At 40.5% G+C, this 1,153,433-nt stretch overlaps 18 protein-coding genes, 2 long non-coding RNA genes and 3 other non-coding genes across 52 annotated transcripts; 10 read left to right on the forward strand and 13 right to left on the reverse strand.

Moving 5' to 3' along the window:
• Positions 1-353: 353 nt before the first annotated feature.
• On the reverse strand, positions 354-63,718 carry ccdc85cb (coiled-coil domain containing 85C, b). 5 transcript variants are annotated; one of them, XM_044107229.1, is made up of 8 exons: positions 63,220-63,718; positions 62,241-63,088; positions 28,836-28,915; positions 26,865-26,906; positions 9,243-9,347; positions 5,762-5,854; positions 5,210-5,308; positions 354-3,106 (listed from the first exon to the last, which is right to left on the reverse strand). In XM_044107229.1, the coding sequence occupies exons 2-8, from the start codon at positions 62,950-62,952 to the stop codon at positions 3,017-3,019; spliced, it is 1,221 nt and encodes a 406-aa protein (XP_043963164.1). In that variant the 5' UTR covers positions 62,953-63,088; positions 63,220-63,718; the 3' UTR covers positions 354-3,016. The 5 variants fall into 5 exon arrangements, with proteins under 5 accessions (XP_043963164.1, XP_043963165.1, XP_043963163.1 ...); XM_044107230.1 differs by having other exon boundaries at positions 9,243-9,344; positions 62,241-63,718; XM_044107228.1 differs by having other exon boundaries at positions 62,241-63,718.
• A 1,557-nt stretch (positions 63,719-65,275) lies between these two features.
• Positions 65,276-71,497, reverse strand: LOC122825709 (cholesterol 24-hydroxylase-like). Of its 3 annotated transcripts, XM_044107227.1 has the most exons (17): positions 71,383-71,484; positions 71,165-71,284; positions 70,447-70,671; positions 70,286-70,363; positions 70,048-70,129; positions 69,833-69,906; positions 69,621-69,707; positions 68,467-68,605; positions 68,272-68,382; positions 68,014-68,176; positions 67,803-67,868; positions 67,436-67,508; positions 67,269-67,353; positions 67,066-67,176; positions 66,620-66,708; positions 66,422-66,488; positions 65,276-66,326 (listed from the first exon to the last, which is right to left on the reverse strand). In XM_044107227.1, exons 3-17 carry the CDS (start codon positions 70,593-70,595, stop codon positions 66,177-66,179), a joined length of 1,524 nt encoding a protein of 507 aa, XP_043963162.1. In that variant the 5' UTR covers positions 70,596-70,671; positions 71,165-71,284; positions 71,383-71,484; the 3' UTR covers positions 65,276-66,176. The 3 variants fall into 3 exon arrangements, with proteins under 3 accessions (XP_043963162.1, XP_043963160.1, XP_043963161.1); XM_044107225.1 differs by lacking the exon at positions 71,165-71,284 and having other exon boundaries at positions 71,383-71,497; XM_044107226.1 differs by having other exon boundaries at positions 70,447-71,284.
• A 128-nt stretch (positions 71,498-71,625) lies between these two features.
• Positions 71,626-78,188, reverse strand: LOC122825489 (cholesterol 24-hydroxylase-like). Of its 2 annotated transcripts, none has more exons than XM_044106920.1 (15): positions 78,030-78,188; positions 76,144-76,221; positions 75,847-75,928; positions 75,675-75,748; positions 74,895-74,981; positions 74,589-74,727; positions 74,384-74,494; positions 74,155-74,317; positions 73,658-73,723; positions 73,361-73,433; positions 73,185-73,269; positions 72,951-73,061; positions 72,396-72,484; positions 72,231-72,297; positions 71,626-72,058 (listed from the first exon to the last, which is right to left on the reverse strand). In XM_044106920.1, the coding sequence occupies exons 2-15, from the start codon at positions 76,182-76,184 to the stop codon at positions 71,909-71,911; spliced, it is 1,338 nt and encodes a 445-aa protein (XP_043962855.1). In that variant the 5' UTR covers positions 76,185-76,221; positions 78,030-78,188; the 3' UTR covers positions 71,626-71,908. The 2 variants fall into 2 exon arrangements, with proteins under 2 accessions (XP_043962855.1, XP_043962854.1); XM_044106919.1 differs by lacking the exon at positions 78,030-78,188 and adding an exon at positions 76,309-76,548.
• On the forward strand, positions 76,632-76,704 carry trnat-ugu. The gene has a single exon. It is a non-coding gene; the product is annotated as a tRNA-Thr (tRNA).
• On the forward strand, positions 77,162-77,244 carry trnal-cag. The gene has a single exon. It is a non-coding gene; the product is annotated as a tRNA-Leu (tRNA).
• Positions 78,189-84,212: 6,024 nt separating the features above from the next.
• ism2b (isthmin 2b) lies at positions 84,213-99,459 on the reverse strand. Its single transcript, XM_044106949.1, has 6 exons — positions 98,715-99,459; positions 92,133-92,378; positions 89,634-89,961; positions 88,044-88,181; positions 87,882-87,950; positions 84,213-86,636 (listed from the first exon to the last, which is right to left on the reverse strand). The coding sequence occupies exons 1-6, from the start codon at positions 98,823-98,825 to the stop codon at positions 86,119-86,121; spliced, it is 1,410 nt and encodes a 469-aa protein (XP_043962884.1). The 5' UTR covers positions 98,826-99,459; the 3' UTR covers positions 84,213-86,118.
• Positions 99,460-102,647: 3,188 nt separating this feature from the next.
• On the reverse strand, positions 102,648-119,806 carry LOC122825058 (serine palmitoyltransferase 2-like). Its single transcript, XM_044106121.1, has 12 exons — positions 119,522-119,806; positions 116,110-116,304; positions 115,191-115,345; positions 113,288-113,436; positions 112,980-113,104; positions 111,438-111,531; positions 110,434-110,539; positions 109,099-109,318; positions 108,050-108,176; positions 105,333-105,468; positions 105,096-105,225; positions 102,648-104,105 (listed from the first exon to the last, which is right to left on the reverse strand). Exons 1-12 carry the CDS (start codon positions 119,663-119,665, stop codon positions 103,992-103,994), a joined length of 1,695 nt encoding a protein of 564 aa, XP_043962056.1. The 5' UTR covers positions 119,666-119,806; the 3' UTR covers positions 102,648-103,991.
• Positions 119,807-137,169: 17,363 nt separating this feature from the next.
• Positions 137,170-144,062, forward strand: snw1 (SNW domain containing 1). Its single transcript, XM_044106093.1, has 14 exons — positions 137,170-137,275; positions 137,766-137,919; positions 138,051-138,212; positions 138,299-138,394; positions 138,810-138,916; positions 139,632-139,736; positions 139,847-139,916; positions 140,028-140,093; positions 140,192-140,308; positions 140,723-140,864; positions 140,933-141,035; positions 142,369-142,486; positions 142,677-142,840; positions 143,192-144,062. The coding sequence occupies exons 1-14, from the start codon at positions 137,262-137,264 to the stop codon at positions 143,382-143,384; spliced, it is 1,611 nt and encodes a 536-aa protein (XP_043962028.1). The 5' UTR covers positions 137,170-137,261; the 3' UTR covers positions 143,385-144,062.
• A 13,536-nt stretch (positions 144,063-157,598) lies between these two features.
• LOC122825460 lies at positions 157,599-159,161 on the reverse strand. The gene is made up of 3 exons (XR_006369647.1): positions 159,072-159,161; positions 158,822-159,004; positions 157,599-157,848 (listed from the first exon to the last, which is right to left on the reverse strand). It is a non-coding gene; the product is annotated as an uncharacterized LOC122825460 (long non-coding RNA).
• A 2,156-nt stretch (positions 159,162-161,317) lies between these two features.
• On the forward strand, positions 161,318-695,151 carry nrxn3b (neurexin 3b). Of its 13 annotated transcripts, XM_044106666.1 has the most exons (29): positions 161,318-161,489; positions 183,643-183,693; positions 227,994-228,080; positions 228,440-228,517; positions 289,624-289,710; positions 319,538-320,621; positions 328,510-328,527; positions 328,915-328,941; positions 330,534-330,545; positions 402,579-402,880; positions 405,124-405,147; positions 408,059-408,220; positions 424,131-424,569; positions 428,363-428,746; positions 456,703-456,906; positions 459,578-459,604; positions 462,275-462,394; positions 463,782-463,894; positions 463,998-464,266; positions 465,539-465,729; positions 465,822-465,995; positions 467,245-467,271; positions 470,225-470,344; positions 595,922-596,103; positions 639,266-639,437; positions 649,444-649,533; positions 651,601-651,911; positions 675,527-675,605; positions 691,011-695,150. In XM_044106666.1, the coding sequence occupies exons 6-29, from the start codon at positions 319,922-319,924 to the stop codon at positions 691,997-691,999; spliced, it is 5,136 nt and encodes a 1,711-aa protein (XP_043962601.1). In that variant the 5' UTR covers positions 161,318-161,489; positions 183,643-183,693; positions 227,994-228,080; positions 228,440-228,517; positions 289,624-289,710; positions 319,538-319,921; the 3' UTR covers positions 692,000-695,150. The 13 variants fall into 13 exon arrangements, with proteins under 13 accessions (XP_043962601.1, XP_043962610.1, XP_043962600.1 ...); XM_044106675.1 differs by lacking the exons at positions 161,318-161,489; positions 183,643-183,693; positions 227,994-228,080; positions 228,440-228,517; positions 289,624-289,710 and adding an exon at positions 313,828-314,133 and having other exon boundaries at positions 691,350-695,151; XM_044106665.1 differs by lacking the exons at positions 161,318-161,489; positions 183,643-183,693; positions 227,994-228,080; positions 228,440-228,517; positions 289,624-289,710 and adding an exon at positions 313,828-314,133.
• A 14,009-nt stretch (positions 695,152-709,160) lies between these two features.
• cep128 (centrosomal protein 128) lies at positions 709,161-763,238 on the reverse strand. Of its 2 annotated transcripts, XM_044106678.1 has the most exons (25): positions 762,500-763,237; positions 762,242-762,328; positions 759,403-759,529; positions 758,368-758,486; positions 758,032-758,123; positions 756,666-756,738; positions 756,126-756,233; positions 752,652-752,738; positions 752,323-752,397; positions 752,123-752,237; positions 750,513-750,652; positions 748,945-749,016; positions 748,576-748,761; positions 741,821-742,009; positions 740,710-741,171; positions 737,905-738,069; positions 736,336-736,500; positions 728,824-728,883; positions 724,233-724,425; positions 720,574-720,623; positions 719,577-719,600; positions 714,842-714,919; positions 714,574-714,687; positions 710,783-710,891; positions 709,161-709,802 (listed from the first exon to the last, which is right to left on the reverse strand). In XM_044106678.1, the coding sequence occupies exons 1-25, from the start codon at positions 762,686-762,688 to the stop codon at positions 709,741-709,743; spliced, it is 3,141 nt and encodes a 1,046-aa protein (XP_043962613.1). In that variant the 5' UTR covers positions 762,689-763,237; the 3' UTR covers positions 709,161-709,740. The 2 variants fall into 2 exon arrangements, with proteins under 2 accessions (XP_043962613.1, XP_043962614.1); XM_044106679.1 differs by lacking the exon at positions 737,905-738,069 and having other exon boundaries at positions 762,500-763,238.
• On the forward strand, positions 755,379-796,446 carry tshr (thyroid stimulating hormone receptor). Of its 6 annotated transcripts, XM_044106683.1 has the most exons (12): positions 764,607-764,621; positions 769,502-769,573; positions 769,724-770,039; positions 770,173-770,328; positions 770,848-770,922; positions 783,449-783,523; positions 784,466-784,540; positions 785,210-785,287; positions 785,766-785,834; positions 789,593-789,670; positions 792,801-792,989; positions 794,420-796,444. In XM_044106683.1, the coding sequence occupies exons 6-12, from the start codon at positions 783,468-783,470 to the stop codon at positions 795,852-795,854; spliced, it is 1,980 nt and encodes a 659-aa protein (XP_043962618.1). In that variant the 5' UTR covers positions 764,607-764,621; positions 769,502-769,573; positions 769,724-770,039; positions 770,173-770,328; positions 770,848-770,922; positions 783,449-783,467; the 3' UTR covers positions 795,855-796,444. The 6 variants fall into 6 exon arrangements, with proteins under 6 accessions (XP_043962616.1, XP_043962617.1, XP_043962615.1 ...); XM_044106681.1 differs by lacking the exons at positions 764,607-764,621; positions 769,724-770,039; positions 770,173-770,328 and adding an exon at positions 755,379-755,627 and having other exon boundaries at positions 794,420-796,445; XM_044106682.1 differs by lacking the exons at positions 764,607-764,621; positions 769,724-770,039; positions 770,173-770,328 and adding an exon at positions 758,460-758,515.
• Positions 796,447-803,842: 7,396 nt separating this feature from the next.
• Positions 803,843-810,199, reverse strand: gtf2a1 (general transcription factor IIA, 1). Of its 2 annotated transcripts, none has more exons than XM_044106687.1 (10): positions 809,907-810,199; positions 808,455-808,556; positions 808,202-808,373; positions 807,946-808,010; positions 806,786-806,861; positions 806,531-806,655; positions 806,328-806,432; positions 805,928-806,236; positions 805,726-805,815; positions 803,843-805,161 (listed from the first exon to the last, which is right to left on the reverse strand). In XM_044106687.1, exons 1-10 carry the CDS (start codon positions 809,934-809,936, stop codon positions 805,054-805,056), a joined length of 1,182 nt encoding a protein of 393 aa, XP_043962622.1. In that variant the 5' UTR covers positions 809,937-810,199; the 3' UTR covers positions 803,843-805,053. The 2 variants fall into 2 exon arrangements, with proteins under 2 accessions (XP_043962622.1, XP_043962621.1); XM_044106686.1 differs by having other exon boundaries at positions 809,859-810,148.
• A 3,630-nt stretch (positions 810,200-813,829) lies between these two features.
• LOC122825325 (forkhead box protein N3-like) lies at positions 813,830-894,453 on the reverse strand. 2 transcript variants are annotated; one of them, XM_044106688.1, is made up of 6 exons: positions 893,989-894,453; positions 855,122-855,721; positions 839,677-839,828; positions 830,447-830,505; positions 820,876-820,984; positions 813,830-818,056 (listed from the first exon to the last, which is right to left on the reverse strand). In XM_044106688.1, the coding sequence occupies exons 2-6, from the start codon at positions 855,701-855,703 to the stop codon at positions 817,501-817,503; spliced, it is 1,458 nt and encodes a 485-aa protein (XP_043962623.1). In that variant the 5' UTR covers positions 855,704-855,721; positions 893,989-894,453; the 3' UTR covers positions 813,830-817,500. The 2 variants fall into 2 exon arrangements, with proteins under 2 accessions (XP_043962623.1, XP_043962624.1); XM_044106689.1 differs by lacking the exon at positions 893,989-894,453 and adding an exon at positions 878,785-879,009.
• Positions 894,454-948,719: 54,266 nt separating this feature from the next.
• Positions 948,720-951,188, reverse strand: LOC122825327. The gene is made up of 3 exons (XM_044106690.1): positions 950,565-951,188; positions 950,154-950,322; positions 948,720-950,006 (listed from the first exon to the last, which is right to left on the reverse strand). The coding sequence occupies exons 1-3, from the start codon at positions 951,037-951,039 to the stop codon at positions 949,877-949,879; spliced, it is 774 nt and encodes a 257-aa protein (XP_043962625.1). The 5' UTR covers positions 951,040-951,188; the 3' UTR covers positions 948,720-949,876.
• Positions 951,189-1,027,818: 76,630 nt separating this feature from the next.
• Positions 1,027,819-1,047,249, forward strand: kcnk13b (potassium channel, subfamily K, member 13b). 2 transcript variants are annotated; one of them, XM_044106692.1, is made up of 4 exons: positions 1,027,819-1,028,373; positions 1,028,506-1,028,959; positions 1,041,819-1,042,606; positions 1,046,641-1,047,249. In XM_044106692.1, exons 2-4 carry the CDS (start codon positions 1,028,620-1,028,622, stop codon positions 1,046,797-1,046,799), a joined length of 1,287 nt encoding a protein of 428 aa, XP_043962627.1. In that variant the 5' UTR covers positions 1,027,819-1,028,373; positions 1,028,506-1,028,619; the 3' UTR covers positions 1,046,800-1,047,249. The 2 variants fall into 2 exon arrangements, with proteins under 2 accessions (XP_043962627.1, XP_043962626.1); XM_044106691.1 differs by having other exon boundaries at positions 1,027,819-1,028,959.
• On the forward strand, positions 1,031,804-1,033,890 carry LOC122825329. The gene is made up of 5 exons (XR_006369616.1): positions 1,031,804-1,031,872; positions 1,032,945-1,033,016; positions 1,033,153-1,033,218; positions 1,033,360-1,033,478; positions 1,033,743-1,033,890. It is a non-coding gene; the product is annotated as an uncharacterized LOC122825329 (long non-coding RNA).
• Positions 1,047,250-1,052,976: 5,727 nt separating the features above from the next.
• Positions 1,052,977-1,053,049, reverse strand: trnak-cuu. Its single transcript has one exon. It is a non-coding gene; the product is annotated as a tRNA-Lys (tRNA).
• A 74-nt stretch (positions 1,053,050-1,053,123) lies between these two features.
• LOC122825330 (26S proteasome regulatory subunit 4) lies at positions 1,053,124-1,059,977 on the forward strand. Its single transcript, XM_044106693.1, has 11 exons — positions 1,053,124-1,053,172; positions 1,053,681-1,053,734; positions 1,054,271-1,054,367; positions 1,055,191-1,055,315; positions 1,055,402-1,055,587; positions 1,055,670-1,055,798; positions 1,056,036-1,056,132; positions 1,056,687-1,056,876; positions 1,057,466-1,057,617; positions 1,058,090-1,058,244; positions 1,059,621-1,059,977. Exons 1-11 carry the CDS (start codon positions 1,053,170-1,053,172, stop codon positions 1,059,753-1,059,755), a joined length of 1,323 nt encoding a protein of 440 aa, XP_043962628.1. The 5' UTR covers positions 1,053,124-1,053,169; the 3' UTR covers positions 1,059,756-1,059,977.
• A 3,606-nt stretch (positions 1,059,978-1,063,583) lies between these two features.
• On the forward strand, positions 1,063,584-1,080,645 carry LOC122825331 (calmodulin-1). The gene is made up of 6 exons (XM_044106694.1): positions 1,063,584-1,063,862; positions 1,072,087-1,072,117; positions 1,072,824-1,072,967; positions 1,078,787-1,078,893; positions 1,079,063-1,079,198; positions 1,080,539-1,080,645. The coding sequence occupies exons 1-6, from the start codon at positions 1,063,860-1,063,862 to the stop codon at positions 1,080,565-1,080,567; spliced, it is 450 nt and encodes a 149-aa protein (XP_043962629.1). The 5' UTR covers positions 1,063,584-1,063,859; the 3' UTR covers positions 1,080,568-1,080,645.
• A 33,969-nt stretch (positions 1,080,646-1,114,614) lies between these two features.
• LOC122825332 (breast cancer metastasis-suppressor 1-like protein-A) lies at positions 1,114,615-1,121,839 on the reverse strand. Of its 2 annotated transcripts, XM_044106696.1 has the most exons (11): positions 1,121,538-1,121,839; positions 1,121,241-1,121,331; positions 1,120,782-1,120,909; positions 1,120,621-1,120,700; positions 1,120,418-1,120,514; positions 1,119,736-1,119,825; positions 1,119,578-1,119,642; positions 1,119,464-1,119,503; positions 1,119,205-1,119,334; positions 1,115,796-1,115,918; positions 1,114,615-1,115,693 (listed from the first exon to the last, which is right to left on the reverse strand). In XM_044106696.1, the coding sequence occupies exons 1-10, from the start codon at positions 1,121,671-1,121,673 to the stop codon at positions 1,115,801-1,115,803; spliced, it is 975 nt and encodes a 324-aa protein (XP_043962631.1). In that variant the 5' UTR covers positions 1,121,674-1,121,839; the 3' UTR covers positions 1,114,615-1,115,693; positions 1,115,796-1,115,800. The 2 variants fall into 2 exon arrangements, with proteins under 2 accessions (XP_043962631.1, XP_043962630.1); XM_044106695.1 differs by having other exon boundaries at positions 1,114,615-1,115,918.
• A 14,864-nt stretch (positions 1,121,840-1,136,703) lies between these two features.
• Positions 1,136,704-1,139,032, forward strand: LOC122825334 (NF-kappa-B inhibitor alpha-like). The gene is made up of 6 exons (XM_044106697.1): positions 1,136,704-1,136,991; positions 1,137,555-1,137,660; positions 1,137,762-1,137,969; positions 1,138,059-1,138,147; positions 1,138,241-1,138,501; positions 1,138,610-1,139,032. Exons 1-6 carry the CDS (start codon positions 1,136,780-1,136,782, stop codon positions 1,138,637-1,138,639), a joined length of 906 nt encoding a protein of 301 aa, XP_043962632.1. The 5' UTR covers positions 1,136,704-1,136,779; the 3' UTR covers positions 1,138,640-1,139,032.
• Positions 1,139,033-1,140,036: 1,004 nt separating this feature from the next.
• LOC122825335 (proteasome subunit alpha type-6) lies at positions 1,140,037-1,145,021 on the reverse strand. Its single transcript, XM_044106698.1, has 7 exons — positions 1,144,793-1,145,021; positions 1,144,178-1,144,272; positions 1,144,015-1,144,096; positions 1,142,068-1,142,223; positions 1,141,801-1,141,979; positions 1,141,464-1,141,558; positions 1,140,037-1,140,265 (listed from the first exon to the last, which is right to left on the reverse strand). The coding sequence occupies exons 1-7, from the start codon at positions 1,144,866-1,144,868 to the stop codon at positions 1,140,208-1,140,210; spliced, it is 741 nt and encodes a 246-aa protein (XP_043962633.1). The 5' UTR covers positions 1,144,869-1,145,021; the 3' UTR covers positions 1,140,037-1,140,207.
• Positions 1,145,022-1,153,433: the final 8,412 nt, after the last annotated feature.

A 1,153,433-nucleotide genomic window follows, 5' to 3' on the forward strand; every position in this document is an offset into this window, starting at 1 on the left:
ACTGGAACATTTGGAACTAGATTTTTGTTGCGTCTATTTTAATATTTTAATGTTGATCACAATAAAATTGGACCCTGCTGAATTCGAGAATAATCACCTTAAGTAATTTTTACTGTCTAACTTTGGTGAGTTTTCCACATTCTGATGCCGTGTTTAAACTTCCCTAAGCTAAGACAGCTAAAGTGCAAAGCGGTGTTGTGATGTAATTGGCGCTAATGCAACTTTTATGCTAAGCAGAAACTTGCTGAGTGTATGAACTGCAGGGTAATTCCTTACCAGCAGAGGGCGCTCTTGGTCATCCTATGTTGATTGTAGGAATCGTTCTCTTCAAATAAAGACAAGACTCTACAGCATCATGAAACAACTTGTTTATTTTCTTTCCCAGAGTTTTCTAAAAGTGGCCTAATTCATTTACATTTCACCTGAAAATTGTTGATTATTTTTATTTTTATGTATTTTTTTTAATCAGTGAAATTCATGAGAAACAGTTACAGTCATGCTAGTTGCTACAAGAATCACGTTTGGACCGGAAATCCTAGAGATTTGAATTGTGGGTTTTAGCATACAGGTGTAAAAAAGGAGCAATAAGAGAAAGGTTTAAAACAACAACACAATAATAATAATAACAATAATAATAATAATAATAATAATAGTAGTAGTTGGGTACCAAATCGAAATATAATCAAGGAAAATGTGGCAAATTTCAAACTAAATGCCACTTTTTTTTTCTTTCTTTCTTTGTTTTAAGTATTCAAAATTGTACCATGGCTTTAAAACAGTTCCTAGAAAAAAAGGACACTTTAAAATGAATACTTTGATTGCTTGTCTTTTACCATTTAAGGGATAGAAAGGTCGGTGACGGAATTGGAACAAAAATCACCAGACACCGTTCCATCCGTATGTCACATCTGTCGTATAAAACTTACAGATCAATCAGAAAGAATCAATTCGTGAACCCGTTTGCTTCCCCAACCTCTATGTTAAACCTGGCAATAAATACGCTGATGATTTGCTCATACTGACATCAAGAAATACTCATTTTTACAAAGTTTCATGGTGTACAGACATCGAAGGGAAGACATACTTCTCATATTCTAAGATCGAAAAGGTAAAAGTAGAAAGAAAGTGTGCACTTGCTGAATCCATAACAGAAAGAATCTAATTTAGCAATTTCCTTAAAATAAAAATCACACCGCACCTACGGTTAGACCTTCAAAAATCTTATTGCAGTTGGTGAGCTCCTGCATGGATTCAGAAAATGCATCGTGTTGCAACCAGATGCTACAGCCGAAAGAAAACCGTCCTGTCTTCATTCACACACACACACACACACATCCACACAGACTCAGAGATGGGTGAAGGTAAAGCTCTTGCCCTCCCAACCTGAGAACATGATTGTCTGACAAGCACACAGCATCCAAAGTTTTTAGCTTTTTTTCTTTTTTTTCCCCACAAAGTCATAAAATCATCTGAATAATCCAAATGGCCTCAGTACATTTTCAGAAGTTCAATTGAGAAGGTATTATAAAGGCTGATCTGGAAAAAATATATATGGTAATGATAATAACAATAATAACAACAATAATAATAATAATAATAATAATAATAATAATAATAATAATAATTATAATAAACGGTTAATACCAAAAGCAAACCCGGCTGAAGGTCAGACTGTGAGTGTGCTTTCGAAACAGAAAAAATGTTTGATCACGTGGCCACGCTAGTGTACAAAACAGAGAAAACGTCAAATCAACACAAAGTAGTGCTATGGTTTTATACACATTATACACAAGTTAACAGCGATCCCTAGACGTAATTAGATTCATAGACTCTGACGAGCAAAAGGCGCTAGATCACAGTGGATTTCACTTAAGTTAACGTCTCCGAACGCTAATCCTAATTATACTTGTTGACCAGTAGGGCGTGGAAAGGTCTGTGTGACAGGAGTTAGTTGTGTTTTTTTTTCTTTTCTTTTTACATTTATTTATAGAGGGGTTACGATTAAAAGTTATCTAAATATTCAGCCACACTGTCGGCCTCTCAGCCCTGCTGCTTGTGGGAACAAAAGTGCCAAAGATTCGTTGTAATAATAAGTTGTGAAATAAATATGGAATTGGAAATACAAGAAATAAATATTTTTTATTCATAGTTGCATAAATGTTGAATAATAATAATAATAATAATAATAATAATAATAATAATAATAATAATAATAATAATAATAATAAACAAATATGAAAACCGTCCGGTAAAGTTTAATTGACTTTTTTTCTTTCAGAGTGTGTGTTATGTGTCACAGCAGATTTTGAATACATTTTATTGCTCAAGTGTGAAATAAATAAATATATAAACGGGTTCAATTTATATAACTAGTTTAATAAGCCATTGAATCATTTATGTAAATATTGAGGTTTGTTTTAAAATGTATCTACCGTAGCTGACGTTTTATGCTAAGTAGAAGTGGGCATTTATCGTATCGCTTATCATTTATCGTGATAATTTTCCTATCACGATAAGAATTTTGATTTCACCATCAATTCCAATTAATGATGCCTATTTTGCCCACCAATTCAAAGTATTTATTTGACAAATTATTTGTCGCATTGTGGCACTTTTGAGCCCCTGTAGCAGGCGGCCTGTCTGTGCTTGAAACCGTGTTGCACCGCCGGCTCACGAGAGCGCCGCCATGCTCTCGGACGAGGCTAACAGAGCGGTGCGAGTGTTTGAGACTGACGAAAAGTGGCCAAGCTAGCTGCCAGTAGTCACCTTCACCATCGACTGGTTAGAAACGTTGTGTAATAATTCCACTGTACATGTAAATATCAAGACTACGTAGCCCATCCCGTAGCCGACTCAGTCGGTCCTAAAGAGGGCGTTTTCTGCAGGGGGAAACTGATTCTCCGTCGGCAGTGGTGGAGCGCGGAGTGATGGGTGGTGTCAGCAGGTTTAATATGCGGTGGCGATTCCCTCTCTTTCCCCCCCACCGGGTGAATGTAGGCGAGTTGGGTCGTCGGTGCTACAGCGGGGCCTTGAACTGGTTCCCAGAGAGATGCTGCCTGATGGACATCTTTGATCCGGCGGCGTCGCCCAGCTTTCGCCACACCACCTGCGCAGACGGAGAGCAGAGACGAGACGCTGAGAGGCGAAGGGGAGCGGCCGGGTCAGGAGAATAATGCAAATCCAACCCCGCTCTTCAAAAACGCAGCCAGGGTAATCCCAGTCTGTTTACTGGCACACCGAAACTCGCTTGAAATAAGACGAAGCTAACCTACGGGTGAATAATTCCTTAATATTGATGAAAAAAAGTACTAGCTCCACTTGTAACAAGAGAAAAAATGTCTTATCATAAGTGAAATAATCAGCCAGTGGAAGTAACACTTTTTAATCGATATGAATACTTAACACAAGTCCTTAGATCTCGCTGAAATGTTAATTGAAAGTTAGTTTTACCTTATGCAAAGTGTACCAAGACATTCTTAGACCAAAAATACTGGGTGAGATTTTGTGTTTCTGCAGTGTGATCGAGAAGAAAGAGGGAACTTTGAAGGACTTCACACACTAGGTGAAACTTCACACGCCTCCCTGCAGGTGTGCATCTCGGGAGATTAGGGTTATCATCTGAAAGTTCGTTTTTATTTCAACAATTCAAGTCAACTTCCACTTTTCTGTACAGAACTTTTTATTAGTGCACCTGTACATGCGAAGCAGCTGAACTACTTTTCCTCTCTTCCAGCTTTGTAAACGAGGCGGGGGCAGCGGCGGCCTCCCCCCGGTAATATTATTACAAAAGCACTATTGTAGCGTCCCCCCCAACCCCCTCTGCCAGATTCCTGGCCTGCTGCATACCTCTGCAGGGCCCAGATAGCCAGGCTCTCTCTCTCATCGTTGCACCATTTATTCAGCACAAGGCCTTTACAGCTCCAATAGAGAGAGAGAGAGACAGAGACAGAGACAGAGAGAGAGAGAGAGAGAGAGAGAGAGAGAGAGAAAGATGGAGGGAAATGAGGAGAGGAAGACTAGATAGGGGAGAATGTGTGGTTGGATGAGAGAGCTCTTCTCCCTGCTGATACAGTGGAATTGATTTGACAGCTCCACTGTGAGCTTCCACTGATGGCTTTGTTTCAGAGTAGACAAAAGAAAGAGGACATAAGGGACAAAACAAGGCTGCTCGGGATGTTAGGACTGTAGCTGTGCTGTGTATTATTATGATGATGATGATGATGTATTCTGGGTCAAAACTGCAAATCAAAACTGTGAGACGATGGGGCTAAATTGGCATTTAGTTCAAACGATCGGCCATGTTTTCTGCACTTACACTGGAGTCGGGTCTTTTGTTTCTAATGTGGAAATTGTGAGAATCCATGTGCAACGCACGCAGGATCCATTGCATTGCATATGTCTCATTTATGAAGGAAAACAAAAAAGTATTTTGAATCAGAGGATGGAAATATTTGAAAAAAAGAAAAGAAAAAAAAGGTCAGGTTAAGAGAAACTTCCGGAGATTTCTATCCAGGACAAAGAAGAGGGTTCACCATTCAAAGTGGTGTTTTCACCACTGCTGGTCCGGTAGACACGGTTCGACGGGAACATCTGTTACATTCTCAGCCGGTGAAACCTGCTTTCGCTGCATTGTGTCAAACGATCTAAACTAATTGGAAAAGCTGTTCACATCCTCGCCTCCGGAGGCGCTGCAGCAAGAACTACTGAAGAAAACAACGTCTGAAGGGGACGTGAGCGCAACTTCCTTCGTCATGTAAACAAAAATGGTGTGGTGTCCGATTTTACCAGTTGTATGTAAAACACCATAAAAAAAAAAATAATAATAATAATCCTCCAGCTCGCGCTAGAAACACACGTTTGATTTGATTGTATTTACCCACAATACCCTGCACTATAGTCCACTTTCTACTTTTAGAGCTTTTGCTAATCGATCCGAGTGCCGGGTTTGTAGGCGGACCAGGTTTCACCTTTTTTGACCCGCATCAAAGTTTTATTCACACCAAAACTTCTAGGAAAACCAACTAGAGCTCGAATAAAGCAGACTAAAACATGGCTGGTGCGGTTAAGGCAGTCGGTGATAAAGTGACAAATCGATTCTAAATTCTTTGGGGGAAAACCCTGCAGTTTCAATCTACAAAGGAGATTTAGGTTTTGCTCTTTGCAGACGGATACAAAGCAGCACTTTACACCATGAGGTTGCTGAACTTACGTTGCACATCTCCCGCACGATGGCCTTCTCTTTCTCACTCAGATCGTCCTCGTAGTCCTCGGGCGCCTGCTTGTCCAAATTCTCATGGACCTCTAGAACCTAACGGAGAGACAGAAGAAGGTCTGGTTTCACCGAGGCTAACAACTTCAATAAAAACAGAGGTTTGTGAGATTGTGACTTGAATAAGGAGGCGTCTCCATGACTACATTCTCATCGATTCAAAATCTTAAGATATTTTTTGGGGTGTAGTTTCTAGTGCAAATATCTTCGTAGATTTGACAAAAGACAAAACTAACTGACGAGAAACTTTTCAGCTTTTTTTTTTTTTAAAGTAAATAGTTTCTTAATTTTGATGAAAAAGTACTAATTCCACTGGTAGATTATTTCACTTATAACTTGGGAAAATGTTTTGTTCCAAGTGAAATAATCTGCCAATGAAACTGGTGATTTTTTTTTTCTTTCTTTGAAAAGTTACTTGTAGGTTAGTATTTGCACTAGAGCAGACCAAATTGGTGAGACTTTTGTGGTTTTGCAGCGTTAAAAGTAACCGACCTTCATGGCGTGCACCACCGCCTCGGGCTTCTGGACACAGGACAGGTAGCCGGTGGCAGGAGACGACTCGCTGGTTGGCAGACGGTTTGTGCCCTGCGGAAAGGCGACAGCCGTACATCCATGTTGTCAAACTGTCACGGCAAACGAAACACGGCGACAGCTAGAGTGGCTGCAGAGGTCAAGCGGCGGGTCTACATCCTAAACACGCGGGGTCACTCGGAGATCAAACCCTGCTACTCCCTCGTATAGAAGCATCAATCGAAACAAACAAGGTTCACCGCGCTCCTCTTTCCACCTGGGTCAGGATGAGGCGCATTTACTGCGGCACCGAAAATGTCATCCCTTTCATCGCAACTCAAATCACCTCACTCCCTTGTCGGCTGTTTCTTTTTAAAAAATGTTTCCAATTCAGTTCCCAGGTCTGCAACCTGCAACGGCGTGATTTAACCTGCTGTGATGGGAGCGGTGAGCCAGGAAGGAGAAGACCGGGGTGTTTGTTTTACTCATCCCCCCGGTTAGCTCCAGACAGTGGCTCTCTGTTTTAGGGGTCACAGAGCTCTCAGGGTCGCACAATGGCGACATTCAGCGTGACCTGGCATCGGGGCCCGAGCATCAGACGCAGCTCCACCGGCTCTGGATGGTGATGCGCTTGTCAGCTCCCTCTGTGAACTCATTCTGATAACGAATAATAGCCGTGGATTCCACATCGGACAAGGTGGATACTTGTTTGGATCGTTTCAGTCAAGAAAAAAAAAAAAAAACATTGAGGAAAATGGGGTCGATCTGTTTTCTCTGCATAGATAAAGGTCGTTATCTCTGGTTAGGCACTAAGCATCTTTTCTTTTTCTTAAGGCAAATTTTTAGTTATATTCTCCCACATTCATAAGAACACACAGAACAAGATCACATTTTATGTCTTAATTTATCAAATCTGAAGTTAGTTATTCGTGAAAAGTCGTGGAGGAATCAGATGGGGACCACAATGCGACAATTTTCAGCCTTCAGGTTCAGTACCCTGATGGCTGGAATATCAAAAATCCGAATGTTATCGACCACTGAATGCACCGTACACAAGCGCTACCCTGGTGAGGTGATAATAACACTCTTTGGTGTGGAAGCTGTTGCAGCGTGAATGACTGGATCCGACTAGACGAGTTCATTCAGAGAGAACAAGAGTTTTGGCAGATAACAGGAAGGATGGTTCTGAACATTCTACAAAAACAGACAAAATGTTTAATTTTGTTTTTGGTAAATGCATAATACATATTCTAAATGCTCTCAACCAGAACTCCTGAAAGTTTTAGATGTTTCAAACAGCTAAGCTACATCGTCTGTAAGTTTGGTAGATCGCCCAGTCATAGAGTCGGTTAAAACAAGCATCCGTCCGTCTTATTCTGTCCCGAAGAAGACGGACGGTGCTTACTGCTCATATGAACGGTCATTTGGGGAATGACTGCGTCAACAGGCCTTGCAAACAGGGAAGGGACGAATCAAGAAGCGTTAGATCGGAGGCGTGGAGTTTGAGAACACATAATCAGATCAGACTGGAAATGTGTTTGGGTTAGTCATGAAAGCAGGTTGTTTCAGCCCAACACACACACACCCACCCACACACACATGCACACACACACACACACACACACACACACACACACACTTTCCTTCTCGTCTCTCCAATCATTTTTAGTCTGACAACCTCCCACCCTCACTCACTCACGCTCATTGACCTGAAACTGTGTGAATGAGGCAAAAGCCTAAATACAGTAAAAAGAAAAGTGAAAGGGATTCACAATGCCCCGTCTGTCCCGGTTTTGTTCATTAAACTCCATGGATGGATAAACTTCAGCTAAATATGGGATCTAATTATATCTCCTCTGTTATTTTCTGTAGTGACGTTGGCTTATGTTGAAAGAAACATTCATAAGTTTGCACTGTTTTAAATGCTAGGCTTTGCAAATGTAAACTGCAACAGGTTTTTTTCCCCCTCCAGAGGGTCTTTTATGGGCTCTAGTGTCCCTTATATGACAGTAGCCTGACAGGAAAGGGGGGAAGACATGCGGCAAATGTCGCCGGGTGCGGGAATCGAACCCACGACGGCCGCGTCAAGGACTGAAGGCCTCCAAATATGGGTTTCCAGCTTGATCGGAAAGGGTAGCAGAGGAGTGGAAACTCAAAAGTCTGATTATTTAAAGTCAGTGAAGGCATCATTACCAGGCACTACTAGCTCAGAGTATCAACACATTTAATTAAAAATTTATTCAGAGGAAGCACGGAAATGTAAAAAACTACTAAAGAAGAAATTATATTTTCTACCAAATGTTAAGACCTGTCTGTGGTTAACTGACGCTGCAAAAGATTGAGAGAGAGCAAGATTTGTAACAGATAACAGGAAGGCTGGACGGAAAACAACGATGTAGCTTGATTTATGTTTTTGAGGTGTCAGTCTTTGTCTATAGATATAGAGCCTCCACAGGTATATTCCAGGTGGGTTTTTTTTTTTTGTTTTTTTTTTTAATGCTAACCAAGCTAACCTGCTAATCGCCATTATAAGATGCTAAAGCCAGCCCCAAATTCATCATTTTGATACCTTTTTTGAAATATCATGGAGATGAAAATCTTGACAAAACCCAGTTTTGTCACCATCTCTCAACAAAAACATAAAAAGAGAAGGTATTTTTTTTTTAAATCTGCAAATTTTCTTTGCAATGTACAACCTTATCTTTCTCTGTCGCCACTTACAGTAAAAATCTTATCCTGTGAGACACACTTATTAACTGGTATATTACTGAATTTATTATTTTTTATTAAATTTTCTTATCCCCATTCCTTTATGCGCCTGTAGAGCACTTTGAATTGTGTACAAATCATGCCATACAAATAAAATTGCCTTGCCTCGCAGAAAGATCCAGTCTTCTGGGCAGTGGCTTTCCTTCGAGTGGACTAAGAAAAACAATTACCAAGCCTTTCCTCCCCAGACACTCTCAGGGTCAAAGGTAGAGATGGATTGAAGAGGATTAGTAGTTTCATAGTGGGATTCAGAACAAACAGGCTCCGGGGAGGCAAAGAAAAGCTCAAGGGCCGGGAGATGGGATCATGAGAACGGGGTTCAGACTCCCGGTAAGTTCCTTTTATTGCCTTTGTCTCTTTTCCAGTTTGTCTCCACCAAACTGTGACACATCCCCTGTCATCCCACCGATCGAGTTCATGAGTAACACAGAGCAAGGTTGCCTGCGGGGGCGTAATTGAAGAGTTTGCAGGAAACTGAATTAAAGCTAACCTGATTTGATTTCATATTTGCAGGCACCAGTGTCCTCCTCCCAACAATTAGGCGTGTCTGAGTTTATTTTCATACACAGTAAAACCCCGGAGTTAAAGCGCACTTGGACAGAAAAGTGAAGCAGTGACAGCCTGTTGTTACAGCTTCTGTCTGAGCAGGTAAGTGTGTGTCGGTGTCTCTCAGCGTGTCTCTCCCGGTACTGACCATGTGCATGGCCTCCTGGCGCTGGGGCAGCGAGGACAGCTGGGACTCGGAGTGGTACAGAGTCATTCCTTTCCTCAGGGCTCGGAGGTCACCTGGGTTGCACTGCTGGGCACACGTGGGCAAAATGGACACACACACACACACACACACACCACAAAACGACAGGAGAGAAAAAAGACGTCAATGCCGAGAAACAGAAATTAGCATGAAACCAAACTGCAATGCATCCTAATGGATCAAAATAACTAACTTGGGAGGGTAGAGGAAAGTGGAAATAACATTCAATTATTCGCAGGGATGCACCAATGAGAATAAAGGCAAATTTTGATCTCTGATTTTTGTAAGGCTTTGAGAAATAATTAACTTTAGAGAAGCAGAGATCAAGTGGTCAGAGATCAGAATAGCCAGTTTGTCCTTGATCAGCCCTTATTGATTATTGGCTGGTCAAGCACAGAAGTGTGTAATATTTTTTCCTCTCATCATTGAAGGCATCAGAAATAAGAACTCATGTTATTTTTGCAGGGGCTGCACAGTGGTGCAGTTGGTAGAGCGGTTGCCTTGCAGCAAGAAGGTCCTGGGATCGATTCCCGGCCCGGGGTCTTTCTGCATGGAGGTTGCATGTTCTCCCTGTGCATGGTGGGTTCTCTCCGGGTTCTCCGGCTTCCTCACACAGTCCAAAAACATGACTGTCAGGTTAATTGGTCTCTCTAAATTCTCCCTTGGTGTGTGTGTGTGTGTGAATGGTTGTGTGTCTTGTCTGTTTTCTGTGTTGCCCTGAGACAGACTGGTGACCTGTCCAGGGTGAACCCCGCCTCTCTCCCGGAATGTTAGCTGGGGATAGAAACCAGCAACCCTCCTGACCCCTCTATGGGACAAGGGTGAACAGAAAATGGATGGATGGACGGACGGACGGATGTTATTTTTGCCTTGTGAACGCATCGATCGAAATGTTTTGGGGGGTGAAATTTAAAAAATGGTTCTAAACCTCCGGGATCTGACACCTGAATGGTAACAAATCTCGTACTTTTTGTATGTTCCTGTTGGATTCAAACTACTTCCTCTATCCTCGAACGTGCTGCACATTTATTAATCTTCAGAATGTAAAATTGGAATCTGTCAAAATCAGGATCTACAGTTCAGACCTCAGAAAACATAGAAAAACAGAAGCTGGTGGCGGCCAGAGAAAACCTGATTGTGCGTGGCTCACGACCAGCTTTCAAATGCTTTCTTCCCAACTTAGCTGCCATGAACGGTCATAAATTAGGTATTTGAAGTGTGTAGTACACTTTTAAGAAAAAATTTGTCTCAATAGATACAAATAAGTTGGTGAAAAAAAACCATATGCAGCAAATGTCAAAGAAACAAGGGGGAAATTCCTGCAAAGCTCCAACGAAGTTTCCAGCTTTTTGACATTTGTCTTGTTTCTGAAATATATCTTCGTATATTTCTTTAAAGAAACTGGAGCAAAGTACATCTTTTGACACAATGCTGGTTACAAAGTGCTTATCTCGAGTTTCAAAAGCTTTTTTTCTTTCTGTCTGAATGACTCACTGGCGAGAATAAAGTGACTCAACAACAACTATAACAAAATGAATCCTCTGAAAGTGGCTCGGACTAAATGAGTGGAAAAAACAGTAAAAAGGCAAAAGAAATGCCAGAATACCAGAAGGCCTGGAAAACAACTCGCCAAATCAAAAGGACTACAAAAACTAATCTTCACTTGATTATGAGATTATGACACCTGATCAAACCAATGTAAACCAAAGCAACCTCTTTCTGGTAGATGTTGTACTTTTAAAAGTCACAACCACATTTTCTTACAGCATTATGTTAAAAAAAAAACAACAAAAAAAACCATTTTGGATAACTGGCAGTTTAAGTGGTTACAAAGCCTCCTGATTTGGTACAAAATGTCCACTGCCATGGACAGTGGACATTGTGGGCTCGAATAGCTCAAAGAGCAACCTGGAAAAGAAAACCTGGAAAAAGTTGACAAGAAAATGACTTTTAATGTGAATGTACAAACTGGAAAGAGGAAAATTTCCAGCACCTACTTTAAGACCTTTAAATATAATACATTATCCAAACAAATGAAATAAACAGTGTGCTGTGTTTGTAATCTAGGACTCCTAAATCTAACGCATACAAACATAATGTAACCCTAATCCTCAAAAACTAGCTGTAAAAGACCAAAACCATTTTCAAACCTTGTGATCTCCCTTCCAGCGATACCTCCTGCGCTCTACTCATCAGCTTGACATCAGCTGCTCCCTGCGTTAATGACACTTCACCACACTGAGGGCTGGATCACTTTGTGCCCTCATTTACACTCACAATGCACAACAGAGGAGCGCTCTTAAGATTTTGTCCTCATTAGCAGCCCAGAAGCTACCAGTTCCTGTTGGGCACAAACCAGCCCAGCTTGGCGCTGTTGGCAGGATCCCGGCTCTGTGACATTTTTAATGTCGCGCACGGCTGTTTCTGCCCCCTCCCGTTTGTGAGGAGTGTTGTTTTTTTTTTTGTTTTTTTTAATCACACGAGAGGCCTGGGGGCTACAACGCTTTTTAGGCCCGAGCAGCAAAGCGCTGCGAAGGCCTATTGTTTTTGTACTGTTTATTATTAGGCCCGAGCAGCAAAGCGCTGCGAAGGCCTATTGTATCTGTACTGTTTCTTATTAGGCCCGAGCAGCAAAGCGCTGCGAAGGCCTATTGTATCTGTACTGTTTATTATTATTATTATTATTATTCTTCCACCCAAATGAATTGCCTTTTTGGAGGCTTTATCATATTCAAAAACTCACCAAATTTGGCGGGCCCATAGAGACTGTTTAAAATTTACGTATTTTAAAGTCGACGCAAAAATCTAAAAAAAAATGGCTCAACAGCGCCAACTAGCAATTTTCAAAGGACCCTTTGCTATTCACTTACTTCGTCGTAGAGACTTGAAATTTGGTACAGTTGTAGAGCTCCCAGAGATGCTCAGAATTTACAATTATTGTTATAGTCCAACTATCACAGGAAGTCGGCCATTTTGGATGGAAGGTCACATTTTGACCCCATTTTGGCTGTTTACAGCATTGGTATTTGATCGAACTCCTCCTAGGGATTTTGAGTGATTGGCTTCAAACTTGGTGAGTCTGATCAGAAGGCATGGGCGATTCAAAGTTATCAAAATGGTGAGTTTTTGAGCATGTTGAAGGGGGGTTAGCAGGGGTCAAAGTTCACCGACTCGCCACGAAACTCTAAACAGTTATAACTCCTACACTAAAACTGTCAGAGGAACCAAACTTTCAGTGATTGAGCATCATGGGTTGACCTAAAATACCCTGTGGTCAAATGATGACATCACTAAGGCCACGCCCCCTGAGAACAGGAAGTGTCATGTTTTACTGGGAACGGTCCCTATATTAGACCTTTGACCTAATCAACATGAAACTGTGTTAACAGACAGGAAACATGTGGCTGTATGATTCCAGCCCGACCGGCTTTGATGGAGCAGGTGGGCGTGGCAGCGTGGCGAAGTGACCTCTAACGCCGCTGTCATACGTTTGGCTCTGAATTCCACAGTTTTGGGCCAAACTTCTCCAAACTCACTAGGATGGATCTTTATCCACCCCAAGACAGGAATCCATGATAAAATTTGGTGGGCGTGGCCGAATGTCTTTATGGCGCCCCCTAGAAAATTTTAAATTATCAGCCCCAAGCCATGCTTTAACCTAGAATTACCAAACTTCTTACACATCTGTATATTGTCCTGATGTACAAAAAAGTCTCTTGGAGCCATGGTCTCAACCCAACAGGAAGTCGGCCATTTTGGAATGAAGTTCCAAAATTGACCCCATTTTTGATGTTTACAGCCTTCGTATTTGATCGAACTCCTCCTACAGTTTTTCAGATACAGACTTCAAAATCGCTCAGCACACACTTGAGGCATCAAAGGTCAAAAGTTATCAAAGGAATTCTCGTACTTCAAAGTATGTGGGCGTGGCTATGTGTCAAACTTTGACTATTCGCCGTGAAACTCAAAACAGTTATAACTCCTACAGTAAAACTCTCAGAGGAACCAAACATTCAGTGATTGATCATCATAGGTTGACATAAAAGACCCTGTGGTCAAATGATGACATCACTCAAGCCACGCCCCCTGAGAACAGGAAGTGTCATGTTTTACTGGGAACGGTCGCTATCTTACACCTTTGACCTAATCAACTTGAAAGTTTTTCCAGACACAGAAGACATGCTGGTGTATTTTGGATTCCAGCCCCGACCGGCTTTGATGGAGCAGGTGGGCGTGGCGGCGTGCCGAAGTGACCTCTAACGCCGCTGTCATACGTTTGGCTCTGATTTGCACAGTTTTGGGCCAAGCTTCTCCAAACTCACTAGGATGGATCCATATCCAACTCCTGAAAGAAATCCATAATAAAATTTGGTGGGCGTGGCCTAATGTATTTATGGCGCCCCCTAGAAAATTTTAAATGATCAGCCCCAAGCCATGCTTTATTTAATCCAGTGCAAACTGACTTAAAATTAGAACTTGATGACATCTGTCAATGCTGGCTGAACAGTGTGGGGTTGGCAAAATGGCGAATATCAGACCCACGCCATATTCATACGATTGTCTTTAAATCACACATGGATGATCCGATTGGCACCAAACTTGAAATGTAAGACCTGTGGTAACCTCTAAAGAGCTCAAATGTTTTAAAATGTAATTTGACTCCACTGCGCCCCCTAGGTTAATCCATCAGCTATATCTCCGCCGTAAATGGACCGATCTGCGCCAGATTTTTGTGAGTCGTCAGAGCGCTGTCAACGATCCACGTGTGTGTCGCCTGCCGGGCGATCGGGCGGGGAAGGTTCGCGACGGCTCCAGCTGCGGCGAGCGTGCGCCGGCTCTGGAAACGGTGCGAGAGCTTCCGCGGCGGCTGGAACTCCGCGGTGGCCGGTGAGCCGAAGCAGCGCTTGCTGCGAGGGCCGCACGAGGCTGCTTGCAGCTTTAATTCTTATTATTCTGCCCCCCTATTTAGAGGCCTTTTTGGAGGCTTTATCATATTCAAAAACTCACCAAATTTGGCGGACGCATAGAGACTGTTTAAAAATTTTGAATTTTAAGGTCATCGTAAAAATCGCTAAAAAAATGGCTCAAGAGCGCCACCTAGCAATTTTCAAAGGACCCTTTGCTATTCACTTACTTCGTCGTAGAGACTTGAAATTTGGTACACTTGTAGAGCTCCCCAAGACGCTCAGAATTTACAATTATTGTCATAGTCCAAGTATCACAGGAAGTCGGCCATTTTGGATCGAAGGTCACATTTTGACCCGATTTTTGCCGTTTACACCCTTCGTATTTGATCGAACTCCTCCTAGGGATTTCGATTGATCGGCTTCAAACTCGGTCAGTCTGATCATAAGGCATGGCCGATTAAAAGTTATCAAAACGGTGACTTTTTGAGTATGCTGAAGGGGGGCTAGCAGGGGTCAAAGTTCACCAACTCGCCACGAAACTCTAAACAGTTATAACTCCTACACTAAAACTCTCAGAGGAACCAAACTTTCAGTGATTGAGCATCATGGGTTGACCTAAAATACCCTGGGGTCAAATGATGACATCACTAAGGCCACGCCCCCTGAGAACAGGAAGTGTCATATTTTACTGGGAACGGTCCCTATATTACACCTTTGACCTAATCAACATGAAACTGTGTTAATAGACAGGAAACATGTTGCTGTATTGAAGATTCCAGCCCCGACCGGCTTTGATGGAGCAGGTGGGCGTGGCGGCGTGGCGAAGTGACCTCTAACGCCGCTGTCATACGTTTGGCTCTGAATTCCACAGTTTTGGGCCAAACTTCTCCAAACTCACTAGGATGGATCTTTATCCACCCCAAGACAGGAATCCATAATAAAATTTGGTGGGCGTGGCCTAATTTCTCTATAGCGCCCCCTAGAAAATTTAAAATGATCAGCCCCAAGCCATACTCTAACATAGAATTATGAAACTTGTTACACATCTGTATATTGTCCTGATGTACAAAAAAGTCTCTTGGAGCCATGGTCTCAACCCAACAGGAAGTCGGCCATTTTGGAATAAAGTTCCAAAATTGACCCCATTTTTGATGTTTACAGCCTTCGTATTTGATCGAACTCCTCCTACAGTTTTTCAGATACAGACTTCAAAATCGCTCAGCACACACTTGAGGCATCAAAGGTGAAAAGTTATCAAAGGCATTTTCGTACTTCAAAGTATGTGGGCGTGGCTATGTGTCAAACTTTGACTATTCGCCATGAAACATAAAACTCTTATAACTCCTACACTAAAACTCTCAGAGGAACCAAACTTTCAGTGATTGATCATCATAGTTTGACATAAAAGACCCTGTGGTCAAATGATGACATCACTCAGGCCACGCCCCCTGAGAACAGGAAGTGTCATGTTTTACTGGGAACGGTCGCTATCTTACACCTTTGACCTAATCAACTTGAAAGTTTTTCCAGAAACAGAAGACATGCTGGTGTATTTTGGATTCCAGCCCCGACCGGCTTTGATGGAGCAGGTGGGCGTGGCGGCGTGCCGAAGTGACCTCTAACGCCGCTGTCATTCGTTTGGCTCTGAATTCCACAGTTTTGGGCAAAGCTGTTCCAAACTCACTAGGATGGATCCTTATCCACTCCCCGAAAGAAATCCATAATAAAATTTGGTGGGCGTGGCCTAATGTATTTATGGCGCCGGCTAGAAAATTTTAAATGATCAGCCCCAAGACATGCTTTAACCTAGAATTACCAAACTTGGTACATATGTGTATCTTTTCAGGACGAACAAAAAAGTCTCTTGGAGCCATATTCTAAATTCAACGGATTTTCTGTAATTTTAGATTTTTTAGAAAAAAAAATATGTTATTCCCATTAAGTCCTCTTGGTGTCACTGTTACTCCACACATGAATAAGGCGAGAATTACACAGTATGAGAGAGGTGCTGTAATGGCGATATTAACCACTTGGTGTCACTATCACGCCATACATGACTATGTGTACATTTTTACCACTGCAATTCCCAAAGATGCATCTGTGTATTTTGTAGTTCCACAGTTACGTTGTTTTCGATACTTCTGCTGGCTCGTTGGGATAAAAATAGCCTCCACGGATAACATTAACGATCAAGCCTTCCTTAATCCCGTCTGCATGTGCGTTTTTATTATGTAAGTATACATTTCCATCTCCTATATTTGCGTTTATATCACTTATTAGCACTAGAGAACTGAATATGACGGTTGACAGTCAAGCTAACGCAGCTAAGCTATCGATGTGCACCGAAGCATGCATGATTTAACGGAGAGAGCAGCGCCTGCAGCTGTACGGCTGCTTATTAATTTTCCCTGAAGTAAAAAAAGAAAAGAAGAATTTCTGATATTTTTATTTTTGAATCATCTTTATAATTAAGAAAATTGTGGAAACATTGTTTCAAAACATCTTGTACGTAGCGCATGCCAAAGCTTAAATCTTATTTCTCAGTTCGGTTTTCGCACGCCCCCACCCCTCCGCCGCCCACATATACGTAGCAATGGCTGGCTCGTTGGGATAAAAATAGCCTCCACGGATAACATTCACGATCAATCAAGCCGTCATGATATGTGTGCAGTTCGATCTTTATAACGCACGCACGCAATCCCCCCCCCCCCCGAAGGGGTGAATATGACGGTTGACAGTCAAGCTAACGTAGCTAAGCTGTCGGACCTAACGAATAGGAGACAGATGTCATGGGTATTAGCGGTGAGATGTCCTGTTGTTGCATTCCAACTTATCAACGTGTTTGCTGCAGAGATGTGGATTCTGGTGAGTCTGATATGCTAAACAATTTCTTGCTCATTTAATGGAAGCCACATTATTTTGTTTGAACCGTACATGGGCTGCACACTCAAAGCTGTGGAGTTTAGTACTTTCAAAATATCCTTACAGTTAAAAGTTTGCCTGGCAAACCTATTAAACGATATTACCTCAAAGGTGTTGACAGGAAGTGAATTTTATTTATTAGACAATAAAATAAACTGGTCCAAAAAAGGTGAAAACAGCCACGAATGAACGTGTCCGTAGTTGCTAAGAATTATAATGGAAACTTAACGGCACTATAATTATTAATATTGAGATAAGTGTCACAAATATGAGCAGGAGGAGCGCTGAGCTATGATATTAAACGCAGGGCCGTAACGCAGAACCTGGAGGCGGGGGGTGGGGTGTGGGGCTTTAAAGTAATTCTTAGAGTTTTCCACACAGCAGTGGACCACATAAATTACTCACGTTTTTATTTTTTGGACAATCTCCTCTTCAGTTCAACCTTATCAGTGGATACACATTGTTGATGTTACCATTATAAAATAGCTTACAATTAAGAATTGGCAAAGCTCAATGTGATTTTCACAGTAGACGGAGCTCAGAGGAACCAAACTTTCAGTGATTAATCGTCATGTGGTCAAATGATGACATCACTAAGGTTAAACTGTCACACTTAAAGTAAATATTTGTTGTATTTAACATTTCAGGTAAGAAGTGAACATGTAATGAAATTGATCCTGTCCTCCAATTTTATGTAATTGAACATTACAGCTAACAAATGTGATGATAATGTGAGGTAATACATTTTATGAATTTTTTTTTATATAGAGTATATTTTTTAAATACAAAATTAGTTAAATAAAAAAGGGGTCAAATGTAATAAAGATGAATGTGCTTCATCTATACTCTCTAGTAGAACAATTTCACCTTGATTTTGAGTTAATGGGCCACACGATTTGGAAGCTATTGTAGAAATCATATTATTTAATATTAAAATTATTTATCCAACCATCTTCTTACAGCAGGGGTGTCAAACTCCAGTCCTCAAGGGCCGCTGTCCTGCAACTTTTAGATGACATCTGTCAATGCTGGCTGAACAGTGTGGGCGTGGCCAAATTGCAAATGTCAGACCCTCGCCATATTCATACGATTGTCTTTAAATCACACATGGATGATCCGATTGGCACCAAACTTGAAATGTAAGACCTGTGGTAACCTTTAAAGAGCTCAAATGTTTTGAAATGTAATTTGACTCCACTAGGTTAATCCATCAGCTATATCTCCGCCAGAAATGGACCGATCTGGCGCCAGATTTTTTGTGAGTCGTCGGGAGCGCTGCGAACGCATTCACGTGTGTCGCCTGGCGGCGATTAGGGAAGGTTCGCGACGGCTCCGGCTGCGGCGAGCGGGCGCCGGCTCTGGAAACGGCGCGAGAGCTTCCGCGGCGGCTGGAACTCCGCGGTGGCCGGTGAGCCGGAGCAGCGCTTGCTGCGAGGGCCGCACGAGGCTGCTTGCAGCTTTAATTTTTTTTATTTTTCTGCCCCCCCAAAGAGGGGCCTTTTTGGAGGCTTTATCATATTCAAAAACTCACCAAACTTGGCGGACACATAGAGACTGTTTAAAATTTACGTATTTTAAGGTCGTCGCAAAAATCGCCAAAAAAACCGCTCAACGGCGCCACCTAGAAATTTTCAAAAGACCCAAACCAATCACTTTACTTTATCGTAGAGACTTGAAATTTGGTACAGTTGTAGAGCTCCCCAAGACGCTCAGAATTTACAATTATAGTCATAGTGCAAGTATCACAGGAAGTCGGCCATTTTGGATCGAAGGTCACATTTTGACCCGATTTTTGCCGTTTACAGCCTTCGTATTTGATCGAACTCCTCCTAGGGATTTCGAGTGATCGGCTTCAAACTCGGTCAGTCTGATCATAAGGCATGGCCGATTAAAAGTTATCAAAACGGTGACTTTTTGAGTATGCTGAAGGGGGGTTAGGAGGGGTCAAAGTTCACCTACTCGCCACCAAATTCAAAACAGTTATAACTCCTACACTAAAACTCTCAGAGGAACCAAACTTTCAGTGATTGAGCATCATGGGTTGACCTAAAATACCCTGGGGTCAAATGATGACATCACTAAGGCCACGCCCCCTGAGAACAGGAAGTGTCATATTTTACTGGGAACGGTCCCTATATTACACCTTTGACCTAATCAACATGAAACTGTGTTAACAGACAGGAAACATGTTGCTGTATTGAAGATTCCAGCCCCGACCGGCTTTGATGGAGCAGGTGGGCGTGGCGGCGTGGCGAAGTGACCTCTAACGCCGCTGTCATACGTTTGGCTCTGAATTCCACAGTTTTGGGCCAAACTTCTCCAAACTCACTAGGATGGATCTTTATCCACCCCAAGACAGGAATCCATAATTAAATTTGGTGGGCGTGGCCTAATTTCTCTATAGCGCCCCCTAGAAAATTTTAAATAATCAGCCCCAAGCTATGGTTTAACCTAGAATTATGAAACTTGGCACACATTTGTATCTTGTCAGGACGTACAAAAAAGTCTCTTGGAGCCATGGTCTCAACCCAACAGGAAGTCGGCCATTTTGGAATATAGTTCCAAAATTGACCTCATTTTTGATGTTTACAGCCTTCGTATTTCATCGAACTCCTCCTACAGTTTTTCAGATACAGACTTCAAAATCGCTCAGCACACACTTGAGGCGTCAAAGGTGAAAAGTTATCAAAGGAATTCTCGTACTTCAAAGTATGTGGGCGTGGCTATGTGTCAAACTTTGACTATTCGCCATGAAACATAAAACTCTTATAACTCCTACAGTAAAACTCTCAGAGGAACCAAACTTTCAGTGATTGATCATCATGGGTTGACCTAAAAGACCCTGTGGTCAAATGATGACATCACTCAGGCCACGCCCCCTGAGAACAGGAAGTGTCATGTTTTACTGGGAACGGTCGCTATCTTACACCTTTGACCTAATCAACTTGAAAGTTTTTCCAGAAACAGAAGACATGCTGGTGTATTTTGGATTCCAGCCCCGACCGGCTTTGATGGAGCAGGTGGGCGTGGCGGCGTGCCGAAGTGACCTCTAACGCCGCTGTCATTCGTTTGGCTCTGAATTCCACAGTTTTGGGCAAAGCTGTTCCAAACTCACTAGGATGGATCCTTATCCACTCCCCGAAAGAAATCCATAATAAAATTTGGTGGGCGTGGCCTAATGTATTTATGGCGCCGGCTAGAAAATTTTAAATGATCAGCCCCAAGTCATGCTTTAACCTAGAATTACCAAACTTGGTACATATGTGTATCTTTTCAGGACGAACAAAAATGTCTCTTGGAGCCATATTCTAAATTCAACGGATTTTCTGTAATTTTAGATTTTTTAGAAAAAAAAAATGTTATTCCCATTAAGTCCTCTTGGTGTCACTGTTACTCCACACATGAATAAGGCGAGAATTACACAGTATGAGAGAGGTGCTGTAATGGCGATATTAACCACTTGGTGTCACTATCACGCCATACATGACTATGTGTACATTTTTACCACTGCAATTCCCAAAGATGCATCTGTGTATTTTGTAGTTCCACAGTTACGTTGTTTTCGATACTTCTGCTGGCTCGTTGGGATAAAAATAGCCTCCACGGATAACATTAACGATCAAGCCTTCCTTAATCCCGTCTGCATGTGCGTTTTTATTATGTAAGTATACATTTCCATCTCCTATATTTGCGTTTATATCACTTATTAGCACTAGAGAACAGAATATGAATATGACGGTTCACAGTCAAGCTAACGCAGCTAAGCTATCTACGTGCACAGAAGCATGCAGAATTTTATCGGAGAGAGCAGCGCCTGCAGCTGCACTCTGCTTATTAATTTTCCCTGAAGTAAGAAAAGAAGAATTTCTGATATTTTTATTATTGAATCATCTTTATAATTAACAAAATTGTGGAGAAAAAAAAAAAGATTCTCTGTCAAAACATCTTGTACGTAGCGCACGCCAAAGCTTAAATCTTATTTCTCAGTTCGCTTTTTTTATTTGAACCTCCGGTACTTCTAAGAGCGGTTTGCATCCCAGCGAAAACATCTTGTACGTAGCGCACGCCAAAGCTTAAATCTTATTTCTCAGTTCGGTTTTGTTTTATTTGGTGCTTTTTCTGTAAGCTAAAAATGAATAAGCAGAATTTGAACCTCCGGTAGTTCTAAGAGCGGTTTGGATCCCAGCAGAGATTTTTACTGTGTGCGGTTCTGGCTCGATCTTTAGCACACACGCACGCACGCACGCACGCACGCCTCCATGCGTGCGTGCGCATGGAGGCGCACGCACGTCATATTCAACCCTCGAAGGGTTGAATATGACGGTTGACAGTCAAGCTAACGCAGCTCCCTTGTTTTGACTTATGATGTTTTTTTCAAAAATTGCATAGAAACGAATGAAGAATTGCCTTAATTTTCATGCTAATAATGTTGTAAAACTGTTGTTTGCAATATTTTTACATCAGTTTAAGAAATTTACAGTATATATTGTAATTCTAAATTATAAAAAATATTTTTGTAAATATTTGACATTTTCACAGTGAATTTTTTATTTATTTTTTCAAATCGGATTTTGTTTGAAATCAAAACAAAATTTGTTTTGATTTTGATCAAATCAAATAAAAATCAATGATTTGAATGAACTTTAAACTCATTCTTAGAGTTTAAATTAGAGTTTAAATTAATTTTAATTTTAATGCCATGGCTCTTCAGCATTTATGTGAGCTTTAAGGGATTAATTTTTGCTTTGAGATCTGTTTACTTTCTTCCTAGTTAAAGAAAGCACATTTCAGCAGCAAGGCATTTAAAAGTGCTTTACACCAAATCAAAGACAAAAACACAATGCAACATAGAATCAACAATCAAAACAAAACATCAAGTCAGGTTTTGTCAATACATTTGCAATTTATTACATTTCAAATACAACTCTAAACAAGTGGGTTTTAATTTAGATTTAAAGGAAGTCAGTGTTTCAGCTCTTTTACAATTTTCTTGAAGTTTGTTCCAGATTTGTGGTGCATAGATGCTAAATGCTGCTTCTCCTCATTTGGTTCTGGGGATGCAGAGCAGACCAGAACCAGAAGACCTGAGAGGTCTGGAAGGTTGATACAACAGCAGCAAATCTTTAATGTATTGTGGTGCTAAACCATTCAGTGATTTATAAACTAACAACAGTATTTTAAAGTCTATTGTTTGAGCTACAGGAGCCAGTGGAGGGACTTTAAAACTGGTGTTATGTGCTCTATCTTCCTGGTTTTAGTGAGAACACGAGCAGCAGCATTATGGATCAGCTGCAGCTGTTTGATTGGTTGGACAGACCTGTGAAGACGCAGTTGTAATAATCAATGTGGCTGAAGATAAACGCATGGATGAGTTTCTCTAGATCTGGCTGAGACATTAGTCCTTTAATCCTGGAAATGTTCTTCAGGTTATAGTAGGCCATCTTTGTGACTGTCTTTATGTGGCTATGAAGGTTCAGGTCAGTGTCCATCACTACTCCCAGGATTCGGGCCTGATTGCTGATTTTTAGTTGTAATAACTGAAGCTTTGCACTGACTCTAGATTGTTCCTCTTTAGGTCCAAAGATAATAACTTCAGTTTTGTTTCTGTTCAGCTGGAGAAAGTTTGGCACATTATCTGTTCTAAGCATCTGTTCTGTGTTTGGATGGGTTCTGAGTAACCTGGTGACTTTAGATGTGCCGCTGCTGCACCACCTGGATAGAATGATTAGTTCATTAGCCCCACCCACTACCCACAGAAAGTCACCATTTTTTCCTGCAGTATGTCTAACTTTTCTCTGTTTTTTATATGGATTTAATCCAGTGCAAACCCACTTAAAATGATAAGGTGATGACATCTGTCAATGCTGGCTGAACAGTGTGGGCGTGGCCAGATGGCGAATGTCAGACCCTCGCCATATTCATACGATTGTCTTTAAATCACACATGGATGATCCGATTGGAACCAAACTTGAAATGTAAGACCTGTGGTAACCTTTAAAGAGCTCAAATGTTTTGAAATGTAATTTGACTCCACTGCGCCCCCTAGGTCAATCCATCCGCTATATCTCCGCCGTAAATGGACCGATCTGCGCCAGATTTTTTGTGAGTCGTCGGGAAGCGCTGCCGAACGCATTCGCGTGTGTCGTGTGGCGGGCGATCGGGCGGGAAAGGTTCGCGACGGCTCCCGCTGCGGCGGCGCCCGGCTCTGGAAACGGTGCGAGAGCTTCCGCGGCTGCTGTAACTCCGCGGTGGCCGGCGAGCCGGAGCAGCGCTTGCTGCGAGGGCCGCACGAGGCTGCTTGCAGCTTTAATTTTTCTTTTCTTTTTTAAAAAAAACCCCAAACATTTTACTCACTGTTCAAACAAAACACTCAAGCACTCACTTAAGGTTTCCGTGCGTAAACCCGTAATCGGGATTCCATACCTCTTCTCTGCTCCGTGGCATTTCTCTAACCTTTCCTTATCTTTCCCTTGGCACTGCTTGATCTACCCTTTTTGTATTCAAGCCCACAATGTTTTACTCTGGGCTCCGTCAAGAGCCTCAAAATGTCAGATGAAGAAAAGACACGTGTTACATAACATCAAACACTTCATTTAAATCTAATTGCGGTGTTCCACGGGAATCTTTTAAACCGTCCCAGCAGGTAGATCTGGCTTTACTTCCAAGCACGCTCTGACCTTGCATATTTAGGTCAATAAAGATATTCGACAGCGGAGGATAAATAAAACTCAGGGTCTTTCTTCACTCCATCCATCCATCCATCACCGTGCTCCTGGAGGTGACAGGTTGAAGCGGAGAAATGTCAGCAATCGATTCCCCCTTTGAGTTACGAAGGGCAGGAGTGACACGGAAAGGACAGCGATGGGAAAGGTTAGATTTTTTTTCAGTCGTTTGTAACTGATGAGAAGCTCGACTCAAATGAAGCAGGTGCTAAGTGTGGCGAAACCAAAAAGCACGGGGATGCGCTACTTATGGGAACAAACGTGCTTGTATCTGTAAGAAAATCAGTAATCAGCTGAGGTGAGTTTTGCAGATATGGGAACTAACCCTAAAATTTCAAAAAGTGGTGCTATTTCATCTAAACAGAATAACAGTCAAAGAAAACCACTAAATAGGTGCTGTCCGAGTCTTTTTTGAAATCTTAGACGTGTTTTCTTTTAGCTTTATATCTTAGTTAACACATCAATCCTGACAAAGAAAGGTTCCACATATCACAAGTGTTTTAAAGACCCTCGCAGACGTTAGAAGAGCTACCACCTTTTTTCCACCAATCATAAACAGTGAGGATGAAGAGAGAGACTGAGTGTCCTGCGCTCCAGTTCTCTGTGAGAAAAGCCAAAAAGCAATTTTTTCTACGTTTTCCATTTTCCTACACCTGCTCTGTTTTGGTTCCTTCCTCAACAATCCCTGTGACATCTCTCTGTAACTCCTGTCTGGATGGTCAACATTCTTGAAATAAGAGGCTATTGTTTTCCGTTTTAGCTGCACTCAAGTTTTAATGGGCCCGTTCCATTGTTCAGTATGTCAACACATCCAACCCAGCATTTCCAGCTGCTCATCAAGATGACAAAAGATCCAGATAGTCACTCCTCTTTTCAAAGAAGTCTCCCTCTTTTTAATCGCACGAGTCTCTTATCTTCGAACTGACATTTTTCTGTTATTCAGTTACACTCGCACTCCCACCAGTTGTCAACCATGCATAATGCATACACAGATCCACCTGCGTTGCCCCCGGTACGCTCAATAATTCAGCCCACCAGACGTCTCGACGAGCAAGAACAAGCCAGTGTGGTTTACGCACCAAAGCACGATGTAGCGTTCGTTCGCCTGGGGTCCGCAGTACCGAGCAGAGCAGATCCAGAGACAGACGAAGGTTTTTCTAGCCGTGAAAAGCCACATATGTTCAGCAGGGCCACCGATATGAGTCAAAAGTGCAACATGCAAGAGGCACATAGAGAGGACTGGACACAGAAGCAACACTTCTGTTTGTTAGAAAACAACAATCTCAGGTTGGTATGTTTGACAAGGGAAGTCGATGTTCGCAACCTAGAATATACCAGCTAGTTTACTCAATATAAAAAACATGCTGCATTTATACAGGAAGTGGTTTATTCAAGGTTTAGAAAGGATCTGCCACTGATTTCCATGTCATATTTTTAAATGCGTCTCTACTCATAATGCCATAAAACTCTACTTTTACCGTGGACCAAATGCATAAAAGGAGAATATCCTTAAAAACAAGAAGATGTGCAAAAATTACGAATCACAAGTGGACTAAGACCACGCAGTGATGTTGAAAAGTCTCTGTAGGCTGTAGAAAAGAAGTCTTTTGGAGTGAATCAGAAACAGTGAAGGGATTCAAGTGGCTTTATTTGTTGGCACCACGGCTTCAATGCAAATGGACTCCCAGCTGTGGAATTAGCGCACACACCTCCAAATTGTACATACTGTTCCTGGGCGACAGAGATTGATGTTGATTTATTTTTTTCTTCTGCTACACTGCAAAAACAACTAAATCTTATTAAGTAATCTCGGTTCAGTTTCTTGTGCAAATATTTGCACGAGAAATATTTCTCTTTTCATAAGAGAAAACTAACCTATAAGTAACTTTCAAGAAAGATATATGAGCTTGTTTCCTTAATAATGATGGAAAAAGTTAATTTCACTAACTTTAAATGTCTGCCAGTGAAATTCACACTTTTTCCATCAATATTAAGGAATTATTGACTTTACAAAAATTGTATATATCTTTCTGAAAAGTTATTTGTAAGTTAGTTTTGTCTTATTTTTGAACCCTCATTCTTGCATCCGTGCCCTCCGTGTGCTGTGCCCTTTTTGGACGCGACACGGTTCTCCAGCAGACAGAGGTCTACATTTCCACTGCAGAGGAACAATTTTGGACGGCTAAGGGGAGTCAGAGAATGACGGTGCCAAGACAGAGATCCAGTGGCAACCACACGCAAAAAGAAGAACGCTAAAATCACGGGCAGCGCCGCAGAAGAACTACATGCGACGCCAACTCCTTACAGTAATCTGCTAAGGTGTGGTTGCTTTTCTTTATTCCAAGAAATGTAAGCACCGAGACACACAGAACAGGAAAATAACATTTTCTTTGGCCAACGTCCTGCTTTGTTTGCAGATTTCAGGGAGGCTCTTCGACGGGGTCTGCTCCACTCTACGTCCCTCCATTCCAGCCCAGAAAAAACAGTAGGAACATTGCAATTTACAAAATGAGTCAAATGGATTTTCTACACCACATTATTACATGAAACCGGTTTTACCCGCTGTTGCACAGGTCGACTGTGCGATGACAGACGAAGTGCTGTGAGTAATTGATGAATCACACAAACACTGTATCTTTGTCAAGGATGGGGTTTTGTTGTTCTGTTGAGTGAATCATTAGGTGTCGGCTATAATGATAAGATCAGGCATAGATGACCTCTGCAAACCTTATCTAGCGGATGGAAGAGATTTTATAGACGTTTCTTTATCAATAAGAAGCCAAAAAAGCCCAAAAAACCCTAAAAGACAATTTGTGAGGCTGTGGCTGACTCGGGGAAGAATGAATAAAGTACTGACATCTGTTGCTTTGTGTCCATCCGTTAGAAAGTAGAAAGTTTCAGGCTAAAAGCTACGAAAAGTCCCATCACCAAAACATTTGCAGGAGTTAAAGGAGAGAAGCCCCAAGAGTTGGTGGGTGGCAGAGCCAACATTCAGGAAGATTTCAGAAGGTTACCTTTTTCATCTGTATCTGTGATAAGCTATAGCGGTTATGGGCCTAGAGAGAGAGAAAACACAACGTGAAAAGATTTATTGCGTCATTAGTTTCTGGTTGTGTAATGCAAACACCTTGTACCTTTCCACATTTTGTCATGCTCCAACTACAGACTTTACTGTATTCCATGAGGGTTTCACGTGATAAACCAACAGCAGAGGGCAATTGTGAAAAATGATTTGGAAGTTTTTTTTCTCACCAAGGACAAAGGACATTATTCAATAACCAGGGCTCCATGGCATTAGGCAAACAAAAAACTGCCATATAATTGTTGGAAATTGTGATGGAGTTACTGATTATGGCTGCTATGCTTCATTTATAATATCCCAACAACGTTCTGTGAGTTTTTGCATTTTTCATCTGAAATCAGTGATCCTCCAAGGTCATATAGCAATTTCAATTTCATATATCATGCATGGCGGGGACAGCATCATGCTGTGGGGCCATTTTTTTTCTTCCAACTAAGACTGGAATTATCTATTGGAAGCTAGAAAGGCACTAGAGATTGGACTGGAGGTTCACCCTTCAGCAGACAATAGTACTAAGAATATAGCCAAACAGTTTTAGCGCAAAACATACCTGTGTTAAAAAGTGGCCTTTGGACGGCTAAGGGGAGTCAGAGAATGACTCCCCTTAGCCGTCCCTCCCCTTGGGTTTTGACTCCCCTCAAAGTCAAAACCCAAAGGTAATTGAAAATCAGTTGTAAGGCTTCAAAATTGCTGTTCACAGACACTCTCCCTCCATGCTCATTGATTTTGAGATGTTTTGCGAGGAAGAAAAGACAGAAATGTCACTTTGTAGCTCCGCAAAGCTGGTCGAGTCATGCTAGCATGTGGCTATAACTGCAGGAAATGTCTTTCTCTTTTTAAAGCTTCCAATTGTGTCTCACTTGGCAACTATTTACCCTTCTGTGTTGGCTAATCTCCTGAAATCTCGCTAAGACGCTTTTGGGTTTTGCGTGGAAAAGTTCCACAGCTCTGAGTGAGTTACTCGCCGAATGTCAGCTAAAAAAGAGGAGCCTCCCATTATTCCTTCTTCCTGAACACCTAATTGTAACATTTAGGAACTAATGACGGGGCTCATTTGGCAACGGTGACTCCAGCCTACACAGGAATCTGCTGGGTCGTCACTACTGAAAGAAGGGTTGGTGTAAAAAAAAAAAAATCAAAAAGATAAAAAAAAAAGGAGTGAAAGGGTTTTCAGGATGGAAAATTCAACCTCAGCCTGACTGTCTGCAGTCTGGCTGGCATTCAAACGAGCTGCTGCACATCATAAAACCTTATGATGAAATGATAATGCTCGTCTCTCTCTTTTAATGACATCTATCCCAATTATTAATGATTGTCCTTTGAATGTTGCAAACTTTCATCCCCCGTCCTATAGGGCTAATTAGTGCCTGGGTTTTTAGTGCAGTGTGGATAAACACACTCCTCTGGAGACTGACATGTGACCTCCTGGTGAACCACACTGCTCTACCCCCCCCAACCCCGTCCACCTCCACACTCTTTCATGCTCCACACATTTAATCCTCTGAATTTTTTTTTTTTGGGGGGGGGAGGGAAAGTCCCTGCGAGGTCAACTTTGGGGGAAAAAGATGGGACAGATAGTTTTACTCAGTCACTGTCACTTAAAGCTTTCCCCTCTTCTTCTTCTTTTTTTTCACTTTTTCCTCTCATTTTTCTTCCGCTTCTATAACAACTGGGGCTAAGATCACTACTCGCAACTGCAGATTACAGGCTCTCTATGAATTAAACATGGGGACACATATTCTGTAGCTAACAAGCCTTGGCCTGTTGTGAGGGAACGTATTTGCAGAGGCATCAGGCGAGCGCGTTATGTCACCGCAGCTGCAGCCGATGGCACGTTTTCGGCTGAGATTTGGTGAAGTCCTGACGGGGTTCGTAGGGGAGACGTTGCGTGTCGGCGTCTCACCTGAGAGAGGAGCTTATTGTTGTCGTCCTCCAGTATCCGGACTTTCGTCTCCAGCTGCCTGATGTAGTTGGAGGAGGAATCTGAAAACGAGACGGAGGAGAAAGCAATTAGCATTTCAAAGACCTGGAGTGGAAAATAAGAAAAAAGTAAATAAATTTTTTTTGCCCCTTTTTGCTGCCAGTGGGGCAGAAAAAGTTTGTTGCGCAAATAAGACTTTTTTAAAAAAAAGAAGAAAACAACACAAAAAGTCTTTCTGCAAAAGTGCTCTCCAAAAACAAACAAAAAAAAAACCAGAGAGCTGACCTTTTAGTTTCAAAATAGCTCAACTTGAATTCAACAGACTTTGACTTTTCCCCCAGTCCACCCGTTACTATATACCTCCATTCAGCCGGCTTAAAAAGAGGCAACTTAACTTTTTCTGTTTTTGAAATATTATATACAGTATCAACACTGACTCAAAACTAAGGTGACTGGATCCTATGAACCATTTGTTCCAGCTCTTATATTTATTTAGTGATTAAATTATGTTCTATGGTGCAGAAACAATAAATGATCATTTGCTGCATCTTTAATTTGGATTTAAAATACATAAGAATCTAGAGAAACACCTAATGCCATACTAATTCTACATAAAGAGCTTTCATGAGGAGTCAATTATAATGTGTTATTGCTAGTGGCGGGACTTGACTACACATTTTAAATCGAGTTAATTGCACGGTCTGCAATGAGTCACAATTAATCATGCAATGACAAAATAAGCATTGTTGAATAAATAGACAAATGAGCTCAACAACAAAGATATTTATTGTGTTAAATCTGTTGTTTAGGTTATTGAACCATTAGATTGGTGTAAAGTGCTATTCAGTTCAAAAACAGTTCAATAAACACAAAGGAAAGTAAAATTTTCACGGCACCGATCTCCTCTCCATATGGCTGGCAAAGAGCAATCCAATCGGTACCCTCAAAACAGCCTTTTCCGCTTCCTGCGACCACTTCCTTACAGTCCTAGTGTTATACCCACGCAACTTTCAAAAGTTTCAGGAACCCCTGATCAGTCAATATTTGTAACCCATGATTATTTCTATCTGGTTGCCATTAGTTACGCGTTTTCGGGGGAGAGAGGGAGGGAAGTGGACTGGCCTGTGGCATTTGATTGGTGACAGGATAATGACGCTGCACACGGTGTTTAACTGAAGCAGAGAAGCATAATCGGTGGGGCAGTTATGGTTTCATGGTGTCGAAAGGGTGGGGAATTAATATTTGTGAACATTGCTTATTGGTGATAATAGCAATACTACTGGATTTTCATATTGGTGCAGCCCTACTTCTTACTCATTGCTCTGCTATTTGATCAGCTGTTGAGTCTTGAGCAAAAACGAACAAGAATGAAAAAGAAAGGTCAAGTTTTCTCAAACAAAACTGCATAAAACTGCATGAAACATTTTTTTCTGTTTTCGATCTCATTCTGTCTTTCAACTCTTAAAAAAAAACAAAGACTATTCAAGCTGAAAAAGCTTTAATGTCTTTTTGCAGCTGTTAGCCATTTGTTGCACAGTCTATGAGCCAAATAAACTTAACGCAGGCCGACATGAACAAACATTTACTCTTTTTTTTTTCTTTTTCTGCTAAACCAGAGCCTTTGAGTGGCTCACATGTCTTTTGTACTGCTTGTTAAGTATAAAAAAAGACAGAATTATCGCACAACCGGGGTCCTCCTTACGCAGCAGCACTGTGTGCTAACCTGGATCAGGTTTACTGAGTTCAAGCTGAAGGATACGAGCCGTGTGAGGGAGAGGTGGTCTGACTCGGCAGGTGGCTCAGAGCCCGCCGTCTGAAAGGCTTGTTTAATTTATTGAGATAAAAGCTGAGTTACGAAGAGGGGCACACTTTGGAAACGCGTACACACCCCTATACACACAAGCCCACACAAAGCTTGATTTTACACTGTTTATGAAGCGGGCCTGTAGTGGCACAGAGAGGGCACACTGATGCAACAAAGCTGGGGTGAAAGGTCACTGATGACAAATGTTATCCATCATTGAGGTGAGATAGACATTATATACCAAGCATGAGTCAGAACTTTATTTTCCTCTTGGGAGTAGACGTGCACCGATTTATCGGCCAGCCGACTTAATGTCACCGATTTCCTTAATTTTGAGAGATGGGTGATCGGATACTTACATGTGAAGCCGATCTTATCGACCTTGGCAAAGGTCTAAAAAGCAATCGCTACTGGATCGGCCAAAATCGTTCAGCAGGTGAGGGTTTCCGAAGATCAGTAAGCAACAATCGGCCAGAAAACTGCAATCGATGCAACCCGAATGTGAAAGACATACAATATGGTTGTCTCAAAATCTTACAACAAAATGAACTAGGCATGAAGAAAAATAGTCTTGTCTCCTGCATCTTGCGAAAGTACTCACACCCCAGAACTTTTCCACATTTTGTCTCGTTACATCCTGAAACCTTCATGGATTTTTGCTGGGATTTTATCTCATCGGCTATCAAGTGAAAGGAAAATGAAACGTTGTTTTACCAAACTGTTTTACCAGTAAAAAAGTGAAACGTGTGCCTTTTAAGTTTTAATTTGTTGGGTAAAGACTTAAGTACAGAAACCTTTTGCTGTGGTTAAAAGTCTTTTGAGGTTTATTTTATAGTGATTGAAATTCTTGATAATTCTACACGTCTACTACCAATAGGTAAATAAAACCGTTGACAATTCTCAATTCAGTCAGACTGGATTGAGAACGTCCATCTTCAAAGCCTCTGGTTCTCAAAGCCTCTGGTTCTCAAACACATTTGGTCCACACTTTGACTAGGCCATTTTAACCCATAGCATTTTAGTCCTGAAGTTGTTGCATCTCCAAAGCCTCTAACGTGGGTTTCTTTCAGTACGTAGCCCTATCCATCTTCCTCGTCCATTTTCAAGAAAAGCATTATACTGCCACCACCGTGTATGAGGCAGATTTTTGGAGTCCCTGTTTAATAGTTATCCAGGGGGTTGAATAAAAATGAAAGCCACCAGTTTCAGTGGGTAATTAAAATTTTTTTAATGAATGTGTCATGTGTTACTATCCACTATTCTTTGTTTGATACATCACCTAAAACCCACCCAAAAAACACATAAAACTCTGTGGCTGCGATGTGACAAATACATGAACAAAAGTTCAAGGGTAGTGAATCCTTGTGCGAGTCAAAGCAGAAAACCTTTGGCTTTTCACAGAGAGTCTGTGCAACTTGGCAACCAACAACTTGGATACCTACAGCAGGAGGTTAGACTGCCCAGAGCTGGTAATCCTCTCTAACTGCCTTGTGACCCTCTAATCTGCAGTCATCTACTGGCCTGACCTGCAGCCAGATCTCAAGCCGATTAGGACGGAGGCTCCTCGGTCTTCAGTCATCACCAGCATGCTCACACAACAACAGGGGAGGACTCCGAAAGACGGAGGGGGTAGGGGGGATAAACACACTACATAGAGTGGTTAAATACCACTTATTCTTTAAATTATGGAATCAATCAAAAGAAGGTGAATGTACTCTTGATTCATAGGAACAACTAGTGGTGAAATGTGAGAAAGTGCCTTTTGAAAATTAGCGGCATCAGCCGTGCTTCTCTACCCCGTAGGCTTAAGCTAGGCTTGGGAATGTCACGGTATGATAACACTGAGTAAAAATACATTATTTTTATTATCATATGGTATTCACAGAAAATATTCAATAACCACAATACATAAACTAATATAAAATACAGACCTTTGCAGTTATAATAATGTTAGCAATTGAATTTCTTTCATGACTATTTTGACATGAAAGACGAGTAAATAGTTATAAAAAAAATTAATTTAACAGTTTTAATTAACAGTATGTCTTGTAGAATATTCCAAATATGTTTTTTTTTATAGAGAAACCCATGTACATCAGGCCTCTATCAACTGGTTAAGTAACATACAGCAAGCTACGAGTGACATTAGATCTGTCTGTCACACGTAGCTTGCTAGCTAGCGCCGCTAGCTAGTTAGCTAAATGAAGCTAACTAGTGCACTGCTAGCTAGCTACAGTAACAGTAGGGGGGAGAACCAGGGCTGAATTCTTTATGTTGAAAGTAAGTGGGGGAAAAAAAACTCCTGTTTCTCCAGCACTTTTGCTAGCATCTCATTTGAAGCTACATTTTAAAAATATTTAGGCTAGCTTGATACCATTAATTGGTCCATGACTAAGCTCTGCACCTGAAAAACTCCCCTCAGCATCAGTATATGAAGTCCAGAGGAAAACACTCCATCTTTATAGTTGGAGTGATAGTTGTGCCATTTAAATATGAGCGTGCAGGAGAGTCCAACTCTTCTGAAAACACACACGCAGCTGCAGGGGGAATGCAACATTTTGCCAGTCTTTAACACCAGGGCTCCAGAGTCATCCTGAAGGAAGAAGGGAGAGGGAGGAAATTAAACTGTTCCCTCTAGCCCCATCGTCACTCCTTGCTCCCTCAAGCATCGCACCTTTTCCCTCTCAACAACTCCACAGGAACGGCTTCTGATCATACCACAGCTGCACTGTTGAGATAAAATGTGTATCTTATCCTACTTGCGCTGGTTTGTGCAACCCAACACTGAGGGTGATGTTACTTCTAGTCTGGTTTAAGCTCAACATAGTATTACCGTATGTGCTGCCTAAAGGATTAGAAAAAGATGCAGAATATGCTCAGATTAGTAGTCAACAGTCTGCAGACTTTGAGACGTGTGTGTGTGCGTGTGTGAGTACTGGACAAGGTGAGGCACAGAGTGGCGCAAGTACACGCACCTTTCAGCATGTCACTCTGGATCGCGTCACTGCCACTGTGACCCACTTCCACTGGCCACTCCCTCCTTGACTCTGCCCCACTCCTCATTTCCCCTTGATATATTTCCATTTTTACTACATCCTTGTATTATTCCGGCTCCAACCATCGCAACAGTTTTGTTTGATTATTTCCAGACAGTCATTTCGGCGAGTAAAACCAAACAACAAGGACAGTTCAGCCGAAAGAAATCCGAGCCCCGTTCCTTTATAAAGGCCCTGACCTCTGCTGACCCTGCTTTGTTTTGCTCATAGGCTTCAGAATCCCCCATCCCCATCTGTCTATAACAGCTAATCAGCTAATCTTGTTTCTTCTGCGATGCATCCCACTTACTCTTGGCCATTTTTCAAGTCAGATAACTGCAGTTCCTCTTAACATTGGGGCCAACTCCACACCCAGAATATGAATAATAGTGTCTATTCAAATCAAACAGCGTGGGAGTGTTAAAGTTTTGCAGCGTAAACTTAACTTGAACTCGGCTTAGCCGCAAGACAAAAACGTTTTAAAAAACTATTTCTTCCTTTGTTGAAACAACATGATTAGACTGTTAGGGGTGACCCAATAAAGCTTTATTTTACGATACCTCCCTGTAACGATACCAGAATTACTGTCTCATCATAATCTCCTTATATTACCTTATACATTTGAAACCAGATATTTACATACAGTGTGTAGAAAAATAGCCTTTTTATGCTTACTGTCTGACGTTAAGTTCAGCTTTTCCTCTTTTAGGTCAGCCAAGATGACCAAAACTATTGTTTGTCAGAGGTGCTTGGTGCAAAATATGCAAATCAACCAAAGAACAAACCAGCCATTATAAAACCATAAAAGGTGAACGGTATACTGCCTCAGTAACACCAGTTCTTTTAGGAAGAATGGGCCAAAACTCCAGCAAATTATTGTGAGAAACTTGCTACCCAAAATCTTTGATCCAAATCACCTGTAAAATAGTACACCGACAATTCATACCTCACTTTTCTAGCCATATTGACCACCGGAGCCGCATTCACCCACTGCAGTCACAAACAGGCACACATTCATACATGGATATGCAAATCTGTCGGCAGCTTCAGAGCATCGACGTATTACAGGAGGAAAGTGAGGACGAAGCCACAACAATTTGCTTGACGAACTCATCTAAAATGAACTGGCTAAAACACTCTCTCAGCTTTTCACCTTGTCTAACTTGCTGTAAGGGTTAGCTGTGCTGCAGCGTGGAGAATAGTATAGAATATGTAAAAGAAATACACGACGCTGATGCTTCATGGACTTAAGTTGTTATGTCCTTTCACTTCAAGTGTCTTCCCTCTTGCATCATGCGAAACCAACATGGGTAAAGGCCAACGGGCTTGTAATCTTTTACTTCCTGTTAAGTCAGGGTTAACACCCTTTCAGCAGGATTTTAGATGAAACCCAAAACTCTCCAGCTGTATGATCTCCAGTGACCTTTTCCCCGTCACCTTTTTCTTTGTTGGAGTAAATCTAAACGTTATTTATAGTGTTTAATTATGATTACAATAGAAACCGCTAGGATTGGTGAAACTCTCTTTAAATTGGCCGCATTCCCCTTCATCTGTTCACAACTTGCGCATCCCGCCTTTTGGGGTGCAAGCCACAAATCCCATTACGGGATATTGGGGCGGGAAAAAGTTCATTGTAGTTCGAAACACGCCTGCCTATTAAAAACAGACTGAGGAGCGCAGACGAAGACGCATCAGGTATGCTAGCAGGAGATGTCGCGGGAATTGGATATTGCTGCAAAGGTTCGGCATATGAGAATATTAAAATTAGGCGGTAATACGACGGCGAAGGGAACGACACAGTAACCGTCTCCCGCTGGTGTGGACTCCAAGGTCTTTGCAACATCAAAGTGGCTTGGGTAAAATACTCCGGTTGAAAAAAAAAAAGGACCATGCGTTGGAATCCCCTCATGTTTTCTAGCCAGATCCCAGAGCAGTTTAGGAGCCCACAGCATGCTGAAATCAGCCTGCCTTTATTATTCCTGGCTCAGCTCTGGCTTTCATCTCCTATTCACAGCTGTATTTCAGTGTTTTAGCACAGAGACATGGATATTCTCTAGGCAATGTGTGTAGGCGTGTGCGTTCGCTAAGAGTGAATGCCTATGTGCTGCGTTTGGAAGTCAGGGGAGTGTGTGGGTGTGTGTGCGTGTGTGTGTGTGTGTGCGTGGGTTTGAAAGGATGTCTAAGCTGACAGCGTGAGTTTGTGTGGGAGGGAGGGAAAATGTGCATGAGGGTTGTGGAAGAAAGGGGATTTTTAAACCCATCTGTGATTACACTGTGTGTGCGTGCGCGCGCAGGCGTGTGTGTTTAAGGCGGGACCAGGTTGGGTCAATTACCTCAAGATGTTGAAGAAAGAGTTGAAACAGTGCAAGCTCTCCCTTCTTCTTCTTCTCCTTCGGCAAGAACTTATTCCAACTGCAGCGGATTCCAGAAAAGGCCAACCTCAGAGCTTCCACTGCAACCAGTTAACGTACCAAAACGTCTCAGCTAACCAACAACTGAACAGAGCCACGTCAGTCTGCAACACATTGGATATCATGCTGGGAAGTAAGATATGAAAAGAAGTCCCTAAAGAAATAAATGAAAAGACGTCAGATGGGGAAAAATAAGCTAAAGAAATGAGGCACCACGGCTTCAGATCGGCTTATGGATGAAGGCAGCAATGATTGTAAGAAAGAGAACTGGGCAGATATAAGAATTTTATGTCTAAGCTTAAAGCGTAAATAACTTTCTAAATCCTGGATGTCAAAGGTACTAATAGCACCTTGAAATTCTGAGCCTGCTCTAAGTGACTAACAGATTTCTAATCCATGTCCAACTGCACTATTAATGAGTCTGCAGCATATGTTCCCTTTTATGGTCAATTGGTTCTTAAAAAGGGCATTATCATGCTTTTTCCAGGCCATTTTATAGTACTGTCAAGTAACTATGATACCTCCAATTATACAAATGCTACATATATCAAATATTACTATTTACTTCCGTGCCCAATTTCAATGCCTTGAAATTGGGCCTCTGTCTCTTTAAAAACTCCTGCTCTTTCTGAAACTCATCTTTCAGGAAGTCATCACAATATGGCTCCTCTGTAAACCCTTTAACAATGTTTCTACCAGCGTTTCACTGAGAAGCAGCTCCTATAATGACCTCAGCTGAAGCACAGTTCCACCAAGTGTTTGCTAATGGCTGCTAGCTAGTCTGAAGGAGCTGAGGGAGGCGGAGGGTCGTGAGGTTGGAAACTGAAACTTGAACGTGTCTGGAAGGCGATGCTAGGTCAAACCAGGCGCTTTGCACAGATGAATTGTTGCCACGGGTGATTAAGGGATTTCTTAATCTCCCATGGGCGCACAGCGCATGTTCTAGATGAGGGAATAACATTATAACATGATGAAAAGCTCAGAAGAGTCAATTTTACATAATACTGCAGCTTTTAATTTATTTGTTGAACCAAAAGTATAAATATTTATGAATAAATATGTCATACTGCTTGGAGAGACAACACATTTCATCAGCTTAAAGCACAAACAGAAAAACATCAGGCAGTATGCAGCCTCTGATGTCTTTTGAATAGTGAGTGTGTACTGGGATGAAGGGTGTAAAATGTACAGTGTTCTACTGTGTCAGGAGTGGGTATGTTTTCCTGCTTTGTCGTCGTGTCTTAATTTATTTAAATCCGGTATTTAGGCGTTAGCAGAGAATGTGGAGATGTAAGTTCTGTCATGGATCTATGGGGTTTTTTCTACAGTCTGAGAACTAAGAAGGTCGTCGCATAAGAATAAGACGAAGAAATATGGTGGAAATATATAGTTGTAGAAATAATGACATCATATATTGCTAATTCTACTTAGCATGGACGCTACAGCTGCTGATACTTATTTTAAAACAAGGCAGTCATGTTAATGGGAGGTAAAAATACACGCTGCGCCATAAGGTGCACCTAACGTGGTTTTGAAGTTATGCTTTATTAAAAGACTCATATTAAAAGTGTCTCTTATGTGCATTTGAGGGTAGCAAGAGCAGAAGATCGATGGACAACTGCACCCAATGTTTCTGCCCCAATAACTTTAGTCTTTTTTTACAATGCAAATCAATACAAAAAACAACAACCCTGACCTAATATTTGCTACTGTGTCAGTATATAAGTGCATGTATGCGTGAGTCCTCTCAGAGTTAACACGTGCTTCTTCTGCTCGGCTGTGCAGCGACGGGTCAAGGCCGGGGCAAGCCAGCCAGATCAACAGAGAGGAGCACGTTAAGTGGGTACCCATGCTGCATTAATGAGGGGAACGGCAGAACCTGGCAACCCGAGCACGTAACCCACAAGCCCCTGGAAGGGCTTCAAAGGCTCGACTGGCTCATCAGCTGGCAGGGAGCTAACCCCATCTGACAAGACATGGCACCCACTCAGGGAGGAGAAAGAGAGAGAGAGAGCACCTAACCTCACCATGCACAGTGTTTTTGGTGTAGGAGAAAAAAAAAGCAAAAAAAAAAAAGCACATTTGTTGTGTAGATAAGGATGTGTGTCTTGGCATGTCAAGACAGCTGAGAATGACTTCATGCTCAGAGAGGTGCAGCGCATGCGGAGGGACTCGTGTCAAAGTCAAAGTGTCGGTTGGATTACGCAACCGAAGGACATCTTCTCTGAGCAACCGTTAAACACGGACTGGGTGGAATCGACTTTGTACTCATTTGTTTTATTGGTGGGTTTTTAACAACCTTCCTTGAAGCGTTCATGCTTCTTTCTTTCTTTCTTTTTTTTTTTTTTTTTAAATAATCCCACTCCTCTGATTTACTGTAGGGTGAAGGTATGGAGAGAAGAAAGCTGATTAGTTGTGAGGACGCCGTGAACCGTGACCACAGAATCCAAGCTGTGTTCTCTACTGAAAGACGAGGATAAAAAATAAAATAAAAAATAATTTCTCTAAGCTCCTTTTGAATATCTGACTCATACTTTAATGTGCTTGACACAAAGTTCTTGTTAGCAACATTTAATTCTGCTTTAAGAGTTAAGAGCTGAAATGTCTTTCGAGTTTAAATCTGGAGCATTTTTAAAACGGAGATTTGACTTGTTTCGAAAATGAAGACCATCTGATTCTATGTTTTGAACATGATGTTATATTTCTTTATATAAAAAATGAGGGTGAACTACTTTTAAACACCCCATCAACTCACCTAATGTTATGCTGGGCCACAGCAAACCTGAATAACAGTAAATGTGGAGGTCTAGTTGGCAATTTGCCTAATTGTTTTCATACACTTCACCATTACACACTTTTTAGGGTTATATAAATATGACTGACATGGTGAAAGTGGAATTCTGAGGAATAAAAATGAAAACCATAAAATTAGGGGAAAAATAAGAGACTTTACAAAGGGTTAAAGGAATTTAGAAGGGCTTAAATTACTCCTATTAATGTAGAGCTGTTGACAAGGCAACATGTCTATTTAGCAGCTAACTGAAGATAGCACAACAAAGCTAAGCCATTAGCTTTTCCAACTAATATTAGCTGGAGTGAGCTAATATTCCAGCTAATATATCAGCTGGATATAATATATTAGCTATTCCAGCTATTTTTATTAGCTGGAAAAATATTAGATTTTCCAGCTAATATTTTAGCTGGAAAATCTAATATGGAAAAGCACTGCCTCCCTAAAGATAAAAGTTATAACATAAGTCATTAAAGCAAAGTCAAAATAAAAATTAAAGAAATAAATGTTATAGGTAACAATTTTAATGATGTTATGCTCAACATAGTATCGTGGCAGACGTAGGACAAATTGTTCCTTTTCTGCTTTAAGTAAAAGAATGACATCATATGAAGTTTTTTTTAAATGTAAATAGCTTGAAACCAATTCGGTATTGTCATATTATAATAATTTAAAACCACCCAATGTCTCTTACAGACTATTTGCTGGGTGTGCTGTTTTTATCCCGTCTAAAGTAAAAACCAAACAGCAGGCCGCGTCATTTCCCCGCCGCCCCTCATGTGACGCACAGCACAAATCAATCAGACCACTAAAGCTAAACAACAAGACAGGGAGTCATTACTGACCTAATCTAATTACCCGCAATAATCGAATCTCGTTATGCGTGTAATCATGATGTGCCAGCCACTCAGCGCCGCATGCGGGTCAGGTGGTGCCGTTTAATGAATCGGGACATGTGGAAACCGATGTCCGACCATCGATCGCTCAGTTAACGTCGTCCCTGTCGGAGGTGGGGAGAGACAGAAAGAGAGAGAGAGAGAGAGAGAGACATTCCCAGTTTGCTTGCTTGCCTTATTTATGGACACTGAAGCAGACGCACGCTCTGTCTGGGAAAGTGATGCATTTCTCTGCCATCTCCTCGGCTTGACATCACCACCTTCTGCAGGGTCAGCGGACGTCTCCTCGCGCCTCCGGGCCAGCGTGGCCGGGCTAAAAATAGGACTGTGGTTGTGACAAGTCCAGTGTGCGTCTGTGAACGAGCTACATACTAATTTGCGAACGCATTAATGTCCTTTAGAATAAGTTTACCTTTCACCGACGGCGGGTATTTGCAATGAGACATCAGCTAAAGCTGCCAGATCCCAATCTTTTGATTAGGCCAGAAGAAAGGCAGTCGGGGCAGACCCGTTTGGTTTTAATCCCAAGAAATCAAAGCTGCCGGCTAATATTTGGTTCAAGATCATAATTATAGTTCATGTGTGAGCAGAGTGGCCATTCATCGCAAGACAAAACCCCCCAAAGGGATTATGTGGCATTTGGAGATTAGCTATGGACTATTGTTCTCCTCTGGGGTGTTGTGCAACTTGTGAACTCGCCCATGTAGAAATTATATTCTTTGTTATTTAGCAGAATATTTTGTACCGTAACCTCTTGTCTTTTTCACCTTCAAGTGCCGTCCAGCATCCCCATCGGTTACATTAGGAACGCCCAACATCAGTCGTCCTGGGTAACAATACCCGTCTGATGTTAGATTGTGATGCAACAGTTTGCTAAATCAGTCAAGTCATTTTCTGCTTTCATACCACGGAGAGTGCGGATAGCCATATGGCTGCGAAATCCTCTCATACGTCCCGCTGTCCTGAAGCTGGATTGATGAAATTGTCTGTTTAGGGGGTTTGTGACTCATTTGCTTGCAGGATTGAGCTACAGTTTCCTGCAAGAGTATTCATGCAGGGCGCTACGTAAAGTACTTCTCGATTTTACGGTGGGATGGAAACTGATAGCTAAAAGTGTTTCTCAGAAATATACAATACGTAAGTTGTGGCATTCATATATATTGTGGTGAAGTTATAAGTACTTAAAATGTACGCAACAAATATGCCCTGTTATAAAAGCTGGACAACAAATCAATAATCAATAGCAATATGTATCGCAATAGACACTTGATCAATATCAAAAATGGATAGAATACCAATTCTATCAAGTTTACTATTCCATATGTAGAATATGTACTAAACTCTGATCCAGAATGGCAAAGCATTCTGGGAGATGTTGGCCTCTAACCTAAGGTAGGTTGGTGGTGTCAACTTAGTAATTCTTTGGTTACCTGGCAACAACCGGTTGAGTAACTTGCACGGCAGCAGCTCCAGGTTTCGCCATTGTGCCATGGAGTCAAAAGGAAAAGGTCATGCCACCAGTTTGGCAGCATTTCAGATATTTAAAACCAAAAAAAAGCTAATCAATAATTATTGATATCAACAATTATGGATAGACTGATAGGAAATGGTTATATCAGGATGAGTTTTTCAGCCATCTCGTCGTCCATGGAACAGTGGCAAGAAGAAGGCCAGGTTTGAAAGAGAGACACAGGAACAAAAATTGACTTTTTTGTCCGACTGCGATAAAAACTAACACCGTCCATCACCCTGTCAACTTCTAAACTTGCAAAAGACTTACCAGGTCTAGCGGCTTGCACTTGGCATGTCACCTAAAATCCCAGCAGCGGAGCTAGGGACTGTACCGTGACAAAACACGGAGGAGGTGGTTGTTATGTGATAGCTGGCTTTATCACGTACAAGCCGCCAGCCAACACGGTGTGTAAAACAACAACGGAGTTGTTGGAGAAAGTTGTCTTGGAGTCCCGCAGCCCTATTTAACCCCATTCCTTTTCCCGGTTGTCCCGATTTCGACGCCACAATCCCCCTCAGCGGCACTCATTTGCATAAATCTGCATTTCTTCTAAAGCCCGTTTGACTGACTGCTGAGCTGGCAAAGGTTCTGCTTATGTAAGCAGGGCCTGATGGCGCGCAGTTACACGCTAAACTCAGAGGACAATCTTTCCATAAGCGGAACACTAAAAACCCCGTTATTATCAGCAGCCTAAAATCCCATCTCCCATGAGGGCCTCTGATGCAATCTGCAAACCAGGACTGCTCCTTCAGATCCAGTGAAAACAATCTTTTTCATTCTAATGACATCATGCTGTGGTGCCATTAAGAGTCCCCTTTTATGAAATCATAAACTATGATTTCATCTGAATCCAAATCCCAGAGAGAAAAGGGAGGCCAGGCAAGTCTCAACTTGTGGCCTTGCTACTGTACACGAGTGTGGACAAAAGCTTCCTGCGCTTCTGTTTTCATCTAAATCTCCAGATGAAGTTTTTTTTAACCCGCGACAGCATGTAGGAAAACGGCGAAAGATACTGTCTGAAAACAACGTAATATTGGAATTTTTTACTAATCCAAAAGGAAAGAAAGAAAGAAAAAAAAAATTTCTCAAATAAAACCACATGGCTAAAGAGAACATTTCCCGTGCTGGCTTGAGCTTTAGCAACTTTTCGCCTACCCATGCAGGGTGGAAGGGATCTGTGGAGGGCTACTGGCACGGCAAAGGCCACAAAAACAAAAACAAACGGAAAAAAAAAAGCAATTACGTAAGAGTGGCGCGGTAGACGGTTATCTCATCCCAACCACAGCTAGGAACAGCAGTGACGTTGGGCCGGAGCTCAGCAGCTCGGTGATGAAACTAAACGAAGGTGACAGCGCTTAGACTTTGCTGTCGTCTGGAAAAATAAAGCCACTGGGAGGGCAACAGGAGAACGGCAGCGAGACGCAACGTGCGTCGGAGAGACAAGAAAATCTGCGTGGACAGGACAAACAAGGGCTCCAAAGTGTGTTTTTATGTTTTTGTGAAAATGGATCCTCTTTTTACATCTACTTATTATATTTTGAGGGAATCCCGTCCCATTTTCTGTCAGAAATAACTTTTCTTGGTTAAATAAGAATATAATTTTAATAATAATGTGACAGAGCTGTGAGTAACTTGAGGCATTACTGCAGGTCAAATAACTGGAATAACCTGTAAATTTAAAAGACTCAGTAAAAAAAAACAAAATACTACAATGTTTCACAGTCGCTGTGATTTTACTTGTTTTCCTGGAAGACTTGAGATTTACAGTAGTTTCATAAATAGCCTATTTATCAAAACATACAAAGTGATTTTTCCAATTATTAACATTGTGAATTTCTGATGTCGAGGTTCTGGAAATTTTTATCTTTTAAAAAAAAAAAACAACAACAACAACATAGTTAGTTTTCCAGATGAATTAGTCTGTACTCAAATAGCGTAATCGAATGGGATTTTCATTAATTAATATTAATTTTCCATAAAAACATTTGCAGTAAACTTTATGTTTTATGATAATTTTGTCTCGGCTGTGTCTGGCGACCACTGGTGTAATTTACCATAAACCCCAGAGCAGATTAGCTTTAAACACAACCGGACGCTTTCTGTCTAAAAGTGACCAATGTGTTCTTGACAGAACTGTGTGAAATGCACCCAAAGGAGGGAGCAAATCACCTTCTCACGTGTTCAGATGCAAAATCTATTTTTAACCAAGAGTCTTGGAAGCAGCAGCGGCAGAGAAATGACATCTTTAATCCTTAAAGTGACGGGTCACGTGGCGCGCTTTGGAAGAAAGGCAACAGCACATCTATGCATGTTTTCGGACACGAAAGTGGGACTTCTGGGAAGTGAAGAGTCGACTGGAACGTTTGAAACTGCCAGGAACCCGCAGCTGAGAAAAATCTCATGAGCTCCAACAAGCAAATATTAACCAGATGCTTCTGGTTATCATTACATTTTTTTGTTTGTTTTTGCCACCGGCAGGGCTGACAGATGAGCTGGTGGGAAACACGTCTAACCCATTTGTTTGATGGGAGCTCCCAAGCATTCCTCAGGTGTCCGAACTTGCCTAATTGTTGACTTGTTCCTCCTATATATCGGATCCGGCCTCAAACCTATTCATTCAGTTCTTAAAGCAACGGCTCCCAGCTCAGCTCAGTTCTAGTGACGCCAATAAATCGGAGGATGATTGGAACCGGTTGGTTTTCAGTGTGTTTTTAGGCAAAAACCTAAAAGTCTTCTTCTTTTTTTCCCCCCACTTATTTAGTGAAGGCCATGATGCCAAATTTGAATAGTTTAGTTAATTACACAATGCCCTCCCAATGAAGAAGAAGAAGAAGAAGAAGCTGTGATGTGAGTAAAGGTGATGCCAAATGTAAAATCAAATGTATCAAACAAAAGCCGCTGAAGAATCTCAATGAAATGGCAACAAAAAGGAATGAATAAGGATATAATTAGCTTAGAGCGTTCTCTTTTTTCAAAGGAATAACTGGAAGCCATTATGAGGATTGTGTGAAATGACCCCTGTAATCCAAAAATAATTAGTTGCGCGATGTGTAACAATTACAACAGGTCAGTTTGTAAACAAAGAAATAGAAAAGGTGAGCGGGAAAAGAGTTAGCGCTGACACAGGCGCCACAATCTGGTGTGCTAAGCACACCAACAAGGAAACAATCCATAAAAAAAAAAAACACACACACACAGCAGCAACTTCCTGTCACCCTGCTCTAAACACATGACACTGATTAATTATGCCAATAAATATCTAAGTGGAGCCGATGAACGGCTTCATCAGGCGTTCCTGTTCCAAACATCGACCCTTTTCGGCGGTTCTCAAACAATAAAACTCTTGCTGCCACAGAGATTTTTAAAATTTAGGGGCTGTAAAACAACCAATGCGACGAGGAAGCACATTTTTAATTTATGTTCAAACCGGAGCTCAGACAGCGTGTAGGGAGAATTTTAAGTAGCAGCATAAATTATTCAGAGGCATCATAAGTGTTGCGATCCATAAGTGCTACTGTAGAGTTGAAGCAGTCTGTCCTTTTTAATAGGCCTAAAACCCCTGTCTGCCTTCACAACCATTAGGTTTATTAGTGTTGCTTCTTCTAAGCGTTAAACACACCCACACACACACACACACACACACACACACACACCACAAGCATGTGGACACACAGGAAGAAATTCCATTAGTAAGTGAGACTAGAGGTTTATAGCCAGATGGTTAACCTGGCCTGAATCAATCTGATGAAGACCACAGTGGGACTCTATCTGGCCACACACACACACACACACACACACACGTTTGCACAGCTATCTTTGCGGGGACTTTCCATTGACGTCCATTCATTTCTACAGCCTAAACCTTACACTTACACTTACCCTAACGACTACATACCTAACCCTAACCAAAACTCAATTCACACCTTAGTCCTAAATCTGACCCCTGACCCAAAAACAGTGTTTCCCCTTGTGGGGTCCAGGCTTCGGTCCCCACAAAGAGCAGTGGGTCCCCACAATGTAGTATATGTCAGGAAAATGGTCCCCACAAGGTATTAGAAACAAACACACACACACACACACACATGCACACCCCCACAGGCTCACACACAAACACCTCATAAAAGCTAATGACAAGCCATCAACTGGTAATTTTACTATTCAGGACCTTGTTATCAAGAAACACTTTCTCGCTTGGTGTTGGCTACACATGCAATGTAGTTTTGAAGCCGATGCCACAGAAGCCATTGGGTTTTTTTTGTTTTGGTTTGTTTTTTTCTTGAACAAACAGAGCAAGAAACGACGTGGAGAAAAAGGAAGCAAAGTCTGAAACTGTCGCCGCTGCGTTCTGTAACGTTGCCGGCGAGATGCAAACGTTGAAGGCAGCCGAGAGAATTCAAAGTTTAGAAGAGATCTGATGTTTGACAAGAAGTTGCTTAGAAGCGTTTTGCTGTAAAAATAAAATAAAATAATTGACAACAAAGCTATAGGGAGTAAACGTGAAACTAAATGGATAGTGTGGGATTTTAAAAGTGTTAAATGGTGATAAAAGTTAATGTTTGACTGAAATCATCCTCTTTTTGCATAAACTCACCGTTAACCTTGAAAGGAGGCCGAGACCAAAATGGCCGTCTATCACCGACCGTCGGCTTCGCTCCCAGACAACGCTGCAGCGGTTTGCGCGAGCGCCATTTTATGAACCTTCGAAATGGGGATGCAGAGATTGACCGCTTCCGATCAGTGTGGGACAGCTGGGAAATATTGCATTGGGAATTAAATCTGGAACCCTTACAGCTTTTATTTGGACAAGTAAAGGCATTTTGTTTCCCACTTGTTGACATGAACTCACTGGATTGGTCATGGTGAGCATGGTGACCATAACAGATACTACAGTGTTACTGAGAAAGAGGCTTTCAGTCACTCTTTCTTTTTTGTTTCGTTATAATTTCTGTGTATCAGAACTTCCATTAGGAATAATTACAGTTATATTTTTATAAGTGAAATTGATACTAGTTTTGCAGCAGCACCGAGTTAAAAACAAGTAAATATAACGGGAGAGGTTATAAAAGTACACCAAAGGATGCATTGATATTCTGTGAACTTTAAATTATCATCATAACAACAAGAAATGTCTGCTGCCGTTAAAGCTGAAAAGACAAGACGGACTAAAAATGAGAATTATATTTAGTTTTTGTGGGGTTTTTTGGTTTTTTTTTTTTTTTTCAGAATATAGCATCCCACTCAAAGTCAAACACAAGTTTTGTGTCAGACACTCTTCTGTGTCCATTGTCGTCTGCAGAGCCAGCTGTCCTTTGAGAGTCGCCGTGTCAGCTCACATTAGCGGGGAACAGCAACGGTCAGGCCCAGACAGAGGTCAGCAGGTGGTCCACCGCCTCACTGGATCTGACCAACACAACCAGAGCGAAGCGGACAGCGTCGAGGGAACGGGAGATTTAAGCTAGACTAAATCTGAATTATACCGCGATTTGTGCAAAAAAAAAAAAAGAAAAAAAGAAAAAAAAAAGGTTTATGCATCAGCTCTGACAGGATCTAAATAAGCCCTTAGTGTTGTCTTTTTTCTTTTTTTTTTTTAAATGCAGGGTTATCAAACCTTTAATCATCTTACTGTAAAAGCCCTAGATTAGTATACAGTGACATATGCTAGCTTTTTGTCCTTGGCAAAACTCTCAAATCTTTTCCTCTGAAACATAAAGCCTCCCTGTTTAGAGAGAAACCCCGTTTCTCGTGGCAGCAGGAACGGCGCTCGGCTTGAAACCCCGGTCGGCCGTAAACGTGCCTGTAGGTGTGAATTTGCTACTCTCCTCCTCCCTGGCGGGACGGCAACCTGGCCTGCTGGACAAACAGCGTGTTCTGGGAAATTGTCCAATTGTCCCTGAAAGCATGTAGTGGATCAAATGGGGCGAGTAATGGATCGAGTGCTTTCTTTAATCTGTGCGCCATCAGCAAAATAACCCAAAAAACATAATAATGATAATACAACAGCTTGCAGCGACCTAAATACGTCCACTGTTGCGGGTTATTTAATAAATGAATAAATACGTAACAGGAAAAGTGATTAAGTCACGTGAAGGAATTTGTTTGTTGTGCTTTTCCTTTTCCAGAGAAGTCACATATTTGACTCATCTATCAACTTTCTCCTCCTGTTGTATGGAATTCCTTGAGGCGGAAAAAGGGATGGGCCCGCCCTTCTTAACCTCCTCAAGTGCTTCTTATTACAGCTTTATAACTACCTAATGACAATACGCTCCACCCAGCGCAACCATCGGCCAAGTTCCTGTCAGGGTGAACTCCTCTGATTCATGTTCTCCAGAAATGTAAAGTCTCTGTGCCGTAGTTCCCCATAAAGACAACAACATCTGCCGCCTTTACACAAGCAGGGGAGCTTCATGAGAAATGCTTCCCTTGCAACGGGCGTAATTCATAAAAAGAAGAGCTGCAAACAAGTCGACTCTCAGACCACCGCTGAGATATTTAATGGTGACGCAGCGTGGAAGCAGATGAAGTCGGAGCTGCGCCGACTGTGAAATACGCGCTCGCGTTTGCCAGAATGTCGTCCTACGATGGATTTCGCTTCTGAATGAAATGCAGAAAGGGGGTTTAAAGCCTTGAGTCATAAATGTCAAGGAAAAACGTACTTACACAGCAGAAAGACGCAGTTAAGCATTAAGACCGGGAGGTATTGCCATTTACTGAATGCTCTTAAAAATATAGGGGTGACATAGCTTTACTAGCTAGATCAGCTTGTAGGCCGAGATGCAAGGAGAAATCAGCACCGCTCTTTGGTGTGGAAGTTTTTACTGAGGGAAGAAGAGTTTTTAGGATCACTAAGGAATTTTAAAATGGAACAAAAGGAAGCATAGATAAATAGGAACTTATAAGTAAACCGTTTTCTACAACATATCAGTTAAATCAACAGAAATACAGTCAAACTGCTCAGTTTCATCGTTTTCAGTCTTTAAACCTCAATCATAAAACACTCTGGTTTGGAAATGTTTGCAGATTTAAGGGAACTGAATAAACGGTGACCAAGATTTTGTTTTTTGGGTTTGTTTTTTTTTACAACGCTAGCATGCTAAACATGCTAATTATGAAATCTAAAAGTTTAAGATCTAAGCTTGTTAATTACAGCTAAAGCCACGTGGAACAGTAGCCTGTTAGCATTGCTACCTGGCGAAAGTACGTCTCTGAGTTCGAATGTTTCTTTTTCTGCATGAAGTTTGCGTGTCTCTCCCAGCACTCTATAGGCATGTGAGGTTAATTGATGTCTCTACGTTCAACTTCAGAGTGTAGAGACATTTTCACTGTGTTTCTTCCAGAGAAGATGGAAAAAAGGACAGAACGAAGAACAAAACTGAAGGAAAAAAAAAAATCGGTTCAACTCGGTATCGGTGAGTCAAAGCATTCTGACAAACTGCGTTTTGAAATTGGTCACAAACTACAACTGAAGCTTCTCTAGTCACTCACCATGCTACCAGCCAACCCCACTAAAGATTTAAATGGCCAGCGCTGGTTCTCTAAAGGACTCGCTCTTATGAATCGAGTTGTTTGGAGCTGCTGGTGCAAGATCTGTCTGGGCTTTGCGTCTCGTTAATAATGTCTCTTTCCCACATAATTCCTCCCTTCCTTCCATAGCGCATGCTCTCCTTTTTTTTCTTCCTCACAGCTTCATCTCTGCTGCTCTCTATACCCCCTTTCATCTTTTTAGTTTAAATGTTATTCATTTCCAGCCCTCGCTGCTTGAGCCTTCAGATCTTCTGCTGACCCTACATAGCCTCAAACCTCCTTCTGTTATTTATTAATTTTTTCCTATATATATATATATATCTATATATATATAGATATATATATATATACTTTACATATTTCTTTACTTTTAAAACTTCAGCGTTCTCCCTGATGGCTACTCATGCGGGCACCTCATCCATCCGATACGCCGCTTTGCCATAACCGTGGCAACTCGGCTGAAATTGTCTGCCAAGAGTCTGCTTTCGTTCTTGCTATCTCCTCCTCTGTTTTGCAAATGGTTAATTATTAACTTCTGCATGGAAAGTGCTTGCAGGGGACACTTTTTGTGTAATTTTAGGTTGCATAAGCTCCACCATATCCAGCATGGCTGGCGCAGTCCAGCTCACGGTTTCCAGTTTAATACCAACTGGTGTATCTTACTGCATTATGCAAACCGACTATAGGGAGGCCCCTTGGGGCATAAAGTATGCATTCCTCCTAAAAGAAGTGCAGCTTAGCAGCAATCAGCAACAATAAATACAGCATCTATCCATCTGCATTCCTCCTGCAACAGGATTGAGCTTGTTTAGAAGCTTTGCAGAGAACAACATAGCAAGAGATGTCAGGAGAAATTTGTCAAAGTTAAAAAAAAAAAAAAACAATATTTTTTTCAAAAGCGTTGAGAAGTGGACAGTGGAGATGAGCGAAGCCAAACGAGAGCACAGCACATCCCATAATAGTGAGGGGGAAAAAAGGTAAGAAAAATAGAGGCCTTGTATCCTAGCAACGAGCAGAAAGAGAACGCCGCTTGCTCTGCAGTGTCCTCCGTTGCTCCTGGTTCTCGAGCCTTACATCTTTCACAAAAGTTCACCTCAGCAAAAATCTTTCAGACCGCTCTCCGTCTTTCCCCAATCATCGGCCGATGTTGCGCCGCGGCAGAAGCACTTTCATCAACTCCGTGCGCGGTTTCAGAGACGGCCTCAGCTTTCGCCGCATCCATCATATACAGGGCCATGTGCCATGTGTTTAAAGGAGCGGTGGGCAGAGATGTAGCACTGGATCCTACTTTGAAAATCCTTTCAAGCCATCGTCTTCAAACCCTCTGCCAAAGTGTAGAGAGGCACGGCGCAGCTACAAAAATCAATGCCTTAATCCCCTTTTACATCTTTTGTTGACTAAGGGGAGATTCAGCAAGATAGGAGAGCCTGCCAGTGATAACACTGAGAGACATCTGAAATTCCTCATGGTTTTCTGGTTTGGTTTTCTGCTCTGAAGTGGGAACACAGAATGGATATGGATGCTGGCAAAGACAGCCACGGGTAAGGGGCGGTTTGTTGGCACCAATGTGAGTTTATTGATGACTGTTGCCAATCCAAGTTCCTAAAGCCACTATAGAGACCTTAATATTTCTGAATACTTAATTTGCTAAGTCAGACATTATTTGAATTATTGTAAGACACAAGTTCAAGTAACATATTTCTGTACGTTTGAATTATCATATTTTACTGTGCTTGTTTTTGCTACCTTGAAAAGGCAAGTAAAATTTAGCTACAGACCAAAAATGATTTTCTTATAGTTTATTCTGTAAAGTTGAAACGTTCACAAAAGCTCCAAAATTCCACTAGGATAGAAAAACTGATCTAAAGAAAAAGGTAGAGGTTCTATGAAACAGTTGAGAGAAAATTTAATCTATTGGGGTTTTTTTGTGGCTTTTTTAACAAGATGGGTTTTCACCATTGCGCAATAAACAGCTAAACTAAACTAAACAGAAAAAGAAAACTCCCCCGAAAGATTCCAAGACAGTCTTTTGTTTATATGCAAATTAATGGAAATATAATCATCCCAGAACCTCTCTGACTATCGGCCAAGTGTCAAAACGGCACTAAATGAAAATGGAATCGTTCTCTTTCTTTGATACCACAAGAGAAATTACATCGCCATTAAGACGGGGAAAAACAAATGAAGTGTTAACAAGCCGCTGCAGCCTTGCAAATTGGAGCCTCGGTCAAAAAATGTGCTGATGCTGAACTCTTCCCAATAGCAGTGGAGGAGTAAAGATGAGAACTAAAGAAGCCGAAGTGCAGACGAGAAGAATAATTGGCTGTCATGGGTGTCTGCTCCTCTCAGTGTGTAAGTGAGATGAATTACTGGCTTCATTTGCCTCCCTGACACTAACCAACTCTGTGAATTTAAAGAGCCATCTGGACAGAAACTGTCCATAAAAAGTGGTACACTCTCTCCTAAATATCCGTCACTGGCAAAATCCTAACGTTTCATGCTATAATCTCCTCCTACAGCCAAGCAGCCAATATGTAATCAGGGCGTCTTTTGTACATTTGCAAACCCCAAAGACGACTCTGGCGTTTAAGAGGATCGGAAAGGGGCCCGAGAACATCTACAGATTTTCCCCCCGGTGGATGTTACATGGCATTAATGCTAACGCAATTATCCTCTAATTCCATGATACACGCAAACAGATGAGAAGATGAAGAGCTTTTGTGCTCGTATCCCTTTCTGTCCGCCGCCAGTTATCGATTCTGCCTGCTTTTCGTCCACTTGCATTATCAGCTTTCGCATAAGCGCTTTACAATCATTTCAGTCCGTGGAACTGGATGCTCAACATTCGCCTCAGTTCAAGTGAGCAAAAGGCTGTGGGTCGGTTCACGAAAAGGTAAAAGCTGGCTCTGTTAGGCGGGGGTGTTTGTAGCATCTTCTTGATGGAATTTCAGCAGCCGTTTGACATGTGATCGCCAGGCCAAACACGACCCGCTAAACAGTCTAGCTACATTCTTACTTTTACTATCTAAAGTCTGAAAGCGAAAACAAAACGCTTCCCCTTTATTCCAACCCCTTCAAACTTCCTGCCTTCCAGGGTATCCAGTTTCTGCATTCACCTCTCATACGACTCCGATTGTCATCCAAATGTCCCGACCTCGTCCCAGGTTAAAAGTATCAAGAACAAAGAGAGAGAGAGAGAGAAGGAGAAAGAGAGAGAGGTGTGCCTTCACCCTCAGTCCAAACTAAAACAGACACATGTTTAGTTACACACCCCGGCCTGCAAGAGGAAATTGGTCTGCAGAACAGCAAAGAAATGATACCTGAAACCATCCAAATAGAAGGAAAAAAGATTCCAGGGGATGGAGCAATAGTGCTGCAGACTGTAAAATTCATTCCAGATGCTTCAGCCGACCGTCAAAACTCCAAATTATCTCATCCATCTTAGCGGTCCAATGCCGGTTTCACATTTTTTTGCATGCACAACAGCTATGCGGTGAAGTCATGCTGCTGAGGCGCTTAAATATTTATTTACCACAGCGTATTCCACACACACATTCCCAATGGGTACTCTATATCCCCGGTCCGACGACCTATGTGTCATGTTAGAAACAGAGGTCATTTTGCACTCAAGAAACCAAATCTATTGCCGTCAGAATGGGGGGTTGGAGGGAGGTGAAGGCACTTTGTATAAACTAAAGTAAAGGGAAAGACCTCTGCTGACTCCACCAGTGTCACAGCGGCCCAAACCAAAGAGCTGACAGGCAGAAAATCCAAATGTTCCTTCCAGGCTCGAGCTGCTGACTTCTGGCAACCTGGGACGGAGCTGCAGCTGAAGGTCAGTGGTTGTGTTGCATAGACAGAATCAAACTGCTGATAGTGAGCTTTAGGTTCTGCCCCAAATGGATTATTGTCGCCGTGCCACCTGAACCCAGTTACTCTTTCAAACTCCTCCTTGTGTCGGTCATTTGCATCTACAATGTGCTGCTCTGGACCTACTGCAATCTGGCATGTGGCACAGATCAATAGGTCACTGGCCAAGGGTAAAGAAAAGTAACCCGCCACAAAGTCAGGTAAGGTCAGGCTAATTACAGAGGACAAGAAATGGATATGCTGCTCTGAACAACCAGGTGTCCAAATGTCCAGGTCGGGACATTATAAAGTTCACATGAATTGTGTTTGTTTATGAAGTACAATAAGGGTTAGAAGCTCTTATTTTAGAAGTTGAAAAATGTATTCAGCTACTTTACATTTAGGCATCTTTTAGTACAAAAAGAAAGGAACATTGGTACATCAGCAAACACTCAATTCAAGAGTTTCTCTTTCAGTTCAGCATCACTGCATAACAGGAAATAATGTGTAACAAAGTTTCATTTTGACTTTGGTGCCAAAGCTTCATGGCTTGAGATCAGAAAAAAACAGTGCAACAATGAATTGATTTAGCTCTCTGTACCTACGCATTGGTTTTTAATCCTCTCCAAGAAATTAATCATTTTGTACCAGTGCATTTAAACCATTGCATCTCAGTTTCATTTTCATTGTAACCAAGTACTCTAGAAAGACCTAGAACTCCTAAGACAGTTCCAGGTCTCTCTTGGGAGTCGATAGATAAACTCTATACTTTATAACTTTACAATGAGTGTGCAGTCATGAAAAGTTAAAACTACAAAGAACTCATTGTGTATTTGTGGTCTGTTTAATGTGGCCTTTTTAATAAAGCACAAAGAGAAGGCTGCTTCTCCCCCCAGGGACTCGATGGGGCTCAAGCCAAAAACAGACTTGTCGATGCAGAAAGGTAGTGTCTCAACCTCAAACTCCCTAAGGATTGCAGAGTTTCTCGACCAATCTCTAAAGCTGAGAGCACCTTCAGCTTGGATCCAGGAACAGACATAGACAGATTGGTAAAACAAGAACTTCTTGCCTCATCCTTTTTTTTTACACTAAGACATTACTGACAAGACTGTTCAGTCTATCCATCTAGCACTTCATCCTATCATGCCTTATAAACAAGACACCAAGATCTTTGAACTGTTCCCTGTTAAGGCAGACATTGACATCCAACAAATGTCATAATTCTGCCTAGTAGAGAAGTATTTTACATTTTAGTAAGAGCATATGTGCGCTCTGGGATCCTCTTATGAGTAACGGCGACGCAGGAAGAGCACACACTTATTACTAACCTACGGTGGAGCTTGCATCATTGTGCACGGGTCAGTCAGCATGGAGGGCAACTATGCCCGAACCTATCCCATCCCCCCTACGTCTTATTTCCCTTCCGCTTCACTAACCGTGAGGCTTGGCGTGGGTGACATCCACTCGCCCCACTGATCATTGCTGTCGCCTTGGCAACTGAGCACCACCCAAGCCCTCCAGCGGCGCACTGCCCAGCGATCAGTAAAGAAGGACGTCCACTCAGATCAGCACAGACAAAGAAGAAGACAAAGATGAGGAGAGGAAAGAGCCAAGCACCTTAGTATTTGCCTTGCTGTAAAGGAGGAAAGTCTGTTCCTGAGAGAAACTTTAAAACTTCCTAACTTACCAGTATCTTAAGGATAAATAGAACAAAATGTTGCTTGACATGCCCTTGGAGAGAATTACATACAGTGCCAGACCTGGTAAAGATGTGCGAATCCTCTACCCATTCTGTATTTCAATCTCTTACAACCCACACTCAAATTTCAGTACGTCTATTTGGTTAAGAGATAAATGCTTTGAACAGAACCTAGGGGTGGAACAGATGTAACCCCTACTAACAACCCTTTCAAGACCTCCTTATTCCACCAGGACATCATTTAATCTTCTCCTCCAATCATTCTACATCAATCAGAGTCTTTGGGTACAGTTACAACAAAAAATTTTCAATAGTATTTAGATCAGTGATCTAAGCTCAAAAAGTCTGAGTAATCTAGAGTGAAGGGGGATTACAAGAACATGTCTACATACTTTGAGCTGATCTAAGACTTGGAAGAAGTCTTAGTCTTTGTTCACAATTGGCTAGAACCTTTGGATCTTTAGCTTGTTTAAATACCTAAAATGACCCATTCACAGTTTATTGATCTTATAGGTGTGAAAAATCCCCAGTAATTTTAAAAAGTTTACAATGCCATATCTTACAAGATTTTGGATGCCTTTGGAAGAGAAAAAGCAGCAAACACAAAGTTGCTTAAATCTTATTTGGAGAACTCACTGCTGGATTAACTGTCTTTGCATTAGATCTCCGAGTAAGGCTGTGTCCGTGCAGGGCAAAACTCATACTGGCTCCGTAACCTCATTCTGTCGGCTGGCTGCTGTGCTGATGGAACAGATAGGACAGCGGATCAGACAGCCGGTTCACAGGAATTGTGAGAAAGATGAACTCAGATGGAGTGCAAAAGAGAGACACAGAAAGAGAGATTGGAGAAGTCTGCCAAACAGGTAGGATAAGACATTGATACCATAGTTCAAAAAGAAATCTGGAGACTAGGTTCCTTTATTTCCACTCTCTCGCTCTGTCTCTCCACACTGTGTTATTCCTACTGTGTCACAAAGACTAGAGAGACCCACTTCCTCTTTTGTTTATCCTGGAATGTGGGATGTCCTGACAGGCAAGCTTTTCATTGACAGTACACAGCTGAGTTTCCCCCGTGGCTCTTTCTCTTAACCTCTCCCATGTGTGTGTGTCTGGGTGTATGTGTGCAAACTCTATTATCTGTGCTTTATCAGCCAGGCCTCACACAGGCAAGCAGACAGACAGCATCGCAGGGAAACATAATCCAGAGATGTCCAGGGAAGTACTTAAAACCATATCTGATGCAATTCCAACAAGTTTTAACAAGACCTAATCTGTCTTTGATATTTCCATGGATTAGATTGATCTCCGTAGCTGCCGACTTTCCACCATGGAGGTGTGTGTTCAGGATCATCTCAAAAAGTCTGAGTAATCTAGAGTGAAGGGGGATTACAAGAACCTGTCTACATACTTTGAGCAGAGAAACTTGAACATGAGAGTGGACAAACAGGATATTGGCGACCGAAACATCCTTTTCCTGCTTATTTGACCAGTCTTTTTTTTTTTCAGCAATCCAGACATGCAACACAAAGACTTGAAACAGCTGCCTAGAAGAAAACACTATTGTGTTGCTCACCCACTGGTTTCCTCTGAAAGAAAGGAGTTCTCAAATAGAAACTCAGGAATGCACGGGTGTGACTAAGGCTTATTTAAGCCAAACGCAGCATTCCAACACTGGACTTTGATTGGTACACACAAAGAAAAGCCCCAAACAGATACTGCAGTTTAACACAGTACAGATATAGGTTTCCCACATTAAGTCGGTAAGATTATTGATGAAGGTTTTTGCATCCAAAGTGACAAAGAGACTAGGTCCCCAACATACACAAATACATGAAAACAAAACAATAAGTGAAAAAAGCATTGCAATGAGGAAGTTATAATTAACTACTCAACAAGTTAATTAAAAGGTTGAACTAGATCTTAATTTGGGCCTAATGTGTGGAACTGTGTTGACTGAGAGCGTCCTGACTTTTCAGAGGAACGTCTTTCTTAGGAACGTATCCCCACTGACCAGGTCACACTGCATACTTCAAATGAAGTCTTATGACTCATGAATGTTAATCACCAACCGACCCAACTGGTTTCTGAGAGGAGAGCCAGACATAGCTGCAAGAGCTGATAGTTCTGAAAAAGAGAGTAAGAATATAAGATTATTGCTAAAATATTTAAAGCCAAGATACTTTGTGATGACTGCTTCCAGGTAGTGATCAAAACAAAGTTTGATGCCTGACCCTTTAGTGCCTTTAGTAACTGCACTAAGCTTTTTGACCCAGCAAATGCTTTTCCTTACTTGTCAAGTAATAGTTGGCTTTTTGGCTCAGCTGCCATTGAGACAAAGTTCAACCCATTTATGTAAGAGACAAAAAACAGTAATTTACAAAATAAATTACTGGCCTACAATAACAGAACCTTCCCCATAGACCAGACACTAAAATTATCCCACGCAATAAGCAACGTTTACTGAGTACAATCCTCTAAGATTATTATCATGAGACAAAATCACTGCAATAAATGCCAGAAAATCCTTCCATCCAACCTGAGATATGAAACCTCCTGTGTATCTAAGGTTGGATCTTGAGAGTAACAAGTCCAGGAGAGAAACCCAGAGACATCTCTCCCCAGCAGCTCTCTCCAGTTCATTCAGGGGTAATTCCACCCTTTCCAGTAAGTTCTACATTTTCCCTGATGTTTCTTCCCAGTATGATGTGCTTGGACAACCTCCAATGGGAGGCACCCAGGATGTGTCTTATTCCAGATGCCTGTACCACTGAAGGTGAATTCTTTTGATGTTGAGAAGCTGTAGCTTCTCTCTAGATAATGAAGCTTCTCAATGTATCCACTCAACAAGAGGCAGCTCCTTTCACCCGCCTGCATTAGAGTTCTTGTTGTTTTTGTAATGATTTCTATCTGTTGACCATACGTAAGGGTTGGGACATAGACAGGTCACTACGAGAGACCGCAAAAGACCATGCCCTGATCGAACTTTCCCTATTATGTCATTCACAAACAAAACACCATGATCCCAAGACGGATATCTTCTTCTCTTCCAACACTATCTTGAGTTCCTGTCCATAAACACCTCAAGGAGGATCAGAGACAAGGAGCAGTCGTGGCTGAGTCCAACCTGTACCGCAAACAAGCTTGAGCTTGTGCCAAGAATGTGGAGACAACTTTTGCCTGGGTTATACAAAGACTGGATAATCTCTAACACCCTGTACTATATCCCAATGAATGCCTAGGTTGGGTGCTACTAACTTTGGTTGGGAATGTAATGCTGTAATGATCTGGCTGCAGAGGACATGGTGATCCATATATTGCCCCTTCTTAGTTTTTACGTGGTTTTATGCTGGTCACAGCCAAGGATAGCAATGGGTAATCCTAATAAATAATAAAAAAAATAAAGTAAAATCTAATAGTAAGAATCTTTCAGTCCCTGTTGAAAGGATTGGGTTTGGCCACTCACCTTCTCTATCGTGTGTATGACTGAAAACCCAAATCAGTCTAAAATTTATAACTAACAAAACCCAAATGAGATGAGACATTTTCAGCCCCAAACCTTGATAGCAGTAAGAGTCTGCATAAAAATAATTAAAGATTTATACACTTTGAGACCTCTCACTATCTCCTATCAATAAAGTTGTCAAAACAGCAACATGTAGCGAGGCATACCACGCTAAAACCCTGATTTATATGGTGTCATAGAGACATTCCTGAGCCTTTTTTCCCATCAGATTCTTACCAGAGACCCAACGGTTCTTGTAGGAACACCACATAGTTAGTCTCACTCAAAATCGCATTACGATGCTAAAAAAGTAGTGCAGACTATCTGAAAAGACATTCAGAGTTGCTCAGAGTACATTATTGTTGCTCAGATGGGATCACCCAGGATCCAACAGAAAGCCAATGTACCATTTATTTTTTTATGAGTACATCCTTCGGGCTACTCTATTTGACGGGAAGTTGTGCTTTGTCTTTGAGGTCGGATGTCTACATGCCTGTTTTTTTTAAGTTCTGCATGCAGCACAATTAGTGAACAGGGTAGAGTGTGAAGGGGTTTGTTTCTACAGACATTGGAAGAGCTGAGTACAAACTCAAAGGGAATACTTAAGACAAAATGTTACGGAGATATCAATAAATACCTAAATTTAACACCCATCCAATGCAGTAACATGTAAAACAAGAACTGCTGTGCCTCAAGTGAAGGGATTCACTTCAAATGAACATTCTAGACATTTGAATGCAATGTTGTCCAAGGTTTTAAAAAACAGATGTTTATGTTCAGCAAAGCATGGCTGCAGCATTTCCTAAATTAGTCCTGTACTTATTAGTTTTGTTAGAATCCTACAATGGCAGAACACTGCAGTACTCTTATGTTTTCTGCTTAAAAAATGCTGATAGCAGACTATGCTTCTCACAGTCAGATGTTTTCCCATCTGACTGGGAGAAACTGCATCAGCTGCCTTATTTTGAGCACTTTTCTCTGCTGAACTACAAATACTGTTTCTCAAAGCCACCATCGGCTAAAAGGCCAGGGGAACATTTGAGGCCTGCTAAAGGTCAACAAGCATTATCGCAAGAGGGGATTTTTATCAGCAGCTCATCTGGACATTGTCAAAGCACCCCGTCTCGCTTGGCCACTTTGTTCTAATCCTGTGCTGTGTTCAGTTCAGTTTTTAAGGCTCTGCGAGGGAGTTTTATGCAAATTCTCTGCGACAGCCTGCGAATCAGTCTGTCTTTGAGTGGAATCGGGTTCCATGGCTTCCAAAATTGATTGCAGACTTCGAAAAGCCTATTATGATTATGCAGTAGGGTTACGAAACCCGTGGCATGGCACTCAAAGCGGCCCTTGCTGATTTATCTACGTTTTTGTTCTAAACAGATGTCGTCACTCTTCACCACAAAGTAAGAAGAGAAGGGCTGGGTGGGAACGTGGGGGTGTGGGGGTTTGGAGGTGGTCAGACGTGTCAGTGCTCAAGAAATTCAATTAAGCAGACAGTGGGACGTCTGCAAAACGCAGCCTTTGTGGAGCTTAATAGCTCCTCCAGGAAACCCCATCGTGCCTCTCCAAAGCATCCCAACCAACCCCTTGTTGCCATTCTGCCACTCCCCCCCAAAACCCAAAATCTACTTAGAACCTTTTCCTTAGGCTCCTCTTCGGATTATTTATCATTCAACAAGATAGGAATTTTCTAATGAGGATAGGACTAAAATCAGCAGAGAAAGGCTCTGTTTGGCAAAAACGATGCAGTACCCTATAATAACACTTATTTTATCCACATCCTCTTCCTCCTCTCTGACTGTATATACATCTCACAAGCAGACAGATGCTGTTCATTTAGAATTCGAGTGGCCATCCCAGAGCTGGTGTCCTGAGTGCCCAGGGGAGCCTGTGGCATTTGGACAGCATTAAATAAAAGCCACTCCAGACCTCACACCATGGGGGGAGATCCGACCTCACAACACGGTCACTCCTCTCAGATTTCAACCAGCCAACTGAGTAAATCTTTCCCAGTGGAAGGGGGAGAAAAAAAAGAAGAAGAAGACAGTTTTCCCTCCTATCTGGCACATCGAGAAGCCTGTGTCATGACTAGGTTTCTATCTGAGAGAGTGTTGAAGGGAATTATTCACTGAAGAGGAAAACTGTGTTTTGATCCGCGTGCTTCCTCTCCCGGCGATCCAACGTGCAACAAACAGCGAGGCGGCATCAGGGGAGGATTGCTTTGTTGCCGTTATCAAATGGCATCTTAGGAGATGTCAGTTGTGTTCCTTTCGAAATTCATCTGTTTACGAGGTTGACTGAGGTTGTGAAGCTGCGCTATACCACATAGCGTCAAATTGACAGAAACGTTCAAATGAACATATTTGCAATGCCTTGCAAAAGTAGACACACAGAGTGCATCGATTGCAGTTTTCTGGCCGATCGCCGATTACCGATCTTTTAAAAGCCTGATCTGCCGATTCTGATGTTGTGCCAGTGCCAATATTTTGTTTTAAATGTCACAAAATATAGCAAGGAAGTAATTGAGTTGGCAACAATGGGGTGACTATTGTTAACTGCAAACATGCAGACGTGACCTGGTGGGCCGGTCTGTGAGTCTAACCTTTCTCGCGGTAGAGCAGAAGAGGACAGTGGTTGATTTTTAGACCTTTGCTGCAGTAGATAAGATAGATATATAAGATTGGCCGGTCACGGATCTCCCAAAATAAAAATAAAAAAAGCCCATAAATCGGTGCACCCCTAATACATACTCGCTGAACTTTTTACTTTTTTTGCATTTCACACTTTCATGTGAAAAGATTTAGCACATACTATGCAAAGGTAGAAGGAACAAGATGCATATTTAAATATTTCTTTTCAAAAACTACTGATTATATTTAAATTATAGTGCATTTGTATTCAGCTCCATTTACTCTGATACCCTGAATAAAAATCCAGTGCAACCAATCAAGAAGGCATCCCCTTGGTAAATCATGTCCCAGCGTGTGTGTAATTATATTCCAATTAGAAAAGAAAGAAGCCAGAAGAAGTCCTGCATGAAGTTTGGTGGATGACACACAAATCTAGTTTTGTCTAGTTAAAGTCTAACTGTGAAATGTGGTAACTCAGTCTAACTGAGCATGACCTCCTAATATTTTGCAAAACAACTGGCATAAATTTGAAAAAAAAGATTTGCATTGGTAATTTCAATGGTGGTTCTACATATTGACAACATATAATTGTGATGCCACGTATCAATTATCTTCCAATTCATACTGATGCACGTTGTATCACTTAAAATGCCAATAAAATCCACAGGCGTTCCTGGTTTTTGCATGACAAACACAAGGACCGTACATGACTCTGTGGTAAATCCCTTGGGCCAAACAATGTTGCGCACATCTGTTGAAACAGCAGCTCTGAGCGGCTCTAGGACACCGCAGGCACAATAGTGAGGTTACATAACAGGAGTCAAAAACTGCCCTAGCTGCTGCGCGTGATGATATATGGATTAAGGGCTACCTCTGCTCTCCCTCGTGCACGGTTTCATCTTTTTCTGTATCTGTTACCTGCACGGCTTTCTCAAGCACACAACTCCAGGAATGTCTGATGGATAACAAGCGCCCTTGCGACCCGATCCGAGTCCTGCTCCTACATGCCAGTGCCCTGTCCTTGTAAATAAAAATAAAGCCTCAGTGAGACAGAGAGCTGTGTTGTTTTTATTTTTTGTACTCCAGTGAAGCAGTTTATTCCTTTCGCTAAACAGATCACCGAGGAGCCAAACGAGGCTTAGTCTCCTCATGTCCCATCAGGGCATTTGTGGCTTTCTGGTCGTACATTTAGATTTTGCAAGGACATTGATGTCTGGGCCCATGCCACGCATGTCAAACTGGCCCGAAGAAGAGAGGCGCTCTCTCTTCCTCCAATCACAGAGACGGCGATGATCACCAGTGCCTCATCTCAAAGCCATTAAGGCTTCTTGAGAACCAAGAGTGCACTGACCTAAATCAGGAAGAACTCAGAGGATGGGTTAGCTCAGGACTGGGAAGGTCTTTTAGGGATGCAGTGTCCACTTTTATCATCCCAAAGATAGCATGATGATAAAGGTTGACCAAGATACTCAATGGTAAGAGGTAATTGTAAGTGGCCTTTACTTGTATAGTGCTTTATCAAGTCCAGAGGGCCACACAGCACTTCAGATTACATTAATTTATGCGTATGTTCACATGGCAAGCTACTGGATAGTAGCCACAGGTTACCTGGGGCAGTCAGAGAGGAGAGGCTGCATCCGGCACCGCCGGGCCCTCTGACAACCTCCAAATGGAAACTGTGATTTGGAATTTTTTTGACGAGTGCTTGACTAGGAAGTGTCCCCCTTGAATGTACTCACCATTGAGTCCATTGGGGATGCTCCTGTGATGATGTGGAGCTGACAGATCATCCATCGACCTCCTCATGGTGGGCATCTTGCTGTTTTCCGAGGGCTTGTGTACGTGGTTGTGATTGTGGTGATCCGGGCTGCCCGCGCTCCCCGTACTGGACGTGCTGCTCCCGTCTCCGACGTCCCTCACCGTCCCCGCGCCGCCGTTCAGGTTGCTGAGGCTAGACTGGCTGTCTATGGAGCTCCTGGAGCCGGCCCCGTTCCTCTCCTCGTCCAGCATGAGGATGATCTCCTTGAGCTCCGAGTTCTCCCTCAACACACTCTCCTGGTTGGCCTCCAGCTCCTTGAGCTTCATCATGTAGGCGCCCACCTCCTTCCACATGGCGCTGGCAGTGTAGCGGCCAAAGCGCTGCCACTCCCGGGACAGCTTCTTGCCCTTCTGCCTGTCGTCGTCCAGGAAGCAGCAGAGCTCCCGGAGCTCGTGGTTATCGTCCTGCAGCTTCTGGTTGACCTCCTTCAGGCTGCGGATCTCGTGCAGGTGCACCTGCAGCCGCCGGTTGATGTCTTTCATCATGTTGCCGTGCTCAATCATCAAGTTCATTTTCTCGCTGTCGACCCTCCTTAGTTTCCTCACCAGCTCCTCTTTGCTGCACCGCAGCAGGTCATCGTCCGTCAGCTGGCTCAGGTCATCCTTGGCCCCATCAGAGGGATTTTTAGCCATGACTGTAGTCTGAATCTCAGTTTGTGAATCCTGTGGCTCGGAATTTACTGCGAGGACCCAATTCGACCCGACCTGAGCTGAGGAATGGTGTTGAGAAACGAGCACATTGTCCAAAATGTGAAGATGCTGTTAGGCTCTGAAAGGAGTGTAAATATTAATGTGATGCTATGGCAACCTGTGCATGAGCTGAATGTGCTTCCCTCCAAACCCTTTTGATCTGGTAAATAAAAGCCTCAATGGAGCTCGCAGACAACTGTTGGTACTCACATTTCTCCAGTAATTGCAGTTTTTGTTTAGATATTTATTCAGAGGAATTCCCAGTCTGGTCCTATTAGTCTCAAGCGACAAGTCCAGTCAGCACACCGCGTCCCACAGCTTAGACACCATCACTCCACTCAAGTGCTTATACAAAAATAATAACCAAAGGAAAAAAAAAAAAAGAAAGGAAGAAAGAAAAAAGCGGGTTGATTTCAGAAAGGTCCGCGAGCGTTAAAGCGAATTCAGTCCGTGTCTTTCCACCTTTCCCACCGTCTGGACGCGGTAAGCCGTCAGCAACTGCGCTTCTCCGTGGATAAAACCTCTGTGATGGTGCGTTCGGTGGACTGAGAGGGCTCAGTCTCTTCCACCCTGCCCAGTTTCCAGCGAACACCTCCTCCTCCTCTTCCTCCTCTGTGTCCAAAGTCTTCGGGTTTGAAATCATTCAAGGGGATTTGGCTCCAGAGGGCCAATCAAGACGGAGGAGAGAGGCAAGGCAGCAGGTAGATGAAAAGTGCGCTTCAGACTCAGAGCAGTGGAAGCTCGGCCCTCTTAAAGCAACAGCACGGTGCGTTCAAGCCACCACGTAAAAAAAAAAAAACAGGAAAAAATGGTTAATTATTTGAAACTACTCTAAAATGTAAATGGAGTAATACTGAAAAGACGTATTTTATGTTCAGAGGCAGAGCACGTTTTTGTGGTATAGATAATAAAGCCATGGCACCCTAAATTGTATATAAATTTATATACGATTGTATAAATATTTATAATTTATATAAATTGTATATAATTTATAGACAATGATACATTCTATTTATAATTGTATATAAATGCACAATTATATTTAGATAAATTAATTAATTTTGCTTATAAAACACTAAAAAAGATCCAATATACAAGTCCTAATCATAATGAACCATGTTCTTAATGAATTTCCACTATCTGACGCAATTTAGATGATCAAATTCGTTTGATAATCTGAAACATTCAGTCATGTCGGAAAAATCTGTACACCCCATTAAATAATATATTCCTTTCTTTTTATAATAAATGATAACAGGTTCATGTCTAATCATTGTTTATGTACGGCCTAAATGTCACACAAAAAAATTACAAAGATTTAAACCATTTCCCTCAGTACTCTAACCTATGAAAATGTTAGGTAATGGTAAGTTAGCTAGTGGCTACTAAGATACTTCCTCTGGCTAAAATAACTTCAGGAAGATGCGTCCTGTAGCAATCCGTTAGTCACTGACATAAATCTGAGGAAATGTGACCAGTTTTGAGCGGTCTCTTGCCCATACAGCCCAGGACAAATCATGGTGAATTCAATGATGGTGAACTCCCCAGGTCCCACTGTCAACAAAACATCCTCAAACCATGACACATCCTCCTCCATGCTTCACAGTTGGAATAAAGTTCCTCTCCTGGAATGTTAAATTTGTTTTTGTTTTTTTATGCCAAACATGTCCTCCGTTTTGTTGCCTGTGAATTCAATTTCAGACTTATCTGTCCAAAAACATTATGTCTAAAGTCTTGTTTTTTTTTTTTGTTTTTTTTGCCTACATTGTGTCTGGCCTTCATGTCTTGCCAGAATGGTTCAAAGCATAAATATTCGTCATTGCTACCTTTTTGTTATTTTGTCAAATTTCTGTACAATCACTGTTTCAGTACTGAATGTTGCACACATCAGCTAATGTAGCACATTATAAGCACAAATATGCACACAGTCTACTCATAATCTGCACAGTTCACACTCCTGCTTTTATTTTATTTTTGCATTTTACCTTATTATTTACACCTAAGTTTTCTATTTTTGGCACTCAATAGGAATTTAATTACACAAGGAAACATATTTCCTTATCTAGAATCTAGAATTAATGTCAACTTCAGCAGCATGAACAAGCCCTGTACTTACAGTGCTCGGATTTTTCACTGTTTATGAATCGTTTCTTAACAGCAACCTACGGACATTTTACATAAGGGTGTCTATTTTAAAGCATGAAGTGCAGAAAATGTACAAGCTTCTGTTTGCTAAGCCAACTTACTTGAAAATTCCACCAAAACAAAAATTATATATTTATTTATTGCACATTCAAGAAAGCAAAAGCAAAACATATAAAGTCAAATATGACCAAAGACTGATGCACAGAAAAGAGCAAAGAAAATATAGGCAAAAGGAGAGACTTTGTATGTCTAACATCCAGTTCAGAGGGAAGATGTCAAAAAAAAAAAAAAAAAAAAAATCAACAAAAAAATTCAGTGTTTGTTTGTTTCAATTAAAGCATTTTAAGAAACACTAAAATTAGTTACATGTTAAAAAATTACAAAATAAATGTGGGGGATGTTTGTTTGTCACATGATACAAATTTGAGTATACATAAAATCACATTAACTATAACCATGAAATTGAATAAAAAATTGCACTGTCTCAGGAAAAGGAGTGAAACATTGTTTGAATATTGGGTTTCATCCATTTGTGAACATCAAGCCACAACATTTTCATTACATACATGAGAAAGTGATAGTGTCTGAGGTTTTAGTCTGGACTGAGCAAAACAATCACATGTTATCACTGCTATACAACTACATCCTATGCAATTTGTTGAAGAGGTAAATCTCATTTAAACAGTTCGGAAGTGGAGCTTCAATTCGGTGTGAGTTTAACAGATGCTGTTGAGCCGTTTGTTTTTTTGTTTTTTTTTTGTGGTTTTTTTAAAAGAGCCAACAGCGCCCCCATGTGTACGTTGTCAGTAAGTCAAATTACAGTGAACTGATAACCATGTCGCGGAAAACATTCCACCCAATATAAACTTTTCTAGGTATTTAAATCGACAAAAAAACAACAACAAGCTGACAGAATAATGCATGCACAAGCAAATTTAAATATGCAAAGAAATTTGTAGTTCATCATGAACATCTTTTACCCCATGACTGCTGTGATTTCTATTGTAAACCTTTAGCATTGCTCAGTTATTATATTTCCTGTGTTTGATGGTGCAGATCACTCCACTCTTTGGCCTCAGGGTTCCAGTGTCCTGGACGTCAAAGGTCTGTCCTGCGACGAGGTTGAAATCGAACCTCTGGAGCAGCTTTGCCATCACCACTTTAGCCTCCATCTGACAACACACAAGTGTTTTTTTTCTTTTGTTCAACGTTGTCTGTACCATTTGTATTTTTTGGTAGCACAATATCTTGACTCTGTCTGACCCACCTGAGCAAAGTTCAAACCCAGGCATGACCGTGGACCCAGAGCAAAGGGATAGTAGCAGTAATAGGGCCTTGTAAAACAAGATAAGAGAGAATATTTACTTCTTCTTTCTGACACAACAAAGATGTGCAAAGGTCACACCAAAAGAAAAAAAGAAAAAAAAAGAAACCTGGCATGATGAGATGATTGTGTATTGCTTACTTTGGAGCATCTGGATGAAATCTGTCTGGATCAAATGTCATAGGGTCCTTGAAGAACTTCTCCATTCTCCCAGTAGTATAGGAGCTAAACTGAGTACGAGAGTGCCAGAATAACGAAAAAGAGACCGTTTTACTTTAAATCCCAAATAAGTACATTGGAGCTTGTGGTTGTTATGTGAGGAAGTGTGAAGAAGTTCAAGTGTTACAAAGACCATTGAAAGAGACTGTAAAGGTCCATGAATTCAAGCCACGATGTGCAAAGTCATAAGTTCAAGTGGAGCCACAAATTCACCATCATTGCCTGTTGTGATTTTATTGTGTCTTTAGTTTTGCATTGATGCATATTTTCATTCTAATGATGGTGAATATACCATTGTATATTCACCATACAGTGGTGAATATATCCACTCACCACTGTATGGTGAGTGGATATATTTATCCACTCACCATACAGTTGACTCCGGCAGGTATGTGGACGCCATCGATAGTCATGTCTTCCTCAATGTCACGGGACGTTCCTGGAGCAGTCGGGTAGATCCTCAGAGTCTCTTTCAGCACCTGAGCAACAATTACAGAAACAAACACATCAATAAAGACAAAAATTAGACAGAAATGTTTATAAAGAGATAGAAGTAGCAGCTAAAAGTTACCTGTGAGAGATAGATTAGCTTCCCGAGGTCATCATTGCTTATTTCTTGTTTCATCCCAATGACATCATCCACTTCTTTCTTTGCTCTGTAAAGTATAATCACGCCATAAACATCATGGCTCACTAACTGTACCACAAGCAATGACAGAGCTAATTTTGAGTTCTTACTTCTCGAGGATGTCAGGATGTCTTCCAAGTTCCATGATGCAAAACGCTAGTTGATTGGCTGTTGTTTCTTGACCTAGAAAGAGGCGATTTTAGCATAGTTGAGTCAAAGCATCACATCACAATGATCCAAAACTCAATTAGTCAAAAACCTACTCTTCTGCAGATTTTAATATAACGTAGTTATCCGCTTTAACCCACTTTTGGTGATCATAGCCTATCCCGGTATGCTGACTCTAACCCATAACCCAAACATGACTTGCTAAGTTAGCATAGAGCAGGATCAGACTACATCAAATCTAATTTTATATTTAACCAAACAGTTTTACGAGTAAAGAAACCACCATGGCAAAGAACCAAAATTCCTCACCAGCAATGAAAAATGTCACAAAATTGTCCAACATGAACTCCTCATCTTCTTCTGTCATGGTTTCCTCTGGAATAGGAAAAAAATGGACAAGTCAGCCAATATCTTGGGCACTGTGGGAAGTGGCCCACATGCTAAGCTCTGTAAAATTACCCAATGATGAACGTTGCGTTAGAGCAACAGTTAATCTTATCATCCATCTTTTCATTCCCACCTGTGGCTGCAGTCTTGATGATCTGCGTGAGGATGTCTTTCGGAACATCCTCCCCGTTTTGCATGGCGATCTTTCTCTTTTGGATCAGCTGAGCTCCGGTTGTACGCAGCAGGCGACATGCATCCCTCACTTCGTTAACAAACGTTCTGTTCCTGGGGTTGTACTGGAAAAGCAAACTCCAGTTACAGCAACCTCGGTCGTTGAAGAGCTCGTCTTCTGCTCGCGCACGTTTAAATTCGACTACAACTGGACTGCTACCTCGTACATGACGTCTCTAACGTAGTGCACCATCCCTTTTAGGCAAATCTCGATGGCCTTGGGGAAAGGTGAAGTATTCTTCAGGAGGTCTAACTCCATCCCAAAAGCGACCTGAGGTTTGACGGGGAAAGAAACACATTTTCCTCATTAAGCCAGATGGTCAGAGTTTACGGCAGGATTTTCGGCGAATTTTACCTTAGCGATAACATCGAGGGTGACGCAGTTGACAAGTGGAAGCATGCTGGCCTCTTTGTTGCTATCAGCTAACTCTGAGAGCTTATCCATCAGTTTCTCTGCTCTCTCGTTGAAGGTCCCCATTAGGCCTCTCAAGTACCTGGAAGAAAAGATGCAAACCAAGAAACGTCTGGTACAGAAGAAACCTTGCAAAAGTATTCACGCCACTTACATGTTTCCCCCCCAACTTCTCACCAACACATTGTTGAATTTACTGGGGTTAAAATGTGATGGACAAACACGGAGCTGTGGATAACGGCGAGAGATGAGAAGAATAAACAAACTTTCAGGCGTTTTAATCGGAGAAGCAGCCAAGAGGCCAATGATGAATCTGGATGAGCTAAAGAGACACATTAAACAGCTGCCCTCTATAAATCTGTCCTTCATGAGAGAGTAGCTTAAAGAGGCAGAACGATGTGTTTTCTAGGGATATAGTGCTGTTTTATAGCTGTAAAATGCTGCATATATGAAATAGGACTTAAAATAAATTTTAAATAGGTGACTAAAAATTGACCTCTGTCTCTTTAAGATGCTGCTGTTCTTTCCGACACCCCGTCTTCAGTGCAACAATGCTTCTCATTATGCCGTTTACAACCAGTTCGTATGATGAGCTCAGCAGGCTCGCAGTTCCAACAGGTGTTTGCTAATTGCTTCTAGCTAGTCTGGAAGAGAAGCTCTGTAGGACAGAAGTCCAGCTGGAGACCGAAGCATCAAGGAGGAGCTTTGTGGAAATGGGCGGAGCTTTGTGGGAGCGAGCGTTTAGTCACCGCTGAATGGTTGCCACGGGAGACTCAAGAATTTCTTAGGCATGCATGAAAAAAATCAGACCAACAATAAGAATATGTTTTTGATGATAGGATAACATTATAAAGTGATATGAAGTAAATAATATATATTGAATTTACAGAGTACCCCCAATTGAAGAAAGCCACTGTTGACAAAGAGCCATGAGAAGTCGGATAGGGCAAACATCAGGAGAAATGTGAAACGTGGTGGTGGCAAGGGGGCACAAGAGGGAGACCGATTTAGGTTTATCCCAAAAATATGTTTGGTTTTCTTATGTCTGACATGAATTGTTCGAAGATCATAGAATAAACAGAGACTGAATGACTCACAAGCTGCTGAAGGCAGGGTCCATGATCCGGCGCTGTTTGTACCACATGTCATGATCCCGAGCTGTTATCAGCCCATTGCCAAAAAACCTGTAAAAGCCAAAGGATTAGCTTCAATGTAATGCTTTCAACTTCTGGTTCACAAACTAAATGGATAACAGCACCAAAACAGAAAGTTTTTTTTTTTTTTTATGTTCAATGAATGTAAGAACAACCTTTGACCAAACAGGTGAAAGAGCCTATTGTAGACAAATTTATCCTTGGGGTACTTTGGGGACATCAGGATTTCCTGAAACAAGAACCAATGACATAGAGGATAAATACAGATGTACCTACTTCTGGTTTCACACTTGCAGAGACACGCCTTCATTGTTCCTGAACTCTCACACCGTTTCTCTTGCAACACACACACACACACATATATATTCACCTTTGTTGCTTCTGGACAGGTCACGCACACAGTAACGTAATGCAGAAAATTTAACCTGTAAACATGTCCGTAAGTCTCAGACCTGAAAATGACATGTTCATAATTATTTTTTTGAAGAAAGCACACATGCAATGGGTATCTTTTATACTGTAAACTGATTATTGATTTTCTTTTAGTGAAGCGGAAATTTCCTGGAAAGCTCAGTGGACTAGAGTTCTGCTGAACTTCCTGTGATTACCATTCCAGGAACTTGTCATGAACTAGTCCATCTTTTTTCATAATCCTCAAAAGGGTTGGCGAGTGGCCAAGGAAGAAGCTGTTCGGAAAAAGGAAAAAAGAGTAAGTCAGAAGAAATGTTTTGCAGAGACCGGTAGCAAATACAACCCCGCTTGGCTTTACCTGTTCCTCGGCGGCCCCGGTATGTGGTCATATTTCATGTGAATGTGCCTGAGGTACAGGCAGTAACCCAGAAAGGCGACGAAGAGCAGACCGCACAGCAGGATGAGGGCTTTGCCAAGCAAACCCAAAAGTAGATGGAAAACCGCCATTTTCCCCAAACTGAGCTGAGAGCTTGTTCATGGACAGTAAAAAAAATGACCCAATCCAGGTCACTCCCCCTGAACTCTGAAACGGAAATAGTCTAATCAAAGTTCATGTTGCATTTCAGGTCAGGCAGGTGGTGCTGTAGAGAGCAAATCACTCCAGTAATCAGATATGAAGTGGAATTTCCTTTCTTTGTTCAGTTTACTAGATGAAAATGTAATTTTCCATAGCCTTGTTCTAAAAGCACACTTGCCTCCTAAATTTCCCACTCATCTTAAATTTGAACTTGATCCTTCTTTTGCAAAAATGCATCATAAATAACATACATTTAATCAATAGATACAATGTCAAGATGTTCTACAGTTCACTTCATAATCATCAACAATATCGTAGCGAATTTTAAGTTGCCCAAGTAAAATCCTTCAAGTAGACATTAATTTTATTCAATTCAATTTCAAAAATGTCTTATTGGTCACAAAAGACAACGAGTTATTGTGGAGACTGCCAGCTTTGGGCAGGAGGGACCTCCTGTTGCAGTCTGGATTATAAAGAAGCCTCTGACTGAAGACGTTACGTTTTAACGTCTCATCTCGAGGACGCTCAGGGTTGTTCGAAATTTTCTTGATTTACGAAGAATCCATATCGAGTCTGAAATACCAACTTTTGTTCCTCTCAGCCTTCTTATTAAAGTTTGCTAAAACAACAACAAAAGAATTAGACAACCTACAGTTAATCCTTTTATTTGCATTCCCAAAAACGTTTTGATTTTGTTTTCTTTTTAATTAAACTTACCTTTTCCTAGAAAGTTGTTCGTTGTGCGCTTTCTTGTGTTTCAGTATCTTTATGACCGAAATTTGCTCATGTGTACTTTGGACTGTGCCGTTGCTCTAAAAACAGCATGGCTTCCCCATGATAAAATCAAATAAACGCTTGCTTCATTCTGCTAACACGATTACAGCGCCCCCGTGTGTACACTTTCAGCAAAATCAAAACACAGCAGACAACATGGAGGAGAAAAGAAAGAAAATAGAGTACATTTCATCAGTTACCACAACAGTTAGTTTTATTGACGTGCGCTGATAGCATTTGATATTTCTGTTACTGTTAGAGGCACAAAAGGTGTAGCATTGTTGAAAATATTAATTAAATAAAGGCAAATTATTTTCAACTTTACATAGAGAGACTCTTAATCACAACAATAAAAGTGCAAGATAAAAAAAAAAAAATCAGTAATCAGTTCTGTCTGAGGCAGGAGAAGAAACCTAACAGTTAGGACTATTTTTTATTGAATTTTAGTGGCAGAAACCTTTAGCATCGCTTAGTTTTTATATTTCCTGTGTTTGACTGTGCAGATGACTCCACTCTTTGGCCTCAGGGTGCCAGTGTCCTGGAGGTCGAAGGTCTGTCCTGGGAGGAGGCTGAAATCGAACCTCTGGAGCAGCTTTGCCATCACCACTTTAGCCTCCATCTGGAAAAAAACCAAGTCTGTTTGAGCTCGGGCGACACATTTCACCGTGTTACAATCAGTCATCTGAATCTAAATAAAAACACTGAAGTGTGGGATGAGGCGTGACGAAAGAGAAAATGTTCAAGGAGTGTAAATTAGCAAGTTTTTTTTTTTTTTGTTCTGTCAGACCCACCTGAGCAAAGTTCTTTCCCAGGCATGACCGAGGGCCGAGGGCAAAGGGAAAGTAGCAGTAATAGGGTCTTGTAAAAACAGAAAAGAGAAAACATGTCCTCCTTTCTCTAAAAGAAATATAAAGCTGGCATCGTGTTACGTCTGTTTTTTTTTTTTTTTTACTTACTTAGGAGCATCTGGATGAAATCTGTCTGGATCAAATTTAAGAGGCTCTTTAAAGAACTTTTCCATCCTCCCCATTGCATAGGAGCTCAGCTGAAATATCACATGAAAGCCAATTGTTTGTCGTAAGTGGCAGCGAAAGAGAAACACTGTGAAAACAAAATCTTACCAAGTCATTTCGGTCTACTTTCTAGTGCAGATTTCTTAACCCTTTAACTCCCATGAGGACGCCGGTGTCCAATTGACCCATTGATCCATTGACCCATTGACCCAGTGTCTGGGGTGACAGTTAAAGTCACTGTAAACTGTAAATAAGACAAACCTAACTTACAGGTAGCTATTCAGCAAGAAATGTGAGTTTGTTTCAGGTAACTAATTCTTTGGAATTGATGAGAAAGTACTAGTTGTAAGTTTGTTTGCTCTTACTGTAAATGTACTAAGATATTTGCACAAGAAACGAGACCAAAAATACTCGGTAAGATTTTGTGCAATATATCTGACATATCAATTATATCAGATACATATGATATATCATGTATATGACATATCAGAGACTCACTATACAGGTGAAACCTCCAGGCAGGTGGACACCGTCGATGATCATGTCTCCATGAATTTCCCGAGACGTGCCTGGAGCCGTTGGGTAGATTCTTAGTGTCTCTTTCAGCACCTTTAGTATGAGATGTAAACTCTTCATATTGAATAAACCGCTTACACGAGATCACATGTTATTCAATTAAACACAATGAGCAGATATTTAGTGGTAGACAAGCATCCAGACTCTCTCAAGTACCTGTGAGAGGTAAACTAGCTTCCCCAGGTCATCGTAGCTTATTTCCTGTTTCATCCCGATGACATCATCCACTTCTTTGGTCACTCTGAAAATTATGGACATTATTTAAAAAACTTGCTTCACCCAATATTGCAAACTGATGTTTTTTGTTTTGTTTTGTCTTTTTTTGTCCTTACTTATCCAGTATTTCAGGATGTCTTGCTAGCTCCATGATGCAAAATGCTAGCTGGTTGGCTGTCGTTTCTTGACCTGAACACCAAGTTTCAAAGTAAAACACTCTATGTTGTAAGCTGTGGGTTCGTATAAAGTCAAATGTAGATGTGTGGCATACATGGAAGAGAGAATAAAATTAATATCAAAGAGGCAAAAGGTTGTGGGAAGGACGTGTGCAGATGATGCTACAGCACCCCCTAGTGGATAGGAATAAATAAAATATATCTCTTGCACTAGGAAAAAAAAAACCCAACACTTACCTGCAATAAAAAATGTTACAAAATTGTCCAACATAAACTCTTCATCCTCTTCAGACATATGTTCCTCTGCAGTAACAAAAGCAACAGACATGTCAGCCATAAATCTACTCTGGCATTTGTTGTTTAGGAAAAAAGACGTTTTCGTCCGCTCGATCTAGAAACAGCAAGAAACAAAACTATGGTAAGAGATGGAGGAGTTACTGAAGGCGGATGAGTTTAAGTACCTGAGGTCAAAGCAATGTCAAAGGAGAGCTGTAACAGAGGGATAGTTGCAAGAAAGACAAGCATTGTCTTAAAACAATGCCGCTAACGAGAGAATATAATGCTGAGGACAGGATGAGATAGAGGAAGATAGTGACCAAAAGAAGGGAGCAGTCCAAAGTCTAATAATAAGAAAAAGGATTCAAAGGAAAGCAGTGTGGATTCTTTCTCTATGCGCGCAATTTGTAAAACCAAATAATTCTAAATCTCATCCTTTATCGAGACTGGATCAACACCTGTGGCAGCAGTTTTAATGATCTGAGTGAGGATGTCCTTCGGGACATCGTCTCCGTTTTGCATGGCCGTCCTTCTGTCGCGGATCCACTGAGCTCCGGTTGTGCGCAGCAGGCGACAGGCTCTCCTCACCTCGTTGATGAACGGCCAGTTCTTTGGATTGAACTGGAACAGCAGAGTTAGTTTGGTTTGTTCGCATAAACGTCATTTAAAACAAATCGAAAGCGTTACCTGGAATAAAGAGACTCTGACTTGATACACTATCCCTTTCAGACAAGACTCAATGGCTTTGGGGAAAGGCGAGTTGTTGGACAGGAGATCTAAATCAACTCCAAACGCAACCTGGAATATATTAAAGCAACGCATGTTTACGACAACAGTATAGTTATAATCAGAACGTCTTACGTTGAAGGAGGAGATTTAATGCAGACGGCACCTTGGCGATGACATCGAGCGTGACACAGTTGACAAGTTGCAGCATGTTGGCCTGTGCGTTACTGTCAGCTAAATCTGAGAGCTTATGCATGAGTTTCTCTGCTCTTTCATTGAAGGTCCCCATTAGGCCTCTCAAGTACCTGAAAGAAAAGCTCTCAGACTGAGAAACGTCCCCTAAAGAAGACACCACCAAAGCCTCTCAGACTTCATGTCACCAGACAGTGGCACAAACCGAGACCGGAGCAATGTGCTGTACAAAATGAACTGGACAAGTGACTTCTGAGTGCCAGTTCAGAGACTAACTTACAAGGTGCTAAAAGCAGGGTCCATGATGCGCCGCTGTTTGTACCACGTCTCATGATCGATTGCAGTGACCAGACCGGTGCCTATAAACCTGGGAAGGCGACGGGTGAAAGAAAACGACAAGAATATAATTTGAAATGTAAATGACCACAAGCTTCAATATATTGCAAAAGATTTTAAGTGATGTGTAAGAACAAAGACAGATCAGATGAGACCGAAGTTGTTCTTTTTTCCAAGAAGTATGATTAACAATTTCAGCAGCTGACGTGCAAAGCTGGTAGGGACGTAGGACTTGCAGCTGTAATTGCAGCAACAGGTAGTTTGTCATAACCTCTGACCTAATGTTTGCGCCTTGGGATTTTGTATGTTCACTAGCATTCTCTAGAACAGCCCTCTGAGACATTAAAGTAACAGTTTGTAAATTTACTATCCAAGTATTTTGCTAGTTACGCGACTACTGAGGTGAATTGGTTGTACTGGATTTCATTTTGAAGTATCCAAATAAAGTGAACTACTTACACAAGCACACCACACTACTAAGATTATTTGTGAGATGTTTCGAAAGCTATGCTGTTCACGTCAAAGTTGGAAACTACTTTGTGCCGATTTGTCAGAGAAACACATGTGGAAGTTTGTGGTTGGCACCTGTTAAAATGTAGACAAGGTCAATGGGTGTAGTTGATTTTTTTTTTTTTAAACAGTTTTAGTAAAACCAGTTTCATAACTTAATCTTTGGTGTACATGTAAAAAGATTCAAAAGACAATAATAATGACATTGAACTACCTTTGGCCAAAGAGATTAAACATTCGCTTGTAGAGGAATCGATCCTTGGGATACTTAGGGGACATCAAGATTTCCTGAAAACGGAAAAATGTACGCGTTGACTTTGTGTGTTTTAATTTATACAAAGTATTAAAATGTAGAATAAGAATTTCGTTATATCTAACGCTTTTACCTTAATTGCCTCTGGACAGGTCACAACAAGGATAATATAATGCAGGATATTCATTCTGTAAACAGGTCCATAAGTCTCGGCCCTGTAAATAACAAGAATGATATAAGTTTAAAAAAGAATAAAAAAATTTGACGTAAAACTATGATGACAAAGCCAGCGAGCAGTTTGTCACGAAAAGTTTAAGTTAACATATCGAGACCAGACAGAAGACAGACAATGCGAAACGTGATACATTTCAATTTGTTTGCTATTATCCACCAAGAAATAACCATTTAATGAAGATACACTTCAGCTTACCACTCCAAAAATTTGTTGTGTACAATTCCGTCATTTTTCATAATCGTCACAAACGTCGGCGAATGTCCCAAGAAGAAACTTTACGGGACAAAAACAAGGAGTTGTGGTTAGTGTACGACTGTTACGCTGCTAATCTATGCTAATGTCCCGACGAACTTGGTTTACCTGTTCCTCGGCGGCCCTGGTATGTGGTCATACTTCATATGAATGTATTTGATATAAAAACAGTAGGCGAGAAATGCAAACAAAAGAAAAACGAACAGCCATGTAAAAACTGTTGCGCCGACGCTCAAAAGTACAGCAAACACTGCCATAAATGCCACTTTCAGCGACGAGCACGATTGATCTCAAATAAAGGACGGCTAACTCGCTCGCAGTGGGGCGATAAATGATTAGTTCGTGGGTAACTCTCAGACAACAACGTACTAGTACGCTAATTCGCTTTTAGGCGTTCATTGCTGTACGTGACACTCTATGGCGGTGTGGTAGGCTCCATAGCTCAGTGGTTAGAGCACTGGTCTTGTAAACCAGGGGTCGCGAGTTCGATCCTCGCTGGGGCCTTCGTGGTTCTTTCTTTTCTTTAAAGGGGTGGAAAGTTATGTCGAGTTTGCCATTTTGTGAAAGCACTTATAAGAGTCCTGAATTACAGTCATGCTGCACGCAGCATGAATTGTTCCTGACCGTTTTCGTTGGAAGGTATGCATTGTGTGTTTATTTTTATTGCTTTATTTATTTATTTAGATTTTTATTGCGTGCTGTGCTATGCTGGGAAAACTCCCCTTCGGGATCAATAAAGTATTATCGTATATTACCTTACGAAGAAGTTAGCAGGGACTACGAGGATACGAGGCTGATTTGTAAAAACATTTACAGTACGTAGATGACTTTATTAAAATTTGCTCATCTGAAAGTAAAAATTAAATACTGTATATGTCATTTTCGGAAATGAAGTATACAGTACCAAAACAAGCCAAGCAAGAACATTGCACACGACTACAGGCATCGTCTATGAAATATTGTCAGGATGGCCGAGCGGTCTAAGGCGCTGCGTTCAGGTCGCAGTCTCCCCTGGAGGCGTGGGTTCGAATCCCACTTCTGACAAACACTTTTTGCTAGTGTTTCCTACAAATAGTAACACAGTAACTGGAGGAAAAAAAAACAATGTAGCTTTTACATAAAATTTATACTTCTGCACATGACGCAAGGGATAATTTCAGCTTTTAGGGGGTTTGATATTGCCAACTACAGCATGCAACTACGTAGAGAGACGTGCTTTATGCATAATTTCCCTCTTACTTATCACTCGGCTGGTGAAGCTGACAAACCCAGTTGTAGCTCATGCAATTGCACACGTCTCCAAAGATGCTGAAAAAACACATTAATTGTCTGAGTGAGGCCAGAATATTACACACACTTGCAAAAGAAGAGTAGAAAAGGAAATGGACCAGGTGATGCAAATAAACATTGCAATTCCAATTTGCTATTTATTTTTGCTCGTGCGAATGTATTGGTTGAACACTAGGTGGAGTTTTAAATGGTAAAAACTAACTAAGGAGCCATGACAGAGTGAGCAGGAAAGTTGTTTGACCCATTAACTGATTTCTCGCTTGTGGAAGTACATGTATTAATATGTGGAACAACTTTGTTTCAGTTTAACATGCCTTCCCATCGAACATGTGGCCACTCAAGTGCTAAACAGTGTCAAGTATGACGCACAGTGTTTGCTGATCCATGTGTTCCAGCTCAATGCATCACTTTAACACACAATCCCAGGCAGCCGCACACAAGTCTTTGGTTTCTGATGTTATACATACAGAATTATAGTGATTATAAATACCTCACTAATTATAAGTGAAGTACTTTAAGGACACATGAACTGCACTTACTCATAGACACCAGAAGGTGGTGGTGTTCCATTCTCCCTTCACTGTCCTCTTGAACTGGCTGGAAGGAAAGGTATACACGCAGCAGCGGACCAGATCATAACGTGTTCTCTGTCGAAGCGCACCTGTGTGTTGCGATGAGGCATTCGTTCCCTCCATTTCCTTTCAAGACAAGAGGATTATTCATATTGATCCAAGACAAGATATCAAGATTCCTGCCTTGATCTTAACCACCGCTTTATTCCAATTTTGTTCAAGCCCGCTACAGCCTCTTCATCTTTTATGGCCGTCTCATACCTGGACATATTGTCCGCAATAACTTTTAAGCTTGTCTGCATTCTTATCTTAAAAAGATGGAGCAATCATATTTGTGGTCCAGGGTCTTGGCTCCGTGTAAGCACTGCAGGCTACGGGGGCTGTTTGATGTTGTTATGACTGGCTGGCTGCCGCTGCAGAACTGAATGCAGGCAACCACCCCTCACATTCCCCCCCTCAAGTCCAAATGTATTGTGTTGGCCTTTCTTTTGATTATATTATCAACAGAGAGTGCTAGTTGGAGAAAATTAAGACTCCCTCTGGACATGAGAAAACAAACAAAAATTTGTAGAGTCTGGTTCATCCAAAGAATGCAAGTTATTCAGACTTCTCTGAGGATATTGATGTTCAGTGTCGAGTGTTAGGGTTGTCATACTCATTGTTGGTCTTCTTTTTCACACAAAAAAAAAAACAAAAAAAACTGCCACGGCTTGAGGTGGGGAGTTTGGACAATAATAAAGAAAAAAAATATCCAAATGTTCTAAAAGTACAAGAAAGTCAACAGTTGTTGCTTCAGTTGCAACAAATCGACGGAGGATGAGGCACATAAAAACCACTCAGACAAGTTTAGACACGACCTTTCACTGGTAAGGCTTGGGGACCGATTGGTTTGGTTGAGAGTCCACCGGTAAAGATCTCTGAACAAGCTACATAGCTAACTGTAGCTCACATATGCACATGTTCCTCATAATCTTGCGATTGTCAAAATATTCCAGAAATGTACATATGTGGACAAATGCCTCAATGCCTTTCATTGACAGTTCAGGTGATTCTATACTGCCAACCAAAAGCAGTATAGAATCAGGACATGCTGGGAAGACTGATACACAATTTACAGGTTTTTGCAAATAAAAATGCCTTCAGTGCGCTGCAGAACCACCTTTCACTGCCGTTACAGCTGCAAGTCGTTTGTTGTACGTCTCTACCAGCTTTTGCACATTTAGACACTAAACTTTCTGCCCATTCTTCAATAGAAAACAGCTGAACCCCAGTCAGATTGGAAGTAGTGTGTCTATGAACAGCATTCTTTCCAAGACTTTCCACGAGTTCTTGATTAAATTTAGCTCTGGACTTTGACTTGACTATTCTAACACGTTAGCGTAGTTTGACTTTGACCGTTCCACTGCAGCTCTGGCTGTTTGTTTAGGATTGTTGTCTGGCTAAAAGGAGGGAAAACCTCTGACATGCCTCTAATAGGCTTTCTTCCAGGATTGCTGGAAGAAATTGCTCTTCCAGGATTGCTCTGTAATGAACTCCATCCAGCTAACATCTCTGGATAGAACAACAAACATTTTCAAAGCGCGGGGTATTATTTTATAACCTAGCGCGGTTTCAAACGCTATGTCTGCCATGTTTCTTGGTCTTCTTGATGCTGTTTGTTCACTGATTCTCTCTTGGCCCTCAATGAAACAGCCAGATTTAAACCAAGAGGAAATTGAATGTCGTGGCTAATTAAACGATATCTCCAATGGTTTTACTGGATTTAGTGGGAGGCTCAGTTCTTTTGGCTTCTATTCTTTTGGTCTGTTACATAAAATCCCAATGTAATAAATTTACATTTGTAGTTATTATGATGTGACAAAAGGTAAAACAGCTCACAGAGGATAGGTCAGTTTGTAAGGTACTGGATCCACGGTATGTTTCTGGGTTTAGGGACCACCACAGAATAGCTAAAATCCACTAATGTTTCGGACCTCCCCAAGAAACGCCCATAACTGCCTATTTTAATAGTTCAAACATCAAATATGTCTCAGTGTCCATTAATACTCACACCTGAAACCGTCTTAGCGCGATAGCAACAGCTAGCATCCACTGTCGGACTTTCTTAGCTCCTATTTGGGGAAACAGCCAATCAGCGCGAAGGAAAATGAATGGGGCTCCTCGATTGGCTGCTTTGCAAATACCAGCCAATAGTGAGCCAAGTAGCATAGCAGTGGCCAAGCATATCAGCGTCCCAAGCCGAGTTTTCTTTCCAATATTTTTGATATTCTCTAATAAAAAAAACAACAACCTTCAAATACTGAACCTAGACCAGACCAGGGTCCACTGTACATTGGTTTTCAAAATTTCTACGTTTTGAAAAGTGTAAAATAATCACATTAAGGTTGACAGTCTGTTCACCGCCTTTATATGATCCAAAATTAATAAGTCTACCACAAAAAGTCAGGAAATGTGTGCTTTATTGATAATTTATATTTTGCTATACTAGTGCTTTTTTGCTGTGAATTATTCTTTACTGTTGGAAAGCCTGCTTATTTACCCCCGTTTCGGGACACACACGAGTAATTAAAAGGCATTTGGGGAGCTGAGTGGAGTATGTGGATGGTGTTTATGAGAAGTTTTCCAGATTTGCCTCCAAGACAGTTTTGATGGAGGCAGTGTGATGGTATGGGGTGGCATCATCTTCATTGGAAGAACGAGGCTTTAAATTACTGGAGACAAGAGTTCAACAGAGTTGAGTTAGCAATTCCAACACCTCCAATCCCAAATTGTGGAGGAAGTCTCCTTCAAACCCCACTCTGCGGGGGTCGAGTGTCATCATTTTGGACCACATATCTTTGCTCGACCTATAAATGCAGCTTGCATACACTGGGGATATTTAAAAAGAAATAAACGAATGACATGAATCTTCCTACATGGCTATTTCTGAATGCAAGGTGCATTTTTAAGTCCTCCTACAATGATTTTACTGTCATTGAACATTTGTCAAGAATCTAAAAAAAAAAAAAAAATAAAAATAAAAAATAGAACCTCCTTAACAGCTATAGCGAAGCTTCTTGCTTGCTTTCTTTCTTTCTGGCGAGCTCCTGAACAGAAGCTGCATTTTTAAGATTAGTGCTGCTGATCATTCCAGAACAAGGAGTTCCTCTGTGTCAAGTGGGTTAAGGAATGGGATAATTCAAGCTGGAGATAATCCATTAAAATCCTAAAGCCCTTTGGCATTCCCATGTAGACGGAGCTGCTAAAACGCACATATGAATTTGTAGACATTCATACGGTGTTTTTGTGTGTGTGCATGTGTGCTTTCCATGATTAAAAAAAAAACAAAAACGAAAAATAAACCCTCTGCAGGTCAATGCTTGTGCGGTGTCGTGCAAGCGCTCGCTGTTGGGGGTTGGGGTCGCCGCAGCTTGCAACAGGAGCAGGGGCCACGCTGTGTGCAGGGTCAGGCAGCCGTGGTGCACGCAGAGGAAATATCGTGTTCCTGCCAGCCTACAAAAGTAAACATATCTGTAACCACCATTGGCTGGCACCGGGCTGTAGCCACCAGCGCTCAACTAAAGGAGGTGAATCATTTAACTATCTGAAATGAGCAGCAGAGCCTCACAGTTAGAAATTTTGACTCATCGTTCAGCCTTTTTTTGTTGTTGTTGTTGTTATTTTTTCTATCTTTTTTTACGAAAACTCATTCCAACCGAACGGTTTTAAACTTCTGTGTAATCACAGCGTTCGCTGCAAGTGATGCCCATGCCCCCTTCACAAGCCCCCTGGGGCGGGGGGGAGAGACTCGCTTTTTTATAAAACGCATCTGTGTGTTAAAAAAAAAAAAAAAACAACAAAAAAACCCTCCCGCTTCATTCAGTGTGTCAGATAACATCTCTTAGCCAAGGTGTTTCCAAACCACCTCCTTCGTCTTTCATGTCTCTCGTTCGCCTCCCGATTTTCTCTCTCTCTCTCTCTCTCTCTCTCTCCTCGCTTTTTCCCTGCTCTGACTTTCTCCTCCGTCTACACATCTGTGGTTATTTATCTGTTATTCTGTGGCAACAATGTGGTCAGCATCTGTCTGGCTCTCCTTCACTCACTACCTATTTCAACGTCAGAACCGCATGGGGGACGGAATTATGCTTGTTGTTGTTCATTTAAAAGCAAAACTGCAGCGGGACAGGTACTACTCGTGGTCTTTGTTGGTTGTGATTAGTATGTGCACCTCTAATCATGGGTCAAAGGGAACAATAAGAGAAGTACGGATGTCATGACCAACGGAAAGTAGAGCATTTGAGAGTACTGTTTGCACTGCCTAAGCCTATGGATTTGCATTACTCTGACCTTTCATCTTATAATCTCAAGGTTATTTAGTTCTCTAGAAAGACTACAGCCTGAGACAACGTTGTGGCCGGCATAGATCAGCCTACAAACCACATGGATGCTGGCTGTAAGTTAAGGCATAAAGGGGCTTAAGAGCTTTTACAAAGAGCGGCTGAATTTTGGCCGACATGTTCAATTGAGCGTTCTGGCATCGGCCATGATTCCTCTCATCACATTTGAAAATTTGCCACCTTCATAAACCAGCAGAAGAAGAAGAAGCCCCGGACGAGTGAATGCAAGGCTGCGGGCGGCTGTTTTGAGTAGAGAATGCCAATGGCCGATGATTTGAACACATCAAATAAACCTGCAGGGGTAAAACCTCGCATCTCGGATGAAATTAGCGATCGCGTTCTAAGTCTGCGAGTTTGCAAAGGGATGCAGCATGTAGCCGGCTCCTGTTATTCTGTTGCATGTGGAAAACGTAGCTTTGACTGGAAAAGATCACTGACTCATTCTGATTACTCCTAATCAGAGTGGGCATTAACTCACAAAACCACAAACTGCTTTTTTTATATATATATACAGATTTATACTTTCTTTGGCTTCCTTCATTGTTGTTTCTCATTAAATCACATTCAATGGAACAAACAATGTTAAAAGGAGCACACACTTATTTTCTTATGAGAATTTAACTGTGACTAATCTGTTGGTGTTGTTTCTTTAAACAAATAAATTGTTGGTCTGACAATTGTTAGGATGGTGACGATGTTCAGGAACTCAAAAAAGAGAAAAATACAGTGTTTTACTGATCAGTGAATGCATGACATGTACCAGATCACGCAGAATGCAACACTCTTCAATGACGAAGTTGCTGCTGTGGGAAGGTATTTGGCATTACCGGCCATGGCTGGTGGCCAACAGGTTGAAATCTTAAAAGTCTAATCTTTTTTGTAGTCACCAAACGCACCGTACTTATTAAGTCACATCACAACACTCTTCAGTGTTGAAGCTGTCTAATTCAAAGTTTACAATTTTCAGTCTCACTGAGGTGATCAAATCGGAATTAATAGATTTTCAGCTTGATGAGGTCTAAGTGCTAACTGCTGAGAAAATATAAGTATTTTTCTGATCAGTGAATGAACCTTCTCTGCGCCAGGTTGCGAAAACCACAACAATCTTTTGCAATGGGAAGAAGAGGCAAAACTAGTGATTTTCAGTGTTTCTCAGGTGTTTAAGTCAGAAGCACGACAAAAGTTGTAAGAAGCTACTGAAAATATTATTTTCTATTTGGCCCGTTGGCTTTTCTATCAGGCTGCTACGATGGAAAACAGACTTTGGCGGGTGCTGGTCATTTTTGCTTTTGTGGTTTTGGCCGTTTCAAACACACACAACGTTTTCAACTTGCAAAAGTTTATGTCTGCTGCGGGACATCAATTCTGACTTGAGGACATTTTGTTGAACTAGCAAAGGAGGAGAATTAGTCTGGAGCAGGATTCAGGAGGAGCTGATGGTTTTATTCTTTTGGTCTTTAAATGTCTGCTGTTTTTATTGAACATTCAAAAGCTGATTTCAAGTCTAGCTCTGCAATATCCAGGCAAAACACTCAAAGACTACTGTTCACACTTAGCTAACCAAGCTAATTGCTAACATAAGATGCTAAAACAGTTTTAAACAGAAGTGTCTGTCTTTGTTTTAAAATAGTAAAACTCTGTTTTGTGGTGACTTCGGTCTCATGTGTTCGGAAATTGTCTTGCAAAATTCGACTCAGCAAACTAAAGGTGATTTGAAATCACCTTTATCTAAGGCGTGATAAAAGAAAACACATTAAGATGTCAGATGATGAATGCAAACTCTTTATATATATATTTATATATATATATATATTTATATATTTCTTCAGTATAATTGCAACGACATATTCATAGAGCAGTCCAACAAAAAAAAAAAAAAACCTGAAACACAGACACACTGTTTGCTGTTTAAAGTGATATGAGGCAAAAAATGCTTCCCTTGTAACCGGGTGCCTTCATTTGTTCAATTCAATTAGTGCACCATGCTGAGCGTAGAGACAGTTCAAAGCTTCAGCAAACTTAAAAACAAAACGGAACAGACAAATAAATACTGTACAACACCATGATACGTAATACTAGACCCAGAAATCACAAAAAGATCATGCTCTTTTTTTATATATATATATCAACACTTCTTACATGTTATGAAACTTCACGAAATAACGCAGCATTTCTGTTGAGCTTACCTTGAAGATAACAAAATTGTTAATAAATGTCAAAAAAATAAAAAAGTAAAAATAAAATAAAGTGCCTTACTTTAAAATTGGCTATTTCAAAGTACAAATGCCTGTATGTGTGTGGAGGCAGATTTCCTGAAAAGAGGTTTGTTGCGAATATCCGTGGAATGAGATTGGATAGAAAGGACAAGTCCAGTGGTCACGTTTTATGTGTGTCCATCACAAAGCTGAAACATGTTTGGCCACAGGTAAAAACTCTTTTTTTTTAATGTCATGCATCATACATAATGGCTAAAGCCTGAAATATTTGGTTGTACCAACTTGTTCCTGTTGCCAGTACCAACATCCTGTGTCAGCCGACTTCCTGTCTTTATTTAGGAAGGAATGTCTTTTCTATCCAATCCGGTTCTATTGAGCAGCTTGAGAGAATTAACCAAACGTAAAGGATCCAAATGCCTTCTGAAAAAGCATCATCAGTTCATCGCTTTCTATCTCGCTTTCTAATTCTTTCCCCAACATGCTTCTGTACAAGATCCACAAAGTGTCCTGTTAATGAGGTAAATGAACCGATTTCATTTAGCGTGATCAGTTAGTCCCCTCTTGAGAACATTGTAGAGACACACCTACATGCATAAGCTAACCCATTGGCCAACTTACTCCTCGTCTACATCTGCACGGTAGAGATGTGGAGGCTGGATTTACACTGGCACCAACAGTCTAATTTGTATCTCTTTGGCACCCGGATTATGTATTTTTCCTGGTCGTTACAGGAAACGACTGAAATCAAGTCAGCGCCACAAAACGTTCAAAATCGAATGGGATTTTTCTGGATCATTTCCGCCTACACGCTACTCTCGTAATGCTCTCTCTAACAAGTCTTACAAGGACAATTGACTGTGAAAAGTCGCTTTGCCTTTCGAAACACTCATATTCAGATCCATATTTCTTCAGAGTTTGCAGTTGTGATGGAGGGAAAAAAAAAGCACTGAATGCATGTGTTGTCTTCTGAATCTGCGTGTCCATTTGTTAAAATCCTCGTAAAGTCTGAGGGTTTTTACGTTGTAGCAGCGTTAAGATGATTGATTAGCTAACCAAAGCTTTGCTTGTATCTTGAACAGGACCACTTTATTAACATAACATTTAAAGTTTTACGAAGCAATATAGGATTTAGGCCATATGTTATCATCCAATATTAGACAATAACTACACGACATAAGAAAACAGGCCTCAGAGGGAATGAACTTTAGAAAGAAATAAATTGATACAACACCAAATGTGTGGGAAGTTGAAAACCAACCATTTTTTCCCCTCATCCTTTCATGTAAATCAGTTGGCTGAGCCTGGATATAGGACAACGATGCTGTGGGCACAAACCTCATCAAAGCTCACAATCACAAATGAAAATGTTCTTTGAGGGTTTTGCATGATTAATAGCTCAATATTTATTATTCAGCAGAGGCTGTTTCATCATAAATAAACTGTAGTTGTTTTGGCTGTAGGACCTCAGTACTCTCTGGCCTCTTCAAGTTCATTCATAAACACGTCTTCATGGGGGTTTTCTGGGCAACTCAGTCCGTTATTCGGCGGCCGCACCACGTGGAAGCGACTCCAGTCCCCTTTGCACAGGATCCAAGGCAGGACATCCACCTTGAAGTGCAGCTCCTGCGAGAACTCGGTGCTGATGAGGTTCGGCGTGCCCGCGCCCTTCCCCCGCGTGATCAGGCGCCCGCGGTCGCTGTAGCAGCAATGCTGCGCCGCCAGAGTGGACGAGTCGCTGGAAAGCGCCGAGCGAATGCAGCTGCGCGCTGAGGGCTTGTAGATGTCCAGCCGCTCCTTCGGGCCGCTGGCGTCACGCCAGCGGAAAGGCCGCCCTCGGGTCCCGTCGTAGAGGCTCACCACGGTGTACGCCGCTTCGGACGGGTACGAGCAGGGGCAGCTGGGCAGCTCGGACAAGACCTGCTGCAGATACCTCTGGAGAAAGTCACTCTTGCAGTTCAACCACTTCTCACAGCTGTCCACATCTGTCGGGAAAGAGGACAGAGGAAGCAAAGCTGTGCCTTTAGTAGTTTACACGAGCTCTGCTGATAGAATGAACAGGTGCCAGAATGGAGCCAAGATGGCATCTTATGAGTGCCTTTCCTAAACCTTTATATTACAGTTCAGAACAAGAAGAATCTGCTTTCTCAGGGGAAAATATATCAGCTATGTAGCATTGTGACTCACTACCCAACAATCCCAATGCTTTTTCACAAACTTCTGAGTAATGTTATTGGGATTTTTGGCAGTAGACAAACACGAAGTACTGGATAATTGTGAATCTTAAGTTAAGTGGTAACTGAACTTCTAACAACTACAGCTTTGAGTCTTTTAGGGTAAGTCTCTACCAGTTTTTCTTGCCTGTCTGTCTTAAAAAATAACCTAAAGTCAGTCAGATTATATGGACAGAATCTATGATAGGATTTCTGGAATTTAAGACTTCTCAAAACCTTTTAAAGACCATTATGAATGAAATTCAAGAACCGTATCACAACAGAAATTTAAAGACAGTCGCCTACGATCTTAACCCGCACACCCATGCTTTTTTGCACCTAGCTTGGTATGGATTTGGCAACAGAAGTGAGTCAATAAATTTACAGAAAAGCGTAGCTAGCCAGCTGTGGCATATTGCTTACAGGTGGCCGCAAACACAGACCCTCAAAGTCAGAACGCAAAGACCATGTTTTGGCCTGACAGAAAAGTTCTGTGTGGAAACATTTTTAAAACCACACAGACTACACAATGTTAAATAGTTCTGCTGCAACAAAAATCTAAGACTTTTGATCAACATATCTGAGGCCATTTGATTTTTTTAAACGAATTAAAGACATGGTATTGAATGCATGCCAGCTAAATAGATGGCCAATACTGCTGATATCAATGCATGAATATACGATCAAACTTCTGATTTTAGTAGTTTCTCCTTTGAATCAACTTGTTCAAACATGATTTCGAACAAAGTTTACAGGTATCTACAAAATACTTTACTCCCAAATTAGCATGATTTGAGTGCATTTTTCCTAAATGCAGTGCAACAAATTTTAATTAGAGAGCAAATCAAAATGAAATCCTGACTTGATATCATTATGATCGATATTTTGGATTGATCCGCCCAACTCTACCGTGTGCTTTGAGTTGCTGCCCTGCTAGAAAGTGAACCTTCATCCTAGCCTTAGGTATTTTAGAGTCTCTAACAGATTTTCTTCCAGCTTTTCCTAGAAAGAACCCACCTGTTCCAAACGGTTCAGTGCCGTTCTCCATCTCAAAAGGGAATGGTTCCACCACAGCGTTGACGTCACCTACGAGGACAAAAGGAAACGGGTGAAATTAGATTAGAAATCAGACAAAAGAAATAAAAAAATTTCAAAACGAAGCTAGAAGTAAAACGCTACCAGAGCAAGGCTCCAGGTCACACTTTGAAGCTTCAGTCAGTGTGCAGGAGTAGCCACAGGATTTAGTCCTCTTTCTTTCACCGTGTCCACATGTCACCGAGCATGGAGACCAAGGAGTCCATTCATCTGTCTCCTTCTCTGTGGGAGAGAAAACAAATCCAAAAATCACCACACACTCCAAGCCCAGCATAAGCGCTTGTGATTTATTTCATGGAGATCAAAGCCAGCTATACACTCTGTGATTAGATCAGTGTAAAAACAGAGCAAAAAAACAAAACAGAAGTTTTGTTTTGACAGGAATCTGTGTACTCCAACGCTCTAATCCAGAACAAGCTTTCAAAGTTTCCTAAACGTCTTAGGCTATACACATGACAATTTTCTCCTGGTTTAACCTTTCCCATGCAATCCGTCGCTCTTTTTAAGCAGGCTTGAGTGAAATTAGAGGGAGAGAGGTTGTGCTGTGGCTGTCCGCCTCCGCACCATATTTCCTTGTGGTGTTAATAACACTGAAAACAAGTCATTCTTGATTAAAGGCGAGGTGGGTGCAGAAATACCAGCCTGGGTGTAGCAGGCACCCAATTTGACTTTGTGGGCAACGCCAGCTCGCCATGTGGCCATAGGGGCATGAGGTCTCAGGGAGGTTGTAATTACAGAACGAGCTAAGGTTGGCACTCTTAATTTATGTTCACTAAGTCGTTAGATGTGACCATTTAGGCTGCATTGTTGCCCTTTACTGATTCTCTCCTGTATACGCAACATCGAAAGAGATTAAAATATGTATAATGGCTTAATTGGCAAGCGAAGAGACAGAACGTTCGCCAGCGGAGTCTTCCTGAACCATAAAATATCTGGATCTATTTGAGGAGAGCTTCGAACAACCCTCAAAACTGCCTAAATACCAATCCGATTGGAGCTCTGCATTTGGGATTCACTTCCTTTTCCAAACTCTGACAGTGCACACCTCGCGATTCTTTGTCTCTCTCTCTTTTTTTTTAAATTTTTTTTTTACTATTTTTATCCCTGAGTGTGTCGTCTGTGAAAGCTGAGACACAAAACAAGTTATGCGGTGCCCTTACAGCCTCCCAGATTCTTGAACTCGCCTAAAAGGCTGCGCCGCGCAGGACAGTGAGGGCGTAAAACGGGGGGCGGTTAGGGAGAAGTGGAGGGAGGGGGCCCAAAGGGTCCCGGGGAAGGATGAAAGAGCCGGCCAAATGGTCCCTGCCACTCTCTGTTCCCAATCTGCCTTCTAATTGTCCGCAAGCAGAGGGATGTTTTGTCCCAGAGAACAGTGATGGCCTCACGCTGTTATTAGCGAGCCCATCGGAAGGCATCTTCAAAAGACGGGCCTCTGAGACCGGCACGACAGTGTCGACTTCAAAGTGGCCGCGGCCCGCAAATGTCCTCATGGTCGAGTGCTCGTGCTTCCTCGTATGCTGGCATCGCTCGGCTCGATCTGACAGTGAAAAGCCCTAAATAAGTCATTCTTCTCCATTCATTCTGATCTTATCACTCCGCTATGTTTGTTTTACTTTAAGCTTTGAACTTGATTTTTTTTTTTTTTGTGGCATTGCTAGTAGATATGAAGTTTACCATAAATGCTATCCATGGGATCCCAACCCTCATTCCAGCGAGTGTCCCAGTCTCCCCCAACTCCGCTGGGAAGGGGTTCTTCGCTTCCATAATCTAGAGAGTAATCGTCCTCCCCCTCTTCCTCGCCGGTATCTTCTGCGCCCGACCGACTGTTGCTTTCCTCGCTGGAATCGGTGTAGCTCCAGAAAAGGGGCCAGAAGAGCTTCTTGCCTCCGATCCAATCCACTGTGGATGACGGGGAGGAGGAGGAGGAAGGAAGCCAGTCTTTTTCATTGACCAGGTCCATCTCTACCTCCATCTGAGGGTCGTCAACAACTTCTATGGTTACCTGCGTGGAACAATTGGAGAAGCTTCGTTAACCACGTGCTTCCAAAGACAGTAAAAGCTTCGGTGAAACTGATTTTGGACCAATTTCCAGTCTTTCTTTTCAAAGATTTGACCTGTCGATGCTGCCACAACTTGAGACGATTTATTTTTGGTAATTAGTACAGATGACTCAGCATGGGTCACTAGAAGTCTCCCTCTGTATTCCCTAAAGGACTCACATCTTTACGTTGGCTCTAGAAAGCTGCCAGTCTTTCAAAATCCAGTGTGTTTCATGTTACACAGGTGTTAAAAATTAAAAATGATACAACAAAAGCCTTGTTGTACTTCACTCTTTTATCTGATACATCTCTTTCTCTCCTGTGACAGACTGGCAACCTGTCCAGGATATACCCCGCCTCTCGCCCGGGACGCAGCTGGAAATAGGCACCGGCAACCCTCCTGACCCCATTAGGGAAGAAGGGTGTAGGAAAATGGATGGATGGATGGATGGATCTCTTTCTCTCAATTTTAACAGAAAATTTATGTCAACATGTCTTGGATTATATAGTTTCGACTGCATTTTAAACATGATGAAAATCAGTAACGACTTCAACACCGAAGAGGGGTGTTTTCAGTGTCATATGTATGGTAAGATCTGATTTTGGACTGTCTGGCTGGATTTTCATAGGCCGATGAACATGAAGATTTTCCAATTCTAGGCAACAGCTGATTTCTCTATGTGTCTCTAAAAAGTTTCATTTTTCCTGCACAAAGTCTGATTTTGAATTTATACACATTTACAAACGTAAAGTTCAGCAAAGTATTTATGCACGTTTAAAGCATCACAAAAGTGGCGAGCTGTGAAATCATTAGGTGACTAAGCTTATGACTGAATCTTTCCATAGATTTAAAGTCAATCAGTGGGCATGAGCAGTCAGTAGATCAAACAACTCTCTCAGGGAAGTAAAGAAGCTTCATTCTGGCTAAACACCTCTTATTACCCAAAGATGACTCATCCTAGATGCAACCGCATTTCCCAAAGCCAAATTCAGCACATTCATCAGACCTAAAACTATGTTTGTTTGAATATAAACTGTACAACCTGCTGTTTTAAGTGTTCATATGGTAACTCACAAAAGATTTAATCATCACTGAAAAGGAGAAGCGAGTACGACTTGAACAGGAGGAAAAGCTGTATTAGCTGGAGCCGATCAGCATAACTTACATCATAATGGCCCATTAGCTGCCAGAGTTGGACAGAATAAGTTTGTAGGAAAATGTTGAACTTTTTGTTTATCCTGAATTGTGAGGATAAACAGATACATGAATATAGAGATATCTGCCTTCACATTTTAACAGAAGGATGAAGCAAATCGATGAGAATGGGAAACGTTAAAGACTTTAACATATACTTTTCTCTGTAACGCCCAGTTTTTCCTTTTAATTTAAAACTTTTCAGTAATCTATAGGGCTGTCAGCGTTAATGCATGCAATTAATTTAAACTTTAGTTCAAAGATGCTACTATTAGCAATTTCGAGTGAGGAGATTGGTGAGGAGTCAGGCTGCTTCGCTCAGCGGCCTGTTTCGCTTTAAAAATCACGGCGGTTACAGCAGCTGCCGCGAAGCTACAGACATCGATGCGGACATCTTGAGTTTGAATCCCATCCACGGTTCCTTTTCCAAATGTCTTCCCCTCTTCCCTCTGTCCAACTAGTGGCAAAAAAAATTATTAAACAACATGACAATGGACGTTTGGATAAAACCCTGGTTGGATGCAGTTTTTTTTGCGACGGCGAATTATCCTTCCGTCAAATTATCCTTTTGTCGAATTATCCTTCCGTCGAAGCACAGTCAGTTAACATTTTTAGACTAAGATTGAAACAAATTACTTTTTCCAAAAAATCTTCCTGCAAATGAAAACCTGGACAACTGAAAATCTTCAGACATTATTATGAGGCAATGAAAACTTTTCTTAAACATGATTTAAAAACACGCATTTTTACATTTCAAGGCCATAAAATTGGCGATTAGCCCGCGATTAATCAAAATGTCCGAATGTGACTCATCTGATTCGGTTTTTCTACCGATTGACAGCATTAATAATTTGCCCTAGATTTTACAGATAAGCTGCTCCAGCAAAGTAGTAATTTAACATTTCAAAGTGTGTGTGTGTGTGCCCTCTTCACACGTGCCTGTATGTTGGGGTTCTGAGAGTTAATGTCAGCGTTGGCTAGGTCTGGAAAGTTGTTTAGGTCGAAGATAAAAGGCTTGGTCTCCTCCTCTGGCTCGGGCTGTGGAAGGACACCAGCGGAGCGGTGCTGGGGGTGAGACCACCTCCTCTGGTGGCTGTGCGGCTCAGGCAGAATGCTCTGGAGCTGGTTCTGCTGCTCCTCAGAGACGTGCTGGATCCCACCAGTGTGAACTGGGTGGCCATGAATCTGATGGAAAACACAAATATATATATATATATATAGTTGAACTCTCTGGCACAGGCACAAAACATTTCATTAAGAAAGTTGGGATAAATCTCACTTTTTAACAGTTACAGTGACTTGTAGGTACGCCTTAAACCCTTCAAAACTTTGTCAAGTAACATTTTCTCAATTTTTTTATGTATTCTCGCCCACATCATCTTGCAAGAACCATCCCACGGTCAAATATGGGATCCTTCTGTGGGGATGTTTTGTTGTTTTTTTCGGTAGGAACAGGGAAGTAAAAAAAGTAATGGGAATTACAGGAGCTATAAACCTGGATGGAGCTGTAGAACCTGGGCAATCTTGAAAAGAAAACTTGCTAAAATATCTGATCCTAGGTCAGACGTCCATGTTCCTGTTGGACATTGACCCTGGTTTTGCAAAAATAAGCCAACATGTCCATATTTGTCGCTTATCATGACAACAAATTTTTCTGGGCGATTAATCATGCCAGACGTTATTGCGATAGAGAATGACGTTGTTGCTTTGAGACCATTTTCAAGTCATACAACGGTACGTCATCCCAGAGATAAATAAAACTTTAATTTCTGACAAACATTTATCACTGGAACTGGAAGGCATTTTAAATATCCAAAATAAATAAACAAAACGACAGATAAAATGAACACTGAAGTCCCTGTGAACAAAGTTGTCCTTCAAAAAAGGGGTGAGTTGAGTCTTTGAAAAAAGCCAGACAACCATGCAAGTGAAAATGATCAAGCACCTTGTTAATTTATCAAGGGATTAATTCATTCAGTGCTTATTGGGACAGGCAATGTGCAACGCTGGTAGAGAATTGGTTCTGCAAACTACTGACTTGGGGAACATAGCCAGTGTAGTACTTCTTTGTAAGAACAACTACTATTCTTCGTTTTGTTGCAATGTCAGCAGTTTGTAAAATACTTGAGCCATGCAAATTACAAGTGATCAACCAGCATTCGTTCCTTTTTTTTTTTCTTTTTCCCACAACAGTCATGGCATCCAAGCTGTGGACAAAGGGGGTCCTGTGCCGGCGAGATCCTCTTTTAGCTTTAATTAGAGGGCCTGGGAGGCGTGGGACTCCTGGGCTGATGCGAGGGTGTCTGAACCTGCTGCTGTTTTTATTCCCCCTACTGCATGTGACCTTGAAGGGTCTTCCAGCCACAGAAAAGGAATTGACAGAAAGAGTGATGGCGAATGGTGAAAACGTGCACCCACAATTGGCTTCTGTTGGTCCGATTCTCCTCTTTTGTGTGTCACATGCTATGCTGGTCCTTGTATACGACTGGAGATGATCCAGCTTGCGGTCATGCCCAGTAAAACAGGGGCAGCTGAAAGGCCGAAGAGGAGGAGTATTGTCTGAACTCGTGAACAATGAGTTGATGATTTGTAGTTATGGCCTCCAGGAGACGATATACTTTTCAATGCCTGCGATTGCCCCATAAAGATCTCGTGCCACTGTTCGAGAGTGCAGACACATGAAGAGTGCAAAGAAGATAACTCAGCCCAGACATGATAAATGATGACCTCATCCTTGTTCCTCAAATAGACTTAAACTAATAGTGACAAACAGGATAGAGATGAGGCATAATTTTTCCTTTCAACTCCAGATGGAATCCATTATTGGGGAATATTTCAAGCAAGCAAAATTCTTAGTCCAATAAATTAAAGTTGAACAACTCAACATCTAGCAAAAATACAAATGACAGATGATGCAAAACAAAAACTTAATCCTTTAGCAATACATTATGACATGTTTTAGGATGAAGATTCACTTCAATATTTTGCAAAAAATGTAACTATTGCAATTACTTATGCGTGTTTCTAACTAAAACTCATGGGAGAAGAAGCATTTGAATGGGCTGTGAAGAAGTTGTTTGGCATTATGTTTAGGTTATTGGTATTTAATTTTATTCTGATGTTTTTAACCAAATTGTAAAATATCACAGCCCCACCACAAATGGAAATTAGCTGAAAGACATGGAAAGAACATCACAGCTTTGAAACATATGGTTGATAAAATAGATATATGAATATCTAAATGTGGGTGAACAGTTGTTTGAGTTGAGACTATCCACATAAGATTTGGATACTTTCGTCAGAGATTCACTGAAAACTTTGGCTGGTGATTTAAAATGGACAATTTATGTTTGCATGTCCTGACTGGGAAACTGCGAGTCACAAACAAACAAAACAACTAAAACCAAATATTTTTCTACTCAGTATTTAAGCTCAGTTAGATCACACTGACCACATTCTTCTTAGTGGAAGTCGTTACAGAGGGAGGTATCCTGAAATGTATCCATTTTCAGTTAAATGTAGGACGTAGATGTTCAAAATAAGGTGAGAGGAGGACCAAAAGTCATTTTTTAAAGGATATGCAGGGGCGATTTGTGTGTTTATCTAGGTTGGTCTAGCAGTTGGTTGTGTTATACCTGACGTTTTCCAGGTACAAAGAGGAGCTGTCTTAAACAGAGCATCAATTCATACCCTCCTTATAGACGTTTTGTTGAATCGGCAGAGCAGCAAATCGACCCTCAGCTGGTTTCTGAACAGAGTAGAGCCAAGCTGTGTCTTTTGGAAGTCTCAGATTCAAGGGTCTATGTTCTCTGGATAATACACAGAGATTCTTGTTCACAATTAATAACGTTATTGATGCTAATAGCTAACATAAGATGCTAAAGGCAGTTGGCAACATCCACTCTTATCAGTATTGTTTTAAATTAATAAAATCCAGCTTTTAGTTCACTACTCTCTCAGACATACGACATAAAAACTGAGAATTGTAGTTTGAAATTGGCTGAAAACAATACAAATATCAGTTCTAAATAGTTGATCAGTACAGCTTTACCTTTGACTATATTCGTTTTATTTCTGGGCTGAACAAAGACAAAAAGTTTTCCACCTAAAAATAACCATAAAGCAGATGTCAATCCAATGTTCAGGGCTTATCCAAATGCCTACAAAGAATCGTTGTCCAACACTGTAATATTGTCCAACAATGCTATATCTGTTATATCGGATCAGACAGTTCTCACCTAAGACTCAGATATATCTAACACAACCATGAAAACACAAAAAGCTTGAAGTCCAGAGCCACGAAAGAGGCCACATACTTTCACACCCTCCTCATCTCGTCTTGTTTCACATCTGGATCTTGTATTCCTTCGCCCTGTATATCACTCTCCTCCTCCTTTCTTCCTCCCCCTTGTTCTCTCTGATCCTGCTCTCCTCCTCTCCTCCTTACTTGGTAGTGGGGCTCCCCTGATCAAAGGCCCCGTGGCTGATGGCATGTGGCGTGTTTAACAGGGAGACTGCACAAAATGCATAGGGGTACACCAGTCCTGACCTGGAGACTGCAGTCTCTCTTGAAGATAAGCAGAGAGCGCCGCTTGAAAGCAATTTAAAAGATTACGCCCAATTAGGGCTACTGCCATTGCTACTGCTGATGATGACACACATTCGGGTTAGGGAAGAGAAGGTTGGAAGGCTGGGCGAAGCCAACGTGGAGGTGGTGGTGGGGACCGAAGTAAAGGGCTGGGGATGAGATCCGGTAGGATTGGCGGGGAGTCTGGGAAGGCAGGCAGAGTGGCAGGTCTGATTTATGCGCGCGCAGAAATCAAAGGGCCCTGCACTTGGCTGTTTCCAAACCATTACAGAAGAACAATAAACTATGGATGCTCTTTGATCGGCATCTTTTTCAAATAGAAACGGGACAGCCAATGCATGCTCAGAGGAACTGGGGTGAGCTCGTGGAGCTTTGGAAAGGGCGGGGGCAAAGGAGGGCAGAGAGTGAACAGAGCAAACAGGTCCTGATATTTGGGGAAAACAGGCCACTCCGACACAACCCTCCTCTTTCTCCACTTTAAAGAGAGATGGGGGCAAAACCCCAAAACAGGAAATTCCACATTAACACACAAAGAAAAAAGAGCCAACGTAAACAGCCAGACGAATGACACTTGACCTGAGCCCCAGTAAGGGAGATACTGAAGGCCTGCCTTATTCTGGTTACATAAGCATCTAGTTACTCTACCGATCTTAGCCTGCACCTTCTCCTTCCCCTCTGTCTTAGCCTGCTACACCCTGCAGGTTACAAGCACAGGTAGGAGTCATAAACAGACATAAACTGCTGGGGATAGAAATGAACGGTCACACACACTGCAGGGATTATTTTCTCCTCTTTCTTACTCTAATGACTCCCTTCTTTTCCTTCCTTCTGTTTTCTCTCTGCCCCTTTATGCTTTTACATCAATCAGACAGATGATGAGAGAGAAAGTCCCAACAGGGCATCAATGGGAGGCCACACAAGATGGAGAGTTCAAAGACAAAAACAGAGCCCTGACACACGCACGCACACACACACACACAGACACACACACATCCACTAACAGACTTTGATTTCCAAATATGTCTGCGCATAACACAAACATTCCCCTTAGATAGACACGCCACACACACTGCGCGGCGTGCCGAGCTGCGCACCGAGTTTGGATTTATGATGGCAGGGTGTGTGCCCGGCCATGACAAACGTTACTATACATGGAAAGAGAGTTGGCGGAAAAGCAGAGCAGCGTGATCTGAGTCGAAAGGTGGAAATCAGCTAATTATTTTCGGAAAACTAAATCATGATAGATTCACGGAATCAATTACCAGAGTATAGATTACAGCGCTTAAACTGTGCATGTCATGCTTAAGCCATATATTCCACAAGAAAGTTGTTATTTTTATATTGCACACAAATCCTACTGGAGTGATTGAGAAAAGATTAACATTTTAAAGAGGAGTAAGTTGTTTGTAGCACTCATTCACATTTAAGATTTGCTTTTTTGTTGCAGTAATACAGAGCTGGCCCCAGCTAGTAGCCAAACAGAACAGATCACTTTGGCCCCCACACCAGCAGAGGGCCCCCAAGGGCATAAAAATGATCACTGAAGTGATTCATCATTCATCAGTCACAGTCATGGAAAGTTTGGAGTGCTACAAGTCAAGACCGTAAATTTCTAAAAACAAAACCAAAATCATCTTCCGCAATTAGGTACATCCTTTTCACATTTGAGAAAATAAAAAAACTATATCCGTGTCAAAATGTCTAAAAGTTGTAGTAGTAGTGATGGACGCTTCATTGTCGATGCAATATCAATGTTCTGACTACAGAAGCTTTGAAAACTGTTAGTTATTTATACAAGTTAGTATGGAAGTGGGACAAAACTGGGGGTATTTTGGGTGAAAAGATTGGAAATGGGCCAATCAGACAGCCATGAAAAATCAGATATGGGTCGCATGTGTGAGAAAAACAATCATATTTGGGTCAAATATACCCAAAGCCAATGTTATTGTAACTATTATAAATAACAGGACGACAATTCATCATAATTGTCTTAATATATTTCACATAATCCGACTTCCTTCACGAATATTATGAAACTATCTAAAAAAATAAAACAAAATACTGAAATTCTGCCAAATTTTAAGTTTTAATATCAAGTCAATCATGAAATTTCCCCAAACTCCCAAATTTTATATACAAAACTAGTGAAACTTTATTATTTTTAACATAACTTATCATTTTGGTGTCATTCAAAAGACCTTGATGCTCTTCAAAATGAAACCATTTGTTTTTCCAAAAATTCTTCTGCGACAGTCTTTCACACATATGTAAAGGCAATATTGGTAGAGCGTAGGAAGAGGCAATAACTGATTAATTACATGGAGTTAATTATATTGATGAAAAGTTAATAATTTTTCCAATGACGCCTGAAATGTAGTTGTGATTGTTTGAATCCCCTCACTTTCCACTGCCTTAGTTTCATGAGAGCATGAATATTTATCAGTATCCTAGAAATGGTGAAGAATGCTATTATTTTGTGCTGCTAGAATATCAACTACACAAATTATTTTAAAGGTATTAGAGCAGTGTTTGCATTTGTGGGGCTCTGACAATGAAGTTACAGACATTTTTGCCAAAAGAGAAGGATTTTAAATAACTTATAGCATCAGATTTATCATTATCACAATAAATACCACATAATATTACAAGTAAACTTAAGTCCATATCACCCAATCCTGTTGGGAAGGTACCAAACTTAAGTTCCGTCTAAGGCCCTGTACAATTTTGGGCCGGCTCTGGAATAACAGAACTACTTTAACTATATACAACCCATGTTATCTCTTTAAAAAAGGTTATCTGCTAATAAATATGACCAGGAAGCTGACATAAAAACCAAAATGTATTAACTAAGTGAAAATTTGATTAAGATGAACCATTTTTATTGTTTAACGTTCTTAGCAACAAAATTGCAGGTTTAACTAAAAGTATCTTACTTTATGGGTAAAACTCTTGCGTTTTGTCGGAAAGCCCGTTCCCAAACTGACGAGAAGAATCGAGCAAAGCGCGAGCAGCATCTGAAATCTCCTCGCGACCTCTCCACGCATCTTCTCTGCGGCGGTGTTCCCTTTGAAGTTCCTTTAAAAGTACTTTTCTCTGGTTCGTTCTCGGTGAGGCGGCTGGCTGGTTCAGGAGAGAAACGCTCGTCGTCAAACTCTCGTCCACCGCTTGGCTCTGACTTTAGCTCAGAACAGACGGAGATTTGAAGTCTCGTCGGTTGAACCGTCGCTCTTTATAAAGATGCGCACCAGCAGCGTGCGACGGCATCCCGCGCACTGTCCATGTCGGATACGCCAGAGGCTCGCGCAGCAGCTGTGGGTCCGTTCGGCGGCGCGAGCTCCACGCTTGTCTTCCCCATAAAAACCGCTGCGGCGGCGGGCTTTAAGTACCCGAAAAAAGAAAGAAAAAAAAGAAGAGTGTAATACCCCACGCTGAATCTCCCCGTCCGCACCGGCGCACGCTTATTCAACTGCTTTAAACTGTGACTCACTCCTCGTCAGTGGGTGGATGGGTTTTCTCTTCCAATGCATTGATATCTGGGCGTTAAGGGTTGCTCTCGCTGGTTGTCTGTTCGATTTGTTAATCCATTATCAAGCCAAGGTTCATCCATCGGTTTTATACGACGTGTTTGTGCGCGCGTCCCGCCCAGCCAAACGGTTTAGGCAAACTTGCCTCTTTTACGCACGCATTAAGAGGTTTCACGCTGAGGGAGTTGGGGGTGGGATTGCTCACAGCTGTGTGGAGAGGGTGCAGTGGGGCCACTGAGGAGCTTGACAAGGTGAAAGCAATAGTTTGTTCAGTAAAATTGACTGAAGGCAGGCAAAGTCAGTTGCGTAGCTTTATAAACCCAACTTTTCATAGTAAGTCACTTTACCACAAACTTCAATCTGTTTCACTAGTTTTTGTTATGTGACAGACCATCACACAATCTCAAAATAGTGAAGTATGTTGATTTAATTTTTTCCCCCCAAATGTGGTGTGCATTTTTTTTTCATTCACTTTACTCTGAATAAAATATCTGCTCTAAATAAAATACAATGTAACCAATTGCATTCAAAAGTTACCTAATCAGTAAATATAATTTAATTTCAGTGTATTAGGAAGGACTCAGAAATCAGCTAGAAAACATTAGTGGATAAACAATATCGTTATGATTAAGGATGAATCGAAATGAAAATTCGGGTTGATATCAATATCTATGCTATGATTTCTGATAAACTATATTTACCCATATCATATAGATTTCACTACTGTTTAGAGCCATTTGGATTATTATTTTTTTTTACCAGAAATAGACAGCATCAAGATGGAGATAAATATTAGTTTGGCCCAGTTTTATTTTTTGGGCCGATACCGATATTTTAAAAAACGACTAATATCAGCCAATACTGATGCTAATTCTGATATATCGAACATCCCTAGTTATGACCAACAAACACAAGCAGGCAGATCAGGGATCAATTAGTTTAAGTGCTTATCATCTGAAAGTTGCAGAAATCCGGAGTTCAGGTGAGAGAATTGGACAAGTCTGCACATTGAGATCCAGTTTAGATTTAGAAGTCTGTTTACAACAGAAGTAAGTGGGTTTGAGGTGCTCAGAATGTTGCTCCGAGGGAACAACGGATCACACTTGGAGATGTGTCGCTGGGTGCGATCCAGAAGGCCAGGATTCCTGGAAGTGCCGGTGATCTGTCAGAGAGCAGCCAGGCTGAGGAGTTGAGGGGAACGATTTATTTATTTATTTATTTTTTATGTTTCCTGCTGGCAGAGCAGCACTCAGAAGGAGAAGCCGGACAGATTTACGTTCACGAGTGGAGCATTACGGCTGCGTCTGGAGACAAATGCACGCTCTAGAAGAGGGTGAGAGACGGAATCGGAGGAGGAAGCCACTCAAAGAGCTTGGTCAGGTAAGTGTTCGAGTTGCATTCTGGAGGACTGCAAAAGACAAACATGAATGCCAAGAACAATGAGTTTTTGCAAAAAAAATCTCAATGGAGGTCAAAGGTTGACTTCTACCATCAGTGGCAAGGAATTATCTTGAGACCCTTTTAACTCAGATGTGGATTAGTTGATAGCAGTCAGGTGTGACGGCAGCACTCAGACACACACACACACACACCGTCCCCGGCGCCTAGACCTGGAGGTTCTGGAGAGAGGGCCGACAAACGAGAAAACCACAACAATAAGTAGATCAGTCCACAAATCAGACTTCATTAAGGAGTGGCATGAAGACCTTGAACTTACCAGCCGCACAGTGAAACATGGAGGTGGTAACAGCATGCAGGAGCGGGGAAACTGAGTTGATTTAATGGGTGGAGCTCAATACGAGCTACAAAACCTGAAAGAAAACCTGTTAGAGGCTCAAGAAGATTAGAGGGCGCAGAAGTCCACCTCACATCAGGAAAGAAGTCCGGGTATAATGTAATGGTTCAGATCAAAGCATAGCCATGTGTTAGAATGACCTAGTCAAAGTCCAGATCTAAATCCAGTTGAGAAACCAAGACAAGTCAGTTGACTGAGGTATAAAAAAAGACATTTAGTGGTTTGGAAATGGTCTTGTATTCCTTCCCAGATTGATGAGAATCCATAATTGCATTCTGAGTATCGTCGAAGATCACATTCCCGGTTGGCATCATGTAAATAAATCTGCTTTTTTTTTCATTTGCGTTTATTTTTTTAATGACAGGGATATCTGTCTATTGTGTTTTTGTAGTTGAAGTCGACTTTAAACATTATTTTTAATTATTGCACCCTTTAATGTCTAAAACATTAAAACCCTCAAAAGATAGCGAATAAAGCTAAAGACTTGTCCTTAGTAATTTGCCATTTTAGCTCTAAAAGTTTCAGTCCTGATTTATTTCAGTAAATAAAACAAGATTAGTCAGAAAAGCACTCAACTTCAAAACTGATTTAATTTTCGTGGCACAGTTTTCAAGCACCATGGTTCAGAAACAGAAGTGGCTGATCAGTTTCCTGTGGTCGAAACAGTTCGGTTTGGGAAATAAAGGTCACATCATTTTGTTTCCAAAACACAGACTTTGAACATATTCATTAAAGACTAAATGCACAGATTCGTATATGGAAAGTAGGGAGGAAAAACCAAACCAAGTTCCAACACCAGTGCAAATTAGGTTTATTGGTAAAACAAACTAACTAGCAGTTGTTTGGAATAATAATGTGAAAAAATAACTATTTAAAGAGCTCTCAACTAATATTATGAGTGACTTCTCCACATCAAACTCTGAATTTTGCATTTCATGACTACTCAAGACTCAAAAAACCCCAAAAAATCACCGCTACTGCAAACGTGATTAGTAGTCAGATGGCAGCTAGTAGCAGTGTTCCTGAGTAACCTTAGCCCGATTAATTACAAGCAAAGTCCTCCAGTTCCTTTGCAATGAAATGTTCCTGTGGATCGTCCAGGTATTTGAGGTGTTGTATCTCAACCTGATGCAGCTAAATGAAGCCGTCGCGTTAGACTACTCCCAATTGGCAAATGTTTGCTGTTATGTCACATTGAATGTTGACGGAGTTCTCGTAATATTAGGCTTTTCCAAACAGTTTCTGCTGTTTCTTGCAAACACCTGACAAACTTGAGCTTTTCCTTCAACAATAAACCTAATTTGCAACAAAGGCGCAACTGCAAACTCCCAACAGTCCGCTCGACGAGAAACTTCTGGGAAGAAAATCCTTTGTCAGCTTAATGCACTTAGGATCATGTTTTCCACTTTTTATAAACTTCACCTCCCCCCACAATTACTATTCAAATTACTAAAGGAGGAGGTGAAATGCATCGGATAAATACGCCACTGTAGGGTTCGGTGGATGTGTAGAGGACGAAAAAAGCAAAGAGAAAACAAAGCCGTTGATGTTTTTTGATAATTTTTTTTATCAGCATAAAAGAACAACATTGGCAGACAACAGACAACTTTCTGACCAACAACAACCACCTTGAGCTGACATCAGTAGTGACAGAACAAAATTGACACATTGAAACTGGACACCAGACTGTTCGCCAAAAAAACAAACAAAAAAACCCATAAAAAGCAGATCAAAAATGACAGCTACACACTGAAAAGCAAAAATGGTTATGGAATGCTGTTTCAGTGGATGATCACAAAATGGAAAAATTATGGTGAAAAAAAATAAAACAATAAATAAAGAACATTCAGAGTATATATATTTATGTAGATATACATAAAACTCTCCTACCAACGTCATCCGGCATTTAGAGTGCCTGTCAGTGGTACAGTGCGGCTGTTAAGACGTGCAATTGATTCAAATATATACTCTCAACTGTAGCATGTTTTAGAGCTGCCTTTCAAAAACAGATAGCAAAAGGATAAGATGCCTTTCTTCAATAAATAAAAACTGTTCTGTACATATCGGATGAGTTTGGAAGCAGCATCGTCATGCATACAGATCGAAGTTGCAGCGCGTCGTCATGCTAAACATGTAGGCCATATACCTCAAAGAAATGTTAAAGACACTTGGCTCAAGTGTGTGAGTGCAGGTGTAAACAGTAAATCAGGCTGCAGGACTATTAATAGAAAATAAGCGGTAAAAAAATATTTTGTCAGTCTTGCTCCTGGGAATTTTTTGTCCCCCCCCCCAGTTACATGTTTTTTCTTTTGGAAACATCTGCTTCGCATTTGAAGAGAAATGTAGAAAATATATTTATACATATGCAACAACCTTTGGTTGGGGGGGAACAAACAAAACAAAACAAAAAATTAAAGAAAATCCAATATTCTAGAAAGCAGATTCAAGTAGAAGCGATCGGATCAATACACACCGGGAACCATCTCTGTGTGTGTGTGTGTGTGTGAAATAACGCATCTTTGATTTTGCGATAAATAATATTTACACACGTCAGGTTTCTCATACAAAAACGCTAGGATCAGATCTCCTCCCCCTACTTTGTTTTAGGCTTTTTGAAATCGTTTCTCTTTTTTTATTACACAAATAAAACATTTATTTGTGTAAAACGTTTATATATATATATATATAAGATTTAAGACATGACGTAAGAGGAAGCGAGCAACGCTCCGGAAACACTTCGTGCGAACAGGTTGCAGGTTCGCTTCTCGTACATACGGAGCAGCTGAGTGGGTGAGACTGGCTCCAAGTGTTTGTTATCAGATAAATTCATCTAACGGGATGTGTGTTGAGCAGAGAAGGTGAGAAAGGAGGAAATAAAAGATGGAGCTGGTTCAGTCCTGAAGGAGGCTCTCTTCAGACATCCATCCCAGAGAGGGAAGAGGTCGTTCCCGTCTGGAGTACTTCAGCTGCAGCAGGTCGCCCACTTCACTAATGGCCTCCAGAGCCTTAAAAGCAAAACAAAAAAAGCAACAGGAAATAGGAGATTGATATTAATAAGGACTCAAAGAGACTTTATTTGTGCCAGTCAAATGGAGGTGGGGATGTTTTAACATGTCAGAGTGGGAAAGTGGAGGTGAAAGGTGAACAGAAGGCTCAGTGTAGAAAACGAAAACAGCATTGAACACCCCCCTCACCCCCACCCATCACCACTCCTTTCCACCAGAGACCCTATCAGTATTGCAACATACTGCAGGGCACCTGGAAACAATTTACCTTCCTCCTGACCTTTTTTTCTTTTCCCGATTCCATGCTTTGAGGAACAGGGAGAGAGAAATGGAGAGGGCTGGCTTTTCCGAAGACGGAAAAAGCGGCTCCTCTGTGTGCCTCACAAAAGCAGGCCGATACCCGATAAATGGACGATTTACAAACGGCGCTGATGATGTGCTCCTCTGACGGATGGATAAAGCGTCTTTGGAGAAGTGGAGCAAAGCCTCAATAAAAATGACAAATTTAAAAGCTACGCTACGCAGTAATATTTAAAGACGGTTTGGCCTTGCAGGTGCTTTAAATAATGTTTGAGGTGCAAGACAGAATATTTATATAGATGTATATATCTATATATATATATAAAGTTAGGTATTCCAGTGAGAAAGCAACTCAAGGAACCACAAATCATTGAAAGGAATTTAGAGAAAGTCAAGAAAAGTAGGTTACAAAGTCCACAGTGAGGGGCTCTTTATTTTATTTGGTATCAAATGCAAACGTAGAAAGTTTAGAGAATCCTCCCTAAACAAGTTTTCCTTACTCATAAATTAAGACAGGCCCTGTTTGGATCTTGTCCGAATCAGAATAAGCTTCCATCGTCATCCTTCTCCTTGTAATTTTATTTTTTAATTTTTGAAAACTGGACTGGAATACAACTTCAAAACCGGCCTACAGCTCCATCACTTCGACTGACATCCCCGCTGAGCAGCAGCAGCTTGCGATTTACTTACGGTGTCGAGCATTTCTCTGGTGTGAGCGGCTGAAACACAGAAGCGCGCTCTCGACTCGATGATGGGCGTGGCCGGGAAGCCGACGACCACGGTGCCGATGTTCCTCTTCAACATCTCTCGGCCGAAAGCCCTGAGACACGAAGGCAACCCGAGCTGTTCGCGTTAAGGCGGCAAAAAAAACAAACAAACAGACTAAACCGATGGGTTCGCCGGGGACTCGAAACCGGCCACGCTTACCCGATTTTGGCCGGCATGTAGAGCATCAGCGGCACGACGGGCGAGTCGTCGTTGCCGTAGATGATGAAGCCCATTTCGCGGAGCCTCCTGCGGAAGTAGTTGGTGTTCTCTGAAAGCTGCCTGAGGCGATCAGCGCCTAGAAAACGTGAAGACAAGCGACTCGATGAGAAAATGTCAATACGAAAACTATCAATTTATAGTACTTTATTCACAAGGTGTATGTGTAGTTCAACATGGAATGTATATTTTGGATTGTATCTTATTAGAGAATGTATGGTCCTTATTTCTTTATATGATTTCAGAAAATTTCAAAACTAAAAATTCCCTAAAACACACAAGTAGCTAGCAAACAAAAGACAAATTCTGCCAACGAACACCTTTAAAGAATGAGTTATAACTTTATAGAACTTGTCTCTAACAGTTTTGCCAATTTAAAGTAAGCATGGGCCGGCTATCATTATTATCAAAGTATTCCAGGGTTCTGGTTTCAAAACCATTTTGCATCATAATGTTCCTGTGGTTTGAATTGCGTTTAGAGAAATAGCAGAAAACAAACAAACAAACAAAAATAATGTCCAAACTGATCAGACCTTTTTTTACGACTTTTAAAGCAATGACTACTGAAGCGCTTCCCCTCCCCAACCTGATGCCTTGTACTACTTGCCAGCTGGCTGAAAGAACTCTTTTGCACTTTTTCCACACTCGACAGACACATTAATCTGCTTGAATGTATTTCAAGTCGTGAAAAAAAAAAAAAAAAGTGGAAGGACTCGGAGTGGAAAGTAAAGTAGTGACACGATAGCCGATCAGAGTATATGTTTTTTTCCTCTGTTTTAAAAAAAATTATTTTAAAGATGGCATAATGTAACGAAAAGTTTATTTTTTTTTTATCCAAATTTTATTCATGAAAACATCCTTAATTATTAAGAATATTAATATTGGCTATATTATTTGACACAAATTGAAAAATGAAATCCGAACCCAACTCTTTCATGTAAAGAGGTCAATTCAACGAATGAAGAAAAAATTGGGGGTAAAAAAAAAAAAGAAAAAAAAAAAGTGTTGAACACAAACAAAATTATTTTGGTTCGTAGTCAACAAGCTGAAACTAAACAGATATTGGGACGATGCCATGCGACGCTGCGGATTCACACGACTGCGTCCCAACCAAACACACAGCCATGTGCCCCAAAGTGCCAACAGCAGCACACATCTGCCCGGGCCGCGCTCAAAAAGCCAGAACAGAAACAGCGGAGCTTCAAAGCAACCTGAGACACAACAAACTCCGGCTTTATATTTACCCGCACATATTTTCCATTGTAAAGAAATCCACAGGTATTCCTGGCCCCGAGTGATCCGCTGGCCAAAAACAGAAAGCTGGCGTTCACACGCCTTTAGCCGTCCCGTTCGGGGGAACATGCGGCGTCCATGGAACATGCGCTCCATGGACGGGAGCGCATGTTCCTGCCCCTCTCGTTCACGATTAATTACAGCTTCCGTTTCAATCCAGGCATGGGTCTGGTGTCCTTTCCGTGCGTGACATATGGAAACCAACAGGCCTTTAACAGGCACCTCCGACTGTCACTTTGACTCTCTGTCAACATCTGAAACTTCAAAGGGCTTGAATTGCAAACAGTGACTGAGCTGCAACTAATCATTTTGTCACTGGTGCTCTTTCCAATGGGAGAAGGGGGGGACTTGTCAAGCTAATATCCTCGCCGCAAGGTCAGGCCTTCTCTTCTTCAAAAAAAAAACAAAAAACAAAAAACAAAACAGAAAAGAAAAGAAGACACACTAGAAAGAGTACACTACAAAGATTGCAGCAGGAGTTGTTATTCTTGTACCTATCAACTGGGAGGCTTGAAAGTAGCGTAACCTGATCTTAGATCAGCTTTCGGACGGGTTGAGGTATGGAGAGGAAGCTTGAATCAATCTAGCTTCGTAAAAAGTAAAGAAGGTGCTGCCCTAGAAAGAATAACAAGACTTTGTCGTTTATTTGTGTGTGTAGGAGAGTCCAGCAGAGTTGGGTCTCTGGTCCTGAGGCACCATGCTGCTTTGCACCCACAGTGTGAAAGAAGCAACAAAAAAAAAAAAAAAAAAACCAGAGCACACATGTGAAAGTGATAAAAGGGTAGTGCAAAAGTAGACTATTGGACTACTTTCCAATAGTCAGGTCCAAAGCTGAACAAAGAAACGAGGGGAGGGTTTAAGATTAACAACAACAACAACAAAACAAAAAAATAAGGTGAACTTGAAGAATGAAGAAAAAGATGTCATATTTACCGAAAGGAATCTTCTAATAACAGCGTTCTTCAAAAGCCGAAGAGTTTAAAAGAACTTTGAATTTAATTAGACTTTGCTAATGCAGTGTTTAGAAAGTACATCACAGATGTCTTAATGTGTAATAAAGCAGTCCAGCTACTTTTTATGTGCTGGTGAGTCTGGCAGGGCTCGTGGGAACTGAGAGGAACAGTCTTTGGCTGGAGAATCAATTCTCTGGTGCAGCGTCCCAATGTAAAGTACGGGCTTACCGCCATCTTGTGGTTGAACCAAACACTTGCAGCCAATTTTGTTTTTTTTGGTTTTTAAACCAAAAAACTGAAACCGAGTATGAAGGTTGCATATTTCTAATCAAAAGAAAGCAAGAATCTCCATGCGAGGTGACATGTTGGTTCAATTTGATAACTTTTTCCTACTGGTGCTTTTCTGACACGTACCCAGAGTTGTTCCATCCTCTCCCATAATGATCTTCATGGAGGTGATTATCTGCTGGGCCACAGGAGGGGGCATGGAGGTGGCGTACACAGCACTGTGAGAGTGGCTGCGCAGGTAGTCGATCAGCTCCTGACAGAGAAATCAGTCAAATCAGTTTTTTTTTACTTTTACAGAGATAAATTGTTGTCTAATATTACTTTTCCTAACCATTTTTTTCTTCTCATTATCCAATTTCACAATTCCAGACCAAACATTTGAATTTAAAGAGCTCATTGGTTTTATCTCCATAGTCTCCCAATCTTAAATTAACACTGAAAGTGGACTACTTGCTTAAGGTCTATTTCAACATCTATGAGGCTTAGTTTTCTCAAATCAGAACAGATTCTTTAAAATAGTTTATGAACTTTGATACCTCTACTTGTCAATAAAATGAATTAAAAAATAAAATTGTTTTAGCGGTTAGTTTGACATCTAAATCACCTTTTATTTGCGTTTGGTGTTAGAAGTACAGACCCAGTTTAAAGAGGGTTAGGGGGTCAAACCATTGTGAATTACGATGTGGCAAATTGAAGAAAACGTGTGATTTAAGTATACAAAGACAAATACAACTTGGTACTTAAAGACATTTTTTTGTCATATTGAAACTGGAATAAATACTGTCTGGAAACGCAAATTTGAAAGTAGTAAATTGTGCTTCTATAGACTTTTCACGACCTTAGGAGCTCTGCTATATGGAGGGAAAGTGCGTTGAAGCAACAAAATCAAGTACGCCTTTTCTTTGTGAGTGGTTAAAACAACGACTGGATGATCCGAGCTCAACTTTTCAAAAAAAAACAAAAAGCTGGATTTCCGTTTCTTTCTTCTTTTTTTTGTTTTTTTGTTTTCGGCAACAATGTTGACCAACACCATATGACGCAATAAAGACAGGAAACTTGCCCAATCTGCTGCGGATGATTGAGCACTCAAACTATTTGAATCACAACTTCTACTTTTGCGGGTAACGTTTTCACTGGTTTTCACGGAGAAACCCTCCAGAGGTTTCCCTGCTGACCTTTTTTCCTCCGATGTATCCACCAGCAGCCCCGAAGCTCTTTGTGAACGTTCCCATCATGATGTCCACGTCCTTGGGGTCCAGGCCGAAGTAGTCCACCACTCCTTTGCCGCTTGGGCCGAGAGCGCCGATGCTGTGGGCCTCGTCCAGGTACAGGTACGCCTTGTAGCGCTTCTTCAGGGCGATGACCTCAGGCAGGCGGATGATGGACCCCTCCATGCTTTGAGGTTTAAAGAAATTTAAATCAGTCGGTTTTTTCACCACCAGCCCACAAACACTCTCCTACAACAACCCCGGGAGTGAAAAGGGAACAGGAAAATCTGGTCCCCTTCTCAATGATTACATCTTAATACATTGAATTATCAATAAAAGTTTCAAAATATATGATTCTCCTCATTATTAGCTCAAAAGGGTGTAAGACTTTGTTTTTTCATATAAAAGAGTTTTGAATTGATTTACAGTCAAGCATTTTTTTCATTTCCTCATCCAAACTGTTCTGTACTCTTACTTTTGAAATCTTCCTTCTCTTATTTCTATCACTTGGCCTTAAGACAAAGCACTTTTGTAAATTAATGAATTCAATGAACGCCACAAAAAGATAACATTAACAACTCATTCACTTGGACGCACCTTTCAAGGTAAGATCCATTACCTTGAAAGATAGCCGATAATATTGAAGCGCAATATTATCAGATACCAAAAATTCACAATACAGAATGCTACACTCAAAGCAGACGCAAGAAAATTGCTCAATACATTTTCAATAATGCACAAATGTTCTTTTCAAAAGAAAAGGGTTCTTTTGAAATCAAGATGAGAAAGTTAAATCAAAAACTGTATGGCGATAGTTTAGTCCTGATCAGCGGAAACTAATACCTAGCGGGGATGTCAGCGGCCATTTTGATGAAATAAAATGCATTCAAAAGTGCTAACTTCCTTTCCAACCAAACAGCAACACTTGCTAAAGTGAGTTTATCTTCGTTGCTCCTTGGATTTTATTAAGCAAGTAATTGCAACGCAGCTTCCCTAACAAGTGCATTTGAAAGAACCATTGAACCAAATATATTTAGAGACATTCTTCAATCTGCTTCTGTCTGCTTCAGACTGGGACTTGATAGAAAAATATTTCAGATATTTACTGCGTTAGGAAGGCCAATGGGAATTTGATGGTAATTTCGTTTAGAACACAACCTGCCTGAAAGTGGTTTGTCTGGTAGTAAAACGGAGGACAGAAAAATCTTCAGTCTTTTTTTTTTTTTTTCAATCATATTAACTTAATTACTTAACTGATGGAGTTACAAACTCAGCCAACATTCGTGCTTCCAGTAGACATACCTGTAAATGCCCTCCACCACAATCAGGATTTTCTTCCAGGGTCTGTGGGTTCTGGGCTGTCCGTGAACAATAGCATCTCTTAGCAGCTTCTCCAGGCTCTGCATGTCTGCAGAGGAGAGTTGGAGAGGGGAACAGTTACGTTACCAGCTGAAGACTTTAGGAAAGAAAATGTCCAACTATTACATTTGAAATCCATATATCTGACCACCGCCGGTGCAACTGATTAAAAAAATATATACCCAATTGATAAATAATGGCAATTTCACAATTATAGTTCAGTCTCGCATTTTATGTGCTAAAAAAGCAGGGCCTTCTATTTTAGCAAGTGTGACAGAGCAATAGGGTCATGCTGAGAAAAAAAATACAAAAATGAGAATAGTTTATTATAAAGTCAATGTATCCTGACTTTATTACCAAAATATTTAGATTTTATTCTGGCAATATTAGCACTTTTTTTTAATCTCACAATCTTTTTGACTATACTCTCGCAATATTACTATTATTTTTTGTATATATTCTCAGCAAGGCCCTGATATGCAGTCATAGGAAAGAGAAAAATATGAAGAGTATAATTGTTGACATTTTAACTCGAGGTATGCAAAAACAAATCCAAATACTTCCAGGAAAAAAAAAAAAGAAGAAAATAAATTTTTTATTTAATAAAAGAATCAACATAAATCAAGAAGCAGCTCTTCAAAGTGTCGACTTTGGGGAAATGAATTCAAATTGAACTTTTGCAGACTTGTGGAAAAAGCAAAAAAATCATATTGATTCTTTCACCTTTTAGAACATCAGTCGAAAAACGTGGCGGAAGAGTGAGCCGGGCAAGTGGAGACAACGTGAAATTAGCAGCAATCTACACACACCCATGTCATTACGCCTGTCCTCGCCACCTGGATAAAGCCTTTCACAGGCAACTGCTGAACGGCCATGTTTGTTTTGTTTTTTTTTTCTTTTTTCTTTGTTTGTTTCCATTTCAGACAGAAGTGATAGAAGTCACTCACTGTTGTGCTTGAAGACTCGGATCGTGGAGCCAGACAGCCGAGCGCCCAGGACCAACGAAGCGTGGTTCAGCTCGTCACTCAGGATGAGACAACCCTGCGGCAAGAAACAGGAGTTGGCCTCCATTTTGCGACATGATTTTATTTTATGAGCCCGCATGCAAACATGATCTATTACTATCACTTGCAAAATCAGCTAAGCCAGGGATTCATATGCTTGAGTTGTTGGTGTTGAGCAACATTTCTGGCCTCGTGATTACATTATCATCTTCTAACAACAAACTGTTTCATTCCCTCTGTTAAAACATTATTTAACAATAAACAATTTTAAGAACTTTGTTTAAAGTGTAAAAAAATGAGAACATCTGCATTCGAATTACGCAGATCAATAACTTATCCCGCCAATACGAATAAATAAATATTTACTGCAATGACACAATCCAAACAATTATTATTAAGATAAATGACTTTCCTGCTCAAACTAAATGCTTGAACACAATCCATAAAAAGAAGGTTAGGAAAAAAAATCCTAAACAATTTTAGTTAAATGACATGGTATTAGGCAAATACAAACGATTTAGGCCATTTTAACTGACCCAAAACAAGAAAGGTTTGGTCTGATTTAACTTCAGACAGACAGAAAATTTTTTTATCAGGGGTCTTAAAATATCTGGTTTCAACTGTAAATAACGCTTCCCAAATTAAGACTTTTGAAACATTATATTGCATTTTATTGCAAATCTACGCAGTATGAGTGTAAAGCACATTTAAGGGCCGAATACAGAAACCAAGCACTTTCCAAACCTTGACATGAAATCCAAGCATTTTCAGGGATTTCAAGCACCTGTATGAACCTTGGCTAGTCTTAGTTCAATCACTACTTTACACTTTGAGTTTAGTCTTAAACAGAGAGTCAAATAGACACACGATTATCTTTCTTTGCATGGTGAATGTTATGGGATTTCAATTAGTGAAAACCTGAAAACCTGAAAAGCCCATAGAAATAAACACAAAGGCAAACATTCTACAAAAGAAATGATTTAGTTTACGTAACTTCCTGTGGCCAAAGAGCAAACAAGCATGTTGCATAACGTAGATTTAAGCCGTAAAGGTAGCAAAGAAAGCACAGTCAGAGCTGGGAATTCATGAACCATTGTGACTTCAACTTGTGAGCGTCTTGCTCCTCTCTCCGACTCTAAATTGTTCTCCACTTGTTTTCTGTCAGGAAATAATCCTGTTGGCTCGCGCTGCATACAATGAATCCAGTCAAAGCGGCCCTGACATCAGTGGTCAACCCTTTGCACTCAGGAGTGCTTTCGGATCTTGAACCGGAAGCTGCCGGCCTTCCTCTTTGAACACGCGACTGAACCATTTACGCAGACGATGCGGCAGGTTTCCCAGTAACAGTGGAACTTGTTGCTGGAAGAAGGCCACAATAACTGGACAGGAACGCTCACACGATCAAAAGGAAGGAGTTACACAAGATTGAGCAGGGAACAAATAACAAAATACAAAGGAAGAGACACAAAACTCTCCCACCCCCACCTTCCCAGTGAGAGCAGGAATGTTCATGGAGTTGGTGGCAAAGCCCATCCCAAAGGCCATGGACGACTCGACCCCCAGAAACGTGGCCACCAGCTCTTCCAACTCCTCGTGAATGTCCAGGTTGCCTATAAAAAAAGAAAAAAAAGAGAGTGTTCAATTTTAAACCTAGCTGCACCCTTTTATTTACGAAATAGATGACTTTTATTTGTTAAAAACTGATGCAGTGGCTGAAAAAACAAAACAACATAGAATTAACTTTGAAATTTTCGAAATTCCTTCAAAACCAACATACAGGATGATTAACCTACCCATCTCACAGCGAGTGCTTCCCACGCCAACTCCATACTTCTGTGTGACTTCGATGGCAGCATCGGCACAAGTGCCAGTGTTCTCAGCAAAGCCGAGGTAATTGTATGACCCCATATTGATGACGTCCTTCACCACCTTGCCGGTGTGCCTGAAACCAAAATAAATAAATAAATGAATAAAGCCTCAGAAAATCAGGAGACTGTCTGCTTTAACTACCAGAGCATTGATTTTACGTTCACTGTAAACAGTTGGCTGGAAACTACAACATATCATTTTTTTCCCCCTGCCCACCGAGTCTGTGAACGCACCATACCTAAAACGTCTGGAGGTTGCAGTAACAACACTCTTCAGTCAGGAGGTTGTTACTGCAGGAAGATGATTTAGCTAGCTGTTTTCTGCACTGGCATTTTGAAAAATCAAGCGAGAGGAAGCACAAAGAATGTAGGAGGCTTCTGGAAAGGAAACCATGTTTTTACGGGTTTGTTTTCATTCAGGCTGCTTCCTAAAACACGAAGTTAGATGTCAGAAAATGACAGGAAGATGAACAAATCACAGCAAAGCCACTCTGTATCACAATGTAGTGGAATCCCATTTTCTTTTTTTTTTACTACAGTGATAAAAAGAGACTGCTGTTTTTGCTAATGCTATCTGCTAACTGCACCAGTCGCTCATATACAGTTGCTACAGACACTTTAAAATGACAACTCCAGACAATAATAATAATAGTGGAATCCTTTATATCAGAGGAACTATGTAGCATTGACTGCTCTCCCACAAAATGCGACTTCAGCCTGGATGACAAATAATGATAGAGCATGACAGACAGATGCTTATGGTTTTTTGTTGTTTTTAAAAATATATATATTTTAGGTTTAAAGAAATAGTAGATCTGAGCTTTTCCTCATTCAATATTCAACAGCGACAGATTTAGTAATGATATAGTAGAAAGAAATTGAAGATCTTCCATATGTCTAATAACCTGGAGGATTCGGCTACATCTCTTCGTCTTTAGACAGATAAGTCTGTATGACTTTGGGTTGTTTCTGAGAAATCAGTGTTTTGTTTATTTCTCTACAAACATTTAAATGCTGTTATTATTTATTCTAATTTAGTTATTTATAATTACTAAAAGAGAATATAAAAGCTAAGATTGGGTCAGACTTTGACTACATTTGCGCGTCTGGTTTGATTATTAACTGTTTATGCTTTACCTGCCTTTGTCTTCATCTACACTGACAATGAGAATTATTTAACAAAAAAAAACAAAAAAAAAGCTTCCGACGCTCTTGTAGGTACTTCTCATACTAACGTGATAAACAGGAAGGCATATGACTCCACCAGAATTTTAACAAAGCTGTCTGTCTACATAAATAGTGATGAACACTCCTTTTAGTTGTTGTGAAACAGTTGAGATATTCACTAACGTCAGTGTTTTGAATATTACAGCAGAAGTATCTGTTGTCAGTACATAAATGTGATAAGACACATTCCATTTTCTTGAGATAACCGACGATCACAGATGGTGGGATATAATTAGATTGGCGCCACGCCTTTTAACTCTTTCCAAGCTGATTTACAGGGTCACTGTAACCGCAGTTAGATGTAACAAACGTTGTTTTAATGTCTTTATTTTTTAAGATAAAGACCATGTGACAGATACTGGTGCGTACAAAATAACTTCCTGAATCACAAATGAAGTCACTCTGTTCAGGGTGCTACTTATGCAAGCACTGGGCGTGATCCTAGATCCGCATCATCACAATCTGCCACTGTATGCCGGGAAAACCACAACTATATCTACTTTGTAATGACAGATGTGGAATGAAGCTCATTACAAACATTTGTTTGTTCCTCAAAAGGAACAAACAAATGTCAACAGAAATACACAACGCAGCAACCTACTCGAACGTCCAGTTGTAGTTGTGGGTGACTCTCTCCGCGAGGTCCATCTTGGCTCCGGGGACGCTGCAGATGGGCCGGTTCCAGTTGTCCCGGATCCTCATGTACAGGTTCCTGGTGTAGAAGTTTTCAAAGTCCTGATAGAGAGGGACGAAATCCTGTGGAGGGCGGAGGAAATATTTCTAAGTTTATCGTGACATTCCAGTATGCACAAGTTATCTTTGTTCCGAGCAAAAGGAAATATTTACAGTTTGACAAGATAAATTGGTCTGAAGGCAACGAAAGGCATAAAACACTGACAAAATGAGAAAACTGCAAAAACACAAAATGTTATCAAGTACTTTTGGTCTAGTTTCTAGTGCAAATATCATAATACACTTGAAATAAGATTTTTTATTTTATTTTTTTAAACTAACTTACAGCACAAAGTCGGAGCTTGTTTTAAGTCAATAATTCCTTAATATTGATAAAGTGCTGACTACAAGTGAAATAACCTCCCAGTGGAATAATACATTTCAACTTACAATGTGGGAAAAATGTCATGGCACGCACTTTTTTCTCAACATTAAGGAATTATTGACTCAAAACAAGATCCTATTTCTTGCTGAAAAGTTGCTTGTAAGTTAGTTTTTATCTCTTTTCAAGTGTACTGGGACATCTGCAATAGGAACTGGACAAAAAAAAAAATAAACACTTGGTAAAATGTAGAGTTTTTGCAGCAAAGAGCAGATAGCTTCTTAACAGAAAGATTCTTTTAGCAGCATTTTCTGGAAAATGAAGTCCTCCCTTCGAAATTGTTGTTAAAACACAAACCAGACAGAGGGAAACTCTTCGATTTCTGTCAAAAGCACTCAAAGAATCCACTACGATATCTGACACTTTCCACGTATCAAACACGCAAAAAAAAAAAAAGCTGCTTCACCTTCTGCTCATCTCTCTCTTGAGCCACGTGGCACTTCTCGATGTTCCAGTGGCGGAGGAAGTCTCTGAGGTAGCCGAAGACGGTGAGGATGCCGTAGCCCATGTAGGTGAGCACAGCCACCAGCAGAGGCGTCTCCTCGAACGACTCCACGAAGGGCTTCTTGTACAAACTGGGATTATGGGTCGCATTTTGCTTCTGAGGGACAAGAAAGGGACGTTTTCAGGGACTCCAAGGCAGAAGTCCAAATGGAATCAACATTTATGCTGCACACAAGCCCCGATTCTTCTATAAATAGGGTTTCTACACATTTTCCAGTCTTAATTTGACTTACTGACTTTCCCAGAACTCTCAATCCAATTTTTGTTAAGTTTTAAAGGAAAAATACAAAAAAAGAACGTGCCAACTTTAATTACTTCCGTACTTGAGCAATAATGTGACGTTAAACATAACGTCACATTATTTTAAAAAAAAGATAACTATTTATCTATCCTTGAGGTCAGAATTGTCATGAAAAGAACACACTACTAAAACAATACACAGTGTCCTCATGTGTTACAGAACAGCAGGGATTACTTATTAAACTCTTTATCTTAGAAAAGGTTAAACAGTAAATCGAGACTCTGATGCATTTTTTATTTTTATTTTTTTGCTTTTACAAAGCCCCGGTCTGTTGCTCACACCGGTTAACCAAAGAAGTTACTAATCCAGAGTTGAAAATGTATTGGTCTGGGAATGCAGGAGAACTTAAATCTTGTCGGAGGAGAACATGTAAGCAGAATTTCGAGCTGAACAGGAGGAATTTCTACTTGAGTACAGTCGCACATTACGAGCTCTGCCCAGCAGCTAAGCAGCCACTTCTCATGTGACCGGTCATGCTTCTCAATGAAATACCTCAGAGCAGCTCAAAGTGTACTGTGTGTATCGTTTGTGCACTCTAAAAGTCTGCCAAACAGGTTCAGCTCTGAAGTAGCCGAGAAAATATCCGAAATGGTGGACAGTCGGGAGTTTATGGAAGGAAAAAAAAAAAAAACACTCTAAATGAACTTCTTAGAGCAAATGATACCAACGAATTAAGCAGAAGTGAAGAGAATGTTTCACTTGCTTGTTCTGCATGTCAGTGGCAGACGATCAGATTACATTGTGTACACAATAGGGGGAAGCTTGTGGTGTAAGCACATCGTGTTTGGTTCAAGCTGGACAATAAATAAGCAAGCCAGAATTCCGTGTGCAAAAAAAAACAACCCGAGTAAAATAAAAAAATGCTGATCCAGTGTGGAGACAATCTGAAGTACAGCAGGTATTGTTTACACGCCTTTCAGATTCCCGTATCGGGACGTTTTTCCCACGTCAGAATTACGTCAAACGTGTTGAGACAAAAATCAGGGTTAAAAACATTTACAACTAGAAGTGGATTAGAGTTTTCAATAATATCTAACTTTATGTAAAAGTGGAATTACACAGCATCGTCCTTTGGATCCTTATATTGAACAAACCCAATATAAGGAGCCACAACCCTGTTTGTGAAGAGACCGTACAAAAATGGTTAGAAATTTGGATGTGCAATTTTCATCTGGACATACGTTGACCTGTGGTCAGACAGTCCAAACTCTCTTCAAATCAAAAATACTTCATTTATCCCAAAGGGAAATCAAATACCATAACTAATATCATCAAACTATCTCCAAAGAGTTGTTTCAAGTGACAAGGCTGTGAACAGGAAGGATCTCCAGTAGCAGTCCGGCTTGTAAAGAATCTGAAGAAGCCTCTGACTGAAGACATTGTCGTTCCATGACAGTGCCATGTCTGTCATAACTAAACCTGTCGCAATAAGCAATAAATCCATTCATTGCATGATCAATTAAAAGTAATGTAATAATTTCCATTCTGATTTTTGAAGGGCTATTGTTGCTTAGAGAGACTTTGTAGTCCATTTTGTTTATGTTTTTGCGATGTGTAATTTATTGGTCATTATTGTTATTTCTGTTTAAAATATCTCCCAATTCCAATGTAAAGTGTTCTTTACAAAATTAAAGTTTATAGATGTTTGAGAGAGCGAACTTATATTATTATGCCCTGCCACTATATTTCTTAAAAATGGTCTCAAAACAACAATGTCATCGTTTAATCTCCGAGACAATTTATCGTCCAGTAAAATACGTATTCACTATTGCTATGACCTAGCAATAGCTCAATTTTCCATTATTCCACATGTGACGCAATCTGTTGCTAGCAAGCGCTGCTAATCCACCTCGTTTGCTTTTGCTGCTGCTCTTTTAATCTCTGTCAGAAGACAGATGGAAGAGACGGTTTGGAATCGGAACCGGCAACTTCAGCGATTACATAATACTCCATCTGGAAGTCATTCATAAATATTATGTTGGTGCATTTCTACTTTAGACTGATTGCTATGTACAACTCCAGATGGCAACTAGCTAGGAAATGTTCTTCCTTTTTGACGCCATAAATCTCACCTCTTACTGAAAGCAATTTGAGCTGTGATAAGATTGCATCTCTGCCTTAACCTCCTGTTGGCTGACCTGATATTCTTTGTGCTCAAAACATGAACCCAATGAATGAGGACAATTGAACCAGTGGATTATGACGTTCACTACAGCGTATTTGATCTTCTTCTGGAGAGAGTTCCCACCCTCACACCCGAATGAAGAATGTGTACCGTTTAAAAAAAAAAGATCAAACTATTAAAATGGACCGCGCCCTTTCAAGCCTGGATACATCCAGCTGATGGAACAAGTCAAAGCACCGCTGAGCCTCCCTTTCCCTGGGAACAGACACCACCTCCGACACTACGGGACACTTGTCCTCTTCAACTCAAGTCAGTAAACAGCCTAACCTCACCAAGCGGCTCATACGGGATGGAAACAACAGGGTGTAAAGTTACAGGAGATGGAGGAGGGTGAGAAGGGGGAGTCATCACTACAATCATCCCTGATCAGGTTTCTCAATCCACAACAGTGTTAAAATTACACAAGTTAAGGGTGGCCGTTCGAGTAGCCCTCTATGAAATGGACAATTTCGTATAGAACACTGGCATTTCAAAATTTACATTTCGAACAAGAAATAGAAAATGTCTGCTATACGACATAGCTAATGTCTAATACATATATTTGCGTCAAGTCCCACTAAAGAGCGTTAGAAGCTAACTGTACAAGGTAATTACAATGATAATAGCAGAGACATATTGTTATACTGACATGTAGCCGCGCCTTACACGTTCCTGCTCAGGGAAACCACTCCCACACAAGAATTTAGCCGCTATATAAATATGGCTAATATAAATATATACATCATAGAACGAGTCGGATACTATGTTTAATTTACAAAATATAAAACAGAAAGTAACAGTTTGTTACTAGCCTCTTCCGGTCTTCTCTCCGTGACGGTTGGGCCTTACCTTCTCCCCGGAGCGACGGTACTTCTGTGACTGCTGAAACAGACAGTGGTTCTTCACGTAGCCATTTTTACTCGCGTTTTTTCCGTTTAACGTCCGGCGGCAGGCGTCTCCGTTCAGCAGCTTCGTCGAGGAGCTTTCCGTCATGCTTCCCTCGGGGAAATTTCACGAACTGAGTGGACTCAACTTGTGTAGCGATTGAGAATGTGAAGTCAGGATTTGAGATAAGGAGGGGGAAGACGGATTCAACGCCCACTCTACCACTGCCCTGTGACCGCGCCGAGGTTGCCGGAAATTTACGCCCCGTGGTTCTATCAACCAATAGCGTGAAGCCAATGCAAAGATCGTCTATTTAAACAGTAATCATTATTCTCAGAATCTGAACAGCATTTTATTTGCCGAAGCTCATTCGTCGTCTTTTGGAACACTGTGAGGGCTCTTACATTTTTTTCAATCTTTCTTTAGCGTGAGACTCTGAAGCTCAGCCCATAACCTGTGGTAACCTTTTAGGACAGAGAACCTTTTTTAGTGACGCTGCTGCGTTGAGTTGGAAAAATACACAAGGGTAGAGGTGGGTAATACAAGCAAAATAAAGTTAGGGAAGTGGAGAGGCGAGAAATAAGGGCCTCCATCACCATAATATCGTTTTGTTTGGCGTTCGTTCAGCAAATATGAATCAGATTTGGTTTGTAGAGAACTTTCTAGACGTATACTTTCTTTAGCTCTAAAATAATCACAATTCAAAAATATCGCTTGTAAATACAAAACCAAATATTTAATAAATAACAGAATTTTAATTTACAATGTATAGAATACAATCGCACATAAAATATTACTATTCTATTTGTAACTAGGAAATGCCAGTAAAAGATTTAAATAGTTAAACAACAAAGCAATTCTAAAACAATAAAAATGCACTTTAATACGTTAACTTTAACACAAAAGAAGAGATAAGCCTTCAGTTACATTTGACTTATGATGACCTTTTAAATAGTGAAAGTGCAATAGAAACAAATAAAGATAATTAAATTAGACAAGCAGTAAAAGTAAGAACAAAAATAAAACAAAAAAGATAGCCTTGGTGATTTTCATTAACATTTGCGATCATTAACCCTCTCAGCTGTCCTTAGGTCTTGTGAAAACGCTTCCAAGAATGAAAACTAAACAACAGCTCACTGTTAGTTTTAGTTCTTACGTTAGGTTACATTGTAGTGACAGAAATATTCACTCACGCAGTCAAATCATTGAATTCACGTGTTGCATGCAGCCACTCCCAGGGCCAAAAGTGCAAAATCAAGCACCAAAGCCTGGCTCTGCAAAAACTCTGCATTCAAGCCTTACGTAACCAAAGTCCAATGCAAAGTGTCGATGCAGTGGGGACGTGTGATGGAGATTCATGTTTCTACGATCTGGCAATCTGCAAATTACTCTAGCTGGCCTATGTGCCTCTGGAGGAACAGTCAACAATTTCCACAGAGGAACTCCTAAACATCATAACTGAAAAGACTGGGAGACTACATCATAGTAAATTGAGAATGGGTTGTCTCTCAAGTTCATACTTCTGGCAATGTTGTGTACAAACAGGAGACCTGTTTATTCCAAAGGCCTCACAATCAGCTGATCAACTACATCAGCTAATATTTTTTTGGATTAACGTGGCACAGATTTGACTAACTAACTTAAATTTACAAGTTCATGGAGTTATAACATCTTTCTATTACAGGTAAGGCAACTACAGTCAATGACGACGTCAGAGAATTGCTTATTCTTAGTTGATGTGTTTCAATATTTATTCCAATTGTACTTTTATCTTTACTTTTACTGTTTTTGGTGTTATTTTTAGGGGTTTTATTTTTTATTTTACTGTTTGTTTCTTTTATTTCAAAACATTAAATACTGCTTTGTTATTGCACCACAATCCCCTTTGCAGCAATTTGATTACAATTTTGTAAACAAAATACACGTATAAGTTGCGCGTCGGCATTTCCAACAGTGATGTTGTCGTCTGACCTCCTGCAGAATTCTTAAAGAAAGTTCATTTCAACTTCTAATGCAACAAACCCCATGTGACGCTAAACTGTCTTAATAAAATCTTCCTACTTCAAAGCGAACACAGTAATTGTGATATTAACAAGATACCATTCAGCACTGACTTGCAGATACATTTCCTAGCAGAACCCCGTGCAGAGTGGATTATTCCTTTAGTGCTGGGAAACTGGAGACAGAATTCCAAGGCTTGCCTCCTTCCCTCTTCCTGTTTGGAAGGCGTGGTCGTGTGAAACGTGCCTGTCAGCATGTGCATCAGTGATTGTTCGCGCAGTGTGGCAGCAGCTCAAATCCTGCCCTTCTTATTTGGATGTGTTTGCATTTCGGTATGCAAGTGGAGTCTTTTGCAGACTCTTCAAATGCAAAATAGGCAACTACATTTGCAAACATCCCTTTTTCCTTTTTTTTGTCTCAACCTCCTAGATGGCGCTGTTGGACAGCGTAAAGGGCAAGCGTCCTGTCGCTCAGCAGATTTACAATAAGAGGAGTTAATGCTGCTGGGTAATAATGCAGGATTAGGTGACCCTGGTTAGCCAATCGGTGTGTATTAGTGGATGCCACCCCGAAAGACACTGATGACAACAGCTCATGATTCGATTTCAAACTCTTTCTAACATTCGTCTCAAGGTCGTGACCTCTGGTTTGGGATAATGGATGCTTAGCCTGGTCAGCTCTTATCATTGCACATGAAGGCCACTGAGTGTCTCTCCATTCCCAGCCTGATAAAGCTGATAAGGACTGAGCTCTAATAGGGTCAAAGCAGGGGGTTAGGAGGAAAATATAGTCTAAACGGGCTTCAGCTCTTCAAAATGGCTGTAAAAATCCTTCTGATAAGATGGAAAATCATAACGAATTGAATGGGGAAGAAATCTGTGACAGTTTTTATCTCTACACCGCGCTCACAACTATATGTTAACTCCTAATCAGAGCTGCTGTTTGTCGAACGGATTAAATCGGGTGAGGATAGATTTTTTTCATGTCTGCGCCGTACCTTTTCTGACTTCCAGAGTTCTCTGGTTTTTCTATATCCATTTCTTTTTAAGTGTAAGTGCGAAAGGCAGGCAATGCAAAGCACCAACTTAGTCATACATGTTTTAATTCGATCACGAAGTGTGTTGCTGGGCGTGCTGTGGTGGCGTAGGGGATAGCGCGACCCACATTTGGAGGCCTTGAGTCCTCAACGCGGCCGTCGCGGGTCTGATTCCCGGACCCGGCGACATTTGCCACATGTCTTCCCCCCTCTCTCTCCCCCTTTCCTGTCAGCCTACTGTCATATAAGGGACACTAGAGCTCACAAAAAGACCCCCTGGAGGGAAAAAAAAAAAAGAAGTGTGTGGCTGATAGGAACTGAGAGAGAGAGATATCTGAAAAGTAGTGATGGCCAAATGAAGCCTCATGAAGCAATGAAGCTTCCCGGTCCATTGCTTTGCCCAAAAGTTCATTACTCGATGCTTCATTCATTTCTCACTAGTGACATCTGCTGTTGAAACTGTGACAGCCTTGTCACTCAGACAGACATATTTAAAAACATTTAGTAAATGCAATATTGTCACAAAGTTTTTGTCAAACTCACGTTTAGCAACAGGACAGTCAATTAAATTCTATTTAACTAATCATTTTTAGTTATTAAAATAATCTGTAGTCAATCCTGATATATGTTGACTGTTAGTGGCTGTTTTCTTTTGTCACCGACTGATTTAACAATAGACATTTGTTTTAATGTTCTCGTAGTGCAGTGCTTGTTGGGGCAGACAGTTTTCTTTGAGTTTTGATTTGCCTCCTGAAAATCTAAAATTCTTCAAAAGGTCTTTTCTTGGATTTCTATTGGCTCTCTGATCTGATCCCTTATATTTTTAGTCATAAACCAGGATTTTTCCAACAGCTTTAAGTCTGTTTCTGCTGTGCAAGACTGAAATATTTTTGCAGAACAAAGAAATAGTTACAATTTCAAGAAGGTGAGAATTTTGGAGGTGAAGGGTTTAATTATTGTTATTTAAGAATCTTGTGAGTGATCATCTCAAGTATCCCCTGATGTCAGATTGTTTTCTTCTTGCTGGCTCCTTTTCAATCAAGTTTATTTGTGTAGCACATCTCAGCAACAATGCAGTGTCAAAATGGTTTACATAATAAAAACACATAAATATAAAGTCACAAAATGTCCCATAATTAACCATTGAGAAAACTGGTAACAAACATTACATTTTGATGAGTGCCATCCATCCATTCTATTCACCCTTTTGTCCCCAATGGGGTCAGGAGGGTTGCTGGTGTCTATCCCCAGCTAACGTTCTGGGCGAGAGGCGGGTTCACCCTGGACAGGTCGTCAGTCTGTCACAGGGCAACACAGAAAACAGACAGGACTCACACCTAGGGAGAATTTAGAGAGACCAATGAACCTGACAGTCATGTTTTTGGACTGTGGGAGGAAGCCGGAGAAGCTGGAGAGAACCCACCATGCACAGGGAGAACATGCAAAGTCCATGCAGAAAGACCCCGGGCCGGGAATCGAACCCAGGACCTTCTTGCTGCAAGTCAACAGCTCTACCAACTGCGCCACTGTGCAGCCCATTATCAAAATCATTAATACAAATCTGATGCGATCAAGCAGCGGCTCATCACGCTTTTATCTTGAAAACCGATACGCAAAATGAAGCAGTCACGTGACCCATGCAATGTGAGGCATCGTTTGTTGCCAGTCACGTGGTTTTCAACAAGACGACACAACCCTCGAAGCCTGGCTTCAGATACCCCATCACTACTGAAAAGATAAAACAGGACGGTGTAAAACAGGTAGCATTTGTTTATAATTCTCTGTTTTTGTCATGATTTGCGGTTAGCGGTAGTGAGGCAGACGCAGAGGACCCAGGTTGGTATGAAGAAATGATGATTTTAACAATGAAATAAGTAGAAGTCCGAAAATCCAGGCAGCTCAGATTGAGTAGAAAGCTACACTGTTAGACTTTTTATTGTAATTTTACAGTACCTTACTGGCAACACTGTTGCCAGTAAGTTACTGTGATCACCATTCTACGGTACCTTTACTGTTATGATATTTCACAGTTAATTTTTACTGTGAGTGTGATTTACAGTTATGACTGCTTTACTGTAAATGCAGTTTATAGCATAAAACTGTAAATGTATTTTATAGTAAAGCTGGTCTACTGTAAACTTGTTTCACAACATAATGTCAGTTTTACTGTAAATTAAAGTTTACATTTTTTAATACAAGAATATTTTACCATAAACCGAAAAATTTCCTAAAAGAAATTTTAGTCCAAGTACTGTGAATAAAAACAGATATTTATTTTCAGCAGATTTGTTGACATAAAATCCATTTATATATTCACAATGTCATAAAGAACAATGTCACAATACAATATAATGTGCTATAAAACAACAAAACCATAGAACACACTACAGGTCATGTCAATATTTTTTATGGCACATGTATGTAGCAACATGAACGTGTGCATCAAGTACCAGCCATAAACTATTAAAAGACTGACTTTTAAAAAATATATTTAGAATATACTTCATTTAAAAAAACCAGCAGAGGCTGCATTGTCAGAAAACAGTAGCTTAAATGTGCACTGTTACACAATACATCACAAAAACAGTGCAAGTGTGATAATGTACTGTATGGTAGACATTCATATCAATAAATATTGTTATATAAGATGCATTTCCTACATCAGAAGAACTTTTATTCCATTCGTCAAACAAAATCAGTGAGATCCATCTTGTGGAAGCTGAACTGTAAAGAATAAGACAGACAATGTGGGAGGTCATGAGATGGTCAGGAAGTTATCTACATTTTCAAATCGACAGGAAGGCTGACAAATTAAGCTGAAATGACAATGTCCAAATGCATAAAATCATTGGCATAAAGCAGCATTAAGTTGATAATTTCTTACAAAAAAAATCAATTACACTTAAGTGATAATAGAAGCTGCATAAAGAATGAGCAGGACTGGCTTCACTTCAGGTTTTTGGATTGTTTATGGCAAAAGCAGTCAGTCAGTCTTCACTAATTCAAACGATTGCGTACTGTATTGAGACCCTGCAAATGTCCCCAAGGAGACGATGAAATACAACATGTCATAACAATCTTTTTAGTCATTTTGTTGGTGCTGATGGATCACTGCAAAGGCGTGCCTAATAAACTGAAAACTGCAAAGTATAAAAAAACACCTCACTTAAACAACTACACACTTATACATTTCTGTGATTTAGTAAGAGATGCAGCGACATCCACTTTTTACCACGGACACAGAAAAGATGCAGGCTACTCTAAAGGGCTATTGTGTAGGAATCACAGGCCATTTATAAATAATCATTAAAATCATATTAAAAAGGCTAAAGTAAAGTCAGAACATGCAAGATAGGAGGAAAAGACAATAAAATAATAAACATTTGGTAAAATGCTTACCTAGTTGGAAGTCTTCCATTCGAATTCAGCGAGTCGTTGAAGGAAGGTGTTGATCCGGGAGTTGACACTGACTACTTTCCTCTTGACTTCCCGTCTTGCAGCTTGTACTGACTTTGGCTGTGCATTTGGTACCAACATCTGGATTGATCCTCAAAGAATCTTTTAACAGACATAAAATATATTAATTGTAATTTTTTAAAATGAAGACATACAATACAGCAATCAGCTATGGATCTTCATCATCAGTCAAACTGTCATTAAATTTAATTCATAAATGGTTTGGTGTAGAGTACTTACCGTTGTATCATCTCCAGCGTGGTGGATGCTGACTCCTGATACTCCAGATTGAAGACGTAATATGACCCAAAAAAGACAGCAAGGACGCTGGCAAAGTCATGTAGTTGCTCAGGCTCGAAAAATACCTTCTCCTCCATACTGACCATCCACCGGGTTGCAGACATCAAGCTATTTCCTAAAATAGACAAACCCTTGTCAGGCTAACGCTAGTGAGTAAAAGTACAGACTACCATAACTATTACATACATTGCTACAAAAAAATTATAGTGATAGAAAATATTCCTCTTACCAAGCATGATTACCCTTGGTGTTGTAGGTAAGGTCATTTCCATCTCAACAGACATCTTGGTGGAAGATACCTTTGAAACATAAAAGGAAAACTCTTAAATATGAATTACTGGTAGTAATTTATATTTAAAGGGCCAGTTCACCCAGATTACAACAGGTTTTTGAGAACCTCACCCCGGAGACTAGACTAGACTTTACCCCTACATCCTGCTACCACTCTGAAACAACGGATGTGAATGACAGTTTGTGAGGCTAAATGAATTTTTTAAAGCATTACATTCCACAAATACAGTATCTGAATGGCTAAGTACAATATGGGTTAATGAAATGAAATGTTTGTGATTTGGGTGAATTGATACCTTTAACAAATTAATTGAACAATTCTGATTTAAGATGTGTGTTTTAAGTTAAGAGTCGATATAAAATTACATCAACCAAGATGAAGATTGAGTCCTCTTTTTCTTCGAAATGTTTTCTTTTTCTCTGGAAGTAGGACATTGCTCTATTCCACAACGAAACTGATAATTAGCTGTGTGTTGATGTTTCTTCACATGACTACAAAATTCTCTAAATTATGAAGTACAAATACTGCAGAATTTACACCTGTACATAATTGCACCTGTTAGTACTGACTTAACTTTAAATTTGTAAGAGCATGGTTTAAACAGGTGAACAGTCCTTATATGTAACCAGGGTTGGAAATTAACTTTTTTGTCCACCTGCCACTGTGGCTGAACCAACTCAAAAAATAACAGAAACCACTTGAATGTTTTCCACCTTTGTCCTCATTTACAGACTCTTATACACTATGTTGGAGATGTAATGGTACTTTAGCAGGCTAACTAGCTGTAGCAAGCTCAAAGTTATAGATTAGGTTAGCTGCTCCTCTACATTTCCAGACTATTTTGTGGCTTCAAATATGTTTGAAGAGCTGTCTTTTTACCTGTTGTCTTGTCTTTTCAAGAGTTGAAACTATGTTAGCACTCAGCAGGACAGAACTGCACAGCCACTTTGAGGGGAAAAAGCTTGGGATTTAAAAAAAAAGAACAACGTTAGAATTCATCCTTGTTGACCTAGCTAATCTGCACTCTTAACATTTGCAAGGTCATGGTTTAAACAAATGAACAGTTATTGGATTATTTTATTATCTAATAAAATAATTAGATAATTAGTTCTTAGTTATTTTTTAAAAAAAAGGGGGATCAATTATCAGTTAACGTTATATTGTTCGACAAAGGATGTAACAACAATGCTAACAGACACTCAGCACTGAGCTTATCTCAACCCAAAGCTAGTCGTTCGAGGAAGATTTAGCGGCAAAAGTCAAGCTAAAACCTTCGGTAAAATTAGCACCTTAGCTAACGTTAATTCCGAACCAGCTCAAAAAATAACACCATCATATTTTTCTATCTTTCACCTCATGCTAAGTTATAGCATTACAGCATGATGCTATAAGTTACGTTAGCTCCATCTAAAATGTACATATCCAGATTAGGTTTTGGCTTCAAACAGTTTTCTAAGAAGTGTTTTTTTACCTGTATTGCGAAGAGCTGAAGCAGTGTGAGCCCACAGCACGGCGACAGAGCTGCACTTGCACTTGGACGGAAAAAGCTTCGGAGTTTAAAACAAACGTCATCAGAAAAAGCGTTGGGCGAAGCCACCCTTGATAGCTAGATAAACTGCATATTAATGTTAGCTAGGATGTGAAAAAAACAAAAGTACATGCTCTCTTTCTGCCTTAAAATATGTTAACCACTAAAGGAGTAAAAATACAGAAACAGGGAACCACGATGAAACATCTATGATGACCGTTGGAAATCAAATAGAATTCTTACATGGCCAGCGCAAAGACATTATAAGTGCAGTACCACTACTGCAATGTGTAAACAGTAAATTACGGCAACTTCAAAACATACAGTAAGTTAATGTAATACTATGTACTACACCCATAATGCAATGCAAATTACAGTAACTAATTGTAAAGATGTTTTATGTTAGTTTTACTGGGCATTTTGTGGTATTTAGCTGTAAAAAATACAGTAAAGGCTAACAGTGCAAGACATTATAAATACAGTACCACTACTGCAATGTGTAAACAGTAAAATACTGCAACTTCAAAACATACAGTAAGTTACTGTAATACTATGTCCTTTACCCATAATGCAATGCAAATTACAGTAACTAATTGTAAAAATGTTTTATGTTAGTTTTACTGGGCATTTTGCGGTATTTAGCTGTAGAAAATACAGCAAAGGCTAACAGTGTAAGGCTCAAAACTGGTAGCAACTGGTATAGTATATATAGTATAGTAAATAGTATTCTGGAATTCATTTCTATCCATTTTAATGATCAAAGGTAAAATCCTTATTGGAATTACAGCAATATAAACTTTTGTGGAATTACTGATCCAATTTTTATTTTTTTTTATTTTTTTTTAGCATATTTTGACTGGTATTAATCGAGGTTGGGAGGCTTTTCTCTGCACCATCTTTATTTTTAGCTCCTCTTTCAGATAATCTATCATATTTACTTCACGACTCTGGCTTGGCGGCTCCAGAACGTTATTATTACTTCTTGTCTAAAAGAAAAACTAAATCTGCAAATTGGTAGATCTCAATTTTAGCAATACTCCTTCCATTTTTAAGCTGTTGAACATTCCCCTAAGAAAAATTTTGGAATATTACTAAGTCATCTAACAACTTTATCTTCAAATTCATATCATTTATATCCTATTTGCTGTTACTTTTTTATTTCCGATACTGTTTTGTTCTCCAGTGACCTCTGTGAAACCTCTGAGGCCTTCACAGAGATCTAAAAGCAAAGAGGACTAAATGTAAATTGCGCGCTACGATTATCAAGTTTTCTCTTGTAAGGCGTTTTGAAAGCCAGTTGTCGTTTTTTTCCTCGACTTCACAGCTGCTTTGTGAAGTCAAGTTTACGGCCCACCACGCCATAAACTCAGAGTAAAGCTCGGAGTCGCGGAGGAAATCAACATTGTCTCAGGGCGCGACATATCTCCAAGTGGAGAGAAGATGGCGTTCGTTGGATTCTCAATTCCCATCAGGTATTAACTTCCTCCCGACTCACAGCCGGTAGTGACTTGCATCACTCGGAGGCTCGTATCAGGCGGTGACAGGCAGCCATAAACCCCACTTTTGGTTTGGCAGTGATTCCTAAATGCCTCCGTTCACACAAACATGTTTTTTAAAAGATAAAACGATGTATTTGCTCTGTGTTGCATCACGATCCGAAAGCCAGCAAATGCTATTTTTTTCCCCTGTGGAGAAAAGCGCCGTATAATATATATATATATATATATATATATATATATATATATATATATATATATATATATATATATATATATATATATATATATATATATACAACTCAGGTCTGTCACTTCTGATTTTTTTTCCCCCCGCTGTAAAACTCTAATGGCCTTTATATTTCCTCATCACAGAACACCCGTTCCCGCTCTCTTTTGCAGTTTTTCTGCTTTGATGTCATCTAATGAAATTGCCAGGAGAATCGGTTTCTCCTCCCATTCACCCCTGACAGAGCATTAAGAGCCGTCGCGATGGGAAGACTTGGCAAGCAACCACTTCTCCATACTTCAGTGGCATCTAAAGCGGGGTAAATAAGACGTGATGAAATAACAATAGCGCACCAGTAACCATAGTGATTAGCATGACTGAACTCATTGCTATGAATTATGCTTGTCGGCATTCACATCCTGAGAAGCGATCTGCTACAATGTCACCAGAAAGTATTCATGCTCTAGTTTTTTCAATTTTTTTGATGTTTCCAATGTGTTCTCAAATTGATGTAAGCATAGTTAACTTTTTAATTATTTTTAGATGATAATGTAGAAATATGCTCTTAGCAATTTTAGTAGCTCTATAAGGCTTACACGCAATAGGGATTGGAGCCATTTTTCAACGTAATATTGTGGTCCATTGAAACGGAGCCACTGTCCTGTTTTGAGGTGCTTTGTGATTTGAATTATGGATTCTAGTTCTATTCATTAGTCTCTTTTTTTTTATTAGATCAGCTTTGTTTCTGTGTTTCTTTAACATAATTCTTAAGTTCTTCTTAGTCTAGTTTATGTCTATTTCTCCACCTGTTTCACTCTGCTGGATTTGTTCCTGCTTCCTGTGTTATTTGTTCTGCTCTGGCTCCCTGTGAATTTTTTATTTATTTCTTTATTTCTTTATTTTTTGCCCTTCACTCGTTATTAAAACGTCCGATCTACTCGCCGCCTCAGCCTCGCTGCGTTTGGATCCTCCATCGACACGGCCGACCACGACAGCCACGGAGATTAACGGGTCGTTCTAAATGAGTGTGTGTCTTGTTTTGCTTGCTGTGTTTGCGAAAGGCCAGTTTGTTCCTGTGCCACCAGGTGTTCTCTAATTGCGTGAAGGGTTTCACAGCTTGGGCCTTTGTGACAGTACGCCGATTCGTTTTCACAACCGACTTTACTTTTTCCATTGTAATTCAGCGTGAGGCTTTGCTCAGTGGGCCTAATATTCAAATTGAAGCTGTCAAACTCGCATCTTGTGCCAGCAGCACTCACCTGGGCAGCTTGTCTTCCCTGCTGTCACTCAGACATGTTCTCATCATTAGTTCCTCTCCTGTGCGTATGCAGCCCAGGACTCATTCATCAATATACGAGCAGCTCAGAGGCGCACATTGGCTGCGGCTCTCTGCGAAATAGTCTGCCTGTCAAGTCTATCCATCATGCTTGATTGACCCACGACCCGGAAAGAGGAAGCCTCCGGTCTGGATAATCTCTCACGGAGGGAAGAATTAGACAGGTGTAACAATCTCTAATGGGGAAAAACAGGAAGAACTTTATTGTCACTGCTATTCATTACTTATATGGTCTCACCAACCAACACAGCAACATGATTTTGGCAATTTTCTCCTTTTATGTTCTATGTTGATGAGCCGTTGATAAGGTTTTATGATTTTGTCACGTATTCCCTCCGATGTCCTCAGTTGTTTGTCCTTCCTGCTCTGATTCGCTCAGGGATCGCAGTGTCACTCGAAAAAATATTCACACCCCTTGACTTTTTAAATTCAAATTCAACTAGATTCAAAGGGAAATTAAGTGACATTGTAACTGGTGTAAATTCAAGTGCTTCAGAGTGCACAGACATTCTTATGATGGTTGATTAGGGCCATTGTTGATGAGAACATACCGAGTAAATTTCTGCCAAAACACGAAGAAATTTTGAGATTAGTCTGGAAAATATTCTACAAACACTTTGAAGAGTTCTGTGTTTCAAAAGTTGGACATTTTTGGATTTGTGAAACTAAAATGCCCAAGTTTTTTCTTTTTCTAAAACATAATTTCATGCAAGTTTTTGACTTTTCAAACTCGGAAATGTTCTTGTTTTTTTCACACACACACAAAAAAATAAATCAATAAAATATATTCAGAGATTTTTGGCAGTAAAAAGGTCTTAAAGTAACAACTTCATATTACCTAAATTGACATGTTGTAGATTCTAAAACAGAGCAGATGATTTATGCAATTTCAGATGGTTAATTTGAATTAAATCCACACACATTTTGAGCAAAACATCTCAACATCATAATACAACAACCACCATGCAATAAGGGAGAGATAAAGCTAAAGATCAGTAGCTGTTCTGTAGGCCAAACATGTCCAAAGGAATTTGGTTCTTCCTGATCCGACAGTCTCTAAAGTGTTTTTTGTTTTTAACTTGTTTTGTAAAATTCAATCAGCCTCTTAAAGGTCAGCTTGTTGGAGATTTCTAACAGTGGTCGACAGCTTAGATGTGTTTCCTTTTTCCCACAAGGGACCAATGGAGACCATCGGAGCTTTCCTTCAATATCAATCTGATAAAGCTAATGAGCTTCTGAAAAGCTGAAATGTTCATTTTAATCAGAAAGAATTCATTTGCATTGAAGAATGCGTGCAGTTAAAAGATAAGTTGGCCAAAGGCACACGCACCATCCATCAATATCCTAGATTTCATAATAGATCTAAAAAAAAAATGAAACTTTTTAAAAACAATATATTTATTTTCTTTCTTCTTTCTTTTTTTCCGCTTTACCTATTGTAATCCTTGGTTTCATAACAGATACAAAAATATATATTTTAAAAACAATATGAAATTCCCAACTATGACATTGCCTGCTGTTAATAGGAATGGAAGTTTATTTTCTTGTTTCTTTTTTTTCTTTGTTTATTAGAATCCTTGATTTCATAACAGGTAAAAAAAGGGAAAAAATGAAACCCCCCCAACTACATTGTCTGCTGTTTGTAACAGGATAAGTTGACTATTTTTTTTTATTTTTTTTTAGTAAAGAAAAATAGCTAACAGAAAACTAAAGAAGAAAAGATCTCACTCTCCTGCAGCAGCGGTGTAAGAACGCGTCTTATTGCCCTGCTGCCTCTGAACAGAGATATGACAGCGAAGCATCACCAAAAGGCGCCGCAAGACAAACTAACCTCTCCTCGTCCTCCGACTCCAACGGGCAGAAAGCCACGCTGCAGCGACTCAATGCGGCTTAATACTTTTGGGTTTGCTTCCTTGTGGAGCCGAGATAAGGAGCCATCCATCACGGGCCTCCGTCCTCGACCTGAGGATTCCATTAGGGCCCAAACAATATGCTCACTGTTTACATCGAGCCCACGCACAAAGCCAGTGCCAAAGAACCAATTTCCTCTTACCTCATTGAATAAGGAATCTCATTCATCTTCCAACCGTGCACATTTATTAAAGGCAGACGCGCTGAGCGGAGGCCCATTATCAAGCTGTCTTCGGCCGCCTGGCAACCAGCTGAGCACAAATGCAGGCTGATGGAGGCATGTCGGCTGTGCTCTCTGGAGATAGGAAGGCTGCTAAATGGGGAAGTTCGAGCGGAGTTGGGCTTTTTCCACGGAGGAGCGTTTTCTTCACACGCACATCTACAAAGCTTCTGCAACAATTATTACAAACCTTGTTTTTCAGCCGCCCAAAATGTGCCTCTTTGTGTCGATTCTCTTGCCCGATGTCCTCCATAAAGGACCTGCAGGTTTTTTTTTTTGGTTGCTGAGTAAATTTCCATTCATTCTTTTATTTTTCAAGGAAAGAAGAGAAAATGTTGCGTGTTTAGGGATACACCCTTCACAGGAAGAATAAGCCACAAAACAATCTTTTGTTTTGGTTGCTCACTGAGTGCCAGACACGTGCTTATTAATGGAAGGTTGAGTGGAAGGAAAACAGTAGGGATATCCCCAGCCTTGAAAGGGTTGTGAGCTAAAACACATTTAATAATTTGTGGGAGGGAGTGCTGCGGTGGCGTAGGGGATAGCGAGACCCACATTTGGAGGCCTTGAGTCCTCGACGCGGCCATCGCGGGTTCAATTCCCAGACCTGACGATATTTGCTGCATGTCTTCTGCCCTCTCCTTCCCCCTTTCCTGTCAGCCCACTGTCATAAATCTGAATCCAACAATTGAGTTTGGATGATTGAAATGTTGGCCCAGTTGGGTGCTACAAAATAAAAATTATTCTAAACACATAAAGTCTAGTTACAACCATTTTTTTTTTCTGTTTTAATAAGTGACGACTAATGCTTGACTCATGGTTTCATATTGGAGTTTTACCTAAGAAGAGAGCAGTATGAAAAAAATTCCTTACTTATAAAATGTTGTGCAGCAGCGACAGTAGCTTTATTAGGAAAACATCCTTTATTTTAAATAAAAAGTGCCAATCAATTGCTATTATTCTCACACCCCACAGAAGTTGCAGCCCCTGGCAACCGCCTATGTGGCTTACGCCAAGAGCCAGCACTGTGTGCATATGATGTTTGGATGTAAATTTGTGACTGTCTGACTTTATTTTTGTGTTATTCAGGCTTTTTTCTCTCGGGGGATGGAAGGGAAACTGAAGAAAAATGCTGCCTGTGACTAAAAGTAGCAAATAAACTGCTGCATGTTGTCTCATTTTTCTACCAGTATATGCAAAGGTTAAATAATTCTGTAATGACCCTGCTGACACTGATTGACTTTCTGAAGGCTTTCTTTTACAAGGGAAAAGAAAGAAGTCAGATGTGGAGTTTTTCTTCTGATCCAAGAGGTGGTTACTGCACTCCATCTATTATTCATCTATGAATAATAATGATTAAAAAAAAATCCGTCTGTGAATCTCAATCCACCTGTCATGTCACGGAGACGTCAGATTTGCAGGACAGAGCTGATTGCAGGTCAGCCTTTTGTTATAGAGCAGAGGCTTTCAACCTTTTTTCTAAGAGCGCCGCCCCAGGAAATACTGCTGTTTTTTAAATACTCACTTGCTAACAGATCTCTAATAGCAAAGTGTCTTATAAAGGTATAAATTGTACAAGGATTAATTGTAATTGGAAAGAGGAGAAAGGTTTTGTATCGGGTTATACGAAAACCCTTCTTCTTATATGTTCAAGTTCAAAATTGAAGAAAAGAACATGCCAAAGTTTTTAGATTTTATTTTGAAAAACAAAAAACAAAAAAACTGATAGGTGTACTCCTTTAGCGTGATCTATTTCATAAAATCCAAACAAAATACGTAGAAGTTTGTGTTTGAAACACAAACGCCAGTATGATAAGACTTGTATGGAAATATGAAAAGTTCAAGAGGTAAAAGGCAATGTATAAGTCCAAATTAAAGGTTTCCGTCTTAAAGTTAAATAACAGTCACATGTTCACCCTTGATAGCTTTGTCTGTGGCTTCAAACTTGTGACTGATCCTTACAGAGTGACTGTTTTCGCTTTACATTGTGTTAGCTGAGCACTGTGCCTGAATCAATGCACAGTACACAGGGTGTGAGTGACTGTGCGAACACGTCACTCACACATCGCCTCTTGAGTTGACACAGTTTGAAGTTGCTATTTCTCAGCTGCTGCTTCAAGAAAGCCAATAAAACACAGCAGCTAATTTCCAAACACTGGCACTGAAGTAAACATCAATCTTTGACGCCTAACAGCCGTCTGCAGCCCGACCGAGGCGTGACGAGAGTCGGCTCGGTGCGCAGTCTCCAGTCTGCTGGAATGTGTAACACCACTGTGATGGCTTTCCAAAGCATGGAGAAAATAAAAGTGTCAGGCCACATGAATCATAGTTAATTGGAATTAACTGAGCCAGCCATAGTCTAATCATCACATAAATTGCAGAGTCCTTTCTTTGTAAAAGCAAAAAGTTTCAACTCCTTACAAGATGTAATCGACAGCTTCTGTGAAGCATTCCAGAGATTAAATCATCCACTTCATGAGCTGCACAGGAAATTATCAGAGTAATTGGAAGCTGATGTGACCATATTAATAATTGTACAAATAATAAATAATAACAAAAAAGTTTTTACTTGTAAGATTTTTTTTTTTTTTTACAAATGCGATCAACAAAACAAAACAAAATTATTCAATAATAAGAGCATGCATCAAATGTTATCACAGTATAAAATGAATTGTAGTAAATTTGTAAAGCTTGTTCCTCTAGACGCCGGTGTCAAGAAAATACTTTGAAAACTATTCATCACTGTTTAGCATAGAGCCTTGTAAGAAACAATTGAGAGGGGAAATATCCAAAATAGAATTTGCACATTTGCAAAAAAATGAAAACAAAATCTCCAAGCCACCAGTGCGAGGAGGCCCCGGGGAAGACCCAGGACAGGCTGGAGAGGCTATGTTTCTCAGCTGGCCTGGGAACGCCTTGGGAATCCCTGGAAGAGCTGGAACAAGTGGCTGGGGAGAGGGAAGTCTGGGCCTGCTTTCTTAAGTTGCTTCCTCCTTGACCCGACCCCGGATAAGCAGAAGAAAATGGATGGATGGATGGATGGATGGAAGGAAAATCTTCAAACTTTTTTTATTTTTTCAATTATAGGATTGTATAGCACAATGAATCAGAGGCACAGAGAGGCAGATACAGTCCCTCAAAAGAGCCACAATCCAACCAATATATATTCATTTGTAAGATAAATATTCATTTATTTGCAAGTTTAAAAAAACTGCAACTGTACCTTCTATAAATACATGGAAAAAACCCCAGAAATGTTTGTAAAAAATGTGCGCATGATTGATTAAATTATGCACACAAATACAGTTTAACGTGTCACTCTAAACATCAACTGATTATATTTTAAGTCTTTGCACAATAGCGTCAGTGGTTGTTTAATTATTTAATATTTTCCATTACTGTTAGTGTGGCTCATGAAATACTCTTTCATATTGATTAGTTAGAATAGCTTTCTTGCAAATAATCACCTTTTATGTAATATTGTTGGACAGGGCTTATCATAATAAATAAATAAATAATAACAGTCAATATTGAAATAGTCACACTTTAACAATATAATGAACATAAATTCTAACTACCATTTCCTACATTGACATTTATTTTGTGACAACGGGAACGTATATTCCATTTCATTTGAATAATGATGTTTTAGTATACTCCTGTCCAGGATGTGCCCCGTCTCTCGCCCATTGACCGCTGGAGATAGGCACCAGCTCCCCTCGCAACGCCATTAAATAATGGTGTATGATAATGGATGGATGGAATGGAAGTTTTAATGTAACGTCTTGTTTGCTTGTTGAATTTTGGCCCTTTTGCCACTCCGTACCTATTCTGTTCGTATTTCCTGTTGTAAGTCCGTCACCGCGCATGCCCAGTTAATCGGTAAGGAAGAAAGGAAAATGTCTCTTACGAGGTGAGTCCTTAAACAATTGAGCTTTACGCCTTCATAAGCGAAAAATATGTCACCTTTACGATCTGATTTGTGCTCCCCGTTATGTTGGTAGAACGTGTAGGGTTTTAAAAATTCCAGATGTCCGCTATTCTTTTGCTTAATTAATGCTATCGGCATTAGCTGCGGCTAGCGAGTAAACCGACGGCTTAACGTGAACATTAGCTTAGCATGTTCACGCAGTAGCAGGTGGTTAAAAAGTGATGCATTTCTATTTCACGCTGTTTTAGTTCGACATAGCTATGGCTTATTGTTTTTAGCTATTTATTACAATATGTAACATGGTTAAATATTGCTCTTGTTGCTCTTCACCTTTAAAAAATGGGACAGTCGCAGCCGGCTAACGGTGTTTAACTGCAGTATTTGGCCTTTTTATATAACAATAAAACTGACGAGGGTGTTTTATTTATTATTTTTATTAGTAAAACTGAGGAGGTATGTGTTATTTGTGAAGCTTTTTGCCAGCCCCGACTCAGCTGTCGCAGGACCAGCTGGAGGCAGAGGAGAGGCTCCGGGTCCAAAAGTCCCACTCCACCGCACTGGTGGCATCCCGCAGAGAGCCGCCTCCTTACGGACACAGAAAAGGCTGGGTGCCCCGCTCGCTTGAGGTGCGCACTTCCGAGTGTCCTATATGATTCTATCTGTGCTTCCCTGTTGTTCCGGCTGCTCTAATCAAACCCAGTAGTTTTATTATGCGCTTGGAAGTCGTTGCAAGCTTTGAGTAATCTGTATTTTGTAGGATTTTGGAGATGGAGGCGCTTTCCCAGAAATCCACGTGGCCCAGTTTCCGCTGGAGATGGGCAGGAAGAAGAAAACGTCCAATGCCCTGGCAGTACAAGTGGATGCAGAAGGAAAAATCAAATATGATGCCATCGCAAGACAAGGCCAGGGAAAGGATAAGGTCTGTTGCTTTCCAGCTGGAACAGATTTCGCTGTACAAAATGTCTTCTGATTTGTTGCAAAACCAAATGTTTTTGGCCGTTTCAGGTGATCTTCAGCAAATACACGGACCTGCTCCCGAAGGAAGTTCTTAAAGATGATGCTCAGGAGCTCCAGAGACCTGATGAAGAGGCTGTGAGAGAGGTACAGTGCTATATGCATCTTGTACCTGTCTGTCAAGAGCTACAGCCAAGTTTCCATCAAATATTTTAGTTGTAATTTTGTAATATCTGTCATCCAGGCATGTAGAATTATTTTTTTCCCCGAGAGCATTAAAGTCTGTTATTAGAAAAGATGATTGATTCCTGATGTCCTGAGTTACAGTCATCCAGTTCAAGATAGATCCTCCTTCACCTGCCAATAGGTAGTGAAGACTTAGAAAAAGCATAAAATAAAATGCAATTCTTCTCTATCTGTTGGATGCTTCAAACCCCAAAATATTAAACACAAGTTTGTTTTTCTGTTGTTGAAGCACTAAGGGGCTGGGTAATTTACTTGGCGATCCTTTTATTGTCGTCCTTCTATGCTTATTTTGTTGTTGTTGTTGTTTTTTTCCTAGCTGACAGAGAAAACCCGAGCCGCCTTGGAGAAGCAGGTTTCTCAAAAGATCGCTGCCGCCATGCCCGTAAGAGCTGCAGACAAGCAGGCCCCTGCACAATACATCAGGTTTGTGTTTTAGCTGGTTGATGAGTTGCAACACTTTAGATTATCTTATTAGATGACATTTTTCGCCATTCAAGGGCCCCCTGACACTTCATGTCATCAAACATTATGAAGCTTTGACATTCTGTCATCCATTATTAGATATGACTACCACTCTTCTTAGTCTTAAGTGATCACCGGTTTTTTTGTATTAAAATAAACATTTATTGTTTTTAACAAAGACTCATCAGAGCTGGCTTACTATTAGCATCATTGTATTGAGAAAACTTGATTTCTAGCCACAATGAAGATGAGCTGAGAAAGGCTCACATCTTGTTTTTAAGAATCTAATGCAGTCTACTCCGTTGCTGCATATTACAGTCAAAAATAATCATATTTTTGACTGCAGTTTCATAACTTCTTAAACAGCCTGCGTCTCCAAAGAAAATCGTCCTTAACAGTGAGTCTGAATTGTCGATGTTACCACTTAAATTCATTAAAATCATGTTGGTAATGCTTTAGAAGCTTTTCACATTATTATTATTGTAAATTTTTGTGATAGGAATTTGTATATTTGTGGCATTTACTTCAAAATGTAAATCTGCAACGTGTTGTTGCTTCGATACTCTCATGCCGGCACAGCGCTTGGCGTTCTCCATTTGGCCCCAGTTCGTTCGTCTCCTTTAAAGTCCAGCGTTTACGTCTGATAAAACGTTTGCTTCTCTCCCCCCTCTTTTAGATATACGCCGTCCCAGCAGGGAGTGGCTTTTAATTCTGGAGCCAAACAGAGAGTGATCCGTATGGTGGAGATGCAGAAAGACCCCATGGAGCCTCCTCGCTTTAAGTAAGTGCGCGACGCTTCAGTTGCCTTTAAAAGCTCAACTTTCTGTTTTATTTTCCGAAAGGAAAAAACGTTACATTTCTGTATGTAACGTGGATAAATTTGTGTTTCAGAATCAACAAGAAGATTCCTAGAGGACCTCCGTCACCGCCGGCCCCCGTCATGCATTCTCCCAGCAGAAAAGTAGGATTCGGCGGACATACTCTTTCCGATTCATCCTGCTTTTCAGCCTTTCAGGTTTAAATATGAATCAAAGTAGGATTGTTTCGGGACAGTTCTCCCTCTTTGTTCCAGATGACGGTCAAAGAGCAGCAGGAGTGGAAGATTCCTCCGTGCATCTCCAACTGGAAGAACGCAAAGGTAAAGCCTTCTCTTCCCTCATTCATACTGACACTGAGAGTATTTTATTTATTTATTTTTTTAAAATCTTTTCCTGCTAATTTGATGTTTTCCTTCAGGGCTACACCATCCCACTAGACAAACGGCTGGCTGCTGATGGAAGGGGTCTGCAAACGGTTCACATTAACGAGAACTTTGCCAAGCTGGCCGAGGCTCTCTATATTGCAGACAGAAAGGTGACAAGTTTTAATGACAACTTGTCATTAAAAGTGACAAGTTGTAAATATCTTGCGTTAAAAAGTATACAGGGCCTTATAAAGCTATTCATAACCCTATGAATTTTTCATAGTTGGTCACATTCCAACCACGGACTGGGACGGAGTGGGGCAATTTTTCAACTTTGTTTAAATTTGTTTAACCCCCATGGAAAATGTTAGGCAAAATTGTAGCATGTAGTTTTTTATTTATTGGAGTATGGCAAATGATCATAAATTAAAAAAAAAAACTGAGCACACTAAATCCCAGTGAAATACATGAAAGTTTGTGATCGTAGCACAGCAAAATGGAAAACAAAGTTCACTGGGTGTGAACAGTTTCGCCAGGTGCCTCTATATGCAGTGAGCAAATGTTAACGCCGATGTCGCGATCAGGCCAGAGAAGCGGTGGAGATGCGAGCGCAGGTGGAGAAGAAGATGGCTCAGAAGGAGAAGGAGAAGAAGGAGGAGAAGCTGAGGGAGCTGGCGCAGATGGCCCGAGACCAGAGGGCCGGGATCAAGAGCCACGGCGACAAAGGTGGGTCCTGAACCGCAGCGCGGCTCGCGCCGACGGCGACGTTTTCTCACTTCTCATCTTCTCCTCAGGCGGCGAGGACAGCGAGGCCAGGGAGCGCGACGTGATCCGCCACGACAGGAGGAAAGACCGACAGCACGACAGGAACATTTCCAGGGCGGCTCCTGATAAGAGGTGCTGGAAAACACTCTCTAAACACACAGCACACAAAATCATCTTCTCAGTTCCACACACTGAAATGCTCCGCATCCTGCTGAATCACGCAGCGGTGACGGTGCTGTAGCACTTCCATGTCTGTAGGTTTTATGTATAATCTGTGTGTGTGTGTGTGTGTGTATGTTGGGAATCAATTTGCTCTGTCAGCTTGTTTGGTGATGGGGGCTATGAGTCCCTGGACAGGTAGAGAAAGTGAAATTCACAGGGAAGCCCATTGCTGTTGTGTAAAAATGGCTCCCCAGTTTAATCTGAAAATACTGTTTGCTGATTAAAAAGCACGCAAAATGTTTACACTTTAAAAATAACTTTTTGTAGCTGTTCCTTCTGCTGGTTTTTTTTCCCTTTTTAGCAAAAAAGTACATAAGAAAATCCCCACAGCAGCTAAGCTTCTGGTTTTGTTATGATAACTTATGCAATGAGTATCTTCTCATTTATTAAAGGGGCAGTATTATCTCAAGTTGGCCTTGGTTTTGTAATTCTACATCATGTAAAAAAAAAAAAATTTTAATGCATGTTTGGAAGATTGTTTGAGCTGTGAAAAATGCCTGGCAGGCAGAAACATTTATTAAAAACTGGAGGGAGCGGTGAACCATTGTCTTCCAGGAGGAAATATGGTCGGAAATAAAAGGCAGTCATGAAATCGTATTCGCCAAAAGCGATTTGATGTCATTATTGGTGACATCAGATCGGAGAAAACAACTGTAGAACTTGGCACCGTATTTCAGAAAAAGTTAGAGCATTTCCATACCCACTATATGTGAACAGGCATCGGAAAGCTACTCATCGGGGAGGCTGATCGGAGAAAAAGGCTGCAGTTTGCAAGGCAGCATTCAGATTGGACTCTAGATGTAAGAAGGCCACGTGATTTTAACTGGGAGTTTACAAAACAGTCGAGGAAATTCACACTTTAGAATTTATTTGGAAAAATAAATTCTAAACTAACTTCCCACTTAACTTCAGGGGAAGTTAAGTGCACTACATGTGTTCAAAGTTAGCAAAAAAAATAATAACTTTAGCTCCTCTATTAGCATATTAGCAGAAATGATTGCACACATCGCATACAGTAATATGTAATATTCAGCTGTTGCTCAAAGAGTAGATGAAGTTTAACTTTGATTCGTTTTCTTTCAACAGACTGACATTTTCCTGGAGTTTTATTTACGTTATTTGTTTACCCCTTTTTAGAACCTTAAGGTCATTTTGCTGTTGATGGGTCTCCTGCGTATGGTATCCTCCGACATAAATGTTTCATTTCTCGTGTGTTTCCTTTGTTTCTTTGTTTTGCCCTCAGATCGAAGCTCCAGAGAGATCAGGACAGAGACGTCAGCGAACTCATCGCTCTGGGCAAGCCCAACCCTCGTACCTCCAGCGAAGCTCAGTATGACCAGCGACTCTTCAACCAGAGCAAGGTTGGAGCCAACAAAAAAACAACTTAAACTGCACGAATTTAGCCTCAAGTTCACGATTTGGGCAGGAAAAAAAACTAAATTTCTGCTTTCCCTTCATGATAAAATTGAAAACCAGCATACCTTAATTAATAAAATGTTTATATCCTGCAGGTAAATATGTCAATTTGCCATTTTTAAATGTTATTTTCAGGGTATGGACAGCGGTTTTGCTGGCGGCGAAGATGAGACGTACAACGTGTACGACCAGCCGTTCCGCAGCGGCAGAGACATGGCCTCCAATATCTACAGACCCACCAAGAACGTCGACAAAGAAGCCTACGCGGATGACTTCGACTCTCTTATGCAGAACAACAGGTAACCTTTTTTTTTTTTTTTTTTTTTTTTTCCTGCTCGGTGCTAGGAGGCTCCTCATTTTTCTTTTTCTGCACCTACTAACCTCTTCACCAGAGCCCCCTAATAAGGATAAATCATTTTAGCTAGTGTTTTTCTTTAAGAATAAACAAATTAAATTGACTCGAGCTATGAAAAAAACCCAATTTAAATTTCTGATGGATAAAAAAGTGGCTGAAACTTTCCAACAATTCTCAGGATTGTTTAACTATGTCATCATCTCTATAGCGAGAAGTAGTCCGTTGAGCATTCTGCTGACTTAAAACGCCCCCAATTATTTTCCTTTTTTTTTGTGTGTGTGTGTGTGTGTATCAGATTTGCTCCAGACAAAGAGTTCTCCGGCTCGGACCACGGGCAGAGGCGTGAAGGGCCTGTGCAGTTTGAAGAGGATCCCTTCGGTCTGGATAAGTTTCTAGAGCAGGCCAAACAGCACGGCGGCTCCAAGAGGCCGTCCACCAGCAACCGCTCCAAGGACGACTACCACGACAAGAAACGCAGGAAGGAGTGAGAGGCCAGTTATAGTAACCCTGCGGAATGCGATTGTTGTCAAAAATTATGTGTGCTTGATTGTAACATTTATGTCAGTTCAAGTGCTATAAAGGCCCAGGAAGTCTCCCCTGCTGTGTGGACACAACAACTTTTATTGACATCGAAATATGAATGTTACAATCGTGCACAGGTCTTTCTGACAGTTATTTTACTCCGTATATCTGAGGAAAGTCTGGAGTCAGCATTTTGGATGAGAGGGCATCAGATTGTCTTTGCCTCAAAACGTTGTGCTATACAAAAGATTTATTTTTCTCTCTCTGGTGTTGTTAACACGACTCTTCAGTCTGTTGAACAGTGATGACTGGACAGGATAAATATAAAACCAACGGAGTGAAGCTTTTGGAAGTCTGTACATTAAAGCCAGTGTTACTTCAAATAATTTCTGTAAATGCTGTTCTCTGAAAATATTGTCCTGATCTCTCTTTTTTTTTTTCTTTTACATGAGATTTAGCAAGAACTGTTGCTGTCATTTTTTTAGCTTCCTTCCTTTCTCTTTTTTCCCTTTGTTATCTTGCTGTGTTTTATTTAAAAGTATCTGCTTGATCACTGCCCAGCAGGTTTCTATCACTATCTAGACGAACAAGCTTTATAAATTCTGTACATTGATAGCACTGGAATAAAATACATATTGTGTTAACATTTGGTGCCTGTGCTTTGTTTAGTAAAGTCGACACTTCTCGTTATTTGGACTTTTTAATCACTGTCTTTTTATTGAGTTTTTTCTTTTAATACATACAGTTTGTGAATACAAAGAAGTGTATCTAGTTAAAGTGTATCTAACACATACATAAAATAATACACACAGAGAAAATAATCCCTCCAAAGTAATCCCATTTAGCCCACCCAGGTCACTGCCCAGTAGGTCCACCCACTGCATTCCTATCCCTGACAGAAATGAAACACATCTTAATAAAATCAATTAACTTCATTAATCTGGAGCATTATTGTATGTTTTAAAATGAGTCAAGAAAGGCTCCCCATGTTTTTTCAAATTTACCAGTTGCGCGTTGAAGAGAACATCTAATCCTTTCCAGTTTCAAACACGACATGAGGTCACAAAGCCACTGCTTGTAAGTTGGAGGAGCAGCACCCTTCCACCTGGTCAGAACTGTTCGCCTCGCTATCAGTGAGCAAAATGCCAGGGCCTGTCGTTTAGAGGCTGGTAAAGGCAACCCCTCACCACTGAGCCCAAAGAGAGCCAAGAGGGGGCCAGGTGTTACCACCACCCCGGCCAACCCAGACATTGTACGAAAAACATCTGTCCAGAACTGACCAAGAGCGGGGCAGGACCAGTACATATGAACTAGTGTGGCTACGCTAGTTTTACATTTGTCGCAGTATGGGGTGACTTCTCGATAGAAACGAGACAGTTTGCTTTTGGAGAGATGGGCTCTATGTACTATTTTGAACTGAATGAGACAATGGCGCGCACACAGAGATGTTGTATTCACCAGTTTAAGTATAGAGTCCCATGTCTCATCTGGTATAGTCATATTCAAATCTTCTTCCCATGCAGTTTTAAGTTCAGGTGAGGAGGACCCTTTCATACTCAACATTTTATTATAAAGCCAAGAAACCAGCCCTTTACGAGTCGGGTTCAATAATAGGATGGTTTCCAACAGTGTATGCTCTGGTGGAGAAGCTGAGCCTGATAAGTGAGACTGAATAAAGTTTCTGGTTTGCAAATATCTAAAAAAATGGGATTTAGGTAAACCATATTTAGTGGTAAGTTCCTCAAAGGATGCCAGATTCTTCTCTATAAAAAGGTCCTTAAAATAAATAAGCCCCCTCCGTTGCCACTCTAGGAACACCCCATCCTGAACAGATGGTTTGAAAAAATGGTTAAGTGCAATTGGACTCAGGAGGGAGAAGTCATGAAGTTTAAAGTATTTCCTAAACTGGCCCCATATTTTCAGTGAGTGTTTCACTACAGGGTTTGAAATGCCGTTAAATGAAGCGAGTGAAAGTGGGGAACAGAGCAAGGCAGGGATGGATATATTGTTACCACTACGTAGCTCCATAGCCACCCAGTCAGGACAGTCACCCAGGTTGTAGTAGAAATACCAAAACACTGAGCATCTAAGGTTGGCGGCCCAATAATAAAACCGGAAATTGGGGGAGGCAAACCCCCCCTGTTGTTTAGGTTTTTGGAGTTGTAATTTATTAAGCCTTGGGCGTTTACCCTGCCAAATAAAAGACGAGAGAGTTGAGTCTAGCTCATTAAAAAAAGTATTAGGAATAAAAATGGGTAATGCCTGAAAGAGGTATAAAAATTTGGGTAGTATATTCATTTTAATTGAGTTGATACGTCCCACAAGGGACATGGAAAAGGGCGTCCACTTTGTGAGGGATCCCTTCACTTGGTTCAACAGTTGAATCAGATTCTCTTTGAACAGGTTTTTATGTTTTTTTGTCACTGTGATACCAAGGTATGTGAATTTTTGTCTTTCAATTCTGAACGGCAGATTGGCTAAATCTGACATATTGGCTTTATTACCTATTGGGAGAAGCTCACTTTTGGTGAGGTTCAGCTTATACCCAGAAATCTGACCAAATTGACTAAATATATCGAGAGCTAAAGGCAATGAGATTGATGGTTTGGAAACAAAAAGTAAAAGGTCATCTGCATAAAGCGACACTTTATGTTCCATATCATTCCTCCAAATGCCGGAAATCTCTTTACTGGTTTTAAGTGCAATGGCGAGGGGCTCTATGGCCAGATCAAAAAGCAGGGGACTAAGGGGGCAGCCCTGACGGGTGCCTCTTTGTAATTTAAAAGGTTTTGAGGTCTGAAAGTTGGTACGAACCGTGGCAGACGGTTGCTGGTATAATAGTTTAATCCATGAAATGAAGTTTCCTCCAAAGCCAAATCTGCTAAGGACTGCAAAAAGATAGTCAAACTCAACCCGGTCAAAGGCTTTTTCAGCGTCCAGAGAGACAACACACTCATCTGAATCTGTAGCGCTGGAATAAATGATATTAAGCAGCCTTCTAACATTGAAATATGAGTGCCGACCCTTAATGAAGCCTGTTTGGTCTTTCGAAATAACCGATGGTAAAACAGTTTCAAGTCTACGGGCAAAATTTTGGCTATAAGATTTTGACATCTGTATTTAGGAGAGAGATAGGTCTGTAAGAGGAGCATTCCACTGGATCTTTGCCCTTTTTTGAAATAAGTGTGATGCAAGCTTCATAAAATGACTGAGGAAGGGACCCTTGTTTAAAACAGTCAGTAAGGGTGGAGCTGAGCTCCACAGAGAGTAAGTCTGAGAATTGTTTGAAAAATTCAGAGGGAAGACCATCCGGTCCTGGGCATTTGCCAGACTGCATTGAGGCTATTGCTAGGGAGACTTCTGCCTGGGAGATGGGTTCATCTAACTTGTTCTTAAGTTCTGGTGAAATTACAGGGATGTGAAGTTTAGCTAGGAAATCAACAGTCATGTTGGAATTGGTCTGTGACTGTGAGCTGTAGAGCTCCTCGTAGAAGTCCCTGAATGCATCATTAATTTGTCTGTGATCCGTGACTATACTGCCATCTTGTTTTCGAATTCTAGAGATATTTTGCCTTGCCCTAGAGCCCTTGAGCATGGTCGCTAATAGTTTATCGGGTTTGTCGCCATGCACATAAAATTTGGATTTGCTGTGTAAAAGCAGGCGTTCAGCTGAGTGTGTGGTCAAGAGGTCAAGCCTTGTTTTGAGTTCAACACGCCTTTTAAACAGTTCAGGACACTGATTCATAGCATATTTTATATCAACCTCTTTGATTTGTTGAATTAGGTTGTTCTGTTCATAGGTGGACTGTTTTTTAATTTTGGCTGAGTAGGCAATAATCTGGCCTCTAATGTAGGCCTTAAAAGCATCCCATACCACAAGGCTGGAGGTCTCATGGGAGGAGTTAGTGGCAAAAAAGAAACGTATCTCATCCTGAATAAACTTTACAAAGTTTTCATCAGACAATAGGGTTGAATTGAAACGCCATGGTCCAGTTCTTAGAGGCAAGTGAGGAAGGGACAGGGACAAAGTGAGTGGGGCGTGGTCTGAGATAACTATGCTATGATAGTCACAGGAACGGATCTGCTGCAGCCATTTAGAATCTGCAATAAAATAATCAATTCTTGAGTAAGTTTTGTGTACATGTGAAAAGTATGAGTACTCCCTCTTGTCAGGATTTAAAGTACGCCACACATCACACAGCCCGTACTCAGATAGAAAGGTTTGGATGACTGATGCAGATTTGCTTATGGCATTACTTTTTAGGGATGAGCGGTCCAAATTTGGGTCCAGCCAACAGTTAAAATCGCCCCCCAGGACCAGTGAATATTTATTGAGGTCAGGTAGGAAAGAGAATAATTGTTTAAAAAAATTCACATCATCTGTATTAGGAGCATAAACATTGACCAAGGTGACCAGAGTGCCGTGCAGTTTCCCACTTACAATAATAAACCTGCCGTGTTTGTCAGCCACCACATTATCAGCCTCAAACGGAGTATTCTGGCTGATCAGTATAGAAACTCCTCGTGCCTTAACCTGGAAATGGGAGTGAAAACATTGTCCCTTCCAGCAAGCCAGGAGACGACCCCCGTCCAAGCTTCTGATGTGAGTCTCCTGCAGGAACGCCACATCTGTATTAAAACGTTTAATATGGGAAAAAACCTTCCTTCTCTTCACTGGGTGGTTTAAGCCTTTGACATTCCAACTTAAAAAATTTAAATGCTGACTCATACGATTTCAGAGTGTGCGTGTTATCCTACTTTGATAAGTACGATAGCAGTGTGATATGCAGAGATTAAAATAAAAGAGGTGAAGAAAAGTTACAGTACCCTGCGGGACCCCTGGCCGTGACCTTAGCCTTCCCCCAAAACCCCCCCCAAACATAAACAGCTGCCAAACAAAAAAACAACAATGTGGCAGCAAGCTCTTCAAAATGAACATTCTCAGAGATCCAATCTTCCAGTAACCAACAACCTCGGAATAAAAAAACCCCAAAACTATCTGTAGCAAACTAACCACTGCCCCTAGTGGGTATGAAGTAGATATAGACCCCCCACATTGATATTGATTTTGAGATATAGTTTATTGGCTGTCATAAACACCATAGGAAAGTAGTATTGCAATAAAAATTGAGGCAACCACAAGAAATAGAATGACAGAGCTACCCTTCCATTCATAAAGTCCAATATCAACCAAAAGGATGGCCAGAAAAAGTCTATTGGAAATAGGGTAATATGACATAAGTCTATATTTACAGTACCTACTGCGCCCTGAGGAAAATCAGCCTGCCTGTGTTTCTGAAGAAAGCCCTCGGCAAAACATTGCTCCTTTATTGGTCCTCCTGTGGTTTTGGAAGCCTCTTGATGAACTGTTGAGCCTCTTCCACAGAACCTAGAAATTTTCTGGCACCGCTGGGTTGTGTAATGCGAAGACGGGCTGGGAAGAGAAGAGCCGGCTTCAAGCCCCGCTTGTAGAGCTCCGCCATGGTGTCCTTATACTCTGCACGCTGGGCCAGGACGTCTGGACTGTAGTCCTCCACATGTCTGAAGAGACGCACCTTTGTAGTCGAGCTTACATCTCCTTCTCGCTTCTCTAATGATTATAACTTTTGTCAGTTATCAATACAGGCGAAGTATCACAGGCGGGAGGGCGTCCTGCGGGCCGTTTAGTTGCCAGAGAACGGTGCGCTCTATCGAGCTCTGGTGGAGATGGGAGCACCTCTTCCAAATAACTCGCAGAGAAGGTTGGAGAAAAACTGAGTAGGGCGCCCGCTTTCAGTGTCTTCGGGCAGACCGAGGATGCGAATGTTCTGCCGCCTGCTGCGGCTCTCCAGGTCAGTCACTTTATCTTTTAGCTTAGCATTGTCTTCACGGAGAGCAGCACATGAATCTTCGAGGCCAGCCACTCGCTGGCTCAGATCCTCTGTTGCAAGCTCCAAGGAGGAGACACGCTCTGCCTGTTCCTCCTGGGCCTGCCGCACCTGGTCTAGCTTGGAGCTCAGCATGTTGACAGAAGACTTGAACTCAGATTTCAGATCCTCACCATACTGCTGAAAAAGTGCGGTGATAGCATCTAGCGTTAAGCTAGCGTCCTCCTTCTTACTTCCTTTCGCGCTCTTACAGGCCATCTCTAGTGCGTAAATAATTAAAAATACTTGCCAAGACGCTTTATATAATGATAGGTGGCGTAGAATTAGTTTTCTGTGGGGTGAATTTAGTTAAAAGTCTGGATTTTTCCGGAGCAGTCCGTTGCTACGTCTACCCTGCCCGCATGGCAAACCGGAAGTCCGCCGTTATTTGGACTTTTGATGCAGATTTTTTCAAATTTTATTGCGGAAAATTTTAATCGGATTAGCCACGCATCCTTATAAAGTCTTAATGTATCTAAAACTGAGGCCTGAAATTGTCTTAAATTCATGTAAAAAGTGATAGTTGGCCTTAATTACATTAATCTCAAGTCTGTCAAATTTTGTCTGCTCCATTGTGTAAGTTTTTTTTTCTCGTCGGACTTTTCTATCAGGTTAAAGTTTGAGTCACTCGTTGTTTAATCAGTTGAGGTTACCAGTAGCTAGCTGCTAGGTAGCTCTTTTATTTTTTACATCCGTCATGTAAAGTGCAAATTTATCACCAATTTATCATCTTTTGTACATTTATGTCACCACGCAGGTCTTAAACGTCATTCATAATGGACTTAAAAAAGCTTTATTTTGAGTTTGTGAAACCAGTAGAAACCCTGTTCACATCAGACATTTGAATACGAGTGATTATTAGTTGCTCACATCAGCTTCTCATTATTCTACTCATTTCCTGTGTTATGCAGCTCATTAACACGGATTATTAAGATTATTAAACGCTTCACAGAAGCCATCGATAACATCTCGTAAGGAGTTGGAGTTTTGTTTTTTTGCAAGAAAAAAAAAAAATAAAAATCAGGCTCCGCGATTTATGTGATGATTAGACTGCGGTTGGCTCAATTAATTCCAATTAACTGTGATTCATGCTGCCTGACACTTTTATTTTCTCCATGCTTTTTGGAAAGCGATTGCCTTGGTGATTCGCAGCCCAACGGACTGGAGACTGCGCGCCGAGCCGACTCTCGTCACGCCTCGGTCGGGCTGCAGACGGCCGTTAGGCGTCAAAGATTGATGTTTACTTCAGTGCCAGCGTTTGGAAATTACCTGCTGTGTTTTACTGGCTCTCGTTAAGCAGCAGCTGAGAAACGAAAACAGCCTCAAACTGTGCGGAATTGGGAGGCGACGTGTGGGTGACCATGGCGAGTTCAGGTACACGGTTCACAGTTGTACCTGAACTCAAAGGATCAATCGCATATAATTCAATTAAGATTGATTGTGTGTGAACAGAGTTTAATTCTTCTCTGCTTTCGTGCATTACTAAAGTATTCTCACCCCGTGAACAAAGGGATGGAACCAAAACTGTATTTTGTAGGAAACCACGGCAACACAAAGTGGAACCCTTGTTGTGAAGTTTAAAGTGATACGTTTAAAGGCAGAATGCAAACGTACGCCACACTTTTCAGAATTGCATTTGCAAAAATAATTTGGAAAAATATGCACCTTTTCCTGCAACTTTGTCGCTGTGCTTCACTTTATGTTGGGCCGTTACAAAATAAATCAACAAAAATAAAGTTTAAACAGAGTGAAAACAGTTGTTCCAAGACACGACATGCATGTGTAAGGAAAGACTAAATGTATGCATGTTTTGACTTAAATATTTAAGTAACATACCGTATAAATATATTTCGTTTTATTAAGAATATTGACACGAAATTTCCTTCGCAGTAGTTATTTGCATCTCTGTAAATGGCCAGTAGATGTCTATAAACATGAAAATTAGACATGCCCAGCACACACAATGCCTTGAAAAATGTTCATACGCCTTGAACTTTGATAGATTTGTGTCGTTTCAAATTGTCAATATCCCAGATGGAAGAAGAAACAGACTGAATTATGAAGTGCAATAAATATATAGGCTTTTGTCTTACTCAGCTTGTATTTAGTTTTTTTTTTTACCCCCCATTGCGTTGAAAAAAAAATTATAATAATAATCCAAAAGATATTTATTCATTTTACAAAATAAATGAAGTTTGGGTCACGACTGTAACACTTGTTTTGAGAGAAGTTGAGAGTTGTGCTTATTGTTGTTGTTGTTTGTTTTTCGGTTGTTTTTGTTTTTGTTTTTTTTGCCTTCAGTAACTTGCAGCATAAGAATCACCAAGTGCTCCTGCTGATCAGTTCTGCATTAAGAAAGCACAAAGAAATCCCCGCCATGACATCATTCACAGAGTAGTCTTTTACCGAGGCAAAGCAGAGCCTGCGTTGCTCTGGGTAACGCAGCCTGAAGGACACTCCGAGCTGTTTAAGATCGCTGGAGTATTGGAGGGGAGAAAAGTGTGAGTTTTTGTCGTGGAAGAGAAGAGCTGTGTAACGTTCCCCTAATAGACTCTGCTGATATGATGAATGCGAGCAATAATAAAAAAAAGACTTTCCTGCAGTGAAAGGCTTTCATTCGGAGGTCCTCTCATTTTATCTTCCTTCTTTCCTTCCTTGCTCTCTCCTCTCCCTGTCTGGAGAGCGAGCAGTCTGTCAGTCAGACAGATAGTTTATTAATGTGACACGGGGTAAAAGGACACGTCAGGGGAGATCAATCACACGGCCGTGGCACAGGACGAGAAAGCTTTTAATAAACCCAATCATCGCGATGCGTTGTTGTGTTCTTCCTCTCTGTGAGGAACCCTTTCTGCCGCATCACCATTAATGACACGCGGCATGTCTCTCTAGCAAAAGTCGGTCCCCCGTGTTTTCATTCTGGCTGACAGGTAATGTTTGGACTTAAATTTAGATGCGATAGAACAAGATTTGTTTCATATTCCTCAAGCAAAAAACGCTGCAGATTAACTTTCTTTTTTTTTTTTTTATCCCCAACAGGTACATATAACATTTAGTTTATACTGTGAAGCAGGATTTGTGGACATGAAGGATAGAGGCCACCGTGAAGGCTAATTGTCTTTTAGCTGAAAATCAACATTTAATAGGATACATTCATCAGCTAAAGGTCAGACCGTGACAAGGAGGAAAACTATTTTCATGGTCATCAGCATGAGGCTGATGTGCCTAACGGTGACGGGAGTAGATGCAAGCAGATTTGGGTGGGACTTTTTATTTTTTTGGTTTACTTTTCTACAGACAAGAGGGCCTTACAGGAGTTTTTACCTGGCTTTTATATAGCTGACGAGTATAAAGTTGTTAAATACAATCAACTGGAACCAAAAATAAATGTTGGTTTTTGTTTTTACTTTAATAAATAAATAAATAAATAAATAATCTGAAAAGTGTGGCATACACATGCAACTGTCTACTTTTTTTTTTTTTTTAATCAAACACTCCCAAATGAAATCTACCAAATTCAAATCTACCAAGACATCGAGCGTTTTCTGAAGGCAAACAAGCAACAGGCTCAGCTGCAGTTACCTAGCAAAAGTGACCTTATCGTTAAAAAATTTCTAATCATGATGCGAATTTTGATTTATCGTTGTCTTGATAAATTTCGGTTAAAGTTACAAAGAAACAAAAATTTTATTTTTGCTACTTTTCCCACTGCTTTCCCCCCCACAAAAGCATCAATAAATATCACGAAACAGTTTCAATAAACATCAGTAAAATGTATCAATGAACAGCAGAAAGCATCAATAAATATCAGCAAAATAAATATTAAATATAAATATATAATATAAATATTAGTAGAAAGTATCAATCAATATCACCAAAAGCTGAGATGCTTTTTAAATATTTTATTGTCAGTAATACTGATTACTGACAATAAATATCAGTAATAATATCAATAAATATAAGTAAAATGCGTCAATAAATATTAGTAAAAAATATAAAAAATGGATACTGGTATCAATAAATATCAGTGTAAAGTATCAATTGATACTGGTATCAATAAATATCCGTAAAATTAAAGACTACATGAGCAGTGTAGCATAATAAATCATGATTCTTTAAATAAGTGTCATCCTAAAGAAGCTTTATTTTAAACATATATGTTTTTTGGGCCCATCAATGCTATGCCTTGCAAGTTTTCATTCAAATCCATGTTTGTGTCACATTTACGCAGGATCATATATCAGACCTGTGATGAAATTTATCAAAACAAAGTCCTCCTAGCAGATTGTGCATCACTGCTGACCTCAGCGCTGCTCTGTGGCCTCTGAGTTTCCTGTGTTTGGCAGAGCTTTGAAGAGCTGCTGGTGATCCCTCCATTCCCCCCCGGTGCGGATGAAACACACGGCGTCTCACTATGTTTTTCCCCAGTCGCACAATTTTTATTTGAATTTATTAAAACTTGCTTACTGTGCCGTTTCTCACTTCAAAACACACGACGAGGCGATGCACACGTACCAGCATACAGAGAAGGAGAAGCTGGAAGTCGTCTGAGGTAATGGCGTAAGATAAAGCTTTAACTTTACCAAACTGGGATAAATTGTTACCAAAAAATGGCAATCAATCAGTTTCCATGTTTATTCAAAATGGTACTTTTAAACTGAGAGATGAGACTATTAATCCTTTAGGACAAAAAGTTCAACACCCCAGATTTCATTATGAATTTAAAACATATGCCGATTAGAGTAAGGGTTCCAAACTACTGGTATATTGTTCCTAAATCAACGTTGCTGTAATCCAGCATGGTTTTATAGCCAAATACTGACAGTAAATACATTTAAGCTTGTTTGGTGACACAGAGTCTCTAAACCTCCATCTTTTGCTGCATAGACCTGTAAAAACATGTCATAGCACTTGGTGCCATGACACGTCTTGTCCTCGTGTAAAATTCCCTTTTTTTTTGCCTTTTTGTCATACAAAATGTTTCAGACAATGAGATGTCATCCATCATATTTTTCCTATTTCTCACCATATCTTGAAAAAGGCCATCAGTTGAGGCGTTTCGCAGCTCTGCCACGCTTCTTAGCTTTGCGGTACAGGACGCCCTGCTTCGTTTTTTATTGTCCTCGCCAAAACCTTGGGACTGGGTAAAAACGTACAAGTATTTCAACTTTAGTGAACACCGCTGCCATATTTGTTCATCACTAAACGCATGCCTAGGTGTGCACATGGCGCAAGTGTCTAATATTTGTGACTCGCGTGCCCACAGACAATATGGGTGCCGCCACCTTCCACTACGTCTCTGAGGATCGTGTACTTCGACTTCCAAAGCGAAAACGTCGAGCTGGGGATGCTTGTGGAAGAAGACGAGGACAGCGGAGTTGCATTCAGTCACCGTCAATATATTGTTGTTTTGTCTTACTGTAAAACAAGTGTTGAAAGTAAAGTCGACTTTGCTGCAATCGCTTTAAACTTTCGATGAATGAGAGACAGCTACTTCTATACTCATTCACAGATCATCTGTGGGAAATGGGACATTTTTCTTCTTGTACCTCTTGGCTTTAGGGGATCTGTTTCCCAAACGCTGAGCTCCTGTCTGCTGGAAAGGATTCATATCACAATTACTGCAGGTAAATGCTGGCAGGAAAACAGAAGAACTTCAAGAAAGAAACAAACAAAAAACAAAAAAAAAAACCTGTCACTCTATGTAGAGAAAGCTAAATCTTTGCTCATGGAGAGAAAATGAGAAAAAATGAAAACAGCTCAAAGTGGGCCAGCAGACTGTGAACTCCTTGTCTAATGATGGAACATACACACATTACGATTTTTTAATATTCACACAAACACAGTGACAGAGCCGCTTCTGGGGGATGTTTACTGCATCAGACAAAGCGCGTCTGATAAAGAAAAGCAATGTCTTTGTGGCACTTTATTTACCCAGCCGTCCACCTGATCCAACAGTCATACGCAGCTTTGTTGCCATGTGTCACATTGCTTTTTTTTTTCCATGGGCAGACAGTCTGTTTTCATTTAGCTGTCGAACAAGCTTACACAGAGAACGCCGGAGCTATCCCCATCTGCAGGTGTTTGATCAGGGGAATCAGTCCGAATTACATGGACGGGATTTTGGGTATATTGGGAACAAGATTCAGAAATCCAGTGGGCAGGTGTGGAGAGCCAGAGCCACTGTGTGCTGCTACGCTGCCTGCTCATTTCTAACTGCCACTGAAATGAACTGAGTTGCTTTTTTGCACCCATTTTTTTTTTTTTTTTTTTTAGGCCTCTCAAAGTTTCCTCCATCTGCTTTACCTGCTTGTTCCTATTTGGGGTTATGGATGGCTGATGGAGTGATCAGGAACGGCCAACGCATATAGTTCCTTTCTACCTCTTTCACTTTTTCACCGTTTGCTACAGCCTGACGTCTTATTGCATTTTTTTTTTTTGGGACATTAGAGATCAGGGAAAAATAGCTTCTACATACGTATCATGAAGTGGACCGAAAATGAAAGAAATAAGAATTGAAATGTGGTGTAAATTTTTCTGTGAAGGCCTCAGATGTCTTGTTAGGGATCATGACAGGAAAAAAACAAAACAGAATTATCTACACAGTAGGAAGAAAGTTGTTGAACAGAGTTTAAAGTTTAAATCAGGGAGGGATTACCAAATCACATAAAATCTCAAGAAAACACATTTAAAGTCGAATGCTTTTGCAATGTCTATCCGTAGACACGCCCATATCCTGTGGGCAATTAGGAATTCTCAACACATGAGGACTTACTTCCTTTAAAACTCACTCTGACCTTAACCTCGCCTCGCTGGAGATTCCAGCAGCGGTGTCTGGCCTTGACTCTGAACTGGACAAAATGGGTAAGTGGAGAGGTATTGTCTGGCTCGAGAAGTCGAAATGAACTCTATAAAGAGCCAGAAAGTCTTCAAGGTTAAGGAAGGGGCGCTGTGAAGCCTCAGGAAAATGGTGGACTTGATGTCCAACACAGATAGACGCTCCTTCTAATGTGTTTTTGTCATTTTTCCAAAGACTTTCAGAGCTATTAACATAAAAAAAAAATATAATAATATATATATATATGATGATCTGCATCAGGAAGCTGTTTTTGCTAATTTGTAGTCATACTTTTATGAGACTTGATGACAATGGTTGAAAAATATTTGCTTGAGGTAAGATATTGTTTTTGAAAAACTAAATTGTGCCTGTATTTTTAATTTAAAAAAAAATAAAAAATTTTCAATGTAGTTTAATTTGTTGATCTACTTTTACTTCATTTTTGTTACAACTATCCTCTGAACTCTGTACATCTCCTTTTATTTGTTGGCTGGATTTAACCCTTTACGTTCTGCATCATGGGAGCTGTTTTTGCTCATTTACAAATCAGACCTTCACGAGAGTTGATGACAATGTTTTGGTAAGAAGCAAACAGGTTTGAATATTATACTCATTATACTGTTGCTCAGTTTTGGGATTCACTTTATTAGCCCGAGACAACGAAATTGCGTTTAGAAATTCATGTGGATTTAAGAAAAGACCTAATAGTGCAATGTTTATTTACCCTTGGGGCTGCTTATATAGTCAACCATTCATTCAATGACCCTTTTCGCCACTAGATGGCACCACCAACACAAAAAGAATTGCGAGTGTGACAGGAACTCTTAAAATCCAAGCACATCTGACAACAAAAGACGCCTTCAGGTGATTCCAGGAGTCTGGAGCTCCTCGGAATCGTCGAATGTGCATAGAAAATAAATAAATGAAAAAATAAAAGGAGGGATAGGCACGGAGAAATGGCAAGACGCTGTTGTGGGCAACTGCAGCCTGCAAGTGGTGCTTGTGCGCAGGATCTGTGCGAGTGCCAGAAAATGCATTAGGTGAGAGTGAGATAGAGGGAGCCAGCAGCAGCAGCAGCAGCAACAGCAGCCAGTCAGTCAGGGCCTCTTTATATCAGCAGGCGGCTTGGTGGAGATACTATTCCCTCCTCTCTGTTTGGGTGTTTTCCAACTTGGACAGCCTATTCAGGGTGCTGCTGGGAGAGAAAATGAACTCCCATCAGCACCGGTTTTCCCATCACTTTCCATTCCAATTTAAAGAGGGAGGGGGGAGCTGTGGGGGGAGGATCATTCATTGACCAATCGATGAAAGAAGAAGAAGAAAAAAAAGGTTCCATAACTTGAAGAAAGCTTGTTGCTGAGAACAAGAGCTAATTAAAATGCTCTCAGCACACATTGACAGCTTTTTCTCCTTCTTCTTACACAGTTACACAGCCTATCTAAGCAAGTAAGTGGAGCTGCACATTGATGAACCTCTAGTATCGCGCCGTACTCGTGCCCTCATGCAGCTAGCGCTCCGCGCGCTACATTCTTCTGACCTTGACACCGGGAAGGGGAGATGCCCGCCGAGCCGGTGGAGCCAGCAGCACCACCATAGGCAGTCTCCAGAGCCTGTTGCTGTTGATGAGGACTGCTGATGGAGAGCGGCAGCACTTTCTCCAGCAGCGAAAAATATGTAGGCTACGCTGGACTTGAGAGAGAGAGGGGGGCGGGGGGAACAGATACAGAGAGAAAGAAAGAGACTCAGAGACAAATATATATACATATAGAGAGAGAGACAGAAAAGAAGAGACAGAGACAGAGAGACACACAGATACAGAAAGAGGGAGAGAAAAAAAGACAGAGGCAAAGAGAGAGAGAGAGAGAAAGATATATAGATCTAGAGATAGAGGGAAACAGAAAAATAAAAAATAGATAAATACAGAGAGACAGAGAGACATTACATACAGACAGAAAAAGAGAGAAAAAAACAGAGACAAAGAGAGAGAGAAAGAGATAGAGAGAATACATATATATACAGAGAGAAAGAGAGAGAGAGATGGAGACACAGAGAAAGGAAAAAAAGAGAAAATCCTATCCTGTCCCACAGCTATCCTATTTTTAATTTTAATTCTAATATTAAGGATACGTGAGTTTTCACCACCTGATTTAACTCGAGTTACCTTGAACTCCAATACCATCACCACACACATCATAAGCAGATTTGGTCTGGAATAAGCAAGGTATTGATCTAAATTATTTTTTTTCCCCTTCCCCCTTTATTTATTTTTCTGGGATTATTATTTAATGATTTTAGACTTTATTATTTCAGGACTTATAATTGGGTTTTTATTTAATTTGAGCGTTTTACTATTTATCTCACTATTACAAATAGGATTGGTTAGTTAGTTTTAAAGTTCTTAACTTTTATTTTAGGATTTTTAAGATAGCTGTGGGACGGGATAGGATTTTCTCTTTTTTTTTTCTTTCTTTTTTTCCCCCTAGGAAGAAAAGGCATGCAAAGAAATAAGGACAATGTAAACTATTCCCAAAAAAAATGAGTGAACAAACAAAACATGCAATGCAAAAGAAAACAAATTAGTAAAGCAAAACAAAGGAAAGCAAACAAATTAGTAATTTAAATAATAATAATAATAACAAACGGTAAAGAAAAAAACCACAACCACTGCAAACGATGGGACAAATTGTCGTTGTCCAACTTCGAACGTCTTTTCGCTGGGCCAGAGGAGTCGTGCCCCGCTCGTTCAGCCAGTCCAAGCGTCCGCGGGCTTTGTCGAGAGCGGCCCACACAAACACTGGCAAGACAAGACAGCAGAGCGTCCAAGCGCTGCAACTCCGAAACAATCCTAAATCAGAAAACTTGTTAACCCTGGATTCAGGTAAGGTAAATTAAATTCTAAACAGGTAGCTTACCCAGGGAGGGAGCGGATCAGCAGGCGAGGGCTAGATGGAAGCCGCTCGCCGCACCAACCTCCAACTGCAGCCGCTAACGCCAGCCGCGCAACGCTGCAGAAATGCACGGCAGGTATTGCACCAGAACCCGACAACAATCTCAGCCCAGATGGCAAATATGTCACTTCTTATTCTTCTTTTTTTATGGCGGTTGGCAAGCAACTTTTAGATGTGCATTACCGCCATCTACTGGAATGGAGGACGCTAACAATATACACCCCCCTCAAAATAAAACAAAACAAAAAAACAAAACAAAAAAAAAAAAAAAACAACTTATATCTTAAAATGGCACTTACTAGTGATGTTACGTGATGTGCCGAGGCTTCGAGGCGTGTGTCGAGTAATGGAGGGGGCTTTTCCGTAAAGCGCGTATCGAAGCTTGCTTCATTTAGGGGAGGAGCCGAAAACGATGACGTCCGAAGCCTCGCTGCCCGGCTGTACCACGTGACTGCTTCGGGAAGTGGCTCAGATTTTGGCGCGGGGTTTGACAGCTTTAGAATTCAAATGTGGGTTGTTGTAGGCGAGTTGCGGTCAGTTGAGAGAGTGGATAGAGTTTTGATAGTTTGGATAGTGGTTATTTAGTTTGAGACAGGTAGGGAGAATATATATATATATATCCACACTCCTCGTCCTCTGGTCGACGTACCCAAGGGAGAGAGAGAAAAGGTAGAGAGAGAGCGCGAGCTCCCGGCCCCGGAGGACAACATACACTATTCGCTGTTTAGCTTTTTAAAAAAAATGTTTTTGGAGGTAAGAGTTCAGCTGTAGTCCATGGAAGATTTCCTGGGTTGCATACAAGTGAAGCTGTTTTACAGAGAATAGGAACGCAATGTTTGAAACGAAGGTTGGACGTACAGTTTATGTTGTTTGAGGCGCACAACAGATATGAAGTCTACACAACCCTGTTAAAATACTAAGAGTTTATTGGTGTAAACAATGAAACTTAGATATATTTATAAAAAAACAAACTTTTCCTGAACTTGCCATAAACAAGTTACTTTGTTCAACTGTCTTTACTGCAGTTTCAGCATTCAGGTTTCTTTAGTGGCATTTTTTTTTTAGTGATTACCAGTAAATATCTTTCACCTGTTCAAGTAGGATTTTCTTGACATTTGTTCATTTGGAATCTTCAGCTACAGCCATTGTTTGCAGAGAGGGTATAAGGAGTTAAAATAATTGTACATATGTATCAGTAAGCATTAGAGAACAAAAAAATCCACAATATGTACACAACCTGGCACATAGAAGACAACCCTAACAATTACAGAAAATAAGGGACTTTCCAAAAACTATGTATTCATTTTTTTTCTTCAGTTCAGAAATGACCAGTGATTTTTTTTATGTGGAATGAAATCATAAGCACCTTTACATGTCTCTCAGTTTTTAATCAAAACCTTCAGATAACTGTTTAAAAGTTGAAATAATCTCAGCCAAGGAAATCAACAAAACAACAGCTTCACCACAAACCAGATAATTGCACAGGATGTTGGTCACATTACAGGTGGAAAAAATAAATTGAATTCATCATGAGGAGGGAGGTTGATGCTGAACACCCTCTAAGCTTATGGATACTGAAAATAATAATTCTAAAAAAAGAATTGTATTAAAAAGAAAATTTGCAGAGTCAGAGTAGTGAATTGTGGACAAAAGCACAGAGCATATGACAATGAACAACCCAGCGCTGGAAACAAAGAAAAACCAGGAAGTTAAGTTAGCAGACGGAACAGGAGAAACATAATGGTGGCAGACACAGGTGGGGTGAATGAGCTGGATTACTGGTGATAACGCAGACGAACGAATTAGAAAGGGATCTGAAGTGGGCCTGAGAAGGCAAGGAAATCAAAAGAGAAAAAGCCCATCAACAGTTTACACAATACAAGAATAAACTGAGAAACTAAACACAAAAGATCAAACGGGAACACTTTATTTGACTGGTTGTGAATAAGTCACGACACCGTCTAAAACATAACAACCTGTCATGAACATGAGTACGTCTTCATGAGTATTTATGACTGTTGTCATAAAGTGTCATTCGGTAAATCATGACACTTTTAATACAAAGTTGGCATTATTCAAAATGTTCTTTGTTATGACAACTTGACATAAACCAAGAAATCATGATCTGACATAAATTTGTAATAAAAGTATTACTGATTAAACTTTAAAAATGACGTAGCTTTATGTTATTAAAGCTAAAGTTTAATCAGTTTCGGACTATAGCAAACTTGTTTCCTCTGAGACGTAACTCTACATGAAAATGTTACAGGTCGTCACTTTACCAGGGATTGTGTCACCCACAGGATTGAATAGAGAGGGAGACTCTACACGTTGGAAACCAGAGACGATGACGTCGTGGACAGAGGAAACTACGGTCTTAGGGTAAGTTGAGGTAAACACACTTATCCTCTTCAGGGCCCAAACTATGGAAGAGTCAGAGGCAACTGTGTCCACAATTCAAAACTTAATGGTTGATGAAACAGTTCAGCTCAGCAACAACAACAACAAAAAAACCAGATCCAGAATCTGTGAAGTTTCAATCAGAATCCAAGTAGCAATGGCAACATGCAGGAGCAAGAGGGGCAACTTAAAGGAGCAACATGAGACAGTATTCTAACCGTATGTTTCCTATATAGGTTTGCAAATCCGAAAGTATGTGGCATAGAGATTCTCTTAGGAAATTAAATAATAATAAAACTGGTAATAGCAAAAGCACAATAATGCCGTACACCGTGCAGAACACTGGTTCTACATGGTGAAAACAATGTTAAAGCTGTTGTACGTCAGAAGTCTGTGCTGATTCAGATTCGCTATGGGGTCTAGAGCAGACACGTACGAGACCTGTTTAAGTGATTAATGATGTTTATTGAAATATTGGAGGTACGTATGAGCCTGTAGGTTCCGTCAGCAGCCTGGGAGATTGTCTAAAGAAAGGGAAAGGCTGATTAGAAGGGCTCAGTAGTAAGTGAATTATGGATAGAAGATATCTTACTTGCAGGATGAGTAATTCTAGCACTGGGGAAGAACAGTGGGAAAAATAGTGAGTAAGTTTAGCAGAAGTCAGTTGACTAATGGCGTGTTGTGGAGTTCAGTAAGTTTTGCAGGTGAGTAAAGCAGTGATGAATCACACAACCATAACCCGCCTTTTGGGCTGTACCGTGAAAATACCCTTAGTGACAATAACAGAAAAGTCCTGACAGTTTTTCCACTTTCAGAGCCTCCTGTGACACCTTTGTCCACTTGCTGACCTCATGTACTTATTTTGAACTGAATGTGCCTCCCAAAACAAAAAAATAGTACATATATCACAATATTGTTGGAAAATGTCCACTTTTGTCAAAAGTTTCTTGTTAGCACTGATATGACAGTGCTCTCCTGGTTTCTACCAAGTTGAATGTAAGAAAACATAAACGTGCAATTAGTCCATAAACCCAAATATTTGGTCTCATTTACAAAACCTCCATGTAAGACATTGTGTTTCATTGACAAAAATGTCAAGTTTTGTCAACTCTTTCCCCACACTGAAGGATGCTTGCTTGTGGAAGTCTACAGATGATATGATTTGCTTTGTTAAATATTTGATATTTCTGCCACACTTAAATTTAAATTTTGTTCCAAACTGACCCTTCAATTAACCTCTTACACCCTAAGCGAGCCGAGATCACATGGCAGCTGGACCCACCGGTGGGTCCGTCGGGTTCTAGAGGTTAACTCAGCCATCAAATGAATCTTCAGTGTCCAGCTTCTAGTAGCTCCATCTTCTGTATCTGCTTCGAGAGCAGATACAGCTATGTGAAGCTTTGCAACTTATAGGATGTTCAGTCATTGTCCTTAGCATCTGACACTGCAGCATAAGAAATTTGTTCTCCAGCTATGCCAGGCTGCCACAGATTTTTTTAGCATGTTGAAAGGCTTTTCAGGATAACCAATGCACATAAGAAATTCTGTATTTACTACTAATGGTGATATGCAAATGTTGCAATGACCCGGCAATGTTTACTTTCTTGATATGCCATGCAGACTCTTCATCTGCACTGATGAAGGGTAACACAGAAATACTGAATTCTTGGAATGGTTGTCATGGTAGAGGATTTGGACCTTGTTTTTGATTATTTCACCCAAGATTGTTTTTGTGCACTTCAGGGCATACTTAGACTGTGCATGGAGCCATAAACTTTTATTTTCAGATTGCCAGTCAATCATTAAGCATGTAAGAACACAACAAGATGGTAAGATTCAACAAACGTAATCTATTATGTCTTCTATTTAAGATCACATTAAAAACCATTGCTTATGTCAATGAATGATGCCTCTCAGACTTAGACAAGTGCTCGAACAAACAGAGATTTTGAGTCCTAAATGAAATTTTCCTGATATAAGTAACCTGGATTTCTCCAGGCCTCCCTTTGATTTTGTTGGGAGGTTTTGCATACATTAAGGAGGAGCCTGATGTTATGTTGGAACATAGAAAACATATTCTTGAGTGGATACGCTCGCTCACACTTCTGTTCAGTCACATGTGTGACTCTGTATAGAATATATTACTGTGAATATGGAGAAGTGCTAGTCCAGCTGCTCCCTGCAACTCCTGCCTGATTGATTCGTTTGTGCTTTCATCTTTATGCATGGAGGTTCCCCAAAGCATCTCCTCTCCCTTTCCCCCCCAATTTTCCTGTGTTTCCCTTCAGTCTCCAGCTCATTGTCTCTCCACCCCCGCCCCGTGCAAAGTGACCCTTCACTTCTTCACCACAGGGAAACAGTGTTCTGAAATTGGGCCTGATTATCATAAAGTGCCAGTAACGGTTACCTGCGGACAGCTGCAACTGCTCGACATGTTTAGGTGGGAGGTGCTTGCAATGGGGCCACTCCGCTGTAACCGTTTTCGACAGATGAAGGAGGTTGGAGGCTGGATTTGGAGCTGTGCTCTACACGTACCTGGTAGTAGGTCAGCTGGCATCATCTCCTGAGGAGGAAGGGACACAGCTGCAATCTTGAAGTTTTCTTCCTTTTTTTTCTAGCTGAACTGCTATACATCAAACTCAAGCTAAGCCTTATCATTAAACATTGGGTTGCATCATAAAACGTTGATGCCTCTCTCAAAGATATGAAGAGCTCTATTTTAGTGTAGCACAAGGAAAAAGAGAAAGCAGACGTGGGGTCTGATGGAAGTAAGGAAAAATGTAACAACCAACTCGTACTAATTCCTTGAGGCAGATGCTAGATTGTTTTGCTCACACACCTGGTGATCAGGCCTAGATTGTAGTGTCACTCCTAATGGCCTGGTGCTTATCTTTGCTGTTACAATAGCCCCAGAATCTGTGGGTTATTACTAAGTAACAGAAATTACCAGCGAGAAATTGCTCGTTGGTAATTTGTTACCAGCGAGCATCTCCTTTCTAATAATCTACAATGTTATTCACCAGTTCCTTTGTCGCACAGTAATCATTCAGTACTTCTCTTCTTCAGTGCCAATCTGGACCTCCATCATAAACCAGAAAGACCCCTTCCAACTGCATCAATAAGCCTTTCAAATAATTTATGTTTGTGATTGCTGCCAGCACCAGAGGCTTAAGTTACTTGGGGATGTATCTTCCAATTTCAGCTCATCAACCTGCCATTTAAATTCCTAATTTAGACGATAATGGCTGAGATGATAAAGCAAAACACAACGTGTTGTGACGACGGCAAAGGCGAAGGAACATGATGTGTTGCCAATTGAATTTCTGCAATAATTCGTACTACATATTTAACTAATATTGTGACTTGACTTTAGATTGCAAGCTAATAACTTGTAGGTGTGTGGGCGCGCGCGCGTGTGTGTGTGTGTGTGGGGGTGGGCTTGGGGGGGCGTGGATGTAGGTTATAAACAACACAAAACTTGAAAATGAGCTGCGGGTAATGTGAAGGGTGTGATGATGTGTTTGTCAGATTATTGTCTTCTACTTTGCCGTTAATCATCTGTGAGAAGGTTTACAACAAACATGAAGGATGGGGAAATGAGCGAAACATGCAAAAATAATTAAATGCAGAAACACGATGTTGTTAATTAAATGTATATCGGCACAGTATGTTTACTTTCAGTGCTATGTTCTGTCATTATCAGAACATAGCCATAGAGGCCGAACTTTTTGGCCTATTCTATCGCAAATCCTGTGACTGTACAAAATGAAGATCAAGAAATTATGTAAGGACTTTGCTGAAATTGCTAAAAGTTGGATTAAGAACTATACAAACTTGAAAGAACAGTGGGGAATCGTCAACATTATTGGAGAAACATTGCTGGAAAACAATCCGGCATTATCACAATCAATTATTGGTTAAAATAAGGTTGTAAAATACACCAGAAGCCATGACTTCATTCACCAGTAAAAAGTTAGAGGAGTCTAGGGATTGAGAGAACCAGTAATCAGGGAGGCTAATCTGAAAAATATATTCTACCGGAGGAATTCCCAGTTAATGGGAGAAATCCTAGAATGAGATGTGAAACACGATTAGAATCGAGCAGAATTACGCAGGAATTAAATGGCCAGTCTTAGGTTACTTCCCCTTTTTCTCCCTTCCTGATAGGATGGTCCAGTGACGTGCGGTGAGGTTCATAGCTGGTGAGGCACTGACGTCATCAGAATCAGATTTGCAAATAGATGCATAGATTGACAGCAGTTTACAGGTTATGTTTCACTTCTGCATCCTTACACATACAAACTGTAGCTCACAAAACACACATTTCCTTAAAAAACCAAACAAAATAATCCATGTCGAAAGTCGGGATAAGCGAGAGGAAAAAAATCACTATCTCTATTATAATCTATCGCTGCACTTGACTTGCTTCCCGAATCGTTTAGCCTAGCTCGCTGTCACTTACTCGGCAGTTGAGGAGTGAACAAGACGAACGTCTGGGATCTTGAGCGCCCCCTGCCATGAGGCAAGAGAACTGCCTGCCTCACCTCGAACCTGTTCTCTGCCGTTTATAATCGCTCATTACACGAAACACGTTACACAAACACAGTTGGTGACAAAAAGCACTGTACATTATGTACATAAGCTAAATTATTGGAAATAAGTTCACATATTAAATTTGTTTAAACCATTTTATTGACGCCGTACAGCAACATGCTCTCTCCGCTTAGCAGCCAGCGCAGAGCCAGGGGTTGCGCAATCCAAGGTGAGGCAGAGCTCGCTGCTGCCTCACCGGCATCGCTTCCAAGCATTTGAATGGGAAAATAAGAAAATTCAGCGATTTTGAACAAATAAAAATCGAAATTGGTGAAGCTACACGAAAAATAAATATTTTTTAGTACAAACCACCGGATGAATATAACAATTTAAATTACTTTATGATTATATATTTTCTTTCTTTCCACGATGGCTGGTGAGGCACTGCCTCACCTGCCTCCCCTGACCGCACGTCACTGGGATGGTCAGATTTCAAAATGACAATTCCACACTTCAGTGTGCTCAAATTATGCCAGAGTGTTTTAAAGACCATGAGTCTGCTTCTTTCAAAAAATAGATTGGTCACCAACGAGTTCAGACCATAATCCCATTGAGAATGATTTGCACTTTGGTTCAACTTTTCCATCGCTGCCTCAAGATTATGGTGAATAATTAATGCCATGCTGGGAAGAAGTAAATGTTCTTACAATGCAAGAGCTTATTGAAACGATGCTACATCAATGTAGCAACAAGATAATGGATTGTGATTTTTTTGTTCTTTTTTAAAGGTAAATATCGTGGCTCAAGCACAGACAGATTCAGAACAGAGCATATCTGAATCCGGATAGATTCTTAATTCAATTTAATTAAACTTTGACTAGGCCGTTCTATCATGCTGTTGTAGCTCTGCCTATATATTTTCTTTTATCAATGTCTTCTGTCAGTCCTTCATTCTGGGCAGCGATCCACAGCATGATGCTGTCTCCACTATGTTTCCCTATGGGGATGGTATGTCTAGAGTTTCTTTCACACATGGTGATTTCATTTTTTTAAAAATTTATTTTCGTTTCATCTGACGAGGACAACCTCTCCTGAATGAGAACTAACTTCTCTGCCGCTGGCAGTTTGAAAAATAATTTGTGTTGTTCCATTTGTGCAAACTTCTCTTTAAAATATCTTTTTTATATTGTTTTAAATGTCCTCATGCATTAAACATTGCAGTGGTGTGTAGGCAGTTTTAACAGAGCTCACGACCAAAACAGAGCCTCTATATTCATGAAGACAAATTAATAAGCCGCATGCAACACGGTAATTGGTTTGTTGAAGAGGTTTGGTATTTTGTTGCACAAACAATAAAACCTATCGGGTTCCTGCGCCCTCCCCCGTCTTTGAGCCCATAAAACAAATATGTGAGTCGCATTTCCAATATTTATTTATTTATTTATTTTAAAAATGAATCCCTGTCAGAAGTATTAAATTACAAAATACGGCCAGACCAGAGATATCATATGAGATAGTGGGGGTGGGTAGTTATTCGCATCTCCAAGCCAGTGAAGGGTAGCGAACCCAAATGGAAGTGCCACCACTGTCTCCTCCCTGGTTTTATTAAGCTCCTCCTGAATATGAATTGCCAAGCTTTCCACACAGGCCTTAGCGTTTCGTGGTCAAGGCGAAGGAGGAACGGGCTGCTGTGCGTTTTTTTCCGCTGGTCAGACTTTAAATTAGCTATGCATGACAGTAAAAATACAAGGCATGAAATTAGCTGCAGCTCCTGTCCCCTGTGAGCCGTCTCCTTAGGTGTTTTTTTCCCCCCCACCGCCATTACAAATGACGAGGCAGAAAAATACAGATTAGATGGGTTCTTTGGGATAAGCTCTAAAGAGATGTTTATGGAGATACATTCGGCGTGGCGCAGACGTATAATTTCATGCTGCAAAAGATAAAGAAAAGCAGGATGTGTGATGCATATCGACCGAAAGCTAACACTTTAACTCTATACGTTGCTGTTACACTTAAAAACTTTCTTGATTATGAGTGGTTTATACCACTGAAATACTTTCACCTTATGTCATAGACCAACGCGAATTAGAATTTTTATTTCATTCCATCACTACTAAATCCCAGTGTTACCAATGGCCTTCAAAAGACAACGTATTAATAAATGGAGCCCACCGGTGTGCAATTTTACATCAAAAGCAACGATTTGGGAATAATTGTGTGGAGGAGCTTAAAGCAGGGCAGGAGTAAACACTGTTTGCAAACTTCGAACGTCTCATGGAGCATTGCTCAAGGCATCGACTGAAAACGGGAGAAATGCTGCGCAGCTACAAACCGACCAACACATGGCTCTGCACCAAAACCAGGCTGAGAAGGAAGAAAGAGTCAGAATCAACCAAGTGATAGGTTGATTACTGATAACAGGACTCATTACACGTTACTGTTATAAAACGCCGTCTTTATGGAAATCTTCAAGGGCACCGACTGCAGGAAATTCGTCTGTGATTAATTCTTTGGGGTGAGTTAATCCCTTATGAGGCTGAAAGATGGCGGAGGCACTCAACAGTGTGTAAAAAGGTATTCGAGGTGCCTTCACGTAATAAAATAACATTAATAACAGCAGTAGTAAAAATAAAAAAAAAATCATGTGCCCGGGGCAGGAAAGGAGTCACTATGCTCTGACTCAATTGACACGGCTCTCCCACCGGATCGAGGTGTGTTTGGCTGGGTGAACAGTGTTTCAAGGTTATGCAGAGAGATGCAGTCAAACGTAATGGCAGCCTATAATGAGTGTTTTCCTGTGGGATGGACGGTGACTTTGTGGATGGCAGGTGATTTAAGACCTAAGGGGAGGGAAAAGGATTACAGACTCTCAGACTAAACTAATTTAAACCAATAAATCACACCGTGGCAACGCCTGCCTCTCCGCCGTGATCTGTTTTTGCGTTGTTTTTCGATCCGTTTGGACACCTACATCTGTTTTGCTTCACTCGGATCACTCATTCCATACCGCCTTCAGCCTCTGTCACTCGTCTCAGTTTTTCTCCTACATTCGCTTATTTACTCTTGCTTAAGGAACATCAAATGCTTAAACGGGGATAACACAGTCTGCAGCCATATGCCGTAGAGGACGATTACTGGCTTAAGCACCGTGACAGAGACGAGTGATGAATCGCAAAGCGGCGGGAAGTAGACACTTGATCGGGCTGTGCATTCTCTGAACGCGCACGCTGCAACACGGAAGCACTGAGTGCCTTTGCTTGGCCCATCATTGCAATTAATGTCACCAGTGCAAAGGAAAATGTGAGATAAGTACAGAGGAGGTGCAAGAAAAGAATAGAGAGACGGAAGAGAGGTGGAAATGAGCAGCCACAGAGCAACATGTAATAAAAGGGTTGGGCCGAACGCTCTTTCTCTTTTGTGTGAGTGATAAAATAAGAACTATGGCTGTTTTCAAGGGCACTGGTTACCAGAACAAAAGGAATAATCCCAATTATCCTGTCGGTTTCTAACTTATATAAAGAGTACCAACCAAAGCTGACAGTATTCTGGAGACTTTTGACCTTTCTGCCAACCTTGCTGTTTTACAGTGCCTTGTAAAAGTATTCATACCCCTTGGACTTTTATGTATTTTATTTTACATTTATGTGTGCTGTATGCAGGAAAGTCCCAACCTCTTTCTTTTTTTTTTTTTCATAGGAATCCTTTCCAAATATTATGCAAAAATTACAAGTGGTTACACAATTGAAATGTCATACAAATGATGATCAAAACCAGCCACAATTTAAACAAGTCGTCTCTAGTGCTCCGAGTCTGGACTTAAAAGGGCGTTGGTGAAGTAAATTTAGTTCATTTCCAATTTTGCTGCAACATGTTAGACAAATGGAACAGAGAGCAAGAAACGGTCATTCGAACGCAAAGAGTAAGAATCAACTCTTCTACAGCTTTTCAATGTTTGTCACTTTATAAACACAAACTTTGACATATTTTATTGGCATTTTCTAAGATAGTTTCACATTTTTGAAGATAAAAATGTGAAAACTGTGGCGTCCCTTTGTTGTTGCAAAACAAATTACTATAACAAGAGTCTGAATTTAAAGAAGTAACGAATTTATCAGAACCTTGCAAGGTGACAACAAAAACTCAAAGTCAAAGGAGTCTCTCAAGTCTGTTCTAGCTAACAGATGATTCTGACCAACCTTTATAGGTTCTGGTCTGTAGATCTCGTGACAGCAGATTGTGGGTGTTTCCTAACTAAGAGAAGAGATTGAACCACAGGTGTGAAGCAGTGGATTGTTGTGCATCAAGGATTTCGTGAAGCTCAGCAAAGATGGTCTTGCCATTTGCCTTTTGTTAGGAAAAGTGAGTTGTCCGTTTGGCGTCAAAGAGGACTGGTTTGATCCTGACAAGTTCTGGGTTAGGAAAGGCACACAAAGATAGTCTTTGATAGTTCTCCAATCTTCCCCCCAGAGATAATGGGGACCCGCTGCATCTTTTTCAACCACTTCGCAGTTATCCATGACTTTTTGGTGGTTTAGAGGCAAAAATCCCATCGAAACACACTGGGTTTATGGTGGCTGGGTGACAAAACGCAGAAAAGGCAAGAGGCAAGCAGCATGAAAACTCCAGCAAAGCACAGCAGGTTGGTGGAATTTACTCTTGAATGAATCCTGCTCTAAATAACCATTAAATTGGAAATGTGGATTTTCCAAATGTAGATTGCTCCGACTGCTATCTGCTGTGTTGGTGTGCGTTTGCTTAGCTAGGCAGAGAAATAATCTAATGGGGTGCTTTACTTGATGTCATGGGATTTCCTGTGTTATAGCTTTGATGTCAATGATTTGTTAAGTCTATTTTCTACCCCTTAGTTCTAAACCAAAACTGATATATTTTTTTCCTCCCTACAAAGGAGTTAATAAATAAAAACCAAATAAATTCAGGGAAAAGTGGATCAAAAGTCATTTTGCCTCTGTAAAGAATTACATTCAAGTCTATAAAGATCTTAACAGGTCTGACCTGCCCTGTCACTCTGCAGCATCTGCACATCTGCTTTGTATTTCATCCTAAACACCAAAGGAAAAAAAGATACATATAAGCTGTAGCTCAGAGGCTTCCTGATGCAACGTTGCTCTGCTCAAAACCCACCCGGAGCAACGTCTTTACCGATCGAGCCAAGGCTCAGCGGTATTTAAAATCCAGCGCACCTTTTATTGACATGCACGATGCCTTTTCTCACCGCGATCTAAACCCATCGAGACGGCGCATATTGTTAAAAATCTTGGGGAAATTCTCGAAATGAAAAACGGAGCAGGGGGAGAAAAAAACAACACAACCACTCACATGTAACCAGAATTTCTCTCCTATCAACCTCTCTTTCTGCCTGCAGTCACCCTGCAGCCCCTGATGCTGCTTCCGTCTGTAGAAACCGTTGATCAATGCAACCTTAATTCGAGAGCACGGATTATAATAGAAGCATTAGCGTCCATTGATTAGAGCGCAGAGGGCCGATTGAAATATGAATGGGCTGTCAATAGAAACTCTGCTTGCAATGTCAAAGACCTCAAGACCCCTTCCAAGCATGAGGGAATTTTAAATGTCAAGAACAAGCTTGATGTGAGATGGAAGTTGACTGGGTTTAACATTTAGTTTGTTCTGAGTCACACGCTATAGGGTTCTGAAACTGAAATAACTTTTTAATTAAACGTAGCACAGCATAACATTTAGGAGGATTAGAAGTAAAAAATGAAGTGCAAGCTTCATGTTTTCTTGTATGGAGTGTAAAAACTGGTTAAAGGGTCAATTTTATGTATTTTCCAGTAACTGTTAGCTACAGTGATTATAAAAATGCTGTATATTTATCAGCTATGACTTAAATAAATTAAATTTGTCTTTGTTATTTAATGCCTTGAAATTGGGCCTCTGTCTCTTTAAAAAACTTTTGCTCTTTCTGAAACTGCCTCCAGGTCATCATCACAACAACACTCTATTAACCATTTAAAAATATTTTTGCCAACATTGCACTGAGAAGTAGCTCCTATGATGAGCTTAGCAGATGCGCCGTTCCATCAGGTGTTTGCTAAATGCTGATGGCTAGTCTTAAGGAACTGAGTAGGGGAGCAGCATTGCCGTTTATGCTTCCTGTTACATTCCTCCAGTTTTCTCCAGGTTTCTGTGCTTACCAGGTTGAAGACAGCTGGGTGGTTTAGACACCACCCCTTGAAATCTTACACTAAACCTCTCCGTACCAGATCACCTTCATCTGATTGTTTTCACTATCTTTCTCCACAGTTTGTTATATTTACATTTACATTTATTTCCATGACTTTGTACATAAAGAAACCACCTTTACACACTGCCTGGATTTTGGAAAACTGCATCAGCTTCTCTTCTTCATAGAGTTTGAATCTGTCAAACTCATCTTAATCCATAAATTTTGGTAGCAAATATACAACATTTCTGGTATTTTGGGAAATATCAGAAATCTGATACTTTCCCAAACTTGCCGTGGTCTGACGATAACTGCATGTCACACAATTCAGAATTTTTTTTTTGACAGATTTAAGGAAAACATGAACCACCTAATGACTATGCACTTCTTTGTGTTGGTCTGTGACAAACGATCTCTATAAAATACAGCAAAGTCGGTGGTTTTGACATCAGAATACACACATTTTCTCCCTAAAAGCACTTGTAATGTCCTGAATCCTGACAGCGATAAGCGCCAGTCCTGCCACTAATCGGATTAATGAAACAATCAGGCAATCGGCATTAATTATCCGACCCAAAAGACGAACGATTTTGGGGGTGCGGAGATTGAAGAGGGGTGACAAAGACAGCAAAAACAACAATAAACACAGCCAATCGTCTTTATCGGCGAGCTGCACATTGCTCATCCACGTCGTCTACATTCAGTCATCCAAACCTTAATTAACTCCCTGGAATTGGCTGTTGTGTGTTTTTTTTTTTCTGGTTCTTTGTTTTTTGGCCTCTGTTTCTCTCCATTATTCAGGGGGCTGGAGATCATTGTATTTTTTTTGTTTGGCAGTGAAACTCTGGCTGCACTGCAGGGCTAGGACAAGCACGGCTGGGGCAGCAGTATTTCCACTCTGCTTGTGCTTTTATTGACTCTGCTGAGGCTGACAGAACCTGTCTGACAGTCAGTCACAGAGAGGCGTGACCCTTCACCGCTCACAGATGGGAGGAGGAGGAAGAGGAGAAGAAAAAACTCTGTCAAACTCAACTTAATCCATAAATCTTGGTGGCAAAAATCCCAATAAGATTTCCACGATGTCTGCCCCGACTCTCAGAGGCCCGGCAGATCTTAAGCGGAGATGCGGCTTCACTATGCGTTCCCCTCCTCTTCTCATTGTTCTCCTGCGAGGCGTGAAGTAGAAGTGGCTCTGTTAGATCTGCTGCGCTTGCTGTTTCATCTCCCCGCGGAGCACCTGGCCAGTTTGAGCCATGTAGTTGCAAAATCACATACCTGCACTCTCCTAGGAGTAACCCTTGTGTGAAACGTCACCTGAATAGCTCTCAGCAAAAGCTCCAGCAGTAACTGATGGAACTGCTTCTTTTCGCTTTAAGTAGCTACCAAAAATAGAGGGGAAGATACGGGGAAGCTTGTAAAATGTGATGTGAGAACACATGGGGACTTATCAGGAATGAGGAGAAGAGACAGAGATGGGTCAATGAGGGTGAATGGGTGGGGGAAAGGGTGAATCGTGCTGTCATGTTCTACAGCAGCTCAGGGGGTAGAAGTTAATTTGAAATTTCAAATGAAAAGGAGAGGAGAAAGACTTTCTGCCTCTGCCTGTCCTGCAGTTTAGGTCCTACTTCAGTCGACAAACATGACTGGAGATGAATCATGAACAAACACTTTGCTTCACCAGCTGTGTTTTCATTACAAGTGTGCGCAAAACTTTGTCAATATTCTCTTAATGTCGCAAAAAACACAATTTCGCAACTGCTGTGTTTCCATTAAGTAAGAAATGCAATGAAAATCACGTTTATTCATGTGATAAGTGATTAAAAAACATCCTCCTCCAACCACTTCCTGTCGTCTTCTTCTTCGTCTCTTGCGCCCATGGCAATGTCTGGTTGTCGATCACATGACTCCTGTGATTATAAAGAAGTGTTTCAATTGCAGAAAATTTCTTTTTGAAATTGCCGTGTTTTGATTAAGCACATTTATTGTTGTGATTCCAATTTTCGCAGTCCTATGGTCAATATAAAAACGCAGATACTATACTCGGTAATGCATCTTGGTATGGATAGCGCATAGTGTGATGTATTACCAAATGTGGCCATCTTTGTGTTCTCTATTCTAAAATCATCTTTATATATCTTTATATATAGACAACTAAGTCATTAATTTCTCAAACTATTCTGGGTAGAACTCCTTATCTATCATATCTCTTGACAAGGAAAACATGAAAGTTACAATCTTAGATCTGTGGATGTTGGTCATTTGGTTGTTGAATTGATAGTTGCCAAATTACAAACTCATCTGAACAAGAAAACTTTTAGGTTTCATGCCTAGAAAACCCCGCAATCTGAGCTTTGTCTTGAAACCCTTGTTTCATCAAAGTTGTATGAAAATTCGACAACATCATTGCAGTTTACGTTGTGTGAGAGCAAGTGTTTTCTGTGAGAAGATTTTAGTGTATATTGTTTGTTTTTATTTTACTTAAGGTGCAGCTGTCTTGGCTAGGTCGCCCTTGTGTATCTTACATCTTGAGTGTGACTAACCTGGATAGAGAAAAGTCAAATAGTAAAAAAACAAGCTTAATAGAGCATTTGTTTTCTGGTCTTAATGGTGCTGTAAAGATAGTAATGTTCTCCAAGAAATTTCTACAGAACAGTTGGATTTGGGCTGAGATTAAATTACACCCAGGTGGAAACTAATTAACTGACTTAGAGAGTAATTAAGGGTTTCAGAACAAGGGGACCTGAATATGAATGCATGGACCCCTTTTAGATTAATAACTAGTTTTTCAATTATCCTTGCAGTGGATAATCATGCGCTACTTTGTTTTGGACTATCCAATAAAATGCACAGGTGTTGTTAATTTAACAGTGAAACAATATAAAAAAAAACAGCATAATTTTCTAGAACTTATAAGGTAAGATGTTGAGGAATTCAAGCTTCAAAAGGCAGAAGATTGAGTTAGATGTTGTTTTTTTTTTTTCCTGAAGGAATCAGTGAGGGTTTCTCTGTAGCCTTATCAATCTTTAGCACCTGCCCAGCGACTCAAAGGCATCATTATTCCACACACCTCTGTCAGGTCAAGCCACAGTCTGTGACTTTAGCCTCAGGATGGCGACCTGCTCCACAAACTACACTGTCACCCAGAAGGTGCATTGTTTTGGCAATTTTTCTCACACACCACCCTTAGCTATCCATCTGCTATTTCATACAGCTGACCTTAGCGGCACATGTCATTTCTCTTTTACTTCTTGAAGCCACACGTGTACATATGGTTTATTACAACCTCTAATCAGAACATAGCTGCACATTTTAATTCACTCAGACCAGAAACGTTTTGTGTGTTGTTTCATGCAGGAAGCTTATTGTTGGTGCGCCGTCTACCAACCTAAAGTTTGCCTCCCACATACTTGGGCGTACGGTGTGTATTCCGTCAACCGTGTGGACACACTGTCCACGGACAGTTGAGATTTCATAGTCACGCGTGCTGATTGCATTCAAGTCTCTTAAAAAAACTCCTTCATTTTCCAAAATCCCAATGGATACGAGCAAGTTTGATTAGCTAGTTGCTTAGTTGATAAGCTAACCCTGTTTCTTCTCAACTAGATCATTCTTGAGACTTGTGCTGTCTCCTCAATGTTGCATCCAAAACAGTTTGATGTGAACACGATTTCTCACAGAAACGTTTACTGTGTGACGTTGAATATGCGTACACGGTCATGAAAATGTACCTTTGCACAGACGTGTCATGCACTTTTCGGTCATCTTCGAGTAAAACCAGATATCCTTGGAGTGAAGTTTGCCCAAGTATGTTGGTGCTTTACGTGGCTTAAGAACATGGCCAGAACAATTTTCCTTTTCATTTATGTTTGATAAACTGTACAAAGATATACAGTTTAGAAAACATCCTGCTTTCCAGCTCTGGAAATGATGGCAATATTTTTGTTAGAATTTGGAAAGAATAAAATGAGCTAGGGGAAAAAAAAAGATGTGAACTGAGGCAACTGTGAGAAACTGGGAAGGATTTGAGACTTTAACTGTTTAATTAAAGCTGCACGATGTGCTAAGACAGATCCATCCAAACAATCACAGTGACAGTTTGGAAGCACATTGATGGATTCCTCACAGACTTATCCAAAATGCACAACGTGGATTCAGTTTCAAATGAACGGCCATGGTTTTCCGGCCGTAATTGTATGAAGATGTGCCAAGTTTCAATTTTCAACCTGACTTAAAATGGTTTTTATGCTGACTCTTTAATTCATGACATTTCACTTTGTCAGCTCTGCGGTTACAGCTGAATATATTGTGCTTGTGTGACATTTGTTTAAATTAGAGAAAGCCTGGGTAGAGAGTTTGGTGCAATTACCTTCTGACCCTTCGGTGTAGAAAAATTAGTCTGCTGGCTGTGTGTGAATGTGCCTTTAGTTTATCACTGCAAATATGAATCAGAATCAGCCTTATTAGCCAATCAGTTCAAACTGGTTAACCCAGTAAAGTTAGGTCTGTTGCTGTAGTTGGACCTCTGTTATTTTATTTTAAATGCAAAAGTGAAATGATTTTGCAAAATCCAGCCTCCAAATTCTGCCCCTTCAAGAACTTTTTCAATTAGCAGTAGCAAAACCCACTGTGAAAACTTTCCTTTTTTTTTTTTAACGTAATTTACACATAAAATAAGAACTTTATTACAGGTTGGAGCTGTCAATTAGAAGCACATCAGTTTTTGATGCTCACAGGGAAAGAGGAGAAATATAGCTACTGCAGCATTTTTAAATGTCAAGAACTGGTAGAGAGAAGTATCACCAAGTAATTCAAAGAGAGCAACACAAGCAAGATGACCCTGGAAGAGCAAGAAAGAGAAACATTTTAAAGGTCCTGAAAAGAAACAAGTGAGAGACGTCTCTAAAGACCCTAGACAAGACACTAATGAATTGCCCTGCAGACAATCGCTGGAGCTCTGCACAGCAATGCACTGCAAGGCTGCCGAACAAACAAAACACCACTTCTGCAGAAAAGACTCTTTCAAACAGGACTAAGCCATGCTGAGGACAGACTTTGACTATTTTAAGCATATCGTTCAGGCGGATGAGACAAAATGAGAATTTGTTGGCCACAGAGCGATATCTACGCTTGGAGTAATGAAGGCGAGGACAATCACCCGAAGGAAACTGTTCCCATACAGAAACATGAGGTACGCCTCAAACTAGAAGTCTTGTCAAGGTGGAATGACTCCTATTGAATGTAGGAAATACAAAGATTTTGAAAGGAAGATCAAGCAATCCAGCTGCCAAACTGGTTCTTGTTCAACACCTGCTCTTCCAGTATGACAAAAGCCTGAAAACTACTGCTAACGGTGAAGAATTACCTCCAGAACTTCAGACAGGACAATATTGATTTAATCATCCTGAAACTTTTAGAGATGACCTGAAGGTTCACCCCATGGAGTCACCAAATCTAAAGGAACTTAAGAGATTTACCAAAGACCAAAGGGAAAACAATAAAGGACAGCAAACACACAAAATGAATGGCATTAGGGCAATGAATCCAAAATGCACAGAGGATGTTAAAGTTGTTTTGTATCTCAAACACCACTTGCCTGTTTAGCGTCACACATGCTTTTGTCTTGTTTGACTTTCAAGAGACGCCGTGAAACAGAAAGTTAAATTAGGCCAAATTTGACCAGTTACATGAAGGTGATTAAGGTGATTGGTCAAATCTGCAGAAAAGTTGCAATAATCGGTGAAAATTGCAAGACTGTGCACAATTTGCGAACAATGAGTGAATTTGCACTAGGAGTTGCGATCACAACATCTCAACTTTCGGGAGATATTGCCTTCCTGTTTAGTGTGCATGTCCACAATAGGTCTGTACAAAACGGAAGGGATGCGGTTGTTTCTTGTCTGTGCGCCTACTCACACTTTTTCTTATCCACACTGGTAGTTGGCGTTCTCTTGTTAACGAAGGAATGTTTTCCTAAGTTTGAGATCCAGGTAAAACTGAACCTGGGAGATAGCTGCGACTTTACTTCAGGTGTAAACATTTGAGGGAACTGGAGGCTTGCAATGGCCTCTGACAAAGGAAGAGTTGAGCTCACCCATGGTCAGTGAAACATTACACAACATCATTGTCACTATGGTAACATGTAAGTTGCACTTACAGTTGTGGCTGAAGTTAAACATGACCCACGTAATGCGATCTACTTCAACACACCCACTTGGTCAGTGTGAATGCTACCGAGCATAACTTTTTCAACTGGGTTCATCAGTTGAGTTTGCACTGCAGTGCTGGCAATGTGATTTATTTTTTTATTGTTTTTAAAATGTGCAGAGCAGCAAATCTGGACTAATTTGGACATTTGCAAACTCACATACATTTGGGATTGCATTAAAAAGCTAAATGCTTCAACAGTTTCCTGGCTACTGATTGTGTGTAAAACTGCCACCGTTTCCTCTAACCTCTCAGGGATAATCTTGTAGATGATGTTTTCGTCTTACAGCAAAAAAAATTCAGTATCTTTGTGCTGAAGAAAAAAAAAATATGTCAAGTCTTTATGTGTTTAAGTTTTAATGTGCCTTTCCAGGGCACAAAAGTGCTAAAATAGTGAAGATTAAAGTTACATCACGCCAGTAAAAACTCTCTAGGGATTAAACTGCTTACCATGATAACTTCGGTCTGCTTGCTTGTTGCCACAAAGCAAATGCCCGTTCTGTCAGCCTGGTGACCAAACTCGCCAAGTCGTGTATCTGTTTTTTGTCTCTGCAGACAATTTTGGTTCCTCTCATCCATTTTTTCTGCTCCGACTCTTTGCCTTCATCTGCCCTTCTCCCCACTCAGTCGGCCCTTTTCTTTCCTGTTTCCTGGGAAAGCTCATTCTTCTCGCGCTTATTTCCCACGAGCCCCGGCTGATTGTGTGATTATAATCAGCCCACGCAGCTGCCACGGCGACAGGTGTGCTCCGAGAGCCAATTTGCGATTGCTTTTTGATGCCATGAGCGAAATGTGAGGCCCGGAGTTGCATGTTGGCCTGCATACACGTGGTGTGTAATTTGTTAGCGTCAATGAGAATGATCATTAAAAAAAAAAAAAAAAGGCTCTCAAAAGCGCAACGCTTTTCGCTCGCCTGTCTTGTTGAGTTCTGGGTGAGGGTAAATATATCAGAAAATGAGAGACGCTGACACACACGGTGAAGTTATGTGTCAATTTCTCGGCGCCCTCTCTGACGAGCGATGAGCTTTATCACCGAAGGAAGGTTTCATGAGAGCTCTCTATCTCTACATCTCCGTATCTTCTTCGGAACCTCTCCATGGAATGAAGGACGCCCTTGCTTGTGTCTGAGCAACCTGTTTTGACAGGCTCAGAGAGATGTTTGATATTAAGGAGCCTTTTCCCTGCAGCGAAAAGGAAATTGGATGGCGTTTTTGCTCTGTGTCATACATGCCTGCCAAGCAGTCAGAGTCACTCTAAGCAGAGCCAAATTACAGCGTGGCCTCTGATTTGTGGCGCGCGTGGCGCTCTACGGGTGTTCTACAGCGAGAGCAAAAGGAGACGACTCCCGAAAGACAAGAAGCTGCCCGTCAAGCAGCTATTTGCCATTCTGAACACGATGTCCCGCTTTTGTCGTCAGAAGCGGAAGAGATGATAGTAATCCACTTGGTGCCATTTAAGTATTATCAGATTTTACAGCTCAGACCATGGCTCCATCTGAATCTTTGGTCCTCCTCTTTTTCTTTTACTTTTTTTTTTGTTAATCTTATCCAAACCACAGAGAACAAACAGACCTATCTTTTTTTTTCCAGTCTGTCTTCATACAGCCAACATTTTTCGATTCACCTCTTAGTGATGCTTTCCCCTTCATTCAAACCACACTTCCTCTTCACTTCTCTATTTTTTAAAAATTTTTTGTCATCTATTTCTCTTCACTCTTTTTTTTTATATTATTTATCTTACTCCTCCATATTTCACCTGAGGTGTTCACTTCTCAGGTTTCTGTTTCACCTTTTTTCTTCGTGGCTGGCCTGCAAATTGATTGCATTACTTTTGAGTCGCTCTATGTTTTTTTTTTTGTTGTTTTTTTTAAATGCAGTTTTCAAGTCATTCACGGAGAATAGCTCGGAGAGTGTAAACTTGTTGCGCGATGAGAGCAGCCTTCCGCACCAGTAAGTGCCGATGAGCAGATGAGAATTTTGAACTTTAAGCGGCTGCTTTTTATTTACCTGACTGACTTCTCAGACTGCAGTGACATTAAGCATTATTCTACTGGGAGGAACGCCTGTAAAACTTTCAGACGTTAAGGGCAAATATCAAAAATAGGTTGCAAAAGACTGTTTGGATATTTTGCTCTTGTGGCAGGCTGCATGTATTAGTTGTGTGCGCACAACATGCGGTTTAAACTTGTGACTTTAGGTGTGTCTTTGCAAACGTATCTATGTAAACATTGCAACCTCAAGTCACTAACTTTCAAATGAGGACTAAAAAAAGTAAATCTGACGTTACTGTCAGAATTTTGATTTAAATCAGCTACATGAGTAAATATTTAAATCCAGCATGTTACTCTGGGTTGCTAGTTCTCCTCAGTTAGTTTTGAAACTTTCCTGAAATCAGAGTTCTGACTTTTTTCTTCATTCTGACAAAGAAAACCTCAGTTGCCCAAATGTTCTTTTTTATTGGCTCAAATATAAAAATGATTAACTCTCACATATAATTTAAACTGTGCGCCATATCCTGAAGATTTTATTGCAGTTTTATTCCGTTTATTTGTGTTCTGGGAGCCATTTTGTCTGTTTACGCCTCGAAAATGAGACATATGACAGCTGATCAAAACACAAAAGAAAATCTCTGAGTTAATTGTCGCTCAGAGTGACATAAACACATTAGGAAAGGTGTTCAGTTGAACCGAAACCCAGCACAAGCAGAAAAAATAATCACCTCACTTAAACTGTGGAAGACACTGATTAAAACATTCTGCTTTTCAGTGGGCATTTCTGTATTTTCTTTTCTATTCATGAAACAAAATCAGAGAAATATGTGAATCATCAGATCAGATAAGAACCCAGCAATGTTTTTACTGCAGCTTACGTGGGCAATGTGAGCAACGGCTGCCGGCGAAATAAATCTAAAATAAGCCGCCAGAGACCAGATTGCAAAAACTTCTTAATGACGCAAAGAAAGTGCCAGCTGATAGCATTATCTACAAAACTCCAAAACACTTTGAAAGACTTTATCTCATGAAAAATGAATGAATGGAAAGTGAAATTAGCTCCTAATTTTAAATAGGGGGAACATGTATTAATGGAGTTTTAATCTGTGACCTGAAGCTGAACTTGCACATCTTTACTGATGAGTTGTAACGCAAATCTGTCCAAACTAACACAGAGTTAAGTATGTTAGAATGAACACAAGTAGCTTTCCTTTGGGTGTTGCATGATTCTTCAAAAGTGCTCGTTGGCAAAAGAAAACAAAAAAAGCTCTGAGAAAATTCAGCCAGGCCTTTCTGTCGAACTGTGCGTCGCGGTACCGTCGATGGCTTTTCCTCTCTGAATTCACGAGGAGGGTTTATGGCTAAATGAAAAAGAACTGATTAGTTTTTAATTTCTGCTCGAAAAAATACTATAAATTAGAAGCGGCTTACAACCCCACAACATGGCTAAACGGTTGTGAATGTTATAGAAAAATTACTTGCATGTTTAATTCAGCACCCTCCACGCTCCTTGGCATGCTTGGAGAAGACATGGAGAAAATAAAATAAAATAAAAAAAGCATTAAATTGTATTCAGCCTTTATTGCAGCAATCTAATCACGGCATAAAAAACCCCCAAACATTTAATTTAAGTGCTTGGTGGAAAAAAAAAACAAGCATTAAGAACCCACAATGAAAAAATGTATCCTATTGTATTTAAAAATGTAGAATTAGCAATGAAGCTTGTTTGTACCTTTTGAAAAAAAAAAAAAAAACAACCTGTAAGGAGCTATTAAAGATCCGTCAAATTAAATCCACATTTCTGCACCAATTTTTTTTCTTCTATTAAAATCACTGATGCAGAGTTTATAAATGATACTTTTCCCCAAACCTCGTTTCAGTGATACAACAACCGGTCTTTCCCCTAGAGGGGGAGCATTAGTGTTTTGGGATCTTGTTCAGGAATGGGGGGACAAAATGTAACTGGGGATTTATAGCTGGATTGGTGTTTCGTTGCTGTGATGTGTGAACTATGCTTGTTTGTTGTGGTGAAGAAAAAGCTGATCTGAAAGGCGGCGCTCTCAATGTACCGGTTGATCTACGTTCCTGTCCTTATCTACAGTCATGAGCTCTCCATAGTGACCAAAAGAACAAGATAGCAGATGCAAGTGGCCGAAATGAGTTTCCTCCCGCAGGGCGTCTGGGAAAACCCAACACACTTTGGAGGGACGTTATTGTCTCTGCTGGAATGGGAACGCATTGGGATTCCCCCGAACGAGCCGACAATGAAACTTCCCTTAGGAAACAAGTTGTAAGGATAGCGGTATTGAAGCTAGCTGGAAAAAGACAGTAGCTTCCTTCGGTAGAGCCACTCCATGAAAGCACCAATTCTGCCAAGTGGACTTGCACTTTTTTGTGTATAGGTCTGCCACAGTGCGAGGAGAACAGGTGCAAAATCTGCATTTTGCCTCTGCTAAGGTAATAAAATGCTTGTTTGTTCCTTTCTATTATTTGGGATCTTAAAATACAACTAATATCCTTTGGTAGAATTTTTTTTTCGGTTTTTCATGCTTTTTTAATATTCCTGTCGTCAAAGGAGGCGAGCAGTAGGCTATAGGAATTATACTCCCACAGTGAGGCTTTTGCTTCCCATTCATGACAAAATGTCTTAGAAGACATACTTTTAAAATCAGCGTATTGATTTTTGCACATGCACTCCAAATAAATAGAGCTTTGGATGTCAATGTTTTTTAATTACTGGAAGGTCTATGCGGTTTCAGCTTGTGATTCCTCTGTCTCTACTGGAATGCAGCAGGGATTCCTATCTCTGCAGTATCTTACTTTGCTTTTGGGTTTGTTTTACACTCAGCATTTGCTTTTAAATCATTAATGCAGAGCACGCATGAAGGAGTATACCCAATACACCAAATCTCAGTCTGTCAGAAACTACAAAGATAGATTTTATGGTATCATGCAGGCCCCTTTCTGACCACGTACAGATGCATCAGCTTCTGATCTGACTACAGACACAACTACAGCTGTAGACAGTTGCATACATTTGAAACCTGTTGATTACGTAAGCTGTATAAAAGTATTTAATTGTAAACAGCAGCTGACCATTCACTAAAGACTCAGACTATGGGTCTACCTGCTTGTTTTTTTTTTTGTTTGTTTGTTTGTTTGTTTTTTTGCTACATTTCATCCTGGTTTTGTGTTTTCCATAGGTGAGAAAATATGGACCTCACATTTCTCCAACTCCATGATGCTTAAATAATGTAAGTGTGAACCTGGACTATTTCAGCAGCTATTGTAAGGGTGCTGTGAAGGCCAAATGACTCTATTGTTTGGACATTTTTGGAAGTAAAATACGTTGGCCCATCTTTTATGCACTTTTTTTGTGATCTGTGGAAATGACTTTAAAATTAAATTCCATCATATGTTTCTAGAAATAAAACTAGAATGCCAAACCCGCCCCTTGCCCCACCCCTTTCTCCGCCCCTCCCACACACTCCCTGTCGTAAACTGAATTTGCATGTGGGTGGCATTAAAATCCAACCCCACCCCTGCTAAGCTCCCAAAAAGTTACAATATGCTTACTGTTATGCAAATGTAAAATTATCTGCTTCATGTCACCTTGACATTTGCAATGAATGAGTTTTTTTAATTTCCATATACCTACAGAAATGGGCCAATAAAGGAAGGGACCTTGATGTGGCTCAGAAACTGAAACTGAAACAGATGTTACAAGATGTTACAGTGCATCCAAATTTCAAAGAAAGTCTCTCTGTGACCTCTATGCCAAACATTTTAATGTTAACACAGCAAGTTTAAACTTCAGATTAGATGGCCGAGGTCTTCCAGAGCATAATATAAAATTTGCCCTACCGAAAGACACAAAGTCTTAAAGAGACAGCTCGTATTTTGGAAGTCAGTTTCCGTGAATGTAAACTCTTCATATAACAGTGAGATTTTAGAAACCGAACTCGTATGGACGCCTCTTTTAGCTAACGCTATCAATTTAAAACAATGGAAAATGAAAATGTTCAGATTGGATGAAATGCTACAATTCATTTAGCACAAAAAGACAACAGACGTTGATCAAAGTGCTTTACAATTCAATAAAGTGAAGCAACATACACAACAAGGAGAGCGAACAGATATCACATTGTGGCATTTTTACAGCAGATTATTGGAAAAGGTTGTTGTTGCTTTTTCAGCTGAACAACATCCATGCTACTAAGTGAAATTTTATTCACTGAGACTTGAGGCTGTATTAGCAGCGACAACGGCCTCTTGTAAGGGTGCAGGTGATTAATATCCCACAGACACAGCTAAGCCCAAAATTATTCCTACCCCAGGCAGATTGAGGTTTAAAGTAATCCTTTAAAGTTACCATTAAAATTAATTACCAGCACTTTGGTCAGTCTTGCTGTTTTAAAAGTGCTTATGAATAAATTGACTTTACTTGGCTTGAAGCCCCACTAATGAACTGATTGCTGATGTCAGACTGAAGTGTGTGATCACTGCCAACTCAAATTATATATAATTTTAGCTATGCTTTTAAATATTTTATTCAGTTATTTATTTTAAAGCATAGCTTTAAGACTTGTGTTATTTTAATGTATTTTATTTTATTTCCTCTGAAACTTTATCTATGAATTGTGCTATATAAATAAACATGCACTCTTTTACATGGACGTTATTCATCCATTCGTCCATTTTCTTACACCCTTGTCCCTAATGGGGTCGGGAGGGCTGCTGGCACATGAACGTTATGTTTAATGTTTTTTGTGTGGCCCTGTCAGAGTCCTAACTTAAATCTTAACTTAAAATCTTACAAAATAGAAAAAATAGAGTGATGGCAAGACAACCTGCAAAACATGAATAATCAAAAATACCATTGGAGACATGCAAAAATCTGCAATTATTGGAAGGCTCTGACTAATGTAGTGGCATTAAAACCTTCATATTTGGTTCTACTTTTTCATCATATTAGGAATGGTATAGATACATTTTATTTCAGTTTTTTTTTGTTTTGTTTTTGTGATGGGTGTCAGACTCGAACTCCTCGGTTGAATGAAGATAAATTGCAAACCTAAATTTGCCAAGAGTATGAATAATTGCAACAGTATGACTTTAATTAGTTAGAATTATTTTAAGGAACTAGAAGTAGCTGTGAGCCTTTCTGAAGATTGCTCTGAGGAAGTTGTTGCTTCTTTACTCAGAATTATTTTTTTGTTAGCTGCTTAAGATAAGTTTGGCGATTTTAAATAATATTGTAACGAAGCTGAAATGTTGACTGGAAGTCTTGGTTTGGTATTTTAAAGAATCCCAGGTCTTGTGAGAATAAAAACGTGGGATCCACATGGCTCCTAGATGTATTGTTCAGTTTGAACAAATTTCCCCCAAATCCATTTAAAAACTAGCTCTTACAAGAGATATTCAACTGATTTTGCAAACTTGCGGTATAGTTAGTCCTTCCTAATCAGGTCATAGTGACCCAGCATGAATCCCACTTTCTGTAAACATCTTGGCTGAGTTACAGGCAATGCTTATTACTGTTTTTCTTACTTTCTTAGGAGAACAGAGACCATATCCACTGTTTGAAGTCCAACTACATCAGTTGCAGGCGACATTTTCACTCTTTACATCTTTGCGATGTGTGTGTGTGTGTGTGTGTGTGTGTGCGTGTGTGTGTGCGTGTGTGCGTGTGTGTGTGTGTGAATAAAGCTGCACTGTTATCGTGTTGTGATTGCGATATTCTGCATTCAGGAAATGTTAATAGAGAGTACCCCTTTCAAAATGTGAACTATAAAAGGAACGTGCCACGTGAGCTTCGGGGAGACTCAAAACAATCATCCTAAATGTCAAATGTGTGCTGTCACTTTTTTTTTTTTTTTTTACCCCGTTCTCTCTCTTTTTTTATATAAATTTGTTTCTTCTCCGACCTTCACCCGAGCCTGAGCCTCTCCCATCCTGTGACAGTCTGCCTCTCCCTGTTCGAAGTGTCCCTGTACCCAAGGGCACACGCGGAGTCAGATAAGGAGACCAATTACATTGAAGCTGTTGTTATGTAATTCATTATCCTGCTTCTTCTGGATTGGCTCACTCTGATGGACTGTGGAGAGGAGGAACCGGGCCGGGGAGAGGGAAAGTAAATGGCAATTTACAAATGCTATATTGAGTAAGAAAGATTGCCAGAGAATGTGGAGAGCAAACAGTGGGGTGTGTGCACACCAAGTAAATAACTCTCACATGAACCAAGAGGTCAGAAGGTTGTAGAAATACACATTTCTCCTGTTCTTGCGTGAACCGTATCCACCGAAGCACATCTTCATCGTTGTAAATTAAGTTATTTATTCCGTAGACCAACCCCCGTTGTCTGTCTGGTTTTCAGACTGTCATGTTTTCAAATGCACATCATTTTGCCTCCCCCCGTCCCCCTCTCTCTAGAAGACAAGTTTTGTTTATGGAGCATTTTGTATGAGGAAAAAATAACATTTAAATATTTAGGCAAGAACGTGCAAAACAAACAAACATAAAAAGAGAAATTGCTGCAGTTAATAATAATAAAAATATATTTAAAAATTGCTAATAGAACCAAAACTTCATGCCCATATTTCTACAGCTGCACACCATATAGATTGTATTTATTTAAAAAAAATGTAATGTATCATTTTCCTTCTGGTTAAACTTGATTTGATTGGTATTTACTGGTTATAAATACTTTTGAAAGGTCCTGCGCATGTTGGCTGCATTAAACTATAGGAAGAAAATAATATTCTAATGCCTATTACGTGAAGAAAGTTAACACTTTCTGGGCATATATGGCTTCACAGCGAAAACTATTAGATTCTTGTAAGGTGATAAGCAGGGTGCTTTAAACTGAATAAAAACAAAACCAAACAATGACAAAGGGGAGATTGCAGAGATATTTTTGGGGAACAAATAAGAAACAATAAGGTATACTGTACTGTTATAAAGCAGAGCACATTCCTCAACATTGGGTGATTATAATCTCCATGATTCATTGTTGTGTTGCATAATGCCTGAAAGAAGAATTTGTTTTTATATAATAACCGAGGACACATTCAACTCCATGCATACCCCTTAGTTTACATTCAGGTCATTGAAGGAACAGAACTTATTATGAAATGTTCAGCTTCTGAGCCAACAAACAAAACAAAAATCAACATTAATCATATTCACAATTCATATAGACATACTGCTGGTATTATGTGTACATAGGTGACACACCTTACATGTCACTAAAAGGAAAATGTGACTTGGTAGACAAGGACGCCCTCTTGTATAGACAGCATATCATCCCTCAGATCAAATGCTGTTATGTCCATTACAGCTGCATCTGGAAGTGGGACTTGGCTTAACCTTTGCCACCTAAATATTATCAGGCTTAAAAGACCATATATATGAGATTTTAAAGCTGAAGTATGTAACTTTTATAAACAATATGTTTTTTTTAAACATATTTGTTAACTCTGTCGCCATGTTGTATGGTGACATCTGAGCTGTCTAATGCTCAGGTTAGCATTAGACAGCTAATCTGCGGGAAAACAATTTCCTTTTCCTTCTCCCAGTATTCCTATTGCCATCTGCAGAAATACATTACTTCTGGTGAGATATAACCAATCAGAGCCAGGAGGGCGGTCTCAGTGCCGTCAATCAGGCTTGTGTATGTCCGTCTCAATGTGCTAATGGCGGAGGAACAACTTACCATTACAGGAAAACTGGATTCCCGCCATCATCTGTGGCTACGCTAACTAGCCTGAGCATTAAGGAAAGGATCTGCTGAGAGGGAGAAGCTGAATTCTGATTGGTTGTTTCCGGCCTAGGCAGTGTATTACTGCAGAACTTTGTAGGACCACAGGGAGGAGGAGCTCGTTTTTGTTTTATCACGTATTTATCTGTCTGCATTATACTGTCACCACATAGAGACAGCTTTAAAAAACATCATTCATAAAAGTTAGATATCGCAGATTTAAAGCAGTTTGTTTACATGCGTCATGTCAGACATCCATCCATGTCTTCTAATGTGGTCTGAACTGCGTTTGACCTGCCTGAATATATCCAGACGATGATCTATAGGACTTTGTTTTATAAAGCTGTTTCAGTCGTCTTTGTCGTGGCTGTTTAGCTCTTGCTTTAGTTTCCCCCTGGACTCTGTGTTTCCCTTGTGTTTTCGTGTTGCCTGGTTTCTCATTAGTTCCACCGAGTTGTCGCTTGCTTCCTTCTTCCTAACAGGTGCAGCACAGTCAGTCAATTAGACTTAACCACTCATTTTTCCAGTTATCAGCTTTATCTGCATGTCTGCTTTTGAATCTTTTTTTAAATCATTTGTTGGAGTCTCCTGGTTCTCTCCGTGTTCTTTCCCAGTTTGCGTCTTGTGGGATTCTCGTCAGCATATTGTTACCTTCCTTCATTTCTTTATTATTATTCTTGTCTCTCGCCTATGTTTGAGCTCTTAACAACCGCTGTTCATGACGACTGGGTTTTTTTTCATCACCATCACCGTGAAAGACAGAGCATGCATGCAAAGTGTCTAGAATCTTGAGTGAAATGTATTCAGTCTAGTTATTCAGTCCCTTCTGCAACCACTGGTCATAATGTTGTGGCTAGCTGGATTGTAAGTGTCCATTGCCAAAGCTAAACACCAAATGCATTGTCACAAAAGCATATTCTTACAAAAGTTAATTAAATATAAATGTGAAGTAGCAATTAGGCAAAAACACACTGACATTTTTCACTTTAATGCACACTATTAAAACGACAGGCACTGCCTATAAGCATACACACACACTTTCTCACATCCACTCTCACAGGCATTTAAGGCCGCATGAAGTTTAACATCACTGTAATACGACTCTGCATCCATCTCGCTCCGCCGTTCACTCCAGACAGCCATATTTAAATCTAACAAGATTCCCTGAGACCGAACTCCTGGCTCCACCAGGAGGTTGTGCGAGATGTGTGTGGCCTTAATCTCCACTAACACAGATCGCTGACTTACAGCGATCAGCTAATAACTCTGCCAGCTCTCTCATTAACCGCTCTCAGTAACTCTGGTCTGGTGCCCATGGAGTCAGGGGCTCGGCCCAGACATGTGTGCGCCCCGTGTGTTCCCGCGTGTCCATCTGTATTTACAAGCCACACGCTCGGGGAGGCATATTTACTATCCAGGCTAAACACTATCAGGCGGCATGTAAAGCCGAACAAAATGAAAGTGCTCGGCTCCAAAACTCCTTTCATCTAGAAATCACCTGATTTCATTGTCGCCAAAGCAGGCCGCGGCACAAATTTGCATAGTACGCAAACAAGCATGCCTGCTTGTAATCAGCTTCCTGTAAGTTACAACGAAGACGCGACTTCCTTCTTGATGCTACAACGCAGACTCAAGAGGCATGAACCCAATCCCCCGTTCTGCAATTTCAAACAGGCTCTTCGGTTCAGATCAGACAGCACATCTGAGTGTGGGAGAGTCATTAAAATCTAACTCAGAGCCACACAACTAAGGAAAGGAAAATATTTTTTTGTACAGTTAATTATCACTGCAATCTGCTCTCCATCCCTTGGGATATGTTTTGTGGAAATTTAATAAAATAAGAAGAGTGAAGATATGAGTAATGCCAGATATGTTTGTAGCCAAGCAGGGGGGGAAAAATAGTTGCAACATCTACTACTGCCAAGCAAATATTTGTTGTGTTCTTAACTAATATTTCTTGGTAATTACAGCTGAAGAAGTGGGAGAAAAAAAAAAACAAGACATTTTCTCTTCTTACAATTTCTTCATTCAGGATATTTGCTAAACTTTTTGTTTTTTTTGGCCTTGTTGTTTCAGTTTGTGTTAGCAAATGAAAAAACTGTCATCTAATGCCCACGAAAGAAAGAAATCTACTCCAAATAAAAGGTTTAGAATTTCCAACCTCAGAGTCGTCAACGCTCACGGGTCTGACGAGAGTCTCTCTCTCAATTTACCCAGAAAAATCTCACTGCAAACAGAAAAAGTGTTTGCAAAACACAAGCACATTGTTGATGATCTTCGAATGGTCACTCTAACTCAGTGGATTTTTTTTATTTCTCTGTTTATTTTTGGTTCATTTTTTTTAATTTTTTAATCATGATCCTGCCAGCCTCGTTTGTGTGTTGGGTCCTTCACAATGCAACAACATGAGATTTTGTTGTTTCCAATAACTTCCTTAAAAAACCCCCCAAAAAACCAATTTGTATGTGGTTCTGTAACACTGTCCATGAAAAAAAGAAAAGACAAAAGGCAGCGTGTATATAATTTTCATTGTGGCATTATGATGCTGTATTTTTTAAAAATGTTGTGTAATGGTCACATCTCCTAAAGTAGATGTGACGTTTTAAAAATTTCTTTTCTCTTGGAAAAAACCCCAAAAAAACAACTTTAATTTGTGAAAAATCTTATTGATTTTTGTTTTGTTTTATTTAGTTTTTAGCACAGCAGTAATTTGGAAAGGATTTCATCACCTTCATCACCAAGTCGTTTTTTCGAAAAAGTAATGTAGGCGACAACAACAAAGAAAAAAAAAATGACTTAGGTTATCATTTTAGAATGGTGAGCATTTCAAACCTTCCTGAAATCTTTGGTAAATTTATGAGTAAGAATGCACTCATGTTTACACAAGGAGCACTCTTAAATTTCAGCCTGATCCGCAACATCAACCTCTTAAAAATTATATTCCTGGATGAAGTCTTTGACTTGGTAAGCAGATAAAAGTGTCCACACGTATCCAGGCCCCTTACAGCTCTTTGTAGTCAACTCTTTTTGCTTTGCACTCACTGTTTTATTGGCTGGATAGGCTGTATATCATTGGCTTAGCATAAACAGTTGAAGGTTTTCATAGCACCGGTCGCATGGAAAACTTTAAATGCGGAATGGATAATCCTGTGCCGGCAGTGATTTTTATCTCTGAGCCCTGTGAAATTTTCAAATTCTTAGCGATGAATTATGTAGCAGCTTGAAATGAAAAATGTGCCTGGACTATAAACATGAACCTGTTACAGGAAAGCCTGTCTTTTCCAGCACTCTGACAAACAAGCGACTGAAAAAAAAGAGAAATCTTCTATAATATTCCCATCAGTCCAAGGACTGACAGGTCCCTTGTCATTCACCTCTGGGTGGGGGTGTGTGCACTCAGACTATAAGACTTTGTTAATGCTCTAAATGATTTTATATCTTGGGTGTAATGAACCGATGTGTCAGATGCATATCTGCCAATCTCTATTCTTCAGGAGAAGTGTCTGGCAGGGGGCCATGTTAGTAATCTTTATAGCAATTTTAATAACTCTCATTATGCCGCCGTTCCACTGCTTTTCACAGTGATTCAGAACCTGCTGACAGCAGCAGCTGGCTCGCAGGCAGCGACTGGCGGACTCATTATTTCACAATCTAGATCTTTTATTTACCTTCAGTTACCATTCACAGACTCCGTGGGAACTAATGGTAATGTTTTTATTATTCAAGCAAAATGAAGAACAAGAATGAATTGGACAGCAGTGAAGTGCCCTGACCTCTCCAAATGAGGTGGCGTGAATTTGCAAATCCCTGCGTCGTGTCCTCAGATGGTTGGGTTAAAATGAAAGTGATTTTTTATTTTTTTTTTACCACTTTCACAAGTTAAAAATACTGTTGTGTTTAGCTTTTGGAAATTAAAAACTCTGAGACATTCTTAATCTTATATTTTATACGGCAATATGAGCATGACAGGAACAGTTGGACAATCTTGTGGTTGTGTTTAGTCAATAGAGCATTCTTACGGTTAAATGAACCACAAATAGGCGCAGTGAGTTTAAAGAGATTCCCCACTTTCATATTATACAAGACTTAAAAGTTATGGCGTTCTTTTATGTAAAACATATACAGTACAGGCCAAAGATTTGGACACACCTTCTCATTGAATTCAATTAGAAACTGTGTCCAAACTTTTGGTCTGCACTGTACATTTATTGTTAGTTTGATCAGCATTCACTGGCCATTCAATGACTAAAGAACTGAAAATGAATTAGTGTGTTTTTATCAGTCAAAATCAAGAGTTGCCAAGGATTTTAATACCGTACCAAATCTGACAGTATTTATTATTGCTCAATTGGTTTCTGTTCAATTGAGCCAATTGAGTTCTAGAAACCAATTGAGCCGATTGATTTCCAATTGATTATGAACCGATTAGCCAATTAATTGGCCAGAACACATCCCTAAGACACCCCTTAGTCCTAGAGATTTGTTAGGATTAAGTATTATGGGCAGTGGTAGATCTTGGCTATGACATCACCATGGAAACATGGGTTGTATCAGGCTGTAGAGATTGTTCTTGGGTTCCCAGTGTTCTCCGTTCCGAAGCCTAACTAGCGTCTTGACACTCTTCTCCTAACCCTACAACACAGATTTCAAAGAAAATGTGTTAAGTTATATTTTCCTATTAATTTTTGAACAGTCATGAAATGGAAAGCGTCTCTGATTCGATGTTAGACATTAGTAGATATATCCAATTTCGGCAGATGAATCCTTCCTGTCTCTTGCCTTTTCTCATTTCTCCACAACCATCATAGCAGCCAGCTGGGGAACCTGCATCACACAGCGGGGCACCCTGTTTGATGCAAGACATGCAAATTAGCAATGGAAAACATGTTTATGGTGCAGCTGACATGGCTGTTTGTCTTCCACAACATTCCTGCCAACCCCGTGGCATATCCACAGTGTTAGGAGGTCAACCTCATTGCCCTTGTCAAGAACTGTCAATAGCTCCAGTAACAATAACAACCTTGCCATTTCGTAAAGAAAAAAATATAAATGCTTCTTACATAAATGTCTATGACAGTTATACTGGATTAGCTTAGCATAAGTCTCATTTGGGCCATGCTTCACCACAAACTTTAAGTTCTTGACATTTTAGTGTTGCACCCTTTGTCCAACTTGCAAAGTGATACTAAGTCTTTAAACGCTATGAACAGAAAATGGAGACTCTGCATTGCAAAATAAGTTTGCTGTTCAATTCGAATCAGAATCAGCTTTATTGGGCCAAGTTTGTCCGCAAAAGAAACAGAATCTGACTTCAGTATCAAAAGCTCACTGTGTGCACACATTTGTTATAAATATACAAACTTTAGAGTAAGCAAAATGAAAGATAAAAATATTAAAGTATGCTTAAATGTGTCGTGATATGATACAGAGCATAGAAGGCAGCTAAAGGGTGAATCCGTGGGTGCATTTGGAGAACAGCTGCCAATTTCGGTAGAAGTCTCTAAGCAACCCATTTCTGTCTAACCTGAGAAATGTGTTGATCAGTAGAATATTGCATAAATAGAGGTAGAGTTCACGTTTTCTTGTATTTGAAGCAGTGGATGTATGTAGAAAGCTTGGACAAGGACTATGGCACACAACATATGAGAGAAACTCCTGCCCTTTGCTGCTCTTGGGCTTCTCATGAGTCCAACAGCTTTGAAGCTCCACGTAATAAACACACACCTACATTCACACACACACATATGCAAATAATTTCTCTGTTTCAAGGACAGAACGAACACGCGCTCCGATTCCATCAAAGTGACCTGTCTACTTTGGTTGCAAATGCATTCTTGATTTAATAAAGTCAATTATGCGTTTAGGATACCATCTTGAGCAATGCTTCATGTTGAGCAAAACTACCCTGGCATATTGAGGTAACCGGCTTCTCCTATGGTTTCCCTGAATCGCCATTGACACATGAGAAAAAGAAACTCTTCTCCCTACACACACACACACACACACCCACATCGCTCTGATGAAAGCTGAAAGTTTCAGCCACACCCTTTTGCTTCTGCTGTCCCAGAATACATGCTTCGAAAGCATGACTTACGTGATGTGAAAGGACAACGATGCTATAGGGGAGTTCATGGTTATGTTTTGGCCATTAAATTATGATCGGACAGTTTTAGACTTGCTTATAATGTGAACAAAGGTCATGTATCCCTCACTGATGACCAAACCTTTTTCAATGATGACAAGATTAAATAGAAACCATCCGGTTTTTAAATTGCGTGATGTATTTTTTATACGTGTCTGAGTAGATGACAAAAATGGAATAGACGTCAGCAAACACTGAAGAGGTCGTCTGATTTATGTCCAATTCTGGACATTCAAGTTGGAAGGGGGGGTGTCAACCTTACATATTTGAACCAGATGTTTAACTTTGAACACGTTCTAGTGTTAAAATGAGTAATATGACATGTTTTGGTTGTAATGCAGATGCTATGAACCGCAGGTATGTGAGGTTTGGGTTTCATATGGGTTAGAGTTTTGATCCTTTCCTTGAGGTTTATTTGCATTCTTCACATCTTTGTGTTAGTTTATTTACTTGTTAGTTTGTGTCCTTGTGCTTTAAGGATTTTGTTCTCTTTGATCAGTATTATTCTTCTCCCTTATTTTACCATTCCTGTAAGTCCCAGTCCAGTTCTCTTTGTCAACTATTCACAAAGGGAATTGCTCCCCTTCACAGCTGTTGTCTTTCACCTGATTTTCCTCTGCATGCCCTCTGCCTCAGCTGCAACCCATTTGACCCTGATTGGTTATCCCGGTTGTTTTGTCTTTCCCCATACACTCATCAGTCCTTACTGTTCCTTGCTAGGTTCTCCATTACATCACCCTGGTTGCACTGTCTTCCCAAGCTTTGTAAGTGTTTTCAGTTTATAAAAAAAAAACAAAAAAACAAAACGTATCTTCATCATATGTCTGCCTCTGTTTCTACACATATTTTGAACATCCAGCTCACAAGATACTCACACACAGACACCATATAGAGAATACATCTCCTTTTAGAAGACATACGCTTCTTAATATTAGACGCTGTGATCAGTCGCCTCATCACTTCCTGTAGGGGCTAGCTGTGCTAGAGCTAACTTACAGTAATTGGGGCAGCGGTTTGGTTTTCCAAACTATTTTTTCTTTATTTTTTTTGTTTATTTGCGTCCTCCACAACAGAGCTACAGCAGCGTATTAAGGCTGTTGCAGATTTTTGGAAAAAAAGAAGCTAATTTCCATCAAAAAACTCAACTTTTGAGATTAAAATTCCTGAGTTTAAAAACTCAGGAATTTGCAAGTTTTGTCTACAAAGTCTCTGAGAGCTCAAAAGCTTCAGATTATTTTTTTTTCTCTTGCAAATTTTTGACATTTCAAAGATTTTTTTTTCTTTTTTCTGTAATTTTTTTTATTTATTTTATTTTAAAAATTTGAGTTTCTGGTGGAAATTTACTCCTGTTTTTCTATCTACTGTGTATAGAGCTACTACTGCCTCTTTTTGTGACAGGTTTCCAAAGAGTTGCAATGTCCTTCAGCAACCACCAGGGGGTTGGTCGCTAGGGTCGACTGCAGCCCAATGATCCACACATTCTTCCTCCTCTGTTGCTTGCATGTTATATCCGGCTCTGTGCATCTGCTATTTGGATTTTTCTCCATTTCTGTGCACAATTAAGTACTGGGGAATAAATGTGTCTTGGGTGATACAAAACCGAAAATACGCACCTTAAAATTGGTCCTTGGAAGTCCTAATTATTAGAATTAGAATACATAATAGCCCTTCAGGGAAAATACATAAGCATTTAGGCTACGAGGCGAAAGGCCTTTAGTTGTTTGCTGTGTAATTAAGGACGACACAGCTCCTGCAGCTAAATGACTCTCCTCCTCCACTTCCTCTCTTCCTCTCCTCATGTCGGCAGCACTGCTCAGTGTAATCTCCGGCCTTAATAAACAAATGCGCACGTGCAGATCTATGCGTATGCACGCGCGTGTATTTTCAGTGAAATCCCTTTAGCTGGAAGAGCACGCTGTCTTAGCATTGGAGGCCCTCATCACGAAGCTCCAGCAGCTAAATATAGAAGTCATCATATTCGGCTTTCAGGGCCCTCCTCCACCTCCCCTTTCATATATTTTTTCGCTTCCCCTCTTCTTCTTCTTCTTTTCTGTATTAACCGCACCAGCGGTTTTCTTTTCCTAAAGTGCTTTCCAGCCAGACAGTCCATCCTCACTGCCGTCCTTGAAAAGGTTGCTCACATGTTTCATTCTTCTCCATTTTGTCTGTCTCCAGCCGGTGGGGGTGCGGCGGAAAGAAGAGGGGCAGAACGGGGGAAAAAAATAAAAAGATAGAGAGAGAGATAGAGAAAGAGACAGTCCCCCCTGATTGAGAATGATTAAAAGCAGCGGGTTGTCACACCCTGCCGGTACTGATGACACGTCAAAATTAGAGCGCGTTAAAGACAGTAAGAGGAGTAGAGTGGGACAGTGGAAGCGTGCGGAGGGAGACCGCAACGCGAAACCTGCTTTGACAAATTGATGTTGAGGAGACCCTGAAATCCCTGGCGTCTCGCTGCACTCCACAACATCACTTACCTCATTATACACCGAGTGACCTCATTATTATTATTATTATTATTATTATTATTATTAATAATAATTTATTTTGCCACAGAAACGGGTGATCCACGGCGCTGGGGGCCCCCAGGATCCTATTAAAAACGACGTGCTCTGTTTGGAAGACCACTCGGAGTCTGATCCCGCTCCGCTTGCACCGACTGGTGATGCACAGTAACTCGTAGCCGCGTGCGGTGGTGCTGTTAAAGTTAATGTCTTACTACAGGGTCTCTGATTTGCCATCTGGACTGGCTGACAGAAGAAATTAAAGCGCCATTGCAGCGTCGATGCTTCTTACAGGCTCTCAGAAGCTGTGAATTGCTTTTATTATATATATATATATATATATATATATATATATATATATATATATATATATGCACAGTGGCGCAGTTGGTAGAGCTGTTGCCTTGCAGCAAGAAGGTCCTGGGATCGATTCCCGGCCCGGGGTCTTTCTGCATGGAGTTTGCGTGTTCATGGAGTTTGCATGTTCTCCCTGTGCATGGTGGGTTCTCTCCGGGTTCTCCGGCTTCCTCCCACAGTCCAAAAACATGACTGTCAGGTTAATTGGTCTCTCTAAATTCTCCCTAGGTGTGAGTGTGTGTGTGAATGGTTGTTTGTCTTGTATGTCTTTGTGTGGCCCTGCGACAGACTGGCGACATGTCCAGGGTGAACCCGCCTCTCACCCGGAACGCAGCTGGAGATAGAAACCAGCAACCCTCTTGACCCCATTAGGGACGAAGGGTGTAAGAAAATGGATGGATGGATATATATATATATATATATATATATATATATATAAAAAAAATTCCCTTCTCACCCACCGCGGGTGGTGATTCTTCTTCCTCTTAGCTCGGGTCCTCTACCAGAGGCCTGGGAGCTTGAGGGTTCTGCGCAGTATCTTGGCTGTGCCTAGGACTGCACATTTCTGGACTGAGATGTCTGATGTTGTTCCTGGGATCTGTTGTAGCCACTGTTCCAGTTTGGGGGTGACTGCCCCGAGGGTCCCGATGACCACAGGCACCACTGTGGTCTTCACCTTCCAGGCCCTCTCCAGTTCCTCCCTTAGGCCCTGGTATTTCTCTAGTTTTTCATGCTCCTTTTTCCTGATGTTGCAGTCACTTGGTATTGCCACATCCACCACAACGGCTTTCCTCTGTTGTTTATCCACCACGACTATGTCTGGTTGGTTCGCCCTCACCATTTTGTCTGTCTGGATCTGGAAGTCCCACAGGATCTTAGCTCGGTCATTCTCCACTACCTTCGGGGGTGTTTCCCACTTTGATCTTGGGGGTTCCAGTCCATATTCTGCACAGATGTTTCTGTACACTATGCCTGCCACTTGGTTGTGTCGTTCCATGTATTCTTTCCCTGCCAGTATCTTGCACCCTGCTGTTATGTGTTGGACTGTCTCAGGGGCCTCCTTGCACAACCTACACCTTGGGTCTTGTCTGGTGTGGTAGATCTGGGCCTCAATTGCTCTGGTGTTTAGGGCCTGTTCCTGGGCGGCCATGATGAGGGCCTCTGTGCTGTCCTTCAGTCCAGCTTTTTCCAGCCATTGGTAGGACTTTCTGATGTCAGCCACTTCGGTTATTTGCCCGTGGTACATCCCATGCAGGGGCTTGTCTTCCCATGATGGTTCCTCCGGCATCTCAGGTTCTGTTCCCCATTGTTTGAGACATTCACTGAGCACATTGTCTGTTGAGGCTTTGTCCCTGATGTATCTATGGATCTTGGATGTCTCGTCTTGGATAGTGGTTCTCACACTCACTAGTCCTCTGCCTCCTTCTTTGCGGTTCGTGTATAGTCTCAGTGTGCTGGATTTGGGGTGGAACCCTCCGTGCATTGTTAGTAGTTTCCGGGTCTTAACATCTGTGGCCTGTATCTCCTCCTTTGGCCAGCTAATTATTCCTGCAGGGTACCTGATTACTGGTAGGGCATAGCTGTTTATTGCACGGATCTTGTTCTTGCCATTGAGCTGGCTTCTCAGGACTTGTCTTATTCGTTGGAGGTATTTGGTTGTGGCTCTTTTTCTTGTGATCTCATCAAGGTTGCCATTTGCTTGTGATATTCCCAGGTATTTGTAACCTTCCTCTATGTCTGCTATTGTTCCTTCTGGGAGTGAGATACCTTCTGTGCGGATGACCTTCCCTCTCTTTGTCAATGTCAATGTCAAATTTATTTATATAGCACTTTAAAACAGGCATAGAACTGCACCAAAGTGCTGTACAAGAGTGACAACGCCACAAATAAATAAAAACAAAGTATCAAACACTAGTTCAATTAAATGCCAAGGAATAAAAATGAGTTTTAAGAAGCGATTTAAAATGATCCAGGCTGTGGGCAGATCTAATTTGGAGAGGTAGATTGTTCCATAGAGAAGGAGCAACAGCAGAAAAAGCCCGATCTCCTTTCCTCTTAAGTCGGAAAGGAGACTTAAGAGTCTCCTTTCCGATATATAAGACCTTCCCTCTTTGTAAGAGGGAAGGTCTTATATATATATATATATATATATATATATATATATATATATATATATATATATATATATATATATATATATATATATATATATATATATATATATATATATATATATATATCTGAATAAAAAAAAAAAAGAAATTCCACCTTTTTAATGTAACGTGAATAATATCCAATTCATCAGAGAAAAACAAATCTGTTCAAAGGAATGATGTAAAACCCCCAAAAAGGTGCATTGTTGTGGTTGCACAACTGTACCTATAAGCTAATAATTTAATAAACCACCTGTCAGTCTTTTGCAGCCTCCTACATGTTGACTTGGTATTGTTTGCTTTATAAAAATTTCCTCCAGTCTGTCAGACTGGGAGAGTGTTTTGTATCCAGAGCTTTTCTTCAGGTAACCCCGCAGACTCTGTCAGATTTACACCTGAACTCTGGCGAGGCCGTTTTTTAATTTTTATTTTCTTTTTAGTGGAATATTTCAATGTACCCTAGGACTGACAATGATGATGAAGAGTGAAATCAGATTTCCTCTCATGGTTTCTAGCAGACCCAAGTATTTTCAGTCAAAAATTGGTTGGTATTATTTGCTTTTTTTTGTTTGTTTTTAATTCTTATAAATATTGAATACTAAAAGTGATTAGAACTAGCTATGATCACGTCCGACTTGAATGAAAAAGTCCAGTTCCATCTGAGGGGCTTGATGTGACTACCACCATATGTTTCTGTAGGTATTTAATGTTTGTGAAAAATAATCTAAGGATAGGAACAAATTCTTCCACCGTAAGAAATATTTTCATTATTATGATTAAAAAATGAATCCAAACAAAAACAGCATATTCGGTACATGAAGGAGGTTGCAAACAAAATCAGAACTATCTAGTTCATTTGCAGGATTAAAAGCAAAAAGAACATCTACATTTTTAAACAGATGTGTCCAGTTTTCTCCACTCTCACTGCCATGCTTGGCATCTTTTCTTGTCCAATAATGTTTTTGCAACCTGAGTGTGCTTTTCCATTGTAGCTGCATAAACTCCATGTGGCTGTTTTGCAGGTGCTATCCATGTTAGAAATGCATGCATCACGGAGCAGCTTTATGTTCTTTTTTGTTGTTGTTGTTCTGCTAAACCAGCGTTTCTCAATTCTAGTTCTCAGGCCCCCCCCTGCCCTGCATGTTTTAGGTCAGGGGTAGGGAACTCCAGGCCTCAAGAGCCGGTCTCCTGCGACTTTTAGATGTATCTCAGCTATAACACACCTGAGTAAAATAATGAGGTCATTAGCAGGACTCTGGAGAACCTGACTGCACTTAGGTGGTCATTCAGCTATTGGATTCAGGTGTGTTGAAGCTGAGATACATCTAAAAGTTGCAGGAGACCGGCTCTCGAGGCCTGGACTTCCCTACCCCTGTTTTAGGTGTTTCCCTTCTGTCACACACCTGGATTGAATCTATGGGCGATTAACAGGTTTCTGCAGCACTTGATGGTGATGCAATCATTTGAATCAGCTGTTCTGAAATAGAGACACGTCTAAAACATGCTGATCCGGGGGACCTGAGGACTGGAATTGAGAAGCCCTGTACTAAACAGGTCCTTGAACTTAACAATGTCTCCTGTAGAAAATGTTCCTGTCTTTCAAAGCCCCTCTTTATTTCCGGCGTACAGAGGATACGAGACACCTTTCCGCAGCTCTGTCACCGTTACTGTAAGGCTCTGTGCAGCTTTCATGACCAGAGTCGGTCTGAACTTTGTTTCATCAAATGCGGGGAAACGTCCAGCGCTTGATGGATATTTAAGCTGTGGATTTGTTCCACTCTCCTCCTGACTGATTGCTTTAGGCCAGTGCTTCTCAATTCCAGTCCGGAGGCCCCCCTGCTCTGCATGTTTTAGATGTGCTTCTATTCCAGAGCAGCTGATTCAAATGATTGCATGACCATCAAGTGCTGCAGAAGCCTGTTAATCACCTACAGATTCAATCCAGGTGTGTAGCAGAAGGGAAACACCTAAAATAATGCAGGGCGGGGGGGGGCGTGAGGACCGGAATTGAGAAACGCTGCTTTAGGCAATGCGATGATGATTATTATCCTTTACAACCTCTTCACAAACGATTGATTGAGCTAGGGAACGCAAATGAGCAGATGTCAAGATAATCCCACAAGGATGGCTGAACATTATTTGCAAGTAATCAGATTGTCTGTAATTAATGTTAGGTGTGCGTCCCAAAAGGCTGAACTCTGAAACTGAATTAAAAGTTGCTGTGACAAAGTATTAGTTTAAGGGAGTGTACCATTGTGTAAATAGGATACTGGAGTTTTGTTTTGATTGATTTATTTGTTTTCCTCTAACATATTTAGCCTGCCTTTCCTTTAAATAATGCAGAATATGCATCACATTGAAAAGTTCTCAATATATCCAGATTGGAGGAAAATCTCTGTATTTTAATAGGGGTGAGTTGAATAACATTATATTTAGCATGATGAGCATGGAAACACCGAAGGTAATTTGCTTAAATACAAAATCTTTACAAATTGGAAGAAACCTAAAAAAGGACGCAAGCTTACAGAAACCAGAAAACGTCTCAGAATTTCACAGCTACGGTTCATGTCGGCCTGCGCTACTGGAAAAGGGACATTATTGATGCGTTGGCTAAATGGGGTTGAATCCTGCCAGCCTTGTACCTTCTAATTAAATCTATGCACAAATGTCACGCAATCCCAATTTGCAGACAATAATTTCAAACAGTGGGCAGGGAATCCATTACTCCTCTAGCTAATTTTTTAGAAGTAAGGAGAGATTTTTAATCCATATGTTTATTCATCATTGTGCATAAAAGGGATTCAAGTGCATGCCTTGCAGTGTGGTTTATTCCTGAGAGCTTAAAGCAACTTTTAGAAAATTTAGAAGAAGCTTTATTGCACTTGAATCTCATCGTCCATCTTCTCCCTCCGTTGGTCCCTTGTGTGTCCAATAGACTTTTACGAGGATTTATCTTCCTTCAGGATGTATTTATAACCTTTCTGTTCAAACTGAACTTGGAGGATGCCAATTTGGTCTGAAGTATGAAAGTGTGTCATTGGAACCAGTCAGAGGTAACACTTTTAATCTCCAGACGTTACTGCGTGTTATTGTAAGTGATCCAATTGGTTTTCAGCCACAGGAGTTGATCAAAGCCTGATTTCTATCATGATTATTTAATTCTTAATATAAAAGGTATTATATTAAGCATTCAGGCTACCGTCTGTCTCAGTATGGCCTGAATGGAGTCAATTTGTGACTTGAATGCATGTTCTTTTGATGTAATGTTATTCTTTTAAACTGCTGGTCTGGCCATATTGACACATTCATTCTCATTATTGTGAAATCTGCTTTATGGTTTTAATCTTTTTAGACACATTTTATGGTTTTATTGTCAGTTTCTATTTGTGTCCACGTTACTATTGTTGTTTTTGGGAGAATTAACCGGCTGGATACTCTGGTATATGACAACTAGACGTTTATTGAAGTTTCTGATTTGTTGAATTTCAAATTTGATTCAGAAAGAAAGTTTTTTTTTTTTTTTTTTTTTTTTTTTTAAACCAACAGCAAACAAATGTGAACATTAATAGGCCATAAGTAATTTTGGGCAATGATGCCAAGAGATGACAAAACACATGCAAAGAGAGAAGTTATGGAGTCAATTAGACTTTATAACGGCATTATTAACAGCAGAAATTCAAATATACGAAAGAATTATTATTTTTTTATTAAAGATTTACAGTTGCATGTTGCAACATGGCGCCGTACAACTGCTGCTGCTGAGAGGCAACTTGGTCTGACACCACAATGATGAAACCGAAAGGTGTGATCCAGCGAGATCTGGTATTTATTTCTGATTAACACTTTTAGAGAGGGACTTTATTCCGCTTCGCTCTACTACTGGGTAAGAACCACATTAATTGTGGAACATAGTGCTGTGAAAACATGTTTCCTCTCACAGATTTTACTTTTTTGTCACACTTAAATATTTCTTGCTGTTGAATAACTTTATGTAAGAAAACAATAACCTACCAGAATCCAAAAAGCTGTTTTTAAATGATGATTTCATTTATAAAAGGGGTTGGGGGGAGGTGGCCAGACCCCAACCTATTGTTCAATCAGTAATTAAGTGTGATTAGCCACATACTTTTTTGAACACTGATTTCAAATTCCCTCGACCTCATTTATCCCTCATTATTGCCAGAGACAAGAAATCATGAAAGCACATAAATAATACCTGTCTGGCAAAATGAAATAGCAGAAAATATCTCAAAAAGTACATCTTTGTAACTGGCTTAACGCATACAGAGAAAACTAAATAGCATTCAAATTATTTTAAATCAGTTGATGAATTATTGCTGCTGCTAAACTAGAACATGGATTACTACAGTTATATTAATTTTAAAATGTTTATTTTTCATTGTGATTTAGTAATTTTCAAGTGCTTATTGATTGGAAGAGCATCCGCTTTTATGTTTTTGTTTTTTATAGAACAAGTGAATGCTAGCTGGTTCATATGTCCGGCTATCTGCTAGAGTAGCTAGCCTGCAGTCTGCTTCTTGACAAATAGCAAGCTAGCTAAAGGTTTTAAAAATTTTATTGTTTCTTTTTGTTGTTTGTAATGCTCTTCTGATGCTTTCTAGCATCTCATTAAAATGACTTAAAACTTCACCAAAGGTAAAGTCATACCAGTAAGCCCTATACCTAAAGTTAGCAAAACAGTCATGATAAATGGGGCACAAACTGTCTAGTTTTAAAACCGGTTTGGTTGTGATTTACTAGTCTTCCCCAACAGCTCTGTTTGTGCAGGACGCAACCTGACAGACAACCGTGAACCTTTGGGGAGGAATGGTTATTTCAGCGGAAGGAACGCCACATCTACATTTCTCTGCTGCCAGCGCAACCTGTTCTGCGTTAACATTTAAGCTGTTGCCCACCTGCAGGCCAAGAGAAGAACACAATCATCATTGTGTGATGAAAAAAATAATAAAGAACAGCTTACATTGCATTCTTAGTCTCACAGAAAGGGAAATAAAAAAAAAATAGAATAGCGATAACTATTTCAGAGAACCGTTCAGAAGGGAAAAACCTGGGGCGCTCATAAAAAACCTGCCAATTCGATGCTTCAAAATGTGAGATCATGTCACAATGAGAAGTCAGTCCCTCCAAGACGCCATGCGTTTCGTGACCAGTCTGTCTTTTACACAATCGCTCCCAGCGGACATTTGATGTCGGAGCAGCATGTTCCCATCAAATTGCCGGTACCCCACCCATCGCTGCAGCCTCTCTCTTTTAGAGAGTGGATCACAGTGCTGAGAGGCACAGGGCTGGGCCTCCCTCATCTGTGGAGGCCTGCTCTAGTGTCTAACTACTGACCGGTGTGTCATCTGCCATCGATGGCTTCGTGCCGCCTCAACTTGTGAGCCTTGTTTTACTTATGATGTAGAGACACAATTTCCTTTGCAGCATTTGTAATGTGGAAGGCAGCAGCTGGCGCACGCAGTGATGCGTATCGCGTTTATATGAAAACAGAATCTGCTTTTCAGAGATTTCATAGATGCTGTGGGTGTTTCACTGGCCTGGCTTTCAGCCGTACAAAGCCAAAGCCTCCTGGTACATCTGAGGACAAACAAGTGAACTTACCACAGCTATAATTGAAAAACCAACAAATTCACAATGCCTTGAAAACTGCTCAAAGCCAGTGAATGTTTTTGCATCCAAAACATTTCTTTATGGAGCTAAAACAGTCTCATAATTCACAAATGCACAAGATGAGATCCACAAATGCACAAGATGAGATCCACAAACGCTCAAGATGCACAAATACACAGAACGAGATTTATGTTTTGAAATGAGGTACACAAGGGTGATATTAAAAGTACACGTTACAGGAGATATATTCAGAATTCAGTCGTGGCGCTAGCACTCATCTGTCAGCTATCAGAGGAGACGTCAGCATCTTATTCAGACATAATCTGCGATTTCACAGAACAGTAATGGATTTAATATATCTGAATGACACACAGCTTTTATGTACTGTGTGATGCTCTGAGAGCACCATCTTCTTCGATATTTTGTTGATCACGTTTCTCAAAAGTCACCTTTTTTCACATCACACGAGACACGAAAAAGATGACCGGAAGTACATGGGAATGACAATTTGTTTAAAACTGTCATAAAATCGCATAAATAGCAATAAAATGCACTGCAGCTTATGCAAAGTATCAAAATGTGAAAAATACATAGCGGTATGAATACTTTTTGCAAGGCATTGTAGCTTATTTTAGATAATCAGTTTACCTGTGTCAGTGTTTCTGTGGTATCCGATCTCGCGCAGTGCAAAAGAGGAGGAGCTCATTGAGGAATACTTTTGCTTGCTTTGCATCCCTGCCTCTAATAACTTCCAGCTCCATCAAAAAGCAACACAGCCCTTGTGCTCGATCCTGGACCCATTCTAAATGAGCACCGTCTGAATTGCAGCAATTCATTTAGCAGGCAAGGGAAGATAATTTTTAATCTGTAAATGAAAAGATGGTAATCTGTTATTTATGCTGATGACTGGCAGTCCCAGCTGGATCTGCTTTCCTATTCATAGAGTTGAAACGGAGCCTCTTTGCCTCAGCCTGTGCCCCAGGCCATTAAGGGTGTGATTTACACAAGCAATTGGTGTGTCTCGATGCGCTGGTTGTAGGTGCACGAGTATGCATGGGCACGCATTGGAGACAAGGTATCAGAAAGCAGGATGTTCAGACCATAATCTAGTACCTGGGTGGGTGTATAATGCAGGTGTGACTTCTAAAAGTATCTTACAGAATTTTAAATATTCATCACGATATAAATATTTAGCCTTGGAGCACCAAAAGGGAAGACTGAAAAAAAGTTGGATATACAAGTTCTATATTTAATGTTAAGTTTTACCAATCTGATATTTGCCCTCCTGCGGTCTTAGCATGACATTCAGGGGGGAAGTGAGAGGAGTGTCCCATCAGAGCGTCAGTTCCTGAAACAACACACACAAAATAAACTCAGAAAAGCGCATGCAGGGTCAGTGTTTGTAGGGTCCAAATGACCACATAATTTTTGCAGGTTATACAGTTTATTCATTAAGGTACCAAAAGTGATCTCTTAAATTTAGCCTGGCTCTCTGTGTTTAATTGCTACCTTACTAAATTATGAATCACCCTTGATGAGCCACAAATTGTGGTTCAATTTCACAAGTCTGAAGAATCGATAAACCTCTAAAATAGAATCTGTATCACAGGATGTAGGTGAAATAACAGAAGAAATCTTTTTTCAGAGGAGATATGAGGAGGGTAATTATTTTATGTTCCGTTTGTAGAAGAAATTTCTTCAATCTACTGAGTTTAAATTAATCTGGTGTTCAATCAGTTGCGGCAGTTTTTGTTAGATGGTGTAAGAATTGTCCAGAAATACTTAGTATCCAATATCAAACACTATATTACTATGAAGAAATTCTCTATTTGAGTTAATGATGGCAAAAAAAAAAAAAAAATTAAATCATTGGTTGTTAAACTAAAATGGACACTTTTAGACCTCCTGCACACATATTTGTCATTTTCTTTTTCTAATATATGAAGAAACTCATACGTTAGAGGTGGAGATTGTTGGTTTAATGTGCAAACAAAGGTAATTGTTGCCTCATGAGGTGATTGTGTCAGCAGTGCCGTTTCATGTACAATAAGCCTCCAAGAAGGAACCCTTATGCAATTTGGTTTCTTACTTAAAGCATGAGAGACATTTACTGCTCTCTGTAGACTTTTTCATGGCATGGAGTAAAAGAAAGTAGTCACCTGCTATTAAATGCTTGTCTTCATCACATCTCAGGTGCCCTTAAGTGATTTCAAGAGAGACATTGCAGCCTGAAAGATGGATAATAGCAATTGTACGACTTTTATTGTTGATTAATAATCATATATTTGCACCACTGCACAAACCTGCTTTGTAGATGCTGCCATCGCTCCTCTGAAATCAATGCTGTAAAACTACTATGCAGATCCTGCTATGAATATACTATGCCTTTAAGTTTCACACATTATCCAGTTTATTTTATTTTTGAATGAGAGATAAACACAAAAGTAGAACAGGATGCTGAGGCAGACATTTGTATTCGGTCCTCTATACTGAAACCAAGACCTGGCCTTCAACTGAAATTAACAGGCTGGGCAAGAAGAGTGTTAATCAGATACCCAATCAATAGGCCCCTGGCAACTCGAGAGAAGCAGCTGAGATCCACAGCGCAGGTGGAGAAATCTGTTGACAAAATATCTCCTAGTCCTACACTCTACAAATCTGGTTTTTATGAGTGACTAGGAAAAGAAAAGCCAGTATTGAGTGTAGTTTACAACAAGCCATGTAGAGGGCACAACAACAAGGTGCTTTGGTCAGATAAGACCAAAAATTTTATTTTATGGATTACATGAAAGCCTTGGTGCGACTGAAATCTAATACGCCACATCAATCTGAATCCACCATCGCCATTGTAAAAGATGGAGGTTGCAGCATCGTGGTCCTGTTCTTCAACATGACTGAGTCCTCTCAAAGAACTTAGAGGAGATGATCAGTGGAACAAAGTGGAGTAAACCTTAAAGGAACTTTTTATGCAAATTTTGTATGTTTTTATGTTTCCATTTGGTTCTGAATGCTTCTATAAACATCCTTATAAAGCGCTTAAACTTTACTTACTTTTTTGTATTAAGTAAATGGTTTTTGATGTCTAGAAAACAAGCCGCTTCCAAAACCTCTCGAATGTTGAGTCAGAATTGTTACCTAGCAACCCAAGCAGTGCTCCAGCACGTTTGCTCAGCTGGTTTTACTGCTGTGTGCACTCTACAATGGCTGCTGGAAAAGACAAGTGTTTTGTTGACGACTTACCATCTAGAAACCACTTTCTGCAGGCTTGTTTGTTATACGGGAGGTTCCCTCTGCTTTTCAAAGATGTGTTGTGTAATTGCAGATCTGTTTGCAGCCATTTTTAAACATTGAGTTGGGGGGTGGCCAGCAGCTTATTTGGATTTAAAGTGACAAGAGACCCTAAAACGGCTCGTTCTGAAAGGAGCTCAAAGTAGGCGGAGCTGAACAAACTCTCATTATCCAAGAATAATTTTGAGCAAAAAATTTTATTAACATATTCTGTATAGCGGATGGAGCTGTCCTGACCTGTTTTTAGGAACCATAATAGGTCACCTTTAAAGAAGACTTGCATACAAAAAATTACAACAGTGTTAACTTCACTAGGATTTACCACTTTTTGCAGCAGAAAAGTGGTAAATCCACATCAGAACCACACAACATATTTATGTTTTCACTGATAAATCACAACACAGCCACCCAAACAGACCAAGTACGGTTTCTGTTCTTTAAATGTCACGCCTCATGAGTTCAGTAAGCATCCATCACCTTAAATTCCAACACCGTACGACTGTGCCACAGACACCGTCCACAGAGACCGTCCACAGACACATACTCTCAGCCGTCCATTAAGCGGCGTGTCGGATATCCAGCCATGAATTTAACCACGGATTATGGAGTGCTTCCGTTCGGGGAAAGAGAGATCCATTGATCGCTGCCTCACAACATAAAAGAGAGTATCGATGCCATACCCCATGAGGATCTGTGTGAGACATGCATACGGAGAAGAATCACACACCACAGAGGAATCTGACCCCGGCTGTTCCCCGTGGTATTTGTTTCCTCCATTGGATGGAGTCGATTTCTGTTCCGTCAAACTTGGCATTACGCTGTAAATACCCCGGGAGGCTTCTCCTCTTGTTAACAAGGAGAAGATGTTGCAGCAAATATGCATTTAACAAGGGTGAAATTCACCCTGCACGCGAGCCTCCACTCTGTCATACTCTTGCTCTCGGTTATCCAGATCACCTTCGCCTCCTCCATCATTCCAGGTGATAATGTTTGGGTTAGCTGCTTCCTCTTTCTCGCTCTGCTGAAGGACCAGTTAAGGAAACCTGATCTGAATCCACCAGGCTAGCGGAAATAAGGAATATGATAATGACCAACATTCTGAACCCACACCACCTCATTCAAATTCACTGCGATGATGGGATTGAATTTCCTCCTTCCTGGGCTGTGAAATGTATTGAATACCCATACAGCCTTATCCAGGGAAAAACCCATGAGAAAAATCACTTGAATCAAAAGTAATTGCTTTAAAAGAACTCCAGTATGAAATTATTATGCCATAAGATCAAAATGATTTATCAGCAGGGCGCGTAACGGAGGTGTTGCAACATTCTTAAAACAGATACATTTCCCAGATATATCTAGGGAATCTAAATCCATATTGAACACACCTGCAAGGTGCGCTCGGGCTCCGAAAGCATCAACCAAATTTATTAGTCTGTTGTGAGGCAATTAAATAAATAAATAAATATGCTAAGCATTGTGCCCACAAGCAGGGAGTGTGATTCACTTTTCATGTTCCGCGTCCCCAGTGGAACATTGGCTTATGAAGTGCTCCCCCATAAAATGTCTGCCGCTATGCTGTTCTGGCAGCCTGCAGGCAAAAACTGGGGAGATTATTTGATCTCCTCAGACTTCCAATTTCCTCCCCTACAGGATTGAAATAAACTTGGAAATGTGTTTTGAAGCTGAGCACAAATCATTACGTAATGTGTTTGTTTTCGTCTTGATCTTCCGATATCTTCTGTATATTCAGCACTTGGTCTAAGGGAGGAGGAATATGGTCCCTTTGACAGTGTGTGTGGGACTGGTCTTCAACTCAACATGCAATGTTCAACATAAAGGGGCAATTTCAAGGAGACCAGGGGTGAAAATTGTTTACTCATCTGCAACTGCGCAGAGCCTTCATGGCACGCGCCGACAGAAAGTTAAGAGCAGTTGTGGTGCTTCCTGTGTTTGCCGGTGGTAGATGGCTGTTTGTCTTGCGAGTGTAAGAACGCCCGTCAAGGCCTCCTGTCAGAAACTTCTGATGGAGTTCGAACAGTGACATGTTTCAGACCCATAATCAGTCACAATATGACAGGGAAATTACCACCTTCCCCCAAGAGCAATCAGTCAGTTCTTGTGCCAATCAGCTCATCTGATGCTCACACAAATAGACACGTCAAAGCCCCTTTCCCTCCACCCCTGCTGTAACACGCCAGCTTTTTGGTGTCTCCAGTTCTCAGGATAAAAATGGAGCAATTTTGCTCTGTGAGAAAACGGCAGGCATGTATCGAGTTTGAATGCAAATCACGGACCAAATAAAGCTAACCCACATCTTTGAGGCCCAGCCCATAAAATCATATCCTGGCTTTTTGGAGTCATCTGATATATTAACCCTCCTGTTATGTTGCGGGTCAATTTGACCCGTTTCAAAGTTTAAAAATTAAAAAAAAATAGTTAGAAGTATTTTTTCTGCATGAAACTTTTTCTATTTGTCTTAATATGTGCACTCTATGTATATATAAAAAAAAAAAAATCATTTTACACACTTGCAGCCCCCTCTATGTCTATTTGTTACATAGATACTGTTCGGGTCAATTTGACCCGGCATACAAGTTGAAGGGTAAAAAGTTTTAAAAAATGTCCAATTCTGTTTGTTTCCTTGCACCTATGAGACATATTTCACCACACACACACACACACTCACGCACGTGCATGCACACAAGCCTACATTCTCACTATTCTCTTTACTTCACAAGGAAACTGAGAAAGCAGGTATTTATAAAACTTTTGACGGGAACCTTTTCTCTTTTCTGTTCCCGTGGAAAAACTCCACCCACACTGAGTGACACTCACTAGAAGGGGAGGGGTGGGAGGGCATAAATACTCTCTGCAAGGGAGTCCTAAACACATTACACACTAAAGGTACATGTGATATCGTCACTGTCAGAGGTCAGGAAATGAGCAGCAGGAAAAAAAAGATGACAGCCCTGGAAGCTCTGGAACTTCTTGTTGATCATGACAGTGAAATAGAAGAGGAGGTTTCTGAAGCTGAAGACAGTATTGAGGTCAATTCTGAGTCTGATGATTCTGATTATGAAGCAATTGATGAAAATGATGTTCATGTTTCTCGAAGCAAGACATTCATGTCAAAAAATGGTGAAATTCAGTGGTCTTCATCTCCAACTAAGAACAGTAAATGTGTCTCAAGTTCAATTATAAAGATCACACTTAGAAAAAAAATTAAAAATGTAATGCAAAAAAATTTACAAAAAATCACTTTCAAAGATAATTAGTGTTATTTTGTGTTTAGGTTTTTCAGTGGGCATAAAAAAAATTGTAAATCACATTTTTTATGTCCGAATGAGTAAATTGTCATCATTGATCCTTTATTTGTGAGGAATAAAAAAACATAATTGCACAAATATTGATTGGAATGGTTAGTATAGGAGTTAATAATCAGACACAAAAAAGATTTGGAGGATTTTTTTGGTTTCTGACACTATAGCATGACTAAACACTCCCCGGGTCAAATTGACCCGCGAACATTATTGCTGTACCTCAGAAACGAACATAACAGGAGGGTTAATTAAAACAACTAATTTGGTATGAGGCACAGCTATTGGTGTATTTTGAGGTAAAACCTCAAACAAACTGCTTCCTGGCATGACATTTGGAAAAGAGAAGAATTGTGGACCTCAGCAGTGCTGTGCACTTTTGCATTTTATCTTTTGTCTGTGACAATTATATGGACGTATGAACAGCGACGCTAAACCCAAGCAATATACTATTCAAGAGGAAGAAGCATGTGGTTTGGGCAAAAGTCTGATCAAAAATTAAATGAATGAGAAAGAAATCACAGACGAAGTGGGAATTGCTTTTGAAGAATCTTTCGACTCTTTAGGCTTGCACTGCTTTAGCCATGCTGTGTGTGTTTTTTTTTCTATTGAATTAAGCCAAAGTTGCTGCCACCTACTGCTTAAGAAATGGTATTACAGCAATTCGTCTAAAATCATACATTGAAATAGTGCAGCCAGACCAGGGGTGGGCACTCCTGGTCCTCGAGGGCCGATGTCCTGCAACTCTTAGATGTTTCCCTGGTCCAACAAACCTGAATCCAACAGCTGAATCACCTCCCAAGTGCAGTCAGGTTCTCCAGAGTCCTGCTAATGACCTCATTATTTGACTCAGGTATGTTGAAGTAGAGATACATCTAAAAGTTGCAGGACACCGGCCCTCAAGGACCAGGAGTGCCCACCACTGATCCAGATCATTCAGAGCAACACCTTGAAACACACGTTGATGTATGGCTCTGAAGTGTGCTAAAACAAACAGATTACTGGACTTTGACTGTGGGCAATTTTATTTCAATCATTGTCAGTTCTGAATAGAAGAGCTCTCATAATAATCGCTGTGCGCTGAGCCTCGGATCATCAGCTGCCAACCAGAAGCCTTTGGTTTTGGGTGTTTAACAAAAAATAAAAGCCACATGCTTTCTTTTTCATGCCTGTCGTATGTCTGTTGCCCTTCAGAGTCTATGCTGGTGTGCATAACATTCCAAGCCTGTGTCCCGTTTTACATGATTCGCTCAAACGATTTTGAATAATGTTTTCTTGTCAAGGTGATAGAAGTGAAGAAGAAGCGGAACAGAAACGCTGCATCCTGCATCCACCGAGGGGCTATAATGCAAACAGCACCATCAGAGATGCAATAAGTTTATAGCAGGTGTGCGAATGATCTAATCATCTAACTGTTGATTCCAGAAATCCACATTAGCAGAAATAGAGGGCCCAAAACCAAATTTAGCTTAGCGCCCCAAGGAGGCTCTTGTTGGGAAAAATTGAAGTAGGCAAGATGTTTTGTGCTTCGCCCTCTGTAAAGTTCTGAATGAAAAACAAGGGAGTAGAGGGTGAGTTGTTTTAAAGAGACTGTTCCACACTGGCAAGCCCCTGGGAAGATCTTAAAAACTGCTCAATCACAGCTCTGATTACAGAAGCAGGGAGAGGAGAGAAAGACCAAGACGGATGGAAACAAAGAGGAGAAACGATGTGACGACAAGAGAGGGAATGAAGGGATGAAGCTCAGGGGAGAGCAGAAGTGATGGAAAAAAAAAAGCGAGAGAGAAGTGGATGGAACATAAACTAGCGATAGTTGATGAAAGAGTGGCATAAGGTAAACAAGACAGACTCCAAACAAGCACTGGAAAAAAATACTCTGTGTGGATTTCTTCTCTACAAACACAGGTAGAAGGTTCAGTAGAAATTGATCCAATTGATAATCGGCTCTCTCTATAATTCGTATATAAAGGCCGCGCAAACATTTGCTTTTTACTGTAAATGCCCCAGCTAATTGAAATCTAAATCAATTTGCGTGGCTTACATTGGAACCCCCTCTGTGCTCTGGATCATTATCAGGTAGCTGAACTTTCACATTCTTTATTTAACAGAAACCAAGCAAAATTCAATTGATTCAAGGGAAGCCGTTTCCGTTTGTTTCTCCCCTGGCCATGGAACAGTGGAGCAGATAAGGTTACAATTGTGACTCTAAAGGATTTTGTGGATGGTGTTGCAGAGGTATGTGGTGACTTGTGTTGCTAACTGTGGAAAAAAAAAAGAACTGTGTCCGGCATTCTTGGCGTTAATTTTGTTTGTGGTATTCATGGACAGGATTCTCGTGCACCGTCGGAAAGGAAAGTCTCGCATTTGGAAAGTTCAGGTTCTTATCTTTAATAGTTGCAGATGATGTGTTTTTGTTGACAAATTTTAAGTTTGATGCAATGGTTCTCTGCTGGTGGATTATTCCTGTCTGCTTGGGGTTTAGTCTCTGCCTCAAGTGGAAAATTCTGTTGGTTTTTTGCTGAGGAGTGTAAAGAGGATAGAGTGGAAGATGCAGGTAACTCAGACGCTGCTCTGGTCTGTTGTTGTAAAGAAAAAGTTGAGTCAAAAACACCAGCTCTCACCTGTCCAGCCTGTTCATAACAACGTTATAACACGGAGTAGAGCTAGAAGTGACATTCTAGTGGTTCTAGGTTTGAGATGCTATGAAATCCTCTCAATGAATTTAATATAGCTGGGATTTCTGGGCTTCCCTTCTACACCTGTTACCTTTGTAAACAGGCCTTGGAAAACAGGATTGATGGAGAAGAAAAACACACAGTCACTGAGGGAAAAAATTCACTTTGCATTTAGTTGCTTATAGAAACATGTTTAGTTGGGAGATGCGGAAGTGATTGTCTTCTGTATGTGAGGTTACAACTTGGTTTGTGTTCTTCTGCACAGCCCCAAAATGTAATAATTTCACCAGAGGAAATTGCTTTTGACATACAAATGATGGTATTGCCTTACATTAATAATAATAAACACTTCTTATCGTCTGCATGTGACTAAATCATGGTCAGACTAATGGGACCTGTTGGCTACAACTATTATCATTATATTGCCTCTAGACAAACACTGACCAACTTTATTAAAAGGAAATCCATACATGCCTGATTTATTTCTGTTTTTCACATTACTGCAGAAGTCTAAAAGTGCAATAATTTTAAAACTTGGGAAATGTTTTATTATTATTATTATTATTATTATTATTATTATTATTATTATTATTATTATTATTATTATTATTATTATTATTATTAATACAAACCATTCCATCAACCAGAACATCGGCACAGGTTGGGAACATTACTGTCGCTCTCATTGAAAGTCTTCAGTGCCCTGAGTTACTCTGCAATAAGTCGGAAAATAACTGATTCTTTTTTTTCTTCCCCACAATAACCATAATTTAATTCAACGGTAGATAGGTATAGTCAAGAGAGCTGAAGCAGTGGGACAACTACAAGGCCAGACACAATAAATACATTACAATAAAGCCAGAGTGACACTGCAAGAGAGTTATCAAGGCTGGATAATGAGAGTCGCTGTTTGTCTTTGGGCTCAAGGTTGTTTCTGGTCATGATAGCCATCTGCATTCAGTGGCACAAGGCAGATGGATTAGTTTAATATCGAATTAGAGCTCTCATTTTAGAATGCAGCGCCATGTTCTCAGCTAGCTTGTATAATGTCTCATGTCAATTATCTGAAGCGGCCTTCCCCACAGCTTCTTCTGGGCAAAAAAAATCATTACGACGAGAAGGGGAAAGTCCGACGTGAGATCTTGTTGTTTTTCACGCACCGCTTTACTGTAAAAGTCGGTGACTTGCCACAAGAAAAGTGGTAAAACTCGGTTAATCCGGACTGTTTTTCTCTCGCAAAAGACCCATTTTGTCACAGGTTCAATATTTTAGTACCTTGCAGGAGTTTTTTTATCATGTCAATTCATTAGTTTTGTTTTGTTAAAACCACAAACGGCAACGCATCAGGATTTTAGATGATAGGCCAACGCAAAGGAGAGAGTAATTGTATGTTTTCCAAACCGTTAAAAAACATCAGAAAGGTTTGGCATACATTCGTATTCAGTCCTCTTGAGTCAACACTTTGTATCATAATGATCCAATTACAGCTAGAAGCCTTTCAGGTAGATCTACATAACAAGATTTCACATGTTTTGGTGAGACAACTGTTCAATTATTGCCCTACATCGAGATAACAGTTTTGTTATTTCAATTTAGAAAGAAAATAAAATTTTGACCAGATGGTAACTAATTAGTAGGAAGTTTTTATGTTTTGATTTGGCCATGTTGAGACATCAAAGTTAGTTTTCTTTAAACGACTTAAAATAATTTGTTATTCTGTCTGAACGTGGACAGTAATTAGGCCTGTACGATATTTGTCTGGAATGAATTAATGTTGGTAAATGTGACGACAAAAAAAATAAAAAGGTTTGTGGCAAATAAATACCACAATTAAACAGTGGAACAGTGGTAATGTCTTTCTGCCTTTGGTAAATTGCAAACAAAAAAACTCAGATGAGCAGTTGGCCATCCAGCTTCAAGAAAAAAAAATCATTTTTATCCGCAACAGTTCATACGGGAATGTAAGCCCTTTTAAAAAAAAGTCCTTGCCAAAAGCATCACAGACAGACAGATATTGGAGCTTTCCTATTGGCGAAGATAGTAGAGTTTATTAGTTATTCTACTTCATCATGTCATGCGACATGATGAAGATATGAGGCGTGTGATACAGCAGCAAATGCTAGACATACTGTAGGTTTGCTTTTACTGGAATATGACTGCAGTTGTGTTTGAGGCCTTGATTTACATTTTGTCATTTGGTAAATGAAACACACTGAACAGTTTAGACACACAAACTCTTTTCCACTCTTTTCACCTTTTTCCTCACCGTTCCAACTTACAAACAGCTGCTCAAATGTTTTTGAGATTCCCCCCCCCGACAGGCTTTCCTGTCTGGCATCCCTATAGCATCATCATGTGCATAAAAGCTCTGATCCAGACTTGTCAACCCTTCCTATTAGTCGGCATTTCTGGACCGCCACATATTCCCACACTCTGCCTCACGCAGTACGAAGCTCTAAACCAAATAAAACGAATCCAGTTTACACTCAAGTGACATCATCTGTGTATCAGCTGCTCTCCTCAGTGGCAGCATTATATTTAATGCTTTTTATAGTAAGTGGCTTTTAAAATTGTGTCTTCAAAATTAGATAGAAATAAACAATTGATACACCCAAATTAGAGCCCAGTTTTAAAACCCAGCAGGGAAATGCATTTGTGCGATATGCGTAACTATTTCCTTTTTTTTTTTAAGTAGCAACTTGAGTTTTAGCCGCGACATGTGAAGCCTCTTTACTTGCTTTGTAACTTGCTAGCATCTCCTGCGTGCTGTTTCCCAGTCAGCTCCCGAGGTGAACTCCTGCGTCTCGCCGAGTCGGCTGCTGCCTTATCTTTGTTTTTCATGTTGTTAAGTTTTGTACGTTTCCTGTCCGACTTTGTTTCGACTCAGTCTTTTCCCGCCACATTTGTTTCCCTGTTTTTGATTATCTCTACAAGTGACTGGTGGTACAGTTTGTCTCTTTGGATTAGTTAAAAAGATATGGGCATAGTTGCATGAAGGGTTTAGCAGCGGTGGGTGTTATAGTTAATTCATTTTTATTTTTATTTTTTATGTCAAAGCGGAAGCAGGGGGTTCGTCTCGTTCTGCTCAGGGTGGGAAGAGCAGCGTTCTTTACTTTCTGTCTTCATATTTTTGCATAAACTAAAACTGGCTGGTGTGTTCGCTGTGATGTTAAGCAGAATCGACATGAATTAATATTCTGTCCGGTTAAAGCCGCAAACTTCAATGGATTGTATGAGGTTATTATGTTTTAGACCAACACAAAGTTGAGCATAGCTATAAAAAGAAAATATTGCTTCTTTTTTAGAGTGTCATGGATTAGACAAAGTCCCCTTTACTCTTGTATCTTCAAACAAAAAAACAGTGCAACTAATTGCTTCCAGAAGTTCTCCAAGTTACTAAACAGAGACTGGGTTAGGTCAAAACGTGTCTATATCTTAGAATGGCCTACTCAAAGTCAAACCCTACATCCAATTTAAATTTAGAGCAAGACTTGAAAATCACAGTTCACAGACACTATTGCTATGTTTCCATTGACCATATAGTTGCGCACTTTGACATTTCAAAAATAAATTTGCTTAAATGGAAACATGCCAGTTTTGAAAAAACTCTCGTTCAATTATCAAAATTGGTTTATTTTGCAAAACTGCAATGGAAATACTTTTTTTCTTTCCATTCACACAAGTCACAGAAATAGGCAATCGGATGTTACCACTGTCGTAAACCATCAATAAGACAACAGGAAGTAGTTTTAGGATGAGAACAAACTTATTTATGTGGGATTTTAAATGCATTTCTTATTTAAGGAAAACATCGCAATTGCAAAATTGTGGCATTTTTATTTTATTTTTTAAATTAGCAGAATATTGACAGTTTTGTGCACATTTGTAAAGGAAGCACAGATATTGTTGATTCAGTCTGACTGACCATTTGAATCCAGAGGTTTGTAAACCCGTTGGAGACCCAGTCCAATAGAATAACAGCAGTAATTGCAGCAGAATGTGCTTCTACAGTGTATTGACTCTGGGTGGCTGAATGCATGATTTTTCCCTTCACTTTACTGTTATTCAATATGTTCTCCATCGCCAGAAAAAATTCCCAACAAATACATTTAGGTTTCTGGTTTTAAAATAGCACAATCTGGAAAAGGGTGTAACTAATTCTACAAGTCGGTGTAATTGGAAGATTAATAATAAAAAAAAGAAAAAAAAAAGTCATCCGTCATGATTGATGCAAAATTTATAACAAATGTTTTTGCAGATGACAGACGTTTGAAGAAGAACTCTAAGAAATTTATAATGCACCTTTTTCAGTTCCTTCCTTTCCGTACCCCGAGCTGACTCCCAGAGACTGACAGCTGGGAAGATTTCTCTTGTCAGGCCTCCTTAAGTGGACGCAGTCATACTTCTGCAATTTTATTTTATTTTTTTCCCAACCCCGAAATGAACCAACCCCTTTTTCTCATCTGAACGCTCTTTTCCCTCATCTATCTCCTACTTGCTGTTTTCACTACAGCACATCGTTTTTCCATCTTGCAGATTTCCAAGCTTCTTCATTCGTTTCAGCACAACAGAATGAGAAGACTCGAATGACTAACTTTCAGAAGGACGTCTGCCGATTTAGCTTTGTCAACAGCGACCTTGGATTGACGTGACCCACCTCTACACGTCCAAGTGTGCATCCCCGTCCGTGGTGTTCTTTAGCCCCGCTGATACACTGCCTGACACTGTAGTAGTAGTACTACACTGGAGCCTCTTGGGGGCGATAAAGTGTTGGCTGTTCAGTTTCTGCCTCAAAAAGTCGAAGAAACGGGGGGAAATAAAGAAACAATTCATTTCCTACCACTATTCGAATGCATTTGTGTCTCCTCATAATGTCACCAAATGTAGACAAACAGGTTTCTCGTCACCGTAGTTCCCAGAAGACAAACTTTATAGATGATTTTTCTTGATGTTTACAGCAGCATATTTACGGCCATTGTGGATAGAAAAAAAAGAAAAGGAGGGGAACATTTCTGCCAAAAAACTCAAAAATGTCACTATTAATCTCTGAAATTTTCTAGACAAACAAACAAAAAAAAAACAAGGAAATTTGAGTTTGAAAAGCTGAAAATTTACTAGAAAAAAATTCTGATCTTCAAAACTCAATTATTTATTTATTTTTTTTTTTAGACACATCGGGAATGCATGTGTGTGGGCATGGTTGTCCAGGTGTTGTCCACCATTTCACACAGTGATCTTTGGAGATAGTCAGCAGAATACATCAAATTGAGAGATGGTTGACGATTTGATAGTTCTGGGTTATGTCGTAACTGCAGAACAATATCCATTAGTTGTATTTATGTTAATGAACAATTCACTAGTTTTATAAATCCATTTCTAAATAGCCTTTATGTTTATCACTGCACAGTCAAGTCCCCTTTTGCAGGCATAGATAATACATTTTATCTGAGTGCTTTTTCAGTGTTCGACAAAGCAAGAAGCAGCCACGGACAGGTTTTATTGTTTTAAAATTTCATGCTTCAAATTCCATTAGACTTTGCTTTCCTCCGAGTTAAACTCGGTTGCTGAGGCGCGAGAGCAGAGTTTATACGTCTTGTTTACACGCCCTCGCCCCAACGATCGGAGTGGGCTTTAAATCAGCCTGCTGAGTGTGAGGGGAGCCGCCTAAACTTTCCACCCTGACAAAAAAATAAAAAATTCAGTTGGTTGAGGTTTTCCCAGTTGTGGAAATAGTGATCACCAGAGGAGCATCACCATTTTGTTACAATGCTGGTTGAACAAAGCCTGGTGCCAATTTGTGAAAATAATCATGTCTGTTGGTGAGAATGAACAGCGTACTGCACATTTCACTGTTTATCCATGATCAGGTTGGCATTGATATGTTTGATTCCCAATCTTGATCAGGACCCAAACAATATTCTGAACATTAAATATATTCCCTTTACATTTACAGCTAATTATATATGTTTATATTGTGTGTATTTTGATTATCAGTGGTTTGTGTAAGCATAAGAATAACATTCTTTAAAAATGTCTATTTTTAGCTAACTTTGAATGTCATCTCTACATTGGGAGATATTTTTATACTCAAACTCGCTAATAATGGTACTAATTTAAAATCAGTGTCATAAACACAAACAATAACTGACCAATGGCAGCACACTTACCTCAGACAGCCTACATACATGTCTGAGGTCAGTATAATTGTAAAATTCTACTAATTTCCAGTATTTTTTTGGGGAAAAAATTATTTTCGCCTCCAGGAGTAAACATAGTTGCATTTAATTTTTGAAATAGATTTGTTCAGATTATGCGACATTTAATTTTTCCGGAGTATGTAGCTGTAGCACTACAACACTGTGAAGCTGAAGTATTATTCTTCCAGATTTATACAGGGTCGGTGTCTTTTATTTCATATTCTTTCATTAATTTAATCTAATGTAGGTTGTCAAAATGTTCAGCTCAGAAAGCATAAAAAGAGAGAGGGAGAGCAAGGAGCTGCTTGCCACCATTAAAGAGAAGGGAAACAAACAGATGCATATGGAAAAAACCACAGCTTGCACTTTAACTGGATTTCATTCCTGTAAATATTTGTGAAAGCATTTTGTCTTGCCAATGGAATCAGAAGCTGGAAGTCCAGAGTTGTGCAAGATCCCAGACAAGAAAACAAAACAGGACACACGATGGTAACGAGTGATCAAAGTTGGGTAGCTAGGAATTGAACTTAAGTAGCAGTATACAGCTTAAGCATATTTTCATTAACGTAACAGGAAAGTGGTCAGGGAGTAGTCATCCAAAAAGAAGAAAAATATGCAAGTTAGAGTGTAGAAGTATTTGGTAATTATGGAAAATGAGGCAATCAGACAAAGAAAAACAATCTTAGATTATGTGCAAATACTGACATTGTGGGGACTTAAAAAATTCAGTCACATTATAAAGTGTACAAACATTTGACATGAATAATTAACCTCATAGTTTTATTAATTGTCCTTTATCAACTCAAGGGGGCGTGGAACAATAGATTTACAGCTGTTCATCTTTATTAGTCACTTTTTGTTCAGGTTTATCATATTGTTGATCAGATTTACATAAGGTTGCGCAACATCCTTACTAAAGCGAAAAATATAAGACTGCAGTTTTAACCATCACATTGTATCTAACATGTATGGATGGTCACCTTTAAATATGTTCCTGTGTCGCAGTAATTATGTCAAACACGGTAAGGCAATTGACTGTCCGCTCTGGAAGCTAAAAGAACAGTTTTTTGCTTGTGATCCGTTCAGGTCCTGTAAGGATTTTCTCCCGGACTCATTGGAAGACGTACGAAGATGAACGACATAATTTCCTCTCCTTTTGCTCTTGTCGGAACGGAGTCTGTGCTTTTGTGCTCGTATGAGAACTGTTTTCATATCCCATGTCCTCCCAACTTTATTCGACTGTGCGTGTTTGCAGACATTCACCGTGAGACTGTTTGCCGTATTAAATATTAAAACATGGGAGAGTTTGCTCTTCCTGATAGAATAGCTACATCTAAGGAGCTGTCTGACTTATTGCCGGAGCTGCAGCTCGGCGGCTCAGTGGCAGAGCAGTGGTGCATCACTTAAGATAACACACAGTTGTGGCTGAAACCTGCATCATCTCTCGCTTGTCTTGTTTTGCCTTTTTATATGCAGCTTTCCTTCTTCCAAGTCATTTTTTTCAAATACTGAGTACATAAATACAATGTACTGTGTGTACAAGCAAAGATATTTTTGCAAAGCATTTCTTTTTCTGAATATTTTTGTAGATTTCGTAAACAGATTTTAGGAAACAATGATCTGATATAACTTTTGTTTTGTAGACTAGAAATGTAATCAATAATATTACTTTTTTTTTTTTATGTCCGTTATGCTTTGTCTTTTATTTTTGAACGTAAAATTAAACCTGCATTTTATTTTCTTTTAGCGTTTTGTTGATAGCAATCATGTTTTGTTACAGTGAGGTTGTAAGCTCATGCAAAGAGCCAAGCGTTCCAGATGAAATACACGGACTTCACACCATACGCAAACAAAATATTTTATAACTTACAATTCCGTTTATTGTTTTCACATGGGCTTCCATCTGATTCGCTGTAATAGAAACCAAAGCAGATGTCGTACTTTGGTAGTCCTGTCTTTTCTCTTTTTGAGCCAGTGGATGTAATCTCTGCTCTTTTTTTTTTCTCTCTCCTCCCAGACTCCTTCCTCTTCAATCAATGTCAAATTCGATTTAAATCAGTGTTTTTTCTTACACCACCACCAGGGAAAAGCTGAATAAAATATTTATTCTCATTTAAATCTCCTGTCCAGAGATATATATATATATATACACACATATAAAATGTAAGTGTTTTGTTTCGCGGTTCTGTTTTGACTTGTATCTACGTGCTACTTTGGGAGAACATTGCAACATCATGCATTTCTCCAGGGGGACGTCATGTCAAACAGCATGGAAGTCTTACCAGATGGAAGGATGCTCATGCTCGACCGGGGACGGACAAGAGGGATCATGCAGCGGTGACATTTACGTGGGAAGCACTGCCCTTTAACTCAAGTCAATTTAACACGACCATTTAAAGGTCAGCGTCCTTAGCTTGGCCCTCATCATGAGCTGCATTCTGTCGGAGCACTGACCCGCACCGCACAGCTTCACCTGGAAACTTTAAAACAGTGTAGACAGATTCCCCCTCTGCTAAATTTTATTCTATGCTAATCCAGATGTGCTTTTTTTTTATTTATTTATTTTTTTTATTTACTTGTAGTCCTTTTTTTATTATTTGAACTGGAGTGAATCGGGTTGCATATTTTGTATTTCAGCTTAAAAAAGTGGCTGAGCAATATAGGGTTAAAGAGGAACAGTACAGGTCCTTCCTGGACGTAGATCTGGATTTGATAAAAAGCATTTATTTCAGCCATTAGAGGCTTGACTCTGAATAGAGCTTAAAGGGCTTATTGTTATGAATTTTCCAGATGCATAGTGGCATTTATTTTTAATTGTTTTTTTTGTTTGTTTGTTTTTTTTAGCACAATCAATTGATTATGTTACGTTCAGGTCTTATAAAAACACAGTTTTAGTCAAAACTGTAATTTGGTACCTTGAAATTGAGCCTAAGGGAATAACATTATATCATGACATAAAGCTCGATTTTTACACCCTCCCTCGTTCCCCCTTTACCTCTTTAGAGACTCGACACTTGACCTGAACTTGCCCCTCAAAGACTTGGACTAGGCAGGTAGAGATTGTTATGCTGACACCAGCACATAGGAGGCTCAAACTATGTTAAAGAAATCCAGCTTGTGCTACATGAAGTGTAATGAAAGTTTTCAGTGCTTTGTTGGTGAATTTATTGCCAGAACTTTGGACACAATCTGTTTAAAAATAAAAATAAATAAATTAAAAGAAAGAAAAACCTCCAGGGGGAAAGAATAGGTTTGTGCTGACTGCTTGTTTTCAGTCTCTCTGTTCATTATGTTATGGATCAATTCTAAGCATAGAAAGAAAATGGAGGCGAGAGAAGGTGCAGTCCCTGGACATTTTTGTGGTAACCATTTAAAAAGGCAGTATCATGTAAAATCGACTTTTTTGAGCTTTACTTCACCTTGTAATGTTTTCCCCTCATCAAAAGCATATCTGGAGTGTTGCTTTGATTATTTCATGAATGTTTGAGAAATCCTCTGAGCTGCTTCCAAATTTCAGAGCAACCAAATTTGAGGAGGCCCCTGCTCTTTCTGAAACTCCTCTGTTAACCCTTTGACAATGTTCTTACCAGCACGGCACTGAGAAGCAGTTTATGGAATGAGCTTAGTAGATTTGCAACTCAACCAGGTGTTTGCTAATTGCTGCTGGCTAGTCTGAAGGAGCAATTAGTGACGTTTGGACAACTGCGGTTCCAAGGAGGACCTAGACCCTCGAAGGCGAAGCTAGGTCCAGCCAGGCATTTTGGACGGCTGAACTGTTGCCACAGGAGATTAAAGGATTTCTCAAACTCACAAGAAAGAATCAAGGCAAGACTCCAAGTATGTTTTTGATGAGGGAATAACATCCTAACATGAAGTCAAGCTAGAAAATGTCAATTTTTACATCACACTGCCACTTTAAACGAAGAGCGGCTCTGTGTAAACGTGGCTCCAGATATTGACTGATAGATCCCGTGAACGATCGATCAATCATTTGCCTGATTCGGGGGGGAAAGAAATTAACTTGCAAAGATAGTGTTGCTTTAATAAACAGATGAGCAAACACTGGATGTTTTGTCACCTGCATCTACCTCTGACAGGCCAACTCAAGGCTGCTAAACCTATGTGAAGTGGAGGAATAGACTTCAAAGATGAGCTCTATTCACTTTACACCTCAGGAATGCTGATATGGGGATGTAAGCATTTGTTGACACAGAAACGTTGAAGGCAGCTTGGCAATCTGTGATGGACCATGCTGAGAGGCTCCGTACTGTACTGTTTCATGTTCCTCCCCTCCCCATTGCTCTCACGTTGGTTTTAGATGATGTGCAGTGGATTGTGTTCAGAGTCTTTCATTTATGAATAGCGATAAACATGATTATCATTAACATAAATTTGAATTTAAGCATAAAAGAAATGGGTTCCTCGTTTAACAAATTACCCCTCCAAAGGATTTGTGTCATTATTCCCAAAGGCAAAGAGATTGATGTAACATCTGAGCTATAAACCTGTCAGAAAACAAATCTTCCACCAAACTCAACCTGGTAAGAATGGCGATGCTTCACCAACTGCTGCTGTTATCTGCAAGGCTAATTAATAAGCTTTATGCCCTGTTGGATGCCATAACTGTCTAAGCTGGAAGTCTGATGTCTGATGCGTTGCCTCAGCCCTTCCTTTCTCTCCAAGAAGCTTTCATCCTCACAGCAATGCATCTATCAAAATGGCAGTTTTTGCTAACAGCCAGGAGCGTAGGAGCTGAATCCTAATGTCAGTGTGGTGTGTTTGTTTGAGACCAGTGCAACAATAACTGAGGCCAGGTCTGAACATCTTATGCTTTTATTTTTATTTTGTAAATGGTTAGGTACAAGTAAGTCTGAACAAACATTCTCATCTTAAGTTTTTTGCCATATAATAACGTAGCTGTTTTTCCTCCATCGTTTAGATGGCCGAGCAGAAAGTCTGGCTAATGTCTGTGCTGAAATTGTCTGGGCCTCCTGCCACGCTGTAATTTGCTGTTACATGTCATTGTTGAACATCATCTTCCATGCAAGTGTCAGTTTCTTTGAAACTTGACACAAAAATGATCTCAGAGATGTCTGCCAAGGGACAGTCTGCCTTTTTGGCTCGCTTTCATCCACAGGCCTTTTCCACCAACGCGGTTCAGAGCCAGTACCAATTCCTGAATGTGTTCTCGAACAAGTGTTTTGTGTTTCAACAGATTGAAAAAAAATACAGAAGTTTCACAGCACGAACTGTGGTTCAACTTTGGCATTGCAGAATGGCTAGTTTTTCTGCACAATAAAGGGTGGTCAACAAACAATTTCATCTTTAGAAAGTATGTATGTTTCTTGTGAAGAAATCCAAATCCACTTTGAGCAAAGAAAACCTGCCGTTTCTCTAACAATTTGCATTTTCTGTGAAATTCAATGAATGTGTAATACAAGAGCAAAAGGATGCACAGGAGAAATGCTTGGACCTCCACAAAGGTCCTTCATTGAGTGATGGCAACGCAAAGACATCTGTAAAGCACTTTCCACTTACAAGACAATGCAAAGTGCTTTACAGAAAACTCAAGTGTAAAAGTTTAAAAACACAGGCAATAAATTAAACAAAACAAATGAAATTACAAAGGGGTGGCGGGAAACATTGACTAAATAAATTAGAAAAACAATGCAGATAAAACGCATTCAGCTGTCAATATCCAACAGAGTTGCAATAGTTTAATTACTCCTAAAATGCTGCTTGCACCTCAATTCACTCCAGCTGGTTACACTCTTGTAATACACAACCTGTTGGCTGAATTGCTGTAAGAGTGAAGGCAATCTCATCAACGTACTTCACAAATGTGGGGCAACACACACGTCATAACCATATTCAGTCATTTGTCTTCAAGAGACACCTTCATCTACGCGTTAGTCTCCCAAAACCAGCTTCCACGACTGACCTTGAGCTCCTTATTCTAAGATTGTATCACTGTTTTTACTGGGTAAGTCAACCATTATCTGAGAAGAGTTTCATAAGCCAAGCTTTCAGAAAGTATGCAGGTTCTACATTATGACCAGCAATACTGACATCATTTTGGTAAGGAAGCTGACCACCACCCATAGCTTAGACTGATTTAGGACGCTTGAGTCATGCGCGCTCCCAGGAAAGCCGACCCACACGTTCCAAAATAGACCCTTTCCATCAACAACCCTCTGTGATGTGATAGAATGCCATTCTCTCCCGCTGAAATAGCCATGTGGGTACTCTGTAGGCGCTATAATAGGAATGTGACTGCCGTCTATTGTCCCAACACTTTGCAGGGCTTCCCATTGGTCTTTAAAAATCATTGCCAGCTCTGACGGCTGTCTGGCATCCTAATGTGCACAAGATGCAGGAATGTTACGACAGCATTGCAAAAGTCCTGTAGACCAGTAGTCCCCAACCCTGGTCCTCAGGGCCCACTGCCCTGCATATTTTAGGTGTTTCCCTGCTGCTACACACCAGGGTTGAATGAACAGGTGATTAAGCAGCTTCTGCAGCAATTGCAGGAATGCAAAAGATGTAATGCAATCACACAAATCAGCTGTGCTGGAGTCCGGACTCATCAAAAACATGCAGGACAGCGGTCCCTGAGGACCAGGCTTGGGGACCACTGCTGTAGACAATTGTAAACATTTGCAACACCTACGTCAAAAAGATGACTCAGATTCCTATATTGACTATTAGTAGCCGGTTTCCACAATGTGACGGCGACCCTTTCATCCACAGGTACACACAAATGGTTGGTTTGTGTCTCTCCTCGGCAGAAAGAGGGCAAGACTCTGAAAAATACAGTAGAATGTGTCCCTGACGAACTGTTCGCCGGCCATTTCTGGGACAATAGCGTGATGTACGGCCAAACAGCAGCACCTTTTCCTTTTGATGATGTTTAACCATGTCCATGACATTCAAATAAAACATCCAACTAAACAATCTACATCTACGTATGCATTGTACTCACATTGTGTATGTACCCGGTTTGCATTGGACATGTGGTGACATGAACATTTGTATATCCGTATGTCACCATTCTTCTTGGTCTCTTTTCTGTGTCTGTCGGAGAGTTTGTGTGATTTCTCGCTGCATTGAAAGGAAAATCTGTAAACAGAGACGCAACGCACACAATTCAGTTTGCGCTATCAGCTTTCTGCTACGTTCTCCTGCTGCTTTGTGTAACACGCACTTTTGATGATGCAACCCTGGCTACCCAAACTGGTGGGAGCGGGTGTCGGCTGTCAACAAACGACGGCATTTCAAAGTCATCCAGACTGAATCAGTTTGAGAATGACAGTTATTTCGGTTGCAATACAGCCAGATAATAGACTGGTGACTCATTTTGTTTTTATATTGGGCTAACCTGTAGCTAAACCTAATACGTATTCAGTCAATGCACACTACAACACTTTAAGGTTTATGAAGATTGGTTATATTGATCAAACCAGTGCAAAACATTTAAATTTTTTGAAAATACTCATCAATATAAATTGACCTGTTTTCATCTCCCCAGGTTGGGGGAGTATGTGAAGATACATGACGGTCTCCGTTAGGCTGGTCGGAATACACTACATCAGTTTGTGGACGTGTGCATGAATAGGTGAGTGACTGATTGTAGTGTAAAGCACTTTGGACTTTGTAAACTTGATAAAGCGCTACAGGCCATTTACCATTTCACAGTACACGTTGCATTTCTGAGTCAGTTTTGGACAAACTCCCACAGAAAAGTAGCTGATAAATAACCAGTCTGTTGTATATTTATTTCACTAAGGTAATCAAAATATTTGCACTTATTACCGTTGCATAGCAACATCAAAATCCATAATACTTTTTTTCTCTGAAATAGATAAAGTAGGCTCCCAGAAAGCTTGTGGCCTTTTACTGACTTTATGAGAACAGTTTATTTTGACTTTAGGCAGAGGTTAATAATTTCTTGCACTTTGAACATATTTTTTTCAGATTTGCCTAAGAAGACCTGGATATCCCTTTTCTTCAAACACCGTTACCTTACCTACTACCACATCCTCCGCCTCCTGTGTGAGTCGAAAAGTTTAACTCCATCTCGCTGTTTTCTTAGTCTTTGCCTCACTTCTGTTATTCCCGTCTCATGCTGCCTCTTTCCCCGAGCGCTCCGTCTCTCCCTGTTGTTCCTTTCTCTTTCTCTCCTCCTGCCATTCGCAGTTGGTGATGAGAAGCATTATTTCTTAAAGCTTTATAAACCCAAGAGGCCACTGCCTGGCTTTTGGCAGACATTGATAAGAGATGATGCCCCGGTTGCCAAGCCATACAAATTATATTAGGAATAAAGGAATCAATAGGCTTCTTTTAGAAAAATCCACCCCCGTCCAAGACCACCATTCAGCTTAAGTTTGTTTCTTTTTGACAGAAGAAAAGTTAGGGTGAACAAGAAAAGTGAAGATCTGAAGGAGTTCTTGGGTGTATTAGAGGTCATTTAATAAAAGAAGAAATGGTCAGCTTTTTATTTTTATTTTTGAAGATGCTGAACCACAAGCGGTTGGAAAAATATGAGCCTTTTTTAGGTTGCAAAAGTGGAGTCATGAAGCTTAAAAAACATAACTAAACCAGATGAACAATCAGATGAAGAGGTGTATTGAGCCATGTTTCTCTTCTGAGCCTGTTTCAAAGTAAAAAGCATACCAGTTTTAGCAGGCTGACCTTTGCATAACTTAATGAACATAATCTTTAATATCAAAGCTTCCTCAGAATGATTCTCCACTTCTCATTGTTTTACGAAGAGCTGCGCAGCTATGTGAAAGAAAACATGCGACTTCTTCAAGTTTCAACACAAAAAAACAACATCAGGTAAAATTCCCAAACAGAGTCACATCTACACTCATTTATTATGCTAAACCCCTGCCAGTAAACTACATGTCACTCAATGTCTCCACAGAGATGATGGCGCAGTTTTCACAATACATGTGATTATATAGTGTTGCGATGACATTTTAATTTTTGACAGCAGTGCTTTCTCAGCTATTGTGTAGGATCGTGGCTTGTCTTAAATCTTTTTGTGTGTGTGTGTGTGTGTGTGTCACTGTCATGTCATAATAAGTTTTACTTTTTGCAGTGAACATATTATGAAGAATCCAACAATAGGCACATAACGCTCAGCTTGAGAACACATTTAAAGAGACTGAAACCATAAGTACAGCAGAAAGGAAAATGGTTAGAGCCGTTAATTTGAATAAATTATTCTATAAAGAAATGTCACACAGCATTACAGCAGACAGTCTGTACGACCTGAGCATATCCTTTCTGGTAAAGCCATTTGCTATTATGGAAAGGCTATCACTGACAGAGGGTCATTGGAACAATGACGCCGTCTGACCACAAAGCTCAAAAACAAGCACAGCTCAAACACACACACACACACGCACACGCACACACACACATCATATTAAATAGAAAAACAGCATTTTCCATTCAGTGGGATGCGCAGACAGCGTGAGTGTTTGCTGTTAGACTAGCATTTTGAGCATCACTGACTTTTGCAGGCAACTTTCTGCTCGGATAAACGAACCTCACTGTTGACTGGACATATTTCAGCCGCTCAAAGATTTATAGATTTTCTCTGAAAGTGTTTCCTTCTAAGAACAATAGATCTGAATGAATGCTGTATTAAAAAGTACTTTTGCTCAACATGTTTTTATCCAATTTGTTTTTTCAGTATCGCAACCCTGTTTTCAGCCAAAATATAGTTTCTTTTGCTTTTGAAACCTCTGTGAAAACAGTGGTAATTGGAGACCAAGCTATTTCTGGGTGAATAATGAAGATGACAACACAACTGGGATAGCATTGAGTGGTGAAATTTAGCAGTGAACGAACTTGTTGTAGAAATATTGTCAAGCTGTCACCATGCCGTGATTTTATTTAATGATAAAATCTCCTCCACCACCTCCCTGAACTGCCGTCTAAAGAAATCAACCAACCAAAAGCCAAGAGGAGTGTTTTAGCGCTGTCAATCATCCTTGTGAACGGGCAACTAAATGTGTTAATATCGGAGAAACAACTTGCCGCTACAGAAAAACCATTTATCTGTCATCCACGGTGGCCAGGCTAACTAGCCTGAGCTAACGCCCTGCAGAGGGGAAGGGAAGGTGAGCAGTGCCTCACTAAGACCCGCCCCCTGACTCTGATTGGTTGTTTCTAGTTAGCTCTGGGAGAAGGAAGAGAAGCTACTTTTTTTTTTCATAGAATATCTGTTTCATATCATACTGTCACATCATAGTGACAGTTTTAGCAAATAAAAAAAGTAGCATAATGCTGCTTTAAGTAAATAATACGTATTTCATTTTACAGCATCAGTTCTTACCGTTGTTTTTTTTCCGATATATTGTTAGAAAATGGGTCAAATTTAGAGAAGACACATATGAGACAAATTCAGAACTAGTAAGCCGGAGCAACCCAGACAGAGAAGCCAAGAAAGAGGAAGCACAGGGGCCTGAAGTCTCATTTAGGTTTAGAGGCAGAAAAATCTTTCAACTCCGGTGGTTGGTGTTGATGGAGGAACAGGAACAGCCGCGGCTCCCCTGTGGGGAGAAAGGGACCGGCGCGCCGAGATGATTTCTGAAAAACAGCCTGATCCCCGCATTACTGTAAATTACTTCCCATCGCACTGTGATAAAAAAGAAAAATAGATGTAATAAATAAGAGAAATCAGTGTGTCTTTTCTGTGAATCATAGCAAAGCTGCCATGTGGAGGCTCACACACCGGGACGACTGCTGCTGTGCGCAGGATGGATCCGGCAATTGTGGTTAATTGTAAAAGGAAAAAAAAAAGTGCTTGTGTGTGCTCTTTGTGATGGCGCATGGGGAAGAGAAAAAAAAGAAAAGAAAAGTTGCATTTAATAGATGCATCCAGTCCGATTACATCTCGAGAAACACGTCATTGCTAATTAAGTTCCCCTGCGCAGGGTTTATTGCAGATTGCCTGTGTGCTGCGCAGATGTTCAAGAAGCAACTTTAAATTCTCAGGGCCTTGAAGCTGAATCCCATTTGGAAAGAAAAGATTCCTGCTTTAGGGAATGATTTTACATCACAGACTTGAATAGGAGTTTTAAAAAAAAGAAGAAGAAAGCAGTGAGTGGTTATAGTTTTAAAGTCATTTGTGTCAATCTTTATTTAGCAAATTTTATTCCTTTGTGTTTTTTGGTTTACATAATGCTTGTTTGACTTTTCCACAATGTAAACAGGATGAAAAAGATAATTTGATGGAATTATTTACTTATAAATATTGAAATTTGTGCATAAAAAGCAAGTTAAATTGACTTGATGAAAATAAGTGCTGCCACACAGTTGGAATATATTCGCTCATTATCCCCAAAACTTTCCCAGGTATTTATTATATAAGTTAGATTCTAATTCACGTATAAATTAGGCTTCAAGAAGAAAAGGAGAGAGAGACACACAAAAGAAAGAGAAAAAGGAAAGAAGTAAAATATCTAAAGAATTAAAGCAGCTAGGAAATATTGACGAAATGAATAAAAGTAGGATACAGAAAAAACACAGAAGACAGGAAAGACAAAAGCTAGGATAGAAAGAATGAGACAGAAATGGACATAATTGAGGAAGTAAAATGTTTTTATGGATGTTTTGACTCAGGAGGGCATGAAAGGAACCATGCACATCACATTTAAGATACTTAATGGACTTCACACTACTTTGTGTGGTGGATCACAAAAAAAATCCAATAAAATCCATTTTCTTCACGAAAATGAACACATCTGATTTTAGCATTGTTTTCTAATTAAATACTTATGCAGAGCAGGCTTCAGTGCGTGGGTCACTCAGTGTTTACTCACAATGACGCAGGTCGAATTTTTTCTGAAAACGAGAACATAGAATAACTAACAACGACACAGATTACAAAGGCATGCTGGCAGAGTTAAATCTTCAAAAGCATCCGGAGAATTTCCATCTTCGTTGAGCTGTTTTCGTGTCACCACCTCTAATAGGTGGTTGAAAGTGAAATGTTCTGCTTTAAAAGCGAGGCTCCATTTCCCAAGGGCCATTGCTACAGTCAGTATAAGATGAGCCCGGCTTTCTGCGCAGCAGGCCAGCAGGTTCCCAGTAGTTTCTACTGAAACAACATGGGTTGTGTAAAGTTTGTCTCCCTTTGGCTCGGTCACTTTGTGCTGAAACTCAATTACTTCTGTCTGGCTTCTTCTGCTTTCCTCTGTGCCGCCCTGCACTGGGAGTACACCAGCATTTCCCCCGGTGAATTGCATATAGAGTGCTATGAAAAGTGTCTGACCGCACGCAGATTTACTTCTGTGTTTGCTTTGTTGTCACACTTCAGGGTTTCAGATCAATCAAATTTCAATATAAGGCGAAGATAACTTGAGCAAAAAGTATTTAAATTAGGATTTAAAAAGTTCAATATTACGTCAAAATTGACAATTTTTTTGAGCTGTTCGTAATGTTTTAAAGTTGTTCCCTTATCAAAAACATACCTGGAATGTTGCTTTAATTCTTTCGTGCATGTTTGAGAAATCCTTCAATCTCCTGTGGAGATTGGGCTGGAAAAATATCTGGTTGGACCGGTCGAGAAGAAACTCCTCCTCGAAGCTGCAGTTTCTCGGCTTCCGCTTCACAAAGCAACCCCACTCAGCTCCTTCAGACTAGCCAGCAGCAATTAGCGAACACCTGTTGGAGCTGTGCGTCAGCTGAGCTCGTTATAGGAGCTGCTTCTCAGTGCAGCACTGGTAAAAATGTTGCTAAAGGGTTAATAGAGGAGCCATGTTGTGACGACTTTCTGAAGGCGGAGTTTCAGAAAAAGCACGAGGTTTTAAAGAGACAGAGGCCCAATTTCAAGGCGTCAAGTTACAATGTAAAATTTCTTTTAAGTCATATTTGATATATACAGCATTTTTATAGTAACAATAGGTCACATAGTGACTTGATTGTGCTGTAAAATGGCTCTATGTGCCTAGAAAATACACAAACCAACCAAACATGTAATCGCCCACTTCGTTAAATAATTTTCTTGTACTCTTGCAATTACGTAACATTAGCCTTGCTTTACACGTGTTGCAGCGTTTGGATTCTTTTTAAAGTGTTTTTTTCCCCCCACCAGTGGGTCTTTTTGTGGGCTCTAGCCTACTTATATGACAGTAGGCTGACAGGAAAGGGGGAAAGACATGCGGCAAATGTCGGCCAGGTCCGGGAATCGAACCCACGACGGCCGCGTCGAGGACTCAAGGCCTCCAAGTGTGGGTCGCGCTATCCCCTACGCCACCACAGCGTTTGGATTCTTGACACTTTTTGTGTAGAAATAAACAATGCTTTTTTTATGCTCCAGATTGAACCACTGTTTTCCTTGTTTTCTGATCATCTTGTTTTGATACACGATGCATTTTTTCATTAGGCATGTTGGTCTGGCCTGCTGAACAATCAGTCAATGTATAAAGCCAGGGTGTTCCAAAAATATTTGTGCTTCAAATGGCCTATTCACACATGCAAGCCAAACTTTAATCAATTTATTATTAACAGTCTTGATGCTCTTCCTCCTTTCTAAATGAGCAAAATAAAAGTGAAGGTGCTACATGAAACCTGTCCTTTGTAACTTCAAGTTCTTTTCCATTTGAGAGAAGTTAATGGTCAAAGGACTGTCCAGTTTGGCTAAACTATCAGAAATGTTTACCCACAGCCTGGTTTCTAGTCATTAAAATAAAGTATTTTATGATTAATCATTCAAACTCTGTACTGTTTGTCCTTAAGCTAATTGAAAAATTAACATTTGTCCAAATTTTTCTTATCTTTTCTCTCAAAATACAAAAACAAATAAAACATTGTAATGTGCCTTAAATCACTTTGAAAATGATTGGAATTATTTTCAAAATGTATAATCCCAGGTGTTTTGCACAGCTGAACAATATGAAATATATAAGCCTACAATTATAGCAATATTTAAAGAACTAACATAAATAAATTAACACGTCTGTGATAGTTATGTGGGTTACTTACGTGGGATTTGAGTTCAAGTCTGATGCTGGAGGCGCTTTGTCTGTTACATCCTAACTTTATGATAATACAGCTGCAGGTACAGACTCAGTGGGAGGTTGTGTTGCCATATTGATCTTGGATAAAATGCTGCCAGGGAAACCAAAGGTTGAAACACGAGTTTTCAGTGGAAATCTGTACATATTTGCATATTTCATCAAGTTTACTTGATGCTTTTGGAGCCACTTTTTTCCAAATCTTAAGTTCCACATGTCATGTTTTAAGGTTAGTAAGAAACCCAAAGCACAGAATTTGACATAAAGAACCGAGTTTTAACAACAAATCGGAAGGAAGAGCAGGCGGTGTTGAGCTGAAATACTCCATTAAACCAGCGGTTATGTTTCTGGAGTGAGAGAGGAATCCAGAGAACCTGGAGAGAACATGCGGATTCATAGGGAGAACATGCTAACTCCATGCAGAAAGACTGGGATTCAAACCCAGGCCTTGTTGCTAAAAGCCTTATTGCATCCCTGGTTTGAAAACTGAGAACGCTTAGCCACTGAAAATAAGAACATGGTTTAATGTGTAAAGAAAAGCTGTAGAAATTGGCAGGGGAAAAAACCTAAATAAATAAATAATTTATTTAATAAATTTTTCTTTTCCTATACAGTGCAAAGTGAAGAGTTTGAATGATTTCTTCTTCTTACTCAAGAGTCGGAGAATTTAGACACTGATTTGGAAACTGTGCAGTAAATTTGTCTAAATAGCAGCAAGCATTTCTTCCAAACTCAGTGCACAGAGAGTCACGAACACCTAACATCTAATATACATAATATTTATATGCTGAAATGCGTGTTTATTATTACCAAACTTGCACTTTGCATAGTTGGGAACATGACTCAGACGTCAGTTTCCCATCAGGAAGGTTATTGCCGTTTAGGAGGAAAAGGCGCTCTTTAAATAACCTATTGATTTCAGAGCAATAACACGCAGCCTTCAAAGAATGTAAAAGATGTTCATCAAATCCATGTTAGGTCTTCCTGAATTATTGATTCGGCTGCGTCAGGAGTGTCACAGCGTTTAAATTGCGCTTAGATCTGCAAATTTGTTTGATCGCTCTGCTCTGGCGAAGACTGTTTCTTCTCTATTAAACCGTCGGCTCTTTGGACCCACTTTAAGGCCCGTTCGTGTTTTAATGCTCACAGCGTCCTGCAGGATGTTCGCCGCGGCTAAAGAGAGAGTCTATAAACGAGCGAGCCAGAAAACAGATGGCTGCGACAGATTGGAGCCAATAGCCGGACAACGCGTGTCGTCGGCTCCCGGCCTCTCTCGCTCTCGCAGCGCTAATCGCGTCGAGTCGCCTCCTCCTGGACACGCAGAGGTCCCCCAGCTGTTCAGACACGTTCAACACTTTGGCTGTGAATGGGAAAACACACAGACATCCTCTGCGTAAATGCGTCAGTGTGTTCTCGAAAGCAGACATAAAAAAGGAAACACATTGACATTTTGTTTCGTCAGCTAGAATTAGCAAAATTATATCTGTTAACTGATGACAATGCTAATTTTTGTGTTATATCTACAGAGCTGCAGTACGTCTTTTTTTTATTTTTATTTTTTACATATTCGTTATGATAATGTGAGACAGATGATCTGTGAAAAACATTTGAGCTTTTCTGCCTTCTCCCAATTCTAACTAGAATCAACCAATCAGAGCCAGGAGGAAGGTCTTACCGCTGTCAGTCATCCTTGTGTGTGCGCGCGCCGCTTTGCACATTGCACAACAGCTTTTTCCTGATATCAGAGTCCATCAGGAATGCTCAGGCTAGTTAGCTTAGCCACCAATGATGACGGATAAACTGTTTTTCTGGAGCAGTATGTCGTTTGGCCTTTGAGCAGCACTTACACAAGGTTGATTGACAGCGCTAAGACCTTCCACCTGACTCTGATTGATTGTTTTGACTGAGAGTGGTGCAATAGTAGCAAACTGTCACAACATGATGATAATTTTAACAAATAGATTTTAAAAAAATCCCTTTTTTAATTTTTTTTTAAAATAAAAGTTGCATCCTGCGGTTTTAAGAGGAGTGGATTCCCCAGAGGCAGATGCCAGATAGCTCCTTCATCTTGTCTGCTGCCGATCACAACTGCCCATCATATCCACTTACCTTTCATCCTCAGGCGAACATCCACTCCCAACCACACTTTTCAATAAACTACCTACACTTTCATGCTGTTTGAAGTTACTCACACCAGGGTCAAGTTGAGCCACAACATGATACGCTTTAGAGTTTTGCATTGCTTTCCTCAAATTCTGTCATTTACATGCTTTAAAACAGCTTGAGAAGTCTAAAATAATGTAATGGCTTTATATGCTTTTAATGGTGTTAATTGAGATGTAAATTAGAGGCAACACCTTAAACAGCCCGTGATATCATTAAAAATCAAACCGGAAAAGTTGTCCGGAAAACATTTGTATCATTAGTCCAGCTGCTGCATAAAAATACAGATTACTGTTTGCAGAGAGCCTCGTTTTCTGAAACATTTAGTATAATCTTAGTGTAAAACTGAACTTTTTGGCCCTCCTGATTATTTCATGTAGAGAGAAAAAGATAAGAGTACAAATTCCAAACTTGACAACACCATCCCAGTTGCAAAGATTAGCACAGCAGATATGTGCTGTGGATGTTCTGCAGCAGGTGGGACTGGTGCACTTCAGAGAATAGATGGCATTTTGAGAAAATGACATTATTTTAAAATATCGCAGCAACATCTCAAGACATTCCCCAGGAAGTTAAAGTTTTGCCTCCAATGTGGTGTCCGTGGCGTCAGGACACACTCTTTATTCTGGGATTTGGTACATATAAATGAGTTTTGGTAATCCGACCTGTCCAAATATAGAAGATTTTTAGTTCAATTTGAGCCAAACAATGAGAAAAACATAGGTTGTGTCTTTCCGTACAATTTATACAGAGATCTGGTTTCAACTGTCCACATGGCTGAGGACGGGGGAGTTCACGTTGCAGCTGAGGCTAACGAAGCATGCCACAAACACAACGGGCCTTTTTCTCCACACAACGTGGCACCAGCTTCTGTAGAGTCCTGCTCCCAGATTTACTCGCCCAATATTCAGACCCACGCAGCCATGAAAGCTGCGAAAACACAAAACCCCCCTGCAAGATCAAACAAAAAACCCCCAAAAACCACAAACACAAAATAAACGCCCCATTTCTAATTCAAATTCTGAACAAACAGCACAAGCTGCGGAGCTACCGATGGAGCAGAACTCTGCGCTGAATAAATGTTTTATTTAGCAATTTATTCACACGCCTCTGACCAATGTAATGCTTTCAAATTTTTTATTGACAGTTTCCAAAGTCTGGTCATAATACGCCAGTCGCTGAACGCAGCGAAAGCTCTTTACCTTCCAATAAAAAAGTTTCCAAAAAAAAAAACTGTATAAATTAGACGAATTTAAATGAATAAAATCAGTCTTGGAAGAGTAAAAAAAAAAAAAAAAAAAACTTCCAGGTTTAAATAGGTTCCAACATCTAAACACATCATGCATGGTAAACATATTTAATTTTGTTCTTTTATAAACTACAGATTCGGTGATCTACATTTTTCTTTTTTGACACCTACATTACCTTTTTAGAAATATAACCCTCTTTGAGACATGTAGGGTGAAATATTTTTGACTGGGAATATTGGGTCCTGTAATGAGTTGTGGGACACCTACACACACACACACACGCACACACACACACTAGCCCCAGAGGAGGAGGAATCCATTTCAAGTTGCACCTCATGGATGGATGACCTGGGAAGATACAATCCCACTGGCCAAGCGGGAGATGCATTCTTGCAAATCCAATCTACTTGTCAGGCGTTGTCTAAAATGTTGGGCAACTTGGGAAGAGAAAATATGAAAGAAGTTTAGAAGAGGAAAAGAAAAGGACTGCTCTGAAAACAAAGTTCAGATGGCATTTTCTTTTTGTGCTTTTTTTTGGTACACTGGGATAAGGTTAACGCATAATATAGAACATGTGAGAAACATTTTCTTAAAAATGTGTAAAAAATATAGATATAGGAGGAGTTTGAGATGCAATTTGTGTAATAATTGTTCGAAGGTTGAGCTGTAGATCAGTTTCAAGCTGTGCTGCCTTGCTAACAGAAGGGTGTTGGTTCAGATCCTTAGCTGGTCATTTTCTGCACGGAGGACTTTGTGTTCTCCCTGTGCCTGTCTGGGTTCTTTCAGGGTGCTCCAGCTTCCTCACACAGTCCAAAAATGTTCATGTTAGATGAGTTGGTCTTTCTCATTTGCCTTTGAGAAATGACTGTGTTGTGCTGTGGACGGTCGCTGCTGCATTTATTGAACCGGGTTGCAAAAAAATACTTTTTGGAACTTGTCTTTCAGCTGAATTGGGACTACTTTGCACCGCTGAATCCAAAAATGTCATCCATCTTTGTCACTCAGGTCAGGTTTTTATTCTAATTTGATTTGAAACCAATGTGATTTTTGGATTCAGCACATCAAAATGACTATAAAATTGACCAGTGTAGTAAATGCTAAAACGGTAATCGTATCGATACATGCATTAATGAGCTGCATTAGCGTGAAACATATACCAAATTGGCGACAATCTCTAAGCAGTTTGCTTTATCCAAGTCATTATTTTGCATCTGTGTTTCATCACAAAAAAAAAAAAAAGAATTTTTACAAAACAACGTGGAAAACTCTCACCAGTAGCCAGGATTGATTGTCTCTGTTCACGTCCACCCGGGTTGCTCCACCGCATCAGTTGTGGCTAATTAACAATTCAGGGAGTAATTGGACAGGCCTTATTAGACACTGGGCTGTTGGTGGGCAGGACTCACACTGACAGTCATGGTGGAACAAGGGAAGCAGCGCTTTGTTCCCTCTGCACAGAATGACAAAGTATTTCTCCAAACGTATCCGATGAACATTTCGCTTCCTCTTCTGGCAGTTTTACTTTAGAACAGTTTGAGCAGTCGTGTGTTGATCAGAGAAAGACTGAAGGGTGATTCTTTAAACAGTTACTGACAATTAGAGAAGCATGGTTTTAGTTGGTGAATGTATTGTTGTTGCTCTATTTTCAGCATTCAGAAAACCTTGTATTTGAACTTTCAAGGTCTGGAGAGCACAATGCCTTCATTCAGGCTGAATTTAGATAATGATTACAGTGACCTCTGTGCCACTGCACTACCTTGGGTGTTGTATGCACGTGGCTTTTATGCGGACTAACTCAAAGGTCGACTTCTGCGACCTCACCAGCAGACCGTGTTTATGCCTCAGGTCTGTGTGCCGAAGACGGATTGCAATCTCAGCCTCGGATTAAGACTGTCCCAAGTTTTGCTCGCATTCGTCCCACTTTTACAACTGATTCTTCCCATTCAGAATGAAGACAAAGCTAATGACTAAAACGGGACACAAGACTGTTGTGGGTTAACGCCAGATTTGGAAAACTTCCTTCAAGGAAAGTAAATCCAACAACCAAATGAGTTTTCTTTAAGATGGTTCTCTCCTCCAGCTGGTTGCAGTGACTTATTTCAATTAGGACCAGCAGTGCATTAAATAAATGACCACAGGGCTCCAACATGCTGCCAGTGTAATGATGAACAGGAGCTCTGTGCAACCTTAAAGCCTTCCATAACTATCAACCTCTATTACACATAACGGGAGGATGCTATTTTGTCCTTAGCAGGCTGTGAAGTAGCGTAGCACTGTACAAGAGTCAAGAAAGGTGTTAAATATTTTTATATCTTAGTGGTTTCATGCAGAACTGCAACCATTCCTGCACCTCATAGGTCTGCGCCAGTGGAAAACCGGCTAAACCAAGCAACAAAATCTCCAAAACATAATGTAGCAGTACACAAAATGCTACTTTGAAGCCAATAAGCAAAGCTATATAAAAATGAAAACCCTCCAGTTTGTTGTGCCAGGTGAGCCAATCAGTGACATCGTCAACAGGAAGTGCTGTTGTGGCTGTAGGATCTGAACAGAGGGACAAACGGCGGTGAGTGAAAACAGAGGAACAAAGTCATTTATCGGAAATCCTACAAGAAATATACAAATGCCCTGATGGTTTAGTAGTGTTGGTTTTAAAAATGTGAATGGATGTAAACTGCAACGCAATGCTAAACCTGGGTTAGCAAGTCACGGTTACAGCAGCAACTAAAGCATCACGGCTAACTATAAAAAGATTAGATAAAGTGGAAATGTTCATTTTAACTGGTGTTTGATATTGTAGTGGGTTTTCTGTTTTTTTTTTTTCATTCAGTGGAGAAAAGGTAATAAAAGCCAGTCTGCAGTTTTATGCTACATCAACTCTGCTTCAGCAGAGGTTGATCTGGTGGCGGCTAGTCTGCTGTCTGCCTGACACAAAATTATTTAACTATTTTTCCCTCTGAAAAGTGTGACTGTTTTTTTTTTTTTTTTTTTTTTTTTTCTTTCTCATCCTGCCATAGCCGTTAAAATACAGTGTGACTAACTTTCAGTTTGTCACATCGTGTGCTGTTTGAAACATTCAAAGATTTTACAAAACTTAGCCGGAGAAAAACGGCTTTTAAAAAAAGTCTTTGACATTCTAACCTGCCTCCAAATCAGCGATGCACACCGCTTTGCTCATGTTTAAATGCTCCTCCTCTAATCTGGGCCATTATAAACTTTCAACATAATGGTTCTCCATTGGCTTCATTACTTAGTGCTTGTCCTTATGTCCAATTTCGAATTGTGGGTCTGGACTTGACATTCACCAGCGTGCGCCTTTCTAGGCTTAATCTTGTCAGCTCTAACGGTGACGCATTTAGATGATAATTAAAGCAAACAGGATGAACCTGAAGAGGGAAGACTCAATCTATTTACGTTTTCATAAGAATGCATTGAAAATAAAATGACAGCAAAATGAAAGTTAATAAATTAAAGTTAAAATGTATTTTTTTATATATATATATGAAGAAATAATACTGGGTAATTTCCATGGTTACACAATAATGTGAATAACAACACTGATATGGCCATGATTTTCTTATTTATCTATTATTTTTTGAGATAGCATTGCCTCCAGTCTTCATCAGATTGTGTTAAATATTCCAATTTCATCACATTCTGCATTGTGCTAAAGATAAAAACTAATCAAGGGCAAATGATTAATTAATTTTGCAAGTATTTTATTATTTTTCTATACATTTTTGCTGTATGTTACAAAAAAAAAAAAAAAAAAACCTCACCCAATTTCATCCAGCTAGATGTTAAATGTTTTTTGGTCTTTTGTAGTATAAAATGTGGCATTCGTCAGGTTTTAAGCAAACTACTTCAGCACAAATTGTGCGTCTTGTTCGAACCTTCCCCCTGACAGACCGGGGGCGGGGAGGGGAACGCAGACGTTCATTCATCATCCGTTAAATCAGTCAGTGTTTACCATCTGAACGCTTGCAGAGACATTAGGATTCCAAGATAGTGCAGATCTGCAGTCCCATTAGGACACACAGTCTGCTCTCTTCACATCTCTGCTTAGATCTGCTGTTAGGGAGCATCAGGGGTGGACCGATAGCATCGCGGCCCTCGGCTGTTTCCCCCTCCCTCGGAAGCAGACGGGACTTTGATGTGCAGCTCAGAATCACCTCCAGCCCAGATAGGGCCACAGAACATGGACTCCAAAACTGGATTGTCATTGTAGCATTGACCCGTGTTGCACTTTAGGTTTCACTGTCTGATTGTCTGTTGGGTTTTTTTTTTTTAACAAAAGTTCAAATGCTTGAAGTCGTCAACGTCGGAAGCTTTATTATTAAGATCTAAATGGTAGACTCTTCTACACCTGCATCTGTCTAGCTCATGTATGGTTGCTTACAAAGCTGTTCTGTAAAGTCTGATAGCCAGGTAAGACGTGTTTCCATAGCAATCAGAGAGGAGACTGTGCAGACGGCGACTGGCAAGTTTAATGACTCAGCTGGAAGCATGGCTGTGTTGGGTGGAAGTGTTTTTCTTGAATAGTGACATTTGAATTTTTGCGTTTTCTCATTTTACACCCACATACTTGTATTTTGTCTGGATTTTATGTGACGGACCATTGCAAATTAGTCTAAAAGAAGGTTTTATTTTCTCGTGACAAATTCTACATTTCAAAAGCGTGACGCATATTTGGTCACACAAGTGTAGCCGAATGCCTTCAGAAGTCCTCTAATTAGACAACAGAGCCTGGCTATATGTATTTTTGTTTCTTCATGAATAGAGCTGTTACAGACATATTGAATGTTACTGGTCATATGTGGAAATTTGGCGTTCACTCTCAACCTTGGAGAACAAAAAAGGTTATTCTTTTACTTGTCATCCATAGCAAATGGAAAAATGATGCAGAACAAAACGTTGAACACAAAACGTTCTCGCGTTCTGTGTTGGCTTTGTACCACACACACACACACACAGACCTGTTGCCATAGCAGCTGACTGCTCCACTAGGTGACGGATTGTTTCCTGGTGAATCAGGATTCAACTCGACAAAACATGCAAACATTTCCAACTCAAGAGCAGAACATTCAGTCTGTCGCAGTTTTATGTTTTCAGACTTGATATTTATTTTTGCAATTATGAATAAATTGTCATCTGAACACAGCGATGGCTGAGTAGCTTATTTAAGCACCTGATCTACTGATGATCTGTCAGAGTTGGTGAGTTGGTCGACTTATTCATTTTTGTTTTTTTAACTGAACCCAAACACATCGAATTCCACAGCACGTCTACAGGTTAAGGTTGTCAAAGTCAAGCTAGCATAACTGACCTACTTCCCTCTGCCTTGCTATATTTTAATGGAAACTTTATACCGACCTGTGAAATTTGATACCCTTGGATCTTGTTTTCTAATTGTCATAGTGTTGACAATTAATAACAAAATAATGCAACTTTTTTTCTTTTATATATATATATATATATATATGACATATAAATTTAAAATTTAGTGCATTCTTTGACTTGATGGCTAAAACCAATGGTAGTAATCGTTGGCTAGCATGTTTCAATATATCCATAAAGGCTACTGTAAGTCAGTAATTATTGGGGGCGGGGGGTTCAACCACTAACTCATTGCTGATGGTTCTTCCACTTTAAAACAGATTAAGGTTTTCACTCCTGTTGCAAACTCTAACTTTTACGGACAAAATGTATTATTTACCAACCAGCTGGTACTTTACCTTTAGCTATGCCTGTACCTTTACAGAACGGCGGTCTTGCCTGTTCAAAGAATCAGTCTGGACTGTGTAGCGCACTCTGAACAGAACAGACAGACAACCCCACGCACACAGATCAATATTTACTCTTTGATTCTCACCACCCACTAACGCGCAAGCTGGGAGTTGGTACAAGGCTTCACCGTTGGACTCAGAATGCGCACACGACGACAAGAGATGGCAGAAGGGGTACTTACCAAATGTCTGACGGCACAAATGGAGCCGTCATTACATCCACAGTCAGACAGGAAACAGACTGCAAAAGAGCAATAAAACAGCATTTGTCACTCTAAGCTGCCTCAAAAAAGAAAAGAAGAAAAATCAGAAGTGATTCCAACAACCACAATGATCCTGCTCAGTAATCCGCTGACTAAGAAGCTTTTTTTTTTTTAGCTACCCACAAGAAGAACAATATTTTCTAATGTATGCAAGTTAATGTATTGAGAAACAAGCCGGTCTGTACTATTGTATAAAATGTACAGCATTGTACAACTCCTTACAGCCGAGTAAGTGCATAAAATTTAAACATGTTCTGCCAGAATGAGCACCAGCTTTGGGAGAAATATGAAATATTGGGATTAAATATTGATATTTAAACCCACATTGGGTTTAAATATCACCATAGCCGGGTATTGTAAGGAGTATAGTCTTAACATGAAGTGTCTTTTATGAGAATTTAGTTCATTATAAACAATGGAACGGATGTAAGCAGGACAAACTTTAGGATACAGTAGGAATAAATTAAGCTTCATCACACTAATGCATTGATGCATTGAATTATAGAAGCACAGGAAGCTTCTGTAGCTTAGGTGACCGGATTACGCAGACTGTCAAAGTTTTTGCACATGGTGAAAAATTTGGCAACATGAGCATTGTGTTAGACCTCATTTATGCCACTAGATACATGTACTATGGATTATCAATATTGGCCACCACAGAGTCCAAACATAAAGCTGCAGTGACTTTTATAAGAAATTATTCATTTTTTCATATTTGTTGAAAGCGTCACCATGTCGTTACAGCATTGTACAAATTCAGCTCCTCTGTCTTCTCCCAATTCTAACTAGAAACAACAAATCAGAGCCAGGAGGAGGGTCAAGGTGCTGTCAATCACAATCTCGTGTGACGTTGCTCATCCCCCTTCCCTCTCCTTCCTTGCTCTCCTCTACACTTCCGTTAGCATAGCATGTTGTGAATGCTCAGGCTAGTTAGCATGACCACGATGACGGCGGATAGACAGTTTTTTTCTGTTACAGTAAGTTGTTTCTCGGACATTAGCACACTTAGCAGCGAGTACATGAGGATGATTGGCAGCATTAAGACCCTCCTCCTGGCCCTGATTGGAGCAGTTCTTCAGACTGCAATAGTAGCTCAGGGGAGGAGGTAGAGGAGATCGATCTTTTCACAGATTGTCTGTCTTATACAGTGAGGACAGTTTTAACAAATATGTGAAAAAAAACAAACTTATTCTGCATAAAAGTTACATACTGCAGCTTTAACCACAGTGAGAATTTCTGCAATACACTTTCTGATCATCTCTACAAGATTTTGGCAATAAAATCAGCACAACTCTAGATGGAAATAAATATGGTGAAATTGTAGAAGCTTATTGAAATAATTCCAAAATGACTATATGCCATAATCCAAACTGAAGGCGGTGCAATTAAATGTCCGTGTCAATTTTGTTTTATTGGACGGGATGTGTACATGTTCAGATGCCATATTTATATTTGCAAATAAATAAATTGTCAACGACGCCAGTGGAAACATCTTAGAAGCTTTTCAAGCATTTGTAGGAAATGTTTTATGACTAAAGCCAATAAAGGGTTTTTCAGGGAATACATTATTTATTGTTTAAATTTCAATAAAGATACTTCATTTAAAAAGAAAAAAAGGTATTGAATGAAAAATAAAATGTGAATATATTTAACAATATACATGATTAGCACTAAAAAATAAATGTATTTTGGCAGCTTTTGCAAGAAAAATCCAAGCAGCAACAACAAAATGTTTGTCAATTTTGTCTGGGGAACTTGCTTGACATCGTTACTTTGCGTCAACTTTATTAATGTTCGGTGTTTAGTTCTGAAGCGTAGAATCCTTTAGAGGTTTACTCCGGTAGGACAGCTTCTGTGTGCTGCGTTTCTATTTTCACATAGGTTTTTACTACCAAGTCTGTGAAGCACTAAAGCATTTCTGAGGCAGAGTTAGTTTAACACCTCTGGGGGCAAAAGGGGGGAAACCCATGGCAAGTCTTGTTAATCTGCAGTTCTATAAACTCAGCGTGGATGTGAACAGGAGCAAACTCGACATGAAAAGCAAATGGATTACTGAACCATTGCAGACTCTGCAAATGACCGTGTGAACCTCATGGTGCGGCAGTAAAATGTGCATGTGAAAGCACAGCAAAGCAGGTTGGGACTTCTGTCTCGAACAGTAGCTGTGCGTTATGATTGCCGTAACAGACGTGTTCTTAACAACGCCGCTTTATTTTCTTAAACGTTTTAGGAAGCAAACACAAAATGTGGCGGTGGTAGTTGTGTGTGCCCAACAACCGAGCGACGTTTTTGCCTCCGAGATGAAAGAGCTCTTAGGAGACGCTGACACAGACATGGTTTTAGGGGTGAAGCAGCTTCTCTGCGCAGCAATGTGCCAGCTGCATCAGAAGTAAAACATCACATTTTTCCGGAGCTGTCCTCCACAGTCCATGAAAGCAAGAGTTTAGTAATGACTGCTCAGTAAAATGAGATGTAAGAAGACGCGTTAGCTGCTCGAACACGCCGCCATTTTGTCGCAACTAACTCGAGACGACTTGTTTTTACTTTCTCGTCGAATGGTAAAATCCTGGAATCCTGGACTTACTCCTTTTAGGGTCGAGGTCGCGAGGACACGGCCAAACTGGCGTCGCAAAACTAGAGCTTCAGTGATTTTTAGATTTCACCTTTTAGAAAAAGTAAAGAGGAATAAAAGTTCATGGTGCATGAAAGCTTTATTTTTTGCTACAAAACAAGAAGCCGTGTTTCTGGAATGGGCCTAATTTTGTTGTTTTTCTAGCATAATTTTGTAACATTACCTTAGCAGCCCTCCCCTGCGACTCCCCCGCACAGCTCCTTCAGACTAGCCAACAGCAATTAGCAAACACCTGGTAGAAGTGCGTGTCTGCTGAGATTTTACAAACTCCTTCATGGGCCAACATTCCTGTGCACGGTTGTAAACAGCATAATGGAAAGGCATTGTTGTGATGATGTGCTGAATGCTGAGTGCCAGAGTAGGAGCCTCTTAAAGAGACATAGGCTAATTTCAAGAAATCAAATTGGCTATGTTTGATATATACAACATTTTAATAACAACTGAAGGTAACACAGTTGATTGATTGTGCTATAAAATATCACTTTATAACTAAAAAATATCTAATATCACCTATTAAGCGAAATATTGTGCTTCTAAATGTGCAGACCGAAGGCCACATGCTCTATCTTGATGTAAAAATGGCTAAATATTAAAACATAGCACTCATTCTAGATTTTTATTTGTAAAATGTAAAAAAAAAAAGGGGACAGAAATAAGTTCCTTTTACTTTATTATGTGTTTATTATGTGTTATCTTTTGTTGGTCTTTCACATTAAACCCACTGAATGTTGCTTTTGCAAATGTGAAAAAGTTCTAAAGTTTCCTTTATTCTCAACACTGAAAGAAAGGAAACAAAGATTGCCAACTACTGGGACAGTGTGAAAGTGGTAAACAAGCACTTCTAATTGAGTTGTTTTGTTTTTTTGTTTGCCAGTTTTAGACTAAATAAAATGAATCGGGAGGGTAAATCAATTAACATTATTGTTGCTTTGTGACTGCATCGTCTTTATTTGACATCTGAAGAGGACAAGAAAGGAAACCAAGAGACGAGGAGACGTGGAGCAAAACCGACACGGATCCCCAAGAGCTTGACAAATGAGGAAGAGGAGGGGATCAGAAAAGAGGCAGAGTTTTCACAGTTCAAAAGTACGCCTCCTCGTACAGGAGGAGCAGAAACTCAGGGATGCGAGTTGATCAAATGAAAAATTTAAGAGATATTCCATAAACAATTTAGTGTACAACTAAGTGTCAAGGTTCCTGTTTCTTCCAAGCATTTCCTTCTGCTGCCAACAAAAAAAAGACAAAAATGTTGTTTGGAAGCCAAGGTTATACGTTTTGGACAAGTCTTTGAAAAATAATTTCTGTACAACTCATTGCATTATTAACTACATCCAATTATAAAAACCTAAAAATTACCAGGCTATTTCCAGATCTCATCAATGCATCTGGGACCACAATCTCTTAAAGGGTCGGTGTTATGTGTTTTCCAGGCATGTAATTTCATTTTATACTACAATGAGGTAACTATATCACCTTCAGCTGTTCTAAAAATGCTTTCACATCAAAGATAAAAAGACTAAAAAAGCATTTTACTTCCTGATTAACACCTTGAAATTGGGTCTCTGTCTCTTTAAAAACTCCTGCTCTTTCTGAAACTCCGCTTTCAGGAAGTCATCACAATAACTCTCCTCTATTAACAGCATTGAAACGTAGCTCCTAGGAGGGCTGCTTTGTGAGGCCGAATCTCAGAAGCTTTGAAGCTGCAGCTCAGAGGAGGAGCTTCGTCCTTGAAGGCGGAGCTAGGTCCACTCAGGTGTTTTGAGCAGCTGAATGGTTGCTACTGGAGATTAAAAGATTTCTCAAACATGCATGAAAGAATCAAGGCAACATTATAATACTTTACTATATATGTTATAGAAAGAATACATTTTAATGCAATCAAACTTATTTGAAACTAAACGTGTAATAAGACTTTAAGGGGGGAAAAAATGACAGCACTAAGTGCTAAGCTGTACAAGTTTCGCTGTTTACATGTTTATCTTTGAGCCATTTTCTCACATTAGTATCTCTTGTCTTATATGCAGATAAAAGTAAAAATCTCTTTAGAAACAGATTTTCCTTTTTCTATAAAGAAAAAATTCAGTTCAGGTGAGCGGTGATGTCTTGGTAGATTTGTTGTTGTATGTTGTAGTGTACGCTTTGTCTTTATGTAAAGAGATCTTCAAACTACAGCAGCGAAAGTAGAAATTTAAGAAATGATTTTTTTTGTTTGGAAGTCCAAGTTAACATGTTTAATGTTCTCCCACTTCTTTCTTCGACTTCATCTCTATCTCCCGTGTATCAAAGGTGTGTGTTTGCGTCCTCCGCTGTGTTTTTCTTCATGCTAGTTTTTCACTTGGCATTTATCTTCACAGTTTCATCTCTCTTTATTGGTTCTTCCCGGAGGCAGTTATTAAAAGACGCTGTATGACTTTGTGAGGGGTTTATAGATTCTCCACAGAGTTTAATATCACTTCAAACAGTAAAGTTCTGAATTGAGGAGAAATATCTAAAAGTGTATAGAAAGATCTGACGAGTCACTCGCGGTGATAGTTTCTGAAGTCGTTTCTCTTCGGCCCCGTTGTTGTTTCTGTTCTGTCCCATCATCCCTTACCAACGCCGCTTTTCGTTGGAACTTCAAACTTCTCTGACTTCCCGTGCTACAAAATGTGTTAAACTTAAACATTTAGCTCTGTAAATGTTTTCATTTTCCTTCCCTTGCCCACAAACAATTTGAACAAAGAACAGCGTCGACTTCAAGTAAATTTGGAATGACGGTGGAACAAAACCCGGCAAATTTATATCTGACGATTACAGACGCATACAGAATTGGGCGACCGTCACACAACTGCGGTGTCAGAAATCTGCAGTGGAGCAGTAACTCCACAGGTCACACAGAAGATCATTTTCACAGGTTTTTTTCCCCCTCCTTTTTTTTTTTTTTTTTTGCTGAATGTCGTATGTATTTCAGACACATCCCACTTCTTTGGAAAATCAATTCCGCTCTAACAAAAGCACCAGACGGGTTAGCAGGTGGCGATAAGCGACGACGCCTCCCAGAAATTACATTTTCATGCCGCTGACTTTTTTTCCGAGCAGCTTTCAAAAATTTAGGCCTATGAAACCAAAAAATAAGTAAATAAAAAACATCACACAAAACTCTGTTTTCTTACCATCACCTCCCATAGTGTCCTCTACCAGCTTCCCTAACTAGTGGGCCACGTAATTAACCAAACATTTGCAAGTGTCAGCGCGCACAGAGATTACACCCGGCCCTGTTCGACAGCGGTTTGTCTCCAGTATATTACGAGCTTAAGGCTGTAATACATGTTCACATACTAAATCATTCTAATGCTCCACACTTGTCACTGATGAGTGTAAATTGTTTTGTGCCTTGTGTCATCGGGGATGGATTACTCCGGCACAGGTTACTGACAACAGCTGCCTGTGGCGGTTTTGGGAGAACCAAGCATGAATGTGTGTTGGCAGCCATGTTTTGCTTACCTGCTGCATTATTTAAAAAAAAAAAAGAAAAAGAAAAAGTGTACTCAAGCACCATCTACAATCAAACTGAATGCCTCCTCCCATCCTGTCGCCATCCTATCCTCCATTCTCCCGCGTTCGCCACTTCCCCCCCCTCTCTCTCTTCCCCATTTCTAAGCAAAACCTCCTAAATTAGCTCTGACCTCCTCTAATGAAAAGTGGAAGCTACACTGTGGCTTATTACACTGTGCGGCGCTCAGCCTCTGAAGTAGCACGCTGCTATTTACCAGCCCCCAAGTGGCAATTATGAGTCGCTCTATACATAGTTTTCTACCGCTCCTTTCTAGCTAGCAGGTGGTCGTTTTTTTTTTGTTGCGTTTTTTCGAAACAATAGACACGGATGACAATGAGGTAAACAGCTGCTGCTCCTCTCGTGGTTGTCCCGTGCAAATGAGGCGGGACACGGAAAAGAACGATCCAGATTATCTGGCAGGGAGGTAAAAAAAAAAAAAAAAGGAATTATGTGAGGAAAAAAATAAAAAATAACCGATGTCGTACTCAGTGCCTCCAGAAAGTGTTCACAGTGCTTCACTTTTTCAGTTACAGCCTTATTACAAATTGTATTAAACAAATATCTTTCCTTGAAACCCAGCCATACATTTTTTTTTTTTACACACTTGTCCCTAGTGGAGTCGGGAGGGGTGCTTATCTCCAGCTAACGTTCCGGGTCAGAGGCGGGGTTCACCCTGGACAGGTCGCCAGTCGGTCAACACGGAGACAGACAGGACAAACAACCATGCACACACACACTCACACCCAGGGAGAATTTAGAGAGACCAATTGACCTGACAGACATGTTTTTGGACTGTGGGAGGAAGCCGGAGAACATGCAAACTCCACATAGAAAGACCCCCGGCCAGGAATCGAACCCAGGACCTTCTTGCTGCAAGGCAACAGCTCTACCAACTGCGCCACTGTGCAGCCCATCTTTCCTTGAAATTCCACACAAAAATACCCCACTATGGGAGTGTGGAGATTTTTACAATTTTCTTAAAAATAGAAGAAGCTATCGTATCTAGCTATTAAAACAGAGCCCCTCAGATTAATTTCACTCCCTGCTACAGTGGGGGTGAAATTAACATGACAACCCAAAATTGGCTGGAAAGCGCAACGTCTCCCCTTCCAGAAACAATTGACATTTTTCAGATAGCGCAAAGTGTGGCCGAATTGCGGTACTGCAAATCTGGCTGGATCGCCGGCGCTACGTTCGGTCTGGAAAGGTTAACTTCATTTCTTATTTAATGGAAATACGTCAAATGCGAAATTGCGTTTTTTTCAACACTGGCAGAAAATGGACAAAGATTGACAAACATGATTAAAGAAGAAGGATTCTTGTGAGACTACTTACCAATTGGCTGGACCTCAGTCAAATTAACTTTAATGGGGGTGAAGGTTTCTTCTGTCAGACTGTCCAGTAGCTCGCCCACCATCGGTGCATGAATGGGTGAATAAGTGCAGGGTGAAGCGCTTTGGGGTCCTTTGGTCTTTATACATTGCTATACAAGTAAAGGCCATTTACTATTTATGTTAACTGTGAAATTACAGGTTTTTGTCTGACTTGTAAGAAAAAAAAAGAGAAATTTCGTTTTGTATGATTGCTTTGTAAAAGCTATGGAAGGGTAAAAAGAGATTGAGTTCATTTTAGTGGAACCTTAGTTTAATCTGTCTGTGTGGCTGAAGTTCAGACTGTTTCTTGTCCAGTTATTCCACCTAAATGCCTTTTGCAAATTCTGTGATTCAAGCACAAATACGTAGTTTTTTGTGCCTGATTTGACGTTGCAAAATAACTGTTGAACATCCTTTCTATTTTGTTCTCCATGTTAGAATAGATACAGAACTATTTCTCCAAACTATGCCCGGTGTTGCAATCCTCCTCCTTCTTTTTTGTCCTAAAAACTCCTTAAAACCTAAAAGTGTGCACTTTCATTTCCACATCAAAAGGCCCATACAAAAACCTCTAGCTGGAGAATACATTTATTTGTCATATTTTCTCTACAGCCAGGCCATACAGAGGTATCGGAGGAATAATTGAAGGGAAGCACAAAGACGGCCAATAGACGGAATAACAAAGGGTGAAATAAAAACAAGGCCATATATTCCCACACTCAGCCTGCTGAGACACTGGTACAGACAATGAGGACAAAAGCAAAGATCTTTCTTCTTTTTTCTTTTTTTTTAAACAAACCACCAACAATAGACTTGCATATTTTTGACTAAGAAGGAGAAGAATACCCCTGTCACCAGGAAACAATCCAGCATCATATGCTAACTTATCTTCTGTAAATTTGCAGCTTGCGCTCCAGATGTTTTTATTCAAGCATTTCCAAACCCTCTTAGAGTTTCTTTTGGCTGCGTTCTCCTTAGTCACCAAAGCCGCATGTTGCTATTCTTAAAATTGTTTTTAACATAAGTCTTTGAGGGGTGGAGCCTTTATTGCCTGTAATAAATCATTGTATTTTTTTTTAAACAGAAGCTTCAGTTTTGCAAAGGTACTGAACGCCTCTTGCACTTTTTTCACATTTTGTCACTTTACGACCACAAAACTCCACAAAACATTGTGGAGTCGTATTTGTTTTGATAAACCCAAATTAGTATGAATCGCTAGCTTTCAAACTATTTTCCCAAAAAATAAAAGAGAGAGAAAAAAACATGGTGAGACAGTGTGGCGTCCATTTGCATTCAACCACTCTTACTCTCACACAAACAACTAAAAACAGAGCCATTGTAAGTTTCCTTTCAAGTGACCTTATTAGAACATAGACAGCACTGCTGCAAGTATTTTGGGGGTAAGTTTCAAACAGCAAAACCTTCTTTACAAAATAGATCATCCTCTATCAGACTGGATGAAGAATTCATCTGAATGTCCAAAGGCGTGGAAGAAAAAAATAAGAGGGGGGGGAAACGATATTTCCACTTTGGAGCAGTTAATTAAGCGTTTAAAAACCCAAGGAAATCCAGGGGAGTTTATGAGAAAATGTCCCAGTTATAGGAAGGGAGCAAATGGAGGGCAATGCCATATTCTAACTTTTTATTGTCAGAGACAATTTAAGATCACCGGTTTAGAAACAACCAAATAGTGTGTATGAACGAAAAACAAAACAAACAAAAAAAAAGTGTACTGAGATGTGGTCACAGTGTGATGATTTAGACATATTTGACTGGTTTCACACCATGAGAGGAAACTGTCCTTCAAACTTTCCACTGAGCGAATTGAGTTTTTTTCCCCCTCAATATACTGATTCATCATTACTTTCCGCCTTGATTCGTTTTAAAAATACATCAACTAATACCCCCTTTTGTCTACAGTCTCACTGTAGACATCAGTTTCGTGATTTGTGAGGTGAGTGGCGGATCAAATAGCAGTTAAGAGTCCGGCAGTGGCATGATGGATAAATAATGAAAGCAGGACGGGATCCAGACGATTGTTTATGATCATTAATGAGGAGCAGGGATATACTTACACAAGGAATGCATCAGAATGAGTCAAAGTCAAACCAAACATTTTTTTTGTGAGTGTGTGTTTTTGCTTTCGCATCAGTGAATTTTAATTAGATCTTCTGTGGTGTTTTCAGCTTTCAGCATTAAAACAAATTTGTTCAACCAACTTGCATTTAAACAATTTAGTAAGAGTACAAACTCATCGAGTATTTTAGCTTATTGGGCATACAGCAAATATATATATATATATATATTTTAAATTTTTTTTCTAGTCTTCCTTTGAGTTTTTAAATCTAAGCAGTAAATATTTTGACTGTAGTTGATGTACTGAAAACGTACTTAAAAATTGTCCGTCAGTGTGGCGTCGACTTTGAGTTTTTCTTCCATTGGTAAAGACAATGTGCATCAGAGGCAATATTATCAATCTGAATTGCTTCCAAAAAGTAATGGAGGGGGGGAAGAAAAACGACAAACATCCCACATCTTTGAAGTTACTGGAGGTGAAGCTGACATTTCAGTGGCTGAAACAGCAAAACTAAATAAGAATGACCTCCCGCCTCGTGCTCTTCTCTGCAATATGCGAGTTTTATTTCAAAAGTACTTTGGCTAAAACAACAGGAATGGCAAACAGTTGCATCAAAACATACAAAAGCAAAATCTGGACAAAAGTACTTTTTAAAGAAATTCCTACTCTATTTTGTTTTCAATTTTTTTGTTATAGAGTTTAAGTCTAATTCTAATGCAAAAGAATTAAAAGTAATTTTTCCTGCTCCCTACCATTTTGACATTGTTAAACAGGAACAGATTTAGCAGTGATTCTCTCCTTGATTCGTTGTGGAGGCAGAACAAAGTGACACATCAAAGCTCGCTCTTTGACAGCAGTTTTTCCCCATCAAAGTAACTCAAAGTCAGGTACTTCTTTGTTTTTGTGTGACTGCGGAGCCCCGCCGCAGATTTCGGTCATCCAAACAAAGGATAATTATGTAATTAAGAGGGAGAAATAATGGGGGCTTTCATCTTTTTGCTGTCTTTGTTCTGTAAAGCACCTGATTCAGCTGCACTCAGTTTAAAAAACACGAGAACCCTTTTCATCAAACAGTGTAATAACAATAAAATGCAGGCAGCTTTTATTTCTTTATTTATTTTAATATATAGACCTCAGCTGCTGCCCTCACATGAAACTGCATGGATGCTGCTCTGTTTTCTCTGGAGCACCAGAGATAAACAAAGGAGTAAATGACGAAACTCGCCAGCACCCAACGCTTCTACTGTTTTATCAGTTCATAAGACAATTGTTGGAACAAATGCAACACCGAGGCGGAGCTTCCTGCCCTCCCTCCCTCCACAAGTACACATCAGAATCTGGAAATAGCGACGCACAATAACATGTTAAAGTGTCAAAACGGTTGGGGGAAAAAAAAGATTGAGTGCCTTCATTCATTCGGCTCTCCGGCAAACGAAGTCGACTTTGACGCTTTGAGTAATTTTTGAAGTTTATATCTTCTCAAGCAGAAAGTGTTAAGTGCACACAAAGAACATTTAATTAAATGAAAGTGTTTGTTTGTCTGTTGGGATTTATTGCAGATCAGGCTGCATTTACCCAGACTTGCAGCCTTCAATGAGTTTGTCTTTTTTCCTGGACTACCTTCTATTTACCTGATTCACCATTAATATTCCTCTATTCTGTGACCTCTCATTTTCTCGTTCTGCATGCTACAATTAGGATATATCCTCAGAAAGACGTCCCATTTAGAAACAGTGAAACCTGGGCGTGCTGTGGTGGCGTAGGGGAAAGCGCGACCCATGTTTGGAGGCCTTCAGTCCTCGACGCGGCCGTCGCGGGTTCGATTCCCGGACCCGGCCGACGTTTGCCGCATGTCTTCCCCCTTTCCTGTCAGCCTTCTGTCATATAAGGGACACTAGAGCCCACAAAAAGACCTACTGGTGGGGAAAAAAAAGAAAGAAAGAAAATTAGATTTGGAAAAATAAAAAAAAGAAACAGTGAAACCTCTGTTACACTATCTAAAGTGAAACCTCTGTTACACTATCTAAAGTGAAACCTCTGTTACACTATCTAAATGACATTACAACCTTGAGAAACTCACATTTTCTCCATCAGACGTCATCTTATTTGGAAGTAAGGCTGTACTCTTGGGCCTCTTGGTCCCTTCAGTTCACCCACTGTTAAAAGCTTTGCCCTTAAATTCAACAAGCAGATCAGCGCTCCAAACAATTTTCATTCAGAACTGGGAGGGGAGGATAATTGCAACTCCCTACATACAGGTTTGGATCAGTCTTTCCTGCATCAGCTACAGGTCGTTCAATATGCTGGTAGTCTAACAAACACAAGAAAACACGAGCACATAACTGTGCTGGCTTTGGGCTATTGGCCTCCTGTCCAATACCGGATTGATTTCAAGGTTTTGTTGTTGGTGTTTAAAGCTCAGTATTGTCTGGGAATGTCCTCTTTCTAGGACTTTTGACAAATCCACACTCCATTTGGGACTCCAAAGGTCAACTAACCAAAAATGAAAAGCAGAGGTAGCGGTGCATTTGCAGTAGCTGGAACAAGAGCATTGATTATTTCAAGAAACTCTTAAAGACCCACCTCTGCTCGCTGCCTTTTTAACAAGATTTTGTTCCTAAGCCTTTTGTTGTTGTTTTTTTAAGCTATTAATACTTTCCTGTTTACTCTATTCCATCTGTATTGCTTACTCTAGGCATCTTTGTCCAACACCTATTGTCATACAGTGCAATGCAAATGAAGCTGACACTAAAAACTCTCTGACCCTGCAAAAGAGAAGCGTCCCACAGCATGATGTTGTTACTGTTATGCTTTACAATGGCAATAGGGATGTGCTGTGTTAGTCGGATAGCCACAATTTGGTAGATTTCCAGTTTTTGCGTACACTCAGTTTTGGGATGCTGAGAAAAAGTTTTGTCCTCTCTAATTGAAAAGGCAGGAAGCAGTCAATAGCGCAGGGCATTCTGGGTAAATACAGCCAAAACAAATGCGAGAGTCTAACACAAGCAGGAAGAATTTCTTGTGGTCTTTACCAAAGACAAAAGAGAAATCCTACCACCGCTAAAATCTGATGCTACTCCATTTTTGTTTGCATAGTCTTCTTCTGAGGCCTTTGAGTTGTTTTCTTCAGTAAGTTTTGGTGCAGTGGTGAACAGGCTTTTCGGTGGGTTTGGATCATTTGATACAACGTGAAAGCAAACCGCGCCAACTCAAAATGTGGCAAATGTTGGAATTTTGGTCCTCAATCAAATCGAGTCAACCCGAATATCAGCTATGAAAACGCGCTAAAAAGCATTGTGGTGCAGTGTACAGATCCATGTCACACGGTCCAGGGATTTATTTATTGTTAGGAAACCATTCATTTTTCTAAATTTAGACAGCTAAAATACGACGTAGGAAAGTCTACGAAATGTTGAATGACAATTGTTGGAATTAGTTATTTTTTTGCTACTCTTAATCTAACAAAGCTTGCAAAGTCTAAATAAGTTACAGGCAAATAAAATCCCCCCATTGATAAATATGAACTTTTTGAACAGAATTAATTTGCATTCTGCCGTACAACATATCGTTTTGACAATATAGAACTTGAGCTTTGTTTCCGATTAAAAGGCATCCAGCAGCAGGTGATCATCTCACAGTCATTTATTTTCTCCAACTGTTCCACTGGAGCGCTCGCAGGAAAGCTAGCAGGGCCATCCATCTACCTGTCTGCTTGTTTTTAATTTCCTCAGGCAAGTCAGAGGAAGCCCGGGAGATGACAGGTCTCACAGCATGGAGGCTCAAACAGAGACTCGGTGCACACAGGGAGCACCTATCAGTCTCAGAATTGATCTGGCACAACATGTTCGCCCCCATCGTCGGGCTGCCGTTCAGGCCTTTCCCGAACTGCAGCTAGTGAAAGTTTCTTTTCAAGCCATCCGTCAGTGATTAAAACGCATGGCTTCAATGTGCTTGTTTTTCTGAGTCCCTGCTCTTATCCTCCCATTATTTAAAGGTGACAGACTCCTCCTTCTCCTCTCGCTTCACGCTAAAGCTATTTTGAAGCACAGCTGTCAATTAGTTTCCCATCACTCTTGTTCCGCTGGGATAAGTGACACAAGTTGATGCAGGCGGTTCTGTAGAGGCTGCATACATTGTCCACCAGTCCTAAGACGTCATACAGCAGTCTGGCAGGTTAACCTCTCATACTGAATGGGAGTAATAGGACATTGCCTTGTGCAGCCGCAGATGTACACCAGCACACATCTGTTCACTTGGATTTGATTTTTGAATTGCTGAAATCAGGTTTCGGTTCGGTTTTGACCTCTTATTGGCGTAACATATCTGTCTTCTGTCAAAGGTAACCAAGATGGACTTGAAGTAAAAGTCGATCCTACGCCTCTGCGCTCTTCCTCTGGATTGTAGGACCTTGATTTCAAAATGACAATGCTACATTTCCTGTCATCTGGACCACCGAGCAACCCTTTAAACCAAGTACGGCAAATCTGACATTGTTTCTGCTTCAGGAGAGACTTGATAAGGGTTGCCAAAGTGTAGGATTTCTTTGGGTGTGGTGTCTCTGACTCTGTTGTCAAGCCGCTCCTTGTGAAGCTCACCAAAATTTTTTGAAAGGATTTGCTTGACTCAAGGGTTGCTGTTATCCTTGTTGATGGGTCACCGATTCCTTCCACTCAACTCACAAAGCTCACATACAGAACTAGGTGAGCTTTTTTTAACAATTAGTTTTTACATATTCCTGTCCCAATGTAGGGTGGTCAGTAGCTGCATTTCCATTAACTTTAAAATTGCGCAAATTGATATTTGGAGAATTAATCTGCTGAACTGAGACGCTCCAATTTAGAAAAAAACGAAATTTTTTCAACATCAAGCTTTGGCACGGGACTGTATATCAAAATAAGTGTATTTTGCAAAACTGCAAAGGAAACACTTCTTTCTCATCACATGAGTCGTGATCGACAACTGGATGTTACTACTGGTGGAAACGAGAAAGAAGACAACAGGAAGTCTTTGTTTTTTAATGACTTATCACATGAACAAGTGTATTCACAGGATTTTAATTGCATGTCTTCCCTTTTTCTTTTCTTTCTTTTACTTAAGCAGAATATTGGCAAAGTTTTGCGCACACATTTGTAACGGAAACGCAGCTACAGACTGTCTTCTGGACATCTGTCCAGTCAGCAGTCTTCCCTGTGGTTGTGCAGCCCACTGACCCAGACTAGCAGACCATTTAGAGGCTGTTTCAGCTAATTAGCCAACTAAGGTGACACCAGAAGCCTCTAATGTATAGATATTTTACAATATTAAAATTTTCTGAGACACTGAATTTTTGGGGTTAATCCATACAAATCCAACTGACAAGAAAAAGGCTCTTTAGGTCAACAATTTGTGTTAAGTGATAGCACCGCCAAGACAGGACAGTCTTCCAGCCTGACACACATTCCTCTTCGCTGTTACAAAGGAACAACTGTGGACGACGTTAAACATGAAGAGGTTTCTCACTGGTTCGTGTTTCAGATCTCAGACAGATTTTACGACTCTGTCTGGCAGACAAACAGAAAACTAAATCAGCACAGAACCAAACAATAAAAAAAAAAACCCCACAGAGACTATGAAATTCACACAAATAAGTGCAAATATTGCTCCCGGCCCTTGAAGACAAAAATAACCAGCATTCACACACACACACACACGCACACACACACACACACACACGCGTTTCTCAAGCATGCGTCCAATCATTATGCAAAGAGTGTGTGGCAGAAAAACGCGAGAGCTGAACTAATCAAATGGAAATAGTTTTTTTTTTTCTTCTCTTTTTTTTTTTAACAAAACTAATTAGAAATTCTTCAACTCAGCTTGTTCAATAACGTCGCCATCAAATCATGCTAGAAGAGGCTGGGGTCTTATTGATATTTTCCTCACACACGGAGAAACATGTTCTGTGGTAAGAGACGGGGGTCTTTGAAGCCGACTTCAAAGACGGCATGGAGGCTAAGTGTTGAAGAGAATCTATAGCGGAGCTGAAAAGTTGAGATACCGATACAATAAACGGGATGAAAGGATGTAGATATATTCACTGACTAACACTAACATGTTTTGAAAATTTCCAATACAATCTGCAAAATGGGTGGACGTGAGGTCAGACGTACTAAGTAAGACGGATTTGTTAAAAAAGGGGAAACGAGTTAATTGGTTGAGAAAATGTTAGGCTGTCTTCCCAAACCAGCAGCTTTGGATGTGGGGGAAATACTGAGTGAAATGTTGGAAGAGTTTAGTTTTATTTTAAGTGATGGTCATTTGTAAAATGGCTGAAGTGAATCAAAATGAAATCTCCTGTTTGCCATTGCTCAGGCTCCTCTGACAAACGGTCCTAGTGACTCATGCTGCTGGTTTTAGTGCTCACTGTGGGAAAGCCTGATGCATTCAGTTGGCTTTACTTGGTTTGACATGAAATGTAGTCTGTGTAGTCCTGGACAAAGTGCACTTTTTAGGTGTGTAATCTCCAATCTCTCAGTTGGCTTAGATAAATATTTTGACATCAGACTCTTACAAATTTGGAGGAGAGACTTTTTTCCCCGCTCGTGTTTAACGTAAACTGCTTGGTGAATCCAAAAAAAGCAGGATCGAAGCAAAAGAAGAACTACCTAATGATATAGCTGCATTTTTTTTTTTTTTTTTTTTTTGTGGGATGAAGTTCAAACTACAACTGCTGTTCTTTGCTTTGTGCAAACGCCATTATCAAAGCACAAACGGCATGCGATCGCTTTCGAACTGCTAACATGGAGTAGTCACAGGTTTTATCGTTGCCGTTGTACGTTTCGCCAAATGCAGAGTGCACACCGGCTGAAGCACAGCCAGCTGAGCGGGAGGCTGGTTAACGAATGTCAGAAGTGAAAGCTGCTGAGAACAAACCTCCAACCCACTCAACGGGATCTGATCGAATGACGTATAGACGACACATTTCAGCAGGCCGAATACGCCGCGGGCACCGAATCACTGAAAACAGACAACAGTTGGATCTGCTTGAATCTGAATTATTCATGAAGGAGAAGGCCGTATCAAAGTAGCTGTTTGTTTTTCTGTATTATTTCAGTTTAACTTTGATTACAGCTCAGCTTCGAACCATAGCTCTTATTTAGCAGAACATGTAGCCATCGTGTCTCATCGTGCCTTATTTAAGTGCTGATGACGTCTGCAGTTTTTCCCTCTGTGAGCTGCACCCGCCACCCTCTACTTCACATACCAGTGATTCTTCACTGGTATGTGTTGCATTTCGTATGCACATGTTATTGCATTTCCCCCCCCACCGCCCTGTGTGTGTACTTGAATCTATCCTTGGCTGTTGTGTAATTATACAGTTATTGCTCCACTGGGTCTGGTTAACACATGACTGTCTTCTGGGTTGTAGCCACTCCCAGGGGTTCTGTGAGACCCTCCAGAAGAATTACCGTAGTTCAAAGTTCAGGTCAGACTGTTGCAATGGAAATAGTTTAGGTTCGTGTTTTTGGTAGTTCTAGTAATAGACTAAATTTATGGCCTAAAATTGAACTAATTCTCATATTTATTTTTCATATTTGTTGTAGGTGTAGTGAAAATGTACTCGTTTGCATGTTTGTTGCTTCATAGCGAAATCCCTTTTCATTCTATTAAACAAAAATCATATAAACAAGTCAGACAGATCCCTGTCAGGATCCATCCAACCAACAACCTCCTTTCAGCTCCAGGGTTTCACATGTGAGGACGTAATAAACATGATCTGGTTTTTCACTGGCTGCCCAGGGTTTAGTTAGTGCCAATGAAAAACAGTCCAAATCATCCTGCCACCACCATGCGTGGCAGTCAATTGGATGTGTTTGCGCTGTTCTGTTTATCTTAGAAAAAATCGTTAACTCGATACAATCTGCTCAAAGGATGCTCTTTCACATGAAATTAGTTCATTATGATAAAGATTTGGACACTTAAGTTGTGCTGAGGTTATTCTTTTTGGAGAGAGGAGGCTTTCATCTTGGGAACCCCTCTGAACAGGCCGTATGGGTTCAGTCACTCTCTGGTTTACCATGCTGGGTGAGACCTTTAGAGTCTGAAAAGCAGATGTTGACTTGTTGATAGTTTCTGTCTGATGAGTTGAGGGAATTTACTGGGAGGGTCCCTCCAGGTATATTTCTTTCAAAGCATGAATAATCTTCCTTTTGTAGAGTTATGGGCCTAGCCAAAGTTGATGGTGGATCGTTTATTTGGGGGGAGGCGTGTGTGCAGAAAGCCGGTGCATGAAACTTAAACAGTCACCTTTACAGATAAATAACTAAATTCACCAGATTCTCAACAGGAGGTGGAAAAATGTACGTTTCCTAGAGGATTGGAAAAGCAACATCTTGGGTCCTACTTTTAAACACACAACAGGGTTAAATTTACACAGTTTCACATCTGAAAAAGACCAAATGTCTGCATTTTTGTTCCTTAAAGTTAAGCAGTTGATTTTTGTGACTTTTCTGTTATCTGCCATGCAGAAGGCACACAGCACCAAACAGGAAGACATTACAAACTCTACAATCAAATAGAAAAATAGAATTATATATATATATATATAAATACATGCAGATACTAGAGAATATCGGGAGCCTAAAGGAATCTTATCAGATGTTGCTAGAAAGAGCCGTACTCGGTTCAGGTCCGTCTGAAATGGATTTGCGCAATTCAGCACTCATCTGCTGTAACTTCCACTGCAGCCTATGGCTTTGCTCACAGCTGTCATTGCTCAAGCTGTGATATGCTTTAGCCTTTCTCAGATGGAGCCCTGACAACAAGAGGAATAAAAACCAGAAAAAAGAAAAGACGACACAAAGAAAATAAATCTCGAGCAGCGAATGCATGAATACACAATTAGAAGTTGAAGCTCCTGTGCCATCTGTGTTAAGGAAATAATCTATTTAATGTCCTTGGAGACCACAGGTGCTCTCATTTATCTCATCCAGAACGACTTCTAAAGTAGATAAATGCTCTTCTTACAATGAGGTAAGTCAACCTTACCATATGTGACCGGCTGCTCTGCCTTATGAAGGCGAGAGGGGGAATCCACTGTTCATGCGTCCAGTTGCTTTTAATTCGCAATGCATCAAACTTCAGTCGAACAAATTTAATTCATCTCAATAGAAGAGTTGCATGAGTTTATGTTAATGCACTCTAGGGTTATTCCTTTAACTCGATTGCGGAGTTCATACTGTTTAGACGGACAGGAAGTTTGCTTTTCTAGCGTGTATCACGTCTTGTACATTGACTATTGGCGATAGCCACCAGATATTAGCTGCGTTTCCATTACAAATGTGTGCAAAACTTTCTTTTTTTTTTCCCCACCAGGGGGTCTTTTGTGGGCTCTAGTGTCCCTTATGTGACAGTAGGCTGACAAGAAAGGGGGAGAGAGAGGGAGGAAGACATGCGGCAAATGTCGCCGGTCCAGGAATCGAACCCGCGACGGCCGCGTCGAGGACTCAAGCCCTCCAAACGCGGGTTGCACTCTCCCCTACGCCATCACAGCACGCCCAAACTTTATCATTTTTAAGCTAAAAAAAAACAGTATTGCAATTGCTGTGTTTCATTAAATAAGAAATGCAATTAAAATCACTAAAAACATGGCGCGTCATCATCCTCCTACCACTTTCTGTCGTCTTCCTCATCTTTTTTTTTTGCTAGCAGTAGCATCTGGTTGTTGACCGTACGACTCGTGTGATGCGAAAAAATATTCCCACTGCAGTGTTGCGAAATACACTACTTTCAATACAGCCCAAAACCCGTTATGAGAATACACTTTTGTCAAAAAAAACCAGGAGTTTTCTTGTTTCAAAAGTTTCCATTAAACAAATTCATTTTTGTAGTGGTCATGGTCAATGGAAACGCAGCAAATGACTCTTCAGGGATTAAATTAATGAAACCCATGAAAGACTTTATCTCTCCAAATCTCTCTTGTCCAGTTGTCAAGGTGACGAATTACTTTTTGTAAAGTGCTTTAATCACATGTACACCAGGCAAAAGGGTCCCGACCAAAATTCTTGTTGCAAGACAACAGAGCTTATGACTTTACCACTTTATAGCCTAGAAAAGTGATATTTCAATCAAAGCCACACCTTTCTAGAGTTCTCCAAATGGATTACACTAATATCTCAGGAGGTTTTTATCCAGCAGCTGTAAGAGGGTTTAAAAAAAACATAATTTTGAAAGCAAACTGCAGGGCATGAAGAGGCAGTATTAAGTAAAATCGATTAGTTACTTCTCAGTGCAACGCTGGTAAAAACGTTGTTAAAGGGTTAATAGTTGAGCCATGTTGTGATGACGTCCTGAAGGCGGAGCTTCAGAAACAGCAGGGGTTTTTGAAGAGATAGACGCCCAATTTCAAGGTGTTAAATTACAAAATTAAAAATCTTTTAAGTCATATTGACTTAAAAAACATAAACATACACATAATATACACATATACATAATTTATATAACAAGTAACACAGCTACTTGACTGTGCTATGAAATGGCACAATGTGCCTGGAAAATGCATGATACTGCCCCTTTACTATATTCAAAAAGACTCCAAAGCGTGTTTTTTATTAATTATGAACTATATCTGGTCTGTGTGATGACGCCACTTGATGGAAATAAAGAAGAGCTCAGCCACAGTAACATGACAACTTCCCTGCATGTGTTTGTGTGATTCAGCCTCATGGATGAAAAGTGGTGATTCTGCCCTGTGATGTGTTCACACCCCCTGGTGTTTTTCCCGCACAGAGCTGGCATTTGCATTCCTGATTGCGTGACTCTGACTCTGACGCCGCCGCCGCTCCCTTACTGCCACGTTTTGTGGCTTCCCCCTCCTCCTATATCCATTTCCATTGGCCTCTAAAGCCACACCTCCCCAGGTTAGCTTGTCCCGCTCCTCTCTGAGGACCTTCCAACCTGCAACCGGTAACATTATCTACAAAAGCTCAAACCACTGCGACTTCTCACCTCCGGGGATTATGTGATACAGTACCGACCACAAGCTCCTGTTGGTTAGCAGTTGCCCAGAGACGCTCGTGACGGTTGCAGTGTGTTTTGTCTGAGCAGAATAGGACCCGATACATTATTCATGGAGTCAAGTTGTAGCGTCAAGGCCTCGCGTGACGCAGTCGTGAACATAAAACGTAGAAAGCTTCAGGAGGAAGTTCATGCGGGGCCACCAGCGTGACACTTTGCCTGTCGTAACATTTGATCTAAGAGGTAGTTAAGAATGATGTGATATGAGGAAAAGTGCAACACGGTGTGTGTTGAAGGGGCAATGAGAGATTATCATGTGTAGGCATTTGATAAAATGGCTGCTCCAGAAGGTCTCCAGGGGGTCTTAAAATGTATTTACCGGTAACAAAAGCACTTTAGTTTAACTCCTCTGTTAATAAAAAAAAAAAAATTAAAGCTTGTCTTCCACGCACATACACTTTGGGTCACAGGTTTACTTAAATGGGCAGTATTATGTGTTTTCCAGCCACAAAGTGGCATTTTATAGCAAAATGAAGTAACTGTTACTTTCCGTTTTTGTAAAAATGCAGTATATAAAAAACATGACTTAAAAGAAATTTTACTTTGTAATTTAACGCCTTGAAATTGGAAATTGTGCCTATGTGTCTTTAAGAAATTCTTGTACTTTCTGACGCTCTCCCTTCAGGAAGTCATCACAATATCGCTCGTTTTTAAAACATCTAACGTTTTCATCAGCGTCTCACTGTGAAGTAGCTCCTATAATGATGCCCAGTTCAATCGGATTGTTGGCTAATCGATGCTGGCTAGTCTGAAGGAGCTGAGTGCAGGAGTCATGCAGCTCGGTTCAGTTCAGAGAAGCTTGATCCTCGAAGGCGGCACTCGGTTCCCCCAATCGTTTTGCACAGCTGAATGGTTGCCATGGGAGATTAAAAAATTTCTCAAGCGTGCATGAAAGAATCAAGGCGACACTCCTGGTCTATTTTCCATAATACTGTCTCCTTAAGGTCAATACAGGCATTAATGTCATATTCATTTAAGACTTTATTGATGCAGTATAGTTTTTAAATAACACAGCTGCAGTGGTATTAAACAAACCCAATAGGTGCTTTAAATTGAATTGATCATATCTCTAAACAATATAGGGTCAAAGCATATTTTGACCCTATATAGGTAATACACAAAGATTTCCTGTTACAAACTGCTTTTAAGTCTAAATTAGGGGTCGGCCATTACACATTATTCATGACATTCTGCTTTATTCATTCCAGAAATAGTTTTGATGAGTCTGTAGGATTGCTATACCCTTCACCTGAGCGCTAATACCATCAGCAGCAAAACCGACTCCCAGCATGCTCCTCTTCCTGCTGCCATCATGCTTGACTGTCGGCAAAGTGCTCTTAGATTTGAAAGCCTCACGTTGACTCCTTTGACTATTCTTCTGATTGCTATGGCCGATTTTTGTCACATCTCAACATAAATAATTGCCCCAGAGGGTGTTTAAAGATTTCAGTTGGGGTTTTCTTTCTCGGTCGATGCCCTCTCGGTGCATTAGCTTCCCTGTGGACATTGACACGGGCGTCTTCCAGTTAATGGTTAGCTTTAGCATCGGTGGTTTCTGGGTTGTTCAACATTCTGGCCAATTTTCCTTTCACCAGAGGGTTTTGATCAGAAAACAACTCAACCATCCTAAGCTTCTTCTGAATGGGTAACTCAGACATCTGAAATGTTCCGAATTAAAACTGGGTTGAAAACAGGAGGAAAGTTTTGGGGTTTTGCATAATCATCGCACACTAAAAATATAATACAGTCCACACGCGTTAAGAAAACAAATTTAATATAAAATTCAAAGATATATTTGCTACGTAAACGTAAACTACTAAGCAGAACTGTGGACTCTGACCTTTATCTCTGCTATGTGAAACACAAAAATAGAAAAATGATCCAATAAAATGAACAGCTGAGCAGTAAATCAAGGAGTCTTCAACCGTTTTCAAACGTCTCCCGAGGCAATGAGCGGAAACAGGAGGGCGAGAGAGGGAAGGAATTATTAAAATGTGCCACAGTCGAAAGTGCTCTGGCCGTTATTAAGTCGACAGCAGCTTGGCTCCAGCAGCTTCGTTCCGAGTCCGTAATGTATTTCAATAATGACGGCTCTTGGCGGCAAACTGGCTCGTCGTCACGCTCTCCCTCTCCCCCCGGATAATCCTGTTACCACTGACCACTGTGACTGAGTGTGAGTCCAGATCGGAAAGAAAAGATGGGGGTGAGGAAAAATTGAAAGCGAGAGAGAGAGAGAGAGAGAGACGGGGCGGGGGGGGGAGCAACCCTAATGTGTCTCATCGCATAAGTAATGTCGGGGCATATTTCTGGTTAAAGTTTATCCGGTGAATAAACTCCAGCCCCCCTGCTGCTTACTCAGAGCATTTTATTTTTATGAATCATCTCAATTTTGAGTCCCTCCATGCCGCTTCGACCACAACTGCTAATCCTGACACAGCCGGCTGCAGCGAGAAGCACTCACGACATGCAGCCTTGGACAAAATGGACGCCCGCCACTTGGACGTGTCTGGCTGAACGTCAGTGCAGGACTGGCGGGCGAGCAGCTCGTGTTTCGTGCCTCTGCGGCTGTTTTGATGGCGGACCAGAACGCGGGTCGAACTGCTGCTTATGTAAATTCTGCCGGGCTACAAAGGAGAAGTGGAGTGAAGCTCGGCAAACATTTGATTGAGCTGCTGAATAAAAGCAAAACAAGGGAAAAACTGTGGATTTTTTCTGAAACGCTGATGTGGGAGCACACAACTCTTCTGTTTTAATACGAACACGCACGACTTCAGAAAGAAAGGGGAAATAATCATTTATAAAAAAAAATAATACAAACATTTTATTGGTTTAGTGAAAGTCTGGACTTTAATCTTATTGAAATGCAGCGGCCTGACCTTAAACAGTTCATTCATGAATAAACCTGTTAACAGTTCCTTATATCACCGCGCAAAAAGACTCTTTTGTCTTCCACAAGACAAAATTACATTTGAGGAGTGAATGCTAAACAGAAAAGGCCGACATGCAGATGTTTGTCTGTGTGTAAAAGTGGTTTGGTGGAACAAGCCAAACTTAATTCTTTCTTTATTTGGACACATTTGTTTCGAGAGCCAAAATAAGCCACGGAGCTTGCAGACCTTAAAGATTCATAAAGAAGATGGTCAGTCAGTTTGTGTAGTTTTGTAGATTTAGTTTTTGTTTCTTTTTTTTTGTTTTCAATTCATTTCAATTCCAAAAGGAATGTCGCCATAACTCGTACTCTCCAGGTTTCTGTAAAGAGTTGTGCTGATGGCTTTGGGTGGGAACAGTCCTCCGTAGCGGACTGTGTTACAGCAGTCCTGAAGATGCCTCTGACTGAAGACCCTCTGTTGTCTCATGAAGAAGAGGCTGAGGTTATCTGTAATAATTTCCATGTCTACCATCATGTGTAATGTGTTCATCTGATGACAAATTGAATGAAGTAAATCAAGATGTTAGGAAAACATCCTTGGCATCCTTTATGTAGAGAACAACGTTCTAAATAAAGATATTTCTGAAATGCCACGACAGGACACAAGAAAACCAACAAGAGTAATGGATGTGCATAGGCCTGTCCAGTCTGAGCTGCTTTGCAAACGAAAATGGGAAAACACTCACACAAAAGGAGAGACACAAACTCCAAAACAGGAAAAACCTCTTGCTGCAGTAGTTGCTAAAAGACGTGGCACAACAAAGTTTTTACATTGTTAGGCTGAATATAAATAAATACTTGTAGCGACTCTGTAACCAAGCGTCCTCGTTTCTGATTTGCCTTGGTACCAGTGAAGTAAAAATGAAGCTTGTGATTATTTCTTGCTATAACTTTTGATTTGTGCTTCTTGTTTGAATCATTGAGAGCAAAGTTTTTTGTTTCTTTCTTTTTTCTTTTTTTTTTCAAAATACAGGGTTATCAGACAATACGTGCTAGATAATCCTGACGATAACTGTATCCTCAGAAGACCCATCTCTTTAGAAACAGATTATTGGTTGCTACGGTGTGGTCAGAGGAATCGAGGCCACGGAGCTTAAAGCTCGAGGTTGTAAAGGGACAAAATGTGGACATATTTCTTAATAAATTAAAGTGGAGGACTAAAGAAGTGTCGGGTCCGAAAAAAAAAGGCTCTGTCTACAACAGAACAAAAACAGACAAGTACAAAATAGCAAAATAAATATGTAAGACCTTCAGAAAGCCTGAAGAAATTTTGCTTCAGATCACTTGAAAAGATTACAATACAGTCTGACTTCTCAGAGCAAAACACAAAGAAATGAAAGATGACTTTTTGCACGGCCTTGTATCTTTTTGTCCGTCTGCCTCCTTTTTTTTCCCCTTTTTGTTGCGGCAGTGCTGAGGAAGCATTACTGCTCAGCTATGCATTCTTAGTGCAGCATCTGTCAGGAAAGATTTATGCTTATTCGCTCTTGTATCGTTAGGAGTCAAGAAATGCAGATAAAGATGGTGACTGTATAATGTTTTTGTTATGTATGCCATCATCCGGTATTGGCCAATAGGAGTGTTATTGGAATGAAAACAGAGTTTTGTTAAGTGAATTGGCCCATATTCAAATTATCAGCATAAATAAATGCATCAATATAAATTATGACATTATGACAACTTTGTAAAACTACTGAGTTTGTTGTAGAATGCATTTAATGTGAAACAACAAGTTAACATCAACTGAATGTAGCATTAGAAAGTTATGCTGCCAACAGGTATTAGGTATAAATATTCATAAATGAAAGTAGGTTTCCAATACCACAAATATGGGGGGAAAGAGTTTAATTTTCCCAACTCTGTTTGTTTCTACTTATTGCGCTCAGACATTGAACTGTCCAAGAGTCAAATAGCCACAGTTCATTGTTTACTGACACAAAAAATCTGAAGTTTTCTGAGTTTATTTATTGTATTTAAACATGCAATTTAAATGAGCCAGACAAGTCAGAGCGACCATTCAAAAGTGGGTACGAATCAAAATCCAGATTGGTGTTTGATAGGCGGTAGAACAGTGTGTCTTTGTTTCATGAAGCATTTTTGCACACATTCTTGACCTGCATGTCCCAGAGATTAAACTATTATTACCCTCTCTCACTTTGATTGGAAGATTTTTATCGTTGAAAATCTGAATGATTTGTGTTTTAGTTGCGGTGAACATCAACAGTCAGTTCTGAACTCCACTCGGGTCTGGTTAGGACTTGGACCGGACCATTCAAAGGCACGGATACGCCTTGATCTAAATCAGGCGATCTTAAACTCTTTCCATGTGTAGCGATATCTAGAGATGTTTGATGTGCATCTACCGTCAAGAGAACGGTATCATTCGCAGTCTCAGCTGCCCTGTTGCAGCCCTACATTGATTGTTCTTAGGACTTTATTTGACCAGTGACTTTATATCTTTATGCTGCTCTTCAATAGTAGAATAACTCGTACCAGATTCTTTCCTGAGTGGAGGACCTCCTCAGTTTCTACAGGGTAAACATTGGCTGCTTCTCCGGTTGTTGATCTTCTTACTCGACCTGTTAGAGTAGGAAATCTCAAACTATTTCCATTTTCAGATGATGGATGAAGATTTCTGTTTTGTTTTATAGTCTATCGCTCACTTCTTCACCCCTGACCTGTCTGGTGTATTCCTTTGGGGGTGGGGGGGGAGTGTGTAATTTATCAGTTTTTGCTGTAACTGAAATAAAAAACGATTTGGTTTTTATTCCCGTTGTTAGTTGGTATTTTAAAGACAAGCACTTGTCTTTGTATTTGTCGAGTATTGGTATTCGAAAGGCAAGAGACCTGAAGGGAGACCAAAGAGGAGAGGTATGGATGGAGTAAAAGAGGAGAAGAAGGCATTTGGTGTGAGAAAAGAGGAGAGAAGAGGGTTACATGGAGACTGATGATTTGCTGTGGCGCCCCCTAGAGGGAGAAAGTTAGAAGGAATAGAAGAAGAAGTTGATTGGTATTTTATTGCCATTGTTATTATATTTTTATTCATTCCTATTTTGTTTCTTTTTCTATCTTATATTTATGGTGAACACCTTGGTTAGCTGAAGTTGTTGTAAATGCTTAATATATATAAACTTTGACTTGACAACGTTCTGCTGCAAACATTTGGTGTCACGAGCTGGACGATTTGGTCTGACACATGAAATCCTAATAAAATCCCATTCAGCTTTGTGGTTTCAACGTCACTCACGTGAAAAGATTCACAGCCTAAAAACATTTTCGTAAGAAGTCGTACGTGTTTTGGTAGATTAACTGAAATAGAGGCCTGGTTATCTTTTGCATCGCCTCCACACAGCTGTAAGCTCGCCAGGCTGAAGCCTTTATGTTTATAGTTTTCCATGTTCTCAGATGGTTCGGCTTCAAGAACATATATCTGTTGTCCCAGAGGGAAAGCTGTCTAGTCTGCACCCCACCTCTCACCATAAGCGTTCATCGACTCTTCTTAATAGGACCCAATGGGTTCGTCCATGGACTCTTCAGAGACCATTGGAGTCTGTCTGAAAGATTAAACCGATCCGGATCTCCTCTGACTAATGGTGGGGTTTATAAAACCGCGCCCTCCACAATGCAGTCGCGTTTGTCTTTTTAAGAATAGAGCCCAAAAGGAAAGAAACTAAGATATCTGTTTGAGTAAAAGTCCCTGCTCGGCCACCCCTATAAAACTTTTCTGATCCTGCAGCAGGAACAGCCCGGTTTGCCTCCCCTAAGCTACGAAGGAATGGTGCACAGTCCATGAAATACTCACAGTGCATCAGCAAAATAATTACCCCGGCAGACAAAACAGAAACTTCCCTTTTGTTTGCTACCAGTGGAGAGATTGAAGTACTGGTGGAAACCGCACCGAAAAGAGTTTTAACACAAAAAAAAGTCTTGTCGAAGTTTAATGAGATTCAGTTTTCAGTGTGATGTGTGAAACCCTCTCGCTTCCTTCTTTCTTTCTTCCTTTCTCTATTTCTTTCTTTCATTCTTTCTTGCTATCTGTGCAGAGACATTGAATGCGGCGTTGTTGTTCTATCTATCTATCTATCTATCTATCTATCTATCTATCTATCTATCTATCTATCTATCTATCTATCTATCTATCTATCTATCTATCTATCTATCTATCTATCTATCGCTCTATCTATATCTATAGATAGATCGATAGAGAAATATATAGAGAAATAAGTTAGTTTCCGCAAAAAAATTATATATATATAGATAGATATCTATTTATATATATAATTTTTTTTCTTTGCAGAAACTAACTTATTTCTGCAGAGCTCTGAAATATGAAAGCTGATCTGTATTACAGTAGAGATGTTTTTTCCTGTAGTGCTTTTCAAATATTGGATCATAGCAAATAGTCCTTAATGGGAGGAAATAGGTTTCTCCCTGGGGCTTGTTGAGCAGCAACAGCCTCAGTGCCTCAAACCTATCAGTGATGCTCGTTCTCTCTCACTCTCTTTCTCTCTTTCTCTCTCTCTCTCAACCCCCTGCCCTCGCCCTCCCTTCCCTCCACCTCACTCTTTTATCTCTGTGTATTGTGACGCACTTCTGCGATCCACCACAGTTTGTGTTCATGCATCACTGTATGTGCTGAGGCTTTGTTGCAGGTTATGGGAGTGGAGGGTGAAGCAGGGAAGCAGATAAATAGAAAAACAGAAAGATGTAAAATTATTTTGAAAGCGCTTCTCTCTTTTTTTCTCTCTCTTTTTGTTTTGGAGAGTTCAAAGCCTGCAAGAGAGGCAGAGGCACATATTCAAGTAAGAAAAAAAAACAAATTTTACTTTGTTACACTTAATGTGACATGGAAGCATCATCCCCACCTTAGAGCTGCAGTATCCAACTTTTTTTTATGTTTAGTTTTTTTACATATTTGTTGAAACTGTCACCATGTCGTGACAGTGCAATATGAGACAGGTAATCTGTGAAAGTAAGTCAACTTTATCTACAGAGCACCTTTTTACAAGTCAGAAACTGCAAAACTTTCAAAATGAATGCGAATACTTTATCTATCACCTGAGACATCTGCAACTCCTAAATAAGACAGCACAGAAACAGCCTTTGTCATGTTTGGGTCTACTTTTCTTGCCCACATGCAGAACACCACAGGGAAACAGATAATCAGTAAAAATGGTTTATTGAATGTTCAGGAAATCTGCTGAGGGTTATTGCTCCAGGAACTGCAGCTTTCGGGGAATGCGGCAAACTACGGAGACAACAGAGAGATGGTGAGTTCGAGGGCGTCGGAAAAAAGGGGTGAGTGAATGACACGGACTAATCTTACTTGTGAAGTTGATGGTGGAAGTCCGGGAGGGCTAACTGTGTGGATCGAGGGGATTCAGTCCAAGAGGTCTTCTGAACGGGTCCGAGCTATTCGGGATTGGTTGGATCCAGGAGCAACAGTGGCGGCGGGGAGAGGCGGACCGATGGGCTCAGGCGGGCTGGAGACTGAGGAGAGTTCTGACTGACGTTCGGCGTCTCAAAGGGAAGACACGGGCTTGGGCAACCAGCGGATATTCCTCCACGGCGTCACGAGGGAATTGGTTCCAGAAAAACCCGGAAGAACCAGTTCCTTTCACAAAGGAACTCAGCGTCTCAAGGAAGACACCATTGCTGGCAAACACTCAGGCGTCGAAGCCCCGTCAGTCAGCTCCTCTTGAACTCCAGACATAATGAGGAGATGTTGAACAGGTGTGCTGGCGATCACGCCTCCGCCGGGAAAAACAGTCTCTGGCGCTCTCTGGTGGAAAGTTAGTGACTAGCCTAACCAGAACCCAGAAACAAAACCCCAACAACCCCGGAATCCAACAGTACCCCCCCTCAACGGTCGCCACCTGGCGGCCGAGAAGAACAAGAAGGGAGAGAACTACGGTAATCACTAATAAGAGACGGGTCCAAAATAAATGAACTGGGAACCCAGGAACGATCCTCCGGACCGTAGCCCTCCCAGTCGACGAGGTACTGCCAACCACGACCTCGCCGACGGGAGTCCACGATCCGGCGGACAGAATAGGCCGGATGGCCATCAATGTCTCGGGCGGGTGGTGGGGGCTCGGAAGGAGGGCACAGATTGCTGGTTTGAACAGGCTTAATCTGCGAAACATGAAAGGTAGGGTGTATGCGCATCGTAGAAGGGAGGCGGAGACGAACTGCAGATGGGCTGATTACTGTAGTTATCTCGAATGGGCCGATAAACCTGGGAGATAGTTTCTTCGATATGGATTTTAGCGGGATGTTGCGTGAGGATAACCATACTCTCTGACCTGGAGTGTAGCTGGGGGCCGGGATCCTCTTGCGGTCTGCTTGGCGCTTGTTTTGCTCCGCTGTGTGATTAAGGGCATGGACTGTACTTCTCCAAACCCTTTGGCAGCGGATGTGTTGTTGCACCGAGGTCACAGAAATGTCCTTTTCCTCAGAGGAAAGCAGCGGTGGTTGGTATCCAATGGAAACCTCGAATGGTGAAAAACCTGTGGCAGCAGAGGTGTGACTGTTATGAGCATACTCTACCCATGGTAGGAATTGACTCCAGTCCGCCGGGTTAGTTGAGGTGAAGCAACGGAGGGTGGACTCCAACTCCTGGTTCATGCGCTCAGTTTGGCCATTAGTTTCAGGGTGAAAACCTGAAGTTAAGGAGACTTTAGCACCAAGGGCAGAACAAAAACTCCTCCAGACCTGGGAGATGAACTGAGGCCCCCGGTCCGACAGGATCTCCTGCGGGGAACCATGCAAACAGAAAACATGTTTTACGAGCAACTGAGCAGTTTGAAGCGCATTGGGTAACCTCCTGAGTGGAACTAAGTGACAGGCTTTTGAAAAGCGATCAATGATGGTGAGTATCGTCGTCATACCTTTGGAGGGAGGTAAGCCAGTGATGAAATCTATGGATATATGGGACCAGGGGCGACTGGGAATGTGTAGAGGTTGGAGGTAGCCTGAAGGAGGTCGATGGGACGGCTTGTTCCTTGAACAAATGGAACAGGCTAAAATGTATTCTTTAACGTCCTTGTGTATGGACGGCCACCAGAACCTGCGGTTAATAAGGGCAATGGTGCGACTTATGCCCGGGTGGGCAGAAAATTTTGAAGCATGAATCCAATGCATAAACCGGGCTCTAATCGTGGAGGGGACGTAGATCTTGTTAGACGGACATGACTCTGGGGTGGGTTCAGATTGCTGGGCCTGTTTAATCAAATCCTCAATTTCCCAAGTCACCGTAGCCACAGTGCAACTGGGGGGAAGAATAGATGCAGGAACCTTATCAGTGTCGTCTGGAGAGTGGACTCGGGACAAAGCGTCGGGTTTAACATTGCGGGAACCGGGACGGAAGGAAATGCTTAAATTGAACCTTGAGAAAAAAAGTGACCAACGGGATTGACGTGGATTTAACCTCTTAGCGGATTGGAGATAAGATAAATTTTTATGATCAGTCCAAACAAGTACCGGATGTTCCGCCCCCTCCAACCAATGCCGCCATTCCTCCAAGGCCAGTTTGATGGCCAGCAATTCGCGGTCACCCACGTCATAGTTGCGCTCCGGGGGTGACAGTCTACGGGAAAAAAAGGCGCACGGGTGAGTCTTGTGGTCAGAGGCTGAAATTTGAGACAGCACCGCCCCTACCCCAGAATCAGAAGCGTCAACCTCGACAATAAATTGCCTCGTGGGGTCTGGTTGAACTAGCACAGGTGCTCTGGAAAAAAGACTCTTAAGTTTCTCAAAAGCTTTGTCTGCTTCTGTGGTCCAACAGAAATTGATCTTGGATGACGTCAGGGCTGTTAACGGTTGGGCTGTCTGACTGTAATTTCGGATAAATCTGCGATAGAAGTTAGCGAAGCCTAGGAACCTCTGGAGTTGTCTCCGTGTCTCGGGAATGGGCCAGTCCAAAACTGCCCTGATCTTCTCCTCCGTGGGCCTTATCTGTCCAGCTTCTAGAACGAATCCCAGGAAGGAGACAGACGTTTTATGGAACTCACATTTCTCTGCTTTAACAAAAAGTTTATTTTCCAGTAAGCGTTGGAGAGCCGAACATGTTGTTTGTGTTCTGCAAGGGTCTTAGAATAAATGAGGATGTCATCCAAGTACACAAAACAAAAACATTCAGAAAATCTCTTAAAACGCGTCATTGACCAGAGCTTGGAAAAATGCTGGGGCATTCGATAAGCCAAAAGGCATGACTAGATATTCAAGTGACCGAGGGGTGTCTTGAATGCAGTCTTCCACTCATCCCCTGACGAATCACGGAGTAGGTGATAGGCATTTCTGAGATCTAATTTAGAAAAAATGGTTGCGCCATGGACCGGTTCAAAAGCGGAGGACAGCAGTGGCAGGGGATACTTGTTTTTTACAGTGATCTGGTTAAGCCCACGATAATCAATGCAAGGGCGGAGAGAGCCGTCCTTTTTGCCCACAAAAAAGAACCCCGCCCCTAATGGTGAAGAGGACTGGCGGATAATGCCGGCAGCTAACGAGTCCCTTATGTACTTCTCCATGGTTTCACGTTCTGGTCGGGAAATATTATAAAGGCGGCTAGAAGGAAGAGGTGCTCCGGGAAGGAGATCTATTGCGCAATCATAAGGTCTGTGAGGAGGAAGAGAAAAGGCTTTGGTTTTGCTGAAAACCGGAGCTAAATCGTGATATTCAGGTGGAATTGTGGAAAGGTCGGGAGGATCCGCTCGTTCCGGCTCTGCCGGTAATGGATCTGGTGGGACTGCGGAAACGAGGCAGGAGGAGTGACAGGACGTGGACCACGATTCGACATGCCGGTTAGCCCAGTTAATGTGCGGATTATGTCGCTGAAGCCAATTGAAGCCGAGGATTATAGGGGAGTTAGCGGAGGGAAAAACAAAAAAAGAAATTAACTCTCTATGATTCCCGGAAATGACTAAATGTATGGGCTTGGTCTGATGGGTGATCTGAGGGAGCGTCTGGCCGTCAATAGCGGTGACTCGAAGAGGAGCGGTGAGGGGAATAGTTTCGATTGCCAACTGCTGGACTAAAGTGGTGTCTATTAGGTCCTGCTCACAGCCAGAATCAACTAAAACAGCCAACGGGAGAGATTTGTCATTATGGATCAGGGTAGCTGGAAGTAGCAGGCGAGGGGAGGAATTATTCTGTTGATGGTCCGCCACCCTCCTCGCCCCTACTGGCGGACCGGAGGGTTTAACCGCTCCGGACAGTGAGCGATAAAATGACCGGGAAGCCCGCAGTAAAGGCATAGACGGGAGGTCATTCTTTTGTGTCGCTCCTGCGGGGTTAGGCGAGTTCGGCCGATTTGCATAGGCTCCGGTTCTGAGGAGCCGGGAGAAACTGGATCGGCTCTGAGAGGTAAGGGAACGGCGGAAACTCTTACGGGAGTCTCTCTACGACCTCTCTCTTTAGTTCTGGATCGTATTCTTGAATCTAATTGTAAGACTTATTAGCTCTTCTAGGGTCGCTGGTTCATCGAGCGTGGCTAATTCGTCTTTGATAGATTCATTCAAGGCATGAAAATACGCACTCTTTAAAGAGGCACTGTTCCAGCCGGAAGCTGCGGCTTTTATTCTAAATTCGATGGCGAAGTCGGCCACCGTTCGCTGTCCCTGTTTAATTTTCCATAATTCTCTGGAATGGAAAGTCTTATCATGGTCGGGCTGAACACCTGCTGAAACTCTTTAGAAATTCCTCAAAAGTGCAACCATAATCAGTGGGCGAGGAACCTGGCCTCGGCCCATCTCAGAGCTTGGCCCGACAAAAGAGAGAGGCGTAAGCAATCTTGGTGCTATCATGACGAAGCTTTGCGGTGAGTGATTGAAAATTATGGAGCATTGTAAAATAAAGCCCTTGCACTTGTCCAAATCCCCAGAAAATCTCTCTGGCGTCGGTGGACGGATCTCCGAAAATGCGGAATGGGCTGGAGGATCCGGAGCCGGAGCCGAGCAGGAGGTAGGTTCGGGTGCTGGAGACTGTGAAGCAGAGTTTTGCAAGAAAGTCATTAATTCATTCAACCGTCGATTGGTCTCGATCTGACGGGTATTAAGTTCCTGGAGGGCTGATTCATGGGATTGTAACAGTGAATGTTGCTCTGCAAGAGTTTTCCTAATGGTGTCTGCTGGACTAGGATTTTGGCCTGAGTGTTCTGTCATGTTTGGGTCTACTTTTCTTGCCCACATGCAGAACACCACAGGGAAACAGATAATCAGTAAAAATGGTTTATTGAATGTTCAGGAAATCTGCTGAGGGTTATTGCTCCAGGAACTGCAGCTTTCGGGGAATGCGGCAAACTACGGAGACAACAGAGAGATGGTGAGTTCGAGGGCGTCGGAAAAAGGGGTGAGTGAATGACACGGACTAATCTTACTTGTGAAGTTGATGGTGGAAGTCCGGGAGGGCTAACTGTGTGGATCGAGGGGATTCAGTCCAAGAGGTCTTCTGAACGGGTCCGAGCTATTCGGGATTGGTTGGATCCAGGAGCAACAGTGGCGGCGGGGAGAGGCGGACCGATGGGCTCAGGCGGGCTGGAGACTGAGGAGAGTTCTGACTGACGTTCGGCGTCTCAAAGGGAAGACACGGGCTTGGGCAACCAGCGGATATTCCTCCACGGCGTCACGAGGGAATTGGTTCCAGAAAAACCCGGAAGAACCAGTTCCTTTCACAAAGGAACTCAGCGTCTCAAGGAAGACACCATTGCTGGCAAACACTCAGGCGTCGAAGCCCCGTCAGTCAGCTCCTCTTGAACTCCAGACATAATGAGGAGATGTTGAACAGGTGTGCTGGCGATCACGCCTCCGCCGGGAAAAACAGTCTCTGGCGCTCTCTGGTGGAAAGTTAGTGACTAGCCTAACCAGAACCCAGAAACAAAAATCCCAACAACCCCGGAATCCAACAGTCTTCCTCTTTACAAGACAGAAAACAGTAACATAGTATTTTTTTTTTATTTTACTTTTTTACATCAAAGGTCCCTAACTTGTCTTCTTCTTTTATTTATTTATTTTTTTGCTGTCAGGTGCAAAAAGTGAGGGTTTGCCTAATCCGGCTGCAGCCTGTTCTGTAGAAAGGGAGCGGGCGTAAACAGGATTCCCTCTACCTGCTGGAGGTTGGCCGCTAAACCAAGGCCGCATTCAGAGAACCCGTCGGCTTTTATTTTTTCGTGCCAATGACCGGATTTCAGCTGCGAACGCGGAATGAATTAAATATTACGTGATGAATAGCATATGAGAGTTTGTGTTAAGGCTGCAAAGATATTTATGGGAAGAGATTTCAATCAGCTCTCCTTTTTGGAGGTTTGTTTTTAGCGTCTGTGATCAGCTGGTCATGAACCAAAAGGACTCCTCTTGGATCTCCTCTGTGTTACAGAGCGTGCCGTGGGGCTTCGCTTTCATTTGAAGCGGATTGCAAAAGATGTGGTGCCTGAATGTTTTTGTGTTTAGGCCAGAACGTGTTCTAGGAAAGCAGCTGCAGATTCTGAAGCCTGACAAAAGCAAGGAAAGAAAAAAACCACAAAATGTGAACAAAGCCGTCAAATCTTGAGCCTAAATTTCCTGTCAGAGGAGCAGTAAAAAAAAAAAAAAAAAGACAAAATGTCACTCAAGTTTTGTTCAAGAAAACAGAACTTGTTAGAAGTGCACAGAATGTTTCCGTTCCGTTAATGTCGAACAAAACACACTTAACCAGTTTTAGTGTTTCCATTAAAGTGAAAATCACACTTGAATAAGTCTTTTCACATATTAATAAAATATATCCTTGTGTCTCCAGTGGAAACATCTAGTTGCTGATCATGTGACTCGTGCGATGCGAGTCACATGATCAACAACATGCATTTTTGCTGCAGTTTTGCAAAATAAAACCAATTTCAATACGGCCAACAAAAAAAAAAAAATAAAATAAAACACTACCTAAAAATTTGCCAGAGGTGTGTTTCCATTGCGGTTCTGAGAAATACATTGATTTCAACACGGCTGAAAATTAGTTTTTTTGAAATTGGTATTTTTTCAGAATTAATTTTCTTAATTTCAGTTTGCACAAATCCATGGTCAATGGAAATGCATCTAGGGACAGGAAACTGTAGTAGTAAATGGACGAGGCTTAAAAAACAAACAAACCAGCAATTCTGGAAGAAAACTTGTTCCAGGTTGCAAAAAAATGGTGAACTGGACTGGAGTTTCTTCTTCTAGCAAGACACGAGCCCTAAATATCTACATGTGATGGAGACAAACCCCAGAATTGTTTCTCTCGTTCTTACTGAAGCATGATTTTGCAAAGTTTTGAATGGCTCAGTGAAACTACTCTCAACAAAATATGCTGAAGCTCGTGGTTGTTATGAGGCAAAATGTGAACAATTCTAAACGGCATGAATAATTTTGCAGAGCACTTTAGGGAAGAGCTCAGCTCTCCCTCTCTCCCTTTCTTTCTTTCTCTCTCCCTCTTTCTTTCTCTCTCTCTCTCGTCTTTATTTATGTTTGTGTGGCTTTTGCATGTTTCCTCCAAAGCCAGCCCCGTATTTTCATTTCTCAGCACCTTAGCAAGCCTCTCGTTTTGCTCCGGCTGCGAACCTCTTCTTCCTGACAAAATCTAACAGTGGGACACCAAACGCATCCTGAGGGCTTTCTACATGCAATATCGAAGATTTCCGCCACAGCTGAATTGTTAGCGGAGGAGGTGGGGGGGGGGGGGGGACGCTTCATGAGAGTTTGTGCATCAGTAAACAGACACGGACCATTATCATCATCAGAGAGAAGACGGGCAGTGAGAGGGGCAGGATGGGAGAGGGGGGATGCGATGAGAAACAAAGCGAACGTAGCTCAATGCTGAAATAAAACACTTACAGGCAAAAAGGTACGTGAACCATCAGCATGTGTTGCTCTAACATCAAATGTGAAGTCAGGTGACCTCTCATGACGGTGTCAAAAAGGGAAACACCAGCACAGCGGTACACGGCTGACTCATCCTCATCCTTCACCTTCCTGTTTGGACTGTGAAGACAGATTTGAATACACAGACACGCGCTCAGGACTTTAACAAGGTTAATCCAGCCTGCTGTTGCCTTGTTCTTCTGGGTGTTAATTACTTCTCACAGCTCCTTTTAACTCACAGTCACTCTGTGCTGGAGACGTGAAAAGGCGCAGAAACAGCCCTGTTTTACAAGTGAGTTTGAGATGTTATGTTTTACAGCCACAAAGTATGATGTTAAAGCAGAGTCATATGACTAAGTTTTCTTCAGTTGTTGTAAAAATGATGTATATATATATATATATATATATATATATATATATATCAGAAATGACTTGGAAGAAATTTGACTGTAATTTTGCATCTTGAAATTGGGGGTCTGTCTCTTTAAGAAACTCTTACTGAGACTCTACCTTCACTCTGCTATTAACTTTTTAACGTTCTTACCTTCAAAACTTTTGCTTACTGTTAAGCTACAAATGAAAGTAACTCTGTCGTGTGATTTTTCTTTTTGCTAAACATCACCTGAATTTTTTTTTTAAATTGTTTTCAATTAATGACTCAAAAAGATTCAGTTTTATGAGGTTATTTTGTTTGTTTGTTTTGCTTTTTTGTGTGTGTTTGTTTTTCAGAAAGAAACAAAATTCTGAGCTCCTAGTATTGCTCAGATTATTGGCATGGAGTTTGACATTCCAGTATTTTGACAACATTCGAGCCTCCCCCTTAGGGTGCAAACCAGAACCCAAAATGGGCCCAGTTGTTGCTTAAAAGCCTCATAACAGTGATGCAATGCAACCCGAAGAACACAAACATTCATCTCTGTCATATTTTCAAAATAACTCAGAAAGAAGTAAATAAAATAAGTAGAGCAGAGAGAAGTAGCAGATATAACTCCCAAATTCCAATAAGCTTTAAACCATTTTTTTCCCAATATTCTTTTTTTTTTATCCCCTCCAGTGGGTCTTTTTGTGGGCTCTAGTGTCCCTAATACGAAAGTAGGCTGACAGGAAAGGGAGAAAGACATGCGGTGAATGTCAACGGGTCCGGGAATCGAACCCGCGACGAGGACTCAAGGCCTCCAAGCGTGGGTCGCGCTGTCCCCTACGCCACCACGGCACGCCGCTTTTTTCAATATTCTAACGATAGAGTAGGCGGGGAGACGGTCTTCCAGAGTTTACTCCGTCAAAAAGCTTTTAGACACGGCTATCGATCAAAATCAGCAATTAACTGAGGAGAAGCGCTGACAATTCAGAGAATAAAGCAACCTAATTAACTTTCGCGACGTGATTTCTTTTTCTGGCATAACACTTTAGATAGAGCCGGTTTCCTGAGTCTGTATGTGTTGGTGAGTTCACTGGCTTTCCATTTCCATTATCCTCCATAAAGCTGTAAAAATAACAACTTATCATCCTCGGGTGCGTAGGTATGGCGTTCACGTACACTCACATCCTAAAGCGAAACCTTCCACATGAGCATATTCATATGAAATCTTGGTGCATCTTTGCTTCTCATGCTAGGTCAACGTCCACAACAGATAACGGGGCTGTTGCAATGCAATTTAAAAAGAACAAAAACTTTCTTTTAGCTCTCATGGAAGCAAACTTGAAAAATTTCAAGTCCCGGCCCGTTGACCTTTTCCGCATGTCTTCATCCTCTCTCATAGGCCACACTCCTATAAATTTGTGGTCAAATAAAGGCCACGGCAGCCTGGTAAAACCCAGAGCCGTGCTCTACGCTTTGCTGCGTCCAGAAGGCCTGGATGATTGGCTACTGAGAAACAATTACTTGCTGGAGGCGTGGACTGAAGTTTTAAATATTTGAATTTGATTCATGGTTATTATAGTTAGTGAACTAAAGATAGTGGAAAAATAAAAACTGCAACCTAGGAAACATTTAAAAGCTGTAAATAATGAGGGGAAACTAGACCTATAAAACTAATTAAAACACACTGAAGTTGTAGATTTAATATCACTCAGTTTTGAACTAATGTGAAATAGACTCGCCTCCTCAACTCCCAAAACCAGCAGTTTATGTCCCCGCCGTCAGCTCCATACTCCTCCTGGCGCCACTTATGCTAGTCCACAAAATGGCAGCAACAAAAAAAAAAAATGGGAAAAAACGTCAGTCAGTTGTTGTTCAACAACAATTTGAAAATGGCATCTTCTTTCGAGTAATCATACACTAATCGATGTATACATAATCACAATACTTTGACCTTTTTGAATTCTGCACCTAAAAATGAACTAAAGAATGACAAACCTACTACTACAACTGATGAAAACTAGCAAACACACTCTTAAAAATGAGTTAAAACTAGACCATCAAAGAGTTACAACAAAATAAAACTGAGCTATAAGGAAAACCCCAAAGCTATTTTAACCCTGGTTGGATTTTATTCAAGTGACTTTAAACACTCAATATTAGGCTCAATATAAAGTTGCCAAATATTAAAGGATCAAATGTTTTTGTTCACTTTCTCTGCTGCCACAGGCAAACTACGACCATAGATCGACCATGACAATCTCAATGGGATAAACCCAAGACCGAGAACTGAAGGGAGATGAGAATGGAGCAGAGTTGCAGGAGAAGGTATTGGTCAGGCTAATAAGTAGGAGTAACTTTAGCCCTTCGGGGTTTGAGGTGTCTCAGCACAGTACAGCGATCAATCCAGAGCCAGGGCTGGTGAAGATTCAGCAGACAGCCCGTCGCAGTCCGCCTCTCACTCTGACTCAGTCTGACTTCATCCGTCTCTGCGCTTCACCCTCAAAATTTCTATATTTCATATATTTGGATTCACTTTTCCAAAATCTCTCTTACAGTCTAACTCTTACACGCATCTCTTCTCCCGTCGTTTGTAGTCCAACTTTTTTTAAGACCCTGTCTTGTCCTTCTGTATGAGGAAGAAAACCACCACTGGTGGATGAGTACAGGCACTGGATAAAGTAAGACTTTGGAAAAAAACAACTTCTTTTTACAGTGTGAAAGTATGAGCAGCTCTGTCAGAATACTAATAATAATAAAAAAACACCTTTTGGAAATAAAATGTGCAAAAAGAAATGATAACATGCTAGCAAGCTCAGCTCACTGCCTTCTTGTTGGTGTCATGCTGTGGTGCAATTTGCTGAAAAAGACATTGTGCTTAAAATAAATCCATTATTGGATCTAATCTTTCTTTCTGAATGTTTTATGACAATAGGCAAAAAATTTACACTTTTTACAAGATCTTGATTACTGTCAGCGGTTTGGGGACATATATAATTAATATTGATCTAACATCCTGCACATTTATGCTTCGATTGTGCAAAAACAGATTTAAGTTAGAAATACAGAATGCCTAAAAGCCCAACAACCAGCCGTCCAACCTGCTTTATTTAATTGCTTTACATGATGAAAGCATAAGAGGACATTGCAGTTACACCTTCAAGGAAAGGAAAACAAATATTGGACTGCAAACTAAAATTAATGATATTTTAGTTACTTTTATAAGTAAAACAGTGATTGTGGGATGTCGATATTACCATGTGTGTTACCATGTCAGATAATCATGTTGGGGTGTGCGTGTTTAACAGATGTTTCTCTTTTGTCAAAGTCGGATTTGAACGACGTGCGACTGTCTTTTATTAAAACTGTTGGAAGCACAATCTCACCGACAGCAGAGATGTTTGCCGCTTCAGCTGTTGATTTAATTTCAAGCAGAGCAGCAAAATTGAAGGTTTATTCTGTCACACAGTGTGTGTGTGACTTAAGTGTAGAGAAGCAGAGTGGCACAGAACAAACTGCGAGAAGCACAGCCACTGATTTTGATTCGTTTGTTTTTTTCGCTAATGAATGCGAAAAAGAAAAAAAAAACTAGACGGCAGTTTTTCAAACCTGGTTGCTTTTACCTTCCTGGTCTGGACGCCAAACCTTAACATAAAGACAACTCTTACTATGTTCTCTGTAAAACCTGCTGCCTGTTGAGCAAAATTGTACTTTTCTTTCTGAAGGTGTCTACTTCTCAAACAGCCTTTTTTTTTTCTCAATTGCTGCACCATTCACTGCGCCTGTCTTGGAGATTTTTAACACAGTACATATACAATGTAATCTCCTGATTTCTTTAGATGCAGCACTTTGATTTTTAGTAAATGGTGCCTTTCGACAAGGTACCAATTTGTCTGGGTGGCACAGTTGGTAGAGCTGTTGCCTTGCAGCAAGAAGGTCCTGGGTTCGATTCCCGGCCCGGGATCTTTCTGCATGGAGTTTGCATGTTCTCCCTGTGCATGGTGGGTTCTCTCCGGGTTCTCTGGCTTCCTCCCACAGTCCAAAAACATGACTGTCAGGTTAATTGGTCTCTCTAAATTCTCCCTAGGTGTGAGTGTGTGTGTGAACGGTTGCGTGTCTCTGTATGTCTCTGTGTTGCCCTGCGACAGACTGGCGACCTGTCCAGGGTGCCAGGGTGACCCCTGGCTCTCGCCTGGAACGTAGCTGGAGATAGAAACCAGCAACCCTCCTGACCCCATTAGGGACGAAGGGATGGAAAATGGATGGATGGACAAATTTGTCTTGCAGAAAAGTGAGTTCACACTTTTTTTTTTCCAGCATGACATAAAAAAAGCGGTTGGTGTTAATAAATCGTGGCAAAACGAACCAGAGCTGTTTGCCATGTAAAAGTCTCTACCACTGTGCCACTCTTGGCGGCAGAGTAGTCCAAGAACAACACATGTCCCCCTGAAGCAGTTGACGAATGTTTAAAGAAAGCTACAGAAAATAAAAATGAATTAAAATTCTCTCAGTGTTCTGGCAAATATTACGACTGACCTGACTCAAGCTGACCTATTAACTAAGTTTCAGTTGTTCTTTTCTTGTTTCAAACTAAGCACTTCGCCTCATAAGTTAAATCGAAGAGATTGCTAGTGTTTTGTTGGACTCTCTGTTTTGTTGGAGAGATTGCAAGTGTGTGTCTGTAGTTTTATGGCTCGTGTGTTTATGTGTGTTTTCCATCGACCGGGTTGCTGTTTGACTTTGTAGCCTGGATATAGCAGGGATTTTGTGTGGTTTTTTTTTTTTAAATATCCACAATCTGAGCACAAAGGCATAACACAGAGTGTAACTGGTCTTAACCCCTCCCGCCCTTTTTTCACCCCACTAACTAATCTCCTCACAGAGCTATCTGCAGCCAAAGGAGCTTATAGGTCCGATGTCTACCCCCGGAGACTATACCCCGATGTACAGTAGAGCCCCACACACACGCATCTTGCTCATCTCTTTCTTTTATTGTTGCAAAAAAAAAAAAAAAATACAACAACAAAAAAAACCCACTGATGTGGGAAAGACAAAACGTACAACAAACCAGAAAAAAACAAAACGACAAGTAGCACATGAATATTTGATGCAACTCATCTGATCTTGTTTTCTTTTCATGACAGGAAAAAACAAATATGCAGCAAATGGGGCCAGGGGAAATCTCCAAAAGCTAAGCTTATCCCCTGTAAACGCATTATTTCACGGAGATATTGTGAAGTTATTCCAATTGTTACAATGCTCCTATATGCTCCGAACATCAACCTCTCTCTCTCCCCGGTCCTGGACACATTATGAACCTTAATACGCCGCAGACAGATGATCTCTAAATAAATATTCTGTCCCACTTTTCCTGCCGAGATGGTTTGTAATGCAGTAAGCTTGTGAAAGCCTGAGGTGTGCCAACTGAGCGCTGACTCCAACCCTGCGTTCCTACTGAGTTACCAAAGACTTTTCCTGCCGAGATGGTTTGTAATGCAGTAAGCTTGTGAAAGCCTGAGGTGTGCCAACTGAGCGCTGACTCCAACCCTGCGTTCCTACTGAGTTACCAAAGTGGCCACCATGGACTAAAAGGTTACAGTCTTCTGCAAGGGATTGCCTAAATTCTATAGGGAAATTTGCTATTGTGCTACACTTTCAACTTCAATGACAGCAAGGTTCAATACTGCTCTGATGATCCTTTAAAACTTCGACATTTCGAGGATAACCCATTCAGTGGATCGCTATGTGTCTTGGAACAGCAGCTGCTCATCTATTGGGTTTGTAACACCAAGTCATGTTCTAGGTCTGCAAAAAGTGGACCTGCTGCAGTTGAGAGGATGAAAATGCCTTGCTGATGGCAAAGGTTAGGCTGTCATTACAACCAAGAGTTTCGGAATGCCCTCTCTGAAAGCGATGGACTACAGCAGCAGATAGCCACTCCTCTTTGCTAAGAGAAGAAAAGTACAATTTGCAAGGACAGACAACGGGTTGCAAACACTTTGCCTGGTGTGATTACTTTAGTTTAAACCTGAATAACTAAAACTAAACTCAGGGTAAGAGTTTAGAATAAGCATCAAGAACATTCTTCTGGCCATGTAATGACCTTCTAACACCACTTCCATTCGTGGTGATGGTGTAATGGTGTGGGGGATATTCTTAAGGAATATTTATTACCCTCATTACCAGCTAAGGCTTGTTTAAAAACCGTACAATATTGATAATGTCAATGTTCATCCCTTTACGGCCACACTGTACCCAACTTCTGTTGACTACATCCAGCGCCACATCACAAAACTAAAACTAGCTCCGTTTCCATCACAAATGTGTGCAACACTTTGTCAGTATTCCGCCAATGTAGGAACAACTTTAATTTCCATTAAATAAGAAGCGCAATTACAATCACAAGTCAATACTTTTGGTCATGTGATAAGTCAAAAAAAAAAAAAGCACGGTGCCGTCATTCTTCTACCACTTCCTGATCATCGTCTCCATGGTTTTCGCCAGCGGCAACATCCGGGTGTTGATCATGTGTTTTCATTGCAGTTTTGCAAAATAAAATGGGAATGAAATTTCGATACAGCTAAAAAAAAATCCACCTCATCCTAGCGCCAAAACTTGTTAGCAAAAAAGAGGTTTTTTTGTTCCAAACTTACTCTTGTAAATTTATTTTCAAAATGTCAAATTGCACAATGATATGGCCACCGTAAATGCAGCTGCAGTCTCCAACGGATTTCACAAAAATGACAATGAGCTTATTGTACTGTCGGAGACAATAGTCCCCGGATCTCAACCCCTTTAACAAACCTGCAGCAGCCGCATACATCAAGATCTCTGGGAAATGTTTCTATCTCCTTGTTGAATCTGTGTCACCAATAATTAAGGGTAGTTCTGTTCTGAAGGCAAAAAGAAATCTATCTTTGCACCAGTAAGGTGTAGCTGTGAAAGTGGCTGCTCAGTGTGTTCCTTGCAAAGGCCATTACAGTTCCTATATCATTTCTGTCTTTGATCCCTCAATTATATTTCTGGCTATTTAATGTGTCATGAGGCTGATTCAGCCTTTTTCCCCTCTCTGCAGCTTTCACACTGTGATTCAGCCGGTGAGTCAAGGTGTTCACATGGACTTCAAGGGGCAAATCAAGCTACGAAATGGGAAAGTGTGGGAAGGTTTTAGGTCTAGCAAAGGTTTGTAGAGTTGTTTTCTGGACTGGCTTGCCGAGCCTTCGCTTTTACCCTTCGGAAGTGAGAGGTGATGCCTGCGGTGGCGCTGCTGGTGGTTCGTTGAGCCAGACAGGAATGACTCTTGGATCTCGTCTGCTGCTGCCTCCTGACATGTTTTGTCACACTTGGAGTCACTGCTCCTCAGTCTACCCACCCAGCAGTCGGCGAGTGTTGGGAATATATCGCCAAAACAGATGGGAACTGTGAAGGTGGCACACGAACATGGTGGTGGGTTTGGAGCTTGTTTTTTTGTTTTGTTTTTTTACCTTATTATCAAAAGGTGACACTGACTCTGCATCCTCATTAGTATCTTTTGGGAGGACATAATTCCATCCTACATCCATTGCTGGTTTTTTTTGTGTAGGTGTGTGTGTGTGTGTGTGTGTGTGTGTGTGTGTGTGTGTGTGTGTGTGTGTGTGCAGTCAGAGTATATTTATAGGTTTTGTGAAGAAAACTGAAGGTCTTTTTTTCCCTTAAACATAGCCAGATTATTGGTATTTGCAGCACATTTAAGACAAATAAATAGTCACTACAGACAAATATGAACTGTCAGGTCCCTTCATGAAAACTCAAACCAAAGAATCAAAGTTTATAAAACACTCAATATAAAGTTATTCAACTCATGAAGAGGCTTAAAACGGTCATTTGTAAAGGTAAAAAATGTTTCCTGTTGTTACAGATTGCCTTCTGATTTAACAGTGAGTCAAATTTCTTATTAAAATTCCATAATTGAAAATTACTCCATTAACAGTCATCTTATTTGGATCCATCCTCCCACTTTGCTCTAGTTTTCATTTAGACCCATGAACACCAAACTGTCTGAAATTTATTCTCACACGGATAAAAGATTATGACGTAATCTGTGCTCAGCAGATAAAGGCCGTGATTAGTACATATATAAATTGCGCTCTTTGAGTAACAAAATTAGATTTACCTCTGCATGCTACAGTGAATTTAATAAAGCACGACTCATTATGCCATTGTATTTGCTGTGGCGACTTTCAGTATTTACCTTATTAAAACTGAATGTCGTGTTTAATCAAACGTTTCTGTGCATAATAGAAGGGTTGGGGGTGGCGGTGTAATGAAGTGGGCTTTGCTGAACTAAGCAGCAGAGGAGGAGTGCTAGACGTCTTGCTCAGCCTGCGTTTACAATGGTCGCAGTAAAATGTAGCCCATTCAGGCAGAAATTCATGAAATGTCTTGTTAGCAAATTCCAGGTCAAGAAAGAACATGGTGATCTACAAGCAACATTTTTTTTATTTTTTTTTTCATTTTTCTCTCTCTCTAGGTCTCCTTCTGCATGACTGTCTTCCTAATTCTTACCACTTTTCCAAATTGTTCTCCTTTACTTTCTGCTCCCTTAATAAGTGAGGTGTCGACTGAGCCAGCTCTGAAAGAAATAATTAGGCCCTTGAATTCTTCATGGGAACAACGCTCCCTTCTGACCTGTTGAGTCTCTCCGTTATCACCACCTGACTTTGAGAGCCGTTCCATTTGCATTTTTCCCTTCCCCCCCCCCAGTTTCTGCATTGTAAATTGCATCAAAACTGTTGTCATCTTAAATTGTTTCATTAGTTCTTCTGGCGATATATATTTGGAATCCATTTTGTCCCTTAGGATAATCTGCGATTAGATGAAGCTTGCAAAACACGCACGGCACTTCGGAGACTTGGATCTTTGGACCAATACATTATGCTGTGCCAGGTAATTCAATTTCTGTTTCTGTGAAAAGTGTTTTTGTGTGTGCGTGTGTGTGTGTGTGTGTGTGCGCGCGTGGGTGCGCGCGTGTGTGTGTGTGTGTGATCCCAGCAGTCAACAACTCCATACACAACAGCAGCCCATCATGTTTTTTGTGTTAAGAAGTTTTAAAAGCTACAAAAATTTGGAGGTACACAAGGAGGCATTATAAGTGTAGTGGCATGTGAGGCCAAAGGGTTGATGTGGGAATGATACAAGGTCAACTATAAACCTAGCTAGATCTGTCATCTGCTGTATAAAAAACCCTATTTAAAATAAACAAACAATGCTAGCCTGGTGGCCCGCCAGGCTTATAATACACTGGATTGTATATAATGTTATTTTCAGTTTTCCTCAACAAAACTTGTCTCTTTTGACGCACATAGGATAAACAGTATATAATTTGACAACTTATCAGTGTAGTTTATTTGAGGTTAGTTGCAGGAGAAGAGTTAAGCGTTAAAGGCAAAAGATTTTGGGAACCAAAGAGCTGAGAACATGAGAAACACACATGCACCTGGAAGATTTCTGTCCTCTGAAGAAAGTCATGTTCCCTCCATCTGGACCGTTTCGTTGCTTGGAATTACAACATAGTTTGTGAATAACTGACCTGCATTCCTTTCCAAAACCACTTCGAGCGTTTCTGACAGTAGAGTCTTTATCTGATTTGGTTCTATTTTGGAAAAGCTCACGCCGGGTATCAGATCCCCTCTCCGCCTCCTCCGTCACGTCTTATATCCTCAACATCCACCCTTCTAATCTCTACCTGTCCCTCTGCTGTTAACCTCAAACTCTTAGCAGCTTCCAGAGCTGCCTTATCTCCCATCAGCTTTCCGTTGCATCGAAGCTTCAGGGGTGACTGAGAGATTCACTAAAGCTACAAATTATAGGCGATGTAACCTGCATAACCCATCGTCTTATTCTGCAGAATGAGACAAAACAAATGTGCAATTCACCTAGACTCCAGACTCAATTTTGCAAAGTCCATCTGCATTTAGTAGCTGTAGACCCAATAGTATAAATGAAACAATTTCCTTTTCCTTTGCCGTCTCCAGACATAATGCATTTCTTCTGTAACTTTTAATAGCCAGAGAAGTCATCGGAATTACATTTTGACCAATGGTGTGACTCCACAGCTGAAAGCGACCCTGCAAATCCCTTCCTGACCCAATTTCTCCTGTCAGCATCCCGGTTTGAGTCCGCCTGTGCAGCCTATTGCATACTGAAGAAGCAACACGGACAAAATAAATTATTAGGTTTAGGAAAAAACCTGAAAACAACAACCGTAAAGTTGATTTGTTTTGCATTATTGCAAAGATGATTCACCATTTAATTCTAAAACCGTCGTATTTTTACTTGCAGAGCTGGAAATTTAGGTGATCAAAACAAAGTAGTGCATTGTAATTTGTAGATGTCTGCTCAATATGTTATCTTAAAACACAGCATGGCACAACTGCAAACCACACAAGGCATTCAATCCTGAAATAAGTCAGGAAAGGAGCTGAAAGGCGGACGGATGGGTGTTGAAAACAAGGTCAGCGTAACTTTTTTCTGTGGTTTAAAATCTGTTATTTGGACAAGAACATTTCGCCTTACTGTCATGGTTCAATTAGACTTATTCTTGTCGCTGGTTTTCTTAAATTCTTCTACCATCTCAACCTTTGACTTGTTGTGCTTTTGTTTGTTTTCCGTGCGTCTCCACATACTTTTGCTGTCTTCTGTTTGCACACACCTGACCTATGATATGAGTTCCTGAATCTGCATCCTGCAACAGATGTGTGTGTATTTCATTTCCTCTCAAACGCCAGAGGTTGCTACTGCATTTTGATCCCAGCCACAACAGCTCCACTTAACTGATGATAATAAAACGACTTGGGATCAAAGTTGGGGAATGAAAATCCCATGAGCTTCTATCTGCTGACGATCTGGACTAGCTGGAGTTTCTCCATTTCTCGTCTGAAGAGCTACAAATTGGTTAGAAACACAAACACACATTTCTGCTGACAGAAAGGCATGAAAATGTCAAACTGTCGACTGAATCTAACAAGTTGGGCTTTTATTTTGAAGAACTGGCTATCTCATTGCTCAGCCTTTTATTTCCTAACTTTGAATGTGCATTCTTGCAATTGATAGTGCATTATATTTAGAGTTAGTTAGGTTTAGAGGTTTTTTTTCCTTTCCTTAATCCTCATGAAAAGGATTTGTTTTTTTAAATTGTTTACTAGAGCCACATCTGCTCTGCTGTCAAGTCTAAACAGTCTATAAATCTTGGGTTTCACTCCACTTACATGTGTGAAAGATTTTTTTATGAGACTCAATTCCTAAACTTTGAGTTAAAGTAAAGTTTAGATTCTTTGTTTCTGAAACTGAACTACAACTCTGAGGCCACGTCTCTGGTGAAAACTGTCACATGGAGCCACGTTAGCTGTTTCTAATTTGTGAAACTGATATCTTGAAGTTGTCTTTTTTATTTTATTTTACTTTAATTTTTTTCAGAAAACAGAAATGAGTTCTTAAAAGATGCTGCTATGAGTTGTTGTTAAATTAACTCCTTCCCCTTTTGTTCATGAAGTTGTAAAAAAAAAAATAAAATAAATTTAGGCCTTCTCTCAAAGGCTCTGAAATCCCATTTTCAAGAATCTGGTGTAACGGCGTACACTCTTTATTTAACTCTTATAACCATATTATTTGCTTTCTGTTGATTTATGTTTTACTTGTTGTCTGCAACCTCTGTTTGCTTGTTTATTTTTTTTTAGTTATCTACTTTTTAATCCACCTACTTATGGAAATAATTGCTGGGTTATAAAGGTCATAAATTGAATATATATATATATATATATATATAGTGTTCATTGTTATGTTAAAAAAAATCTGAAATAAACTCCTTAACAAAGACATTTTGTTGATTCTCCAATGTGCTCCACCTCAGTCATGACTGACAGACGGATGGATGGACTTTAGTTTGCTCATTCCCTGCGGGTGCAAAGGGAAAACGATCCGACAGATAGAACATATTGTGGCCAGCTCACGGTATCCGTTTTAAAAATATCCAAACTGATTAAAGCAAAACTGATGTCCATGTTAGACTTTTCATAACGCTGTTTTACGCCCGGCTAAAGAAGCTCATAATGACCTCTTTACTCTCACCCTTTTCCTCTTGCTCTTGCTTTGCTGAGTTCTCACAGTCCCCAAGGGAGAGAGAGAGAAAGAAAGAGAGAGAGAGAGTCTGCGTGCTCCGTGTGATGATCAGTGAGTCTTAGCCAGATCTCGACAACCAATCATCCGTCTTCTTGTGGCATCCCGCTTGGCTTCACATTGCAGGACGGTGCCATTCCTTACACTCCCGCCCCGGAGAGTGTTTTTCTTCATGTTTCGAACAGACTGGTGGTTTTTCTTCGCCCTGACGTGCTACTCGCCCTCTTGACAGATCTGCGCTCTGTTTGTTTTCAGGGGAAATTTGCAGAGCTTTTGTTTCCAGACATCAATGCATGCTCAAATGTGTACATACACACACACACACCCACACACACATATGTATATATAAATGTATATAAAGCTCAGCTCTGTAAATCAGGATAGATTAGTTACAGAGCAGGCCCTTTCTCTCTCTCTCTCTCCTTCAGTAGCTATTATTGGGCCTTCAGTAGAAAAAAGTTTCCCTATTAAAAATTCTTCCCAATCCCAGTTCAGTTAAAGTGGAGAAAATACATTAAGGGAGCTAATGTGATTTTGGGCTGAGCAGATTAGAAATGTCTTTCATGGTCACATTCCAATATTAGTCCAGAGCTAAGCCTCAAAATGTGTTTCTTTTGTGCTTAACCTCATAATGTCAAGAGACACATAGTCACTTCTGGCATGAATATTCTCTTTGAGGAAAGTTAGCTGCTCCACTCCTCTAAAGCAGCACAGAGGAGGGAGAAGGAGCAGTGTGAAAATGAACGGAACTCGTTCAACGCTCGTCGCCAAAGCGGCCGGGCGTTTTCCCACATTTGTTTGCACAGGAGCAAACAAACGAGTCGATGGGCCTTCGCCGATGATCCGTCCTAACGGGGCCGAGCGGAGTGGCTGTCAGAGGGCGTCAAATCCTCCCCGCCCCCGTGTAAACACGAGCGGTGACTGATCCACTTTCAATTTAAATGACCTCCACGCCGCCGCCGAGTCTCACCGATGGAATTCAGAAGCCTCAATCAGGCTGAACTCTTTCCCTAACTTAATCCAAAGGGGATTAAGGAAGCAAATCAATTAGAAGCTGAGGCTAAGAAGCAGCTCTCTCCACTTCCCTCTCACTTACTCCCCTCCTCTCTCCATGCAGCTAAAGACAACGGGTTCTTAATGGCATTATGGCGAGTGGGCTGGGTCAAAAGGCTTGTAATTATAATTAATTACAGCTGAGGAACTGGAACAACTTTTAAAAGTGTTTTTGGAAAGAAGCACATTTAAATAAGAACCAGTAATGAAGAGCCTTGTCAAGTATTTACGAAAGAAGGTTTTCTGTTATCACGGTTCAATTAAGCATGCAATGTCTTTAAGAGGGAATTTATGTGACAGATCAACTAAAACCAAAGAGATAAATGTCTTTAGGCAAAGATGGGGCTCTCACAGAGCTCCGTTTATTCCATCATCTGAAAAAGGAGAGAAAAGCACGACTGCAAACCTGCCAAGTCGTGGTCGTCCACCCAAACCGGCAGGCTGGGCAACTCGGAAGAGATGAATGCAAATTTTTAGATCACATTTCAATATACACGTTAAAAAAAAAAAAAGAAACAAAACCACGCAGAATTATTTTTCAAAATCCTCAATTAAATGCTTATTTGTGTTGCTCTGTAATTTCCATACTGAGAGGGGAGTAGGCAGCAGTTGTACTCAAGAGTAGCACTACGTCAAAGTATTTTCACTGGAGCGAAAATAAAAAGCGGCCATCCGAGAAATGACCCACGTAAGGGGTCATTTTGTTCAAGTAAGAGATGTGACACTTTGTAGTAGAGTTATTCAAATAAAATACAGCATAGTAAAAATACTCCTCAGACTATTTTTCCAAGGTTACTCAAGAAAAAATAACTGGGTAAATACTACCCAACTCTGCTTCCACATTAAATCATGGATTGCATTGCAATTTTTGTTTTTTAATTTAAGTTCAAGAAATACTAGAAAGCCTTTACAGCTATACGTCTAATGAAATAAGCAAACCTGGTTAGTTTGAAAACAGTTCAGCCAAGTTTGTTCTGATCTGTCTTCAGATCCACTCCATCACATTTTTTTTTACTCTTTATCTTGCTATGCTTACTCTGCTTTTTTTGGGGGGGGGGAGTTTGTCTCGGCTCTGTTTTTGCATGCAGAGCCTGTTCTGTTCTGGCATCTTGCTGCACCTTCCTCCATCTCTGGCAAACCTCTCTGAAGAATACAAGTGCACTCCAGCGGCAGAATGTGAATAACGGGGCTGCTGCTGTGTGAATCCTCGCTTTCTCCCTCCCCATCCTAGTCCAAGTGAATCAAAGAAGATCAGGTCCTGTACAGCCTTGTCTTAGAGGGGCTTGACTACTGAGGAAGGCAAGTGAAGGGTTGGGTGAGTGGGGGTGAGGGTACTCCTCTCCCAGAAGTAACTCAGAGGGCACTCCTGAGAACTTCTGACGATAGTAATAAAATATATTCATGGGTTTTTGTCTTGTTCTCTAAATGTGCAGGTTTTTAGAAACAGAAGGAGTTTGTTGTCTGTAAGTCTGTGTTTGGGCACTGAAAAATGATTTTTTTTTTTTAAGCCTCACCAAATAGTCCCAGTTGTCAAAAACTTCCTTTCGTCCATCCATAAATGAATTTGTATTTCAATTCATGGTGTAAAATTATGGAATTTATTACATTTAATACAGTTTAAAAGTAAATATAAGGAGGTCATAAATAAAATAAATTAAAAATTAAAAACAAATTTCACAAGATGTAGAACTATGGGTGAGAGATAGCACTATTGTGTATATGTAAATATGAGTGTCTGGATGCATTTAGACATACAGATGTAAAACCAAATAAATTAGAAAATTAACCTATGTTTATTTTATTTATTTCCATTATTTTATTTAATAAGGAGGATCCAGCTGAAACTATGGTGTGAGTTTATGGGGCAGGAGTTCAAAAGTTTCTTACTTCTTTCTACTCCTTTTCAAGCATAAGATTATTGTGGTACAAAAGTGTCTTTTGAAATCCTTGTTCATGTGTGTGATTTTATACTTCTATCATGTTCAATATAAATAAATAAAAATGAATAACACCTATTTCTAGCTACTGTTAGCTAGTCTACAACTAAAAGCTAGCTATCTTTTTAATAACTATTTAAGAGCTAGGTAGTTAAGAGCTTGCTTGGTATACCTAGCTGGGAATAACTAGAATAACTAGCTAGCTATTAGCTAGAGTTGTAGCTGGAATCTTTTCTATTTGTCGTGCTTATTTTGTTTGGGTTTATTTTATTAGATTTTGCCATCATCCATTCAGTGAATATGTTAGGCCTCTCCAAATAGGCCCACGTACCATATTTATCCTTACTTTAAGCAGCAAAAAACTTCCATTCATCCATCCATAAATGAACACATATTTCTAGCAAACTGTTAGCTAGGAATACAGCTAAAGGCTAGCTAGTTAAGAGCTTGCTAGTTATTCCTAGCTAACTGGTAGCTAAGAATAACAGGAATAACTATCTAACTACTTTGTAGCTAACTTTGACTGTATGGAGTCTTTTCTATTTGTGTCTTGTTTGTTTACATTCATTAAGTTTTGCCATAATCCGTTTAGTTCCTGTATTCATTACAACATGACCGCCATTAGTATTGCTTTAAAGGTTTTGCTTTTTATTTATTTTCATTTATTGTGGTGTTCCGTTCTTTGTGCGTTTGGATGTTGTTTTCTTGTTTTAGTCTCATTCTTTTCTTCTAGAGACTTCTTTCAGTTCTAGTTCAGCCTCTGAGTTAATTTTCCCTCAGTTGGCTGGTTTGCTTCCTCTCACAGCTGAAACTAGTGATGGGGTATCTGAAGCCAGGCTTCGAGGCTTGTACTGAGTAATAAGGAGGCTTGTCCGATTGAACCTCATGAAGCAATGAAGCTTCCCGTTCCATTGCTTTGCCCAAAGGTTCATTACTCGATGCTTCATTCATTTCTCACTAGTGACATCTGCTGTTGAAACTGTGACAGCCTTGTCACTCAGACAGACATATTTAAAAACAATTAGTAAATGCAATATTGTCACAAAGTTTTTGTCAAACTCATGTTTAGCAACAGGACAGTCAATTAAATTCTATTTAACTAATCATTTTTAGTTATTAAAATAATTTGTAGTCAATCCTGATATATGTTGACTGTTAGTAGCTGTTTTCTTTTGTCACCGACTGATTTAACAATAGACATTTGTTTTAATGTTCTCGTAGTGCAGTGCTTGTTGGGGCAGACAGTTTTCTTTGAGTTTTGATTTGCCTCGTGAAAATCTAAAATTCTTCAAAAGGTCTTTTCTTGGATTTCTATTGACTCTCTGATCTGATCCCTTATATTTTTACTCATAAACCAGGATTTTTTCCAACAGCTTTAAGTCTGTTTCTGCTGTGCAAGACTGAAATATTTTTGCAGAACAAAGAAATAGTGGAAATTTCAAGAAGGTGAGAATTTTGGAGGTGAAGGGTTTAATTATTGTTATTTAAGAATCTTGTGAGTGATCATCTCAAGTATCCCCTGATGTCAGATTGTTTTCTTCTTGCTGGCTCCTTTTCAATCAAGTTTATTTGTGTAGCACATCTCAGCAACAATGCAGTGTCAAAATGGTTTACATAATAAAAACACATAAATATAAAGTCACAAAATGTCCCATAATTAACCATTGAGAAAACTGGTAACAAACATTACATTTTGATGAGTGCCATCATCAAAATCATTAATACACATGAACTATAAAAGGTTCCTTTTATTTCGGCCACTGCTGAAGACAAATACTCCTCTGATGCGATCAAGCAGCGGCTCATCACGCTTTTATTTTGAAAACCGATACGCAAAATGAAGCAGTCACGTGACCCATGCAACGCGAGGCCTCGTTTGTTGCCAGTCACGTGGTTTTCAGCAAGACGACACAACCCTCGAAGCCTGGCTTCAGATAGCCCACCACTAGTTGTCATGTTCCTATCACTGTAAGTTGTTTTTTTTTTTTTTTCCATTTAATCTTTTATTATATTTATTCAGAGTTCCGCTCTGGTCCAGCCTCATATCCACATGGCACTAAACCAACCCACTCAGTGTATTCATAAAAGCACAACAGTAACTTTTTGACACTATTAGCAAAATCCAACTGAAAACGTTTAAAACGTGTTGGACTAAAAATGTGTTTACCTGTCTGACAGGAAGTAATGGAATGCTATAATTCACATTATATACCACTAAGTAAATGTTAGCATGCTGCCTTTTTTTGAATGTATTGTGTCAATTAGATTTTTTTATATTGGTGATGTAATGCAATTTTAAAAGACAGATGTAACTCTGATGGTTATTCTAGGAAAGGGGAAAGTTTCCTCATTTTGTTTTTGCAACCAATGAAAGAAATGCTAAGAATGATTTTTACGTGACCTTTTCGACTTAATGTCATTTGCTCTGTATTGGGATTTTCCATAAGAGAAAACGCTTTGGGTTAATTGGTTCCTGAAATTCCAGAAACAGGCATTTGAAAATTGTTCTGCAGGAGAAACTTGACTGTTTCAGTAGATTTAAAAAAAAGAAAAAACTAAGTTAAACGGGGGAGAGAAAAAAAAATCATTAGTCTGGCTTATTAGTTGGTTCACATAGCAACAGGTTTAAGTGCACACGTCCCAGTATTCAAGAGTACAAAATCTTAAGAAGAAAATGCATTTGTATGTCAGTTTGAATAGAAACATCACAAATGGTTTTCCAACTTAAAATCAGAACAGAGCTGAGCTGGGTTAGATGTGACTCACAGTCTGCAGTTAGAGGTAAATTTAACACTTATCTGGACATTTCAGATTCATATTTATCCACTTCAGATTGCACCCAAAGGGCTTTTTATTACTTTGGACATGGACATTTTAATGACCAGTTTCTGATCGTCGTACTTGAATAATTCCTCTTTTTGGCTGTCTCTGCTCATTAGCTCTCAGTCAGTTTGTTCTCATTTATTTCACAAGTAACTACCAAAATTCCTTGAATGACACCCAGTTACCACCAGAAGTGCTTATTATTTTTCCAGCTCTGTTCTCTAAAAAAGCAACATATAATTTAGTTTATTTAATTCAATTCTGTGTTCATGTCTGTCGGATATCTGAGAGATATTGCCTGTGTCTTCATAAAAGTCTTCAAAGACTTTAAAAACACCGGAGACAGTCCAAGCTCCTAGAAGAAAATTTGGTCAATGGGGAAAAAATGAAAACATTTTATAGTGTGTCAAGTTCACATGAATGACAACAAATTATAAGAAATTATGTTGTCATAACAATTCTGCTCTTGAAGAATTCAACTGTGCTAAATTGTGGGATAATACATTATGATTATTAATTTAGCAACTATACATCTGGCATTTACACTGTTGTAGTGAAATTATTGGACCTTTCCCCTCCTTATTTGCTTATTTGATCACTGTGCTTCTGTACTTTGACCTTTCCTTTTATCAAAACGTTATACTGCAAAACTTAATCTACTTGGTTATACGTCTTCCTTTTGCTTCCCTTGTGTTCAGATTTCTCTTCCTCCATCATTGTCTCCGTGTCCATCGGTCTTTCCATCGGCAGGTATGAGTAATCGATAGTCTCTTCATTACATAAATGGGAGGAAGCTGCAGCAGGAAGCCGATCAGATAGCGTAAGCGGGAGGGAGGAACGTTTCAGATCCAAATCAGCTGAAACGAATTACAAAGGCTCTGCTGATTCATGGGGCTGGATGGACGCGATTCAACAATTCAGCGCTGATGAATTACGTCTAGCAGCACTGGCGCGCTCACATGCAAATACACTAGAAACTCAAACTTCTTCTAATAGCTTTTTTTTTTTTTTTTCATGATTGATTATAAATTTGCCCTAAAATGATATGTGTAATCAATAGAAAATGGACACAATAGACAAATCTTTGCAGGAAGAGTATACATGAATTTGGTCTGGTTTAGGAGGCATTTAGTTTTCCCCCGATGAGGCACATCTTGGTTTGGATCGGCCTTGTGGCTCTGGATGGATGGATGTTTGTTTGTTTGTTTGTTTGTTTAATATTGAAACATGTGCAAGAAAAAGCACACAGATGCCATTTGTTGCAGAATTGTTTCTATATTAAAGGTTTTCTGTTTTTCTTCCCCTCTGGAATATTTGCCTACTTTGCTTTCTCTTAAGAGTGGAATCACCTTTGTGTTGGATAAATATTAACAGGGATCCTTCTTCATCTCTTTTTTTTTTATACTATGGGGATTTCTTTTTTCTTCCTGTTTATATTTCAGAAAGGTATCTCCACAGTTATCAGATGATGCATTTTCTCCTGAGTTTGTGTCTGAAGTTACCACGACAACCTGAATGTTTCTTTGGAAGACGCACTGACAAGATCGCCTAATCGATTGAAATCTTTTCAACTAGTGAAAAGTTTACATACCTCTTCAATATAGGCAAGAGTGCTATTTATTTGTTTTTTTTAGGCCTTGAAGGATTTCTTTTAACCATATTCTATGTATTAAAAGAATCTGTAAAACAATTACACAAGTCAAATTTTATGTGGATTCACACTTGGTCAGAATTTTACTTAAAGCCTCAAATATTTACATACACCCCCTGCTAATATTTCCCCAGATGCCTCTTAGCAAGTTTAATTTTTTTCATTTCTTGAGCTTTCAGGAAGGATAATTCTGAACAAACATCAATCTTCAGTCTATAAAACATTTCTCAATATGTTGATTATTTCATAAATGAATGTATATTGATAAAGACTGATAAAAACAAATAAAGAAAAGAGGGTTTTGAGCCAAATATTCCCTATCATCTCATAGTTAGGCTAGTCTGTCTCTGTTTGTGAGAGGGTGACATGATCCCTGAACTAAGAAAACACACACACGCACATACACACACACACACACACGCACACAGAGCTGGTCTTCTCACAAATTACCTCACATCTAAAGAGTTGCTCAGCAGGTGTTTCACTTGCGGAGAAGAGCTCTAAACTGCCCATCGGTCAGGAGGGAACTGCTCTCTGACTTATTCAGACGCCACAGCTCTGTTTGCTGGAGGAGGAGGGTTGAAGTCTAATGGCAGCTGTATCTGTTTCTGTGATTGAGCCCAGAGCAAACGGGTCTGTACTGCAGCCACTCGGTCATTCTTCTCACCCCTTTTGCTACGGAGCAGTTTCACCTCCTACTGATGGACTTTTTTTTCCCCAACTTCTCCTGGATAAACTGTACTGAATAGTGTGTGGCATTGTGCAAGAATGTGACCAACAGCACAGTCCTGCTGTTGGTCACATGAGATGATGATGAGATAATGCTAATGCAGCATTATGGGGTTTTGAGGAAGCTTTAAACCCCATAATGACTAGTCAGCATGGCTACCAGCAACGGTATATAAAGAGTTTTTCCTGGAACGTTAAGTAGTTTCCTCCATCAGCACATTTAGCGGCGTGTACGAGCTTGATTGACAGCGCTAAGACCCTCCTCCTCGCTCAGATTGGTTGTTTTTGACCAGGAGCAATTTATACTTGTAATAGTGGCTCAGGGAGGAGTTGGAGGATCTCTCTTTTCAGATTATCTCTCATTTTATACAGTCACAAGATGGTGACAGTTTTAACAAATAAAAAACACAAAAAACATTTTTGCAAAAGTTACAGTAGGGGTAAGAGAGGGCACATATTTGCAATGGACTGTGTCAACCTGATTTTCTCCTTTGGACTATTTTCAGTGTTAACTTGAGGTTGAATTTAACATCCACATAGGCGAGTTCACGCATTTAGAATCCCAACACTAAACGAGGAACTCTGGACCTCGGTTTTGCATTTCCTGACTCCTCTCCTTGAGCGCGGTTCACACAAAAGCTGAGCTGTCAGCTGGAGAATGAGAGATCACAGCATGTAGAGTACCAGCGGCACCAGGCGAGCCCGATCCCCTCTTCTGTGAATTTACACGCGGCTGATGAAAAATGGCAGCCTCGCGGCCTTCATGACTCGTTCTCACCTACACTCTTTGAAGCTTAACAAAGCTCTTCATCCTGAACTGCTCAGTTTTGAAAGCCACTGCCTGGTTTCATATTCATAAGACTTCCTGCATGAACGTCCGATAGACAAATCACCCACTCGGACCCAGAACGCTAACCACCGCTCTCTGCGCGGTGATTGATCTCTCCTCTATTTTCCCGCAGCAGCTTTATTTAAAATCTAAAAGCAAACATTAATGCCCGGCACTTTATCCCTCTCTTATGTTTTATCTCTTTCTCTCCCTCTTACATTATGGGTCTCTTTCTCCCCTCCTCTTATCGTGGCGTACAGGAATCATCTGTCAGCGCAATGAGGATATAATAGGAGTTGTCTCGCACTGGGTTGAAGTGACTGCTCAAACTTCCATTACAGAAGGGATGGCCGCGGACGGTAGAAAATATGAATGAACTGCTCTGTTGTTTGAAAAGGGTCTGCTTTCTCTGGTGAAAACTCTTGAAGACTGGAAGCTGTATAAATTCTCCTTTTGTCAGAAACATTTGGTTTCATTCAAGCGTTTGTTGAACCGCTTTTGCCACAAATCTTTTGCCGGCTCTCACTTGCAAAATGACTCAAAGTCAGGAGAGAGGCTGCCTATGAAAAAGCAAGACTTGCTCTTAGGTTGTACTTAGGTTTGTACTTTGACTAGGCCATTCTAATCAAACAACACACCTTAACTAAAACATTACATTGTGGCTCTAGCTGCATGTTTTTGGATTAGAAATTAGAAGTCATCCCTGCAGCATAATGCTAGAACCACTATATGTCCCTCTCGTTGCCATGGAGATAGTGTTTTCAGGTTGTTGTGGAGTGCTTGCTTCCATATTCTACTTACTTATTCGATGATTCATGAAGTTGCACTGGATTTTAATTGGAGATATCAGACTGAAACAGCACATCACATCAATTTTCTTCCAATTCAGTTAATAATAATAACAAAAAAAACTACTTTATTTGCATTGCATTTTTTAAACAAATGTCACACTTCCTCAAATTAAAAACATCCAATTCATTTAAAATGTCAGAAATGACACAAAATAAACCAAATTAATTAAAATGCATAACAACAACGCAAGGCAAAATGAAATAATACAAAAGAAATTTGGATAATACAAGCCTTTTGTTTCGTCTTGTTGGCTGTATTTGTGCTCATCTGTCACAAAAACACTTGACATTGTGAAAAGTTGGAAAGCTTTGAATACTTTTCCCCATTTCTGTAAAACGTGCCTTTTTGTTATCCACTTTTCCTTTTAGGTCTGAGGAGACCTAAAAAACAAATAGTTTCCCCCACTTGAGAATGCACAGCGGCGGCGGATACGTTAAAAAATAAAGAAACGCCCACATGACTTATGTACCATATGATTTGCAGTAGAGTCACAGCCAGGACAAAGGGAAAAGCGACTGGTAATTCAGAGGTATTGTATTTGTTCTGATAAGCAGGCATTCACTCCGAAATGAAAGAAATGTGTCATCTTTTTCAAACCTCCACCAAGCTTTCATCATCTTGTTTGTCCCTTAGCACATGCTTTTGTTTCACCCACTGAGTCTCTCAAGTAGTTTGAGGAGCTTCATTGTGGATTTCTGTGTCTGATGTCCCACCCCCCAACCCCCGCTCTCTGTCACGCTCCTTATTCACAATCTGGAACCAGGCCTTTGTTTTTTTTGGGGGGTTTTTTTTGTTTTTTGTTCTCGCAGGAAATTTTCCAGCCTGTCCACAAGGAGGTGGGTGGGAAAACAGATGGGTCTGCAGACGTCTCCGGACTTAAACTTTGAGCGATATCCACACAAAACGCAGCACTCCGTTCTGTATGAAGCGCACTTCTTGAACCTTTCAAATAACGCCCAGGCCTGTATATTACATGTCAAGTGCAAAAAAAAAAAAAAAAAAAAAAGGTCTTTGACTTTCACAATGTCACATGGCGGAACATGAGCAGGATCAATTTCTATGTCTGTGTCCAAGAGCGAAGAGCTGCAGCGCACCTGGCTTGCATGAATTATTTGTTCAAGGAAACCGTAAACTGGCCGCGTGTGTTTGTGTGTGAGGGTATTTTTTTTTTTCCTTTCTCCTTTGTGTGTGATCTCTCCTCACACAACCATCTGCCGAGAGTCTGAAACATTCTCTGTCGGCGGATCGCAGGTGGCCCTGCCAGGTGTCAGGGCGTCGTGCCGTTGGCGGGCAGGTGGCAGAGTTTGTCCCGCCGAACCGTTTTACCTGTCCAGATCGTAGCGACGGTAAATGAATCTAAACCGAGGTTTGCTCCCCACCGTGAGGAGTCGTCTAGCGTTACAGTGAATGCGATATAATTTGTACCTTTCAAACTTTTATTTCGCTTTTGTGCGATAAACGAACACAATGCAAGTTGCGGTGGAACGTCTTGGAAGTTAAAATGACACATGATCATCAAGGAGTTTTACAAAAAAATTTAAATTTGTTTCAAATGCAATAGCAAATCTCTACAGCCTCTATTGGCTTAGTATGGCTAGATATGAGCACTTTTGTTTGTTCCTTTTTGAGCTTTAGTTTTTGAGTTACGCCACAGACTTTGACTGGGCCATTCCAGCACATTAACATGCTTTGGTAGGAATACTGTCACTCAAGCTGCATGTTTGGAGTTGGGATGAGATCGGTCTGGAATCTTTTACAGTCTTTAATCGTGTTTGTTTTTCTCTGAGATCTACCATTCTTTATCTCTGTCCATCTTCCCACCCTACGCCGTGATGTTGCCACCACCATTTATCCTGGAGCAGAAGGTGTTTTCATTATACTTCATATCTATTACAAAATTGTGTGCTCTTTTTGTATTGCTCCATCCAACACACTCCATCACATAAAAACCCAATAAAAATATCTTGCGTTGGGTGTACCTTCACAATATGTAAAAGCATTCAATAAGTATGAAAACCTCCATTGATCCTTTTGATGCGGCTCGTTCAGCTGCTGCCCTTTCATTCCAAACACTAGAGGAAATCTTAATATTTTTTTATCATTATTTTTTGGGGTTATGTAAGACTAGCCAGTCTTGCAACTCCTTTAGGGCTGCACAGTGGCACAGCTCTACTGTTGGCTTGCAGCAAGAAGGTCCTGGGTTCGATTCCCGGCCCGGGGTCTTTCTGCATGGAGTTTGCATGTTCTCCCTGTGCATGGTGAGTTCTCTCCAGGTTGACTGTCAGGTTAATTGTGCTCTCTAAATTCTCCCTAGGTGTGAGTGTGTGTGTGAATGGTTGTGTGTCTCTGTGTTGCCCTGCGACAGACTGGCGACCTGTCCAGGGTGAACCCCGCCTCTCGCCTGGAACGTAGCTGGAGATAGAAACCAGCAACCCTCCTGACCCCATTAGGGACGAAGAGTGAACAGAAAATGGATGGATGGATGGATGGATGGATGGATGGATGGATGTACTCCTTTAGCGTTAGAAAAATGTATTTTCAGTTTGACTTGACACAAAGGTCCCTTCCAAATCTAGTCTAAACTAAAACTTTGAAAAGTTAGACCAGGCAAAAGCCCTTTGATCAACTCCAGGCACCCTTCAACATCACTAATGCATCACTACCTTTCTTTATATGGATGTCTTTTAACCGTCTCCTTTCAGAGACATTTTCACACGGTTTAGATGGAATATAAATTGGTCTCTTCGAGAAATTACGGCTCGAAGAGTCGGCAACAGCAGGCCGTCTGTGTTTTGTACAACTCTAACCTAGTCGGTTTTCAAATTTCTGAAATGCGCAAGTGACTTGTATTTGAAAGCTTATTGATGTGGGTTTCTTTATTAATTTTTTTTTTTTACTTCATTGCAACTTCCATAGAAATACTAGAAGACTAGAGAGGTTGTGACAAGGCACTTTGTTAAAAAAAAAAAAAGAAATGCTTTGACCTCATTGCTCCAGCCTTCCAGTCATCTAGATTCTTGATCTCTTTGATATGAATGCTTTTAAACCATTTTTGGTGGATGTGATGCAATAAATGGGCTTTACTTTTTGTTTGCTGCTGTTGGGGACAAACAAAAAGAAAAATCTTGTGGTGTACCGAACATTTAAAAAAAAACAAAAAAAAACGCGAAAATCTCTAGCACATGGCGGATATTTGTGACGCTAAAAGCCTATGAACAAACCGATCTCTCACAGGATGAGGAAAGGACAACGGCTCTGTTCTCGGGGGCAGCGTGATCTCGTGGTTTTGTGACCAGTGATTGATGCAGCGTCGTGGCAGCAACGCCTCGCTGCTTCGTGTCTACTTGTCCATTCAGACTTGAAGGTATGTGTTTAAAATAACACCCAGGTAGCCTGCAGTGCGGTGACTACACTCTTTGGCTCTTTGTTTCTCTCTTTTTTTTCCCCTTCAGACGTACGGAGGTGTTGGGACGATAGTTCATGAGTCAAGATAACAGCCTGGCAGGTGCTTTTCCTCATTATTCAAATAGATTCTCCTCTCTGTGAAACGGGGTGATAGATGAACTGCCCTCGCGTTGCATATACAGTAAAACTGTCGAGTCTTAAGCCGGGTGTCAGAGCATATGCATATAGTATATTTTGTCTGGAGTCTGTACCCCCCGCCCCCACACACACACCCACCCTGGGCAACCGATGGCTACATTAAGCTGACATTTACGATGAAATATCACCCTCTTATCATCTGTATACCGTCACATTTTTCTCTGTAAGCTGGAACTATTGATCTAAATATCACATTCATCCTGCTTAGCACCAAAGCCGTGGAGCTCGCACGCAACGTTTCCCAAACAACGGGAGATAAATGAATACCCATTATGGAGGCGAGCCGAGCCCGTTCGAGGATCCGACCCGGCCAAATTGGACCCTAATAGATGTCCTTGACGGTGTAATCATGATGACCCGCTAACAGTTGTTTCGGTGACCAGCCTAGCAGGCATTCAGATGGCAGGGATTTGCTATAAATATGAGCCCAATTAGGATCAATGGGCATCATTGTCTGGATGTGTGTGTGTGTGTGTGTGTGTGTGTGTGTGTGTGTGTGTGTGTTTTTGCTGAGGCAGAGAGAGAGAGAGAGAAAACACATGTGACATTTAGTGAGCGGGTGGCAAACAATGATGCATTATTAGGATCCTCATGGATTATTGACACCATCATGGCAGGTGGCACCCGCTTGCAGAAGGCTCGTCAGAATATATTGTTCACACCTGCAGTTGTACAAATGATATCTTTATACCTTAAAAACCACGCAGCTGCGAAATTGGTGCTGGTAAAGATCAAAGTACAGCCAGAAAAGAAAGCCGACACGATTAAAAAGTGTATCATTCATTTTTCTGGAGATGTCAGCAGTAAGACTTGGGCACCTTTTCAATCAGGCTGTCGCCTCATAACACGCCAACAAGCAATGGATGGCTTTCTACAGCCATTTTTGATAAACTCTTCCACCAATCACTTTGCACTGATGCCAGGCTTTATATAAAGAGGTATCTTTCCACTTATAGGTGTAGTCTGACTTTATTTATAGCTGATCAAATCTGATGAGGAGATGATGGAAGCTAAATACAGAGAAAAACCAAAAGAGAAACCTTTAGAGGTTGGAAAAAACCTCCTACTGCTTCCTGCAGAACAATAGCCCCAACCATACAAGCATAGCTACAGCTGATGGCTTCAGATCAAAGCATATTCATGTATTAGAAGAACCTACTGTAAAGGTGCATTCACACCAGCCCTGTTTAGTCCGCTTTAGTTGAACTCTTGTTTGTTCGCCTAGAATATCTGGTTCGTTTTGGGATCATGCTCAAACTCTGGTCCGCCTAAAAACCGAAGTCTCGGTTCAATTGAAGTGAACTCTATAGCCCTTATAAGTACATGCCTGACCCTAAACTCAATTCACACCTTAGTCCTAAACCTAACGCCTGGCCCAAAAACAGCACTTCTTCTAATAGGGCTTGGGCTTTGAGTCCCATAAGGAGCAGTCAGTTCCCATATGAGGCCCAAAATCTAAATGTAGGAATTGTATCAAATACAAGACCACACACACCACAAACACACGCTCAACAATGGTGGGAAATGGTAAAGTATATCTGCGGTCCGCAGTCCATCTGCTGTCTCCAGTAAGTTGAGGCTTGGCACTTTGATCTTTGGTTACGACTATTGAGAGCAGAGAAGTCAAAGAAGAGTCAAACATCTTATTGTTAGACAAAGTCGGGCCGTGAGCCCGTTGATCCAGAAAAACAGATTTACAGGATGGAACTGTGTTCTGTGTTCTTAAAAGTGAAAATTACAATTACGTAGAAGAGGAAGCACTTTTCAGGAAAACAAAACTCCTTCTCTTTGTCTCAGCATGACGACTTGGGAAAGCACACAACACATGAAGAATGCAGCAGGAAAACACCTCCTCTATAACGGATCTTTTTTTTTATTTTTTGCGTTGTGCCGTATGTATGCAAAACCTGGTTAATATTGCAGCAGTTGTTAATCACAGAACAAATAACTGGGGAGTTGTTCAAGTAAACCAGAGGCTCCTCTGGAATTCAGTTTGAAGTCTTATCAAAGGGTTGTTAGTCATTTATTATCCTTTTCTGTTCGGCAGAAAGGAGGGTTGAAAATCTTAAGCAAGAATCCATCCATCCATCCATCCATTTATTAGCTAGCAGTTTTAGTTTTTTCATTAAAAAAAAATAAAACAAACAACTTTCCATCAGAAGCCCAATGGATTGAAAGAGTGCTCTGGACTGCTGTAATTTGCCAACTGTGTACGGAAAAAAAAAAATCAGTCACATCAGTTTGAAAGGCTAATAAATAGATTCATAAACACAAGAAGGAAATCTGTCTGTGATTTCAGTATGATAGGGTTGGGGTTAGGTATTGTAAAAGTTTAAGCTTACGTTTTATAAATACATGCTGTAGCTCCACTTAGATTTTCCCCACTAATTACAGTTATTATTTATCGTAGTTAACAAAAAATGTTTCCTCAGCTTGTTAATAGATCACTAATTGATCTTTCATATTAAGCTCCTGGATGCCACCAGGAGACGATGTAAAAGGTTCCCTTTCATGATCATGAGTGATTTTTCTTTTTATTAGTTTTTTTTTTTTTTTAAGACACCGCTCTTTGAAGATTACATATTGAATTTTGCAATATCTTAATGGAATAGTGTTAATAAATGATATGACCCAAGGCTTTTTAGAGTTAGTTTAACTCTCATTTTTTAATCATGAACTTAGTTCCATATTATATTCTGTTCTAGAAAAAAAGAAATAAATATATATATATAAATGTAGAAGAATTAATAAATAATCAATATTGGGATGTTTAAAGTTTGTGCTTCAAGAAATGAATCTGGAGGACTAAATATGTTTCAGGGCTAACAAACTATCTGCAATTTATTGATATATGGAGGTTGTATCTTTAGGTGATGGGGGAAAAAAATCTGATTTTTGCCTCAATGTTGCAACATTAGTTTTTTCTTTCTTTCTTTTCACTGAATCTACTAAAAGAGGTTTGCACTGGTCAGAACTGACTTTTTTTTTTACCTGAAGAGCAAAAAGCATCCAATTTCAAGAGATAAACCTGGGAAGTCTTTCAAAAAGTTGAAAGAAATATCCTTGACAGAATAAATAAACGAGGCGTCGCCCAACCTGTTTGCAGAGCACTGCGAACGAAATCTTCCATTAAGCCGTTTTTATTGCCGCGGTAACCGTAAAGCAAGAAACTGGTCACCCATCTTTTCTACCCTAATCCCAGTCACTTCTTTTTTTAAACTCCTATCCAGGTCAGCGTTGCAGCAACAACAGCAGGGCAACCCAAGTGGCCCAGATGTTGCTTTAAACCCGTAGCTCTATTCAAAGTAACAAATGACCCCGATATTTTGTATTTATTTATTTATTTATTTTCCTGCAGCAGTTGCGGGGAATTGTTTTATTCGAGTCTCCCCGCTCAAAGCCTGGCGCCTCGTTCCAAACGGCTCATCACGCGGTTCTGGGTTCGCCTTCCCCGGCGAAGCGTTTCAAGGTCTCGACGAAGTCCTTGTCTTTTAAAACACCACAGACGCCTCATGCTGCGTCTAAACGGGATGATCTTTACACAGGCGGGAGATGTGAGGACGGATAAACTGATGTATTCCACATGCATCGGTTATTTTTTCCAAAAAAAAAAAAAAAAGAATCTCTTTGGAATGACAATGGGCTGGTTTAAAAAGCGTGTTTTAAGTAGCATTTAAATTCAATTCAATCCTTCCAGATTTACTCGACTCTTTCAAGGAGTTAATCCGGCCTCAGATTGGTGCGTGGCGAGTTGTTCTGTATAGGAGCCATCATGCCTGAAGCGACAGATCTTAGTCTCCTTGGGCAAGGTGAGGGCAGACGGGTGAGCACGGGAAAGCACAAAACAGGCAGAGGAGCTGGTTAGTGATGGCATGAATGCAGCAGCATGTCATGGTACCACGTTGGCTTACTGATGAAGCAAGCGGAGCAGCTTACATACACTCATAATACATTTTTAAAGGGGCAGTACTATGTAAAATCAACCTTTTTTGAGTTTTACATTATGTTATGTTGTTGTTCCCTCGTCAAAACCATACCCTGAGTGTTGCCTTGATTCTTTCATGCATGTTTGAGAAATCCTTTAATCTCCCGTGGCAACCATTGGGCTGTGCAAAAACATCCGGTGATGGCGAGCTCCACTTTGGAAGACGAAACTCCTCCTCGGAGCTGCAGTTTGCGAGCCTCCTCTCTCACAGAGCGCACCACCCCCGCGACGCCTCCACGCAGCCCCTGCAAACTAGCCGGCAGGAATTGGCAAACTCCTGATGGAACTGCGAGTCTGCTGAGCTCATTGTGTGAGCTACTTCTCAGTGAAACGCTTGTGAAATGTTGCTAAAGGGTTAACACAGGAGAGATGTGGTTACTTCCTGAAGGCGGAGTTTCAGAAAGAGCAGGAGTTTCTTAAAGGGACAGGGGCCCAGTGTCAAGTTTTAAAGGCATTTCCTAAGCCACTTAGTAAGTTTTGAAAGGGTCTACTGGAGATTCAGTCATTTTAGTGAGATCTTATCTACATGGAAGCAGCAGACTAGAACAGGGCTTCCCAAACTTGTAGGTAAACCCACAAACAATGTTCCAAAATATGTGAAGAAATATGTTTGTTTTTTTGTTGGGTTTTTTTGGTTGGTGGGGGGGCACTTTTGTTCACTATTCAGCAGTTATTGAATGTGTTTAGCATAAATGCAGCTTCAGACATTCATGAGTTCCTAGGGTTTTATTCAGCAGTGTCATCCACTTCCATTTTTTTCCATTTCCATTTTCCACTTGCTGTGCTAGCACGTGGAGTTAAACTTTCTTTAATTTTCTTTAGAATATTGACTCAATGACAAATCATGTTGTATAAAGAAATGATTTAAAAATTTTATGGATTCAATGTCATTACTTTTCCTCATCTTCCCTCCAACTTTCTGGTTCCCCAGCAGGGCCCCTTGGCGGCTTCCTACGATGCTGCGACTCCCACTTTGTAAAACAATAGACAAGAATTGTCTGTCCCTGCTCTACAGTGTAGGAAAGATGACTAGTCTAAAGGGTTCTCCAAATGAATAACAGGATCCATTTCAATCTAGCCGCACCTAGAATAAGCCACAAACGGCCACAGAGGTGAAATATGGCAAAACAGCAACGATGCAGGGACAACTGAAGCACTTTCAGCCCATAAAACCTCATGGTTACCATCACTCTCCTATCTGAGGTAAAATTTTAGACCATAAATAATTTGCGTCATATTTGTCATCCGATAATGCCTTTAGAAAAAAAGAGAAAAAACACCTGCATAATTTAAGTAGATCTTAAATGGATGTATGTTTCTGAATAGGAGGTCTTAATTTGATCTACTTTTACATAAGTAAAAAAATCTGCAACTGTAACTAACAGATCATGCTGGAAAAGCAGAACGCAAACACACACACAAAAAAATATTTCAGACATTGCACTACTTAAAATGTTCAGATCCTCCTACAATATTCTCAGATTCTGACCCTTCCCGTTCTGCTCCACTCAGCTCCCTCCATTACTGCGGAGCGTCAAGCCACTCTCCATGCAAACACTTGGGTTTGAGCCGGTGCCAAAACAATAAGACTCCACACATCTCCAGATTTAGCTCTTTGTTTGTTCAACTGCTGTTTGAACTTGATCTGTTGGTAATAGTGCAACTTTGAGTTCTCACTTTGCAACGCAGCTGAGATCTTGTTGGAAAAAAAACCCCAATCATTTTTGATTTATTCAAATCCTTTCCTTGGTGCCCTAAAGTATTTGTACCACTTGATTTAGTTTTGTCCCCGACCACAATTCTGACTCATGACAACCTTTAAAATTAATTTCTTCTGTTTCTTGGTTTTTATTGCTTTTCCTAAATAAGAATCTGAACACGATGTCAAAGTTTTTATTAGCCTTCCTTAGCCAAATACTTTGTGCAACTATTATTCACTGAAGTTACAATATAAATCTTTTGGAGTTTGTTTCTTGCAGCGTGATGCATTTAGATCCCATAATGTATCTTTGTTCTCCTTTGCAAAGTAGCTTAAGCCTCAATCAGACTGAACAAAAAAGGGGATTTAGATTTTTTTTTTCTTGAGAAAAAGCATTTGTTTAAGTTTTCCCATCTACCCAACTTTCCTGTTGTACAAGAGCAATCCCACAGCAGGATGCTGCCATCACCGTGTCATGTTGGGACAGTCTTTGCAGTCGTTCTCAACTTTCTTTTGTCGTCATTTAGGAAAGTTGAGACCACCGCAACAGAGCAGTTTGGGTTTGTGATGACATTAAATGACCGTACAACTTGAAAATGTCATTTTTAGGACATTAGAGTAAACACATGCACGCCACACTTTTCAGATGTTTTTTTGGGGGGGGGTTTTCTAAAGAACGAAAAATTTTTTGCTCATGAATCTGAAAATCGCATATAATTTTCATTCGACTTCATAGTCACACACCGTTTAATCACACGCACGCACATCGATTAAAAGAAAGAAAAAAACCGAGTAAAAATATAAATACGTTTAGAAATTTACCTTGAAAACAGATGGTTGAGTGACCGGTACTCGTGGCTCGCACGTTTCTAGTTTTGCTTTCTTATCGAACAGCAATACTTGCAAAGTAAAGACGGCATAATGGCAGAGAAGATTCTGGATCATTAGCTTTATTGGCTACACCTGGGTTCATGCGATCTCCAGGGAGCAGCTTCCCCTCCTCGAGTAAACAGCAAAATCAAGACGAATCTGAATACAACTGCAAAAAAAACATAATTTGATACACAAGCCCTGATTACACCCTCAGACGTACTAATCATAATTACCCAGTCGTAAAAAGAGAGCGCTCGTTTGTCTTAATTTTTATACGTATACATCTCTACACAAGACTAAACACAAGATTCCCATGTGCTGCGATGATAAGTAAAGTGTGAACATCATTGTCTCGGTTTCTCCTCCGTCTCCTCCCTGCATGCTCACTCTTCTCTCCCTCCGAGGTGCCCTGACGAGCTTCCAGCACCACGGACAGCAGCACTGAATCAGAGCTGCTGCCTGTGACACGAAACTATTCCTCCTGCGTGGCAACTGCAGCACGAGGAATAACTTCCTGCTCTCGCCGGGGCCGAGTCCATCTGAACGGCTCTCTTTCCAAGTGAAATCTCTAAATTTTTTCCCCCCACTCCTTCCCAACTCGGCACATATTCACGAATACTCCTCGAGCACATGGGGTTGAATGTTTTTGTTTGTTTTGTTTTTTTAAAGTCCCGTTTATTTTTATAATTTTTTTTTCTAATTTGCCTTGAGGAGTAATTTCCTGTGTTGTCTCTACAAATGGAGTGATTCCCCCCCACCCCCCACCACGCTTTCTCTCTCCCTCCCTCTCCCCGTCGTGCTGAGTGCTGTGGAAGAAGGCGGGTCAGTGTGGGAGAAATCCTGGGGCCCGTCGGCAGTACAGCGCTGAGTGAGCCGAGCGGAGCGGAGCGATGCGCGTTCACTGAGCCGGAGGAGAGGAGAGAGAAGGACCGCTTTTTTTCTGTTTCCCTCCCCCTCCGCCCTCACTTCCACCGCGTCTCGCTGTTACTATCACTGCCTAATCAAGAGCATCTGCATCTTCTTTTTTTTGTTGTTTTTTATTGGGGAAGAGAAAAAAAATATAGATGCGAATGGAATTCTGCTCTGGAATAATCTGATTTTATTTATTTTTTTATTTGTTTTGTTTTACACTCGGATTTCATCCGTCCGGAGTCGAAAGCGGTAAGAAAACATTTTTTATTTATTTTTAATGGACATTCGTTGTATTTCTTTTAAATAAAATTAAATGAGAGCGTAGATGTTGTATTAAGCTGATTTGCCAAATAGTGAAGTTTTTTTTTCTCCCCTTCGCATATGGGATTTGGACTGAGTGCGGGGCTGAGATGCGGATTTGGGCGCAGTAATAGAAAGCTCTGGGTCACAGTTTGATATCTCCAGTTTCGCCTCCAAATGCAGCTTGATTTGACTAGAAATCCTCTAACAGGAGTCGTTTTCACGGCGAGAGGGAAGAAAAGCGACCGAGGCGGAAAGTTTCAGCTGACTGCATCGATGCTGCTCTGACATGACTGCATCAGCAATCGACTAGAGTTGATTTGGAAATGGGCTCCAGTGACAATAATCTCGTGTTGGAATTTCGCATCTAAATTCACGAAGCTAAATTGTGCATCCCGCAGTCTTTGGAGCGGCGGTCAGGCTGCCACCGTGCGAGGAGCCGAGGGAAAACTGGTGGGGAAAAAAAAATCTTCGTGATTGGTGCAGGGCTTGTGGTTTTTTTTTTGTTTTGTTTTTGTTTTTTTTTGTCCTATTAAGTTATTTTCTTTGGCGCATTTTGAAATTTAAATGGTACATCCTTTATCGGACAGACTTGTTCCGGTGTTGAATAATCCAACTAATTGGTTCTGAGCTTCCTGTAGAGGTAACGATGACCTCTTATCCATATTCATTCTCGACATTCATCCTTATTTACAGAGGCGAGACGATTTATCTAGCTCGCGACTCTACATTAGGTGCACGAGATGAAAAGGAGGAGTAACTATTTTGGGGGTGAAAACAACTATGCCTTTTTTGTTATATAAAATTAAACAAACTGGGTAAAGCTTTCAAAAATCAAGCTGTTAAAAAAATGCCATTCGCTTTACACCATTCAGTGGGGTTGGTTGTCACAAAGTGAGTCGTATTTGGCGGTACATCTTAATCCAATCGAAAAATGTTACTGTGTTCCGACCAGATACTTTAAAGTTTCCATGACATGTTGAAATGGGGTTGACTAAGCATAGTATTTTTTTTCTTATTTCAATGAAAGCAAAAAAAAAAAAAAGTGACAACCAACACGGTTCTCCACTAGTGCCAAAGTAAAAAATAAAAATAAAAAAAAATAAAAAATCCGTTTCCCCGCGACAAAATGAATATTTTACATTTTGCAAACTCTGCTTTAGAGAATTTTTGTACTGGGAAATTTGAACTTGGGACAAGTAGGCCAGGCCACATGTACCACGAGATCTCGCGATATCAATGCAGAGTCCGTCTCACTCCCAGTTGCCACCAGTCCGATAAATTAAGTAAGTTCCAAATGTGAAGAAGGCTTTCTGTTGTGTCCATGCTTGAGACTTTTATTTTGATGGAAGAAAGGAAGTAGTTCTTCAGTTTGACCGAGTCAAATCGTTACGACTCAATAATAACATGAAAGAAACCTAAACGGCATTTAAATGTGAACTGGCTGACCTTAAGTTTCTTACTGTTGATGGTTAGCTATGGACTATTTAACAATTTTTGATTACTATGTAGTTTATCCTTTCTTGTTGAAAACCTAGCTAGCTACCTAAACTAATCAAACCTATCAGAATGAAAAGAAACACTGAAGCAAGAATACAAATTAATATAATCAGAAAAGTATAAAACTGTCATAAATTGGTCAAATCTAGACAAAATTATTCTAAACTTATTGTCAGTTCTTTTAAAACCCTTTAGGGTTCGTGAGACATTTACGCAAGTCGTGAAAGAAAATTAGGAATTTCAGTTTTGAGCAACATAATTCTAAAATCCTGCCTTGTTCCCGTGAATTCAATTTCTCTACCTCATCTCATGACATGGATGTGTTATCATTACACCTCTTTTTGAACAATTATTTTATTTTTACTTCATTTGGAAGCGCTGTCGAAGATGCTAACGTTAGCTTAGCAATAGGCTAGTCATGGCACTCTCAAAGTTCTTGCAAATTGTTTATTTTTCTGTGTTAAAATAAAAGAAAATAACGTTGTGTTCTTTTAATAATGCTTTTGTTCAGTCTTTTTTCTTATCAAAAAAAAAAAAAAAGGAAAACCACAGATTTAGTGAACAAAACAAGACGTGGGACACGACTGTTAAAGAGTAACCCCCAAATAAAACATCACTCTTTTGTCCTATTTGTGCCACGTAAATTTGATCTACCAGGTCCAGCACATGTGGACGTAACCTATTAGCCTATAGCATAGTTATGCTCCTCTTTTACCGTAGTGTGCTCCCTTGCTTTGACCAACCAGTAGAGCAACGGGTTCGGACCCGCTCCTAACCTCGCACATTCGTGTCTGCTGTGACTGATGTCGGATTAAATCGTTGCTCCAGGCTGACGCTTGTGACAGACGGGAAGTTCAGCGAGAAAGAGAGGGGGAAGTAGGAGCAGGCAGTGGGGGTGGTCTCCTTTGCGTCTGGGGAGACTCGACTGCATTACAAAACATGTCAATAAATCTGCTGCAGTTCCAATGCATCATTTATTGCCAGTGTGTGACAGTTCCCATGCAGGTCATCTCATATCCTTGGGCTATTTAATAATTCAATGTGTATATCTAGGAAAGTATGTTCTTATGCTAGCAGAGATGTGACAAACCGGCCCCCCATCACTGAGAATTGAGCATGACAAAAAGGACAGCAATGCCAGTGCATTGAGAAATGGAGCAAGGAGAAAGATGGAGAAGGGGATAAAATCACATTTGTCTCATCGGGAATGCATTTCTCTTTTTAAATTACATTGAAAAAAATTTCTTCCAACAGCTAATTTCTGCCCTCTGCAGTGATGAGGTTAGCCAAAGGGCATCTTTCATAAAAAAAAACCTGGAAGTGTGTCAGGAAAATATGTCATATTCAATTGGTGTGTAACCACATCAGGGCTTGTTTGTCTTAGCCTACAGGTTTGCCAACAGGCTTGCGCTTTTTTTTTATTTTTTTTTTTTAGTTAAATTAAAAATTCGTTTGCAAAATGCAAAATGTTTAATGACAAGCTTATTCACATTTGCTTTTATTTCTTAATTTAAAACACAATTACAAAATTGTTGGTTTTTTATATGTATATATTATCAACATGGGCTGCACAGTGGCGCAGTTGGTAGAGCTGTTGCCTTGCAGCAAGAAGGTCCTGGGTTCGATTCCCGGCCGGGGATCTTTCTGCATGGAGTTTGCATGTTCTCCCTGTGCATGGTGGGTTCTCTCCGGGTTCTCCGGCTTCCTCCCACAGTCCAAAAACATGACTGTCAGGTTAATTGGTTTCTCTAAATTCTCCCTAGGTGTGAGTGTGTGTGTGTGTGTTGTTTGTCTTGTATGTCTTTGTGTTGCCCTGCGACAGACTGGCGACCTGTCCAGGGTGAACCCCGCCTCTCGCCCGGGACGCAGCTGGAGATAGGCACCAGCAACCCTCCTGACCCCATTTAGGGAAGAAGGGTGTAAAGAAAATGGATGGATGGATGGATGTTATCAACATAGTTTTTCCTCACATTTGTAATGGAAAGGCAGTTGCTAAACCCGGCATTTTCCTTGTTCTCAGTTCAAATAGAACTACCCGAGCCTAAAGCCATTGCTGAAAGAAATCCACAGGACTACAGCTTTCACCTGATGAAACGTGGAAATGGCAGCTTCATGCTTTTGGCAGTTGACAGATTCAACTCCAAAAGATTTACTGCCATAGTTGCAACAAAATGTGGTTCTATAAATTGACTAAAGGGGCTAAATACAAATTTGTGCCAGATATTTCTGCAGTTTATTTTACAATTTCAAAAATCAAGCTATGCACAATTGGGGTTTCAAATGTAGAATACAAATATTAAAATTTGTTTATGTAATGTGACAAAATCTGAAACATTTTAGGGAGTGCAAGTCAGGTATACACAAACAACTCTTCTTCAGTGCTTAAGTGAAAAGAAGACAAATACCTTACAATGGCAATATAGGCGTTCTCCGTAAATCGATGGCGTTCGGGGATATCTGATGACCCAGTCAGGTATTACACACATTGAGTCATGTTAATTGAATAGAGGCTTGGCTTGTTGGTATACCAAACTGCCATCTCAGATATCATACGACTTTGCCTATTCAAGAGACTTAGCGCCTAACCCTCCCATCCCATATCCACGTACTCCATCCATGCCTTGTCCTTATGGTGGGCCGGACTAACACGGCAGTGTTGAGGATTCTTTTTCCAAGCAGAACCTTTTAACCTCTCGTCGAATCTCTTTTTAAGACAAAGACAATCATCCATTTAGGCAACCCGGCGTCGTCGGAGACAGAGCTGCACTAGGACACACACATGCGGTGCATTAACATAGGTATCGGTTACCTGAATTCAATAGCTCGCCTGCTGCAGCAAGATTAACTATTCAGGGCAGGTGGTTAAAGGGCCTATTGTGTTTCCTGGTTCTGTGCTGCTGTCATGATTGGACAATGCATTTGTCTGGTTGGCAGCCCACTGCCAAAACAATTGCAAGGGCAAAGGGCTGGAAGAGTACACACACATATAAGCTTTCAGCTTGTACATCATTTGTAGCTCTGCTGAGCAAAATTAAACAGAAGTCTATAAGTGGAGCTGCAGCAAGCGACAATTGTGTCCTAGTTGATATGCTTTGACACTCTTCCTCAGTGCTAGAAACGATTTAAATATCTATTTACCAAGAGAACAAGTGGGATTCAAACATGAAATGTCCCCCACCCACCTCGATCCATCCTTTACATCTTTCTGGATCTGTGTTTGTTGCTGCAATCCCTCAAAGGCATGCAAATGGGAGAAATTGAGAGAGAAAGAGTGGCTGTGGATAATTAGTCATACTAATCAGAATCCCAGCAACCCCTTGCAGATAGCAGCCTACCATTTGAAGGTGAACGTGTGTTCGGCTTCAGCTCAGCGGACTTTCCAGTGGTCGGGAAGTCAACGGCAGCGGTCTCTGAGATTAATTTGTTTGTTTGCATCACTCATGGATAAGTTAATAGAGAAATCAGATCTCGGATCAAGCTGAAACCGCTGAGATGATCTTCAGTTGAAGAGAGCAATTGGAAGACATGGCACCTTACGAGAACGGCTCATGAAATCTTTATGGGTTTTATTAGTGGGTGTTTAGTTGCTTACAGGCATAAAAATGTCAGATTTGCATTGGATGGGGTTTGCAGTATCTTATCTGTCTAGCCCAAAGGTATGGTTTTTGCTTGTATTCCCATAAATTCAACTTTTATTATGACTACATACTTTAGAGCTGAATCAAAACTCCTAGTATGCATTACAAATGATCTGTGTGTTGCATAAATCAGACATCCATTCATCTGGGAATAGTCTGCTGCAAGATTCTGCTCAAAGAAATGTATTCATACTCTATTTTTTTCCCCCCACCAGGTCTGTCCAAGTTGTTTTTTAAAGCCGAGCACCAAATCATGGGGAATGAAACTGGACCAACACTGATTGTTACATGCTTCAAAGCAGGAAGTCAGTTCAAAGGCCTAACCCTAAACCATCAGACGCAGCTCTGAATCACTGACGTCGTCATCGCACTTTCTCCTGTTTTTATACATATATCCCACCTTAGACTTGGCCGGACAAGATCAAGTTTCAATCTGTTATCAACAGTAGATCTTAAAGCAAATAATCTTTAAGTAATCCATGTGGAATATAAGAGTCAGCAGGTAAACGCTGGAGCTAAACTGTAACCAAATGGTTCCATCACTTTGAGGATCTATCCCCAAATTCCAACCCTTCTTTTCGACACCCTTTTGGTTTTCTATGATGAATCCCTACAGCCTTCCTGGGCATTTTTGTCTCCTGCTAAGTACCCTGCTGAGCCTGAGCGCAGGCTTGGAGTTTACCGGTTCTCAAGGCCAGTGGGCTCGCTACGTGCGCTGGGATGCCAGCTCCAGGGGCGATTTGACGTTTCAGTTCAAGACCTCGCAATCGGACGGCCTGCTGCTCTACTTCGACGACGGCGGATACTGTGACTTCCTGCTGCTCGCCCTGTCCGAGGGCAAGCTCCAGCTCCACGTCAGCATCGACTGCGCCGAGACCACCATCACCTCGGACAAGCAGGTCAACGACAGCCGCTGGCACTTCGCCGCCATCAACAGGGAGAACCTGTGGACTGGCTTGGCCGTGGACGGTCAGAGCAAGACGGGCGAGGTGCGCCCCCAGCGGCAGTTCATGAAGATCGTCAGCGACCTTTTTCTCGGGGGGCTTCCGAGGGATATCCGCACGGCCGCCATCACCCTGCCCTCGGTCCGCGAGCTTCCGCCGTTCAAAGGGATTATCACCAACCTCAGTTATGGGAGTAAGTTGCCCACGTTGGTCAATAGCCAGAAGGTCCGTCTGGAGATGATGGGCCTTTGCACGGAGAACCCCTGCGAGAACGGCGGGATCTGCTCACTGGCAGATGGAGAAGTCTACTGTGACTGCTCCAAAACTGGATATGTAGGTCGATACTGTACGGAAGGTAAGAGGGCTGGCTTCGTGTTTTCTGTGTCGAGCAATAAATATTGATTTAGGCCTTTGTGAAAAATTCAAAAGGGGTTTCTTTCAAATATAGAACTGACCTAATACAAGGTTTGTGTTTTTATTCCAGCTTCTAAGAGAAAAAGAAAAAAATCTCATTATTCTACTTTTTATTTATTTTTTTTTTTGCATATATTCTTAACCATCTCCCATCGTGTGGCTTAGACCTCAAAGTATTTTTGCTACATCATAAATCTCAATAGAAGCTTCTGGAATTAGACGTAATCTCCATAACTGCATTGCCATTTACCTAATGTGATCTGTGCCACAACCACTCTTCATTTATAAAGTGCCTTGGAAAAAACTAAAAGAAGAATCTGCATTGTTAGCGGTGATGCCTTCCCAAATCAGCATAATTTCTATCAAGCCAGAGCAGCTCTGGGTTTGAAATATTTATTGCAGATCTTGCAGGACTTGGGAGTCTGAATATTTCTTTGTGGGCTGTTGCACATACAGCCTGGCAACTCTCTGTATTTCACGTGGGAGTTAAATTGGAGGTGATGGACTCAGCATTTCCTCTCCCTTCACAGTTATTACATTTGATGAGCCAGCGGTGGATACGCTATTAGCTGATGTGACTAAAATTACAACTCTAAATTCTTTCTCCTGTTTTTTTTTTTCCTTCTTCATTAAATGTATTCAGATTTGGCAAGGTGATTCCCGAGGCCTCAAGGTATACACAAAGTGTGGATAAGAAACAACATCACCTATTTTTGCTCTGCTTCTGGGCCAAGGCCGTCTCTTCCTTGGGGAGTGTAATGAGATGCACCTCTTTGACAATATTTGATGATTTAGAGATTAAAGCCTTCCTTTTTTCTTGCACATAATCTCAAATTGCCCAGTGACAATATAATACACATAAAACTGCTTTCTCTTGTTTTATGATGCCACTACTTCTGCGTAAAGGTTACTTAATGTTAGCTTAGTCTTTCTGAACGCTCTAGTGCTGAAAATTTGAGAGGATAACCATCTGATTCAAGGAATAAGTCCCTTCATTTTTTTTTAAGTCATAACATTTGCATTTTTATACATGTAGAGCTGTTCAAAAATGTATTTAAACCCCTTGAACTTGTTCATGTTTTGTATATTTCTGCAAACTTTAGTGTATTTCACCAACACAAGCAAGCAACACAAATCAGCATGTAAATGTGTTGCTTGCATTTGTAATTAGTCCCCTTTACTTCGATACCCCGCAACTGAACAGCTTCAGAAGTGAAGCTGGTAATAACACGGTGTGCAGAGTAATCTCAGCGTAGTTTCAGCTGTTTTGTGAAGACCTTAAAGGTTTGTTAGAGAACACTGAAGAATAAATAGCATCATGAAGACCTTGTACGAGAGTGAGTTGTGAAGAAGTTTCCAGAAATGTTACTATATAAAAAGTATCCCAAATGCTAAATGTCTCTCAGTGTATCGGTCAATCTGTGGATTCAACCCAGACACCCATGATAACCCTTGAATGGCCATTATGGAAGGATGAAAAAAAAGAAAGTTGTTTTTGAAACAAAGTTCTAAGAAATGTCATTTGCCTTGGTTCAATGAGACCAAAAGTTTTTCTTTTGCCTCAGAATTTGTGGGGCAAAATAAATGTCACGGCACATCACCCAACAGTGTAATATGGTGGTAGCCGCATCTGTAGTTGAAAATATTCTAGAAACATCCAACGAGTAGAGACTGGAGTTTCACCTGCCAGCAACACAACACCTCAAACAATATACCCACAGCTACGATGGAAGGTTTTAGACGAAGGTCCATCACATAAAATCCCTATAAAACTGAACATTAAAGTCTGTATGAGGTGGCAAAACATAAAAAAGGTTAAGGGTTTTTTTGCAAGTCGCCTTTAGAGCATCAATCTGCATAAAACAATTTCACTCCAACCTTGCACCTTTCTTCACTTTTAAGGATTGTAGATTGTGTGAACAGACCCATGTTGAGAACCCTCCACTGTTGACCCACTTCCTGTGTGTCTGAATCAGACTGACATGGTTCAGAGATGATTCCACTTTGTCAAAAATCAAAAATCAGAGGAATGCTCACTGAACACTTGCACCGATTCCAAGCTATTTCGAACTGCATCCAATACGGAGAATTTGCTGTTTCTCTTAATGGTCTCTGCTATGTTTGGCTTCCTAATATGTTCCAACGTTTGCTGCTAAAAATGAAGCTGTTCTGAGCTTAAATCTCCGGCGCACGCCTGTGGCATTGTTCAGGACAGCACACGATGTGCTGGTTGCGGAGCAGCCAAGCGAACTGAGTGGACTTGACCTCTTTTTCGCTTCATCCCATTTGCTCACTGTCGGAGCTGAAGAGTCAACAGAGAAGTAGGTAGGTGGTCCATTTGTTTGAGAGCTGATGGGGGGAACCGTGACATCTTTGTGTAAAAACAACCCAGGTTTTTAAGAGGGCACTTACGACTCAGGCCAAATAATAGCTTAGACGGACGGGGGGAGAAAAGGCTGTCATTTCGCCGCCTCAGGGCAGAGGAAGCGTGACGAGTAAATTCAGCGACAGTGCCTTGCAACCTAATTTGTCCCAGGAGGTACGCCGTCGGGCTCCGGTTTGCCGCCTTCTCCGTCATCTGTTTTGAAATCTTCTTCCATTTTGCTCCGGCTTCAATGGGAAAACGATTGAGATGGGAGGTGGTGGTGGAGGGGAGTGTGCACACGCTTCATCCAACTCCTGCTCTTCCCTACTTCGCCATTAACTGATGTGGCTGATTGTTGATTATGCCGCGGAGACGCTGAACTATAATTAGAGAGATAATGAGAACAGAGACGGCCAATTTGCCTGGAAAATGGCTGCGCAAACGCCACCGTCAATTCCGGGTTGTCTGTTGGCAAATAAGCTGCAGTTCTTTTATGATCATGGCCACATGTCTTCAAGTGGCAAAACACTTGCTGTTCGAGCAATGCTCGACTGAATGGAGCGTTTTCGGAGGGCAATTTAGTAGCAACTGCATTCCAACCATTTGGTCGCAGCAACATATGACCGACTGCTGAGCTCACCTGTCTGTGTAACGAGCAATGCCTGCAATCTGTCAAACCTGTGAATATTTACGTGTTGCATTATCATGCAGTGTGGTCCTGCGCTCAAACACGCTGCGTTCAGCGGCGTACGTGCAATCACATGCATTAACGCGGACGAGGCCCTCTAGCCACTCGTTAAAGCGGGCAGATGGTTGACTGACTGACTGAGCAGCCTGGGCCTTGAAAGCATTTCGCCAGTGGGCTAATAGTAGCCCACTGGCCTGGCAGAGGAACGAGAGGGGGAGTGAGCTGAATTACCATCTGAGATGAAACATGAAAAAATTGGAGGATTAAAAAAGAGAAGCGGGTTGAAGCCTGTTGGTGCTGCTAGGCTTGAGAAACGTTCCGCATTTGAGACCAATGGATCGGTTCACTTTATGGTCGTTAAAAATGTTCCTGTGAAGAAAGTTTTTCTTTTTTTTTTTTTCCTAACTAGTCGACATGGTCACAAAATGCCTTTTTGGATGTCTTTCTTTTATAGTGATCATTGATGTGCAATGTTTGACAGACAAATTCACCATTTCTTCACCGTTTTAAACTACAGTGCTTTTCAAATGCACTTTGCACATTCTGTCCTGCTGCACCCTTAAAACGGAGGGGAGGTAACATGTAAAATGAAAATTTTTTAAAACTGTAAAATATGTTATAATGTTGTTCATTTATCAAAAACATACCTGCTTTGATTCTTTCATGGATGTTTGAGGAATCCTTTAATCTCCCATGGCAACCAGTTGGGAGGGCCTCAAAGCGCCGCCTGTTTCCACAAAAGGTGTGAAGAAGACGGAGCGTCAGAAAGAGTAGGAGCTTCTTAAAGAGACAGACGCCCAATTTAAAGCTGTTGAATTATAAAGTCAAATTTCTTATGTTTAAGATATACAGAATTTTTATAACAACTAAAGGTAACAGGCTCACATGCACCATGTGCCTGGAAAATACAAAGTACCCTCTCTTTAAACTTCAGTATATTTTATTAGATCCCATGTAATAAACCAGTACAAAATAATGTATAATTATGAATGGAAAGAAATAGAAATCTGGCTCCTATAGTGTAGCAAGAATAACAGCATCGGAAAAAAATAGCAACAAGAGCTGCTATGTAATGTTGGACACAATATAGCAGAGCTTTAACTAGATAGAGAGGTACAAACGACAACCTCTTTGTCATAAACATCATTAATCGGGTGGAGATTAAAATAAAATGTAATTTTCTCTGTGGCCAAAACAAGTTAACCATCGTTCAATACCAGTCTGCCATGATGTTGGCAGAACAGCGAACCTGTGGAGAAATGCTCTCTGGTCAGAAAAGACCCAAATTGAATATTTTGGCTGACATCAAAACAAAAAACAGTATGGATGAAAACTAAAAGAACAACATTTCTGTGAATACACCTTCCACATTGTTAAACATGGCAACATAATGCTGAGAGGGGGTCAAATAATTAAAATAATCATAATAATAATAAGAAGAAAATAAAACTTTGGTCTCTCAATGTGCAAAGCTGATGAAGACAAAAAAAAGTGATGACTTCATGAACTGCACACCCTTATGTTTCCAAATTGTCTTTGCAAATAATTTTAAAGGGAACGTGATATTATCCTTCTCTATTTACAAAATCAGAATAAAATACATGGGAATTTTGAGTTCTCGCAGGACAAAAAGTGAAGGTTGAGGGGTACAATTTTGCTTGAAATGTACAGTCAATTTTCTTCTTTGTTCTCAAACTTATGTTTGCCCAAATGCAATGCTTTATAGACATACAACCCACCTGGTAATTCAACCTGATTTTGGGTAGTCAACTTCTTGTTCACAGCAATTCGAAAGCTCTGGATACCTTTGAGGTTTTCCATTATAAGAAGGGCTGCATAAGGTCAAAGCTGGTAAGAGCTACACTGGCCTGCATAACACAGACGTAAAATGATCACCTTTTTCATATTTCTCAGAAATCCACACCTTACATTTACAATGAAACACTTAGGGCTGCATATGTTTTAAAAAAACAAAACAAAACAAAACAAAAAAACACTATGCAGTGACTTGACAGAAGGGTCTATAATTGAAGACCAAAAAAAAAAAAACAAAAAAAAACCCTAAACTGTTAAGTAAGTGCTGAAATAGTGCCTTTGGGCTTAGCTCTGGGGATTAATAAACAGACATGGAAAAAATGACAGTTGCAATAATCTTACTATAAAAGTAGGTCAGGGTGGGGAAAAAAAATAAAATAAAATGCCGCAGGGACTTGCCTGATTCCAGTGCAGAGGGCATTTGTGTGTAGCGCCCGAGCTGAAAATTATGTTTGGATTTGAGTGGCGAAGCTGCTGGTAAAATAGAGCAGGGGATTACGCCTGGACCACATGTCCTCCGCAGCACATTGGCTTGTTCTCAGTGCTGCCGCATCAAGAGCGAGGGTTTAATCTACATAGAAAAGTTGGCAATTTAACAAGCGAGCAGTATGTGCATATTTATCGGTGGAAGCATCCGCCATGTCAGAAGGAAAGCGCCTACCTGCTGAGTCAGGCACGTCATTTCAGCGCTTCAAAGCTGGTAGTTCTTGAGTTTGAACAGCGCTGCTGTCCATCAACTGGACAATCCCCTGCTCCTCACATCCCCCTCTCTCAAGCTTCGTCCTTCTTTTTTTTTCCTTTCTCAATGTCATCCATCTTGTATTGGATGTATTTTAACTGTGAATTTTCTCTAATATATGCAGAGACAAAACTATAGGTAATGGCTCAAATATCTACACATGTCCCAGGTAACGTACCGATTAATGTGTTGTGGCAAGCCGCAGAGAACCTGGCACAATTCCGACTGGTTCTTTGGCCAGTTCAGTGATCAGAATTTTTAGGGATTATCTGAACTGATTGGTTTCTTGGCGGCAACCCGACATTTAAACATAGTCAATAAATTGTCAGTAACTTTGAAGGCAGAAACCATTCCATAAGACTAATGTCATCCTTCTGTTTTCATTCCAAAACCAGAGTTGATGTCTAAATTGGGTTAATTGATGCCCAACTGTGTTCACGTTTCAACAACCATACACCACAAGATCCTGGAAAACCAGTATCGTTTTTCGCAGTGACCCAAAATTTAGATCTTCAGTTGATTGAAAAGGGCGGTGAAGAAGAAATGAATGCACACCTTTTAAGCACTACTACTTGTAGCTGCGTTGGTGAGGCTGTCAAACCTGAAGTCTCCACCTTCCAAGAATAGTCTTAGATTCTGCCAGTGGGTAAAGGTGAAATGCATAAAGTAGGTGGGCTATTAAGAAAGACTGCTGCATTTGTGGGATAACTCACTTTTTTTTCATCACTTGACTTGAAGTGATGAAAAGTTAAGCGATGTGTATGTTATTTTTCCTCTCCATTAAGCATTTTTTGACTGATGTGGTAAAGGTTAAGTCGTGCTGACAGACGGGAGCCAAGGATTGAACATTACCATCAGCAGCCCAAAGGAAAGCTCTAAAAGGAAGATTGCCAGAGCTGAATGAACAAATTCATAGTTGGGTGCTTGAAGAACAGGTTGCCAAGGGAAGTAGTACTTAGGTTTCCATGCCCTGGTAGTTGCTACAGAGATGAATGAAGATGACTTTGGATTTGGGCCTTCATGGTGTTAATGCTTCATGCAACTGAACTGCCTCTCTATCACCCCAGATTTACACTGTATGCGTCTCCGCTCGGCTGCGCACTTCACTGGAAGATGTTCCTGATTCAGAACACAGACACTGGTGTGTCCCTAACTGTCAGGTTGACAGTTTCCATGTATTTGTTGAAAAGCAGCAGAACACATCGTCACTGGGTCATACTATCAAAATAGATGAGGTCCCCTTCACATTTGATAATTTCGAAATAAATGTGACATAAATGTTTTTTCCCTTTTCACAGTGCATTTTTTGGCAGATGCGACTCAGTCTGGAAAAAAAAATACATTTATATTCTTTGACATTCATGCCAAAGATGACTGGGTGTAAATGTTTGTACAATACAAAATATTGTGCATGACTTCTGTCATTTTCTCCTTCCGGTTCTCACGTGCACTGATGACAACTACCTGAACAGACCATTGATGCTGAGCAGCAGAAATAAATGTATAAAAATAAAATAACTCACTCAGTGGTTCAGTCCCTGAATCACGCTGGGCTGTGCGATCGATGTCATCCTCAGGTCAGACCCTGCTGAGCATTTTGTCCATGAGCAAAGAGGGCTAATGTCGTTTTTTTTTTTTTTTTTTTTTTGTCTTGCTGTTAAAATACCATTCTGTCTTCTACAATGTGTATCATACAAGTGAGCATTCCTCTGAGAAACTACAAAGTTGGCACAAATTATGAAACCACAAACCTTGGAGTGGAGGTGGAAATGTTAACGTGGAGGCAAAAACACAACATGGGTCTGAAAATGGGCATCTTGCGATCCACAAACCTCACAACTCCATAAATCCTCAAGAGCACGGATTTATGTTTCCTTTCAAGGGTGTGCGGAAATCTGTGCGATGCAAGATGCAAAACATTACAGTGCGATCACATCAAATGTGAAAAGCTTTAGACAGAAACGAATGCGAATCTGGCTCCCTAAGCGGATGGGACAGATGAAAATGTTGGTGTTTCTCTTTACAGGGTTGTTAGTGAAAGTAGCTAATTAAATCGGGCATGTCAAGGCGCACATCTTTGCTCCTTACATGACGTTCCGGTGATAAGAAGTGTGGTATGTTTTGCATGTTAGATCCACATGCAAACCCAGCTGTAGTGTGACGCTAATGCAACACTTTCTCTCTGCCTTTCTCTCCCGTTTTTCCTTGCGACAACCACGCAGCAGTCCAGAGAAAACCAGGTGAGTCTCAAGAGGAATTAGTCAGAACGTCAGTTAAAAAATAGTAACAGTTCATGTTGTGCTCTCTTAATTATTTATGTGCTTACCTGTAAAGGCGAGCGAAAAAAAAAAAAATCCCAGAAAAATAGCAAGCGAAATGCCAAAGTATGTAGTAAACGATTCCTACAGCTACCTCATGTAAAGTGCTGCCACAGTTAGTCATTTCTGCGCTTTGACTAAAGAAAAAAAGAAAGCTTTCAGATGCACTTTTTTGCAAAGCTTTGATATTTGTGTGATATTCATGGTTTGCCATCATGCAAAGCATGTTTAGTGGCAATACAAGTGTCGTATTGGTGTGCTGACTTTTCTCTCTCTGTACCCTGTCTGTTTGGTTTTTCTCTCTTCAAGAACTCGCACACCTGAAGGCAGACCAAGGTACTCTCTTCTTTTTGTTTTTTAGTCAAGATCTCCATTATTTTTCCTTCACTCACCTACTGGTTTAGTTTCGGGGGGTGGAAGGGATTTACTCTGTGTGCCTCCTACCTGTCCGTGCACATTTGTGTGCTGGACGTCACCCACCACTTCTCTGCAGTTGCGGTGGGTGACGTTTTTGTGTGTGTTAGTGTGTGTGCGTGTTGCTCAGGAGGAGTCGCATGACTCCATGGGATGTCCTACGTCTCACCTCCACCTGTGTCTCTCTTTCTTTGTACTACATAACTGTGTAATTGTCTCAGTTCCACGGCAAATGTGCACTGACACGGCCCAGAGTTTTCGGGGAGGAAGAAAGGAAATGACTCTAATTTGAGGGTACGGTTTACACTCGGCCGAAAATTCCTATTGAAGTTACAGAATAGGATGTGTCATCGGCAAGTACAAAGTGAAACGAGTGTCGCTGTTTACAGGGTTTTTATATTCTGTTTGACTAAGCTGCTGTTTAATATGTAAACTCAAAGTACCTGCAGTATTTACCAGAGTCGCCGAAGGATGAGTGTTTCATCTAGAGCAGTGCTTGTCAAACGTTATAATCACCACTTCTGTAAATAGTACCAAGTAGTTTAAATAACACCGCCAAGGGATTTCGAAACAAAGGTTCAACAGGACTTGGAGTTTTGAAGTTTGTCTTTAAAAAGGGATAGAAAAAAAGCCCCAAACAGTTTCTATTGTCAACAAATGATTGGTTGAATCGTTACTTAGAAGTTGAAAGTTTAGGACATAAATTTCACAAGAAGGTCAGTAGAAGTCAAAACTCCAAGTGGGGAAAGTTGAAGGCGTTTCACAATCACAACCTCAAAATCCAATGTGGCTTGCATGCAAAACTCAATGATGATTGTGGTTTTAAAAAAACGGTTTTATGGAATTGCATCCAATTAAATCTATTACTCAACCATGTTACATTTTTAGCTCTTTTTGAGGTAACTTTTTAAAACAGATTTTCAATTTTCTTGTGTAGAAATAACGTCCCCAGGGGTTGGAAGGATAAACAATGGTTATCTTTTTCAAGACTACATTTCTTACCTGAAAACTTACTGTTCCTATTCATTTGAGCTCTGATCCTCATTTGGGTTGAATGACTCATAAAAAATTAAGGATTGTAATCATGACCTCTGATCATACCAAAGCAGCTAAGATACCTCTTAGTGTTAGAGGTGCTTTATTGAGGACACATCAACACATTTTATCAAGGTATATTATGGATGGAATATTACTGTGGTAATCTCTTACTGGCCCAGACCCAGTTGGCTCAATGTGGCAACTAGGCTTTATGCAAAGAATATATATAAACATATATAGGAAAGAAATGATAAAACTCCGATGTGTGTTTGTTTCGCTATCCATGCATGGTTTTTCCTCTTTTCTGCCATTTGCATGATTGTCATCAACCCTTTTGCATGCAAGCATCGTTTGGCAGTGTCCAGGATTAACACGAGAGCTAAACCCTGATTTTTTATTGTCTCTCTCTCTTGTGCTCTTCCTGGGATCTCTCTTCCTACTTTAATCTCCATGGATTCTTTCTTCAAAATCTGTAGGTAGAAACAAAGGTACAGCAACATTGTTTTTTTTTTTTTTCTTACAGCTCTTTCATGTGAGATATGAGAACCGTGTGTGTTTGCGTGTGTTACTCCATCTCTCTGGAAAATTTGTGCTATCCCCCCGTTAATCATTCATGATGTCTGTTCATTAAATGAATTCAGATGCTTCTTTGTGGATTTTATTCATTTATTTTGAGGAAAAAGTCAAATCAAGTGAGCTGATGTTTTCCAGTTAATGAGGGCTCACATCTACTGTTGCACTGAGTGACTGAAGACAGTCGCTTGCAGATGGCAGAAATACAGTCGGTGCTTGAGACTAAATGATTTTCCCTCATAAATACCAAATTGCAATGTACAATGATGAGAGTGAGCTCTGGACTGGAATGTTTGATGGATTCCAAACACCAGATATTAATAATGTAGCGTGTGCATGCAGATTTAACCTTCATTCATACGTTATGTGCGCGTTGCAGAAAAGATGACTTCTGAATTTCATCTGACAGTCGTTTAAAATGGGCCATTGTAGCAGTCGTTGTGGTTTGCAGCTAGGCATACGATTCCCCCATTATTCTTTTATGGCCTTCTGTGTGCGTCCTGTTGCCGCGTCGTGTGCGTGCCTGTTTAAAACCTGCGTATGCACACACGCCAATCGTGGCTTGTTGGTTTTAAAGAAAGTTCTGTTTCTCTGATGAGCAGGAGTAGTGGGTGGACAGATGCTTATTTTTAAACCTGATGTTTACCGCCACTGCACCTGTTCACACTTCCAGCATACCTACATAAAATCATTATGTAGGTATGCCTGATTTTAAGATGAATCACGGGTTTGCATAGTTTGCTTTGTGACGACGCAACAGTTTAATTACATTTTTGTCAAAGAAGGAAATGGCTTTCTGTTTGTCGTGTAATTTAAGCTGCTTTGTTCTAAGATGTGACAGTCGGTCTGACATGTTGATTTGTGCGAGTTCCTGTTGCTTGGTCCAGAAGTCGTGTTTTCCCAATTGTTCTGAATATTGCAATTTCTTTGAAAAAGAAAAAAAAGCCTTTCATATGTAAACTACAAAACCTCAGCCCTAAATTAGGTGTGTTGTTTTATTAAAAAAAATAAATAAAATTGTTTGCAGCTGATAACGTAGAGTTACTAGCTAGCAGTTAGCTAGCTGGGAAAGCTAACTTTTCCAGCTGTCGCTAACTAGCTAACTCTAAGAGCTAGCTAACTCTTGGTTTTTCAGCTGAAAAGGTAGCTAACTGCTAGCTGCATTTCAGACATACAGCCAAATGCTTACTCTACTTTAGAAAAAATGATGTGTATGCACGAAAGCATTTGAGTTTTACTTGTAAACCAGTTCAAAACTCCACACAATATCACCTTTCTGGAAAGTCTGTGTTTTGATTTTGTTAAATCACTTTTGCTTCTGATTATACTTAAAACAAGTTTCCAAGAAGTTCCTGCCACCTTCAAGTCTGAGCTTTCTAAGCAGCTACCCTGTCTTCTCCACGTACTGTGATACACTCCACCAGTGTTTCGATTTCTGCTCACCTTAGACTGTGTATTTTTTTGACATTTTTTGATGTGTTCAAAGTCCCTTCTACAAAAGGGGTTACACACTTTATCTTCTGAACATTTCTAGCATTATTCTAATCAATTCTCTTTTTTTTCTTTTTTTAACCTCATTATATTAAAGTAACCCAGTGATGTACCCTACACACCACCAGTCAAGTTACCAGAAACTGGCCTTGATTGCCTCTAGCCAATGATCTGCAGGTGAAAGACTGAAGAATGTTTTGTTTTTTTATTCTTTAATAACACTCACCATTTTGTAAGCTAAACAAAAAGATGATGATTCACTTTTATACATAAATCATAATGTTTTTGTTATCGGCTTACTTTGTAAATTCAGTTCAATTAGCATATGAAATGCAAAGTTGCACTTCCTTAATAGCGCCTTGTTACATTACACACAGTCAAAGGCAGAAAATAGTAACACATTCTTTGCAGATTTTCACTGAATTTCCCTGAGCTAACTGTATTGCTTCACGTCAGGTTTAAATAATAAAAGAAACTGGGTTAGAACCAAAATAGGTGCCCCGACACTTGTCTCACATCAGCATATTAGGTAGCAACATGCCGATCGTTTGTAGTGAGCAGTCGTACAGCGGTTCAGTCATTAGTTTTATTGCATAACATGACAACAAGGTCCCAGCTTTATTACGTGGTTTCGCTTCTTTCACAGTGCGGGTCCGTGGGGGTTTCCTCCGTGTGCTCCAGTTTCCTACAGCTGTCCAAGGACATGCAAATTCAATCCAACAGCAATGGGACTCTAAGTGAATCCTAGGTGTAGATGTTAATGATTCCCCTTCATTCTGTATTAAACCTTCAATAACCCTTGAATAGAATACAGAGAACAAAATATGACTGATCCATAAAATGGGAAATTGAATTAATTTACAGGACCTTTGATTGGGGCTACAATGAGACATTTAAAAAAATGGGGAAGAGGAGGGCGTTGGGGGTATGCTTTACTCTGTCCAATTAGATTAATGTCTCCATTGTGTGGAAGTACTATAAATGGCACAGCAGTCAGAGAGAACAATTACTGAGAGAGTTGGGGAGAGGAATTAAAAGTGAAATACAGACACAGATTGAGACAGAAGGTCAAAAGAAGAAAGGAAAAAAATAACTCTAGATGAAGAGGCTATGCAAGAACTTCACCTGTTTCTTTGAGGACACACATTTCTTACAGAAAATATGGGGCACCTGGTTGTCCCTGCTCTAAAATCTGGGCCCCGTATTCCAAGCTGGCCTTGAGCCACCTTAGGAGAAAGTTTTAGTCCGCTACAATGAAAGAGGACCCCATTGTTTTTGTCCCTGAGATGCAGCTTTCTTTGATGCATGGTTTGGCTATATAGAAAACTTTTTATAAGTCGTGGCAGCGAACCAGGGACTTTGCTCTAGTTACCAGCATTGGTCCAGTTAGCATCACATTACGCTAAAGCCTGCTGCTGTTGCTTTCAGGGCTATTTTTTGTATGTATTTCCTGATCGTTCAACTCTATTTGAGATGCATTCTCATGTACAATGTACCATTTTCTACCAATAAATACTGGGAGGGGGGCACATGAAACTGAAAATAGAATACACAAGTGAAATACATGAAGCAGGTGTAAGAACCAATTAATATCCACATTTACATCTGGCAATCCAAATGTGGTCATATCGTTGTGTGTCATCCAGATAATGAGGTCTCCTTGTAATGTAATGCAGTTTTCATTATTTTGACTATTCATGTTTTATATATATATGTATATATTGCAACATTTGTATTTATAGATGCATAATTTGGGACTTCTGGGCCACATTTCCAATCACCAATTTTGTAAGGTTCAGCTCTGCCAGTACCAATTTTAATCAATGCTGTTTTAACCATAATTATAAATAAACAAAATGTTATCTTTCTGTTTGTAAATGTGAAATTAAAATATGAACAAGTATGAGCAGCCTTATTCTGAATCAGATTATATAAATACAGTAAGATATTTTGTCATTAGCTCATCGTGGAGCTAGAGGTACGTCATGGCAAATCAAAACATGCAGAATTTTTTTTTCCTGTTTTTGCACACCATATCAAGATCTTCAACAGTTTATGAAGAAAATCTGTTTTGATTTCATTTGTATATTGTAACTTGGGTGCTAAATTGCCCTTCTGTCATGACTGAAGAATGATGATCTATAGGAGGCATCATATTGTGTGTTTGGGAGAGCAGTCAGTATTACGCAGCTCTGCAGTCTATGTTCAATAGACACCGGAGGCTCTTAATTGCGATACTTCCATCCATCCATCCATCCATCCATCCATCCATTTTCTTTACACCCTTCTTCCCTAAATGGGGTCGGGAGGGTTGCTGGTTTCTATCTCCAGCTGCGTTCCGGGCGAGAGGCGGGGTCACCCTGGACAGGTCGCCAGTCTGTCGCAGGGCAACACAAAGACATACAAGACAAACAACCATGCGCACACACACTCACACCTAGGGAGAATTTAGAGAAACCAATTAACCTGACAGTCATGTTTTTGGACTGTGGGAGGAAGCCGGAGAACCCGGAGTTTTATGACAGAATTTAGTGTATCAAAAGAAAATCAAACCAAAAAACTACTTAGATGTCTCACTGTTTTTTATTTTTCTATGTCCTGAATTCAAATTCTTTGTCTGGTTTCCACTCTAGATGCTTCTGAAACCTAATTTCTAAGAGCTGTTTACAAAGGATTCAGGTGGGCAGTGAACCCCATCTTTATTCTGGTTGTCAATTTTCTTTCTAAAACTAAATGGCTTTCCATGTTGGCAGAAGCTAATCAGATCAATCACCTTGTTAGAGGAAAAGCACTTAGCCGACAGAAGGCACAATAACGCGCACTTTTGTCCGCCTTCGTCGAACTTCGATTATTGTAGCGTTCATGAAGAGCGCTGTCAAATTTTGTTCTGCTGAATAACAAAACTTTGCTCTGAGAAAAGAGAAAAGAAAATAACCGATCTGTATAATCAGCATGACCGTCAAATGTCATGAATGTGTACAAGGATTCCAAACATTTCTCATTTTATCACGCATTTCACCAGCTTCCTATGTTGTCTGTTTTATTCAAAACAATGCATACATTTGTTCATAATTTAACATTTTTACAAAAAGGTGGTTGCTTGATTTTACTGTTATGAAAGTAGATGTGGAATATCAATGGGAAATACTTTGGAGGAATGTGAATATTTTCATTCTAATGCAGTTTGAAGATCTGACAATACAAGTGTCAGGTATGCTAAGATCTTGGAAGCGCCTCACCTGTGCCGCCTTTGGCCACCTTCGTTCTGCGAGGCTTTGATGTGATGTGACAAGGTAACGTTCTCAAGGTCTCGGCACAAGTTGGAATTCTGACCAGCAGACGCTGCCTCCGCACCACCACGCAGTAGAGGTGTTGCGTAAATTCAGCTCATGGGTTTATGTGAACAAGATATTAGCAATTTTTTTCAGGGGGGAAGCTAGGGTTTTCTTTCGTTCAAGAATTAAGGTATCACAAATCACACACTGTTTTTAAATATCCGTGTTTGTGATATACGACTAGTCAATTGATGTTTTTATGCTTAACTCTAACATGATCTTACTGACTGAATAATCAAAAAAATAAACAAAATGTTCCCTCTTAGTGTTTTCACCAATAGAATAAGGATTTCATAAATTGCAATTTCAGTATATCGGTTTTTGAATTAGAGGTGGTCAAATGCAGTCCAGACTCGCTGAAGAACTGTAACACCATCTGATTTACTGTCCTAAAAGGCACTCAAATCTTTTGATATCAGTTAATTTTTTAACTCCAGTTAAGTATTTTAATAAAGTAGTGCAAAAAAAACAAAAAAAAACTCCTCAGAGTTCACATAATTTTTTTTTATTGTATCCATTCTCGTTTATTGGATCTAATCTTTTGGACAGTAAAAGAGCTTTATGAAATATAACAGATTATAATCGCCACTACTATGGACAATGTGGAGTTCTGTATTATGTTAATTATTTCATGGAAACTCATAACCGCACCGCTTACCAATTGGCTGTAAATATAATAGGATATGAAAAAATTTCTAGTTAGAATTTTTGTTCTTATCGGTTTTTTTTGGGTGTTTTTTCTTCTTTTTTAATCTATCAAAGATCAAATTCAGGTCAAATGCCACTGGTCACGTGATGTGCTCACACCCTCTCTCCTTTGCGCAGCCGCGCCTTGCTATTAGCTTAGCTCTGCAAGTTTTTTTTGTTGTTGTTTTTTTCCCCACCTGGGGTCTTTTTGTGGGCTCTAGTGTCCCTATTATGACAGTAGGCTGACAGGACAGGGGAAGAGAGAGGGGGGAAAACATGTCGCCGGGTCCGGGATTCGAACCCGCGACGGCCGCGTCGAGAACTGAAGGCCTCCAAATGTGGGTCGCGCTATCCCCTACGTCACCACAGCACGCCCCACTTAGCTCTGCAAGTTCAAAGAAGTCCCCTGAACCTCTGGCGTGGAAAAAAGTCCGCCATGTTGGAATACTTCGGCTACCGTAAGAAGACAGGAAAGCAGACGGGAAATTGGAGGAAGAAGGTTGCCTTACTGGCAAAACATACTTACGGACAGTGGCAGCGAGAGAAGGCGACGCATAAATTCAACGCAAGGTAAAGAAAATGCCGTCTTTAAATTAACAGCTGCCTTTAGAGTCTAGTATTAGAGAGACAAATAGTCGACAAGAAGTCGATGAGCTCTTTAGCTGAACGCGCACTTCATGTACAGGCATTCAGTATGGAGAAATAAGTGAAGTTTCTGCATTAGGTTGTATGAGATTAAGACATTTTATTATTATTGGGTCTTAGTTTTTATATTTGAGTAAAGGTGATGGAGTGCAATTCCTCCAAAAACCGAAACTGTGTAGCCGTAGTTCCGTATTAAAGACGGTTGCTTAAAACATTACTAGTTTTCTCCCCATGTTACAGTAAAGTATGTCCTCCTGCTGTACATTTAGATGGTGTTCATTAGACTGTAACAGCTTAACGCAAATGTCAGAGCTGAAACTAGAAGGCAGTCTGCAGGTCCCACTGACGGCATTCTGTGATGGCTTTCCTTAAGTCAGAGAAACATGACCTATGTTGTGAGTAGCAAAAGCTCAGTAATGCAGAAAATGTAAACTCCAACATTTATACGCTGTGATATTGTTCCTTTTATACTTTGCCTTCCCATGTGTTGGTGGTGATAACAAACCGCAATTGAATTTTATGCAGGAGCAAGTAAAAATACTGCTACATTACTACACTTTACTGTGATGTTTGTTTCCGTTTTGTTAAGCTGCACATGCCCGAGAAATGATCTTATCCTGTAATGAAACTGTATGGCGAGAGAAGAAGTAGCTACTGCATTGCCACATTTTCTGTGGTCTACTTCAGGATGGGAAGGGCGAGATATTCAGGTAGGGAAGAAATAGTTCAGTCCAAGAGTAGTATATCTGCATGAAAGCTCAGTACTGGGAACTTACTCACCACTTCTGGAGACACTCTTCCTAATTAGCTCCTCAAAGTCTTGCCACAAAGTTCTCGCAGACACAATTTTTGCTTTCTGCCTCCGTGGCACTTATTCCGTCCCCCTCCTTCCCTCCGTTTCTCCGCATAGATATATATTCTCTTCCTTGCTGTCACCCCTTCTCTGACTCCTTCGACTATTCATCTCTGTCTGCCTCAGGATTCATGCTGCAGTAGCCTTCCTCCCTTACTCTCTCCTCCTCCGTCCTCTTTCTTCTCTCTCCAGTTCAAAGCTCTGTGGACATCATGAGGCTCACATCACAGTCAGGCTCAAGAAAGGAATGATCACTGCCTGTCCAGAGATACTGGCATGCTTCAAGGGGATTTGTGAACAGCTTGGTCCACACTGCTCACAGCTTTTGGTTGGTTTGATAGACTTGGATAGAACTTTGTCAGAGACTCTCTGACAGCTTACTGATCTTGGGATCTTGGTTGTTAAACTGTTTCAGCGCTGTTTATACAGATTTGTTGTTCAGAGCTTTGGTCACAGTTGAAGTTTTCTCGCTCCTTGTCATCTTGCAACCACATATAGATTTAGATTTTTAGACAGTCCTAAATAAGTCCAAAGTTGAGACAGACCAACAAAAAGTACTGCATAAATGTGAAGTGGAACATAAGGGATTTGTTTTTTTGACAGTTGCACAAACGAAAATCTGAGAAGTATGGTGTACCTTTACTCTAATACCCCTAAATAAAAAGTAGTCTATATGTATATAATTTAATTTCAGCATGAATCCTGCTGTTCACAGGAAAAAGGTTACCAAATAAAGATGTGGATGCGTTTCAAGCAAGGTTATATTATAAAACAATCTCCCAAGCTTAGACCATCTTATGAAGCACTGTTCAATCAATCATCTGACAATGGAAAGGGTTGCAAAAAATGACAGTCCACCTAAACTGACAGGCCAAAAATAAATGGCCTGTACTTGTATAGGGCTTTATCAAGTCCAAGGACTCCGATCAGTCATTCACCCGTTCATGCACTGATGGTGTTAGGCTACATTGTAGGAAAGGAAAAGCCCAAGATAACTCTGGAAGACCTGCTGAACGGTGTAAGAATCTGTGAGGAAAACTGAGTTGTGTTCTCAACAAAACTAACTAGAGCTGAAACGATTCCTCGAATAATTTGAGTATCTCGATTATTAAAATTCCTCGAGGAAAATTGATCTGACTCAAAGCTTTGTTAAATAATGGTTTATTATGTAGCGCACCATGTTCCGGCCAGATGATTATTTGTGTTCATCCGGCCTTGCTTCCACCTATAAGTTGTTGTGAAGTGCTAGCAGCATGGTGGTGAAGCAAGTGCTGCACTTTGTGAGGGTTTGGGGGAGAAATAAGGATTGTTGAATTTTGCAATGGTTGGACTGACAGGTTTTGTGGCGTCGGAATCGCTTCGTCACGAGTTTGGAGCAAAAGGTAGGAATGAGAGAGAGAGGGAGAGAGAGAGAGAGAGACCCTATTCCTCGGCTAATCGCATAAATATTCTCTATTACTAAAATATTCTTTTCTCAGCAGCCCTAAAACTAACATGAAAAACTGACAAAATTAAAGTAACTAGAAAAAGTTTGCAAAGAACATAAAATATTTATTCTGGCGTTTAAAAAAATGCTTTAAATTTTGTAGTTTTACTCTCTGCACATTGCTGTTGAAGAGCCAATAGATCAAATGCCAAAATTGGAGGTGTTTGGAGTGTTGATGTGTATCAAATCCAAATAATTCACCAGTGAAATATAACAAAATGTTGATGCGTGCCAAAATGCAGCGAGAGGGTGAGTTTACACATAAAACACTGATGTCTGCCGTTTTCAAAACAGTCCCATGTTGCCAATGAGCACTTTATCGACCGAAGTGACTAACTGAGAATTATTTGTCTTTTTGTTTTGTGACGCTTGAATTTGTGTTTATCAGGGAAACGTGGAGTCAGACGGTGAAAATTCGTGGAGTGGGGGGTAAAGAGAGAATACGGTTGGAGAGATGTCTTCAGATATTGGTAGACCTCTACTTATGTTTGTGCGAGACTATGGATTTGCTACTGTTAGCAAATACTTTGAAAATCTTGCAATGAATTGCATATGTCTAGAGTAACACTGGTAGTCAGGTATTGATGAGAAGAGAGCATTTTCAAAAAAGATATCCCTGCTGTCTTGGCATTGATTTAGCTCATTTTTTTTTTTACAAATAAAATAAGACAAAAGACAAGTTGTTATAAATACATCTAACATGCAAAGTTCAGACTTTAAGTTGGTAAAGTTGGCCACATACCCTGGCAGTTTGTTGAACAAAGGGGATTTCAGTGACTTTAAATGTTTCAGTGGTTATTGGCTCTAGCAGATCTAACTATTACAGAAAACTTTCTGGAGTTCTCCATGAATAACCTTGCTAGTGAAAAATAGCTGTGGGGACGTAAAGTCATTGTTTGTGTAAAAATAGGTAGACTGGTCTGAGATGGTAGAGAGGCAACAGTAACTCAAGTAGATATTACAACCACAGTATGCAGAACATGTTTAGATTGATAGAAGGTTATAACTCTCTAAATACTAAACCTGATATTGAATTTAGCTTTGCCCTCTCTTAGTAATCGTTCTAAGACCAAGCTACAGTTCTTAAGATGTATTTCAAAGTTTCTAAAAAAGTAAGAACGCTAATGGTGTGACTGATTGTTCCAAAAGGATTTCAGACAGTATGATATTGAGACTTTTCTGTATTCATGATTTACGCTTGCAGACCTTGATACTCCAAAGAAAAATGGAGGCAACAACAAACTTGATTTAAAGTATGGATGTTTAGAAATTGAGTTCGCTGGAGCAGATATTTTACGTCAGAATTTATATAAAATGGTTAATTAACTTCAAGAAATGTAGAGATATCAGGAGATAACCAGTCTCTACCCCAAAGGAGTTTCTAACTTCAAATTGTTTCATTAAAAACGCGGAGAGGAAGTGAGACACCTGGCAGGTATGGGCTTTACGAATACTGAAGCAGAAACTACGTGATCACATGTCAACTGTTGGGCTTCGGACGAAGTATGTGGGAACGTTAAGGTTGGGGATTCAGAAAATGTCAATGCACATTCTTACCCTCAGTAAAGTCTGCTTATTGACAACATAACACTTTCTTTTTTCTTTTTTTTTGCATTTTACGTGGCCTGCTATAATCTATACTCTTCTCCTCCAATCTCACTCAGAGCTGCTGACCTCTGAGATCAACCGAGCAAAACTGATTCCCTCTTTTTCACGGATCATGAGTGCGTCAGTGGTTACGCAACCCAGGCAGGGGGAGAGAGAGGGAGAGAAGAGAACATGCTAATATGTTGCCAACATATTTGCCTGTGCTTACTTACATGACCTCACTAAAAGATTATTGTTACTGGTAAATAATCTAGCTCACTGGATAGAGAATACTTCTGCTGGTTGAGTAACCATAAAATACACATATACTGTAAGACTTGCTTACAGCATGACATGTCTAGACATACACATCCTGACAGTGTTGAAAATATAAATAAATGTAAATTCTTTTGATATCATCCTTACTCAAGGGGGGTGTGGGGTAGATAAAAAAAAAAAGTAACAATGACATGCATTTTGTCAAGAATTTCAGGAATGCTGCTTTGTCTTTGAAGTGCCTTAGACCTTGAGTGGGATTTTCTGAGCAGAAGTAGGTTAAGATGTGGCTCCAAGGCCTGTATTGTGAGAGTACAAATAAGCGCAGGAAGGCTTAGGAATATGTGGGAGTGAGTCCGTTTGTGCGAAAGGGGGTGACATGTGTAGATGTGATGTCTGCAGCCATGCATGGATGTTCACACCAGGGAGAAAGTAAACACACATGGCAGCCGAATGGTTAGAAATGCAGCGGCCAGTGCTGGAGAACACCACCTACTTTCCATTTACTTATTCTCAGTCGTCTCCTTTTGTAATTAATGGACTCTGTTACTGTTGGGATTTTTATTTTTATTTGCTGCCATGTTGGGTTTTAATAACCGGAGTTCAGGAAAACGTTATTGCTAGAATGCTGCAGTGGGAAAAGGATATAATGCAAAGTTTTATTTATTTATTTATTTTTTTTTTTTAGAAATAGTATTCAGTTGTAGCCATAATGCAATATTGCTCCACAACTTTTACAACAGGGTTTAGTTTGTGTGTTGCACTGTAAACCAACTTCTTCATTGATTTTAGGAGAATTCCTTAAGTTTTCTGGTTTGCGTCTAAGACTAAGCTTATCCATTAATGAAACCTTGGCCTGTTTGACCTGCAAGGCTTAAATGAATCAGTTGGGACAACTGTAAATCAAAAGATATGTGACAAATCTTTGGGTTTGAAAGCTTTCATAACAGTGATTGTGTCCCAGTGCTGCATAATAGCTTTTCCTTTAAAATACTGGACATGGATGCCTTTTCTATCTCTGTAAGTGAACTTACTAAATCAGAGTAGCCTGAGTTTGAATCAAGGACATTCTTGTCTTACTATTAATTCCTGAGTTTAAAAGTTTGGCCTCATGTTGGAGTGACTCTGCTGGGTTAGTTCTTATTTTTTATTTTAGTGCTTTTGAGTTCCATTTTGGTTGGAACACTGCTTTCTCTGACATTTTTGACCTTCTGTCTTTTGGATGCTGTGCAACTGGTAGGATTTCTGTTCATACTTACCTTTGGACTGTTGTTATAACGTGCTACGGTAGCTGTTGCTGTTTTTACAACCGGGAACAGCATCACCATGTACAACATTTCTTTAGAGGTACGTTGATGATGAGCTACAACTTTTCTTTTCCCTTTTGGATAAATAAAGTATTTTAGAACTGAATTGAATCCTTTTTACTTGCTTGCAAAACGAGCAACAACAAAAACCGCTGGTTTAATGTTTTCATGAAGCGATGGAACAAGCTGCTGCTGAGGCGCCAATTAAAAACTGTATTTATTTTATTTATCAAGTAGCGTTTTGTAGCTGTCATGTGCAGCTTGCTTGTAAAGTTGTCAGATCTTGATAGATGGGAAGAGTTCGGATACAAATAGGTTGCATTTTCTCTGAAAATAGTTTGAAATCTGTTGGTTACATGAAAAACCCATTTGTAAAAATTAATTGACTGTCAGGAGTTGATCAAGTGGGAACATGTCTGTATCATTAATATGTATTTATCCAAACTTTAGAGCTCATGCTTTTTAAAAATAGTTTTTTTTTCTTTTTTTCACATGGTTTGAAAGTTTATTTTTCACACTCATTATTGTCTCGTCACATATACCGAAATGTATCCAACGCCATACGAAGTGACTTACTTACACAGAATGATGCATTGACCATAGTTTGAATATAAAACAATTATTTTTTCTTGACTCCTTACAATATTAAACTTATGAATGAATAGCAGCGGTCCTCTAGAGAATCGTGCGGAAACCTGCTGTCGGTCCCTCTTTTATTGAACGTAGGGAAGGAAAGGCAGCGCATGAAATAATAAAAAGGTGGTGGGGAAAAAGACTCATACTTGTAATATTGAACAAGGGCAGACTTTCTTTGCTTAGCTCATAAATGGAATAAATATTCTAAGAGCTATTATGCTGCCCGACATTCTATCCTTGGGAGACTTTTAGCATAGGACATTAAATTGGCTCTGGTTATCGTTTTGCGATTATGCAATGAGAAAATTTTAAATAGTTAGGTGTTTTTTGTTGTTTTTTTGTTGAGGGATAATTGCGTTCAGGTATATTTATAAAGCTAAAATCCAGCCAGTGTTAATTGTGTAGCAAAATGAATTACCCCTGTGGTTAATTTTCAACGTAGAACACAAAAAAAATGATACACCTGTGGTTAAAGCTTCCCCGGTTCGCTCCAGAGGGAAAATTGAATTTGATTTATGTTCATCATTTGTTTTGCTCTCAATTAACTGGCCAACTTTGATGTCTGAAATAGCCATGGGATTAAACAGAAGCCAACCACATTAGGTCATAGCAAACAATCCCTATCCCCTTCGAGACTGAGACATTGTGGAGGCCACATAGGAGGCAAATGCCCTTGTTCTGCCTCAGCCATTATGCAGATTATATGCTAATGAAGTCATCTGATTCAGTTCTGCTTGGAGTGTGCTGCGTTGAAGGGAGATAATCAAGCGTTGATCAGCTCCCAGTGCCGAACTCACTGTGTGCGTCGTTGCTCGGCCTAACCGAACCGCCATTTTGCGTTGGGTGGCCTTAGGTGGAAACAAAATACTGTTTTATGCACACGAGCTCAGTATGTTTCGTCTACCTTCACCTTTTAGTTGTTTACTGGCCTAATCTGTAACGCACAACCAAACAATGCTTTCACATCAGCCGAACCTCAGTTTATTTGAGAGCATTTATGTCATAGCTTGTGTTCCAAGGAAGTACTTTCTGATATTGATCGTGATCGTCATCTTTATTTAAACTTTTTTATTTATTTATTTATTTTTCCCCAAGCCTTGGCAGAAGTTTAAAGTCTGAGTGCTCTTGCTTGTAAAAGTAGCAAAGTTAGGACTTCATTTTATTTTAAAATGTCACCAGGCACATCAGATCTTTGCTTCATGGCTATTTGATTAGCCCTAACCTGTTTTTGTTGAGTGGTCACTAAATCTCTTTATCAAATTTTCAAGTTAAACAGCTTTCCTGTTTCGAACCACTTGTGCACATCTTGCTAAGCACGTTTCAAGCGGGCGAACGACAGTGTTTGCTTTCCGTCTTTGCACTCTGTCTTTCTGTCGTTGCTGCAGTTCAGCAAGAATCCAATTTCAGCAATGTCCTTGCTGTCAGCCCACATGTGACTGGATCTTTTCATTCAGTGGACTAGAAAATCTGGTCCATTTTTTTTTTTTTTGATCGACACATATGCCTGAAAAACATTTAATAAAATAAGGGTCTCACATCAGTCTATAGATAATTATTGTTTTGACTGGTGGCGTGACCTTTCCTGTTTTATTCACTTTTTTGTAAGGCAGGGTGGCAAAACCTGAAACTGCTCTTTGTTACCTAGCAACCTGGTGGTTGCTAGGTAACCAAAGAGTGAATGAGTTAGTTGATGCCATCGACCTTGCTTAACTGGTCGTGAGAGGTTGAGTGGTTAAAGCCTTTCTTCTGCCTACATCCCCCAGAATGCTGTGCGGTTTTGGATCAGAGTTCAGTGAATATGCTGTAAATTGAATATTCTTTAAGACGTTTTATCTATACACCTATTGCAATATAAATATTATTGATTCATTGCCTCTACATTTGCATATGAAATAAATACGCATTACAGTTTTCTAACACTGGTAAATATGATTTTGGGTTAACATTTTCCAATATTTCAAACTTGGAAATGGAACAATTTTTTTCCAAGAGGTATTGTGTTGCTTTTCTCAGGGTCACAAACCCCTGACAACATAGTGAAAAAGAAACAATTCCTTAAGATTTAGCGGCAAACAGTAACATTTTTTAGTCCAAAATTTTAGCTTCACCAGTCTGTATCTACTGGTGACCTGTCCAGGTTGCTCTCACCTCTCATCCAATTACCACTGGATATGGATGAATGGATGGACGGTTGGTAGCTTTGCGGTTTAAACCAAATATCAATAAAACTGAGACCCGTCTTTGTGCTTAGGTCCATCTTTAAGAGGTTTATTTTTATTTTTTTTCAAACTATGTCATTGGAAAGCTGCCGATTCTAGACCTTCGTTGCTAAGGCAAAGCATACACCCAGAAAAAAAGAACAGGACCTTACTGTCTGCAGAGTGAGCTTCATCCCTGGTGCTGTCACAACTAATGTACCAGTGTTCTGTTCAGTTCTGTTTGTTTTGCTTTCTTTCTTTTTTTTCCCCTCCATTTTCCATAGTTCAGCTCCTTTTGTCTTGTATGAGTTTTTTTTGTTTTTTTCTCCACTTCCTTTCACTTCCGTTCACCTTTGTTTTGTCTTCTCTGTCCTCCCTTTTGTCCCATTACCCCCTATCTCCTGCTCATTCTCCTGTCACCAAATCTCCTTCAGTCATGAGTCACACAGCCACCCCTGTGATTCCTATTATTAGCTTATCACACACTCATCAGCTACCTTTGCATTGTCACCCTCCCCCATCCGCCTCTTTCGGCTCCTTCTTTCCTGCCTCCGTCTTCTATGTAATATGCATAGAAGACTATGCAAGACTATGCTCCACAAAGTTCCTCTGCTTTATGGTTCTTCCCGTTCCCTTCCATCAGATCACATTTGTGTTCAGTTCCACCGTAGTGCTTACTCTGACCCACCCCCAAGCTCCAAGTAAACATAACATCATTTCACTAATTGTTTTTCATTCTACTAAGAACATCTGTATCTTAGTAGAATATAGATTCAGCTAGGCTGCACAGTGGCGCAGTTGGTAGAGCTGTTGCCTTGCAGCAAGAAGGTCCTGGGTTCGATTCCCGGCCGGGGATCTTTCTGCATGGTGGGTTCTCTCCAGGTTCTCCGGCTTCCTCCCACAGTCCAAAAACATGACTGTCAGGTTAATCCGTTTCTCTAAATTCTCCCTAGGTGTGAGTGTGTGTGAGTGTGTTGTTTGTCTTGTATGTCTTTGTGTTGCCCTGCGACAGACTGGCGACCTGTCCAGGGTGAACCCCGCCTCTCGCCCGGGACGCAGCTGGAGATAGAAACCAGCAACCCTCCCAACCCCATTTAGGGAAGAAGGGTGTACAGAAAATGAATGAATGAATGAATGAATAGATTCAGCTTGCATGTTCTCGTAGGTGAATCTCAAAGTGCTTCTGCACACCCATTAACCTCCACTGCTTCGGCTCCTCACGGGGGTCCTGAGAGGGAGGCGCGGAGGCATTTGATCCCGTTTGATCATCTTTTTCCCTTTAAGCGAGGCCCGTGCATGTGGGTTTGTGTGTGTTGCTCAGATTAGCACACGCTATTAATGTCAGCCGCTTCCCGCTCGCGCAGTGCGACAGATCTGCAAGAGGTGATGATTAGTTCGGTAATTGGCTGATCAGTTGCATGGAAATATGCTGAGCTATACTACAATTTACGAGTGCACATCCACTTCTGATGACTGTTCCTGTTTTTCTTTATTGGTGGTTATTTTGATAATTCTTTTTTCTAGAGAAAAGCGCAATCTGGATTTATCTGCTTTTTTAAAATTTATTATTATTTGTGTCTTATGTAGATTCGCTCATAATTTCCATAACATAATTCCCTGTTGCTGTTTTTATTATTGGAAAATAACATGTCGCACAATGTTTGGATGATCCCGTATGATTATACCATTGATAAAACTTACAGTGAACATACTTCTTATGATTAGCTAACACTGTGACTGTTTCCTTTCCTTACAATTACATAATGTTCCCACTTCTCCACAAGATACTTAGCACCTCAGTCACTAAATATGGCTTTTAGGGCAGTTTAAAGTCTATACAACTGGCAGTATACATTAAAGATGTGTAGATCATGAAAGAATGACACTTTAAAGATGCTACCTACGAACTTTTGGATTCAAACTGCCCTTTGAAATTGCAATATTTCACTGGTATTGTAGAGTCCGTACTTAACCTCAGTCACTTACTGTTCAATTTAGGGTGATCATCAAGCTGACATGACTTGAAGTACATCTTCCTTCAGCAAGTTATAGACACTTTATTCAAAACGTCTGGAGCTGGGTTGGGAGTTTGTGTGTTGTGATTGTGCATGTGTGGGTTAGATGCCCTCTTCAAAGAGGCATTCTAGGTTAATTGGAGATGTATTGTGAATGTGTGGCTCTCTTTACTGGCCCCCTAGTTGACCCTGGATGTTGCCTGCTGATTACTGGAAAAGACTCTGTAAGCCTGAAAGGAGAGAGCTTTGAGCAGCAATTTTCAAGCCTTGTTCTCAGTTATAATTTCTTTCAGCCATATCTAACAGATATGTTAGCATGGTTATTTTTACTTTTTATTTTTAAGCAGTTACGAGAGACAGTGATGCAACCTGAAACTGCTGCTGCCAAGTTACTCAACAGGTTGTTGCTAGGTAACCAAAGAGTGAGTGAGTGAGTTTATGCTGTCAGCCTAGCTTAGCTGACCTTTAGGGGTTGAGCAGCTAAAGTCTTTCCTCTGCCTACATCCCCCAGAATGCCATATAGTTCTGGATTGCAAGTCAGTGAAACTATTGAAAATTTTATCTGTCGATATTGATCACATCTTTATTGCGAAATATATTGATTTACTGTCCAGACCTACAATGTATCCTTTTCCTTTCATTTTATATTTGGGAACTGCTTTTTAGTTTGTCTAGTGTTTGTGGCAAACTACCAAACAGCTCAAGGGATGTGTTCAGGTGGTGGTGTTTTTTGACGTTGCTTACTTGTAGCGCTCCTGAATTGTCGCATGTTGTGCGTCTACTACTGCAGCGACATTGTACGAGCGAAAGTTTAGAAACAAATTATTCAAAGTGCGACACTGCAGGTTCCTTATTGTGTGTGATCAATATTTCCGTCAAGCATCACCATGCAGGCAGGCAAGCGGGGCAGCGAAGAGCGATTGTGGAGCCCCGGGCATGCACTTTGTGAAAGGGCAAGCTTGAGCGTGTTTGTGTGTTCAGAGAGAGAGAGATTAGAAGCTAAACTTAGGTGATGGAGTCATGATGGGAAAGCTTTCCTCTCACAGTGCCTAACAGATCCACCGGGTGAGAGATTTGAAGAAGAAGCTCCGACCCTCTGCTGACCTGTGAAATGTTTGCACCAGCCCGCCGACATACATGTGCGCGCGGAGACGTGTTAACATGTCAAACTGTGATCATCTTAGTCCTTGAACGCTTTTGACAGAGAGATGTCTGCTCGCTCCGTACGCGTGACTGAGCGCGCTCCGCTGAATTTATGGAGTCTGTTGGCTTTTTTTTTTTTTTTTTCTCAGCGGCTCACCAGAGGAGGTGATGCCACAGTCAATGTCACAGCCTTCATGCATAATTTCTCCGTTCTGTCATTGCCAAAGGCTCGCCAGAGCTACGTCTGATTGTTTCCCCTCTTCTTCCTCCTCTCCTCCTTCCTGCTCCATCTTTATTAGGCTCATTATCTAGTCCTGCAGGGACAGATCGAGCATACAGGAGAATCTGCAGAGGGTTTCTTTAAAATGCAACACATTTGGCCCAAAGACAGCCAAGCAATGTTTAAATCCAAGAAACGCCTAATTCAGGAGAGAAAGGAATGAGTGTTTGCACGACTAATCCAAAAGACTCCCGACGACTATGTATGTAGGATTGCATGCCTTTGTTTAGCATTAGCCTATCTGTTTGTTTCCAAGTTTGAGTGATGGTAGTAAGAAGAAACCGAGTAGTAGAAAGCTTAGCCTATCTGTGGTGCTGACCGCTGACTCACTGTCCATCGCTGATTAATAATTAACAGGAAAACAGCTTATTGAGCTCTGGAACTTTCTACGGAGGGACAGGTCTCCAGAATATTTATTCTACTAATCTAATCTGCCCACATGAGAAGAAGTGTGTTGTGAATTTGCTCATCTAAAGCATCATCTAAACAAATGGGTCTCTTTTTTTTAGTTTAGAGGCTTTTTGAAGTTGCATATTATTAATATAATATGCAAAATAAGTCTCTTTCTCTTTGCATTGATTGTAATATTAACCTGTGTTCTGATGTTATATGGGTAGTTATTTTTTCTTGCGTGATTGGTTGCACATTCTGATCATAATGGGACCCTATTGGTGAGCTTTTGGCGAATTGATGGGTCAGATGATAAGGTGTTGAAAGTATTGAAACTGTAACTGGTTTTACTTTTTAAGGTGAACAGAGTGCCTTTTAATTTTTAGTTATTAATTCATGACTTCTTATTTCTCTGAGGTATAAATATGTGGCACAGATCTCCTTACCAGTCCCTCTTAAAAATGGGAAAGACAAGAAAATATGTAATTTTAATTAAGCAGATGTCTGTTGATTTTAGTAAGTTCATCAACCAAAAAAAGAGTCAGCCTATATTATAAAAAGCTGCAGACAATGAATGTGCACAATGTGCTGAATGACACAGAGTACAAAAAATATGCAAAATTAACCTTTATCTTAGGGGCACAAGATAATTGGACACAAACTACATGCAACACAAAATACTTGGGATGGAAAACGGCATGTTTGAAGTGCTACTGGAACCTTGAAAGTAACCATGTGCTGTGGTCTGATAAAACTGAAGACAAAGTCTTTTAGGAATAAGTAATCCATGTAGATCTGATGTGAATCAAACAATGAAGGTGATAAAGCAAACCTTTCAACAGTAAGGTGAGGAACGTGAGCCTCTTTCACGTTCAAAAAGCCGGGGAGTTACTAAAAGTATTCAGAATCCTCAACTTTTTGAGCAAGCGAGGCAATTTCATCTTCAGTAGAATAACCCCAAAACATACAACATCAGAAATGGCTTCCCAGATACAAAATCAACATTCTTCCATGGGAATCGGCCCCTAGGTCTAATCCATGTTCCAAACATGTGAGGAGACTTGAAGAAAAAAGATATACGAGACAGGACAAAGGCCTCTGCTTTATGAGCAGCTTCACTCAGTAGCAGGGTAATTATTTTCACTCACAGGGACGTAGAAGAACATGACTTAACCTTCATTGACACGCCCAATGAGATTTGGCCTGATCAGTCATTTTCTATTTGTCCCTGGAAAGTCTGTTTGGCAGCCTTTTCCATCTTTTGCTCTGATAAATTCACATGAAGTCCTGGTGCTCACATTCTCGAGACTGCTGGGTGATAAATGTCCACATATTGACGTATGCGTACGTTGTTAGAATTGTACGGAAGTGCTGCAAAAGCCTAGGCTGCCTTCAGGCACATACAGTATGCTTTTACGCCACTGCCTCTTCTGTGGAACTGTCAAGATTTTTGAAGTTGATATTGTGCAGAAAAGATGTGGCTTGACAGAAACGTACTTAACCATAACCATCTATGGTCTTTGTGCTTCTAATCTTTCCCTGCCTCCAAACTTTTGTGAATCTCTTACAGTTTATGCGGTCATACGAATAGCTGATAGAAAATATACTTCAAGTTTGTGAAGGGAAAGTACTTTTTTGTGGAGGTTTGGCGAAATTGCAACAGAATTCTTTAATTTCTTAACATGATCATACATTTTTAGATCTGTTTCCCCAAGGAAGATGTTTCATGCACTACGTGGTGCTAACGTGTAGAGACAGACACTTTTTGGGGAATCACAATTTTCACTCAAGCTGTCATTGGTTTACTTAAGAAAAAACATAATTTAGGAAGAAAAAAATATAGCGCAAGTTGGCTTCTCATCACTTTTAGATCCTTGATACTGAAGCCAGCTGTGAGGTGTGACCTCAGTCACTTGCTGCCCCACACGGCTTAATGGGGTTGCTTTATACCCTGTAGTCCTCTCTCCAAAGAAGGCCTGCAACTTCAATTCATGGCTTCCAGCCTTGATGTGCTGATGGCAGCATTGTCAACATCTTGCTTTAAAGTGGTTATTTTTACTTGTGAAGGGAATTTTTTTCTGTAAATGGCATGTGAAAAAAGCAAAAGAGCTTCTGCCCTCCAATTCGGAAATGCAGGGAATTCAGGGTGAGTGGAAACCGAAGGTGGGCAGAGATAAGAGGCGAGAACGGCGGATGATTCCAAGGAGATGGGCCTGTTTCATGGAATATCTTGTCAGACATGGAGGGTTCTAAAAAAAAGTTACAAGTCCTTAATATTTTGGAGTTTGTAAGATCTGAAAAGAAATTCTCAAAGTGAAAATAGTGATTATTTTGGAACAAAAGATCATATTAAAAATATGATGGCTTCATAACATTTAACTTTAGCTCATGCATAGCTTCCTCAGTAAGTTATCTTACTGTTCTGCTTCTCAATAGATCAACAAACAATCATAGACTTTTATTCCGACATATGATTTCTGGAGAGTCTTAGTCTTGGATTAATTACAAAAGGATCCATATTTGAAGAAAACCTTTTTTTCTTTTTTTACATTAAATAAAAACAGATTAGTAGATCAGCTGTATGCAATTTTGCAAACACCACATTCAAATAGTTGACATATCCATTCCTATAAAAGCAGGGTAATATCTTAAAGGGCAACATGTCAACCCCAAAGGACAAGAACTGTCTAGTCCTGCAGCATCTTTGAGAAAATGTTGCTGTACTTTTTGTACAGTGAAGATTAGCATGTTGTTTTCAGCAAAAATACGAAAAGACTTTAAAACCCTGAGCTCCTGATATATTCAACTCATGAATATACAATGCAAAAATAGTATGTTCTTAAGAATGAGGCAAACTGGAACATTGCACAAACTTTGACTAGTCTATATATCACTTTGTTTATGAGCTCCAAAGTCTACGTTAAGCCTTCACATTTTATTTATTCAACATTTCTCATACTGGTAAGTGCCATAGGGAAATCAAAAAAAAGAAATACAAAAAACACTCTGAATGATTAAACAAGGAAAACAATCAATCATGCTAAGACGGCATGAAGCACGTGTGTTACACATAGTATAAAAATGAGCATAAAAAGCACAAAAATGAAACCTTGAAGTTTTTAATAATGTCCACAGAGTCGGTAAAATCAAGGTGCAGGGGCAAACTGTTCCACAGTTTGGGAGTTGTAGACCTGGACCTGCTTAGTTTTTAGCTTTGTATGAGGAACAATCTGTATACTCTTAGCTTTGGATTTAAGGTTGTGAGCAGCAGAGTGTTTGGTGAAAAATTCACACAAACAGTCAGAAGCCTTGTCGTTCAGAGACCCGTAGGAGAGAACAAGCGGTTTAAACAGACTTCTGAAATCCAAAGGGAGCCAGTGTAGAGAGTATAAAACCAAGGTGACAGTAGTGTATTTAATAGATTTAGTAAAAAGTCTGGCGGTCGTGCTTTGAGTAGCTTGTAGATGTGAAAGTAATGATCTGTCCAGACCAGTAAGAAAAGCATTAAAGTAGTCAAAACGCAGTAACACAATTCCATGAATAATGTTCTCTAGACCTACAAGGGAGACCATGTCTCATATATTATAAATGTTTAAGTTAAAGAAACTGGAATGATAAATGGATCTGATGTGTGAGCCAAAGCCTAATGAGGAGTGACATGTAATTCCTAGATTTTCTTTACAATGAACAAAAATATGAGTTGTAGACATTACCAAGATTTGATCTGCTTAAAACTAGAAACCTTCTGAAAAGCCAGTCATTTATCTGAGATAAACAGTGTGAAGAGACCATTTAGCTGGTGCAGTTTAAAAATTACAAAAAAATCTGTCGTCTCCATAGATGAGATAAGAAATATCAGAAAAAGACTAAACAGTGATTGCTAGTGCTAATTGAATCTTGTGGAAATCCGTATGTTACAAGAAGTACCTTCGTATTTAAGAAGAAATCCATTTCAACAAATACTAGTGAGAAACGTTAGCCTATTTAACTAAGTTAGTAAGTAACTAAATTTTGTTGGTTTCTTTTGTCTACAAATGCCTGGCAGAGTCTCTGTTCAGTCAGTGATTAAGCCTGTCCAATAGACAACTAATCAATTAATCCCACAATAAACTAAAATGAGCTCAATTTACATTCTGATATTTTTTGTAGCAACATTTTGTTTACAGAGATGCCATAGTTTATTTTATTTATGGTTTATGGTTGTTTTATTTAGAATATTTCAAATATCTTCCAGTTCTAGTATTATTCTTTGAGATATCAAAATTGCATTATTATGCTGTTGTCAATGTATTACTGGAAACTAGTCTCAAAACAATATTATCATTTCTCGCAATAATTACTGGGGCAATTTGTTGTCCATTGAAATTTTATAATTTATATTATAGTGACAGGCATACATATGATATGCATTTTAAAAACTATGAAATTATGGCGCTGAAAGGAAGACGAGAAGAATCTAATGCTTAGCCAGCCCAGTACTCACATTCTCACAATGCTTACAAATCATTTGGATCTCGTCTGTCAGAGGTTTAGAGCTAGACAAAATCTTGTATTGATACCAATTAGCACAGCTCCTTGACACATCCTTCACTTTGTTGAGGAATCGCTCCTGTATTCATGCACATTAAACAAATAGAAATACAGAATTTTTTGTAGCATGCAATCCTTTTGTTCTTTTTAAAGCCAACAATACTCAGACTTTTCAATTTTAAACGTCTTACTTAAACGTTGACGCACTTCACAATGAATGGCGAGAGGTTTTTAAACCCAACATCTGTATTTTGTTTTTGAGCTCTCCTTTTCTATGTCTGTATCCCTTCGCTCTCCACTGTGTGCCTGCTTGTAATAGAGTCATTTTGTCCTCGTTGGAGCACCGTCTCTGGCAGGCAGCTGTATCAAGGTGACTCCCTCCCCTGCTATTGTTTGGGCCTGTGTCGCTAGCTTGCCGACATAATCACTGCCTCTCGAGCGACGTAATGGGTCAGCCGTGGCGTTGAGACATCATCCCCGACCCCGAGTGCCTTGCCTGTGCAGGCCAAAATGTCAGTGAGGAGGCAAAGGAGGCATGGCGATGCATGTAATGATGTAATGCTGCAGCTGAACCTTCGTTTTTTTTGTTTTGTTTTTTTGAAACGTTCGTTCCCTCCCAGAACGTGTCCGTCTCACTTTGTCCTCTCCTGACACAGCCGTAGGGAAACCAAAGAATGCGTCTGTTTTGTCCTCTCCTTGAAACAAAGCTGCAGCTTGGAGTAGTCTTTATATAAACTACCCCAATCTTGTCAGTCAGTCATTGTATCAGTGGAGTTTTGTAAGAAGCCTCATTAAACTGCAGTTAAACATCATTCAGCCATTTCTCGATTATCCACAATGACAAGCCTTTTTGTTTTGCTACTTGACATTTTTATGTCTATTCATTTAAGTGAGGCAAAAAAAGTGGAGCTGTGAGACAGAGCTGGTAATTGAGCTGAAAAAAATAAAAAATAAAATCATACCAAAGTGGAAGTTACAGTGGTGTGAAGAAGCATTTGTTCCCTTATAAATTTCTTGTGTTTGTAGCTATTTTGACTTAAATGTTTCTGGATAACCAAACTTATAAATACCAGATAAAAATATTTAGACTAAATACAAAATGCTTTTTAAAAAAAAAATTCCTTTTCTAGGTTCTATTATGATCACTTGGATTATTCATCAAATCACTCTTGGAGTAATTTTGGTAGGCAGGACACTGCTGGGTAGGTTCACCACTGGTGTACATTCTCCATTTGTGAACAATGGCTCTCGCTGTGGATTAGTGGAACATCGTCTTTCAGAGCAATACATAGTGAATTTCATCTCTTCTTAAATTTCTTTTGATCAGAGCACGTGTTTCTTTTTCACCTCCTTCAGTATACTTGTTAGACATGCTCTATTAAAAAGATTTCTTGATTTTGTTGGTGTCATAATAATCAGGTCTAGATGTGGCTAACAAAACTGAACCAAAGCTATATTATCAATCATCATGAATTCATGACCTTGCATAGATAATTCATTCCAATTATTGAAATTAACTATTTCATCATGAATTGATCATGATGAATGTTTCTTTCCCCTTTGCTTTGCAAGTATAGAAGCGTACCATACCCAGAACTATACAATGATGATATTCAAGACAAGAGTTCAGTTTTTTTTTAAAGACTCTTTATTTTTTTACAGTTCACAGATGTTGACTGTCTAACTTGACAAAGCATTAAATACGACTTGGCGCATGGTGCTTTCGATTATAATTAATGGACTTTGTCTGCAGCAATGAAGGGACTGTTCCAATCTGTCATAGTCAAGAAGAGGCTAAGGCAAAAGGCAAAGGCCTTGAATTACTCCAGTCCTCACCAGTAGTCATGATAAGTGGACCAGGACTGAAAGAGTGAGATCCCAGTCACAAGATTCTGAAATGGGCTTTTCCCATAGGATGGCAAAAGGTGGAGAAGTTGTGTTGTCTGGGGGAAACGCTCAACAGCCCCTTATCTACATCAAAGAGGGTCAGTTGGACAAGACATCTGAACAAGATCCCTGCTGGGAGAATCCCTTTGAATGTTTCCATGGCAACTAACTGGGAGGAGCAGACCCAGAACTACCTGCAAGGATTACGTATCAATGTAATGTAATAATTTATATATCTCAACCAAAACAAAACATATACCTTCAAAGAACAATAAGCTCAAATGCAGTGGTGTAAGTAAAAGGGATATAATGAAATATAAATGGGAAGCAGGATTTTTCTGTGTTCTTTTATTTCTACTTAATATTAGAAAGGGCAGGCCCATATTCCCTGAATAAAAATCAAGGCAAACAAGGTTTATGGCATCGTCTAGGAATTTCTGATTAAAAAAATGTAGCTGTCTCAATAACACGGTTGTTTTTCCCCTGGTACTCCTTTTGTTGCCTTTTCTGTCGTCATTTTTGTACTTCTGTGAGGCAAGCCTCTCTGTCAGTTTTACATTATAAATTATAGAAATTCACCAAATATATATGTTACATCAACGACATTAAGTATTAACTAAAACTTAACAGCAACACTCTTTACCAGCACTCCAATTAACTTTATGTACATAATTTTTATGTGATTCCACCGATTATACAAACATCCATCCAAATGGAATTAAAATCCCTTATCTTTGCAGCGAAATAGAAGGTGTTGTAAAATTTAAGAGCTTCATTTAGTGCTTTGGTCAAACACATCCCAGTCTGAGAAGGCCCGTAAAATAGATTTTACAGTTATCTCAGCCACAAGATGCTATTAGGGAAATGGAGTCCTGACCTCCAGTTGGGCTTGAACACTGATGAGAAGTTGAACAATTCCCATAAAAGGTTGTTAGTACTTCAAATTGGCCACGCTTGAAACAGTGTGTGTTAGATGACAGAGAGGCCACGCTGCCCGTGGTTATATGAGCTCGCTGTTGACCTTAAGAGTCATTTATAGCTCCTGGCTTCAAAGCGAGCCTTCAGGTTAGGAGTCACAGCGGCTGCGTTGGAGCTCCGCAGTGTTTCATGGCGGTGGTGAGGGTGCATGGGTCGGATGCTTATGTGTGCTTAGTCATGTCCAGTGGCGGATGCGTCATCCTCTGTTGGTCAAACACATGTAACTGTCTGTCACTGATCAGTCACATTACTTATAGCAGGAAAGGAACACAATATTGCAAGCAGGGTCAGGACAAAATTGTGTGGGATCCTTAGTAGAATTTTATTTTTTTTGGGGGGGGACAGTTGAGTCCGTCACTAAGCGGTGACTCCAGGAATACTCCAGGGATTGTACACAATCCTTATTTCATGGTTTACAAGTTGGTTAGCAGTTACGTAATAGTCAATGAATGGTGGAGAGCAAGAATGGGCGACATGAAGTTAAAGTTTTATCACAATATTCTGTGGTGCTATTGTTATAAGGATTAAAAATGATAATAGCAGGGGCCACGTTGAAGTGGCTACACTTGCAAGCAACCGGAGAAGATGGTCAGTTATTCATCTACAGCTATTTGCAGAAACAATGTCCATGTAACGTGGGTCGAGTGCAGAATCTTAAATGAGAAAGTGGTGCCTTTCTTTAAAGATTCAAACGATAGCACTAACTAGTTTGATTATCCAACGTGCTCGGATCAGGCTTAACATTATGACCTTTTACAGGTGAAACTCACTGGTGTTGCTGGTCCAGCAGGTGGCCTGGTAACCATTGGGGACTAATTGGTTTGACTGGTGGATTTGGGTAATGCTTAGTTAGGAAAAATAAACTAAAAAGGCAGGTGGCATAAATAACACTGATTATCTCTTAGCCAAGGCACCTGCTTGTAGGTGTGACATATTTGGCAGCAGTTGAATATATTGTGCTTAAAAGTTGATATGCAAGAAAGAGCAACGATGGGCAATTGTTTGTAGTCTATTAAAAGTGGTCCTACAAAAGAACAGTGTCGTGAATGAGCAACAGAAACAGGGTCAAGGCTTATTGGCACATACGGGTTGTCCTCTGTGGTGTGTTCCAACAGATAAGCTACTGCAGATGAAACTGCTCAAAAGGTTAATGCTGGTTCTTATGGAGAGGTGTCAAAATACAGGGTTCACTTTAGACCGTTGCTTATCAGGCTGCAGAGCTGTTAGAGTCCCCATGTTGACCCCTGTCCACCACTGAAATTAAGTTTACACCAATTCATGTCATCAAAGTGTATTTAAAGAGTCTTTGAGTCTGTAGGTAGGAGGACCTCGGGTAGCAGTCAGTCTGGCAAGTAATCTGAAGAGGACTGTTGGTGTTTGACATCCTGAAGATTTTTCCATGAGATTGTAACGGGACGTTTACTGTGCTGTAACAATAAAAAGGTTAAAAAGACCTTGGAGTCAGGAATACGATTTCTCTCTCTCCCAGGACATTACCTGAAATCTTTTGGGAAAGAACAGATCAGAACTCGTGCAACAGAGCTAGCCCAGCATTGAAGGTTCAATTCTGGAATCAGCCGGTACCAGATTTTGACAACAGAACAAAAGCCTGGTTTAAGAGGTAGACTTAAATATAATTTATAGGATGATCTATATTCACCAGGTAAGCTGTAGGCTGACTAATGCCTCATGTGAAGATGAACCATCTAGAATTTCCTTCTCTCCATCATTTCCTTACTTCCTCTCATGTCTGTCTTTTCGTTGGTGTGTGACTGATTTGGCTCATTAAGATCAGGAGGAGGAGAATTAATTATTGTCATTAAATGAAGCACGCCACTTTCTCTCTCTCTCGCTCTCTCTTGATCACTCTGGTGGCTGGGCTGCCTAAGTGTGGACAGCGGTGAGGGGAAGAGAAAGGAACGGAAAGCTAATGGGGTGGGGGAGAAGTAAAGGACGAGTAGCAGAGAGGACAGATACGGCACGGCTGAGGGAAACAAAACTGGGTTACAGAACAGGCAAGGGAAGACGAGGCTTGGCATAAAGAGGACCAAACAGCTGGACGAAGGCCGCTTGGACAAAGAGAAAAAGAGTGGAAATGTAAAGTGACAAGAAAGACAACATGAGAGACGTTAATTATAAGATGGAGGGAGAAACAGAAAAGATGAGAGTGAGTCTCAAAGAGAAGGAGCCAAAGCTGGATTAAATTTATTTATTTATTTTTTTGGCCATGCTGCATGCTAATATGGTGGGGCGTATTCTTTCGCTCAGGCAGCTGAAAAAAAGCTGTGTAATCCAGGTCAGAGGGATGGAGGGTGTGGAGTGAGACAGAGGAGGAAAACACACAAACGGCACACAAAAGAGAGAGAGGTCAGAGAAACGTACTGCCCAGGTTTTTCCCAAATTTTTAATATCATTCAGACTCCCAGCACATACCGTTCACCCTCTGTAAAACACAATCCAGAAACTGGATTTATACGTCATAAGAAGTGATAGTCTACATAAGGAAATGGTGCAAAGAGACTAGTAGGACAAATGTTTTGTTTTTTTTCTTTGTTTTTTTCCCCACAATAATTTTTCAGTGATATTTACTTAAAGGGCTGCACAAAATCCTCAGATGTATTGTAGAACACTGCAAAGATTTTTTTTGGATAAATTGGCAATGAGAACAAGAACAAAAGTGCATGAAAACTGTATGTGAAGAAGACTAGGAAGGAGTAGAATGACCGTCTTTAATTGTACGAGCCGTATCTTCTGCTCAACAACTACTGCCAAAACTGAACCTCCAGGGTTACAAACAAAGCATTTAAAGCATAAAGACCAAGTTGCGTTGCAGCGCACAATAAAGCGCAGCAACTGATACTCAAGCACAAACATGTCACAAGAGTCCCCTGCCTGCTTGTTAACGCAAAATGCAAATCAACCAATCACGTGGCAGCAACTCAAAGCATCCAGACATCTAGACGTGGTGAAGACGATTGGCTCAAGTACAAACCAAGCATTGGAACGGGGGGAAAAAAGGGGATGTAAAAGACTTTGAGCGCTTTTACGGTTCTTGGTACCAGATAGTCTGGGTATTCAGAAATGTTTGATTGAAATACAAAACAGTCCTGCAGTTTGCAGGGAAAAGTAGAAAATATCTGGTGAGCAGACGTTGTGTGTGTGTGTGTGTGTGTGTGTGTGTGTGTGTGTGTGTGTGTGCGTGTGTGTGCGTGTGTGTGTGTGTGTGTGTGAATGTTTCTGGATGAAAATGGGAATGGCCAGACTGGATTTAGACGATTGTAAGGCAATTCTTGCTCAAATGTCCTAAGATTATGAGATGAATTGTGATTTTTATCTGCAGCATTCCCATGGTAGGGTCATGGTAGGGTCGCATATCATTGGTTCAGGCTATTAGGAACTGTAATGGTGTGGAGATATTGTCCAAGTAATGTAGCTATGCCATGTCCATCTCTTTATAAACACAGCGTACCCACATTCTGATTGTGACTTTCTGCAAATTACTGTGTTGCAAAGAACACAGTAATTCTTTGCAACACAGAATTACTGTGTAATTACTGTGCTGTATTGCGCCTGCAAAATACTTGCAGGCGCAATACAGCAGCTACTCAAAAAAAAACAACATTTTAGATTAGTTTTTTGGACATTGACATGTCTTGGAAAATATGATTCAAATATTGGATATTAAGGATGCTCCGATCAGGTATTTTTCTGCCTGGACTGGCTGTTAATTTTTCGCATTAGTTATAAATGATACTATGTGATTTTAGAAATTGGAAAAGTTATCTTGCAATAAATTCACGTAATTTAGACAAACATGCAAAAGTACTTGCAGGTGCAATACAGCAGCTACTCTGTAGAAAGGACAACTGAAAAACCTGCAATCAGTAAAACAATATTTAGCAGTAAGGCTCTCAACAGCCTAATTTATACATAAATCAAATAAATCTCATAAAAGCGCCTATATCAAATAATGTCAGAATATTATCTTTACAAGTCATGACTTGATTTAAATACTAACAGATTTCTAACTCCTGAAGATGATCACCAGATCTCTGTTACTGTTTGCATCATTAGAGTCATACTTTTGCTCAAACACATGAGCTAACACCCCTTGAAACCTAAATCCTGCCCCTGTATGATCTTTGTCATGTTAATCTCCATCTGAGTTGGATTCCTCAGGAAAAAAAGTCAGACTAGATGAAAACTCTAAAGGATCCAAGTTCGAAGGTTTTAAATAGAACCGACAAATTGCCAGTATTTTTTCCCCCCCCTCTTTTCTACAGCTACTCTTGCAGTCAAGTCTTCACTACCTCCTGTCAAATCAATGAAACACATGGGGATAATTTGGAAACAAAGGTGTTATGCCATAAAACGAAATTGCATTTGATCAAAACTCTGTATTGTACGTGCAATCCTGGAGAGATCATTTATGATTTATTATTTTGCTGTGTTTTTATTACAAAGTACAATTATTGAAAGGGAAATACACCTCTGGCTATTTACTTTACCGGTCAAAACATAAAAGGGATTCTACTCTATTCCAGACTATTACAAAATATACAAAATATAAAACAAAATCATCAGATGAAGTTTACTTCAGACTGTCGAGGATTTGGATCCAGGTCAGCTTAATTGGAAAATGCGCTTCTTTGTGTATTTTTGCTTTTTCAGAGAGAATATTATTGACTCTTGAGGAGAAAACTTGAATGAACACGGCTGGAAGGCCAAGCAAGCCACTCCAAGAACATCTCCCGCGATTCAAGTGACCGGCTCTTTCTTATTACTAGGAGTGGTGTTTCGTTTAGCTTCCTCCAGATGCGATCACGACTCTTGTGCCACTGACGCTTCGCCCCTGTGTTTTTTGCCAATGTCCCTTTTTGTGTTTTGACGGTGTGTTTCATTCAGCCTCCTTAATTTTCTTTTCCTTTCAGCATCCCCACCTCATTCTTTTTCTCTCATTTGTTTACTTGGGGGGTGGGAAGGGGGGGCTTGACCTGCTGGTCAACAAATTTTTTTCTGCTATGTCTTTGGAAGGTTGTCGGATAGAACAAAAAAGAAAACATGGCTGTAGGCACTCGTGTTGTCAGATTTGTTGTGCCACAATGCACCTGAGGGGAGTGGAGGGGGAGACGTTTAAGGTGAGGGTTTACTAAAAGCTCCTGTTAAAATGACTCAGCTGAAAAATATCCCCAGGCAATAATCTCTGGCTACTTTCAAAAATGTCTAGCTAGATGCTGCTATTTGTTTAAATTGATTTTTACCGAGCTGAAGCACTGGCGAAACAGGAAATGCACGACTGGTATACATTTATCCTCCTTGGCACCTAAGCCCTCGAGTGGATAAGTTAATACATTAAGTAATAACCAGATGAGCCGCATTGTCACCCATATTTTTTGCTTATGCTGAAATAAATCAAGTGGTAACAAGCTGATGTTGCAGAAGCCTTTTTTTGGGAGGGGGGTCCCAGTCTGCTGCAAAGCTGTAAAGTCCCAATATGCTATTATGTTCTCCCCTGGCTGATGAAATGTCGTAATAGATGTGATTTCATAACTGGTGTTATCTGAAAGGTATTGCCTGTTTCAGCATAAAGCTTCATGTACCAAGCACCTACGCTACTACTAATCATCAAAACTAAACATTGAGAAAACAGCTGTTATATTTTTATTCAGATGAATTGAACATTTTGCAATTTATATCAGTTGTAACGCAGAAAGGTCTTAAATTATATCTTATTGAGAAACCTTTAATTTCTTTGTTGTTATTGTGTTTAGGGATAATCGCTACTATATTTTCCAACACTTTGTTTTGTAGTGCGCTTTTGAGGGGTGATTAGACTCTACAATCCCTTATGGTTGTGCAGAAAGTATGCCGACAGAGCAAGTGACGGTTGCAGATTAATTAAAATCTAAATTAAAATCTTGGCTTATTTAATCTTAAAAAAAGCAAAAAAAAAAACTAATCAGTAGAAAAAGTCCCATTTCAGTAGCAATTCCTTGCATACTGAATTTGCCAAACAATAGTGAATTTTAGGTGGTATTCATCTTAAAAGCTTTTAGGTTTAAATTTGTTAAAAAAGTCAATTGGAGATACATCCGTTTGTGTAAATATACAGATTTTCTTTGAGGTATTTTTTTAAATTTGGTTTCATTTTGTAAGGAATGTCATAAGCTGTGTTGTAGTTACACTGCATTCCCTTGATACCAGCGATTCTCTAGATGAGAAACATCAACACATTACACACAATTACATAGTAATGGATTCCGACCAATCAAGATCCTATTTTCTAGAAGTCATTGAAACGTATAATATGTCTTATTAGCATGAAGATTTGCTCAATTTCACAGTGATAACAGGTGTTTCCATCCTTTTTTTCTCCTCGTCTTGAGTCTGCCTTTCTAATATTATCTGGAGGCAATGTCTTTAAACGTCTGAACTTTCAGACAAAACTCCATCAAACTGTAAACAACTCCGCATTTAACAAAGTCTTTCATTCTCACCTTCAGACTTCCCCCATGTCTGCCTTTCAGTTGCTTTTTCCATTGGCTGACTGAGTTGCCTTGACTTTTAGAAATCTTATGAGTGTGCAGCTGCGTTTTCAGTTCCAAATGCGCCTTTTGAACCTCTACACTTTGAGAGATGGAGATGTAGTGAAGGAAATAAACGGAGAAAAGACGAGATTTAGAAGAGCAATCAGGTGTAGAAGATGTTTGATGGAAAAACAAAACTGAAGTTTAACACCAGGAGGGGGGGGGGGGGGAAAGGCAGCTAAAAGTTGAAAAAGAAAATTTACAGTTTGCCACCTGTAGGGCTTTGTTCACCATTTACACGCTCATATATGCTATAGGTGCGCTCAAGGTTGTGCTCGTAGGGAAAATGTACAAAAGGCTGAATTTGTGGGAGAACAAACACGGCTCACTTTAGAACATTTTATGCCAGCATCGCGGTGAGAGACATGAATATAAATGAATCTCTATCCTCTGCAGGTTACTGGTGTGGACAGCATGTCGGAAATGTCTGTTTTTTTTATTTTTTATTTTATTTTATTTTTAATTTTTTGCATGTGGAGAAACTGTTTTTAGGTTAAGGGTGCAGGAAAAGAACAACAGAAAGGACATGAGTTTGCCGACTTTTCACCTGCTTGTTCCACAATTTTTCTGACTCTAAACATGATCGTTTCTCGTATCGTTTATCTTTTATCATGTATCGTGATAAGTTGCTTAACATGAGACCTTAACAGTTTAGTGATGCGAATCCCACTTTTTATGTTGCTGGTGTCTTAAAGAAGCATATTAAAAATGGGAACATTTTTCAAGAGCACTGTTTGTGTTTGTGAGGCTTTGATTGATGTGTCAGCCATTACATTTTCTTAAAAAAATAGCAATAAATAGTTCTTAGTGTCACTTTTGTCATTATAACAATATTACCACAAAATGTTGTAATAAAACCTTAAGTCCACATCGCTCACTCTTTCTAAACACCATCTATTCGGATAGAATCAGTGAAAGCATGGAATTACAGTTTACACAGTATCACATGTAGACACCTGCACACTCATCCTGTAGAACTTAATGGAGTGTGATCCAATCTAACATCTAATTCCAGGTTCCTCATTTAAATGCAGGCAGTATGCACCAATACATGGTCTGTTATATTGCTACTATTAGTAGTAGTAGTAGTAGTAATGCTAATAATAATAATGATAAAAATCATAATAAATCCAGAGTAGGGATTTGGCACACTTAATCTGATGAGCCTTTATGGTTGGTTTCCTTTGTGTAGGTCTGCTGTCACACCATATTATAATTCCTTATTCCTCTCACATACCGGGCAAAACACTGATTAAAGCTTTGGTGAAACGTTATTTCTCCCTCAGATTGCATAAATCATCTTTGACGGGTAAAGATTGTGTGATGAGATTGGGGGCAGGCAGGGAAAAGAAAGGCGATGGAGAATAAATGGGACAATGGGAGCAAATAAAACTAAAGGATTTGATGAAAGTCTACCCGGACTGAATGTATTGACTTAATATATGTCTTAATTTCAAAAGTGGCCTGTTGGAATCCCCATTTTTCAACTTAATGATCTCCTTGACACGCCGTTTTAAATGAAAGCTATAAAAATGCAAGTTTAACAGTTTTTATAATGCATTTTATGCCACATCTTTATAATGTTAAATGCAAATTTGTAGACCGTTGTGCATCGGGGTTTTTTGCATTTAGTGCTTCCAACAAAGAATTCAGGTTATTTGGACGTACTGTGGGTGAGCACAGATCCCTTTTATGACTTCATGGTATTTAAATTGATTAAAGAAGAAGCAGATAAAAATTTTAGGTGTACCTCTTTAATGAGATGAGGAGAAAGTGCCGATGTGAGTGTTTTTTTTCTCTCTGGTCGGAGCATAATGCAACACATCAGTACCACAGGTTGATATTCTATAGTGTATCCCCATTTTATTTAAATATGTTGCAATTTCATTCCAATTTTGACCTACAGCTCACTTGTGGTTTAGGAACCACAGCCACCATTAAATGGAAAATGCCATAAATATAACTGTTAGTTTTTTTTTTTTAAGTCGCTCAAACACGATGCATTAAAATGGATTACTACGTAAATGACAAAACATTTTAGCACTACTGCTGAAGATGACATCAATTGTCTTCCTTATCACTGTTCTTGGATGTACAGCCAATCAGTGGCAAGGAAAATGAACGGTGTGTCTTGATTGGCTGCTTTGCAAATGGCAACCAATAACATGTCAAGTAGCATTGTTCTTAGATAGTTCAGATTCCCAAACGGAATTTTCCTTTAAATATTTTAAATACTAACAAATCCATGAATAGCTGAATTTTCCTGGAGTTCATTGTCGTCAAATTCCACCAGAAAAATAAAAATAAAAATTTTAAAAAGTCTCCAAATATGTGAATGTGAACACTGTATTCTGGTTTGTTTTTACGTCTAAGAACTGTAATGCAGGTGGCAAAGAAAACAATTCCAGTGTTTGGAGATGGTAGTTTTGAACCCAGCAGAAAAGGAACGGGATATGTAGTATTACTGTCTTTGCCTCAAAGTATCTGATTTTAGTTTAAAATGAATTATCTGTTTTATTTGGCGTCCCAATCAACAATCAGATTTTATCCAATTAAAATTACAGAACTGATTGCTGTATCTTTAACTGCTAACCTTTCCCCAGTGATAATCAGAGGGCTGAACGAAAGTGTTTTTTCCCTCCTGTTCCTGATGAGAAAGACAAATCTGACTATAAATATTCACAGTCATAAAAACACGACCAATAATTGTACTAAAACTCAATTACCTTTATGATAAATTTTTTTAATCACATTGTAAATTTTATTCTTTAAATGTTTGTGCAAATCCTTTAACACCATTAAAAACGACTTTCTACTGTGGGCGATTGTGAGAATCTCCTACCAGCCCAATCTCATTTGTAGGTATTTAAAATCCACATAGAGTAACAGCATAATGTGCGATAACAGTTTTCAAATTAGTGACCTGCACATCACAGCATGTGTAGGGGAAAAAAACAGAGAGATTTAATGTCACACCTGGGCGCTGTGTAGGAATTGGGTGGGTGGGTAATGAGGTATGAAACACTTGATTTCCATTTTTCACTGGCCATTGACTCAGTTTAAGTGGAAAATGCAGAGTAAAAATGTGCCGACGCTTTTTTATTTTTGAAAGTTTTTGAATCGTCTATCAATGTCACCCTCAGCTTTAGTGCTACATCATCTCAATCCCTGTTTCAAAATCAGCAGCTCTTGGGACAATCTGCACACTTACACAATACAGTAAACTTCAACTGTCTCCATTTTCAATGATCTTCACTTAAGAACATCGACTTTGTCGCGATGCTAAAGGTTTGGGAGGGAATAGCCTCTCAGTGGCCCATCGTCCCTGTCCAATCATCCCCCTTCAGAAGTGTCCTTCTCTCTCTCCCACCTTCCACCAGGGTTTGTTTGTCATTTTGAATATGAATGAGCTCTTTCTGTTTAAGTTTTCTCATGAACCTCTTATTTTTTTTTTCTTTCAACTCAGGAATAAGAAGCCTCTTTCCCCACAAATCCATATCTTTGCCGTCATGTGATGCATGATGTAACAAAAGCCTTATCCGCAATGCTTGTACTCCGGGGGGTAAAAAAAAAAAAAAGAAAAAAAAGAATGAAAGAGTGAGTTTTTGCACCACCAGAAGTCTATAAAGAACAAAGTCGTTTATCTTTTTCCCATCTTTCCAACCATGGAGTGAGCTTCCACATGCATCGTCTAGTCTCCCCCGCAGCTAAAAAGGCTGAGCTCCTCTTAGCTCCCACGACCAGGGAGGGCTGTAAAAACGTTTGTAGCTGGAAATTTTCCCACACACTAAAGCACAAAATGAATTCATCTTCCTTTTAGTGTAGGGGAGTAGAAAGGAGAAAAAAAGAATGGAAAAAGAGAAGCTATAAACAAACAGATAGACACGGGAAAGCAGGCCAACTGAAAAGCTAAAAAGAAAAAGGGATGAGAAATGGCTCTTCTGAAAGCAGCATAATTCTCCCGTTCCTCTTTGCCTGGGAGCGTTGGAGCTATTATGTCACTCAAATAAAGCATCTTTCAGCACCTTGACCCTTTTGCATAATGGACTCTAAATGCCTACGGTAACATAAATAATGGAGAGCCGGTGATGGTCCGGGATGTGAGAGGGGATATAGCATTTCCTCGTGTAGAACTAGCTTTTCTTTGAAGATGAAGTACAAGTTCATTTGTCAAATGTGCCGCGCGCATCCGGTGGCAAGGCGATGCGGTTGTTAGCGCTGTCGCCTCACAGCAAGAGGGACCCTGGTTCAAGTGTCTAGCCACCTTTTTTGCAGACAGTCTCTCCTACTGAGTGCATGGATTTCTTTTCTTTTTCCAGGTTCTCCGGTTTCCTCTTGTTTTCCATTGTTTCCTCACATTAAGTTAATTTGTTATTCTAAATCGACTGTATGTGTGTGTGCTGGTTTGTCTCATGTGTTCCCCCTTGGCGCACAGTTAAAAGAACTGTGAGGAAAAGTGCAGCTCTGTGAAGTTATTAATAATAATAGTTTCCTTTATTTGTCGCAGACGAGCCAAGTCTGAATGAGTTTGCAGAAAAGTGAAGACAGCTGGTCTCATTTGTGTTTATTTTAGCCATCACGAATAACTCCTATACTCATCATTTTCTTGAATGAAACTTAATATTAGCAGATATTAAACGACTATAGCCAAAAGGCTAATTTTGTTGCTACAATGCAATACTGTGTTCATAGAAGCTGCTGGTTGTGTCACTGTACCTGATCAGCTGCAATTTCTCAGTACTCAACAATCTTACTTAAAATTTGTATCGTGTTAAGCTGTCAAAGAATGTATGTTCCTGAACTTTTCTTGATGATATCATTTGGACATTATCCTGGCAGACTCCCAATCAGCTAATCTTGGCAGGTTGCCTAAAAACAAACAGGCCAAACAGGCATATATCCACACACTAACACTAAAAGGCCTTTCAGCAAGTAACTGGGATGTTTTTCGGACTGTGACAACACAGAGTACCCAGAGAGATCACATACATGCAGACTTTGGCCACTGACTATCTTGCTGGGAAGGCAACCGTCTTGCAGCTGTGTTGTATTCCAAGGATATGAAGCCCGATTTCTGCGCATCAATAGGTTGGTCATCAGGCTTCAGTGCCTTTATTAAGTTGGCATTGTTGTTTGCCATGTGGGGTATTTCTGAGTTAACTTCCAAATTCAGGGGGGAAATTTCAGACAACAGCAAACCTTCGGAAAGCAGAGGAAGTCGTGACAATGTACATTTTCAGAAAGATACAAAAGAGGCACTACAGTACATGAGAGTGGTTTGGGAAATTTCCACCATCTGAATCACCATTTTTGTTTGAATTTCTTTTGTCTAATGCAGGTGAGATATATTGTGCTACTTTGTGGAAATGGTTATCAGTGATAATGGGCCGTCTGTTTTGTTTGGGTACATCTATAGAAAGTATCTGATGGACTATGTGGACAAAATGTCTGTGGAAGATGGACACAACCCTCCATTCATATTTGTCTGTTTTTAAAACTGTGCATAGTTGGGCTTTCTACCACTTTTACAATTTTTCTTTTGAACATTTTCCTTTCGGAGAGGGAACAAATTCACATAATGGCGTCAAAGAACAAGACTAGGGCTGCAAGCAATTAATTGGCTTATAATTAATTGTTGATAAATGGTTTATTAGATTAAAATGAGTTCCAATCGATTAACTAAATACATCCGCTTAGACTTTCCTTTATTGTTGTACTTTGGCACCACTGATCATCATTAAGTGCAGCTGGTTGATAGAGGAATAAAGATGGCGGCGGGGCTACAGCAGAATGCAAAAGAGAAACAGTGTGGGGGGGCAAATTGCACTTTATGCCGTTCTGTTTCGAAATATAAACACTTGACAAGCTCCTTAAGTTATTACCCTTAATTTTTCTGTACAATGACTTAGGTTTCTGTTGTGTTATATTTTAAAAATAAGCATAATAATGTGACAAAATAAAAATTTTCTGTTTATTCTGTTAGTATTTTATACAGCTGACACAACACAATGTTAACATTTCATGATGTTTTTTTTTAATTCAGCATATTATAAAAAAAAATATTCCTTTATGTTATGAAAAGAGTTATTTGATCAACAATGTCAATCAATTTTAGATTAAGTCATTAATCGATAACTTGCATTTCTTTTTTTTTTTCTTTCTTTTATTCTTCTCCCCACCAGGGGGTCTTTTGTGGGCTCTACTGTCCCTTATTTGAAAGTAGGCTGACAGGAAAGGGGGAAGAAGAGGGGAGAAGACATGCGGCAAATATCGCCGGGTCCGGGAATCGAATGGGGGAACGCGTCGAGGACTCAAGGCCTGGGTCGCACTATCCCCTATGCCACAACAGCACGCCCCGATAACTTGCATTTTCTAAGCAAGACACAAGAAACTATCCCTTTAACCTATCCAACCTGCCACTGCATCCCTCCACCCCATCGCTACTCAAAACGAGATAAAGCCAGACTGGAACATGAATGAATCATGTGCATCCTTTATGTCTTGTTTTGCTCAGGGTCTAATTGGTAACTCAGATCAGCTGAATGAGTCATGATTATGAAGAACTAAAAATAACATGTACAAAGAAAGGGGGAGGAGAAAAAAACCAGCTACATCGGCACAAAGGTCTTGTTGTGTTCTTTTTTGTGTTTGCTTGTCCTGACCCTGAAGACAACTCATCAAAAAATGGGCACATGCTTCAGTGAAATGGCTCTACCCAGTCTCACTCAGTGCTAATTAATATCCGTCTGCTTTTCTTGCTGTTTTGGATGGGCTGCAGAATGTTTCTGCTGAGAATGCCTGCCAGGGACACAAAGTGATGCGGTGTTGTTTTTCTTTTTTCCTTTACAAAAAAAGAGAAAAAATCAAACCAGATTTTTATTTATTTATTTTTTTAATTACTGACGTTTGGTGCCAGTTTATGCCCACTCCTCATTCTGTCCTGATCTGTTTGTGGTTTGATGATTTATGTGCATCACTTTCTTATTTGTGTACACACACAACATGTGTATTCCTCCCTTGTCTATGTATCTATATGTGAAGACACAGATGGAGCTGGAATGCTCCAACCGTTCCATTTTGGGGTGTTGGCATTTTGCTGCTCACTGCAGATGGCGTAAATCATCAACCATTAATATGCGGGCTGTTGTAAATGTAAAAATAGACCATGATCCATTTTAATTCAATATTTTAATAATCCCAAAAGGTCAATAAATGTTGCTGTAGATTACATCATCCAAAAATCTTCAAAAGTTGTTGTGGATGACTTGCAACAAATCTAAAGAAGTCTCTGACTGACAGTCTCATGAATATCATGAATTGCTAACGGCTCAATTTCTGAGCAGCAGAGATAATAATTACAGTTACATCAGCTGTTTGTAAGCACTTCTAATGCTTTGCTTTTGCTGCTCCTCTCTAAATTTCTGTGTAGCCATATGGTGAAAAATCTGGGCAGAGAGATGTTGAAGTCCGGGATACATCATCCTTGCCTGTTAGTATTGATGGAAGTGATGGTTTGAACCTCTTCCTCTTCACTCTTCTTTTTGGTCCCGCTCTGCGTCCACGATGACTTCCATTTCAACTCCCCTGGAATTTGGGTTCGGAGCTGAGTTATTATTTAGACTTTTGAGATATAGCTTCCTCAATCAGCTGCTACCAGGTTTAAAAACACTGTCTTGTCGGCATGGTTACTCATCGCAACAAATATCCAGAAGTAAAATAGTAAGAGCAAAAATTCTCCCAGCATCTAAAGCCAGAGGGAACAACGGTCTGAACATACAATGCCATGCAATGCTTACACCAAAAACATTTTAGACACAGACATCGATAAGTCTCGAAAAAGAACAAATCAGACCTAACAGAACTTCTCCAACATGATGCCACCGTGAGCGGTGTAATACTGGAATCTTAAAACCCTGTCTGTAATAATGTGAAAACATGTACTCTGTGTCCAATATAGCATACATGTTGTTCAGCTTGTCAGAGTGTCTAAAGTGTCGTGTGTGACCCAATAGCTTAGGAATACATCAATAAATAAGAATAAGGCTCGCCTGAGGCCTCCTGTTGTCACTCAGCCTGCTGTTTATTCGTTCACAGGCAAGGTGGTAGGTTGGACAGTGGGATGGGATAAGCATGTTTACATAATTGACCGGGAGAGTCAGATATGCTTGCTTTTTGGCAAGGCTGCAAGTAGAAGAAACCTGCTCCCTGTGGCAGTAAAAACTGTGAGATATAACCTCAGCACCATGTTTGCTGCCAGGAAATCCCTCACGTAGGTCTATAATGTCAGCTCATGCTGTTGTTATTCCTCTCTGGATTGCTCACATTCCTTTTATAAATGCATGCATATCTACAGCAGATGTGTAGTCCATTGTATCGGGCTGCTGAATTTAAAAGCGAGTTTTGCGTAGAGTAAAAATGTCAGTTCCTGGACATGCAAACCTGGACAAAACGTAACCCATAAGACCTGCAGCTGTACTTGCAGCAAAAGAAGGTTCTACAAAGTGTTAGCAGATGGGAAATTGAATAAAAATACATGCTACAGAGATGTACTTGTAAAGACTTTGGTTACTATTTATCGTTTTCCTTAGAGGTAAGCTGACGTTTGTGGCTATATAACACGAGAAACTGTGAAAAGTTCAAGAGGATTAACCACGTTTGCAAAGCACCGCAGATCAGTGTAAATCAAAGATCAAGTGCAGATTTAAACAAATATTTGCACTTTTGCAACTTCATTCCGCCTGGATTTCTATCCAACTGGGACCTCTTGGATGAAAATCCTCTCCACAATCACACTTCACAATTTTACCCAACATATTCTCTGTTGCCCTTTCTTTCTGAATCCCTACACTTAATTTAAACCGTCTTCCTTCCAAAACCAGTTTACTACGTGGGGCGAGACAGGGAGATGGACTTAGAGCCTTAAATCATCCCCTGCTCCACATTGGCTCCAAACCCTCTCAGGCAATGTGGGCGGACTGATTTTTATGAGTGCGATGATGGTTTGACGTGCCGTAATCCTCTTTCCCTGATCTCCCCTCGTCCATCTGCTTCATCTCCATCCTTCTTTTTCTCTCCTCCCCTTCCCCTGTCCGACCACTCAATTTGGGCACAAAAAATAGAAAATAAAATTGTGCGCATGTAGATGCATATGGGCATGTAAATAAGCGGGCATCACAGAAGTATAAATGTGAAAAGTGTTCGCTGGATTAGTTTTTACGTGCTTTCTGTTGGTTATTCCCCATTATTTACTTTAGTTAAATTTCCAAAATCAGAATAATTTAGAGTATCTTGATTCTGTGATTACAATTATACGGTGCTACCATGTTGCTTTTTTGCTAGACCTAAATCTTTCAAACCATCCTATCAATTCTTATATAATCAGACATAATCTGATTAAATCCAAAATGTAGATCTCCAAAACAATGTAATCTAATGTGAAAAAGGCATATAGCCTCCTATATGTTAAAACATTTAATTTGGTTGGAAACCTATATTAAAATTAAATAATTTTTTTTACACTACTGTAGTTAAAATTGGTCCCAGTCTTTGCAAATTCGGTTTCTTTGAGCCACATTGAATAGTTTTCAGGCATGGGCTGGCATTTTTATGTACATGCCAGAAGACCTCGATTAAATTTCAGTGGCGACTTTATTTTTATTTTTTTTTCCATCCATCCAGAGACTTGCTTGTTGAATCTTGTTGCATCAACTAAGTGTACTTGAGCTTAAGTTACTTGAGTCACAAACTGACAGCCAGAAACTTTACTTCATGACTTTCTGGTAGAGAGCAGAACTCACGGTTCCCTCTCTAGCAGAGAGCAAGCACATTTGGATGACCTCCAGGAAACAAAGAAGCCCCTGACAATACCACCGGTTTTGACAGCCTGTATAATATTTTTCAGAATAGCTGTCATTTGTACACAAGGTGTAACAAGACTCACTTGTTCTTAAAAGTTTTAGTTTTTCCTCCTCAGTCAAAGAATATTGTCCCAAATGTTTTTGAGATCATGAAAGAGTTTGTTGCGAAGTGTAAGTCTTTGTCTTATTGTTTAGTCAACTCTGACTTTGACTGAGTTAAGTACGGTCTGTAGTGCTTTGGATGCCTTTTGAGTCATCTGTGAACTCTTGCAGGAACTTTGGTGGGCTGGCCTCCTTTTAGGAAGGTTCATTGCTTGCTTAGGAAGGTTAGCTAACCAACATCCTAACCTAATCAACATCTTAGGTTAGAATCACCTAAGATGTTGATTCTATAGGTCTGGGAATCAAAATTGGGTGTGCAAGGTTTTTTGGTTTTATTCAGGTTATCATTCTCTGGAGTAAAGTTTGCTTCATGATCTGAAACTTTTAAATGTAGCAAAAAAGCTAAAAACCAAAGATAAGTAAGAGAAACAATGTAGTCTAAAAGAAACCATATCCATTACTTGCGTTTGCTATGGTTTTCTTCTGATCCAGATCAAGGTTTTGAACTGGTATATGTGGTACTTGGCTGCTTTAATTTATTTTTTTTTTTAAAACACACACATGATGGTATTATTCTGTTTCCAAAGCATCCCTCCCCTTCTTGCTCACCTTTGATGCCCCCATTGGCAATTTTTCCCTTTGTCTTCCATCTCCCTCCTCCTCTTAATCTTTTTCTCCTTTATCCTTCCTTTGCTCCAGTTCATCTGTCTCTCTCCTGGCCTCCCCTCTCATCATCCTCACCACCCCTCCTTTCCCTCACTCTCCTTGCCATAGCGGTGGGTTTACTAAGCAGGGATTAGACGTGATTGAAGTGCTGACGTGAGAGTTCTTCCACCAGGGCCTCTTATCCTTTGCAGCCCCCCCTGAGAGAGACCTCTCATTGCTAGGCTTCAGTAGTAGTTTGGGTCTGGCCTCTCCAAGGACTCCCCATGGAAATAGCCTCTCTTCATGCCTCTGTGCTTTATCCCCAGTTGCCTTAGTGCCTTTTCCTGATAGATGTGTGCCTCGGCCCTGATAGGGCTTTTTGCCTGCCAGTTTAAAGCTTTGCTTTTTTTTTTTCTTTTTATCCCAAAAGAGAGGCGCTTCCTCATAATGTATAAGAAATCCTTTTCTTATCCATGCCCCCATCACCTTCCTCTCACTAGTGTGAGGAAGGTGCCTCCCAACTTTTACCTCAGAATGTTTCAAAGATTCACTAGTCGAGGTGTCAGCAGTTTACCGCTGCCTTCACGGTTTGTGATGGAACTTGATGGGACGAAATGTTTTCCTTTTTCAGAGCCATATGCCAAACTTTTTGCCGATAGCAACATAAGTGATTGCAAAACACGGAGCAAGCAGATGTCACGGATGTTTTGTTGGGGAGGGTTAGCGGTGGGCGCGGCACCCGTCACTTCCCATGACCTAAACCTTCGTTATATTCTAATTCGTCCTCCACTCGATTCGGCAAGTGATGGTGATTAGCACTTAAAAGGGGCGTGAGATGTGTGATTCTGCTATTTGTGCGCCGCACCCACCCCACCTGACTCTGGATTCTGCAAAGGGGAGTCGGCCTTTGAAGTCATACTGGAGAAGGAGGGAAAGAGGGGAGCGAGAGTAAATGGATCCTTGTGTAGCCTTGCCCTCCAGGGATACCAGGGAATATTCATAGCACCAATGGTTTCAAGTTTGTTAATCTAGCCAGTATTTGATTTTTCTTTTTTTAGCCTTCCATGCTTTTCTTTTCTTTTCTTTTCTTTGGCATTTGCTCAAGAAAATGCAGTGATTACCTCTGTAGACCTGAATAATACCCTTGTCATCATTTCGCCTGCCAGTGGGCTCTGTGGAAATTAAATTACGGATTTTCTCCCCCCGTTTTAAACAGCAGTTACACTTTCACTTCACTTTTCATGTAAATATTACGTGGCAACGTAATGTGAGCTTATGTAACTGACAAGCAACAGTTCTGTAACATACAGTACAGCAGCTTGAGAGTATTTATTCCACTTAAATTTGTGGGAATGTTTTTGTGATTCAGCCACAAACTTTAGACCTAAAACCCTTTTAATGGGGTTTTATGTATCAGATTAACACTAACGAGAACATATACAGTTGAAGCGGATCAAAAGGTTTAAAATGTTTTCTGAAAAAAACAAAAAAAACAAAAACTTTTTGCATGCACATTTTTACAACCCCCTTTGCTTTTTAATCCTGAAATAAGGTTTAACAAATTTCCCCCAATGATCACCTTATTGTTAAATACAGACCACCTGTGTGTAATGTAATGAGTATAAACCTTAGAGAAGAAACAGTAACATGAAGACCACGGACCACATCAGGTCAGGAAAAAAGTTGCCTAGTTACTGGTAGTTATTGCTTTTGAAGTACCCTTATTTATTTTACTTTTTTAAAGGTTTTGTCGGCTCCAGTTGCCTTCATTTGACAGTTGTCGCAGTAGAAAGGGGACTGTGAGAGAGGGGGAAGAGATGTGACGAAGTTCATAAGGCTGGGATTCGAACCTGTTTAGGCTGAAAAATTGTCAGAAGACACAAAATAGCTTAGACTGGAATGGAGGTTCCCCTTTCAACAGTAATGTGTTTTGATTAAAATAAATTGTACCTAAATAACCCGGTTATAGTACAGAATCTAAAGTTTATTTTATATTATACCTTCCCAGTGTGGATTGATGCATTTCAATCCTACTTTATATGATTTGGGTGGTTTTCCATTACAATGATTAACAGCTATATTGGGTGAGTTCATCACAGCAGGACAATCCCAGAGTCTGAAAAGTCAAACTCAAAAAAAAAGCAAATTACACTAAGGCAGTGAGACGAAACTCTCTGGAGACGTTTTTTTTTTTTATTTATTTTTTATTTTTTTAATGACAGGTGGGAATCTTGTAAGGGAGCTGCTCTTGTGACACAACTAGTGACTCCAGTACTAACCGATTTTGACATCGCATAGTGAGCCCGAATCTCGGAACCCCACTGAAGTGGGTTCTCAAAAAGAGGACTGATAGCCTACTTTCACATAAGGGACACTAGAGCCCACAAAAGAGCCCCTGGCGGGAAAAAAAAAAAGAAAAAAAGAAGAGGACTGATAACCCAAAGCAGTTACTAGTGGAAAACCCTTGTCACGGCATAGAACAGAGTAAGTGCCATTGGCATTACAATAACTATGTATGAAGGGGGATGTGTCCCAATAACATTTGAAACATATTAATTTGGACCGCCTCACATTTACAACAAAATTCTGTTTCTATTGCATCACAATTGATTGATACCTCCACTCCAGGTTTTTCTGATTTTCTACAGCAGCTCACTGCAGTGCTTGCTAAGAACATGAACAAAAAGCAACTAGCACAAGCTGCCAAAAACCGGACAAAATGTCAGTCCCACCGACGTCTCACACAGCTTGTGTCACAAAAGTGGTTGAACTTTCTGGTTTTACTGTGCTAATGGTTCAACTGATGAAGCCATGATAGAGTTCTTTGAATGTCACGTGTGCCTAGAAGAAGTCTTACAGAGCCGGAAGTTAATATTTTTCAAAAATACTCTACATAAAATGCAGTTAAAATGAGAACCAAGACAAACCAGTTAAGTTGGCGCAAGCGAGACAATGAAAAGTCTCATGTGGTCAGAAAGCCAGGTGTTGGCTGGTCTGCCCTAGCCAATATGTCCCTCCCACATTTCAAATGCTTCCAATGCCCTGTGTAGGTGCTAGTGGAAAAGGGCTGTAGTTGGGACTGTGGAAGATTTAAACACGGATGTTCAAAGGTGGGGCTGCACAGTGGCGCAGTTGGTAGAGCTGTTGCCTTGCAGCAAGAAGGTCCTGGGTTCGATTCCCGGCCGGGGATCTTCCTGCATGGAGTTTGTATGTTCTCCCTGTGCATGCGTGGGTTCTCCGGGTTCTCCGACTTCCTCCCTTCCTCTAAATTCTCCCTAGGTGTGAGTGTGTGTGTGCGTGGTTGTTTGTCTTGTATGTCTCTGTGTTGCCCTGCGACAGACTGGCGACCTGTCCAGGGTGAACCCCGCCTCTCGCCCGGGTCGCAGCTGGAGATAGGCACCAGCAACCCTCCTGACCCCATTTAGGGAAGAAGGGTGTATAGAAAATGGATGGATGGATGGATGTTCAAAGGTGCTTTCCACCCAATCTGCCTGGGCCTGAGCTATTTATGAAAGAATGAGCAAAAAGACCCACAGCTGTAATGGCATTGAAAGTGGGTGAATAATCCTCTGCATGCTGTCCTGATTGTTTTTTCCTAAAAAAAAAAAAAAAAAAAAAAGCTAAACAGTTTGATAACCTAAGAAATCACTAAATCACTTATCAATAATAATTAGTAATATACACTGTTGTTTGAGATTCCAAAATGGGAAGACATTCAATCCCTTTGAATATTTTACTCAATACCTGCCATGACTCATAACAACAAAAATAGTCTATTATTGACTCTTCCATGAATAGATGTACACAGCAGATTGCGTGTCCACCACAGAGCAAAACATCTTGACAGACTTTAATTAGGTAGAAAAAAAGCAAGAATCAGAGGCAGCCTAAGGGTGTTGTTGAAAATGTTTACAGCCTTTTTTAAAAGAAAAGTATTTTTCTCTCTTTTTTTCCCCCCTTAATTCTGCCTTTCAGAGGAATCAAACTGATAAAATAAGCTTTTCATCATATTACGTTTGGTTCTGGTTTTCATTTGCCGCAGTTTAAAAACACATAATCCTCTCCTCAGATTACATATGCTGCGGATGACCGCAAAGCCCTGCTCACGACCAATTGTAATTTCATGTTTGAAAATTGGGCCGAACAATGGGGAGATTCTGACCTACTTTAAATGTTAATGTGCTCAAGGATTCCAGCTTGGTTTCTGTCTATTATTCTGCCCGCTGCGCGGCCTCGGCGTGTAGCTGTCACAATCTGCCTCGCCCGTTGAAATGTGCTGGTTTTAAGAATCTTGGTTTGCATTTTTATTTTTTTTTTTTAATGCGGTGAATTACTTCAGTCTTGGCACTTTCACACCTTGAACTTGATTTGTGCAGTTTAATTAAAACATTCCACTTGTTCCACTCGATGAACTCGCAGATGAAGAAGAAAAAAGGGGCCTGGACCTGTGTAGGACTCGTCACGTTGAAACTGGACTACTAGTAGAGCGCAAAAACAGAACAAAAAAATGTACAAAAATTAATTTTGCACAGAGGTCACATCTTGACTCATTGTATTGAGGCGTCAAACTGACAAAAAGCAGCAGTGTGTAGAGTCACGTAGATATGAAGAGTTTATTTTTGTGAGTGCACAAACTACTTTGAGGCCCTTTAGGTCAATACCCCTTGAATGTTTTTCTTCTCATCCTGTCTCATTACAGCTACAGATTTGTAAGTGTTTTTGTTGGACTTTAATGAAGCGAACCAACAAAGGGTATTAGAAAATTCAAGTGAAGACAAAACATACATTATTTCAAGTGTAGCATTTATCTGTATGAAGCTACTTTGAGTCAAGAGTTTGTGGAGGTCTTTCTTTGCAGTTGGAATATGTTTCTATGAAACTGGTGCTCATAGAAGAGACTATAATTTTTTTGTTCATTCTTCTTTACGAAGAAGCTTGAGTCAAATCTTAGTTGAGCAGAGAGCTTCTGTGAACATCAAATCCTTAATTGGATTTATGTCTGGACATTAAACATGTTTGGGCCTCTTTAACACGTGGATACTATTTGATCTAAACCATTGTGTTGTAACATAGGCTGTATGTTTAGGGTTGTTATCCTACAGTATCCCAGAAGGGTCAACAACGCAACAGCAAAATCCCACAATGCGAAGTTGTGCAAAAGTTTGTTTTGTGCTTGTAAGTTTATCGTAGCATAAAATCAGTTTTAGCATAAATGATATGCTAGTGCAATTGCTGTTATGGCATTTATTATTGATGTGGCTTTTGCACTTCCTTTTTCATGTCTCTTCCCAACATCCCCACAGCATTATTGTGCCACCACCATGTTTTATTGAGAGTGATGTTCAATCCACAGCATTTTCTATGGACCTCCGCTAACGTCACAGAACTTATACTTAGGAGAATTTGCACACAAGTCAACTTGATGAAATATTATGCAACTTCTCAAACATACTGCTACCTTTAGTTTGTTCAATGCTTGGACTTGCGTTCACCTGCGTTCATATTCTTATAAGTCTTTACCTGCTTCCTTTCTAATAATTAGTCTGTTGCATTGCAAAAGGAGATTTGCTGTTTTACAGGGGAACATGTTGCTGCCTTTTCATAAAGCCTAGTTTTTTTTAAATGCATAGATAGATTCCCCAACCTGTACTAGATATCTGTATACATGTAAGTAAACATGAGTGTATGAGTGTTGTCTTGACTACTACATCTGTCCTGGTTTTATGTGCAAGACATAATTGCAGGTGGTCAGACAACTCGAGGAACGCTCATCTTATCCTCCTCCATTTCTCATCTTTGTCGTGGAAAAAAAAAAAAAAAGAGAGAGTAACAACAAAGGAACTGTCAAATCTCAGTCTGCTCTCTGCATGCTCCCCGAATACAAGAAACTTCACAGGAGAGGATCAGTCCTGGAACCAAGAAAACGGATGCTGACAGGCAGGCGCCTGCTGTCATTCTGGAGGGGCGCTGGATGAATGCAGCCCTCAACCGGGAGGACTTTCTCCTCAATGAGCCTCGCTGATGAGAGGACAAGCTAGTGGAGGAGTACCTCTGTTCATTTGATCTCGAAATCAAGCTACTAATAATTTTCTCTGCAACATTAAAGGCTGCGAAGATCGAGGAGATACAGAGTGAGGCTGCGTTTGAAGCGGATCACTCTGTCTGGTGTTGAGGCCAGGAGATTACTTATTACAGATAATAAAATGATAGCTACATGGCGGCAGCTTGTGCTTGGACCCCAAGGATTTTGAATCATGGATGAGGCTGGATTTCTTCTAGGAGTTTTGTGTTTTAAACCACTGGTGGTCGAAGCCTTAAAAACATATTTGAAACATTACAGATGAAGGACAAACTCTATGAGTTACATTACTGTCGTTAAAAACATTACAGTCTCAGGCTTTAACTAAAAATGTGCTCCACTTAACTTTCCTTGTGTACATCTTTCGCCTTTTCTCTTCCTCTACTTTGGATTTTGTCTCTAGTTTTTCTTCACTCCTGAAAGCAGCACACAGTAGCTAACTTTAAAGCCTGACAGGCTGGAGTCGGCAGTCAAAGGGTTTTTAAGTTCACTTCAAACTCTTGATTATGTTTAGTTGAAGTGCACAAATGTAAGCTAGGGTTAGAGTTAGGTTGATTTTCTTCAGGCATAACAAAAGGTAGAAAAACAATTTCTAGAATTTTGTTTTCTATGTGATCGGTTGTAATTTTCGCCTAATACAAAGTTATTTGGAAAATAAATCAGTACTATTGGTCTTTAGGGGTTACTTGATGTCACAATATTTTTTCTTTTTTACATGCAAGAGTCCTCTATGATAGAAAGAGGAACTGATATCCCTGAGTTGCTTTTTCATCTGTCTGCCATATTGTATTTAGCACAAATGTTCCTGCATTTGCAGTGGATGGCCAGTAGTTGATAGTGTGTTGTACGATGCACTAGTGTCCACTTAAGTGGTCTGTGTGCATTTATAACATACAAATCCACAGAAAGCACAAGAAAATTACTTTTAGATGGCTTTCCACTTCAGTGACCACTATACATGATAGGGATATATTTATCATTTGCTTTACGTTTTAGTAAATGTATGTAAAAAAAACACAAAAAACTCCAAACAACTAAAAGACTTCATTCTGAAGCTATTGCGGCTTTTATTTTGACGTGCGCCACGATCAACCTCCGCATAGAGGAAGCGTTGTTGAGGGACCTCTGCATGTCCTGCATTTGAGCCATGCGTACTATGTTGTTAAATGTCACACTATTTACCAGAAGTGCTCTAATCACTGGATTGCGTTGCCGTGCCACCGACTTCCAAATGCCCTTTCACTTCTCCCGCTCGCTCCCCCTCCCTTCCAACCCCCGGCTGTTGCCACTCAGGGCAGGAGGGAATGCGCGACACTTATTATAAGCTAATGGATCATAAATTGAAACTGAAAGTTCAGTGCAAGAACGCCATTCAAATGCACAAACACACCGGCCCCCACGGGTCGCCTTGAGATTTCTCTCCCAGCCCCCGGCCTTGGCGCTCCTCATTTGTTATGCTCAGCTATCACTGCCTTTGAGGTCATCTTTTATGAATTACTGGCATGAATTTATGGTCCAATAAGTTTGGGACCATTTATGCTGTGTTCTATCCTGTAAGTCCTTTCATGTGAACGTTAGGAAAAAGGCATTAATCTCTGACATCTACCATTTACTGTTCTTGCTGGTGAGTTCATCTTATTGTGATTTGCGAGAGCTTATGCCTTTTTGTGTATATATGAAAACTATATTTAGTTCTTCATGAAAGCATGACGGAACATAAATATAAATGGTCTATACTATTGCTCATTTTAATAGTCATCCACTACCTGCTTGAATATTATTCAGCTAAGTTCATGTATAAAACTAAAACCTTTGCATAATACTGATCCTCATGCAAGTGATTCTTTGAAAAATGACATCTCCGTTGAATTTACTGGATGCAACATTCAGAGCTATGATGGGAAAAGAAAAAAAAAGATTGAAACGAGACAAAAAAAAACCCTTCAACCTTTAAAAGTAGAAGAATTTTCTTTGTTACTCAGTGCATGTCACTAACAGCTTAGAATAAAATAACCTGCTGCTTTTTCCCATCATAAAAATGTCTTTTTATTTCCCAAATAACATCAGTTAGAAAAAATAAATAGAAATGCTTTTGTCAAACATGCAGTTGTACCCCCCAAAAATTATTTTGACAAGTTATTTCAGTAATTTAATTCAAAAACTGGAGCTCAAGGTTTTGTATCTGTTATACTTTAACATCGTCTTGCATCTAAAGAAATCCCAAAATGTATTTTCCAAGAAATTTATTTTACACAAAATCGTAATTAACTATAGAATAGAAATAAAATTGTTCTGCTTAATTTGTCATCAGGCATCAAAAGTTGAGAAAACCACAAAGCGTCATTGCTGAAAAGATGGCTCTGTCCGAGCATATTATTGGAAAGTTAAGTGGAAGAAAAAAGTGTGGTTGAAAAGAAATTACGAGCGATAACTGCAGTCTTGAGACGATTATGAAGCAAAGGCTATTTAAGAGTTTGGTTGCAGTCGTACAGGGAGGCACAGTGCACCTTGGACAGATCTCCAGTCCATCGCAAGAAAACATACACACACACACACACACACACACCCACACAAGGGCAATTTAGAGTGACCAATTAAGTCATATTTTTGGACTTTGGGGGGAAGTTAGCAGGAAATAATAGTAACCAAAATTATCATCAACAAATAAAATATCTCTATCTTGTTAGTTGCTGTATATCAATTGCACTGTTAAATTTGAGTAACTTGTTACACATTGTTAGGTTTAGTTCCTCCATTTTGGCAGCTAGCCAGGAGCAGCGATCCGACAGTTGTAGCTTTTCTCCCAGAATTCCACTGAAACTTGGAGAGTCTAACCAACATGGTCGCTTCAGTTTTAGCATCCTGCTCATTTTGGTAGTGATAGCTTCTCCTGAAAAGCTTCCAGATTGTCTCCCTGCCTGAGCGACATCAGACTAAACATTTCACCATCAATAATTACACATGAAATGTGTTCATTTAGACACTCGGGAGAATTTCCATCCTCTCACCTCACCGCTGCTGATTAATGTTTCATCTCTCGTACAAAGAGGTTAAAGTGTTTGACTAAACACACAAAGTCACAGATCATGAGCTTTGTTTTCATGATCGTGCACACCATTAGGGTCCTGTTTTTTTTTCTTCTCTTCTCTATGGTTCTTCTCAGTGTAAACTACCTCCTCCAGCTCTTACAGTAATGCCTTGACAAAATAAAATGAACCATTATGATTATCCTCAGCTCAGCTGCTGAATCATGGAATCACTGCTGTGAAAATGTTTTTTTCACCTTGCAGACTTCTTCTGATTTTGCTGTCTAGTCACTATTCCATTTTTCCAAATTGTCAAATAAATGTTCACATTAGACAAGGATAGCCAAATAAATATAAAATGTTTTCAAATGACAATTTATGTCTGAATTTTCAAGTCACAATGCTGTTTTTCTGCAGCGCTATACTGGTTTTACTCCAGATGTAAAATGTTTCCCTTTTTTCTTTATGTCTAGTAAAACCAGCGAAAGAGTAATTTTGCTAATCTCGATTTAATTCAGGATTTACCAAAGACGGGGGTGCTTATTTTCACGTACAGCTTGGTTCATTTTCTAACCTTATTTTGCCCTGAATAAATCAAATAATTGGCGAGCTTCATTTTAAATTCGCCGCGGTTATCTTAGTCTACTACAGTAATTAGGTTGGCCTCAAAGTACGACCAAAAAAAATACTTTGAATCCTTTTTCACAACTCTCTGCGTGTGAGTGAGAGAGAGTCTCACCGCTGTGCTTTCACAGCTTTAAACCAATGAAGTGGTGTAGGTGTAGGGAGGAAAAAAAAGAAGCAGACTAACTCTTTGTGTTACGTGAAATCACTTAGTGCTGGTGACTATGACACTGAAGCTCACCGTTTTTACTCCGTAAACCGCAAATCCTGCAACTGCGCCCGGTGCTCAGCCTCCTAATACCGTCACGCTCGTACGGCCTCGTAATTGGCACACCCGGACCACGGCGAGAGCGACGCATTATCATGGCCACCCTCTCGTAACGGGTGAAACACTCATGCACAGAGACGCGCTCGCAAGCAGATTCCAGAAATAGACATTTTGGAGCGATAGCCCTCAGGATTGAGCTGACCGCTGTACCGAAGAACTAACTCTCCCACAGGAATTGGCTTTAATGTTGACCGGTTCAAACGTATGCATAAGCACACATTGTTATAAATTTCACTCATTCATAAAACGCACCGCTAGGAATGTTCTATATGTAAAAAAGAACAAAAAAATTGTAAAAAATCTGGTAGTGTTTACCTAAATTAATTAGATCTCTCCTCAAGTCTATTTAAATACACAACCTCAACCATATCCATTTATTCTAAACAAAAACTTGCAAAGATGTACAGTTATAAGTACGTCTTTGCTGCTTCTGTTGCGTTTCTTTTGCTCAGAATAAATCCAAGAGACTGTTTTTCTGCAGGTCAAATTCTGACTTTATCCAACTAAGGTATCAACAGTGGCACCAAAGTGCTGCTAATCAAATGGCACTACATTAAATAGTCATCAAGTGGAACCATGTCTATATTACAAGCATGAGCTTTGGCAATTGGCTGCTGTACAAGAAAATTGCTGTGGCAGAGTCACAGTCAAGACTTCAGTGTGATTGAAATGTTGGCACTTGAGAATATTTTTTGTATTTATTGCAATATTAGAAGAAAAAGAAAAAAAGCCATTTTTTCCCCCCCTAAATCTGTCGTCCAGTCGTCTGCATCAAATTAACTCTTGTAATTACTTGACAAAAGACAAATTTGTGTCTTTATAGCAAGAAACCATATGTGAAATAAATGATCTCACCCACCAGCTGGATTAACTCATTGAGTTGTGTTGTATACATGCGCTACCTACACTCAGTTTAGTTTTAACTTGTTAAATAATGACAGTGTGAAATCTGTGTTCAGGTACTCTACAGGATCAAGTTAAAAATTCTGACTTCTCAAATAGGCATGTTATTTTTATTATCACTTTCATAAAGTCAACTAAAAGGGGGTGTACTTTATATTTCACAGACTGTATAGCTGATATCATATTATACATGCCTTTGTACTCGTATCCTGCCCTACATGTAGGCAGCGTAGATATAATTAGGTCCATCTAGTTTACTGGGACACAGCCAGTAAATGCTGAAAGCAACAAACACCCACTCTTTTGGGGTGTGTGTGTATATTACAAACTACTAAAAGGTTTTTCAAATCCATAGTTCCGCAGAGTTATTTCGAAATTTAAAAATGTATTTTTTACGTTTGTTACATTTGATATACGAGATTTTAATTAGCAGTTTGTTTAAATATCGTATGACAGTGAGGGTTGCATATTCTTCGCTGCTCATCAAAATGGGTGAAACAAGAAAAAAGTTATTCACGAAAAGCAAATACCAGTAAGTGGACACATGAAGAGAGCCTTTGGCCTTTTGCCCTAGTTTCAAATTCTAACTATTTCTCTAACAAGAGGATAGATGAGGATCTACTTAGAACTTGCTACCATGCAAAGTGAGGAAGACGGTAAAGAAGGTAAAAGCACTTTTCAAAGCTTGCAGTTTATTTTCAGTCTTTCTCATGAATAAAAGTTGTAAACATGCACGCCTATTTCTCAACTTTGAAGTGCTTCGTCCACTGTTGCTTAGATATGAAATGCGAAATTATGAGGAAACATGTCGAGTCGCTCCCTTTTTTTCTCTCTCTTTGACTTCCTAAGACATGCCGAAGGTTTTTTAATATAATGTCCTTAGCGCTGGTGGAAACGGGGCACAGAAGTGAAACGGGGCACAGAAGTAAAACGAGGCGTTCGCTCTCTGTTATCCAACAGGCAGTAATCCCTCTGGCGTTTGTTCCTCTTCCCTTGTAGTTTGAAGCCTCCCCTGGGAGAGAGAGCAGGGTGAAACGGAGAGGGGAGCTGGCGAAATAGACAAAAGAGATGCTTTTAGAGCACCAGACCATATAAAGCACCTTTTGCTATTTGATGAAGCAAAAAGGAGAGCGCGAAAGAGAGGGAGAGAGAAACTCCTGGGTGCGGCATTCAAAAAAAAAAAATAAAATAAAATAAAAGAAATAAAAGATTTGTGAGATTGAACATCAGTCTGCGCATTTCAGAGAGACTTGTCTTCACATCTTCTGAAGTCATACCACCCTGACTTAACCGACTCTCTGCGTCAGAGTCCGAGCCCGGGAGTGATTCTCTCTCCCTTATCCTCTTTTTTGTGATTTGTATTTTCATTCCTATTCTCTCCCACTCCCCCTTTCACACCCATCCTGTCAGCATGCTGATTTATCCCTGCGTCAGTTTTATACAAGACGGACATTTTTGGCATTAGAGATGTACCAAGATGATGTTCTTGACAGACATACAGCGTCTGGCAGGCCGTGGACTTGGTTTGAGATGCTTGATTTGCAGTTGTTGTCCAGATCAATTATTTATTTATTTATTTCATTTTTTATGTGCTCTTTGTTTCACTTGCAGTCCACACAAGTAAAGCTTAACGATTCTCACTCAGCACAAGGCTACACTGTCAGTGGCGCTGCACTAACAATCTTGGATTAGCATAGTTCTGGTGAGCCGAGCTCCACAAATAGTAAATACTACTTTCCTCTCTGACAGTAGACAGTAATTCCATATTCAACTCTGCATTTCAGTATCACTTGATTTGATTGTAGTCAAACAGGATTTGGGAAAGCAGCTAGTGTTTTTTTTGTTGTTGTTTTTTTTGTAAACCAATAACCACTCTCTTTCTCTATCGCTCTCTTGTCTCATACATTGCATCATCTCTGCATTGCCGCGCGAGGTACGAAGCAAAAATTCCCGTTTCAAGCTCGCTGCAAATTGGGCGTAAAATGATTGATAGGGGCTAAACGTTCCGATGTTCCCAGGAGACCGCTGACTCATGCTGGTTCTCCTTGAAAAGACTTTGGATCTTCTCTAATTTTAGATGAGTGGACAGATGCCTTAGGATGAAATTGCTGTCTTTGGAGCAGCTAGCTCAAGCTCGGGATGCAACGACGAGGCTTAAACCGTTTCCATTTCTTGGAGAACACTTCAAGAAATGGAACTGGTGCAGCACAAACGTGTAAATGCATGAATTCAGACAAAATATGAAAGACAAAGCTATTATACTTGTGCTTGTTACAGAAAATACTCAATCTCTTTGAACTTGCTCTCATTTTTCCCCATAACAACCATAAGCCTAAATGTTTTTTTATTGGAGGCTGTATGGTTTGTATGCAATGCACCAAAAAGAACGTAGTTACAGCTGTTACTGGATTGGATTGGTTAAATAATTATTTGCAAAAAAGTGGCTAAAGATGACATTTGCTGTAAATTGATCCAAATAATCTGAAGCTAGTTATTTAGGTAGTTATGTAGTTTGAATATTGTTTTGGTTTTTCTTCTTGCAGATGTTTCATATTTCGGGTGAAGTAGCATTCCAGTCTCAAGTCTTTTACATCTTCTAAAAGATTGTCTTCCTAAATTTCCCCTTCTACCTCCATCCAGCACAATGCTGCCACTACTGTGTTCTGCATGGTGCATTTAAAGAGTTGTGCAGTGTTTCTCTCCACCATAAAAATGTTCCAATTTGGATGACCTTCCTCCACAGGCATGGCGTCTGTCTGTACACTGAAAAAGTAGAACAGATGATCCAACAGAAATCTATTGCATTATTTGGTCACAAGTTATCAAATCAAGTTTCAGCTTATAATCTGTGACAAACTGCAAACTTTCACTTTGAAATGAAGTACCACTTTGTGTAGTTTTGTCATTAAAAATTCCAAACTATGAAGAAGTTTCAGGTTATTAATACTTTCAGAAGACACTGTATCCTTGCGTTCAAGCGGCTCTGCAGATAAAGATTAAAAAAACAAAGCGGAAAAAGAGGTGAGCGAAATCCATCGTTTTCTTATCTCTTAAAGAAGCATTTTGTTGCGAATGGCTACACACATTAGCTTCATGGGTTCATACACACACAGTGAGAGAGACCCACATTGTTTTGGCTACAGGCTACAACTGGTTCCAGCTGGATTTAAAGCTACAGAAGCTTCTTTCTTTTTTTTTTTTATTTGCTCCTCATTTTGTTAAGGTTAGTGCTGAAGCTGTTTCCCTGGGTCATCTGCGGCTTCCTCTCTAAATATTCCGCTGCTTTAGAAAAAAACTATTGTGCATACATTTGTATAAGGAAGTAGAGATTCTTTCATTTTAGTCTTCATTAATATTTTTATCCAAAGAAATTGCATTGTAAAGGGAATATTACCCCTTCATATCAGCCCTAATGGAACCAATTTGTTGCAGGTTTTTTTTTTCCTATAACATAACAGTTGTCTGATTGTGTCATGAGACAAGGTCAAAGTTTGAGCTTGAGACGACGGCTTGTTGTTCGCTGCCGGCAGCAGCGCGGTCCTCCTTGCTGTCGAGGTTATGTCGGCTCTTCCACCGTGAGTCATGTTTATTTCATTGTTTCTTTTATGGCACCGCTGTTCCCCTTTTAACCTCTCATCTTCCTGCAAGCGGCTAAATGTTCTAGCAGTACACAAGAGAGCCAGTTATGCAGGTAATAAATATTAGATGGCTTCAGTTTGACTTGAAATGCCTGATAATTTTTTATTCCCCCCCCCCCACAAGTGCTGGCGCAGGGATATATTAATGGACTTCTTTTGCGGTCACTGGCAGTGTTGTTTTAAATATGCAATCTCATTTTTATATTTTTACAAACCCTTTGTTTGTCAGTATTTCAGAAATCTAAAACAAAAATGAGTCAATAATTATCAATAACGACTCGTATCGCAATACATTTTTCAGCCACATTTTAACTACTTTTTGCAAATAAAATTCTTAAAAGTGTTCTGTTGATTTGTGTTTACTCCCAGTTCCTCTGTAGCATCACGTAGAGAAAGATACGTTGCAAGGATTTGCACTGTCCCCTTGGAGCAGCCAAGTAGGTCAGAGGTGATGTAAAGAGCTAAAAACTGAGAACTTCTGTTAAAAGCTGCAAAAGACTTGAGACGAGGTTGGAGGTACAACGTCTCACAGATTAATGACACTAAACATACATCCAGAGTTGCAGTATATTTCAGTTAAGGTCCAGATCCGGATTAAATTGAGAATCTGTGTGAAAGAAAATGTTTCCAGATGCTTCTCCATTCAGTCTGACTGATATATTTTGCAAAAACAGCTCAAGATCAGCGCGAATATATTGGGTATCAGTGCTTTTTGTGTTGCAGCTTTTGTCTTTTTGTCGCCTACTGTTGTGTCAGCACATGTTGGACTGAGACACATTAGGGGAGTCTTGAGAGTATAGCTTCCTAGGAAACCATTACCCAAACTGCATCCCAGTAATTGCAAGAGTTAATTTAAATTTGGCTCTTATATTTCCCACGAGGCATTACAAATTTGGAATCTGTGTCAGCCTCGGCAGTAAACATACAGAAGAGTCTGCTATGTTCTTGGCATAATGATAGCCATAGAAATACAGTGAATCCTACTGTACACGGGGATCAGACTCAGTGCAGGATTTGATTTGACTGAAAAATCCAGTTAATAAACACCAAAGGAAATGGAGTTATCCTTCTGTTGCAGCAGTTTGAATACATTTAGTGCAATTCCACCGCATTGCATGTTAATTGTTTCCGCATCTACTCCAACTCCATTTATTTGTGTGTGTGTGGGGGGGGGGGGGGGGGAGCCAAAGATGGGAAGGCAGACTCTACATCAAGACCTATTTGTTGTTGAAATTTCATCTTGAAGCAGCATCTGCCACTTTAAATAATGATAACAGTAGCATGCGGCTTCATGCTCCACAGCTCCATCCACAAGCAGCGTGTGAGCTGACAGAGACTGATGTGTTTAGGGGGAGGCATGGCCGGGCCCCTGACAGCACAGATAATAGCCAATAAGGCGCCGCCACTCTGGATGATTGACAGGCTCCATGGACGGCCTGATTCATACGGCAAGACTCTGCTCAAACAATGACACACACCCACAAAAACAGATCCTTGTTTGCCTTGCACAGGCAAACCTTCCCAATTGAAGACACATTTCTTCACTGTTCAGTAAATGCATGTGGGCACAATTGTAACACCCCAAGTTTTCTGTAAGGTAATAGTTATCCTGCTTAAAGACTTTTAAGTAAAAAACAAGTATGTCAGGCATGCAGTGATGAGCCCACAAACCCAAACCGATGAAAAGTGATGCAAGTCTATCAAAAGACACCGATCCGCAGAGTGCTGGAGAATATGAAACCTCTGCAATCCTGGCAGACGTCACCCTCCATTTTGACCGAGGATGGCAGCTGTCAGGCTGATGCAACGGTCGACATTCCGGTGACACACTGTCAAGAGGTTTTTGAACTGGAGATGGAAATAATACGGGCTGCTGATGACTTCATTGTTTTCCGCAGCCAGTCATTCAAAACAGGAAGTGCTTAAGTGGTTCCCGAATGCTGCGTTCACAGCTCACTGTCAGTAATTGCTCATATTAAACTCTGAAGTTGTAGAGTTTGAAACTTCCACTTGGAAAACCTTGTATAATTTTACCTCTAACTTCACGTAGAACCTATGGAAGAATACAAGCAAGCTTCCGCCACAACTTACTACTGTTGATACAAGGACCGGCCATATTGAGACAAAGTTGTCCTTACAAGTCGTAATTATGGATAGATGAAAATGCTCCCAAATTCAAAACTTTGAAGGGCGTTTTGAGTTGTTTTATCTAACTGGGAAGTCAAAATTCCCTGTAATAAATCTTATTTTCTTACGGCAAATCAAGAAGTACAACCTTCCACGTAGGCTACTGTCCATTGTCTACATGCCCATTATTCATTGACATGCTGTTGTTCTGTGTGTCTAAATTCAAAGGAACAGAGATAAACTATTTTACATTATCATTGTACCTTGAGTTGCATGCATGATCTACAATGAGCTTCAGGTTGCTTTCTCTGTGCAAACCATGAGAATGAACAGTTTTTAAGCTGGTGCTTCAGATGTTCTGACAACTCATGTTCTGACAAAGGTATTTAAGACCAAGGTGGGTTTTGGTTTGGAAGGAAAATTTTCTTGAAAGAGCGAAATTACAATTTACCGTAAAAAAGTGGGATCAGTTTTATTGGTGTTAGATTTAAAATATTTAAAAGCTGCAGCAAAATATTGAACAGTACAAATAGAACATAATGCTCACTTAAAACAAGATGGGGCTAATAAAATGGTGAAGGAACCAATTTAAAATATTCTTTGTGACACTAGTTTACATTTTGTCACATAAAAACCTCAAACTTTGATAAATGTAATGTGATTTTTACATAAGAAACGAACACAAATTGGTGGAAATAGGATTTGGAAGGAACACTATGATTATATAAAATTAAGTTTTTTTTATAAAATCGAAACATTTGTGGCTCTAATTTGGAAAACTGTTAAAAGTTTCAATAGGTATAGGTAACTATGCAAATGTGTTCCCAGTGTTTTAAAGGTCACAATTGAGTGCTTTGAATTTGAATTGATCCATTGAAATATTAATTTGAAATTAATCAACTACTGGACTGAGCATGAATATTTAGAGATAACAAGAAACTTAGTCTGCTTTGAGTAGATACGGAAGAACTTTTAATATTTGGATACAAGGGGAAAAAACAGCTGGCCTTTCACACTGAATATGCATCAGAAGAAAGGGTTATCCCGAAACATAACTTCTACTAATAACTTCTCAACGTTACCTATGGGGACTCTGCAGTCGCAGTGTCTCTTTTTTTTCTCCCCTTTCTGATCTCATCCTCAGCCACCTCCTCCTCATTCTCTCCGTTCTCTCCGCACAATTTCCTCACTTGATGGAATTGGACCTCAGGCGCCTGCCCCCATTCTTCAGACACCCTCCATCCCTCTGTTTTTCACTCTCCTGCCTTTCAAACCCCTCCAGTCCCCACCCACCCTTTTGCTGTCACTCCAAACCTTATAGCTCACTCCATTAGACTTCACCATCAGCAGTGAAATAAGGAGCCCCGGTAGCGCTCATCCAGCTCATATATAGACGTATACTCAGAGAAACTGACAGTGAGTAGCTTGTCACAGCCAGTAGCCAGAGGGCTGCCTCTGGCCATCTTCAGACTAATGCTGATGAATTAGGAAAAAAAAAAGAAAAAAATAGTCATTTATCACTCCAAAGATTTCCAATTCACTTTTGCTATTTACAAAGAAGGAACTTCATATTATCCTGCTGGAGGCGGAGGCTTTATGACATTTCTAGAAGCTCGTTCCCTCTTGGATCTGAAAGGTTATGTCAGTCTCAGAACGACGAACCAAAGACCAACAAGTCGAACATCTTAAAGATGGAAGGCAATACGCCAAATTTCATGCCTAATTATCAAAAAAATTTGGAAAACTGACATTTTCTAGAAATCTGATCCATTGTTAATGTAAAAGTATTGATTACTTCTGCTGGAAGATTATTATTATATATATATTTTTTTCACATCAAAGCTCTAAAGCTCCATTCTCTTGAAAGAAAGAAATATTTTCAACTCTCCCATGCATAAAAAAAAAACAGCATCAACTTACAGGTAATCGATTTTTAAATACAGACATGAAAAAGTGCATGATACCCTTGGTGAAATGTAAAATAGCTTGAAATAAACCAATCTTTAATTGAAGTAGCATAATAAATGTTTCATTTGAGTGAAAAAAGTCCCATAGTATGAAATCATTGTTTTTAGCAAAATTGCTGATGGCATACTTGTTGGTACAACCAAAAATCCCTTTAAAAACACTTGTAAATTAGGCATTGATTAATTTATTGCTTGCATTTTTGTGTTAGTCAGAGTATCTACGCACTTTTAAGGGATTACGCAAGACTTCTGTGACACAGAGGCACATATCTCCCTTAAATGGGTAAAAAAAGAAAAAATTGAGATTCAAGTTGAGCACCAGTGTGTTGGTATGCATCAACCATAAAACTGATACAGAAGAAAAAGCCACAAATGTCCCCAGTCAGAACAGTAATTAAAGAAGAGCCGTCATAAACAAGAATGAATGACAGCGCATAATTATCTTGCCACTTTACATTCTAAACAGGATGGCAGTGCAGAAAGAAAAAAAAAAAAAAACGGCCAAAGTTTAGTCTTGGAAAACAGTAGCAAAGGGATAACCAAGTCTCCATGACAACCATTACACACTAATTAAGAGACACTTCAGAAAAACAGAAACAAACAAAAAACTTTTCTGTCCTGCCATGCTGAGCTCTACTTGAACTGTATACTCAGGCCTGATACGACTAAAATGAAATAAGAATAAACACTAATAATAATAATTTTGTTTTTAAGCAAAGAAGGACAATGTGGAAAGTGCCTCATGTCCATTGATAAGTAGAGTTAGGACACACGGTTGTGTTCAAACCTTTGGTCTGTACTGTAAATGAAAGAAGAAAATAAGCGAAGGATTAAAATGAGACAGTGATAACATCTGGTGAATCAGAACCCCCCCAACTTTCACACCTTTGGCACAAGAAGACATGCAATATTCAGAACTGGACGCATTTACTTTGGAAAACATGATTTTGAATATGCCAGCAAACAGCAAGGTGGTAAATAATTATCAAAACAAGTAAAATTATTGGCACAATTATCAAAACTTTTACAATTATTGGTGTACCTCACATGTACTGGAGACCAGACTTCATCTTGAGATAGCCTATTTAAGATTTTAGGTGTCAAAAAGTCTTTATGGTAATATGGTAATAATAAAGACCTTCTTTGTATAAGAAGGACAAAAACATCACAGACCCCTAACTCTACGTCTGTACTGAGTAAAGACCAAAAGTTTGGACACACCTTCTAATTGAATTTTTATTGAATTCAATTAGAAGGTGTGTCCAAACTTTTGGTCTGTACTGTACGTTTAACTGGCATTGTAGAAAATCCATGTAAATACTCAATGTGTGCAGTTAAGTAGTCAAATTCAACACAAAAGTTGGCCATGCTGCCAGTGTCACTTTCAGTTTGCAGTGAGTGCTTCAGAGTTCACCTGGCAGACGTCTTCAACTTTAAAAAAACAAACCATTCAGCAGCCTGTTGTTGCTGATGATCTGAGTGCATATGGTATAGCATTAGACGCATGCAAAGGTCTTGCAATTGCAATATAATCATATTGCATTGTGTTTCACCATGTTTTTTTATTGAAAAGAAAGGCAGATTATGCAGTGGTGTGAGAGCAATAATGGTATTCCACGCCCCTATCCCCTGTGGTATAAAGTACTCGATAAAAAAGCAACCTCCAGGTAAAGTAAAGCTTTTTCAGTGAGATTATGCTTCTGTCAGGTTGAAAAGCTTTTTACAGTTGAAGGTAACTGTATTACTTGTACTCCATGTGCGGTTTGTATGACAAGTCAAACAAGTCAAGATGTTGCTTTCTGCAGCCTTACTTCTTTCCCTCTTACCCGAAGCCTTAAGTTCAAAGACCCTTTACTTTATTCATGCACTTTTTGAATAATGCAAGACGGTTGAAGTTTTGTAGTTATATGAATAATACTTCTGTACTCTAAATACATTTTTTCAACTTATGAATCTCTGTCTGAATCATCCAAATGTTGTTTAAAAGCAATCCACCAGAATTATTTCATGATTCACAAAGGTTTTTCTAATGGGAAAGCTCTAAATGTTGCTGAATTCCTTTGGATATCCATCATCTTCGCTGTACTTGCGACAGAAGCCGTTGCCAATAACCAGATCAGTTCCTTTTTGGGTTGAAAGAATTTGAAATAATATTTTTACATGGCAAATAATTTAAAACAACAAACCCAACAGACAGACTCGAGTTACAAACAGGTGGAACTCAGTGAATTCCTTTATGTAAATCATAAGATGAATCATTCCTGACATTGTTCAGAACAGTAATGTACAATGATTACGATGAGGTATCATAACGTTGGTTGTTGATGGTTTTGGGATATAAAAGTAACAATGATTTTACCACTAAAGATTTTTTTGTGTCAGTTCACACAACTAATTTTTGAGCTTTTAAAAGAAGAACGAACAACCTAGTATGCCTTTTCTACTTTCAGTCTAATAATGCTGTCAACCCCCCACCGCCTCACACAATTAAAATTTTAAATAAGAAATGGAATTGAATTCGCACAAGAATAAGTCTGTACATGCAACTAGTCACTTGGAATTATTGAGGCATTGGATGTGGACGTTCCTCCATATTACTCGTCTACAGGCCTGTCGCGATAAATGATAAATCAATTAATCGTACGATAAATTAAAACTATCGACGTCATTTTAATTATCGGCTTTATCGTCTCTTCCGGCCTTTTTCTCTTTCTGCTGATGACACTGAATGAAAAAAGGCTCAACTCCGCTGCTCTCCACTGACCCCGAAATTGCCACAATAATTCCAATTTGCTCACCTTTATGTTGAACTGATATATTTCTAGTTGTTTTTTATCTATGGTAGTTAACGTAATAAGTAGCATTTTGAGCTTTTTTGCTTACGTTTTTTGAACACACTGTTATTTTGAACATGACAGTGAGAGTTGCAGAAACAGAGGAAGAGAGACATTCGGTTATCAGGTGCAGCATTTCAGAATCCCAAACCAAAGGGACAGCTCTGCTCTGCTCATCCTAACACACTGTGTCACTTTGTTTCTCCTGAGAGCCAATGGATGCTCCTCCACCTCTCCTCCCTTCCACCTGCCTCTCCTGCCCCCCCCTCCACCGACTCCGTCTGCTACTCTTGTCCCCCGAAGTCTTTGTTTTTTTTTTTTACTCTTCCCTTCCCCTCTTCACTCCTTCGACTTCTGTCTCCAGCTTCCTTTTTGTCCTTGTCTCTTTTGTTTTCTCCATGTCACTTCTGTTTACATTTATCTCTCCTGCCGTCTCTCTGTCACTCTCCCCTTGCCGGTCGGGGCGTGCAGAGATCCGAGGCAGACTTGGACAGGTAGTCTGCCGGAGCTTCACAAGGTTACATGAAAAACCAGACGAGGAGAGACGTGTCAGGGTGAATATTCACTTTAACCTCTTAGATATGTCTTTTGACATTTTTGAGGCCGTCAGGACGCAGTCGGCACGGTTTTCACAGTTCGACTGGTAGAAATCCGAAAAGAAATTGCATTCACAAGAACTAACATCAAAACTTTTGTACGCTGACTGATTTTTAACTGCTGCATACAAAAAAATCCATTAGAAAGGTTGGACTGTAGCGTTTTAACGTGTAACATATTCTAGCAAATCTCCCTCCAACATAATCCTGTCTGATAGTGCCGCCTGCATTTGAAGAAAGACATCACCCATGATGCTCCAAATTCACTTGACATGTTGTGGGTTGCCATTGAGCTTAAAATCGCAGTTGGGTGGTTTGCTTTACCTCCCCTACTGAAAAACTGCACAATGCATTCTTTCATTTTAGCTAGCCATGCTAATTCCAGTCTTAATTTCAAAAGATGAGCTGTAATTTCTTTGTCTTACAAGGGGAAAAAAATTAGAGAATGCCTTTGCAGGGAGGCATAGCATGTCAGTTTGTTGTTTTGTGCGTGTGTGGGTGTGTGTGTGTGTGTGTGTGTGACATCTCGCAAGTTTGCAACCTTGAATGACCTCCATCCCCGAGGATGTCTCACTGAAGGCTGCAACTAAAAGCAGATGTAAGCGCTCGCTGCTTAGGTCACACACTTGAGGCCTGTTCGGCTGCGATTGTGGTGCAAACATGCGTTTGACGTGTTGGACGTCATTACAGTTCACTTCATAGGGGACGTCTCCCAGGGAACCGGGCGGGCTTTCCGCGTGGAGGAAGGCTGTTAGACCTGTAGCATCTCCAGAAAAAAATCAATGGCAAACCCAGTGTCATATTAAAGTCCTCTTCTTTTCCCTGGATTTTTTTATTTTGTTTTCTTTTTTTTACATTTTGTCTAACTACATCTGCGATGTATTTGTGTTGGGGTTTTTTTTAATGGAGATGTTATGTGCAACCTTCAGCTCTGAAGCAGCATGTAGCTGTTTGGACCTTTTAGAATGGCTAGTAATAATTTTGGCTAAAATATCATAATACCAAATGCAGGTTTTATGTTTTTGTTTTTATAATGGAATGATTCTAAAAGTGCCAATAATATTTTTGTTGATCTATTTTCTTCTGTCATCGGGCTGTAAATTGTGCTCTTGTGTTGTTTTTTTGTTGTTGTTTTTTTGCATTTTGTACAAATGTCAACATTTAGCAGAAGATGTATCAAACTTTTTCTTTACAAAAGTTTTGTTTTTCTCTATCTTAAAACCTAAAAAGTAGAAATAAAATTTCTTTCGTATTGTTTGCGGCTCTAAACGACTTTCTTTAGCGTTATCTTTCTACTTTTTAAAAAATCCAGTATTGTAAAAAGGATGTGGCACACATTTGTATTTAGTCCCATAAGTCAGCAGAAATACTTCTATCTGCAACTGCAAGAGTTTTGGTTATATATGCGTTCCTCAAGACAGCAGTTTTATGAGAGAAATAACAATTAAAATAAGGAAAGTTGAGCATCTTGTGAAGCTACACTTTGGCTTAAGTTGTACAGGTAGTACTTGATAGAAATATTTGATATTTTGACACATTAGCATTGAGTCATTAACAGAAGCAGGACTTTGAAAGGGTAGTGTCAATAACTTTGTCTATTTCGAAGAAGAACAAGAAACCGAGCTGATTGCATCACATCCTGATTACTCTGTTGAAGCTTTTTTTTTTTTTCTCATCAAAACAAATTTTTTTTTCTTGTCATTTTAAAATGTTTTTTTTTTCTAGAAGGTAAATTTGCATCTTCTTTCTCCTATTATGACTATAGTTTTGTTATTAAGCAAAGGTCCTCGTAGCGTGGCCCTCGTACGACTCCCGTAGGGGATGATTTAAATCGACACTTTTTGAAAAGATTTTCTTTTATTTGAAATTTTTATCTTGGGAGGGTTGAAGCAGGAAAATAATGTAACAAAATTTAATCAGGTATGAAAAAAATCTTAAGAATCTTTTTCCAAACCATTCAGCCCGACCCTTTAAACCCAACTTTAAACCCCGTGTTTACCAACAGCTCTCTTATACCAGCATGAAATTGCCAAAGCAAGGTGCCACTTGGCTTCAAACCAATGTTTGTGATCTTAGAAAGAGGTAGAAGAGGGAAGAGGCACATCTTCTTCCTTAACAGTCCTTGAGGTCAAATTGGGGGGGGGGTAATTAATAAAAAAAATTTGCTCAGGCATTTTGTGTGTAGCAGAGGGTGGGGGTGAGCGGAAGAGAAAGGGAGATGGTAATGAAGGAGCTAATTGCTTCCAGTGGATTTTGAAATCGAACTCCGGCCCCCAGTGCTCGGTCCAGGCAGCACACAAATGGAATATTGATGACCGTGGCGAAAATAAGGGGGAAAATGACCCCGCTTTATGGTCAATATGAAAGCCACATATCTGTGTGCAACGTGTCTCAACAGGCAATACATTTCCCCCCGGTTTTTATGGATCAGTGTACACTTACGCCCAGATATGACTCTGCTGAGGTGCGCAAATGCTACCTTGTATCAATTTGCACTCTCTTTTATTCGCAGCAGCGATGCGTTATTGATGGTTTGTAATTGCATCGTAATTATTTGATGGTTTGTAATTCCATCGTAATACTTAATGTGCGTATGGAAGACATGTTCTCGATGGTTGCTTCTTTTTCTATTGCTGCGGTTTGGGGCAAATGGAACGACCGAGCTGGATCTGAATCATAGTTTTAAAGCGAATGTTGCTTTTTCTGTCACAAACTCATACCTGGGACCTAATCTCATTTGTACAAGAGGCATTAAATCCTGATTTTTATGCAAAGATCAGAGCTAATCTTAAAAACTAGCTCTGAGATCAAACCAGTATTTATTTAATTTTTTGGGTATTTGGCTGTTCAGAGGATTATTTCCACAACCAAGTTGAGCATTTCAGCCTGAGGATTGACTCACTGCGATGTCTGGCACTCCAGCTTTGGCTTCAGTTCATTCCTCCCCTGAAATGCTGCCAGCTGAGAAGAAGTAAACAAAAATGCTACATTTGATTATAATAATCCTGTCAAGAGGAATCCTTCTGAACTACGGAAACCTGTTTTGCAATCTGAGCTGCGGTCCTCCGACGAGCTAATTAGAGAAAGGAGGATAGATAAGAAGAGTTGCCATGGCGATCACCTTTGCAGCTTGGGTCAGGTGAGACCAGCACGGGGCTCGGGTTTCTGGCTTAGATGAGAAGGATTTTGATGCTGTTGCTTTGCAGAGAAACACACTTCATAATTAGCTTTTAGTTAGTTTTGCTTTTATAAGTAAAGTTGAGAAACTATCACCATTCTTGTGAAAGTAAGTCATGTAATATCAGTCAGAGAGGATGTGAGAAAAAAGGAAATGGAGCTTCCAAATGAATATTTTCATGTATTAAAGGCAAAAGCTATTCAAACCAACTAGTAACTCATCAATTAACTATCATTAGCAACATCTTTTTAAGCTGACTTCAACCTCCGTTTTAGGTATAACCCTAAAACGGACGTTATTTCATCTGAAATAATGCCATCAAATGTTTTAATGGCATTGGCTAATAGCTTAATAAATGAAATAACCAATTGAAAAGTAATTTCTATGTATTTATCTTTAAGGTTTGAGATTTACCTTTTACTGACAAAAATAGAAGAAATTTGTAAGGAAAACTGTGCTTTTAAAAAAAAAAAAAACTAATTGTAGTTTCTAGGGAGAAATTGTCTCACCACCGTCTCTGGGTTCACTCTACTCCGGATGCTCAGTGACGCCAGCTCGGGCATCGAGCCAGTATAACCACATTGTTGAGATAAGCATCAATATTTCATTAGTCTTCTGAAAGACTTTTTGGAGAAATGGCTCTGGCAGATGATGATGATGATGGAACTGGCATGTCTCATATTGAGTAACTGCAGTATTATCGTTTTGCCGTCGGTGTTCAACCCAATTGTTGGACACAGAAAAGTACAATATTACCCGAGCGTAATCAGCAAGGATTTTGCGGCGCTGTCGACGGCTGATAATTTTCTTAGATCCCGTGCGAGAATGAGAAGACGGGGAATCGTCTGTGTATCCCTCTGTCTCCATGCCTCGGTTTTAATAACGGCTTTCTATTTATCCTCCTGGCACAGGAAGGAATTATTTTACTGTGCCTTTGTTGCCTCCTGTAATATATCCTTTTGTCTGCCGCGTGAAAACTTTGGTTTTGAAACTGCGGGGAGAATTTTTCCATGGCTGGAACGCGCGGCCCGTCGTCCCAGCAGCACCGCCGCCTCGTCCCATTTGTTTTCCTCGCGGTGTTTACCTTCTCGTTTTTTCATTCATCTGTGTCTTTGCCAGCTGCACAACACCGCTCCCTCATGTTTACAGACTGACTGATCCAGCACAACAAACGGACGCATCTGCTAGGTATTCCTTTCATTTCAGTTTTCCCCCAGTCTTGCGCTCTGTGTCATTTTTCTTCTGGCCACACAAAGGAAATTGCAGGACACAGTGGAAATGAAATGACTATTTGAACTTCTATTTTCCTGTCTGCTGGCAGGTAATGACTTCACCATATCAGAATGCCATAGCAACACATTGGTTTGGTTTGCTAACATGTCTTCTTTTGAAGAGACTCACAATGGGTGCTCTGTGCTTGTCAACTTCAGTCACAGAAAGTATTCACACCACTTTAGTGTTCCTTCTTTCTGTTGCATTACCTTCTCAATCTAAAAGAGATTTCAGCATTTTTTTTTCTCTAAGATCAAGACAGAGTATCCTATAATGACAAGCTGTGGTTATAAAATCCAAATGTCAGACTCTATTAAGTGGAAAACCAAAGATTAGAGGTGGGACATTAGAAGAGTCTTCAAAGTCTCTTTTTATGGATTTGTAAATTATTCAGGAATTATGGAGCAGCAACTGAGAAAGAGAAATCAAGTCTGCTTTTCTGTTTGAACCTAAGAACATCTGAGAGTAAATGGTTTCTTGGTGTCCTTGTTCATGTGGCTGTGTAATGATTTCTAATCCTTAAATATGATGGAGCCAAAATCATGATATAAAACTCATACTGATGATTCTAAATGAGCTGTCCAATCATATACAGGGTTTCCCCCAGAAAACTTGCTAAACCCGGCCACCATGCTTTTGAGTTAAAAATGTTTAAAGTTGACAGAAAACTTTAAAATATCACTCTATAGCTATATGTTATTGGAAGATCAGAATATTAATGCCTAAACACCAACTACAAAGTCTTAAAAAGGCAATAATTTAAAAATATCCAACTAAAATAAATAAGCAATGTTAAGCCTGGTGGGGGCACAAGTAAAGCCTGGTGGCCTACCAGGCTTATAATACATTGTGGGAAACTCTGATAAATCTGTAGTCAAAACAAAATATATTTAGTATGAAAAGAAAGTTGCAAGGAGTCTGATCTCTCAAATGAAGTTACTTTCATTTAGTTGTGTGGATGAAGATCATCTTTATTTCATCCGTGTTTCAATTCTGGTTCAAGAGTCAAATGAAGCATCACATTTATAAAAAGATTTTAGAGGCAAAATATAATGAGATCAAAACAGGGCTTAGAGTAGAACCTTGTGGAATGCCACATGGAAAACTTTTATTATTGGTGAACAATATTTGTCTTTTGCTAAGTACAAAGCTTCTGTCCCTAAATAAGTTCTCAACTAACTCTAGAACAAATCTCTTGATATCCATATGACTTTCCCGTCTCCACCTTGAGGTTGTGATAAAAGAAAATCATGAGCGAAGGTGTTGAAGGTAATAATTAGGATTCTGAAAAAAAATCTTGAGGCAGTGTGCAGCAGTACGTTTTGTATTCAGACTAAGTCTTCACACAGATGTGGGGTTTCCTAAGAAAATTTGAGTTGGGATGAAAACGGCTTAATCGAGAACTTTTCAAAGAATGGAATAGATCCAAATGTTCTTTTTGGATGCGAAGGTTCAGCACAGGATGTAATTAATACTTCCTGCCTGAGCTAACCTGATCTACATAAAAAAAAAAGAAATCATAGAAACTGTCAACCATTAGCACATATAGTTCTTTACTTTATGGAAACAGTACCCCTCGTTCACGTTCCGTCAAAACGGCAACTTTATTTTTGCTCAGAATTGAGCGCCCGCCTCATCTCACGTTACGCTGTGTGCTTATCTGAAAAGAAACAGGATCAGGAAGTGACCTTGTAACAACAGGGTAATGTAAAAACTGTAAAATCGGACTATGTTTGATTTATGCATGCCATTAGCGAGGAATTGTGTTCCATCATAAGTAGTCTGTGTGTCTAAGGGCCGTATGTGAAACCTGAAGCCTTGGTCATACAGATAGGATTTTATGATCTGAACTGAATGATGGGTTTATTGCAGCTCTAATTATGTGGAGCAGTGTATGTGTGTGGGTTTTTGTTGGTGTGTACCAGATTGATAGTCATCTTGGATATAACTCCATTAAAATTTTTTTTAAAAGATGTTTTCACCCCTTAAACCTATTGCACATTTTGCCTCGTTACCACCAATAATTTCAGAGTTTGTGTGTGATTTTTTTGTGATAGACCAACACAAAACAGTGCAGAATTGTGAAGTAGAAGACAAATTACAGGTGCTTTACATCTAAAGTATGGAAGATGTGGCATACATTTATACTTTTGATACCCCTAAAGAAACTATAACCCACCGACAGTCAAACACATTAAATAAGGATGTATCAAGTTTGTCCTTACAACATGTCATGATGTGAAGATGAGTTTCAATACTTTTGCAATGCATTTTATTTATTAACTCTTTGTCGCAGTTTGTAATTACACCTGACTTTTAAGGTGCTAATAGGTATTTCAGGACCTTTCAAGATCCTAAGATAAATTGACAAATATTTGTGGTTACGACCAGTAAGATGGAGTCGATTCCAGTTGGTAATGCGCAACAGTAACAATCAGGCTTCCCTATCTTGTCATTTCAGCACGAGAGGAGAATGTGGCCACCTTCCGCGGCTCGGAGTACTTCTGCTACGACTTGTCGCAGAACCCCATTCAGAGCAGCAGCGACGAGATCACGCTGTCTTTCAAGACGTGGCAGCGGAACGGCCTCCTCCTGCACACGGGGAAGTCGGCCGACTACGTCAATCTGGCCCTGAAAGACGGGGCGGTTTCCCTTGTCATCAACCTCGGTTCTGGGGCCTTTGAGGCCATCGTAGAGCCAGTCAATGGAAAATTCAATGACAACTCCTGGCACGACATCAAAGTGACACGCAACCTGAGACAGGTAATCGGGGGTGACGGTGATGGATGGCGTTTGAGGTTTTCTTTTATTTTTGTTGTTCTGTAGAGAAGCTACCTTGAAGAGCTTTGGAGAAAGCATTAAGAAACTCATTTTTATCTTATTGGTTGTCATTTCATCTCTACAGTTTGGAAACATTATTAAGAAAACAGATTTCATTTTTAGTTTGGTTGTGTTGAATTCCTTTTATGCTATATTCATTGCCTTGTTTATTATATGGTAATTTAGTGGATAGGCAAAGTAGCACTGTATAAGGGGATGAGATTTGATTATTACACTCACTAATAAAAAAAGAAAAGAAAATCAGGAAGGATTTGTGTGTAATTTGGTCCACATACAGACCAGTTATTGGTACTTTTTTGATTTGTATTGACCTAGCATGATGAGTAAAGGAGTAGTTTTAGAATGGAGTTGCCAAAGAGTTTTACAGCCCAGATCAGTGTCATAATTGAGGAATAATGTTCTCTAATAGAACTAAGAAACTGCTGTGAGTTGTCGGGGTAATGCTACAAGGAAACCTGTTTGAGCAGCAAAAGATAGGATGATAGAGCAGGGATGCACTGCAAAGGACCAATGTAATCCATGTCCCTGTCTTTTAATTTCCTCATATAAAGAATTGATTTTGTGACGCCTGTTTCTGCTAGATTCAGTTATCAGATAGCAGCAACTTGCTTTCTGATAGCAAGCTACACAGCTAGTCGTCTGCTAGTAGCAGCGTCCTCGCTAGTAGAGACTGGCATACCAAACCATTCTTTGGCAGAACAGAGAGGCTTGTTAGCATTATTAAGAAGATGGATGAAGTGAAATACAGGATAGTCCAAAAAACAGGGTTGAAAGTCCGTCTTTATGCAGGGAAAGACACTGAACTGTTGTACCTCTGGCTGTACATTTAAAGGTAATTCCCTCCATGTATAGCTGTACAACAAGACCACTCAGCTGTAAATAACCCCACAAAATAATTGTAATGCATCTACAAAGAAGAGATCTGTGGCACTAAATGCTAAGATTCCCTCACTACTGCTTGATCACATCATTTGACAGCTCTTTTCAAATAAAAGCCTTTCGAGGCCCATCTCTGGTCTTGATGTGAACCACATTAGGTCCAACACAGACTTCTGGGTGCTAAACCTTCTGCTTGGCAGCTTGTTTCTTTTACAAGCGAGTGAAATATTCAAATCTCTACTTGAAGTTATGAGTTAGGAAATTCTTTCTGTTGGCATAGGGGCTGTTGTTTTCTGCAGCTCAACGATGTCCAATAACGCTCTTGTACTTTTGTAATTATGTAAGCTGACACTGTTTCTGGGTTCCTTTGCTGTCTCCTTGCCTTAATTAGGAAACCGGTTTCTGTTGAAGTATAGCGTTTAAATTTTAATTTAAAGCCAAGTAGGAAGTGTTTGAGTCATCCATTACTGCTTTGCTACAATTACTGTTTTATATTTTCCAATTATTTATAATTAGCTTGTATTTTGCGGTTCAGTGGAGCTAATATGAGTCAGCGGAGTCCTTGTGACGGCTGTAGAAAGATGCCAACGGACTTAACAGAGCTAGCGGTACGTGAAGATAACTCTAGCAGGATGTTGGGTTTGTCCATTGTCCCAGTTGATCTTTAGTTTGTCAGGTAAGACAGCATTTAGTGTTGCTGTCAGAGCAGAAATATGAGTAAATGCTGCTTTTCTATCCCTTTCTGACAGTAAGCCTTGTCCCACAGGTTAGAAAGTAGTTGTAGCAGAAATTCCCAACAGAGGCTTGGTTATAGGCTAAGAGCTGAAGCTTGTCACTTTTCCTCACTGTCTCTCTTTCTTTCTCTGTCATTTCCTTTCCTCTTTCAAAGGAGCACTTTGTTAGACCAAAGGTGGAAAAACACTGCAGGTTTTGCTGGAATCCGAGCCATCCCATGCAAATATCTGACAGGACGTCCGTTTAGCTTGAGTTCTCGCAGGACTCCGGTGTAGGAAATTTGCTTCGGATGGCGCGAAGGCACCGGATTACCGCTGCCTGATCTCTGACGAATCACGTAGTGTTTACTCACCGCTATACTAACTCATCCATGTTGAATTCCATATATTTTGTTTTCTTTACTACTAACCAATTTCTAACCAACTAATGTACTAACTGACATCCTAATTCTTCATCGTTGCTTTTGGTTTTTTGTTTTCTGTCCATCCTTATTAACAACCTTTTTTGTTCACTATTCTGTTGATTTCCTTTCTTCCCCTTTTTCTGGAAAGCAATCAGGCATTGGACACGCTATGGTAAACAAACTACATTGTCTGGTAGATATCATTCTTATTGTCTTTTTTTTGGGTTTGCCGTGTGTCCCCTTCCCCCTCTCTTCTTTTATTCGTTCTCTTTGAGTTCCATCCTAGACACTCTTATCAAAAAATGAGGAGATGGGTTTGTATTACCAGGCAATTCTTTCTTCGCTTCTTCTCAATTTCCTCCCTGACCTGCCAAGAACCTCCTTCTTTACCCCACGATCCCCCATCCTGTTCTTTTCACTTTGGCTTTTACTTTTTTTTCCTCTTTGTTTCTTCCACATTACTACAGATTTCCGACAAGTTAAATAAAGGAAAAGAAAAAGAAATTACTTCTTTGCCTTTAACAGGGGCAAAGTACTTTTTATGTTAATTTTTCACACAAGAAAGTCCCCATTTTTTGTGAGGACTGTCGTCAAGAACTGACAGAAGCTTACCACAATCTCCAAGTTGGTGACACCGAGCCCTAAAAGAGACGCCGCCATAAAAAAAAAAAAAAAACATGGCATCCCTTAACCTCAATTGCGGGAGCTCTGACAGTTGTTTCCAACTCACTATGGCGCATGGCATGCCCACACCTCATCAATCGACCTGTCATCTGCCAAACTCATAGATCCTCAGCCCTACCACCCACAATAACCACTAACACTCTAATCCATTCACTCACCCTCCACCTATCACTGTACCACTCACTCTGCCCTCCCTGTCTGTAGGTTTTTGTAGCATGCTGGTGAAAAGGTGTCTGTGTGTTTCGATAACCCCTGGGCCCATATGCGTAACATTTCAAAGAACCAGCACACTGATCTTGGATTACCGGTCTGGTCTGGTGACACTGACTGAAAAAATACTAGAGATGCAGCGATCGAGGCTTTTACTGGCTGATACTGAGATGTCCAGGGTTTTTTTTGTGTTTTTTTTTTTTTTTTTTTTTTTTTTTTTTTGACCAATTCATTTTTGAAATATAAAAGGATAAATAGAATTTATGTAGTTGCTATAAATCCAACAAAAAATGGGAATAAATCTCTTCCAGTGTTATTAAAAAAACCTACATTTCAATTATTTGAATTCTCTGTCATTAGGGGAGTAAATGATTTTTTTATACGTTTTTTTTTTCTGCTCAGATAATGAAATAAAATATTAAAGTTGGTACCGATTCATCAGTGTAGAAAAGAGCTTTAAGTAACTTTTTGGCATATAAACCAATGTACACCATTTTAAAATACTTAGAGAAATTTGTACTGGGTTACTATGTATCTTTAAAACACTAGTTGTGTTTAACAATCAGAATTCACATGTATTTTAATGTCAAAATATTTATAAATGATCTGTGAAGCTTTGTTAGATATCCTAGGTGAACAAACATAGTCATAATGATCAATTGTTGGGATGTTTAAAGCAGGATTGAATTCCAAAAGGTCCCAAGTTTTTGAACATCTCGTAAAGTGTTGTTCAATTCATCGTTTGAAAATAGAATATGGCATAACCTCCGTTTCTTTTCAGTATATATAGTAGTTTTAAATAAAGTAGAAAATTATAAGATTATCCCAATTCATGCGTCAGTGATCATTAATACTCTACTTTTTCCAAATTAAAAAAAGGATTGCAATATTTACTTCTGCTTCAGAACACCTTAACAAAGCTGAATTCAGTAGCCTTGACTCCAGATTAAAGCCCGAGTTAAAATAATCAACAGGCAAAAAAAAACATAATTAACATAACTATTTTTGTGATTTATAAAAAAAAATAAAAGTGTGTAACTGGAACAAAACTAAAAGTTTAGTAAATATATTACAAATATTAATCAATGTAAAATAAGTATTCATTTTTGTATGAAATTAAATTTGATGTTTTAAGGAACTGAATAAGAACTAGAGCCTGGAAACTCATTAAGACTTTTACGGTGATAAAATAAGATTCTGTCCTTTTCCACCGTCTAAGACTGCATAGACAGCTTAACTTTCGTGTAAATCCAACTAAAAGCATACAAAATATGTTGGTGAGGTTAGAAATCGAGACGAGTTGCAGTTATGAGTTTGGATATGTTTTACAAAAACGATAAAGAAACATACAATTTTGCAGTATTTGACCTGGCTAATTGGGCCAGTTGATTGGTGCGTCTCTAGAAAACAAAAAACAAAAAAAAAACATGACACTCGATCTAAACCTGATCAGAGATCAGACTCTGCTGTTCTGCGATCTTGCTCGTGTATGGGTTCCGGTCTTGCATGAGCCTCTGTACCATGTGTGCATGTTCCAGATCTGTATGCCACCATCAAATCCACGTTCCATCTCCAGTTAAAGTGTGCTTAATTTGCTTTTCTAAGAGTTTTGCCTTTGGTTTGCACATTGATGTGGTGTTAAAAAAAAAATTAAGAAAAGCCTCCCTTTGTTTTGCATGTGCGTGGATTTACAGATGTAGATGTCCAGAGGAGTGTGTGAGACAGTTTGAATGAGAGAAGGTGTGTGTTGGTCTGTGTATGTATGCGTGTGTCTGCAGTAAGAGATAAATCCCGAAACCTAAGACAAGTGGGATCAATTTGTCCTTGGTTTGAACATTGTACTAACCCTCTCCCAACCTGAAGTTTCAGAATCAAACCTAAGATCCATACTCTTACCCCCATCAAAGATAAAGAAAATATGCCTGTGTCATATTTTCTTTACCTGTCCTGTGAATCCTTTGGCAACAAAAAATCCCATTAACCCTCTTTCTCCCCCCCAAAAAAATAAAAAATCTAACCATTCTCTGGTCCAAAACAAGAAAAAGCTTCAAGGTACCAAAAGAAAAGAAAAAAGTTCATGAACCTGAGTTGAAATGCAGACCAAGGAAGGAAATGTGCTTTGTACACAACACAGGAGCGAATTCCAGAGTGTAATAGCTTGGCTTTGGCTATGTGTTGCTCCCCAACAGGTGACAATCTCCGTGGACGGCATCCTCACCACCACCGGCTACACTCAGGAGGACTACACCATGCTGGGCTCCGACGACTTCTTCTACGTGGGCGGGAGCCCCAGCACGGCGGACCTGCCGGGATCTCCAGTTAGCAACAATTTCATGGGCTGCCTCAAAGAGGTAAAGAGACATTATTAAGAGAGCAGTATATATCGATGTATTACTGCTTCATATGCTCAGTGCAGTCGCACAAACAACGATTTTGGAGCCGTGCTGTCATTTAAGCAGCTGTTAGCGCTCTGTTAAACAGAAAAGTTGTTTTTGAAATGCACAAAAATGGCTATCAAAACCCTTTGAAAGGCCCAGGAGGGTAAGTGGGGATGAAGGGTGGGGCAGGATAAAATTGAATTATCAATTAAAGGCGCTGAGTTAGCAGAGGAGGAATCAGACTTTCAATATCCCTTCACTTAATCTAATTCATAACACTTACTGCAGTTGGTGAGCAAGAAAAATACCCCAAAATTGCTTCTGTCACAGGCAATTTGCAGAATTGGCTTGAGTGTGTGGCTAAAACGCCTCCCGATGGGCAGCGTTTTCAAAGAGATATTTGCTTCTGATGATACAAGGCAAAACTGGACAACTCATTCTATACATGTTGGCTCTTTGAGCTCACCAGTTGTGAGAAAGCATGTACTAATTGCTGGTGTTTTAAACATTTCTCCACCTTGCTAACTCTGAAGTAATCTCTGCTGTTTGAGTAATTGTATCGCCTTTTACGTTCGTTTAAACTTCTCAGTCCCTCATTGTAATAATGACGTGATGGATTTTATTTGGCCCCTTAGAACCACGAGACAACATCATACAGGGTGTCGTTTCTATAGTTACACAATCAAAAATAATAAAATAATTTCAGTTGTTTGTTGTAAGAGGAAAAAACACAGGGTTTCATTTTCCATAGTCATATTTCCACCATGCTGTTTATACAAATGACAAATTTATTAAGCAAGCATAATATTTAGTTTGAAGCTAAACATTTTGCTAAAAGTTTAAAAGAAATTGACTACTAAAATAAACCTGGGTCTCGCTAACCTCTTTTCTTAAACTCCTGCTCGCAAGGTTCAGGAGTTGCCTCTTTATCTTTGTGTTTTTCCCTCCGTTTTTGAACATTTTAGCTTAAAACAGAGGATGAGCCATTTTAAATACAGTACAGATCTCTACCAGCCTGACCCACATGAGTTTACCCAGAGGCCTGCAAGACCTGGCTTTTATTTTGATAGTCTACTTCTGCTCATTGGCAAGTACATTTGCATATTTGCTTATAATTTAGCTAATTAAACACTTAGCCACAACATAGCTAAATAATTAACTGACCAATTAAATATTTAGTTTGACTTTAAGGAATACGATGGTATAAGTAAGACTTTGAAAAATGAACCTCTTTTTTTTCCCCCTCTTACAATAACAGAAAATATTATGTAACGTCATGATGCTGTCATGTCAGTGTGAACCTATGTCTCAGAGGATAGCTGTGGAATCGCTGCCTTAAAACATATAACCATATAACGTCAATAACTGTAAGTTTACATTTTAGCACAATCTTTTCCCCTGAAGCTAACAGAACAGATCAATCTGATTTTGTGCTTCAAGTCCATAGTACAATTTATTTTAGTTTTCTGTATAAAGATATCAAAGTGGTTTTTTTTAGTTTTTGTAACTGTATTTCAAAACACTTTCTCATATCTTTAGGTTTATTCTTTTGGCATTAATATAAATTCTTATGTTATCAACACAATTTTTCACCCTATTTATCCTGGGTGTTTTATTTACTACTTCTTTTTTTTTTTTCAAACCTGGTACATCTATTAATGTTCTGACTGGCTGAGTGAGCTACCAACCAAAAACAGGATGGTACACACCTGGTACACAAAAAACAATATACTCTCATATATATCAGAGTATATATGAGAGTATACAGCAGCTACAGCTGGTTTGGTATGGTTTATGAAAAGTCACCTTGTCCACAGTGATGTGAATTTCTTCAGACTGCCTGTTGTTTCATCGGTCATTAATCTCTATGTTCTATAACCTAATCCTAATCTATGACCTCATGGTAAATATTGATAAAGAAACACATTAAGGAGCAATAATTTCTTCCTTCTGATCAATATCACTCGATAAAGTTTTCATCCTTGAAAAATGTGTCTTCGCTTCCTTTTTGCATCCTGAAAGGATTTAGCTTCGTCCAGCAGCTAAAATATGCAATGTGTTGTTCAGATAAGCTTCCAACAGACTCAGCTGTATAAACTCCACAAGTTTGGGCTAATTGCTTGCCTTAGAATAATCCCACAGTCTTTTAATTTGCTCCAAATGATTAATGAAAGTTCTGTGGAGACGTCGTGTGGCCCAGTGTTTTGCTTACTGATGCACAGTGAGTTCACATCCAAGCTTTCTCACCAATATTCCAGCGCAGCTTCTGTCTACTCATAATTCGTCATGTTAATTATGTTATATAATGTATGTATGCACTCAATCCAAAACACAAATATGGGCCCAATCAGGCACTTTGAGCAGTAAGGAAACATTCATTTTCAAGGATTCACCTATGATTCATAACAGATTACCATCAAAAAAAGTTCATAGAACATCTGGTTTAGTAGAAATCATTAACGCAGACCTCATTTAACTTTCACAATTTCTTTAAAATTGCCTCCAGGTGAATAGATTGATTATTTCTTTTTTTCCCCGGTCACATGTGTGCAGTGCTCTTCAATGAACCGCTTGGTTCTTCCATAATTTAAATCACGCACTTCGGCAGCCAGTTGTCTGTTTACATATCCAGATGTTAGCGGTAATTTGGAGTCTGGCCTCCAGCAGAACCGAGAGATGTGCTGGAAATATTCAATATTCGCTCTCCTTCGAGCTGCGCTTTGGCTCCCGTCGCTTCCTGGGGGAAATATCTGGCTCTTTAGCAGCTCGGTGTTTAGCTGTGTTCATTAAGCGCTCGCTAACTTTCCCCTGGCTTTGCATAGGCATTTGTGTCCTTTTGCGTGTTCCCAATATTATGTGAGGAAGTGTGACTCAGCGTGAGCTTGCCCTTGACTTTGCGGACGTGAATCAGCGGACTCTGGAGTCGTGATGGTGCTGCTTGATCGCTGACTGTTTATCATATGTTGTTCCATTAGAGTGACATGATGCTGTCTGCTCTCTAGATCACACCACACCATGTGATTTGCCTTTTACTCTAGGTATTGTTTCTTTCATCTTGTTTGATTCTCTGCCATGTATTTACACATGTAATCCATTTGCATTATGGCTTTTGCTCCTCAAATCATATTCATTCCTTCCTGCCCCTTTATTTGTCTTCTAATTCAGTTTCCCGTTAAAACGACTAAATGTTCTGTTCTCCTTTACTCAGAACAGCAAGTCAGGATTTCTCTCAGGCGGTGTACATAATCTGTAAAGTGTTTTGTACCTCTTTAACTTTTTCCCACATTTTGTCATACTGCAGTCGCAAACTTGAACATCTTCCATTGTGAGCATGCATTTGTATTCAAACCCTTTGTAGAATTGTCTTTTTTTGTAATTACAGCTGCTGTGTGTTGAGGGTATACTTCTACTGGTTTTGCACTGCAGTTCTTCTAAATGGATCAAACTCAGTCTGATTGGATGCAGAGTGTCTGAGAATATCAATTTTCAGGCTTTGCCACTAGGTCTGTCACAATAACAAATATTTACTGGACGATAAATTGTCCCAGAAGTTATTGCGATAAACGATAACATTGTTGCTTAGAGACAATTTCCAAACAATAAGGCATAATAATGAAAGAACACATCCTCAGAGGCTAATAAACTTAGAATTTTAATGAACATTTAAAACTGGACCTTGAAGAGATTTTAAATATCCAACATAAACAGAAAAAACTAATAAAATTAATTATGAATTTCATAATTTTTTTGTCCTTTTTTTGTCCTAACAAAAAAAGGACAAGTTAAGACAAAAGCACCAAACTTAAGACTTTTATCATCCAGATTTTAGTATATAGACAAAAATGATAAATCATGCAAAGGAAAATGATTGAACTCATTTTAATTTATCATTAATTGATTTATTGTTAATTGTGACAGGCCTACTTGCCACAGATTCTCAATTGTATTTAGAAGTGAACTTTAACCAGATCATTGTAAATCTGGATGCTATTTGCTGACTAATGCTTTCTAATGATAACCTTGACTACGTAGGAGGATTAGAGTGGATGGGGATTGGGGGGGGGGGGGGGGGAATAAATACTTTAATCTCAGAATTCTGAGAATAAGTCAAAATTCAGTGATTGGTCAGAAATCTGAGTAAAACAATATTTCAGTGGTTCTAATCCTCTTCCATAGTGAGATGAACTTTTTACGTAATAATGACATCTAAAGAAAAGTGGAAGTGCTGTTTCTTTATGTCTCATCATGTGGTTCAATGTTGAATTCTACTTTTAGATTTTGATTTTTAATATTAGTTATTGTCCTTTTTTTTACTGAAGTTCTTGTTTTGTCAGTAATCTGTCATTTCTATTGTCCTTGTTGCTGACTTTTATCACTTTTGTCACTCACAGGTCTTCAGAATGAGAAAAGCCCAACAATTATTATTTTATGTTCATGAAAGTAAATTAGTTGGATTTTTTAAAGATATGTATTTGAATTGTAGGATGAGCATACGAAAAGTATGGGGGTAGATTCAGGGAAAGGAACATGCAAAAACACCACAATACCCCAATTTGAACAAAGATATATTTGTTTTTTCATCTGCTTACGTCATGCTTGGCATCATTTCTTGGTAAAAACTCCCTTCACTCGCAACTTCTGAACTTTGGAAACCCATCTTGTTCATCGCCATCGGCAAAAACAATTGTTAGCCCAGGTATGTAGCTACTGAACATGCTAACCATTCATGCTAACCATTTGTGAGGCGGAGTTTGGGCATCGTCTCAGGAGGTCTCCATAGCTGCTAGAAGCTGTTTCAGTGCACTATGGTATTTGTAGTTTGGTTGGTCTGGTAGGCCATTAATAATAGATATATGAAATCATCTTGTGGGTCGAATTCAATTGCATTGGGGGGCAAATGTGCTTTGCTTGCCTTGAGCTGCCACATTTCTCCATTAGCGACAGACCCCAGATGGCATTGTGTGTAATTTGTCACCCAAGTTTAAATGATTTGAGCTTGGACTCCCTGTTGCGGAACACCTCACTTCACTTTTGCAAAAGATGCTTTTGAGTCTCATTATCAATTGCTAATTACTAATTTTCCATCACTAATTAGGAGCAGTAGAGTTAAAATGTACTGGATATGATTTCCTTTCTTTCACCTTTATAACTGTGTTCTACTTTGTACCATACAACATCCCCATAAAAAAAAAGGAGAAAATGTATTAGTGTTCAGCATGGACAATTTTGCAAGGCACTGCAACGTAAACATTCTTCCTGACAAGATATGACTCTTACAAAAATGTTTTGTCACTACCATTACAACTCTTTCAAGTGTTTGGTCTTCTTTCACCAATGAGCCACTCAAGGAAGAAGTACCATCCGCACAGTGCACCTTCAATCTTGCACTTTTCATTGTGGGTCCTTCTGAAAACACGAAAGCCTTGAACGGAGGCAGGAAGAGGAAGAGCCACATGAGTGAGAGACAAACACTGTAATGTGGAAGTAGATTATTGGCAAAAGGAGGATGGCAGATGACAGGAAAAGACAGGTACATGTCGGATAGATGAGAGTAAAATATGATTTTCAAAGTGGATGAAATGGTCCTGAGGAACATTGTTGTGGGTTTAGTCACACAATATGTTGCAGGCTGTTCTAAACAAAATGCCAACACTTTCAGTACTCTCCGAATGGAGGTGATGCATAGAGGAAAAGATATGTTTGAAGTAAAGACCTTAACTAAACATCATTACCAAAGGATCTAGGGAGGGGGACGAAGGGGTGGTACTTTCCCTAAGTGGACCGGACATCGACATGCTGCTGTGAGGTGGCATTGAATCCATGGTGACTGAAGTGGTCGGGGCATAATTGTGATAGAATAGCATTCTGGGGACAAGGAGTTATGCCCTAATGGGTGGGAGGCTGGTTGTGCCTGCTGGAGCCTGCATGGTTTTTGGGGTCATGGGTAGGCTGGCAGGTCACCTTGCTTGCCTGGTTTGGGTTCTCCCAGACTTCTCCCACCTGGGAGCTCTGAGAGGTCTGTAGCCTTGGCTAGCACTGCATTGGTGTGGGCGCAGGTGGAACAAGCAAAAGAAAATCGTTACCTTCCATTGTGAGCCCTATTTATAGCTGGGACATGAGTATTTGTTTTTTGTACTCTGCCTGGGGCCGCAGCGAAACCCCAGTGTTCTTATAGATATTCAGAAATTACTTTCACTGCCACTTACAATGAAATCCTTTTGCCGATACTAAATCAAAAACAATCAGTGGGCTGCTTGTCAGGTATCTGGAAGTGTTTCGAGTGTCATGAGAGTTCGTTTCCATTTTTCTGTTTTAGTAAAGTATGAAATTCTGTGTTGTTAAATTTCAACAATCCACCTGGAGAGCTTACATTAGCACACTCGCACAAATAAAGAAAAAGTTTGTTTAGAGACTGTGATCATCAATTCATATTGTAATTTCAAACCAGGGAGTGTTTTATTTTGACTTTACCTCTGCTTCAGGGTACGCCATGAGGCCTTTGGACCAAAATACACAAGAGACAGCAATTAGCTCAGGAAATGGAGGGCTTCTTAAGCTGCACACCCCCTTGTGGTAATTTAGGGACATAGCAACTTAACACAGCAGAAATGTTACAGTGGCAAAGAACATTGTATATTATCATCATGGAAAACGGTAATGAAATGCTGTTTGTAGTAACACTAACATATGGGAGATTAATAATATGGAAAAGTTTTTCAAGCCAAACATCAACTTCCTGTTTTCGTACAATTTGGCTTTAGCATTATGTCTTCATTAGCAGCTACAGAAAGTTTGAAAACCAGCACATAAAACCACTTAATTGTGAATAAGACAATACACGTGTTTTTGTTGGATTTAATAAGCAAATTGTCAGTGGAAATAATTACCCAGATAACTGAAGCTGAAGTCTACACTCCGCTCTGTCATATTCATGGGTAGTTGTGGTAATGTGGAAAGAATAAAAGTCTGTCTAAACTTTTTTTTGTTTGTGTTTTTTTTTTTTTTACACAATTTTCACCTAATGTGTGAACAAAACTAATAGAACAAACAAAAAAAATAAGGCAAATCACGTGGGCATCTGGGTATTATTCTCAGGAAGAAGCAAAAAAAATTACAACTCTGTAATCCTGCCAGCGGCAGAAGGGTGAAAGTCTTTCATGAAGTGATTTGTTTAGAACAAAAGTCATTTTTTGGTAATTTACAAAGATGACAAGTTGAATTTGCTTCCAATCATGGCATCCTCTCTCGGGGTTGGTTAATCTAATTCTGTATGAATAAATAAGCAGCTGCTGTTTGGAATGCCTAGCGCCATGTCGTGAAAACACTCTTGTAGATGCAGGAGGAACTCAAACTATTGCATATTAAGTATGTCAGAGATGATTTTTGTAACTGACGGGGTAAACATTATTTTTTTTCGGTTTCTGATTGTTTTTTTTTTGTTTGTTTGTTTTTACACAATAGTAATGAAAAGCCAACTTGCAGCTGAGATTCTGAAGGATGTTAGAGTTGGGGGGTGAGGGGAACTGCGCTGTGGAGGGTGAAGGGTTTTGTTTTGAGCTGCAGCCTCAGCAGCATTCTCTGTGAGTTCATGGACAAGTTAATGTGACAGATTGAAAGGGACGCTTTATCTGTGTGTGTGTGTGCATGGATTTGTGGTTGGAGGGTAGTGGTGGCGCCATGCACGTCGTCGTGAATAGTGCATCATGTGGCAACGGTGAGGTTTCCTGCTTAGACGAGCTTAGCCCCATTCTCTTTATTTTGTCAAATTAAAGGCTCATTTCACACAAATCACAAAATATATCTTCACACTGTCACAAGGATGTTGTTTTGGAGTGACTTGCCACTGCAGTGCTTTTTACAATTATCTCTCTTTTTTCTTTTTCTTAAGTTCAACTCTACAAACTAGATTTAGTCTTTTTATACAGTGCCTTGCAAAAGTATTCTCAGCCCTTACCCTTTATTCACTTTGCCACATTTGACTTTGATTTATTTTAATGGGATTCTATGTGATATTCCAATGCAGTTTTAGCTATGAATTTGAAAAGAAAATGATTCATGATTTTTATTTATTTATTTTACTAATATAAACCTAAGATATGTAAGTGAATATTTTGTATAGCTACATTCCACTGCAATTTGAACCAAATGTCAGTTTGAGTATTTTCCTGTAGCTGCACCTGGAAAACAGTGGATATTTTATCCACTGCTATTTTTAAGATAATCAGTCTGGTTGGATGGGGCTGTACTACAGAAGAATTGGATTCAGGTCTGGACTTTGGCAGGGCCATATTAATATACATATGCTTTGAGGTATTGTAGCTATTTACGTTTTCGTCTGTTAGATGACATTTGTTGTCTTGTCAATGGATTCAAATGTGTGCCTCAAGACACTGCATTCTATATTTGAAGGGGCAGTATCACATACAATTGACGTTTTTGAGCTTTACATCATTTTATTATGTCATTCCCTCATCAAATACATAACTGCCGTGTTGCCTTGATTCATACATGGATGTTTTAGGAACTCCTTGACTCTCCCACGGCAACTATTCAGCTGTGAAAAACACCTGGGTGGACCTAACCCCGCCTTCAGGAAGCAGCTCGTCCTCTGAGCTGCAGTTTCCAAGCTTTCGCCTCATAGAGCAGCCCAACTCCCTGACTCACCCCACTCAGCTCCTTCAGACTAGCCAGCAGTAATTAGCAAACAACTGGAGGAACTGTACATCAGCTAAGCTGATTGTACAAGCTGCTTCTTTGCACAATGTTGGTAAAAATGTTGTTAAAGGTTTAATGGAGAGGCCATGTTATGATGACTTCCTGAAGGCGTAGTTTCAGAAAGAGCAGGAGTTTTTTAAAGGGACTCAGGCCCAATGTCAACGCGTTAAATTGCTTGCAGGCAACTAAAGACATTTGCTTCTCATGTATCTATCTGTGCATCTGAACGATCCGTCTCCTCTGCAGAGCCTCACCTTCTCGTATCTTCAGTTTACCTCAGTGCGATTACCTAGCTCCTTCATTAACACCGAGGTTAAATCAGCAACAGACAGCAGCTGCAGCCGCGGCCAAAAGGGACACGATCACTGATCTGGAGCAGATTAGGTTGTGTGATTGCGTGCTACGTGTCCTGTGCGCCTCCTTGGCACTCCAACCCACTTGCCCTTTTCCCTACCCTCACCTCGCTCCTTGCAGCCTCACCAAGGCTAGATCGATGAACCGTCCTGGAAGCAGAGATGCTACGTCTTGGCTTTATGGAGTCGTTTCAGGCCTCCTGTGTGTGGCATTACGAATGAGGCCCATAAGACTGTTGATAAGCTAACGGATAGTTCAGCCATGACAAACCCTAAGATGGAGGTGTATATAAATTTATAAATATAAGCTGCAGTACTCTTTGCTTCTTTTATGACATCCTTTCGATTGCATTATCGATCGGCCCGCAACAGGCCGGATGAAATCGTAGAAATGGGATGCTTGATTAGTACATATCACAACAACATGGCCGTATCTTTGTTTGCAAAGATTTTTTTTTTCACAGCAAATCTGAAGGCTGTAAAGCCTGTTGTAAGGTTTTACTCTTCATAAATATTCGCTCCACGTTGTTTAAATTTTGCCAGGTGTGTCTTGATGGAGGGTCTCTGAGCAACTTTGCACCTAAGACATGTACGGTGACCATCACAGAGCTGTGAGTAAAATGTTCTTCATAGCAAATGAGAAACATTAAAGCGCCTCTCCTTCTGTTTTCATGTAATATTTATGTTGTTCTCCCACCCGAGAGAGGTCTGAAAAAGTGTGCTGGAAGTAGAATACAAGGTGTTAAAGTGCTTTGAAGAAAGAAAGAGAGAGAGAGAGAGAGAGAGAGATAACCAGGGTTCAGATTTCACCTACAGAGCTCCAGCAGCATTTTGTGTGAAATCCCCGTTTATGATTTGGCACTATGATCTCATTTGAGTGGTTGCTTGGTTAATTGCTACTTATAAAGTGATGCCTTGATTTTCTCCGAGTGAGCGGTTAGCTGGAAGCAGGAGCAAACGAACGCAACGAGCAGAAACAAATCATATTAGCTCGCACAAAAACCGAATAGTCGTAAAGGTTGGATTTTCAAATTTGCAGCCTGTGCAGCCTAAAGGATCAAGAGAATTTTGTCAGCCTGTGTTTTCATAAAACATTAGTTTTTTTTATTGACCTGCAACAAAAAATCATCTAGCAGTTAATTAATCCTTAGTAATATTACAGAATTGAAGTTTGTCTGGCAAAACAAACGCTTTAAACCAGTTTTCTCCAGTACACAGTGCGATGTTCTTGTCTTCCGTCTGTCACCGCAGGTGGCAGCGACATAGATGATGTGCACAGCACTTCATTGAAAAACAAAATATCGTAAGAAATGTTGTGATTACATAAACCATATTTCAAAATGAGCTTTCAAGAGGCTCAATTACAGACACATAAACTTTTCAATAAATTGGAAAGTCTCCAAAATTACCATTCTACCTCCCATTTATGAGTCCTCCCTAAAGTTTGCTAACATTGTTTTTTGCTGAAGCTGTCCCCAACTAATTGAGCCATCATTTCCATTATAGCTCTAAAGATGGTGTGTAATATCTAGGTCAGTGTCAGATCCTTCAAATTACATTAATTGTGAGTTGAGCTGTCATTAGATCTCAGGTTAGGGGTTAGGGTTGTTTGTTTGGTTTGAGATCAGGAGAACTTGAAGGCCAAACTAAAGTGGAGCATCATGTTATGGGTTATAAACAACATCAAAAAAAGAGAGAAAAACTTGAGTGCCATTTTTCTTTGCTAGTTAGTCCAGTCCTTCATTGCTCCTCTTGCATCTCTGCGTACAGTTCATTAGTTGGAATAAACTAAATATGCTTGAAACCGGGAAGCTAGACTGTGAAGGATCTCAGAAAGCAGGCAGACATTCTTATACTTTACATAATTTCCCCCTCTGAAGATATGCTTTTAAATTGGATGATGGTGAAATATAAATGACTTCTTATCTAAATATATTTATGCATGAGACAAAACATGCTTGGCTTCGTAGTGATTATGTAGTTGGTAAATGTCATAGTAAAGAAATCATTATGTTTTACGCCATGGCATTGCATTTTATATACAAGCTATACAAGCTGTTGTCTTAGCAGCATTGATAATCTCAATGAACAAATGTTACATTTATGTGTCTATGGTCTGTGTTAAAATATTAGCATTTATAGGGCCCCTGAACCTCTGGGGGCCTCATGGAGCTGCTGACTTAATTTGGATTAAACAGAAGTGCAAATAATTGATATTCATTTTTGTTGTGTTTTTTGATTTGTTGTTTTTAAGTCTAGATGTGGGTCTAAATATTGTTTCACTGGCGATGTCTTCCCATAACATATAATTGCCCTGTAATGTTTTTATGTTTCCTGTCTGCGTAACATCTTTTAAGAAAATAGCACGGTGGACCGCCGGTGGGCCGCCTCGGTGGGCCGCCGGTGGACCGCCTCGGCGCCCCGACCACCGGGCTACGCAAGTTTTCTCAGGGAAGCCTTGATGTTGTTCAGAGCAAAACGATTAAGAATGCGTTCAAGAATTTTATTACATAATGCTGTATTAATTATGTTTTACATTTTAAAACCCAATTTCATTACGTTATTACATGATGTGACGTTACATGGTGTCTATTGAAATCACTAAAACATTCAACATACCAATCTCTAAACATCTATGCTTTTATTGGCAACTCAATTTGTGGGCCGTCTTCATATCCGTTGCTTACACATTTATAGCTGTGTCACAACTGTCAGTAAAATTTACCTGTAAAGTCTATTTATAAATCATAATGATGTTCAATTAGTTTACATCTATGTGACCATCCCTCTATCTTGATAGTTTTGAGCACTTTTTTCCCCCCGGCTTGTTCAAAATTACCTATTCACTGTCGTCAGACTCTGGCTTTTTGGTCACGTTACAAACTCTTTGGTTTTACTTATTTGTTGATTATTAAAAAAAAAAAAGAAAAAAAAAGCAGAGGGTTAAAAGGGAACTTATTTTCGTCTCGTCATTTAACATTCGGCGGTTGGCGTCTTTTAAAACACATTAGATGTGTTTTGCTGAAAAGACGTAACAGTTTTTACTGGGGTTCAGCCTTGAATAGTTTCATCGGAGGTGTCAACACTTCTGAACAAGACAGGTGTACAGAGGCTCACAGGGTGTGAGGCTGGGGCATCACACTGCTACCAGACTCTACTGGTGTGTTTGATAGAAAATAATAGTGTATTTTTGCGTGTGTGTAACACTGCTAATGTGCGCTGCCCTGAACTTTTCCCCAAATGACTAAATACCAAAACATACTGTTCAACTGAGTATAGTGGTGGTTAGTGGGTTTTTAAGAAGTTGGTAATTGTTTAATGTAAAAAGGGTTTATTTTTACACAAGTAGGCAGATTGAAGATTTAACTGAAGTGTTTTGTCTGGTCCGACTCCTCTCTACAGAGACCAGCATCAATCTTCCCTGTATTCTGGTTACTATATTCAATGGACTTCAACTGCCAGCCTTTAGTCCCCTCTTGCATTAATCACCCTTTCACAGATTTAACAAGATTTATGTTTTTGACATCTGAATCCTCCTACAGTAGGTTGAGTTGTGAACATGCCACCTTACTGTCCAATCCACCTTTGCTTCTAGTTCATATCCTTCCACTTTCATCCAACCAAAACGAAGGGCAGAAGGTTTATTGCCTGGCATTTCCAGGTGCCTCTCTGTTGAGATAAGGTTTTTCATTTTACCTAATGGTGGTCATCAGCTATAGTCTAATTGGAGTGAATACAGCATTAAGACTCTGCGAGGAGCTGGGTAGAGCATGAGAATGAAGGGATTAGAGGATAACAAGTACTCAGGGACCGCTAATGTTTACTGGTGTATAAGTAGACCCATTTCTCAATCCTTTTGCGCCAAGTTATCTTGCATAGCTAAAAATCCATCTGTTTCTCTGCTTTTGTTTATTTATTAATTCAATCTACATTTAGCTGTTTGTGTAATTGCGTTTTGAGGCAGTGGTATTGATTTTAAAATCTGCACACACATGGTATTATCTGGAAGCAGTTTCACAATGAGGTGTGTTTCAGAAACAAGGCTCTTGACTTTAAAGGATGTAGTTTCTGATGAAGTTTCATCAAATCAAATGTCCTTTGTGCAACTTGATCAAGATAAAACAGACTAAATATTTGCCAGACCTACGTTTTCCTGCACTTGATAGTTAGTGCAGCTACTGTTACGGTGCCATAGAAACCGGCCTTTTCTATGATTGTACAAAAAAACACTAACTGTAATTGTATCCAAAATCAAAAATCGGAAATGAGATTTGAGAATGCACACAAGATCACAATTACAGGTAAAAGTTCCAAAATATGCATATTTTCATGTGATATTTGGAATATTTCCACTAGGCTGCCTGTAGAGAAACTGCACACTTTTTGTTTTCACCAGCAAGTTTCTGGCATAATTCTGGCCCAATGTTGACCGTTCGTATTGGAAATAGTGGTACGATTTACGTGAATTCATCGGTCTTCCTAATTAGACCCACATTTTATGTGCTTTGTGTGGGCTGAGTTTGGATATATGCCAGTAGTTTAAAGTCAACTTGTTTCATTTATTCCAAAATCAGTTTTGATGTTTGTCTGGCATCATTGACAATCAATTTTGTCTAAGAATCAACCATCATTCTTTGTATTTGAGGTAAAGTAAATTACTCAACCTGTAATCTACAATACAGCCTTTCCTATAGAGAAATTTGTATTGGGCATGAGGTCAGCTTAAGATTTCAGTGGTGCTTCATGGTGTGGAGGTGCTTCTCTCTTGGTTGGTGTTCTGTCAGGTATTGCTGATATAAAAGTGGATTCACTGCGGACAAAGATACTGCTGTTTCAGCTGTTTCTGGCTTATGGTAGGCATGGATTTATGCGATTCCTGGTTTGTATTAGAACATCCTGACCCATTTCAATCCATCTGAGGGACACATTTTGGGCCAGCTGGGTTAAAACTTGGAGCCAATGGAATACTGTAGCAGGACAATAACACAGATCCACTTAACTTCCAACCTGAACTCTGTAGAAACATTTTGGACGTTGCTTGAAAGTCCTGGCTATGGCAGAAGTGAGCTCTACCATTTCATGAGAACAGCATCATCAAATATCCAGATAAAATTAAGACCAAAACTTGATCATTCTTTCCAGGTCAACCTTGTTGTTGACCACAGAGAAGTCGGGTTTTGACTTCTTCCAGCACAGTAAAAGATACAAAACACACAGCACTGAAGATCCGCACAGCACAATCAACAAAAAAGAAAATAGATTTTTCACTTCTCTCTGCCGTACCTTTTAAAGCTCAAATGTGCCATTATACACATTATTGCCAGGAGAATGAAGATTGTTTTAAAATACTTGTATTAACATTTAGAGATGCACTGATCCCCTTTTTTCCACTTCCGATACAGGCACCCGAGGTTTAGTATTGGCTGATTCCGACTGCATACAGAAAAATCAAAAACAAGTTGAAATGACTTGAAATGTTTGGAGTTTTTTTTTTTTTTTTTTTTTTTTTTTTTTTTAACACAGCCATGAATGTATTGAATCAGAAATTTGAGATAATTCTGCACCAGAACAACTTGCTTAAATACGCCAATAGCTTCTTGAGCTTGGTCAAACATGTAAAAACAACTTGAATTTTTTCAGCCAGTGATAATAGGAATAAAACAGCGAAATTAAGATAAGCAATAGAAAAACTGTAAAAAAAATAAACTGTAACAAATCTTCTTTCAAAGGGTTCAGAAAGTCCAATTGGGAATTATAAATATAATATTAAATAGTAATAAAGCATGATATCGCTCAGAGTACAAAGAATTAGAGTGAATAGATCCATCCTTATGGATTGGGCACACTGTCACTGATACCCCCATTTTTTTTTTTCAATATCCACGCCAATATGGATATTAATGTCTTACACATTTCTCCTCCTCTCTCTGTTTGGCCCCTGCCTCATGAGTCCACTTCAGAAATAGGGGTCACCTATGTCTATCTAATGACAAATCTTCTAGGATTACCAGTAATCCCACAGCAGTAAAATCTGTTTGCCGACAGCTGTGCTCTTCCTAACAGTGTTGTTGCTTCCTGTACAAACTCTGCCCTACATACCAGAAAAAAGCCCAACTCCTTTCTGAGAAAAAAAAAAAAAAGGGGAGTTGGGGGGGAATATTAATTTTCTGCATCAGTGGATTCCAATTTGATGCTATTTTTCTCCATTTCTTCTTTGGTGTTTTGTTGTATTTGACTTGCATGTGATGCTGATTTCTTCTGTGAATGATTATAGGGTTGGTGTGAATTTATTGTGAGTAAATGGCAATATTCTCCGGGAGTCATGAATTTCCCTCGGGCCTTCACTTTCAATTCGCAAACTCTTTTATTTTTTGGTGGTTGTTGTTTTGTTTTTTTCCCCCGGCCTCGCAAAGAATGACTCACCAATAATTTTGCCATCACTTCACTCGGTGAGTAGATGTTCAATCGAACAGAAATGCACTCCTGCATTTGTTTACAATCTCCTTTTTTTTCCCATCTTGAATAAATTGAAGCTGAAATAGAAGATCTCTGAGACAAACAAATCCTCGAAGATATTAGTTTTATCGATCCGGCTGTCCTCGCATCTGCAACGTCTAATAATACCAGAGCGTGATTCCATAATATCACAGTTGGCAATGGAGTTCAATTCATTTATAGAGAGAGATTAAATTTTCGCTCATGACTGTACTAAAAGATTATTAAAGGAAAATGCTCCTCACATCAGGTTTTCAGCTTGCCGTTCACATTTAAGTTTCTCCTTTCTGTTTTTGTTTGTTTTTCTCTTCCCGCCTCAGGTGGTGTACAAGAACAACGATATCCGACTGGAGCTCTCTCGCCTGGCCCGCATCGTTGACCCGAAGATGAAGCTCCAAGGAGACGTGGTTTTCAAGTGTGAAAACGTTCCCACGCTCGACCCCATCAACTTCGAGACCCCCGACTCCTTCCTGGCCTTGCCCAAGTGGAACACCAAGCGCGTCGGCTCCATATCCTTTGACTTCCGCACTTCGGAACCCAACGGGTTGATACTCTTCACCCACGGCAAACCACAAAACCGGCGCGACGCCAAGGGCCAGAAGAACAACAAGGTGGACTTCTTTGCGGTGGAGCTGCTAGATGGAGGGCTGTACCTTCTTCTGGACATGGGCTCTGGGACCATCAAGGTCAAGGCCACTCAGGCTAAAGTCAGCGACGGGGCCTGGCACCACGTGGACATCCAGAGGGACGGCCGCTCTGGTAAGGATGCTGAAAACAATAAAGTAGAGGAGGGAGTACTTTGAGAAGATTTTGTTGTGCAGTTTTCAGGATTTAGAGCTACAGTAGGTAGCTTTTTAAAGAAATATGTTGGGGTCTTTTCTTTTACATTTTGGTAAAACCATCATCACAGAAACCATCATCATCACAGTATGAGACAAATAATGTGTGAAAAAAATAAAGTCTTCCACCGTCTCTCTGGGCTGCTATTGGCATCTGGAGAAATTAACCACTTCTGGTCTAAACCAACCAATCAGGGCCAGGAGGAGGGTCATACGCTGTCAATCAACCTCAGATATGCGCTGCTCAGTGTGCTAATGGCGGATAAACAACTTACCATTACAGGAAAACTGTTCATCCACCATTATCGTTGGCTGTTCTTCTTAGCCTGAGCATTCATGGCAGATTCTGCTGACAGGAAGAAGCTGTGGCGTAGCAGAGGACATGATAGACAGCGCCAAGTCCTTCCTCCTGGCTGTGATTGTCTTTTTTCTGACCGAGCTGTGCATTGAGGTAGCTAGCATTAGGAGAAGGTAGAGGAGCTCAGTCTTTTTCACAGATTATCTGTCTCATACTACACTGTCACGACATAGTGGCTGTTTTAACAAATATGGAAAAAACACAAATATTAAAAATATTTGTTTAACCCCAAATATGGGGTCCCATATTTGACAGCCCCCAGCTGTCAGATGTTTTTATCAGTTAATAAAATGAATAATGAATAATATAGTGTAAAGATCTAACAACCAAACCCCAACAAAAACTGCAGCTTGCAGACACAACAATTATTATCTTGTCAAAACTTTGAACCACTGCTGCACATTAAGTTACTATGAAATTATTGGAGACATTTTCCTTATCACGGCACTCTGTAAAGTAATTATGCACTAGCTTGTTTTAGCTTCCTGGGATTCCCAACCTTAGAATGTCATAAAGCTTTAATAGAGATAGATGGCTCAAAATGATTTATTGCCAGGGTAAAGTTATTTCTTCTCTAAATAACAACCCAGCCCCTTCAATTTTTTTCTGGCTTCCTTCCATTTGTTGGTTCCCTGACTTCAAAACATGGCTAAATACATAGAAAATGCTCGAGGAAGATTGTATTAGCGAACAGGGGTTGAAACTTCTCTTGCCTTAAGCTCCAGACTCAATACAATCTCTGCATTAGGAGAGAGATCCTCCAGAGAACACGATTGTGTTAGTTGCCGTGTTATATATCAGGTTGGAGCAGCCAATTTAGCCGTGTGTCAGAGCTCGCTGCTTTGATTAATCACCGGCACAGCCCCCAAGTGCGATAGTGGAGCAGAAAGTTGGATTTCTTCGCTGGGAAAAAGAGAAATGAGACAGATAAATGGATAGCAGACTGAAAGATGGTTAAGAACAGGCATAATCACACTTGTGGCATGAGTGAAATGTTAATAAGGAGTCTGGGTGAATTAAATTTCATGTCCACAAAGAGCTTGGCTTTCTGCCGCGCTGCAAGATGAATATAATATTTGGGAACTCATATTTCACTGTTCTCATGCAAGCTAATGGTAGGCTGTGAGGGGATAAAAACAGAGACCTTTTCTTTATCTCCTATACCATATGCTTTGGACCTCAATGGAGCCTGAAGAAGATATCCTATACAGCATAGGTTATGTGATACGAGCAGAGTCCGCCTGCTGAATAATACATCCGCTTCTATAAAAAAAAAAAAAAAAAGTAAAATATTTAAGGTGGCAATTAAGATATAACAACTATAAGGCAAAACTCATGAAAGTAATACAGGCCCAGACATCTGTCTTCTTAGAATATTCCTACGCTTTCATTACTTGTCACACTGGCATATCTGAGCTTGTGAAGCAAATTTCAACACCGAACAAAGATGACATAAGTCGACACGAAAAGCTCTTTTCAGATTCCATTTAAGAAAAAAAGTTATCCGAACTAACCTGACCCTATGTAAGTAAATGGAATGCCTCCCTTTTTAAATCATGATTTAACTGAGAACACACATATTTTTTTCTTTCATTCCACTGGCCACATCCAAACACTTTAAGAAATCCCTTGAATAGAATCTGTGACATTTATTAGGCTAAGGCTCCGTTGACACTACAACGTCAGGACAGTAAAACACAAATGCTTTGTCCTCTCGTTCACATGGTAACGATGTTTTGGATGGACAAAACTACAACGGTAAATCAAAAACATAAACAAACGATGATGCCAGTCACGCCATCATTCATCCAGTTTTCACACAACGCATTCACAATGACAGTGGACTGGAATATTTGACGTGTTTAAGCTAAATCAGCTCAGTTTGAAATATTGATGTTGGCATTAAAGTATATACAGATTGCACAGGCACCTCTATACAATCCAAGCATTTTGACAAAATTCCTGTGGATCAGAAACTCTTCAAACTTTCACCACCTCCTACAGGCTTTCTACGCTCACTGCATGATTTCCACTCCTATTTGCGTTTTCATTCCATTGATGTGTAAATGTGGATTTTTTTCAGATACACGATGGAAAAAGTTTTTGTAAAAATTTGGAATACAAGCCTACATACCTCGTGGTCCAATCTAAAGGACTCAAGGACTGTAGAGAAGTATTAGTTATTGACATTTTATAGGCTGGAAAGGGCTACAAAGCAATTTCCTGGGATTTTGGACTCCAGCGAATGAAAATAAGATTCACAAAAGAGCCCTGAAAAGCCTCAATCCGGATCTCACTCTTGTCATTTAAGGCCAGTGTTCATGATTCAACAATAGAAGAAAGACTTGGCAAAAATGGCATCCATGAGAGCGTTTCGAGATGAAAAACTCTTCAAAAATAAACACAAAGGCCTGCTACCCATTCAGCAAAAAATAAAAAAAGCATCTTGATGTTCCCTAAGACTTTTGGGAAAAATATTCTGTAGGCTGACAAGACAATTGTGGGAATTGTTGGAAATTATGCGACTTGTTACTTCTAATAATAAGATGAACATTGACAAAAATCAAAAGTACGATCAAGTGGCATATTTTTTATTTTGCCAACAATCACACACTGACACAAAAAACCATAACTGGGTAACAAAGTGCATTTCCACAGCAGAGTTTCACAAAAGTAAGTCATACCTAAGAAAACTGCATTGTGTGCACTTTATGTGGTCAGAAGAATGGAGCTGAATGTTCCTAAAATCCACACTTTCTCTCATTGGGCTTAAATCTTTTTTATTTTTTTATTTTTTTTTTTGCAGTTCTAGAAATGTCAAGTAAGCATCTTTTAAAGGAGGAATTTTTTTAATACTTTCAAACTAAAAAGAGGGCAAAGAATTTTAGTGGACGTCCTCCGATCTTTTTGCAAGGCAAATTTTATATTTTGATTGAATAGAGACTTGACGCCTGACACAAAGAAACAGTGCGTAATTATTTATTCTTATTTTGTTCTCTTCTTCTGTGGTTTTGGGACTCATTAGTGGTTCCCTGAAGTAGAGTGTCAGCGATTAAAGAAAATCAGGGTTCCAGAAATGGGTCTGCAGCACCATCTGTACAGACGACGGTTCAGCACCGTCAGAGCAAAGCGTTGTACTCTTATCATCACGCCTTTTTACACCTCCAGGTGCTTCTCTGCTTTGTCTTAATTCTTTGGGTAAAACATTCAACACCTCTGGCCTAAAGTTGATGACTCGAAATATGACAGCTTGAAAAGTAAAGGTTTGGGGGAGCAAGAATACTACAGCAAACAATATTCGATTTAAGAAGAATTACGTAAAAAAAAGAATAATTATCACTTCTCTTCAACCCAGGCATCATCTCGGTGAACAGCCGCCGGACCCCTTTCACAGCCAGCGGGGAAAACGAGATCTTGGACTTGGAAGGGGACCTCTACCTGGGAGGTTTGCCCGACAGCCGGGCGGGCTTGGTGCTCCCTACCGAGCTCTGGACCGCTATGCTCGACTACGGCTACGTGGGCTGCATCCGGGACCTGTTCATCGACGGACGCAGCAAGGACATCCGGCAGATCTCGCAGTCGCAGAACGCGACCGGCATCAAGTCGTCGTGCAGCAAGATGACTGGGAAGCAGTGCGACAGCAGCCCCTGCAAGAACAGCGGCGCGTGTAAGGAGGGATGGAACCGGTTTATCTGCGACTGTACCGGAACGGGCTTCTGGGACAGCACCTGCGAGAGAGGTCAGTCGTCTTTGAACTCCTGCTTTGTAAACTCTTAATTTTTGCTATCAGTTGAGAGATTAACTTTATAAATCTGTTTGTTTTCAAGCAGAGGTTGTTTTCAACAAGCAGAGGTTTATTGATTTCTCAGTTAAGGAGGCTGAAAGAGCATAAAGCAAGTTTATTTTTTATTTTTTTATTTTTTTTATAGGCTGCAAGCTGTTTTGTGTGTGTGTGTGTTTGAGGTGCATTGATCAAAGATTTTTCCACTTTCCCCTGAAGAACTATCATTAACAGCATTAAAAATTTTATCTAGCTTTTCTGTCGTTAATGATAATGATTTATTTTCAAATGAGAAGCGATGCCGCACTATGTGGGACAGACGGAGAGGGATTTTGCTTTATTTTTTAAGACAGTGGCCACGTTTCCATTATCCACGTCATTGCACACTTTGACTTTTTGAAAATAAATTTGCTTAATAGAAGCATAGCGATTTTGAAAAAAAGTCCTGTTTTTCAGTCAAATGTTTTGGTGCTTGAAGTAGGTTTACTTTTTGGTTGGAATAAAATTGATTTATCTGGCAAAACACTTTTTTACACCTGAGCCATGATTAACAACCAGATGTTCCCACTGTCGTAAACCGAGAAGAAGACAGGAAGTAGCTGGGGGACGATGGCGCGTGATGTTTTTAATGACTTATTGCGCGAACAAAACATATTTCTTGCTTAATGGAAACACCTCAAATGCGGAATTGTGTTTTTTACACAATGTTTGCACACATTTCTAATGGGAACGCAGCTAGCGAGTGCCGTTTACATTTCAGCTGTTCATAACATCTCATGTTAGCAACGTACACCTGTAGAATCGTGTAGCCTGTAAAACACGTGCAGAACGCCGCATGAGACGAGAGTTCTGCCAAGATATGAAGAACAAGCTGTGAAAACCCCAAACTACAACCTACAGGAAAAGAATGACGCTGCCCTTTTCCTGCAGCTCCGGGAGAGAGAACATATTTATTAGTTATTGCAGATTTCATGCAGGCTTTATGGGTAGAAGCACCGAACAAGTTCAGTTCTGCACTATGTGCTTCCCACGAGAAGGTGATCGTCATGGGCCACAAACTACCTTCGTTTTCACCGTAAATATCCATCTAATGTGGCAGTGATACTCTTTTTATGTGTTTGAGGCGCTACAACATAATTGAGATTATTTTAAAATAAATCCTCCTTTGTCTCTGACTGGCTCAGACCGGCCCCTCCTTCCTGTTTCTTTAAAGTGCTGTCACAAAGAGAGTTATCTACTGCCGATTAGGTGGAACTCTTCTTAAGCCTCTTCACAGAGACCCACTTCAAAAAATGTCTGACCTTTCCCTATGATGAAGTTTCTTTTTAAGTGTGAGATTTTAGAGGGGGGAAAAATGTGCTCCACATATAAAAATGCAAATTTTCACATGTGAGAGCAAACTTCAGTGTTTTAAGCAGAGAGCACATGAAGGCCTAATAATGGCATCTTTCCTGACATATTTTCAACCCTGTTATCTGCTGATTGCTGCTCTGGGTCAGTCCACTGACAAAGCAGTTTAATAATGCCTCCCCAAGGTGGGTACAAATTGTTGGCTCCTTTTTATGCTTGCAAAATTGAGGTAGAAAGCTTTCAAAAGTATTAAACAGTGAAGGAAGAGAATTGCTAGCACCTAGTTTTCTGTCAGTTTACAAAACTCCTATTCACTGTTAGCAGCCTGGATAAATACAGAGTTTGATTTCATGATTTCTTTTCAGAACTGAGTAAGTGTGGAGAAAAAAGTAAATGTTTCATTCACACAAAAATCTAATAATTCTCAATATTGCAGTCGTTTGTTTGGTTGATCTTTATTCCACTGACATGTTTTATTTCTGATTGGAAACGTACATGTTGAATAATTGATTTTTTCCATTAGTCTTTTTTATTTATTTTTTGACTCACTGATTAAATGACCGACACGCATTTACAAATCAAAGAAAATATAATTTCTCTACTTTTTTGGACTCTATAAAACCTTAAATTGAGTCTGTAAGTGGGTGTAGCTGAAATGCAAAAGCATAATTTTTTTTCTTAATCTTATGCAAATTATTTCTAAGTTCAAAGTTCAGAGAGTAGGCTTTAAAGAATCTGCATTTAGTGTGAGACAATCCAGTTTGGAAATTTTTCTGATCTATGTGGGTCCAAATGCCAACGTAGTTAAATGGCTCCATATCAAATCAAAAATCAATAATATACAAAGGTTAATATTTTTTAAAATAAAATGTCAATAATGTTGTAAGAACATCAGAATAAAATTTAAACACTTCTAACCTGAAAATGCGGACAATATTGAAATGTGTGTGAACCCTGTCCTTATTACATTCTTTAATACCAAGCTTCTCACAGCATCACCTTCCTCACCAAAGAGGGTTTTTTTTTTTGTTTTTTTTGTTGTTTTTTTTTTGTTCACGGATTGGAAAAAGATCAGCGATGAAGATGAAAATTGACCAACGCAGATCACTGGGCAAAGCCTAGTGTGCATTTAAGCATTCACAGTAAAGCTAAAATGACTGAAAATAAATGTCCTCCTTCCTCAAATCTCGCAGACGTGACGGAGGTGGCCGACTAACAATAGCTTTTCTACAGAAGTGGACGGCATACCGTTTCAGCAAAAAGCCAGGAATGCGACCCGGGACACTTCCCCTCGCATTATTTATGGAAGGGTTTTGCTGAAAGATTTAATAGGATTTCACTTTCCTTTGCCAGGTTTTTCTTGTCGTTCGTGACGCCCTGCCTGGAGAAATTGAACTTCCTGCTGGTGAAATGGGCTGCTCTTGTCTCAGTTTTTAAGAGATTGGCTGCATAAAGTTTTTATGAAGCAGAGGAGATGGGGGGACACTCCAGGCTGTGGGAGAGTGTGTTATCAGGCTATTGTTCAGATTGTTCCTGGCTTTTTCACGATTTTACAGAGATTTGCTCGATTCAGCAGAGGTCTCGCAGCACTCTCACAAGAGCCCGGGGCCTGTAAAGAACCTTGCTTGTATGGCGAGTAATGAGCATCTGGAGACCAGACTGTTGTATCAAGCGGTGACATTAGGTGGAGAGAGGATAATTTGTCATTAACGGAGTCAGTGGAGAATATCAGCATGTACAACCTGAAACGCTGCGTCTCACATACACACAGAAGTAGGGCTTGTTTAGTGTTGGTGATGTTCTGAGAAAGTTGACGGAAAGTCAGCTCAAGGGAAAGCAGAGGCGCGGGCAACTTTGAATATATTTTCATTTCATGAAATATGATGGACTATTGGGGTCATGGCAAGAAAATGAAAAAGAAATCGCAAGAGTAATACAATAAAGTTACGAGAATAAAATCATAACACTCAAGGATTCTTGTATCGTCATACCATTTCGCAATCGCTTGCTTGTGGTGCAAAATTTGTACTTAAGTCCCAGATAAAGCAGTATATGTATATTCATATTAACATGACTTTATTCTTGTAATTTTATGACTATTCTCACATTATGACATTATAATAATTTAGTAATGTTTTCTCTTTATTCTTGTCATATTAGGACTTTCTTCTGCGACTTTATTTGCGTAATATTGGTTTATTCTCGTAATATTTTGACTATTTTCCTTTTATGGCAAGCTTTTTCTTGTATTTTTTAGACTTTATTATAGAAAAATAATTTTTTTCTCATTATTACAACTTTATTCTCATATTTTTAAAAATTGTATTCTTGTAATAAAATTTCTTGCTTTCTCTCTAACATTCCTGATCCAAAGAAATGGGGGGGCAATACACTGTTTCTGATGCACAGCAACACACACACACACACACACACACACACACACACACACACACACACACACACACACACAAATGAACACCAGTGTGGCCTGTCTTCCACCCACAGGAAGAAAAACATTAAGTTTTATGCCCCCACCACTCCACACCCTCACATTATTCTTCTGTTGTCCCGTTCCGCTTCCTCCCACACATCGGTCTCTGAACGGTCATATATCTGTTTTCAATGAGCGCCGTTGCCGCTGGGTGAAAACCCGTAGGACGGCAAGTCTGCCTTCAACTTCTGGAGGTGGAGAACAAAAAAGCTTCAGCCTGTACAGAGAAGGATTTCTACTCTCCTGTTAGACCTAATGTACGCTACGGATGTTACTCTTTTTAATTGAGATACATAAACGTTTGGGGTAATCAGACATATTAAGTATGACTTCTTGGCATTGTTTTTCTAATAAATGCAGAAAATCTGAGAATTTAAATGATTAAATAATGAATATTCATCACCAGATTAAACCAACCTGCATCAACAGGTAATTATGGATCATTTAAAAGAAAACCAGATTCTCACAGAAGCAGATGAAAGGTGAATTTTAATTATTAATTGCTTAATATCAATTAGATTGAAAGTACCACTGATCTGAGGGAAATTATGTTGTGTGAATAATACATTATGGCTTAAAAAGTCTTAAAGGAAAACAATCAACAGTAAAGTAGCATTAATTCAAATTGACCTCTGTAAGGCAACATCCGTAAAATATAAGACTTGAATAGAACTGTTATCAGATAATTACCAACTTAATGACAGATTCTGGTTACGTCAATGATAAGTCATATTAATCCCTAAGTCACTGGGGACTTTAGACCAAAAAGTTGGCACTTTTCCTCAACAAAAGTAGAAAAACAAAAACCAATTGTATGCCTTCCATGAGTTAAAGACCTGGACTGAACCTGTTAATAACCTGTTAATTGTTTCTAGCTTCTTCTTCTTCTTCTTTGACTTATGAAACCCTTGATTCAGAACATGCTGCTACAGAGACATCTAATTTATTTTTGTGTTGAGACTGAAATAACTTATTTTTATGCAACTTTGGGCTTCTTCTTGACTCAATGGAAAATTTAGCTCTTCACTCACTGAGTGAGAAAAATATTGAAGTTCATGCTCTCCAGTTGGGATATAAAATACAAGCCAATATGACAATATCTAATAGATATGGACATACCACATCAACCTTTTTTCTTTTTAAGAATTGAAGTCATTTCCTATTTTGCCTTTCATGCTATTATATTGAAAGGTTTGCATTACTATGGCACATAATTTGACACAATTCTAAATGTGATCAAGTAAAGGAGATTTTGTGGGAAATGAGATTCTGTCATGTCCTTGAAGTACTAATGTCAATTTTGCATTTAGTCCCCCTTTCAATTCTATGGATGTATAAGTGTGGAATTTACTAGGAGTTAAGATGGGACACATTGCTTTTTATGTGGAATCACCATCACTTTTGAAAATTATTATTAATGACTACATGACCCTTTGAGAGTTAAATTGTAGTGCTCTTTAAATATATTCAAGTTCTCAGATTAACCAAATTAATAAAGTTGTGTCACTTTAACTCTCAAGAAATAATTACATTGAACGAAAGGTTACATCTGGATGGGATGGTTGGATTGAGTATAGTGGGTCTAATTTTTATCTGATTGGTTGCACATTTGCTTTTGTACATGGTACTCGCATAACAAAATGGCATTTCTCTAGTGTCAAATGCCTTGTAACACAATATGGGAGTGTTATTTTCCTTTGGCAGCACATCTTCCTACTTTTAATTGGCAAAGAGCCTCCTTGTCTTTGAAAGGTCTGTAAAAAACTGGGATGGATTAACATTCTTCTAACTTACCGCCAATGATGGAAGCTGCCTGGGTCTCGTTTCCTTCCCACATCTTCCTCTTGTTCACGTTGGAAGATCAGTGATCGTTAAAGGTGCCTTGGTCTGCTTGGTGGTCAGGTCTCAACACACTGAACTACCTTCTGTTTGTACAAATATACCACGGCTCGATACGGATGCTGTATCACTTTCCTCCTCTCATTCTCACCCACAGTAGAGTGAGGCCATCAAGCATGCAGAGGGATGTCTTCTCAGAGTGCTGGTGTCAGTGATCCCAATGCCTGTAACCGCAAGGAAACAGTTGAAGTAGAATCAGAAAACCCGAGAGCTTTATTTTCAGCTAAAGACTCATACCGGGCTTATTCTCCGGCAAGAAAATCTTTGAAGCTTAAAGTTGTATTCTGTTTCTTGGCCTCATAATGACCCTTAAAAGGGATTTTTGTCATTTTCTTGTCAACATGTTGGCCCGCTTTTCATCCCTAAATTTGCAGTACTCTCCAGAACGCAAGTTTGTCAATTTCATTCTCGTCTAGTGATAAAATTTTACCCCTCAGAATGACGAGAGCCCTTTGGATTGAGATGTTGGGTGTGAAACCTTGTGCGGTATTTTGTCTTTTCAAAAGGAGCGACTTGAAATCTTGTAGTCAAACTGGCAGAGCAGCTCTTTCTCCTCTTGCTCGGTGCCCCAGAGCTCCCTGGTGACAATATCAAACAGCCACTGAGATGTATTCACACGTGGTACTGGCTCATGATCTCATCGAAGCTATACAGTACATTTGTAGCTGAGAGCTATGCTTGCACTTGTGTGATGAGAGAGAGAGGGTAGAAATGATGAGATCAATGCTCTCCCGGTGGATGGAACAGAGGTTATGAATTTACATGACAACGTTTGGCCTTCAGTGGTGAATTGCTGAAAGAATATAAATGTTTGTCTGTCTGCGGCTTGAAGCAGTTGGAGATCAGTCTAACACCGTTTTGCTACGTTGTTTGATTGAATTGGATTTCGCTCCAGGAGTCTTTAAATGGGTTTCTTATGTAGCATTAGCAGCTTAATCATTAAACCCAAACTGCTAGCATGGCGTCATATTAGTGCGACGACAAATGTGATGGATGTGCTTGTGGCAAGCAGTGATGTTTTTCTGTCTCGTAGTCAGTGGACTGTGCAGTTGCTCCACCCTAACTAATTCGTGCCACTGCCCTCCAGACCTATAACTATTTTGTACAGGTTGAGCTACAGGTCAGTTGTACGAGTGGCTTTTGTAATAGAAACAGAGGAAACAGCGTACCAAACCACACCAGTTCTAGAGGTACTGATGAGTGGAACAAAGCATTAGAGACCTATCAAACTGGCACTCTAGAGAGAAAACTCTCCAGAGTGCTCAATATGCTTTTAAGTTACCACATTGCAAATGACTTGGTATGTGACAAAAACTGACTTAATTTGCCATTAGATGTGAACACATTCTGATTTGAAATGTATTTTTCACCTAAAAAACAATTCACTGTTTAGCTACAGGCAGAAAGTGTCTCCAGGCCTGGAATGGGGCCATGTTGGGCACCTTGTCATTGTGCAGAGATGGATTTTTTGTTTCAGTAATGGGTTTTGCATGTTGGGAATGAATAAAGCTATCTTACGTAAAGGCTTGCTTGTTCGACTTCGATTTGTTTTTTGAAGCACATTAATCTGGTTGGATATGCCCAACAGTGTAGTTTATAGGAAATGTCACAAAAACCATGATCTTTATTGTAGCATCCAGGGAATATTGGTGTGGCACAGTTTTATGCATTTAAACATAATGGAGACTGATATTGGTCTATGTTGGCAGAATTGATCTTTTGTCCCTTTGTAGCCCTTAGACTGGCTGCTTCCATTCTGTTTCTTTAAAGTGAAGGAAATAAGAGTTATCTACTGCAGATGACCTCTTTGAAAGGACTCCTCTTTAGTTGTTCATTAGTTGCTGTAGAGTCATCAAATGCACATCAATGGTACAAATATTTCATTCCCAAAGACCCTTTGTTAGAGTGAGATATGGTGACGGCGGATGAAAACCAAAATCTGTCTCAGACATTTTGAGCTTTGTGACTTGGTCCAATATAGTAGCTATCAGATAAAGATATTATGTTATATAAGGAAGCAAAGAAGCATGCACTGCTACTTGAAATTGAGTTTATCTTTGCAGCAGTGACATTGCCTGCTACTTGTTTCCTCTTACAGATTCCTAATAGCTGGTTTTAGCTCTGGCATTTGTCATTTTCATTTTCATTATTGGAATTGGCATCCTTTTTAAGACAGTTGTACTATCTCGATAACATTACAAAAAAAGTAAAAAAAAAAAAAAAAAGAAGAAGAAGCTCCATCCATCTTTTCAGGCTTTTTATGTTGTTGTGGCTGAGAAACGGTTGCAAAAAAGAATATCTGTGTTGGTGTTTCTATGACAGGCAAACACAGAGTCTGCTGATGCAGACGTGGAGAGCATTTCATCACCAAATACCGAGTAAATAACTGAACAGGAAAGGGAGCATGTTTTCCCTTCCTTACTATCTGCTTGTTGTTTGTTTTTTCTTAATTATTTCATCAACTAAGGTACGCTGCATCGATCTGTTCAGATACAATAACCTTCATCCACTCATACTTTTAGAAAGATTTGTTTTACCTTGATATTTATTTGTAATAACACATCCAGCTCACAAGGTCAGTCATTTATTCACTATATATAATGCTGCCCTCCAGTTTAATATATAAAATCCACCAATAAGGTTCTCTGATTAATCTTGATCATGAGTTTTTCTGTGTTGACTCTCCGCGAAGATTTTTTTCTTTAACAATCTGTTGCATTTATCACCATAAAGCTTAGAAGATGCACGCCAAGCTGTTTGCTGCCCAATATTGCACTGCAGCGTTCCTCTCTGTTTTTCCATCATTCAGCTATATGACTGCCTGTCTCCCACATATGACTGAGCCACAAGAAATGGAGGTCAGCTATCGGCTCGCTAAAGCCATTAACAGAGAAATAGGATTGTGTGTTGATGTGCAGAAGAGTTGATGTGTTTGTATTTGCTCTGGGAGAGGAAAAAAAAAAACAGCTTTGAATCTACTGGAAAATTGCTGTAGAAACGGGCAGACTCCAAAAGGACGGCATGTGTGTTTACTAGCATTCATGCTAAATTGTAGGCTAATGTGCTACATTAAATTTAATGTAGCTGCTACAGCATGAGCAATACTGTGAAAAAGTATTGGCAGCATTCAGATTTTTGCCTTTTTATTACAATCAAATGTTTCTGCTTATAAGGAGTGAATAAGATTTTATCTATTTATCATTGAGGGTGCCACACTCTGTTTTTGTTGTGTTCTAGAAACATAATGATAAATAAAAAGTCTTATATCTTACACGGCAAATGTTAATATCGGTTATAGATTGCAATGGTAAAAAAATGATTAGAGTTGATTTCCAAACCATTTTGATTGGATTCAAGTTGGACTAGGTCTCTTAAACTTCAGAATACAAATTGATATGAGCAGAAAATCTTTGGTTCAGAAAGAACAAAAACTATGACTGGGTAAACCATGGGTATTATTTCCTTTTGGTGAAATGCTGTTATGCCAGATGTAACTGGACACATCCTTTCCAAAATGTTTCACTTTTATCTAATCAGTTGAAATGTCTCTGGGAAAAACAGGATATATTTTTAAAATGCTGAAACATTTCTTGGTGTTTTTCTTTTTTGAACTCTCCCACAGATGACATTTTGTCCAGTTTCTTTCTCAGTTCTGAATCATGAACCATATTCTTGGTTCTTTTGTACCTTTGTATGTACTGATAATAATGACTTTATTTCGCCTCTGTGTTTGCATTTCCTCCTGTGGGCGATGTGTTACTTTTCAAATATTTTAACGATGTCTGCGTCATTAGCGCGGTTCATTCATCATCCAAGGGAAGACAATTGCTGTTTCACATAGTGGTGGGTTGATTGGGATAGCTTTTGGTTTCTTTAATTCAGTAATACTTTATTTATTCCAAAGGGAAATTAAATGTTGTCGTATCTTCAAACAGTCACTGTGGTTGGTGACGCTGTGGGCAAGAAGGATCTTCAGTAGCAGTCAGTCTTGCAACAAATCCTGAGAGGCCTCTGACTGAAGATTAAGTAATGACATGCTAGAAGGTCAATTTGCTGCTCACATTTAGGGTGTGGGGGTGGGAACCCAACAAAAAAAACCTTGTTGCCACGGTAACACTTGGAACGTAAATAGATAAGGGTAAAAGTCTTTCCCTCTGCGGAAGTGTATATACTCTGACTATTAACATTTTTATTTTATGACACAAAACCTTGTTAAAGAAATTAATTTATTCAAACTGCCCAATAATATCTCTATTACAATTTAATAATGAGTGGCAAAAATGGTAAAGCTCAAGAGATGAAAATTAGAGAACTTTTCACAGCATTGTCTTGTGACATAAATTCAAAAATATACTTGGACCAACGACCACCTTGGTCGTTTAATGGGGTATTTTTGAGAGCCCTCAAAGTACTGAAAGATAACAGAAACATTATGTATACTATGGGATTTCCCAAAACAATCCCAAACTACTCCTGATTTCACAGACTACATTTCCTTCCTCTCTGTTCATGTTTCTGGAGTCAACAAAAAGAAGTCTGGGAATGATCTCATCATGTTTGTACTGAGCGGCGCACACCGCTGCGCGTGACGTTCCTGCTCCTCTGGTGGGAGCTTAAAACGCTGGCAATTTTCTCACTCCGTTTACCAGAAGGGGAGGTGGGGGAATAAAAAGTTACAAAAAAAAAAAAAATGCAACGTGACAGATATTTTAGAGTTTTTGAAATGATCAAAGATGGTAGCAGGCGACGACTAACAGACAACAACAGAGCTGTTTGCTCGCTGTTTTTATCTGACACGTCTCCGCCAAGTCAACTATGACGTTGATTTCTGTCTCAAGTCTGTTTTTTCCCTTTTCTTTTTTTTTTTTTCCCTTGTATTTCACATAAACCTGCTCCTGCTCCACTTCCTACAGTTCACTTTTCATTACACTGTTTCCATATTTTCCCTCTCCTGTCCCCTGGTCACACCAACACACACACACACACACACCCACACACGCATAGACACAAAAAATTGCCAAGCTTTTGTTTGGCATGTCTCCCTAATCCCACCCATGAGACATGACAGCACCTGTGATCAGAGGTCTGCCTTGCTATCACCCAAACAGATGTGGTGCCAGCATGGGGAGCCGGGCTGTCACTGTGCACGGTTGCGCATGGATATTATCTTTTATGCACCTGCTCGATATGACACATAAAAATTAAGTATTATCTCTATTTTATTTTTTTTTTTAAGGCGTCACTCTTTGACCTTACCTTGTTTACATCTATTTGCATGATTATAATTGTCTTAATGATGATAACCAGCAGGTAAAATTTTTAAGTTATTTTTATTGTTTGTGCCTACCTGCCACCTGCCCTGCCAGTGCCTCTGCAATGTTCATGTGCAAAATACCTGTGCTCTGGCCCTTGTAGGCCCATTTTGTCTAGGTCGTGACCGGGACTTTGGGTCGGCCAAAGAAACCTGTCTGCTTGTGATCTGAATTTCAATGCGGCAGCTTGGCTTGGTGCAGCCCCGACAGAGCTCCGTGGAACAGAGAGAGGGGGGAAAAAATAGCTGCTTGCTCAAAATACAACTCTGTTTAAATAGATTACCAAAACGTACACACAAATGTAGCCTTTGGGCTATGTTACAAGAGAGACCAGTATTAATTTGTTGAATAAGTTGTTTACTTTTAGACATTTAAAGAGGGCGGGGGGGTTGTGGTATGAAGATAAATTAAGGTTTTAAATAGTTACTGTTTGAAAGTTGCTAAAATGTTCACTTTATGGGGGAATAAGGTGAACTTTATTATACCTTTTCTACGGTTAAAGTTTTTGGTAGCACTTTATTTGAAGGGGTACAACATTACACCGTCATAAAACATGAAGGAGTCTTCATGAATGTTCACAACTGTTATCATTAAGCATCCTTCTGTAAATAGTGACACTTTTAATGCAAAGTTGACTCTTTTAAATGACTTTTAATGTAAGTTTTAATGCAGCTTTGCGTAAAAATCTAACTATTTACAAAATAATGCTAAGTTGATACTTTTAGTGCACTTTAGGTGCAACTTTCAATCCACATTTGCAATAAAAGTGTCATTATTTACTGAAAGACACTTAATGACAACATGTTTAGGACAATGTCATGTCCGTCTTATGCGCACAATGAAGGAGCGTTACCCAACTCTCTTATTGAGATTAGTTGGCTTTCAAGCTACAGGTAGCATTAGCAAATCACAAAAGCATGTCTGTCAAGGAGTCAACAGAATAACCAGCTAGCATCATGTTTTTGTTCTATAGTAGTAAACCTTGTGAAACCGTATAGTACTGTGCCCAAGGGACACTTCAAAACTTTGACTAGGTATATGCATGAGAACTACAATACAAATACCAGATAACATTATTAGATCTCTCTTGATTCTCTGCCTTCCTCCCAAAGTGTGAAAACATGACTGTAAATATAACTGGCTAATTGAAGCATGAATGCGTTGTTGTCTGTAACCTGTCTCTCGTTACTGAATACCACAGAACAATGTGGTTGAGGATCTCAAACCTACCACTCTATTTCAAATCCTACTTTGCCAACATTAACGATGCAAAATGGTGCAAAAAGCATTTCTGGTAACTCTGTGCCCTTGGCTTTGATTTGCCTAGTCATCCATGCACGTTTAGCTCTGTCTGGTACCCTAAAAGTGATACTGAAAAATGAGTTTTGTTTCTGAATAGCTCGCAGTCAGACCCACCCAGAGCTAAAGCAAGAGGAAGTCATTACTCTCCCATAACGATAATGTTCCAAGGTGGGCTTTGTCCTCTCTCATCTTTGGCAGACAGCTCGGGGCTTTATTTCTTTTTGATTGTTACATCCCATTACATAAAGACGGTTACTCAAATATTATTCCCCCATAAGGGGGACTCGACTGCAACAGATTATTCAGGTCGCGTTTGAGCCTCTGCTCGTAAGAGATGACATTAATTCAAGACTACAGGGAAGTGTATTTGATGTCATCTGCGGGAAGACGGCGTCCTCGGATTCGGTTCAGCAAGCCAGTCAGTCGGTCGGCAGTAAGACATTAAGAGAAGCTTGCGCATTAGTGTTTGGATGTGTTGGAGCGGGTGTAGGAGAGTAGCTTTTAAGGGAATCAGGGTGGTGCTGACAGTTGTGCATTGCAGAGTCCTGTGTAGCTGATAAAGTAGCCCAGTTAATCAGGTAAATAGGCCTGTAATGAAGTGCGTTTGTCTGACGGTGTGCCAGCCCAGTGCCAGACGATCCCACTGAGACTCTCCTCTTTCTGGCTCGGCGCTGCACGCACGCTCACATTCACACACCCCACCAGCACCAGCACCACCCGTACAAACACACACATTCAATCCACCGGAGACAGATTGAATTGTGTCTAGTGCATATTGCATTTTCCCTGACAATATGCCACCGCCCACATACTGTAAGTGCCCGTGTTTTCCCGGCTGTCTGTGGACGGCGGAGATAATGGCTCCAAGTCTGAGCTGATGGCTGGAAGTGTGTCCACCACAGATCAGAGATGACATCTTTCGTTACAGAACCAGCTTCCTCTGTATCAATATTTATTGTATTTATTTTCCAGTGACAATGCTCTGTTAAAACTTTATTTAATGTTTGGTGTTTGTATTCCATCAAAAAGAAATGATTCTAAGAGCTTTAAGTAGAACTAATACAAAGTTTTCCAAGTCTTTTTTTTTTTTTTTAAGATAGTCCGGTAGGCTCATTTTGATTGGGGGCCAAAATTACAACATTTGTTGCGATGTCAGCTGGTGCAGTTTGCTTTCACACTGCGCTGTGTCAAACCATCCAAATTTTTTGGAAGATGCGTTCACCCCCTCGCCTTAGGAGGCGCTGCAGAAAGACAGGAAAACCTCTGAAGAAGACATGATTGCAACTTCTTTCTTTGCAAAATGTAAACGAAAATAGAGTAGCGTCAGATTTTCTCGGTTATACGATTTTCCTTTTTCCTTTGACAGAAGACCACGAGGTGCATCTCCTGCTAGCCCTAGACCAGACATTTGTTTTGGCTGTGTTTACCCAGAATGCCCTACACTATAGCCCACTTCCTGCTTTGGGAGTGACCTCCAGTCCACCTGGCATTCACATATGAAATCGAACTGGACCAAAGTTAACTTTTTCTGGTCCGCATCAGCGTTTGATTATGCATTCACACCTCCCCAATTACGCACATTTCAGTTCTCAAAAGACTCAAATGCAATTCACCAGCTTTCTAAATCTACACTCACTTGGCTCCATGTTCATTTATAGTGGCGTTAAAATAATAGGCTGCCATCAGCTCTTACAGTTTAATCGCAGACAGTAATTGTAGGTTAGAGAGGCGAGGTGACATTGAAGTTGCCACCTTATGAGATCTAGCAACCTGGAAATAACCTAAACCTCCCTGACCTGCAATTGCTGGAATAGACGGTACAATCATTCAAAAAAGAAACTTTTATGATTTATGTAGGGGGGGGGAAACCCTTAATTTTACCAACATCATCAAAATTGTTCCACTTCAAAGGAACAATACCACAGAATTAACCGTGCTTTATCACTGCAGCAAGATGTGATGATCATTTAGAGCCTAATTTTAACGCTGGAACTGTGAGAGCTAATCATCACCTATTGTCTTTCACTGTCTGGTGTGTGAAAAAGTACTGAAAATGTACAGAAAGGAGTGCAAAACTGATGAGATAAGCTAACCGTCACCTTCCAGCAGAGGTAAAGACATGTTTCAAATGCTTGTTTCGATTCCTTTTCTACCCACAAGACGAAGTGAAAATGTGCAGCTCTTTTTATTTCTTGTATCTTTTCATAGTTCCTCCATGATTGAGACTGATCATTTTAATGGTTCCATATGTCACAATATGTAGATTTGGACTCCATTTCTGCACCTGAAAAAAATAGTTTGTGAGTGAAATATATAATAGGATATTAATACATTGAGTTGCTATTTTTAATGTAAATAAAACTAATAAATTATTCTTTTCGTTTTGTTTTTCTTAATGTTTTATCCTTTTTGAGGCATTTGTCTCTTTCTTGGGGGTCAAAATCAAATTCCTTGTTTGAATAAGAATATTTCAAATCTGAAACCATGAATCATATGAATAATTTATAAATCTATGTTTATTATATAATGAATAAACGTAGATCCTATAGAGACTCGGAGGCTAAAGTTTTGGACAAATATCCCTTTTTTTTTTCTTTTGTGGGCTCTGGTATCCCTTATATGAAAGTAGGCTGACAGGAAAGGGGGAAGACATGCAGCAAATATCGTCGGGTCCTGGAGTCGAACCTGCAACCCACATCGAGGACTCAAGGCCTCCAAACATGGGTCGCGCTATCACCTACGCCACCACAGCACGGCCACAAATACCCCTTTTTAATAAAGCAATGACCAGATATTGGTTTTGTTTTTGATTTATTTTTCTACGGACTCTTAATATAAATCTGTCTGGACAAGGAATGAAAACTGTTGCTGGTAATAACTTCACGGAAACTCATTTTAAAAAATCATGAAATTTCCCTTGAAGATTTCCCAGTTTGTTTTTCTTGGCAGAAATACATTCTAAGTCCTGCCTGACCAAATCAACTAAAATGTAAATAATAATGTGGAAGATCTTTTGATGTTTGTTTGTTAGACCTTTCATATACAACTTTATGGCAGTTTATGTGCATTTACCCTTGAATGTTGTTGAATGGTAAAAGTGAATGTCATACTTTACCTTCGCTCAAGTACTTGACAGTAACAGGTTGCACTAGTTTGGTTTTTATTTGACAAAATGTGTAAATCCTAAAATAAAATGGTTAAAAAAAAAAAAAAGGCACATAGGGTTTTGAGTAAGTAAGGTCACATTATTGACGGGGTCATAGAGCTTCCATCTAACATCTGACAGTTTGATTTCAGTCAAAGAACATTGCCTCGAGGTCACAAACATCCAGCTGTCTTAGCACAGAACTTAACTTTCAATGTTTTCTTTTATATTGGACCCTCAGATACTTCTCCAATAGACACAAAAACACTCAAAAGTCTGCACACCCTAGAATAGTGAAGAGTGTTAATAATGACAGGGAATATAAAGGACAGGACAACATGAGCAAAAACAGGATGTTTTTCCCAAAATGGATGAAGGTACAAGACAGAATCTATTTCTCTACTGTTGTGGTCTACCTGGTTGTTTACAATCAAATTTATTAAATTAGAAAAGCCTCGTTCATCATTGTAAAAGTACAATTTAAGAATAACATTCTTTAAAGGATAAATGTCTCATTGGAGGTGGACAGTGTCATTTTTTTAAGTCTGTTAGTTCATTTTCTGTTTCTCAAAAAAAATAAAATAAAGATCCAAAACCAAAAGCCACCTCCCCGTCTCCGATCCGCTCATTAACCTGACAATCTGTAATTCCCTGTTGCCTTTGCGACGCTCTTGCCCTCACCCATCCCTGCTCTTCACTTTTAACAGAAAATAACTACCTGTGTGAGGGACGTTCGTCCCGGCGGACGGGGAAAATGACACTTAAAGGACTAACTGGGCTAACAGGCCAGCAAACTGGTACATGCTGTACACGAGATAACAAGGAGGAACGGGTGTAAAACGGAGCGTGGCAGACGCATCGGGGAGAAAAGAGGAGAAAAGAGTGAGACCGGGACACAAAGTGAGGTAAAGCGGCAGGGCGGAAGAGTTGTAGGCTAAAAGAAAATGATAACTACTTCACATAACGGCAAGGACCACGTATAAAGGTGATAAAAGAATAGAGTTACTTGCAGGATTTAGCTACAAGAGTTTCTTCTGTGGATAAGGGAATTCAATCTCTTCTCCTGAATGTTTGGGAGAAAAAGTCTTTGGGATGTTGCAGGCAAACAAACAGGTGATGTTGATGTAAACAGCGTAAGAGAGTTTCCTGGTGCCACATGACTGGAGACATCTCTCAACTGGATTGCAGATTTGCACATTTCAGTGTCATTGAGGTCACAGGCATTGTTGGTTGACTTGACCAAACTTTAATCACACCCAGAAAGTCCTTATCTCATGGAAGCAACTTGAATGTCTTAAACTTAAGACATTCAAGCACTTAAAATGTCTTAAACTTGCGAATTGTAGTTGTAGCCAATATTCAAAGTGAGTATAAGCATTGTACAAAACAAGGGCAAAAATGAGTAGCTTTGTGTGCAGATCTGAAGAATCCTGGCAGCAGTTTCATTAAACCTCACGGTCCAACTGTCCATACGCTTTTTATTATCTCAAATATAGCCAGAAATAGGGTATTATTGATTTGTTTACTAGTGTGAAGCCTCAGTGGTGCCTCAGCAGGTGTTACATTTAAAGTATTTGCTAATCCCTAATATCACTTAATCATACTCACCCTACAGTCAATAATAATACAGACCTGTTGTGAGCAGTGAGGACTGACACTTCATATTTTATCTATTCACCTCATGCATTACACATGACAAATCACCCGTCTTCCTGTCTCAACGTGAAATATATTTGTTTCTCCTTTGCTGTGTAGCTAACAAGCAAACGGTGGGATTGACATAAGTGTATCTGTGCGTATGCGTGTGTGGGTGTGTGGAACATTGTCGCAACATCCAGGTACAGAGAAATAAATAATATGCTTTCATGTCCATGCATCTTACAACGTGACAGCAGTGGCTGTGATGCCGCGAACCGCTTGACTAAGTTTGGAACGAACGTTCCGAGGAACTGCGACGCTCCGCTTGAAGCCTCTACTGCACTCTGAGCTTTTGAAAGCCACAACAGCAAACTTCGGATCCCTTCCTCTGGGTTTTCCCTCATGTATGTGAGGGAAAACACAAAGACATGAAAACTTGATTCGTTTTAATAGACATCTCTGCACAGAGTATAAGAAGATTGAAAGTGTTGACCCTCTAAAGCAGACCTGGGCTGACGACCTTTGATTTGCCGGTGTGAGTTTGTACTAAACGTGTAAATCCCACTAGTTTATCATAGGTGCACAAAATACAATGATATAGCTAGGCCTTTCATGATAACTAAATTTTGCTGGATGATAAATTGTCCCAGAAGCTAATGCGATAAGTGATAATATTGTCATTTTGAGACCATTTTTAAGTAATATAACGGTAATGTCAAGATAACAATGCAAGAACACATTCCAAAAGATTAAACAAACTTTAAATTCTAATGAACATTTAACACTGGGACTGGAAGACATTTTAAATATCTAAATTGAATAAAACGAAGTTGAAGTTTTTGCAAACAAAATTGTCCTTAAAAATGGCTGGTAGAGACCAAAGCAGCAAACTAAAGACTTTTATCATCCAGTTTTTGGTAGAGAGATAGAAAAAAAGATCAACAAAAAAATCATGCCAATGGAAGTTGTATTTGGCTTAATATATTATGCAATTTATTGATTTTTGTGACTGGCCTAGATACATCTAGATTATATTACTGTCTTAATGTCACCTGTGCATTTATGTGCTAAAGTAAAGGTGCTGACCACTTTCTTGGCACTTAAATATGTCGGGTAAAGTTAAAAAAGCAAATTTTTTTTGCAGAATGCAAAGTTTTTAACAAGGCATGGACTTCTAATCATTTTAATCAATTGGATGGTGAACAGTTTCAACCAGCATTATGAGAATAAACGCGGAGAGACGTACAATAATCTGACGTTTGCAGCGTGGGGACGAGCATTGGCAGACTTGCTAGCTAAACTGAGAAAGCAACAAGGTTTGTTTTTAGAAAGCTCCACTCTTCCAGGAATAGAGCAGTCAAGACCAGCTTTGTTGTATCCCACAAAATTGCAAGATATGGTAAGCCATTTTCTGATGGGGAGTTTATCAAAGACGTTTTGTTGGATTTGCCCTTGAGAAAAACGACACATTTAGAAATATCTCTCCCTCTCTCTCGACGATTCGAAGAGATCATAGAGAAATTGAGCTGCAAGAATTGAACAATTTTAACTTATTTTCTTTGGTTATGATTTGTGTTGTTAATGAAGATCAGTTACTTTTCTTTGTCCTTGGATTAAGAACAGACTTTGAGATGAGGAGCCATTCAGCCAATGAAAGGCTCTAGGTTTTGCATTGGATTATTCATCAGAAGATGCTGGAAAAGTCACTGCTAAAAATTAGCCATGTTGTGAATAAAGCTAAAATAGTTAATTGGATCAGGGCAAGAGAATTGAATCGTAGTTTGGAATCATTGTCCTGTTGGGATGTAGAAGCTTCCACATTTAGACAACGATCTCAGTTTCTCAATGTCCAACATTAGCTTTAAGTTCAACAACTAGAGCAGTTAGAGGGAGCCAGCCAAACAGGGAACTTCTGCTCCCAACCAATCCCTCAAACTCTGCTGAAATGCTAAACCTGACCACCTGCACTGCTTAAATACCTCAGATAAAAATGTCTAATAAGAACTGTTGCTAAACTGTTGGGTATTATTAAGCCATGGCCCTATTATGATTACATAATTACTCTGATAAATTCGTAATTTTACATTTAATCCAATGAACAGTGAAAAAAAAATGTTTTTTTTTTATTGCATAAACTGTATTTGTATTTAGAAACTAGTCCAACACAAATACATTAAATGTTTCTGCAGACATTGCGTGCTTCTGTTTAAGCTGTTTTGCTGTTTCAGAATCAGGGCAGCGATGTTTTTTTTGTTTGTTTTTTTTGTTTGTTTTTTTTGTCAAATTTGGAGGCAAAGTGTGCTTGTTTTGAGCTGGAGCTTCAAAACGCCTGAGACAGCAGATTCAGAATCCTTTTCCAGTCCCAACAATGTCTGTCTATTCAGTCCCCTCATTTCGGCTTTGTCTTTAAACTCTTATCTCCTTCTGAAGGTTAAATGACTTTGGAATCGTGCATAGTAATTGGTTCGGTATTTTCCGCATTATCGACCGTTTCATGTGCTTTGAAGAGGATGAGGCAGAACGGATTTTTTTTTTTTCTTTTCTCAAAAATAGATTTATGATAATTACAACTGTCTCCTTTCAATTTCCTGAAAAGTGTTTACGGAGGTTGGGAATGTAGATGGAATTTTAATGCTCTTCGTTTGCAGCTGTGGCGATTTGCCCTCAAAACACAGAGCGGCAATGGAGCCCGGTCCTCGTTTTCTTTTTTCCTTTTTTTGTTACCTGCCAATAAAGATGAAAGCATCCTGCCCCCGGTGCTAAACTTGTGCTGAGTTGTGCTGAAACGCAAGGCCAGCTCAGTGGTGCCTGACGCAGCACTGTACAAATTAATTTAGTACAATAAAAACAAATGAAACAGAAAAAGAATGAGGCGGCGGCTGGGAGCAGGAGAACGAAGTACAAAGTCTTGGCTGCTAAATATACCAGAGACATGGACTTGTTTTACAGTGTTTACCCAGGAGAGCGCCGGATCTTCCTGCACTTTAGAACGATCTATTCAGTTTTTTTTCTTCCCCACCATTTGGAACGCTGCGCTGTGACTCCCTAATCCCCATTTGTAATCAAATGTGTGCAGAGAAAGCGTGCCGGCCTGGTTACATAAAGCCAGGCTCTCGTTGTGACACATTGTGCAGAATGTGCCGCGTCCGTCCATTCATCCGTTGCTTTTTGTCCTTTGTTTCTTACCTAAATCTCCCTTTTTATGAAAGGAGAAAGTGGAGGAAATCAAGCTTTTAGCATGTTTGGCCATGTGAGAAATCAACAAATTTCTAAACTTTTCCCTACAGAACACAAAAAGATTCCCAGAGAAAGAAAAACAATATATAGACGAGAGAATGTTCTTTGCTCTAGTTCTTTATATAGTTCATATGGATTAAACAGTTTCAAATTAGAAATCCAATTTAAACTTGCATAAATGTGCATTGCATTGTTAGTTCACCTTGAAATAGCTGTGAATTATCCTACAGCCTCTGCTTATTCAGATCCAGTTGCTTTCTCTTCAATTGTTATTTATTTTTGCCTCTTTATTTTCACCTTTTGTTCATTTCAGTGAAAAGCAGCTAGCTGTTTTTGCCTTCGCTGCCTTCTAATGGTGACCCATAACGTGGCGTGAGGACAAGATTTGTTTGGTTAACATTAGTTTTATTGTCAGGAGGAGCCTGTGGAAGTTGCTGCTTTTCCATATAGCAGTAATAATTTTAACACCCTAAGTACTGGCGATGTGCTATTAAGTCATGTTTATTTGTATACACTGCAAAAATACAAAATCTTACCAAGTATTCTTTGGTCCAGTGTCTTGTGTCTAGGCAAAGTGTATAATTTTACTCTTTAAATAAGGCAAAACTAACTCACAAGCAACCTTTCAGTAAATTTAAGTAAATTCCTTAAATTTGATGAAAAAGTAACTGGTTCCATTGGCACATTATTTAACAATGGAAAAGTAACTTGTTTTAAGTGAAACTATTTTTTAAGAGTTTTTGTTTTTGCTGCTTAGCACATTTCATCAGCAGGACAGTTCAAATTGCTTTACATTATCTAAACATAATACAGTAACCGTTTATGAAACAAGAAGCAAGCCATACATTTTGTCAAAAATAATCAAGAAGGATCATCAAATATACATCAAACACATTAATCAGGTGTTCCTCTTAATGCTCAAAGGCAAACAAACAGGTTGGATTTTAGAATAGATTTGAAGGCCACGAGTGTTTCGGATGTTCTGCAGTTTTTTCTAAAAGTTTGTTTCATATTACTGAATGTTGCTTCTCCATGTTTGGTTTTTGGTTCTGGAGATTCAGAGTAGACTTGAACCAGAAGGTCTGAGTGGTCTGGAAGGTTGATACTAAACCATTTAGTGATTTATAAACTAACACAATTTTAGTCTATTCTCTGAGCTACGGGGAACCAGTGTAAAGACCTTAGGACTGGAGTGAATTGCTCTATTTTCTTGGTTTTGGCGAGAACACGAGTAGCTGTCTGATTGATTTATTTTAAGGCAGATTTTTGAAGAAACTTTTGCAGTAATCAATTCATCAAGTCTCCTGATCTGAGGCTGCATGCTGTCGAAACGAAATACAGAAGATGGGATGTTGTTTTAATTTACATCATTTTTAAAGCTCAAGGACAATGTACAGGACAATTTGAAACATAAAGACAAAAGACCAACAAAACAGCAGCAACTTCCTAAAAATAATAATAATAATAATAAAAATATCATTACAGGGAGTTCGAGACCCTGAAACACTACCAGTGTTATAACAAAGCACCACCATTTTTTACTGTCTAAGACCTCTCACCCTGCAACACACTCAATAGGGAAAAAGTTTGCCAAAAAACTTTTGGAGACATTTGCGTTCACACCGCAGGCGAACATCACTGTACGACGGGAAAGGCTTGCAAATTACGTGAGCCGCTTTAAACTGAGAGTTTACCTCTCATCTGTCACCACGGACTCTCATTAATTACAAGTTTTAAACCCTTCAGGGAGCACATTGACACTTTGTTTGGAGCAATTCATCTTTTAGTGGCATTGGCTACTCCAGGGGCTGTTCAGAAACATCCGTCCATGACTTGCTTCTCTTATGAATTTGGTCATTTTGACACTCAAGGCTCGGAAAGCTGCAGCAGCTCAACTGGTTTATAATCTATGAAACCATTCTTTGCTCCGTAAAGATACAAAAGTTAGCAAGTAAAAATGACTTATTTATCCATTTTCACTTTTTTTCTGTTCTATTGACAGTTATGAGTAAGGCGTTATATTACCAGAAATATTAATTCAAGCTCATGTGTGTGCATTTTAAATGTTCCCAATCTGTAACTGGGGAACATAAGATCTGAAATATGTCCATCAGATATCAGATTTTAAAGCAGGATTGGGAACTACCCTCAAAACAGTGGACATAGTTAAAGAATCACAAGGTCTTTAAATAAAAAAGAATAAAAAGAGAAATTGTGGCAAAAAGCACACAAAGAAAAAGCCAAATTAAAGTTACACTAACCATTCAATTAGCAATTATAATGCATACTCCTGTTTCAAACAATCCCAACGTGTGTGCTGATAGATCATGTCCAAAGCTGATAGGTGCTTTTGATAGTTTTTGAGCCTCTCAGACAGTCAATTAATAATCACTCTGAAAATATTTTTTGGCATGAGATGTAAGATTAAAGATACTTGATGTCCAGTAAAGAAAACTTTTCATCTTTCTGCCTGCTGACAGACAGACGTCCAGAGAATATTTTAGCTTTTTCTGCCCTGTAAGAATTTGGGACTACAACAGGTTAGATGCACTTGCTTACTTTAAATAGGCCGATTTTGCTTGTTAAGTGGAGAGAGGTTCTGTGGGTGGGGTTGGGGGGGATTGTGAAATTTTACTTAAGGTTGACTAATTGCTTGAGATCCTATTTAAATACCTTATATTCCTGTTGAAATGAAAGTAATTTGGCATCTAGCAGAATCTGGCTTAGTGAATGGATGTTAGACTTGAGAATTTCAAGAAAATATATGAAGATCGAGGTCCATTTTTCTCCTCATTTTGCCCCCTGCATCCGTTTTAAAAGTGCAATAGTTTAGTGAGGATGAACTAAAGCATCCCACCTTCTTGAGGCAGAAGAGAGTTGTTTACTCATGCACATTTGCAGCTAAAGTAAAAAGGAGCCTGGATAAAACAGAAGTGAATACAAAGGAAAGCAGATTGCGTGTGTGTGTGCGTCCAAGTTGAAAATAAATCGACTCGCTCACTCCCTCATCCAAACCCACAATATCTGTAAAGCTCATCACTTAATAGCGTTCCTCCTCCTCTATCTTCTCCTTGAGACGGACTGCTAATTATGTAGTGTGGGGTTCATTGAAAAGCGCACACACACACACACACGCATGCGCGCACACGCCAACACTCTCAATGACAAGCGGCAGCTTAATTACCATCTGAAACGACGTCCTCGGCGCCGCTGATAACTCTCTTAAGAAATGCCAAATTATGGAGGAGCAAACACGGAGGCTGCCGTGTTCATACAACTTTAAACGGAACCAGTCTGCCTTTCCGCGGAGTGCTGTCACCTGCTTTGTCAAGCAGATGTGTGTTATTAGCTCACGACTTTGTATGAATGATGTTTATCTCTGCAGCAGCCCTCACATTCTGCAGCACTCCCATGTGCTCTTTGCCGCTGTGACATCGTGATTAGCTCAGATTTGGCAGATTTAGCTGCTTTGACTTCTTTCAAGTTCCAGCTCTGCTGAGAGAAGTGTTGTTTGTCTTTGCACGGGGTTCCAGCTTTCTCTGATTTACCATTAGTCGGCTTGTAAGTTCAGGACAAGTTGTATAAATTTCCGTGACTAAAGAAAAAAAAAAGAAAGAGGAATATTAAAAAAACATTATAGGAAAAAGGAACAGAAATACACAGAAAGAATATTATGCACCGAGCCAAACTGAGGTTTTAGTACAAATGGCTGCCTAAGATGAAAAGCATACTGATTGAACATTCTTCAGGGTGAGAGAGTTCATTTGACGAAGATTTATGTGAGAATTTTGTCTAGTTTTGAAGAAGAAGTCTAGAAAAATGTGAGAAATGGAAGTTTGGAGACATAACAAACCGGCGACCTACAGAGGGATTTAAAAGCTCTCCAACGTAATGCCGGTGAGCCGGTAATTTATCACAGTAGTGAAGCACTAGTTGTGTTTACATCACTATCTTTTTATGCACGTTTTTAAGTATCGCATTAGACAAGGATGAAACAGCAAAGTGTAAAAAAAAAAACGTCCCTAATTACAAAAAAACTTTTGTACTCGCTTGAAGTGGTTTTCAGCTTTTCCGAGAAAGAGTTGATTCACAAAAGGGAACACATTTGCTGAATATATTCTGACTTTCTGAGAACTTTCTCATTTTTGCATCCTTACTTGAGGCACGACCTTCTGAAAATGTCAAAATCCAAGCCTCCAGTTTCCAGGTGAAAACTTTCTATTTTTCTGACATGTGTGCCACTGAACATCTTATTTCAGCCATGCTTAGCGTCAACATCTGACGAAATTCCGCTTTGCGTTCCCTGGTTGATCAGCTCTAAACTAGGATATGGAAACACGGCTAGCACTCGTTTTCTGGTTTTCTCTTTTTTTTGCAACATTTTAAAAGTTTGCTTGAAATTCGCACGATGAAATCACAGCTACTGCTTCTGTCAAACACAAAAATGTAAGGTAGAAGACAAAAAATCTGCAGTATTGTGACGTCGTTGCATTCTCATCGGCCCTCTTCTTCTTCTGGACAGTTGTGTTAGTACTTCTCATTTGTCAGCTGTGCTCAGGTTTTGTAAAACTTAGCAACAGTGAATTGTCAGTTTCTACACCAAGTACGCTACCATGCAATTAATTTACTAGACATCTGAGCAATATTCTGAGGGCATCGTCTGTCCTGCCACTCAAGTTTATAAATTTATGATTTTCCCCGCAAGATTTCTGGAGGCTAATTTCAACACCTGTTGTGGTGGAAAATGAGTGAAAATAAAAATGTAAATAAAGTCATTCACTCGGCTTAGGCGCTGAGGAAAAAGTTCCCTGTTGGAGGATGAATTTAGTTTTTGTGTCGACAGAGGACACATAAAAAAAAAAAAAAAGCCTTCCCGTCATCAGGTTTGTGTTGCATTGTGGGTTTAAAACGAAGGCCATGCGTCGTGTTTGTAAAGCACAAGTACATCTCAGATAATAATTCCTGGAACAAATTTGAGAAATATATTATTTGCTTGCATAACTACATTTTCTGACCAGCTCAAACATAAAATCCATTGCCTTTATTTACAGCTGCGCTACACACAGACTGAACGCCAGAGCGTGGTTTGGTTTCCTTGGAGACCGAACCATTAGAAAAAGTTAGAAGACAACAAACTCAGCTTTTTTGAACTATAGTGAAGGAGCTACAGATGTGAAAATTCCCTAATGTTCCCCTTTTCAAGGCTTAGTTTTGTTTCTTTCGCCAAATAGTTTGAAATGATTACAATTTTTATTTCAAGAGCGCAATTTGGTTTGAATTTTAGATTTAGGTTCTAAATGAGTTGGAAAAAATCTCGTAGGAGAAAATGCAACTGCATCAAGATTTTCTTTTCTCATCGGAGAATCTTTTCAAACCTTTTTTTAGTTTGCTGTTCATGTTTTTTTTTCTCTCTCTCTCTCTCCTAACGTTGGAGTTCTATCCCACCATGCAGGACCTCATCTGGCCTTTCAAATCAACCCGTCAGTCAGCAGAGATGTCTGCTAACAGACTTCTCTTCATGCACACATGAATGTTTTACTGGCTTTTTAAAATCTGCACGTGCCTTTGAGGAGAGATGAGAACTCGGCCCAATCTAAAGCCGAGTAGAACAATGGCGAGCCGAGGTTTCATTATCCTCTAGGCAACCGTACTTGCACATCAGACGGCTTGTTCACGGAATTGCCCCCGACAACGGCCCTAAAACGTACGCAGGCAAACCTTTGTGGACCCTCCATAGTAATAATTTGCCGCTCGGACTATTCGACTTTATTTCATACATTTCACAAGCTGTCATGTGAAAAATCCAACCTTTTGCAAGCAGTTGGATTGAGTTTGTCTTTTTAACGTGTATATCTGGCTTTCTTGTGGAATTTCTCGCTGTCGTCCTTGGCTTTCCTTCAGTCGAAAGTGATACCAAGGTTCATATAGGCTCTATTTTCTTTTAAAAGCTGCGGTGCCAAAACCACGTATTTCATGGTTGGGTGCTTTTTTTTAATCTGTCTCTCTCTCCGAGAGAGTCTTTCCAGTGCTGTGCAAGCGTTCCCCCTTCTCACTCCGGCTCTTTCGTTCTATTTGAATTCCAAAGCAAGAGAACAAATTACTCTGGCTCTGCAGCCTCCATAATCCCATGACATCTCTCTCTGTGCATTGTTTGATGATGGAGTGAATTTTTTTCGCGTGCGTTACTGTGTGTTTGCTTGTGCTCCGTGGATTGTATACAGTGCACAAAGGGAAGGGGGGAAAGGCACCAGCTAAAAGTAGCTCGGCGATTTGCCGCCTGCTCCGTCAGGCTCGTCATTCAGCAACGCGGCTGCGTAGGCATGCAGGGCATGAACACGCGTGTGTTTCCCGTTAATAAAACATGAGAGACACGGAGGCGTTCGTGTTCCAGTGCAGGAGCCTTTTCTGCTTTCTTCACTGAGCATGTTTGCAGACGTTCCAGGGGCATAAACACAACGGCTAGAACTCTATTTTCTGCCATCAGATTGGCATCTCAGGCTCTCTTGTGTTCAGCTGCGTCGGATCTTACAAACCAGAGACGGATCAGTGAATAGAATATTTTTGGGCGCCCCACGCCCAGTTAAGTCTGTGACCCACACTTTCTTTAGGTGGCCTTCAAATCTGGAGTATGCAACTTTATTTTTTATTTTTTTTTAAACTAACAAAAAACGCTTTTTACTCAAATTGTCGCCATGTTGTAACAGTATAATGTGAGACATAATTAGAAAAAAAATACCAAGGCAGGAGAAGCATCACAGTGCTGTCTATCAATCTCATGTGCCACTCAATGTACTAATGGTGGAGGAACCATTAGTATAGGAAAACTGTTTGTTCGTCATCATCGCTGGCCATGCTAACTAGCCCTAGCCTTCCTGGCATAGTAGAGAGCAAGGGGATGAGTGTGAGCAGCGCACTAAGACTAAAACTCAGCAAGGAGGCTAGCACTGGGAATGCTGGAAGACGGAAGAGGATAAAGTACATACATGTTAAATACATGACAAAGTGTTATTAGCTCAAGCAAAAATATGAAAGAACTTTATTTCAAATACTTGAATATATTTTTGTGCAAAGTCTTCAAATGTAAAAGTATTCTGCAGAATGTGAATTTTTGCGATCTGTTTTTAGTCTAGTTTGTTCTAGTTTCTACTTCAAATATCTTTTTTTGTCCTTGAAATAAGACAAAACTAACGAGTAACTTTACAGCAATAAGTAGGAGCTGGTTTTAAGTCAATAATTCTTCCATATTGGTGCAAAAGTACTAGTTATGATCTGCCCTTGAAAAAATATATTTTTACCATATTATAAATTAAAATGTCAGATTATTTCACACATAACTAGTACTTTTTCTTCAGTATTAAGAAATTATTTACTTCAAACAAGCTCCTATCTCGTGTTTAAAACGTTACTTGTCAGTTAGTTTTTGTTTTATTTCAAGTGTCAGATTAAAACGAGACCAAATGTACTTGGTAATATTTTGCGTTTTTGCAGTACAGCGTTTAAAAAGGTAAAAAAAAAAATTTCTCTCTCTCTTTGTTTTCAGAGGCTTCCATCTTGTCTTACGACGGCAGCATGTACATGAAAGTGGTGATCCCGAACATCATGCACACAGAGGCCGAGGACGTCTCCCTGCGCTTCATGTCCCAGCGGGCCTTCGGCCTGCTCATGGCCGCCACGTCCCGCGAGTCGGCAGACACTCTGCGGCTCGAGCTGGACAGCGGGAGGGTCAAACTGACGGTCAACTTAGGTATCGTATAAACCGTCTCCTCTGGCTCAGGCAGGAGCCCGCGCTCTTTTTTTTTCTAAGCTTTTTTTTATTATTATTTCTTTTTTTTTTTAATCTGATCTAACATGTACTAAACCAGATGTGTAGTCCGTCCTTGTAGTTGCATGTTAATGTTTTCGACTTGCCTGAAGTGTAAGTTCTTCTGCCTGGATACCTTGATGTCTTTGTAAAAAGAAGAAAAAAGTGCATTGATCTAACAAGACTTAACAAAGTTAGCCGCGCATCTTTTGAACACATCATAGCTCATTTAGTCAAAGTAGTTTCACATCCGTCTTTCTATTATTTTGTACAGTTTTCACCCCGAACACCGTCGTCCAATCAGCAGCATGTAGATGGTTGTTTTGCTGTCTATTCAGAAGTAGCTGAGTTAGCATTTTTATTTTGGCGCTTCATTTCCTGTGGTCTTTTTCACCATTTATTTATTTATTTATTTATTTATTTTCTTTTCCCTCATGTTAGAAGGTCCACCGTTGGCCTAGCTGGCATCTCCTAGGCCTTGTTCAAAGATGGCACTCATCCCTTCAAAGGCCCAGAGCCTGCGGCCCATCTGGCAAACAGCCCGCAGCCACAGCGGCCAGCACGCCCGCACATGGCAGCAGCAGAAAGACATAGCATCTAGCCTAGAGTGATTACCAGGAAACTGATAACAAGAGTCTGACTCATCCCATAAGCTGCTACAATGATAAACAAACAAAAGTCTGAATAAGTTTGTAATTAAGCTAGTTTAGCTGTAGGTAGCAATAGATAACACCAGATGCCTTTCACGGGTGTCTTTAGGCCTCAACGCGGTGTTGGTGCTACGTGGCGCGCGGCTGTTTGCTCCCACTTTTCTGTTGCGGTTGACGGCACATGAACACAACACGGTCTCATTGGTTTCTGCCCACATCCTGACGAACCCGCTACTCTGATTATCAGACCTGGCTTTTAGCAAGTAGGACTTTATTTTCAAAGTGACACAGAGAATGAGTCAAACCTTTTGGGCTTCAGAAGCTGGGTTGCAAAACCAATGTGGTCTTAAAACAGCTTGTGACCATTTTGAAATGCACACAAAAAAGAAAAAAGTACAAAAATAGTCATCTGATACAGTAGAGGTAGAGTAATTTTGGGTAATGTCAGAGCCGGCCCAGAACACAAGCAAGCTACTCTGCTACTTGGAAACCATAAGATCAATGAAAAGACCTTCTTTTGAGTTTAAAGCTTTCTTAATATAACATTTAAAATACTTTAAAATTCTTTAAAAAATTAAGTCTAGATTTATTTATAGTAGGACCTACAAACATGTCCTAGTTTGGAAGTTGTGTCAACAGTTATAATTTAATGCTACTAGTTTAATCATCTTTATACCTGATTTTATTTGTAATCCATCCTCCAGATGTAAAGACTGTAGTGTGTTGTTTAAAACAAAATAATATTTAGGCATGTAACAAGATCTAATAGCATCAGGTCTTGCGATACTACAACAATATGATATTTCTTCGGAAACTATTACCCACATAAAGGTAAGAGCTCTAAACTTAACATCTTGTGTCTGTGTTCTTTTTTTTTTTCAAGTAATACAGGAAGTAACTCTTCAGTAGTTGTGGGATGTAATCAACTAATAATAATCCACAATGGACAAGCCGCATTCACCTGGTTATATAATCTTCTTTAAAGGCCCCAAGAAGTTTTAAAATGTATAATTTCGAGCTGTTGTGGACCTCTGGATGAAAGTTATTTAGCAGTCAGTTCTGCACTCAGCAGATATTCCTACTAAATTGTGAATGAATGGATGTATGAAACCTTTTCTCGATTGTTGAAAATGCAAAAAGGCAGAATTTCAAATAAATTTTAGAGATTTAGAATTCCCTTGTAATTTGGACAAAACAAAGCCAAAATGTATATGACTATGAATTATCCAAACCTCAACTGAATTATTCAACACCGACTATATATTTTTTAAAACACAGTTTTTAAATTCATGAAACCTTTAATATTTTTGTGCAAAGATGGAAAATTGGGCTAGTTTTCCAAAAGCATTGCTAACATTGAATCTTGTTCTCTATCATCCAAGTTCATGTTTGGTCTTCTGAACCAACTTTTAGCTACAACTAAAAGTAGCTTTAACTTTTAAAAAGTTACAACTACTACAGTATCATATAAAAGTTTCATATCAGAACACTAATAATGGCATTTGTTTTTTTTACATAGTAACTGAAGGTAAGATATAGTTATGTCTCCAGTAATGTACTAAAATGGTGTGGAAATCTAAAATCAGATAAATAAACTTTTATCCAAAATGTATTCACAGCAGTAATTTATCAAAACTAAAATAAAAACCTATTCTGTGATCTGCTTAACGTTGGGCTAATAGGCTAATCAAAAATGGGCCCCCCGTAAAAAATTCAGCTAAAGGCCTTGTAAAATCTTTGGCCGGCTCTGGACAGATTCATTGCTTTGACTTGAGCTACATCAGATTACTGCTTTAATCATATTGATCACTTTGCAAATTGGTTCGGGGTGGGAGGGGAAAAAAATGGCCGCTGGCGTCATGTGTCCGTCCCCGGAAGGTGGCTTTACTTGCTTTTGGATGTCTGCAGCTGTAACCTTGAAGGATGCGATTTCATCTGTCACTTGTTCTCCCCTCCCCATCTAGACTGTGTCAGGATAAACTGTAACACCAGTAAGTCAACATTCTTCTTCTGCAGCCTTTTCTCCTTCCGTCAATATTTGATTGTGGTCTGTGTGCTAGGTGTGGAGGCAGGAATGTGTGAATGCAGAGGGTTGGCGGGGGGGCATTGGGAGCTAATAAGAGGATTTCTTAGATAAAAGTGGAGGGGAAAATGAGGAATAGCCAGAGATCAAAGTCATGCAAATCAGGCTTAATATACTTTCTATATTTTAAATGGTCCATTTTCAAATTAAGTCAAACAGCTAGCTCTAAATCTTTTTTTTTTTTTTCCTGCATGCCTGTAGCATCTAACTGAACATCTGCACTCTCAGCCTTTATAGGGAGTATTGGTTTTATATTTACTCATATATTGCAGTGAAATGTCCTGTACTTGTATAGTGTTAATCCATGCTGTAGTATTTAAATCAACATGCTGATGCGGATGGTGTTTTATGACCTGTTCTTACTCAGAAAAGGAGTGTTTTTTTCTTTTTTTTTCTTCTTCCTCACCACAAATGAACAGAGGCGAGGGCATTCAGGAGAGTTTTCATTGAGACAACAGCTTGTTTATATGGATGTATATCCATATAATAAAGCAACTGTGCACAGATTAGTCACTTACAGGCCCAAACGGCCCAATTTGAATTTCTCATGGCCTTTCTCTTATTAATCCACACAAAGGAAAAAATTACACATATACACTATAAGGTACACAAAACCCAACACTAACCCAACACAGTGTATCACACCAAGCAAGTCCTAGAAAAAGCACACAATTGTTAATTGACCATTTTTCTTCTCAAAAATTACAGAGTTACTTAAAATTGTTTGGCTTTCTCACATGGACTTCACTATCAGACATACTTTAAAAATTTTTAGTGCAGTTGATATCAGGGTGGGTCTAGAAGATTAATGTTTGTCTACTTTAGGCTTTCTAAAACTGTCAAGATCATTGTCCTGTTAAAACAGCCAATCGCCTCTATGTTTTAACCGTCTGACCCAACTGGGCTGCCTTAGTTCAAACATTCAGAACAACAAAGCTGCATCAATGTTCAAGCCTATCATTAACTCCAAACAGCTGGAAAGCCACTGTCAGGCGTCAACGTAGTGAAGACATGTTTATATCGCCATAAACGTAGAGTACTAGGGGCGTCCAAAATCCGTCTCCAATGGCCGGTACCCTGCATGTTTTAGTTTTTTCTCTAGTTTAACACACCGGAATCAAATGATGGGTCATTAGCAAAACTTTACAGGGCTCCTGAGGACGTAGTTGGACTATTTAAACTCGCCTTGTTGGTTCAGAGACTCATCTAAAACTGGTAGAACGCCGACGCTTTGATAACTGGAGATGGACACTCGTGATTTAAGAGCGTGCCGACCGACAATGAAGTACCTTCAACAACTTGAAGGTCGACTAAAGTTTGCAGCTACTCTCAGAGACATTTCAAAAGCATAGTAGAAAGTAGTTTAAACTGTTAGCGTAAACAAAGATAAAGGTATTTAGTTACAGTACCAAATAGTGCTTTTTGAAGCTTACAAACCTAAGAACGCCTTTCCAATTTTCACGCATAGTGCTGTCGGACCTTGTTATGACAAATGGTATTTGTGAAAAGGGTAGAATGATGAAGTAGAACTACCTTCAAATTCTTCAATTTCACCTCAACTCAATAAATATATGGTTGAAGGTTCTGGAAAGGCTCCAACCTCAACACTAGTGGGGTTAAAATTTGGCTCCATGCCAAGAAATCCAAAATTTAAATGAGTTTCTGACATAATTTAGAACCATGCTGACAGAAAGTGAGTTGCCTCCCTACAAATAGCTATGAGACACTTATCCAAATATCAGGTATACTTTGACCCTTGCTAATTCATTCCACTATGTCCATCCAACAATACATTTACTGTTGTATTGTCACTCCAACCTGGAATACAGACTGATTCCTACGCAGCTTTAAAACTCCCAAATGAGAATGACGTTACATGTGTGTGAACTCCCACTAGAACTCTAAATTCTGATCATTGTTAATGGCGCAGATACGTAGAAGCAAGCAAGTTGGATTTTTCAGAACCACGTCCATCATAAATACCACTTTGAACCCGCAGACAACAACAATGAAGTGCATAATTACACACAGCAAATTAAAGTCTTAAATTCTGGTGAAGAAATCTCTCTAGCCATCATTGCTTATAAAGATTTAAGAACTGATTTCATTTTAATGCATCACATCCAATAATTTAAGGGAAAATGCCACAGCTGCTTCTTTAAGAAACTAGATGGAGCTGCATTGCCCCCTAGTGGCATTAAGAGTTATCACTACACACAATGAAAGGCACTTTCTGTGAACATCAAGTATATGGAAAATGGTAGTATAAAGGATAGAAGCAAAAAAATACAATAAATTGTTAGGATTCTTCTAGTTGAGTGTTTGTGTGAGTAACATCAAATGTTATTTTTCCTTTGTTGTCAAAAACAAAACCAAATCTTTGTTTTACGCCTACAGTTGAAATCTAAAGTAGGAACAGCACGTCATGCGATTAAAAGGAAAAAAAATTTAAAATCTTAGACCCTGACAGCCAGAATTAGTGAGTGATCTGCCCTTCATATTTCCAAACAAACAAAGATTTGGTTTTGCTTTTGCTTGTGCCTTCCCCGTCCCTCCACTAACTGACCCTCATCTTCAGGCAAGGGCCCTGAGGTTCTTTATGCCGGACAAAAGCTCAACGACAATGAGTGGCACTCGGTGCGAGTGGTCCGCCGCGGTAAAAACTTCAAACTCATTGTGGACGACGACATGGCTGAAGGTATTGACTTTTCTCATGCTGTGCACGCTTCTGTGTGTGGTATCCGTTGTTTGAATATGTGTTATACGAGTATGTGAAATTTTATCAGTTGCTGTTGGGGAGAGACATTTCTTAACTAGGTTTTTCTTTTCTTTATTACTGAAAAGTAACATTGCGCAAATGAAATCAATGGAATACCAGAACTCTGAATGTCTCGTTTGCTTACTGCATGTTGTGGTTTTAAAATACGGAGGAGTGAAAAGTTGTTGGCACAGAACAATTTAGGAAGTTAAACAAGAGCAGTATAATCTGTATAACCCAGGGAATTACGAGAAAGTGTAAGACAATAATAAGTGAATTGGGTTTATGTGAAGGGCCATTCTTAACCAGCAGCCTAAATAAAAGATGTGTGCACTACGTTGTTATATATGGCGATTGTGGGGAAAAAAATAAAAATGATGGGATGATTAAGTTAAAGGTACAAGCCAGACTTATTTTGTAAAATCAGTGAAACTAACATTAGCTTTTATTTGTCAGCTGTAGAACAGCATGCCTTTTTTTTGGAATAATTTTCTCCCCACATTAAACTTATCCAATAAACAAACTTTCACACTGGCATACCTCTGATAAAAGATCAGTAAGGTAATTTCTGCTTTTCTCTTATATATTTGCATATTTTAATCAACTTGCTCCTTCAAAAGCATTTCCAACTATGAGTTGGCCTTTGTGATTCTTGTGCCTCTCGTTGTGCCATCAAACCACATAAAACAAAGCAGAATAATCTACTTTTGTTCGCCAGTGGACTTTTAAAAAGACATATATTCTGTGAAATCAGAATAAACTAGAAAATGGCAAATGGAAATAAAAATCTTTTAAACCTTTAGAATAAGTAGTAATGAATTAAATTGTTCAACATGGCAGCACTGCTGCAAAGTGACCTTGAAGTTTAAACAAAAGCCAGGTGATCTAACAGTCAATTTGAAGATTTCTTTTCTGGTTTGTAAAAGTTGCAGGTGTTTAAATCCAATTTTTTTTTGGACTCTTAACTTGTAGTTTATTTATTTACTTTTATTATACACGTCTTTACAAGACGTCCTTAAAACTCTGGAGAGTGCTGTATGTTTATTTGAAGGTTAACTTTGTTTTTTTCCTTCTGCATCTTGCTGATGAAATACTCTAAGAAAAGCAGAAAAATGGCTGACTTAGTTTGATGAAGCTTACTTACTAATTAATTGGTTGCTTTTTTATGGGTTTTTTTTTTTCAATTTTACACATAAAGTTTACTAAAAATGTTCAGAATTCTTCATCAGTAGATATAGATCAAACACATAAAGGGTTGCTAGCAGTACGTCATCCTTTTCTCCCACAGTTGACTCTTCCTCAGCTTCTCTCTTTCGCCGCCCTTCAGGTCAGATGGCAGGTGACCACACCCGCCTGGAGTTCAGCAACGTGGAAACGGGCATCTTGACCGAGAAACGTTTCGTTTCGTCATCACCCTCCCCTTTCATTGGCCACCTACAGGTAATAAGAGTAAAACATTTGCGATCAGTTTTTTTTTTTTTTTTTCCCTCATTGTACTTGAACCCTTCTCATTTATTGAAAATTCGGCCCGACCTCTCCCCAGAGCCTCAAGTTCAACGGTATGCAGTACATCGACATGTGCAAGAACGGCGACATCGATTTCTGCGAGCTCAACGCCCGCTTCGGCATGCGCTTCATCGTCGCCGATCCCGTCACTTTCAAGACCAAAGGCAGCTACCTGGGCTTGGCCACCCTGCAGGCGTACACCACCATGCACCTGTTCTTCCAGTTCAAAACCACGTCGCCCGACGGCTTCATCCTCTTCAACAGCGGAGATGGGAACGACTTTATCGCCGTGGAGCTGGTCAAAGGGTGAGTGGGATGGAAGTTTTATTAAGAAGCAACAGTACAGAAATAATAAACTGATTTAAAAAAAACTGTTCATAGTTGGGGGCTGCACAGTGGCGCAGTAGGTAGAGCTGTTGCCTTGCAGCAAGAAGGTCCTGGGATCGATTCCCGGCCGGGGATCTTTCTGCATGGAGTTTGCATGTTCTCCCTGTGCATGGTGGGTTCTCTCCGGGTTCTCCGGCTTCCTCCCACAGTCCAAAAACATGACTGTCAGGTTAATTGGTCTCTCTAAATTCTCCCTAGGTGTGTGTGTGTGTGTGAATGGTTGTTTGTCTTGTCTGTTTTCTGTGTTGCCCTGAGACAGACTGGCGACCTGTCCAGGGTGAACCCGCCTCTCACCCGGAACGTAGCTGGAGATAGAAACCAGCAACCCTCCCGACCTCATTAGGGACAAAGAGTGAACAGAAAATGGATGGATGTTCATAGTTGTTGGTGGAGTCAGTTGAAATTTGGCAAGTTTGGTCAGATCTTTGATCCTGAATTTCAAATGTTGAAATGTCTAGATATCAATGAACTAGTTCTTATATTCACATTAGTTTTAGTAATAAGCAAGCGTTAAAATGGGAGGTTATTAAAAATGTCCAAGTATACAGTGACTTGCAAAAATTGTCTTTCCAACGACAAAGATCAATCTTTTTAATTGAATAATGTGATGGATTGAAGGACCCTGGTTCTTTAACATCCTTCATAATTCAGATTCTTGGAGATTGATGACGACGGCAAAGTTGAACAATTTTACATTTTTTTGGTGTCGCATCATAAACCCGCATGTGCATGCCTGCATGTTCAAGCACAAAATTTCACATGCACAAATGTCGCTAGTTGCCTGGCTAGAAGATGGTAAGCGATCATCATGCAACTTTCATACAAAATGAATGTCGAGGGAGCGATGCTGTAACAGGTGTTCTTCCAGAATTGTCCTTTACTTCCATCCATCTTTTCATCAACTGTGATACACTTCACTGTTACTAAGCATGTTTTGCAGGGGGATGGTATGGACTGGGTGATGTGCAATGTTAAGTTTCCTCTGATATCGTTTTACATTTAGGCCACAAAGGGAACTTTTGATCTCTTCTGACCAGACCTCCTCTTTCCACATCTGCTGTTCCTCCTATAGGACTTGTAGTTATCAACTACTGTTGATCAGTAGTTCTGCAGGCTTTCTGAAGTCCTTTCAAAGCTTGGCTGCTTTTCCACTCATTTTCAGCCCATCTGCTGCCTCCTCTCTCCTGCCAGGTTCATCCACTATGTGTTCGACCTGGGGAACGGGCCCAGCCTGCTGAAGGGAAACAGCGACAACCCACTGAACGACAACCAGTGGCACAACGTGGTCATCACGCGCGATGCCTCCAACACGCACACTCTCAAAGTAGACACCAAGTCTGTCACGCAGAATGTCAACGGCGCCAAAAACCTCGACCTCAAAGGTACAACATGGAGAAACCGTGTCTCCTATCTCTTTGGTGACCATCCAGAATATGAAAAGTTAATCACGTGGTCCCATTTTGTGTCTCGTCAGGTGACCTGTTTGTTGGAGGTTTGGGACCCAACATGTATCAGAACCTCCCTAAGCTGGTGGTTTCCCGGGAAGGCTTCCAGGGCTGCTTGGCATCCGTAGATCTCAACGGGCGCCTGCCAGACCTCATCAACGACGCCCTGTTCCGCAGCGGACATGTTGAGCGTGGCTGCGAAGGTACAAATTGTGTAATTTGGTGGTTTCCTTTTAATGATATAGCCATCAACACCATCCAGGCAAAATTCTTACTGGGTATTTGAAAACTCCTTAATCCTCTAGTTTCCCAGCACAGACTCAAGTTTTAGATATAGGTCATACATTTTTAATTGACATTAGGTAGATGTAGTTTTGGAAGCTTAATGTTAGTCTGCTTTGAACATATAGATGTGTTTAGGATAACTGTCCTGTTGAAACACCTAGTGATGCCCAGGCTACAACCATCTGACAATCAGATGAAAGAAAAATTGGTCAGGATGTTCAAGAACAACCCAGAAACCATCGAGGCTCAAGCTTAAAGGGGCAGTATTATGGAATCGACTTTGAGCTTTACATCATGTTTTAATGTCATTCCATAATCAAAAAGTTGCTTTGATTCTTTTATGAATGTTTAAGGAATCATTTAATCTCCTGTTGCAACTGCCTTTTTGACAAAGTTAGTTCCTGTAGCTGCAGTCTAACCCGAGCTTCCACCTCAACAACTCCCCCACTCAGCTCCTTCAGACTAGCCAGTAGTAATTAGCAAACATCTGATGAAACTGTGCATTCGCTAAGCTCACTGTACGAGTTAGTTCTCAGTAAAACGCTGGTAAAACATTGTTAGAGGGTTAATAGAGGAATTTTCTTCACACACAAACCATTATGATAAGGATGATTTGTGATCAAACATCCAAACAGAATATTGTCGGGCCCTTGCCTATGACTATAAAATGTGTTGTTTACTTTATCTTCATAAGAAATGTTTTACCAAATATTAAGAATCCAGACTGTTTAAATGTGCAGAGTTTTAAACCTGAATTCAAACTAAAATTCTTATCTTAAATTTCATGAAAGTTGTTGTATGTCGTGCAACCCAGAAAATGATTTGGATGCAATATGGCGTTTATGTTCCCAATAAATATCTGGAAACTTTCCACAACTGCGTCTTCTACCAGAGTATTTGGTGGCTGCAGTTCCTTCTGTTTTCTCTAGAGGGCAGTAGAAGATTTTCATAAGGTCAGAAGAGCTTACATTCAGAGATGCACACACATTTTCACATCTAGCAGTAAAGCTCCTCTCCCATTCTGTAAGGTTTCCCATGTTGTCTGAGGGGCAAGCGTAAACAAGTTTTCTGACCACTAACGATGCCGCTGCCTCACTAATCTTTTGCTCTTGTTTCCTGCTCTGCTCTGTTCTGTTTTGTTGTTTTTTTCTTTCTGCACCAACAAAGTTGGTTTCACCAAAGCCGACCTGCAAGGTAGAGGGTTCAACTCCGCCTCTCGAAGGCCAGCTCGCCTGAAAGGTTGCTGTGTGCAATGCATCGTGGGTGTCACCATGGCAATAACATCTTCTAGGTGCTGCGGCGGGGGAACTTGCTCTCTGATGTGGAAAAATATAAATAAAATAAATATAAAATATAAATAAACTTTGATTGCTAAATTAAAGTTTTGCAGCGCCTTGAAAAAGTATTTAGACCCTTGGAACTTTTACACACGTTATGTTGCGACCATCTTAATGTATTTTATTCTGATTTTATATGATAAAGCAAAAACAAAGTAATACATGTGCACAGTAGTAAAAAGATTCAAGCTTTTTAACCGTGGCTGGCAAATGATTACAGCCTCATTTACTCTGATAACTCCAAATAAAATCCTGCGTAACAGTTCACTTTAGAAGTCGCTTTAGTAAGCAGAACAAACAAACATCATGAAGACCAAGAGACACAGCAGAAAAAGTTTAAACGAGAGTTAGCTTGTACTAATATTTCAGATTCAAATTCCAAAAAACACTTTTTTGATTCCAAGTGTAAATTAAATGGCGTGACTCGTTTAACTAAAGAGATATTCTAGATGGTGATAGCCCCACAAATACAGACGTTTGATTTGTATCACTAAATTGCAAACAATAACTGCATTTGATATCATTTTCAAATTCATTGAAAGTCATTGATGCTCTAATTTAACAACCAGTGGAGACAAAATAGTGCAACTAACAATCCTGGCAATATGAACAGTTAATTTTAAATTATAATTATTGTGGCAATGTCAGACGTTTGTCAAGATAAATGATAAATGATACGATAAATGCCCAACAGTACGAGTTCAATCTAAATGAAAGTATTTAGAAATCTCCATCGAAGTGGGGGGATTTGTTGACAAGTAATACTCAAGTGTTACTTGTCAAGAGTGACGAAAAGAAGCTGATTCCGATTGAAAAATCCCTTCAAGGTTTCCCACAAGCCTCTGTACAGAGATAGCAAACATGGAAAACTGGCATGTGGTTCATTTAGGCTGAAATTAAACCTTTTGACCTAATTGCATAAACTTGCTGCATCCAGCTGTGATATGCTCTTTTTAAGCTAGGAGAGGAAAGATGGACAGAGATGCATACAGGCCAAATCTAGAGTAAAACCTGCTGCAGACTCGACAAGTTCATCTTCCTGCAAGAGGACCACAAAAATCCAGCCACAGCTGTGATGGGATGATTTAATTCAGCGCCTATTTGTGTGTTAGAATGACCTAGTCCAAGTCCATGACAATATTTAAAACTTGATTTTCTGGTGGGAGTGAATTTACAAAAGAAAAAGTGGCGAGAATATGACTCAACATATCCAGAGCTGTTTGAGACGGAGGCCAAAAGAATTTCCAGCTTTAATATCCATAAGGATTGTAAAATATATATTGTATTGTGATAAACATGCAAAAAAGCTCAGAGTGTGAACACTTTTGGCACTGTAGATAGATGTTAATCGCAGCCAAAAGCCACGCTGTGACCCTGCAGAGGTTGCGGCTGCGGATCAGAACCGTCACTCTTCGGCTGCAGCACCAAGCTTCTGACTTTAAAAATCAGTCGCATCTCCTACTTGGATAATTTTATTTATTTTTTCCTTTTCCAAGAGAGCGAGTCTCCTGCTCCAACACTGGAACACACACATTCCATTTGCCTTGATATGAACACTGTACATACATGTGCACAGCGCTCAGGATGCCTGGTTGACTACCATTACAGTACATTACACAGTAAATGCACTTTCAGCTGGCGAACTTGCTCTGTTTATTATTTATTTTTGCCACTTAAAATGTCCTCTTCTTCTCTTCACGTCGTCTTGCACAAGACAACTGCTCTTAAACAAAGTTTACTTGCATTTGTCTGTTATCTATCTGTTTATTTATCTGTAATTTGTTTTATTTACTTGAGCTTGTTTCCTACTGTTTCTGGTTATTAAAGGGGATTACTGTCGAGGTTTCTTCTCCTTGGTCTGTGCAGACTCTTAATGCCGGATTGTTTATCTCGTTATCTATGCAGTGCACCCCGTCCTTATCTGCATTCCCTCTCTCTATATAAGTATTCAAAAGTGAGAGCTATGTGTGGTGTGAGGAATAGCAAACACACATCCAGTTTGACTTTGAATACCCTCCTCGACTCTCGTCTGGCTCTGGTGCATACTTTCAGATATGCGCCATGTGTTATTAAGTGCTTCATATTTGTTTCTTTTCTCCTCATGACTTCTGTCTGTCTAGTGGATCTAGTGTTCATCTTGTACTCTGACACTGATGTTTAGAAATGTAACCAACGGCCCGTTTTTGGTGGGGTTTTTTTTATATGGTTGGGTTTTTTTCTTTTTATTCTTTTTTTTTTTTTACCTGTTCGAGTCTTGTCTTGCTTGTTCGCAGAGGGAATGCAGCGTTTAGAAGTTTTACTCCGATAAAACTTTCCCGAACCATGTCGGAATGTTGAAAACGTTGCATGCAAGGGTCTGTCCCTCACTCGCTGTTTTAAAAGAAAGAGAAAATGAAACCGGAGGACGTTGACAGTGTCATCACATCAGCTGGCTGACCCGTCTGCAGCAGCATCTCTTCCATGTAACCCTTTTTGCTCGCTCTCAGTCAGGATTCACTATAATTACATCACAGTGTGCGCTTCAGCTTGTTCTGCTTAAAGAGCATGCTGCGGAGGAACCTGGCGCCTTTACATTGCCCGCACGACTGCAGCTTCGTCCGGCATGAGGCGGGATTCCTGAGACAGCCTTTAACCGATCTGTACTCGGGTCAGGCTTCCTGTGGCGGCACTGTCTGCTCCTCCTGAGTAGTGTAAATCTGTTTATGGAGTGCATATTTTCTGCATGGGTCCTTCTCTCTTTAGGCTCAATAGCTGCCTTCACCATTGCCTGACTGCACACCGGTGGTATCTGTTTTCTCTCTCCTCTCTAGGACCGAGTACCACCTGCCAGGATGACTCGTGCGCTAACATGGGCGTGTGCATCCAGCAGTGGGAGAACTTCACCTGCGACTGCTCCATGACGTCGTACACAGGCACCCACTGCAACGACCGTGAGTACCGTTCGCTCTCCCGGTTCAGCTTTTAATTTCTTTTGCAGAGAATACCTTTGGCATGATGACTAACGCTTCACTTATTAACCCTCCCGCGGTTTTAGCGCAACTCTCAGGAGGAGCGCGGTAAATGTCACGGTCAGGCCATGGGGAAGCCGAGGAGGTGTCCCATTAGACCAGGGGTGGGAACTCCTGGTCCTCGAGGGCCGGTTCTCCTGCAACTTTTAGATGCATCTCTACTTCAACACACCTGAGTCAAATAATGAGGTCATTAGCAGGACTCTGGAGAACCTGACTGCACTTAGGAGGAGATTCAGCTGATGGATTCAGGTGTGTTGGACCAGGGAGACGTCCAAGAGTTGCAGGACACCGTCCCTCCAGGACCAGGATTAGACTGTCAGTTCCCAAAGCCAGACATTCCAAAAAAAAAATAATGAAAGCGCACAAGTAAAAAACTTGTGGGGTTCACATGACCCCGTCTTTTTTTTTCCCCGCAGGAGGATTTATCAGCAAACAGTTGACCAAATTAGTAATTTTATAAAGTTATTCATAGTGCAACACACAGGCTTGCACGCAGGCACCTACTGCATATAATAACTGCTGAGCAGTGTTTATGATGTCTGCTACTGAACCCTGCAAGAGACACTGAAAGAGGGTTGGAAAAAATCTCCCCAGTGTTTTTATATCCCAAATTACTTTTGAAATATCCAGAGAAAGATTGGTCATTTTTGCATGGTTCCATCATATTTTGGAGCACTAAAGCACACTAATTTGGAGAAATCTCACAAAAAGTTTGCAAGATCCCTCCAGGAAGTTGCGGTTTGAGCAAATTCAACCATCATTTGCAAATTATGCACAGACTTGCGATTTTTGCTAATCCTCTCAGTTTTTCCATAAATCTGACCAATTACTTCAATTTGTTCTGTGTGTCTTTCTTTTCTGACCAATCTCTGCAACTCGGCTGAGTTTTAACCAATCCTTTTATCCCCTTTTTTTAATTTGACCTCCTGCTTCATGTCTCTTGAAAGCCAGATATGTATATGTGGTTACTATTTCGAGATGAGCTGTAGGATAAGCCCACGCCCGTTCTGTTCCCTGCTCTTTTTTTCTTCCATTAAAACTTGTCTAACCGGTTGTTTAGATGCATTATTGTGATTTTGTGAGCTGTCTTTAAACACACCGTATACATGCTGAGTTGCACCAAAGGAGAGACCTGCTGCTGAGCTGGACTAAACTGGCCTGAGTCATGTCCAACAACTGGCCAGAGCCAAAAGGCAAAAGAAACTCTACTGAGTTTTCTTCCAAAAAAGCCGTGCAAGTTGTGTAATGCTGCTGAATGTAAATAACATTATCTAAATGATGATTAGTCAGTTCCACTGTACTCTATCATATTAGGCTTGTTAAGAAGACTAATGTTGTTGTTAGCTATTTTGCATCCCTTGCTAGTTAGTTATTGCCAGAAATAAACACAATCCTCTTTCATTTCTGTACAGAAGTTGTGGTCACTGCTACGCTTTCCACGCATTTAAAAAAAATTAAATAAAATTTTTACCGCCTCTAGAAAGAGAAAATAGTCAGGATGGAGACATTAGACTAGACGGCAGAAGCAGGATGATGATGCCGGATTTCATCAGGTTTGGAGGGATGATTACTTGATGAGAAAAAGAGATGGAAAGGGAAGGTTATGTGCAACGATTTCAACTTTCATGTTAAACCACATTATGGCAACAATAAGGCTTAAAAAAATTGCACCTTTGACCCCAAAGTTGGAATTTGCGGTCAATATTGGCAGCGAATATTATTCGAAGACCACCATTACTGGAAAGTTCAGGGGAGAGTTTCACATCTCTAGAATCTTTTAAACAGCTAAGTTTTCCAAACATACACAAACAGTCACTGGTTGAGATTAACTGTATCTGCAGCTAGATGCAGGTTTTTCTGGCGTTTGTGGCTAAGACGGGTAGATTAGACAGGAAGTGGGCAGAGATAAAATGGGGGAAGACAAGCAACAAAGGACCTTTGACAGGAAATCAAACCCTAAATGGCAACTAATATGTGGGAGCTGCTCTCCTTCTACACAATGCGCCTCCCCAGATGCTGGGAACCCCTGCAGGATCCTATAAAACTTTTGAGAGAACAAGCAAATGTACATTTGACTTTTTTTCCCCCCTCCAATATTCCTTGTGGGGCTCAGTACTCCTCCTCAAGAGCCACATTTTCATCTCCATAACCCGCTTCAAGGCTTGCTCACTTAAACTTATTGGTCTCATTTGCGATATTTTTTCATATTTAAAAGAAAATGTCTTGTATTGCTGTTTCCTGAGGTGTCACGCCTCTAAGGTTCACATTTCAGAGTGACATTCTGTGTTTGATGATGCTTAGCCATCTTCTACTAAATGTCTATCACAGGAGATGTAAAAGTGTGACTGCGGGTGCATGTGTGTGTGTGGGTGAGCTTGGATCTCTTATCCCCATGACGTCTGGGGACTCCCCCTCGGTAATCACGCTTGGCGGTCTTTCATTTAGCGTTTAATAGAGGGGGCACGCTGCTGCCGGGCCCCAACTAATGAGGTGGTAGAGGCTGTTAGTGGAGCTGCTATCTGCGAGTGCCGGCGTCCGCTAATCATCCAGACCTTTCTTGTGTCAGAGCCGACTGCTGGATGCGACTTTATATTGCTTAAATTATTTTTTTTCTCTTTCTCTCTCTCCCTCTTTCTGTTTATCATCACCTTACCCTCTTCATCCGATGTTTTTATTGGACTTACACAGGCAGAGTAAGTGACTGTAGCTCTAGCATGGTGTGTGGAGCAGAATGTTAATTACTGTTAAAGCCTTCATTAATCCACATACCAGTTCAGTCAGTGGTAGCATAGAAAGTGGCTTCATTGATTTCAGATCTACACAAACAAACATAACTCTTCTTGAAATGCAGAAGACTTGTTTATTTTCCCTCTTTATGAAATTGTAGCTATACATCTTACTTTCCACTTTTTTTGTCCATGGAAACGGATAATATAGAAATGGTTCGCATTTAACCTAAATCTCATGTATGCCGGAGCTGAGTTACCCTGGATTCATCCAAACCACCTTAGCCGATTTTGCTCTGTACTTGCAATATTTTTCCTTCACCACCAGATGGCAGTAAAGGCACAAGCAAGACCACACACTGTGCGTCCGTGCTGGGAGAAAATGAGATGCAATTCCCCAAGCATGAAATCAGCTTCCCAGTTCTCCTCCTGCTTTTGCCTCTTGTTGCTCCCTCATTGTTTAACACCCCTCCCCTTCTCATCCCTCCATTCCCTCTATGTAAACCAACTGCCTTTTCAACAACTGCACTTGATGATCATTTAAAAAAAAAAAAAAAGATAGCAATTTCCTGAATGATGCAAACTTCAGTGTCGGCCTTATTGCCATCGGTTTTACTGCTCGGTTGAAGTGGCTTGATTAAAAAAAAAAAAAAAAAGTGTGTGTGCTCAGTGAGAGTGTGTGACTTCTTTCATTCGGCGAGGACAGTGCTGAGTTTCTAATTAACAATGTGGAAATGGAGCTTCTGCCTCTGTATCTCTCGGCCGTTCGCCCTCTGATGGCTGGCAGCAAATATCAGTAATTGTCTCCCTCTCTGACTCTGACATTGTCCACAACGAAAGGAACTTAGTTAAAGGGAAAGTGAACTCTTCTGCCAGTTATGCTGCTCCAAGTTTGATTGGTTTGAGCGGTTGAGCCTTTGCAGCTAGCAGGGAATGTAAAAAGCACCTCGGCAGGGGAAAATTATATATTCACCCCCGTTTTGTTCTCGCACACCTCGCTGAAACGCAAAGAGTATACACTGGGATCTCTGCAGCAAACAGGGGGCCATTTTTTGACGTTACTGCAATGAAACAAGGGGGAGGGTACATGCCGTTTCTGTCCCATTTTGGTTCTGGCACAGTGCCGTGCTCGTTTCTGCCTCCTTTTCCCCTCCTCTTCTTTATGACAGGTTTCATTAATGCCACCGAGTTTTCGTTTTTGACTGCGAGGCCATCAAAGCTTTGGGCCACTTGGACGCTCCGGAGCTACAACAATTGCCCTGCTTACGTAACGGAATTATCTCCACAAAGGTCACTGAGTCATGTTTGTGGTAAACAGAACGAAGACACGGGGGTAAGAAGGGGAAGGGGCAGGCGATGGGAGACAGAATCTTACTCTCTCTTGGTTTGATGCTGACATCAGTAATTGCACAGATAGATTTTTTGGAAGTGAATGAATTTCTCTGTCAGCACGATTCCAGCAGCAACCCTCTGCCCCTGCTTAACCCAATGGCCGTGATTTATTTTCCAAGGCGTGCTCAGAGGGCTGTAACTATATCTGGCTAACTGCTTACATAAATGACAACACAGCAGTGGCAGCATTGCCTCTTCCACTGTTGGGGACCAAGGGGGGAAATATCCATGGTGTACTCATCTCTTGTTATGCAGAAGGAAAAACAAGAAAGAACTAGGAAAGGGAGAAACAGAAATGGTCAGACTGTGTTGTTCAGAGCAGACAATCCAAGATAATGCCACTGACATCCAAGCCTCCCATTTTTTTTTTCAGTGTTGGTTTTTTTATACCGAAGTGGCTCCTTCATGCCATTGAACCAGGAGGATACACACACACAGGCAGCAGCAGCAGCAGCAGCAGCAGTCTGTTTGGCATGACGTCAGGGTTGAGTGAGGGTTTCTGAAGATAAACAAACCATATACGCACCCATCCAAACACGTACACGCTCCCTTTGTGGATATGGAGAGGAGAGCTTATGAATATTGAAGGAATTTTCATTGAAGCAGTGAATAATTTACCCGGCTGTCTCTGTAAAAAGGGATTAAGTAGCTGGAACTGGCCGGCCAGGTGTTGAGCCGAGGCTAGTGTTGCTGCAGGGCAACCCTGGACATCTATGAATCTGGCGCATTGTCAGCTGGACACACATGTTGGCTTTTTTTTTAGGCAACAGTTTTACCTAACAAAACAACTGCTTTCTCAAGCAGCGGATGCAATTACAAGGTCAAGGTTTTGAGAGGAAAATAAACAGTGGTTGTCTTCAGTTTCTTGGAGATTCTGAAAGGGGCAGTGTTATGTAAAACTGACTTTTTTTTTTTTACTTTATTTTGTGTTGTAATGTTATTCCCTAATTAAAAATATACATGATTCTTTTCTGCACGTTTGAGAAATCCTTTTATTTCCCATGGTAACCACTCAGTTCCGCAAAATGCCTGGGTGGACCTAGTTCCACCTTAAAGGATGAAGCTCCTCCTCTGAGTTGGAGGTTTCCAATCTAACAAGCTTCTGCGTTACAGAGAAACCCTCCTTCCACCTCCCCTACTGAGCTCCTTCAGACTAGCCAACAGCAATTTGCAAACATCTGGTGTAACAAATTACATGAGCTACTAATGAGTGCAAAACTGGTTAAAAAGGTTGCTAATGGGTTAATAGAGGAGCCATGTTGTCATGACTTCCTGAAGGCGGAGTGTCGGAAAGAGCAGGAGTTTCTTAAAAGATCAGAGGCCCAATTTGAGTTATAAAGTTACAATGTCAAATTTCTTTTAAGTTGTATTTGATATCATCCGAAGGTAACATAGTTTCTTAATTGCGCCATAAAATGGCTCTATATACCTGAAAAATATATAACAGTGCCCCTTAAGTAACCTTTTCCAAAAGAACACTTTTGTAGAGCACTTCCCTATAGATACCACAGGTAGTTAAAAAATGGGCCAAAAGTGTTCCATAGAGGATGATGTATCCTCAGGGCATAGCTTATCCCACAAGCACACTTGGAAACATGCTCTCATGCTCTCTTTGGTACAATACTTCTTAGGATCTATTAAGCAGTGCGCATAATGTGCACAGTCTCCCTATCACTACCCATCGAATCTCCACTTAAAACCAGATGATATTCTCAATTATTGTACAGCTCTTCCCTCGCCGTCTTTATAGCTGAAAGCAATTTGACTGTGGTTTGCCTCTCAGCAGAATGTGAGTCTCTAGGTGGTGGAGACTCTCTGGAAAGGACGATGGCGTCGGGCGCGGCAGGATGCCCACGAATAAAATCTGAGCTCTGTGGCAGAATAATATTTGAGAATGAGTTTTCGAAGTTTATTGTCTCTGAAATGAGAACTCTGGCCAATGATGAAATTGTTTTGCTGGTATCAAACAAGGCATGTGGGTCCGATGACGGATGAGTATTTAAGATATGCGAGCAAGAAACCTGTGCCCTCTGCTTGCCACATTTTTGTCATTCTAGTTCCAACTGTGGAAGATAAATCTGGTCAAGTTAACAGTGAAGATGATTACAGGCCAATAGCTTTGGCTCTAAAGCACTTGAGAAGGGCTATTTTGAACAAATTGGAAAAGTTCTTGCTGATTTCTGACAACCAGTTTGGTTTTCGGTGTAAACATTAAATAGTTTAAATAGAAACTTTAGATCTACACAACAGACACAACACACATATTTTATTGATTCCTCAAAGGCCTTTGATTATGTAAACCATGATAACTTATCTCAAAAGTTGTATAGGTGGGTATGTCCCCAAATGTTTGGTTAGGATTCTTTTTTCTTGGCAAAACTCCCAACATCTGTTGAGATTGAAGTCTTTAAGGCGGATGGTGGTGAGGGTACCTCGAGGGAATAGTCAAATGTTTGTAGGTGTGTGTCTTGATTAATGCTTTAGCCATTCAAAGTCATAGAAAAGGATGGAAGCAGAACGTCCAAGTGATTTTATCCATACTGCCTTCCTGGAATTTTCCTTTGCGGACCACTACTTAATTTTACCGTGAACAATAACAAATTTTACAGAATGGAACAAAACCGTGGAGCGCATGAACCCAGAGAGTAAAAACAATAAAAATGAAGTACAGTCAAATGAAATGAGACCTAGTTGGTTCTGCATACTCACTCCATTTGGTTCAGATCCTATAAAATGTTCTTTTTTCAACCTTTTCCATAACATCTGATAAACTTCAATCCATTCATCAAGAGCGAGTGGTTCTGCTTTTGTTCACTTCCTTGAGACAGGATTTTTGTCCTTGTTGGTCCATGTTTCAAACATGAAATTGTCCAAATACAAAGTTTCACATTTGGATGACATTTACATAAAATATTTTTTTAATATGTTAGTGGATCTGTTCCCACAAACGTACTGTCTCAGATGTTTGTATGACAATCCCATATTTTTGGGGGGATTGTCCTATTTCTTGGCAATCCCAAAAATGATCAAAGCGATTGGCTTCCTTCTCCAACAATCGTCCCGGTTAGGTTGATATTGTTTCTGAATTGGTGTAACACACACACACAAAAAAATCCTGCAATATTTTTCCGCCATGTGTTTGACCAGTTCGAGATCCGCTGTAGTTGGCATATTTCCTCCCAGCTCTCTCTTGTCATCATTTCTTTTTCACCATTTCTTCTTTACCTATTCTGTATTCTCTTGTTTAGATTACTACATGGCATTTAATAAGTTTGAAATAATTCTCCTGCCTGATCTGGACTTAGTTAATGATAGAAACACCTTCTTCAGCCTAAATGGGCCTTTAAGACTTCTATTAAAATAATGTCTTTTTTGGAGGCAGCTAAAAATAAATCATCTTTTTGAGACCAGGATCTTTCTGTAACATATCAAAACTCTCAAATGCCCCTTTGAGGACGAATGGATATTTTTCTACTTCATGGACTCAATGGCGTTTGAGCCTCTGTAGAAAAGCTTTTTGCTTTTTGTTATTTTATCATATTTATGCCTCCATTCCTGGGACTCTGTCGCCACCCTTTGGCAACCTTCAGTTCCTATTCATTTATCTCTGTATCCTTTCTATTTTGCCTATTTATTATTAATAAATCCAGTGCTTAATAAATCCAGTGCTCTACCTGTTCAACAAATTTCAGATAAACACACCATACCCAATGCAGGGGTGCACAGCGGTTCTGGAATTTTAGCATGCCTGCTCCATAGCCACTCCGGATCATTTTGCCGCCTGATGTGGAATCCACCGAGTGGAGCTTCGTACAAATGCAGGTACTTCCCAACATTCATCTTGTTGTTTCTGTGATGTCTCGAATATTTTATCCGCGTTTAAAAAAAAAAAACCAAAAAAAACCCGAGACCTGCATTCCCAGTTCGTTTGGAGCGAGGACGCGGAGGTGTGCCGGCGAGGTTAATGATGCTTGTCCAGCACTGCGCCGTGTCCCGGTGATGAGATGGGGCGTTGCTTGTGTCAATCGATGTGTCACCATGGCGCTCAAAGCCTCGCTCTAATTGGATGTACGCAGCGCTGTGGTGTGAAGTTCCCCAGTCAGAATAAAAGGAATGTAAAAAGAAGGGTTTGGAAGATAGAGGAGATGCAGCGGTTTGTCTTTGGATCATTTATATTTATTATGGACCACATATTTCTAAGCCATTAGACTTCCTGCAGGACCAACACTGAATCAAACAGATCTAAATCTGATGTGAAAGTTGCTGCTCGAAATGATAACTGCGCAGCGTTTTCTTCACTTTCCCCTGGCTGACTTCTCTTTCTCTTACTCATAAGCCTGAACTGACCAAAGCTCCTGACAGAAGTTCCTGGTGAACCATCAAACGGTTCCCGAGCTTCCTCTCCGTTTCTCTCACATTTATGCATTCTTTGCACAGCTCACAGTGACCTTCGCTGTTTCTCTGTTGCTGTATCAGCAGTACATAGTGAAACCAAACGCTCTCGACTGAGATTGTGAGACACGGAGTGCGACTGGTTCAAAGCAAGATCGACTCGCACAGGAGCACATTACGCAGCCTTCTACAGTAATGTATATGATGGCTATCGGGCAGCCACAGAACAGGAAAGGTTTGCTAACATGCCATAACAACCTCACATTAAGTATTTTAAATTTGGCTTAGCGGAGCATCTAGCAAAATGTAACTTTTTTTTTTTTTTCCTTTTTGGTCCACAGTTTTATGATCGTGGCTCTATAGATCTTAAAATTTTCCATTCATGCATCATTGACACCAGTATCACTTTAATGCTCTTTATCGATTTATGTTGGACCACGACCACCCACGAGTACGGCAGCTGAAATTTAATACTAACACAAAATATACTTTAAGGTGCATTAAATGTGCCCTATGTTAAAAATCACTGTGGCATTATCACAGGAACTAATATCTGTGGTTGTCCTGATCGCCACTCTTGGGGCTACAGCCAATCAGCGCCAAGTGAAATGAAGGTGTTGCTGAATTGGCTGGATTGGAAACGCCAGCCAATACCATTGTTCCGAGGTACTTCAGCTTCAAAAGTTGCATTTTCTTTCAAATATTTTACATTTGCACTACGGAAAATGTTGTATATATGCAGGGTTTTTCATAGTTTGTGTAAAGTTTCGCTCCATACGAAAATCCTGGCCCTCTTTGACTTTTATGAGCTGTTCACAAAGTATTATTCCGCTAATGCCAAAAATAACAACAATACAATTTTGCAGTTGCGGTGTTTCCAGTAAATAAGAAACTTACTGAAAATCAGACATGAATAAGTTTAACACGATAAGTCAAAAACAATCCTCCAACCACTTCCTGTCATCTTCTTCTTCATGCTTTGCGCCAGCTTCAACATCCTGTTGTTGATCACCCATGTGATGCTGTTTTGCAAAATAAATGGCCGCGTCTCCATCCAAACTGTGCCGTTATAAGATTGATGGAAACGCAGCTACAGTTTACTCCCTAAATTAAACCGCCTCATTTTGTTTTTCAGAAAGTTCTCCTTCAATCACATAAGTTGTGTGTGTGTGTGTGTGTGTTTTGTTTATTTTTAACACCTCGCACTGTAGACATTCCAGCCAAGAAAATATGTGCAAGCCTTCCCAGTGTGATAAATAAAATCATACCTTCGACTGCTGTCTCTGCGTACACACTCCTGCTCCGACACTCTGCAGGCTGCCTCCACGGGCCAACGAGAGAGAGACGTAGAGCGGGAGGGGAGGGGATGATTGAGCTGCACACATTACAGACAGTTACGATGAGGGGCATCCATCTGTTTTGGTGCCAGGCGGGTAACCTTGAGGCAGCCTGAACGTTCCCAGCACCCACACCGGCCCCTCTCGAAGGCTCGGGCGCCTGGCCACAGACACATCCATCAACGCGTGTTCTCAGACACATTTCAGGAGCCCCAGCAACACATACAAATCACCCAATCAATACCTCCGACACCTCGCCTGAACTTCAGGGTTTTTGTTGTGAAACAGTAGCACGCGGGTTTCTGGCACACAAGTTTTATGTATTTGTCTTTTTTTTTTTTTTTTATCAGTGAAATCATTGGCAGACACATCTCTCATAGTTTAATTTTTTTTTTAAATTGGGCGGGGAGGTTAAAGTAGAAGAAAAGGACATTTTAATAAGGAATACGCTTATTCAAGTTGCTTCTACAGTGGCTTTTATGATATTCTTATAATCACCAACACCTTTAAGCCTTGTTTTAATGGCTGCTCATCCTCTTTTGCTAGGATTTTTCTTTGATTTCTCTTTCTACGCTCACATATTCATTTTTCAATGTGTGCGGACTCCGTTTTGTCCTTGAGCCGTTACTTTACGTGCCTTCTCTTGTGTACAAATAGCTGCTTGTGATGTAATTCTATGAATGCTTCCATTGTGTGCAAACTCATGGCTGTCAATGTTTCTGTTTCTGTTTAAATGCAAAAAGTATTTCAACAAACTGAAGTTGCTGTAGTAAGAGTGAAGGCGACTGCAAAAATATGATCATTTTTAGTAGTATTTGTATTACATTATATATATTCTATATCATAGCACATTTGACATGTTGCCTTTGTTTTATGATGTCAGATTGTTCAGTCTTCAATCTATACGCAATGCATCCAGCATTGACTTTGTCCAAGCAATACATGCCGGCAACATCAAGATTTGTCATTTGACGTTCAGAAGGTGGTAAATTTCAGCTTAATGCTCTTATTGTGAGAGTTTTGCAACAAGTTCTGTTTTAGTTCATCTGCTGTATTGATACTTCTAACAGAGTGGAAACTCATCCAGCTGCTTCAGGCAATAAGCTCTTTTGCTTTTGATTTTACTGGTGAGTGTAATCAGACCTTGGGCTACAATACTGACCAAGACACAACCCAGACACTTCTACAGTTTGTAAACAACGGGCTAAAACTTGTTTGGTTTTTCTTTTATCTGCTGGGCTGCTAGAGGCAGATGGCTACTGCCTCTCCTTGTGAAAGAATCCTAAATGCCTTTCTTATTCAATTAAAAGACAGAAGTACGGCAGCACGTAACGCTTCATATTTCAGGTGTCTGAAATAGTTGTTGGAGGCGCCTTGTTCAACACTGAAGCTGAAAGTTTTTATTATAGATGATTTTAACTTCAATTCCATCTTAAATTGGTAACGCCAACCGTTTGAAATCCTTCCAGGATCATAAAATTGTATTTATCTTCAAAATACGTTCTTTGACAGTTCAAAACTCTGAACGAATATTTTATGTTAAGGCTCATATTGTGAATGTTTGCAGTAGTTTTTGTCTTAGGTCAGCTCTTCCAGTGACACTTCTGATAAAGTAAATGCTCATGGAAGTGCTTCAACTATGAATATTTTTTAGCCTTTTTTTATTTCTTAGCTATTCTAGAAACTTTAAGAAGATCCCTGGCTAGAATGCTGACAGTCAGAAATCTGTGGACTTGGCAACAATGTAACAGACCTAAAAAAAATCTAGGGAAAGTTACGTTTGAGGCTTTTCTTTCTGCAAATACTGAGGACAAAAACCTATTTCATAAACCATCCATATGCAGTTTTATAATAGAATAGAACTAAAAAAACTCTTTACTGTCCCTCAATGGGTAGGTCCAAGTGTACCAGCAGCAAAGTAACAGGCAAGTCCAAGCATGTAGATTCACACAAACTAAAATAAAAAGAAATACTTGTAACATCTCTGTTTTGCATTGTTGAAATAGAAGTTTGTACATTCGTAGTTTTAGCTATCATCTTAAAATGTTGTTTCAGCTAGTAAGCAAACATGATGAAATGAAGGGGGGTTTTCTGGGTTAAAAAACCCAGAAAAAAACCCTAACCCCATGAAATCCTCTCACATCATTGAGGTTTTGGTGTTATTTTTGATGTGCGTCTGTGTTGAGTAGTACCTTGGCTGGAATTCACAGGATCCAGCTGCATCATGACCAGGTACATTATTTCTCCATGGTGTGGTCATCTTATTGCAGCTTCTACATATGTAAGGAAAACCTAACTAACTGTTGGATTAGATAGCCGATCAGCTCAGTTCAAGCATCCTGCATGCCGAAGTGAGTAAGACTTTTCCATGGTGTTCCATAAGACTATGAATTAACTATTAGATCACTGCTAGTAATTTGTGAGTCCTTTGTCATCATGAGTTATTGAAACAAAAGCTAGAAAGTAGTTTGATGGGGGGGGGGGGTGTAACCTTAGGTCTGTGCATGTTCCCTCACATATTTGTTAACCTGCTGTGATCAATAGACATCTTCTCATTCGTTCGGTTCACCATTACTCCCACCTATGCACTTTGTACAGTGCGGTGGACAGTTTCTGAAATGCCACACAAATAAAAGCAATTTGTCACTGGTGGACAGCGTTCCCGCCCGGCTCTCAATTGCGCTCCCAAGTACATACAATAACTCTCCGAGTGTTTACAGCAGCAGTTTCGATGTGTGTGTGTGTGTGTGTGCTTCACAGAGTGAGGTGACTTGGTCTCATTTCATTGCATCATTGTTCTTGCACTCCTATTTACTCCCTGCTTTTTCTATTTTGTCCCTCAGCCGTGAAGCTGATAGGCAGTCATCAGCAGCAGGGCGCTAAACTGCTCCAAACGCGCCTGAAAGAATATAGTTCTCCGCTGTACAGCACTTAAAGCGTGGTGCTTCATCAGGAACAAGGAGCTCTGTGTGCGTCGGTCTGTTTGTGTTCACCTCATGTGAGAACTGCCTTTCCGACTGGACTTACACAAACTGGAAGCTCAGAAACGCCTGATAAAAACTGCATAGTGTCTGATGCCTTCTGTCAGGCAACATCTAGCTCACTCCTCGGTACTCCCCCGGTCCCTTTCTGCTCATTCCTGCCTAGTGCTTTGCAGTTCGAAGGTGTGTGTTTCCCAACAGAGCAGTCATGTCATTCACTAAATTCAATTGTCACAGTGAGGCTTGTTACATTTTGGAAGAATGCGGAAGGAAGCAGTTTGGCCCTTTGAGCAATAAAAAAAGATGAAATTGCAGCAGGTTGATAGCTTGCAGCCATTAATTTTAGTCATTAAAGGCTCTCAGTTGAAGAACCCTGTGGTGTATCTGAGGAGCACAGCAAGAAGCAGGCAGAAAGGCTCATTCTCTATTGGACAAAAGTGATGGTTTTCATCAGGTGGAGGCATTTTTACAAGCAATTACCTCTGACATTTATTTCCAGCAGGAGCTCACTGTCCTCTCTGGCTTTTTATGCCAACATGGATCGAAGTTTAAGATGTTCTCAAGTTTGACACCACCTTCTCTCATTAGTTATCCTACTTTCTTTGGCGTGTCAAAAGCTCTTTGACAATTTTGGTGAACAACTCGCGTCTTATTGGCTCAGATGCGTGTGGGTTGAGTTGCTCTTTTTTTCCAAATAACATGCTGATAAAACATAATGTGTTGTCGATGCTGCGTCCTTTTCCTCTTTGCTCTCAGTGGTTCAAAGGTGTTACTCAGGGATGTGTATTTGGACCCCTGCATTTTATTTCCTACAGAAATTATTTTTATGATAATTTATCTGCTAAATTTAATATAATTTTTTTCAAATGATAGAATTATTTATTGTTTAGGTCCATCAATGTTTCAAGGCCTTGATGTAATTAAGTTGCATTTAGCAAACGGAGATGGACAAACTAAACTTAGGATACTGAAATGGCAAAAGGTTGTCAAAGCTTTCAAAACTCAAAACTGTTTAAGGGGCTAAAATTTAAATGTTAAAAAAAATCAGACTTTAGGCATTTTTATTGATCAGACTTTATCATTTAGAAACTTTAACCTCAGTCCTACTTGCTAAAGAAAAATGTTTGGTTAACAGCACAAAAGCAACTCAGATTTTGGAAACAGAATGGCCTCCTATGAAAAAAATGTTTAATTCTGAAGTAATTCAGAATGGAAAATGTTTTTGCTTTTAGGTTTAAAACATTTTCTGAATATACTGAAGTTTGCAACATTTGACAAAAAATAACTTTATAAAGATTCAGATTCTAACATTCGTAGCCTCCAAATTTGTCTTAAGGAAACAATATAAATCTAATTTTAAAAAAACTAATGAAAGATTTGAGCTCTAAGTTGAAATCTAATTACATATTCACTTGATTTATCGACTGTGATTTTTAAGGTACACTAACTTTTGCAACAGTAATTTAAAATGCATGAATTTATTCATAGCTTAGCTGTGAAATCCCTCTGCATTGCTCTGAAATTCTGCCCGGCAATTACAGAAAGTGCCAATTTATTCCTTTGAGGTGCATGCTATACATCTCACATTTTGTCAGCTAGAAGCAAATCTACTCTGTCCTTTTGTTGTACTGATTCAATCTTCAGCTAATTTAAAAGCAAAAAAAAAAAAAAAAAAAAATTGTCAAAATGGATGAAAAGATGAAATCGGAGACCTGTGCTCCAAAATGGTGTTACATTAAGTCCAATGTAGATTTCCACCCATTTATATAGATAGATATAGATCTATCTATCTATCTATATATATCTATATATATATATCTATCTATATATATATCTATATAGATATATCTATAGATATATCTATATAGATATATATATAAATATATATCTATATATATATATCTATATAGATATATATATATATATGTATATATATATACATATATATATATATATATATATATATATATCTATATATATCTATATATATAGATATATATATAGATATATATAGATATATATATATATATATATAGTATGCCTCTAATGTATCTATAGATATATCTATTCATACTCCTTCATGTTCATAACAGGTGTAATGTCATGTTTATGTCATATCAGTCTTATGAACACCCCTTTAAATAAAGTGTTGCCCATCTAACTGTGTGTGATTGTAACAGGGATTTATTTTAACACTGTACTCTGCCTACTGTACTCTACAAAAAAAAACTAACTAATTCCCCCAAAACTGATGAAAAGGCTGATACTATTTAATAATTTTGAGTAATGCTGAAATCGACTGTGAAGGTACAGAAACATCACACACACGCACTCTGGAGCCGACCGTGACTCATGTCCTGATTGTCACTGAGTACAGTGTTTAAATCTGAGAAAGACCACACGCTCAGTGCTTAATGTTCACCTCCTGCTAATTATCAACCTTTCACTGCGCTTGTTGCTCTCTCTCTCTCTACCCATGCTGTCTCTTTCAACCACTTTACTTCCACTCCTTTATTTTTTTTCCCCCTGCCGTTCCGTTTTCTTGGTCTCCTTTCCTAAATGTCTACAATTATTGTGTCGGCAGCTTCCTAGTTCATCGTTTTGCCGCCACACGCCGCCTCTTTCCCCCTTCTGCAGATGGCTGCTGCAGACTTTCACAGCCCGAATGTAATAACTCGTTTTTCGGGATTCGCTGTCACAACGTACAGACTTTCCCACCTGCCTTCATTGTTGCCATCCAGGCTGTGGCTCCGACGCCTGATGGCTCCGGTTCAAAGCCGAATGTGTTCCGAAGCACATGTGAGGTCGTCCTTCAGAGAAGTTTTCCCGAAATCACACCTTGCTGGCTTAGTTTGCTTGATTTCATTGTCCTTATAAAATCCAGAAACCCCAGCAGAGATGGAGCTTTTAAAACGTGCGTCCTAGTAAATCTCTAGTATGCCTCTAATGTACTCATCAGTACGAAAGGCAGTTCCTTTATTCTTTTTATTCTTCTATTTCCACCAAAGTGGTTCTTCTTGGATTTATTTAAGGAAACACGACATGAAAAATAAAATAAAAAATCTTGTCATCTAAAGGTCATAATTTATATTCATTATACAATAGCCCACATGAATATGTAATTCTGATTTGCTCAAGGGCTGTTGATTAATTTCACATAACAGCACTTCTACATACAGAGAGTCCTTGTCCTGTTTTGTCTAATCCTTCTAGGATGTTTTCAGGAACGATTTTTGTCAAGCAGGAGGGCATAAATTTGACATTACCAAATGTGAATTTTTCAGTAGATCAAGGAATTATCTGTGTTTGTTTCTTTTGGAGAAAAGGACATGTCGGATATCTCCTCCACCGTTTAAATTTTTGCCATACTTTACTTCAAAGAGTCAGAATTTTGTGTTATCTTCTGAAGCAGCCTTGATTAGTAGTTCTGCAGCGACTATGTGGGTTTATTTTAAACCTTGCCCTTAGGCTGCTTTTTAATTAATTTCTTCTCCTGTCCTTGTACCTGACCATGACAGGATATTGTGCAAAGTGCACCCCCAAACGTTTCTGGACGAACGATGAAAATTGACCACTTTTTTAGATTTAAGATTAAGGAGTTTTGTTGATAAAAACAGTTTCAGATTCGAGCAAGGAAAGAGGAATGAGTTGTCTTTTTTGACTAATCTCTCATTGCAAAGTGCCAAAAGATATAATTGCCTTGCTAGGTTGTCTGTGTAGGCAAGATATTGCTTCCTTCAAGTTTAGGCGTTTTGACGCACAAATGATTCTGAAATCACAGCTACGCAGCAAACAACAATGAACAAATGACACAAAACATTCACATGGAAACAGTCATGCATTGGACTAAAAATGATTTAAAAAGCATCAATGGTCCAAAGGAAAAACAAACAAACTCTAAAGCAGTGGTGTTTTTCTTTTCTTGCCATTTTTTAACATATACAAAGAATGAAGACACTGATTCTATGAAGAATCGGTGTCTCCTAATATCTTTCCACTTGTTATAGTTGGTGTGCTTTATAAAGGGTATAAAATGTAAAATATGCTTCTGTGTCATAATCAAGTAAGTTACTTTTGCTACGTCTTGTTTTATTTTTCATCCATAGTTAGAAAATAATTATGGATAGTAAGGAATATGTGGAAGCTTAATACTCTTTACACAAACTTAGCACCCAGGTAGTCAAACAGTTTTTTAGCTGAATCAATCAAAAGATACATCACACTGCTGAAACCATGGAATCTTAAAAGGCGCAGACAAAGCCTCTGCATATCGCAGCATGAGATTGTGGATTTTTTATTTTTTTTCCCAGTTATTGCTGTACTTTTTAACACTTGTCAACTCCCTAAATGGCATATCTAAAAGGAGATGCTCATGCCAAAGAACTTTTCGCCTTTAAAATCATTGGATTAGCTGGACAATAACTTGTGACTGAACCAGCACACGACAGGCGAGGTTGCAAGAGTTTTTTAGTTGAACCATGTTTTCTTAATAGAAGAACCAGGTATGTATTCATAAAGTGGCACATTGCTACTGCGCACCACAAGAAAGCCAAATAAATCCTAATAAATTATTTTCAAGTGAATATTAAAGAGCTTTTGTCTAACTCACTGACTGCTTCCACATAAAAAAAAATAAAAAAATCTGAAAAGTTTTTTCTTGTATGCGGTAAAATTTTTATGGAAAGCTATTAACCAAAATAATAAAAACATTAAGACCTTTATATAGATCTCTAGAAAGAGTTTGGTCAGCGCATCTTTCACCTCCCTTGGAGGCTCCACACATCATTTCTAAACTGACCTCGAATTCAATTTCATTTAATCGTTTTCTCTCTCTCCAATTTTGCCGTCGTTATTCCTTTTCAAAGTCTTAAAACTTTATCGAAAATGGTGCACTAAATCAGTGGCAGAATGGTAATATTTCTGTCCTCCGCAGGCTAATTGAAGCACACTGTAAATGCGCCTGTCACATCGGCTGCTCAGATGGCAGTGACGATGCAAATGCAGCCAGGTGACAAGCTCCACACTTAATTTTCAGGCAGCCTCTCACTTGTGCTCTGAAAGTTTCGACACCTCGCCTGCTCTCTCCAAAGTTCCCCTTTTTCTCGCGCACACAAAGTAGGACACTGATGCCATTTAGATTAGTATCCCATGTGACCGATGCTGACATGAATTTGCTGGGTGACAGGGGACCCAATTACTGCGGAGGGCCGATCGTCCACGGACCCCTCCGTTTCAAATCGTCTCCCAAGCGCCAGGCGGGGAATAGGAAAATCTGTAATCGTGGATCTGTTTGTATTAGTGTGACGGGTAATATGCGTTAGTGACTGTAAAGTGTGTCACTGTGGGTTCACGTGATGGAGAGTGGGGCTAGGAGACGTACTAGGGTCAAACACATCACTGCTTCGGAGAACGTGATGCAAACTGACTCATGTCAGTCTGAAGATTCAAGCTTCAAAAGCCGACACACATCCACAAACATTGGCGTTTGTCCAGCTTTGCGAACTAAGCTTCCCGTTTTATACATAATCGTAATCTAATTCTGCAGTAGTTGTGAGGTTCACCATTTGGTCTCCATGAACTGTACGATCTTGTTCTCTAAGATCTACAGCAGCTTTGGTCCATTAAAGACCGTGCACAGTGGAAGTTCATCCAACTGGCAAAATAGGATATTGATAAGCAGACTTGGAATGTGCGGTATCTGAAACATTGTACAAGGCAGTAAGAGGCATTATAGGAAATACTCCCTCAAAGCAGTCACTTATGTTGCAATAATGCACTTATTGAAATGGTAATGACCTTAACATTTTAGCACATCATGGGTCCCTGGTTTGCAGTAATGGAGACCACTTAACCTACAATTCATGTATTGAACTGGGGGAAGGAAACCAACGTACCTGACAAAAACATAAACATGCATGGTGAGAACATAAATACCCCAAGGGAACATTGGCAGATTATTTCCCTAATAGGAAAAATGTCTTGTTATACTTTTTCATCCATATTAAGGAATTATTTACTTAAAAGAAGTTCCTGTATTGTGCAGAAGTTGCTTGTAAGTTAGTTTTGTATTATTTCAAGTGTACAAAGATATTTCCCTCTGAGAAGTAGGCAAACATTACTTAGTAAGATTTCAGTGCAGGATGTTTTATCTTATCCTGACAGAAAATGAAACAGACATCTCGCATCTAAAGCAGATTGTTATACAATTTTACCGAAATGCCACAATAAAATAGATTTTATTAAAATTACCTAGTAAGTTATTTATTGACTTTCTCAAAAACCAATTGGAATTTCTCTATTGAAATGACTGCTTCTTTTAATTGCTGGCCCCATTTTTTAAATTATTATTAGAAACTGAACACGCAGATTCAATCATGACTCTGATTGGGCCACTTCAAAACTTAAATTTTACTTGTAGTCAGAAGACAAATATTGGTAACAAATCATTTTAAATCTATATTGGACAAAAGTATGGACTTTTTTTGGTTTAAGTATGTGTGGTGTTTTTGTACATCCACTTTTGAGGTATGCAAATAAATCAACTTTTCTATCCGATTTTCTCTTCAGTATTTTTATTTAGTATTTTAATCTTGTACAGTCATTGTAACACTTTCTTTTGCCATCATTTTTAGACGCATTCCTAATTTTTTTGGCAACTTAAACGGCGATCACCAAAGACAAATGTAAGCTGACTCTCAGGAATGTAGTTCTCCCGTCCAATTATTTTACGTCCGTCCCGTTGTTCTCTAAATTTTTTCCTCTGATTGACTTCTGTCTTAACTAAATCTGGTGCAGCAGATTGATCAGCAGGCCTTAAAAAAGACATACCACTTCCTGTGGTGGCGTGATCGATTGTAATCAATCCTCCTCGGCCCGCATTCTGCAGCTCAGGATTTCGACTGCATTCCATTTGGGTACATTGAGTGTCACGTCTGCTTGTGTCTGTGCATCTTTGTTTATGCACGCTTGCTTTTTTATTTTTTTTTTGTTTGCGCAGCACTGTTTGCACTTTTCCTTTTCTCTTTTCTTTTTTCTACGTGTTCTTTTATTTATTTTTTTTTACCCTTTTGCTCTGCTTCGTGGCTGACCGCATTAGCAGCTGTGTTGTCTCTGTTTTATCTTGGGCTATTTTCAAACCTTGTTCATTTCACCGTGCACCCTCTCCTCTGCCCCACTTCTCGATGTGCCTATGCGGCAATGTGAACCCTCCCCGCCCCGCCAACGCACGGCGAGCACCGTTTGTCCCCCCGCCCCCACTCTCATCCCAAGCACCCTTGCTCTGGTATAGCGGACTACCCTCTGCCTCCCCTCCCCTTCTCACGGAAATGTCTGCCACGATATAAACGTCTCCCGTCGGCGGGGTAATGTTTTTGAAAGGCCATGCGTGTGTATTAGAGGGCGGGCTCCGGGAACACGCTGGGTTGTCATATGTGTCGTCCTGGCATGAGACAGAGCAGTTGCGAGTGCCAGCCATTTTTTTCTTTCTTTTTTTTTTGGCTGAGCTGATTCCCCCAGATACAGGATGGGATGTTTGTTTTTTGATATTTCACAGAGAGAGTACCGGTTGTTTTTGTTTTTGGACGATTTTCCTTTGCTCTATACGTTAGTGACAATGATGGTAGTCTATTCATTTTCAATCGGGAGTTTCATGAACATGAGTCTGGCCTCGGGCCTTTGTCGGCTTGTTACTCGCTCTCTGTTCTCCAGACGTGTGCATAAGTGGGCTGTGTACTCTTTGCCTTACTGATTGCAAATCTGTCGTATTAACTCTCATTTCTCCTCCTATGTTGTCACAGAAAGCATCTGCTTCCCACACCCCTGTCTTTGATTACAGAGGAACTCGCCTTGCTGGAAACGGAAATTTAAATATATTTTATCAGAATGCTGTGTGAAATCAACGCAGTGTGGCTTAATTTTAAAAGGGAAGAAAGCGGATGGGATGTTTGTTTTTTTTGTCTGTTTTTCATTAGTGTGGTGTGAAAATTTTGCAGCCTTCTCACTGAATTATCCGTTTGTAGCACTCACACTTCGGTTATTTTTAGCAAAAATAACCGAAGCTCATCAAACTGAACGGAGAACAAACTTTGGGATTCTCATCTGTATTTAGGTTTGGATCATCACAACGCATGAAAATACTTTGATGCAAACCATTCCATTGTAGGTCTGGCGAAAAGTTTTCACCCAGATTGTGAGTCTTGGCGTTCTCCAACAGCTTTACTTACAGAATTACATTGTATTCATCTTTTCATGATGTTTAGCAAGCTACACCATTCTTGTAAAGCTACAAGGACGATAGAAAAACACAAAATCTTACGAAGTATTTTTAATCTACTTTCTAGAGCAAATATCTTGGTCCACTTGAAATAAGGAAAAACTGGCTTTTCAGGAAGATACAGGAGCTTGTATTAACTCAACATTGATGAACAAGTACTAATTCCAGCGGCAGATTATTACACTTGTCTTGCTATAATTAAAAATCTGTCAGTGGAAGTAGTACTTTTTTAATCAATATTAAGGGATTATTAACTTCTAACAAGCGCTTATATCTTGCTGAAAAGTCACTCATAAGTTAGTTTTGTTCTTTTTCAAGCATGCCAAGATATTTTTGCGAGAATCTAGATCATAAATACTTGGTAAAATTTTGTGGTTTTGCAGTCTAGGCATGTTCAGGGATATTTAGGTTTTGGGATATTGTTGTACTAACCAGTCCCTGCTTGCAACGTGCTTCCAAAATTGTTGCTCTTGGTTGTATTTAGTAGTACCAGAGTAAATGGGACAGACCAGTAGGGCACGGCTAACTTTTCACACCAATTTGTACAAAAATGTTATAACCACATGATTTTTTTCCTTCGGCATCACAGTTCTGCACTTTGTGTTGCGTGATCGCCTAGACATCTGGACAACAATCTGTGAAGTCCTAAATATAAGAGTAAAGAGGCTTAGTAATCTGCTGCTGTTGTATCAACCTTCCAGAACCTCTCAGGTCTTCTGGTTCTGGTTCTGCTCTGCGTCCCCAGAACCAGAACCAAACGAGGAGAAGCGGCATTTAGCATCTATGCACCACAAATCTGGAACAAACTTCCAGAAAACTGTAAAACAGCTGAAACACTGACTTCCTTTAAATCTCAACTAAAAATCCACTTGTTTAGAGTTGTATTTGAAACGTAATCAATTGCAAATTTATTGACGGAATCTGACTTGATGTTGTGTTTTTATTGTTGATTCTATGTTGCATTGTGTTTTTGTGTTTGATTTGATGTAAAGCACTTTGAAATGCCTTGCTGCTGAAATGTGCTATACAAATAAAATTTGATTGATTGATTGATTAGTGAAGTCAGGATTTGCTGTATCAGTCTGATAGTGACAACTTTTTAGAATCGCCTAAATTGAACTGACACTAGTTAAATTAAAGAACAAAAACCGTAGTCAGCGCTGTCAGGTTCAGTCTAATCCTACTGACACTTCCAGTCTTTACCAAGAGATGGGTCCACAACCCGAGTTTGACCCTTACATGGGCGGGGCGTTCACCTCTGGCACCCCCAGCCTTAAGAGGTTGGCAGCTTCAGCAGTGATGTATTAGACGGTGCGGTGCTCAGCATCAAGGGAAGGAGGGAGGTCAGGGCTTAAAACGGGGAGCAGGTTTTTCTTGCTTTAGTTGGAGAAAAAAGGAAGACGGAGAAAATGAGAGAGAGTGAGAGAAGGAATAATGAGCGTGTCAGAATTAGGCTGGCTCACCAAGAGAAAACAGCAGCAGGTATAGCTAATGATTTGTTCAAGTAAAGCCCAGGGAGTAGAGGGGGTTCTAACAAAACCGAAGCACACAGAAGACTTCTTACTAACCAAATAAGAAATGGCAATTTAAAAATAAATAAATAAATAAATTCACTTCCAAAAAGAGATTTGGTGCATTTTTTAAAATTATGTGTTTGAAAAATGTCGGCACTGCGACATGCGTCCACCCTTCCTGTTTTAAACATCCCAGCATCTCACTGATTAAACACCAAATCAGTCTTTGCTCCAGATCACAAAATGCTCATATTTTAGAAAAATAAATAAAATAAAATAAAAAACCGGACCGGCTTAATGTTCCACTTAGCCGTCAAACGTAAGACGAGATAATTATTTAACGACCTAGAGGATAAAGCCATCCACATAATCCCATCTCAGGGTGTGCATCAGTCTGGTGTGCACCGGTCTGTTTCACTTGGTCCAACTCTTTAGAGATGCAAAGTGAACGTGATTAGACTTCCCTCGAGACGCTGTTTTTTTCTTCTCTCCTCCCCAACTCTCATTTGCAAAGATTCAAGCCCTCCACCTCTCTCCGCATGTATTTTTTTAATTTTTTTTTTCATTGACATCTCCGCATGCTCTGGCACCCTCTGAATCTGAGAAGGAATAATTGATAAGGTGGTGATTTTATCACTTTATCTTTTGCGTCGCTGTTTATTAAAACATTTGCTGTCTACTCGCTAATTCTTTCATGCTTATGGATCACAGGGTAGAAATGTCTCTGTTGTTTACGTGTGAGCTTAAAGTCAGGATTTAAGCCGGCCAAATTTTTGAAGAAATTCGACTCGTTTTCAAAACATATAATAAACTAACCTTTCTGTAAATCAAAAGCAGGAGATCGATGTTTTATCGCCTCTGTTGGACGCTCTCTGCTGTTGGTAACCCGATGCGTGTTTGGGGTGATACTGCTTGTCAACGTTCCATTGATTTGCTCATCTGCGGCTCTGGAGGAGGAGGCTTGAATATGGCAGCCATTAGCAATGATTCCTCTCGTTAAAGAGCGACCGAAAACCTAAAAAGGAGACCTGGTGGCACAGTGAAGATGATATACAACCGGACTGCGGTCAGACATTGGGGGTGATGTAATCGAGGTATCTTGAAATGCGTCAAGTGTTGAACCTTAATGGCCTTATAATGCACCTAAAGCTCAAGTTTTTACATCTGTTAAAAGCAAAAAAAAAAAAAACGAGAAGAGTTATATGTTTGGTTCAAAGTGTAAGTGGTTGGGTTATCCAAATCATTTTTATCGGTAAAAAGTAAATCCACTGTTAGTTCACTTTAGGACAGTAAAACTCACTAAAAGAGTTATGAAACAGAATAGGTGATGTCCATTAATGATGAAAGTGTGTGTGTGTGTGTGTGCGGGTGTGTGTGTGGGTGTGGGGGCGTGCGTGTGCATGCGTGTGTGTGTGTGTGTGTGTGTGTGTGTGTCTGTCAGCTAGAAGGGGGAGAAGGTTCTCCTGAGGATGCAGTCATTTCAACTTAACTTAAAAATTTACACATACAGCAGTAACAGTGTTTTTTTTTTGTTTTTTTGTGATGGTAAAGAATATTATGGAAGCTTTTCTTACTGAAGACTTCCACGATTTTTATGGTGTTTATGTACCAGTTGGAGTTGGTTACTGCAGCACAGCTGAATCCTACAAGAAGTGAGACTCACCAAAACTGAATGTTTTGTTGCCGCTGGTGGAAGGTTTGGCTCCCTGGGCTGCAGTCATGGCAAATTAACTCGACATGAGAAAAAAAATGCAAACAAAGCAGCAAGAGCCGTGTTTTTTTTTTCCCCCTCCATACATCAGAGAGTTTAGTTTGCTCTAGATTTGCCATGGGGGGAACACATTCTGAAAAAGATGATGGAGATTACGAGAACTATCTAGTGTACATTCTAAAGTTAGCGCCGCTGCACAGCTGGATCCCACAGGAAGTGTGAAGTTCATAACTAAAATTAGCCATTGCTGTAATATATTGGCAACCCTGTTTCTTTTTTTGTTGTTGTTGTCGTTGTTAAGAATATTACTTTCATTTTGGCAGAATGTCACATATGTAATTCTTAGGATTTTTTTCCCCCCCTCTTCTCCTGACTGATACATTTGCATGATGGAATCATTGCTTTCTTAAGGAATGCAAATGGGTAGACGTGGGGAAGCTCCTGTTAATACACCTGAACTTCATTTCACATTCATCAATTTTGCTAGAATTGTGGATTTAAGACTAGATGCTGCAACTGAATTAAAATGTTTTAGAGTGCACACACTTGCGCAATAAAGTTATTGAAGACCTTTGGGTTCTATGTATTGAGGTTTGCTTTTAGTTTGAAAGTATTTATCAAATATTACATTTTTACAAAACAAATTCTGGTAATTTGAAATTGCTGTGTGTTATTGGTAAAATTCAGTAGGCATTTGTACATTCTTCCATTGACATAATGGCACTCGCACGATTTGTGTGACATGATAAATCTTTTTTATTAGCGGTGGTAGCAGAGCGGCTCTTCAGGCTTGTTGTCGTAGCAAAATGTTGGCTGTCTGTCAGTTCAAGTGGAGGACAGAGAGAAAACAAAAAACAGCAGCTGCCGTGAAATTTGAAATTACTATAATTGTTAACCTTTAAGCCAGAGCTACCACTGTTGCACAGCTGGGCGCCACAGGAAGTTAGGAAAGAATCAGTTTAAAATGTCCATCTTTTAAAGTTGAGATTGTTTCATATTTTTTATCGTAACGTTAGGTAATCACTGTAGTGATGCATATTTGTATGAATAAGAAAAAGCAGAAGCTACATTTGATGTTTTAAGAGTTTCCGTTCACGTTCCTCCAAAAACCAGAACATTGACATTATAACTAAACACCTCTACAATCACGCAGACGTAGCCTCCCCATTCAAGGTGTTTATACTTTTTACCCTGCAAACTGGTGAATCTTTCATCTCTCTTCCAGTTTATGTTTCTTCTGACACTTGCAGCAGTTTAGTGTGATTCACCAATAAGCGACCGCCCTCCCATCTCTGACAGGTTTCTCGATAGCGCCGCGTGAAGACTTCATGCGTGTTAACATCATCCACAACTATGGCAAACGGTGCTAAGAATAGTCCCCGGCGTTGGTAGTGTAAGTCGTTCTGAATGCACTCAGTCAGTGAATAGCACCAAAAAGTGATGATTTAGTATCTCCTTTTTGGCAGCGCGGCAACCTAAGCTCCTTTAATCACGGAGAACATCCCTGGCTGGTGGAGCGTTCCAAGCGATTCTTAATCTCCACTTCCATGATCCTCCGGTTAGAGCAAAGCCACCTGGCTTCTCCGAACATGTGCCAGAAAACACAGAGAGGCAGCACAAGGTGTCCTATCTGACAGCTGACTGTGCTTCTTTTTTTTTTTTCAAGAAAGTTTATTCTACTTACTCTCCACTTTTGTCTCTACTTTCTTTTTTTTTTGTTAATTTTATTTATTTTTACATTTGCTAGCTCATTTTCACCTCACAAGGGAGAGACACCAGAGAATCCGCTGTACATATATTCGGCCTATCACGATAAGGTGTCGCACGTGGTAGATTGCCGTAGGGAGATAATTCTCACTTTGCTTTGTCTGAAAAGGCAACCGAGCACGTAAACACTCTCCTCCTATTTCTGCGGCAGGGAGAATTATTCCACTGTTCTGGGCGCTGGGATGTGTCTTTCAATTACATTTTTACTACCGTGTTTCCCCCCTCCCCCCAAAGGTAATTGAAAAGAAGAGACGCGAACGTTCTTTTGCTTTGTTGGTGCCGCAGTGCCGACCCCGAGAGCTTACATCACGACGCTGACCTTCTGCTAACTGCCTTACTGTACGTGCGAGAGGAGACGGGGATCATGGGGGCTACGGGGAGGGACACAACTTGCGGGACCCTCAGCAGAGTCAATATGCTGCTTTTCTGCTCCATTTCTGCTCCCCCCTCTCCCACGGTGAATCACCGTTATATAAATGACTTTAAAACACGTTGAGACACCATCGAGAGAAATTACGCAGTCACGCCTCATTTAACGGGGGGGGGGGGCTCATTTTGTTTGGGCTCAGCAGAGTCGCTGCCCGTCGGATGCGTCGGTATCCCTGGGACACGCCGGCCCGACATGTGTGTGCTCTCGGTGCAGCTGACTGTGCAGAAGCCGAGCGATTGTAAATCTGTCTGAATGGGTGGATGCGGGGGTTGGGGAGGGGGATCAGGTCTGTACGGGGGCCGCTGTGAACGAGCAGCTAAAATTCCCGCTCCCAAAGGTTAATCTGCTCGTATTGCTAGAGAATACTTTTGCACAAGTGAGTACTCCTGACCTCTTTACCCAGAAATAAATACTGATGCCGCAGCTTTGCTAAGAAGGAATTTTTTTTCCTTTCTCTGGATTTCATGGCCGTATAAATGAATCCGGTGGCGCTAATCGGGTGTAAAAAAGTTCATGTCCCGGCCAAGTGGGGATTTTGTGATATTTCTGCTCCAGGTGGAAATGTTGAGATGCCATTAGCTCAGATGTCACTTCTTTTTTTTTTTTTTTTTTGCTAATTAAGCTTTTTCATTGGCAAAAGAAATTGCAAAAACCAACCCCGTCTGCGTCTTAACGCAACAGAAATGACAACATGACGGTTGAAGTTGGATGCTGCAGAAAGAAATCAAAGGGTTTACTGGCGGTGGAAAAAGCCAGAGGGTACAGTAGATAAAGCAGTATAGAAGATTGCTCGGCGATAGCAGCTGATATGTCACATAAAAGTGGGCTGTGGGGTGTGAACAAGAGCACTTTATTTAATAGCAGACAATGTAATGCAGTTATTCGGTGTGCTGAAGCAGTTTCTCCACATTTTGTATAAAATATTCACCACACATCCATACTTTTAGACATGAAATATAACGCCAGCTCCAATCTGTTGGAGACAGATTAGAAAATGTTGCTTAAAAAAAATCTTTTTACATTTTGTGTCAGAGGGCTCCGTAAATCCTTTTAGTTTTAACTTAGAGCTCATGCTCATAAATTTCTCTGTATCAGTCTCCAAAAATATGATTGGCTGGATGGACACTGCTAGGATGGATTGATAAAGACGATACGGATGGAGAGAATAAATGGGACAAAACCCGTCTCTCTCCTGTGTAAACACTGTATAAAAGAAGAAAATTTGTTTAGTATCTACCCATAAAACAACTGAATAAATGATGTCTGAAATCCCATATTTGAATTTCAGTTTTGTTTCGCAATATTTTTATTTTTCGCAATTCCGTCTTCTGCCCCATTCGCACGGGATACGCATTATCTGGGGGTACCACATAAGAAATAAACTAATCCCCAAAGTCTGCTTTTTATGTGGCACATTCGCAAGGATAATCAAAGACTGACATTTACAAACATCTCCATAATTTTTATTTTATTTTTTTCCCCCACCAGGGGGTCTTTTTGTGGGCTCTAGTGTCCCTTATATGACAGTAGGCTGACAGAAAAGGGGGAACCAGAGGGGGGAGGACATGCAGCAAATGTCGCCGGGTCCGGGAATCGAACCCGCGACGGCTGCGTTGAGGACTCAAGGCCTCCACATGTGGGTCGCACTATCCCCTACGCCACCACGGCACGCCCAACATCTCCATAGATTTGATGATAACGTGCCGTTTTGCTTGACTCGAGGAACGACGCAAGTCGACGTCGAAACTACTTTTCTGGCGACTGTGACATCTCAGTGCACAGTTACTGCCAGAAAGTTAGAAACAGGAGAAAATTATTCTTACAGCGCAGTGTAATCCATGATGCCAGCCATTATTTGCATCTGATTTTGCTCCTTCTCTTCAGCCTTTCTTTTAGACGCTGTATGTTACGGCTTGATACGGTTTAGCTAGCTTGCCGAGAGCAAACCAAAATTTGACCGGGAAAATAAAAACCGCCTTAATTGCGTTTCGGATCCCGCCTATTTTGTTTCAAGTCGCAGAGATACCTATTCTCATGCAGTGATGTGCAGTATTTAACTTGCTGCGCTACTTTACATCAACATGACTCATTGGCCTTCACAACAAAGTGTCCAAATACAGTTGAACAGGCGGACGATTGTGAATAAAATCCCCATTTCTTCATAAATTCTTCCCATCTGATTCGATCGCTCACATGGCACACTAGATCTTTAGATTTGCTGAGCTCCACTCAATGAAGTCTGTCAAGCTACTGCTTTACTATTAATTTCCATTTTGCTTTTCTCCTTCAGAATCATGGCGCTACCCTGATACACATCCCCCACTGAGATGTGTTGCGATGGCAGATGAAAGAAATAATTCTTGCTTTTTTTCTCTCTCTCTCTCTTTTTCATGCTCACTGCTATTCTAGAAGCTTCTTATCATTTAGCTTTCTGGAGAGACCATATTAGTTTCGTTTGTGTGTACACGCGGATGCGCCTTAGATCGCGTGCTCAGCATTCCTGAGACGGCGCATCCTCATGGAACCTCCAGTCGTGCAGATTGACGGCCGAGATAGATTTTCTAGCGGGGTGCAGGAGGGGGAGAGAAAGTCAGAGTGGGGCCATAAGGAGGGAAATGATATGTTTAATACATGGGGGATCTGACAGATTCAAAATGTAGACACACATTATCCGGCATCTCTATTTCACTGCATAATGACGCCAGCAGAATACGTTGCGATCCGGCTTCGTATAGCCGCAGTTTAATTCTAATGGATCGTCCTGACATTAACACGACGTTCCATTAGTCACAATACATTTGCTTTAGAATGGCTGGCAACACAGTTGTGTTATGCCTATAGAAGTGTCCTTTCAGGGAACGGGATTGCTTTTTTTTTTTTGCCCCCCCTCTAAATGAGCATCTTCTCCCAAGGAGTCTGTTGTGATGGCTGGTAAGATTTAGCAAAAATATTGTGACGATGGAAAAAATGTTTCCTGTTATTTGAATCTTTTTGCCGGCAGAGGTTAGAAGACTTTTTTTAATTGAGAATTTTTTTTTCGGAGCCAGAAAACATGATCATCTTGAGTCTGTGAAACATAAAATCAAACCCAATTTACTGCTGAGAAAGTAGTAAAACCCACAAATGATTTGCAGAATCTTTTATGAAAGTCAGCGTTGTTGTATCAAAGGGGAGTGTTTTTACTTTATTCTATTTTTATTTTTTTTTAGAAGTAGCTCTGGCACTTTTGTGTACCGCAGTAACAATTCTGGTCAAAATGGAGGATTCTGTCTGCCGGGGTTTCTTCACTGTCCTTTCAGTCCTAGTTTTTCATCACAAGTAGTTATTCACCACTGAGGCAAATTACAGGAGAGCTTTCAGTCGCCAGGTATGGTGCCGGTCTTTTAAGTCTCCCAGCTACTCTTCTCAATCAAAGATTCTCCTAAGTTAATTTTTTTTTCTTTTGGTTATTTTTCAGCAGTACTTTAAACTTCATTTTACTACAGACACAAACAAGACTCTGTGGAAGACTGATTACAAGCTTTTATTATAAAGCTTAACTATTAAATTTGCTTAATAGAAACCAAGAAACACACCAACTTTGAATACATTTTTTTTTTTTCATAATAAAGAAATTTGTGCTTTGTTGTTGCGTTGTGTGGAAATTAGTGTAATTCAAATTCTGCAATGGAAACACTCTTTTTGGTTTCACACGAGACCTGATCATATACCGGAGGGGACTACAGATGGAAAAGATGAAGAAGACAACAGGATCATTTTTCAATGCCATAGCATGAAGAAATGTATTCATATGTGATTTTATTTGCGTTTTTTTTATTTATTAAATGGAAACGCCTTAATGTTTTGCACACATTTGTATAGGAAACGCAGCTAATCTGGACTTTTTGTCAGTATCTGATTTGCAGATGAAAAGCAACCTGTGTGTGACAGTGAAAGTTTGAGCAAAAGACTGTCCTGTTCTGGTGGCACATGGTAGGTTGTTAGGTCTAGAAGCGAACGCTCGCTCTTCAGTGGCACTTCGAACTGGATTTCACTGCTTTCTTAACTTGAAAAAAATATGCCCGGCCATCCAAAGCAGGGATGTTTACAACCTTCTTGCAGAGGTAAACTCTCAGCAATCAAGACCGTGTGGCAATCAGGGATTTGCGGAACAAGAAAACACATTCATGCATGTGTATAAATCAACATTATAAAGTCGAAGCAAGAGACTTTTATTCCCGGTTTCTATTTTCGGATGAAAACAAGTTGAGTGGCTTTTTTTTTTCTTCTTCTTCTTCTCCTTCTTTTTCCTCCAACGTGGTTATTAGCCTCTGCAGCCCCAGCGCACCTGCTAGGATCCTTTTTTTTCCAAATGCAGAGGTGTGCTGATTGGGCCTGTGCAGCATGTAATGAGTCTTTGTGTACCTGCACGGAGCTGACAGAGCCTGCACACTCCGAGGGGTCCGCAATCAGAGGGGAGAACCTGTAATTCCAACTTCTGACTTCTTCAGGCCACAGTGCGTGCTGCGCAGCTTATGTGCGCGCTCGTGTGTTCATGCGACTGCCCATAAGTGGCAGTTATTACAGGCTGTGTCCTCGCTATTCAGCGCAAGGGTAGGAGGGCGCCCACCATCTCATTTTGGTCAGCACCCCAATCAGACCCAGCCGACCACCCTCTGCAGGGTTAGCCGTGTATTCGAAGCGTGGGCGCGTGTGTGTGTATGTGTGGCGCCGTGTTCGTGTTTGAACGTACACTCCAGAGTGGGCAGATTGGGCGGGTTTCCACCCAATTGGGCTGCTTTTGGCTGGAGGACAAACGGGCTTCGGGCGGGTTGTTAAAATTTGGCCTGCTTTTTCCCCAACATTTGGTGGGGATTTTAGAAAGCGTTCAGAGGAAAATACTTGCGAAATAGTTGTCACTGTTATGGCAGAAGAGCACCAAACTCATTTAAATGAAATGCCATGTTATCTTAGCAGTAGTCAAATTTAATCAGATTGATAACACGTTATCGCTGTAATTAATTTACGATTAATGACCCTGCTTGAAATGCAAAAAGGGACCTAGTCCTTTTATTGTGTCAAACATGTCAGTTTCCCAGGTTTTTAATATTCTGAACAGTTTAAAAGATGTCATTTTGTTTCAAACGTAAATTACAAATCCTAACTTTAAACTGGTGTGTGCTTCAGTGGAAGGATAATTCATCATTTCTATAAGTACGCTACACTCTACCTTGGTTTTTCCATCACGGTGTTTTCTGACGCGAAATTTGCCTTTGAGCACACAAGTCTGACTCAACTCGCTCTAATTTTCACTCGTGTTTGTTGTTGACCGCAGTACAAGACCGCTCAGCTGCGAACTAGCCAACCCTCTGCGGGAGAGAGGCTTTTAGCCGACCGCTTTCTGGAGTGGTGCCCCAGTCCAGAGAACAGTTGGGCACCGAAGAAGTAAAAATTACTATATATATATATATATATATATATATATATATATCTTTTTTCGTTCATTGTCCCCTGAATAGGTTTGCTTTTACTTGTATGCTTGTGTAGTGGAGTAGTTCTGGGAGACTACATTACCTGTGTTCTGCTGCAAAGCCAAGAAAAGAAAAAAAAAAAAAAATCAGATAATGCCTTGCATGTTTTAAATTGGCTGTAAGGAGGAGGTCATTCCTACAAGAACCACAACTGCTTGCATATTTATATTTCAAGTTTTACAAAGTTAGGCAAAGTGTTTAATTGTGATTAATCACAGACCAGGAGTGTGATTAATCTGAATAAACTTCCTTATCAATAGTATTTACGTAAGACTACATCAGGAACATGGGTCTCATTAGTGGTTGAGATTGAGGCTGAAGTTGTGTGGTTTACGTTGTTGTTTTTGTTGTTGTTTTGTTTTTGGTTTTATTTTTCTGCAAACCGTCGGTCAGCTCTGGCAACCCAGCCTCCCTCTCTATCACAGTTCACCTCTAAGAGGCCAGTCTGGGCAAGCGTTCCTCATTTCCCATGTTGTTGGCCTTGACAAGGAGAGGCTTGACGACGTGTGGTAGGAGATAGAAATCAACAGACAGAACATTAAAATTCTCCGAGCTTGTCAGGCTCATTTAGGCACGTGGCATGCTTCATTGTGTGGCCTCTGACACAGATGATTGCGTGGGCAGCTATGCAGTTTTTCCCTCATAATTACTTTTTGCCATGCTGCTCTTGTCCGTTGTCGACTTCAATAAGGCGCAGGTTTAGGGGGGGAACAAAAAGAAAAGAAAAGAGAGAGGAAGGGAAAGTGAGACGGCGAGGTGGAGATTTAGGCTTCTTGTTTTTCTTCCCTTTTAAACCTTTGTGAACAATCCTCAAATCCTGGCGCCGTGTTGGGCCGCGCCGGTGACGCCGGCTGTGACGACGGCTTCATCTGCTGAAATTTTACTGCTAATTACACCCAGTTCAGATTTACCGAACTAATCAAGCGAGCGCAGAGGAACCAGGCACGATTGGGATGCTCCATAAAACCCATTAATTAACACCTTTAAATAACATCCGCAATCAAATTAATGAATCTATTTTGTATTTTTGTCATAGCAGGTTCTAAATGTAAAACAACTCACATTCGGCTTGTTCCCATCGCTCGCCGGCACGTCGGCTTCTCAGCGGATCGTCGTGGCGATTCATCGCCGGCACGCCACCGCGTTACATGAGTTCATCAATATGCAATGCTTCCAGGAATTTATGAATGCGCGGCGGATAAATATGTGTTAAAAATGCCCGGGTGCCATCGCACATCCGCGCTCTCTCGATTTGCCTCGTGCACACTAATCAACTACCCCCGGAAAATAATGGAGCAATAATTCAACTCCATTCCTTGACAAAAGCTCACATTTTCCCTTTAATCTGTTTTGTCTTTATCTCACTCCTTCTTTTGGTGCAAAGAGAGAGGGGGGGAAGAAAAAAAGAAAGAAGCAAAGTTAGCTTAGGAAGAGCGTCTGTGCACGAGGCGATGTTATTTTAATTGAGTGCGCTGAGAGATGAGCCTACTTGGAGGTGCTTTAATTTGCAGGCATGGCTGAACGTATGTAGGATCATAAAGTAACGTAATGGACTGTCCACCGGCCAAGCAAATATTCCTGGCAACTCGACGGGGATAACTTGAAGAGTAAATCCAAGGAGCATTTTTATGTGATCAGCTTTAGTTCGTTCAAAGCATTCAAAGCAAGGCTGGCGTTCTTCTTCTTTTGTTTTTTTTTTTGCTTTGTGTTAATTCCTTTGAATGTTTTTGCCACGTAATCGTAAACCCAAAAGTGTTTTTGTTGTTTGTTTTTTTTTATTGTTATTATTTTTTAAACGGCAACACAAAAGTGACACACAAAAAAAAAGTGTGCATTTGTATGCAGCCCACTGTACTCTGATGCCCCTAAATGAAAGCCAGTGCAATCAAGGTCAAACATAATTCGTTGGGTACCCTACATTGAGGCACGGTATTTAGATGAGGCCCGTTTTTCATGTTAAAAGTACCGTTTGAAAATACCAACCTGTAAGCAGGTATTGATACGTTTCATTAAGCACATTTTTCTGTCTTTAAATTTTTTATTTTTTATTGATTTTAATTTGAAATGTCATGTTTTCCATACATATGAGGGGAAAATGGTCATTATTAACAGAAAAAAAGGCTGGATTCTAATTTATTGAAGTGTAATCGGTGTTGCTTATTATTTAATACAACAGAAAATGTTTTAGAAGGACAGGGAAACTAAAGCAATATCTTACAATGAGGTCCGTCTCGTCAATAAACCCAAAGCAGAAAGTCAGCAATGTTTAGTTAGATGAGTCAAATGTTTTCTTACTTCTCTGGGTACTTCTGCTTTACTTTTTTTTGGTTGTTGTTTGCTTTTATTAATTCAGTTACAGTTTAAAATGAACATGTTAACCCAAATGAAATGAATGAAAAAGAGTAGTTTGAAGAAAAGAAATCTCATAAATCTTCTCCAAAAGATGAAGATGACCCTTAACTTATGGCCAAAACTGAAACTGTGCCTTTTAGATCTATGCATGTTAGTGTGTTCAATAGCAGATGTGCAGCCATTTTGAAAAGAAGAATCTAGGAATGCACCGATCCACTTTTTTTTCTACTTCCGATACGATACAGATATTTGACATTTAATATCCGCCGATACCAATCCAGTACAATAAAACAGCTGATTTGACTTAAAATCCTTCTTTCTTTTTTTATTATTTAAACACAGACATACATGTACTAAACTACTCATTTATTTGATAACTGCACCAGCACAGCACACTTAAGTACACTCGTAACTTCACTTTCTCTGTCAAACCTGTAAGAACAACTTCAATTTGTTCAGACAGTTCAATTTTGAGGAAAGCAGCTAATAGTATTGTGCATATGCTGCATAATTCGTGATGCTTCCACTGTCGGAGTAAACCCCCTTTTGCGAAGTTCTTCTTACTACATCTTTAGAAGTGCTGCAAATTGTGTCGTTTTAGTCTTCCTGTAACAGCGTGTGTGTTCCTGTGTTTGTGAACCAAGGAGTGAGCCAGATAAATCCAAGGTTAACTGTTGTCAAACCAGCCTCCAGGCCATGGCTGTGTGGTCGACGCAGGAGCCATGAAGTGCTCCCATAAGAGAGGGCGCTGAGCCCAGCTCCAGCTGTCGAGGCGCGCACACACACACACACACACACGCACACGCACTCACACACACGCACGTCCTCCTGACAACACAGACATATGTCACAATCCACGTCCGAGCCACGACAGGGCGGCGTGGGGGCGAACGGCAGAGGCAGCGGCACGCTTTCGCTCGGCCGTGAGCCCTCTTCCGGATGAGTTCAGGTTAGGGGGCGTGTCTTACACCGCTGTTGTGACAGCGATGGGAAATAGGCACACACACTTGCACACGCATGCGAGGTAAGGTCGAACCCCATCCCATCCGTGTCGGCAAACAGGAGCTGGCAAGGTGAGCGCCGCGTCTCTCTTTCTGCACTGGCACGCAAATGACGGATGGAACCCAGGTGCCATTAGGCAGACAAACGACGACTTCATTAGGACGTGCCACTGGCAAATGATGAATGCTGCCCTCCCCGAGCCATATTTGGAACGAGATAAGAATTGGAAGAGAAGATGGGAGCCGGTATGTAGGTTGTTTCAGGAGAGCTGCCATGTTTTTGGTTTCAAATTTGAGCTTTTAGGCCATCGTGATGTAAATAAGGGCCACTTAACATCCAAGAGAAATTCATCTTGATATGTGTATTTGTTCAGATCCACAACGTTCAGATCTCTAACATGGATATTTTCTGTTACCAATGAGGTAGAAGGGTTTTTTATTATTATTGGATTATTAAAGCGGAGGTATGCAACTTTGATGATTTTTTTTTTTTTTTGAGCCAGGAGGCTCTGATTGGTCTTAGTTCCGTCAGTCATGCTTGTCCTCCTTACTCTATGCTAGGTTTTTCCCAACAATAGAGCCTACCATGAATGCTAAGGCTAGCTTAGCATGCCGAATAAACAGCTTTCCTGTAACGCTGAATTGTTTCTCCTCCTTTGACACATTTAGCAGCACATACACAGGGTTGACTGACAGTGCTAAGATCTGATTGTTTTTTTTTTTGACTAGGAGTGGTTTGTTTCTCCAGACGAAAATAGAAGCTCAGAGAGGAGGCGGAGGAGCTCGATCCTTTCCTGGGTTATCTGTCTCATATTATACCGTCATATCATGACACTCATAGCAAACATGCAAAAAAAAATTAAAAAAAAATTTCGGAAAAATTACACACCGCATCTGTAAATGCTCTCGGACGTTGCTATTTATGTAAATTCAGATTCATCGCAGTGCTGTCTTTAACGGTTGTTTTCCCATTCTTACCCTCCGTCTTGTTGCCTCAGACAGCTTACATGAGCCGCATACACCATCAGAGTTTCCCACAGCGCCTCCTGCCTTCCTCAGGCAAAAAAATGGGACAAGCAGAAATGGGGGGTGGCGGCATAGCGGAGCCGTGGGGATGACAGAGGTGGACGGAAGGGCAGAGAGAAGTTAAAGGGGAGGAATGGAGGATGAGAGAGATCACAAGAGACGGAAGCAGAGGAAGAGTCTGAGGGAGGAATCGGGGGCGGGAGCCACGCCATGGGCCCCCCTTCCTCGCTGACATACACATGCATGCGTCACCTCACCGTGGTGCAAATTAGGCTGCACATGCTCTCTGGAGATGTCAGAACATATATCATGATGGCTGCCTTGGATTTGCATAGGTGTTCTGGGGTCACTTGGTAGGCAACAAAACCATTTTACTGACCTAAACATCCGGTATTAGTCATCAACAAAGAGTGAAGCAGATATTGAAAAGGTTATCTCCCTACAAATATCACTGTTCATTTAGATGAGAAAACTGATAATCAATAATATATACTAATGGATCCATGGGTACTTCAACCATTTAGCTTATTTTATCACCACTACCAGTAATTAGACCTTCACTTGTCACTAAACTTTTTTTTTTTTTTTTTACATAAAACCATTATTGTTATGCATTTAATGAATGTAATGGGTAAAAGTGTACCAACACATTATTTATGTCACAAGACAAAATAATACAAGACATGATAATGGGGTTAAAAGAATGACATCACATCAAATCTCGTAAGACGAAAAGTCTCTGCTTTTAATTTTTTGTGTTTGCTTCCAACAAACACAAAAAAGGAAAATTTCAACTAACTGAAAACATTAGTAAGAATCTGTATTCCCTGTAGAAGGATGTTGTCCAGCTTTGATTGGTCATTTTGAATTGTTTTAAATGGGTGTGAAGCTTAAAGCGTACATTTTCTTATTGAATTACTTAATTACTGAATTACTTAAGCTACATATTAGCATCAACTAGAGAGTACCGTCAGATTTCACCTTGATGTAAGATATTGTGGTTAGATTTTGTTACACCTAAATAAGTGCTGTCATTCAGAAATTGCTGCCGTTACCAATAAAATACCCCTGAGGGTTTTTTCAGACTTACCTCGTCCAAATTAAGTGCTCTGTATTGGAACACCTTACCCTTTCAAATGTTTTATTTGGCATAGAAAGGAATTAGCTTAGCCACCTAGAGCTGTCAAAATAGAGTAGAGCTGGATAATTCACTGAGTTGAAACAAACTAAGCCTCTCTGTTTTTTTTTTGTTTGTTTTTTTTTTTTTTTTTAGATCAACAGTGTTTATCATGTTATGCATGGCTCCATGTTCTGTTATATATATGTCGCATTATGTATTTATAGTGCTCATGTATTGGTATGAAAGGAGTTAAATGTGCAGTCTGAGACCTTTTTGTGACGTAGTAACCTATTATTTTATTTTTTTTGCATCGTTATCTTGCTTTTTATAATTAACACTACATACTTTGTCTTTAGCTAAAAATATAATGTTCTGCGCACAGTCTATATGTTCCCCAGTGGTCAAATAAATATTAGGTGAATTGACCATAAGAGCAGCCTAACTCCAGTGTTGGACCCAAATATTTATTATATTCATTTTAGTAAATCTTCATGAGAGCAGACAGTGCTAGTGCATAGCATAGCATGAGATTAAGTAAAATTTGCTCCGCATTTACATCAGAGCACAATATGTGTCTTATAAGGCACATACACAGTAGGATGACCGGTGTATAAAGAGGATAAATCAATGGGGGAGTCCCAATCAAAAGACATCCTCACACTTTCATAAATCCTGTTGTAAATTATTGTACAAAGAGTGAAACTTTTGCATGCAAGGTGCTCAAAGTTAGTGGTTTGAAGCCTTTTTATATGTTGGAGCTTATCGAACTGGAAAAAGTTAAGTGCTCTACAGAAAGTATCAGTTTATTACCTTAAAAACAATGATACAGTGGGCTGTGGGTTGAGCTGTTGCCTTGCAGCAAGAAGGTCCTGGGTTCGATTCCCGGCCCGGGATCTTTCTGCATGGAGTTTGCATGTTCTCCCTGTGCATGCGTGGGTTCTCTCCGGGTTCTCCGGCTTCCTCCCACAGTCCAAAAACATGACTGTCAGGTTAATTGTGCTCTCTAAATTCTCCCTAGGTGTGAGTGTGTGTGTGAATGGTTGTGTGTCCTGTATGTCTCTGTGTTGCCCTGCAACAGACTGGCGACCTGTCCAGGGTGAACCCCTTCTCTCGCCCGGAACGTAGCTGGAGATAAGCACCAGCAACCCTCCTGACCCCATTAGGGACAAAGGGTGAATAGAAAATGGATGGCTGGATGGACAATGATACAGTAACAACTTCTTCTGTCACCGCTGTGTATATAACCTGCACATCCTTAAAAAAAAAAAAAAATAATAAATCTGTTGAGCATCTGCCTTAAAGTTTACCAAAGTCCATGTTAAACTAATCATATGCTGCACTGTCAAAACAAAATGGTAGGTGATAAGAGCTTTGAAAATTGGCCAGACTGAGCAGATGTTGAGACGGCTCCGTGTTGCAGCTAATTATTACAGATAAAACCACGGAGTATGAAAGTTTGGACAGTTCTGTTATTTATTTAATAGTTCGATTTCTCTGAACCCAGAATTACTCGTTGGTACCGTGGGATTGTTTTTGTGTGTGTGTGTGTGTGTGTGTGTGTGCGTGGGCGTGTGCGTGTGTGTGTGTGTGTGTGTGTGTGTGTCGTTGACTGGACAACAGCAGCTCAGAAAATGGCAATCAGTGCAGTGTGAGTGCTACTATGGTTGTCTAGCCAAAAAAAAAAAAACCCAAAAAACAAACAATAAATTGCATTAAAGTTTGAAGTTACAACAGAACCAAAAATGACTAAGATAAAGTGGTGTGAGTACTTCTGCTATTCACTGTATAGAGTTCTGTATAAACATAATTTTACAGTGAATCTACAAACTAGCGTCATGCTAACAGCTCTTCACTGCTAATATCTACCGAATGGTAATGACTTTAAATAAGTGCTTAACACAACCCTGTTTTTTTTGTTTTGTTTTTTAAAGTACTTCTCTGCACTTTTTCACCTTTACTGCTTTCATGTTGTTCCCTAGCAACAGGTCCTGTGGGAAAAACATGCATTTGTCATTACATCAAACTGTCGTTACTTTACCTTTTTCCAGTCGGCTATTATGCAGATTAGATGTTACGTATCTGTTCTGGGACATTTAATTAGTCTTGCTGATGCATTTTAAATGTAATGTTAAGGTGAAAGGCACAAAAGCGAACCGGTTATTTACCTCCTGCTGCTCAAGAGAAACCCGCTCTTTGTTTCCAGTAGCGCTCTATTCCAGGTGTGAACTGTGACTGGAAAGTCTACAACATGGTTTTGTTAAAAAAAAAAAAAAAAAAAAAAGCAGTTAAGCACAGTTCAGAGACCTCCAGTTAGAGAGAAGAGTCTCAAAGACGGCTGGATCCTGGCGGTAGGCTGTGTTTTCTTTTGTTTTTACGACCCGCTTTCAGAAGGATGGATGAAGCTTCGGCGCATCTTAATAACCCCCTAATATGATATTTAGAGCTTTCTTAGCTAGCAACAGCTATTTGTGATAAACACATTATTCAGTCTCCTGTTATTTCAGTTATAAACGATGTTTCTGGCAGCGCTTTTCCCTTCGGAAGCCCCACTGTAATTTGACTTCATTAAAGACTGTAATGTTAAGGGAGAACTCATGAAAGTGCACCAGCGCCGGAGTGCGGCGCGCGCGCGATTTCAACCCCCTGCTGCTCGAGCGATAATGCGTCCTTTGATGTGCATGAAAGAAGCGGGAATCCACATTTTTCTTTATGAATTCTTTCATTTGTTATCTGTCTCGCTTTAACAATTCGAAACTGAAGTCACCCCGAGCCCCGCCGGGGGGATGACGAGCGCACGCTTCGCAATTTCTAATTGTTTGTTTTCTTACCCCCAATCCCCCTTGTCTCTTCCCGCCGCTTTGCCTCTCTGTGTCATCGTGTCTCCCGACTCTCCTCTGGCACGCCGTTCTGTCTCGGGAGGCAGGTGCTTGGGCTGTGGTTAGCGTTCTGCATTGCAGGCTCTGATGGGACTGGCGATGCATTATATTGCGAGCCAGATATTGCCTTCTCATGGCTGGAGTCAGATGTGCAATTGAATGCTGCCCATGAACCTTGTGCAGGGATAAAGGGGAAGAAAAAAAAAACAAACTGGCAGAGGGCCTCAGCCAAACTGTTCTCATTGTGTTTTAACTTCCTGGAAATGTCCAGGATAACATAATTACTGCTATCACCACAATAAATGCTCATTACTGAAAAACCATGCACAGGCATTCATTTGTTTATTGCAGTGTGGTTTTTCATATGCAGTTTGACTGAATCATCTTTCTGGACCAGCCTTGAAAACGGATTGATCAGTAGTATTTTCTCTTTCCATTACAAAGAGCCATCACATCTGTCAGACGTTCTGTTTGGACGGCTGGTTTTATCTCATTTTATTTAACACTGTAAGCATATTTAGGTTAAAAATACCCACTGATGCATTATAAAGCAAAAGAAACAAAATAGACTGGCACATTCCCTACATTGCTGCACATAGGACTGCAAAAGTGAGACCTCTGTTCCAAGTTTAATTTGTTCCATAATCATGCTCATAAGCAAATCTACTCATATTTCAAACAAATTTGCCCCATTTAAATTAACTAAAATAATTTAAATTTGTTCCAGCCTTGTAAAACATCCCCAACTGACACCAGAGTATCAAAATATACAGAAATGTACTTTATCCATGCATACTGAAATGTATAAAATAAAAGAAACAGACCAGAGATGGGAGGGAGGAAGGCTTGCCTGCACACACTGAAACACGCGCTGCCTTGCCAGTTCAATAACTCGCGCTAATCTTTTTTGATCACCTCCTGCTTCAGTTCTTCTTCTTCTTTTAGGGTTTTTTGACGGTTGCTTGGAGCGCCACCAACTGAATTCCTGTTTCAGTTCAATAAACAATAAACCTTTTCTTTATGTGGCTGAACGAGACGGCAGCTCGTACTGATGTCCCAAAGCACAATTTCCAGACAAGGATATGGACCAAAACTGTGGCTCATGTGTTGAGGTTCCACTGTTTTGTCAAAGCAAGCCAACAACATAAAGGCTTGGGGACAGAGTTGAGCCTTCATCAGATCTAAAAATAATAATAAAAAATACAAAAACCCTTGCATTGGACAACTATACTCCCAGGAACACCTGAGCAACATAGCAAGGGTAAAGTCACTGGTCCACACCCAGGGTAAAAGCCACATTAGATCCAACAGGATATTCTGTTTTGTGGGATAATTTTGGGAGTTGCAGCATCTGGATTTTTCCCACAGTGAACTAGAGAATAGGCTATCTGGGTTTCCCTCCTGGATCCAAGGAAGTGGATAGATGATTAAAGTTGTCAGGCCAATGTCTGACATTTGGAGCTAATTTTGCCATTTATTATAGTCATTAGCATCATTAGCATTACTTACAAATAATGAAAATAATTAACATCAAGATCTCTTAGAAAAGACAACCAGAGCTTTGACTACCACATGTTTGGATTAGGGCTGGTAGATATAGCTGGAAAACAGTATCACATTATAATCGTTTTATATAAGTCGATATCAGTAATTATTAATTCCTTTTTTTGTTTTAAATGTTGTAAATGCTGCCAACCTGGTGGCATGAACTAGTTTTGTCCAGAGTTTTCACTCCACTCCATTGCGGTTTATTTTTAAGCAGCTATGAGGCCCAGTGGCAAAACCTTTTTACTGCTGCTGAGCAAGTTACTCAACACATGGTTGCTAGGTAACCAAAGAGCGAGGGAGACCGTTGATGCCAAACTAGCTTGGCTGACTGTGAGAGATTGAGTGGCAAAAGTCTTTCCTCGCCCAGAATGCCGGGCAGTTCTACATCACAGTTCAGTGAAATTATTCTACAAGACCATATTATCTATTGATATTGATCGCGCGTCTGTTGCTATTGATAAGGTTAGATTTTGCGTGTCCAACTGACTGGTATGGTTCATTCAGGCAGAAAACTCTTCACCGCTGATCACCAGCCTGTTTCTCGGCTCTTTAAGAACAAAACAATATTATTTCTAAATCTGAAATTATCTCTGCATCGCTCAATCGAGCCGTGCGACATAAACATCAACCCTGACACGTGCGACCTACATTCGTCCTTCCTGTTCGTACAACTTAGCAGGATGCGATTGCGTCGCCGGTTGGCAACGATTGTCCAGCGTGTGTCCAAATCGTCTCCACTTCTACAGACATCAGAGGACCCCGCTGCGGCCCTGTGTGTAACAACCAACAGATCTGTCGGCCAAACACATCATCACCACTTAGATTAACAAAGCCAAAGGTTGCCGCTGCCGGCACGCGCGTGTGTGTTGGCGTGTTCCTGTGCGTGTGGGTGGCTGCACACATGTTGCTCTCCGAAAAGGAAGCACCCGAGGAGTGTCAGGCCTGGCCAGGTGTTGCGCTGTGACGGCGGACCTATTTTCCAGCTGGCTGCCCCTGTTAGAAGCCTGTCGGGCACACAAATCGCACTGGATTGATTTTGCTCAACCACAGTGAGAAAGGAGAGCTGTGATTACAATGCAGGCTTCAGCCAAACTTTAACAACTTTCAAAGTCTCCTCTCTTCTATTCCTCCCTTCGTCTCCAGTTTGTCCGCCCCTCTACCCACGCCTCCCCCCGCTGTCCTAAATAAGCGGGGTTTTTTTTCATTTTCAGGTTTTTTTTTTTCCTGCTGCCGGAAAAGCTTTTGAGGGGGTCAATTGTGTCGCGGTCGAAGCAATTCTAAGCAGCCGCACTCATTTGTTTGCGGCTGCTTAGGGTTAGCAGTCCCTACGCACAGTCTAGAGGGACACATTTAGAGAAAATGAGGCGCATATTGAGCTTTTTAGAATGTAAACTATATATTCATGGAAGGCACAAAACATCCTGCCTTATTGAGGATATGCCTCCATTTGGGGTTTCAGGTTACGCGCGGCACAATTGAATTTGGCAGCCGCTCAAAGGCTGTCAAGCTGCTGTCTAATACGGCTCAGCGAGCAGATGCCGGTACACTCAATGCAACTGTTCATTTAATGGTCTGTTCATTTAATGGCATCCACGCCAGATAGAGCTTGGATGTTGCCAGCCGAAGGAGACGCAGTCAAAGACAAGCTCCCTGGAGAGAAAACACATCTTTCTCTGCTGTTCGCTACTGGAAAAAAGAGAGGTCAACCTCTTCTTTTCTTTTTTTTTTTCTTTTTTTTTTTCTCTTCCGTTTGCCGAGGTTTAGAAGCAGCGAGCTATGAAACACGCAGCAGGGCCATTTGTGAAGAAATCAATGTACGGAGACGTTTTGTAGGTAAAGAGCAGTGTTGATTTGAATTGGATGCTTATGGTGACTTTGAGGTTCTTCTTCTCTATCTGTTGTTGATCTTTCTTTTAAAGAAAAGGTTTTACTTGAAGGACTGCTCACTGAGCAAGCACAGAGCCTTTATGCCTGACTACCAAAGTAGTAGCACTCACATCGGCTCTCGATAACCCTTCCCTTTGTCATGTTGGCAGTTTGAACAGCGTGATTCCTTCCCCACCTACTGGTGAACAGGTGGCTTTAAAAGAAACTGCTTAATGATCCTTCTCCGGGTTACCTGCTCATTTAAAGTTCTCATGGCATGCACACCAGACCCAGGAAGACTGTTTATCTCTTGAACTTTCCCACAGCTTGTCACTTTGCAACCGCAGACTTCATTGTACTCTTTAGGATTTTGTGTGAACGAGAAACGGAAAGTAACACACAATCATAAAGTGGGAGGAAAGTGATGCTAGGCTTTTGAGAATTTTCATAAAACGTTTTTATCTAGATCGGCGGTTTTCAAAGTGTGAGGCGCGCCTCCCCTGGGGGGCGCCAGAGCACTTTATGGGAGGCGCGGTGCGAGGGAAAAAGTAAACCGGAAAAGCTATCTGCTTGCCGTCTACTGATGTGAGAGAAACGTCTTTTACGCACACGATCAACTCTGTGGATTTAGGAAAAAGTTGGTACTGTGGGGTGCGCGTGTGGAGCGGGGATCAGTGGAAATGTTTCCCCCCTTAGAGGATGTTTTGGCCAGTGATGTCAGTAACGTTACTGACGTCGGACCACTTTTTTCTGTAATGAGTAATCTAACGCGTTGCTATTTCAAATCCAGTAGTTAGACTACAGTTACTTATCAAAATCATTTTTGCGTTACTGTGTGTTACTGTCTTCTTTTGTTATTTAATTGTATTTCCTCTACGCGTCTTGTCGAGTGACCGACGTCTCTATGCAACAGAAATGTAAACAATGGAGGGAGATGCGCATTTTGTTGGTGGAAAAACTGGAACTAGTTGGAGTTTCTGTCGACAAGTCTGATTATTATAAGCGGCTTTGGGCTTTTTTTTTTTTTTAAGTCGCTTGAAAATTTTACGAGTTGCTGGTTGCGCCTTTTTGGGCTCGTTTTTGAACGTGAAGTTACTCATTTGGGGTTGGAAATAAGCAGAAACTCAATAAATCCCAGAATTTGTCCGTCATTAAGGTAGTTTTAGTCAGTCTCTCCTTGTTCATCATTTTCCGGATGATCCGTCCCGCTGTATCTTTGTTAATGTCAAGTTAATGTGAAAGACGTCGTGCTTCACGTTGCGCTCCAGAAAACTGCAAACATCGAGACCAATATGAACAGCGCAATAAACGTGAAATCAGCCACGAATAAACGTGTCCGTAGTTGGCAATAGTTATAATGGCAAGTTAGCACCGTTATAATTATTAATATTACGGTAAGTGTCACAAATCTGTGCAACCATCTGAGCTGTGGAGCTCCTTCTTAGAGTTTTCCAGACAACAGTGGACCACACAAACTACTCACGTTTTTTATTTTTTGTACTGTTTTTTGTACAATCTCCTCTTCAGTTCAACCTTATCAGTGGAGACACATTGTTGATGTTGCCATTATAAAATAGCTTACAATTAGGTATTAGCAAAGATCAATGTGATTTTCACAGGAGGCGGAGCGTTGTTGTTAGCAGCTGCTGAAAGTAACTAAAAAGTTACTTTTAATGTAACTTAGTTACTTTCCAAATCAAGTAGTCAGTAATATAACTAAGTTACGTTTTCAAGGAGTAATCAGTAGTCCGATTAAAGTTACTTTTTCAAAGTAACTATAATCGGGGCTGAAGGTGGGAGTTTTTGCAACTGAACTGTGACATGGAGCTCATGTCACAGTTCGGGGGCTGGGGGAGGGGGGGGGGGGGGGGGCGCAGCAGGCATTGTGCTCCTTGGAGGGGGGCTCACCCTTTCATACTTTGAAAACCCCTGATCTAGATGTACTTTAGATTTAGAAACTGCATTTTTACCACCTCCGTCCGAACACCAGTTTGGAGCTCTTGCCACGCAAATTGGATTTATGTTTGGACTTGGATTGGACCATCTACATTACATTAATACATTACTGGGACTAAATCTAAAATATAATCTATAACTCTGCATGTTGAGAGTTATTCCTTTCGACACGGTAACCCTCTTTTTTAGTGTTTCGGGGGGTTTTTTGGTGCACATATTTGGATTTTCTTCTGAACTGTATTTCAGAACTGAACTGGCTTTTTGCCTCCTGACATGAAAGGTCAACTAATGGATTTTTCCATTTAAAGTTCATGGCAGATTGCCAATATTTTAAACCAAATTGATTTATTTTCATTTGGCTTAACTATTTTCTTAATTCTCAATTTTTTGACTGATGATGCAGTTTTTACCAAACATAAGAGTTATTTGCTTTTAAGTCTCCTATTGATTGTTTTCTTCCTGTTTTTCCACCTTTTCTGATAAATGCACCATATGACAGTGAAAGGAGTTTGGCATCTGAAAGAATTGTACCCCATTTACATAAACTGTGAATTTTATGAGAAAAATTTTAAATATAGTAAATTACATATCTATATATTTGTAAGTGTTGACTTAATTAGACTCTTGCGGCATATAAAAGCCAGTCCCTCATCGCCCTCAAATAGCAAATATGTATGCATCTCCTTGGCCTTCTGCCAGAACTTTGCTATTTAGTCTTCAAAGTGAGGCAGCGTTGGTGTTAGAATAACTGCTATCAATATGCTCAGCACATCTGTTTCTACAGTTCCTCTCCTTTGTGTACATGTTTTTCATTCTTCCTTCACTCATGTTGCTACGAAGCAACAATGTAGCAACGGCATAAGAACTCATAATTAATCTAGCACCTATAATTGCGCTTCAGTCCATCTGGGTCGCTCTCGTGGCGGCACAGCCAGATGTGTTTGTTCCATCACGGGCCAATTACCTCCTGCAGCTCTCCTCTGAAATGCAAACTGCAGAGGAGAGCAGCTGACTTAAAAAGACTGCGGCTTCGTACTGCTAAGTGGCTGTTTGACCACGACTTTTCATCCTGATGCTGTAATGGGCTCGGATTCGACGTCACTTTTGAACCTTGCTGCTGCAAACGTCGTCCATTTGCATCCATGCTTTCGAAAAGCCAGACCCCATTAAAGCCTGACCCTCGACCGGCGCGGCGGCCGCCTCTTAACACCTCGTGCGGCTACGCGAGCCGACGAGTGGGTCAGAGAGGTCGTGTGCGGCAACGGCGCTGGACGGCGGTAGGAGAGAAGCAGAGAGCGAGAGTTAGAAGACGTAGAGGGTGGAGGTGTACTGCCGGGTAGCACTTTATCAGCCGAGTACAGCCTTACCCACACCGACCGCGGCTTGTATGTTAATGTGCACGACGAGTGGCTATCTCGGGGCCGCAGCTTGAGCTCTGGAGGCCCCTCAGCACGAAGTTGAAGAGTTCACCTAGTGGGCTGAGAGTTGCCTCTGATTCAGTAATACTCAGAGTCAACCCCAGGCAGGTCCGCAGAGAGCTCTGCAGCAAGCAGCGCTGAGCCAAACATGCCCCTGTTGCCCCAGATCCCCATCCGCTGCCACACAGAAGCACACATCTAATAACAAAGGTGTTTGGCAGTCTGCCCCTTCTTACTTCCGTCCTGGAAGGTGAAAAACTTGCAGCTATTAAACTGGTGGAAGTCAACATGAAATAACTGATGGATTAAATGATGGATTGATTATTTATGGGGATTTGAGATAATGAACTCACAGGATTACTGGGATCCATTCAAAACTTGGTATAGAATCATCTTAAGTCTGAAAGTCACATCAAGCTTCAGGAGATTTATTTTACCAGTTCTTTCTTTGGGGGCGGAATGATAATACGTGATTTTCCAGCAGTAATTAAAAAAGAAAAAAAGAATAGGGTTCACAAGACTTCTCCAATCCATACTTGGCCAACATTTACAATACTATGGACTCCTGTGTATTAGCAATTTGAAATTGGCAGAGTTCTGTGGAAATAAATCTAAATTGTTCACAAACTATTTGCTTGTGTGTGGATTTTTTTCGTAGCGCATATCTAAAATATTTGAAAGAAAATGCATCTTTGGAGGCTGAAATACCGAGACACAATGCTACTTGACATGCTGTTGGCTGAGATTTGCTAAAGAACCATTCATAAACAAGAGCCAATCTTCAGAGCTCTTCCTTGAACAACTGTCTTCATTAAGGTGTGTCTGGTGTTTGAGTTGTTAAACTAGGCAGTTATAAACACTTTGGGAGTGGACCTCACAGATTTGCAGATTTCAGCTCCTCTCTGGCAGTTGTTGTCTATAACTCCGGCAAATGCAAGGATCCAATGTACGTATATTTGCTGATTTCCTGATTTAACATTTGGGTACATTTGACAATTTTTTAAAACGAAATTGAGGTCAATTTCATTTCAAACTTCTCCCACTCTAAACTCAATTGTGACCTGTGTTTGGGATCACAGTCCTTTCTGAACTCTGAACTGTATCCAGGTTTTAACCGACTAGCTTCTCGGGTAAAGTAAAGGCAATAAATTTGGGAGTGGTGGTCATAATAAGTCAATCCAGTTAAAATGCTCCTATTTTGTCGCAGTTAACTGACGAAAGGATGACACGGAAAGGAAGTCACAGGGTTGGTCGATAAGGTTAGACCATGATTATTTCGTAATACAAGCGTATTTCATAAATTGGGCTTAGTGATACCATGCAAAGAAAAGATGGTGATAGCAGCAGAATAAGTCTGCATGTGCCTTTGCTCTGAATGAGCAGACGCTACTTAATGCACCACTGTCCATCTGACCATAGAAACGCATTGTTCAGCAAAATCTGAAGCAGGCGACAACATGTTGAGGACAGGTGCTGCAACCACTTTGCTTGTATTTAAATCTCTTGACGCGTTTCCGTGACGCAAAGCTGAGCTTACGCATAAGCCTTGAGGCAAGTACAAGTTGGAAGTCACAATCCAATGCATCTGTGATACCCGCTGCATGATCTGCAAAGGTCACCTGGGCAGTGATCCCAGTGAATTAATTTGCACAATGTGAAAAAATAAAATTATCAGTAAGTAACTTGGGTCTGAAAGTGACTTTTGACTTGTCCAAGCTTTTGTTGTTGTTTTGACAATTTAGCTCAAACTTTATCACCTCTGAACAAAAAAACTTCTATATCTGCAGCTGAAACTTTTGAGTGAAAGTGTCAGTTTTGAAGTATGGGCTTACGTTGTGCTTAACCTGGCTTCACAGTGGACAAATAACACGGGTGTTCTAGCATTTACCAACTTAGCAGTGGCTTGCGTCTCGAGCATTCCAGTGTTGTTCCTAAATGTCCCATCACATTTCTTTTCATGCAAGAGTGACAGTTTGGGTTCAGACAGTTGAAACTTTGAGACAGTTGGTGTTTTCAAACAGAAAACAGGTGTTGGAAGGCTTACATTTAGCTTCCTGAATGGTCTGCAAAAGGCCCAGACCTCAACCTCATTGAGTGTCTGGAAAACCAACAGGTAGGAAAGATGCTTTTGACCTTGTGTGGATTTAGAAAAGTCCACATAAATGAAATAAACAAACAGGAATAACCTTAGCTTATATAGTGAACTGTGTAAAGAGGAGATCAACAGGGGTACAGAGTGAGATACTAATGACCCACTGGAGACCAACAGAGTGCAAAAGAAGCATGAGCGGTCATAACCTCTGCTACAGCAGTACCGTCTCATTCTGTTTTTACACTCATAATAACATGTCAGAGACTGATCGCATGCTTGAGCAGATGAGATATGGGCCTAAATATCTGTGTGTTGGTGTGGACAAAAAAAAGAGGCAATTTTCCAACTCAAGAGACACCGGTTTCCGTTTTGACAGGAAAACTTGTGCAGAGATGCTTGCTGAGAAATAATAAAAAAAACAAGAGGATATACAAAAATAGAGGTGTGTGTGTGTGTGTGTGATTCTCTGCTCAACTTTGCTGTCATCTGTTACAAGACACCACAGCATCCCAAATGTGTGTGTTTGCCTCTGTTAGCCGGTGTGTTGGCACACAGGCTGCTGCTATCCCTATGACCTCGCTGAAGCGAAACAGGCTTTATTGGCAGGCTAAGCGAATGATGGCTGCCATCTTCGCTCTGCCTGATGGATCTGCAGCAGCCTCTACGAGAGGGACGCGTATATTGATGGATGCAGATGGCCTAATAATGGGAGACGGGGAAGCATGGACACAGTCACCAGTATTAACTGCGACTTGCCTTTTATTTATGGGACATAACCGTGGTGCTTTCCTAACAAAAGATGGGCAGGAAAAAGTCTCATCTGTGTCAACGTTACACACCTCTCCAACATAGGGTGCCATAACTTTTACCCGTCGGCTCCACAAGGACGTGCTCTGGGCAGGCATCAGTCCTGGCCCTGAAGGAGTTGCGAGTTGGGTATGCGGTGTGGAGCACAGGGTTGCGCAGCCGCCCGCTCGACACAGGCCACTCTAATTGGTCCTTTTTCATTCCGCTGGCGGAAAAGACGAACTCGCTGCCACCTTTTGTCCCGTCCGCCATCAGTCTCGAAGCCCCGCCCGGTGGAAAATCAATAGCCGATCAGCTACTCAGGTGGCAGTCTCAACGGTGGCACATTTAGCTTTAATCTTCTCCAATGCGCCTCTGTCTTCAGCATTATGACTCATTGACCTGTAGGGAGGAAAAGAAAAGCTCTGTAGTCCAAAGAGCAGAAATGTGAAGGGGGAAACTTCTCATGTGTCTGAGCAGTCGGTTCAGTTTTTACTTCAATTAATTCAAACGAGCATTAACCAGAGCCATTAAGCATATTTAAATGAGTAACTGCTAAATATTTAATGCGCTTACATTATTAAGGGAGACTTTTAAGTACCTACCATGCTGTTTAAATAATCTGAGTCATACAGACATCACGGTCTGGTCTGTGCTGGACTATAAGTGTTAGAGCTTCGCAAAAGAATTCATACCTTTTTCAACATCTTGTCATGTTGTGTCAAATTTTGCTAATCCACTACACCCTTCCTTACTAAGATACTCCTGTAAAAGGTACCCAATTAGTAGGCTCTACCTGGATATAAATTAAGCTCAGTACAAATGGTAATCAAACAGCATCATAAACACCAGGGATTACAACTGAGGGGTTAGGAAGGAGGTTGTGGAAAGGTTTAAATCAGGGTTGCAATGTCCTTAGCTTTGGATGTCTCACAGACTATTGTTCACTTGAAAATGGAAGAGCATGGCACAACTACAAACCTACCAAGACATGGCCATCCACCAAAATTGACTGGCAAAATGAAGAGAGCATTTGTCAGAGAGGCAGCCAAAAGTCCCATGATGTCACTGTGGATTAGCTTCAGGGATTCACAGCTCACGTGGGAGAATCAGTCAAGAGGACAAATGTTTTTCAAGCGTTCTAAAAGTCCACCCTTTCCTTTGGAAAAGTGGCACAATGGAAATCAATAAAGAGATATGTCAAGCATAAAGAATGTGCTGTTGTCAAATGAAACTAAGTATGAACAATTTCTCATGCAAGGATTATGCCATGCATATAGGAAACGTAACTGTACATTGGGGGAATGTGGTGGTGGTAACATCATTCAGCTGACAGGATTTTCTTTAGTAGAGAAAGGACAACTTGCAAGAGTTGAGAGGGATATGGAAGGAGCTACGTTTAGGTTAACCCTAGAAGAAAAGGTGTTGGAGGCTGCAAAACACACAGACTGAGTCAGAGATTTACCTTACGACAGGACAATCACTCCAAACACACCAGAGGTACAATTTTAAATCTTAGAACAAATGTTATTGATATTGAGGACTAGTCCAGATTTAAACTAAATTAAGAATATGTGGCAGGACTTGCAAATTGTTGTGTTGACTTTCTGTCCAGTGTCACTCAGTTTGAGCTTCTTTGCAAAAAAAAAAAAACAACAAAGAAAAAAAACTCAGTCTTTAGTTGCGTAAACTACAGCAAACTTCAAATTCAAATTCTAATATACGTTATACTTAATATAATATACTTTATTGATCCCAAAGGGAAATGAAATACGCCCCAGAAAGAGTTGTACGTGTGATTGCAAAAGAAGAGGTGAAAAGAAATGCTTAAAAGTTGACTTTGCTGTCCAAGTAAATAGGGTAGGCAAAGTATTCCTGTAGCTTCACAAATATATAATAGTTTGTGTTGATGAAGCATAAACTTCCATCGAACTTTGTGGCTGTAATGTGTCAAAATTTGAGTAAATTCAAGGGATGGGAGTGACTTTGCTTGGCACAATGTACGGGGCTGACATGGGAAATGAAGTTCTCGATATGGTAAAGCATTGTGAGATGTGTGTGTCTGTTCGTGGGTTCTGTCATATGTCTGGTAGCCTTTGCTCGTCTGGTTATCGGCCGCCCTCACATCTCCCTTCCTTCTCCGGCGAGATTAAAAGCGCGTGTGAGGTAGAGGCAAGAGTTGCGCAGACAGAGGCACACACCGGCGAAGCGAGTGAAGCGGAGAGCGAGAGTTCAAGGAGGCTGACCTCACTCGATGCGCTATTGATTTGCTCATTTGAGTTCACAGCAAGAGTCTTGACACTGGAACCTGACAGCTGAAGGCTCCATCTTGAGATGCCAGCGTGAATGAGATCATCTCCAAAAAAGAGAAAAAAAATAAGGAATCTGAGCTGGATGAGAGATTCAATAAAAGATATTTGAGTTATTTTCTATGTTTCTGCATCAGTAGCAATACTCGTTTCTGCAGATAATTGTTAAATTATGTTTGCCGTTTCATTGTATTAAGGATGAAGGTTCAGCTAAGCAGCAGATTCTAACAATTGTAAGAAAAATCAACCAGCTCTGGTTTTACAGCTCAATATTTCCTCTAGGCTTTTTTATTTGTCTTATGTCTATTTTTGCTGTGTCATTTCTCGCATGTAAGGGCGACATTTAAGATTTATGATCTACACAGGCTGGCATGTATAATTCAGGCATGCAAACTTTTCTGATGAGTTGACCGAGAAGCGAACCGAGGCTTTGGATTACAGTTCAGCAGCCCGATGCTGAAGCTGCTGGGAGCTATCGCGTGGGCCGCTCAGTGGATGTTGGTCTCGCTTTCTACTCTATTGCAGGTGATGTATGCTCAGGAAGATGTGCATGGACACAACCTCGATGTGCATTCAGCATTTTGCATTTAGAGGAAGCCTTCGCTGTATTTTTTTATTTTTTTTTAATCCAAGGAAGGATCAAATGCAGAAGTATAAAATATGTACTACTTTTATGGACTAGATGAGAGAATGGTGAAGTAAGGCTTTTGTAAATGAATGATTTAAGGTGTGGCAAAACTGCAAATGGCTGACGTTAAAGGAGTTTGCTCATGTTGGGTTTTTTCCCCTCTGCTTAGGAATTTCTCCTTGGGCATTTCTCTTTGGAGGATTTTAAGGCATGTTCCACTTTGAGTAGTTTTGGGTCAGAACTTGCTAAGGGCACTGTATTTCCCTATTGGCCTTGGGAAACTTTGGGATCCCCAAGAAAAGATTGAAAAGAAGTGTCACTGCTTAAGAGGGATGTCTGTGTTTGGGTTTCCCTCTTTGACTTATGAGCTGTCTAACCCAATGTCGGGGATGGATGGAGGTACAGAGGCATGGGACTTTTGGAAAGTAGCAGTAACCACAATATACCACAGTTTTAATCATAGTGCACAGCCAGATTATTTTGACTTTTCCAAAAAATTGCTGTCTGAACCATATAAGCTTTCTTTTTTTGGGGGAAATACAGTTGAATCGCTGATATAAAAGTTACATTCTGCAGATAATGTAAAAATCACAAGTACCTCTCCATTTAAAGAAAAACGGGGTCATGAATGTTGCATGTTGAAAAACTCACCATAAATCTACCATCAAGTTGTTTCCCAACTTACAACATATGATACTATATTGAAAAACATATTTGAAGTGTATCTAGGGAGATATAGATGAAATGTGTTTTATTGAACATTAATTTTTACCATATCTTTGAATTATGTGTGTGGCTTTTGATGCCCTCCTGTTCTGAATGGTGCATACTGGGATCAAAAGTGCAGACATCCTTGTCTTGTTGTTTCTGGATACAATACTCAACTTTTTCCTGGAGCGTTTTCATCTCATTAGTTTCCGTGTCTAATTAAGAGTTAGACGATGCCATACTAATATTATCCCAAAGCAGTGTATCTTCTCAAACCAAGGTAGATGCATAATACCTTAGTGGGGGTGTTCTAATCCCATAGGAGTGTTATCTAAAAAACCTTCTCCATATCCTCAAACAGCAACAAATATGGCAAATTAATTACCAACAGTGCTTTGGATTTTTTTTGTTCCACGGATTTGTGTCTATTTTTGACATTTGCAAGGCGAAGGAAACCCAGTTATGTACATTTTTTTGAGAAATCGGTGGAAAAGGAGAAGTTTAAAAAGACTAGAGTGAGGAATTTCTACATTGTCTGTAGAATGTAAAAATTACTTTTGTTTTTCTCCAGTTATGGGGTTTATATTGTGAAAGTTGTGTAGAAAATCTTATATGTAGCTTGTGTTTGTACTGGTTTCTGACTGATTTTGACAGAGCTTCCCTTCTTGGATTTTGGTTTGGTTTTGATCTTCTAAATCATCTGACTTCAGTGTGCACATTATTTGAAAATTACATTTTATTTTAGTTATTTAATTGGCAACATTAAACATTAAATAATAATCTTAAACATGCTTGAATGGGCAACTATTTTTGATCGTTTGAAAGCATGTCACTGTGTTATGAGTGGATTTCCACCGAAATGTCCTAGTTCCATTATCCATATCAGTTCCCATTACAGATACTGCTACGCTGATGGCTCAGGGTAGAGTGTATGCTATTTACTTTTTGTTTGTTTTTTTCCTATTTACACCTCCACACTCCCACTCCACAATGCAGAACTTGAACAAATCATCAATGGCAGCTATACCTCGAAATTGGAACTTGCTTCCAGAACTCCCCAGGCATCAGTTCCCGGGCCTCCTCTGCATAGGTGTATTTTTACCAGACCTTCAGCTTTTATAATAACTCGAAGCCTCAAATAGGAGTCATACTTTTTACGGCTGTGCTCAGGCTTTCCTAATGGCATTTGATTCCTCCTTACAGCTCCTAAAATACAGAGCAGATTTATCTTTGAGGCCGCAACGGCACATCAAACGCCGTGTGGTAGTTTGTTACGCCTGCTGCACATGTGCAAACATCTGCATATCATCGCTGTAGCTCCATTTATCCTCGCAACATTAAATCCATTTACCTCTTGCACGCCAGGAGTCTAAATCTGGGGCCGAGTAATTAAATGCCATTCTCTTTCTTCATTAGAGAGATAATTAAGTAGAAACCCGGCACTCGTCTCGTTGCTCTTTTCCACAGATGTAAGTAGAACTCGGATGAGGTAAACTAGATGTTACCTTGACTGAAAATCTCCTAATTATTGGAGCCACCTGTAATTTCTTCAAGTCATTCACTGTTTGCTTACTTGTCTTTACCACTCCCTTCCCCTACAGTTGTCTCCGCCTTATTTTTTTTTAGTTTTGTGCAAGACTGACAGATGACACATGTGATTTCTGAACCAAGTGTAAAGCATTTTAAAGAATTATTGCACAATTGCGGACTCAAATACATTCAGCTGTCTTTGGGTGTCTGCTGTTGACAAAAGAAGGCATATCTGCTTAGAAATCTAAATCTGACAATAGCACTTTGCAGCTACTCAAGTCTTAGCTGCTCTCACAGATAGGCGCCTGCCAAGGTATCCCTTTTTTCAGAGGTAGCTGCAAATCAGTGATAGCAACGGGTGATGTGATGAATTTGAGAAAACTCTCACAATTGGTGTGAGATCTGGATAAACCTTCTTATTTTAGAACAAGTATGCTGCTTTGGTTGGGGATTATCGGAGATTAGGAAAGCAATAAATACAGCCTAAACATACCCTTGAATCCTGTTAGCTCCCTAAAGATGCATGAAGATGGTGGTGAGATGAGACGGCAGTTACTTATTTTCTGAGTCGCTGCCTAGGCAAACTTAACGAGAAGAGCAAAATGACCTTAAAATACTTCTATGGTTGACTACTAGTCTGGTTGTGGAAGTCTACCTGCTTCAAAAGGGAAATTTCTCTGAACGAGACGCAGAAGAGCAGTTTGCATTCCCATAATTTTGAGAATTTGAACAAAACCCGTGAGAAAATCTGATTAACCTCAAAACCTGAGCTAGGTTTCACTGGCCACACCCTAGCCTAATGATTGTTGGATCTGCGGAATCAAACAAATACTTGTCAGACAATATAAAGTAGGCTAAACATTTGTTGTTTGTTTTTTTAAGCAACACATCATGACTATTATGAGAGTATCAAGGAACAGATGAGGGGAATAAAAGTAATTCATCTTTCAGTCTGGAAAACCATTTCTAAAGCTTTGGCCACCCAGTAAGATATGACACTTAACTTTTTCCTGTAATGTCATCAACTTATTTGTTTGCAAGTCTAATGCCCACAATGCTTCATTAGTGCCCTGAATGGTCAAGTAATTATCTGAATAAAAAACCTGGTTGGACTTCCATCATTTGGCATGAAGTAATCTTCATCGGTGCAGACTGAGACTCTGCATAGCATAGCATGAGATGAATAGGGATGTTGTTGGGTCACTGCTACAAATGTTTGAGTATGAACTTCATCACTTTTGTACCAGCATCACATGTGTGAAGTATATGTAGTGTTTAAACACTTGCCTGACAACATGAAGTAAGTTAGCTTTCAAATTGAGTAATCAAAGAGGTACGTGGACCAAAAGCAGTCTAATGTTTATTTAATTAGGTACTAAAATCCAAAGGCTACTGTCCAGATAAAAACTAATCCTTTTAACAAAAAAGTCCCATTTGTTCATATAAAAAACAAATGGTACATAATTCCATTTGGTATTATGTACCAAAACAGTAACGAGTTGCTAAAAATGGGTAATGTGAATTGGCAAAGGGTTAGAAACGTCACAAGGATAAAACGCTGCAGTACCTATGCCAGGCCTGAATACGGTGCTCTAACACTGATAGGTAAATACACCAAAAACAGAGATGAAGGAGTGCAGCTACATTTTCTAAGATCTTTCCCTATAGAGCCATTTTTCTTTATATTGCTTTGATAAGTTTTAATAAACTTGTCTACTCACATCACATATTTCCAAAACTTTGATGACACATGAAGTCTTCACATGGCAACACTTATTGATTAGAGGTCAGCGTTATATAAAGACTTGTGCATGAAAGCAAATAGTTTGGCCATTTTTAAGTTGCGCCATCTAGTTGAAAATAACAAAAACATTATCAGGGACATAATCTAGTCCAACTAATTCTTGTCCTGAACTGACAGAGCAGCGTCAATTATTTAGTTCTTCCTAATGGAGGAGCTGAGCGCAGCTAAAATAACTCGGGCTTGTATGTCTTTTTTTGTCAGCTTTAGCCAGGGTAAGTGCAATCCCTGATGGGCCTTGGTGAAGGCAATCAAGCTTGAGCGGGAACATCTGCCTGGATGTCTCTGAAACATTGTGTACGCTGACGATAGCTCCGGGCTTTTAAGAACACGCTAGCTTCCATGAATGCTTTGTCTCATGCTCAGTTTATGCCATGTCACGGCATTCTCTCACCTTTTAAGGGAGAAAAGGAGCACTGGCTGCCACCGTGTAACTGCAGAATCATTTATGAAAACATGAAGGCATTGGTTTGTTCCCTTTACCGCATCTGACAAATGAAAATCTCGAACGCTTGCATCGGAAAGAAGGCTTTTAGGTTTCATTTTTGGTGAGTGGAGCTCTTTACTAGTTAATTACAGCCCTGCCAAGAGGTATTTCCCCTCTTGATTTTCTGTGCAGCACTGTTGAATCTATGGTAATTTTTATATGATAATCCAAATTATGATTTCATTTCTGAAGGGAATAAAGGCATCTTCTAAGAATGCCAAATTAGTTGGATTATGAACAGTAGTTATAAGTGAGGTAAATAAGGCCTGCAGACTTCCTGGGTTTGGTTTCTGACATTTTTAATTGAGTTGTTGATGGGTTCTTGGAGTAATTGTGAGCAATAATACACATCTGGGAAGCTTTTCTCCAAAGTTTGGGTTTGAAAATAAAGACAACTTCTAACTTAAATTAGAATCACAAGTGTTTTGTTTTTTTTTTCCTTGCAAGAGAAGCTAGCTTTGACATCCAACATTGCAAAAGGTTGTTTCCTTTTCTTACTCTTTTTCTTTCTTTCTTTTTTCTCTATTTCTTTTCTTCAATTTCAGAATGGAGCGATTGAACTCAACAAATATTTAACAATTGAAAACTATTTTTAGTGGAAAAAAAAAACCTTAACTGCTGGTAATAATTAAATAAATAGGACTAAAATCAGTTTGTAGAGCATGACCTCTGTGGAATGTATTCAATGGTTAGCCCCTTTGTTTCATACAGTATGTGCAATTTGATAAAATTACTTAGTAACGATGAAAAGTTTTCTACATTTTCCATATCTAAGACATTTTTCTATACACATACTTGACGATCTTCTGGATATTTTTTTCTGCAGGGTTTTTTTTTTTTTTTTGCTCAACCATACAGATGTTCTGCTAATCTTCAAAGGCCTTTACTGGAGAATATGTGTGGGGAGTGATGAGCCTGACATTTCACACACAGCAAATAAAGAGCTCGTCGTAACAGCGTTATAAGTAACTCGGTCCTCTGAATAAACAACATCGGAGCACAGCGTTGCTCCACTTTGTTGTTGCGGTGAGGGAGGCAGTCCTGTGACGACGCGAAATAGGCAGATTTAATCAAGCAAGGCAATTATAATTCAGGTACTTTGGCTGAATTTATAAAGCAGCTTGTGTTTTCTGATCATAAAAGCCAAACGGCAAGTTGTTGTTTGCAGCAATTAAGCTATTACATAATCTTTGTGTAATTTTAAATAGTACGAGTTCTGCATACCGTAACAGGCGAGGGCAATATACTTTCTCAAATGTGTAAAAGAACAAAATAAGTAAAAATCTGCCTTTGTGTCACTCTCTACCTAGCTTATATGTCTGTGTACATTTCAGATACCTAAAATCTTTCTATTCTCTCAGTGAGATATAACTTCTTCTGCAGCGTATTTATGCTTCATCCCACCATCGACCGGCTCCACATGCGGCGTCGCAGTTGGGCCCAGGTGTGGGGCGAAACGGAAGCCAGGCTGGCGTTTGGTCAGAGAGGCCTGTGGCTGAAATTTATCACCCCGCCACAGTATCAGCGCCGCGTCTAACCGGGACAGGGGCGGCCAATATTCAGCTCCCCCGAGGTGATTAAAATGATCCTCTGTTTAATTTACACCCGCCTGGTGAAGCGTGATATCATTATTAGAAAGCATTATAATTCAAGGTTATTATGGACATTATCTGCTGTGTTTTAGAACAGCTAACTGTAGGTCGGTGGAAACCTATTACCCTTTTTATGCACCATTTTTTCCCTCCCCAAATAGCAAAAAAAAAAAAGTAAATCTGTTCTTTATCAACCTTCTTGGTCATCGGGGATACGACCGCAAAACATTTCTACATATCCACTGTGATGGCCAGTTTTTGCAGCGACTGCAGTGTTGCAGAAATGCACCTAGCAGAGGAGTCTGCATGTCCACTGTGCACCTGGATCTGCTTTAGTTTCCTGTTCCACAGGCACGGAGCAAAGAGACGCTCCGGCAGCCGAGTGTCGACCATTGTTGTCGGTTTGACGAGTGAAAAAAGCCGGGGAGAGAGTAACATTGGAGCTGCTGAGGTGTGTGGAGTACGGTGCGCAAGAGTCGAGCCGGGCAGGTGATTGTTCTTCAGATTATGTCCTCCTCTTCCATCCTCACCCCAACACCCCCAGAGTCTATCCTGTGGGGGTGACACATGTGGGCCGAGTGGCAGGTGTGAGCGGCTTGAGAGCGATGATGGCGCTCCGTATTGCTTTTGTCAAAAACCAGACAAAATTGAGCTGTTGATGGCAGCAGAGGCGTCGTTTGAGTAGTTTTTCTTTGTGGCACATTTTAAAACCACGTCATCCGCATTGTGTGTCCAACACAAGTGGGAAATGTGACCATTGAGTTCTTGAACAAAATGGCCGTTTTCCAAACGAGGAGTAGAACGGTTTTCAATTGAGATGTCTCTCTTGGTCTTTGGAGATTATGCTTTATATTAAAAATGGAAAACGCTTTTATATGAACTTCGAAGAGATATTTAATAGGCCTGTCACAATAGCAAATTGTGCTGGACGATGAATTGTCCCAAAAGTTACTATAATGTTGTTGTTTTGAAACCATTTTCAAGTAATGCTATGCATCAAAGACCAATAAACTGTAAATTCTATTGGTCATTTAACGCTGGAAGTGGAAAACATTTTAAATATCCAAAATAAATAAACAAAGCAATAGAAATAGCAAACAAAAAATCAATTATGAAGATTCACAAAAACAAAGTTGTCCATGAAAAGAAGGGACTTGTTGAGACCAAAGCACCAGGTTGAACACTTTGGTCATCCAGCTGTTGGTAGAAAGAGAGAGAAGAAGAAAAATGCTAATTAATGCAAATGGAAATTATTTCATCGTGCAGTTAATTGATTTATTGTGTATTGCACCAGGCCTAATATGTAATAATGTGTGGGTCAAAAAATGGGGGTGGGGGATTGTTCGACTATTTGTGTTGCCTTAATTTGCACCCTCTCTGAATAGTATTTGTATTTGGATCAATGGTATGAACTTCTGAGCGGTTCTGATTTGGTATCTATTTTTATTTATTGGTTGCAAGTACAGTAGGGTTTTTTTCCATGTAGCATTGCTATTAAATTTCATTTTGCTATTAAAATGAAAGGCAGATTTTAATAAAAATCACAAATACTATTGATTTAAATTTAAATAATTCGAACATATAATATTTAGTACCCTAAAACTCCTTTTTTTTTTTTTTTTTAAAGAGAGCACAAGTTCCAACCTCTGCATCAGTTTCTGTCCTGGAAATTGGGGCTATCTGTGCTTAAGTGTGTGCGTGTGTGTGCGTGTGTGTGCAGATGAGCGAACATATTGCACTGGTAATGGTTTCTCATTCCTTTTGCCATCCCATAAGCAATCATCTGTCTCTCAACCTCCACGTTTATCACACACACAGCAGAAAATCTCGGGGCACTTTCTCCCTCAACGAGGTGTGATCCATATTTCATATATTGCCTGTAAATCGCTTTGGCCAGAACTGTTATGACAAAGGCCTGAATGTGGTGGGGGAGGTATGTGGGGTTTGGGGGGAGCAGATTGGCTGGCGTGGCTGACTCCTACTGTACCAAGAATACAAACAAGCCTTCCTGTAGAACTGTAAAACGCTGTATATGGGTGTCAGCCTTCAAGGTTGAACTATTTCTTCACAATTTAGCATGTTGCGCCGGTTCATACTTGGCAAACCGGGGTGCATTCATCGGAACCAATTTGTAGAGTGCATTAAGACGGAGGGGGATTAAAATGTTGGGAAACTGGGGGGAAAAAGGCATCATGAGGCTTCGTGAAATAGAGCAATCAAAGTCCCATTCTGCCAGAAGGTAGTGCTAATTCCACAAGCCCTCTCCCCCCTTTCATTTTCACATCAAATATTGTAGAGGCTGCTTATAGTTTGTCCATACGGAGCGTGATTTTATTTTATTTTATTTTTTTACATATAACCATTATGTCAAGTCATCCGAGTCGTCTGAGCTCTTCAAGTGCAACACTTTGATCTCCTTGCGTCAAAATTTATCACTTCTCCTTTGATGGAGGGACTCAGCTATGTATTTGTGCGTATACGAGGGTACCCGGCTCTTTGAATTTCCACATGCTCAGCCCTTTGATCCCGGATCAGCTCGGGGACAGTGTCTCTGTTGCCGTTTCGTGGGAAAGGGGGTGCGCAGATAGCAAACCCACCCGAGCCTGCAACGTGCCCGTGCTATAGGCTAATGCTCGGGGAGATCAGCTCGCTTAAAAACAAGATTTTTATATTAGTTTCAACCTCTCACAGTTACAGGCATAATCTTCTTTTCCCCACCACCCCCCTTGCATATCTTTGCAGCCCGACACAACTGCCATTCAATACGAAGCTGCGCTTCATGCATTTTTCAGTTTCTAATGTGTAACAAACATTACATAAACTATGATGAGTGAACTCTGAAGACGTCAGTAGGGCAGTTTTGTGCTACCGTTGATTTCAGGTCTACACACTGAACAGTGCTAACTGGCTACTGGCAGGAGATACATGTTGAAAGCCAGTCAGATTCCATCATCGTCACATTTTGGCTAAATTTGGCATTATTTTGACTTTCCCGATTTTCTAAAGTATAATCTTTTAAAACTGATTTTTAAGTGTTTAAATGGATATGCTCTTACACCATTAAGCAGGTGTACTAGAGCGGCTTCAGATGGAAATTGTAAGGTCCCGTTTCAAAGAACCACTTTTGCTCAAAGTGCTCTGTCCATGAGAGGATCTGAAGTTTGGAACTCGCGTCCTCTTGATTTAAAGTCTGTAACCAGTTTTAGTACGTTCCAAAACCAAACAAAACTCTGGTTATGTCAAAAACAGAACTGTATCCATTTTTGATGTTTTTGTGTTTCACTGTTTGTTTGTAGACGTTGTCAACTTTATGTTGTGCTATTTTAAATGATTACCTCTTCAACTTTTTAAAAGCCCATCCAGGGACAAGTGCTGCGAATTAGCTGTTGCTTTTGCACTGTGACGCAAACATGGGGCTGCTGTTTTGTTCAGTTTGTTTATGTCGATGTGTGTCTGTCCCTATCAAATAAACTTAAAAAAATAAATATGATAATTTGGATAAGATGGATTTTTTTTTCCCCCCCACACAACTTAACATGAATAAATGTATTTCCCAAAGTACAGAAGTGTGTTATTATATGTATTGACTGCCTCAGGAAGCACCCATAAACTCCCCAAATCCAGTTAAAAACCTGTTTTCTTTTATTTATAAATCTTATACAATGCCTTGCAAAGTATTCATACTACATTTCTAATCTTAACATAATCACAAACTTCATTGGAATTTCTTTTTTGTTTTCGGGGGGATTTTGCGTTATGGACTAAAAGCAAATGTAAAATGTATCAAGCTAAAGGAAAATGCTGCTGATTTATGGTTCTTTTTACAAGTAAATAAACTCCACATGGTTTGGAAAGAATCATGTAGGGACACAACTCCTATGGGAGAGTTCTCCTCTCAGATGTTACCACATTTTAACAAGTATGCCCGTCATAATAAACAACAAAAAAATCAATTAATTACACGCTAAATTAAAGTGAGATCAATTTTCATTCTGATAATTGATATTTTTAGTTTCGGTTGCGTTTGGTTTTTCTTTCCTTAATATTTATTGTTTTTGGTTGTGTTTCATTTTGGATATTTAACATATCTCCCGGTTCCAGTGTTAAAGTTTATCGGCCTTCAAGAGTGTGAACTTGCACACTTTATTATCAACACATCACTTTAAAATTGTGTCAAAACAACAATTATGTCTATAAATGGATAGCGATCGTCTTAGTGCTGTAGTTTGTTTCTCATAGGTTATTTTAATTTTAAAGGCTATCAATATTTATTGTAGATTACAGCATTCTATTGCCACATTTGGATGGTGTTAAGTCTGTTTTATTGTTGTTTGTATTTTTTGTACATTTTTGGTTTGAAGTCAAGATGAGAATTGTCACACAGCCATCTTTATAATCTGCTTATGCTTATACTATACTATTCTATTTTGTACTATTCCATGCTACACTATTGTATACTTTGCTATGCTATGCTTTGCTGTGCTGTACCATAAGTGAAGCTTAGGGAACTGCAAAGACAGTATGTGTGATAAATATTTAATAGATCACTGTATTTTTTTATTTTTATGCTATTGTTTCTGCCTCCTAATGGGTAAATATCACTGAACGTAATGTCACTGTTTTATCTCTCTTTTTTTTTTTAAATACCTTGTATTTATATCTTGGACCTTTATGAGGACAACTTGCTTATGTGACATCCCATTATGCAAAACGCTGCTTGATATTATGAGCTTGTCTCTGCGTCTGGTAAAAGGCACGATGGTGTGTAGGAGCAATATCAGGATCTGTATGCCCTTAAAGTAGCGCAGCTGTTGAGTTTATTTTAAACCTTATAGGTCATCATTCATTTATTGTGGAAGGTTGTCGTAGTATATTTTGACAAAAATACCACCTTGTTGTTTTGGTTGAACTCAAATTGTGGGTTAAGTCGCAGTGACTCTAACACAGAACGGTTAGCCGGTCTTTAAGTGAGTAGCTGTAGTTTCACTTTAGAGCTCCTTGTGATAACTACGAGGCTGGGGGCAAAAAGAAAAAAGTGGAGATAGGCTCCCACTCAAGGTAATTTATTCCTTTCTTTTGCCAAGGCGGGCCAAAATCAATTCACATCTGCTATTTCTCAAAGTAATATCTACAGGCGAGGCTGTGTGTTTGTGCAGAGCATGAACTATGTTTGCAAAGTGGCGCCCGCTTACTTGTGCAGATTGACTGCGGAGAGCTGTTATCAAAGCTAATGTCAAAAAAAACTTCTTCAGTCTGCAGCCGGTTCTGTATGGCGAGGAGGTACACGGTAGTTGTTTGGTGTCTGTTCCCGCCAACTGCAGCAGTTTTACACCGAGTAAAACCCTTTGTGCGAGTGTGTTAACTTCATTGGTCACTCCTTCTGGTATCCTAAGCCCTTTTCGCACAGCCATCACACTGCAATTCCACATGAAAAAAAAAATAAAAAATTAGCCCCTGGTTCCAGCCGGCATTGCTTATCTTTGCTTGTTTGTGCCGGCCAGAAGAGGAGGAGTCATTCTGTCCGACTTGTGGGCTTTCAGATAACATCCCAGAAGTATGACGAGGAATCCGAGGTGTGAAAACAGTGCCGGTGTCCACTGCACGCTGGTTGTTACTTGCACTGACTCCTGTGTGAAATGGGGCTTTAAATTTCTATGTACCGTTACAGTTTTGTACATTCTGGCCGACTTGAGAGTTGAATTCAGGTTACAAGGATGATTGGTCTTTTACCAGAGAGGCAGCATTACTCTTTTTTTACTTGTATCTGACATTTTGTGTTGGTAAGAAAAAAAATTGGATCCAGTGCCCATGGTGTGCCTTTGAGCCAGAACTAAGCAGTCTTAGCATGCGATGGTTCTGATTTTTGTTTGGTTTTTGGGCCCGCACACATTTCCCTCACGTGACTCTACTTGCGTAATTTCTCCGCACTTTCTTCAATAAACTTTGAAGTTTCTCTTTTGAAGTCGTCATAAGCATTTGGAGTACGATGAAAGATGAGGAAACAGGTCAGCAGCTTCAATGCCTGGATTCTTCAAACTTTTTCAATGAGACGTGACGTTATTGAAGCCACAAAAGCTTGAAACACACCTTCACCAAAAACAAAACAACAATTGTGAGGGGTACTGTATCTCACGTCTACAAGAGCAAAAATACATTTGTGGCGGATCGTCATTCATTTTTAATCGATTCCTTCATCTCTAGTGTTCGGCTCATAAAAGCATGCACGGTTTTTAAAAGCTGGCAACTTCATGTGGTCATTCTCAGTGCAAATGTTCGGTGGTGCATTTGTCTGCTTGTCTATATTGTTCTCTAGGCTCAGCTCAGCTCACCCCCGAGTCGTTGCCGTTCGGCTGAGGTTTTGGGCTTCGTGTATAAGTAAAATGTTGGTTTGCTACATTTTGAATCTTTGAAAACAAATGGCAACGTTTCATTTGCTGCCTGTCAGTTTTGATTCTATCGTTCATTCATTATTAAGTGTGTATTAAGGCTTCGGTGCACTACAATGACTGGATCACTGCCCTTTATCCATAGGTGAGGTGTAGCAGCATTGAGTGTGGGCTTAGGTGGCCTAAAGAGATGGAAATATTGCTTTAAGATATTTTTTCGCAACACTGATAGCTGTTCGGTTTATGCTAGTCAGGTCAGAGGGAAGCCGCAAAATATTTAATGCCTAAATATTCATATTAATGAAATAAGTTCATTATTACTTCATTAGTTTTAAAATAACTTCCCCTCTAAATGCATCTACCCCCTGTCAATTTTTTTTCTGAAGAAAACCCTCTTCAGATTGAAATTGATGCATATATGAAATGATGAGGAAAAACCCCTTAAGTTGGTCAGACAATTATTAGCTGAATAAATCAGAAAATAGGTCCCGCTACTCTTTTGTTGGGGTCACTTCAAGTTCTCATTATGCTGAGGTGAGTGAGTCCTGAATAACGTATCTTTAAACTCCAAATTATGCGTGGAAAACCAGCCCATTGACCAATTTCTCCGTACACAGTATCAACAATATTTGACGAAAAATAACCCTTAGGAAGCTGAAATAACAAAGGGGAATACCAACTGACGTGCTATTGGCTGGCATTGTAACGCAGCCAATTCAGGCGTGGCATTTATTTTCCTTTGTATCCCAAGAGATAAAGAACACTGTAGATGTTAGCTTCTGCGGTCGTGCTAACATGTGCTATTTCTTCTGTATGTTTTAATCAGTATTAAGGTATATTTGGTGTTTGGACTGTTAAAGAAGGGAGTTCTAAGCGATTTATAAGGAGTCTAGACTATTTGTGGATTTTAGCTATTTGCGGGCGACGCTGCTCCAAATCAAACCAATGCCGCTGGTCTGAATTGGCGCTGATCCCTGTTTGACTTTTGTTTGACCTTTCCCCTGAATATTAACCAGACAGACTTTGCGACTAATATGTGGTGGGTACTTTTAACACATTGCAGTTTGTAATTAAAGTCCCTTCAGGAAGTCTCTGGGCTGGTATTGTTCGTTCTATTACAGCCAGCTCCAGAGCACAGCTGCACCTTCTGGCCCTTCTTCGGTAAATAGTCAGTTATTGTGCTTGAAACGCAACAGCAGCTTGTCGTCTCCTGACTTGAACGTATAAAAGATTAGCGACACCAAAAGGTTGCAAACCGCTGAGTAGCAGATAAAACGACTTCACACGCACACAAATGGGCACATTCGCGTCAAGAGTGGAAGCTTCCTTAAAAAGCTTACTTCAAATGCTGTTTACTGCACCACCGTTGACATCGGCTTCTTCTTGTTGTTTCATTTCACTTGAGAGTTCGTCATGTGTCTCCTGTGTCAGACTGTGATGCTCTGAGTACCAGGCGACGAGCTTTGTCCTCTGCCAATCCTCCTTTAGTGCCTGTCACTTGCCAGGATCAGAGGTTTGTAGCTGTTTGTATGTGGAGGGTAGGGGGCTAAATCCTGAAACATCCCACTACAACAGTTATTTTAGACTCGCTGGAGGAAACTACAGGAGGAAACATCAAGACCGTGACATTGTCATTAATATTTACAAATATGGGAGGTCGCCGATCTGGACTTAAAGTTTTAGCTTGATATTTTGCTGTGCTGTTGTGATAAAAGTGACTATACTTTATTTTTTTTAGGGTACCTACATGACTGTGACCGTGTGTTACAGCAATTACAGCCCCACAAACACAAACAATGTTCTTGAAAAGCTTTACATTTCGTAAATCTCTTCTTTAGGACGTCCGTCACATAAAGAAGTGGGATTTGTGTCACTAAACTGCACATGGTGACTGTATTTTCGAGTTTATTGGTGCTTTCATTGAACAAGCAAGTGAGAGAATAATAAAACTATCAATCCTGGTAAAAAAAAAGTTCTGGTTTTAAACGTCGTTAATCGAAATTTATCCTGAAAACAATAAATCAAAGGAAAATTTATCACTGTAAATGATAAACGATGCAATAAATGCTCACCCGTAGCTACTATTAGGCAAATGGAGCGTCTTATTTGAATGCACCTTACATATATATATATTTTTTTTTTCAATCCAATACAATTCTGTGAAAAACATCTTGCCCTCTTGTTTTCCTTTTTATAGATAATGAACAAATCCATCCATCCATTTTCTGTACACCCTTCTCCTTATTGGGGTCAGGAGGTGCTGGTGTCCAACTCCAGCTAACGTTTCAGGCGAGAGGCGGGGTTCACCCTGGACATGTTGCCAGTCTGTCGCAGGGCTAACAAATCACCAAACTAATATCAATATCAAACAATATCAGTCAAATAAATAAGAAATCTATATTCACTTGATGATCTGAACCAGTTAAGTGTGACGTAATAATCAAAAACAGAAGGGGGTAAATACTGGTTCCCATCACTGTAACTTTTTATTCTGTCATACAGAAAGTGCTGCCTGTTTTGTTCTGGAGGGTTGTTTTTAGTTATGAATCACTCTCTGATGTTAATAGAGTTCCTCTCTCCTCCGTTCCCACTCTTCTGTAACATTAAGATGTTTTGCGCTCCATTTGCCGGCACGCAGGGCAAAGCGGAGCAGACTTCATCTGTCACACACAGACACTGGCGAGGAATCATAATGTAAAACACTAATTAGCTCCGATCCTGACGAGACTTCATTACCGAGTCAGCATGAGACGGCACGCTCCCAAAGATTTTTTCTTTTCTTTTTTTTGCGGTTGTTAACTTCGGAAGGCGGAGGAAAGGCAAGAAACAAAAAAAAATAATAAAATAAAACTAGCGGAAGATTTCAGATTCAGGTATTTCAGGTGTGGCTCTGCAACAGGAGATCAAGTTATGGGTCACGGTGTAATCCGCTCCCCTGTGCCTGTGGTATACAGGTGGCTTGTTTGCCTTTGCCTCAGTGAACGTCTATGCAAATATAAAGAAAAAAGATAAGTGGCCGCAGAGCTGCTGTTGCGGCTGGCATGCAGGCGACCAAGCGTGCCCATTTCATGTCCAGATATTTGAATCGGTTGAAAGCCAGAGCACAGCGAAGAGCCATTGTTATTTCAAGAAGATTGTATACTGTACAGCGCTGTAAAGACAGCAGCTGCCTTTTAGATTGTTCGTTTTAGCCGCAGGGGAACGGAGGGTTATGATCTCATACTTCTGTTCTCTATAATAACACTCTCACTTGGTCTTAAACTAAAGAGGATTTTAGTGCCTAGATGTTTTTACACACTATAATGCATTTTAAACATAAAGTTGCCACATTTCCCAGCCACACCAATTATCCAAAGCTCTCCTGCAGGTGGCGGCTGGTATGTGGCTGTCGCTGCCGAGTGGTTTTGAGATAAACTTGATGTAGCTCAAAAGAGCTTCTCATTGATGCACATTCTGATATTAGCTTACTGGGGTGAAAAAAGCAACAAACATGGCAGTGGAACCATTATCCTGTGGGGTTGCTTTGCTTCAGGGACAAAGGAGCTCTTCAGAACCGTTAGAAAAAAATTATGGCTTTGCATGTAGGGAAATCCTAGAAAATAAAACCTCATCAAGGCTGGAAAACAGACAGCTGGTTCTATAATGAAAGCATTTAGATCACAGTATGTGCTAAAATAGGCCAAAGTCCACATCTCAAACTAACTGAGCGTCTTTCAATCCAGTCTGACTGAGGAGGAGATCGTTTGTGATTTGAAAGTCAAGAAAGAATGCTGACATTTCAGTTTTTGGATTCTCAGAAACGGTAGAACCAGATACTGAAAGACTTGCAGACGCAAAGGCAGAGAAAGAAAGGTGCTTCTACAAAGTGAGCTTTGCCATTTGTATCTTTATAAGTTTTTATCATTTGAACCCAACATCTTTGGCTCTCAAATGGAGCCGTCTGCTGCCGGGCACTTTATATAATTTTCAAAGCGGTTGCATGGCTCCAATAAATACTATCCCCCACCAGGTGGTCACTTAGTTATTGTGCTTGGATCAGGGATTGTGAATTGTAATTTTATTAAAGTTGAATAGTCTGCAAAGAGGTTGGAAGTAGGATTTATGAAATATACCGTAATTTCCGGACTATAGAGCGCACCTGATTATAAGCCGCACCCCCTACATTTTTAAAGGAAACACATTTTTGTACATACATAAGCCGCACTGGTGTATAAGCCGCATGTGCTTACATTGAATCATGAGATATTTACAAAGACAGACGGTACACAGAAAGTGTTTTTAAAGTTTTAATAATATGCTGTAGCTTTTCTTTCTGAACAGCAGCAATGTAGCAAAACAACACTAACAGGGCTGGTTTAAAACATACGGTTAAAAGTCACGGAGAGCCGTCATCCTCTTCCTCCTGTGCACTGAAACCATGGAAGTCTTCAGTTTACGTGCAGCAGCTCTGTTTCCTTCTTTATCGGCCAGCTACATTGCTTTTGACTTGAAAGCTGCATCATATGCACTTCTTCTTGCATTCTCCATGATGAGGGTCTGTTCAAGCTAATTTTATTCATGCACAAAGCACCATGTTACATTAGTCTTCCTCTACAGATATATTCCAACTGTCTCACGCTTACCTTTTCTGCTCCAGCGCCCCTACTGGCCGTTAGAAAAAATTCATAAATAAGCCGCATCGTTGTATAAGCCGCGGGGTCGAAAGCGTGAGACAAAAGTCGCGGCTTATAGTCCGGAAATTACGGTAAATAAGGTTTAATACAAAGTTTTTTGAGACAGAAATGTACAACTGAATAAAAATGCACTTTGATTTGAGCATTTTCTTTAAATGTCTCGCTACAATACATGAAAATGTAAAAACTCACATTTTTATTTTAATCTATAAGTAAAAATAAAACAAAGATGCATCCTTTTTCTTTCATTTCAGAATTATGCTGTATTCTCTGCTTGTAGGTATCTATTTTATTTTAGAAAGCACTTTAAGTCACTATTGCATTTGGGTCGACTAATTGCCCGATCTATATATAAACTGACGCAATTTCAGTTTTAATTAAGGTGTAGTGATATCTCTTTTTAATCAAATAAATCTATATGTATGGACAGAATATTTGTACCAAATATCAGAGGTGGCATGTGTCTTTGTAAGGTTCATTTCATAAATTTTTCTCTATGAAAGATTTCAATCAACAGCATGACACAGGCTGTCTTAGAGTTGCTGCGTTACCCTAGCACCGACTTTATTGTTTGTTCTTTCTTTACCAAATTGTGCTCAGATTAATCTGAGAATAGCCACATTCAGATTCAATTTTCATTGCAATATTTTTAGCTCTGTCTGTGTTCTCGCTGAGATGCGTAACAAAGACTCCGCGCACAGCTCTGCACCATTCGCTGACATTTAACTAAATCTTGCACATGGAGAAGTACAACAATGCCCTCCAGTAAAAACTGGCTTTGATGATTAAAAAATACATTAGAAACTTTATATGGAGAGTAAAATCTGATGTTTAGGAGCTGAAACATCAAAAATAGCCAAATCTCTTTGTTTAGAGCAAGAGAAGAGTGTAGGAGTCAGGTTGTTTGTCCTGCTACTGCTATGAGTGGCAGTAGATGGAGGAGGGGAAAGTACTATGTTACTCTGTACAGCTAGAGAACGCTTTGCTCACTTCAGCGCTGTGGTATTAGTTTGTTTCCATTTTATGTATTATGAGACTGGAGGATCTTTTATTTTGAAAATCCTTTAACCCGATTCTCTTGGTTACAACATTGAGCCCACAAGCAGCAAAATGAGTAAGAAACAGATCAGATGTCTTTGGAAAGTTTCTTTGCGAAGGAGAAAAGGCCCAGAGACGAAACTGGAGAATGGATTTATCCTAGTAGGTGATTCCCACATTCTAAGCTCTGCATGATCTGGTGACCGGCTCGTTAATGAGGCAATGAAGCCTTCAAACTGCAAGACAATGTTGAATATGCATATTCAACACACCACACACTGCAGGATGTTGTAAGATTGTCGTAAAGGGAAAATTGGGGCAAAAAAACAAAACAAAAGAGGGCTGTAGCGGGAACACCAATATGCATTATTTGACTGTGTGCAGGAAAATTGCCAAGTCTTGACGGGTCCACGGTAATAAGAAAGTTGGGGATCACTCATCTAAAGCACTTTGAACTGCTTTGTCACTGAGTTTATTTGTATTAAATAAACTTGACTTGACCTGAAGTACACACACTTGCATGCTTTTTTATTGCATTGACGTAGAACTCAAGTGCACATGCTTTCCCCCGTTTTCTGTGTGCAATAACTTTAGCTTAGCTGAACATTCTGCGCCTTTGAGACATTTCCCCTCTGCGGATCAGTAAGTGGCAGATTGTTCCCTCTGGCATTCATTTGCCTATGAAATGTTTGTGCGCTCACAACAAGCGCCAAAAGGACCGTGTCAACAGGTGGGTCAGATAAAGCACTCCTCCCAAATGTGAAATCAGAGACAGACAGGTGAACTCAACAAAAAACAAACCAATGCCAGAGCCCTGGGTTCCCGGCCGCGCTCCGCCGCTCCACAAAGCTCCTTTTGCCTCGATTGCAGAACAACAATGAAACCTCTGCCGCACCGTAGCGGCTTCTGTCGTCTTGGAATTTCTACAATTTAATCCAAAAGGTCAGCAGCAAACAGCGAGCGCTGGAGTCAGATCAAATTAAAGGTTGGAAGCAAACATGATTAAACTGCTATTTGACTTTTCAGTGTGATTTTCTCCCAAGGCCTGGAGACAGTTCCTCCACACCCCACACTCTTTCTACAATAGAAGAAAAGATTGACAGAGCAGGGAGCGCCAGCCTTTCTTTTCTGTCATCGCTGCCGAGAGGAGAGAGATTTTACTCTTTTGAAATTCACCAAATCTCTTACTGTGTGCATTATGCATGGATTTTCTTCTTCTTCTTCTTCTTCTTTTTCGTCTACTTCTTCTTCTTCTTTCTCTTCTACTTCTCCTCGTTCAGTGATGGAGCTTCAATAGACTTTGACAATCATCAAAACATAGAGGGAGCAGAAGTCACATAGCGTTGCGGGGGGAAAAGTGGCTTTGTGTTGCCGGCTCTAAAAATGGAATTCCGGGAATACCATATAGAAGGACTACAATCACAAATCTACCTCTCATACTTCTTTCCCTCCACCATTCAATCCCTGGATCCTCTCTTACCTCTTCCCTCCCTGTGACTAAAGGCAGCCCACTCCTCTGCAGTGGCTGTCTGGCTCCCTGATTTGCTCGCTGCTCTGGGAGGATTTGCATAGACTGGCCCACTTGGTGCTTCTGCCCTTCCCCTTTCCCTCCCCTGTCCTGCCCTCCCTTCCTCTGTCCCATCATCTTTGCTTAGTTTCACCTGAGCTCGCTCCCGTCCTCCTCTTTCTCTCCCTTTCCGTCATTCTTGCATCCTCCTAATCTCTTCTCCTCACTTTATTTGCCCCCACTCCTCCATCTCACCCTCCCAACTCTCCTTACCAGCACCTTCATTTTCTCATCTACTCCTTTTTCCCCTCTTTCGTTATCAAGTCTGAAAATCTCTCTCGTTCTCTTGTGGAGTAATACAAAGAGCTATCAGTCTTGGTCTCCCCGGGTTAACAAGCCAGACTGCCTCACGTCTTCGGGGGGCGAAATAAAACGAGAGCTAGAGAAAGAGATTGGAGAAGTCAGGCAAATGTTGGATCCAAACTCTAGGAAGAGAAAAGATCTCAACCTCGCGTTGAGAGTCTGTGGCTGAGCTATCAGGATGTGGAAAGTGCGCCTCCGCTGAGACGGTAGAAAAACAGAAAACTGACAGTTCGTGCCGGAGTGCGCGGAGCTCCGCATCTTGCCCGTCGTTCCCTCCCTCCGCCTCTCCCTCCTCCTCAGGCTCATAGCTGAGCCTTGTGTGTTATCTGTGGCTTGACGAGCGGAGTTGTGCAGAGCACAGCACAGTGAAGCGGCGCAAGCGAGGCGGAGGGGTTGCAGCAGCGGGTTCTTCACTCTCACCGTCGCTCTCATACACCCAAAGGGACGCGTTCCAGGTGTCGTCCACAAGCGTGTGCGTGTACGCGCACCAGCAGGGTTACGTGGTCATCAAAGGAACTGCCACGGGGGCAATCCTGCCGAGAAAAGAAAGTAAAGACATATTGGATTCTGGTTCAAAGAGCTAGCGAGCAAACGAAGAGCAACGGGATATCTGGAGAATTCCAATGAGTGGAGTCCTCGAGACCTGGCTCGGCTGCGTCTTGTTTGGAGGGATCCTACCCTATCAGGGATCTTGTCTCAATTTTTCTCTTGTTATGGAGTTTGCTGCTTTTCACCAGCAACCAGAAAGTCACTTTTTCTGAGAACCGATCACGCCAGCTTCTTCACTTTCTTTTAAATATCCTCTGAGAGGGGGAGGAGAGCGTGATGCTCCCCGAAAGAAAGCCCCAAGAGGGCCAACTGTTCTGTATGTTGCTTCTGGCCGTGGGATGGTTGACGCTGGGTTCTGCATGGGGTTCCTTATCTCCAGACCTCCACCTGTTGTCCCCTACCTCTGGCGCCCCTGTGGCCCCCGCGCTGCCCCGGCCTGATCACCCGCGTAGCCCTCAGGGTCCAAGGCACCATCAGCCGCCTGTGCCAATACATCGCTCCCCAATGGGACTACGAGCCGGCCACGGTGAGTCCCTGCCAAACATCTCTTCTTTTTCATCCTGATGTCTGGCTCTGCTCCCTCTGTCCATTTATCATCATGACTTATCACAGCAAAAGGAGCCATCTGTAGATACCTCTCTATCAGTTTTTTTCCCCCCTCTTTATAACTAGCTCAGGTCCTCCCTCCTTCTGTCCCTCAATCTTTGTCTCTTCTGCCTAGCTCTCCCTCTCGTTCCTGCTCGGACAGCTAATGATAGCTGACAGCTGCTCTGCATCACGGAGCCGTATATCGTCTATGAAATTATAGGTTTAATTGTCAGTGAAGAGCGTTGACAAGCCAAACACCCACAGCGACTCTATCAGACGAGGATGAAGCGGTGACTCTGAATTATCGAGGTCCCCAAACGGGTTAATGCAGCCGTAATTGATGATTGATGGACACTCAAGAACTGGAAGATGGTTCTGCTCATCTTTAATATGTGTGCTACTAATCCTGCTTTTCTTTTTATTCCCGGTTTTGCCATGAGCCTTGTCCTTTTCCATGTTAGGGCTCAGTAAGACAAGATGCACTACGGCATCTGGCATTTGGAGGAAGGCTTAAAATTTAACGGCTCCGTTCAAAAAGGCTAATTTATAATCATCTGGTATGTCATCTGGAAGCTGTGTGAGCTTTTTGACCTGAATGAAAGTGGGTGGTCGAACACTTTGTCAAGGCTTTACATCCTTTACAAGGCTTTTTTATGATCTGTTTTCACCCAAATTCAACTACTGAGCAGGCCTTTTCGTACAATTGTCATGTTATCTCTTTGCTTTTAGTTTTCTCAGTTATTGAAGAAAAGAGTTGACGGATTAAAAATAAATGCAAGTTTTAAAAACCGAATTGCTGCTGAAATTACACAGTCATCAGCGTAATGTTTGACTTCTAGGACAACAAAATGGCTTGAGATGTTATTGAAAAATGACAAATCTAAACTTTCAAACCATTTATACCTGTGTCTTTGTCTTTATTCATACTGTACTTTACAGTAGCATCTAGAAGCTTCTTTGGCTATTGTTGTATAAGATCTACTGAATAGTATCTCATTTAAAAATTGGCTTGATCCCGCTCTCTGTTTGACTCCTACTAATGACATGGGGTGGTTTTAGCTCGTCGAGGACTCTCAGCACAGATTAGGTTGACGAGCAGAGAGAGGAGACAGGAAGTGAGTTCTGCATTGCTAATGTGACGTGCAGGACAGACAAAAATCTAAGATGGAGCAGGAATGTGCTGCACCTTTAAAAAAAAAAAAAAAAGCTGATGACATAATGGCCTAGAAAAATACGTTCTATTCTTTATTTCAACCTTAAGGGCATTTGTAGATAAGCTGGAAAATTATGCTTTACTATCTTTTGTTTTCAAATGTTTCTTACAGCGAATAGGAAGCACTGATCAACCCTTTTCTGGCCGATCCAAATCTTCAGGTTTATGAGATTTGACAGATTCAGATTTTGACCTGTTCTGTTTGCTTTTTTGTTTGTTTGTTTTTCATTCATAGGACTATAACATGAATGACACAATGTTTAGTGGTTAGAACTGAAAATAATGGAATTACAAGATGATTCATTAGTTAAAAATAAAGCCAATCAAACAATGTGCTTTTGGTTGATTAATTTATAGAAAGACAATTATGTGAGTTCTTAGTTCTGATTGATCTAACATGAAATCAGATTTTTATCTTCTTGGTGAACTAATCAAGGGATAATTAGCCAGTTCCGATTAGTGACTGACTTATAGGTGTATCTCTACTAAAATATCTAAAACATTTTGCAAGGCTTTAACGTGTAAAAGTTCCCTATCCACACTATGTTTGCTCATACGTGCTGCGAGCAAACAGAGCTTTAGTTGTCCAGCACATTGCTCCATGTCTGTGCTACAGAGTTTTATAACTGGATATTTCTTGGCTGGAGTTGGTTCTGGTTGACTTTGTGTGAATTTGCATACAGAATGTGGTGACTCAGTGCAGAGTGAGATAAGAGAGAGGATAAAATCAGGAGATTAGGATATGTGTGTGTACGTGCAGTCTATTAGCAATTCATCTGCAACAGACTGACCCTGCTTTTTTGTGTGTGTGACTGTAATTAGATTCAGAAGAAACTTTTGGTGTAAAGCAAAGAGAGAGAAGCTGCATGCTAAAGCTCATCTGTTGAGGCACTTAGACAAAATGAGAACTCGCACACCTAAGGAGACTGATTTATCGTGTGTGTTATTGGCATGCACAGATCATCACTGTATGATAACCTTGAAGCTGCTGTCAGATGATTCCTAATGTTGCCGTGCATCTCGGCGTATTGAATAAAACATGTTGGGAAAATGAGTGAATTCTGTGGAACTTGTGGTCCTGTTACTTCTCTGCACCACAAAAATACTAAATCTTGGTCTAACACTAATTTTGGTCTAGATTAATCAACTTACAAATAACTTTTCAGCACAATATAGAAGCTTCTTTTAAGTTAATAATTCCTTAATATTGATGAAGAGTGTTTCACTTATAATAAGTCATATTTTATATAAGTACTTTTTCATCAATATTAATGAATCAGCGACTCAAAACGAGCTATATCTTGAAGGAAAAAAATACTTATGTAGGCTTTGTTTTATTTGAAGTGTACTAAGGTATTTGCACTAGAAACTAGATTTAGCTTTTTTATGGTTTGTTTGCAGCATGCAATATTTTTAATGTCATTGCAATTGTGAATAGTTGACGTGTATTGGGATCAAGGACGTGGAATTTAGGTCATGTCCACACAGGTAATTTTTATTTTTTTATTTTCCTCAAACAGATGACGTGTTCAAACACATCTACATGGGACTGATCTCTGAATATTGTTTTCATCCACACGGAAACACTGAGAACATCCATAAATCCAGTTTTTTACTCCCTCAACCTCCACATACAACAGAGTTTTTTTTTGTAGCACATTTTGCAGCTTCTGCAGAATCCTCAATTAGGTCCCACAGCAGCTGCAGCACCACAACGGACATTGCTCCTGTTTTTGTGTGGTGTGTTTGGGGTAAGACGTCAGGTTAGAGGTTGGGCTAATACTTGAGCGCATTCATGAAAATGCCCTCTAAAATGCCGTCTGCCTGAGGATGTGGGGCAAAAGCAGTTCCAGACATTCCTGTTTTAAAAAAAAAAAACCACCCCCAGAACGTATGTGGATGAGGCCTCAGTCTGTCAGTGTGATGAGGGAGAGAGTTTATTTTGGGAATGAAATCTCAGCGATCTCAATCCCCCCAGTTGGTCAGATCATTTCCACTTGAATTAATCAGAAAATAGGTCAAGCCGTCAGTTTTACTTGTAGTTTCTGGCAGGTTTAGTGACTCTTCATCAGTGCAGACAGCATTGGATTAGTAATTAATCATAGTTGCATTGAAATACTTAAAGTGGTGTGTGCAGGACATACTACATGGTGTGAGTGAAGTGCGGTGTTGGTACAGAAAAATGTTTTAACATGTCGGTCAAATAGGGCTACTCTAGGTCAGGGCTACCCAAAGTCGGTCCTCAAGGGCCGGCATCCTGCACGTTTTAGTTCTCTCCATGGTGGCACCAACAACCTCCTCAGCATCTCAATGTTCTTCTTAGGCCTCCTAACGAGCCATCATTTGATCCAGGTGCATTAAACCAGGGAGAGAACTAAAACATGCAGGATGCCGGCCCTCCAGGACCCACTTTGGGGACCCCTGTTCCAGAGTGTCGGATGTGCAAAAGAACAAAGTCAGGTGCTCAGTTATGTGATGGAGGTACGATTTAAAAATGCATTGATTTCATTGCATCATAAAACCAAATTTTTGACAAAAAATGTATACTATAATCCAGTGTTTCCCAACCCTGTTCCTCAAGGCACACTGTCCTACATGTTTTAGAAGTTTCCCTACTTTAATGTACTTGATTCAACTGATTGCAGTTCAACAAACGCCTGTTAATCAGTCATCAATTGAAATCAGCTGGACTGAAACAAGGAAATACCTAAAACATTCAGGGCAGTGTGCCTTAAGGACCAGGGTTGGGAAACACTGCTATAATCAAAGGCCTTTTATTTAAAATGGATTCACAACAACTATTCCCACTACTTCTAAAAGAACTCCACATTTTCCTAATATTATTTGTAATATTTTTACTTAACTAATAGATTTTGATATAGTTTAAAAAAAACAACAACAAACAAATGGAAAAGCTAGTTGTTGAAGTTCATATTGACCAGGAGTTATACATTTTTGAAATTTTGTTTCGCCTAGTTGAGTAATACTCAATTATTAGGGTTAGTTGTTCATGGTATAACATATACTTTGAAGGAGCGCTACCATCATTAAATTGGTTGTAATCAAAGTCTAAAATTACTTCAAAAGATCTTAATTAGTCTTATTTCAGCCAGCTGTCAGGCGGGGTGCAGCAACAGGTGGAGGATGTTCATATGAGAGACAGTAGGAGAGCACACTAGTCCCTTGGGAACATCTAGTAATTACCAAGGGATACCTTGATAGAAATAACCTGCCCTACTCCCAGCATGTCGTAGTAGCAGACGAAAAACAAGAAGTGTTCAGTCTTCATTAGCATTAAAAGGCTGCATGGTATTTGTCATTTTAATAAACCTCAACCAGCAACGTCCACTGTAAAAACACAAACTCTTACTTACTATACTAGATATACTGAACTATTTTCTTGGTCTAGTTTCTCGTGCAAATTTCTTAGTACATGTGAAATGAAATGAAGCTAACTTACAAGTTATGTTTCAGAAAGAAATAGGAATTTGTTTTAAGTCAAAGTACCAGTTCCAGTGGCAGATCATTTTACTCAGAACAAGACATTTCCCCCATATTATAAGTGAAATAATTTCACCAATATTAAGGAATTGTTGATTCAAAACAAGCTCCTGTTTCTAACTCCTTAGAAGGCAGTTTAGTCTTATTTCAAGTGTACCAAGATATTTGTTCTAGAAAACTAGACCAAAAACAGTTGGTGAGATTTTTTGCCGTGTTTAACTGAGTGTTTTAGGAATAACATAAACAAACAAACAAACAAAAAAAGAGTCAATTTCCATGATTTCCTTTTTGCTGGAAAGCCTGAGTGCCACGGTGTGTGGTGTTTTCCCTTCACCCATAGTGTCCCCATCAGCTCAGTGGGGTTTGTGTATTTTTAGTCATGTGGCTGTAAATTAAGCTGAGCTGACACAAACAGTATTCAGAACATTGCATGTTCCCTGCAGCAGCTTAAAGTCAGTGTTTTGATGCTCATAAGTGACCTGGCTCATGAATTATTCAGGCTCTAAGTTGAACAAAAACGTCCCCGTTACAATGCTTCTGCTATTATATGTAATCATTCCAGCCGAGGAGTGAATTCTTAATGGACCTCTGCTGTAGCACAAACAGATGTAGGTGACTGATCATATAGGCCGTGGGTACAGTAAAAGTGATATTAAAGCTTTGCCGCTTCCCCATAAGTCGAGCAGACGATGTCTGGGAGGGAACGAGCCGACTGAATAACAATTGTGAGAGTGTTTTGACCCGCTTTGAAGCTTTGCCCTCAGCACTTAGGGGGGAATAAAAGCGAGGCAGAGAGGGGAGTGTGTTGTTTGCCTATGTGGGCATGTGTGCCGCTCGTTTGATGTGGGATCACCTTGAAGAGAGTGACTTTGGCAGCGCCCCGCTTCCACGCCGATTGGACCTGCGCGGGACCGAAAAGTCTCGAGAAGGTTGAAGTAGAGGCGGGGCGACAGGAGGCAGAGATACAGTCGCGTTACTTCCAGAGGCAATCTCAGTCTGCGTCAAATCCTCCCTTTCTTCCACAAATAATCAAAAGCACTGACGGTTTGGGCTGTCTGTGTTCTTCGGGCAACTGAGATGGTTTGGAGGAAAAAGTGGGAGTTTAGTTTGACTGAGAGGCAGATTAGTTTTGCTGTGAGAATGGTAATTCAGAAGAGAAGCGAAACGCAATTTGATGTTTTGAACTTAGCTGTTGGTTGGTTTAGAGGGAAGTCTCAAACTTTAGCTCACACGCTACCAAGACTCAACAGTCTTCTTAAAGGGGCAATAACTTTTCAGTAAGATAAAGGGGCTTGTTTTGAGTCAAAACTCCTTAGTGTTGATGAAATAGTCCCATTGGAAGCTTATTTCACTTATAACAGGGTGTCAAACTCATTTTCATTTTCATCAGTACTAAGTAGTTATTTATCCAAAACCAGCTCCTATGTCTTGCTGAAAAAGTTACTTGTCAATCTTACCAAACTTACTTGGTAAGATTCTGTGTTTCTGCAGTGTAGACAAAGATTTGCACACATTTGTAATGGAAACGCAGCTACCGCTAGAAAACAGAGCCAGCTTGTTAACTAGCCACCACACACACACACACACACGCACACGCACACACACACATTTCCCATTTTCTGGGGCAAACGTCCAAATTATTGCCATTTTAGTAATACTTTGGTACTTTGTGGTTCTCGATTGCATTTGGAGGAATCTTTGAATTGCATTTGAAAAGCTTTGCAGCCTCAGCTGAGGGTCCGAACACGATTTTGAACTGTTTTCAGGTCTTGTGTAGAACATATATAGGTGTGCCAGCTTTACACTGTGGAAGTACTCCAAGTAGCAGGAGCATGTATGTGGGGAGCATGCAGCTTTTCTGTAGGAATAAAATGATATTGCCCTCCGGCAACTCATTGGAGGGGGGTAGACGATAGAATTTAAAGATGGAGTGAAGAAAAAGAGGGCATGACAGGTGAAGGACGGGAAAAGAAACTGGCGGTTTCTGTTTTCCTCGGTGCGACGAGCTGTGTTCTCATTTAAAAACATCCCTCGCTCGCCTCTCTTCCATCTTCATTCTGCTCTTCGAAGCTAAACTTCCCGTCCCCCTTCTTTTTTTTTCTTTTTTTTTTCGCAGCCCCGTTTATGCCCCGGACAGAAAATCGATAGAAAAACCTGTTTAGGAGGCTCGATTGTGTAGTTATTTTAGGGAGGTTTTCTTTTTTTTTTCTTTTTTTTTTTTAGAAAGAAATATTTTTCTCCGTCTCTTTTTTTTTTTTTTTTTTTTTCCTTTGCCCTCGCACGCTCAAGCGTTTTATCTAATAGCAGACAAAAGACGTTTTTCATCCTCTCCGGAGATGGAAGGAGGGAAGGGAGGACGGCGGTGGGGAGGAGTGGAAAGGTTAAGCGACGGAACGAAACAAGACAAAATTAAAGAAAAAGTGTGAAAGAGGAGTTGGGGAAAAGGTTGACATTGACATAGTAGTGGCTGCCCTCTTGCATTTCCTGTTTATTCTGACCTTTTTCTTTCTAATGCCTGCTCAGCTTACAGCCTCCATTTTTTTACTCCCTGCTTCTTTTTCCCTATATGTCTTTTCTTTCACAACATACAGACAAGGATCTCTGTTTTCTCCAGAGCTGTGTGCTCTTTGATGTCTCTTTTTTTCCTCTGAATCTGCTTGCTCTGCAAATGACACAGGAAGTCGATCCTCAAAATTTCACCTTGGGAAAAAATAAGGGCTTGCTTCCTCTCCACCCTGTAGTTCTTGACTTATCGATTATAAATCGTTGCCTCTTACACTTTGCTATTGTTTTTGTTGTTTTTTTTTTGTTTTTTACCACTTGAATTTTGCAAATCAATTTGTTGAGAAGTCTCCTACATTTACTTAGTAACTTTAATTCAGCCTTATTTTCTTAGGTTTAATTTATTATTATTATTATAAGTCATCAAGGTCAAGAAGCAGCAAAACAGTCCCAGACCACCATGCCGCCACCACCATGTTTGACTTTTGAAAATAGTTTGTTTGTGAAATGCTGTCGGTTTTATGCCAAATGTAACCAGACGTACACTTGTGAAAATTTTGTCTTGTCAGGCCACAAACCTTTTTTTTTTTTTTTTTTTTTGCCAAATGTCTAAAAGGATAGTCAATGTCTTTTTTAAGCTCCTTCAGACTAGCCAGCAGCAATCAGCAAACACCTGGTGGAACTGTGCACCAGCTGGGTTCATTATAGGAGCTGCTTCTCAGTGAAACGCTGGTCAAAACGTTGCTAAAGGCTGAATAGAGGAGTCATGTTGTGATGACGTCCTGAAGGCGGAGTTTCACAAAGAGCTGGAGTTTCTTAAAGAGACGGGCACAATTTTAAGACGTTGAATTACAAAGTGAAATGTTTAAGTCAAATCTGATATACATGTAGCATATTTTTAACAACTGAAGTTAACATAATTTCTTGATTGTGCTATAAATTGGCATTTTGTGTCTGGAAAACTCATAATACAGCCCCTTTAAGCAACTCCCCCACCCTATTGATTACAAGCCCCAACATGTAACTGTGTAGTTACATGTATAGAAAGTGAAGCCACTGATTGAAGTCTGCAAAAATCTCTTCTTGTGTTACTTTTTTTTTTATCATCTGGAAAGATTTTTGGCGCTGAGATTCTCAGTCCATGATTGTGAAGAGGAATACTTACTTTACATCCTTCCAAAGCCAATTACTTTAGATGGGTTTGTTCTCGTGTCTAGTCTGTCTCCATGGAGACCGCAACACAGCCCTCCAGACTGAACTGAATGTAAAATTTCCCTCAGAGGTCATGAATCATGTAGAGTGTGACCGGCGCTGACATCATAAGGTTAACCAACGGCTCGTTCCTTCGTATCCCTGCACCTTTTCCGCCGACTTCCCTTCTGCGCTCATTACGGTCTCCCGTCACAACCGCCGGCGGGAACGCGGCCGTTGTGCCTTTGAAGCGCTCGCTTTCCTCGTGCAGATCTGCGGCGCGGTAGGCTCGTCCACCTGCAGCCGGGCTTCTCATCGAAACAGCGCAAGATGATTAGGCGCATTTGCACAGCAGACGGTGACCTTGAGGGAGCCAGATGAATGATTTACTGCAGACCACCATTCCTTGAGCTCAGACGTCGCCTCAGGATGTCTGTCCCTGGGCAGTAATTAGCACTTCAGTGGTACATTTTTATAGTTTTATTTTTAATTCTCTGAGAGTTTTAGCACATTTGGGGGTAAAAAAAGATGTAGCTAAGAAGTATATTTTAAGGGTGGAATGAGGGAAAATGTAGTTTTGGCATTATGTATGAAAAAACAAAGACTACTTATTTGTTTATCTGTCATTAGCGTAAAACGTTTCAGTCCAGCCTTGACTGTTTTTATGCTTATTGGCTTGTATCCAAGTCTAAAATTTACCAATTTTTCTTTGTTCACAGATAAAATCTCTGGACTTGTGCAGTTCAGGTTTAATCAAAGTATTTACATTTTTGAAGTTAAGTAAATTCAGTAGTCAAAACCTACATAACCGAAGCCAGTCGTAATCTGATGACTCAACTTTCATATCTAGGGCTCATAAGGGCAACAAGATCTAAAATTAGACCAGTGACTGTATTTTTATAGTTGCTGTCCTAAAAGCCACTAAATGACTTTATAATAGCATTGCTAAATGATGTCATTGTTTAATTTGCATAAATAGCCATAACCATCTCAGCGTAGTAGATAGTGTCAAAAAGAATGAAGGAATAAGAATAACCCTCTAGAAAAAGCCTCAAATACTTTCTTCCCTTCTGTTGATTCTTGTTTAATTTATTGTCACAGTTCCATCCTTTTCCTTTATCTGGGCTGCAGACCAGCAAAATTAATCCAGTATAGAAACAGCTGTGAAATGACTCTGGGTTTCTGTTCGTATTTATTTTTGTCTGTTGACTTTTCTGGTTTGCTGTTTGAATTTTATAGCTCACTTAGGAGCCTGCTAAGTCAATAGATTAGTTGATAATTGCTTTTTGAGGAAAAAAAAAAAAAGTCACAAGAGACATTTTAGTGCTTTCGAAAGGTTGCTAACAGTGGCACTTTTATTCTACTGTGCTGCCATACACACTTTAAAAGAGAGGTGGTGGATTGTCTGATTCTTTTGCAGCCTAAGACTTATTTTAAACTTAGAAGGGAACTAGCTACTGAGGTGCCATGTTGTGTTCACAGATTCAGCTTATAAATACAGGTCTTTAACATAAATATAACAATAGAGTGTTGTAGTCAAGACCACCTTACCTGAGTGAACACAGGACTGGATCTGTCACAAAAACATACCATAAATTATCCCAGAAGTTATCGTGATAAACAATATTGTTCTTTTGAGACCATTTCCTTAGTAATATATTGACGTTATAACAGAGTAATTTAAGAACACATTCTCAAAGACCAATAAACTTTAAATTCTAATTAACATTTAACTCTGGATCTAGAAGACATTTTAAATATCCTAATTAACAAAACAACAGAAACAACAAGTAAAAATGAATTATAAAGTCTCTCTAAACAAAACTGTCCTTGAAAAACAGGGTTTAGTTGAGACCAAAGCACCAGATTGACGACTTTTGTCATCCAGTTTTTGGTAGAAAGAGAGAGAAACAAGGAAAAACAATAAATCATGCGGTTGGAAATTATCATGCTCATTGATTTATTTATTGATTCACAGGATCTGGTTGCAGTGGTGACCCTTTTTCAATTAGGGTCAGTCACTTACATAAAATGCAGGTGAACCCAAACTTGTTTGAAAGCAGGTCTTCCCCAATACTACAACTGACAGACTCTGAAAGGGCGAATACATCGAGGTAAACCTTTCCTGAGTTAGCATTAGCCACAGACAGGTGGCGACGTGTGAAAAACTTTAACATTTTGAAAGTAAAAAAGAACATTGGTTGCATTTGAATGAATCAATAGGTTCAACAGCAAGTTATAGCATTTATAAAAAAATAAAAAAAGGTTACCACAACTGGGGTTTGGAATTGTCTTGTGGGAAAAACTCGGATACTAGGCAGAGAGATGAATGTATAGGTGTAGTTTAGAGCAGGATGCTGGAAGTGTGGTCTAACTCTCTCATCTGTATACTTATGGCTCATAATATTATGTTTGATATAAATATTCATCTTCCGACATCGACTACCTAGTTACGAAAGAACAGGAATTTCATTTATAACTAAATGAATTGTTGAAATTACTGAGCTGCTGACAAAAAAGGCCTGAACTGAAATCTTTGGCATCCTGCTTTTAAAGCTGCAACTGAATGTCCATCCAGGCAAACATGCACACAACCCTCTGATAATCCACCCTCTGATATTATGTTTGCAGCCAAGCTAAATGTGATATTTGTAATCCCCTCCATCTTGTCCAGCGAGGCACTGGATAAATATCTCTGGCCCTGCGATGTTTCCGGAGCGCCGTTTCTCTCTCATTGTGCTTTGTTACGCCAGAAAGAAGAGGAGAAGGGGGGGAACTGCAGAGAGAGAACGAAGCATGGGGACGTAAACTGTAAATAAACAGGAGAGATAGAGAACTATTTGGAGAGGAGAAATAGCAAAGCGGCAGTGGGTGAAAGAAAGGAGAAGATGGAGAGCGTGGTACACGTGAAGAAGCAGAGGTCCAACAGAGAGGCAATGCAGCGAAAAAAAAAAAGAGAGATCGGGATAGCCTCTCTAACTCACTCCAGTCCAGTCTAAAGTAGCTAATGGGCTTGCCCAGACGCACTGAGTGGATATTGCGTTGGGACTTCCTGCAGTCCCTGAGCAAACAGACAGCCAGTGTTGGCAGAGAGGCTCGCTGGTTAGCCTGAAACATGATATCATCTCGCTAGCACCTCTGATGTGGATAGAGAGCCAGGGCTAGAGAAAAGTCAGGCGAAATCCCACTTCAGACAGACCCTGTGATACGCCAGCGACGAGACTTTGTCGAGCAAACCAGTGGTTTATTGGAAGTGTTCTGACACGTGTGTTTTCCCTTCCTGATGTGCATTCAAACTCGTGGAAGGATGGGCAAGCTTCTGAAGCATGACAGCTTTACAGGCCCACGCATTGCACAGTGACAATACAAACTGCTTCCTTTTCTGACACTTTACCTTCATACATTGGAATAAGTGTCACAGAGCTCGTGGTGGTGATGTAGCGGGCTTCAGATTCACGGTCATGGAAATGTCTTTGACACTGGAAAGCCTCTGTGGACTGTCAAATCCTAAAACTTTTCTACCAACGGCTTTGAATGCAGGGACACAGCCAGCCAAACATCCGATTGTTCTGACTGCGACAACAGTTTCATGGCTCGTTCTTGCCTGTCCTAATGGGGATAAAATGTGGAGGAAATGTGTAGCAGAGAAAATACACCAGTGTTTGCTGTGGCCTTCGTGCTTTTTAGTGGTGCATTTTATCATTTTTTTTATGTTTCTGTTGCCTGGACTACCTACTTTTCAGAAACACTATCTACAAAAGGTATGACTGTTATTACATTTTGTCCCATCACAGCAACACATTTCACTGTATTTTCTTGGCATTTAGTATGATAAGTGACAAATAAGCACTTAATTAATAAGTACATGTTAAACAACTGGTGGTTTTCACGGCCCCTAAATAGAGTCCACTGAAACCCACTTCCAGAAGTCACCTATTTGGGAAGCAGAGGAGTCAAAGAGGCCCATAGTAGCTCTGAAGGACTCAGAGAGATCCATAGTTTAGATGGAAGAATGACTTTACAGCACAAGCATCAGTCACACACTTCCCACATTTGACTCTTGTGGAACAAAAAAAGAAAGCTTTTCTAAGTTTTAACTGGAAAGAGTTACAGGGTTTCCCCCAATGTGTTTTCGTGATCAAAAATGTTAAAAGTTGCAAAGCTTCAGAGTTGCATGAGCAGGCACAATAATTTGGAAACAAGAACTTGCCCTGTTATGGCAGAATTGTTGCACACTCCCTCAGTAGCAACGTAGCTTAATCCGTCTTCACCGTCACTGTTTGTAATAAACTTAGTCTGGTGGTGGTGGTGGGGGCAGTGGGGGGGGGGGGGGAATTGTATCCTGGTGACCCGCCAGTCTTATCAGGCTTGGGGAAGCCTTGGAGTATCAACATTTTTGTACCACTCTATCAGTAAAAATCTAAGAAGAACAGAAAGAACCACTCCGTCTGACTTTACTGAACGGTCAGCTCGACACGACAGTTTTCAGTGCTTGACATCAAACCCAGCTCTAGCAGTAACAGTTAGCACCTCCTGTGGGGCATTATGTCCAATCCTAAGTCATCAGTACAAGTCAGAGGGTCAGACTTGTTAACCCGCTCCTCAACGTTTATTGCTCGGAGTCGTGACTAAAGTGTTGTACATTCAGGGGGCAAATCACCCTTCTTTATTTTGCACCAGCTCTGACAGTGGTCTAAACTAGAAGCATAACATAAGAAGGATAGAAGAGACAGAGGGGAAGGCAGACTTCCCCATCGCCCGAGTCTTGCATAACCAACTCCAGATCTCTCTCCCTATGATTCGTCTTATTTTACAAGGCTCTTAGTGGATATGGATAATTCATATGGATCCGAAAAGCCCCCCAGGGCGCTTTTGACGTAAACAATGTATGTCCCATATTCGTCAGAACGAGGAGTGCAAGGAGCAATTTCGCCAAGCTAGCTGAAACTGCAAGCACCCCTCCAGAGGAAGATTGATTAGATGCTCATTACTCTGTGTGTTCTTGCGCTGGTGTGTGGGGGTGCATTTGCGTGGGTGAGCAGAGGGCGCTGCGAATGGGTGTTTCCTTGATTTGATTCATCAAGTGCTCAAAAGGAGGACAGAGGCTTAATCACTGCAAGGATAGCATGCCAAGCTATTATCTGCTGTTGTATTTTAAAGATGCTGACTCCGGCTTGGTACTGACTTTGTGTCAGAAAGCGCCATTAGACGAAGTTCGAGTTTTGCCCATGTGTTGTCCAGAACTTTGTGTTTCAGCTCTCTATCTGTCTCTCTTGTGGCGAACGGCTTAAATTATGGGCACATCAAAAAGATTTTGCAAACATATCGCCATTCCAGAAAGGTCTGTTGTGAGGTGCACACCGGACTGCGGTGCTAATGAAGCCCCCTGCACGCCCTTCCCGTTCCTGTTCTTTATCATTCACATTCAATTACTCAACTCTACATTCGGTGCCGTGAACTCGATGATGCTATCAGACGCAGCCATGTATGGAGAAAAAAAAACAAAAAACAACTCTTAACCCCCCGCTCTCTCATTTCGCTCTTTAATTGATTTTCTCCTCTTTACGACCGTCCTCTAGCCACCGCATTTGATCCTTGCTCTACCCTTACCTCTGCTTGCCCTTATTAAGTCTGAGTGTAAACCAAGGAGACTTTGTTTCCCAACAAAGATCTCCCATTAAGCCATTTTTCTTCAATGCAAGTTGTTAACTTTGATTTAGAAATGACAATGAACTGCTTAGATAAGTCTAATGAGCAGGCTAACAGGAGCCGGGTTAATAAAGCACAGGCCTTATTGTGAATTTATCCTGTGGTATTTCAGCTAATTGCATCAGTACCGGCGCATCGTGATGCCACACTCACCAGCACAATGCCTGAGAAGTACATACACATATATATATATATAGATATATATTTCTTTTGCATTCATACCAATCACAATTGCTTCTACTTTGCTTGTTTTTGATCCTCGAGTCACTGTCAGAGAAGCACCTAGAATACCGAGCTGCTTGAACATTTTTAATGTGAAGCTCGGCAGGAAATCCAGAGATTAATTATCCATATGATGTTACAGCATTTAAACTAAATCCGAACATCGAACTGACAAGAATTGACTGCTTAATGGAAATGTTGCTCTTAGTAGTGTAAATTAATCACCTGCTGTGTGTAGCATAAACCTTTTAGAAGGCTTTTTTCACTGTTATGACTGCAGAGTCGCACGTTCTAGAAACTACTCTAAAAGGGCTAAGTTTTTAATTGCCTCACACTTCCAGGCTGAAAGAAGTCGAGCAGCCATAAAGTTGCCACGGGAAGAAGTTTACTTTGGACAATTAAGCCAACTTAGAAACAGTAACTTCTATAAGTCAAGAAGCAATTTTGAAATACTACTTTCAAAACTAGTTGGGGTTTGTTGACCCAGACGAGGAGTTTCAAGATATTCCTGCTAATCACAGTTAAATATAAACAGCTTGAAATATAATTAAAGGTCTTACTTTTTATTTTTCTCTTGCTAACCTATTAGATTTTTGATGCTAGGCCACCAGGGTTTCTTGCTAGCTAGAAGCTAACAGAGTTAAGAACTGGTCTGACTATTAATTTAAGAGATATTTCAGATTTCTTTTAGAACATAGTAGTCCACTAAAAAATAAATTACAACCGGACAAAACAACTTGTTCAGTATTAAATGTCACCAAAAAATATCAAAGTGTTGTAAAGCAAGACACTGGAATTGAGGTTGCGTCCTCTGAGCTTCAGCCTTGACTCGGGGTAGCCTAAAGCAGCTTCTTAGATGATCTAGGTGCCCGCAAGGAGACTTTAGACACTTTAAAGTCAGGAAGTATTTTAAAATCTATTCTTTGATGAACTGAAGGCTGGTGGATTTCTGGACAGCACAGGAATGAGACTCTTGATTCAGTAAAGACAAAGAGATGTATTTTTAACTGGTCTTAGACGTGACATTGAGGTAGGATAAAATCTATTTTGAAGTAGATTACAGTAAGAAAGGGAGGTAGAGATTGTATTTCTGGAAAAAAAGCTTTATTTTTTTTTGCAGGACAGAATTGATTTATTTGAAGAATTGAACCCTGAGTCTATGAGAACTACACTTTTTGAGAATGTGAGTTGATAGAGATGCTGTTTGAGCTAAAAATTGTAATCCAATATCTTTCAATAGAATCAAAAACAATTTAAACACCATGATATAATTAAGACAATGTCAGGCAAATTTGACATCAGTAGAGCAGTGAAAGACTACACCTTATTTCCTCAGCATCGAACCAAATGGAACCAGGTGTTGAGAAGAGAACAAAAAAGAAGAGGTGCTACAATTGTGCCCTGAGGAACACCAAATCAAAAAATTCTCAAATAGAGAAAAAAGAATACTGTGGTGAACAGAATCGAATGCAGTCGCTGGAAAGATGTCCTTAAAAACATTTAAAAGTTCAACATAAACTAGACTGGAGAACCTCTAGAATAGAATCATCCTCCAAAAACAAGAGGAAGGGATGAAACGAAGTTGGTACTAAATAGAGACCAGATTAGTAAATCGGCAAATTGAGCTGGAGCAACTCTTATACTTTGACATGCGTTGCTGACTAATGTTTGAATTGTTTCTGGTTTTCTTACTCAAGGAGTGGAGGCTCCGTTTCACATTGTTGATCCGGTGAGTATAGGCGGTGTACAGCAGATATTACAAATCTTTAAACGCAGCGAAGAGAAAAAGGCTTATCCCACAGCAGCATTACCCCTTGTAGAACCATAGACATAAGCCGTGTGTCGTCTGAATGGAATTGAACACTGATGCCCACGCATGATTTGTCACTAGCATTAATTCCTCCAGCCCACATCTCGAGCCACTCATTTTCATAAATACCCCCTGTTCACTGTATAAAGGTATATATATATATGTATATATAAGTATATGTATCGTCTTCCAATCCATGGTGGTTTTCTTCCTTATCGTGTGTCTAATTCTCTTGTTTTATCTGTGCTTTTCATTCATTCCTTTCTCCTCATTGCAGCAGACTAATTTTTTTCCCTTTTCTCTCTCTCTCTCTCTCTCTCTCTCTCTCTCTCCATTTTTAACCATGGTGCCAAGTGGCAGACTCGGGATACGTTGATCCGCATTTGTGACAGCGTCTGAGTGAATTAACGCAATGCTGCCACTGCGTGCAGACATCTAGGACATGCAGCAGAGGAAAAATAAATAAATAAAAATAAAAATCCAGCCCCCGTCCTGTCTATTGGACCGATAGCTTATCACACTCTGCTAAAGGAGAGCAAAGAAAGGTGGAAATGTACCCCGTCTGCAGTAACATGGAGTGCATATGGGCGTGAATATGAAAACATATTTTCAAACCTGAAGCTTCAGGCTACATTAATCCATTCTGAAATGAATTAATGGCCCATGTTACCTTTTTGTTCTCAATGTTACAAACTTACTGACTGACGATCTTTGAATCTTCAAAAACAAAGTTCTCTCTGACTTTAATTCTTAGACTGTTCTCAGTCCTGTTGGTTCTTCATTAGCTGGAGAAAGAAAAACAAAAAAACAAAAAAAAAACAGAACTAGATCTTAGCTAACATCTACCTGTGGAACAGGCAGAATTGATGTACAAACCGAGGTGATTATCGGAGCTGGCATTGAACACAGCATGCGGGATCAATACTGAAGTGCTGTATTGATCCTTATGGTAGCTGGTGATGAAGTAAAAAAGGCTTATTGTGCCAATTGGGAGATGAGCACAGCACAACAGTTCAGTGAGCAGATGGCTCTTTGCTCCGAGGTTGGGACTCCTGTGCAGTGAACGTTCGAAAAATTTCAAACCTTCGGCGCTTATTAGAAACTTAGCGTCAGTGTTTGGTGTGTTGCCCTATTCTTTACCTTTGTCTACGTTGTTATTAATACAGATTATGGGTGGGCGTGTGTCGTATCTTTTATAGTGAGAATGTTCCTTTAATGATAAGAATTTAGATTTATTGTTGTCACAATAATTTCCAATTGATGTTTTTAGAACCGCCCAAAACTGTCATTATTGTTGGGTTTCATAGTTTTACTATTTTCTCCACTGTCTGTTCAATGAAAGTATCAACAATTAACAACACATTTTTTTAAACACAGTTACAAATCACACTTCTGTATGAAATGGGAATGTTTTTCAAAAGAAGTATTTGTGTTTGTGGGGCTATAATTGCCGTGACACACAGTTACAGTCACATAGTTACCTAAGAAAGAGGTAATAAATACTTCTCATTGTTTTTACAATCATCCTACAGAATATTGTACTAAAACTTTAAGTCCATGTTACTGAAAGCTCTTTTGAAAAACTCATTCTTGAGCTTTTCTTGCTCAATTTTTAAGAACATCTATATTCAGAAGTCAATATCTCTACTGGAAACATTTTTTCTTCGACCAATATTTTTAAAAAAATGATCAATACAATATGCATACTTTGTGATTTATTTTAAGATCACATTTAAACAGTGTTGGTGGCACGTTTTTCTCCATGACTTCTCATACATAATTTATACTTTTTAGAAGGTGATTTTTTATTCTATTTTATTTTTTTTATCATGTTCAAGAATACCAACGAAAGCGGTTTGCTTTTCACGTTGATATTCTCCAATCGCATTTGCAGTTTCTGTTCCAGAGTATTTTCCAGACAAACAAGACAAAGTGAGCCCCACTGCTGGCTGCTTTTCTTTCTTTCTCAAAATCCGAAAAGAAAGTAAAACTAGAAAGAAAGTCCAATACTTGGCGAATCTGGTCAGGTCTGGTTTCTAGCATTCGCCCATATATACAGGAAGTGGCAGGTATGTGCCTGCAGCCTGCTGTCCTGTCCTATGATATGCTGTCACTCCACAGTTTTGGACTGCCTCTAACTTTTTCTGTCCATGTGTATAATGCATGCGTCTGCGTGTGCTTGTTTTCACTGTGCTGGTTTCACCAGGAGCGCTTCTTCCCCCAGCGTAGATCTACACTTCAGGTCTCCTCCACATCTGCACACGGGTAAACATCTCCGAGGTGACATTTCTTTCAAAGTCAACAAGCAAGGATAACAGGCTTGGATGTGTATATACACCACGCATATATACCGACCATACGGAAAACAACGTATAATTTAGGTTTCATATTAACATATGTTTTATAAAAAGACACATTGGAGGGGGTTTTTCTGTAATAATGGCTTTCCGAGGTCGGTGAGGTTTGGCCAAATATTTTTGATTTACTAATAATAAGAAAAGAATTGTAGAGAAATTTTTATTATTATTATTTTACACACATTTTCCTAGTATTTAGTGATTGTTTCCAAACTTTTCTTCGTCCATGTAGTCAAAAGTTTTTAATTTCTGTTTCATTAGACCACAGAACATGTCTTGAAAAGCTAAGATTTTCTATCTGAGTGCATATCCAAGCTATAATTCAGTTTGTTATCCTGCTTTTGGAGTCCTGGCCTCTTCCAGCCTGTGTTGATATACAACTCATCTCCCTGTTTGTTGCCACATTCATCCATCACCTTCACAAGGTCTTTTCGCTCTTGGTTGATAACGCGGGTTTCATTTCAAAACACATCGACAACTGTACATTTTACGCAAACGTCTGGTTCGAACTGTGCGCATTCCTCCCGATCGTCGCCGCCAAAATCAACAAAACACACACGTGGCCTTTTCTGCTCCGGACCCCTCTTAGCGCGACGGAATCAAGCCTCGCTAATCAGCGACGAGCGGTCGCTGCGCTGCCTGTGCTGTGATGCTGCACAGAGCTGAAAAGTGTGTGGGTGAACAAATTGATATGTTTATGTGTGCATTTGCGTGGAGTGGCGCTGTATGCGTCTGCGTTTTCACCTCGAGCTGAAGGATACATCAAAGCCCGCGCGCTTTACTCAAGCCCATTTAGCGTGCAATCGTGGCAGAAAGAGCCTTTTAGAGGTGTGCAAATATAGACGTAATTATGGAAATTACATGTGGTAACAGATACGTCCCCCATCGTTAGCGCTCAGGATTCATTCCAGGCTCCTAATGAGAAGTCAGCATAAAGTGTAGCAGACAGCAAGAAAGCTGCTGGCAGCTTGTTGTCTTTAAGCTTTGATGGCGGCACATAAGTGATAGAAAAAAAGAAAACTTTAAATGTTGACAGTACATAAAAAAATAAAATAAAAAAACCACACCAAAGACATTTCTGCCCCAGTACAGAGAATGTCCCGCTCTTCTCCCCTTCTATTTTTCCGTTGCCAGGCTTGTATGGTCTGAAAGCTTTGAATGAGAAATGCAAAGACAAAACAGAATAGCAGGCCAGACGGATAAATTTTTTTAAAAATTGTTTTATTTATGTTTGAAAACCTAAAAGCACTCTGATTTGAAAAGAGACCGTTTGCTCCGTCTTATTAGCGTCCAAACATTAAAGCGTACATGTCAAACTCCTCTTTAGCAGTAACCCTTTTCATTGACACTCATATTCCCGGGATATTCATTTGTCACAAACACGATGCAGAGGAGTGGCCATTAAAATGTCTCCAGTTTTCTAGTTAGCGTCCCGTGAGCGGGAAGCAAAGAGCCTATCACTTTGCCCTTTTATCTTCGAACGGCTCTCAAATGGAGTGGAGACATTCAATTTAAACTCTGGGGTCTGGTGGAAGCCAGTGACTTCCATTAACTCTGTCCCTCTGAGGTAGTTGGCGGGGTACAGCATCAAAGAACTTTAATTATCCCGCACTGCAATGTCGGAGACAAAGTGATGCATCTGAGGCAGGGGAGGAAAAAAAAAACAAAAAAAAACAAAAGCGAAGCCATAAAGCCTGAAATGTGAAAAAATGGAGGACAGGTATGGAATTGAAGGGAGGGAAATGTAAAAAGGCTCTAATGATAGCAGATTTGCTTTATGTTTCTCCTTTTAGTGGGATCCTCAAGTTTTAAATTGGTATCCTGTTTCCATTATCTGCTTTTTGATTGGATTGTGGAGCCCTGCTGAGGTGGAGCCACTAAAAATCATGGACAGATCTGGTCATTTAATTTGTTTTGTCCTTACCAGGGGAAGCATTCATGCACACAAACGGGAGCACATCACAGTAAAAGGGTAGACTGAAGAGTGATTGTGCCCTGGAAAACTATTATTATTCTTTTACATTTGTCCTCTTTATTAGATACTCCTACCTGCTTGAGGGTAAGAACTCATTTTGGGTTCAAAACTGCTTTAGTTCTTCATGGCATTGACTCAACATAGTGTTCAAAAAGCTCCCAGGAGATTTTGGTCAACATAGACATGATGGGACAACATAGACATTGTTCCTGTTGATTTGGTGGCGGCATATCCATTAGCCCATAACCCCGTTTCCACTCCATTCCTTTCAGAAATGATCTAAAAAATTGAGATTTGTTGACTGTGTCGGAGAACTGAAATTCAAGAAACCAGTTTCAGAAATGTTGAGCTTTCTTACAAGATGCATTATCCTGCTGGAATTAGCCAATCGAAGATGATGCACTTTGAATATCAGGCGATAGACATGTTTAGCAGCAACTGGTACTAATAGACTTAAAGTACGCCTCCACCACCATCACCAGCAGGCTGAACATTGATTTTACGCAGAAGGGAGAGACGCTTTTGGCATTTGTGCTAAACTAATTTGAGACCCGCCAAATCAAGCAAAGATTATAGTGAACTTGAGCAAATTGTAGCCACAGTTTCCTATTTATAGTTGTCTGAACTGCCCTACGGAAGCTGAGAGCGGATATTTTCCACATGTACTTTTTCTCGTCATAAGAAGTTAATTCCCCATTTTCCACAAAGTGTTTTTCGTTATGATTTTCTCAAGATTACGAGTTAGGGGCTGTGCTGTGGTGGCACAGGGGTTAAGCACAACCCACATAAGGAGGCCTTAGTCCTCGACATGGCTGTCCCAGGTTCGATTCCCGGTCTGGCGACCTTTGCCGCATGTCTTCCCCCTTCTCTCATTACCCACTTTCCTGTCAATTAACTATCAAATAAAGGCCACGAGAGCCAATAAAACCTTTAAAAAATCTCTTGATGGTTTTAAAAGCATTTGACAAGTTGTGTATTCAGAGATGGTGAATACACAGTAGGTGTTGTTATTGATCCACTATTCTTCTTTATGAATATTACAAAATATTTTAAAACTTCTTACACCAACAGTCACGTTGAGTTAAAAGTCACTTGCCCCCCATTTTGTTTCTATTCTGACACCTGGTTTGAACAACAAGCTGATGGTACGTCTAGAGGCCAAAATGCATTGAGTTTGGGTGATTGGGTGTTGAAGAGTATACTTACAAAAGTAGCCAGTGAGAGTAAATGAAGAAAGAAAATGGCCCTCTTTTCTATTCTGCTCTTTTAGTGGGCCAGCCAAGAATGATAGTGGCACTGTCATTCAAACGGAAAGGTGGAGTGGAGGGTGGACCTGTGGGAGCTTGCCGGTAAAGGTCAGGGACGGGGAGATGGCTCTGACTCAAGGACATAATTGGTAAGGTAGAGAGCCTGTCCAACTCACACCCAGGCACACCAAAGGTATCAGATGGGTTGCCGGCATACAGGGAATTCCAGCCGTCCGTAAAAAATCAGCCCCCGTCTAAATGAAACCAAAAAGTTTACCGTCGCTCCCAATATTTGCTCTGCATTTTCTCGCTCCTTCTGCAACTCCCAAAGATCCCTACGGCAGCAATTTTGGTAGTTTCCCTCTCTCTCTCTCTCTTTTTTTTTTTTTGTCCTTCTCGTCACATTTCTTTTCCCCGTCTTCTCGCCCCCACTCCTCATTGCTTTTCGTATCCAAATCAGTTTTTGTGCTTCCTGTCAGCAACATTTCTCTGTTGTCATCAAGACCTTATGGAAAGTGATTCTCCTCTTTCTTTCTCTTACTTGCTTCCCTGCCGTCTCCATCCTGGAGTTTCTGCAGACACTCAGCGACCTGATGGTCTGTCTAAATACGGTTGGTTTCGAGTGGTAGTTTTAAACTAGTGGACACTATTAAGGGTCGCCACCAAGTGCCTAAAAGGTGGTTTATAGGTGAGTGGGTAATATTAACGCTCATGCTTGATTAAATCATTTGTCTGCATCAAACTCTATGCTGTTTTTTTTTCTGGTTCCTCCCAAGTGACGCGGCAGTGAAAAGCTTCAGAAAAGCCTTCATGCATTAATACTTCTGACCCTTATTAGATGTTTACTATCAAACTGCAAAACTGAAAAAACTCAAGGTTCAAGGACGATTCCAATAACAACATCTCCTTAATGCTTGTAGCGCTGCATGTGGTACATAGGAGGGCTTGTATTAGAAGCCTTATAATTAGCCCTAATGCCTACTTTAATGTGTCTCCTAGATGCCAGAGCACAGAAAAAGGGAGGAGGTAGAGAGTGATTAGGGTTAAGGGCACTGTGTTAGATGCCTATCATTAAAGAGTATTAAAATCTTCTAATAGAATTATAAAGCGCCCTCGGGCAGCGGACATGGTTGGGTAGGAGGCAGTGCAGAGGAAAGAAGCGATGTACGCTAGGAGGCCGGGTTTGCTTTGGCGAGGCGTGGAGTATTGCTCAGTCAAACAATCCCCAGCCATTCATTCAATGTGACGGCTGTAAGTGGTCGTAAGTGAGGCAATAGCCAGACCCTCATTGGCTAGTACTTAGAGATCGCTCACTTAGGCTTTGCACAAGTTTGCACACTGTCAGCAGCATGGATCGGTATAGGCTGTTTTTTTTGTTGTTGTTGTTTTTTTGCTCCCAAAGGGTGTGTTAATGGGTCCCTCCTTTTGTGGAGTTTTGTTTAACTAATGTATTGATCTGCCATAACATTATGACCACCTAAGCGTAAGTACGGCAGAGTAAAATCAGTAAAATCTGCTTTCATATGATATATATTTTTACTACCTGGGGCGACTGTGAGTCTGTAGGTAGTTTGTCGTCTTACAATCTCTTAAGTTGTGGGTTCGATTCCAGCTTCCCTTCGACACACGTTGATGTGTCTCTCGGCAACTCACTTAACTGTCAGTGTATGAATGGCTGTGCATTAGTGAGTACGATTGGATGAATGTGGCTATAGTGTGAAATATATTTGGATTGCGCTAAGTAAATTTAGTCCATTTACACTTTACATTTTCAAAGATCCATCAAATTCTCCTATGCAGCAACTTCACCGGAATTTCTCATCTAGATCCACAGTTGGATCTGGAAACTGTTTCCAGAATGTCATTTAGTGTCTTAACGTGTTTTCCATCCAGATCACTTGGTTCTATAAAGCTGATGAGAAGTAAGCGCAGTTTAAGTTTACACTTCAGTTCTTAAGGTTTAATGAATCCATGTGGGCTCTGGATGCCACAGGCTACCATTAGTTGCTTGTCTTCTACTTAATATTTGGTTGTTGGTCATTAGGCTGTGGTTTATTGATGTAAGGTCGAGTTTCTTTTGCTGTGAGGAAATATGAATCAACCTATCCATTCATTTTCTATCCCTATTTAATCCTCGTCGGGTTGTTATTTAGGAAATCGTTTACACATTGAAGTGAGATTTGTATCATTAATCTGCACACGGTAACTGTGCTTTCCAATTTATAAGTATTTCTTAATGCTTTCATTGACCAAACTGTGGAGAAAACAAGAAAACCAACATTAATTGAAACTTATTGCTAGAACAATAAATCAGAATTATCATGATAAGAAATGTATCACGATAAACGATTCGATAAATACCCACCCCTCAGTGGTGAATAGACAAGAATCATACGCCGATTGATCACAGTACAGGCACGGACATGCAGACCCACTTTCTCACCTAAGATCAATTTAAATTGGACATTTCACCTGGCAACCATGTTTTGTGTTGGGGTGATGAGAGAATTAACCAAGTCCCCTTAGTTGAGGCCACTGTGGAGGCCTAAACTGGAATATCGTATCTAATTCTTGTCTTTGCATCTTCCTTTTCACTGTCTGTCTCTTCCACCATCTACAGCAAAAGCAAGATATATGGAAAAGCAGAAATAAGCCGGTCTTTTAGTTGGCCCCTCCCTGGCTGTCACCTTTCCCGTGGGAACTCTTTGGGTATTCTTTGCAAGAGCAAAAATGTTTTATTGATTTATTGACAGTGTGAGAGCGGTCTATTTATCCCACGTCTCTGGGAGAAATATGAGTGTCGTTGATGTGTTCTGGCTGAATAATCCCGGTATTAGTCGAAGTCAAGGAGTGTCAGGATGAGGTGATTGGACTGTTTTGGGGCAGGCGGGGTCTGTTATAGAAGTGGCGTCTAAAGGAGGCACCAGGAATCTAAAAATATACACACGATGACGGGGCAGGTTTTACCATGGGTTATCCATAAACCCCAACCGTTTTCAAGATTAATTGAATTTTAAGAACCTCCTAATGAGATGTATTATGGTGCTTCTTTAATGAAAACAGCAGTAGTAGATTAGTGCTAACATATCCAATTAAAGAGCTGGTGATGAGAGAAGCAATCCATAACGTTTCGGTTTCCTCCCTGATAAGTGCGATAGCTTTGCATGCAAAGAGAAATGACCCTTAGCGCTACAGCCAAGACGCTAATATCGACTTTGCTTCTTCCTCCGTCCTCAAATATCAGCCCAGAGGCGTGCCCCGAAACGTCGCAGCACAAAAACAGCAAGTCTGTAAGAAATAAAAAGAAAGAAATTAGGAATAATGATTGCATCACCTTTTTTTCTTTTTTTTTTTTTTTTTTAATAACACTCTTAATTAAAATCGCATTTTGTGGAAAGTTGCTTGGAAAGAGCACGAGATAAGGGCAGAAAACAGTCCTCTTTAGAGTTTGTTTGTTAATCTAATCTCTCCCGCTTGGTTTCGCGAGCTCAGATAGCTAATAAATCTTTCATTAGAATTTGAGCGGCTGGAACAACCCACAGAGTAGACGGGCTAAAACCGGGGATATTTCAAATTTGACTAATGCTCTTTTTTTTGTGTGTGTGTGTGTGTGTACCGCTAATTCTGGCACGAATTACTCCTCATGAGTAGCAGATCTGGGTTTTCTTTTTAAATTATTATTACTATTTTTACTCATTCTTACATACAAACACAGCTGGCCAGAAGGAGCGGGGTGGTTAGTCACGGCAGCCATGTGCAGAGAGAGCATTTGCACTGGAGAAAGTGGCTGTGCTTAATGGGATGTGAGGCTTCATATGTTCCCATCCCTCTTCTTCTGCCAGACAAGCACATTAACAGTTTATTTCCAAACATTAGCCCTCTCACTCCTGCCCCCTTTAGTCACTGTATTAATGGGACGTCGCCACTCTGGACCCGGCGTTTCGCCACAATAAAGCACTCTAAACCACTCATTAGTGAAGTAATCTGCATAGCACAGAGTAAATATTTGCCTGGGGATGTTTGAGAAAGACCCTCAGCCATGAGAAAAAAAAATAAAAAATTGTGCTTTACGGCTTAAATCCATTCAGAAAACTCAATACGCAGTCATGCTCATGAATACATGAGCACCTGCACATATGATGTGGTCTTTATCTTAACCGCAACAACGCTTATTTATGAGGGTGCGACTGTTGGGTGTCAGGATAAAGAAGTTTAGCCCTGCTTGCTGACAGGCTCCTTCTGGCACGCTTGATGGAACAAATTGAAATTTTAACCTGATCAAGGTAACGTGAAATTTGGCGGAGCGAAACACAACCCCGCTCTCAGCCCGGCTTTGATGTTTTCACTTTATTCCGATGTTTGATGACGGGGCGGCTTGTTGGGTAGATGAATGCGCATGTTGTGTTGTAACGCAAAGAAAAAAAATAAAATAAAAAACCTCCCAGTCTGATCTTTGATCTGCATTTCCGTCTTTGACACCTTTTCGTATTAAAAATGCAATTGCAGTAATATAGTTGTTTTTTGTTTTTTTTAGTTAAAGCAGAATCCAGTTCGCGGTAATCAGTCTAATCTGAGTTTTTCTTTTTGTGGTGATTTTACAGTAACAGTCACACTGCTAGTCTTCTCCCAAATGGCCTACTTACTCTGCTGTACACTTTCTAAAAGATAATGGTGTCACTACAAATGAAATTGCAGTTAAAAATAGTTAAAATTAAACTCTTTGTGTTCCTTATGAAGCCGTTTGTGTATTTTGTACTTGCACTGAACAAAAATAGAGCATTAAAATATAGAAGATAGTGAGATTGAATTGCTGTATTATCATAACTATAATGTAATCCAGAATATTTCTAGTTATTTTAATTATGATAAACAAAAACACCTTGTGATAAAAGGTGACAGAACCTTGGTCAGTACTCTGACAGTCACTTCATTTAATATATGAGTTACCTTTACAAAATACTCATGAGATCGATTAGTCTGTCAATTTGAGCCATATAAATTTTTTAAAGTTGGTAAGGAGAGAAATTAATTTAATTTAATTGAAGCTGAAAGAGAGACTGATCTAAATCACCGTTGAATTTTAAATTGAACATTAAAAATGTCATCCGTTTCTTATCTTTGACGTAACTTGGGCAGGCTAACAAGCTGATGTTGGCTAAAGCTAGCTAAAAGCTAGCATTCCATAAATGGGCTAATCCAGTATTTTCTAAGACTCTTAACAGTAAAATAAACTCCAGAAATTGCTAAATTGTTATTGTGAAATAATATACCATGGCTTTATCCAATAAAGCCATGGTATAAACATATTTCATATTTGTTCATTCTCTTAATTTCCATGCATATGAACTGCTCTGATTGGTAGCAACCGAGAGAAGACTGTGATATTGTGTGGAAAACTAGATATTGGATCTAGAAAACATTGTTTTACAATATATATATATATATATATATATATATATATATATATATATATATATATATATATATATATATATATATATATTAAATATTCAAACAAAACATCTGAGCATATGCACCCAGGAAGTTGTCAAATGCTTTGGACCTGACATTTCATTTGCTTATCCACTACCTTGGACTTCATGCACAGGAGACTGAAAGCAGACAAGCCATCAGACATAATTGTCTTTCCTCTGGGCTTGTACAGGAAATATTTTAAAATGCAAGATCTTCTTCACTTTTTCAATAAAATTATCTGTAAGGGTTTCTGACCAGACTCATGAGTTGTTAGTGTTTCTTTTTATCACCGCAGCTTGTTGTGGCAGGAGCTGCAGAGTTATTTAAGTCTCTCTTATTTTATGTTTCAGCATGAATGAAACTTTAAAACAGAACTCTACAAGCTCTGTATGTCTCTAGCTTTAGAAAAGCACTGATCTAATATTAATATCTGTATCTGTCTCAATATTGAGTAAAGAACTCTAGATTGGATATCTGTGACAATGTGCTGATCCATGAGGGCGAATCTATTCAGTCTACTGAATGCTTTGTCCTTTTAGCTACGTCATGCTTTATTTATTTTATATTCTATTTATAAATCCAAATTGCACTTCCTAAACCATTTGCAGTTTATATTTTACATGTTTGTCAAAGGCAGCCAACCTATTGTTTTGCTCAGTTTCATTTTCTTTCTTTATTTTACATTTTCTGTTTTTACATGTTTGAGCAAGCTTTTGGACCTATTGGTGTATTTAAATGTTGTGTACTGGTACACCATTCTCAAATAAGTTCAGTAATCATCGCAAGGCTCAGCAGTGGCTCAGGTGATAGAGCAGGTGGCCCTGAACCCCAGAGGTTCCTGGTTTGAATCCCGTTCCTCCTTGCATCCGGAAGGGCATTCACGGTAAAACATCTGCCAAGTTTGTGTGCGCGCAGCTGTGGAGTGGTGGAGGCTGCTGTGCTGTGGCACTGGCAACCCCACGGAGGGAAGTGCCAAAAGGACAACATCATCGTATCAATTAACAACACACACTCGCACTTTATCCCCCCCCCAGCCAACTCCCCACTACTCTGATCAGTGGCACTGGTTCACTGGGCAGCCAAGGGGGCAGGACAGGAGGATGAGCTCCAGATTGGAGCATGCAAATGTTACATAATGGCTGCTGCTGCTGTAGTGCAGAGTTTACTCATAATGTTAAGCGATTAAACAAAAACTATTGAAGTAAAAATAACAACAATATAGCTGTAGAAAAATCTGACTCTTTTTCTTTCCACCAATGTGAGTTAAATTTCTTAGAAAAAAAAAAAAAATCTTAATCAACCTTGGTCTGTATTCATGAACATTTAGCATTTAAACTTAATCTTCATATCTAAGATTTTGTGATTTGTGTATATATACTCAGGGACACACACACTTTTAATAGCTTTATTGATACACAAGGTAATTTGAAATGCTAGAAAATGTAATAAAAAGGAAGCAAGCTTGAAACAACCTGTAAACAAACATATTTTTAGTCCTGGTTTAAAAGTAACACCAGTTTCTGAACAGTTTGGGTTTTCAATCCACCAAATCCTAATCCAAGCCTGTTTTTCATCTCCTTCCCTGTTTGTACAGTATGCATTAAGCCCAAAATTGTTGACACCCCTCGAAGATTTAGATTTAAACTGATCCTTTGATTTGACCAACTCATTTTTCTGAGAAGAAGTGATATTAACATTTTGCAGTGACCCAGTCAGAGTCCTGACTTAAATCTGACAGATAATCTGTTAGGGTGATGGAAAAGAGACCTTCTAACCTCAAAAACTTGCAGCTCAATCATCATAATAGAAGTGAACAGATGTGCAAATCTGGTCAGTATTTATCAAAGGGTGTTGTAGTGGTAGCAAAAATTTCTCCATCAGATGTAAATAAAACTGAACATGTTAAAACAATCTAAATATTGTCTCTTGTTATGTCGTCTTACTAAATTTTGAGAATTGTTGGCGGTACGAATAATTTTGGACTTCCATGTATATCCTTTTGTTCGACTGACTTTTGATTGACGAGCGCGACTATACCGTCTTACTTGAACAATTTCTCAAACTCATGATGAAAACCTGCCAGTCACTTAGTCTGCCATAACCTAGAAATTCACACTTGGCACTCAACGCCTACCATCTAGCCTATTGGGCTTTGGAGAAACTGCTGTGCTGGGTTTGACAGATACCAGGTTCTAGGTAGGATAAATGCTTTATTTAATTATTTTGAGTCATATTTTGGGTCAGGCTGACGGACCCGAGGCTACCATACAATATGACTACATCCAGTTGGCAAGACGGGTGAAGTGTCTTGCCTAAGCACACAAAGACTTAGACGGACAGAGTTGGGGTTCAAACCGGCAACCTATCTTTTACAGGACAAACGTCTCTTTCCTGTCGCCCCAGGAAAGTGTACGATGTTCTCGGTTTCTCTGTGGACGAGTGATGGGTTTGAAAGAGGTGCAGTGGAAATTTCCAATCAGTTTCTTTGCATATTCTTCGAGCAAATCATTACGTTGCAGATCACACTCTGTATCTTATTATCCTACCCCTGCAGCATGTGACTTCATCTGAAGGTGAGCAGTGTTTCTGCATACAATGCAAAGCACATTTGTTTACGGTTCCAAACGGGAGACAGTAGATGTGTTATTGAACCTCTTTTTATTAAGTCCAGTAACCGACATGCAATTCAATAATAGCGGCCGCACGTATCCGAAGGTGAGCCTACAGCAAGATCCCAGGCATATTTATTGCTATGTTAGCGTGACATGTTCAGCTGTTCAGCTATTCAGGTCCCCATTTGCCAAAGTGAAACATCTCCCTATCAGTATTCACATCCAACGCCACTGTAAGATGAAGTCGGATCTTGAAAGCCATTGTATGACTGAGGCACCCAGCGCATTATTGGCGTGGCCCACCGATTGATGTTTTCCCTTTGATAAAGCTAGCGCTCCTGCCTGGGCTACACAATGGGACAGATCCCCTTATCTCTCCGTTGCACTTAGCATTCACACTCTTTTAAAGTTGATAGTGTTTCTGCAGTTAGGTCTGTACAGGGAAAGTAAAGTTTTTAACAAATAATAATGGAATGGAGTCTAATTTTATCTTTTTAAACAAGTTTAACGCCTCTGCTATCACTATGTTCTTTAGTATGGGCAAAAAATAACCACACAACTAAGTTTCTTGTATTTATTTACACCATCTGAGCCAAGGTTTGTTTAAGCCCTTCATAACTTGTTCAAATTTTCTGACGTTCACTTTAAATTTCTTATCAATCCCGCTAAGTGCATCTTCAAAAACATTAATTTGGGAAATGCTGGTGGTGTTGGATGAAGGTCTGTGAGGAATTGAAAGAAAGAGATAAGTTAGAGACACCTTAGTTTTTAGTCTGAAATACATCAGATCTTGGAAATTTTATTTGACATCTTTTAATTTTAGATGATATTAGTTTTCATCTGGGTGGATGGGCTGAAAAAGGAAGTTGCAAATGTTTCTTTTTGCTTGGAAATTAATATTTTACAGCAACATTTAAACTGACTGACTATTATTTTAGCTTTTCCAGTGAAAATTGAGTTGCTTTGATTTAGCTATCTTCACCAATTGCATTCTGGATTTAAAAGGTCTATATTTTTAACTAGAATTATTACTTGCACTCTACTTCAGTAGCCACTGTTAGCCATTTATAGAAATGAAAAACTTAGCTCCCTAATAAAAGCCTGGAGCTAGCATTGCACTGCTGTTTTTTCTTCATGCTAGCATAGTATTAGCAGTGCTACGATTCTCAAATATCCACCCTGTGAATTGTTTTAATACTGAATTTTGCAGAAAATATTACTTCTTCATAGCTCAGTTTTCACCTTACCTGTGTAGATTTAAGTAGGAGAGATCTTTACGTTGCCTTTTTTGGATCTTGTATGTCAAACACATATTTTTGTTATCTAGCTAAATAAGGCTAAATACATTTCACACTACATTGTGCAGACTCTCTGTTTGTGCTTATGAGAATTTGCTCACATTCCATGTTTCAGGAAGCATCATGATAAGATATATTTTCTAATTATTTCACCAAATTATTATTTGACCACTTATGGGAAACTTGCAACATAGAAAGGGCCAACCAACCATTTAATATGAAAAATGTTTTCAAAATCAAGCCTTGGCACCACAGGCCTGACACAACAGAAGACCTGATCGCAATTGACACAAATCTCAAAGAAATGACAGAACTGATATAGTTTCATAAGTTTACTTTCTACCAATTAAGATCCAGATTCAGTGCATTTTTATTAACTGACCATCAGTTCCAGCTTTTTGGACTCAAATTGAGCTTTTATGAAAGGCTCTTGAATTTGTTTTCTATGGGGACTCCAGAGTTTTAGCATTGACTTTTGACTTTTTCAAGAAAGATTTAAGTGTATTTTGCAAAACAATATTTTTTTAACACATACTTTATGCAATATTTATCGGCTTGGACCTAAATTTAAATCTCCTCATTTCTGAATCATATGATTCATATTCAGAGAAAGATCGCTTCAGTAAACCATGTCAATTAGTCAGTTCATTTTAGTATTCCACCATATTTCTTAGTTATCAAATTTCTCTGTTTATTTGTGTGGAGCTGTGTGACGTCATCTCTGCTTATGGGTCAGAGGAAGTTTAAGAAAAGAGAAAATAGATAGGCGCACGTCACTCGTTAAACCCTTACACATGAAGAGGAATTTAAATTGCATTAATTTTCATGCTTAAACACAACAGAAGCAACAACATGGAGGACCTATTGGCTTAGCTTTTAATTAGGCCAGCACTTAGAAGCACTGAGGGGCCGGCATGTTCCATCCGGCTGCCCTCCAAAACTCCCTCAGGCCCTCTCAAGCTCACTCTAGGCAAATTCAGCTAAGCCTTGGCCTCTGATCAGGGTAAACATTGGAGGGTAAACAACACACACACTTCCCCGCCCGCTCGTCCCATGTTCTCTGTGGATGCACACTGGCTCCCAGCATGTGCTCACTTGGCGCCTTTGTCTCATCTTCAGTCGGGCTGGCATATGCCGTCCTGCCTATTACCAATCCGTGACGCTTGCTAGTGGATTCTGTTAATTACTGCTTTCTGGAAAACCCTTTACCCTCTGCTTGTCCCCTTCCGTCCTGTTTGTATTGACCACATCTTCTCCCTGTTTATTTGTAGGGAGCCCTTTTGGGGGCAGTAGCCTTTTAAGCATGTATCTATATTGTTTTTCTCCCCTCTCTTCCTGCACCTCCACCAAAGCCATTCTGCCCCGTTTCTGATAAGGGATTGGAAACAGATAACAAAAGAGGTTGCGCGGCGGCGACCTCTCAGTGGCTTTTGTGGCTAAATCACTGCCAGGAGATGGATTGCGCCCCTGCACAATTTTCCACTCTGGGTTTAGGTCACCATTGGGTATTGTTTCAGCCTCAGTGTCCTTGGCGCGTCGGGGAAGAACGACCAACACGAGTCCGCCAGAGACTCCGGTCAATGGTGGATGAAGAGCGGTTTGGAGGAGAAGAATGGAGAGGACGGAATAGAGGTGAATTGAGGAGAGGAAGGACATTAATTATAAGGTTGACACCATCAATAGAGGGGTGAAGTCAAACCACCTGCCAGAGGGAATTGGAGAAGAGCAGCTTTAAAGGCGCCATTCCAATATCGGAACGCAGCTGCAGTGACAAAGACTCAGTCGGTGAATGTGCTATTTGTCTTCTGCCATGTCTGCAGCTCTAAGGTATCGACACAAAGAGGACTAAAGGGGAAATGGTATCGTCATCCTTTAATATTTAGTCGTTTCGCCTAACACGCTTGTTTGCTTTTTGCATTCCGAAGTATGGAGCCTTGCAGAACTCTTCACACGTTGTCACATTTACAAACACAGCCTTCAGTGTATTTCGCTGACATTTTTATGTGACGGAAAATTTTTAAGGAAAAAAACATATATATATATAAAAAAATACATGGTTGACACTCAACATAACTCTGACCTACAGAGTGGATTAAAAAGTCAGACGGTTCGACGTCCTCTTGTTACTGCCCCGCAGAAAGCCCTAACCGTTTCAGAGTGCAGTGCTGGTTTCTGGGTGTGATGTGAAGTATTGCAAATCAGAGCTGAGCAGATCCTCCAATAAAGGCGAGCGCAGTGGTTCTTCACATTCTTCCGGCCTTTTCTTTGATTTCCAGTAGCATTCCAAAAGTATTTATACCCCTCAGGCTAGTTTGCCGTTTCACATTGTATCACTTTACAGCCGCAAACGTTATTGGGATTTTGTGTAATAAACCGACATGAAATGCTGCCAAACTGTTAAGTGGGAGAAAAATATTACATTTTTTTTACAAATAAAAATCTCATGGATTATTCACCCTCCCCTCTAAAAGTCGATATTTTGTGGAAGTATTTCTTGCAGCTACATGTCTTTTGGAGTGTCTTTCTAACAACTTTGCGCAGCGGAGACTGAAATTTTTGCTCATATTGATTTAAAATCATCTCTGGACAGCTTTTTTTATTTTTTTTTATTATTATTATTATTCCCACATTTCCTCAATATGGTTTAGGTCTGGGCTTTGACTGAGCCGTTATAACGCAGAACACGCTTTCATCTAAACGAATCAATTGTAGCTCCAGTTAAATGTTTTAGGTTGTTTTCCGGCTGAAAGTTGAAGCCTCCTTCATCTTTTGTACACCTACTGCTGATTTTTCTTCCGTAGTTGGCCGACTTGTAAAGGTTGCGTAATTAATGAATTTTTTCCTGCATCTTCTCGGAAACTTTCACAACTGCTCAAGGGTTTTCTTTGAATGCCAGAGGAAAAATCAGTGTGTCAGAAATAGGCCAGTCACAATAACAAATTTTGCAAGACAATAAATTGTCCCAGAACTTATTGCAATAAACGATAATATTGTTGTTTTGAGACCATTTTCAAGTAATACAATAGTAATAATGGCACAATAATAAGGACACATTCTAAAAAATAAATAACCTTTAAATTATAATAATGTTTAAAGACTGGAACTGGAAGAAATTTTAAATGTCCAAAAGAAATAAAGAAAACAACAGAAACAACAAATAGAATTAATTAAACACCAAACTCATTAGCTTTATTCTTCAGTTTTTTGGTAAAAAGAGAAAGAAAAGAGAAAAACGACAAATCAAGCAAATGAAAATTGAGTTTCTTTTCATTTATCATGTGATTAATTGATTTATTCTTTACTGCGGCAGGCCTAGTCAGAAACTTTTGCGCGAACACTCTCACCTCCCGCTGAGTGAAATAACACCTGAGTTCGAGTGCGCAGGTAAGTGAGGCAATCGGCCAAGTCGGGCCAAGAGACGGCTGTTGATTCACGGGCATTAACATGTGCTGATTGCGCCCATAAAAAGAACGTCAGACCGCCGCACTTCAGACCTTAACCGTGGCCTGTGTGTGTCTTAAACGTCTCGGAGCCAGTCATGTCGGAATAGGAGCTGCGCATCAAAACCAATCACTTCATCAAGGTTGGTGCTGATGACAGGCCTCAGCTCGAATTGGAAAGTTGTTTAGAGAGAACAGCAGGACCACAGTGAGCGCGGGCTTAAATGTTACTGTGGAATTGAAGTCCTTGACTCAGAGGGAGGCAGCTGAGTAAACTTCTCTAAAGTACAAAGTTGATTGATTTTTTTTTTTTTTTTTTTCTGCCTCGCTTAGCAGCTTGCATGTTTAGCTATTCTGAAGATACACGAGACATGAGCGGCGCCTTGCAATGTACTTTTTAGATTGCACTCTTCACCATTACCAGAGATTCACGAGTAATCAGTGAGACATACAGGTGTTTGATGTAGGTCAGGGCTGGAAAACCGTGTGCGGTGTGTCGCATACGCCGGTGGCAGGGATGTGAGGGTTGCCATGCCAACCGAAACACATCTGCTCTATCTTTAGAAAACACAATGAGCTTGTGTTTCAGCGGGCAATCATCAAATTCAGACAAAGGCAGCACCGTACAAACAAACAAACAAACAAACAAAAAAAAGGTGATCAGGCACGTTTATTCACGGCTTGATTTGGATCTCACAAACAAAGGTCCGCATTGTTGGTTTGATTGTGTTGTTTGTTTTCCCACTTGAGGAAGTAATGCTAGTATCCACTACTAGCATACTGCATTTAAGGCTGAAGTATGTTTTTTTTATTTTTTTTATTTGATGTTGTCAACATCAAAGAGAAGATTAGCCCCGCTTTCACAGGAGACACTGATTCCTTTTAGCGTCTGTCCGTCCAGCTCTCCGATCTATATTCCTCAAAGGCACAAGGGCATCTGAGCCCAGGCAGTTTATTTTATATGAATACAATTTACCCGCTACAGAAATCCACTGCTCGCAGGTCAGAACAATGAATGAATTGACAGGGATGAAATTGAAAATTTTAGCCTGTTTTCTCCTTGAGTTTTCAAGATATGTTTTTATGAAAACTGCCAAAAACAAACAAAAATAAAAGTGCAAGTCAAAGAAAGGCGCATACAGATGTGCTACTGGGATTGTTCCATGTCACATGTTCTAATTCAAGTCAAATTATGCAAATATCTTTAACATATTTTATATATGATGTGCAAATAACTGCTGTGGTTTTATGCAAATATTTCCCATTGACACAATAATCCTGGTAAAACTTTAGCAACCCAGTATTAAGAGTAAAACCAATTTCTATTGTTTCATTCCTTTAGAGATGCTTGGTAATGTTTGATCAAGAAGCTGATGTTTTCAATTAAGTTTATTTTTCTATCATTTTACTTTTCCATACACAAGTCAAAGCTGCTCTATCAAAAGCGAGACGTCCTCGAAGAAATAAACATTAAATCTGTAATAGTCATGATTTAACTTTGGCAAATTCAAATAAATGTTCTTATTAATACCACAGACCAGGTAATTCCTGTGGTAGTCACCTCCAATGCCGAGGCAGTTTTCTGGATGGAGCACCATTGTCAGCCAGTCGGACAGACACCCAATCCATCTCGACTTATTACATCCTGTACACTACTAGCGGCAAACAAACACAACAGGCAAAATCAATTTGTTGCAGTGGTTTGTTGACATGGTGTGAAAAATAACTCTGCTATCCCATCTTCCTCCCAGTGAGGGTCTGGTCTTTATTCCGCCAGCGTGCAACAAGAAAGGGCCTTTATCAACCCATAAAGTGGGAAAAAAAATACTCCTATCTGTTTAGTAAAACGCTGACCAGGCAACAAAAGTTGAGGAAAAACAATAGAAACCTGATAAATAACACTTAGGAGTTTCCAGATGTTAAGATTTTAGCATTTAACGGATTGAGTTGCAGGGTCCAATGAGTCCAGGAGGGAAACCCAGACATCATCCTCCCCTACAGCATGTTCCGTTTCTGTGTTCCAGGTCCTGTTCCCAATAGTATCGGTCCAATTAGCTTCCAAATGAGGACGGCCCCCAGATATCCTGATCAGATGCACAAACCACTGTTGACTAACTTCCTTTTTGTTATGCAGCAATTCTATTCCAAGTTCACCCCCGGATGACAGATGTCATTGGCCCATCGCTAAGGCCGAGCTCAGTCACCCTCAAACGGAGATCTTGTTCTTTTCATCATGATCCATATTTTATGGCTGAAATTTAGAGCTTTTCATTTTGACCTCTGCTGTTTCTTAACAACAAAACAAGAGTGGAGGCCCCAAATGGTTTATTAATCTCCTGTTTGGTTCTTCCATTACTTGTGAGCAAGATGCTAAGATACAGGAATTCCTCTTCCTGAGGCAGAGACTGATCACTAATCTGCTCTGCATTTCATACTACATTCATTCACACACGCATTCACATGCTGAAGGTGGCAAGCAACTTAATAGTAGCCACAGCTGCCCTGGGACAGAGGCAAGGCTGACCACCAGCAGCAGGCAAGGCAGGTGACCAAGGACTCAGCCATAGAGACAGATGGAGCAGGGATTGAACTGACAACCCACTAATTGCGGGACAGACTATTACCACCAACGTCCTGTAATGTACTGGAAAGACTTTGAGTATTCCTTTGATCCTGGGGCTATGTCTTCTAGTAGGGTTTTCCAACGTAAAGTGAAGATCCAATTCCTGGCATCATATTCTGGCTCCAACTCTGATTCGGGTCTTAATACTGTCAGAGAAGAAATCTCCAACACTGACCTTTAAGGCAGAGGCAAAGGGAATTAGATGGTTTGCTTAGATATATTTCATTGGATTTAGCCATTAATGTGATGATGTATCATCTCAACCACCAATTTTCTTTGTCTGCTGGATCTGTCTCCAATATTCAGTGGAGCAAAAGGCTGATTCACTCTATATGGGTTGTTTCCTCCAGCATAAAAATGCCCAAGACAAAATCTTCAGACTACCAAACACTTCTTCTGATCAAACATATGCATAATTCCAGGAAGCAGAAATGCACCTTATTGGACACATTTTGTTCCATTTCACATTGAAATAAAGCAGAAAGACGTTGTGATAGACGGCTGCTTTGCACAAGGTGTATTCCGCCTCTTGCCTGATGACTTTTGGGATACGCTCTTGTTCCCAGAGCCTTGTGCAGGACAAAAGTGGTTAAGGAAACTGAATGAATAAGTAAGTAGGGAAAATCAAATAATGCAGTGTTTACATCTACATTTGCTTGTTTGGAGTTGTTGTATAGCCCGCTTCAAATACCACTGCCAATTCTTTGTTAGAGGAATGGCTTTATAACAGCAGCAGGAATTTGCATTGCTATTTGTGTGCGCTTTACACAAACAAAAAACGGTTGGCTGACTCAGAAATTGCTGACAAAGTGCAATGGCATGTTGTTGTTGTTTTGTTTTTGTTTTTTTGTTTTTTATTAAATAACTCTCCGGGATGCAATCGCCTGAGATTGTGAATCCAGAAAACCTGTTTTCTCAGCAGCAACATAATCTTATCAATTCCAATGAAAAGCGAGTTCATTGTAGAATATTTTACCACTAAAAAGTGTTTACACTGTGCATTCTGTGCAATATCTTCTCCTGTAATGCAGGCCTTTTCATTTTTTTGTGATTGTATCTTTGCATCAACTCTCAATTTCAGCAAAGACGAAGATTCTGCTTGTGCAGATGGGGCATGTTTGCTGACATCACCCAACTCATTATCGCCTGGCGCTGTGGAGGATAACGCAAACACACAATCTCTCTGTTGCAGCCTTTGTCGTTTCCAATCTTTCCCCTCTCCTCAAACTGAAAAAAGGCAAGTTTAAAGAAGTTCAGAATGAGTAAATGTCCAACTGAGCTTTGAGTCACAACTGCCCAGGGATAAGATCATGGTCGAGGTTGCTGTGCTGTGCATGAAGGCCTTTCGGGGGCCGGGGGAGAAAGGGTGGAGAGAGAGGCAGGGTGATACTGGGAAAAAGAGCTAGAGAAGGCAAGTGAAATTCTGTTCTCTCCTCAAAGCTTTACAAAAAAAAAAAAAAGCCAGGCGCTCTGTGTGGTCCTCTTGGAGAGATTTGATTATAAACGATGCTCCCACCTGGAGCCATCTTGGAATCCCTCGTTCTTGAGATCTTTACCTAATCCTCTGCGAGATTTGCCTCTGAAGTGACACGTCTCACGTGCTTTGCCCGTCATGCATTATGAATGACCAAACGGGGACATTTGTGTCCTAATTTTGCTTACAGCAGCATAACTGTCAACAACGTTGGAGCTAATTAAATGCTAATTGTCATCAGAGGGGAGTGAGATTGAGTCAGAAATCCAGTGTGGAAGTGCCCCATCATTTCATTTGGAAATCTTGCGTGCATTTACACCATCCCAAAGAGATTTTCAACCCCCCTCTACCTTTGCTGGCCTTCCTTTTTCTGTCTGCCTTTTCTTATTTTACCCTGCTTTCCTTCTGCCTTGTAACTCCCTTCCTTTCATCTCTCAGTTGCGTCGCTCTCCCCTCTCCGAAGATTCTACTGGTGGCATTGAGCAGCATTAAAGTCAGCAGACAGGTCTTCTTTGTAGCCGAGAGTGCTGTGTAGATCTCAGCTGCTGCCCCCTTCCCCCCCACACACACACCTCCTTTCCCCTACTCTCCAAGCCTCAGAAAACCTCTTCAGGACCCCCTCCATCCCCCTCCCACTGCTTCTTCCCCTTCCTTTTTCCAAGCGGAGAGAATAGGAGCTGACATCTCCAGAGAACCGAGAAAAAAAAAATCATTTAAAGCCCTTCCTCTCTGTCCGATTGCTGCTACAACGGAGAGGAGTGTCAGTAATGCAGCAGGAGAGACTGGGAGGTGTGTGTGTGTGTGTGTGGGGGGGTTGAGGCTGGCTGTAGTGAGCTGAGAGTTGTTAAGACTCACCTTCTGCTGCTCTTTGTACGTGTGGCTCCTCTGTGTACTCACGTTGGCGCCTTCTCAGGGTTACACAAAGCCGAAGTGGAGATACACAAATACTTCGTTAAAAGTGTGGGAGGAGAGGGATCTAGGAGTGACGCTTCCTGTTCATCTGCGAAGATCTGAGGGATGAGTAAGAACCCTTTCCCCCCCCTGCTGTTCCAAAAGAGTTGGGCCGAGTATCCGAGAACATCACACGTCAACTGCAGCGCTCTCTATCCCTTCACGTCTTCTCACTCCCCTCCTGCAAAGAGTGACTCTTTCTCGGGTCGCATCTCCACAGTCCCCCAGCTCGTCTGTGCGTAACACGACACAGATGACAATACAAGCTGTCTTTCCTCAAAACACAACATGTCAAGTACTGTACGTTCCCTGTCAATGAGGGGTGATGTGAGGAACTCTCTGGCTGAGCCCCCTGGCTGTATGTTGTATCATTGAGCTTGTTTTTGTCACAGTAGACATATTTTGTCTGGGTAATAGTGTTCCAAAGTGGGCAGATAGTGTTCTTTTGGCCAAATTGCATGAATTAAAGAAGTTTCTGTAGTCTTAACTTTGTTTACTGAACAAAGTAAACAGTAGATGATTTCTGAAATGCAAATGAAAAAATATGTTTGTAGTGCGTTCAGGAAACACTTTAGAACTTTTTCTAATCATACGTCATTGGTAGGGATGCCTTAAAAAAGTTATTTGCTTCTTTATTTAAAGCAAGAGCTTTGTCCGTATTCTCAACACAAAGTCAAGCTTGTTCCATGTCGGACTTGGACATTGTCAGGAGAAAACAATGTTCAGTTTGGGAACCTTAGGGTCTCATGTCTTCCATTTACAGATAAAGGGTTTCTGCTGGGATGTTCATGCAGCAGCCTTCACTGTGTACTGGATCAGTTTGCAGTTTAAAGCTTCCTTTACCCATGACGCTTATACATTCTTTGCGGAAAATAAACATGCAAAATTAGGCGGACACAAGTTTTGCAGCATTTTACGTTGACTCGTCCCCACTTTAGCCTTTATTCCGTTAGACTCCTGGGGCAGGATACAATACTACGCAGCATGTTCATGCTACCGTGAATCATTAAAGAGTCTGCTAGGAGGAGCTCTTCCATGTCCACCATTTTCCGTATGAATCTTTCCACATAGCTACAAATTTTTAGAGGTGTAGGGTGTGGAAAATTTGGTCTGTACGGATGCCACGTGGAGGGACACTGTTCCTGAAATTATGTCATTTGATTGTGCGACGCTGCACTGGTAGAAGGATTTCTCCATCCATGAGAGATGGTGCGTTCGCTTTGTACGTAGAAGTCGGGTTTTGAAAGACTCCTGTTAAAAAAAACAATACATTTAGAATTTCATTTGGCTATAGAGTTAGTTAGTTTCCTTTGTGTCTGGTAGAGCTTCAAAGTATGTAGGATATAGTGAAAGTTGCCATTCCTTCTCCGCAGTTTGTATCTCTTTAAACCAGTGGCAACCTGTGCTGAAAAATAATCGCTTTGTGAAGATGTTCCTTTGCTTGTTTCATCGATACAATTAAAAGAAAAATGTCATTAGCTTTTATGGCTACTATTATGAACACTGTTTTTGGTCATATTGCTAGAAGCACTCTCAACTCTGATGTGTTATCCTTCCTATATCAAAGCTCTAACTTTCAAGGTGCTTTGAATCCAAGATGACAGCATCAAGCGTAGGAGTGTCTTGGTAGTGTTTTCAGGAGTTGTGGTAGGATGGAGCAGCAGACAGATGCATCCGGGCCTCCTCTGCAGTACTGTTCGTGGTGATTGTGTCTTTCATGATGAAGACATAGCAGCACCAAAAGGATAAGCAGCGCCTTAAGATTGTAGAGTCTTACCCGCTCTACCCAATCTCGGATAGGCAGAAGATAGCCTGTGATTGGCTGGTCAATTAATATGTTCCAAATATTTGACTAATGGTCTGTATTGAAAACTAATGCCGTGAAGTAAAACACTTTTGTCTTATTGTTCTTTTGGAGTTTCTAATAAGGCAAAGTGGTCAAATGACGAGGCGTTTGACACCCACTATGTTTCAGTGCGTACCTACCTTTGGGACATTTTGTACCCACTTAGAGAACCAGTGATTTAAAGTAATTTTCTGTAATCAACATGGGCTATTACAAAAAATGTGGTTACATAACTCCATTAAATACCCTCCAGCAAGAAGGGGGTTCATATTTATTTTGGTTTGATCAAGGGTCATTATTTCACAGCTAGTCAAAAAGGGATCAGGACCACAATGGATGGTAATAGAGTGAGAAGTAAAATTAGTGCAAAATATAACACCATTAAAGTTGACTTAGATGGTATTTAAGCAGCTTAATGACAAATTATCCCCATAATTCATGGGAATAAGAAAAATTCACTCCTTAGCAAGAGTTTTAGGTCACAGATACAATACTGGTTTCTTAACCAGAATGAAATGGGAGTAGGAAGGAACTAAATGGCAATATGTGGGTACAAAATGGGGAACAAATTGGTGAAAGGTTGACCCAGAGCTCTTTCATGTAACATCATTTGTTTAAAGATATTCTCTGTCCGCTTTAAATTGAAAGTGCCAATAGTCAAGTTAAACATGGTTTCGTGTTTCTGGCCAGCTGTTTCCCGTCACTCACCTCCTATCCCAGCGCACTGGCACCAATAACCAACTCTGACAAACCTGTCAGCACTAAACCTTGCAGAAGCAGAGAGGCCAGAACCACAGTGGGCCTTGTTGTTGCAACGGCAGTACACACAGTAACATTGTGGTGTTTGACTTCTCATTTCCAGCGAATGGAGCGACTGCCCACGGGCTTAGACTTTATTATCTCGGCTGATGGTGACACTTTGCTGCCCGAGCTGCAGAAGCAAAGTCTGTCTGTGCTTCTGTGTCACTGTGATGCAATTCTTAAAGCGCCCTGGGTCATAAAGTTTTATTATTCCAACCAAATGTTGTAAGATGTGAGCCTAAGCTTGGTAGTTTTCAGTACCCTCTTTATGTCATTACATTATTTTTCTACCATATTCAGACATTTACATACACATAAAGCTTTGAATACTTAAACAGTGCATAGATATAGTATATGTATATAAAGCATGGTTTATGGTTTATGGCATGGTTGCTTAAAAATACAGCAGAAAACTGAACTGTATTTTATTGGGTATCTGAGAAATTGTCACAGTAAAATGATCCTAAACACGCAGCCAAAACTACAAATGAATAGTTTACATGATAATAATTAGATGAACACAAATCAAGTTATAAGACACTCTGGATTTTATCTGGCTGACCTGGAGTTAATTTTCATTCTCTAGATGTGAAGAGACACACCCTAAAAAAAAGACACTGCCTGGTATCCCAAAAACAAAACCCTATGAAATTCATCTGACGTGGTGGATGTAAAATAAAAGCCTAAAAGCGCTTCAACAGGATGTTAATATTTTCATAACGCACAACGGAAAGTAATTAGTGTGGACTCGATTGATCGTCCTCTGGCCAAATCTTGAAGAAAAACTAACAAATCCTTGTTGTAATCCCCAAACTTGATGATTTTCACAGTTCGTTGTTTGCACATATATCATAGCACAGCTCCGGCTGCCAAAGACAAAACCCCTCCACTTTTCTTTTGGCATGCTCTGTCCATTCTGTCTTTCGTTTCAGTGTTCCTGCCACTTCCATTACCCCTGCCTCTCGGTGCGTAAACCCATATAGTGCGGTAATGCTATAGCTTATTATAACGGGAGAAACAAACAGCGTAAATCATTCAAGACTGGCTGTTCTCTCCGCGCAGCTATTCTTCACGACACACTGCCCTTCATCAATCATATTCCGGTCTTTTCGTTCAGTTTAGCCGCTGAACGACGGGGATGCGCGGCCACAACATGTGAAGGAAACTTGCGGATAAATGCAAGCGCCACGCGTTTTCTGTCCACATTTCTGAAAGAACGTGCATAGTGCTGCAGACATTCCTTTAAAGATTTGCTGCTGGAGGCTGATTGAACATAATGCCGGAGAGAAAATACGAGGGCAAACGATCCCAATCATCAGTTCTTTGCTCTCCTTTTCCCAGAGGGGAGAGGCAACAGTTGGAGATGCGAATTATGAATTGATAAAAGCTTGCAAAATGGAGATAAATCCCAGCGATTACACAGCTCCGGATCTCACAATTTGATTCCTCTGTCAATGAATCTTCATTGGACTCATGTGAAGGACAGCATGCCTAATAATCCCCCATGTATGAAGCATGGCGAAGGGAAGGGTTGTAATGACAAAGTCCTTTTGAAAAATGATTGAGGAGGCAATTACATTTTGAATCTCACTATCTGGATGTATTTCTGTCCAAGACTTACTCTGTTTTTTGGGTTTTTTTCTACTCCCCCCCAGTCTCTGATGGCAGGAAATTTGACCACATCAAACCATGTTTGTCTTCTTTTTTGCATCCCCTGGGGTGCAAGCTGCAGAAAACCCAAGCGATAACAAGAGGAAAAACATAAAAGCACACAAACAACACACAAAACCAGCAAGGAGGAAGGAGGGGAAGGTTGTGCGCTTGAGGATGTGAGAGATGCAGTACAAACCTTGTGGATGTCTGTCTAATGGCTTCAAGATGTCGTTTGTGCATAGACGATGAGTTTGGCTTTACCTAGAGGGCAGCTCAAGGCAATGGTGATTCTTTAAAGACTGGCAAGCCCTTCCTGCTACACCATATCTAAACTCACCATCTACTTTACTAGATACACCTTCTAATACAACTCTTTTACCCTTAGAACAGCTTTCGTTCTTGCCAGTATGAGCATTTCCTCCAAGATTTGGTCCATATTCCCATGATGGCACTGTGAGAGCAACTTCTTTATTAAAATGTACACAAAAATGGTGTGGCGTCAAATTTTTGTGGTTTTAGGACACGAGCCACATTGTTAGACTCTCGCGTTTGCTTTGTTTTTGTTTACCCAGAATAAACTGCGCTTTAGACCGCTTCCTGGTTTTGGAGCGGTATCCAGTCCGCTTGCGTTCACATATGCATTTGATCCGCACCAGAGTTCACTTTACCTGAACTGAAACCTAGTACTTTAAGGGGGACCTGAGTTTGGATTTTTCGTCCACATCAGAGTTCGATCGAGCATCTACACCTACCCTAAAACGGCTGGTGCGAATGCACCCTAATTGTAAGGATTTCTTTTTTTCTGTGTTTTCATTTAGGTTTCTGTGTCTATTGAGTCTCCGTGTTGTCCTGTCTACCCCTTGTTTGTTCCCAGCTGTGTCCCGTTTCCCTGATTACCCTCTGTGTATTTAATCATGACACTAATTCTCTTATGTCTGAGGAAAACCAAAAATCACCTTTTGGGATTAAGTTTTCACAAAACTGCTTTTCAGTGACAGTCAATATTTCTTTAAAACAGTCCTTTTCAACAGAGCTTCCAGTCAAATAATCTTAATGGTAAATAACATTCTTGGTGTGTATTCTGCAAATAGCACTGGAGAACACCTGCTCCCCATTGCTGGACATGCAAATCTGCAATAGAGAACTTATTAGGGTTGCAACTGACAGGTGCCTTTTGAGGACCCAGGCCTCCCCAAGACAGATTGGTGCCCTGGGCAGTGAGCTATATGTCAAAATTTGCCAAAGGCTGAATGAGTTTTGCCTGTACTTTTTCAATTTTCAAAACTTCTACATGCATATATGTGAGTAAAACACTAAACAGACAGCTGCTAAAACCCTGACGGATGAACACACGCGTGTTTAGATTGTCTGCCTTTGCAGTGTGGAGTTTAATGAGTTAACAACCATTTCTTTTACAGTAGGACAGGCAGCCCCAGTCTTTTCATGTAAGTCTGCTACATCTAAACAGAGGCTTTTATCACAGCGTGGCGCTGAAGTCTGACTACAACCAATTACCCAGTTATAACACAACTGCATCATGGCAGCTGCTCTGCTTCCTTTTTGTGTTTTTTCTTCTACTCCTCTCTGCTCCCGTTACAGGGTAGCATCCTAACCTTGCGATGTTGAAACGCTTAGAGGATAGAGACTGAGTGAGTGCACAATACATTAAACAACGAATGTGAAACATGTTCATCAAGGTGAGAGCTGACATCTTGTTTTGTTCTCCCAATTTTATTTTATTTTTTTAGATTTTTGCTGGTTAAGCTCATTGGAAGCAGTGACCTTCTGGATTTATTTTTCCTGCATAAATGTTGTTTTTTCTTCTTCAGTTTTCATCCGGTTTGGTTGATGTCATGTTGTGGCCTGAAGGACATATCTGTCCAAAGACAGGTGTCCTGACCTTCTGCCTGCGCTGCCACGCCTCGGGGGACCTGTGTGAAATAGAGGCTGCGGCTTTGACCCACTCTCTCATCCACTGTTTGCCTTTAAACCGAGTCATGCTGCAGATGCAATGAATCATAACACGAGGAGCTGGGGCGAGGAGGAAGTAATGCATTTATGCATTTAGCTGTAGTTTAAAAACAACCTCAGTGTTTTGTTTTGTTTTTGTTTGTTTTTTTTGGGAATATTTTATCTTGTAATTTCCTTCTAGGTCCAAAACAGAATGTAAAATCTCTCTCTGTGTTGGCCAGTTTGCTTCAAATCTTCTTCTCTCAAATAAATAGAGCATCTCCAGCGCTACGGCAGCATTTCAGATGGCCACTCTTTTGTACCCAATGGCCACAGCACAGTTGCATTATTCAAAGACGCAGATGAAAGCCGCTTCTGATTCACCAAAAATATACAGCCTTTGCGGTACTATGATTAGATTGTAGATTTAATTCCTTTTGATGATACAGTTCTAGCTGCTGGCTTCTCACCAGGCCTCTTAGCTACAATGCCGACATTGAATCAGTCGTTCCTGCTGCTCCGTGCTACGAAATCTCTGTTTTGCCAGCGTTGATCGCGTTAATTCTCGTCTGAAATCATTCCATATTCCGTGCCAACTGTGACAAAGATTATTTTTTATAACTGCCTTTACTCTTGCTTTCAGAAATCAATCTATGAGCTGGAGCAATCTCAAAACGTTTTATTAAAGCCTTTGTTGCACTCTTAGCCAAGGAAATTAAGATAAAACACTGCGCCACACAGTGTGCTTTCACCAAAATTATCACCACGTACTATGTTGGTATTTGAGCCGGGATTATAAAAGGGAATATTGATTCCAAAGAGCCTTGAGGACTAGCTGGAAGAGGAAAAGTTGAGCTTCGGTTTTCAATTTTACAATCATATTTTATGTAACGGATTGATGTGAAATGACAAGATTTAATGAGGTAAAAAGAAAATGCATGAATTATGTGATATTTTGTGATAAATGAATAAATATCCAAAAATGTGTTCCTTGTTCGCACTAATAAAAGAAAACATCTCCAGAGCAAGACGCATTAAACATTGAAAAACTAAAAGCAAGATCTTAAAATCAGTTTCCAGGTGTGCCATAATCCCCCTTTTCCTTTTCAAATTAGGGATTGGACCAATTTCCATGAAATGTTTAAAGATAGTTTTATTGTGTTTTAGCCTAACTCTAGCTTTTAGACCATTTGGCACCATCCCTGATCTTCCTGCTGTGTTTCTTGCTCTTCATGACGCCGTTTGGTCCCTACTGTTCTCTGACAAACCTCAGAAGTCTTCACAGAACATCTGTGGTTATAATGAGCTGAAGCTGCACCCACGTTGACTCTGTCAGCTAATTATGTGACTTCTGAAGGCAATTGATTGCTCTGGATTTTAATTTCATTTATTTACTAGATAAAACTAAGCTACATATAAATGCAAGCTACACAAAATGTGTCGTTTTCGTTGGATTTGGTCTGTTGTTGCATAAGAGGGTTTTGATGTGTGTTGTGAAGGATCTCCATTAGCCAGGCTTTGCACCCAGCTACTCTTCCTGGATTCCCATCATTAAGAGCATACATCATACAGTAGAAATCACTGAAATATGTGACAGATTTGAAATGCGTAGTAATAACAATCAATTATAGTTCATGCAAATATTGATAAATTTGGAAAATATTCAATAATTAACCATTTCGGTTTTAAGTACGTTGCTCCTAAAAACTCCTTCGGGTTTTTTTTTTTTTAGTTTTCAGCTCTGATGGGAGTTCATGGTAAAGCCTTCTGCTCTTTCATTGCTCTGTAAGCAAAAAGTGAATTTGAGACAATAATTTTTTTTTTTTTTTTTTTTGCCTAAGGAATTTGAAAATGTCTTTTAACTGGATTTGTGGTGACATATACATATAAATTTAAATTGTACTTTAACTGAGAAAAAGAAGAAGATTTTTAATTTTTAAATGTAGTAGTAGAATAGTAAGGAGGCTATAGGAATTTAGCCAGTCAAAACCTGAGAGCAAAATATTTATATTAATCCTGTAAGAACAATTTGCTCAGTGGGAGGCTTTTTTCTTCATCATTGGATGTTTATCAAAGTCTTTTCATATTTGCCCAAATTATCTGACTGTATTCAAAATGACAAATTCCAGAGTATAAATAGTCTTTGCGAGTTGCAGTAGTTCAGAGAGTTGCTGCGCTAACGTCCAAATTATGCCAGCAAAATCAACGCCGGAATTAGGCGTCCCACAAATCATTGGTGCTGACACCATCTACACCCGGAGTGGCAGAGCCCGCACGTTTCAGCGAGGTTGTTCGTCAGCGACTCTTGACCTCGCTTGTTTAGCCAGGCTGCCACACCGGCAGCGTTGCACACTATGTGCCGTTCCCTTTTGAATCTTGATGCGGATGTCAGCGACGGCGCCTTATGCTGGTGTGTTTTTAGGCAAAAGCTGCACAAATTGATATGCAGCGTATTTCCTTCCGGAGCGGTCTGGGCCCTGGCAGGTGGTTAGTGGAAAGGCGCTACATCCCGGGGATCTCGGGTTCTCCGCCTTCTCTTTGCACTTGTGCCGATAATCACCCGCTTGCGTGACGGCGCATGAGGAGGCTCCGTCGATAAGCACGCGTGTTTGCACATATTCCTACTCGAGTGTCATGATGTACATTTGTGCCTCCGTCACCCCGCCTGTTTGCGCGTGTGTGCCTGTGTGTATGTTTCATGGGGAACATTGTCTTCTTGAAACACTAAGCAAATCTCCTCAATGTGATAATTGGCTCCCCGGGGTGCTTGTATCTTTGCTGCTCATCATCGTTATCTCCTGAAGAAAATAACAAAAGTGTTTGGGTGATGAGATAAGCGAAGTTTGCGCAGATGTCTGGGAAATGCATCCCAACTCGGGCTCAACTCTGGCTTGGGAGGAAAAACATGGAGGCAACACGGTGGGGCCAGCTCTTGTCTTCAGTGGGGCCAGCTCTTCAGGTCTGCTGAATGCTGTCTGCTGCCATCAGGGTGCTTGTATTCTGACACTTAAGGTCGATGAATGTTTTACAGGATCCAGAGCAGATTTCTAGGGCTGGTTTTATACCCCAATCCACTGTAGGAGATGGTGGTACTCCCATTTTAAACTCCTTTTTACTGTTCATATGTTTGGAAATGACATTGTTTAAATAGAGTGAGTAATTTTGAAAATTATTAGTGTTTTTACAGATTGTGCTCTTAATATTACTTAATTAAATGAAGGATGAACCTGGAATAAAACTCTTAAGATCAGATGCAGTCTTTGTCTAGGCATGCAAGCCCAGCTACAATGTATTTTCTAAGACACAAATTGAAACAACAGGTTTACGGGAATGGTGCATCAATAAGGGATTTCAAGAGAGTATGTGTTATGTCTACAGTGTTGAGTTTCATCCCATACGTCCTTTGCTTTAGCCTGGTAAAAACCAGCCCCTTCTTCTACGCTTTGCTTCATATAAAAGTTCTGGACCCTCCGCTATTGAGAAACGATTTATTTCCAGAGGTGTGGACTCTTGAAGTTTTAAACAATTGGATGTGGTTTTACCCAATTGCTAATGTTTGGCTGTAACTTGTTCAATACCCGTGTTCAATTGTGAAGGAAGCTATGTTGTGATGCTCACTTCAATGGAGTCGGCTTGAAAATTAGACTTTTGCTGAACCTGGTGGGGAGTAAGAGCAGAACGTCTTTGCCTGTAGTACAATGCCTTAGACATTTCTCTTGTTCTGATTTTATTTACTTGATATTTGGAAGAGTGGCCAACACAGACAGATCCTTAAATGTGTCCACATTTGAGGACACATTCTGTGACATTCGAGTGTCCTCAAATGTGGAAATTTGCCTGAACAAATAACCTTAACTTCCTCTGATGCCATTGCCAAACCTCAGCAACAGGGACACTGCAAGAATTATGTAGGAAGGCAATGGCCACAAACGACACGCAATAACTTAAGTAGTAATTTATGGATGACCACAGATGAGTGAGTAAGACGAAGTAGATGTGCTACGGCGTGACCAAACTGTTTGTGAAAAAAATTCCCAACTGGAGATGTTGCAGCATTTACTAAAGTAAATCCAGGGACATTGTTCTCTTTGAAGGAAAAATGAAGAGCAGCCATCAGTTTACAATAATTAGTTATAAGCAGCTGTTTGACGCTTGGAATGCTTTACTGGTTTGGATATTTTTACTGTGCCACATAGACGACAGAAGTTGGTGGTTTGCGGTGCTGACACCTGAGCTGTGTGAAAAGAAGACCATTTTTTTAATGCTTGAAGGCAAATAGAGATGCTCATCCCGACAACAGTGCCTCTCCTGCATCCCTAGACTTTCCCGTCCATATGTTCTCCCAGTCTCCTGGGTATAACGGACCATGGAGCAGATTGTTGGCCGCTTCATAGGGGAAACAGAGCGACAGCTGGGCACCCATCACACGGCCAAACAGATGTTCAGGTGACTCGGAGAGGAAGCGAATGGTAATGGCGGTGGGTGGGAGGTGATGCGGAAGACGGAGAGTGTTGATGGAGGCAGAAAAAAATGAATTAATACACCGATGGAAGGACTCGGAGGCTTCATTAGCAATCCCCCGTCAGCCTGCAAGGTGGGCCAAATGCTTTCCACCCTCCCACGGCCTAAGACGTCGGTTTTGCCTCGCACGCGGATTCAGCGCTCTATCTTCTCTAAGGTCTAATGCCTTTGATCTCTTGATTATTTCTTTGCCTAAACGTGAAGTGGATGGCTGAGCGGCGCATTGATTCAGCGCCTTAATTCTGACCCACCTTAGGGAACATTCAGAAGCTGAAACGGAATCCGACCCTGCAACCAGGCAGTGAAATGTTACCAGGCTGTGGCAAAAAATAAAAATGGAAATGCTCGAGTGGTTTTCACAGCCCCCGTGGCTTCGGGCCAGGTTTGATTAAGTCAGAGGCGCCCATCTGACACACATCTACATGATGCAAAAGCTAGATTTTTGGCAAAGTCTTCCCTCCCTACTGTTAGTCAGACCCATTTATCAAATTAAGCTCAATGAAAGTTGTTTGAAAGCTCTGTTCCAAGACCTCCTGCACAAGCCCTTCTCTATTTTCCTCTGCCAAGCTCTGTTCTTTGGTTACAGGTCTCATATATAATACATGAGGATTGGGAGACTTATCCCATTCGGTCCATACTGGCTCCTATTCCCAAGAAAGGGGCTAAATTTAAGAGCTGGCGAGGCAGGAGTTTGATTCAGTGGAGATGCTGACTTCTGCCTAAAATTGTGGCAGTGGTTCAACAAAGTCCTGAAACAGAAATGAACACACTTGCATTTAATACTTCTATAGACTTAACCCTCTTTATTCATTGTTAGTTGATTTAAAAAGCCTTAACAATGTTTTGTAAATTAAAAAAAAATCTCTTTTTTTTCTTGTCCTTTGCTATAATAGCTGGCACCACCTACATCTTTGGCAAAGGAGGAGGCCTGATCACCTACACTTGGCCCAACAACGAGAGGCCGAGCACGCGGACGGACCGGCTGGCGGTGGGCTTCAGCACCACCATCAAGGATGCCATCCTTGTTCGCATCGACAGTGCCCCACGCCTGGGTGACTACATCATGCTCCACATTGTATGTATTATTTTTATCTTTTTTACATTGTGCGGGTTTTTTTATGTTTGTGCTATCTGTGAGCGTTTATGCAATATTTATATTAGCCAATAGGGGGGATTTCTAAAGCAAATTGGTTGCAAGGAATTAACCTTTTTGCAACCAGGGTTATGAAATTAAATGAATCCATTTAATTTCATAACTTAAGGCCCGTCATGATTGGACCAAAGTCGAATTGTCGAGGTGCGGTCACATGGTTTTTCGATCTTTGTTTGTGCCCAAACCTTTCGCGGTGCACAAGACACATTGAGGCGAAGCCCCTCTGGCAAGAGCATACATCAAGGCGTTTTGTCGTATGTGTGCTTTACAGCAGTACAGTAAACACGGCGATCATGACAGAAAGGAACAACTATTATGAGTTTACAAGAAGTTCAAAGGAGGAAATAGAAGTGGAAAATCCTGTTTTTTTTCCATGGTATCAGATAATAGGAATGGAAAGCCTCTGGGAGACGTTCTCCGGCTGCATTGGATCAGAACCGAGCATGAAGGGTTTAATGTTTCAGTATGTTTTTCCTCACAGGCTTGAACAACTGCTCCTCAAAACTAACCATCCTTCTCTATGGCTGAAAAACCGACATCAGGAAGTTGAGTGTTTGGGGTTGATTTCCACAAAAACAAACACCCACAAAATTCAGACCAATCACACAACAGCTTCTCAGGAAGACCGGGGCAAAAAGTTAATCAGGGGAGTTTTAGGGGAGTTTTAGGGGCTGACGACATGAGGCTGAGAACAAAATGATGCGACTTTAATCACACAATTGCGACAATGAGTACCAATTTTGGCAGTTTGGTTCGACCTTACAGAGGCCTTTATTTAATGTGGAGGAACTGGTTTATATGATAATGGCACAAACCAACACTACCCAACACAACAGAAACGTTTAAAAGGATTTTTCAAGATATGACTCTGTTGGTGGGTGGCTGAATTATGATTTATGTAATGTGTTCCTCCACATTATATAAATCAATCTGTTTTGCAAGTTGGTGGCAGCATAGTTTGAAAGTTACAAAAACGTAAAGACCACACTAAGCACACAGGTTTCACAGCACAAATCAAGTACCACTGAGTTCAATTCAGGTATTGTTGAAGACGGGTAGCATTTTGAAGAGCTACCTTCTATGAATCATCATTTAACATCTTAAATAAAAGCATCACAAACACATTACTTTACACAAACCATCACAAGCACAGATTTTTAGGGATGATCCACTCGGATGTGTTGGCAAACCACAACATGTGGTGGAAAATTAATACACATCTTGCTGTGAAAAGGTTGACAGATTTGATACACTTAGGAATCCAAAGTTGAAGTGTTATAATGTAGCAAAATGTAAAAAAAAAAAAAAAAGTCTGTTCAAGACACCGTATGTCGCGCACAGATATTCAAACCAAGTCGAATTTAACAAACAGAGTAGCATAATTTAAATTCTCATGGCAGGCCTCAGGGCAAACACAGCCTGTGTTTCTCAAACTGATTTATGATTAAAATGCTAAGAGAAAGTAAAGTACTGTACTCTCTCACCACCACCCTTTCCATATAATCCCACCTCTCCAGCACATTCAAACCAACTCTCAGCATGAATAATAAATGCGGCTCTCCATATATATGGACTCTTCTACCTCACGTTGGAGAAACTCGACGGAAAACTCGCGAAGGAGTTCACGGCCGGCAGACCGGGCGAACCAGGCACAGCATCTTAATAACCTCTCGTCACGACCTTGCGTGTCGACTCACGCACGTAAGCATCAACTATTAGCATAACAATCAACTCTAGCCGGGGCGTCAAATCGCTGCGGTGGCGGTACAACGGGGTGGTGTTTGCTGGCGACGGAGGAAAGTCGCTGCTGACGGAAAAAAGATGATGTGATGACGCGGCGGGGTTGGGGTGCTACAGTTGCTAAAGCAGATTGAAAGTCTTTTTTTTTTTTTTCTTAAAGAGCACCCCGCGTCTCCTGAGTGCTAGCCATGTGGCTCAGAAAAGCAGCCATCTGCTCTGCAGAGATGAGGGCCAACAGCAAGAAAGTTCTGAGCCTGCTTAGCAGTACAGAACAGAAAGGGGGGGAAGAAGTGTATGTATGCGTGTGGGCTTGCATGTATGATCGGGTGGAAAAAGGAAGTGAAGTGAAGTGGCGTGGATGTAGGGAGAGCGATAAAGATGTGCAGTAAATTGTGTGGGTGATGTGGGAAAACGCCTCTCTATGTGGTTCTAACCAAACGGATAATTGGAGTAACCTCTTAAGGAAGTGAAATGAATGCATTTTTAATCCCGCATTTGAGATGGTATAGCAGAGCTAGCCAAGCATGATATCTCCTGTAAATTGGCTTCAATTCGTTAGATATGGAACGTCTTCATTCACCCACTCTAGTAAATGTATTAATAGCAAAGAGGCATATGGTGATTTCACAAAATAGGCGTGAACTTGGCTCCTTTTTGCAGTGTGAGCAGTGTTATACTGCTGATATTTTTAAATGATTTATTTATTGACATCCAAGGGTGGTTAAACACAGACGGGGGTTTTGATTTAATTTCAGCAATGATTGTTGAGTAAAGTGGCCAAACCAAGGTACTGTATGCTTTCTTTGTTCTGCAATTGCGCTTGGGCAGAAATTAAATGAGGGAGGCTAATTTTTTTTATTTTTTTATTTATTTTTTTTACACTGGTATTAAGTTGCATTAAACCTTGACTGAATATTTAGCTTTGAATATTTTAGAGGAAAATCCTCTCTACCTCCTTCCATTTCTGCTAAAACACAGGGAGGAGGAAGTGTTGGCACCGTACGTGAACGATGTAACTCACTTCTAAAACATTTTTACCGGTATATATACAGAGATGCTTTACAATTAGACTATAATAAACTGCAATGTTGTAATCATTTCTAATGGCACACATTTGGTCCTCGCTCTCGGCGGGGTCCGCTTCGTAATGAATCCGAAGCGAAAGGTTAAAGGCATTACGCCTGTCGATGGAGGACGTACGTCCAACCAAAGGTCTCGTCATGCTCTGGGCTATCACCTTAACGGTTACAATTATTGGGTCGTTGTCGGAGCATCAGCGCACAGCGGCGGCACTGTAACGTCTTTGATAGCTGAGTATATGGCAGGGAAATGTCAACAGAAAAAGAAAAACACCTTAAGCAGATTTGTAGATAACAGTGGATTATCAGGGCATACACGGCACTTTGTTTAACATGCAAAGCCCTTAGCTGTGAGGAAAAGGGAAACAGAATTCCGAGGGATGAGCTAATCACAGACTCTCTCTCCAGCCTCGCTCTCTCTTTTGCTTCCCTCATTATCTCTTCCCCGTGATTAGCTTACAGCTTGTTTGGCAATCACAAATTAAAATGCTGATTGTAGTGTTTACATTTTAACTGCTAAGAACAACTGCACGCTTGGGTTGAAATCGCGGGGGCAATTTGCGAAGGTGAGCGGGACATTCTGCCCCTGCTGGCATCTCATTTGCGAGTTCAGTTGATCTGAATGTGGAGCGTGCAACGGATAAAGAACTTTGTCAGCTTCTAAGGGGGGCAAAAAAAAAGCTGCCCTGAAGAAAATGCAAAGATGAAACCCTGAACAATGTTTTTGCTTAAGATCTTCTAAAATGTGTTTTCTCTCTGAGACCACTTACGCTTTCATTTTGTGATGCCTCGCTACCCAGGGCGCCATTCCATCAGAGTACGGCATGAGCACTTGGGGAAAAAAAGACTTAACTTGCAAACAAAATTAAATTTATGAGACATGAGCTCCAGACCATGTCTAAGTCAAGTCTTGAATCTTTAGGGTCCAAATCTAAGTGAAATTTGAGTGTTTCTGCATCCTAAGTGAGACTCAAGACAAAACTAATGTCCCTTTTCCTCGAGGGCTGGTCTCCTGCAACTTTTAGATGTATCTCCACTTCAACACACCTGAGTCAAATAATGAGGTCATTATCAGGACTCTAGAGAACTTGATTGCACTTAGGAGGTGCTTCAGCTCTTGGATTCAAGTGTATTGGATCAGGGAGATATCTAAGAGCTGTAGCGCCTACTCATTGTGGCTCAACTCAGCTTTCCAAGGATTTTCTATGATTACTTGGTACCAGCCCAATATTTAGGACTGGTACCTTTGTTGGGGCTCCAAGTCTGCAAGAGAGAGCTGTCTGCAAGTCTGAAAATGTAACTTCAGCCTGACTGAACTTCAGTAACTTTAGTAGACTGTCTATCACCGACTGCCTAAGGTTGGAGTCACTAATTGCATCACAGAAGTGACTCCCTCACAATAATCCGACCCACCATTTAAAGGACAACGTGCAGATTGTTTAAAATAGCTTCCATGTCCTCCATGGTTGTTTGTGTAGAGCATTTGTCACGTTGTGCTGCATTCCGGACTCTAGAATTGCCCAACTTTTATGAAGACCATCTGAATCACGCTGTCGAGGTGAAAATGGCCAATAAGAGTCGAGTCTCGATCTCTGGTTTTTTGTCTATTCAAGGAAAAGGGTTAGTGAGTGTCCTTGTGTGTTTTGGACCGTGAACGCTGATTAAAAATATATTCACAGCTCTTGTAATTATTGTAATAATTTGGAATCTGTAGTTTTTTCTAGATTGGAAGTTTCTACCCTATACAAGTTCTTAAAGACGGTTTGAGATTTATAAACTTTTAACAACACTGGACAAGAGACCCAATTTCAACATTGAGGCCAATTATAGCCTATGTTTGGACAAAAATAAAAGTTTAAACTGCATTAAGCCGAGGTTGTGAAACTGCATTTGCATATTGTATAGACACAAGTGAGCATTTGTGAAAAGCAGTCGCTAAGTCAGGCAAAAGTTTTCAGAAAGCTCAAAATAAAACCTTCTAGCTTACTGAGATGCAATTAGCACTCGTAGCAGCAAGAGGACGTCTAAATGCCTCTGTCATATGATGAACGTGGTTGAAGTTGTATTTGTAAGATAGAATGACAAAAATTCAGAGAGAATCGCAATGTCGAGCCGAACCGATAGACGTTTGCTAGTCAAAACTATAACATAACAGCAGAATGTCATCTGCGTAGCTGTGCATGTTGATAAGACAGGAGATACTGACCGTAATGGTACACCCAGGATTTTTTTTTTCTTTAAGTTAAAGTCCCAGGGAAGGGAGCGGTCCACACCAACCTAGAGTTCAGATTCATAATGGTTTGCCATACTTCACTAATATGGTAGAAAAATCAAAGCAATTGTGCATATGCACTGCTAATGTTTTCTCTTATTGACTGAAGTCATCCATAGTATGATACAACCTCTACTTGCACATCTAGATTGGTAGAATGAGAGCTGTACATTGTACTGGCGTAGCTAATAGTGATTAGCATTGCTAAAAAGCTAGCTTCCAACTAGCATGGTTTCAGCTAGTGTGTGATGTCATCCCCAGGCAAACGGAGCTGATAGGTCTGATCTGTTTCACTGTTATTTCTCTCAGCCACTCTCAGCTGCACATAGATCTATCAGTTTTCTAAAACGTTATTTAAACTTGAAAAAAACTTTCACGTTTCCTCACAGTTTGCTCCGATTTCAGCTTGGATGTCTGTGGGTATAATTTAGATGTCGCCGAAATGTATTTTTAACTACGATTGCTCAACGGGACGCCTCGTTCCCTCACCTCCAGTCACACTCAAAAACACGACGATCAGCCAGGGTCTTACTTTCTAATAGGGCTCCCCCACGCCGAATCTCATTATCCGTCTGAGGTTGTTCTCTCCAACCCTCTCACGCTAATTCGCTGCGAGAAAGGTGCGACCGCCGGATAATTGAAAACCTTCACACAGAAATAGAAAAAAAGCAAGACGTTGAACGAGCCGAGGCGCTATGCCGTAACACGTGACACGCGCACGTATGCACATGTGCGAAACTGTACGTGGAGTTTAATGAATTGTTGTGGAAGCATGCTTGTTTTTCCTCGTTCCTGTCAGGATCCATCCATCACCAGGCCGTCTCTGTCACTGTGTTTATGTCGAGCAGTGTCTGTTTCCCCATCTGCCTCCCCTGCCTGCCCCTCACCGCCTGACAGACCTAATATAAGATGTTTGATGTGTACCTGTGTGCATCGGCGCGTATATGGCCAGCAATGTATTGCTTCTATCAAGTTACCCCAACCTCTGCAGGGGAAAGATAGATATTATCACGGTTATGGCTCTCAGCCTCTGATAACGTTACAGCTTTGTATTTGACTTAGCTTTTTTTCGTTTTGTTTTGTGTTTTCTCAGCTCCCTCTTTTGATCCCGTCGTCATAGATATAAGTAACTGGGAGAAAATGACTCCCACTTGCAGTACAATCAGTCAGCATTTATACCTGAACAACTGATTCATTTTTATCTCTGCAACACGAAGATTTAGATATTCATTCTTTTTGTTGTTGTTTTTTTTATATCAGTTTAATATGAACTCACGCCTGTTGGTTTAAACTTTCATCTCTGTTATCGGCATTGCTTTGTAGAGGTCAGTATATATATAATACCAGATTATAGATGCAGTTGATTTATTGATCATTTAAAGGACACACTACTGTATACAAATGTTTGTAGGAATTATCTACAAATATGTTGTGGATCTCAAAGTGTATAGACAGACCCCTGTTAATTCTCCAAATATCTTTAAACATTTACACCTTTAATATCAATGAATGTATAATTTAACTAAAATGCAAATTACACAGTAATTTAAATGTAAAGTTGAAGAGAAAGTGCAATTACTTGCTTACAAAAGCATCGATACTTTTGAATTGAAACAACTTTTAGGTCAATTTTAGTCGTCTTTCTCTCTCAGCATCCAGCATCTCGACTAGTTGCTATTTGCTCACTCAAAATTTCTGATTTTGGGGAACTATCTCGTCCAAAATCATTTTGCAGGAGACTACACATCACATTTAGTTCAGAACTCCTGTTGGACCAGTCCAAAACTTTACCTGATTAACATAATGCTCTTGTTTCTCGATTGGTCAGGAATGTTATGTAACCTTTTCTGATCTTAGATTGTCTTTAAAATAGTAATTGCTCAAATGCAGCTCAAAGCAAACAAACCACATGACATCTTTTGCTAAAGAAACAAAACCAGATATATCTGACATACAGTCATATTGCATCCCAGGTCCCGACTGATGTAAACTTTGGTGCACAACCTGAATCCTTGTGTGGGATTTTATTATATCTTACAATCCAGACTGATAAATCCTGCAGTTTGCCTCAGAATGCTCTCGCTGACCATTTTTTCCCCCTCCTGTTCTGGGCATGTTTAATAAATGAGGGCCTCTGGGGGGTCTAGACATGCTGCTCACTGGCTGAATGTAAAGTGTTCTTTACTGCAACACTGAAACAGGACACTTGTAAAGTAAAAATGAAGTATCTGATTGGGACTTTGTTGGTTATTAGTTAAATTACTGACGAAAGCTACTAACAGAAACTCTAAAATGTTTTCAAAACTGTTGGATGGTGGCAGAAAGGGAATGTTGACATGAAGTAAAATCTGAATTTTGCTTGATTTTTCACGCGTGACTTGGATTATTTGGTGATATTCTGGCACCGGTGAAAGCAGAGAACTGAATTTTTAAAAAAAATGTTTGAGGAATTTGCAGAATACAACAGTCCACTTAAACAAACAAACAAACAAACAAGAAATCACAAAAATAAAGAAGCAGAAAACAAACTACACAGCATAAAACTGTTTAATATTTAGATTTTTTTTAAAATAAAGTCTATGAACTAATTAGAAGAAGTCATGTAACCCAACCTGGGACACGCAGAGCTTCAGGGAGTCTGGGGGCCTCTAGGCAAGTGTCAGCCCTGCCTTCTTTGGTAATTAACTTCTATGTAAAGAGCCGACTCATTTGCAAAGCAGAGGAGAAGAAGAAGAAGAAGAAGAAGAAGAAGAAAAACCACGCTAAAATAAATATAAAGCGTTCTTTAAAGAGAGTACAAGATTAGAGACATAGTTGTGAAAATTCACCAGCACTCCGATGGAGCAGTCTTTAGAAAACGATTAGTGTAAGGAGCAGTTTTTATGTCTTTCATGAGTGACTGCAGCTTTTTAACCAAAATGGCCCCCAGGGGTATTTTTTCCACTTGTGTGTAATGCTTCACTCAGCAACAGACGCTCAATAACAGTTAGATATAAATGATCAGCCGCAACCACTTTGATAGACACTGCAGTAAGTCTTCCTGTCATTATCATCAGGCCACACAGAGAGCTGTCTTAAGATTAATGCTTTCCATGTGTCCTTCTCCCAAACCAACACTGAAAATTAGAAAAAGAAATGGCTGCCTCACTAAAAGCTGCAGAGTGTTACAGAGCAAACCTAATAGTTTTGGGTAATTTCAATTGTTCATCAAGCTAAAATGTAATTAATTTGAGTGGTGGCTCCATCCTGATTATTTTCTTTCATATTTTAATAAATTCACATCTCCACTGATTGAAAAACAGTCTTTCTGAAATTCCTCCTTATTAGCCCAGAACTCTGGGTGCTAAATGGGGTTGAACACTGTGAGTAAGTTGACAAGGATGCTGGCGCTGCGTCCTTTCAGACGATGTTTACAGAGCCTTTTTATGATGTTTCCATCATGGAAATATGAATAAACAGAAACGAGGAAGAAGAGCGGCTGACTATTGCTTTCTATAAGTTGGTAGGTTACCATCGGCGAGTCTGCAGCGGCTTTTATGCTCCAAACATAGACGGGGGATTATACTTCCTGCTGCGCCTTTGCCTCCAAAGCTGCTTTTTCTATGGGTTTCAAGAATTTAAAAATAATAGTAATAAACAAACCAAAAATAATTTTTTTTTAGGGGTTTTATTTTTATTCCTGTAAATGACAAAGCCAGATCTTACTGCTAAAACCATGGTTAAGCATACACAAGTTATACCTCTAAGGATTTATATATGTTTTATTTAGGAGGGAAAAGTTGCTGAATGTCTTTGTCTCGAGGCTGACTATTCTTGATTGTTGTGTTTTAGGCTGTTTTGGAACGTAAAAAACCCCAAAACTGGTCTGTTCTGAACACCAGAAAGGCAAAACCTATTTTTGAAAGTGATCAACTTTTGGGGATTTTCAGTCACAAAATGTTTCAGGTTTCTACTTGCAATTTTTAGAACTTGAAATTGAAATTCATGTTAAGGCTCTTTCAGATAAGTTGTATATCTGAAAGCAACTTAAAACTTAACTTAAAAAGTTGGAGAACATGCAGGTTTGCAGTAAAAAAAAAAAAAGAAGAGAACAAATACATCTGCAGGGAGAACATGCCAAGTTCACGTTAAAAGACATCAGGATGGGATTCAAACCTAAGACCTCATTGGCTAGAAACCTACTATCTGTACCACTATGCAGCACACAGCAGTAGAACGTTTATTCTCAACATATACATTTTTTCTGTGTTTTTATGTTGTTTTTGTGGCTAATTCTTTGGCTAAATTGTGAATGTTTTCAAGCTAGCCTTAACTCATGCTCACATTTAGCAGCTACAAGGCTAATGCTACCATGAGGCAAAAACTTGTTCCATAGTGTGAACTAAAGTTATTGACATAAATCCAGCGACATTAACAGGATTACATAACATTATTAAACCAGCTTGCTAGTTTTTTCTTTCTTCTATGGAAGAAGTTTAATTCAAAATGTGTGTTAGCAACAATGAGGCTCCTGCTAGCTTCTGACAAACTGCTCCGCGAAAAACACAACTATTTGGTTTATTTTAGTTACTAACCTGCGAAGAATCAACCAGAGTCACAAATTGCTTTTCTGCAGAAGAGGGAAGTTTGAGCCAGACGCGGCGAAGCGCCGTCAAGCACTGGGATCGACTCCGTCGGCTCTCAGTCCCCAACTGCCTTTTATGTTGTGATTACATTGTGGCTTTTTCACACAATCGGATCAAATACCTTTACTACAGGATGTTCTGGAACCTTCTGCGGATACATGCCCCTAACCAGGGCACGAGGCTGACCAGTTACTAATCAGTTTCACAGGAAGCTGATAACACAAGCAGTTTATAGACCACAGCAGCAGGACACAGGAATGTGTAAACGTTTCCAGCCACCAAGCAAACATCTAAGAAAAAGAGTTAAAACCACAAAAGAAAAGAACCAAGTAAAAATCACACAGAATAATAATATGAAAACATAACCTTTCAAATAAATTCATAAGTAAATGAACCTAGATAATAATTCTGCTAACAACAACCCCCCCTCATTTGGATTAAAGAAAAAAAAAAAAATCCTGCAGCTTCTGAGTGTACAAGTTCCACCTCGTTTGATCTGGCTTCTGAACTTATCAAGCCTTTATTCTTCAAACATGTCTGTACCTATTAATGATTCAAAACATTACCGAAAAAAAAAATCAAAACAAAAAAAAAAAGCGTCTTTTTGCCTACAGACCGTTTGTGCTCGGCCCTGTCGCCGATGTTCAAAACGTTGAAACGGAATCGGCGAAGAGCTCAGGAGAGTTTGGCGAGAGTCAATCTTAATAATTTAAAGAGAGTTTCTTACTCTGACTGAAATTAAAAGAAAGAGGAAAAACAACACAGAAGTTGTCGCATTGACATTGACTACATTACAACAAAACCCTTTCTCGTGTCTTGTATTTTCCCAACCATGACATGCTCCAGTGCACGTAAACATCTGTAAAACATTCCTTTCTTCTTTCTCACTTCCCCCTCCATGACTCCATCCTCACCTCTCTCCAGTGCACCGTTGCACGTTTAGAAAGCAAACAAACACACACATTTCCAAGGGCTCCTTCAACAAATTTTCACCCCGCGGAGTGCTGCCACGAGCGCTTCAGACATGACACAAGAGCTCTTCGGGGACATCTGCCTGTCATGTCAACCAGAGGCGCTGCGGGGGCAACGGAGCATCACACAGAAACGCACACAGTTTTACCCTGTCCTGCCACCATCCCGCGTAACCAGCAGCAAGTAATAATGAGCGCTCGAGTCGGACAGACGGAGCAGCGGCATCGTTACGCTCCCCATGTGGTCTTGCGGCCTCCGCCCCCGGCTCTGCCGATCTATTTTTCATAGATTAAGATGAAAAATTCAATGAGACACAACCAGAAAAAAGAAAAAAGAAAAATAACAACCCAGCACGCCCGCCTCTCTCTCTCCTCTCCGTTTCTGACAGCCGAATCCCAGAGGGATGCCCGTGTTTTCACAGCTTCATGCTAGGACATGAATCCCATTCACACGGTGATGAAGAGACGGAAAGGAAGGATGAAAGAGACAAGCGAGCCGAGCATCATGTACATCCAAAAGTAGAGCAAATACATAGCTCTGATGGGGAAGGGGCAGGAGGGGAGGTTGGAGGGAGAGAACAAGGAAGGGTGGGAGGAAAGGAGATATAGTGAGATGTGGGTATTTTAGAATTCAGAGCAGGATCAGAGGCAAACTTGGCTCAGATAGGTCTCAGCACACAGGCACATTGGCTCTGAATTCAAAATTATATGTTGCCTCGGTCCGATGCCCCAGCAGTCACACTCTCTCTCTCTCTTTCTCTTTCTCTCCGTGCTATCTCTTGCTTCTTCTTATCTCTCCATCTTTCTTTTTCTGCACTAGAGTCACGGCGCTATTGTTTTCACACTAAAGCCTGGATTGAACTCTGGGAGCGGGTCGGTCAATCAGTGTGGACTGTGCTGCGGCCGCAGGCTGTGATACGGGTCAACCTCACCCCGGTGTGGATCAAATGGTGTTATTAGGCTAGCTGTTTTCTCGCCAAACCACAGGTCAAATGACACTAAACTCTGAAAATGGACAATATTTTTGTATCTATTGTCTTAATAAACCTATTCTCTTTTTGTATAGTACAGTTAAAGGGGCTGTATTATGTAAGATTGATTTTGCATCATCTTATAATGTTATGCCATTGTCAAAAACATACCTGGAGTGTTGCCTTGATTCTTTCATGAATGTTTGAGAAATCCTTTAATCTTTTGTGGCAACCATTCAGCTGTGCAAAACGCCTGGCAGGACCTAGCCCCGCCTTAGAGGACGAAGCTCCTCCTCTGAGTTGCAGCTTCCAAGCTTCTGAGTTTGGCCTCACAGAGCAGCCCTCCCCTGCAATTCCCCCCTCTCAGCTCCTTCAGACTAGCCAGCAGCAATTAGCAAACACCTGGTAGAACTGCGTATCTGCTGAGCTCATTATAGGAGCCACTTTTCAGTGCAACACTGGTAAAAATGTTTTTAAAGGGTTAATAGTGGAGTTATGTTGTGATGACTTCCTGTAGGTGGAGTTTCAGAAAGAAGATTAGTTTCTTTAAAGAGACAGAGGCCCAATTTGAATGGGTTAAATTGCAAAATTAACTTTATTTTGTCATTTATGATATGTATAGCATTTTTAGAACAACTGAAACTGTGAATGAAAAACATACTACTGTCTCTTTAAGAAACACTTAGAATCCAAAAATACAATTGGCCTTTGTTAATTCATTCTTCCTTGTTAAACAATGTCAAAGCCCCTTCCTCTAGAAAATATTTCTGAACTCAACTGCTCATAAAATGTCTTTTGTAGATAATTAGATTCTCACTGACTGGTTTATCAGTTGTGACTAGATAGAAGAGATGCTTTTCACATCATTTTAAAATCTCCTGTTGTTTTTTTTTTTCCTCCAAAATGGAGGATTTCAGTCCAAAAATCTAACGCATCACCGGGTGGTGTTGTCGAGTCAACATTGAAATTCCAAAAAAGAACAACATACCGAGGCCCGCTCCACACCGGAGTGAGACTCTCTTTAAAAATCTCTGAAATTGTTGTAACAGTTAGATTGCATCAGCCATCCAGTATGCGCAATTTGGAGGCGTGTACACATCTCCAATTCTTTCACCGGGAGTTCTACGTCAAGAATAGTACAACGGCATAACGGTCTTGCTTTGAGAGGTCATAGCTAATGCGTTTTTTCATTTTTTTGTTTGTTTGTTTGTTTGTTTTTGAATGTGGATTGCTTGTTGTGGCTTATGAAATTATAGCAGTGAGAAGCACGAGCGAGATGCCGCGAGCAAATACTTTGAGCACTGCATGTTGGTAGCTGGGGTTGAGACAAGCCTGAGACTGATCTTCAAATGCTCTAATGACACATTGGTGTGTGCAGGCTACAGATTCTTCCATCCAACACATAGGAGCCATATTTGCTGCTGTTATAATAATGCCACGGATGTTTTGGGTTTGTTCAAAATGATCAAGAAACTCTCATCCTCCTTGACACATAATGGGGACCAATCGTATCCATCGACGTTCTGGCTGACTTTTAATGTCACGGTTCTTCCTCAACCCAGTTTGGATGTAACCTAGCGCGGCAGCGGGCTAAATATCATCTCAAAATACCTTTTTCTTTCTTCCATAAGGTGAAGAAGGAAATTACTAAGGAATCGAGGGAAACGTGTTCAGAAAACCAAAACCCGGCTGCAAGTTTTACACAGTGTGATGACACTCCATTTTCTTCTTCACTTGCTGGGGATAAAATGGTCAGCTAAATCAGCACGGCGTCATAAAAGCAGACACACAAAAGGACACTTGCCATGCAGCTTGCCACCAGGGAGAAGCGGTGCCAAGTAGAAATGTGTAATGTCATCAAAAAGTATCAAACACAGTGTAAATGTAGTTCTACCCGTCTTATCCTGTTATGTTGCCGTAGAAGTTTTTACTTGCAGGCCGCTTGGACCTGCAGTAAAGTGATTTGTTTTGGTAGTTTGATTTTTTAAACTCCCTACCTTGCAGTTCAGTTATTGTTTCCTTTTCTGTCCATTTCTGTGATCATATATCTTTCTTACTTGTTAAATATTTTGCACCTAATCAGACAAATCTAACCTTGCATGTGTTGAAAATGAGGCAGAAGTAAAACAAGATCAGGGGATTTTTTTTTCCACCCCCCATCAGTTATCAATAGATGAGGACTCAGGCAGAATCTGGCACAGAAATTGGAAACAACTGATGGACGACCTACATATTTCCTATTTCAACACAGATGAAGCAGCGGCATCTAAAAAGCATACAGTTGTTTTACAAAGAATGGTTGAGAGTTTAAGTGTGCACATATACAAACCTGGTGGAGTCGAGACCCCAAAAGACTTGCAGTTCTTATTGCAATCAGCTCTGCTAAACATTAAATTGAGTGGGAATTAAATACAAATGCACGTCACATTAGGGGTCAGTATTTATCATATCGTTTATCATTTCTCGTGTTAAATTTCTTCCTATCATAAGAATTCGATTTATTGATAAATTCAAAATAATGTTTAAAATTCTCCAAAACTCTCTGTTTGGTCGGGATTGTTAGTTCTGCTATTTTTCTCCACTGTTTCTCCACCTTTTGACGTAGGTCAACTTGATAATATAATCAAATGCAGTTACTGTGTTTGTTTTATTGATGAAAATCTCGTCTTCGTGTGACTGGTGTCCTAAAGAAGCGCATTGCAAGTGATTTGTTTTCTGGAAGAAGTAATTGTGTCTGTGAGAAACAGAAAGTTACCTAAAGAAAATAATTAAATAAATAAATAAAAAGAAATAATAAAAAATTTGGATCGCCACTTTTATCAATGTCACAACGGTACCTCAAAGTATTGTAATAATACTTTGAGTATTACTTGGTTCCAGTTTATATTTTGCAATAATAAAGCATCTTTATTTGTAAGACAGAAATGAACAAATAAAAACCGCCTATGTTGTTGCTTTCACTTCACATTAATGCGCTCATTTGTGCTGGTCTATAATGGTGAAAAGCCGTACAAGTTTGTGTCTCTGACGGGACAAAGTGTGAGCGTTCACACTCGCCGTGTCCTTCCATGTCGGTTGTTGCGGGACGCTTTCTGAGCAGAACCTAATGAAGGATCAGAGGGATCTGGAAGCGGTTAGATGGAGGACAGACGAATGAAAAGACAGGGAGAGAGGGGGAAGAAAGAAGAAAAAGCAAACGTGAGAAAGAGAGTCACATTTTAGCAAATCGACTGCCTTTCGGATTATCGACGAGAAAGCGAATAAGTGTGGGGGTGGAGGGGCGGATGACGGCTCTCAGGTCTGCTCAAGTGATAAACGTCAACCTTAGAAAATAAATCTCGCAGAAAAATAAAAAATCCGACATCGGTGTCGCTCACAGACACACGTGTTTGTGCGCGAACGCCTCGCGCGCTCTGCAAATGTGTTCAGTGAGGATTAAGCACCTGCTGGTTTAAAAAAAAAAAAAGAAGAAGAAGAAGAAGAAGGAGCAGCAAGAAGTTGTTTTTCTTTCGCGCTGATAAAAAATGAGGGGATCAAATTGTGAGCGCGAAGCTCCTTCACAGATGGAGTGACTGTGAAAGAAAGCTATTTTACTGAGAGCGAGTTGGTGTTTATTTAATCCCCCCACTATTGACTCTCTCCATGACAAAGCTCTATTGACAAGGAGACAAAAAAAAGCTATATCACTTTTTCTTTTCTTTTCTGTTCTTTTTCTTTTTTTTTTTTTTTTACTGTGAAAATCACCAGCAGCACCAGTCTATATCCATAAAATATATTTCCGATTAGGCTGTTCTTCTAAAAAAGAAAAAAAAAGATCCTCAGCACTGAAGGTTATGGAGAGGATGTCATCGTTATTATTGATCCCCAAACGTTTTTGGCCGGACGACGAGGCACAGAGCCAAGGACGTTGACAGCCAACTATTCCTTTCCCTACATCTCATTTTTTTTGCCTCACCGTTGCTCCCGGCCATTTTCCATGTCCCTTTATTGTGCTGGGAAAGGAAAGAGAAGAAGGGGGGGAAAAAAAAAAAAGATATTGTCTATTTTTAGTGAAAGATCTAGTTTTTCGGAGCAACTCTGTCTGTCTCTTGGCAAACATGCACACACAGAGAAGAAGACACGTTTCCGTTTCAGGTCAGAGGATTCTCAGAAGAGATTACACCCCCGCCCCAATGCAATCCAATTTGACCGAATGTCCAGAGGAATCAATAGGATTCTGACCTTTTTATCTTAATGACATTCAGGGACCTGGTTAGTGTTCTTCCTGCCTTGTTAGGAGCTGAAGTCTGCTGATCTAATGAGCTACTGATTGTAAAAAAATAAATAAACAAGTACACAAACTGCTCTCGTTTTAGTCAAAAGTTTAATATTGACACACATTAATGTCCAAAATATATGTTTTACTTGGAATTCAAAAATCATAGCTTAATTATGACTCCGTAACACCTTATGTAATTGATACCATTGGAAAAATAAAAGATTTAGGTTTTCTAAGATCTATATTGTTGAAAATGCTTTCTATTTTCATTTAAAGGGGCAGTATTATGTATCCTCCAGTAATATTATTCCATTCTATAGAATAATCAAGTAACTATGTTACTTTGAGTTGTTATAAAGGCAATGTAAATGTCAAACATGACATAAAAAAAAAATGTAATTTGAAATTGGGCCTCTGTCTCTTTAAAAAGTTCCTGCTCTTTCCGATCCTCCACCATCACAACAATGTTTTCTCCATTAAGCCTTCAATGTTTGTGGGAGTGTTTGCACTGGGAAGTAGATATTCATTTCAACCTGGTGTTCAGAACATAATAGAAAGCTCAAAGCAGTCAATATTACAAAATCTTCCCGTTTAATAACGTACCTTCCTGCAATAGACAACAAATAATTGATCATTTTAAAATATTAACTGCAACCTTTCATTTTTTGACCAGTTTTTAAAACTGAAACGGCATCTCTCATCAGTTTCTCTATCCATGCGTCTCCACAGCATGATGTTGCCACTACCACGTTTTACCAAGACCGATTTGCAGTGTGGGGTCTTTTTTTTTTTTTTTTTTTGTCTCATCCAACTTGCTAATTGGGTAACTTCTGAAGGCAAGTGGTTACGCTTCATTTTATTTAGGGGCTTCAGAGTAAAGAGGGTTGCAAATATCCAGCGACTTTTCACACTTTTATTTGTGAAAAACTATTGGAAAGCGTTGTGTTAATCGATTTGTGTAGCAAATTTCAGCAACAAGGCAGTTCTTTACACCACAAAAACACAGCACAGTACGATCAACATTACATTTTGTCAAATGCCATCATCAGAATCACAATTTTCCTGCCACTTCATTGTTAAATTCTGTTCTATCATGTAAAATTTCCAGAAAAACATTGAAATTTCTAGTCATAAAATATAAAAAAAAACTTCATGAGGTTTCAGAATCGTACGGCTCGCCAATATTTGCATATTTCTCAGAATGTTGAAATGTTTTTGTTTTCTCTTTGTTTCTGCTCCCCTAAAACTTAAATTACAAACACGCTGCCTTTTCCTAATTAATTGGTTGCTGAGCAACAGAACTTAAAAGCAAGTAGTAATACAATAATGCTCAATCAGCAATTACAACATGGGGTATTTGTACATGTTAAAGCTACCTGACATGTTAATTAGCATTCCTCAAGATAATAAAGAGCGCTTGAAGCATGGCGAGTTAATTCGCCGGCTTTATGTGACCAAACAGCAGTGCGTCTTCATTTACAGCCAAGGTCCTCAAGATTTTATTTTATTTATTTATTTATTTTTTTGGCGAAATTAAAAGCCGTTGAATACATCGGCGTGCTTTTATTGTCAGGAATGTCGGCGTCCGTAAGCCGGGAGGTTCTTTCCCAATCCGCTACAGTGTGACGGAGCTGCATCTCTGTCTGTCTGTCTGTCTGTCTGGATGTAACTGAATGTCTGTCTGTCTGGATGTAACTGAATGTCTGTCTGTCTGTCTGTAACTGAATGTCTGTCTGTCTGTCTGTCTGTCTGTCTGTCTGGATGTAACTGAATGTCTGTCTGTCTGTCTGTCTGTCTGTCTGTCTGGATGTAACTGAATGTCTGTCTGTCTGTCTGTAACTGAATGTCTGTCTGTCTGTCTGTCTGTCTGTCTGTCTGGATGTAACTGAATGTCTGTCTGTCTGGATGTAACTGAATGTCTGTCTGTCTGGATGTAACTGAATGTCTGTCTGTCTGTCTGTCTGGATGTAACTGAATGTCTGTCTGTCTGTCTGTCTGTCTGTCTGTCTGTCTGTCTGTCTGTCTGTCTGTCTGTCTGTCTGGATGTAACTGAATGTCTGTCTGTCTGTCTGTCTGTCTGTCTGTCTGTCTGTCTGTCTGTCTGTCTGTCTGTCTATCTGTCTGTCTGTCTGGATGTAACTGAATGTCTGTCTGTCTGTCTGTCTGTCTGTCTGTCTGTCTGGATGTAACTGAATGTCTGTCTGTCTGTCTGTCTGGATGTAACTGAATGCAGCTCAGGTTTTTTAATGCTTTGTGTTTTCAGTCCGAATATTTTCCGCAGATGTGGATAGCATCATCCTAAACACGGCAGCTTTCTGTGAGGTCATAAATAAGTTCAAAACTTTTTTTTCACATTTTTAATGTGATTCAAATGTCGCACAATTCAGCCGAAAGACAAATATCACAGAGGGCAAAAGGTGAAAGAATAAAAAGCCGCTATTGCCTAGTTTTACATCCACAAGTTGTACTTCAACGAAGCAACTTTTGACTCGTTTCCACTTGTTACTATTTCTTTGGTTCATCTGCAGCCAAAATTTTGACTTTGTGATTTTCTCTTGTCCCACCCTCTATTTATTTATTTAAAGATTTATTCTTTGGACTTCGGCTAAGCAATTCCAGAACTTTGATTTTCTTTTGGTAAGGTCCTTCATTTTCCATTTGTATGGAACGGATTCACAATGATGCTGAAAGGGCACTTCAGGCACTAAAAGAACTTTATTAAAAAAAATAAATAAATAAAAAAAACCTCTTGAAATAATTTATGGTCTAAATTATTTAGACTTGACAAGAAACCCTAACTCTAAAGAAAAATAACTCCATATCATGATACTGCCACCACCATGTCTCACTATCGGCATGGTGTTGTTGGGGTTTTTTTTTGTTGTTGTTGTTGTTTTTGTGCATAAATATACCCTTTGTAACTATGGCCACCTAAAACTTCAATTTTGTTTCCCTTAGGTCATTAAAGTTCTCCCATAAGGTTTTTGGGAGGTTTTGGAAAATGCTTGTCTGATCCTACACATAAGAAAAATACAAAAAATAACCAGAATTTCCTGCTGTTCCTTCATCGTTACTCTCTGGCTCTTAGCAGCCATTTTCTCTGCTTTTTATTTAAATCTGTTTTGGAGAGATTTTAGTTTTCATAATCTTACTTTTCTCAAAACCCTGGTTATTGTCTTCCCTGTGATTTACCGTCCTTTGAGTGTTTTATTTCACAGCACCCTGGCCTTTCAGCTGGGGGTGTGCAGAGTTTGTACGGCCACCTCAGTTGTAAGCACTTGATCTTTTGTAACATTTAATACTTTAAACACTTCTTTATGAAGTTGTATTCGCACTCTGAACGTCTGATCTTCCATTTGCTCCTTCTCCAGGAAACATTCAAGGAGAATAAATGATTCAGTGATTTTTGACTTTTAACTCCACTCCTCCTGCTCATGGCGAAAAGTCAGGCGATTTCAGGCCGAGCTCCACTGATTTCTCCTGTTTATGAAATATAGAAGCCGACATTCTTAAAGCAGGAAGAAAAAGAAAACATGGAGGAAATTTTAAAGTCAGATTTCCTTTAAGATTATGGTAATGTGTGCACATATGAAGTGAAACAGGGCCAAGGCTCATCAAGCAACCCCCATTGGGTCGCCAGTTGTGTGCGTAGAACTGGTTCACCCACGCCCTCCGGTCTCCTCCTCGCGGCCATGACAGGAAGTCAGCACAAAGATGACAGATGTTAAGGACGGCTCCCGTGACCCTTCCGCTCCCCTCGCTCCGGATTTCACCAGACCTCTTTGATAAAGTCGTTTTGACATGCTTAATTCATCCCACGTTATCTTTAATTCATTCCCATCTCGCCGGACACATGCCAGACGACGCAAGAGGAGAGAAAAGGAAGACATACTTTCCAGGAGTTCTTTGTCGGCTCAAACCAGCACTTTCTCTCGAAGCATTCACTCAGAAACACTAAACTCGTCTTTTCTTGCTAGCTTGACAAGAGGCATTGTCCTCTTTTACAAAAAGGGTCTTTGTTTTGTGTAACAATACCTGATGCATTTCCACACGACTTACTGAAGGAACCACTACGCTCCCCAGTTCAGCTAGCCTGGCGTGCGCATGTGTTGGTTAGTTTCCAGCAGGTTTCTGCCTGGACAGCAATTAACATCATTCAGAGTGAAGAGGGACCTCATGACTCATTACATATGCTTTTTTGCTCTTGGAGGCCTCACGGGGTCCCCTCTCCTCCTGTGTGTCAAATGCAGCTCGTGGGAGCAGCACGGCACAAGTTGGATAACATTCTAATTATAAAATCCCCATTAAAGAAATGCTTCCTGCAGAGCTAGCAGGGATGAGATTAATCCTTTTTTGTGGCCTAAATTCATTTTGGGTATTAACCATGCAGTATTTGGACTTTCTTGCTGTTATGCAGACACAGTAAGGGTCTTGGTTTTCTTAGTCATTTTTGGTGTGGCAGCAGAGCCAGTCTGAGTTATAAGCAAACCAAGGCCCAGTTTGCCCAGATTAGAGCTCCATAAGGTCCAAAATCTCTTGAATTGTTGCACAAGTAACAATTCACCAGCAGCGCTGGAGCTTTATTCACTGAGGACGGTGTAGTTCTCTACAGCATCAAAAGGCAAGGCAGATTTCTCCAGATGTGACCGAACTTACTAACGGTTTTGGAAAAAAAATAAATAAATAAATGGCGCCATTTTCAGGGACAAACAAGTATTTTTGCCATTATCTGCCTTATCTACAAAATAATGGCCAAAGTGGGGCTTTCTGGCCAATTTTATTCCATAACTTGTACCCACAGACCCACTGAATGGATATGGAAGCTTGTCTCGGCTTCGCACGGCTGATTCCGATGCCAGCCGCCTTACCGTCGTCCTCTGACTACTGCAACTTGTTCACAGTCCTGGCTCAGTGGAGCACAAGCTGACAAATAGCAGGAGGGAGGAGTATGGAGGATGAGATAGGGGACAGAGACAGAGAAGGCGAGTGAGAAATAATGTTGATAGGGAAGAGCAGCAGACAAAGGCTGGAGATATGGAGAGAGAGGGTGGAGGGGGAAACCGAGATAGAGGTGGAGCGAGTCGGTGCAGTGTGTCTAATCTCCCTTCGGGGGCGCCGAGCCGTCCGTGACAGATAAACCCGCCCGACAGCGAGCCCCGAACTGACAGCGCCCGATTTGGCCCGGGATCCTCCGGAGCATCTGGCAAGAGGAGGTAGGAGGATGAGGAGGCTGCACCTGGTTACCATCCAGCTCCGGTGGGAAGGGCAGGAGCGTTGGAGATGGCAGAGGGAGGGCGGGTATCGTTAGCAAAGCAGCAAAGCCGTGAGGCGAACACAAAAAAACCAGAAGTGTGGGCAGAGAAATGTTCCCCACAGATGCACCAGGAAGCAACAGGAAGCCTTGTTCTCGGTTTGGCTTTTTCGGATCGTTCTCTTCTACAGAAGCGACTCAGCCGGACAAGGCGGATAATAACGATGACTACTTTTTGTGGGGGATTTTTGTAGAGATTAAACTCAAGAGTCTGATTTCGGGCGGCAAAGGACAAACCAAGAGATTACATGTTCTTATTGTTTTTTTTACTGCTTTCTTGACAGATTGTGAAGAATTTCTGGCTATTAGAAGAATCTTTTGTAGATGGAGGTTTTCTCACCATGATGGCCCTTCTGTAGACGGGGTTTCAGTTTTAAGTCACAGAAAAGGTGGCCAATATTTAATATTTGACTTTTTGTGGGTATGTGCCTTTTTTTTTTTTATTCCTGTTGTCTGTGAAAGACCTCCAGGATCACCGTGACATTTAGATAGAAACTCTCACTTTCTTGTAAGAAAGTTAAAATAGTCTTCCTTGTCTGTTTTGTTCAATTTAATACCGCCTGTAAATCCTGAAGTAGGAGAAGTCAAATTGAAAAGGTTGTTCATAAAATACCTCATTAAGCGATTATCAGCAGTAGCGTCTGCCTCTTTAAAGGTGACACGAGACACTTTCAAATAGCTGGGCGAAAAAAATGTGTTGCGAATCATCAACGTTTAAAAGGTTCCAGGGCAATTTCCAAACAATTTACTGCCAATCATCCCCCAATGTGGAATGTTACTGAGAAAAGGAAAACTATTTGAGACAGCTACCAACCTTCCCACTGCTGGACATCCCTGTGAATCACCCCAGGCTGAGATCAGGCTATGCTAAGGGAAAATGCAGAGACCAGAGAGCTCCGTCTCCGAGGCATCAGCTGGTGTGTTAAATATTAAAGTTCAGCTTGAAAAACACAACCCAAACATGGTGTGTCGAGACAAACATCTCACAAACAAATGTTGGAGGTGTGTTGACTTTAGCTAGGTTTGCAGGTATAAACATATGTGCCAGTCTCAATGGTCTGAACCAACAGAGAGTCCTCTAGAGTGATGATAAACACTCATGCAGTCATTGATTTTCTCTTTTTCAAGACGGTTGTACAGGGAGCTTTGTTGTCATTTCATCATCTGTACTAGAAATATAAGGAATCAAAGGTACATTTCTTGCCAAACTAAAAACATCACGACAATAAATAACAAAAAATAATAATAAAAAAACACAACAACAATATAACATCCGTAATGATACTCCTTTACGGTAGAGTAGGGGTCCGCTAAACTGTAGTCTTCTTAGTCCAACATAATGAGAACTGTTGTGATCACGTGCTGAAAGCAGAGTGTCTGAAAGGAGTAGGAGCTTCTTAAAGAGACAGAGGCCCAATTTCAAGGTGTCAAATTACAAATTCAAATTTCTTGTAAGTTATGTTTGATATACAGCATTGTTATAACAACTGAACATCACATAGTTACTTTTTTTGTGCTTTAAAATGCCACTATGTGCCTGGAAAAATCATAATACCGCCCCTTTAAGAAGATATGCCTCAATATGCATTGATGCCCACTGAGGAAACTATTGAAGTTAATATTTATAGTCTTCCTTATCTCTGCTGTTGTATCACTGCCAAGACAAAACGAACAGTGCTTCTGGATTGGCTGCTTTTAAAATTTTAGCCAATAGCATGTCAAGCAGCATTGCGCAAACGTATTTCAGCTCCCTGAGGTGCAATTTATGTCAGAATATTTTACATATGGCCACCGAAAAATAGGCAAACTTTCCATAAATAATTTCTGAAAACTCCACAGATGGGTGAATCTGCTAATACTGAATCGCAAGAAAAGAGAGGCTCCCACCATAGTTCAGGTATCCTTTCTGTTTGCTGGTATCCCACTGAACCACTCCTGACCTGTTGCGACCATCATCCAACCTTCCTTTTTTCTTTTTTTTCCCACCAGGGGGTCTTTTTGTGGGCTCTAGTGTCCCTTATTTGAAAGTAGGCTGACAGGAAAGGGGGAAGAAGAGGGGGGAAGACATGCGGCAAACATCGGTCGGGTCCGGGAATCGAACCCGCGACGGCCGCGTCGAGGACTGAAGGCCTCCAAATGTGGGTCGCGCTATCCCCTACGCCACCACAGCACGCCCCATCATCCAACCTTCTTAAACCAGAATCCTGACACACCAATACCAACTACAGCAGCTCCCATTGTTGTCCCTGTTATGCATGCGGCATGCTTACGACGCGACCACGCACGCAAAGCTCTCCGCATGTGCTAATCAATCACACGAAGCCGCTGATTAACATTAATGATGTTTCCCAGAATTCCGCCAGCGTCTGCTTGCATTCCAATCACCCAAAATTTCATGCCTCTTCTCTGCAGGCCGTCCTGTTAATTGTGGGGAGAGGAGCGAAGGAACAAGCGCTATCTGCTGAGCCTTTGATATGCGCTTATCTTTCAACAGTTCCGTATTAGGGGGGGGGATTGCCTTTAAAAATGACTGGTGCCTTATTACTATTGGGCCAATTAATTTCACCCCCCAAAATAATATAATAAAAAATGCCCTTTTGAAATAGGAAAAATAATTATGGAGGATAATTGGCAGGGAAAGACAAACGCACGAGGGATGGTGTGTTTTGTAGACGTGAATACAAATTTGCTGTAGGTTTACGACTCGTAAATGAAACCTGCTGATCTTTATTTGTCGGTTTAAAGGGGAGGGGGAGGGGGGGTGCACTTGACAACAGCTTGGCCTGAAAGTGTCCAAAGCAGTCAAGAAGTAGGTCACTTGCCTCAATGTTCCTTCAAGTGGGAGAGACAGACCGACCTAGATTTCCTCCTGTTTATTCAGCCATTTTAGGTGCTGGCTATTCACGTCTCCATTTCGGCGCTCCCCCCTCCCCCTCTTTCACGTTGTCCGATTTTCCAGCTCTTTCTCCATCGCTGAAATCACTCCGCTGACACATTTAGTCGGCAGGCGAGGGTCATCGCGCCGCTTTTGAGGACTTTCGCTCCTGTCTTTCCTCTGTTGATCGTGACAAATCACAGTGGACTAAATCTTAACGATCACTCAAACGCTGGCGGCGTCCATCAACAGATCTTCCCAGTTTTACGGATTCGAGGGAACTTTGGTGTGGTTCCATCTGATTCGCCTCAGCTTTTAGGCGCCGGATGCAGTCATGAATTAGAAATGATTGAATGCTAAATGAGTCTTGGACAGTGGACCGGTATCCAGCGGATGTGACAGCTCATACACACAGAGATGGCATATGGTGCTCAGTGTGGCTTCTGAACCATCGCCACAGGACCAATTTCTGTCTGTTGCTTTTCCCTGCTTACACATACATTCAGACGTAGCTCAGTTTACTTGTTGCCGTGACGTCTGAGGAACCAAGGAGTCACAATTTCTTGTAAATCCTTTAAAGTGCCCTTTGGTTCTTGTTTGGACTGCTTTCTCTCACATTTTCAGCCCACTACCTGACTACGGTAGCATGTTGTGCAGCTTTAAATAAAAAAATTAGGAAAGTCGATAAGCGGGGGACGAAAGCTGATGTTGATTCATTCCTTTTCTACACTCATGAAATCAGTTTAGTATTCCTTCAAGCTATCAGGAAAAAAAAATGAAATAAACAAAATATAATTGCCTGTATTTTTTTTTTTCACATAATTTAATCAGCTTGTGCAAGCACTGAAAATGAAGCTTACTAAGCGTTGGATTACCAGGGTTAAAGAGGTTTTTAAAGCACTTTCATACAAAGATCTTTTGATGTGTAGGGCTGTAAAGAGATCTGGTCAGCATGAGACTGCATCTCCGATAGATATACGTTTTAATTTTACTTTTTTACTTTTGTTGATACGGAATAAATCTTATTGAGAAAATAATTTCTCATTTTCAGGAGAGGCTTGTTCCAACTTTATGTAAAATCATAAAAGTTACACACAAAACAACAAGTAAAAAATACATATTAAGGTCAGAATGGATAATAACACTGCCATAGTTATAAACAAAAGCTGCCATTTTATCAATATATTTCAAGTTGGGTGCTTATCGTTTCACCCAACTTTAGGTTTGACGCTTTTATAAGTCGTACTTTGACTCAAGAAGGAAAGTAGTTATTGAGTTCTTGCATTATCTGCGTTTCCGTTACAAATGTGCGCAAAACTTTGTCTATGTTCCACTAATGTTGAAAAATCACAATTTGGCAATGGTGATGCTTCCATTAAATAAGAATTAAAATCACACGTGAACATGACATCAAAAAGTTATCAAAAATCCTGCCGTGCCTTGGAGGTCCAAATAGTTCCTGTCTTCTTCTTTATGATTTGCGCCAGTAACAACATCTGGTTACCGTGTTACTTGTGTGATGTGACGAAAGTGTTTCCATTGCACTTTTAGAAAATAAACATATTTTGATGCAGCCAAAAAAACAAAACCTCACTCTAGTACCAAAACTGTCAAATTGTGGAACTACATGATCAATGGAAACACAGCTAATAATTCTGCATGCAAAAAGATTGCTCTCCTGAGCGGCAAAACTGCATAAGCACTGCATCAAGACTTTAATATTTGTAATTTGTTTATCTGGAGCCATTTTGAGTCTGTACAAAAATAGAAACAAAGAGTCGCAAACAAGATGTGAACGACTTGTAACCGTAAACGACGCTAAAGTCTACGCCTGCTTGAAAGCATTGGTGCTAACCTGGGGGGTCATAATATTGTTTCCCGGGAGTGTGCACAACCATGTGTGGTTGGAACGTTGAAATACTGAGGAGGGTCAAACTATAGTAGGATAATTCTCAGTAAACAGATTCTTTGAAGCTACACTGAGATTCATAAATCCCCCTGCTTTGTGTGCAACAACCTCTCTTCTGTCGAACCACACTTCAATAAAGGTCCCAAAAAAAATGGAAAAACCCAAACAAAACACCTCTATATTTGTCTATTTTTTCATTCGGAATAGGAGAAACTGTAACATCTTGAAATTAACAACTTCTTCAACTGTTGTCACTGAGATGATAATCAGCTGCTGCCTTAGATGTGATCTTACTGATATGTACAGGTATGGACCGGATCGCGCAGAGGACTAATTTATCTCTGTTACATGCGCACGCCTGCAACTGGAGATTCTCTTTATCTCAGTTCTGAATCATAATCTCTCCAAGTCGAAGCAATTACGGCGCAAATTGGGTAAATTTAAACGGCAGTATTCTGCGTCTTTGGTGCACAGTGGCAGAGAGTAACCCGTGGGTTGGTATTACCACGGAGAGACTTGGAGGATTAGAAACTAAATGAATCTCAAATCAAAATAAAATGAATTTCTTCTACAGAAGAGGAGAAAGAATTAGAGGAAGAGGAGCGAACTAGAGCCGAGGTGGCTGATGCACTTTCTTCTGTTAATCATTTTTCTTTGTCTGCTTCACCTCAGAGCCTCTCTCGCTTCTCATATGCCTTCTTATTTTTCAGAGCTTATCCTCTCTGTGCTGGATCTCTTTTTTTGTTCTTTTTTTCTTTCTTTCTTTCTCTGCTTCTTCTTCTTCGTTTTTCACCCCATCTGCCTCTGACACCTCAGCAGGAGAGGTGGAAGGTAGAGTCTTGATCCGAAGCAGGTTATTCTTTGCTCCAGACCACCCACCCCTCTGTTGTCAGGGTTTTCGGGGGCAATCCGGCAGGTTTAAGCACCAACTTTGACAACCAACCCCCTTGCCTGACCTTAATATAAAGAAACAGAGAAATCTCTTTTCCCCCCTCTGCATCATCACCTTCGTTTTCCTGTTTGCCCTCAAAGAACGTGAAGCATGCAGCGAGGGATCGCCACGGCAGCCATTAGCGCGAGCGTTCGAACACCTGTTCATGCATACGTGAGGCGGAGCACCTCTAATTTCGATGTGGCTCGCATGAAAGCGTTGAACAAACATGGGTTGGATCTAAATGTAAAATGGGAAAACAATTATCTGCCTGTGTGTGTTTGGCAGTGTTCATGTGAGTTGTGTGTGAGCTGCATCTCCGTCACAGTCATTGAACTGTGATTCAACCTCTGTTCAGTGACTAAGAACATATTGATGGCTACATCAGACAAGGGAGCTGCTGCTGCAGTGAGACTTCTTAAATGTTTCACAAACTTAATGTATTTCATTAGAATTGTATGTAATAGAGAAACATAAAGTAGTATGTGATTATGATGTACAAGAAAAGGGAAGCTGGGATGGGAGGCTTTGGCATATCCAACTTCATTATGGTGAACCGCTCAAACTCAGATTGGATCTATGAACATCAATTTTCAAGGTTTTCTAGAGATTAACAATTGGATTTAGTTCTGGACTTTGACTGGGCCATTCTAACTCAAGTACTGTACATGCTGTGACCTAAACCATGGCTTTGCAAATCTAGCTGGTACATTCAGGATCACTGCCATACTTGAAGATGAACCTGCAAACTGAAAGAGTTTCTTCTATGTTCCCATCAACTCTGACCTGCTGTCACTACTGAAGAAAAGCATCGCCACATCATGATACTGCCTCCACCTTGTTTTACTGAGGGGAAGAAGTCTCCAGGTTGATCAGAAGAGTTTATTTTTCCACCCACATTAGGTGAATAAGTTCAGATTTGGTCACTTCTGACCAAAGGATTTTCCTCCACGTTTGCTGAGTTTCTTACATGACTTGTTGCAATCTTTACACAAGACTTTCTGAGTCTTTCAGTCAGAGGGCGTGTCATGAAGTACGATGTAAGGGAGTTTTTATACCTGATAGTCCCAGAGAGTCAGTTCAGTTGGGGACCGAAATTACAACATTGTTACATTGTTTTCAGCTGCTGGGATTTGGTTTTGTACACAGAGTCAAATTAACCAAAGCTTTTGAAAACCCTGTTCCTCTCCTCACCTGTGGTGGCGCTGCACCAATAACCACTGAAAGAAACAACTTGAAAACCTCTGAAGAAGACATGAACGAAACCTCCATGAGCGCCACATTTAAGTGGTTATAAGATTTCCCTTTCGTCTTTGGTATAATACCACAAGGCATTTGTCCCACTGGCACTAGACTTGAACACTTATTTGTGTTGTATTTACCCAGGGTTTCATGCAGGGGTAGAGGTGGCTAAATAGAAATGCATCCCATAGTTTTTAGCTTTCTGTAATCCTTTATAGTCCACTTTCTCCTTTTGGAGCAGTTTCCGGCCCGCTTGCCATCCACATATGCATTCGAACTGCACCAGAGTTCACTTCAACCAAACAAGTCCGAGGTTTGTAGGTGGATCAGAGTTTGCTGTTTTGGTTTGCATCAAATTTTGATCTGCATTCACACATCCCCAAACAAACTGGATTGTCTATGCAAACAAACTGGAGTTGTCCCCTTGTGTCTTTAGGTGGACGTCCATGTCTAGGTTGGTCAGCAGTTGCATCATCCTCTTTCCATTTTTTCAGTTCAGTACCATGGATTCGACAGTGCTTCTTTGAGAAATTGAAAGCCTGGAATACAGTTTTTTAACATAATTTTGCGTTGAAGTTTCCCATAACGCTATCTCTGATCCCTGTGGAGAGTTCCTGGAGTTCATGAGTCTGTTAACGATTGAGGTGTCTTCAATTCGTCAAACTGGGTTTCATGCAGGTGTAAAGGTGGCTAACTAGAAATGCATCCCACAGGGGCGTGCTATGGTGGTGTAGGGGATAGCGCAACCCACATTTGGAGGCCTTTAGTTCTCGATGCGGCCGTTGCAGGTTCGATTCCCGGACCCGGCCGACATTTGCCGCATGCCCTCTTTCCTTCCCCCTTTCCTGTCAGCCTACTGTCATATAAGGGACACTAGAGCCCACAAAAGACCCCCTGGAGGGGGAAAAAAAAAGAAAAGAAATGTATCCCATAGTTTTTAGCTTTCTTTAATTCTTTTTTTTTTATTTATCTTCGTCCTTACACTTAAAAACATGCATTCCTTTCCATCACATCAAGTCCCATAAAATACACTGAAGTTTGTGGTGATAAAATGACAAAATGTTGAAAATGTAATATACTTCTGCATGGCACTGTATGAATATACAGTGCCATGCAGAAGTATGGCACTGTACTTCTTGCCATAGTTGTTTCACAAAAAGGACTCACAGGAGTGAGATTTCCTCTTTAATTTAGACTTTGAGCCTCTATCCCAAAAAACTGCGTTCCATTTTGCTAATTGGAATGATGTGTGGCTATGTGGCTTTCCCCTTCCCTCCCCTCTCTGCCTCAAAACGCAGTTTTGTTTTGCATCTAACACCAGATTTGGTAGCGAGCGCGCGCCAAACGCAAAGAGCTACTCTTCAAACGAGCTGAAATCCTTTGCGTCTTCTCAAATAATTTCGCTCCATACCAAGCAGCCGTGGCGATGCATGTGGGGGGAACAAACCCTCCTCCCCCCCACCCACACACACACACACACACACACGCAAACGCACGCCACATAACGACTGTTGTATTGTGGCATGTTTTTACCTCTTTTCTCATTTGTCTCTGCTTAAACGGCGTGCCGCTGGAGAAAAATGTTGGCGGTAGTGGGTTCTAGAATACATTAGCCTGTTGTTTGTTTCAGAAAAATGATGGTGGTGGAGAAAACAAAATGCAGGATGAATTATGTGACCGCTTGATTTATTGGGCGACTCTTTCCATTTGGTAGCCCCAGAATGAAAGTGCTCAAATTCAGCAGCACATTAAATTAAATATGTGCCGAACAGATTCTAATTTGATCACCAAGCTGTTTCAATTTCATTAGCCTGGTCCCTAATGGACTTTCACAGCATATTATTTCATCTCACACAAATCCTATTCATTGGCTTCTCCCCACCCCATATAATGAGCCCCATGATGCATGGAGGCCATGTGCTGCAACGCAGCCCACTGTGAGGTCACGCACATTATTATTTTTTTCTCCTACACTCACATTTTGAAAGCACATTGTCCAAATGTGATCACACTTGAGATTTACAATAGCTGCTTAACATCTGCCGTAAGAAATCAATCAGAAAGATTGCAACTGATCACTGGTTATGCATCACCGCGATGGAGGAAAAGCAGTGGCGTGGCAGCAGACTGATGAAAATTCATGGCTGAAGTTTCACCACAGTGCTGTGATTTAGCAAAGCAGCAATCATGTGGTTCGCATTGCAATTATCACAGCTGTCTGCTCTTCTAACCGTAAAAAGAGATGGAACGATACCTTCAGAACCTTTGAGTGTTTTTGTTTTATGGTTTAACTCTCTTAACTGTGCTGTGAAACCATAGCAACACTGCAGCGCGTTTTATTTTTATGTCCGCCAAAGTCATCTTCCATTTGTTGAAGAGTGTTGTGTGAGAACATAAAACGTAGATGATCCCAGAACTTCATTTCACAGGCAACAGGACTGCTAAACATAGACGTCACCATCCTGGATCTTGTCTATGTCCTGAGGGGATTATGGGAAAGGAACATTATGTCAGACACTAGCTTACGGTGCATTCACACTTTAGTCTGCTTTAATCAAATTCTAGTCTGTTTATCTAGAAACTCAAACTCTGATGTGGACCAAAAGCGCAAAATCTGGTCTCGGTTTGGTTGAAGTGAACTCTGGCACGGTTCAAATGCGCATGTGAATGTCGAGCAGACTGGAGACCGCTCCAAAAGAGGGAATCAGTCAGTAGCTCAGGGCTTTCACAGCGAAATGGCTCGTCTTTTTATAGCAATGACAAAAAAAATGCGACGGCTAAAATCTGACGCCACTCCACTTTAATTTAAGTTTTGTGAAGGAGGAAGTAGCGTTTAGTGTTTTCTTCTGAGGTTTTCCAGTTTTTTTATTTCAGTCCCTGCATCTACATACAGATCACGCTCTTGTCCTTTTCATTTTGGTGTTCCACAGGACCAGCAGGCCCTTGTGCCTGTTGGTTCTTCGGTTAGAAAGCATGGCATAACCTTCAGCTCTAGTTTTATACTGGAAAGCCATGCGAAATCTCTGGTTTCTTCCGGTTTTGACCATCTGCAAAGTATTGCCAAACTTTTCCCTATTGTTTCTCGTCCAGTAATGGAAATCTTAATTCTTGTTTTTGTTCGTCTTGTTTAGATTTTCACAATGCGTCGCACAGACGTTTTACCAAAACCTCCCTACATCGGTTACGGTCCATGCACAATGCTGCTGATAGGCTTCAGGCTGGATCTCCAAACTTTTGTCTCGTAACTCCACTTTAGTGCAACTTTATTGTTTTTGAATGACAACGGAAAGAGGGAAGATCTTTTAAAATGTATTAGTAATTCAAGATGCAGTGATCAAAACAACTTCCTGGATCCAACTACTCCACTGACACAATGCATCCCGGAGACATGCAGTAAAAAAAAAAAAAATATGGCAGTGATGATAATGATCAGTGCACTGTCAGTAGTCTAAGTTCCAAAAGGCTGAAAATGATAGCGCGGAGCTGCAGAGGACTCGGCGGTAACACTGATAAATGTTTTCACCAGGTCGTCCGCCATTAGTGTCAGGGCAAGTTACAGCCACGGGAGCGGACAAACAGGAAACAGAGAAAGAGTGGGCGTAAATAATTGATAAGGCTGACCCCGCGCGATTCATTTTCCGCGGCAGCAGATCAAAAGAGCAAGGCTCGACGTTTGACATTGAGCCGAGTGTAGGAGTCAAAGCCGCTTCCTGGCCCGGCAATGCTTCTGCCGCTTGTGTTGCTATTAAAAATGCAATGGCTCTCTGGCGTGGACTAAATATAAGCCAGTACGACCAGGCATTAGCCAGCTGGCTAAAGGACTCGCCGGTATACGCCCCACAGTTTACGCTGGCGGAGAGCGAGAGCCGGAGCGGTGGTGGAGGCCATTTTGTTCCCGTCCAGTTGATGAAGCTGTTCCCGGGTCTCTCAGGTGTAAAATCCAGCCTGCGTTGAGGCTGCCGGCTTCTTTTAGACGCGATCAATATTTCAGAGGCAGCCCAGGCCTCTGCGCCGTGTATCCTCACGCGCGGCCTCTCGCAACACTTCTGCAGCTGATTATGTACATGTGAATGAACAGTGGAGCCAGTTAATCATTTATGACGTTTCACAGTTTTTCAGAGGAGTGTTTTTGTTTGAATTGTGCACCGGCTCCGTTAGTACACAAAGCACGGAGCCCGAAGCCTGCAGGGTCGGCTCTAAACGTGTGAAAGTATAACCGTGTCCGCAATGTTTTATGCACACATCTCTCCAAAATGTGCAGGGCCTTTTTTTTTTTCTTCCCGTTTTCATGGCCTTTTCATGTCCGCCGCACAAGTTTATGCATCACTGCTGTGAGCACTTTGATGGCCTGCATAAAACTACTTTATTCATAATGGGAAAATACTGCCTGTATTTCCTTGCTTTCCGGCCCTTTGAAGCCTTTTGCGTTGCCTCTCTGAAGCATTGGCGTGAGAGTATCGCTTCCCAGCTGCCTAATTAGATTGAAGCCGTGGTCGCCCTTGTGTTATAAGTGACCCATTGTGCAATCACAGGGGGTGGATTGTGTTGGCTGATTCTGAAACTTTTGGTTGAACTTTCCACGAATACATCTCGTGTTTGACGTGCAAATCGACTGCTTTATGTTCCCCCAACAGGTTTTATGTGATAAACCAAAACAAAAGATGTTTAATTATCGAACCACTAGGAAAACCACCACGTTAGACTTGCATTGACATGCAGGCCAACAAGTATTTTAAGGTTTCTTTCAGCAATTTGTGCCACAGCAGTTGAACCTTTAGCTAATAGTTCTTGTTGGCTCATTTGACCATAAAATTGTGCAAATTGGAAAATCCGAAAATAAATTAGCAGTTATGAAAAAGCTCACAGTTTTTACGCTACAATGACTTGGTTTTTTGGCTGCATTGAAATTAGCACATTTGAATCAAAACACTATTTGCATCGTAAGTCGTGATCAACAACTGGACGTTACTACTGGCAGAAAAGGCGAAGAAGACGCCAGCAGGAAGCGGGAGAAGGATGATGATGCAGCGTGTTTGTTGATCATTCATTGCCTGAACAAACGTATTCACATGTGATTTTAGATGTGTTTCAAACACGCATTTGCTAAATTGTGTTTTTAGCGTGATATCTAAAAAGTTTTGTGCACGTTTTTAGAGTAGGTCTCCTTTTGCCTGATTATTTTGTGGTTGTACTGGAACATCTGTCCTTTTAATGAATTTTACCTAAACAAGGACGAATTGTGTTGCCGCCGCATTCAGGGCTGCATTCAACCTCATTTGTTATGTTTTTTTTATTCCTATTGAATAACTACTGCAGATGGAATTGACTTAAGCAACAGTGGCCATATTTGTCGTCTCCTGTTTGTCTTTAATTGTTTGTGGATGTTGGTGAAAGATGAGAACAAGATACAACAGCTAAGTTTTTGAATGCAAAACCAATTCATATCGATAGTCCCATTCTATGCAAGTCTTTTCATTGGGAAACTGCTAGGAAAAGAAAAAATATTGAAAATCTCTAGGTTTCTGCTCTCACCGAGAAGTTCTGAAAGTCTGAGAAGAGTCTCCCCTGGGGATCTCCAAACAGCTCAGAAGAATGAATTGATTGCTTGTGATCTGATTCAGGAGCTCACAGCCATTATTTTTGGATGGGCTTGTGTGTTTCCCCAAACTGAGAATATCCCAGGATGAAGTACTGTGCTTTGAACGCTATCTGGATGCATAATTCACCATCATAGGGTTGTCTTGGTTTGCTTTTTTACTCTTTTTTTGGGGGGGATATACAAGTTTAGATTAGAAAGTTTAATGAAGTTGAGATGTTTTACATATCCTTGATCTGTTCTGTTGGGAAACTTGACATACTGACCCGGGTTTAGTGCCTTACCCCATAAAGACCTCATATGTCTTTAAACCAAGTTAAGAAATGACATTCCATTCCTTGAAGCTTTAAAACATATTGAAATTCTTCTGAAAAATATAACTAAAAATTATTTCACAAAGAGCATGTCCACAGAAAGTCCCATAAATAGTGTCCTTTAATGGCCCCTAACGGCTTGCACACTACTCTATTATACTGACATACTGAGCGCAAAATGTAGGATGTTGTCTGGTTATCTTTGTGTTTAGAATGCTGTTTTCTTCACTAATGTTCGGTAAAAAAACAACAACCGTGAATCTTTCACAACAGCTGTACAAAATTACACAGGTAAACAGATGCAACACAAACAAAAGGCGTGCTTTGCATTGGCAGAGGAATCTCCGTGTTTTTCATAGAGTTACAGGTATGCTTATTTGTATGTTTGTTATTTAAAATTGCACCTCTATGACAGCAGCCTCCGTTTTTCATTCTTGCTTGGTTTCACGTGTTTATTTTGTAGCCGTTATTTATTTATTTAATTGTTTTTGTCACTGTAGGACGGTAATTGTGACTGTAATTATGGTTTTCGGTTTCAGTGGCGTTTTCCACTCCGTTGCAAAATACAGCAGGCTCTCTCTGAGCACCGAGGCCTATTCAGCCGTCAGCGTTCTCTTTGCATGATGAAATGATTTGTATTAAAAGCCACCATAGACACAAACATCCCTTTAAAAAAAAATAAATAAAAGAATAAAAAATCCTCCAACATTCTGCCCTTGTGCAAATTTCTGACTGTAAACCTCGAGATCAAGACGGCTCGAAATCACAGTGACGTCTTTGAGTTATCGCTGTCAATTACTCAAGATAAATGGCTTTGGCATCGGCGAAGGCCAAGCCCATCAATCCGCCGTGTCTCACATTTGTCCTAGCTTCTGCACTCTATTGATTCTGCTTCCACAGCTTCCTTGATCCACTTCTGATGGTCTCTGACCGCAGAAGCTAACTTGAGCACTGATGTCAGATGAGAAGAAGGGAGTGTAACCCAACCCCCCTCGGTCCCCCTACAGCCAGGCCTCTGTATGGATTCAGCTGAGCCGATCTGCTGCAAACTACCCAGATTTCAATCAGGCTTTGATTGGATTGCAATATTTTTATTTATTTATTTAGTTTCGGTAGGCTGAAAGCTTCCTCTTTGATAGGGTTGTCTGACTCTAAAGTGCTTTCATTGAGCGCCTTTAGGATCGTGTGTCTGTTTCACTGTTTACAAATCATCAACCCATCTTTAATATCGGCTGAAGATAATCTGAATAAATACAAAACGCTGATTTCAACTAGTGATTTTTGGACCAAAAGCAGGAAAAAAAAAAAATCTAAATTTTTAATTGTATAATTTAAAATGGTGTCACTAGCTACAACACAGTCCTCATTGGTATGGATAGCTCTTTTCCCTTGATAGATCTAAGAAATGTTCAAAAACTTGAAGTTCTTATTAAATCCAGGTTTGTTTGTCTCATGTTTATATTTGCTTGTTAATCTGAAACTTGTAGGTGTGACAAAAAAAGCAAAACCAATACAAATCTATAAGATATGGCAGAATGTATCTGAGCCTTTCACCATGTAGGCCAAAATTCTGACTTTGTAAATACTCAAGGACTGAAAAAGAAGGTATTTTTATTATTAAAAACAACAAAACCAACAAATTTTGAAGCTTTTAAATGCTCGGGGATAAACTAAACAGAGATTATATGAATGGAAAAAAAACTAGGGTCTACATTTTGGAGAAAGAACGTCTCTAAATCATTGGAGATGCAAAGCAAAAACCTGCGGTTGTTAGAAGATGAATACTTTCTGTGGGTTCTAACACTTTTCTTTGTATTTCATGAAGAAGAAATTTGCGCTCAGTGTTTACTTCAGAGGTTTTCCTGTAGTTTCCTTCAGTGGTTCTAGAAAGCAGTTTCAATCTAAAGACGTTTTGATTTGTCCGTGAACAAAAAACAAAAATTCCTTCTTTGCATCAACTGGCAGGTTGAATTTATGTGCCTGAATTTGTTGAATTACAGTCGGGTTAGGAGGCCACACAGAACTATTCCTAGGGCCGCAAATGGCCCCAAGGGCTGCACATTGGATGTCCCTGCTGCAGGGGGACAAATACCTCCCAGTGTGTGTGTTAATACTCTTTTTCTAGCTTGGGCTCATTGTTTTGTCAGCTGTTTCTCTCCGCACCCAAGCTAAGCGTACTCAATTCAGCCCATCTCATCTCCATGAAATGTCTGTCAGAAGTATTTATCTGTCTGGTGGCTTAGCAGAATGACCATTCAGCCAGCCGCCGAGGGGACCGAGCCTATTGTGGAGCGTCTGGTCCTCTGTAAAGCAGCCGTCCGCTGAGGTCTTGCGATGGCTGTCTGCAGGATCGCCCACCGTCGCCGCTGATTCTCCCTCCCTCTCATTCCCCTCCCTCTGTCTCTCTCTCTGTGGCTCTGCCAGCAGCGCTCCGTGAGTTGGAAGCATTGATCGGTCCTGAATTGGACTGCGGCAGGCCTGATTACTGATGTCAGCGTGCGCCGGAGCATGTGGGAGCGGCGGGGCTCCGCGTGCCAAACCCGCAGCTGGAGAAGAGAGGTGGAGGTGGTCGGCGGTGTTAGATTGCGAAGGCATCATGCCGACACGTACTGTACGGCTTAAAACGAGCAAGCGGCCAACACTGTCGGCACGACCTGGATCCGTTTCTATGGCGGTGAAACCGATTTAGCGTTTTCCGACTAAACACTGTGGGGGTATTACAGGTCAAGCCAAAGGCTTTTTTTGCGTATCACACCAGTAATTTGCAGAGATTTTCAGCGCTGTAGGGTTCAGTTCTTCAAACGAGGGCAGCTGATTAAATGTTTGGATGTTTCTGTGTTCTCTTGTGACACAAGAGGGTCAGTTTATGACGTCGCGTCACGTGAGAGAGAGCGGGTTGGCGCTTGGAAGCCGCTCCGCACGCATCATTTGTTTACAGCCAGAACAGAGGCCATCATCTTTTCCACTAACAGAACAATAGCCATTTTTCCCCTTTTGCTCTGGAGACAATGAAGTGCCTTCCCGCCTTGAGAGCGACAGGCCAATAAAAAACGTAATTGGATCTGTCACTCAAACTGTGCTGCAGTGCTGTGGTGGGCAAGGCAGGTGGGTGGCGGTGGCAGATGCAGCGAGGAAGCTGGTCAACACGGAGAAAGACAGAAAAACGAGACGGAGGGGTGCCATCCTTCTGACCACAGGTGCTGTTTTTGCGCGCCACCTGCAGCAATGGCTGGTAATTGTTTTCCCCAAATGGCCAAATAAGCAAATGTGACTGTTCCTGAGAGACAGGATGCAGTTTTTCCAACCGGGTGTAGAATATTTAACTGGGTTTCATTGTTTTCTGGCAACATCAGGGATTCAAGCTGATCTGTTGGAGGCAGTGGAACGTAAAGTTGATTATTCATTTATTTATTTTTAGTTTTACATCATCAGAAACATACATGGAGTGTTGCCTTGATTCTTTCATGCATGTTTGAGAGATCCTTGAATGTCCCATGGCAACCGTTCAGCTGTGAAAGGTACCTGGGTCGACCAAGCACCAGCTTTCAGGCACAGCTGCAGTTTCCAAGCTTCTGAGGTTCCACATTACACAGCAGCCCTTCCCTGTGACGCCTCCACTCAGCTCCTTCAGACTAGCCAGCAGCAATTAGCAAACACCCGATGGAACATCACACCTGTTGAGCTCATAATAGGAGCTGCTTCTCAGTGAAATGCTGGTAAAAACATTGCTAAAGGGTTAATAGTGGAGTTATGTGACGATGACTTCCTGAAGGCGGAGTTTCAGAAAAAGCAGGAATTTTTAAAGAGACAGAGGCCCAATTTCAAGAAATCCTACAACAACCGCTATAATCTGGCTGCAGGACAGTCTGCTGTTGTTTGTAGGTATTAGTGGGTCGCCGACGTGGCTTTGATGCGGCTTCACAGGAGAGCAATGGCTGCCGGATCCTCTGAAGGTCACGGCGGATACACCAGGATACTGCGTGTGCTTTTACATGCACTTCGCCCATCAAATATGTTGTTTTTTTTTTTCTTGTTGTTGTTTGTTGTTCCCCAGTCAGGCCCAGATGATTTAATAATATCTTCCACGAAACGAAGCACAGAACATCCGCCTGTCACATTAAATCATCAGCAGATTGTTGCCGTCGTGTCTGCGATGCATCGATTATGTGCGTTTTGCTGCATGCATGTCGGCGCGCCCGCGCCCACGCTTCCCTCGCATCCAGCCGCGCGTCCGTCTGAGTTTTAACGACAAGTGCTTATATTAAGAGCCGATTTAGAGCCGTAGTGACAAAGAGGTGAAGCGCACAGCGGAGCGTTTGGCTCATCGAACGTCTGCTCTGCTTTTAGGAAATGGCTTTCTCGTGTCTTTTCCATTATTAAGCGGGCCGAGGACAGCGGCTCTGTCGATGCCGTCTCGCCAAAAGCCCATCCCGTTTCTTGTCTTTGTGAAGAAATAAAGATGTTTTAACTGTAACTTTGAAGTTAAAAAATGAAAGAGGGCCTCTTCTGGAATTTGACTGTGTTTTGCTCTAGAAACTTTATGGCTTTTCAAAACCGCCAGAGGGAAAATATTACACCTTGCCTTGCATCCAGAGGATAAAAAAGGCTCCTGTCCTCTTAAGCCTAAGAAAGATCTGCTTAGGAGCAGAAATCAGTTCCCAACTCAAAGAAACGAGTTTCACTTTTACATTTAAGCTTTTATAGGTGATTGACTTTTTTTGCTGCTATCCTGCCCAGGGGTGGACGATGTGGACTTAAAGTTTTATCACAAGATTTTGTGGTACGACTGTGATAAAACTGACCATAAGAACTTTTTTAGGTAAGTGTGTGGCTGTTCGTCAGAGCCCTGCAAACATAAATATTGCTCTTTAGAGTCATTCCCATTTAAAATATGGGACGCCAGTCAGACAAAGAAGTGTGATTTGCATCACTAAGGTGACTGCATTTAATCTTTTTTTTTCAAATATATTGGTATTTATTGATACAATCATTGAACAAACTGTAGATAAAATACTAAAACTAACAAGACAGAAAGTGCCGGTCAGAGCCAGGAGGAGAGTCTCGGTGCTGTCGGTCAGCATTTATCCACCGTCACCTGTGTTCATGCTAACTAGCCTTAGCATTCACTGCTGGCTCCGTTATAAAGAGGAAGAAGAAGCATAGCAGAGTGAAAAGGTCATGGTGTGAGCAGCGTGTACACAAGGTTGATTGGCAGCGCTAAGACCCTCCTCCTGTCTCTGACCAATCAGTGTATTTCTGTAGATGACAGAACCACCACAGGGAGTTTTCTCCTGTGTTGTGTGTTGTCACAAGACGATGAAAGCTTTAAGAAATATGTTTTAAAAAAACAAAAACACAAAAAAAAGCAATTTTTCTAAAAGTTTATCTCCGTAGCATTGATGCAATTGAGACTCTAAAGTTAAAAATGGCTGAAAAGTGTTGAATCTCTAAATGCTGTGAGAAGTTCTTAAATAAAGAATTGACACAAGGGAGGTAAACACATATCTGCTCCTCATTTTCCTAATCATTTTTTTTTTTCTTGGTTTTTTTTCTGTCAGTGCTGATGCGATCTCTGTGTGAGAATGCCACCGTGGGAGCCGCATCAGAAATCTGTTGGCCTGATGAAGTGCTCCTCTGCGCTATGAGAAGAGTGTGACATTTAATGGAGGTCAGCAGGTTTAAGCGATGTGTCAGCCACTGTACGCCGGAGCTTATCATCCAGCGGTGTCACGCTGACAAACACTGTTAGGCTCCCGCTCAACATAATCAGGGTCCGTACTCTGAACAGTCAGCCATGCGGGGTCAGAGCCTCGGCTGATCAATTAGCAATATGTGTCCGTTCCTCCATCCACCCCCCGTTCAAAGCCTCCTCATTTTGGATTCGTTAGGAGAAATGGTCCCTCCGCTGCCGGCTTCTAAAGAAAGTAATTACACAGAGAAGAGCCCCTATGGGGGATTAAAACAAATGACAGAGAAAACACAGCTCTTCCCCGCCGCACGCCACTCACTCGGGCTCTGAAGCCTCTCGCCTATAACCGCCTACACAGCTTTGCTGCGACGGGAGCTGTCGCAGCAAAGCAACGCTCATGAAAATTAGTGGGGTTTGAAAAGGGAGGGGAATCCGAAATTTACAAGGAAGAGCCGACGCGATTTACGGGCGTGCTGTAACTCGTAGCGTCGAGGGCTAAGGAAAACATACGGCTTTCGTACGGCTTCGTTGGAGACGGTGGCTGAAGAAGGCATCTGTCCTGCCAGTTTCATATGGAGACAGGCTGTGGGGAGTATTACTCATCATTACAGTCTCTGCTGGCAGCCTATTTTCGTCACATTACACTTGTATAATGAAGCGTCCTCGGGTTCTCCGTGCGGTTTACCATTAGCACCAGCCGCGGGCATTCATCCAAGTCGCTTTATTGAACCTTTTACACCTAGTTTGCTGTGTAATTAATACATTACTGCGCAACAATACATGTAGTGGAAAACATGGCCGTGATGCAGTTCAAATGTCTCTGGGAATTGCGGTCCATTTGATGTTGGGGTTTTTTTGTTTGTTTTTTTAAAGACGGTGCCGCTCGCTCGCTGACTTTTGATGACATTCACAAGTTCATCACGGTAATGGAAAGCACCGCTGGTCTGTCGGAGCCTCACGGCGCCGCATCCTTTGATGCTTCGGGTGGCCTTGATTCTGTGGGTCGCGCTTAAGCGTTCTTACCTCCCTGTATGGATGAAGCAAGTGGCCACGAAAATGATCAAAAGCACTCTGTCAATTAGATGAAAAGTACTTTTAAAATGCCTTTCTTTTATATTTTACTCATGCAAAGTAATCAATTCGTATGTAGGTAGGTTTGTGTGCCTAATCACCTAGTTGCACAATGTGACCTGGTAGAAGTATATAGGTAGGTACATAGAGGCAGGTGGAATAATAAAAAATTTTAAAAAATAGAAAATTGTATAAAATATAGACTCAAAAAATAAAGAAAACTGAATAAAAATGACAACTCTAGATCTTTGTTATATTTTACTTTGAATAAAGAGTAATCAATTGGCAACAAAATGTTTTCTTCAACAGGATTATTATATATTCTGCTGTGGCATGCAAACCTTCAGTATGGTAACCACCTCTAGCTTGTTATTGGTCTTCAAAATGGGAAATGTCAGTTTGCTGTGATCTGCAAAAGACATGATAAGAATTAGGAAAAATAAACCGAAAATCCATTCGAAGGAAGGATGGATGGAATGAAGGCAAGTAAATAAAATCTCCCTCTCCAGAACTCTAAATTTTGCCGCTGATAGTGGCAGCATCTTGGAGCAGCTCTGTTGAATTTGTTCAGATTTGTTCTTTTTTTTTTTCTAGACTTTTGTTCACATTGTATTTGGTTGAGGCGTTGTTGCATGTTTGGACAATTATTCCCTCCGGTGTTGGATGCTGTGCAGCTTTTTGACTGTCCTGCAGTTGTTATGATGCATAACCGTGATAACAAGGTGCTTTACGACTGGGTGCAGCCGATTAGCGTCTCAAAATCGCAAATAACGCCGGAACTACAACCCCAAAACCCAGAGGAGTTGAAAACTGGATTTCTTGAATGCAGAGCAGTGAGAAAAGGAGAAAGTTCAAACCATCGATCACATCGGTCAAGGATTCAACGTGTGTCTCAAATGTCTCTCTGCCTGGCTGTCTGACTGCCAAACAGAGATTGAAAGAGACGCAGCAGGAGCAAATGTGGTGGATTAGCAGTGCTTGCCAAGAACTAATAGTGTAATCTAGGGCATGTTGCTGTGAAATGTTGTCTCTGCTGTGCGGATATTAAAACTGTTAGCATGTCAAATGAAATATAACCTTATATCATAAGCTGTTGTTTGTCATCACATAGAAATGGGTAACCATGACATGATACAGTGTTCTCAAGAGAACTTGTGTTTTAAAATCACACCACCTGTTTCTTTTTCCCACTACTTCAGAGACCTTCACCCTCGGCGTCTTTGGACAATAAGGTGCCTTTTGTACCTTATGTGATGTCATCACATATTCCATACTCTTCATCTAGCACCATTGCTAGACGAAGACATTGCATTTTGGGAAAACATTCAGTTGTGATGGCGGCATGTTTCCTTCTTTCAGAAATGAGTAACTGTGGGTCTATTTTCACATTGGTCGTCGCTGCCTCAGCTACATGCTTTAGCAGGTTTTAATGTTGCAAAGACTCTCAACTACTTGGATTGTCTCTGGTGGTACTCTGAAGACAATTTGGTCTCAACAGAAAGTGACTACAAAGCTTAGCGACTGCCAAAAAGATGAGTTGTTCAAGAACACCGATCTTGGTTTCCAGTGGAAACGGCTCTCAAGAAGAGCTTTGGGGAGTAATATGCCTAGAACTTCAAACATAAATTAAATTGGATGTCTTAGTAGTTCCTGCTTGCGACTAGCTAACCTCTAAGCTCAGAATAAGGATGTGGGTATGACAACAAACCCGATCCAAAATGTGTAGCTTTTTGCATTTTACGGATGCAAACACTAAGGAACTTGTTCACAAACTGCAGTTATACTTTACAATGTGTGTAAAAGTATTTATTAATGACAATTTTTTGCTGTAGCGCTTTATAACAGGCTGCATCAAAGTGCTTTACAGCAAACTCGTGACTATAGAGATGGACAAAAACACTCTTTGTTTCTAACTTGGGATTTTTAAAAGCTCTATTTCTGAAACTAGAAATAAAACAATATCCTTCAAAACTCAAACTTTTATTATATTACTTCTTTACATTTCTGTCAGTGTTGGAATTTGTGTGTGGGGAAAAAGGAACTTGAAATAAAACCACATCCTTGAATCAAGCAATTAGTCAAAAAAATAGTAGAAATTTTCAACCTGTATTGTGTTTCTTCTTGAAATTTCTGTCAGTGTTTCCCAGAAACCTTGGTTTTCAATAAGGGAGCACGTGTTGTAAAAAGCTCGAGAAGCCCTTCAGTCTTTATTTGTGTGTGTCTCTTACAGGAACAAGGCAAAATCGGCGTGACGTTTAACATCGGGACAGTGGACATAAGCGTCAAGGAGTCAAACACAGAGGTAAACGACGGCAAGTACCATTTGGTCCGATTCACGAGGAACGGGGGCAATGCGACCTTGCAAGTGGACAACTGGCCGGTCAACGAGCACTTTCCCTCAGGTACAGCCAGCATCGTTTATCATTTGTCTCGTAACATAAAAGTGATAGTTCTATACAGCCTAAGAATCACTGGACACCATCTATTTTTTTACATTTATTTTTCAAGGGCAGTCAACATTTGAGTCGACAGCCTGGGAGGCAAGCGGTCACGAAATGCTTGTTTGACTAACTACGACTCAAAATACTTCAGTCCTTTCACGCTACCATACCTGAGTGGATGGGGGTGGGAACACTCTGAGCCAGGATCCTTTGTCTTGCAAGAGGCATTAACTGTGCAACTTTTGGCCAGCTCAATACGAAAACAGGGATTCAAAGGCACCGAGAGGCATTTTGGTCGATGGCGAGAAGGAGAAGGAGGCAGAGAACCTAGGGTGGCCTGTTGGCCAGATAACACCGCTGCCTCCCTGTATCTCTCATTCCCAGGTCAGCAGAAGCGGCACGGCAGCAGAATACAAATAGGCTCATCAAACAGAACCCGCTCCGTTTGGAGGTCTGGGAACTCTGCTTCTCTGTAGCAGATACCTGTGTGCTGCTCTCCAAGTGAGGAGAGACTGACAGAGTGGAAGGACGAGTAGAAAAATCTCTTCCTGCTTCTACTCCAGTCCGGTAAATTGGACTGGCTCTCCTCAATTTCTGTCTTGAGGTCGCCCACCTTTCAGAAAGCTACATTGCTTCCTCCTTTCATGTTCTCCAATTTAGATGGCGTGACAGAAGATGGCACGAACTCCTTTGACTATCTTAGTACAATAGTGGCGTAAAAGCAAGATTGCAGTTGCTTTGGTTGTGTTGTTCTACCAAGGAATGGGTGCAGTCATGAACTGAAATGTATCAGGTGCACACTCGGCCAAAAACAAACAGACTTCTGAAAAGACAGCAAATCTGAGTTGACCAGTTTAGCCTCCACATGATGCTCCCAGTAGCAAGTCTTCACCAACCGCAGAACTTCTTCCTTCCTTGGCATGTCGGGTGGTTTGGTTCAGAGCCAGCGCAGGTGACACTAATCTCTTCTGTCTCGGGCTTTCTTTTGCTTTTGGCTGTTTTTCGCCTTTAGTTGACCAGATGACTTCAGACAGGTTTCATAACTCCATTCCAGCCTGAGTAATGGGGCCAAACGATCAAACAAACCAGTGCATTGTGGAGTCAAAAGCAACATCAACAAATTAGAGTTATAGAAGCGTGCTGGTGGTATTTTTGAGTGGTTTTTCTTTTCATCATTTTACTAAAGCATAATTGCTGGAAAGTCAAAAAACTGTCCTATACCTATTTTAAACAGAAATTATCACTAACTACTTTTGTAAATAATGGCACTTTATTGTAAAGTTGGCACTTTTAATGGACTTTTAATGCAGCTTTGCATTAAAAGTAGCATTATATAGCGAATGACACTTTATGAGAACAGTCATAGACATTCATAAAGACTCCTTGATGTTGGGGGTTATGACATGTTTATGACAGCGTCATGTCAGTCTTTTGTACACCCAGTCACATAAAGTCTTACCAGACAGATGTATTCATCACTGGTGGATCATGTAGATATAACTTTCATATTTCACCAAATTTCAGCATGGTTAGCCAATCGGGGATGTATTTATTTTTTTTACCCCTGGATGTAATGAAGATCTCATTTCTGTCTACTAGTTGTTGTCCTCAGGCAATCAAAGTGTTGCAGTTGACTTCTGCACCGATCCTAAGTGTTGGTAATAAAGCTGCAGGAGCCCTCAGCGCCCTTCCCTTCTTCCACCCTATAAAAGTCTTCTCCTCACACCCTTTGAGTAATTGCATATTAGAGTCCAGGCTCATGCTTTCTCTAACTCCTAATGCTTTACTCAGCGGGAATAGCGGCCAAAATGCTCCAGTGTACAAAGTATAAAAGCAGAGAGGTGAAAATTTTAAGTTTTTGTGCCAACATTGTGGATTCTGCAAAAGATGAATTCAAGTCAGACGACATTCAGATTTAAACAAACTTTTCTTTCACTTCTTTGGTATCATTTCTCTTATAACTTCATTAGGTTCACATCTTCTTTAGAAACAAACGAAGAACAATCATTTATATTTCATCAAATGAATTCTTTAAGCCAGAATCTGGGACAAATTGTCACAGAGCCGATGTGTGTGCATCAGTTAGCAGATAGGAATCAGTTTTGCAAAAACATACAAATACAGTGTATAAAAACAAACAGCAACTTTAGCTTGTTTGCCATGCAACTTAATTTTGATTATGACCACAGGTAATAAATAAAGACGACTTTAACATTTTCGATGAGGTAGTTTGCAGTAGGACCAAGACTACTGTGACAAATTATTCTAACACGATAGTAGACGTATATTAAAAGCACATTTACACCTACTGCAGTTTGGTGTACACAGTTTATGTGATACATTTCTAAAAGTTTGATCAATGCTGGCAAATAAGCTCGATAAGATATTTACTGTACGTTAGATTTATTTCCCTGCTGCGCCTGATAAGACAGTGTGAGAGCGTGCATACGCCTCAGCTTCTGTTTTCATTAGTACGTCAGCAGTTCAGAGAGAAACAGGCGTTCGAGTTTTGACAACAGGTGCGGCGTTGACAAATTGGGAACATCAGTTTTATGGAAAAAAATAGCTGGAATCACTTAAACACTGTCAAGACAGAGCGAAGACAGCAAATGCAATAAAGTGAAGATTGAACGTCGTGTAGATTATTAAAAAGTAAAGTTTATTAGCTAAAGTTGGTGTTCAGCAGGCCGATAAGGAGGAACAGCGGCAAAAACAAGAAACATTTCTCGAGAATAAAACAGGAAAGATAACAAGTGCTTTGGATGTAAAAATGGTCTTTGCTGAATATATTTCTATCATTTTTGTTGAGAAAACATTCTCATCACACATCGTTAAGCTACACTTACAAACCAAATAAAATAAGTTCATGGTATCATTTTATATGGATAAAGAAACTGGAATAGACAACTGCATGGAGAAACTAGTCACAAACATTCCTCTGGTGTGAATTTGACCCATTATTCCACTCAAATTGTCTCATTTGGAAACCCATACTTGTTTACTCTTTAGACTTTTCTCATCAACATCCCAGTACATTCCTCCTACTTTCAGTAATATGACGTTTGCAGGACCAAATGCTGTAAATCAGCCTCTGCCATGATGCTTCTACCTGCAAGCCTTTGGTGCTTTTAGGAGTGATTTGTAAAACTATTCTTCCTCTGAACACCCAAAGAGTTCAGCTGATCTGACGAGACGCTCCCATTATTTCACTGTCTGGAGCAAAATCTTCATTCAGCAAAACTTAGACAAGGCTAAACATGCATTTTCTTCAGCAGTGGAGTGTTGCGCAGTGAGTGTACATAAAGGATTTTGTGTTTTTTTTTGTTTTTTTTACTAGCTTCTTGCGTGAAGAAACTATTTGCCTACTTGTACCTGGGTGTATTTTGCTCTAACACATGTATCAAACTCAAGGCCCGGGGGCCAAATCTGGTCCGTCAGACCTTATTTTCTAGCCCTCAGGTTTTTCACAAATCTGCAAAATTCACTCAAAATCAACATTTTTCCTGAGTTTTATTGCAAATTTTTCTCCAAATTGGCCAAAAACATTAAATTTAAGTGACACCAGCCTTACTTGATGTCACTTTATTGTCCATGACTGCTACGGCAGTTAATAAAAAGTCAGAATTAACATCATACAGTAGCGCAAAAATCGTAAAAGTTCCTCACAAATAATTATAAAAAAATCTGTTAGTTTGATTTTTTTTTTTAATCCAAAAACAACCACAATGTGATTGATCAGTGTAATTGTAAGAAACACTTCTTGAATACTAAAAATACATCTATTTATTGATATTTTAGCAGTTTAATGGGTCTTATCAAAACACCGGCCCTTTAAGAACATTCAGATTTTTGATTTGGCCCAAAATGACACCCCTGCTCTAAAATAGTTATATGGGGATGCTATTGAAGTTGCGAGGAGATTGCTGTTGAGTGCATTACTTATTATTTTCACGGGGAAAATTGTGGCTGATATTTCTGGATCTTTCTGAATCTCTTGGGCAGCTTTTGCTCATTATTTCAGGTCTTACTGCCAGAAATCTTAAGAGGCCGCGAAATTATTTTTCTTTCTCCAGTTATTATCACTCCAATGACTCTCACCACAACAATTTTAGGAAATGTGGCAATCCAACAGTACGACCTTTTTTTTTTATTTTATTTTTTTTACTGTCATCAATCATAACAATATACTACAATCCTTTGGTAAAGAGAAACCGTTGAACAGGCCACCATTGGATCAGATAATCAATCAATTCTTATTCCGTACTGTATCTTGCCTTCTTTCTCAAAACTTCCTTTGTGGACTGATTTGTTTGTTGCTGCCAAGATCTGGTGTGAATTTAGCGACTAAATTTAATTTCTGGGGAACAAAACGTTTATTTTAAGCTTATTTTATTTGATGGTAAAACACGACAGGAGACTAATATCCACACTGTTGATGTTGAGCCATCTGTGCTCCCGAGATATTGGGATTCTATTAGCGCAGTCGAACGCAGGGTGACATTCACCCAGCGGTTTCCCAACATAAAAATAGAACCCTTTAATGCTTTTTGTATTAACAAATCAGAGTCCTCAGCCTCGCCGCTCATCCGTACAACAATATCCCCGCTCTGATCCCATACAGGAACGCTTCCGTCATGCTTTCGGGAGGAGAGGGGGGGACTCATGCGTGTGGGCGTTGGATTTGCGCGAGTGTTGACTGCTTTGTCTCTTCCTTTTCTCTAATTATTCTCCCCCCCCTCTGTCTGAGCCCTCTCAGATCTCTGCTCTTTTTTTTTTCCTCTTTTCTTTTCCTCCATCCGTGTTTCTCCTCCTCCTTCCAGTCGCAGCTCATCACGGGTTTCGCATCTCTCCCGCAGTCCCGTGTACTTGTGTGACAGCCCACATTCCTGCAGGGGCTCGCCTTTTGTTTAGTGAGAGGGCTCCAATTTCCTTATATAACATTCAGAATCGCTGCTCTCTTTGATTACATGGTCTCAATTTTTTTTTTTTTTTTTGTGCACGAGTTTGAATCTTTGAATCAAAGAATTACAAGATCCAACTGGGCAGAAATTGCACATCGCCCTTTTGCCTTGAGCTGGCTGCGGTTCACGCATTGTCTCAGATGAATGGCCATTAGCCTAACTACTCAGTCAGCGCCCGAGGGAAGCTATGTCTTTCTGCGTGTGTGCGTGCACGTTTCATCGCTCGTATCGCGCGCTAGCTAGTTAGCCGAAGCAGCAAACGTTCCTGCTTTCATTCTAAAACACATATTGCGATTCCACAACCTGACACGGACATCAGACGATCTTCTGTTTTTCTACAGTCACAGTGATGGAGAAAAACGACCAATTCCTCATAAGAGAGACAAATCCCAGGGTGTCCGTGGGCCAAACGCGGTTAGCCCTATCTGAAACACCGTCTTTTGACTGACTAATTTATCCCTGCAACAACATCTGAAGATGACCTTAAAAATGATCAATACCAAAACAAAGAAACATACCAAAAAAAAAAAAAACTACAGGTTTTGATATAGTGGAAAACATTCGTTGGCGTAGGGCAGAAAGAGCGTGTGAACTGATGGAGAGAAATGCGTTTGTGGATGAGGGGGAAAAAAGTAGATGGATGACAGCAGTTGAAGAGGCTTATATCACCCGAGATGAGTGCGGCGGGCTGATTGCTGAGACACGGAGAGGGAGAAAATGAAGGAGCGGAATACGACTGGATGAGAAAAAAAAAAAGAACGAGAATGAATGACCTGAGGATGAGGACGGGGAGAGAGAGAGAGAGAACCAGCGGTGAAAGTCTGGTGTAGATTGCAGAGAACCGGGTGGGGATTCATAAACAGTGGCCAGCTGCAGATTTGAGCCTGTTTTGGGGCAATATTAAATGCACTTAATGTTCACCTCCTCCCTTAAAAAAAATAAAAATAAAATTCTTTTTAAATTCCAGGAGCCTGCCACTGTAGACATTTTCACCGTTCTGATGTGCTCTCGGCTCTGGCCCCCGTGATGGAGCCCTGCTGAGATCAGTCTGGCAAACAAACTGAGTAGAACGAAGTGGCAAATAAGCAGATGACTGTCGCCCTGCCAGTGTTTGTGCTGACTGAATGGCTGCCACCGACAGGACTAAAAAAAAGAAAAAAAAAGAAAGAAAAAGCTAAACATTGTTTTGGCTGGGAGAAAAGAAATGGTGAAGGCATGTGGGAGGATGGAAATAGGTACAGGCGACGTGTTTATGTAGATAAATCTTATTAAACATAAGAGAAATAGGTTATTAGAGGATTAAAGAGGTTAGCTCAGTTCGAGCATATGCACACTGAGATACTACGTCACTCTGGAAAAGAGCACATTTCTAATTAATCTTTTGCACATATGGCTGCTGAAATGGAAAAAAAAAAACTTGCCACGAGAGGAAATGTTGTGTATGGGTGTTATTTTAGCGGCAGCATGTGTGTGAGCTAATAAACATGACTAGAAATGAAGGCTTCGACCTAATAATTGAAGCTAGTCCCGATTAGAATAGAAATATAACAAAGTGCTTCACCATCAAGGCAGAGATCTTCTTTTATATCAGACTCCGCTCCTTCAAACTAGCCGGCAACAATTAGCAAACACCTGGTGAAACTGCACATCAGCTGAGCTCCTTATAAAAAGCTACTTCTCAGTAAAAAACATAATGAAAGAGTTAATAGACGAGTGTTGTTGTGATGGCTTCCTGAAGGCAGAGTTTCAGGAAGAGCAAAAGTTTTTAAAGAGACAGAGAGACCATTTTTCCAACTGAATGTAGCATAGTCACTTGATTATGCTATAAAATGGCTGGAATATACATAATACCTCCCCTTCAGCCAAAGGTAATACTGAGCTCATTTTGTTGTCTCTTATTCAACATCTTTTAATGTTAAAAGTTGATAAAAGTGTTTCTGAAGAACAATCTGACCACAAAACAATAAAGCTAGAAAGGCAGACAGATTTTTATGATCAACAATAAACCTTTATTGGCAAGGCTACCCAGTGTGGAGTCACCTCTGGAAAACTGGATATCAAATTGACAAACTATAGAGATCTTTTTCATTAGGTGGACAATTAGCTTGTGGTGTATTCATTACAGAAGAACCGTCAACCTCATTAATCACTTGGAACAGTCCGAGAGCTGTACCCGGGACTGTTGCCATTAGCAATCCGCGACAAGCTCAGGGATTCTTCTCTGAGGTTCGGGGTTGAGAGGACACTTTCAAGTAGCTAAGATGAGAGAGAGAAAGAGAGACGAAAAATGAAAACCCTGCTGCATTAATATCCCAACTCTCCCGTTCGTCTTCTGATTTCACTTCCAACCGTAATGGCTTCCTCTGTGGCCCTTGTCCAGAGGAGAGTGTATTTGGCTGCCACCTGAAACCTGCCTGAGATCAAAGGAAGGAGGAGGGAGTCCTGCACGTAGCTGATTAACCTGCTGGCACACTACTGACACAGTCCTTTAGCTCCCTGAGCTCCCTCGTAGCCATAATAACGCTCCTTCCCAGCTGGATATAAACGGAGCAATTGGCTAGCTTTTCCTCTGAATATAAAAAAAAAAAAAAAGGGGCAGGCAGGAAGGAACGCTGCGGCTTTATGTGATTGCGTCGCGTTCCCAGGCAGGTGTAATTTATTGTAATGGAGGCAAATATCTGAACTGCGCACCGGGTGAGTGTGAGGACAAGCAGAATACGATGTGCGCCCAATCAGGCGGTTCCCTCCCCAGACACACACGTAAAGTTAACATTCACCGCCTAAATCACTTGAGACAACACCACAGGCTGCACGTTTGTGCAGTTATGAAACCATGTTAATATACCATGAAGGGTTTCCTTTCCTCCTTTTTATTTTGTCTCGCCTGGTTACTGGCTGACGTCATGCTCTCATCTGTATTCCTTTGCGGGCTCTTTGTGTCGTTTGAAAGTCTCAATCCTCCGCTCCCGACAGACTGCCATTGTCAAACAAAACGTGGCTCACACGCAGCGGGGGGAAGGTGTTGCGCCAGAAATACTACAAAGTTCTCACACACCACTTTCTCACACACCAACAGGTGGTTTTTTTAATATTTATATTGTAACCCTTGACGTTTGTAGCAGTTCTCATGTTGCAACCACAAACTTTAGTGTTTTATTTTGTTTTGTTTTATTGGGGATCTACATAATAGGCTTGACTTCTGTAACTTGTGACTCGGGGTCAAATGTGGCCCTAATTGCCCTTTTGTGGGCTATATATTACTTTTTGTTTTTGTTTTTTCAAAGAGGACATATTATGTAGCATTAACCTTTGTGAGCTGTATATCATATTAGAATTCCCTCATCCAAAACACACCTAAAGTGTTGCTTTGATTCTTTAATGCATGTTTATCACAAAGCTCCGCCTATGTCCATGAAGCTCCTCCCCCATTCAGCTCCTTCAGACTAGCCAGCAGCAATTAGCAAACACCTGAAGGAGCTGGGTGTCTGCTGAGCTCATGATACAAACTACTTCTGAGTTCAAAGCTCCTAAGAATGGTTGTAAACGGCCTGAAGGAGGAGCATTGTTGTGACGATGTGCTGAAGGCAGGACCTTCTGAAAGACACAGACGGCCAATTTTAAGGCGCCAAAGTCAAGTTTCTTTTTAGTCATATTTGATATATGCAGCATTTTTATAACAAATGGAGGAAGCACAGTTAATACATTGTTATATAAAATGGCACCATGTGTAGCATACATGATACTGTCCTTTCAATCAAACGTAACATCCAGCATTGCAATTGTAAAAATAGTCATTTAAAGTTAATAAACAGGCAAAGGTTGACTGCTTTGTGTTTCTTTGTCATTATGTTACAAACTTTATACTTTTTTCATAACTTTGGATAAATCCAAGATGTTTGAGAAAATGTATTCTTTTTCTTGAAAACAGGACAAAAGTGTTTATTTTTTTGTAATGGTTAAGACCCCTTGGCCCCCCCCTCATGATGCTGCCACCACCAGCCACCAGTTGTTTGCTACACGTTGCTTTCCATGGAGGTGAAAAACTTTTGAGTTTTGATCTCATCTGATTAAGGTTCCAAACTCCAAACAGACCTTCATCGTCTTTCTCTCAACACTGGGAATTTTGTTGCCCTCAAATGGGGCTGAAAACACGTGCGCGCCACACTTTTCAGAGTTTACTTTTAAAAGCTACCGAAAGCCAGGCGTCCTTTTCAATTAAGACCATGATGCACCTCTTCTTCCACAATCCCACTGGGATACATTTCAAGGGTTTGTGGTCGGAAAGTGGAAAGTGTGGAAAAATGTAAGGGGCTTTAAATACTTGCAACATGTTAGCTGTGCTCTAGAGAGAAGCAAGTGGGTTTTTTTAAAAAACTTTATTATTATTATTATTATTCTTTACCCCGAAAGACCTCCCACTAAGTCAGTAATGATCTCATTTGTATGCATTGTCCTCTTGAAATCTGTGCCGCTGTGGGATCCCACCCCCAATGGGTCTGCCATACTTAGAATTACCACTTTGCTCCCCTGACATTGCCCTCCTTTCCTTTCCTCTCAAAGCTCCGTCCGTCCAAACGACGAGTCACACAAAACCGTTTGCTGCCCCCTTGAAATCTAAAAAAAGCAGATGGTGTCCAGTAGGAGAATAAGTGCTCACAAATAACCGGGTTTTTACCTCTCATAAAGCCGGTTGAGCTTTGTTTGTACTTCATTTATCTGATATTGTGAATTTATGATGCATTTGCTGTTTTTACTTCTTCCTGCAGGTGATTTTCTGCTTTTGTTCCATGCACATGATGTGTAATTCTTTGAATGTGGAGTGTTTTAAGCAAATGTAAAGCTTAAAGTTCAACTAAATTGTGGAAAGCAAAAAACAAAAAAAAACCTCCTAAAGTTTTTCTAAATCATTCTAAACGCAGCTAAACCTCTTCATAAACCACTGTATAAATGTTTGTTGTCTGTTGCCAACTGTTTCAAGCTGTTTGTTAAACTCTCGAACTCCAAAGGCAACAGCGACATTGAGCGTTATCAAATGGCAAATAAGAAAATCCCGTTCAAATATACCCGGCCAGTAGAGGATTGGCTTCAGGAGAAAGGTAAACCTTTATTTAACTTCTAGAATGTTTCTCTTTCTTTTATTTTTATTTTTTTCCCAACCATTTCATCGGCTTGCTCCCTTTCAACCTCCGAGAATGAGAAAACCATCCCTTAAACCCCTTAAAAAATCTATAAAATTAATTGTATTTTTATGTGATTTTTTTTTTTAACCCCTCGTTTTTTTGTTTTTTTTTTGCCATCATCACCTTTATGTTTTTTATAATGTCCACTCATGGTGTCCAGTTAAAGGGACTGCGACAGAAAGATCAGAGGCTCTTGATCACATTGAATCTGACTGCAGCTACAGTAGGGTGATTTTTTTTTTTTGGAGAGGAGGCTTAACTCCTCTGACTCAAAACCTCCACAGTGTTTGAGAACAAACTAATCAGCTGCCATATCCCCCCTGGAAAGCCTCCCTAATAACAGGAGTGCGTGTGTGTGTGTGTGTGTGTGTGTGGGGATCCTCTCTGCTGTAATTTATCTTCGTGTACTTATCACACAAAATGGAAATCCAACCTGTTTTGATGATGGAGAGATAATTGGAGGCTTTCTGACAGCAGAGTGTCACGGCGCGAGCGCCAAGGTGCGCCGCCACCCGACAGAGGCGCGCTTACTAATCCCTTGGATTATTGAAGCCGGCCTCCCGTCTGTCTTAAACACACACACACACCCGTGTGGGCGGATGTCGAGGGAGCCCCCTCTCCACCCTCCCCTCCATCACAACGCGACCTTCTCGCGCCACGTAATGCCACTATAAACTGCCTTTTTAAAATTCACAGCACATAAACGTCTTAACCTTTTCATAAAGTCCCTTTAACAACCACTAAAAACACTGACGGGTTTTGGGAGACAAAAAAAAAAAAAAAAAAAATGAAATACAGAAAATATCCCATTGCTGCTGCATGCATGGCTCCACACGTTATTTCATTCTCTGTGATATGAACGCCACCCCCCACCTCCACCCACCACGCCCCGTCTCCCTCCATACCTAATGTTGTTCTGTGCTGCACAGCAAACATAGTGGAACAAAGCTTGCAGTGTTGCCAGTCTGTGAATTGCACAAATGAAAAATGTAATTATGATTCTTGTTTTGTGGAAGTTCCATGCATTTCAATTTTATAATTAATGCATGAGCAGTGTGTTCTGACTGTAATATTTACCCGTCGTCTAATCAAATTCGCACGCCACGTTAGGACTCATTTTGTCTTTGTAACACACCAAAGCCCGTGTATGTATTTATTCATCAAAGTCCGGCGTTGAGTCGGGAATATTTTATCCATAGAGTAAACTCTCCAGCTAATTTAGTTTTAGATTTTACTTATAGTATCGTAGTAGGGCGAATGGTTATTTAGCTCAAAGCTACTTGCCTTGAGTAAATGTGCAGTTAGCATTTAGAACCTAATTTAATGGCGAACTGAAACAATATATTGCTTTACATAAGCATTTTTTGTGTCACTGTAATTCATGTACAAATGTTGCACTTTAAGGTAATTTCTGTTGTTTACTGAACAACTTGTGGGCTCTCTGTCAAATTGCTCCATTGCCAACTTTGTACCCAAATATCTCCATTAAGTTCCTTCCTATTTCCAATTCAAACCTTTGTACTTCCCACTCTGCACAGATCTGTCTTAAGGTGTGTAATAGTTAACTTCTTCCTTGTAGATTAGTATTCTGATCAATATATATATATGTTATTTTTGAAACTTCTTTCTTTTTTTTTTATCGATTGGGATTCGGAGTCTTGTTTGAGTCAATTGACGGTACAAACCAAATATAATAGATTTCTATCCATAAGCAAACCATATCATTCATGGTATTTGTTGCGTAACTAAAGACAAATATACAAATGGATTTGCTTAACTAAATCTTCTTGATGTTGAAGTACAATATTGTTGTTACGAAACATCTTGCAGTTGAGTTTTGTACCTGAACATTTTTGGTGTACGACAACCAAATCTAAAAATGTATAAACTGGCGAAGGGGCGGAGTGACAGACACCACTATGTCGTGCATTAGATACCTTTCTTGTTTGCCTCTTCACCCTTTTCCTCCTCTTCCTGTCCCAGGCCGGCAGCTGACCATCTTCAACACCCAGGCCACTATTTCTATCGGAGGAAACGACCGAAAGCGGCCCTACCAAGGCCAGCTCTCCGGCCTCTACTACAACGGCCTCAAGGTTCTCAACATGGCCGCGGAAGGCCACCCTAACATCAAGGTGAACGGGAGCGTGCGGCTCGTGGGTGACGTGCCCACCAGCCGTGGTGCGACGCGCACCACCACGTCGATGCCTCCGGAGATGTCCACCACCTTCATTGAGACCACCACCACGCTGTCCACCACAACCACCCGCAAACAGCGCTCGCCGCCGTCTATTCAGGTACAGCTCTCTGGGACGGATGAAGGTGTACGTGGTGAGGTGTTGCGTTTTGAATCGGCTCCCAAGTGATTTTCGGCTGAGTGCGTGAGGCTAACGCTAGCACGTGTGGAAGCTGCAGCAGCTTGAAACGCTCTTCCTTGACATTTCTTGTTCGAGTGGAAAAACGATAAGTTCAAAGTCCAGGCTGGACATCCACAGAAGAAATTGTTGTGTAGAAATATGCAAATGTATGTTGCGTTAAAACTAGCGCTGTCGACGTTAACGCGTTAATATTGGTAATGCAGATTAATCGCATCACCTATTTTGTCCTAACAGCCTTTCTCCCGCAGAGGGTTACCTGAAATAAAATCTGCACGTTACACGGTCTTGTACTGCGGTCAACAATGCAGAGTGACAAACACAAGTGAAAAGTTGTTTGCTCAGCGGTAAATTTTGCTCCAAAAAAACACGATGGTTAGAGCAGACACTGTAGACATCGGTGTGTCTGTGGCCGTCCAGATTTCAAATCCCGTCCTCAGCTCCTTAGCCACTTGTCTTTCGCCCTTTCTCTCAAATTATTGTCAAATAAAGTCCACTAGTACCACAGAAATTCTTTAAGAAAAAACAACATCTTGTTGAAATTTTGGATGAAAGCAAAGTAGTAGCAAGGATGAATTATCCTCCACCAAACCACAGCCAGCTTACAGTTAACATTTCTAAATTACGTTTGAAGCAAAATAACTTCTTTTAAAGCTTCCCAACTATGAAAATCTGGAAAAAGATGTTGAGTTTGACAAAAAAAATAAATAAAAAATACATTTTCTTACATATTTTTGTTTTACATTTCAAGCTTACAAAGTTAAGCACACTTATTAGTCGTGATTAATCACGATGCTCGAGTGTGATTCATGTGATTCCATTTTTTAATTGACGGTACAAATAAAAACTGCTCATATATTAATGGTATTATTTTAACCTTTTCTGTTTAGCAATGTTCCAAAGCCAACATAAATATACTGTTCAGTAGGCACTGGTTTTCCTTTCAAATAGGATTCTTACAAAAAAAAAAAAAACTTTTGTATTTTGTTGAAAAAAGCAACAATTCGAACAGATTGAGGTTCAGTTTTCGCTTAAAGGTTTAAAAATGCCCCAAAGTGTAAACACGAGAACCGTTCCCTTCTCTTTACTATTTAATGTGTTTTTGGAACGGACCGCGGTTTGGATTACGTCTGCTCTCCCTTTTTTTTTTCTTTTTTTCCTTCTGCATGATCAGCCAAGGTCAGGACACTGTATTTCTCATTCTGCCAGGGATCGAAGTGCTGCTGTTCGACGAGCCGTGCCTTTTCTGCTTCCCCATCCACCAATCTGCCTTCTCCTCCACCTCTTATCTGTCATGCAACGCGTTTCAGGACCGAGAGAGAGGGCTTCCTCCAATACGCTCCGAGTCCGAGCCAATGAATGTCACAGCCGCGCCAAGAAAGCAATCACGCCCAGCAGTCCTTTGACACCCGGAGCACAAATTGAACCCTTCATTGTCTATATTAAAGCAATAACTCTCCCTCATGAGTGAGACGTGGCTGTTGTGGAGGGGGAGGCTTGGCTGTTGTGGATGACAGACCACCGTTATCTCCTTCTGCAGCTCAGCATCAGATTGTCTGCTGCGCAGTCGTGATGAGCCTCCATGTCAGTGCTGACACGTCTACCTTTGGACGGGAGTGGCTGTGCAAAATGCCAGGCCGAAGTGAAGATGGAAAGATGCGCGACAGAAACAAAGCAATCCATTTCCTTCCCCTCCACGAGTCAGCGATGATGACTTAGCCGAGATACATTACCGTCTCTGGCAGTAGCCACAAGGTCACATCATAAAGAAAAAGGCTTGTGTCGTCTCAGGCAAATATTAATATCAAGGGAAGTCAATAAAGTTCTTCCTCGGAAAGACCTTCTTGACAACGCGCTCGACTTTTCAAGGTGAAATGAGCAAATACCTCTCTCGTCGATATCCGTAATGCCGCCATTAGACGCCAGACGATGCTTCTTCGTAACTCAACAATAGCAATGTAGTTGCCTGCCCTCTCCAACTTTCCATTTTATTTTAGTATTCCTTCTGAGAACACGCCTTGGTCATTCTTCTTCCACCAGCCACCGTGACAGGCCCGGCTTTGATTCACGTTGCCGCGTCGCAGTATTTCATTTGCCGAGGCCTTTAATTTTACAGTTCCCCAGCCGGCTGTCAGACTCCGCGGCGCGAGTGGTAAGAAGAGGACCTGTACCCGTTTGGCAGATTTCCCCCACCCCTCTGGGTAGTATAGGGGAGTTTAGGGAGTTGAGCTATCATTAGTGATGTACTGCGGTGCTGGTAAGAGCTATAGGCCCCTGTCGCGGTACTGGACTCGAGCACATGAGCAGCTGTTTCCGAAGCCGGGGTGCCTGAGTGGACTAAAATGTGTGTGTGCGTATGTGACCGGGGTGTGTTCACAGATGTCTATTTTAGGTCCACTGAACCGACTCTACCTGTTTTGCCGTTCTGAGACGAGAAGCAGCCCGTCCCCTGACATCTCTGCTTCAACAGTACGAGAGGCAGAGGTGTGAAGTGGAGAGAGCAATCTCACGCTTAATTAATGATGGGTCCATGGGGAGGGACATGCACCGGTATGACAAACACCTTTCATTTCATTTTATTTTCTCTTACTACCACTGTCGTGTTTGGTTGTTTTGTGGGACACCTGGGTTTATTACCAGGACAAAAAGCACCAATTTGACATTTTCAGCAACTTTTTATTGACTTTGTGCAGAGAATTGGCTTTTTTTTTTGGCCAGGTTATTTTCATACAAAGTTGTTGACTTTTGTTTGGAAGAAAGTATCTCAGCGTAGATTTTTTTGAACCAAGTACATTTTTAAATTGAAATTTTCCATCGTTTTCTAATTTTCATAATTTCACACTTGGAGCTTAAAGTTTCAGTAATTTCTTGTCGTATATTTGTTGCTACGGAATTCATTTCTATCAGTGTTTGGAAACCAAAACTTTGGGTAAATTATTCTTAAGATTACAATGTTACTCAATCTCACACGCTGCTATGCAGAAACTCTGACTATTCTAATGAAAACTCATTTACATCGGTGAGTCTCATGTTTGGAGTGGCTCCAACTGAAAGCAGCCTGACCTAGTTTATGATTAATCCAACTAGTAATTATTTTTGCCATTTTGCAGCATTTATAGATTGTGTGCTAAGCTTTAAACTTTCATCCTCAGATGGTCAAAGTAACGTTTTGCAAAACCCACTTCATTTTTGGAAACTCATTGAATTTTTGATTTCATTCAACTTTTAAGTTTTTTATTTTTTGAAAGCTAGAGCTTGTACATGTATAATCTACACCCAAGTAACTGAATCATTATAGCATGACGTACATTAGATTTGAAGTAAATAAAACCAATTGTCGGACTCACTTGAAGAAAGCATTCGATTCCCAGCAGGTTCTTTTTGAAGACATGCATTTTGGAGGGAAAAATGCATGTTTTCTCCTTAATCTTGCCTACAAATAAACAAAAGAAATCTCCCTTTCAGTCGATTTAGATGTGCCTGCATTTGCATTCAGTTTGTTTATCGCAGCTACAAGAGCAATTTTAAATGGTTTTTACTATGTCCCCTTTGTTTCTTCTTGACTAAACAATCTCAGACCTGACACTGAATATGTCAGCGAGCTACTTTTCCTTCTTCATGCTTGCTGGCTGCTTTGTTGTCACAATCTCAGTGTCTTCTGAAGATTCATCTTTCTGTGCTTTATCCATTTAGAATTGAGAACATTTTCTTTGATCATGTGACAAATGCAGTTTAAGCTCCCTACAGGCATCCCTTTTGAATCGTGTATTGTTTAGTTCTGATTATCCTGCCCACACTGCTACTTTTTGACATTTGCGGTGTGTACTTAAAACTTTACTGTGCATGAATCTATTCTATTACCTTGTTTTGTAGCATTTCACTGAACTAGCAAGATTAGAAAATGATGTTTACTTAAGGATTCATCCTACCAGCTAACTAGCTAGCAAACTAGCGAAAGAAAAAGGAAGAAGGAAAGAAAGAAAGAGACAGAAAAGGATTAGCTCTGTTAGCTTTACAAAATGAAGCAGTTCTAGTTGTCTTGAAGGGCTTTTTGAGGAAATTTACATAAATGGTATGTAAAACAAATTCAAAAGTGTGACTCTAAGGGGAGCTAACTGCTAACTGTTTCAAGAGACGATTTCTTCACATTAGCAATGTAGCTTTACAAACCACTAATCTTATTTCAACCAGTCTGACAACTACTGGGAGACGGAAAGATGTGAGTTTTCCAGACTTTTAAAGCTCATCATTCACAAGTCAAAACTTGACTACCAGCGTTTACAAAAGCTACATATGCTGCCGAAAACAATCAACATGACGCTAATGTGATACTGCCTTCACCTGACATTTTCACATGATGACGTGAATTTTTTTTTTCATGTAGGTCTTTTTGTTTTTTTAAAAAATAGATACAATAAGAGTAGGAATAAATTCTCCCTTTTCCCTCCAGTTAATGGCTGATACAAATTTCTCTTGAAGAGATGCTCGTCAATTGTAACCTTGAAAGCTTAAAAGTTTCCATTCCAAAAGTACAAAACACACTTAAAAAAAAAACCCAAAAAACAAAGTGACAAACCACAGCAAGTATTCCTTTTCAAGTGGCTCTAAAAGCTCCAGATAAACTGATTTTAGAGCAAATGCACCGAAGCACTTTTCCTGTATTTTAACACTGGCTGATTTGACGTGGATAGTCGAACTGGGAAACTGGGCGGTGCATCATGGGAGATCAGCGTCTCCTGTCCGCAATTAACTCGCTGCGCTCACGTCAGATGTTTGGGAACAATTAGAACGGGAGGGCTGCAATCTAGAGTACCGTGGGGGGAAAGTGGCGAGGGAGAGACACCGCAAAGTGATTTGCATGTTTGCCATGTTAGAGAAATTGCTCGCGTCCATCATCTTCAGCTGGTCCCCTTTTGCTCAGGAGATGGGGAATGAGTAGCAAATTGTTTGTTGTATAATTGGGATTTTATCTTATGTTTTTGCTCAGGCTTGGACACATTTTCAATTATAGGTTTTTCTTGAATCAGTAAGGATTAGTCTATTTCTCAGCTCTATTTCAGTATGTTTATGGTGTTTTTATCACTACAGAAAGCCTGAAAGGTATGTATGTATATAATGTAGATCTGTACAGTGCTTTTTAATAAAAATTAGACTAATAATTAATGTGTTTCGGTAAAATACACAGGATTTCCACAACAGAATAATTTTGGTCAAATAAGGAATAGGTTTCTTTTCTGTCGTCCCTTTGTCACTCTCTTTTTTTATCATTTATCTATATTTTTGTCATCTTTTTCTTTCTTTTCAATGAACATTGAAAATTCCATTTAGGCAATTTATAGATTCTTATTCCTTCTTTCATTCTGCCTTTGCGTATAAATAGTATTAATCAATTACGCTGCTAATATATATATATATATATATATATATATATATATATATATATATATATATATATATATATATATATATATATATATATATATATCCATTTGGTATTTAAAAACTTTTGCTTCTCTTGACACATTTTATTTGGAGGAAACATTTTGTGAATTGGTATTTTGGCCCGTGAACACACAGCAACATGGCGGGTGGTAGCATCCTACTGGTCGTTAGCTGGAACTGAGAACCAGGTCATTTCTGATGGATCCAAGTGTCTGAGAAACCTGGAAGCAAACCTGTTGGATGGTGAAAAACTTTGACATTTAATGTACACCCAAAGTTACAGTGGTTTAGTACAATCCATGTTCTTGTCATACAATCAAAGTTGAGATTTTAGTCCAAGTGAGAGTCAGTGGCAAATCATAGAGATTGGTTTTCACAGATGCTAGCCAAACGATTTGACTGAGGCATTTTGCAAAGAAAAATGGGAAAGAATGTACATTTTAAGAGGTGCTGGATTAGCAGTAAAAAGTGGTTCTATAAAGTAATGACTCAGCTGGGCTAAATATATATGCCTGACACAAATTTCAGAGCTGCTTCAGAAGAAGAAAATGGAAAATTACGGGTCATTTCTTTTCTGATTTTCACATGTCTGCTGCTTTGTGCCAATCTGTTACATAATATCTAGATAAAACGCACTGAGGTTTGTAGCTGAACGGTTACAAACTGTGGAAAAGTGGAAAGGGTATGGAAACTTTTGTAAAGTCACTGTGGAAGTGACTGAATAGTCTATAAAAGGTCAAATTTCAAAGTTATGCAGCATTTTTATAACAACTGAAGGCGACACAGTTACTTGATTGTGCTATAAAATGGCACCATGTGCCTGGAAAAAACACACCGCCGCCCCTTTAAGCATTACACCCTTTAGCTTTCGTTAAGCTTGAATGTAGCCTATCCCGTTAGGATACATGATGATCACTTATTTATTCTTCACCTTAGTGAGGGTTGCATCATGCTGCACCTCCACATGTATGGCAATATTTGATCTGTTCCTAATCACACAGGGAGATATCGCTTCCTACCTTATGTGCCTTAAGGTGCACACAACTAATTGCAGAAAGGTCAAACTAGAGAGCAGGTATTCCTAGAGAACCTATCTTCAACCATTCTATTTTTTTTTTTTTTTTTTGGTTGCCCCTGCCAGACACCTCTGCTTCCAGGGAGTTGTTGAAGATAAATGCTGTTGGTGGGCCGGTTGCTCAGTGTGTCCAATTAAGAGACAGCAGAGTGATGGTGTTACCTTCTGGTGTGAGTGTGGCTCATTAAATGGGCTACACAACCCGTGCACACACACACACGCACACACACACACAGAGAGAGTGTGTCCTCGAGGATCTCCTAATCTCTCCAACATACAGCTGAGTTATCATAAACGAGGCACATTTGTGGAAACGCAGATCAAATAACAGTCAGCTCGGTTGCAGTCACATCTCCTCATGCTCCTGTCACAATATTCCACCTTTTCATTGTCAAACCCCCCCACCACCACCACCTCCCCCAGCACCAACATGACATGCTCATTCCAGGAGTTTCTCGATAGTCTTGCCTTCGCTCTCATCGGTTTGTATTCACCACCACGTTTGTAATTCCCTTTATGAATTTTTCATGCCACTCGGCCTGCAACAGAATATGTACATAGAGCTGTTTCCATTAGGATTCTCTGTGTGAGAGTGTTTGTAGATGTTTGCAATTTCATGTCAGTACATCATGTGTTGGCGTGTGTGTGTGTGTGTGTGTATTCGGGCAGTTTGTCTGTGGGTGTGTTAGAAAGCTCCGGGGTTTTTAGACAACGGGGGTTTGTGTAATGGATGTATCCTAACACACACCCGACTTACCCGCCCACCCTGACGTCCTCGCCTCACAACACAGCTTATCTAGATCCTCGAGGAAAGAAGACGGCGTGTGTTTGTGTGTAAGTGTGTCAACCTGTCATGTCAGCCGGCGCCGGCGCAGCAGGGCCACTTCCACAGACGTGCATCACTTGCAAACACATAGTGTGTGGCTGGGTTCTGAGGTGACCACGTCGACGCGCGGTGCGCACGCCGCAGTGCAGAGGTTTCACCTCCAGAGATGGTCTGACTGGTTACCAAACGATATCTCTGTCCAACTACAAACCCAAACCCAGAAGAGCCGGACACTTCTGGTTTAAAGAAGAAAAAAAAAACATAATTATGACTGAACTGGGTTTTTTAAATTATTATCATTTCTTCGATTAGATAAATTTTTAATGTGGAAGTATGCTTAAGAAATTCACAAAAAGCAAAAATCACATTTTATTGTCAAAAGTATTTCTTCATCTCCATTTACATTCGTATGAGTCTTGTAAGGGGCTGCCATCAAACTGTTTCCACAAAATGAAGAACATTAAATTGTCCATAATATCTGATGTGGAGGCATTAAGGGTCAATTCACACTGGACCTGTTTGATTGGCGTTAATCAAACTCTAGTTCACTTGCCTTGTTTAAATGCATATGTGAACACCAAGTGGACTGGAAACTGCTCCAAAAGCTGTCAGAGGACTATATTCTGGGTAAATGCAACCAAAACAAACATGCAAACCTTTGATTTATCTTGTGTCTTTTGCCAAAGACATAAGAGAAATCCTGCAACTGCCAACATCTCGTTTTGCAAAGAGGGGGGTTTGGACCCCATGGGATGTTTGGAGGATGAGCTCAGTGTCTTCAGAGGTTTTCATGTTGTTTCCTTGAGGGGTTCCTGGTGCAGCGCCAACACAGGTTTTCCAAAAGAGTTTGGATCGTTTGACACAGTGCATTGTGTAAACGAGCCAACTGATAATGTAAGAAATGTTGCAATTCTGATCCCCAATCAAACCAAGTCTATTAGATTACAGTCCCTTTCAGTTAGAACCAAGGGGCCTAACTCAACTCCTGAAAAACAGCCCTACACTTTGGAGAATTTCTTAACTTCTGTAGATCTAAGTGTTACAATTCTTTGGGCTAAAGTTGGCCATGTACTGTAAGGCATGGATGAAACTACTTGGAACCTCGTTCCATGAAGCTCATGGTGGCTTGAGTTAATCTGGACCCCAGAGGTTGTTTCTTTGGAAGTATTTAGCTACTGCTAGGGTGACCAAACGTCCGTATTTCCCGGGAAATGTCTGTATTTCACGTCCTGTCCCGGGATTTTTTTAGAAAGTGAGGAAATGTCCTGTTTTTTAAATTACCTTCATTGGACCATTAAATTTACGGGCACCAGGGCACTGCGCTGCATGTGACATAATCCCTGAGCTGCGTCAGTGCGGGCAGCCCTGTTCTTAATCAGAAGATAGATAGCGTGGCTGTTCAGAAAGTTGCAGAACTTCTCACACTCTACATATCCGCTGGCTCCCCTCTGTGTTTGAAAGAACGACAACAGACCGATGCAGACAAGCGCTTTCTCCACACATGAGACGTCTTGAACATGCACAAAGACTTTCTTACTAACTATTGAACACACCTCCGTAACCATGTTCAATACTTAGTTCCTGTGCCGTTATTACAGATAACTTCATTACTGAACTGATTTGCAGGGATTTCTTTGTATTTATGGATTACTCGCAGCATATTGACACATGGTGTGAATTTCATGTCAAGAGCGCCATTCAAAATACATTTTACAGAGGAAGAACATTGGCATGCCAATACTTAGAAGATCCACTGAGCATATTTGCAATCAGAATGTTTCAGATTTCTTCTAATTAATCATAACTGAAACAAACTGAGGAGTAAAAACATCTCTGATGCTATTCAAAGCTTCACATGTCCCATTTTGTCTCTTCTTCTCACACTACAGATGTCATCCCCCCCTCCACCTTCCCCACCAGACTCCAGCCTGTAGACTTTACACGGATTATCAAAGTGGAACAGTTGGTATTACATTCTGTGCCAAGCCATTTTAAAAGAGTTGCGAGGTTGCTGCGAGATCCCGTTCACTCATGGTGTTTAATTAACTTTTTTTTTTTTTTTTCAGCGCAACTATTCTGTTAACAAAACAATTACAAAAGTTTAAGTGCTGCTGCCAGCAGTTTTTTTTTTTTTTTTTTTTTATTTCCACTTGACACTTTGTAAGTTTGTTTATGTAAGGCTGAGAGAGCTACAGATTTCTTGTTTGTCCAGAGCGAAGACCTGTTTAGTTAAAGCGAGCCGTTCTGCACCGACCTGCAAAGTATTCAGACCCTTTGAACAGTTTCTCGTTTTCTCATATTTAAACCAAAACCTTTGGCTTATTGTTTCGGGGATTGTATCTGATATATCAAATTAAAGGTAGAGCGTAGTTGTAAAAGAAAATAATCATTTGCTTTGGGCGTTTGTAGAAAACAATTCGCTGGTCATATAAAATCAGAGCTGGAGTTTTTTGCCCTTCACAAAAAAAAAAAACAATAAGAAGTGGACAGATTGATCTAAAATATGGATAATATTGATACCATATCACTATTGCATCAGTACTAGAGTGGTAAGATCAATTCTTAGGTTTCAGACTCTGTTTTGAAAACATATTTTATTTTTGCATTGTAGCTTCTCAACAAAAAGGTTTTGTCTCAAATGATTGTTTTTTGCACTTTTTGAACTTTTGAAAAAAATTGCAGGCACATTTTTCTTGGATTTCCTGGATTGGACCAAAAATCTCGGGATGTTTGGCGAAATATAAAAACCAAAACTTTCCATCCAATTTAAAGAACTGAGCCAAAAAAAAAAACAACAAAATAGAACAGCTCAAAAACTTTGGTGCTTAGATGAACAAAGCTTGTGTTGCCATAAGGATCTTAAAATTATTAACACTCCATGTATTTTAATATGGAGTTGTAATGTGAACGAAATGTGAACGAAGTTCCACATGTATGAATGCAAAGTTAATTGAAATCCTCGTCGACCAAATCCTGACTTGTGTGAGCCGGAAACAGCAACAACATAACGAAAGCATTTAATTAGATGTCATACACAGCATCACATGCTGCACAGACATTGTTGCTTCTGTTTCATTGCTTGACTAATTTATTTATTTTTTCTTGGTAAGGCCCCATAAAGTTTCTGTCTGCAGAGAGTCGCTACCAACTTGTTGCTTGTAATGGTGAACGGTGAAGGATAATTGAAACGATGTTTGTTTGTGTGCTCAAGCATGAAGGGGAACGCTCGCAATACTCGCCACATTTGAAGTCGTCTCTCCGCCGGTTAGTGATTATGCTTCAACTTTCATATTCTAAAAAGAGACTAAATCGAATGCTTAATTTGGCCGGCGCTCGTTAGGAACCGCAGCCAATCGGTTCTCCTTCTTTTGCATTAATATGCAACACGTGCTGCTGTGGGCATCAACAGCGCCCACATTGATTTGTGCAGTACAGCTAGAAGTCATAATAGCGCTTGATTGTCACAAACACAAAAGTTTAGTGAAAAGGATTGAACGGCGAGAGGAATGTGTGAAAAAGCCTCGTCCGGTTTTAAACACATTTCCCAGCAGACCTCCCAACTAAATCTGCTGCTACACATTGACTGATTTACAATTAGTGACACGGACATGGAAGAAAAGAGGACAAAAAGTGAATCTGTGAAATACCTTGGAAAGGTGTGGTCTGATGGGAAATGGCGATAAGGAGAGGAAAACAAATATGTTTTTCCTTCAGTAGAAAATGTTTGCGGTGGACAACAGTGAAGATAATGCATTGTGCTAAACGTAAAAGAAAAAGCACATGAAGCAGTAAATGACAAGTAAATCTACAGCTTATTTAGTCTGCAGCTGGTTCCCTCCGCCATCACCGATGTGTCTACAGAGACTCGCGGCGCGCTTCGTCAGCAGAAATTAAAAGTACAAATCATCGACGTGAGCCGAAGTCGTGTGGAATTTGGAGTTTCCCCATAAATCCGAGCTGGATCCCGCCGACCATCAGCTGGCTCCAGCAGAGCCTCCGCTTCATAACGCGCATCTCAAGACAACAGCTCCCACCGACTCACCACGAAAACACAGATGTCCAAAAGAGATCGGTGATGCAGCACGAACCCGCCTGGAATAAACTAAGTCCAATAAATCACAGCGCGTAAATGTGTAGAAGTGCTACAGTTTGTCTTTGTTTTTCTTTGGGGGTGTTTTCCATCCAGAATGTTTGCAGGTGCGTTAGTGTAAACGCCGCCTCTGCACGGCGCTCCCTGGTGATCACGTTAAAAGTGAACGGAGCCCAGAATGAACGACTGCAATTAATTGTCAGGGATTGTGATAACCGCTCTGCTTAGACGCTCATCGGCTGCCCCGCTAAGTGTCAGCATGGGCTCTGGGACAGAACCAGATTCCACGCTCACGTGACAGATGCTCTCCGCCGCTTTTAGAAAATCCATTATTGAACAGGGAAGACGTTCAAATAGGCACATCAATCAGAAAGGAAAACGGATTCCTAAAATGTACGAGGAAAAGAACAAAAAAAAAAACAGGCACATGCAGTGCTTGAGATGGGTTTTTTTTTCTCTTGGACTATTTTGTTTTCTGTCACGTTACAACTGAAAATGTCAGAGGAACTCGTGATTTTGAGACCAAAATTAAAAAACAAAAGTGGATAATTTTTTTTTTGTTTTTTGTTTTTTTAATATGTACAAAAAAACCAGTACCGGTACTTATTGCATACAGTAAAAAAAACAAAAGTTTTACATATTCCAGGGAGAGGGTAGAAGAATAAAGTTAATGTTTCCACTACTTATCCAACTATATAATCTTACATTTATTACACACATAATCATATAACAACTAAACCCATAATTAATAGTTAACATATGAATACATATATATAGTAAGTAATTTAATCTTAATTAAATAACTTTGCTGTTTGAAAGTTTCCTGGAGGCTACAGAAAACATCTTTGCAAAAAAAAAAGAATGGGCAAATGTAGTTCCAATAAAAGATGGCTTTACAAAATACCAGTTGTGAAACTACTGATCAAATTAACTGCGATTAATCGGCCGTCGAAATGATCGTCAATCATTTTAGTAATCAATAAATCGTTAACTGAGCTATTTAGACTCAAAAAATGTCATTCCTTGAAAATGAAAAACATATTCAAAGCAGTAATTAGGCCAAACTTGTACAAAGACATATACATTTTGCATTTAGCATTAAAAAAAAACATCTTTGTAAATATTTTTTATGCAAAACTCCTCAGATATCACCAGTACAGATTTACTAAAAGAAAGATAAGTTGTTGCATTTTATGCTATATTTTTTAAAGTAATTTAATTAGTTGTTTATTTGTATCTTTTAATGTATTTCCAATATTGTATAGAAACAGGCATAAGGGATCAAGTGGAAAATTTGTACTATGTACCATTTTTTTTATCCACTTAATCGATTAATCGTCAGAATCCATTAATGAAATAATCATTAGGTGCAACAACACAAAGTATTAACTCAGGGATACTGTTTAGAAATGCACAATGTGCAGAGTTTATTTATAAAAACAAATTCATAATTGTGTCCTTTTTCTTTTGGTCCGTCGCCCAAACCGGCTTGACCTTGTGACCTGACAGGATCTGACGAAGCGTCCAGACGTGAATACCTTTTCCAAACTGCTGTGGTCATGCCACAACGACAAGCATACGTTGTTGCCACCTGCTAACCCTGCCACTTCTTAAAGTTGAGAGAAATTGTCCATTTTCTCAGGCACAGGATCCGTCCCCTCTTCATCCCTCGCCCACCTTTTGCTCTCATCTTCTGCCCAGGTCACAGCGCTTAGCAAACCTTAACATCCAATCCGCACGAGTCCCTCTCCTCCTCTTTGAAGGCAGAACTACAAAACGGCAACACAATCCATAACGGGGATGGGGGGGACCTTTAATCGCCGCTCCCAATTTCATCCGAGGACGGCCTCACACGGAGGAGAAACGTTCCCTCTCATGTTCCGACGCCTGTTCGCGTGACCGCGCCGCGCGTGTTTGTGCATGTTCACGGCACACACCGGGCCTTCCTTGATGACCTTGTACGCAGTGGCATGGGGGTGATTAAGGATCAGGGAAAAAGACCATTTCCTTTTCCATCGGAAGATGAATGACCCTGCTTGGAAGTGGCTGCCTGTGGCCTGAGGGCAATTAGACGTCGCTGTGAAGCACAGGCCCTCGCTGCTCCGTGTACAAAGGTGGGTCCTTGAGAAACAGAGAAATCCTCTGTACACAACCCATTCTGCTGAAACCAGCCTGCTGATGGCTGGACAAATTAAATGCATTTTCATTTTCTTTTCTTTTTCTTTTTTTTCCCCCCCTGCTGCTCCCCCTCCACTCACCCACTCCATAAACCTGAGTAGAGAAAAAAAAAAAGAAATGTGCTGACTACATGGGGCTGCTAAGAAAAGGCCCACCATGGTTGCTCATTCCAAATATCAATACTTGATCTTGGGAGTCGTTTAGCATATGGTTTTGGCACAACAAGTTGGTGCGGGAGCTCATTTTGTCGTAATTTATTCACTAAATCGAGGGTCCGCAGGGCTCCCAGCCTTCTCACGCAGGTTCTTTTGTTCGCTTGCCTCTTCAGGCAGGGTTGCTACTAATAAAAAATTACACCTCATGATAGCACATTTGATTATAATCACTGCTACGGGTTATTTTTACCACGCCTCTGTGCTGTTGTTCCATTTTTCTTTTCCCCATTTCCAGATAAAGCATCTTATCTGTCACAGAGCGAGAACAAGAGCAAAAAGAGTAGCGGCAGCCCATTGATAGGGATATGGCCTGGTGCCATTGATTCCCCTTGTAATACAAGCCTCTCCCTTGTCGGCCTGTCAAAGCTCAGATCGGACATGATAACACGCGCATCGCAAAGCCGTCAATAGGAGGGCTAAGCTTTCGCCGCTGAGATGATTGCCCTATTTTGGTGTTGGGGCCGGCGAAGAGAGGCGATACGAACGGGAGCGATGGCGAGAAGTAAAGGATAAGAGACCTCACATCTCTGTCACTTTGTTTCTTTTTTTTTTTATGTTCAGCTCGAACAAAAGGGTTCTGCTTGAAAATGTGCACTGTAAAACTTGATTTTTAGGGGAGGGCACGTTTTAGTTTTGAAATTATTTGAACTCTAAACCATAATTTTAAAGTTGTTTGTGAATGCAAAGAAATGGTTAAATTCCAACAATAACAAACCCTACTTCGACTTTAAAAAAAAAAAAACTGAACTAAACGCTTTAGTCAACCAATTAGCATCACTGATTGTGTGCAGAGTCTTGTAGAGAACTGTAAAGCTAACAATATTTATATATCCTGTGTTGAAGCAAGAACCGAAATGTAATTAGATATCAAGCTAGGTTAGCGGTAGCGCCTATGCTAGTTTAGAGATTACCAGAAAATATGACAATTTAGCGACTTTCTCAACGACTGAAGTGAGGAATTAGAAAGCCGCTGAAGTTAAAAATATTTCAACCTATGAACAGAGCTTTGACATCTGTCCAATCGGAATCCTGCTGACCAAATCCATATTTGTGTTCTTTGAACTGGTCACGGTCTGCGAGCTAATCACCACTTTTAGAAACCAAAACTTGTTTTTGTTACTGATTTTGTTTTGTGAGTCACAAGCTGCCACAATAATAATTCATACTCAGCTGCTAAACAAGCCTAAATACTGCTAAATAATCATAATTAGGAATTTTACTTTAGGAATTAGGAATTTTGTATCGGCAAAATTGCTTGGAATGTTTTTAAAAAAAATTACATATAAAACAGTTGGTTTATTGGTGATTTATAGCTGTTATTATTTGCATATTTTTCAGTAAAAATAATTAAAACCAACCCAAATAAAATGTCTACAAATTTTGACATTAGTTTTATTGCTTTGATTGTAACGGTTGTTTTGCCTTACGAACATTAATCTGCTTTCCTCTCTCACTTCCTCCCCCTGGCGTCACCTCGTTGGACGTCTCGGGCTGCTAACCGGCCGGATGGCGTGTTGGGGGAAATTGGATTTGTTTGGGTTTGTTCCCATCAGTGAAAACAGAATCCGCTCCGGGCCTCCAGCACCCCGGCGTCGTAAATAAACCAAACCGGCTTTGATAGCGAGGCTGTAATGTGGATCTATTACGGTTGTCCTCCATAGGCTTTGTTTCTGAACGTTCCCCCCCTCCAGCCTCCTGAACCCCGTGGGGCATAAAAACACATGAAGGTCGTTTGTTATGATAAGGCCGCCGTACGTCTCTGTGACTCAGTGTGGCTCGCTGGAGCATGTGCGGAGACGCGGCTCCGATCGCACTCACATTTCATGTCGTGTTTGTAACCCCGGGGCGTGGAGGGAGGGCAGCGCGGCGGCCGAGTTTCAGCCTCTACGCTGCTCCCACTGACCCAGAGGAGGGGAGGAGTGTAGCTTTGATGTGGCCCATCAAATCACTGTCACGCTCGGCGGAATATTCAGCCACAGATGAAGCAGCTGCTCTCGTCGCTGTCCGTGCGTTTGATGAGGATTGTTCCAACTTGAAACGTTTCTTGTCTAATTGGAGCGACCCCGGCGACTCGGCTGTCAAGCGCTACGATAGCTTAGGAATAGCCGCGGTCATTAGCTCACACGGCGCTGCTTTTCTCGTGAGTCTTTTTGTTGCCAGAAACGCGCTGATACGTCTCCATTCTGTCTTTGGCCCGCGGGCAGAAACCAAACGGTCTGATAGGTGGTTTGAATGCAGCGGTTTACTCCTCGGTGGCTTCCTGAGCAGGTGCCGCACATGGCAGCCGTCGGGTTTCTTCTCCAGAGCCGGTTTATTATTAGGCAGCGCCTCCGCGAGAAGATGGTGCCGATGCACTTTTTGTTTCCGCAGACCTAGTTTTAGTCACATCGCCTCGGTGTGGAAGACAAAGGGATGAACATAATTAGATTCACAGGTCTCCTTTTTTAACCCCCCACTCTCCTTTCAGCCTTTTTTCAAAACCAAGCTGTGTGTGTGATCTGCGGGAACTCTTTAAACCTGTGAAAAGTGCGACTTCTCTGGGGTTTTATTTGCTTTTGGAAGGAATTCATCAGACACCTGCTCCGTTTTCCTGCTTGACGGAGCAGAGTGTGGCAGCGCTACTCCAGCTGATACTAATGTTTTCTCTCCTAATGTTCCGAAATGAAAGCGTGAGTCCGTGTTTTTTGCAGCTCCTCTGCTTGCTTAGAGTGTTCTGCCCGGCCATTTCCGGGAAACGATTCCCTCTTGATGTGATTCTGGAGTAACGATGACTGACGGCCCTGTGGCAAAACTAGCGCATTAGCAGCGAGGCAGCTACAGCGGTAGGCCTCCATCAGTGTCCAGACCAAAAATGTTTCCAGGCGCGGTATGTGCTTAAAGTATTTTTGTTTTTTTGTGGTTGTTGTTTCTAAGCGGCTAAAAGAGAGAAAATGCTACGTTTCAAAGTGATCTGCACGCAAAAGACACTTTCATAGAAGACGAATCTAATGCAGTGATGTTGTAAGAACAAACGTCTTCTGTATGCTAGCTAAATACAGGTGAGCAGATCGCTAACTGTGCTAGAACACGAATTAAGAGATGCGGTTATATTGAGCTTCATAAATATGGTAACCTTCAGTGAACGTCAATGTAGTTTTATGGCATTAGTGCCAAAAATTTGTGAAAACTTCCATTTTTAGGGTTTTTAAAATGACTTCCTGCCCCATCTTGTCGCTTGTCACCCCAGGGTGACTCAAGTGCAAAAAAATCGGGGATGTGTGATTGAAAGGACCTTATCTCCTCAAGTGGAGATTATAAGAGTTACTTCCTTTATTTCCTCACAGGTTAAACTATCTACTCCTCTATTTACACAATAAAAAGCAGATTAACACAACTTTACATCGTAAATCCTGTTTTGCTTTTCCCTGTGCTGTATGTATTGAGCTACAGAAGCCCAATTTAACCCATCAAGAAAATAATTGTAGCCCGTGTCGGGCTTAGGCCGTCATCCCATCAACTCTGAACATGCAGAGTGTGATGCTGCCACCATCACACTGTTGGATTTCTGCTGCACGAAGCACTTTATAACGTTAGTCAAAACCTTCGTCTTAATCAGTAGCTTTCAGCTGGTTAGCTAGCAGAGGCAGACCGTTTATCGCTCAGGCTGGTTCCCAGTAGTCGGTGAAGAACTCATGACTCAAACAGCTTCAGCAGAGTCAAAAGCACTCCTGCACCAACGCCGATTCCCCTTTTTGACTGAGTCAGGCCCATCAGTTGTGAAGTGAAAGCTGTGGCTTTTTAAGGAGGCTGTCCGTCTCCATCGATCGCCGGCGTGATCCTGTTGGTTGTTGTGCTGAAGTGGTCAGAGGTAAATGCTGTTTTAATGAAGTCCGCCTATTGATCTGCCTTTGCTGTTTGTGGAATTTGAGTCGACTGGAAGCTGGGTAAACAAGATAATCAGACTGTATTCACGCACTGTTCTTTTTTTTTTTTTTTGTCCTGTGTTATAGCCATCATGTATAATTTGCTTGAAGTGGAGCAAACATGCGTGTGAAAGGAAATCCAGCCAAACAGACTCTTGAAAATGATGATTGTGAAATTTACAGAGAATAATTGCATTTTAAAAAAAAGAAAAAAGAAGAAGAAGCAAACATATTGCTGCCAAATCTCACACCACGCCGTGCTAAGGAGATTTAAACGGAGAATTGGATTTCCCCAGCTGTGAAATCAGTTTTTGTGGTCCCGTTGGCCAACCGCATCATCACGCTACACCGCTGCACATTCGGGACCTGTGTTTTTTTCCCCCACTTGTTTTGCGCATTTGCAGCATTAAGCATCTTGGGTCAGCATGAGCCGCACGCGCCACTTTAACAGACCTGCCTTCGCTCGCATACGGCGAATCTGCACCGAAAGCGTTTTTCATACAGACCGCTTCAATCCGGAAACGCAAGATGCATCTTCGTGTTGGTAAGGGGTAAAAAAAAAAATGAAATGAATCGGGCGTGCACGCGGAGGATCTCCAAATGTCAAACATCACACTTCAAAAGCTCTCTTCAGTTTCTCTGAGTGGACTCGGAGTCATCCAGAGGAGAGGGTCTCTTGCTTTGAGTTAGCAGAAGGCTTCAGACTGTGTCTCTCCCTGCCATTTATGTGCAACCTCCACCATGCGGTAATGCGTTTTCAGTTGCAGGAAGCAGCTTTGGCTTCTAGCAACAAGTCACGAGAGCGAAGATTATAACATGTGTGACAAGGCCTGCCTCGAAGCTAAGCAGTTACACTGATCTGCCTGCCAGACATCTTCTTAAACGCAGTCCAAGCTCGATCTCTTCTGACGCTAATATGACTAAGCCCTTCTGTAGTCATACAACCGATCACATGACAGCACCTCGCAAAAGTGTTTCTGCTGCTTGAACTTTTCCAGATTTTGTCATGTTACAAGCACAAATCTGTGTGTGTCTTATTGGGATTTTATGTGATAGAAATATTTTTTTGTTGTTCCCCATCGCCCCCAGTAGGAGTCCATAATGGTACAACCGGCTTCTGCCTCAATCAGAGCAGTGGAAGAATCCATCAGTGGATTCCATTATGCAATTGAAAATGACCGCAAATTTGTGTAAAACTTAAACCGTGAAATAAAAACATTTCAAAAACCTGAATAACACGATGACAGTTCAAATGTCTAAGTTGCTTAAAAGTTGAATAGAGTTTCTACGTTGAAGTGAGCAGAAGTTGTAAGTTGTCAAAAGAGCACAAGGGTTTTACAAATTTTGGAAAATTCTTCAAGGTTTTTCACTAATTTCAACGGGGCAAAAAATTTTAAATCTATTAAAATATGTCTCTACCAGCTTTGTAAGTGATATGAAGAGCTGTATCAAAGCACACTTTGAGCTGAACTGTTGCTGAAAATGTGTTATATAAATAAAATTACTTTATCTTACTTCATACATTGACTTGTTCAAATGATTTTTTGCAGTGTATCCTGTGTGTTCCAGTACAGTACATGACCATTGATTTGAAATAGCCATACACTCACATGATCAAGTAAAAAAAATCTCACTCCACTCAGGCAGGAGACCTTTTCCATCCTTCGTAATTCTGCTGGATTCTAATCTCTCTTCACAGATTTCTCCCATTCACTTGAATTCCCTCAGGGCAAATTTCTACCGGGCCAATCAGCGCACAGAAGGAGAAGCTGTGAACGACGACGTAGATTTTTCTGAGCTGATTTATAATTGCAGTCTGCCTGTAGTTTTAGCATTGGCAGCGGAAGAAGTGAACAAATCCATTTGGTCAGAGTCGGCCACGTTTCCACTTCCTGAGTTGACGTTAACAGCCGCCTCGTTCAGCTCGGGACTTTCCTCTTTGCAGCGGAGGACAGCTGTTTACAGCGCAGGCTATTTCCTGTAAGTTTTACAGCATCAAAGTGGCGCCTTATATATATATATATATATCAAGGAGAACTGTTAGCCACTGAGTAAAGTTTAAAACTCCAAGAGTCCACATCTCCAGGAAGCAATTGTTTTCCCAGTAGCCAAAGCTCCAGGCTCTCTGGATGCAGCAAAACGTAGAACAACAAGCTGGTTTCTACCAATCTAATACGCTGCACAAGGAGGCCTTCATTTCCTGTTTTAGCACCTGCCCCCAAAAATGTATGGAAGTTGGGGTGCTGTGGTGGCGCTGGTTAAGCACAAGGCCTTAGTCCTCGGCCGTCGCAGGTTTGATTCCCGGCCTGGCGACCTTTGCCACGTCTTCCTCTTTTCTTCCTGTCAATTCACTTTCAAGTAAAGGCCATTAGAGCCAATGAAACCTTTAAAATTGTAGAGAAGCATTCATTGATTCATGAAAATCCCAATAAATTGTGTTTGCTGTTGTACCTTGACAAATAGTGGGAAAGTTTCATGGCGGTGAAAATGTTTTCCGAAGCCATGAATTCACAACATCGATCCTTCCTGCAAGCAGAAACCTCTGATCACCTGGTGCCGTCTCTGTTTTCAAGTCTAGCTCTAGCATTTATTTATTTATTTTTTTTTTTTTAAATGCAGAGACACGGGGCTAATGAAATGCAGCGCAGCCAACGGTGTGAAAATGTTTCCTGAGCTGAGATGCCTTCAGCTGCAGAGATGCGCAGCGTGAACGGACAACAGAGCGTCGGTGTTGTTTGCTCCGTGTCGTTCTCTCTTTTTTTTTCTTCTTCTTCTTCTTCTTCATCTTCTTCTTCTTCTTCTGTCTTGCGCTGAGATGTTCTCGGGCTAGAATTGCTGGAGCAGACTTTGAAGTGGCTCAGGCGTTTCATCTCCCTCCGCGTGCGCCTGCCTCCCACCTCCGCTGCCATCACAATGACAAGCAGTGGCTCGTTTTCGGCAATAAGCGAGACTTTTTTTACGCCCCTAATGTGGCTTCAATAAATAACGCCGTGTTTATGGGGGGTGTATTTTACAGCAATTTGCTTCCTCCCCTGTTGCTTGGTTTTGCGGACGGGGTGCAGTACGTAACGCGGCGTATCATGAACGCCGACGCACATAAGCACATTTACAAACCCACTGCTACAGACGAATGGCCCAGCCCCGTCATGTGTGATCTCAGCTCGCGTTAGGAGTATTCTTTGAAAAAGCGTCTTCTTTTTTTCTTCCCCCACCGCGCGGCACGAGGCCTGGCTTTCTATCGGGCCTGTTGACTACAGCGGAACAAGCACGGGGGCGCGTTTCATTAGTCTGTCAAACTCGATGATATTTAGAGCCCCACTCCCCTGGCCAGCGCTGGAAAACTCAATCAGCACTCTGATTTCATAACCCGGCTCGGTGACGGGGCTTATTTTATCGCCCCGCTGATTCATTCTAATAAATGCCGTCTGCCCAGCGCGCCGCCGCTGAAATACAGCCACTCCTCCCTCCTCCTGTCCTCCATGAGTCGACCCGAAAAAAAAAAAAAGGAAAAGAAAAGAGGAGAGGAGGGTGTGGAGTGAGGATAAATCAGAAATGTGGGAACTGGAGGGTGTAGATAATCCATCGCTGGGCCAGGTGTAGCCAGCAAGTTTGCCCACTAACCCTCCCGCCTCCCCTCGTTCCCTCACACACACTCACACACACGCACACACAGCACTTCCTGCACCGCTGCAGCACAAATCAGCGGCTGGGGAAGCTGTTGATCTGCGCGGGTCTCACTGGGTCCATTGATTGTGGACGACGGAGGAGGAGAGGGGCGATAAATAATCGGAGGCAGAGTGTGGAGGGTGAAGGAAAACAATTATCTGTGGAGGTGGAAAGCACATAAAGTGAAGAATGATAAACACTGTGAAATATGATTGACTCCAAGTGATATATTGGAGCTGAAGGACGGGCAGGGAGGTCTGTGAGCGCCGAGATATCCTTGGGAAGGAGCGGCTCCTCCAGGTCCAACCGGATCCTGCTGCACGCCTTTCAGAAACTCAAAGAGTTTTGTTTTGAGGGTGGGGGAGGGTTTTAGAAACAGTTGCTTGGTTTGCAAATTATTTTGCTGGTACAACTCAGGGAATTTAATACGATGGGATTCCACAGGACCAAGTTCTTGTCTTCCTGCTGTTTTCTCTATATTTAACTCGACTTTTCAATTCGATGTTGATGATACTGTAATTTACAGCTCTGCACGTTAACCACATCTCATCTTAGCCAAGTACTAAATGGAGCACCATTTAGCCAACAAATGAACAAAGGTTCATTTGTTGGCTTTTTATTTTCTTCTTATACAAATGACCTAAGACTGAGCTGTTCACTTTTTGTTCACTCCTGTTTCTTTAGTCATTTCCTGCTCCTGTGAAAGTCACTCTACAACAACAGCAGCTTTGTAACTTAATATTTACTGTAAATGCAGGGAAAACCAACAACCAAGAGAAGCTAAGTCGGCAACATTTGGGAAACTTTTAACAAGTTTTTGTCTACTTTTAATACTATCTTAAATTAATGATGCCTTGTTGTGTAAAGAGTAACTTTATTTTCACATGAAAAAGTTGAAGCTGCTATGGTTTTATTTTAGGGGAAAAAAAAATCTACCTTTTTCTTCTAGAACCTAAATTTTGAAGAATCAACCTTTTTATCTGTTACGATTAACACGATTTACCGTGTTGATCAATAAATTATTGATTAACATTGACCTTCGACCCAGCTGAAACTTAATTTGACTTTTATCGGCTGCGATTTGATCTGTTTATTTGCGCCGTTTGACTTTCTGCGTCTTGAATCAAGTTTGTAATTCATTATTGTGTGCTTAGTTTTGCCATTTTATTTTCTCTGCTTTCTTTTATCGTATTTATCACTGATATTCAACACCTTGTTTCTACTGTGGCGAGTGTGAAAACACTTTATCGGTAAAGTAGATGAGAAAGTAAAATAACTAAAAGTTAATCTATTTCAACAATTTGTTTCAAAAGTCGAATATTTTATCATTTCATTGCACTCAGAGGGATTCAGTACATTTTGCTTATTGTGGCTCACAGCTAATGAAACCGCCATATTTTCTGGCAGAATATTAAATAATCTAGATGTGTTATGTAATAGGCTGCAGAATCATTGCTGCTGCTGCCATTGATACCTTCTGGGTAAACCTGGAAAAATAAAAATAAAAAAGTCACTGGAAAGAAGCTGACTGACCAAATTGCTGTATCAGTGCAGCGGAAAGAAAAAGTTTTAAGATGTTATTTAAAGATTTCACAGCAAAACCGAATTTTGGGTTCACTGTGTGTAACAAAGATTCATTACTAATGTGCCCAAACCTTGGACGATGTTCTGCTAATGTAAAAAAAAACAACAACAAAAACAATTTACGCACTTGAGGTGCTTCCGTTAAATAAAAAATGCTACTAAAAATCCCTTGTGAATAAGTTTGTTTTCGCAATAAGTCATTAAAGAACATGCCACACAATCATCCGCCAGCCACTTCCTGTCTTCTTAACATCCAGCTGTTGGTAAGATGTGGAAGAAGTGTTTCCATTTTAGTTTTGTCAAACATACTATTTACAAAATGCTTCTTTCTCTCATCCTGCTACAATAAGTTGTTACTGGAAAACGTTCTCGCGATCCACGCAGCTACTCTTTGAATTCAACTAGCAATATAAACCTGTCAAAGATCTAAATAAAACCCATCAATCTGTTTTTTTTATGGGCCTGTTCGCTCTAACTGAACTGTGTTGAGATCCTGATCCCAACGGGACGAACCGGTTTAAATAACCGAACCAACGATCGGGTCTCGTTTCCCCCGCAGACGACGGACGACATCGTCTCGTCAGCCGAGTGCTCCAGTGACGACGAGGACCTGGAGGAGTGCGACTCGGGACATGCAGGTGGGATGAGTGTGTCGAGTTGTGCTTGCTCTGAGATCTGGTCTATTTCCTCCTTTTGATTTCTTTGATTTGCCACCGAGGAGCTCCTCCTCTCAGCATCATGCCCTCCCCCTCCACACCCCCCCATGGGAGCTTCAAGTGTAACTTTGAAACAAACAAACAAACAAAAAAAAAAGCAGCCCCCTCCCCCCACCACCACCCACAGTCCCACCCACCACAGAGAAGAAAAAGAAATAAATAAATTCATGTGGGGACTTCTCCGCAGTTTTCTGAACTGTTTTTTGGAGATGTGTAAACGTAGCCCCTCCCCCCCAGCCACGAACCTTTTAACGGTGAACATCGTCAGGGAACTCTGAAACAAGTTACACGGAGCTATGGGGGCCACTGGTCGCAGACATGACGCAGCGTTGATGCTAATTTTGTCTTCTCAGCACCGATTGAGAGCAAAACTTTACTGAACAAAGTGCGAAATTAGCATCAAGCCGCATGTCGCCTTGCATTGATGCTTCAAAATGTATCTGTCCCCCCCCCCCGTACATGGTTGAAACCCCACCTTGCTGTGCGTGTGTTGCCTTTCTCTCCCGACAGAGGATACATTTTGAGATTCTTTCGAGAACAAAGATGCTTTCAGCCTTTTAGATACTGTGATATGTAGCAGACTAACTGCAACAGAGCCTCTTCCTTCCTCCACCCCCCCCACCTCTCCCCCTCCTCCTTCTTCTTCTTCTTCTTCTTTCTCTTGTTTGTACCTCTGTTTCCTCGTTGGAGGCTTGCCTTACCTGAGACATTCTGATAGAGAACAGATATCCTCGAATTTCTGTGGGCACCGTCTCTCCTCCCACCCCTCACTCTTTTTTGCCTTTTACACCACACACACACACACACGCACACACACACACACACAGGTATCACTTTGTGATCACATCAAAGTGATAAGACACTCAGTAGAGATTGAAAATAAAAACAGAGCTGAAAATACCTCCCCCGATTCAAAAGGAGTGGTAATTTTGAGGCAACTTGGGTTTGGAGTATTTTTTTATTATTTATTGTTTTTTTTTTTTAGAGGAAGCAGCTGTCAGTCACACTTTCAGCCCTGAGAGCAGCTGGCACACATCCTAATAATGTGGTAAGAACCAGGAGACGGGGAGCCGTATTAAAACCGGCTCAGCGTTTGACAAGCTGCTCCCCTCGGGCCCTCAGGAAATCATTAACAGCTCAGGCTATTTGATTGGTTCCTTCGAAATACCATCACCGCAGACTAATTGATGCTGCACTAATCTGGCCAAACACGTCCTCTTTTCTCTGCTAGCAATATGGCTGAATTTAAACAATCCCCCCCCCCCCCCCCCGTTTTCTGTGTGATGATGCACCTTTATTTATTTATTAGTCAAATTAGCTCGTTTTTTTTGTTTGTTTGTTTGTTTTTCACTGAAACGCGATAACCTTTCAGAATTTAGTTGCTGTTTTTTTTTAACACAAAGTAACTTCCTGTATCGGCAGGTTTCAGCTAGCAAGTGTTGCTGTATTCAATAGGAGATCATCTCAAAGGAAACATCCACAGCACTTCTACCTTTCTAGATTTTGCCACGTTGCAACTAAAACTGAAACGAGCCATCGGATTAATTATGACAAATCAATTACTGAAATAGTCATCAACTAATTTAGTAGTTGATTAATCGTTAAGTACAGTGTACAGACTCAAAAAAAAGCCAGTTGTCGAAAGAACACCATAATAAGAATAATAATTAAGCCAAAACTATTGAAGAAGTGCACACATTTTTTATTTAAGTTGGAAAAAAAACACCGTCTTTGTCTGTAAATATTTTTTGCCCAAAGCTCCGCTGGTGGCAGTCTTAACTTCACCTGGTTTAAACTCTGTAAAAACTCTTATCCTATCCAAAAATAAATCGACAGATTATCTCTTGATGTTAAGTCAAGGAGAAAAGGCTGACTGACTTTTTCACACGTTGCTGTTAGAAGTATTTCTCCGCTGCAGATAAAATTATTTATCATATTGTATAAAAAGGCTTAAATTAAGAAACTGCAGAATGTGGCAAGAAAAAAAAAATATTTGATCAATTGATTATTCATCAGAACAATTGATAATTAAAATAATTGTTATTGCAGCCCTGATTTCGACTTGTTTTATTGGGATTTTATGACGCAGCAACACAAAGTAGTGCATGCATGCAGGGCTGAGGGGAAACGAAACGTTGACTTTGAGTTTACTTTTGGAAAAATCTGACAAGTATGAGGTGTTTTTATAATCAGCTCCCTTTGCTCTAACAAAAAGAAACAGCCTTCATAAGTCATTGAATTACTAAAGAATCCTCCTGTGTTTAACTTAATCTGGGTGTAAATCCAGCTTTTCTGTGAAGACCTCATCTCGCATTTTTTCAGACGGGGTGCCGGCTTGCTGCGGGCCGGTTCTAATAATAAATCAAGATCATCCCAGGGGCCGTAGAAAATCTTCTCGCGGGCCGGATGTGGCCCGCGGGCCTTGACTCTGACATATGTGCTCTAGAGGTTTTGTTGGACAAACGGCGTCATAAAGAACAAGAATCAACCAACTTCAGGTAAAAAAAAACTGTAAAACAGGTTGAGGGTAGAAAATAACATCCCACGCGTTGCAGTATCTCACAGAGCGTCTTCCAGAAACAGAAAGGTAAACCTGCAGCCGAAATCGAAACGCCATGAATCCACATCACTGTGAAGCATGTTGGTGGCAGCGTCATGCTATGGGAATGCGTTTCCTCGGCAGGCACAGGGAGGCTGGTCAGAGTTGACTAGAAGAGTCACAGGAGCTGGTTACAAAAACACGCCTCGTTTTTCAGGTCTTATTCATAGAAAAAACTTTTTTTTTTTTTTTTACATTTCTCTTCCACTTCACAATAATTCACCACAAACTGTGAAGTTTGAGATTTAAATGTTGCAACCCCCCCTGCCCCCCTTCACCCCCCCCCCCCCAAAAAAAAAAAGTCACAAGAACACTGCAAGAGTTTCTTTTCTTGAAATATCAAACCCAAGTGATCTCAAAAGGTCAAAGTGCGAGCTTTTTTTTTTTTTTTTATCTCTGTAGAACACGGTACCTTCCCCTCATATAGTGGCAGCATAGACACACCCATACCAACCGTGCATTCCACCATGTTGACACAGAAATTCATCCCCTCATTCCTCACTCCACCTCCAGCTGCATGACCTGCTGTCCTAATGTCTGATCTTTTCTGTTGCATTGTTTTTGTGATGCACATGTGAACATGAGCTGGGTTTGTTTTAGATTTGAACTTTTATTTATTTATTTTCTTTTTTTATTTTTTGGTGTGTTTGTTGTCAATCTTTGGGGGGTGCCAAGGTGGGGAGAGTGATGTGATATTTTTTATTATTATTTTACTTCATTCTTTTTTTTTTTCTTTTTTTTTTGTGTTGTTGTACTGATTTTGACATTCATCAACATCGCCATCATCATCGTCATCCGTCGACCATCCTCCAAGCAAGGCCAGAGCCGCTCCTCCCGTGTTTTTGCCTCATCTCGTGCCGCATGAACTTTTGGTGGTTGGAAAAAAAAAAAGAAAAAAAAACTAAAGTCAAACTCCTCCCCTCGCCCTCCCTTCCCCTCTGACTCCCCCATCATCAACTTTGTGCTGTGTGGCTCCGACAGAAACATCCCCTGACCTCATTTTCAGCACAACGTAGGGAAACGAACGGCAACAAAAATCTTTTCTTGCCATCATTTTCTGGTTTGTTTTGGGTCCTCGTGCCGACAATCCCATACTGTCTTGAGAAAGTCGTGTGTGAAAGCCTGACCTCCCCTCGCCCCCCCCCCCTCCCCCCCAACCACATACACCTTCTCTTCACCCGTTCTGAGTGTTAAGCCCTTCCTGTCCCTCCATTCTGAATCAGCCTCTCTGCATATACATGTCTGTTTGAATGCAGATGGCATAAAAAGACTTTTATTGCCACAAAGTATATCTGTTTTTCTATTCTATCTGTTGCTCCAAGTAGAAGGCATTTGTGGCATGCTTCGACCCGGACTAACTGCTGTCAGCCCTAATCGTCACCCCTTCTGCTTCTGCATGGACACAATTGGCATCCATATTTTGTACTGCTGTCTTTCCACCCATAAATCCCAGGCTAACTCCCCCTCTCTCCCCCCTCCCCCCACCTGGCTTCGGCTACGTGTCAGTGTGCATGCTGGGGGCTGCGGCGGCGGCAGGTCCGAGCCCCGCCGACGTAACCCGCGGCATCCCGAGGCGTCTCCTGTTGTGTGTTTTGCTCCGTCTGCCAAAACAGCCTGTCTTGTCTGCTCTTCGTCTTGTGCTCGTGTCGTCTGTTTAAAAACCCAATCTGTTAAACCGAACCCCTTTGCCCCCCCCCGTACTTTACCCGCCCCACCGGGAGTTCCACATGAGAGAGAGAGAGAGAGAGAGAGCACAGTCCTCTGTGCACATTTACCTGGCAACATGTTAGAGGTGTCAAACTGAAATGAAATTATTGGAGAAACATAAGTTTGGAGAAAAACAAGTCGATTCTGGTCTCGTTGTCCACTGATTAACTGCGTGGCGGCTCATTACCATGTAGTCAGAGCAATTTTGTGATTAATACATAACCGCATGATTGCAATTAATGCCAACGACTCGCAAATGTACAAATAGAAACCCCTAATGTTTGATTGGTAGGTACAGAGCGCTACAGTCCCTTTTAAAGATATTTATTATGTTGTTGTTCCAGCCCATAATTTTTTTTAATAATAAAGAGGTTCTTTTTACCACCTGCTCTAAAGAGGTGAGGAGAGGACGTGTTGATAACAATGATCAAGTCTTTATTGCTTTTGCATCAACAGTTTCCCGGGCGTTGAATCGGGGAGACAGCTCGGCAAAACTCTAGGAATTCCTAAAAGGATCAGAGCCGTCGTCACTGTGATTAGTTTCAATTCTGATTCGGCTTGTCAAAATGTCACGGCAACGGTAGACGCCGCGCCAGAAACTGGGACGGATTTTGGAATATGTAAAGGCGAGAAGTGAATGAGCTCCAACTTTTGAGTTTTAGTCATATTTTTCAGTCTAAAGGTGTATATTCCTATGCTATCAATAAAGTGACAGACTAAATATGAGATGAAGCACCCGACCAGTTTAAAAAGAGTCACTCATAGGAAATTATATAGAATTTGGCAAAGACACTTGGATGCTTCCAAAACGGCAAGGTTGAGCATCACTGTGGAAGCAGCTCTCTGTGTTTGCTAGTCTGGACCACATAGCAGCATCCCTGAAGCAGCAATTGTCGCTGCCCATCAATCTGAGAAGGGTTATGCAGTCCTTTTTAAACTATTTAAAGTCCTTGACATAAAGAGGCATCAGGTGCAGGTGGAAAGTAGTTGCCAAAACATTAGACTGACAAAGTTCAGAAAAACTGATAAAACAAAGTTCTACTTCTCAAACTCTCCAAGCCTATGTTAGCATATTAAATGTTAAAGCTCATGACAGTGCAATTGAAAAAGACTGAACAAGAATGGCATGTTGAGGGAGGGTTGCAAAAAGGAAGCACAATGTCAAAGGACAATGGTGGAAAGACATCAGCAATTACCTTAAATAAGGAATAGTTGCTGTGCAGCAGTTTGGGACGAGTTAGGTCACTTCTAAACCATTTGAAGTTCATCATGTTACAGAGAAACATTATCTACAAGTATGGAATATTTAAAACAGACACCAATCTCTCAACAAATGTAGATATAGCTCTGAAAAGCTTTAGAATAATGTCCTTGTTTGGATTAAAGACCCCAACATACTACTTCTAAAGTACTGAAATCGGTTCTCATTGGTCTAGAGCAATCCTGGTCGTGGAGGGCCGGTTCTCCTGCAACTCTTAGATGTATCTCTACTTCAACACACCTGAGTCAAATAATGAGGTCATTAGCAGGACTCTGGAGAACTTGACTGCACTTGGGAGGAGATTCAGCTGTTGGATTCAGGTGTGTTGAACCAGGGAGACGTCTAAGAGTTGCAGGACACCGGCCCTCGAGGACCAGGAGTGCCCACCCCTGCACTAGACCAGTAACAAAAATTGTCTTGTTCTCCTAAATGCATTCGCCTACCAATGACTCCCCTGTGACTCCTACCAAACTCGACACCAGACCAGCGTCCAACTATTTTGACAGAGCTCTGTGTGGTTAGTCAGAGGTTTGTTGCCGTGTGTTAAGTAGAAAATGCACTCAGACAGCATATTTCACTTAAACTAGTCTGCTTCTGTTGCTGATCCAGCTTTTTGTATCCATGAATATTTTTGAGGAGAGTTAATCTGAGGAATTGTATGCATTTGTACAATTCTTAACTAAATCACTACGATAACAGTAAGTAGTAAGTCTGTCAAAAGGAGCTGGGACACCGTCGTGACCACGTGGCGTACAGAAAACAGAATTCGCCACATCAACTCACACCTCACTCCATACTGTCAAGCACAGCGATTCAGAACTGTGCACAAATTACTGTTAGCAAAGCTAAAATAAATGTCATGCAAGTATTTCTTTTGATTTTCTTTCAAATGACTGACTGCAAGCTAGCTTAGAGTTTTTAGCTCCTAATTAAAACCAATATTTGATTCCTTATGAGCAATACAAGCAACCTGGCTGTTCCAGACTCAGTCACTGATGTGCATCTTAGGAACAGCCAGGGTTTTTGTATGTAGCAACCCAATATGCCATCTGTCAGGCTGGGACTTGTCAAGAGCTAGTAATGGGGGATCAAGTTTATCTAACATCAGCGACACTTCATTAGCCGTTCAATAATGTGGCCAAAGAAGCATAAGTGTCCTCGCGAGTCCAGTATGAGCAGCTACAGGCAAATTGGTGGAAGTAGCGGCAGAGCTGATTTGCATTTGCCTGGTTCCATGCATATTAAATGAGGCAACAGGGTAGAGCTCCATCAAAGGCATTAACTGAAATGAAAAGATCGTCTTTAGAGATGAAAAAGAAATGGAAATATGTCATTAGCGTGAGCATTGGTGATATTTTAGCTTGTCGATCAATTCCAACAAACTCCAGCGCTGATTTGTGATTGTGGTGTCGCCAAGGATGTGGCGTTCCGCCTAGATTGACTCAGTTTCTACTTCTTCCTGGCTCCCGTCTCAATATAAACATGCAAAAGTAGGCTGTTTCGCTCCTTTTTTAAAACACACAGATGTAATTGTCCTCCAGGGAGACTCACTATCCGTGCGCAAGTCAAGCCCATCATTAAAGAGACAGCGTCTTTAACCAACAGGCCATAAATGGTCCTGCAGGCACCATTACCCTCACCCTTTGATCAAGTGGAACACGGATCAAACAGATGGAACACATAAATAAGAGTGATATAAGCATAAACGTCTCCTCATCTCGTCGGCTTTGGATGGGTAACATTTGGGGTGTATTACTCACACCACTGCTTACACGGAAAGGCAAGAATCTTCCCATTACCGCCTGTGACGAGTGAGAGCGAGGAGGTAGAGGATGAGGTATGATAGGGATGCATCAGTGGGTTTCCTCGTGGCAACGACTCTGGCCTTGGTTACGGCCCGCTGGGTCGGCTGTCACTTCGACGCCAAGCTGAGATCAGTTTAAAGGTTATCCAGCTGACACATGTCCGCCGAGCGCAGGGGCGCGGACTAATGGCTGTGCAGCAAATGGAGTGGCTGACGGGGGGGGTGAGTTGCCATGCCCGCCGGAGACGCCAATTCAGTGCACCAGCAGGCTGCCAGCCACAGGATGACAGATTAGGACCTTCTGGAAGCTCCGGAACAGAGTCGTTGGGCGGCTCTTCCATCCCTGAAACTCGTCGTCTTCACTCGTCAGAGGAAGCTTTTAGAGATTGGAATGAATGACCATCGGTGGCAATTTAGGCGTCTTATTGGCTGAAGCGTAGCATGCAGGGACAAGATAAGATATTTAAATGAGGCAGAAGGCTTTCAAGGGGCAAGTTTTTGGGGAAGCTCAGCACACCAGCACAATCCCTGTCATGACTCTGAGTGTGAGCTGATGGCTCCCCGGTAATCAGTTCGGCACCTCGGTGGAGGTGAAAGAATCTGCTGCAGCAGGTTTCGAGGTACAATGGATGCGTCATAATGGGATTTCAGGGCCCAGAACCACTTGTCTCCCCCACATCTTGCCACATCAAAATCTCATTGACTCAGTTCAGCGGCCCGCTTTCGCCGCGCTGCATTGTTGAAATCCCTCGCACAACGCCAGGATTCATCTCCATCCGGAAACCTCAGCAAACGGCGGATAGACAGGCTGATCGAGCTGGGCAGAGAAAAGAGGGAAGGGAGGGCGGGGGAGTGTAGGAAAAAATGTTGCTCTGAGTTTTCTGTGTCTGGAGCCCTGAAGTTGCTGATGTAGCCAATCAGATCGAACAAGTTAAGTTGTTTTTTAAGAAAATGGTCAGAACACATCCAGGAGATGCTAAAGGTCTGAAGTATCACGTATGACAAGCAAAGACTTATGCATTAAATACAATAACTGAATAGCAAAATTAATCTTTAAAACTAATTAAAAGATACTTCAGTTTCGGTTTAAATATTCCATGTCTAATTATTATCCCGTCAAATAGACCCTAAGATTAGATCAGTCAACCTGCACAGCAACACAACCACAGTCCAATTAATGATCAAGCTTTCAACATTTATGGCCAAACAGAATAAATAGAGAATATAAATGTGTCTTAAGGAATATTCCTACTTGTGATCAGTTAAGTAAAGTTGGAAAATTCATACATAAAGTAAATAAATATCTAGGATTATTTAAATGTTTATGATTAAATGGGAAAATGTTTTTAAAAAGCATTTATTCCTATCAAAATGCCAAACTCAGACAGTCTTAAATATGTTTTGGTGTGAAAATCTGGAGAAAATTGTAATAATTGCAAAAAGAAAAAAAAAAATCTACAACAATATTAATTTGTATTTTTTTTATGAAGAATAATAAAATGTTTGGTAATTAAAGTTCAGTGTCACAGTTACGTTCATGAGTCAGGTGTTCTTCCAGTCAAACTTTGACATAATACGTTTATTTGCGTTTCTTTTTTTATTTTACTGTGGAACATTAAAGCTTTTAAGCTGTTGTTCAAATCAATGTTTATTCAACATTTTTGTTTAGTGATCTAGTAGCTATCTTAGTTCATCAATCATATGAATATTTATTTTCATAAATTATTACTATTGACTGAAATTAGGCATTTTTATTGAATGTATTTATTACAATTTAAAAAGCAAATGTTCTTTTCATTTTTATGTTCAGATGAAATGTCTCATACATACAGACACATTCTAATTCTGGTTTATTGGTTTTGTCTAACTGTAGTTATCAATCAGATGTATAAATGTTTAATTATAATTGTGGCAGGTGTGGATCTTGACAAAAGACTCCTAAAATGAGATCCGGTTTGCAAACTGGATCTTCAGACCGAGCTCAGTCTGAAGGCAGCCGCTGTTTCTTCAGAGGTCCTGACTTTGTTTCAGTGAAATGGGAAGAAAAAAGTGGCAGCAGGTCCAGGTGGAGGGTGGCGCCGGGGATAATTAAGAGCTAAAAAAGCCTGGCAGTAAAGAAAAATAAAATAAATCCCCATCCATCAGGCAAAGTTTGGGAAACAAACCCAATCTGGTTGAGCAAACTTATTAGCATTGCAATTTGTCTGCCTCAGATACGCAGCAAGACGGCCGCTGCTTGTGCAGGAGCTTACACAGGATTAAAGTGTTTACCCAACATCAAGGTCTTCTGCACTGCCTTTTACTGGAGACCCCCTAACCGCACCGCCCGCCCACTCCACCCCTCATCCAAGCGTTTTGTTGATACAGAGTAAAAGCTAACAGTTGCCGAGAGCCGATTGCCAAGCAGCGAGTGAAAGGAAGCAAACAAGCAGGGGAGTGCTGGATAAATAAGGCCATGAGACGGAATCAGCTGCAGTGTTACCGTTGTTCATCCAGCGGGTCAGTTGGCGTTATTGGAACATCATCACAGCGACGACGGACCACAGATTCGCTCCAATACGTTCCTGGAGTTTTGTATTTTCCTTATGCTAGATGAGCAGCGCTGGCGTTCTTTTCCAGGAACCCCAAGCTGATATGTGAAGACGAATGCGAACGCGCGTCTCTTTAAATCCCCCGGAGGCGTGAAATGAACTCGCCGCCCGGCGCCCTCTTGTGGAACTCCAGATGTTTAACTGTCAAACAAAGGCTGTTGGTTATGCACGCAACACAAAGCATCAAAAAAAAAAGGGAGCTCATTAATTACCAGCGTGCTCCACCTCTTGATTAATTGGCGGATGTGGTGGGCTTAAATGCCATTTAATGTTGGTTATACATCACCCATAATGCACCTTCTCTCCCCCTTAACCACTAATGAATGGGTTTTGCTTGAGGAAAATATCCCACAGCCCTTGATGGCAGTGCCCTTTACTGACCATAGACCCCTCCTCTTCATCTCCCCTGGCTTGTTGTATTTGTTATTGTATCTTACTCTCCCTAAATGCAACTTACTTAAAGCATGCATTAACCCAACTTCTTACAGTGGAACTACGAAATCCAAAGAGTCAAACGAAAGAACCCACCTGTTTCCCCCCCCTCTCTTTCTCTGACGTACATCCAGACTGCACGCCCTGTCCTGTGTTTAAAAATACTAACAAGAGAAATGTAACGAAGTAACTAATAATAAGTATATTATTAGTTATATGAAGGTGGTGACATTTTACCTATAAGCTGTCCCCCCCTCTCTTTGTCTGCCTCAGTGTGTGCTTTCTGGTTGTTCATCTTTGATAGTGTGAGAGATTCAATGCCTTTCTTTCTTTGTTTCTTGCTTGCTTCTTGTCTTTTTTTTTGTGCATATATGTCAACACACATATATGCAAAACTATGTTCCTTCTTTTCTGATAATGTCAGATTTTTGAACTTTGCAGCTAATTTCATGAGAACTGCCGATGTTTTGATGATTTTTTTTTTCTTTTCTTCCTGTAGTTCAGGATGTTTTAAAGTGGGGTTCTGTCAAAAGGTTGAGTCTTTAGTGTCTTTTCTGCTGTGGATGCATTTCCTGGCGCCTTCATTTAGAATAGATCCAGGTTTAATTGCTCCTGGAAGCCGAAGCTAGCAGCAAACCAAAGAGAGGGCAAGACCAAAGTGGACAATCATCTTTCTTAAAATAACTTTTAATCTGCAAAAAAGTCACAGTGGTTCATGTTATTGACTTTTAAATCCTAATCACATTATTTTTGACCTGTAACCTACAAGAACTGTGTTTCTGAATGCATCAAAATATCTTTGCAGGTGGTTTTCCCCAACGACCTCATCGGTTGTTGTGTTCAGCTTTATTTTTATTATGTCTCATCTTTTTTTTTTTTCATGAATTTAGAAAGATAGCATCATGATTGCAGTGGCATTTTTTTTCCCCTCTTTCTGTTTCTAAAAACATGGCGAAGGAAATCAAAGAGTTCATCTGTCGTTGGCTATCTCAAGTCTGTCTCTGATTGGTTAGCTGAGACCTTGGGATGTTTCCTCTTCCTGCCAGCAGCCAATGGTGAGGAGATGAAAGGTTTTGGGAACAAACTTTAAAACCCATCATGAAGAGGCCTTGTTGGTTGGTCCTGGAGGTCTCTACCGTCTCCCTGAGCAGACCAGACGTCTGTGAAATAGATTTGCATAAAATGCTTTGGTTAGCATCGTGCCCTATATGCTATGCTAGTCTATTACTCTGCAACTCCATGCGAGATTCCCGTTTTTCTCAAATATTGGGAAAAACGTTTCTAAGTTGACTCTTAAGAACTCTAAATAACTTAAATAGTTTCTAAAAGTTATTTAGTACCAAAATCTAAAGATTCTACTGTCACGTGTCCTTCAGGCTTATTTTCATATTACTGGGTAATTAAACTAAATTCTGTGTTGGCTATTGTCGTGAAGTAATCTCAAATTATTTAGTCTTAGCTCTTAGCTTAGATCTGCTGTTTCACAGTCGGATTATGCTTATCCCACACAAATGTAGGACCTTATTCAAAACTCTGTGCTGCCATCTAGTGGTTGAAGTTGAGCCTAATTTTGGCAAACTTATTCTTACATTTATCTCTTTTGTGTTGTGATAATTTTTTTTATTATTTTTTTTACTTCATTTAGCATCTGCATAACTAAAGAGACCCAAGAGATAATATAGTTAAATATATCTTAACGCTCGCTATAAAAACATGACAACAGTATGCAGGTAAAGGGAATCACACAGCCGTAAAATGCTAAGAATATGTCATTTTATTTTTTCATTGGACTTGTTCACTTTGGTCTTGACCCAGTAGCCGTTAGCTTCATTCTATATACATCCAAAATGAAGATGCCAAAACAGTCATCTACTGTAGATAAGACATTAACTCCTCATATCCTTAAAACAGAACCTCACTTCAAAAAGTCTCCAATTGTCCCTTTTATTAGAATAACGCTTCCTCTTTTCCCTATGAAGTTCTTCCTGTTTCAGGGTTTTAAACATTGGGTTTCAAATTGCTGCGCCTTTATTTGAGCTTCAAATTGACGCATTTCATGGAGAAAAAAGAGAAGCCACCCCCAAACCTCCTGCCACTGTTGCTGAAAAAGTTCTTCCAAACTGTTTTATGTGCTTATCTTTAACACTCACCTGTTCTTGAATAGCTATCTCTAATTTGGAATTTGGGGATCGAATCGATGAATGTCGAATTTTTTGTGCATGGCAAAGAAGTTGCAGCTTAGGGTCTGTAAAACTGTCAGTGTTGAGAGTGCTGTTCTCTTTTGTAGATGGGCATGTATATGCTCATTGTTTGTATATCCCCATCCCTTCCTTACAGCCAAAAGCTCTAATGCCGCCCGACCGCTTCGTGCCGCCTTTACATGGACATGGCAACTGATGTACACGTTCACCCCCATCTATGTCATTTCCTTCCTAGTATGTTCATAGGTCCCACCCCGTCTCACGCTCCCTCCTCCCAAGCCCTTTATGTAGAGACTCTTAAGATATGTACAGTTCATTTTGTTCACGACCGATGAACAAGTAAATGTTGAGCAAAAAAAGAAGCAGAAAAGATTTTTAAAAAAATTTAAAGAAAAGAAGCTACAGAGTCGTCCGATCCGGCCGTAGATTTAACGATAAAAGTAGGAATCATAAATGTACAGTTTTTCTTTTTTATATATATATATATAACACGGAATAAATTTTAAAAATAGAAAGAAAAAAAAAAGAGTAGAATGGCGAAGATTATTTCCATGTCATGTGTGTGGATGTATGTGTTGTTGCCTCCCTATACCATCCTGTCTAAACAGAGAATAATATACTGCGTAACCAGAAGCTGTTAAAGAGAATCTAACCTGTCCAAAGGCATTCTTACACAACTTTTTTTTGTAAATTTTGTTTTCTTCCTGCCAAAATCATGCGGGCAATTTGTCGATGTAAGTTGAAAAAAGCCGATGGTATGCTTTCTTCCTTTTTTTTGTAGGCTCTTATGATTTTCCAAGCTGACTTTTGGTTTTCTTTACCTGTTTTCCTTCTTACTTACTACTAATCCTTTATCTGAGTAGCTCTATCTGTGGCTTTACTTTGTGAATGTTTTATTCTTTCATTTATTACAATGTTTGCTCTAATTCCAAAGTCTTTTTTGCAATGCCTTAATTACTATTTTGTTGTTTTATTGTTTCTTTTGTTTTCACTTCCATTCTGATTTTCTTTATTGTTCCAAAAGGTTTGCATCTCTTTATAGTGCCGTTTGTGAGCCTTTGCAATGTACAAACAAGCCACTTTGGCAGAGCGAAATGCAGTTTCAACTGATATCTGAATGTTTCAGACTCTTTGTAGTAGCGTCCCGTTGGTAGATTTGTGTATTAGAAATAGACAATTATGGGGAAGGAATTAATTCCTCTGGTTTATATGCCAAAATGGGGAGCACTTGTTCAAACAAGATTCAAGTCACACCAAGTCAGGAAACATTCAGGTGTCGCTGAACTGCCCCGTGCCATTGTGGTAACTGTAGGGTCAAAAGGCAAGAGGCTAGGACAACTAGGGGAGCCCACTGAAAGCCAAGGCAACTAGGTTATCCTTTCATACGTTGGAGTGGTTCTACTCCAAAACCCTATAATTTTTTTTTTTGCTTTTTGTTAGTTCAAGTAGCCTTTAGGGCTAAAAAGCACATCCAAATACACAAAGATGGGTAAACAACAAGCCAAAAAGGATCAAAGATTGCACCAAACCTGTGCAAATGCAGCCCAACACCATTCAAAGAACATGTAGACGGCTTACAAACACTCTCCAAAGCTGTCCACTGTGCAGTCTCTATACATTGTCCATGTTATTTGAAAGAAAACAAGATTGTACGATTATCATACAAACCCTTCCCAGGAGTCCACAAGCATTGTACCAACACTAACTGAAACGTAGCCTGGTAATTTCTTACACAGGTTTAGTCGATTCCAATCTAAAATACAGTACAAACCCCGTGAGACACTCCAAAATACAACACACACATCGTACAAATGTCACTCAAACACTGTACAAATACAAGCACCTTACGCAGATCATACAAATATCATATCAACGCTGTCCAAACATGGAACAATCTGTAGGACTGTAACAAAGCAACACAAAAACACCAGACGAGGTTAACTTACTTTAATCTTACAGGCGCTCAAAGATCAAGGTACTAAATGTTTGAGATTCACATTTTGCATGCATTACAAACTTTTCTATTTCCATTTCTTCATGAATCAATAAACAAAAAATTTGACTCTGTTCTGTGTGGGAATCAAATCTTGCGTTTAGAAATTTTATGTGAAAATCCTAGAACTTACAGAGCAGTTCTTTTTTTACTAAAGCTTTTTTTGACTTTGGTTTAGGCCCAACATAACTCTATTCCAAACAGATTGTAGTATGGCTTCTTTTTATACTCAAAGTCCACCTTTTGGTGTCAACACTCAAGCGACAATAAAACAGCCCATTTAAGTAGTCGCTGACAGAATCATTAAAGGTAGCAATTATAGCTCACCGCATAAGAAAACAGGTCAGCATGAATCTCAGAACAAAGATGTAGGAGTTAAAATGAGGTATCAGTTTGATGTGGCTCACCCTTGTGCATCCCTCAAAGCCTTTTGATGCAATGTAAACTTAATTTATGGCTGTTTTTCTTTTTCTTTTGTTCCTCTTTAGTTTTGGTCTTGTTTGGTTCTGAGTTTCATTGGTTTTGCACTGGTACAGTGTTTCTCTTCTTTCATCATTTCCGTTTTGGTTTTCCTTTTTTTATATATATTGAGCTTTGCTTCTTGCATTTTTCAGTTTTCTCTTTTTGTTTGGTTGTTTTTTGTTTGGTTTTTTTTGGTGTGTGTTTGACTTGCTTTTTGCTTCAGTGGCGGGAAACTTGCTATCCCTCTCACTTCTTTCTCTCTGTTTCCGCTTTGCAGGAGGGGAGCTAGTCGTCCCCGTGCTAGTTGAGGACCCCATAGACATCCCTTCTGTATCCACCCGTTCACCCTTCATCCCCCTGCCCCCGACCCTCCGCCCCGTCCTCACCATTATCGACACCACCAAAGAATCCTTGGCCATGGCCACTGAGGCGGGGGTACCTTGCTTATCGGACCGAGGCAGCGATGATTGTGATGGTGGTGATGATGGTGGTGATGATGATGATGATGATGATGATGGCATGGTGATTTCGGGGTTTGGCTCTGGCGAAGCTTTCGACTCTAGCCTGCCCCCGACTGACGATGAAGATTTTTACACCACCTTCTCCCTGGTAACAGATAAGATCTTGACCACATCGGCTTATGAAGGCGGCTACAAAGCTCTCGTGCCCAAGTGGGAACCCAAGGACTTGAGGCCTAGCAAGGCCTCAGAGGCAGGCAGGACTACACCCGCCTCGCCTCTGCCGGACATCCGGGGCACACCGGCGGCGGCGGTTCCCTCAGACATGCCACCCAAGCTGCCTGCAGGGAAAATGGACAATCGCGAGGTCAAACCTCTGCAGCCAGACATGCCAGTCCTGCTGCCCCGGCCGACAGCCTTTGATGTGGACGGCACCAAGCCAAGGGGCCCCTTCATCACCTCACCCATGCTGCGCACAGTACCCGCCGCCTTGCCCACGGTGCCCGGCGTGGTGAGGCGCGTGCCGCCCGGAGCCTCGGAGGTGATCCGTGAATCCAGCAGTACCACGGGCATGGTGGTGGGCATTGTGTCAGCCGCCGCCCTCTGCATCCTCATCCTCCTTTACGCTATGTACAAGTACAGAAACAGGGATGAGGGTTCCTACCAGGTGGACGAAACGCGCAACTACATCAGCAACTCTGCACAAACCAATGGCGCTGTGGTGAAGGATAAAACGCCCAGCGGCAGCGCTAAAGGCAGCGCTAGTAGCAAGAGACCGAAAGACAAGGATAAGGAATATTATGTATAGAAATCGAATCATTTCACAACACCTGAATAAACTGTTTGGAACAAAGCTAAAAAACATTTTGACAGTACCATATTGGCAACTGTGATTTAAAAAGAACACATTTTCTTGAGAACTCAAGACTCGCCGAGTCGCTTACAGACGAACTTCAGCTCACGGGAGCTCACTTACTATTGTAAGCGTTGCAAAGAGATGATGCAGTACGACTCCATTGGGACGATCTGAAAAGTTCCCGTTGGAGACATTCGACGGTGTGAATTATCACTCGGAACACCCTAGTGACTGTGAAGAGGTGTGTAATCCTTGGAGTTCTACTGATCCCCCTCCTGTCCATTGTAACCCTGTAAAATACGATCACTGTCATTTCGGCCATTCTGAGCATGCATGTGAGGTGTATGTGATGTGGTGCTGGCATCTGTGTAAGTGAGGGACCTCAAGAAATCATGATTGTTGGGGAAAGTTGGAAGTCAAAACATTATTTTTCTTTTTTTTGCTTTTCAAACGGTTCATTAAATGTAGCCGTCACGGACGCGACATGAGGTAACGTATACATGTGCTTAAAAGTATCTTTTTTTTTTTTTAATTGCTTGTTTTCATTTATCCCTTTACTTGCGTATCTATTTATTCAGATGAATGATTTTCTGTCTGTTGTCAAAGAAACGAATGGCCAGTTGAGGTTGACTAGACAGTGTCAGTTGCCGCTGATCGTGTATCTCAAATTTTTTTTGCTCCCTTGGCAACCAAATTTTAGATGGTCCTCAGGCTTGCAGGAGCAAGTTAAGCTTTCAAAGAAGGTAAATATAGTCATTTATTGAAATTTGATTTTTAGTATAAAAAAAAAAATCTCTGACATTTTTCCTTTATTTTACATTTTTAACTGACCTGCTGTGTTACAAAACAAAACAAAAAAAAACATACTTTGTGTCTACAAACAGTGTAACTGTCACGGTCAAAGTTTGGTAAAAGTAAAACGTAGGGTTAAAAATTTACCGCAGTGTGACCAAGTACATTTTTTTTTTCTTCAGTTTTCACTGAAAACTGTGTCAAAACAAAAATGTTTACATAGTTTATTACAGCTAGCCAGTGTGCTTGGTGACTCATTACTGTACAGAAAAAGGCGATGCTCTGTAGGTTTTTTCTTTTTTTTTTTTTTTTTTTGTCCTCCTGATGTCCACACAGTTGTACATTTGACTAGATTTATTTTATTTTATTTTATTTTTTTTGCTGTATCAACATGTCTTTTATTATTATTTGTTTGCCCTGGAGTGAATAATGGATGCCCACAGGAAGTAGTCTGGAGAGACAGGAAGTCTAGTCTCTCCAGACGGCGTTTCTCTTCAGTCGCATGAAAACTCAACCATCTGACGCTGTCTACACCAACCCTCGGATCTCAGCGAGGGTTTTCTTCTGAAATTATGTTTTCATCATGTTATTTATTTTTTTATTGGGAATCTAAAACAAAACAAAAAAAAAAATACCAGTATAAGATAATAAAGACTGATTATGGTGGATTCGGAGATTTGTGCTGGCACCTTACTGACTTCCTCTGTTTTTGTTTTTTTTTATTTAATTTTTACTGTGACGTTACTGTCTTGTCTGCTCAACTTGTCACTTTGGGTTTTTTTCAGTTGTATAGTTAATTTCACGTCTCATTTATACGACATTATGTTCCAGGAATTCAATGTTTTTTATGTCTTTATTTATTGAAGAAATTAGCTGTCATTCATTGACATGCAAATCAGTGTGTATTTTTCTTTTTCATTGTTTGTTTTTTTTGTGTGTGTGTGTGTCTGTGTGTGTGTGCGTGGGTGCGTGTGTGTGGCTTTTTAAACCAGTTAATTATTGTCTTCTGCTCCCTTGACTTCAAACAATTCCCAGAAATAAAAAAGAAAATGTTCCCAAATTGTTTTGGATGTTAAGCTGTGGGTGTCTGTCACTCATTCGGTCACCTCACGCTATCAAGAGCAGGAGGCAGCGCCGCAACAAGATGGATGCCAAAGACTCATCTCGTTTGCCGTTGCGTCGCCGATTTTCTTTTTATACACTAAAAGTGCTACCATTTCTATTCAGATGAAGCGCAGAGCTGCTCAGAACTGTCATTTACCTACAGACGATTATGCAAATCCACGTGCACATTCTCAAGCAAGGAGAGAATTTTGCGGGTCCGAAGTCTTCGCAACGTGCCAGGAATGGCTTTCAGCTTGAGCTGAGACTTTGTTAGAGATCACACAGCCAAATGAGAATCCCCACAACCACGCCGCTCCGTTATGAGCTCCTCGACCGCAGGAGCACCTGCTTTTCCCTGCTTCCTTTTTTTTTTTTTCTCTCTCTAACTCTGTCCATATTTCCTGCAAATGGGCCTTTGCAGAGCTAGTCATTAACTTGCAATAGCCCATCGATGTAGGATATCAGTGCACCATGTGTGAGTATATCCAGCTCACACAATGACTACATATTAACTCATTCATCCTGCCACAGGCGAAAAGGGAGCCGGAGGCTGAGGGGACTTTTTCCCCAGTCTGAGCCATTTACGATGAGAAATTGTATTTGCTCCTCCAAAAAAAAAAACAGAAGAGAGATTTATATTGTTTGAGTCAGTACGATGGAGGTTAATGTATATTAATTTGAACAAACGGCGGCTCTCGGTCCAAGACGTATCGCTACAATAATGGCAACTGCGGAAGCAGCTAAATCGATACAGGACTTTGTCATTTGTGTTACAAGTGTATTTCTCCCCTCCCCGCCCCTTTTGGCTTTTTTTTAAAGCGTTTTCTAAGATGCTCCAATATTTTTCAGCGTCATCATTGCTCCCACTGCTTCCAAGGTGTGCGGCGTTTTCCAGCAGAGCAGTTCCAGTTCTTAATTTGTTTTACAAAAACAGTTAAAAAATCAGCTTTGTTTTTCACAGCCAGAGAATCAGTGTGGCGCTCCAATCATTACCTCGCCGAAAACGAATGTTTGGAGAGAATCGGAGTGTTGCGAAACACTTTCTACTACACAAATCCAATTATTTCTCTCAGTACTCCACCAAATACCATCTTAATAGAAGAAGGTACATTTATAAATACAATTTTCTGTTACCTGTTGTGTTTGTGAATGCTTTTTGCAGTCCAAATTTGGGAGACAAACGCAAAATATCAGGCAGGATTTAGAAGAGTGACAGAGCTTGCAAGTTGAATTAGAAATAATGTTCATAGATTCAGCTCTAAATTTGTCACACTAATCAGTTTAATTAGGACCACAAATATCCAGTGACTTTTACTCTGAAATCCAGCTGGTGCATCCAAATCTGCATGTAAATGGTTGCATTGAGCTTGACTGAACTCATATTTCTATATCTTTTTTTTTTTCTCTCTCACTCACTATATTTGTTTTTTCCAATGGGACTCCCAACACCATATGTGATTAAGGTGTGTCCATTGCGTGTTTTCTAGAAAATATGTGTTTATTTTCCAGTGTGCCTCTATTTAACAACGTATATAATGCATGGATATCCAATATTACCGGTAATTGTTGGTAGCACTTAATTCTACTTGGTGGATTTAAAGAAAATGGGGCTGAATTCCTATTCCTATATGCAGGTAACATTTTTCCGATTTTATTATGTAAAAACACCAATAAAAATGAATCGGTGGCGGATACGCTTATGCTAATGCACTAATAGCAGAGCTAATTTTTCATTTTGCCCTTTAGCATTTTGTCATTTGCTAAGTTACTCATTCTTTTGCTAACTTACAAAAGAATTAGGGATTTAGCATTTTTCTAACTTCCAAAACGCTTAGTGTGCTTCGTATTTTTTGCTAACTTATGAAACGTTTAGCACTTTACCATTTCTTCTAATGTCTAAAATGTCTAGCGCTTTAGCATTTTTGCTAGCTTTCAAAAATGTTTAGCACAGTTAGCTTCAGCTAAATTCATTTTTAATCAATTTAAAGTTCTCAAAAGCCTGTATCGTTTTTGTCTTTTCCTCTGATTGAAATGATTGCTCATTAGCAGGCTTTAGCAGATGTCCGACATGCTGAGGATAGATGTAGCTGGTCTGTTTGAATCAACTGTGTTGAAGCTAAAACGCTTCTAAAAATGGCTGGACTGAAGCTGGTCTGTTTAAAATCCCAAAATGTTGGGTTTTTTGTAACAAATTGAGAAAAAAAGCCACTGTAATTAAACAATTATTAGGATGCTCAAACTGAGAAATGAAAACAATCACAGTGACGGTGATTAAAGCATTAATAACAGCTCAAGGAAACTAAATTAATAGAAGACATGCTAGCTTAGTGAAGCATTTCCTGGAATAAAAATGAACGTCCTCATTATGATCCTTCAATCAGAAAGCTTGTTACTGGCTATTTTGTCCACCACTTGCATCAATGGGAAGCCATCGAATATTAATTTGCTCACACGGCTGTTGGCAGACAAAGTTTATTGATTGGATTTCGTGTAGTGACGACTTCGTCCTTTTAGTCGAATTAATAGAAGTGAATTACATCAGTCGCGCTGATGTCAGCCGGATAATTCATATCTTAATTGACAGAAAAACAATCTACATTTGCTAATGGCTTTCTGTGTGCGTTCGGCAGCATTAGCTGGGCCCTTCTCCCTGCGGGCCTGTAGGCTCCGCGGAGCAGAAACCGGCTCCCCCTCATGCATTAAACAGCTGACAGCTGACCTGTCATGAAATTTTTACTCCAGCTAATGAACTGGTTAATCCCATTTAAACACTTTATGGGACGTTTTCCTCCATAAAAAGCGTCAGCTTTGTAAGGCTGATCGGTCGCCGATTGAGGCTTCAGTTGCTCTAAAAGCGCCTCCTATATCCGCGTGTTGATGGATCCGCTGAACAGATTGCGGGATTCAGTTGTGGTGTTGTTTCGTTTTGGGTTTTTTTTCTATCTCTCTCGGTAAAGATTTAGGAGGACAGCTGAATCCTCCACAGACCGAAAAGCAAAGCAAAGCAGCTGCGAAGGCGACGGTGATCACTCCTGACAGGTAAAATATGAGCCTGCTGACCTTAGCGCCGGCGTTATGAAGGATACGCACATACAAACAGTCATGCGTGAACCTCGGGTAGAAGTGCGACTTGCTGCCGAGGTGTGTGTACGTGTGTGGGATTGCTAAGTCAAAGTTTGCAAGAACGAAAAATAAATAAATAAATAAATAAAAAGGCAAGTGTGGGTTAAGCATTCGTATTCATCCATCTCAGCTGGTGCGCTTAGTGATACATTAGCAGAACAGTCAGGTATACATAAATGCACTTCTTTCTTTTTGTGTGTCTGCGAGGGCCACACCTCCGCCTATTCTTCCATGCTAGCGCTCAGCTTTCATTTAGCGCCTCACTCCTAATTAACTGCAGAGATATGAATGCGCTAATCTGGGCTTTAAATCTTCAGTTCCTCTGACAAAAGCTTTTTTTTTTTTTTTTGCAGGCTGCCACAACTGCATGATAAATAGCAGAACGGGCTTTCTGCTGCCTGGTGGACACGGCGCCATCTAGGGATCTAGATGGAGTTTGTTGCAATGGATGTTACAGTAATAATCAGAAGAAAAGTAACTGACTGTTGGGTCTGTTTTAATTCCTAATTTGCAAGGAATCAACCAAAAACAGAAGTTACTTTTCTGCAGAAGAGGGGAGCCGAGTCAGACGCAGAGAACAAACATCCAAAAAACAGTTAATAATGTCAATAACAAGAGAAAGGAGTCAAGTAAACAACACATAGAATAATAATTTGAAAACATAACCTTTCAAATGAACTCATAAGTACATGAACTTAGACAATTTGTCTAACACTGACTGTAGGAAAGCTTTGTCAAAGGCTAACTGCGTTGGCTTGCTGAAGTACTTTTCACCTTTTTTTTTAAACAAAACCAACACAAAAGGAAATGTGTTTTCTTCAGATGTTGCGTAATTGACCAATAGGAAGTCGTCTAAACTTGTTGAAAACATCTCTCACCTACTACTGCTGCACTTGTTGGAGGTCACATCTCTACATAAACTAAATAGCTCATCTGGATTTGGAACGGACAGAGAGAGCCATTCTTTTACCACAGAAAATTGCATTTCGCTCTGGACTTTGACTGGACCATTCGAACACGTGAAAAAGCTCCAGATTCTGTTGTGGCTCAGATTTTACGTTTATGCTGGTTTTCCTGCTTGAAGCTTTTTCTTCACCTAAACTCCAGATGTTATATCTACTCCAAACATCTCTAAAAAAAAAAAAAAAAAAAAAAAACTACCCTGTTACTGCTGGGAAAAAAAGTATTCTCAAAGAAATGATGCTGCCACCACCAGGATTCGCCATAAAGATTGTGTTTAGGATAATACTCGACATTCGTTCCCTACACCTATTTTGTAATGGAGGTCAAAAGGTTGCATTTTCAGTATACCATATACCATAAATACCATATCATATTTATATTTATACCATAAACTATGGATGTACATATACATACCAACCAAACTGTTCTGCCTCAGATGTATGACTTTTCATGTAGAAATTCCAGATTTTCCAGAGTTCCCAGCACTTAACGCGCTAATTAGTGAAGCTAATTTTTTTGTTTAGCATTTTTGCTAACTTTGAAAACGTTTATCACACTTAGCTTCTCCTAAATTAATTTTTCTGTATAACTCCGGTAATTTGACGGAGTGTGCATAAGACTGACGTGACAAAGTCATATACATTTTTTATTGTTATGACCCTGTTATGAACATGAAGCAGTCTTCATGAATGTTTACGCCTGTTGTCATGGAGTGTCATTCGGTAAATAACGACACAAGTATTGCAAAGTTGACCATTTTTAATGGACTTTTAATACAATTTTTAATGCAACTTTGCACTAAAAGTGTTATTTACTGAATGATACTTCATGACAACAGTTGTAAACTTTCATGAAGAGTCCTTCATGTTCATAACAGGTGTTTATGACAGTGTCATGTCAGTCTCATGCACAAATAAAGTGTTATCATAAATTCTTAAATTAAGCATTAACATACTTGGTTTTCTAATGTTTGAGTTGAATAAAGTTTAGGAACCAAACAAGAAACGGAAACAACAGAAAAGACTAATTGTGCATATCAAGATATCAACATAAATACAATATATATAGGCACAATACAACAATTAATTTGATGCTCAAAGGTCATATTCTTTTAAGGGCCAATATAATTTGCATTGAAATTTGCAATACCATATTGATGTGTATATATATCTTTATTGTAATGGATCTTGGAATTGTTTTTCCTTTTCATTTCAATTCCTTTCAGTCGGTCTGCCACCGAGGCTCCCAAAAAAGTATCGACAAATTTGCGGCTGCAAAGTGACAAAGTGTGAAAAAGTTCAAGTGGTGTGAATTCTGTTAGATAATTAAGAAGAAACATTACCTCGAATGAGGCTGAGGGCGCGTGAGCTACATATGAAAACACCTGCTTCGCTGTTGCTCCGCTGTCATCTGTTGAGCATCAGCATGCGTGCGAGGCTGCAAGACAGCAGACCGTGACGCCGGCAGCGGCTCCCTGAGTACGTCAAGCTGTACTTGTCAGAAAGCCGTGTTCAAAACTCTCCCTGCAACTCCATGTGTAATTTACCCGCTGCTTTGGGAAGACGGGCCTCCTGTCCGAGCTTGACAGAGTGATTGAATCTTGCGAGAATCCCAATGAAGTAATAAGTGTCTCAACCCCAGACCTTCCACCCTCCACCCGTCTCCTCCCACCCCAACCTGAACCAGATGGGAAGAACTGAAATCTGGGAATGTAACAAGGCGAGCAAACTTCAAACAGGTGAAGGTGACTGCGGCAAAAGCAGCAGGAAAACATGATAATTGATGCTGGCAGATAATTGGTGATGCTGTCTAAAGAGGCGGTTTTGTATGCCACTCAAATTGGTTCTGCTGCGCTTTGAAAGCAGCGCGGGTTTGACCTGGCTGCCACAAACAGGCGTTCTCATCATGGCGGTGGGAAAGAAAAAAAACCTCATTTTGACTTTCTTTCTTTTAATTGAAGCTTTTCTTTGAACTTTCCTGGATGGATATATTTAGTGCACAGAAACTCGGCTATAAGACACTAAAGTGAGATTGCAGATCCCAGTTGTGAAGGGTTCAAAAATATTAATACTTGTGGTATGACCTGGTCGATATTCCGCTAATGTCAAAAGAAAAAACACAATTTCGCAATTGCGGTGTTTCCATTCAACAAAAGTTTTTATTGAGTTCACGCCTGAATGGCATTGTTGGAAGTAAGCGGAGATTATATTCATAATTCAGCCATCAAGAGATGTCAATGTCTTATCTAAGCATCGGAGCAACAAGCTTAAACTTTGGAGCGGCTACAAATGTGGTGTTTTGGAGAAATTATAGTTGGCGACTTTACAGAAGAGCTATGAATTCAACATGTTTGACACACAACTTTTTATGAACTGTGTGATGCTGTGAGAGCTCTGGTGGAGACAGCTCTGTCCCCCCAAAAACAAACAATCAACCTCCTACAACTTTCTGACGTCTTCTTTGTCGTTTCCACCAGTAGTAACAGCCGATCATTTGACTCTTTTCTTGCTCATCAATCAAGGTTGTTTGGTTGATTATTGAGAAGGGTATGAGTACTTTTGAACTTGGAACAGTTCAAGTGTGAGTAACTTTTTTTAAAAACAATAATACCTCTTGTATATTGTGTAATTTCATTCAGGGAACAACGTGGTTGAGTAAAAATAATTTTAAATCTATCAATTGTGTGAATTATTTTGGACTAAACGGCTCCACTGTGTGTAAATTCAACGCTCTGATTTGAAGTTCGGTATTGTTTGAAGCGTTCATGGTGCAATCTCCAGCAGGAAGAGAACGCCAGGTCCGGACACGTCGGCGCCGTTTATGGTCGTGTTGTTGATTAGGGACGCGTTTCGCCCGAGACTTTTTCAAATTAGTTATTGATTTCCAACGAGCCGAGACTGCTGGGTTTCTAAGTTAAAAGTTTAATTACGCTGACCCTAAAGGTATGTCTTACGCAAACACATGAAGATGAATTGATCAGATCCAGAATTTCTGCCGTTAATTTAGATAGAAACCCTCGTTCAGCAGCCAGGAAAGTCTTAAAAACAATCTGATGGTTTAGATGAGGCAGAAGAATCAGGATTTGTGGATGACTGGGAGAAAACATCTCTATAAAATGTGGTCTAGTTAAATCTGTCTGGACCCAAGAACCCTGGGGCTAAAAATACTGCTGTCAAAACAGCAGCATACTGTTCACTCATTCATTCCTCGACTAAACTATGTCCAACATAATCAGTGTGTTTGCTGTTTTTTATTTTTCAGTCGGTTATTTTGATTTTGTTCCTGACATTCTATGAAAACTATGTCGCGTTAGAGAGACTGGAAATCCAATTAGATAACAGTGGACAAATACTCATTTTCAACCTAACTCAGTTAGGAATAATCTTACATATTACTGTGATATTTCTGACGTCTTGTCGTTTCCACCAGTAGCAATAAAAACAAGCTATTATAATCATTTTGCTAACCCGGCTTTGGGTGGAAAATAAATAGATTCATTCAGCCCTCAGATGATTAGCCCAACATGAGTTTAAGTTTTCAAACCCACAAATGGACTGAAGAGAGGAAAAATAAAAAAATCCTAATTCTTATTTTCCCAGCCTGCTGTGGAAAGCCTGTATGACCTGAATCTCTTCAGTAGACATTATCTAGTGTCTTCCTTCTTTTTATCCTTCCTTCGGAGAGTCCTACCTCCCTTTCCTTATGGCCTTCTCCCTTCTGTCTTTGAATTCCTAATTAATTCTGTTCGTTTCTTTTTTCTTTGTCTTCTGCCTCCCTTCTTCCATCTTTCCTTTCCTTCCTTCTGTAACCTATACCTAATTCACTTCCTTTCTTATTTTCTTCTGTTTACTACCTTCCTTCCTTTTGCGAGTCCCTAATTCATTCCTTTCTTGCTTGTTTGTTCTTGCGACCTCCCTCTCTTCCATTCATTTCCTTATCCTTTATTTCTAGCTTCCTTCTGTGTCCTACCTCCTTTCCTTCCTCCCTTAATTTTTTTTGGTTTCCTGCCTTCCTTGCATCAGTAATTCATCTCTTCATTTGTTTCTGTCTTTTTTTTCTATTTAGGTGTCTTCTGCCTCCCTCCCTTGTGTCCTTCCATCCTTCCTTTGCTGCTCTGTTCATTACTTGCAACCTACCTTCCTTCCTTAATTCATTCCTTTCTTCCTTCTGTTTGCCCTCCCTCTCACCCGTCCTTCTGTGTATCCTGTCTGCTTACCTTCCTTAATCCCTTCTGTGTCCTACCTCCCTTCTATGTGTTTGTTTTTATATCCTACTCGTAAAGCCTACCCACTCAAGAAATGTCTTCAATAATAATTCCACAATAGGATTTCTTCTTTCTCCTTCATTAAAAAAAAAGAAGTATTTATTTTATTTTAGATGTTATAAAAAAACAAAGAACACAGAACTCTGGAAAGTTAAGTCTGGAATTTTTTTTTGCTTGAAAAACATGTAGCGATACTTTTTAAAAATCCTTCCCTCTCTCCTCTTTTCACACTTATCTGTTCACAACCAATTCCTGCTCGTTCCAGTTCGTCACGCTTCATTCAGCGGCCGCACCGACCGAGCTTTATTTCGTTTGCTCTCTAAATTTCATCCGCACCACCTTCTGACAAAAGCAGAGCGGCATGAAATAAAAGTATAATAAAACCAACTAAGAACGTACACACCGGCAGTACGGAAAGCCCTGGACTCCAGGCTCGGCTCATTTCCAGACGACGTGGCGAGTGCTGAGCGATAGCCTCACAGCGCCGAGCGCTAGCTTCATCCTAACGGTCGTTGTGGAGCTGCGCGCGCACGCAGGCTTCTGCGCGTGATTTAGCGCATTCACTGGTCCTTACACGTAATGACGCTTGATGGAGGCAAAAAGGGGGAGATGAGCCTCCCACTCAGAGCGCCAGGAGAGGCCATTCTGCCATAACGATCGGCAGGCCGAGTGGCTGCCTGCATCTCCACCTGTCTGCCATTAAACATGAAAATCACTCCTCTCTGCCCTGTGACATTTGCATATTTCCAGCTTCCAAAGACATTATCCATCGCCATATTCCATGTCGATGTGGGTTATAAATACAAATAGAGAGCAAACAATTGCACAGAAACATATTTTCTTTAGGCTCAGGAGAGAAAATGAGCCTGATGTTGAGTCTCGGGTGTAATAATCCGTTCGCTTATTGAAAAGGCAGCGGCTGGATACACACTCACTCCTTCTGGCTTAAATGAAAGAGCGGGCCCGGCTTGTCTGATTGAATGGGTTTGTAATGCAAGCCAAATAGATTTGTTCTAATGGGAATCAGCGGAGGTGATGGCTGCAGAGGCTTAAGCCAGCATTAGAACAGCAGTAAACAGAAATGGCAACCACCCCATCATGTCCTGATTGCCTGTGAGCAGCAGAAGCAACACTGAGGAGTTGCTGTGTTTACTAATGGTCGTTTTAGTGGGATAATATCCAGTGAGCCTTAAACTTGCAAATATTAGCTGGAAACAAAAGGTGATGAATGCGATGTTGCGGCATTAAATCCTGAGTCACTTGATTGTGACAGGCCATTAGTGAAGATTAGATATCTTTTCACTGCAGACCTAACTTTGAAAGAACCAAACATGAGCTAATTAGCAGACCCTCTTAATGCTTTGCAATTTCCTTTTTCTTTTTTAGATCAAATAGACACAACTGTTTCCGTAAACAGCCAAAAGTTACAGGGAAACTAAAACTTTCTATCCATCCAGATTGTCAAGATAGGGCCATCCTTGTTGGGTTCATTTGTCCACTTAAATTTAGTAATGGGCTTAGGGGTGACTGTGCCAATTGAACTAAACCCCCTCTCTTGTGGTGCCACTGTACCAAGAACTACTGAAAAAAAGAACATGAAGAAGACACTGAATGCAACTTTCTTCTTCATAAAATGTAAACAAAAATGGAGTAGGGTGAGATTTTAGCAGTTTGGTAAAAAAAAAAAAAAACAAGCCATTTCTCCCTCTAGTGGTAAAGGGAGAGAACCCAGAAATGGTTTGTTTTGGTTGTATTTACCCAGAACGCACTGTGCCACAGTCCACTTCCTGCTTTTGGAGCGGTCTCTGGTCAGCAACACATGTATTTGAACCACACAGTACCGCTTCAATCGAACCAAGACCTAGGTTTTTAGGTATAAAAAAAAGTTTGCTTTTATGGTCTGATCATTTGATTGTGTATTCACTCCTCTCCAAACAAATCGGACTTTCTAGCAGACTAAACAGGCCTGATGCACCCTCCCCGTGAATGCGCAATCGAACTCTGGTACCCCTAAAATACTGGGTCTTGTTTCAGTTGAAGTGAACTCTGGTGTGGTCCAAACAGACCAGAGACCGCTCTGAAAGCAGGAAGCAGACTATAGCACAGGGCATTCTGGGCAAATCCAACCAAAACAAACCCACATCTCTAGCTCTAGGGATTTCTGTGTCGTTCAGTAGTTCTCGGTGCAGCGCCACCAAAAGCAAGGAGAACAGATTTTTCAATTGCTTTGGATTGTTTGATGAAGTGCAGTGTGAAAGGGACTACTTCAACCCGATTGCAAGCCAGGATGGTGGCTACATACTGCGTACCCGCATCATTTTTCTAGGTAAAGCATCTTTGGATGCAACAGGCACAAGGTGACTTCAGAAAGTGCCCCACTGGATGATCACAGCTAATCACTGTGTTGTTCAGGGTGCAGGAACATAATGGAGAGGTCAGACCTGATGTCAGTGCTGAGGGCGAGGGGTTGTCTGTTTTTTAATAAGCTACCGGTGGCACAGACTTGAGGGAGAAGATGTGCCAGCTCGGAGAGAGGAGGTCATGAGCAGGCTCAAACTGTCTACACATGTTTAAGTTGGGAGGATTTTTGTACATTTGCATGTTTTCATCGCCGCCTCCTACTCAGCTTAGGCCCTGAATACTCAGCAAATTTGCATATACACTTGTGGTTGGTATAGAACAATGCATGCATGGATAGATGGATGGATGTATGTGTGCGGAGAAATCGACTGTGAGCTCATGAATAAGTCTGAGAGCTGAATTATTCTGAATGTCACACAGCAATCCATTCTGACAGATGTGGGCTCAGGTTGGAGGATTCCAAAACTCTCCTATAGTTGTTGTTTCATGTAGACGGTAGATCTTCCTCTGCTGGGAAACGCAAACCAAAGGCAAGGCGGCAAATTTATTCATCAGTATCTTACCCGAATAAAGAGGAGTTAAGTTAGACTAATGGTGGGGGAGAATATAAATGCAGAGAGCAGTCTGTTGGGAGATGCAAAACTGATCCTGCAGTCTGAGTGCGCTTTACAACGTGAGGCTGCTTTTCCATGGGATGTACCTACCGTGTCACCAAGACATAGATCACAAGGACGGAAGGCTGATTACTTGTGAATGTGCGTAAGTGACTCAGCCAAACATAGCAGATTTTATGTGCTTCAGCGGATGTGAGAATATCAGCGTGAGGCTGAATGACTTTCAGATTACTCATCATCGTTATGTAAACCTGAGCAGAGTTTGAAGGAGAGGAAATAACAGCCAGGTGAATCTGAGGCATAAAACGAGTGGTATTTGTACTCGGCCCCATCCATGTGCAATCAGATGCGCAGTGTTAATTTTCTAACATGTTTTGCCTGTAGTTTGTTTTTTGTGACAGCAATGCTCTCCATCAAGATGCGGAGGCTTTCCCAAAACATGTGGATCTCACCAAGCTTCATATATTTTGGGGCCTTTAGGAGCAAAAAGGAATGAAAACACATGTGTTCACCATACGTTTCTGCCCCTCCCCCCGAAAAGTACATTTATCCTTTTCTTTAAAGGGACTTTTGTGGGGCTTTTATCATGTTATAAATTTATTCCCTCATCAAAAACATACCTGGAGTGTTAACTTGATTGTTTCATGTACGTTTGAGAAATCTTTTATTCTCCTATGGCAACCACTCAGCTGTGCAAAACGCTTGGATGGACATAGCTCCGCCTTCAAGGCACATCTCCTCCTCTGAGCTCAGTTTCTAAGCCTCACAGAGCAGCTTACCACCTTGACTTCCCCATTCAGTTCCTTCAGACTAGCCAACAGCAATTAGCAAACACCTGATGGAACTGCACATCAGCTGATCTCATTATAGAATCTGCTTCTCAGTGAAACACTGGCAAAAACGTTAGGAGTTAATAGAGGAGGCAAGCTGTGATAACTTGCTGAAGGCGGAGTTTCAGAAAGAGCAGGAGTTTCTTAAAGAGAGAGAGGCCCAATTTCAAGGCATTACAAATTTCTTTTAAGTAATATTTGGGATATGTATACACATATTTGTACTCTCTATACTCTGTTAACATCAGTTGTTAAAATGGCACTTTGTGGCTGGAAAACACATAACACTGTCCGTGTTCTTACAAGTTTATGACACTGAAGTTTGTACCCTCAAAGGTCCAAATACTTCAGGTACTGTATACTCAAGAGTGACTTTGTTTTCCCACTGGACCTGTTTGAGATTAAGTCAGAAGTTTGGGGAGGAAACATTGAGGTGAGGCCTGAATGGAGCCTTGCAGCTCTGGACTCAGCTGACTTTGCCTCATAAAGCGAGGACTCGTAACAAGGCCCCATAATTGCACGGGTTGCCCGGCAATTTGTTTCCACTTTGTTATTAAGTCCTTTAAAAATGAGGCATTTCCATTTAGAAAATGTTTAGATAAGAGGTCTCTAGAACTGCAAAATGCCAACGCTTTCATAAGCTTTGACTTTTAGAAGCGGCCACTTAGCTGTCACAATTTTTTCTCTCTCTCATTCTCTGAATATTCTATTCTGCAGCACAAAAGACACCCACAGCAGCTTCAAACACAGGAACACAAAGCTCTGGCTCCTTTAAAGCACCATGAGCACTCTCTTAACAAGTTGGGAGTAGTAAATGTGTTTTCTCCCCCCCCCTACAGATTAAAAGTAGCATACAACTCAAGAGAAAGGGAAGGATCAGTCAACAAACTACCAGAACCAGAGTGTCAACCTCAAAGTGTTAGGAAAATATGGACAAATGTGAGCAACTTTTTTCAGTTGGTCACATTAAAACTAGAAACTTCAATGTATCGTATTAGGATTTTATATTCCACATCGACACAATGTAGTGGATACGTCTGAAATATGCACAACAATCAGTAGAAATGCAGTAAAGTTTGCGGTTGCAACATAATAAAATAAGAAAAAGGCCCTGTTTCTTATTAGTAAAAAATAGATTTCAAAAAAGAGAGAGAGGTGCACAAGATGTAGCATTGAGTGTATTTTTACCAGGAGGTGAAAAGATCGCACTGAAACACTTTCCAATTCCAGCTGGAATAAGAAGAAACATCTCCAAGGCTGATCAGAGAACATGTACAAGAAAAAGCATCCTGAGACTTCCTTTAAGTATATGTAACTGTTAAATCTTATAACCATGCAAGATGTAAGTAGTCAAGAAAGACGTGCTCTTGTCTTTTTTGACTCCCTATGGACCATTAAGTTAATTTTTAAACAAGTTCAAGGAAAAGGACTGAAGAATTGTGTCAGAAAGGTCTCAATAACAAGTTCAACAGAAAATCTGGCACGCTGTATGAGGAAAAGCAGGAAGTGTCTCTAACCATCTAATACTTATATCTGAAATCTCTGCTAGCAGGAAAAGGCAAATGTTCACACTGAAAAAGAGCCCATAACATTTTCAATGTTCTTGTATTCTATAGGAAGTTTTAATAACTTATTTTAGAGCCATAAAAATGAAAATATTGAAATGATTTCTAAGTAGATCATGATTTTTAAAGCCCTTTTTGGACAGGAAGTAAGCAAAGGCCTCCAAGATAGCTGCAACTGCCGTTTGTGAGCATAAAGTTCAGCAGGTAGAAAAAAAAAAAGCAACTTTACAGTGTTTTTCACTTTTTGTGTTCTCTGTGAGTACAAAACATATGATGTTCAACAAATTGCCTTAAATCAGAAACAGCTGTTTCCAAACATGCATCAATTGCAAGAAGGGATTTTCTCAGTGTCTGAGCCAAATGAATGTTGATTCCAGCTGCTGTCTGACTTGACAGCAGTAGCAATGATTCAAAGTGATGTTTAATGCCAGACAACAGCTGTGTTTCCATTACAAATGAGTGCAAACTTTGTCGATAATCCGCTTATGTCGAAAAAAAAACCAACAACACAATTTTGGAATTGCTGTGTTTTCATTACATGAAGAAACTTAACATTTAAGTCATTAAAATTTATGGCGGTGACAGATGTAAATACATGAGCTTTCAGCCGCTGGTGGTCATCAGCAGCCATAAAAAGAGACGTCGCTGTCTTATTCAGGCATTGGAGCGACAAGGTCCTTATTTTTGGGACCTTGAGATCTAGAAAAGCTATTCAACACTTTTGAATGACAAACTCAACTTTTGATGAACTATACAAGAGCTCAGCTGCACATCGTCAAGCCAGGAGAGCATCTACAAATAAGCGTGTGTGCAAACTGGTGTGCCACACAAAAAGTGTTTCCATTTATTTCAAAACGGGCATGTTTCCATTAAGCGAATTTATTTTTATAATTGGATTTTTTTCTTTTCTTTTTTTGGTCAATGAAAACGCAACTATAGAAGTCCTTGAAAAATCTTTTCGCAGTTCAAAGTGTAGCTTCACCCTCTAAAGGAAAACAGATTGATTGGGAGGAGAAAAGTGAAACTTGCTCCTCCCATGCATGGCTCACTTACTAAAACCAGGTTATTCTGGTTGTCACGGTGAAGAATTGCAGCCAAACTGGGCTCATGAAAATGTTCTTAAATCCCTCCACAGGGTGCCAGTTTATTATTAATATCTCTGACATTTCTCCTTTCTTCTCTAAACTGGAAAAATCTCCATCTAAATCTTCATTTTATAACCTTGAATTTAAGCTGGTGTCACTGATTTTGTTTCATGCAGCCATGTCGGCGCTCGATAACCAAAGGGTAAAACCTTTTTAAAGCTTGTGTTCTCATTATTGTCACTAGCAACATGCTTTAATACAATAAAAAAAAATAGCAAAAATAATTTAATATTGTTAGTTATTTTTAACATAAATGTAAAAAAAAAAAAAAAAAAAAAAAAGTAATGATTTTAAGTAACTTAATTTCTGACATATTAGTAAAAATGTACTTTGACGACAGCTTATGGTAATAAATTCTTAAAATATAAATTTTATTTGATAAATTTAAGGTTTTGGAGTTAAAAACAGGGAACATTCAAAAGCAAAGATATTTTAAAAAGTACATATTAGAAACTGCGAACTCAATTCGCAGTGCACTTGTGGAACAATTCATAAAACCAGACATCTGTGCTCGTTTCCTTAACAAATATATACTGCATCACACAAAAATTAAGAGACGGTCAAACATTTCATGATGAACACAGTACTAGAAGTTAGGAAAAACAACTGCAGCTTGTTGAAAAGGCACCAGAGTTTTGTTGGTCGCTCGAAAGCTTTAGCACAAACACATTGGCATGATGACAGAAGACGGTAGCGACACTTGTAACAGTAAAATATATTTTGGTCTCAAGCGTTATAAATATTTTAAATACAGGTTCTTTTAAATGACATCAAAAGTCTTCACAGTTGTGCTTCCGTCGCAGCGAAAAGACAAGCCGTTAGCGTTGAACCGGGGACCCCTTACCACAGCGGAGCGGGTTGTGGGTGACAACCAGGCGGCAAGAGATGCTGAGGTTTGTAGAGATCTGAGTAAAGGTTCGCTCATCCCTGAACTAATGCATGAGCGGTCGAGACCCCTTGGCGTGGGCGTCATCCAGGTCTGTGGTGGTCAGAGCTGCAGCAAAGAGGAGTAAAGCCAAACATAAACAGACATGCTCGATCAGGGTTCTGCTCCGTCTTCTGAAAGTTGTCATGTGTGTTTACCTTTCTCACTCAGAAAATAGGCAATTGTAAAATGTAGACTGGAAATACCAGTAAAAATCTGATAAACAGTTGGTTGTTTGCTAGGTGGTGCTATTCACTGCAGAAGCTAAGTCTTACCAAGTACTTTTGGTCTAGTTTCTAATGTCGATATCTTAGTAGGCTTCAAATATGTCGAAAATAACTTACAAGTTTCAGCAACAAATAGAAGCTTTTTTTTTTTAAGTCAATGATTCCTCAATATTGTTGATAAAAACATTCCAGATCCAGATCATTTTATTTACAGCAAGACATTTTTCCCCACATGTTACAGGCTAAAAATTGGGATGAGGCACAATTGTGAAATGTATTACCACTACATTCATGATATGTCGAGGTAAATGTGAGTCTTTGCATATTTTGGAATATAAAAATCTCCAGATTTGTGCTTGTGCAAGAAATAAGAAGCTGCAGACAGGCAGTTCTTTGATTTTTATCATACATATTTAAATATTTAATCCTTAAGGAAGAACTCGCAAAACTAAATGTTGAAATCTACGTGTTAGCATCTTTTCACACTTTTAGAGAAGGAGGCGAGGTCCTTCTGCAGGGAACGTCCATGTTTTCAAGCAGATTTTATAAAACCTGCTGCATTCACACCGCTCTGTTTTGACAGACACTCAAATCCAGCTGGACTTAAGTTTTTCAGCGTGAGGCAGCTGCCCTCTACTCGACTTGGCTCGGGAAGACCGAAGAAAATAAATATCCCCATGAGAATCCGAGAAGGTACTGAGAAATGAATGTGCAGGTGGAGAAGATGGGAGATTCAAAATCTGATTACAAAAGGAAAAGATTAAAAGGAGGAAGGAGAGCTGTGATCAAAAGGTTCCCAGAGAGAACGGGATGCGCACTCACAGAGACAGTCAGGCCTCACTGTGCCACTCAGGAATGTGCTGGGCCCTTTGATGGAAGAAGAAAGAGCAGCCAGTCTCAGACTCGTGGAGGTGGCATCCAACTTCTCTTCCTGGAAATACAGAAAGATGGAAGAAGAAAAAAAACTTTGTGAGAAAACTAGACTGTCATTATGAGGCGTAAATAGTGGGGAAACGTTCTCTGCTGGGTACCTGGAATACCTTTTTTTTTTAAGGCCACACTTCAGTCGCTTTCTCACAGCTGGAAATCAAAGGCAAGACTAATAGAGCTTTTATTGAAACTCACAAAGATAATTGATTCAGTTGTGTGTGGTCACTGCAGGTCAGTCTCCAGGTTTGTGCAACTGTTGCATTTCTAAAGTGTTGTCCGACAATGTTATCTGCTTACCTGGTGGCAAACTGAACAAACAGTCAAAAATGAAACAAAGTTTGTAAGGAAATTGAAATCTGGGGTCAACACAAAGTGATCTAAAAAAAAAAAAAAGGTGCATTTTACATCATGTGGGGCTTCTAAAGCAACAACTATGTTGTTATGTTTAGTAGTGTTGATTCACAGCAAAAACACAACATGAAGACTAAAGGAAATCAAACCCACTGTCCCTTAAAACCATTACTCAGATTGGTATGTTTTGTTTTTTTTTTGCTTAATTTTACATTTGCACAAAATCAGATTAATTTGAGGCTTTTATTGATTCATTTGAACTTTTTTCCCCAGCTGGGGATAATCACAACTTCAACATATATATAAAAAAAAAAAAAAAAAAAAAAAACATGAACTAGAAGCACAAATGACATTATTTCTGAATAATTCCCATAATGTCAAAAAGATCAATGCGGGCTCCAATAAATATACTTTCTTAGCTATATTTGATTAAATGGCACTTAGGTAGAAACCACACACTTTTTATAGCACTTAACAAGCTAATATACAATTAATTTTAATTGTATATTTGAGTACTCATTTTATCTCAATAGGCCTATTTTAATTAGTTGGTTTTCCCGGTACGGTCCTGGCTTTTAAGTGTAGCTCGCAAATTTTCAATAGGGGCAAGACTGGTTGTTTTAAAAAACAAACATTTGCTTGATTTAATTCCAAAAAACTATTCTGATGTATGTTTTTTGATTGTTGTAAAATTTCAACAATCTAGCTTTTGTTTTGAGGTGTAGTTTTATTCAATATTCGAGGAAAGCAAGCATAGAAAAAAAAGCACAATGTAGCCAACAACAAATTTTTTTTAGCAGGTAATAGATGGTACCGGTTTAAAAGCCCGACCTTGGCTCTTCCAACAATTCCTCCTGATATTGTGACAAACAAATTGACGGTGTTGCATTTGAAGCTTGGCTAGCACCTTTTCAGTGCATCCTGATATTAAATCTTCACTTTTCACCTTCTTTTTTTTATTCCCTCATTAACTGTAACTTGAAGTTAGCATTAGCTCCTGCTACATACTGTGCTGGCACAGCGCTTTAGCGTCAGTGAAACTAATGTTCATTACTACTGCTTTAGGGTTAATGCAACTAAGTTTTTAGAACTCTATTTTCTTTAATATGAGGAAGACAGTTTTGCTGTTCAAACAGCACAATAACCAAAAATACACATAAAAATAGATTTAGTAGGCTAACATTAGCCTTCTGAAAGGGCCCTCAACCCAACTAATATTATAAACATACTTAAGGACAAGGTCTATGACAGGACACTAACTTTTTTAATTAAGCTCTATTAATTCTCATCAGACGGTCAAACATCCCATCAAAAGAAAAACATTTATTTACAGAACTGTAAGGCCTATTACTATATATTTTTCCAAGAAAATACAGAATTGAAATTAGTGCAACAAATTCTCCAAGAATGTCTGTTTTATTATTAGTCAACCCTGAAATAAAGTAAAATTCAAATGAATCATTAATAGCCCCAAGTTACCATTCTTGCTGATGATGTGAGTATATAAACATCTGACTGGAACTATACATAAATTACAGATCAACATTTGAACCTGTGTGAACGTTTTCTTCCACCTGTTTTTGTTTAAACAAACCACAAGTGAGCAGCAGCCATTAAGCTGATGCAAATGTCACTTATCACTTATCATGGGAGTCATTAAGCAAAGTGAGAGGTAATCTAGAAGAGCAAAACCACTTAAAGAGTGACTGCACGACTATTTAGAGGAGGTTGCAGACTGCTGATAGCAATCAGCTGTCAACAGTGATGTTTTAATGGCTCCCCCGACTGTTTTTCCAGCGAAGAACATAAACGGGGCAATTAAAGGAGACTGGTAATCGTTAGGTTTCATTTGAACGTCCACTTGTGCTGCTGCGCACTCGGACCTTCCATGAGACATTACTGCCACCTGAAATTATTCATTTATTCATAGAACTTGTAAATGAGGTGCGGTGCTTGTGTGTGGGTGAGTTATTCATGAAAATGCTGTCAGAGTTAGAAAATCCTTATCCAAACAGCCGCTGTTCGAACAAAGCAGTGCTATTAGGTGGACCTGGATAAAGGGTGGTGTTGCTGAGAAAGCCCAGTTATTTTAAAGGAATTAAGCATTTCACACTCTGTGTGGGCGTGCGTGTGTGTGTGGGTGTGTGTGGGTGTGTGTGTGTGCGTTCTTGTTTATGTGACCTCCCAGACCTTTTCAGATCAACAGGCCTTATTGAGACAAAGGTTGGATTCCCTGATTAAACTGGACAACATGTTCATCAACAAACATCAAGGAGCAGAAATGACTGTAAATAAAATACAACAATCCATTTTCAAAAGTAGAGTTGTCCAAGCTCTTAGCCATGTGGAATTTCAAGATGAAAGAATTTGAATTACATAAAAATCTTTTATTTTTTAATTAGAAATGCAGAAATGCACCCATTATCCCATCCCCCCATAAAATCTATTAAACATGTTTTAATGAAGTGATCCAAGTGGTATGATTGGCTAAATCACATCAATACAAAAAGTAAAAATGCTGTATAAAAGAAAGGGATCCAGTTTTCTACATTTCCTAAAATGTGATTAATTCAAATATCTAGTATTCTACCTATAATTTTCCAGTTTATGAAAAATTTAATTTGCAAAAACCTTGCCACAAATTTTTTTTTAAATAAGTGTTCCTATATATTAAACACCTGTGCTGACGAGCCAAATTTGGATCGAGGGCCACATAAAACCATTCCAAGGGCCACAAATTGGACACCCCTAGTCCATACTCCCATAGCCATGGGGGGAAACACATTTTGTCAGGGACAACTAGTCAGCAGAGAAGCAATGCCACTGTCCTTATCACCAATGGTAACTGGTCCATAGATGAAGAAGACTGGACAAGTTGCCAATGAGACAGAGTTCTCTTCAGCAAGGTGGAGATTTCCCTGTTTCTGCAACGACACCCTCCAGGAGCGACGTGAAAGAAGGTCGACACTATCTAAATATGGTCCTAAAAACTGTCCACACAAATTAACTTCTTGGTGCTTTAATTCTTAACAGAAAGTTGTTGTTTTGAAGCAATTTGATTGGCTGACATATCTTTGCGCAACACTGCCCCCTATGGATTTGGGAAGTTTAAAGTAGTGCTAAGTGGTGGACCAAGAGCTGGGAGTTTCAAAGGTGTTGATCAAAGTGTCAGTTCTCTGAGCGTTTACAAGGGGATGGTATGTTGTGGTGTTGGGTAAGTTGAAGGATAGAGTTTGGGACAAATGGCATTATTTAAATGAATCGAAGTCAATGCAACAGCTTAAACACATAAATACAAATGTGTGTGTGTGTGTGTCTATATTGTGTCTTACTCTGTATTCTTGGATTCTGCGTTTGGACTCGTCCAGCTGGTCCTGCAGGTCCTGGACGATCTCTCTGTATCTACCACAGCGCTGCTCTACAAACGCCATCTGCTGCCGTGATTCCTGAATAAACCGAACAGAGGCTGTTGTCACAACCAAGCAGACGTGAGACTCGGCTGTTTCCAACCAAGTGGAGCTTCCTAAAGCCTCAGCAGTGCTGAGCACTGAATTCAAAACAGTTAGAATAAAGATCCACATGGACCTGATTTCAACCCACCTCCAAATCTTTGAAGTCGTCTAGCAGACATTGTTTTTCTGGAACCGACTCCAAGCGCTCCAGTGCTATTCTCGTGTGCTATCCGCAGGCACACACACACACACACACACACACACACACACATATGTAGATGTATATAAAATCAGTCTAACAGGAAGGGAGTTCAAGGAAACATAATCCACTTATCTCATATTGGGATCTGAATCTTGTAATTAAAAGATAAGAACTGCAATACTTCAAAACTTGTCTAAAAATTATTCAATTTTTTTTTACTTTTCATATATTGTGTACAAATCTGTTACTTAATGATACCTTCAAGGTACATAAGGTACGAAAGAAAATCTAAATTAAAAATAAGTGCAAGCATAACCAAGAAAAACCTGGAAAAAAAAAAAAGTAGCGAGGATGGAATAATCAAACGGCGTGAAATGAGATTGTTGAAGGTTCACATTAAAATAAGATAACTTCTGACAGCTGCACACTCTGATGAGATATTTATGGGTGTTCCAGCTCTGCAGAGTCAACTGGCGGCTTTATAAAAACAGACAAAGTAAAGAGTCTAAAGTCAACTCCTTTAGCTGTACTGTTGCCTAAATTTCATGCCTTTCTATTTTACAGTTTCATATGTTATTAGACATTTTGGAAAGATTAACTGCTTTAAAAGAAATTGAAAAGTTATGCACATAGAAAGCTTTAATTAGACTATATGCAGATGTTTTTCGGTATTCAAAAGTAATGAATAGTTTTATTTTCTTTAGCTATAACACCTTTAACTAGTAAATCAGTATCATTCAACAAAATATAATGATTTTGTCTCTAGTGTACTAAAATGTGCTTCCCCTCTGATTTCTTTAGATTGCCTCTCAGAAACAAGTCTTGCCTATCAAAAAGATTTGAAGCTGTCTAATCAGAATATTTCCTGGCTTTCTGAACATCCACCATTTATTGTTTTCATATCTCATCTAAGCAAATAGAAAACTTTGATGCTAATGCTTTGGTCATTTGGTCTGTTACAAAAATTGTTCTCCATTTTGGACAGAAAAGACTGATAGACAAAATGAAATTTCAGCATCAACAAGATTTCCTAACGAGTTTGACAATAAATGTTGTTTTCTTCTCTGCGATAGTATTAAATTCCATCAAAATGGTTAAACTCACAGTTTACATATCTAATTTAGATTTCTAAATACTAGACGTAACTTTGGAAAAACTGTGGCGTAACAAGGTGTCACAACTGTCACAATAAGCACTAAATTAATTAATTGCATGGGAAATTAAAACAAACTCAACTTGTGATTTATAGTTTTTCCTATTTTCTCTCTTTCTCCTAAAAATTGGATGACAAAAGTCTTCAGTCTTATGATTTGCTCTCAACTATGAAGGGCATAATTCATTTAATTTGTTGTTTCTGTTGTTTTGTTAATATACTTTGGATATTTAAAATGTCTTCCAGTTCCAGAGTAATGTATGGTGTAGTGTTAATTATTCATTATAATTCAAAGTTTATTGATCTTTGAGATTGTGTTCTTGCATTATTATGGCATAATATTACTTGAAAATGGTCTTAAAACAACAATGTTATTGTTTATCACAATAACGTCTGGGACAATTTATCATCCAGCAAAATAACACGTAGCAATGCTAAGATGTAAAAATCTGGACCAATATTGATATCCAGAATTATCCTTATCATTTTTCTTACTGATATTTACATTTATTGTATGTAGTATATTGCATTACATATTTTCCTACCCTTTCGACATTGAAAAAACAACCACACCATTGGCATTGCTTCTCTGCTTCAGTTGAACACTCCTCAGTCTTGTGCTGCATCACTGTCATGGTCGCATGACCAAACAAAAACCACATGACCAACCTCTTCCAGAAATACAAATGGCAACAAGATGAAAATAAAACATTGATTGTTAACATCAGCCTAGTTTTACTTATTGAGCCAATACCTAGATGTTAAGAAATTACTAACATCAGCTGATAACAATGCTATTGCCGATATATCATTTGGGGGTTTAGCAAGAGGGGCTGCAACAGAGAAAAGCCTGGAGGTTGGTAGTTAGAAAACAACCTTATCATGAGACAGGACAGGAAGTGCTTCCAGATGCTGTTTACTTTCTGAGAACGAGCCTGGGCTTCTGCTTTCGGTTCTGTCAACTCTCTCGGCCAGAAAGATTTGCCAGCTACTCACCAAAAAGCTGTCTAACCAGGGAGTTCACTCTGAGGCTGGAAGGATGTGCAATATTTCTTTCTATTGGAATTTCAAATATTAAGCATTCTGAAAAAACTATCCTGCTGAGAGACTGAGAAGTTTTGGTAAATAAAACAATGCAATCGAATTTTAACCAAGTTGATCCAGGCCAGGTTAGTCTGATTGGGTGCATCGTCTCGGCTTGAGCTGGCTGGTCAGTCAATCATCACATCCCATCCCTGACTCTGCTCTCAAAAGGACACACAAGTCAGTTTGTGCCACATTTGTTAGATAACTGCTCAGAAAAATATTCTACTATTTTTCAGCACCATTTGTTTACTCTTTCCAGAGAGCTGACAATTTCAAAATGTATAAGAATATCACCATCTGGGGCCAGTGTATTACTTCAACACCTCACATTCTCTGAGATATTGCCAACAAAGGAGGGAACAATGCTGCATTTATAGTCACTGCATCTTGGCAAGCTAAAGAGCAGCATTTGGTTTAATCTAGTGTTACCCTAAGATGTTTTCACAATTTTTGGTCATAATAATGAAGTATTTCCACAGGAGTAAGAATAAGTATATTGAAGATCAACGTTTAAGACATTTTAAAGTAGGTGCCCAAAGTCGGTCCTGGAGGTCCGGCATCCTGCATGTTTTAGTTCTCTCCCTGGTTGTACCAACAACCTTTTCAGGATCTCAATGTTCTTCTTAGGCCTTCTGACGAGCCGTCATTTGATCCAGGTGCGTTAAACCGGGGAGAGAACTAAAACATGCAGGATGCCGGCCCTCCAGGGCCCACTTTGGGCACTCCTGTTTTAAAGCCTTACTTTTAGATGAATAATCGTAAGACTTTTTGGGACGTTTTAAGGATGTGCAGACACCCTGAAAGTGTGGTGACAAACTGTATACTACCTGGTCGATTCAAATTGCAATCAAGGATTTTTGTCTCAACTCACTCATCGAAACCCTATCTTTACATCAGCAGAGATCTGGCTGCGCTGCTACATTCACACCTCCCTGGTTAGCTTCAGGAATCGCCCTGTTCCTACTCAGGGTTGGTGTGTTTAAGCACCAAAAGGAAGCTGGCTGTTAGGAGGCATCACCGACTGTCACGCTGACATATTAGTAAGATTTGCTGGGTGATCCTGAGCAGCTGGGCTGAGTGGAGAACGGGTCGATGTGTCCCCACTGCCAACAGAAAATGCAGGAGTTGATGGAGGTTCGAGACATCTTCTATTCTGTCTTGTAGCAGCGAACTGAAAGCTGAAGCTGACAAGCGTGGCGTATAATTGTGACAGGTGGGTCGCCGTGCGTAAGACAAGTTCCTACACATATTTATTTATTTTTAAGGCTGTTAAAAGCGTTTGGGTCAACGCAACCTTTGATCAGCGCAAACGAATTCCTATCTGACATCTAATTGCTGATTAAGAGTGTGGATGGTAGAATCAATACCATATTGTCAGCAAGGCTCACTTCTGGGCACCATCAGCAAGACTTGTAATGATTAACGGAGGCTCTGAGCCTCGACTAAAACAATCATTTCTCACCCTGGGTTAGTCTTCATGGGTAGCCAAACAAAGAAATCTCTTGGGTTACTGCATAGTTTTCAAAATATGGAATTTTCTTCCAGCATTTTCAATATCAGTGTGGAAAAGAAAATATAGAGAAAATATGAAAATCTAACTGTCTAAAATAAATGGACTAAGTTTCAGAATGAAACTGTGTCAAAGAAAAAAAGCAAGCTTGAGACCCCATTATCTCACAAATAACGAGAAAGTAAAACTGGAACAGGCACAAAGAAGTTTAAGTTCACATTATCCCACTGCAATAGTGAAATAAAATAAAATCACAAAAAAGGGGGAAGTTTTAGTTTCATCTAAAACAACTGAAATGTTTCAAAAATGAAACAGGGTTGAGATATTTTTATCACCAAATAATGAGACTTACAGGCGTCAAAGGTAAAAGAGCTCATGGCATTGTTATCTCAACATAATGAGAACTAAAAATCAAATTTAATCAAAAATACCAGAACACTGAAAGAGCTCCAAGCTAAGTGATATATGGGGTTATAATGAAAAAGCTTGAGGTGTTATTTTGAGGTGAGATGTTTTGGTGGATTCCTCAACAGAGCAAGACTGGGTTTCTTTATTTCAACATAGCGAGATAATAAACAACCATTATCTCATAATGTGAGCAACTGAAAATAAATTTCTGTGCACAATATCTGGATTTTTGATATTTTTGATTCACAAACACATGCTTATTCATAAAGATGTATGGCTCTTATGGGTGGCTGTGATTCTACATATACACCAACTCACGCTGGACATTTGTCAAAATCCACAAATATTTGAAAACTGTAGCACAGACAATTCTTAAAGTTTGACCTTTCCACCTAAAATTACAAATTAACCAGTTTATATGGCTAAATAAAATCATGGTAGTACAATTTTAACTTCAATATGACATTTAAATAAAATCTTAATTGAACTTTCACAGTAACATACTACAAGAAATCCAATCTTACCATCTCCAGGTCCAACACACGATCCTAAAACAGAAATAAAACGCAACAGATTAGGATTAGGGGTGAACTGAAACCTGAACGTGAACAAGTGAAGCTCAAACACAGGATGCTTCTATGTGTGCAAAACTAAGTCCAGGTAACAGCTCAGCACAAGTAAGGAAAAAAAAAAAAAAAAAAACTCAGCAGACGCATGTAGGAGAAAAAAAAACCTTGAAAGAAGAGAGGAATAGGGTGTTCTAACATAACAAGGGAAGTAAACGCAGTGGCTGGGGAGAGTTCCTCTTATCACGCTCACAAAGACAAAATGCTCCATCCTCTCCTCCAGCTCCTGACTGATGTTCCCTCGCTAACGATGCATAAGTGATGCTCTGGCTCTTATCTGCCACTCAAACGCACACCTGCTTCTCCCTGCAGCAGGCATTCCTCTCTCCCCCTTTTTCTGCAATGTGTTGATGCTTTCCAGCAAGGGTCCTTTTTTTCCCCGCCCCATCTTTCGTTTTAACTCATCTGTGTCCCTCGAGCTTTCCGTTTTCTGGCTCTTCACATGTAAATCGTCCTTGCAGACGCGCTTCAGTGTGTTTATGTGCGTACGCGCATCTGCTTTGCATTTTAATGGGGTGTAAAAGCGCCAGCGAGGCTCCGGCGAGGGCCAGTCCACTCCGGCTTAGGTGAGTGGGTGGCCCTGCCAAGAGGAGAAAAAAAAAATGACAAGGCCTTTAGTGACTTTTAAACTCCAAGGCCTCGTGTCTGCAGTAATTAGCTATTTGCTCAAGCAAGCCCTGGAGGAGTCTGCCAGGCGCACAGCTGTGCAGTAGAGTGGGTAGGGGCGGATGGGGGGGCAGCATCAGAGAAATGTGATTCTACTGGAAAAACAGCTGACGTGCAGAAAAAAACAAAGGGAAAAAGGTGTTGTCTCTTTCTGAAGTGGAAAGACGGAAACAAAAAATAAATCTACAAACAGATCCAGCACAGATTAATGAAAATACATGAATCTGACCTGAAGGCTTCTCATTTCTTCCTCTTTCGTGCGACTCCTCTCCAGCAGCTCTGAAAACGAGGAGACTGCGTGAGATAAGATGCTACTGCTGATAAGCAGAGCTCTTAGATCCACGCTCACTTTGAAAACGCCACCTGAAATCCAAGCTAGCGTTATTAATCCAGAGTGCGCTCTGCTCGTTTGCTGGTTTTGTTTTTGTTTTCTCCAACATCCAGTTCCTGCTGTGCGACTTGTGAAGTCACGCCCGATACAAAAACTGCAAACGGTAAAATTTTATTCCGAAATCCTTAGAACGGAGCTTTCACAGTTTTCTTGAAAATTACTGGACTTGGCTCAAGCAATCTGCATACGTTCCCATGGTGACAGGCCTTAGGAGCGTAATTTCATAGGGCTAATTTAATTTTAAAAAATGTGTCACAGCGTATTTTTCTGAACCCAGTTTGCGAAATTGTATTTGATTGTTTTGTAGAGCAAACAAATCAGTGTTAACTAGAAATCAAAGTGAATGTTTTGTTTGGCAAAGTATTGAAAAAAATGTATATAAAGGAATCTAATTAACCATGTTTAGAAGAATAAATACATGTTTTTATTTAAATTAAAAAAAAATTCACCTGTAATCAAATTTTCGCCATTCAGCAAAAATAGAAAAACAGCTGTTAGCGCTACTTCTCTAGCTGATATAACAAGCTAAAGATGATGCACCTGTTATTTTAAATACAGATTGATATAAAGATAATATCAAGATGTCTTCCTGTTTTACTGATAGTATGTTTTTATTTTTAGAAGTGAGCACAACCTCTGGAAACTGTCTGACAGATTGTGTAAGACTGACTACATCCCTGTGTCAACCTGATGTGCTGTCTAAAGATGTGCCTGTTTACAGATGAACTGTGTGCAATGTCAAGACACTTTAAAAAAAAAATTAAAAATCTAATATTAGTGGGCCGATAATATGGTCGACCTCCAAGTTTAAATATGAGCGATTTGGCAGCTCCTTGTGTGAATGTGCATGTTGATGTGTGTGTATACTGGTTTATGAAGCCTTTCTAGAACCTTCTTTGGTACATCTACTAACCTTCTGAGGACTGATGGACCTTATGGGACCAAAGCTCGAGCCTAATAAACTGAACCCCATTTTTCAGGGTAAAGAGCTAGGTTTAGAGCAGGGGTCCCAGGTCCTGGAGGGCCGGCATCCTGCATGTTTTAGTTCTCTCCCTGGTTGCACCAACAACCTTTTCAGCAAGTCAATGTTCTTCTTAGGCCTTCTAATGAGCCATCATTTGATCCAGGTGGGTTAAACCAGAGAGAGAACTAAAACATGCAGGATGCCGGCTCTCGAGGATCAATTTTGGGCACCCCTGGTTTAGAGGTATGACGTGAATCAAGTTTAGGTTAATCTTAGAAATATACTGTTAGTGTTAGATATAAATGCATTTATTAAAATGAATGGAAATCAATACAAAGTCCTAAGTGTTGTTGGGACGCTTATCCAGGGTTGCACGTGCACTCATGCACATACAGCTGTATTTCACACATAGTATGTTTCATTTATGCACAGAGAGCTTTTGGAGGGATGAAACTTGACCTTGCATGTTTCACTTTCAAACAAAAGGCTTTCTGTAAAAGTGAAACTTAAGCTGACACCATGATACCATGACATTCCTTAGCTGACGTAGTTCATCAGACGACCAGTAAGGCGTGTCTTAGATATAAAGAATGGATCGTCCGTTTTTGATCAGATGCTGTTTACTCCCGGTGTATTCACGTCACAACAAATTAGCCTGTGAGGGTAAGCGTCTCTTTCTTTTTAGCGCTAAAAAGAATAAAATAAGTAAAGTCTGATTATTTGTGTCGGCTGATTTTCTGCACGTGTGCTCACATGTTTTTGGTCCGTCCCGGTGATTTTTTAAAATCCAAACAGTGTGTAATCAGAAATGCATTTTTTCAGACAGATCACAACAAAACAGAACTCATAACTATAAAGTAAGCTATAAAGAATATCAATAATAATGAGTTGTTAGCATGTGATGATAACCACAAATCATAGAGTAACAGTCTTCAGTCAGAGGCTTCTTCAGATTTGTTGTAAGACTGACTGCTGCCGGAGATTCTTCCTGCCTCCAGCAATATTATATCATTTATGTGACAGCTTACATCAGTTATAAAATCCTGGAGATGGATGTTTTCTTCCTGTAACAAATCCGACCGCAGCCAATTTTACAGAAACATGGTGGAAAAAAAGACTAAAGTCAAAAAGCTAATTTTTTTCCTGTGGAACAACTTCCTGGAGCCTCCATAGTCTGAGTCTGTTTTAATCAGGCCAGGAACCAGCTGGAGGATGATAGTCATAGTGGCCTACTGCAATCTTTGCTGACTCAAGCTCAGTCCCATTTTACCTGAAAGCCATGCTGGGTTCCACAACACCAGAACCGCTCTTATCTCTGCATGCAGGGCAGAGTGGCTTTCAAGTGAAGAGGCCAATGAGTAGGAACTGTACAGAATAGACAGATAGCTGCTAGAAGCCAATAAAAGTACTGTTTCTCTGCAGAGAAGGGGGGGCAATATCGGGTCAAGGAAAAAACAAATGTAAGAATGTGTGTGTATGAATGTATTTACTTTCAACAGATGCCTATTGGATCCCATTATTAAATGTTGTATAGGGATTTTTGCTGCAGTTTAATAAATGTTCTGTATGAAGATTACTTTAGTTTTAGAATGATTTGAGGTACAAAGTCGGGTCAAACTCTGAAAGTCTGTGTTTACGAGAAGAATAAAACAAGAATCTTCAGTGTTAACATTGAAATTTTAAACCTAAAAAAAGAGAAATCTAACACGTTTGACCTTGACTATACATGACAGCAGCATACAAGAGGGGTAATCTCATCTTTAAGCCAAGCTTTGCACAGAGATTATGTTAAACACAGCATCTTTAAGCCATTTTTTTATTAGAAGCATATTTTCGGTGGTAGTAAACAGCATGTGTTTAATTACTGTCTGTATGACAAGAGGCACCATAGGGTTTCTTTAATTTAGCCTATTTATCCGATGTTTATAATATTGCTACAAAACACCATAAAAAAGTGACACGACTGTTTTCATAATGGCTCCCCAACTCTACCTGTCTCACTCTGTCTTTAAACTCCTCTTCTCTTCTTAATGAAACACATCATAGGGAAAGAAAACAAGAAAGAGGAAAAAATGAAAAAGGAAAGAAAAAATAAGACGAAAAGAGAGCAAGAAAGAAAGAAAAAAAAATAGAGGATGTAGGCAAAAAAGAACTCCAATATAAAATCATTAAGATGCTTTCTAAAACATTTATAATGGCAAGGATACAGACGGATAAAAACAGTAAGAAAGATAAAACTAAGTTCACATGAGGGCGCAGGCAGGCATCCTTGTAAGCGTCCATGAAAACAAAACAGTGACAAAAAGTGTCCAATTAAAGGGATTACCGCTCATACAGATGGTGTGAGCAGACAGAAAGAGTCAGCCGTGTTAGAGAGATCAGCTGGAGGAGTCTGTGAATCAAAGGCAGTAGAGATCCTCACCTATCTTTTATTTTATTTTTTTGCCATCACAAGTTTAGCATACATGGAGGGGCCATGTGATTTATCATCATCATAAGGATATTTTTTTTTTTTTTTTTGGTTAAGGACTACCTTTCTTCTCCGTGCTGAGGGAGCGCAGCAGCTTCTCCTGCTGGTCCATACGCTGCAGGAGGGTTTCCTGCTCCGAGTCGCGGCTCTGCTTGAGAGCTTTCAGCTCGTCTCTGGTCTGCTGGTGCTGCTTCCTCAGGCGCCGCTCCTTCACGTCGCGCTCTCGCACTTCCTCGCTCAGCCAGCGCAGCTTGGTCTGGTTGGGTTCATGCATAGCGTGCAAGGAAAATGAAAAATGCGTACACTGAAACTGCTGTTCTGGGTTGGTTTGTGCGTTGGTGATACTGGTGGGCATTTATCGTATTGTATCGTATTGTTTATCGTTTATCGTGATACTTGTCATGATAAGAATTTGGATTTATAGTGGAGATAAATTTCATTTAATGACTTTTCAAATCAACCAAAATTGTCCATACCGTCGGGATTCTTAGTTTTACTAATTTTCTCAACTGTTTGTTCAATGAAAGCATCAATAAATATAAAAAATATGAGTAAACTGCGACCAGTTTAGTGATACAAATCTCACTTCATTAAATAACTGGTGTCCTAAAGAAGCACTTTACAAATGGGAATGTTTTTCAAGAGCAGTATTTGATGCACAGCAGAGTATTTAAATGCCTTGCACAGCACCTGATAAGTAGTATTTCAAAAGAGCAGAAGAAATCTTATGTTTTCTGAACAATAACAATATTTGTTGTTTATCTGTTGCTAAGAGATGAGAGCATTTTCTTGTAACTAAGTGCCACGAAGTAAACATCTGACTTTTACTTGTGCAAAACTTGCCAACTGTAAATTTATTGTGTCTAACCACATAAGCAGTATTTCAAAAGAGTTTATGTTTTGTAAACAGTAATATCAATTGTTATTAATTTGATGTTAAGAGATGAGCGATTTTTACTAGTAACAAACGAAGTACGAATGTATAAATCAGATTTCTACTTTTGTGTTGAATGTTTCATAATATATTTACCACCAAGGACAAAAACCCCCCCAAAAAATTCCACTTTTTTGTCAAATTCACCAACTGCATAGTTCTTGTTAAGTACTAGTGTAGGATAATTTGTATTTCAAAAGAGCAGAAGAAATCTCAATGTTTTTTTTGAACAATAACAATATTTGTTGTTAATCTGTTGCTAAGAGATAAGCGCATTTTCTGGTAGCCATTTTAAATGGTGCATTCACACCAAACAAGTTAACGGCGTCAAAAACGCATCCGATGCGTCAAGCTTGACTCGTGTGAATGCAGACAGTTGATATTTTGCTCTATAACTAGCGTTTCGGGCATCTGGTTTACGTTCAAAATCTATATGGAGGCACGTCAAGGGAGGTCAGATGCATCAGTGGTAGCCATGGTTTTCCGTTGGACGCTCTTGACACTTCAAACGCTCAAAACGGTTCAAATCTCGCCACGCTGGACACTTGAAACGTACCACAACGGTCCTCGACACGCCTCAACATAGACATTGAATGTAAACCAGATGCGCTAGACACTCAAAGTGCTTTTGGTGTGAACGCACCATTACTTTTGCAAAATTTACCAACTATAAATTTCGCAGATAAGCATATTTCAAAAGAGCTTATGTTTTATTAATAATAATATTACTTATTAATTTTGTGTTAAGAGAGGAGTCTTTTTTTCTGGTAACGAACTGCCACTAAGTATAAATCAGATTTTAACTTTTGTGTTGAATGTCTGCTTTATTATATATTTACCACCAATGATAAAAATAAACAAATAAAAAAAAACAAAAAAAACATTACTTTTCTGCAAAATTCACCAAATGCACAGATCATGTTAAGTATTCAGTAGTATAAAAAAGTAGTATTTCAAAAGAGCAGAAGAAATCCGAGGTTTTTTTGAACAATAACAATATTTGTTATTAATCTGTTGCTAAGAGATGAGCGCATTTTCTGGTTACTAAGTGCCACAAAGTAAACGTGATTTTTACTTTTGCTAAATTAAAAATCATTAACATTAACGCAAACATTTTGCTAGCCTTTTCCCTAAATTAAGTGTCTCAGCTATTGTTAAAATTTATGATCCATGTTTAGCATACTAAATGGAGGAAGTCATTGTAAGACACCATGCTAGTGAAGCCCTACATGCCACTGGCAGCATTTAGGCTAACATTAGCCATCCATCTATCCATTTTCTGTACGCACTTGTCCTTTAAAGGGGCCGACAGGGGTGCTGGTGTCTATCTCCAGATAACATTCCAGCCTGTCGCAGGGCAGCTAACATTAGCATTTTGGCTAATTTTAGCTTCTACACTAATTTTAGCAAACTGAATGGAGTAGGTCCATGTTACACAACATGCTTGTGACTCTCCACATGTACATTGTGGCTTACTTTACCATTGATGCTAATTCTAACATCAGAACGTTGGGTTCCAAACGACGGGAAACACTTTGGAAGGCCCTGTTTAAATTTCTTCAGAAATCTTCTAGTTGGTTTTTATCGTCACCTTTCTTATCATAATAGTGCCAGAAAATATTGTGATAAAACTTTAAGACCATGTTGCCCAACCTTAATCAATTATGCTGACAATAAACAGAATAAAAGAAATTGCCACATTTTTCATGTAGCCACTTAAGGCGATTTGACGCAGTAATAAAGTCACATTTAACTCGAATGATTCCATTCTTTTTTAAATAAAAAAAATAAATAAACATTTTATTTTATAAAGTGCAATAACATAGCATTCCTTTAGTGTACATTTAATTATTTGTAGCAAGGGATGTATTTTTTGCAAAAAAAAAACAAAACTTGAACTATTTAGTGAAAAGCTTGGCCTTTTCTGCTAAAAAAAAAAAAAAAAAAAAAAAAAAAAAATCACACTAAAATATTGCACCTGATACCTGTGAGTTTTACAAAGCAATCAGACTAGTTGGAACATTTTTACATACAGTGCACATGTAACCCTCTTGTTTCTCTCTGTTACATACACAGTCGCAACACGTGGGGAACATATACAGACAGTAGCAGTGGGTTAATTAGACGAATGATCACACCGATTTTATGCATGATAATTAGCATCAACACTTCACTGGGCTTTTTTTTTTTTTCTTCTTCACATCTTTCCTGTGTTTTCAGCCTAATTAGAAACCAATATTTTTAACCGTCCTCTCTCCCATTTCTGCTTTGGGTGAAACTACACGGCAGTGTGCTTTAGTTTGACACGAGCTTTGTGACAAAGCATTATGTCCACCAAAATAACCATAAGAAGGACCGACGGTGGAGAGAGTTTTGATATGGGAAATAGAGTGTAGAGAAATTTTCTATTTTTTTTTTTGTTTAAGAGGCAGTAACATAAACACTATAACGGTTGGAAAAGTTAATCCTCAGTTGACCAATCAAAAAACAACAAACCTTTTTCACTTTCTCGAACATCTATTCTGAGGCTAATTCGTGTTTCATAGTTCCAGAAATCCATAAAGAAAGAATAAAAGCAGTAGATGCCATTTCCAGTGTTTTCACGAAAGACAGTTTGAGCAAAACTAAATTTATCACTACCTTATTTTATGCTGGAACCAGCACATCTTCATATTTTAAAATAACATGTATCAGTTTACTTAAAGTCTTTTATTTGCTAGATTTTTTTTATTCCATAAATGGTCATCATTAAGGATTATTAAGTAAGCTTTTGATCAATTTATTCACCACTTCTGAAATATGGACAAGGCCAGTCAAGGCGGGTTTATTTATATGTCATCATTGATATAAAAGGCCGTCCAAAGGATATATCCCAACTTAACCTAGAGCTCAGTTTTACATCAAAATTTTAAAAATTTATTGTAGAATAAATGCAGATTAGGAATAATACATCTGCACTGACATGGGTATCTGTAGTTTATTGTTTATTTCCCAGTCTTAAAACAGTGTAAGAATACTTGTAGTAACTGTAAATATTGGCTATCGGCCATGACACCAACAATAATATTGGATAGTCAAAATTTTCATATCGGTGCATATCTAATAAAAACTTTTTGAGCACAGTATTTAAACTTTGTTTATAAAATATAATTTTAAGTTCTATGTTTGACATTTCAGACCCATCTACGAACCACAAGTCCAATTCAATTTGAATTTAAAGTTGTAGGGACCAAAAAACTAAGTAACATGGCCTTTTTTCTAAATTTTGGATTGTGTACGCATTTAGTCCCACACCAAAAGACTAACAGCTAAAATGTTCAAATGAAGTTCTGATAAGGAAAATAAAAGATAAAGCAACTTAACACAAACCAATGTGAAAAACCACCAAATTTATCAAGTGTTATTTCTTTCTTTTTTTCCCGTAAGAAAATGGAAGAAGAATATATTCATTCTTTTATTTATCCGTTCCTGTTTGTTGGTCGGTTTGATTTGATCTCTTCTGTATATGTGCATATGTCTGCACAAATTGGCGTGTTATAGACCAGTTTTTGTTGTAAGCTACAAGTACACTGCTACCTATGTCAATTCCACTGCCTTTCCTTTGTACCTCACTTTAAAGCAGAAATACACTTGGGGAAAGGTTCTGTGCAAAACATACCTAAACACAAATGATACAGAAACATCTGCATCATTGCGTGAGTTCTGACAAAACTTGCATACCTTTGTCTCAGCAAGCCAAAGATGCGGATCCTTCACTAATTCGGGTCTCTGGGAGATCGCCTGTCAAACGAGAACAAAAACAAATGCAAATATGAGCTGGAGTGTAACCTGCAGAATCCTGCTGCCCATTCTGAAGTCTGAATATTAGGGAAGTTTCAGCACGGACCAAGAGATATCTAAAGAGAAACTACCAGTTACAAAACATAAAGAGGAAAAAAACAAAAGATGGGCAGACAAACCAGATAGAGATGTCGAAACCCTTAACCTCAGTGAGAAGCTCCTGCCAACTTAAATTGCAGTACATGTGTTTAACAGCGTATGACACTATACACACACACTGGTGCACACACACCTTTGAATAGAGGTGTGTGTGTGATAAAAATGAGCTCAGGGACTGTGTTTCAGTCATCTTGGACAGGCTTGACAGCATCAGTGATGCAAACTGACTGCCAACTCTTAATGAGTGCTGACATTCACACGCACACACACAGAAAACAATACACAGATAAGCAAAACTGTGACGCTCGATGGAGAGCATCTGTCCATCAATGCTCAGATGAGCCAGCTGTGCGGGTTACCAGCCCACTCCATGTTTCATCACCTCTGTTGCATGAAACAGCAAACACATGTTCACATTGGTACATAAGAGAATAATACAAAACCCATTTTTTTCCAAAAGCTTTCCCTGTGTGGTGTGTGCAGACATTTTAACACACTACAGTGTTTAAAAAAAAGGAATAAAGAAGGAAAGATTTCAGAGGGACACTTTGTCCAGAGGAAAAAGGATAGGTGCTCTAGCACCACCTAGTGTCTATGTGTGCATGTCACTGTAAAAGAGCAATAGAGCAATTCTCTCTACAATAAAACAATGAGTTCATTAAGTTGTCTATTTTAATTTTTAGTAGCTCCAAAAGGTGTGGGATGTGTCAACTGTGGAAAAACAAAAATTAAAGGGGCAGTGTCATGTATTTTCCAGCCAAATAGTGGAATTATTTAGCACAATCAAATAACTATGTTAACTTAAGTTGTTATAAAAATGGTATATACATCAAATATGACTTAAAAGAAAATTGACTTTATAGCACAATCCTGTAGTAGTCTGCCATAAACTCAAGTGATATGTTATAAATCATTTCCACTTCACCAAAACTGAGAGGGTGGTGCGTAATGTGGACAGTAGAGGCAGCGTATACTCCAAGCTAGTTAGCATGTTTCGCCTAAAAAATAAAAAATAAAAAAATAAAGACGATGCTTAAGTTAAACAACTCAGCTTTAGTTTAAAAAACAAACAAAAAAATCATTTTTGTTTTGTTTCACGTAGTTCACAACTGCCACTGATACTGTAGCCTGACTTACTCAGGGGCTAATAAGATAACTTTCCTTTCCTTTAACTTTAAATTCTTGAAACACGTTTTGCAAATCACCCACGTGTCGCTTAGCGGGCAGCCTAGTAACTTTCCAACTACCCAAAAATACAAAAGTTTAGTCTTTCTCTGCTGCAGGAAACATACTGATTCACACCCTCTCTACATCACAAATGTACACACACATGCATGCACTCAATGTTCCATCTGCTCCATAATAAACACCACACACACTAAATAAATACATGATCAGGAGCTGGAGGAAAAGTTATTGGGCAACTTGGAGCTTCTCTTTTTAAGCTACTTTTTAACTGCTAAATTGTGGTCAAATAATTAGATAATGCCCGTCTATGATTCTTTTCTAGAAACAAGAACAAACAGACTGTATTTGAGAGCTAGAGTGTTAGTCAAAACTCATTATATTGCATTCCAAGAACATAAATGAAAGAAGAGGAGTAAAGATGTTTAGTAGTAAAATTAGAATCATTGGTAATTTATGAAGAAATCTCATGGCTCTATGTCTACATGTGCCTGATATTTTACTGTGCGTGCAACTTTCCGTCGCCTTTAGAAACCTGGGAACTAAATCAGTATAAAGTGTGGGCACCTACTACAAATTTTGCAATCAAAGTTTTAACTCTATAATTACTGTATTCCAGCATTTATTGCATTATTGCAAATATTTCAACGATGATTATGTTCATGATATTTTAAGCAACCTGAGGCAAAGCTGCAATATTCTGCTATACAAAACAAAATTTGTTGCAACATTTTAAAACTTTGGGAAATCCCGATAAGAAACTATAAATAATTCTGGAATCTCAACCTTGTCACTGAGTGACTGTACACTGCATGGCAGATATTACTCTTAACAGAAGCTTCAATTGAGACCTTTAGTTGAAATTTATTTAAAATCAAAGACATACAAATACTGACATTAACTGACTAATTTTTATCTGCTCAAACTGAAAGCGGCAACAACGGATAGAATGCTCCTTTCACCTTCCAAAGACATTTGCAAATGTTTTATTTTCATAGGTTAAAAAAAATAAAATAAAATGAGTAATACAAACAAAAGCCCAAGTTCAAACCTGTAAAAAGAGGTACAAAGTTGGTGCCACTAAAGCGGCAATATGTAAAATAGAAACATATCCCTCAAGGTTGTGTTGAAACCATCTCTTTATCACAAAAATAAAACCATAAATCTCCTCAGGGTGCAATGGATGAAAAAAAAACAACAACACACAACCAGAGAATCATTGGCAAAATATATATAAAAAAAACAAAACAACACACCTTCTAGTTGTAAACACACTTTTGTGACAAGGTGTTTATGCACACTGAACAGGATAAACAGCAGACATTTCTTGAACCCCCCCTCTGTCCTGAGTTGTACCAAACAACAATGCTGTTGCACATGTTCAAAGATCCTTCAACCCCCTACCCCGCCTCCGACTGTCATTCGAAAGCAGGCGAGATGAATTCCTTAAGGTTCTCTGCTTTGGCGTCTCAAAGCGCGGCACCGCCGTGCAAAGGTCTCCATATCTGGGAGAGCGCGGCGACACGCCGGAGCATGTGACCGCGTGGGAGGAGGATGAGACACGTCTCGCTCCTCTTAACTTTTTCCTCCAACCATCAAAGTCTGTTTGGCTCGGCGGCAGACAAAAAAGGAGGCGAAACTGCTGAAAAATGTAACAAGGAGGCAGGGAGTTGAAAGTGCTGTCTGTGGGCTTGAAGTGGGGAGGGGGGGAGGGGAGAAATATTGCCACTACTTCTTTTTCTTTTTTTTTTTTATGTTATTAAAACGGAACCGCCGTGGAATAGGAGGCTTTGCCACCTCTAATTTAAATATATGTCTGCCTGGTTTATGTCTCTTTCAGAGTGTGAGGAAGAGTGTGGTGGTTTGTTTTTTGTTTTTTTGGAAGCCATATGTTTGTTTCACCTCCCACTGGGAAAATGGAAAGAGACGGGAACGCTGAGATAGAAGCAGATGGAGGGAAACGCTCAGACTAACAAGGCAGCGGAGATGACAAACAAGGAAGTTTTCAACGAGATCTCCACTTTGGTATTTCTCTTTGCTAATCATCTGACAAAAGAAGACAGTAGAAGTGAAAGAGAACAGTCGCGAAGAAAGGATATGCAAGAAAGAAAAGGTGCGTGAAGTTAAATGTTGCAATGCCTTAGAAGAATATTCAAACCTTACATCTTGTCAAGTTACAATCACAGCCTTTAATGTATTGCGATTGGACTGTTTGGAATGAGACTGAAGGGAAAGCCTCTGTCATTTGTCCCATTATGTCCAGATTTGTTGACCAGCAAGATAAAAAGTTATCAATGTCTCATTCAACTTATTCTTACCCTGGAGTTATCATGTCTGACTTTGTCCTTGTTGAGCTTGTTGTTTGATTTGGTGTTTTTTGCTTTGACACGCCACTTAAAACCTGTCATGGGCTGAAAAATTGTCAAGAGTGTACTCTAGAGTTTAGATTGGGCCTAGAAAAATTCTACCCGACCCGGCCTGAGCCAGTAGACATTTTTGTCTGAGTCTGGTCCACCCAAATAAGTTTAACCTTCCTGTGGTAAAGTCTTGAATGAAACAGACTCCGTGTACACGTTTACAAGGTTTTTTTTATGTTTGTATGTGGTTTTGGGAACTGACGATCTGACTGGACGGTATGTGGCCATGCTGCATTCCTCATGAGTCGCACTAAGACCACAGGAGGGTTAATTATAGACCTGAACCCGAAGTGAACCCGGCATATTATTGTTATTTTAGCGCTTTCGATTTTAAGACCACCATTTAAGTAAGCAGAGTAACGTTTCCCATTTTTATCTTTTGCTTAAACTATCTATTCCTCTCTTTACAGTACAATAAGTAGATCAACACAACTTTACATCACGGATTCCCGTTTGGGTTTCTCTGTCCTGTTTGTATTGTAGGCTTATTAAATGCAAACAGAAGTCCGAGCCATCAAGCAAATAACTCTGGTCCAACCCTTGCATTCATTGTCCATTCAAGTGTACTTGTAAATTTTCGATTTAAAGGGCCAGATACAAGGTTGCTCATCTTTTAATAAGTTAAAATACAAGGCAACAGTCTGTCTTGACTATAGGATAGATTAGAAACCATTGAAGAAAAACATAAAAAAAAAATATTGAGATTTAAAAGTTAACAACCAAAAACGGATGTTTCTATTAACTCAGAAAAGTTTTTTCTTGACAAACAAAATAATCTACGATTAATCCCTCATCAGCAATCCCGTACTAAATTCCCACTTCTTTCCTAGTTCACATTTGGTGACTTGCCAGCTGTTCAACGTGTCATCGTAGTCAAAATGACCAAGGTGGAGGCTGTACAAGGAAAAAAAATCTACTCCCAATAAACCCTTTTACTGGTAATAATACCCCTCATTAAGTTGATCACTACTAAGTTTGACTTCTTTTCAACATGATGGATGAGCAGTGAGGCAAGGTGTTGGCTGTCAGACTGCATCACCACTGGACCAGAGCGAGAAATCTATAAGCAGATAAAACAGGCTGCCTTCATCAGGGCTGGGACACTAGGAGCAACAATCTAAGAGTGTGTGTGATATGTAAACATGATGTTAGCTGCTAAATCAATGATAATGTCTTTAATTAGTAAAAACAATAAAATGCAGCCTTATTGCTACATATCAAGGCTGGCACAAGTAGTAATCTGTGATTAATCTTTGAATCAATATTTAATTTTGCAAACAAGGTTTTTTTTCTTCCTTTTGTTTATTTTCTTAAAAATTTTAATTATTACTGCAGTTTTTGTTTGCCGTGTGCTAGCAGAATCCCCCAGCCGCAGTCAGCACATTTAGTTGAGTGTGCGTTTTGCAACAGTCAGTCGTGTTCATTTACTTGTCAGAGCATTAATGTTATATCAAGCATGGCAGAGAAAGTGCATGATTCATTATTAAATGACCACAGATATAAAAATTCCTGAAGGCCAAGAGTCTTAAGCATAGCAGTGCTGTAAATTAGGCGATGAAACTCAGCAGGTCTGGATGCTTCGTCAGGTTTAGTCGTGAACCAGAAGTGATGTGTGTGAATTGACATCTAGGGGGAATTGATGGGCTGACAGCGAAGACAGAAAATAAATAATACTGATTTCTCCAGTGCACTTAACACAATTCATCCTGATCTGTTACATCAGAAACTCCAGAAGACGCCTCAACAATTCCCCAGCTCTCAGTCTCCATAACAACCATTAGACGCTACCTCGATGCTAACAGGTTGTTTGTGAGTGAAAACTGCCCTTTTTGTCCAATAAGGAGACTAAAGCTACATTCACAAAGCAGGTCTTGATGCTCAATTCCAATCTTTTGCTCAAATTGTATATATATATATATATATAATTTTTTTTTGCATAGTTCTTGATGCTACTAATTTAATGCGACCGACATGTAAACTCGATTAAAATCTTGATTTATCATTACACTTTAGGTTTGATGCATAAAAAAACTAAACTGACACTATGATCAGAAATGTTATTTTCGCTATTTTCTCTGCTGCTTGTTCCACTAGACCATCAATAAATATCAGTCAGTTTGAAAATATGATTAAATGCAGTTACTGTGTGCAATTTAGTGATATAAATCACACTTTTTTTTTTTAAGTAGATGACAAATGTGAATGTTTTTTAAGAACAATGTTTGCACAATATTTGTTAAAAATCTCATCAATAAAAGTGATGTGATGATGTGCCATGGAGACACAACCATGCAAGTAGGTAATAAACAGTTTTTTAAAATCCTAATCATTGTCGTTATCACAATAGCGCCACAAAACATTGTGACAAAATTCTAAGTCGCCCATCCCTGCTTCAGCCATCGTTTAGGCTCGTATTTTCGGCTTCAGACTTCTTATGGCGAAATATGGCGCACATTTCGTATCAATGATGTAAAAATCGTACAAAATCTGACACGACTGTTCAGACTAAAGAGGCTTTGAAAAGTTTGAAACATATCCAATTTAGCACCGCATATGAAAATAGCTCAAATCTGATTTTTTTTTTCTGGTGAAAAGATTGGAATTGGGCCGATACGGCTCAAATGGAAAAGTCAATACTTAAGAAAGAAGAAAAAAAATCTGATCTTGCTTGCAGTTAAACTTCTTGTATTAAAAAAAACACTCCAGATGTGTCTGGAGTGAAAATAAAAATGCACACTTTTAAGTATGGTGGAGGACCTGTGATGCTCTGGGCATCTTTCTCTTCCTAAGACCTTAGAAACATTGTTAAAGTCCCTGACACCATAAACTCTTTAAGACAACAGAATGTTTTAAATAAAACTGAAGCCTGATCTTTCAAGAGAATCCACATATCTGGTCAAATTAACACAGAAATCATTCAGTTCAACCCACTACCCAGACCTTAAACTTGTATGTATGAAAAAAAAAAAAACTGTAAGAAGTCTTAGGAAAAGAATAATATAACCTAGAGAATGTGGAAAGAGACATCCATTGTGATATGAAGCTACAGGATTTATTTTAGGGCTGTTTACACATCTTTAACAAAGGGTGCCAAAACTGAAGGAGTGTGTTACATTTCAACAGGACGTTGAGTCCAGCAATTAAGGACTCGACCCAACAAAGCAAGCTTATGTGATTATCAGATCAGAAAATAACTTGAAACGCCACCTGGGAGTAATTAAATGAGTCCACATATTTTCACAGTTACGGTTTTGGCCATCTAACCAAAGATACACAAGAGGCATAATCAAACCTTTATATGGGAATTTCTCTCATCCGTGTCCAAAGTAACTCCACCTCCCCCACTTCACCCTCCAGAAGATTTTCCTGCGTTCTCAAACAGAACGATGCCTGTTAGGAAATTCTAATGAACTACACTGCAGGAATGGATTGCAAATCAGGACACAGGGTGCCTCAAACCAAGTGAACCAACTTGTATTATATTATTTAATAATAAAAGAATTTCCTGAACACTGAGCAATAATAATAATAGATCAGCATGAGGGGTCAAGCTACTAGTTTGCTTGTTTGTGTTTTATCTCTGGTTGATTTCAAAAGGATTTCTATGAGGTATTCAAATAAAATTGGTGGCTTGTAGGTATTTTTAAATTTAGCCTTCAAAGTACAAAAAACAAAAAACTAAAACCAGTACCTGCAGTTTCTCTTGTCCGTTCCTCGCCAGGCTCCGGCAGACTGCATCCAGTTCCTCCCCGAGAGAAGTGAGGACCGTTTCTCGGTCTGCTTCCATCGTCACAATCTTCTTCTCCAGCCTCAAAAGCTCAGGCTCGGAAACCCGTCTCTGCTCATCATCGCTCACCTGATTAGGACGGCAGAGTCGAGTTTGTTCATTAGAAATCAGCAATAGCTTTGTTCATCGTCAGCATTCTTAATATTATTTGCGTTTTTAAAGAGCTGGAGAAGTGGAGGGAAAATGGGTTTCAAATATTTTCAGTCAGAGAAAATGCGGAGTGTATTTGTGTTCGGGATGGGGCTGAAACGATTCCTCGAGTGATTCGAGTACCTCGGTTATTAAAATTCCTCGAGGAAAATGCATCTGCCTCGAAGATTCGCTAAATTATATTTTATTATTTAGCTCACCGTGTTCCGGGTGGGTTATTACTCGTGTTGCACAGAGCTCTCACTTCTGCCTGAGGTGTTGACAAAAGCTAAGTGTTAGCTGCGTAACGTCCAGTTTTCAAGTTCGGCCTGGGAGAATTTTATTGACTGATGATAATGTCTGGGTCTTTGTCGTTTTTTCGGGGGACCAATAAGCATCCTTAAAATGTAAATGAAAGGGATAGTGATTAATCCAGACACCAGCGTCTTTATGCTACAATTATTTGAGATATGCTCACTCTACTAAGGTAATCTCCATTCCACTTACTGTGAGACTACTAGCACCAATTAACTGGACCTCTGTTGAATTAGGTCAGTCACTGTAAATGGAGGAAATATTTGTACAATCACTTATTTTTATTTGTTACTATTTTGTAGAAATCAGTTTTTATTTTGAAATAAAAGAGGGGGGGGTTTGTGGTATTTTTTTTCACCAAACTATGTTTGTCAGGAATTATTTGTAAAAGTAATAGAAGGGTGAAACATTCAAGGAGGTGAATAACTGAAATCTTGAGGTTCCAATGTTTAAAAAGAGAGAGTCAAACATATAGCGGTGTTCTTTATGTCTGGGTAGTATCGCCAATATTTCAGGGTTTCTTCCAGGATAAAACCAATCAATATGTCACAGGACAGAAACCTCAGTGAACAGCGCCGCTGTGGGAATACGAATCATTATCTCTATGGCGAGATAATAACCCTCCCATGTTTCATGAATAGGAACCGAGTCTTCTGCACAAGTCAAATTACAAATCAATACACGTCTGCCCAGGAAAAATCCACATGCAACTTATCAGGTCTGTGTCGAGGAGATGAGCTGGCATCAATACTTTATGAAAAGGCCTAAAGTCACACTGATAAATAGGATTTTTTTTAGCAATAGCTGGGATAATATGATAATATAATCCAAACAGATATAGAAGGAAGTGAAAGGAATAAAGAAGGCCAAGATATACATGTTTGTTTTCAATATGATGCATTAAGCCGGTGATGTTTGAAGTCAGTCCTGCATGTTTTTAGGCTGCACTAAACAGATACTGTTGTAAAATAAAATGGCCTCCATTCACAGACACAAACCCCAAATCCCAACGAGGCAAGCTTGGCTTACTTTGTCTTTCAGTTCCTGCTTGAGTTGCTGGTATTTTCTTTGCAGAAGAGAATGTGCGTTGTTTTTAGTGTGCAGCTGCGCCACCAGCTTATCACACTCATCCTTCATCCTGTCCAACTTGATGTGCAGCGCCACGCGCACCTCCTTGTCTGACGCTGCGTTCGCCTGCAAGAGGACGGGAAGGGACGGGTTTTCAGAGCCGCCGTGTACAAACGGGTAATCATTTCAGCTCATCGCAATCAAGCTAGTGGGATTTTGCAGGTCAAAAAAGGCCAAAACAGAAACACGACGTGGTTTAGAAAGTAGTCGTGCATCAATGAGCTTATTTATGTTCTGTCAAGTCACAACTGATCTGTTGATTATTTTCTGGATTAACCAACTGATTGGACATCAAAAGATGCTTAATAGATTTTCTTTCAACAGAATTTGAAATGAGTGAAGCTAAAACTTTTATCTATAAGTTCTAGGTAGAAAGTATGTACAAAGCTTTTTTAAAATCTAAAATGTAAAAAAAAAAAAAAATTATATATACATATTTTTTTTACTGCTAAGGCAAAATTACAACTCTGAATATGTTGTTCTTTCAGTAATTGGCCTTTTCTTTATCTGTATACTCCAGCTAGCGATTAATCAATTACTAAGTTAGTGAACGATTATTTCAGTAATCGATTCATCATGATTAATCATTTCAGTCCTTATGCTGAAGTCATATTCTTGACCTCAACGCAACAGAACTCTTTTAGGGATCGGTTAAAGCTGAAACCTATCCAACATCAGTGTTTGACCTCACAATTCCTCTTCTGGAAGAATTTCCCATAAAGGTACTACTAAACTTTGTGAAAAGCTACAATAATGCCATAAGGAATGGCATTATTGTAGCTGCAAAGGTTGGACACATGGCAAATTAAAGCATGAGCACAATGAGCGGGATGGTGTGTGTGTGTGTGTGGGGGGGTGTGTGTGTAAAGTCATGCATATGTCTTCAGTCAGCTGATAAACTCCAGGCTCCTGTATAAATAAAGTACCAAAATAAAATTACAACGGCTGTTTTTTCATCCACTTCATAATGTTTTCACTTTGCATTGGTGCAACATATGACTCCTCTGCACCTTCCCAAAAGATACGTGCAACTTGGTGGTTGTAACACATGAAAAAAGCCCAAAGAATAATAATACGTTTGCTGACTCTGTGTCTGTCCACAATGTCTGAAAAGTTTTAAAGAAGAGCTTCAGAAGGGAGAGTTTTGTAAAAGAAAAATAACACTACACTCTCAAACAAATCAAAGTGTTAGGGAAAACAGTGACAAAAGACAAGAGATAAGAGCGACAAGAAACAAATGAAAATGGGCTAAAAAAGAAAAAAAAACAAAGCGGGAACTGGAAATGCGAAACACCAAATTAGAACTGAAGGGAAGCAGAAAGAAAAGGATTAAGATAGAGAGAGGCCAAAGTAGAGGGAAGACAAAGTGGAGAAAAAATATGATGCGAGGGAACAAGGAAATTAGAATATTTTAAGCTATTTTCTGACGGATGACTGTATCGTAACAGCAATATGTGCTTTCTGGATGTGTGTGTGTGTGTGTGTGTGTGTGTGCGTGTGTGTGTGTGTGTGGTGGGGGGGTTCTTTGGGACATCTGGTGCACACCCTCAGGCAAGTTTTAAAAACATTCCAGCAAATGCCCTTGTCCTTCCCGCACTCAGAAATGACACCATTTCGATGAGCAATGTCAAATATTAATGCAATTCGAGCGGCTAATGGCCTAAACTCAAGCATATATTGGAGATATTGAACATCAGGAAGGAGGGCGAGTTAAGCAGATCCTCTGCTCTCTCCGATGCAGCCTTGATGAGACGACCGAGGTCTGATCTCCGTGGAGTTTTTTTCTTTTCTTTTTAAATATTCACGCTAGGAGGTTTGGCGCGGCCCCTGAAGAACCGCGGGTGCGCCGCACGCCATTAAGAACGCTGGTGATCCTTGGGTGTATTCGGATAGGATAGAGCTTCAGCCGACAAAAAAAAAAATTACTTTAAATGAGAGCATTTCCTCCGTGTGTCGCCGGGTCGGAAATATCCCAGATGTTCGGCGAGACCCAATCGGATTCGGATCGCTAATAGGCGCGAAGCACGTTGTGGGTGGGAGGCGAACAGAATCACTGCGGTTGGTATGTGATTTTAAACATTTAAGGAGATTTGCACAAATTAAGAATGCCAGTTATACCTGAAACATTATGCAGCGATAGAAACGGGATTGGATATTTAAGAGGATTTGATCGGGATTTCATAAGAAATACTAAATAATTTCCCATGACAAAGAGTAAGATAAAGAGATTACGACCAGCGTTGTGAGAGGGGTTGTTTAGTGATGGAGGCATGAACTAGAGGTTTCAGAAAATCTAATTTAAGACTTTTAAAACCTTTTGTAAAGCCACCTCGAATGAAATTTAAGGCTGAAAAAATGGTAAATATAGGCAGTTGTTGGGGCATCCTGCTTTATCATAGTTCCTGTTGATCTCTATAGCCTTTACCCCAGGTGTCAAGCTTAAAGGCTGCTTATTTTGATCACTGGTCAACTTATAGTATAGTCCTGCAAAAAAAAAAACCTTACATAGACTAACTAGATAGTCCTGCCAGGACAAAGTTTAAGAGCTGTGATTAATGCTTTCAAGGCCAGCTTAACATTTTTTTAAATGAATTTTTAATGTTCTGATGCTTGCAAACATACAAATTAAAGAGCTACAGGTCATATTCCTTAAGCTGAGATAGACTTTTAAAATAGCTCAGATGTAATGAAGAGCAAATCTCCTACCTTAACTTCTCTTAGATGTGTACTCAGTTCATTATTTTCCTGTCGGCAGAGTCTGAGCATTTCCTGCACTTCCCGATCCTTCCTGGTCCGCTCGTCTTTGACTGTCGCTGCCATGTTGTTCAGTTCCTTCTGATGGACCTCTCTCTCCAGCTGCAGCTGCTGGCTCAGAGTGGCGCGCTCCTCCTGTAGCAGCGTCAGCTTGGACTGCAGCTCCGCTGTGGCCCTCTGCAAGTCCTTCCGGGCGTTCTCCTCCTCGGCCAGTCGCAGGGACAGCTGGGCGTGTGCAGCGGTCATCTGCTTTAAGGTGGTGTGGAGCTCTGCCTTAGCCTCCTGGTCCCTCTGGAGGAGGCGGGCTTGAACCTCAGCTTGTTCCTCCAGTATGTGGTTCTCTTCTCTCAGTCTGGCAATGGTGGAGGTCTGATGCTGAGACTCCTCCTGCAAGGTGGCCGAGGCCTCCTTCACCTGGGGTTAGGATCAATGTTAGCACCTTATAGGGTTCAGCTAATGCTTTTGGCTTTAGTTTTGACCTTTCATGGGAGGAAAGGATAGAAGGACAAAAGCGAGAAAGTGAGGATGGGAGGAAAGGACTGAGGAAAAGAAGAAAAAAGTATGAAAAGGAGGTAAGGCCAGAAAGAAGGAAGGAGGGAAAGAAAGGCAGGAGCAAGGAAGATAGCTGGTAGGAAAAGAGGAAAAGAAGGAAGGATGGAAAGAGGAAGGAATGAAGGAAATAAAGGACAGAAGGAAAGGACAGAGGGAAGAAATGAAGCGAGGAAGGGAGGAAATGACAGAGAAAAGAAAGATAAGAAGGGGCAAAAAAGTAGGAAAGGAAGGAAAGAAGAAAGGAAAGAAATGACAAAAAAGGCAGAAAGTAAAGAAAGATGGGAGGAAGGAAAGAGAGGAGAAATTTCAATGACAATGACAAATTAAAGGTTGTAAATACAATCACTTTTTCTATATTATGTGTCCATATTTATGCTATTTTCAACAACAGCACACTGTCCAAACTTAACAGCTTCTATTATCATCACAGACATCTACAGAGTCCTGACAAAAGTTTTGTTTCTCTGACAACTATGAGAACATCGCTATCTCTAGACGGTGAGCCACACACCTCTCGGATCTCCTGCTGCAGCGCCAGTTGCCTCTGGTGGGCCTCCGACAGCTCCACGCCCTTACGGTGGAGCTCCTGCTCGCGCTGGGCCAAACGGCTGAGGGCCTCGCCCAGCTCCCTGCAGGACGCCTCGGCCTGCTGGCTCAGCGCCGTCAGCTGGGCCTGGGAGCGCTCGTTCTCCCTGGAGACCTAAAGGGAGAAAATCACAACCAAATGAGGGAGGAGGAGGAGACGAGTGGGGGGGAGGAGTGGAAGACATGAGTAATGACAAATGAAGAGAAGAAGGTATACAGAGGAGCTCTAACAATAATGATATGAGGAAGAAAAGAATGACAGAGAGACAGAGAGAGAGGAACATATGCAGTACCAGGTCTTAGCTGATAGCAAAACGCCAACACTCAGCGTTCCGATAAAGGGACAATGGTCAGGTCTGTTCCAGGCAGATTGCTGCTAATGCTCCGGCTTTGACTGGAATTTGCAAAGACTTTGCAGCAGCTCAGAACCTAATCATTTAATTGAGCACTTGATTCTCTCCCCTAATTTATTAAGAGGGCAGAAATGATTTCGTAATTAATTCGCGTCACGTAGAATACGCCAGGTGGGAGTCTGTCTTGTCTTGTCTTCCTGGTATAAGAAGCGTGACGGTTGCTTACTGGGAGTTTGGAGGTGACTCTCGGTACAAATGGACTGGAAAAAACACTGGGAGGTGACTTTTTAAGCTAATGAAAACTGTCAGCTATTAATTATTCCGCTAAATCCAACCAGTGGAACAAAACCGAGCGAATGTATTGCTGTAACGAAGTACCTTTGGGTCTTTAAAACTCAGAAGAAATCCATTGCTCTCCATTTATCAAGAGATGATTGCATACTACAGCTGCATCTCAAAGTAGAATATCAGTAGAAGAATTTTAAGAAATGAAACTAGTACCTGGAAAATAAGTAAAAACACAAAATATGAATACAGAAATGTTATGCAAAACCTTATGGCTTCGTGAGGAAAACTCCTGATTTGACAGTCATCCAGCAAACAGTAATCAAGCCCATTCACAAAGAGGGTAGGTCAGAGAAGGTCACTGCAAATAAAACGGTCTCACACCACGCTTAGGTTTTTTTTCTTGTTCTGTTTTGTTTGGTTGCTTTGTTCAAACTGAGCAGTAATGGAGTAAATATGAAGAATAAATCTCAGGGTTTCCTCCAGAGCATTATAAGCCTGGCGGGCCACCAGGCTTTAATTATGCCCTTCCTCCCCAAGCTAAGCATTGTTTATTTAAAAAAATTTTTTTTTGAATGTTTGCATTTTTAAGACTTTATAGTTGGTGTTGAGGTATTAATATTCTAGTCTTTTAATAACACATACCGGTAATTATCAAGTGATATTTTAAAATTTCCTGTCAACTTTTAACAATGGCATAATGTAGAATAACTGCACAATATAAGAGGTTCATTTTTATGTTTTTATTTACAGTTCCATAACTTGTTCTGGAAACAGAACAAGTTCTGGAACTGTAAACTGTCAGAAAGCATTTTACTGAGCATTTGTATTGCTGTATGGCGGCACTTCAGGAAGTGATTCTTTGGAACACTCCTTGCACACATGGTTTCGGTTTTATAGTCGTTGAGCATTGCTAACTCTGTTGCTAATTTTTCCAAATCAACCACATAGTTGGGCTTAAGAGTCAATACCCAAAACCTTAACACAGATGTAGAATTTTATTCAACTGAAAATTTACGAAATGGCCAAGAAAATTAGAGCTTTAAAATTTATCTGTAAGAATTTGAATGGGGAAGGTAAGCGTGCTAAAGATAGCTAAAGCTCTAAATTAAAAATTGGCTCACCTTTATGCACGTTAGCAAAATAGTACCAATCACTGGGAATTCTTTAATTACTTTCCAAATCCAGCAACCAACAAAGGGAGCCATGTTGAATGTGTTGCTACTCAGGAGCGGTTGGATTAGCAACGCAACCTGGAAAACTGACATAAGTGCATGACCTCTGTAGCTAGGTCTGTAGCTTGTTCAATTGTTTTGAATATTCACTCCACAGTTTTATCTTGAATTTGAAGATAAAGACAATGTTGGAAAAAAGAGAATCATAACAAACCAAATAAAATGAAAATATTCAGTTTCAGTGATTTGATCTTTAACTAAATAAAACTCATCAGGAAAACTGGGCCTAATTTATTTGTCATCTGTCATATTGTCTTTTTTTAGCTCTTCTTTATGCGTTCCTATTTTTTCCAGCAATCACAGGGAAAAAAAGGCAATTGCAGGTCATTTTAAGATACATGATCAAGATTTTAATTAATAGGGAACCAGACAGGGTGGAAAAAAAAAACACAGCTTGATTCAGACATATGCAGAAAGTCTCAGGTAAATTTGTTAATCTTCCATTCTGTGTTATGAGATACAGAGTGTTTTCACATTTAGAACGGCAAAAATGGAAAGAGTGCAGCCTTGTTATGCTGATTAGTGTGTTTGGAGGATGTGGGTGTTGAAAGCACCTCATGTCTATACTCGGAGACATTATGTTGAGTTTCACTGAGACAGATGGAGGGATCAGTCAGGGGAAGAAAAAAAACCTGAGACTTCAAATTGAATGAAATAGATGGGATGCTGTGCTAAAGAGAGCTCCAGTCACACAAAGGAGTGCCAGCAATAAGAGACCAGTGAAGAAACAGAGGGCTGTATGAGGAGCACAGCTTCACACTGAGCTAAATTTACAAAGAATCTGTCAGTAAACCTTGTTACCGACTACCAGCTCTGAACTAACTGAAGCGTTTCTTGAAGCACACATGTACTGAGCAGTGGAGAAAGTGTTCATAGCCCTAATCCTTTCCATTTTCTTCGTGCTAAAACCGCAAACTTTAACAAATTTGATCGGGTTGTTATGTGACCAAATAGTTCATAATTGCCCGATTTCACTCAGGTTTCTAAACAAAATCAGATACAAACAATTAAAGGGGCAGTATTTTGTATTTTCCAGGTACATAGTGCCATTTTATACCATAAGTACCTTCAGTTGATATAAAGTTGCTAGCTATATATATATATATATATATATATATATATATATATATATATATCAAATATGACTTAAAAAAAATTTACTTTGCAATTTAATGCCTTGAAATTGGGCCTACTTCTAATTCTCTCCGCCTACAGGAAGTCATCACAACATTGCTCCTCTGTTAACCCTTTAACAACCCTGTTCCAGCATTGCACTGACAAATAGCTCATATTATGAGCTCAGTAGATGTGCAGTTTCATCAGGTGTTTGCTAATTGCTGCTGGCTAGTCTGAAGGAGCTAAGTGGGGCAGATGAAGAGGATAGGTGCAAAAATCCAGGTATGTTTTTGATAAGGGAATAACATCATATATATTATGTAAAACTAAAAAAAACTGCCCCTTTAAGAGAAGTAGTTCTCTCTCCAAGATAGTCTTACACCTGAATATCTTCCAATTGTTAAATTCACTTAACAAAAAGGCTGTCTGCTCCTTAAGATGAACTAATTACTGAACAAATTTAAGAACAGGTCGATCCAGAGCTGATAACACGGATAAAAATACATCAAGAAAACTATTAATACTGAAAAGAGGCAAGTGTGTTTCATAAATGGTTGATAAAGTTCAGTCTGTTGGTGCCTCGCAAGGTTCAACAGATCAAAGATACATATCTTATCAAAAAAAATGGGAGAGAAAAGCTCAAAATAAAACTAATGCCAAGGGTGAAAAACAGAAGCCAAAAAAGGTAAGTATTTCACAAATCAAATCAAAGTGAATACTCCATTACATGTTGTAAAGTGTCTAAAATGTCTTAAACTATCCATTCTCTACAAATCTGACTTTCAGACTTGCAGAAAGAGAGTTTAGTAGAGAAATATTTGGTTTTCTCCTCATAGCCCGAAGGCATCACTTTTGGATTTGAGAAGGACTATAGCATCATTGATCTCCTCACGTCTCAGAGCATCAACGCTATAGAAGTCGTGCATCAGCCACAGTTTCTATCTAAGATGATGCAACAAAGACGGCCAAGAGACCTACATGATCATTGGTCTGGCCCACCCAGTCAATATGCTGTGAAATATAGAACAAGATAGAGAGGTTGAGCTAGAGTAGATGAAGGCTGAAAGACATAAAAAGATAACTGACTGCAGAGTTTGAATCTGTGTGCTTGTTTATGTTGATTTTGCTATCAAGAGTTTGTGTGTAAGCCCAATAAATACCAATAACATCTGGAAACTGAGCCAATGGTTGTTTCAATATGAAAATTTGGGCCAATCGATATACGAAACCAATACAGCTGTTACAGACGATAACCAATATTTACTAATATTGTGTATATTATAAACATATCACTACCTTTTCAAAATTTTGAACAGCAACGACCACACCGCTAGCTTCACCAATATTTCATTTTAAACTTCCCACAATCCTGCGCTGCATCACTGTCACCTGACCAAACAAATATCAAATGTCCAATCCCAAAGAAAATTGGGATAACAATTGTGGCATAATCTGAAAATAGTAAGTTCTAATTTATAATGCTTGCAAAACCCAAATACTGATATTATAAAATTTTTATAGTTTTTTTACAGTTTAATCATAAAATACCAAATACCAGTCCTCGTGTCAAAAGAGCATCAGTTAATATCAATAAATAAAAAAATAAAAAAATACTTTTTTTTTTTTTTTTTAAACTGACAGACCCACCCACCAGGTTACATCTGCACATGCTCAGTTAGCAATAGTCACCCCACTATTGCCAACTTAGCGACTGTCACAGTTTCTTGTTATGAAAAATAATTAGTATCTGTCGGAACTACTTTACCTAAATGGTGGATTGAAATGGGTTATTTAAGAATGACTAAGCTTAGCTTTTATCTGCTGCCTCTTGTTGCTTGTGTGTCTTCAGCCCAGCTAAGCTCCCACTTCCTGTAGATACTGTGGAGCCTAATGTGACTTGCTTGCTCTCTTGGATAAAGTCGGTGTTTTCCCAGCTCGTTGGTGCTTTATTTCTGTTTTCCACACTCGTGTTTTTGTTGGCCGGATTGTATTCGACGGTAGGTAAAGGAATCTTCCTGCCTTTTTGTTTCCTTTTCAGTTGGAAGCACACTGCTCGGTAAATCTGGCGGAGTGACAGACTTGGTAATTGGATCATTTTGTAGTGTGGGACACCATCCCAATCTGCTGCCTTTTGGCTGATCTGACCGGGCACCGTCACACACTCCAGGATTCAACCAGCTGTTTCTCTCTTCTGTTGGATTTCAGCACGCGGTGAAACAGAACTCGGCTGTCTCACTTTGGTGAATGAGTGGAAAAAGGTTTGTCTCACCTACAGGGGTCTCATGGGAAAGTTTGTCTAAAGTCAAATTGGTTTCTCAGACCTTTTTGACGTTACAACCTAAAAGGAAGCGTGAGGAAGTCAGCAAAGAACAGAATGCGAGTTACAAAGCAAATAGGAGACGCCACACTCTGCTGTAGCCCTTCTTATATTGTAGTTAACCAATATGCACACAACTATCACAAACCACCACATCTGTTGAGGCTATCAGCAAGAGTTAAAACAATTATTCAAAGTAACTGAGGAATCCATTATTGAAGTAATCGTCAACTAATTTAGTCACTGATTAATCATTAATTGCAATACAAAGGCTTAAAAATAGCATTTTTGATAGGATAACACACTCAGAGTAGTAATTAAGCCAAAACTGTGCAAAAATATATACATTTTGTATTTTAGAATTGACCAAAACATTGTCTAATATATTCTACCCACAACTCCTCAAATTATATAACTTTAGCTTCACCTGGATCAAATTTTGTAAAAATTCTCCAAGTAAGCAAGTTTGGATGTAAAATCATTCATCAGTTAATCAAGAAAATAGTCAAGAGATCAGTTCTATAGAGATATCAAAAGGTTTTGGAGCAAACCTACCTAAGCATGACACTGCCACCACCATGTTTCCCTTTTCTTTTGGTTTGGTTCTTTTCTCCCTGTTCTTTTGGTTAATGTGCCAGTTTGAAAGGCCGATAAATAGATTCACAACACCAAACCGAGGGATATTAGCTCTCTAACTTCAGTATGTTTTAGTTAGTTTTATAAACATACAATATAGTCCCAGTTGGTCATAGTTTTCCGTCATTAATTACTGTTTTTATTTATCACTGTTAACAATTTCGCAGTTCCGGGCGTGCTGTGGTGGCGTAGGGGATAGCGCAACCCACATTTGGAGGCCTTGAGTCTTTGATGTGGCGGTCGCGGGTTCGATTCCCGGACCCGGCCGACATTTGCCGCATGTCTTCTCCTCTCTCCTTCCCCATTTCCTGTCAGCCTACTTTCAAATAAGTGACACTAGAGCCCACAAAAGACCCTCTGGTGGGGAAAACAAACAAACAAAAAAAAACAAACAAACTATTTTGCAGTTCCAGATTTTATTTTCTTAGTTTCAGTTAACTATAGTAGCCTTGGTCTGAATGATTTTTGTGAAAGAAAAAAAAAAACTTCTTCTATCGTCTGTAAATTTACAGCTTATTCCAGACAAATGTAGAAAACAGGAGACTGTCGTCACATATACGATACAACCAGCAGAAGCTCATGGACATAGAACTGCACTTTGCTTCTTGGCAGCAGTACACATGCTGTGTAACAAAGCTAGCAGTCAGAACTCTTTTTTTTTTCACCCCAAATATTGAAAGCACATAACTGAAGCTGGACTGAAACTGTGGAGAAGTTTGTGAGTGATGTCTGGACCAACCTGCAGGATCTTCTCTTCATGGAGTCGACCTTGAACCTCAACATCCTCCAGCTCCTTCTGCAGCCTCCTGCACTTTGCTCTCCACTGGCGCACCGCTTCTTGGGCCCTGGTCTTCAGCTCGTTTTTGCTCCTCGTGCTCTCCAGCACCAAGGCCTCCATCTCCCTCCTCTCTCTCTGCCCGTGGCTCTGAAACGACCATTCAACTCCTCAATAAAGCCCACGTTCGTTCCTCAAGACCCCGTAACCACAGTAAAGGGGAAGAAAAAAAAAAAACAGATTCACAGCTCACGTTTTTACAATGCTTTGTCTCAGAACAGAGGTACTACACTACATTTACACGTGGCAAGCCTTGGATTGAATTTAAATTACCTGCATGCTTTTCAGCTGGTCCAGAATTCGCAGATGCTGCTTTTCCCGCCCCTCCATGTCAGAGGAGAACTCCTTCCATGTTGGGGAGAGAAACCTCGGTTGGAAAAGATTAAAAGACAAAAAAAACAACAACAACAAAAAAAAAGACTTTGGGAACTTTCTGTTTCTGTCCGTGCTCCGCCTAGCAACCGTTTCTCTTCATCTTCTCTCAAAGACAAGTCTGAGAAGGGTCAGTCGTTCCAACATCTGGATGTCTTACAATTAAACGATGAAAAGTGGCCCAGAGAAAATCAAGACGACTTTGAAGTTTTGAGTTTGGCAGCGGAATAAAGACATGGCAAAGAAACACGGCTGCCATTTTGATGCGTCTGTTGAATAAGGATGTTAGTTAAACGCTGATTAGTCTTCTACATATAAATCCATCCAGCTCATTATGCTTCATTTTTGCTCGCTTACCTCCAAAAGGAAACATTTCTTTTTGTCTATTTGATCCCAGTGTAAAATCCACGAGAAGAGCCCCAGGTGATGCGTGCAGACACCCACCACATGGCTTCACACCTGATCTGTTACGGGCTGGGTGTGGGAGTTTAGACACGATTTCAATGAGCTCAGACGATGCTGCCGAAAAGCTTAAAACGTAGCCAATTGTTGGCATCGCTGGAACCAGACTCAATCTGGAGTCTCAACACAAAATGTTGGGATTTCCTTTTTACAGTCAAGTGTGTAATACAGTCTGTCTTTTACTGAATTATAAGCGATATAATACAGTAGAAGAAGAAGTCATAACATCTGACCCTCTGCTTGGACAGTCACCAAATCTGGAGTTCAACCTCATTAACACTTAAGCTAAGAATTGTGTTTATTTTATTAACTGTGTTCTACATATCCTTCTGAAAAGGAAGGAAAATAAGAAAAAAGGATAGAGGGAAGGAAAGAAGGAAGGATAAAGACATTTAGGAAGGAAAAAAGACAAGTAGGAAGGAAGGAAGTAAAGAATCGAACGAAGGTATTGGAAGGAAGAAGGGAAGGACACAAGGAACAAAGGGACACGGGGTGAAAGGAGAGAAGGAAAGGGAGAAGTAGTTGGGAAGGAAAAGAAGGATAGAAGAATAAATTGCAGGAATGAAAGAAGGAATAAAGGAGGGAAAATGACACAAAGAAAGGAGGGAAGGACCTACAGAAGGAAAGGAATAAAAGACAGAAGGATCAAGGAGGGAAAGAAGTGAAGAAGAAAAGAAAGTAGCAAGGAGGCAAGGATGGATTAAAGTAAGGAAGGAAAGTAGGAAAGAATAATTGAAGGACAGAATTGAATGAAGGAAAACTGAAAGAAGGGAGGATGGAACAAACAAAGGAAAGAAGAAAATAAGGAAGAAACAAAAAAGGAAGAGAAGAAAGAAGGAAGAAAAGAAGGAAGGATGTAGACAATGAGACCAGGAATAGTTTGCCCATTCTTATGGCAGATCTGGAAAATACTTAAGTCAAATTCCAGACTGCGTAGGAACCTCACATGCTCCTGTATCTCCAGAGAAAATAAAAAGATGGCCGACGCCTCCCTCTCTGGAACGCACCTTGACCTGTAAACTGAGTCGCAGATTCTCTCTCTCCTTACTCTCCAGGGCCCTCCTCAGCTCTTCCACCTCGCTCCGGACCGAGGCCTTCTGGAGCTGTGCCCGCAGCTCAGCCACCTCTTTTTCCAGCTCACTGTAATCTGTGTGATACACACACACGCACACCCCCACACACACACACACACACACATGTTGGCTGAATCCATGGCCAAAAGGTCTGAGCAGCAGAGGAGAACACATTCAAAAAGCTTCAACACATATTCGTTCCAATGAAAAACACCTAAAACCTTTTATATTTCCAACCTTTTTCTAATGAAATACTTCAAATTCATGTTCGGAGTTGGAAAAATCGTATTAAAACTTTCAATCTCTGGGTCGAATCCTTCTTTGTGCTTGGAGCTGATCACACTTTGTTGGCTTAGGAAATTTTATTACTTTTGCCTTGTGATACTTTCCTTCGTCATGCTGGAAAGCACGCAGTTGATCACCTGATTGATGAAAAATGTTGATTTTCTTTTTCTTTTCTTTTTTGCGGGGGAAAAAAAATGACCTTCCATGCATCAGAATGAATGTTCTCCTTTTTATTTGTGTACTTCCAGCAGAACTTCAGCGTGTCCTTGTAGTTTTCGTTGACAGATGTGGCTTTGCTTCTTGCCACAAACCTTCTGGTTCGCAGGTCGCCTCTCCGTTGTCCTTCCACATATGCTCTCCCACTCACCTGCTACCACCGTGTGCAACCCTTTTCCAACACTCTGAAGTGTGCAAAGTGATAATATTTGCACGCTTTCTAAACAATAATTTGTTCCGTTTGTCCCCATTTCAATGGAAACCGTCTTTTAATTCAGTCAGCTGAAATCTTTACCAGAATCAACATGTTAGGGAATGATTTAGTGAAAGAAAATTCTTTTCTTTTTTTTTTTTAGTCACGTTTTGTAATAATTCGCTGGAAGTTTGGTCACACAGGAAAGATCCAGCTCTACATCCTCATTCACGCTGGATAAAGGTTATTATGCTGTGTGTGGACTTTTACTGTCCGAGGTTCAGAAAATGGATTTTATAAAGTTTGGCAACCTTATGAGAAATATTCTACTATCGTCTCTGAATGGCCCCCCCACCCCACTTTTATGTAATTTATACATTTTTATTATTATTTTCCTCTTCATACATATTTGTGGATAACACATTTTACTGTCATAGGTTTACCTAAACTTCATTTGTTGTATTTTTTTTCTACTTTGTGTAAATGTAGTTTTTATTTTCCCTCCGTTTAGTTTTGGATGTGTGTGTGTGTGTGTGTGTGTGTGTGTGTGTTTGATGTCTGTGGATTTGTTCATGGGTTAAAATCGGTTTAAATTTGATCATGTGATTTTGCATCATACCTATCAATGTGTTTGTAATAGTCATTGGAAAAGACATTTGAAGAAGTTGTTTGATCACACTGAGCAATGATCTTACGTGTCATTTCAAGGATACAAAATGATGTCGTAACACAGGAGGAAACAGGTGTTGCTTTCAAAAATCACAGACCCGCCAGGGCGAGTCTTTAAACCGATCATTTCCTCTGCCTTCCGTTCCCCTGACAACCTGGCTACCCGACCCGTGTAGCTGACCTCTTCCTCCTTCTCGCTCGGAGTGGCCGGAACACAGCTGGGCGCCGAGCTGAGACGTCTCTGTTGTCGTCTTCTCCGCCCTCGTCCTCAGCAGCTCGCCACGCATGTTTTCTACCTGGAGGACGGGGTGCGGAGGGGAGACATGTCACGGCTTTCTTCGTTTTGCCTCCTTCCCCCGTTAATCAGGCACCGACACACACCTGCTGAACGAGGGACTGCCTGCTGTCCTCCGACTGCTCCAGTAACCTCCTGGCTCTGCCCAGCTCCTGCTCCATCTAGGAGGAAAACAACAACGATCTGGACTAAGAGACGGCGGCAAACCCACAATGCTTCCTAAGGCTACTCGTACCCCTCAAAACGAAAACATATTTCATAGGCACCATGTTCCTTTACATCGAGGCTAAAAACTCTGCCCGTTTAGAGTCGCCTTTGATTCATAATAACTGGAATATCGTTCCAGTTGTGGAAATGTTTAAGGAGTATTTTGAATATTTCTGCAACATCTTGTGGTGAAAACTCAGATTTTTACCTTGGACTTCTCGCTCTCTGCTTGTAAAAGTCTCGCCGTCAAGGCGTCCTCTTTCTCATCGGGTCGAACTTGGCACCTCTCTAAATTCTACAAAAACAAAACAAAAAATAATCAAATATGTAAGAATGCAACGCAGGAAGGGCTGTTGCCACACTGTTGATTCTCTTCCCCTCGAGCCTCCCAACAAACCTCCTCACTTTCATTTTCTTGGAACAGCGGAGAGGCATTATGGCGGATGTGTAACAAGAGCTTAGATCCCACTCAATCCAAAGCATCCGTAGCGGACCACGGTGATGAATTACCGCCTGCTCGCAATAACAACCACCCGAGTGACTCATCATCTGTTTGATTCACATCACAGCGGGCCCATCGGTGGGAAAGAAATGCGCCCTCTGCTCTCCTACTCCTTTAGAGGCATAAGAGATTATTTTCCTCTTCATTTCTTCTCGGTTGTTTATTTACCGCAGATTTTTCTTTTTTTTTTTTTTTTTTAAGGACAAATGCACTATGTCCCATCACCCCGGGGCGCCGCTGGTGTCCCATTAGGGAAACGTTCTGCAGAGGGAAGCAAATGAATCGGGAGAAAACTCTTTCTTGCTCGCAAGAAGGTTTTGTGGCGATTGCGTATGACTACACAGCGCCCCTCTGTGGTTGAACTGGGAGAACGCGGGAAGGAGGAGAGAAAGTCAAGAGACAAAAGTGCTTGGGGTAATTAAAAAAATTTGCAAACATGAGCGTGAGCGTTGAGTCATTTCTGTGGCTAAGTGGATAGCGCCAATCAGTTTAAAGTCAACCCAATTGCGGCGCTCTCTCTCTCTCTCTATCGCTTGCTTTGTTCAAAAGTGCTGCAAAATGTCACACTTGTACACCTAATTTTCGTCAAGGGTGGGGAGGAAAAGAGGGAGTCAGATTATGAAGGCCCTTATGAGTCGACTCCATCATATAGTGATAATTAGAATTGATTTAACACGCGTTAGTTAAGATCCATTTTGCTCTCAGCGGCCCTGAAGTGGGAAACTGTTGAATACAGCCAGTTTATTATATTTTTATGTGTGACAACGTCAACAATGCATGTGCTGAACTAAAGTTAATGTTGTAACCATGGCAACATGCAATGCATCACCCAATGTTTTTATATTCACCTAGAGGCTGAATTTGAACAGTGATTTTCAAAGTCCAGTTAAAAAGTGCCATTAGGAACTTCTTCTAGCTTGGCATTTTTGTCACATTTGAAATTTTCAGTCTATGAAAATAGTTTCAATATGAAGAAAACCTTCGGTCTTACATAATGATGATGGAAAAAAGCTATCCAAGCCCGACCCGATGTGAAAAAGCGATGTCCTCTTTATTAAATGGTTGAAATAATAGAAAAGAAAAACTAAAATAAAGATAAAGAAAAAAAAAATGGATGAAATATTAAAATGTTAATATAATGAAAAATGTAAATAAGTAAAAAGAAAAATAAATGTTTTTAATGCCTGAAGTATAAAAATAATTTTAAAACCTGCTGAAATAAACAAAAAATTTAAATAAAAACTACAGATAAAATAATTTTTAAAATAGTTGAAATATTAAAATTTTAAACTAAAACGTAAAAATTAAAAAAATAACTGAAATATACAAATAATAAAATACAATAAATAAAAATAATGTCTAAAAAGAAAAAAGAAAAAGAAATGAAAATGGCTGAAACAATAACTATAAGTATACACTTTTTAAAAGGCTGAAATATAAAAGAAACACAAGCTTCGCAGTGGTCTAGTTAAAGTAGAAAGTTAAATTTGCTTTCAATGCTCTAGGATAGTTAGTTTGGGGTTTGAAGAACAGCTGTGGAAGGAAAAGGCGTCCTGACACTATTAAAAAAGAAACAGCATTAACCAATTCACTGCTTCTTGTTTCTAATCACATCGCTTTATTAATGTGGTGGAGGAAATCTTCTGCGACTTCGTTTGAGTGAGGAAGAATTTCTCAGGAGAGATCACAAAAATAATTCAGCTGTCATTTAGAAACGCAATTATACCGTTTCTTTCCTTCCCAGAGACGGCGGCTCCGATGGCTGGCGCCTTCTCGGAAAATTGAGCCTCATTAAACTGTATAAATACCAGGAATGTGTAAAAAGTAAAAAAAATAAAAATAAAAAATATTTTAAAAATCACTCTGCTGCGGCAAGTCCTTCATTATGCAAAGTGAAGTGCCGCTGACATTCTTTTATCAGCAGAATTTCTACATCTGTAGAAGGGAGTGACTCACCAGAGGCTTGTGAGGGGAAAATCAGCATCAAAGTCCGTCCAGCAGACGGTGCCAGAGAAGGATAAGCTCCGTCTCTTAGCGAGTGAATCTTCAACCGTCTCGACTGAGTTGAAATGCTTAGAGAACTGAACTGATTGAGCTGCATGTCGACGTAAGCAGGAAGTCTGGCTATGTCGTTTTTTTTGTCGTGTCACAACAATAAACGTCAAATTGTTTTGGTGGGATTTATGCAACACAGCAACACAAAGAAGGGTGGAATTGTTTAGTAGAAGGGAATCTGGAAACTTGCACATGTACTTAGCTCCCCAAGACCATATTTATGGCAACCGATTGTGATTAACCCCAAATATTTTGGACTAATTTCTTTATTACACTTTCTGTAAAGTGTATACTTTTAAATGCTGGTTGAGTTATTCAAATGGACTGTTTTTGTGGCAGTTCTGCCTGTTTTCCTTGTCTCAGTTTAAAGATGAACAATTCTAGAAGGGAGCTTTTGTTTATAGAGATTTCATAATCCGCTTTCTTAAACTGTTGCAGTTCCACCAGGCGTTTGCTAATTACAACTAGCTAGTCTGAAGGAGCTGAGTAGAGGAAGTAAAGGGAGTAGCTCCTCCTCTGCAGTTAAGAGGAGGCTTAACCATTAGCATTTTGTACTGCTAATGGTTGCCACGGGAGATTCAAGGATTTCTCAAGCATGCACGAAAAAAAATCAAGGCAACACTCCAGGTATGTTTTAGATGAGGGTAAATTTGTGATATTTGTGCTAATGTAGGATGTTAAATGTGACTTTATTTTCTAATCACTGTGTCAATCACAGACTACAATTTGACATCAAGTAATGCTGAGGCAGTGGTCACTTAAACCCAATGTTTTTGACCAATTTTGAGAAAAATCTGCAGTGAAATCAGAAAGAAAATGTGGAGGTCGGCTGATTTTGTGTGAATTTTATGGATTTGTGAAGAACTGGAGGGAGTTATTGATGTAATTCGGAGTCTAGAGGGCCACATAAAGAGCTGAACTCAAGGCCCCCGGACACTGGGTTTGACACACGTGGTCTAATATACTGTGCGGCTATAGGGTCACCGTCCTGCAGGAAGTTGAGCCTCTACCCTGCTAGATTTTGAAATCTAGCAGGCTGCGATGCTGGGTTTCTCTTTACAACAAGCTCTTTCTAAAGTGTGATGAAGGGATGGCAGCAGATGAGATAAGAAGGGGGAGATTCACCTCCCGCTGGTCTTCGTCCCCGGCCGCCCGCCACTCCGCCCTCCTCTCTCTCTCGGCGTTCATCTCTCTCTCCAGCTCCTGCAGACGTCGCTCCACGCGGGATGACACCTGCAGTAGAAGAGCGAAGACGTCTCAGGTCATGCGAAAGTCGCCGGCACCGCGGCGGCTCGATTAATGAGATGACATGAAACGAATGTGTGGGAGTGAAGAAGAAAAAAAAAAACTCTACTGTGTCTGGTTGGAAGTAATACGCCCCCCCAAGTTAATCAGGAAGCAGCACGTCGTCCTGTAAAGGACAGCTAATACCTTTATCTCGTCACGTCCGCAGACAGGACCAGATAAGAAATATTACACATACTGGCTGTCATTTGGCGTGTTTGCCAGAGCGCTGATGACAACGACAAAGATGTGCTTGGAAATTAGAGTGAACTATTTATTTCACGCCGTCAGCTTTTTCCCCTTCGACAAAAAACATCAGCAATAAAAACGTTGAATGCATCAGTTTCCATGTGTGAATGCCGTCTTCCACCTGCGACTCACCGAGTCGTGCCTCTGGGAAACCGTCACGTGTTCCGACAGGTTCTCCATCGCCCGCCTGGTGTCGATGTCCGACCTGCGAAAAAGAGAAAACTGAGAAATCGAAGAGACAGAAACTCCTCGGAAAAGATTCTTTCTTTCGCGACACGATCGATCTGGATGTGGAGGCATAATCTGTAGAGGCGGGAAAATAATTACTCAGCTTCGGATGTTGAAATATGACGGGGGATCAATTTGCTCTGGTCAGCAGCAGGAGGGAGGTTGTTTTTTTTAATAACTTCAAAATGTCAAACTCTAATCTATGCTGGGGGAAGGATCTGCGGTCGCACGACTCTGCTGCGTCTCTTCTGATTTTCATCGACTTTTGGTCACTTTTACTGAGGTGGTTTAAAGAAGTTTGAATCAAAGATTTAGTGGAAGATTAAAGTAAAACCTTAATAATAGTGAGAATGATAAATACGGGTTTAAACGAGAAGAAGACTGTAATAACTACAAAAACAACAGACAAGACTTTTAATACTGATGACGACTAATATATGAAGGCATCAGTTATGATGAACCCACCGTTTCCATGACACTTTTCATTCGGTATGGTTACGATTTGTTGCTGTGACTCTACACAAACTTGATCACTAAAAACTTGCATCAAGGTGGGAACTAAAGGCAGTTAGACTCAAACCCACTGTATAAATATAAGATAAATGTACAGTGTGGATGCATGACACTTTTAAAATTGGAATTTGAAAATACCAAGTCCAAGTTGTACTTTGAAAATCTGATATTTCAGAAAAGCAAAGGCCAGAAAGGAAGATTGGAAAAAGCTGCAGAGATGAAAAAGAAAGGAAGGAAGGGCAGAAAGAAAGAAGCAAAGAAGGGGGGAAAGATACTTTAATCCAAGGATAGGGAACAAACTCAGGAAATGCAAGACTTGTTCCATTCTTCAATTTATTTTTCCAAACACCTCCAGGCCTGGAAAAATCACCTAAACTCCAGGCTTTTCCAGATTGATCTGGAACCCTGTAGATTAGGATTAACAAAGCCAGACTCAGACCCTCTAATTCTCCCTTTGAAGGGAACGGAGCATTCATTCAGAGTTTCACTGTAACAGCGACAGATCTGCCTGAGTCTAGTTAATATGCAGCAGCAGTTAGTGAACAGAGCCTGGTACAATGAGCATCCATTACAGGCTTCAGGCCAGTCAGGTTAGGAAAACATTTCTCCATGTACTACAAGCTCTTCAAATTGGACATTTTTCCTCTTCCACTAATTACTAAGTTAGGTTAATTGATTAAGAGCATTTCAAGAAAAACCCTATAAACCATGAGTAAACTGCAGTGTTGAATAGAGCGGCGTTAAAAGCAGCAGGTACCTGTTCCTCCGAAGGATTTCTCTATCCAGGTCATCAGACAGCCTCTGCTGGTCGGAACACAGGTTCCGCAGGGTCTGGTGCACCGAATGAATCTGTGAGAAAAACACGCAAACATACACACGTCCAGTCTCAATTCAAACCGTCAGAGCCTGACTTAAACACACCACAATCTGAATTCTTCACACATTTTACTAATCTGAAAAGAAGAAAAAATAAATAAATTCTGTCTCAAAGCCGGCAGAACACAATGACTGATGTTGCTGACTCAGTGTGCCCTCTTGTGGCAGGTTTATGGAACTGCAAAGCAGTAATAATCATGCTGGGACTGTTGCTTACGTCGTCTGCAGCCTGGGCGGAATCCCTGAAGCGAACGCCAGCGGACTGAGACCTCCTCCTGCCTTTGGGGCCGCCGCCGTAATCCTTGAGCGGGGAGGTGGGATAGAAGCGCTTCTCCTCTGGAAACACAACAGTGCCTTAAGTTATGGTAGAAATGTAAAGGTGACACTAACCATTACGTTAGGCATCAATTATTATGACAACCAACTGAAAATGATTGACTGATTAATCACAATTAATTGATTAGTTTGGTAATCGATTAATTGATTGTTTCAAGAATCAATTGATCATTTCGCTAATCAACTGATGCGGACTGATAATTTCGGGACTCGATTTATTACAATTAATTCATTATTGTGATAACTGATTAAACACTATTCATTGATTATTTCTAGAATCGATTAATTACAGTTACTTGATTGTTTCAAGAATCAAGTAATCACAATCTATTGATTTTCATTAATCGATTAATCAAGGGTTAGAACAAACAGACTAAAAGCCAGTTTCTACTCAGGAGGTGTTGTTGCCATGAACACCGCTTCTTCATCAAACTCTGATCATCATTTTCTTAACATCCCGGTTGTTCCTGTGTGTTTCTACTATATTTTTTATAGTTATCTAAATTCACTAATTATGATTTATTTATTTTCACCGCTATTTTGTAAATGTCATTGTTCTGGGGCGTGCTGTGGTGGCGCAGGGGATAGCGCGACCCACGTTTGGAGGCCTTGAGTCCTTGACGCGGCAGTCGCGGGTTCGATTCCTGGACCCGGCGACATTTGCCGCATGTCTTCCCCCCCTCTCCCTCCCCCTTTTCTGTCAGCCTACTGTCATATAAGGGACACTAGAGCCCACAAAAAGACCCCCTGGTGGGGAGAAAAAAAATAATGTCATTGTTCTTTCTTGCATAATGACAATAAAGGAATTCTGCTACTGATTAATCGTTTTACATGAATATCAAGGGCCTAATTTCATATACGACAAAAGGACATAATAAGCAAACAAACAATAAAAGCATCAGTTGTTTTACCATACCTGACCCTGAGTAGGTCTCAAGGTCACTGTTGTGGAGGGGGGAGACGGAGGAACTGCGGACGCCGTTGGTCCTGCTCAGCCTCCGTGTCTGCAGCTGATTGATTGAATCCTCCAGGCTCTCCCTGAGCTGATAGACAGGCAGAAAAAAAAGAAAGAAAAGAAAACGAAGGAAAAAAGATAATACGCATTACTGACAAATCACAAAGACAGAAATCACTTTAGCGAGGCGAGGCGAGCGACGAAAAACAGAAAGTGATTAAATAAAACGGGCAGAACATGCATCCTAAATGAAATAACTGCAGATGGGAACGGGACAGCGTGATACAAAAGAGCGAGAGCTTGAAATGAATGATGAGGGTAGAATAAATAATGAGATAACTGCAATGAGAGAGGGGCTAAACGGAGTCGTGGTGGGCTGCGATCCATTTGGCTCTCACAGTGATTCGGGTTTCTTTTCTTCACACTTCTCACAAATCTTCAACACCAATAATCTTTTTTTTTTTTTTTTACACATCTCGCAATCCTTCTTTTTTTCTGAGAAGCATTCCAGTTCTTCATTATTGCAATCATATATTTCAGCGTCATTAAATAACAAGATACTAATTAACTCGCACAGTTCTACCAAAAAACACAGATTTGGTAACAAAAAAAATTCAAACTTACAGTCTATTCATACAAATTAGCTTGCTTACTGCTTTTGAAGTGGATCTGCTCAGCAATAACTTATATGGATGTAGAATTTAATTTGAGTCGCATGTTAAAGCTCAGAGACAGTGGTGTAAACATTGTGATCACCAGGGAAACGTGGGCTCATTTCACTACACATCATCATCACAATTTTCCAAAAATATTTTTATCTAACGTCATGATTTCCTAAAACCCAATGCCCCTACCTAGCATACTTTAAACATTGTTTATCTTTTTCTTCTGAAGGGCTCCTGTATGGGTGCTTGAAATCCTTGAAAAGGCTCGAGAGTCAATTAGGTGTTTTCAAGGTTCGGAAAGTCCTTGATTTTTGTATCGAGTCCATGAAAGTGCTTGAATGTCAAAGTGCAGAGCTTTGTAACAAATTGCAATCTAACATTTGATTAAAAACCTCAACATTTACAGTTTAAACTAGAAATTTTCATTCGGCAAACAAAGAGACACGAACACGTTATTTTCTCACTGTCTGAAGTTCAAATCAGACCAAACTTTTCTTGTTTTATGTTAGTTAGAATCACCTAATTATTTCTGGTCGTCAAATGCAAACAGATTTAGAGAACATTTTTAGAGATTTTTTAAAAATATTTTTCTCTATATATTGTGTTTAAGCATTTAATTAATAAGCATGAAGCGGTCATTTATCTTAACAATATTTACTTAGATTATTTCAATATGATGAATATTTATTATTCCTAATGGCTAAATGAGTTATTGATCAATGTTACTCAAATAAAGGTTGTCTTATACTTTATACATTAAACAACTTTATTGAAATTGGGAGGGTTTTTTTTGTTAAATTTGTGTTTTGTTATTGGACCTCCAGGTGGATTGTGTGTGTGTGTGTGTGGGTGGGTGTGTGTGCGTGTGTGTGCCTGCGTGCGTGCGTGTGCGTGTGTGTGTGTGTGTGTGTGTGTGTGAGTGTGAGAGAGAGAGACAGAGAGAGACACTGCAGATTCAGAACACAACATTTTGTTGAATATTAGTCTGATTTGTCCCTGCTGTAGAATGTAGAAAAAGACGTAATTAATAACAATAATAAATGATATATGATATAAAAGCGAACTGAAAGTCTTTTTTAATTTATCTGCATTGGTTTGGATGGAACAAAGTTTGAAAACTTACCTTGAAAATGCCTGAAAAGGGGTTGAATTTTATTTTGGGAAGCAGTCTATGAACACTTTCATTTTCATTATTTTTCTCCCAATGAAGATATTGTACTTAAGTCTGTGTGTTTTCATGGGGAATATATATATATATATATATATATATATATATATATATATATATATATATATATATATATATATATATATATATATATATATACATGTGTGTGTGTGTTTAAATCTATTTAGTATGTGGTCACTTTTAATTACATTTATTGCAGGCTTATGTGAAATTCACTGTTTTAAATCTACCTAATGGTAAAAATAAGGCATTTTGCAGCAGCAATACTCGGTATATTCACCATTGTTCTACAAGCAGCCATCTTTACAGCTAGTACAGGTCAACTCTACAATAAAATATAAGGGTCCGGCAAAGATTTTTTTTATGACGATAAAGCCATAATGTTACAAGAACATAGTGGTAGTAATACAAGAATAAAGTCACATGACAATAAAGTCAAAATAATATGAGGATAGTCTTGATATTACCAGAATAAAGTCATAATATTAGAAGAATGAAGAAGTAGTTTTAAAAAGACTGTTTTTTTGTTTGGTTGGGGGATTTTTTCCATAATTTTAAGATATACTTCTGGTAAAACCATTCCGCTAAATATTATGACTATATTCTTGTAATTAAACAAAACATTTTTGCAGCCAGACTCTAATTCTCCATCATAAAAGTCACAGGAGGAACGATAAAAATAAATGCCACTTTTTGAAAATATCTCCTGTTACTTGTAGTTTCTTTTTTTTTTTTTTTTTTTTAGAAAAGAAAGCAAGATGAAAAATTTATCTTTTATTTCTAAGCCACATATCTACTGCCCAGCCTTATGGAAAGAACATAACATTGTCACAAAGCTAAACATGTGTGCCTAACAAACTGGGCAGGGAGCATGGAAAAGATAACCAAGTCAGCATCTTTATTAAGACTTTTAAATACATACATAATAAATAAAAGCATGTCTCACCAGTGTCATGGCTTCAGCTTGATCATCTGCGTGATCCCTGTATTGACCCAACATTTTGTCAACTTTGGTCAGGTTCCTACTTGTGTCCTGAAATATATGCAAATCAAAGTTTTTCCAAAGTGAAACTTAAAGAGATTTTGATTATTAGTTTAAAAATTCACATCACTTTGTCCGCAGACTGTTAGAACATTTATTAGCGTAGAATAAATCTACGTCTACACATGTGTGTAAAAATCCCAGCATCCTCTGTAATCATACCTGCAAGGTGTTGGCAAGGGTGCTGATTTTGTCAGAGATCTCCGCGGCTCGCCCGTCTTCTCTGCCCCCGCTGACAAGTCCTCTGTCCCGTCCGGACCTGCGGTGGGTCTCACGCCCCCTCGCCCTGTGTCCCCGCACCTTCCTTCCGTACGACTCTGACTCGCTGGACGTGTCCATGGCTTGAGACATATCCAGCGGACTGCGGAAAGCGACGAGCAGCGGCCACAACTAGAAACGCTAACTGTTCGCTCTAACGTTAATCAGCAGGGTGGGATAGTTGGGAACTTTTTTTTTTACTGAACATAAACATGACGTCGGAAAACTACACTGACGCTTTGTCATTTTAGTTTTAAGCCAAGACACAGCGCTATCTGACTAAGTTACGACGGCTGAAACTGCGCTTGAGCCCGTAAACCGCAGTCCAGCTCATTGTTGCGAAGGATGCTCCGACTGGTTAGCAACAAGTGGAAACTACAGAGAACGTTAGCCACCTAGCTAACCAAACGTTCGCCTACAAATTCAACCCTAGGATAAAACGTTAAAACGACTAGATAAAAACTAATGAGGTAAATTAACAATGCTAGAAAAGTACTGTAACGACGGCACCGGTCGACTTTTTTTCAGCACTGATAAGTAACAGAGGAGTCTCCTTGCTTCATTCTGCTATGGCAACTTGAACTAGCCGCGTCTAAGCTGGGAAAACAACGGAGCGCAGCATCCCCAAGGAACGCTGGGAAGTGTAGGCTCTTGGCATTAGGACTGTGTAAGAATGGGTAAAGCTGGACTACATTGTCCAAAAGGGTGAATTTGCGCCGGTGCTGCCGCTCTTTAGAAAGAAAACAAGAAAAGAACGCCTACAACTATTGAAAATACATAACAAATAATTAAATAAATAATACATTCTACAAATAAAGAAATATTAAATAATAGTAATATATAAATATATACATAGATATATGAATATATGATTTTTATATAATAATAATAATAATAATAATAATAATAATAATAATAATAATAATAATAATAATAATAATACATATTATATTATCAAAACAAATGAAAGACCTGTAAAAGATAAAGACATTACATTTTTTCTCTTTGGGTTTGATTTTTTTACCCCTTTTGTCTCCACCATATGTCAGAGGAAGTCTACTATCTTATCGGGACATTAAAAAAATAACATTATAACAACAAAGCTGGTGTAAAACCAAAACCTCCGTGGTTGTAATGGAATTTTTGGTTGTAATATGTTTGTACTGTACGCACGGAAGTTTTTTGAAGATTTACTGAATTAATGTCAACAGTTGTTCATAATAATATTCTTCAAGTAAAAGTAAAAAGTACAGTGAAGTAAAACTACTCATAAAAGTAATTTTCCCCCCAAAAAAAGTTACTAAATGTGAATACTATCATGACATGATGACAGTTTTAACAAATATGTGGATAAAAAAAAAAATCATTATTAAAAGCCAAATGTTTTTTTTTTTTTTGTTGTTGTTGTTGTTTGATTAGGGGACCAAAACCAGCTCAACCCAAGTGTCCCTTGTCCTTTTAAATCCAGTCCTGCGGCTACACCAGGCAAAAAATACGCACTTTTTATTTTTATTTTTTTTACCGACAACGCCACACAAAAGGAGGGGAAACCTGGATGGGGGCATTCTAACTCTGCCTTTTGTAAGCCCACCCTCTCCTTAAGTAGGAGACCACCTCCTAAAACCCACCACAGAGGTGCAGCATCCCTCCTCCCAAAAAAAAACCCCTTCTCAGCTCCTCCTGTCTGGGGCCCCTGCAAGACACGGCGAGCACTCAGGACTAATACACCAACCACAACAAAAAGGAAATCACGCAACGTCCAGCAGGTAAAAACAAAAATGTTGCTGCGGACATTTGGGAGGCGGGAGACCTGCTCGGACATCGGCACTTCTTCCACCCGGCTGCGCCCCAGCACGCAGGTGCTAACATGCGCGCTGATGACCCTCATCACTCTCCCCATCAGCGGCACCGAGCTGCAGCCTTACTCCTGCCCGGTCAGGGGCAACTGCTCCGAGTGGAGAGCTCACACGATCTGCTGCAGTGACATTGATATTCTCCCGAGGTTCCCAGCAAGCACAGAAACACTGTAAGTAGTAGGCGTACTAAACTCATCTGCAAAAGCTATTCTGCTGTCTCTCTTTCTTTCTTTCTTTTTTTTCTATGCATTTTGAATGTTAAAAGCGCTCTTAACCCCGAGGTAAAATAAAAAAAAAATAAAAAAAGAAAGAAAACCATTACGCTATAATATTCCATCAAAGTGCACCCAAGGGAATTTTAAGGGCCGTCTTTTTACTCAGCAGTTATTCTCTTTTCAGGTATTATTCTGTCCATTAGTGTTAAGGCAGATTCAGCTTTTCTAACCTACTTTTCTACTTTTGAAATGTCTGAACACGTCTTTAAAAAAAAAAAAAAAAAAAAAAAAAGAAGAAGAAGAAGCAAAATTTCAAGGTGAGTTCAAGCGTAATATGTTGGCACTGAATAATTAACTTTAGCTTTTATCACGCAAGCTGTAGGAAAACAGGGAAGCCAACTTTCCAATCAACACATGTTGACTTCCAAAAGTCTATACATGTGTTATTTTTTATTGGAGAAGGCTAGCCAGCATATTTTTTTTTTCTAACCTACAGAAATTGACCAGATGGTATCATGTGATTGTTGAAAGAGGAAGAAATCAGACGTCCAGTGTGATCGTAACACTTTACAGTCTTCCATACGGGGAATTAATATAGCCATTGGGAAAAACGGCATGAATTAACAGCCAAAGTGCTACTGACGAGAGTTGCCAGAGAGCTGTGAAAACTCACAGTGCATCCCGATTCTACTCCCTTTTCCAAAGACAGAACTTCCACTAACACCGAAACAGTAGTAAAATGAATATGAAAATTAATTTTCAAATCCCAGAAGCTCTAGGTTTCCGGGATTTACCCGTTGCTAATTTTGGACTCGGTATTTTTGCCCATTCTTCTCTGCAAAACAGCTCGAGCTCTGTCAGATTTGATGGCTAGTGTAAGTGAGCATCGGTTTTAAAGTCTTGCAACATCTTCTTGGTTCATTTAATTCAATTTATTTCAGTTTATTTATACAAGGCTGATTCACAACATTATCTCAAGGCACTTTACTAAAAAAGTCAATTATCAAACAATGCAGTCAAGTTTAGTTTATTACTCCATTTGGTAAAAATGTGCTCCGCTGAAGGAAACCCAGAAGACTCAGTTGTATTGATTGCAGCATTCACTACAGCAATCCCTCATACTTGGCATGCATGTGGTGACAGTGGAGAGGAAAAACTCCCCTTTAACAAGAAGAAACCTTTAACAGAACCTAAACCTGGCTCAGTGTGAACAGATATCCTCTTTCTTGTGTCCTAAAGGTTTTGTTAATTGTTGGAAATCTAAAAACAACTATGAAGCTTCCAAGTTATTACACGGATCCTTCTCTGGCTTATAATTCGTTTGCGATGGACTCACTCAGTGCAGCCCTAGATACAAAGAGGGTTCTCTGCTATGTTGTCATAATCTTCATTCCTGCCTTGTAGTGTTTCGCGGTATCCCTTCATCCCTTCCACAACCCTTTGCATTGCAGCCATCACATAAAATTATGCCCTGATCACTGCTTCAATTCACCGGCCCACATGCCTTGAGTGTCCACTTTAGTTTCCTCACATTCCTGCCCAAAGTTTACCCAGCAACCTCAGTAGAACAAAAGACATGAACCCGTCCCTCAAGCGCTATAAAACTCTCGGGTATAAATATCTGCCGAATAAGCCTGAAATAGATCACATATTGACTGGCATGTGCCAGGAAAGGAAACGTTAGGAATTTGTATTGTGTTGTATTCTTGCTGAGGAATAAATGACCCATCTGACACAGTGGCCATTGAGACTTTCATCTGTTAGAACTACATAATTTTGTGAGATTAAGTAATATGTTCATATGTACCTACGGCGTAGGGAATCAAAAAGAGTATGAAAGTGTGCAGGTGAAATGAAAACTTAGCTCTCTCAGAGCTAACATAGTTAGTTAGCTTACATATGTCAAATAGTTTGCAATTACCTTGCAGAAAATCCAACTTTCAAGGCAATTTGTTAGCAACCAGTTAGCTAAGATTAGCAAAACAAACTATATTAATGAGGGAACAGTGGCAGCACAATTTTTTTCTATGTTATCTGTCTCCACGACAAGCTAAATTCTTGTGTATTGTTTGTTCTTGGAAATCAGAATTTCAGGCAGATTTTGTTAGCTTGAATTGCTAATAGAATGTAGCCTGGTCACTAGCATAACGGTTAATAAATCTCACTGGTTTTCCGGCTGGTAATTAGGTCTCAACTAAGGTCATTCATGAGCTTCGACTTTCGAAACAATTTGACGTAACTTGAGTCTGTAGGAAGGATATCTACAGTCAATGTAGGATTATTTCTATTGAATGGAATAGAAAAACTTTATTATCTTTCCCCTTACTAGTGACAGAAGTTCTTCTTTGAGAAGGGCTGCATCAACAAGTATTCTGACATAATTACACAGGTCCCTTAATAAATCCAGAGGAACAAGTGCATTAAACAGCATGAAAGAAATGTCCAAAACTGCTTCAGCAAACTGTTAAAAGGAAAAGCCATACTCCTTAAAGTGGATAGGATTTCTTGTAGATGTTTTTCCAGGCCAGTAGTTATTACTGCCATTTATTGTAAAGATAAAAATATTAAAGACATACTAATTACAGTCTTGGAAGCTGTGCAATACAAATATTAACATTTACCAGAAAGAGAAGGAGCTGCCGCAGTCGAAGGAATGTATTTTTTTGCAGAAAAATGAGTGAAAGTATGTTTTTTTAAGAACGAAATGTGAATGCATGACAGACATCTGTGTTTTGTGTTTTTTCCGGTGAGTGTGCCCTCTACAGTTTGGAGTCCTTTGTGTGTGTGTGTGCGTGCAAGTGCGTTTATGTGTGAAGGTTACTCCATGTGTCACTGGCAGTCAGAGATGTGGAAAGCAAAGCAAAGTACGCTAAGAGGGCGCCGTAGTGTGACACCCGTCTGCGTCTGGACGATGCATTCAGATACAATGTTTACCTTTTACAGCACATTTCTTAAACGCCCCGAGAGTACCATTTGAGAATAATTTAGTGAGGGGAAAAAAAGTCTCCAAGAAAAAAGGTTGGATAGTTTTAGTCTCAGAGAAAACTCAGAGTTTTATGACTGGAGTTTGAATGAGATAAATTCTGAACTTAGTTCGGTATAGATCCCTAAAAAGTCCTAATCCTATTTCTCAAATTATTAAATAAATGACCGTTGGGAATAATTTATAAACAAAATAATGCTAAGCTAACTTGAAAATACCTTGCATGGGACATCTACGCACCCTGGTTAGGACATAAACAAGGAAATGAAGGGAGTTTAAACCTTTCAGAGGGTGAGATCTGTATTGTAATTTGTAACTCTTGCTTTGAAATATTGACTATTCTGCGCTAAAATGAGACAAATCTCTTGATAAAAAGCTCCCTGGTCAAACTAGTTAGAACACGTTCCATCCTGAAGAATAACTTGTGGTAGTTTTCTCCTTAAATCTTTCAGGTGGGTTAGGCGGACCTCTTCTTACATTCCTGGGGGAAACTGCATTCAGTTTCCAGCCAAGGTGTTTTGGTGCCAGCATCTGTTCTGTGTCCCTCTGTTTGTGTAAGTTTGTCAGAGCGCGTGCGGAGGGCCGTGCTCCACCGTCTGCCGACTACTGATCTGCCCACATCACTCTGATTCAGACCTGCAGTCCAGATCTCGGTTTCTGAATTCACCCATTGTTTCTCTGAATAACCAGAAGGACACAAAGAGCCTGGCTTTAAAACCTGTTTTTAGAAGCGGTATCTTCTACACACTGTCCATAGCTGAGACAGAATTAACTCTGTCTGCGTGTCCTCAGTGCCAGGAATTCAGCATGACAGATTCACATGTGGCTACAATCTCGATTCCCAGTTAAGATTCCTAAATCCACCACAAGAAAGTTACCTAGCAAGGTCACATGAAATATGTGTCCACACAATTTTCCTCTTATTATTACCCATTTATCTTAAAATAGTGTTCTTTATTTGCCTTTGAATTTAAAAGTTTAGGCTTTTGCGTGAAATTCATTTGAAAGTAGCTTTATTGTCTGTCTCATAACTACTCAAACACTTTTTTAACGGCCATCTGGTAGATTTTAGGTTGCAGGCGCCTGATCTTAAAAACTGTCTAGTTTTTCTTGATGCTGGTAGAGAAATAGTGTCTTTAATTAATAAAAAGAATCCTGAAAGAAATCCTCTGATGATTAGCCTTGCATTGAAGTTTGATGTAACATATGTTACAAAGCACCTTTGTGTACTTTTAAATCACTGTTTATAATGTTAATGTTTAGTGTGAGTATTGAGTATTTCTCAAAGCTACACTACGCTAAGCTAGTCAGGCTTTACTTGTCAAACAAAAACATTATTTTACTAAATTGTGATTGATGTTTTTTTATGTTTATACATGTAGTCCCAATAAAACGTATTCACCCTGTAGATTTTTTGGATTATTTATCTCGATCAACAGAATGTGACTTTTTTAATGAAAAGAAATGCAACAAAACCCCTTTAATCTCAAAGTGAAAACGGATTTCTACACTATAACAGCAATGAAAACACATTTAACATAAAATATGTGATTGCATAAATATTCACACCTTTCCTAGTCAATGGGAAGTTCCTGCAAAGACAATGAAACATAACATACTTAACTTATTTCTTTCCCCCACTCTTCTCTTTTCCTCTTACATGACTTTGACACATCGTCTTAAACGTCTTTGTCGGCTCTGTGATGGACAGGTTGCCTATTTGGCGTAACCTGTCCATCTCGCCTTGTGGTTCCTGTAAATGGACACCAATCCTCCTGCCACACTGAATAGGATTAGGCCGGCAGAGAAAATTAACCAAGGATCGATATGTCTTTTTGCTTTCTTTCACCAGATTGCTTTCTGATACCAAACTCTCGTCTATTCCAGCGAATTCTTTTGCCAGCATGGTCAACATCTCAGGGATGTAAGTGCTTATTTTTCTCTCTTTTAAACACATCTATGCACCTTCACATCTCTTCTTTTTTTTGCTTTCACCTGCTGTTTTTGCAACACCTTACTGCCATGTTTTACCCTTTGTCTCTCCACTCAAGTACAGTATCTGCTCTCTTTCCAGTATCATTGCCGAGCCCTAATTAAACCTATAGAAGGTTTCCTTCAGTAGGAATGTTGGCCCTTAGACCGCAGCAGGCTCGGACATTCACTGGGGAGGAGCTTTGAGTGTGTGTTGGACTCCCAGTAGGGGGGGAGACTTTCTGTTGAAGTAAGACGTAACATTTCAGTGCCCTCGAGTCTTGCTCTTCAGCTGCCTGGTGCATGTCCAAGATCCGCATGAGGGGAGATGGGACTTGGATGAGAAGTTTTCTGTGAGCCTCAAGTGTCTCTAGCTAAGGTTCCTACTGAAGAAAGGAAACTTAAGGGGCCAGTGTTAGGTAAAATTGACTTTTTTTCAGCTTGACATTATGTCATAATGTTATTCCATCATCAAAAACATACCTAGATTGTTGCTTTGATTATTTCATGCATGTTTGAGAAATCCTTTAATCTCCCATGGCAACCATTGAGTTGTGCAAAACACCTGGATGGACCTAGCCCCGCCTTCAAGACGTAGCTCATCCTCAAACCTGCAGTTTCCGAGCTTCCGCTTCCCAGAGCAGCTCCCCCCCACAACTCTCTTGCTCAGCTCCTTCGGACTAGCCAGCAGCAATTAGCAAACACCTGGTAAGGGTGTGCATTTGTGTTAGTATGCCACTATCAACTTATTACTTGAATATGGTCTCAAAACAACAATGTTATCATTTCTAAGATATATGATATATATATTATTCTTTTTTTCCAATGTGTTATTGTGACAAGCCTAATTACAACAAAGTACAGATTCAACCTGGTAACACATGCAGGCCAGGAGTCAAAGGTATAACTTTATATGAGCAGCAGAAATCCACAGATCAGTTGGGAGAATCTTATAGAACTGTTAGCCATTCACTACAAATCTGACCTTTATGGAAAAGCAGCCATATGTGACACAAAACTATAAGAAATCATATTGATGTTTGTCAGAAGTCATGTGGACAAAGATTCTCCAGTCAGAAGACAAGAAACCGAACATGCAAATAAAAAGCCATGAATTATTTTCCTTACGCTTCACAATCATGCACTGCTTTCTGCTGATCTACAACATGAAATCCCAATGCATGTTTTGAAGAAAACGGACAATATTTGCTGGATTCTGCCTTCCAGATACATCTACGTGGATAAGAAGCTGCAGCGGCTGGAGAGACACTCGTTTTACAACCTGAGGAAAATCACCCACATGTAAGTCGCTAACGGGAAAGGAAATGTGCTCTTTATCGATCCCCTATTCATTAAACCGATCAATTTGCTCAGTGGAACAGAATGCGTCATTTCGAAGGCTGCCTGTGGCTAATGACAGTCAGTAGCTAAGTTCATTAGCCATAGAAGTTGCTGTGGCTAAACTCCACAAATTTAAGGAGCCTAAAAAAAAATTCATTTTGGGGATTTCCTGATGCTGATTTGCAACAAATCCAGTGAGTTTAACTAAAGTGAGCTATGTTATTCTCTCTTTTCACTCTTTAAAGCGTGTTATGGAGGAGAAGTTAAACAGCAGCTTATATCAGAGAGAGATTTATGGCTGCACATCTGTCTGAAGAAAACATTTTCCACTGGAAAACCCACTTGTGTGTTCTATAATATAAGATTAGTCGCTACAAGTTGGAGCACTTTCTAAAACAACAATCTGTGATAACATATAGGAAGCGCGACTACAGAAATCAAGCTTAAATGACCTAAATCCGCGTTTGGCTTCCGTCTTAATTGCCTTCGTCTTCCCTTTAAAGCTGCTGAGTTCCAGAGCTCGGCATCACAGACGGGAGCCGTAATCCAAACTGCCAGCTGAGGGTCGTATCTGGGCTAGGAGGGTGTGTGTTTTTGGATCTTCTGGGCCTATTTGCCACTGATTGGTACAATCTAGTGCCATACCTAAGATAATGGGATCCCTCTCAGGTTTCCTTCAGGGTCAGACAAAAATGAATGTTCCTCTTCCTGCCGGCTGCTCCAGGCAGACGGCAGCTGTGCATCGAGGACTGGAGCTGGGGAGGGGAACTCTGAGGGGTTTTATTGTGCAGTTGTTTAATTTGAGCCATTCATTTCATGAGTAATGGCAAAGCAAAGCCTTTTCATTTTTGAGATCTTAGCTTATCGTCACGATTCGCAGGTCTTTGCGTTTTGATCCCTTTCTTGTTGTTTTTTTATTTATATAGCATGTTCAGTTCTCTGCTCTTAGGAAGGAGTTTCCACACAAGCTTATTCTGTTGTGTTTAGCTTCTTAGTTTGTTATTGTGCCTTTCTTTCGTTTTGTCGGTCGTTGAGTTTTAGTCCGGCTCCCTCTGTGTTCGTTAGTTTCCCTCCCTCAGTTTCCCTGTTTTCTCCTAGTCACAACTGTAGTAAGTTCCCTCGTATTAGTTCATCTGGTTCCTTTGTCGGTAGCTGCATATCCATTGACTATAAATTTGCGCAAATTGGTATTACGAAAATAAATTTGCTTAATGGAAATATAGCAATTTCCCAAAAAAAAACACGTTTCCAAAAAAAAAAAACCCCGGCTGTGACGTTTTTCGTCAGTGTATTTCACAAAACTGCAATGGAAACACAGTTTTTGCATCATATGAGTCGTGATCAACAAGCAGATGTCACTACTGGCAGAAATGACAACAGGAAGTGGTAGAAGGAAGATGTAGTAGTTAAAAATGGTGCTTTACTTCTTACATCTTGTCAGTTGCCTGGACTTTTACAGGTTCTGAGGACTGGTCAATCCACTGAGTGTTGTCAAAAAATAATCTTTCTATACTGGCAAAAGAGAAACTGCACACAAGATGGCGGTGAGCCTTGGCCTTGTCAAGTTAAAAGCCACTCTGGAACCTTCAGGATCTGACTTTCTCCTAAATCTGTCCCTGTTTGTGCCCAGTGTGCAGATGTAGTTTTTCCATTTGTTTGACAAAGATTGGTCTGGTTGAAGATTGACACCCTTATTCCAAGTTGCACAGCAATCGCGGTCCATGGAATGGAAGCCGAAGTGACTCTGAGGAAGATTATTGCCAGGCTGTGGTTTGTGGCGATTTTGAATATAATTTCTAAAGCCACTGGAAAACTGCAGTCCAAAATGTAGACTTGACACTTAGTGACATCACACAGAGAAGATTGAAGGGTACATGCCGTTTAGTTTAGGCCAGGGAAGTTGAAGCACAACTTGTATCCATCTGTATTGGGTGTTAATAAAGCCAGAATCGACTCGAGGCATTGATTTATCCCACGCCTCCACTGGTACCTTCAAACCCAATGCCCCTGCGCAGGCTTCTCTTCCTCATAATAAGAACACTGAAATGCTCAAGCTGTTCCCAAATGCTGAAACTAAATGTCTGCAATCTAGAGCAATTAGCTCATGAAACGATTGGAAGCACTGGCGTCATTCCACGGCTTAAGAAATCTTCCCTGACGTAATGCCTTCTTTGGTAATATTGCATTTGCTGCGGAGACTTTAAAGTAAAGAGAATTGTTCTTCTACTCAGGTATGTTGACTTCTGTTTTGGGAAAATAAGACAAGGAAGTAGAAGGCAACATGCAGAAGAAAGGACTTGATACTTGATCTGAAGGCAGATCCACGGGTGGAAATTAAAATGTTTCTCCACCAGCCACAGTGGCTGTACAAGCAAATAAAATAAAATATACGATTTATTCTTAACTCTATGAAAACCAATTTACTGACAATACACATGTACGTATTCAGACTAATTTCACACAAGGCGTGGACACCTTAACAGGGGTGTAAAGCAATAAGTTCACTTGAGGTAATTTTTAACAGCAAATTTAATTCTTAAAATTCTTGCAATCATTTCTGATGTTGAAAAATTTCCACATTCAAACTACAACTCCCCCCGATAGTATTAAATTAAGATGTGTCTAGTGATTTAAAAAAAAAACATTTTTAAATGGTTTCAATAGCTGTTCTCTAACTGTTCCATTTGTTTTCCCTTACTTATTATGTTTTCTATTGAAATTCACAACTTTTCTTACTTTTACTAAAAACATTATTATTAATTCCACGGCCGTCATTATTCCTAGAGTTTTTCTGACTACCTGCTAGCTTAGCGTTAGCTTTCCCCACTCACTCACTCACTCACTCACTCACTCACTCACTCACTCACTCACTCACTCACTCACTCACTCACTCACTCACTCACTCACTCACTCCTGCCCTCTTGCCTCTTTGTGAACATGTTCACTCATTTTTACCGGGCAGCAGCAGCTAATCTGAACTCTTCCTCTATCTGTCCCTCGTCACGTCTACCTCATCCTCCTCCTCCAACGATAATATATCCTCAGAATCGCTAATTCTCCCTCCTTCTCTGCTCCAGCGGTCAAAGATTGTGCGGTAAACTTTTTCCGTTTTTTTCAATTTTCAGGGTTAGAGGCTACAACTCTTAGTAGCATTTCTATTTTTAAAGTTATTTCACCCAATGCTCGAGGGTTAAGGAACAACATTAAAAGAAAGGCAACTTTTTTATATATATTAAAAATTTTAAAGCAGATTTCTGTTTTATCCAAGAAACTCATTCAACTGCAAATGATACCAAATTCTGGAAAGGTCAGTGGGGGGACGAACTATGGCTGACACATGGCACTACTCAAACAACTTCAGTGGAGATGTATTATGTTCACTCTTAGATACATATGGACATTTTGCTTTATTAGTTATATCAATAAATGAAGAAATTCTTTTGTTGGGTTCTACATATGGGTACAATACCAAAGCAGAAAATATGCAACTTTATGATAAATTTAGTACGGAGGTGAATTACTTATGTGGAAAATATCATAACATGAATATTATTATCGGTGGGGACTTCAATCTGACTCTTAATGATTCATTAAATAGATTTACTCCACAGCTTAATACAAATACACCAACCAGAAATCAATTCTTGATTTAAAGGAGCCTGTTTTGTTTTGTTTAATTCAACTTTGGAGCTATTTTCTTTTTTTTTTCTTTTTTTTGTCTCCATACATCAGTCAGGCCAAAGGTTGACATAAAGTTTTCTAGGACTGATTTAATAGCTGATGATATTAAGTCGGAGATTCTTCTAGCTCCCTTATCAGACCACAAGTTTATTTTAATTGGAAAATACTAAATTAAACCAGTATGGAAAAAATTAAATTACAGCTTACTGGAAACTCAACTCTCCACTGTTAGAAAATAAAACTGTGGAATAATTAATTATTAAACAAATAATTATAAAGTATTGGAATACAGCTTGCACTCAGAAGGAATTTAGTAAAAAGTGGGAACTCCTAAAATATGAACTTCGAAAAAGTTACATTTCCAAAGCTAAAGGCGTGTACATCAGATCCAGACAGAAATGGTTAGAAGAAGGAGGAAAAAAACTCTTCCTATTTTTTTGGATCAGAAAAACCCCCACTAAATCTCTAACAGTATTATGAAACTTCAAATCAATAATAATATCTGTGAAAACCCTGTTCAGATCTCTTCTTACTGTGAAACTTTTTCCAAGAACTTTATCAGTCAAGATGTACTGATGAAACTGTCTCACAATTTATTAAATTAGTAAAAACAATAAAGAAGAATGAGATTCCTTGATTACACTTGAAGACATCCAAAAGTCCATCAATAAATTACAGCTAAATAAATCACCGGGGACTGATGGCTTCAATGCAGAATTTTATAAAACGTTTTCAGAACAGCTGTCTCCATTTTTACATCAAGTTTATGTTGAAAGTTTGGATTCTGGATCACAATGACCCACCGTCTGATTACACTGATCCCTAAACCACAAAAAGACAAGCTTCTTCTGGATAACTGGCGGCCAATTACATTACTACAAAATGACTATAAAATTACTGCACGTTGTATTGCTACAAAAATTAATACTCTTGAAAGAGTGGTTGATGAAACTCAGCCTGGATTCATACCAGGTAGACATATAACTAATAATATTAGGCTTATCTTGGATCTGCTAGATTTAATAGATGGGGGTCGGTCACATATTATTTCTAGATTTTTTTTAAAGCCTTTGACACAGTTGAACATACATTTTTGTTTAAAGCATTAGAAGTATTAATTATTAATAGTATTAATCTTAATTAAAAGTTGTCAAATGTTATATAGGAATTGTAATGCATCTGTAAAATTGTCACATGGCTGCTCTAAAAGATTTGATTTGAAAAGAGGTCTGAGATGAGGATGCCCAATTCTCCCCATATCTATTCATTCTGGCCAGGCAAATTCTTTCCATTAAAATTAAGGAAAAAATAACAGGGATTAATGTTGCAAACAGAAATATGGTAATTTCCCAACTCGCTGATGACGCTGCACTTTTCCTACAGAATAAATGTGAAATAAAAAACTCCACTGAAATCATCAACGCCTTCTCCAAAGCGTCTGGTTTGACTCTAAATCTAAACAAATGTGAACTATTTTCCATGAAATCTCATTTAAAAGGCACATTCCTCAATATTCCTAGAAAAGACAAAGTTAAATATCTTGGAATCACAATGATTAAAGGTCAAAATTTAAGATCAATAGACAATTTTAACCACATAATTAAAATAGTTTAACAAAGATTTAATCTGTGGCTCCAGCGAGATTTTTCTCTTTTAGGACGTTCATTATAAGTCAAAGCTGAAGGCTTACCTAGACTCGTTTATCCGGCCCTTGCTCTTGATGTTCCCAAACAAATCAGCACCAATATTCATAAAATAAACTTTAGCTTTATATGGAAAAAAGAAATGCCATCTCATCAAGAGAAATATTCTAATGAATAAAGTAGAAAAAGCTGGAACTGAAGCCCTAGACTTCACATCATTCAAAATTAAATATTTTAAAAAAATCTTCTAAAAAACACAAACTCTGTATGGAATGCTATTCCCACTTACAACTTCGACAAAAATGGAGGATTAACTTTTCTTCTTAGATGCAATTACAGTATGCCTAAAATACCCCTAAAACTATCTACGTTTCATAAACAAATGCTGTTAAGCTGGTCACTTTTGTACAAACGCAATTTTTCTCTTCATAAATATTTTATCTGGAATAATGAAGACATTAAATACAAAAATAAGACAATCTTTTGTAGAAAATGGTTTGATAAGTGAATATTACTTGTAAGCCAATTATTAAATCCAAATGGTCATTTATTATCCTATTCTGATTTTATGTTACTTTTCCAATTTCCTGTCACCCCTAAAGAACATGCTGTTGCGTTTGACGCAATCCCCAGTGAGTCATTAAAGCTTTTATCATCTTTACCTGCAGGTCAAATTCACTCAATGCCAAATTTTGATCCAAACTCCATTAATGTTGATTATGACTGCCCCCTTTTTAAGTAAGAAAACAACCAATAAAATGCTAAGAAATATTCTACTAGGAGATGTTGTTTTTTCACCAGCTTGTATATTTTATCGGTCCAGCATTTTTGAAAATATAAATTGGAAGTGGACTTGGATGCTCATAAAAAAAAAAAACTTAATAAACAACAAAATAAGAGAAATTTCTTATAAAATTATTCATAATGTTTATCCGGTTAAAGCATTTTTGCTAAAAAGATATAAACGGGATTTGGACCCTATGTGTACCTTTTGTAAAAATAAAGAAGAAAAGCTTGTTCATCTTTTTTGGGATTGTAATTATACCAAAATATTCTGGAGAGATGTGTAAAAAAAATTTTTCCATCAAAAAAATCTCAATATTACTTTGACAGATACGGATGTTTTGTTTGGGATGGAGAAATGTGAACTTGTCAAAACAGAATTTTTAGATGTTAAATTTTTTATTATTTATGGTAAATATCATATTCACCCCTCCAAAAATTTACAACAAAACCCTAATTTCCAGATTTTATTATCTTCCATTAATATCTATATAGAATCCTTAAAAATCATCTCAAATGCTAAAGCCATTCAAATCATAACCGCCCCTAAAGAACTGCAACCCTGGAGCACCGATTTGATTTTGACATTGCAAAATAATTGTTCTGTGTTCTGTAAAGCCCTTTGATGTTGTATCTGTTTCTAATTATTAATGTTCTGTGTTGTTCTTATATGTTCTTTGCTTGCAATTAAAAAAAAATGAAAAAAGAAGAGAAAAATTTACTTTCCCCAAAGGCCAGTAACTGAAAGATGGACCACTGGTTCTAAATTAATCTAAAAAATAACTAAAAACTAGAAAGTGTGCATTTCCTATGAAAATGCAAGTGTGAATGCTGAATGTTCAATGATGAAAACGGCAAAAGCGTTTGAATCCGACCTGAGACAGGAACTGTGAAACACAACAGACATTTTACATTGTAATTCTCAATTCTGCCACAGGATGAAGCGGTTTCCCCGTGGGTGAAAATTTCATAAAAAGCTGAATATTATAAAAAAAATATGAAGGTTATGAATACCAAGAGTTATAGCCGGCATTAGGAGAGCAAGCCGAGTAGTAAATAAAAGTTGGATGGTGAAAATAGCATAAAGTGTGCGGGAGAAGAAGCGCGGCGAAATTTACGGAGCAACCAGAGAAGTGGAACTCAATAGTGTGAATGAATGTCTACAGCATTCACACTAATAAAAATGGGAAGGGCGGTAAAGTGGAGGGACCGATGGTTCCCTGGCCCAACTTGTTCTGGTGAACCTGCACAAATCACTTCCAGTCCAGACTTTTAGGGAAAATGTATTTAGTGCCCACAGATTCTATTTTTTTCATAGTGCATGCTCACTGTGTGCTATTATTACTCTAGCAACAGTTGCCATGCTGCTGACAATGATGTCATCAGCATGACTTCAAATGATGTCTATGTCACGAGGGCCTTCTAAGGATGCCTTTGTGATGTCATAAAGTCCATGACATCACCAACTGATCAGTTAATTCTCTGGTCAGGCGGCACAAAATTCATTTGGATATTTTGGACAGCTCAGTAAAGATGACTGACGAAAGCTACCAAAGTGATGTTTATGTGCGACCTAAGGTCTCTTTCTGGAACAAACTGAAACAGACTTGCTCAAACAAAGTCCATCCGGGTCAAATAACCCCAGATTATCGGAAGAGGAAATTTCTTAGTCTACTCCTGTGGCAAGTCATTGAAAAAGTGGCAGACGGACCAACTCTGCATCTTGTCAGAGAAACCTTTTGCGAACAACACAGCAAAGTTCTGCTTTTACTGTTGAGAAAAACAGGAGAGGTAAATGTGAACGTACTCTCAGAAGTCTCAGACGAACTCAGTGAAAGGATTTTCCAAAGTCTGGCTAGAGATGAATTTCACTTCGCTTCTGGACTTACCTTAATTGCCCTTCTTGATTACCCAGATGGACATGCCGTTATTGTGAAAAAATTCAAACGTCACCTGGAGAATCCTGTTCCCCCAAGGAAAATGTTCACACATACAAAAAGAAAGATCAGAAAGACTTTATTTCCTAATGAGGACTTGTATTCAGACGAAAATTGCCTGAGTGAGGATTATACTCAGGCAGACATGGATCCTGAAAAATTTTTGAGGGACGCGAACGAGATGGATTTTAAACGGGGTACCGAAGATGAAAGGAGACATATGGTGGAAAAGATTCTTTGGCGATTGATATACAAGTCTAGTCATAGATCTAGATATGCCACTTACAAAATGAAGCACACCGACCCTGTTCTTAAAAAGCTGGCTCCAAAACTCTGGGAAGAGGTAAAGGACATAGATTTTGTCTTTTATGAGGAGATGGAAAGAAAACTCTGCCAAGACATCTTACAACTTCTCTGCGGCAATGACAATGTAGTTAGAGAATTGCTGTTTAACATGATAAAAAGTGGCAACCCAATAGTTTTTTACAAGCTGACACAGTCTTTCAGAATGACTCTGAGACGTCCTAGAAAAATTCATCTTCAGAAAGACAATCTTAGAAAGGCATTGAAGTGGATTCAACATGGTGCCTGTTGTGGAGACGACTCAGACGTTCAGACTCAACAACACTTTAACAGTGGACCAGACGTTGAGCCAGCCTCCGAGTCAGGACCGACCTCCGAGTCAGAATGGACCTCTGAGTCAGAATGGACCTCTGAGTCAGACTGGACCTCCGAGTCAGGATGGACCTCGGAGACAGAATGGACCTCTGAATCAGGATGGACCTCCGAGTCAGACTGGACCTCCGAGTCAGACTGGACCTCCGAGTCAGGACAGGGATATGAGTCAGGACCGACCTACAAGTCGGCACCAATCGGCACCTGCCACCGAGTCCCTCTGAGTTGGGACCGGCCTCTAAATCTCCCTGAGTCAGAATCGTCTGAGTCGGAATCGTCTGAGTTGGAATCGTCCGAGTTGGAATCGTCCTCCCAATAGGCACCTTCCTCTGAGTTGGGACCTGCCTCTGAGGCGGGACCGGCCTCCATGTCGGGACCGTCCTCCAAATTGGGACCGGCATCTGAGTCCCTCTGAGTCGGAAGGAGTTGAAGAAGACAGAAACGTTCCACTATTCCCTCTGATAAAAATGGTGGGTGAATGAAATCCAAACCTTTTATGGTTCCTGAGATATCAACATTTGTCTGGAAGCATTGTTTAGCATGGTGACTGCAAAAAACATGCAGCACGAGAAAACAAATGTCAAAAGCTCAAATTATTCCCAGTCAGGACCGACCTCCGAGTCAGAATGGACCTCCGAGTCAAGATTGACCTCCGAATCAGGATGGACCTCCGAGTCGAGATGGACCTCCGGATAAGGATGGACCTCCGAATCAGGATGGATCTCCGAGTCGAGATGGACCTCCTAATCAGGATGGACCTCTGAGTCAGAATGGACCTCCGAATCAGGATGGACCTCTGAGTCAGAATGGACCTCCGAATCAGGATGGACCTCTGAGTCAGAATGAACCTCAGACTCAGGATGGACCTCTGAGACAGAATGAACCTCAGACTCAGGATGGACCTCTGAGTCAGGATAGACCTCCGAGTCAAGATGGACCTCCGAATCAGGATGGACCTCCGAGTCAAGATGGACCTCAGAATCTGGATGGACCTCCAAGTCAGAATGGACCTCTGAGTCGAGATGGACCTCCGAATCAGGATGGACCTCCAAGTTGAGATGGACCTCCGAATCAGGATGGACCTCTGAGTCAGAATGGACCTCTGAATCAGGATGGACCTCTGAGTCAGAATGGACCTCCGAATCAGGATGGATCTCTGAGTCAGAAAGGGCCTCCGACTCAGGATGGACCTCTGAGTCAGAATGGACCTCCGAAACAGGATGGACCTCCAAGTCAGGACAGGGATCTGAGTCAGGACCGACCTCCAAGTCAGCACCAATCGACACAGGCTACCAAGTCCCTCTGAGTTGGGACCGGCCTCTGAATCCCCCTAAGTCGGAATCGCCTGAGTCGGAAACGTCTGATTCTGTCTCCCCCCCACACTAGACCCCCACCAATTTGCATACAGGCAGAACAGGAGCACAGAGGATGCAGTCTCCATAGCGCTGCACTCTGTCCTTTCTCACCTGGACAGCAAGAACACTTACGCCAGACTGCTGTTCTTAGATTTTAGTTCAGCATTTAACACTGTCATCCCATCACAATTCATTACCAAACTCACAGACGTCAGCATCAGTTTACTCATGTGCAACTGGTTGCTCGACTTCCTGACCAGTCGACCTCAACATGTTCAACTGGACAACCACTTCTCATTCACCATCATCATAAACACCGGAGTGCCACAAGGCTGTGTGATGAGTCCCTTCCTCTACTCCCTCTTCACCTACGACTGCAGACCTGTCCACAGCTCTAACGCCATCATCAAGTTTGCAGATGACACCATGGTGATCGGCTTCATCAAAGATAATGATGAGGCCAATTACAGGGAGGAGGTAGACCTTCTGGCTGAGTGGTGCGACAAAAACAACCTGCAGCTGAATACCGAGAAGATGAAGGAGCTTATTGTGGACTTCAGGAGGAACACTGACCTACATCCACCCATCCATATTAAGGGGATAGTGGTGGAGCGTGTGGACACCTTTAAGTTCCTGGGAGTCCACATCTCCGAGGACCTGACTTGGACGACCAGCTGCTCCAAACTCATCAAGAAGGCGCATCAGCGTCTCTTCTTCGTGAGGACCCTGAGGAAGAACCACCTGTCCTCAGAGAGCCTCACGAACTTCTACTGCTGTGGAGAGCATCCTCACCAACTGTATAACAACTTGGTACTGGAACTGCTCTGTCTCCGACCGGAAGGCGCTGCAGAGGGTGGTGAAAACTACCCCGTATATCACCGGGGCACCGCTCCCTGCCATCAAGGACATCTTCAGGAAGGGGTGTTTGAAAAGGACTGGGAAAATCACAAAGGACTTCACTCACCCAGCACACACACTCTTTTCCCTCCTGCCCTCTGGGAGGCATTACAGAAGCCTACGGACCAGAACCACCAGGCACCGGCACAGCTTCTTTCCCACAGCTGTCACGCTTTTTAACGCCTCCTGACATAAAACATAAACTATAAGGACTGTACTCCCCTATCCTCTCATACAACAATAACACATGGACTATCCTCACACACACATACACACCCCCACGCACACGCCCACACACACACACACGCCCACACACACACCACGGACTGTTTTCCTCACACACATATACAATCTGTAATCTTATCTGCCACTATTTATCTTGTATTATAAACCCACTAATACATATACAACCCATTTCCTAACATTCTTGTATATTCTGTGCATATAGCTCCCATATTTATATTTATATTTAGTCTTGTACACCTGTAAATAAATATTTATATCCTGTATAGCACTTCTGGATAGATGCAAACTACATATCGTTGCTTGTACTTGTGACAGTGCAATGACAATAAAGTTGAATTCTATTCTATTCTATTTGTCCGGAAGCATCGTTTAGCACGGTGACTGCAAAAAACATGCATCACGAAAAAAACCAATGTCAAAAGCTCAAATTATTCCCAGGTGTTAAACAGCATAAAAGTTGTTTAACTACCCAACTTCAAAATGGCCACTGCCTTGTTTCCTCCATGACAGCCCTGAAACTGGATGATTGATTGCCATTAATAGGCAGGACCTAAAACATCCACTGTGAAACCCAAAGGACATTTTACACTGTAATTCTCAATTCTCCCACAGTTTCTCTCATGGGGTGAAAAATTCACCTCTAAGCAAGGGATGAGAAATTAACTTTCCTAGCAATTTATTTTCGTAAGCCGTTTAATTCACCATGCTGCCCTGGGAAGAAGCCAATGGATACACCCACTGAATAACTGGTAGAACTTTACGGCTTTTGTTTAACTTTTACTTTTTAGGTTTGTCTTTATTATTCATTGGGAATATACACAGCTATATGTCTTTCAACCTACTTGCAGTCATTGTTTTAACATTTAATATCCTCTGCAGCTGGGAATATCCTTCAGAGTTTAATAGAGGCAAAAGATCTTTACTATACTATCAGTTGTTAAACAGTCATATTTTTGAATTGAATATGATTTTAAGGAGTGAAATCAAGAGCCAGAGTAGACGTAAAATAAATCTGCAGTCCTAAATGCCACATGGCTTCGGTCGGTGTTTGTTCTGGTTCGGGCGACACGGGAAATATGCTAATTAAACACTAATTAGCCTGTTTCCTGTGCGGTTCTTCCTCCCTTAGATGTCGGCCCCAGCTCTGTTGGATGCCAATTTTTAGGATCTAAAACCAAAAGTTAGACTCATCCGCCTCTTAATTAGACTTGTAATTAGGTTATTTAATAAAATATATTTCTAGTTTCTGAAACCTCTTTTTATTTCTCAGAGAAATTCGGAACACAAAAATGTTGACGTATGTCGATCCAGAAGCCTTTAAGCATCTCCCGAACCTCAAGTACCTGTAAGTATTCTCAGAGGTTACTTCCACATTCTAATGGTACTAAAACTGAAAACATTGCTTAGATGTTTTTAAAAAGTGGCGTTCTGTACAGTTCCTATTAGTATTCAGAGCAGTCTAACTTTGGAGAAACAGAGATACGTTCTGACTGGAAATAGCCATCTCAAAGCAACTCCTTTCTAAAATATCAGATCAGTTCAATCAAACACTGTTTGTTTTTAATGCACTGATTTTTTTATATACCCGTTTTTACACTTCAGGTTTGCAGTCCAAAAAAAATAATTCCAGAATTAAAGAATCTTTTTAAATGAGACATGAAATAAATGACTTTTGACTTTTTGAATGAAATGAACAAGAGAGGGGAGTCATGGAATATTAATCTATGATGATAACAATCTCAAAACTGTAGATAGTTTACCTCCAGCGTGTATATCTTAAATGAAGCAAATATATATATGTGTATATAAATATATATATTTCTATATATATATATATATATATATATATATATATATATATATATATACACATATATATGTATATACATATATATACATATATATATGTATACATATATACATATATATATACACATATATACATATATACATATATATGTATATGTATATATGTATACATATATATACATACATATATATGTATATATATACATATATAGATATATATGTATATATGTATATATATGTATACATATATATATATATATATATATATATATGTATATATATATATATATATATATATATATATATATATATATATATATATATATATATATATATTTGAATGTGTTTCCTAATTGCTGTCAGTTGTGCTACATTTTAAAGGCATAATTCAGCAATAAAAACTTGCGATCAGAAGAGTTTATGTCTCTATTTTTGCACTTTGTATTATTAACTTTGTTTGTCACTTTTTGTAATTCAGGGGGATTCTGAATACTGGCCTGACTTTCTTCCCTGCTTTAAACAACATCCACTCAAACGACATGAACTTCATACTGTAAGTTTTGTTTTACAGTCAACAACAGCTAACTATGTATGTAACTATGTCAGTTCCAGAAAGTCAGGTGTTAAGCAGGACGATTCATACACACCATGTTTTCATAGTGAGTAACTGGCAAAAAGGTTGTTACCATCAGTTTCTGCTTTACATCAAAAGAAAAGTATCAAGTCTTTGTAAAAGAGTCAGTTTTTTTGTTTATAATATAGATATTTCAGAGTTCTGAGAAGGTACTTTGTACGTTGTAACTTTAACCAGTAAATTAGAGACTTGTGTACCTAAATTATATGTTTTATTATGACCCCAAAATCTCTGGGACATGTCAGTGTGTAACGTTTTTGTTTCTGAAACTCTGTCAAGAAGCCCAATATGTATCAAAATTCGGTCACAGAGTGACGTAGTGCGACTTTGGAACTTAGCTCAAACATCTCAGAAGGTTCTCCTTGACAATTCTTCTACCGTCACTGGTACAGGTCGGATGAAGCTGGAGTTGCGTCTCCATTTGCATCTGTGTCCTGGAATGTTGCCTCCAGTCCCACTACCCTCATGCTTTTTGATAAATAAACTGCAGTTCCTCCTTCGTTGTCCGAATCTAATTGCCTGATGCAACTCTTCCTCTTATTTGTTGCATATTTCATTTTCTCTCTGTTCTTTTCATCTCGTTTGCAGGGAAATTGTTAATCATCCCTCCATTACCGAGATCCCCGCCAACTCATTCCAGGGCATCACCAGCGAGTTTCTGACAGTGTGAGACATTTGCACGCCACCAACAGCAACTATATGTCCAAACATCTATATTAGAAAAAAAATATGCAGAAAAAGCCCTGCAAAACCAATCTAAATACGTAGATAAGATAAATACTTAAGGAACATTACCTCTAAATCCAGCCAAATCCTTAAGATTGAAGAAACGTGCAGCTTGACATCACATTAAAATCATTTTCTCACATGAATGCCGACAACATATACAAGTACACAGACGTTCGCTCGTGTTCACGTGTGTGAGTGTACAAGTGTGTGGGAAGTGAGCTAAATGTTTGGTGTAAAAGCCACAAAATTACACAGACGGTTTTACTCCAAAGTGAGAAATAAGTCGATTCCTCTAAGCTCGGCTGGTAAAGACGAGACGGAGCGACGAGGCAGATGGAAAGAATTTACATCCAAGAACATTTATTATGCCACCTTCAATGGGGTTTTTTTTAATATGGAGCTTCTTTTTGTCCAGAATGCTGTACGGAAATGGCTTCAGAGAGATACGGCATCACGCTTTTAACGGGACAAAGCTGGATCAAGTGTGAGTATTTACATCATTGTCTAACAGGGTAACAGTTTTAATTTGCTTTGTATTTCTTCTCGTATTCATTTATATGAATCAGTTTTAGGGACTTTCTTTTTATAAGCAGTTATAAACACTCCAATGTCTGTTTGATAAATTCAAGCCTTATTTACAAGTGAACAAAGGTTTAGGTCTAATGTTGCAGTTGTGTATCTGTAGCTAGATCTGAAAACCGCTGTTAGCAGATGCTCTTCATCCAGTCCGATTGAGCTTTAGCTATTTTTAAGTAAAAAAACTGGGAACAAATTATGTCACCTAACATGTAAACCGGTAGACCCGAACAGTGGAGCTTCAGCTATTCACGGTTTCGTTTTCGCGGATTCACCTATTTGCAAATTTTTCTGTGGAACGTAACGCCAAATGATTGGCGGAAAATCCAGCAAATTTGATTGCGAATGTTTTTTTGTAGAAGTTATGCAAGATCTTCTAAATGAAATGCAGCTTGGAAAGCTTTAATACCAGGGCGCAGACGTGCAGTGCTACTCAACATGTTATTGGTTGCTGTTTGCAAAGTGCTGCACCTTTAAGAGCAGAGCTGACGAAGACCATGGATGTTAGCTTCTGTGGTAATGCTAAAAAGGCTTCTTCTTTGTGTATTAATGCATCTTAAGGTATATTTAATGTTTGAACTAATAAAATAAGTAGTTATATGAGTTTTTGAGGAGGTGGGGTTTATACGGAAGCGGATTAGGGCCACCGAAGAAAAGAAAAAAATAGAATTCTGACTTTCAGAATTCTGACTTTCAGAATTCTGACTTTCAGAATTCTGACTTTAATCTGACATTAAAGTCAGAATTCTGACTTTAATCTGACATTAAAGTCAGAATTCTGACTTTCAGACTTCTGACTTTCTAAGATTAAAGTCAGAATATAAACCCCACCGTATAAACCCCACCTCCTCAAAAACTTGCATAATGTAGCTTGCGACAAGTTTCCTGGTAAAATGCACAATCTGATTTGGTTCTACTTTGACTATAATGTCAACCCCGATTAAAAAAAAATTTAAAAAAAGCCATTTACAACAAGCTAAATATGCTGGAAATGTCCAGTGTCTCATCAAATGTGTGTGAGAGATTAAAATTCTGAGCTAATCAAAGTGTGACAGGGAGAGATTAGGAGATTTCTCCCATCAGAGAATATAACTTTAATAAACAACTGCAGAAATCTGAAGGAATTTCCTGGTAAAGGCCAGGGGCAGATGCCAGACGTGGCTTCCCGTCATCGTCATGCTCTCGGGGTGGTCTCAATAGTATATTATTATTATTATATAAATATTATTTTGAGAAGCATTACAACATGTTTTGAATTCATAAACACTACCTGGGAGTCTTGCATTAATTTGTATCAAGAGGAAAAGACCGTCAAGAATTATTTTGTATAGATCATTCAGAATTTGAGCTAATAAGTTGTCAGACATTGACCTTTTGAAAAGCAAAGAGCAGAAAAGAACTATCCAGAATATTAAATACTGTTAAAATCAAAATCTTAAACTGCAGTACAACACATACCTACATAAATGCAGTAGTTCAGTTAAGCATCACTGCTCTGAATCTCCATCATACACGCACTCCAACTTTTTGATTTGGGGTTTTAGTTCAATTAGGGACCTTCCATCTTGTCCAGAATTGCATTAAATATCGTTTTGCTTGGATCAAGCCACCCCTGACATCTGGGATGTGTGTTTCCTTACCCAGAATTTTACTATGAAAGCAAAAGGATCAAAGCCGGTTCTCTTTGAGTCGTCTCTTATATACTTCAAAATGCCCGTGTCCAGCTCTTGATTAGAAAGGAGCAATTTTTGTGTGGAGGAAGAAAAAAAAAATCCAAGAGTGGCTAACGGGAAGACCAGTGAAAAAGATCTCCTAACACACACAAAGTGAGATTCGTTCTTACGTTTGTGGAAGTCAGTCGTGTGAGAAACTATTTCTCCTATTTTTGCGGGTTTTTTTGGTCACGCTTAAATGTTTCCGATCATCAAACAAATTCCATAAATCAGACAAAATTGATCTGATCTCATAATGGATGAGAAGAAAAAGATGATGTACAAATCAATAAGTCTCAGTATGAAAATGTAGCTAGCAATCTCTTGTTAAATTATGAATTAACACCAATTAACCACATATTTTGGTTTGATTTCGCCAGACACACCCAAACCTGTTGAAACGAGAAATCACCTGATGTGCATTCACACCAGCCCAGATCAGTTTGCTTTGCTCAAACTTTAGTTCGTTTGTCTAAAAAAGCAAATTTGTTTGGGGAAATGTGGACACATAATTGAACTGTGATGCGGACCTAAAAAGCGAACTCTGTTCCGCCTAAATCTTGGTTCGGTTTAATTTAACTCTGGCGCAGTTCGAATACATATCTGAATGCCAAGCGGACCGGTGATCGCTCCAAAAGCAGTAAGCAAATTACAGCGCCAAGCATCCTGGGCAAATACGACAAAAACAAATGCAAGAGTGTAGCTAGTGAAAGAAATGGCTCTTGCTCTTTTGCAAAAGACAAAAAAAGTAATACTACAACCGCTAAAATTGGATGCAACTCCATCTTTGTTTACATTTTCTGAAGAAGGAAGTTGTGCTCAGTGTCTTCTTTAGAGGTTTTCACATTGTTTCCTTCAGTGGTTCTTGGTGCAGCGCCACCATAGGTGAGGAGGTGAACAGCTTTTTCAATTAGTGTGGATCGTTCGATGTGGTGCAGTGTGAAATCGAACTGCACCAGCTGTAACAAGAGCTGCAATTCTGGTCCCCAGTTGAACCGAGTCTGTCAGACTTTTACTTGTAGCAACTTTTAGTAGGCTAAAAAAAGAATATGAAAGGTTGGAAGACATCCTCCAACTATTTGTGAAAACTGATGGACCACTGACTTCACAGGAAATCCTGAAGGAAAAAGCCAATGGTCTGGAACACAAGGAGGTCTACCTCAGAATAGCTTTAAAAAAAAGATGATTTAATGATAGTCTAGATTTAAATCCAATTGAAAGTGGGACACACTGTATGGTACAACCAGGGGTTATGTATATGTTCCTGTAGCAACATATTTTCCATCTACTCAGGTTATCTTTGTCTGATATTAAAATGTGAAGATCAGAAACATTTAAGTGTGGCTAAAAAAAGCACTTAAATGCTTCCTTATATTGTAAGACACTCATAAGGAAGCAGAAACACATTCCTTTTTCTTGCCCCCTCATCCACTTTTCACCCTCTGGTCCAGGGACCTGCATGTTTTGGATATGAGGCATCAGTGATATTAAATTAAGACTATTTCCTCATTTTACAACCCCAACCCTGTCCTCGTGTCTTTGTAAGAGTCCAATTAAAGCACTGGTCTGCAACTAGTGAGTCTTACCACACGGGTGTTTGTGTTGGGAGTCCGATTTCCTCCGAGAGAAGAACCGATCCCAGCACGGCTTGACCAAGATAAACACACCCCTCCGCTGGTCTATTACTCTAATTAGATTTAAGGGATTTGGGGAGATGTGTCTGAAGTTGCTTCACGTTTAAGGAGGACACCTTCGTATCTCATCGTTTCCAATTAGAATCAACAACACGCGGTAAGTCAGTGACACCTTCATCTGTCATGTTTCGCCCGTCTGATGAGAGGAAAGTAAACAGGAATGTGGAGTGATGAGGCTTGAGAAAATATTATGGCACGCAGGACAGAAATGTGCAGCATGTCTTTTTCTCCTGTGAAATTCTGTGCTCTCTTTCGTCCAGCGACCTACACAGAAACATGTTTTTGACCAGGATGGACGGCCGGGCTTTTGTAGGAACCATCAGTGGCCCAACACTTCTGTAAGTAACCAGCCAGCTTCAGAAAGTCAACCATTTGTATTAAACCTGTCGCAATAAGCTACTTATCTCTTAATCGTGTGATGAATTAAAATCCATCCATCCATTTTCTGTTCACCCTTTGTCCCTAATGGGGTCGGGAGGGGTGCTGGTGTCTATCTCCAGCTAACGTTCCGGGTCAGAGGCGGGATTCACCCTGGACAGGTCGCCAGTCTGTCGCAGATGAATTAAAATGAGCTCAATAATTTCCATTGAGATGGTTCATATTTAATGAAGGGCAGTTTTGCTCAAAGAAACATCCCAACCCATTTTACTTACAGCTTCGGTTGTGTGTGGCTTTTAGTTCAGTTTTATTTATTGTGTTTTATCTTGGATATTTAAAATGTCTTCCAGTTCAAGTGTGAAGCATTATTTACAAAATTAAAGCTTAGCTGTCTTTTAGAGATTTGTACTTGTATTATTGTCCCATTAACATTACTTGAAAATATTCTCAAAACAGCAACATGACAAACAAAAAACACATTGAACAAGTACAAATAAGTATGGCATTTAAAAAAAATGTACAGCACGTGTATTTCTGCATTAAAACAAAGGTAGACATTTTACAAAATTATTTGCGCAAACTACAATAGGAAAGCTATTTGGAATAATAAAACGGCAAATAACAGCAGAGTCATAAAGGTTTGTTGAGTTTTTTTGGGAACAGTAATGGTTGTAAAGTAAGACACCTTCTTTGAGGAAAAATCTGGGGTTACGCTCTCTTACTTTGACCTGATTTGTAAATTAAACCTGAAGATCTTTGTGTGACAAATATCCTTACATTTTATGCCAAGTTTTGAAGAAAACTCCTTAGAAAACATCGCATTACTTTTTGCTTTGCTTTGTTTATGCAACATTTGGTTTTGTCTTACTCGTACGTGTTTTTAGAAATTAAAAAGTTCCCATATCTTTTTTTTACTCTCAAATGTGGCAAACGAATAAAACGCTAACTAATACCCCTGGTCTGGTAATTATTCACACTGGGTCAAGTTCCTGTGAAAACTCATCAAAGTCCTTCTTCGTACTACGCAGGCTAGATGAGCGATGCCTGCAGGACGGGATAAAGTAAAAGATCTTTCCCCCACAGCTGTGATGGTGTGACTGGGAAATCCGATACACATTGTGTGCAAACGTGATGAAGAAAGTTCAGCCGGAAGTTGCTGTTATTTTCTGCTCTCCTTTCTTACTGATGCATCCTCGATGACACAACCGTTTAGCCTTATCTGGTTCGGTAAACAGATTTGCGTGCAGGTCGTTTACCTCTGTTCCGTGGAGGAACATGTCCCTTCATGAGGTCATGAGTTAAACATCTGGAAATGACAAAATCAGACCTACACTAGAATCTGCGCTGCCTCACACAACGAGCCCCGTGGGAGGAAAGGAGAGCATAGGACGGAGAAGTGTGTGGAAATGGGACAGCAAAAAAATAGGACACATTCTTCGAAAATATGCAGAGCTGTTTCTTTATTTTATCAAATTAATCATTAAGTTGAGTTAAGATGTGTTAAGGAAACTAAAAAAAAAATGCAATAGAGAGCTTGGAGTCTTGGAGGATGTCGATGCCGTTGCCAATCCCCTGAATGTCTCTGTCCTTAGCGACGTTGGCCTGACTTTGGCATGGTGGCTTAATAAATACCAAATGTAATTACTGAAAGATGAAGGACTGAGGAGTTAATTTGAGGAAACAGATGGAGACTATTGTCTGGGCTGTCACTGAGCCCTCTGGACTCACCATGACCAACCCCTCCTCATCACCCCGCATGGTGATGGGTCTAGACCGCCACTGCCGTGACTTGGAGTGTTTTCACACCTGACAGTCCGGTAGACTCGGTTCGATTGGGGACCAAAATTACATTTTTATCTGGTGCAGTTTATCTTGTAACTTCACTGTGTCAAACGATCCAAACTCTTTGAAGAAGCCGTTCCCCCTGTCGACTGTGGCGGCGCTGCACCAATAACCACTGAAGGAAACAATCGGAAAACTCCTTGAAGACATTGACCGCAACTTCCTTATTCACAAAATGTTAACAAAAATGGAGTGGCATCATCTTTTAGCGGTTGTAGGGTTTTTCTTTTCGCTTTAATAAGAAAACCAAAGAGCCTTTTCGCCCACTAGCGCTAGACTTGAGTGTTTGTTTTGGTCGTATTTACCCAGAATGCCCTGTGCTATAATTCACTTCCTGTTTTTGTAGCAGTCTCCGGTCTGCTAGGCGTTCACACATGCATTCAAACATCACCAAAGTTCACTTCAACCAAACCAAGACGGACCAGAGTTCTTTTTTTTTGGTTCAGAGTTCGATTGCACATTCACATCTCCCCAAACTAATTAGTTTGAAAATAGCAATTCTTATATATAATTCATACATAGACAGATTAACTACAACTTCTAAAAGTTCTTTTTTTGTCTGTAGAGTATACTGAAGAAAGAAGAATTTGTTTTAGCAACTTTTGTGTTTGTGTGCTTCTAAACTGCTTCTTATGATACTTACTGTCTTTTTTTGACAGAATGGACAATCTTTGCCCTACCCAACATAAAACTGAGTTGTTCCTGTTGGTAATTTTCACTAAAAGGTGCCAACTTTAATACGCAAATAGATAAATTACACTCTTTAAATTAATTTATGTTGCAATAAAACCTTGTAAAAAATCAGCTTCTCCATAAAATCTTTTTTAAAATGTGCACCAAACCAAAAGTTACGTGTGAACAAAGATATGGATCATAACAGACTGTTATGGTTCTGGACCAAACTTGGCAGACTTTTATTGTGTAGTTTTCCCTTAAAAGCCTTGAATTAGTTCCCTATTGAGCTTCTTGATACTGTTAAGAACCACTGATAACAGGATCCCTCCACACTGTTTTTTTGCACCGTCGTGCAAAAGAAACTGTAAACAATCGGTTGCTCTTGACGTAAGAAAACCACCATTGATTGGTTACCTCGAGTCGTGTCACGACCCGAGTCGGCCATGTGAAATTGAACACAGCGCTATGTGTTGTTTTAATTTGTCAGTTGCGCAACACATCACATCTTCTACCTCAAACCACTACTAGTTCTCCGGGCATCCTGTGTAGTCACTTTCCGTCTGTTGCTTTCAGAGACGTCTCCCAGACAAGAATCACATCGCTGCCCTCCACAGGCATGGGCTCCCTGCGGAAACTGAAGGCGCGCGACACCTGGTCCCTCAAGAAGCTGCCGCCCATCAAGGCCTTCAAGCACCTCACCACGGCTGATCTCACCTACCCGAGCCACTGCTGCGGTTTCAAAAACCTCAAAAAGAAACGAGGGTGAAGTTTTTTTTCCTTTTTTTTCTTAAAATCAGCTCTGTTAACGGAGGCTGAAACGTGAGGGAAGTGGGGGTTTCAGAAGTGTTTGCATGCAGCGTAGGTTTGGATGATCTCCCACGGCGAGTGGGAGGCTGCCGCACTTGTAAAGTGTGGATCTTGGCAGGGATTGAATCAACTCTCTGATGCCTTTACCTATAGCTCCTCACAGCGCTCCCATAATTAGTGTCACTCTCTGGTGTTATTGGAGGAAAAAGTAGTTGAGTCACATAATGATTCCAAAAACAGAAGTCCTCCGTCTTCATCTGTATATGTAAACGGGTTAATAGCCCACTTACCGCCCAGCAGGGCAAATGGCTAGCTGCATGAAAAAACACATCCACTGAGATCAACAGAGAGCAACACATAACCAGGAAGTAGAAGGGAAATATAAACATCTGAAACGTGTGGCATGCCTTTTTATTAAGCTCCCTATACTTGGATTCCCCAATATGAAATTTAGCACAACTTAGACATTTATAATTTAACTTCAGAATAAATCCAGATTTGCCTTCCTACACAATTTTGCTCAATTCTCATCTTCCTTCATTGCACTGTCTGTGATTTCTCCCATTGAGTTCAATTTTTCTAGTCGGATTTCAGCTAGGCCAATCGGAGAAGAGAATGATGACATCGGTTTTCTATATCATTTCAGAATTGTAGTCTATCTGTAGTTTTAGCAGTCGAAGCCGTTAAGTCCATGTTGATCACGCTTCCAAATATTTAACAATTAAAGTCGGAACAAGAGGAATGTTCAAGACATTATTGCTGAAAAGCGTTCATCGGCTCAGCACTACTCTCTTCACGGTGGAGGATGGTTGTTTATTATGCATGTAATTTCCAGTAAGCTTCATAACCCCTGTAGCATTACATGCACAACAGCCAAACATTAGTGATTGGATAAATTAAGATTCAGTTTAAAACTTCAACAGAGTCCACACCTCCAGGAATCAATCATTTTTCAATGAGGGTTCAGATCCTCTGGATGAAGCAAAGCATAGAACTATGGGCTATAAGAAATTTGTTTTACAGTTTGCCACAGCAGACTGTGTGGAGGACACAGGAAATGCAAAGGAGGTCCAATGAAATGAGAGCAAATTTGAACTTTTTCAACACTCCACACCACCTTCGACTCCATGAGAAAACATGGTGGTGGCGACATCATTCTGTGTTGAGGGGAAGGTTGGAGTTACAATGGGATGGTTTTAGTCACCTCATATTCATGGGTAAATTTGCTTTACTTGTGTGGGTGTATCACAAAAACGTTGATGCAGATTATGGCTTCAAGTGTGTGGTTGAAACACAAGAAAATGTGGAAACATTTAAGATTTCTGGGTTACATGGAACATTATTTACTGAGCCCAGTCTTATTGAATTCTCTGTTTGTTTCACAGATTTTTGGAGTACATCATCTGTAACCTAACCGCTTTCTATGACCACTACCACAAGCGCTCTGTGGGACCCCTTGACACGCCAACACTTCAAGTAGATGGAGCGGTGGAAACGCTTCCGGAGCATGAGCAGAGAAACGGAGGTCACGAAGAGCTGCAGGAGGACTGGAGAAAAGGAGACTTCCACGGCAACCTTTACTACCATGCCTACTTTGGAGGCCAGCAAGACGAGGAAGTTGGCTTCGGAGAGACCCTCAAGAACCCCCAAGAGGACAACAGTCAAGACTTTGACAGTCGTTATGATTATGTGGTGTGCGAGGAAGGAGGGGAAGTGGAGTGTGCACCGGTGCCTGATGAGTTCAATCCCTGTGAGGACATTATGGGCTTCAGCTTCCTTCGGGTGTCCGTGTGGTTTGTGAGCTTGCTGGCTGTTTTGGGGAATGTGGTGGTGCTCCTGGTGCTGCTCACCAGCCACTACAAGCTCTCGGTCTCTCGCTTCCTCATGTGCCACCTGGCCTTCGCCGATCTTTGCATGGGGATTTACCTGCTGCTCATCGCCTCTGTGGACCTCTACACCCGCTCTGAGTACTTCAACCACGCCATCGACTGGCAGACAGGCCCCGGTTGCGGACTCGCCGGGTTCTTCACAGTCTTCGCCAGCGAGCTGTCCGTTTACACCCTGACAGTGATTACTCTAGAAAGGTGGTACGCCATCACCTTCGCCATGCGGCTGGACCGCAAACTCCGTCTGCATCACGCAGCGGCCGTAATGGTGGCTGGCTGGGTCCTCTGCCTCCTTCTTGCTCTACTGCCACTGGTTGGCGTGAGCAGTTACCAGAAGGTCAGCATCTGCCTCCCAATGGACACTCAGTCCACCGCAGCTCAGGTCTATGTCTTGCTGGTGTTGGTCCTAAACATTCTGGCTTTTTTTGTCATCTGTGCCTGCTACTTTAAGATCTACTGTACAGTCCACAACCCGCAGTACCACTCTGGATCCAAGGACACCAACATTGCCAAGCGCATGGCTATCCTCATCTTCACTGACTTCTTATGCATGGCTCCCATTTCCTTCTACGCCATGTCGGCTGCTCTGAACCAACCTCTCATCACCGTTTCCAACTCCAAGATCTTATTGGTGCTCTTTTACCCGCTCAACTCCTGTGCCAATCCATTCTTGTATGCCATATTCACAAAGGCCTTCAGAGGGGACATATTCATTCTCCTCAGCAAGGTAGGACTGTGTCAGCAGCAGGCACAGCTGTTTAGAGGCCAGACCGTCTCATCAAAAGGCAGTGGGAATTCTCTGGTGCGGAGGGAAAAGGTTAGGAAAGGCGGAAGCCTTGGGCAAGAAGAAGTACCCATCAACCTGAAGAGCCTTTCCAGACAAACCTATCACCCAGGAATCAAACCTGACGATAACCAAGACCTGGACACGTGAGCTGACCATCAGCTTCAGGAAGAAAAGCCAAGAAAGGTTCATTTTGATGAAGCCTTGAAATAATTCTGGACAGATCTGTTAAAGTATTAAACAGAGAGCTCCGTAAACTGTGTTGGCTTTATTTTTCAGACCCTGTTTATGGAATTTCAATCACTATGAATTTAATTAATGCAATCCAAGTTGTAGTCCCCTGTATTTTAATAGTAGTTGTAGAACACCCCTGAAAGTATTTACTAAGTAAAATAGAAAAGCATAGACAAAAGTTTCTCTCTTCTATATTTAGCATAGGTTAGACATTACAAATATATCACATTAATTTGAGCTATTTGAAATCCATTATTTGAACGTATATCATCTTCAACTGCATGCTGGCTCAGTGCCGATCAACTATGGAAACTTCACACATACACCACTGATTTAAAGTATGGAAAAATAGTTTCATTTACCATTACTCACAACTCTGTAGATTATGAAAAACAATACAACAGCGACAGAAAAATATATGGATTTTGTCCATATTTTACCATATGCTTCTTCTGGGAAATTGAGTCTGTACTTTAGTTTGATGTTTTATAGCAGATACAAGTATTTACAGTATGCATAAGTCTTTGGATACCTGTTTTAGTGGCGTGTGTGGATAATAAAGTACTTATTCACTTCTGTTCTTTATAGTATTGAATTTTATGGAATGTGATCCCATATGGTATCTTTTTGTTTGCTGATTCTGCTTAAGACAGTTCAATGATACAGTTAAGTCAAAAACTATTCATACCCCTGGCAGAGTTAGGCTTAAAGTAATTTATTTTTAATTTTAAGTTTAACAGCATGTTTCTATGGGCTGGAAGTAATACAGATGCTTTGGTGTGGCCAAATCGGAGTCTTGACTTGAATCTGCAGAGGATGAAGATCAGGCCAAGGAGGCTTTCTAACTTTAAAGAGATAAGTGAAAATAGAACAAAATCAAGCGAGAGATATAAGGTAAAAACCTAAAAAAAACAACAGTGTTATGAAAAGCAACAACAAAGGAGAGACCGTGGAAGTGTGCCTGATGGGAGGGACACCTTTGTCCAAGAGCACACATAAAAGCAACCACATCCCCAACGCCCATTGTGTGTGTGAAGCACAAAACCAGCACAGTGTACCTTACCCACACAAATGCTGGCCACATGCACGTTATGCACAAAACAGAAACCACAATGTTGCACCTCACACCTGATGGTCAGTTTCTGAGAGTGTATGCACATTTCTGGAATTAACTGTAGCTGTTGACTTTTAGGGAAAATTGTAAGGGTTTGGTGGGAGTCGTCTTTCATTCCCCCAGCGGCCTTGTTCAATATACCAGTAACTCTAACAAGAAAGCAAACTCTCTCCATGCTTGACAGTTGATAGAGACTTCTTAAATTTGACTCCAAATGTCAGTCTTGTTTCATTCGGCCATTAAACCTTTTACCAGAAATGATTTGGCCTGGTCTTGTGGGCTGCTGAGAATGTAATTCAAGTTTCAAGATTTTAGTTATGGAGCAGAGGATTCTTTCTAGGGCTACACCCTCTCAGCCCATGTTGATGGCAAGTTAACTTCATTGTGGACGGGGACACTGGTGGCACAATAGCGTTGCTGGATCCCTGATTGTTCCTGGGCAAGAAAAGCAATTTCTCTTCATCAGATGTTGAGAGTTTGGGAGAAATGGTTGTCCAACTGGACAATGATTCAGATGCACATTCAAGCTGGTTTTGGAAAGTCAGTGCATATTTGGCTTTTGAATGGCCTCCCTAAAGCTTTGACCACACAAAGAAATTTAAGCTGGGGTGGCTAAAAGTGCCACATTACTAAACCTAAATAATCATACAACTCAAAGGTTTAGTTTTAATAAAAAAAAAAAAAAATTAAAAAAAACAGGGGTCACATCAGCTCACAGCAATCAGTGCTTGAGTAAGACTGTACATTTTCTAACAAGCCGTCTATATTTTCCACATCTTTCTACATCTTCCAATCAGTCACTAAAAGCAGCCCAGCATTGATATGTGGATCTTTAGAGAGCTGAAGAGATGATGAGTCTGGCTGCTTTCATGAGGGCCTCTCTTCTAGTCCTGTGCTGCTACAGCTCACAGTTCAGTCACAGAAGATTGAAATCAAAGTCAGTGTAAACGTTGGCGAAACACAAAGCAACTGGAAGGTGTTTGAGACGGTGGCATGAACTTTAGAGTGTTTTTCTATTTGGGATTATGTGTAATTTCACTCTGAAACATGGGTAGACTCGTAGTCTAATTATTGGACGGAATGAGACTCCATTTATTTGAAAATTCTTCCTCCTGCTGGTTCTCAGGATCCGCTGATCATTCCTTTCCCCTTATTACAAATAAACCAGTATCTGAATTGCTCCTCAAATAAGCAAGCCATGACCCAAGATGCACCTCACCAGCAACAGATTTGGTTTCTACACACAAAAATCTGAAGGGGAAAAAAAAAACATGGTTGTTTTAAGGAACTGGAGTAAGATTTAGCTCTTGAAATCCTTGCCTTGAGGTTGTCACTCCTTACGTTGCTTAGATGGTCATTGTGAAGCTCCTTTCTCTCCGAGAAAGCTCTTGAGTGACGAGTAAAGTGGAGAGAAGAGTTAAAACATCTATTGATTCGCAAGTGGTTTCCCGTCTACTACCTTACAAAAATATCCCACTCTAATTTTTACACATTAAAACCTTAAACTGAAATATTTTTATTGGGATTTTATGTGACAGACCAACACATACAGGGTTTGCAATATTTGTTTTGCAAACAAAAATCAGGGAAGTTTGCCGTTAATATGTATTTAACCCCCTTTACTCTGACTCCCCTAGATTAGATCTAATAAAACTTAGTTGAGTCCACTTATGTGTAATTTAATCTCAGTATAACCCAGCCGATCTGTGAAGTCTGCAGAAGTTTGTTAGAGAACAATTGCAAAAATGTATTGAATAAATTAATAAATGATCCTATAGGTTATCAGCAATCAGCAGATAGATCAAATATAGTTTCCAGGAATGTTTCATACATCCAAGGATTAAATTAATATTTCCATTTTATATTAATCACAAATTAGCTAGATCAATAATTTATTAATCATATGTTGCGCAACAAGCATTAAGTCATTCATTAAAAATTTACTCTTTTAGCATAAACTTTAAATAACCGCAGGTACCATAGGAGCTAACAATGCTACAAACTGTAGCATGTCAAAAAGGTCAATGACAGTTCAGCTGAATTGTTAAAGACCCCTAAAATATTAACCACCAATAATCAGTAGTCCTACTTTAGGACCTTAAATGGTTTTATACACGAACCTATCAAAAATTAGGGAGTTAAGTTCTGTGATCGCAGAACTTAACTCCCTAAGTTAAGTTCACTCTGAAACATGGGTAGACTCGTAGTCTAATTATTGGACCTGTGGTAATTTTACCACAGGTCCTAGTGGTAAAATTACCAACCCTGAACAAAAGGATCCAAAGGACCTGAATGGAAAGCAACTTACAGATGAACCTGGCAACTCAATATCACGTTTTCGTCGAATGTGCTCTTTGCACCTGCCGCGCTTACGTCACAACCGAATGCGCAAATGCGGCTCTCTTTTTTCCGCTTTGAGTTACCATGACAGCTAGAAAAGACAGTCGTATTTCAGATGCAAATAAAACAATACTATGCACTTTGTTGTCTTCCTAATATGATGGGTGTTGGTGTGAGATGAAAAAAATACAACGTCCAGCCGTCATAGAGCTCTAAATTGTTTCTTTATATAATTCTTTGGACATCTCTTTACAATCCACAGCCTCACAAACATTCCAGACAATAGGAGGGAGCCACCCCTCTAATTCCATACACCTGGCTTTTAAAACAGTGCCTGAACTAATTAAGGGGCGGATACAATTACATTACCAGGTAGGAAAGAAAAAAACCTTGGTGTTAAACAATATCCCCAAATAAATACACACAGAATTACAACCAACAATTTAACAAAACAAAAACAAGCTGGGCCCAAACAAAAAAACGAAACAAACAGCACAAAAAAACAACACCACCTGTTACAGAGGGATCAATCCCTCACAATGGGCTTTTAAGTTTTTATGGATTTCCAAGCGGCCCTGAATTAACAAGACTGTGGCTTGTAAATATTCGTCACTACCAGTTAAAGCTAACGCTGCACAGCAAAGTTAACAGCCCTCACTTCACTCCGGATCAGCTTCTTCAGCCTAAAGAAGAAGGTAAAGGATCCGTCCTGTTATTTCCATGGAATCACTTCTGTATTGAGCCTGAAAGAGAGAATGTACGGGAACGAGAGAGCAGACCAGAGCCAGAAAGCTGAGCATCTGATCTGCTTGTACTCACTGCTGTAAACACCGTCCTGCTTCACAAGAAGCACACAAAACAATAAAGCAAAATAACATTGAGACCTAAAAGAACACGGCCATATTTTTCTAAAAGCAACAGCTCTGAACCTGAACAGTTAGCTGAACTACACCTCTGACTCCAGAGCTGCTCTACTGTTAAGCTATGGGGTTGTTGTGCTTCAGAAGCAAAAAGCCTGAACCATAACCTCCACATTACTTGGTCTCTGACACTAACGACAATAAAGTCACGTAATATACTTGAACATAAGGTAAAAACATTGACCGTTAGAATGGATGAAAAATGTTTTGATACTTCAATAGCAGATTTTTATAAGAAAATATTGCCTACTAGTGTAAGCTAAAGCTAATGTTAGCCACAAAGTTTAAAGAAAGTAAAACTCACCTTCATATCTGTATAACGAGGCGTACATCTTAAAACCTTTCTCCAGCTAACTTGTTGGGGCTTCAGATCGATGTACATCATTAATTGTTACCTTGGACAAGCCCTGTAAATACCCAGTGTAAAGTGCCATTTTCAATAGATCGGAAACGATCGAACCGCTTTTCCCCGAGACGCGGAAGCTGACGTGCAAAGAGCCCATTTTGGGACGCGAAAGTGACAGATCCACTTCCATGCACAGCCAGCACTTGTACAGCGCCACCAGTGGCCGGAGGAATGCACAAGCTTGGCTGGTGAAGTTAGCTAGATGTCCGAAGTTACTGTTTCTTGTTTATGTGTTTTTTCCTTGTGTCAAGCTCTTGAGGGAGCACTGGTGGAACTTGTTTAAGATTTAACAGCAGATATTCTTTAAAAAATAAAAATAAGAAAAAATAAAAAAATGAATGCTGGTCATAGCATATTCTATAGACATGCAGTAAAACAGAAATAAATAAAAATAAGCCCTCTCCGTTACATCCTGTAATTTCCATACATATGGAAAGCATAGCTGAAATTCCACCGTGTTCCCTAACAGAGAAAAAATTGGGAAATATGTGACCTCCCCCCCTAAAAAAATCCAGAAACATAAACTTGAGAGCGACGTAAAGGATGGTTCTAATTGTTTGTCTGCTGATTTCTAAGAAGGACTGTTTTGGCTCTTAATAATTTTCTCAAGATTTGCTTAATGGAAAGCACAAAACTGAGGTAAGGAGCAAGAATGCAACACAAGATTTAAAGCTTTGAAGAGGCATCATCACATCCAGATATCTGATGTAGACCCCTGTAATTATAGACAGCTTCAAATGTAGCACAAAATGATTCTCCTTAAGCCCCCTGAAGCCTCTGCGTGTTAACTAGCAGCTTCGTTTGATTTCACTGGTCTACAAGAAAGGTTGGCAGTACCCTGAAGTTAAAAAATATAAAATAAAATTTAAACATCAACACATACTGCTACAGAAAGTTTAGACAACTTCAGGTCCACCTCAATATGTTAGAATAGCATCTAAAGATTACATTTTAGTCAAAAACTGAAACTTATTACTTACTGTCATACTGTTAGTGTATGACAACCGTGGGATGCTAATAGCTCAATTTTCAGGGAGCAGAGATGAAATTCCACTGCAACACAGTGTTGGCCACAACACAGTTAGTTGTGGCCAAGCACTACTAATCCACCTCATTTGCTATTGACACGTCTCTTTCAATCTTTGTCTGGTTGTATGGTCAGAAAGCCCTGCAGAGAGATGTTAGAGTTGGGAATGTGATCCTTTCCGATTATGATTGATGAAGGAGATGGGTTGAACCCTTCTCCCTCTGGAAAATACAAAGTTAAGCTAGCTCCAAAGATGAATTGAGATTTGTTCACATCTGACTAAAGCAAAATTTGTAAAACGCCTTTACCCCAAGTCTATAGATACAGATAATTCAGAAGGTCTAGGCATGAAAAGAAAAAATACAACCGGAATGGTCTTTGTCCGCTTTAATCCTTATTTCTAAAACGATGCAACAGTCAACAGTTCCTGAACAAACTCCACTGAATCCAACACCCACTGCTGATTAGCAGTGACTGTGGCCAAAGGTAAACATCTCCAGCAGCTCAGTCTTGAAGTGGTCAGGAGGAGCCACTTGATCAGAGGCAGCTGGGGAGCCATTACTTCTCCACTGGGTCTGTCCGAGGGTCAATACAGGGAAGTGAAGTGAGATGGATGTTTTATTTAGCTTCCAATCCATTTACAATCAACTCCCAGAGTAGATTCTGACTCGGCTGTAATCCCGAACACCACCACACCTTTCCTCCTGATTACGCTGAAGGAAAGTCATAGGGATTGAGATGGTTTAGGTGGGAGAAAGTTGTGAAGATGGTCAAGGAAGAGTTGGCTCAGAGAAAACAGTCAAAAGTCCAGCACCATGGCTAATTCAGACTCTGCTGCAAATTGTCCTTACAGTGTCAGTCTGTGACAGAAAGATGGAGAAACACAGATCCACATCTTTTGTTTCAAGCTGACTGGATTAACTCACCACGCCGTAGACGAGGCTGTACGCAAAACCCAAGAGGAAAGGCAAGTTAGCGCAGTTTCAGCTAGTTACACACTTCATTTTGCAATCCTTACTCTTGCTTTTTGAACTTTGCTGCCATCTACCACCAGTTATCTAAAGTTTCCCTAAAACAGCAGAATAGTTCACTTTTGCAAGAAGTGACCTAAAATGGTGAAACTCACTACCAGTCTGTCATTATTTACAGCCCCCCAAAAATTACAGACTCCCAAAAGCTTGAATTTATAAAACCACTCATAAAATTAGTTGTATATAATGTACATTTGTGTGATTCCAAAGAATTTTAAAGCAAATTTTAGAAAATCTGTGATGATAAAGTCACAAATTATTAAATAATAATAATAAAAAAAGCTTTTATTCTACAAGGTAAAATAAATGTTGTAGCAAGTCATGCAGGGGTCTTCAGGGTCATTGTGAATACCGTGGACAGGAAGGACCTCCAGTAGCAGTCAGTCTTCCAACTAATCTGAAAAGGCCTCTGACTGAAGACTGTTGGAGTATGACAGTTTTGTCACTGTCGTCACATTCCAGGGAGCAGACCCTATTCCAAAGTAACATGTCCTGGATGACACCATCAGGTGTTAGCAACCACTGCTAATCCACCTCATTTGCTTTTGCCGCTCCTCTTTAAAACTGCTGCCTGGCCACTGAAACATTACAAAGATGTGCTGCCACCGTGAGCGGCGCCATTCCTGGAATGAAATATGAAATGTTGAGAAACAAAGAACTCCAGGAGTGAGTCAAGAAACATTTTTATTTCAAACTGCTGTGACGGGGCACTAAAAACAAAAACTGCAGAAATACACACAGCCTCCCAGCCCCCCCACAAAGTTAAACTTACAGTGATAGAAAAATGTATGATTTTAAAAGTTCTGAGTATAATGAAAGCACGGGAGAACATATAGTGGATGAAATGATTTCCAACAACGTCATGTAGCTTTCAATCAACAAACAGGCGGAAAAAAAAATATATATATATATAAAAAAAATCAAGAATAAAAAGGAACACTTATGAGATAATAATAAGAGCACAGTTCGGTGCTGAAAAAATAGAACATTTCACAAACTTTTAGCAATAAATAGATAAGAGAACACCATCCTCCACGCTTATTCCTGTGGTGCGTTGACGTGACGGTGGGGGGGAGGGACAAAACTAATTTTCCTTCCAGGGAGGAGTGGCGCGCACATTCACACTGCTTCCAACGTCTGTACAATCAGTCACAGTGGCTCTCTTTCACTCACACACACACACATAGAACAGAAGACGCCAATATTGATTATTGGAACTGGCTGTGACCTCACAACACATCAATAAACTAACAGTGCAAATTTTTCTTTTTTTTTTTCTTTTTTTTAGACGGCTGCAAAAAATTAAAATAAGAGCGAAGACAATCCACTGAAATGGCAAACTTCCCATTTATACAAATCTTAAATGAATTGTTTTAGTTTGGTGTTTTTTTGGGGGGGCAGATGATGGAATGAAGCTCCAGAGAAGCAAGAAGTGGGGAAAAAATATCATTTGAATTCGAGAGATATTATTTAAAACTCTTTTAAGAATGTTATTTTACTTTCTTGTTCTTCATTAACTTAAAAAAACAAAACAACAACCCTAAAACAATAACAGATTAACTACAATAAAATACTCTGGAGCACCATTTTTTGACTAAACGTGATGAGAAACTATGACTCGACAACAACAAAAACAGAAGAAGAAGAATTAGAAAAAAAACAACACAGAAGCCAAAAGGTCAAAAGGTGACTGGGATTGTTCTAGAAGGCAGCGCATTCGACTGGTGGCACTAAGTTTGGACTTCCACGTAGACACGAGTCAACCCAGTCAACCGACTACAGTGCATTAGAAAGATTATTTTTCTCATCTATGGGCTTGTTGTGAACGACCTCGGTCCTCCTGCGGCCAGACGGGGGTCACCTCGCCCTGGTCCACTACACCCCTTTCATGTGAAATGCTTTTTTTTTTTTTGTGTGTGTGAATTTTGTCCAGAAAAAAGGGGCAGAGTCGCCCCCTGGAGGATGAAGACGGAACCAAAAAAAAAAAAGAAGAAAGAAAACTTTTCATTTCCAGCCTCTCCCTCCTTCCTCTGTTGGTTTCTCATCCCGCGAGGCCTAGATTGAGTGTCTCCACCCCCCAAACAAGGCTGACATCCAGGTTTTATTTTTTTACGGAACCTCCCCGTCCTTTGGGTTCTAGGAGTTCTCTCCAGTCACAGAGTATGGAAGGAAGGATGCTCGACTGTCTTGTTAAATGGACAGGAGGAGTTCCAGAGTTTTGTTTTTTGTTTTTTTGTTGTTTTTCTTTTTTCTGTTTTGACTTTCCTTTTTCCTTCTTCACCACTCGGCGTCTCCGGTGGCTTTGGAAAAGACGAAATCTCTGCCGTTGAGATTCATGATCCCGTCCTTCAGGTGGAATTTCCATTTGGTCTTACTTCTGTGAATCTGTAGGTGGGGGAGCGGGGTGAGGGGGACGGGGGAGAGGAAATGAGTCGGGGGGTGTAGAGAACAGATGGACAGCCAAATCGCTTCATCTCACGCACACAGACGGATCACACAGCTTCTCCTCACTATGATGGAATTACTAGTAGGGCTGCAACTAACGATTAATCGATTTCTAACTTTTAGTAACCGATTAATCAATTATTTTGACGATTAATTGTATGGAAATGGCACATTCGACAGATTCTTTGCTCAACCACTTATGTCTTTTTATACATCATAGGAAACGTATGAAAATATGAAAATAAACAAATCATTCAATCCCTGTTTTGCATTTTATTGCCTAAAATGCAACAGCACGGAATTATTAGAGTAAGTCTGAACCTTGAGAAGATTTGGCTAAAATACTTACAGACAAAGGTGTTTTCATCCGTTTGTGTAGCTTTGGCTTAATTACTGCTCTCAATATGTTGTTATTCTTTAGCAAACTGCATTTTTAATCCACTACTAAATTAGATCATCATTTCACCGACTGATTAATCACAATTAATCGCTTTAGTGTCTTACCTTATCGTACTGGCACACCACAACATTCTCTGTATCAAACAGCTCCTGATCTTCGTCTTCGCTGACATCGTCTTCGCTGTTCAAGGGCTCCTAAAGCGGAAACCCAAACCCATCAGCGTCAATTTTCTGTTTCTGGTCTCCATACCAACACAAGGCGGCCATGTTTGGAGTAACAGAACAGAGAGTAGAGTAGGAAGCCCACCTCTTCAACCTGTCCGTCTTCGCCACCGTCCTTGTCTTTCTCTTCCTCCTCGTCCTCGTCGTACTCCTCCTCTTCGTCCTCGTCCTCCTCAGAGGAGGTGTCCCCCGCCCCGTCCACCTGCAGCATCATGGGAGGCTGCTGCGCCTGAGGTTGCGGCTGGCTCTGCTGCTGCGCCTGCGGGGGGGCCTGCGGTGCAGCCGCGCCCTGGGCTTGCTGGACCTGAACTGCCGCCGCCGCCCCTCCTGCTGCAGCGGCCGCCGCCATCGCCGCCTGACCGGGCTGCTGCACCATGGTTGCCGCTTGCACCACCTGCTGGTGGAAAGGCATGTTACAAATGCATTAACAGAAACTCCCAGCTAGCCAGTGGAGAATCTCCCCTTTGGAGCGACGGAGCTCTGACCTGCGTGTTGCCTTGGACTTTGTTTCCTGAAGCTAAGACGATCTGCTGCGGCTGGATGATGACTCCGGTTTGTTGGGGCAGACCTCCCTGCAGGGGAGCCAGCACCTAGAAAACAAGAAAAAAAGAAAAAAGAAAAGTGAAGAACTTACCCAGCATGCCATCTTGTTGTCGCTTTCACATACAAAAAGACATCTTCTCCTAACCTGCTGTATAACGGGAGCCTGAACGCCGCCGGGCTGCATCGGCTGCTGCAGAACGATTGGCTGCTGGGACTGCTGGATGATGTACTGAGTGCCGTTGGGAGCACGCACCACCTGCAGGATCTGACCTGTATCAGCAAACACATAAAGTAAGAAAAAAAAACAAAAAACATCCTGACAAAGACCAGGACAAGCTGGAGCTAAAAAGCAACTGTTTAAAATGCAAATATTGGTGCAGATGCATGCTGAGTGCTTTACCTTGGCTGGTGATGATCTGTTGGTATGGGGTGACCCCTGTGGGTAAAGCTAGAGTCGCTGCGGTAGCTGCTGCGCTCTGGAGGAGGAAGGTGGGGGTGCACACAAAACAAAAAGATAAGGGATTTAAAAAGTAGGAAACAGGAAGGGAAAAACAATTAGCAAAACACAGTTTCACCCTTATTCTGCTGGCTGACGTGATAAACGCTCCATTTGTTTCACAGCATAGTCATGAATGAGTGTAAATACTGTCTGAGGGAAAAGAACAATATCTATTCAACAGGTAAGAGATAAGGTTTTCCTTTTTGTTATTATTATTAATAAGCAAGATAAAAGCTGATGAATCAGAGTGAACAAAAAAACAAAAACAACCACAACTTTAATACATGTAATAGGGCTGTTGCAATAAATCAATTAATCAGATGAGAAATTAAAACAAGCCTGATCATTTTCATTTGCACGATTGATTGTTTTTCTCGTGTCTCTCTTTCTGCCAAAGACTGGATGACAAAAGTTCCTCAGTCTTCTGAGACGACGCATCGTCCAGGATTCAGGTTTGACTTTGACTAGGCCATTCTTTGCTTGATTCTACAATGGCTTCGTGTTTAGGGTTGTCCAGGCGAAAGACGAGCACTTTATTATTTTAAAATCTGTCTGAGCTAAATCTCTGTTGATGTGTATTAATGTATGAATTGAATTTGGCAGAGAAGTAAAAAAAAAAAAAAAAAAAAAAAAAATTGGAAATAACCAGCGCTCCAAAAATGTGTAAATGTGGGCAAAGAAGAAAAAAAGTGAATGAGTACAAGCTGTAAGCGGCCAAAATGTTTTTGATTTTTTTCGCCCGCATTAGAACCTTTACATATCTTAGGAGCGCTGGTTATTTCCATTTTACATAAATAAAGCTTCCTTGCTACCATCATTTTTAAACAGCTGGCATGACGTGGGCAGATTTGTCGTCATCTAATCACCTTCTTCTGCATGTTTGTTCTGTTCCCCGTTGTTGCTTTGTTTGCCACCTAGCTTGTGGCAAACTGCCACCATCGTCAGATGTTTTACTAGTAAAAGCATTTGAAACACTTGCACCATTCCTATTGAGCAAGTTATAAAAGATGTATAAATATGAGATTAACTTAAAAAAAAAAAAAAAAAAGACAGCGTCTCACCATCCCCGTTGCACTCATGTGCTGAAGAATCTTCGGATCCTGAACAATGACTTGCTGTGGGGTTGCTGTAGGGGAAGAAGGAAGAAAAAAAAAGAAAAAAAAGCATGTTCAGCTCAACATCGTGGCCCCCAAGGCGACTATTATTAATATTATTATTACTACTACTACTCATAAATCAAAGATGCATTCATTTCCACTGCATCTCCATGAAGAATGTGTTTTAATGGTGGTGCTCTTTTCACTCCTGGGAGCCTACCTTGCTGCTGCTGTGGGGGCAGGATGACCTGCTGGGCCTGCGTTGGCTGCGTCACCTGCTGGACCTGCTGGACGTGCTGAACCTGCTGCTGCTGAGTGGCCTGCAGGGCCGCCTGCTCGTCCGTGTGGAAGCCCTCCACTGCTTTGGACTGCAGCAGCTTGTTCTCCCACAGCTGCAGCATTGAACGGGACGCTTTAGAGGACTAATTAGGGTGGAGGGGGCGTGCAACGTTGTTTCTGTAGTTTGGGTTTACCGTTTTCAGCTCCAGGAGAACCTGCTCATCCACTCCCTCATCCAGGAACAGCTCCCGCACCTCGTTGATCACATCTTCGATTACGCCCCTGTACAATTTAGGCTAGGAGGAGGCAAACAAAACATCTTATTTTAAAGAGGACACAAAAGAGGGCTTTATTGATGTGAAATAACATATTTTGTAAGATTAATAATAAGTAACTGGCAATTGGGAGAAAAAACAACTGAGGATGTGATGTTAAAAAATGCCTTTTAAACAGCCAGAATCAGACGCTCATGTTGCACTTAACATGCTATGAGTTAAAATACATTGTGTCCCAGCTCGGAAGCGTATGAACGTATAGCTGATGGATAATGGCAGCTGAGCTCCAGTGTAACCCCTAGCACTGAGCTACAGCGCTCACGACAACAAACACGGTTAAAATGTCCACGACGACACCGCGGGGCAGTCTGGGTCTGAGAGCGACCAGCCGCCGAGGCCGCTGCACCGCACTGCCCCGATGTCCGCAGTGGACACCTCGGTCTTCTCCTTCCTTCCCTCCCCACTCGGCCCCCGTCGGTTTCCTCCACTATTTAAAGCACAGTGTGGTGTTTATATGTAGAGCCAGTGACGTAGCGTCGTGTAGCACCGTCCCATCCCGGCCAGTCTATATTAGACGGCCAATATGGCGCTATAAAACCAAGCAGCGGAGAGGAGGAGGGCCAGAAGCGCGAGAGAGAAGAGCAGAACGGGGAGGCCATTTTACGGAGCAGCGCAAAGAGCCGCCTTCTTCTAAGCCTCGTGAGGAGATATCCTCCGTCTTTTACCTAAAATATTCGGTTTAAACAAAAACAATTTGACTTTGACGTTAGGGAGCAGGACTTATTTGGCGTTTTATGGATAAAATGTGTGGTTTAGGACGTCTTTTTAGCGCCCTCCGTCGTGGAAATGGTGGACAAAGATGAGGCAGCTGACTGATCGTCGAAGACTTTTCACAAAATGAGGCTTTAATGTTTGAAAATTAAGCATTTTTCAGCCAGAGTGGATGGTGACTGTGCTTTGGGTACATCTGCGTTTTACAAGTCTTTTAATATTAACCAGCTTAACGTTAAATTTCTTCTCATATCTCCAGCACCAACACAAAAAGACTAAGAAAAAACTGTAGCAAACAAATCTAACTTAATTTATAAAGCTTTAACCTAACAAAATAAACAGCTTTTAATCATAATCTGCATTTAAAACTGAATTCTTTAGTGTCTTTTGTTAAATTCTACCCCTGCAATGGCATCTTGTTTAACAACTCGAGTTTCGCAAAATGAAAAATAATGGCTGCTTGACTGAACGTTGATTCTGTAATTTTAATGGACTTAAACAGTGGTGAGTTGGTTACAGCACATTCATCTGACTGCGAGAAATAAACTTTACCCCCCATTCTTGCCCTCTCACTGACAGTCCTCGGAGATTGATCCTTACCACTTGGTTCGAGTTAGCCGAGCTCGCCATTATACGCGTAGTGTACAAACCACACGGAAATTGGCGAGAGACAGAGCCAAAAAATACGACAAAAAAAGACTTAAAACGGCTGTGAGCGGTACTTTTAAAAGAGCCGGTATCGCTTTTGTAAATAAAACACAGTTTTTGCGGTCTTATTTACAATCCCCAGGCTGCGACTCCCCAGCCGTCTTCCTCCCGTCGTTGTCCTGCTTTATATACTGAGCGATGGAGCTGCGAGTGCGCCGAACATAGGGCAGGGTCAAGTGTCGCATATCGCGAGACTACACGAGGGAAACGATGACTAATCGCCACGGCGACTGCTGGGAAATGTAGTTCACACATGAAAAGGGCGTAAATAACACAACTCAACTGTCGCATAAGCTTAGTAATGCTTTGTGATGTTAATTTATTTAATTAGGCCAACTGTAAATAATAAGACTTAATGTATGTCAGGAATTAATCACATTCTGCCAGGAAGTAGACATAGTTTACTTCATATATCTGATATATGAAGATATTTACTACTAATAATAAAACATATAATGCTAATAATCATTATATTTTTAATCCCATAAATAGTAATAATGGAAGAAAAATACTTTTCAGAAGAAATGTTATGTAAAATTTACTACAAAAACCTTTATGGTAAGAAATTAATAATGACACTGTCACATTCATTCCAGTTTGTAAAGTGTTTTATATGTCGTATTTTAAATTGAATTGAATTGAATCAACGTTCTTCTTTTGCAGCTCCCTCTGCAAATACTGGTTCAGATTAATTTCAAGATTAGTATAAACGTCAGCCAAAAGGAGCATGAATGAGTAAATTAAGATTAAGCATTTATTTTGGATCTGTTCTTGCTGGTTTATCTCTTTTTCATGTAGTTATTTTATAATGCCACCAGAGGGCGATCACACTACATAAAAGGAGAACCGCATCTCTTTCCAATTCCAGAGCACAATATAGCCTCCAACTATTTTAAATGGCATTTATTAACAAAAAAAAAAAAAAAGAAAGAAAAGTGATTTTTAAAAATTTCTTCATGATATGCAGATATCCTTGTGAGTATCTGAGGAAATTTACAACAACAACAATAAATATATATACATAAAACCTTTGCAATAAATCCAAGCTGACAGGAGAACCGTAACCTCCACTTCAGTCTCCATGGAAACTTGCTTCGCCGGTCATTCTATGGTTATGGATGATATGGAGCAGGGGGAAAATGAGGAAGGTAACCCGTTCTGCAGCGGTCCACCTGACGCTTCGGCGTGGCACCCTTTTATTGTTATTGTTATTATTATTATTATTATTATTATTATTTATTTATTTATTTCATTTTAAACAGAAGGTCATCCACCACGTTCCCTTGAAACCACTCACCTTTCTGTTTGCTGCTTTCAAGATTTTGAGGTGAAACCTGCTCGGAGGCCATGTGACTCATCTGGACTGTTTGTGGATGTGATTAAGCAGAAAAAAGTCAGCCATGGCTGTTTCCCGAGCGTGCCCTCCAAAAGATGTTGAAAACGTGCCCCCCCCCCCCACACACACACACACCCAACTGCACGCACCCCTGTTCTTCTTTGCTATAGTTGCATAGCAACAGAGGAGCTGCTGGCTCCAGTTGTGTTGTGGTGGGAGCGTGCTGCACAGTGGCTCAAGATTAAGCCGGTCTCTCCGCTTCAATTATGAATGGGCTTCCACCGCCACACGACTCCGAAATGGCACCACTTAGACTGAAAAGGCATTGAGGAACTCTTCGGTACTCCTAACTGTTTCTTTCATCCCCCCCCTCCCCTCCCACACAGACACACACATACACACACACATCTCTCCCCAAGGTGGAGGTGGGCAAGACTTTAATCGCAATGTATTGAACTTAAACGATTAGAGGAGGTAAATGAATAATTAACTGGGAAGAGGAGCGGCGGTTATGATAAGACCCTTGTTGATGGGGAATATGCGAGGTTAATGACTGGGGTCAGGCTGGAGAGCAAATTAAAGAGTTCTCAAAGAGTCCGTGCAAGTGTGGGTAGCGGCGTGAAGGCGAAGGCGAAGAGAGGCCTGCTGCTTTCTCGTGGTTAGTCCTTGACTATATTTAACTTAAGATTTGGAGTGGAAAACGATTAAATATATATATATATATACAATGAATATATACAAAATAATACCACCCATGTGTGGTTGTATTTTGTCTTGATACAACCACAAACCTCTTGTTACTTTATTGGGGATTAATGTGACAGAACAACAATACGTAGGGTTTAATTTTGACCTGGAAGGAAAATGAGATGCGATTTATTTAATGTATCAATTTTAGTTATATATTTTAGTTACTGATTTTAAAGCGCAGTTCAAGTGTGAGAACCTGCTGACTTGACAACTATTACCTGTGCAGTTCAGATCGGGCGTTTTGGGTTCAGTTTGCCACGTGTTACGTACGAGAGACGCAGCGAACACGTCAAGAACTGATAGAAAAAGAAAGAAAACGGAAAAAAAAAAACCAAGATGCGAAACAGTACGTGTGGTGGAAAGCTGGCGTTGCCTCGACGACAACTTTCAGCAGGTGAAACACGGTGGTGGCAGCATCATGCTGTGTGTGTTTGCTTTTCCTTGGCAAGGAAAATCTGTCGGAACTTGAAGGAACTTGAAGTCCGTTCCCGGACACTCTGTACAAAACCCGAACTCATCTTTAAAAGAAGGGCGTAGATTCGGTTTGTAGATGTGCAGATGCAAGCCACACTTTTCAGATTCAGATTTTCTTTTTCTTTTCCTTTTTGTGAAAATCTTTTGGAAAACCATCTATGATCTTCCTGCCACTTTATAGTTACAAACCTCCTTGTGTTGGTTTGTCACGTTAATAAAGATAAAGTTTGTGTTTGCAATATCAAAAAAAATGAAAATCAAAAAGTCAAAGGGTTTCATACTTTGATGCGACAGTGCAAATGTTCTGATTTCTTACTTTTATTCAGTTCAGTTCAGAAATAGTTTATCTGTAATTCAGACGATCTAGGGAGCAGTTAGCAGTCAGTCTTGCAGCGAATTTGAAGAAGACTCTGACTTGAGGACTCTGTTGCTGTGCCGCCTGGTTGCCACGGTTACACATCACAACAACTGTCTGAAGGCACAAAAGTAAGAGCAATAATCTTTCCAGCTGCACAGCATCCAAAACTAGAGGAAGTACTCCTCCAGTGATAATAAATCACAGTCCATCGAGAAATAAACAGCCGAGCTTCTCTGCAACTTGTATTTTTTTATTATTGCAACCAACTGGAAGACAATACATCACATAAACATCATCGTAGTTTCTCAGAGAATGGAAAACAAAACGACAAAGAAAAGAAAAACGACATTTATATATTTTTTTGCCACGGCATTGGACAACGTTGATATTTACATGTAGTGATGAAGTAGGTCTTGAAATCATTCTTTGGCAACATGATTGCACGATAAGGAGGTAAAAGCCAAACCAAAAAATAAAAAAACAAAAATAGAAATAGGAACCAACACCCGGGTGCTCTCCGAATCACATCTCGCTCACAAACATGAACCTATGGCTTTCCAAGATTCAGCTCTGCAGAAACAATGGCAGTATTTTAAGGAATTTTGAATGAGAGAAATAGCAATAATAACAATAATAATAATAAAAGGGGATTAAAAAGTAGCAAAACCAAAAAAATTTGGCAAAAACCATCCATTTGTTTATGAATGGATTCTGTTCGGCAGGTGTGAAAGATTAAAAACACTCGTCTTGAGCTCTTTTCCAGGCAGTGGAAAGAAATTAATTTGAGGTTTTCCCAGGACGTTAAAAGCCAGATTTCATCCCTACAGACAAAATACAATGGGAGTCGCACTAAAAAGACGAGCGTCCGTTAAACCAACTCTTTTTTTGTTGTTTTTGTTTTTACTTGTCAATGCAAGAGTGTGTGTGTGGGAGGGGTTGTTACGTCTGAAGCAGCCGAGTGATCATCGACCCGGGGCCGCGGGAACGCTCAGACAGAAACGAGACGGATGGCACACGGCCAGACGCTCCGACTGCGTCTCCTCTTGGCCTTTTTTTTCCCCTGTATGCGCGGAATGGAAAGCCAGCGATGCATGCTACAGGTGGCAAAAGGAGCGTAACGGTGAATGGGACATGCGTTTGTTTTTCCGGCTTGTCCTGCTCATAATCGCTCAGAGTCTAGTCAGCTTAAAAAAAACCCTAAAACACACACCTCTTCCGTCTCTGCGACTCTAAAACAACCCCAGCTGACAGAAAATTAGGACTTTGACGCACTCTTCTTTAAAGTTTTACATCATTTCTCATAACCCCCGGCCCCCACCCAAAACAAAACAAAGACTGTTTAAAAATAGAAAATGTTCAAAGTGTGCCTTTCCAAACAAATAAATCCAATTCACTTTTTTTTTGACAGTACAATAAAAGTCGACGATTATCTAAAAACAGGAAGCGCCATGTATGGTGTCTGATAGGCCTCATCAACCAGGATTTGTCGAGTGTGTGCGAAAAGGTTTCTATGTTGGAAACCCTTTGGAATTTTTTTTTTGACTGAAGGGAAAGAACAACCTCAAAATTGAGAGAAGGTGGAAAAAACATAGTTTATGCAGAGTCAACATTAGCTTGTTGTTTGTGAGCATTAAGTGTGTCAGATAAGAAATTGCTGCCTCCAACAACACTTTTCTGTTATGTCAGTACAAAATGCTAAATAGCTTCAGCTGTTTCTCCGTGTCGGAGCCAAACGAAGAAGAGAATTTAACTGTAACTGCAGTTTGGTCGTATGTGAGGATTTATTACCTTAAAGTTCGGTTTCAGTGTGAAACAGAAATGCTGTTTTAAGGGACAAACTTCAGAGCTCTCTGGTTAGGCTGGCTTCAAATTTTACTGGCCAGGATGTCAAACCCAAGCTGTGACATTTAAAGAACAATTAAACTGCAATCAAAGTGAGCAAAAATATCCAGGCTGACATTTGAAACTGAGGCCTTATGGGGTTAATCATTCAATTTCTCACGTTATGACCTCAAGCTGGACACTTTGCAATCACGACACTCGTCTTTGGCGCCTTTGTATTTCGCACCGATGCCTGTGTTTGGCGTTGCTCTTCGGGAGCGTTTGGCTGCGCCGTCACTTTGCAGAATCTTTACACATTTCCTGATTTTGGTAAGAAAGACGTTAAGAAAATAAAAACGATAATAATAATATATGCCCTTTAAAGTTTCCTACCGTGTTTTGTCCTCTACAATGGCAGCACGCCTCTTCTTAAATTAAAGAATTTGAAATACTGTATTTAACTTAGAAAACAACATTTCTTCCTCTTCGTTTCCTGCAAGGTAGCCATTTTTCCCATTTAGAAAGGGAGGGGGAGGGGAAATTTGAGATTTATTCAGGACACCTACAGAGTTTTCCATGCCCAACTGATTCATACATTTACACTGAACAATGTCAATGGAAAGTAAGGACACATGTACATCTACACGCTGGAAAAGAAAAAAGAAAAAAATCCCCCACCCCACCCCAACAAAAAAAACAAAAACAAAACAAAACAATACTGTTATAAATAAATATAGGTGGCGCTCTGTTGTGTAAATAGAGCGACTGACGGCAGGCAGGGAAGCAGGCACAACATTAAAGGGCGTGTGTGTGTTCTCGGACACACTGGCTCACACACTCCACAGACGAGATCTGTAGTGACACACCGGGGGTGGGAGGGGATGTGGGGATAACACTGAACACCTACAAGAAAAATCTACAAAAAACCCCACAAACAAAACAAACAAAAAAGAAGAAAGACAGTCGGGTAGAGGAAGACAGAAGCCCACCCTCGCCGAAAAGAGGTGATCAAACCCGAAGGGGGTTTTCTAATTGTTGCTGCCTGAAGATGTGTCGTTGAAAAGCCCACTCCGACAAATCCGAAACTAAAACGCTGAAAAGAAACAAGACCAACAGGCAGAAGTAGACGGAAGCCCACCCTACACCCCCTCATCCCGCCGCCCCTCAAAAGAGGCGATTCTGCTGGCCCTGAAGTCCGAAGCCTAGAGGTTTCACCAGCCACCCCTCATCGGGGGTGGAGGTCTCTAATCTATGTTCCTGCCTGAAGACATGCCCACTTCCAAAGGAAGAAAGAAAAAAAACAACCCTGATAAAACAAAACAAAAAACTCCATAATAATCACAGGTATTAGAATTGGCAGAAGAAAAAAAAAAATTGTTTTTTTTTTTCCTTTCCTCTAGGATCAAGGTTTATATGAAAATAAGTCATGCTTCATGCTAAATACATCGTTTATCTTACATGAATCTTTGAATAAAAAAGATTTTGCTTCTCATCTTATTTACAAGCACCCATGCAATATAACTGAGAAAGTCCTGCAGGTCAAATTGCTTCAATTAAGAAAAAGGGAAAATAAAAATAAAATATTTTCTAACCTTTGTACAGAGTTGCCCACGCGGGACAAATTGCTTATATCTTTATGAAGGTAGAGTGAGAGGGTTTAGAGACGGGGACACGAACGGACAGGAGAGGCCCGAGCCCAGCGGATCGCATGTGGAAAGTTGGCGTTGTCGGCTGGACAGGAAGTTGTGGCAGCTACTGGGTATAGCTATGATCTCTGAACGGAGGTACTGAGCGAGTTTCAGGGACGACGTCTACGTGATGCAACAAGAACAACAAAAATGAAGGAGATATTGCCTCAGACCCGGCTTGCTATCTGTCTCTATTGTGATAGACATGACTTCTTTTTTTTTTTTTTCTATTTTTTAAACAATTTTTTATTTTAAGATATTTTATTCTTAAATACTATGAGTGCTCTTGAAGTAAACCAGGGTTTTTTTCTCCATGTAAGTGGCATAAAATAATTTTAAGTGCATTGAATATACATCACATTGGATTTTACTTTGACACTTGAGGTTACTCCTCTCTTCAGCTCTTTACTACGATGCCTTCTCTGTTTTCAGTTTTGTTTTTTTTGTTTTTTTTTTCCTTCTTCTCCGTCGGCTGTCGCATTGGCTACATGAAGCAACCTGGTCGCGTATCTTTGGCACAGTCTCACGTTTGTGCTCGTGGGTGTAGGAGAGCGATGCCCCCGCCCCCTGAAGAGGTGGGTCTCCGCCGCGTTAGCTGGCATCGCTGAGAGATTGCTACAGATTCAATGTGGGAAAAAAAAAAACCCAAAACAAAACCCAAAGCAAACAAACAAACAAACAAAAAAGAACCGATACCAGGAAAGGACAAACAGCCATCCTCTGCTCGCCCCGAATTAGTGACAAAACATGCTTTTTTTTTATGGCTTTCATCCCCTTTTTAAAAACGACAACAAAAAACCCAACATAGACACATGAGAGATACCCATTGATGTTAGTGTTGCTGAACATGTAGGAAAACATTGATTTTTGATATTGCCACAAATAAGTAGGATTCACCTAATGCCCTGCAGATAGATAGAGGGAGATGACGAGTGTCTGTCGAGACTAATGCTGTAGTAACGTTACCTGTTTACCTATTTGTGTACATGTGGGTGTGTGTGTGGAGGGGTGTTGGGTGTGCGTGCTTGAAGGTGTCTGAATGCGTATGCTTTTTTTGTTTTAGTTTCTTAGGGTCTCTTTCTGCTCCTTCTGGCCCTTGGCGGCGCGGTTTGTGATGTTGTTGAGGCAGGCTCTGACGCCGGCCAGGTGGAGCAGCGACCCCGCCGCCTCCTTCATCTCCTCGTCGTCGCTCTCCGGCGGCTTCTCCGGCGCGCGCCGCTTCTTCAGCGGCAGCGTGTCACTAATGCCCCTCGCTCGGCTTTTGGTCCAGGGCAGGCTGCTGCCTGGCAAAGTCCCGGCTCCGGCCGCCGAGCTGCGTCTTTGTCCGCGCAGGGGCTGCTGGGAAATGTAGGCGGCAGCGCCGCCGGCTGTGGCTATGTGAGAGTCCAGCGGGATCTCCCGGGGCTCCGGCTTGACGTCCGACTGGATCTCCACGGCGATGATGTCGTCGTCTTCCAGAGCGGAGGAAGGGTTGGTGATCTCGGAGGGGGACAGGCTTCTGGGGGACTTAGCGGTGCTGTAGGTGTGGTCGTCCTGGAGGTCCTCGCTGCCGGGGCTGGGGCAGTAGCGGGATGGGCTGTCCTTTCCCTGGCTAAGGTAATCTCCCAGGGATGATCTGGACACGGAACATGAGAGGATATTGTTACTTGTTTGGTCAAGAAGTCATAATCAAGTTCAACAAGTTGTATAGCACATTTCAGAAACAATGAGGCAGTTCAAAATGCTTTACACCATAAAAACGTAACCAGTACATGTGTCAAACACAAGGCATAGGGTCTGAATCCATGACCACCTTCAACGTAACAGACTGTGAAATTACGTCAATCAGTGTCTCCAGTTTTTTTTTGTGATTCTGTAATTGAGGAAATTCATGCAACAGATTCCCAAACTTTTTCACAGTACTTGCTTATTTGTGAGTATATTTCAAGTTTTCCACAGAAACGGTCAAACACATCGATGTTAGGCGACTGCTAACTTCCACCTGCAGGTGGCGGTATGTCACATTTTTGCTAAACTCCTTGGCTCTGCCTTACTTGACGTCTAGTTATCGGCCTTGATCGATAACGTGATTGACGAGCAAGAATTACTGACAGCTGATAGAGGGCTGACTTTGTAATTATCTTTAAGTGGCTATGGATGTTCAGATCTGAGTCCATCACTACATCCACATTCTGGATGGTAATCTTTCACTCCTCTAGGCCTGAGATGCACATCTCTTAAGTCCGACAAAAAACTGGTATCCCTGGAAATAAATTAAAAAAAGTCAGCCTTTCCCTTTTAAGGTCGGCAGTCATCATCAGACTGTCACCCATGCATATTTCAGATGACACTGAGCATTCTGAGCAGCTTAAAACCTGGGGAACCTGCTCAACACAAAGATGCAGCATCAGAACACGTCAAGGTGGCAATTGAAAACTGAAGGCATAACATTCAAACCCCGTTCAATAATTTCCCATTTTCCTCATGATACACTTTTATGCATCCATCCATCCATCCAATTTCTAATCACCCTTCATCCCTAATGGGGTCAGGAGGGTTGCTGGTGCCTATCCCCAGCTAACGTTCCGGGCAAGAGGCAGGGTTCACCCTGGACAGGTCGCCAGTCTGTCGCAGCACTTTTATGCATTCTATGGGATTTGTTTGGTTTATGAAAGTATTTTTTGTGTGAAGTGTAAGAAAAAGGATGTTTTGGACAATACATTTAGAGCAAACTGCCCTTTACTTTGACAAATAAAACCCAACAACTTCAGACCTTCAATCAATGACACAACTGCAAACCAAGAAGCTTCAGTCAAAGAATCAGCCAACATATCAATGGTATCAAGGAGGAGTGCAAAGCATTCAGGGTAAATACAACCAAAACAAATGTCTAGTCTTGTGCTAGCGGGAGAAATGGCTCATGGTCTGTTACCAATGACAAAAGAGAAATCTTTGCAAAATGTTTCGTTTACATTTTACGAAGAAGGAAGTTGCGCTCCTGTCTTCTTCTGAGGTTCTCATATAGTTTCCCTCAGTGGTTCTTGGTGCAGCGCCACCACAAGTTTTTTCAAAGGGTTTGGTTTGTTTCACGCAGTGCAGTGTGAAAGAGAACCAGAACAGCTGAATGCTGCAATACTGGTCTCTAGTTGAGCCGAGTCTACCAAACTATCAGGTGTGAAAACCGCCTTAGCGTTATCCTTAGAGTTATCAAAGTGAAGGAGGCTGAATGCAACTAGAGACCTGACTTTAGTTATTTAAAGGGACAGTATGATGCGTTTTCCTGGTATCATTTGGTAGCACAAGCAAGTAACTACGTTACCTCCAGTTGTTCTAGAAATGCTCTATACATCAAACATGACTTAAAAAGAAATTTGATTACATGATTTAAAAACTGGAAAATTGGGCCTCTGTTTCTTTAAAAACTCCTGCTCTTTCTAAAACTCCGCCTTCAGGAAGTCATCACAACATGGCTCCTCTATTAACCCCTTAACATTTTTACCAGTGTTTCACTGAGATGAGCTCCTATAAAAAGCTCGACAGATGTGTGGTTCTACCAGGTGTTTGCTAATTGCTGCTGGCTAGTCTGAAGGAGCCGAGTGCGTCTTGCACAGTTGAATGGCAGCCATGGGAGATTCAAGGGTATCTCAAGCATGCATGAAAGAATCAAAGCAACACTCCAGGTGTGTTTTTGATGAGGGAATAACATTATAACATGATGTAAATCTAAAAACGAGTCAATTTTACATGGTACTGCACCTTTAAATATCTCACAACTAAGAACTGATTTATATTGATCTATCAGAAACTGATCAATTTCAAATGATGCTGATACTTTTCAAGCCCTGAGCATCATTCTCTCACTATTTCGCGGTAATAGTGAGAGAATTGTGTTGTGTAAAGCACTAAAGCAGGCGGAGGGATGTGAGGTGGGGGGGCATCCTGCAAAGCCATAAATCAGCAGCAGCTTCAGGAGCGTGCCTCGTCCCACAGACATCCTCTCCTTCAGAATGAGAGAGTTACCATATTAATATCTTATAAGCAAAACACGCGCCCCTCGCAGTGATCAAATATTCACTGCATACCTCCAGTGAGCCCTCGGCTATGTTTAATTCATTACCCCGCGCCGACCATTATACTCTTATGCTCTGGTGATGGATGTGCGTGTCCGTGCATGCCGCATATGTTCTCCGGATCAAAAAGCCTTTTCCTCTAATAAACCTGTTTGTGTGTGTTTTTGAGGAAAGGAGCGCATTACATAAACACACCTGGATCAAATGTTCAGAGCAACAGTAGGAGCGTGTGAAAGCCTGACTTTTGGAGACAATAAAGATGTAATTATGTAAACTACGAGTGGAAATTTTCTTCTCTTTTTTTTTTTTTTTTTGCGGGTGTAGGTGGATCCGTTTGCGCAGGGAAATCCCATTAATTATATGTCTGAGGGCAGAGTTTACCCACCTTATAGCCGAGGTTCTGCTCCCCACGGGGCTTACGGGAACGGGTCTGATGACAGGGAAGAGGGCCTGGCTCCTGACGCGAGCGCCGTTCTGAATCACACCGCGGGGAACTGGAAGAGAGAAGCATTTATAAACACTTCAGAAAAAAAGATAAGGACATCAATGCAGATCCTTCCTGCAACCTGTAACCCTTAAATCAGTTTATGAAGGAGGCAGGGATAAAAATAGAGGAACCGTCTCGAATAAATTTGATCGGGCCTCGATGAGAATTCAGCAGCCGTCCGAGGAAGACGACGGGGCGATATTGATGAGCAAGGCGAGCTTAAATTGAGCGGGAAAGCGTCATAAATGAGTTAGGGCCGCTTTGATTCATTCAATTAGCAACGACCGCCAGGCTCGGGTAAATGCAGGCCGTCTGACGTCGTGGAGGGGAAGCGGCAGTGGCGGCACTTCAAACTGGACCTGAAGTACAACTGTTTTGATCATGAGTTGGGGATTTGGGCAGTATTTACCCTACAAACGAACTGCCAGGTCGACATCTCCACTCAATAAACGTCATGAGTCAGAGACCAGCATAAAAAAAGACAATGTTCATGATAACCCACACTGTAAACTGATTGTTCAAGTAGCTACACCCATTGTAAAACCTCCTTAGACTTACCCGCTTCCCAAAAATACACTATAAAAAGCAGCTGATGCTCAGTAAATAAATGTTGTCCCAGCATTTTTGCTGAAAGCTTCTTCAGTGACAGTTTATTACAGGGTAATTTTTAAGAAATTTTAAAACAGACTAAATTAAATATGCGACCAAAAGAACTCTAATTATGAGGGATGATTAGAGAGTCTTCATATCGACAGGCCATAGAAGTGAGCCAGTGGTAAAAAAAAACGTCTTCCAGCCAATTAGTGATACATTTGCGCTCACCAGCGACAGCTAGCTAGCTTTTATACCTTACTTAGCCTTATACCTCTAACATAACTTCGCTAACTAGGTATATAGCTAGCATAGTTAGCAAAGGTATATTAAAAGAGAGTTAGCGACAGCCTGGTTACCAATTAACCTTTGCTAGCCTTATACATCTAATATACCTTTGCTAGCTAGATAGTTTGCTGGTTAGCAAAGTTATATTAATCCTGCAAGAAGGTATAAAATATAAAAAGCTACTTACAAGATTCAATAGTCCTGCAATTTCAAAATTTAAGACCTGTGATTAACGCATCTTAGGCCAAATTACCTTTTAGAAAAATTACTTTAAGACTTCTTAAAGATGTGTGGATACTCTGTATGAAAGTTTATTGTCTAAAGGTGCAATAATTCAGGGGTCATGGCAGTAAGATGAAGCAGGTATAAGCATGCACATGTGACTGGTTTTGAGTTCCTTGCAGATTATGAAAATGTGAGTTCTAAGCTTTCCAATGACATCAGAGACATGAAAATCAAAAGTAAATTAAAAAAAATGAAGAAGACATGGGCATTTGAATATTGAAAAACAGATTTCCAAGAAAGTTTCAAAAATAATTATTCACCCCAAACACACACACACAAAAGAAGTGTAAGAGACTGTACAATAAGGACCAATTTTATAATAAGAAAAATAACACTGTGCAGACATTAAAAACAACATGCTCAGAGTAAAAGAAATGTGCAAATTTAAAGCTGTAAAAGGGTAACTTAAAGAAAGGAAAATGTACAAGATGTTTATTTAATTTTTAATACTTGGTCAGTCCAACTTGGAATTGTTCATTTTTGCAGTGCACCGAACAACCTGCCTAATAATGACCCGCTTAAGCCGGGCTAAATTACATCATTTCCTTTTCCCTCATCAGCGGTACTTAACTCAAAGGTGATCTACCGGCGACAATTTGGAGATGCATGCGTTTGCACTAATTATGTCCTTAGATTACGGTAAATGTCAGAGTAAGGAGCAGGAAGTGTTAGAAGGATTGTAGATGGCTCCCAGTGGAACTGGGGTTCAATTGCTACACCAGTTACTTGCAGAACAAGATTCTGACTGGTCTAAGCTGACCGAATAACTGCGACTTGTTTCAGGTGTGAGGATGTGAACGCAGACATTTTCAAAGAAAAGGATAGTCCGCCCAAAGGACATTGAATAGTTGAGATAATTCATGCCACGCGACAAGAACATTAAGATTGATTTAAAGTCAATCGCCTTGGCAACAGGTCAACTTTGATGAGATTCCATGTTCTTGGTGAAGAAATAAAACCCAGACCATGATGTTCAGAAGTCAACTTGGACTTCTTTAAACTTACTAATCTCCACTTTTCATACAGGCAAGATCTGAGGACTACTAGTTCTACTAAGCTGTGGATTTCTGCATTGTTTCCATGGAACTTCTGGGTTGCTGTGCTTGACAGATAGTTGGAAGTGAAAAATTTGAAAAAAAAAAAAAAATTGCCATAAAATTCTTAGCCCAACTGTGCACTGCAAGCCAGCTGGATACAGAGAGGTCCTTTTTTCTCTTTTGCTTTTTAAAGGAAGACAAAATAGTGTTATTTTATTTCCAAAAAAATAATGTAAAAGGAATATTGTTCCTTTTTGCATTAAGTAACAGGCAAAAGTATTTGCACTTTAAAAAAAACTTTTAGAAAACCCAAATTCCAATCAATTATGATTTGTATCATAAGGAGAACTTTCCAAAAGTATTTAAACATTTAGAAAAAGGTTTAATACCATATAAACTGTAAAGAGTTTGGTATTTCTACTCAAGCTTTCCATAAGAATATAATTTTTAACAACTCTCATGTCACACACTGCTTTATATGAAGAAAGCTTAATAGATACTGCCCAACTCTTCCTGGCTTATATGCTCACCATACTGAGGCATTATGTGAACAGATCTCAAAGTAAGTGCTTAAGAACAAACACCAGCCTATTTTTCAATTGTGCACCAGAAACATGGAGTTTAAGACCTGCACATTCATGTAAAAGTAAAATAATCCAAGCATTTATTTTACACCTATAAAGCCAGGCTTTATTGTAACCCTATTGTGTGTTTAGAAACAAAAGAAGAAAAAGGAAATACCGTATTTAAAGCTTGAATACTCAATGCCTGTAAGCTAAATGTGCCTAAATATAAAACTAATGTCAGAACTTAGAGAAACATTAACAAGCTCCAAATAAAACTCAGCAAATTTCTGGATTCTCCTCCAAGGCCGTGCCGTCTAAAGGCATCCGTCCTGATTCTGCGAAAGGACCGAGCCGGGAAGCGTCCCGAAGGTCAGAAGAAGAAGAATAGATCTGAGCCCAAAGCTCTTATTATTCAAAGCAGACTGCTCACCACGAGCCGTCCCAGTTCACTAAAACAGCTGTCATCTCTGGGGTCAGCTCGTGTTTTGCAAATGACGACCCGCTGTTTGCCTTTTGTCTGCCACAGACGCATTTGTTGAGGTGCAAATGCCAGCGAACATGTACCGCAGCACAAACACGCTGCAGCTGAAGCCTGTATCCCCCACCACCACCAACACCCCCACCCCAACATTAAATCTCAGCCCAAATGCTAAATCTATGATTGATGTCATGAGGAGAAATTTAATTCGCCCCAGGAGCCGCAAGCTCATTAAAACATACAAGTTGTCACGGTGAGGCCCCCCCAGAAAACAGCCTGGTGTATTTGGCTCGTGTGGTAGCACACGCGAGTCGCACAACCAGATGAAATATGATGGAGTTGCTGATGCTTTTTGTCGTTGGTACTGTGTTTTTCAGTCTCTGCCCCGGCCCACTTTGTCCACAGTAATCTCATTGACTGCAGTTAGCATGGCCGTGCCCCTGATATCACCAGTGCTGCTCTCTATAACCTTATAAGTAAGTCCCTGCACAGAGTCTCTTTTGTAATCTTGATCACTTGCTGCATGGTTCTCTGCATGTGTGTGTGTGTGTGTGTGTTTTAGTATTTCTCACCTTGTAAGGTCCATTTTTCTAACGAATACTACAATGTGAGGACCCAATACTCCATAAGAAGATGTGCTGTTTTTGTGTTGGTAATTAGGCTTAGGACTAAAGTGTGAGTTGAGTTTAGGTAAGGTTTAGGGTTAAGCATGTACTGGCAATGGTTAGGTTAAGGGTTTGGCTGTAGAAATGAATAAAAAATGAATGGAAGTCAATGCAAAGTCCTTGTGAAAATAGAAAGATGTAATATGTGTGAGTGTGTGTGGGCAACGCATTAGGTCTTCCCGGGTTGACGTGCGAACGTCCGCTCCTTCCCCACTCGTTCGCTCCAATCGGGCTTTGCGTTGCCATAGCAACCTGCCACAGAGTGGAGGATCGGGCATCAGAAGGGAAAGTGATAGAAAGAAGCAGGGGGGCGAGAGGAAATACCAAGCTGTGCTTGACACAGCGACGGCGAACCAACCCGACGACTGTTTCGCTTCAACATGCAGAGAAACCCCGCGCTGTTCAAGACACACAGATCCAGAGTCCTCTGTGTCTCTGTAAACCAGACTGAGAGGAGAAATACAAAATCTCACTAAGAATTTACAACACATACCTCTGAGTTGTATTCAAAACCAGATGGACGAATGGATATAAATATAACTAATGGATGAATGGATGGAGGATAGACTACAAGATGGATGGATGGGTGGATGGACTGATGACTATTGGACAAACCTTTAGATGGATGGATGACTAAAGGATGGACTTCTAAGTGGACGAATGGTTGGATGGACAACTAATGAAGAAACTTGGGTGGATGGATGAATAGATTGATGGATGGATGGCTAGTGGATAGACTTAGAGATGGATGAATAGGTAGATGTCTAATGGATGGACTACTAGATGGATGGAAGGGAAAACAACCAATGCATTGACCTATAGATCATCAATGGATGGGTAGTTGACAAATGAACAGAGATATATGGATGGAAGGACAGATAGATGGGAAGATGATGAATACACAGACTAACAGATGGATGGATTAATGGACGGATGGATTCTTAGTGAATCAGCCTGAGGGGGAAACACCACTACACTTCCATACTTTATTTTCTAAAAGACTTCCAGACGGCGTAGGAACTGTGGACACAAACACACACCCACAAACACATGGCTGCCAACTCCAAGCGTGGGCAACTCTTCCCCCTCTTCCTCTCTCTATTTTCGTATTTGCACTTGCTCATAAACCCTGTTTGTCCATCTAATTCCACCCTCTTGTTGATATTTCCCCCCCTCTGTAGCCCCCAGCCAACCACCCTCTGTATTGATCTGGCTGCCATTCTGTGTACACTGGTGACTCATATCTCCTACTGAGCATGTATGCCGTCTCTGCAGGTGAAAAGCCTGGGACATATGCTGCGGAGATGAGGCGACAAAACCGCACCGACACTGAGAGGTTTGCTCTTAAAAGCCTCAAGCCGTTCAACTGTAAAAAATTCCTTTTGATGGTAAGAGAACACACTGTTTGCATCTGAGGCATTTTCCTAGAAAGAATGTTTGCTTTTTTTTTCCTCCTTCCCCCTTAAGCATGGTCAGCTGCCCTCCCTTCTGTCTGCTTCCTGCGTCTTCTCCCTGCCTCCCTCCTGTCTCCTCCTAAATGAGTTCCACATGGCCCTCCAGGCTGCGCAGTCTCGCCTCGTCCGGCAGAGGAGCGCTCGCTCAGCTTTCGCTCTCACAGCCCCACAGGTTCACAGGTCACTCCCGGCAGACCTTGAGATTGCAGCCGATTGAAGGCGGCCTCTCGCTCAGTCAAAACAGGCACCCTCCCCTCTTCCGTCTCCCCTCCCAGTCCGTTTGTCCGCCTGGCTGCTGTGTGTTAAACCCAGAGCAGAGTCTGAGGGCAGGATGCATGCTAATGCTGTCTGACTGACTGGTTGAATGACAGCCTGGATTGCTGGTGGGATGAAGTTGCTGGCAGTTTAACTGGACGACTAACCGGCTTGTCTATCTGACACTCGGGCGGAAAGTTTAAGAGCTTGGCTGACTGACATGTGCTGGAACTTGTAGAGGGGAGACAAAAGGAAAGTAGCGCTGGATTACAGTAACATAATACAGCTTTGTAGACAAGTCTCTTCTTTCCTGTCAGAAACGAGCCTAAAGTTAACCAAGGGAGATGCTCAGATAAAACCAATTTTGGTTTCATCAACGTTGGAAATAGGACTCCTAGGAAATATCAGAGTTGCTACTAACAAGGTTTTTGTGAGTTTCACCAATTCAAATTTAAGACTTTTTAAAGGGGCAGCATTATACATCATCAAGGCATATGGCGGCATTTTATAGCACAATCAAGTAACTAGGTTGCCTTCAGTTGTTATAAAAATGCTGTACACATCAAATTTGACTTTGTAAATAAAGTTCTTGAAATTGGGCCTTTGTCTCTTTAAGAACTCTTGCTCTTTCTGAAACTCCGCCTTCAGGATGTCGTCACAACAACTCTTCCATTAACACGTTAACGTTTTTACCAGCGTTTCACTGAGAAGTAGCTCATATAATGAGCTCTGCAGATGCAATTCCACCAGGTGTTTGCTAACATGAATTGAATTCAAGACCTATATCAACACAGAAATGTACAAACATCGTCCAGACAACTGGGAATAACTTTGGACTTACCCAGGAAAGACGCAAAAAAGCTAGCTTGCTAACAAGAGTATGTTAGCAGCTAGTAAACGTTTGCCTACTGGCATTGTTCGCCTGACTCATTGTCTCACAAACGATGAATCAGGCAAACAATGAAGATGTTTTGCCTGACAGAAAAGTCCAGCAAGAAAAGAAAAGAGTGAACATTCAAGATTAAATAGTGCTGTAGAGGCAAAATTTAAGACTTGTATATCACATATTTAAAGCCAAATTATTATGTTTTTTGATTAATTAAATATATTTTAAGGTCTTAGTTTAAGATACATGAATTCAGGAGTTTTAAGGATGCATCGCTTCCGTTTTGGTGAAAGCAGCGACAGCAACAATAGCACTCCCATCCAGAGGGAGGCGCCAAACACTACCGTTACAGAACACCCCAAGAGTTTGATAATGATCAGCAGAGAAATCGGTGAAGCTTATCAAGAAACATAGTGAGTTGAGATCGTTGTTTAGACCGTTTGGATAATTAATCTCTCAGGAGATAAAACTTTGAGTCCCTTTGTGGCCAGTAGCCACAACAAAGATAAATAACAGGTAGATTTGGTCTATGCAGTGCAACGCTAACCAACCAACAGGCAGAAGGTGAAGCCTTAAGACTCCGCCCCTCCTCATTTGCATAATGAGACAGAAATTTACAGGTAAAATAAAAATAGGAGACATATGGACATAAAATAGAGTGGAGGGGGGGCGACCAATATAAAAGTTAAATAATAAAAAATAGAACTATATGGATGTATGAGTAAATAGAAGAATTTTAAAAAACAGTCAAATTAACATTATGACTATGAGTTGTTACAACTAAACTGAAACAATAAAAATGAATGTCTATTAAATCATGAAAAATGAGACACACTCCTTTTGAAAATTATTTGGTGCATTTTAAGTGTATTGATTTATTCACTGGACCATTTACATATTTCTGCTTTATTTTAAATCATGTAATCACTAGGAGTCTGTCATCTCTAGCTGTAAATCCAAACTTAAAAGCATTTCGTATGTTGGAACCTGCATTGACATTTTATTTAAGGGAGTCAACATAAAGGGGTAACTACAGGCAAACACAAATGACACTGTGGCTCTTTGCATGAAAACAAACTTTTCCCTACACTATATACCGTCTGAGGCACTTTGAATTGGCCTGTCATATAAAATCCCAGTAAAACACACATTCGTCGTGGAAACATGAGAAAGTATGAATAAAGTTGAATGGGTATTAATACTTTAGCGAGGGACTGTAGGTTTTAATATGACTTATCAGTTTCCTTAATTACCATAAGCGAATATATTACCTGAGCTGCTCGAGGTGAACGTGAAAGGATCAGCTTCATATTATAAAGAGTTTAATTTAATACTCTGCTGAATTTAAATGAAAAGCACATTGATTTTGAAGGTGAATAAAATTAAATGATGGGGGCAAAAAGTAAAAATGTTGTGGCATCTGTAAAAAAAAAAAAAATTCTATCATGCTTTATGGGTTTATTAATTTACTGCAGACAAAATCAGTTGGAAAAAAAATCAAACTTTTTACACCTTTGGTATCAGGAAATTATTTGTAGATTATTTCAGAAAAATTCACTTTTTGTGTATTTTTTTAAACTGTATTAACTTCTAGAGAGCTTATATTGCTGTTACAGAAACAGTTTTGACATTTTAATCTTTTGTATGTCATTTGCTTTCTATTTAAAGAGACGGTATTGTGTGTTTTTCAGGCACATTGTGCCATTTTACAGTACTATTTTTTTTTGTAAATCAACATTTCACTAAGAAGTAGCTCTTAAGATGAGCTCAGAAAATGCAGTTAAGTTTGTTAAAAACATGAATTTTACATAATTCTGCCCTTTTAATGTGTTTTATTCTTTTGACCCTGTGATTGGGTAACTTGTGGGGGTTAAGGGAGGTAATCTGTCAGAATGGGGCTTCATCTCCCAGAGACGGTCGCTGTGTTCTTACTGCTGCTGTCTTGGTGACAGGGACAGACAGACTTCAGGCCAGATCAGCTCAGAGCAGAGCAGCTCTGAAAGCTCTGGGAATGGGAGATGGAAGTAATAAGTGAGGCCACTAACCGCCCTTCCCCAAGCCCTCCCCTCCCACCACCACCTTCCTCCTACCCTCTGCTTGTCGCTGCTTCTGGCTGTCTGTCACAACTTCCTTTCTCCCTGCTGCCTCTGAACATCACACCTGACCATTCCTGCACTCTTTCCTTTAAGAAAAAAGGGGGAAAAAGACACATTTCCTGTCCTTTCCTGCACTCCGAGTCAACCCTCGCTTGCCTCCCTTTCTGTCCGTCCGTCCGCATTGAGTCATCACTCAGACTAGAGGGAGTCCAGGTTTTCTTCCTCCCCCCCGTCTCCTCTCCGACTCCGGCTCCTTGACCATTACTACTCCATTATTAGCGGCGATGGAGGGCTCGCCTCAGACGCCTAATGTATCCATTTCCCCCTCCATTTAGGGCTCGGCGGCCCGGCGAGCTCCCGGAGTGCTCCCTGATTGGGATTGAATGTCCATTTTAACTGCCGTCCAGCCACCGCAGGAAGAGGCGGAGGAGGAGAGGAATAATGGAAAATACAGGGAAAAGGAAGTGAGAGTGGACATATGTTACGCGAAATGAGGGGAGAGGGCGGTGGAAAGGGGGTCTCCGGTTTCTTTCTTTCTTATTGTCTCATTCTTTTTTCTTTTTTTTTAAATAAATGAAAAAAAAAAGAACAACTCTGAAATATGTTTCTGTAGACAGAAAAACAAGAACATTCCTCCTCTGGCTGCAGGCCAAGAGCCAGATCTCAGCTTGGTATTCTCAAGGTGCGCCTCTAAAAAAGAAGGGATTTGGAACTGAGATGATTGGAGTTGGCACATCCGTGGAAGGTGGAGTGGGGAAGAAGGGAGAAAGAGGGCGAGGGAGTGAAAAGACAAAAGAAAGAGAGCGAAAGAGAGAGATCACACACACACATACAAACAAGAACGGGACTTGCGGAGGTGACACCGTACCTTGTAGCAGAACTCCTCCGTTCTTTCTGAAGAGGGGGCTCCCCGACCACAATGGAGGACTGGAGAGGAAGGAGAAGGAAAGAGGAAGAGAGAGAGACAGAGAGACAGAGAGAACTGGTCAATCATTTGATCTCGCGGCAGCAGCCAGACGAGCCCGACCGGCTTCGTCGCGAGGCAGGAATTTGAGTCCATAAGCCAATGCTTCTGATTATAGTGATTAGAATCCCGGGTGTCCCACTGTTGCCATTATTCCCTGTGATTACCTCAGAGAATTACAGCCTCCACGCTGCAGTCCACGGGGGTAATTTCTCATGACAGTCCCCCCCACCCCCAATCCCCTCCAACCGCCTGCCGCCGGTACGTTCGCACGTGGCCGGCCCTCGGCGGGGCATGTGCATTTAACGGCACGTTTAAGACAAACGATGTGCGTCCGGGGTGACGCATTTTGAAGCGAAAAACTAATCTGTTATCTGTTGGCATTGAGGTAAACCAGGGTTATAACCCGCTAAGGATTTACATCATATCATCCAAACAGATTAAGATCCTTTCAGTCTACAATAACAGGTCAGCGTGTCTTCAGGCTGTTTGGAGCAAAGAGGAAAGCAGGATTACCCTTCCCCAACTTGTTGCTGCCAATCCAGCCACCTGACTCGTTGACAGGGTAGCCATTGCGGGGATACTAAACGTGCATCATCCGTCACTTTATTGAGGTAGTGCTTTTCTAAAACTCCATTTATTAAAAGGGTAGTATTATGTATTTTCCAGGCACATGTTGCCATGTGTTGCCATTTCATGGCACAAATCAAGTAACTATGTTACCTTCATCCGTTATAAAAACACTATATATATATATATATATATATATATATATATATATATATATATATATATACATATATGTTTATCAAACATCACTTTGAGTCAAGAAATCTGATTTCGCAATTTGAAGCCTTGAAATTAGGCCTCTGTCTCTTTAAGAACATAACTTAATATTTCTGTTTGGCCCACTATTTGTTCTCTTTTGACATGCTTTGTTTTTTCATTTGTTCTTGTTTTTATCAGACAGATACATCTTTGTGTTGCCCACGCTGCGAATGAAACAGGCTCTATAAATAAAAATAAATATTAAAAAAAACCCCGACTTCTACAAAAACCTGAAAACTTTAACAGACTTTCTCTGCCCCTTTCGCCCACAAAAAAAGAAATGTTGATTCACTATAATCAATTTGGTCATTGCAGTATTCAACAATTACATCGCAAACTTAAGTTCTCCGAACACCGGGAGGCAATCCTTCAGGTTGCGCAACAGAAGGCAAGACTTTCAGCAGAAAACATTCAGAAATACCGGCAGCCTGAAATTTTGCTGAAATCATATTATTATTTTTTGAACAGTCAGTTATTCTAATAATGAAATGTGAATATAATCAGACTTCTGTGCGAACGGTTTACGACCACAAAGGGAACTGCAAGCGTGAGAAGAAGAACATAAGAACTTGTTTATGGAGGTAATGATGGATGAAGCTATTTATGGACAGATTTTAGAGTTTATTTAGCAATTAGAGCCGATTTTAATGTCACAAGATCATAACAAACACAAAGCGAAGTAATGAAAAGAAAACAAAACTAGTAGAAACAGCATTTTGTGGAGCAGTGACTGCAGTTTCTGTAGTGAAGTCTGTTTGGATGCATAGTGAGAGACAAGAGTGGTGGGATTGGGACGCGATGCGCATCAGTGGAACAAATTTCATTCCTAATTTTATGATTACAATTTTTCAGCCATTGTTGATGTCTAAATTTCTTGGCCTCTTCTGGTGCAGAATTACGTCTCACACCAATGATGTAAACGTCAGATTAAAGGCGACATGACCATTCAGACTGCAGACGCTTTGAAAACTATATACCAGATTTATGAGATTTGTTTTAAGGCGAAAAGATCCAAATTGGGCCTTTCAGATTAGTTGGATATACACCGTGTTTCAAATTATTATGCAAGTTATATTTTCTCAGATTTTCTTAAATGGTCAATGCAAATGATGGTCAGTATAATCAAGTCATGAACTATTACAGTAAAAATCAAATTTTACTGAACAACGTTCCCCATGAGAACAGTATTTTTTTCAAAAATAAAAAAAACTCAAAATGTTCCAAATTATTATGCAGAGCAGATTTTCTAAACATTTTATGGATTATAAAAACTGCAAACGGTCATTCTTTGAATGTGCAGCATTAAGTGGTCACATGTACTGAAATCAAAAGCTGTTTCAATCAAAAACATCTTAACAGACGAGTTACATGTTAACATAGAACCTTCTTTGATATCACAGCTCAATTCTTGATCCATTGAACTTGTGAGTTTGTGGAAAGTTTCTGCTTGAATTTCTCTGCAGGATGTCAGAAAACCTTCCCAGAGCTGCTGTTTGATATGAACTGCATCCCACCCTCAGATCTTCTGCTTGAGGAAAATCTGAAGGTTCTCAATAGGGTTGAGGTCAGAGGTCAGAGGAGCATGGTGACCACACCATGAGTTTCTCCCCATAGCAGCCAATGACACAGTGGTATTCCTTGCAGCATGAAGATGATTTTGCTACTGAAGGTTCGGCTCGTCTTTTTGAACCATGAAAGAAAGTGATCAGTCAGAAAGTCCATATTCTTTGCTGAGGTCATTTTCAAACCTTCTGGGACTCTGAAGGGGCCGACCAGTGATTCTCTCCACATGATTTCAGCCCACAGCATGACTCCACCACCTCCTTGCTGACGTCACAGCCGTGTTGGGACGTGGTGGCCGTCCACCAACAATCCACTACTGGATCCATCTGGATCATCCAGGGTTGCACAGCAGTCATCAGAGAACAAGTCTGTTTGAAAATTAATCTTCATCTTTAATCTACGGCTGGGCCCACTGCCACCGTTTCTGCTTGTGAGTTCTGGTTAGGGGCCCAATAGTAGGTTGATGCACCACAAGCCTCTGGAGGCTCCAGCAGCTTCAAATAACTGTTTGCTGCATTTTAATACAATACAATGAATTTGTCTAACAGAAACCTTCCTCATTATGTCTTTATCTGTACAAACCCATCTTTGTTCTGAATCAACCTCAAATCTCTTCACAGTACAACGATAACGCTTCAATTTTTATTAAATATCTAATGTTTTCATACCTTGTCATATGACACTACACTATCTGAAGATTTTTGTCAGCAGAGAGATTCTTTCTCTTTCCCACATTGCTTGAAACCTGTGGCCTGCTTAATAATGTGGAACATCCTTCTTAAGTAGATTTCCTTTAATTGAACTCATTAGACAAACTAATCAACCAGCTCTCTGAAATTAATTATAGTCATTCAAAGAGCCCTGACACACAATACCATCTATAAATTTAATAGTACAACAAAAAGTTTTATCTTTCTGACACTTAAATCCAAATTCCATAATAATTTGGAACACAGTGTGACCCAAATAAAAACAAAGTCAGATTTGGGTCACATCCGCCTGCTGTGTCAACATAGTCTCAAATTGTGGTAAGGATCTATATTATCCAGGAAAAACTTGTAGAGACAGTTTTAGCATGGCTAACAGTACCGGAACCAGGGATAAGAAATCAGCTAGAAAATGTATAATTTGTACATCTCTATTTCAAAAAATTCCATGCCAACAGTCAATCAAATCCCCCTAACCATAAATCCAAGTTTAAACCCTCAAGAAGCCATTGAAACTGTACCAAAAAAAGCACTCAGTGCACACACATACACACAAAGCTGGAGACTCACTTTAGGTGATCATTGCACCACTAATGAGGGAGGTAATGACAGCATTTCTCACATAGACGGAGATATCTTCACTCACGAGCACAGTCACGCGAGAAGACAATGGGCGCAGTTCTGCTGGCGAGGCCATAATTCAGACAGAAAGATGGAGGGATACGGACGGAGGAGGAGGGGGAGAGAGGAAGAGCTTTCCCAGGTTGAGTAGTCTTTAGCTCTCAGTCAGACTGCACGTTTGACTGCTTCCCCCCAACTCTGCAGTCAGGAAAGGCTGCCCTCCCTAACACAGCCAGCGACAACGTGGACAGTTTATTATACTGTATGCAAACACACCCCCTCACACACACACACCCACACGCACACACACACACACACACACACAGAGGAGAGAAAACAGAAAACACCTGGAGAAGCTGGAAAGACCAAAAGCACTTGTTTCCACTCATCTGTCGAGTTGTCTTTGTAATGCGAGTTGTGTTTTATGTTGGACTAAGCAGCTGAAGGAGGCTCACCTGCAGGCGTGTACACACACACACACACACTCAAATAGTATGTCTTTCTATCTTTACAGGGCCTTTTCATTGACTTCCATTCATTTCTACAGCCTAACCCAAACTGTAACCATTACCTGTACATGCAGTACTTCTTATGGGGCCTTGTGTTTGGGACCCACAAGGAGCAGTCGGTCCTCGCTTCGTCGTGTTTGTTAGAAAAATGGTCCTTACAATGTATCAAATACAAAGCCACGTTCACACACAAACACACACACACACACACACACACATGCACACAGGCAAAGCAACAGCAAGGAACGCAAATTTTAGCCCTGAGCCACCTGCTGTTGCCATGGAGAGTTGCCACATTGCGTTGCCACGGCGATAACATATTTTTCCTGCGCTAACAGCCTGTCTGTTTTCCCTGCCACCCCCACCCCGCACCCATCTCATTCTTCCCTCTCTCTCTGTTCCTTCCAGCAAACGACTTGGCGGCGCGACGGCGGCCAACTTAACCTACCCACCGCCATCTTCAAACCCCGCCACCCCCCACTCCACCCACTCCCACCAGCCCTCTGACTACGGCCACATCGTCTTCGTCCGGCTTTTATTCCTCGAAGGGATGCCGGAGGAGGAAGGAAGGAAAAAAAAGGAGAGAGAGGAGAGCTCCTTCACCATCCCCTCCCCCTAGAGATGCGCTCCGTCCCTCCATCCTTCCCCCTCCCCTCTTCCTCTCATCCAGATGCTGATGGGGTGTGAAGGAATGCACCATAGGGCTGACCTCCTACCCAGCATGCTCTGTCTCTTACTGCCTCACTCTCACTCTCTCTGCGTCCTCTCACACCCATCTGATGATGCTCGTATTGAATGCACACAGCTGGACTGAAAACATCCAGCTGCTCCTCCAGGCACAGGTGGGTGGGGTCGTGCAGAGGGTGGCAGGACTCAGTAGTACGGTCCGTACAGGAAACAGAGGACAAAGAAGCAAAGAAGAAGAAGAGGCGGTCATCGTTTAACTTTCACCACCGTCCCGTCACCGCCCCTCCCGTCCTTTGTGATCCGTCTCTATCGGTTGCTGCGTCGGACTGCCGGAGACGCTCCTTGACCTTAACGTAATAGACATGCAGCGCAACCATTCACGGTCATTTAGCTTCATACATGCTGTTCTTCAGAGTGAGTGCTCTTGAGAGATAGAGATATCATTTCCTATTGATCAAGCTTTACTTCTTAGGCAGAGAACGGCCAACATCTTAAGACCGCAGCTGAACGTGTCGACTTACAGTTTTCAAACTAAAGGCAAGTTTTGAAGCAACTATTTAACATAAAACAACCTAAAAGGCCAGAATAGAGCAGATAAAAGTATACATACCCCTGCTCTTCATTGGATTTAGGTTTGGACTTTGACTAGGCTACTCTAGTGCATAGATTTTTTTAAATCCAAATCATCCCTGTGTATATCAGGGTGAGAGCTTAGGGTCACTGTTCTGGTGGATCTGTAACTTTTGCAATAGAAAAAGAGCCAGTTAAATAAAACACGTTTAGTGTTACATGATTTTTATTTATGATAAACGTCTACTAAGGAAAATGTGTCCTGAACCATCATTTTATTCCTATTTTTAGGTTTTAGGCAAATAAAAATGCAGCATTTTGGCAGTAAAGTGAGTGGATACACTTTCTTCTATGGGATGTTGAGATTTGCAGAAAATGCTCTGAAAAATTCTGCATTTCTTCTAAAGTTTATGTATTTATACCTAATGTCTGTACGCCTGGTACCTCCACCTGTTTGTTGTTTAAGAGTTTTATTTCGGCACATCCAAATCAAGAGGGCAAAACACAGAAGGAAAGATCAGCCAATTGAAAGAAGTAAGAAAACGGGTGCATTTGCACCAAAATACGAGTGCACTCTCAAATCTTTGCCACTCTAGCTGTCTGTCTCGTGAATGTGAAACTGCTTTTGGTATTGCGAGTGACGCGTAAGAGCGCCCTTTCATCTTTGTTTTAGCCAAAAATGCCTCAGCAGTATCTGTATTGTGCTTCAAATTACCATCTCAAACCATCAACTCCCGAAAGCTGAGAAAACTACCGGTCACTGAAAGGCAAAGAGGAGCAGCTCAACTGGAACACAACCCTGTACGGACAGTAGAGAGGCGCAGATTCAAGGATCTACAGTCGGGGTTTTCCTCCGCAACACTCTCCACTGCTTGTTGGGTCGTCTCATCGGATGAATCTGGGTTTTGTAAAAGAAGAAAACCATTGTTGGAAGGCTGTAAGAAGTCTGACTTGGAGTTTCTCGCAGGGCATCTTTGAAAGAGGAAGTCTGGTCCCAAGAGGTTACAACCGAACCCTGTGTCCAGGTTCTAGCGCTGCAAATTGGATTCACGTCGCTGTTCAAGATACCAAAGACGTGTCACGTCAGTCCAAGATCTGTTGTCTGGAAGTCAGTCACACAAGACATGTGGTTCTGTAGGTTAAGATGCAAATTCTACACTATTTGTATTTTCTTCACTAGCTGATGGACAGCTTTCACGACCTCGGTCATTGACTCCAACAACTAGTGAAAGTTGTACACCCCACATACCGAGTGACCTCACGAGAAGACAATCTCATCTAATGCCAAACCTGCACTGCGATTATCGAGTTCTGATAATTACTGATAATCAAAACTAACTTACCAATAGATTCTCAGCAAGATATATGCACTTGTTTAAAGTCAATGATTCCATTATATTGATGAAAAGAATTACTACTACTACTACTGGTATATGGGGAAAATGTCCTGTTGTAAGTAAAATAATCTGCCAGTGGAATTAGAACCTTTTTTTTATCAATACAATATTAAGAAATTATTGGCTTAAGATACCATATTTTGATGAAAAGTTACTAGTAAGTAAGTTGTCTTATTTCAGGTATACTGAGATATTAACAAAAAAATACTAGGTAAGATTTTGTCTTTTTCAGTGTAGCTCTTCTTCTAAATGTCTCAATCTGAATGAAAAAAAAAAAAAACTGTTTTAGAGTGGCCCAGTCAAAGTCCAGATGTAGTTGACGTGTCTTGATTGTGGCCGCTTCAAAACATTTTTACAAGGAACTGTGTGCCAAAACGTCTCAACGGCCACGTAAAATATTCATTACAAGTGATAGCTAACACTTGGTGTAAGTAGCCGCCACTAAATGTGGGACAGCCCGATATTTGGTTTAGGTTGAAGCTACTTTTCACATAATACCAAGCCGATTTGTACAGCGTTTTCCCCACATTAGTAAATAAAATCATTATTTGAAACCTGTTTTTCGTCAAAACTAAACATTTAAGCGCTATTAAAAAGGAACTCTTCACCGCTGATTTCCATCACAAACCCGTTCGCTGGAGTTTGTGGAAACACGGGCAGAGGCAGACGTCTCACGTTACAACACGCTGTGAAGAACGTTTTATAAATATAATACCCGTGTACTGTAACTGAAGTGAATACAGTACAAACACACACGCATGGGGAGAGTGCAGGTGCTGCATCACACGGGGACCTCCAGTTCTCCTTACTCTCTCTCTCCCGCTTCCCTTCTGTGTGTGTCAGAATGCAAATGAACAGCCTCACCCCCCCGCACCTCTCCATGTTCCGAATCCAGCCTCCAATTTGTTCCACTTCCCCATACCTCATTGTTCAAAATGACACTTTTACATTTTATGGTGAACCAATTATTCTGTCTTACACAGTCCGCTGGCTCTGCGAGCCAACCTGCCCAGATCGGCTGGCTGGGTGGGGGGCTGGAGGGCTGCTGCTGGTGCTTGGACAGAGCAAAAGGGAAGAAGAAGAAGAAGGGAAAAAAAACCTAATGGTACCTCTCTCTGACATATCCGCAGGGATAGATGGAGGTGCAGGATACTGAGAAGTTAGCAAAAGGGGGGGATGATGGAGGAAGGTGGAGAGGTCATAAAGCGAGGATGAGAGGATGAGAGGACGAGAGGACGCTCTCGCTGCACAGTGTGGAAAAGTGAGCGTAGACAAAGGAGGATTTAATTGAATGATAAAGTGATGGAGGGAGAGGGGGAAAGAGTGGAAAGAAGAGATGAATTACAGCAGGGATAAATAAAGAAGATGAAGAGGAGGCTGCCTCGCCAGTCGCAATTGTATGCCTGAGGACGAACGGGAGGGTGTGTGCGGGACATTAAAAGGGGAGACAAGAGAAAAAAGGGAGAGGGAGGTGTGGAAGAAGCCGGAGGAGATGCGGCAGAGAGCGGTTGGAGGCTGGTGGGGAGGGTGGTGGTGGAGCGGTTGATGGAGCGAACATGTGCCAGAAAAAAAGAAGAAAAAGGGGCTTTTTCCCCCCCTTCTTCTTTACCTGAGATGCGCCTGAGGGCGAGAAAGACAGGACGGACTGTTGTTGCATGAAAGCAGCGTGCAAAAAATAAAAATAAAAAGGATTGGAGAGGATGGAGGGGGTCAGCTCCGACGCCTGCAGCGCGCCAATGCAGAGCGCCAGCGACAGATGGGAGACAGGGAGGTGCATGCACGCTGTAGGTTTTATGTTATAATTGGATATTGGCACGACACGTTTGATAGGTGGTCTTTAATTTTTGGCGATCCACTTAAAATCCTACACACTCTAATAGAAACGTATATCTGAGTCATTTATCGTGGGAAAAGAGGGGTTCAAAAAGGTGTGAATTATTGTAAGCAAACTTTGCACCAGGTTAGTGGCACACCTTTCTGGTCTAGTAGGACCCAGGAGAAGATGAGTTTATGGCGAATCGACAATTGCACAAGTTGTTTGTGCAGGTAAACCTGAAGCAAAGCACACTATCGCATAGCTATTATTTATTTCTGGCTCAATAGTCAACTGTAAAACAAGTTGTGTGACAGGAAAGAACAATCACGGAGATACAAAACGGAAAAAATCCAATCAAGGCCTCTACAACCTTGATCTAGCTCTAAAGGAGATTGAAGTCACAGAAGATCTCAGCTGTTCTCTGTTGGTTTCTTACCTGTGGTGAAACGTCTGAGGCAGGCTGGGCGGGGAGGTGGAAGGTGTGGCCAAACTGGGCGAATAAGGATGATACGGCGTCTTCTTCAGCGCCTGGATCAGATTGTGCCTGTACTCCGGATCTATGGACCACAGGGAGCCTTTGCCTATGCTCTGAGAGAGGGAAGAGAAGAAGAAACAAGAGAGATATCAGACTGGAAGTTGCATAAAACCTCTTAAAGCAAGTCGGATTCTTCACAGCAGGCAAACCGGAGCCACCAGGTGGAGAAGTAAACGTCCCTTATTAGCCAAACCACCTGTTAAGAAAACTAATTCTGCTTTCTGAGAAGACTGAGAAAAACAGCGGTGGGTGTTAAGTATTACTGCCCAAACCCATTCCAGATCACATCTGCCATCCAAACACTCACATGTTCCACAAATAGACAACACTCTGAGGGATGGAAACTAATACACCCTCAATGCCAGAGCTGCGTTCTCCCATTGCCAGCCTCTCCTTGGACAAGAAAAAACCCCCAACAAAGACAAAACACAAAGCTTTTTGAAGAAGATCAGAAAACTTGAACTTTCTCCACTCCAGAGGCGACAACTGTGTGTATTTTTAGATCAAAGCACCCTCTCCCATCCTCCCACCCTCATCCTTCTCCTAATGAAGCTGTCAGCTCATACTCTAAAGGAAGCCAGCCTATAGATTACAGAGAAAGGCAGTGGTGCAAGCACTCTGCCCATCTGTGGATCTACCAGCCCTCTCTGTGTGGCAGTGGCAGAAATCAAACAAGTTTTGAACGTGGCGGGACGAAGGATGAACACCATGTAAGCTGTTGTGTTCAGATCGCTTAGTGGCACGCTGTGGAATGATAGGGGGGCTGGGAAGATGTCGACATGCAGAAGTAGCTGTAGACTACTGCTGTCTAGAAATACAACGAGTAATCTACAAAGAGGGAAGTGACACATGGGCCAGAAGCATTCAATCGTGACTGATCTGAAACCCGTCGTGCATTTTCTATCGTCACCAGAGATATATCTGATAATATAAGACTAAATACAGTGGTAAGCCAGTCTAAAAACAGCCAGACTTTTGTTTCATCAACACGATTCCACCACAGTGCTGAAATTATGCAGAGAAAGCAGTTTTTTACCACTTTTTTTTTTCTTTTTTTTTTTTGCATAATCTCCTTAGATTATCCACTGTTCAAGGAAAATCCAAAATCCATATTTTGTTCTAATAAATCTTTTGTCCTTCATCGCACCAGGGTATGGGCTGCCAAAGGTAGAACTCCCCAGATTTCCGTCCTCAGCAGTTCGTTCTAGTTGGTTCCAGGTGTAGCCAATCTTTTTATGTCAGCCTTGCCTGGTGTTTCTTGCCTTGGGGGTTCCACCTGAAATTCTGGTTGTGCTGGTTGGCGGTTTGCGTAGAGTCTGTCCTACCCAACTCCATGTTTTCTTCCTGATTTCTGCCACTACTGAGAGTTTGTAAGTCATTTCCTGAAGGCTGATGTTACTGATATTGTCTGGCCAGCGAATACCGAGACTTCTTCTAAGACATATGTTCAGGAATGCTTGGGTTTTTCTGGTTTGAGAATTTACTTGTCCTCCAGGTTTCAGCCCAACTATACCGACTCTACGTCAGAGTTGAACATTGGTTCTGGACGGTCAGGGTCAGATCTAGAGCAGGATGAAGGCAACTATTACTTTGCTGAACTTTGCATTGACATCCGCATCTGATCCTCCTTGATGGTCTGCCCTGGCAGGTTCTAATCCATTCTTTGAAGATATTCTTTTGCATAAGTCAATACAAACTGCGGCATTTTAATCTCCACAGGTTGGTCGACAACTTCACACAGCAGTGCTGCAAATAAAAAACTACTCAGATTGTTTGTAAAGCTCAAGGCTTGTTCGAAGGTATTTTGCCTATGGAGTACAATCATGATGAAACATTGTAACGACTTCAGTTTATTTTTCAGTCTACTGTCTGACCATGTTTCTTTTTTTAAAAACTGTCTCGTTTAGCAAAACAGGACAGGAACATTGCGTGGTTCCCAGTCTCTTTAAAAGAGAAAAAGACCTAAAGCATCAAAGATCCTCCACCATATTCAACAGTGGTGAATATGGCGGATGAATATGGCGGATGAATATTAATACATCCTGTATGTATGAATATGTGGGAGGTGCTTTCCCGCATATTCATACATCATTGCAGACCAAACCCCAACATTGCCTTATCTGACCATTGACTTAAAGTTCCAGCAAGGATTAGGAAACTTCACATGGGTACAGGTGACTGTACTACCACAATCAGTGGGTTGCCCATTCGATCCCCAGTCCTTCCATCTCTGTTGTTGAGCCCTTGGGCAACACACTTCACCCACCTTGCCTGGTGGTGTTGGTCAGAGAGCCCGGTGGTGCCGGTGCATGGCAGCCTTGCCTCTATCAGACTGCCCCAGGACCGGTTTGGCTATCTAGTGGCTTGTCACTATCAGCTTGCTGCACTCTGGACTTGATTATGCGCTATACAAGTACAGATCATTTACTATTTTACCATCCTTCACTATCCTGCTTACTTTATATTGTGGCGCAACTAAGATGACTCCTAGTCTAGTGGCTAAGAAGGACGTTTGTCATGTTGTGTATTAATTTTTCCCTACTGAGTTGAGTTACTTTGATGACATGTATTTTTAAATACTCAATGGGTAATTTCTACTGTGTGAAGACCAGGCAGAGCCTCTACTCATTTCCTTGCTTCCCCCCTGTGTAGCAGAATCAACAACTCTTGATCCGGCCAACTTCAGCCCTGCAACGTTGAGAAAATTTAAGAAGCCAATAGAACATATGCTGATTTGTGTCTGCAACCGCCCTGTCTGGGTCTTTGCATTGTTATGTCAGCTGTGTTGAATGCAGTCCATATGTGTCGAGCCATTCTCTGTGCGTGTATGTGTGGGTTAACGAGTGTGTGCGCGCGTGTGCATAGCGAGTTCCCTGAGGAGTGTGATATTACCCAGCATGGTTTGCTCCCAGGAGTGCTTCTATGACTGCCAGCGACGCCTTCTCCTGGAGAGCATGATATTGCACACACATTCACAAACTCCCACAGAGGTGACCCCCACTGGGCCAAAATCCACCAACCCCCCCACCCCGCCTCAATCCGCAGCACTGCCATGCTGCCAGTGTTTGCGTAGATGTATCTATATGTGTGAGTGGTGTCTGCCTGGGCTGCCGACCGATTAAATCAATGCTCTCTCCTGAATGTCTGTCTGCTGGGGGTCCTCGGCTCTGCCAACCAGCCAGCCAATCCCGCTCCTCCGACCGTGGAAACCCCCCCTCCTTCTCGGCCACCAGGCCAATCACACGGTGCATCTCACAGGAAGGGTCCGTAACCTGGGTTATAGCAGTCGCCTTGGCAACAGGCATCATTATGGAAGCAAGCAAAGGTAAAATGGAGTTTGCATTTTCAAACAATGTCACAAAGTTGAGATACGGGCAGACCATGTGATGTCAGGAATCGGTTTCTGAGAACTTCGGGCTTAATAATAACAACTGTCCCTCTCCTCTCATCCATCCTCTGTCGGGATGAGCAAATTATTTTCTTCTTTTTGTCCTCACTTGTGTTCCCACATCCAACGTGTTCCTGAAAATAGTCGCATAACTGCAGCGCCACGCAGCGAACGAGCAGGATTACACAACAAATAATCCCCTCACTTTGAAAGGTTCGCCTCTTACTTTTGAGACGTTTCTGATCTGATAAGGCAGTGCATTAGACTTTATAGACAACTTTAAAAAAGAAAAAAGAAGAAGAAGAAGAAGAACGGGCGGAGAATTCATTTAGAGAGCAGCAGACCTTTTATGTCCTGGAACATACAGGTGATGAAGAAAACAGGCATGTCTGGGACACATTATGATAGGATTTAGACAGCAGAGAGGGGGGGAAGAAAGAGGAGAGAGGCGGGCGGTGGTGGGAGCAGAGAAAAAGTCAGATAGAGGGACGATTGTGAGTTGCTAACATCTGTTTCCTGTGTTATATAAGCTGTGGGGGCTGGTCTCCCATGGAAATGGGAGATATTAAAAAGTCCTGCTGTCTCTGACCCTGCTGGTAGCAACCACACAGCCCTGCTACTGCATTCCTGAATGTATGATTATCCTGTCGCATGAACATTTACCTGTCACAATCTCTCACCACGGCTAAGACTGTTCAGATTAGCCCGTCCTTTTGTCATCTGTACCCAATTAGAATTATTCTGGGTTAAAGGGACAGTTTGACAAATTACACCTACAGAAAGAAATGAGATAAAAGTGCCTTTGAACTCCTTGGACTATTGAACATTCATTATATTAGAGCTAAAAACATTCATGTTTTTTTTTTTTTTATTGGGATTAAACTGCCAAACCAACACAGAGGTGTGCATCACCTTGAAGTTGAAAGGTGAAGACTTTTTGTTTATTTCCTCTTTATTCTGATACCCCGAATAATATTCAAATTGCCTTCACAAGTGGTCTTCTCAGAACAGACGTACAGTTTTGGTTGGAGTATCTGTTCAGAGAACTAGTAATTACGCAATCCTCAAATTTGGTCTTTGTTAAGTAACAAGAAGGCGACATTAGCCGTGTTTCTATCAATGATTTTTCGAGCACATTTTGAAGTCATATTTCTTTCTCTACGTTAAATGAAACATGCAGCAGCGGTGAGACTAGCTGACATTACAGAACAATTACACCTTGCCTGGTAGCAACACCTCCCTGAAAACGTCTTTCCATTTTTCTGAGATGTGTGGTCCATGCTGGTTTGCAACCTCCACGTCCTGTTTATTACAGCCACGCTGATATCAACGTGTGACAAAACTATGTTTTGTAAAGCCTGGTCGATTGGCTGCAATCAACCAGTAGATGAAAACATGCCTAGCTTGGACTCGCTCTCTTTTTGAGACAATTTAAAAATTTGCTTAACATTTACCTCCCAATTGGGAAAATTGTTTGGAGTTTTTCACAACCTGCATGAACCTTTTCAAACAAGAGCAAAATTACCTTTTCTTGCTCGTGTGGGGGGTGAAACATGGTTTGCCACATGGGCAGCTTCGTACAGATTCACAACATATTTTTTAGGCTTTTAATTGAAAAAAACAAACAAAAAAACAAAAACAAAAACACACACACAATCGGGCATTGTTTTTCCCCTTCCATTAAAATTTTGCATGACTTTGTGTTGCTCCACCAGAAATAAAATGGAAAATTTGAAAGGGTGTGCTTACTTTTGCAGAGCATTGAAACTGTTTGTCTAATGTGATACTTGGAGGTTGGTTAGCTGTGTATAGGGCTGCCTTGCTGTTTTACACCTAAGCAAACTTGTTAACCCCTGAGATTAACACACGCATCGAATTACGCCATACCTGAACGGAGTGAGCTGAGCTGCAGTTCTTCATGCTTAGCTAAGCTAACCAGCTGCTATGTATTCAACGAACTATGAAAAAGGGTAGCAGTCCTCTCTGAGCATTTTGCATGAAAAAAACTGAGACAAATCAATGTTTTCTATATTAGCAGCTTTCATCAAGCTAAGCATCTAATGAGCCCAGTCTGCTATTGAGCCTAAAATAATGGCCAAAACAGTGAAAAACAGCTAGCTTAGCTCGTTTTAAGCAACACAATGGCTATAAGTGCAAACAATAGTGAATTGGTTTACTGTAAATCACTGAAAGACAGTCTGTTGTAGCTAGGTAAATAATGTGTAAATCCTCATGTGAAAATAGTCCCAAATTAAAAGACATGGAAGAAATGGAAAAACGAGGGTCGAATCAGGGATTTCTGCACGGCAACATGGAATCCAGAGTAAAACATGGAGGAGATTACATTCACCAACACCTAGACGGGATCCGACACGCTTGGGTTTTCACTGCCAATGATCCGGACTTAAAAGGAGCGGCCATGACTGCTTTGCTGACAGGGATGAGTCATTCTGTGGCTCTAACTGAAGCTGTTTGCTAACCCACAAAACTGATGGTGATAATTACGGTTGTTATTTTGACTCTTAAAACTTTTCACAGATTTTCCGAGTTTTAGTTAAATGTTAAGTTGAACACTCAAGAAGTCTTTTAAGACCACTGGGCTTTCAATTTTTGCCCTATGTGGATATTGCTGAATAATCTTGCTTTGTCCTTAGAGCAAGTTCAATTCAGTTCAGAAATACTTGCTGTAGATGCTTATGGAACCACAGCGATAGCAAACCCAGAAGATCTCACCTCGGCCCTTTTGTTCTCGACTCATTTTGCGAACTTTCGTAAAATGGATCACACTGCATTCTTGATGCCAACTTTCGCAGATTTGACATATGGCAGCCATGTCTTAGATTGATGAAAAAAAACGTACAAAAAACTAGAGGTTGACGACAGAATTACAATTTTATTGTGATATTTTGTGGCACTACATTGCGACAATGCTAAAATGTTATGATGAAATCGTTTAGGGTGGCACAGCACTGATAATGCGGCAAACACAAATATTGGTCTTGGAAAACATTCACATTTGAAACGGGCTTATTCAGAACACCACTGAAAAACTGCACACAGTAAAAGCATTTAATTACAATCTGGAATATTTAATGACGCTCTAGTGTAAGAAACGGTTGGGGCGGGAGGAGAAGCAAGCAAAAGCAAAAATAACATTTCCCATAATGTTTTGTTTTTTTAGCACCATTCATTGAAATTTAATGAAATCAAAATCCTTTCCCTGATAAGAAATCTATCACGATAAATTATAAAACAATGAAACAAATGGCCACCGCTACGAAAAACTAATTTCTCCCACTAAGACAACAGCTACACTTTTGCTATACTTTTGTCTCTCCAGCTCTGGATTTACTGCTAGCACCTAATCTGTTTGAAATTAGACATGATATGTAAAGCCCAGATTACACACACAGAGTTAAACTCTAAATGCAAGCATCAGAGTAACTGGCTTTGTTACCCGCACAACATGACTCAATCTATATTATCACAACTGCATACGGGTTTAATAAATGACGTCCCCAGGCAGCGGAAATGCTTTAACAAACCCTGATTAAAATCACTGTGCTACAAGGATCCACCATTACTGTACACATTGTAAACACATAAACAAGAGGACTAAAATAAGACTGCAGCTGTAGTGCGGCACAGATCAGATACATGACTGAGCATTATGGGATGTTTTTAATGTTTATTCAGAAAAAAAGTGACTTTTTGTAAAGTAGAAGGATTGTGGAAGCACACTGTAAAAACACTAAATCTTACACAAAGTAGTTTTGGCCTAGTTTTAAGTACAAATATCTTAGTACATTGAAATAAGATAAAAATGAACTTAAAAGTAACTTTTTAAGCAAAATATAGGAGCTTTTATTAAAGTCAATAATTAATATTGATGAAAAAGTACTATTTCCACCGGCAGGTTATTTCACTTTAAACAAGAAATCTTTCCCATTTTACAAGTGAAACAATTAATATTAAGGAATTATTTACTTAAAATAACCCACCATATTTTTTTGCTATAAAGCTACTTGTAAGATATTTTGTTCTATTTCAAGTTTCCTAAGATATTTGCTCTAGAAACTAGACCAAAAATACTGAGTGGAATTTCGTGGTTTTTTTTTGCAGTGTAAAGATCTAATGTGACTTGTACGATTAGATTCTTCTCACCTTTCATTCTTTATTAATGACATTTTGTGCAAAAACACATAAATGATCTGCTTGTCCAAATCTGCAGATGCTTTAAGGGACTGAAGGGTTTTCCAGTGTCAGCTCCAGTCTGTCCTTGTGCAGCTCGTACTAAGAATAGGCCCATCTGGTGTGAAGTAAAGTTTAACTGCTGCTAAGTTTTCTTACATCACAGCCAAAATACCCGTTAAACATAAAATAATAATGATTAAAAAAAAGGATAGTGAGCCTGGACTGAATTAAACTCCTAGATACTTGATAATATGTTGCTTTTTTTTTTTTTTTTATGTGGAACTGAAGCCGCTTACAGATGTTTAAACTGCAGCCTTTGGGTGAGACGGAACGAGGTTTGCGACATGCGACGGCATAAGATATGTCATAAGGAGCAACCAGGAGTTTTCACATTTCCAGAAGGATTTTCCTTAATACATAGAGGAGGATATTTGACTGAGAAGAAAGACTGTCATAAAGATTCACAATTAGATCTTTACTGTAGGGAATCATTTCCATAAGCATTAAGCTGGGGGGGGGAAAAAAAAAAAAAAAAAAAAAAACTGCCTACGGCCAAACTTAAGACAGTCTGACTTGCTGAAGGTGGGAGATGATGAGAGCACAGCGCAGCCTTTTTTTGTGATCCGATGTCAAAGTGTCGCCAGCAGTGGGAGTCTGGCTGTTTTTGCTCTATGTGGCGGTTTTACGACGGGCGGGAAGGTTTCTGTTCTGCAAAATGACCCCAGAACGGTCAAATGATTCATCTGTCTGCAGGCCAACAATGGCCACAAGCAAGCAGTCAGAGCTGCAGCGCATGTCCATGTCAGAGTGCAAGAACAACTACAGAAACTTTGTGAGGTTACTTAAAAGGGGATTATAAACAAATGCTAGCCAAATTTTCAGATTTTTATGTCCTACAAAATTTTAAACCGTCTCTCTTTTTCCCTTTAATTTCTCAACTATGCAGTACTATTTGTGTTGCTCTATCACAAAATCTGTCTAAGATGCACGGAAATCTGTGGTTTTCACGCCACAAAATGTTGATGGAAAAGTTAACTTCTCAATCACTGAACTGGAAAAAAAAAAGTTTTTTTAAAAGCATTTTTATTTTCCATTTCAGTCGTCCATTTGCCACAAACTTATATTTTTTATGTTTGCCCATTTGTAATTGAAGTTTTCTTCAATTCTTTTGGAAAATTGTTGAATTCTCTTTAAGGAATGATTATATTCAGTCATCTAACTATTATTATTATTATTATTAATATGTAATTTTCCTTTTGGATAAATAAAGTATTTATAAATTTGAACTACTTACAGAGCCTACTCACTCCCTTGGATGTTTAACCTTTTTTTAATTGCTTTTACAAATCAGTCATGATCAACATAATTTGGCTTTTGTGACAAAAAAAGTAAAAAAAATAAAAATTAAATAAAGGCAAAAAAACAACAAAAAAAACAACCCCAAAGCAAAACCAGATTTCTACAAAATAAATACAGTTAAATAAAAATATTTGCCATAAAACAAGTGACTGCATAAATATCCAACCTTTTTAAACAGAGGCCCACATTTATATTTGTACATTTGTCAAAAAGGGCCACATTTCATTTATATTGATTGATTTGTGAAAGCAATAAGTGAGTAAGACATACAAAGGGTTGAATACTTTTCATAAACACTGTATAACCAGCGACGAGTTTATTTAAAATCCAAGTCAACAGTGACGGTCATCGACAGGAAGTCGTCTTTCATTCAAGCACCAAGGAGCGTTTTTAACACCCTTTCTCCACAGACACCTGGGTTTACTACCTGTCTAATTAGGCACTAAATGCTTTCTTATGTTTACTGTGTGGTTAATTAAATTTCTTGCTATCAGGCAGGTGTGAGAGCACAGATGAGCTCTTTCACTGGAAACAGCAGCTGGCTCTGATAATCTGCAGTTGAAGACATTTTTTTAAATTTTTTAATTTTAATTTACAACTGTCTTAATCTGGGTTTTTGTTCAAGACGTTTGTGTGCAACGCTCTGAATCATAGCAAGTCCAGTTAAATCTAATTTATTCGACAAAGGGGTGGAGTGAAGACTCATCCATCTGTCTGTTCTGCATTACAGATGCTATGAAGTACAACTTTAAGATCATTTAGTTATGTTCTTGTTCTCGACTGCAACAGCGGAAACCTTCGTCTAAAAAAAGAAAGAGATTATAGACGTCTTGATGAAACTTAAGAACTTCCTTTTTTATGAAGGTGTGGCCCACAGCTTCAAAACGTTTCACACGAGAGGCACTAGAGACGCACTGAGGGGCTATTCAGGACAATCAGCACAATATCTGGCTCGACTGGTCAGTGAACGCACCATACCTAAACTCTTAAAGGTTGAGCTATTATCACACCCTTTGGCGTGGAAGTTGCAAGAAAAAGAGAAAGCCATTTTTAGGACATGGATTCCTGTTGTGGCACTAATGGCAGAAGAGATTAAGAGAGTAAGACTTTTCACACGTTGGAAGTTGGAAATGCCGGGGAACACACACACACACACACTACAACGTTTCAGTTACGCTAACATCTGAGGCTGTGACAAGATCTTAAAGGTGTAAGATCTCACAATAATGAAACGCAGCAACGATTTCGTCAAAGTGAAGTCAGTCTCACTGTAACCAACATCTGACTCTCAAGTGTTAAGAAGCCCTCACGGTTCTATCGTTTTTAAAACTGTGTGCGAATCAAACGGCGATAAGGTGACACTCGACACGAAGCCCCGGACAAAAATCACCGCTGCCCTACCGTTAGCTGCTAATGACGTCGATGACGCCACCTCTCCGAATTGTAAGCTGACTAAGCACTTTTAAAAATAAATCTGATGGCCATTTGTAAAACGTTTACTCTAAGTGCCTGCTAGCTCGCCGAAAACAGTTGCTACAATGACGTCTCATTCTCGTGGACCATTATTGTCTCATTGGGGACAGGTTGTACCGTTACGCCCCTACAGCTTTAGCCACCATCCTAATCGCTAACGTGTGACACGCAAGCTCTAAATTGTAATTTAAAAATAAATCTTCGTAAAATCCTGTTTCTTCAGCTGCACACAGTGTGACGTCGCCTCTGCTGCTGCTATGCAAGACTAAGAGGGTAGGAAGGCCAGAAAAAAAACGTTTGAATGCATTTAGCTTTCTTATTATGGAGAAATGCCGATTGGTTAAAAGATTGGAAAACAACCAACGATTGGAAACAGGGTCCCAAAATTCAAAGTTATTTTCCACCAAACAAGGGAAAAAGCTGCGGGCACTCTTGCAAGACGACATGTTGCAATCTCTGCGAGAAATAACATTTAGGAAAAACTTAAAATCTACATGTTGCAGTCTTCTGGTGGGCACCATTTCATAAAAAGAAAAAAAAACAAAAAAAAACAAAAAACACCAACACTTTTAACCAGGCAATTTCACCCTCAACTGAAACGCTGTAACCGTTTAAACATAAAAACATCAAGGAGCGCCTCTCGTCTGAACGAGGGTGAGGTTAAGTTCGGGGGTGACACACTTAAGTGCGACGCAGAGAGACTTCACAGCGAGTCTCGGATTACAAAACTGCCTCTCTCTCTCTGCTGAGATTTCATAAGAGGCTGTGAGAGATATATCGCTGACTCCGTCGATGTGTGTTTGGGCGTGTGCGTGCGTCGCTCCGTTACCACATTGATCTCCGGCACTGATCCACAAGACTGAGGGCAACAACACTTGCCATTAAGGCATGTCATTCAGCGCGGAGAAGAATCCTGTTTGTAAACAAAGCCATGGCAACAGCGAGACTCGCTCGCTCGCTCTCACGCTCGCGACTTGGAGTTGCCACACAAACACACACACGCAAACGCGTCGCGGCACGGCGAGCTTTATTCCGAACCAGACCCCCCGTCTTGTCATCTGCCTGGGAATGACCCAGAAATACAGCCACTGGAACAAATAGGCCACCGTCGTATTAATCTCCACCTCTGGAAATTGATGGAAATGTTAACTCAGTGCCGTTTTCACGAATCCTCTTTCCCCCCCACTCATGAGCGCGGTCTCGATTTGTCCCTCGTAACCATAACTTGACCTCCCCCGACCTCTTGAGCGACTCCCTCGCTCTCCTCCAACAGTGAGAAGGAAAAAAACAACAAAAAAAACCCCACAATGCAGTATAACAGAAACCAATCTTACAGCCTGTAACTGCACGCTCGGTTCAAAGGAAATAAACAGGTAGAGGGGAGGAGAGAGAGGTGTATTCACATGCAGATATTCTCGGCGAAAAGCTTTTGGAAGAAAAAAAAAAGGGCAAGAGTCTGAGTGAAATTACAGAGATTCTGTAATTGCGGCTTCAGATAAAGCCCGGGCTCTTGGCAGGTAGAGTAAGAGTCTGCAGAGATGTGCCCTCATTTCCACACCGACGCGGCGCTCGCATGCTCAAAACCCTTTTTACGCACTCATGCGTGTCTTTGGGTGGGGGAGAGGGGTTGTGCGTGTGTGTTTTGTTTGTTTGCATGTCAGAGTTGTCCTGTGTGTGCAAGAAAAAAAAAAAAAGAGAAGACAGAGGTGGGGGGAAGGTTTGAAGGGTTAATGAGTATGCTGTCTTAAGCAGAGAGCAGTGACAGGAAGACAAGACGAGCCGTCCTTGCCAGAATCACCTCTCCACAAGCTGCTCCGCGCACAAACACGTAAGAGGAGGACATATACTTTTTTTTTTTCCTCCCCACTCAACACCTCTGAAGCTGACGCACACACACACACACACACACACACACACACGCACAGTTATATACAAGTCGGTAAAGCCAAATCAGTTTTCCCCGTTGCTACAGCAACAGCATACTTTTATGTCAACTGCAACCTTGTTACTATGGAGATATGTATACAAGAGAAACTCTGGGCCGTCATAGTCAAGAGCCAGATGACAGCACAGATCGAGGGCGTGTGCGTTGCACACACACATGCACACACACACACACACACACACTTTTCGCCATCCTTCATCCATTTTGTTTATCCACACTCGCCCACACACACACACACATATATATATATATATATATACACACACACAAATGATTCAAATCCCATTCTGGTCAAAGAAGCCAGACAGCAGAAGCAGTCGCCTCTCCTCTGGCGTAATCTCCATGAGCGAGAACATTGATCCTCGCCGTTCACCGCCGCCACCAGCGCCCCTCCATCCCCCCCCCGCTTCACTCCCACCAACCCTGCTTAACAACCCCTAGGGCAGGACGGGATCTAAAGGCTGCTGGCATCTGTGTTATTAAATCCTGCGGTATTAATTTAGCACTAATTGAGAGAGGGATTCGCTCCCAGTTTACCCTGAGCACCAAAAAAAAAAAAAAAAAAAAAAAAAAAAAATCTGCTCGGGAAAGCCAGTATTAAAGGGCTGCATCAAGACTTAAATCAAAAGCGAAACGCTCTTCCCACCGGGGAGGCACAGAACGTCGGAGTGGAAGAGAACTATGAAAGTGGAGATCATCAACTATTGATAAGGCCGATTCTGGTACAGCTGTAGACAAAATACAGAATGTGTTTGACTTCACGTTGAATGTGTCTGCGAGCGGCTGATAACCGTCTGGCTGTGAAATGAGGTCTAACCGCACATGATGGAGTGATTATAGGTTAGGGTTGTTTTATGGAAAAAAACAAAACAAAACAAAACAAAAAAAAACTGTGGATGAACTGAAATTGTTAATCGATGACTGTGGTTGTAATTAGAGCGGACATTTGAAGCAAGATGGCTTTCATCAACAAATTAATTCTTATTTTATTACATTTTTTTTCCTTTTTCCCCTCACAAGATTTTACTTGCAGGATTTTGTCGCCGCCTCAGAGCCCAGCAGGGGGTGGGTGGACCGGGCAGCAGGTAGGTTAAGATGACCTCCAAGTATTTTTTGTACTTAACTCCAAGATGGAGAGTTTTTGCTTTGCTCTTCTTCGTGTTGCGTGACGTTACAACCTCAAGCTGCATACAAGTTAGAAGGTGATAACAAAGTAGTCCACATCTGTTTATGCAAAAAGTTTTACCGTTATCCTTTCTTTTTTGATTCTCAACTGGATTTAACTCTGAACTTTGACTAGGACGTTCTAACATGAATGTGCTTTGATTTAAACTGGGAATCTGCAACCTTTGCGATCCTAAGATCCATATTTGCCTTCAATCCAGCTGAATTAGACCAGTTTAGAGCCGCAAATGTTACATGACCTTTAAATAAAAACTTACATTTCATCAGAAATTTTTATTTTATTTTGGAAGATAATAAAGAAAAATTACAAAACCTCTGCAGAAAAAAAGATGGAGCTGCCATCATGCTTCATGGTGAATGGAACCAGAGTTTAGCGTCTAAGACAAAATGACCTTTTTTTCTAAAAAAAAAAAAAAAACCCACTATAAAATCACTAAATCTGGTGTCATCTGTCTGGCCCAACGCCCAAGGCCTTTCCTCTGGGCCTTTATGTAACATATTTGTGTTTCTGAGCTCCTAATTTGTGCTTTTTGGAACCGGAGGCAGCTGCTCAGTGTCTCAAGAGGAGCTTCAGATCCAGTTTAAGATCCACCACTTGTTCTCATCACATGCTCCCTCTCCTTCCCTTTTTTCTCCAGCCAGTCATAATATCGGGGTAAATAAATCAGTTTTTTTAATTTTTCTATACGTTGCTTCCCTTTATTTGCTATTATCCTAGAGCCTGGCCGGAACAAACTGGGGGCTCGTCCGGGATATTCTTTGACCTTCTTTTCAGATTTTTTAAAATGGGTATCAAAGTGATTAAATGCCACATTTCAAATGTTTAATTCTAACACTTTGTGAAAGGTATGTTTGATTTGCCTTCAACTTTCCAATAATCTGCTACTACGTGTTGGTCTAGCATATGAAATCCAAATAAAGCACGTTAAAGCTTGATGTGACGTGACAATATGTTGAAATGTTTAAGAATTATGAATACTATTTAAAAACAATAATATTATTATGCTACTTCATAGGACTTTTTAGATCTGCATAGACAGTTAATCAGACAGCTGCATCTGATTCTGAAAGCTGCTGATCGAGTTCTGACTAAAGCCAGGAAGAAAAAGTGCATCAGCCCAGTTCTAAGCCTTCCACTGGCTCCCAGTAACTCTAAAGAAATACTTTAATGTACTTCTACTTATAAATCACAGAATGGCCCAGCAGCATTGAAGATCTGCTGCTGCTGTATCAACGTTCCAGACCTCTCAGGTCTTCTGGTTCTGGTCTGCATCCCCAGAACCGAACTTGGAGAAGCAGCATTCAGCTTCTACGCACCACAAATCCAGAACAAGCTTACAGAAAACAATCAAAACAAGGCTTAACCCACCTGCTTAGAGTTGCCTTTGAGTCATAATAACTGGAACATAGATCAATATATGCATGTATGTATTTTGCTTTGATGATTTTGATTATGGTGATTGACAAATCATAAATATTTATTGTTTGTTTCCTAATTATGTTATTATGGTGTAAAGCATTTTGTACTGTTGCTGAAATGTGCTTTGAAAATAAGCTTGACATTTCTGAAAAAGAGTTTGCATCTCATTCCAGCGTGTCTGGAACATTTCTGCTCACTTTCCCAACATATGAACTAATGTTGTCTGTATACTTTTACAACAAACTATTTCACATAGTTGATCTGAGAAATCACTTGCAACTTCAAAACCTTCACATCATTTTAGTTCACTTGATCAAAACCTAATTAACACACCAAAGGTTTTAATCTGGACCTGTGTATAAAGGATTGTTGATTTCTTTACCTGACTGCGATCTTTGTCCACCTTCTTGAAACACTTGTTGAGCGACAGATTGTGCCGCACCGAGTTCTTCCAGCCAGTCGGAGCGTTCGCAAAGTAAGGGAAGTGCTCCAGAATCCAGCCGTAGATGTCCTTCACCGGCAGACGCTTGTTGGGCGCGTCCTCGATGGCCATGAAGATCAGGCAGCTGAAGGAGTACGGCGGTTTCCGGTTGGCCCCCGTCGCCAGGTCGTACGCCGAGTGCACGTCGCCGAGCAAAGCGTCGTCTGGGGACGGTGATGAGGAGGAAGGCGAACGTGGGTGCTGACTGTCGGGATCCTGCAGAGGGGAGACACTACGCAGCCCTGAGTGGCTGAAGCTGTTGAGGAGGTCGGTGCTCTCGTGGAGCCAGGAGAGGCTGGTGAGCTCCTCGTCCTCGGCCTTGGAGAAGGAGGCGGACAGGGAGAGCGAGAGGTCGGCCGCCTCGGCCTCGGACGCCGCCGTGGCTGGGTCGCCCTGCCGGTAGGGCGGGCTCATGCCCTGCGAAGCGCTGGCCCCGCTGCTGGGGCTCTGGGCCTTCTTACTGGGGGGCATGGTGGGTCCCATCCAGCCCAGGGCTCACTCCTGCAAAGCAACAAAGGTGGAAGGAAACAGAAAGAGTAGAAAAAAGGTCAGCTTGTCTGTGTTTTATTAAGCCTTCCCTTTTGCTAAAGATCAAAAAGGAGGAGATTTTGACTACTTTTGCAATTAGGCAGAATTACATCTGAGAGGGCAAATCTGCATTATCATCTCCCTCCGAGGCCTTCCGTCTAATTCCGACTGGTGTGGCAAATTTAGTGCTTCAGCGGCAGAGGAAATCTTTCCTTGTACAACCACCCCTCTAATTACCAGTGTAACAGCACAGTATTGACATTACACGGGGTTGCTGTCATAACACGTGAAAACCGTTAAAGGTCTAATGGTTGCAGGGGCCTCAGAAACTGTGCCGGTGATTTAACATCTCTGCAGCATGAGGAAATGTAATTGTCAGGGGTTGGCGCGATAATTGAGAGCAGAAAAGAAACCCTTTGCAAATTCCTGGATTTTTACAACATCAGAAACGGCGGCCAAATGATGAGACTTAGTTCCACAGCGGGATATCTGTGACGAGACATGATCGTGATCGGGGGTAATTTACCAAGAAAAGAAACAAATTAAAGTGCGAGTTCAAATCCATCCCTGCTCCAATCAGACCATTATCCTGCCAACATAAGAGCAACACTGAGCTCGTTACACGCAGGCAGAGCGCGGTAATTGAAGGGGAACGGGCCCGAGCGTCAGACCACAATCAGAAGAAGCCGCGCAACCGGGCCTTTGATTGTCCTCTAGCGCAGACAGCTGTGGGAAGGCGGCCGGCAGCAGCTCCAGCTAAAACCTAATCTGCTCTACCAGTTTGGAGCCTGAGAACAGACACACACACACACACACGCACACGCACACACGCAGACACACACGCACGGCTGCGCATAAAGCAACACCCACGCAAACATGAATGAAAGCTAAAGCACATTCACTGTAAAAGGGAGTTTTGCCTGGCATTCAATTTAAACAATGAAATATTTATGTTATGAGCAAGGATATTAGTTTGTAACTGTGAATTTCAACACTGGTTTAACTCAAAATATTGGTTTTCTTCACAGACAAATCCTACCTAAACCGTTTGATCATTTGTTCCTTTTGGCAAACAACAGATTGTGGGTCTGACTTTATTAACTTGAAGCAGAGATCTCAAACCTCAGTCCTGTTCTAGATTAGTGGAGGATAAAAACTGAATACTACTTCTCTGCGTTTAGTTCTGACGATTAATTGAGTAATAAAATGTTTCTTAAAAAGTAAAATATTGGTCAATACTATCAAAACAGCAATATTAATGTCAGATCTCAGGCTCAAATATTCTGTAGCAATAATTGCTCACTTTTTATGTTGACCTGGACAGAAATTATTTAAAAAATCTGAAATTATGTTATATTTAATAATAAAGCAGCAGGTTCACAATAATAATAATAAAAAAATGTCTACGCTTTCATTTATGTATTCATATTTAGCCAATTTTCTAGATTAATTCTCACTTTGCCCAGCCAGAGATAGCTTTTGTGTCCATGTTTTCCGTTTTTGTGTGACGGGATTTGGCACCTTTGTCACAAACAGAGAAACATATGTCAGCTATGTGTCGGGATGGTATGAGATTTATTTTCTGATTCGTCTGTAAAGCTACACTAAAGCTATGGATCCGATACAGCAGCCTGCTGTGTTCGTCTATCTGCTCCATCCCCCCCGTTCGCTCTGAACCAGCCATTAGTCAGGCGGCTCTGGGAGGAGAAAGGCCGTCTTATTCCACACATCACGCCAGTCATTTTAAAAATGTCTATTATTGGTCTCCCAAAAAACGATAAAACCTCAGAACAATCATTAAAATCCCACCGATCGAATACCCTTGACCGCATTTGAAAACTGAACGTTATGCTGCTAGCATTTAGCATTTGCAACTCACATTCGGACGGGGAGAGCGTTGCGCAACACAAATAAGAGCCCGGCTGGAACAGGGTGCGCTAAATAGTAAAACATAATTTGAACCAAGCTGTTTTATTACTGAATGCCATTCAGTAAAAGTTGTAGTAAGACTTGTGTGTTTGAGAAAGAATTTCAATTTAACGTGACATCTTTAAGTCCCATTTTCTCATGTCTTTTACGCAGACTGGATGGGAAGTATATCGGGACGCAACAATTTCAGACGTTGTGAATTGTAACCATTGTTTCGACAATTTCAAAAATAAACAGCTGAGCGCAGCAATAAATAGCTAACTGTTGGCTGTTTCTATGACTTCTTACTCATGTTTTTTTTTTATGATGTAAAAGTGCTTTGAACTGCCTTGTTGCTGAAATGTGTTATACAAATGAACTCGACTTATTGATTAATAAATAATCTTCTCATTTGTAAAATAATTGGGGTTGTTGGCAGTAGACGCAGCAGAAAATGTTTCACGCAGTGGAGGTTAAGATGTCACTGAGAAACTCCAAAACAGCTGATGTAGACAAATGTGACTTTCTTAATTAAATACATGTTGGTGTGGTAATAATAGACATATTTATTTTCCATAGCTGAACCATATGCATGGGTTCTACTTTTGAACCCCAAGAAGAGAAGCACTGACAACTTTTAGTTAAGTACTTGTTTACTTAGCAAGCCTATAGTAATTATAAACATCAATGAACTGGGAGCTTGGGGAAAACTCAGCCGTAAAGCAACGAGGTGAAAGACAATAGTCCACTCTGATTCTCTGGAACTGCAACCTGTGGTTGTCAGGGATTCATATTTATTTATTTTTTTTTTTCAGTAGAAGGACAAACATGATGGGCAAAATTCTCAGAATAATGCACAGCCAGAGAAGTTGAGCAAATGCGTTTAAGCAAGTGGGTCAAATGTATTTAACTTACAGAAACGCAGAGAGAGACCAACCCTTTATTTGGGTTGAATTCTACCACTTTGTTTTATCAGTGCACGGATGTACACAGAGAAAGCCGCACACAGCAGCACCATTAGGACATGAGGATTAAGCCTAGATATGTTCTGGCCCGTCTCTGTATGCTGCGATCGCTCTCTAATCCAAGGTGATTATCGGCCGATCTGTCCCCCCTCACTCTGCGCTGCTGACTGACAGCTGTCACCCACGGCGACCGGCCGCAGCGTGACAACTGTCAGCGCGCCACAGCTCCGGCTGCCATGGCGACAGAGAAAAACAACTCATCTCCACTCTCGTCTGCCTTTTTTTTCCCCTCCTCCCCTCCTATGCGTCTGCTCCTCTTCCACCTATCTTCCGTTTTTCACACTTTTATCAGCACAGATAGCTGCTTAGCGGTGTTGACAGGCCGTCGTGGAAGGACTGAGCTAAATATAGAGCTGTGATGCACAGCCGCCGCATATAGCCGGGGCCGGCCCGCAGTCACTCACCCCACCGCTCCGCTGCTTCCCCGCCGTCTCCACGGCAAAGGGAAAACGCTTAGCAGGAGTTGGTGCGGCTCTTTGATCTCGCTCGTCTCTCCTTCCTCCTCCCCCCTCCTCTTCGTTTCGCCTCTCCCGCTGTCTGACAAGCGCGCGCGCTCATTCAACAAGCTGTACCTGTCTTGAGGTACGCCGTTGTTGCACCAATATTGACATTGAGCATAATGAATTCAAATTGGGCCCCGGTGACGATATGGCACCGGAGCTGAAAATAGTGAGCGGGCAAATCAAAGCGATGGGCGAGGTGGAAGAGGGGGGCGTTTGATAGGCTTTTCAAGTTGTGTGTGTGTGTGTGTGCGTGTTCGTGTGTATGTGTTGATGCCTGTTCCTGACAGGCTTGTCGGCGTGGTGTGTTTGTGACTGTGTTTGTCTTGAGGAGGAAGAAAGGACATCGCAGTGACATTGTTCCTGGTAGGAGTCCACCGGAATGCAGAGATGCCTCTGATGCTCTCTTTCTCTCCCGTCTCCTCTTCCTCCTCCTTGTTATGTTGCCATAGCGGCAAGGGGGCCATGAAACATTACGGCTGACAGTAAAGTCATCTCATTTTACTGTTGCTATGACAACAAACTCCTCACTGTTGGTTGGGGCCACTGTGAGCTCCCGCCCAAGCCTCGTGCCTGAGCTTCTGCATGTTTGCGTGCGGGTGTGTGTGTGTGTGTGTGCAACAGAGTCTCCCAAGGGCTCTCATAAAGCTTAACACACTTGCTCAGCTCTAAACAAACTTCCATGCAACTTCTACAGTGGCCCCTGCGGAGCCACTGCTAAAGGACAAATGCAGATATCGCTCAAGTTCAGACTAAATGATGCTTGCTGTGGTGTGTGCATCAGAGTGCGCGGGTGCGGGTGTGTGTGTGTGTGAGTTAGGAGCATCCTCACATTTGTTTGACAGATGGGACTCTGCTGTTCTCTCTGTCTTCCTCATTCCCTGGATCTCTTTTGTGTTTGCGTGCTTTGTTTTGATTTGTGTTCGTCTCTTTTTGGCGTGTCCACATTAGGAGTTTTTTTTAATTTTCCCCTCTCTCTCTCTCTCTCTCCCCTCGCTTCTCCCCGGTTTTGCATATACGCACGCACCGGACTAGAAAAGCACGCGCCATCTGATCCGTCGGTCACATTCTTCTTGTGAAACTCGGAGCAAACCGGCATAATTTAAGACGGCCAACGTCAGTACAGTGCGTCTTTTCTCTCTCTGTGACCCTGGCACCACGCCGCTTCTGTTTGCACTCTGCACCCCGAGAATACGGACTTTAAAAGACACCATTCATTTACAATAAATGGCTTTCTCTGCTGGAAACGCCACACACTTAAATCAGACTGTTGCCGCACCGGCGGTATCACCGTACCGCCGGTGTGTGTACAGTAGGTTCTTGGAGAGTTTCAGCAGTATTGTGGCAGATGTTAAAGTAATGAGTGAACTAAAATAATTTACAGCTAATGTGAATGGGGGTTATTCATGGATTCGTCATGTCGGTTATGAGTAGGGATGAACGATATATCGGCATCTTCCTGATGGTAGCTATTTCTAACATATCGATATCAGTCCGATAGGTGTAACTGGGCCGATATGAAGAATCGATGTTCATTTCAGGATGAACATTGTTTGAGTTTCTGAAGAGGTAGGATGTTGGACATGTGGTTTTGTCTGATCATATTGAGCTAAATTTGCATCCCTAATTACGATTACTAATGTAAAAGTATACTGGAGTAGTTCTACTCTTACTTGAGTGCAGCTTCTGGGTACTTTACACCTCTGATAAGATATTTTTCTAAACATTGCTGACATTTTCCATTATTTTATATTATTTTTTAATCATTTTGAATTTCTCCAAATTCCTTTGCATTACAATTGATGCGTTGTATAAGTTAAATTTTTTCTGATGATATAAGAGAATACTTTTTTTTTTTTCTTTTTTTTTTTAACCACTACTTTTTCCTTGGTAGTTTCTAATGTTATTAATTATTCAGATACTTCAACTTGGATACCATATCCAAGTGGTGAAAAAGTTTGTGAATATGCAAATTCTCCACTAATAATTTGGAGTTGCTTTCCACTGAAAAATCAGCAAATTGGCGACTGCAAGGATACTGAAGCATAATTAGGCGATGATGCTCTACGTGGGGAGCAAAGAATGGCAGCAAAAGGGGAAAGGTCAGCGTCAACCCAACAGATGGGACGCCGGAGCGACAAAAATTTAACGAGTACAAACTCGAAATTTCACGCGCGCAACTTTTACAAGTCACTTGGCTGAAGGAGGATAAGACCACATTGCCTATCATGTGTCCAGTCTTTAACTCCTAGAAATGGAAACCAATGCATAAAGTCATGAAAGAGAAGACGCAGAAACCCAACGGGCTCGTCACACGGGAACGACGAACGATGGCGAAAAGCCAAGGTCTTCCACCACTCGAGGTGAACCCAACAAACGGGACGCGATGATGACAGCGACAAAAGTTTAACATGTTTCTACTTTCCCGTGTACGTGCTCAAAATTTCACATGCGCAAATTTTGTCGGTCGCATTAAGTTCAATAGCAAATGAATGGGAAATGCGCGACATCAACATAGAAAGCTCTAAAGGTTTTAGACTAATAAGTTCTCATTAAATTTGATCATTTAAGTTTGAATTTGTCTGCAAAACGGCTTAATTTATTGTGTCAGTAGAAGCCTGTGAGTGACTGAAAAGACTTTTGGACAGCCTGTTCAAAAGCTAGTTCTATCAAATTCTTAAGGATGATGAAACAAAAACAAAACAAAATAAAAAAAATACAATTTTTCACCCATACTGCCATTGGATGCTTCTCCTATTAGTCAGTGTGACTAATAGGAATCCAAAACGCTTGTAGATTGTAAAGTTGACCAAACTGAGCCTGACATCACATGGAATCATGAGGGCTATCTAATTGGAATGCTGTCTGTGACCTCGGTGCATCCCGGCTGACCTGCGGTCCACTCCAGCCCTCTGAAGTCCTTACGGCTGGAAGCCGGGGGGCCGGCGGTATTTACACGAGTGGAAAAAGGTTAATAAACTCCTCTGAGAGCAGACAGGGTGTAAGCTAATTCATGTGCTCTAATTGACAGTGTAATCATCTTATGCCGCATTTGAGTTCTCGCAGATACTTGTCTAGATCACAAGCCATATTTACGTAATCCTCCGAAGATCTCCAATCCCTCTTGGCAGCTCGTTTTTTTTTTTTTTTTTTTTTTGTGGGTTTTTTTCATCCCCCCCACCCACCCCCCGTCAGACCTACAGGCGTTTCTTTCGAGAGCCGAAGCAAGAGGAAACGTTCCAGCAACGTCCTTCACTTCACCCGTTCCGAGAGCAGCTGCGCCATTAGCAAAAAAAAAAAAGACTTTCAGCAAAAAACCACCAAGTCATCAAGTCACAGGAAACCCCCCGATCCCCACCACAAAAAAAACCCCACATCAATGAAGAAATATTAAAATACAACCCAGTTTGGCTTGTGACGCGCTGTCAGCAGCTCATTTATACTTAACTCTGGGCCTCCGAGGACTAAAGCAACCATTAGAACTTTGTCAGGTTGATTGCAGCTAGTGACATATGTTGGGTGACACATCCTCGTGCACCGCACTTTCCTGTCAGTCTTCACTCTATGCCACAATAAAGCCGGTGCCGTGAAAATAATCCCCCACCCCTCTACGCCGTGAATGGAGTAGTAATAGTAGTGTAGGAGATAGCAGCAAAGAATGGAATGGTGGATGGTAGGAGTTATTACTTGCAGAGGCGTGAGCTGAACCTTGTGGCTCCTCTGGCCACAGTGATAAAGCAGAGAGTCAGATGCACCGAGGCAAAACTAATCTGGAGTTTTGATGACAAAAGGACGACCTTTATCCTTCCTTCACACAGGCCGGATGGACGGAAGGGAAAGGAGGGGATAGAGAGACGGACAGAGAGAGACGGGGGGATGGAAGAGGGAATGAGAAGTCTCTAAGAGACTGGAAAATAATAACTTCGGCTACATATATGTCAGCATGGCTTGCAGGAAGCCTTGTGAAGTTCTACGTTTCCGAGCCGCGGAATTAGACCTTTCCCTGGCGACAAATATCAGGGTTTCCAGGGGGCTTTGAGGAAGCGGTCACAATCTATTGGTTCTTGACTGCGTCTTATTTTTTCTGTCGTCTGCAGCAGCCGAGAGTTCTGGAATGGAGGTCAGGGTCGGGGTGTCCCCGAGGAGCGCTCCTGACCCCCAGTGTCTGGGCTGTACTCCGTGCTGCCGGGCAGCTAACAGCAGCCGCGCACACATAGACAGGAACACATTCAGTGGACATCGGTCCAGCACATTTAGTATTATTGCTCTTTGTGTCATTTCCTCCCCCCCATAAAATCCCAATAAAAAAAGTATCAAAACACAGTGATGGCGGGATCATGCCACAGGAAAGGTTTTCCTTAGAGGGGCTCGCCTTATAGCAAGACAGTAACCCCAACCTGCAGCCACAGACACACCAGAATGGTTTAAGTCAAAGCGTATTCACGTGTTAAAGGGCACAGACAAGTATCTTTGTTAGGTTCTGCTGTTATAAAAACGCAACGTATCAAATATGACTTAACAGAAATATGACTTCATAATTTAACGCCTTGAAATTGGGGATCTGTCTCTTTAAAAACTCAGGCTGTTTCTGAAACTCCGTCTTCAGGAAGTCATCTACATCCTTAATAGCAGATTTATTAAAACGGAGAGCAGAGCAGATACCAGAGGCTTATAGCCTGGTGTGGCTCATACATGTACGTTTCCAGTTTTTAAAAAAAACAAAAAAACTTTGTGGGTGTGGCTTATAGTGAGGTGCGCTCTATAGTCTGAAAAATGTGGCAATTGATTAAAACTAAAAAAATAATGTATGTACAGCCCAGCCAGACTTAGAGGAATATAAATGCGCACCACACTTTTCAGGTTTTATTTGTGTAAAGAAAATTATTTGTCTAAAAAAAAAAAAAAAAAGAGAACTTTCCTTTTACTTCTAAATAGTCTCAAAGTCAGTTAGAGTCCAATTAAGAACCTTCTAACACCATCTGGTTGAACTTAATTTTATTTTGGGGCACCAGGGGAAAGCCAGTTGAATATAAACAAACAGTACACTTTTTTTTTTTTTTTACTGCTCGACTTCATTTACGTCACTGAATAATTAGGAATCGTTTCAACTTCCTAAACCACACAAGGTCAAATTTATAAAACAGAAAAATGAAATATTAGACAAAATGAGCTTTTGCTCTGCATACCTACTTTTATAAGTTTGAGTTCACAGACTGCTTTGCCTCGGGATTAACCGTTATCCCCCTTTTTTTCCCCTCCCCCACAACGCAGATAATAAGATCATGATAGTATAGTTAGGGGAGTCGAGCCCCAGAACTTTCAAGTTGAAAAATGAGAGCATAAAGCACATCGGTGCCACTAATGCTGAAAGAACCAGTCCAAGTTGGTGCGCGACAGAACAGTGCAGGAAGAGCAAACGTGCAACCACCTTGTTCTTTGCATGGTAAAGAATTTTTTAAAAAATAAATGGAAAAAAATCAAATTGTGCGAGTGATTTAAGATGACACGTGCAGACGCACTGCATCCGTCCTTCAAAGTGGTCTAAACCGACAGAGCAAACAGGAGACATTTGGACCGGTCCGTTTGGTCTGATTCATCAGCAGCCAGCGCTCATGAAGTCACGGGTACTCTCACTCTCTGAGGACGGAAAACAATTAGACTGAGACGTACGCACAAACACGGACACACATGAAGCTGCAGACGTGGCTTCCTGAAGGTGACGTGTGTGTGGTGAAAGGGCAAAGTGTAGTGGACTGCCTGCAACTCTGAAGTCAAAGTAAAAAAAAACAATATATATATATATATATATATATAAATATATATATATATATATATATATATATATATATATATATATATATATATATATATATATATATATATATATATATATATATATAAAATAAGAAAGCAAAGGCCCCAGGGGTAGTAGAGCATGGGTATGACCATGACACATCACTGCTCCCATCTGAAATCATTGTTTTAAGCATGTTTGCTCCCCTGCAGCTGACCGTTCACACAATGGTCTCAGGGCAACTCTATTTTTATTTCAGTGACACATACATGAGAAAACGTGCATGAAGAGTTAACCATTAAGTCAAAGTTTATTTGTTTTTTAAATGAGCATTTATGCAATAATTTGCTTCATCACCGGATAATTATAGAGCTGTAACTTGATTATTTTGTTAATCGATTAATCGTTATTATGACGATTAATCGGATAGAAAAAGGGAACGTTCTACAGATTTTTTTAAATGCATTATTTAACCTTTGTTTTCACAATATTAGATATATATAGAAAGATACAAACAAACAAAATATAACCAGACCTGCTGTCAATTTGAAGCTAAAACTATACCACTTGAGGAGTTTTGGCTGTAACATATTTACAGTCAAACGTGTTTTAATCTCAAACGCGAAATGTTTTGGCCTAATTACTGCTCTGAATATGTTTTTGTTTTCCACCAAATGGATTTATTTAATCTGAATACTCCAGTTAACGATTAATCGGTTGCTAAATCAGTTGACAATTATTTCAGATTACCGATTAATCACAATTAATTTGATTAATCATTTCAGCCCTACACAATAATGACTTTTTATGTGTCACAATGTAAAAAGACAACAAACATAAATATATATATTAGCTATCTGTGCTGACAGATTGACAATTAATGGAAACAAATAAATTTAAATTACTTAGCATACCTCCATTAGCACATTGCATTTTACCTCTAGGGGGCGATATATACGTTAAACGAGTATTGGCTATAGTATGGTTCAATGGTTTAAAGTGAAATAAAAGTGTTTGCTCACCAGTTGATGCAATCTAACTGTTGCTTATTTTTACGAGTCCGATATTGCCTGATTAGTAATTACCGTATTCACAGCAATTACTTATTTTGCCAACTGTCTTAATTTAGCACAAAATATCACCTCAAAAAAAAAAAAAAAAAAAAAAAAAAGGTGTGTGGAAAAGGTTTGCTCCATTAATTAGCATTTATTAAGAATCCTTCAAATGTCAAAGGATTTTATATATCTTCTGAGATAAAACAAGGAACTTTGCTAGACTAATAGATTAAAAGAGGCGGAAAAATATTCCCAAAATGTGCAGGTTGTGTACAGGGACCAAAAAAACAAACAAAAAAAAAAGCTGGTTCAATTCTCCTCATTCTTAAGCTGAGCTTCAATGACATGACTGTGTTGTCTTGGCAAATTAGGAAGAAAATCAGAAGCCAGGGATGAAAAGTTTATCTGAAACCAAATCTCTGGATTAAATCTAAAATTGACTGTCAGGCCACAAGGGCATTTAAAGAGCTGCTTTACTCTGCAAGATGCTCTTTCTCCCTCTCTGCATGAATTAAACTCAATCTAATATGAACCTTTGATGCTGTTGGTGGCTCGGGGTAAATTCACTATTTAAAATCTGCATTTCTAAATCTTACCTATGTGTTCCTCAAGCAACTTCATACCCACAAAAATGTGGATTTGTTGGTATTTTCTAAGAATTATTTAGAAAAATCATTAAAAAAATAAATATAAATATACTCAAGTCTTTTGTGTATAAATTGTACATCACCCTATATTTCCACTGACTGTGGACCAAATCCTTGTTGGGCCTTATGACTCTTATGTAACATGACAGATTATGACTTATAATCAGACAAAAATAGCTTTGAGCGACCTCTGGACTGCAGATTCTTTTTTTTTTTCACTTTTTTTAATTTGAGTCACAGAATCCAATTTCCTTACAGTCAACTTGTAATAGATGACACACAATTTTCAAATCATTGATTGTCAAAGCAGGTATGAAACGTCTCATTGCTGTAAGCATGTATGAAATGGCGAATGCATCGTTGTGAGCCAGTTGAGACTTGTGAAATAAAGATTGTAAACAAACCAAAACACACAGGTTTTACTGGAGTCACACATCCTTACAGGAGACCATAAGCAGGTCATCCATCCATTTTCTGTTCATCCTTCGTCCCTAATGGGGTCAGGAGGGTTGCTGGTTTGTATCCCCAGCTAATGTTCCAGGTGAGAGGCGGGTTCACCCTGGACAGGTCTCCAGTCTGTCGCAGGGCAACACAGAAAACAGACAAGACAAACAACCATTCACACACACACTCACACACACTCACACCTAGGGAGAATTTAGAGAGACCAATTAACCTGACAGTCATGTTTTTGGTTTGTGGGAGGAAGCCGGAGAACCCGGAGAGAACCCACCATGCACAGGGAGAACATGCAAATTCCATGCAGAAAGACCCCGGGCCAGGAATCAAACCCAGGACCTTCTTGCTGCAAGGCAACAGCTCTACCAACTACACCACTGTGCAGCCCTAAGCAAGTTATGGAAGCTTATTATACAGACCCATTTAATATATTAGAATATTATTAAAAATTTCAGTATCTTTATCACCAACTGAAACAAATTGTAGAGGTTAATTAGACAAAGACTGATGTCTTAACATCGTTTTTTTCTTTACTTCTCTTAATCATGATGATTTTCCGTTACATTGAAATTAGAATATTACATCAGATCAATAAAAAAAAGGTATTTTAAAAACAGAAATGTGGGCTTATTGAAAAGTACGTTTAATCTGACATGACTCATCGGGACAAATATTCTAATTTATTGAAAGTAAATAAATCGCTGCCATTAACTCTGGATTCTGGTGGCGGCTTTTATTATTCCATTCAGCTGTTAATGTTCAATTTTGTATGCATGAGACTTACAACTGGCATGGCACAAGAAACAAAAACATGCTATATGGGGCAATATGGGTGAATGTTGCGTTAGCGAGATGTCTTGCAATAAGTCAATAATTGAAGTTTGTATGTCTGTTTTATAGGGTTTCATAGCAAACTTAGACCACGGATAGTTTATCCGTACACCCACACCTTAAGTGTCTTTTGTCGACGCAGTTAAAGATATCCGTTCCATTGAATGTCAAAATGAGTAGGAAATGTCTTTAAATTGGATACGAATCGACCCAAACATTGAAACAAACACTTACAGACTTAAATCAGATTCTATATTTAGCTTTGACAAAAGCTTTTCGACATCAACAGTATTAGTAATCTTCACAAATGACTTTACCTTTTAAATATTGTCATGGTGCATCAAACAAGCATCACCAACCATATAAGAGGCAGAGTGACCCTGAATGCATAGGACTTAAATAGTTAGCTTATTTCAATCCAGGCAATTCTTCACGAAATATCGCATCTTGCATACCGAACATTTGTGGTAACGATATGTCTTACCAGCTGCATACTTCACGATCCCATTAGCGTTAGCAGGTGCATTGGATTTTGAGGTTGACTGCCAGAACATAAGGGGGCCGGAAACACAGCCTTGAGGTGTCCCACCGGTAATTGGGATTGCTCTTTATGTTTGGCTGTCCACCATAACGTTCTTTCACCGATCCAGTTAGAAATACTTGCGATAAATGTCAAAACGAGCAGAAAATGTCTTTAGGGTCTAAATTTAGAAATATGATTCTAAATTTAGCGTTGATGAAAGCTTTTAAACATCAACAGTATTAATAATCCCCACAGGAACAGAGTCAAGACTGCCCTTGTTCGATTTTCCACCTTGTCCTTAGCGCTCTCCATCCTTCACCCAAACGTTCCCTCACTTCCTCAGAGGCCTCCCTGTCTTTTTCTCTTTGACAGTGAGCAGGTCCCAGTTGGCGCATCGTGCTCCTTTACACTACTGTGGGAAAGCAAAGACTATGTGTGTGTGAGAGAGGCAGAGGAAGGAAGAGAGAGTTGGAGAAAAAAAGGAAAAAAAAAAAAAAAGAAAGAAAGAGAAAGGGAGACTGCCAGAAACAGTATACGATAAATCAAAGCAGCCGGTGCAGAGCCAAAAGAGCTTTGATAGTGGGCAGAGAGGAGTTCAGGCCACAAAAGAGCAAAGAGGAAGCCTCGGCGAACTGCTGAAAGAGGGCAGCGTCATCTATCGGGATCCCCACGCTGAGGGGAGAGAGGGGATGGATGATGCTTTGAGGTGGTGTGGGATTTTTTTTTCCTCTTTGTCCTGCAGTTAAAATATAGCAAGAAATGAAACCATGTTCCCTCTCTGTGTCTGTTTCTGTTGGCCCCCCGGCTTTTCCCACTTATCTATAACAAACAGCAGCTTGGGCTCTCGGCCACTGGCCTAAATTTGATCCAGACAAGAAGAAAAAGAAATAGAAGAAAAAAAAAAACCATAGCAACAACCACTGGAAGAGCAATCCCAGTTCCAAAGGTCCAAACCTAGTCTGGTTTACCGGAACCCACAGCGGCTCTTCGGCCAAGAACAACGGATGGATTTCAACCAATAAGCGAAACAAACTCAAACTCTTGAGATAAATGGTTGCGATCAAGAAAATATTTGACCTGCTCGACGTTGGCCAGGAAACTCATGACGGAGGAGTTTATTAGATCACCTTTGGCTGACAAACTGAGGTTCTGGCTGAGAGGAGAAAAAAAGTGCACAGACAGGAACAAGAGAGTGAAGCAGCAATCTGTCAGGCGGCTATACGGTCCTCTCTGGCCTGCCTTTGCTGACGGTCCTCCCAGCGCTTCTGCTGATGATACAACTCTGCTTACATCCTTCACTCCTCCCTCCCACTCTTACAAGCTGTTTTTAACACCACACAAGATACCTTATGTCAACTGAAACGTGCTTCGAATGCTGACAAAACTAAATTCAGGCTGTTTACAAACTCCCAAACAGGCTAAAAATGAAATATGATATCAGAGCTCGCCCTTCTGCGAAATGGTTTTTTTCTCTCTCCTAATTGACTAAAAGTTTTTTTTCCGATGTTCTTGCCAACTAAACAGCGTTTAAAAGTGGCAAACTAGCTTATTTCAACCATTCAGACCAGTTAAGTCTGCTTTAATCAAACACTGGTTCGGTTCGTTTGGGTGGGTGTGAATGGACCAAACAAACCTAACCCTGGGCCGCCTTAAAAATCAGATCTTGGCTCTGTCGAAGTGAACGCTGGTGTGGTTTAAATGCATATGCGAATGCTACTGGACCGGAGAAAGCTCCAAAACCATGACAGGACTATAGTGCAGGGCATTCTGGGTAAAAACAATAAAAACAAAAGTGAGTCTAGCGCTAGCGGCAGAAATAGCTTGTGGTCTTTTACTAAAGACAAAAGAGAAATCCTACAACCACTAACATCTGATGCGACTCCATTTTGGTTTGCACTTTGTGAAGAGGGAAGTTGCTCTCGGTGTCTTCTTCAGAGGCTTTCATGTTGTTTCCTTCAGTGGTTCTTGGTGCAGCGCCACCACAGGTGAGGAGGGGAACAGGTTTCTAAATTAGTTTGGAACGTTGGACACAAAGTACTGTGAAGGAGAATGGCAGCAGCTGAAAAATGTAATAAATGTTGCAACTTTCCTCCCCAACCCAACCAAGAGTATCTGTGAAAACAACCTCACTGACTTAAATATCACTGATCAACACTGTTTCAATTGTGATACCAAGATCATATCTGGAATAGAAAGAATAAATAAACGGTAAGCAAGCACTGAAGTCAAGCTAAAGGTGCACGTCAAGAACTAAAAGTGATTGTCATTAGATTATTTTCAAGGTGTTTTTTCTCCCGACATGCAAGCGATAGTCAATAACTTTTTTACTGGTTACAAACATTTTTTTTTAAGCACACATCTTGTGATTCCCTCATTTTCCATTGGATTCAAAAACCTACAGAAAATGTGCTATACGCCTCAAAAATCAAAACTGTAAGTTTAAAAAAAAAAAAACATAATAAGAAAAATCGGTTTTGGCCAGAAAATTCACAATTAATGCATGTCAGCTCTTTAGAGAGCTTGTCAAGTAAATTTCACAAGACGAGCTCGTATCCTGAAGGGATCACCGTCAGTCTAGACCAAACGCTGATCCATGACTGCATCACCAAGCTGACAAAGTGGCTTCTGGCCAACTCAACAAATGATCTGAAATTAATAGAAAGACGAATAATAATTACATTCCCTACCTTACACACACTGTGAATAAAAATAATAATAATAATAATAGGGCAAGTGACAGCCACACATATCAATATTTTGGATTTTATTTACACAATGATGAAAAAGTGTCCAATTCTCAGATTGATTGGCCACAAACTGGCGTCGTCATCTTTGACGGCTGCTTTTCAAATTCAGCCAAATAAATTAAACAAAATGACATACGAACACATGGCATTTTCGTGATACGTGATTCTCCAACTTTTCAACATCAAATGGAAGCTTACATTCGCAATTACGAGTGAATTTACTCACTTCAACGCTCTTCCGTGTAGTTAAATCCATTAAATTATGCTTCAAAGTCACCAATATTGTCAGTAACAGCTCTGTATAACTCTTGAGGGGGTCTCTGCATCCCACTAAAATACCTAAGAAGCATAAAGCAAGTCTGATCCGGAGGGGAGGTGGGGGGGAACTCGAGGGGACGCTTGCTGCGATGAATTGTCTCTGAAAAGCGAGTTCAAACTCTTCCCAGTTGGATTTCAGCGCTGTCGAAGATGAATGGAAAGAATGTCTGTCTGGGACGTAGGAAAAACTTGTGCAAAGGAGTAAAGCGGAATTAAATGCACAAAGGGTTTAGCTCCTTTAAAAATGAAATTAGGTCATGTCTTCGCTAACAGTTAAAAGAGAAAAGTTAATGGCATTTTCTCACGGATCTTATTTCATGTTTCGTTCAATTAATCAAAAATAATCTCGGGTGACTTTTACAAGAGGAGAAAGCCATCAATTTCCTTAGAGCCAACCTTTCCTGGCTTCACTTTTTTTTTCCCGTGGCCTGCAGCACTCCGGCTCCTTTATTGACTGTACCTCTGCTTCCCATCAATGTCACATTCCATATTTTATGCTGTTGTTCCAGCTACTGTTTTGTTAAAAAAGACATACAGGCTGCGCTGGTCAAAAACAGAGCTATGAAGAAGAACTTAACCCCCTAAACTTTCAGATCATCCGGTTAACAAAAGCAGATTTTCCCTTGATAAATCACAAATTAATTCAATGACCAATTTTTGGAGGCTCAGCTTTGACTAGCAACATTGACGTCTGCAGAACCAAGACATCACCTTTACAAAATAGAGCCTGTCTGACAACATGAAGCAGACTAAAAGATCTTAAGGAGCAACACATCATGCCTCAATCTAAAATTGATTCAAGAACAGATAAGAAACAAAGTTGCTGACATCCGTCAATCTGGAAAGGACTAAAGCGATTCTTCTAAGTCTTTGGGACTCTAGCAAACACAGAATGAGAACCATCATCCACAAAATGGAGAAAACTATGAAACGGTGCAGAACCTTGCCGGTAGTTGCCAACCTTACAAAACTTTTCCAAGAGCAAATCAACAACTACTCCAGGGATCAGGCACGCTTTGGTTCTGCTGCAGGAGGATGATCAGAAGCACATCAGCAAGTTCCTCTGCTAAAGCAAAGTGAGTGGTCTAGTCAAAACCCCTATAGAGACACTGCGGCATAAACTTGAATGGTCAATAATGCTCAAAAATCTTCCAATGTTGCTGATTTAAAGCAATCCTGCAGAGAAGAGTGGGTCAAAATGTCTGCGTAGTGATCTAAAAGACTGATTACCAGTTTTTGCCTAAGACCGAGGTGCAACAAGGTTTTAGGTCCAAGGGACAATTATTTTATTCAATATAGGACCATGTTGGTTTGGCGCTTTTATTGTTTTACTTTATCCACGAGAATTAACCTGAAGTATTTTTCTTTTATATACTTCAAAATTCAAGGATCTCTTAGTGAGTTCACATTGTTAATGAAGGAGATTACTATTTTTTTGCGTGTTTGGTCAAGATATAAATGGGTTTGGCAGCAAGCCTGCATGTTTGAAGCACAAGTGTTGCCTGACGGATTGCGTACAAAGAATTCCCTTGGCTGTGGATGTATGCTGCTGTCGTGAGTTTGTCTTTCAGAGTCTTCCTCGGCGTCCCCTGATGAAGCAGACTTTGGCTCAGTAGGCCTTGCCAAGCTTAAACAAAAGGTCAACGACAAAAACCTGTCTTTTCATTGACGAGCAACGCCGTGGCTTCAATCTCCGCTCTCACGCAGTGTTGGTTCGTTTCACAAAAATTGAAAAATAAACCGGCTTCTTTTTCGCGCAACTCCGTGTTTGTCGTACTTTCCGATCGGCAGACCTTGAGGATGGCAGCGGGCAGCGCTCGTCCTCCCGAGAAGGAGGGTGAGCGTGAGTGCTACTGACAGCGGCGGACTAGACAAGAACGAGCGAGAAAGAGCAAAATGGAGAAGATGGTTAGATCGCAGGGTCATTAGCAGCAATTCAAAGTCACCCCTGCTTTCAGCGAATGCTGTTTGACAGGTCCTGCCAGCAGAATTAGGGGTGAGGGATGATGTTGCTCAGATTAGACCCATAACTGAGGCCTTGATGCATGGTTATGCTCTCATATATGCACAAAGAAATGCATCACGAAGTAATATGATAACCACAGCAGTAAGATGTTGCTGCTTATTAACTGGATAGCCCCAAGACCTTTTATTTTAAAACCAACCAATCTGATACGAGTCCACCTGATACAAACACCGCAGGCTCCCCTCTGGCTCCCCCGATGAGCGAATTGAATTCCCAAATTACCAGGCTTAAGATAACATACCTGGATAAATTGCCGCGCTTTATAAGTCTCAAATCTCTTTGTAGATATTCATCAAAGGCTGTTTCGCTCCTGATGTGGAGAACTCAGGAGACGAGGGGGAAGGGGGGAATCTGGGGGGACGGGAGGACAACACACAACACGGCTCACATTAAGGCCTCTGATCTTTTATCTGAAGTCCCCTGATTTCCACTTACATTCCTCTTGCCAGCGCCGATGTGTTGGAGAAGGAGACGGGGCTAGCATCATTTCCGCAAGAGTAAAATTATCTATTGATGCACCTCTCATCAAGTGGAGATTTTTAGAGTAATTCAAGGAGAGTCTTGTGCTTTTCATTGCCCCCTCCACGTCTTTCAGCCTTGAGCCTCATGCAACAAGTCTGAGGTTTCTGAAATCAGTTCATCCCTTCATGGTTTACGCTTTCATTCACCTTCTTTCACTCGTCAACTCACTCCCACTTTTGGTTGCAAAGTCTTCCAAACATCTACCAAATCTATCATTCATCTCAAACAGCTACCAGAAAAGCTTGCCAACAGACACGTAGATCTGTAACACCCAAGGTTTACAGCAGAATCTTGACAGCAGGGAAAGGATTTTGGCTTTGTAGACAGAGTACACTTGGCAAACACATTGGTCACTTGGAATTTAGGGACCCAGTTTGTCTTGATTCATTCTTTTGGTTCCTGTTAATAGGAGTTGTTTCACTTTGGGTGAGTGTTTACGTATCTAATTCTGCTGAGGCCACATAATAAGCTTTGTCTGAAAACAAACAACTTTTCAGCAACTCCTATCATCTTAAAGGATACACATTCAGCAACGCCACCACGATCAGGATGGATCGGAAGGTTTTAATAATCACTTTTTTCCTTTCCTGACTGCTTGGAGAACAGAGTAGTGCTGCTCTACCTTTTCCCCTCCCCTACCTGTTGCAGCTCTGGAAACTGGTTGAAAGATAATAAATATTTTTCTCAAGCAATTTGTCTGGAAACATTCCTCATTGCAAAAAACACTAGTTCTGTATCCAGTACAAATGTGCAGAAAACTTTGTTGATGTTCTGCAAATGTCGAAAAAACACAATTTCACAATTGCGGTGTTTCCATTAAATATGAAATGCTGATAAAATCACAAGTGAATAAGTTTGTTCATGTGAGAAGTCATTAAAAAAAAAACATTCTCATTCTCTCATTCTCCTATCACTTCATGCAGTCTTACTTGTCCTTTCCGCCAATAGCAAAAATATGTGTGAAACACACCAATTTCAATAGAGCCACAAAAACCGTCAAGTGCAAAAACTTATCAAAACTGTATATATATATATATATATATTTTTTTTTTTATATATTGGCGTCTTTCTGATTTGCTAATTTACTTTTGTAATTACAGTTTTCGCAGTTATATGGTAAATGGAAACACCGTCAAGGTGTGGTAACTATTACTTTTCTGAAGGCAACCATTTTGGATAGCAGGACAGTAAACAATTTTACATAAAATCTGGTTGAATTTAACAAGCATTTTTGTTTTAAAGCTACAGTCAATTCAATATATATTATCTCAAGGTCATCATACCGTAAAAATTTCAGAAAAGCCAGTTGCTAATCTGGAAAGAAAGCACGAGTCGTGGAAAGTCGAGTCCCGTCATTTATACAGTGTCTTATGAAGCTTCCTGTATAGTGTGTATAGTGTGTGTACATCGGGATGAAGAGTATCACTTTTAAACTGCATCACTGTCACACTTTTCTATAAAACAAAAGGAATGTTTTAATAAATAAATTGGAGAGACTTCAAGGAATCGGCATTCTGAGGTGAATGAATCATCAGCGCTGACAGAATGTCTGCATAGAGTCGAGTGTGGTGAAGTAATCTTGACATCAGGTCAATGCTGCAACATGAGACGCACACACAATTGTTGTCTTCAGTATTGTTTTACAGACTGATCAACCTTTAAGAAAAATTAAATCTTCTAAGAGCTAAATTGAAGGAAATTCTCCTTAATTGCCAGTCAAATGGCAAAAAACAAAAAAAGGTGGATAGCCAGCAGACGCCAGTCCACAGGTAGGATGTACTATTAGTGACATTTGATCAGCTCATGAAAATAACTCCCTGTAAGGTTTGTTTTATTTTAGTTTCACCAATGTTTGCAGGCGAGACAAAAGGTTCATTTCTGTCGGTGCTCCTGGGAATTACAGCAGCATGTAGTAAAAGGTGTTGGCTTGACAAGCAAATCAAAACAAGGCTCTCCGGCGTTTTCCTCACTAGAACTGTGAAGTGATATCCAACGCCGCAGCTTTCCATTGAAACCTGCGCTAATTAAACAGCTTTAGATTTGCTCGAAAGCATTTAAGTAAGAAAATACCCCTTTGAATGTGCACAACAAAAAGAATTTGGTGGAAGAGCTGGACGGCGGCCAAGCTGCAAAACTTAATACAACTTCATATATATATAGTAGATATAGCTATCTACTAAAGCTATAAAGAGACAGAACAATCCCAAGAAACAACCAATAAGTCTTGAGCTCACCTTTTTTGGTCTTTCAAAAAATTTGAGGAGTCTCAGACGTTCAGCATTCTGACAGAAATTCATCTTGGAGGAGTCGTAGGAAATAAATTGATGATATAAGTTTCTTAAAGTATCGAGGATTTTTGTTTTTTTAACCAGTCCAATCCCACATAATACAATGAACAGGACGTCGATAGCTGAATTTTGTTACTATTACATTATCTACATCAGCATTGTTCCTGTGTCCCATCTGACTCACTCAGCTGTGCCTAGGTCTGTCACGATAACAAATTTAGCTGGACAATAAATTGTCCATAGAAGTTATTGCGATAAACCATAATATTGTTGTTTGAGACCATTTTCAACTAATGTAATGGTAATGGCATAAAAATAATCCAAGATCAATAAACTCTAAATTCTAATGAGCATTTACCACTGGAACTGGAAGACATTTTAAATATCCAAAATAAATAAACAACAGAAACAACAAATAAAATTAATAATAAAGTCACGTTAAACAAAACAGTTCGGAAAAATAAAAAAAAGATTAGTTGAGACAAAAACCCCAGATTGAGGACTTCTGTCATCTCTCTGTAAAGAGAGAAAAAAAGAGAAAAACTATGAATAATTCAAATGGAAAGTTTATCATGTGATTAATTGACTTATTGTGACAGGCCCACCAGTACCAATTTTCCTGACACCATCAGATATTTTACCCCAAGAGTAATTACTTCAGGACAACCTTTTGTTTCCAAGGACTTAAACACATTCACCCTCAGTCTTCATTGAACTTATGTTAGCTGAAATGCTAAGCTAACATTAGCATGCTTACTTGTATATGATTTATCAATAATTTGCCTACCAACATCATTTACCATGGTTCCATGTAGAACTAAAATGAGAGGAAATGACCTCCAGCTTCATAAGCGTTGTACTTGGATTTGAACATTGAAAAATTGAATGACTAAAGTTTCAGCTGCTTTCTTTACCTACATTACCTAAAACTTGCATGTTGTGGCTGACATGCACAAAGACAGAACACCAACCAAGCAGGCATTCTGGGAAGTGTAGTAAAACCTTTAACCAAAAGTGTAAAAGGAAGTTAGAAGACTACAGATGCGACAAAGAAAGTAAACAACAACTTCATGTTCGCAAAAAGGAGAGAGGAGATGCTGGACATCCCAAACTGATGATTTACAACAAGCTAAGGGTGGAATTTTCCTCAGAGGTAGGGCGTTCCACTTTTATACCGAATGCTGAGCGGAACTTGAGCACACACACACACGCACACGCGCACGCACACACACACACACACACACGCCCACACACACACACACACACACACACACAAGCTCACATTCCTAGATACACCCACCCATGAACAGAAGAATAGAGAACAAAAACCTGGAAAATTTGCATGCATTTACATACACACGCTCTTGATCTCTCGTCCTCTGGGTCTTGCATTTTTGCCTTTTCTTTATATATATATACATTTTAATGGCGGTTTCCTGTACCCACTGCCTGCATCTCATGCTACATTCAGAGCATGAACACCCGGAGTCAGCAAGTCTGGACACAGCTGTTAAATATTCAGCCCCCGCTCCCCTCCACCCCACCAACCCCCTTGCTCTCTTTCTTCTTGGCCTGTCCTCTTCCACCTTAAATTCTCCTTCCTCCCCTCCCGTCCTCAGTCTTCCTCCTCTTCCAGCTCTAGCTCTTCCCCTTCACGCGGTTTTTCCCTGCAGCGCTTCCGCCGCCGCTGCCTCTGCTCTCCATGCTCCACTTTCATTAAGGGGGCTCTCCTCTGATAGCCCTTCATATAACACTCAATCTTAATAACAATAAGAGCACTCTCTCACTGCGACGAATCACCTCGAGGGGGCCAGCCCTAAAGATCCCCCGCTAAATGATGTCACTTGCCAGCCAGAGCTCCTTATTGGCTCCAGCGGCCGCTCCGGATCAGGCCCCGGCGGGGGGCTCGGTAAGGAGCACGCAGGTCATGCGGGCCAAGGGCATTCCACTTATGGAGAAGAGCGGAGCAGGTACACAAGGACTCCCGCACACATGCACAACGCCTCGCGCTGGCAAGCAGAAGACGGGGGCTCTGTTTGGTTTTCCAGTCAAAAGAGAGATGAATAAGACTATCGAACAAAGGGGGAGGGAGGCTTGAATAACAGTATTTTACATGAATGGATCTTCAGGGAAATGACTGCTCCCCGTCGCTCCCTCGACTCGGCTATTTTTGGCTGCAATTTGACAACACGGTTGAGGGCGTGCGCGCGCTTTGAGCTGACGACGTGGATGATTGAGTCTATCGCGCCGCGGAGGTGTCTGCGGTGCCGTATTATGTTGTAGTGTCTGCCGCGCGCAGATGAAAAGTGACGGCAAGCGTCTCGTGAATTCGCGCGCGCTAAAAACATTTAAAAAAATAAATAAATCGCGTGTGTGCGTGTGTACACACTTGCCTCAACCTCAGCGAAATCACAGCTGCTCCCAGTTGCCACGCAGCGGTCGCGCCATCGTCTCAGATAACACACAGCTTCATACAAGTGTTAGCACGGCGAGGAGGAGGAGGGGGGCGGTGGTAACGGCAGACTTGGCAGGGTCGCAAGGTCGCGAGCGGCGGAAGGGGAGGCGGGGTGACAAAGTATTGAGACAAAGTTGCCCAGCAACGAACACATGACACATATCGCTTCCAGCGCGAGCTCCTGTGTGGCCCCTGACCAGATCTGAACGCGGTTGTGATGAATGTGTTGACAGCTGATGATTGTTTTGCACCTGGCTTTCACTGTTGGAGCAGAAACATGTTGAATGTGGCGGCGCTTCCTGACGGGCCGCAGTAAAAGCTCCGTCTTTGGCACCCCGCGGTGAAATCAAAGCACGCCGCCGTAGGAACGTTCACACTTTTCACTCTGCAGTTGATGGATGGCGAAAGACAACGGAAATCCCGTTCCTCTTTTCAATCACATTTTCCCCTCAAAAATTTATTGTTATTATACATTTGCCCCTGGCAACGTTGCAGAGAAAGTCTGTGGCTTAAGGCTTTCCCATGAATCACAAAAGTACTAATGCAAAAATGCAAACATGGCAACACAAAAGTCACTTTGAAAGAAAATGTTTTTTGTCTAGATAGATCCAGCAGGTAGCTGGACAGATTTTTGGAGGTAAATGCAGATGTCAAGAGCAGAAGTTCAAGCAACTATGTGTCTAATTAGTTGGACCGGAGAAAGACCCCAGCTGCAATTAGCGATTGTTTTAGTAATCTATTAGTCTATCATTTATTCTGACGATTAATCGATTAATCAGATAAAAATCTGCCGCATTCTGCAGATTTTTCATTTAACCACATAAGCCGTTACAATACAGTATTAGAAATACATTAAAAGATGTAAATAGACAAATGATTTAACAGTTCTGGTTTAATTACTGTGTTGAGTATTTATTTTTATTTATTTATTTTTTACAGCAAATGACCTCTTTTGAGTCTTGGCTCAAAAAAGTTACAGTTAATCGATTTCTAAATTTGTTGACGATTATTTCAATCATCGATTCAGCAGGATTAATCTGACTAATCGTTTCAGTCCCACCAAACGCCATCAAAACTCAAATATTGAACTTAAACGATGCTACAACAGTAAGCCAGAGGAAGCATCTTTAATGATGTTACTTTTTCCACAGCTTAGTAGACTGAGAGGAAGCAACTAAGAAATGAGCGCCTGGTCCAAAATCAACAAAACTTTGTTTCTAGGGAGAACGTTAAGGATCAGACAATGTTCAAATTCATGCAAAAACAGCTACCAAGGTGATTGTACCATCTTTCTGTGGCTCTTTTTTACTATTAGTGCCACTGGTTTATTATAAAAAGTGAATGAATTATTTTTAGACCTCCATATCCTTAAATTTCTTAAGTCAAGAGCTAATGGTGGTAACCTGGACGCAGCTGGGTCTCCTTTATATATTTTGAGCCTATCTGTAAATTGTTTGAGCCTTTATAAGTGAAACTCCATAATCAATGCACACAAGTAAAATTATGATATGAATTCAAATGTCAAAAGAGTTTTTGGTGGTTTCTGGCTTTTTTTCCTTTGCCAAAGCAACACTTCAAAATAAAAGCAGTCAATAGGTGTGTAATGGGTTTCAACAGAAGTAACATTTTGCTGTAAATTGACATTGAAAACCTGATTTGTTGGTGTGACAGGGAAATCAGACCGAATTGGTAAAAAAAAATGTATCTGCACTATGAAAAAACAAAACCATCAGAATACAAACTTTGTTGTGGCGCATGACGAAGAGCTGGTGATGCACAAATGCAGAAAAGGCATGAAATCAGTTAGGATTTAGCTTCCTTCAGGAATGCCTTGTTTAAGGTTTGGACTGTTAGTTGTAATGATAAAATTAAACAAGGTAAAATAAAAAAATCATTCATATTTTTACAAATATAAAATTTTTTGATGAGGCTCTGACCCCTAACAATGTTCAGAGGTACTCCGTTATCGTCTGGACAACTAAAAACTAATCATATTTTTATGTAACTTACTTTTTTACTTTATTCATCAAACAATTTTTGAAAATCAGCTCTGGTTCATCTGTAGAAATATATTGAGGAGAAACTTTAAATTTGAGTTTTCCGATTGTATCTTACTAAAACTTTTCTTTTTTTCTGTTAACTTGTTTATATAGGAAGAGTTCAAATATTCTTGCAAATCTGACTTGACCACAGAGTCGGGGTAAAAAGACCACACCTGTTAACTAAAGGGTCGTGGTTCTCAAACCATGTTAGAAATATAACTGGTGGCACTTTTAGTGGTACCATCCCACCACCCAGTAGAAACTGAAGAACACAACAGCGACCCAAGAAAAAGTTTACTATCTTTTAGCTCTGAAGTCAGAAACCGATTCCTGGAAGAACATCAAATCCAAATTAATGTTCTAGTTCGGTTGAGGCACACCAGTTCAGAAAGAAACAGCCAAATTAAACCCATCATCACTGCAAAGAGTCACACAACATAAATGGTGGATTACTGTTTACTCAAATTGTCCTGTGGGCTCGACTTGTACTCTGCCGTGGCTACACAAAGCAAATCTTTCACACATGTTGGTAACAACAGAGCAACATTTGTGTTTTACCTGTTGAGCAAATGGATTCACAGACAAATGGTCGGTGCAAACACTGACATTAGCTTGAGTGTAGTCTGTAATACAATGGAGAGAATTTGTCTGGGGACACAGTTTTCCAAAACTCTGTGGTTCCTTCTCTCAAAAACACCAAGTCCAGTCATCCACAACACCTTCAACTGTGAGTCGAAGAGCAGAAAATAAGAAGTATTACTTTAAAATTATGTGAATAAGCTAGTTCACATGATAAGTCATTAAAAAAACCTGCAGCACCATCATCCTCATGCCATTTCTAGTCGTCTTCTTCGTCATTTCCCCCAGTAGTAACATCTTGTTGTTGATCACGACTCATGGAGTGTTTCCATTGCAGCTTTGCGAAACACACCAATTTTGACCAAAAAAAAAAACCCACCTCATCAAAGCACCAAAACTTTACAATGACAAAAAGGTTTGTTTTATTTCTTGAAATTAGCGAGTTCCTATTAAGCAAATTTATTTTCAAAATGTCAAATTGTGCATTTGTAAAGTTTATGAAAATGCAGCTAGAGCATATGGAGGGATAAAATTCACAATTTCTAGCCCTATTTAGCCTCTTAGATACAAGGACTTCTTGATGAATGATGCAGTGGGATGTCAAAAGTCCCTGCAATCGATCATCATCTTTACACACCCCTACAAGGCCATTTGCAGATCCCAACATAGCTGGTGCACCAACTGCAGCGAATGCAGCTCATTTTGAAAGTCATGAGTTGAGAAAGGATCAGGTCAACGCCTCAAGATCTTTTCCGTTACCAGCACGACGTCAAAGAACTCTTGTTTAATTTCAAAGATCTTGGGTGCTACTTTAAACACTCAAAACCCAACATTTCTACAGGTTAAACTCAAACAGGTGGCCCAAGTTTTGACTTGACCGCCCTCCCTTTAGTCGGCGCCGTCACACGTCAGCCGCCTCTGACAACGCCGCGTTTGCTTTCCGCCACGGAACAAAGCAGAGATGGCAGAGGAACTTATCTTTAAAAAGAAACTGCACAGTGTTGGGGAATAATTTGGAAAACTGTCAAAGACAGCGAATCCTATCTCCGAGCATGCCAGTCACAAACACGCGGGCACTCACACACACACACGCACACACACACACACACACACACACACAGTGCTCTCAGAAGCTTGTGAGAGCACAGAGAAACACACACAGACACACAGGCGCATAGTCTCATACACAAACAGGGACTTTGGTGTTTACATCATATGGGAAGGTATTTTTTCCCCTCAGAGTGCCAGGAAACAGGCCCACGCACGGACACACAGACGCTGACTAAGGCCCTAGGACTCCTTTTGGAGCGAGGGGAGGCCACATGTGAATCCGTATCTTGTGCACATGTATATAATTAATGCAGCAGTCGGTAGCCTTTTGATCCGTTTCAATCTAAAAAGGTGGGTGCAGCCTCCATGTTCGTGTGGATTTGTGTTGCTTTGTGTTTGTGAAGCACTATTAAACAGCCCTGTTTAGCGTTAAGCTGTTGTTTGGTCAGTGGAATGTGCAGCGTTCTGTTTGTGCTTTGGCCTTACGCACAATGAGCTAGTGCTAATCAGTTTATTAGGCTAAATCTGCTGATTTTGCGTCGGTATGAATGCACGTGTGCCGTTTGATCTGACCTGTAAGTCACCGCGTTGTGAGATTTCCCCCACGGCTTTTTGGGGCTGGAAGAGGAGGACAAAAGAAACGCAAAGTGTATTAGAGTGTGTGTGTGTGTGTGTGTGTTAAAAGCTCCCAGTCCTCCCATCCAGTGTGAGATGGCAGATGTTCAGAGCTTCAACCACAACAGTTGTGAGACCACAACAGGCAGCCTGTTCTACCCAACACACAAATAGAGACATCTCGAGAAGCCATTGCCCAAACATTGAGCTAAAACCAGATATAGCTTTATTTTTCCTCCTGAGCAATAAAAAAAAGGAGCCCAACCACTTAAATTGCTTCTTTTTCTTCTCCATGACGATGTGTACTTTAGCTAAAATAGGGAACTGCTGTGTACCACATCTGTGGAGACAGCCCCGCATCATTTCTTCTTCCAATTTCAGTCACTTCCCACATTTGATTGTTGGCGAGTCCCAGGATGAGGAGGGCAGCAAAGGTCAGGACAGTTGCAGAAGAAGGGCAATAAGGTGATGGAGCTTCAAGCTACGGAGCGTTTCAGACAGAAGTCTCAGGGGCCTGCACTAACACTATGTCAACAAAGGAATCTGTCTAAATTTCCCATGTGTCTACAGCGTCTTGCAAAAACAGTCATACCCTCTTACATTTTTTTCTTGTGATGTTACAGGCACAAAAGTCAATATTTTTCACTGGGATTTTAATTGATAGAACAACATAAAGTATAGGCATGGGCAATTATGAAGTAGAGGAACACGGTTTTCAAATATGTTGTCAAAAAAACTGAAGTTCGCTGGGTGTCCTTTACAACTGCACATTGTTGAACCAACTTAATCATTCTTCTGTTAAGATGTCTGAAGCTCAATCAGAGTGGATGACGAGCATCTTAGAACAGCAACTTCCAAGCCTTCCCGCAGATTCTTACTTAGATTAAAGTCTACTTTTGACTTTGCCATTTTTACGTGAATTTGCACTGATCTCAGCCACGCAAGTTCTGGATCTTCGTCCTACTAGTCGGGGAATCTACGCCCCAGTCTCAAGTCTCCTTTAGCCTTTCCTTTTAGGACTGCTATCCATGTCCCCATCTATTCTCACCAGCTTCTGTGTCCCTGCTGAAGTAGAGCATTCCCATAGTGCTGCCACCACCATGTTTCACCAAGGGGATGGTGTCCACTATGGGGAGCGGTAATAATCTGGCCAGAGCACCATCTTCTTCCATACTTCCCCTCCAAACAGGATGCCTAATTGAATTCTTTCAACCACGGCCCTCTCCTTGCCACTCATTCACATGATGAACATGTTTTCTAATGATAGATTCTCCCTAATAGGTTGTGGCTTGCTGCAGCTCTTCCAGAGCTTTATTGGTTGCTTCTGTGATTATTGCTCTTCGTGCCTAATCTTTGAGTGTAGGTGGACAGCCAGGTCTTAGTAGGTCTGTTTCCAGATGATGGACTGAACAATGCTTTTTAAGACTTTCAAAGATGGATTACAGTTTTATTACTTAATCCTGCTTCATAACGGACCTGTCTGCTGTGTTCCTCGGTCTTAAGGAAGCCGCCTGTTGCCCAACATTCTCCAATGCCAACACAGAAGAGGTCGGCAAAGTTTGGTTCTCTATTTTATGGTCTGGAAAAATTGAGAGAAAAATTGAGAGAGCTTTTCCACTGCCAGTAGGAATTTCACCAGGCAAGTGGGGATAAACTCAACCGCCTAACGTAGTGTGATACTAGTGCAATGGGAAACATGATGCACTACTGTGTCTCGTGTTTTCTGTGCCCCAATAAATGGACTGTGCGACGCCACTAGCTACACCCTAACCGCACCATTGTCCCATAAACCTACAACTGAAGGGAGCACAGGAATGGTACAGCAAAGGTTGATTGTATGGATGGGTTTTATAAGGGAAACGGACAAAATAGTATACCAACTCATGCCATACTGCACCATTCAGAAGCATAATAAACCTCTAAGACCTTAACAAAACAGCTACATTTACACAGGGATTCCATTGCATACAAATTGACTTTTTTTTTTTTTTTTTACTATTTAGATCTATTATATTGTAGATCATAGATCATTTCCCTTCCACTTCGCAATTATGCACTACTCTGTTTTGGTCCATCACCTAAAATTTCAAGAAGACACATTAGAGACTTTTTGGTTGCAGTGTGGGAAAATGTAAAAGAGTTCAAGATATTATTTCATCAAACCACCATCTAAACATACAAAAGGTCTAAGCATGGACACAACATGTAAGAGTTGGGGAATTATTTTCCTTCCAGGCAAAAGAAAAGAAGAGGAGGATTTGAGCCATTTTTTACCATATAAAAATAATTTCTAAAGGGACTTGTGTTCTCCCCATGCAACTCTGCATGCCAACACACACTCTCAATGTCTTTGGCTGCATCCAGTCATGACATCACCGCAGCCAACCAGAGAGAAAGGGAGAGTCATCGAGAGCCAAGCTGACGTCATCCCATTCACTCAGTGTCAATTACGTAATCAGAGGGGGTCCAACGGCTGCAGGACAGGCCAGCTGCTGCGTGCGTCTCTGTGACTGCGTGAAGGGCAGAGAGACAGAACTGCAGCCTCGTGTGTGAGAGGAGACATGAAAAGTGGCGTGCTGATGATGTGGCGTGTACATGGGTGGTGGTGTTGGGGGGGCGTACAGAGACAAAGCTCTGCAAACAGCAGTTATGCAACTCAAAAAGGACAAGAAAAGGCCTTTTTAGCCCCGTCTCTATCCGTAAGCCGCGTGTTTGTGTGTCTTTGATGATATTCTATAGCACTTTTACTTCAGGCAGAGAAAGCATTAAATTCACACAAGCACTCGAGCATATTTAGCTGAAATGCAAACTGAAATCTAAACACACACACACTCGCTCGGTCTCACTCTCACTCCCCTCCTTATAAACACAGCTTCCTAAGGACAGGAAATCCTTCCACCCACGTTCCTGAGTTGCGTGGCAACCGGAGCAGCGTCACAGTGTGAATGCCTCCACCGCTGAAAACACACAAACAAGCCGACAGAGACCCACATACATACACACATACAAAAGCATACACATCCAAAGTGCAACTCCTTGAACTGCGCGCCTCTGAAAGCGCCAAAAGAGACAGCAGATAAGTGAGCTAACGCGGCGCAGGCGGACACTCGCCGCAGCTACCCCCTATTTCGTCAGCCGTGGATTTAGACCAAACATGACATCAGTCCTCACAAAACATAAAGCACTTTTCCCCCCCATTTATAAGCTCTATTTTTGTTCCTGCTGACGTCTTTGTCTGCATGAGGCTGAAACTGTGTGCATGTGTCATTGCAAGCTTACGCTTGTGCACTTGTGTAACACGAAGGATACGACGGAGAGGCGCTAACCGAGTAGCTTCCCTTCAACGCGTGCGTTTCTATCCAGAACGACAGCCAATTGAAGACAATGAAGGATGCACTGATCCACCCTTTTCACTTCCAATACTGAAACCCGAAGTTTAGCATGTGCTGATACCGATTCGATATATAACAGCAGCGCTGAATTGACTTACAGCATTTGTTTCTTTAAACACAGACATAAATGTACTGAGATACAAACTTATTTTACAACTCTGCACCGTTACAACACAGTTAAATACACCAGTAGCCTCACAAGCTTTGTCAAACATGTGAAAACAGCTTTAATTTTTTTCAATCGGTGCAATTAGGAGCATAACAGTAAAGCTTCAACTATTCCTACTCACAGGGCACTGCAAAAAAGTGTTTATTCTTTTGCTGCTCCTGGAGAAACTAAAGCCGAAGATGCTTGCAACTTTGCCAACAGTTTTATGTAACTGGAGTAGATGACCTTTGGGTAGTTCGATAAACTAAATGATATTACTACACCACATTATATTTCATCTCTGCAACATAGTAAAATATAAACTGACAGAACAGCTAAAAGTAGTGGACGAAGCTACACGAACAGCTGAATCACGGATCTCATAAATTAAACAAATTCCCTGTACAGCTGCCATGATTCATTGATGTAATTGAATCTAATAATAGTCGACTGCAATAAACAGTTCACATCAAGACTTTAGGCTGACACAGTGGGGGTGGGGGGGTTTAGCTTCAATGTTTTACGTCTCTAAAAATTTGTAAGCAAAGGTTTTCCTCAGGGTTGCGGAGCAGGGACGTCCAAAGGTTGGCCCCTGAGGCGGTTTTACACGGCCCCCCAAGCTTCACTCAACGATGGTTGAAATTAGGCTGGCTGGCACATTGGATATCATTTTTGTAATTTTCTTAGGGTATCTTTTTTCCTCTAACAAACTAAAATTGAAATTGCTTGTTACAACAAAATCTTTGACTCTAATTAGCTATTTTCCTCCACTTTTCCATAAAAAGTAGTCCTTTGATTTAAAAAAGGAAAGACTCTTTAACATGAAATCAACTACAGTATGACAGTAAAATACAGCTTTTTTTCTTTCACAGAATTATTTTATATGCTTTAGAATGGAAAGAAATGTTTTAGTCGTGGAGCAAATGGACTTCAAACTGAGAATTGTGGCCAACATAGCAAAATGTTTGGACACCACTGGCTAAGAGCGTCCCCTCCCTGCAGTTGTAATACTGAGTGTGTGTGTGTGTGTCTGTTCCTTTAAGTCAGCAGAGTTTGGCTCCAGTCATCCACCGTCTCCGTCTATGTCAACGTTTCCAAGCAAACACGGAGGATGGAGCGTCTGACCCACCCGGGTTCTCAGAGCTGTAAAAGGCCGAAGTGATCTGAAGTGTGAAAGTATTTCTGTAGTTAGGAGACTTCAAAGTCTGAACGGTTCAACAGCTGAAGAGCCCGACAAAAAACAACAACAACAAAAAAACGTACCAATACAAACACACACTTCCCAGTTTACTTTTTTGTTGAAGCTGCTAAAGGCATTCTGAGGTTGGGGACGTTGTCCTTGAGCTACTTTGTCCCACTTTTCCCAGAAGAATGACTGTTAAACCGCCTGTGTGTTGTGAATTAGTTCAAATTACCTTTACTTTACCCATTTTAATCACATTTAATTGAGCAGAGAATGTTGTTCGGAGGGAAAAATCATCATTTATAATAACTGATGAATCAAAGAGTGAGAAAGCATATTGTGGTAACCCCAGTTCCAAGACATTACTGGCTAGGTACAAAAAAAACAACAACTTTGCCATAGGACAGCAACTAACAGACAAACCAACACAATAGCTATGTTGCCTGCTTTGTACTAATTTGGAAATATTGTATTTAATGTATGCCCAGCGACAGACAGGGTGACCCCGCCTCTCGCCCAAACATTAGCTGGAGACAGACACCAGCAACCCTCCTAACCCCACTAGGGACAAGTGTGTTAGAAAATGGATGGATGGATGTATTTAATGTAATCAGGAAATATTCATGTGACTTGTAGTTTTGATCCAAACTGGGTCGGTTGTAATACAGTGTCGCATGGAAATATTAGACCAGTCCAGGTCTGCCTTTTTTCCTAAAGATCGACACCAATAATGGATGGATACATGTTAACAGAACCACCTGGTGAAAAAAACAGAGCTGCATTCTGTTAACAAAACCCTTCAGACTAAACAGTTAGGATGTAAATTTCAGACTTTTCATACGTCCCACATTTGCCTATACGTGGATAAATTCCTCCCCATGTAGACCAGAATCATGAGGGAAATCCCCCCACGAATCTGAAAGCTGAATTTTAGGCCACAAAGCTTCCTTCCTAACCGCTATATCCTTCCCCTATATTTAGACGCACACCGACCTTTATACTACCAACTCAATGCGCGGCGATAAAGAAATGTCTCTCTCTCTTTCCCTGGCTGTAACACAGTCATCCTGCTGTGCCTGTGCTCAGGTTGATGTAAACAGCAGACCAGATAAAGCTGACTTTCCCCCCCCCCCTTCAGGTTGGCTTTGGCTGCAGTGCTATGAACCCTGACTCCGTCCTGCATGCCTCCGAGGATTCTTGCAGATGAAAAGCATTCCGTTAAACCCTCCTTCCTCTCGGCTGATGCCGAATGGTTCTGGTCACTGATACCTTTGGGAAGAATTAGTTTTACACCTTGATATAAAGTATGCACGGTAGAAGATGAACATTAGCACAATAATTAGCCAGGTACTTCCTAATCTATTAAAGAGCTAAAAAAAATAAGCTACGAGCTCCGATGACACCGGCATAAACTGTTCTGCGACATCCAACCAAACTATATCATAAGCTCTACTTCCCAGTTTATATTTATCTGACCTTCTTCCTCCTGCTCGCCTTTTTCTGCTTGTTTGTTTGCAGTGTACTGGTCAGGAGGTGTGTACAAACAGAAGGCTTCTTCTCAGCACACAAGCAAAGCAAATACTTGGCGGCGCTGAGGAGAAGCGTGCTGAATTTGACAAGACGTTTATTGGCTTGGAAAGGCTTCTTGAATGTTGCGTTTACAACCTCCTATTTGGATCCAAGGAGAGCATTTTCAAATGCTCAAAAACTCAGCAACAGCCAGGCTGTCAGTGTGCAGCGTTAGCGTTCTGATTCACCTAATTAAATGAGCAGAGTTATGTTTTCCAGCCACACAGTGCCATTTTATAGCACGATCGAGAAACTACGTTACCTTCAGATGTTATAAAAATGATTTAAAAGAAACTTCACCTTGTAATAACGCCTTGGAATTGGGCCTCTGTCTCATTAAGAAGCTCCGTATCTTTCTGAAACTCTGCTCTCAGGTAGTCAGAACATCAAATTTTTACCAGCATTTCACTGAAGAGCTCAGCAAATGTGCAGTTCCACCAGGTGCTTGCTAATTGCTGCTGGCTAGTCTGAAGGAGCTGGGTGGGCAATTCGAACGGGAAGGGCTGCTCTGTGAGGTGGAAGTTTGGAAACTGCAGCTCAGAGGAGTTTCATCCTTGAAGGCGGAGCTATGTCCACCCAGACGTTTTGCACAGCTGAATGGTTGCCATGGAGATTAAAGGATTTCTCAAACATACATGAAAGAATCAAAGCAACACTCCAGGTATATTTCTGATGAGAGAATAACATCATAAAATGATGTAAAGCTCAAAAAAGTAAATTTTACATAATACTGAGCCCTTTAAAGTGAAACATTGTACAAAGTTTTGGTAGCAATGTGAAAAAATATAATTTTTTTTACAATTTTCATAAGGAAAATTCCTTAAACACTATAAAAACACTCAATTATTTATGCATTGTAGGTATATAGCAGATTTCTGTGACCATAAGCCAACTTAAACCAGGTTAAATTGCTAAAGCCATCCAACAGTCAGTCTACTTCATTAGAAATGAACTTTTTTGAGCTTTTAGATTCAGTGGAAATTAGACCGTTGTCAGTGGAAGTGACCTACTTTGCTGAGACAGAAGTGCCACACTCTTACAACTGGCATGTGTTGAATCTGTGTGTAGAAAGTCTGGAAAATATGCAGAACTAAATGCAACATCTGAAGGCCAGCGGTTGAATTTGACGTTTCCGAATCAGTCAGATACATCTTTTCTGTTTGTCCACCAAAGATTCACGGCGAGGTTTCTGCATAGTGAACATCAGAGTTAACAGAGTCTGTCTGTACCATTGCAATGCCAACGCACAAGAAATTTGAGGCAGGCTAGTTGGCAAGGCTTGATGCCAACACCTTGATATAGAGTTTAGAGATTGAAATGCTCACAATGCAAAAAAATATATATACAGGAGAAAGAACAGTGAGGAAAACAGTCATGTGTTTTCTTAATCAAGCGGTCTTGATGATCATCTACTTCCTGATTATTAGAACAAGAGATTCTACCACAATGTAGAGTATTCGGGACAAATTCAGTTACTCATTGATTGACATTCTGAATATCAAACCCTACTGCTCTGTCTTGTCCGTTGAAGTAAAACCAAGTCAGACTGCCCAAAGTTGTAGAATCAGGTTTGAAGTCCAAACAGCAACCGCAACAGAATAATTTTTTTGTCTGGGTTTATGTGGGCTAACAAAACAATGTGTGATAAACTATCAATTCCTTAAACAGAACACAAATTGAAAAGTCATCCTCCCTCTTAGCAAGACAACAGTTGTTGAGGTGGGCAATGAGTCTCTTGGCTTTAAAACGTCTTAGCAATATAGTCGTTGAATTTGAGTTTTAGTGGCACCTTCTTTGAATGCATTGCTGCTAATACAAGTCAGCTGTATCGCCCTCAATAACCAAGTGGACCGTCTGTGGGGATGACACATAAGAGCTTGTTGACCAGGTAAGTGGGTGTTAACCATACATAGACAGAAGACCATTGGTCATAGTTTGGATAAGTCACTTTAAGCAGAAATCTCAATGGACAGGATGCTATTAGGAATATTGGCAATGTTTCCAGCATTTCCTTAAACTCACAAATTACCCCAAAGCAGTTGGTTACATTGAGGTTGTTAAGACGGATGTAATAAATGAGCATATATGCCAGTGCTGTCTTCATAAAAATATACTCAAATTTTCAGATCACCTTTAAAAACAGATTTTTGTCGATTGAAAATAATTTTAAATATGTAAAATTGTGTTTTCAAACAACTCCTCTGATGCGGCAAAGTTGCCTCCTCTGATGATATATGACATATTAAAAAGGTTAGAAACGTATTTTGAACGCAGTTATTATTGAAAATTAAAGAGAGTTCCAATTGATATAGGCATGTCTAAACGTCTGAAAAATCGGCAGCTAGAAATCGGCCAAAAATCTGATCGATGCATCTACGAGCATTGGCCTGGTTACGGCCAAATAAAGGCACTTCAAATGAACGCTACTACTGCAAGTATAAATCAATTCAAATGAACTAAATTATTGTTTTTTTCTGGAACTATACCCAAATATACACGTACCTGCTCAGCGCTCCCTACCTGCCTGCTGCTCCGTAAAAATAGGACCGGCTTGTAACAAATGCCGCCTTTCCATGCGAGACGCGCAACGCACGTTGTCCTCTTTTCACCGAGTAAATACACTCCATCATCCCCCAACAACTTAAGAGGTCAGGATATTTTTATCTGTTTTGCTGATAAGGTAATGTTTAGTGGAACGTTTACCTTTCAGAACTAAATGTACCATGGCCCCGGCTGCACGCTTTCACCTGACATTGCGTTTTAGACTCAACCGCCATATGGCCGGCAGCCACAGCTGACCAAATCTCAGCGGTGGGCGATGCTTGTGCAGCTCCCAGGCAGGCCCCCAGCAGCACAACAAGAAATATAAAAAAAAAACAAAACAAATGAAAGGAAGAAAAAAAGACAGCCATTTTGGGACGTTTACGCCGAATGAACCAATGAGCCAGCGGTCCGAGGAAACCGTCTCGACGCTCGTATTCAAAACACAGACGATTCAATTCATTCACACATGAATTATGGATCCATTATGGACTGTTTGAGCCGGGGTTCAGGGAATCAGTCCAACAGCTGTACTGAGAGCACTAACCCACTGATCCATCCAAACCAATTATCTGTGTGTAGGGGTGGAGTCTGAGTTCAATATTCAATTTACACGATTCAATTTCACACAAGAGGCTCTCGCTGTAAAACTGCTAGCGTCAAACAACCGGAACGGCCAAACAAAATAAAAATTTAAAATAAAAAAAATGAACATGGAGGTGGCCAGGCTGCCTGTCTGAGAAAGTGATAAAGGATAAAGAAGAAGGGCTAACTGAACACTTCGCCATAGGGGGGCGTCCATTGAGAGACAGGGAAGACGGTGAGCGCAGCCATGGGGGGTCAACATGTGAATGAGCGTTTGCCATAGAGGTGAATTATGAATGAGCGACACTCTGAAAGCACTCCTGGAGAGAGAATCTCTCCTCCCGCCTCCTCTTTTTTCCTCCCTTTTTCTTCCATCCTATAAGTCTCCATCATCCTCTCTTTCCATCCACCTCGTCATCTGCATGCCAGCTCTTTGTCGTCCAGGCTGTCTGAGTAGATGACCGAACATCCCTCTACACACACACCACCACCTTTTCTCTTACATATTTACACAGCCTCAGCTGGACGCATGCACGCTCACATGGCGGCAGGAGGATAATATGAGAGCAAACAGTGCTGCACGTGTAAAGGCAGACGCATGCATTAAAGTGAAAAGGCTTTGGGGCATATACACACACACACACACACACACACACACACACATATTTCTCCCAGCTGTTCTCCTGGCTCCAGAGCTTGTGTGTGTGTATGTGTGTAATCCAGTGTGCTGCTGCTCAGCCTGTGCCACGCTCTCTCCTCTGTTGCTGTGCGTCTGATCAGATCTGCCTCCTCTCAACCTGTTTGCCGTATATGGCACAGAAAACACGCAGACAGATACATAGTATATCTCTCTCACACACACACACACACACACACACATTGACTGGAGCTGCTACTACTTATCGAGCCTCTCTCAGAAAAAAAAGAAAAAGATTTCCCTGAACTGGGTTATTTTTCTGAAAGTGTGCACTGGCTTGTGGGAGAAAAAGTCCATACTTGGATGCAAACACATGGTGAGATATAGGGATTTTAAAGGGAGGGTGAAAGTGGACTCTGCTTTACTGTTGCTCAACTTAAAGTAACATACCAGAGAAGTGTGTGATTGCGTGTGTGCGTGCGTGTGTGTTGGAATGGGATCAGACTGTTCCCTAAAAAGTAGCCACTCCTTTTGATCCCTTCACTCCAGTTTACAGTGGTCACTTCCAGCTCACTTTGGCACCCTTTCCCTTCACGCGTGTAAAGAAAAACAACCTCCACAACTAACTCGCGCTAACGTAAACCGACGCTGCGCACACACTCAATCACGCGCACACCCACACGCGCGCTCAACGCGAACCCACCACACTTTTCCTTCCAAGTGCGGAGCCATGCAGCACATGTCAGCGACACACACCTTCAGAGCAGCTACACACGGCCATGAAAAGCCCAATGGAGTCACCTTAAAATCCTTGAGAGTTCCAGGTGAACCCCTTCCCCACTCTTCTTTCTCCTCTGTCAGACTTCTCCCCCTCTCTCTCTCTCTTTCTTTCTTCCTCTCCTCCTTTCCGTCCGAGCTGTCCGTCTGTCAGTCCGTCCTTCTTCTCGCTCTCTCCGTTCGTTTGTCTCCCCCCAATCTTTCTCCTCGGTTCGAGGTCACTTCCCAGCGTTTTTCCCGAGCCCCTCCATGTTCCGCCCCGCTAGTCGTCTCGAGCACCGAGCGAGCGAGCGAGCGCGCGCCCGCGCACACACACATACACACGCGCACACACACACACAAAGCAGACACACGAGAGCCGCCGCCGCGTTCCTCTGGTCTGCCTGTGTTTATCCCTCTGTGCGCTCTCTCCTCTGTCGGAGAGGAGCTAGGCTTGCCTGTATGTGTGTGGATGTGCGTGGATGTGTTCCTGGGCTCTGCCTGCCTGCCTTGCCCCGCCAGCGGCTGAGGACTTCCCCCGGAGGCCGCCCTGGGTCCTAAAGAGTGTTGAGTTCACTGAAAGAATGCCATTGTATACAGACGCTTTAGCCAAAGATCGTCTACTGTTTGTCCAAAATCGATTTAAACATGATGGGAATGTTAGCTGTGACGATGCGTGCTGTACAAAAAGACATCTAATCAAATATTTAATATTTAATATATTTTGTTCACTGTCTAACATTGAATCAGACGGGACTACGACGGCGTGTTAGTGCCGTATTAGATACGAAAAAAAAATTAGTAAATTTCCAACCAAAAAGTCTCAGAAATTTTCTAGAAAAAAATAAACTTGTACATTTTCTTGAAATACTTTTTGGAAATTTATCATCTTAAAAATTTGAAATTTGCTTTAAGAAATTAAGAAATTTTGAGATTAGCCTTGTGAATTTTCTAGAAAAAAAGCAGGACATTTCTGAGTTAGAAAAGTTGAACGTTAGCTATAAAAACTCAGACGTTTTTTTTGTTGTTTTTTTAATTAATCTCAGAAAATTTCTAGAAAAAATATTTTGGATATGTCAGAGATTCAAAATTTAAAATTTTCCACTGGCTTATTATCATCAAATACTTAAAATTTTAGTGTCATCAGACCACAGAGCGCATCGTCAACACCCAGGTCTTTGTCCCTGGAAAGTGTAGCAGATCTTTTTACTGTTTTGGAATAATGACTCCTTTTTTGCTGAGTGGCCTTTCAGTCCATATGAGTACAAGTTTCCTTATGGATTATCACACTCACTCAGGTTTTTTGCTTTTCTTATCTCATCCATTACTCTGGTATTTAACATAAATAATAATAATAATAAAAATAAAAGACTGTTATTAATACCTTTTTTTTTTACATGAAACAGGTAAAAGGTATCAGAAGAGTTGTTTTATTTTTTTTTCATACGACCCAATGTCATAATGTTTATCTGATACCAAATTCCAACTTTTTATTTGACCTTCTTGACCTTTGTTACCCTGTCAAATAAGTCAAGCTGAGTTAAGAAGAGTCTCAGTTAATAAACATGTCGCTTCATTGTCTTATTGTTAAAACTACAAAAATAAATTCCTCCAGCCAGTTGGAATAATTCCTGATTTAACTGCAGGGATTGAGGGGGGAAAAATCATGTCTGTCTCTTTTTATTCAGTGTATGTAAACGTCTTGCTTCAAACTGTTAAAAATATATATTTTTTAAAATTCTGCAGTGATAAGCTTCTTATTGCCTTTAACTGCAAGGATCAGTAGCACATATTCAGTTTAAAAAATTGATTCAACTAAACAATGAAAACTTGATTTCATAGTTTACTTACCACAACTGCCATCCAATGGTAAAATTAATATATATTACATACACATAAAATCAAACATTCAACCAATTAGTGATGTCAAGAGGGAATCAAAATGATTTTATTTATGTGGATGAACACAAACATAGCCAACCATCCTTCACAAAATATTGTGACGTAAGGAAGGTCAAAGCAAAGGCAGCAAATCTTCCTCTTTCTCTCTCTCTTCGTTTAGGTTCTATAGTTATTTCTCCGTGTGAGTCATCTGCTCAAACCCAACCCATCTTTGGTGCGGCTGCCGTTTCCTTCATCTGTCTGCCCCTCTTTCCTCCCTCCTTCCCTCTCCTCCTGATCCTGCCTCAGAGCGTCATCAGGTTGCCACAGCAACGGCCCGCCTATGGGAGACAGAGATCAGATCATTATGGACCATGGGATCCAGAAACTGAAGGGCTTTATTTTTATTTCTTTTCTTTCTTTCTTTCTTTTTTCTTTCTCCGCTTCTCTTTCTGCGAACGCAGGAAGTGGGAGCCCGAACTGACTTGAGCTTGAACTCGCCTCCAAGAGGAGCGGCCACTGTGGAGCTATGCAGAGATTTGAGTTGTAATAATTCACTGAATCCTCGTGGAAAGCATAAGGAGCACACCCTGCGTTGCTATAAATAAGACCCATATGCAAAACGAATTTCTTTGAGATGTAAACATGCAGCCTGCAGAAACGTTTGAGCAGAACTTGCTTGAACGCCGCCGAGTTTAATGGGTGTGACAGACGTGGCGCTGCTATCGCTACGCGGCGAGCACCGCATTCTGGGCGGGGGGTGGGGGGGTACCAAACTGTGCTTTATTTATGGGCTGGGAGATCGAAGTGGGAGAAGTGCACTGTGACGGGTTCAAGTTCAGAGACGGAAAGCGGCGAACGCATCAGGCAAACTGTTTTGTTTGCTGAAGATCAAAGAGAATTGTTGGGAGAACGAAAGTGTGTTTACAAGTCCCTGAATCCGGGCTGCGTCTCCCTGCCCCTGTTATTAGTGAGGAGGCCATGTGTGTACATGAGCGTGTTTGTGTTTGTGCCGCGCAGCCCAGAAGGCAGCAATAAGCTGAGGTGACAGTGGGGATCTTTAAGACGGGCTCCAGAGAGGCCAGATCTTATCTCGAAGTGCCGAGAGAGAAAAAGAAAAAAAAAACTCACGAAAATGGGGCAAAGAAATGCGACGCAGGAAGACGAGAAGAATTAAGGACAAGCAGGGGAGCCGTGTACTTAGCTCAGATGGTAACCTTGAAAGAGTATTCATATCTGATTAACGTTCTCACGTTTTATGTTATAAACACAAAACACAAAAAAGGCAAATGGCTAAGAACATTTTAGCTAATCAGCATCAGGGCAAGGTGGTGGGAAGGTGTAGCTACTTTGTCAAAGCACCTTTCACTGAAATCCAAAGCACAAAAAGTGGGTGTGCAATAAATGTGACGTGGGTGCCATGCTGGAGCGGGCACCAAATGTTGGCTGACAAATGTTTTTCTTGTGGGTATTTTCTATATTTAACAGCTGTTTCTGCATGTGCAAATTACATGATTCATAACAGAGGGACTCAAACGTGGAGTACCTCGCAAAAGTATTCGTATCCGCTGAACTCTTTCATAGTCAGTCTCATTCCGACCACAGACTTCTGTGGATTCACACTGTACCGTAAAGTGAAATGATAATAAGTATTGCTTAGAAAAAATTGGAGCAAATCAGCATCAGGACAAGGTGGTGAGAATTTGCATTCAACCCTACTGAGTCCTGGAATCAGTGGCACAAAAAGCTGGTATGCACAATGCACGACGCATGTGGGTGCCGCGCTAGAGAGGGTGCCAAACGTCGGCGGAAAAATAATTTCTCGTGGGCCTTTTCTTTACTTAGCAGCTGTTTCCGCATGTGTAAATGATAAGATTAATAACAGAGACACTGATTAGGCTCCTCTATGCTCCTTCACCTCCTCTCTTGTCGCTCGCCCACTCACACTAGAAGGGTCTGATCTTGAAAGATTACAAATATGGAGCAGTCAACTGTGTTAGCAAAAACACAGTTTTTGCACATGCAAAAAGACAACTGCAGTAAGTGGTGATGCGTTTGCATACACCTCGAAAAGTGTCGAAGAGTTGCACCACTGACCTGGAATTACAGGCCTTTTGGGGTTGTGTTTCTACCATCTTTACCCGTCGAGAGGCTTTCTTTTTTTTTGTCCAGCTTTCTTTACGCAATAGCTCAAGCTCAGATTCTTTGCCGCAGATTCCCAATACAACACATAAAATATGCTTTTTTGACGTTATCGTCCAGCTTCCTTTTATCTGCTGAAGACATGGATTGTCCCAGCCTAATTGGTAGCTTCCTATTTCATATGGTGATTTCCCAGATCCCACACATCCTGGACACAAACTGTTTTGACTTTTACCTTCAGGTCTGTTTACCAAAAAAACAAACAAAAAACACAGCCACCACAGAGGCAGTTTCTTCTCCCCCAGACTGATGAACAATTTAACGTCAGGGAGCCCAGACTGATAGCATGCATATTTGCACCAGTTCAGCCTTGTCTTCCTCTTAAAAAAGTCTTAATTGTGAGCAAAGTTGAAGTCAGATTTCTCATTTGCGCTCACAACCATGACAAACAAAGCTGATTCCGATTCTCGTTTCTTGCACCTCCTGGTAGATTTTTCATTTTTTTACTTTTGCATTGGCACTCAAATCTTTTTAACATACTTACCGAGACAATACAAATATCATGTTGTTTTGATTCTTAACATTCACATTCATGCCAATTAAAAAAAAAACAAAAAAAAAAAAAAACTCAGTTCTTTGTCTCAACTTTATTTGTTAAGTGCATCCCAGCAGCTGAAGCCAAGAAATACAGATTTATTTGATTCATCTGCTTTTTTTTTTTTTTGCAATGTTAAAACCAAATATTCCTGTGAGATTCTGATCAGGGCCCAGTGGACCCAGAGGGGGAACCCCAGTCCCAGTGCAGTCCTCCAAAAGGAGCCGGTCAAGCAAGGATGAGGTGGAGAAGTTTTGACAGATGCCACCAGTGGCTTCACCCAAACTGGTTTCAGTTTTTAGAGAGACAAAGAACCACAATCAGGATGGATATGTGTGGCTATTTAAAAAAAAAATTATTTTAATTACCAAAACGCTGGTGGTACACTACTATATGTCTCCATGTGCATAAAATATATATTTGGCTGCAATTAGAAAATTTAGTTTAACCGACAGATTCAACAATGCAGGAGGGCTAAAAACAAACGAGACAGTCCGTAAAAAAGGAAACAAAACCGAGTAAGGAGGTAATGCTGAACTGAAAAAAAATCGTGATTCTGTTTTAGGTGTCAGCGTGAAACTTTAAATTTATGTTTTGTAGCACGTTGTTAAAAAAATAAATAAATAGAACGCAGAAGCTTATTCAAAGTTTCTATACATTCTGGTTGACCTAAGAAGAAATGGTAGAAAATGTCAGAGTACGGAAGAGGATTAGGGCCTCTGGTAAAAAAAAGAAAGAGAATTTGGACTTTTTTCTCAGAATTCTGAGAATAAAGTCAGATTTATTATTTTCTCCCAGTGGCCCGATTCCTCTTCCGTATGTGACTCACATTTCCTTATCTTTCCTTTTCTGAGGTACTTCTAATAATCTGAATAAACGTCTGATTTAAAACAAATATTTGCAGTAATTGAAATTTTGTGCCGCTGTGTTCAAATTAAACGTTTTTTTGTTTTTTTTCTTAATGTTTCCTTTTTAAAACAATACTACTGCATTAAACCAGTTCATACAAGGACATATTTCACCAATAATAGTGACTAGTTTGTTATGATCTGTTCTCCAAAACGTCTACAAATTGGGGAGACAAAAAAAGTCCAACGATGGAACCATATGAAAAAGACTGGAAATAGCAACTGAATCAAAGACTTCAGGGGGGAAAAGCTAGGGGGATTTCAAAGGGTCCGGAGCACGGATTCATAGCAGGAGCCCCACAAAGGGACCGTTCAGTCGGAGGACCAGGTGTGTGCAGGAGATGGACTAGGGGCTAATTTAAAAGATGGTGGGGAGAAATGTTGGCTCGACTTCATCAATCTGAGTCGTATTGAAACAAGGGGAAATTGCTGCAATCGGCTTTGGGGAACATGAGTACACATTAGGCCCTGGGACAGAGAGAGGCTTTAGAGGTTTCAAACAAGGCCGTTTTTTTATTCTTTGAAAATGTCAAATGCGGGAAAGGATATTTTTTTATGATGTAACGTAAAGCAGCTTGTTGGTCTGAAGCTGAACAATATCAAATTCAACAATTTAGACTCTTAATAAATCTCACTGAGCATGTTAGTGTCTGTCATTGTTTTTATGTCATTTCCAGCCACACATTTTACTGCATCTGCATTTATAAGACAAGGAGCTACTGCATGTAGGAAAGAGGGGTTTTATACGACAGTTACTGTTAATAAACATATTTAAACGTGGTTGTCGTCGTCTTCAGGGCGATTACAGATGTGAAATGCTGTGAAAAAATTCAGACAGCTTCAACATTCTGTTCTTTAAACAGTAGATACTCAATTGCTAATGTCAAATTTTTTGATTTTGTTTTCTATGTATACAGGAAGTATAGTTCTTCACAAGTAACCATTAAAAGTGGATCTTTTTATTTCACTCGCTTAAAAAGAAATGTGCACTCTGAGGAAGACATTATAGGACTGCAGAGCCGGCTGCTACGCCAGTAGCAGAGCATCCCTAAACTGTGACATCTGCTACTCCAGTTAGCATCTGGTTGCTTTTTTTTTTTTTGTTACAGGATCTTGGATTTGGTCAACACCATCCATGTCTTAATAGTGCTGTTTGTCAAAAAAACAAAACATATGTACCATCTCTGATGGTTTGGTAAAGGTTTGGGTGACCTTTTTGGTTCTCTTAGAGGGGAAAATGTGTTTTGTGAAAATTTAACTTTTCCAGTATTTTTTTAAGGCATGCTTTTTCACTACAACAGCAGGAACAGCCTGTTGAAGATTGAAGGACTTTTTAAGGCTTTTAGGTGAAGTTGTTTGCATGGCGAGTTGTTTTGAACTTCCTCCTTTTGGAACCTCGTTTCCATAGAGTAGAATGGCTGATTTCAATTCTTTAGATGGGTGCACTAATTTATTCCAAAAAGGAATTTGCATTATTAATTACATTTTACAGAACATTCTAAATGTTGCTTTCTCCTGTTTTGTTTTATTTTTTTCATTAATGTTGGAATTCACATAAAATATCTACATGTATATGGATACCTTCCTAAAAATGGCCGGCATAATTATTATTTTTTTTTTTTGTAAATCATCTTTAGGTAATAAAGAGGTGATTGTTATTATTATTATTATTTTTTTTACCAAAATCACTTTGGGAAAAATTAACAACTTAGGCCATTATTTTAGGAAGGTAACAACATATTAAAAATAAAAAAACACTTTAATGTACTTAGAAACACTCAATAGTATATCCTTAAGTGAGGATTTTCAAGCAGGAGCCTACAGAACTGCCCTGCATGCAATATTTTCAGCACTGTTAAATTATGTGTCCTATTTACGTCAGCGGGTTCCGGCTGGACGTTTGCAGGGAGCAAATGTAAATTGCAGCTGTGATTGTGGTCGGATTAGGAGCCGGAGATTAAGGCTAATGGTAATGGGGCAAAAAGGGGGCTGGATTCTGGATCCGCAAGGGCAAATAAACTACGATCGGTTGAAATTTAATTACTGAGAGTATTCATTCGTACCGTTTGTCGCAGAATTGAAGAGACAATGAAGCGTTGACTAGGAACGTCTAAATTCATGAAATCACCGATTTACTATGCATGGCCCTGTCTTCTCTGCAGCTCTGGTTGAACCTCATCTACAATGTGCTACTTGTATCTGAAACAGAAACAAATACCCACCAAACCGCAGCACTTCAGTTTGCGTTCCTGCCGTTCTCAGACTTCCCCAGATAACAAGCGACCCAGGCGCCGTCCGCCCCTTCATCATCTCTCATTCTTTAAGTGGGGCTGCCATCTCTGCTTGTCTACCCGGAGGCCTCAGGCGAGCAGTCGGATGGGTCAGCAATCTTGTGTGTGGCAGGAAACGGGCAGGCGTAATGGCTGTCAATCAAAAAGCCTTTTTTATTTGCCCTCCCAGTGTTTCAATCTTTGCGCTTTTTCTCCATCAATTCCGGCAAATAAAAGAATTTGTTTTTTTCTTTTACTTGAAAGAGGGAACATAAGTCAAAAGTGTCATGACATTTGATTGGGGGTGGGGGGATTTTTTCCCCCACTGTTCCCAGTGCAGTGTACCTGGAAAGCTTACTGATCTTTTCATGCATCTAATGTTTTGATGTTGAGTATTGACCTATTTTTCTTCTAATCAGCGACATTCTTCATAGAATCCCAGAGAACGCCCTTACAAAAAAATCCCATGAAAATCACATGTGATCACATGTGAATAACGTGATTTTACCACGAAACGTTCCAAAATCACACGAATACATGTGACTTTCACATGTGATTCACATCATTCACATGTAAAAATTTGTGTGAATCACATGTGAAAGTCACATGTGATTTTCATGGGATTTTTTTTTAAGGTTAACGTTCAATTTAAGATACTGGAAAATAACAATTCTGACTGCAGTAACATACACCAGTTTAATGTGTCATTAAGTTGTGGGTTGGAGTATGGCGTACCAAAGATGGTTTTCAAGACTTTGGACAAAACAGTATCTGGATTGTCCGCACAAAGTTGAGCTCCCAGTATGGGCTGGACGAACCCCAAATCTCCTGTCATGTCTTCGGTGTTCATGAAACTCAACAACTAGCTGTGGAGATGTTCTGGTTTTGGACCATCAAGGCTTCATCGCAGCATCTTTCATGATGATGTTCTCTTCGAGTCTTCAAGTGGAGCGGTTTGTGGTTGATTTCACACGTGAGACGTTTAAACATTAGCTTCCCCCGTTGGTCATCATCTATCACCCATCAGAGGAGATGTCGACATCTTATTCAGGCATTAGAGCGTCAAATCCATTTTACTTGGGATTTGTCAAGTAACCTACGCTACCTATGCAGCGTTTTGGGAAAGTTGGTGTCACTGATTTTCCAGAAGAGCAATGGATTCAACACCTTAGAGCTGGGGTATCAAACTCCAGTCCTGGAGGGCCGCTGTCCAGCAACTTTTAGATGTGCCTCTGCTGCACCGCACCTGAATAGCATAATTAGGTCATTAAGGCTCTGGAGAACTGAACTACACAAGGAAGAGGTAATTAAGCCATTCCATCCCAGTGTTTTGTACCTGTGGCACATCTAAAAACCTGTCCAGTCCTCACTCCTTGACGACTGGAGTTGGACACCTGTGCCTTAGAATGACAGAACATTTTATGAACTGAGCGATGCGGTGAGAGCTCTGGTGGAGCTAGCTGCACATTGTCTAAACTATCATTCTCCTACCATTTCCTGTTGCCTTCTTTGTGGTTTTTGACAGCAGTAACGTCCAGCTGTTGATCACGTGACTTGTATGATGCGGAAAAAGTTTTTCCATTGCAGTTTTGTGAAATACATCTATTTTGGCAGCCAGAAAATCATCATCAAAGTGCAAGAACTTTTGATTAAAAAATAAAAAACATTAGCTTTTTCTTTCTAGTTTGGTGTTTTTCAATAAAGCTAATTATTGTCAGAATTTCAACTTATGCAATTCTATGGTTAATGGAAACGCAGCTAGTGCTACTAACATTGAATTGGTTTGAGTTGGGGTTGTTCAGATTAAGATCACCTTCTGGATGACCTTCCAGGCATGTACTACTGTCCTAACACCCAGGAACAGACCTAATCTGCTGGACAGACAAACAGTTCCCTTCTGGAATGTCTCGCGATCCCCAAGAATGATCTGGAGAGTCCCGCTGGCTAAAAGGATGTTTGCCATTTTCTCCTGGACATGTAACCCCAATGACTTTTTGACCTGCGACAGAAGAACTTGTCTTAATACTGATTTCAGTAAGAATGTAGAATTCGCAGCTGAAGAACAATGGCTCCGTATTACAGTAACTAAAGGTGTGGAATCATCAACAGAGACAGATTTTAGTCTTCGTTCTCAATCTATCAAACAATGAGGAACTGATCAAGGTGTAGTGAGGAAAAAAAATCTAGAAGACAGCCAAACTTGAAACCATAAGTAAGTAGAGAATAAACATATTCGTGGGACATATTTACATACAATGAATTTTTAAACATCAACTCCCCCAGCTGCGCTCAGCTGTTTTGAAGGACTGCACCAGAGGTGAAAGCGGTAATAAAAATAAAATACGTGTTACATGAGCTTGCTTTCTGGTCCTTGTCAGCATTTTTGCAGCTGAATTTTTTTTTTTTTTTTTTTAAGAAGTAGCTTCAGTGGAGCCACAGTTCTCCCAGGGAGACCAGAAAGAATCGTGTTACAATGATCAATGTTACACATTACAAAAGCATGAGTCAAAGTCTTTGCGTCGCACTGAGAGAGAAAGGCGGTGAAACTCTGGCAATGTTCTTCAGGTGGTAAAACACATAGTTTGAAACATTTGTAACACGAGTTGTGAAAATTTGGTTTCAACATAACATGATTTGTTTTTTTTAAGTGATAGTTCACGGCCAGAATTTAAAATGGTGGTTTGGGTTTATCACTATGGATCTGCTCCCGATTTATCTGAAGAAAATGTTCGGCCATACCTAAAATGCAGTTGAAAAGCACTTCAACTTGTCATCGCGAGGTAATAAAAATAAAGATGTCCAGTTATCAAAAGAAATGGTATGCTATCCACAACAGTTATAGAGAAATGAAGTGGGTCCTAACACTGGGCCTTGGTATACTCCATAGTTTACATTGTAACATTTTGATGAATGTGGTGTCAGACAGTGAGGAAGGTTGTGTTTAAAGGTTTGGCAATAGACGAAATACATTCATCATGACCTTATTGTTAAAGTAGGAGGTTTGGGTTTTTTTGGTTTTGTTTTAGAAGATGGGAGAGCCGTCGATACCCTGATGGTGAGTATTCTGAATTATAACCTTAATTGTGACACAATGGCTTCTGACACAGGAGAATTACCATTGATCTCAGGGTGGATAAGCAACAGTGGAGTCGATTCTGGTAAGTATTCGATTGGTATTTGCTTCCTGCAGTCTGGTTGTTGTATATAGGCCAGGGCAGAAAGGCCAGTGGGTTATGGTAAACTGGCTGGAAGTGGGGGAGAAGAGTTAATCTCCTGTGGCTGACGTGAGTTCCCACGGCAAATACAGCAGTTGAAGCATGAAGTGGCTTGAGGACCTGAGAGAGGCTCTGTCAGGGTCTTGTAGTTAAAGAGAGCCCAGGAGTTAGGAGAGGCCAACAAGAAAATAGTGGTAGCATAGCAACTAAGAATGTGAAAGGTGGGACGAATCAGACAATCTGGCACAGTTTGGCACAGAGGGTAGTTGTGTAGGGCAGGGTAGGGTAAGGCAGGAGGAAATGGAAGGATAGGGACTCTTACACCATAACAGGTAAAAAATCAATTGAAGACACAAATACTGAACTTACTATTCAGAACATTTCATGAAGGCAAAATTCAAAGGTTTGCCATCAGCCCAATGTTAAAATTTGGAGTAAATCCTGCATGCATGAAAAAGGATTATAGCTGCTGTAATATAGTATTTATTTTTAATTCTATATTTTTTGTTGTCTGATTGACTAAGTAATGTACACAATGTTTTTTTTTTTTGTTTTTTTTTCTCCGAAGAGTTTTGCGGCGCTAGTGGCTCGTATTTTTATGACAGTAGGCAGACAGGAAAGAGGGTGAGGAGAGGGGGGAAGACATGCGGCAAGGGTCGTCGGGACCGGGAGTCGAACTCGCGATGTCCGCGTCGGGGACTAAGACGTCCAAACATGGGGCGTGCTAACCCCCTGCGCCACCACAGCATGCCCCATGTTAAACTACGTCCAAACAGTTAGAGAGTCTGTCTTAGAAATGACAAAGACTCTATGGTCAGCAAGAAGTCTTCACCAGTCTGCGTTCAGTCTCTAAGGTAACCAAATCCCATATTAAATGTATTCGTTGGTAAGAATATTTGTTTGGATCTTGAATAGCGACAGTACAATTTACTTTTTTCCACTTCACTTATGTTGCGTATGCTGTCGCTCTCGAATGTGAAGGATTTCAAGGGGAATTCAGGAACACGGCATTCGTAGTGACAATGTGCGAAGTATTCTGTCGCTGCAGTCAAATAATGTGCGTCTTCTGTGACATGAAAAGAGAGAACACCAGGACCAGAGGGGAGAATAAATGCACAACCACATAAACTGTTCTTAAAAAAGAAGGCAAAATTTATTCAGGTTCTTTAAAAAAAGAAGTGAACTTTTAGATTTCAGCAAAAAAAAAAAAAAAAAGAAAAAAGAAAATGGATGGAGTGTTTTTCAGAAAACTATATAAAAAAAAAAAAACCTGCAACAACTCCGGCCCTGAACTTGGAAGAATGTCTGGAAATATTACTACTCTTAGTCTATTCATGCCACTCTGTCAAAAAACTTATGAAAAAAAATACATATAAAAAAACTCAAGGAATTATTTCCAGAAGACTTCACACTGTCAACGTCATATCAATTCTTTATCAAAGAACCGAATAAAAATTCAGGATATTTATATTCTGACTCGCCTTTAATTTTAAAACATTCAAACGAAACGTCACATTTTTTTCCCCACACTTCATATTGTTTCTGAAATATACAGTTGAACAGATTACATATCTCTGAAAACGTAATTTGCCTTGCATGTAAGAACAGCCGGCGAGCATTTGTCATTTTTCCAACTTGTCAAACTGTATTTCTAAATCATCTCAAGCACATTTTCTGCAGGCACTCCTTTAGATGACAGGTCAAGTTGATGAGAGAGAGGAAGTTGTATATTCTCCCAGTTTCCCTCTCCGGCTCCTTATTTCCAAATTCAGCAGAGTGCTCCACACGGATCAATAGTAATCCACGGTGGGAGCAGTTTATTTTGGAGTGCCTGCAAAGCGTGGTGGGTGACAGGATCCACATTTACCCTCACACATTCATTTAACAATAAATAAATATATATATATAAATCTCCCTTTTCCTGCGGCAAAGTACAACAAGGCACAGAGTAGTGAAAACGAAGCGACAAATGCAACGTGTAGGCAGGCTACAAGCTTTAGGCCTGGAAAGCAAGGCTCCAACGATGGTCAACGAAACCTTTTCTACTGAGAGAACAAGATGCTTCGGTAGCTGCCTTTCAATCACAAATGTGAGCAAATCTTGGTCTACGTTCCGCTAATGTCTCAAAACACAATTTCACAATCGCAGCGTTTCCATTAAAAAACAAATTAAGTTAAAGTCATGCGTGAATAAACTACCGATGGTTATTAACACTTACTTGAGATGTCCGCCATGGCGCTAACGTTTATCAGAGGAGATGTCGGCTTCTTGTTCAAGTGTTGGACTGACAAGCCCCGCCTACTTGGGCGTGGCATTTTGGGAAAATTGAGGTCGGTTTCTTCGGAGAGCTATGGATTCAACAATTTATGAATTGTGCCACTTTCTGTGACTTTCTCTTGTCTTCTTTTATGTCGTTTTCACCAATAGTTTAAAATGACAAATGTCAACAACCAGTTGTTGATCATGTGACTTATGCGATGCAAAAAAAGTGTTCCAATACATTTTTGTGAAATACATTTGTTTATTTAAATAAGGCTGAAAAACCACCTCATCCTAGAGCAAAGCACTTAAAAAAAAAAAAATCAGGAGTCTTTTCGAAATTGGCATATTTCCATTAAAAAAGTTTATTTTTGTAATTTCAATTCACTCAACTTTATTGTTAAATGAAACGCAGCCAATTTCAAACTGCTAGCTATCAGAATGCTGGTAGCTAGCAGCTAGCATCCTGTTTTCCAAACCGCCATTTGTAGTCTTTTCAAACATTATTTGACTGCAGCGACAGAAAAATGTCACTACAAACCGCTCAAAATTATCCAAAGGTCTGTCGTGATCCGCAGATGCTTGGATATTTAGCTTTTGTTTTCGTAATTTCTTAGTTGTTTATTTTCTAACATCTCATCATTTTGGTGTATCCTTTTTGTCAGTTCATTTATTACTCACATTGCTTGTGTTTTAGAGTTGTTTCTTTCGATTAGTGTTTCTTTCTGTTTACTTTCCTATCAGGCTCAGGTTTCTTCCCCCCTTACAAGTTGAAAGATCTTGGTCTTATATTGAATGTTATTTGTACTGAATTGCTCCATTAGGAAAGCACTACAAATAGAGGTTGAAGGATCACAAGATAAGCGCAGGCTAATGCCATTCCTTTATGTTTTTAAAAATTTTTTAGAGTGGAACTTCAATCTTGGTGAAAACCGGATTACTTTTATACCTCTAATAAACATCTAAAACCAGCTCTAGATGTCAAAAAAACAAACGTTTAAACCAAAGGTTTCATAAATCCAGTGTATGAGCCATTTAGACCCTGTTTCGATGCATTTTAACAAAATAATGTAGCCTTGGTTCTCGTCTGGACTGGAAGTGGAGGAAAGTGCTAAAAAAATTAATAATTACCAAGCAGCTTGGATTAAAATAACTAATTAAATTGGACGGCGTGGTCTAAAATGCGTGTAGGTCGCTGGATTTAAATTCTACTTTCACAGTTGGTTTGAGACGAACCCTGCTGACCAGACTGAGCTGCTGTGGTCGACTCAAAGAGGCACAGACACGGATCCCGAGGAGACCGCCGAGGAGTGTTTTTGTCATCCGCTCCGCAGCTGAGACACCGCTGTGCTGCTTCCCGGCGCGATATGCCGAGCAATCTCATTCGCTGTCTTGACCACTTGGCATGATTGCTCCGTTCTCTAATCAACACCCAGCTCCGACTCATAATTAAAGCAATAAGAATAATAATAATAATAATTGCAGAGGCGCTTTTAAAATTGCTGATAGAATCCAGAAAAGGAATTCAGTCACTTTGTCCGGTATTCGCACCTAAAACTCTTGGGGGAGAGGTTTGTTTGGCGTCGTGCTGTTTGAGGCTTGTCTGTGCTTGCTTCTTGTGGATCCACTTTCATATCTGGTTGGAAAATTGTTCCCACAGAGATGCCTGGTAACCCCGAAAATCCACACACACGCATACATGAGCATTGTCCTGTAGCAGAGTGGACATAAAGAGCCTGTTAAAGTGTCAGGTGTTAGTGATGTGAAACTATGGGTTTGTGTTGAATTCCTTCAGAACTTTTCCCATTCAGTGACTTGCATCGCCTACAGTCCAACTGAAAACCAAAACAAGCCAGTCTGAGTTGAAGCATATAAAGGAAAAGAAAGCTGCAAGGTGTGCTCGTCCTCAAACTAATACTTTCTTAAACCGTTTTTTGACTGAAAAAAAAGAAAATGGAAGGCTATACTCACCAATGGTACGACGGTTAAAGCTACATGGCGTTCCAGTCGTATTATTAATTGTAATCGCCAACCGGCCAACATTTCGCTTTGAATACAAGGTCAGTGTCACACTTAATCACACTTAATCTTCAGTCAGATAAAGGATCAATTCTACAGACCCTAAATCCTATAATAACCTCGATGGCTTTAAAATGTTTAGAAAGGATGCACTGGTGTGGTGCAGTGGGGAGGGGGGCGGGATGCTATATGTAGCATACAGCCACACGGGACATGACCGCTTCACCGTCTGTTTGCTTTCCAAGAGTCAGCAGCACCAGCATACCCTCAGCAGCAACGCTGCCTTATCCTCGCCGATGCATCCAGCTCCACAGCTTTCCTCCTTCAAAGCAGCAGAATCCCCTCTTGTGACAAAACCACTTCCTCTTCAAGGGTCTATCTGTCTGCCCAAATATCCTCATGCCATAAGATAAAGACATTAGCGATTAAGGGATTTGGTGACACAAGCTGCGTTTTCATTTGCACGAACTTAAATCAAAAACATACATTTTCTTAATGGAAACTTGCCAAAACTCACCTTTTCCAATAGAAAGTCTTTGCGCTGGGAGTTTTTCAGCTGCATCTAAATGGATGTATTTCGCAAAACTTAAATGAACCCTTACAAAAAAATCCCATGAAAATCACATGTGATCACATGTGGTTCACACAAATTTTACATGTGAATGATGTGAATCACATGTGAAAGCACATGAATACGTGTGATTTTGGAACGTTTTGTGGTAAATTCACATGTGATTCACACGTGAATCACACATTTCCACATGTGATCACATGAAAATCACGTGTGATGTGAAAATTACACAAAAAATCATGTGATTTTACCACGAAACGTTCCAAAATCACACGTATTCATGTGCTTTCACATGTGATTCACATCATTCACATGTAAAATTTGTGTGAACCACATGTGAAAGTCACATGTGATCTACATGTGATTTTCATGGGATTTTTTTGTAAGGGAAGCACTTTCTTTACGTCACACCTGTCACATGTCCCAACAGCTGGATGTTGTTACTGGCGAAGACAACAAAAAAGACAACAGGAAGTGGAAGGAGGATGATGTTTTTGTTTTTTCCAGACAATGTGCAGCTGACTCCTCCGTAGCTCTCACACCATCACACGCTTCATAAAAAGTTGTCATTTGCATATGTTGAATCCATAGCTCTTGCGTAAAATCGCAGACTACAATTTCGCCAAAACGCCGCAATATAAATCACGCGTGAATAAGTTTGTTCACAAAATACGTCACTAAACAACATTTTGTGCCGTCCTCCTCCTGCCACTTCCTGTCGTTTTCTTCTTCGTGGTTTGTGCTGGTGCCAACGTCTGGTTGTTGATCATGTGACTTGTGTGATGCGAAAAAAGTGCTTCCACTTCAGTGTTGTGAAATAAAAAAATTTTTAATAAAAAAAAAACACGTTTTTACAAAACTGACACGTTTCCATTGAGCAAATTTATTTTCGAAATGTCAAATTGCCCAGATATACGGACAATAGAAACGCAGCTCCTGAGCTTGGCATGAAGCTCAGTTGGTAAGGAAGGTCTTCTGTGTTTCACAACTGAGTTGTGATAAACCATCAACAAAAAAATACAATTAAAAGATGCTAAAAACAAAAGTAGAACAATAAAAGCAGCTCCACGTGTGACCGGTCAGAATGCTGGTGTTTGGAAGAATTAAACGGCTGCCACTTATATCGATGTACATTACGGGATTACCAAAGCGTGGAAACCAAAAGGTCAACAGGAAGATGCTTTATGCAATAAGTTGTCTCTGCAAATCCATTAACTAGCGTTGGCCCCCTCTCCACTGTCGTCTATCACACTTCTCTCGTCCTCCTCCCTCCCGTTGCCTCTCGCTCACTCGCTGTCCCCGAGTGGGATGAGTCATCGATGAGGGAGAAGAAAGGAGAGAGGAGAGGAGGTGTGTTTGCACGTATGTCTGTGTTTGTGGGCAAGCGTTTGTTGTGTCATTCCTCCTGAGGTGCGGTGTCCTCCACGCTCCTCTTCAGCTTCACGTCAACCTTGCTGTCGGGCTGCGATCTCCAAAGGTACGCCGTACAGAATCACGTATGCGAAACTTGACTTTGGTCTAATTCTACATAACTCTTAATTTAAATCAGTGAACAGATTTGTGCGATTTCAATGTGACTACTGTGTAAAAAAACAAAAAAAAAGGACACAACACCCACACCCTGGCCACCCACATTTGTCCGTGGAAGAGAATGAAGTCGCCTGCAAAAGTTTTTAATTGCTAAGAACCTCCAGCGTGCAAAACTGCACACCACGGTTGTCATCATGTCATTGGCTGTGAAGTGTTGCACATTTATAGTGTGGAAATCGTTTGTTTAAGGTAAAACTGACCTTGAAGGAACAGCATCTCCAATTCCTGGGACCAATGGCACTGCTCAAATTGGGCTTCACTGGGCGAATGGACCTTACCAAGCTCCGCCCACAACCGACCCACGTGACCGCAAGTCTCACAAGCAAAGCCTCGTAGCGCATTGTTTCCATGTAGACACAACTCGATTAGTGCATCATTTCTACCGGATTTTCACAATATATCAGCTACTACAATGGACAGAGGAAATAACAAGTTCATGTCATCATCTGGGAGGAGGTTACTGGTTTCTCAGTCACAAGCTGGTTGCAAACCTGAGGCCAGCAGGTGTCAGTCAGTCAGTTATGGTAGATCTGAAATTTGGTTTGATGACCTCAATATGAGAAGCTATAGACTGATAAGAGGAACCAAAGAGCTCTGTTAAGGTAAAGACGCCATTTGTTTGTTAAAAGTTTATGAAATCTATTTGTTCTATTTGATGTTTGTTGTGAATGACGTATAATCACAAACGAACGAGGTAATGAGTACAACGTTTAGAAACTACAGCGGCTGTAATGAGCCACAGCAAATGTAAACAAAGGTAAAATAACCCGAACAGGTGATCAACTCAAAACTATTCGTACCTTTTTACTCTCTTTCTTTGTAATTTAAGCATACCTGTTACCGTGGCAACCGCCTGCGCCCCGCAAGACGAGCAAAGATTACGTTAAAAACATAACATTCAGTCCGTTACGACATCAAGTTTCCAGGCTTGATATTTATTTCTGGATTATTAATCAGCGCTTCCCTGAACACAGCGATGGTTGATTGACCAGCTGTACTTGGTGCTAGAGTGGTTAACACGAGGAACAGTTTAGTCCAAAGCCTTTTCTGCTAAATAAAATCTTTAGTGTGTGTCAGATACAGTACACGTTGCATATTGATCTGTTTAGCTAACGTTAGACTGTGTAGCAGACAGGCTTCAAGGTGTAGAAGTTGTATCAGTTCTGCCATTATGCTGTACTTAGCTAAGGAGACCACGTAGAATGGGCATCAGCCAATGAAAAGCGGCCCCTCTGGTAAGGTCCATGATGCGGCTCTTTATGTAGGGGTACCTTTCCAGGGTTTTCCCCCCAGGGTTTGGTGTTGGGACAAAGACTTGCTTCAGCCCCTCTAATCGAAGTAGCTGCTGCCTTCCAAGAAGCCACTAGAACTCCTCAAATCCCTGATAGGATTTTGACTACCCTCGGTCTTCCTGGAGCATAGGAAGTATCTTTGCCTACAGAGTGAAACACGTGGCACCCTTCAAACATCTCGTAGAATAGACTATTCCCTTGTTCTCATTGCAGTAACCATCTTGTTCCAAAATCAGGCTGAACACACAGTACCAGCTGTCATTAAAGATATCACTTTTAAATTTTTTTGAGGAAACAAAGAATTTATCCTACACGTTTCCTCCCATATATTATAAGCATGGCAGGGTTTACTTGCACCTCCGCCAAGCTAAATGCCGTTGATTATTTTTTCTAAATATATATGTTTACACACCAGTAGCAGTTACAGTAAAGACAGAGTGGATCGTGCGCAGCAACCTTCACTCAGAATGGATCATTTGGGCGGCGCGCTTGCAGGCGGTACCGGTATTCATACAATCCTTCTACAAAGGCTGACTTTTGGAGACTACAGCAGCAATGTACATATCGAGTATAAATCCCCACCAGTTGCTGAGTTTGCGCTCGTTTAAAACAAAGGTTTGCGTTGAGTGCGCAGTGGCACTGATGTGAGCGCGTATATCTCTGTGAACAAAGAATAACGCTCAGTACGAGTTGCGGCGCCCGCTTCGGTCAGTGTCTGCCCTTGCAACTTGACAAAGTTGATGTAAACAAGCCACACGGCTAGCCAATCACAGGCAGGTGTTTTTCATCCAGAGTATTCTTTGTGAATGTTGCAGAACAAAATATCAAAATCCTGCTCCAAGACATTACTAGACATTACCAAAAAAAACAAACAAAAAAAAAAACTGTGGGATTTTGGAATACACAAGAAAACCCATTACAATACTTACATTTTGTACCCTAAAAATATTCAATAAATCATATTAAGATTAAGACTTGAGATGCACTGGATGATTACTTAGTTAGGATTTAACTAAAGAGCAAAAAACATATATCTTATTTTCATTTTTGACTGTGTAGTTGCTGTTTTAAGTGTTATCAGTTGTGTCTTACAATAACACGTCATTACCAATTCACATGACCTTCCATTTCTAACCTTCTTTAACACAAAACATAAGATAAGAGCAGCTTATCGATACAACAGCACATCTTAGATTTAGCCTGTATACATTTTACAGGCAGCTTGTGGATAACGGTTACATGAGTGACTGAGGATTAAACTGAATGAGTCAGGTAAATATTAATAATAGAGGAGCTCAGCAGGTAAAGGGTGGCCGCATGAAATTACTGTCTGTACTGTTAAACTGCACAATGGAGCAGAAAAGCCGTGCTTGCCAGAGACGACGGCCGTTTGTACCGCAGACAGGTTGCACGGCATTAAGAGTGAATTTTTGAGGACAACTGTGCATGACGGCTATAAGGAAATGATAGTGGGTAGGCCTGTGGAGCTGGTTGGAGTACATCAGAAAACCTGCAGCTTTAGAGCGAGCGAAACCTGCAGAAAGGTGCATAAAGACGGAGAACAGAAGGACAAAAAAGGGAACAAACTACAAGAGCGAGTGGCATCAGAAAGTGCCATGAATACATGCAGGGTAAAAGAGAGTTGAGGAAAGGTACTCCGAGCGTCACGGGGAGTCCACGAGCAGACGGGGCTCAGAACAGCATGACAAACTGGGAATTTTTTAAGCCTTATGTTAAAAATAGAGAGGATACCTTCTTCCTTAAGCCAAACTGTGAACTGGCTCCAACTAAAAAAGGGAGCCCGATAGCTGAAGGCTTCTGCTGCTTCTTGTTCCCGGTGGGAACCAAAACTAAGCCCCCACTGTCAGCAAATTGCTCTGTTGGGATAATAGAATTTATCAGTTCCTTCGTTTTGGGCAGCAGTGACGGATTAGAGCAGAGATTTTTTTTTTGGAAAAGGACATTAAATGGTGATGATGTAACTACAAGCAGTCTCTCCCGGAAATGAAGTTTGGATCAGATGCAGACGGTGATGAGGAAAAAACTTTTCTACAACAGAAGTATTTGCATCATTGTAGATCTCTTCTGTCATGTGTTTTTGTCCCACCTAAGTGTTTTACATCATTAAGCATCTGATCTTAATAGCAGAGAGAGGTCATTTTAGCAAGTACAAGAAAAGAGGGATCGAAACCAGCCTGCAAATCTTGCTAAGTTAACAGATTCAAACAACACATTTGAGTTAATTCACCAGCAAAACTGTAACATGAAAAGAAGCTGACATTGACACAAACTTGTTGGTGCAAAGTCTTTTTCAAGGTATGCTGAATTTGGTTGATGAAAAACATTTCTTCTGTTCTGGTGTCCAAGCAATTTTACACTAATTTGTCCAAAGAACATTCAGTCAGTCTGGCATTTATGCGTTTAGAGAGAAAAATAATAGTTCCCATCAAAGTTAAACTTGTGTACTCTCTTTCTATCTCTGTCTGGTCAGGGGGCGGAGCCAAGGGGGAGTGGGGGCGTCATTGGCCAACCTTGCCATGTTATTGGTTGTTCCCATGGGGAGGTAACTTACCAACAGAGCAACAAGCAGTTCCCCTCCGAAACAGTTGGTGGCAGCAGCTCCATATGCTTACACAGCACATATTTAAGATATGGTCACTTTCGTTTATATCTATAGATATATATATATATATATATATATATATATATATATATATATATATATATATATATTTTATTTTTTTTTTTATTTTTTTTTGTAGTGAATTATTTGGAAAATACGGGGTACTTCGCCTTGCCCCACAGTCCAAAAACATGCTGTTAGGGTGGTTTGAGAAATGTTCCCCGATTTCAAAACTTGTCACTGCAGAGAAAAAGTTAAATGCTTTCATCTGCTTGGTGTGTGACGACACGATGTGGATCCTCTGTTCAGCTAGCTGAGTACCATTTAAACTGAACAAAAACTAAATGCAATTGAATGTCATTTTCAAGATTTCAAATACAAATAAATATAGATTTTGATGGGATCTTGTTTTTTTTTTTTAACCACGTTCGTCAAAATGATGGACAACAAAAAGGTGCAGCGCAACCTCTGTATTATGAGTAACTTCATGTTCCAAAAATACAACAATTCATGTCGTAATCATATTGAAATGAGACTCTTAAAGCAAAATGATACGACTTCACTGCAGAAACCATGCATGCTATCTTTCATTTCTGATTACAAATATGGTTTTTCCACAATTTCCTCTTGACTTTTATTTGAATTATAGGACATTTTCAGCCTTTAGCACGACGGCCTCTCTGTGTGTACGTGTCTGTAAATCAGATGCCTAATGTGGGAAGTATCAAACCCTGAAAGCCCCCCTCATGTTTTGTGAAGCCTGTTTATTTCATGCAGCATCAACGGTTCCTGTGCAGCTGTGGCTGCTGGAGGCCAATCAGTCCGAATACTTGGCGGTGAAGCTTGATCTGACTGGACTGCCTCAGAGCTGTCCAAAGGAGAAAAAGAAGAAGAAAAAAAAAGGAGAGAGAGATGGACACTTCAGCTCACAGTGTCTCGGACAGCCAAAGTGAAGGGGTTTTATGAGACGCTCGGCTTTCATTCGCACAGACAGGTCTGCGTCTGTGTGCTCCTGCCAAATCTACCATGGAGTCACAACGCAGCGCAAGAGAGAGATCTATGCCGAGCTCATCATGGAAAAGTAAATAAAGGGAGCCGCAAAGCATCCCTAACGACAAACCAGACGCTCTTTGTGCGCGCTAACAGCCACAGATATCAGCTAATATGCACGACCGTCCTTGCTTTTGAAATTCTTTGATGCGCACGCACGAGCCAAACACGGTGAGACGCAGGCAGAGCAACAAGCGGCATGCGGCGCTCCAGACTGCTGTTCTGTCATTTCCATAAATACTCTTAAAAGGTGCAGCCAAAACCATGGAAGGGTGCGATTGCCTGTTGGCTAGAAACACACAAAAAAAAGATAGAGAGAGAGAGAGCGATTTTCTCTCTGTAGAAGAGGATGACCCACTTAATCGAACAATTTCAAGTGGTTGAATCCATGTGTGTGTGGTTGTGTACTCGTGAGTGTAAAAAGGCCTCCCAGTGCCTGAAGACAAACAATAAACAAAACCAACGAGCCTACGGGATCGAACAGACATGCCATGTTTGGCTGGAGCTCAGTGCTTGTACGTGTGTGTGTGTAAAGTTACGCCATGCTCTCTTTCTTTGCATCCCAGCTTTCAAATTTCCATCTACTACACAGGCACACGCAGGAGCAACGCTGAGAGTCATTTTAGATGCAAACTGAGTCATTTTCTGACAGGAGTTGAACTGCTTCTTATTCCCTCATGGGACGGTCATCAAGACCGTCAGTATACAAGTCATACAATTCACAATCGACCACATTGTGCTTTGAAAAAAATATCCATTCCCTTCAAATATTTTCCCGTATTTTATTTTTTTTTACCCACGACCTCAAACTTTGATGTATTTTATCCAGATTGCACGTGTTGGATCCAGTGGAGTCCAAACCGTATCACCAAAATCAAAAGTACTTCAAGGATACAAATGATGATTTATTTTTTAAAGTAAAATGAAACAATTGTTTTATTCTACTTTGTATGACTTTTATCTACCTAATAATAAACTAAGCACAGAAGAGTCTATTAAAGGGGAAATGTTATGTAAAATGCACTTTTTTTAGATTTACATCATGCTATAATGTTATTTCCTCATCAAAAACATACCTGGAGTGTTGGTTTAATACTTCAGTGCGTGTTTGAGAAATTCTTGAATTTCTCTTGGCCACCATTCAGCTGTGCAAAACACCTGGGTGGACATAGCTCCACCTTAGAGGATGTAGCTCCTCCTTGGAACTGCAGTTTCCAAGCCTCTGCCTCACAGAGCAGCCCAACTCCCTGACTCACCCCACTCAGCTCCTTCAGACTAGCCAGCAGCAATTAGCAAACACCTGGTGGAACTCCGCATCAGCTGAGCTCATTATGCGAATGTTGGAAAGAGCAGGAACTTCTTAAAGAGACACAGGCCCAATTTCAGGGCATTGTAGGACAAATTAGAATTTCAAGGAATCTGTTCCTCAACTGGACTGGGAATATCTTGGGATTCCCCAGGAGGAGCTGTAATAAGAGGCTGGGGAGAGGGAGGCCTGGGTCTCCCTGCTTAGGCTGCTGCCCCCATGATCCAACCCCAAATGAGTAGGAGATAATGGACGGGTGAATAGGCACTCTTCATTCAGTCTGTCTGATGTTTAACCATCTTCAAAAGAAGAATGGGCAAAAATGTCAGTGTCTACAAGTGCAAAGTCAGTAGAAAGCTACAAAGAGAAACCTTCAGCTGTAATTCCAGCAGAAGAGGGCCTTAAGGGGTGAGTCAGAGGGGCCAAATACAAATTCCCACCACATTTTTAAAAGTTTTATTTGGAAAAATCAATGATGACAAAGGGGTGTGACTACTTCGTGAGGCTGAATTGAAAGATTATGTATTTCTTCTGCGATAAGCACTTTGATCCATTTTTCTATTATGATGGATCGATAGCTGCAGTACGTACATTTCCTTCGAAAGCCCATGATACTGTTGGCTGCATGAGTGCTAAGTACGGCTGCGTTGCGACAGGCCTGACCCCGGCGGCAGCGCTGAGCCGCCGTACATCACTGTGACCTTTCTGAGTGCAGCTGCCGCTCGCTGCCTTTGTTCGCCTAATGTGTCCCACACAAAGCAACTTTTGACCGAGAACAGAGAAAGACGCGGGGCGCAGATGGAGAGATAGCGACCGAAGGCAGGAGATGAATTGACAAAAGGAGCAGGCGTCGGCTGGAGGTCCGCGCTAATGGCCCCCGCGCGTTTAGTAATTAGCAGCGGTGTCAAGAGACGCTGAAGGGTGTGCGGCGGCAGGGGCGGGGGGTCAGACAACAATCGTAAGGAAAGCAGACCAGACAGACAGAGTAAAGCAGACGAATGGGAGAGAGGAAGAAAGAATATGGAAAAAGATACGATTAGGAGCCAATTACCAGACAACCTGGGAGGCTGTCCTCTAAAGAAAGCCGAGAAGAAGATCCCATCGTCTGCTCCGTCATTGATCCTGTGCCATTGTGATTTCTTCATTGGTATGAGTGTGCAAGTACTTCTACAATTTCAGGAAGGAGATTCCGTATCATTAAACACCATGGGGTTCAATGTCTGAACAGGGCCTTAAGCTTAAGGACAATGCCGATCAGCAGAGCTCATGTCTTGAGCTGAGTCTAGGGAAAATAGTGCTTTTCTTAGAATTAAAGCCAGATTATTCTGTAATGCTGACAGTGTGAGGGAAATGTACATGAAGTAACCGTATTCAAGACATTTCTTCTCCCTACGTCACAACCAGCGAAGTGGTGAGGACAGCACAGGGTTCAAAGGCAGTCATGCGTACGCGTACATGCGTATATATATATATATATATATAAGAGCTACAGTCCTGGTTGAAATTCTACTAGAGGAATCCAAGTTGATGGAAAAATCCTACACAGAGCAGGGAAGAGTGATTAGAATTGGATGGAATTGCATTGGAAGGCAAAGGCCTGGTAGTTCCTAACCAGGCTGGAAAAGTTAATTAACCAGAAGAGGTTCATAGAGATATGGGTCCTCAAAACCCCACTGACTGAGTACAGAGGACGGAAGGAAGGAAAAAAGGACAGGAAGAAGAGATGGATAGAAGGATGGATTTATAACAGATGGACATTGATTGGATGGATGGATGGATGGATGGAGTGTTATTGGGCAATAACACAATCATGTAAAAAGTGAATTCACACAAACCATTAAATCGTTCAGCTGATAAATCAGCCTCGACTTCCTTAATTTTGGGAGATGGGTGATCAGCCGATGCTTACATGTGAAGCTGATCTTATCCAGGTAGATAGATCTTTGCTTTCTACCTCAGCAAAGATCTAAATATCAACCACTGTCTTCTGTTGCTGCACCATGAGAGAGGTCTGACTGACCGGCCCACCAGGTCATGTCTGCACGTTTGCAGTTAATAGTCACCAAACTTGCTCCAACTCATCAACTTTCTTGCTAAAAACAAAACAAAACAAAAAACGGTGTCGTCCAAAATCGGAATTGGCAGGTCAGGCTTTTTAAAGATTGGTGATGGTGGGATCGGCCAAAAAAACGCTGAAATTGGTGCACACCTGAGCACAACTATCATAACTCCCAAGAAGATCGTTTCTTTCCCGCCGCATTCGACCAAATGCAAATGTCTTTTACATCTGAGGCCGTCCACACACACACACACACACACACACACTCCATCTGTATCCGTGGCCCTCTTGTCCCACATGGGTGTGAGGGGCCGCATCCCCGTCAATGTAAGTGAGTGTGCTCGCTGCGCCTGCGATGAGGGATGGACATCACCAGGGCAGCGCGATGAGCGAACAAGGCAGATCAGTCAAAGACTTAGAGCTCCGCTTCCCAGCGGAGGATACAGACAGGCTTTGATGTTGATGTGAACAAATAAAAAGGAAGCCAAAATGAGCGGAATGAAGCTTTATCTGCTGCTGAGAGGCCCTCCCATGGACCCGAGCCTGCCCGCTTCGCTTCCAATCAGGAGGGGCGGAGGGGGGATTGACGAAGACGGGCCGAGAGCGTGCGTGAGGGAGAAAGACAGAATCCTATTGATTGGACTCTTGTGCTAAATTCAAACACCGCAGTGTTCTATATTTGCCAGTGTGTGCAGCCTCTGTCAGAGGACGTTTGGGTAATGTGTCCACTTTAACGCCGCTAAAGGCCATGTGAACATGATCTGAACGTGCTGGAAAAATCCTTAACCATCGGGCTGTAGCCTGGGCAAGTAGTTAACCAAAATCCTAAAACTGCCATGGCTTTTAAAAGGCAAAACGGCTGACCACTGTTTGGAATTAATTGAAATTAAGACCTGGATACCGTCCAGCGTAAACTAGCAAGCATGCCAAAGACACAGATAGACAAAACTCTCTTGACTGGCTCTCTGAATCCTAAAAGAGAGAGAGAGAGAGAGAGAGAGAGAAAGAATGAACCGCTACAAAAGCAAACAAAAGCTGGGTAATTTTATTACGATGGTATTTTTGTCAGGAAAAAAAACAGAAGCAAAGAACAGTCCTCTAAAAGGTCCTTCATCTTGGAAATAAATACAGGGAAATTTAAAGGCGTGGGGAAATTTGTTTGCAGCAGCTGACGCTTTAGGTTTCTATTGTGGTGGCTGGGCAAACTGGGTCAGGCGTTACGCAGCAAACGCATTCGCTCTCAGCGCAAAGAGCGAGGCAATTCAGAGATGCCTGACCCCAACAGGAAAGGCTTTTGGATGTTTTGGATAAGCTGCAGAAATAGCATGGAAGGTGACAACACAAATTCACGTTTAAGAGTTGTGTCTTAGACAGAGTTCTGGTTACTTGTTTCCTGATTGGCTGCCCACATGTTGGTCCACCGACTGTTCTGTAACCCGGGTGTAAATTTTAACCTCCATTTCCTTATTCTTCCACTCCCTGTCCCCTTTATTTCAAATCTTGCGATAGTTTCAATATAATTGCAGCAATTCTCGCAAGACTTCTACTCAACCAATCACTGTTGAGTATTAGGGTCACATGTACCACCACCACTACATCTGCTAGGTATATTAGCTGGAGTGGTAGTATGGAGGATTAGGACACGCTGGGAGGAGAGAGCTGCAGGAGCCAAAAGCCAAAAAGGAGATGAAAAACTCATTTGTGGGAGACAAACGAGCTAAGAGTCCAGGCCTGGAGCCCGATGAAAAATTGCACCTTTGGGTGCTGGAAGACTTCTGCTCTCTTGCCAGGCTGGTAGGAGGCTCCTTGCAGCGAATGAACAATTTTGTCCCAACTTTTACTTGACGTTTGTCAGCTCAGGACGTGCACTACGCACTTTAATTATCCGACTTGGGGCCTCTAATCAACCCCAGCTTGTGGAAGATGAACTGAAGGGTGTGGGTTCATTTATGATGGAGCAGTGGGATTGATAAATTGTGTTTTTTTTTTATTTTTATTTTGTTATTTTGTTTTTTTCTTTTTTGCGCACTTTTATATGGATGTTGTCACTGATGTAAATATGTATATAAATTTTTCACACTCACAAATGCAACCTTCTGGTCTGTCTGCTCCTTCATGAGTCGCATCTATCTTCTGAGAAAACGAGCCCATCGACCTTTTTGGTCACAATCCATTTACAATGACTGAAAATATAGTATATTATCTTTACAAATATGCTACTGTTCTTTAGACAGTGGCATGAAAGGATACAGCCTTTTTTTTAAGGCCTGTGGACTTTATCTCTGAAAAAAATACGACATAAACTGGAGGTTAGTGGGAAATACCGTTAATGACTCGACAGTTGTAAAAACTTGTACAGTTTTTTTTTTATTGCCATGATCCAAGCGTGGCTATGTTTTGGTTTTTTTCATGTTGGTGTTCTTCTCTTTTTTCTTTTTTTTAATTAGTACGAATGTTGTTTAGGGCTTTCCATACTCAGTTAATTTCTCTGTTAAACAATTATTGCATTATGCTAATCTTTAGCAGTAAAAATCTGAGATGCTAGTCACATGAACCATCTTTATCACAACTATCAGAATTCAAAATGATCTCGTAAATAAGCCAAGTAACACAGCGTAACATGTATTCTCCAGTGATAGAGCATAATTATTACAGATGTTAATAATGATGATGAAACTACAGTTTTTTGTTTGTTTATTTTTTATTCCCCTTCCCCGCCATGCTTCCGTATTAGTATTTTCCCGTAAAATATCCGATATTGTGGCGCACCTCTCCTCCTGCTCTCGCTCTGACAGGAACACCAGACGGAGACAATTTCCCGTCTTCTCAAATCAAAAACCTGACAAGTAACAAAAAATACATACATGGAAAAACCTATATAGTGAAACAAAATTGTGTTTTTTGTTGTTGTTCGCTCTCCATGGTAACCAACGGCAACATTTACCTATTGCAGGTTGTACTCCCTATTTGTTTCAGTTCTACTCTGGGTTGTGATTGTAACTAAACCTGTTCTCCACAGCATCATTCCTAACATAGCCTCATTGCTACTTTGCCATGTGGACAGCAGGCAGGATGTTAGCTTCTCCCATTGCTTGGTAGAGTCTTCGCTACGTATCTAGCCTGCAGGTATTGATCTTGCTTGTGCACAGGCAGCTGTAAATAATCCATTCTGTTATCCGAGGGTCAAACATTAGCACAAAAATAATCTACAGTGATGTCTGTGCAAGTAATCTGTCCCTTAGCCTCACTCTGTCGCTAGAAAGACTCTGGTTCGCCAAAAACAATGCCACTTCCTGTCACGGTCATTGAAAGATTCAACATCAGCGAGTGCTGCTTTCGCAGAAAAAATAAAATACATATTTATATTTCTCATGAGATAAACGTTACACTTGCCAGCAAATTAAGCCAATTGAGGACTAGGACTTAACTTGGAAAAAGATTTTTTTCACGCTGTACTTGAGTCATTATATTGAATCAGGTAACGTACCAAATAATAAACAAACAAACGAGAAAAAAAACTAAACCAACACCAGTTTGCTTGGGAGAATTGAAAGTTGCCATCAAAAGTGGATGAATCTGAATCCACAGGAGGAAACGATACAAGGCAGGAAATCAGATAATGGATTATTGAGTGGAGCAGAGAAGCTCCCTGCAAACTTACACCTCTAATGCAATTAATAATTAAAAACGAAGAAGGCATTTTACCTGCAGGATGATAACAGAAAGTAAGGCGCGTGTCAGAAAGACTGATGGTTGTATGGCTCCTTCAATGGGGAAAATGTTGATTTTTAAGCCATGCGTTTAGTCGCAGGGCGAAATCCTAGAAAAAATATACAGTATTTGACCGGCTGAAGGGCATTATCCTGAATAGACATCAATAGTCTGAACAGAGCCACAAAGAAATAAAAGAAACTACAGAAGAAGCTACGTCGGAGCTCAAGAAAACGTCTTTTCATCCCTCTCACAGGCTGAAAAACATATATATATATATATATATGTAACAATCTGCGTTGAGTTTTCTTTATCAATTCATCTGTCAGTCCAGAACATAATTCCTGCTTATGTACCAGAACAGATTTATTTTACTGTTCTGATCATGCTTCATTTAACACGTCTGGACTCTTAAGCTGCCCGAGCAGCTTGATCTGTCCACCTCAGTAAGAGCTGCCAACGCCTGAGATGTTTGACATGCGCTGCTCTCGTCTTGCTTTTTGTCTGCTCCTCTTTCGCTTTAATGCCGTCCAACATTTTCCCCGGGTTTCTCTGAACTTATGCTGTGGAACGCCGAGCTTGACCGCGGTTTTGGTTTATTCATGAAATTCAACGAGGGAGGCCTTTGATGTCCATGAATAATTTAAAGGAAACACTTTTTTCCCCTCTTTCTCTAAAAACAAAAAAAGAAGTAGTTCCCAACTTTTGCTAAATATCCAATCTATTCTTTTTTCCGTCACAGCTTTAAAGCTTACAGATATCCTTTGGGGCTGGTGCCTAAGGGGAGTTTGAGGTCCTGATCAGTCCCTTGTGATAAAGTAGCTTCAAAATGTATTTGATTATTTTGGGTTAACTTCAAAAACTACAGTTTTCTTTGTGGGGGGTAAAAAAAGGGCTCAAGTGTTTTCTTGATAAAATAATCTGATGAAGCTGGGATTCAGATTACGGCATTTTCAAACGATTGGTACCAGGAGAGACATTTTGTGTGGTAAAGATTTGGTCAGCATGTTTTTGAGCAAACCTCTTACACACCATGTACACTGTGCATGTGCACCCCTTCAAAAAACAAACAAAATAAAAAAAAAGTACACTACTGTGACCAAAATGTAGCAGCAGTGATCCAATCATTTTAATTTAGAGATGCACCGATCCAATATTAAGATATGCATCTGTCCCGATACGGAAAAGAATTATAAATTAGTTATCGGTGACAATGCGCCTGATCCATAAGGGCAGATCTACCTGCTCTAACTCTATGCCTTATTTTCCTTTTTGTTTACATTCTATTTAAAATTCCTAGTTGGGGGACGTGCTCCGGTGGTGTAGAGGTTAGCGCGCCCCACGTTTGGAGGCCCTCAGTCCTTGACGCGGCCATCGCGGGTTCGATTCCCGGACCCGACGACATCTTCCCCCCTCCCCCTCCCCCCCTCCTGTCAGCCCACCATGAAAAAAGGGACACTAGAGCCCACAAAAAGGACCCCCTGGTGGGGGAAAAAAAATAAATAAATTCCTAGTTGTAATTTCTCTATAATTTTAAAGATTTGCTACCGTTTATTTTTTACATTTGATCAATGTAGTCAACCTGATAACTTAGTCAGTTTCAGGGTCTTTATTATTTGTTTTACATTAGCTGTTTTACTCCTAATTACACCGACTAAACAAATTAAAGTTGTTTTTACATGTTTGACCAAACTTGTGAAGCTACTGGTGCATTTAAATGTTGTGGACTGGAGCAGATTTATCAAATAAATTTGTATTTATCTCTTTGTTTAAACATTTCAAGTCAATTCAGGTCTGTTTTTCTGTATCGAATCGGTATCGGCGGATATTAAACTTGATATCTGTATCGGTATTGAAAGTGAAAATAAGAGAATCGGTGCATCCCTCATTTTAATTTGACCCTGACAGCATAACATTGTAAGATTGTTTTGACTAATAATTATCTGACTTCTTGAGGGCATGCGTGGAGCACTGAAAACATAATTCCAGGATGATCGTTTCATCCTGATTTAGACAGGAAGTCAAACAGGTTGGTGCCGGTTGGTGCAGAGCTGCCCTATACCAACACATCAGCACCAGAAGATTTATAATTTCCAAATCTACTCTGTGTGTGAAACACACCTACTGTCATTAGCATCATCATGCATTATACCAGAGCCATTATGGCTACTGATTTTAACCTTACAGGAGTAATTAAGTAAAATAAATAAATAAATAAATAACCTCATTTGGATTTTGAAATGCAGGGTGGTGATTAAGTGAGGCATTTTAATTCAATTATTTGAAAGTAACATCAGCTGATAAACACTTAATTTAATAACTTATAATTCCCCAACATTGGCAGCATCCATCAACAGGAAGATGTGAATCATTATTTATTTTAAAAAAAATAAATAATAATAATAATAATAATAATAATACAGAAATTGTTTTTTCCGTGTGTAATAGCATTTAGTTTGCCATATTCAATTTTACTTAAAATATATGTATATTTGTCTCATTGTGTTGGTTTGGTCCTCTTGGGGGCCCCCTGGTGGCGTGGGGGCCCTAAGCAGCCACTTATCTCAGAATGCCTTGGGCCGGTCCTGGGTTGGTGATGTGGCAGAAAAGTAACATACCTGGTCATGATGCAGCGGGAGACTGCGCTCTGCACACCACTGATCCCAAAATACAACTATTCAGAACGGAAACATCAAAACAGACACAAAACTCAAAGACATAAAGTTACCTAACAACTAAATCTAAGGTTCCATCTACACAACACAATTTTTAAACATATATATATATTTAATACCGGATGTAATAGATATACTGCTGTTCAGACGTCAGTAACATCAAACAGAAGATCCTTAGCAAAACTGAAGGTGGTGGATGAAATATTTGATATTTGACAAAGGAAATTTATACCATGGCTCAGGAAACTGGTAAAATAACACGCAGGAAACCGAACGAGCAGCAGACATCACAATGGGGAAAACGATGAGCGGAAAAAGTGTTTCCATTAACTACAGCGGTGAAGGGGAGCAAAACCTGCAGGCTGAGGGAAGGTGAATGACAAACGATAGAGAAGAACTGAGACGCAAGGAAAGTAACTAAAGGGAAAAACAATAGCGCCAAACTAAGAGAACAAAATCCAATAAGCGCAAAAATTAGAACTAAAGAGCAAGTAACCCAACACAAAGGAATGAATCGACATAGCAGGATCTAAGGAATGTAAGTAAACAACAACGAAGTGAAAAAACAGCAACACAGAACTCAAACTCCCACAGATCATAACACAGCTTGTAAATCCTCTTGACAATATTCAGGTCTCAGTTATTAACTTCTTCAGTTTATATTCCTAGACTGGAAACAGGACCAGGATAAAGTGAGGAAGGATTAAAAAAAAACCTAAAAAAAACCTGTGACATCATTGTTAGGATGGGAATGTGCAAAGTAATCATCTTCTCCGCAAGCAGAGTCTTTAGAAATCTTAGGCATTTACTTTAAAGTATCCAGGTTGTCTTACCAAGAAGTGAAGCCGTATATTTTCATATTAGTTCTCTTAATGTGGACCAACACTAAATGTTTTTAGTATGTTCAGAGTCTGAACGTTTGCTCAGCCATCTGCTCAGAAAGCAGCTGAAACATTACTAGAGAAGGACCAGATAAGTTTCACAAGGTAAAAAGTCAAGCGGCAACTTTATGAAGCAAAGCAGCTTTTTAATAAAATGTTTTGTTTACATGTAGTTAATGGGAACTACAGTATGTTAGAGTGTTTAAAGGACACTTTATTGTGTCAAACTTTGCTATCGTTAGCGCTTCGCTTTAGCAAACTGCGCTAGCTGTGTTTGTCGAGTCAGCTATGTCGTAGAAATAAAAAGCTGAAGCTCATTAATGACTGAGTTAATTCTTGAAGTATTTTTAATATATTTTTTTTCTCATACAATTCAAATCTATAGAATTGTTAAGCATATCCAGTGCATGTATTAATCAAGTGTTGGATTGAAACTTTGTATTGTCGCGTCTTTTTTTTAATGGCATAACCCGAATAAAACTAATATGAATAATAATGCTAATAATCCTGGTTGCAACATTCCTACAGATAATGAAATCCAGACAGACACCAGAAACAACATCTGTCTAACTAAGACAGAGTTGTTTTTTTATTATTATTATTATTATTATTACCACCGTAAGACATTTCAAAACCAGTTAAATTGTTTTAAATAAGCTTTTGTTCTGTTATTGAAAAGAACGTCAGTGTCTCTTTTGATTTCCAAAAGGTGGGCACAGTCTCGTCTCTGAACAAAGCTCCTTTTGCACAGTTTGTCAGTCCTGCCATCCAAGTGCCTAAAGTAAGCCGCCTACAAGCACAATTTATCTTCTTCTTTTCTTTTAGAAGCTTTTCTGCCGTGGTCTATGAAGACGCGACTTGGAGTTTGTCAGTCATGCATGACCTCTGTATTTGTAACTCCGGGTACAATTTCGAAAAGTAGAGCAAGAGTTTGGAAAGTGCATCTGAGGTATATTTAATTATTTAAAACGGTCTCGTAATTACATAATGGTTAACACTTTATGCTCTTCGTTGGAGTTTTAAACTCCAATTTAACCGGAAAATTGGTACGTCTTTGCTCCAGGCCCCTTTAGAGTGCCTAAATCACTATTGTGTATTATTCCACCGAAGTGGAAAAAGTTTGTTTTTCTTATATAAAAAAGGTTTGTTTTTTGTTTGTTTTTGTTTTTTATTTTGGGGTTTTATTTTATTTTTGCTCATTTGAAAATTAAGAAAACTTCCAACTTATTCGTAAATAGTCCAGGAACCAGGAAATAAAATTGTGACCACAATTAACTCAAGGAATAAATAATAAGAATGAACTAAACTAAGAGCGGACTAAGAAGAGTGAAACATGACAGGGCTGATCACATTAAAATAATAATAACTAAACAGGGAAATTAAATAATAATAAGTGAGCTGGGAAATAAAACTGGACGAAGGAAACTAATGAAGTCAATAAAGGGAAATAACAGAAGCAAAGAGTCCGAACCACATGGGATATGACACTTCAGCTATTCTGCTTCTCAGTCATTTTTATTTGCTTTTCTTCTTACTGACGTCAAAACTGCTTAAAGTACAATTTTAGAATGCATTACATACAAATGCTGAGAAAACGAGACAGATAACACGCATGCAATCTCCTAATTGGTGTGAAGTGCACATACTCAAAGAAATGTGGAATAATACCAGCAGACCCGGTGGTCTTTAATGGCTGAGACCCCCGCTGGGCCTCACTTTTACATCCAGCTAGCGCAAATAGAGCTTGTAGCTAATCTCTTTTAATTTGTCCGGAGATAAGTGACAGTCTGGCTTAATATCACGTACTAAAACCAGCGTTTTGTCACTTACAGCTCCGCAGCCGCATTACTCTCTTCAACTCCCGGTTTCTCGCTCTCCCTCTCGCCCTGTCTGTGAATGCAGCTTGATGCTACGCGATAGCGTGGCGTAATGTGGCGCGAGGGCAGCGGAGGGAGCGCGGCGACTGGGCTGCTTTCACCCCCGGTGCGGTGGCACACAGCGCAAGCAGCAGTGATATAATTAGAATGGAAATTACAGGAAAAAAAAAAGTTACAGGCGAGCTAAATCCCCTCTCTCTATCCCTCCCTCCCTCCGTCACCACCACCACCACCACCCCGCGCATCGCGTGGCTAAAAATGTCCCGGGCAACGCCGGTGGATGTATCACCATGGCAACAGCCTTCTTCTGCACTCTATTTTCAGACCGAAACGGGAGAACTATCCAGAGCGGGAGGAGAGGAAGGGAGCGAAGCAGGGAGAAATGCAAACATTGCCTTTTTTTTTCTGTTGAAATTGATACATTATTCAAGTAAGGAAAACATCTCAGAGTGAGCGCTCACGGGCGGGGAGACAGGCGGGCGCGTGCGCTCACGTGTCAGGGCCGACCGAGAGACGTCTTGACGGCGTTTCAAGCGTGACGGTCAGACAAGGACAAGCGGGGTGGCCGCCGGCCTGACGCGCACGTTTTGGCAGAGGTCAACGCCTGAAATCCACACCAGCAGCCCGAGATGTTAACATCAGTGCATCGGCGGCGTGACGAGGCTTCCCGGGCTGGTGCTGCACCGGCTTCTCTCTATAAACCAATCCCACATCGAATAGTTGGAGGGGTGGGGGAACTGCTGAAGTGACTCATAGTTTGGAGGAAATGAAGTAATTTGGGCTTCAAAGGAACGTGTTCCAGTTCAGTATTGTCAGGGGATTTATTTGGAGGAAAATGGCTCAGAAAACCAAATCCATTATCAAATCACAAACTTTTCTCCCTCTCTCGGTTTAGTTTAATTCAGTGTAATTCATTTCGGTTCAGGTTTTTTATTTTTTAAAGCATGCTAGTTAAAACAAAAGATCCACATTTCTCTCTTTGCTTCCTTAATATGATCTCAATCTCTCTCTTTCCCTCTCTCTCACACCAATGCCAATCTCCGTCCATCTGTCCGTCTCCTAATGTTTCTCTACCCCTTCCCCAGTCCATCCCCTCTGGGGGTGTGATTGAGCCGGCTGGGAGGCATGGATCTTTCCTTATTGATCCGCCTGCTGAATCACTTATCCCATTTCCAATGGCCCTCATCACCATATGCTCTCAGGTTTTAGCATGCACCGATTTTCTTAACCGCGCAACCAGAATCCTGTTCCCTGGAAACAATAGTAATAATAATAATAATAATAATAATAATAATAATATGATGTCGAAAAAGGAGTCATTAGATAGTAACGATTTTTCAGCATCTTTTCCAAGGAATGTGCTAATTGTGCCAATTGGATAATAAATGCTTTGAGGGATGAAAGGCATTGACTGAGATGAACACAGTTTTTGGTCGCAATCGATGGCTTTCGCTGAGGAAATTAGGTCATTATGGAAGATGGAGTTGATTTCTTGAAGCGATTACAAATATGTAATCAGTTGATCATGTGGTGGTCACACGATCGTGTGTTTTCTTTCTCTTTCCTTAATCTCACAATGAAAAAAAAGACATGTAGGATCTTCCAGACGCACCAGAATGCACGGCCTCGATCGCTGTTTGGTTCTTTTGGAGATAGAGTATGAGTACTCTTTGTTTGAGTTTGATGAACACAGTTTTTAGCTTCAATCAATATTTTAAGATGAGGAGATTAGGTCATTGTTGTTGGTGTCATCCTGGAGTAGTTAGCCCCCCACCCGCTCCCTTCTAGTGCTGCTGATCAATGGGAAGAGTTATTCCTTAACAGCCGCTCATTCACCTCCAGCTAATCCTCTAAAAGGACCGGCCCCCTTCACTGGCACTTCCATAAACCCTTTATGAAGGCTCATTTTAGAAAAATGAACGCGCCAACGATGAACACCATACCGTGGTTTTACCACCCAAAGGTTCAAATCTGTGACCGCATCGGCTGTTTGGAAGCCAAAGAAGTGAGTAGAGTAACCTTTGCTCTACTGACCATAGAGTAAAGGTACGGTAAGCAGAAGTTTCACTCTACTTACCATGAGAACGCGGCAATTTCTGGGTGTTATGTGGTAGCACAGTCTACGTTCAACCTGATCTTTTTAAAAAGAGCCGGCCTTGGCCTCAAAATAAAGCTTTTCAAAGCTGCACCCTAAGACTGGATCAAAACCAAGAAAAGAAAAGCCTAAACATCTTTTCTTGGTTTTGATCCAGTCTTAGGGTGCAGCTTAAACACATGTAAAATTCATTTAGGTGCCATTGTGTTCATGATACTCAGAAGAACAAACGCCAAGCAAACACAAACAAGAGCTCCGGAACGCCATCGGATTCATTCCAACTTTCCCCCCCGCATGGTTGTGAAACTATGCAGACGAAGCAAAGCCGAGACTATTTATACGGCACCCTTCAGTATATCAGCTACTGAAGATCGTCTGAACCGTGCCGTTCCTCATACAAACCTGTTATTATCACCATCCGTCAAGTTGCATGCATCATTTTTCCTTCTGGTGAACTGGAAAGCATAAAGAAAAGGAAAAACAAAAAAGAAGGAAAAGTAAAACGGATTTGAGATGAATAGGCGACACGATTATTTGATCACCTGTTTTATCATCCTGCGGAACAAAGGGAGGAAATCAAATCCAGTTCCCAGACTGTCAGGCTCAGAACCTGAGTGTGCAGATGGCCTTGGCTGGTTTCAGCACAGTCAGCAGGCTGACTGTGCTCGGTGGTGTAAACCACAATAAACAAACTTCTAAAGTGCTGCGGTTTTTTAGGAGGGCTTTTCTACTTTTCAGCACCTAGCGAGTACAAAAAGTGGGCTCTCTGCTGTACCTGCTGGGAATACTCAAAAGCGTGTTCTTACCACCAGAAACAAGCTTGAAAAGAGCCCGACAGTGTAGAGACAGCTCCCTGGTGGCCATCCTTTTTTTATTATTATTATTATTTGCTATGTCAACCACATGCCTGTGGGCTGATACGGATGCTTTCCCTCCGCCGCCTCAAAGAATCTCCGACCAGGCGACAAGCGGACTACTCTTGGTACGTTACCGGACTCCTTCTGGTTCGCTTACTCCCACTGTCAGTCAGAAAAAAATCCTCTCCTAACTCGCTTTCTCGTCTCTTTTATTGGTCCGGGCTTTTTTGTATTTGACTTCATTCTCGTCAGCGGACATGACGGCCTGTCACTGTTGTCACTTTCAACACTCGCCTTTCCTCCCGTTGGAACGACGCGCACAGACAGAAGAAGAAGGAGAATGATGATGAGGATTAGATGAAAATCAACGCTTCTAATCAAGGAGGAGTGATCAAACGAGGCAAAAGGAAGAAAAATGGGAGGGGAAAAAAGAAGCAGCATGATGGTGCCACCACCGTGTCTCACGGGGAATACTGCCCACTCAGGCCAGTGGTGGACCAAACATTCAGTTTTATTATTTGAGTCAAAGCAAATTATTACTAAAGTCAAATTACTGGAGTATGTGCTCTCAATAATACTTGAAAAATTAGATATTTTTTTTTTGTCATTGCTGTGTCATCGAGAATATTTTGGAAAATAATGTTCTAATTTGGACAGATTTTAGATCACCAATGATAATGTTTGAGTCTTTTTTTCTAGCTTTTCTTGACGCTCAGAGTTACTTTAAAAGTTCAAGCGTTATTCATGCAGCATTCAGTATAAGACTAGTGGGACAAAAGTTCTTCTTCTTCTTGTAGTTCAAAGCTGCATATCGCCATCTACTGTACAGAGGTGGAATGTGTAAGGACACAAACGAGGCCAATGGAAACAAGTAACAGAAGAAATGTGGTGGAGTGAAAGTTTCCCCTAAAGACACTACTCAAGTTCTCAAAAAGTGTACTCAAATACAGTACTGAAGTAAATGCACGTTGTTTCTGCCCACCTTTGGCCTACAGGCTGATGTAGAGGGTTATTTTTTCCACTCTAGCATTTAATATCTTCTTGCTTAACATACGAGGCAAGGTCAATTTTTGCTGTCTTTTTGCACTTAAATCAGAACTGAAAACTTTACAGTTTGCCATAATATGTTTGTTTTCCCCCTGGCTGAAGTTCAGTAGATTCAATTTTTTTTGGAATTTTACTTAAACACTTTCCTGTCAGTCCTGACAAGAGGCACGTGTTTGTGGGTTTTACTCCTGTGTGAGGACGTGTAGAAAAGTTCAAGGAGTGGGAATATTTACACAAGGCACTGGAGCACAGCAGGTACCAGGAAGGTATCTGTACAGAGCCATGCAGCACATGAATATATATATATATATCCCATATCAAATGTGCTCAGAATCACAGCTGTCAGTCAAGATGTAGGTCAAAGAAGCAGAGGCGTGAACCGTAATGGCTGACTCAGATTGGTAATCGCAAGCTTTGCTTATCTGGAGTCATCATGCTGAGTGAAGAAAGCCAAGGGATGGAGTACAAACAATATCTGAAAGAATAAAGCTAAAGGAAAGGTGAAAAAACACAATCCGTGTCGAGGTAAAAGGCCACAAGGCAGAATGAGATTTGATGCTGCAGGGCCTCCGAATACAAACGTGGCTGTGTCAAGAAGATCGCGACCCCCCACTTTGTGCGGGGTTAAAAACACGTCTGCATGTGTGTGTCTGTGGTGAGAAGGCCTTTTGGTTTCTCTCAGGAGCTGTAGATGTTTTCCGAGCAATCACAGTGGGATCTCAAAACTGAATCCAACACATGAGAAGGAATAAAAAAGAAATGGATAAACGCAGAATCTGTTTTTTTGTTTGTTTGTTTTGTTGCCAAAACGGCTGTAACTTCAAACTAAGATTTTCTGTTATGTACCCGAGCCAGAAGCGCTCCCTTCCCTGCCCTGTTTTTAAGAATAAATTGTACATCTTCTGCAGTTTAGGAACCAGAGAGATGCTTAAGTTAAACATAGATTCATATTTCTTGAATTTGCAGAAACGTGATATGATATTTTGTTGCGCACAAGTCCAGATACGTCCAAAAATAACTCACCAGAAACAGGATTTACACCAGAAGTCGTGTTTCTGCTGTAAACACCCACTGGTTCAGATGTATTTTATATTAATATGCCCTCTCATTTTGACTTTTTCAGACAGAATGTACCACCAATCAGCAGTCAAAATGACCGAATGCCTGAAATAGTTTCAAGTTTTGACTCCAATCAGAGATCTCTGAATGAAAGCTAGTAACCGCTTTGCAAACTAAAACACAAAGTTGAATTTGGAGCATTTGGAGCATTTCTTTCTGCTCATATAAAAGTTGCAGGACACTGTCCTCAAGCTCGAGGACTAGAGCTTGAGAAGGCTGGTTTAGACTTTAGTGTTGAAAAATGTGTAAAGTTGACATTTATTTGGATGTTCTGATACAGTCAATACCTTCAATAAGTGTTAATTTGCTCCTTAGGGAATCTCATGGCGGACTTCAGCGCTAAAGATGATGTTGCTCCTGAAGTTAGTAAGTTGTTTAAAAAGATTATTACTGATAGTTAAGGTTTATTGGAAGTTAATTTGAGACTAAACAATACAGATTTGGAGACACCAATAAAAATGGCTCTACTTATTCACTTTTTAGCACAAAAAGGAACAAAGGACATACACAAAGTAGGCCTCCTGATATCCAGATTATTTAAAAAGCTGCTCTTTGGAAAGTGTTTTTAAAAACCATTTTGGAAAGCATCTGCACAAATGTGGACAAGGCCTCAACGGCCTTTAACTCGCTTGTAGTCTCAAGAGCTAACATTGTACCTTGGCTACCTTCACCTGTTGGCAGCTGAAGGACATAAATACCCATCTCTATGGAGTGGCAATTTTCCAACAAATCAACAGAAAGGGATGAGATCCAGTGTAATGTTCACTGTCTCCTTTAAGTTCTGCCAACCGCTCCTTAAAGCTTGCATAAAGTGACTGCTGTCAGACTGATGTAGAAGTACATTTGATCTCAGACATCTTGCTAGCACTTCTGCATGACGATAGGCATTGGGAAACTGATGCGATTGTTTTTCAAGCCTGAACGTGGACGAGCACGCAAACAGCTCAGCCTTCCAACTGTAGACTTTCATCAGTCTCTAATCAACATGTCCGTGCCGAGTGCACATGGACCGAACGAGGCGCGACACCGGACACGCGTGTCGCCGTGATGAGCAGGAGACGAGTGAGCGCTTGGAGTAACAGAGATGTTGTTTAGATTGGCTCCGCGGTGCCGATTTAGGTCATGGAGAGAGATTGAGTGCATCCAGAGATTTAGCTGGCATCCAAGACGGGATGTCCAGCCACACCAAATTTCCTTTGGTTGACTATTGTGCTGTTTTACTTTACCCATTATTCCTACGATAATCAAGGGCCTACGTACGTAAAGCTACATTCTTACCAGAACATTAGGCAGAGATGCATTATGTGGTACATTTTGGTCCAAAAGTCCTAAATAATTAATACGATGACTGCAGCTGTAGGTGCTCTGCAGCTGTTTTCCTTTCCACGGTTTTCTCTCTTGTGATGGGGGTCCGTCAGCTGTTGGAATAGAGAAAACATTTGGGAATCTGGAACCGCCTTTAATCAGCAACAGAATTTCTCAGAGCTGGACTTCTTTTACTCTAAAAGAAGAAGTCTTGAAGATGTATGACTTTTGAAACTTTTATTTTATGCGTCTTTATTTGCCATCAAGACGCTTTCTGAACCTTCATCTCACAGCTAGAGACGTCAAAAAGACCCATGCAATGAACTGAGAGCGAATGCTCGGTGAACATGTTTGCAGGAGAAGTTGTGGTGATGCTTTCATGCTTGGAATTGTGAGCTAGAAAGAGGAGTGGAGCTGTTTTAACCCAAAACTAAGTACACCCCTAATGGCTCCTGTTGGATTTCAGTGGGAAAGTAGCAGCCAGGTGCAGGTGATTAAATGTAGCTCATCATTCATCACCACCTACATAAGAGCATGCATGCTGGGAGTATGTTTGCTGATCTGGTAGACTTTCATCTGGCATACAGGTGGGGTTTAACACTATGGCATGAAGGAAAGTCAGCAGCAATTACCTTAAAGCAGTGTTTCCCAACCCTGGTCCTCAAGGCACACTGTCCTACATGTTTTAGAGGTTTTCCTGCTTTATTGTGCCCGATTCAACTGACTGCAGTTCAACAAATGCCTTTAGTTCTTTAGGGGTTAGAAGTAATCACCTTTATGTGTCCAGCAAATTTGCCACAAGATGGCTGAAAAGGATGCAAAGATGTTGCAATTAGCAAGTCAAAGCATTGAACAGTTGGGGTAAAATCCTCTCTGGTAAATTAGAGACTGATAGAGTTTGAGAGAAATCCACTACTTCAGGCTGTAACCAGCTATCTACCGGGTATCTTTAAAAGCCATTATATCATGAGGTGTACTTTTTCCCCATGAATGTACAATCTCTTGATTGGGCTTCCCCTGTGGAGACAAGCACTAACCTGACACACTCGCCAACAGACTCCCTGGGACAAATCGAATCGAAGCCTCAGATGCTGCAGAGGTATTATGGACAACAAAGGCTTGATAAAGATGAGATTTCCAGTCTGTTTAGCTCTAGGATATGATTAGTAAAGAACCGCGCCAGGTGAGGCGCCTGAGGCTACTGCAGCGCTTCGCAGATGACTAGAGAGGGACAAAGAGTGGAGGAAATGCGGAGATGGACAGAGGGAGTGGTCCGCTCACGGGGAAATGAAACGCTTCCTGGAATGAGATGAGAACGAGGAGGACAATTTGGTAAATGAAACTCAAGAGTGGGAGAGACAAATCGCGAGCAGAGGAGGTCGGAGGTGATTATTCAGACGCATAACAACGAGAAGGACGGCGCATACTTCACTGACAGTTTTAACAGACAACTCTTCAGTTAAAGGACTGGGAAAATCAACATCTTTGAGCTTTACTTCATGTTATAATGTTATTCTCTCATCAAAACCGTATCTGGAGTGTTGCCCTCATTCTTTCACGAGAAATCCTTTAATCTCCCGTGGCAACCACTCAGTTGCTCAAGACGCCTGGTTGGAATGAGCGCCGCCTCAGAGCCACAAAACCGACCTGAAACAAGCTAACTTACTTCAGCTTATTAAGATGAAAGTGAAAGACAAGCACTTTTTTTTTCTTTTGAGGTTTTAAAATAAGTTTGTTTTTTTAACATAGAAGAAATGAACACAATTTTATAGTGTGATGTAAATTTTTTACAGTAAATTATTTCCAAAAAGCACTCAAACAAAAGACTTTATAAAAAAGATTATTTCTTACACTGAGTGTTATTTTTTGTGAAAATGCTTTGTTGTTACACAAAAACAACTTGGTTTTTTATTGCCAAATTTTAAAACAGAGTTATGAAGAGTGAAAGTGGATGATATAAAGAGCTACAGGTTGCTTGGACTAGGCCATTGTAAAAGAAGAGCGTACTTCAATCGATTCTAAACCATTAAGTTTGGTCGGTTGGAAAAGATGGAAATAAACATCGGAGATTCACATCGACCCGGTTTTGCTTGTCGCACCAATACCGATGTGCTGCAAAAGGACCGACACTGGCCGAGACTGATGTTAATGTGACCGGTGTTGTGCGCCAATAACATTAACGTAGCAAAATGTGGAAAAGGAGCTGTAGTTGTTCAAACGGGGCAAAAAAGGTTCCTGTGAAGCATTTCAAAGGAAGCCCTGAGGAGATGTGGCAACAAGGCAGGAGGGAGGGAGAGACGGAGGGAGTCTGAACGGGGCAAAGGGAGGCGACAGCAACAGCTCTCTGTGGCACAGTAGGTTAATTTGCTCTTGTCAGAACGAGGGTTTTCCCTCCAGCCTTCCTTATCTTTGTTGTCCTTCTGGGTGCTGGTGTCAAAGCGGGAGGCTGCGCGGATCTCCCGCCTTGGCGCTGTCACCTCACCGGCTGCAGTGCGGGAGTGACAGAGCAGCGGCTTTACACCGTAATCCTGTAATTATGTCAATTAAAGGACTGAAGAACAGAGCCGGAGAGATCCAAACTGTTTTTGTGAAGAGGAGAATGCACAGGTACACAAACATACATGCCAAAACACCGCCAACAAAGAGACAACGCTGATGAAGAGAACGCATGCTCCGGTAATTGGATTGTAATAAGAGCATCTTTTTTTTAATTTCCTAATGGAAAGGAAATCACTGCTGAGCAACTAAACGAATGGCACGTAGAGAGAGAGAAGAGTAACACGCAAATTCAGGATGAATGTCAAGCAAGAGGACTTAGGGAGCCTTAAAGTGTTGTACATTACCTCAAATAGGATTTATAGCAGTCATAGGAAGAGATTAGTCAATACTACAAAGTACACAGTCATGTTCTAGCCTTCTAAACTTCACAATCCAGCAGAGGAGCACTGTTTGTTTCTTGCTTTAGTTATTTATTTACACCTGTACAATGGCTCACTATCTCAAATACTGCATCAATCACTTGGCAGCAGTCGCACCTAGATAAGACACAAGTGAGTTCAAACTGAACAGCATGAGCCTCCGTTTGCTTCATTCATTTGAATTAATTCTATTTCTTTTTAGCTCAATGAGTGGCTGATCTTTATGGAAGATCAGCCACTCATTACGTCACTTTTTAGCGCAAATCGGCCAATCGCATGGCAGCAACACCGTGTATTAGGCAACTGGACATAGTGAAGATGGTGGATGTGCAGTCTTCAAATGGTCAAACTACCTTCTCAACATGTCAAACGTTTTGCAGAGGCCTGCTAATGAACCATCGTTTGTTTCATTTGTGTAGAACCAGGGTAGGGACCAAAATACCCAGGATGCTGGCCCTCGATGACGCCGCTGTTCAAGATTCAAGTATCAGAATGGGGAAGAAATAAAATTTGAGAGACTTTGAACATGGCATAGTCTTGATTCTCAATCATCTCTCGGTTTTCCAGAGAATGGTCTGTAAAAGAGGAAATATCCTGCGAGATGCAGTTATGAGGAAGATGGAGATGACAGAAAGGCAACAGTGGCTGCAATGACCACTCTTTACGAGTAAGGGGTACAGATTATCATCTTTGAAGGCACAGTTTGTCAAATCTTGAAGCAGAGGTGCAGCAGCAGAAGACTATACTGGGTGACCGTCCTGTTAGCAAGAGAACGGAAAACCGAGGTTGCAATTCACAGAAGCTCACCAGAGTGGGACAATAACAAACTGGAGAAACACTGTCTGGTCATTCAGATGGCAGAATCAGATTTTGGGTGCATCATTAGTTTAGGAGTGATGTAATGCTGTGTAGGTAGTTTCTTGGCTAATACCACATCCTTCCTGAGTCACATCCATCCCTTTTTGACCTCAGTTCACACATTTTCTAGCAGTTACATCCAGCAGGATGATGCGCCATTTCACAAATCTTAAATCAAACTAATGTCTTTAACGTGACAATATACTTAAAACTTCTAAGTAAAACTTATAAAAAAAAACAAAAAACTTATGAGTTCACCAACCCTCCACCGGCACCAGATCTTAGTTCAACAAAGCAGCTTTGGGACTTGGTGGAACAGGAGATTCTCATCATGGATGTGGTGACGACAAATCAGCAGGAATTGTGTGATGCAGTGGTGTCAGTATGGACCATAATCACAGAATATTTCTCTCAATTTGGGAGAAAAAAGCAGTTCTGAAGACAAAACGAAGCGTAGAATTAGCAAGGTAAAGAAAGCTACAAACAGGCTAGAACCTGATAACACCTGGTGCTAGCCAGGTACAGGTCCTAGAAAGGTAGCTACGACCTGTAGCTACCTTGCTAGCTAGCATCAGGTAGGTAACACCTGATGCTAGCTAGTTAACACCTGATGCTAGCTAGTTAACACCTGATGCTAGCTAGTTAACACCTGATGCTAGCTAGTTAACACCTGATGCTAGCTAGTTAACACCTGATGCTAGCTCCAGGTCAGTGAATGTAAGCCCTGTGTCAACAATGAGACATTTATTTCGCTTTAAAGATAATTTACTGGAACACACTATGAATTTTCTGTTTTTAATTTATTTCAAAACAAATACAAGTACGTAGGTTATTAAAATAGAAGCAAGATATGTCCAGAAAGATAAAGAAGTTCCTTTTGAAGGAGGTACATATTTTGCTCATTAATTCTTTAAAACCAAGGCAGACAACACATCTTGAAGGTTCTAAGCTTCCTATATTAGGAACACCACCTGGTCCTCTTGCTCATCCTGTGCTGTTTCGTAGAATAATGCATCTTGCATCTTCTAGCCAAGCACCTTAAACATCTTGTACTATGCTCACTATCCTCACACACACACACACACACACACACGCACACACACACACACATACCCGTAATTAAGAGAAGTTTATCCTAGCCTGAGACACGTGGAAAACACACACAATACTAATGAATGCAGCTGACCCAGATACAGGACCAAAAACTCACCATGCTGGTTCATGCCAGGCCTTATGAAAGGCTGAATGTTACTGAGCCACTTTTAGGACTGATTTTGAAACATAATGCTTACTGGCCACTTTATTAGGTACGCCTTTTCTGTGCCGGGTTGGACCTCCTTTTGCCTTCGGATCTGCCTTATTTCTCAGTGGCACAGAATGTTAATCAACTGGTAGGGGCTTAAAGTGTGTTCAGACAACGTCCACAGCATCACACTACCAGCAGCAGCTTAAACCCATAACAGGAGGTAAGTTGGATCCTTCTTCACACCAGTTTCTGACTCTGTCACCTGAATTTTGGCCTCTGCTTAACTGGTTAGCTTTTAGCTCCTGTAGGCCACCCACCATAAATGCTGCATTCATGGTGGATAAGTTGGTGCTCTTTCATTTTCCCGTAATATCTTTTTATAAGCTGACTAGCTAGCTCAGTGTTGGGCTAGTAAATAAGTGAGAGCTACTTGTACACGAGGGCATTTGGTAGCCCGTTTTACCCATGAGTTTTTTTGTAGCGGTGCATGTGACGTTAAGCTAATGCTAAGCTAACTCTTCCAAGCTGAGGTACTGTTACACTGCTGAAGTGTGACTTCCGGTTACAGTCCGTGTTGTTTAGGGAATCCCCGAGCATAATCACAGTGAAACCATTGGTTCTGTTTTAATGGTTTTACAGCCACAGACAGGCAGTGGCAGATGTTTTCCGGCGCGCCACAAAATGAGCAAATTACCACCTGAGTAAGAAAGAAAACAGATAAATCAGAGCGCAAAGGCAATACGAAGTATACCAGTGGCAAGCTGGCAGAGTCTTTCATGTATTCAGAGCTAAGAAAAAAAAAACATAATTGCATTTTAACTGTAATTTAAGTCAATAAAAATAATTCAAAGGGTTTATCGCAATTAAAAAAAAGAAAAAAAAAAACTGTATGGAGTTTACTAGACATTCCTGTGTGCAGGCCCCAGGCAACACTTTGTCTTAAAGCAGATCTAAGTTTTTCTTGCTGAAATAAAACCAATAAACTCAATCATAATTTGTTTTTATTTGATTGATCAGCCAATCAAACTTGGAAGTATTGCTGATGAGAATTTCCATTAATGGTCCACCATATTCTAGTCATCCAAGCAATAATATTCATAGCACAGCCTTAGAAGTTATCCCAACTCTGATGGTGACGCTTTGCTACTGGTATATCATTAAAATGCTCATTTTGATGAGCTAATTTTGATAAAGCGTTCATTTTAGTTCATCTTGAATATGATCTGTCATTCTAGTGTGTTTTTTTTTAAACAAACAAACATACTATTTCTGGAATAACAAAAAAGGGAAAAGAAAAATTTCCATTGCAACTCTTTGGCCCTTTACCCAACATTGCCAAGAGCCAAGCACGTCAACGCCTTGTCACGCCTCCAGCCCCACTGGCGGTTTTCAGGAATTGTTTTGAAGGTTCATGTGATTGCTCTGTTTCAAAGAACCTAATCCTGCTTATTTTTCATACTGAAAAGCGTTTACAGCTTGTGCTTCTTCAATTTTGTGTAATGAATGGATGTTAATGACCATTTTTCCGTACTTAATAATAATAATAATCACTTGTCAAACGTGTGTCTTTAATGCATTCAATCTTCACCCAGATTTCCTGACAAAGTGTTAACAGCCCGCGAATGTCATTTCTTTCAACTTCTCTTCAGTTTATAACTAGCTAGCTGTCTGTTTATTGGTTTTTCTCCAGATGTTAATAACCAGAAACAATCTTCAATTTGTTGCCTTCTGCTTTTCGTAGATAAAATTGGTCATAATCTGGAATAAATACAGCAGGGGGGTAAAATTACATATAGAAAAGAATAATAACCTACAATCAAATGTTTTTTTTTTTTTTTTTAAAAAACCCAACAAAACAGTTACATTATTGATGGACATTTGATGTGAGGACATTATTTATGAATTAAAAGCTACTTGGAAAATTGTCACAAATGTTGTTAAAATCTGCTGAATGGGACTTTGAATGTCCCACTTTCAGATTACCACAAAACATTTTGGATTCATAGCAAATTTTAGCAAAAGATTCCATATTTAAAGTTATTTATTTTTTGATAGTTAATTTTCATCTTTTTTATGTTCTGTTTGTATATATATTTCTTTGGTTTATCATTTCAACTTCTTATTATTGTGTGGTTGGAACCCATTTTCAATCATACGTTTTTTGTTCCTATGGATTTCTGTGACTTTGGAGAGATTTTATTCGAATCCTCTCTCATTTTTAAGTTGTTTTTTTTGCTTGTTTGTTTGTTTGTTTTAAAAAAACCCCACAGTGAGTTATACCATCAAAAAAAAGGTTGTTTTTCTGTTTTTAGGTTCGCCCACAAACTTTTTCTTTCGGAAAGTTTCGCTCCGCGGGGTGTTGGAGATTTAAAAACTACTTTGCACACGAAGAGCGGGTATTTTTACGGCCGTGCTTTTTACCTTGATCTGCTGTTTGTCTCCAGGTTCCCGCCGCTCTTTGGGATTCTGACGCATGTCAGCCATCAGCGGCTGTCCCCCAGGAGATGCTTCTCACTGATGACATCATCTCTCAGCAGGCGACGTTGATGGATCCTTCGCCATTTTGGCTCCTGTGGTTTTGATAAAGTGTGGAGCAGGTAGCTGGGGTTGGGGGGCGTCCGCCAAAAACATGCAGAGCTCTTTGTCAACGTCAGGGGTGTGCACTAAGGGTCCCCAGTGCAGCCCGGACAGAGATTAACAGCAGAGTTGACGGTGGAAGTGCTATGGGTGTGTGTGTGGGTGTTTATGCTAGCGCCATCATCAGATGGCTCTAAAATGTTGATTTTACACAATACTATCGCTTTAAAGCATTTAAGGACATGTGGGAGCCCCCTTTGATCAGCCATTAAAAGTCATATTTTTATAAAGCAGTTTATTTTTCCTTTAAATAGACTGTTTGGGATGACTGGGTCAGCAATGATTCTGTGTTTTTTAATATGGCTTTTTTTTTTTTTTTCTCAAGTGAAAAAAAAAAGCTGCTCAAATTATAGGATGAATTTTGTAAATCAGCATAAGATTGTGTCACTAAAATGAGATATTTATGAATTTTAAGGCTTTTGGCACTTTTCTAACAATTCTTTTCCTCATCTGATTGTATTTGTCTATATATATATATATATATATATATATATATATATGTATATATATATATATAGTAGACCAGGACAATGGAAGGACGTTGAGGCCTGAAGCTGTATTACTGTCAAGGACGAATCAGGACTGTCAGAAAGCATCAAGCAGTGCTGCCATGGCAACGCTGTTCGCACTGGCGAAGGTCACAAGATGGAGAGCGCGGTCCCCTCCTGCTGGGCGCCTGTCATGAGTGACACACAACATAAGCCACACACACTTATCCACTCTGTGCTAACTAAAAAGTGCTGCAAAGAAAGATTTTCTTTTCTTTTCTTTTTTTTTTTTTTTTTTTTTACCGCACAGTGCAAAGAAAAGTAGACAGGATCCTGCGTTACCGTGGGAACCGCATGATGCAGCAGTCCGGACGAATGCAACGTCGTCTCGGATTTACTGAGATTTTTAGAGGATGGGAGGGGAGCGGTGTTCTTTAAACAGCAATGATTTACATCCGCACGCCCCTCACTCATCCGCTGACGCTCGACGCACACACACACACACACACACACCTCTCAGCAGGTTCGCGGGCTCATTAGAGTTTTCTCAGCTGTCTGGAGAGTGTCTGTGGGGTGTCGCCATCACTTACCTCAACTACACAGGGGATCCGGCGTCATCGGCCGCACACAAACACACCGAGCGCGCGGTGAGCAAACGTGAGCTCAGCGCGGTGTGTGTTGCCCCCCCGTCCACTGGGCCGGCTGTTGGCTGGATGATGAATGTGCTCCTCTGCTGTGTGTCCTCCCGTTGTTAATAGAGTGATAGAGCCACAGTGGCACTCGCCGGCTCGCCAGCCCTTCTTGCTGCTGCACCCAGGAAGGAAGTGGTCATAAATAGGCACATAAAGCCATAAAGTCCTTGGCGTTAAAGTAGGATCAGAGAAGCTTTGTAATATTTCTCTCATTACGATATAGCAGGTCGCCCTCGGAACAAGTCCTTTACCCCGCTGGCTCATTTAAAACGAGAAGAAGGCCATTATTTTAACCTTATTTAATAAGATTGATGTTTGTTTGTTTTCGCTTTAAATACAATGTTGGTCCCAATGTACAATGTCATAACTCCAACTCGTGGTTATACGCTGATTAGATGTAGCGTAATGACCAGCTGCCCAATACTGCAACACTAGATGCGGTGTGGTACCTGGCACTAAGAGGTCAGCAGTAGGTCAGAGGTCTCAGAGTGTTCTCACACCTGATAGTCCGCATGACTCGGTTCTGTTGGGGACCAAAGTTCGATCATTTGTTACATTTTCAGCTGGTGCGTTTCGCTTTCACGCTGCATTGTGTCAAACGATCCAAACTAATTGAAAGGCCTGTTCACCTCCTCGCCTGTGGTGGCGCTGCACCAAGTACTACTGAAGGAAACGACACAAAAACCTCAGAAGAAGACCAGGACAACTTCCTTCTTCGCAAAATGTAAATATAAATGGAGTGGAGTGAGATCTTAGCGGTTCCGTTTTGTATCTGGGAAAAGTCCACGTAGTGTTAGACTCGCGCATTTATTTTGGTTCTGTTGACTCAGTACGACCTCCGCTATCGTCAGCTTCCTGCACCTGGAGCTGATTTGAAGGTTGGGTTAAATGAAAAGTTAAAATCAGAAGTAAGTGCAATAAAATAATGGAGAAAATAAAAAGCAAAACAATGTATTTAAAACTGCTGAATCAAAACAATTACAATATTTAAAATTGAGTACAATTCTGGATTCATCTAGTTCTTTAGCCTTGAACTGGCTTAATGTGAGTTCTGGTCTTCAAAGCTTACAACTCCTAATAGAGAAAAGTGTCTGTCCAAAGGTCGTCCTGTAAAACGGTATTTTAAAGTTGTAATTTGTGGCGCTTCTAGAGACTTTATAGCTGTTCTGTACCAGAATCATCAGTTCCAGCTACAGTGGATCAGATCACACTGTGTGGCCGTTGCTCTCCACATGTATCGATAGGCCTCAGCCACCTTTCACCCTGTTGCTGGCTCGTCACCGTTGGACAGCTTTAGATAAGATACTGACCTCTGCAAACTCCCCACAAGAGTTTTTAACCCAGGCATCACAATCTGTCAAACCCGGTCAAAACCTCAGCCTTACCCGTTTTCTTTGCTGTTTCTAACACATCAACGGATGATCGCCGTTCTTCGCGCCGCCTGTCATAACGCTCCGTCTGATCAATGTGGGTTTAGTTTCTGCGCTTTCAAGGCCGTTGTCGGCTTTGCCCTCCGGCTCTAGCTGGACAAGCTGACCACCCACTCAATACCTGCCACTCACCACGCCGTTTTGAGCCGTTTGCCGTGACGCAGCTTCAACCCGCAAGCCGGATCAGCAACAGCTGGCAGCGGATGCTGACGAAACGCTTTTGAATGACCGCCGGCCAGGAAGAGTTTACTTCACCGGTTTTTCTGCTTGACGCTCATGTCTCTCACTCGGAGTGTTGCTGTCTAATCACCGCAGCGGAGATGGAAAGATAGTTTTAGTGTTTGGTGGAAAAGGGCTGAAACAGGGAATAGTTGTGGGATCCACAACACATTATGCGTGGGACTGCTTGGTCATGCAATGATTGTGCGGTGAACAGTGATATCTGGTGTTGGGAATATGTTCACAGACCGACATGGTCCATGTATTAAATGAGAAAACCTGCCGAAAAGAGCAAGTTGTGGTCCGAACTCCTAACAAACTGTGTCAGTATTATAATCCAAACAAAAGAAGCTGCAGTAATGTTGAAAACTGAAATTGAATTTGTGGCAACGGACAATGATTAATGATGTACAGAACGACTGATGTTTACCTGCATGAAAAGGTAAACGGTGGTGTTCTTTGTTGTTGTGGTTCCAGTCAATATTAGGAAATGCCTTTACAAATAATTAGTGAAAAATTCACGTTTGCATATGGACAAGTTTGCTGGACTTACAATGCTAACATGAGTTTTGTTCAGACGGTACCTCGCATAATTGTGTCAACTCATTACGGCGATTTTGCGATTTTATAGGTCTATTTTTTGATTTAAAGCACACACCCATTATGACAGTAATAGTTGTTGCAGTCAAACACGCCATCTTTAATCAGTGTTATCAAAATCAATATACTTCATAAGTGGCGTGTAGATTGAAAATGTGCATCCCGAAGCTTTTCAGCTTATACGTTACGTGTTCGTTACAAATTAACCATTTCTATCTTTGACATAAATATTATTGGAGATGTGAAGCGGAGAGAAGGATAAAGAGAAGACAAGTGGACCATCCGAGGGCGTTTGTTTAAAACTCTTTGAAGAACTTTGATGGCGGATTGTACGAGACGTTTTTTGATGTATTGCCACTTCCTTCTGAATCTACCTGAACGTGTTCAGAAAAGTCTCCAGGTCTAACCCTTTGGTGGCTTTATTCTGATTTTTGTTTCCAGGTAAAAAAAAAAAACAAAGTCAAGCTAAACGCTACAGCAGACCCCTGTAGGACACATTCGAGATGCCCGAGCTACTTGAATGCATCGCAAATGTGCTTGTTTTCTTAGCGAAGCTCGATCCAAGCAGAAACTAGGCTACTTTATTTGACCAGTGTCCATTTGCACTTCTAAAGTATTTTGGACAGACACAACTACACTGTGCACTGTTTTACAAAGAGAAACGTGATGCGTGTGGCTTGTGTTGCAATGATAACACAGGATTACAAACAATACTTTTTGGAAGTTGTCTATATTGTTTTCAACCGAATTACGACCATTTTTCTCAACGAGGTCTGGTTTTTATTCTACTTTGTTTTAGAGAAATCCAATCTTCTTGCTAAATCGATGAGATTATTAGTTCATTTCCATTAATATTTCTCATCCAAAAAAGGTTGTAGGAGAAAAAAAAAGCATGTTTTCCGGCAGAATGTGTTAATTAAATGTTCCAAACTTGGATTTCTGTAAATTGAATAGTAAACGCTGATAAGGGTAAGTACATGTAAATTGAACATTACGTCTTCATTGTGTTAAGTTCTCCGCCTGTTTTCTGTCCTGGTTGAATCTCTCCTGCTCATCACTCATTGATCCCAGATTCTCAGGAAATCGATCCATATGTGAGAACAAGTCGCGCATTTTGATGCTCATGTTGCTCCATACTTCAGAAAGTTGACCTGGTTGAGCAGATCCAACAGGAGTTTTGAATTTGGCACATCAAAATCACCCTAAAACTGTTGAAAAAACCCCAGACATTTTTTTGGCTGTTGACCAGTGACAGTGTCCTTCAGTAAGGTCTTTTCCCATTGGCTGTTAGATTTTCCCATTTTAGTCACTTCCTGTGCCAGTTTTGAGCTCTGTACAGCGACTTTCGTTTCCATTTTTATGCATTTTGCTCATCGAGATCCTCGTTGAATTTTCTGCTTCTTAAAACATTCACTTTGTGTGTTGCTGACTCGTCGTCATCGTCAGGGTGTCGGACTTCGGGTTAAACGCTCTGCGGTGGCGAGGTGAACGTACCGTTCTTCTTTGATCAACGTGGGATCCCAAATTACTCGTCGCCGCACAGAACAGCTGCAGTTCCAGATGTTACCAGCAACCCTTGAGCTGTGATCGACATGTTCTGTCGAATGACATTCACAGTCTGAGTGCCGTTCCCGCGGTGCCGCTTGTGTGCCCACTGAGTCAACGTCACGCACATTTTCAGTGCCTTCTCATATCCACGGCCACTTGAAGTGGCGGTCTTTCAGCGGCGAGAGTCACCTTGGTGGAAAGCACCCGAGGGCAACCTGTGCGACTGGCTTCGGATTGGCCCGTGGATTTCTTTTCCACATTCCCGCTGAGGTCTTTATGAAGGCCCAGAGTGTCCTGTTGATATTCATTGTTCGGGAATCCACGTGGGTGGTATCAAGCCTGAAGCCTTCTTGCAGTCGGCCCAGGTGGTGCGCAGATTTTCATGCCTGTCCTTCCAGTGCTGAGTGATTTGTCTGTTGACCAGACGGTGCCAATATGCCCACTGCTCTTCCAAGACTCGCAGATATATCGAACGACGTTGGTATTCGTCTCAGCTGCCAGGCAGAAGCTTTATGTTTTTACTTAATCGTGAAGAAAGATGAAAAAAATAATGTTGTATTTTGTCTCATCAACTGATCCTCTTGCAAAAGGGCCAGTTTGTAGGTTCAGTGCCTAGATGAGCTTTAAGACGTTCTCTTTTAAAACTAGTTCTACAAACTGATTGGTGGCAAACTAAATGAAAAAGATGACTTCCCAAAGGATGCTTTGCATTTTCTATATTTCTATCTTTATCTACATCTCTCCTCCTGCTGTGGGTGGCTTCGAAATCCTTTGACTACACTGTAAAAAAAAATTCCGTTGTTTTTACAATAAAAAACTGGCAGCTGTGGTTGCCAGAATAATTCAGTAAAAAACACAGTGAACATGTAAACTGTTTTACTGACCAAACAGTAATTACTACAGTTTTAAATTGTGAAATAAACAGATTGTCCCACAGTTTTGCACAAATTTTAACTGTGATTTGAACAGGGTTATTTTGTTAATAAAACAGTTTTATCAAGTAATTTTAACCAACTTTTTCTGATGAATTATCATAATAATGCTGTTATTTAAAAAAAATTTTCCAGTAAGATTTACCCAGTTTTTGTTTGTTGTACAAAAAACTTCAGTTAGTCCTACTGATAAAATACCTTTGAATAACAGATTAAAACTGTTAAAATGTCAATTTAAAACATTTTTTATTACTTTCTGAAAAACTGAAATTTGCTTTAAATTTTTTTTCTTTTTACTAATAATTATATTTTTAAATATCCATAAGCATCACATTTCAACAAACATTTCCCACTTAAAGGAAACTTTAAAACACAAGGAAGCCCAATATAAATTGTATCTATGATAATCTTAAAAAAATAAACATACACTTGCATGCCTTTGAAATATTTATTTTCAATGAAGTTCTGAACATCTTTTCTGAACATCATGAAGCAAATGCACCTGCTGAATAGATATAAATTTCTTCAACCTTTTTAATTTTATCAGAAACAGTATGAGAACCAACTTTCACCCTGTTTTTTGGAGGGGGGGCTTGAAGATTATAACATACAATAAATTTCTATTTCCAGTATACATTTCAATAATAATGTTTGTTTGCTTCAAAAGTTTTTCTTATTTTAGAAACAATTCTATTTTCAAATATCTATAAACATCAAATTTCAACAAACATTTACCAGTTAAATGCAAATTAAAAACACAAGGAAGCCCAATATAAACTGTATCTATAATGATAATTCAATTTTTTTTAAACAAATAAACATTTTAATTGAAAACATATTTTCAATGAAATTCTCATTTGTCCTTTCTGACATGGAGCAAAATTTAACCACTGAACAAATATAAATATGTCTTTTCAACTTTTTTAACTTCAGCAGACACGGTGTGAGATGCAACAAATCTATTCAGCTCTGTTAAGATTAAACACTGTCCTGATAACTCACTGACTTTAGTCCTTTCTCAAACATCACGCCACTCATAATCCGAAAGTTCCTGGATCAAGGTGAGTACACGGGGGTTCACATGCAGTCTGGGTTTACGGGTTTCTTCCACCTTACTGCCCTTGTCTGGGTTGATTGAGAAGAAACACCTTAAGATAAAGAGGACAAACAGAAAACTACATCAAAATGTGCCTCACACAGAAATAAACATTTTATTCAAGATATAAAAGTTGTCAAAAGTCAAATTAAACTCCCTCCAATTTATAAAAAAGAACAAACAAAAATAAAACTCATACCTCTGCAGAAACTCCAGTGTAGACGCCAGCCCCGATGGATAATGTATGTTAAAACAATAATAGCTCCCAAACATCATGCAGAGGGCAGAAATAAAACAGGAGATGTTGTTGTTTCCAATCTGTTGATCCACACTCAGCATGAATCGTTTAGCATGGAAGCAGGATTGACCTAAGGAGAAAGAACAAATAAATTTAGACTCCTGATACAACAAAACAATGACATTTATATAAAACATAACAAATTAAGTGAAAAGTATGAAAAAAAATTAGTATAGTAGAAGGATAAGAAAAGAATTGAAAAAAAAAACAATATTAAACAAAATGCCAGATGGACAAAAGGGCAAAGAAAGGGGACAAGACAACAAAAAAGACAACAGGTCAAAGAAACTGGAAAAACAAAAATGAACTCACCACACACAATGATAGTGGGAGTCAAGGAGACATTCTCCATCTGTACTTCTTCAGCTAGGCATGTGTCCTCCACACAGAAGAACATTGCTTCTTCATTTTCATTGAAGTAGCAGAGAAGTAGGAGCATCAGCTCTTTAACATCTTCAGAGTAACCGTCCAGTTCTCCCTTTAACATCTTCAACTTTGTCTGAGCCTGGAAAAACCTTTTGTTTTTGTTCACACAAACAGTGTTCATGTAGTTCAGCAGTCTTTTCCCCTTCATATCCATGTTCCTCATGAAGGTTTCCTTCAATCCAAGTCCAGTAAGTTCCTTGTAGTGTACAGCCATCCCAATGTCATGAAATAAAACAGGCCAGGCTTCCAAGACATCTTGAATGCTTTTCCCCTGGTTAATATCTTTGCGCTGTGAGTAGAAAGTTGTCCTCAGTAATTGTTTCATCTCCTCAGGATTGGCCTCCTTCTGCAGAGACATCATCTTGAGCTTGTCCTTCTTCTGTTGCTGACTTTCAGCAGTTTCTCCAAGAGGAAGGAATCTTACATTCCAGTTGATACAACCATAGGTGTCCTGAATTGCAGCTCTCTGTTCCTGAGGAATTTCATCTGTGTCAGAGTTTTCAGAGCAGCGCTTTCTTATTTTAGGCATTGTAGATCGCTTCACGTTCTCAATTCGATATTGAAGTTGTTTGACGAGTGAATGATAGCCAGGGCCAATGACATCTCCATCGATAACATCTTGTAGAGATTTTGGATATTTTGCCACCATCTTCTTTGCAACCTCTGTAGAACTCCTTTTACCCAAGTAAGAACTTTTTCGCATCATTTCAGACACCACAATCCTGACCATCTCCTTCCTCATTTTTGGACTTGGCCGTTTACCTCTCTCTAATGCCTGCATCAGTTCTTCTGAGAACTTTTCCCATGGTATCTCAAAGGTGTCCACCCAGTCTGCTGCAGATGACTGGTTGCTGCTGGAGGAGTTTGATGACACACTTAGCGGGGACAAAGACGGCTGTGATGGAGGAGTATCTGGTGATGCATTACTTGAGGACCTGCTGGTTTCAGGGTCCGGCCTTCAAAAACACAAAAAAAACAAATAAGTTATCAGAACGGAATAGGAATATTAGTGTTTAATGATTGATTTTGCTTTTCTAGAATTTTACTTACATCTGAATTTCCAAGCAGCAAGTGCCTTTCTGGCTTGAATTGGTCTTAATGCTGACAGCAAGTCTTCCTCAACAATGAACTGGAAGTCATCATACGTTTCTACTCAATTGACTGTAAAGTCTCCTCAAGAATGTCTTTTGAAGCCTCTGCAAGATCGGGCAACACTTCACTGATAGCGCCATGTAAAAATGTTTGCTCAGCCATTTCTGGAATAAAATCAGACAAAATAATGGTAAAAAACAAGATCACCATAATATAACATGTATTCAACTATGTACAAATTAAAGAGACTCATACTTAGTGTCAAACAAAATATTGTGCCCAATTCACACTTTTTAGTCATGTACTTCCTTAAATTTCTAGTCAAACTTCTCTCCCTGTTTTTTCTTTATTATTTTTGTTCACATCAACCTATCTGTTTTAAGTGGACTTTCCATCATGGTATATAAAGACATTTTTATTTTGAAAACACACTGTGTTTCAGAGGAACAACTTGTTGTCCATTTACCTGATAAGAGGTCAAAGGGTAAAAGTCAACCAAGTCATTTATGTTAATACACAAAGTGCTTGAAGTCTGTTTTGTCACTGAATACAGATGGTAATCAGGATGATAGACAGCTGTTTGTACATCCATAACACAATACACATCAGTTTCATTTTGAATCAGAATTAAAACCAGCTCTCCAAACTCCATATACTCATCATTCTTTGAAACCAAGAAATGCCCCTTTTTATACACTGTTCCCTTATATTGTATCTCTGTGGAAATACTTGTGTCTTTTTCAGAAAATCCCAGGTATTTTACTGCATGTTTTATTTCATCACTGTAGAGGCTTGAGTAAAAAACACAACTGTCCTTGACCAGCAGCAGTTGATTGCATCTAGGGCCAGCTGAGATGTAAGCCTGAAACATCTGGTGTCTTTCTGATAGTGTCAAGCATATGTTTTTAAAATTTTTGAAATGCCTTGCACATCTTTTAAAGTAGACATGTTTACTCTCAAAACGCATTGTCCACAACCTAATCAAAGGTCCAAATTTCAAAATTAGGGCTGGATAGTGCCGCAAGAAATGATGTTTTGGTTTAAGTGAAGTTTCAGGAAATAAAGATTTTCTTGATTCCAAATATTCTTGGATTATTATTTCAAGAAAGGCAACCTGTGGCAAAGAAATTTGTTGTGCACAAATCAAATCCACAATGTCTTTGAGCTGGTGCCCACACAATGAAATGGTGCATTTCAATTTAACAACAATGGCTTTGGCTGATTCGGGTTGTGAAGACACGTTGTGAACTCGGTAAAAATGAGTTTTAAACGCTGCATATGTACAAAATGTCCGCTTACATTCTGTGCTGAGGCATTTGAATACACAACTGGGCTCGTTTCTGTGCACTCTGCAATGCAACACATAGCCCTTCAATGCTTCTAGTGTTTTACAGCAAAACCTACATGTAATCATGTTTAAACAATTTCAACCTACCCAACAAGTTACACGTGTTGCAGGTGTAGCAAAAAATGATTCTACTGCATATTGTTCCAAGAAGCAATATGACGCCTTAAAAACAAAATTTAATCTCCCGAGAAACACAAATTACCGTGCCTTTTACGTTTGAAGAAAATAAAGTTTAACTTACATTTGCTGAAAGCTGATGAGGTCCAAACAGCGTTCTTTTCTTTGTCGAGGTTTGAGCTCAATTCAGCTTCTTCTGAGATGAGAACCGTTGTACGAACTTGTTCAAATTTCCGGCGCCAGGTAAGCGGACCAATTAGAGAGCAGAACAGACCGCTTCATGAGCGAAAGGAGAACTTGAGCACAAAGCGGTGATCTCTGTCTTTCTTGCAATAGCCGAACTTTGAGCTTATAATGGCAACGGTGAAGGTAAAAAATCCAGTGTTAGCAAAAATAAATAAATAAAAATAAAATACATGTACCAATAAGCAAGTACGCTACATGACTTCCTTGTTGATTCAGGTGTTTCCTCCACGTTAGTCGTGAAATATGAAGAAATGATCCATTCTTCATATTCTTCATCAATCAAAATTGACAAAGAAAAGTAAATGAATTAAAGAGGAAATGACGATCTAAAGAAGTGGGAAAACACAAGTGAATATAAATAGATAACTAGTAAACAAAATTGGAAGCAAACAATGTGGAATCATAATTACTTAATTCCACATTAATTTCCAAATCTATTAATTTATTCATTTATTTCATTGTCCATCCATCCATCTTACTTATCTGGAGTTGGGTCACAGGGACAAACAGGGAAGCCCAAACTTACTTCTCCCTAGCAAAAAAAGGGTAAGCTAGCTTCCAATTCATTTGGATTTAATAATCACAGAATGTAAATGTTAGTTTTACACTGCTGAAATGTTAAAATGTTGTGAAGGGTGCAACTTTTTCCATTAAAAATACAAAATGTGTATTTTCCACAACAAAATACAGTATTATTTGCAATTTTATATTTTAAAATTTACAATAATTTTCGGTTCTACATTATACGACATAATACTGGTTAATTAACAAAATATCATTGTGTTTTGCTTTACAAAATTTTTCTGTCATGATTTAACAGAATTTTACTGTTTATTTTACAATTTTATATTTTAAAATTTACAATAATTTTCGGTTCTACATTATACGACATAATACTGGTTAATTAACAAAATATCATTGTGTTTTGCTTTACAAAATTTTTCTGTCATGATTTAACAGAATTTTACTGTTTATTTTACAAACTTTTTTTACAGTGTAATCACTTCTGAGGCGAGTTTCTAAACACATTTATAAGTCAATTTAATGAAAGACAGAAGTGTAAAGCTATCTAAGCTGAAGTGATTATACTTTTTCTGGGTTTTACAATAATGGCACTTCATTAGTCTCTGATCTAAAACATCCGACGGTTGTTTGCATAAGAACAATTCCTGCTTCAAAACTGATTGGTTTGTTTGGTCGCACAATATAAATGGTTTGACGGAATTAAAACATGAAATTACCACAATTTACAGACAAATATCATCTTATCAGAAGACAGCAGTCAATTTTAGAAACTTTCCCAAAATAAGCTTGAAATTTGAGTTGGGGATCCAGAAACACACCCAAATATTTGAAATCTGCATACACTGTAAGTGAAAAAATAAAAGTCCATAAAAATTGGGTAAATGTACCGTAGAAAGGCAAAGAAACTTTGCTTTGAGACTTTTCCTGTATTCACTAATTTATGTCAATGTTATGCAGTAAAAATGTCAAAGATTTTGGTTTTTAAACACCAGATTTTTGTGAATGTCTCAGGAGATATGGTTTATAAAATATGGAAAATTTCAGGCTTGGCCCCACAAATATGTGGGGGGAAAAACTGGTAAAATGTCAGTAAACATCTGCTTCAGAGTTGATGGAAATGTTCATACAATTAATGGAAAATATTCTGGTCATTTTCTGTCGGGGCTTTTTTTTCCCCCCTTCTTTCTCACAGTGCAAATTTGGTGCAACAAATCTTTTTTATGGCTGTCAGGCAGTCTATTAATGTATACACAAACCAGCAGTGGTCCCAAAATGGATCTTTGAGGAACACCTATTCTACAGATTTGAACAGTTCTTTTATCCTCAAAGGCTTGATGACGGAACCAGCTGCAGAGATCATCTCTGCGGAGAGACTCACGCTCGAACCATGTTTCGCTTTGTATCTGTTTTGAATGACGCGACCAAAACGAACCGCAGCAGCATTTCATTTGATTTTTATTTTTTTTTTTCTCCTTTGAAAAAACTTTGGACCGCCGCAAATGTTCTGGCCGACACGAGCGAACGACTGAAAATCCCACGACACACACGCTTCCAGATTATTTATTTTTCCTCAAACATCAGCCGGTACTGTAGAAAACTTTTACATCGTAATATTTTTGGAACAGAGTTGCAGAATGCTGATTTTTTTTGGCAGGATGCCACTTTTCTTTACCAGGGAAGTTGTCAGTCAGGGTCTTTTATCACGGCGGGGCCCCGCTGTGTTTGTGACACCCTTTCATCACGGTTTTATAGCCTAACTGTAGTCCCTGTTGAAGAAAACAAACCTCTGCCTCAGGGGGTTTCTCATGTCTAAACATAAACCTCAGAGAATCACTCTGATGCACTGCAGAGTTCCCAAAAGTCGTCCTTTAGCTCACTCACGATTACTGTAAGCCTGCCAGCCTCACCGCAGATACAATCAGCACGTCGGGAGAAGCGCTTGGCGTTTCCAAGGGAAGAAAGTAAAATGTACCTTTTCACTTTAAGGGTGAGACCTGACAGTAAAAACAAAACAAACACTACATGGCATCTAACATCGACGCGGTTTGACAAAGAAAGACGTGTGTGAAGGGTTGGCGAACTTTCACCTCGAAACAACCCCGTGCGTCAAAACGTCTGTCAGCAACTCAAAATGGTAGAAGTCGGGGTTCGGAGCTTTCTGTTCTTTCTCAAGCCTTGATTCATTTCCGTCGGCCTGGATCTCCTTGGACTGTTCGGCACCTCGGATCAGACGTCCAAAGTCGCCGCTCTGCAGCAGTGCAAGTCTTTTTCACGCAGGAGGGACGGATGCAGTGCATTTAAAAGTGGGTCAATAGAAGGAGGGAATGCTGCACATTTGACTTTCATGAAGGAGACCAAACTCTGCGCGCGCGATCGGAAATCTGCATCCAACAACAACAAAGTGTTGCGCTGACCCAGGAGCCCTCAACAGTACAGCTCTGCTCCAGTATACGTCATCATGTGCAAGAGTTGCTGTTTTTCACTTGTGCTGAGAAAAGTTCACACTATAACTCAATTATTCCGAATATCAACAACCACTTCAGTTTGAAACACTTTTTTTTTTTAAACACGTTGGAACTGACATGAACACTAAATGTTACTGTTTTAGAGTAAAAGCAATAGGATAGGATCAGTGGCTCACCATAGCTGTAATATGGCACTTTGTTCATGCTTATGGATTCTCTTTTTATTCTGATCTATACTACCCAGCCGCTTTCAAATGTTACAGACTTTTTAGATTTTGCTGTGAAAATCGATATTTTCCCTTTTGATGTTAGTGATTTTCTTTCCCTCTCGTACTGATAAAGTATTTTTCTAATTGAATTGAACACCAGTGAATAGACAGGAAGTTGAAGCAGAGGTTCATGGGAGTTGGGGAACAACAGCTGCCTGAGAATAGCTCTAAAAATGTTTACAACCTCCTTTTTTAATAGTTCGTACACAGAATATTCTGCAATATACATTAATAGGCACAGTGAAAAACATCCTGGCAACACCAGAGATGCTAGCAGCTGCAGTGTTTCCTCCTTCTGCTCGTAGTGGTTACAGCCAATCAGTGCCAAGGGGGCGGGGGAATGGCGCTCCTGGATTGGCTGATTTGCAAACACCAGCCAGTAGAATGTGGTTATGTGGTTTTGCGTCAGTTTATCTCAGCTTCCCATGCTGCTGCATTTTCTTTAGTTATTGTAGACATGCTCTACGAAAACTAGGACAATTTGTGAATAATTTGGACAGAAAAATCCGCAGAAACTGAACAGCGAACATACAAAGTCCCACAGCATGGCAAATCTTCTTTCTGTCCTCCGCCTTTAAACTGTTCTCTGTTCTTTTATTTTCACATTTCGCCAGCATCCAACCATGGGAAAGAAAAAAATGAGAGCCAGCTGAGTCGGATCTTAGGCAGGAAAATAAAGAACCGATTTCAGATGTAGTGAATGGATAGTGGATAAATAAAGCCTCTCCCATGATGTATGGGAAGCATGAGTGTGTTAAAACTAAATTAGTCTTATTAAAGATATCATAATGCCGTTTTCAGTCTCTAAACTTTCAAATCCATCTGTCCGACTGGGTTTTAACCTCAGCAGGCAAAAAGATCAACGACTTTTAAAAGCACTCAGATTTTATTGAATCTTTCAAACACGATTGCGTTGGATGACCTAATGGGGAAAGATGATCCAGATCAATGTCATGTCAACCGAAGGAATTTCTCAATATTGGCGTGTTTGCGTCTTTTTATGCGCTAGTGTGTTTAAGGTCAGTTGTTCTGTGTTCCCTCTAAGCACATCCTTGGAAATCATATATCAACGTAAAACCAGGTGTGTTTACAAGAGAGAGGAACTTTAACACCTGGCTGTATTATTTAGCAACAATCATTATATTTCTAAAACCTTCCTTGGCAACCGGCAGTACTTTTCTAAACAGATTATCCTGATGTATTTTCCGAACCGCGGAGGCCATATGTTGCGCACAAAATCTTATTCACGCCCTGTGCTATTCCTTGTTTTTACCCAGAAACTTGGTGAATTAAAGTTGATTCTGATTGTGATGCAGGAGAAAGTTCTGGAATGAGCAGTTCTGCGCTCCAAGTCATAACAAAGCTGGTTTATTTATTCTCAGGTAACACGGCTGATTTCAAAATGGCGGCCTTCCCGTCAGTCTTCCTGACACATCCAGCGATCCACCTATGTACAGGTTAAACTCCGCCTTCTCAATTTAAATCGACCAATCGCCTCAGCCTTCCATAGTGGGTGGCAAAAGGAAACAAAGTTAATGGTCACTTATATCATGTAAACTCTAACAATTATTTGCCAATAGTAAAACATCAGGAAATTTCCAAGTCATTTTATTGTTTTAATTACTTTAGGTTTCAACCAATCAGACTGCGATGATAACATGCTTATCACCGCACTTCCCTTTAAAAGAGGAAGGTTTGAGGCAGGGCTCCTCTTTTAGCAGGGACCCAAGATGGCTGCCATGAAAGACACACCCACAAGGTAGCAAAACATTTGTCATGATATTGACACAGAATGTTCATTTACACCAGGGGTGTCAAACTCCAGTCCTCAAGGGCCGCTGACCTGCGGTTTTTAAATGTGCCACAGGTACAAAATCAGATCTGGAATGAAATGGATTAATTACCTCCTCCTTGTAGATCAGTTCTCCAGAGTCTTGCTAATGACCTAATTATTCTATTCAGGTGTGGTGCAGCAGAGACGCATCTAAAAGATGAAGGACACCGACCCTACAGTGTCCTGGAGTTTGACACCCCTGATTTAAACCTGCAGAACTAGAAAGGCTAGAAACTTAGTGCTTTTTAACCACATGCTCCGCAAGAACAGAGAAATTTGTCCTCTCTTCTGGAGCTGCAAAACAAAATTACCTCGTAGAGTTCTTGTCGCTCAGGTTTGAAAGTTCTTGCAACTTGTCCTTGTCATCCTGTTTTTATCTCTGACTATTATAAAGAAAGGCCACATTAGGAGGGAACTGGGAATATTGTGGTGTGTGAAATTTCTTGTTTTTATAACCCCAAGCAAAGGAAATATTTTCCCTGCCTTTATTGACTGTGCAGGTCCTGCTTTTTGACCCACTTCCAGCTGCTACTCTTGTTTATTAGACACAAAGCTAGTCATTTGGAAAGTCAGGGCGTGTAAAATAAAACACCAGTCACTCTTATTAAATTAAAACTAATTTGAAAGGGCAGACGGCATGCTAAGATACTATATCCTCAGGTAGGTTGAGCAGCAAACTACATGCTAGCTATCTGTGCTACTACCGTAACAAGCTAACCAGCTAATATTGTAAGTTTATACATGTAAATAGTTTACTTACTTACCAGCATGTTAATATGCTATATCCTCAGGTATGTTGAGTATCAAACTAACATGCTAGCTAACTATGCTAATATTGTAATCATGTAAAATCTTTTAACAAAATTTTGAGATTTACCAGGGCTATTTTATTTATTTATTATTTTTTTAACAGAAACGTTTAAAAGTAGCTCACCTCTTGTGATGGAAATGGTTGTTTCTTAAATATCTAGCTAAAAAAGCTAATTATTTTTCATTGACTTGGTTTAACACGTTTTCACACACACACACTTTGACCCATAAAAACCAAACAAATGTTTAAGTCAGTAATATTACAGGTGTAATTATCAACTTATTATTCTGGGAGCAGCAATTAAATAATTTAAATTGTTCCGTTTTTTTTTTTTTAAAGGGCAAAAAGATTATGTTATCTATTTAGGTGTGTGTGTGTTCCTGGATCCAGGTTCACCGTTTTCCCTTCGGTAATCTGGCAGGAAAAAAAACAGGCAAGCTGTTAAAGGAATGTAAACCTTGTTATGATAAGCACAATAATTCCTCTAAGTGCTGGTGTCTGTGTCCGTCCATCTGTCCCCCGGGCGACCACAACAAGAAACACAACTCGCCGTGAGAAGCCCGTTGAGTTTTTAAGGCGGCCCTGAAGATTCTGCTGACATCATCCATTCTGGAAACTTTTCTTTCTTAATATCGTGTTCATTCAGTGTGAAGGTGATGCTTAGAAATTCATTTAGCAAAATCACGTGTGCAGCTTCCCTGCAACTGTGAACTGTGTCAAATGTAAAAACACGATTCTTCAAAACTCTGTCTGTACCGCCGAGCCAAGTAAATTCAAAAAGTCTTTGGTTTATTTTGTTTTATAGATTTGTTTATTATACCCATAGGATAATGTCTCAATCTGTTATTTACAGTTGTTTCAAATTATCCCTAGTCAAGTCCAGTGAGGTCGAAGCAACTCCTAAAGCACGGTAAAGTGATTGGTAGGGCAGAGCTCTGCGAGACACCACGTTGGTGATCATTTAGCACCAACATGTGCCCAGAATAAGAATAAAACCCACACAGATAATCACTTCAGCACATACAGTCTGTGACAGCCCTCAAGAAGGCTGATGGCTAAGCTTTCCTGGATCAAGGTCTCTTGTATTTGGCCCCTCAGCCTCGCTTGGCAGTCTGCTTCAGACTCCACCGGGAGCGGAAGATTTAGCGTGAGACACGTTGCTGGAAGAACACACACACACAAAAACAAAACCAAAACAAACACACACATGAAGAAGAAAGGCCTCTCTCCGTGTTGCGAGGTTTCTCAGGGATCAAGCACGCCATTGCCTGGTAGATTCAACATCATATGTTCGGCTTTACGAAAATGGCTGCAAATGTCTGTTTGCAGCCATTTTCACGCGAGAGTGTAAAAGTTGAGTTGGGTGGGCGTGGCCAGCAGCGGCTTACTTGGATTTAAAGTGACAGGAGACCCTAAAACAGCTCAAAATTGCATAGAAATTATTTTTGCGCAAAACCATAATGAACACGTACAGCCTGTAGATTTATCCTACAGGCTGTATTCTTCCACCTGTTCATGGAAGAATAATTACTTGCCTTTAACAGCAAAGAAAAAAACGTGAAGGTCTTCTTGGTTCCCCTGCAGTTTTTGCACCCTGAGGGTGGCCTTGCTCATCTTGGACAAAAAATGCCAGTGAACATAAACCCATAGCTTTTGTTTGGATAGCAGTAAATGCAACACCTCCCATTAGGCAGCCTGAGTTGCAAAGTGCCTGGAAGCGCGCGCACAGCCGCAGTCGCACCACGTTGGGACTGATAAAACGATCAAATGGCAGCCGAGCGCTGATTACAAGGACTGATTCAGCATCAACAGATGTTGCGTGATCATAAACAAGAGGATTTTTGTCAGAGCCATGAATCAAGCTGCCTGCCCCGATGCTGCAGTGCGCCGCACGGAGCCTCGTCAAGGTGCTATTATTATTCCGGGCGAATTTGTGTTTCAACTCTGAGGAGAGACCAGATGGATAAACTAAAGCTCGGGCTGACTCACACTGTCTCTTTGATCACAAGCGAGAGATTCAAAAGTTTCTTCAGCAGCGAAAAAAACTTCAAGTGTAATATCTTCCCTCCTCATCGCGCCGCCTCTGTGTGCTGCTGCTGCCGCAAAACTCTTAAGACGCCCAATGCCACGACTGCACTGCTGTCACTACCCACACGGCTGATCAAATCCATTGATATCACTTACATCTGGATTTTCTTGCACTTATCAATTTGATGGCATCTAGAGATCTGTTCGGTTTATCGAACTGGCACAAACGCAGCGAGCAACCTAATTTAGCCAAAGCTTGATCATTATTGTGTTTTCTTAATCTTTATTTGATATTTGAATAAATTCTCAAGGCACACTGCTGGCTAACTCTATTACACACTTCTGTGATTTGCCTTGTGCTTGAGAGATTATTCATACTCACAGCGAGGCTTATTCTGTTTGTCCGTAAGTGGCTGATATGTAGAAAATTGCTGCTAGATTAAAGACTCGCAAGACAAAAAGAAACCCAACTGAACCGCCATTACATGCGTTGATTAAGTAAAAAAAGAATTCAGATGTTGTTTGTTGTGTTCAGCAGGGTGTCCTGAACCTACACTAAATGCTAATTAGGCTCAGTTTAGTAACCGTCTTGCCCATCAGCCATGAGCCTGAGCTTGACAGACACGTTTGATGTCTTAAAGAACTTAATTTATCACTTTACACCCTACGACTTGTGTTTCGGTGGCACAAGAAGCTGTTTTAATATCACCTCCCTGCACAACTTTACTATAACTATCACCAGTTAAACCAGTTTACCTTTTTTTTTTTTGGCATTCAAAAATATTCAGATAATCATCTCTGCCAGGGATTTTACCCAAAAACTAATCAGATATTGTAGCAATCCCCTGAAAATAATGCTTATTAAACCCATTATGCAGACTATTCTGATTAAGACTCACTCACCTCTAGATGCCAGATGCTTGACGTGGCTCCAACTGACCACAGCCTGACCTGATTTACTTTTGTAGTGATTTTTTGACCACTTGGAGGCTCTAGCTTATGCATAGAAAGCTCAACTCTAGATTATAGGCAACGCCCAAATGTTACGTTTAGTCAAATGGCATCCTGAAAATCACCTGGTAAATATATCGGTCAATGTTCCGGTTATTATTAATCAATGGCAACTCTAAGCAGGTGGGGAGTTTTAGCCTTGATTTAAAGGAAATCTGTGTTTTGGCTTTTTTTAGCAGTTTTCTGGAAGTTTGTTCCTTCAGAGAGGATAAAGAACTTGATATGACATCAAGACACAGCCAGAATGTAGATGGTCTTTATGGGTTATTGGTGAGATGTTCAGCATCATATGAAGAGCACAGCAAACGTCCCATTAAGCAAAATGGAGTGTAGAAACATGAGGAAGGATCTGATGGTGCAGCGGTCCTGGGTGCATTACGGGGCCACACCAGTTTGATACTGTAAGTAAGATAATACTTGGTGATTAAGTTGCCATCCTCGTCATTTCATCTAAAAAAATATTAAAATATAAAAGGGCTGTAGTGAATTCTCATCATACTTCTTACAAAAACAATTAGTACTGCTCTGTTGCCCTCTGTGCTTCGTTCTCCTTTTGGGCGAAAAAGGAAAATCATGTAGACTGTGACAAAGTAATTCAAACAAACTAGTGCAAAGCATATACAGGACAGTAAAACAAAAACATGCAATACATAAGACAAACACTTAAAGAATTTAGATGAAATGGAAGAAAGGTAACCTGCACCAAGTTATTAGCACTGAACATTGAGTTTGTTCTCCCCATTTTCTCCAGTTTCCTCGCACAGTTCAGTAAACATGTCTGTGAGGTTTCTTCAATCTCTCTCACACTCTAGTTAAGTGCGTGTGCATTAGTCCTGTGTGTCTGCGTTGTCCATATGATGGACTGGCGACCTGTCCAGGGTGACTCCCATCTCTCACCCAACGACCACTGGAGATAGGAACCAGCTCCCCCGTGACCCTGCAAGAAGAAGCGAACATTGATGAGGGATGGAACTGAAGACAAATAACCGGTTGCATGGGAGGTTTTTCTCCCCAAGCTTAGGCCTCTTTTCTTTTTTTTTTCCCTAATCAAAACACTGTAGATTGCTCCAGATGTATTTGGGCCAAGTCTCACTTGGAGTTGAAGGGACCAAGATGGCGATGAGGCCATGTCAAAGCAGCCAATCCGGGTAGGGACAGTGACTTTTATAATCAGGTAGTGGAAAAATCCCCACCCAACTGCAAACAGCTGTTCTCTAACTACCAAGTGTCATGTATGTTTGTTTACTTTTTCCTCCTGAACTTCTTCTTTAATGGTTTATTGGCAGCTGGCAAACAGCTAAGTGGTGTATCGTCATTTACCCTTCAAACTATCATCCTGATGAGTTTGCTTACCAGTTCAATTCTTCCAGTTGGCCTTAGTTGGTTTGACAACTCCTGTAGTCTGCTATCCCTCGTGAAGGATAGTTGGTAAGTTTGTGATTTTTTGGGAAAGTTGGGAAAAGTGCCACCTAGCTTAAGGTAGAAATGACAGGACTAGTAAATGGTGTTCAAATGAAAATGTCTTTATAAAAAAAGTCAACGTCGAAGTCAATAATGTAATGAAGTAACGAGACTTAAAAGGACTTTTAATTCATGTTGAGCCTGAACTACCACACAGTTATTGCGTTTGATACGACACAGAGGCTTGTTCCTACCACAAGGAACAAGCATTGTACCGTATTCAGAAGAAAAATATGTAGGATTGTATTTGTTTGCACACAAGTACAAAGAAGTGAAGAAGCAACTTTCTGCTCATAAAGATCTCTGTTGGTAAAGAGAATATTTGATTTTGTGATGAAATGTTAAACCTTACCTACACTTTCTATGTTAAGATTAAATTTTTTTTTTTGCTTCAGATCAGTTTAGCCATTAGGGTTGAGTTGTTCCAGTAAGATTGGTGTCACATCCAGGATGATGAGAGCCACGCGTCCTGCTGTGCTTGTGGACAGAATCGAACTGCGACTGGAGACCACCTCATTATGGTGTTAATTGGTTCGGTCACCTGCGCTCTATGCGTGTGTGCGTGGGTGTGTGTGTGTGTGTGTGTGTGTCTGCAGAACACGTTGCATGTCCATTGCGCATCTGCAATCCTACATTTTTATTGGATGTCTGGGGGGGAAAAAAAGCCAAAAGAATTGTGGGGTCAAAAAGCGATTCGCTGGAGGATTTTGAGTCTCCTGGGTGTGTGTGTGTGTGTGTGTGTGTGTGTGTGTGTGTGTGTGTGAGGGGGGGGTGGAATCAAAAACAGACAGGCATTGTGATGAGATGCTATTTGATATTTGATTGATACACGAACGTCTCTAATTGGTCCGCCCTGCAAGAGAGATGGCTCCCAGGCACAGCTGTCATTTGGTGGGATGTATGCTGATGGGTCCCTGCATCATCAGTGACCTTTTTGAAAAACGAAGGCTCGCACTGCACAGGGCCGTCCTGTTGAAGACAGCGTGAGCTGCCTCAGTTGTACAAATCAAGCGTTCAACTTGACTCCACTCGTCGCTGGTTACCGTCACAAATTTTTCATTTCACTAGAAGATGCGACATGGGAATCTTTTTGGCATAAATCAGATATTTAAAGGCTTTAAGAAGTGTTTTTCTTTGTCCTGTGTGAGGTCGAAACGGCATCCAGATTTCTGCTTGAAAACGCTTCTGTTCCAACAGTTTGCCAAGGAGAATAACTAAGGCGAAAGCGACCCAAGGTGTTCACAATGGCAGCTATTCTCCTCTGTAATATTTGTTGCCAGCTGCATAAAGCTGGGTCAGGTCAGGCCCTGAGCACATTCAAGCATAAATGTCAAGTTCAGCCGCAGGTGAAAACGTCCACGCTGCCCGGGAAGGTGTGACCGGCTCACTCACCAGATCCATTGATTTTTCCTGAGACCAATTACCCCGCCGTCAGAGATCTCACTCACAAGTTCCGAGCGGTCGGTAGCTTGGTGGGGCTGGTGGCGTTGTGAGGGGGAGGGGGGCAGCTCTCTGGCTTTAATCACACATCAATGCAAGCCCCTCTGAGCAATCTCCACTGTTTATCCCGAGCCCGGGCCCTTTGCCAGCTCCGTATCGATTACCGCCCCGTTGCAGCCGTGTGCTGCGATTCCTTGATATCTGGCGGCCGTCCCTGAGCTGTCCCTCGGACTCCGTCTCGCCTCATGGGAGGTGACAAAACAGCCGGAGGGAAACCGAGGTTTTCTGCATGAAAAAGCCATTGATTCACGGAGACGGTGACACCATTCTGCTCCTCGGAAAGACAGGGTGTACCAATGGCTTATGGGGAAACTGGGAACAATCTGACTGTATTCTCTGATAGCCTTAAAGCTGCAGCATTTAACTTTTGACAAAAATATGGTTCTTCCATATTTGCTAAAACAGTCACCATGATGTGACAGTATGATATGAGACGGTCTCATGTGCAAAATCTGTTTTTGCACATGAGTTACATCAATTAGTCCCTCTAGTCTTTCGCGACTTTCAGACAAAATCAACAGATCTCTGCATTTTTATTTTATTTTATTATTTTTTTGCCGCTAATGCATAATTGTGAGTTTAATGACAGTTTTCCACAAAAAGACGGTCAAAACCATTGGGCTTAAGTGACTAACCCCAACCTGCAGGTGGCAGTATTTCTTACTTTTAAGACACTACTGCCTCAGCCTTACCTGATGTCAAGTTATCGTCTGTGATCGATGCGGCGAGTAACAAAACGTCACATTTGCCTTCATACATCAGCGTAAACATCGCAAAATTCCTCCCAAATATTTAAAAATTGGCATCACAAGTCTGTGAGTTTGATTGCAAAAACGTCACAAACACAATTGTGTGAAATCCTGAAGGTACCGGTCAATGTGAAAAGATGTTCAACCTTACTTACTGAATGCGTAGACAGCTATTTGTTCTTATTTTAGCAATTTGTCAATGAGTTTTATCAATACGTTCTGGAACAACGAGCCCTTGAGAACAGTGAGATTGATACGGCACAAAATGAAAATTAGTTGGACGCTGCTGATTTAAAGTAAGAGATTAAATATGAGTTAAGTGTTGCTTCTAACTACTCAGTTGCAATAAACTATTCCGGCCTTTTTTGCAGCAGACTGCCTCATACCTGAAGATGGATGGGGAATAGTTTGCCACTAACAGCAGTTTTATTACCCCATCATAATTTGGCTCACTAGTGTCTCTCTGGACCATCAGAGAGCCAAAGCACTTCATGTGTGCTTAATGTACACATGCAGTACTTTGGCTTCATGCGTTTGTGGGTGTGTTTTGGGGGTTTTTTGCATGACAATACACTTTCATTAACTGTGAGCACGACACGTTATCTCCAGCCCTGTTGTGTGTCCAAACAGCGGCGTGCGTGTGGTGGGCGCGGGTTTGGCTGAGTCACCGGAGCTCTGGCAGGTTTGAGGTGGGCGGGGCAGAGATGAGATGAGGCGAGGCGAGATTGGACGAAGCGGAGGAGCGGACGTGGGAACCCTCTTCTCCTGTTCTCCCATCTGTTCTGCTCGGCGGAGGTGCAAGAGGTGACGGAGCTGCCGGGTGCGTTCGTGCGACGGCAAAAACCCAAAGAAAAAACGCAAGTGCACGGCGCTGTATGTAAAGAGAAAGACCCAAACGCTGCCATCAAAGTGCTCCTGTTGGTTTCCATCAAAGAGAAGCATGAGAGCCTAACGTACTGACGCATTCCTACACACACTCCCACCAACACACAGCCCTGAGCCACAGATGGCAAAGTGAAGGGGTTAGGGCTTCCTGAAGTCTGTGCCTGAGCGTCCTGCAGGCACCATCTCTGGAGCCAAATTTTATCTTCCTCCTCCTCTTCACCTTCTCCTTCCCTGTTGACATGACACTCATTCATCACCTGCAGACAGGGAGTCTGCTTTGCAGCCATTAGTATGCGGCTGGTGTGTCACTCTAACCTTGGCTGAAGGTGCGACTCGCTCCGAGGTGTTCTGCCTCGTTTCGGGTCCTGATGTTTTTTGGTATTCTGAGCTACTTTTGTTTCTGCATTTAAAAGCCATTTCTGGATGCAAGAGTAAATGACTTCCTCACTTTAAGATTAAGACATTGGAGATTGGTGGCTGACTTCTATATTCTGTTTTTTTTTTTCGTGTCTGTGTGTGTGGGCTTCACTTTCAGATTGCTGTTAGTGTTCAGTGGCTGTTATGTAAAAGGAAAAAAAACATTGACGTGTTTCATGTTTCTCAGTAAGCAATGTCTAAGGCAGTCCTGTTTGAGAATACAGACACTAAAGTCATGCTAACAATGTACAATAGCTAACCACGAATTTCCTCCCTTCACTGCCTAGAAAATGTTACTGTCATGGATTGAACAGTAACGGTTAGCTGCATTTCCATTTACCACAAAATTGTGCAAACTGAAATTCCGAAAATTAATTTGCTTAACGGAAACATGGCAATTTTGGAAATAAAAACACTTTTTTGGATGAGGTGGTTTTTCAGTTGTATTAAAACACTTTCTTGGCATCATATGACTCACCAGCCAGATGCTACTACTGGTGAAAACAGCAAAGAAGACAACAGGAAGTGGTAGGAGGATGAAGGTTTGTTTGGGTTTTTTTTCAGACAATGTGCAGCTGGCTCCTCTTGCGCTCTCACAACATCAAACAATTCATCAAAAGTTGTGTATCGTTCTACAGTGTTGAATCCACAGCTCTCTTATAAAAATCACAGACTTCAGTTTACCCACAACGCCGCATAACATAGCCTCTCCCAACCATAAGGGGTTGTCACCCAAACTCTTGGATAACATGACGACGTCTCCTCTGATGGTTGGTAGATGAATAAATGATAATAACAATTACAAGTTCTGGAATTAAATTATTATCCAGAGGAATTTGAAACAGGGCTTCACTGATTGAGGATTTCTGGCTGATCACAGATCTTTTTACTCCTTAACTCTCACAAGGAAATACATGCTGCCCATCATATTTTGAGATCTTAAGACAAGTAACTTTTCTCTTTTTGTAAATGTTCACATCTGTCACTGCCATGATTTTTTGTGATTTATCACACGAAGAAACTTCTTCAGGCGATTTTTACCTAATTTCTTAATTAACGGAAACAACGCCAATGCAAAATTGTGTTTTTGTTGTTGTTTTTTTTCCCCAACACCAGCAGGACATTGATAAAGATTTGTGCACATTTGTAGTAGAAAAGCAGCTACTGCAGTATGGGGAAAGAGAAACTCCTCCAAGTGATTTGTGAATGATGAGGTAGGCACCAGTAGATCGCCCTCTGCTGGCCACTCCATCACCTAAAACATAATCCTTTGCCTACTTGATTGCTCTAGACACGCAGCTGGAACCACTGCAATTTGAACAAAGTGATAATGGTGAATTACAAGAAATTAGCCATTTGCAAATTACGGCTTCCCGTCTCCTTATCTCCACGTGCCAGCCTCCTGTTGTTGCTCAATAATAGTGTTCACTGTGGCGTAATGGTGACAACTCAACAACAAAAGCAGTTAGTGTATTAGGCTCGCTACTTAAAAAAAAAAAAAAGGTGGAATTTTACATTGAAGTTGTTAGAGAGGAGATTCTTCAATTAATCTTTTATGCACCTCATGCATATATGTAAAAGTGTTGCTATTCATTAAATATGCAAAATAGCATCTAGAGCCTAATTTCTTTTTTAAAAAAAGTTTGCCTATCAAAACATAAACAGACATGGCATTAGCATTTCGTTTAAAAATAGAAAAGAGTTCAATCTGAGCCGACATTCAAAAAAGCCCCCTTGAAATCAGCAGATGGGGAAAAGATAAGTAAGTGTTTCATCAGCTTGTAACTCGTGTTTTAAAGAACATGCAGGATTCTGTTTTAAAAGTCCAGATGAGAACAAAGCTGATGTGAGGAAAATGCCTTTAGTCTGAAAGAAAATGTTATGAAACGACATTGGATCTGGTCTGAAAATAGATCAACTATCCAGAGACGTCCTTCCTGGGCCGTTCTCCTTGGTTGGTTCCAGGTGTGGCTCATTTTTTAGACGTCTGTCGCGCACCTTTGGGGTTTCCATCTGACGGCTAATATTTGTTTGTAGCTCCTATAAATTCAGTCAATCTTTTGAAATAAAAAATAAAAAAATCACCTAAAAAATAATAGTAGAAGACATCACACCAACAATGATCTTCTTGTAAAGAAACCAGATGATGTTTTATTTTTTATTTATTTTTTTTTATTTAAATTTTTAGAATGCTTTCAAAAAGAAAAATCAAACACTGCAAAAAAAAAAGAAAAACAGACCAAACAAAACAAATATAACATACTGGGGGGAAACTCTTATTCCAGTATCACAAGATTCAAGGGTACCGTTCATATCCAAAATTAGATGGTTTTGTTTTGGTGTGAAGCAAGAGAAAAGGACAAAGTACAAGAACCTGGTGAGGAACTGTGCTGCCTGGTGCCGCACAAACCGAAAACAAATAAAGTGGTTTTCTTTTGGCCATTCCAAAATCTCACAATGCTGCAGTGGAAACTCTTCTTTTTTCTTTTTTTTTTTTGCATCACGTCAAAAACCGGACGTTGCCACTGGCAGAAACCACAAAGAAGACAATGACAGGAAGTACTTGGAGGATCATGGCCTGATTTTTAATAACTTATTGCTTGAACAAACTTATTAAAGTGTGAGTTTTACTTGCATTTCTTACGTTCAGTGAACACTGCAATTGCGAAACTGTGTTTTTTCCCCCCGACATTCTAATAGACAGAATTGTGCACTTTTGTAACAAAAACCCAGCTGCATTACGGCTCCGCGATTGTTTAAATATATGCATTGATTGCAAGTACTTTTTATGTATGTGTGTGTACATATTTATGTATTCATATTGTACATTAGCATACACATTATACATATTTTACTTATTTTATGTCAAGCACACACATCATTGAGATCTGGTGTAAATACTGCTGCTATGTCTTTATAGTTTCCTCTTTATATATTTATTACATTATTTCTTTTATTCATATATATATATATATATATATATATATATATATATATATATATTGACAAGGAGCTTATTCTGTTGATGTGCTGCTGCTGGAAACCAAATTTCCCAGGGGAACCTTCTGAGAGATTAATGAAGTCTAATCTATTCTTGAATGCAATTTACATGAGCAATTCTCAAAGTCTGGACTCTGATCCAGACTGAGCAGCAAGTCAAATCTCAAGATCTCAAGCCGCTGATTTAAAGCCCGCTTAGTCTCCAAGCCAGCGGCCTTGTGGGAGCTATAGCATTGTTTCTGCTACAAAACTAGTCATTAATAAATCCAAGATCTCATGGAAACTGAGAGGACACAAGCTCCACTTGACCCAGTGTTGCCAACCTCAGTATGGGAGTAGAATAAATTTTACAGCTACGTGCAATTTATTTTAATTTTATTATTTTTCTTTTTCGAAGGGGTCTGGAAGATTTTGACACAACTCTAAAATGGCGCAGGGAAGTTAGCATCATTGTTCAAAACTCCTCCACCTGTTCACCGATTTGGCCTCGTTCAAATTCATTCGGAGACGTTGAGCTCCGGGACAAATCCCAGAAGTGCCATCGAGGAGAATTGAGTGGAATTGTTTCGGAAGGAAATGGCGGCCAAAGATTAAACATTTCTGAAATGACCATTTAAGGTTTCTTGGTGTCTTGCAACCATGATACATGAAGAACGTTTTAGCAATCAAGTTTGTTGCTAGTTGCTAGGTTAGGCTAAGAGAAAACAACACAGTTATAAACTCAAAGAAGATCTTGATGACATCTGTAAGCTCACATTTATAGAAGGCTTGCAACTCAAACCGATGCCGTTTTGAGAAATTCATCCCTTTTTACCCGCCTGCTACTCGCCATAATCCCACCTCCCCCGAGTCTCTCCAAACAGGTGACATCCTGTGCTGCTCCTGGTTTCAAATAATCTCATACAACAGATGGGTCTTTTTCCGTGGCCCTGCCAGCAAGGCCTGAACTTCGCCGCAGGCCCCTGTGGCAGCACAAACACAAACGCCACCAATGCCAGAAGAAGGGTCCAGCTTTTCGCAGCACTTCTCACTATAGTCACTGTAAGTGTCACTAAAATAATTTATTTCTTGAAAAATTTTATGTTTATTTCTAAAAATTAGAATAACGTATTCTAAGTTGTTTGGTTCATGTTTTAAGATTTGTGTTAAATGATTGTATTTTATTTCGACTCGAACTATTTTGTTGGAAGCTATCGCGAGATTTGTGTATATGCGTGAGGCTGCGAGATTTGAATAAACATAGAAGAGCAGAAGCCTGGAACTGAGCTACACGCAGCAGCCTCGTGTCTCCGGTAGCAGTCAAGGTATTTTATAGTTATGTTTGTAATGTTTTGTGAATTTATTGGTTATGGTGTTTTTACGGTGTTTTAATTACTTAATATTTTGGTTTAGAGTGAACAAAGACGAGTTAATCGGTTAAAGACCTCCGAAGTGGCAGGCGGCCACGAGGTAACCTTTGTCAGAGCACATGTCATCTGTCTGTCTGTAAATGTATTTATGTCTAAAGTTTTGTCTTTTATTTCTGTAGTTTTCACGGCGTTTAATAAAGAGCCCGTCAAAAGGAAGCCGTGCCAGTGTTGTCGCTTTGGAGTTACAGTGAAAACTCGCCCAGCCAGCGCCGGTAAGAAGCTCGTTAAGACGACGGCAGCTGCAGTGAGTGACGGTACCGTGGTGCAACACAAGAGGGCGCCATTGGACAAGCTCAACTTTCACAAGAAGTCAAGCACAGCAGCAACAACCATGTACAACTGAAGTAAGGTGGAAATTAAGAAAGGACAGTGTTAAAAGTAGAAGAAAAGAGTGGTTTAAGTGAAGTTTAAAGCCACTATAAGTCTATAACACATTTGTCAAAAGGTTACTTATTTTCTACTGAGCTTTGAAGTGATGTGTTGTTGTTAAGAAAAGAGTGTTGTGTATTTATCTTGAGGTCAACTTAAGTTTGAAGTTAACAAAGTTCTTTAAGTTGAAATACATTTGTATTAAGAGTGAAGCTCATTACAGCTACAGTATAAAGTAATATTCAAGTCACATAAGTTAGAATTTGTAAGGAGTGTTTTGCAATTTAAATAGAGCATTGAGTGACAATTAACCAGACTTATAAGATGACTGACAACGAACATAAAGAGCTCAATCCTGTATCATGTGCTATAGAGGAGGAAAATGATACTGAGCAAAACTTAGAACCACAGACAGTTCGAAGAAGTGAAAGAGTTAGAACGTTAACCGAAAAGGGTAAAGAGCTTCAAGAGGAGAAACTTAAAACGCTTCAACACAGATATGCAGTCAGTTTTGAAAAATGGAGATATGAAGCAAGACTGAGCAAAGTAATACTAAGAAAAGAGGCTTCAAACAGTGAATTAAAGGAGCTGATTAACAATGTAAACATCACCTGCAGAGATATGCAAAACATTTATGAAGAAATACGACAAATACAAACTCCTGATGCAGACGCAAGGCGCAAAGTAGATGCATGTACATCACTTTCTGCATTCATTGTCAGAAGAGCTGAGAAACAACTGGAAGGAGACTTTGCAGAAGGCGACGAAGAGCCATGGCCAGATTTTGGGTCATGCTTAGGGTCTGAAAGTACGACATCAAGGTCAAAATCCAGAAGGTCTAAAAGTAGCACAGATAGTTCACAAACAACCAAGAGACTGGAAGCAGAGGCTCAGGCAGCTGCATCTCAAGAAATATTAGCAGTTATGGAAGAGCAAGAAAAGGAAACATTAGAGTTACAAAAACTGGAACGTGAAAATTTGGAAAGGCAGCAAGCCATGGAAGAGCAGCGAAGAAAGATTAAACGCTTGGAAGAAGTTAAAAAATTTAATGCCGCAAAAGCACGAGCAAAGGTTTATGATGAAGTTGAAAGTATTTCTGCAAGTCAGAGTTCATCACAGAGCCTTAAAGCCGAAAGTGAAATCCAAGCAATCCCTGTCACAGCACACAGTTCTTCTCCAGTTCTAAATGTTACCCAATTCCATGATGCTACAATCGTTGGTTCTGTGCCACACATTCCTTCAGTAATAAATCAAACTCAAGAAAGTCCTGGTGAACAACCTAAGACCTCCATAAGTCAAACACTTAAAGCATCAAGTCCACCATTCATCCCTCAAGCCACTCAGGTTTCCTCTGTTGCAACTCAGCAACAATCAAATTATGAGCTAGTTGGCATACTAGCAGAAGCAATAAGTGCTAATCGTCTTCCAACTCCTGAACCTACATTGTTCACTGGAGACCCTTTAAAGTTCAAAGATTGGCAGTTGTCATTTGAAACCCTGATAGAAAGGAAAAACATTCCAAAGAATGAGAGACTCTATTATCTCAGAAAGTACCTCGGTGGACCCGCGAAGAGAGCAGTTGACGGTTTTCTTCTAATGGGGACAGATGAAGCATATGACTCAGCTTGGAAAATGCTGGAAAAACGTTTTGGAGATCTATTCACCATAGGAAAATGCTTCAGAGATAAGCTTCACAGCTGGCCTAAAATAAACTCCAAGGATGGAAGTGAGTTGAGGGAATTTGCTGACTTCCTGAAGAATTGTGAAGCTGCAATGTCACATACAAGGTCATTGGAGGTTCTCAATGATTGTATGGAGATCCAGAAACTCCTGCTAAAACTTCCAGATTGGTTGACCACAAGATGGAACCGGACAGCCATGAAAATAAGAAGGGCTAGTGATGGAGAATATCCTTCTTTTCATGTGTTTGCTGATTTTGTATCCACTGAAGCAGACTTAGCATGTGATCCCATAGCATCAATGCAAGCTCTTAAAGGTTTGGAAATAAGTAAACCCAAACAATTACGCAACCAAGTCATCCAAGCAAAAACGCTAACAACAAACTCAAATCACACAAAGACTGTAACCTGTCTTTTCTGTAAAAGAAATGGTCACACACTTGATAAATGTTTCAAATTCACAGAAACCTCACTGCAAGACCGTATCAAGTTTGCACAAGCAGAAAGGCTGTGTTTTGGATGTTTAAAGAGAGGACATCATTCAAAGAAGTGTGACAAAAGGAGCACATGTGAAAAATGTCAAAAGAGACATCCAACATGTCTGCACGATGACACATTCATTGAGCGTAAAAAAGTAACACCTGCAGTGGGTGAGAAGTCTCAAGACAAGGATGAAGCTGACGCTAAAGAAGGAGACAGACCATCAGTTGCGATCTCTAACAGAGTAACTCAAACAACTTCAAGCACGTTGACATCCTCTATACTACCTGTATGGGTTTCATCAAAGAACGACCCAGATAGAGAGGTATTAGTTTATGCACTTCTTGATTCACAGAGTGATACATCCTTCATCTTGGATGAAGTAGCCCAAGATCTTGATACAAGTAAAAGTAAAGTTAATCTGCGTCTGTCAACCATGTCCGCCAAGTCAACAGTTATACCATGTGATAAGCTGGTAAACCTTCAAGTCAGAGGATATAAGGATGAAAAGAGAATTACATTACCACCAGTCTATACAAGAGAGTTTATCCCTGTCAACAAATCACATATCCCAACGTCTGAAACCACCTTAAAGTGGCCTCATCTAGAAAAGCTGGCAGATAAGCTACCTCCACTGCTTGAATGCGAAGTTGGTCTACTTATCGGCTATAACTGTCCACAAGCTCTCCTACCACGTGAAATTCTTGCAGGCAAAGAGAATCAACCTTATGCACAGTTAACTGATCTCGGCTGGAGCATAGTTGGTTGCTCATCTCAAGTTCAAAGTCACAATGATGTCATCGGTACAAGTCACAGAATCATTGTTCGTGAAGTATTTCCTGTTTCACAACCAGCAGTTGAACTCAAGCAACAAGTGCATTTTGTATGCAGAACCCAAGTAAAGGAAGTCAGTCCGACTGATGTGATTAAGGCTTTGGAATCTGATTTCTCTGAACATGCAACAGATGACAACCCGGTTTCACAGGAAGACATTTTGTTCATGTCAAAGGTGACCAAAGGCATAAAACAGAAGGAAGATGGTCATTACGAACTCCCGTTGCCATTCAAAACAGACAATCCAAATCTCCCAGATAACAAGCAAAGTGCTGAACACAGATTGTCTTCATTGGAGCGACTCAGAAGGGATGAGAAATACTATAAAGATTATGTCAAGTTCATGAATGATATTATAACTCGCGGAGATGCAGAAAAGGTGCCAGAACAAGAGCTGGACAACAAGACAGCATGGTACATCCCGCATCACGGGGTTTACCACCCCCACAAGCCTGAAAAAATACGTGTGGTTTTTGATTGTTCTGCACGCTTTCGGGGAACATCTCTCAACGATCATCTTTTGACTGGACCAGATCTCACCAACACACTGGTCGGTGTTATGCCGATTTAGAAAGGGCCCCATCGCCATTATGTGTGATGTGGAAAGAATGTTCCACCAATTCCACGTCATTAAGGAACATCAAGATTATTTAAGGTTTCTTTGGTGGGACAAAGGTGATTTGAACTCCAAACCTTCAGTTTACAGGATGAAAGTACATCTTTTCGGAGCAGCCTCATCTCCTGGATGTTGTAATTTTGGACTGAAGCACATTGCATCGCAAGGTAGAAACACATTCAGCAAAGAGACTGTTGAGTTCATCCAAAGAGGTTTTTTTACGACGACGATGGACTTGCTAGTGTAACATCAACAACCAAAGCTATACAGCTGGTCAAAGAGTCGAGGGAACTTTGCAAAACAGGCAACCTACATCTGCATAAGTTTGTGTCAAACAATAAAGAAGTGCTTGCAACAATTCCCCAAGAAGAACAAGCTCAATCCAAAGATCAGAACATGGCTTTAGGAGAACTCCACATTGAACGTGCACTTGGAGTACAATGGTGCATTGAAGCAGACGAATTCCAGTTCAGAGTTCAAGTTAAAGACAACCCATTGACCAGAAGAGGGGTACTCTCGACTGTCGCTTCCATCTATGACCCTCTTGGGTTTGTCGCCCCATTCACATTGATTGGAAAGCAAATACTCCAAACATTATGCAAAGACAAGGTTAACTGGGATGATGATCTTCCAGACCACATTCTACCACGATGGGAAGCATGGTTGAGAGACCTGCCTAAGCTGGCAGCTCTGAAGATCCCACGAAGCTACTCACAAGACATCAACATCATACAGTATGAATTGCATAACTTCTCGGATGCGAGCCTCAACGGTTATGGCGCATGTTCATACCTTAGAGCAATAAGCAAAGAAGGACAGATAAGCTGTTCACTCGTCATGGGAAAAGCGAGAGTTACACCCATCAAACAAATGACCATCCCAAGACTCGAACTGTCGTCGGCTGTAACTTCAGTTCGCAACGCTGACTTAATCAAACAAGAACTGGAAATTGAAAATCTACTAGAATATTATTGGACGGATTCACAAGTCGTACTGGCATATATAAGCAATGACGCTAAAAGATTTCACACATTCGTTGCCAATCGGATTCAACGAATAAGACAAAGTACGAGTCCTGAAAAATGGCAGCATGTCAGCTCAGAGGAAAATCCGGCTGATCAGGCCTCAAGGGGTTTAACCGCCGCACAACTGAAAGAATCAAACTGGTTCAAGGGTCCAGATTTCCTTTGGAAAAAGGATATTCCAATCAAAAGGAAAACGGTGGGAGAAGTTGAAGAGACAGATCCTGAACTTCGAGCAGGTCATGCACACACCATGCGGTCAAAAGAAGTGAACCCTGTTCTAGAGCGTCTAAAGAAGTTCTCTGATTGGTCGAGAGCTATAAAAGCTATTGCCAGACTCAAACGATGCTTAAAAGAGTTTAAAGGTGTTCAAGAAAGAACAAACAAAACAACAGATCTTGAAGAGAGAAGAGACACAGAAGTGTTCATTATCAAGCTAGTGCAAAGAGAAGCTTTTACTGAGGAAATACAGAAAATCAGATCTCAGAAGGAAAATTCTCTGCACAAGCATAACAGACTAAAGCAGCTAAATGCTTTCTTGGACAAGTCCGATGTTCTCAGGGTGGGAGGAAGATTGTCCCAATCAGCTTTGCATCATCATGTCAAACATCCCGCAATTCTTCCCAAGGAGTCCCATGTATCAGCCCTCCTCGTCAAACACCATCATGAACGTGTACATCATCAAGGAAGAGGCATGACCATAAATGAATTGCGTGCAAATGGCATATGGATTCTAGGATGTGGAAGTATGGTCTCTTCGCACATTTACCACTGCGTTAAATGTAGAAGATATAGAAAGGCCACAAATGTCCAACTGATGGCAGAGTTACCAGAAGTAAGAACAGAAACAGCACCTCCTTTTACATATTGCGGTGTCGACTGTTTTGGCCCATTTATGGTAAAGGAAGGAAGAAAGGAAGTCAAAAGATATGGATTATTGTTCACCTGCTTATGTTCACGAGCTGTGCATATTGAAACACTTGATGATTTATCCACTGATGCTTTCATGAACGCTCTTCGGGTTCTGAATGCCATAAGAGGTCCTGTTCGACAATTAAGATGTGACCAAGGGACAAATTTTGTAGGAGCCAGAAGAGAGTTTTTGGAGCTAATGAAGGATATGGACCAAGAACCACAAAGAGCTATTGGTTGCGAGTTTGTGATGAACGTTCCAACAGCTAGCCACATGGGAGGCATCTGGGAACGCCAAATTCGGACAGTACGAAGCATACTAACAGCAATGTTAGATAAATTTGCAAACAGACTTGATACAACTAGTCTAAGAACATTTCTTTATGAAACAATGGCCATCATTAACAGCAGACCTTTAAGTGTGGAGTATCTTAATGATCCCTTGGGTCCAGAGCCATTAACTCCCAATCACATATTAACGATGAAGTCTTCAGTTATTCTTCCCCCTCCAGGACAGTTTTGCAGAGAGGATTTGTACTTGAACAAAAGATGGAGAAGAGTACAATTTCTGGCAAACGAGTTTTGGCAAAGATGGAAACGAGAATATCTGCTAAATCTCCAACAGCGACAGAAATGGCAGAAAGTTTCAAGGAACCTGCACATTAATGACATTGTGATCATACAAGATGATAATGCTCCAAGATGTAAATGGAAACTAGCTCTAGTAGTTGAGACTCTAGAAAGCCCAGACGGCAAGGTTCGAAAGGTGAAACTAAAGACAAGTGAAACGACATTTGACAAAGGAAAACCACTGACAAGGTTGATATATTTAGAACGACCTATTCACAAGGTAGTGACGTTACTTGAGACTAATACAGAGTAAAACAGACTCTAATCTGGACACTCATTGAAAAATCACATTGAGAACCAATTAGTGATTTTGGTGGGAGTGTAAGTGTCACTAAAATAATTTATTTCTTGAAAAAATTTTATAATTTCTAAAAATTAGAATAACGTATTCTAAGTTGTTTGGTTCATGTTTTAAGATTTGTGTTAAATGATTGTATTTTATTTCGACTCGAACTATTTTGTTGGAAGCTATCGCGAGATTTGTGTATATGCGTGAGGCTGCGAGATTTGAATAAACATAGAAGAGCAGAAGCCTGGAACTGAGCTACACGCAGCAGCCTCGTGTCTCCGGTAGCAGTCAAGGTATTTTATAGTTATGTTTGTAATGTTTTGTGAATTTATTGGTTATGGTGTTTTTACGGTGTTTTAATTACTTAATATTTTGGTTTAGAGTGAACAAAGACGAGTTAATCGGTTAAAGACCTCCGAAGTGGCAGGCGGCCACGAGGTAACCTTTGTCAGAGCACATGTCATCTGTCTGTCTGTAAATGTATTTATGTCTAAAGTTTTGTCTTTTATTTCTGTAGTTTTCACGGCGTTTAATAAAGAGCCCGTCAAAAGGAAGCCGTGCCAGTGTTGTCGCTTTGGAGTTACAGTCACCAAATAATGTGGGCGGGAAATGCACTTCCTCCACAACTTCCTGTGTCTGTTCAATGGCTGTCGGATGGCCTGGGTGAACACAGGAGCAACAGGCATGGAAGTTATTCCTGTCGCGTTTGTTTGTGTAAAACGTGTGTTATTGGGATTCTGGGAGTAAAATGGGGGAAATTCAGGAGTAACAGCAGCAAAGTGACAGGAATTTGAGACTTTCACTTCAAACATGTAAAAGGCCTGGACATTGCTTAAAGCATGTTCAATTTCTTAAATGCGGGTTTAACAGACAACAAAACTGAACTGAGCAAAACTAGAGTACTGTAGTCAGATGCGGAAACACAGAACCCACATTTCTTTATTTAGCAATTTTGTTCAAGGTAGACTGCGAGACCGCTTCCTAGAAACTGCTGGTATTTTCAGATGCTGACGTGGGACAAGTTCCATGTTCAGAAAGCGACGCCAAGAATCAGCTGTAGCTGTCACGCCAGACCACTGTAGGCGTGTCGCAACATGACGCTACGGCTGCAAGATCCTGCTCACCAAAGAAGACTTACCCATTGGTTTCAGCTGTCAAGTTGTCAACGTAACGCACTAAATCTTAAATGCACTTGTATGAAAGAGAAATGGTGCGGTGCTTTGATACTAGTGGTGTACACTACAGCAATTAGGAAACGAGGTCAGGGAAAAGTTTTAAAGAAAATAGCGAGGGAGAAGGAAGCAGGTCAGTTGGGCTAGCTTGACTTTCACAACCTCAACATGTCAACATGCTGTAGAATTCATTGTGTTTTGGTTCCGCTAGGAAAAAAAAAAAAAAAGAAGAAGAAGAAGAAGAAGCGGCGACCCTCACAGCAATCCTGACCGATCATCAGTGGAGCAGGTGTTTAAATGAGCTAATCAACCACAGCTGCATTCAGACGATCACTAATTAATAATCACAAAATAAACATCAAGCCTGTAAATATAACACTGTAATGGACTGAGTGTTTTGTTCATTGTGTTGGAAATGTTTGGATTTTTTTTATTTATGTTTTTTGGTGTTGAATCCTGATACATTAGTGGAGCTCTTGCCAGTCAGTTGCTATGACAACGGATCTGCATGGGAGGGGGAAGGGGGGGGGGGAGTGCAAATGGTTTTGAGTCGTTCCGCATTACTTTATGGCGCACGCGGCACTACATTAAGAACACCTAGGGTAACGTCGCACCTCTGAGACCAGGTTTCAAAAGTTTCAAGGACTCCGGTCACTGGTGTTGTGTAAACGAGCAGCCACATCGCAACAAAAATGTTCAACTGAATAGTGTCTCCATGTAAACAGGATCTTGGTTTCCCTGGTTTTATAATAATGACACCAACCGTCCGCCCACGGGAGCTGCTCCATATCTTGTCGACGTGTGCAGCGTCGAGAGCAGAAACAATCATCTCATCTTGACTTTCCTACATGCAGCCTTTTGACTCAGAAGCACGGCTGCGACCTTTTGATAAGCCCGAACTCCGGTTCCCATGTGTGCCACTCTCCGCTGCTGGCGGATCTCGCGCCGATCAGGAAGGCCGTTCCTCTGCAAACCGATTCCTCTCGCGCGTCCGGACGCAGATGTTGGCTTACGTGGGCGTGCGAGTACCACCTTTTTTTGTTTTTTTTTTTTTTTTAACGTCTACGCACTCGCCTGCTGAGTCAGTTGCAAAGTTGAGACAAGTTTGAGCAGGGAGGAGGAATGCTAAGCAGCAGCGAGCTCCCGGGGAGCGTGGCCCGGAGAATTTCAGAGCGCTTAAGAGGAACGCTCCTCCCTTCGCCACCTCACTTCAACGGGTTTAACACCCCTCCATCAATCCTCCTGTTATGCCTCCGCTTCCTCGTTAATATCGTCCCAGGATCTCCCTCCATCTTCTCCAACGGAGCGTTTCTTGCCTCCACTGCCCCCCTCCTCAGTGGTGCCCTCTTAACACTCTTCCCTTAAAGCTGGGCTCCTGCCAGCGTGCGAGGAAAGCTGCTCCTTCTGTGGTCTGCTGAAAAGAACCCCCGAGTGTCTGCGTGTGCGTGGGTGTGTGGATGCGTGTGTGTGTGTGTGTGTGTGTGTGTGTGTTTGAATGAAAGGGTGATGGGGTCAGAACGATTGACACGGGCATCCATCAATTGCGAGCGCGCAGCGTGGCTGTCGCTGTCACAGAGATTTCAGTCAAGCTTGTCCGCATCAATTATATGTTGTAGATAACTGGGACATAACCACACACACCCACACACACACACGTACACACACACACACACACACACACACTTAAAGTACCACCAGTCCCCCTCCTTCACACACACAGCACCACTCATATTTAGCCTGAATTTATTTGTCCAACCACACACGTACGAAGACTCGACAACCTCGTCTCTCTTTCGGCTTTAGACGTAATAAAGACACAAAAGAACGGCGAGTGTTTTGAAGCCCAGTGGAGCGTGACAATGAAGAGCAGAAGAAGCCTTCTTAATAGCTCGAGTAACCCTGTCCTCTTCTGTGTCTCCCGCTAATGGATGGATAAATTTAGAAATATGGCCAAAAGAGAATGGAACAGAACGTCTGAAATGGTTTCGCCCTGAGGAATCGTTCTCTTTTTCTGTCGAGAATTAGAAAGAGCTTTTCCCTAATACTCCTTAAAGAAGTTTAAAGGAATAGTTGAGACTTTTTAATTTTTTTTTTCTTAATGAGAATTTGTTTACTTCGTTTCAGTAATAGTTTCCTTATCTGGTTTAGAAATATGTCAGTAAATTTGTGGAAATTCTGAACAGAGATGCTAATCAGGTAGTCACTAGTTTTAGCAAGTTAAAACATTTCCAGTTGGAATAAAAGACAACTGGATTCATTAAAGTTGATATCGGAGGCCTTCTTTTTGGGACCAAAACAGTGATTTCTGCCCATCTTATATTAAGTAAAAACACATTCTGATCCAGCTACTGAAGAAATGTGACATTGAAACAAAGTTTAGTTTATATCTTTCTGTAAACTAAACTTTGGGGACTAATATAGATATTTAATTACATCCTCACATGTGATCTTTGGTTGCTCAGATGACAAATGATTCAAAGTTCTCCTTTACTAAAACTGTGCAAACATTTTCAAATTAAAGTGGCTTAAGTCAGTTTAAAATTGTTTCGATATTCAGACGATCCCATGAATGGGATGCACTTGAACGCATCATAAAAGGTCAGCCGTTGGGGAAATCCCGGCGGGTTGTCGCATCTCTTCTGCTGTGCAATGTTTGGGACTTGCTAAACGCTGCAGGTATTGCTGGATTTGGACGTAATCTGATTTTTCTCCAGTGGCAGTGATGTTGCATCCGGCTTGACTTTGCTTGCCGTGAGTGATTCAGCTATTTGCAAAATGAGCCGTGTGCCTTACTGCTGTTGGAAGATGTGTATGCAGACGCACAGTTTTCTTTCTCCACGGTTAACGGCATTAAAACCTTCATTAACGCTCCCAACGAGCAGGTTTGTTTTGGTCTCACTTTTTGAAGTACGTTCCATTGCACTCTTAGTTCCACACATAACAATTCTGTATATGTTCAGAGATACAACAGTGCTGTATTTGTTGGGCATATGTGGAAAAACTGATGAGGAAATTCTACATAATTACGGTACAAATATATGTACCGTCGCACCGCTAGTGGATTTATTGCGGACTGCTAAGTCATTCTTCCTCAGGCAGATTGATACAATAAACTTGTGTAACGGACCTTTAGGTCATTAAAGAGTCATTCTGTAGCTGAAAGCTTAGCAACTTTCTTCTGTAAGCATAGAAGTTTCATCTCTCCCGACTCGGCGTGGACAGTTTCAGTCTGCGTTGTGTTAAATTGCTCTGACTAGCTGTTAGCCTTCCAACGCTCTTAGGTCTTACTTTTCCGCCGATGCCGTCTTCGCAGAAACGCGCTGTGCAAAACTTAAGAATTAAAAAACGACTTTAAACCACAACCTGAAAAAGGAGCTGCAGCGTGGACTGCAGGTCGTGGCGCGAGATGAGAGCCTGCTGTCAAGAGTTACAAATCAGGACGAAAAAATGATGCGGTGATGGTTGGCCGTGACAGAGGAAAGAACAGACCTGTGGGGGGTGATGTCATCATTATGACAGTCGTCCTAATTTACCATCTGGCGTAATGGCTTTTGGATGCTTCTTTGACCAAGCCTCCAGGTCATAGTGACTTAATGATTTATTGACGGCGGCAAGCCTTAAGGCCACACAGCCAAATTAAAGCTTCTAATCTTTACATCAAGTGCGTGCAACGGACGAGGTTTCACCCAAATCTGAGGTTTGAAAAACCAACCGCCGCTCTAAGGTTGCCGGGGCTACGTCAAAGCCCTCGACAACAGGCAGCAGAACTTCAGGGTCAGCTGGTTCCACTGACACCAGAACAACACAACTTCAGAGGCTTTTGAAGGTGGAACGACGAAGTTTAAATGATGAATCAGAAGCTCTACAAACGTCTTCACCCACAAATTGAGTTCTGCTCAGCTGCAACGGCTTCACTGAAGAGGGAGCGGACAATTCTCAGGTCAGAAGAATTGAGCTGTACTGAATTTACACTTGGCCCACATATCTTATTTTATTTTAATTTCATTTACATTCGGTGAGTAGGGAAATTTAGGGAAATCCTGCTGAGTTCAGGAGAGATTTAAAGACAATCAGATCTGTCGATCGAAGTCTCACACAAGAGTGTCCAAAAGGATCATCTCAATCCCGGCAGAATTAGAGAGCCACGACTCTCATTCTGCCATGGATGAGTCTCTTTTCAGCTTTATCAAAAGAGAATTTTAAATAGTTTTTTATCACTTGTTGCCCACGTGTGCTTAAATATCATGTTTTAAGTCAAATAAATGCGGCTTTCATCTGTTTACTGCCAAATTATTTCAATCACTCCCCTCAGTTTCTTGATAATTATCGTACAAAATCACCAAATCCCCGCACTTTTTAGGGCTAATATAAAATTGGAAGTTAAATGCAGATTTTTCTCAAAAATTGTCAAAAACTTTCTGACTTGTACTAAACAGCTGCCCCTCAGCCTTCACTGATTATAGTCCATGATCTATAGGGTGAGTAATAAAAAGTCACAAATACCATCATAAATAAGTGCAAATATTTCCAAACTATTACCACAAACACTTTGATTGCTATTTCAGAAAATCACAAAAAGAATCTCAAAATCCTTAAGGGACTAAAAAGATGTTCAATAACATTGTTTAATTTTAAGAATTTATTGATGTTTTAACAGTTTGTGAACATATTTTATCAATACATTCTGGCACAACCGGCCCTTTAAGAGCTTTTATGATCTAGATTTGGCCCAAAACGAAAATGGGTTCGACACCCCTGGTCTAGTCAGTCTGATTCAGTGATCAGCTTTGGACATTGTTGTTCTGACACGAATGTTCACAAAGTCAATTTCAACTCACCTTTAGCCTTTCATCCTAAGTCTAGTCTGCAATCTTTCCTCCAAACTCAAGTCAAGTCTAGAGTCGTTTGGTGTTTGTCCAAATCAAGTCTTTTTGGTGGAAGTCTAGACTTACATCAAAAAGTGTTTCCTCCAAAGTTCAATCTAGTCAGGTTTTAACTGACATGCACGTCAACTCTAAAAGTGTTTCCTAACAAGTTCAGTTCCAAACTAGAGTGCCCAGCAAATGCCAGTCTTTCCTCTCAAGATAAAGTCGAGCTCGGAGTCTTTAGTCACAAGTCAGGCTCCATTTCTTCCCATTCAAGTTATTCTTCTCAAATCCAAGTCATGTCAAGATCTTATAACCAATGTCTGAGTCAGGTCTTGAGAATTAAACCCAAATCAAACTCAGGTTTAGAGCATTTCGTGCTGAGGCAAGACTGTTGTCTTTCAACTCCCGTTCAGGTCAAGTCTAGTCATTCATCACAAGTCTAGTCAAGACTACAGTCTTTTGTTTTTCATCCCCAGGCCAACCCAGGACTCTAACCAAGTGTACCATTGTTATGATCCTTACCAGACTGACAGGTGGGAACAATTGCCGTTTGCCAAGATTAAGATTGAACTTTTCCTTCTTTGTCATACTGTATTTGTTTAGAACCAACAGCCCAGCACATAGCTTCGTATGTCTTTACGGGTAATACTTCCACTATTTAACGCTTTATATCTTTTATGTTCATTCGCTAAATCAGCATTGACACTCCAAAATCTAACATGTCTTGGTCCTTTCAGGTGAACCGTACCGTATGATTTCAGCATGCTGTCCTTAGATGTAGTTTTGATATTAAAATGTGACTCACCGGTATTGTAACAAGTCCTTATTGAGGCATTCCAGGTACCTCAACGTCAGCTTGTAACCACAACGAACAGAAACTGCATTCATGCTGTTGTGATCCTTATAGCTTGATCTCACTTTGCTTCCCCCATTCCCTCAAAAACACAGTTGATGACTGGCGGTAAAAATTCATAAACACCGTCAGCAGACTAACACATAAAATCCTTAAACGGTGTATGAGCTCAGATGTGCTCCACTGGACTTGCTCAATGTCCAAAGGGGGCTGTAACAGCTCCCCAAGTGTGCAGAGTTTCGCGGCTGGATGAGGATATGCAGGGCGGCTAAAAAAATAAAAAAGGCCTGGAGTTGTGTTCAGTCAGCCTTTTCATAGGGTTAACATCGGTGTTACCAGGTGCTCTTTTGACATTTCCAGCCATTTTTGGGGCTCAGTCTTAAAAACAAAAAAAAACAAAACAGAAACCACAAGGTTGTTCTTTGTGTGCACAACTAAAACATGTCGTATGTGTCAAATAATAAAGTGCCCTTGTCGTGTTCCGGCTCTTTCCAGTGAAATCTTCCAGCATGACTGTCAGGCTTTGAGCATCAGCCTACACACACACACACACACACGCACACCCGTCTCCTGCCTGCCATAAGACACTCGGGCACAAAGACGCACGCCGCAGCCATGCAAACGGGATTTTTTACACTTCCAGACTAAAATGAGATTATTTTCTGCCTTTGAGATTATTCCAGCCGAGCACTCTGGTGTTGCATCTCCGTCCTGCTTTGGGTGCCTGTTGAAGCTCTGCACATCCAAGAAAAGGTGGGGGTGAAAAAAAAAGAAGGAAAGAAAGAAAGAAAGAAGAAGAGAGCATAATGTAATAAAACCAGGAGTCAATTGCCTGGTTTCACCTACAGGGCTGAGCACGCTCGGCCAGCACTTGCTCATTATTCACATCATTCATTCCCCACACACCCCTGAACACGCTGTTGCGCGGGCAGAAATGAATTGTCTGCCAGGCTGTAGTTCAGAATAAACAGCCACCGCTATCAATTTATTTCGAAGTCGGAGACGGTAAAGCCCCGGCGATGGCCGCATTAGCCCGTGGTTGATATGTGGTTATTGTGAGCAGGGAATGATACGGCGACGGCTAATGAGAGGCTGCAGACAACATCCCATTTTCCTATCCTGTCATAAACACAACACTTCATCTTCCTAACGCTCCTTCTGGTGGATGGGTCCGGGTGGGATTCAAGCACAATCTGTGGCCTTCCTCTAACTTTGTTAACCGTTTTTATTCTATTTCATACTTGGATTAAACCCCCGGAACCCGGGGGACTCATCAATCACGGCTCTAGGTGCTTCATGGCGAACGGGTGGGGACTCTATACGGGGAGGGGGCGAGTCGTGAATTATTCTCGATTCGGTCGTCGGGCTGTTGAGGTGTCGAGTCTGCGGGGCCGAGCGATCTCAAGATCTCAATCCGCGGGTTTCTTTTGGGCCGGCGCTAATTAAAAGATCGACATCCATCAGGTTCACCTGGAGCAGGCAGCAGCGCAGACGCTGTATTGTTACAGTTAATTTCTCATACTGCTCCTGTGTGGCTTCAAATTTGCGGCAATTGGATTTTAATCTGTGTACCACTGATTAGTCATTTGGCTCCCCAGCCGCTGTGTAATTTGTTCCACAACAGAGAGCGGAACAGGCACGTGTGTGTACGGCACACACACACACACACGCACACACACACACACACACACACACACACACACACACACATGTGAACGGCACACATGCCGGGCGACTCCAACACACAGATGCTTAAAGAGACGGACACATGAAAGAAACGGAGAGAAGTAAGAGGAAAAGTAAAAAGCAAAGAGAGATGCTAAAAAGAATGAGAAGACAATAGTTTGGTTTGAGAGATTTAAGGCTATTCAAGAGGATCTCGGCGCCCTCTTGTGGATGCAGAGAGCAATGGACAAGTTCAGGATAGCTTGATTGACTGTCTGAGTCGACGGTAGGCGCACATGTCCAGAGGGGGATGGACTCAAGTCCAGTCCATTCATCGGGACTGACACTGCGGAGTAACTGGAAACGCTCTCCAGGTCTCAGGGTCAAGATCACAGCAGGAGGTTGAAGAAGGAGCAGAACGGAGTCATCCCACCAGACAGGAGAGGAGGGGCAAGGTCACAAATGAGACGCAAGGTCTATTAAGGTTGGAGGTGCTGGGGTAGAGCTTCCTTGTTTGATCTAAACACTAGACTCCAAAAATATGCAATGCACAGTCATATTGATATAAAAAATAGAAATAAGGTTACAGGCCATTCTCAGTAATACCCCATCTGACTACCATGGATCTGCCTTGGTTTTCACTGCAGTAGGAAGGTTGCTATGCGTCTGATACTGTCTGGCACAATTTGACTCCCACCTTAACCCGTCTGTTTCATGGCCACATCTGAATATTCCTTGAGATTCACAGACAGAAATATAATAATAACAGTACTTAACCTCATGCTTCACTGTGCAGACGCTCTGTCTGCACCGATGATGAGAGAAGATTCACTCACCAATTCTTTGAAAATAATTTAGACAGTTTACAATGTACTAAAGTGGAAGTATGTAACTTTTACAAAGATATGGGTTTTCACCTTTTTTGTTACACTATAATATGATTCAGTGAAGAATCATTAATCTGAAGAAATACACTGATCCAGGTCAAACACAACCAATCAGAGCCAGGAAGGAGGGTCTGGGTGCTGCCAATCATTCTCTACTATGTGCTGCTCACTGTGTTAATGTCGGAGAAACAACCCATAGTTACAGCAAAACAATTTATTTGCCGTCATCGGTGGCCATGCTAGCTAGCTTTAGCATTGATGGCAGGCTCTGTTGTGTTAGACATAAGTGAAAGCTGTGAGCGGCACGTACACACACTTCATTGACAGTGCTACCGCTCTCCTCCTGGCTGTGATTGGTTGTTTCTAACCGAGCTTTGTGTTTGTACAGTTAGTACTGGGAGAAAGCAGATTGTAAATTTTTTTTAATTTTTTTTTTTACACAGAGAATTGGTCTCATTCTATACTGTCGCGACATGATAATTTTAACAATTTTTTTTTCTAAAAGTTGCATGTTGCAGCTTTAAGGAATTTGAATGTAATGATTGTGTACACAGTAAATTGATCTTCATGTCGGGGGACGCAAAGTTAGAACTGTCGTGGAAATAACCTGAACACAAACTGGTGAATAAGAAATCAGTCCTGAAGTCGTGTGCAAGTAAAAACCTCCAATACTTGAAATATTTACTCGAATCAGCATCCCAAATGCTTGGAGTGGCTCCAACGGCAGGGCGGTCTTACCGGCTTACAGAGCGTTTCATCTAATAATTATTGGCAAACTTGGGGCACTGAGACTGTGTTTTAGAACTAACATTACATCACTTCCTTCGGGGCAACTTCTGGGTTGTTTTTGCGATAAGAGCTCAAAATAATCAAAAAGACTTGTCTTTGCGCGTTCCATTGCCATGGCAGACAAAGGAAACAACTAGAATGTAACGAGTAGCAAATGATTTGCTAAGATAAAAGAAAAACTGTAAAAGAGAGAGTTCACAGCAGCAGGCAGACACACACAAAAAAATCTATAAATCAGAGGAAAAACCTGGTCTTTGACACACATTATTGAGTCACAAATTATTATTTTTCCTTTATTGCAATCATCAGAAATAACAAAATAATAAACTGATCCTGACATTGAAAGAAATTATAGAAAGCAATGACGCAAATACACTCATAATTTAACCCTCCTTCAGGTAATGATGATACTTTAGCATAAAACCTAATAATAAACCTAATTCAGAAATGTTATAATTACAGCTTTGAATTTCTCTTGAACTGCGCTGTGAACGTTTCTCCACTAGGTGGCAACAGTAACCTGCACTACAGCTGCTTCTGGTCTGATTCACAGAACCTAAGACAGTCAGCCGTGCTGCAGCCGTCCCACACCGCCTGGAGAACCTTGAATAAATGAAATTTCCTACTATTTGAGGTTTCTGGGACGGTATGGGCTCGTTGCTGCTTGTAAACGAACAAAACCTCCTACCTAAAACAAAGGAAAATGCAAAAAAGGGGCCGCTCAGATATTAACATATCTTCATTCGACTTATATTTTAGCTGTGCTTTGATATTTACCTACTACTGAGGAAAACTGCTGCGACAGACTGGCGACCTGTCCAGGGTGAACCCCGCCTCTCGCCCGGGACGCAGCTGGAGATAGGCACCAGCAACCCTCCCGACCCCATTTAGGTAAGAAGGGTGTAAAGAAAATGGATGGATGAGGAAAACTGTTTTCTAAAAAAACACACATCTCGGCTTTGAGATGTACCACTTTTATTACAACTTGGTTCCTTTCTCTGTGTGTAAAATTTACTAAGGCATTTGAAACGATCCACAAATCTAAAAGAAGTGGATTTCTTCTCCTGTTTGGTCTTGACCCACATCCTGACATCAGTCTAATAAATAATACAGCAGCCTCTGGCTACAGAAACAATACCAGTTTTTAATAAAAGAAAAAAAAATACATTCCACTGTAACAACTTAAACATGTAATGTGACAAGGAAACATTTTTTGTTGTTTTTAGCACCAACATTTTTTATCATCACTGTTGTGCAGTTTGTTTCTTTTCCACAAGAAAAAGAAACTACTGGAATAGAGCGAGGCTTTTCTCAGAACTCAAACCTATAAAAAAAAAAAAAAAGAGCGATAGAGAGAGAGGATGATTACTCGGAGCAGGTGTACCATCAAATCTCTCTGCCCATTTGGTTCAGCTCAGGATAGCAGGAGGCCAGCCAGCGGTGGACACATTCCAAGTCCATCAAAGAGACGCAAGAGACCAACCAGCACACATGAACGCGGTCCTACCGTCAGCCCAAAACAACCAATCCAACGAGCGGAGGAGCCGAACCGCATGGAGCAATCTGATGCAGGGAAGCAAAAGCAGAGGTCTTGTTTTACTGTATTCAGTCTGATTACTGCATCATATTATCATCTGACTCATAGAGGAGGATGACTCGGCCCTCTGTTGTTCGTTTAGTTCAAGGACCTTTAATGAGCAGCTGGAGTGGGGAATTTCCTCGCCGAGCTAATTAGCCTATTAGGAGCCGCAACTCACAGTTGTTATTGGTCTCAATCAGGCTAAAGTCAATTGCTGACTCATATATATAATTTTATTTTTTTACAAGGTGGACGTGTTGGTGCACCAAAATAGTTTGGCAGTCCTGTTCAGGGGACCAGATTGTATTACCTGTACATTTTGGGAAGCTGTTGTAAGAGACAGAGAAATTTGACTGTGCAATCTGACCTTTGAGGACGAATGCCATTATCTGCAATGTGCAGAGCCAGAAAATACGTAGGTAGCTGGAACATTTCAAAGACAAAAGATGCGTTCGTTAATTATGAAGCACAGACCTTTTGGATCCTACTGTGTTCAGCAAATCATCATTTTGGGACTTTTTTTCTTCTTATTTTTTTAAACAGATTTAAGATCTTCTGATCTTTGCTTTAAATGCTTTAGTCTTTTATATGGAACATATATATATATATTTTAAATCACTTCTCTTCTTTCTAAACAACTTCATAACTGACACAGACCCATTTGGTAAATTAGAATACTCTAGAAAAATCAATTTATTTCTGTAACTCCATCCCCAAGTGAAACCCGTCTCTTAAAGGACCACTATTATGTGCTTTCCGCAACCTTTTATACCACAATCAAGTAACTACGTTTCCTTCACTTGTTATAAAAATGCTAGGTCAAATACAACTTAAAAAAAATAAAAAATTGACGTAATTTACTACTTTGAAATTGGGCCTCTGCCTCTTTAAAAACTTCTGCTCTTTCTGAAACTCTGCCTTCAGGAAGCCATCACAACGTCGCTCCTCTATTAACCCGTTAGCAGCATCGTTACCAGTGTTTCATTGAGGATTAGCTCATGTAGTTCCACCAGGTGTTTGCTAATTGCTGCTAGCTAGTCTGCAGGGGTTGAGCAGGGGAGAAATGGAGGACGGATGCTCTGAGGTGGAAACTCAGATGCTTAGAAACCAAGGAGGAGCTGTGCCACGAAGGCGGAGCTACGTCCACCCAGACGTTTACCACCACCGAATGGTTGCCAAGGGAGATTATTGGATTCCTTAAACATGTGTGAAAGAATCAAAGCAACATTCCAGGTGTGTTTTTGATGAGGGAATAGAGCAGAACATGATGTAAAGCTAAAAGAAAAAAGTGAATTTGACATAATCCTGTCTCTTTAATCATCATGATTACAATGTTACATTAGACCAATAACAGAAATGTGAGCTTAGTGAAAAAATTAACAAATTTAAGAAGTTATTTTTTTCAAAAGGTGCTTTTTAATCTGACAAACGAGACTCAATTTTTAAGAATCCTGCTTTTATTGCAGAGTGCCTTAGGCACTTTTTAGAAAAAAAAAAACGGGTTGAAAATAGTTCTTATCCTTTTAAACTCCAAAATGGCTTTCAAATCAGGGAGGCTCGTTAGGTCCAGCCTCTTTTGCAACACTTTATTCTGCGGACTCCATCCATTTTCTGTTCACCCATGTCCCTAATGGGGTCAGGAGGGTTGCTGGTTTCTATCTCCAGCTACGTTCCGGGCGAGAGGCGGGTTCACCCTGGACAGGTCGCCAGTCTGTCGCAGGGCAACACAGAGACACACAGTACAAACAACCATTCACACACACTCACACATGAATGTCAATTAACAGTCATGTTTTTGGACTGTGGGAGGAAGCCGGAGAACCCGGAGAGAACCCACGCATGCACAGGGAGAACATGCAAACTCCATGCAGGAAGACCCTGGGCCGGGAATCGAACCCAGGACCTTTCTGCTGCAAGGCAACAGCTCTACCAACTGCGCCACTGTGCAGCCGTTCTGCGGACTCATTCGTCTGAAACATTCACTTATTGCAGCCATAACCTTCTACGTTTTTTGTCTCATGTCCCACTCATTACACGCCCACCGCCCAAAGAACGCATCAGTGCCAGAACAGAGGAGCTGAGAGGAAAAACACTGTGGAGAAAAATAATAAAATGTCATTTTCCCTTTTTTAAAAAATTATTCCCCCCTCGGGTGAAAGGCTGTGAAAAAAGGTGCTTATGTTTACGACGTATTCATGTTCCACTGAGTTACAGTAACCTTTAGAGCATTTTATTCCTTTTTTTTTCTTTCAAAGCATTATGTAAAACCCAGCCTTTTATGCTTTCACACGTCCATCTTCTGGAGAGCTGGGCTCTCTGACTGCAATCACAAAGCGTCCTTTTCGATTGTTTCATGGTGTCGCTGAGTTCTTCTTTTCACTGTATCTGTGACGCTGCGTTGTCTCTTTCTTTTATTTATGTGCAACTGAATCACACCCATTCTGCATGTCGCAGAGGAATTTCTAGCCACAGAAACCTTTTTCTGCTCATGGATTCTCACTGGCATAATGCAGATAGGGCTGTTGCATAAATCCACCTTTTCAACTTGACCTTTCACCTCCAGACTCTCTGCTTTTCTGCCCATTTCAGTTAAATGACAGAACAAACTTTAACATCCTCCATTCTTATCGAGAGAGACAAATGACCAAATGTTCCACAAGAGAACCATATTCAACAAATAAAACTAAAGTTCCATATTTAAAGTGTTTGCTTTATTGGTTTGCCATGATACCATAGTGCCAAATATCATGTTTTCATTAGTTATAAGCAGTAAATGATCCTAATTAACAAAATAAAGACTTGACAATGACAGTTTGTGTTATTAATTTATGTAAATTGTTTCAGAGTTACTGAAATAAATTGCCTTTTTCAATAATATTGTAATATACTGAATATTAGTGCATATTAAGCTAAAAGCTGCATTTCCATTACAAAACGTTGTCAGTAATTTCGAAAAGAAGAACAAAAAACAAAAAAATGTTTTCTCCGCTAAATAAGAAACGCAATTAAAATCACATGTGAATAGGCTTGTTCACATAAGTCATTAGAAAACATGCTGTCTCTTCATCTTCCAGCTACTTCCTGTCTTCTTCTTCTTCTTCTTGTTTTGCGCCAGTGGCAACACCCGGTTGTTGATCACGTGACTGCTGTGATGTCAAAAAAGTGTTTCCTTTACACGTAAATAGACCAATTTTGATGAGTGTGAAAAAACCCACCTCAACATGTCTCTAAAACCCTTTTATCAAAAAAACAAAAGAAAACAACCAGAGGTTTTTTTAAATTTGCTTCTGTCCGTTAAGCAAATTTATTTTCACATTTCAAATTGTGTGATTATAAAACCATTGGAAACACAGCTGGTGTGTTGTGGGGTTGCTAGTATAGATTGATTGTTAAATGTGACATTTTCTCTCTATATTTGTAATGTGTTGTTAAGAACGGCTCAGACCCAGGACGAGAAGGAAAATGTGAAGCAGAAGTTCCCATTTCGCTTCTTGCTGCATGGAGATGGCGAATTACTGGCAACACAACTGGAAAGGACTGGAAAAAACAAAGTGGCCATTTTAGCCAAGTCCTCTTCAGAGACTCTGACGTTGATTATCTGGAATCCTCTAAAGTTTAACAGAGGAAGAAAAGGAAATGGTGGTTTCACCCACAGAGCCACAAAGATCAGGACGCGCTTCACACTGGAAACCAAGGATGGTGCCATAGATGAGCAGCTGGTTCTTACTCACCTCTACAACGATATCAGATCTCAGCACGAGGGAAGTGAATGATCCTTATATCCATGATCCAAAGTTCAGTGGTCGGGTAAACAGTCTAGCGGAGCAACAAAGAGGGGCGATGAGGCAGAACAAATCCAAAATCTATGAAGCTGTTATCAATATCCAGGTGCTTGAAGCACAGGCAGAGAGACACTCAGGAGTCAGAGAGGGAGGACAGCAAACCGGTCAGATACACGACATCAACGCTGGAAGGCTGAGAGGACGGCTGACGATCCAACACTGAGTGTGTGCACAGCAGGAGACGATGGGAAGAGGCACGGGTCACAGCGGTCCGTCAGCAGAGGACTGGAGCAACACCAGACTTAACCACGTCTGTCACGTGACGCATTATAATTAGCTCAGTCATTTCCAGTCTCCGTCGTTTTTTGCTTACAGAATTCATAAACCATTTCATTAGTGGGTTTTCTTGTTTCCGTCTTGTTTGTTTTTGGTTTTACTGAGAGAGCAGGGTTGCATTAGCTGGAACGGTGAAGATTGTGACAATATTGTTTTGTAAACTTTTGTTTTTCTTGTGTATTCGGTAACACTTTATGTATGTATATATAAAATAATGACACTATTACTGCAGAGTTGGATTAAAACTTGCATTAAAATTCATTTGAAAGTGTCAACTTTGCATTGTTTTGTGAATGATGACACTTTTTAATGTAAAGTTACAATAAACAGTGCATTAAAAGTCCATTTAAAGAATCAACTTTATTTTAAAAGTGTCATTATTTAGCGAATGACATTCCATGACAACAGTCATAACCATTCATAAAGGCTCCTTCATGTTTATGACAACGTCATGTCAGTCTTGGTCAAACCCCGAGAAATAAATTGTCGCTGATTATTCTAGCAATAATAATAATAATAACAATAACCACAATAATAAGAAATTCCCTCTTCAATTAAGATTGCCATTGTGAAGGGCTTAATGGAAAAGTCAAGAATTCACCTTCAGATTAAATCAACCCTTAGTAACCAGTGAGAGTAGTCCAGATATAGAAATGAGCCATTTAAGTCACTCATCTTTTATTATTATTTTTAGTTTTTGTACGTGTCCTGTTTGGTGGTGTGGCACTCCCAAATGTTGTCCGACTGTCAAGGTGAGGCTTAACATGGTTACTTTCACAAGCGGAGTATTACGGCTTTCACCTTTTAATGCTCCACAGAAAACTGTTGTAGAAGTTTCTTTGGGTTTGCTTCCAATGTAAATGACACGTATAGATGAAGAAGGAGGGATAAAAAAAAAACAGAGAAAGGAAGGGAAAAGGTTTAGAAGTCGTCCTCTAAACCTGCAGAAAGAGAGAAAGCAAAACCAAAACACATCTAATAATGTTAGAACATCATTGGAAAGTACCCGGTACGACTCGGTACAAGATACATTTCATGTCAACCGCAGCCCAACTGAGTGTGTATCTGACAAACACCTGAATCTAAACATCTGTGTGTTGACGTGTGTGGGCGTGCGCGTGTGTGTGTGTGGTGCTCCACTCCTGATCTCCATGCAGATATTCACAACTTACAAGTCTTCAGTTTTTGTTTTTTTTCACCTTCCTTTTGCATTTCATTTACACTCCAGATGCTAAATCATGGTTCCAGTCCGCTGCGACTGCCTGTGACTTTTTGAAGCTCAAAAGCCTTTTCATGGTACCCCAGACCTCACAGGCCAATAAGAGCCTGTGAGGTCTCTTATTTTTGTTTTTTCATTTTTTCTCACAATATCACGAGACGAAGACGTTGATCTGGCAGCCAGTCGAGGTGAGAGCCTATAAAAAGCATTGGCACAGTAACACAGTTGTCAAGATATGCATAGCCTACATCTGGGGGTCCTTCAGGGACGGAGCCTCTGGAGGGATGAGAAGATGGAAATAGCACTTGTGAATAGAGCTTGAGCTGCATTAAAACAGTGCAATCATGCACTTTCACACTCGCACTGACGCGGCTCTATCAGCAACGAGATCGACTTCTCCACCCCATCTCCTTTGCAGGCAGACTCATTTCCCCAGCGTGAGAGTCATCTGCGTCTGCCTGTACGCAATCACTCGCCAGCTTGTTCTCTGCCGTCTTTTCTTCGTCTCCCACCTGTTTTGCCTCTTTTCAGGCCTCTGCTGTACTTCCACGCACTCCACAGCTCCCAATAACCCAGTGGTTGGGTAAAACAGACCGCTTTATTGAGAGCTCCAGAATGCTCCCGTTGAGCCAATTTCTGCTACAGTCAAGCAAATTGAGGAGAGCAGGAGTGACAAACCGAAGTGTTTATTGATCTCCCAGTGTTACTTAAATGTGGAGTCGTTAGACGTGTGACAGTATTGTAGGGTGAAAGTAAGCACACATTACAAAGTACATTTGTGCCACACTCTTTCCATTGATGGATTGAACAGAGCTCTGAGACGTTCAACGCTCTGGAAGTCTTTTTACAGCTTTATCCCACTTTAAACATCTCCACAACTTTTTCTTTCACCTGTCTGGAATGTTTCTTGGACTTCATGATGCCGTTCGCTCCCCAATATTCTCTTGACCAACACACAGCAGCCGGATTGGTAGAGAGGTTAGATTACACGCTGGTGGACTGTGTTTACCAATTAGCAAACATCAGGCAACTTCTGAAGACAATTGGTTGCACTCAGAGAAAAGGGGCTGAATACTTTTGCAATACGCTTCTGTATTTCTTGGATACAATGACCCTGAATCCTCCCTGACTCCATACTCTGCGTCGCCATCCTACCTCCTGCCCCAAAGGTTGCCAGGGAGCGGCACCTCCTCACGACTGCGTGGGAGTACAAGCGGACAAGTGGATAGGTGGACAGAGGAAAGGGAAGCAAGGCTTAGGCAGACGAAAAGCCTTCAGCGCTCTACTTGTTACCCAGATTAGCTTTTTAATCTTTTTTCTCCGCAGTCTCAGTCGGTAGTCAGACACAGTGGGAGCCCAATTAGATTTGCGCCGTCGCTACAAAACCTCCCGTCTTTGTTCCCATCATTCCTCAATTCGCACCGCGGAATGGATGTCCTGCTCTGTAGATTTCTGTGTATCACAGCAAACAGATGTAGCAAAGTTTCCCCAAAGCACAAACATTTCGAAACGATGCACGTAATCTGATCTCGCATAGAGGTTTTGAAATGTGTGGTTCTTAATACCCAATCGGACACAAAACAGCCCCGGGAAACAAAAACAAAACTGTATTCTAAATAAATTATAAATATAAAACGGCGGAGAGCTAGAGCAAAACAATAAAAACGCTGCCTGAAATAGCAACTTTCAAAACCAAGCGCGTTTCTTCAAGTATCTTTCCCTCTTGACACCTACTTGACTCACGAAACAGCTCACCATAACGGCGTCGTGAATGCCTTCAGTGGTCCGACCGAGTCTGCTGTTATCATTATTTTTGTTGCAGCAGTCTGGAGGGATGAAATATGAATCCTTTTACACCGACAGAAGCCCTTCTGCCTCTGGCAAAGAGGAAACAGCAACCAGATGAAATATATTCTGAGCTGCCAGTTGACAAAGTGGTTTTGTTGTAACACAATTTTTCTTGACTTGGACGTATGTTTTCAAATAACGGCAGCATGGAAAAAGATTTGATGTACTTGTGTTAAACTACAAGCAATGAAAGGATTTGTGCACTTATTCGTTTTACTCCACTGATGATATGTATTGTATTTCCCTGCAAGAAGGGTTCTGGTTTGCAATAAATACACATACAATACATATAAACAGCTAGAAACATGGACTGCATACACAACAGTTTAAAATCCACAGCAGACCATGCAGGAGACAGAAACTCCTGAAAATATAGCGTCCCTGCTGGTTTCCATTTACCTCCAAGTTCATGCTCATGCTAGCGACTACAGGAAGCCGACTTCGACTGTGAATAGCTGACATACTTGAGATCCCCTCTAAAAAATGTGTACAACTCCATATATTAATAGTCCAAATACAGAACATACTGCATTAATGAACAGTGGAAGCTGTAGATTCAAGATGTAGATTTCTATACTTTCTTTTTGTTCTGTCAATCAGTACCAACGAAAGCGAACGACACTCCTGGATTGGATGCTTTGCTAATCCTATAGCTAATAGCGTGCCAGTTAGCATCGCAGCTAGTTATTCAAGCTGTATTTCCTTTTGAATATTTCAGATACGGTCTTCTAAAAAAAAAAAAATTTCACAAATATTCCATAAATAATTTGTAGTTAGATCCGCTGTATTCTTAAATTTGACTGAGCAACTGCTTCTGCTTTGAGAAGCTTGTGCAGTTGCTCGTGGGTCTTTTTCTTGCTACATGGAAATGATTTAGGTTCATAATTACAGCAGCGATTTTGAGCTGGATCGATATTTTAAAGGTCTGTGCTCTACTGCACCCTTTCATCCAATTTGCCAGCTGCTGTGTTGGCTCAGACAGCCTTTAGGCTGCAAAACAACAAGCAGACACCTGATGCAAGCATCAAATTTCACAGGTAAAGATCTTGGAAACACATGCAGGCAGTTGTTGAGTGTTTATCATAACGTCCTGTGAGGCGAATAAAACGGCTGGCTTTCATTCGATTTGTTTCTTTTAGCTTGTATTGAATTAAGGAAACATTCTGAGACAGTCAGGACTGTAAACCAAAATGTGCGTTACAGGCTGACTCTACATGTACACAGTTTCATTGTGATCAATACGACTTTAAAACCTCTTAGTCTCGTCAGATGGATGCTTTTTTTTTAGTTATAGATCAGTTGTTATAAAGTTATCTGAAGCTGCTTCTATCTGTCTATCTATCTATGCTAGCATGATGCTCTTGGAGGCCCCCTGGTGGTGTGGATGCTCTAAGCAGCTGCTTAAGCTTCCATAATTAGTTTGAGCATAATTTTAATATCGTTTCATTTTATCTGGATATTGTATTTGAGTCTTGTACATTTCGTTTTTGTTGTTTTTCTAAGTTGTAATATTTAATAGTATTGAGCACCAGCCCCTTTTGATTTATGTTATGTTTATATTTATTGTTGTGTTGATGTAAAGTTTCCTGTCTGGCAATAGATTTGACTCACCTCACTGTGACTAAATCTTCCTAGTGGTGTAAATAAAGTTGGTTGATTAATTGAACTATGGCAATCTAACTTAGCTTAAAAACTTAAAAACCTCCTCCAAAGTTACACTAATTAGCAAGCTACATCTTCTACATTTCATCAATACAACACCCAAAGTCTCTACTGGTTGCCAGGCAACCACATTAGCAAACTCCAAGAAGTTAGGGCCCCAAAAACGCACACTATAAAAATAAAACAAAAATAAAAAAAATTCAGCAAATCACAAACATTAGTGATTTCAGCCAAACCTGAAACGCATCTTAACCAGCAGGTGGGTAAAGTGGGATGTAAATAGACGGAGAAGACAAAATCCTCTCCAACACCCGGTCGCATCTGTTCTCCTGCTGCTCAAACATTTTTGCCGAGCCGTAAAGCGGCGATTCGGGAGCAATAAAAAGAAAACAAAAAGTCGGGAGAATACTCAGTCGATAACTCTCCCCTCCCCGCTTTCATTTTCGGTCCAGTAGCTCCGGGTCCCTCCCCGGGTCCCTGATGAGGTTTGTCGCAGCTTCGTGTTGGGGGGTTTTAACCGCTGAGCGCGCGCGAGTGAAGGATGCTTTGAGCTGTGGCCGAGCGCGTGGCAACCGAAGAAGGGAGATGGATCGTCTCTGATGTCGGATGGATGCAGCACATATGATGGTAATGAAGCTGAGCTGCTCAGCTGATGTTGCTAAGTTTAACAGAAGTACTATTAGCAAGGCGTTTGATTATTTCTCATGAGGAAAGGCTGTTTGTTTCAAGTGTGATCATGTTTTCACAAGCCTTTATGGGGCCCTAAGCAACTTTTTTTTTTTTTGGCCCTCACATCAACACCAGATGATCCATCTTTTACAAATCAGTATGCAGCATTCTTAACGCTGCTTAAAGCACTTCCTACTCCTTCCAGGGCAACACGTTTAATATTTAGACGTCATTCAGTTTTTGGGGGCTCCGTTTCAGTTCACCTAATCTGTTGGTTATTTTCTCGGCTGATGTCTGCGTTCCGGTCTCTGTTCTGTAAAACTCGCGTTCAGAGATGGAATATGTTTGAACTTTACCAACAAGAGGGAAGTCCTTTGAGGAACATCGGCAACAAGCTGCGGCTTCCAGCATCGTTAGCATTTTGTACCTGAAACTACGCGCACTTGAAAATGAACCTCAAACTGAATGAGAATTAAATCCATTTAAATTCTTTTCTTCCTATTTTTTTTTTTTTTTTTTTTTTGCTTAAAAACATTTTGATTGGGTGTTAGAACAGCATAATTAAAGCCTCAATTTCTCTCTTCATTTGCTAAGTTCTTTGTACAGTGATCCCTCGCCACTTCGCGGTTCACTTATCGCGGATTCGCTATTTCGCGGATTTTCATAATGCTTTTTTTTTTTTTTTGGTGCATTGTGCTCTGCATTCTGATTCGCTAAAAACTCACTCCCGCTTCTTGTATCAAAACATGCTACGAATTGTGCTATCATTTTGTCGTCTCGTGCAGTTATATGTACGTACATAAAACAGCTTGGCAAATTTACATTAAGTTGGCCAAATTATCTTGTAATTTCGAAGAAGAGAACACTGCAGAGCGCAGTCAGGATGCAGCGGCCCAGTCTGAAGAGCAGTGAAACGGCCTACACGTGAGTCACTGTATTTGTATACAGTACATGTAATAGTTGCTAATTGTAAAAAAAAAAAGTTTTCTATTTCGCGGATTTCACTTATCGCGGGTCATTTTCGGAACGTAACCCCCGCGATAAACGAGGGATTACTGTATACATTTAAATTTATTTATTTTTTGTATTCTGCTGACAGCGGTAATAATCAGTCAATCACTGTAATTAACTCTGAATCTCTTCCTCGGGGCGTTCTGCTTACTCTCTTTCTCGTTTTGCTGGCGCTGTAGTCTCTGATGTAACATTTATGATATTTTCCAAAAAGCCTAATGGCTGCGCGACAAAAAACACGACATATTCTTCTACTATAATCATGAAAACAAAAGAGTTTCTCACTATCTTTGCTCAACGGCACCATTATCTCACTCTCCCAATTTGAGCCTTTTATGCCTTCAACCTCTACAGGTTTTGTTTTCACAGTGACTCTCTGACATCTTCACACCCAAAAATTACATGTCGGCTGTGAAATTAAAAATGGGACAATGATGAATTGTTACCTCACCGTTTCCCACCGTCAATGTGACGCGGAGTATTTCTGAGAAATCTATATGTTTGGGAAGAAAATGATTACACAACCCGGCTGGAAAAGTATGGACACCCTTTCATCTGATTCTGTGTGAAAAGCCTTTGGATTCATTTTTAGCTTCCAGTCTCAACTGAGCCGACATCTCCCATTCCTATCACCGAAACAACGGCTCGCCGAAATGTTGCAAAGGATCAAATGAAGAAAAAAAACACCAGCTAGCGTCGACCCCGACCCTCTCTGGACTGCCGGGAATCCAAAATGGGGGGTATTATTTTCCAGCATCGCAACAAGTCCAAACATGCGTCCAAACAAGCTAAGGAGCGGCGTCGGAAGCAGAAAGAAACATTCCGAGTCCAAAAACGTGAATCGACAGAAAACCTGATGAAAACGGTTGTGGGCAAGAGACGTCTGCACAGCCTGAGAGGTTCTACATGTCACAAAGTCATTCAACAAAGTTATTCTTGTGCAAGTAAACGACTGGGATTCAATGAAAGAACGTCAAACCTGCAGTCTGCACACGGTAGAGGCAGCGTCATGGTCTGGGCCAGACTAGGCTATCGAGGACAGCAGCCCAAGGTCCAGAGAAATGGTTTTAACTTTTTTTTTTTCTTTTTCATGAATGCATTTTTTGCAAACATTGTACTTTATGTAAAGCTCAGACACATACCAGGTGAATGGTATAAATATTTGGGGATTTTTTTTACAAACAAACAATTCTCAGGTATTTGAAAATTTTTATGTTATAACACATTTGTTTTATTGGTATTGATATTATCTGTCTAACTGCATTTTTTTTAAAGTGCCACCTTTATCTTATTTGCCTATTACTTATTTTTTCTTATGTTTTAGCTGCGGCTGGAGTTAAAAGACATTATAAATAAAGTTGTTGATGATCATGATGACTTTAAAGACAAAAAAATAACTGATTAAGTCAGTCATCAGTTCATACCCATAAACGTATAGAAGTACCTATTAATGTACTTTAATTTGCACTGGTAAAAGAGTTTGTCTTAAATACCTTGGGCACCAAAACTGTCTCCAGCCCAGGGCCCAGCATCCTTATAAATCCGGCCCTGGTCAACTGTATTCTGTCGCTTTTCTTTGCGTTTTTTGTCGTCCATTTTGATGTTTTTGTTTAGTTTTCGTCTCCCTGCTCATTCAGGTGAGCTGACAGCCTGCTGCTGTCTGAGTGAGCTCTGCACTGGTGGCGACGCAGTTCGCTCGGATGTTCCTTAGACAGTTCTCGACGTTCGGCTCGCCCTCACCCCATCACGTCTCGGTTCGCTATTTGTGACCTCCGAGGAGACAACATGTTGAAGTTCTGAACTCATTCCACCGTTCTCACTGAGTTCGTGGCCATAGCTGCCTCTTTCCTTTATGAATTTGTCCCGTTTGCGTTCCGCCCACGGGGCAGACGGGACCATCAGATGAAGCACAAAAAGCGGCTGTGTCACAGCGCGGCTCTGTCTGGTTTACCAAAGTGGCTGCTGCGATACAATCATGGAGGGGTGGGGAGAGTGAAAGCAGGCTGACAGATTAAAGGGCCCAGCCGCTGGAGGTAGCCATGGCAACCAGTCATCCTCACCATGACATTGCAACAAAACACTGTATGTGGTCTTTTGGGATTTCTTTTTCATATTAGGCTTGATTCACCGGCACAGAAGAAAAGAATAGAGCCCGGTTCTTTGAATTGTGTGGGATAGTTTAACCAATGAATCATGTGGATAAAATAGAGATATATCAAAATACAGTCAAATATGCATCATTATTGAACTGTATTTAAGCAAAATATATTTTACTAGAGTCCTTCTGTGGTTTAATGTCATAATAGCCTAACAGCCAACTACTGCTGGTTAAACAAAATATAAAAATACACTTAAATGTTCATAAAGGGGTTATATAATGTAAAATTGATTTTCTAAGGGTTGTATCATGTTATAATGTTGTTCTCTCATTAAAAATGTACCTGGAGCGTTACCTTGATTCTTTCATGCATGTTTGAGAAATCCTTTAGTCTCCAATGGCAACCATTCAGGTGGACGGACCTAGCCCCGCCTTCACGGACGAAGCTCCTCCTCTGAGTTGCAGTGTCCGAGCTTCTGAGCAAACCTCGACTGCGGCTCCCCCCACGGCAATTAGCAAACACCTGGTGGCTCTGCTGAGCTCATCATAGGAGCTGCTTCTCAGTGAAACACTGGTAACAGCGTAGCTAAAGGGTTAATAGAGGAGCCATGTTGTGATGACTTCCTAACGGCGGCGTTTCAGAATGGGCTGGAGTTTCTTAAAGAGACAGGAAGCCCAATTTCAAGGTGTTAAATTACGAAGTCGAATTTCTTTTAAGTCATGTTTCATAGTTATAGGATTTATTTTAACTGCTGAAGTTAACATAGTAACTTGATTATGAAATAAAGTGGGATTTTGTGCATGGAATACACATTGTGCTGCCCCTCTAACTCCTGTGACTAATGTATCCACTACATGCAACTGTGTATTAATGAGGCTTAGGGTCAGAGCGTCCATTGGCACGTTCAACTTCGGATGTGCCAAGAACATCTCACGGTCAAGTGTTTCCAAGTAACTTTAGCAAAAAAACACAAATAGGCCTGTAGAAGAGAGTTTTCTGTGCCAGCGTTCATAGAGGAAGAACCGGCACGATTCTGAAGGTCAAGCTGGAGTACCGGTAGTGGCGATGGGTTAGAAAAACAAGATGGAAGCTCTAAAGTAGCCTTTATTAGTGCAGGTGCATTCAAACTTAATGAGAAAACGGAGAAAGAAAACAAAAGCGGCAAAAACCTTTGTGGGCAAAACGCTCCGTCAGCGCTGTGTTGAATCCTCACCAGACGAACACAGAACACAGGATTTGCATAGTGTAATTGCTCTATTATATGCATAACAGCCCATGATGAATTCCCCGCCCTGTTCGGAGACAAGCGTGCCACATGTGTCGGTGTCCTCACCGAGCAGCTACAGTGGAATCGCTCCAAAAAAAACCCCGATAATCAGCAGGACGGGAGCTGCAGCGATGGAGACCAGAGATGATGAAATCTGGTAAACACTTCAACAAACTTGATGTGGTTTTATGAAGATGGGAAGGAAAGTATTTACAAGACTTTTCACTCAAAGTGTCCAAAGTGCGGCTCTGGGCTGATTTTCTACAACTCCTTACTGTAATTCAAAAATAGGACAAATTTATCCCCCCATCAGAGATGCAACAATAAAAATGTGCTAGGTTAAACGCAAAATATTTGCTTTAATGACAAGTCTTTTTCCATTTTCTTTCATTTTTATAATGAATCTGACCACATTTATCCTGGGAAAACATTATAATGTGATGTAAAGCTACATAAAGTAGATTTTCCGTGACGCTGCCCCTTTAGGGTTAGGGTTAGGAAAGAAAGGCTTAGCCTGCCTTCCGTAGAAGGCAGGGGTGGCACGGGCCTTCCTGCTCCAACCTCCATCCCACTGTTGGTGGGCAAAGGGACATTGTTCCCGTCTCCCTCTGTGCCCAACCACTTCCCAGCTATTTTGCCACATTTCTTTTTTTTATATTTTTTTAGTTTTTGTCAGGCAGCTTTATTGCTTAATCAATACTATATAAGTTATTTTTCATGTATTTATAATATCTATGTTTTTATTTTTATATACTATGAAGTTATTAATTTTTTGTGATTTTTTAAATATTTTAATGAAAAAAAAAATAAAAATAAATATTTTAAATTTTTAATAAATTTTTTAATTCAATTTTTTAATGAAATAATTTAAATGAATTTAGTGTACCTAATGTGCTGCGACGTTTCGACCAATATAGGTCTTCCTCAGGCCTTAGGTACACCTCAATGGTTTTTAAATGATGTTGTCCCTGCTGTGGCTCAACGTGAAATGAGGCAGGGAGAGGAGAGCTCTCCTATTTATAGGCTCCTCCTCACCGAGGCTCCTCCTCCTTCGTCGAACTTCGTATGTGTTTTTCTTTTTAACTTTATTATGATGTATATATGAAATTACTAATTTGTTTTTAAACTTTTAGATAAATTTTGTTTTAATGAAGTATATTTAAATTAAAAAATAACTTAAAGATTTTTGTATATTATTTTAAGAATTAAAAAAATAAAAAAATGGTTAGGGTTAGGAAAGAAAGTTTAGGAAAAAAGGAAAAGGTTAGGATTAGGAAAAAAGGAAGGGTTAGGATTAGGAAAAAGGGAAGGGTTAGGATTAGGAAAAAGGGAAGGGTTAGGATTAGGAAAAAAGGAAGGGTTAGGATTAGGAAAAAAGGAAAGGTTAGGACCAACTCTGGGTATCAACAGTATTAAATCAATTTGTTGTTGAGATATATTTTTTTATTATTTTTTATTTTTTATTTAATCCATTAGGACTTTTAGTATTAAGCCAATATATCCATCGTCTCTAATTTTTTTCTTTCAATATCTGTCCATAATGGATTACTCTGTATGTGTAATGGTACACTAGAGGGACCCAGAAATTCAGCCACGACACAGGAGTGAGCAGTAAATCTGATATTTATTAAAAGGCAGCTTGAACCGGGCACAGGATCGTCAGCTGCAGCACTGCGAAGGGGGGGCGAAAAGGAGAGGTTGATGACCGGAGAAATAGCAACAAAGGGATCAGTTAGCGTATGTGTGAAGGGAAACACTAACCTGGCGTTCAGTAAATGTGGGGATCGGCTGAGGAACAAGGAGTGGAGCAGATGCTGCGCTGACGCAGAGCTCGGGACGAAGTGCCTGGGGAGGGAAGCGCTGATGCAGGGCAGCGTGCCAACTTGTGGGGGAAGCAGACGAACCAAATCCAGATCCTGAATCCTAGTCAGACGGGCGGAGGTCATACACGATCGGGACAGAGAACAGAATCCGTGGGAGTGGGCGAGAGCGGAGTTACAGTAACAGGCGTGGGTCGAGATCCAGAAAGGCAATCAGTAATAGTCCGACAAGGGCGAGGCAAAAGGACAGGTCCGAGGAACAAGGCGTGGTCGTGATTATAAGGGCGAGGTAAGAGTGCTGGAAAACTACTAGCTGAAAGCGTCGATAATCTGGCAGCTTGGTTGTGACTGAGGGAGGTTTAAGAAGGGAGACAATTAGGGAGAAACACAGGTGCGAGGAATAACGGAAATGAGGGGCGTGACTTGGATTGGCTGAACAAGAAACACAGGGTACAATGTAAACATCACAGTACCCCTCCTCAAGGTCCGGCCCTGAAGGACCACCAGGCTGGTCGGGTGATCACGATGGAAATCCCTGATAAGGGTTTTGTCCACAATGTGGCGGAAGGAACCCATGAGCTCCTCCGCCCATAACCTTCCCAGTCCACCAGGTAATGGGGGGCACGGCCCCACCTTCTGGATCGGAGAAGACGCCTAACAGTGTAGACGGGACCCCCAGCAAAGAACCGGGGGGGTGGTGGGGGTTTGGTGGAGGGCATGAATCTGGAAGTGGCAACAGGCTTGATGCGTGAGACATGGAAAGTGGGATGGACCTTCAGAGAAGAAGGCAGCTGGAGGCGGACCACAGGATTCACCACCTTGGAGATGGGGAACGGTCCGACAAAACGTGGCGCCAATTTCTTGTTCTCCACCGAAGGGAAGGTCCTTGGTTGACAGCCACACCTTTGACCTACAAGGTAAGCAGGAGCCGGATCCTGTGTCGGTTTGCTGACCTGGAATACATGGCAGACGAGTTAAGAGAGCCCTCATGGGGCCTTTCTCCACACCCTGAGGCACCGCTGAGGCATGGGCAGAGGGAACCATGGCCGACCGCTCCTGCAAGGAAAAAACAGGTGGCTGGAAACCATAAACAGTGTGAAAGGGAGACAACCCAGTGGCACTGGAGGGAAGGGAATTGATGGCATGCTCTACCCAGGGCAAGTTCTGTGCCCACTTGGTTGGATCCTGTTCACAGAGCATGCGGAGCTTGATCTCCACTTCCTGATTAAGACGCTCAGTTTGCCCATCCGTCTGTGGATGGAAACCTGAGGAGAGGCTCACCTGGATCCCCAGCTGCTTACAAAACTCTTTCCAAAAACGAGAGATGAATTGAGGGCCACGGTCAGAGACAATGTCCCTGGGAAGCCCATGAAGTCTGAACACCTCTCTAGTGAGGATCTCACCTAATTCCTTAGAGGAGGGCAATTTCACAAGGGGAACCAAGTGTGTCATTTTGGAGAAGCGATCGACTATCGTGAGTATGGTAGTGTACCTGTTTGAGGTGGGTAATCCTGTGATGAAATCCATCGAAATATGCGACCAAGGCCGGTGGGGAACAGGTAGAGGGTGAAGAAGCCCTGCTGGGGGTCGGCGAGAAGGTTTAGCCTGAGAGCAGACCCGGCAGGCAGAGACAAACTCTTTGACATCCTTTCCCATGTTCCTCCACCAGAAGCGTGACTGGACCACTCTTAGAGTTTTGACTACACCAGGGTGGCAAAACAATTTAGATACATGGCAAAGCTTTAGTACCTCAGGGATAAGATTGTCAGGTACGAAGAGGCGTTGGGGAGGACAGCCTGGGGGGGGCCGTTGCAGTTGGTTGGCCTCCCTGACCCGATTCTCAACCTCTAGCCGAGTTACCGCCAGCCGAACTGACTTTGGAAGGATAAATTCTTCTGAACAAGTCACTGGTTCGTTCAGGGGTTCATGAATCCTGGACAATGCATCAGGCTTCACATTTTTGGAGCCAGGCCTGTAGGACAAAGTGAATACAAAACGAGAGAAAAAGAGGGCCCACCTGGCTTGCCTGGTGTTGAGTCTTTTAGCTGACTTGAGGTACTGGAGGTTCTTGTGGTCAGTCCACACTAGGAAGGGTTCCTTAGCTCCTTCTAGCCAATGTCTCCATTCCTCCAACGCTAGTTTAACTGCCAGCAATTCTCGGTCCCCCACGTCATAGTTGCACTCAGCAGAGGAGAGGCTTCTAGAAAAGAAGGCGCATGGATGAACCTTATCATCCTCATACCTCTGGCTAAGGATTGCGCCAACACCAGACTCCGATGCGTCGACCTCCACAATGAACTGTCTATTCAGGTCAGGAGAATGGAGAACTGGTGCAGTGGAGAACAGGTGTTTAAGTCTTTGAAAAGCCTTTTCCGCATTAGGGTTCCACTGAAAACGAGACTTGGGAGAGGTTAGAGCATGAAGGGGTGAGGCAATAGAACTGTAATTGCGAATGAACCGCCTATAGAAATTAGCAAAACCCAGGAACCGCTGGAGTTGCTTACGGTCTTGAGGGTAGGCCAATTCAGCACAGCGGAAACCTTGCGGTCCTCCATGGATAGCTGGTTGGGGAGACTAGAAAGCCTAAGAAGGAAGTCTGGGACACATGAAATTCACACTTCTCAGGTTTAACAAACAGGTTATTCTGTAGTAAACGAAGAAGCACTGAACGGACATGGTTGATGTGTGAGGGTAGATCCTTAGAGAAAACCAGGATGTCATCTAGATAGACAAAGACATAAAGACCAATCATGTCCCTAAGAACATCATTCACAAGGGCCTGGAAGACTGCTGGTGCATTAGTCAACCCAAATGGCATCACTAAATATTCATAATGCCCAGTAGGGGTGTTGAAGGCAGTTTTCACTCATCTCCCTCCGAATCGCACCAGATGATACGCATTCCTTAGGTCTAATTTAGTAAAGATGGTAGAGCCTTGGATGCGTTCAAATGCAGTGTCTGTGAGTGGGAGGGATAACGGATTCTTGATGGTGATGTCATTGAGTCCTCTGTAGTCGATGCAGGGCGAAGTGAACCATCCTTCTTTCCTACAAAGAAAAATCCTGCACCAGCAGGGGATGAGGAAGGACGAATGATTCCTGCTTGGAGGGCCTCCTTTATATAGTCTCGCATGGCTTGGTCTTCAGGGACTGAGAGTGAAAATAGACGACCCTTGGGTGGGCAGGTGCCAGGAAGCGTTAATGGCACAATCATAGGGGCGGTGTGGAGGCAGAGAAGTGGCACGATGTTTACTGAAAACCTCCTTAAGGTCATGGTAGTCCTTGGGGATCCCTGAAAGGTCAGGGTCCTGAACTGGGGAATCCAAGGGAACTGGCCCTGGATGATTAGCAGCTTGAAGACAGGTGGACAGGCAATGAGTGCTCCATCCAAGGACCAAACCATGGACCCAGTCAATATGTGGGTTATGTAGTCTCAACCAGGTGGCACCAAGAATTAACGGAAGGTTAGGAGAGTTGATGATGAGAAAAGAGATGGATTCCTGATGGTTCCCTCCCACGATCAGTCGGACTGGCTCTGTCTCCAGCTTGACCTGGTGTAAAACATGACCGTCAATAGCCTGGACCTCAGTCTTCCGAGTACTTTCTCTTAATTTCAAATTGAGTGAGCGGGCTAACTCCGCATCCATAAATTCAGTGTCGGCTCCAGAATCAACAAAAGCTGCTAAGGAGTGGGAGCGACCACACATAGAAATCTGCATTGATGGTAATTAATGAAGATTTAGTAGTTGTATGTTGGTTAAGTAGAGCGCTACAGACTGAAGGAACTAACCTCTTGGAGGGACATTGCCGAAGTTGATGGTCATCACTGCCACAGTAGAAACAAAGGCCCTTCTTGAGCCTGCGCTCCCTCTCCTCGGGTGTCAGCCTGGAACGACCAATCTGCATAGGTTCTGGTTGGTCCTGGGAGGGAAAGGAAGGTGGTTTGGGCAACGGTGACCTCATTGGGAGCCTGGAGGGACCTCCCAAGGATGTAGTCGGGTATAGTCGGTCGGAAGCCTTCTCTAGCCTTCTTTCATGCATCCGTTGATCGATCCGTGATGCCATGGTTTCGAGGTCAGCCAGATCCTTAGGGGGGTCACGAGTTGAGAGTTCATCTTTAATGCTTTCGCTCAGACCTTGGTAAAAGGCATCACACAAGGCTTCATCATTCCAATCACTGTCAGCAGAAAGGGTATGAAAGTCAATGATATATTCATTAATACGCCTCTTGCCCTGTTTTATTCTCCAGAGCCCTCGAGCTGCCTCTCTCTCAGGGAGGCAAGGATCAAAAACACGCGTTAATTCCTTGGAGAAATCATCAAAACTGTAACAGATGAGCGAGTCTTTCTGCCATTCAGCCGTACCCCAAATCTTAGCTTTGCCAGATAGTAAAGAAATCATGTAAGCAACCTTAGCTCGCTCAGAGGGAAAAGAGCTGGGCTGAAGCTCAAAATGAATCTCACACTGGGTAATAAAGGGCCGACATTGGCTAGGCTCACCACAGAAAACCTCAGGGGGGGAAAGACGGGCTCCTGCGGAAGAGGTAACCGCACCAGCTGAGGAGGAGCTTGTCGTGGGGCAGCCGAGGCACTAGGAGGCGCCAGGGTTTGTCAACTTTGACAGCATAGACATCATTTCCTCCATATTAGCTTCCAATTTAATAATGGATTTCTCTACTGTAGCGCGCCATTCCTGTGCGTGCGATGGGTCCATAGTGGCCAGATTATACTGTAATGGTACACTAGAGGGACCCAGAAATTCAGCCACGACACAGGAGTGAGCAGTAAATCTGATATTTATTAAAAGGCAGCTTGAACTGGCACAGGATCGTCAGCTGCAGCACTGCGAAGGGGGGGCGAAAAGGAGAGGTTGATGACCGGAGAAATAGCAACAAAGGGATCAGTTAGCGTATGTGTGAAGGGAAACACTAACCTGGCGTTCAGTAAATGTGGGGATCGGCTGAGGAACAAGGAGTGGAGCAGATGCTGCGCTGACGCAGAGCTCGGGACGAAGTGCCTGGGGAGGGAAGCGCTGATGCAGGGCAGCGTGCCAACTTGTGGGGGAAGCAGACGAACCAAATCCAGATCCTGAATCCTAGTCAGACGGGCGGAGGTCATACACGATCGGGACAGAGAACAGAATCCGTGGGAGTGGGCGAGAGCGGAGTTACAGTAACAGGCGTGGGTCGAGATCCAGAAAGGCAATCAGTAATAGTCCGACAAGGGCGAGGCAAAAGGGACAGGTCCGAGGAACAAGGCGTGGTCGTGATTATAAGGGCGAGGTAAGAGTGCTGGAAAACTACTAGCTGAAAGCGTTCGATAATCTGGCAGCTTGGTTGTGACTGAGGGAGGTTTAAGAAGGGAGACAATTAGGGAGAAACACAGGTGCGAGGAATAACGGAAATGAGGGGCGTGACTTGGATTGGCTGAACAAGAAACACAGGGTACAATGTAAACATCACAGTATGCCTGAAATTCTCAATGATTTCCACTCATGATCAATAAAATGTTTAACTAATTCTGTGTCTGTTTCTTTTGTATGTAATATATTGTATTTATGTTGCCATATTCTTGTTGCCAAAGTATTTCTTGTTTCTCCAATGTATTGTTTCTCACATTTAGTAAAGGTAATAATATAAACACAGTTTTTAGATTGCGGAAAAAATCTTTGATTAATTTGAAATAGTTGTCCATTCGTATAATTTTTAACAAAGTTTAAATTTTTAAATATATTTTCCAAAACTTTTCGTTTATTTTCTTGTAGCTTTTTTAGTCTGGCCCTTACTAAAATATCCCTTAAATTCTTATTTCTTCTATATGCAGATATTATGGTAAAATTGTTTAATAATCCTGATTGTTCAATGAGTTTTCGATAATTATTTTTCAAAATGAAGTTTATCTTTTTATTTATTGTAGAGTAAGTAGTAATAATTGGAATAATTTTTTTGTCTGTTTTTTGTCCCTGTTCTTTAAATGTTTTGAGACACTGTCTTAAAAAAAGACCTAGAATAACCCCTATTTTTTAATGACTGGAAAAGAATCTTAACCGCATTCATGAATTCTGTTTCTGTAGTACAAATTCTATAATATCTAATTAATTGCGATTTTACTAAACCTTTAAAAACCTGTTTGGGATGGAAGCTTGTTTTGTATAAAAGTGCATGCGTATCTGTTTCTTTAAAATAAACTTTTATATCTAATTTGTTAGTAGTTGCAAAATTTTTTCCTTTATAAACTGTCGTATCCAAAAAATCAATTGAATCTTCCTTAATAACATATTTTAGTTTTATAGAAGGGTCGTGATTGTCCAACACATCAATGAATTTTTCAAAATCTTCCATCGTAAAGGTCCAAATACCCCATACATCGTCTAAATATCTTAAATAGTGTAAAGGTTTTTTATCACATTTTTGTATTGCTTTATTCTCCCAATTAGCCATAAATATATTTGCGTACGCTGGGGCAAATTTCTTCCCCATCGCCGTACCTTTTATTTGTAAAAAATATTCACCATTAAATTCGAAATCATTCCTTTTAAGATTAATTTCCAATAGTTCTAGGATTTCTTTATCTGGTCTTTTTTCATTTGGATATTTTTTCATTATTTCCTTTACACAATTAATCCCTGCTTCAATGTCGATATTCGTATATAGGCTGTCAATATCAATCGAAAATAAATATGAATTAATTGGAATTTTAAGGTCTTTAATCAAATCTATGAAATGGTAAGTATCTTTAATGTAAGAGGGATGTTTAATAGATAATGGATTTAAAAAATAATCAATGAATTCCACCGTTTGGTAAGTTTCACTACCGCAGTCTGACACTATTGGTCTCCCTGGTGGTAGTTCAAAAGGTATTGTCCATTTTTTTGGATCTTTATGAATTTTAGGAAGAATATAAAATCGTCTTGGTCTTGGTACTATATCACTTTTTAATACATTTTTTTGTTTAGCATTAATAAATTTTTCTTTATGTAATTTATCCAAAATGACATGTACAAGGGGGACTGTATCTAAATATATTGGCTCTTCAAGTTTTCTATAATAAATTTTATCATTTAATTGTCTATATACTTCTTCAATGTATTTTTCCCTTTCTAAAATTACCACTGCACTGCCTTTATCTGCAGGTTTTATTACTATTTTTTTATTATTCATCAATTCTCTCAATGCTTTTACTTCATCCTTCGTCAAATTATATTTTTCTCTTTGAGGTCTCAAAATTTTTTTAATCTCTTTATTGTCCTTTTCCATTAATTTATGAACTATTGGTGGTAATTTATCCCAAGGTGGAGACCAATTAGATGGCCCCACAAATGGTATCCGCTGTTCAAAATCAGAATTTTTTAAATAAAATGCTAATTTTATTTTTCTATGGTAATTCTGGATATCTAAAAGAAGTTTATTTTTAAAATCTCTGTCTTTTTTAATTGTAGGGACAAAAGTTAACCCGCGATTTAAAAGTTTAAGTTGGTGTTCTGTCAATCTAAAATTTTTTGCTAGGACCATTATGTTCTGAAAAGAAAAGGGTTGAGCACCCTCATTCCCCTCCCTTCCCAGGCTTACAGGGCTGTAAAGTTTAACACCTTACTCCAATGCTGTAGCATTTCTCTAGCCGTTTCCTTTGTCCAATGGATAAGGTCGCTTTCTGTCATAAATTTAGGTTCATCCAAAAGCGGAATGCGTGGCATATTTTTTGAGATATGGTCATTCATGATTTGTAGGGTGTTCCTCTGATCATCAGGCAAATCTGGGGAGAAGTTGATTAAAGGGATATAAATTTCAGAGAAAGGAAATGCCAATTTGGCTGCCCTAAGCGCCGCCTGCATTTGTTTGACAGCGGTTTCCTTAGCTTTTTGCTCTCTGCTATTAATGCCAAACGAGAGTACAACTTTCTCAACCTCCCTCTGTTTACCCTTTGTTTTCTCCAAGATGGCTTGGGCATGCCTGAAATTTGCCCCTGGGTAACTTTCAATCTGAAGTCCCTGTATTGAGTGATCCGGCATACTTGCTAAATTGGAATCCCCAATGATTAGCCATTTTCCTGCAACTTCCAATTCCCATTCCGTCATTTTTCGATCCGTGTGTTTATGCTTATGTATTTCAAAACTTTTTTCATGTTGGGAGGAACGTGTATCTTGTACAGCTTCTTCTTCATAGTCAGTTGTTTCTGACATATCCTGCAGATCTTGATTCCCTTCTCTTGAGGGATCTTCCTCCTGGATTTGAGCTGGAGAGATACACTCCTCCTCTTCATTATCTGACATTTCCAAATCAAAAGTGATCCGAGGAAAGTGTGTCATTTGAGAGTTTTGGTCAGATGTTTCCTCCTCAATGTCCAACAAGGGATCATCATCTTGTATGGTACATGGATTCTGTACTCTGACCAGAGGCCCTTGTCTTTGTGGCCTAGGGGTCTGTTCCTCTCTTGGAACCCTCCCCATGTTTTCTCCCTCTCTTCGTTCAGGTCTCTCCGTTTCCCCTTCTGTCATTGTTGAAACCGAAACTTTTTGTTGAGGTTCCTCTTCAGTTATGTTTGTCATAATCCTCTTGCGTGGAGGTGGTTCTGTTTGTACTTGTACAGTTTGTATGTTTTTAGTGGTTTTTCTTTGAACCCCACTGTCTGTATTCTCCCCACGTTTTCTTTGGGGAACACGTGGAAAATCGATGTCTGTTTCTTCAGTACATCTTCCTCTTCGAGGTCGTATGGTCATGGTCTCAATGTGATTCTCGGGATCGTCATTCCTTCTTTTCGGGAGTTCCTCTGCTGTGACCAATGCTTCTGCGAAGTCAATTGAGTCCCGGGTAATGCGGGGAAGATTTTTCTTAGCCCATCGCGTTGCTACCCCAAAGGCGTCCTTCCAGTTTTCAGGGAGATCTTCTTTAAGATCTATCAAAATGTTCTCCAAAGTATCCTCATAATGATTTTCCAATATTGCAAGGGTTGTGCAACCCCAGTTCCTTGCGTTCCCTTCTATCAGTTCCATGGTCCCATTATTACGGAAAGCTGGTTTTATCATGGAAGACAGGGTTTCCACCATGCGTGAGATCATTATCGGTGTCTCTTTGTCTGGTGTTTGAGCTACACCCTGCAAGTGGTGAACTGTTTTTATCAGGGAATGTAATTTCCGAATTGTTTGTCCGAACTTCCGATCAGGCTTCTGATAAGATTCACGCGGTCTTTCTCTGTAGTCTTGTTTGGGAAAAGACCTAAAAGGTCTTTTGTTATTTCCACGGACTACTGATGCATCAGTCCTTGTCTGATTTTGTCTGTAAAAGGGTGTGGAGTGAGGAGGAGGAGGCGCTGGCTGGTTAGGAAAGAAAGGCTTAGCCTGCCTTCCGTTAGGGTTAGGGTTAGGGTAGGGTTAGGGTTTAATGAGACAAACATGCAAAACTCTTTTTCAGGTTTCATCTACTCATTGCTTTCCTTCAAAAACTACGTCTCTGTTTTGTCAAAATGTTGCACGTGTAATTTATAGTCGGGTATGTAAAAGAAAAGACAAAAAATAAAATTTTTGTGGTTTTAGCTTTTAAAAAAGTTGTAGATTTTGGCCGTTTCACTTTTAACTTTGTTGTTGTTCGTATTTGCATCGTTCGTCCCGTCGTAATGCGAAGACATTAAAGCCGTGTGAAATTCCTAATGAGAAATTGATTTCTTTCAGTTCATTTCTTCACTTTCTCTGTTTTGAAAGAGAAAAACCAATAAACAATTCAAGGAAAACTGCTGATCTACTGAGATTCTCACACAATAGTCTCTCAGGTTTACGAAGAAGAAGCCAAAAAAGAAAAAGAGAGAGAGAGAGAGAGAAAATCTCCCAGTGATGCCAATCATGTGCATGGACTAAACTGTCTGGCATTGTTAACAGAGGAGACTAGACAGACTCATCTGAGGCGATAGAAAGTAGTGCAGATGAGCCCTTTTTACAACCGATGCACTAGGATTGCCATCACCAAAAGTACAACACATCCAACCTTAAAGCAGGCGGGTATGGAGGTTGAGTTGCCGGCAACACAGACACATCTCCATTTTAACCAGTGGAGCTGCTATGACTTAGCCTGGTAAAAACCAAACTGTACTTTGCTCCGTCCAGAGGAGCAAAATACAGCGCTCAGTGTGCTCAGTGTGCGAGTGTGTGTGTGTGTGTGTGTGGGTGCGTGTGCGTGCGTGTGTGTGTGTGTGGGTGTGTGTATGTGAGGGATTTAAAGTACAACACAATTAAAGTATGAAAAGCAATAAGTGATAATCAGACTGTTAGACTTTATGGAACTCCGTAATACTCCATAATAGTGTCCAGTAATAGCAGATTAAACTCTATCTGGGTAGAAATATATTTCTACATTTCCAATTATTTACTCTCATCTGTGATAAAGTGATGCCGACACCATGGATTCAACAGTGAGGAGTTTGTCCTAGTCATCTTAAAGATGGAAAGAGTCAATGTTGTGCTGAATGATTAACTGAATGACTTTTTATTCATTTCAGAGCTCAGTCAGTGAGGTTATTCATTTTGTGGTGGTTCTAGTCTAAAAAAGAACGAAGGCAGCAAATGTTCATGTTGGTTCAACTGGCTTCCCCTGAAAATATGGATAAAATCAGTCTTTACAGGGTGAAAGTAATTTGAAGAGGGAGAAGCACATAAACAAGTCAAGTCAATGACAAGATGCATTCTGCTTTTTTTGTTTTACTGAATTAAACAATACATTTAAATTGCTGCACTGTTTGATAAGTAAAACGTGGAATCTCGCTCTCGTGACATCACAAAGCACGAGTGATGTCACGACATAGCAACCATAGCTTGGTTGCTATGGTGACAATTACCACCATAGCCATAGGGTGGTATGGCTATGGTGGTAATAATAAATTATTATTTATTTTCTTAAAATTTATTTTAAGAAATAAATACATTTATTTAATAAATAAATGCATTCATTTATTTTTTCAGCATTGCATATCTCTAGTTAAGAGTTTGAGTAAGGAGTCATGATTTACAAAACATTTGCATTGTATGTATTTTTATAATAAAAAGAAATGACAAAAATGCAACTTATCTGCAACATTTAAAACAAAGACAAACACAATCAACAGCTATTTACATTATATTAAAGTTTGAATACATACAAAAATGATGTAAAACGTTCAACATTTAAAACAGAAACAAACACAAGAAGAAGCTATTTACACTACTGTAAAGGAAAGGAATAGATCCAACCCTTGTATTTTTCTTTATTTGTTTTGTTTGTTTGTTTCTTACTGTAGTATAAACAGCCTTTTTTTAAATAAAAAGACAATAAAAATGTAGAACCTAAAAGAAAAGAAAGACAAACACATCAACAGAGATTTATATTACATTCAAATCAAATAAAACACTTTCCTCCTTTATTTTGCTTTTTTTTTATGAATTTTTTTATAATAAAAGGAAATGACAAAAATGCAACTTATCTGCAACATTTAAAACAAAGACAAACTCATCAACAGCTATTTACATTACATTAAAGTTTGAACACATAGAATAATGATGTAAGACTTTCAACTTAAGAGAGAAACAATCAACAGCTATTTACATTACATTATGAGTCTGAAAACGTACAAAAATTATGTAAAACTTTCAACATTTAAAACAGAAACAAACACAAGAAGTTATTTATATTACAATTAAGAGGCTGAGTCCAAAAAAAAAAAACACCTGTCCTTTCCTTTTATGTTGTTGTTTGTTTTTAAGCAATTTTTTAAATAAAAGAGTACAATAAAGATGAAACATTGACTTAGAACTTGCAACATTTAAAACATAATAACATTGTATGTCTTGTTTCAGGCCACTTCTTGTATCTGAAGGGAGTGAATGTGTCTATAGCTCCTTCTGCACAGTCAGACCCAGGATGATCATTTTTGCATTATCACTTCCAGCCCGGTACCACCTCAGCTCCCTGGAACCCCGAGAGCTGTGGTTCCAATCGGGCCGCCCAGACCGGGCCAGTTTGGAGTTAGCTGCTGATTGGTTCAGTGGCTGTGAGGGCGGGACAAAGACCAGATCTCTGGATCAGAGGAGACTTTCTTGATGGCTGTCATTTCAATATGCTGCATCAATAAATTTCCGTCATAATCTCTTCTTACCCTCCACTGGGATTACATTTTAATTTTAAATGTAAATAACGTTTCTCCAACTGAACCAATCAGAAGTCGTAAAAGCTGTGAAGGCGGGTCGCTCCAGCGTGGAAATCCCATCGCCCACAGCAGTAGCTCAGCTCAGAGACGACATTCAGATGATTTTATTTTTTTTTGCATTAAATGTAAAACTGAGGTAAGTGTTTCCCTCGGCTTCCTCGCTCATGAGTGCATTCAGAAGAGCGGGACGGGAGAACCAAGAAGTAAACTGTTCTGTGGTTGCCGGGGAGACCTCCCAGGCAACCGCAGGACCCTTAGCAAGAATTTGATTTACGTGAAGATCCCACTTAATGCAAAACAACCAGGGCTATAGGACTGGGTCGGATGGAGCCGGGCTGGGCCAGGCCGGACCCTGCAGTGGAAAAAGGGCTCATCTCAAAAGACTCATTCACACTCTGCTGATGGCAAGCTACTGGATTGTAGCTACAAGCTGGCAGAAGTGAGGCTGCAAATTTTTGCGCCATCGGCCCTTCTGACCAACACCAGCAGGCAAAGGAGGGTGAAGAGGGAAAACAAACGGCAAAGGGTGGACAGACCGGGAATCAACCGCCGTCACAGCGGTTCCCAACCGTAGTCCTGCAGTACCCATGCCCTACATGTTTTAGGTGTCTCCTTCTCCTGACCCAACTGAATGGCTGATTGACAGACTTCTGCAGTATTTGATGGCTCCAGAGCAGGTCATGCAATCATTTGTAACAAGTGTGGTGAAACAGAAACACATAACAGAGTTATTTTTACACAGTAATAATCTAACAAGGTAGTAATAATCTAACAACAACGAGGAGGAGCTGTTCACATAATTTAAGAAGGTTGAACTTTGATAAGATGGAGTTTCTTTTTCAAATATCTGTTCCTAAGAACAGAACTAAAGGACTAATGGACTAAGCAGAGAAGTGTACTTCTCTGCTTAGTCCATCGACACAGCAGACTTCACCTCCACACTCCTTGTAGTGTCATACAGACTGATGGAACTGCACTCCGACTGACTCTGTGAGGTATATTTTTAGCCAACATACACTCCTCCATTTTGGCAACTGTCTTAAATTGAATTTAGCACTTAGGTTTTTAGTGTTTTCTAGTATTTTTAGTTCTTAGTAATGTTGGTCTGGTAATTGTGTTAATTTGGTGATTTAGTGTTTTTGTGGTATATTATGTGAATTGTAGTGTGTGTTGTGTGTAATGTCTTGAGCTGCTGGGACCTTGAATTTCCCCTTGGGGGTTAATAAAGTATTCACCATCGTCATCGTCATCATCATCCTCTGCGTTCTATATTTTGCTTCCTTCTCCAACGTCTCTATGATCTCTTTGGCCTCCATCTCATGGTCCTCTGACTTGATCCTAAGAGACTTTTCCTTTTCTAGCATGAGGGTGAGTTTCTGGATTTCATTGAGCAGAGATCTCTGTTTCTTGTCCTTTGCCTGAAGCTTGTTGTTAAGGAGTACGGTCTCAGCTGAGAGAGTCTCTGTCATCGTACAGGCTTTCTCTAAATCCTGGTAAAGTTTATCACTCACCTGTTGGAACTCCAGCTTACCTCTTTCTGCCTCTTCTCTCAGAGCCCTTTCTTTCTGCAGTTCTTGGGTTGTTGCCAGCCGAAGAAACTCTACAGTTTTTAAGAGAGAAGCATTTTCAGTCTCTCTTTGGACCCTCAGTCTTGTCTCATCTTGGATAGCTTTCTCCAGCTGTTGGAGTTCCAGTTGAATCTTGTTCTGGTGATCCAAAGTGGTCTCAGATGTTTTCTCCATGTCTTCAAGCTTTATGATCAATTGTTCTGCGATCTCCACGGCTTCTTGTTTGTCCGCCTCAGTTTGTGCTCTAAGTTCCAGTTCTGTCTTTAATTCTTGGTCCAGTATCTCCAACAGATTCTCTGACTGGATCCTTCGTGTTTTTTCCTCCTCAATTGTTTTCTCCAGCTGTTGGAGTTCCAGTTGGATCTTGTTCTGGTCATCCAAAGTTGTCTCAGACGGAGCCTCCTTGCACGTTTTCTCCATGTCTTCAAGCTTCTTGATCAATTGCTCTGCGATCCACACGGCTTCTTGTTTATCCGCCTCAGTTTGTGCTCTAAGTTCTCGTTCGTTATTCAACTCCTGCTCCATCATTTCAAAGAACGCCTCAGCACATTTAAATTGTTCCAGATTTTCCTTTTCAGTCTGAATCCTCAGCTCTGTCTCTCGCTGGAGCATTTCTTCAAATTGTTGGACGTCAAGATAAGGAATGTCCTCATCTCCAACTTTGATTTCAGCTGAATATTCAGTGGAAACTTTCTTTGATCCTTCACCGTGGCTGGAGACCTGGAGGGGAATCTTGATGGCTTCCTTTTTGGCACCAAGATTTTTTTCAATCTCCAGCTTCTCCTTAAGCTCCTGAATCTCCAGAAGCAAGGCCTGCTTCTGCTCCCTCTCTTCTGAGACGAGGTCTTCATAGCAGCATTTTGTGTTGAATTTCTCCGTCGTAATTGCCTCAACATCTTGGTGCAGCTCCTTGATCTCTTGCTGAAAGATGTCAAAGAGCTCGTTGTTTAAGTGATAGACCATTGGTTTCGGCCGTTTTTCGTCTGTTTCCTGACGAAGAAACTCTACAGTTTTCAGGAGAGAAGCATTTTTAGTCTCTCCTTGGACCCTCAGTCTTTTCTCTTCTTGGAGCATTTTCTCCAGCTGTTGGAGTTCCAGTTGAATCTTGTTCTGATCATCCAAATTGATGTCAGATGGAGCCTCCTTGGACGTCTTCTCCATGACTTCCAGCTTTTTGATCATTTGCTCTGCGATCTCTACTGCTTCTTGTTTGTCCGCCTCAACTTGGGCTCTAAGTTCTCGTTCTGCTTCCAGTTCGTGATCCAATATCTCCAAGAAACTCTCTGCCTGGGCCCTTAGTGCTTTCTCCTCTTGGATGGTTTTCTCCAGCTGTTGGAGATCCACTTGAATCTTGTGGCTAGAGAATTGTAGGGGAGTCTCGATGGTTCCCCTTTTCGCTGAATCCCCTTTTGCGCCAAGATTTTGTTCAATCTCCAGCTTCTCTTGGAGCTTCTTCACCTCTTTCTGAGCCACGGCGAGATCAATTTCAAACTCAGTGGTGAGCATCTCAATCTCCTGACGGTGTTTCTCTTGCATCTCCTTCATTTCTCGTTGGAGTTGCTGTATTGTGGGGCAGCACGTTGTTTCATCTCTGCCCACCAGGCCTTCAGCTTTCTCCAGCTTCTCCTTAAGCTCCTGAATTTCCAGAAGCAAGGCCTGGTTCTCCTCCCTCTCTTCTGAGATGAGGTCTTCATAATAGCGTTCAGTGTTGAATTTGTCCATCGTAATGGCCGCAACATCTCGGTGCAGGTCCTTGATCTCCTGCTGAAAGATGTCAAAAAGCTCGTTGTTAAGGTGATAGACCACTGGTTTCTGCATTCTGGTTTGTTGAAACAGGTTTCGCTCAAAACAATGTTTTCCTCTCAATTCGCACAATTCACACAGTGAAAAGTGGGTAACTTTATGTGGAACTCTGTGCCTTTATAAGCAGTGATGGCATAGTAACTTTGAAAAAGTAACTTTAATCGGACTACTGATTACTCCTTGAAAAAGTAACTTAGTTAGATTACTGACTACTTGATTTGGAAAGTAACTAAGTTACATTAAAAGTAACTTTTTAGTTACTTTCAGCAGCTGCTAACAATAACACTCCGTCTACTGTAAAAATCACATTGATCTTTGCCAATACTTAATTGTCACCTATTTTATAATAGTAACATCAACAATATGTCTCCACTGATAAGGTTGAACTGAAGAGGAGATTGTACAAAAAATAAAAATGTGAATAATTTGTGTGGTCCACTGTTGTTTGGAAAACTCTAAGCAGGATTTTAAAGGATATATAGGATGCCTATATATCTCTCCGAGGCATCAAAGGCTCTGCAGATGAAGGTCTTTCACACTCACTTAAACCACCACGCTTTGCACACGCACACACACACCTCTCACGGATGTACGATTTCACTCTGGCGCTAAAGCAGCACCAACGCCGGCAGCAGTTAATTGCCTCCAAGCTAATCCCGCCTCTGGGTGTCTTCGGCTGGCAATGCTGGTTTCGCAGCAGCGCAGTGGATGAGGAAGCGGTGACGGAGGCGCTTTGTCGCACAACACAGTTGGCCATTTGCTTTTCAAAGGGTCAGGGTGGAGGAGACTTGTCTTCTCTGCGAATTCAACTCGCATTGCAATATGAAAACTCACTTCCTCAAACTTTCCTAGACTAGACTGCCGATTGATGTTGTCCAATGAATTGTCACAAATACGTTTCATTCATTTTTTTTATACGTGTGTGATGATGCTGCTGGTGTTTTATTGTTGCTTTGTTCTCAACTATTCATACGCTTTTCTCTTAAAAAAAAAACCCCAAAAAAACTCCTTTGCTTTCTGAAACTCCGCCTTCAGGAAGTCATAACCACACGGCTCCTTTATTAACCATTTAAAAAACGTTTTTTGCCACTGAGTCGTAGCTCCTATAATGATCTCAGCTGAGGAAGACAAAATCTTTGTCTCTGCAAATCTGTTTTAGAACGTAATTCTGCAGCTTTTTACGGATTCATGTAAGATTTTCTCCAGCCCTCTAATTCCGACCAATAAGATTATTGGAATTATTCAATCATCTTTGATCCACTTATTGAGCCGGACATGAATGCACAAAGTCTTTCCAGAAAATTGAAGAATGACACAGCTTCTAGGACGAGTGATAGACAGCGCACACTGCAGTGCGTGTGTTTTTCTGGGACCTAACATTACATTTACAATTATTTATTTTTGACGAATTTATATTGAATTTGACAAACAAGTGATTGGTTTTATTGCTTTTAGTTTCAATAGGACTAGAGATGGAAATTAGCCACCTGGATATAATCTCATGTATGTACATATAAATATAAATAAAAAATATATTGTCACATTTACAAAAATAAATAACTTTTTTTTAAATGGGACTCTGGAGGTTCTGACCTGAACATTCAGAGCCACATAAAGACAGTTACAAAGCCTTCTATCACCTGAAGAACATTTCCAGGATTAAAGGACTAATGTCTCAGCCAGATCTAGAGAAACTCATCCATGCGTTTATCTTCAGTCGTATTGATTATTGTAACAACGTCTTCACAGGTCTGTCCAACAAATCAATCAAACAGCTGCAGCTGATCCAGAATGCTGCTGCTCGCGTTCTCACTAAAACCAGGAAGATAGAGCACATAACACCAGTTTTAAAGTCTCTCCATTGGCTCCCTGTAGCTCAAAGAATAGACTTTAAAATACTGTTACTAGTTTATAAATCACTGAATGGTTTAGCACCACAATACATTAAAGATCTGCTGCTGTTGTATCAACCTTCCAGAACTCTCAGGTCTTCTGGTTCTGGTTCTGCTCTGCATCCACAGAATCAGAACCAATTGAGGAGAAGCAGCATTTAGCATCTATGCACCACAAATCTGGAACAAACTTCCAGAAAACTGTAAAACAGCTGAAACACTGACTTCCTTTAAATCTCAACTAAAAACCCACTTGTTTAGAGTTGTATTTGAAACGTAATCAATTGCAAATTTATTGACGGAACCTGACTTGATGTTCTGTTTTGATTATTGATTCTATGTTGCATTGTGTTTTTGTGTTTGATTTGGTGTAAAGCACTTTGATTGATTGATTGATTGATTGATATTACAAGTTTCACTTTAAGGACAAGAAAACTGGGTAGCAAAGCTCTAAAACACGTTGGCAGATGCTCCCTTTATCCCCCCTTGTAGATCCGCCCCTGCAGTTTGGGGTTTCTCCATGTTTCACCACACACACAGTCAGGGAAGAAAAAAAAAAACAGACAAAGAAGATGAAGACCTTCTCATAATCGTCTGCCTGATGGAATATTAGCGGCTCTGACACCTTTGAGCACTACTTTACTCTTATTTACACACAGTCCTTTGTAACCTAGTTCCCTGTTACTATGGTTACCCTGCGCCGCAAGGATGGATATCTCCCCTCCCTTTAAGATTGATAGTGGGAGACGTGCACTGCGACTGTATTCGCCAAAATTCAGTTTCTTCTCGTGATTTAGCTGAAATGAAATAAGATTTCAATTGCTCTGCTTTTTTGTCCTCTCAGAAAACACATTTACTGACCTGTAAAATCATCAGGCCGTCCAAAACACAATGGCAGGATGAGCAGTTTAATCTCTCATTTGATTCCTACTGTTTAAGTGTTTAATCTGTTGTCGTTAAGGACAGGCATTGTTAGTATTTTTGATAATTGTCGAAGCTCAGCATGTATCTTTGTTTTCTTTTTGATAAAAACAGTTGAATCTGTACTTTGTGTAGAATCAAGTGATTCATGCTAACGCTATTATGAGCGTAACAAAACAGACACTGAATTTCTGCAGGTTTCATAAACTCAAACTTAACACTTTTTAAGACCATTATGAATGGAATTAAACATCTATGTCTCCACAGAAATGTGCAACTAGCCATAAATTAGCATTTACCCAAGGTAGGCATAGAAAGGCTAGTCAGCTAGCTGCTAACATACACTTGCTAGCTAGAGAGCTAGGCAGGTAGAAAAGGTAGCCTCAACCATCTCAAGTCACAGAATGCGGTGTAAAAGGCCAAAATATTCTGAAAATTTTTACTAATAAATCCTGAACCATCGCCTTAAATTAAAGGTTTTAATAACACGTGACGCATATTTCAAGCTAAACATTTTGTGAAGCTTTCAATTGTGTTTTCTGAGATCCCTCGGAAACAAGTCGGCGTGTTTGTCAGACATTTTTTCTTTTTCTTTTTTTTTTTATGGCTTTTCTATCTTAACCTCTAGAACCCTAGGGTTCTAGAGGTTAAAACATCCAGGTTGGGTCAACACAACCTTCTATGGTTGGCCAAACTGATTCTCTGTGGTAAATCTTTTCTTCCAGTAGCTGCACACAAAGTTGTTTTTTGTTGTTGTTTTTTTTAAAGCTCACACTACATATAATGCGTTCAACAGGCACTGCCCTCGCTGGTCAAGATGAGTAACTAAAGTCTAGAATGGAAACCTCTACGGCAAAAAACAGGCTTAACAAAAAAAAACTGAGAATAAAGAAAAAAAGAAAATAACCTTTTAGTTTGAGTACAGTGATTCAGTGGGGAGAAGTAAATGTTTTTGACAAAATTACCAGTGGCGTTTTCAATGGCCTCCCTACTGCTGCTGTTATTTTGTTTCGCCAGTACAACAACACCTCTAACATTTAGAGAGAGTGAGTCAGTCTCATCTGACTGAGGATAAAAAAACAACAACAAAAAAATGAGGATATTCCGTTAAAACCCTGTGAGAGTTGAGCAAACTCCACATGTTTACATTTGTTACAGTAGGTCAGAAAACACCCTTTGTTGTCTCACAGGCTTTTAGATTTGGAAATCATACAATGGTTGTTATGGCGACCTGGAGGTGGCACTTTTTGCTCTAGTCCTCTAGCAGTTCCTTCTTTCCCATACTTGTCGCTTTCCTTGACGGCAAGATTCTCATGGGTCCTCATCCATTCTTGTCTGCATCTTCATATAAACTTTAAATTATTTCTCTGGCCAAAGACTCGATCAAACAAACACAAGTAGATATTTTCTTCTGTTTGTTCAACAAATATCTGCCTCACTAGGATGGCATCTTAGACGAATAATGCCGTGTCGTGTAATTTTCATGAAAAAGAAAATTACAGATTAGCTACTGATTAAAATTTGCAAAACCCCCCCTGATCGACCCAGAAAGAGAAATTAAAACCACATAAATGCTTCAGATTTACTTTACTGAAACAGTGGGGTAGGTTTTGCAGAAAGCATTTCTTACTGTACAAGAAACTAACTTGAATATGTAGGAAACCATTAAATGAATTAGTTAGATAAGACGTTCGTTAACGTTTGGCTTCATTCAGTAAACAACGAGATGTTTTGGGGGTTTTTTTGTATCAGTGCCTTGGTTGTTTTGTTTTATTTCTGCGCGATCCGACTGAACCGCGGCACAGGCCTCATCCTTTGGGATGCGTGTGTTTCAAACTCCTCTCACCTATCGACCCGACTCCATCATAAAAAAACCCAAAACAAAACAAAAAAACAAACCCACAGTGTCTAATCACCGCCTGCCGGGGGGAGTTCAGAGGTCACGATAAGCGCAACAATTATGCTGGAGAAGCTGGAAACGCCGCTTGAGGATGTTTCACTTTGTGTGGAGACTCAAAGACCCGAGAGCCCTGCCGGTGCGTGTGTTAGCGGTGTGTGCATGCATGCGTTTGTGTGTGTGTGTGTGTGTGTGTGTGAGGGGAAAGATGAGGGCATGGGCTTAATTATGGTGCTTGTAAACAGGAGTGAAATGATGTAAATTCCCTTCTTCCAGAGTTTGGCGAAAAGAAGAATCTAAGTCGGATAAAAGTCAAATAAGGGAAAAGATATAACAGACCTGCTACTCTGGTTGCAAAATGTCTTAATTTCCCCGAGTGCCATGAAAACGGACATACTGCCGACATAAACGATTAGCCTCCATCTCCTCCGTTGATTAGCCTATGTCAAAAAGGCTTCTGTCGACTCATGCAATTTGTTGACACAAAAACAAATATAAATGTTTTTTTTTATAAGTCTGTAATTGTTTCGATTCATATTCAACAGAATTTCCGATCCTCGTGCGTCTTCCTGATTTTTTTGTTGTTGTTTTTTTTTCCACGTCAGAAGCACAATCTTAGGCGTATTTTGTTGGGAATTTATGCAACAGAACAACACGAAGCGTCACATGCTTGTAAACTAGAAGGAACATTTATGTTTTTGTTCTTCCTGTTTTACTAAAACAAACAGATCAACTTTGTGCTGCCGCACCAGGCATGTCAGAGGAAGGATCTGACAAGAGAGCGACAAGAGATGCTCAAATTCTGGGAAGAGGATCACTGGAATGCAACATGATGCATAGAATACACTGCCGCTGTAAGGAATCGACTAAAGATAAACACAAATCCATGCTGCAAGTTTAAGATTTTTATCTTTAAACAGAATTTATTCTTGAACGAAAACCGAGTTTTATTTTTCTTTCCACGTCACAATTATGTCTTCCTTTGTGTTGGTCACTAATATGCTGACGTTTAAGTCGGTTTCATAAGATATGGAAAAAGTACTTTGGCAATTGGTACTGTTGTCACTTTTCGTTTTTCACTACAAAAACACAAACTCTTACCAAGTTGTTTTGGTTTAGTTTCTTGTGCAAATATCTTAAGACAAAACTAACTTATAAGTAACTTCCTAGCAAAATATAGAGGCTTATTTTGAGTCGATAATGATGAAAATATATTTTATAACTAGACATTTTTCCTATTTCATAAGTGAAATAATCTGCCAGTGAAACAAGTAGTTTTTCATCAAAATTAAAAAAAAAATCATTGTCTTCTATCTCGCTGAAAAGTTACTTATAAGTCAGTTTTGTCTTATTAAAATATTTGCACGAGAAACTAAACCAAAATAACTTGGTAAGATTTTGTGTTTTTGCAGTGTTACAACAACTCCAACAACTTAAGGGCTTTAAGTTTCAATCCATATCCTGCTGTAGAACTTGTTATCCAGAAGTCCTTCGCCTCCTGGCTGTTTAGTCAAATCGTCCATGTTTCCAGAAATAGCTCTTTGGGCGCGTCTCTCTGATCCTGAATAATTTATTTCCGCGGTGACATTTGCTCACGAGGTCCCGGGGTGAGGATGCGGCAGGCGCGTGGCTCCCTGCGCGCCCCTCCGTGCCCCCATCTGAGCTCCGCAAAGGTCAAGTGTTATTGATCCCAAACACGCTCTATAATGTCGGAATCAAACCTCCAAAAGTTTGGCTCGGGTCGAACATGACGGAGGCGTTGAGTTCAGGCTCATTATCTTGTCTCTCTCTCGCGCCCCAGCTGAGCAGAAGGTGATCAGACTCTGGTGCGTAAAAGACGCGCTCCGGGGCGGGGACTGCTTTGGAGACGCATCAGTAGAAAACAAAAAAAACCAGAGCACAACAGCACGACGCGCTGCATGTACAGGTTGTTTCTCTTACATCTTCTAACATTTTCTAATTCTGATAAGATCCAGCCTCTGGAACTGCTTCAAACATCTCGCTTGTTTGACTTTTTTTTCTTTCTTTCTTTCTTTTTTTTTAACTGGTTGTTGCCAAGAAACGCAATGAAAGTCCACGGCTATGGACTTTCCCGTCTCCTCCGTGGAGCGCGTACGGTCCCCCACAGCAGCCGCCGCCGCCGCTCCTTCGCCGCCGTGACAACGGCAACATAATGGCATGCAGGAGCGGCTGCTGCTGCGGCTCCTCCGGCCCCATTAACGAGGACAACGCGCGGTTCTTGCTGCTGGCGCTCTTCATCGTCCTCTACCTGCTGTGCGGCGCCGCCGTCTTCTCGGCGCTGGAGCAGCCCAAGGAGCGGGAGGCGAAGGCGCGCTGGGCGCAGAGGTTCGAGCACTTCTCCCAGAAGCACAACCTGAGCAGGAGGGACCTGCGCAACTTCCTGAGGAGCTATGAGGAGGCGAACGTGGCGGGCATCCGCGTGGACACGGTCAGACCCCGGTGGGACTTCACGGGAGCGTTTTACTTCGTGGGGACCGTGGTGTCGACAATTGGTGAGGTTCTGCAGCAGCTGTCACACACCGGCCGGTCGTTTGAGGTCAACCGCGATGACCGAACCGTCTTTTGGGTCAATGTTTGTTTTTCCACTCTTTTTCTTTTTCTTCTCGGGATAAGCACAGACTTATCCCAACTGTTAATGTGCCGTCTCCTCTAAATTCAAAATGTAAATAAGTAAAAAAGAAAAGAAAAAAAAGTAATATTTTTTCTCTCTCTCTCTCTCTGTTCGTGGATTGAGGCAGCAGAGAAGCACAGAGAAAAATCTGTTTGTATCCCTTCAGAACTGCACAACCAACAGCATTTTCACCGTAGATCTAGACCTGTCGCAATACGCAATTAATCGATCAATCGCATAATAAATTAATAATTTCCATTTAAATGGTTAATCGTTTTTCTCTCTCTCTCAACTCTTCAGTCATGGCGCTTTGGTCTCAACTAGCCTTTTTTTAGGGAACAGTTTTGTTTACAGAATGAAACTTCATACAAAATTTACTTTCTGTTGTTCTGTTTATTTATTTTAGATATTTAAAATGTCTTCCAGTTTAAGTGATAAATGTTAATCAAAATTGAAAGTTTATTGATCTTTGAGCAATATTCTGCCACTACCATTGTTTTACTGGAGAATGGTCTCAAAACAACAATAATATCGTTTATCGCAATAACTTACTGCAAAATTAATTGTCATGACAGGTCTAAAAATGACTCAGCTGAAGTTTAAGTAATTGAAGCAACTCAGATTTTTAGCCAGCTATCATAACATGCAGCACAGACTCGTTCAAAAACAGTAAAATATTCCTTTAATTTGTCTTATAGTTTGTTCCTCGTTATTTACATGTTACCTGGTGCAGATTACCTGTTGACATGATGAAATACTCACTTTTGGGATGTAACTGATATAAATGTTGTGGAAATCTTGTGCCACCCCCGCTGGCTGTGCCTCCCAGAGCAGGAAGCTACTTTATGTCATTCATTCGTTGACACTGTGCTGCAAATGTATTTTTTTGACTTGTCTCGTCACATGGGGAGGAGCAAGCCTGGCAGAGCTGAGAGGGACTTGGAAGTGAAAAGTCACTCTCATAAATTAATCCTTGTGTCATTAAATGCAGCAAAAATATTAAAACATACAAGAGTAATTCAATGATTAACAATCAATCTGACATAAATTGACAGCTCTGAAGCTTCTTGACTACTTGTCAAACTGTCAAATTTGTCAGAAAATAACAATATCAGTCATAATTGGTTATAAGCTTGACTGTAAACGAGAGGATATTCCGATTTGCTTACATTAGTAGTTCTCACATTGGTCTCGACCGAAAATCTGGAATTTTATTTTGCTTTTGGTAAACACACTGCTTCTCCTACTGTGAGGTTTCCAGAGCTTAGTGTCAGGCTTTAAGTGGAAATTTGGTCTCCGCAGAGGTGGGACTGATCTGATCCAGCACCTGTATCGAATGTTTATTTCTGAACGCCTGCTATATCTTCTGTATTTCTGAATCTCATGTCTGGCTGATAGGGTGACTATCACAGACCAGGTTATGCAAACTGTCAGTCAGAAGCATTCTCACACACTTAAATAAACATAATAATCTCACCTTTTTTTTTTTTACATAAAATGATTGTTTTCATTGTATAGTGTTATGTACATTGAACAAATTACATAAAGTTCAGACTTACAGGTTTCAGACTGGTGTCAAAGGGCGTACTCTGCCTGTTAGCATTAGCTTCGTAGCATATAGTTTGGTGTTGAAATGGTGAAAGCTTAAAATAAATGTTTTTAAACTGTGTTTTATGGAAACATTTTGAGCATCATAACCTACCTCAGATTGTTACAGTAATGATAACTGACGTTAAAACTGTAGCTCTAAAGAGGAGCAACAAGGAGCGTTAGCTAACAGGAAAGCTAACCGTGTAACAGAACTGCTTCCATATTCTTTTTTTAAAATCTTTTAACCTTTTTCTGCCACAGTACAATAAGTATGCTGCAACCAGCTGGAAGGCTTTCACACTAGTTATAAAAATTTACAATGTAGAAATTACATATCTAGACGTTTCTGTTACAGTTAGCCAATGCTAATTTCAGTTATTAGCAATAAAAGTTGTTAGAAACTGCAGCTTTACTGGTCTTTTTTGTGCAACTTCACTCAATCTAATGTTTATACATGCTCTGATGAATAATTGATTCCCTGTAAAGAAAGATTCCCCCTCCTCCCCCCGGCACAGTCCACAAAGGAATGCATTTTTATTTATTTATTTCTACAACAGATTTCAACAACACCAGCTTCCACACCGTTTCCAGAAATCTTTCCATCCACATGGAAACGCAGAGAACGGCCCAGAGCAGTATTTACTCCCCCCAAACCAGAAATGGTGCGATGCGGAGTAGATAATATGCGATTGTTGTTATGTATGACTCGTTTAGGGTTACAGATCATGTTAGATGTTGGGCTAATATATGAGTTGTTGTTTTTTTTATGTGTTTTTGCTGTCCACATTAGAATGAGAGGGCAAAATTTTCACTGTGGAACCCATTTAAACCTTTTCCTCTTCCCACCAGAAAAACAGTGTTTTCCATGTGGACACAGGGGGGAAATGGTTAAAAACTATAACTTTTTAAAAAAAAGTTATAGTCCGGATTCTGTTTACACATTTATCAACTCTCTGCCATAATATACACTGTAACAAATGGCTGCAAATAGTACAACATGAAAATACAGTAAGGTGGTTGGGTATTGAAAATACAGCTTTTTATTGTGATCTGAAATACGTATGGAAAGCATATGGGACGTGATTGGACCTCTGGATCATGTGCATTGGATCTGGATCTGGATCCAGTTGCATTGTGGGATTTTTACCAGCTGGAGGCAAACGTTCACAGGCTAGAGGGCGGAGCCAACAATGACTTTCACCGGGTAAGTATTGCAGTTTTGTGTTTGTTTGTGTAAGAAAATATATTTTATGTGGTTATATCGAGCTACTCTCGCTTGCTTGCTAAAGCTAACTACGGTTATTTCTCAGATAGCATTATGTGCAGCACAAGTGCTTTTTAGTTCACCTAGAATATGCAGATGGCTATACAGTATTCTGGTCTTTTTGCGGAAGTTGTTTGAGGGTAACTGTTTTTTTTTTCTCGCGTTAGAGCACGCGACTAACCTGAACATTTTAATGCGTTAATATTACATAAACTAGATCAATCGAACCATCTATTTTGACATCAGAGCCTCTCTCCCGAGGAGTGTTATCTAGTTCACAGCAACACGTTACACACGGGGAGCTATGAACAGCGATATACTTTTTCGTTGAACAGTTTCAACTTTCTTGTGTTGGGTCTTTAGCCAACGTTTGCTAGCCCGCAATTTCTCGTGCACGAATTACACCGGTCTTCACTGCCTGGATGAGGACAATATAGTGTCACTTCATCACAGGAAATGAATGTAGAGGAACATTTCTAAACCAACATTTAAAACAAACTGACTTTCTATAAACTTTCCTGAATGTAAAAACCTGGAAAACTAAGAATCTTCAGACATGGTTGGTTTGAGACAAAACATTTTTTGACAATGTGTATGTTTGATGTGGGCTTCATGGTATCATAAAACAGTGGGGCATCCAAGAACTAGAAATTAAAATAGATCTAATAAAATAGATCTTATCTATCAGTTTGGTACCACTTGTATGCATGTATAGTGGAGTAAATTTATCTTAGTTGCTATTGTGTATGGATGATTACAAATGCAAGATAACTGCTTGGATTTTAAATTGTTGGCGTTCAGCAAGAGGGGTTTGCACAGCTGTGTACATATTTATATTTCAAGCTTACAAAGTTAGGCATAGTGATTAATCAGCCAGTGTCAGATTCCACTATGGGCGACCGCCCAGGGTGGCATCTTGTGGGGGTGACAAGACCGACCCTTCACCCCTCTCACCGCCCCAGATACTCCAATTGTCTGTGTCTCACTGTAACGTCCATCCATCTGTCCATAGACTAATGGATGGAAGACATAGTGAGATGTTGCCATCTTACTGTATCTGCCAAATGTGGGTCTACAGATAAAGGTACAGAAGGTGTCTTTGTCTGCAAACATAGTATATGGGTAGAGACATCAGAATGCATGTGTCTATGGAAATGTCTGTGTACCTGAGTATTAAGTTAAAATTAAAACTAATATCACTGAACATTGTTATTTGTCAGGAAACAGCATCAAGGGCACAAGCGGGTCCAGCAGCTCCTTCTGGCACCTAGAGTATTGTTTCATAGGTGAGAACTATGAGAACTATTTCAGTAATGCCTTTACAAAACATATTTGGCAGTTCACAGGCACCTAATCTAAAATGTAATATATACTTAAAAAAAAAAAAAAAAAAGGGTAGTTTTGAAAAGTCTCCCATCTGTTTCTAGGCGATTCATAGGCCTCAACCCAGAAAGAAAAACAAAAGCTGCAAACAGAAAAGTGACATAAAAACCAACTTTTGTGTCTCCATTCTCCTCCTTCATGGACCAGTGGAACTTTTAAAATGGTAAAATTACACATTTCCACACAATCAGTTCTGTTACTCCATCTTTCTCCCTGTCTGTCTTTTTCTCTGTCTGTCCCTCTGTGTCTGTCCTGTCCATTTCTAATAGACAGACAGGAGGACAGCGACAATGAAGGAAGGTCAGCGAGAGTTTCTGTCCACTAAATCTTTCCTTTTCATCCTGTCTGTCTTTAACTGACATAAATGCAGTTCAATGTGCTGTTTATCTAATGTATTAAAACATGTTTTTCTTTCTTTATCTTCCAGCAACCCTTTGATGATTTCTGGAGAAGTTCAGAACTGAGACCAACTCAGAACTCATCCATGTTGGTTTTGTTTGGCTGTTCACTAAGTCTTAAACTTGCCCAAATGTTTAAGATGTGCTGTTGGGCTTCCAATAAAGTTTTTAAAAATATGTCACTTCAATGTTTGACATTGCTGGATCCCTTCCTTCCTTCAAAGGAAGAAAATGACAAACATTTAGAATTTTGACAGCAAGTTTTACATGAAAAGCTGGTAAAACGTTGTTTTTATGACTTTGACATGCAGTTTGCTTGGAAACTTTGACATTTGGGCACTTTTGTTTTAGTAAAGATAATTTAATTCATTATATTCAATGTAATGTTACCATGAGGGTAAATTTATCAATCATGTTTTTAGATAAGAGTATTTTTCACTTTGGTTGCAATACTTTGACTTCTATGTAACGAGCAAATATTGCTGCTGCAAAATACTATATTTTGTTTTGCTTCAGTTTGCTTCAAAGCGATTTAATTAGAAAAATAAAACATTTTTGGAGAGTTTGGTCAATTGAGTTGCAAGTTCACATTTAAACTTTTAAAAGCTAGAAAAGTATGCAGTTTCATGAACTAATGTAAAATTACAACTTTTTGTAATTCTGCTACAGGACTACTGTAATTTTATTTTGATTAAAATGTGATGAAATCACAGTAACCAAGTTACATAGTTACTGTGCTATTTTAAAGAAATTACAGTAACAGTAATCAAATTACAGTAATATAATAATAAAAATCACAGTAAACTTGCAATAAAATTACAGTAAAATTGCAATAAAATTACAGTAAAATTGTAATAAAATTACAGTAAAACTGTAATTCTTTTTACAGTAAGCCTACTGTAAAAAGAATTTCTGTAATTTCTTTACCGCAAAAATCACAGTAACTGGCTGGCAACCCTGCTGCCAGTAAGTTACTGTAAATACTACAGTAACTTTTTTTTTACAGTGTAGGAATGGGAGGATTCTTCTGAACTAGCTTCTGTTCTAACAGTCTCCATCCCGTAATATGGTGGTGGCAGCGTCATGCTGTGGGGAGGCTTTTCTCAGCCTGGTTGATGGGAACATGGGAGGATGGAAAACCTGCTTAAGGCTGGAAAACGGATTAAAATACGCACCGCACTTTTCAGATTTTCAGGCTCCGTAAGATGGTTGTTTTCAGTCAGAGGGTTCTTCAAGAATCGCTGTAGTACAGACTGCTAGAGGAGATCCTTCCTGCCCACAGCAATCAGCATTTAAAAACCTTGGATAATACAAGTTACAATAACATGTAAATTCCCAATCTGATTAATTCAATATTTCTGGATTTGAAATTTAAAAAGCAATTTGGTTGTTTTGTATCGCAAAAACACTCATTGCTCATTTATAATTTCAACCTTTGGATAAAAAAAAAAAAAAAAAAAAAGCCTGACATTGAAAAAAACAGAATTCACAAAATCAAAGTTTTTCAAAGCGCTCTCCACAGAATAGCACTTCTTTTATTTTATTTTCGAGCAACACAAAACGTGTTGCTCAACTCTCCAGGGACAGATAAGAGTCGGCCTTCGGTGCAGAGCGCTATCTCTCCTCGGCACACAGCAACAGTGGACAATAAGTACCATCTCTAGTGCTTATGGTAGGGGCGTTATCACCCGGGCAGCTAAACGACATGTAAATTTGAAGGACTCGTTTCTAAATATAGAAGGGCTGGTGTTTCAGATGAACCCCAAACAGCCCTGAAAACAGGAACGGTCTGTGCGACTGTTTGACATCGAGAGATTTGTGGAAATTTCTCAAGTTACGCGAAAAGAGGAACGTGAATCAGAGACGGCAGCAGAATGAACGCAAAGTTATTAAATCTTCTCTTTGGATATCACAGTCAGTAATTGATGGCCACAGAGATCTATAAATAGGTGCGCATGTACAGAGGTATGGAGGCATTTGTACTCAGAGTTCTGGGTGTGGACTGTATAGACTGTAAGGGAAACATTTACCGTTAAAACAAAAGAAACAGACCAATTTCTCTTTTTTTTCTTGTTTTTGTAATATCATCAGTGTGCTTCAGTATGAGACACACTAACGGTCGTCTTTACTGCATGAAGTAAAATGAACGCAGGATGAGAATTAGTCTGAACTGCATTTAGCCGCATTGCTTGGCAACAAAGTCTAAGTGAAGAAGACGAAACCAGAAGCAACTTTTGTGTTCAACGGAGTTAAGGTTTACAAAAATAGATGCAGGCAAAAAGAGAAAAGTCTTGTCGGAGAATGCGTTTCTGATTTCCATCCAAATTGTGCAACTTTGATTAAAAAAAATTAAAAAAAATATTTTTTTACTTTTACACTTTATAAATAAAATACTGCAAGTTGAAGGCAGGTTGTTTTTGGCTCGTTTTACTTCTTCAGACAAGAATGTGTGAAGAAGTATCTGCTGTCAGGTCAATTATATTGTATCATGATTAATCTGGTAAATTGTTTCAGCCCTACAGTCCTACAGTATTGTACAAGGTAATGTATTAGTATAATCTAGAATAGCACAGTGAAGTTTTCTAACTATAGACCTCTTCCTTTGGGTTCTGTTCTTTCACAGTTTTCCTTTTACAAACACCGTCACTTATCCCAGGACTAAATTTCTACCTGAATTCAAAATGAAGAAAAGGTGCTGCCATTTCTGTCCATCCATGAAATTCCCTTCAATGGCTCAGTAGCAGCAAACAAAGGAATGGAAAAACATTGTCCATCCATCCATCCATTTTCTGTTCACCCTTCGTCCCTAATGGGGTCAGGAGGGTTGCTGGTTTCAATCTCCAGCTATATTCCGGGCGAGAGGCGGGTTCACCCTGGACAGGTCGTCAGTCTGTCGCAGGGCAACACAGAGACATACAGGACACGCAACCGTTCACACACACACTCACACCTAGGGAGAATTTAGAGAGCCCAATTAACCTGACAGTCATGTTTTTGGACTGTGGGAGGAAGCCGGAGAACCTTGGAGAGAACCCACCATGCACAGGGAGAACATGCAAACTCCATGCAGAAAGACCGCGGGCCGGGAATCGAACCCAGGACCTTCTTGCTGCAAGGCAACAGCTCTACCAACTGCGCCACTGTGCAGCCTGGATTTGTGTAAAATTCTCAGAACAGTCAGCCTCTGTCAGAGTCCGCTATTTGCATCAGCTGCTCAGCATCAGTGATAGGAGGAGGAGAGACAACAAAGTTCTGCAACGCTTCGAACCTGATTAACCATCTCAAGAACCGCCGTGCCGACCATTACTATGAGTTCATGGCGGCCAAAAGAGAAAGTGAGAGAGCGGTTAACCAGGGAGACAATAAAAAAACCTCACCAGTAGTCCATTCTAAAAGCTTTGGATAAATATCAGTATTGGTATTGGTTATAGGCTACATTAGTTTTAGTATATCGGTGTATCAAACAACGATCCAATGTTGTGCATCTCTAGTATTTACGGTTTAGGTTTCCAGCTGTATTGAATGAGATAGAGGCTTCTGAATAATTACGAGACTGAAAAGCGATTGGATGCACTGGATTTTATTTAGTGATATCACAGTGAAGAGGGGCTGCCACCGATTTCCTTAATTATTGGGATATCGGTGAGCGGCCGATTTTTACGTGTGAAGCATGTTTTTTATCCACCGATCTTATCTTCGTCTGCAAAGGTCTGAAAATCAACCTTTGTCCTCTTCTGCTCTCCCGTCAGAGAGGTTTGACGGACAGACCGGCCCACCAGGTCATATCTGCACGTTTACAGTTAACAACACTCACCCCACTTTTGCCAATTCTGTTACTTTACTGCTATATTTAGCGACATTTCAGTCATATTGGATCCTCTATAAAAGCACTGCATGCATCATGACGGGCTGATGTGATATAGAGTAGCAGAGAGTGCAGCATTGTGATGGCATCATTAGTGTACAGCGCATCTCTTAATGCCCGTGCATTTCCTCTCTACCTTTCTACGTTCTAATGGAGAATTATCTGGTTTGGAAACAATGTTATCCCCGTTCGCTGCCAATTTAGTTGGGGTGATGTGGAATTTATCCACCCGTTGTCTACTGCAGGCCATTTCAAATGACAACCAGCAGGACACACTGGGGACCAGAACCCATTTCCAGTCCATGAATTCTCCAGAAAAGAAAAAAAACAAACAAACATAAAAAGGCATGTATTTTGCCAACTTCTGAAAATCCTATGAAGATGAGAATTCCTACATTAGTAAGGACCACGAATGGAACACCAGAGCGCCTTGTCTTGTGTCTTAAGTTGGGATGCGTCGATAAATGTGCCAGTCGATTAATTCGTCTGTGTAAATAATAAAAAATAGCGTATACAAGTTATCGTAAGTTAAGACTGGAAGGTGTCAGTTGCATCAGCCTCATCATCAAATATTCAGGCTGAGTTTGTTGTTTTGACCTTTTCTTTCCTGTTTCCAACTTCAGATGGCGATATAACAATGCGGCTCGGGACTCCACCGAAGTTGTTTTCTATGGATTATAAATATTGGAGCGAGACTGCGCCGAGCAAAAAGCACGCTGTGTCTTTGTCATGAGCAGTCCACTTTCACGGATCCATTTCAATATTCAGATTTGAATCATATCTATTGTCAGAATTTGTTATTTTCATTTCCAACCTTGCAGCAAACACGTCGGTTTGTGAAGTCGCAAGCATGAAACAGGAACGTGATTAGCTGTGCAGAGGTTATTGCTGCAACCACGACTTATTAAAAGAAGTCTATTTACTTTGTGATATTTTCAACTTCTGTTTTTGTTGCAGATTAAAATAACAGCAAGGGCTTTTCGAGAACCTGGTAAACAAAGGCGATGAGTCACAAGGAACTAAGGCGCTACTGTTTCCTTTCCTCCACAAGCGATCTAATCAAGTTATTACTCTAAAATAAACACACAGAAATTAACCCTTTTGTCTTTCATCTTATTCTGAAAGATTGCCTGTGAGAATGCTAAGTATAGTTTTAAAGAACTAAAACACTGTTGATCTTTTCTGAAGTGTTATCTGGTTGTTCACAATAACCTGAACCATAAGAATATGGTAAATATATGTAAAAGCTGTGGAACACATGCAGCAATATAAACTCCATGTGTTGTTTATTTAAAGGGCCAGTGTTATGTCAAATAGACTTTTTTAAAGATTTATATCATGTTATAATGTTATTTCCTCATCAAGCAGCACACACACACACACACACACAATCAGCCCCTTCAGACTAGCCAGCAGCAATTAGTGCAGTTCCACCAGGTGTTTGCTATCAGCTGAGCTCATTATAGGAACTACTTCTCTAGTAAAATGTTGTTCAAGGGTTAATAGTGGAGCCATGCTGTGATGACTTCCTGAAGGCGGAGTTCCAGAAAGAGTTTTTAAAGGGACAGAGGCCCAATTTCAAGGCGTTAAATCAGGAAGTAAAATTTCTTTTAGGTCACATTTGATATGTGTAGCATTTTTATAGCAGAAGTTAAGATAGTTCTGATAATACTTTAAAATGCCTGGAAAACACACAATACTGTCCCCTTTAAGTTTCAATGTAGTAACATTTTAATAAGAGTAAAAATCTAAGATTTTTAAAATTTATTTCTCTTGCAAATTAACCAATGCTACACTAATAGGAACTCAATGGGCTACTATGCAGTAAATTTAGCAAAATTGTTTTTCAAATTTGCTCTTTTCTATTTCTCTCAAGGGGGACTACATTTTTTTAAGCATCATGTGTTTATTATTGACTTACTTCCTGTTTGATCGACGACTCTGGTGTTTTTATCCTTCAATGGTTGTAGCAGTAGGATTTAGAGCCACGCCCTCTAGCTAAGTTGTTGGTGCATTGTTGTTCTTGTTGTGACTTGCTGTAAAATTAATTACCCTCTGGAACAGAAATTAAAATCTGAATCCAAATCCGAATCATAGACGTATTTTCAAAGTCTACGATTGAATTTACGTCTGAAATATGGCCATTAAGTATGGCTCTTTTTGTCCTGGTTATGCTATAAAATATTCCGTCAACTAGATCTAAGACCACTGATTTTATCACCTACTTCTACCATTTCAGATCATTTGTTCTTCTGCCCAACCACAACTTTAACCGGTCGATCGATTTGAAGATTGATTTTCAAACAGTTCATGACCTCAGTGGCTGCACAGATGTCTTTCTTATATGGCTGTTGCTATTTTTCTGTAAATAATCTATAGAGCTGCCTGAAAAATACAAGAGGTAAAGCTCGAAATGAGTCCCATGGTTAATCTTTGGTATGGATGTTAGGACGTTAGCAGCACAACTCAGAAACCGTCAACCACACCAGCTAGTTTCATTCTGACTTGTGTCATAATGCAGTTCCTGTCATGCCTGTCTGACTGCAATGTTATTATTACCATCACCATATCTTAAATGGGTCAAACTGCTTGTGACATTCATGTAAATGAATATCCTGAAACACAAAGAGAAGAAAAACAAAGTCATAAACTCCAGCTCATTCGGCTTTATTGTCGTGTTTGGGAGAAAGCTCTGGCTCAATAAGCACCTTGACAACCAATTTGAATCAAGAGGCAATCAAATGCTCCCCAAGAGGCCACCGTGTAGCGCAGCCAATTAGTCAGGCTGAAGCTTTTGTTTTCCCGTCTCAACGCTGGGGGAAAAAAAAGGCAGCAACATTTAATTTCCCTTTTTCCATCCGAAAAGGCCTCGTACGTCGCACACATTCACAGCTGCTGTACCTGTTGATGTCAGCAAAGGTGCTAGATGGCAAAAACTGCAAAAAGTACTCAATCATATGACATAAAGTTTCTTGTTAATATACTTCAGTGTACTTTATAGCTTAGTAAATACTTTGTAGAGCCATCTGTCAATGTAACTGGTGCCACAGGTCTTTAGAGTGTGTCTCTACCAGATAGATGCTGAACATTTTCACCCATTCTTCTTTGTGGTGAAGTTCAAACTCACTCAGGTTGAGCTTATTGTTCTTCAACTTTAAAGACTCGATTTAAAATCGGCCTGAACTTTAAGTGGGCCATTCTAACACCTGAACATGCTTTGATGCATTGGATCTTGTTGGGACCCAGTAATGATGAACTCAACTTCCTACAGGGACCAAAGAGAGAGGTAAAAAAAAAAAAAGACCAATCCCAGAATGCACTGCAGTAATCCACCTTCAGTTCTAGGATGAAAAAGGAGGAGTTTCACCGTGTGGATATGTGACATCGTGTTTTAGCAAAAACTTTATCTTTGATGAAAGTTGGTCTCATTACTGCAGATTACTGCAATAATCAAATGTTCACTTTGGTTCTTACCTGATCAGAGCATCATCTGCCACCTGTTAGCCGCTACTAAGATAAAATCATTCATATTTGGACTCAATCTACAAATCATACAGCTTCAGCTGTTACCTTTCGTTGCTCTACTGCATTCAGTCCAGGTGAAAATACACTGAAGTTTGTGGTTGTAACATGGCAAACGGTGAAACGGTTCAAGAGGTTCGGAAATTCTTTCAAAGTACCGTAAGTCTGAAACAAATATTTTTATTTGCCAAACAGTCCAAAGAATTTCCAGAAAACTGGAATCCCACCATGTATTAAAGAGACGAGCTTTGACTCGATCACATTAGCCGTTTTAGGTGCTCGTCAGAATCATTAAGAGAGCAATGGGAACCCGGTGAAGGGAAGCATCCAATTTAAAACTTGGAGGATACCCAATTATAACTGGGTAATTGTTTTCATTGCCAAGAGATTTTATGCTTAGTTCAAATGACAAAGCAACAGGAAGTGGTTATATTTCTCCTCTGCTACGTGCAAGTAATCAATTTGTTTCCTAGGAGCGCAGCGATTCATTTGCAAGACCGTGTGCCTGAATAAAAATTGAGGTTTTCTTTAGAATTTGTGTTTGTCTAGAGACAGTAATGCTCTTTGTCCTACTCTCTCTCTTTAGTCTTTTATGTATGCTGTGGAGAAACAAAGATTCAAATTAAGCTACCACTCCTCTCCTTGTCTCACTGATAGCTGCACAATCCTTGTAGTCTGGATTAGCACTCACTATTGAATGTCTTTGTGCGTTTGCCAGGGTTTGGGATGACCACTCCCGCCACCATTGGAGGAAAGATCTTCCTGATGTTTTACGGACTGCTGGGCTGCGCCGCCACCATCCTCTTCTTCAACCTCTTTCTGGAGCGCGTCATCACGGTCATCGCCTTTGTCCTCAAGTCCTTCCATGAACGGCGCCGCAACAAGGCCGTGCTGCCGCAGAATGGACGCCGGGCATCTGACGGCGAGAAGGCGGGCGAAGCCGAGGCGGGCGGAGTAGGAAAGCGTGAGGCGCTCGCCGGCTGGAAACCCTCGGTTTACTGCGTCATGTTCATCCTCGGAGCGGCGGCAATCTTGGTGTCCTGTTGCGCTTCCCTGATGTACTCGGCGGCTGAAGGCTGGGGCTACTTGGACTCGCTCTACTTCTGCTTTGTGGCCTTCAGCACCATTGGGTTCGGGGACATGGTCAGCAGTCAGAGGATCTCCTACGAGGGTCACGCTACGGCTGCATACCGGGTCGGAAACTTTTTCTTCATCCTCACCGGCGTCTGCTGCATCTACTCCCTCTTCAACGTCATCTCCATCGTCATCAAGCAGGTCCTAAATTGGCTGCTCAGGAGGTTGGAAGCCTCTTGCCACTGCTGCTTCCCTAGGAAGGGTCCTCACTCACATCGGCACCCTCGCCGGAATGTAGTGGCCCCGGGACATCTCCGTGCCCGCAGGGACCCCTCCATTGAGACGGACGCCATCAACGAGAGCGAGACCGACCCGGGCCGCAGGATGTCTGGAGAGATGATCTCCATGAGGGACTTCTTGGCTGCCAACAAGGTGAAAACCTTATGTCAGGAACAACTTAAGATGCCTCACATCTGGTCTTGTACATTTAATGGAATCACGCTAATATTAAGTCAGGTATGTGGCAGGTTTGAACAGTAGAACCTGGGTGGTCTCAAAAGATTAGGAACCACAGATGTTCATGAATAACTAAATACTTAAGACCTTCTTTAAAAGTGTTTCTAACAGCCTATATTAATAGTTAAAATACTAAATGTATCTTAATTTGCATTATTGTGCAGAGGGTAAACCATCTTAACGCTTAAGCTAACATCCAAGGTCTTCCTTACCCTCTTGAGGGTACAGCCAATCAGCGGCAAGGAAAATAAATGGGACTGCTGGATTGGCTGCTTTGCAAACACTAGCCAATAACAAGTCAAGTAGCATTTTCCCGTGTTATTCCTACTTCCTGAGCTGAATTTTCCTTCAAATATTTTTTAAATGCTGTCGGACAAAATTTGCCAATAGGTGGCGATGGATTTCCGCAAATAGTTTGGAGTTATGTTCCACAGAAAAATAGGTGAGTCTGCGAATACTTACCCGCAAATAGGCAGGGGTCCAGTGTACTTGCTATATTGAAGGGGTTTTGAGGATGGAGGTCTCTGAAGGTCAGGTTTGAGTCCAAAGCCCTTATTTTAGGTATTCACAGTTGAGCCTTCTGGTGTGCTTTGACTATTTATCCTCCTGCATAGCCCTACCGCACTCTGGCATAAGGTCACAAACTGAGCAACAGCAAAACAGCCCAAGTATTGTAACATAATGGGGAAAATTTTGGAAAGACAACAGCTGTTTGCTAATGTTAGTGGGGTGAAAGAAAGCTAGCATGTCTGTTGCCAGCATCTTAGCTGAAATTCTCCTTCCTAGTTCATTTCTAATTTAAGTTTTACCTCTAAAAAAAAGAAATGTCTTTTTCTCGTGGAATACGAGTTAACGTTGAAGGTCACTCCAGCTTTAATTTAAACAGAGGAACAGCAGGCTCTGATGAACAACAACCTCGCTTACCAGGAAGGGATTAAAGCCTGCTCACATCAGCCCACCTCCCACACAGAAACAAATCTGGTCTCATTAAAGCTGTTGTTTCTCTTATTATGTTTTATCTTATTATTATTATTTTATTTTATGTTTTTTAAAACTGTGTGAATAGACTCAATTAAAACAAATTCAGTGCACCACCAACCCGTCCCCCGAACACAATTTGCTGCGAATTGATTTTCAAAATGTCATTAGTGAGAGCAGCGACAACTGAAAGCAGCGTGAGCATTCAGAGACGTTTTTGGTCCAACACCTTCATTTTCTGACTGGACCTAACAAAAATGTTGCTGTTCTTTAGCTTAATTCCTTGGTACTGAGAGATACAAGTGTCACCTTTAATATCTTAAGCCCAGTATTTAAGTAATGTTAGGCTTAAGAAAACTTAAAGCTGCAGTGTCTTTTATTTAAAAAAAATAATATATATATTTTTTCATATTTGTTAAAATTGTCACCTGGTCATGTCAGAATAATATGAGACAGATAATCTGTGAAAAGATCGATCTCCTCCACTTCCTTCCCGAGACACTATCACGGTCTGAAGTCGTGCACCGCTCCCTACCAAAAACAACCAATCAGAGCTAGGGGGACGCTCTTGGCTTATGAAAATATTTTACGAAGCAATAGAAAAAGAGCTATGACTTTAGTAAAAATAAATAAATAAATAAAAAATCTTTATGGTGCTCAATGACATTAAATATGACTTTTGTCTGTGTTGATAGATCTGTTGTGATGCAGTAGTTGTTTTCATATTTTGAATGTAAACTGTAAAGCTCTGTATTATTTTTCAAAGGCAGTATTACAGTAATTATACAAGGAGTTCCCACATTCTCAGTGAAGGCCCTTCGATTAGATTCAAAGCAAAATAACCTAGATTTTGTCCTTCGGATGTAAGAAATAAGAGTTTGTGTCTCTGATTTTGTGTTTTGAACACTTTTACATACAAAGCTTTGCTTTCTATAATATGTAGTATGTCAGCTAAACGCATTTGAGCATCCAAAAGTATTCATACATACCTCTGACCTTTTTCCATGTTTTTTTGGCTCTAGTGACCTTTATTTGAAGGTGCTATGATGGGAATGTAGGTAATGAGAGAGAGGGAAGACATGCGGCAAAGGTGACCAGGCCGGGAATCGAACTTGCGACGGCCTCAATGAGGACTAAGGCCTCCTTATGCGGGTTGCGCTTAACCCCTGCACCACCACAGCACCCCCCTTTTGCATGTTTTGTTACATTGCTGCCCTCAAACCATCCGCGTATTTCTTTTTTATTTTTATGACACAAACACAACACTTTAAAAAACAAATACTAAACCTAAAAATGCATGACACACTAAACGGTGTGTCATACATTCTTATTGAGTCTGTACTTTGAGTCATACTTTGCAGCTGTTAAGTCAGTCCTAATGGATTCCCCTTTTCTTAGCTCCATCAACTCTGCCCAGCTTCCCAGATGATGCCGGTGGGGAAGAGTGTGTTCGTTTTATTATACTCTTAGTATTTTGCGTGTGGACAAAGTTTAATTTTCATCACAATTCTTTGATCGAGGGTCGTTTTCAATACCGTTTAAGCTAGTTCGCAGATGGCCTGCTTTTTACCAGGCGCTGAAAGTCACCCCAAAGCTTAGCTCCTCCTGCAGCAGAGAAAAAAACTTGACTTCAGCTGGAGTGATATTTAGGAAAATCTTTAGGATATTTTCCTAAATATCACTCAAGACTTTTTGACTTTCATAAATTCCATAAAAATACAAATTGGTAGTAAGTGTATGTAGATCTTTAAACAGATGAGCAGAAGGACGATTACGATTCTAACAAAACCTTTTCGAGTACTTAAAATTTTATGCAAAGTTGTGGGCAAATTATTTTACAATAAGATAAATACAGGCATATCAGACTATAATAAAGTGTAAGCAGTGCATGTATGCCTTATTAAATCTAGCCTAGCCAGGTAAAGCAAAGAAACAAAAGAAAAAGCCAAGTTATCTTTTGGCTTATTTCCCTGTAACACTCACCTTTTTTATTATCATTATTATTATTATTATTGAAATTCCAAGCAGAGCATAAGCGCCTGCAACAAATGTCACGCTGCCTGCAATACTTTTTATGAAACATACAAAAAAAATAAATAAAAATGTAAATGTCAGGTGGAATACAAACTAAAGACTTTCCCCATGTGGTCATCCTTCCGGCTCCTGTTCAATATATTCGTAAGGAAGAAATGTGCGCCTTTGTTCTTCTCTATGATTGTCACACCTAAGCACAGGAAAGATCTGCGTACTTCATATGTCTTTGGCGAGAACAGGACGTGCTATGTGTCAACACTTTGTATTCACCTGCTTCTGCAGGTGTAAAGATGAAGTGTGTAACTTTTATTTTAAAAAATAGTTTTTATACATAATTGTTAAGATTATTGTGTTGAAGAGTGTAATATATTATCTAACAGATAATCTGAGAAAATCAAGCTCCTCTGCCTTTTTCCAGTGCTCCCAGTAGTAACTGCAGAAATACACCAGTAGTTAGAAACAACCAATGAGAGCCCAGAGGAGGGTCTTAGCGCTGTCAATCACTCTCATGATCACACTCATCCTGTTTGCTCTTTGCTAATCAACACCTGGCTCACCATATGGTAGTCATTAATGTTAACACCAGTTAGTATAGCCCTCGATGACTGCAGATAAGCGGTTTCCATGTAACGGTAAGTTGCTTCTCCGCCATTAGCACACAAAGTAGCATACACGAGGTTGATTGACAGCGCCAAAGCCCTCCCCCTGCCTCTGATTGGTTGAATTTTTTAACAACCTCAACAGTAGCTCAGAGATTATTTGTCTCGCAACATCCACTCTGACAGTTTTAACAAGTATGGGGGGATAAAAAACTAAACGTATTTTTGTAAAAGTTACATACTGAAGCTTTAACAGGAGGATGATGCAAGCCTATGTAGATAGGAAGCAAACTTTTTTGCTTTTCCCTCCCGTCCTGACCAGTTTCTCCTCCCCCGCAGGTGAACTTGGCCATCATGCAGAAGCAGCTGTCGGAGATGGCGGTCGGACACCCGCGGCAGTCCGGCGGCTCCGGCTCGCATCAGAACGGCTTCTCGGGAGGGGTGGGCGCCCTGGGCATCATGAACAACCGGCTGGCAGAGACCAGCGTGGACAGATAAGGAGTTGTATAAAAAAAAAAAAAAAACAGATACAGATACAGAAGATTGAAGAGTCTGAGGCGGGCGTGGGCTAACTGAACCCCTCCTCCCCCAGCAGCCACCTCTCAGCAGGCGCAAGCGAATCCATCTCTGTCCGCTTTCCTTACAGGAACTTGACTCGGTGTCGGTTTGCTGAAATCTTTCATCCGGACCAAAGTGCTGGAATGTTCCCTAGTGATGAACCCAGTTTCCATGGTGATAAATAAAAAAAATAAAAAAGCCTGCCTAGAGCGTCGTTGTCTGAGCTCCTTCTCACCTAAACGCAACACCCTGGGTTTGTCTGTTGTTTAAAACATGGTTTATGTTCAGGAAATGAAACGATGACGAATACAGCCATTGGGATGTTATGTTCAGATATTTTAATGCGCATAAGTAATTTGTCTATTGGCTTTTTTTTTTATCTATTAAAGCGAGAAGAAACTGCCAATCCTCCTACACATGGCCTAACTACTAAACATGAACAAGTAATGTTTGTTGGGCCAAACATTACTGATAGTGGAAATTACTTATAGTTATATAAATAAATCAGGGGCGATTCTAGGATCTGTTCAGTCTTCTGTCAACAACAATGGAGGAAGAGTTGAAAAGGCAAAGGTCGATTCTTTGCTAAAAGTTGCCAGATGTTTGTGGCAGCACTTTTCACAAACATCCGGCATTTGTTTATAGTTGTTTTTTAAAGTTATGTGTCTAATGAAAAATAAAATAAAATTGTGATTACTTCCATGTTTTAAAAGTCCTAAAAGTTCAACCGTATGCTTGTGTTGTATCACATTTGCTCAGTTCTTCAGTTGACACAAAATTGTTGCTAATCTTTGGACGCCCCTGTCCTCTAGCCTACTTTGCTGCAGCTGAATCTCTTCAGTTGAAATGTGTTCTTTCTCAGGAGCAGCAATTTCCAACACGACACGATGCTCTGAGTGAAAACCGTTACACGCTTGTCTGTGGGATCAACGGAGGCGTAAAGACAAGAAGACGACAAAGATTTCAAGCACAATGCTGAGCACCTGTCTTTATTGGCTGCAGTCACAAGCTGTCAATGTGAATCCCTGTTGTTTCTATTCAAGTTCAAACTTTTTCTCAAACTTTTCTCTTCCTTCAAGTACAGAAAATGTGATAGATTTTTCAGCGTTGACACCAGGGCACAAACGCCCCGAAATAATTTGAATTCTGAAAGATCCGCTTTTCACTCTTTCACACGGAATAGCTCAAAAAATATTCTTAACAGAGAGTCAGAGAAGCAGTGCCTACACAGATAATAATAGCTTTGAACCAGTGCCTGTGTGCTGCTAGCTCCTGTTTGTGTGCAATGAGAGTGCCATTTACTAATGCATGTATGCATGTGGACAGCAGAGACTCGGACTGGCATACAAAGACTCTTTTGTTGAGGCTCCATTCTGAGACACGGCAGCACCAAGAGAGTCACTGATAGCAGGGCTGCATCCAGTATGCAGGGCTGAAACACACACACACAGGCACACTGAGCACTACTGCCATTCTTCCTCAGAGGCCATGAGGATCATCTTGTGGTGGCGTTTGAATTGTAGCTTCCAGACCTTCTTAGAGGTTGGAAGGAGTTTACCAAAACAAAGTGTCACAAAGTTGGGATTAACAGATGTCAAAGGAATGTTTATTTCGGTCCCCGGAAATTAAAAGCAATTAATGATTAGGGTCATAAATCACTCCACCGATTAAATTTTGTCATAAGGTTGCCTATACAGTACAGACCAAAACTTTTGGTCTGTACTGTATATCTCTCTTGCCTCATTGCTGAACATGTGCAGGATGTATGGGACTGTGACACATTAGTGTCTGAAGACAGCAGAGACCACAGCCTCCTGAGTCCGGTATAATTGGCCAGAGGAGGAATAATGAGCTTGTTCTATGTGAAGAACAGCTGATTGGCCAAAGAGACACACAGAGAGGAACCTTTGATATCAAACCAAAATCACAGAGAGACATCTCCCTCAGTTCTGGAAACATTAAATTGTTTCCACTCTCCAAATGAAAAGATGATTACTGGTTATTTAGTGATTGGCGACCATCAATCATGTTTTAGCTGCCATTTCTGTTTATGTTTTGGGCTCGAAAATGGAATATGAAAAGATAAAACTGAACAATTTGGCTTGCTAATATACTTGATGAAGTAAGATAGAGCAAAAACATAATCCTGATCAATTAGTCCCTCTTCCTACAACGTCTGAATCAACAGCAGATACAGGTTTTTACCTCATCCACGTCTTGTAGAGTTAGCCATAGTTCAGGACACAGGCTGATGTTGTTTTCCCATTCAAAATCATCAGGAAACACACCCACATATTTTCACTTTTATGTAAATGGTACCCAGTTCTAGAAGTCCACTAAGCCTGAGGAAACTAATACAATGCAGACCTGTATAGCAGATGTAAAGGACTGTTTGACGATAGCTAGTCTTCACTAACCTGGTCATTGGCGTCCTGCACTATTCTGCTCAATTCAAATCTCACTTAAAGCTCAGTAATTGAGATTGTACTTGGAGAAATTCTACAGGGCAAATCAGCGGGGAAAAAAACAAACGGTGAAAGTGTTAAAGTCGATTTTCTGGTTTAGAGTTGTAATCTGACTGTAGTTTTAGCGACGGCAGCGGAGGAAGTGAACGAAGCCGGTCAGTCCCAGTTGGCCAAACGTTGAATCATCATCAACAGCTATTGGCTTTGGGTCGGTGCTTCTCTCTTTGCGAGGGACGAAGGCTGTTTACAGTCAGGCAATTTCTGGTTAGCCTTGTAGCTTTGTATGGGTGCATTAGATAAGTAAAGTTCAAACAGTAATGATTGGGTAAAATGTACGACTTCAACAGAGTCAACGCCTCCAGGAGACAGTCGTTTCTCAACAGTTGAGGGTCCAGAGCCTCTGGACGGAGCAAAGTACAGTTTGGTTTTTACCAGGCTAAGTCATAGCAGCTCCACTGGTTAAAATGGAGATGTGTCTGTGTTGCCGGCAACTCAACCTCCATACCCGCCTGCTTTAAGGTTGGATGTGTTGTACTTTTGGTGATGGCAATCCTAGTGCATCGGTGGTAAAAAGGGCTCATCTGCACTACTTTCTATCGCCTCATATGAGTCTGTCTAGTCTCCTCTGTTAACAATGCCAGACAGTTTAGTCCATGCACATGATTGGCATCACTGGGAGATTTTCTCTCTCTCTCTCTTTCTTTTTTGGCTTCTTCTTCGTAAACCTGAGAGACTATTGTGTGAGAATCTCAGTAGATCAGCAGTTTTCCTTGGATCGAATATTGTTTTTTCTTTTTCAAAACAGGGAAAGTGAAGAAATGAACTGAAAGAAATCAATTTCTCATTAGGAATTTCACACGGCTTTAATGTCTTCGCATTACGACGGGACGAACGATGCAAATACGAACAACAACAAAGTTAAAAGTGAAACGGCCAAAATCTACAACTTTTTTAAAAGCTAAAACCACAAAAATTTTATTTTTTGTCTTTTCTTTTACATACCCGACTATAAATTACACGTGCGACATTTTGACAAAACAGAGACGTAGTTTGTGAAGGAAAGCAATGAGTAGATGAAACCTGAAAAAGAGTTTTGCATGTTTGTCTCATTAACGGGGCAGCGTCGCGGAAAATCTACTTTATATAGCTTTACATCACGTTGTAAGGTTTTTCCCTCGTCATAAACATACCTGGAGTGTTCCCTTCGGTCTTTCATGCATGTTTGAGATATCCTTCGATCTCCCTTGGCAACCATTCATTTGTTCAAAACACCTGGCTGGACCGAGATCCGCCTTCGAGGACGAAGGAACTCCTCAGAGCTGCAGTTTCCAAAATTCAAAGCTTCTGCATCCCAGAACAGCCCTCCCCTCCACTCAGCTCCTTCAGACTAGCCAGCAGCAATTAGCAAACACCTGGTGAAACTGAGCATCTGTTGAGCTCATTAAACAAGGCACTTTGGAGTGAAACGCTGGCAAAGATGTTCTGAAAAGGTTAATAGAGGACAAATGCGACTACTTCCTGGAGTTTCGGAAAGAGCAGGAGTTCTTAAATGGACAGAGGCCCAATTTCAAGCTGTTAAGTCATGAAGTAAAATTTATTTTAAGTCATATTTGATATATGTAGCATCATTAGAACAATTGAAGGTAACATAGTTTTTTGATTACACTTTAAAATGCCACTATGTGCCTGGAAAATACATAATACCGCCCCTTTATAAAAAAGGCGCGGTGTTCTATGTATTCAAAGTTAATTTTTGTCATCTCTTTTTTATTATAAAAGAAATTCATAAAAAAAGCAAAATAAAGGAGGAAAGTGTTTTATTTGATTTGAATGTAATATAAATCTCTGTTGATGTGTTTGTCTTTCTTTTCTTTCAGGTTTTACATTTTTATTATGTCTTTTTATTAAAAGAAATGCTATTTATACTACAGTAAGAAACAAACAAACAAAACAAAATAACTAAAGAAAAATACAAGGGTTGGATCTATTCCTTTCCTTTATAGTAATATAAATAGCTTCTTGTGTTTGTTTCTGTTTTAAATGTTGAACGTTTTACATCATTTTTGTACGTTTTCAGACTCGTAATGTAATGTAAATAGTTGTTGATTGTTTCTGTCTTAAGTTGAAAGTCTTACATCATTATTCTATGTGTTCAAACTTTAATATAATGTAAATAGCTGTTGATTGTGTTTGTCTTTGTTTTAAATGTTGCAGATAAGTTGCATTTTTGTCATTTCTTTTTATTATAAAATACATACAATGCAAATGTTTTGTAAATCATGACTCCTTACTCAAACTCTTAACTAGAGATATGCAATGCTGAAAAAATAAATAAATGAATAAATAAATTCATTTTATTTAATAAAATAGATTTATTTATTTAATAAAATAAATGAATTTATTTAATAAAATAAATAAATAAATGTTATTTATTTTAAAATTTATTTAATTAAATAAGTTTTAATAAAATAAATTATTATTTATTCAAATAAATAATAATTTATTATTACCACCATAGCCATACCACCCTATGGCTACGGTGGTAATTGTTACCATAGCAACCAAGCTATGGTTGCTATGTCGTGACATCACTCGTGCTTTGTGATGTCACGAGAGCGAGATTCCACGTTTTACTTATCAAACAGTGCAGCAATTTAAATGTATTGTTTAATTCAGTAAAACAAAAAAAGCAGAATGCATCTTGTCATTGACTTGACTTGTTTATGTGCTTCTCCCTCTTCAAATTACTTTCACCCTGTAAAGACTGATTTTATCCATATTTTCAGGGGAAGCCAGTTGAACTAACATGAACATTTGCTGCCTTCGTTCTTTCTTAGACTAGAACCACCACAAAATGAATAACCTCACTGACTGAGCTCTGAAATGAATAAAAAGTCATTCAGTTAATCATTCAGCACAACATTGACTCTTTCCATCTTTAAGATGACTAGGACAAACTCCTCACTGTTGTATCCATGGTGTCGGCATCACTTTATCACAGATGAGAGTAAATAATTGGAAATGTAGAAATATATTTCTACCAAGATAGAGTTTAATCTGCTATTACTGGACACTATTATGGAGTATTACGGAGTTCCATAAAGTCTAACAGTCACTTATCACTTATTGCTTTTCATACTTTAATTATGTTGTACTTTAAATCCCTCACACACACACACCCACCCACGCATACACACACACACACACACGCACACACACACACACACACACACACACACACACTCCAATAGGCACACTTGGAGTGTTCCTCATTTTTGTGAAATCTCGACAGAAAATGCATTACAGTGAATTGTAAAAGACTTCATGCCCCTTTAATCTTTTCCTCATTTTAACTTGCCCCCTGTGCGCAGAATTAAACATACTTTGAATAATCCTGACATTTCTGTTAGAAATATGGTTTTACGTGATCTTATATGAGACTCTAGGTTTCCGGGACGCTGGATTTGGAGTTTATTATCTGTAAGCCATAATCATCAAAATGTCAAAAAATAATATGAAATCTTTTTAGACAAATATGTCTTACTGGGTTTGAAAGAGTTCTTCTATTATTGCTATTGCTAATTGCTATTTGCTATTGCTAATTGCTATTATCAAGCTAACTACACTCAGAAATTTAAAAAGATAGTGCAGACGCCCAACGTGGGGCTCGAACCCACGACCCTGAGATTAAGAGTCTCATGCTCTACCGACTGAGCTAGCCGGGCTTGCGGTGCTGACGCACACAACTCTTTCAATACACACGTGGGCTGACATGATGGGTGCCTTTTTTTGTGCCATGTGTTGTTGCCGTATGACGTGACGTCACATTCAGTCGACAAGCAACCATGGTAAGTGAGCAAGCAATTTTTGCCACGGATAATTAATATATCATTTGTGGTCTAAAACCTACTTTTGTGACCATGGCTTCACCTTTAGCGTCACAGTTTACACCGCGTAGTCGATATTTATGGCTGCGTATTTTAATTGTGAAGCGGCGAGCTATTTTAAAGGCAGCAGACGATCATTTAGCCTAAAGCTAGCAGCATTAGCTTCTTTTTAGCTACTAGGGTTTGTGCTTTTCTTTTTCATGTACTAAGTTATTAATTTTTGAACTACACTTATAGTCTGTTGTTCTACTTTTCTTAACTCCTTTGTTTTAGTTTATGTTTTTTAAAATACTTTTACAGTTTTTATAGTTTACAGTAAAAACCTAAGCGTCGCTTCTGACTTGGCAGGTTGCAGATAGCAACGAGCTAGCTTTCTCAAGGAAAACAATGCTTTTAGAAAAATAACACATTCATGTCGATTCCTTCTGGACTTAATTACTGCTTTACTGAATGTTGTTTATTTTCCTAGGGTCAAAGCCAGAGTGGAGGCCACGGTCCGGGAGGAGGCAAGAAGGATGACAAGGTGACTTTTTGCTACCAGTTGTGGTAGATATTACTATTTGGTGCACGTATCAAAACTGCTACAACAGCTGAAAATCGCGCACATTTCGGTGTTTTCTTCAATTAATCGCCAGTTTAACATAACAGTTGTGCTCCGAAACAAGCTTCAGAATCGTAGTACATGTGGGCAGCGTGTTGAGATGCCAAGTCCTGGTTCTGAACTTGCTTCAGCACAAGAACAATAATAGAAAATTATAGAGTAGAACCTTTACTGTCATTGGTCGATTAATCGACCACAGTAAAAATGATTCCACTTCCATTCAGTAGGAAAACACACAACAGAAAAAAATATTTAGCAAAATTTTATATGCAAAAGATTTAATTAAACAATCAATATAGTAAATCTACAAACAATAAAATGCTTATGTATCCTTGTGAAGAGGTTGGGTTTTTTTTTGTGAAGCATGATCGCTTAAGGACTTCATTACTATATTCTGTTGCCAAGTCTTTAACGAGGTTCTTTTTTTAAATTTTGCTGTCGTTAATTTCTATACAAAGGATAAGAAGAAGAAGTATGAACCTCCAATTCCAACCAGAGTGGGGAAGAAGAAGAAGAAGACAAAGGGTCCCGATGCCGCTAGCAAACTTCCACTTGGTAAAGAAGTGAAAATGGACTGTTATCTGGCAACATGTCCGTTTTTGGGATTATGTGCAAAAACCTGGCTGTGTGCAGCATTTCACTGGAACGAGTCCAAATTAAAATCCAAACTGTCCATCCATATAAAGTAGGAGTAAACCATTAAGTAAATATCTGGGTGATCTATTCTGTCGATTATTCTGACGATTAATCAATTAATTGAATTTTTAAAAAATTTGGTACGTTCTGAGAATTTTTATACAATATTAGAAATGCATAAAAATACAAAAAAAAGCAAATAATTTAATTCCTTTTCAAAATAAGAAAATAAGCATTTTATTGCATAAAATGCAACAACAGCATTCATTTACTGAGTGCTTGATCATTTGTAGCAAGACTTCTAATGTCAAAACATTCAGCCCTTTCCGTCTGAGTTAACATCAATGCAGTACAGGGATGATTTGTTGATTCATATTTGTATTAGCTGATTAATAATTGGGTAAAAGAACATGCTTAATAGGATTTTAATTTTTTTAAATTTTATCAACAATTTGGACCAGGTAATGCTAAAAATAAGCCATTTGCTAAGGTGTAGGTAAAACGTATTTACAGATGAAGAAGAGGTCTTTTTTTCTATTTCTTTAAATGTAAAATGTGTTTATTTTGTACAGTTTTGGCTTAATTGCTGATCGGAACATGTTGTTCTGTCAGCAATTGGTTATTTCTTTTTGTCTTTCTACTCCACTTAATGATTAATCGCTAACAATCGATTCATCATTATTAATTGGATGAATCGTTTCAGCCCGGTTTATTTCACTAAAGCGGTCTGTCTGTATTCCAGTCACACCTCACACTCAGTGCCGCTTGAAGCTGCTGAAGCAGGATCGGATCAAAGACTACCTGCTGATGGAGGAGGAGTTCATCAGGAACCAGGAGCAGATGAAGCCTCTAGAAGAGAAACAGGAGGTCAGCCTCCGTTCCGACGCTCGCCTCTTGTCTCGTCTCTCTGGCAATCACTTGTGTGAGTGTTTACTCCCTTCCTGCTTTAACAGGAGGAAAGGTCAAAGGTGGACGACCTGCGAGGAACCCCCATGTCGGTAGGCACCCTGGAAGAAATCATAGACGACAACCACGCCATCGTTTCCACGTCGGTGGGATCGGAGCACTACGTCAGCATCCTGTCCTTCGTGGATAAGGATCTGCTGGAGCCAGGCTGCTCTGTTCTGCTCAACCACAAGGTGAGGTGTGGGCAAAGCCTCAGCTGGTGTGTATCTGTGTTTGTTCCACAGTAAAATAGACTCTGGTTGTGTGTGCCTGCAGGTTCATGCTGTGATCGGGGTGCTGATGGATGATACCGACCCCTTGGTGACGGTGATGAAAGTGGAAAAGGCTCCCCAAGAAACCTACGCTGATATAGGAGGACTGGACAATCAGATCCAGGAGATTAAGGTTCAGCGTGGCACGCAGTCAAATGATCGTCTTCAATACATTAAGTTATTTTTTTGTGGTGTCTTTTTAAGCTAGGCTCCTACTGCGGTTAAGCAGAAAAGGAACAAAATTGAATTCAGTTTGTAGCGTTTCGCTTTGCCTGACATTACAAAAGGGAAAACGTTTTAAATCTGCCTCTTGCTGTATGAAATATACTCTATGAATGAAGCTGTCTTGACTTTGACTGTTTGCTGGTAGGAGTCTGTGGAGCTGCCGCTCACACACCCTGAATACTACGAGGAGATGGGCATCAAGCCTCCCAAAGGTGTCATCCTGTACGGACCTCCCGGCACAGGTCCGTTCATTTTAACATTCTTTGTTGTTTTTGGCGCAAGCAACCAACACAAAATAATTTAAAGAACCTGTATCAAACTTGTATCAAAATATCAACCCTATGGCAAATATGATACATGAAATGCAAACGGTGAGCTAGCATCGTCGTACAGGTGTGCCATGCTCTTTCCTTTCTTAGAGCCGTTCTGGGTGAGATGTTCACAGCTTGTGATGCGTTATGCTTTGTGCCTTGGTCGCCATGACGCTGATTAATTTAGCCAAGTTGATTTGCTTAGCACTTTCCATTAACAAGACACTTTGCGCCATAAAAACATAACACAGTAACTGCTTAAACAAGCAGTAAACATTACATTTTGTCAAATGCTTTCATCAAATATATTGATCAATGTTCCAGTAATTATTAATCAAAGGCAACTGTAACTAGCCTTTGATTAATAAGAAATTCAGTGTTTTGACTGTTTTGCAGTTTTCTGGAAGTTTGTCCCAGATCAGAGGAGCGTACAACACACTACTGGAGTCAGGATTTGTTTTAAACCTCTGTCCTGCCCTTCCCAGGTAAGACGCTCCTCGCCAAGGCCGTGGCCAATCAGACGTCGGCCACCTTCCTGCGTGTGGTCGGCTCGGAGCTGATCCAGAAGTACCTCGGAGATGGACCCAAGCTCGTGCGGGAGCTGTTCCGGGTGGCGGAGGAGCACGCGCCGTCCATCGTCTTCATCGACGAGATCGACGCCATCGGCACTAAGAGGTACGCAGTGGTCTGCTGAGCGCTGACTCAGACTGAGAGCGGTGATGAATCACCTGCGTTGATGTCAAGGTGCTGGATTGGTGTCACAACATACCGTGTCTAAATAATCTGTGTTTGTGTCCAATTCTCAACAAGACGAGGTGATGCAGAGCAGAAAGCGTTGTTCTTTCTATCGTCTTGTTGGAGATATGTTTATGCCAAATTCAGCATTTGCTAAAAACATTTATGTATCCTGGTCAAAATCTCTGTTTCCTGGATCATTTATAATATAAAAACCTGCCTTGCAGCATTTCTGACATTATAGGCTAAAGTTCTATTGTTTTTGATACTGAGGAATAATTTTAAATAAGTTTGCACTTGTATCTTTAAATTCTAGGTGTGTATATATATATATATATGTATATATATTTAAGAGTGGAAGAAACAAAGCAAGCAGAAGGCAGAGCTGGAAGTGTCTAAATATTCACGATTTTATGAGTTTTATACCAAATAATTCAGACGTCAGCTTCAAACCGAACCAGGCATGGATCGGTTTGAAGCTCCACTGATGTGTAGATATTTGTAAAACATATTGTCTGTCTTTTTCAAGGTACGACTCCAACTCGGGTGGCGAAAGGGAGATCCAGAGGACCATGCTGGAGCTGCTCAACCAGCTGGACGGCTTCGACTCGCGGGGCGACGTGAAAGTGATCATGGCCACCAACCGGATAGAAACGCTGGACCCGGCCCTCATCAGACCCGGTCAGCACACCGTCTGATTGGCTCAGAGGCCGCCCGGCTCTCATATCTGCAGTACTGTAAATCTGTCTGGCACTCAGGAAATGGCTCCATTCTGCTGAGTCATGGCAGGGAGGGGAAAATTGAAATGTCAAGTCTTTTTTCTTCTGTTTTTTTTTTTTCTCTGCTTTGGGATGTGAATTTATAATGCCTGTTCCCTTAAGGCAGCGCTCCTTTAAACAAAGATTGTCACGTGCACCAGGAATTACATTCACTTGACATTATCAACAGCTCTCTTAAGAGAGGGAGGAATTTTCTCTTTCTTTTTCCGCAATCTCGTCACCAAGAGCAAGATCCTGCACAGCTTTCTTAAATAACAACCCCTCCAACCTTGTTTATTTCTTAGATATTCCCAAAAGACTCAACGCTAGTAAATGCACCGTGTGTGTAAAGATGTTATTAATCCGTTTTTGTTTCCTGTTTCTCCCACACACAGGGCGAATCGACAGAAAAATTGAGTTTCCTCTGCCGGATGAGAAGACCAAAAGAAGAATCTTCCAGATCCACACCAGCAGGATGACGGTGGCAGACGACGTCACCCTGGACGAGCTCATTTTGGCCAAAGACGACCTATCAGGAGCAGACATTAAGGTGAGACGTCCTCAAGAAACAGGAACCAGACACCTCTGATTTTCTGTCACAATGACCTATTTTGCTGGATGATAAATTGTCCCAGAAACTATTGCGATAAATGAGAATATTGTCATTTTGAGACCATTTTTGTCTAATATAATAATGATAGTAATAATAATAATAATAACGGCATATTAATGTGAGTACACCCTCTCAAAGATAAAAAAAAAACTCTTTAATATCTAAAACAAAAAAAAACAAAAACATTTAACACTGGAACTGGAAAACATTTTAAGTACCCCAAATAAATAAAGAAAAACTGCAATAGTTAAAATGGATTGCGAAGTTTCTGTAACCAAAATTGCGTCTCAGTTGAGATTAGACAGGGAAAACAGGCAAAAGTGGCAGGCGGGACTTTTGCCAAACAAAATGAAAACAGTGCAAACTAATTTCCCATCAGGATCAATAAAGGACATTTGAAGCGAATCAAATGTTTTGCAGCATTTTTCAAAATTTCAGCCATATGAAATGGGAGCGTCCTTCAATAATTGTTGCCCGAATGGAAATAATCCAGTTTATTCTAATTTATCGTGCGATTAACTGACTTATTGCTTCCTTCTAAACTAGACAGAACTGTCAGCATGTACTGCACCATAGCTGCACTTATTCTAATTAAAATTTAGCATCTACATTGACCTCCACACAAAATTGAAAAAGTCCAGTGTAGTAAACCTTTCTTTCTACGTTATTTACCAGATTGAAAGTTATGTACTTTCAGTCTGGTAATCTGCAGGGATTTTTCAATCAGAATGTGTTTGGTTCTGCATTTCCTGCTCTTCCTGGTGGGTTTCTGCTTACCGCTGCAGTCACTTATTGATTAGATATCCCAACCTCATCCAAACGGAGGGCGGGGGAAAAAAAGACAAAGTTGCTCAAACGGAAAATTCTAAGGCTGGCTTTGTAATTAATTGATGCCAGCAGGTAATTAGGTGAAGTGAACTTTCCATTCAATAGCATCTCTCTGCTGGAGCTCAGGACGCTGCTGTAGCTTTGCTGCCATCTCTTGGCACATGATGGAATTACAACAAAAGAAAACTGAAGCGTTGAGCAATTTGTGTAGCTTTACTGAACAGGTCAGTAGTGTTTTGTTTCAACATTTCAGCAGGTTTTGGCACAGTTGAGCCTGCTGAACACGCTAAGCTAACCATTGTTCCTGTTTGTTGTGGTAGTTCATTGGAAAATATAGACCCTCCCACCCACACACACATACACACACACGTCTTGCTATGTTTCTGCATTCTGTTTCACATCTTTGCTGCCTAAAAAAAAAAAAAACAAACATCCCAAGACAAGTCTGACACTTTTCCTCTCCCGTTTCCTCGTTTCTCCTCCAGGCCATCTGCACAGAGGCAGGCCTCATGGCGCTGCGAGAGCGCCGCATGAAAGTCACCAACGAAGACTTCAAAAAGTCCAAGGAGAACGTCCTGTACAAGAAGCAGGAGGGCACACCGGAGGGCCTTTACCTTTAACGCTCCCACCTTTATTTTTTCGTTTTTGTTTCTTCATTCCTCCTCCCATCCCTCCCCCAATCAATCCTTTAGTCATTTATTAGCGAGTGGAAGAGTGGCAGCAGCTGACTCGGCTCGTCAGCGAAAAGCTTTGATGCGTCTTGTGCACGTCACGTCTTGCTCCACCCCCTCCTCCCTGTTACCGTTATGTGTGAAAACAGTTAATAAAAGTGATGAATAGAACCAGGCGTGGGGTGTTGCTTTTTAACAGCTTCGGTCGCAGGAGTACTTTAACCATCTGCTGACGTTTACGTCCTGCATATGGAGGATTGCATCATTTTCATGCATTCAGTTTTGTAGAAAGTAGAAAATGTAGCCAACTGAACTGTTTTACATTTTGTCACGTTATAACCACAGATATAACGAATGCGACGTGTTTTATTGGACTTGTTTAACCCAAAGAAGTGGTGTCTGTTTGCGTTTCTGTTGCAGTTGTGCGCGAAACTTGGTCGATCTTCCCCCAATTTTGGAAAAAAAAACACAAACACAATTTCACGCGTGAATAAGTTAATTAAGTCGTTAAAATCATACGGCGCCATCATCCTAGTTCCATTTCCGCTCGTGAAATGCACCAGCGACAACAACTGGTTGCCGATCCTGTGATTCATGTACTGCCAAAAAAAATTGTTTTCATCGCAGTTTTTCAAAATTTGTGGCCAATTTCAATATGGCCACAAAAAACACATCATCCCATTTTTTTAATTTTTTTTTTTTTTAAATTGGCATGTTTCCAATTGGCAAATTTATTTTTGAAATATCAAATTGCTGCAATTGTATGGGGATTCAAAACGCCGCTACATACATCAGCCTGGCAACAGGACTAGAGGTAGAAATTAACCACTTGGCTATAATGTTACCATCTAATGTCCCATTATAATAAAAAAACAAAAAAGCTTTGAAGCAATCAACAACAACAAAATTAATGGCGGTTGTAAAACAAAAAGAAAAAATTTTTTGTTGACATGCGTGTGTTTTCCATTGTGGTTTTGCAAAAAAAAAAAACGCCTCATGCTAGCTCAAACATTTTTTGATCAACATGAGATAAAAAAAAAAAAGAGAAAAGATCTGTTTCCAACAAGTGAATTTCTTTTCGTAATTCCAATTTGCTGTGTTTTATGGTCAGTGGAAACGTAGCTACTGTGTCATTTCTGGAATACTTCATGTTACAGCCATAAACTCAATGACGGCACGTAATTTAAAAACTAGAATCCACCATTTCATTCTAGTTGTTACCTACAAGAGCTGCATTTACGTGTGTCAAAGCATTACCACTCAGACGTTTACAAAGGGTTGCTTCAAAGGAAAAAAAGATTTTGTGCATGTTTCCATTCATGCGCGCAATTTATAAGCATAACCTCAGTAAATCCAGCCAAGCTGCTGTTGCTGCAGTCTTGACATGCGGACAGCGGCGGCGTTGATTTAATTCCCCCTGATGTGGAACCATGTGGAACTCAGTGCTCAGCAGAAAGTGGCCCCATGCAGCAAGCGTCGGGCCAAGATGCAGGGCCGCCCTTGAGCCGTTGCTGCTGCACTGCAGGACACTCATCCAAAATGATCAGGCACTTCAAATGCAGCACATTCAGGACAAAAAAAGAATAAAAAATTCAAGCACCCATTAGGGGTAGCATGTTGTACCCCAGCAGCTGCAACAGCTTTGTGAAGATGGGTTTTGGTCTGTCCTGCTGGCTCACGGCAAATTTGGGGACGTTTATAAATCACAGCAGGTTCTTCCTAGATTAGTTACTAAATGCCTTTTGTTTAAATTAGTTACAATAAGCAAAATGTTGATTATTTGCTTCGCAAATTCTCCACAACAGACTTAAAAAGAACAAAAAAAAAGTCTCAGCAAGGGAGCCAAGATCCGGTTCAGACGTTTCTAGACATCTTTGGTTTTGAGGAAGGGGAATGAAAAACGAGGATGTGGTCATATCGAATATGTGATGGTTACTAGCGGGTCGATGCTTCCAAATCTGTACGGCAGCAAATAAATGAAGCAAAAGGTTCTGATTAGTTTTCAGCAAATTAACAGAAAAAAAAAAAAGTCTTAACCTGAGTTAACAGGCCTGTGTGTTAGAATGGCCTAGACTAAAATTCAAGATGTAAAAATTAATGTTTCCAGACATTCTTCACCTAGACTGGCTGAGGCTGAGCAAATTTTTTTGGTTTGTTTCAAAGAGGAAATGTGGCATGTGGCTTCAACTTTGCAATCAGCAGCAATGCTTTGTTACTACGTCACATAAAATAATAAAATACGTTGAATTGTGTAAAAAGTTCTCAGGTAATTGAACATTTTTGCAACAAACAAATATCGTATGGTAATAAAGACATATTAGAGATATATTATCTTTAGGATGCAGCAGCAGAAATCTTTTTAGCTCCTTGTTGCTTATTTAGGAATGCTCCTCACGGTTCATTAAAAACTGAAGCGAACCCGTTTTAATGGAGACGCGGTAAAGCTTCCATTAGTTTGTCCGCTAGGTGGTGCTTTAGTCACAAATTGTGAGGGGAGACATTACTTTGCCCTTTTCTGCATCGTCACTCTACCAATCCAGGTTCCTATAATTGAGGGGACTGGAAGAATTACCATTTCCACGAAACTATATATTAATAAAAAAGGTTCGTTTTAGTGTACTGTTAAGCTACCACCAGTCCTGCCGTGGTTTATGGCTCGTTTCACACCGCCTCGCCAGTCCAAAGTGAATGTGCGCACTTCTTTCAGCGAGGCTATCAAACATTTCCCCTGTGAAGACCTGTCGCATTTCTGTCCGACTCCGTTATAAAAACATTAACATACTATAAACAGTAATGGATACCACTAAACGGACGGAATTGAGCAGTGTTTAGCTTTTCACGTAAAGAAAAAAATCCAGTGTTTTTATTTATTACGTTTCCATCAAGTACCACTGCCTGGTGCAATGCAGGTCCCGTGTAGCCAATCGATGCGTCCGGCACATAGAATATAATATTGCAGGTCTGCACTGGCCAATCAGAGAGGTCCTTACATACAGGCGCAGCAAAATCTCATGTGTCAAGCGCGCTTCTTAGATTTTACGTTATCCCTCCGCAGCTACGAACTAGTGCCTTGTGTCAAGAAATTGTAACTTCCAGAAAAACGACGAAAAACGTAAAAGTGGTTGAAGAAACTCTCAGTTTCTCTCTTTTTAATCTCGGAAGCGAAGGATATTTATTTGAATGTGGATGTTATCACTCAGTTAACTTGCAGGAGTTGAAGTTTGTGATTCAAATGTAAAGGAAGAGATTGTTTTCTGGGAGAAGATATTAAATAAAGTACAGCTACAAAAAGAAGACAACTTAGCAAAAACACAAATTAATATTTAAGTGTTAGGTTTTTTATGTAATTAGAAATAATCCACAAAATAAAAGTTGTTCCAGATGTAAACAAACTATTTACTAGCTATATAGGCAAACTATTTCAATGAAATGTCAATGTTTACCAGGCAACCCCAACAAGCAATATTAGTTTTTATTAGTGAGAAAATAAGTCACTATATTTATTTTAACTTATTGGGTGTCTAGAGGCACAGATTAAAACATTGCACAAGTTTGAACTTGATTTATATCAGATTTATTGGTGTGTTAATAACATGAAAACTGCACTATTTAAACTGCAATATTTATCTATTTTCTTCTTTATCTCAATTCAAACTTATTTGTACTGTTATTATGTGCTCTACTTTCTGTGTAATCACGAGGAAAACGAAGTCCAAGCAGGATAATTTTATCAATAATTATTTGCGTGTCAAAATGAGCAGCAGGATGCTCCTCTTCTGTGCACTGCAGACGTTTGAGCCGCGCTGATTGGCGTGCCTGGCTGCTGGAGGCCCGCGCTGTCGCAGACGGCTCTGAATCGCAATAAGGAAGTGAGTGATACGTGCTAGCGTGGCGGAGGGATACACAAGACAACCTGCGTCCCCCTCCTCCCACCTCCCCGCTCTGGCCACGGCCGATATACACACTCCAAAACCCGCCAGTGGAACTCCATCTAAGGAACGAGCACACTCCTAGTCTGCTTCCACAGACCAACAAGCACACAACCCATCCGACATGGTACGTATAGTCATTCATTCTTTGTGTTAGGGGAGGGAAAATGGCGCTTCAAGTGTAGCTACACCTGCGCTAGGAGTGCTTGCTGGTCGGAGCCTTGCTTTATACTCCGTTCCTGTATTTGCTGTTCACTCATTGATTCCTGTTATGAGCAACTCCTATCCGTACAGAAGGCGGAAAACGCCGGGGAGGCGCAGTCTGTGTTTCAGCCGATTCGAATATTAAAATGGCCTTAATATTCGCCTTCTTTTCTTTTTTTTTTTTTGCCTTTTCCTTGCGGGTTTATGCCTGAAAATGTGCTCTACTTCATATGTGGACTCTATGCTTGATAACTGCGCAATTAGCTAGTTCATTGCCGCATGCTGCAGCTCGAATTAAAACTTGGACGACATTTGGAGGTGTCGGGGGAAACGGGTGTGCTATTCTGGGTTATTATGGGATAATTCTGTTCATGAGGGATACGGTACTTTTTTCTTCTTCTTTTTTACAACGCGCCTCCGGAGCACAGGCGTGAACAGGCGTGTTGAGAGAGTAAAAAAAAATGTATTGAAGCCACACGCTGATATTTTTCCTTCACATGGATTCACTCGGCTCAATATATGCTTCATTTTTTGTTCTCTTTTTCTCTCTCACACACAAAGGTACAGTCTGGGTGAAGAAACTGTTTGGTTTCCACTTTTTGTTTGTTTTTTGTTTTTATCTCGAGGGGTTGCACCATCGCGCCGCCGCCTCCTAGCTTCGCCTTGCCGCGCCTGAACCTCCGCGCTTCTCGTCGCTGTTCCGCAACGGAAATTGACCATACCTATTCCGTAAACTTGGAAGGTCACATCTCCATCGAGGGGAGCGGGAGGAGGGGAGCTGTTGGAGCCGAAAACGAGTCGCTATCGGACGGTGTTCCGCCTCTCCCGCAGCCGTGCGAGGCTTTATCGCAGGCAGGCTGGGTTATCAAGTTGTGCTTATGTCTGCTGATTTGGTTGCCTCTTTGCAAATTTCTTGATGTTATGCAAATATGGCACCTGTGGGACGTGTGCAAGAAGCTCTGTGTAAATAAATACATGAACAGAAGGTGGAACAAGTTGAATCAACTTTTTTGTTCATCTTCTTCTGCACATCTAGCTGCCATCCTGCTGAACAGTTCCTAATAATTACGTATTCTGCATGTCACTCTGTTGCAGCTGACTTTCTGGTCATCTCTGTAGGCCTCAGAGACTTGCAGGGGAAAAATCCTTTTTTTGGTGTGCATGTTAGCTTGACATCTGCAGCACAGGAACTGGAAATAATCTGCATATTGCACAGAAGCCTCTCTGAGCCTTCAAGGAGTCCAGAAGCCGTAAACCTTTCAGCTCCACCACGATCAGATGACCCACGTACAGTATCAAGCTTCCAATCAGGTTCACGTTGCAGCGCACTGCAGCAACCGGAGTATAAACCCACCAGCATCCATGAAAAGTTTCATTCCAAACCCCCCCCCACCACCACCACCACCATCATCTCCTTATCTGAGCCCACTCAGGTGGAAACGCTCCAACCATCCACCCCCACCCCCACCATTGAGGTGGAAGTATTGAGTAAGTGTGTCAAGGCCCTATCTTGTTCCTGCTCGGCTCTTGTTAGCTGATGCATGTTTAGTAACTCACAGCGCATTCGATACGCTGTGGTGAATAATTGATGCATTTGGCAGCAACACGTAGCCCTGCCCTATACCCCCCCCTTCCCTATGCATCTCAGAGCGACGGTGTCCCGTCTGCGGGCGGAGAGCCCGTCACCTGCCACCACAAGCCATATGGTGCACCGGCTCTTGTCGCTGCGCCCTAGGAGCGTAGTGTTGTTTACACCGCACACTCCATCTCTCTGTCTTTCTGTGTGCGCGTGATTGGTGCTGCTTGGGCCTGAGGCCTCTTTGTCTTTTGTCCAACTATGAAGAGAATTGCCCCACAGTGGAATGAACGCCCCGCTGCTACTACTCCCCTCACACTTTGAGTCTTTGTTTCCCTCCTGAATGTTTCAGCTCGTCACACCCTTCTGTCTGGGCGATGGTTGCTTGATCCAGCTCAACTAACTGGTCGGCCACCTCTATAGTAGCTCACAGAAAAATAAAGGAAGATCCATGATTGGTGCGTTTGTTTTCTAAAGGAGGAAATGCCAATTGCGTAAGAGCAGAAGAGGCCTGGGCTGGAATGTGATTCTCAGTGTGATAACGTCACCAACGTACCCTGGTGTGTAATGGTGTTCACACAGATTCAGACCCAAAAAAACTATCAGGATTCAGTTGGTTTCATGTTCAACAGAATGGGAACACATTTCCCTACTGCTGCTAAATTTATCTAACTTCATTTTATTTATTTTTTCCTGGACGATACCAATTCCTGTTTTGTCTTTTCTTTAGCTAGCGGTAACAAATTTACAAATTTTGCCAGACGGTAAATTGTTCTAACGACAAGGTTGTTATGATGAACAACCTTGTTGTTTTGATGCCATTTTTGAGTAATGTAACGGTAATGCCAGAATAATGCGAGTACTCCCTTTTAAAGATCTACAAGCTTCAGTTTTGTACAGAACAGTCCAGACATTTTTTATATTCAAAATAAAACACAACAATAAATAAAACGGATATAATAATCACACACAGAACCAAAACCATAAATAAAATGGGTTCTTAAGGTCTTTAAATAAAATTGCCCTTCAAAAAGTACTAATCATCAAATTATCAAACTCATTTTAATGTGTAATTAATTGGTTATCACAGCAGGCTTGCCCGATGCGATTTGTTTTGGGGTTTTTTGCTTCCCGATACGATACTTTGAGTAATGGCCGATACATTCCCAATAAAATATCAACATCAATCCAAAATACTTTTATTACATATGTTGTGTTGATTGCTAGAAAAACACTCGATCGACTCGTATTACTCAGAGGACAATAGTGAACAATAGACGTGACAACTGACCCATTCATCAAATAGTGTATCAGTCTGTGGGATACCAGCACTGCTGAATAGAAATGCTGAGCTGGACTAAACAATTATTATACCTGATATTTTAGATGTCGCTGGATGTAATCTGATACTCAATTTTCATGCTGACAACAAAAACAATGTTTTTGTGTGCTTAAAAAACTGCATGTTAAAAGGATGAACTGTGCTGCAGTTTCCTTGATCGGAGTTTGATTAAAAACAAAATGAAATTAGAGAACGAAAGGGGGAAAAGAGCATCAATGTAAGTCTTTGTTCAGGCAAAAATGTTTGGCATATTGGAGGAAATAGGAAATATGAGTTGTCAAGCACTGTGAAGGAAAAATTCTGGTTTAACAAGCTGATGTTTGCTGGTTGATTATTGCGTCTATCTGCTAAGGTGTTAGCTTAGTTTTACAACTATTGAGTGGCTGTTGGCGCTCCGTTGGTTTTATGAGCTGAAATATTTCCAAATCACAAAAAATATCAGGGAAAACACCCCCCTGTAGTTTAGTTATTTTATTTTTTTTCCTCCACAGGCTTGCCTGGATTGTGCAGCTACAGGAGGGGGAAATCATTGTATGCTACAAAACTTCCCAACACCTCCTTTGATACGTCTGTAAAAGACATTAAAGTAGGGCACTGCGAAAAATCGATAATATCGCTTAATCAAATTTTTGGTTTCTGATTGGTTAATATTTGAAGAAATGGGATTTTGTTTTTACCATTGCACTCATGTTTCCATAGTTCAGGAAACACGAGTGCAGGTTAGCACGCCCAAGGACGCCATCTTGCTTGACGAGCGTTATTTATTATTTTTTTTTACAGCTTCCATTTATTTCGACTTTGAATTCAGGTCAATTCTGTGATGGAAAATTCGTGCCAGATTTGTTTTTCTTTTAAGTCGAACTAATACAAGAGTGACGTCATAATACCATCAGTATAAGTTGGTGATATTATAAGAATGAAGTTGAACTCAACATGGAAAAACAACAAAATTAAGTTGAGGATTTCTGATCAAATTGTGAAGTTCTACTTTGGTATACATTGTACAGATGACACTTTTAACACATCAGCATCAAATCATTATTGGTAGCAGGACTTAAAATAATGCAGACAACTGTCTATGTAAAAGAGAGAACTACATAAACCTTAAAACCGCACATTTTTTTCTCTTTAACATGCGATTTTAAGATGTTGATTTTTTATTTTTGTCTGGTAAGATTGCCTTTTTTTTTCTCCTAATACAATTATTCAATAATTCTTGTAGCCTGGCCCTAATTCTCCGACGTACAACTCGGAGAAGGGGTGACTGAAACAAAACTACTTTTTGAAAATGTTCTCTGTAGTTTTTTCTTTTAAAAAAGAAAAATTAAACTTGCTCTGAAAAAAAAAAAAAAAAAAAAATCAGACATTTTAATGTTAATCCGTAGCCCAACTCCAGATTAAAGCAAGAACTTTTAGACCTTGGAAAACCGTAACTCCAGGAACCAACCCATGCCTGTTCCTGGAGCTGCTTCCTGCCTGTTTGGACTGTTGCCATGGGCAACAGGGTATGCGGTCGACCCACTCATGCCAGCTTCCACAAACGCACACAGATTCCTGTTCCCCTACAAGCTGTTATTTAGACCGACGGACGGTGAATCACAGGGAGTTTCCTCTGAACAGTAAGAGCCACCGCCACACAGAGGGCAAAGGGGGAAAGAAATAGGCCCGGCGTTGCTGCGGCACCAGAAGCCCTCGGCAGCTTGGGTCACAGCCAGGGGAGGAACCAATGCGCTGAGTCACCAAACCCTTCCCCCCCTCACACACACCCTGTTCAGTTTGGAGAGTCAGGTAGAAGGAGAAAATACAGAGATGGAATCTGGTTTGTTTCAATTTGGCTGCATGGAGACGGAGCAAACCGTCACATTGTTGTATTTATTGTAAGTTCAGATTGTCCTCACCCTTAAGTTTTAAATTTATGTATCTAAAATGAAGGCCTTAATGTCTTAAATTCACACAAAAAGTAAGGTGGCCTTAAAACCTTCAATCATGGGTCTTAAAGGGGCAGTGCTATTTTTTGATCTTCACATCGCATGTTGTTCCCTCATCAAAAACAGGTCTTGTTTTTTTTTTTTTTTCATGCATGTTTGAGAAACCCTTTATCTCCCCTAGCAACCATTCAGCTGTGCAAAACACCTCGGTGGACCTAGCTCCACCTTCAAAGACGAAGCTCCTCCTCAGAGTGGCAGTTTCTGAGCTTACAGAGCCTCCCTACCCTGCAACTCCCCCACTCAACTCCTTCAAACTAGTCAGCAACAGTTAGCACTTTGTGGAACTGCGCGTCTGTTCATTATAGTGCAAGTGTATAATGACAGGAGCTACTTCTCAGTGCAAAGCTGGTAAAAATGTTTTTAAAGGATTAATAGAGGAGCCATGTTGTGATGACTACCTGAAGGTGGAGTTTCTCAAAGAGACAGACGCCCAATTTCAAGATGGTAAAAGGACATTTGCTGCACAATCTAAGTCATATTTGATATAGGCATCATTTTTATTACAACTGAAGTTAACATAGCTATTGATGGTGCTAGAAAATGTCACCATGTAGCTCTAAAACACAATATTGTCCCCTGTAAATGTTGTGGCATCTCATAAACGCAAACGTTGGAGTCACCTGTAAACATTACCATTGTGTTCAGAGACCTGAAGCAGTTACAGCTACCGCTAACTAGCTGCTAATATAACCTAGCCAGCTGGCTTTTTTGCATCTATCATCAGTAAAGTGCAAATTTCTTCCAGATGTTCGTCTTTGAGCCATTAGCTCATTTTTGTTGTACGATGCTGCTCATGCAGTCTTGCTCTAAAAGCTTGAAACTACTACTATATAAAATTAGATTTTTTTTGTTTCCAATTCTGTTATAATACAAATCTTAAATTTAATTGTTAATGGTCTCAAAATATCCTAAATTTGCGTCGGTGAAGCCTGCAGAAACCCTGGACTCATTCAGTCGGGTCATCTAATCATTCGAAACTCGACTACATGCCGATCGATACCTGCCGCCACCCGGTCCACTGCGACGAGACGCCTCTCTGTTTGAGAGGAGCTAAAGGTCGTCTGGCAGCGCGGTCATGTGGCGTTCTGCTAAATGCCAACCCAGCCTAAACTAATCTAACCCTTATGCAACAAATTGAATTTGCTGACTTAATTTCCAAAATGGAGTGGCCTCGCCTCGGAGCGCCGCGCTCGTTACAAGGCTCTGGTCTCCGGGAGTCACAGGACTCCGGGATGATTTCTTCATTGCGTCAGCACGAGAAACACTCCATAAACATGCAAACGTAACAATGGAAGCAGGGCTGGGTGCCTCACAGGAAACGCAGGGATGGAAAGTATTGGTGTGGAGGAAGACTCCCATTAGAGTGTGTGTGTATAAAAGAGTTGCTCTGTGTGTGTTCCCCCTCTTTACTACCAAGCACACGGATGTCAGTCAGACTGGTCTGTTAATGATAATAAAAATATCTTCAGTCATTTACACCAGTAGCTGTTTCTTCACACTTTTATTCTAGTCTCTTTTTTTTTTTTTGATGAGATTAAAAAGAGAGGGTGAGGGTAAGTTGGTTTGGAAGCATTTAAAGCTGTGTGAGTCAGCCATGATGGAAGCCAAGATGGTTGGGGTGGGAGGGGCGGACGACAAGGCCAGCCGGTTGGTCTGGAGGCAACTCTTTATCCATAAGCAATTCATCAATTAATCACATGATAAATTAAAATGAGCTCAGTCGTTTCCATTGTGGTGATTAGTATTTTTGGAAGGTCAAATTTTGTTTACAGACACAGTCTGTTATTCATGGTTTCGTTTGTGTGTGGTTTGTACTTCAGTTTTTTGTCTTCTGTTTTATTTATTTTGGATTTTTTAAATATCTTCCAGTTACAGAGTTAAAGTTTTTTACAAAATTAAGGTGTTGAGACTCTTTGAAAGAGAGCGAACTTGCATAATTGTGCCATTGTCAACATGGCACATTATCCTTTATCACAGTAATTACTTGGGCTATGTATTGTCCAGCAAAATTTGTTCTTGTGAAAGGCCTACTTATCTGCTTTGTTACAGTATCATGAAGTGTTGTTGCCTGCTTGTTTTTTCTTTTTGAATGTCAATATCTACCTTTTTTTTAAGCTTTCAAACGAGACAGCTATTCAGAAACTGCTTTGTTGAGCCTTTACTGTCCGGGCAAGCCAGGTCCGATAATTGATTCTATTTTATTATGCTAACGTTGGACTGGAGACAAATCATTTCAAAACGGCAAAATTCCTGCCACTCCTGCAGACTAAAGTCCTTCAGTGACATTCTGGAGGAGTTTGTTTTGTCAAGTAGCGCTGCCCCACCCCTACTTGTTGCTGGGCACTGCTAGCTGACAGCTGCTTGGAAATATTTGGGGAAATGGAGATGAGCAGTTTGTCAGCATCTTGATCGTTGCTGATTTGAGACCAAAAACAGCCCAAAATGTAGAGCTGAAATGATTGATTGTGATTCATGAAATCGTCAATTAATTTAGAAATTGATTGTCAACTGGAGTACACAAACTCCAAAACAAGGATATTTGCTGAAAAAATAACACACCTCAGAGCAGTAATTAAGCCAAAACTGTAAATATGTATATACATTTTCCATACAAGGATTTAAAAAAGAATAAGACTTTTGTCTGTAAATATGTTCCACTCTAAATGATCTATTAAGCAGCTTTTGCTATCCAATCATTAATCAATGCATCCTTTTCTACAAATGATCAGGTGCTCATTAAATAAATAAATCATTGTGTTTCAGGTAATAAAATATTTATTTTCTTAGTTTTTGGGGGGGATTTTTAAGTGCATTTTTAATGCATAAAGAGGCTCCAGTGGTTAAATGAAAAATCTTGTAGAATGCTCCAATTTTTATCCGATTAATCATCAGGATAATCAATTAATTGTCAGAATAGTCTGAATAATCGCTTATTAAATTGTTAGTTGCATATAAAACTAATACTTTTGTGTCCCTTATTTTGAAGTAAGTAGGTTGAGCGAAGATATTTTGCTCTGACTTGTAGCCTTTAAATACGAGACGTCCATCCTCCCCACTACGCCCCAACAACACTTCAACAACTAGTTTTTTTTCAGCCATGTTAAATATTTGCTTTTGTATGTGTTTGACCTCCTTAAAGGTCAAACACATACCTCTAGCCTGTCAGGGTGGGGCTTCATGAGGAATGTCTGTTATCTAAAATCCTTGTAGACTAACCTGTCTCTTCCCCCCTCAACCACAGGCTGACCAACTAACAGAGGAGCAGATTGCAGGTAAGAACTCCCTCCACTCCCAACAAAACTTTCCTCCTCGTTATTTTGTGTACCAGCTCTCGCTGTATTAAATCTAGCCCCGCGTTATTCAATTACGTCCAGCAGTCGTGTAAGGTAATGTCTCTCATTAGGCGTTCTGGCTGCTTCCACGTCACATGAAGGGAAACAGAACATTGAAGGACTTGGCAGCAGGCTGTCCTTCCCCTTCCCTTCTCTTCCCTTGGCAGATCATTAGCTGTTCAAAATGAGCAGGACATAAGGGGATGAAGAATTCACAGCAGTTATGAGTCACAACTGCAACCTACAAAGTTGCACTGAATAGACACTTTTCTGTCCAGGCCTCTGATTGGTTTCAAACACAATAAGCACCTTTATGTTCTCGCCATAAAGACACAACTTGGCACTTTGGTCTAAAGCTGGAAGCTCTTGTTTCTTTTCAGCCGAACCCCATTTTGTGCTTAATTAGCTGGCGCTAACACCCCCAAGGCTAAAGCTCCATACTGCCTCCCTGCTGTGTGTATTTAGTTGTTTTAAAACTTTCTGACTCTCACAATGTCAGCTGGATTTCTGGGGAGAGTCAAAGCTCATCAGATTCACAACAGCGTTCCAGACGATCCCAATTGGAAATCTACTAGCCGCTGGAAAGCCCTGGTGTCACCTGTCTGCGTTTGCCTAACTCAGACATGTTTCCCCTCTGACCCCGCAGAGTTCAAGGAGGCTTTCTCCTTATTTGACAAGGATGGCGACGGAACCATTACCACCAAAGAGCTGGGCACCGTCATGAGGTCGCTGGGCCAGAACCCCACAGAGGCCGAGCTGCAGGACATGATCAACGAGGTGGACGCTGACGGTCAGTGGCACACGCTCGTTTCGTTTCAATTGTCGTTGCTCGTTCTCAAGCTTTTCCTGGCCAGAAACATGCTGGAGGTTGATGAAGAAGTTACACTATGATTCTTATTCATGCATCAAATCGGATATACTTGGTACACTTGAAGTAAAACAAACCTTGCAAGTATTTTTTCAGCAAGATATAGGAGCTTGTTTTAAGTCAATAATTAATTTATATTGATGGACAAACAGTAGTTATACTGGTAGGTTATTTCAGTTATTACTATTACTTTTTCACCAGCATTAAGAAATCATTTACTCAAAACAAGCTCCTACATTTTGCTGAAAAGTTACCTGTTGTTTTTGTCTCATTTCATTACAACATCTAACTTAACTTTGGGCTTAAACTGTTTAAAAATTAGATTGAATTTGAACATTTCAATTTAGGAGTTGCAAAAATGGACCAGGTTACTTAGGAGTTGAAATTTCCTTGCGGTTTTCACCAACACCACAATCCAACATGGCTGCCTTGCATATAGAAAATAGTGGGCAGACACAAAGTACTGTGTAGCCTCCTTTTATGAAGATGTTGCTAGTGCTACTAAAAGTACTTGATCATATGAAGAAGCGAATCCCACTGGGTTTTTTGGGAGCTGGTCCATTAAAGTTGGTTTTGATGTTTTTCCAAGAAGTTCTGAATGCCGCTGCAACTCGAACTCAGCAAAAAAAAGTTGCCACCACAACTCCTCCTTGGTTCAGTTCATCTGTTCACATTTACCTTGAAAATAACTGATGGCAACATTTTTCGGTGCGTTGGGAACCATTTGGTTCATTGGGTTCATTTACGTGGGTCATGTTCAGTCGACCAAAATGTGTTGCAGGAAACGGCGAGTGCTCTGCTCTGCTCCGGCCCACATGCTGGCAAATCCCCAAATTTACTCAAATTTTGCAAGCGAAATGGAAGGCTTTTTAATATTTAGGTTAATATGATGCTCCCTCGTTTTTAATCTGCAAAACGACCGTCAGCTGCTACAGGAGCGCAGAAAGTGAGCGCTCCAAACCCATTTTTCTTCTTGGGAATTAATTTGAGTTGCTGCTGTTGTCTGAGGGATGCGGCTGTGATTTTTCTGTCATTGCGTGACTTTAGTGGTTAAACCCCCCCGTTACAGATAACAGGGGATTAGCTGAGGCATCCATTATTGTCCTGCCTCCAAACACATCAGCTGTGTTGTTGCCCATCTCCCTGCGTTTCTCTGCCAACTGTTCGCCAACTGTCCGAGCCAACTGGCAGCCCAGCTTTATTGTCAGATGACGTATCCCTCTGTGTCAGCAGTTTAGTCACTGCACATTCAACTCCATCCGAGTCCACGATGTCATTGATATGGATGAGCAGGTGGAGTTTTCAGAACAAGCCATGTGTCAAAGAGTCGGCGTTGCTTCTCTGCACCGCACGGTCACAGCCGCCGTACTAGGAATTAGCGCTTTTAATTTACAGGATGGCGTTAATGGATCGGCCAGAGATCAGTTATTGTGATAAAACGATAATATTGGTTTTTTGAGAGCATTTTGAATGGCGTAATAATGCAAGAACACATTCTCGAAGATCAATAAATTTTTAATTTTGGTAGAAAAAGAGAAAAGAGAAAATTATTTTAATTCTGCAATTAATTGATTTATTGTGACAGGCCTACGCTCAAATTATTAACCGTAACAAAACCTTGTTCGGCTTATAAACGCTTCAAACAACAACAAAAAACAGGAACTCAAACAAAAGGTGCTCCAGTTAGTTAATAATAATCACTTGGTCAGATTTCAGTAGGGCTGAAACGATTAATCATGATTGATTATTGAAATTATCAACTAATTTAGTAAGAAATTAACTAACTGGAGTACACAGACTCAAAAAGAGGTAATTGCTGAAGTAACAACCAGAGCAGTAATTAAAAAATGTTAATTAAGTAATTAACGTTTTGCATTTAAAACAAGGGTTTAGAGAACATGCACTAAAAAAATTAAGTTCTTTATTTGCATCTTTTAATGTACTTCTAATATTGCATAAAAAGGCTGAAGTGAAGTGTTTCAAGTCGTCATTTCACCCATCAGTATTTTGGTTTTAAAAATCGATTTTTAGGAATGAAAAAGTACCATTTCACAACTTTCTGCTTTAATTTGGCTAAATTGCCAAACAATGATCCACTGCTGGTGATTTTGATTTATTTTTTTGGTTGTTTTTTTTTCCCAAACTAAATAAATGCACCAAAGTTCACAAACTGTGCTTTACAGAATCTGCATTTGCTGCAGGATGCTCCAATCCTCTTTAGACCGGTACAAGGGTTGAGGATTCTGAGACAGGGCAGGCCCAGGTAACAAGAACCACAGCTAAATAAATGTCCAGTTAAAGCATTTAATTGTGAATCCAAAACCAAAATTTTGTACCCAGATATGCAGAATGATACAAAAACTGTATGAAAAAAGGAAGGAATGTAGAAAATGAAACGTGCCAATTCCCCAACGCGTTTGCCTTTGAAAGTTTATAGGAACCACATTGATCAGAATGAATCAATTGCCCCTTTAGTCATAGATTATCCTGCCACCCTCACAAGTTGCATTTAAGAGCCAACACACACACACACCATCACTAACATCCCCTTGTTCTGCCTCTGCTTCCCTTGGCTGATGCAATCTAGGTCAGACGGCAATGAAGCTAGTAATGGAAAATAAAAGTGGTTACATAAGGCCTCTCTGCCCGCTGTACATCCAGTACCCCACTGGATGTGAGCCGATCCATTAAAAATCAGCTTTATTTACCAAACAAGCGGATGATGACGAGCACCATCCAAGGCGGACGAAGCGCCGTCTTTTGCGACGCGATTGGAAAATGTGATCTGGGAAGAAACGCGGACGCTGGTTTCTGACCGGTTTCGGCCGTTCTGTTACACAACCTGCAGTTTACATGCGATAAAGCAACATGCACCCCAAAACGCATCACTCTCCGTTACACAATCCCACCACTCGGGGGGAAGGGGGGTTAACGCAATGACCACACATACGAGTGTGCTGAGATGTCTCAACCATCTATAGTTTGCGTCAGCACCTCTTATGTGTAATCGCACCATCTCCCACTCGGTTCACTCCTTATATTCTCTCCTCTTCACATCTCTGTCGCCCACTCACTTCCTTCCGCCCTCTCTCTCCTTTTCTTTCTTTCTCTCCCACCATCTTCTCTCTCTTCTAGTCTGCCTTCTTCTTCATCTTCATCCTTCCTCACCGATCCAGAACAAACAGCAAAGCGTTCCTGTCTCCCTTCCTTTCCCCTCAGATTGTGTTTTTCCAGTTGAGCTGGTACTGTTATCTCCTCACCAGTCTTCCTCGTTGCTGCGTTTCAGACGGTCACACCTAGCCATAAGGTCACCATCTGCCCCATCACATCACTGCATCCCTTTTTTGTTCCACACACACACACACACTCTTTAGTTAGTTACTTGTATGTCTTGCGAAAACTGCTCTCTCATTGGTTAATCAGCCAAACAAACCCAGAACCAATCACTTTGGCTCCTTTAATTCATTCCTGTTCCAGACATTTGACCTAATTCAAGATGTCCGTACATCCTTAAATATTTTTATCTAAAATTAAGGCATGAGAACGTCTTGGAATGCTGCTATTGCATTTTGGACAATAAAATGTTTTTCTTCTTCAAAAAATGAATTGATTATAATGTATTTTTGATATTGTATGAAACAGGCATAAGTGGTTAAATGAAAAATCTGTAGAATGTATGAATCCAATTAATCGTCAGGATAATTCATAGAATAATCAATTACTAAAATAATATACAGTACAGACCAAAAGTTTGGACACAACTGTGTGTCCAAACTTTTGGTCTGTACTGTATAATTGCAGCCCTAATCATAGATCTTACACCTGTCTTGGTAGCGTTGTTTAATCTAGAATTTTATTTATTTTATTTTTTTCTCAGGTTAAAGTTTGAGTCACGCAAAAACATCTTCATTGCATTCTGTGACTCAACTTGGTTGATGCTAGCGCTAACTAGCTGCTAATCTATCCTTGCTAGCTTGGGCAGTTTTATTGCCAGTTGGCTTGATGACGTTTCGTCTTCGCCATTGGCTGCCTTCTGTTGCCAGCCAAATTCGAAGCTAGGTGGATTCTGTGCAAAAAAGCTTGACAACAATGATGGTTAAGGCTGGAGAGAATCGCAAAATGGGGCGAAACCTGCAGAAACTCTGCATTTCTTTCCCATTTATTTGTATTTTATGATTGCCAACAGTTCCAGGTCTGGATAAAAGGAAGCTCTCATTAGATTCCCCCTCCTGTTGTGGAGCCTATGAGCTCCTTCCAGCCAGGAGAGTCTGATCCCAGTTTAATCCTGTTGTGACATCGGCTACATGGATATTGATCCGACAGTACACACACATGACACTACCGGCACAGCAGCTGCCATTAGGGCAACCTGAAGCACCGCCACGCGTTCATTCATTCTGACTCTCCCATTGATCTAGAAAGACTCGAGGATGTGTAGCTGTAGCATCTGGTTTGAAGTGCAGAATCCTGTGTGCGGTGATTTTTCTCTCCAGACCCGATTCATTCAAGACTATTAAAGGATTATTATTATTCATTAATCAAATCTTTGGTTTTTGAAGATTATATTTTTAGAAAATCTGGTATTTTTTTGTGTGTGTGTGTTTCTAAACCTCTGAGGGATTTAATCAAGCCCATCTTGTTTGACAAGCATGTTTATTTTGAATTTGAATTCGGGTCAAATCTGTGATGAAATACAAGAGTCAGGCCAAAATATTTGTTTTTCTTGATACAAAAATAATGTCGTGTTAAAAGAATGAAGCCAGAATTAGAAAATTTCTTAAGAAATTCAAAAGGGACCTGCTAAAGTGTGCCTGTCAATTGGAATCCAGCAAGCTAATGCTGAAAATTAGCTAAAATGCCGTGGTTAGCTTCAATTGTGTCAGTAGCACGTGTCTGACATGTCAATACCAATGTGGATGCTCATCGACTTGCTCTATTCAGTATGCTATATGTGACCAATATGTCAACAATTAGCTAAAATTGTTATTTTAGCTGTAAGGCTAATGTTAGCACGGGTCTATCACTAGCATGTAGAGCAACTAGCACATTGACTAAAAGTGCCTATTTTCACTCAGTATGCAAATATTAGTGTATAAACTAAAATTACCCAAGGTTAGCTTAAATGCCGTCAGTAGCACATGGGGTATAACTAGCATGTTGACTTACGCCATTGAGTATAATATAGTAATTATCCAAAATGAGTATTTTATCTTGAAGGCTGAAATAAGCTAAGAAAAAATTGTTTAGTTATTTAAGGTTGTTTTTTTCCTTCATACGACTTTCTTGTAATTTCCAGACGTCCAATAAATCTGCGTCTTTATTCTGTTAATGCTATGACTAAATTCTTATGATTAAAAAAAACAAAAATTAACAGAACGGCTCGCCGTACAACTTGCACAAGGGACGATTAAGATAAAAGCCACTTTTTGAAAATATTTTCTCATTTGTGAATTCTTTCTCAGAAAAGAAAGCGAGCAGATTAAAATCAGACAAATACAAAAAAAGAACTATGCCACACTTTTCAACATTTTCAGAGCAGTGCATCGTTTTTCTTCCATTTCGCAACGGTGATGGATCAGATCCAGAGCTACGGCCTCTAAAGAGCTAAACCACATTTTCAGCTGGCTGCTTCTCATCAGCCAAATGCTGATATAATGTCATTATTTCGGCTGATCAGTCGCCTTTTAACTGATTGCCATTTTTGATGATTAAACGGGCCTCCTTGACTCACTCCTTTCCAGGTAACGGAACCATCGACTTCCCCGAGTTCCTGACCATGATGGCCAGAAAAATGAAGGACACAGACAGCGAGGAGGAGATCCGCGAGGCTTTCCGGGTATTCGACAAGGTACGGAAATATCGCAAGGAGAACCTCTGCTGGAATGCTGTGACTTGAGGAGAAAGAAAACAGAGAAAAAGTTGTTGGTGTTTTTGTCAAGAAATCATTGCAAACTTTTTGTGTTTTGTTTTTTTACTAAACAATAAGCTGCAAGATGAATTCTGTCACTTCCTTCCAGGACGGGAATGGCTACATCAGCGCCGCAGAGTTGCGCCACGTCATGACGAACCTCGGGGAGAAGCTAACAGACGAGGAGGTGGACGAGATGATCAGAGAAGCAGACATCGACGGAGACGGACAGGTCAACTATGAAGGTATGGGATCACTGAAACAATCGGGGATGAGACTGAGGCTCATCTCTGCAAGCTAACTGTGACCTGAATCTGTCGTTGGATGGGAACTGCCACTCAAAGTTTGGAGAAAAGCCACCATGTTTTCACATAACCACAGAGTTTAATGGGATTTTATCTGGTAGACTGATGCGAAGTAGTGCAGAGTTTTTTTAATTTAACTTTTTACGCTGATATCGATAAACAAAACCAAAAATGTGAGATAAGTACAAACCTCCCAATAGTGATTGTCGACTAAAATGTTGGACAAGGAGCGTTATTAAAAAGTAACCAAAAGGAGTGATCTTCCTTCCTGACTGTAAAACACGGTGGTGGCATCATCATGCTGTGTAAATGCAGGGACAGGGAAGATGGATGGAGCTGAACACACACTTAAGTTTTAACCAGAGATGCACCGATCCACTTCTTTTCACTTCCGATACCAATATTTGATGTTTGGTATCGATTTATGCCGATCCAATATAACGGTGCTGGATTAACTTAAAACATTTCCTTTATTACAAATGTGTTTGATAACCCTGCAACAGTACAGCATATTTAAATACACCAATAGTTTTATAAGTTTGGTCCAACATGTAAAAAACTTTAATTTGTTCAGGCAGTTTGATTAAAAATTTAACAGCCAATGGAAAATTAGTAATAGAGAAACTGAAATTGACGACAAAAGAAAAACCTTGTGTTGACTACTTTGGTCAAACATGTAAAGAAATAAGTTGCAACAAACCTTCTTGTCAATAGTTCAGAAAGTTCAGCTAGGAATTCTAAATATAATGTAAAATAAATAATGAATGACACCATTCAGAACAAACCATAGAATTAGACTGAATAGATCTGCCACACTCGGTATCCGAACCAATACAGATATCGGTATCGCATCGGTGTGTCTCTCGCTTTAAATATTATACTTTTCAGAAACCAAAGCTTTACAATTATGGACTGCTTTGACTTTGTCTCTTGCATAACATCCATTTGTCATAACATGACACCGTCTCAGCAGACTCTCGCCGTATCGGCGCGCGTTCTCTACGACGTTTTTCGTTTTAGCACGTGTGTGTGTACGCCCGCCGCCCTGTGCACAAAGCCCTGCGTTTTTAATCATGGCGGTTTAATGAGCCGAACGCAGAAGCTGTTTGGAAGAGGGGGTCAGTAATTAGGATGTGTGTCCTGAACCTGCTCAGCTTGATTAAAAAATTAATAAAGCATTTAAGAATTTAGCAGGTGACTGCCCATCGCGGCAGAGCCGTAAAGCTGGTGACCTCATTGTCCTCTTTCTCTCTCTCTTTTTTTTTTTTTTGTCTCTACAGAGTTTGTACAGATGATGACCGCAAAGTGAAGCTTGCCTGCCCCTTCCTGACCCCCCCTCGCCCTTCCCTCTTAGAAGAAAACAAAACAAAACAACAACAAAAAAACATGAAAAAAAAAATGTTTTACTTACCTCTTGGAAGAAAATGTTCATTTATTCATACCGTTTCTGTATAGAAAATAATTGAATGTCGACTTAAAATATCCTTCTGTCCACACAGGAAAAATATCAAAAAAAAAAAAAAATACAAAAAATGTCTGCATGAAAATGATGGTTAGTGATTCTGCCCTCTCTCTCCCATCCCCCAACATGAAGATCAGTTCAGCATCAGTACCAGTAAAAACAATAACAAACCCTGTAACTACGACCTTCAGACTAAATTTAAAGCATCGGGCCAACTCCTCCCAGCTCCATATGCTCATGGTAACCGTCTGGGCTGGCCATCTCTCTTCTTCTTCTTCTTCTCTGTTTTCTGTTCTTCATGCATGCAGCTTGAGACCGGAGCACTAACCCAACCCATCCGTTCCCCCTCCGGACTACCAGAGCGTGCTGATTCCACTATAAGCTGTCCTCTTGTTGGTTTGGTACAGTTTTAGTTTTTTTTTTGTTTGTTTGTTTGTTTGTTTGTTTTGTATTCGCAGAGGAACCCTGTACTGTTAGTTAAGAGAATATACCAGGTTCTAACTCAAAAAGCATTAAAATGGAATGGGATTTAATTGTATGCTAGATAAAAAGAGAAAAAAAAAGTTGTACAAAAAAAATGACATTTTAAAGCGTTTGGCATGTTTTTATGTTATTCGGACGGCCATCTTAGTAGTCGTTTGTCCTTCCCTTCGCAAAAGGAGGGGAGGAGTTAGTCTTACAGTGAGCTTTTTTTTTTTTTCTTCTTTTCGCTGACATGGAGTGTCTGTCCTCTTTTTCTTGCAAGAGAGAATCACTGGCCTTCACTTTTATTTTATTTAATTTTTTTTATTCTTCTGTTGTTTCGACTCAGACGGGGAGCATAGTGAGGGGGCGGTGCCGTGTTCGCCAGCGCCGCACCTGGTCTGGGCGACTGTTCGTCCTGAGTTCAGTTTACATTCATTCCAAGTTGTACATGCTAGTCTTTAATTTTTTTTTTTTTTTTTTTTTTTTCAAATAAAAGACCATAAACTTTATCATGTGTTATGTCATTTTTCTTATGCTCGATTATGAAAGCGATCGCTGAAGACAGCATAACGAGTCTGTATGTTGTTTACTTGACTAGACAAATGTCAACAATAAAACGATTACAATCAGCTCCATGTGCCGTGTCTTTGGGTGAGCTGTGCTGTGTCAAACTGTGAAGGGAGTGTGTTTGCCTTCGCGTTCAACTGTGGCTACACACACACACACGCATCTATGCCAGCTCTCTTCCCTTTTAAGAAGAGCCGGCTGGTTGCTAGGCAACAGGAGCATGCTGGAACTGGGATGTTGAAGTCAGGATTTGGGGGTGGAGGGGTTGGAAAAGATAAGTGGGAGTTTGAATAAACCTTCCTGCTTCTGCTGATGACTCCATGTTGGCTTGTCCTAGTAAGGCAAACCAGGCCAAAGCACTATTGGGTTTGCACTTCATCATCCTCCGCTCTGCACTGATTGCAACGCTTGCAGGGCATTACACTTAAATATCTGCACACTTAAAGAGTCTCATCACTTTTCGCTGTAAGGGGCGTGTTGAGCATGTGTTGGCCGGCTCTCCACCCACGCCACGGCGAGAAGGAAATGCACATATGCCTTTAAGAGAGGAAGAGAAGCCACCCAGAGAGGAGAGATTCGGCTTTCAAGGGAACAAATATGGATTCTATGAGCTCTAATACTTCTGTCAAATCATAGGGTGAAGGAAAGGGTACCTGTGTGTCCTTGAGTTTTAAAATCTTTTAAGTGGCCAGTAGTATGTGTTTTCCAGTCACATTGTATTTTATATTAAAATTGAGCTGTTATAAAAAATGCTATGTATGTTAATTATGTAATCAAAAAAAATGTGACTACATAATTAATTGTCCTGAAATTGGGACTTTGTCTCTTTAAAAATTCCCACTCTCTTAAACTCTGCCTTCAGGAAGTCTATTAACCCTTTAACATTCTTTACCAGTATCTCACTGAGAAGCAGCTCCTGTAATGAGCTCAAGAGATGTGCAGTTCCACCAGGTGTTTAATTGCTGCTAGCTAGTGTGAGAGGCTACAGCTAACTAGCTGCCAATAAATCCTTGGTAGATGCTAGCTAGCTTTTTTTGCGTTTGTTATCGTGAATAATTGCAAGTTGGCCAGACCACATTCGTCTTTGCCTCTTGCTCACTTCTGTTGCCAGAAGCTTCGTACTACACTATATATATATATATATATATATATATATATATATATATATATATCCCACTTAAAAAGAGGCCTGTAATTTTCATCATAGGTATATCTCAACTATAGGCAACAGGAGCATGCTGTTCACATTGTCTGATTTTTAAAGAATTTATTTGCAAAATATGATGGAAAATAAGTATTTGGTCAATAACAAAAGTTCATCTCAATACTTTGTTATATACCCTTTGTTGGCAATGACAGAGATCAAACGTTTTCTGTAAGTCTTCACAAGGTTTTCACACACTGTTGCTGGTATTTTGGCCCAGTCCTCCATGCAGATCTCCTCTAGAGCAGTGATGTTCTGGGGCTGTTGCTGGGCAACACGGACTTTCAACTCCCTCCAAAGATTTTCTATGGGGTTGAGATCTGGAGACTGGCTAGGCCACTCCAGGACCTTGAAATGCTTCTTACGAAGTCACTCCTTCGTTACCTGGACGGTGTGTTTGGGATCATTGTCATGCTGAAAGACCCAGCCACGTTTCATCTTCAATGCCCTTGCTGATGGAAGGAGGTTTTCACTCAAAATTTGACGATACATAGCCCCATTCATTCATTCCTTCACACGAATCAGTCGTCCTGGTTCCTTAACAGAAAAACAGCCCCAAAGCATGATGTTTCCACCCCCATGCTTCACTGTAGGTATGGTGTTCTTTGGATGCAACTCAGCTTTCTCTCTCCTCCAAACATGACGAGTAGAGTTTTTACCAAAAAGTTCTATTTTGGTTTCATCTGACCATATGATATTCTCCCAGTCATCTTCTGGATCATCCAAATGCTCTCTAGCAAACTTGAGACGGGCCTTGACATGTACTGGCTTAAGCAGGGGGACACGTCTGGCACTGCAGGATTTGAGTCCCTGGCAGTGTAGTGTGTTACTGATGGTAGCCTTTGTTACTTTGGTCCCAGCTCTCTGCAGGTCATTCACCAGGTTCCCCCGTGTGATTCTGGGATTTTTGCTCACCATTCTTGTGATCATTTTGACCCCATGGGGTGAGATCTTGCGTGGAGCCCCAGATCGAGGGAGATTATCAGTGGTCTTGTATGTGTTCCATTTTCTAATAATTGATCCCACAGTTGATTTCTTCACACCAAGCTGTTTACCTATTGCTAGTGATGTTACGTGATGAGCCGAGGCTTCGAGGCGTGTGTCGAGTAATGGAGGGGGCGTTTCCGTAAAGCGCGTATCGAGGCTTGCTTCATTTAGGGGAGGAGCCGAAAACGATGACGTCCGAAGCCTCGCTGCCCGGCTGTACCACGTGACTGCTTCGGGAAATGGCTCAGATTTTGTCGCCCGGTTTGACAGCTTTATAAACCCCACAGGCTCCATTCAAAATGTGGGTTGTTGTAGGCGAGTTGCGGTCATTTGAGAGAGTGGATAGAGTTTTGATAGTTTGGATAGCAGAGTTTGGATAGTGGTTATTTAGTTTGAGACAGTTAGTTTGGTGTTTGGAGAGTTTAGGAGAGAGAGAGATAGATAGGAGATTTAGGAGCGCGAAGACAGGATAGGAGTAGGATGGAGCCAGCGAGAGGTAAGGTGAACTGAACATTTGCAGATGCATTAGGTTTGCTTATGAGGAACTGTATTTTTCACTGTTTCTTATTTTCTGTAAAGTTTAGGTGTTTATTGTGCACCAAGGAGTTGGGGTACAATAATAACACCTCATCCATGCTAAGACACTACTGTGCCTTGCATGAGAATAGGGAGGAAACTGGAGCTTCACCCAGCCAAGGTATTTCATTACTATACTATATACTATACTATAATCATCGGTCACTGTACCCCAATCTGTACAAACTTGCACTTATTTATTTATGCACCCCGGCATCATGTGTGCCATGTGAGCGTGTCTTTTCAAAGGCTGGAGAAGTAGTGTCAAAAAAGAGAAATCGTTTGAAACCTAAAACTGTGGAGAAATTGTTGTTTCTTAAAAAAAATGAATGAAATCATCCAAGTTACACAAGCATTAGCCTATTCACTACCCCCTCCCTAGTTCCACAAGCACTTTCACTGTCCCCTGCCTGATTAAGCTCATGCCATTTTTCTAGAGTCACAGAAAAGCATTATTACACAACATGCCATATCACATGACACTACTATTTTGGGAATAATTACACACAGAGAATACATTCAAACAATATTTTATTGTTCAAACAATATTTTATTGTACATATATGTACACCTTTTGTGAAGTCATTCCCAAGACCCATAATAGACAAAAATTCAATGCATCACATGTGTTAAGATACAGCGGGCTGTGATTGTACACCTGGCCAGTAGGTGGTGTCGTGTGCACATGAAGCCTCAAGAAATGAACCCTTTCTCGAACCAATTGGCTCAAGTGGTACAATGCCTCATGAGGCTTCATCTCACCATCACTACCTATTGCAGATTCAGTCTTCCCAGCCTGGTGCAGGTCTATAATTTTGTTTCGGGTGTCCTTTGACAGCTCTCTAGTTTTGGCCATGGTGGAGTTTAGAGTGTGACTGTTTGAGGTTGTGGACAGGTGTCTTTTATACTGATAATGGGTTCAAACAGGTGCCATAAATACAGGTAACGAGTGGAGGACAGAGGAGCCTCTTACAGAAGAAGTTACAGGTCTATGAGAGCCAGAAATCTTGCTTGTTTGTAGCTGACCAAATACTTATTTTCCACCATATTTTGCAAATAAATTCTTTAAAATCAGACAATGTGATTTTCTGGATTTTTTTTCTCATTTTGTCTCTCATAGTTGAGGTATATCTATGATGAAAATTACAGGCCTCTCTCATCTTTTTAAGTGGGAGAACTTGCACTATTGGTGGCTGACTAAATACTTTTTTGCCCCACTGTATATATAAAACAAAAAACATTCTTCTGTACATTTTTGTTATATTACATGTCTATGGGACCCACAAAAACCCTGCATGCAGTAATTTTAGCCATTGGGGCAATAGACTAACACAATGAGCTTCCCTTCTAGTTCAGACATTTCTTGACCATACAGGTTGGACAACAACTAAGTCTGGATGTATCTTGTCAACCTGAACCTAAACACTCCTATGGTAGCTCCTGTTTGGACCCATTTACCCTGTTAAGTGTGAAATTCAAGTCATTTCAGAAATTTCTGCAACACTAACACTCTGGTGAGAAAACAGAACACGGTTAACTCTCGGCTCTTAAAAACACAAGCACATGCTAGAACGTGTACTAAAAAGGGTGTGCCATCTCGCTCAGTCACCAGCTGCTCGCACTCACCAGCAGCAGCCAAGCATAAAAAAAAAAAAAAAAAAACCCAAACACAGCCCGTCAACCAATGAGGGCTCAGACAAAGTGTAGTTTTGGTAATGAGGCTATGGGTTCCCTGGAAAAGGCGTCCCTTCCTTTCAGGGGAGGAAGGGACATCTGAGCACCCTGCGGGTTAAATTAGGAACATCAATATTTCATGTGTAAATGAAGCGGCGCACTGTGGAGGTGGTAATGTGAGAGGGATTGACCGGGCAGGGCTATCGCGTAGCAGCACCCCTGGAAAGAACAGGCCCGCTTACGAGATGACATACGGTGTGACTGTGTGTTGCCTGTGTAGGACACATCCTGCATATAGTACACGTGTGCAAGAGAGGAGGGTGGAGTCAGGGACTGTGTGTGTGTTATAGCCGTGGAGCTCTGTTTGTTGGTGTAGCATTGGGTTGCTTTAGCGTGTCCAGGAAGTGGATGAGGATGATCTCAGACGGTCAAAGCCTCAAAACAAGAACGCTTCTGGCACTTTCTACCAACGAATACAGTAAACAAACACAATTCTTGTAAAGGTATTCATACTTTATGGAATTCTCAACATTGTATTGGGACTTTATGTGACCAACAAGTGGAAAAAATATATGTTTGTGGTTATATATGTTTGTGGTTAAGCATTTCTTTTATGGCTTCTTGCCATTCACCTGTAAAAGCCACCAAACAACAGAGGACACAGCAAACACGTAGAAGAAGGTTCTCTGCCACATGAGACCCAGATTGAACTTTTGGGCCTATAAAACTTTTTGAGTGGCACCAGAATCATCAATATAGGACAATAGTTGAAGAAAACCTGTTGGACGTTGTAGAAAACCTGAAGGGTGGAAAGTTCACCCTAAGCATATAGTTCAGACTCCAACAGAACGATTGATATGTATGTATGAGTGGATTGGAAGGACATTTTGAAGACATTTCAAAATTGTGAGTTCAGTTGATTTAGATTGAAGATATTCATCCAGTAAAGAGGTTCACACAACGTACAGACCTAAATCCAACTGAGAATTGGTGACAAAACCTGACAAGAGATGTCAACTAATGCTCTCTACGCAATCTGGCTTGGAAGGAGCTAATTTGCAAACAAAAACAGGCAAAAAAACTTCAGTCTCCAGGAAGCTGGTAGGCAAACCCTGAAGGGTGTGACCCTACAAATTCAGCAAATGGTGATTCTACAAACTGTAGGCCGGCACTGTTGCCTTGCAGCAAGAAGGTCCTGGGTTCAAATCCCAACGTGGAGGTCTTTCAGTTTCAGCAGGAACTCTGTGTGGGTACTAAATTCTGACGTACGAGCGTTTGTCTTTATGTCTTAAGCTCTTTGTTCACCCTTAACTTCTGCAATGAGAACTTTACCCAGCATCACAATCATATTGCATCTTCTTTTAAATTCTTCATGATTCTGTGTGCTACTGCACCTTCCATTTTAAAAGAAGAAGAATGGGAGGCATTGTCAGTGGTTAGCTGGTGTGGATGACTCTGCAGCCTGGCAGCTTCTTTTGGTCCTTGGAGGGTCGTTTTCTCCATGTTGCACTAATGACGGCTGTAGAGGTGGTGGAGCAAAGCACTGCAGGGGGTGGGGGTTTGGCATGTCTTGCTTGTCGTACTCTGCAATGCAGCGTGGCCCCCTCCACCTCCACCCAGCCAAGCTCCCATCATGGTGCCTTTTCAAGTACTGGCAGCAGGCGTTGCTCTCTCCCAAACACTTTCCCTAACCCAACAAAAGCTCCGTCTCTTGCTTTGGTGTGTTTGAGTTTATAATCCGGCCCCCTGCTGTTCCTCATGTTTGTCTTCATCTCTCATCCTCTCCCTTCCTCTTTCCCCCTCATTTACCTTGCTGCCTCATCTCGGCCCGCTCTATTTTTCTTACGGTGCACTTTGCGTATGTGTTTTTTTTTTTTATAGATTCCAATCATTCTTGCTCAACCTCCAGCCTGCTTTATGGCTGCGTCAGTGTCGCTGTCACCGGCTCCGGGGCCGCCCCTCGTTGGTGCCAGGCCTCACTCTATTTACCTAGAAGAATAGGCTCATCCATCTTTGATTGTTGTGAAAAATTACTGCGTTGTCACGAGAACCGAGCGTCTCGGAGCCTCATGCAATATTCAGAGGCGATGATATAAGATTCCTGCTAATGAAAAAAACAGCAGGCAATACAAACAGCTCTTTAATAACGGCCGGGCAGAACAGCCCGCTCCCTGTTGATCTCGGGAGTGCAGTTAAGCGGCGCTGGGCAGAAGCTGAGAGTCCCAGTGACTCAGCGACGGGCGCCTGATTGCGAGGGCACCACCATTCACCGACTCGTCTGCTCTTCAGGCCGCAAATCCACCGCATTGGTCCAAAACGTCACGGCTGGTGACAAATACAGTTTGACTAAAGATGAACAGTAATATCTGCTCTAACTGCTTTGATTGTGGAGTTTGAAATCAGAAAGGTGGATTTAGACGGTTTAGGAAGGACTTAGAAGGAATGAAAAGGGGATCTCTGATTCGAAATGCCTTTCAATCTGCTGCTTCTGGCTGACAACTCACGCTGCAGTTATAGTTTTGAACAGCAGATGTCGCTAGAGAAGAAATCTGCCTCTCAACCATAAAGCGCAAATTAGCAACGTTTTTTTTTTTAGCTAACATTTGCAAAGAAGCCAATCCAGTTGCAGCATTCATTGTGCAATTTGACATTTTGAAAATAAGTTCACTTAATGGAACCAATGGCAATTTCGAAATAAGTAACTCACTAAAACATTTTTGCCGCTATAATGGGGTGTTTTTCTTTTTTTTTTTCTGGCCATATCAAAATAGATTTATTCAGCAAAACTGCAATGGAAACATATTTTTTGCATCACAGTCATCCCATGATCAACAACCGGACATTTCTGCTGGCGCAAAACACAAAGAAGTTGGAGGATGATGGAGCGGCCATGTTTATTAATGACTAATGACGTGAACAAACGTATTCATGTGTGACTTTAATTGTGTTGCTTTTATAATGGAAACCCCGCAATTACAAAATTGTGTTTTCTCAACATTATTGACAAAGTTTTGAACACATTTTATCATCAAAACGCAGCTTACAATATTTAGTAAGAAGACGACCAAATCGCACAGAAAACTCATCATGAAGGAGAAAAACAGGAAATGAAACAGTTGTTTGCAATTTTTGGCTCTATAATTGCGCAATAATTTTTACTTAAGTTGAACAGATTTAGCAAAACAATAACGCTAAAATTGGAGTTGTATACTATTAAGCTACACTAAGCTAAACAGGCTAATCATGGGACTGGAAAAACTAGCCTGTATCCTAGGCTACTGTAAAAAAACCAAATCTAGCGCATTGTTCTTGCATGCTGAACAGATCCATGTGTTTTGCTCAGCTAATAAATAGTTTTGTATTGAAGTTTTGGTCACTGATCATTGAAATCTAAGTCTTCATTTAGAAGAAATTGCCATTTTAGTGTGACACCTTCAACTGCCTCTACCTGGCTCCATTAAGGAAAACAAACAAACAAACAAAAACAAAACCCGGTCACGTCTCTACGTTTCGTAGTCATCTGGTATTTCCTATTTGTGGACAAAATTTGAGGGTCTATCACCAACCCAAATGAAGAGCTCAATCAGACTACAATTCTAACGCACAGGAAAAAAGAAGCAGGGAGAGAAAGTGAGGCTGAGTAAGGGAAGAAGAAGAAAAAGAGGAGGAAGAGTGTGTCACAGAGAAAGCACTGAACTGGAATCCTCCTCCTCGGGATTTCCTCTCTATGATGAACCCTCTCCCCTTCAAGTCCTCCCAACAAACCTGTTTCTTCCTCTTCTTTCTTTTTTTTTTTTTTTTTTTTTTTTACTGCAACGCAATCGTTTCCAAGCTAATTGCTTATTTCCTCTCCAATTCCCTAGCACCGTCACCTGTGCAGGCTACCCCAACCCTGCACAATCGGCAGGATCGGCAGTGAGCCTGACAGCTCACTGCCGATCCCCTCCACCCCCAACACACACACACACACACACACACACACACACACAGACCCTACAGCCTGGCACCGGCCTGACGAGGGAGAAGAGGGGGAGACGTAGAGAGGGCAAGAGAAAGACGGAGGAGTGAAAACGGGGCCAGGCTTGCAGAGGCAGTGCGGAGGCAATACGATGCAAATGCAACATAATGCAGTGGCTTGGGGTTGTGGGGGTGGTGGAGGGGTGGGGGCATTGCAGATGAGACACGGCAAGGACGTCCAAGAGAAGGAAGCTGCTCACCGAAGGCCCCATAGGGTGACCTGGGTGGATCTAAAGGAATAATGTACGCCCCTTATTAATACGTAATTGAAATTTGCAGCAGAACGAAAGTGAGAATGTCGGTGGATTGTCGCCATCAGAAGACAGGCAGGTCGGACATGACATCAGAGCCAATGACGACGACAACAACAACAACAACAACAACAACAAGCCCTCCTTCCTCTAAGCAGCACATAAACATTCAGCGGCTCTTAAATGCTGCCTCATAAAATCTGCACAGCCTGGGCGACTTAATTATTCATGACCGCCATCTGAACGGCAAGCAAGGAGGGTCAGAGAAAGTCACTGCTGCAACATGGGGACGGCTTACAGAAGTTAAGGGGGCGGTAGGATGTAAAATTGACTCGTTTGTTATAATGTTGCTCCCTCATCAAAACCCTGGAATGTTGCTTTGATTCTTTCATGCATGTCTGAGAAATCCTTGAATCTCCCGTGGGTGGACCTAGCTCCGCCTTCCAGGTCGAAGCTCCTCCTCTGAGCTGCAGTTTCTAAGCTTATGCCTGAAGGAGCACTCAGCTCCTTCTGACTAGCCAGCAGCAATTAGCAAACACCTGGTGGAACTGCACGCCTGCTGAGCTCCATTACAGGAGCTCGTCTCACTGAAACGCTGGTAAAAATGTTGTTAAAGGGTTAATAGAGGAGCCATGTTGTGATGACGTCCTGAAGGCGGAGCTTCAGAAAAAAAAGCAGGAGTTTCTTAAAGAGACAAAGACCCAATTTCAAGGAGTTAAATTACAAAGCAAAATTTTGTTTATGTCATATTTGATGTATGAAGCACTTTTGTAACAACAATATAGAAAAAAAACTACTTGTGGGCCAGAAAAATACATAAATAAATAAAATAACCAAACGTTATACAGGAAACTATTTATTTGCTCAAAAATAAATATTATAATATATATTATATTATATTTTATCTATATATTTAATTAATTAATATGGACAATACAAACACATTGGTATAAACCAGATCTCTTTAGGTGTTATAGCAAACATGCTGATTTTCAACAGGTGTCTATAGGAAGCTTTTGCATATGAATATATTTTAATTAGGCGAATAACTCTTTGGTAGGTAAAGATATTGTGCAGGTCGGTGTAGACCCATAACTAAAATATTGGTTTGCGTGTTTATTGTATGAAAGGGAGAAGGGATGTTAGTGAAAACATAAGCGGCCGGCCATAAGATAGTATTTATAGAAAATTATGTTTAAAAAATAAATAAAAAAACATATGGTTGAATACAGTGAGAAGAAAAATAACATGTTTTCAGAAATGCGGAATCTGTATCTTTAGTGACTATATTTGTTGAAAAATTGGTTGTGTTGAGAGCCATTGTGGAAAGTCTGGTAATGAGGGGGAGTCCTGCCGCTGAGCAGAGGAGAGCAAAGCCCTTTCTCTTCCTTTCTCTTCTTTTTTTTGTGGCTGTTTTTACTTGCTGACGGTTGACTTTCCGTCACTCAACACAGCTTTGGATTACGACTGACGGTCGGCTGGCTGCCTGACCCATCCGGGGAGCGAACGCCGTGCCCTTCCCATCCTGCCGCCTGTCAGCATCTTTCCCATAAAATACCAGCCAAACTCAGGGGCTCTGCATTCCCATCACATTTCTCCCCGCTGTGCCTCTGAGCGACCCTCTTTGACAGCAGCTTTTTCTCTGTTGTTTCTCTCTCTCTCTCTCTCTCTCTCTACCTCCACACAGCACAAAATGTCGCCCACGGCTGGTCACAGCCAATAAGAATAATAATAATTTTTTTAAAATAAAGGTCTGAGTCGGACGGTTGTCTCTGCTTTTTTTGGAGCGCAGATGTACGGTTCACGTGGAATTGAGAGACGAAGGTGGCGTCGGCCATAGAAAACAAGACAAATACAGGATGTAAGCAGAAACCAATCTGTCTCGACGCGTTATTTGGATAATTGAATCGTTCCTGGCAGCACTGAGAGAGCGCAGGCCGTTTTATGTTTGGCTTTGCTGAATTATTAAATCACAATAAAAGGATGTAAACATTTAAGAGAATATTACTCAGTCTGATGCGCGTTTTTAGGGATTGGCGTTGCAGAATAATAGGTTATGAATAACTATATATAATTGTTTATTAACAAAATCAATAATTTAGATTAAGATGACCAAGTCAGGACAACAGCAAGTTATCAGGAAATAATAGCCAAATAACTTCAATCTCATTTATTGCTCATGAATACCTACCCAATCAGTTTTAGATATTAAATTCAATAGAGGGATTTAAGTTCGACACTAATCTTTGTGATAGACACAGGTCTACATAAAAAATGTCTCCCTCAAATATGTGTTTATTAACAATAGCCTCCCAGTCAAATACTTCCATCAACAAACTCACTAAGCTAGCAACACTCAACTAAACTGTTAAGTAAAAGACGAAAGAATCATGAAAACTAATCAACTATTAAAAGTAAAACAGTAAAAATTAACAACTAAGAATAAAACAAATTTTAAAACTTGATGGTGTCACCATTCAGAGTGAACTGCTAATCTTAGGAAACCAAATTCATTTAAGAGGATTCAGGAAAAAAAGGCCAAATTAGCTTTCAGCTATGTAAGATTAGCTTGCGCCAAAATGTGCTGCGAGAATAAGTCAGCGGCACCGAAATATGTATGAATAAAATATGAAACATCTTATTGAACGATATATGGTAATACCACCGCTCAATGTGAACATATACGCTTACAAACGCCAACGTTTATATTGAAGAATTTGAAAATGAGGGGAGATTAGCTTCTAGCTAACAAAAATTAGCTAGAACAACAATTGGAAAATAACTAGCTCACAATGAAAATAGAAGCGGAGATAAAAGCATTATTTTAACAAAAGTACTGTTTCATTAAATAATGAATCTAATTTAGGATTTTAGGATACCAAGATGGCGGCTTGAAGATATATGTCACACTGTAGCTCTGGCTGCTAGCTAAAGATATCTAGAAGGTGAATTTGTACCCCAGTTTCAAGTGTTTTTCAGCTTCTCTGGTTTCTTCCAGGATTTAACAGTTTATGATATCTCTTTAAACATAAACCAGCTTGTTTCAGCATGTGTTTTTTTTTTTTTTTTTAGAGTAGGTTTAATAGTTCTGCGACAGACTGGCGACCTGTCCAGGACCCTGCCTCTAGCTGGGGATAGACACCAGCAACCCTCCCGACCCCATTAGGGACAAAAGGGTGAATAGCAAATTGATGGATGGGTTTAATAGTTGTTTTAAGTGGTGTGGAACTGCATCACAGCTGTAATGTGAGTGTGTCTCTGTACTGTACACTGAAAAAAGCAGCAACAAGCTTTTCACCAGCGCCACAGACTAAATCATGTTGGTCCAGTCACCAGGTGGGTGGCCGATTGTCCACACCAATGGCAGGAAATAAATCAGGATCAAACACACTGAAAAACCACAACTAAGTCAGGAAGAGGGCTGCACAGTGGTGCAGTTGGTAGAGCTGTTGCCTTGCAGCAAGAAGGTCCTGGGTTCGATTCCCGGCCCGGGGTCTTTCTGCATGGAGTTTGCATGTTCTCCCTGTGCATGGTGGGTTCTCTCCGGGTTCTCCGGCTTCCTCCCACAGTCCAAAAACATGACTGTCAGGTTAATTGGTCTCTCTAAATTCTCCCAAGGTGTGAGTGTGTGTGTGAATGGTTGTTTGTCTTGTATGTCTCTGTGTTGTCCTGCGACAGACTGGCAACCTGTCCAGGGTGAACCCGCCTCTCGCCCAGAACGTTAGCTGGGGATAGGCACCAGCAACCCTCCCGACCCCATTAGGGACAAAGGGTGTATAGAAAATGGATGGATGAATGGAAGTCAGGAAGAAGGAAGGTAGATGTAATGATGTTTTACACCATCATCACATTTATTTATTTTTTTTACTGTATACAAACCACTTTGTAAACACTTTTTTTTTGTTGCAGTTTAAGTGTTTGCATAAATTATGGAGTTAAATGGTCATAACACTCTAAGACATCATCTATAATTTCATTCAGTTATGCGATGGAAGTCGCATGTTTTCAGGGAAGATTCATCCTAAAATATGCAGTTAGAAAATTTGGACCGTTGTGAAAAACAGTCACGCTTAAAGAATCAGCAACCACAACCTGGCGCAAACCAAAAGCAAGAATTTCGGTAGAGCATCAAATTGGTTGACTTAAATGTAATAATATTTAGTAACCTAATATGACTCCATTTTAACAAAAAATAGAAATTACATTTTAGCAGAAAGACTCAAGATTTTTATCATGAACTTTTGACCTGGCATCCATTGTTGCGGTTGCTTGGTACATTTACGGACTGTGGTGCCGCACCCTTTGGCCAACAGAAATTTCTGCCAAGGGAGACCAATAAAGAACCACCGCCATAAAAATGAACACTGGGTGGCCTCAAAAACGAAGTTCCTAATTACATCTAAAATCCCTGTAAAGTGACACAGAAAAATCTGTAAACACTTCAGCAGTTCAACATTCTCTCAGACCAAAAAACGCTCTAAATAAATCCCGTCAAACAGGAGGTGGACATCCATCTGACCCAAAGTTGTTATTTTAAAACCGATAAAGGACTAAAAACGGTCTACAAAAAGCTCTACAGTGGCAAGTGTTCAACATCTAATGCTGAGGCAGCTTCCGTCATTAATTTCTTTATCCTTCTACGATTCATCTAATTACTGCCCAGCAAGCTAATGAGGAGGATCCTTTCATTAAATACAAACAGCAGTCTAATCCTTCATTAGCAGCATCCCTGGCTTGTTTTTGTTTTACAGTGTCTAATAAAAGAAACATTTGGCAGCAGCCATTATCAGACCAAAGGTGAGGAGCGTCTGGGGGGTCATAGACTTCTTTTACCTTAAACTGCTTTGATAATACCGACAGTAAAGTGGAAAGCAGCGATACTACGTCATCAGGATTTAAGGTGGGAAAGGCTCAGACTCTTAGGATGGCACTGGCTTTCTTAAAGGTACAGCGCACTCAGATGAATTCATCTGTTACTGTGGCAGCATCGACGCACATTGAAAAATTGTGAATAGTCCAACCTTTAATTTGACTGCATTTGTTTAGTGGCTAAAAATATACTGCTTAAAGAAATATGTTTTACTTTTTATAAAACCACGAGCTGACCAGTTGATTCCAGTTTAAACAAATGTAATCAAAGGATTTACTATTATTACTATTTTATTTGAGAAACCTGAACCACTATTAATATGGATAATTAGCTTTACCTTATTGTAATGCTTGATAATTGGAATGTAGGTGATTGAATTGAATTGTATTGATTTGTTTTAAGAATATTTGTAATTAATACGATATATTTTAAGTAAATAAGAGTGTCTATGACTCTTTACTGAGAAGTCCATGCTGGCCTGTTCTCCTGGGATGTAAATTTGACTATGTTGATCATAAAATAAACTTTAAAAAATGGCTACTTCCTTGTTGCTAGGAATAATTAAAACGTTTAAAACAACTGGAACTGAGTCAGTAAAGGACCAAAGTTTACCCTGCCACTAAAAACAGAAAGCAGAATGTCAATGCATGTAAGCAATAGCTTTATCTTTGCAAATCTTAGACACAGTTAGACACAATTAAAACTCGTGTAAAACTAATCTCCTTTTCACTGTTAAGTATGGTGGAGGTTGTGTGATGCTGTGAGGCTGTTTTCTCTTCCAAAACGAGTTACTTGTAAGAGTGCATTCAACTGTAAACATTTTGAAACACCAGGATGTTTTAGTACAGGGGTGTCAAAGTCAAATGGACGGAGGGCCAAATAAAAAATTTAGCTACAAGCCGAGGGCCGGACTGATCGAATGTTCATTGAGATTTTTTTAAATGACGCATTTGGAGACGGTCGACAGACGACGAACGGGGTGCGCAGACGACGATCGAACGGGGGTGCGCCAGACGATCGAACGGGGTGCGCCAGACGATCGAACGGGTGCGCAGCAGACGATCGAACGGGGGTGCGCGTAGACGATCGAACGGGGGTGCGCGTGCCAGACGATCGAACGGGGTGCGCGTGCAGACGATCGAACGGGGGTGCGCGCTACAGACGATCGAACGGGGGGGTGCGCGCCAGAGGATCGAACGGGGGTGCGCGCGCAGACGATCGAACGGGGGGGTGCATCTCGCATTTTTTCAGACGGGGTGCCGGCTTGCTGCGGGCCGGTTCTAATAATAAATCAAGATCATCCCAGGGGCCGTAGAAAATCTTCTCGCGGGCCGGATGTGGCCCGCGGGCCTTGACTCTGACATATGTGTTTTAGTAGAAACCTGCTGGCCTTTGCTGGAAAACTGTTCACCAAACATGATTCCAGTCTTTCTTTTATGGCCGTCTCAGTCAAAAACACTTACAATCTCTAGACAAACCCTAGTGGTGAGTTGAAGGGAAACAGGCTTAAGACAGAAGCAAAGATGGCAATTTTGAGAAGATCTTTGTTGGCCATTTGTGTGGAATAACTGGCACTGCTCATAGCAACATGATTTAGTTAAGTCATCATGGCAAACTGGCCAGTAGCAGAGTTGATGAGTGTTGAGTTCACAGTGGCCTGGGAAACTAAACTTAATAAAGACTCAACTGACGATCAAAGAGGATGAGGTAACTTAACTTTTTATTTCTAGAGGTCGTGCAGATCGTTTACATCATAAATCCACTTGAACACCGGCGGTGAGATGGTGCACCATCGTCAACTGACAAGCCTTCAAGATCCGGTTAAGAAATTTGTCTTCAACAAGAGGCAGTGACGACTCAGCAACCCCAAAGCTATCCATCAGCAGCTACGTGGCGGTCTGCTGGAGTCAGACAAGCAGTGGAACTGAAGGAAACTCTGGATCCTGAAGGGACCACTAATGAGACATTGGATCCTAAATGATACCTCAGCGTTTATGAGGGGTGATGTGAGATGGCCGTTGAATAATGGAGGGGCTTTTATCGGGCGTAGACAAATGAAGTCACTGTGCTGCTGTCAGAACTCAACGCTGGAGGAAGGTAGCCACAGGTCAATGTTTACACACTCAACAAGAGCAACAGGAGAGAGGGCCACATGAAGGTCAAGGGATGGCAAAGACCCAGACAAAGAAGATGTTATCGGCTGGTCACTGAACCTGAGTGGTGGTGGTTAGCATTAGGCTTGGGTCAGTACTACTAGCTGCGTTTTCATCACAAAACGTGCGCAAATCTTTGTCTATATTCTGCTCATGTAAAAAAAATATACTCCACACAATTTCTCAAGTGCAATGTTTCCATTCAGTAAGTTGGACAGTAAGTTGTAAGGTCCCACCAAAACTTAGACCAAACCTACGCCCTTGCTGTAGTGAATCTGTAATAGATCTTATCTGTCTAAACTCTTTCAAATTAAGCATTGACCAATCAAATTAAGACCATAATCAGCACAAAACTGCCACCATCCCTTACAACCACTGGTTAGGTGGAAAGTGCAATCTTAACAGTGACAGATTAATCAGTGGTGGAAAAATGTTCTGCCTTAAACTCGAATTGACCTCTTCTCCTTATTTTGCTCAGACAATAGAATAAGAGAGGCTGGCTATCATTTCCCGGCTTCATCGCCATCATCCCTGACCCAATGAAATATTAACCGGGGCAGATGCCCTCTCAGTAACCTCATTGGAAAATCCGACCACCGCCTTGGAGAGCGCCACCCGATGTTACGCCGTAATAAGGAATAGTTACATCACACTGTGCGTGATTATAATCGCCCCGCAGGCAGAGGCGGCTTTACAAGAATCATTTGGTCTTGGAAATTATTGGATGACGCTGAGGTTTCATTAGTGGGTCTTTTCCTCTTCCGCACGTATCCGCTCATGGAAGCTGTTTCATCATCCGTTAAAGGATGCGATACCTCCCTCGTTCTCCAGCTCTGCGCATTAGCAACGAGAGCTGCTCTGTGGAAAGAGACGTAACCTATTCATTTCCACTTTAAACACAATGTGGATGGAAGGATGGGTTCGGGACGACGGAGCTGCGCTCATGCTCTGAGGGCCTTCTGTCTTTATGCATGTCCCAGTCTGCGGGGTTCGGCCCGCACCCGCCGGCAACACTAAGGCTCAGTGAAGCCGGCGTGGAAAGACAGCGAGCCTGCTCCTCTGCTCAGCCTCCTTCAGAGAGTTATGTAAGAGAAGAAGAGGAAGACACACCAGCACGGTTGGTGCCTCTCGCATCAAAGGTACGTCCACACAGTGTGAGAGGAGGGCTGTAGCTAGAGAGGCACCGAGACATCTGCTGGCCGCCAGAATGCCTGACCAGAATGGCCGGAAACAAACAAACAAAGACACCAGAGCCTTTTTTTAAATGGCACTAATAAAAACTAGCTGAGCTTTCATTGACCATATAATTAGACAAGTTGACATTTGGAAAATAAATTTGTTTAATGGACTCGCGCCAGTTTAGAAAAAAACAGTTGTTTTTCGGTGAAAAGAGGTAGTCCTAGAACGAGGTGTTTTTTTGTTTGTTTGGGGTTTTTTTTTTAGGACAAAATTGGTTTATTTATCAAAGCAGCGATGGAAACACGTTTATTTTTGTCCCACGAGTCACATGATCAACACCGGGATTCTGGCACAAGCCACAAAGAAGAAACGATAACAGGAAGTGCATTAGGATGACAGAGCGCCGTGTTTTTTAATGACTTATCACGTGAACAAACTTACACACGTGATTTTAATTGCGTTTCTAGCTTAACGGAAACGTCACAGTTGTGAAATTGTGGTTTTTCGACTTTAGTGGAATATTGACAAAGTTGTGGGCACTTTTATAATAGAAAGAAAATACTATGTCTAACTTAAAACTGATGTAGGCTATGCAACTTTTATAAATTATAATTTTTTACACATTTCTTATATTTTTTTTTATTTTGTCATGACAGTATATAATGAGATAGATAACCTGCTGAACAAATCAAACTCTTCCGCCTCCTCTCTGTGGTCCTACTGCCATCTGAAGTTCTACACTACTCCCAGTCAAAAAACAACCCATCAGAGACAGGAGGAGGGTCTTAGCACTGTAAATCAGCTTCATGTATGTGCTGCTAAATGTGCAGTGGAGCTTGATTTTGTCACAGATTATCTGTCTCAAATTATACCATCATGACATAGTGACCATTTCAACAAATGTAAAAAGAAAAATTTCATAAGATAGCTACAGCAGCTTCAAGTGTAAATTCTTCATATGTCTTGAAATCGGTTATAGCTGGCCCTATCAGAGATTGACATTGCTGGATGGATTAATCATTAAGGGGCCTCAAAGTCTGCTTTTAGATGAACAGGAATAAATGGTCAGACTAGTACCCAGAGAGCACCCTCACAGGGTTTCTTTGGGTTCCTAGAAGACAATCTGTGTCCAGAGCATTATTTCCACCGCCTGAACCTCTCCTGTCCGCCGCCTCCTCCACTCGATCCTCCAAAGGTCTCCACAGAACAACCCAAGGCTTTTACCAAAAAACAAGAGAGCCTCATGAATATTTAGCGGGCCCACTTTGCCAGAGCCGTAACAGAATCTGCTGAGATCAGCAGAAATCCCTGCTGTGTAACAACAGGGCCCAAGATCAGACGGGCTGCTCAGTACAGTACGCAGGCATCATGGGGCGTTCTCTCTCTCTCTTTCTCTCTCTCTGTCTTCGCTCTTCTTAACGGCTCGCCCACCCACGCACATCTAAATGCTGAAAACGCAAGCCCAGAATCCAACCCTCCCACACGCTTTCATGTTTACAGGCTCAGGCTGGTGGATCCCGACGTCCGCATCCTCACTTTTCCTCCAAGGATGTCTGGGTTCAGAGGCTGACTCCATCTGATCGGTGCGATTCAGGTTTAAGGTGTTGGAATGAATCCATACCTGGACGAGCTTTTTTGTGTTGTTATTCATATTTATTATTTCTGCACTGGGATTTTCTAATTCATATCTCTGAATCACTGAAAAATAGTCATTTATTCTTTGGTTAAAGGTGATGAATAAGTTTGCTGCATTTGGAGACGGACCAATCGGGCATTTTCAGGCCAAGACTGACTTCCACTTCTCTTGTCTGCCAAATCCAATTAGTACTATTACACCACAAAGCAGTGCTTAATGTACTTACATATACATTGGCGTTTTAAAACCAAATGAAAATTAAGTGAATTAAAGATTATCCACATTTGGCTTCTGTGTAGCTACGTTGTTTTGAAATGTATTGCAAAAAAACCCAGCGCATTATAGTACATATTGTTGAATGTGTTTATCATCGTTCCTTCATACCATCGTACGATATCTATGTTATCTATCTTTTGATAGCATATATAATAGAGGTATGTATTCATACAAAAAATTTTGCGTACAGCCTTTTCAGTTGTCCATGTGTGTTTAAAAGTTTAAAACCTGTGCACTTGAAGTAGGGAACTAAGGAGTGCAATCATAATCTCCGAAGTCCAACAAGATTGTAACAGAACTCCCAGCAACCAATAAAGTCGGCGCAGGCGACGTCCGGTAAGCTTCATTGCGTCGAACCTCCACATTACATACATCACAGGAAAATGTTAGCGAAAAGGTAAAATTTAAAATCTCAACAGAGTTCACAACTCCAACAAGCAATCAACTTCTCAACAGCTGAGGGTCTTGGGAGAAGGGATGAGGTGAGGCTGATTGAAGCAGAGACCGAAAACTGTCTTCTGATTCCTGTAGGACTTCTGGATCCTCCTCACAGCATCAGTCATTTATAGCTAAACACGTGTTGTGTGGAATCCATGTGATGTTTGGAGTTCACAAGGATTGCCAGACCGATGAACCGATGTGTCCGATGAACACTCGACCTCTCGCAACCTTTCGAATGAGCTGTTCTTCCCTTCCTACATGCTCCTTTGGGAAATCATGTGGATTTATTTTTTTCATCAGCAAACGTAAATGAGAAATGATTAAAACATTGGTGAGTCATGCGACACTTGGAGTCAAATGATTATTCGGCATCTAATTAATGAAAAATGCAATTATAGGAGAGCTGCTAAGAACTGCTGTAGCTGCTCAACCGAGAATGACCAGGTTTCATTGGAAAACATCGTGGCCTCATTAGATACTGAAATAGTGAAGGTTTTGAAATTCGCAGATACAGCTAGTGCTCAACCTGCTTGGTAAGTAGACGAAAAACTATGTACCCATCCTTAGTCAAGCTAACATGAATCCTGAAAACGATAACTGCCTTTGGAGAAAGGGATCATCTAGATAACTTTATGATTGGTTTATACCTTTAGTGGATGTATTAATGCTTTAATTATGGATATGATTGTGTCGTCAAACTCCAGTCATCAAAGGCCGCTGTCCTGCAGTTTTTAGATGTACCACAGGTATAAAACACTGGAATGAAATAGCTTAATTACCTCCTCCTTGTGTAGATCAGTTCTCCAGAGCCTTAATGACCTCATTATTCTATACAGGTGGTGCAACAGAGGCACATCTAAAAGTTGTAGGACAGCAGCCTTTGAGGACTGGAGTTTGACACCTGTGTACTAAGGTGACTCACAACAGGTAACACCACATATCTTGACTACTGACTACTTCCTGGTTCCTACTGTCACCTTTACTCACACTCCACTGGTTGGTTAAGTCTACCCCTTAACATACCTTTGAACATCGCTAAGGGTAGAGAAACAGAACTTCACCACACAACCCCACCCAAAGGTGAACATTCAGTCAAACATTAATGAAATGGAATTTGACCAAAATCTCAACATTGTTGCTCATAGGGTGACAACAACTTTGTCACCCTATGAGACAAATCTTTGAAACGTCAGATTTATCCTTCCATGTTAAATCTACCAACCACTTATTTAATAAAGTACTTTGTTCTTTATATCGCTGCTGAGGAGATGGACAGAGTTTTGCTTTTACTTTTTAACTTTTGGACAATTGTTTTAATGAGCAACCACAGCAACAAGGCATCTCAAAACTCATATAATACTTGTAGCAGGACCTACAACCTTCTACCGAAGGCCCTACCCGCCCCACAGCGTCTCTTTGAAGATACTTGGATGATATGAGTTATGATAACATTTCATTTCATTTTGGTAGAACATATTTTTGAATTGAATTGAATGCAGGTTGCCTGAAGACAGAGGCTGGACAACCGCACTAATAGCTGGACACTCCTAAACCGTTGCTTTTTCCTGCTCATGTTTTTTCCATGGAAACTATGCGAGTGCACACAGCGTTTTCATCTGTACGCAAGAGACTGCTGTGTTTTTGTTTATCTCTCTCTCCATGGCAACACGTCTGAATCCAGCTGGACTTGTACTGCAAGCTTGGCAGCCGGTAACACCTCCATCCAGACGACAGAGCAGTGGGTCCACCAACAGATATCCTGTTGTTGTGGTGAGTGTAAGTTAAAAAAAATCGGTATTTCAGCCTCCATTAGCCGGTATAACATTCGGTTACTGTGGAGATAGAAATGTTGCTGACCAAGGCGTCGCGCTGACTTCTTGAAGACAAGGGAGATCAACGTTAAAAGTCAAAAGTCCCTCCTATTTTTATTTCCACTAGTACTTTATTTAGTATTAATGTACTAAATAAAGCAAACTGATGGAGGAAAAAAAGTCCCAATGATTATTACCAAACATTTATTTTCAGTGGTCCAAACAATGATTGATAAAAGGTTTAAATATCTTTAACTATTATTGTAAAGAAATGAGACTGAAGTCCAAATCTAATTTTAAGGTGAAACAAATCTGACACAAAAAAAAAAAAAGTTAATTATTTTAAGTCTGAATCCTATACTCTGCGAGCCTTTTTAATGCAAAACATGAATCCAAACATTTCTGGAAGTTACTGCACATTCCATGTAAAGGCAGAGGGGAAGAAAAAGAAAATCCAGAGGGATTTCACACGTCATATGCTATTTGCACAGTAGGTTTTAACAGTTCTGATGGCAGAGGTTTATTAAAATTGAAAGGACATGTGAATATTTCAAAATGCTAAGCCTATCTATAGTAACAGGAGTTGAAGGCTTAGTAGTCTGGGGGATATTAAAACCAGACAACCCCGAATCCTAAAGTTTCTCAAATCATTTCCCCTCAAAGCTGATAAAGAGTAATAAAATAAACACAGTTTTCACAATCTGAAAAACATTGGTTTTCACTACATTGACGTGACTCCTCAAAGTTTTAAATGAAAGTTTCTTTTTAACATCAACCTTGAAATCCAATAGCTGTTGATTTACAAACATATACCAACCAGCTTTATTCAGTAAACTTTTTTTTTTAAATCTTCTGCTGATTTTTATCTCATTAAATTTGTCTCACAAAGAATAAAATACAATCTGTTGGTGATAGTGATGCTACAGACTTTGAATGAAATACATCATTGGTTCACTAATAGCAGTTAGCCTGGCCACTGAAAACAACTATTTGTATCTCAATGGTTTTCCAACTTGCATGTGGATGCAACGTCATTCCCAAAGCCGAGTACCGATCACCAAGCACAGGGAACGCACCAATAGCCAATAGTAACCAATAGTACTATTAGTACTACCAGTACTAATCATAACCAATAGTATGAATTATTCTTACCTTTAGGATCTTTGTGTTCACCCTGCACTGCACTGGACACAACTAGTGTTGCCCTGATCTAGAAACAAATATTTTTTCAAAAATACCTCACCAACTAAACTGTTATAAGACTTCCAATAGTAAAAATGACAAATTAAATTCCTAGTGTGATTTTTTTTTATTTATTTCACAATCAAGAATCCAGTTTACTGGTCAAGGAAATTGACTTACAACTTGCTGTCAACGTGCAGACATTTTAAGTATAAAATTTGACAAGAAATTTTAAAAAATGTAATGTAAAAATGTATAAATACATTGAATTTAATGTGTTTTACTAGTAAAACAGCTATAGCACTTTCTACGTTGATGATGTACTGATTGTATTGGTTCAATATTAGCTGGCATAAAAAAATTGATCAATCACAAAAACCTGCCCCATCTGTTCAAGTTAAAGGGTTCTGGTGAACAGTTGAGAAAGGCCCAACAGGCAAACGAACTGTGTGTCGGACAACCGGACATTGGTGAGTTTGATTCCAGCTTCCCCCTATCAAGGTGTATTGGTGTGAACTTTCAGACACACATAAAGACGATTACAAAGTCGGCCTTCTGTAAACTGAAGAACATCTAATGGACCAATTTCCCAACAAAATCTTGAGAAACTGATCCATGCGCATCATTAGTCGTGTTGACGATGATTATTCTTGATGTGCTTGATGACGGCATTTGAAAAAATATGTTTCATAACTGGTTATAGTGTTAAGTTTTTATCATGTATAGTACTTTGAACTGCCTTGTTGCTGAAATGTGCTATACAAATTAACTTTACTTTATGAGTGGTGACAGATGAATATCATTTGTGTAACAGCACAATAAGTGGTAAGTATGACTGGAATAGTGCTTTGTGTCAACCCTGAAGTTTCATTACTTAGCATCACATTTTGTCAATCATCTTAACTTCTTGTTTTTAAACAAGAACCCTTATATTTTTCCAATTTTTTTTTAAGGTATGTCAATGACACATTTAGTTTCAAGGAGATGCGGAAAGTCAATTTAGGCAAATAGTGTCAACAAAAAACTTTTTACAGCATTAAATTTGCATTTGTGAAACTACCACAGCCTGCAAAACAAGTGCGACCGTAACCAAAACCAGAGGCCTGCACCGCCGCCGCCACCAGAGGGAAAACCCCCGCTAAACCTGCTGCCGCTACAGAGCTGAGGAAGAATGTATGCTGGACATGTTGATAATTTCCTCACAAATTATGCAGGCGGGGTCAAAAACTGCTTAAAAATAAAAGAAAGTTAAATAAATAACCCACCACTGGCATTTTCAACTTTGTCACAACAATGAAAGCTGCATTTGTGAGCTGCTGAAAGAGCGCTCACAGCATGAGGACAGTGATGTAACATTAAAAGAACCAGTGTGAGTGGACTGCAGAGCAACATCAGACTGTACTTTAAGATGTAGGGTCATTCCCTGATGGGTCCAACATTCATCTGTTTCTCCTTTGCACTTAGCCAAGAGCCAGTTTCACCTTTTAAACTCGCCCCCCGTCCCTCCCGTTTAGAGGAGTTACTAACGCTTCAGCTGATCTCAAAGCGAAGCCCCCCATGGGCCTGAAACATTAGTCTTCTATTTATTTTTCTTAGAACATTCCTTGAAAGAGGCATGGCGTTAACAACTCCTGGAACACGATATGTCACTTGTCACACTTGCAACCAATTATTGTTACTAATAACGGATTCCTGTCACACACTTCTTGCTGTGTTTTTTTTTTTTTTGGTTGTCCAGAGTGCAAATTTTGTTAGTGCGTCAACACAAGAGGCAGCAACATGCTTACAACATCTGGTTGCACCTATAAACAGATTAACCCATCAAATTAACCTACCCTGCAGCAAAGATGAAGTTTGTGTCTTTACAAAGAACCTGAAAGTCTTGGTTACGTAACAAGACTGTAAAAAAGGATGAGAAGAGGAGGACTGACTGGAGATGCAGTGCCTCACAAAAGTATTCATTCCTCTCCAACTTCTTTACCATTTCGATTCAACATCTGAAAGTCTTGGTGCATATTTATTTGCTCATTAACATTTTAGTCCATTCTTTATTGGAAAACAGCTGCAGCTCAGTCCGATTGGTCGGAGAGTACCTTTGAAAAACAATTTTCAAGTCTAGCTATATACATTTAATGAGATTCAGATCTGGACTTTGACTGGGCCATTCTACCACAGTCATGCAAAGTTCTAAACCATTCAACGGTTGGTCTCACTGTACGATTAGGGTCATCTTGCTCTAAGTTCAATGTCTTAACTCATTTAAAGCCTCTAATGTGTTTTTGATAGACTACCAGCTAAAAACAAACAAACAAAAAAAACGTCTACCCACACCATGATACTGCCACCACCAGGTGATTGGTGTCAGAGTGGCTTCTTCCATGTTTGCTGTGCCCCAAACATAGTTTGTACTACACTGCTTCAAACTGCCTCAATCAATATGTATAAATATTTCATTTGTAAAAAAAAAAAAAAGTCATAAAATGCCATTAAAAATGATGTTCTACTACATGTGTGTGGGGCCGGAGTGTTACTTTGTATTGAATCTTTTTTTAACTCTCCGTTGCTCAAGAGTCTCAATAAAATCAGCATTTATGATAATAAAACTTTTATGTTTCCACCACCTGGTGTATTAAACTATTATTCAGTAATGGGCGAGTTTTATTTTTAGAGCATCAGTCGCATTTGTTTTGAAAGTGAGGGAAAACTGTATTGGCCTTCTTTCAGCCAGCTACGTCTGGAGCAACAGACGTAGCTGGCTAGCTTGACAGAACTAAAGTTGCTCCATCTCTTTCTCTTTAGACTTTAATAACGCTATTAATTTCAGTGGTTCTGAAACCATAACTTTTTAAAAACTTGGTCAACCCTGACACAGGAAACTGGCCCAAGCTTAAACGCCAAAACTCACTCCAACACTCCCACCTCATTAGGGATGGCCTTTCTCCAACCTTGGTTAGACCCTCTGTTCCATTTTTTTTCACCCTCTTCAAAATGTCAAAGGGATCCACTTGGGGTTTTTTTTTTCGTTCCTGAAGATTAGTAGGAGATTCTTCTGATGCGTGTTTTTATAAACCCCAGTGGAGAAGAAAAACAGAGAGAGGCCAGACCTGTCTGTGCATTGTGCTTCGTCAGCAACCCGTCAACAGACACGCTGCCAATTAGGACTGTGGCCAAATGGCTGGCTGATTTTCTCCCTCCACTGATTCCAGCACAAAGCACACGTTCCCTGATGTATGAAAACTGAAAGAGCGACAAAAACCCAAGGAGCACCCAAGTGGAAATTCAGCTTAAACAAAGTGTAGCCCCATAGATTTATTCGCACGACTGCTTTAGGTGTAAACAAACACAACCTGCAGCTTGAGAGGAAGATCCAGGAGGGGTGTCCTGACTGTGCAGAGTGTCTATATCCAGGGAGTATCCAGCGCCAGTTGACCATTTGACTACATTTCCATATTGGATCGAGCACTTAGAAGAGCTTTCCAGAGCTGGATAAGATGTGTCTGTTTATCGGTGCAGTGAGATGATTGTGAACTGGGCGTAAACTCCATGTAAAGTCTTTGAATTACTGTCTTGTCACTGGCTTGGAGTCCATTGAGGATGTGAAATGGGAAAGAGCACAGCCCCCCACACACACACACACACATGCACACACATACCTGTTTGAGCAGCTATCTTTGCAGGGACTTTCCATTGACTTCCATTCATTTTTACAGCCTTACCCTTATCCTAACCATTATCAGTACATGCCCAACCCTAACACCTTTGTCCTAAAGCTAACACCTAACCCAAAAACAGCAACTCTTCTTGTGGGATCTGTAAGGAGGCGTTGTATTTGATACAATGTATCAAATACAAGGCCACACACACACACACAGTCTCATAATTGCTGCTCCTGTCAGACACCGCCATGCAACAGTGGCTCCAGGAGTTACTTTGCATATCAGACTTGACATAATGAGGAGATGCTGTACGGTGTCTGAGGACGTTGGGTGTGGGGTTGGAAGGTGATACTGCCACCTCGTCTGGCCAGCTAAACAAATCTGACTCAGCACCACCCTTGTTGGAGCTCCTCAGTTTCAGGCTGTCGAGTAAGGAGGAGCTATAACTTCAGACATCAGAGATGGCTGCGGCAGACAAGGACCACCCGTCTCAGGAAGCTGTGGTCTAAACCTTTATCGTCAGCACCTGGAAGCATTCGTATTATCTCAATGTAGAACTGCTGTTGAGAACTTGCGTCTGAAGAAAATCTGAAGTGGAAAGAAGTACATCTGTACCAGCTTTCCACTTTTATAGACGGAACCCTTTCTTTTTTGCAAAATAGGTCAAGGTCAGTCAGACTGAATGGAGAATGGCCCAGTCAAAGTCCAGACCTTTCTCACATATGCATGTTTTAATCTACACCTCTCTTTGCTCACACTGTTCCTGTCTAAAGTCTGTAGGGGTGCAGGGTCCTCTGTCTCCACTTGGCCCTGTCTCTAGTGTCCTCCAGGGCTAGGTCTTCTGTCTTTGTGTCATGCATGATGCCAGTGATCCAGCATTTCTTTGGGTGCTAATATTGTCTTTTCCCAATGCGGTTGAAGCATAGTGGTGTCTTAGCCACAGACTCGTCACTGCTGTGAATGGCGTGGCCATACCACTATAGCTGATCCTTCCTCATCTTGTCAGTGATGGGAGCTACTTTGAGTCTTCCTCTCGCATCCTTGGTCATGACGTAGTCAAATCTGGTCAGACCACCTGAGCAATATCATTTCTATTGTGCTGTGAATTTGCTCGTTTTCAACATCTTCTTATTTCACAGCACTCTGGTGACTTGTCACCATTTAAGCCATGCCTTGTTGAGATCACCTGTCGGCATCAGACAGAGTTTACTTCTGAGGTGATTGGCGAGCGAAGGTATTTGAATTCTGTGGTCTTGACTACCACAGAGTTCAAATACCTTACTTGCTTTATTCCACGCCAGGGTTCTCAAACTGTAGCCCTTGAGCATCAACGATGTTTGACTGTCGCTCTGTTTCAACACATCAAAAATTAAATAACATGTCATTAACAGTCATTAGGAGGACTCTGTAGAACATTTCAGCATGCTCAGGAAGTAACTCAGCTATTTGATTCATGCGTGTTGGACCTGGGACACATCTGGGACATTGGGACATTGTAGGACATTGTAGGACATTGGCGATCCCTGATCTAAGTCACTCCAATGTACCACAGGCTGTTCAGTTAGGGTCGTTGTCCTGCTGGAAGGTGAATCTCTGCGCCATATTTCTCTTACATGATTCATGGAGAACTGCAAACAGGAACTAATAGTTTTCCTGTAAACAGTTTCAGATCAGAGGATATGTATTTATACAGATATGGTAGGTTTCAAGACCGACCAGTTAGCTGAGGACATTGGTTCAAGTGGATTTCATTTAGGTGCCTCATATTAAAAGGGCCTGAAAGTTATATTTTATTTGTAAAAACTGGAGAAATTCATGTACCTTTTCATCGACTTTTCTGATTTGAATGATTTGAAAAAGTCTTTAAAAAATCCTGGAACCACTGAAAGATCTACAAATGTTTCATAAAGTGCTCCCAGAGTCTTAACTGGATACTCAACATACAGATGTTTGGACAGATGTTTCTCTGAGCAAGAACACTGGTGCTGCACTCCTCTTCATGCAGACACAGACAGCAGAGAGTTTTTTTTCATAGTTCTGCACGGCCAGTGGTAAAGCCTCAGGGGGGTCTGCTCGGAAGTCAGCCCAGAAAGTGCTGCACATCACCCCAAAGCTTACGCACGACACAGACGATGCTATTTTTATTTTCTCTGTGTCCTGGTGGAGTAAGGGGAGGAGGGTAGTCCTGAAGCCACGTCACTGTGATCTTGCACAACTTCCTACCGCCTCGTATCTAAAAGCTGTTTGGGTGGTACAAAAGATGAGAATGCTTGCTCTGTTAAACTGTTTGACGGATAACGGCTGTAGATGTGCCAGCCGGAGGTAGAAACTAGGAATGAGCCATATGATGGAGCCGCCTCAGTCAAATTCAGAGGAGGGTGATTAAAAATAAACTCCTTCCAAGCCCTACATGACCAGAAGAAATCAGTGATGCATACACCTTAAGAGCATAATATGACAGACAAGGAAAGGAACAAACTAGTTTCCCTTCTTTGAATCATTCTGCCTCTAAAAGCGCAGATGTTTTACCTTGCAGACAGGCCGAGCTGATGACGTCCAGATTATATTTTCAGACCAGACCTCTCAGGGGATCATTTTGTGCCGGGATTTAGGCTCTGACAGACTGTCTCAGTGTGAGCGCACTCTTGCCAGTCACCCCACAGGGGGTGAGGTCAGGTCAGGCCAGGGCCATGGACTGATGCCCGGCCCGAGTATCTGTTCCAAAGCCTGATTGACCCTATAGTGGCAGGAAATGTGTACACTGCTGTGAACTCTCAGAGCTTGGCTCCTGGGAAGATTTGGTTATCCATCAGTGAACCTCCGCTTGTGAGTCATGCCCACTTTCACCTCAGATCACCTACGACTGCTTGGAGTACTGTCACTTTTATTGAAGTCGTTCAGCTTTCCATTATTTAACTCGACTGCAGCTTCTTCCCTGAGGTAATTGTTTGTGCGCTTGATTTGATCACAGATATGACACTGTTAGGTTTTGTTCCCCATTTCTATAACATTTTCCATCATCCAGAAGGACCGAAAACACATTAATCATTCTTTAAAAAAAGTCAACACTTTGGTTTTTTTCCACAAAGGTTTGCCAGTTGACTTAAGGTGACCTCTGTTTCATTTTCTAACTCTGACCCCAACCGTAGCGCTTAGTAGCTTAGATATTTAATTTAATATGTTCACATGAAGTTTTGAGCCATAATCTATGAATTAGATATCAATTAATTGATATCTAATTCATAATTATGCTGGTTTATGGTTCAGCATAAACCATTGGTAATCTATTATACTTTTTGCAACATGAGCAAAACAATGGGCACAAGTGACCAATCAATTGAACATCTCAACGACCAACAGAAAATGGTTGACGGACTCTCTTTTTATGTTGATTTGTTGCAGAATGAGAAACATTGTCCACATCAAAATCCACCAGTGACAAAGTAAAAAGTCTAAGGAACTCTGATAAAACCCAATTAAGGTAGTAGATTTGCATAATTTGGGGAAGTAATTTGGACTGCAAATTCCAAGACAGGCAGTTGAAATGATTTAATGCAAGCACAGCTTATTCAAGACGTGTTAGTATTACAATATCCTAAGCTTTGGATATCTCATGAATCCATCAGCTTAAACTGGAAAGAGCATGGCATGACTTCAAGACCTACAGAGCCGTGGCCGCTGACCTAAACTTAAGCAGCCAACATACCCATGGTAACTCTGGAGGAGATGCAGGGACAATGCAAACATGTGGAAGTTAAAGTAGGTAAGATAAGGTAATTTTATTTATATAGCACATTTTCAGCAACAAGTGCTTTACATAAATTAAAAAGGAAATACAAACAAAATAACAAACCAAAGGAAAGATCAAAAGAAAGAATCTAGTAGTGTTGATAATCCATTCCTGTTCTGAGTTGCTTGGATAGTTTTTCTGCATCCTAAGTTTGTTTTAATCCCTGTTCTGGGTTGCTAAAGTACAAGTGAGTATGTATTGTCAGGACTTTCAAAGTATGTCCTAATTTTGTAAATGTAACAAGTACTCCGCAATTTCTAAGTAAAAATAAAAACTGAAGAAGAAGAAGGCACTTTGGTCAGATGAGGCAACAATAGAACATTTTCGCCTGGGATAGTATTGCTATCTTGCAACCCAGTGTTGGCATCTCGGGGGGTGGAGGGGATGATTGTCTTCACAGCAGAAAGGGAAACTGATCAAGAGTTTCTAGGAAAATTAGTGAACCTCAACAAAGAGCATTCCTAGAAGAAAACTTGAGAAGAGATATCCAAAAGACATGAGACTGGGGCAGATGTTCACCCTAGTCCAAACCTAAATCCAGTTGAGGTTCTGTCACAAGACCAAAATAGATGTCTGATGTATCCTAGATGGAAATTTGCTTCATTTATATATTGAATCCCAAAGGTGAGGAAAATAAACACATCTCTTTGCAAAGGCTCAGATGATGCAAGAAATGTTTGGAGGGCATAAGGTGAAGATGGCGGAGTGCACTGAATACTAATGGCCCATCTGGGGCACCGACACCCTCAGAGAAGAGACACAGGTCTCATCTGGCTGCTCCAGACGAAACCACCTCCATGATAGGCAGCTCATCTCATGCCTTTGATGATAACTGTATGCTTACCATCTTTTCACCTCCCACAAAAGTTCATGCAAACGCGCTGGCCTTAGTACACAGCGCAAGCAGGGTCTCGCTCAGCCAGAGTTGCGCGTGACAGCACACAGAAATAAAGGGGATATAAGTAATTTAGCACATTGTGACACTTTCACGGTCTAATTAGCCCCAGTGTTGCAGTAAACACGCCACAATGGCCCTGCAGTTCTGGTTGCTCATTAAGTATGGATGGAGCTGAAGACGGCCAGCCTCTCTCAACCGTCAAGATCTGACTCGTCACAGGAGGAGGCTCGGCAGAACCATCCAGAACCCCAGCAAGATCTGGTTAAAGAAAGAAAAGAAAGTTCCTTCCTACTGCTCCAGGTTGTGTTGTATTCTTTGCAGACTATATTTAAGCATGCTCCTGTGCAAAGTTAGAAGAGAAAGGGAAGCTGCTTCAGGGCTGCAAGGACTGAGAAGAGGCAGGTTGCTTTTCTCTTCTCTGCTTCTTCCTTTGACGTGGCGATGGGGATTTTCCTCTTTCACTCTCTCTCCGTTGCAGCAGCAAACGTGGCCAGCGAGCTGTGATCAAACCAAGCTTTCATCCTCTCCTCTTTTTCTTTCCTTCTCTCATCAGCTGGAAGGCTTCAGCAGCAGGATGCCCCAGATTAACAAACCACCTCCCCTCCAGTGCAGAGGCTGGACCCCTCTCCAACAGCAAAGCTCTACTGCCACCTTCTGGCCACAGCCAAGGCACCGACCAGATCTCACGGCGTCAACTCAGTGAAAGCATGTCCAAATAAATTACGGTATTCAAAAACGGAGCTTGATTAATCTCAACTAATTGCCGCAGACTCTTGAATTTCAAGACAGCAGCGCGTGAATCGATAACTGAACCCGGTGCTAATTTAGAGAGTGGCCTCCTGGCAGGGAGAGGTGACTGAGAGGTTGAACAGCGCAGCAGACCAAACGAGCCATTTTCCAACAGGACGAGCTCAGCATTTTTCGTCTAAAACACACACACACACACACAACCTTCTTGTTCTGTCGGAGTGAAGTGTAGCCAGGGTTCAGCACACTACAGGGGTGAACTGGGGTTGAGAGCTGTTGTAGACGCTGTCCTCTGCTAAACTGCAGTATTACATAAGACTATATACATATATCTTAGTTATCATCGCAGTTGGTCATTTTTAGCACCTTTGCAAAAGTTTGTCACATTACAACCACAAACTATAATACTTTATCACGATTTGCTGTTGTAGACCAACACAAAATGGTGCGCATTGTTGAAAGAAAGTTGTTGAAAGTCCTCTTAATAGTCCGCCACAAGGCAGATGTGGGACCAAACTGTGGCTAGATGTGCACAGAGGATCATTATGGTCGACTGTCCCTCCATCCTGGACTTGTACGGGTCAAGGGTCAGGAAAGGGTGCAGCTAACATCCCTTCAGATTCTACACATTCTGGACAAACTGTACATTTTTACCTTCAGGTCGGCGCTACTAGCAAGAACCAGTCCCGAATATTTTCAATCTTGTCTTTCTCTTTTGCATAAATAATCATGCTGGGGGAATGCTTCTCTTCAGCATAGAGAAGTTGTTCAGAGTGGATGGGAAGATGAATGAAGGGTTAGAGTTAAGGATTCTAAGTTAAAAAATACCTACGGTAAAATTGTTTAGTTTAAAACATATCGCTGACAAAATACAGACCTACAGTATATATATATATATATATATATATATATATAGAGAGAGAGAGAGAGAGAAAAAAATCTTGTGGCAAGATTATCTCCCACAAACATAACTTAACCTTTGGTCCTTTGGAAAGAGGAATGGGTAAAAATGTCTGGATCCAGAATTCTGCAGAGCTGCTGCTTGCAGCTGAAACAGCAGGAAAAAGTCGTTCAGTGTAGTACAAACACTTTTTACCATTAGGGAAACATTTTGAAATCCATGCACCATCTTTAGACTTTGCATTAGTTTGTCCTGCAGTATTACACAAGTAAATCGTTTTCAGCTGTAATGTAAAAAATAAAATAAAATAAATCAAGAGGCTTTTAGCTAGATGATGCTAGCAGAGTTTTGCAAAGCACAGAATCTTCTTCAAGTGGAAGTCCACCTTGAACATGGGATATGAGCTGACAATGAAGATTAGGCATTGTTACACCAATAGAAGCAACTACCTTGTGCTTTTATCCGATCACAACTAAAAACTGAGTGGGTGTCTTGTGGCGTCTGACCCGGCTTTGGATCTGTCGGGTGTAAGATCCACCCGACAGATCCTTTCTTTGTTTTACTCATTTGTAAACCTTCAAAAAGTCAATCGTCAATGATCAATACAAGCATAGGCATGACTTTAGGTTTTTATTTTTGATTGTTTCCTGTACAAGAAATTACGATGCATCAAGTAAAAAAAAAAAAAAAGAAAAAGAAAAAAAAAAGTAAAAATGACAAGACTTTGTGTCAAAAGTTTTCGTCAGAAAAAGCCACATTAGGCTTCCTGTATGATTTATGATTTATGCACAAATACCTCTCAGTTCAATACCGCTGGCAGGTAATACTTGATGTAGACAAAGCAAAGTCAGATAAAGCTCTGAAGAAACAAATACATGTACACAGGCAGGCTGGATGGATGGATGAATCATACTTTTTGCTTCTTTTTTTAAAAATCCTCCGTATTTTTTCCATACTCTGTCCAGATGAGCTTTACAGATTATTTTTTTAGTTTAAACAAAGACGATGACGTAAAACAGGAAAGAGAACGAAGCTTGTGAAGCAGAATGGCACTAAGCTTTACACACCTGGTCACAGAAACGCAACCTAATTTTTAACTCCACCTCTTTGATCGCAAAGCGGAGGTACCATTAGCCGTTTGGCAACATTACGCGACGAAAAGAAGAGCCACAAAACACAACTATATACAGGGGGAGTAGTGCTTAGAGGAAAGAAAATGGGATTAAGTTCCACTAAAAACATCAAGAGGTCATTAAACACAAAGGTTCCTAAGTTGATTTCAACATTATGACACTGTTTGTTGCTCAAATAAGATTCTAACTAAATTTCTCTACGAGCATGAAATTCAAGTTCAGAGGGTTTTTCTTCCACACGCTCACTGACTCGCTTCAGTCCTCCTGGTGGCGAAAGCAGCACTGAGTAAGGCTTCGCTGCGCTGATAGGTCAAGACCTCCTTCCTCCCTCCCACCAGCCGTCAGCGGCGGCGTCCCGACCCGGAAAGGCACTCGACTGAGCTTTGCGCTTCACAGTTAGTTTCTCCTCTCCCCCTCTCGTTTCTCGTTAGCAGCGCGTCGCATTGATCTCCGCTCCGGAGAAAAATGACGCTTTGCGAAAATGGCGCGTTGAATCGCGCGTGAACACGGACGATCCTCTCGTACGGAGAGCGTCGGTAGGTGTGTGTTAGCGTTTAGACTGTGTGTGGTAGAATGGAAAGAGATGTAAGATGGAGGGAAGACGCAGCGGAGATGAATACAGGGTAGGAGAGAGGGGAGGGTGTTCAAGTGTTGTTCTTGCCTCCTCTAGGAGTGCTTGATGGTGTATTTGCCTTTCTGCAGCTGGGAGATGTACAGCTTGGACTTGGTGCCGTCCAGCCGCTTGAACCACACCTCATCGTTGTTGATGGTGGTGATGATGGCGCTGCAGGGTGAGACCACACACACACACACACACACACACACACATAAGGACATGCCGAAGCATTAGCATGTGATACCACAGACAGTCACTTTCCCATTAAGTGCTCAGCCTCCATTGTTGGGCATTTGCATGGGAAAACATCCACCGGAAACTTTGCCACGGTTACGGGAGAAGAAAAAAAAAAAAAAAAAAAAAGTTGGATCTGGACCAACATTTTTTGGTGTTTGGGAATTTGACAAAGCTGCAAAAAGCATCAATGTACTCACGTTCTCTGGAATATTTGCTACCCAAGACAATAAACAAAAATGTTTTTCTATGTTTTATCAGTCTTGAAGAGGTAACCCTGAAACTTCCTCAAATTTTGTAACATCACCCTGTGTGATTTTAAGTGAGAGAACAACAACAAGATAAACAACTGAGTTGAACGTAAATTATTCCAGGTTTTCAAAGTGTCTGACAAACGAGAATCTTAAAAAAAAAAAAAAAAAAAGAAAAGGAAAAAGGATTGTAACTAAATTATTTTAGCAACTGATTAATCAATTATTCTGACAGTCAGATAACAATTCTACAAATTTTTAATTTAAGCATTTTTTTTTAACTATTAGAAATACATAAAAAAACAAAACTACTACACAATAAGAAAATGAACATATTGCTGCTTAAAATGCGACAAAATTTGCATTCCTTTAGTAAATCTGAACTGAGTGAATTTTCCACTTGAACTGTTTGTGCTAAAATATTTTTGCAAAGATGAATTTATCTTAAATGCAAAATGTAGAAACGTTTTGTACAGTTTTGGCTTAATTACTGTTATGAATATGGGGGCGGGGGTTTCAGCAGATGACCATTTGTTTAAGCTCGTATACTTCAGTTAACAATTAATCGATGACTAAATTAGTTCACAATTATTTCAAAAATTTATTAATCATTTCAGCCACTACAGGATGACTGAAGTCTGTTGCGATAAGTCAAAAGTTTTAAAATATGAATCTTTTTCCTTCCAGTTCACAAGAATTTGCTACTTGGTGTTGGTCTATCCCACAAAATTGTAATTAAATAATAAGTAATGAGACAACATGTGGAAAAGTTGACGGCGTACGATTACTTTTACGAGGAACATAAGCCTGTTTCATAGTGCACAATAAATTTATGCAGGCTTGACTTTTGACATTTACGTTTCATTTCTGTTTTAATTGCTGATTTTATCTTCCTGGAGCCACATGTGACCATATTTGGACAGATAGATGAGCTGAAGAATGATCCCTGAAATCCAACTGGACAACAGGGTGTTTATCCAAGGAGGAAAGTCTTTGAGGAAGTGAATAGTTTTCAAAATGGCAGCACTACGTTTCACTTGTTGTTTATCCAGGAGCTCTGATATTCTCTCCCACGGATGCGTCAGACATGCTCTGGCTCTAGTCTGCGGGTTTCCTGCCGTTCGTTTTCCACATGGATTCGCCTAACGCACATTTAATCACACGTTGAGCACACGTCGACGTCTAAACGGTGCTCTCACCAGCACTTCTAGAGTTGTCGGGTGTCAATCTGAGCAGAACGAAGAGCTAAAACGCCACGCTTCAAACAGAAGGATCTGAGGTTCTGCAAGAACGTGTTGATCTTACATAACAAGTTTCATGAAACCAAAAGAACCTTTTAGTGCAGTTTTATTTCACAGTTTGCGCTGTAAACTGTAGCTGCATTTCATCTAGCTTTGCTCCTTTATTCTACGCATCAAACCATTCAGACGTGATTCATTTACACGTTAATGATCATCTGAAAATGAAGCTGCATTTTCTGCAGCATGAATGGAGTTTATTCTGGCTGGATATCTCGGAAATGAAGGATCTCTGCTGATTATGGTTAGAAAAAACAATAAGTTTCCCTAAAGAGAGAATTAAATGTGAACTTCGTAATAATTCGGTTTACAATATGTGTAAAATCCTGGTTTTTGGAGACTGCAGCACATTGCTGCTTCTTCTGAATATAGATAATGACTGTTCCCGAGAGGAAGATGAGCAAAAAATAAAAATGTGCCAGTCTTATAGCTTCCTTCGTTTTACATCCCAATTGGCTACAGTCAATGTCAGCGTGTCAAAATAAAAATAAAGGTAGTCGACCACAAACCAGAGCAACCTGGCTATTTAGGATCCTCTTTGTTTATTCAGTTCCTCCAGGATTTTGAAATTGTTTTTGTGATTTTTTATTTTTTGCAATCAAAATTACTGATTTTGTGGTGCTTTTTCATGAAAAAAAATGCTTTCCTTATTAAACTCCTTCCAAAATCTACATGTAGGAGAAAAAAAATAGAAAAAACTAAGAAGCAGAAAGACTGGACACAGGAACCTAAATAACTCGATGACGGACTATAACTTGATTTCAAGTGAGGCTCTTGCAGCAGAAGAAAGAAATGCTGCCATCTGCAGCAGCTGCATCTTCACTGCAAATGTTGGAAAAAATGTTTGATATTCCACTGATGAAAAACCGCAATTTTCCAACTGTGGTGCTTTCAACAAATAATGTCATTTAAAAAAAAAAAAAAAAAAAAAAAAAAAATCACACATGAATAAGTTTGTTTACACAATAAGTTGCTAAAAAAATCATGGCACACCTTCCTCCTCCCATCACTTCCTGTTATCGTCTTCGTTGGTTCTGCCAGCGGTAACATCCGTTTGTTCCTAAAGTGACTCGTGTGATGCGAAAAAGTCTTTCCATTGAGGTTTTGCAAAACACACCAATTACCTTAAGGCCAAAAACAAATCACCTCCTCTTATCAAAAAAACTTGAGTTTTTTTATTTTTATTTTAATTGCAGTGTTTCCATTAAGTAAATTTATTTAATTCCAATTAGCACAATTATATTGTCAATGGGAACTCATCGAGTGACACCTTTTGTCTATTTTAGAATTAGCAGCTCCTCATTCACCTGTTTCATCTACTCTAATGTAGGAACTCTTAACATGAAAAGTTGAATGCTTACAATCAACGGATGAAACGTGTGAACCGTGACTTTCGCACCACACGGTGAGCCGTGTTCAACAGCAAGTGCCGAGTGAACAAGTCTCACCTTTTCTACTGCAGCTGTGCTTCTGTCTCTGACTTCCAATCACATATAGCAGAACAACAAAGATTGCTTTGGTTTAATGATTGGGAGGAGGATCGATATATATCGGCACGTGGTTGATACAAGACGACAGGCAGTAAGCTGACCTCAGGTCAATCGGAAAATTCCCCAAATTTTGTCGTTTTAGTTATTTTTGGCTCACCAACTTGACACCTTCCCATCGTACCTGGTTGGAAACTCGTCTTTTCTGTTGATGCAGATGGTCTGTCCCCTGCAGTACCACTGGTTGTCGTAGAAAAGCCGACCTTCCTCGGAGCGCGCCACATGGTGATGTCTGTCCGGTTTCACTGCAGGGACTTTCCAGCAAAACAAAAAAGGGAAAAAAAGTACAAAGCACTGAGTGAAGCCTTCCAGCGTTAAGCTTGGGTCGATGTCTACACTCTGCCAGGTATTGACTGTAACCGAGGACGAGGGAAGACTCTTACCATCCACTTTCACCCGGTGTGGCGCCAAGGACGCCATCGCCTTTGAGGGAGGAAGAAAGGAAGAGATCAGAAAGCCTTCGCGCCTGTGATCTTTGTCCGCTTTTAGGATGTTACCTTTCTTATGGCCGTCCAGTCTTCAAGAATATCCAGGTCTTGCAGCATGTAAACAATATAAGGCCGTAGAAACAGCTGAAGCTAAGGAAAAAGCTACGGTCTTCACATGAGACGTATTGAGAGGAGAGCGATGAGCGAAGGGAAAGATGAAAGGATATCAGAAACGACTACAGGTTTCTTCTTCTTGACGGGACAAAAGGGATCTTTTTTCTTGTTTTTCCGAGCCTGCAGTCCATCATTCCATAACTCTGGAGGGCAAAGAGGAAAGATAAAACAACCTTAGGACTAGGACCAGCGAAGTTTGCAACCAAGGCAAGGAAAAGACAGTTCCCATTCTCTACTTCTCTATTTTAAATTGGTCAAGGTTTCCGAAGAACCTTTGTTTTCCTGGGGTATTAATTAGATGTGACGCAGAGGTCCAACTCTTATCGACGAGAACCAGTATTGATCTTTCCACCCTGCACAGTGAGGAGGATGGTAAGAGACGTAGAACTGGATGTCCAAAGCTCAAATACATGTGGAGTTTGCTAAAATGTGAGGAGGAAAGGCACTAACTGAATCAGCATCATTATAAAAACTTTCTTCCTGTCAGGAAACTTTCCTGACCTGGACCAGTCGTCTGAAATCCTTCACAAATTTTTCAAATTTGACGAGACTCAATGGTATTGGAAGCACAGAACTTTAATATTGGCTTAAAATATTATGACAGCATATCACACACTTGTATCCATAAGTAAAGAAAACAATTTTCTGAAATATAATTTGTTGGATTTCTGCATTTTTTTCCCAACTTAAAATAAATTTATATAAATTACAACTATTCTGATGGTGGTTTATTACCTGACGTAATGTCAATACTGTGCCTGTCCTCCTCCAGTCTTCGTATCTTCTCTTCCAGCTCGCTCTGCACGGTGTCGAAAAGCAGCAGCTTCTCACTCTGACAAAACACAGAGGGGAAAACGTTGACTATTTCTTCTAAACACTCCTCACAAGGCCGACACATACGCATGTTTTCCGCTTTCCAGCGCATTTTGACCTCTCACCTCCCAGTGCTGGCAAGCAGCTTGGATTTCGCACTCGTATTTGTTCTTCACCGACTCCAGGCACAGGTCTTTGTAGATCCCTTTAGAAATACAGCATGAATGCGGTTAGGCTGTTTGAGGTTAGCAGCCGCTGAAGGGGGAAAACCCCCATCTCGACTGACCGGCTACTTTGGTCCGGATCTGCATGTTCTCCTGCAGGTTGGCCAAAGGCTCCAGGTACTCCTGGGCGCAGCCGGCCATCACCTCCTGCAGCTTTATCTCCACCTGGCTGAGGCGCTCCTTGTACAGCCTGAGAGGCAGAACACAGGCGAATTTATCATCAGTGCATGTTTTGTTTTGATCGCTACATCCACAAGCTTTAGTGTCAGTGCCTGTGTTTATGTGATAGATCAACAAAGGTTAATGCCTAATTGGAAGATAATTTACATTTTAACCACTACAAGTTAGAAACTTTAACACTGACGGTGACTTTTAAAGTCATTTACCTGCAACAGACTAACGAAATTAATTACAATTCACACCACACCTTTCAGAAATGACCGTTTTCCTTCCATTTGACAGAAATGAAGAGATAACAAACATCTTCAATTTGCTCTGGCTATATTCATGTAATGACTTACTGCTCCTTGAGGTCGGTGAATTGTTTTTCTAGTGTTGTCATCTCATCCAGACACTCCATCCTCCTCCTCTCACAGTCCTCATCATCCATCTCTGTGAACGTGAACGCATCACAAGTCTGACATCACCTCACATCAACTGTTTTTCTCATTAACCCACACCTACACCTTCAAATACTGACTCCTACGAATTAAAGCTAGAAAAACATATTTTGTTTAGCAACATGTGCAGAAAAAACATCTATGTCATTTTAATTTTAATTTCGGCGTATACTGGGGTTTAGGGCCTGTTCGTCTTACCAGAGCTGTCTCCATCTTCAGACACGGTCGAGCTAACCGTGTCCTCCTCGTCTGTGCTGCTGCCGTCTTGCTCCGGAAAATCCACCTCCATTTCTTCGTGGTTGCTTTCTTTCTTCTCCCGTGAGTGGACCGGCATGGCAGCTATCAGAACAGCCGGGGTTGACGGCGCAGCAAAGGCTTCACACTTAGCACCCCTCCAAGAAAGAGGGGAAATGCGGCTCAGACTGCTAGCCGGTTAGCCAGCCTCGCTCTTCTGCATTCTCCCAGCTGGACAGACAATCATGGCCACCGGCAACCAATCACAGCGGACTCTATAAATGACAGCCAATCAGGAGCCGGCAATAGAAGTAGGCTTCCTCAGCGGAGCGGTGGGGGTTGTAGTTTTTATTCTTTAGTCCCGTAGAGTCGTTAGCATACACTTGAATATAGGTATTTATGTCTATGGTTGTTAGGCCCTGAATCATTTAGGACTTGGCCGAGTCCTTCAATAGCTGGATGTTTTAGACAACAGCATCAAAGATTTCACCTAAATAATTCTTAAAGAAAGACTAAATTGTAGAGGTTATTTTTTATGAAAGTGTTTATCTTTTTCAGCATAATTTAAACCAAAACATTAAGATTTAAATATTATTTTTTATAGCAAGCAACTGGAGTATTTTGATAAACTTAGAAGTGGGATTTTCCAAGCTTGTCGGCATTGCAATAAAAACGCAGGAATTCTGGCCATGAAATCCAGAGGTTATAAGAATTACCGCAGGTTTAGTGTTCAACATGGCTGCAGTGGAATTAAAATAGTGAAAACTGAACTGCCATTAACACTTCAGGCAAATTCGGTCTCAGTAAATCGTCGATACATGTGCTATCTAAATCAAAAAAAGCATCTAGGAATGGGGTGGTGGTAACTAGAAGGACTATGAATCAATTACAATCTGCAGAATCTCCATTTTATTTTCTGAATTCAATCACAAAAGGAGCATGATCACCGAAAGAGGTTGTACAGTACTCTATGTACCGCTTTTATGAGTTCAAACTGTTATTGTGGAGAATTGTGTGTCACCCGCTGGGAACTTGGAAAATCCAAGCAGTACAACAAAAACATTCAAAGAGATCAGCTATGGCCTCATCTGACCTGACAAATTTCTGCCTATGTTTCACTGGCTCATTCAAAGTTTCTCCTGCAAATTTTAAACAAGTGCTTAATGTTTTTCTTCAGCAACAGAGTCTTGCACAATGTGTCTGGCACACATGCCACTGCAGCTAAGCAATTTACCTGTTGCTTTCATAACAAACAAAAAAAAAGAAATGTGAATACAGCCTTCTCTGTCAGAAATCTTCCTGGCTAAAGCTGGTTTTAGGTGAAACGATGCTTTCTCCTTCTGGATTCAGTCATAGCGGTAACGACCTTTTATACACCATCACCTCTGCTTTCTAAATACTGACAGATTTCTGCTGGTTTCTTGGCTTTATAAGCTGTTTTGTAGATCCCCTTTTTTCATGTGTTCTATAGTTCTTAGATTTCTTTCTAATCTAAGAAAGAAATTCTTTCTTAGATTAGGAAGAATTTCTAATCTAAGAAGAGTTTCTGCTTAGTTTTTAATCTGATAAAGGTTACAGATAATTTACAGACCCTCTATAAATTCACAGTGTAAACTAAGGGTTTTACTCTGCTGTGTTTTTGTAAAATGCTCCTTTCAAATGTTGTCACGCTAAAACCACTTCTCTGTATTTTATGTGAAAAACACAAAAAGCGACGTCACTGTGAAGAGGAAAAAGTGATACATGCATTTCAATATCATGAAACAAAGAAAATTTACAAAAGCGTGGCGTGCTTATGTAGTCAGAACCCTTTACTCCAGTTCTCCTGAGGGCAACCAGATGCAAATCATTGTAAATCTGACGGATGAAGATGGGTTTTTTTACACACAGATTAAAAAGCCCTCCGTCCCCCTTTTTATTTGTCTCCTTTGAATATCATTTTAATTTCAGCGTTTCACTGTGTGGCCTGCAATCTGTTTGCATCCCTGCTGTGAATCTGCTGGAAACTGAAAGAAGTGGAGGTGAAAACAGAGGTAGAGCACCAAAGGGAATGAATCACAGGAGCTCAGTCGCCATGGTGACAGCAGGTCTTCACAGCGAAGGAGGCCGGTGTGGCTGCAGAGGTGAGAGAGTGGAAGAGGCATGTAGCGCCCCGGGGTCGGATCTGTGGCAGTGATGGACGGACTGGTGCCTGATGGAGAACTGAGACGTTGGCGTTGTCACTGACAGTGGGCGAAAGAAACAAAGCTATATTCTAATTGATCTACTTTTTGTTCACAAATGTAGCAAATTTCCAAAGGGCTTTTTAGGAAATTACAATAAAGAAGGGTGGGGACACAGAAAACAAGTGAACAATGGGCTTTTATTAAAAAATAAACAAATTAAAGGAAAACAGTATTTTTATTTCCAGCTACGTCACAATTATCCACCACTTTCTGGGTCTGTTCTATGAAATTCCATTGAAACACAGAGAGGTTTTGGGCCACAATGTGAAAAAATGTTTACGTTACGTTACGTTACGTTACGTTACGTTACGTTACGTTACGTTACGTTACGTTACGTTACGTTACGTTCTGTTCTGTTCTGTTCTGTTCTGTTCTGTTATGTTATGTTATGTTATGTTATGGTTTTAACAGACACATTACATTTTTTAATGCTTAAGTCTAATAAAGTTTACATTTGCGCTGTGTAACGGGGTCCTGACTACCTGCAGTTTGGATTATTACCACATGGGGGCGGTCAAGATCTTTAACTTAGGAGTGTACAATGCGCGCTCTAATTATTCCTATTGATTGCAGTTTATTCGCTAAGTCAAAAAGTAAACAGTAAGATAAGTTAAAAAGAACTACAGGTAATTAAAAAAATTGTAATAAATAATGCAAAACGGACTGAACAAAAAGAGAAGAATAAATTCATCATGCACAAAATATGTGAACCCACCCCCAACCATCAACTTATTTTCAGACTTCTACGGAGGGGTTTTAGAAACAGATTGTGGTGAAGTAGTTCAGATTAAATCAAAACAATCAGATCTAATTCCTGTGACTTTATGTCACCTGGTACTAGCGCCACCTACAGCATCAGAATACGTAGGCCGAATCAAAACAAGAAGAATGTGAGACGGCAGTAAGAATCTGCTCAGCAGATTTTGTGGTTTGCCTCGCCGCCGCAGCGTTTCTGTGCCAGCCCCTGTCCGTTTTCACAGGGCCTGTCAGGAAACTTTGGTGATTGAAATATGTAACCAGGTCATTACAGTGTGGAATCAGAAAGTCTGAGACTTCATTTGGTGTTTTTTTTTCTTCTTCACATCACTCCCTCCCGCCCCCCTTTCTCTGTCATTCGTCATTTGTGCACCACAAATAAAGGAGGAAAAGATAGGAGAAAGGTAAAAATAAGACGAGAGTGACTAACAGTCAGCTGAGTCTATTTTAAACTCTAATTACTTCTCCAATCTAAAGCTGCTCTCTTGTCTCATCTGCATCAGCTGGACAACAGTGGATTTAAAACGTTTCCACACCCGTTTTGATAATTTACTTTAAAACAACTTCTCCCGACAAAAGGGTTAGAGAAGAAAAATCTGCAAAAAAAAAATCGAAAAAAAAAAACCTGGCAACAACCTTAGTTGCAGAAGTGTGCAGCCCCTCAAATATTTCTTTTTTTTTTCAGTTTAATAATATAGAATATGTGTTTCATAAAAGGCACTGTGTCATTGTCTAAATTTGAAGTTGGGGAACTCTCTGGTTTGACCTGTTCCTGTACAAAAAGCAGAGAAGCTTGCTGACCTGGTTGCAAGCTTCACTGAGCACAGAGAAAATTCATACTCTGCACAGAATCAGTAAATACATTTGGCAAAAGAGTGGCAAAAAAAAACCCCACCAAAGTAATCACTGTTTGTATGTCTGAAAGGAATTATATGTTTGGGTTTTTTCCTTAGAATAATGAACTAAGTAGGTCAATGAAATCAAGAAAATCCTCCATTTGGCTGAATCCATTTAACCTCGAATTTTAATCCTTAAGGTATGAGTACCTCACATGGTCCAGAGATTTCCAGGAGTAAATGGTCGCTCTGTACAGACTTGTGAACAAGAACAACACCAAAACAACTGCTTTTATGTTCTAGCACTGCATTAGTGTCCGACACGGTGGCTTCTAAAATCACGAAGACATAACCGCACAGGTTATAAATGTAAAACAGTCATTTTGGATTTTAAAGTTGAACTTGAGCTTCCTCAAATGTTCCTCACATTTGAAAAGAAAAACAAGAAAACTTTCAGGTGGTCGGCTTAAATTTGTTTCAGCAGTGCTTGTCGAACTTTGCCCTTACAAACTGGGCTACTTCCTGCTTTTACTCAAGCAACACTATAAATTTGAACTGTTTAACAAGTTAAACACCAAGCTAACTGATGAACTACAATGGACACCTATTTGAGGACCAGCTGTTCTGTGAAACATAACTCCAAATTATTCATGGAAAATTTGCGTTTTCAGAGAGTCTTTGGTAGAGCATGTCAAAAAGATTAAACAAAAACTGCAAGCTGGATTTTTCTTTTAAAGGTTTCATTGGCTCTAGTGGGCTTTATTTGATAGTGAGTTGACAGGAAATGAGAGAAGGGGGAAGATATGCAGCAAAGGTCGCCCGGGAATCGAACTTGCGACTGTAACGCCGAGGACCAAGGCCTCCATATGTGGGTTGTGCTTAACCTCTCCGCCACCACAGCACCCCTTGAGATAAGCTACTATGGTAGTGCTAAGAGGGTTTCCACTACGTGTATTACTGCATATTAAGGTATATCAGGTGTTGGAACAATTGAAACAGACACTAATCAATGTATTTAGAGGAGGTCTCTTGAGAATTTTTTTGAATTTCAGCTATTTGGTGGCGGTTGTGGTCCCTGACCCCTGAGAACACCAGGGTTCCACTGTAAATGATTATTCTCATATTGGCTCAATCACATGGGTATCTTAGGGCAACAAGACTGACGCTTTATGTTGGGAAGCCTTTGTCATCTGTAATTAGCTGGTACTATTATGGTTATCGATTTTTAACCCTATAAAAACAAAAACAAAAAACAAGCAAGGCTGCTCTAATTAACTATCATTTTGAAATGCAGAGTGGTATTTAAGTGTGACGTATTAATTTAACTACTTGAAAGTAACATCTGCAGACATCACAACAGGTTTGGCAAGTTTCGTGTCTTAAAAAAAAAAACCAAATGTGCCAAACATTCAATCTATCACCACAAAATAAAAATGAAATATGCTCTTGGGGGCCCCCTGGTGGTGTCGGGGCCCTGAGCAGCTGTTTGAATCACATATGCCTTGGGCCGGCTCTGCTTTTGCAGGATAGATTTTGACGACTGTTGCAAATCAACACTAAAAACTAAGCAGAAGACCAAACTGACATCGCCTGTAACATGTAATTGAACATATCATTTCTGGTGAGAGATAAATTAGAACGCCCACACACTTATTCCTAATCAAAATGCCCAAAGTTACACATAGGGGTATCACAGCCTGTGTGCATAATAGACACATCATTACTTTGCATTTTGAAGGAGTTTTGCCCCTCAGACATTTATGTTTGGTGTGCTGCATTAGTCAACATGCCCGGGTCTGACTGTTCAAGCAGGTTCACCCAGAAAAATATACTACAAGATGCTTGAAGATAGATATAAAACCACGAAGGAGGACTGAAATGTACATATTTAAACACCAGAATGGAGGACATGTTTGACGTAAAGTAAATACACCTTTGAAGGGAAAGACTCTATCAAATATGATGCATGGAGATAGAAGTGTCACGGCAATCGATAACTTCCATGTGCATCGCTCTTTCTACCAAAAACTGGATGACAAAAGCCTTCAGTTTGGTGCTTTGGTCTCAACCAGCCACCTTTTTTTAAGGACAGTTTTGTTTACACAGACTTTATGATGAATTTTGTTTGTTGTTTTTGTTTATTTATTTTTGGATATTTAAAATGTCTTCCTTCTCCAGTGTTAAATGTTCAGTAGAATTTAAAGTTGAAAGATTTCTGAATACATGCTCTTGCATTATTATGCCATTACCATTATATTACTTGAAAATGGCGTCAAAACAACAATATCATCGTCTATCGCAATAACTTCTGGGACGATTTATTGTCCACTTTCTTTCCCAGAGTTCAAAATACATAAATTAGAGATTTGTATGTTCATATTTCTTAACAAAGAGATGAATATGTAATGGGGGATGACTAAATTCATAAAATGCATAATGTTGGCGGTTGTTCTAAAAGGTGGGGAATGCAAATGGGCAAAAAAAAAAAAAGAAGTTTAGACTATCAGATATAATGGATATCTGCATATGAAGGATATGACTTTTTAGCCTAAAAGAAAACATTCACTCTGTCTTGGCATAAAAATTTGCATTAAGATTACCATTTCGACATGTTCACCTCTACCATGTTGTCGTTTCAGTTTCAGCCATGTCTCTATGGGAGTAAAGGAAGTTACAACTCGTCGTGCAACTCGTTTTATGAAGGCTCGAGTAGATCGCATATAAAATTGTGGTAAAGGATGACAGTCTTCAGTAGGGCTTCTATCAAAAACACAAAACAAAAAACAAACAACTGTATATGTGTGTGTCTGTGGAAATGCAGAAAAAAAAAAATAAAAAAAATAGAAGCTTCTGTCACCGTGGGAATGCTTCGGGACGGAAACAAGGGTATTGCCCCTTCTCCGAATGACGCCCACGCTTCCCCGAAAAAATATGCATTTGCACATTCAGCATGAAACTGAGTCTTCAGAGAGGGAGCATGTCGCAGTTTTCTTTTTGAAAGTATCAATCTATGCACCGAGTCTTAGATGTCTCCTGTTATGCTTTCAAAACCGTAACAGGAGACACACAAAGGAGGAAGCAAGAAAAAAGTCCATGATAAAGAATACACGTTCAGAAACCTGTTTGAACTGCCTCTTTCAAGTCAGCGTCTTTTATAACAGATTTTTTATTTTTTTTTTCTTGTAAGGACATAACTGTATAGGTCACATAATCACCCACAATAAGCATCCGATATAAGTGTATGCTCTTATACCTGTAAAAACTGTTACTTATGATGAATTTGTGCAGCGTCAACATGCAGGGCCAGATCAAGAGTATGAAAACGGAAATAAACTAAAAATAATAGCAAAATTAAACACGTCTGAGCATCCGCATGAAAACTAATAAAGTCAGGAATTACAGCATTATATTCGAATAAAGTTGCTAAGCTCCAGCTATCTGATAAACTAATCGCAGGTCGCCATCTTGGTTGAGGCCGGTGAGGTGTGATGTAAAGAAGGTGAAGCCTTAAGACTCCGCCCCTCTTCATTTGCATAAGGTAAAGTAAAACCAGGAGGAAATGTGAAAACAACACATGGAAGTAGAAATGCTTGCACGGGGAAAATTAATTGATTAATGAATTTAAGAGACGAAAACACATCTATAAGGTGAACCAAAAAATATGCTTTTATTTTTGACCATGTCAGTTTTGTCCTCCATACAGGAAGAAGCCAATGTCCCGCATATACTTTCCTCCTAAACAGACAATAAATATATTTATTTACTTATTTATTTAAAATAAACAGCACAACATGCCCAGTCTGTTCATTTCTATGGCGCAACAGTGCTTTGTTACGCTACATGTTATGCTACTGAACAGCCTGTTTATTTTCCTACATATGATCCCCCATTTGTAAGGAAAATCAATTTATTTGTTAAGCAAATCTATCCTCCAAGATGTCAGCAGGGCTCGTCATTGGCTCTCCTGTTTTGGGAGAGCAGCGGATGGCTTTGCCTGTACTGACCTCAACCCCGTCGCACACCCGCAGGATCCGCTGGGGACCCCACAGCAGTGTCTGACCAAGGTAGTGACCAGGAAGGGGAGCAGGTGCCCCACTGTTGTGACTTTGTGCTTTTCCCCTCCTGTTTGTTAAATGTAGAAATTGATAAAAAAAATAAAAATCTGTACCATGAGATTAATGTTGTCCTTACTTCTTATCTTTTCTGCTTAGTAAATATTCATATTCAGTGTTTATTTTAAAGTTCACTCATTCATTCATCTCAATTCCACTTTATTTGCAATAAAAGCAGATTTAAGCAGCTGAATCTTTGTTTTCTTTCTTTTTTTTTTTTTTCCTCTGCTACTCCAAGATGCTAAGTGGTTTTCACTGGGCTAGCCGTCTGAAAAACTCCCCAGAAGCGCCTCTGAATACAAGCAACACACAGCAGGGACGCAAACATTTAATTCCTCAAAGAAACACTGCTTCCTGTCGCGTTATCAGATGGGCGTGAAGGTTGTGAAGTTGTGGGTGTTGAACTGCTGTGTCACGGCACCCACACCAGAAACGTACCGGCTTGGGCTGACTGTCAGTTACTGTAAGGCGGAGCGAAAACGTCCTCCTGAAAGGAGGGAATCTGTCATGAATGACATACAGACATCTGGGAAGCTGAAGCTGTTTTTAGCAACATTCAGAAATGTGATAAAAAAAAAAAAAAATCTCACATATTGTGGGGGTGGCTACAGTCATCGTGTTCAAAACGTATTTTAGTGATTCTTGAGAAGAGGGACAAAAGAGGTCCTATGGCTAAAGCACAAAATTTGAATAAAATATACACAAAATATAATTTTTTCAAATATTTGACTAAACTAACCATGTCAGGTTTGCTGAATATTTTTTTATTTTAAACTTTGTTGTAGGTGGATGGTGTCTGTAAAAGCCCTTGTCCTGGAGCAGAACTCAATACATTGTAATGGTTTAAAACAAATAAAGGAATACTAACATGACAATTACGTATAATTATTCAAATAAAGAATTATGCAAGTATCACAAAGTTTAATTAAAAATAATTGTTATATATTTTCCCACTCAATTAAAATTTGTCCCAAGTTTTTGTCACACAAAAAGAATGTAAAAAATATCAGGCATTATTCAGGGGCATCAGAACTTCTGAGGACCCCAGGACCTCTTCCTTTCTCTTCCTTTGCTAACAGGGCTAGCCATCTCTGGTTAGCTTATGTTATTATTTAGTTTTTTCTTCCAATTTATTCCTAAGTTTCTCGTCACAACCATGATGTGTCAACACCATAACAGACAATTTGGATGAAATTTTGTAAAATAAATGGTTAATTTTAGTATAATGTAAAGATTTCATGGACCTGATGAGCTACCTTTCAGAGTAACATCGTATAAATTGAGGTAGTTTAGCATCTTGTCAACTCCGTCAGTTTTTAACAGACGGTGCGACTCTTTCAGTTATAGTGTTAACAAATGTTGTTTTAAATAATATTTCTTTTGTTTTTTGAGAAGCATTTGTCTGTAAAACTGAGTAAAAATATCACTTATAGGGTCATTAAAAATAACTATATTTATTTTTGTCAGATGGTGTTGACAAAGTTCTGGTTCAGGTGCATTAAAAATGTAATTTTCAAAAAATAAATTTGCAACTGGGAGCCTGCACCTTCTCATTTTTATATTTCCATAACATTATTTGTCATATTTGAATACATAAGCTTGAGGAATAATACATATATACAGTATATATAAATTTTGGAAAATTTAAACCCTTTTTGTCAAGCTAATTCCAGCGCTAGCAGCACTAGGCAGGAGGAAACGTAGCGCAGATGCTAAAACTAAACAATAAGATATTACTTAAGGGAGGAACTTGTCTTTTGTTAAATAATTATCAGACAGAACTGTGAATAATCTTTAAATAACTAATCAAGCCTAAATCTATTTTTGATATTTTAAAAATATGAGAACATCAGCACTCTTTGTAGCTACTCATTCTTAGTAATGGCCAAGGATGCGATGATATATCTAGCTAGCAAGATGACACATGATGCCAGCTTTGCAAAACCAAGACAAATATTCCTTAGGGAAATTTTAAAAATATTTTTTCACTCAACATAATGGTTTCACAGAATACACTACACTCAACCAAAAAAAGAGGAATTCTTCTAAGCAAAAAAAAGAAAGAAAAAAAAAGAAGCTTAATCATCAAGTCTCCAACATCTAAATATCAAACTAACTGTATCTCAACAGCCTTGTCCTCAAACATTTACATCTTCACACCCAACTTTAGCACTCCGTGAAAAAAAGGTTGGTGATAAACAGCTGGGTAGTGAATAAATCTTTCAATTATTTTACAAATGTCTATGTGTTCCTTGAAGTGACAACAGTCAGTGCTCTTCAGATATTACACACGTTTCAGTTTCACCATTCAACCATGATGCAGTAATGTAATTTCGGTATTAATAGATATACGTTCTCACACACCCTGCCCACTCACAAGTTTACCACCTTTGGAAAAAAAAAAAAAGAAAAGAAAAAAGGAAACCGGACGATGTAACTGCATCATAATCTTCAATAATCAGTAGTACGAAATGAGTGATCAAAGAACACATTTCAATTTCTTTCCCCCAATCCTCCCCTAGTCTTGTAGTTGTTGGGTTATTGACAAAAAGATACCAAACGTCGTACGATTATCGCCAACACAAACGTAAAGCAACATAAGCTGTGTTCAAAAATATCCTAACATAATACGGTACATGACATCACAATGCATGATGTGATATTTCTATGTGTCAGTATCGCTTCTTGAGAAAAGCATCTGCAGATTTACTGCCACTTTGTTGTGGCATATGAAGAAAGCATGTGCTACGTGGTTAAGCACGGTACGTGGACTTTGTACCACATCATGTTGTATCACGTCTCTCAAGGATGACTTCGTATTCACACTCCTTCCTTTTGCCGGGCGGGTGTGTACTGGGACGGATGAAGCAGAACTTACTGCATCAGGATGGGGTGTGTGTTACTTTTAAGATGATGTCACCGACTTATATTTACCTTATTTATTTCCATAGTTACGACTCAACTGTTTCACTTGGAGTATTGTGAGCGCTCAATACTCCAATAAGTGTCCCCAAATGTTAGCCTAATTAAACAGAAAGTAGGTCAACCTACTATTGATTGGAGCACGTAACTGAAGACAGAGTGTCTGCATAGCGTACTATGAGATTAATGTTGTTGCCAGGAAACTGCCGCAGCATTTGAGCTGGTCTTTGGTAGACAGTAGCAGTTGTATGTGTTTATATCTTATAGTTATGCTAATGCCATATTAGCTGCATTTTGATTACAAATATAAGCAAATCTTTGTGTGTAAAGAGCATCATAAATAACAAAAACAAAACCTGTAAGATCAGTCTGTCTTACAAGTTTTATTTATGTTTGTTACTGAAATAAAATAACATTTTTGGCTATAGATGTTTTAATTTTAATTGTATTTATTTATTTATTTGAATGCACATTTTTCCCCCCTACAGAATCGAACCACTTCGTTTTCTATATCCGCTTAAACTCAAGGCCCAGGGCCCACCATACGCTTTTACGTGGCCCTCTGGACTCTGACGGGACACATAAATAGAACCGTCAAGATAACATTGTGCTTAAATATTATTATATCAATCAAAGCAAAGCAGTTTTTATTTATCTACTGCCAAATTACATCAATCAGCCACTCCAGTTTCTTGCGAATTATCGTGGAAATTGACTGTTTACTCCCACCTGCAGGTGGCAGTATCTCTTCCAGTTGCTTCTGCTTTTCTTGATGTTAATTTATCATCCATAAAGATATGGCGAGTAATAAAGTCGCACTTACCATCATACATGACTGCTAACATTTCTAAATTGGTAACAAAAACACTGATTTTTTATTGCAAAAAATTCACAAAAGCAATTCTAAAATCCTGGAGGGACTGAAAAGATTTTCAATATTATTTAATTTTAAGAATTGATTCATATTTTAACTGTTTTGTTTGCGGGTTTTATCAATACATTCTGGCACAAGCAGCAATTTAAGGACATTCATGATCTTGATTTGAAAATGAGTTTGGCACCCCTGGTCTTTCTCATTAAATATAATACATCCATTATGAATGGGGGAAATTTTCAAAGTTTAAATTTCAGATTTTTTGGAATGTGCCATAGAACTAATGCATTTTTTTATTTTTAGTTGTTTTTTTTTTCTTTTTTGTAAGAGTCCAACACGTGAATGGGAAAGTCTCAAAGTACAAAAAAGCTGTTTGTGTGTTTAAGTTTGCTCAAGTATGCTTAGAGGCATTTGTGGTTGTTTTTTGACCACATGAGGGAAAAATTGGGAAAGTTTTTTAAAAATTTTTTACAGTCTTTTATGGGGTCAGCCGACTGCATCAGCTGACCAATGCTGACGCGACACTTTCCCAGTCCGCAGATAGGGGGCAATGCGCAGCACTTTAACAACTGATTCAGCATCTGCGATCTCAGCTGCTTGTATCCGAGCAACCGGCGGGGTAAACAAAGCAGATATGGACAGGGAAACTAGAGAACGACGACGACGACGAAGAAGAAGAAGAAAAAACATGTTCAAGTGGAAGTTCCAGTATTTCTCATGTGGGCTGAATATCTGACAATGTAAGCAGGCAATCTGATAAATCACAGCAGAGAGAAATAAACACACAGAGAGAGAACAGTTTGTCCCCAGATTCCTCATTATGATAGTTGGCAGTGGCGCAAGAATGTGCGGAATTCAACGGAGACAGAGAGGAGACGGCGCGTGCTTACATAAGTGACGTTTATCTGATGTAAGCACAGCCCCGTTCTGGGCGGGTATCGACGTGTGCGTGCGTTTTGGTTAGTGTGGCAAAGGTGTGTGTGTGTGTGTGTGTGTGTGTGCGTGTGCGTGTGTGTGTGTGTGTGTCTCACAGAGGTGCGACTGCATCGCGCTCCTTGGTTACCGTTGCTATGTTTACGGTCGAGCCTCACCTTTTTTCTTTTTTTCTGTTTGCGCAAAGCAAACAAAAAGTGATCCTGGGAATTTTTCTTCTTCTTTTAATCTTAAATGTCAAGAGGGGTGTGGGTTAGCCCAGAAAGGTAGCTCTGTCACGCACTAGAACTAAGAACACTGAGGGCTTTCCTTCTGCGGGAGGGGAAACATTTGTGACAAAAAAAAAAAAAAAAAAAAAAAACATACCAATGCTGTATATTCACATCAGGGACATGTTTGAAATTCCTACCAAAAGGAATAATTTCTGGCTTGTACATTTAGTACTTTCCTGCACAGGTTTTTGCCTTGAGCTGGAACTTAGGAGAGTGTAAATGGTGACTAGGTGGGTAACTCCAGACCGTCGCCATTGTGGAACAGCTGTTGCTTTCAAAAGGGCGTCACTAACTGGAGAATACCCCCAGCAACCAGCTGTCTGTCTGTCTTTCCCAAGAACAAAGAAGCAGGAGGAGAAGGAAATCCTCTGTCTCTTTAAAGCTTCACTACGTGTTTTTTTATTGTTTTGTTTTTTTAAAAAAAATCTATTTGATAAAATTAACACATGGAAATGTAAGCAAGCAGTTTGTCCCCCGGATGAACTTTTTCCAGAAGTTGACTGTGACACATCAGTTCGCAGTTCCACTTTTGCTGCAGAAAGCATAATTTTACACAGGAAAATTCTGAAAAATCCAAACATATTGGAGTGTTACAGTCAGTGAGTGGGAGGCGGGAGGAGGAAATCCAATGCTGAGAAATAATTGGAAAATATAGGTGAAACAATACTCCTAAATATTTCCCTAAATCCATGTTTTAGTAAGTTGATGAGAGGTTCCAGGACCATCTCCATTAATTTCTATTTCACTTGGGCATATGACACAAGGGACCTTTTTTTGTTTGTTTTTTTTTTAAGTCAAAAGACCCATATTTGTTCTGTGCAGGCTGATGAGGGAGTTCACATGCATATAAATGTATAAATGCTCTACTGAGAATTTAACTGGAACAGTATGGAACTAAGATTAACTCTTTCCTTTTTTAAAAAAGATATTTTTCAAGTGGCTTTGGCTTGAAATAAAAGGTGAATTTGTTGAAAAGCACCTCATGCCCACTGCCGTAAGTACAGCGGAGGCTCTATGATGCTGTGGGAATTTTTCTCTTTTTTTCAAAGGCCCTGAGAACCTTTGTAGTGCATGGCATTGTGAAATCTTTGAAATGTCTGAAAATTTTAAACAAAATTCTGGTGAAGCGTACAAGTAAAAAAAGAAAATAGAAAAAAGAGAAGAAAAAAAATGTCAATTTTTCATGTTCCAGACAGAAACCATCCAGTGCACGACTAGTCTTTTTTCCCCAACTAGAAAATAAATATAAAGTGCAAAGACATGTAAAATGAACACATACATAAAATGTTTGCACAATTTTTTTTTTGTTTTGTTTTTTTTACATTATCGTAATGTGAATCTGATTTGAACTGAACTGATGTCACAAGGACGATTTTTGTGTCTCTTAAGTGGTACATTTACTATTATTATGTTATAATTTTTACACCTATTGGGAGGGAGGGGAACCAAAAACTTTTATTTATTTTTTTGCTCATCTGATTTGCTCACAAAAAAAAAAGAAAAAGCATGTTTTTGAATTGAAAACTTTATGTACAATATAAAATGTTGAATTCAGAAACATGGATGTTCTCCATCCGTATAAATGGAGAAAATCCATTTACCAAAAAATGCAAGTGTGATATTAGAATCAATCCCAATATCACACTTTTTTTTCGTCTTCTTTTTGCTGTTAAAAGAAAAATCCACCTGGTGTTTTGGTGATTGCGGCAACCACTGAACCTCAACTAATTTTGCAAACCAGAGTGACTGACGACGCGGCTTCGGGTTATTCCTGCACTGTCGGTGTGAATTTTCAAAGTCTAGAAACTCGGCCCTTGCGTCTCGCGTCGCTGCGTTTTAAACTTGGCAAATGAGGAAAAATTATGCTGCGCTGCATTTTGGTCAGCCACTTGAAACACATAATTTCCCCCGAGCACGAAGGGAATTCTTCAAGAGCCAGTCAGGGGCTGTCTTTGCCTCTCATTCATGCCCGTCGCGTCTCATTGAAGACATGTGGCCCCCGAGCAAACACGCAGGGCAGGTAGAAAATAGGTGTCTAATAGGAAACTACAGGTTTTCATTCTGAGTCTCCTTTGGAGTGTGGGGGGGGATTTTTCTCTCAAAAAGCTCAGCTCCGATGTGATTTCCCTTGTGCTGTTTCTAACTCTGTCGGAAATCCCCCGCTGTGGCTCCGCCCATGAGAGCGCACAAAAAGGCTCGTCGTCTCCTCCGCAGACACACACATCCACCCTGACCTCTCGACGCGACGGACCCGATAGCGCGCTCTCAAACTCAACATGGCCGTTCACACAATGCACGGACAAATGGATTATAACTTGGACAGCAAGCAGGGGAAAATGCTAGAGGACCGCCTGGACAGCGGCGTGGACTCCTTAAAGGACGAAACCCTGATGATCGAGGACTTTAAGGACCTGACTGTGAGATGCAAGGAGGAGAACACGGAGGAGTGGGAGCCGTGGAGGGACGCGGTGACCGAGGACGGAGACACGTAAGTGGAGTTTTGAACTGTACTTGTTTTTTTGTTTTGTTTGTTTGTTTTTTTTGCAAATCTGCGCAAAAAGAAAAAAAAAACCCATCTAAATTCCGGAAATTTGCGCGTATTGCTCCAAAAAGAGGAGAAGTTGGTAAATGCGGACGCGATTTGATCAAAGCTGCAAAGCAAATTCTAAAAAAACAAGAAAGCGCACTGGGAAGGTTAAAGTTTGCACAAAAAGTGCAAGTTTAAAACAAACGACAACAACAACAACAAAAAAGTGCGTGCATACTGGCATTCAGGAGTTTTTGCAGTGCGGGGTGTGCGCGCAGCCTGGGGCGGTGCTAAAGTCCGCTCTGCGCATTCAGGAAAGTCCCTGGCCCGATGCCAGGAACTGATAAAGCATCAGATGTGTCAAGCCACAACTGGTGGAAATAACCAGACAAAACTCCACTGTTGCGAAACGCTCCGCTGTTTAGCCTTTGTTCTCTCTTATATGACTGAAACCACTTCCCCTTGTGTGTAGTTTCTTTTTTTAAAAGCTGTCTTTTAACAACCCCCCCTCCTCCTCTCAACAGACTGCTCCACTTGGCCATCATTCATGAAGCCACTGAACATGCCCTTCAGATGATCCAGCTCTCCAGAAGTCACTCTTTCCTCAACAAACAGAACCACCAAAGACAGGTAACAATCAGCATCATCCCCTTCAGAGCTGATCAAAAGCCTAGCATGTTCCTCATCTTAAGTCTCATGCATCTCCTAAATAACTGTGTCCTCTTCCTCAGACTGCCCTCCACCTGGCAGTGATCACCGAGCAGCCCAAGTTGGTGGACTGTCTCCTGAAAGCCGGCGCTGACCTGCTGCTGACCGACGACAGCGGCAACACGGCTCTCCACATCGCCTGCAAACGCGGCTCCATGGCGTGCTTCGGCGTCATCACCCAGAACTGCCAACGCCACCTCACCTCCGTCCTGTCCATCCCCAACTACAGTGGTAAGCATCGACCTGTGCCAGTTGTTGCACCTCGATCAAACTTGTTCAAAGTTGGGTCCCTAACAGAGCTTCTCTTTCACCTTTCCCAGGACACAGCTGCCTCCATTTGGCATCCATTAACGGCTACGTTTCCTTGGTGGAAAGCCTCGTTCAGCTGGGAGCGAACATCAACGAACAGGTAGGTCTCGGTCCAGATGAAACTCCACAACGTCTTTCCGAACCCGCTACCCGAACACGGATCTAACTGTTGGCTTTTACGGTTTTCCCACAGGAACCCTGCAGTGGACGGACAGCTCTCCACTTGGCTGTCGATCTGCAGAACCCCACGCTAGTCCGATGCCTTCTTGACCTCGGCGCAGAGGTCAACTGCCAGAACTACGGAGGCTTCACGCCATACCACCTTACGTACGGGCGGCAGAACGACGAGATCCGCTGCCAGTTGTACGAGCGGACGGCGCTGGAGCTGAGGGCGCTGCCTGAGAGCGAGTCAGACGACAGCGACATGGAGGACCTGGAGTTGATGGAGGATGAGGTAAGATTCTTTATCGGATTGGCGCCGCTGAGACAACACTTCTCATCTAGTAGGATCTTCCAAAGTAAAGCAGAATTTCTCATGAGTTCTTGTCTTGCATCTCTTTAGCTCTATGACGACATAGTGTTTGGGAAGTAGAAAAGGCACCCTCATCGCTCTTGGTGCGAACGTCAAGCTGCTAACGGGTTTGCCGAAGAACGGCTCCCAACGGGGTACAGAAGCCGGTCATGCTCCACCTCTCCATGTCCCGCTCCCTCCTCCATGGCCAATGGTTCAGGCACGCTGGTGCTGGCCACTCGAGACTGCAAACCAGGGAACGAAGATGGTTGTATGGTCAAGATTGCTAAAAAAAAAACAATGGCGGCGAGACCTCCATATGGTCCGCAACTGTGTAAAAATATAAATACATTGTATAAATGCAAGCTTTGTAACATATTGTAAATACAGAGATCCTATTTTTGTACCAAGTGTGAATTTAAACACTATTATCTTGAAAAAAGTCAAATAAAAAAAAAAGTCTATGAACATGAACAGTTGTGACTCGTGGTTTTTCCTCAGCTGAGCCAATAGTTGAATTTCCCTCCGTATGAAGGATGACTCTTTGCTGGTCTTTCCAAGACTTTGTAAGAAGCGTCATTTCTCACAATAAACCACGAGGCAGTCACTCAGAAAGAGAGAGAGAGAGAAAAAAAAAAACAGAGTAAGCCCCGGTAGGAACAGTATGGGATTTCCTTTGTTGGGCGAGGTCAGCGGGTCTCTGAGTCACCGCGCTGAAAAGTCCCTGGGCTGGAGGAACACGGCGTGCTCGCAAACATTCCACTCTGAGCAGCAGCCGCGGAACTGGTACTGCTGGGTAGTCGCGGCGACAAGGAAATGTTCCTTTTCTTTTTTGCAAGAGTGGGAAAGAGTCGATTTAATGCTGTATCACAACAGGGAAATTGTTCCAGTCTGGGAAGTTCAAGACTTCCTGTTGGAGATAAGCTGGAGTATCATAAACAGAGGATTTCCCGCAGGTTCCTGGTGTCGGTCGCTTCCTGCGATAAATTTCATAATCCTGTACCTAAATGGAAATGCACCCGCAAAAAGTACAAGAGAAAAGCGGATGTTGTGAAAGTTGACGCATGTTTGAATTTCTGATAAATCTGATAAATATGCCTTTATTCATGTTCAGAATAGCCAAAGAATGAGCAGCGTTCATTGATAAGAATCCTGAACCTTCGCATTTTAAAGGAAGCCCACGTGTCAACGTAGAGACAAAACCATTCAGAGCCAACAAGAGGAACTCTACCCTATTTCAGCTGAACGTTTCCTGTTCGTTGTAACTGAGCTACTTTTGTCATGATCTATGTACTTCAGAGAAAAAAAAAAAAAAAGAGGTCAAATCAGTGACAGTGTAGTAAAATAGCTTCAGTCATATGACTAGAGCCACAACAGGAAGCCCAGGTGCATGTTCCCATAGCTGTTTCCACTTCGGTCAAACAAACCTGAACACTAAATACAGCCTTGCACGCTGAACAATAAATAGGACAAAAAAATGTGTTTTACTCCAAAAACTTGTTTTATTGTTGAATGAAATCATATGGAGGAGAGGGGGAGAGAGAGGATAAATGTACAGCAAACAAAGATAAACACCAGCCTCCATCTGGGAAAACTGCACTTCCCATCATGCTCTGCGTCAGTCAAACAGGTGGCGTCTCTGCGCCCGCTCAGTCCCGCTCTGCCAACGACATGAGGTGGGTGTCTACTTCAGACTCTGTCAGGATCCTGCAGGAAACGACGGCAGAAAGACGGTCGGTGACGTTTGTTGGGGTTCCCAGATTAACGCTGCCTCTAACACGTTAGGTTGTGTTTACAACGCTGTCAAATTACAACCACGACTCTCACGAGATTGGCCTACTCAAAGTAACTCATGGTCATAAATCAGAAGGAAAATGACACATGGCTTTCAACCGAAAACCTGAGTTTGTGTTCATAGAAACATCTCTGGCTCCAAGACGTTTCTAATGGATTTAGGTCTAGACTTTGACTAGGCCGTTCTTACACATAAATATGCCTTTATTCATGTTCAAAGGCTGTTTCTCCACCCTTGTCTTAAGTGTGATCAGGCCTCTAAAGGGTTTTCTTGCAGGCATGACCCACATTTAGCTCCAACACTCTTTCCTGACCCCATTGAAGGACAGCACCTCCACAACATAATGCTGCCACAGCCACTTTTCACAGTTAAGGAGATCAAAAAGTTGTCATGAGATTAAATTAAATGTTTATGAATTCTGAATCCAAACTTTAAGAGGATAAGATTGAGGGGGATTGGAAACAGGTGCACGCCACGCAATTCAGATTTTTAAATTTTTTTTTTTGTGTGTGAAATTATGAATTTCTTTTTTTGTAGTTCCAAAAACTAAAATATAGAAAAGTTTCTGGACAAAGGTAAGATAAAAAAGCAATTCTTAGTTCTGGTATTTCTGAATTGATTCAAAATGCTCAAAAATCAATTTTAGTCTGCATAATTTTTTTTTGTCAGATTATATTTTGAATAATTTCTTGATATTTTTTTTCTATTTAAGAAAAGACCAGGCAGCTAAGCTAACCTGACACTGGGAATTTAGATGACATGATTTGATGCAGTATGAAACTTATACTGCATAAGTATAAGTTTCATACTTACTGAAAACATTTACTGTTTTCAGTAAATGTTCTGTTTACCCTGTCCTGTCTTTTCCTTTCACATAACTTAAACAGAAAAATTGGTTTCTAAATCAAAAAATGTTTGTGAATCAAATCGTGACCCTAAGAATCGCTACGTTGAAAAATTTGCACCTCCAGTGAATTCATACTTGTGCAAGACTGATGAGAAATAGACTCCTAAAAAAAAGTAAAAAAAAAAAAAAAAAAAAAAGTCTGACAGTAATGCTGTTTGCCTCTCATTTCACTTCTGAGAAGCAATCCTTTGCTGCAAATGTACCTGAACTTGGGCTCCTGTGTTGTCACGACGCCCACCTCCAGCTCAGACGGTTTGAAGTCAATGGAAAGGACAGTTGAAAGACAAGAAATGGCCGTCTGAGGTGGAGCAAAAAAAACAACAACAAAACATTTAGGAGACAGGGCAGTGTCAGGTTTCATTTTATCAGTTGTGTGGATTTATTACATAAATTAGTGCTTTTCTGCTTCTTATAAACAGAACATGATGGTTATATAATGTGTTAGAGGGAGGCAGGAAACCACCACAGGTTACGCAAGTTGCTTTCACATTCAGGTTGTTTTCTTATCAACCTGCGCGACGGTCGGCAGAACAACCTCACCTCGATCGTTTGCTCGAAGGTCCAGTCCAGTTTCTTTTTTACTTTCTTCTCCAGGAAGCTGGTGGCTTCTGTCTGCTTCACTCCGGCGGCGGTGGCCTTGAAGCCGCAGTAGTAGCCGGCCGGGTCGCACTTGTACACCTGCGGGCCGAACTCCTCGTCCACACCGATCACGATCATACCTGCCGATCATACGGACACGCACCCGCGTTCACTCCCGGGGCGGCGCGTCCGAGGGTTAAAAACACGGGACGCAGGGCGTCAACTCACAGCAGCCCAGCGGTCGCATCTCTGCGTTCTGCGTGTAGACCTGAGAGATGTCGGCGATCCTCTTGCACAGCATGTCCACCGGGATCTCGTAACCGTACTTGTACTGCCAGTTGGCCGCCTCGTAGCGAGCTCGCTGGACCTGAGACCTGCTGTCAGCTGTAGGGAGGCGACGACGAAAAAAAAACATGATTCGCTTCCAGTTTCACTTCGAAACAGGCTAAAAAAAAAAGAACGTGTTACAGGTTTCAGGGATTTACGCAAAAAGTTATTTGCATAATTTTTCTACAAAGGAAAATGTAGAAAAATTAACACAACACAAAAACCCCCCTTTTTACAAGCAAAGTTGTTTTGTTTGTTTTTGTCCTCCCCTCCAGGGGGTCTTTATGTGGGCCCTAGTGTCCCTTATATGAAAGCAGGCTGACAGGAAAGGGGGAAGACATGTGGCAAGTATCGCTGGGTCCGGGAATCGAACCCACGACGGCCACGTTGAGGATTCAAGGCCTCCAAACGTGGGTCACGGTTTCCCCTACGCCACCACAGCACGCACCTTTCACAAGCAAACTTGTATAATAGGTAGAACCACGTCTGTTACCAAAAAGTTGACTTTGCTGCACTTGATCAATCAACTTTTATTGAATCTATTAAACTCAGTTGAACATGGCAAACGTTTTGAAAGTAAGCGATCCAGATCTTGTTGGGATGACTGATTAAATTTGTTCCACCAAGCCCACAAGAATTTCAAAACTAGATGTAACAGAAAACATGAAAAATTCTTAAAATATCCCTTTCCTCCAAGTAAATAAGTAAATAAATAAACCTACTTGATTTTATGATTTTTTTTTTTATGTTTCTTTCTTGGCCCATGAGTACTTTTGCTTCAACGATTTTACCGTCATACCAGATCACATCCACATGTTTATGGTACAAAACACAGACTTGGGTCCCAGTTCAAGTAGCCTAATAAATAAATACTAAAAAAGATAGAAAAAAAATCTAATTGAACATTTAGGAATTTCCTGTTTTAAATAACGAGAAGCTCATAACTAAATAAACTTTGGTGAGTCGTACAGGTTCTTGTACAACAGCTCAACGCAGTTCTCCTAAATAAATATCCTCATTTGTGTTTGTAATCTTTTCAAGTTGACCTGACACCAAATTTTTGATTATGGGCACGATCTGTATTAATTAGACTGGATAAACAATCTGGATGAAAATTATCCTTTCTGTGGTTTCGCATCCAAAGGGACGGTTCGGAATTAGGAATTTCAGCAGAACCCACAAAAATGGCAGAAAGTGACTCATCAAAATCTTGCAGCCAACTAGACACAAACTCTCAGTTAAACAGCCAGGAGAAATGACAGTCTAGTCATAATTACATGTTTCTGCTAGTCTACATGTCTCAGAAGAGGCATAAAAAGACATTTAACAAAATATTTACCTGCCTCATATGTTTCCTTTACACATTAAAAAGCCTACATCATGTCAACATAAATAAAACAATTGACGCAGAAAGTCAATTGTATTCAACATAACAGCTCAGTAAGGTCTTGCAAAATTCTATGTTTCAATTGTGCCAATTTTCCCCATATTTCTTGCCAATGTGTTAGCTTTATGGATTAGCTAACAATGCGTTTCAGTAACTGAGTAACCCAAGTCTTATTTTAAGGAGTAAAACTAAACAATATTGTAAAATCGTGTCTCTACTACAGCAAATGTTGCTTTTAACTTACATTTAACAAACAATGTTGGAATATGAAAAGGTAATTAGATAAGATAATAAGTTTTTGTACACTGAACCTACATCTTTACATCAATGCACATAACTGGTTGTCATGTGCATATCAATTGGTTATTGATATGAAAGTATCTCATTGCTACTCAGCTTTACTTATTGTATACACCTTCTGCCTCTACGTAATAGACCTTAATGCTCAGGGAATTCCTCACCCGTCATCCCAGACATCACACATCCGATGTTGTCTGTTATTCTGAAGAGGTGGGTCACTGTGGAGGCATCCAGAAGCTTATCCTGTCCAAAGAAGACCGGAGCAGTGAGAAAATGGTCAACATGGAACATCCGGCTACAAAATGCAAGCATCCCTCAACTCACCGGTACTTTCTTTTGTGTTACAACAACTGCACAGTCCTTCCCTCGGACTGCTACCGACGTTAAGCCACCCTGGTTTATAGCTTTGAAAGCATATTCTGAAAAAGATGAAGAAGAAAATAATGTAATAGAAGATTGCCATACAGCTGAAAACCTGTACCATGCCTGGCTACAGAGGCGAAGGGGTAATTCAGATCTTCAACTACTGTATAATAAACACCTCACGTTTTTTCACAGAATGAAAATACTACAATAAAATAAGAAAACTCTTTAGAAATCCAAATATTAAATATTAAACACAAATGCAAGCTGTCTCAGTAGTAAATAAGCTATGTAAAGTGTAATGTTAACTATGCTAACTAGCCTAGCAGCAGGCTCTCTCTTAACATTTGCTACTTTGTTACAGCTTAGCGTCATAAAAGGAAACGCAAATGTAACAGCATGGACATTCTAAACTTATGTTTCAAATTTATAAGTGACTCTACTTTCACTTTGGCGGGTGTCAAATACGAGCCAGGAGCCGGCCTCAGAGAACCATGACAGAGCATTTAGCTAGCTAGCAAACAAGTGAGCCAACGAAGCGGCTCCTATCAACGTGAGCAGCTCCAGAATACTGACCGACTTGATAGAGCCTCCCCTCGGGAGAGAAGATGGTGATGTGTCGGTCGAACCCTGCACTCGAGCCTCGGGACATTCTGTGAGCTTAAATTTTGGCCGGAAAGTTCGTTTACCCCCCAATGAATTTGCAAGCAGACTTCACTTCATGAACAAATATTTCCACCCGGAAACTGATTTGAGGAGCCGAGTACTTCATCCGGTGTCAGAGGTCTTGCCGTGTTACCATGGCGATTCAGTAAGTCGGCGTGCGTTATTGGTTTCTAGTAGGAAAAACTGACGAATGACGGCGTACATGTGATTACACTTATGAAAAGCAATTTTTAGCATGTTAACAAATTAGTTTCATTTTATAAACTGTATTTATGGATATCAGGAGTTGGGTGGTAACTAGTTACATTAACTTCTGTTACGTTTTTGAAGAAATGTACGTTTAGGCTGTACATTTACTAGGCTGTATACTTTTTTACTTGAGTAACTTCACTGAAAGAGTAGCAGACACGTTTTTACCAAAAATTCACCATACGCAGACACACACCTGCAGTTTTTATTAAAGTTGTGCAAGTTTTTTTATTGAAAGAAACAAATTTGTAAAATGTTTCTTTTGCCTGATTTCATTTTTTGTTACCTATATGAATTATTGTAATTTTTGTCAATGACCATTAAATTAAGAGACAGACGGCCAATTTCAAGGCATTAAATTGCAAATTCAAATTTCTTTCAAGGCATATTTTAATAGTATTTTTATAACAACTGAAGGTAACGTAGTTACCCGAGTGTGCTATAAAATGGAACTAGGTGCCTGCAATATAAATAATACTGACCCTTTAAGACTACTGGTGACAGAAAGGTTGCTGGATGAAGTAGGGCAGTCTGAAAGATTATGATGTTTGCAGATGATGCTGTAATCTTTAGTAGGAGGTAGAAGAAAGGTGGAGAGAAGCGAGAGATTATAGTAAAGAAGAGAGTTCATATGACGGAGTGAATCAAAATGGCTCTCAGTGAGTCTCTGGCAGGAGTAGGGTTGCAAGGTTGCAAGAGAAAGTTTGCAAAATGTCACTAAGGAACACAATCTACATGAAGTAACGTTAAAATAACTGCTTTAGCAGATAAATCCCTAATGAACTGCAGTTGTTTTTAAACAGACTCGCATCATTTTGGTATTTAACGACCCAGTTTAGCTTCTTAACAACCTGCAGTGTTGCAATGCCATGCTTATTGCTGCAGAGGAAACAAAAGTTCCTGTTTGTGAGCAGCAACCGCTGTGACTTTTTATAATTTACTAACAGAGTGGTTCAGACCAAAAGACATATATGGGGCTAAAGGTCTTAAAAAAAAAAAAAAAGCCCCATTGTTCTTCCAGTAAGCACTTTGGGGCCAACAAGTGGAAAAAAAAGTCACATGGTTCACACACACTGACATTTGATCTCGAGTAACTCTCATGCAGAAACAGTATGACTTCCCGATGACCGTCGATTGACACGTTGTCCTTTTCAATTGCTTTTCACTCGACGCTCTCTGCGATGACTGAATAATAGTACCAATTTGCATGCACATGTGTCGAGCATGCAAGTATGCAACCGTGTATTCGCAAGAGTCTGTGGGAACCCAAATGAGGAAGCGACACGTGTTACAATTTCCTGCAAGTGCAAAACATTGAGGTCTAAGTAACGTCCTGCACAACTACAAGACAACATTGTAAACGAATACTGTAAATAATCGCGCTTATGCTTTAAAGCTGGCATGAGAAGTTTTCATTCTGTTCTAGAGTTATTCATGGATAAATGGACTGAAAGGTTATAGATAAGTGCATATGGCTAGTGGTCAGGGTAGATAATATCCAAGGGTCATCTGCAAGGAAGGAGAAATCACTTGTTTTGTCTTGGTAAAATCCCAAATCCCATTTCCTTTTTCCTTTGCTCTAATGTCCACTGTGTGTGTCATCAGGGATTTTCCCTCTGCAGGTAGATAACAGCCACACAGAGGAAGTCGGCTTCCTCTTTATAAGTTACTTACTTATTCGGATAATGACTCATGAGGGAGATCGGTGAAGTGGCAGGATGTGCGATCGGCGACACACCTGCAGATAATTGCCGCTAAAAGGTTCTGATGATCTCTTCCAGGCAAAAAGTCCCCGACTGCTGGTTATAGTCTCAAGTTCCTGTTTTACTCTTTAACACGTTGTGCAGACTGGGTTACAATCACTAACGACTAGCTGCTTTTCCAACGCAAACGTGCACAGAATCTTCGTCGATGTTCTGCTAAAGTTGGAAAAACACAAGTTTGCAAATGTGTTGCTTCCGTTAAGTAATAAATTAAATTAAAATCGCACTTGAATGAGCTTGTTCAAACGACGAGTTATCAAAAATCCTGGCAGTGACGGATGTATACCGTTAAATAAGTGAATTATTCATAATCCAGCCATGGCGATAGCTCTCATCAGCCATCAGAGGAGACGTCGGCGTCTCATTCAGGTGTTGGAGCGACAAGCCCCTTGCGCTGTGAGGTATGCAACCTTTTGTGGAAATTGTAGTTGCCGATTTTGCAGAAGAGTTTGAATGACACACAACCTTTTGTGCACATTGTTTGAAAAATGAAAAGAAGCCAAAACACAACCCATACTACTGCTTGTTGTTTTCTTTGTCGTATTGATCACAAGACTTGTGTGACGCGAAGTTTCAATGCGGCTGAAAAACCGCCTCATCCTGGCGCAAAAACGTTTCATCAAAAAACATGTTATCCCCCCCCACAAAAAAACAACAACAAAAAAAATACAGTGTTTTCAATTATACAAAAATAATTTATTTTTGTAATTTTAATTAGAGCAACTTTATGTCGAATGGAAACGCAGCTTTTGATAGTTTGTGTTGAGTTGCTTGATCATTCCTTAGACTTGAATCGATACAGAACGAATGCAAAGGACTAGTTTACATATATGCAATATCTATTATTAACTCCAGCAATTTAGTTTATGGGTTTAAACACAAACTGCTCATTTGATATTTCATAAGTGAGACATAAAGCCCCCCCACCCCCACAATTATTACCCCTTCATCCTGATACCTCACCTTCCTCCCCCCTTCCTGTTCTCTTGCCCACCTAAAATCTTTGTCTCTCCCTCACTGCTTCCGTTCTTACTTTGTCTCATTCATAACGTATCAGATCGTACTGTATGCTGTTCACATCTTGAAACCAGAAAGACCCCCACCCGCGCTGCGTTGAGAGAAGGCGTAGGAGGCATTTCTAGAGTGTGTCAGGTGGTGGTGTTCAGGGGGGGGGATCTCCAGCATTTATGAAAATACTGTGTCACTTTGCAGAGCCACCATGGTGGCTAATGTTTTCCAAGCTCAAAAGTTTAGATGTTAAGCAACGGGGAGGGGGAAAGGTAAACATGACTGGACTCTTAGGTATGATGTAGAACGCAGCAGTTGTGACTCATTTTCTAGAAACTGTTGTGAAAAGCTCTCAAACGTCAAAACCATGGATTTTTGAAGCGCTTGCTCACAGAAAGAAAAGAAAAGAAATCCCGGACACGAACTCTCAGCTTCCAGCTTCTCTGTCGCTTGACTGTAACGTGAAGCGGCCCGCATCCCATGTAAATCCGGCCTTAAATGTGTCCACTAAATGGCTTGTGGCAAACTTCTTTCTTCACAGCAGCCCTGTTGAGTTCGCTCTAATCAAATTCTAGTTCACTCGCTTTGAAAGTCCAGTTTTGTTTGGGGAGCTGTGAATGCGCAAGTCAACTCTGATGCGAACCAAAAACAGCAGACCTAGGTCTCGGTTTGGGTGAGGTGAACGCTGGCGCAGTTCGAATGCATATGTGAACACCAAGCACAGCAGAGACCGCTTCAAAAGCAGGAAGCGGACCATAGCGCAGAAGATCCTGAGTAAATGCAACCAAAAACAAACGCGCAAGTCTACCACTAGTGGTAGAAAAGACTCGTGGTCTTTTATTAAAGATGAAAGAGAAATCCGACAACCGCTAGAATTTGATGACGCTCCATTTTTGTTTACATTTTATGAAGAAGGAAGTTGCGCTCCAGTCTTCTTCAGAGGTTTCTGTGTCGTTTCTTTCAGTGCAGCGCCACCACAGGCGAGGAGGGAAACAAGTTTTTCAATTGGTTTGAATCTTTATACACAAAATAGTGTGAAAGAGAATCGCAGCAGCCGAAGATCGAGAAAATCTTGCAATTTTTTTCCCCCCAATCGAACTGAGTCTGTCAGGTTTGAAAAAACCCTTTAATGCTAAATCTGTGGAGTTTCCAGGCAATATTTGATTCTCTTCTACCTGAGCACCGAACCTCTTATTGGATGTTTTGCTGATAAATGCTCTCTTGGACAGCCACGTCCTAGTGTGCTTGCAGTTGCTCCATAGTTCTGTTTTTTAATGATCAACTGAACTGAAGTTCAAGATTGTTTTACGTTTCATACCAGAATTAAGAGAGGTTAAAGGGGTGTGGGGGGAAAGGCTCGTCACACTTTCGGTGAGTTTGTTTGCAAAATTACACACAATTATGAACATTTGTGTGTTGCTCTGTCACATAACATTCATTGAAGTTTGACAAAATGGAAAAGTTACCGGTCTGTACAAACGTTTTTTAGAAGCAAATATATATTAGACCTTTAAAACACAACATCTTGGTCGGTTTTCATGCACACATGAAGCGTTTGGTTTCTAAGAACCTGCGGACTGTGAGCAGCTTCTAAGAAGTGCTTATCTGCAGAGGACGAAAATGCTGAGCGGAGCAAAGACGATAAAGCCAAGTCCATTGTAGACGCGTGCGCTCGCACCTGGCGCTGGCTTCCTCTTACTACCAGCTTCTTTTGAATTTGCATCTTGTTCCTGGTGAATTATCTTGTGGTTTGGCATGTTAAAGCCCATCAAACGATCACACTGTACGCCAGGAGCGTCTTGAAGTTCAAAATGTTGGCAGCGCCTCGGGGCATTACGCAGACATTTAGTGTTCTTAAATAGGAAAAGAAAGAGAATGTTGTCATCCTGGTTTTATTCCACGGATGCGAAGCACCTGGGTGTGGACGGGACTTTGGGCGTAGTAACGTGGAGGATTAGGAGTGAAACAACCAGGGACTTTACACAGATTAACATGTAGAACAGTGGCAGATTGGAGAGGTCAGATAAGTTTGTTGTGTGGATCCGAGCAGAAGCTGAAAATGAAAACTGGTTCAATTTTTAAATCATTCTTGAAATAAATAAATACTAAAACGTTGCCTGAAGAAGCTCACTGCTAGTTTTTTTTTTTTTTTTTTTTACTTTCTGCATGGCTATTACTTTGATGTCATGACTAATTTGGCCTTTGTGCTGCTCTACTATTGTACTGTACAGCTGCAGGAAGCTTGGATGTGCTAACACACAAAATTGACTGTAAATGACCTAAAACAGAAAGCAGGATATGGCTTTTGCAAAGCAGTAAAGACCTCACCTTTGAATGAAGCACTTACAATGTTTCATCTTTAACTGTTCTTTCTCCTGGGAGAAATGATCATGCAACATACAACCTTAATAATTACAACAAAAACAAGCTTGACTATATTGTGATTTTTAAAACATTTATTTACTTAATACAAACAGCATCATAAAATATGAATAAAGTTTCATGCCTCTGTCCCAAATGACATTCTGTAAATTGTCTCTCAGTGTCATGACATAGTTGATACTGATAAAGTTGAGCGCTACAAAAATTTGATATATTATTACTTGTTATTAAACTACGTTCAGACGTCAGGTCTTGACGCTCAATTACAATTTTTTTTGATAAAATCCGGCTTCTTTCTTTTTGAGTGGCGGTTCGTACTACCGATCAAACCGACTTCAGTCAGACTTCGCTGTGAAAGACATCACGAAGTGACCCGAATGCGCAGAAGAATAACACACACGTCACACCGTTTACAACAGTAGAGATGGAAGCAGACGGCTATAAATCAATTTGAAAGTCTATTCAGCAATAAGACAGGGCAGTATTGTCACAAGATGATAAGACAAAGAAAGCTAATTTTCAAAAAAGCACAACTAATAGCAAGGACGTTCTTTGGAGCATTGACTGCAACATCTGGAGCGAAGTCTGTTTGGATATGTGGTCAGAAACAAGAGTGGTGGGATTCTGATGTGATGCGCTTCGATAGCACAGACTTCTTTCATAAATTCATAATTATGATTTTTACAGACATTGTCTACTCATGGATTGACCTCGTCTAGATTCTTCCATCCATCCATCCATTGTCTGAACACCCTTCGTCCCTAATGGGGTCAGGAGGGTTGCTGGTTTCTATCTCCAGCTACGTTCCAGACAAGAGGCGGGATTCACCCTGGACAGGTCGCCAGTCTGTCGCAGGGCAACACAGAAAACAAACAGGACAAACAACCATTCACACACACACACACACACCAAGAGAGAATTTAGAGAAACCAATTAACCTGACAGTCATGTTTTTGGACTGTGGGAGGAAGCCGGAGAACCCGGAGAGAATCCACCATGCACAGGGAGAACATGCAAACTCCATGCAGAAAGACCCCGGGCCGGGAATCGAACCCAGGACCTTCTTGCTGCAAGTCAACAGCTCTACCAACTGCACCACCTTTCCTCGTCTAGATTCTTCTGATGTATAATTATTGACACACGTCTCACATCAACAACAAAGTCGGATAAAATGCGACCGGACCACACCGACCTACCAACGCTTCGAAAACAATCGGACATGTATCCAAATTAGTTCAACGTACGGGGAAATTGTTAGCTGTGAAGTTTGGAATTAGACCTTTCAAACATTCTGTGAAAATAGGATTTCTGTGAGACTTTACCTGAAATGTTTAGCTTCAATTTTCATGTAATTAAGGCAAAATTATTTTGTCATCATAGGAAAATGTTGAAACAAATAAAAAAAACCCCCTCAATAGTAAGAATATAAATAATTCTTACTAGATTTGTAGGAAAATTAGCATTGGGAAAGCCATGCAGTTTCATTTGACTTCCCTTTATTGTATAAAACATAATTTAAAATCATATCTAAAAGTGCAACTTAGGTGACATGTATAGAAAACTCCCAATATCTTTACACAAGCGTGCATATTGGACAATGACTTTTCCCCTTTTTTTCCCAGTAAACTGCAAAGATCCTAGAGCATTTTGAGTATGGCAGCCTCGAAGGACATTAGTAAAACTTCTGTGTTTTTCAATGTGCATTTTCAAACTTTTTTCCAGTAGCAAATATAAACTTGTAGAATAATCTTTCCCATGTACCACATTCACATTAGCTCTCAGACTAAGTTTTATCTTACAGCGTTAAACCACCAGATTTCCATCGCTCGGTGCTTTGGGCAAAGTTATCTCGCAGAGACCTTTGAAAAACGCATAATTAGCTTCAGCATGTGACAGCCACTCCTTCCTCTTCCTGCCATTTCTTCTCTTTTTTTCCAGTAAATCTGGCTGCTATCTTTGGTATACTCAGTGAATCATTTTAGAACAGGTGTGAACATTGGGGCTGGTGTGGTTGTGGAGTGTTGAGAGGTGGGTGGGTATCCGTGGTTTTTGCTTGTAACATGTAAAGAAAAATGGTTCACGAAATCCCCAAGAGACTTGAAACACAAGATAAGGTTTTACGGTCACAAAGTGATTCTGTTTTTACAGAAAAAAAACCCAAAAACCCAAAAATAGATGCAGACATATATGTATAACGGAATGGCAGGTAAAACTAAAATTATGCCACCAAAAACAAACAAACAAAAAACATTTCGTTGTTCACCGAAATGAAATGAACTAGTTCTGTCAATCAAATACATTTTTTAGCAGATTTATCCCACCCTAGCGCTGTGTTTAATCGTGATTAATCACCATGCTTAACCTTCTAACACTTGAAATGCAAAACCGCACCTTTTTAAAAAATGTTTCATTGTCTCAATCTCCGTCTTCCTATTCAGGAATGTTTAAAATACGTCATTTTGTATCAAACGTAATTTAGAAATTCCAACTACATACTATATAAGTTTTACACAAGCGTCCATTGCAGAGTTTTTTAAAGCGAAATATGTCGTTGCGCGCATCGGCGTTACGTTCCTCGCCCATCTGCGTTGTTGACCGCAGTACAAGACCGTGTAACGTGCTGCTTTGAACTAGGGAGGGGTCAGAATAACTGAACCAGTTCTGTCAGTCAAAATTTTTTTTTAATCAAATTACTCTCACTTGTGATCAATCAAAAGTAATCATTATGCTTACCTTTGTAAGCTTGAATTGAAACATTGCAAGTTCTCAAAAGAAACTTTTTATTTGATTGTCTCAAACTGAACATCTCAGTTTTCCAGGTTTTCCGATTCAGGAAGGTTTAAAATAAGTAATTTTGTTTGTCGTTTCAAACATAAGAAATGTTTACGCTGCCGCGGTTTCATCCTAACGTCCATCGCTGTGTTTTTTTCTTTTAGAGCAAAATTTGCCGTTAAGGACGTCAGTTTGACTTTCCTCGCTCATCTTTTCGCATGCGTTCGTTGACCGCAGAACAAGACCGCGCACCGCGCTGCTTTGAACTAAATCCTCCACTGGAGAGAGGCTTTTAGGTCAGAATAAGTAATGTGATTAATCGGCATTATGTAAAATTAATGCCTTAAACTTTTTAGATCAATCGCACACGTTAACAT

This window comes from Gambusia affinis, linkage group LG22 (genome assembly GCF_019740435.1).
Source record: "Gambusia affinis linkage group LG22, SWU_Gaff_1.0, whole genome shotgun sequence".
NCBI lineage: Eukaryota > Metazoa > Chordata > Actinopteri > Cyprinodontiformes > Poeciliidae > Gambusia > Gambusia affinis.

Coding starts and splice junctions, on each gene's coding strand:
- ccdc85cb (XM_044107229.1), bottom strand. CDS start 62,952: ATGGCTAAAAATCCCTCTGATGGGGCCAAGGATGACCTGAGCCAGCTG. Junction 9,348..26,864: donor CACAGATACAGATGAAAAAG/GTAACCTTCTGA, acceptor ACGTGTGCCCAG/CAGTGCAACCCAGGTGACCT. Junction 5,855..9,242: donor GCCAGGAGGCCATGCACATG/GTCAGTACCGGG, acceptor GCCTTTCCGCAG/GGCACAAACCGTCTGCCAAC.
- LOC122825709 (XM_044107225.1), bottom strand. CDS start 70,595: ATGGCGGTTTTCCATCTACTTTTGGGTTTGCTTGGCAAAGCCCTCATC. Junction 68,383..68,466: donor CCCTCGATGTTATCGCTAAG/GTAAAATTCGCC, acceptor GTCAAACCTCAG/GTCGCTTTTGGGATGGAGTT. Junction 66,489..66,619: donor TTTCATCCAGATGCTCCAAA/GTAAGCAATACA, acceptor TTGTTTTACAAG/GCCCTATTACTGCTACTATC.
- LOC122825489 (XM_044106919.1), bottom strand. CDS start 76,457: ATGGCAGTGTTTGCTGTACTTTTGAGCGTCGGCGCAACAGTTTTTACA. Junction 73,724..74,154: donor CATTAAAACTGCTGCCACAG/GTGTTGATCCAG, acceptor TTGTTACTGCAG/AGGAACATATGTCTGAAGAG. Junction 72,485..72,950: donor CTGGAGGTTTCACCTGTATA/GTGAGTCTCTGA, acceptor GTGATATTTCAG/CTGAGCTCCTATGCAATGGG.
- ism2b (XM_044106949.1), bottom strand. CDS start 98,825: ATGCGTGGAGAGGTCGCGAGGAGATTTCAGATGCTGCTCGCGCTTTGC. Junction 89,962..92,132: donor CTCAGAACCCCAACATACAG/GCACGTGTGAAG, acceptor TGTTCCACGCAG/GTAACCATAGAAGTTGTTGA. Junction 87,951..88,043: donor TGACCTGGAGCCTTGCTCTG/GTAGCGTTTTAC, acceptor TTGTCCTCGTAG/GTGACGTCAACGCTGTGGTG.
- LOC122825058 (XM_044106121.1), bottom strand. CDS start 119,665: ATGACGGAAAGCTCCTCGACGAAGCTGCTGAACGGAGACGCCTGCCGC. Junction 113,437..115,190: donor AACTACAACTGGACGTTCGA/GTAGGTTGCTGC, acceptor TTTTGGTTTCAG/GCACACCGGCAAGGTGGTGA. Junction 108,177..109,098: donor GATACATCGGAGGAAAAAAG/GTCAGCAGGGAA, acceptor TTTCTCTGTCAG/GAGCTGATCGACTACCTGCG.
- snw1 (XM_044106093.1), top strand. Junction 137,920..138,050: donor GGGTGCCCCGCTCGCTTGAG/GTGCGCACTTCC, acceptor TGTATTTTGTAG/GATTTTGGAGATGGAGGCGC. Junction 140,094..140,191: donor CCAACTGGAAGAACGCAAAG/GTAAAGCCTTCT, acceptor GTTTTCCTTCAG/GGCTACACCATCCCACTAGA.
- nrxn3b (XM_044106666.1), top strand. CDS start 319,922: ATGATGAATCCCTACAGCCTTCCTGGGCATTTTTGTCTCCTGCTAAGT. Junction 465,730..465,821: donor CAAAAACCTCGACCTCAAAG/GTACAACATGGA, acceptor GTGTCTCGTCAG/GTGACCTGTTTGTTGGAGGT. Junction 639,438..649,443: donor CAACGAGCACTTTCCCTCAG/GTACAGCCAGCA, acceptor CGAACTCCAAAG/GCAACAGCGACATTGAGCGT.
- cep128 (XM_044106678.1), bottom strand. CDS start 762,688: ATGTCTCAAGCCATGGACACGTCCAGCGAGTCAGAGTCGTACGGAAGG. Junction 759,530..762,241: donor AAGCTGAAGCCATGACACTG/GTGAGACATGCT, acceptor CCTGTCTATCAG/CTCAGGGAGAGCCTGGAGGA. Junction 738,070..740,709: donor CACATCTAAGAGAAGTTAAG/GTAGGAGATTTG, acceptor GTCCTCTTGCAG/GCGAACGCAGCGTCAGACAA.
- tshr (XM_044106680.1), top strand. CDS start 764,374: ATGTTGCTGCGGACATTTGGGAGGCGGGAGACCTGCTCGGACATCGGC. Junction 789,671..792,800: donor ATCAGTGGCCCAACACTTCT/GTAAGTAACCAG, acceptor TGTTGCTTTCAG/AGACGTCTCCCAGACAAGAA. Junction 792,990..794,419: donor AACCTCAAAAAGAAACGAGG/GTGAAGTTTTTT, acceptor TTTGTTTCACAG/ATTTTTGGAGTACATCATCT.
- gtf2a1 (XM_044106686.1), bottom strand. CDS start 809,936: ATGGCGAGCTCGGCTAACTCGAACCAAGTGGTAAGGATCAATCTCCGA. Junction 808,011..808,201: donor GCCCCCACAGCAGCAGCAAG/GTAGGCTCCCAG, acceptor CTTCCCCTACAG/CAACCCCACAGCAAGTCATT. Junction 805,162..805,725: donor TGGTGTGCCAGTACGATAAG/GTAAGACACTAA, acceptor CCCCACCTACAG/ATTCACAGAAGTAAGACCAA.
- LOC122825325 (XM_044106688.1), bottom strand. CDS start 855,703: ATGGGACCCACCATGCCCCCCAGTAAGAAGGCCCAGAGCCCCAGCAGC. Junction 839,829..855,121: donor TGGACAAAGATCGCAGTCAG/GTAAAGAAATCA, acceptor TCCCTCTCTCAG/AGCATAGGCAAAGGCTCCCT. Junction 820,985..830,446: donor CGGAGGAGTTCTGCTACAAG/GTACGGTGTCAC, acceptor TCTCTCTTCCAG/TTCCCCGCGGTGTGATTCAG.
- LOC122825327 (XM_044106690.1), bottom strand. CDS start 951,039: ATGATGTCTCTGCAGAAGGAGGCCAATCCTGAGGAGATGAAACAATTA. Junction 950,323..950,564: donor TCCCACTATCATTGTGTGTG/GTGAGTTCATTT, acceptor CTTTCTCCTTAG/GTCAATCCTGCTTCCATGCT. Junction 950,007..950,153: donor ACACTGGAGTTTCTGCAGAG/GTATGAGTTTTA, acceptor CTTTATCTTAAG/GTGTTTCTTCTCAATCAACC.
- kcnk13b (XM_044106691.1), top strand. CDS start 1,028,620: ATGGCATGCAGGAGCGGCTGCTGCTGCGGCTCCTCCGGCCCCATTAAC. Junction 1,028,960..1,041,818: donor GACCGTGGTGTCGACAATTG/GTGAGGTTCTGC, acceptor TGCGTTTGCCAG/GGTTTGGGATGACCACTCCC. Junction 1,042,607..1,046,640: donor ACTTCTTGGCTGCCAACAAG/GTGAAAACCTTA, acceptor CCTCCCCCGCAG/GTGAACTTGGCCATCATGCA.
- LOC122825330 (XM_044106693.1), top strand. Junction 1,055,316..1,055,401: donor CTCTAGAAGAGAAACAGGAG/GTCAGCCTCCGT, acceptor CTGCTTTAACAG/GAGGAAAGGTCAAAGGTGGA. Junction 1,058,245..1,059,620: donor TATCAGGAGCAGACATTAAG/GTGAGACGTCCT, acceptor TTTCTCCTCCAG/GCCATCTGCACAGAGGCAGG.
- LOC122825331 (XM_044106694.1), top strand. Junction 1,072,968..1,078,786: donor CAACGAGGTGGACGCTGACG/GTCAGTGGCACA, acceptor ACTCCTTTCCAG/GTAACGGAACCATCGACTTC. Junction 1,078,894..1,079,062: donor CTTTCCGGGTATTCGACAAG/GTACGGAAATAT, acceptor ACTTCCTTCCAG/GACGGGAATGGCTACATCAG.
- LOC122825332 (XM_044106696.1), bottom strand. CDS start 1,121,673: ATGCCGGTCCACTCACGGGAGAAGAAAGAAAGCAACCACGAAGAAATG. Junction 1,120,701..1,120,781: donor GATCCGGACCAAAGTAGCCG/GTCAGTCGAGAT, acceptor GTATTTCTAAAG/GGATCTACAAAGACCTGTGC. Junction 1,119,643..1,119,735: donor GAAACCTGTAGTCGTTTCTG/ATATCCTTTCAT, acceptor AGCTGTTTCTAC/GGCCTTATATTGTTTACATG.
- LOC122825334 (XM_044106697.1), top strand. CDS start 1,136,780: ATGGCCGTTCACACAATGCACGGACAAATGGATTATAACTTGGACAGC. Junction 1,136,992..1,137,554: donor GTGACCGAGGACGGAGACAC/GTAAGTGGAGTT, acceptor TCCTCTCAACAG/ACTGCTCCACTTGGCCATCA. Junction 1,138,502..1,138,609: donor TGGAGTTGATGGAGGATGAG/GTAAGATTCTTT, acceptor GCATCTCTTTAG/CTCTATGACGACATAGTGTT.
- LOC122825335 (XM_044106698.1), bottom strand. CDS start 1,144,868: ATGTCCCGAGGCTCGAGTGCAGGGTTCGACCGACACATCACCATCTTC. Junction 1,144,097..1,144,177: donor TAACACAAAAGAAAGTACCG/GTGAGTTGAGGG, acceptor TTCTTTGGACAG/GATAAGCTTCTGGATGCCTC. Junction 1,142,224..1,144,014: donor TGTGATGTCTGGGATGACGG/GTGAGGAATTCC, acceptor GCCTCCCTACAG/CTGACAGCAGGTCTCAGGTC.